At 46.8% G+C, this 1042946-nt stretch overlaps 4 protein-coding genes and 1 long non-coding RNA gene across 18 annotated transcripts in view; 1 reads left to right on the top strand and 4 right to left on the bottom strand.

Moving 5' to 3' along the window:
• Positions 1-83290, bottom strand: part of rheb (Ras homolog, mTORC1 binding) — a 128568-nt gene extending 45278 nt beyond the window's left edge. Inside the window, exons 1-4 of the mRNA XM_038798445.1 lie at positions 82901-83290; positions 24357-24428; positions 18080-18111; positions 178-204 (exon numbers count right to left, since the gene is read on the bottom strand). Of these exons, the coding sequence (XP_038654373.1) occupies positions 178-204; positions 18080-18111; positions 24357-24428; positions 82901-82952 (183 nt within the window). The 5' untranslated portion in view covers positions 82953-83290. The remainder of the gene's footprint in view (positions 1-177; positions 205-18079; positions 18112-24356; positions 24429-82900) is intronic.
• A 25822-nt stretch (positions 83291-109112) lies between these two features.
• Positions 109113-686970, bottom strand: LOC119966551 (5'-AMP-activated protein kinase subunit gamma-2). Of its 6 annotated transcripts, none has more exons than XM_038798441.1 (16): positions 686845-686970; positions 456649-456720; positions 401837-402113; positions 250775-250998; positions 219997-220048; positions 211926-212032; positions 200786-200867; positions 157792-157850; positions 145544-145589; positions 140000-140054; positions 136529-136655; positions 125626-125791; positions 122090-122127; positions 121685-121831; positions 115058-115151; positions 109113-110795 (listed from the first exon to the last, which is right to left on the bottom strand). In XM_038798441.1, the coding sequence occupies exons 1-16, from the start codon at positions 686896-686898 to the stop codon at positions 110764-110766; spliced, it is 1632 nt and encodes a 543-aa protein (XP_038654369.1). In that variant the 5' UTR covers positions 686899-686970; the 3' UTR covers positions 109113-110763. The 6 variants fall into 6 exon arrangements, with proteins under 6 accessions (XP_038654369.1, XP_038654368.1, XP_038654367.1 ...); XM_038798440.1 differs by lacking the exon at positions 686845-686970 and adding an exon at positions 595710-596088 and having other exon boundaries at positions 114992-115151; XM_038798439.1 differs by lacking the exon at positions 686845-686970 and adding an exon at positions 595710-596083.
• Positions 513626-517843, bottom strand: LOC119966554. Its single transcript, XR_005460794.1, has 3 exons — positions 517029-517843; positions 516660-516899; positions 513626-515998 (listed from the first exon to the last, which is right to left on the bottom strand). It is a non-coding gene; the product is annotated as an uncharacterized LOC119966554 (long non-coding RNA).
• Positions 686971-745391: 58421 nt separating the features above from the next.
• On the bottom strand, positions 745392-763676 carry LOC119966550 (THAP domain-containing protein 2-like). 2 transcript variants are annotated; one of them, XM_038798437.1, is made up of 4 exons: positions 763481-763676; positions 756013-756205; positions 753549-754882; positions 745392-745579 (listed from the first exon to the last, which is right to left on the bottom strand). In XM_038798437.1, exons 1-3 carry the CDS (start codon positions 763549-763551, stop codon positions 754472-754474), a joined length of 675 nt encoding a protein of 224 aa, XP_038654365.1. In that variant the 5' UTR covers positions 763552-763676; the 3' UTR covers positions 745392-745579; positions 753549-754471. The 2 variants fall into 2 exon arrangements, with proteins under 2 accessions (XP_038654365.1, XP_038654366.1); XM_038798438.1 differs by lacking the exon at positions 763481-763676 and adding an exon at positions 762445-762578.
• galnt11 (UDP-N-acetyl-alpha-D-galactosamine:polypeptide N-acetylgalactosaminyltransferase 11 (GalNAc-T11)) lies at positions 763088-1009805 on the top strand. 8 transcript variants are annotated; one of them, XM_038798430.1, is made up of 15 exons: positions 763088-763178; positions 800547-800612; positions 851898-852499; positions 905340-905468; positions 911871-912223; positions 921676-921799; positions 927276-927442; positions 930578-930703; positions 962272-962521; positions 965540-965657; positions 981656-981808; positions 983060-983284; positions 994989-995093; positions 1004077-1004214; positions 1007933-1009805. In XM_038798430.1, exons 5-15 carry the CDS (start codon positions 911941-911943, stop codon positions 1008062-1008064), a joined length of 1821 nt encoding a protein of 606 aa, XP_038654358.1. In that variant the 5' UTR covers positions 763088-763178; positions 800547-800612; positions 851898-852499; positions 905340-905468; positions 911871-911940; the 3' UTR covers positions 1008065-1009805. The 8 variants fall into 8 exon arrangements, with proteins under 8 accessions (XP_038654358.1, XP_038654356.1, XP_038654357.1 ...); XM_038798428.1 differs by lacking the exon at positions 851898-852499; XM_038798429.1 differs by lacking the exons at positions 851898-852499; positions 905340-905468.
• Positions 1009806-1042946: the final 33141 nt, after the last annotated feature.

The following is a 1042946-nucleotide window of genomic DNA, read 5'->3' as shown; positions in this document are numbered from 1 at the left end:
CACCACCCGCTCCCCTTGCAACTTGCCGCTCACCATCACACACCTCCCTCCACTGTCAGCCACCACCTTTGACGCCTCAAACGGCACCCTTTTTCCTACCAGAATCGCCACCCCCCGATTTTTTGCATCCAGCCCCGAAAGAAGCACCTGACATACCCAGCCCTTCCTCAGTCTAACCTGGTCCACCACCTTCAGGTGCGTCTCCTGGAGCATAGCCACATCTGCCTTCAGCCCCTTCAGCTGCGTAAACACCCGGGCCCGTTTGACCGGCCCATTCAGCCCCCTCACATTCCAAGTTATCAGCCGGATCAGAGGGCTCCCTGCCCCCCTCCCCTGCCGACTAGCTATAACCCGCCCCAGGCCAGCGCCCCTCGCTCGGCCCATTCCCCACGGCGGCAAACCCCCCTCCCCCGGGCAGACTTCAGCTCCTCCCTGGCCATTTCCGCAGCAACCCGGTAACCCAACCCAACCCCCCCCCCCCCCCCCCCCCCCCCCCATCAGCAGACCCTCCTCCTTCCCCTCCCGCCCTTGCGCGGGAAAAAAGCCCGCGCTTCTCAGCTCGGACCCCGCCCCCATCCACCCTCAGCCCGGGAAACAGAAGAAAGGCCCGCGCTTTCCCTCTGCCCGACCCCGCAAAAAAAAGACAGCACCCCACCCACCCTAGAAACAATACACAACCAGCTTAAAACAGCATGAAACAGCATGGGGCTGTTTAGCTCACTGGGCTAATCGCTGGCTTTGAAGGCAGACCAAGCAGGCCAGCAGCATGGTTAGATTCCCGTAACAGCCTCCCCGAACAGGCGCCGGAATGTGGCGACTAGGGACTTTTCACAGTAACTTCATTTGAAGCCTACTCGTGACAATAAGCGATTTTCATTTCATTTTCAATTCAAACAGCATAAAACAGAGACCCTTTCCACCAAAAGTTAACAGTTATTTACAAACCCCCGACCCTCAGTCAGAGTCCAACTTCTCGGCCTGCACAAAGGCCCACGCCTCCTCCGGGGACTCAAAATAAAAGTGCCGATCGTTGTAGGTGACCCGCAGACGTGCCGGCTGTAACATGCCAAACTTCACACTCTTTCTGTGGAGCACCGCCTTCGTCCGGTTGTACCCGGCCCTCCACTTGGCCACATCCGCACTCCAGTCCTGGAGATCCGCACTACCGTGTTCTCCCACTTGCTGCTCCGCTCCTTCTTGGCCCACTTAAGCACGCACTCTCGGTCAACGAACCGGTGGAACCGCACCAGCACCGCCCGTGGCGGCTCATTCGGTTTGGGCCTCCTGGCCAATATTCTGTGGGCCCCCTCCAGCTCCAGGGGCCCCTGGAAGGACTCAGCTCCCATCAGCGAGTTCAACAAAACGACCACATAGGCCCCCAGATCTGACCCTTCCAGCCCCTCCGTGAGGCCCAGAATCCGCAAATATTTCCGCCTCGACCGGTTCTCCATCTCCTCGAACCGCTCCTGCCACTTCTTGTGGAGCTCCTCATGCATCTCCACCGTGAGGGCCGCGGCCTCATCCTCTCTTTCAGAGGCTTGTTGTCGGAGCTCCCGGATCTCCACCCCCTGGGCTGTCTGCGTCGCGAGCAGCTTGTCCGTGTTCGCCTTCAGCGAGTCCAGCAGCTCCACTTTGAGCTCCTGAGAACAGCGCTGGAGTGTCTCCGGAATGTGGCGACTAGGGGCTTTTCACAGTAACTTCATTGAAGCCTACTTGTGACAATAAGCGATTATTATTATAAATAAACAGTAATTGTGTTCAAACTTACAAACCTGGCGACTGTAATTATTGGGCAGCCAATTTACTTGTGTTGTGACTCTGGGGCTTGTGGGGCTGGAACTGACTGCGCACTTGCCCAGGGTGTTGTAACAGTAGGAAGGAAAGTGGAGTTACAGCCACAATCAGATCAGCCATGGTCTTACTGAATATCAGATCAGGTTCCAGATCCTAGATCCAAATGGAATACCTGTGCTCCTACTTTATATGTTCGTATTGTAGCCACCTGAGGTGGCCACTACCCAACACAAAATGGAAGATTACAAAGAATGCAGGGAAAATGGACATGTTGCAAAAGCAAGCAGCTTGCAAAAGCGCTTGTGTATTCTGACTGCTGCAGAAACCAGACAGCACTGTGAAAAATCAAGTTACCATACTAATGCGGCAATACCCGGTGATTTCCAAGTACAATGGAAACAAGTTAACTCAAATCGCTACATTGAATAGAAGGCCAGACTTCTCGGCGCCAAGAGAAGTCCAAAACAATAAGCCCCAAGAACCGCCCAGTGATTGAGGGACTGCCCCGTTATTGGGGAAATTCAAATCAATCGATTGGGAAGAGACCCAATCGATTGCGAGTGTATAGAGGGTCCGCCCAGGTGGGCGCGAGACCCTGGGAGAGATATAAGACAGAGACCCCGACCCCAGCTCACTCTCTTGACCAGCTCTTAGCCGGCCCTCCCAGCAGAACATCTTAGCAGCTCTCGAAGAACCTTGACAACATAGAACATAGAACAGTACAGCACAGAACAGGCCCTTCGGCCCTCGATGTTGTGCCGAGCAAATGATCACCCTACTCAAACCCACGTATCCACCCTATACCCGTAACCCAACAACCCCCCCCCCCCCCTTACTTTTTTTTTAGGACACTACGGGCAATTTAGCATGGCCAATCCACCTAACCCGCACATCTTTGGACTGTGGGAGGAAACCGGAGCACCCGGAGGAAACCCACGCACACACGGGGAGGACGTGCAGACTCTGCACAGACAGTGACCCAGCCGGGAACCGAACCTGGGACCCTGGAGCTGTGAAGCATTTATGCTAACCACCATGCTACCGTGCTGCCGTGAAGGAGGGGCCTGGTCAGCAGCCGCCATCAAGTAAGTGTCATACAACGCACACTACGAGAGTAGACACTCCTGACCCCTTTAGTCCACACCGACTGGAAGCCTGCGGATCCAGGACAAAGCTAGAGGCCGTTGTTCCCTGATCCGGCAGTTCCCTTATCCAGATAAGTATTTGGCCTGTTAGTGGTAGGATTAGCCTAGTCTTGTAGTTTTATATGCACAATTAGTAGATAACTGTATTATAATAAACGTGCCTTGTTTGAACTTACTAACTGGTGTATGGAGTTATTGGTCTGAACTTGAAATTTGTGGCGGTATCTTAACGATACCTGGCGACTCTAGAGCTAAGGAACGAAACAGAGCCAAATTGAGTGTAAAGCACACTCACCCAGAACGAGCAACAGTATAGCCATCAGAAATTTTTTTGCAAGGTCCTATTATATCTTGCCTGCAGTTTTACACAATGTATGCTTCATTGACTGATGCCTGTGGTCAGTCACAGGCAAGAGTTCCTTTGGGGCATTGCCTGAGCTAATAAGTTCAATTGTTCTCTAGCAAACCCATGGAAGCATCCACAGATTGTGGAGAAAAACAAACAAAAACTGACCATCTGGTCCAAGAGGCCCATTCAAGGGGTACCTCCTCCCACCTTCTTCATCTAACTCCCAACATATCCTTTGATTCCTTTCTCCCTCATGTATTTATCTAGTTCCCATTCTGCCTCAAGCAATCATTCTCTGTGATGATAAGTTACATATTTTAACCACCCTCTGGGTAAAGATGTTTCCCCCAAATTTCCTAATGGATTTTTTTGTGAATATCTTATATTTATTGCCCCTGTCTTATCTGCAAATGGTAATCTCTACTTCAACCCTAACAAACTTTTTCACAATCTTAAAGTCCTCTATCAGGTCATCTCTCAGTCGTTTTTCAAAAGAGATTTTTTGAACACTAGCCTATTCAATCCACCCTGTTAGGTATAACCTCTCTGTTCTGGCAGCATTCTTGTAAATCTTTTTTGTGTTCTCCCAGGTTCAACTGAGCTTGTGCTTTTAAAAAATACTCATTTAAAATCTGCCAAAGTCATGACTGTCTGGTAGCCGCTTCAAGATACAATACAAACATAGCAATGATACAACCAAACATAGCAACGCCCCAAATCTACAAATGATGTAACTTAAGCACACAATTTTTGAAGACTTAATGAATGTTCTGAACCTCTCCAGCCTGGCTTTCCTTTGGAAATTCAGAAGCAAGGTCCTACCAGCAATCTGACATGATAATAAATGACAAGAGACGTCCACTCCAATCAAAGCAGCAGTCTCCTAAGCTGTGTATGTCAACACTGTCCATTTAAGATCCACAAATATCCTGGCATTGGAGCATAACATGATTCTAAAACAACCCTGCATATCATCTCAGATCAAATGCTAACTATTCAAAACCCATCTCTACAAAGTTCTTTAGATATTCAATCTTAATTCAAAACTATAATAGATATACGGGTATTTCTGTATGTTTTCAACATCCAACATTTATTAAGTAACCAGAGCCAGTTAAGCTAATTAAAATACTAACATAAACTAATAAATCCTCCAAACTATTCAAATGTAGCAGGATAACTAATCAATAACTGTGTTAGCTGAAGCAAATCACTACACATCTGCTTCTGAAAGCTTTAATGCCCACTGGTCAGTTCACAAGTTAAAGGCACAAGAAAAAAAACATTTAAGTCATCATTCCAGAAATTTCCGATTGGTGCTTTATTATTCACTGTACTTTTAAATTAGGAGAACTATTTCCATGCATGGCTGCCTATATTTACTTGACAAAGCATCAAACCGATATTTTCATATGCCTATGATGCTGTCAACTGCTACAGTGCCAGGTTATTCATACTGTGGAGTGCTGCTGATAGAATATGCATGTTTGCAGCCAACTGCATTCCTCCAGTATCAAGTTAATGGATTCACCATAACAAGGGAAAAAGTCTCAACAAAGATTACAACACACAAATATGTGTTTTGTGCAACGTGTAACATTGTTCAACATTGTGTGACAAATCGTGCTCACCACACAAATACTTGCATGGACATCTATAGGTAAATGCTGCGTGAGCACTGAAGAATAAGGAAAGCAAATGCTCAATGTGAAAGAGACTTTCTACCTCATTACAATTCTAACAGCATCAGCAACTGACCCACAGACAAGGATAACACAGCATACTATGCAAGAGTTGATTCTGCAACCTGTCAGTGCTAAAAATAGTACCTCCGCTCCAACTGCCGAGTAAGCAATCAACAATTTTTAGCTTCACACTTCTACAACACGTTCACTGTACTTTGGAATGTGCTGCAGAATTAACCTTTTCAATACTGAAATAGGGGGGGGGGGGGGGAAAGAGAGGAGGGAGAGAGAGGAGAGATTAAATTTAACACATTTCGACAGGAATCTGAAATAGCAATTTTGAACAACAGGACTTTTCAGTTCGGGCTGTAAAATCTGACGGGCTAATCGTGATTTTGCAACCTTATTTTTAATGTCCGATTCACAAAATATAATGGAAAGGTCTCTTTGAAATGTTCAACACAGATAATGAAAACTCCTGTGACAGAAAGTACAGTGTCCTTTATGAACATGAAAAAAAAAGACTATAGAAAAGGAAACGCCAATTTATAATGGGCTTCAAATTTGTAGCTCGAAATAAAACATGTGACTCATTGGCCAAGACAATGTACAGTGAGAACATAGAATAATGTCGCCAATATACACAACAGCTCTAATTCACCCATAATCTATTTGAATTTCTGCCATTGTGAATTGGTGACACTATCTATACTCAAGACTACTTGCAGACAATTTGAAATGGCTGAACCACCATCTGCAGAGGAAAATAGTCAGTCTCAAAATTCACATCTGTGACATGAATAACTTCTATTGGCATCAAAGGTGCAATGATGGTTAGTTACTTACAGTATTAAGTATTTTAGTTCAGCTTCGGTTCGAGTTGCTGGGATCCTGATAATTGGGTTGTTTCACTCACATACTGGCAAGTCCACACAAGACTGTTTCCCTGCAAACATTCTTGCAACTTTTGTGGACTGATTCTTCCTCATTGTTTTCCAAGTGGCTGTATTATCAGTATCTTAGTTACTAATTCTGCAACCAATCTGTAATTTTGCCTGAACACAATTTTTCACTTTCTGCAGAGGAAAATAGTCTCAAAATTCACATCTGTGACATGAATAACCAGACTGCCATTTGGAGTAGATGAACGCATCTGTGACACTTATTTTGTACGGGTAATCTCTGCTTTGTTTATGGAAACTCTTTCAGCACAGAAGGAAAGATTCTGCCTGCCGTGCTGGTTCTTTGAAAGAGCTGTCAAATTAGTCCCAGTACTTTGTCTTTTGAGCAAAATGGTCCTTTTCAACCATGATTCCAAGACCCTTTTGAAAAATTTCTGCTACGAAAATAAAAGAATCTGAATCATAATGCTGTTTTCAGAGAGTCTGCTGCATTTTAAAAGCCTTCAAGTTCATCTGATCGGGAAAAAATGGTCTTTACTTTTTTGATTTTTACAACACCATTTGATTTTTGTGCTGTATCTATTACGCCTATTAGGGGCAATCTAGACAAACTGGCAGTAGAGTTAAAACTCGTGTCCCCTTCTCTCCACATATCTTTGCTCACTAACTTTTCTACCTTCTTCCTCCCAAAAAGTTCTTCATCCTGTGGATCTGCCTTCTGTACTTTCTAACCCATTGCTGACCGTCTCACCACAGAACTGTCACATTCCAACAGCTGTTGCAACCTTGATTTACATCTTGACACTAAAAAGGTTCACCTGCTGCTGTATTCATCTCTCCTATCTCCAGTATGCAGCACACAGTTTGTGGTGGAGCCAATTTTACAATCTAGGTGAGAAATATTTTTCTGCTTAGAACATCAATAATTAATTTAGCCTACTACGCATTTATACAAAATGCTTAACCAGATAGGGCGAATTAGTGTTCGTCCTGTCATCTAGCCATACAGATCAATAGTAGCAAAAATTAATTTTACCATTATTAGTTATACATGCCACCAGCATATATTTAAATTTGTTTACAATACACAGAACATTCAAAAAATAGAAGTCTTTTCTTATGGAATGAACTGATCTCAGGTTCACAGAAAAATACAGTGCAGAAAAGGCCCTTTGGCCCATTGAGTCTGCACCGCGCATGAAATCCCATTTGCCAACACTTGGCCCATGGCCTCGAATGTTGATATGCCAAGTGCTCATCCAGATATATTTTAAAGGATGTCTCACCATACATCTTCTCTACTGAGGAGTACTACACTCCATATGTTTCATCCAATGTCTGCGTCTATGTATTTACATTGTGTATTTATTGTACGTCCTATGTTTTTTCATGTATGGAACGACCTGTCTGGACTGTACGCAGAACGATACTTTTCACAGTGCTTCAGTACACGTGACAATAAACCCAAATCCAATCCAAATTTTCCCTTACGACTTATGGCGGTTGGGTGGCACAATGATTAGCACTCTGCCTCACAGAACCAGGGACCAGAATTCAATTCCGTCCTTGGGTGACTGTGTGGAGTTTGCACATTCTCCCCGTGCCTGCATGGGTTCCATCCGGTTTGCTCCCACAGTCCAAAGATGTGGAGGTTAGGCCAATTGGCCATGCTAAATTACCCCTTGGTGTCCAACGGTTAGATGGGGTTATGGGGATAGGAGAGGGTAGTGGGCGTGGGTGGAGGGCTCTTTCGGAGAGTTTGTGTAGACCCGATGGGCCGAATGTCCTCCATCTGCACTGAATGAAAGATAATGAATCCCTTAGACACACAGTTTACTAGCACCTTGCTCAAACAGGAATTAGTCATGTAATTTAACAGAGATAACAGGTTCTTCCATTCAGGAAGGTACGAGATCAGAGCCCTCTCCTACCCACAGCTGTATTCTATTCACTTGCACTTTCCAGCTGGAACCTACCTCTAAGTACAGATAGCAATCAAGGAGCTGTGGCTAATTTAACTTGCCAACCCAGGTAAAATGGAGCCAATGCAGACTTCCATAATACCCCCTTTCGAATGGTACTCTTTATTTTCTTCATTCTTGCTACCAAATCACATCACTTCAGGTCCAAGTATCAATCCCTGTAGAACACCACTGTATACCATCCTCCAGTTCAAAAGAATTGTTCACCGCTATTCCATGTTTCCTCCCCCATTTTGAAGGAGGATCAGACAATTATCTCCACAATATCCTCCATTACTTCAGCATCCTCAGATCCATTCTATTTTGGTGACCTTCCAATTTGAAGTACAGCCAGCTTTGCTATTAGCTCCACTTCATTCATTTCCAACCCATCTCGCATTTCAATGACCGTGCCCAGTGACTACTGCAATATCCACTTCCTTGGTAAAAACACATGCAAATTATTCATTTAATACCTTCTACCTCCATGCAAGGGTCTTCTTTTTGGTTGCACCCTTTCGCCTACTACCCTTTTCCTATTTACACAAAACAGGGCGTTGAATTTTTTTATACAACAAAAACTTACATTTATGTAGCAGCTCCAACATAATAATCATAATAATAATCTTTTATTATCGTCACAAGTAGGCTTACATTAACACTGAAATGAAGTTATTGTGAAAAGCCCCTAGTCTCCACATTCCGGCGCCTGTTCGGGTACACAGGGAGAATTCAGAATGTCCAACTCACCTAATAAGCATGTCTTTCGGGACTTGTGGAAGGAAACTGGAGCATCCGGAGGAAACCCACGCAGACACGGGGAGAACGTGCTGGCTCCACACAGACAGTGACCCAGCCGGGAATCGAACCTGGGACACTGGCACGGTGAAGCAACAGTGCTAACCACTGTGCTACCATAACAAAGCCTCCCAAGGTATTTCACAGGAGATTTATAAAACAAGTATGACACTGAGCCACATTAGATGACCAAAGGTTTTGAGCCTAGGCTACCTATGGAACAATTATAATTGGTATCACACAAGAGACAAGAATCTCTTTCATCTTCAATTCTCGTCCCAAAAGCAGACAATTATTCGCTGAACCACAGCAAGCATCATGACTTATTTTTACTATGGGTTGAGCACAGACACAAAGTCTGTGTCAGCCAGAATGGGAATCAAACCATTGCCAATGGAGATAACTGGCGCCCCTGACCAGAATTAGACCAAATATCTCAAAGAGTTGTGGGATTGGAAGAACTTCAGAAAAAATTTTAAGATATTGCTCAAATGAGAGCCACGCAGGCCAGCGAACATAGGGGGAAGGGGGCAACTGGACTTGCTGCAAGTTTTGGACGGAGTTTTGGATAACCTCATGTTCACAAAGTATAGAATGTGGCAGACCTGTCAGGTGTCTGTTGATATATTCAGGTGTCCAGAGGTAACAAAGACATGAATGAGGGTTTCAGCAGATGAACTGAGACGGGAGATAATAATAATATTTATTATTGTCACAAGCAGGCTTACATTTACACTGCAATGAAGTTACTGTGAAAATCCCCTAGTTGCCACACTGAGTCGGTACACTGAGGGAGAATTCAGATTGTCCAAATTACCTAACAAGCACGTCTTTCAGGACTTGTGGGAGGAAACCCACGCAGACACAGGGAGAACGTGCAGACTCCGCACAGACAGTGACCCAAGTGGTAATCGAACCTGGCACTCTGGCATGTGAAGCAACTGTGCTAACCACTGTGCTACCGTGTCACCCTTTATGAGCGATGTTATGGCAGGGGAAATAGGTGATTTTAAGAAATGGTATGAATTAAGAGGTTGGAAGTGGCTCTCAGGATCAAATGCAACACCAAGGTTGCAAACAGATTGGCTCATCTCTAGCTGTTAGGAACATAGGAATTAGGAGAAGGCGGCAATGCAGCGTTTCGAGCCTGCTCCACCATTCAATCAGATCATAGCTGATCTGTTCCTGGTCTCAAAGCCACTTCCCTACCTGGTCTCCATATCCCTTTAACACGTTTTAAAATCAAAAATATATCCATTTCCCTCTTGAAACCAATTAATGATTCGGACTCCACCGCACTATAGGGCTGAGAATTCCACAAATTCACACCTTCTGCAAGTAGTGCCTCCTCATTTCAGTTTTAAATCTTCTGCCCATCAATCAACATCTGTGACTGTTGTCAGGGAGAGCACAGTCTGTAGTTAGGGGCCAGAGCTTGGTTTGGGGACCAGAAACAATGGCTTCAGCCTTCCCAATATTTTACTGGAAGACATGTTTGCACTTGGTAATCCAGTACTGAGTCAGCAGTATGATAATTTAGTAACAGGAGAGAAGGATGGTGGTAATGAGGTATATCTGGGTGCATACATGTGAAAACGAATGCCGTAATTTCAGATTATATCACCAAGGAGCAGCATGTAGATGAGAAATAAGAGGACATAGAACATAGAACAGTACAGCACAGAACAGGCCCTTCGGCCCTCAATGTTGTGCCGAGCCATGATCACCCTACTCAAACCCACGTATCCACCCTACACCCGTAACCCAACAACCTCCCCCTTAACCCTACTTTTATTAGGACACTACGGGCAATTTAGCATGGCCAATCCACCTAACCCGCACATCTTTGGACTGTGGGAGGAAACCGGAGCACCCGGAGGAAACCCACGCACACAGGGGGAGGACGTGCAGACTCCACACAGACAGTGACCCAGCCGGGAATCGAACCTAGGACCCTGGAGCTGTGAAGCATTTATGCTAACCACCATGCTACCCTGCTGCCCCCAAGGATTCTTCTTCCAAATGGGGACATCAGAAGTACAGTGCTGGTGCAGGAAATGAAGCCACTGCAAGTGCTTCGCTAGTTATGATTAGAACGATAAAAATGGAAACACGCGAGAACAATCTCACTCATCCAAATGACATTGGAAAAGAATTGGAGGGACATGGTGTCGCTAGCAGTATCCAAGAATGCAGACAGATCGAGGAAGAGGGTGAAATTTATCTTTGCAACAGATACTTAGCATGCCATTTGTGACTTTGATCAGTATTGATGGTATTGCAGCATGGGCAGAAACCTAATGGGAGCGATTCAAACAGGGAGGTTTGGAAAAGATGGGAGTGGATTTGGGCGATTACGACACATTCAACAACGTTGAAGAGGAATGGGAGGTTGGAGATGAGATGATAATTTGCAAGCATGGAGCGGTCAAGAGCTTTCTTTTTGAGGTTAGGGTGATGACAGCAAGGGAGAGACATACACACACAAAGCCAGAAAAGATAATCTCAGAGGAGTTTTATGGGAGATAAGGAGAGAAATTAGAGAAAGGTGAGAGTTCAGGGTTAGGCCAAGGAGCAACACCGAAGAAAGTTTGGCCAAGTGAGCTACTGGAAGGGAGGCATGTGGCAGAGGCATCTGATTGCACTGCCTAAATCTTGGTGAGAAAGAAGTCGTTGAGCTCGTTAACCATTGTTGGAGGTGACAGGGGAGAGGGGTTTTATTCCACGTTTTAGCAAATGAGATTAGGACCTAGTTGTGCTTTAAGTGCTCCAGTCAGATCTGGTGATGGATTGCTCAACCTGTTGTGCACCATATCCTTTCAAGTCTGCGTTTTTTTAACTATCTGAACAGAGATAAGGGCCATAGTAGACAAATGGCCAGAATGAGTGTATAATGGCTTTATTGCAGACTAGAACATGAAAAGATGGGCATGAAGGTGTTGTTAAGTAAATCTGCAACTGCAGCAAAGTTGTGGTGAATGTTATGGCATGGCAGACGATAAATGCCAAGCTTCCCAACTGAAACAGCACCGGATGGCTTTGTGATTTTGCATTGTGAAGCTTTCTGAAAATCAGGAAGCAACTTCAGACCAATTCACATAATCACAGAAATATAGTGCAGAAACGGCCCTTCGAGTCTGCACCACCACATGAAAGATACCTGATCCACCAATCCTAATCCCATTTGCCAGCACTTGGCCCATAGCCCCGAATGTCAAAACTTGCCACGGATTAAATTTCATCCAGATACTTTTTAAAGGATGTGAGGCAACTTGCCTCTACCACCTTCCCAGGCAGTGCATTCCAGACTGTCACCACCCTCTGGGTAAAAATACTTTTCCTCAAATCGCCCCTGAACCTCCTACCCTTCAGTGGTGAACTTGAGCTTGTGTCCCCTCATAACCGACCCTTCAACGAAGGGGAACTGCTGTTCCGTATCCACCCTATCCATGCCCTCATCATCTTGTACACCTCGATCTGGTCACCTCTTAGTCTTCTCTGCTCCAGCGAAAACAATCCAAGCCTATTCAACCTCTCTTCATAACTTAAATGTTCCATTCTAGGCAACATTCTGGTGAATCTTCTCTGCACCCCCTCCAGTGCAATTACATCCTTCCGATAATGTGGGAAACAGAACTGCAAAGAATGGCACCACACTGGGAAATCCCAAGGAACAAGAGACCGTGGCATGTTTGCAAACAGATCTCTCAAGGCAGAAGGGCAGGTTAATAGGGTGGTGAAAAAGGCATGTGGTACACTTGCCTTTATCAAGAGTGGCATAGATTACAAAAGCAAGGAAGTCATGTTGATGTTGTATAGAACATTGATGAGGCCACAGCTGAGTACTTTGAATATTTCCTTGTCAAATTGCTCCTTCCAAAGTGCAGCACCTCACACTTTTCAGGATTAAATTCTATCTGTTACTTTTCTGCCCATTTGACTATCCCATTTATATCTTCCTGTAACCCAAGACTCTCAGCCTCACTGTTAACCACCCGGTCTATCCACGTGTCAGCCGCAAATTTAATGATCCTACCCCCTACTTAGTCATCAAAGTCATTTATATAAATGACGAATAATAGGGGACGCAGCACAGATCCCTGTGGTATGCCATTGGTCACTGGCTTCCAGTCATCACCTTCAGTTTCCTACAGCTCAGCCAGCTTTGAATCTATCTACAGTTCTGCATCTTGACATCTCAACTCCTACATCAGGCTCCCTATTTATTGACTACAGCTCTGCCTTCAACACCATAATCCCAGCCAAGCTCATATCAACGCTCCAAAATCTAGAACTTGGCTCCTCACTGCAACGGGATCCTCGACTTTCTAACCCACAGACCACAATCAGTAATAATAAACAACAACACCTCCGCCACAATAGTTCTCAATATCGGGGCCCACAAGGCTGCGTACTTAGCCCCCTACTATATTCCCTGTACACACATGATTGCGTGGCAAAATTTGGTTCCAACTCCATCTACAAGTTTGCTGACAATACAACCATAGTGGGCCAGATCGCAAATAACGACGAGTCAGAATACAGGAGGGAGAGTGAGAACCTAGTGGAGTGGTGCAGCGACAACACTCTATCCCTCAATGCCAGAAAAACTAAAGAGCTCGTCATTGACTTCAGGAAGCAAAGTATTGTACACACCCCTGTCAGCATCAATGGGGCTTATACTTCCTCAGGAAACTAAGGAAGTTCGGCATGCCCACTTTAACTCTTACCAACTTTTACAGATGCACCATAGAAAGCCTCCTATCTGGCTGCATCATAGCCTGGTATGGCAACTGCTCGGCCCAAGACCACAAGAAACTTCAGAAAGTCGTGAACATAGCCCAGTCCGTCATACGAACCTGCCTCCCATCCAGTGACTCCAACTACACCTCTCGCTGCCTGGGGAAAGCGGACAGCATAATCAAAGACCCCTCCCACTCTGCTTACTCATTCTTCCAACTTCTTCCATCAGGCAGGAGATACAGAAGTCTGAGAACACGCACAAACAGACTCAAAAACAGCTTCTCCCCGTTGTTACCAGACTTCTAAACTAACCTCTTATGGACTGACCTCAAACTGCCCTATTATGTATTTTCTTTTCTTTTCATGTACTTAAATGATCTGTTGAGTTGCTCGCAGAAAAATACTTTTCACTGTACCTCGGTACACGTGACAATAAACAAAATCCAATCCAATCCAATTCCCCTGTATCCCATGTACATTAGCCTTCTTTATAAGTCTCCCATATGGGACCTTGTCAAAAGCTTTGCTGAAATCCATGTAAACTGCACCAACTACACTAGCCTCATCTACACACAGTCATGAGAAAAACAGCTGGACGTTTCTCACATGCATATGCATAGTAGAACCTAGAGAACAAAATTACTTATAAAAGTTCCTGGGTGATAAGTCAAGTTGGCACTGGGAGGTACAGGAAGACAACAGTGAAGAGCTTTGCAATTTGTTTCAATTGAACTAACGGGGAATCACCACATGTAGGAAAGGCAGATTTATTAATAGTAATAATCTTAATTGGTGTCGCAAGTAAGCTTACATTAACACTGCAATGAAGTTACTGTGAAAATCCCCTTGTCGCCACACTCCGACACCTGTTCGGGTACACTGAGGGAGAATTTAGAAAGTCCAATTCACCTAACAAGCACGTCTTTCGGGACTTAGGGAAGAAACCGGAGCACCCAGAGGAAATCCACGCAGACACAGGGAGAACGTGCAGACTCCACACAGACAATGACCCAAGCGGGAATCGAACCTAGGACTCTGGCACGGTGGTGCAAGTGCTAACCACTGTGCTACCATACATTCAGACCAGTCACTAGCAAACCCAAAATAACATTTCAATATTGAGGCACAGAGGAAAGAAAAACAGACAAATGGAGACACGGAAGGCAGAAAATTGATATAATGCAAAGACTATTATCTAATTTTTGGAACCATTTGGTACGCACTAATGGAACATTTATATTAAATTTAAACATACTTAACTCTGAACAATAACAAAGCCTGTTATTTCCAAGAAAGCAAATTGATAGATTGCACTGGCTGAAGGCATTAACATCCCATGTTACCGAGTTTTCTTCTAGATGGTTGCTAGGTTATAACAGAATTGACATAATTCTTGTTTTGTTTTTATTTGCAACTTTATTCATCAAGGCCATGAAACGTGTAAATTCTACAATACCGCTTTCTACCATGCCAGACTCAGCCACCCAACCAGCTGGAGGTTTTGCATTTCACGTAATTGTTGTGAAATGTGAAAAGGCACTCAATGCATTTGATCCCTCAACCCTACTTGTAAAACTACTTGGTCAATCAAAAGGAGTTGCAGCCAACTACCTATTGCATAAAAGGGTTTTCTGAGCACTTACTGTAAGCTCTGGCTCCTGCCAGTATTAGAATGAAACAATGCAGTACTTTTTTTGAAAAGTGCATTTGGTTGAAGATTCATGACTGCATTTACATGACCCATTCACTTTGTCTGAAAGCCTGGCATGGCAGACGTGGTATTGCAGAACTTGAATCATATTCTTTGCCTGAAGATACAGAAGATAAATGATTGATTCTTTCCTTACACAAGGTGCATACCTCAAAATTACTTCTAAAATGCAGCTCTTGTATTTGGGCACACAGCCTACTATTCGTGCAAAAGGGCCTCCTCGGCATGCAAGATCATCAACCCTATAGGATGACCAGCAACATTGGGACGAGAGATTGGTGTTACTTTTGGTGGGGAGTGTTGTTATTCTTGTTTTATTTGTCATGCAATGGACAGCAAGATACACTGGATAAAGTTTAATCACAGATACCTTTGTAAATGCAAGCATTCCTGATGCGCAACAGGACAAGAAATAGATAAAGGATTTAACAGAGTAAGTGACCTGCTACTTTTGAACTCAGTCATCACGTCACTGCTGTAAACAGCTCAAAATAGTCAATATGTTTCAAAAGGAGATGAAGGGGTTAGATCCCGAACATCATTCTTGGGTTTAACTGCTTGGTTGAGATTTTTTTCCTTCTGGATAGTTGCTAGGTTACAAATCGACACCAGGCTTAATTTTTGTTCAGTGAATCAAGCTCAGTGGGTGAACTGAAATGGCAATTTATCACAGCTTCCTTTCACTAAAATAAAACAGACCAAATTAGAAAGCCACAACTTACCAAGAATTTGAGAGTAGAACTAGATCGGAAACATAATTCTTCTTGGAGCCATGACAATATGTTGTCAGTAATAAGGATAAAAGATTTCCAGAAACACAGGATTTTGTTTTATCACCGTTATACCACCTTCTGGGTTTACTCGTTCATCTTTCAGTCCAATTAATTCCAGGATATTATACTAGAAACATTACTGCTGTACTGCTCCACTTATGATTTCTCTTTTCCCTTCCCAGCTGACTTAATTAAGAATGCCAGTCTCAAAGTGCCAAACAAGTCTACAAGGTTAATCTTTAGAAATGTCTGCAGACATCAAATACTATCTCACTTTTATTTTACCCAGCATTGTCATCTAGCCTTTGCCTCTGATTCTTTGCTTGGTATAATTACAGCTAGCTGACCAACATACAAATCAGTTAAATGAAAGATTAATGGTCAGCTTGATATTTAATTTTGCCCCATCTTAGAACATAGAACATACAGGGCAGAAGGAGGCCATTCGGCCCATCGAGTCTGCACCGACCCACTTAAACCCTCACTTCCACCCTATCCCTGTAACCCAATAACCCCTCCTAACCTTTTTGGACACTAAAGGCAATTTAGCATTGCCAATCCACTTAACCTGCATGTCTTTGGACTGTGGGAGGAAACCGGAGCACCCGGAGGAAACCCACACAGACAACGTGCAGACTCCGCACAGATCTTCTCCTGAAGACTCTAATTCCTTGTTGAAATACAGTTCCACATGGACTGGACACATTCCAGCCATTTTACAGTGTCAAAAAGCTACCTGACTACAGCAGACTTCGCGATAGAATTGAAACCAATTTTCATTCAGCCATAGGTGGTATGCAGGTGTCGCTGGATAAAGGTTAGGAACAGGAATCTAAATTCTACTCACCAACAGGACTCAAAAGATAGTTGCACAATTCTCTGAAGGTAAACTCAGTGGGTGATGTTTTTTAATGAATTTCGTATGATACAGAATCCCTAAGGGGCAAGAACTCTACTTGTCAAAAACAAGTCATGGGTAACAAAGGAGCTACGGGATAACCTAAAACTAAAATACAACGCATACAAGAATGGCACATGTACAAATGAACAAGTGAGAACCAACAAACAAAAAGGGGTGATAAAACAGGTAGCAAGAGGTACAAAAGGGATTTTGGAAAGAAACTGGCAAGGGAAATCAAACTCAACACCAAAACTTACAATTACATTCAGAAAAAGAGTTTAGTTTGGGCAGGAGCAATGTAGAACCCTGGAATACTAATGATACAAAACAGCCACCATCAGCTGATGTATCAATACTCCTCCATATTGAACACAACTTGGAGGAAGCAGAGGGTGGCAAGGGCGCAGAATATGCTTTGGGTGGGGAACTTCAATGTCCATCACCAAGAATGGCTCGGTAGTGCCACCACAGACCGAGCAAGCCAGGTCCTAAAGGACATAACTGCTAGACTGGGACTGCAGTGAGTGGTGAGGGAACCAACAAAAGGGAAAAACATACCTGACCTCATCCTCACCAACCTGCCTACTGCAGATGCATCTGTCCATGACAGTGTCGGTAGAAGTGACCACCGCAGAGTCCTTGTGGCAACAAAGTCCCGTCTTCACATTGAGGATACCTTCTATTGTGTTGTGTGGCACTACAGGACTACTTGTATGCCAAACAGCATAAGCAACATGTAATAGGTAGAGGTAAACAATTCCACAAAAACACATCAGATCCAAGCTCCGTAGTCCTGCCACATCGAGCTACAAATGGTGGTGGACAATTAAACATCTCAGTGGAGGAGGTGGTTCCACAAATATCCCCATCCTCAATAGTGGAGGAGCCCTGCACATATGTGGAAAAGACAAGGCTGAGGCATTCACAACAATCTTCATCCAGAAGTGCCGACTGGATAATCTATCTCGGTCTCCTCCGGAGGTCCGCAGCATCATAGATGTCAGTCTTCAGCCAATATGATTCACTCCATGTGACATCAAGAAACAGCTGAAGGTACTGGATACTGCAGCAGTTATGAGCCCTGATAATATCCCGGGAATAGTACTGAAGACTTGTGCTCCAAAACTGGCCACACCCCGAGCCAAGCTGTTCCAGTACAGCTGCAACACTGGCATCTACCCGGCAATGTAGAAGAAACAGGAACAGGACAAATCGAATCCAACCAATTACCACCTCATCAGTCTACTCTTCATCATCAGCAAAGTGATGGAAGGGATCAACAACAGTACGATCACGCGGCACTTACTCAGCAATAACCTGCTCATGAACACTCAGTTCTGCCAGGATTGCTCAGCTCCTGACTTCACAGCCTTGGTTCAAACATGGACAAAAGAGCTGAATGTGATGTGAGTGACTGGCCGCGGCATCAAGGTAGCATTTGACCAGGTATGGTATCAAAGAGCCCTAGCTAAACTGGAGTCAATGGGAATCAGGGAGAAAACTCTGCTGGTTCGAGTCATACCTGACACAAAGGATGATGGTTGTGGTGGTTGGAGGTCAATCATATCAGCTCCATAATGGGATACTCACCACTTGCCTGGATGAGTGCAGCTCCAACAACACTCAAGAAGCTCAACAGCATACAGGTCAAAGCAGCTCACTTGATCTGTTTCCCCTTCCACAAATATTCAAACCCGCCACCACCAATGAACAGTAGCAGCCATGTATACTATCTACAAGATGCACTGCAGTAACTCACCAAGGTTCCTCAGGCAGCGCCTTCCAAACCCACGACCACTGCCATTTAGAAGGACAAGAGCAGCAGATACCCGAGAACCCCATCACCTGGAAGTTCGCCTCCAAGTCACTCACCACCCTGAATTGGAAATATATCACCATTCCTTCAATCGTTGGGGCAATATCCTGGAACCCCCTCCCTAACAGCACAATGGGTGTACATACACCTCAAGGACCGCAGTGGTTCAAGAAGGCAACTCACCACTACCTTCTGAAGAGCAACTAGGGATGGGCAATAAATGCTGGCCTAACCAACGATGCTCACATCCCATAAATTAATTTTTTTTTAATTAAAAAATTAAGCAGAGGAAGATGACAGAATGCTCGGAAATTTATACTGAATTAGGGAACACTAGCTCGCCAAAATTAACAAAAGCAAAATAAGTAATGGAGAAAATAATGAGAGTGACACACTACAGGCCCAAATATTTTCATCCCAGAAATTTAAAGGAAGCATTTGAGAACATTGTAGGTGTCCTAACCATTCTCTTCCAAAATTTTCTTTACTCAGAGCGGTTCCTGTAGATTGGAAAATTGCATGTCACTCCACTATTAACAGTATCAGAGGAAAAGACAAGGAATTCTAGACTAGTTGGTATAATATCTGCTGTCGGGAAATTACTAGAGTCCATAACGCATTAAAAATATTTAGCTGATGGCATGTATTTGTAATGGGTTGGTCCATGCATGTCAAAATTTATCAAACATTTTGAAGAGGTGGGTGTCTGAAGCAGTGGGCAGAGGAATGTCTAAAGACGTTACTTATCTAACCTTCCAGAAGGCATTCAATGAGGTTTCTCACAAGATACTGTTACCTTCGTAGTCCTGAGGTCATCCAAAACTCTGCCACCTCCATCTTAAGACACTGCAAGTCCTATTCCCCATCACTCCTCTGCTCACTGACCTGCATGGTCTTCTGGCCAAGGAATGTCTTATTTTAAAATTCTCATCCTCATTTCCAAATCTCTCCATGGCTATGCCCTTTCCTATTTTGATAATCTCCTCCTGCTCCACAACTCTCTGGGATAACTGTGCTCCTTTAATTCTGGCTTTGTGGATCCCCAATTTTAGTTGCTCTACTATTGGTGGCTGTGCCTTCAGTTGTCTCTGGAATATCCTCCCTATAACCCTCCCCCTCTCTTACTCTTGCAAGTCACTCCATAAAACCTACCACTTTCGATTTTGTCCTAATATCATATTTCATGGCTCGGTGTCTTACTTTGCTTTAAAATGCTCTTGTGTAGTGCTTTAGATGCTTCATTACTTTAAAGTTGCTACTTAAATACAAGTTTGTGTTGCTGTTAGCTGAAGTTGAAGCCCAATGACTGAGGGAAAATTATATGTTGAGGAAAATGGCAGTGCCATCCGGAGGTCGGGGATTCTTTTTGGGGCCTCGGAGATTGGGTGGTGTCCCAATCTCTCGCTACAATGGGGCGTTCCTGTGAGCGGAGCTCCCCGTTGTAAGAAACAAAAACAAAGGGCAGCACGGTAGCATAGTGGTTAGCACAATTGCTTAACAGCGCCAGGGTCCCAGGTTCGATTCCCCGCTGGGTCACTGTCTGTGCGGAGTCTGCACGTTCTCCCTGTGTGTGTGGGTTTCCTCCAGGTGCTCCGGTTTCCTCCCACAGTCCAAAGATGTGCAGGTTAGGTGGATTGGCCATGCTAAATTGCCCTGAGTGTTGGTTGGGGTTACTGGGATAGGGTGGGGTGTGGGCTTGGGTAGGGTGCTCTTTCCAAGAGCAGGTGCAGACTCGATGGGCCGAATGGCCTCCTTCAGCACTGTAAATTCTGTGAAATTGGCTGAGCAGTAGATAGTGAGCAGGATGTGACCAATGGCACCTCACAGGTGTTAGTGTTGAGGCCTCAACTATTCACTAACGAATTAGATGATGGAGCAGTCACATATTCAAATTTGCCTATATCACACGACCAGATGGCATTGTAAGCAGTATAGGCGAGAGCATAAAATAACAGAAATATTGATAGATTAAATGAATGAGGGGGGGTGGGGGGTAGAGAAGAGAGGGGGGGGGGGGGGGGGGAAAGAGAGAGAAAGAGAGAGAGAGAGAGAGAGAGAGAGAGAGAGAGAGAGAGAGAGAGAGAGAGAGACTGGGACAAGTGGATTTCAATATCGGCAAATAGCATTAAATTTGGGTGTAAAATATATAGGTCAACGAGTACCCAATTCTTTCGTTTTTTCAGTTGAGTGGCAATGTAGCGTGGCCAATCCACTTACCCTGCACATCTTTGGGCTTTGGGAGTGAGACCCACGTAGGGAGAACGTGCAAACTCCACACGGACAGTGACCCAGGGCCAGGATGGAACCGGGTCCTCAGTGCATGAGGCAGCAGTGCTAACCACTGCACCACCATGCCGCCCTTTCCTTTTCTATTGTTGTAGAACTTTACAAGGAAGGACGGGTTCATGCTAGCCTAAATTTTCCAGTTTACTTAATCTATTCCGTACCCTTACTCCATATCCTTGACTGACATGGTTTTGTAAGATTAAAGCTCATGGGATTGGGGAAAGTGCATTGAGAGATATGATAGAAAACTGGTTGGCAGAGAGGAAACAAAGAGTAGAAATTAATGGGTCCTTTTCAAATTGGCAGGCAGAAACTAGTGGGGTACCACAGGGATCGGTGCTGGGATTTGGGTGAGGGCACAAAATACAACATCACAAAGTTTGCAGATAATGCCAAGTTGGGTGGGAGGGCAAACTGTGACGAGGATGCAGAGATCCTATAGCATGACCTGGACAGGTTGGGCAAGTGGGCAAATCAATGGCAGATGCATTATAATTTGCATAAGTGGCAGGTTATTCACTTTGGAAGCAAAAGCAGGAAGGCAGATTACTACCTGAACTGTTGTAAATTGGAGAGGAAGTGTGCAGCGGAACCTGGATGTCCTTGTGCACCAGTCACTGAAGGTAAGCATGCAGGTGCAGCAGGCAGTAAAGAAGGCTAATGGTACGTTGGCCTTCATTGCGAGAGGTTTCGAGTACAGGAGCAGGGATGTGTTGTTGCAATTATACAGGGCCTTGGTGAAGCCACACCTAGAAGGTTGTGCGTAGTTTTGGTCTCCTTTTCTGAGGAAGGATGTTCTTGCTCTCGAGGGAGTGCAGCAAAGATTTACCAGAGTGATTCCAGGGCTAGCGGGACTGTCATATGAGGAGAGATCGACTAGGTTAAGATTGTTCTCGCTGGAGTTCAGAAAAATGAGGATCTCAGAGAAACATAAAATTCGAACGGGACTAGACACGGAAGATGCAGGGAAGATATTGTCAATGATGGATGGGTCCAGAACCAGGGGTCACGGTCTGAGGATTCAGGGTAACCCATTTCGGACAGAGATGAGGCATTCCTTCACCCGAAGAGTGGTGAGCCTGTGAAATTCATTACCACAGGAAGTAGTTGAAGCTAAAACATTGAACATATTCAAGAAGCAGCTAGATAGAGCTGTAGAGGCAAATGGGATCAAAGGTTATGGGGATAAAGCAGGATTAGGCTATTGGATTGGATTGGATGATTTTGTTTATTGCCACGTGTACCGAGGTACAGCTAGATATATCCATGAAAATACAAGAACTATGTAAAGATGTATCAGGATGCATGCAGGAATAAAAGGAAATAATTTACATGCTGCTTGTAATTATTGGTGTAAAACAATTGCCAGAAGTTTAGTAATTAATGTTAATGTAATGACTGCAGTGCCCATTCTCTACTCGCACTTAAATGGGTCGCGTTGCATTAGTTCAACCAGTTCTTCGCATTGGAGCTTTACTTGTCGATTTTTAGGCCTCACTGGAATATCATGCCAGCATGCCGGTTCTTTCCTACGACAGGCCATCCTCCCAGGGGGGTGGAACATTGAGTGGCGTACCGCAGGACGACACAAGCATAAGCAACAGGTTAAAACAACTTGAATTAAAACAAAATACTGCGGATGCTGGAAATCTAAAATAAAAAAGGGGTGGAGCAAAGTAGGTGGTCCTGGATAGATTGGAGCTCAGGAGAGATTGACAAAGATGTAATGAACACAAGACAAAGGACGTGCTGATGGTAGCATTAAAGATGGTGCTAATAGTGGCATAAAGATAAGATAGCAGAACATGGGTCAGCACTCTGTCAAAACACAAGAACAAAGGGCAGCACGGTGGCGCAGTGGATTAGCCCTGTTGCCTCACGGCGTCAAGGTCCCAGGTTCTGGGTCACTGTTCGTGTGGAGTTTGCACATTCTCCCCGTGTTTGCGTGGGTTTCACCCCCACAACCCAAAGATGTGCACGGTAGGTGGATTGAACTCGCTAAATTGCCCCTTAATTGGAAAAAATGAATTGGGTACTCTAAATTTATTTAAAAAAAACACAAGAACAAGTTACAAATGGTCCTGTGGGTAGGGGTGGGGGTTCTGGGTTTTCATGATCCGAAATTGGTGAACTCCAAGTCCAGAAGACTGTAAAGTGCCTAATCGGAAGGCGAGGTGCTGTTCCTCAGCTCCAATCCTTACGCTGGCAGGACTGACTTCCACAGTAAGAAAGAGATTTTTAAGATATACCTGCAATTTTGCTGGGCACCACTGGCTGCTTCTGTTACTGTGCCACACACCTGTAAAACCGTCAGCTGCTTATACAGTGCACTCAGCCAGGCATCAGGGCAGCTTTCTTTGCTTCCTTTCAACCAATTCTTTGTATATTGTAAGTGAATGGTGAATCCACAATTCTGTCTAAGCATCACACACAGGATCTCTTGAGATATGATGGACATTATGTCCCCTTTGTCTTTACTGGAGATGGTAATCAATCTCTGGATACTTTTAGAAGCACCCTGCCCTGAAACAGGAAGGGATTTCATTGTCACTTGGAGAATCACCCTGCAGCAATTCCCGTCTGTGACTGGCTGAGCATTTTCAACCATCTTTGGGGTTTGTTACCATTTAAAACATTTGGGTCTCATTTAAAGTCTAATATTTCCATGAATAATTCTGTGGTTTTTCTTCCATCATCGTGAAGCAAGCACTGTTCAGGTTAAGCAAAGAAATACTCAACTGGATGCCAGCGTAAACTTGAATGCTAATGCCACCAGAGGCTGGGATGCAAACTCAAATTCAAAACTCATGGCTCAACCTCAGACCAGTAATATGATGTGCCTGTAGGTACAATGCAATAAAAATCTCTTCAAAACCACTTTTATACTACTGCATATTTTGAGCAGAATCTTGAAGACAGTCACCCATGAGCCAACTCCCCCTATTTATGCTACTCAGTATTTCAGCACAGGGAAACTTGGGGTGGGGGGTAGATTTAATAATAGAGCACTTCAAGTTAATTTGCCTTAAAATGTATTGGGGGGGGGGGGGGGGGGGGGGTCTACCAGACTATTTTAAAAAGCTGACACAAAAAGAGCTCTGTTTGGAATTCTCACAACCCTTGGGAAGGGCTGAAAGACTTCAAAACCCTGCATCAAATTCCACAATTCCAGCCCATTGCAATGGAAATTTCCACTCATTGTAATATACATGTAATGTACACATTGTATATTAAAATATTACTTTGGAAGCTGTTATCAACAGCTGAACCATGCAAGATACAATTACTGTTCAGCTGTATTTACCTACACTTGTTCAAACAGAAGTGTTTCACTTATACAAGATACTACTCGGAAGATTGGAACAAGTGCAAGTGGGTAAAAAAACAGGCTGCACATTTTTACGATTTACAAGGAACATTAATCTGAAATCATGTCAAATGAGTTTAGCATACTGTGAAATTTTACAGGCAATATTAAAGCAGATTACTTACTGTTTTCTATTGTGGGGTCATACGAGTCCACAAACTGCCCTTCAACAAACTGAATAGTCAATGAGGATTTCCCTAAAAGAGAAACAGATAAATATGAATTCCAAGTCATCTTTTCCTGAAAGACTGTGACATTATGAAATACTTAATTCTAATTATCGTACTTCTGCTGGGTCACATTAGCTCTCTGCCCCTACTCCATGCACATCATTTCATTTTGATTCTATCCAAAATTTTGAAATTCAATTCATTTCAGCACTTGTAGTATTTTACAGGATTACGTACAAAATTACTTGTGACAGATTGCAAATGGTCATCATGCCATTATTTTATCTCGGATTTGCTACCACTTCTGCCATTTCTCACTGTTGGTATTGAAGAGAGTCAAATGCACGGTAACATTGTGGTAATGCTACTGGACTAGTAATACAGAAATGAATGCTCAGGAAACTAGAGTGCAAATCCCACCACAGCAGCTGAAGGAATTTAAATTCAATTAATTAATAAATCTGGAATAAAAAGCTGATCTCTGCTATGGCGGCCACAAAAATATGGGATAAAAATCATCTGCTTCATTTCAGTTCTGAGGGAAGGGAATCTGCTGTCCTTATCCTGTCTGGTCTACATGCGACTCCAGACCCACAGCAGTATGGTTGACTCTTGACAGCCACCCAGTTGCATCAAACCATATAGAGCTAACAGCATGGTGCATGTACATAGAGCACATAAACTGTAGCTATTCAAGAAGGCAGCCATCATAGTCTTCTCAACGGTAATTAGAGGCGGGCAACTTACTGTTTTTACTGCGAGCAACATAAAATCACATGCTAGATAAAATGGTGGGATCACATTATTGGACAATCTGTTAAAAGAAACTTTGTACATAATCCTGTACAATACTACATTTCAATGATCTGAATAAAAAGGAATAAATGCATTTATAAGGATTTAGTTATTCCCTGTGATACTGAGAAGTGAGAGTGACCAAGTAAGTTCCTGTACTCGATTGTCTCAACCCCCACCTCTTGGGGAAGCATTTTGCCTCTGCTGAGCACCTCCCTAAAAAACCTGCCTAAAATATGGAACTCCCAATGATTGCGTGTTCACAATATTCACATCATAATTTGTCATTTTTGTCTTCCATTTGCACAGCCATAACTTTGTTCCATACAAACTTTAAAGTTGAACATTTGCAACTTAGAACCAAACTGTGAACAAATATTCCCCAAGAAACCAAACTGCACTGGTGCACGTAAACCAATTAAAATAAACTTTATGGTCTTATTGATGACAAAACCCAAGACTGGTGCACGATTTGGGGAAAATATTAATTAATGCCACAATGGCATCACAGTGTGTAGTTGCTCCATCTAATTCTTCTTGAGAAAGTTATGTCCAATCACCAAAAAAAGAATACTACTTTTCAAGCAGCAAGTGCTTCTAAGTCAAATTAAACTAATTAGTAAATAAAAAGGTCCACCTACTCATCCTGAATCTCCAAGAACTTCAGTCAACAACCTTGCATTTTTCCATTTCGCAAACTAGTGAACTTATTTAGCCTCTTGAGCTAGATTAGCAATTATCAAACTAACAGCAACTTTCAGCTGTTGTTGTATTTATTGGAAAACCGGCCGATTAGTTTAGCTTCAAACTCTCTCACATTTTTTGATGTTGGACTGGAAGCCAGAGGAAAATGACCTTTCACCCACTGCACTATTTACCTCATTCTGCTATTTCAAGCTTATATGACACCAACAGAAAAACAGACCAAATGGATGTGGTATGACATTAGCAACTGGGCAGGCCAGACATCCTAAAGCCCACCAATTGTCCAATTATAGACTAACTATTGAATCCACTGCCCACAAGGACTGCAGCAGTTCAATGAGGCAGCTCACCACCAAGGACAATTAAGGATGGGCTATAAATGCTGGCCTATCCAGCGAAGCCACGTCCCTTGAATTAATAAAAGAAAACAGATCACAGGGTCAGTGTTGTTGTACATAAGATCCGACAACAAGAAGATAGAACACTTTTGTATGAGACAGTCAAGTAAATGGGGCAATGGGAACAGCCTTTCAGCAAAAAAAAAAAAGAGGATAGGTACAAATAGGTTCCACAAACTTAAAAGTCATTTGATACGCCACACGGAAATAAGCCGAGTCGTCCATGTTACATCCATAACTAAAATCCTGTCTACTGCAGTCAACTTTACATTGCTTGCGGTACGATCTGATATGGAATAACCTGATGTGCTTCACTCAGGACAAATAAAAGGGTGCAACAGTGGTCAGCACTGCTGCCCTACAGCACTTAGGGACCAGGGTTCAATTCTAACCTTGGGTGACTGTCTGCATGAAGTTTGCACATTCTCCCAGTGTCTGCATGGGTTTCTTCCAGGTGCTCCGGTTTCCTCCCACAGCCCAAAGATGTGCAGGTCAGGTGGAATGGCCATACTAAATTGTCCCTTAGTGTCCAACGGTTAGATGGGGTTATAAGGATAGGGTGGGCGAGTAGGCCTAGGTAGGGTGCTTATTTAAAGGGTCGATGCTGAATGCCCGTCTCCTGCACTGTAGGGACTTTATTCTATGAACGGATGAATCAGCAGGCTCTTGCCTATATGAGATCAACAGTCTGATCTTTGGCAGTGTGAGCTCAGATAGATAACATTAAACTATTCCAGGTTGGATTTTGTGGTTTAAGGTGGCAGGTGATGGCATTATTAACTCTTCTTCCAGGAAGATGTGATATAGGAGTGAGTGTGCAGTTTTGGGTCATAGTTTAAAATACATGGTTAATCATCATGCCAAAACAAAGCGAATCAAGGTAGAGTAAATGATGAACAAAACACAACTATGGAAGTAGTGAAGGTTGTTTTGAGGGAAACCATTGGAGCATCTAATTTGATCATTTGCAAAGGCTTCCTCTAACTAGAGGCAAAGCATGAAGTTGCTTCAGTTTTATGTTCTTCTGCCTCAAAATGCAAATATACAGATACAAGTTTATGAACGTGCTATGCTTAGTCATGTCTGACCAACTCTGCTGCTACTGCAGAAATTGCTGGTTATGGATCCCACTAATACTTAAATGCAACACTGATGTACAGCTAAATCTACAGATAGTGAAACAATATATTCTTAATTTAATATAAAAAATGCAGAAAAAAATTGCTGTGAGCAAAGGAATCATGACCAAGATTGGCTGTAAATGTATATAGCCGAGGTATTGAGGAGGTTTGGGTTTGGCGAGGGATTTATTAGGTGGGTGAGGCTGTTGTATAATGCTCCGGTGGAGAGCGTGGTGACGAATGGGAGGAGGTTGGAGGACTCTCGGTTCTACCGGGGGACGAGGCAGGGGTGTCCCTGATCTCCCCTGCTGTTCGCGTTGCCGATCGAACCCCTGGCCATGGCGCTAAGGGAATCGAGGAACTGGAGGGGGAGCACCGGCTGTCGCTGGACGATTTATTGCTGTACATTGCAGATCCGGCCCCGGGGGGGGGGGGGGGGGGGGGGGGGTTAGGGGGGGGATGGGGGATGCCAGAGGTGATGAGGATCCTGGGGGAGTTTGGAGACTTTTCTGGCTATAAGCTCAATGTGGGGAAGAGCGAGCTGTTTGTGGTGCATATGGGGGACCAGGAGACAGAGATAGGGGAGCTCCCGCTGAAAAGGGCAGAGAGGAGCTTCAGATACCTGGGAGTCCAGATAGCCAGGAGCTGGGGGGTCCTGGATTGGTTAAACTTCACGAGGCTGGTGGAGCAGATGGAGGAGGAGTTCAGGAGGTGGGATGTGTTGCCACTCTCCCTAGCAGGCAGGGTCCAGTCGGTTAAGATGACGGTGCTCCCTAGGTTTCTGTTCCTCTTCCAGTGTTTACCCATTATGATCCCGAAGGCTTTCTTTAGGAGGGTTAACAGGAGTATTACGGGGGCGCAGAAGACCCAGAGGGTGAGGAGGGTATTCTTGGAGCGAGGCAGGGAAGTGGGTGGATTGGCGCTGCCCAACCTGTGTGGGTATTACTGGGCTGCGAACGTGGCAATGATTCGTAGGTGGGTGATGGAGGGGGAGGGAGTCGCATGGAAGAGGATGGAGTGGCGTCCTGTGTGGGCACGAGTTTAGAGGCGCTGGTGACGGCCCCGTTGCCTCTCCCCTCGGCAAGGTACTCTTCGAGTCCAGTGGTGGTGGCTACCCTCAAAATCTGGGGGCAGTGGAGGCGGCATGGGGAGGGAAGCGAAGGCCTCAATTTGGTCCCTGATACGGGGGAACCACCGGTTTGTATCAGGGAGGATAGATGGAGGATTTCTGAGTTGGCACAGGGCAGGTATCAGGCGGATGGGGGACCTCTTCCTCGACGGGAAGTTTGCAACCTTAGAGGAGTTGGAGGGGAAGTGGATCTCCCCCCAGGGAATTCCTTTAGGTATATACAGATTAGGGCGTTTGTTAGGCGGCAGGTGGCGGAGTTTCCGCTATTGCCGCCAAGGGGGGTTCAGGATAGGGTGCTCTCGGGGACGTGGGTCGGTGAGGGTAGGATCTCTGCAATTTATCAGGTGATGCAGGAGGGGGAAGGAGGCCTCGGTGGAAGAGCTGAAAGCGAAGTGGGAGGAGGAGTTGGGGGAGGAGATTGAGGGGGGGGAACGTGGGCGGACGCCCTGGAGAGGGTGAATTCCTCCTCCTCTTGCGCACGGCTTAGTCTAATCCAACTAAAGGTGCTGCATAGGGCGCATATGACTGGGACCAGGCCGAGCCGGTTCTTTGGGGGAGAGGACAGGTGTGGCACGTGTTCGGGGAGCCCAGCGAATCACACCCACATGTTCTGGGCGTGTCCGGCATTGGAGGGTTTCTGGAAGGGGGTGGCGGGGACCTTGTCTAAGGTGGTTGTCTCCAGGGTGGAACTGGGCTGGGGGCTCGCTATTTTAGGGGTAGCATCGGAGCTGGGAGTGCAGGAGGCGAGGGAGGCCGGTATTCTGGCCTTTGCGTCCCTAGTAGCCGGCGCAGGATTCTTTTACAGTGGAGGGACGCGAACCCCCGAGCCCAGAATCCTGGATCAACGACATGGCTGGGTTCATTAAACTGAAGACGGTCAAGTTTGCCCTGAGGGGGTCAGTAAGGGTTCTTCCGGCGGTGGCAGCCTTTTCTTGATTTCCGGGCGGAGCATTAGAGGGTGGTCAATTTCAGCAGCAACCGGAGGGGGGGGGGGGGGGGGGGGGGGGGGAACACGCTATGGGTTTGTTTTCATGGTTTTATGCTTATTTCTTTTTCTTGTTGTTAATTTATTGTTTTTGTATTGGAGGGGAGGGGTTACTGTTTTTTTTGTTGTGATAAAATTTGTTGTTGAAAAATTGGAGTAAAAATTATTTTTTAAAAAAAGTAAATGTTCCAGCACGGTAGCACAGTGGATAGCATTGTGGCTTCACAGCGCCAGGGTCCCTGGTTCGATTCCCCGCTGGGTCACTGTCTGTGCGGAGTCTGCACGTTCTCCCAGTGTCTGCGTGGGTTTCCTCCGGGTGCTCCGGTTTCCTCCCGCAGTCCAAAGACATGCAGGTTAGGTGGTTTGGCCATGCTAAATTGCCTTTAGTATCCAAAACGTTTAGGTGGGGTTATTGGGTTATGGGGATAGGGTGGAAGTGAGGGCTGTCAGTGTAGACTCAATGGGCCGAATGGCCTCCTTCTGCACTGTATGTTCTATGTAATCTATGTTAAAAAATGCTTAATTTTAAGGGCAAACAGATTCTGCAACTGGCGAAAATAAAACCGTTATAGAGGTTGCAATTAGATTGTGTACAAATAAATTAGACTGAATTACCATTAACTACCTCATAGCAATGCCTACACCATTCAAGGCAGTCTGGTCCTTAATATGACATACAACACATCACAGCAAACAGAATGCATATATGCAAGTATTTATGCCTTATTTATCATTCCAATTGCTTTTTTAAAATCTCATGAAGCAATGTTTGCTGTCACAAAAGACATTAAATATCACCCACAGCAGCACACTGCTACTCAATCACGTACATGCAAATTGGGAGTAGACCATTTGGCCACGAGCCTGCTCCATCATTCAATAAGATCATGGCTGATCTGATTGTAACCTCAACCCCACATTCCTGCCTACCGCCGATAACCTTTTACCCCCTTGTTAATCAAGAATCTATCTAGCTCTTCCCTAAAAACATTCAAAGACTGCTTCCACTGCCTTTTGAGGAAGAGAGTACCAGAAACCGTGACCTTCAGAGAGGGAAAAATTCTCCTAATCTGTGTCAATTGAGTGACCCTTTATTTTTAATTGTGACCCCTAGTTCTAGATTCTCTGACACGGGGAAACATTCTCTCCTTCAAGTATCCCATATGATCTTAAACGTTTTGATCCAATCGCCTCTTACTCTTCTAAACTCTCGAGGATACAAACCTAGCCTATTCAACCTCTCCTCATAAGACAACCCACCCCTGTCAAGGTTCTCATTTTTTAAACTCTCCCGATCTTTATACCAAAGGCCTTTTTTCGGAAGGTGGACATGATCATTTCTGACTTTGCATGGGTGGGGAAGGTGCCGAGGGTGGCAAGGACCCTGCTACAGAGGCAGCAGAGGCAAGTTGGCGTTGCCGAACTTGCTTAATTATTATTGGGCAACGAATGTGGACAAGGTGTGGCGGTAGTGGGAAGGGATAGAGTGGGTTAGGATGGAGGAGAAATCTTGTAAGGGGTCTAATTTGAGGGCTATGGTCTCGGCAGCGTTGCCAATGGCTCCAAGTAGGTATTCAAGGAGCCCGGTGGTGCAGTCCACGGTGAAAAGCACGGTAGCATTGTGGATAGCACAATCGCTTCACAGCTCTAGGGTCCCAGGTTCGATTCCGGCTTGGGTCACTGTCTGTGCGGAGTCTGCACATCCTCCCAGTGTGTGCGTGGGTTTCCTCCGGGTGCTCCGGTTTCCTCCCACAGTCCAAAGACGTGCAGGTTAGGTGGATTGGCCGTGATAAATTGCCCTTAGTGTCCAAAATTGCCCTTAGTGTTGGGTGGGGTTGCTGGGTGATGGGGTGGAGGTGTTGACCTTGGGTAGGGTGCTCTTTCCAAGAGCCAGTGCAGACTCGATGGGCCGAATGGCCTCTTTCAGCACTGTAAATTCTATGAATCTATCTATGAAAAGATGGAATCAGCTGAGGAGGCATTTTTGGATGGAAGGGATGTCGGTGCTAATGCCGCTGTGCGAAAATCATGGATTTGAGCGGGGGGTTGGTCAAGGTGAGGGATCTGTATTTAGAGGAAGGGTTCGCCAGTCTGGAGGAGCTCAGGGAGAGGGTAGAAGGGGAGCTGGTTCAGGTATCTGCAGGTTAGGAACTTTGCTCGAAAGGTCTAGTGGGTTCCCTAGGTTGCTGGGATACACCCTGCTGGAGCGACTGCCGCTCCCGAATGTGGAAGGGGAGGGAAGAATTGGGGATATATACACAAGTGGCTGGGGGGAGCAAGGAGGTGAGCGGGTGGTGAAGATCAAGGAGAAATGGGAAGCGGAGTTGGGAGGGGAGATCAATTGGGGAGTATGAAGTGAGGCACTGCATAGGGTAAACGGGGCCTCCTCTTGTGCAAGGATGAGCCTGATACAGTTTAAGGTGGTGCACAGGGTGCATATGACTCAGGCGAGAATGAAGGTGTAGCAGATGAGTGTGAGAGGTGTGGGCGAGGGCCAGCAAATCTCACACACATGTTTTGGGGTTTGCAAAAAATTGAGAAGATTCTGGGCGGGAGTGTTCACCAGGATAGTGGAGGAGGAGGTGCACCCGGACCCTTTGGTGGCAATATTTGGAGTTTCAGAGAAGCCAGAGCTCATGGAGAGGAGGAAGGCAGATGTTTTGGCCTTCGCCTCCAATTGCATGGCGGCAAACTGGCGATCGGCATCGCCACCGGGAGTAGCAGCTTGGTTGGGTGATCTGTACGAATTCCTGCAACTAGAGAAGATAAAGTATGAGTTAAGGGGCCCGAGGAAAGATGGGAGGATGTTTGTGACCGTGTTTGAGGGGCTGTTCGTCGGTTGGGGGGTGTGTGTGTGTGTGTGTGTGTGTGTGTGTGTGTGTGTGTGAAAAAGAGTAAGATTCTGTACAGACTGCATAGTTAATTGTTGGGAAGTAGGTTTCCCGGGACGTTTATTCACTGTAACCTGTTTTGATACATGTTTGTAATAAAATACATTAAAAAAAAAAGAAGACAACCCGCCCATTCCTGGCATTAGCCTAGTAAACCTTCTCTGAACTTCTTCTAACGCAATAAAACTCAATTTCCTGGGCAGACTGTGCAACAGATGTAATAGTCACTCCTCAAGCCACACCAGCTAAGAGCCGGCAATACAGTTTTTAACAAAAAAATCGCTAATACTGCAACTAGTGCTGGTCATTTGCAATTGTTGGTATATGCTTAGCATACTGAAATCAATGTGTTACAGAGAAAATTGCATGTAATATGATTTAAATAGAATCAAAAAAATAGTTCAGCCCTATCATGCCCATGCTGGCAATTCAACTAGTGCTACTTCCCTGCCTTTCCCCCATAGCCATAACATTAATCCTTTTCCGATAATAATCCAATTCTCTCTTGAAAGTTTTGATCGACCCTGTCTCCACCACACACTCAGGCAGTGCATTCCAGATCCTAATCACTCATTGCATGAAAAGGGCGTGGGTGTTTAAGAAATGTACCTTTAAGAAATGGGTATTATCAGTGATGTCAGAGTGTGGCTGGAGCGTCTGTCAGCGTTTTACTTTCATTTTGAGCAGGCTGCAGGGTGTGTTTTAGTTTCGTTTTCAGTGTTGGAGCTGAAGCCAGACCAAGCAGATGTACTGCAGTTCTCACTGCCATCAAATACTATCTCTTGATCATTTGGTGAATTCAGAATTATAAATGTTCTCAGTGGTGAACGTAAACCTAATGTGCTTCTGTTAAAAGGTGTTTGTTTTGTCTTCTGGATGTTGTTGTTTGTTAAGTTATTAAGCATTACTTAGTGTTGTATTCTTTGGGGGTTGTATTTGAATTAATGGTTACTAAGATGTTCACTGTATATTTTAAAAAGGTTAACTTAAGTTCATAGAATAAACATTGTTTTGCTTTAAAAAATACTTTTCCATTTCTGCTGTACCACACCCATAGAATGGGCCGTGTGCTCCCCATACCATAATCTATTAAACGTTGTGGGTCAGGTGAACTCCATGATACACTTTGCGGTTCTCTCAACCCTGGCCTATAACAATCTTAAACCGGTGCCCTCTGGTTCTCAACACTTCCCTCAATGGAAACGTACTCTCCCCATCGACACTGAGCAGACCAATGATTTTGAGTACACCAATTGGAGTGCGTGTTGCCCAGAACTGGATAGAATACTCCAGTTGAGTCTGAACCAGTGTTTTGTACAGGTTCAATGTAATTCCCTTGTTTGAATTTGTCCCTTGGTATAAAGCCCAGGATGTCATACGCTTTATTACCTAATCTCCCCATCTGTTCTACCACTTACAATCATTTATGTACATAACCCAGGTCTCTCTGCTGCTGACCGGAAACTCCTTTAGAATTGTATGCTTTATTTTATATTGTCACTTTGTGCTCCTTCTACCAAAATGTCTTATTTCCACACCTACTGTATTAAATTTTATTTGCCACTTACCCACCCATTCCACCAGTCCATCAGGATATCTTATACCTCCCCCTCATAGTTCATGATGCATCAGGTTTTGCATAACCAACAAATTTTGAAATTGTGCCCCGTGCACAGAGGTCTACATCATTATACAGCGCTTTGTATAGCACTTGGGGCAATTAGGCTATTGAGTTGGATGATCAGTCATGACCATAATGAACAGTGGAGCAGATTCGAAGAGCCAAATGGCCTCCACCTGCTCAGACACTCATGTTTCTATTATAGAATTCCTACAGTGCAGGAGGCCATTCGATCCATCGTGTTTGCACCAACCCACTTAAAGAGCATCCCACATAGGCATAGTCCCCGCCCTCTACCTGCAACCACATAACCCCACCTAACCTGCACACTAAGAGGTAACATAGCATGGCCAATCCACCTAACTTGCAACTGTGGGAAACCGGAGCACCTGGAGGAACCCCACACACACACACACACACACACAAAGGGAGCAAGTGCAAACTCCACACAGTCACCCAGGGCAGGAACTGAACCTGGAAGTGCTAACCACTGTGCCACCGTGCATATTAGTATGCAAGGGTCCCAACACTGATCCCTGGGGAATTCCACTATAAACCTGCCTCCAGTGTAAAAAATCATTAAGCACTACTGTTTCCCATCACTCAGCCACTTTTGCAATGTTTTGAGTAGGTGCACGCTGTTAGAGGTTTTCCACAGTTCAAGCAGACAAAATGCTCACACTCACAAATACCAAAATCCTGGTTACAGCATTTGGTTTTATAAACATATTCAGAAGAAATATACAACAGTAACATTTTTCTTACTTTCTGTGGCACTAAAATGATCAGCCCAGTGATTTAGGCAGCCAGGTCAGCAAGTTGTGGAGGCGGACAGACCATCAGACCTGACCAAGTGTGTGCAGAGTCAGCTTGTGTCAGTTATGGTGGCAATTGACTCACCATAATCCTTTTCAGCAACTGTGCTATTAGGAAAGATAAGGAACCAGGGGGCAGAAATTAAAAAGGCCCAGTACAAAGCCCTTGGTGCTTTGCTGTTGTGGTGTATAAGGATTTTCAAAAGGCATTTGATGCAGTGCTATACAAAAAACTTGCAAGCAAAATTCTAGCTCATGGAATAAAAGAGAAAATAGGCACCTTGACCAGAAATTGGTTGAGTGACAGGAAACATGATTGATTGATTTGTCACATGTATCGAAGTACAGTGAAAAGTATTTTTCTGCGGCCAAGGGAATGTACACAGTAGTGATAAATGTTTTTTTTTCCAATTGGAGGAAGGTTTGTAGAGTTCCCTAGGTATCAATGTTGGGACCCTTGCTCTTCCTGATATGTTAATGACAGACTGTGGTGTTCAGGGCATGATTTCAAAATTTGATGCAAAATATGATGCAAAGATTGGAAAGTGTAATGAGGATATTCAAAAGCACACAGGACATGTTGGTGGATTGGGCAGATAAGTAGCAGATGACGCTTAATGCAGGGACATGAAGTGATTCATTTTTGGCAGTGATGAGGTAAAAAATATATCGGAATTAATTTGAAACTATAATTATCCATTTAGCATTGAAGGGGTTAAATGCTTCTATACCGAGCAGTACCACACCTTTATGCTGAAGTTGTGAGCCGTAAGAAAAACGCTCTAAGGACACATCTTGCAGGTGATGGGGCGCCAGGAAAGGGTAGCCACAGATGGTTAATCTCAAGGATCGGCAATGACAAAAGAGAGATTACTTTTTTAATAATTTAAATTGTCACAAGTAGGCTCACATTAACACTGCAATGAAGTTATTGTGAAAAGCCCCTGGACACCACATTCCGGCACCTGTTCGGGTACACAGGGAGAATTCAGAATGTCCAAATTACCCAACAAGCACGTCTTTCGGGACTTGTGGGAGGAAGCCGGAGTACACGGAGAAAACCCATGCAGACACGGGGAGAACGTGCAGACTCCGCACAAACTGTGACCAAGCCGGGAATTGAACCTGGGACCCTGGTGCTGTGAAGCCAGTGCTAACCACTGCGCTGCCCTTCTACTTTGGCGCCAGGATGTCTGTAGTAGACACAGGAAGAAACCCTTATCATACTTGAACGAGACGCAGTCATAGGAGAGATTACAGAATAAATTCACAAGAATTACTCCAGAGATAAAGAACTGTAACTCAGGATATATTGGAGAAGTTGGGGCTTCCGCTTGTGACCATGGAGTGATTGGTCACATAAAGGGCTGTTCCTGTTCAAAGTCACAGAAAAGGGCTCTTTTTGCCCAGATCTGGGTGGAACTTTGATGAAAACGGCAGGTGAATGTTGGAGGAGTAGTTTACCCCTGGAATTGTATGTCTTCTGATCACCGGACCCGGCAGAAAACAGTGACAGGTTTGGCTGGAAAGTTGAAACAATCTTGTGCTTCACAGACAGTCTCTCCCAGCATGCAGGCTGGGGAGGGGCAAGTTGTAAGGCCCCAGGAACTGATGACTTTTATCAAGGAGGAATTCCATAAACAGAGGAAAGAAATGCATAAGGATCATGCAAAGGCCATTGCAGAAGCTGTGGCACCCCTGAAGAGTACTTTGGAGCGAATGAAGAGGTGTTTGGAGATGCAGGGGTCACAGATTCGGGAGATTGAAAGAGTGATCTCAGACTACAGCGATCATGCTTAAGGGGCTGGTTTAGCTCAATGGGCTAAATCTCTGGCTTTTAAAGCAGACCAAGCAGGCCAGCAGCACGGTTCGATTCCCGTACCTGCCTCCCCAGACAGGCGCCGGAATGTGGCGACTAGGGGGCTTTTCACAGTAACTTCATTGAAGCCTACTCGTGACAATAAGCGATTTTCTATTTTTTTTTCTATTTCTATGTGGTGGCTCTGGAGGCGGAGGAGGGGCTCCCAGGAGACCTTTGTAAAACGCTGAGGACAAAGGTTGAGGAGCAGGAGAATACCGCGAGAAGACAGAACCTGCGAATAGTGGGCCTGCCTGAAGGAGTGGAAGAGTGCCACGAGGGTAAGTCTCGAGGATGCTGGTGGGAGAAGGGGTGCTAGATAAGGCACCTGAAGTGGACCGAGCACATAGGTCTCTGAGGCAAAAGCCTAGAGCTGGGAAGCCGCCGTGGGTGGTGATCATGAGACTACATTAATTTGTGGAGAAAGAAATTTCTACAGTAGGCCAGGGAGAAGCGTAGCTGCGACTGGGAGGGAAATAACGTCTGGATTTATCAGGACATCGGAGCAGAGTTGGCAAAACGACGGACAGGTTTCAACAAGGCCAAGGCGGTGCTGTACCGGCGGCAGATCAGATTTGGGGTGCTCTACCCGGTGAAATTATGGGTGATGTTCGGAGGCCGGGGGTATTATTTTGAGACCCCAGAAGCGGCCGAAGACTTCATTAACATTAAGGAGCATAAACTGGGGGAGAACTGAGTGGACAATGCTTGGGAACCGGAGTGCTGGCACTATGTAATGGTCGGGAGCATGTTTGAAGTGGGTGCAGGGGTTGGGGGATTTTTGCCTTGGGGGGGGGGGGGGGGGGGGGGGGGGATTCTGTTCAATGTTGAGATTGCAAGGAGTTGTAGGGGTGAAAAGTTTATGTGGGGATGGATGTTCCCATCCCCCCTCCTGTTTTATGGGACTGTTTGTGTTTAACATCTGCTTTTGGAGAAGGCTACCTGGAGTTTAGGAGAAGTCCTTGATTGGGTGGGGGAGGGCAAGGCCAGCAGGAGGCCGCCTTCTTTGAGCTGAGGAGTGGTGGTGGTGCGGGGGGGGGGGGGTCATTCGGATGTGCCTTTGGGCAGGGGCAGCTGTGCTAGCGGGTTATGCTGGTGAACGGAAGTGAGGTGGTGGAGGAGACCAAGAGGGGTGGCTGTGGGGAAGGAGAAGGGGAAAAGCGGGGTGGGGGTTTCTGCAACACAGCAGGGGGTGAAAGATAACATGGTCAAGGGCGAAGAGAGGGGCCAGTTGGGATGGGCTAGGTACAGAGTGAATTAAAGGGGTAGGAGTTAAGTGGGAAAGATGACAGACGGTAGAGGGGATTTGAGGCGCAAGCCTCCAGTAAGGTTGGTAACGTGGAATGTCCGGGGACTGAATGGGCTGGTTAAAAGGTCGCGAGTGTTCACACACCGCAGGAGGTTGAAAGCGGGGGTTGTCTTTTTGCAGGAGACACACCTCCATGTGAAGGACCAGGTTAGGTTAAGCAAGGGGTGGGTCGGGCAGGTTTTTCACTCAGGATTTGATTTGAAATCGAGAGGTGTGGCAGTTTAAATGAGCAATAAAATGGGATACGCGAGTGCGAAGGAGGTGAGGGATCCAGGTGGGAGATATGTGATTGTGAGTGGGCTATTGGAAAGGGCACCAGTAGTGTTGGTAAATGTGTATGCCCCAAATTGGGATGATGTGGGTTTTATGAGGGGGTTGCTGGCAACAATCCCGGATTTGGCCACATATCAGTTGATCATGGAAGGGGATTTTAACTGTGTCCTGGAGCCGAGGGTGGATAGATCGAGCCCCAGGTCGATTGGTAGGGTACAAATGGCAAGGGAGCTTGGGGGGGGGTTATGGAGAGGCACATGTTTTGGGGTTGTGAAATATTGGGAAGATTCTGGGTGGGAGTCTTCGTGGTCTTAGCCAGGATAGTGGAGCAGGGAGTGGACCCGGACCCTTTGGCGGCGATATCTGAGGTTTCAGAGAAGCTGGAGCTCATGGAGAGGAGAAAAGGCCAATGTCTTCGCCTTCGCCTCCCTGATTGCATGGCGACAAATTTTGCTGGAGTGGCGGTCAGCATCGCCACCGGGGGTAGCAGCGTGGTTGGGTGACCTGTATGACTTCCTACGGTCAGAGAAGATAAAGTATGAGTTAAGGGGCTCAGCAGGAGAGTCCGAGAATAGGTGGGGGATGTTTGTGACCGTGTTTGAGGAGCTGCTCGTCGCAGGAGTGTGGGTTGGGGGAGGATCTGTACAAATTGTATAGTTGATTGTTGGGAAGAATGTTTCCCGGGGTGTTTATTTGCTGTAATCTACCTTGATACAAGTTTTAATAAAATGAGCTTTTAAAAAAATAATAATAATAAATAAATAAAATATTGGAGAAGTTGGGACTGTTTTACTTGGAAGAAAGAGGGCGGGGAGGGTACTTGTTAGAGGTATTCCTGAGGGGTACGGACAAGGTAGATAGTGAAAAACTATTCCCACTCAAGAGAGCATCAAGAACGGAGGGCATGGGGGCTGGTTTAGCACACTGGGCTAAATAGCTGGCTTTTAAAGCAGACCCAGGCAAGCCAGCAGCACGGTTCAATTCCCGTACCAGCCTCCCCAAACAGGCACCAGAATGTGGCGAGATACATTCATACATTCAAAACAATTGGCAACAGGAGTAAAAGTGATGCAAGGGGAGGAACAAATCACCCAAAGAATGGGTGGAATTGGGAACAAACTTCCCTAAAGGGTGGGAGGCAGGTTTACTGAAGCATTGAAAAAAGGAATTGGATTGCTATTTGGAAAGAATGTGCAAGGTTACAGGATAAGGGAGGGGAGTGAGATGAACCAGAGTTCCCTTTCAGATAGCCAGTGCAGACTTGATGGGCTGAATGGCCTCCTTCTACATTGTAAAGATTCTCTAACCCTCTTACTTGATATGTACAAACATGGGGTTGCAGAATGGATCAGCCTCGGCTGCAATGCCTTCTGGAATAACATGGCCTGTATTCATGCAGATTATCTTTACACAGATGGCCATTAATGCCAGACATTAGATGGTGCCTGCATCCTTGGAAGAAAGGTTGGGAAGTAAAAGCCTAGGTTTTCCACCACTACATCCATTTGGCCATTATTTTGTTTTAATCCGGTGTGTTCATATTGTTGCAAAAGCCAATTTATCTTCTCGTCAAGAGCAGTGGTTGAACAAGTCCCAACAGAACTTGGGTGTTTCTGCACACACATGGGCGAGGAGCAGACTGCGCATGCCCAATTCAGCATTTAAAATTCTTTTGAGGTGATAAAACCTGGGCCATGTGACCATCGTAGACCAGGATCACAGGGATGGGAACAGGGAGAGGTCATGAAGAGGAGTCCCGGACGGGAAGAGGAAGCGGTCCCAGTAAAAAGGAGGCTCCAAACAGAAAAGGGACTGTCGCTGACAGGGCTAGGTAGTGAGGAGTCGGGAGAGGCAATGGCAATCGAAGAACATTCAGCAGACGCCTGGGTGATCAAAGAGGACTCGGGGGAAGCCCTGAAAATTTAAGCCGACAGAAGGTCGATGACCCTAGTATCATAGAATTTACAGTGCAGAGAGGCCATTCAGCCCATCAAGTCTGCACCAGCCCTTGGAAAGAGCTCCCCACTTAAGGCCATCCCATCCCCATAACCCAGCCTAACATTTTTGGACACCAAGGACAATTTATCATGGCCAATCCACCTAACCTGTATATCTTTGGACTGTGGGAGGAAACCGGAGCATCGTGAGGAAACCCATGCAGACATGGGGAGAAGGTGCAGACTCCGCTCAGACAGTGACTCAAGCCGGGAATCGAACCTGGAATCCTGGAGCTGTGAAGCAGCTGTGCTAACCAACTGTGCTAACCCTGCACTCCAGGTCATTGGGGTAAAGTACTCCTTTGGAGTAGTAGTATTCTGTTCCAATGCAGCCAAAAAGCAGATGTTGTGTTTGTAAGTTAGTGCACAAGTGCATACACGGAAATCCAGAGGAACAGAGTCAGGAGAAGAAATGTTAAACCTTGCAAGGCAGAATGTTGTTGACGTGTCAAACTTGGAGCGACTTTTGGAAAGAATTCCAGAGCAGGATCTTCAAAGATGAAGACTGGAATCCCATGTGAGAAGGACAGTTTCAGTGCGATTGTTTAACTCTGTATACATGACATCTGGACAAGTTGTTGGAAAATCCATGGAGTCTGCCTTGGTCACATTTTTTATTTATTCAGCAGTGTGATGTGTTTGACCACAGTTTACCTGATATTCACATATGCCTCACATTAATACTGAATGCCACATTATAAGATATACATTGTAAATTGTTTTATCTTTTCTGATGTTGTATAGTAGTGTATTTTTGTTTGCTCAAACTGTGGAATATTGTAGCTTTATTCTCTTATCAAGAGTCTTGATTCTTGAACTTTGGATGCTTAAACAAAACATTATTGGTCCCTAGCTGAATTAGTCCCTTACCAAGAACTTATGGGCCAAGTTCAGGACCACATTATATTCATACACACAGAGCACTGATTTCAAATTGATTATTTGCTTCACAATATATATTTGTTTCTAGCAAGCATTTAAAGAGTTTTGTTCCAACATATCTCTATACCCATCCTATCTTGGCACTGACTCACAAAGTCAGATCACAGAATAGATCAGGGATCAAATCTGACAAGTTGGTTAGCTGAATTCATTCAGGAACCAGTGGATATGTGCAAAATTAAAACTCAATGCCTCAGGCTGGAAAAAGACAACAGAATGTATTATCAACACTCACTCACTACGCTCATGTACGAGATGCGATCACTTTCGGCAGCTACCAAAGGCCTGTTCATACCTATCGAAGCATGCGCCCCCAAAAAATTCATCTGCACGAGAGGAAGGAAGAAAATAGGAAAGAGGGAGCAGCTAAAAAAGGGGCGAACGGGATAATGAGCATGTAAGAAAAACAAATATTGTCCAGCACTTTTGTAATCTCATCTGTGTTTTCAGGGGTGAGGTGACCCCCACCCCCATTTTTCATTTTGGATGCAATATTCATTTGGGTTATGGGTAAACATTTTCAGGAGCAGACTTGGAACTATTTCTAATATAGCAGATTGCTGCAGTGAAATGAAAAAAAAACTAAATATCACAACTTGATTTATTAAAGCAGGCTGTGAAAATAATTAAAGCTAATGCCTAAAGCAGCAGTTTCTCACGCGCAATTAGCTCTACTTAAGTTTGAACTAATTAACAGCCTTTTCACCTAAATATAGGATAAAATATAAATCCTTTTTCAAAATTATTTAAGCTCTTATATACTGATGGGTAACATCAAGTATCACAGCAGATTTTTTAAGAGGCATAAAAAGCAAATTAGAATAAAGTTGTTTCCTATTCACTGAGTAACCTACTAGCTGCAACGCTGTACTCATTTATCAGGAAATCAGGGGGAATGTTGGTACATTGTGCTGCACAATTCCTTGGATGCTTTCAATTAAATGTACAATTCAGGCATGTCCAGAATCAGTTTCAAAAGCTTCACTTATTGCAAGCTTTAAAGGATGCTGGTAATGTACAAATTCCACACCCATTATTCCGCAATTTGAATTCCGCCATTCCCACCACACCCTATCCCCCCCACACACAATAATTCCCACCCTCTTCTGAGAAAAAGAATACAATGCTTCACCTTGACTACTGCAGGCAGTGAAACTTTAACATGTGCTCCTCGCTGAAACCATGCCTACTGAAGATATCCACCGCAGCAGAAAGATAGCAAATAAAAAAATCAACAACTCTTCCAAAAGGAGATTCTTTATATTGGTGAAACTATAATTATTTCAAAACGTTCCTTCATGTATTTTCCACACAGTACTTCACATCTGCCAGGAAATGTGATATATACTTTCAGAGTGTAATCACTAACCATCACAATGCTGAATTAACCAACTGTGGCAATCATTCCTTGGGTTAACATATGGCTCAAAGGTTGTGATGGGTGAATGAAAATTCTTATTGTTGAATTAGAAGCTTCAATTTTATAAATATGAAGGACGTAATCAGATTTTAAAACCTTTTGTAAATTAATGCTTGGATACAAGCTTTGCTGACAAGGCTGACTCCTTTAGTTATGACAATTGAGCTACTGAGGTTAGTTCAGGCAGCAGTTAAGAATCAAACATGTTGGTTTGTGACTAGGCACAAATAGGCCACGCCAGGTAGGGAAGACAGATTTGCCTCCCTCGAACAACATTAGTGAAGGAGTTGGGATTTTACAACAATCTGGCAGCTTCAGATTATTTTCACTAATACATCATTTAATTAGGTTGATTACTTCCACAGGAGGCACGACGGCACAATGGTTAGCACTACTGCCCCACAGCACCTGGACCCGGGTTCAATTCCAGCCTTGGGTGACTGCGTGGAGTCTGCATGTTCTCCCTGTGTCTGCATGGGTTTCCTCCTGGTGCTCCAGTTTCCTCCCACAGTGCAAAGATGTGCGGGTCAGGTGGACTGCCCACGCTAAAACTGCCCCTTAGCGCGAAAAGTTTAGGTGGGGTTAATAGGACAGGGGTGTGGGCCTGAGTAGGGTGCTCTTTTGACGGGTCAGTGTAGACTTGATGGGCTAAATGGCCTCCTACTGCACTGTAGGGATCCTTTTTTGGGGGGGTTAGTATCTTAGCATGGATAGAGGATTGGTTAACTGATGAGAGAGATTTTGGGCAAGAGGGACATTTTCAGGATGGTAACCTGTAACCAACAGACTGACACAGGGATTAGTGCTGGGACCACAATTATTTACAATATATATTAATGACTTGGACTAAGGAAGTGCATGTACTATTGCCAAGTTTGCGGTTGATACAAAAATAGATGGTACGGTAAGTGGTGAGAATAACAAATTCTACAGAGGGATTTAAGCAGGTTAAGTAATTGGGCAAAGATTTGGCAGATGAATATAGATGTCATAAATGTATAATGTTGGAAAACGTGAAGCTATACACTTTGGAAGAATAAAGGTGCTGAATATGATTTAACTGGAGAAAGACTGCAGAAAGCTGCAGTACAGAGGGATTTGGGAAATCTAGCATGCAAGTTCAGCAGTTCATACGGAAGGTTGTCCGTTATTTCAATGGGAATGGAGTATAAAAATGGAGATGTCTTGCTGAAACTATACAAGGCACGAGTTGGACCACTAAGAATTCTGTGAACAATTTTGGTCCCCTTATCAAAGGCAAGATATACTGGCATTGGAGGCATTCCAGAGAAAGTTCACTAGATTGATCCCAGGTATGGAGGGATTTTCTTATGAGGGGTTGAGGACTTTGCAGTCCACCCAATCTCTGCACCCTTTCCTCTCACCATCCTTCCCATTCCCATCCACTTGGGGAGGAGGCAGGTCAAGGCAGGCAGGAATTGTTTATGGGCGGTCATTTTTGTTTGTGAAGACTTACATTGCCTTATCTCCAAGTGGTTGGATATCAGTAATTTTATTTCCCCCACAGCACAGATACTAATTAAGGTAAAACAGAAACTAAAGTTTATCTAGTGGGCATTACACTACAAGTTGTGACGTGCGCAAAGCAACTGTGGCGATTCCAGGCCAGACTTATGAAAAACACTTCCAATGACTAAACCTATTTCACTGAAGACAGGGAATTTGAGATACATCACAATGACAAAAGATACAGACAAATAAATATATTTATCTGGATAAGTATGGGATTCATGGATGCAAGTACACAACAGACAAGATTAGTCAAAAAATTTACAGAATTATGTGTCACAGAAGGAAATGTTGGTAATTCTAATTAAAGATTGTAGGGGAATGAAGAGCCCAACATTCACCATGAACAGCAAGTAAATGCTTCTAGACACAATGCAATCATTGTTTTTTTTTAATTGAACATCCAGGTAGTGGTGTTCTATGTGTCTGTTTGCCCTTGTTCTTCCAAATGGCAGTGGTTGCGGGTTTGGAAGGTGCGGCCCAAGGAGCCTTGGTGAGTTGCTACGATGCAACTTGGTAGATGGTACTCGCTGCTGCCACTGCTAGTCAGTGGTGGGGGGAGTGAATGTTTGTGAAAGGGGTGCCGAACATGTGGGATGCCTTGTCCTGGATGGTGGCGATCTTGACTGTTGTTGGAGCCGCACTCATCGGGAAAATATAGAGTATATAATCGCTGGTCCAGTTCAGTTTCTGATCAATGGTAACCCCAGGATGTTGACAGTGGGGGATTCAGCAATGGTAATGGCACTGATTGTCAAGGAGCGATGGTTAGATTCTCTCTTGTTGGAGATGGTCATTGTGTCATGAAGCACACTAATGTTATTTGTGACGGTATCCCAAATTGCAACACCAGTTCATGGAGGTGTATAGTTTTGTTTTGGGTGTGAAGCGACAAGTGAAACCCCAGTCAGAATAAGCAGTGAGTTGTCATGCAACAATTATTAAAGACTATTTATTAAAGGAAAGAAAAGACATACACACAAACGGAACTACTCTACGACAATTAGGACATATTAATTACTAAACAGTTATATGTAGAATGTACCCCTTATTCCAAAATATACCTATGATAAGACTACCCGTTCCGCAAACAACATCCAAATTAATTAACCAGCTTAAGAGTTATCACATAATTTAGCTCACTTGGCTAGACAGCTGATTCGTGATGTAGAGCAAGGCCAGCAACGTGGGTTCAATTCCCTTATAGGCTGAGGTTATTCATGAAAGCCCACCTTCTTAACTTCGCCCCTCACCTGAGGTGTGGTGATCCTCAGGTTAAATCACCACCAGTCAGCTCGCCGCCTCAAAGGGGAAAGCAGCCTCTGGTCATCTGGGACTATGGCAACTTGACCACAAAATACAGGATGATGCTCAAGTCTGAGAAACATCTGTTCCTGGTCCAGCAAAGATATTTTAATTGTTTTTCGAAGATTTACTGCACTGCCTTGGCTCTAAGGCTTAGAGGCTTTTTTAAATGAAAACATGATCTCCAGGCGACTAGCTGGGAAAGGAGCTTGTCTACTTTGAGGTTGCTAGGTGTCAACAGCCTCCCTGTCTTCTGATCGACAAGCCAATTATACCTTCGTTCCTTTTTGATTCTGCCTTGTATATTTGGCTGTCTGCCCCGATCAACTTCCCTGACTATATATTAACATACGTACATCGTATTAATCTTCCTGAGCTTCTACCAGCTCTTTCTCCTCATAAGCCATTCACATTTGATTCTTAGCTCAACAGCCTTCTAAACTCATTACTGGTGAGACATGCATATCATTAATGCCTTCTGAATACTGGCTACCTTTGTTTCTAGCAGGTTTCTACCAGTTGCAGGATATCTCGCATCCTATTATGTTTTGTTAAATTTGTTTTACTGCTGTTGCCAGGGAAATTCATGACACCTGGCAATTGTAGGAGACTTTAACTATCCCAATATCAACTAGGATTCAAACAATACAAGGGGAACTAAGGGAGAAAGATTTGTGCAGTGTGTCCAAAAATATGTTTTTAAACAATTAGTGACAAACCCAATAAGAGGAGCTGCAATTCTAGACCTAGACTGGGGAACGAAATTGGGCAAGTGGGTGAACAGTTGGTGACCATACCGGGGATAACGATCACAATTCAGTTAGATTCAGTATTACCATGGATAAAGACAGAGATAAAGTAGGAGTATTCTAAATATACAAAGTGGACATGTCCCCTCCAAAAATAAGGGTGGTGCAGCCAATACCAGAGATAAAGAAGGGAACTTCCATTAACATTTCAATGAAGTTACTGTGAGAGTCCTCTACACGTCACACTCTGGCACCTATTCGGGTACACCGATGGAGAATTCAGAATGTCCAATTCATCTCACAGCATGTCTTTCAGAAGCTGTGGAAACCAGAGCACCAGGAGGAAACCAACGCAGACACAGAGACGTGAGGATTCCGCACAGCGACCCAATCCGGGAATCAAACCAGAGTCCCTGGCGCTGTGAAGCAACAGTGCTTACTACTGTGCTACCGTGCCAAACACAGAAATATGAGCTCATGCATTTAGGCAGGTCAAACGGTTACAGGGAGTACACAATAAATGGGAATATAATAAGAGGGTAGATGAAGTAAGAGATCTTGGTTTACACAGGTCCCCAAAGGCAGCAGTTAAAGTAGACATGGTTATAAAGAAAGCATATGTAATGCTCTCCTTCGAGGTCCTGCGGAGGGTGAAAGTGTCCTCGTTGTGTGCGAGGTTAAGCCTAATCCAGTTTAAGGTGGTGCATAGGGCCCACATGACGGTTATGATGATGAGCTGGTTCGGGCGGGGAGGTGGGACAATGTGTCGAGAGATCTGGGAGTCCAGGTGGGGATAGAGGCCGACGTATTAGCCTTTGCCTTCCTGATAGCCCAGAGACAGATCTTGTGCTGGCGGCATCAGAGCCGCCGAAGGCGAGGTACGAGTGAGTGACCTGGCAGAATTCCTGCATTTAGAAGTTACATTCGTCTTCTGTGGGATGGAGATGGGGTTCGTCCGGAGGTGGAAACCGTTCACTTATTTCTTCAAGGCGAATTGAGGGGGTCAGTGGTTTCTGTTCATGTTGATGTTTGGTCTTCTGATATTTTCATGTACAAACCCTCATGTATAAAATGCCTTTAATAAATATATATTTTTTAAATGTAATGCTCTCCTTCATTGGCAGAGGTATAGAATATAAAAGGATATATGTTGGAATTGTATAAAACACTGGTGAGGCCATAACTGGAATAGTGTGCGCAGCTCTGGTCACCGCATTACAGGAAAGACATAATTGCTCTGGAGAGAGTGCAGAGGAGGTTTACCAGAAAGTCGCCAGGGCTAGAAAGTGTAGGTCCGAGGAGAGATTGGATAAGATGGGGTTATTTTCCTTGGAATAAAGAAGGCTGAGGGGTGACTTAATTGAGGTGTACACAATTATGAGGGGAAGAGATAAGAGTGGACAGAATAAAATTGTTTCCCTTGATGGGGAATTCTAGAACCAGGGGACACAGATTCAAGATAAGTAGCAGACGGTGTAGAGGGACATGAGGAAGGACATTTTTGCGCAGTGGGTAGTGGACATCTGGAATTCACTGCCCGAGTTGGTGATGGAGGCAGAGACCCAAAATTATTTAAGTACCTGGACCTGCACATTAAGTGCTGTAGATGCAGGGCTATGGACCGGGTGTAGGAAGGTGGGGTTCGAAAGGGCACCTGGGTGTCCTTGGGCTGGCATGGACAAGATGGGCCAAAATGGCCTCCTTCTGTAACTTTTCTATGATTCTATAAATGTTACTTGCCACCTGTCAGCCCAAGCCTGGATATTATTCAAGCCTTGCTGCATTTGGGCACAGACTGCTTCAGTATCTGAGTCGTCGCGAATGGCAAACTCTGTGCTATCATTGGCGCACATCCCCACTTCTGACCTCAAGATGGAAGGCCATTAAGGAAGTAGCTGAAGATGGTTGGGCCTAGGACACTATCCTGAGGAACTCCTGCAATGATGCCTTGGAACTGAGATGACTGGCCAACAACCATAACCATCTTCATGTTTATAGTATACATCAGTAAAAATACTGGTTTACATGACATATCTGACAAGCTAATCGCCATCCAAGTGCACTGAACTGACCTGGGTTGATATCAATCATTGGCTAAACTCAAAATTATCAGCTTCTGGACACATTTATTTTCCAGTTGGCAGATCAGCATGTCTCAAGAGTCAAAAGCTGCACTTACTGGGTGGATCACCAGATCTGTCGACCTGACAGGTCTGACAACATCAAAATAAAGTTACCAGATTCTCAAAGTCCTACCACTTGGAAGTCCTGGCTTAAAAATTACAAATCCATGTTATTCCATTAATTTCAATATAAAAGCAACTGCGAGGGCAGCACGTGGTGCAGTGGTTAGCACTAGGACTGCGACGCTGAGGACCCGGGTTCGAATCTCAGACATGGGTCTCTGTCCACGTGGAGTTTGCACATTCTTCCCGTGTCTGCGTGGGTTTCATCACCACAACCCAAAAGATGCGCAGGTTAGGTGGATTGGCCATGTTAAATTGCCCCTTAATTGGAAAAAACAACAACTATTGGGTACTCTAAATTTATTTTTTAAAAAGCAACTGTGGGCCAATAAGATGGATAAAACATCCAAGGGGCAAGAATCCACAGCAATGTTTTTCAACCAGGCCAGTCCTTTAGATTCCTTGTCATCTTCCTGCTGTAATTGTAAAACAGACTAACTTCTATCACTGCTTCAGCAGTGCAGAATGAAGTACCACTTTTGAGCAACCATGAAACAAAACGGAGCCACTTCCAGTGCTAATTTACTTTTACGTGGACTTCCGGTTGCGGCTATGACCAGCTAAGTCGCACATTTGGCAGCTCCTGCGACAAAGGTGTTTAAGGGGTGATTGGAGGGCCCCGACGGTACTGTAAAGACGAATCCCGGTGGGGGAAGGCTCCCTGAGGAGAGTGAGACTAACTTTATGGTCGGTACTCGGAGTGGGGCGACAAAAAAAGCGGCAGCAGCTCCCCGAAAAAAGCGGGGGAAGAGGACCAAAATGGCGGCCGGTGGCGCACTAGAAGATTGGAGAAAATGGGCGGAGGAGCAGCAGGCCGCTCTCCTCCGGTGTTTTACGGAGCTGAAAGTGGAACTCTTAGAGTCTATGAACGCGACGACCACAAGGCTGATGGGGGCCCAGGCGACCCAAGAGGCGTCGATAAGAGAGCTGCAGCAGGAGATGACTGCAAGGGAGGAGGAGGCCACGGCCCTCGTGGGAAAGGTGGAGGTGCACGAGGCACTCCACCTGAAATGGCAGAGCCGCTTTGAGGAGCTGGACACTCGAATGAGGCGGAAGAACTTGAGGATCCTGGGCCTAGCAGAAGGCCTGGAGGGGCCTGATCTCCCGAAATATGTAGCGGAGATGCTGAGCTCCCTGATGGGAGAGGGGGCCGGTCCATCGCCCCTGGAGCTGGAAGAAGCATATCGGGTCATGGCTAGGCGGCCTAGGGCGAACGAGCCCCCGAGGGCGGTGCTGGTGCGATTCCAGCGTTTCTGTGATCGGGAGAAAGTGCTGAGGTGGGCCAAGAGGGAGAAAAGCAGCAAATGGGAGAATTCGACGGTGCGGATATATCAGGACTGGAGTGCGGAGGTGGCAAAGCGGCGGGCCCGGTTTAACCGGACGAAGGCGGTGCTGCACGCAAATAGGATCAAGTTCGGAATGCTGCAGCCAGCGCGCTTGTGGGTCACCTACAAGGACCAGCACCATTACTTTGAGACCCCAGAGGAGGCATGGACTTTTGTTCGGGAGGAAAAGCTGGACCTGAACTAGAACTTGGGAACGCCGGCGGTCGAGGCCGCCCGAGTACCCTTGACTGATCAAGTGGCCCATGTCTTTCTTAGGCCAGGTCGGAACTTGGTTAAAGTTGATGGATCGTTTGGTTTCTTTGAAACTTGTGTTATGGGGGGTTTCTTTGTTCCTTTTTGTGTGTCTCTTCCCGTTGCCAACTTCCCTTAATTATTGTTGTTGTAGGGGGGGCCCTTTTTTTTTTTTACTGTTTTTTGATCTGTTCTTTAAGGGTTATGGTTACTGTTCTGTTCGATGGAGGGTGATGGTTAAATACGTTATTATTGGGTAGTTATTTAGTTATGCAGGCATAGTGATGTATTTATGTATTTATTTGAGATTTGTTATTTATATTGTTATATTGTTAAGTTGGGGAGGCGGGACGGGGGGGGTGCAAGTTGGTTATGCGTGTTTTCTTTTTCTCTTTTTTCTTCCTCTCGTTTTAAGGGGGCTTTTTTATGGGCTTGGATGGGGACGGGGGTGGAATTGAAGATGGCGGGGTAGGGTGTGGCCGGGCGAAAGTGCGGGTTCTCCCCTGTTTCCCGCGCGCGGGACGGAGGAAGGGGGAGGAGAGAAGAGTGGGGTGTGGCCAGCAATGGCGGCTTTTCCCGCGCTGAAGCGGGATCAGAGAGGGATGGCAAGGGGGGGGGGGGGGGGGGGGGGGCCTCCCCCCCCCACATCGGGAGGAGTCGGAGTGTGGCAGGGGCAGCCGGGTCAGCGAAAACCAGCTGACTCTCGGGAGTACGATGGTGGATACACCGCATCTAGGAGGGGTCCTAGCCAGGGGGGGGAGGGGGGGAAGGGGGGTTAGGGGGGGATACCGGGTTGCTGCTGGAAAGGCCGAGGACGGGAAGGGAAGAACGGGAGGAGAGAGGGGGGGGGGCCATCGCCATGGGGAACGGGTCAGAAGGGGAGGGTCGACCCGGGGCGAACAGGGGACAGGACATGGCTAATAGACAGGGGAAAGGGACGGGTCGCTCCGCGACCCGGTTGATTACTTGGAACGTGAGGGGGCTGAATGGGCCGGTCAAGAGATCAAGGGTTTTTTCACACCTAAAGGGACTGCAGGCGGATGTGGCAATGTTGCAGGAGACTCACTTGAGAGTAGTAGACCAGGTACGCCTGAGAAGGGGGTGGGTGGGACAGGTGTTCCACTCAGGCTTGGACGCAAAGAACCGGGGTGGGTGGCGATTTTGGTGGGAAAGAGGGTGTCGTTCGTGGCGGCGCAGGTGGTAGCAGATAAGGAGGGTAGGTACGTGATGGTGAAGGGTAGGCTGCAGGGAGAGAATGTGGTGCTGGTGAATGTGTATGCCCCGAATTGGGATGACGCGGGTTTATGAGGCGCCTGTTGGGCCTCATTCCGGGTCTGGAGGCAGGGGGCCTGATCATGGGAGGGGACTTTAATACGGTGTTAGACCCTGGGCTGGACAGATCGAGTTCCAGGACGAATAGGAGGCCGGCAGCGGCAGAGGTGCTAAGGGGGTTCATGGAGCAGATGGGGGGGGTAGACCCTTGGAGATTTGGCAGGCCAAGGGCGAGGGAGTATTCTTTTTTCTCCCACGTCCACAGGGTGTACTCCAGAATAGACTTTTTTGTACTGAGCAGGGGGCTGATTTCGAGAGTGCAGGACACGGAGTACTCGGCCATTGCGATTTCGGACCATGCACCACACTGGGTAGAGGTAGAACTGGGGGAAGCACGGGACCAGCGCCCGTTGTGGCGCCTGGATGTGGGGCTGCTGGCGGACGATGAGGTGTGCGGAAGGGTCCGGAAGGGCATTGAGAGATATCTGGGCACGAACGACACGGGCGAGGTGAAGGTGGGGGTAGTCTGGGAGGCCCTGAAAGCAGTGATCAGAGGAGAGCTGATCTCCATAAGGGCACACAGAGAAAGGAAGGAGAGGCAGGAGAGGGAGGAGACTGGTGGGGGAACTTATAGAAGTGGACAGGAGATATGCGGAGACACCAGAGGAGGGGCTGTTGAGGGAGCGGCGCAGTCTACAGGCCCAGTTTGACCTACTGACCACTAGGAAGGCGGAGACGCAATGGAGAAGGGCACAGGGCGCGGTCTATGAGTACGGGGAAAAGGCGAGCAGGATGCTAGCACACCAGCTGCGCAAGCGAGATGCAGCCAGAGAGATTGGGGGAGTGAGAGAGAAGGGAGGGAACGTAGTGCAGAAGGGGCAAGAGGTGAACGGGGTCTTCAGGGATTTCTACAGGGAATTGTACCGGTCTGAGCCGCCCAGGAGGAGGGGGGGAATGGAGAACTTCCTCGATAGATTGAGGTTCCCAAAGGTCCAGGAGGAACGGGTGGAGGGGCTGGGGGCGCCGATAGAGCTGCAGGAGCTAGTTAAAGGGATAGGCCAGATGCAGGCGGGGAAGGCGCCGGGGCCGGATGGGTTTCCCGGTGGAATTTTATAAGAAGTATGTGGACTTGGTGGGTCCAGTGCTGGTGCGAGCCTTCAATGAGGCGCGAGAGGGGGGGTTCTGCCCCCGACAATGTCACAGGCCCTGATCTCCTTGATCCTGAAGCGGGACAAAGACCCTGTACAGTGCGGGTCCTACAGGCCTATCTCCCTCTTGAATGTAGATGCCAAACTGTTGGCAAAGGTCCTGGCAACCAGAATAGAGGATTGTGTGCCAGGGGTAATCCATGAGGACCAGACGGGGTTCGTAAAGGGACGACAACTTAACACAAATGTCCGGAGACTGTTGAATGTGATTATGATGCCAGCAGTGGAGGGGGAGGCTGAGATAGTGGTAGCACTGGATGCGGAGAAAGCATTCGATAGGGTGGAGTGGGAATACCTGTGGGAGACGCTGGAACGGTTTGGGTTTGGGGAGGGATTTATCAAGTGGGTGAGGCTGCTGTATTCGGCCCCGATGGCGAGTGTGGTTACAAACCGGAGGAGGTCAGAGTATTTTGGGCTCCATCGAGGTACCAGGCAGGGATGCCCCCTATCCCCCTTACTATTTGCATTAGCGATCGAACCGTTGGCGATGGCACTGAGGGGTTCAGGGGGGTGGAGAGGACTGACAAGGGGAGGGGAGGAACATCGGGTATCACTCTATGCGGATGATTTGTTGTTATATGTGGCGGACCCGGAAGGGGGAATGCCGGAGGTAATGGAAATACTAGCGGAGTTTGGGGACTTTTCGGGATATAAATTAAATGTGGGTAAAAGTGAGGTCTTTGTGATACACCCGGGAGATCAGGGGGAGGGAATTGGGCGGCTCCCCTTTAAGAGAGCAGTAAAGAGCTTCAGGCACTTGGGGGTGCAGGTGGCAAGGAACTGGGGGACCCTCCACAAGCTGAACTTTTCAAGGCTGGTGGAGCAGATGGAGGAGGAGTTCAAGAGGTGGGACATGGTACCGCTGTCGCTAGCAGGGAGGGTGCAGTCAGTCAAAATGACGGTCCTCCCGAGGTTCTGTTTCTGTTCCAGTGCTTGCCCATCTTTCTCCCCAGGGCCTTCTTCAAGAAGGTAACTAGCAGCATTATGGGCTATGTGTGGGCACATGGCACCCCTAGAGTGAGAAGGATTTTCTTGGAACGGAGTAGGGACAGTGGAGGATTAGCGCTACCCAATCTTTCCGGATACTACTGGGCGGCGACCGCATCGATGGTGCGCAAGTGGGTGATGGAGGGGGAGGGGGCAGCTTGGAAACGTATGGAGAGGGCGTCCTGCGGCAATACAAGCCTGGGGGCGCTAGTAACGGCACCATGGCCGCTCCCCCCCACAAGGTATACCACGAGTCCGGTAGTGGCGGCCACCCTTAAAATCTGGGGGCAGTGGAGGCGACACAGGGGGGAAGTGGGGGGTCTGATGGCGGCGCCACTGAGAGGGAACCACAGATTTGTCCCGGGGAACACTGGCGGGGGATTCCAGAGCTGGCACAGGGCGGGCATCAGGCAACTGAGGGACATGTTCCTAGAGGGGAGGTTTGCGAGCCTGGGAGAGCTGGAGGAGAAATTTGAGCCCCCCCCGGGGAACACGTTTAGATACCTGCAGGTGAAGGCATTTGCCAGACGACAGGTGGAAGGATTTCCCTTGCTTCCCGATGGAGGGGTGAGTGATAGGGTGCTGTCAGGGGTCTGGGTCGGAGAAGGGAAGGTCTCGGACATCTACAAAATAATGCAGGAGGTGGAGGAGGTATCGATAGAGGAGCTGAAAGACAAGTGGGAAGCGGAGCTGGGAGAGCAGATAGAAGATGGGACATGGGCGGATGCCTTAGAGAGGGTCAATTCGTCGTCGTCGTGCGCAAGGTTGGGCCTCATCCAATTTAAGGTGCTGCACAGAGCCCATATGACGGGGACTAGGATGAGTCGGTTCTTCGGGGGTGAGGACAGGTGTGTTAGGTGTTCGGGAAGCCCTGCGAACCATGTACATATGTTCTGGATGTGCCCGGCACTGGAAGAGTTCTGGGAGGGGGTGGCGGGGACGGTATCGAGAGGGGGGGGGAACCAGGGTCAAACCAGGGTGGGGGCTAGCGATTTTTGGGGTTGGGGTGGAGCCAGGAGTACAGGAGGCAGGGGAGGCCGGAATATTGGCCTTTGCGTCCTTGGTAGCTCGGAGAAGGATCTTGATTCAGTGGAGGGACACAAGGCCACCAAGTGTTAACACCTGGTTTAAACGACATGGCAAGCTTCATCCAATTGGAAAGAATCAAATTCGCCCTGAGAGGGTCGGTACAGGGGTTCTTCCGGCGGTGGCAGCCCTTCCTTGACTTTCTGGATCAGAGATAGGAACTGGAGGCCGAAACAGCAGCAACCCGGGGAGAAAGGGGGGGGGGGGGGGGGGGGGGAGGGAGGGGGGGGGGGATAGCAACGAAGGGAGCACGGCAGCGGGGGGTCGCGGGCAATGACTGCCCGAGGCCATCGGCAGAAAGGGAAAAACGGTTTGGTTGCTAGACTGGTAGCGCGGGGGTGGGGTGGGGGGGGGGGGGGGGGGGGGGGGGGGGGTGCGTTGCGCGCGGGGGAGGGCGTGGGGAGGATTTTCCAGGGGGATTTGTTGTGTTATAATTTAAAATGTAGTAGGGGTAAATGTTTGTATCGAAAAATTTCAATAAAAATTATTTTAAAAAAAAAAAAATTTACTTTTACGTGAACATAGCAGGAACATGAAACAGTTTACCAAATGTGGATCCATACTAATCAAAATACAAACTTTGAATTGCATGATCATCTGGTCAGAGAAATTCACACTGCAATTGAATTGTATTGTTATACACCACGGTGTAGTTTTTAAAAAAAACACAATAGCAGCTTTGTTTTAACTCTATTTTTGTGGGTCATTGTACAATCTTGATACTTTTGGCTTAAAAACAATTCTATAATAGATTGAACTTATACTTCACCATGTGTGCAGTTATGAATATAGAAAAAAGATACATTTGTGGGAACAATGAACAAAAATAAGATCATTGGCACAAGGACAGAGGCACTGATGTAAACTTGCATACTAACTTCTAACTTTATCAAACAAATATCTAGATGAACTAACAAACTGAACAGATGTAGCTGGCCTATGCTTGCACTGCTATACTTTTCTTTTTCTTTCATGGGATGTGGGTGCTGCTGGCGAAGCCAGCATCTGTTGACCAACCCTAATTGCCCATAAACTGAGGGGTTTGCTGGGCTGCTTCAGAGGGCAGTTAAAAGTCAACCACACTGCAGGGGATTTGGAGTCACATTGTAGACCAAACCACCTAAGGATGGCAGATTTTCTTCCCGAACGGACATTTGTGAACCAAATGGGTTTTTTTTCCCCCCACAACAATTGATTATAGTTGCTTACAATAGCTATATTAAAATGAAAGTTTTGTCCCACAAGCTTCCACTTTTTCTTCTAAATGAGCCCCACGGAAATTTCCTACCAAGTTGCTTCTGTTGGTTATCAGGCTATAAAAAACATTTTTTGTATCAAGACAATACTGAATGAGTACAATTGGCATTGCCTACCTAGTCTGCCATTACTGCAAGTGCATCTAGCTTGTCAGAATGTTTGCATACTAAGTTATAGTGGGCTTGCCAGGATTCTTCCAAACTAGTGACCTTTACCAACTGGAAGGACAAGGGCAACAGATGCATGGGACACCACCGCCACCTGCAGATTCCCCTCCAAGTCGCTCACCATCCAGACTTAGAAACATATCGCCATTCATTCATTGTCACTGGGTCAAGACCTTGAAACGTTCTTCCTAACAGCACTGTCACTGCAGCAGTTCAAGGTGGCAGTCAGGGATAGGCAATAAAAATGCTGATATAGTCAGTCACGCCCACATCCCTTGAATTATTACACTGCCTGGTTTTTCCAAAATCAAAAAAAATGCATGGTCAAATATTTTGTGTATTTAATGGCATTTTAAAAATTATACACTAATGGGACACTTATTTAGCACATTAAACATCTGCAGCCATACCACTGATGCACTCGCATGTCTAGACAAGCAACTGATAGTCATTGAAGGCACATACGCTGTTTGGCATAACAGCAATACTGTAAGTTAGCAACAATGTCTTTTGTCAGTTGCGAAAAAGAGCATATTCTACTAGTTGCAAAGGTTATATATTGCTAATACCTCAATGTTCTCTAGTTAAACCTGCTGCAAGTCAAACCTGCCATGGTTGACAATGCCTGGGACAATGCCTCACTTATGTTTAGCAATTCTGTGCATATCATACTATACTGTTGTAATACAAGCCTCGATAGTAATTGATACATCTTCAAATTATGGCAGTTCAGTCACTAGAATACCAGGATTAAATTGAGGCCATGGGCCGAATAGCTGCCTCCCGTGCTGCACAATTCTACATTGATAAATTTGGTTTGTTTTGACATGTTTAGATGAAAATGAAAAATGAAAATCGCTTTATTGTCACGAGTAGGCTTCAATGAAGTTACTGTGAAAAGCCCCTAGTCCCCCTAGGGGGGGGGGAGGAACACTGCAAAGTGGAGTTAAGGGCGAAGTTAGATCAGCCACAATCTTATTGAATTGTTCAATGAGCTACCTGGCCTACTCCTATTTTGGACGTTATGTTCCGTCTCCTTAATCCTCAGAATATTGAACAGAAAAAGGAAGTGAGAATTTCTGGGAAACCAAAAGCAGCACTGAATTCAATTTTCTACCAGAGAATAATGCGCTAAAGAGCGCAAAATCCAGATAATTTGAGATTAAAAAAGGAAGAGTTAGGTAAGAAATATTCTGAAAACAGCTAATTACAGCCGATAAAAGATTCTGCAATCAGTGAAAATGAAAAATGAAAATCGCTTATTGTCACGAGTAGGCTTCAATGAAGTTACTGTGAAAAGCCCCTAGTCGCCACATTCCGGCGCCTGTCCGGGGAGGCTGGTACGGGGGTGACTTAATTGAGGTGTTTAAAATGATAAAGGAATTCGATAGAGCAGACAAAGCGAAACGTTCCTCAGATTAAAGAATCCAGGACAAAGACGTGCAACCTTAATATAAAGTTAGGCCATTTAGGATTGAAATCAGGAAACACCTTTGCTTACAAAGAATTGTGGAAATCTAGAACTTTGGCTCCAAGAGTAGGTAGAAACTAGGTCAATTTAAACTTTCTAAATCGAGATTGACAAGATACTAGTTGGATAAGAACATCAAGCAGATAAAGAAGAATTTAGGTACATGTCAGTCATGATCTAAATGAATGGGAAAACACAGGTACCTAATGGCTTACTCCTATTTGCATCCTTCAATCAGAGCAAGCCTTAAAACTTCACGGTGGTTGATGAAGTGCATGCAAGAGTCTAACTTTTCACTTTACAGATTCAAACTGACCTACTTCGTATTTCCAACATAGTGCAATTATCAATCTACCAATCTACCCAAACATGATAATATAGTGGTCGAAAGTATAAATTGTTTGGATTGAAAGAGTGGCAAGACAATGGCAACAACTACTGACAAAGCTGACAAGAAAACAGTTCAGGATAAAGCATCAACGGACAATAAACTAAAGACCTGCCTTTAGAAAGAGCTCACATGGCATGACTCTGTCCAGACCCCTCAATTTTGAGCACCCCTTGATGCAGTGGTTAGCACTGCTGCCTCACAGTGCCGAGGACCTGGTTTCGATCCCGGCCCCGGGTCACTGTTCGTGTGGAGTTTGCACATTCTCCCAGTGTCTGCATGGGTCTCACCCCACAAACCCAAACATGCCACGCTAAATTGGCCCTTAATTGGCAAAAAGAAATGGATCCTTAAAATTTTTTTTTGAAGGGGATCACTTAGAGGTTTCCAGGGTCACACAGCGGCGCAGTGGCTAGCACTGCTGCCTCACGGTGTTGAGGACCCAGGTTCAATCCCGGTGCAGGATCACTGTCTGTGTGGTGTTTGTCTGCGTGTGTCTCACCCCCACCCCCATAACCCAAAGATGTGCAGGATAGGTGGATTGGCCACACTAAATTGCCCTTTAATAGGAAAAAATTTTAAAGAAGCAAGTTCCTTCAGGCATTTTATGTCCAGAAATGTTGAAATATTGTACCATACATATGCAACACTGTACATTTCTAGCTGAAATAAATCATTATATATTAATGCAATTAAATTGTTTTTTTAAATTACAGTACTCATCTCAGTACAGTACATTTAGATTGCCAGCACTTTAGTTCTGAACTCACAAAGGAGCCAGGAATGAAGCCAGCAGCAGAGCCAGGAGCCGCTGAGGACTACGGTAAGATCAGGAACCAGGGGCGACAGGGTCGGAGAGGCAAGCGCAACTGAAGGTTAGAGCAAAAGCGCGGCAGGAAAGGTCACAGAAGCAGACAGGGCACAGAAGAGGAAGTCTGTGGCTAATGATGTTGAAGTGAAATATATACATATCCAATTTCCTTGGTTACAATTGAATCCAAATTTTTCAGAAGTGCATTCTAAATCCTCAAGTCATGCTGCATACAAACATTTTTCCTTCCATTGAGAAGTTGATGGTGAGCTGCCTTTTTCAACTCCACGTGGTTTGGGAACATAGAACATACAGTGCAGAAGGCCATTTGGCCCATCGTGTCTGCACCCACCCATTTAAGCCCTCACTTCCACCCTATCCCTGCAACCCAATGACCCCATCTAACCTTTTTTGAACACTAAAGGTAATTTAGCATGGCCAATCCACCTAACCTGCATGTCTTTGGACTGTGGGAGGAAACTGGAGCACCCGGAAGAAACCCACACAGACACGGGGAGAACTTGCAGACTCTGCACAGACAGTGACCCAGCGCGGAATCGAACCTGGGACCCTGGTGCAGTGAAGCCACAGTGCTAGCCATTTGTGCTGCCATGCTGCCCGTAAAAAGGAGCTAAAGCATCTAAAGCTCCGTTAGGGAAGGAGTCCCAATGTTTTGATCCAGTGAAGGAGTGGCGATGTAGTGCCAAATCAGGATTGTATGAGGAATGCAGAGAAACCTGCAAGAGTTATTTCAATATTATTTCATAGGATGTGCCATCCCTGGAAAGGCTGACATTTGCTGTTCATTCATTATTGTCCTTTAACTAAGTGGTTTGCTGGGCCACATCAGAGCCAGCTAAGTCAACCATATTGCTATCGGTCTGCAGTCACAGCTAAGGACGGCCGATTTCTTTTCCAAACGACATTAGTGAACTCGATGGGTTTTTAAACGACAATCCAGATTAGTTTCATGGTCATCATTACTGACATGAGCTTTCAATTTCAGATTTTCTTTTTAAAATATATTAAATTTAAGCTCCACCATGGTGGGATTTTGACTAGTGCCTCCAGACAGCCCAGGGACATTATCACATCTCTACTGTGCCCTCCCCACATGCATCTGCTGTCCTTATTCTTTTTGGTGGTAGAGATCATGTGTTTAGAAGGGGCTGTCAAAGGGGCCATGGCTAGTTGCTGTGGTGTATCTCAGACAAGTGTTTTTCGAACTTTTTTGCCCAGGACCCATGCCGGCTGATCTTCGCGACCCACCGTTTTCTCTTACCTTCAATGCGACTGGTGAGCCTGCACAATCTCACTCCAATCAAGTTCAGAGGAGGGGGCTATGCACATATCTGATGCAGAGTTCAGCCTGATCCTTACTCCTGTCTTCATCTTTCTCTGGATGGACATTCCAACCTCGCACATGCAGGTCGCTGTGATGGACAAATGCAACAGAATGCTCATTTTACTCAGCACCGGATACTCCTCAGAGACACTACTCCAGAATGCTGATAGCCTCATTGACTGATATGCTGTCACAGATGAGGCGCAGAAGTTGTTTCTTCATTTGGAGTCAGCTGCAAGTTAATAATTGACTCTGGGGTCTCAAACACAAAAGGGGTTTTTCACCCAAGTCGTCTCTCAAAATCTGAAACTTCTCTGGAAAGTAACGTCAAAAAACTGTTGATCAGCGCACCCAGATACGACTGAATAACACTTGCCAGTCTATTGACACTTCCCTTACTAACACTGTTTTCTTTGATGTGTCATAGCAGTGTAGGGAACATGTAGTAGTTTTGGCTTTGCACTCGCCAAACATTCAACGACTTTTGGAAAGCATCGATTTCTTCACAGCGGCAACAGCAATCATCATCCTTCCCTTGCAATTTGAGGTTCAGTTCATTTAGAATTGAAAAGATGTCTTGCAAGGTAAGACATAGTTACCATCCAAGTTTCATCAGCAAACGAATCAGCCAGAGGGCAGTTTCTCAAGGAGAAAAGCGTGGAGTTGATACCTCAGTGCCTAAACTCTGACTAGCACCCGGCCTCTTGACAGCCAACGTACTTCTGCATGGAACAATAAATCTGTGCGCTCGGCCCACATATCGGAAATTCTCAAAAAGCCTGGCATTGAGAGCGCTGCGTCCAATGAAATTCATAATTCCTTTCAACGCCACTTCATTTTGGATGGAATTCCTTTTGATGCCAATGCTTCATGTTGAATAAAACAATGATTCCAAACAAATTCCTGACCAGCTGCCTCATTAATCCTCATTATAACACCGCTGTTTTCCTTGGTCATGTTGGCTGCTCCATCGCTTGTGATTCCTCTGCAGTGAACCCAGTCGAGCCCGCACTTTCCAACCATCGAACTATTCATGCTTCATAAATCTCTGTGCCAGTCGTGTTGGTTGGTAATGTCAGACAGCATAGGAAATGCTCAACAAATTCATTGTGCCAAAAATTCCTAATGTAAACTAGCAAGGTTACACAATCTGAAATGTCTGTACATTGATCCAGTTGTATTGAGAACTCCAGTACTGATTTTAAACGAGAAATAAACTGGGCTTCTAAATTCTCAGCAATATCACAAATTCAGCTAGCCACTCTGCTATCACTAACTGGGAGGCATTTCACTTTTTCAGCTAACCTCTCATCTAGGACCATAAGACCATAGACCATAAGACATAGGAGTAGAATTAGGCCACTTGGCCCATCGAGTCTGCTCCGCCATTCAATCATGGCTGATATTTTTCTCATCCCCATTCTCCTGCCTTTTCCCCATAACCCCTGATGCCCTTATTAATCAAGGTACAAACTATGTCTATTGCTGCAGGGAGAATTATTCTCCGCTACAGTGTGGGGCATTATCTCCTTAGCTACACGGTAAGCTACCACGTAAGAGGCTAATAGTACTTTGTCATTCAATGTCACATTCCTGCTGAGGACTTCAGCTGACAATTTAAGTTCTTGCTGCATCCTTTTTTTTAAAAATCAAAAGGTTTATCCTGGAACACGCCATGCTTAGTCTACAAATGCCTCTGAAGTTGAGGGTTTTAAACTTTAAATTTGCCAGTACTTCCCTGCATATAACACACATGGGCTTTACATCCCGATTTGCATTGGCACAATTCATAAAGCCAAACCTTAAAAAAAAAATCACATTTATACTGGATATATACTTGAAAAAGGCTAAGTTTCAGGCAATTGTAGCATAATGGAATGAGTGAACTAGAGCCCTGGAATAATGATGTGGAGGCATGAGTTCAAATCCCACCAATGCAGCTATGAAAATCTAAATTCAAATAATGAATCAACCTGGAATTAAAAGAGGTAGTCTTAGTAACAGTAACCATGAAATTACCAGAGCATTAGAAAATCATATCTGGTTCACTATGTCCTTCAAAGGAGGAAATTTGCCATCCTTAACTGATCTGGCCTACATGCAACAAATCCACAACAATGTAGTTGACCCTCAACCACCTTCTGAAATGGTTAAGTCACTCTCTTATATTAAAAGGCAGCAGCGGACAACCACTTTCTCACGGGCAATTATGGATGGGCAAATGTCAACTGGGTCTACTGCTCCTGAATTTTGTTTTAAAGCAATGGGCAAAGAGCGGGATAGTTCTTTCTGAGAGCAGACTCAAGTGTGATAAGCCCCTAATGTGTTGTAAGATTCAATGAGACAGAAGAAAAGTCACATTTTCTCCTAAAATAGGCTCACATCTATTATGCCTTGGACATACCACGTATAGTGTGAATTTCCGGTTGGATGAAACTGTCACGATGAAAACATTCAAGGAAGGCTTGCATAGATTACAAAACTAAAATACTTCAGTCTGTAGTTTCTGTAAATAACCAACTAATCAAATTACCAATAAATCAAATTTGATTAAGGATTTTCAAAGCTAAGATTTCACAACGCTTGGAGGATGGCAAATCACAATTTAGTGATATTAAAGCAAACACAAAAACAGGTACAAAATTATTAAAATATGGAGCTGGCATTCATTATTTGCATTCAACAGTTACAGACACTTAAAATAATGATTCAACAAACGTCACTGCACAAGTGTAGGAGAGTTTAATGTTCAGGGTGGTTTCTACTTCAAATAAAATTACTGTTAAACTAAATTTAATTACGACCATATACTATACAGTCCATGTTTAATTAGGTCACATTAGAGTGATACAACAATAATTCACACCACTGATTTTTCCATCCAATAGATGATTCTCCATGGCTGGAAAAAAAATTCAAAAGCAAAAGAGTGCAGAGTGGAGAAAGGAGGTGGCTCTCTTGGTATTATCAATTAACTGGGGATGCACAGTGGTTAGCACTGCTGCCTCACGGTGCCAAGGACCCGGGTTCGATCCTGGCCCCGGGTCACTACCTGTGTGGAGTTTGCACATTCTCCCAGTGTCTGCATGGGTCTCACCCCCACAACCCAAAAAGATGTGCAGGGTAGGTGGACTGGCCAGGCTAAATTGCCCCTTAATTGGAAAAAAGCATAATTGGGTACTCTTAAATTTATTTTTAAAAATATGGTATCAATTAACTGATGAATATGTTAAGTGAAATGTGAACAATTCACTTTAAAAGCAAATAGAATTAATAGCTGATAAGATAAAATCGATATACAATTCTGACAACAGTTCACTAAAATATTTTCCATGCTATTGAAATTTGATAGCCACTAAAATAATGAGTCTAGAAATACATCACAGCAATTTTAGTAAAAAGTACAATAGTAACCAGCTTGAAACACTTACAAGGTTATTCTTGCCTTAATGAGCACCTACGCCTACTCAGACAAGGACCAACATCGTTTTGATGCCGACTCTGTATCCCAGTTACTGATCTTAGCTAAAATGGCAGGCTGGACACTATAACTCAGGGTTTTTCAAACTCAGGGTCACAACCCGCAGGCAGGTATCGGGAGGGTCGCGTAGCGATCGGTTCAGGCGTTCCCGATCGCAGGAAGAAGTCTCCAACAGCCGCAATTGGCTTTTCAGAATGCCGGCCGTGGTCAGTGATTGGTTGTGACGTTTGAGGGGATGGTGGGGACTGGGGCTGATGGTTGTCCACGTGGAGGCGCAATACTAACAGTGGTCGCAGTTCGGAGCTCCGCCCTCATGCTCGCCCTTTGTGCACAGCTTGGCTCTTACCTGCCACCGATCAGCAGTATGCGACCTGCGGCTCTGTGGTAAAGCTGTTCACCAGCCAGCACAACATCCGCTTGCACTCCCACCATGTGAAACACTGGTCAGGAAGTGGTCTGTGACTGGGTGGGTGCAGGGAGAGGGAAGCCAGGCCAGGTTTGTTGGCCAGGATTACCAATCAAACAAGGCCAGTCAATAGGGCTGACACATGACACCTACATTGTTGTCACTTTGTGTTACTACTCTCTGGAAACTAGGAAGTGAGTGCTTTTGGTGATAATGGAGCAGGAGGTGACTTGGATGTTTGGATAGTGCAATGCTGTGGAACCAGTAAGAAACATTGTGACATTGTATGTGTTTGACAAGTTCCTTGAACTAGTCTAAAATTGTAAAGTAAAAAGAGTGTACTTTTTCCTATTCTTATTTAAATTTCTAAAGAAATGGGAATATATTTAAAACAAACTTTTCTGTAAATGCGAGGATGCACATATTCAACTGAAATTGCTTTCATTTTCAGCAGAACACACTCCCACTCTCCCTCGCGGGGAGAGTCGAGACGATCAAAATGAACCTACTGCCCAGGTTCTTCTTCCTGTTTAGATCCATTCCGATCGACATCCCCAAGGCCTTTTTCAAAGCTCTGGACAAACTAATCATGGCGTTCGTATGGGGGGGGAGAGAATGCTAGGATCCCAAAGAAGGTCATACAAAAAACAAAATCCAGGGGGGGGCTAGCCCTCCCGAACCTACAATTCTACCACTGGGCGGCAACAGCCGAGCGAGTAAGGGGATGGATCCAGGAGCCAGAAGCCGAGTGGCTGCGTGCGGAGGAGACCTCCTGCATCAGGACCTCCGTCCGGGCCCTCGCCACAGCAGCACTCCCACCCCCACCCAAAAAACACTCCAGCAACCCAGTGGTGACAGCCACCCTCCAATCCTGGAACCAACTGCAGCAGCAATTTGGCCTGACCAAAATGTCGGACAAGGCTCCCATCTGCAACAACCATAGGTTACCACCAGCACTGACTGACGCCACCTTCAAAAGGTGGAGGCAGGACGGGGGGATACTGACAGTCAGGACCTATACACGGACGACAGGATTGCAACACTGGACGAACTGACAGAGAAATTTCGGCTAGCCAGGGGGAACGAGCTACGGTACCTGCAGATCAAAAACTTCTTACGAAAGGAGACAAGGACGTATCCACAACCGCCACGACAGACACTACTGGAAGACCTACTGGACGCAAGTATCCTAGAGAAAGGGAACTGTAGCGACATGTATGACCGACTGGTAGAAAGGGACGACACCGTACTGGACGCAACAAGAAAGAAATGGTAGGATGACCTGGGGATTGAGATAGGGTGGGGACTCTGGAGTGAAGCACTGCATAGGGTCAACTCCACCTCCACGTGCACAAGGCTCAGCCTGACGCAACTAAAAATGGTACATAGAGCCCACTTAACAAGAAACCGTATGAGTAGGTTCTTCCCGGAGGTGGAGGACAGATGTGAACGGTGCCAAAGAGGCCCAGCCAACCACGCCCACATGTTCTGGTCTTGCCCCAGACTTGTGGAGTACTGGACAGCCTTCTTCGAGGCTATGTCCAAAGTGGTGGGGGTGAGGGTGGAGCCATGCCCGATAGTGGCAGTCTTCGGGGTTTCAGACCAGCCAGATCTATTCCTGGGGAGGAGGGCGGACGTCCTTGCCTTTGCCTCCCCGATCGCCCGCCGTAGAATCCTGTTTGGCTGGCGGTCAGCAGCACCGCCCAGAGCTGCAGACTGGCTGTCCGACCTCCCGGAATCTCTCCAAATGGAGAAAATCAAATTCGCCATCCGAGGGTCAGACGACGGCTTCCACAGAACGTGGGAGCCATTCATGCAATTGTTCCGGGACCTGTTTGTGGCCAACGAACAAGAGGAAGAATAGTCGGGTGGGGGGCTACGGGTTCGTTATGGGGGTTTGATGGCAAGCTAAGGCCCAAAACCAAATTGTAAATAAATGCCTATAAACATGTGCCTCGGCCATATTGGGGAATGTAAAATATGTATGCCGGTTAAAGGGGGCGGCCACAGTTGTTATTATGAAGATGCTTACCTGTAAATATACATGTTCATTTTTGCGTGTTTTTTTTCTAATAATTTGTAATTTGTTGGATATAAAATATGAAAACTCAATCAAAAACATTTTTTAAAAAATAAAAAATTTCAGCAGTAAAAAGTCATAAACTTGGAAAAGCAGGTATTGGATTTAAAGTTTCACAGTCAAAAAAAAAGAATGCCGGCCGCAACCAGCCTTATGAACAATGGAGTCTTTCCTCCAGAAGCAGCAGCAGAGAGGTGGTCACACACCCAGCACGTATACGGGTGCCACGTGTCCTGACGTCCATGCTTTGAGCACAAAATCATGGAGGAGATATTCCTCCATTTTGTAGCTGCCAGCAAGCAAGCAACAGGACTATGTGAAGAACTGAAGATGGATTATTTTGTAATAAGGAAAAGAGGGCCAGAGACACAAACAAACCAGGATCTCAGTGAAATCTGCTGGTGTGCTCTTCTCAGGGAAGTTCACGGCAGGACAAAGCAATGCTGGTGTGAGCTGTATCCAGAGCTCCAGGGCCTCTGGTGAACAAACAATTCAGAAGAAACTGAAATCGGGAACAAAGCAGTATGAAGATGATTTCTTGAGGTATGGCTTTAATTGTGCAAATGTAAATCAGGATGCAAAGCCCATGTGTGTTGTGCTGGGAACCGAAAGTTTAAAACCCTCAAATCTTCAAAGGCATTTGAAGACTAAGAATGGTGAGTTTGAGGACAAACCTCTTGATTTTTTTCAAAGCATGCAGCAAGAACTTAAATCATCAGCTGAAGGCCTTAGCAGGAATGCAACATTGAATGACAAAGCAAGAAAGATCTTGAGGACCAAGCAGACTTACCTGCCGCATTAAAGGTAAGCAAACATGGTGTGTCGCAAAGATCGGCCAGCATGGGTCACCAAGGTCAGCCAGCATGGATCGCGAACGTTGGCCGGCTTGGGTCCGAAGGTCGGTAAAAGTGGGCCCCGAGGGAAAAAAGTTTGAAAAACACCTGAACTTGGCCCTCAAATTTGGCATGGAGGATTTTGGTGTTCGCTGATCAAACTCCAGGGGTAACTGCGGTTACTGCTTTTTGTGTCAACAGCTGGTCTGGGTATTGGATATATCGACAATGCCCCTTGCTATCAAATAACCTACTGATGCTCACCATCATGCACGAGCTACTGGGTGGGGTAACCAGCACCATGGAAGTCCTATCAACAAAGTGAGAATAGTTGAGTTGTCTGGGGGGACAGAGGTTAAAAAGAAAATCAAATCTAAAATATGCCCACAAACCTCAAATACTAGATGTATTCAACATATTTTTCACCCACACAAAGAATGTCCGAAAACTGATGCTTTTTATCCGTCCCCAAGTGCATGCCAATCCCACAACAAGAGAATTTTCAGCCAACTTACTCCCAGATTTCTGGCAATACTTCACTTTGGTTAATTCACATATACTGCATGTAAATAATGTTTTAGCCATTTTCTTATTTAAACTTAATATGCATTCAGAGGAAATGCTACATCAAATATGCACGGTCATATTCAGATTTATATGACAGTGCTCATGATGTCAGTTGAGAAAACTGCTCAAGGGCAAAAGGGTTATAAGCACAATGCAGAATGCATTATTCTTGTAGTGAATTTGTATCCCATTAAAAACGCAAATGCAGAGACTGTCCAGCCTCGGTGCGGCAGGTTTTCCTGCGGCTGAAGCGGCGATCTATTTAAATCTCCATCGACTTCAGCAAGACCAAAAGATGCTGCCAGTGAAGGGGCCTGAAAATCCCACCCAAAGTATTAGTAAATAAAGGCGTCTGGCTATTCAGAAATGTATTACTGTTTGATCAGGAAATTTCAGTAATATAAAACCTACACACTTCTTATCATGTCCGTATGTAACACCCAGGTTTGTTTTTTCAACTTTCGGAGTAACTTTCCAGGTACTAAGAGCCTCACAAGGAAAGCTGAACAATTAAAAGTTTGAGTGAACTCATTAAATGTTTACCTTTTCACTCGGCTTGTTAGCATCAGAGCGACATACCTACACTTCAGACGAGATAAATGGTATGATAATCCTATCGTTCTAACTATGTAAAACATAATTAAAGCATATCCAATATTCACTCATATAATGCACAACCTACAAATGGTGTGACACACTGAGTATTAACCTAAATCTGTCACTTCAGACAATAGATGAATGCAAAGAAACTAAGGAACTTATTTTATACAGAAGCCCGAGTCTCTGTAACCTCCTAAATGGCTTTACAAATCAGTTTTTTTTACAATGGATACTGCTGGGATTGTGAGAACACATCTCTGACCTCATCCAGTGATTAGGTATTGCAAGTTATTGTCTTAATGGGACACAGCTTTAGAGTAGCAAAACAATGTTTTAGACCGTGGAAATGTTATGAAAAAAGCACATCTTGATCTGCCATGAACAATGCCATGGAGATGATATAGTATCTGTAATGTACTGCATTAAAAATCTTGCACTCATTCCTTGTCTATAGAATTTTCAGTCTTATCACAATGGCATCAGCTTTTCCCATTGTAAATTCTTCTCTATTCATAACGGAAACTACACAACAAAGTTAACCAAGTGTTTCTGCACTACACCGAGTTCTGAAGAGTTATATTGGACTCAAAACATTAACTCACTTTCTCTCTCCACAGGTGCATCCAGACCCATTGAGTTTTTCCAGCACTTGGTTTTCATTTGACCAGGTCCTTGCTTGTTGTGGCACTCCCCAACCTCAATCTGATCTCGGCCAATTCCCTTAGTCTATTCTGCAGAATATCCTAATATTCCTAAAAAATAACTCTGGGTCTGCTTTCATATTTTTTTTCACGACAAACAGTACAAAATCAATAAATATCAAAAAGGGTGTTGGACTGATGATTTGTTTAAAAAAAAATACATTTAGAGTACCCAATTAATTTCTTTCCAATGAAGTGGCAATTTTAGCGTAGCCAATCTGAGAGTTTGGCTCAAGATAGAATCAGAGCTTGATGGGAAATGGAATGTCAAGGTTTTGTGTAAAACGTGTACATGACTTCTGAGATGAATCGCTTCTATGTTTGCACTTGGCTTGGTGCGGTCGCTATCGCAATCCTGGCTGCGGCTGTCTGCAATAACCTCAGCCTGTAGGGGAATTGAACCTGCGCTGTTGGCCTCGCTCTGCATCACAAACCAACTGTCCAGCCAACTGAGCTAAACTGTCCCTCGCTGTCTGCAATAACAAGATGCAGCTGGGGAATGGGTTACTCCTTCTAAAGATAAAAATGCTGCAGTATATGACTAATGTATTAACTGTGTGATTGGTGAGACAAAGGGGTAAATGTATGGAGGAGGGGTTTGAGGGGTTTTGTACCAGTGTATAATTAACTGTAAATAAAAGAAATTGCTTTTTCACTTGCTGTAACTTTAAGAGTTACTCTGGGTGCAGCCCCGTGGTGAATAAAAGAATCATTGAAGTCATCTGGTGTTCGATTGATATTTGCATCCGGACTGAAGTTTAGGAACTCTCATCAATCCACCTACCCTGCACATCTTTAGAGTTGTGGGGGCAAAACCCACACAAACACGGGGGGAATGTGCAAACTCCACACAGTGACCCAGAGCCGGGATCGAACCTGGGACCTCGGCGCCGTGAGGCAGCAGTGCTAACCACTGCTCCACCCTGCTGCCCAGAGCTGATGATTTGTAAAGCCACTTAGGAGGTTAGAGAGATTCGGGCTTCTGTATAAAATAGGTTTCTTTGCATCTATCTACCATCTGAACTGATAGATTTGGTTAAGACTCTTAGTGTGTCACACCATATGAAGGCCGTGCATTATGCCAGTGAATATTGGATATGTTTCAATTATGTTTCTGAAAGTGGAACAATGGAAATATGAAAGTGTTGGAAGAGGTCACTCAGGTGATAGGTGGGGGACATGTGAAGAGCATTCAGAAGTGCCACTGAGAAAAGAACAAGATCTACATTTGTAGCCAGCTTTCCAGTTACAGCTGCAAGTTCTTGGTAAGCATATTCCTGTGTCACAGTTGACTGACGATTATTTTAGGTTGGGGGGGGGGGGGGGGGGGGGGGGGGTGTGGATTGAGTGAGGGATGCGAGTCACATACTAAGTGGAGCGGAGTCCACAAAAGATCAGCCTGATCTTATTGAATGGTGGAGCAGGCTTGAGGGGCCAGAAGGCCTACTCTTGCTCCTAGTTCTTATGTTCATAAAAGAGTGCAACAAGAGGCAGCAGGAGAAAACGAAATTGAACTGGAGGCCTGGATGATCAAGACAGGAAAAAAAAAATCATGCGCATTTTGGTGTAAAGCAGGAGAATGTAGCCTGCAAGCTTCAATTAATTCCCCTCTTATTCCTGAATTTTTTTATAAAGCTCTTATTTGAAGCTTGAACAAGTGCCACTACCATCATGTAAAATGTGCTGTTAACTATTTAAATAATAAAGGCTATCCCAGTTCAGTCGTAAGCAAAGTCCTTCAGGAAATTCGACCTCCACCCTCAAAAACAATATTTCTAAGAGGCACTGGTGGCCAGTTGTGGGGCAATGAAAAAGCCAACTCAGGAAAGGATGATCTTCAGCACAAGGTCCGAGTAGAATAGATAGCAGTACAGAGTCATCAGATGATAAACCCATGATAGGTGGTACCATGTTTAAAGGACACACTTGGAAATAGCTACAAGATATAGTTTGCCTTAAGCCCAAAAGGAGGCATGATAGAAAAAGCGTTACAAGAAATGAAATCCTTATAGGAGTACATAAATAATACAATGGCCCAAATCTTCCAGTCTGGATAGTCGGAGATGCATGTGAGGAGCCTGCAAAGTCTTGACATGACGACCACATAGGAATTGCCAAGTCGACTTCCGCTGGACAATTCCCTTGCTACCCGGGACCCTCGTAAATGTCTCAAACTTCGAGTTAGAATTATAGAATTCCTGCAGAAGGCAGCCATTCGGCCCAGTGAGTCTGACCCGGCCCTCTGAAAGAGCACCTTGCCTAGGCCCAATCCCCCACCCTATCCCTGGAACTGCACCGAGGGACAATTTATCATGGCCAATCCTCCTAACCTGCACATCTTTGGACTGTGGGAGGAAAGCAGAGCATCCAGAGGAAACCCAAACAGATACAGGGAGAACGTGCAAACTACATAGTGACCCAGTCGAAATCGAACCTGGGACCCTGGGGCTGTGAGGCAGCAATACCGACCACTGTGCCACCCTGGAGACAGAGACTTGGGGCAGCTCTGATATACATACCTGAACAGTTACCCAGGAAATGTTAGATAGGTTAAAACATCAGGCCATAACTTCCTGGCTGCCAGGCGTCACATTTAGGAAACACCCAAAGATGCGTTGGGGAACAAACCCCTCTTTGCAGTTCCACATAAGGGTTTTCTTGGCAGTTGCCCAGATATGCTAACTTCCCCTTGACAATCACGCTGAGCTGGGAACCATCCAGCAAAGCAATTTAAATTTAAATTCAGATGGTTCTACCAGTTTTACCCTCAGTTAATGATTAGAAGGACAAAAGTACTTTTGACTTCAGAGTAACTATTTTAAAAGACCCAGACCCACATGGGAACTACACCCCCCTCCCCATTCACTCATTGTTTACCCCCCATACCAATCACTTAAGTGTTCTCCACCTCAAACATCCCTGAGACCACCTACACCTGACCATATTTCCTATCACACCCTCTTCCCCGATCATCCAACTACTCCCACCAACCAAACCCACCCTCCCATCTAAATCTCCACTGCCACCAGTCTACCCCTGCCCTGAGCAACTATCTACCACCCCCCCAACCAACTACCCTCTCAGACAAACCTGCCACCTCACATCCTACATTACCCAAATTACCCACTTATTTCATCCTACCCTACCCATTCACTAACATTCAAAGTGGACCTTTAAACTTGCCGAAGGCAGCCGGTATAATTCCTCCCGACTCTACTCCCTTGCAACAGAACTCTGAGGAACATTCCACATTTCTGGGAAAGCCGGGCTCAGAAGACACGGCAAGAAATGGGGAGCAGTGTTGAGTTGGGGAAAATTTTGAGTAGGGCACCATAGAATTTACAGTGTAGGAGGGCATTTGGCCCATTGAGTCTGCACCGGCCCTTAGAAAGAGCACCCCACTTAAGCCCACACCTCCACCCTATCCCCACCACCCAGGAACCCCACCTAACCTTTTTTTTGGAAACGAAGGGCACTTTGGCATGGCCATTCCACCTAACCTGTGCATCTTTGGACTGTGGGAGGACCCAAAGGAAACTCACGCAGACACAGGGAGAATGTGTAGACTCCACGCAGATAGTGACCCAAGCCGGGATTGATTGATTGAATAATTGTCACATGTACCGAAGTACAGTGAAAAGCATTTTTCTGCATCCAAGGGAACATACACAGTAGATAAAAAGAATAATCGACCAAGTACATCGACAAACTGTTTGTTACAGTGAGGAACAAGGGCCAAACAAAGCAAATACACGAGCAAGAGCAGCATAGTCGTGAATAGTGTTCTTACAGGGAACAGATCAGTCCAAGGGAGAGTCATTGAGGAGTCTAGTATCTGTGGGGAAGAAGCGGTTCCTATGTCTGGATGTGATTGTCTGCAGACTTCTGTATCTTCTGCCTGATGGGCGGGTCTGGAAGAGGACAAAGCCTGGGTGTGAGGGGTCTCTGATAATGCTGTCCTGCTTTCCTGAGGCAGTGGGAAGTGCAGCCAAAATCAATGGGAGGGTGGCAAGCTTTTGTGATGTGTTGGGCTGAGTTCACCACACTCTGCAGTTTGAGATCTTGGGCCGAGCAGTTGCCATAACAAGCTGTGGTGCAGTCGGATAGGATGCCCTTGATGGCACATCTGTAGGTGTTTGAGAGTTGACGCAGACATGCCGAATTTCTTGAGCTTCCGTAGGAAGTAGAGACATTGTTGGGCTTTCTTGACTGTTGCAACATGAGTGGACCAGGACATACTGTTGATGATCGTGACCGCGAGGAATAGAAAGCTATCGGCCATCTCACACCATTCGTAGTCTACGAAGCTGTAGTCTACGAACAGCAGTCTGACGTATCATAAAATCTACAGTGCAGAAGGAGGCCATTTGGCCCATCGAGTCTGCACCGGCCCTAGGAAAGTGCACCCTACTCAAACCCAGTCTCCACCCTATCCCCGTAACCCAGTAACCCCACTTAAGCTTTTTTTTGAATACCAAGGGAAATTTAGCATGGCCAATCCACCGAACCTGCACAACTTTGGACTGTGGGAGGGAACCGGAGCACCCAGAGGAAACCCACGCAGACACAGGGAGAACGTGCAGACTCCGCACAAACAGTGACCCAAGCCGGGAATCGAACTGGGACCCTGGAGCCGTGATGTAATTGTGCTAACCACTATGCTACCGTGCTGCCCCTTAGTGTCCTTGTTGTCGAGGTGTGCGAATGTTGATTGTAGGACCAGGAAGACAGCATCTGCTGTGGATCGGCTGCGGCGATAGGCGAGCTGCAATGGATCAAGACCGTCTGGGAGGTTGACATTGATCTGCTCATGACTAGCCACTCAAAACATTTCATGATAACAGATATCAGGGCGACCAATTAGTAGTCGTTGAGGGACGCTACCTTGTTCTTCTTTGGTACTGGTATTATGGTGGTCTTCTTGAAGGAGGTGGGAACGTCAGAGCAAAGAAGTGAGGTGTTGAAGATGTCTGCGAATACTCATGCCAGCTAGTCTGTGCAGGATCGGAGTGCTCGCCCAGGGACTCCGTCGAGGCCCGTTGCTTTCCACGGGTTCACTTTCAAGAAGGCAGATCTTACCTGTGATGCTGTAACAGTGCGCATGAGTGTGTCCAGGGCTGTTGGGGCGGGTGGCACTGATGTATTGGCTGTCTGTTCAAAGCAGGCATAGAACTTGTTCAGATCATCGGGTAGAGATGCTCCAGCCCCACAGATTCCGCCTGGCCTTTCTCACTCCATAGGTCTCCCAGTTCTCTATCAAGAATATGCCAGGAAGTCTGGACAAACTTCTAACTCTGGACAAGCTGACAAAGACCATCAGGTCTCTTTCAAGATGAATTAAACTCCCAGAAGCAACAACTCACCAACTGAGTTGTATTCAACTGCGTGGGACTAGATCAGCCCAGACCTACTTGAAGTGTACAAGAGTATACTTCTGGCCGGCAGCAGTTTAAAACTCATGAAGAAAGGCATCATCATCCTGGTCTACAAGCAGAAAGGGAAGGATATCAGAAATCGTCAGCTCATTTCACTGCTTAATATGAACTACAAAATAATTTTCCTGTCTGAGGTCATTGCCAATCAAGTCATATATGCTCTAGAGTTAAAGCTGATCAGACCTGTACTGAACATGGCAGGGAGATCTCTGACAGTTTGAAAGCAAGTCTGGAAAGAGATGCAGTGGCTTTTGTTGAGGTTCCGTCTGAGCAGTTCTGTAACTCAGGACCCAGTGTCCTACAGGCTGTTTTCAGGGATACACACTTTGGTAAGCTTTAATAGCAGACACTTGGAAAACAGTGGCAGGATCAGACAGAGTCAGCATGGATTTACAAAGGGGAAATCATGCTTGATAAATCTACTGGATTGTTTGAGGATGTAACGTGTGGAGTTGATGATAGGGAACCAGTGGGGATGTGCTTTATTTGGACTTTCAGAAGGCTTTCTATAAGGTCCCGCATAAGAGATAAGCGGAAGTAAGGCCATTCGGCCCATCGAGTCCACTCCACCATTCAATCATGGTTGATTTCAACTCCATTTACCCGCTCTCTCCCCATAGCCCTTAATTCCTCGAGAAATCAAGAATTTATCAATTTCTGTCTTAAAGACACTCAATGTCCCGGCCTCCACCGCCCTCTGTGGCAATGAATTCCACTCAGCCTTGCACACACACTTGACATCAAACGCCCTCCAGGTACCTGCTTTTGGCACCAAATCACAGAGCAGTGTTGCTTCCATTTTCCAGCTGCTGGCAAGCAAGGCAAGAGGACTGTGAAGATGAAAGGTTTCCTTGAAAGTAAAAGACAGCCAGAGACTCAAATAGGCAACAAAAACAGAACACACTGGACAATCTCAGCAGGTCTGACATCATCTGTGGAGAGAAAAGGGAGCTAACGTTTCGAGCCTGCGTGAATCTTTGTCAAAGCTAGGATAGGCAGTTTACCAATTGGACAGGACCTCTCTACTTGTTTCATGATCATACTTTTTGTCATTTTATCTCTCCTACCTTGATCCTTCCCTTTTATTCTTTCCTCCCTTCCCCCATTTCCTTTGCTCTGTATTTACTGAAAAGCTGTTAAATCTTTAACATCCTCTAATTCTGATGAACAGGTCACAGAGTTGAAACATTAGGCATTTCTCACTCCATAGGTCTCCCAGTTCTCTATCAAGAATATGCCAGGAAGTCTGGACAAACTTCTAACTCTGGACAAGCTGACAAAGACCATCAGGTCTCTTTCAAGATGAATTAAACTCCCAGAAGCAACAACTCACCAACTGAGTTGTATTCAACTGCGTGGGACTAGATCAGCCCAGACCTACTTGAAGTGTACAAGAGTATACTTCTGGCCGGCAGCAGTTTAAAACTCATGAAGAAAGGCATCATCATCCTGGTCTACAAGCAGAAAGGGAAGGATATCAGAAATCGTCAGCTCATTTCACTGCTTAACATGAACTACAAAATAATTTTCCTGTCTGAGGTCATTGCCAATCAAGTCATATATGCTCTAGAGTTAAAGCTGATCAGACCTGTACTGAACATGGCAGGGAGATCTCTGACAGTTTGAAAGCAAGTCTGGAAAGAGATGCAGTGGCTTTTGTTGAGGTTCCGTCTGAGCAGTTCTGTAACTCAGGACCCAGTGTCCTACAGGCTGTTTTCAGGGATACACACTTTGATAAGCTTTAATAGCAGACACTTGGAAAACAGTGGCAGGATCAGACAGAGTCAGCATGGATTTACAAAAGGGAAATCATGCTTGATAAATCTACTGGATTGTTTGAGGATGTAACGTGTGGAGTTGATGATAGGGAACCAGTGGGGATGTGCTTTATTTGGACTTTCAGAAGGCTTTCTATAAGGTCCCACATAAGAGATTAGCATATAAAATTAAAGCACATGGGATTGGGGTAGTGCATTGAGATGGATGTAAAACTGGTTGGCAGACAAGAAACAAAGTGTATGAATAAACAAGTCTGTTTACAAATGACAGCGTTACTAGTGGGGTGCCGCAGGGATCAATGCTAGGACCCGAGCTACTCACAATATATATTAATGATTTAGCTGAGGGAACTAAATATAATATCTCTAAATTTGCAGATGACATAAAACTGGGTGGGAGGCAGAGCTGCGAGGAGGATGGGCTGTGGAGGGTAGAGTTGCTTCAGTGTGATTTTGAAAAGCTGAGTGAGTGGGAAAATGTATGGCAGATGCAATATAATGTGGATGTGAAGTTATCCGCTTTGGTAGCAATAATGGGAAAGCAGATTATCAGAATAGCCATAAATTAGATTGCGGGGTGGGGGGGGGGGGGGGGATGTGCAATGAGACCTGGGTGGTCTTGCACACCTGTCACTTAAGGTGCATGCAGGTGCAACAGGGCAGCACGGTAGCCTTGTGGATAGCACAATCACTTCACAGCTCCAGAGTCCCAGGTTTGATTCCGGCTTGGGTCACTGTCTGTGCGGAGTCTGCACATCCTCCCCGTGTGTGCGTGGGTTTTCTCCGGGTGCTCCGGTTTCCTCCCACAGTCCAAAGATGTGCGGGTTAGGTGGATTGGCCATGATAAATTGCCCTTAGTGTCCAAAATTGCCCTTAGTGTTGGGTGGGGTTACTGGGTTATGGGGATAGGGTGGAGGTGATGACCTTGGATAGGGGATAGGGTGCTCTTTCCAAGAGCCGGTGCAGACTCGATGGGCCGAATGGCCTCCTTCTGCACTGTAAATTCTATGTAAAAAAACAGGCAGAAGGCAAACAGTATGTTGCCTTCATAGCAAGAGAATTCAACCACAGGTGCAGGGATGTCTTGCTGCAGTTATACAAGGTCTTGATGCGACCACACCTGGAATACTGTGTGCAGTTTGGATCTCCTTATCTGAGGAAGGATGCTCTGGCTATAAAGGGAGTGCAGCAAAGGTTTTCCAGACTGATCCTGGGATGGCAGGAGAGACTTATATGAGGAGAGATTGAGTGAGTTAGTTAGATGGTGGTGGAATCCAGAACCACTGTCTGAGGATACGGGATAGATCATCAAGGACTGGGATGAGAAGTTTCTTCACTTTGGAGTGGCAAGCCTGTGGATTTCCCAATCACACAAAGCAGTTGAGGCCAAAACACTACATTTTCAAGGAGTTCAATATCGTTCGAGGTTAAAGGGATCACAGGATATGGGGGGGGAAAGCAAGAACAGGTTACCGAGTTGGATGATCAGCCATTATCATAATGAATGGCAGCGCAGGCTCTAAGGGCCAAATGGCCTCCTCCTGCTCCTATTTTCTATGTTCTGCCCAAAACCTGGTCTTCCAGTTCAAAGAGCTCTCAATGTGTTGCAGACCAGCACATTCCAAGGACAACATGTTAAACGACGCACTAACCTGAGACAGAAGCTGCAAAGGCAGTGGGAGGAAATACCACTATCCAAGGCCATAGTACATCAAAAGGTGATGACCCATGTAAACCCCCCAGGCTTTATGGTTAATAGAATGTTTGACATGAAATAGAATTTTACACGGTAAATATAATTGGAAAAGCAGAGTGCAGCACCTCATGTACTGTATTGGAAGAAACCTATCTATATTACACTATTTCAAATTTGAACTGTTATATAATGTAATTCTACAATTTTATAAGTAGATTTTTATTGGGGGTGGGGGGGGGTTTTCTCTCTCCAAAGGTGCTGTCTGACCTGCGAAGTATTTCCAGAATGTTTTGAATTAATTTCAGATTTTCAGCCTCTGCAGTTTTTGCTTTCACACATTCATTCTCCTGGCTGATGAGATGATGGAACCAATCTCCAGGTGCCATTAGAACACCCAACTGCCAAAATACATTTACTGTGGGAATAGCTCCCTCATCAACTAGTTTTGCCTCCCTCCCATACAGCTGAGTCTTGCTATAATGGAGAAATTAGACTGCACATGTTAATCGATACTGGGATTCAAATCAGCCTAATTGCAAATCCTATTGCTCAGCTGCTGGGCCTGCCAAGTCACCCCACAAGAGATCTCTTAAATGTCAATCCCACTGTTGATGGGTCTCTAACCTTGCAGAATAATCAGAGAATCATTTCCAAATAATTTTGCAACAGCATAACAGTACCACTTTGTGAATAAAAATGCTTAACCGAACAGTTATAGTTTCCAACAGTGTGAATGCTCTTCACTGACCAAAATAATGCCGCAAGTTGCCCTTAAGATTAATACAAATTTTGCAGGCTGAATTTAATAACATTACTTGCATTTGATTTAACAAATCTAAGTACTAGATTTTACATTTAAGTAACAAGAGCTAAAGAAGTACTTAAATAATTTAGCTTGCTGCACTCCCTGCAAAGATTAGTCAGCTATTAATTACAAATCATACTCTAAATATTGTTTTTAATGGGAAAAGAACTTCCTTGATAACATTAGAAACAGCCAGAGTATAAAAATCAACTGCATTACAAGAATGCCGCAGATAAGCTGAATCCTAATACCCACAATCATCAGAAAAGCACCTCAGTGGATCAGTTTACCATATAACTGGAGGCTCATAATTCCAGTTTTGATTTTGAAAAATGATATTCGGATTATTTTTGACTCTTCAAGCACCGGTCCAAAAAAGAAAGAACATTGAAAATGTTCAAGATCTCAATTTGACGTACATGTTAGGGGTATTCAGTAACAAGTACAAGAGAAAAAAGGCATTACACTACAGGGCTCATGGGTGGGATGGGTGTAATATGTTCGCATGGATAGAGGATTGGCTAAAACAAGAGAGAGATTCAGGGTAAATGGGTCATTTTCAGGTTGGCAAAGTATAACTGGTAGTCAGAGATCAGTGTTAAGACCTCTACTATTTACAATATACACCAATGACGCAAGAAGGAACTGAGTGTATCGTAACCAAATAAGATACAAAGAAGGTAAGAAATGTGGTAAAGGGATCTTGGTTTCCTTAGACATGAAGTTAGCATATGGGGGCACATCATGTAGCTGGGAAGATAATTGCAAGTCAGCCATTATTGCAAGGGAAATGGAATATAAAAGTAAGGAAGTCTTGCTAAATTGTACTAGCAATTAGTGAGATCACACAGAGAATACCACAGACTGTTCTGATCTACTTATTTAATAAACACATTTGCAATGGAGAAGGTTCACAAGGTTGATTTGGGATGAAGCAGAAAGGTTGAACAGGTTGGGCCTAAACTCATTGGAGTTCAGAAGAAAGCGAGTTATTTTTGAAACAAGAGGTGTCAGGGTGAATGCTGCAAGTATGTTTCTCCTCTTGGGGAAATCTAGAATTGGGGGTATACTTTCAAAATAAAGGGGTCCCCATTTAAGACAGAGATGAGGAGGAATTTATTCTCTTGAGGGTTGTTAATCTTTGGAATTCTCTACCCCAAGGACAGGGGAGAATGGGTCATTGAACATCATATTCAAGGCTGAGTTAGACACGTTTTACACTGATGAGGAAATCGAGGGTTACTGGTTACACTGCAAAGTGGAGTTAAGGGCGAAGTTAGATCAGCCACAATCTTATTGAATTGTTCAATGAGCTACCTGGCCTACTCCTATTTTGGACGTTATGTTCCGTCTCCTTAATCCTCAGAATATTGAACAGAAAAAGGAAGTGAGAATTTCTGGGAAACCAAAAGCAGCACTGAATTCAATTTTCTACCAGAGAATAATGCGCTAAAGAGCGCAAAATCCAGATAATTTGAGATTAAAAAAGGAAGAGTTAGGTAAGAAATATTCTGAAAACAGCTAATTACAGCCGATAAAAGATTCTGCAATCAGTGAAAATGAAAAATGAAAATCGCTTATTGTCACGAGTAGGCTTCAATGAAGTTACTGTGAAAAGCCCCTAGTCGCCACATTCCGGCGCCTGTCTGGGGAGGCTGGTACGGGAAGTGAACTGATATTAATTGCATCTTAGGTGAACCAAAGTAATATAGATACTGCAATTTACTGACATTATAAATCCCAGCATCAATACAGTTCAAAACACGAAATCTAATACCACCTCGAAACCAATCATGGGTCAATTGTCAACAGTTCGTCCTCTCTATCTGTCACACACATACAAAAGCAGGTCATTTTCTTTTTAAAAACACAACCAACAGACAAAGACCAACAAGTTGGGAGTACATTTCAAGGGCATAATTCAACTCAGGGTTGAGGTGACATTGTAAGCAGTGAACAGGCAGTTTATCAATGTCACATCAATGGCCTTGACTATACATACATTCACACATTTACCAATGCTCCTTCCTATACACTTCTGTAGCTCAAGTTGTTATGCATTCAACTCAACGAAATATCTTTCAAAAATGCAAAAATCACTTATTACAGTTAGAACATAGAACATACAGTGCAGAAGGAGGCCATTCAGCCCATCGAGTCTGCACCGACCCACTTAAGCCCTGACTTCCACCCTATCCCCGTAACCCAATAACCCCTCCTGACCTTTTTGATCACCAGAGGCAATTTATCATGGCCAATCCACCTGACCTGCACGTTTTTGGACTGTGGGAAGAAACCGGAGCACCCAGAGGAAACCCAGAGAGAACGTGCAGACTCTGCACAGACAGTTGGTAAGTTGTCAGCTCTGAGCTTGGCATGACACAAGAAAAGCTGACGTTGCCCATCTTCCATCGGGAAAATCTGCACTGCTATAGTAGCAGTGGCAAAGGTGACCAAGCCCTCACTGAATAAACCAGTTTCAGAGGCGCAGGAATTCTTTTCTGCAACAGAAAAAATGCCTACAGCTCAAAGTCAGAGATCATAGGGAAATATAACCTTGTTGTTTAGTCAGAAGCGACTCATAATTCCAAACACCACCGCTTCACAAAAACACCAAAAATTACAGCCTTTTAAGAAGTCAATCCTTTTTCCCCCACATCCAGAATTCACCCCAAACTCTGGATGCTCTAAATATATCAAAATGAAACACTACACAAGACAATCGCAGCATCAAAAACATTTGCCTTGTAACACAGAACATACAGTGCAGGAGGCCATTTGGCCCATCGAGTCTGCACCGACCCACTTAAGCCCTCACCTGCGTAACCTGAAAAATTGAAAATGATAGAACTGCCAGTATAACCAGCCTATAATAGCATCAAAACCTTCCTCGCTTTTCAACGCCTCCCCGGACAGGCGCCGGAATGTGGTGACTAGGGGCTTTTCACAGTAACTTCATTGAAGCCTACTCGTGACAATAAGCGATTTTAATTTCATTTCAAGGCAGTTTTTTTTCTGTTGGCCGTTTCATGGTAAATCTCGATCTACCAACAATCCTCAATTTGAAATTGTGCAGAGATATCACATACATTTGGTTTCCCCCGATACTGAATAGCCATTGCTGCCATGATAAAATTACCCTCATTGTTTAATTAAAATAGATTCCAAACAATATAATGAAAAAAATTACAAAATGAAACGGTGGAGTGAGAGATTGCTACATCGAGGCCAGGTGCAGGGTAAAAAGCCCATTTAAAGTAACAGCCATTTCCAGAAAGTAAAATGCACCACTTTTCACCCACACTTCTGAAGTTAAACCAAAACATTGCCTAGAATCATCTGTTTTCAAATCTGAGCCCACATACCAAAATAAATGAAATCGATTGTTGGAAAAACTACTTTAAACCCCCCCCCCCCCCACACACCAAAAAAAAATGCCCATTTATGGAATTAAATATTTTGTTGAAAGACATTCCACAAACATGCACAAATTCCGGGAAACACGAGCTCTTTCTAATAATGCTCGTATCTCTGTACCAGCTGGCAGGGAAACGCTAAAACAAAGCTGGCGACAGGGGGGAGGGGAAGCTAAGGACAGTCATTACGCGAGATTAGGTTTCCCAGTGAATTCCTTTGTGAATTCAAGCTGATGGAACAAACCAGACAAACACTTTTAACGTGCATCATTCACTGACACGCCATGCAAGAGAGATGTCCCCTGTCCCCCCCCTCCTCCCTCCCCTCAAAAAGGAAAGAAGAGTCTGTCGTTGCAGGAGACGAGCTAGTCCAATAAAGCCTCTCCTCTAGAGAGGAGAGAGAGAAAATACCTTTAAAGTTGTCGCCGGCAAACTGGAGGCAACGTTATTTACTACAACCGGTAACACACCACCACCACACGGTGGTTAACCAAAGTAGAGGAGGAAGGGAAGTCAGCCATTACACGAGGTTAGTTATTCCAGAGATTTAATCTCAACACACACATTAAAAATGGTTGCAAGATCCTCCAGGACAAGCAGTAACACTGTGAAACGATGAGTTTAAGGGAAAGACAAGATATGTTTTTTTTTTGTTGAAAAAACAGCTGCAAGAATGTGGGGAATCATTCAGCTCCCTTACACAGATGCACGAAGGTTAGCTTACACCACAAGCGATGAGTTTGTGGAAATAGATGTTTCAAAAAGATGCCAGGTCTTCTGCGTCCAGCAACGATACGGGGAATGCAGACATTGGTGAGGGATAAAAATTACTGGTCAAGTTTTGCCCACAAGCAGTGCTGTTCCCCTTCCTCCAGAGCTGCCTGTCCTCGGCGCCCTGTCGTCTGCACGGGTGCCCAGGCCAACCAGGAGTCGCCAGATCTTGGTGGGAAGAAGCAGGGATCAATGTTTGCCAGCGATAAATGAGCCAGAAAGAAGCCGCACAGGGCTTGGAGGAGGCTGTGCCAAAGGAGCCTTTTACTCACCCACTGATCGGTATCCCAATATCGCAACCTTACGGGACTTCGGCTGCGGCATGTCAACAACGTGGCTCGAGCCCAAAGAGAAAACAAAATAATAAATTGGGTAATTTATTCCTTTAAAAATTCTTCAACACCAATTACAGGCCGGCGACCCCCTGGAGGAAAAAAAATCCCAAAAGGGGAGGGGAAGGAACTTATTACTTCAATAATTAAAAATAAACTACATCGATCTATTTTCTTTTGAAATAGATATATAAAGTTTGGAAGGGTGATTTGGGTCCGGCTGAGGGCTCTATCTGGAAGGTATTCGCTGTTTTGGGCTCGGCAGACGCTGAGTGGCGCAGCTCCCTTTTCCCTCCTCCCCTCTCAGTTCCCTGACCAGATTCATCCGGAACCTTCCATCCGGCTGCACCCGCCCCCTTCGCCACAGCCCATTGGGCCAGCTCGGCCTGCCCGACGTCAGCGCGTACATGCCTGTTGGCCGATTGACCTGTCAGTCATCTCTACTCCTCCCGCGGGCCGGCCGGAGGGGGAGGGGAGGCGGGGGAAACAACTGGTTACCTGGCAACATCCAGACCTGGGCTGGTCTGCTCCCTCCCCCTTATCCGCCCGCATTGGTTGCTGGGAATTGTAGTTTCCCTGAAGGCCTCGCTTTAAAACAAACATTTGCTGCCAACAGCAAACTTAAAACAAAAAAAACTGCCGGTTATCCGCAGAAAGGCAAACTGAAAGCTAAGATAAAACTGGAAATGTTTGGAAATCTTGATTTTCTTTTTCGTAAGAAATTGGAGCTGGAGCAGGCCATTTCGCTCTCAAACCTGTTATGCCTTTTAATAAGAATAAGAATCTTTATCTTTATTATTGTCACAAGTAGGCTTACATTAACCCTGCAATGAAGTTACTGTCAAAAGCCCCTAGTCACCACACTCCGCGCCTGTTCAGGTACACACAGGGAGAATTCAGAATGTCCAATTCACCTAACAGCACCTCTTTCGGGATTTGTGGGAGGAAACCGGAGCACCCGGACGAAACCCACTCAGACACGGGAGAACGTGCAGATTCCACACAGACAGTGACCCAAGCCGGGAATCGCACGTGGAACCCTGGTGCTGTGAAGCAACAGTGCTAACCACTGTGCTACCGTGAGTGATCACATAATGGGTCCGTTTAAGAGACTTGGGGCATTTCAGGGATATAAGTTGAATTTGGGGATAGGCGAGTATTTTGTGGTGTCTTCTCCAGGGGTGGAGGTTGGAGTGGAGTGGTTGCCATTTCAGGTGGCAACAACCCATTTCAGGTATTTGTGGGTGTGGTGATATGTCTGTACACATCAATATATATAGTTGTCTGTCAATGCACATAGTTATCGGTATGACCTCCGACCAACAGGTGAAGTTAGAGATCTATCACGTGACTGGAGATACCCAGCAGTTGGTAGTAAGTTGTACAAGAAGACAGTTGCATTTAGAGTAGCTCCAGGAGAATTCATTGAATTAATTTAGTAGCCATGATGGCATCATGGTAGCAGTGGTTATTACTGTTGCTTCACAGCGCCAGGGCCCCAAGTTCCATTCTCGGCTTGGATCACTGTCTTTCTGGAGTTTCTCCCCATGTCTGCGTGGGTTTCCTCCAGGTGGTCTGATTTCCTCCCACAAGTCCCGAAAAACGTGCTGTTAGGTAATTTGGACATTCCAAATTCTCCCTCTGTACCCGAACAGACGCAGAGTGTGGCGACTCGGGGCTTTTCACAGTAACTTCATTGCGGTGTTAATATAAACCTACTTGTGCCAATAATAAAGATTATTATGATTATTATTATAGTTTGCTAGTTATCTTTCCACATGTTTGTTAGTAAATCATATTTATAGTTCAACAACTATATGTTCAGTGTACATCATTACAACGGTTATATCGCAGTGCACAACAGGGGATGTAGGTAGCCCGTGATTGGTCATGGCTTTGTAGGCTGAACTTCACGAGTCTAATTGGGAGGGTGTAAGCGGATTTATCGAGGTGGGACAGGCTTCCTCAGTCGCTGGCAGGTCGGGTGCAGGCAGTTAAGATGAACATTTTGCCGCAGTTTTTATTCTTATTTCAGTGTCTGCCGGTCTTTTTGCCAAAGTCATTTTTTAAGGGAGTGGGCAGGTTGGTTTCATCATTTTCTTGGGCAGGGAAGGTGGCCAGGATAAGTAAGATGGGGCTTCAGCGGGTACAGCAGTTGGGGGAATTGGACCTTCCCGACTTGTATTATTACTGGGCAGCGAACGCGGAGAAATGCGGACTGGGGTAGAGAGGTGGAGGCTTTATGGGTGAGGATAGAGGCAGGTTTTTCTAAGGGGCTGGTGTTGCAGGCACTGGCAATGGTACCACTTCCATTTGTCCCAGGTTAGTATTCGGGAAGTCCTATGGTTGTTGCCATGTTGACGGATTTGGAGGCAATTTCTGCAGCACTTTGTTTGGGAGCGGGGTCGAGGCTGATGCCGTTCCGGGGGAATCATGGCTTTGAACCGGGGAGGATGTATGTGAGGTTTTGAAGATGGGAAGAGAAAGGGGTGCAAGAGGTGAAGTATTTGTTTCTGGAGGGGCGATTCGCAACTTGGAGGAGTTGAGGGGGAAGTTTGGGTTTCCGCATGAGGATGGTTTTCGGTATATGCAAGTGTGAGACTTTGCTGGAAAGGTTTTTCCGACCTTTCAGATAGTGCCTGCCTCTTCATTGTTGGAGGAGATGCTGTTGGTAATGGGGTTGGAGGATGGCGTCATCTTGGTGATTCATGGGAGGAATTTGGTGGAGGAAGGTGTCTATGGAGGGGTTAAGGCCAAGTGGGAGGAAGAGTTGGGAATGGTGCTGGAGGAGGGATTGTGATGTGAGGCGCTGCGGAGATTGAATGCCTCGCTGGGGTTGATACAGTTGAAGGTGGTGCCCAGGGCACATTTGGCAAAGTTATGGATGAGCCAGCTGTTTGAGCGGGTACAGGATACTTGTGAACGGTGTGGAAGGGGCCCGGCTAATCATGTTCACATGTTCTGGTCCTGTCCGAAGCTGGAGAAAGTTTGTGGTTGTTTTTCAGCGCCATGTCGTCGATCCTGCCTGTGGATTTGGAGCCGGGTGCCCTGGGGGGCCATATTCGGGGTGTTGGACCTGCTGGAGTTGAGGACGGGAGCGGGGTCAGATGTTTTAGCTCTCGCCTCATTGATCGCTCGCAGGTGGGTTTTGTTGGCCGGAGGTCAGCTTTTCCACCCTGTGCCTCATTGAGGCTGGGGGATCTAATGGAATTCTTAGATCTTGAGAAGATTAAATTTACCCTCAGGAGGGTAGATCAGGGGTTCCACAAGAGATGGGATTTGTTTATTTTGCATTTCAGAGAGCTAGTTACCATTAACTTTTAAGAAAGAGTTGGGGAAGGGGGTCGCAAAGACAGTGTCGAGGGTGGTGGGATCCAGGGTCAAGCCAGGCTGGGGACTCGCAATTTTTGGGGTTGCAGTGGAGCCGGGAGTGCAGGAGGCGAAAAAGGCCGGTGTTCTGGCCTAGTAGCCCGGCGGAGGATCTTGCTCCAATGGAAGGATGCGAGGCCCCCAAGCGTGGAGGCCTGGATCAATGATATGGCGGGGTTCATTAAATTGGAGAAGGTGAAATTTGCCCTGAGGGGATCAGTACAAGGGTTCTTTAGGCGGTGGCAGCCTTTCCTGGACTTCCTGGTGGAACGGTAGGGAAATAGGCTGGCAGCAGCAGCAACCCGGGGGGGGGGGGGGGGGGGTTTGGTTCGGTGGGAGGGAGGGGGGGGGGTTTGGTTCGGTGGGAGGGAGAACTGTGTACATGTGTATGTGGGATGTGGCGGGTGTTATCTCTTTCCCTTTTGTTGTTTGGGTGTTCTTTTGGTTTTTTTTGTTTGTAGTTGCTTTTGAAGTTGGGTGGGTGTTGTTCTTGGGTTGTTACCGCGGTTGTTTTGTTAATATTGTTGTGATGTTTATATTTTGTAAAAATTTCAATTAAAATTATTTTTTTTTAAAAGAAAGAGTTGGGGATTGGGGTGGTGCAGAGTGTATTGTATTTGGGAATGTAATGTTTTTGTCTTGTTTTGTTTTGTAAAATGTGAAAAATCTGAATAAAAATACTTTAAAATATTAACACCATGTCCTTTTTCCCTGATTCCCCGCATCCCCTGTCTAAGAGTCCAAAAATCTATCAATCTTAGCCTTGAAAATACTAGATTTAAGACACCTCATTTCCAATTCCCCAGTCGGGGAATAAAAGTTATGGAGATAAGACAGGAAAGTGGGATTAGTGAGTGTTAGATCAGCCATCATCTTATTTTTAAAAATAAATTTAGAGTACCCAATTCATTTTTTCCAATGAAGGGGCAATTTAGTGTGGCCAATCCACCTAGCCTGTACATCTTTGGGTTGTGGGGGTGAAACCCACGCAAACACGGGGAGAATGTGCAAACTCCACACGAACACTGACCCAGAGCCGGGATTGTACCTGGGATCTCGGCATCATGTGGCAGTAGTGCTAACCACTGCGCCGCCGTGTTGCCCGTGCCATGATCTTATTAAATGGCAGATAAGTCGAGGGGCTGAATGGACTCCTCCTGTTCCTATGTCTTATGGCTGAGATCGATAGTTTTTTTAAAACCAGCTATTGTAGGCCCATCAGCTGTTTGTTGCCAATGGCAACACTACTTTATGATCTAGCCGTTAACCCCTTAACATGGGCCCAACCTTTCAAGTGCAATAGTCTTCAAGCTGCCTCAGTTGCATTGATCCCATTTTCTACGGTTAATTTTAATCTTTCCAGAATTAAAAATGACCTCTAAAATATTACCATGATTGACATTTATATCACAGTTTTTTTTTTCATCTCCACTGCGAAGAAATCTCGAATTTCAGGCACTCTCTCGTTATCCTTTCAACATCAGTGGTACTGCCAAAGCTGCGGAACAGCTCCCTCTGCTGCGCCGAGGCACGCCACTGTCCTTAATTAATAATAATAATAATAATCTTTATTGTCTCAAGTAGGCTTACGTTAACACTGTAATGAAATTACTGTGAAAAGCCCCTAGTCACCACATTCCGGCGCCTGTTCGGGTACACAAATTACCTAATAGCATGTCTTTCGGGACTTGTGGGAGGAAACCGGAGCACCCAGCGGAAACCTACGCAGACACGGTGTAGCCACCGAAGTTGGCCATTCCCTCAATACAAAATGGAGGAACGCAAAGCTTGCAGGTTAAAATGGACAAAGTATGCAGCACAAGCAGGCTGCACCAAGCCAATGTGTATTCTGTCTGCTAAGAGAGCAGACAGCACCAAAACGAACATTCCGCATACTAATGAGGCAATCTCCGGGATAGTTAACATAGCAATGGAACGATCCCAGGGACAATGGACACAAATAGAGAAGTGATTGCAACAGTGTATGGGAAACCAGACACCCCGGCACAAGCGGGGTTCGAAAACAAAGCACCTGAAGGCCCGCCCAGCAACCGAGGGACAGCCTCAGTATTGGGGGGATTCAAACAAATTTATTGGGAAGAGACCCAATTGATTCCCAGCAGGTAGAGGGTCCGCCCAAAAGGGCGCGAAGCCCTAGGACCTACAAAAGACAGGTCCCAAACTTAGTTCGTTCTTCTTGACCAGCCCTCCTCTCTGGACCAGCATCTCGACCAGCTTTTGCCAAAGAAGACCTTGACCGACAGAGAGGAGAGGTTTGGGACAGCAGCCGCCAGCAAGTAAGTGTCTCACAACGATCGCTACCAGAGATAGACACTCCTGACCCCTTTTAACCCGTACCAACCTGAAGTCTGCGGACCAGTGCAGAGCAAGAGGCTTTGCCCTCTGATCCGGCAGTTCCCTTTAAGATAAGTATTGGTTTATTTAGTGGTAGGAATAGCTTAATCATCTTAGCGTGTGCATGGGTAGTATTATAATTGTATTATAATAAACTCATTTGTTTGAACTTACTAATTGGTGTATGGTTTTATTGCTTTGAACTTGACCTTGAAACTTGTGGCGGTATCTTAACGATACCTGGCAACTCCAGAGCTAAGTAATGAAACAGAGCCAAATCGAGTGTTAAGCACACTCACCCAGAATGAGCAACAACGGGGAGAACGTGCAGACTCCACACAGACAGTGACCCAAGCCGAGAATCAAACCTGGGACAGCAGGCTGGGAGGCAGCCTCTTAATTGGCTGGCACCGAGAAGATTGATGCTGTAGTCCTGCCACCCATCTGCATGGATTCAGTATCCACATTGTGTCTCGATGATAGTGTCGCTGGCGAGGAAATACAAGTTTTGTAAAAGCGTATCTTCACGCCCACACACTGCTTTTTACCCTTTGGGAAAGTTTTGGAAGGATTCCCGAGCTGATTATCAGCCTGTTGAACCACGTCATGAACACTCCTTTCATGGCCAACAGATCCTGGTGTTGGGCGGTCCAGTGGTACCATGTTACCATTGTGCCACAAGGCCAGCCGGAAATGCAGACAAAGAGCCTGAAGGCTTCAGGGTGGGAATTCCAGAGTTTAGGGTTTTGACGGCTGATACCATCCAAAAATGTCCAAATACGATCACCCCCCATTCTTCTGAACGTTTCGGGTGCGCGGTGGCGCAGTGGTTAGCACTGCTGCCTCACGGTGCCGAGGACCCGGGTTCGATTCCAGCTTGGGTCACTGTCTGTGCGGAGTCTGCACATGTTGGGCAGCACGGTAGCATTGTGGATAGCACAATCGCTTCACAGCCCCAGGGTCCCAGGTTCGATTCCAGCTTGGGTCACTGTCTGTGCGGAGTCTGCACATCCTCCCTGTGTGTGTGTGGGTTTCCTCCGGGTGCTCCGGTTTCCTCCCACAGTCCAAAGATGTGCAGGTTAGGTTGATTGGCCGTGATAAATTGCCTTTAGTGTCCAAAATTGCCCTTAGTGTTGGGTGGGGTTACTGGGTTATGGAGGTGCTCTTTCCAAGAGCCGGTGCAGACTCGATGGGCCGAATGGCCTCCTTCTGCACTGTAAATTCTATGTCTATGTGCAGGGTAGGCGGATTGGTCATGAGGGACTGGTTTAGCACACTGGGCTAAATCACTGGCTTTGCCACCAGATCAAGGCCGGCCAGCAGCCTGTGGGTTCAATTCCTGTATCAGCCTCCCTGAACAGGCACCGGAATGTGTCGACTAGGGGCTTTTCACAGTAACTTCATTTGAAGCCTACTTGTGACAATAAGCGGTTTTCATTTCATTTCATTAAATTGCCCCATAATTTAAAAAAAAATTCTTCTGAACTTTTAAGAATTATAGGCCAGGATATTTGCCAGTCCGTTTGTCAACTTTCGCCTACCCTCTGGTCTGGAGAACCAGCAGTAGCATCATGTTTTCTGACAAAAATTGACTGAATAGCAGAAAGGGGCTGCCACAGTATTGAAGAGCCATACAGTGCACATTCTCTCGTTAAACAGCAGAACAGACTCAGGGGTATAAGTAACCTGCTCCTATTCCTGTGTTCGTATTCAGTATGCAGCCGAAAACAGGTACAGCTGTATTCTAAAAATAATTTCTCAAAACAAATTGTTACAGATGTGATGTGTTATGAATTTTTTTTTAAACTTAGTAAAACTACACACACCATCATGGAAATAAGATGCTGGAGAAATAAGTGAATTAGCGGTGAATTCCCAGAGATTTTGAGATGTTTGAGGAACATTACTTTGCACAGATTGTTTTGTGAAAAAACGTTGAGGGTGGCTGTGGTCGCCATTATTTGTGCACAAATTAGACAGTAACATCCGGACAGCACACTTGTGCAGTTAAACGCTAAAATCCCGAACGTCTGTATCCAAGGTACGCTGCTCCGCCATAATCTGCACAAAAATGGTATCTCGGCCTCTAGCTCCCCATTCAAATGCACTGTACTGACATTGTAGATACATACTCAATGTATCGCACAGTGATCGTCAAGGGGACCAATTCACTGAGTGTCTTTAAGACAGAGATAGATAGGTTCTTGATTAATAAGGGGATCAGGGGTTATGTGGAGAAGGCAGGAGAATGGGGGTGAGAAACATATCAGCCATGATTGAATGGCGGAGCAGCTCGATGGGCCGAAGGGCCTAATTCTGCTCCTATGTCTTACGGTCTTACAGCATTATGTATTCCAACCAATGTATCCTTTAATTGGCCTGGTAAATCTTCTTTTGTTTCCCCAATTAATGGGCAATTTAACGTGGCCAATTCACCTACCCTGCACATCTTTTGGGGTTGTGGGGGGGGACCCATGCAGACACGGGGAGACACCCGTGGTTGGAATCGAACCCAGGACCTCGGCGCCGTGAGGCAGCAGTGCTAACTACTGCACCATTGTGCGGCCTCTGGCATGGTAAATCTTAATTACTGTCAAACAACTCCTCTGTCACCAAAAGCTAACCTTATAACAATAATAATCTTTATTGTCACAAGTAGGCTTACATTAACACTGCAATGAAGTTATTGTGAAAATCCCCTAGTCGCCACACTCCGGCGCCTGTTCGGGTACACAGAGGGAGAATTCAGAATGTCCAAATTACCTAACAAGCAAGTCTTTCGGGACTTGAGGGAGGAAACCGGAGCACCCGGAGGAAGCCCACGCAGACACGGGGAGAACGTGCAGACTCCGCACAGACAGTGACCCAAGCCGGGAATTGAACCTGGGACTCTGGCACTGTGAAGCAACAGTGCTAACCACTATGCTACCGCGCCACCCTATCAAGTGTGGAATCACATTCCTTCAATTATTGTTGGAGAGAGATGGAGCTGAGATCGGGGGGCGGCGGGGGGAGAGATTGTGGGGGAAAGATTGGGGCAAGAGGATGGCATATTAGTAACGTCACTGGACTAGTAACCCAGAGACGCAGGCTAATGCTCAGGGAACACAGGTGCCAATCTCATCACAGCAACTGGTGGAATTTAAATTCAACTAATAAAAAAATCTGGAGTTGAAAGCAAGTCTCAGTAACGGTGACCGTGAAGTTATGATCGATTGTTACAAAAGCTCATCTGGTTCACTAATGACCTGTGGGGAAGGAAATCTGCCATCCTTACCTGGTCTGGCCTACATGTGACTCCAGACCCACAGCAATGTGGTTGACTCTTGATTGCCCTCTGAAATGGCCCAGCCAGCCGCTCAATTCAAGGGTAATTATGGATGAGCAGCCAATGCAGGCCTTGCTGGCAGTGGCGCTATGGTGGCCATTGCACAGTAGTGGCAAGTAGCCAAATTAGAACTTGAAAGGATATTAAGCCCTATCTTTCGATAGTTTTGATTTTGCGAATGATGAATTGGTCCCCCTGTGAAGGCTCCCTCGGAAGAGGAGCTATACAGGGGGAGGGAAGGGCATTGGAACTTCTGAACCTGCCAATTAGTTTATTGACAACAAATGGCAAGGCTGCTGTCTGACCATATTGCAGCTTCACACACAAGCTCTTAAATCAGGGAAAATATCTCAGATAAATAGATGCATGTTACTTTCCGGACATTCCCAGACACTCATAGTGAATGCTGTGTCTCCTTGCTGCTCCATCAAGCTGGCCCTCAGCGGCGCCTCCCACTGGTCTCAGAGAGAGCTGCCACATTCCTTTTGAGTGCCCCATGATGACCTTTGGTTACTTTGGTTAACCAAATAAACTAAATCAACAAATTGGGGGATAAATTAAAATGCAACTCCTAAAAGGGATACTGTAGCAAAGTAAACAGCACCTCAAAGAAAATTTAAAACATCAAAACAAACACGTTTTGAGGGAGGGAGGGGTATTTACGCTCCTGTTTTCGTTGGGCGGGATTGGCGATGAGAGCGTAAAAGGTGTGAAGTGATTGTCCTCCCCCAACCCAGCCAGTGACATACAGGATCCCCATTATAATAATATAGCGTCAGATTATCAGGCCTCTGCACCCGATTAACCCGCATCACATTATCCGTTCACTTGAGCGTGAGGGAATGCCGTGTGAATTAGGACAGGTGTCCCACAGCGTGCACCTGGTGAACAGAACCTAACAGAGGAGCTCAGGTGAGGGCATCACTTGGAGGAAGAGGATCATGTCCAGGCAGTGCTAGGAGTCAGTACTTCGGGGGAGGGAGTGTTCTATTTTAAACTTTTTGTATTGGACCATTAAGAATGGTGCCCCAATTGATAATATTGAAGTCACCCACATGACTATGTGGGACCCACCCATTGCAGTTTTTTTTTCAATAAGCCAAACAATATGATGGAGAAAGCTGGTGGCTTCAACACCGCTTTTCCTGCCCGCTGTGATCCTCTGCATATTCTGGGGAAAATCTGCCCAATGGACTGGATTTCCAAGCCCCTTGCCCCCCGTGCCTTGTTTCCAAGCAGCGGAGGAGGCTCAACGTTGGCCGCCAATCAAATCTGTTGGCTCACTGTTGGCCAAGCTCATACAAAGCTCCAAAACCTAGGACTTGGCTCCTCCCTCTGCAACTGGATCCCCGACTTCCCGACCCATAGACCACAATCAGCAAGGATAAACAACAACACCTCCTCAATGATAGTCCTCAATACCAGGGCCACGCAACACTGTGTACTTAGCCCCCTGTTATACTCCCTGTACACACACACGACTGTGGTAAAACATGGCTCCAACCCCATCTACAAGTTTGCTGATGACATGACTGTAGTGGGTCGGATCTCGAACAACGATGAGTCAGAATACAGGAGGGAGATAGGGGACTTAGTGGAGTGGTGTAACGACAATAATCTCTCCCTCAACCTCAGCCAAACTAAAGAGCTGGTCATTCAGGAAGCGAAGTGTCGTACACACTCCTGTCTGCATCAATGGTGCCGAGGTGGAAATGGTTAACAGCTTCACAATCCTGGGTGTGCACATCACCAACAATCTGTCCTGGAGTACCCACGTCGACACTACCACCAAGAAAGCACAACAGCGCCTATACTTCCTCAGGATACTAAGGAAGGGGCTGGTTTAGCACACTGGGCTAAATCGCTGGCTTTGAAAGCAGATCAAGGCAGGCCAGTAGCACGGTTCAATTCCCGTACCAGCCTCCCTGAACATCTGCCGGAATGTGGTGACTAGGGGCTTTTCACAGTAACTTTGTTTGAAGCCTACTTGTGACAATAAGTGATTTTCATTTCGTTTGATTTCAAATTCAGCATGTCCACATTGACTCTTACCAATTTTTACAGATGCACCATAGAAAGCATCGTATCGAGCTGCACCACAGCCTGGTATGGCAACTGCTCGGCCCAAGACGGTAAGAAACTACAGAGAGTTGTGAACACAGCCCAGTCCGTCAGGTGAACCCGTCTCCCATCCATTAATCAAAAAGAAAATGCTGCGATTTCCCAGCATTTTCTTTTTGCTTTCAGATTCCAGCATCCGCAGTAATTTGCTTTTATCCCATCCAGTGACTCTGTCTACACCTCCCGCTGCCTTGGGAAAGCGGGCAGCATAATCAAAGACCCTTCCCACCTGGGTTTTTCTCTCTTCCATCGGGCAGGAGATACAAAAGCCTGAGAACACGCACTAACAGATTCAAAAACCTCTTCCCTGCTGTAACCACACTCATGACCCTCTTATGGGCTGAACTGATCTCTTCACACATTTTCTCTACTGAGTAGTACTACACTCCGTATGCTTCACCCGATATCTGTGTCTATGTATTTATAATGTGTATTTATCGTATGTCCTATGTTTTTCATGTATGGAACGATCTGCCTGGACTGTGGGGAGGGTATCTGAAATGTACAGAGTCAGGACCCGGAAACAATCCAGGCGCCAGGCTTCCAATGTCCTTGGGAAAACTCAGCATAGATTAGAAATATCACTGGGAAACATTGGCAGAGTTCCAACTGGAAAGGTCATGAGGCCGATAGAATAGGCCAAGGGGTAACTAAGAGGAAATAGCAGAGGCTCTGAGCACAGTGTTTCAAACATTTTTTGATGTGGAAGATTGTCACGTGACACTAAAATTGCCAATTCTCCAGGATTGGCCTGGAATCTCCAGGATTCAAAGACTAATTTCCAGTACACTGTTGTGTGCAATCCTGGAGAAAAACCACTGGGCTATTAAGATAGTTTTTAAAATCATTTTTTTTTGCACATTTCTGTTTATCAGATTATAAAAATATTAAAAATTGTGGGGGGGGGGGAATCTGTTTGGCTGACGGTAGAACATCATCCAATTGGTTAATGAGTCTTTATTTTCCAATTGGTGTAGGAAGGCAGAATGACGCAAGTATGAATGCGTTGGCCAATGGCTGGCTGGAGTGTGGGGACCACCCCCAGGAATATATTCAATCACAGTTGGCGACCCGATGTGACACCTCCGTTTAAAACGGGAGAAAGGACTAAATAAATAAACTATAGTCTAACAATACTGGAACCGTGATAGGAGGGAAAATAAATACTCAGCCAGGTGGAGGTGGGTCAATTAGAGACAGAGGGGGGCAGCACGGTGGCGCAGTGATTAGCACTGCTGCCTCACGGCGCCGAGGACCCAGGTTCGATTCCCGGCTTGGGTCACTATCTGTGCGGAGTCTGCACGTTCTCCCCGTGTGTGCGTGGGTTTCCTCCGGGTGCTCCGGTTTCCTCCCACAGTTCAAAGATGTGTGGGTTAGGTGGATTGGCCATGATAAATTGCCCTTTGTGTCCAAAAAAATGGTAAGTGGGGGTAACCAGATTACGGGAATAGGGTAGATACATGGGCTTCAGCTGGGTGCTCTTTGTAAGGGCCGGTGCAGACTCGATGACCGAATGGCCTCCTTCTGCACTGTAAATTCTATGATTCTATGACGGGTTAGGTGGATTGGCCACACAAAATTACCCCTTAATTGGAAATTTAAATAAAGAATTACAGACAGCCAGCACCATATCTGTTTCAACAATGGTTGGCTGGGTAACCACTGTGGCTCTAAACTCTGAGTCACAACATTCTGGGCTCCAGGGCAGAGTAGTAAAATGCAGGCTGACGCTCCAGCTGCAATGGTGAGGGTGTGCTGCACTGTCGGAGGTGCTGTCCTTCCAATGGGATGCTAAACCAGGCATTGTCAAACTCAGGGGCGCAACCTGCGGGTGGGGTCGCAGTTGGGTGTCGGGAGGGTCGCGGAGCCATCCGTCATGGCGCTCCCGATCGCGCAAATCTGCGCGCAACAGCCGCAGCAGCCGGCTGTTAATAACTATGCCGGCTGCAAACGGCCTTGAAAACGGCCGCAAACATGTAAAAAAAATGGGGCCGCACTGCGCATGCGTGCCAGGTCATCATCAGTGCGCGTGTGCAAAGCTATGCGCATGCGCACTGATGATCGGGACGCATGTGCAGTGCGGCCACTTTTTTTTAAACAGTCATAGCTTTTTGTTTAACAAGTTTGAGGAGGTTTTATTCATTTATTTTCTTCATTTAATTTTTTTTTCATTCATTTTATTTGTATTTGGCTTTTACAAGTTCGGGGGTGGGTGGGGGGGGGGGGGGTTATTTGATAAATTTTACCACAAAAAAATGCAGAACTTTGGACAGATGGAGACTCCATACTTTCCCACACCGGAAGGCTTCACCTTCATCCAACAGGTTCCATTGGAAGAGCGTGTACGAGGGCCAAAGGGACCCAAAACCATTTCCTCCATTTTTGTCAGCAGCACACAAGGTGCAGATTTATTATTTTAATAGTTGTAAATTGAAAGAGGTGGATATTCAACGAGACCTTGGTGTCCTCGTGCATCAGTCGCTGAAAGTAAGCGCGCACGTACAGCAGGCAGTAAAGAAGGCAAAGGTATGTTGGCCTTCATAGCGAGAGGATTTGATTGGAATAGAGATGTTTTACTGCAATTGTATAGGGCATTGGTGAGGCCACACCTGGAGCATTGTGCAGTTTTGATGTCCTTATCTGAGGACGGATGTTCTTACTATGAAGAGAGGGCAGCAAAGGTTTACCAAGCTGATTCCTGGGATGGCAGGACTGTCATATGAGGAGAGACTAAATCAGTTAGGACTAAATGGACGGCACGGTAGCACAGTGGTTAGTACAGTTGCTTCACAGCTCCAGGGTCCCAGGTTCGATTTCCGCCTTGGGTCACTGTCTGTGCAGAGTCTGCACGTTCTCTGCGTAGGTTTCCTCAGGGTGCTCCAGTTTACTCCCACAGTCCGCAAATGTGCAGGTCAGGTGGTTTGGCATGCTAAAGTGCCCTTGGTGTCCAAAAAGGGATACTGGGTTTGGGGCTATGGTGGAGGTGTCAGCTTAGGTAGGGTGCTCTTTCCAGGGGTCGGTGCACACTCGATGGGCCGAATGGCCTCCTTCTGCACTGTAGATTCTATGATATTCATTGGAGTTTAGAAGACTAAGAAAGGATCTCATAGAAACCTATAAAATTCTAACAGGATTAGACAGGGTAGATTCAGAATGAATGTTCCCGATGGTGGGGGAGTCCAGAACTAGGGATCATAGTTTGAGGCTAAGGGGTAAATCTTTTAGGACTGAGGCGAGGAGAACTTTCGTCACCCAGAAAGTGGTGAATCTGTGGAATGTGCTACCACAGAAAGTAGTTGAGGTCAAAATGTGGTGTAATTTCCAAAAAGGTAATAGCTCTAGATGTAACTCTTGGGGACTAAAGGGATCAAGGGATATGGGGTAAGGGGGAGAAGACGAGATCAGGGTATTGAACTTGATGGTCAGCCATGATCATAATGAATGGCGGAGCAGGCTCGAAGGGCCGAATGGCCTCCTCCTGCTTCTATGTTTCAATTCAGTGTAAGATTCAGTTAACAGTCTGCTGGATCACCTGGTCCTTCATACCTCTTTATCTGAGTCATTCAAACTCCTGAACTAAACAAAGCTGCTGGGTCAAAGACAAATTCTCCCTCCCTGGTGTTTACACAACAGAAGATAAGTTTTTCTTGCGGTGAGGGATGTTTAGCTCATAGCATCGTCCCAGTGTTAATTCTTCTTCCATTGTTACACAGGAACTGATCGTGCTTCATAAATGCAGTTAATTGAAGGCATTGTCAGGTTGTTAATGTTTTCCAAATTGATCGTGAATCAGTTTCGGTTAACTCAATATTTCTGTGGATCGAGGTTAACTGCTTCATGTCATTCACTCTTTACTTGCAGGCAGTCTCTGAAATCCCTTCGGAGACTCCGATCTGTGATGCCACTTTGAGGGATGGCCCCACCGCCCCTTTAAATCTTAGACCCAGTTGTTGTGGGTTCTGGATTTCCTGCCTTGGCGTGTGTTGGCTCAGAGACAACATCCCCAAGATTAACCCAGTGCCCTGAAAGTCCAAAGTACAGCGAGTCAAGGACGACACAGATAAATTGTCAGATTTCACTGTGGGGGCGGGGTTACTGAAGTCACACATATGACTTTCACTAATTTGGGAAAGCAGGATTAAACTGCACCAAACGGCATTGAAATGATAAACAGTGGGCCATTAAGCATGTCAATGAGCCTTGCGCTGCCAACAGACCAGGCTCATGTCTTATTACCTTCCCACCATTGATTTACCTGCTTACAGTTTTCCTGTTCTCCCGCAATCCGGCTCCAGCGGACTCCACAAAATCCAGCCCAAAGCGTACACAATATCAGCTGACAGCACGTGATCTATGGGGTTGGAGCAATCCATCCCCCCCGTGAGCCTCGCCAAGTCCGAGCCCTCGTGCTGAGGAGGCGGGGAGCCCAAGGACATTCACTAAAAAAAAAATTTAGAGTGCCCAATTCATTTCTTTCCAATTAAGGAGCAATTTAGCGTGGCCAATCCACCTTACACTGCACATCTTTGGGTTGTGGGGGCGAAACCCACCCAAACACGGGGAGAATGTGCAAACTCCACACGGACAGTCACCGCCCAAGGACATTCATGATTGAGATCAGTATAAAGTCGCTTCTTATGGAACCGGCACAGCAGACCCGGCTGGGATCTGATGTTTATTGTAAACATAATTACTTTGCAATAAATCAAGTTTTCCTTTCCGAACTCGGCCCAGGCTCGTTTGTGGCCTACTAAAGTCACTAACCTAGAAGGAGAGATTCTAGACCCAGGCCTTACAAATGAGTAATCTGTCACAAGTATCCGGTACAAAATGGGTCATGTGTTTCTGCAGTTATCTGAACCTTTCTTGTCTTGCACATGTCAGCATTCTCTCTCTTCATCTCTCTCTCTCTCTCTCTCCCTCTCTGATTTTATTGCAGTTATTGATGTGGTTAAAGTCACAACTGTTGCCTGGGCGTTTGCCTGTGCCACAACTGTTAGTATCATCCCTTGGCCTATACAGCTTGTGCTTTGGTCATGTTTTCAATGTAAGAAGTGTTACAACACCAGGTTAAAGTCCAACAGGTTTGTTTCAAACACTCGCTTTTGGAGCACTGCTCCTTCCTCAGGTGAATGAAGAGGTACGTTCCAGAAACATATATATAGACAAATTCAAAGATGCCAGACAATGCTTAGAATGCGAGCCCTTTTGGGATTTTGTCTGCTTAAACAAACCTGTTGGACTTTAACCTGGTGTTGTAAGACTTCTTACTGTGCTCACCCCAGTCCAACGCCGGCATCTCCACATCATGTTTTCAATGCCAGAGTTAATTCTACTTCTCACCTGGTGCAGGTGTTAATATTTTACCTTTTTTCAAATTAATTTCCAGGATGTGGGTGTCGCTGGTTAGGCCAGCATTTATTGGCCATCCTTAGTTGTCCTTTGGAAGGTGCTGCCTTCTTGAACTGCTGCAGTCCTTCAGGACACCCACTGTGCTGTTAAGGAGGGAGTTCCAGGGTATTGCCCCAGCGCCAGTGAAGGAACGGTGATCTATTTCCAAGTCAGAGTGGTGAGTGACATGGAAGGGAAGCTCCAGGTGGTGGGGTTCCCAGGGATCTGCTGCTCTTGTCCTTCTAGATGGTAGTGGTCATGGAAGGTGCTGTCGGAGGAACCTTGGTGAGTTAGTGCAGTGCATCTTGTAGATAGCACACATGGCTGCCACTGTTCGTCGGTGGTGGAGGGTTTGAATGTTTGTGGAAGGAGGAGCAATCAAGCGGGCTGCTTTGTCCTGGATGGTGTGGAGCTTTCTGAGTGTTGTTAGAGCTGCACTCATCCTGGCAAGGGGAGAGTATTCCATTACACTCCTGACTTGTGCCCTGTAGATGGTGGACAGGCTGTGGGGGGTCAGGAAGTGAGTTCCTTGCCGTAGGATTCCTAGCCTTTGACCTGACCTGATAGCCACTGTATTTATATGACTAGTCCAGCTAGTCCACCTGTGTTGCTGAGTGGTATTTACTGCTGGTAGCTCAGTGTTAATATGGATTGTGAGGGCCACGTGCTGACCAAGCCTGTTAAAAATACACCCACTGAGTGGATTGCAGAGATACGGAATACTCACATGTGCCAGTCACTTCCTCAGTCGAGCAAGGCGGGCAATCTGCAGGGCAGATAGATCTACTGAAGAGTAAATATCCAAATGGAGTGAACAGTGTTGAGCTCTGTCTCGAGAACATCCCACAGCTGTGAGTAAAGTCTCAGAAAAATAAAGGGCGAGATTCTCCCAAAACGGGAGAAATCGTAAAGCTGGCGTAAAACCCGGGCGGGTTTTACGGCAGCGCGCCCCTTCCCGACCGGGGACCGATTCTGGTCCCCGGTCGGGGCTAGCAGCCCGACGCCGTAGGCTCCGGCAAGACGGGCTTAACGAAAATCGTTAAGCCCGCTTGCCGGAGTTAGCGCCGCCAGACGCGTCATATGACGTCAGCCGCGCATGCGCAGTTTGGAAGACTCCAACCCGCGCATGCGCGGGTGACGTCATCGCATATTTGCGCGAAACCCGCGCATGCGCGGGACGGGTTGCCCCTCAGCCGCCCCGCGAATGGATACTGCGGGGCGGCGGAAGGACAAGTAGTGCGCGGGCAGCGGGCCCGATGCCCGCAATCGGTGCCCACCGATCGCGGGCCCATGGCACCCTTGGCACGGCCGTGGTACTGCCGTGCCAATCGGTGCCATGGTTATTAATAGCGAGTTTGTGACGCCGTTTTTATGAACGGCAAGACCAGGTGTGTTTGCCGTTCGTAAAAACGGCGGAAAGGGCTGGGACTTCGGCCCATCTAACAGCTGAGAATCGCTGCTGGCCGTAAAAAAACGGCGGCAGCGATTCGGGTCGGGACTTCGGCGGGGGGGGGGGGGGAGAATAGCAGGAGGGCGGCAAAAATGTCGGGAAGGCCCTCCCGCTATTCTCCCACCCGTCGTGGGGGTCGGAGAATTTTGCCCAAAGAGTAGCAGGTGCACTGTATAAAGAGGACGTGGGAGTGGAGATGGCTCCCCCCCCCCCCCCCCCCCCCGCCCCGCCCCTCTCCCATCACACCCTGAGGACCTCAGAAGAGTGCCTCAGGAGGGAGGAGTGGATGACTCTGAGCTTCCAGGTGATTTGAAAGAGACAAAACAGTCAGCAACGGCTCGGCAGGGAGAATCCCTTTTATACCCTTCCCAGGAATGTGTGAGGCCCAGGGAATGTTGTCACATATTAGCCTGCAGTAAACACCAACAACAATTTTTTTAAATATCAATTTAGAGTATCCAATTCATTTTTTCCAATTAAGGGGCAATTTAGCGTGGCCAATCCACCTAACCTGCGTATCTTTGGGTTGCATGGGTGAAACCCACAGGGAGAATGTGCAAACTCCAGACAGACAGTGATCCGGGACCAGGATTGAATCCGAGTTCTTGGCGCCAAGAGGCAGCAGTGCTAACCACTGCACCATTGTGCCGCCCAACACCAACAACAACAATAGCTTATATCTATATAACATCCTTAAGTCGTGAAAGTCACCTCATGGTGCTTTACAGGACTATTGTTTTACAAAATAACACTGCAGGGAGATATTAGGTCAGATGATCAAAGGCTCAGCCAAAGAGGGAACCTTTAAGGATCGTTTTAAAGGAGCAAGCGAGATGGAGAGGTGGCGAGGCAGAGTGCGAATTCCAGAGCTATCAGCTGAAGGCATGGCCACTCATGATGGGGATAGTCAAAGAGGCCGAAATTAGAGGAATATAGATATCTTAGAGCATTGTGGGGATGGAGGATATTGCCAAGATAGGGAGGCAGCTAGGCCATAGAGGGATTTTAAAACAAAGATGAGGATTTTAAAATCAAGTTGTTTCTTGACCGGAAGCCAATGTAGGCCAGTGAGTAGGGGTATGGTAGCAGAATGCAGCCGCACCCATCTACATTAAACCTATTGTTTATTGAACTTTAGTGTTGGCTCCATCATCCTCAGGCATTTGGGTCACAGAACTATCCCTCATGTGACTGAATCTTTCACAGGAACAGCGATGTATTTCCAAGTTAGGATGGTGAGTGATTCAGATGGGAACCTCCAGGTGGTGGTGTTCCCATGTATCTGCTGTGTTTGTCCTGCTAGGGGGTAATGATTGTGGATTTGGAAGGTGCGGTAGAAGGAGTGAGTTGCTGCAATGCATCTTGTAGATGGTACACATTGCTGCTACTGTGCATTGGTGGTGGATGGAGTGAATGTTTAAAGTGGCGGGTGGGGTGCCAATCAAGCGGGTTGGGACTCATCCAGGCAAATGGAGAGTATTCCATCAGACTCCTGACTGGTGTCTTGTAAATGGCAGACAGGCTGTGGGTGGTCATGAGGTGACTTACTCACTGTGGAATTCCCAGACTCTGTCCTACTCTTGTAGTCACAGTATTAATGTGGCTAGTCCAGTTCAGTTTCTGGTCAATGGCTGTTGATAGTGGGGGATTCAATGATGGTAATGCCATTGAATGTCAAGAGGAGATGGTTAGATCCTCTCTTATAGGAGATGGTCATTGCCTGGCACTTGTGTGGCGCGAAAGTAACTTGCCACGTAACAGCCCAAGCCTGGAGAATGTCCAGATTTTGCTGCATTTGAACGTGGACTGCTTCATTACCTGAGGAGTCGCGAATGGTGCTGAACACAGTGAAGTCATCTGCAAACAACCCCACTTCAGGCCTTTTGTTGGACAATAGATCATTAATGAAGCAGCTGAAGATGGTTGGGTTGAGCACACTACCCTGAGGAACTCTTGCAGTGATGTCCTGGAACTGAGATGATTGACCTCCAACCACCACAACCATCTTCCTTTGTGCCAGGTATTCCAACAGATGGACAGATGTGTCTGTGGCAGGCAGGCTAGTGAGGAGGTGCTCTAGTAAGCAGATAGATTGGAGAGGTTTGGGACTGTTTACCTTTGAGAAGAGAAAGCTGAGAGGAGATCTGATCGAGGTATTCAAAATCACGAGGGGCCTGGGGCATAGGAACTCGGGAACCTGTTGGCGGAAGGTTCGAGATTTAAGGTGATGGCAAAAGAAAAGGAATGTGCTGACCGAGAGTGTGGTGCAGGCAGATTCAATCGAGACAGCCAAGAAGGAATTGGATTGATTATCTGAAAAGGAAGAATGTTCAGGGCTACGGACAGAAGGTGGGGGAAGTGGCACTCGGTGAATTGCTCCCACGGCGCAGACACAATGGTCTGAATGGGCGTCTTCTGTGCTGTGATTCGGAGAGGTTCATCGAGGTAATTCATTGAGTGAGAACCACCGCCACCTGCTGGCGACACAGTAGTATATCAGGGAAAATTTCACTCATAGCAGTCCAACAAACCTTGAGCTCCATTACTTTTCTGAGTTACAAAGCCAGGGCTCAGACTGTGGACAGAGGCGAACCCCTAATCCAGCTCCTTGTTTGCTCCAAAAAACAATTCAAATTCAAATTGAATTCAATTCATGGTTCCCACAAGAGAGACATACCAAATCTGAGCCAAAAGGCAGAGCAGATACTACACATGAAAGGCCGAGATGCTCTATTATTTGGAAAGACAATTAAACTTGGTGATATTCCTTAAAGGAGATTGCATTCCTGGTAGCCTGATGCAGGCCATCAAGGACACACAGTTTCAACAGAAATTGTTCACACAGTTCATATCCTGTCAATCAGGATCAAGCGCAGTGATGCACAAATATGTGAATCTGGAGCAGGACTGGGCAATTCGCCACTTCACCATTTAATAAGATCATGGCTGATCTGATTGTGGCCTCTACTTTCTTTCAACCCCTTGCTGTTTGACTTCTTTGCCAATCAATAATCTACCGAAATCAGCCTTGCAAAGATTCAATGATCCTGCCTCCACCGCTCTGGGCAAGACAATTCCACAGACCCCTGAGAGAAAAACATTTCCATATTAAATGGGAGACCCCCTTATTTTTAAACTGTGACCCCTAGTTCTAATCTACCCGACAATGGGCAAACATTTTCTCAGCATCCGCCCTGTCAAATCCTTTCCAGATCTTATGTCTGGGATTCTCCATTCCAGAGTCTAAAGGCTGGATTCACCCTTTTTGAGCCTAGGTGCGGAAGATCGGTGGCATTTTACGTAAAAAAAAAATCGGCACCACCCCCTCATCGATTCTGGGACAGGTGAGAGACCAGCATTCGTGCCACGTACAACTCTGGGCTGGAGAATGGCCAGGTCCGTGGCTGCACACGTGCACGCTGATGACCTGCAGCGGTCGCGCCGTGAAACATGGTGCCGGCCGTGCGTGGACCCGGCCAGCCAGATAGTGTCCCCCCAGCCCTTGTGGAAGCCTCACCGGCCAGCAGCACGGCTCTCGTCCGACTGTGGCAGTGCTGGACACAGTCCCCAGCTGTCACACCGGGTACTCGACCGCTGAGACCACAGGTTGACCACGCAGTCACGAACACGGCCCATCGGGTTGGAGGGCCTTCAGATGATGCGCTGAGGTCTTCCCAACGGCGTGTGGCACGCAACGAGAAATCGCAATTTCAGAGGGAGCAGTGCATACAATACCTGCGAAAAACAGGCACTAGCTCTGATTCGGCATCAAAAGGGATCCACCGCCCAATCGATTACGAAATCGACACTGGGGAATGGTAAACATCCCCCTAAGTGTTCCCACCAGCTTTTCCAAGACAATTGGTAATGTTCGCTTGCAAAATCGGGTTTTTCGTGTCATTCCAGGGAACACCAGGATCCGCATTGCAACTGAAAATGGCCAAATCTCTGGACAGGTCCCGCACATCGTGAGATTGGGCGTTCCAACCTCCATTAGCTGATGCAGCACCCTCCCACCTTGGATCGCAGGCAGGGCACCACCCTACCCCAATCCCTGGCAAGGCCCCCATCAGAACTCCCCCTTTGGCCCCCTCAGTCCACCTTCACGTCCTAAGAAACGCCTTCAACACCCCTCGTTCCCCTACCTCACGCCTGACCCCCTTCAATCCCCCAACTCACTCCCCAGAGCTTCCCCTCCTGCCCCACCCTCATTCACATCCCCCCGCCCCCTTCAAGACCCAAAGCCCAGAGCTTCCCCTACTGTCCCGCCCTCAATCACTCCCCCCCCCCCCCCCCTTCAAAACCCACCTTGCAGTCTGAGGAATGGCAGGCTGTCAAGTACCCTCCCTACAATTGCCACCAGGTTACTGAGAAGGGTCTTTCCTGGGAGGTGAGGGTAAGGGAGCTTGTGCCGGGCTGGAGGAGCTCAGGCCGAGGAGGATTTTCCTGAGATGGGCTCGCCCCATTTTCAGCCTTTATTAGATGATGTGCAAGAGCCACCATGGAAGAGCATGCTGAGAGTGGAAGCCAGACTCCTAAATGACAGATTCTGCCTAATTATATAATAATACTACATTCAATAATCACTGTTCACCATGAGTAAAAGTTTGTTAATATTTGTTGTCGCACTACAGGAGTCCAGGGAGAGGGATGTTATGTATTGTAACCAATGCCCTCTGTGCAGTGTGTCACATGATTATGTGGTGAGATCATCAAAGGCACTTGGGAGATTTTCCATCTGTGAGCAAACAACACCTGTAAATAAACTCTGACAACTGGTTAGGTGGCAACCCGTTTAAGCTTTGTCTTTACTGAGTAAAAGTAAAACGTCTTGAAACATAACAGTATTCTGGACTAATACGTTGAGGAACCAACAAGAGAACAGTTCATCACAGAGTGGGTATTGTGTAATGAGAACGGAATCATTGGCAATCCAATTGTGCGAGGCCCCTTGGGGATGAGCGACCATAATATGGTAGAATTCATGAACAAGATAGAGATTGACGTAGTTGAGTCTGAGACTAGGGCCCTGAATCCAAATAAAGGATAGTACGATGGTATGAGGCCGATTTCCTTTTACCACATGTAATGACAATTTTTCAGATCAGTCAATTAATTCGACTTACACCAAGATATAACCCTTCATTGGAACCACCTTTTCCACGCATGTTGTCAAGATTATATCAGAGGGTTTCTGGAGCTTCTGTTGATATAAATTTTCAATAACGAGATATTCAGTGACTCCTGTATCCACTTTATTTTGATTTTGTTCCCATTCAGTTTCACGTCTGCCTTGGTTTCAGAGATTTTGAAAATGCTTTTGGAGAGACTTGAAGTGTGGTTTGACCACAAGGTAGTTTTCTCTCCCAGTAGGATAGGTTAAAGAGTAATAATAGTTAAAGAGGCTGAAACAACCTAGTTGAAGCAGCTATTTGAAGATATTCAGCCAGAATCTGAAGGGGTTCGAACAGGAGCCAAACTTTGTTCTGTAAAGCAAGTATTGCACTGTGTCATGCTGATTTTAAGATGGATTGAGAGCTGTATGTTTATTTTCTTGTTGTTTAATGGGAAATGGAGTAGGATTAAGGGGTAATTGTAAGCTGTTCTTTTTGGGTATGAATTGTACTCATAATAAGGTTTTGCTTTAAAATACAAAACCCCTATTTTCCATGCAATCACTCCTGGAGTGAATCTTTCTTTCTGCAGTCTTACAAAATAAACTAAAATATTGGGGTTTCGATCCAGTATCCTAGCTACTGTTGGGGTCTGGTCTGGATCGGAATAGAAATCTAATTGAGGTATACAAGATGATAAAAGGTACTGACAAAGTAGATGTGGAGCGGATTCTTCCTCTTGTGGGGATCAGAACGAGGGGTCAGTTTTAGGATAAGAGGTATCAGATTTAAAACAGAGATAAGAAATGACCTCTCTAAGGGTCCTAAAGCTGTGGAATTCACTACCCCAGAATGCAGTGGATGCCAGGACTTTGAGTAAATTTGAAGAGATGGGCAGATTTGGAATTAGTAATGTTTGAAGGGTTCTGGAGAACGAGCAGGAAAATGGAGTTGAAACCAAGAGGAAATCAGCCATGATCTTATTGAATGACAGAGCAGGCTCGTGGGGCTGATTGTTCCTAGTCCGTCCTTGATACAAGTATGTTCTTATTGAATTTTGTTTTATGATGGTTTCAGAAGGGACATTAAACTGAGATCCCCTCTCCATGCTGTGTGTTAAAGATCCCACGGTTCTCAAAGGTATCCCTCAAGCAACATGACAAAAAAATCATCTGGTCATTATCCACAGAATCCCAAAAGTGCAGGAGGCCATTGGGCCCATCAAGTCTGCACTGACCCTCCAAAAGAACTCTATCCAGGCCCATTTCCTCCTCCCCATCCTCGTGCAGTGACCACGGCCAATCCACCCAACTTGTACACCTTTGGAGTGTGGGAGGAAACCGGAACACACAAGAGGAAGCCCACACAGACACGGAGAAAGTGCAAACTCAACATAGACAGCCACCAGGGGCCGGAATCGAACCCATATCCCTGGCGAGGTGAGGTAGCAGTGCTAACCACTGTGCCATCCCAATTATCACAATGCTGTTAATGGAAGTTTGCCCGGTGCAAATTTGCCACTGCAATTCTTGTTATTACCACTTCAAACATACTTCTATTGGTTGTACAAGGCTTTAGAATAAACGGTGCTATGTTACAAATTATCTGGATAAGGCAGACCTAAAGTACACCTAAGGATTAGGTTTAAAACTGCAACCAAGTATAATCTTGCAGTTAGTTAACAGAATATATTCAACTGACCAGTAGGGAGTGATCTATCCCTTCATATTCTAACAGCTTGGCCTGTCTTTTGAAAGCAGCATTGGTCGTACAGCATGAACTACTTGCTTTTTAACAATGGTTTGAATTACCCAATTCAAATTTTTGGTCAATTATGGGGCTATTTAGCGTGGCCAATCCACCCCCGTGCACATGTTTGGGTTGTGGGGGTGAGACCCACACAGACACGGGAGAATGTGCAAACTCCACACGGACAGTGACCCAGGGCTGGGATCGAACCCTGGTCCTCGGTGCGGTGATGCAGCAGTGCTAACCACTGTGCCACCCATCATGAACTACTTTCAATTAGAGGTGGGGAAATGGAGTGGAGAGGGGTGGGCTATCTTTGGAAGTTCATGGGCATCAGATCCAAGTGACATTCTCCCAGTCTTTTGTTTCTCTCCACTTGGATAGCTAATTTCATTTGTACTGAAAGACAGAATTTTGATAAAACTTTGTTCTAGATCTCCTCATTGTAGCCCTTTTGCTGATGGCACTCCCATACGGAATTCCTGGCTTCTGACCTAGCGACAATTAAGGAGTGGTGTCTTATGTTCAAATTAGGGTGGTACATCACTGGAGGGGAAGTTTCAAGTGATGTGTTGCCACAATATTTTTTAAAATGCATTCTTTCACAGGATGTGGGCATCACTGGCTCAACCAGCATTTATTTTTCATAAAGAGTCCTTGAAGGTGGATGTGAGCCATCGACCTGAACTGCTGCAGTCCACGTGGTGTAGATGCGCACACAACGCTGTCGGGGAAGGGAGCTCCGGGATCTTGATTCAGCGACAGTGAAGGAACAGAGATATTGTTCCAAGTCAGGATGGTGTGTGGCTTGCAGGGGAGCTTTGAGAGTGTTGTTGGAGCTGTACTCATCCAGGCAAGTGGGGAGTATTTCATCTTATCTCTGACACGAGCCTTGTATACAGTAGAATGTTTTTGGTGAATCAGATCGTGAGTTACTTGCAACAGGATTCCTAACCCTTGAACTTCTCTTGTAGCCACAGTATTTATATGGCTGGTCCAGTTTAGTTTGTGGTCAATCCCAACACATCCAGGATGTTGAAAGGATGGGATTGAGCAATGGTAATGCCATTGAATGTCAAGATGGTTAGATTCTCTCTCATTGGAGATGGCTACTTGGTTATTGGTAGTTGAGGTGACATGGGTGGAAAGAGCTTCTGAAGTAATCATGAGTTGCTGTTGTGCATCCAGTACATTTTATACACTGCAGCAATTAGACACCAGTGATAGATATGGAGTTCAGTATCCACGGCCACCTCAAAAAAAATGCTAATGCCATTTAGTTGCACCTGGCAATAAACCTTGTTTATTTAACATTAAAGATGTACAATACTGTATACGTATGATAATGCACAGAAGTAATGCAGGACAACATTCAAAGTATGATACAAGATGTGTTTTAATACGCTACATTTAGACTCCGTTCACATCAATTTCAGATTGAATCATTGTAATGGCACTTAAATTGCAACATTGTGATGTAAACTTCATCAACCCAGATTAAAAGGCTGGGAACTTCAAACTAGCTCTGGTATGAGCCCTCTCTGCTCAAGCATTTGCAGATGTAAGTTGCTTTCGGGAGGACATCTCTATGCTTCCCAGGTTTCGGTGAAGAATTCAGAGATACTTCACATTCTTGTCATACATACACCCGTTCACTTTCTATTACACAATCCTTACCAAAGCAGAAGTACAGAATTCACCGACATTACTGAATCACCACCAATGATTTTTTTCTTCTTTTTTTTGGAGGGGGGGTAGAGGGAAAGAGGACAGAGAACGCGAGGTTCAAAGTCAACCAAGTAATTCAATTCAGTAGCCGCTGCCCATCTAAAGCCCCAGTCTCCCATCATCAAGATCAGATTTTCAGGAGACACCTTGCGCTGGAAATGTTATTTTAAGGTACCAACCTGCATTAGTATTTGAAGTGATGAGTAGATTTTACCCACCTACAGGAGATACTTAAAATCTTCAGGGCTAGGCGGGGCCCAATGCAAATTTCAACTTGCATCATATTTGTGTGAATTCACGACACAATTAATGAATGTCCATGTTTTAAAGTGCATTATTACTTTAACAAGGTTTCTCGACAAAACCAAGTGTTTCTCTTCATGCCCCAACAAATCCTCATAAATCAAGTACCAATGTTTCCCTTTTCCCCTCTCCTCCTTTCAACAAAAGAATCCACAATATATCCATCGTGTCACTTTCATGCCTTTGTGCATTTTACAAGGACAAAATGATCGCGTCCATCCTTGCAGCCATATGAAAACAATATAATTTACAAAAAAATTAAATGTGCAATCGTACAAACATAATTTTACATTTGCTTACACTGAAAAATATACCTTTCTCTGGCATGTTTTCCCTCAATAACTTCCTATTTACAGTACAGTACAGTAAACAGTTTCCTCACTGCATTCTCCTATTGAATTGGAGGATTAAGATGTATATGTCAGCAGATGGCTGCTGTAGCAGTTCCAAACTGATCTTGAAGTTTGAGATTTTTCATGACACTTTGCGCAGTGGCGTTGGTTGGTTTCCACCCCAAGTCATGAAAAAGTTACCAACAAACTGTTTGAAATAAATAGCCACTTGAATCACTCTGGCTTAACGCATAGTTTAAAAATATCTTTTAGGTACAGTTGCTAATAGTTTTTGCAAAATAAATTCTTTCAAAGTCTTAATTGCAACATTACAGCTGTATCTGTATAGCTATTCAGTGAGCAAGACCACCGATTTGGTTTCAGATGTTGTCACTAATACTTATCAGATCCAGCTACAGTGTTTGATTAAACTGTTTCAGTTTCCTGATTTCACAATCTTGTGCCTTCTCTTCTCTGTCGTAGCCAGCATTCATCTGGTCCGGAACAGAATAAGAAGCTTCGAAGAGTTCTTATCAAGCACTTTCAATGCCCATTGTAATCAGTCATTCGGTAATGCTTTCCTTTCTTATAGAACCTGTAAATTATAGAATGCATGTTGTCATATGAAATAAAAAAGGCTGTAGCTCTTCTGTGCATCGTCTAAGAGCTGAAACATAAAGCACATTTACTTAAAACACCATTCGAGCCGTTCAAAGAGTAAGAGCCAGTTAGTGATAGGAACTCTGAAAGCTACATCCGCCTCTTTCCTCCTTTAAGACATTCCCTAAAATCCAATTCTGAACAAGTTTCTGATCACTATCTTTTTCTTTAGCTTTATGCTCTCGTGATGCAAGCACATTGTAACATTTTTATTTACACACTCAATGCACTATATGAATGAAAGTTGTTGCTGTAACCCACAAGTGCTAACTACAATGATATACCTATGATGTTACAAGGAGAGCAAATATGAATCCAACAGCTCTGAATCATCTTCTCTTGACAGCTTCGAATTGCAAATTATCTATTTACTGAACGTCAAAGATTGTCTGTGATGTCTTTATAAAATAAGCAATATTAGAGATAATATGGATGAGACCATGTCATTGATAACACAGTGTGCACACAAGGTTATGGGTGCTATTTTGATTTAAGGAAGAAAATAAACATTAAGAAAGAAAGAATTGCAGAAATTGAAACATTTATTCTGAAATCTTAAAGCATTGGTTATGTTTAAAGACATTTAACAGTCTGAAACTATAAAATGCAGTTATCTCCAAAACAATCTGGAACAAAGAAAGGCCATTTTTCCTCCCAACAAGTTAATTTCATCCATAGTCGATGCCTCGTCTATTCTTCCCACCACAAGCTATTTTTAAAATAAAATAAGTTCTACTTGCATTGAAAAATAAAATCTCTATAGCTTTCAAGCTCCTTTCTGAACAGAAGGTTATCTAAGATTGCAACAGGATCTTGACCTATTGGGCAAGTGAGTCGATGAATGACAGATGGAGTTTAATTTGGATAAATGTGAGGTGATGCATTTTCGTAGATCGAATCGGGGCAGGACCTACTCAGTTAACGGTAGGGAGTTGGAGAGAGTTACAGAACAAAGAGATCAAGGAATACAGGTTCATCGCTCCTTGAAAGTGGAGTCACAGGTGGGCAGGGTGTGAAGAAGGCATTCAGCATGCTAGGTTTTATTGGTCAGAATATTTAATACAGGAGTTGGGACATCTTGTTGAAGTTGTACAAGACATTGGTAAGACCACACATGGAATACTGTGTTCAGTTCTTGTCACCCTATTATAGGAAGGATATTGTTAAACTGGAAAGAGTGCAGAAGAGATTTACGAGGATGCTACCAGAACTTGATGGTGAGTTATAAGGAGATGCTGGATAGGCTGGGACCTTTTCCCTGGAGCGTAGGAGGCTAGAACTAGAGGGCATAGGTTTAAGGTGAGAGATACAAAAGAGACCAGAGGGGAAATTTCTTCACACAGAGGGTGGTGAGCATCTGGAATGGGCTGTCAGAGGCAGTGGTAGAGGTGGGTATGATTTTGACTTTTAAAAAGCAGTTAGACAGTTACATAGGCAGGATGGGCATAGAGGGATATGGGCCAAATGTGGGCAAGTGGGACTAGCTTAATGATAGAAACTGGGCGGCATGGACAAGCTGGGCCTGTTTCCATGCTGTAAACATCGATGACTCTATGATAGTGACCCAGCCCTTTTTACCTTTGTCAACTTACTGAGAATTGTATGTTGCAATATAGTATAGGGGACAAAACTGGTTTTGCTTTATTGCCCAACGTTACATTGGGCTTGTGTTCTTTATACAAGCGCTCCTCAATCAATTCTACCAAAAAGATATTTAATCCACCTTTTTCTTTTAAAAAGTGGCATACCATTCAAATTTTGATATGGATAAGAACATCTTAACCATTCTTAACCATATGGGTCAGAGGCTCCAGTGTTCATTCCCTCTAATTGACAATAAACTGTGTTTTACATGCTACCCCGATACAGACAGCTGTAATAAAACAAGACTGATAACAAGTGGCTGCTTGGTTATACTTGATGAATAAAGATGTATTTATTTATTTTTTTATTATGGGGCAATTTAGCGTAGCCAATCCACCTTCCTGCACATCTTTGGGTTGTGGGGTGAGACCCACGCAGACACGGGGAGAATGTGCAAACTCCTCATGGACAGTGACCTGGGGCTGGGATCGAACCCGGGTCCTCAGAGCAGTGAGGAAGCAGTGCTAACCACTGCGCCACCATGCCGCCCCCTGATGAATAAAGATTAGATTAATTATAAAACTCTTGCAATGATAAAATGGCAGAGGACAGTTCTATATCAGTGCTATCAGGCAAACCCTAAACAGTAAATTTCACAACCTGTTGAGTTCCTCTCACTGACTTTCATCATTAAGGGATTCACTAAAGAGAAGCAAGGCAGAAATCTAAACACAAAATGGCATTCAGTTGCAAACAGCTTTTACTGGTCATGCTTTGCTTCATACTGTATATATAACGTCTGAATCGCTACGCATGCAGTTTATTTGTGCTTTCATATCAAGTCCATGCAAGCAATAGTCTCTCACACCACATTTTGTGCCAGTGAAATATTTTCTCAGACAGTACTTTCCAATTATTATAAAACTTTTTGATCACAACAGGGATCTATTTATCATATTTGTACGATGTGAAGGGGTGCACTCAAATCAGTGACTCCCTATATTTCAGTTTTACTGGGCATCTAGAAAAGTCTGAATTTGCTCTAGATTAATAATGAGAGGTCACCCTGCAGTGCGTATGAACAACAGCAGCTTCTGACCAGAATTCCAACTCTTTTTCTGGACCCCGGAGTTTACTTCATCTCACAACATCCAAGTGGTGACCAAGATGATTTTTTTAAAGTATGCCACAACTTCACTCAACTTTATCCTCAACTTGGGTGGCATGGTGGCGCAGTGGTTAGCACCTCTGACTCACAGTGCTGAGGACCCGGGTTCGATCGTGGCCCCGGATCAATCTCCCTGTGGAATTTGCATATTGTCCCTGTGTCTGCGTGGGTCTCATCCCCACAACCCAAAGATGTGCAGGGTAGGTGGATTGGCCACGCTAAATCACCCCTTGAGTGGGAAAAAAAGAACTGGGTACTCTAAATTTCTAAACAAAAACTTTATCCCAACACCCCCATCATTAAAACCCTAATTCATACTTCTATTATCCTGTGGGTGTGGGTATTAAATGTTCTCAGCTGTCTTCTCACTTCTACCATGCATAGAACATTCAGTGCAGACTGTATGTTCCATTTGGCCCATCGAGTCTGCACCGACCCACTTAAGCCCTCACTTCCACCCTATCCTTGTAACCCAATAACCCCATCTAACCTTTTTGGACACTAAGGGCAATTTACCATGGCCAATCCACCTAACCTGCACGTCTTTGGACTGTGGGAGGAAACCCACGCAGACACAGGGAGAACGTGCAGACTCCGCACAGACAGTGACCCAGCGGGGAATCGAACCTGGTACCCTGGCGCACGAACTACAGGTTATGCAGAATCCTGTGGCCTTGTAGTAACAGCCATGGCAGCAGTCATCAACTCCTGCACTCTTTTAAAAAAAGAACGTCTGAACTTTCAAATTCCCCCATGGCGTCATTTGATCTTGCCTCCTTCTCATATATTCGTACATACTGTGGCCACCAGCAAAGGCCGATTCACTGCTCTTTCACTACCATGTCCCCACCTGCTGGAGTTCCCTCTTTAAACAACTCAGTCCTATCACCTCCTCCCTGCCATCAGAAAGCCTCTGTCCATACTTCTGCTCCTTCTTCATACTCTACCTCAGGCCCATAGTGTCAACTACTCTGTGACTACTTGCCTTATAAAGTATTTGACTGAGTGCTACATAAATGTATATTTTGTTGAATTATCAACATCATCATAATAAATTTGATGGACACATGATGCTAGAGAAGAGCATGGTACCCATTTCAACTTGAGGGTCATAACTTGAGAGTCTTACCCACTTTGAGTCCAAGTACACCAATCACCACTACAGAATACACTTTCCCCGGATATCTGTTTGAAATGATCTCACTACATGGCTGGCAAAGAAAATAAAGAAATTCTACAGCTTCAAAAGCAGCTACATTTTCAGCCAAACTGACCATGCCAAAGGCCGTTCAGTCAATCAGCAGCTAGCAAAGGGGATTCCAGCAGCCAGTGCTGATTCAGCAAGCTGAGTGGGTACAACATGCCATGGTGTACCCTACCTGAGTGCCTAGAGGAAGGGTTCAGAGGTCAGACTCCGGGAGATTAGGAATATTGTGCATCTATACCTGCTGGGGTGAGAACAAGAGCCTGCAGAATGTCGGATAATGAGACGATTCCCACAATGCTTTCTTTCTCATCTACCACTACAAGCCGATGAACCTGAAAAGGAGAAGAAAGATCAGATGGTAAAATACAGACCCAAAAAAACTACCGCTGATATTGCAGAACTCATCAGTCCCCATGACAACAGCCTAAAATGGTTCTTCAGTAGAAGCTCAAGTTTCACTGAATAATCAACTCGAGTCTTCAACATATTTCACATTTTCAATAAATGGTCAACATTTCCTTGGGAGTTCAGAAGAATAAGAGGTGATGGGAGGTCTAACGGTAAATGTTGGGAGAATGTTTCCACTCATGGAAGAGTGTAGGACCAGAGGGCATAGTCCCAGTTCATTTAAGACAGATTTGAGGAAGAATTTCTTTTTGAGTGGTGAACCTTTGGAATTTTTCACCCCAGAAAGCTGTGGAGGCCGTGTCATAGCAGTTTACAACATGGAAACAGGCCCTTCGGCCCAACTTGTCCATGCCGCCCAGTTTGAGGCCGAGATCCATAGATTTTTAATCAGTAGGGGAATAGGAAAGTGGACTTAGTGAGTGTTAGATCAGCCATCATCTTATTAAATGGCAGAGCAGGCTGGAAGGACTGAATGGCCTCCTCCTGTTCCTATTTCCTGTGGTCTTATATTTCGTATTATTTTAAAGACACGACAGGTCAAGCACTGAGAGCTCTGAGAATTTAATGGACTCACTGGTTACAGCAAGACGACCATTTAAAAAATAAACTTAACAATACCCAGCAACTCTCAATTACCCGGGCTATCACTGGCACATGCTAGCAGTCTACAATTAATTTTTTTTCATGCATGTATTCCTCATTTGGTTATGAATTAAAATGCAGATAATTCAACGCATCCTCAAGAATTATACATAAAAGTCACACACACATATGCTTGTCTCAGTTAAATGCCACCCACGATGGGACTGAAGACTGAAGCAGTGAGAGAGGAAACAAAAGTGTATTAATTGCTATGTTAATGAGATTATTTATTTACCACTAAAGTGTAAAGCACATGTGGAAAATAGCTGCTGTGAACAAGTGTTGCATGGCAAAATGGAAGATTTGTAGCTATCCTGTCAATGATTAAAACTGCAATTGTATCAACTTGACCACAGTCTGATGGACTGAAAATAAAATCAAAAACAGAAGTGGCGCTGATAAGATGAAATACGAATGGGTGCTGGCCAGGGGCGAGCAGTAGATGGGCTATGGCTAGTCGAAGGGGGAGGGGGGCGGGGTGCCCCCTGATCCGGCTGATTACGTGAAACGTGAGGGGGTTGAATGGGCCGGTTAAGCGGGCCCGGGTGTTTTCGCATCTGAAGGGGCTGAAGGCAGACGTGGCCATGCTCCAGGAGACCCACCTGAAGGTGGCGGACCAGGTCCATCTGAGGAAGGGGTGGGTGGGGCAGGTTTTCCACTCAGGGCTTGACTCGAAGAACCGGGGGGTGGCGATCCTGGTGGGGAAGAGGGTGGCGTTTGAGGCATCTGAGGTTGTGGCTGATAGTGGCGGCAGATATGTGATGGTGAGCGGTACGCTGCAGGGGGAGCGGGTGGTGTTGGTTAATGTGTACGCCCCAAATTGGGATGATGCTGGTTTCATGAGGCGTATGTTGGGCCGCATTCCTGGCCTGGAGGTGGGGGGCTGTTTGGCTCACGGGGCTAATCGCTGGCTTTGAAAGCAGACCAAGGCAAGCCAGCAGCACGGTTCGATTCCCGTAACAGCCTCCCCGAACAGGCGCCGGAATGTGGCGACTAGGGGCTTTTCACAGTAACTTCATTTGAAGCCTACTCGTGACAATAAGCGATTTTCATTTTCATTTCATGGCGGCGGGGGGGACGGACAGGGGGGGGACGGACGACTTCAATACGGTGCTGGATCCCCTACTGGATCGTTCTAGTTCAAGGACAGGCAGGAGGCCGGCGGCGGCCAATGTGTTGAGGGGGTTTATGGACCAGATGGGAGGAGTGGATCCCTGGAGGTTCGGGAGGCCGAGGGCTCGGAAGTACTCTTTTTTCTCCCATGAGAACAGGGTTTATTCCCGCATTGATTTCTTTGTTTTGAGTAGGGGACTGGTCCCGAGGGTGGAGGAGGCCGAGTATTCGGCTATTGTGATTTCGGACCATGCTCTGCATTGGGTGGATCTGGAGATGGGGGAGGTGCGGGACCAGCGCCCGCTTTGGCGTCTGGACGTGGGGTTGTTGGCTGATGAGGAGGTGTGTAGGAGGGTTCGGGGATGTATCGAGAGGTACCTCGAGGTCAATGATACTGGGGAGGTCCAGGTGGGGATGGTGTGGGAGGCTCTGAAGGCAGTGATTAGGGGGGAGCTGATCTCCATCCGAGCCCATAGGGAGAGGGGGGAGAGGGAGAGACTGGTGGAGGAGCTGTTGAGTGTGGATAGGAAGTATGCGGAGGCCCCGGAGGAGGGATTGCTGGGGGAGCGGCGTAGCCTGCAGGCCAAGTTTGATTTATTGACCACCAGAAAGGCGGAGACACAGTGGAGGAAGGCGCAGGGAGTGGTCTATGAGTATGGAGAGAAGGCGAGCAGGATGCTGGCGCATCAGCTTCGTAAGCAGGACGCGGCTAGAGAGATTGGTGGAGTGAAGGATAGAGATGGGAATATGGTTCGGCAGGGGGCAGAGGTCAATGAGGTCTTTAGGGACTTTTATAGGGAACTGTACCGGACGGAGCCGCCGGCGGCAGGAGGGGGAATGGAGAGTTTTTTGGACAGGCTCCGATTTCCAAGGGTGCAGGAGGAGCAGGTGGAGGGACTGGGGGCGCCGATCAAGTTGGAGGAGCTGGTCAGTGGGATTGGCCACATGCAGTCAGGGAAGGCGCCGGGACCGGATGGGTTCCCGGTTGAATTTTATAAGAAATACGCGGACCTGCTGGGCCCCCTGTTGGTTAGGACCTTCAATGAGGCATGGGAAGGGGGTGCTCTGCCCCCGACGATGTCTCGGGCGCTAATCTCCCTGATCCTGAAGCGTGATAAGGACCCCTTGCAGTGCGGATCATACAGGCCGATTTCACTGCTGAATGTAGACGCCAAGTTGTTGGCGAAAATCTTGGCCACTAGAATAGAGGACTGGGTGCCGGGGGTGGTATTGAAGATCAGACGGGTTTTGTGAACGGGAGGCATCTGAACACTAACGTGCGAAGGCTGCTAAATGTGATAACGATGCCGGCAGCAGAAGGAGAGGCGGAGATTGTGGTGGCATTGGATGCGGAGAAGGCCTTTGACAGGGTTGAGTGGGGGTACTTGTGGGAGGTGTTGGAGAGGTTCGGGTTTGGGGTGGGGTTTATTAAATGGATGAGGTTGCTGTATGAGGCCCCGATGGCGAGTGTAGCGACAAATAGGAGGAGGTCCGAGTACTTTAGGCTCCACCGTGGGACGAGGCAGGGGTGCCCCCTGTCCCCCTTGCTTTTTGCGTTGGCAATTGAGCCTCTTGCCATGGCTCTCAGGAAGTCGAGGAGGTGGAGGGGTTTGGTGTGAGGTGGGGAGGAGCACCAAGTGTCGCTGTATGCGGACGACTTGCTGTTTTATGTAGCAGACCCGGTGGGGGGAATGCCGGAGGTGATGGAGATTCTTGCTGAGTTCGGGAGTTTCTCGGGATATAAATTGAACCTGGGCAAGAGTGAGCTGTTTGTTGTACACCCGGGAGATCAGGAGGAGGGGATTGGTAGGCTCCTGCTAAAGAGGGCAGTGAGGAGTTTTAGGTACCTGGGGGTTCAGGTGGCTAGGAGCTGGGGGACTCTGCACAAGCTCAATTTTACTAGGTTGGTGGAGCAGATGGAGGAGGAATTTAAAAGGTGGGACATGCTGCCGTTGTCGTTGGCGGGTAGAGTACAGTCCGTTAAAATGACGGTGCGCCCGAGGTTTTTGTTTTTGTTTCAGTGCCTCCCCATTTTCGTTCCGAGGGCCTTTTTTAGGAGGGTGAACAGCAACATTCTGGGATTTGTTTGGGCGCACGGGACTCCGAGGGTAAGGAGGGTCTTTTTGGAGCGGGGCAGGGATAGAGGAGGGCTGGCGCTGCCCAACCTCTCTGGGTACTATTGGGCGGCTAACGTCTCGATGGTACGTAAGTGGGTAATGGATGGGGAGGGGGCAGCATGGAAACGGATGGAGATGGCGTCCTGTGGAGGCACGAGCCTGAAGGCACTGGTGAAGGCACTGGTAACGGCGCCGCTGCCGCTCCCTCCAACGAGGTACACTACGAGCCCGGTGGTGGCGGCTACCCTCAAAATTTGGGGGCAGTGGAGGCGACACAGGGGGGAAGTGGGGGGCTCGGTGGAGGCCCCGCTGCGGGGGAACCACCGGTTTGCCCCAGGGAACATGGATGGCGGGTTCCTGGGGTGGCACAGGGCGGGCATTAGGAAGTTGGGAGACCTGTTTATTAACGGGAGGTTCGCGAGCCTTGGTGAACTGGAGAAGTTTGAGCTCCCCCCGGGGAATATGTTCAGGTACCTTCAGGTCAAGGCGTTTGCTAGGCGACAGGTGGAGGGGTTCCCTTTGCTGCCCCCGCGGGGGGTAAGGGATAGGGTGCTTTCGGGGGTGTGGGTCAGGGATGGGAAGGTGTCTGACATCTACCAAGTAATGCAGGAGGTGGGGGAGGCATCGGTAGAGGAGCTGAAGGCTAAGTGGGAGGTGGAGCTGGGGGAGCAGATTGAGGAGGGGACATGGGCGGACGCCCTTGAGAGGGTGAACTCCTCCTCTACATGTGCGAGGCTTAGTCTCATCCAGTTTAAGGTGCTGCACCGGGCCCACATGTCTGGATCTAGGATGAGTAGGTTCTTTGGGGGCGAAGACAGGTGCGTCAGGTGTTCGGTGAGTCCAGCGAACCATGCCCATATGTTCTGGGCATGCCCGGCACTGCAGGAGTTCTGGAAGGGGGTGGCGAGGACGGTGTCGAGGGTGGTGGGATCCAGGGTCAAGCCAGGCTGGGGACTCGCGATATTTGGGGTTGGGATGGAGCCGGGAGTGCAGGAGGCGAAAGGGGCCGATGTTTTGGCCTTTGCGTCCCTAGTAGCCCGACGGAGGATCTTGCTGCAGTGGAAAGATGCGAGACCTCCGAGCGTGGAGACCTGGATTAATGACATGGCGGGATTCATTCAGCTGGAGAGGGTCAAATTCGCCCTGAGGGGGTCGGTACAAGGGTTCTTTAGGAGGTGGCAGCCTTTCCTCGACTTTCTGGCTCAACGATAAGGTACTAGGTCAGCAAAAGCAGCAACCGGGGGGGGGGGGGGGGGGGGTTAGGGGGATAGTGTTTAAGTTAATTTGCTTATTGTTAATTTATTTTGTTGTTTATTGGGTTTGGGGGGGGTGGGGGGGTTTGTTATATGCGTTGTTACGGGTGCCGGGGGGTGTTTATTATTATTATTGTTCTGTTGATATATATTTTTCAAAAATTCCAATAAAAATTATTTAAAAAAAAAGATAAGATGAAATCCACACCATAAGACATAGGAGCAGAATTAGGCCACTCGGCCCATCGAGTCTGCTCCGCCATTAAATCATGGCTGATATTTTCATCATCCCCATAAACCCTGATCCCCTTATCAATCAAGAACCTATCTATCTCTGTCTTAAAGACACTCAGTGATCTGGCCTCCACAGCCTTCTGCGGCAAAGAGTTCCACAGATTCACCACCCTCTGGCTGAACAAATTCCTCCTCGTCTCTGTTTTAAAGGATCGTCCCTTTAGTCTGGGATTGTGTCATCTGGTTCTTGTTTTTCCTACAAGTGGAAACATCCTCTCCACATCCACTCTATTCAGGCCTCGCAGTATTCTGTAAGTTTCAATAAGATCCTCCCATATCTTCTAAACTCCAACGAGTACAGACCCAGAGTCCTCAACCGTTCCTCTTACGACAAGCTCTTCATTCCAGGGATCATTCTTGTGAACCTCCTCTGGACCCTTTCCAAGGCCAGCACATCCTTCCTTGGATACGGGGCCCACAACTGCTCACAATACTCCAAATGGGATCTGACCAGAGCCTTATATAGCCTCAGAAGTACATCCCTGGGTATTCATTTTTGATGCATTGTACCATATGGGAGCTGTGATTCCCTGATCCCCTTCATCTATTCATCCAGAATGGTGAGAATGTGGAGCTTGCTACCACAAAAACAAATTTCTACTGCACCTTTAACATAATAAAAAATCCCAAAGCATTTCACAAGAACACTATGATACTGAGCCACGAGGAAAGATTAGGTTAGGTGACCAAAGGTTGGTCAAGGAGATAGATTTTAAGGATTGACTTAAGGAAGGAAAGAGGGATAGAGATGCAGAGAGGTTTGAGAGACGAAGGACCACTAATGGTGAAACAATTAAAATCATTGATGATCAAGAGATCTGAAGTAAAGGCATGCACATATCTCAGAGCTGGATGAAATTAGAGAGATGGAGAGAGGACGAGTAGAGGCGACTAGCACTGACTTAAGAAGAAGCTAGATATACACGAGGGAGAAAGGAATAGAAGGGTATGTTAATGGAGTAGGAGATGGCTCCTGTGGAGAATAAACATTAGCATGGACCTGTTGGACCGAATAACAAGTATAAAACTTGACCCTACCTCGGCTTTGACTATTCTGTCCACTGTTGTCTCCAGTGCTTCCAGCTTGTGACACTTCACAACCCCTTCAAAATACTGTGAGCGGTGTTGCAGCGCCTGGGTTACAGTGATATCCAGATTATTGTACGTCTTCTCAGCAGCAAGATTCTGAGCAGGAGAAAAGAAACGGGATTTAATGTGAAATGCTCATCATCAACAAACTAGGTTTTGGTCAAAACCGTTTTGCAAAAACAAAATACCGTTGAGACATCTTTTAAAACATCTCAAGTTGTGATCCACAAAATATGTGGTCAAAGGAACATGGGAAACACTAATTAAATTCTGAATTACAGCTTATAGCTGTTGTAGAATGTACGCATTAAGGCATTTAATGTGTCATGCATAATTGAAAAGAGTTGTACTTACTATAACATCAAACTTGGAATAAATATCTACAACCTTCCCTGTAAAAGAAAAATAAATTAATCAAGATGATTGACCTGAAGGGGACATTTTTTTCTGTAAAGCCCAAAGTCACCAACTCAGTCCCACTCTCCCCTGAATGGATCAATTTTAAAGATGTTTCTGTTACTCAAATTATCATCATTATATATCAGAAGCCAATGATCATCTTAAATAATGGATTATTGAATTATTAGCAAATGCCAGTTCACAAATATTTAGCTAGCTTGGAAGGGCAATAGAATGCAAGGGTTAAATGTCTCAATTTTCTTTTTAAGATTTATGTGGGTGGTTACAAACCTTTTTTGTTAAAAAGTGCTGAGTCAGCTTTAGCGATTTCCTCTGTGTAAGGGATCATGAAATGAAATGAAATGAAAATCGCTTATTGTCACAAATAGGCTTCAATGAAGTTACTGTGAAAAGCCCCTAGTCGCAACATTCCAGCACCTGTTCGGGGAGGCTGGTACGGGAATTGAACCGTGCTGCTGGCCTGCCTTGGTGTGCTTTAAAAGCCAGTGATTTAGCCCAGTGTGCTAAACCAGCCCCTTGCAGTTTATCATGCAGCCTTCACAACTCTCACTAGTTTATTTAACTGAGTAAACAACCTAAACATCTTATTTGGCGATATTATCTTTGGTGCTGAGACAGATGGACAGAGGAGAAAGAATTATTGATCTATTTTTAAAAGGATGTAATATGATATATAAAACAAAGCTGATGTCAGGTAAATGAGATATACATATATATATAAATAATATATATATATATAAAACATTAAAGAGCAAATGTCACAAATAATGTTATAGCATAAAAACAACTTACATCTTAAGATTTACAAGATTCAAAGCACTTTTCTATGTTAATCTGATGATCAATTGTTTTTAAATGTTGGAATGAGTACCAGTAATTATTGAAATTTAGCACACCACAAGGTTACATTATCTTTCTGGAGAAAGGCAAGTTTTTCCCTGATATACCTTCATGGAATTCTTTTCTTCAAAACTTCCTTCGACTAGAGCCTGATGATTTCTTCTTGAATATTTACCCTAGCAAGTTTATGAAGAACGTCAGTGGTATCAGTGACACAGATAGTTTCCCTTCTTTAAAGCGAGGATATATTTGAAGTGGCGCAAGAGTGGAACAACAACAGCTGATGTTCAATCCAAATGTTACAGGCCAAAGCCCACCATTATGCCAGATTCAAACATAACGTACTGTTCCGCCTGCTTCTTGATGAAGGTGATGTTGTGAAACGAGAGCTCAATTTGACCTCAACAGTTCAGCAAGTAATTTCACCATTTAGTTCTGGACTGAGCAACTTGCCAAGGCATCTTCAACAGCATTTTCCAAACCTGTGATCTGTATTATCCAGAACAAGGGCAGCAGACATATGGAACATCATCTACAAGTTCCCTTCCAAGTGTGAAGAATGTAAGAAATGGTCATACTTTACAGTTTGTATGTTTAAAACCTAGTTTAAAATGTTTACATACATTTTGGCTGCTAGAGCTGTGATTAAAAGTGAGGTAATCAGTGATTTTTCAGGGGAAGTGTTTTGCTAATAGATATTAAAAGCCATTTTACCTGTTTGCAGTTAGATAGCTAATGTAATTCTGTAACATGAGTCTGGCTAAACATGTCAAGGCTCATCTTGTAACAAGAGACAAAAGAATGCTGTGTGCTTGGAGCTCAGCTGGTGTAGCTAATGGGAGGGACCAGGCCTGCCACCTTATCTGCACCAAGATAAGTAAAACCCAATTGTTAACTTTATACACAAGTGATATTTTAAATATATGGGTTTGCTTAATTGGAATGTGGAGGCAAGTTTCAGGAAACAAGATAAGATGTTTCAACTATTAGCTGTAAAGCTATCTCTTTGCTGCTAATGTGCTTAATTCTGTGTTCAAATTAAAATTTGTTTTAATATAAAAGCTGTCTACTGGTCAGTGTTATCACTCCTGTGGCACTGTAATATTTCCTCACAGTTTTACCAAACGCAAATATTTGGTTCTAATTCAGGATCTTAACCAAAATGGGGATTCTGGTCTGGATCCATATCACAAGCTGCGAGGAGCAGTCTGGGCAGGCTGGGTTTGTTTTCCCTGGAGCAGCAGAGGCTGAGGGGGGATCTGATAGAGCAGGGGTGGGCAAACTTTTCCGTGCAAGGGCCGCATTCAGAAATTCACAATTCACAAAGGGCCGCATAGTATATTAAGTAAAATAATTACTTCACCCGGTTATGATTCTGGGCGCCTCATATAGAACATAGAACAGTACAGCACAGAACAGGCCCTTCGGCCCTCGATGTTGTGCCAAGCAATGATCACCCTACTCAAGTCAACGTATCCACCCTATACCAGTAAGTAACCCAACAGCCCCCCCACCCATTAACCTTTAAAAAAAAATTTAAAAAAAAAAAAAAAAAATTTAAAAAAAAAAATTTTTTTTTTTTTTTTTTTTAAATGACTTGGTGGGCCGCAGAAATACCTTTGGCGGGCCGCATGCGGCCCGCGGGCCGTAGTTTGCCCACCCCTGTGATAGAGGTATACAAATTATGAGAGGTATAGATAGTGCAGATCGCAAGAATCTTTTTCCCATGGCAGAGGTGTCTAAGACCAGAGTTTTAAGGTGAGGAGTAAGTCGTTTAGAGGGGACCTGAGGAAACATTTTTTCACCCAGAGGGTGGTGGAAATATGGAACACGCTGCCTGAAAGGGTGGAGGAGGACAGGCACTCATGCAATATTTAAGAAGCATCTGGAGAGGGGCAGCATGGTGGTGCAGTGGGTTAGCCCTGCTGCCTCATGGCGCTGAGGTCACAGGTTCGATCCCGGCTCTGGGTCACTGTCCGTGTGGAGTTTGCATATTCTCCCCGTGTTTGCGTGGATTTCGCCCCCACAACCCAAAATATGTGCAGGCTAGTTGGATTGGCCACGTTAAATTGCCCCTTAATTGGAAAAAATGAATTGGGTACTCTAAATTTTTAAAAAAGAATAATCTGGAGGAGCACTTAAAAATCGCCAAGGCATAGTTGGCCATGGACCAAGTGCTGGTAAATGTGATTAGTATAGGTTGGTATTTGAGGGTTGGCATATACGTAGTGGGCCGAAGGGCCTGTTTCTATGCAGTATGACTCCACAAGTTAGACATCATCTGACTTGGAAGTCTTAACTGTGCAAAAGGGCACTCTTAAATCACAGCGGATACAAATGACAGATGGGAATGTAGCACCTATCACAGATGAGGTATTGTTCAAAGATATCCAACTAAGACATAACCTGAAAAAAAAACTATAAAATACAAACCAAAATTAAAACAAAATAGCAACAAAATCACTCGGTGTCTGAACAGACAAGGAATGTTAAGTTTTCAGGTGGAAGCAGGACCAGTCGTGCTGTTAGACATAGACATTAACATTAAACTACTTTTGTTCATTGCTTCATTTACCATTGATGACACTACCCACATCTGAATAAGTCATAAGCACAAGAGCTGTACGAACCTGACTCATCCACAACAGGCAAGGCAGAAACCCTTCTTTCCACAAATATACTCAGCGCTTTAATAATAGGAGTGTTTGGATGGATAAAGGCAATATTAAAGTACGTTCCTATCCCAAGTTCCTCCAGTGTTTTCTTCATAAAGGCAGGCTTTGGCATCTCGGAGACCTAAAGGACCACAAAAAGAATCTTAGTTACTACACCCACCAAATTAAAAATTGATTTCTAGGTTAGTTACAGGCACTTCAATGCCCAATGTTTCCACAGCTGAACCAAAGAAGATAGGAGTTCCATACAAATTGCATGAGACCTCACTGTTGACACTCCATACTTTCTATTGAAACATTAATTGAATTATGTGATTTTAAATTAGAGGATCATGAGTCAATAGCCACACTTCTTTGTTGGGCTTCTGCATAGTCTTCGGCTCAATCTTGTAGCGACAGTCCTACTACAGAAAGTTACACTTAGAAGTTTAAATACTGACAGATGACAATGGTCAAGGTGACGACTCAGCAGTACCAATTGTTTGAGGGTAACTAGCTGGGCAATGAATGCTGTCATTGCGAGACAAACAGCCTGAGAATGAATGCAACAATAAAATCACACAATCTGACTACTGGTAGATTTTTGAAATCCCTGCCTATGTAAGTCCGCCAAAAAGAAAAGATTTAGAAGCAATTTGTAGATGGGAAATAAAGAGCTATAAAGGAATCAGAAATCAGCAAATCACAGACTGGATTAAGTTAAACCTCTTTATCTCTCCAGAGATTTGGCAGCAGGTCAGGTCAAGTCACATTTACAACTTTGGAGCACTTGCACATTTTGCGACTGCTAATAATAATAATGCTGCACTATGGCGGCGAGCAGGGGCGGGAAGGGTGGGTGATATGTTCCTGGAAGGGAGCTTCGCGAGTTTGAGGAGCTTGGAGGAGAAATTTGGGTTGGTAAGGGGAAATGATTTTAGATACCTACAGTTGCGGGACTTTGTTCGTAGACAGGTCCCATCTTTCCCGCGCCTCCCGCCAATGGGGATCCTAGACAGAATAGTCTCTGGGAGGGATGAAGGGGAGGGTAGAGTCTCGGGTATTTATAAGGTGCTCATGAGGGAGGAAGGGTCCCAGACAGAGGAGCTGAAACTTAAATGGGAGCAGGAGCTAGGCGGGGAAATGGAGGATGGGCTGTGGGCAGAGGCCCTGAGTAGGGTAAACTCGACCGCGACATGTGCTAGGCTCGGGCTGATCCAATTTAAGGTCGTTCACCGGGCCCATATGACGGTGGCTCGGATGAGCAAATTTTTCGGGATAGAGGACAAATGCGCTAGGTGCGCGGGAGGACCAGCGAACCATGTTCACATGTTTTGGGCATGCCCTGAGCTGAGGGGGTACTGGGAGGGATTTGCGGGGGTCATGTCCCAGGTGCTAAAAACAAGGGTGGTGATGAGCCCAGGGGTGGCAATTTTTGGTGTTTCGGAAGACCCGGGCGTCCAGGGGGAGAAAGAGGCCGATGTGCTGGCCTTTGCTTCCCTGATAGCCCGGCGACGAATATTATTGGCGTGGAGGGACTCAAAGCCCCCGAAGACGGAGTGGTGGCTTGCGGACATGTCGAGTTTCCTGGGGATGGAAAAAAATCAAGTTCGCCTTGAGGGGTTCTGTGCAGGGGTTCACCCGGAGGTGGCAACCATTTATTGACTTCTTTGCGGGAGAGTGAGCGTCAGCAGGGGGGGGGGGGGGGGGGGGGGGTTAAGAGTAGAGTAGGAGGGAAAATATGGCGGGTAGTACCGGTGGGAGGGGAGCGGGCTTGTGCAATATGTTACGGTGGAAGTATTGAAAGAACGTGGATGTTTGCACATTTTTGCCTTTTTTGCTTCCTTTCTGATGATGTCTGTAACTGTTTATAAAGCCAAAAACTACCTCAATAAAATTGTTTATTAAAAAAAAAAAAAATAATAACGCTGCACCAAAGCCGGAGCATCTGACTGGGTGAAATGATATATTAATGCCGGATTTGAGATCGACCGACTGCTCTCAGCATGCCCATCACAAACCATGCAAATAACCACAGGAAATAGCACATCAAATGTCCATTCTGGTGTTGGACCAAGTATGGTGAAAAGCTGAAAATTACTATTTAATTACTATGGAGAGATTTTGATTAAAAAGTTATCAAATTTGTCACAACAGTAAAATACAAAATAATGCATCAGGCTCCAATCTGCCAGAGAAAAAGAATCTAGGCACATTCCAGGAGGCCTTACTGCCTTTTGCTGGAAACCAGACAGAAGAATGCAGTGACATATAGGCCTGAATTTTCTTCTTTGCAGTTATCAGCTTTTGGGCAAACTTAGGCCACTGATAGAAATCAGCTTTTTTACTTAGCTATAGATGAGATAGATAAAAGGTTTAATTGAGAACTCATTTAAGAATAATTAACTGAAAATCAATATTAAGCATTAATTCAGTGCAACTATAGCTGGGAATTAATCAGATAAGACTCTCAATTTTCACATTTTGCAAGTTGTTTGAGACTTGTTAGAGAATCCAAGGCCAGCGACGTCAACGAGCCAAAAGGCTTCATTGTATTATAAAAATACATCTGCTTTCCCAAGCCTGGACAGTCCCGTTTCCATAGTAATACACAGTCTAAGGTCATAGTGCCCTGAAGTTGACGCAGGTGTCGATAAAATCGAAAAACTGGCAAGCGATAGTATGAGAAAATCACACCAATATATTTAAATACATATCTTTCTTAAAATTAATAGCGACACTTCGGTCAAATTGAATGAATTATAAATTAGTTAAAGCCGATCACAGCTGTAATGAAGGCAAAATTTTAAGATAATAATCTCCTTAAAAATCACTTGTCAGGATGGAAAAATCCAGTCCGGAATCAATCTATCTATTGCTGAAACTTATTCTCTTTGCTTGCTTTTGCTAAATCGCCATTTTTCTTTTGTTTAAATCAACCAATCATTTTTATACTGTGTATCATGATTTGAAGAAATTACCACGATCTGTAATTGTATTTTAAACTCAACCACTGTATTCGCTAAAGATAATCAATCTGACCTAAGTTTGTATTGCAACCAAAGTTTACCAGTGGACACTAAAGCTGAAAAATAAAGTTCAACAAAACTCTGCCAAAAAGCACAGCCTGAATCTCTGTTATTTGGGAACTAAGAAGGGATAACACATATCCTGGGTTCCGAATAGACACAGAGATCCATCAGCTACTAAGGAACATCCATAAGTAATACCCAACACCAGCTACCCAGTTGCAAAAAGCTTCCTCCAGCCTCACTTGGCAGACATCTTTATCAATAATGGTAAATGATTTAGGTGGGGAGTGTTCCATTTCCTGTTCCCAAGGGCCACAGGCAGGAAGGAATGCCAGAGGGATATAGCCTTTGTTGGACTGATTGCAGCTTGCTCCATTGTCAAAGATTAGTCAGGATCTGGAGTCATCTCAAAGGTGATTCTTAAATCTCATAGTTTAAAAGATTTTATGACCTTATTTAAATTTTTAAAAAGTTTTAATGGTATTTAAAAAAAAATTAAAATGTATATTTTTAAAGACATAAAATTATTCCTACATCTTTTTAAAATGAGCATGAGCAACTAATGGAGTCTTGCATGTGCTTTTGCTTGGAGGACAAAACTGGAAGATCAGGAGATCCAGTCTGGAGCTGCTGACTAGATAGACATTATAGGTATGCCCTGGGCCCTACCTACCGGTACCAGGTTAGGTACTTACAAATTAGAGTCAGCTACTAAACAGCTGGGGACAACATATCGCTAAAGTGAGTCCCCTTTTTGTGACCTAGCTTACTGTCAAGATTTCCCTTCACAACTTGCAAAGTTGCCAATGGGTGAGCATTCTGCTGTTCCTTCACATTTGCACTATCCTATCATGCTCCAAATCACACTGCACTGATCTGGAGTGACAAAATCATCTTACTGTTTTAAATTCAACCATGGCAGCCCTTGGTATTTCCTCTTGGGTTGTGTAATCTTAACCCCCTGCAGTGATAGGAGTTTGTTAGCAGCAGGTGCCTTTGAATTCTGCAGTCCATAATTTCCGCTCTAAACAAGCAGGGAATGTAAAGGCACTCTGTATGCTGTCAACATTGAATACAACGCGAGCTTCAGAAAGCATTCCTCAATGGGGTTATGGTGGCACTCATTGCCACAGGCACTTGTTATCACAGTCCAAGATGGGGTCCTTCTTTCTGGGTAAAGGCACAGAAGAACATCAGTTAAGCGGTCATTAAAATTATGAACTTAGTTGGGGCCTTGAAGAAACAGATACACAGGAAGTGAGCCTTGGTTTTTCAGGCTAACCACACCTCCCATTGAGGCAAGCTGTTGATAGAGGATCTGATGAGAATAAATAACAACGGTGCACTGCAGGAAACTGGGCTTTAATAAGAGAGTAAGGCAAGGCCACCAAAGATGAAAATCCAGCCTAAAGAATTTTATAACTTAACTTCTGAAAGTTGAAGTGACCTCTTGGTGTGGATGCCAATTATTCCCAGATTAGAGATTCCTAGGTAGAGATTATTCCCACTGTGCCCAATTTTAAATTGAACGCAGTTTTGACAAAAGGTGGAGATACTGAATGACATGAAAAGCACGTTGATGTATACAGGTCCTTCAGAAGGGGTTCGCTCTACTCGAAATGGTAATTTGAGCTTTTGCTGGTAATGGAGAGAGTCAGGAGAGGGCACGATTTCACACAAGAGGGAAGAGGCTATGTCGTGGGGTAACAGCATTTTGCACCTCTGGGATCTGGAGTCATAGCTAACTAACAGTTATATTGATTATTTGTCAGTTAGAGCTGCAATACATTTTAAACACAACTTGGGGCCTTGGAAGAGGGAAGCCCAGATCTGGGAGAGATATCAGAGATGCACCATCAAAACTACAGTAACAAAAATAAAAGATTATTTTTCATGATTTGTGAGCAACAGTGCAAATGTCGCATTTCAGGGATGTCCAAGTCATTTCTCTGCAATCATTTACCCTGCCTTAACCAGCTGGTTACTTTGAACAATGATCAATTCTAGCCGTCGTTCATTTGTTTTCACTGTAGCCTCAGTGTGGCCTTTGGCGTTGTCTTGCTTTTCCAAGTCTCTCTCTGTCCTCGTTGCAGTGTTATCCACCCATTTGATTTTTCTGCCTTCTCTTCTGTTTTTATCCTCAATTGCTCCTTCAGTTATTGCCAGGTCCAGACTGTTGGCTCTTCGTTTCCAATGTCTGTACTTGCCCATCATTCTCTAATTGCACTTGACAATGCTTTTGATTCTACTCTTGATGTGATCCACTCATTTGTCTTTCTGTCCATCAGCTGATTTGAGCATCCTTTGCCATACCCACATCTTCATGTGATCCTCTCTCTTAAAGCAGAAATTACTGACCACAGAATTCAAAGGCACCTGCTGCTAACAAACTCCTGGCACTGCAGGAGGTTAAGATTAAATGGCTCAAGAGGAAATACCAAGGGCCGCCATGGTATAACTTAAAACAGTAAGATGATTTTGTCAATCCTCATATCCACAGACTGCAACACATCGATTGCCTCTGGTAGGCCTACATCTCTGGCCACAGATAATCTAACCTGGAATTAATTTTTGGATGTAACTTTGCTGTTTATTGGCAAGCCTGGAGTTTGTCCACTGCCTCCATTTTGGTGCTTCCAATTTTGACTTTTCCATTGCCATTTAGAGCCATAATGTTGGTCTTTGCCTCATTTATGTTCAATCCAAAAGGCTAATCTTTGACTAATCTTTAAACTCTTCTTTTGTTCGGATTCCTTGTGGTGCTGCTGTATATAGAATATAGAAAAATACAGCACAGAACAGGCCCTTCGGCCCACGATGTTGTGCCGAACCTTTGTCCTAGATTAATCATAGATTATCATAGAATTTACAGTGCAGAAGGAGGCCATTCGGCCCATCAAGTCTGCACCGGCTCTTGGAAAGAGCACCCTACCCAAGATCAACACCTCCACCCTATCCCCATAACCCAGTAACCCTACCCAACACTAAGGGCAATTTTGGACACTAAGGGCAATTTAGCATGGCCAATCCACCTAAACTGCACATCTTTGGACTGTGGGAGGAAACCGGAGCACCCGGAGGAAACCCACACACACGGGAGGATGTGCAGACTCCGCACAGAGTGACCCAAGCCGGAATCGAACCTGGGACCCTGGAGCTGTGAAGCAATTGTGCTATCCACAATGCTACCGTGCTGCCCTCAAGAACAAATTAATCTACACTCCATTATTCTACCGTAATCCATGTACCTATCCAATAGCTGCTTGAAGGTCCCTAATGTTTATGACTCAACTACTTCCACAGGCAGTGCATTCCATGCCCCCACTACTCTCTGGCTAAAGAACCTACCTCTGACATCCCCCCTATATCTTCCTCCATTCACCTTAAATTTATGTCCCCTTGTAATGGTTTTTTCCACCCGGGGAAAAAGTCTCTGACTGTGTACTCTATCTATTCCCCTGATCATCTTATAAACCTCTATCAAGTCGCCCCTCATCCTTCTCCGTTCTAATGAGAAAAGGCCTAGCACCCTCAACCTTTCCTCGTAAGACCTACTCTCCATTCCAGGCAACATCCTGGTAAATTTCCTTTGCACCTTTTCCAAAGCTTCCACATCCTTCCTAAAATGAGGCGACCAGAACTGCACACAGTACTCCAAATGTGGCCGTACCAAGGTTTTGTACAGCTGCATCATCACCTCACGGCTCTTAAATTCAATCCCTCTGCTAATGAACGCTAGCACACCATAGGCCTTCTTCACAGCTCTATCCACTTGAGTGGCAACTTTCAAAGATCTATGAACATAGACCCCAAGATCTCTCTGCTCCTCCACATTGCCAAGAACCCTACCGTTAACCCTGTATTCCGCATTCATATTTGTCCTTCCAAAATGGACAACCTCACACTTGTCAGGGTTAAACTCCATCTGCCACTTCTCAGCCCAGCTCTGCATCCTATCTATGTCTCTTCGCAGCCGACAACAGCCTACCTCACTATCCACAACTCCACCAATCTTCGTATCGTCTGCAAATTTACTGACCCACCCTTCAACTCCCTCATCCAAGTCATTAATGAAAATCACAAACAGCAGAGGACCCAGAACTGATCCCTGCGATACGCCACTGGTAACTGGGCTCCAGGCTGAATATTTGCCATCCACCACCACTCTCTGACTTCTATCGGTTAGCCAGTTCGTTAACCAATTGCCAAATTTCCCACTATTCCATGCCTCTTTACTTTCTGCATAAGCCTACCATGGGGAACCTTATCAAATGCCTTACTAAAATCCATGTACACTACATCCACTGCTTTACCTTCATCCACATGCTTGGTCACCCCATCCGTGCTGACTATCCCTAATCAAGCAGTGTCTTTCCAGATGCTCAGAAATCCTATCCCTCACTACACCCTTTCCATTACTTTGCCTACCACCGAAGTAAGGCTAACTGGCCTGTAATTCCCAGGGTTATCCCTATTCCCTTTTTTGAACAGGGGCACGACATTCGCCACTCTCCAATCCTCTGGTACCACCCCTGTTGACAGTGAGGGCGAAAAGATCATTGCCAACGGCTCTGCAATTTCATCTCTTGCTTCCCATAGAATCCTTGGATATATCCCGTCAGGGCCGGGGGACTTGTCTGTCCTCAAGTTTTTCAAAATGCCCAACACATCTTCCTTCCTAACAAGTATCTCCTTGAGCTTACCAGTCTGTTTTACACTGTCCTCTCCAACAATATGGCCCCTCTCATTTGTAAATACTGAAGAAAAGTACACGTTCAAGACCTCTCCTATCTCTTCAGACTCAATACACAATCTCCCGCTACTGTCCTTGATCGGACCTACCCTCGCTCTAGTCATTCTCATATTTCTCACATATGTGTAAAAGGCCTTGGGGTTTTCCTTGATCCTACCCGCCAAAGATTTTTCATGCCCTCTCTTAGCTCTCCTACCCCTTTCTTCAGCTCCCTCCTGGCTATCTTGTATCCCTCCAGCACCCTGTCTGAACCTTGTTTCCTCAGCCTTACATAAGTCTCCTTCTTTCTCTTAACAAGACATTCAACCTCTCTTGTCAACCATGGTTCACTCACTCGACCATCTCTTCCCTGCCTGACAGGGACATACATATCAAGGACACGGAGTACTTGTTCCTTGAACAAGTTCCACATTTCACTTGTGAAATGACAGCCTATGTTCCCAACTTATGTACCTCAATTCTTGTCTGACAGCATCATATTTACCCTTCCCCCAATTGTAAACCTTGCCCTATTGCACGCACCTATCCCTCTCCATTACTAAAGTGAAAGTCACGGAACTGTGGTCACTACCTCCAAAATGCTCCCCCACTAACAAATCTATCACCTGCCCTGGTTCATTACCAAGTACCAAATCTAATATGGCCTCCCCTCTGGTCGGACAATCTACATACTATGTTAGAAAAGCTTCCTGGACACACTGCACAAACACCACCCCATCCAAACTATTTGATCTAAAGAGTTTCCACTCAATGTTTGGGAAGTTAAGTCACCCACGATTACTACCCTGTGACTTCTGCACCTTTCCAAAATCTGTTTCCCAATCTGTTCCTCCACATCTCTACTGCCATTGGGGGGCCTATAGAAAACTCCCAACAAGGTGACTGCTCCTTTCCTATTTCTGACTTCAACCCATACTACCTCAGTAGGCAGATCCTCCTCGAACTGCCTTTCTGCAGCTGTTATACTATCTCTAATTAACATCCCCCCCCCCCCCCCCCCCAAAACCTCTTTTACCATCCTCCCTAATCTTATTGAAACATCTATAACCAGGGACCTCCAACAACCATTTCTGCCCCTCTCTATCCAGGTTTCCGTGATGGTCACCACATGTAGTCCCAAGTACCGATGCATGCCTTAAGTTCACCCACCTTATTCCTGATGCAATATACCCGTGCTGTATACCCGAGATTCCATATGCTATGATGCAGCCACATCTTTCTAGTAAAGCTTCCTGCACTATCCTCATTATGTTCTCTCCTACTGCATTAAACAATGTGGGTGACAAGATACCCCTGCCTGAATCCCTTCTCAAAACGGAATTGGTTTGCATGGCCTTCATACAAATAGTGATAAACCACTTAAATAACCAGATTTCAGGTGATATTTCATCAGCCTGTACTCTTCATACAGTAGGAATAAGTTAAATGGAAACAATCCCACCTGAAAATCAGGCATCCATAGAAATTTTATATACTCAACTTGGCTAAATTCTTTAAAACATTGTAGGGTAGATACGTGGGCTTTAGTAGAGTGCTCTTTGTTAGGGCCGGTGCAGACTCGACGGGCCGAATGGCCTCCTTCTGCACTGTAAATTCTATGATTCAAAATCATTCGCCATGAAGTAGGTTTATAAGAAACAGTAGTTTGGAACACAGGTAAATCAATGGGCCGAATGGCCTTCTGCAATGTAAATTCTAGTATTCTATGATACGTGGGATATGTTTTTCCACAGAGTTTTTCACAGTGGGTGCCTGGAACGCACTGATAGAGGATATGGTGGAAGCAGGCATATTAGCAACATTTAAGAGGCATCTGGATGGGTACATGAATAGGGAGGGAATAGGGGGATACGGACCGAGTAAGGGCAATAGGTTTATTTTTTAGTTAGAGCATCATGATTGGCACAGGCTTGAAGGGCTGAAGGGCCTGTTTCTGTGCTATACTTGTCTTTGTTCTTTGGCTATTGCTGACGCCAACAGCAAAGGGGACATCAACATCCCAGCCAGCTATCCCTCTATAGATGAAAGAGCTCAGAAGTCATTTTGTTAGTGCAAACACTGGCAAATGGGGCCACAAAACAACAGCTGCACCTACTCTACAAAGCTTGGTCCGAACCCAAATTACTCTAGTATCTCAAACAGATAGTCCCACTCTATTCAGTCGAAAGCTTTCTCTGCATCAAGTGAAATTATGATCTCCAGAACCCAGCCCTCTGCCGGGGCAAGTATCATGTTCAACAGCTGCCTCACATTTCCCTTTATAAACCCCGTTTGGTCTTTCTCCATCACGCAACCTTACCGCCAACACCTTAGCTAGAGGCTTCGCATCCACATTTAACAGAGAGATTGGACGATATAACTTGCAATCTCCGGCATCTTTGTCTTTCTTCAGGAGCAGGGAAATCAACGCCTGCCCCGGTGTCTGTGGCAGAGCACCTCTTTCCAAGGAGTCCCTAAACATCACCAAAGATAAAAGGGGCCAGCTGAACTACATGTTTTTAAAAAATAAAATTTCACCAGGAACCCATCGGCCCTGGTGCCTTCCCCAAATGAAATTAAATGAAAATCGCTTATTGTCACGAGTAGGCTTCAAATGAAGTTACTGTGAAAAGCCCCTAGTCGCCACATTCCGGCGCCTGTCCGGGGAGGCTGGTACGGGAATTGAACCGTGCTGCTGGCCTGCTTTAAAAGCCAGCGATTTAGCCCAGTGAGCTAAACCAGCCATCAATTTCAAAGCATCCTTAATCTCTTCCATCTCCAACAGAGCCTCTAGTTCGTCCCGTAACTCCTCCTCAGCCTGGGAAATTCCCAACTCCCCCAGGAACTGCATGATCCCGTGCTGGTTCGGACCTGTATAACTTTTCATACAAAAACGTAAATACCTCATTCACCTTCTCCTGAGCAGAGACCTGCCCTCCCATCGTGCATCCTAATCTGGACAATCTCCATCAGGGGCATATTAATGACAATGCTATATTTGCTTCACAACAAAGCATACATTATCGTGGGTGAATGTATACATACATCGGAAGCAGAGGTAAAGTTCCCTGACCCATAGCAACAACTGGTCTGACGCTCAGAAGATAATACTTACAAAAAGCTGCAGGAACTTTAGGATCCGCTTGTGAGTGAGGATATAAAGTGCATTTCCACTGTTGGGGTCAATCACTGGCAACCGATGAATCTTATTCTTTATGAGTGAATACACAGCATCAAAGAGGCTGAAAGGACAAAACAAGTTCAAGATGATGGCAGCATAAGATTTTATTGGAGAAGTCTGAGCTGTCTCTCAATGCGTAGCATTCTCACCTCAAGTCAGATATTCCGACAGTCGAGCATAAAATCTAGAATAACATTCTACTGTACTGAAGGAGCACTACATTCTCAGAGGTGCCATTAAACTGAGGTCCAGTATATCCTAAAAGATCCATGGCACTATTTCAAAGAGGGTATGGGAAATTTGTCTCAGTGCCCTGACTGACATTTATCTGTCAGTAAATATCACTAGAACAGACTACCTGATCATTGCTATTTTGTGGGAACTTGCTGCACACAAAAGCCCCCTCCCCCCTTTTTAAAAACAAAACTATTTCAGGAGATGCAGGTATCGTTGGCAAGGCCAGTATTTGTTAACCATCCCCAATGGTCCTCATGAACTTGGTGGTGTGCTGCCTTTTGAGCTGCTATCGTCCCATCAAGTGGAGGTATACCCACAGTGCTGATGGGAAGGGTGTTGCAGGATTCGGATCCTGCTGAAGCAGTGGCTATAAATTGGCCAAAGTGTTTTGGGCCAATTCATGTTTTGAGGTCATGAATAGCATTTCATAAATGCAAGCCTTTTCTTTCTTTGCATGACTTTTTTTTTTAAAGCGTTTACCAGTGACGGTTTGGCTCAGACAACAAAGGGAGTTGCTTTTTTTATTTAAAGATCCAACTCTTCTGAATTCGGACTGGCTTTATGACTCCTGGATGAATCCATGCAAGCATGAATAGGGAAGAATGCGCCGTGAGTCCAGTAAAGGATTACGTTCCTGAAAACAGTTCTGAAATACGTACTGGCCTCTCCGAACAGGCGCCGGAATGTGGCGACTCGGGGCTTTTCACAGTAACTTCATTGAAGCCTACTCGTGACAATAAGCTATTATTATTGTTATAACCAACCCACCCAAAATACCCATACAGGAAATTTATTCTGGAAGTCTGCCTTACTCCAGCTAAATTAGTCCATCCAGAAGATTACATTACCATCCAACTCAAATACAAGCAATATTTTACTTTGGAGAGTACTGCGGACAACTGAAGGTTGCCAGCCCAGAATTTTCATTGAAATAAAAGCAAAATAATGTGGATGCTGAAATCTGAAACAACAAAAAACAGAAAATGCGGGAAAAAGCAGCATCTGTAGGGAGAGAAAAATAATATTCACTCACTGTCTCAAAAGTGCCAACCTCTTGAACTGCTGCAATCCACGGGGTGTAGGTACACCCCAGTGCGGCTGTGAAATTGACTGCAGTGGGTTGATATGACTGAGGGCATTGCTCGGCCATTTCAGAGGCCAGTTAAGAGTCAAAGTCTTTAGTCTGGATCTGGAGTCACATGTTGTCCAGTCCAGATAAGGGCAGAAGATTTCCTTACCTGAAGCACATTAGTCAACCAGACAGGTATTGAGCGAAAACTCTCTAGTTTCATGATTGTCCCTGCAGTAAATACCAGAGCTTAACTACTCTGCTATGAACAGTGAATTTTAGTAATATAAAAGCAGAAATGAACCAATTATTGATATTTCTCAAATGGGGAGCAGGAGGTCAGTGCCATGGAGTGCTGACTTAAGTAGGTGTCAGTAATAGTCTCACCCACTGAGTTTCCAATGTTAGCTACATTACTATAAAACACCCCCTATCTAGCCTCATTTATTGAATCTGTGAAGTACTTCAATTTAGATGCTGGATTAACAACCACGTTTGGGTTGTCTTCACCTTCTGTACACAGCACAATTATTATTCTGAGCAAATAAAAGTCGTACTGACCAGGCAGAAGGTGATGGCACCAATGATCTCCCACTTCTGTATGGTATCTAGCTCCAGATTCCTTTGTAATTGGACCAGTCGGTTTTTCCCCCAAAGCTAAACTGAAATGAAGCAACTATTTAACACTTCAACAATTCCATGCTCCCAAAGGGCAGCATTTCACAGGGTGGCTGATGAGATGCTAGTGCACTGGATTAGCTTCTGGCATCTGGCCTGACCTTGCCATGAATGGCGAGTGCTGAAAATCCCTTTCCACTTGTATCCTCACAACAATTAGGTCAAATACACAGCACTGTACGAATAAAAGTGACAACCTTTGTATCAGAATAAAAGGGCAAATGTTCATTCTGCTTGGGTCTTTTTATCCGTCTTGAAACATTAAATGATATAAGAGGAGGTGGCCATTTAGCCTGTCATGCTTGTGCTAGTTCTTTGAAAGAGGTGTCCAATTAGTTACAGTTGCCTCCTCTTTCCCCATAGCCCTTCCAATCTTCACCCTCAAGTCTCTAGATTTATAGTAGTTAAACCATTACACCATATTATACATGCAGTAGTGATCTGCAACTCTTCTTGGCAAATTTATGACCACATTTACTTTTTATTCAAAACCTTTTTTTATTCAATCTTTTCCTCACTAAGCTTAGCTCATTCTCTTCAGAGGCTCCAGGTAGGCAATAAAAGGTTTAAATCAATCTCAATGATTAAGTACAAGTTAATGCATACACCAGCAAACAGTAAGCAGCGCAAAGTTATTCAAATGGCTGTCCCAAATTCAAAAAACGGTCAGATATCTGAAAATGAAATGAAATGAAAATCGCTTATTGTCACAAGTAGGCTTCAAATGAAGTTACTGTGAAAAGTCCCCAGTGGCCACATTCCGGCGCCTGTTTGGGGAGGCTGGTATGGGAATTGAACCGTGCTGCTGGCCTGCTTTTAAAAGCCAGCTCTTTAGCCCTGTGCTAAACCAGCACCTGAACAAAATCACACAATTTTAAATAAATGATTCTTTTCCTTCTTCACGCAAACTACCTGGAGATCAAAGTAACTAACCATTGAGTCAAGGTGAGGCCTAATCGCAAAATGAGATTGGTTGTAAAATATCAGGTACTGGGAAAGAGTTAAATATACTAATTATCCCATTAAATGTTTGAACATTTTAAAATTTTCTTGCATTCGTCAAGTTTGGATGCCTCCAGTGAAATGCTTTCGATAAAAAGTTTGCAAAATTTAACCCTCTAGATTCCCTTAAATATCTGCTAGCTAAACTGGAAAATTCCACTTAGCTTGTCTTGGGCAAAGTTTTCCAACTATTGCTAAAGTCAAAGTAACATTAGTGTTTAGCTTGTCCCCTTAATCAACCACTCACATTGTATTTATTCTGCCCCTGGACTATTTTCTTGTTCTACTGGGTCTTCAGACACCAGATTCAGCCGCTGCACCAACTTCTCCGTGGATATAAACTTAAAAAGCTTTGTGGATAAAAGAATAAACAAGCCAACCACATTGAATCTAAAAACTACGCAATGTGGCTTACTTACCTTGCATCTGGTGTAATGTTCACTAAAGGCTTAAATGTTTCTTGTAAATAAAGCTCTGAGGAGAGATAACAAAGGACCTGTCAGCTCCACTGCATCAAGAAATGTCAGGCTTCAAATGAGTTAGAGGATGAGATTATTTATAAAGCTCTAGTTGAGAAAGAGGACTCCCAGAGTATGAAGTGATCAAAATACTTAACCCAAGTCTGGATTATATGCACCTGGGAAAACACACATTTGCATCAATTTCATGCAGCACCAAATAGTTACAAAATAAAAACTCACATTGGTTTCATTGCTGTGTTGGCTTTAACAGCCATGCGCACAAATCAAAATATTTAAGTTGCCCAGTTTACTTAGTGAAACTAAAAAAAAAATAGCCACCCACCAGTTAATCACTGGATGCAAATACTTTTCTCTAGCTCAGTACTGATTTGGTCTCCAAAACAGATCAAAGAGAGCAACTTTCTTACACATCATTAATGTTTCCAATTTATGTTGGTACAAAATGCTCCAGAACAAGGAAAAAAAGGTTGAAAACCCTACATTCTTTTTTTAAAAACACAATCAGATTCAACCTCTAAAGACAACAACATTATCTCAGCCATGGCATTTGACGACATCTCTTGAAATATTTGATGGTTTTGCTGTAACAGGACTTTGTATGAATGGCGTTACACTAGAGGAATGAAGACCAAATAAATATTAAAATCATGCAATTCCAACTACCTCTGCTATCTTGAATATTGTTCGTCAACATTAATTTGGACCATGACAGGTTTTTTATTTGGAAGACCAGAGTGTAGTTTTATCTGGAAATCAGGCCAATTGCTTCAATTTGGTAGTGAGACCTGCTCGACTGACCCCTTCCACTTCCTGTTTGCATCAGAGAAATGATAAATGCTAGAAATGTCAGGTGCTTCTCATGTAGTGTTGCTATGCTGTGAGGAGGGGTGTAAAGAACAAAGTAATACAGGTACAGGCACTTCAGCTTTCCAAGCCTGCACTGATCACATGTCCTATCTAGACCAAACACCTGTATCCTTCTATACCCCTTCTGTTCATGTGTCTATCCAAATAAGTCTTAAAGGTCGCAAATGCATCTGCCTCAACCGTGGCAGTGCATTCCAGGCCACCACCACCCACTGGGTAAAAAAACTTCCTCCGCACATCTCCACTGAACCTATCCCCCCTCATCTTGACCTTGTGTCCCCTTGTAATTGTCGCTTCCGCCCTGGGAAAAAGCCTCCAACTGTTCACCCTATCTATACCCAATAATTTTATAAACTTCTATCAGGTCACCCCTCAGCCTCCATCTCTCTAGGGAGAACAATCCCAGTATATTCAATCTCTCCTCATAGCTGATAGCCTCCATAACAGGCAACATCCTGGGAAACCTTTTCTGTACTCTCTATAAACCCTTCACATCCTTCTGGTGGTGTGGTGACCAGAATTGGGCATAATATTCCAAATGTGGCCTAACCAACGCTTTATATAACTGCAACATAATTTGAGAATCTTTATACACGATACCGCGTCCGATGACAGCACTCAGTATCATCCTCAAACTTGCTAATCAGGTAGGAATGAAACAAATTTAAAAGGCTTAAGGGAATGCAATTGTCAACCCATGATCAACTACCCTTCCTCATCCCTCTTTGAGCCGCACATCAGGTTAGGATCTGCAGCAGAAACATCTGAGGGAGGAGAGGAGGATCCCCAGAGGCAGGCAGAAATTCCACCAAGGTCCAATCTTCCCCAAATCCTGGAGACTGGACTAAGTCAGGGGCAGAGGCATGGATCAGACAGCAGTCCTAACCTGTCAAAGGTGGGATGTCAGTTGGCATTTAGATGGCCAGATGACGGCCCATTCAATACAAAACAAACATAGATCAGGAGTAGCAAACTGGCCCTTCGAGCCTGCTTCTCCAGTCAGTAAGATCATGGCTGATCTGATTGCAACCGTAACTCCACATTTCTACCTAAACCCCAAATAATGTTTCCCCTCCTTGCTCATCAAGAATCAAGCTGCCCCTGCCTTATAAATATTCATGAGTCCGATTCCAAAGACTCATCAAGCTCAAAGAAAATATTTCAACTAATATAAATGGCAACCTCTTATTTTTAGAGAGTGATCTCTAGTTCTAGATTTTCCCACAAAATGAAACATCCTCCCCATATCCACCCTGTCAAGAGCTAAGATCTTATATGTTTCAATCAATCATACATTTCTAAACTCCAGCGGTTACAACACCTCGCCTGTCCAACTTGTCCTCATGAGACAACATGCCCATTCCAGGTATTAGTCCGGACACTCTTCTCTGAACTGCTTCCAACATCTTTCTTTACATAAAGAGATCAATACTGTTCACAGTGTTCCAGATGTGGTCTCACCAGTGCCCTGTACAACTGAAGCATTGCCTCACTACTCCTGAATTCAATTCTCCTTGCAATAAATGATAACATTCTGTTAGCTTTTCTAAGCACTTGCTGCACCCGCATACTAGCCTTTTACGATTCATACCAGAGAATACACAAGTCCCACTGCATCTCAGCTCTGCAATTTCTCACTATTTAGATAATACGCTTTTTTATTCTTCCTGCCAAAATGGACAATTTCACATTTTCCCCCACGTTTGCTCCCATTTGCCTGATTGCCCAACCACACACCTAATCTTTCTATATATCAATGCAGCCTAACCCTCTTCACAACTTACAAAGATAGATAGGAAAGAATCAACAAATTTAACCATATCTTTTGGTCCATTCATCCAAATCATTTATATAAATTATAACTGGTTGAGGCCGCAGCACTGATCCCTGTGGCACACCATTCGTTGCAATTTGCCAAATAGGAAATTACCCATTTATGCCTATTGTTTCCTGTTGGCTAGCCAATCTTCTATCCATGTCAATATGTTACTCCCTACACTGGGAGGTTCTATTTTCTACAATGACCTTTGGGGAGGCAGCTTATTAAATGCCTTCTGGAAATCTAAGTAGAGTACATCCACCGGTTCCCCTTTACCCACAGCACCTGTTACTTCTTCAAAGAACGTCAATAATTGTTTAAACATGATTTCCCTCTCACAAAACCATGTTCACCTGCCTGATTACTTGGAATTTATCTAAGTGCCCTGCTATATAATATCCTTATTAATAGCTTCTAACATTTTCCCTATGACAGATGTTAAGATAGCTAGTTTGTAGTTTCCTGTTTTTATCTCCCTTTTTCAATAAAGGAGTTACGTACATTTGATATTTTCCAATCTAACGGAACCTTCTCTGAATCTAGTGAGTTTTGGAAAATTAAAACCAACGCACCAATTATCTCATGAGCCACTTCTTTTAAGATCCTAGGATGAAGTCCATCAGGACCCAATGACTTATCAACCCACATCTCCCAACAATTTGCTCAGTACCGCTTACCTGGTGATAGTCATTTTCTGGAGTTCCCCCTTTCTTTTTTCCTGATTTACAGCTACTTCTGGGTGTTACTTGTATCCATTATAGTGAATACCGATGCAAATCATCCGTTCAATTCATCTGCCATCTCCTTGTTTTCCACTACTAATTCCCCACACTGTCCATTGGATCAACGCTCACTTTGTTAACCCTTTATAAAATCTCTTCGTCTTTATATTTATAGCTTGCTTTCTCTTTAATTATTTTCACTCCTTATTAATCTTTTAGTCATTCTTTGCTTTTTTTTGTAATCTGTCCTATCTTCTGACATGTCATCCATTGTGGAATTATATGCTTTTCCTTCAAGTCTGATACCATCTTTAACCTTTTAGTTAACCATGGAAGGTGAGTCCTCCCCTTGTTTTTTCTCATTGGAATGTACCTGGAATGTAGGAAATATCTCCTTAATATCTGCCACTGCATTTCTACGAACTTATTCCTCAACTTAAATTGCCAGTTCGCTTTAGCTAGCTCGGTTTCCATGCCCTCTAATTGTCCTTATTTAGGTTTAAAATACTAATCTTGGACCCATTTTTCCTCAAACTGAATGCAAGATTCAATCATTTTATGATTGCTGCTATTTAGGGGCACCTTTGAGGTTATTAATTAATCCTATTTTGTTGCACAGCTGAGAGTTTATTTTTTCTATTCATTCATGGAATGTGTACATTACTGGCTTGGCCAACATTCGTTGCCCATCACTAATTGCCAAGCTGAGTGGTTTGATAGATCTTTTCAGAGAGCATTTTAGAGTCAACTGGGGTAACATGTAGGCCAGACCAGATAAGAATGCAAGATATTCTTCCCTGAAGGACATTAGCGGATCAGATGCGTGTTTAATACGATCAACAATTTACTTGGTCATCACTGGACGTTTTAATTCCAACTGAAATTCCACCACCTGCTGTGGTGGGATTTGAACCCAGGTCATTACCCTGGGTTTCTGGATTACTAGTAGTGACAGTACCACTATGCCACTGTCTCCCCAAGTTTTAATCCAATCAAAATTGCTACATTTTCACATCAGACCGCATCCAAGAAATCAGCTAACCTAAATCAGCCGCAACATTTAAAATCTTTGCCTCAAGGACAATCAAAGGACACACAACTGCATATTCAAAGAACAAAGAAAGGTACAGCACAGGAACAGGCCCTTTGGCCCTCCAAGCCTGCGCCGACCATGTTGCCCATCTAAACTAAATTCTTCTACACTTCAGGGGTCTGTATGCCTCTATTTCCATCCTATTCATGTATTTGTCAAGATGCCCCTTAAACGTCACTATCGTCCCTCTACATAAAAAACTTGCCTCGTACATCTCCTCTAAATCTTGCCCCTCGCACCTTAAGCCTATGCCCCCATGTAATTGACCCCTCTACCCTGGGAAAAAGTCTCCGACTATTCCTTTACTTTAAAAAGAAATTGGACGCTAACTCTATTGCTGGTACCTGCGTGTCTGCCCTAAATGACTCTGTGTCAAAGTCAAAGACACAAACCTCGAGTACGAGACTTGGAAATGCAATGGGGAAAAAAATGAATGTCAGTAATACCTTCTCTCAAACATGACAGATGCAATAAAACGATAAAAAGCTTTTTAAAACAATTTCAATTGCACCACAAATGCCAGACTCAGCAGAATATTTGAGAGAAGTGTGCATTAATTAAAAAACTCACAAAATATTGAATATAAGTGAATATTTTAGCAGTCCAGATGGCTTAGAGGAAAATCAAATGCTTATGAGCCATGAAAATTAGGAAGGTCCCAAGCCTGATTCTGCGGAGGTCTGTACTGAATGAATTTATTTCAGCCAAGCCAGCAGCAGCACGACAGCCAAATGCAACAACCCTTAATTTGGGGATGAGGGAGAAAACGAAAGGCAGGATTTCTGCTCACGCGAGAGTACAGTAGCCCATACTCCAAAAGTGCACACACGTGAGCAGGATCCAGGTTAGCTGTCATGTCCTCCACAGTTAGAATGCCCACTAGGATCACTATTAGTGTTCACAAAAGAATAATGGCCTCTTTAGGTGAAGTATCAGACAGGGTGCAAGGGGTCAAAAGTAATTGCTTTTGATATTCCTACCTCTCCATGATTCAATCTGGTGTTCCTCCAGCTCGTAGATTTGTACCTGCAATGGAAAAATCAGAATCCATTATTTAAGCCACCCCAAAGATTTCAGTCAACAGTATTTATTTTCTTCTATTTGATACCAGAGGACAAACATGGGATGTGTAGAAATGAAACGGCAAGCTAGGGTTGTCAGTCTAAAACAACCTGGGTTTAAGTGACTGGTCCAATCAGACCTCGTATTTGATTCAAATAAACAAAGTTAATTTAAACTTGTGACTAGCCAGCACAGAGTTGACAGGCCGAATGGCCTCCTTCGGTGTTGTGCCCATTATATGATTCTTAGCTATTTTATTTCAGCTGTTCAGGTTCTCTGTTTGCTCGAGACAAGTAAGTCTTTATAATCAGAATGTGTGCTCAATATTTTCAAAGTGTAGAGAAACGTTTATTCCTCGCAATCCCCAACCAAATCACAAAGTACTGCAGAGCAAGAGAAAGAAATGAATAATGTTTGGATTTCTCCTGAAAGTGAAACTGTTTCCGATTTGAACAATCAGTGCACTTCAAGTTCTATTTTGACAGTATAATCTCCTTTCACAGATAGAGAAACTCCTGGTCAATGATTAATCCATCACAAAAATCAAAGACAGATCACCTGGCCATCATCTTATTATTGTTTGTGCAACCTTACTTTATGCAAACTTTCTGACTGGCTTCCCTACTTTCCATCGATAGAATGAAAATAGAAACATACGATGAATTACAAAGAGCATTGGGGCAGTACGGTGGTGAGGTGGTTAGCACTGCTGTCTCACGGCGCTGAGGTCCCAGGTTCGATCCCGACTCTGGGTCACTGTCCGTGTGGAGTTTGCACATTCTCCCCGTGTCTGCGTGGGTTTTGCCCCCACAACCCAAAGGTGTGCAGGGTAGGTGGATTGAACACACTAAATTACCCCTAAATGGGAACAAATTAATTGGGTACTCTAAATTTATGGGGGAAAAATAGTTACAAAGAGCACATGAAAGGCAGGGGGAACGAGAGACAGAAAACAGATGGACTGATTAGATATCTTTATCAAAAAGCCCTCTTGGACATAATGCCTCTATCTTTTCTATGATTCTGTGATAAATAAAAGACAGGAGAAAGGAAATGGAAGAAAAAGCATAAGGGAATGAGAGAAAGCGAGCAAGAACTCGAGTACATGGGGAAGCATGTGGCGCAGTGGTTAGCACTGGGACTGCGGTGCTGAGGACTAGGGTTCGAATCCCAGCCCTGGGTCACTGTACATGCGGAGTTTGCAAATGTTCCCCATGTCTGCGTGGGTTTCACTCCCAGAACCCAAAGATGTGCAAGTCAGGTGGATTGGCCACACTAAATTGACCCTTAATTGGAAAAAGATAATTGGGTACTCTAAATTTTAAAAAAAATAAGAACTAGAGTACATGAGAAAGGGATTACGCACAAGAGAAATAAAAGAAAGTGGAAGAAATGCGAAAATTTAAGTTTTGAAACCAAGGAAAGACAAAACTGCAGACATTGAAGTTTGCAACTCTGGGGAGAACATAATTTATTCTATTCCCCGATTAGCTGTTCTTGCTTTTTTGCCTGGATCTTTTGCTCCTGAACTCTGTGCCCCTGATTACGTCACAGAGCCATGCTCTGTTATTCCTGCTCCTTTCCTGGTCTCCTTAATCTAGTCTTCTAATCAATCTCCTGCTCGTGAATATTATCAATGATGCAGCATGGGGAGCTGGAGGAAATCACAACCATAGAATGACAACCATGAGGGGATCTGGTGGCAGCCATGAGCTGAGCGGTCGAAGGCAAAGTGGCTCCTGTATGAGAACACCGAAAGCAACCTCTTAACCCCATCAAACCGGCACCAACATTATCCACAACTCACCCCCAGCCTAACCCCCTAAGACCACGTTGATGAGAAAGCCGAAAAAAGGAGAATGGGAAAGAGCTCGCAACTCACCAGGAAAGCCAGCAAGGATGAGGGGAGAGAAACCTCTGGCAGCCATACGCGATGGCATGGAAACAGGAAGGGCCGATTCCACAGAGTTCTCAGCGTAGACCCAGGCGTTGATGGACAACTTCATGGGCTTTATTACCACTGAGCTCCAGAGACACAGCGGAGCAGAAAAGAGGCCTCCTGGCAGCCGTTGAGACACCGGTGGAGACGGAGACGGCTCCGGGGGGGGGGGGGGGGGGGGGGGGGGGGGGGGGGGAAGAGGCAAAGTTGAGTGGCGGCTGGAGGCTAAAGAATTGAAAACGAGAGACCTGGAGAAGGTCGCCATAGGCCAAGGCATCCAGATCCCAGCCTTTGAGACCGACGTGGTGAGCCTGATCAAGACCCAGAAGGGCCTAAGGGAGAAAATTGATGACTAGGAGAGCAGGCCTCGCCGCTAGAACTTAAGAATTGTGGGGCTGCTGGAAGGGATGGAGGGGAGAAACTCCACAGAATAGGTCTCAGAGATGTTCGGGAAACAGGTCGGCAAAGAGGGCTTCGCCAAGCCCCTGGAGGTGGACTGTGCGCACAGCTCGCTCCAACAGCAGCCCGGAGCCAGGCAATCATCACGGGCAATAAATCGGGAAGTTCAGCAAATATCAGGATAAGGAGCAGATCCGGAGATGGGCAAAAAGTGCGAAAGAATGCAAGTGGGAAGGACATGTAGTACGCTTGTACCAAGACATTGGGGCGGACCTGGCCAAGCGCCACACTGGGCTTAACAGTGCCAAATCTGCCCTCTACAAGAGCAAGGTGCAGTTTGGCATGCTCTATCCAGCCAAGTTCTCGGTCACACACCATGGAAATATTTCAACACCCCTGAGATGGCCAAAAAATTCGACCAAGATAACAGTGTGGGCAGACAGTAAGAGTGCACATTGGCAAGAAGACGGGGATATGAAAGCCAAGAGAAAGAAACATGGGAACGAACGAGGGCAGATTGAGAGAGGAGCAGCTACACTAGCGAGCAAGCTGGTGTAGAAGAGGACAGTGAAGGAGGCGGCCTTCCTACATCAAACACATCTTTTTTAAAAATATAAATTTAGAGTACCCAAATGATTTTTTTCCAATTAAGGGTCAATTTAGCGTGGCCAATCCACCTAGCCTGCACATCTTTGGGTTGTGGGGGCAAAACCCACGCAAACACGGGGAGAATGTGCAAACTCCACACGGACGGTGACCCAGAACCGGGATCGAACTTGGGACCTCGGCGCCGTAAGGCAGCAGGGCTAACCTACTGCGCCACCGTGCTACCCTTTCAGCAAACACATCTAAGAGAGAGGGACCGATAGCGGGTAGGGAAGGGCTGGGTGGGACAAATGTTTCATCCAAGTTTTGACACTAGGAGAAGGAGGTGGGCCATATTAGCAGGACTGGTTGTTCCGACCGATGTCCACTTTTTTTCTTTGTCGTTGTAAAACCCAGCTCTTTTTCTTTCCTAATCTGTAACTGTTACTTGAAACACCAATAAAAATATTTGAAAAAAGAATTAGCAGTGAGGCAGACAGCAATAAAACAACACAAAGACAAAAACACAAACAAACCACAGTTCTGATTTTTAAATCTTCATACATTACAGGGACTTTAAATTTTTATAGTGTGTAATAATGTCCTTGAATTGATTCCAACAGCCTGGCTACTGACAGCTTGTGTTATGTGAAAGCAGGCAGAAAGCAATTGGTACTTTGTCCCCGGGAGTCTCAGGGACTAGGCCAGCTGCTTGGGGCCAGCCTCTCAACGGCAGAACGGTGGCAGCAGTGGGAGAGGATCCTCTCCACAATGGCCTGGCCGGGGTGGTGGTGGCAGCAGTGGGAGAGGATCCTCTCCACAATGGCCTGGCCGGGGTGGTGGTGGCAGCAGTGGGAGAGGATCCTCTCCACAATGGCCTGGCCACCGCGGGCAGTGGGAGGGGATCCTCTCCACAATGGCCTGGCCGGGGTGGTGGTGGCAGCAGTGGGTGAGGATACTCTCCACAATGGCCTGGCCACCGCGGGCAGTGGTGGCAGCAGTGGGTGAGGATACTCTCCACAATGGCCAAGCCACCGCGGGCAGTGGCAGCAGTCGGAGGGGATCCTCTCCACAATGGCCTGGCCGGGGTGGTGGTGGCAGCAGTGGGAGGGGATCCTCTCCACAATGGCCAAGCCACCGCGGGCAGTGGGTGAGGATCCTCTCCACAATGGCCTGGCCACCGCGGGCAGTGGCAGCAGTCGGAGGGGATCTTCTCCACAATGGTTGTTGGGCTGCCAATTTGATTTTTACATTTCTAAATTTACAAATTGAAAAGTGGGAGGGTGCCTCAAAATCGTCAGAACCCTCTTACATCCACTTTCCTGAACTGCTGGATTAATCTGCCTTTGATCCTCCAACTTCGAGAACCTTCCCTCCCGCCATGAGTTGGTGAATTCAGGGAAAGGTATTGCAGGGAATCTGTTCCCCATGTCCCTTTGGATTGTGACCCCTGTTTGGCCCCAATGTCGTCATCCTGGCCCAAACCCTGCCCAAGTTCCATGCAGTATTAGTGATTGCAAGTGGCTTCTTCCAGGCTCCGGGGTGGGATATCCCAGGGATGCGCTGGTAGTTACCAGCTAAGAATGGCACAGAAATTCAAACTTCCTTTAGGGAATTGGCCACCCACACTGAACCATCCGAAAACGCGATTTAACTCACGAACATCTGATGGTTCTGACTGTCACACAGCAACAGTTACCCCTATTGTACCTACCTCTCCCTCTATCGCCAACACAACTGTACCCGCCCAGAAGACTCCTCCAACACAAATGTACCAACCAACAGAACCTCTCCAACACCACTGTACCTGCCCCTCGACCCTGCCAACACCAATGTACCTGCCCACAGGACTCCCCAATACCACACCACTGTACCCACCCACAGAACTTCCCCAACACCACTGCACCCGCCCACAGGACTCCCCAATACCACTGTACCCACACACAGAACTTCCCCAACACCACTGTACCCGCCCACAGACTCCCCAATACCACTGTACCTGCCCCAGGACCCTGCCAACACCACTGTACCTGCCCACAGGACTCTGCCAACACCACTATACCTGCCCACAGGACTCTCCAACACCACTGTACCCGCCCACAGGACTCCCCCACACCACTGTACCTGCCCACAGGACTCCCCAACATCACTGCACCCGCCCACAGGACTCCCCAACACCACTGTACCTGCCCACAGGACTCCCCAACATCATTGCACCCGCCCACAGGACTCCCCAACACCACTGTACCTGCCCACAGGACTCCCCAACACCACTGTATCCACCCCAGAACACCCCCAACACCACTGTACCTGCCCACAGAACTTCCCCAACACCACTGTACCTGCCCCTGGACCCGACCAACACCACTGTACCTGCCCACAGGACTCCCCAACACCACTGTACCTGTCCACAGGACTCCCCAACACCACTGTACCTGCCCACAGGACTCCCCAACACCACTGTACCTGCCCACAGGACTCTCCAACACCACTGTACCCACCCACAGAACTTCCCCACCACCACTGTACCTGCCGTTGGACCCTGCCAAAACCACTGTACTCGCCCACAGTACTCTACCAATACCACTGTATCCAGCCATAGGATTCCCTCCAACACCACGGTAGCCGCCCACTGCACCAGCCCACAGGACTCTGCCAACATCACTACCTGCCCACAGGACACCCCCAACACCACTGTACCCACCCACAGGACTCCCCAACACCACTGTACCCACCCACAGGACTCCCCAACACCACTGTACCTGCCCACAGGACTCCCCAACACCACTGTACCCGCCCACAGGACTCCCCAATACCACTGTACCCACCCACAGGACTCTGCCAACACCACTGTACCTGCCCACAGGACTCCGCAAACACCGCTGTATCTGCCCACAGAACACCCCCAACACCACTGTACCTGCCCACAGGACTCCGCAAACACCACTGTACCCACCCACAGTACTCCCCACCATTGTACCTGCCCACAGAACACCCCCAACACCACTGTACCTATCCACAGGACTCCGCAAACACCACTGTACCCGCCCACAGGACTCCCCAACACCACTGTACCCGCCCACAGGACTCCCCAACACCACTGTACTCGCCACAGGACTCCCCAATACCACTGTATCCACCCACAGGACTCCCCAACACCACTGTACCCACCCACAGGACTCCCCAACACCACTGTACTCGCCACAGGACTCCCCAACACCACTGTACCCGCCCACAGGACTCCCCAATACCACTGTACCCACCCACAGGACTCTGCCAACACCACTGTACCTGCCCACAGGACTCCACAAACACTGCTGTATCTGCCCACAGAACACCCCCAACACCACTGTACCTATCCACAGGACTCCGCAAACACCACTGTACCAATGCAAAGATAGAACAAACATAGAAAATATAGGCCCTTCGGTCCTCTCAACCTGCGCAGAACGTGCTGTCCGTCTAAACTAAAATCTTCTACACTTCAGTGATCCATATCCCTCCATTCCCATAATATTCATGTATTTGTCAAGATGCCCCTTAAACATCACTATTGTACCTGCTTCCGCCACCTCCTCCGGTAGTGAGTGCCAGGCATCCACTACCCTCTGTGTAAACAAACTTCCCTCGCATATCTCCTCTAAACTTTGCCCCTCGTACCTTAAAAGTAGTTGGATTTCAAGATAACAAGCAGAGTCGTAGTGACACAATTGTTGCAAGAGGTACGAGCCAACATTAAAATTGGAAACAGAAACATATTCGTTGCTGTATAAAGGCACATTGTAGGAACCAAGAGTACAACATTTCACCTTATAAACATTCCTAAAAAGGCAACTGAACGATTGAACGCGAGCATTTTATGTCCTTAGTGTCAAATTATCCTTCAAACTGCAGGTTCATAGATTGCAAGATTACCCCAGACAAAATTTTTAAAAACAGCAAATGGGTTTATAAGGACACGCTTCACTGTACAAACTAATTAATAACAGCACAAGATTCAAAAATGGCTGAACAACTTCATTTTGTTCGATTGGAAACACAAAATTGGCAAAACTTGGCAGGCAGCCATACGTTACAGACAATTCTACCAGTAACACTCTGGTCACGTAATGTCCAATCTGCCTTTGTGTCTATTAGCTAGGCAATACAAATGGTCTTCTTCAACCAGAATGGAATTTTAATCTGCGTTTTCCTGTCATTTATGCGGAGCTCTGTGCCACCAAGACCTTTTCTTCCAGTTGGGCTTCTCTCTCACTCTCTCATCGATACCATGTCTTATGATCAGACCGAAATGAAGACAGAATTTTGATTTAATATCTTATTGAAATGGCAATGCCATTGACAATACAGTGCTCTTTCAGTGTGTCAGTAGCGTAGTAGAGGTGGTGTCGCAATGGTATATGGGTGGGAGCTGCCCTGGGGAGTCCTCAGTATTGACCTGACAAAGTCTCATGATATCAGCTCAAGCCTGGGCAAGGAAACCTCCTGCTGATTACCACATACTGTCCAGCTTCAGTTGATGAACACCACTTTGGAGGAAGTACGGAGGATGGCAAACTGAATGTCCTCTGGGTGAGGGACTTCAATGTCTACCACCAAGAGTGGTTCTGTAGCATCACCACAAACCGGGCTGGCCTAAAGGATAGAACAGCTGCTAGACTGCGTCTGTGGCTGTTGGTGAGGGAATCAACAATGAAAAACGTACTTGACCTCATTCTCGCCAACCTGCCTGTCGCAGATGCATCTGTCCATTTCAGTATCGGTAGGAATGACCACCGCACAGCACAGTCCTCGGAAGTGCCAAAAGTCCCATATTCACATTGAGGATACCTTCCATCCTGTTGTGTGGCACTACCACTGTGATAAGTGGGATAGATTCTGAACAGATCGAGCAATTCGAGTGCATCCACCATTAGGTTCCATCTAAACAGCAGAAATGGACTCGAACACAACCTGTGGTCTGATGGCCTGACATATGCCTCACTCTCCCATTACCACAGATCAACCCTGGTTCAATGAAGAGTGCAGGAGGGCATACCTAAAAATAAGGTGCCAACCTGGTGAAGCTACAATACAAGCCTACTTGCGTGCCATACAGCATAGGCAGAAAGTGATAGAGTCCCACAATTCCACAACCAACAGATCAGGTCTAAGGCCCACAAGTCCTGTCACATTCAGCTGTATTTCATACGATCCCTACTGTGCAGGAGGCCATTCGGCCTATTGAGGCTACACAGCCCTTGGAAAGAGCAGCCTACTTAAGCCCTCCCAATAACCCAGTAACCCCACCAAACCTTTGCAGTAAGGAGCAATTTAGCATGGCAATCCAGCTAACTTGCACATCTTTGGACTGTGGACTAGCTCCCGGAGGAAACCCATGCAGACATGGGGAGAAAGTGCAACTTCCACACAGATGAGGCAACTACTGAACCTGGGTCCCTGGATCTGTGAAGCACCAGTGCTAACCACTATGCCACCGAATGGTGGAGGACAATTAAATAACACACAGAAGGAGGCTCCACAAATACCCTCATCCTCAATGATGGCGGAACCCAGCACATTCAGTGGAAAATCAAAAGCTGAAGCATTTGCTACAAGCTTCGCTCAGAACTACCGAGTGGATGATTCACCTCTGCCTCCTCCAGCAGTCCCCAGCATTACAGTTGTCGGTCTTCAATTTACTCCTTGTGATATCAAGAAATGGCTAAAGGCACTGGATACTGACTTGGGAATATATCACCGTTCCTTCATTGTCGCTGGATCAAAATCCCTCCCTAACCCCACTCTAGGTATACCTGCACCACAGGGGACTGCACCAGTTCAAGGCGGGAGTGCACAACCACCTTCGAAAGGGCAATTAGGGATGGGCAATAAATGCAGGCCTAGCCGCAAAGGACACATCCCTTGAATAAGAAAATAAAAGGTCACATCATGAGCTCAAATTCACTACATGCCTACTCAGGTGGCTAAAAATGTTGCTGCTGGCTCAAATTTGATAACACATGTACAAAGGGAAAAGCTGAATTTGGACGACAGGACTGATGAAAAAATTGTTCAAGCAAAACTACTTTGAAATTGCCTAATAACTTATTACCGAGAAGAGTAATGTATGTATCTTATCTGTACATTAGGAACTGGGTCTATTTAAAACTTGCTGTCAAAAACAATGTTGCCGCCAATTTCAAGGGGATTCTCATACACATAACATGCCTTAATGAGGCATAACTATTTAAATAATTTGCTCAGCTGTCAATCGACAAGCCACCTCTTAGGAGCCTGGAGGCAGAAAAGGAATGGGCAACTGCTAGTAATCTACGAGAACTAGGCAGGTAATGCAGGAGTCCCCCGGGGTCCCGCGCACCAATCAATTTTCCGTATAGGATGCTGATGAAGGCGTTGGTTCCCGAGTGCAGTCAGATCCAAGTCTGGGACACTACATGCAGCTCTCCTATACAGAATGGTGGAAGAAAGGAAGAGCAGTAGTGATAGGGAATTAGTTAGTTAGGGGAACAGACGGGCATTTGTGTTAGCATAGATGTGACTCCACGATCGTATGTTGCTTCCCTAGTGTCAGGGTCAAGGATGTCATGGAGCGACTGCAGGACATGCCTCTGGGGGAGGCTATTCAGCTAGAAGTCATGGTCCATGATGGTACATGAAATGGGGATGAGGCCCCAAAAGCATATTTTAAGGAGCTGGCAGGGGGGGAAATTAGTGAGTGACTCTGAAAGACAGAAGCAGCACAAAAATTGTATAGCACAGGACTTTGGCAACGTTGAAGGGTATCCATGCAAATGCAAGGTTTATATCAAATAAAGCTGCTGAGTCGAGGGCGCAGAGCGACACATGGCAGCATATTATCATCATTAGAATGGAAACTTGGCTTAAAGAGGGGCTGAAGTGGCAGTTCAACATCCCTGGAAAGAGTTTGCAGGCAGGATTTTTGGGGGGGGGGGGATAAGAAAGATGGAGGTGCAGCATTATTGGTTAAGGAATCAATTACAGCAGAGGAGGGATGATATACCAACTGAAACATTAAATGAGGCCATATGGGTTGAGCTCAGAAATAAAAAAGGGCAGCCACATTACTAGGAGTAAACGATAGACCCCAAAATAGTGGAAGGGAATTTGAAGAACAAATATGTCGGCAAATTTCTGAGTGCAAACAAAATAGGCACAGAGGGCACAAAATTCTTGACCTGCATTCAGAATATTTCTTTTCGCCAGCACGTAACAAGCCCAGTAGGTGGGGTGATATTTACTTTTGGAAAATGATGATGGGCAACTGGATGGAGTAGCAGTGGGGGAGCATTTTGGAGATAGTGACCACAATACTTAAGATTTAGAATCATTACGGAAAAGACAAAGATAGAACACGAGTAAAGTCCTGCACTGTCGAGACACGTCCCCACTATGAAAAAGGGTGGTACTGCCAAATCTAGAGCCCCCTGTTTATCCAGAAGCATTCAGGGCAAGATAAAGCAGAAAAAAAGCTTATGACAGTTACAAAAAACGTGCTATTGTGGAAAGCCTGCAGGAGTATAGAAAGCATGGGGTGAAGTTAAGAAGAAATTAGGAAAGCAAAGGGAGGATACATAAATATCTGCAGATAAAATCAAAGAAAAGCCAAAGATCTTTTAAAAGTATAAGAGCAAGAGAGTAACTGAGGAAAGGGTAGGGCTCATCAGAGATGTGCATGGTAACTTATGTTGATGGGTCCTCAATGAGTACTTTGTCTTCACCAAGGAGAGGGACGATTAGAACATAGAACAGTACAGCACAGAACAGGCCCTTCGGCCCTCAATGTTGTGCCGAGCCATGATCACCCTACTCAAACCCACGTATCCACCCTGTACCCGTAACCCAACAACCCCCCCCTTAACCTTACTTTTATTAGGACACTCCGGGCAATTTAGCATGGCCAATCCACCTAACCCGCACATCTTTGGACTGTGGGAGGAAACCGGAGCACCCGGAGGAAACCCACGCACACAGGGGGAGGACGTGCAGACTCCACACAGACAGTGACCCAGCCGGGAATCGAACCTGGGACCCTGGAGCTGTGAAGCATTTATGCTAACCACCATGATTAGTTAAAGAGGAGTGTGAATTATTGGATACAATAAGTATATTGGGAGAGGAAGTACTGGTGGGAATAATGGAGCCGAATGGATTGTATCCCAGACTGTTAAAGGAAGCTAGGGAGGGAATAGCAGGTGCTGAGGATCATTTTCCAATCCACACCAGATATAGGTTGGTACCAGAGGATTGGAGGCCTGTGAACATTGTACTGCTATTTAAAAAGATGCAAGGGATAGGTCAGAAAATTATAGTCCAGTTGGTCTAATTTCGATGTTGGGCAATTTATTGGAATCAATTCTGAGACACATTTTAAATTGTCACTTAGAAAGGCATGGATTGATCAGGGATAGTCAGCATGATTTTGTTAGGGGAAGATAGTGTTGTACTAATATAATAACATTTCTTGAGGAAGTAACAAGGAGGATTGATGAGGGTAGTGACAAGGTCCCACATGGCAGGCTGATCAGAAAAATGAGATTGCATGGGATACAGGGGAATGTGGCAAGTTGGATCTAAATTGGCTCGGCAATAGGAAACAACAGTTAATGGTCAATGTATGTCTTTGCAAATGGAAAGTGGTTTCCAGTGATGTTCCACAGGGCTAAGTGTTGGGGCTTGTGGTACTTGTTGTATATATTAATGATTTGGATTCAAACGTGGGAGACATGATTGAGAAATGTGCAGATGACACAAACCGGCTGTGTAGTTGATTGCGAAGATCTTAACAGAGATCTTCGGCTAAGAAGAATAATAAAAGGGGTGAGATTAAAATCCAAAATGTGACCTTATAAACAGTAAGTCGTGTAAAGTCTTTTGATTTTCTTAATGGAAAAGGGTCACAAAAAATTCTCTCTTTGCCCTTCACAATTTTCCGCCAAATTTGAAAACATGGACAAGAACAATGTTATTTGCATATTGCTCTTCAGTATGTTCGAAGCTCTAGATAAATGCATGTTGTGGTTGTTGTTGCGTTGAATGAATCGAATCGCACAGATTTGTGTTTTACCCAGGAATACTGTTATTGAATGATGAATCCTAATTAGATACAGCATAGAAATTTCCTTCAGACAACCCTAATATTATCTGTATGAACGGTTGTTTCTTTTTACACACAATTAATTTACTTTGTATCCCAAGATTTTAACAATTGAAAACACTTACCATGGGTGACTTGTAGTATCTGTGCAGTATGTTTATGAAGTCTGTTATAGTTAACATTCCTAGAAAAGAAAGAAGCATTTTAATGGAAGTCACAAAATGTTGCAGCATATTGTATCACTGAAGTCTGTTATCTGGAGCATCAGAGTGGCAACATTAACACTTGGAAAATATTTTTAAAGCACAGAGAGTGTAATTTGTTAGGTGAGAAAACCTCATGCGCAACCAGCAGCAACACCACCAATAAAAGGACATCAAATTTGCTGGGGTGAAGTCGTGCACTGATGTCAAACAAAATACACAGAGCACAAAGCAAATGGTTACGAGTGATAAAGTAGCACAAAACAATTTATTTTCCAATTGTGACTGGCCAACAATGTCTCTCCTCGTCCTATACATTTCTAAATACATTAAAGGCATACAAGGTTAGAGTTAACACACACTAACATATGAATGAGGGGCAGAAGGAGGCCATTTAGCTGCTCAAGCCTGCTCTATCTACCATTTGAGAAGATCATGGCTAATTGGATTGCGGTCTCAACTCTGCTTTCTTGTCTACCCCCGATAACTTTTAACCCCTTCTTAATGAAGAATCTAACTTAGCCTTAAAAATATTCAACGTTGCTGACTCAATTGCTCTCTTGGGAGGAGAATTTCACCAACTCCTGACCCTCAAAAGGACTTCCTCTATACTCTGTCCAAAATGGAGGATCCTTCATTTTTAAACTTTTATTTCAATCCACAGAATCCATACAGTGGAGGCGGCCATTCGGCCCATCGAGTTTGCACCGATCAACCTAAAGAGCACCCAACCCACAGGCACACATCGACAGGATCCCCTTTATCCACTTTGCTATTTCCTCAAATAACTGTAATAAATTAAACACTATTTCCCTTTTAAAACACAATGTTGGCTTTGCCCGAATACATTAACAGCAAGAATAACTTCCTTAATAACAGATTCTCTAATTTTCCCGAAGGCAGGTGTTAGGCTTGCAAAATCCTACCAACTATCCTGGCTTGAGACAATTCACACCTCTTTAACCTGGGGTTTCCCCTATCTCTGGATCTGTAAAGACTTGATTACCTGCAAATGCTCGCATTCTAGGCATTGTCTGGCATCTTTGAATTTGTCTATATATAGGTTTCTGGAACATACCTCTTCATTCACCTGAGGAAGGAGCAGTGCTCCGAAAGCTAGTGTTTGAAACAAACCTGTTGGACTTTAACCTGGTGTTGTAAGACTTCTTACTGTGCTCACCCCAGTCCAACACTGGCATCTCCACATCTTAGATAGTCATGGAAGATGCAGCCTCTTCTTCGAGAGTTTTTCTTTTCCACTGGAATATATTTTTACTCAGTGTCATGCAATACCTCCTTAAATGTCTGGCACTGCACCTCTACCTTCCTAGCCTTTAACTTTAGCAGTTCATTTTAACCAGCAAGGGTTCATACCCTTGTAATTATAATAGAGGGATCTGGGTATCTGAGTACACGAATCATCAAGAGTGAGCATGCAGGCAGAGGAAGGCAAATGGGATGCTGATATTTATTGCAAGAGAAATGGAATGTAAAAGTTGGGAAGTTTACTACAGCTGTACAGGATTTTGGGGAGACCACATCAGGAGTACGGTCTACAGTTTTGGTCTCATTACTTAAGGATATAAATGCATCAGAAGCAGTTCAGAGGAGGTTCACGTGACTCATACCTGGGATGAAGGGTTTATCCCATGAAGAAAGTTTGAACAGGTAGGTTGAGGTTATACCCATTGAACGAGAGGTGATCTTACTGAAAGACGTAAAGACCCGGAGGTGACTTGTCAGGTTGAATACCGGGAGGATGTTTTCTTCTTGTGGGGTCTCTCTTTTAAGATGGAGATGAAGAAAATTTATTTCTCTGAGCATTATTTGAATGTGGAATTCTCTTCCTCAGGAAGCAGTGGAGACTGGGACACTAAATTCATTCAAGGTCTAGTTTAACAGATTTTTGTTATACATAGGAGTCAAGAGTTACAGGGAGCAGACAGAATGTGAGGCCACAAATTAGATCAACCATGATCTTATCAAATGGCCTCCTCCTACCACAAAGCCTTTTTGCCTTTATTTAAACTTAAGCTAATCTTAAGACTCTCTTCTCACCCTCAAATGTATGTGAAATTCAATCATGTTATCAATACAATACTGACACAGCAGCCACCCTGAACCCAGAGATATTACATACTCACAATTTTGCCCAGTCAGGATCTCCTGCAGTGTTAGATTAATGCCCATTCTAAGCCTGACAGCGTTCAATTTCCTTGCACTGCCTGACTTCACTGAAATGAAGTCTTAAATAGGATCAGAATCACAATTAGCATCAGGGTCACTGAGAGTGTGAGAAGAAAGCCTTTTTTTGGTAAACTATCTACCATGCTATTCAGCTGATAGTTGTGTGATATTTTTGTTTAACTTGTTCATTATATTTTAATTTAAAAAAAAAGTATGTTTATTAAAGTTTAATGTATTAACAAATAACCAATAAATACACATGAATGCAAACAATGCAATCAAAACAAATAAGTAAGTTAAACACTATACCTAAAACCCCTAACAGCTAACAGTGTCTAGATCTTTGAAAAAGGAAATAAACGGTTGCCATCTCGGGTAGAATCTCTCCACTGTACCCCTGATGGTGAATTACATTTTTTCAAAGTGCAAAAAGGACATCATGTCCTCTAACCAGCCAGAGGCACGAGGTGAAGCGGAGACCTCCAATCGAGCAGCATCCGCCTCCGGGCTATCAGTGAGACAGAGGCGCCGTTGTCCCCCTCTACCCCAGAGTGAACTGCCGGTGAGTCCCAAACCCCAAATATGGCCACAAGCGGATATGGGAGTAATTCTAGACGGAGAATCTCAGGTCTGGTACTAAAACGGAAGCCCTGAAGCTGGAGTCTGGGGCAAGACCCAAAACATGTGTGTGATCGGGGTTGGGGGGAGGGGGGCAAGCAAATAGCGGTCACATCTGTTCCCAACATTCGAAAAAAAGAATACTCATCTCGCCTTGGTCGTGCATGCTATGTAGCACTATTAACTGAATTAGGCTCAACCGGGTACGAGGCGGTACAGTTGACCCTGTATTATGGGCGGCACGGTAGCACAATGGTTAGCACTGTGGCTTCACAGCACCAGGGACCCAGGTTCGATTCTGACTTGGGTCACTGTCTGTACACGGAGTCTGCACGCTCTCCCAGTGTCTGCGTGGGTTTCCTCCTGATGCTCCGGTTTCCTCCCACAAGTCCCGAAAGACATGCTGTTAGGTAATTTGGACATTCTGAATTCTCCTTCTATGTACCCGAACAGGCGCCGGACTGTAGCGACTAGGGGATTTTCACAGCAACTTCATGTGTAATAGTAGGTCATTTGCATAAAGAGATACACGATGTTCCACCCCGTCTCGATTAATACCCTCCAATGATTGGAATCCCTCAAGGCGATAGAGAGCGGCTCTATTGCCAGGGCGAACAAAAGTGGAGAGCGTGCAGCCGTACTCGTGCCCCTAATCAGGGGGAAGCAGTCTGATTAGAAAATGAACAATGGCCGTTGGTGTATTGTATAACAAACGGATCAGAAACACAAATTCATATCTTTCGGGAATCTCAAACAAATAGTCCCAAATCTACCCTGTCAAATGCTTACCCTGCGTCAAGAGATACAAACATCTTTGGCTCGGGTGCCGGGGAGGGGAGAATGAGTATAACCTTTAAAAAGGCCATGTACATTGGCTAATTGACCGCCCTTTACAAAGCCGGTTTGGTCTTCAGAAACTATACTTGGAAGGCAAGGTTCCAATCTTAGTGCCAGAACCTTAGCGAGCAGCTTAATTTCCGGGTTTAAAAGTGAGTTGGGTTGGTATGAACCGCACTCAGTCAGGTCCTTGTCTCTTTTTTTTTGGAAATAATTTTTATTGAAAAATTTTGAATTTATACAACAATAACGCACCACAGTAAAATACCAAAAATAACAATAATATTAACAATCATAAACATTCGCCCACCTCCATGAACAACACAGCATTTTAACAACAACGCAAATTAACACAATATAAAGTTACAGAATAGACCCTACAATAAGGAACACCCCCCCCCCCCCCCCCCCCCCCCCACCCCGGCGGGTTGCTGCTGCTATTGACCAAGCTACCTATCTTTGAGCCAGGAAGTCCAGAAAAGGCTGCCATCGTTTATAGAACCCTTGTATTGATCCTCTCAGGGCAAATTTGACCCTTTCCAATTTTATAAATCCCGCCGTGTCACTGATCCTGGTCTCCACACTTGGGGCCTTGCATCCTTCCACTGTAGCAGAATCCTTCGTCGGGCTACTAGGGGCGCAAAGGCCAGGACACCGGCCTCTTTCGCCTCCTGCACTCCCGGCTCTATCGCAACTCCAAAAATCGCTAGTCCCCACCCTGGTTTGACCCTGGATCCAACCACCCTCAACACTGTCCCCGCCACCCCCTTCCAGAATTCTTCCAGTGCTGGGCATGCCCAGAACATATGGGCGTGGTTCGCTGGACTCCCCGAACATCTGGTGCACCTGTCCTCACCCCCAAAGAACCTACTCATCCTAGTCCCGGACATGTGGGCCCGGTGCAGCACCTTAAATTGGATGAGACTAAGCCTCACACATGAGGAGGAAGAGTTGACTCTCTCCAAGGCATCCGCCCAAGTCCCGTCCTCTATCTGCTCCCCAAGTTCCTCCTCCCATTTAGCCTTCAGCTCCTCCACTGACGACTCCTCCACCTCCTGCATTACCTTATAGATGTCAGACACCTTCCCCTCTCCGACCCATACCCCCGAAAGCACTCTGTCCATCGTCCCCCGCGAGGGCAGCAGAGGGAATCCCTCTACCTGTCGCCGAGCAAACGCCTTTACCTGCAAGTATCTGAACATGTTCCCTTGGGGAAGGCCAAATTTATCTTCCAGTTCCCCCAGGCCCGCAAACCTCCCGCCAATAAACAGGTCCCTCAATTTGCTGATGCCCGCCCTTTGCCACCCCCTAAATCCCCCATCCTTGTTCCCCGGGATGAACCGATGGTTGCCACCCAGTGGAGCCTCCATCGAGCCCCGTTTCCCCCCCGATGCCGTCTCCACTGTCAGAAGATTCTTAGGGTCGCCGCCACCACCGGGCTCGTGGTAAACCTCTTAGGTGAGAGCGGCAACGGTGCCGTTACCATGGCACCCAGGCTCGTACCTCTACATGACGCCATCTCCATTCTTTTCCACGCCGCCCCTCCCCCTCCATCACCCATTTACGCACCATTGACACATTGGCTGCCCAATAGTACCCCAGAAGGTTGGGCAGCGCCAGCCCGCCTCTATCCCTCCCTCGCTCCAGGAACACCCTCTTCACTCTCGGAGTCCCATGTGCCCACACAAAGCTCAAAATTCTGCTAGTCACTCTCCTAAAGAAGGCCCTGGGGATAAAGATGGGCAGGCGCTGAAAGAGGAACAAGAACCTCGGAAGCACCGTCATTTTGACGGACTGTGCCCTCCCCGCCAACGATAATGGCAGCATGTCCGACCTCTTGAACTCCTCCTCCATCTGATCTACAAGTCTGGTGAAGTTATGCTTGTGAAGAGTCCCCCCAGTCCCTGGCCACCTGCACCCCCAGGTACCTAAAGCTCTCCCCTGCCCGCCTAAGCGGGAGCCTACCAATTCCTTCCTCCTGGTCTCCAGGGTGCACCACAAACACCTCGCTCTTGCCTAAATTTAATTTATAACCTGAAAAAGGTCCCAAACTCAGCTAGCAACTCCATCACTCCCGGCATCCCTCCCACCGGGTCCGCCACATACAGTAACAGGTCATCGGCATACGACACCCTATGTTCCTCTCCACCTCGCACCAAGCCTCTCCACCTCTCTGAATCCCTCAACGCCATCGCCAGCGGCTCGATTGCCAGTGCAAACAAGGGGGACAGGGGGCAACCCTGCCAGGTCCCTCGGTAAAGCCGGAAGTACTCCGACCTCATCCTATTCGTGGCCACGCACACCACTGGGGCCTCATATAGCAGCCGTACCCATCTAATGAACCCTTCACCAAATCCAAACCTCCCCAACACTTCCCGTAGGTACCCCCACTCCACTCTATCGAAGGCCTTTTCGCATCCAGCGCCACCACTATCTCTGCCTCCCCCTCAATCGCCGGCATCATGGTGACATTCAACAATCTCCGCACATTTGTGTTCAGCTGCCTTCCCTTCACGAAACCTGTCTGGTCCTCGTGCACAACCCCTGGCACACAGTCCTCTATCCTGGTGGCCAGGATTTTTGCCAGGACCTTAGCATCTACGTTGAGGAGAGATATGGGCCTGTATGAACCACACTGCTGGGGGTCCTTGTCCCTCTTTAAAATTAACGAGATCAGCGCCCGCGACATCGTCGGGGGCAAAGTCCCCCCTTCCCACGCTTCACTGAGTGTCCGCACCAGCAAGGGGCCCACTAGGTCCACAAACTTTTTATAAAATTCCACCGGGAACCCATCCGGCCCTGGTGCCTTCCCTGACTGCATCTGCCCGATCCCCTTAACTAGCTCCTCCAGCTCAATCGACGCACCCAACCCCTCCACCTTCTCCTCCTGCACCTTCGGGAAAGAAAGCCCGTCAAGGAACTTCTCCATTCCCCTCCTCTCCCCCGTTGGCTCCGACCGGTACAGTTCCCCGTAAAAGTCCTTGAAGACCTCATTCACCTCTACCCCCTTCTGCACCACATTCCCACTCTTGTCTCTCACTCCAGCAATTTCCTTAGCCGCATCCCGCTTGCGGAGCTGATGAGCCAGCATCCTACTCGCCTTTTCACCATGTTCGTACACTGCCCCTTGTGCCTTCCTCCACTGTGCCTCCGCCTTTCTAGTGGTCAGCAAATCAAATTTAGCCTGCAGGCTGCGCCTCTCCCCTAACAGTCCCTCCTCTGGTGCCTCTACATACCTCCTGTCCACCTCCAGCATCTTTCCCACCAGTCTATCCCTCTCACTCCTCTCCGTGTGCCCGGATGGATATCAGCTCCCCACGAATCACTGCCTTCAGGGCTTCCCAGACCATCCCCACCTGAACCTCCCCCGTATCATTCACCTCGAGGTACCCCTCAATACTTGCCCGGACCCTCCTACACACCTCCTCCTCCGCCAACAACCCCACATCCAACCGCCACAACGGACGTTGGTCCCGCACCTCCCCCATCTCCAACTCTATCCAATGCGGAGCGTGGTCGGAGATTGCAATGGCCGAATACTCGGCCTCCTCCACTCTCGGAATCAGTCCCCTACTCACCACGAAGAAATCTATCCGAGAGTAGACCCTATGTACGTGGGAGAAGAAAGAGTACTCGCGTGCCCTCGGCCTCACAAACCTCCATGGATCCACCCCACCCATCTGATCCATAAACCCTCTCAGTACCTTGGCCGCCGCCGGCCTCCTACCCGTCCTAGAGCTGGACCGATCCAGTGAAGGATCCAACACCGTATTAAAGTCCCCCCCCCCCCCCCCCCATGATCAGACCTCCCGCCTCCAGATCCGGGACCCATCCCAACATACGCCTCATAAAGCCCGCATCGTCCCAATTTGGGGCATACACACTAGCCAGTACCACCTTCTCTCCTTGTAGCCTGCCCCTAACCATAACATACCTACCCCCCTATCTGCCACCACCTCCGATGCTCATACAACACATTTTTCCCCACCAGAATCGCCACTCCCCGGTTCTTCACATCCAACCCAGAGTGGAAAACCTGCCCCACCCATCCCTTCCTCAGGCGGGCCTGGTCCGCAACCTTCAGGTGGGTCTCCTGAAGCATTGCCACATCTGCCTTTAGCCCCTTCAGGTGAGCCAGTACCCTCGACCGCTTCACCGGCCCATTCAACCCTCTCGCATTCCAGGTGACCAACCGGATCAGAGGCGTCCCGCCCCCCTCCCCCGTCGACTGCCCGCCCCAGGCCAGCACCCCCTGCCCGACCCAGTCCCCACAGCGACAACACCTCTCCTCTGTCCCCCCAGCCCTCACCAGCTCCTTCCTGACCCTACCAGCAGCAACCCGGTATTCCCCTTTCCCCCCCTCCCTTCCCCCCCAGGCTAGGAACCCTCCCAGCCGCGAACCGTCCTCCATTGTACTTCAGTGGGTCAGTTAACTTCTGCTGACCCCGGAAACTCCCGCCAATAACCCAACCCCTCCCAAAGTGGGATCATCCCCCAATCTATCCCTCCTCCAGGCACCGCTCCAGCGCGGGGAAGAACCAGTTAAGGCCCCGCCTCCCCCGTCACCATCTCCGCCCCCCAGCGCGGGAAACCAGAGGAAAGCCCGCACTTTCGCACTGCCCCACCACACCCTTCTGACGCAGCTCCCAAATAACAGCCCCACTCCATACCCCCAACCCGACACAGAATACAACAAACCCCCCCGACCCTCCCCGCAAGATACGCAACTCAACCAATGCCCCACAGCAGAAAAAAACATAGCAGAACAACACCCCCATAAATAACCATATCAAAATTGCAAAAGTACAAAAAAAAAGAACATAGCAACAGCAGAATCCAGCGCTAAGATATTACAACCGACCCCGCAACACCAAACCCCTAGTTCAAGTCCAGTTTCTCCGTCCGCACGAAGGCCCACGCCTCCTCCGGGGAATCGAAATAATAATGCCGGTCCGAATAAGTTACCCACAGGCGCGCGGGCTGCAACATTCCAAACTTTATCTCTTGCCTGTAAAGCACCTCCTTCGTCCGAATAAATCCGGACCGCCGCTTAGCCACCTCCACACTCCAATCCTGGTAGATCCGTACACCCCATTCTCCCACTTGCTGCTCTTCACCTTCTTGGCCCAGTGCAGCACACACTCCTGATCACTGAACCGGTGGAACCTCACCAGCACCGCACGCGGGGGTTCATTGTCCTTAGGCCCCCTGGCCAGTACTCTGTGTGCTCCCTCCAGCTCCAAGGGCAGATGGAAAGACCCGGCCCCCACTGGCGAGTTCAGCATTATAGCCACATAGGTTGTCAGGTCCGACCCCTCCAGCCCCTCCGCAAGGCCCAAGATCCGCAGATTTTTCCGCCTCATGCGGTGATCAAGTTCCTCGAAGCATTCCTGCCACTTCTTGTGGAGTGCCTCGTGCCCCTCCACCTTACTCACGAGGACCACGGCCTCCTCCTCTCGTTCAGTGGCCTGCGTCTGCAACTCCTTGATGGCAGCACCCTGGGTGGTCTGAATCTCCGACAGCCTTCTGTTTGCTTCCTGCAGAGAGCTCAGTACCTCAGCCTTGAAGTCTGTGAAGCAGCGCAGGAGAGCAGCTAGTTGCTCCTGGGCCCACTGTTTCCACTCCTCTGGAGCTCTGCCGGCGGCCATCTTGGATCCCTTCCCCCATTTTTTCTGGGGAGCTGCTGCTGCTTTTCCCCCCTTTCCACTCCGAGTTCGAGTCATGGACTGCGGGGAAAGTCGTTCAGCACACCTTCCCCCATCGGGAGACGTCGAAAAATTTCCATTTTGGGCTCTAAAAAGAGCCGAAAAGTCCGTTTAAAATGGCAGCTCCCAAATGTGTGGCTTCCTACTTCATCACAGCCACCGGAAGTCAGGTCCTTGTCTCTCTTAAGAGGCAAGGAAATATAGGCTTTAGGAAGGGTCGGAGGCAATGACCCGCAGGATAAGGAGTTATTAAACAGATCTAGCAACAAAGGGCGAGCTGTTCAGAGAACGTCTTGTGAAATTTGATCAGAAAGCCTCTAGGCCAGAGACCGTACCGGCCTGCATCAGGCCAATGCATTTTAAAATCTTGTTGGGGCGTAACGGGAGTCCAACTCACAACTCGATTGCTTCGACAGCTGGTATATGCAAGTTATCCAGAAAATCAGATATGATCGACTCGTCCACGGGAGGCACAGATCACTCAACAGAATTCAAAGGCCACATTGACCTGAAGAAGGGCAGAAACGAGGTTGCCACCCGGGTTGAATATCTGGGGATCACACGGGAGGCCGCTTCACATTAAGCTGGTGAGCCAGAAGACAATTGACCTTCTTCCCATATTTGTAAATATGGAGCACTGTATCTGACATACAGCCTTATTGGTGGGGAGTAGTTATAACAGGGTCTGCAACTTTTTCCTGCTTGCATATAGCTCTGGAGTGTAGGATCAAGCAAGTACTGGTGATCTACCTCTAAAATTGAATCCACAAGTCTCTGCTGTTCTAAGTTCTTCACCTTTTGCACATGTGCGCTATAATAAATAATTACCCCCCAAGGATGGCCTTAAGTGCCTCCCACAACATGGAAGGACAGATTGAGTCGACCTATTTAATTTGATGTAGACATCAATAGAGATGGATTGGGGTTCGCAAATTTTGTTTTATTTTAAAATCGGCCAGCAAATTAGTATCTAACCTTCAGAGTGGGGCCAGACTCAAGCAACAGATCAACAAAGTGTGGGGCGTGGTCAGAGATACAATCGCTGAATGCTCAGCTGCCACTACCAATGGGAGGGGAGCCCTATCGAAAACGAAAAAGTCAATGTGGGATCGCACATGAGATAAAAAGAGAAGAAATCCCTATCATTTGGGTGCAATAAACACCAGGGATCGTCAATCTGGGTCATGAAAGAAGACAAGGCCCCGGCCACACCCAATAGGATCAAAGATTTGGGTTTAGAGCGATCCAATTTAGGGTTCAGAACACCTCCTAAAATAAGATGGTGAGAATCGAGGTGGGGGGGGGGCCAACAGAGAGTTAATGAACTTCATATCATCCCAGTTAGGGGCGTAGACATTGACCAGAACTACTGGGGTGTTCGACAGGGAGCTGCAAAAGATTATATATCAGCCATTGGGTCAGCAAAAATGTGGGATGAGGAGAATGGGATTCTTATTAATTATCATCGCCCTGTCCCTACTATTGAAACTAGAATGAAAAACTTGCCTAACCCATCCTTTATGTAACCTGGTCTATACCTTAATGCTTCAATGGATTTCCTGCAAAAACGCAATATCAGAGTTCAGGCTCTGAGCGAATGCTAATGTTTTACAGGGCCATTCAAACCCCTAACGTTCCAGGTAATCAGTCGGATTGGAAATCTCCCACCACCCTTCAAACAGGATTCAGCCATTCCCAAGGAGATATATTAAAGGATAAGACAAAGCAAGAAGGTCCAACCTCGATGGCCACCGAGCCAAGTCAGATGATTCGAAAACAAGAGACCAGCAGACAGTCAGCAAACTCAAACCCACCCCACTTCCCCCTCCCCAACCCAAGGGTGCCATCGTTGCCGAGCATAATCACACCCAAAATCAAATGGAATGGTGGCAAACAACTTAACCTAAAACCTACAAATACCAAAACAAAACAAAACCATACACAAGCTCTAAGCTCATTTGAAAAATTGTTGTAAGCTGTAGAAGACCCTTAACTCACACATCTCATCAGCAGGGAGATTCCCAACTGGATAGTAAAAGCTTATTAAAGTTACAATGCCATGCTGGCAACTAAAAGCCACGGCAAATGATAATAACGAAAAGAGAAATGGAAAAATAAATTAACGTAAGGAACAGACAGCAGAAATCTCTCACATATAACAAGGAACATTAAGAGTACACCCAAACAACAGACATGAAAAGAAACAAAATGCAAAGTGCCTGTAAACGGAGCCATATAACAGATTAAACAGAGCACAAATTATGCTTCTGGACAAAAGAGTCAGCCTCTCCTGGTGAGTCAAAAAATAGTATTTTTCTCGGAATGTTACTCAAAGATGAGTTGGATAAATCATCCCAAACTTGACTACGCTCTTGTAGAGGGAGGATTGAACTCTTAAAAACGACTCTTTTCTTAGCTAGGTTTGCACTTACGTCCTGGTACAGCCTAATCATGACCTTTCTACCTACAATTCTGGTGCTATTGTGCCCATTGAATACCAACTCCTTCTTGTTAAAATCGGAGAACTGAACGAATGGAAGCCAAGGCCTCCTCAATTGATCTTTTAAGATCCGCAGACAAGCTTTGCCGGTGTATTTCAAGCTCGACCGTCAAGAGCTTGGTGCTTTAGTCATTAGTAGAGTGGTTGGAAAGGAAGTTGCCTCCGCCACCTTACCTCCAGTTGATCCTGGAGAGGCTTCAGAGTCTGTCGACAGTATTTGGACAAATTCTTTACTGGCTTTGTTGGCCTTGGGCGTTGTGGACATGAGAGAACTCTACCCAGCCAAATTCCAGGGTTTTTCTGAGAAGTTAAAGATCTGTGGCGCCAGAAAAAAGGTTTCTAGCCGGAGCCACCTCGTGCTCGTCTTCCCCCTCACAGCGCGCCACAGGAAGTCAGTTCATGATGTTTTCAACGTCAAAATCTATATTCGGTTGTGATTCTCTCCCTGTCACCCAGTATTCAATCACGAATCTATAGCTGTTGTTATTTTATGACTCTCAGAAGATATCCTCAGGGGGTTTGGGATGGTATTTTGGGCAAAGTTTATTCAAGGTGGGAGAGAAAGGAATTCCAGTTCCTGGAGGCCTATAACATGGTGCTAATAATCAATTTTGGTCCATAGTGTAACCTACAACCAACTTCAGCTATGGCTGGTGCAGGAAGGTCACCTGTGACTGAGAGAAAGAGAGAGAAATATAGCAAAACAAAAGTGCTCGAGGAGACAGTGGACCATCGCGGATAAACTCAGCATTACTTCAAATAAAGCCACAAAAGTAGAACCAGAATGTATGAATTTAAATGAGTGAATGGGAATTGCAAGACAGATATTAGGAAGGAGCCTAAATCAAAGAAGGGTAAACGTTTGGGAATAATTCTCTAGCTATAGTAGAGCCAGGGCTGAAATTCATATTTTATTGTAGCACAAAATGAGCAATAGAATAGCAGCAACCCATTCAACTTCAGTGGAAAAGAAAACGTGGCTGAGTGCAAAATCAGCTGTCAATCGGGTAAATTGCTTTGCGCTATTGTCAAAGATTAATTTCACATCCAAATAAGGCTGCTGAACGTTCAAAGTGTAGCTAATGCTATCCTGGGAGAGCGGAGTCAGAAGAGGGATCTCTTGCATATTTATGTAATCTCTCCTATAAAATTCACAGAACAAGTCATGCCACATCACATTTAAATCAGCTACGTCAATGGGGCGGAACATCAACTTCCAGTGTTGAGTAGGTACAACAGATAATGAGAATGACTAGAAAACAGTTTTTGAAGCGCTGTACTTTTTTGGCAGGTGCACACGCAGGAGTTCTGAATCCACAGCTGTTCTACGTTACAAGCTGAAGACAAGATACAATCCACGTTAGATTGTATTTAATGTTTTGTAAAACATTTAACTAATGTTAATAGGACAGTGTGCGCAGCTTCATGCTGCCGTGACTTTAACAGGGAAAACAGCCACTATTGAAACCCAGCACCTATCCACAACATTAAAAATTAATCTTCTATACATAGTAATCAATGAATGACTTCTCGGAGGAATAACCAGCACGTTACTCAATTACTTACAAATTGAGAAAAAAGGAACCACATGGATTGAGATTTGACAATGTATACAGTGCAAGGACCTCCAGTAATCAAACTATTTCCAAGAGGTTAAACAGTTCAAATTCCTTTTCACACTGTGTTAATTATATCCCGCAGACCAAACTAGAAACGGTGCCAGCTACCTTAACTAGTCTGGGTGACGATGACCAGCAACAGAACTCAAGTGCATTCAAACAGATTCCGGCATCAAACTATTTGATAATTTGGGAATTTACTAATAAGCTGGATGGTTTATAGACTCAACTGAATGCAGACTGAAAAAGGGACGTAAAGAAAGCTGGTAGCCGATGGTATCTATTCCCAGAACTTTCTGTACAAACATACGTGCTTTACACGACAAGCAGTTCTGATTCTCCAAATGATTTCCAGGCGCTCAGCCATCTCGTTAAGACTACTTTCTTTCTGGGCTTATAACAAGTTGAATTGCTAATGTTCAGTGAAAAATAGGAAGGATTGCAGCAGAAACAGTTACAACTTGGTGAACTCAACTGGCATTTCACAATTAAAAGGTCCAGAGGAAAGTTCCATTCAGATTCAGTTACACTCTAGAAACCATTAACTGCTTATGTGAAAAAAATATGAATTTAGGGTCGTAACTAGATGCAAGGGAAAATTATTTTTAAAATCATGACATGCACCAAATCAAAAATATTACCAGCCATTAACAATTACAAAACTTTATGCCTTTTTCAAAAAATACTTATTTTCTTTAAAGCTCAAGTGCAAGTAACTAACAGATCTGGTTTATTAACTGTAGCATATTCTGTCAGCTAAATGATGCATTAAGACACAGGAAAAAGTTGATCATAAACTTTAATTTCCAGCCTAGGAGTGTCCATTTTCTATCAGTCTGCAAGGATATATATATCTATATCTATACTCTCTAAAGGATAAATAGAGATATATGAATGGAAATGTTATCCATTTTAGAGATAACACTGCACAAACTGAGGAATGGGAAAGGGCCACCAACCATTAAACAAGGTTGACTCCAAACAGAGATGAAAAGATGATCAAACTCAAAATAGGAAGTCGAAGTGTTGGTGGTCTGATGGGGAGAGGCGATGAAGTAACCACCTGATGATGAGAAAAAGAATACAAATCACGGGTCTCCAGGAAACAAAGTGGAAGGGGGAACAAAGCAAGAGAAATTGGCAGTGGATAGAACCTTCACCAACATGGGAGATGTGTGTTAGAATAACATTACATGAGGAAATGAAGGTCAAGGTGCCAGCAGTGGATAGAATCAGTGATATAGGAACAGGAGTAGACCACTTCATCCTTCGAGTTTGCTCCACCAATCAATAAGATCCTCACTTTCCGGTCTGCCCACACCCTCCCCAGCCCCGTCACGCATAATCCTCGACTCCCTTGGGACAGCACAGTGGCTAGCATTGCTGCCTCACGGCACTGAGGTCCCAGGTTCAATCACGGCTCTGGGTCACTGTCTGTGTGGAGTTTGCACATTCTCCCCGTGTTTGCGTGGGTTTCTCCCCCACAACCCAAAGATGTGCAGGGTAGGTAGATTGGCCACGCTAAATTGCTCCTTAATTGGAAAAAATAAATTGGGTACACTAATTTTTTTTTTTTTTAAATAATCCCCGACTCCCCTGCCTAACAAAAATCTGTCTAACTGTGCCTTGAATAAACTCAGAGACTCAGCCTCCATAATTTGTTGGAGTAGAGAATTCCCCACACAAATGGCCCTTTGGGAGAAAATGTTTCTCCTCATCTCGGACTTGAAAGGGAGACCTCTTACTTTTAAACTATGTTCACTAGTTTTAGTCTCCCCACGAGAGGAAACATCCTCCAGGCATCCACCCTATCAAGTCCCCTCAGGATCCGAGTGTTTCAAAAAGATTCTTCTAAACTCTAATAGAGCCTAACCCGTTCAAGCCTTTCTCAAAGAAAAACAGCCGCTTCACCCCAGGAAACAGTCCAGTGAATCTTCTTGAAAGCAATTAAAATAAATAATAATAAATAAAATTATATGTACATTTTTTTTTTTTAAAAAGCCCAAAAATACACGCAGTACTCCAGGTGTGGTCTTACATCTGTTAGGCCCTGTAAAGCTGTAAAAACCTCTACTTTTACATTCCATTCCTCGTGCAATATTCCATTTGCCTTTCAAATTACTTACAGCACCTGCACACTTATTCTGAGAGATTCATGCCCCAAGACACTTAGATCCCTCTATCACTGACTTCTGCAATCTTTCTCCATTTAAATAGTTTATGCTTTTCTATTCTTCCTACCAAAGTGAACAAATTCACATTTACCCACGTTATTATCCACCTGTCTATTTCCCTTTTGCAGACTCTCTTCCTCCTCTTGGCAACTTACTTTCCTATCTGTCTTGGTGTCATCAGCAAATATAGCTACCACACATTCGCTGACAGAACCAAAGTAATGCTGGAAATCTGGGGTGAAATGTGGAGTGAAATGGTTATGCACCACACAGCAGACGTGAACCAGAGAAGACAGAAGAATTCTGGGAACAGATGTACAACAGAATTGAAACAATACTAAGCTGCAACAGGATAGTGGTGGTAGGAGACACAAATGGATATGTGGGGAGAGAAAGAGCAGGATGCAATGTTATTTTTGGTTGACACGGTTTGGGAGAAGCAAATTTAGAGAGAGCCAAGATGCTGATGTTTTCCATTTAATTGCAACTGGTGGTACTGAACACCAGGTACCAAAATCACTGAAATCACCTTATAACCTACAACAGTGATGGTAAAGAAATACTACTGGATTACATGATGGTTAGAAAAGAACATGCAAAGGAAGTTAAGAACTACAAAACCAAACCACACATTCTTCAAAGGAAAGGGGACAGTGGTAAGGGATGATCTGTCACGGGCCACATGATCTGCTTGGTACCTACAGCATGGGAGTGTGCGAGCCCTGACATATGGGGAAAAAGCACAGTGCCATGGGAGCAGGGACCAGGCAGTGTGGACCCGAGCAAAACTCTTATGATATACCTTTCTGCCTATATATGGTGAAACTTTATATACAGCAAGAAGTCTTACAACACCAGGTCAAAGTCCAACAGGTGTGTTTCGAATCACTAGACAAAGGCAAAGATGCAAGGCAATTCTTTGAATGCGGGTCTTTGCTGGTAATTAAGACTACAGGTCCAGATGGAGAAACTGGAGAGAGGGATAATCACAGGTTAAAGAGGTGTGAATTGTTTCAAGCCAGATGGTGGGGGATGAATGTAATGCGCCATGAATCCCAGGTCCCGGTTGAGGTCATACTCATGTGTGCGGAACTTGGCTATACGTTTCTGCTCGGCGATTCTGCATTGTCACGCGTCCTAAAGGCCGCCTTGGAGAACGCTTACCCGAAGATCAGAGGCTGAATGCCCTTGACTGCTGAAGTGTTCCCGACTGGAAGGGAACATTCCTGCCTGGTGATTGGCGCGCGATGTCCGTTCATCCATTGTCGCAGCGTCTGCATGGTCTCGCCAATGTACCACGCTTCGTGGCATCCTTTCCTGCAACGTAGACAATGTTGGCCGAGTCGCACGAGTATGTACCACGTACCTGGTGGGTGGTGGTCTCATGTGTAATGGTGGTACCCATGTCGATGATCTGGCACGTCTTGCAGAGATTGCCATGGCAGGGTTCTGTGGTGTCGTGGTCGCTGTTCTGAAGGCTGGGTAGTTTGCTGCAAACAATGGTTTGTTTGAGGTTGCACGGTTGTTTGAAGGCAAGTAGTGGGGGTGTGGGGATGACCGTGGCAAGATGTTAGTCTTCATCAATGACGTGTTGAAGGCTGCGAAGATGTCGTAGTTTCTCCGCTCATGGGAGGTACTGGATGATGAAGGGTACTCTGTCGGTTGTGTCCCGCGTTTGTCTTCTGAGGTCTTCTGTATAAATGTTTCTGGAACCCACCTCTTCATTCACCTGAGGAAGGAGCAGTGCTCCGAAAACTAGTGATTTGAAACAAACCTGTTGGACATTAACCTGGTGTTGTAAGACTTCGCACTGTGCTCACCCCAGTACACCGCCGGCATCTCCATATCATGGCTACCATCGACACTTTATATAAACCTTATATAATGAAGAGGTTTATTGGAAACAACGATGAGAACCGGCCTCAGTGATAACTTACGTTATTGCAGTGGCAACGAGACTAAATCGGACAACGTTTTGAAATTCATGAGGGGGTGGGGGGCTGCATTGGAAAAAAAATGAGTGAGAAACCATGCAAATGACGATGGCATAACGGTTAACATTGCTGCCTCACAGCGCCAGGGACCCGGGTTCGATGATTATTATTATTACTTGCCTTTATTAGCCGAGGCATACAGATTAAGAGAAGGGAGGCTATGCTGGAACTATGTAAAACATTGGTTAGGCCACAGCTAGAGTATTGTGTGCAGATGGGCCTCACGGTAGCATGGTGGTTAGCATCAATGCTTCACAGCTCCAGGGTCCCAGGTTCGATTCCCGGCTGGGTCACTGTCTGTGTGGAGTCTGCACGTCCTCCCTGTGTGTGCGTGGGTTTCCTCCGGGTGCTCCGGTTTCCTCCCACAGTCCAAAGATGTGCGGGTTAGGTGGATTGGCCATGCTAAATTGCCCGTAGTGTAAGGTTAATGGGGGGATTGTTGGGTTACGGGTATACGGGTTACGTGGGTTTAAAGTAGGGTGATCATTGTTCGGCACAACATCGAGGGCCGAAGGGCCTGTTCTGTGCTGTACTGTTCTATGTTCTGGAATCGTAATAATAATCTTTATTCGTGTCATAAGTAGGCTTACATTAACGCTGCAATGAAGTTACAGCAAAAATACCTTAAGTCGCCACATTCCGGCGCCTGTTCGGGTACACAGAGGGAGAATTCAGAATGTCCAATTCACCGAACAGCATGTCTTTCGGGACCTATGGGAGGAAACCGGAGCACCTGAAGGAAACCGACGCAGATACAGGTAGAATGTGCAGAATCCCAAGACGGGAATCGAACCTGGGACCCTCCATACTATAGGAGCAATGTTGCCTAAACTGAAGAATTTTAGTTATTAACAGAGATTGGATACACTGGGGTTGTTTTCCTTAAGAGCAGAGGCAACTGACGGGGTACATAAATGAGATGTATAAAATTATGAGGGGCATAGATAAAGAAGGCAGGAAGAAACTTTTCCCCTTGGTGGAGGAAACATTTTACTCGGAGTCATAGATTTAAGGCAAGGGGCAGGAGGTTTAGAGGGGATGTTTGGAAAAAAGTTTTCACCCAGAGCGTGGTGGGAGTCTGGAACTCGCTGCCTGAAAGAATGGTGGACTCTAATGACATTTAAGAAATATTTAGATGTGCATTTGCGATGCCAAGGCAGACAGGACTATGGACCAATTGCTAGAAAATGGGATTAGAGTAGTCAGGTGGTTGTTTTTGACCAGCGCAGTCACGATGGGCCAAAGGGCCTTTTCTGTGCAGTGGACCTCTTATGACCCTTTAGAAGATATAATGAAAGCAATCAAGATGTCCTGCATGAAAAAAAACGTTGCAGAATTGAAAGTTTCAGGGCATGGTAAATTTTTCTTTATTCATCCATGGGATGTGGGCATCGTTGGTTGGGCTAGCATTTATTGCCCATTTAAGAGTCAACCACAATCCTGTGGGTTTGGAGTCACATGTAGGTCAGACCAGCTAAGGATGACAGATTTCCCGAAAGGACATTAGTGAACCAGATGGGTTTTTACAACAATCGACAATGGTTTCATGGTCATCATTAAACTTTTAATTCCAGATTTTTATTGAATTCAAATTCCACCATCTCCCCTCCCTGGTGTGGTTTGAACCCAAGTTCCCAGAGCATTACCCTAGGTCTCTGGATTACTAGTCTAGCGACATTACCACTGTGCCACTGCCTCTCCCATCATCCCTAATTTGAACATGAGCGCTGCTGCACCACCTTCAAAAGACAACAAACACTGGACTGGAAAGACGCACAAAACAGGTTTTCCAACAGGTTAAACTGGCCCTTGAAATTCCACCTCCTGCTTCTTCAAGAAAGCGCAGACTTGCAGGTACTTAAAGGTATTCCCCGGGGGTAAACTGAATTTCTCCTCCAAACGCATTCAGGCTAGAAAAAGTCCCATCTATAAACAAGTCCCCCATCCTTTTGATACCCGCTCTGTGCCAGCTTAGAAACCCTCCGTCTATTCTACCCAGGACGAACCGGTGGTTGCTTCATATCGGGGTCCAGACTGAGGCCCCTACTTCCCCCCTGTGCCTTCTCCACTGACCCCAGATCCTCAGTGCTGTCATCACCACCGGGCTTGTGGTGTACCGTGCCGGCGAGAGCAGCAGCGGTGCAGTTATCAGTGCCCCTAAGCTAGTATCCCTCCAACCGCTTCCACGCCGCACCCCCCCCCCCCCCCCCCCCCCCCACAACCACTACCCATTTCCGAATCATGGATATGTTCGCTGCCCAATATAGCTGCAGAAGTTCGGCAGTGCCAGACAACCCCCCCCCCCCCCCCCCCCCCCCCTCTCCGACTGCGCTCTAAGAACAGTCTTTTAACTCGCGGGGTCTTGTTTGCCCACACAAATCCCGTGATAATCCTGTTCATCCACTTGAAGGAGGACTTGGGGATGAGGATGGAAAGGCACTGGAAGACGAAAACAAGAACCTGGGGAGGACCGTCATCTTCACGGACTGCATCCTGCCCGCCAAGGAAAGCAAGAGCATGTCTCACCTCTTAAAGTCCCCCTCCATCTGATCCACAAGCTGAGTCAGGTTGAGCTTGTGCAGGGCATCCCAACTCTTAGCCACCCATATGCCCAAATAGCGAAAGCTCCTCTCCACCATCTTGAGCGGGAGTTCTCCCAGTCTCTTTTCCTGGCCCCTCGCATGGATCACAAAAAGCTCGACCGACATTCAACTTATACCCCTGAGAAATCCCCGAAATCTTTTAAGATCTGCATGACATCCCCCATCCTCTCCACCAGATCTGAAATATACTGGACCGAACCAGCCCCCTCCAGTTTCTAGACATCCTCAGCGCCATGGCCAACGGCTCGATTGCCAGGGCAAACAGCAGGGGGGACAGGGGGCACCCCTGCCTCGTTCCTTGATGCAGCCTAAAGTACTCCGCAGTCGGTTCGTGGACACACTCGCTACGGGGGCCTGATACAGTAATTTGACCCACCCTGTGAATTCCTCGCCAAATCCAAATCTGCCTAACACTTCCCACAGGTACCCCCACTCCACACGATCAAAGGTTTTTTCCGCATCCATTGCAGCCACCACTTCTGCGTCCCCTCCTTTCGAGAGCATTATGATCACGTTCAGGAGCTCCCGCACATTCGTGTTCAGCTGCCAGCCCTTGACAAACCCCGTCTGGTCCTCATTAATCACCCCCGGGACACAGTCCTCAATTCTAGTGGCCAGGATCTTGGTCAACAGTTTGGCGTCTACATTAAGGAGCGATATTGGCCTGCAAGAGCCACATTGCAACGCGTCCTTATCTCGTTTAAGGATGAGCGAAATCAAGGCCCGCGACATCGTCGGGGGTAGGGTTCCCCTTTCCTTAGCCTCCTTGGGGTTCTCAACAGCTCTGAGAATTTCCTATAGAATTCTACAGGATATCCGTCCGGTCCCGGGGCCTTGCCCGACTGCATACCCTCCAAACCTTTAACCAACTCCTCCAACTCAATCGGGGCCCCTAATCCCTCTACTAGCTCCTCCTCCACCTTCGGAAACCTCAGTTGGTCCAAGAATTGCTTCATCCCTTCCCTTCCCTCCCCTCCGGGGGTTCTGACTCATACAATTTACCACAGAAATCCTTGAAGACCTCATTGATCCTTTCCGGGCTCAGGACCGTGTTACCCCCCTGTCCCTAATTCCCCCCAATTTCCCTGGCCGACTCTCTCTTCCATAGTTGGTGCGTCAGCATCCTATTTGCCTTCTCCCCATACTTGTACACCGCTCCTTGTAACTTCCTCAACTGAGCCTCAGCTTTCCCTGTGGTAAGCAAGTCAAATTCCGCCTGCAGGCTCTGGCGCTCCTTTAGCAGCCCCTCCTCGGGTGTCTCCACATACCTCCTGTCCACCCTTAGTATCTCCCCCACCAACCTCTCCCTCTCCATCCTATCCCTCGTCTCTCTGTGGGACCTGATAGAAATGAGCTCCCCCCGATAACTGCCTTCAGCACCTCCCAGACCACATTCTCTGAAACCTCCCCTGTATCATTGGTTGCCACATAGTTTTGGATACTCCTCCTAATCCACCCACAGACCTCTTCATCTGCCAATAGTCCTACGTCCAGTCTCCATAGAGGGCGTTGGCCTCTCTCCGCCCCCAGCCTCAACTCCATCCAGTGCGGAGCATGGTCCGAGACCACAATGACCGAGTACTCTACCCCCTCCACTCTCGGGATTAGCGCCCTGCTCACCACGAAAAAAATTGATCCGCGAGTACACTTTGTGAACGTGGGAGAAGAAAGAAAACTCCTTCGCTCTTGGCCGAGCGAATCTCCATGGGTCTACTCCCCCCATCTGGGCCATGAACCCCCTCAGGACCTTGGCCGCTGCCGGCCTCTTGCCTGATCTAGACCTAGACCGGTCCAGTGCCGGGTCCAGGACCGTGTGAAGTCCCCCCCCCCCCCCCCCCCCATTACCAGACTGCATGACTCCAAGTCTGGGATTTTACTCAACATTCGCTTCATAAAATCCGCATCGTCCCAATTCAGGGCATACACGTTCACTAGCACCACCCGGGCCTCCTGCAGCCTGCCACTCACCATAATATATCTACCCCCTTTATCCGCCACAATACCCCCCGCCTCAAATGCCACCCGCTTGCTCACCAAGATTGCAATCCCCCTGGTCTTCGCATCCAGCCCCGAGTGAAAGACCTGCCTCACCCATCCCTTCCTTAGCCTAGTTTGATCAGTGAGCTTCAGATGCGTTTCTTGTTGCATGGCTACGTCTGCCTTTAGCCCCTTTAAGTGCGAGAACACACGGGCCCTCTTGACCGGCCCATTCAGGCCTCTCACGTTCCACGTGATCAGCCTGGTCGGCGGGTTGATTTTCTCCCCCCGCCGACTAACCATCCCTTATTTAGGCCAGCCACGTGTCCGCGCATACTGCACACTCCAGCCCCCCAGCCGGAGGCTCCCCATCCCGACTCCCCCTTTAATTCCGAAAGTTACTTCCCCTATAGCCAGCAAAACAGCATCCCAGCCCGACCCCCCCCCCCCCCAACCCCCTCTCCCAAGTCAAGCATCCGCTTAACCCCAATTCCCACCCCCCACTGCTCTCCTATAAATCAGCTGACTCATGCTGACCCCGGCCGCTCCCGCTTCTACCTCCAATCCCACTGTTGGCTCCCTCTACGGGCCTCCAACCTCCCCCCCACCCCCAACCAAGTGACCCACAGCTTCACCGGTTGTAGCAGCCTGAACTTCACTCCTTTGCTGTGGAGGACCGCCTTGGCCCAGTTGAACCCCGCACGCCTCTTAGCCAGCTCTGCACCCCAGTCCTGGTAGATACGGATCTCACAGTTCTCCCACTTACTGCTTCGCTCCTTCTTTGCCCATCACAGGACACATTCCTTATCGGTGAAGCAGTGGAACCTTACCACCATAGCTCTTGGCGGCTCGTTCGCCTTAGGCTTCCTTGCCAGGACTCTGTGCGCCCCGTCCAGCTCCAGGGGCCCATCAGCGTCCCCAGCATCGTGGTCACAAACGCATTCGCATCTGATCCCTCCGCGCCTTCAGGGAGACCCAGAATTCGCAGGTTCTGTCTCCTCGACCTGTTTTCAAGGTCTTCCAGTTTCTCCTGCCATCTTTTGTGCAGGGCCTTGTGCGCCTCCACTCTAACCGTCAGGCCCAAAATCGTGTCCTCTTTGTCAGAGGCCTTTTTCTGCACCTCCTTAATCACCGTCCCCTGCATCCTCTGGGTCTCCACCAACCTTTCAATAGAAGCTTTCATAGGGGCCAGCATCTCTGCTTTTAACTCAGTGAAGCAGCTTCTAAGAAACTCCTGGTGCTCCCGTGACCACTGGGCCCATGCTGCTTGATCCGCGCCGGTCTCCATCTTGCCTTTTCGCACCTGTTCTCCTCTCTTCTCCAAAGCAGCTTTTTTGATCGTCCCACTCCTGGTCCACTCCATACAGCGCTGGGGGATCTGCACTGTTCCCTTCCCACACCGGGAATCATTGTCCAAGTGCAGCTGGAGCTCCGTACAAGGGCCCAAAAGTCCGTTATCGGCGGGAGCTGCCGACCGTGCGACCTACCCGGGCACAGCCGCAACCGGAAGTCGCCAAGTGTAGAGTTTTAAGAGGCACTGACAGACATCATGAGGAAGCTGATGGATGCTGGGGATATACAGTGAAATTGTGCTCTGGCCTTACTGACTTCACTATTTTTTAAGACAATTCTGCATACTGAAGTACAATTTCATAATCAAGCTGCCCTCCCGTATCTCATCTAAATGATTATTCCTTTTGCTACATTATCATGGGGACCACAGGATTGAACTATCCAGACACTGGAGGGATCTATGGCTTATTTTTTTATCCCCTTCATTTCTCAAGCCTCGGGATACTAAGACCAATTGTAGGGCACCATTTGAAATCACACATCCTTATCAAATCTCGGGGCGAAGCACTCAAAATTACTGCTCTATAAGACTTAGTGCCAGTGCCAGCCAGTCGTCAGGCAGCTCTTGCTAATTAGCAGTCTTACCGATGCAAGATTAATAAAGATTAATACTGTCAATCTGAGTTTCCTTTCTGAGAAATACCATGGTAAAAAAAACCTTCAGCACTCTAATCGCTTGGGAAAAAGAAATGAAACTCGAGAAGACGTCAGATAAAGTCTAAAAATAGCCGGATTCAACAGCAAACACAATAGTGAAATCCTGTAGCCCGCAAACTTGACATGCGGAAAGAATGGAAAGGCATTCAAAATATGCAAAATTTAAAGGCTGAAGCGGTCTAGCAAACGTGGTTAATTATTGGCTTGCAAATATAAATCTAAATGCAAAGTATGTGTTCAACCAAGTCTGACCTGTTCAATTCTCATTGGGTCCAGAGGCTATGCTAACTGAGTTGACAATAATAACATATATTAACAGACACTGATTATTTTTAAAATTAGGTTTTAGATTAAACAGATGGGGTTGAGAATTCATAGAAAGGAGATTAAGTGTTATCCACTGAAGAATGGGTTTGATGGGTCAAACAGCCTGTGCTCATTCCTACCGCCTTGTTAATTTTCCTGTGCAAGATGACAGGGTCAAAAGGTGAACAGATTCATTCACAGACAAGATTCATGTCCCACTTACATTGCAGAATCAGTTTTAATCAGTGTACTCTTGCAATATTCTCCCACTGCTCAGAAAGTTACACCATTTATTGTTCAGATAGATTCCATTGCATTCCACAGCAAAACAAAAGGGCACTTGGCCCATTGTGTTTGTATTGTCTCCGTGAAAGAGCTATTCACTCGGACACATTCCTTCTGCTCTACCACCGACCCCAGGGAAAATAGCAAGTCCGCAGACTTGAGTTTCAGCCAAATCCAATGGCAAGACCTCATCATAATTTTATTCTGCCCAGCTACCAGATGGGAAAAGCAGGAGGCCATAGCTGGGAACACTTAGGGACAGTCCCCGGCAATTGGAATGCACCGCAAGTTGCTGACTAAGGTTTGGTGGAAGTGTAGCAGATTGGGCTGGGGTGGGTGGAGCTCAATGTCAAGAGAATTTCTGTATAGCTTGATGTGTTATCTGTGCTGGTCTAACATCGACTGCAACTCGATGCAGTAAAACGAGAAACAGGTTTCCGACACAGGAGATGGTCCAACACTGTTTTATTGAACCTGTTGATTGTTGTACATAATCTGCTGTGGGTTGACACACTATTAACCTAACTGATAACCTCCTACTGGCTTGACCAGACTAGCTCTCTATCACATGGTGATGATGTTCATTGGCCTGTGCACTGCAACTATCTCCTTAGCCGTGTGAGAGAGGGAGAGCCTTAATGCCCTGTGGGCTTTATAATGGTAGTGTCCTGTCTGGTGATTGGTTGTTCTGTGTTGCGTATGTTCATTGGTTATCCTGTGTGTCAATCACTGCCTGTCTGCATCTCATGATATGCATGAGTGGATATTATGACACAGCTCAGCCAATCAAATCACATTTCCCTGACACATGATAGGCACATGTTCAGACCAACAAAGAAAAGTACAGCACAGGAACAGGTCCTTCACGTCTGTGCCAACCATGCCGCCCGTCTAAACTAAAATCTTCTGCACTTCCAGGGTCCGTATCCCTCTATTCCTATCCTATTCATGTATTTGTCAAGCTACCCCTTAAATGTCACTATCGTCCCTCCTTCCAACACCTCCTCTGGCAGCGAGTTCCAGGCACCCACTACCCTCTATGTAAAAAAAAACTTGCCTCATACATTTCCTCTAAACTTTGCCCATCGCACCTTAAATCTATGCCCCCTAGTAATTGACCCCTCTACTCTGGGAAAAAGCCTCCGACTATCCACTGTCTGTGCCCCATATAATTTGGAGACCTCTATCAGGTCGCCCCTCAACCTCCGTCAGTCCAGTAAGAACAAACAGACTTTATTCAACCTCTCCTCACAGCTAATGCCCTCCATACCAGGCAACATCCTGGTAAATCTCTTCTGCACCCTCACTAAAGCCTCCACATTCTTCTGGTAGTGTGGTGACCAGAATTGAACACTGTACTCCAAGTGTGGCCTAACTAAGGTTCTATACAGCTGCAATATGACTTGCCAATCTTTATACTCAATGCCCCGGCCAAAGAAGGCAAGCATGCCTTATGCCTTCTTGACTGCCTTCTCCACCTGTGTTGCCCCTTTCAGTGACCTGTGGACCTGTACACCTAGATCTCTGACTGTTATCAACTGTGACTGAAAAATTGTGCACTGACTCATAGAACTAGAGGCAGCCATTTACATTTAACAGCAATGCCTGAATCCATCCAGTGTACAGGGAAACAGGTACCTGCGGCACAGGTACCCTTCCATTTGTATTACAGTATTTCCTTCAGAGTCAGGGTTAAAGTGATTGACAGAAGTGCAATAGAAAAATATTCTTCAATTCAAGGTTGTGCAAAGGTCAACTTTGGCAGATTAGGATAAGAATTTAAGAATTTGCTGCTAAATAAAATACAGTAAGAAGTCTTACAACACCAGGTTAAAGTCCAACAGGTTTGTTTCAAATCACTTGCTTTCGGAGCACTGCTCCTTCCTCAGGTGAATGGAAGGAGCAGTGCTCTGAAAGCTAGTGTTTGAAACAAACCTGTTGGACTTTAACCTGGTGTTGTAAGACTTCTTACTGTGTTCACCCCAGACCAACGCCAGCATCTCCACATCAAATAAAATACAAGAGACTGTTAATGGACAATTCCACCTGGGAAGTTGGAATAGCCACTCTGACTCCGGGTTGCAAGCGGTGTTGGAATGCCACTGCATTATTAATAGCTTGAAGTGATTTTACTGACAATGAAGACACTTAAGTTTCTTCCAGTTATCATTGCATCTCTTTTAAAGTGGAAAATATTCCAGATGTCAAACAGCTGAAAGCAGAGGTTCTTCACTCAACAGTCAGCTCAAAAGCTGAACCATCCACGAAGGTTCATAAGCTTGACATTGTAGGGGAGTGGGCCTCACAGAGAATGAAGAACTTTTTTGTGTCAAAAGATATCAAGATAACACATTTAGACTTCATCAAGAGTGGATTAAAACAGACTCCAGTTATCCAAAGATTCTAAATAATCGACAAATCTAAAAGCACAAGAGGATTAATTAAGATTGTAAAATTTGATTGGGTGTTCTAAAGGTTGAGCCTATACATTCTCACTTGGCCCAGGCAAGAATTAAGCACTGCACTGTATGGGAAGCATTTAGTACAGAAAAATGCAGAAATTAAACAACATTTTAGAATTTTGGCTCTCTGGTGGGCATGGTGGCGCAGTAGTTAGCCCTGCTGCCTCATGGCGCCGAGGTCCCAGGTTCGATCCCGGGGGCGGGGGGGGGGAGGAGGAGGAGGAGAGAGAGAGAGAGAGAGAGAGAGAGAGAGAGAGAGAAAAAGAGAGAGCTGACTTGTGGTGGCTTAATCACACCTCAGGCAAGAGGCAAAAGTTCTGTGAAACCCCCGTCTTTACCTACTTAGATGCTGAAGTCAATTCCTTCTATTCTGCACGGATTGCTGCAAGACTTCCAGTGATGTCTTTTGTAGAAATTTGAACTGTGGCCCGCATCACTGGATATGAAATAAGACTTCACAAGGGCAAAATATGAAAGGTTTGCCCAAGCAATATAGACTGGATTCAAACTCTCGTTCCCAAAATTGTGAACGAAACAGCCCCCTCTTTTCTTAAATTTGAAAATAGCAGGTCTGATGTCATAATATTTCCTTCTTGCTACAAGTTGGATAAACAGAATGTGTTTTCAGAAACCGAACAAAATTATAACTATTTTCAATGTGCAATACACATCAGAACACCTTAGTTGCACGTTACAAGTGTACAGATTCGTAACAGTGAACACCGACGTTTATATAATTAACTGTCACTGCAATATATGGATGAGCATCAACTGCAAGAGTTTAAAATCCCAATGTAATTAATTATCTGGCCATACTAATGCAAAGAGCTGCTTATTTCAGCTGGGAGGTTGATCACTGCATGAAGACAGTCAGCCAAAAGCAAGAAAATATATATATTTTAAAAATCACTTCACAGCTGCTAATACTGCAGTGATATTTCAACGCTTGGGATTGCTTGTTGGATTGGAAGATCAAGCGTAGTTCCATTCGAGCAAATTCAGTTTTCTCTTATAATAATAATCTTTTTCCTGTCACAAGTCTGCTTACATTACACTGCAATGAAGTTTCTGTGAAAAGCCCCTAGTCGCTGCATTCCGGCTCCTGTTCGGGTACACAGAGGGAGATTCAGAATTCTCAGCTGGTACGGGAATTGAACCCGCGCTGCTGGCCTTGTTCTGCATCACAAACCAGCTGTCTAGCCCACTGAGCTAAACCAGCCCTTATAGGTGCACTTGAAGTCAGAAGCCACCTGCTACATCCAGCTATGGCATCAGCCACAGAGATGTGTTCAATCATCCTGGACAAACTAGGAATCTACAATAGGTATGTGTGCAGCAGATGGGAGTGTGGAAGTGGATGTTGGATAAGCGTCTTCAGGACAAAAGTACGGTACAACTACAAAGTATGCAGAAAGAGGAATGGACTTGCAGATATACAGTGCTATATAACAGGTTTGTGACAAAGGTCAGGACCTGTGATGTCAGGGGACAAATAATTTAACGGGTAACAAATTGGCCACAAATTAGAAAGCAGAGAGTAGAATAAATAGTAACAATTCGGATTGGAGGAAAGTCTTAAAATTATGAACTGGTTGCACATAATAGATGTGGATTGTTTCCATTTTTGGGAGAACCCAAACTAGAGGCCATAAAAACAGTGAAGAACAAATCCAACAGAGAAATTAGAAATGTCTTTATTTAGAGTGGTTACAGTGGTACCAATTAACATGTTGGTATTACCGTCAATTTATTTTTTAAAAAATATAGTGACTGATGTTATGTCAGGTACAGGGATCCATCCAAGGATTCCTCAAACAAACAAAGAAATGACCAGTCAGCCTGTTTTTTGCTGGTGTTAATTCAGGGATAAATGCTGGCAAGAAGACTGGCAGAGCTGCCCTGTTCTTCATCAAAGAGTGTCAAAGGATCTTTTACGTTGACTCGAACATGTAGACAAGATCTTGGTTTTAACATCTCTTCTGGAATCCTCTGATAATGTTGCACTCCCTCAGTGATAGTCTCAATTTCCTATTCAAATGCTGGGGAGTGAGACTTGAATTTATAATCTGCAGACTCAAGTGGCAAGAGAACTTCTAACTGATGCCTTCCTCTGTATTATACTGCAAGATGTCACCATTTGACTTCAATGACTGTAAAGCACTTTGAGATATACAGTAGTCGTGCAAGGTACTATACAAGTCGTTCTTTCTATATGGACATTTGACCCAATGATATTTTTAAAAACTTCTTAAACATCACACAATATAATTCATCTGTTCATGGGGTTGCCGTGAACAATACATTTTAATTAAATTAGAGGTCAGACAGCATAATCTATTGGAAGGGCATCAAACTAATTTTAGATTCTGAGCCCAATTGTGCATCCTGGCACATGGTAATGGATCACATTCAGCACAAGTTATGTGGACACACTGGGGTTTAAATTGGCATCTTGCGGCAATTCCCCAGCTCATTCTTCCAGCTGTAGCTGCCTGAACAACCGCCCTTACAAGGGCTGCTGGAAGCCACTCAAATGATAGGGAGTGATTTTTCTAAACTTCTGGAGCAGCGGTTTTTCGCCCAGACCCAGATAACTACTACGGACTGTTGCCAGCACTTTCCTCCAAACCTCCTCCCAGAACATTTCATTTTGTAAACATTCGGGCTAAATTGGAACCAGGACAGCGATCAAACTGTCTCTGACAGGTGCTGGCGCCGGCTCTTGATTATTGAAATGAGGCCCGAGGGCCAATTTCAGATAAGCGCAGGGCCTTATGTTTCTGGCATGCACTTGAAGTTTGAGCCATTATTTCACCACGCAGTTCTTCAACATTTCTTCCTCCCTCAGAAATTGGTTTCAATTAGTTATTTCTGGGACAACCACATCTTGACAGCAGCGTTACTAGCAAACACTACAACATCAATTCAGAAAATTTATCTTTCTTGCGTATCACTTCATGGTTTGCTTCATTGTCTTTGAAAGTTGTCTCCTTCACCACTGTTACCCTTTGATTTGTCAGCAAACACTTGGGCCGGGATTCTCCGCCCCGCTAGCCGGCCAATGGGGTTTCCCATTGTGGGCAGCCCCACGCTGTCGGGAAATTCCTGGGCATAGATGCACTGCCGGCACAACGGAGAATCCCGACAGTGGAGAATCCAATCCTTGGGCTTGCCATTCACCTCCCACAAAAGAATACAAAATTAATTTCTTTAAAAAAAATCTCTTTATTGGCATTTTCAAAATTTATAAACAGTTATGTACATTGTTGGCCGTGTTTATTTACTGTATTATGCAGAATGGTTTGTCTGGTCCTTCCATTAGTTTCCCCTATTTACATTCTGCCACCCTCTAGCTCGGCGTGTGGTCCCTCCTGGCAACCCCCCCAAAGCCCCGCCGTGTCCCCCCTGGTTGTATTTTTTAGGCAGAGGGGTTGTTTCCCCCCCTTTCTTTTCTTCCCCCGTCAACTTTGTCTGTTTCCCCTGTGATTGGAGGGGGGGGGGGGGTGTTCCCCTTCCCTCCCATGTTGTCCCTTTTGTATCCCTCCAGCCTTTTCTCCTCTTCTTCCCCAATCCTCCCCAGATTGCACGTTCCTATGGTTCCCCCTCCCCGTCTTTATTTTTCTTTTTCTTCTCCCATTTCTTTCTAACTTACCTGTTTCCCCACCTTATTCATTGTTGCTGGCCTCGAACAGGTTCTGGAACAGGTCGACCAATAGCCCCCATGCGTTTAGAAGCCTTCCTCTGACCCTCGGTTGGAGAAATTCCGAAAGGTCAGCGAGCCAGACTGCAGCTGTGGGTGGTGCTGCCGATCACCAGGCTGGCAGGATTCTCCAGTGTGCGAATAGGGAAGCAAAAGCTAGGGTTTCAGCCCTCTTCCCATGTGTAGCTCTGGCTGCTCTGATACTCCGGAGATTGTCACTATTGGGCATGGCTTCACACTCACCCCTACAACCTTGGACATTGCCTTGGAGAAGGCTGTCCAGAACCCAGCAGGTTTAGGACAAGCCCAGAACATGTGGGTGTGGTTGGCCGGGCCCCTCTGGCACCGCTCACATTTGTCCTCCACCTCCGGGGAAAACCTGCATATTTGGGTTCTGGTTAGGTATGCTCTGTGCACCACTTTGAGCTGTATTAGGCTGAGCCTTGCGCAGGAGGAGGTGGAGTTGGCCCTGCTCAGTGCTTCGCTCCAGAGTCCCCACCCCACGTCTATCCCCAGTTCGTCCGCCCATTTCCGTCTGGTCTCGTCCAGTGGTGCAAAGTAAATTTCTGATCCTGCTTTGGCTCTATCATAAATCTCTCAATCTCATTTTATTAATCGATCTGGTATCTACTGAATTTTGTGGGAGAATGTTACACATTTATATCACCAGCTGTGTGTGAAGCGGGTTTCCAAACTTCTCTCTTAAATCCAGGATCTGATTTTAGGTTATGTCCCCTCGTCCAAGACACCTTTACTAGCGGGAAAAGCGTTGCTTTTTCTATTCCTTAAAATTAATTTCAAAATTCCATAAACTGAACCAAATCATCCCATAGCTATTAATATTTCAGAGAATACAAGTAAAGTTTATATAATCTCTCCTCATAATCTAATCTTGGAACCATAGTTAGTTCTACTGAATATGCACTGCTCACCTTCCAAAGCTAATACAATAACCACCTTCAGTGCCTCCCAAACCACCCCCCGCCGAAACCACACCCGCGCCATTGATCCGTGTACACCTCCAAATGGCCTCCCTCACCCGCTCACACGCCTCCTCCTCCGCTAACAGCCCCACATCCAACCTCCATTGAGGGCACTGAACCTTTCCTTAGCTGACTTGCAAGCCCACCCAGGGCAGGGCATGGTCTGACACCACGACTGCTGAATATTCAGCATCTACCACCTCGGCCAGCAGCATCTTATCCATAACAAAAAAAGTCTATCCAGGAATACACCATATGCTCATGGGAGTAGAACAAAAACTCATAGCTGATGCCTTCCGAGACCTAGAACTCGACTGGTCCAGCCTTGGATCCAGGACCGTATTGAAATCTCCCCTCGTAATCAGGCGATGTGAATCTAGGTCTATGAATCTTCCCCAGTAACCGTCTAACAAACTTATCATCCCAGTTCGGGGCATATATATTTACCAATACCAGGGCCATTGCCTCCAGCTTCCCACTAACCATAATATATCTACGCCCGGAACTCGGAGCCTAAATGTGTATTTGCTAACCGAGAACCAGACAGTATCAAAGCCCCTAGCCGATTTGCATTCTAATGGCCCATTTCCCCAGGACAAAGGACTAGTACTCAGGTATCAGATACAATTTCAGACACATCGGCGCCACATCCTTCACCCAGGAAGCCCAAAGTCAAGGTCATTGACCGCTCAGGACACGCCCAGCCATCAAGGACACCCCTTTATTGGCTCAAATCGAAGGCAGTAATCGAAGCCTGCCGAATTATTGGATCCAAAGCTAAGGACCCCCCCCCCCCCCCCCCCCCCCCCCCAATTGATCTCCAGCTCACCACCCATTTTGCTTCCGTAAACTAGCCCGCCCAGCTAGCCTGGCAGCCCCCGCCCACGGCGCCTAGCATCCTATCCCCCACTGATTCCCTTCTCCACGCTTAGTGCAAACAGTCAAAACAAAGGCAAGAAGTAAAAACAAACAAACAATCCGAACACAAGGTCCGAACACAAGAGACCCACCCCTCATCCCTTAACAAAGCACTGTAAACCGGCCTAACCCCAAACAGAACTGAAAAACAAAAAAACCCAAACAACAAAATCCCAAAGTATTTCACAGCATAGTTCAGTTCTCCTCAATCAAAGTTCAAGGCCCTTCTTCTCCCATCAGCCCATTCTTCTTCATGAAGTCCGCTGCCTCCTCCGCTGAGCCAAAGTACAGCTCCCAGTCACCATAAGTCACCCATAGGTGAGCCAGATACAGTAAACCAAAAACTTAACGCCTTCTTGTACAGGGCTGGCTTGACCTTATTAAACTCACCCTCCTCTTCGCGAGCTCTGCTCCCAGGTCTTGGTGTACCCAAATCGCAACGTCCTCCCAGGTGCATCACCTCGTCTGCCAGGCCCACTTCATGATGCGTTCCTTGGCCAGGAACCAATGCAATCATACCACCATCGCCCTCGACGGCTCGCCACCCCTTGGGTTTGCGCATTTGGGCCCAATCCACCTCCAATGGCTGGTCAAACGCACTTTCCCCAAGCAACTTCATCATCTTCCCAACATACGCACCCGGATCCGATCCTTCCGATTCCCTCCGGCAGACCCACTATCTGGATGTTCTGCCTCTGAGAACGGTTCTCCTGATCCTCTACTTTCTCCAGCAGTCTCTTCTGCTGGTCATGGATCAGCCCAATCTCTGCTGCTATCGAGGTGGGCTGTTCCTCATGCTCCCCGCCTGCTCCTCCAACCTCTGGATCGCCTGTCCCTGGGCTGCCAGTCTCGTCTCCACACCAACCACCGCTTTGATCGAGTCCAACGCCTGGGCCAGGTCCTCCGAACTTTCCTTCCGCTGTTGGGTGAACTTCTCGTTTAGGAAGCTCGCCAACTGGTCCATTAACCATTGAATCGGCAGGGCCAGACCCTGTTCGTCCGCCATCTCCGTGTGCGATGTCCGCTCCTCACTCGCCTCAACCAACTAGTTTGCTTTTCCCCGGGCACTTCTGGATCGCAGCTCCATAAACTAGGGGGTCAATTTCTTCTGCTCTCAATTCTGCACCTTTTTCCTACAGAATTCCTGTGACAAACCGGCATAAAGGTCACACAAAGACCACCATGAGCGGGAGCTGCCAACTATGCGACCACTCACTCCATGGCTGCCACCTGAAGTCACCTACTTACTTTATCATCATCCATAGTGCCATCAGCAAACTCAGATATATGGCTTACCATTGGACTATCAGTCGTTGATAAATAACGATGCAGATGTTGTAGTTTAGAAACTGCACAGATTAACAGGGTTATACAAAAGTGATAAGAACATAAGGACTAGGAGCAGGAGTAGGCCATCTGGCCCCTCGAGCCTGCTCCGCCATTCAATTAGATCATGGCTGATCTTTTGTGGACTCAGCTCCACTTTCCGGCCCGAACACCATAACCCTTAATCCCTTTATTCTTCAAAAAACTATCTATCTTTACCTTAAAAACATGTAATGAAGGAGCTTCACTGGGCAAGGAATTCCATAGATTCACAACCCTTTGGGTGAAGAAGTTCCTCCTAAACTCAGTCCTAAATCTACTTCCCCTTATTTTGAGGCTATGCCCCCTAGTTCTGCTGTCACCCGCCAGTGGAAACAACCTGCCCGCATCTATCCTATCTATTCCCTTCATAATTTTAAATGTTTCGATAAGATCCCCCCTCATCCTTCTAAATTCCAACGAGTACAGTCCCAGTCTACTCAACCTCTCCTCATAATCCAACCCCTTCAACTCTGGGATTAACCTAGTGAATCTCCTCTGCACACCCTCCAGCGCCAGTACGTCCTTTCTCAAGTAAGGAGACCAAAACTGAACACAATACTCCAGGTGTGGCCGCACTAACAGAAAAGGTTATGAATACAGCTTTGAAACTGCCGTAATAAAGATTGTCGTAATAGCTTTATTTCCAGTGAACTAGTAGCATGGGTTTCTGGGGCACAATAAATACTTTATTTTATTTTTAAATTAGATCATTAAATTAAAATTTTACCCATCAGTAAAGTGAAAGTATAATCACTGGATTAAAGCATAAACACATTTACTTCTCCAAGATTGGATTGGTGTCATTAAAATCACAGCCATAGGACCAGCGGCGTGCAGAGGGGGGGGGGGGGCGACGGTGCGCTGGCCCCGGGCAGCCATTGGATGGGGGCAGTGGCGTGCAGAGCATGGATCGTGCCTGCGCACCGTGGTTGGCCGGAGCGCACCTGCGCACCGCGGTCGCCGCTGGTGAAGAAGCGGCTTTGCACTCGGCGGCTGGAGCGGGAACAGAAAGGGCGCAAATTCTCCAGAATCGACGGCAATGCCACCATGGGTGAGTTTTATTTATTCTTTATCTTTATCTTTTGATCTATTTTAAAACTCTTCTCTGCACCCTCTCTATAGCTGTCAACTTACTAAACTGTCGTGCCCAGAATTTGACATTTGGGCCAGGGGCACCCATTTGAGACAGAACCAGTATTTTATAAAGATTCATCATGGCCTCTTAACTTTTGCCCTCTTACCCTTTATACTTAAAGCCCAGGGTCCTATAAATGGGAGATTCTCAGAGACTTGACTGCAAGCTGCTGGAGCTCGGATCTTGAACAGAGCTTTTACATCTGGATTTGGGGACCCTTTATGCACTGGCATAGTGCAAAAACAGGCCCCACATGACCAGGGTTTTGTGAAGAAGAAGGGATCTGGAAATGTGTTGACTGTGAAAATTATATTTGTGGAAATTGGGTGAAGTAATGCCGGTGTTTGATGAGACTTGGTGCTAAAGCTTTAGAGAAATGAAGATGGAATTTGATTTGAAGAAGTTCAACGTTTTGAAGGATATTGTGGCTGAAATGAAAGCGATACGTGCGGAATGAGCTGACTGAAATGTGTGAGATATGTCTTTGTATCTGCTATGTGTAATTTATCGGTCATATTATTGCAATTTTCCTGTTAATTCATGTTTAATTTACGTTGATTTTGGTGTGATTGCTAATATAAAAGTGAAGTCTTGTATATTGGTCTCAGTTGGGTTGTTTGTAGTTTGTTTCCACAAGGGTCATAACAGTATTTCCATGACGTTGCTGCTCTTATCCTTCTCCATGGGGGTTGCAGAGGAGGGAGGCACAACTTTCGAGACATAACATCTCACCCATTGCTGCAAAGCAAAATGACTGAAGAAGAGAACAATATCCCTAGAATCCCAGCGCTAAGGGGAAATTGACTAACTTACAGCGCAATTTAACCTCAGGCAGCCGTCCTATACCTTAGAGATGGCAAAGATAAAGAGGTCAGTGAATAGCTCTAGAACGGGTGCAACTACGTTTTTTATAGGTTTTTTGGTGATATTTAATGAAATATTTACGTGGGATGTAGTAAGAGTGAAGCCTGGATGATCAGAGGACTGCTATGGCATTGAATCTCGGAATAGGAGACATTTATTCCTTAACATGCTAATATTCGAATACAGATACCACTAATTTGCAAGTCTATGATATAAGTTGCACAAAACCTGGAGAAGTAAAAGATGATGTGGGTGCAGAGAAGGATTTTTCTGCTACGGATTCAGCTATGTCAGAATATAATACTCTCTCTCCTCAGTCTCGCTGTCAGGATGATGATCCATGTGAAGAAAATAAAGAAGATTTTAGCATATTTTTGCAAAGAAGCGATTTTGGCTGTTTGAAGAAACCGATTCCAGATCATTTGAAGATGACAATATTACAACATGGCCCTGAAAGATATCAGAATAAAAGTGGTCCATTTGCTGAGAAGGATGGGAGATCATTTTCCAAACAGTGGTTTGATAAAGTTTCCACAAACGGGGAAATTGTGGAGAGAAAATAGTTGTTATACTCTCCATATCGGAAAGCATGCTACTGTTTTGTTTGCTTTTTGTTTTCAAAGGAGCATTTGTCGTCTGTGTCAAACTTTGGAAAGGAAGACGGTTTCTCCACTTGGAGAAAATTAAATCCAAGACTACCTGACCATGAGAAAAGCCCTTCTCATAGAGCTCACATGAGGGAATACTTGAACCTCGTAGTTCGACTCCATCATTCAACTACGATAGATGCTGAACTTCAACAGCAAATGTCTGCTGAAAAGAAAAGATGGAAAGCTATAACTGAACGGATTGTCGAGGTTATATCCTTTCTGGCAAAACAGAATCTGGCCTATCGTGGACATCGAGGAGAAGGAATGTCTGGGTTATCAGAGTCAGAGGAGACAGTCAGTGAAAATACAGGAAACTTTCTAGCAACAATCAGACTTTTGGCCAAATATGATGACATCTTAGCAAAACACTTGCAGAGCGGGAAAGAGAAACCAAAAAGTGTCACCTACTTGTCCAACAGAATTCAAAACGAAATAATCAATCTTCTTGGTGAAACTGTCAAGAAAAATATAATTTCCGAAATTAAGGACGCAAAATATTTTAGCATAATGCTGGATTCAACTCCAGATATTGCCCATGAAGATCAGGTTTCTGAAATTCTGCGTTACGTTCATATTGATGAAAACAGAAAAGTAGAAATAAAGGAGACATTTCTGGGATTTTTTCAAGTCAACAAGAAAGATGCAGTCAGCCTGGTAAATAAAATTCAGGAAAAATTGGAAGAAGACAAAATTTCCATGAATGACTGTCGTGGTCAAGCATATGATAACGCAGCAGTTATGGCTGGAATGAGAGGAGGTGTTCAACAAAAAATTCTTGAAGTTAACCCAAAAGCTGTGTTTGTGAACTGCGAGAACCACAGCCTCAATTTGGCCTGTGTCCATGCAAGTGAGGTGCAACCTGTTGTTGTTACATTTTTTGGCATTCTAGAAAAACTCTTTACTTTTTTTTCTTCATCTACTTCTCGTTGGGAAGTGTTAAAATCATTTGTCACTCGGACTGTGAAAAGACAGTGTGACACAAGATGGAGTTCCAGCCATGATACTGTGCAAGTAATCCACGAAGAGTGTGACAACGTTATTGCAAGCCTTCAACACCTGCTGGAAGGAGAATTTTCAAGGGAAACTAAATCTGACGCAGGATCGCTACTTAACTCTATTCAACAGTTCCCGTTTATAGCTTTATTAAATTTTTGGTACTCAGTTTTATCATCAGTGGAGAAAGTCTCAAAACGTTTGCAGGATCCGAAAATGGGGTTCCATGAAGCTTCTTGTGATCGGAGAGGACTTATTCATATCTTGAATTTGAAGAATGACGAAATTATCCACAATGCAATAGATTTAGCCAATGAATATTGTGAAAATTGGGGAATACCAATTGCACGAACAAGGAGAAGAAGAATGCCTGGAGAGTCAGCAAGAGATAGTGGACTGACGGCACAAGAAGAAATGAATAGAGTAATGGTAGAGATTGTGAACAGATTAAAAACTGAAATTGAAGACCGCAGTGTCCGTCTTCAAAGACTCAGTGACCAGTTTTCTTTTCTTCTGAACTTGAATTCAGTAGTGATTGAAGATAAACAAGAAAGAGAGAAATTAAAAAAGGAATGTTCAGACTTTGCAAATTATTATGACAATGATGTGGTTGCAATTCAGTTATATGACGAAATTATTGATTTTGTGATGCTCCTTCGAGCTGGAGGGAATAGAGTTCCCCCTGATCCTAAAGATGCTCTGGAGCCTTTACTGCAGTATGGGAGGGATGTCTTTCCGACGCTGTGTGTTTCATACAGATTCCTGCTTACAATTGCATTTTCAGTCGCAAGATGTGAAAGGTCATTTTCAAAACTGAAATTAATAAAAACATATCTGAGGTCTTCTATGTCACAGGAGCGACTGACCAACCTGGCTTTAATAAGCATTGAAAAAGAATTTCTCACAGCTGATGTAAAAAGTGAAGTAGTTCAGGTGTTTTGTGACAGGAGGTATCATTTGGGGAAAAGAACTTAATAAATTTGATTGATTAATATTAAAATCGAATAAAGCGTTTATTTCATGTATCATCTGTGTTTATATATTCAAAATGTTTTCCTTTCTCATAATATTTCTCAGTATATTAGGCCTTATACTTGAGTCTTTGGGGCATATAATCAAGATTTGCCCCGGGCATCACCAGACCTCTGCACGCCGTTGCATAGGACATCCCCTTCCTTCATCCAATCTTTCAGCTGTCAACCCCAACACCACGGCCATTATGCCAGAATAATTATGTAGCTACAAGAAAATCATGGATAAATCAACACTTTACATTCAAACAAAAGAATGCAAGTCCAACGTCTGTATATTAATTATGTGTTGAAATTTCTGCTTCCATTTGTCTCTCTTGGATTCTGTGGCTTATTAATCTTCGCCCAGCCTGCTCTGTATAGTAATGCTTTATAAATGTTTCCTTAGTCTTTTGAGCCCCACAATTTGCATGTATGCAAATAAAAGTAGCTGGGACTGCATTGTTTCACAACGGAGACCCTCGAAAATGTCTTGCTTGCATTGTTCCACCAGATTCCAAAAACGTGCAGGTTAGATGGATTGGCCATGCTAAATTGCCCCTCGCGTCCAGGGATGTGCAGGTTAAGTGGGGTTACGGGGGCTGCAGGGACAGGGTGGGAGCCTGGGTAGGGTGCTCTTTCAGGGGGTTGGTGCAGGCATGATGGGCTGAATGGCCTCCTCCTGCACTGTAGAAATTCTATGATTCTAGATGATCTTACTTCAACTGCTTAGTCCCTAAACGCTGGAATTTCCTCCTTAAACCTCTCCCGCCTCTCTCCTTCCTGTAAGATGCTCCTTAAAACCTCTATCTGACCACCTGTCCTAATATCTCCTTACGTGCCTCAGCGTCAGAGAATTTGTTTCATAATGCCCTTGCAAAATGCCTTGGGACACTTGACTACGTTAAAGGCGGTGCATACATGCAAATTGTTGCTTTTGCACTGTGGGATTCAGATTTTTATCACTTTTCCCATAAATTTACATCTGGACCAAATCTATAACAAACCAGGTTGTCAGAGCTAGACAGGATTACTGTTTATGGAAGGTGAACAGTACAATATCGAAACACCACATTACATTTAAGTGATATCCAATCCATCTTGGTATTGTTTCAAGCATTTAAAATAAAAAGAATACACAGAGCAGTGAGATTCTCTTCCAAATAAAAAGAATGCCCACCACAGCTCAAATCTCATCTTTCAGGTTTCTCTCTCGCCACCTATTGAAGCTCAAGCTGAAAACTCAGCAAGGTTCAGAAATCAGATTTGATCTGTAGTAGCTTGTTGACCAAGTGTGCGCCGGAGGGAGTGGGACTCTGGATGTACCATGTTGTTCCTCTCCCAGAGTGAGCAGCGGTGGCGCAGCCTGCAGTGTAAAATCAGTGTTGGGGGCGATTGTGGCTTCCTGCATGTAGCCATTAGTGACAGTCGAGGCTCAATCTCAGATAACTCCAACCACTGCCCAGCTAACACTGGCCCCATACTCTATCCCACCCGAATGCTGGTCCCACAATCGCCCTATCTCTCCCAAGTTTTCCTGTCCTCCCTCAATGTGCAATGACATATCCCAAAGAGACATCAGGACCATGGCACGTGCAGGCTACTCACGTAGGGAAGCTTGCAGACGATTCCTGCATGCTACAAACACTCTACACAACAGATCCCTAATCTAGTGGGGCGGAACGGTAGCACTGTGGTTAGCACAGTTGCTTCAGAGATCCAGGTTCGATTCCCGGCTTGGGTCACTGTCTGTGCGGAGTCGGCACGTTCTCCCCGTGTCTGGGTGTGGGTTTCCTCCCACAGTCCAAAGATGTGCAGGTTTGGTGGATTGGCCATGCTAAATTGACCTTAGTGTCCAAAAAAGGGTTGGGTGGGGTTACTGGCTTACGGGGATAGGAAGGAAGGTTTGGCCTCGGGAGTGTGCTCTTTCCAAGGGCCGGTGCAAACTCGATGGGCTGAATGGCTTCCTTCTGCACTGTAAATTCTATGATTCTAGTGATAAATTATTCTGATGTAACTTTTATAAGTTTCTCTTCAATTCTGATCCGTAATGTCCAAAGTTTAATTCTACAGAAGGTAGAAGCCCAACAAAACCTGTTCATCTCAGAAAACAATACAATTGTCTAACAAATATTGCTCAGTTTTGATGTTTACATGATGTTATCCAGAAATGGTAATTAATCTACAAAATACCAAGACTTGAAATGTGGGTGGTAAAACATACATGGTAATGCTTTATAGAAAACTACACATTCAAATTTAAAGAACAAAAGGCTTTTCCATTAGACACACTGCACTTTATTCAAATCCTACTGTCCTTATGCAAGTTGATCCCTTTTCAAACTAAGAATCTATTAACTAAGACTCTTATTTATTTTTTCAATATTTTAAAACTTCTTCCAATTAAGTGGCAATTTAGCATGGCCAATCCACTTACCCTTCACATCTTTGTGGAGGGAGACCCACAGAGACGGGGAGAATGTGCTCCACACGGACAGTGACCCGGGGCTGGGATTGATCCAGTGAGGCAGCCGTGCTAACCACTGCACCATTGTGCCATCCTTATCTTTCTTTATATTGATGATTTTTAAAAAAAGTGTTTAGGCAGCAAGTACCAATTATCAAGGGAACCATGTTGGAGGAATTGGAAAGTTAAGCTGCGCAAGTCAAACTGAACCAAAAAAGGTAAAAGTCATTAACATGGGCAATGCACAGTGATCATGTGACTTCAGCCAAGCCGATTACATTAGCTCCTTCATCCCACAAGACTCATCAAATCCTCCCAACAGGAAAGTCCATTCAGCCCTCCAGCCTGTTCTGCCATTCAATTCGGTTATGGCTGATCTCAATCACTCATGTGCTTTTATTCTTAAACAGAGGAATCCCGAGGGGCACTGCTGACACAATGTGCACCACAGCAGAATACAATCCTAACAAAGTCAAGTCATGAAACTAGAGTTAGGACCACTCAAGTCAGATAATTAACCAAACGTCGCAAAGATTCAGAAGACAGAAAAACAACAGTGATGCAGTAAACTACAACCATCCAAACAGTAATTTGAATTCTGAAGTGCATGGTGCAATAGTAAATGAACGAAAAGGCCATATCTGGTTGTTAAATAGCAAAAGTTCAAGGCAGGAGAAGAACCCCAATTCTTCAAACATACCTATTCACGATGTCCCCGTGGTGTATTTCTAATAACATATGATTTGCTGCACAAAGGTACAGCAAAATCTATCTAGGTTGCCCTCTACCATCCTGTAGTCACATGATACAGCAATAATGAAGTTATTGCCCAATTTCAGCAACTGAACCCCATCAATTAGTCTACATCAGACCCAGATCACCACTCCCACCCCCGAACTGTAGGTCCAAAATCACCTGCTTCTACCAACCATATTACAAATACCACGTCATGTTTCAAATTTCTGACACTGTGCAACCCTGACCGTTATTTGTTAGCAAGAACCTGTCTAATTGCTTTCTCAAAAAACATTTAGGGTTCCTTGTCCCTCCATCCTGCCAGTAATCCATTGCAGATTTTCCTCCTGCTTTTCCTTTTGCATGTCTGGTTCTCTATAGGGCACAGAAGTTTCCATGGATTCATAGAATTTACAGTGCAGAAGGAGGCCATTCGGCCCATCGAGTCTGCACCGGCTCCTGGAAAGAGCACCCTACCCAAGGTTAACACCTCCACCCTATCCCCATAACCCACTAACCCCACTCAACACTAAGGGCAATTTATCATGGCCAATCCACCTAACCTGCACATCTTTGGACTGTGGTAGGAAACCGGAGCACCCGGAGGAAACCCACGCACACACGGGGAGGATGTGCAGACTCCACACAGACAGTGGCCCAAGCCAGAATCGAACCTGGGACCCTGGAGCTGTGAAGCGATTGTGCTATCCACAATGCTACCGTGCTGCCTTATTCAGTGTTATTCTTCATCGATTTTGATTTTGATTTGAAAATCTTCAACAACTTCTATCCAATTGTGATTCAACATCAACTTACCTACAAAACTCTGTTTTGTGCTCTCCCAAAGTGGGGCTGCTCGAACGCCATTTGCCACCAAAGCAAAGAAGGCCTTTTTTACCTGGAGAATCAAAGAGATTGTTAAAATCTGTAGAGAGATACACCTGGCTTAATTGACACAATTCTCTTCCATGTGGTTGCCCAGAATCAATCCAGGCAGCCAATGTTACACCCAAAGAGAAAAAAATAAAATGCAGCTGAAGGAAACATTAACTTTCGTGCGTAAACTAAACAGAGATGCAAGCGCAGCACAGAAAAATAGAGACAAACTCCCATGGGATAGCATAACAAACACAACAGGTGATCTTATGGAACAGATGGGTGCCTTTTCCCTCAGAATGCTGACTTCAGTCTATGGGCCATGGTGAGCATGGGCAAGACTACAATTACACCAAGGAAAATAATGTTTTAATGTGATACATCTCAAAGATCCAGCATCAAACTGGTAGCATTGTGGATAGCACAATCGCTTCACAGCTCCAGGGTCCCAGGTTCAATTCCAGCTTGGGTCACTGCCTGTGTGGAGTCTGCACATCCTCCCAGTGTGTGTGTGGGTTTCCTCCGGGTGCTCCGGTTTCCTCCCACAGTCCAAAGATGTGCAGGTTAGGTGGATTGGCCATGATAAATTGCCCATAGTGTCCAAAATTGCCCTTAGTGTTGGGTGGGGTTACTGGGTTATGGGGATAGGGTGGAGGTGTTGACCTTGGGTAGGGTGCTCTTTCCAAGAGCCAGTGCAGACTTGATGGGCCGAATGACCTCCTTCTGCACTGTAAATTCTATGATAAAAAGAAAATTCAAAGAAGAACAATCACAGGTTGAAAAATTTTAAGCATGACTGAATTCTGCATCACCTGGGTGAATGGCTCAGCTCAATGGGACACTTGCCCCATTGTGTCATGAGCTCAAGTTCCACTCCAGTGGCTTGAGCACAAAATTGAGGACGACACGCCGGAACAGGACAAGGGTTGGAGATGCCTTGTTTCAGATGAGATGTTAAACCTGGGCCTCGTCTCCCCTCTCCACAGCAATATTTAAGCGTCAGTAGGGGAATTTGCCGGTGTCCAGGGAAATCTTTACCTCTCAACCAATATCACTTCAAAACAGATCATCTATTTATTTAACTCTGTCGATTGTGAGATCTTGTCGACGGCAAATAGGTTGCCATATTTGATACAAGAGAAACTACACCCTAAGGTTAATTAACTGGCTACAAAGCACTTTGGAAAGTCCTGCAATTATTATAGATGCATTTGAACGGCAGAATGCTTTCTTCAACTAACCATTGCTCTGTTTTATTCCAAACTTGTACTAAATTTAGTATCTGTCAATGATATATTCCCATTTTGAGATGTTATAGCTGTCAGGCAATTTATGAGCAGAAAAGCAAGGTTACAGTATATACTGATTTACTTCAGTTCCTTTGTAAAACATTGATAACATTTTAAGATTGTCTTATGGTGGTGTGTAATGTAATGCAAGGCACCCTCATACGGGTCCGAATGACTTGTGCTTGAGGGTTTGCCAAAGGTGCTTAATAGTCAATAACTGGACAGCACAACCTGGGATATTCCCCCTGTGATCGCAAATTAATGTTGCGTGTTTAGTACGTGGCCTAATGTACACAACTCCAGCTTCCTGAGGGTGAGCCCTGTGTGGGTCCATTTTAATAATTCACACATGGTGCGACTCCAGATTGCAAATTGGCGGTGGGGGGTGGGGGGCAGTTAGAGGTTTGACCAGGCAGGAGGAATTGCTGTTTTGGGAAGGGGGAGAAGAGAGTTCAAATGGCAGGGTTACAAACACTAAAATAAAATTACTTGCAGGCTCTAGGTAAAGTTAAAGTCATCAGAGCCCCAGATGACCATAGGTTGCTTTCCCTTTGGAGGGGGGAGAGCTGACTGGTGGTGATTTAACCTGAGGATCACCACACCTCAGGCAAGGGGCAAGGTCGAGAAGGCGTGACCTTCATTAGATTGCAGGATCTAATGATGGCAGCAATCAGGCCTCAGAGCTCCTCTTGTTAGGCCACATCCACAGGCAAAACATAATCATGCAGATTTTTCTTTTTTTTAAGTAAACTTAGAATAGCCAATTAAGTTTTTCCAATTAAGCGGCAATTTAGTGTGGCCAATTCACTGATCCTGCACATTTTTGGGTTGTGGGGGTGAAACCTGGGACCCCGGCGCCGTGAGGCGCAGGGCTAACCCGCAGCGCCACCGTGCTGCCCCCTATCATGCAGATTTAAAGGCACCTCACCGGCAATCCCAGGGCCGCCAGGTCTATGCTCCAGCTGCCATTATTGCCACGAAGCCCGCAATCCCAACTGCTCGTCCTGTGACTCAAGCACCAGTGTGGGAATCCCTGGCCTAACTCTAGCAACTATTTTTCACTGCCTTTCTCCTTCGCTCAATACACCTTCAGCAGGTAATAACATCCCACACACTGATCAGTCTGATATCAATACACTGCAGGCTCAAACATCCCACACACTGATCGTCTGATATCAATACACCTTCAGCAGGTTATAACATCCCACATACTGATCAGTCTGATATCAATACACCTTCAGCAGGTTATAACATCCCACAAGCTGATCAGTCTGATATCAATACACCTTCAGCAGGTTATAACATCCCACACACTGATCAGTCTGATATCAATACACCGCCAGTAGGTTATAACATCCCACACACTGATCAGTCTGATATCAATACACTGCAGGCTCAAACATCCCACACACTGATCAGTCTGATATCAATACACCTTCAGCAGGTTATAACATCCCACACATTGACCAGTCTGATATCAATACACCTTCAGCAGGTTATAACATCCCACAAGCTGATCAGTCTGATATCAATACACAGCAGGCTCAAACATCCCACACACTGATCAGTGTGATATCAATACACCTACAGCAGGTTATAACATCCCACACACTGATCAGTGTGATATCAATACACCTTCAGCAGGTTATAACATCCCACACACTGATCAGTGTGATATCAATACACCTTCAGCAGGTTATAACATCCCACACACTGATCAGTCTGATATCAATACACCTTCAGCAGGTTATAACATCCCACAAGCTGATCAGTCTGATATCAATACACCTTCAGCAGGTTATGACATCCCACACACTGATCAGTCTGATATCAATACACCTTCAGCAGGTTATAACATCCCACAAACTGATCAGTCTGATATCAATACACCTTCAGCAGGTTATAACATCCCACACACTGATCAGTCTGATATCAATACACCTTCAGCAGGTTATTACATCCCACACACTGATCAGTCTGATATCAATACACCTTCAGCAGGTTATAACATCCCACACACTGATCAGTCTGATATCAATACACCTTCAGCAGGTTATAACATCCCACACACTGATCAGTCTGATATCAATACACCTTCAGCAGGTTATAACATCCCACAAGCTGATCAGTCTGATATCAATACACCTTCAGCAGGTTATAACATCCCACACACTGATCAGTCTGATAACAATACACTGCAGGCTCAAACATCCCAGAAGCTGATCAGTCTGATGTCAACAGCGCAGCACGGTCGCACAGTGGGTAGAGCACTGTTGCTTCACAGCCCCAGGGTGGATTCCTGGCTTGGGTCACTGTCTGAGTGGAGTCAGCATGTTCTCCCTGTGTCTGCATGGGTTTCCTCCGGGTGCTCTGATTTCCTCCCACAAGTCCCAAAAGATGTGCTTTTTAGGTGAATTCTGAATTCTCCCTTTGTGTTCCCGAATAGGCGCCGGAATGTGGCGACTAGGGGCTTGTCACAGTAACTTCTTTGCAGTGTTAATGTAGGCCTACTAAAAGTAGGTCTTATGATCTCAATACAAAACGATAGCCTGCATCCTTTTAGGAGTAGATTCAAGTCTCTCTGAACATCAACATTTACAAACTTCACACAGTCTAAAATATCCTGCTTTTCTATTGTTGCTATGAAAGTTTCGACTCCACTTTGGTGCCTACTCTCATAACCTCTCTAGATCTTTTTGCAGCTTCTGTGCCCTCTACACACATTATATTCCCTTTGCATCATTAGCAAACTCAGACATTTACTCGGTCTCATTGTCTCAGTATTAGTATAAATAGCAAATGGCTGAGGCTCTAATCTATAAATGGCTGTGGTCACAGCCTGAACATGCTTTTCTTGTACATTCACTTTTCTACCCGTCTATTAACCGGTCCTCTATCTATGCTAATATATTATCCCCAACTTAGCGACACTGTGAATATGTAATTGGAAGCTCATCTCAAGGTCAAATAGGACACCAATGTTGTAAACAGACTGTTTCAGTCTCATACCAAAGAGAAAATGCTGGAAATTCTCAGCAGGTCTGGCAGCATCTGTAGGAAGAGAAAAGAGCTAACGTTTCGAGTCCAGAACGTTGAGTAACGTTTCTTGCTCAACCTCAAATATCCTGTATGCAATGACACCACTTGTGTCGGAGAATTCCACAGATTAACGACCCTCTAGAAGAAATTTCTCCTCCTCTTCAAATGGGAGACCTCTTATTTTTAAACTCTGCCCAGAGTTCTAGATTCCTCCATGAGAGGAAATATCCTCCGAGCATCTGCATTGCCAAAGCTACCCCCAGAGCTATAGATGTTTGAAAAAGATCACCTCCCATTCTTCTAAACTCCAATGTGTACATGCCCACCTTTCCTCATAAGACAAATGCCTCATCCAAGAATCAGCAGAGTAAACCTTCTCCGAACATCCTGCAATACATCTATGCCCCTCCTTAAGGTGACCAAAACCATACACTAGTCTCCAGGGTGTTAATTCACCAATGCCCTGTATAGCTGTCGCAAGACATCCCTACTTTTATACTCCACCATTGTTTATCCCTCACCACTGTCTCACCCCCCACTAAAACAGGTTCCTTGTTCCAGATTGTCCTTTGACACTTTCCTTCTGCCACTAACAAATTCTAATCTCTTAATGTGTTACTATCAACACTTTCTTAGTCTTGATCACCCCTATTTACAGTCCTTTTGTCTTTCTGTCCACGATATCTTAGTCAACCTCCACCTATCCCTGGCCCTCTATCCAGCCCCATTTCTCCATGCCACACACACCCCCACAAGAGTTGATTGTTGGCTTGATTTATTGTCACATCTACCGAAGTACAGTGAAAAAAAAATTTCTGCGGCCGAGGAAACGTGCACAGTACTTACACAGTAGACAAAAAGAATAATCAACAGAGAACATTGACAAATGGTACATCGACAAACAGTGATTGGTTAGTGTGGAACAAGGGCCAGTGAAGAGCAGCATAGGGCATCATGAATAGCGTTCTTACAGGGAACAGATCAGTCCGAGGGGAGTTATTGAGGAGTCTTGTAGCTGTGGGGAAGAAGCTGTTCCTATGTCTGGATGTGCGGGTCTTCAGTCTCCTGTACCTCCTGCCTGATGGAAGGGTCGGGAAGAAGGCATCGCCCGGGGGAAGGGGGGGGGGGGTCTCTCTGATAATGCCGTCTGCCTTCCTGAGGCAGTGAGAGGTGTGTACAGAATCAATGTGGGGGTGGCAAGCTTGTGTGATGCGATGGGCTGAGTTCACCACACTGCAGTTTCTTGCGATCGAGCAGTTGCCACACCAGGCGGTGATGCAGCCGGATAGGATGCTCTCTATCCCGCACAACAATATAAATCTGACCCCATTTGCAGTTCTCTCTACCTTTGACAAAGAGTCATCCAGATCCAAAACGTTAGCTCCCTTCTCTCGCCACAGATGCTGTCAGAACTGCTGAGATTGTCCAGTATTTGGTTTTTAATTTCATTAACCTTCCTGATGTGGGTTTCGAGCTCAAGCCCCCCCAAATGTGTTTCAGCTTTCTGCAGTTTTTCTCCACTTAAATACTGTTCTTTCACCCTCCCTTCGAAAATGAACTTCACATTTTTCCACATTATACTCCATTTGCCCACTTACATAACCTATCACTATCTCTTTGCAAGCTGTTTGTAACTTGCCTTTCCACCTATTTTTGTGATATTTGCAGATTTGACTGCAGTACAATCACTTCCTTCCTCCAGGTCATTAATATATATTGTAAATTGTTGCTACACAGCACTGCTCCCTGTGCAACCCCACTGATTGCAGGCCACCAACCTGAAAAATAATCCTTATCCCCACTCGCTGTTTCCTGACCATTAGTCAGGATTCTCTATCCATGCCAGCATACTACCTCCAGTATCATGGGCTCTTATGATGAATTCAGCTCAATTATATGTTTTCTTTATTTATACTATTTAATATGCCTCAATGAGATCCTGCTTTAACTATTCCCATTCTGGATTGTAACTTAACCTTTTGAGAGGTACCTTGTTGAATCCTTTCTGGAAGTCCAACTACAGCACATCTCCTGGTTCCCCTCTATCCACTCTGGTTGAGACTTCCTTGAAAACTGATAAACTAGTCAGGCATTATTTCCTTTTCATGAAACCATGCTGACTCATCAGTTTTTGCATGGCAACCTTTTATGTGGCAACTTGGCTTTTCACAGTAACTTCATACTTGTGATAATAAAAGATTATCAAATATCTTTTGGAAATCCAAATACATCAAATCTACTGGTTCTCCTTTATCCACTCTGCTGGTTACATCTTCAAAGAAATCTAATAAATTTATCCACCACAATTTCACTTCATAAAAGCCTACTTGCACAGTAATGAGATATTCTAAATGCTCTCATACTATTTCATCAATAATGGATTCTAGCATGTTCCCATCATTTGTCTGTCATTACTTTTTTTTTAAATAAAAATTTAGAGTACCCAATTATTTTTTCCAATTAAGGGGCAATTTAACGTGACCAATCCACCTAACCTGCACATCTTTGGGTTGTGGGGGCGAAACCCACGCAGACACGGGGAGAATGTGCAAACTCCTCACAGACAATGACCCAGGGCCTGGATTCGAACCCAGGTCCTCAGTGCCGTAGGCATCAATGCTATCCACTGTGCCACCGTGCTGCCCTATTTGTCTGTCATTACTGATCAAGTCTGCATCTCTTGGACTTAAGGGACAGCTGTTCGGGCACCCACCACCATAAACATGGGCAACACAGTAGCAATGGGCAGCACAGTGGCTTCACAGCACAGCAGATTTTATCCTGCATGAGACTGGGGAAGCTAAGTCCAAGATAACAGCCACACCCGAGGAGCGAGTAACGTTTTGATAAGGTCTAATGCAAAGGTGCGACTGAGCAGATTCGTAGTTTCAGAAATGTCATGGTGAATGGATGACCAAAGACTCATTAGGATTTTGAAACTGCAGTTGCAAATAAATTAGGAGAGTGTGTTTTCCAGAGGTAGACACGGAAAGTAGAGTTGGGAGGGGCAAGGGAAATGTGGGTGGAGAGCGAGACCATGAAGTGATCAGAGATAGCCTTATCCATGATTGACACGATGGGAGTAGACAGATCGTGTGATGGCAAATTCAAAGGGTGGGGAGTCTATTCGCTCGATTAAGGAAGGCAGTGAACTGGGGAGGAATAGCATGATGAATTCAGCTTAATTTTATGTTTTCTTTATTTATACTATTTAATATGCCTCAACGAGATCCTGCTTTAACTATTCCCATTCTAGATTGTAAAGCATAACTCCTTCAATTGCTCATCAAAGCTCATCCGTTTTAAAATAGAGATTAGTTTATTTGTTCCCCTATGTAGCCTTTCCGATGTCTAATGGAGAGTGAAATGTAAAGTGTAAACCCTTTGTTGACTACCTGTTCCTCTGGAGTTTCCTATAAGTCTATTATCTACATGCTGCCTTTCAGTGATATCCACTAAGGAAGCTTCTACATGTGCACTGATGATACCCAACTTTAACCAGACCATCACATCTCTCAGCCCCTCCATGCCTATGCTGTTAGCTGCATGGCCACCATGTAGTCTTGATGAAGCCATAGTTTCCTCCAGTTAAATCATGGGAGGCTTAAAGCAGTAGCTTTGACTTCTTAGAATCATAGACTTTACAGTGCAGAAGGAGGCCATTCACCCACTGAGTCTGCACCGGCCCTTGGAAAGAGCACCCTACTTAAGCCCACACCTCCACCCTATCCCCGTAACCCAGTAACCCCACCTAACCTTTTTGGAAGGGGCAATCCGCCTAACTGCACATCTTTGGACTGTGGGAGGAAACCAGAGCACCCGGAGGAAACCCACGCAGACATGGGGAGAACGTGCAGACTCCGCACAGACAGTGACCAAAAGCCAGGAATCAAACCTGGGACCCTGGAGCTGTGAAGCAACAGTGCTAACCACTGTGCTACCGTGCCACCCTAAACATTAACCTGGGCCTCTAGGTTAATAGTTCAGAGATATTACCACCACACCATCATCTCCGCTCTCTTGGAGTAAAGTCACCATAGTCCCAGATGGACAAAGGCTACTTTCCCCTTTGAGGGGGGAGAGCTGTCTGGCGGTGATTTAACCCGAGGATCACCGCAGGCGATAAGCAAGGTCAGGAATAACCTCAGCAGATACGGGATTTGAACCCGCGCTGTTGGCCTCACTCTGCATCACGAACCAGCTGACTGGCCAACTGAGCTAAACTGGCCCCCATAAAAATTCAATTTAAATTCTATCACCTGCTGTGGTGGGATTTGAACCCAGGCCCCCAGAGATTTATCCTGGATTACCAGCGATAATACCACTAAACCACTATCTCCCCACACTTGGGGAACAAATTCTATCTCCCCATTCCCCCTCCCTCGGCTGAACCAGATTTTTCAAAACCTCTGCTTGCAAAGTTCTGTTTTTTTCTGTTTTTGTACCTTTTTTCTGAGGAATGTTCACAGTTATCAGCAATGCCATTTTCTACTCTCCTGCATAATAATCTAAATAATTGTGCAAATCCTTTCCTGTATCCTAGGCCTTTACTAGTTTCTTTATTTTCAATTCATCAATTTTCATTACAAGGTCACTTATGCAAATTGTAATCACTGACCCTTCTGGGATTTCATTCAACAGTTTAGCTGAAATTTTACTTTTTGTGACCACTGTTTCCTATTTTTAAAACCAACTTTTTTTTGGTTCACTTGCTGCCTGGACCAAAAAACTTACTGGCTTTTCAAATCAATTAATGTTGGGAAATAACTATCTACTTCATCCATGTCGACTTCAAGGCTGCATATCAGGCAAGATATTGTAATCTGGTTGATTCCTCCAGCTCAACCGTTTAGTATAGTTTCTATTATTTTAATCGCTAATGTTAGTTATCAGTGACCCCACTTTGTCACCTGTAGAGTTATTGTTTTGTTTCTCCCAGTACTACCGATCAATGTATCATCCTTTGGCAATTACATTATTAAGCCAATTGCATTGTTAAAGATAGGCGATGATCTTAATTCTAACAGGACTAGACAAGGTAGATGCAGGGAAGATGTTCCCAATAGTGTGTGTGCCCAGAGCCAGGGGTCACAGTCTGAGGATTCAGGGTACACATTTCGGACAGAGATGAGGAGACATTTCTTCACCCAAAGGACGGTGAACCTGTGGAATTCATTACCACAGGAAGTAGTTGATGCTAAAACATTTAATCTATTCAAGAGTCAGCTAGATATAGCACTTGGGGAGAATAAGATCAAAGGCTATAGGGAGAAAGCAGGATTAGGCTACTGAGTTGGATGATCAGCCATGATCGTGATGAATGCCGGAGCAGGCTCGAAGGGCCAAAAGGCCTCCTCCTGCTCCTATCGTCTATGCATCTATGTATCACTAGCTCAACTACAACTGGACACAGCTGCAACAGTTGGCTGTGGGGGAACAGGAGGCTGACACTCTGCTAAACTGTACTGAGAATAAACTTAAGGTAACAGACCGGCTTGAGACTTCTTTCACAATATACAATTATTGGAGTTAACTCAGCGCCCTGTGATTCCTTCACAAGGAAAGCCAGTATACCCCGGATTTCTTTGCTCATCTTGTTTACCCATGAATAAATGGCATCTAGTCCCAGAGCATATTTACCTTCATTCACTTATACTAGTTAGCACCTCGGCCACACTGGTTTCAAAATTCTCCTGTGATACTTGATGCTCTTCAATGACTGAGTAGCAGTTAGCAGTATTCCCTACTAGAAACTGTCAAGGCTGGTAATGTATCGCATTCCGAGTCACAGATGAGAACCCAGGACTGCACATCAGGGCCTAAGCAAGATTAAAGGAGTGTTGCACTGTTAAGGGGGAGAGAGGGGGCGTGAGACAGAGAGAGAGAGAGAGAGCGAGCTCTGGTTTGAAGGCTTAAAGTGTTTGTCTCCTGATGTCTGCACTCCGCCACCACCTTCTCAAGGGCAATTAGGGATGGCCAATAAATGCCTAGCCAGCAAAACCCTTGGATGAAAAAAAAAGCATTTCCAGCCTCCTGCACATTCTCGATTTTCATCACTGCACCACTGACGTCAATGCTTTTAGGTTCCAAGCTCTGGAATTGCCTCCCTGAACCATCATGCCTCTCCTTGCTCTTTATGCGGCTCAGTGTCAAATCTTTACTGACAGTGTTCCCGTGAAGCACCTTGAGGCATTCCATATGTTAAAAATGCTGTATAATTATTCTTGCTGTTGGTAAGAACCTGTTCTCTCTTTTATCTGCTTGCCATGCCATGATTGCTGTAGCATACAAGGCTACGGACCAAGTGCTGGAAAATGAGATTAGAATAGATAGGAATTTGATGGCTGGCATAGACATGATGGACAGAAGGGCCTCTTTCTGTGCTGTAACACCTGATGACAGAGACTGGGAAGTTACCATGCAAGAAACAGCAGATGCAATCCACATCTCAAGGCTCTTGTGTACTTTGTTTTGGAACTCTGTTCCCTCCCTAACAGCATTGTGGATGTATCTGCACCACATGGACTGCAATGGTTCAAGGCAGTGGCTCGTCATCACCTTCTTGAGGGCAATTAGTGATGGGCAATAAATGCTGGCTGAGCCAGTGAGGTCCACATCCCGTGAACGAGTAAATAAAGCTCCATCTCACTCACGTGAAAATACTTTATATATAAAAAAACAATACCAACATAATGAGCATGACCACACAGCTGCCCAAACCCTCAAAATGAAATTTAAAAAACACATCTTACTTGCAATGAAGTGTCAAATACAACAAGCTTTGAACTGGTGGGGACGATGTCATAGCACTTGTGGGATTTCATAAACCTCATATAAATATCACTGTCAGACTCTTCAGCTGTTAGAAAAACAGGAGAAAAGAAAGGTTACAGCATGGAAAGGACATTCCTTCATCATCTGCACAGCATGACAGGCTGCATTACCAACAAAAATAACCATTCACCCAATAATATCTATTCTGCCCTCATCGCAAAATGCAATTGGTTTCAACACTGATGCTTGCCCTACTCATTGTAGACACAAGGTACTGCGGCAGTGTATGTCCAAGCAGGCTGAAGTGAAGAGTCTCATGTGAAATAGGTGAGAGCTTATTTCTTTCAGTCTCTGAAGATATTGATTTGTGCTTTGTTATAGTTTTGAGCACTTCATTGCAAAAATACCAGCCTCCAATCAGTGTCAGGAGACCATTTCACGTGGATTGGGGGGTGGGGGTGTTCAGCACATCCTGTGTGCGCTGGCCATCAAGCATTTATCTATTCTAATCCCATTTTCCAGAACTTGGTCTGTAGCCTTCTATGCCATGACGTTTCAAGAGCTCATCTAAACGCTTATTAAATGGTATGAGGGTTGCTGTCTCAACCTTCCTTTCAGGCAGTGAGTTCTAGATTCCCACTGCCTCTGGGTGAAAATGTTTTTCTCAAATCCTCTGTAAATCTCCTGCCCCTCACCTTAAATCTCCTGCCCCTCACCTTAAATCTATGTCCCCTGGTTATTGACCCCCCAACTAAGGGGTAAGGTTTCTTCCCATCTACCCTAACTACATCCCTCAATTTGTTCCACCTCAATCAGGTTCCCCTCAGTCTCCTGTGCTCTAAGAAAACAACCCAGGCATATCCTGCCTCTTCATAGCTGAAACACTCCAGCCCAGACAACATCCTGGTGAATCTCCTCTGCACCCCTTCCAGTGCAATCACTTCCTTTCTATATAGAGTGGCGACCAGAACTGCAATACTCTAGCTATGGCCTAACCAGCGTTTTATGCAACTCCATCATAACCTCCCTGTTTTTACATTATATGCCTCGGCTAATAAAGGTAAGTATCCCATATGCCTTCTTAAACACCGTATCTACGACATGCACGTCAAAGTCCCTCTGGTGCGCAGTACAACCTATTGTCCTATCATTCATTGTGTATTCCAGTGCCTTGTTGTTCTTGCATCACCTCACACTTTTCAGGGTTAAATTAAATTCGCCACTGTTCTGTCTACCTGGCCAGCCCATCGATATCATCCTGTAATTGAAGGCTTTCCTCCTCGTTACTTACCACACCACCAATTTTCATGTCATCTGTGAACTTACTGATCACACCCCTCATATTCACATCTAGTACACTACAAACAGCAAGGGACACAGCACCGATCCCTGAAGTACACTGCTGGACACAGGCTTTCAGTCACAAAAACCATCACCCGCTGTCTCCTGCCACAAAGCCAGTTTTGGATCCAATTTGCCAAATTGCCCTGGATCTCATGGCCTCTTACCTTCTTGATCAGTTTCCCATATGTGGCCCTGTCAAAAGCCGTGGAAACACCACCCACCAGGTACGTGGCACATACTCGTGCGACTCGGCCAATGTAGTCTACCTCTTACGCTGCAGGAAAGGATGTCCTGAAGCGTGGTACATTGGCGAGACCATGCAGACACTGCGACAACGAATGAACGGGCACCGTGCGACAATCACCAGGCAGGAATGTTCCCTTCCAGTCGGGGAACACTTCAGCAGTCAAGGGCATTCAGCCTCGGATCTCCGGGTAAGCGTTCTTCAAGGCAGCCTTCAGGACACGCGACAACGCAGAATTGCCGAGGAAAAACTTATAGCTAAGTTCCGCACGCATGAGTGCGGCCTCAACCGGGATCTTGGATTCATGTCGCATTACATCAACTCCCCACCATCTGGCCTGGACTTGCAAAATTCCACCAACTGTTCTGGCTTGAGACAATTCACACCTCTTTAACCCGTGATTATCCCTCTCTCTGGATCTGTAATGATTTGATTACCTGCAAATTCTCGCATTCCAAGCATTGTCCGGCATCGCTGACTTTGTCTATATAAATGTTTCTGGATCATACCTCTCCAGTCACCTGAAGAAGGAGCTGCGCTCCGAAAGCTCGTGTTTGAAACAAACCTGTTGGACTTTAACCTGGTGTTGTAAGACTTCCTACTGTGCTCACCCCAGTCCAACGCCGGCATCTCCACATCACTGATGTTAAACTCACTGGCTTGTAATTACCTGTTTTTTTTCCTCCTTCCTTTCTAGAATAATGGTACCACATTAGCAGTGCTCTGGCACCTCGGAGGGGATTTGAAAATTAGCATCAGAGCCCCTGCAATCTCCTCACTTGCCTACGTACTCCCTTAGTAGCCGAAGATACATCTCATCTGGGCCGGGGATTTATCCACTTTAACCCCACAAACTCTCGCTCTCAATGCTAACCTGTTCAATTATTAACAGACTCCATCCGCCTTGCTTTCTTTAACTGCATTTTCCTTCTCCATAGTGAATTCAGATGCAAAATATTAATTGAATACCTGCTAAGATATCATCCCTCCTCACTACAGTAATTGACTCCTTGATCAATATTTCAACACCACCTCCTTTGCTGCACCCCCCCTCCCCCCATCATATCTCTATACCCCGGAATATTGAGCTGCCAGTCCAACCCCTCCCTCAACCACGTCTCTGGATAGCAATATCATATCCATCCCCCCCCCCCCCCCCCCCCCCCCCCCCAAAGAGCACTAGCAAACCTCCCCGCAAGGTTGTTAGTCCTGTTTCAGTTCAGGTGCAACCTGTCCTGTACAGGTCCCACCTTCCCCAGAAATGGATGCAGTGATCCAGGAAACTAAAGCCCTCCATCCCACACCAACCCTTCAGCCACACATTTATCTGCTCTATCCTTCTGTTCCTATACTCACCAACATGTGACACTAGTAATCCAGAGATTACAACCTTTGAGGTCCTGCTTTTTAATCTGCTACCTAGCTCCCTAAAGACTTGTTGCAGGCCTATGGCACACCGCCTTCCAGATGAGACGTTAATCTGAGGCCCCACCTGCTCTCTTGGGTATCACAGGAAATCCCAAGGCACTATTTTGAAGAACAAAGGATTTCTCTGAAGTGTCTGAGCCAATATTTATCTCTCAACGAACAAAACTATCACTTAACCACCAAAACAAGTTACCTCATAATTGTCACATTGCTGAGCAGAGATTAGCTTCTGTGTTTCCTACATTTCAACACATTTTAAAAATTAATTTAACAATAATAATGAGCTTTATTATTGTCACAGGTACGCCTACATTAACACTGCAATGAGTTTACTGTGAAAATCCCCTAGTGGGTACACAGAGGGAGAATTCAGAATGTCCAATTCACCTAACAAGCATGTCTTTCGGGACTGGTAAGAGGAAACCACGCAGACATGGGGAGAACATGCAGACTCCACACAGACAGTGATCAGCGCCGGCCCTAGGGTTGCTGGCGCCCCGGGCAAGCTGAACTTCGGCGCCCTTCGGGGGGGGGCGGGGCCGGGGGGGTAGGGGGTGGGCGGGTCCGAGCCTGAGGCCCCGGGGGGGGGGGGGGGGGCGGGCGGAGGGGGATGGGAGGGGGGGCGGCCACCGCGCATGCGCATTTGGCACCGGCCCATCTGCGCATGCGCGGGACCCGAGTCTCTGGCGCCCCCTAGCACATGGCGCCCCGGGCGACTGCCCGAGTTGCCGGTACCTTGGGCCGGCCCTGACAGTGATCCAGGCCAGGAATCGAACTTGGGACCCTGGCCCTGAAGAGCATCACATAAATTTGTTGATAAGATTATGAAATGAATCAACTTCAGTTCAGTTAATGATAACCTTAATACGATTTGAATCTTTGGGGAAATAAAATAAAATTTTGGTGGATAGGAGGAATGTAGTGGGTTATCTTAAACTTTCCGACAGGATGCTGTGCAGAAGACATGTTGGGTGATGCTGAAAGGTTTGAAATGAGAAGAGGTGATAGCAAGTTGAGTTAAAGATGGTTAGAATGGAGGAAACAGGAGGGCAGGAGCTGATAGCAAATTTTCAGAGTAACTAGAAGGAGGCAGGTTCCACAGGGTTCTGTTCTGGGGCCATTTCACTGCTTTGGAAGAGGGACCACAGCTGTATGCAATTCTGGGCTTCAGTAATAGGACAGATGCTGAGGCAATAGAGAGGATACAGCGTAAGCTTACTAGAATGCTTACTGGTATGAGGAACCACACGCAAGAATAAAAACTTGCTTTCATTAGAAAAAGGAAGGGGTCATTTAATAGAGAAACAGGTTTCTAGTGACTGAAAGAGCCAAAACAAGGGAACATGGATAATTAAATGTTAGCAAATTAGGATAGAGAACAGGAGAAATGTTTTTTGCACAAAAGGGTTATAATTGAAGCACGAGCCAATGTCAACATTACAAAGGGGTTTGAAGAAAAGGGGAATAAAATGACACGTAGACGGAGCAAAAGTCTGAAATTAGTGCTGCTGCCCTTCTGCAGAAATAATATCAACACAAACTGGTTTGGACCACGGCTTGTTTCCATTGTAATTCAATGTTATTCTATTTTAGTCATGTCGTAGTCAAAGATGGCTAATTTTGTATATGTACTGATGAGTCAGGTGCGAGTCATTTTAAAAATAAGATCCTCAACGTAATCCCTAGTCTAGGGTGAGCTTGCTGCTCTTGGCAAATAAGTGGCATTATAATGGGTCTCAGCATGGGGGACATGGGAATTTTTTTTTTAAATTGCATAAATTAAACGTCCCTACAGCTGATTGTTGTCCAGTGACTTCTAACAGAAATCACCCACACAGATCTGGTCTGGAGGAGGGATTGGTTTTGGACACCACATAGGAGGGGCTGACGACATAGGTCATTTAAAAATTATGAAGGGGCTGGATAACATAAACCTAGAAAAGATATTTTAAACTTGTGCAGGGAGTCCAAAACTCGAGGACATAAGGCCATTGTGCCTACTGAGGCTGAGTATAATTTCCAGAATGGCAAATTCCTCGTAGGTCAACGAATGACCTTAATGCAGTCAGGAGGAACAGGCGAAATTCGAAGCTGCATCCCAATAAAAAATAGGAGATAGATAAGGCTAGGACATACTATGCAGGCTTTCACACGTAGATTGAGCCACCTGGGGATGAAATATCGGATAGCAGCCAAGTGCCTATGAAACCTTAATCAAATATGAGTCAGCACTTTCAGGAGAATAAAAGCAGAAAAGAGCACTCAACTCCAAAAACCCTCAGAATGGCTCCAAATCAGCTATTTAAAAAAAACTGTCTGTAATATCCAACATTTTAGGTAGCGTAACTGATACCTGCTGTTGAGAAATAAATCATGATTTTGATTGATTCCCACTCCAGAAGACCATTGAAACATTTTTTGCAGAATGGGTCAAGGGAGAACTGGCTGAACAAAAAGTACATTTCCTAAACGGACGCACAGTGGTTAGCACTGTTGCTTCTCAGCGCCCAGGAACCCAGGTTCGATTCCCCGCTGGGTCACTGTCTGTGCAGAGTCTGCACGTTCTCCCAGTGTCTGCGCGGGTTTCCTCCGGGTGCTCCGGTTTCCTCCCACAGTCCCGAAAGATGTGCTTGTTAGGTGAATTGGACATTCTGAATTCTCCCTCAGTGTACCCAAACAGGAGCTGGAGTGTGGCAACTAGGGGCTTTTCACAGTAACTTCATTGCAGTGTTAATGTAAGCCTACTTGTGGCAATAATAAAGATTATTATTATACAACACACTAATCTCTTCTGATAAGTCTTTTAGTCTGCCATCGCTATTTTGTGCTAACTTTCTCCCAAGAACATGTTCTTGTCAACTCCAAGCACAGGATCCTAACAAACCAAAATCATTTCACATTTGCTCCTCATGGGAAGAATTATTGCTCAGACTTAATACACGTTTTAGGAGCAAGTGAAGACAGTAACTGGACTGTCAGGCATTGTCTCTCTCCCTCATACAGCACATTTTAGAAATTAACCACTGCTCTTCAGCTATGGTCAGGCATTTCATTTCTGTTGGATCAATACCGCAGAGTGGATAATTAATCGGATAGTGTAAACATGTTCAAATCAGCCATATGTGCCCACAGAATTCCAGAACAGAATACATTGACATACCAGCTGCATGTTTATCAAATTTGAATTGTTGAAAGGAAGTATTAAGCTACAATAAACAGTACCAAAAAAAAACTGAATTTAAAATATTGAAATGCAATTTTTTTTTTTTTAAAGTTCAACACAGAATGCTTTTATTCTAATAAATTGACTTTTGCAATTACATTTTAACTTCGAATTCAATTCACATGCACAAAAGCAGATTGCCAATGGAAACCTGAACTAAACTCTTGTTCAAAAGCTAACTTTTATTCAAGGTTTCCATCTCTTCATTTTAGGCTTTCCAATTTCTAACCAAAGATGACCAATCTCTGTCTGTGTGGAGTTTGCACATTCTCCCCATGTCTGCGTGGGTTTCACCCCCACAACCTAAAGATGTGCATGTTAGGTGGATTGGCCACGCTAAATTACCCCTTAATTGGAGAAAAAATAATTGGGTACTCTAAATTTCTAACAAAACAATACATGACCAACCTTCGTTGAAAAAAATTGTTTTTTTAAAAAACACAATAAATCTGGCACTAATCCAACCTTTATGCAGCAAAACAGGTGTCATGCTTTTGAATGCCATAGCATTTAATGTCTACCTCTCGGGACCAACTCAAGAGGCAATGATTACCCTGGCAAGCTGCAAAGTCTGTGTCATGCAATTATTTCTGAATCTTAATTTTTCATTTTCTTAAACTTTAGCTCACACCTTATTGCTCAATGATCTGCTTTAATTTCACGGCTTCGGGGGGAAAAGGAGAAAGGCCCCTTCCAAGCAAAGTACACAATTAGCCGATCAATGGTTACACTTTACATAAACACGTTTTTTCCTTCCAATTAAAATTCACAGTTCTTACTCAAACATCCCAGATCACTAGCCACAGGACACAGCAAATACCAACTGAATATTTCAGCATAAAGTCAAACAGTTGAACAACAGCAAATCCCTGAACATAGAACACACAGTGCAGAAGGAGGTCGTTCGGCCCATCGAGTCTGCACCAACCCACTCTAAGGCCTCACTTCCACCCTGTAGCCCCGTAATCCAATAACCCCATCTAACCTTTTTTGGACAATAAGGGCAATTTGGCATGTCCAATCCACCTCAACTGCACATCTTTGGACTGTGGGAGGAAACAAGAGCACCCAGAGGAAACCCACGCAGACACGGGGAGAACATGCAGACTCCGCACAGACAGCGACCCAGCGGGGAATCAAACCAGGAATCCGAGTCTAGTGTGCAGCAAGCACCGGTGCCACACATCCAGATACATTAACCAAAACCTTCAGGAAACAAGTGAAATTGTACATTTCATTAAAAACGTATTGATTAAACACCTTAAGTGACATATATTTAGCAAATGGTGTTTAGATACGTGAATGGGCAGGGGAAATATCAAACATTAATGGGGGGGGGGGGGGTGAAGAATGAAGAAACACAGTTAAGTGAGATTAGGTTAAAAATTGGCAGTAGCTCTCTCCTTCACACACACTGGGTGCCAATACAGCTTTGTACCAAATACAGGTCTCTCAAGTTCACACATGGGCATCAGTCAAATAACACAAACAGCTTGAACCAACAACACATGATAAATACATACCCTACACCACCCATTAATGTGGTGCGGAGATGGTGATTTATAGATTAAACAATAAAAAAAAGTGTGCAGGAGAGCGTGATGGGGTGGGAAGAGGGAAGAGGAGAGAAAATAATGGGATGGGAAAAGGACAGATTTATTAAAAAAAAGAACAAAAGGAGGAGGAGGAGGGGAGGGTGGCTTTAAACAACTTTCATCTGTGGAGCAAACATATTCTTTAAGAGAGTGTGAATGAACCCCACTCCCCAGGCCCAGCCTGCTGCCGGGGGGGGGGGGGTCAGGAATCTCACCTTCATCCTCCAACTCCAGCTTCTCCAGCATACCTTCCGCCGAGCCTTGTACCTAGGGTGGGAGAGAGAGGAAGAGGGCGACAAGGGGGGGAGCGGAAACAAAAGAGACGATTAAAATGTATAATTCGTGTGTCTGTGCGGGTATGCGGCGGCTTCTGTCTGAGCGGCGCGGACGCTACCTCCCCCCTCCCAGGCCTCCCTCCCTCCACTCGCCGATCCACTCCCGACCAACCCGGCGATCGATTCCTCCCGGCTGAGTCCGGCCCTAACAACGGAGCAGCCCACCCACCGGGAACACGGAGAGGGGTGTTGGGGGGGGGGGGGGGGGGGGAAGCGCGCGCTCTCTCTCCAAGCAGGGAAGCTGGTCTGTGTAACTCGGTGCCAGTCAAATACCTTTTGGCCTAATGTGCTTTCTTGCCCTTTCGCATCCGCGAACGTTATGAAAGGAGATTCGAATACACGGTGTGCGTGCAGCCCCCCCCCCCCCAAAACCGATATTGGAACAGCCCGATTTGCTGCAGTCATAACGTGAGGGGGACTTTACCTGGGCCTCAGTACAGATAGGTACACTGTGCACTCAATACAATGAAGACTGCATTAAATACATTACACATTGCATTAATAAGTGCATTAAATACATTGCACACTGCATTAATAACAGTGCATTTAATATATTGCACACTGCATTAATACAGTGCATTAAATACATTGTATACTGCATTAAATACATTGCACACTATCAAATACAGTGCATTAAATACATTGCACACTGCATTAAACAGTGCATTAAATATGTTGCACACTACATTAAATAAAGTGCGTTCAGTACATTGTACATTGAATTAATACAGTGCATTCAATACATTACACTGCATTTAATAGTGCACACTGCATTAATGGCAATGCATTAAATACATTATACACTGCATTAAATAGCGCACTGATAACTGCATTAAATACAGTGCACTAAATACATTGCACACTGCATTAAGCATTTACATTGCACACTGCATTAAGCATATTGTGTATTGTATTAAATATATTTCACACTCCATTAAATATATTGCACAGAACATTAAATACACTACATTAAATGTACGGAAATGCATTCACCCAAAGAGTGGTGAGATTGCAGAACTCGCGTCACAGGGAGTGGACAATGGAAATAGTATAGTTGCAATTAAGGGGAATCTAGTTAAGTATATGAGGAGACGGGAATACTGTAGATGGTGATGAGGAAAGATGGGAGGAGGCTCACGTGCCAGGTCAAAACCGAAATGGGTTGGTTTGGCTGAATAGTCTGTTTCTGAGCCATTTAACCTATGCAATACGTGATATGCATCACTGTAAATACACAAAGGGTTAATGCAGGTACACTGTAACTAGGTAAACACTAGTGGGAGCACCAGAGTTGATATGCAGACATACAGCTAATGAACACTTAGAATAGGACACGACCAATGGGCAGTCAAGAAACCCAGAGGTGGCTCCATCACAAGGGGGCAACCCATATAAAAGAACAGGGCACACATGCTCTTTCTCTTCCCATAGGCGACACTCAGAGAGGGAGGAGCAGACCAGGAAGCATCACACCCACCGCATGGATTAGAGCAGACTGATTAGTGAGATTGAGGTACTATAGCAGGATCAGCAGGAGGGTCGAACTCAAGTAGGAGAATTGTTAACTGTTCAATAAATGTGTTAAACCTATCTCCAAGTCTGAACCTTCCTTTATCAGAGTATACATCAAGGAAGCAGCTTATGCTGCATGAAGAAGCATAACACAACATGCAATATGGCACATTGCATAAAATACATTTTAAACTGCCTTTATATATTGTCCACTCCTTTAAATGCATTGCATACTGCATTAAGTATATGCGTAATGCTGCCTTAAACATGCACAGATATGAACACTGCATTGGTGTTCAGCGCCGGCTCTAGGGTTGCTGGCGCCCCGGGCAAGCTGAACTTCGGCGCCCTCGGGGGGGCCGGGGCCGGGGGGGGGGGGGGGGGTCGGGGGGGGGGGCCGAGGGTGGGGGCCGGGGCCGAGGAGGGGGGGGCGGTGTGGGGGGGGGGGCGGTGTGGGGTGGCCGAGGAGGGGCGGACCCGAGGGGGGGGCGGGGCCGAGGAGGGGCGGACCCGAGGGGGGCAGGGCCGAGGAGGGGCGGACCCGAGGGGGGCGAACACGCGGGGGGGGCGGACGGACGCGGGGGGCGGACGGACGCGGGGGGCGGGCGGACGCGGGGGGCGGGCGGACCCGAGGGCGGGGCGGGGGGGCGGACCCGAGGGGGGCGGACCGAGCGGGTGGGGGCGGACTGAGCCGGGGGGCCGCCCTGGGGGCTGGCGGCCACCGCGCATGCGCTGGTTGGCACCGGACCAACTGCGCATGCGCGGGACCCGAGTCTGGCGCCCCCGAGCACATGGCGCCCCGGGCAACAGCCCGAGTTGCCGGTGCCTTGAGCCGGCCCTGTTGGTGTTTTAGGTTGCCAACCCTACAGGATCCTCCAGGAGTTTCCAGAAGTTAAAGTCAATCTCCAAGACACTACTGCAAGAAACCCAGGTTAAATTCATTGCAGTATTTTAAGAAATGATGAGTTTTCTTAGTTTAATTTGTTACTTATGCTCTTTGGTAATCACCCAATGAAGAGTATGTTTGTTTCCCAATTGGTGTGGGAACATGGTTTTTCTTTTTTAAATAAGTTTACCATACCCAATTCATTTTTTCCAATTAAGGGGCAATTTAGCGTGGCCAATCCACCTACTCTGCACATCTTTCGGTTGTGGGGGTGAAACCCATGTAAACTCCACATGGACAGTTTCCCAGAGCCGGGATTGAACCTGGGACCTCAGCGCGTGAGGCAGTAGTGCTAACCACTGTGTCACCGTGGTGCCCGGAACATGGTTTTTCTGTAGGACAGGATCATGGAGTCAATGCGGTTGGAGACAGGACAGCATGTGGTTAAAACCTGCAGAAATACATCTAACCAGGAAGTGCTTGAAAAAGTGCAGTAGATCTGGTAGCATTTACGGAGTAAGAAACAGAGATAACGTTCTTCAGGAAAAAAAAAAGTCACATTGGACTTGAAACATTAACTCTGTTTCTCTTGCCGCAGATGTGGCCAGATCTGCTGAATTTTCCAGCACTTTCAGTTCTTATTTCAAATTTCCAGCTTCTGCAGTAGTTTGCTTTTATTATACCACTAAGCAGAGTTGGCAAACCCAGATAACAAATGATGCTGGTATTGCCATATATACTCATGTGAAGGTCAAGTTTCTAAGACTAGCAGCACGGTGGTGCAGTGGTTAGCATTGCTGCCTCATGGTGCCAAGGTCCCAGGTTCGATTCTGGGTCACTGTCCGTGTGGAGTTTGTACATTCACCCCGTGTTTGCGTGGGTTTTGCCCCACAACCCAAAGATGTGCAAGGTAGGTGGATTGGCCATGCTAAATTGCCCCTTAATTGGAAAAAATGAATTGGGTACTCTAAATTTATTTTTAAAAAAGTTTCTAAGACTAAATCTTTAGCCAAAAAGTAAGCGTTGGCTTTTACACAAATAGTAGTTTTGAGGGTTTGAAATCCACCTGTGGTAATATGCATCACTGTAAATACACAAGGGGTTAATGTAAATACATGTAGCTAGCTAGACACTAGAGGGAGCACCAGAGACATGACACACAGACACTCAACCAATAGATCAGTTAGATAGGACACGACCAATGGGCATTCACGATACACACAGAGGTGACACGACCACAGGAGGGCATTACACCAACCCATATATAAAGGACACCGCATACATGATCTGCCTCTTTCCAGTGGAGAGTCAGTGAGTAGAAACATAGGGTTGATTCAATATCACTCCCACCACGTGTATTGTAGCAGACTGGTTAGTCAGTCTGAGTAGCTATCGAAGGATTAACAGCAGTGCCGAACCCGAGTAATAGAAGTGTAAATAGTTTAATAAACGTGTTGAAGTTATCTCCAGTCTGAACCTTCCTTTGTCAAATGCACCACAAGGAAGCTGCTTATGCTACACCTAGAGCATAACAAGACACCATCCTCTTCCATCATCTGGCTATTGGAGAGTTGCCAGGTTAGAGGCTGTTCCCACCAACTCTGCCACCAATAGCGGCACAAAAGGAGGCAAAAGGTATTTGTACTATTGAATTTTTATTTGTGTGGGCTGGTTTAGCACAGTGGGCTAAGACAGCTGGCTTGTAATGCAGAACAAGACGCGAGTTCAATTCCCGTACCAGCCTCCCCCAACATGCCCCAGAATCTTGCGACTAGCGGCTTTTTCACAGTAACTTCATTGAAGCCTACTTGTGACAATAAGCGATTATTATTATTCATAAATAAATAGTAACAAAATTCATGGCAGTCTCATCCATGCTCCCAATACATCTCCAACTATTTGTTTGTGCATATTTGATTATAAACCACTGAAATACGAGAAGCCCATCATCAAGTTGGAGACGCTGTGAAAGCTTGTATTTTTGTTTTCGCAGCACCAAAGTGTTTCTCTTCATAAACCTGGTACACCATCCAGGGCTGGCTTTCTGAAATTCCTAATTTTCCTGCTTGTTTCAGGGCAAACATTTGAACAGATCTTTGAGGAACCGAGAGTCCATCCTGCTGATTTTAATTTGCGTACATTGCAACTGCAGCCACATGCGAGGCATCCCTCTGTAGGTTTATTCTGACGCATCAGCTTAAGCTGCAGAGCGACCTACCCCCAATGTCTAACGTTCTTCTCCAATATCTTGAATTCGCCAGCTGCTGCACCATTATCTGTCTGCTCTATGTATATGCCTGGTCTGTACGCAGAACAATACTTTTCACTGTACCTCGGTACACGTGACAACAAACCTAAATCACATCAAATCAATCTCGGCAACTTCAACGGGGCTGTGTATCTGTTCCTTCTTGACATCATGTTGCTGTATTGGTGGGAAAGCAGCATGCACCAGTGAAGTGGTAGCCGACAGCACGTGTTGATGTGTGCAGACACGAGGAGCTGAGCAACTGCCTGGGATGGTTTGCTATCCTACGATTCTATCAATGAGTAAGTCTGCACCAGGGTGTGTTTGACCTCAGCGGCGAGCGAGTGGTAAGTTCAAAGAATTTGGATGTTTTTTTGACCAATAAAGCCAGGGGTCGACTTATACATGAGATATACGAAAAGTAAATGATTTTTTTGGCCAAAAGCTGGGGCTGACCTTTACACCCGGTCAACCATTAAACGAGTTAAACCTTGGTTGCCCTGAGAACATTTTGAGTCAGGAGGTAGGGATGGTAGATTTTTATTTCATCCTAGCTCACAAATTATCCAATGTATTTTACAGGAGCGGCACGGCACGTGGCACAATGGTTAGCACTGCTGCCTCCCAGTGCCAGGGACTCAGGTTCAATTCCAGCTTTGGGTAAAAGCAAATTACTGCAGATGCTGGAATCTGAAGCAAAAAGAGAAAATGCTGGAAAATCTCAGCATCTGAAAAGGAGAGAAAAGAGCTAACGTTCAAGTCCAGATGACCCTTTTGTCAAAGCTTTTTCTGGTCTCAAATCCTCCCTGCCTGTCCTCCATATCCCTTAAACCCTTTTTTAAAATCAGAAATATATCTATCCCTTTCTTGAAACCACCCAATGATTCAGACTCCACCGCACCATGGGGCAGTGGGCGCTACAAATTCACCACCCTCTGCAACAAGCAGTTTCTCCTCAATAGCCCCTTAGTGAGTTTGTGTAGGAGGGTCGGTGCAGACTCAATGGGCCGAACGACTGCCTTCTGCACTGTAGGGATTTTAAAAGTCAATTTTACAACTTGCCAAGATGCAATCTGAAGTCATGATCTCGAGGCTGCAAAACGCTGCAACAGTCTTTCTGCATGTGGCCATTTTATTTAAGTAAGCATACAAATACTGCATTAGGTAAATGCATTAGGTAAAAACTCATTTAGATATACATACTGAATTAGATATGCACATACATATATATATGTAAAATATAAATTTACAGAAGGTATTAAGTATACATACCAATTTGGTATTAGGTATATATGCACATTATGTTAAACATATATCATATTGCATTTGTAAAGAATCGTGCATTGGAAATATACACAATGTACAAGATATTGAACGAAAGCCGTCTGCATCTTAGTCACGTACTATATATTACATTTTATTTTTACATATACTAGATATAATGAGAGGTTCTTGCATTTCAACCACTCTGCACTAGTCTAAAGCATTATATACGCTATCTGAATTGGATAATGACTGACCTGCTACTTATTCAGTTACTGTATAATACATTGTATTTGATATGTATAATCTGCATTGGCTAGTGAAAACTGCCTGCACAATAAGAAAGCTGACTGCACCTCAATCAATGAGCTACGCAATGCATTAGGTAATGGGAGACAGCAGTCTGGACATCATCTACCAAAAGGAAAATCACTGCACTCAAATGGAGTAGAGTTCAAATAATACGTACTCATCCTTGAGCCCATCTCCAATCCCATGTCCTCCAAGCAAGGTACCCCACTTTAAAGCAGTGGAATTACTCTCTCATCATAAGAACAATACATGATAGAAATACAGCCAGGGCAGCATGTGGCTAGCACTGTTGCCTCACAGTGCTGAGGTCCCAGGTTCGATCCCGGCCCCGGGTCACTGTCCGTGTGAAGTTTGCACATCCCCTGTGTTTGCGCGGGTCTCACCCCCACAGCTCAAAAGATGTGCAGGGTAGGTGGATTGGCCACGCTAAATTGCCCCGTATTGGAAAAAATAAATTGGGTATTCTAAATTTATTTTTTTAAAGTATATAAATACAGCCATACTAAGTCTTAAAGTCTGGTGATCTTATGTAGAAACATTGCACATCAAGTTTATAATACATATTTCAAAGCATCAGTAATGCATCCCCAGCAGAAATAAGCAGCTTTTTTTGCGAATCTCACTGACACACGCTACCTTACATCTCAAGTGTCTAACACAATATTTCAAAGCAGTGATTCTGCAGTCTCACAATAAACTGGAATGAACTTCAAGCTACAGGCTAAAGCCAGCACAATCCAGGACAGATGCTTCCAATACTCTGGAGCAATCACAAGCATGGCGGCTCACAGAGCTATCCAAACTCTGTAACATTGGCCTTACTGTAAAAAGCAGGGAAATCCAATGTCCACTTCAACAACCTCTCCCTCCATCCGTTCTCAGGCTCCAAGGGAAGATGGCATATACTCAACCTTAAATTACCTCAGGTTTCGCCACTTAAAATGCCGTACGGTTGTTGTCAACAGTTCAGTATTTCATCATTCTGATAACTGGAGATATATAATTGGAGACCACATATATACTGGGGATAATGTTTATTATAAATAGGAGTGACATCATCAAATGGCAGGTGTGTTATTCAGGACAAATGGAAATGAGGATGAACACAAATAAAACTTGGATTTGACTGAATTTACACCGTGGAAAGGACAAAACCATTTTTTATTTTTAATGGGACAAAACCATTTCTAATTCCTCAACCCTTTATAATGGCAGAATGTTACAGCACACAAAGAAACTACTAGCATTATCAGGCCTGCAACTGTCCAAGGAGGATGGTTGCATGGTGGCTATTTTATTGGACTGGTAATCCAGAGGCTCAGGCTGATGCGCTTGGCCATGGGTTCAAATCCCACCATGGCAGCTGGTGGAATTTGAATTAAATTGATTAATAAATCTGGAATTAAAAGCTAGCCTGAGTAATGCAAGTATGAGATTGCTGTAAAAAGCCATTTGATTCTCTAATGGAGATAAAGGCACTTGTGTCATGGGAGTGTACCTTTAAGAAATGGGTGTTTATCAAACAGCTGCAGTGATGCCATTGTGTGGGTGGAGCTGGGCTGTGTCTCTGGCTTTTACTTTCGTTTTGAGCTGGAAGCTGTTTGTGGGTTTGTGTTTTGCTTTCGTTTTAGGCAGTTGAAAGCTGAATTCAGACAGGGAAGATTCATTTTGTCTCTCTCTCTCTGTATGTTAAAAGGTGTCCAGATCACTTGATAATTTAAAAGTGATAACTGTCTTGTGTAAAGAATTGATGCCTACTGCTTTGTTAAAAAGGGGGTTTGGCTTATGGATGTTGTTAGGAAAGTTATGAAGGATTACATATAGAGTACTGTATCTGTGGGGGGTAGTTGTGTTGGTAGTTGATAAAATGTTTACTGTGTGTTTGTAAAATGTGAACTGAATTCATAGAATAAACATTGTTTTGTTTAAAAATACTTAAGGTCTCTGTTGCATAACATCTGGAAGGTAACAGTTTCTACCAGTATTTGAAAAGAAAAAGGGTAACCAAAGTGAATGTGGTTTCTTAGAGGGTGAGACTGGGAAATGAATAATGGAAAACAAAGAAATGGTGGAAGTGTTGAACAGTTACTTTGTGTACATCTTCATAGTAGAAAACCTGCACATCCAGACATAGGAACAGCTTCTTCCCCAAAGCTAGACTCCTCAGACTTCCCCACAGCGACTAGACTCCTGAATGACTCCCCCTCGGACTGATCTGTTTCCTGTAAGAACACTATTCACAATGCCCTATGCTGCTCTTGCTCATGTATTTGCTTTGTTTGGCCCCTTGTTCCACACTGTAACCAATCACTGTTTGTCGATGTACCATTTGTCAATGTACTCTGTCGATTATTATTTTTTTGTCTACTATGTACGTACTGTGTACGTTCCATTGGCCGCAGAAAAATACTTTTCACTGTACTTCGGTACATGTGACAATAAATCAAATCAAATCAACAGACAAGAACACAAGAAATAGAAGCAGGAGTAGGCCACCAGGCTCTTCAAGCCTGCCCCACCATTCAATACGATCATGGCTGATCTATGCCGGACTAAACATCCTTTTCTTTGCCACTTCCCCATATCCCTCTATTCCTTGATCTATCAAATATTTATCCACCTCCACTTCAAATGCTTCTATTGATACAGTCTCCACCACCCTCCGGGGCAGAGAATTCCGGAGATTCAGTATCCTCTGTGAGAAGTAATTTCTACGCACCTCAGATTTAAATGACCTGGCCCGTTATCTTGTAGCTATGCCCCCTTGTTCAAGACTCTCCCACTCGGGAAAACATCTCACCATCTACCCTATCAAGACCCCTCAGGATGTGTTTGATTATGGTCATCCCTCACTCCTCTAAATTCCAAGGAATACACACCCAGATTACTTAGTCTCTCTTGATAGGACAACCCTCTCATCTCAGGTATTAGCCTGGTGAATCCCCTTTGGACTGCCTCCAATGTTACACTAACCTTTTGGAGGTAAAAGGATCAAAATTGTACGCAGTATTCCAGGTGAGGCCTCACCAACACTCAGTACAATTGAAACACAACCTCCTTATTTTTAAACTCCACCCTTTGCAATAAAGGCCAAAATGCTACTTGCTTTCTTAATTACTTGTTGGACCTCCCTGTTAACATTTTGAGATTCATGCACGAGAACACTTAGATCCCTCTACCTCACTCACCTGCAGTCTCTCTCCATTGGGGAGGTGGTGGCATAGTGGTACTGCCACTGGACTAGTAAACCAGAGACCCAGAGTAATGCTCTGGGGACCCAGATTCAAATCCCGCCACTGCTGATGGTGAAATTTGAATTCAATAAATATCTGGGATTAAAAGTCGAACGATGACCATTAAACCATTGTCAATTGTCATAAAAACCGATCTGGTTCACCAATGTCACTAAAGTTCACAGAAGAAAATCTGCCATCCGTATCTGGTCTGGCCAACATGTGACTCTAGACACACAGCAATGTGGTTTATTCTTAACTGCCCCCTCAAGGGCATTTAGGGTTGGGCAACAAATTCTGCCATAGACCCCGATGCCCACAGGAACAAATAAAAAAAAGTTAATAATCTGCCTGTTGATTCCTCCGACCGAAGTGCATGACCTCACACTTCCCCCCCGACATTTGCCAGGATTTTTTCCAGTCACCCAATCTATCTATATCCTGTTGCAGAATCACAATATCCTCATCACATCATTTCCTTCCACCTATTTTTGTATCATCAGCAAATTTAGAAACCTTAGATTTTTCCTTCCTCCAGGTCATTAGTGCAAAGAATGAACAATTGCAGAACAATTCACGAATTACATCTTTCCACTCTGAAAGTGAACCATTTTTTCAACTCTCTGTTTTTCTATGTGACAGCCAGATTTCAATCCACACTAAAACACTTCCTCCAAATAAATATATTTTTATTTTATGCACCAGCCTCTTATGCAGCACTTTGTCAATTGCCTTTTCGAAATCTATATACACTACATCTACAGGTTCCCCTTTATCTACTCCCTGTTACATCCTCAAATAATTCAAACAAATTAGTCAAACACAATTTAACTTAGTAAAACCATGTTGACTAGGTTTAATTATTTTCAGTTTTCCTAAATGATTTGCTATTTCTTCCTCGATTACTGACTCCAGCGTCTTGTCAATAATAGATGTTAAACTAACTGGCCTGTAGTCCCCTGCCTTCTGCCTTTTTGAAGAAGGGAGTCACATTGGGATTCTACTCTTCCGGTACCCTCCCGGAATTTAGCGAGTTACGAAAAATTCCAAACGCTGGGTCCACTATCTCTACAGCCACTTCCATTAAAACCCTAACGTGCAGCTCATTGGGTCCTGGTGACTTGTCTGCCTTTCGCCTCTTGAGTTTCTCGAATACTCTCTCCCTTGTGATTGGGATTTTTGTAAGTTCTACCATGTTATTTGAAATCAGCCCATCAGATATCTTGGGATATTTGCAATGTCATCCACGGTGAAGACTTGATACAAAAAATATATTTAGCATATCCATCATTTCTTTGTTTGCTGTTATTAATTCACCAGCCTCGTTCAGTAGAGGTTCCGCATTTACCTTTGCCACCCGCTGCCTATTTATATATTCATAGAAACTCATACTGTTTGTCTTTATACTGCATGCAAGTTCTCTCTCAAAATTCATTTTCTCTCTTTTTATGAGCTTTTTAGTCTTTATCTGTTGGATCCTAAAAACTTCCCAATCCTTTGATCTACCACCAAAAAGAAAATCTCAGCAGGTCTGGCAGCATCTGTAGGGAGAGAAAAGAGCTAATGTTTCGAGTCCAGATGACCCGTTGTCAAATGCTAAAAGACAGTGAAAGTGGGAAATATTTACACTGTGGAGTGAGAACGAAAGATGAGTCATAGCCACAGAAACCCAGGAAACAGAGTGGTAATGACAGTCCCCAGAGCGAACAAAAGGTGTGAAAGGCCAAACAGAAACTAACATCAGAGGGTAAGCTGTGACAGATGTAGATGTGGGGGGAGGGGAAGGGAGAAGTAAAGGGGAGAAAAGGTTCCAGTGAAGCTCAACGCAAAACTGGAGGAACAACATCTCATCTTCCGGTTAGGCACGCTACAGCCTTCCGGTCTCAACATCGAATTCAGCAACTTCAGATGATTAGCTTGAGCCCACCTTGACCCCTTTGTTTTCATCCCATTTCATTTTAACTGTCTTTTACCTTTTCTTTATTTCTTGTCTTTCCTTATATATATATTCCACCGCCCCCCCCCCCCCCCCCCATCTTATCCCCCTTTCCTTTTCTCCCATTTGCTTCCCCCTTCCCCTCTCCCCACATCTCCAGGCTACCAAGGAGGCAAAGGCCCAAATGTCAGCCTCTCTGGCCCCCTGGACTCCCGGATCTTCTGACACCCCAAAGATCTCCACCTCTGGACTCGGGGCCACCCTCGTTTTTAGCACCGTGGACATGACATCGGAAAATCTCTGCCAGAATCCCCTAAGCTTCGGGTGTGCCTAAAACATGTGGACATGGTTTACGGGCCCTCCTACACACCGTCCTCGACCCCATAAAACCTGCTCATCCGGGCCACCGTCATATGTGCCTGGTGAACCACCTTGAATTGCGTCAGGCTGAACCTGGCACATGATGAGGATGTGTTGACTCTACTCAGAGCATGCTCCCACAGACCTGCATCTAGCTCCTTATCAGCTCATCTTCCCACTTGCGCTTTACCTCCTCTATCTGGGTTCACTACCACTCCATGAGTTCTTTATAAATTTCCGAGACCCTCCCTTCCCCCACTCCCGATTTTGAAACTACCGTATCCTGTATCCCCTGTGGCGGTAGAAGAGGAAAGGTCGCAACCTGCCTTCATACAAAGTCTCTCAGCTGCAGATAGCAAAACCCATTCCCATCCGGCAGTTCAAACTCCTCCAAATCCTCGAAACAGGGAAAGCTCCCATCGATAAACAGGTCCCCCAGCCTCTCAATCCCTGCTCTGTGCCACCTCCAAAACCCCTCATCCAACCTCCCCGGGACAAACCGGTGATTGCCACAAATTGGAGCCCACACCGACGCTCCCTCCACTAAGTTAACATTATCCTTGACTGCCTTTGTTAACCATGGATCTTGCCTCTTTCTCGTGGAACCCCAATTTTTGATTGGGATAAACTCCTGCTGGGCCAGTTGTTTGAATATCTGCCACTGATCATCGACTGACCTGCATGTTAGTTTGTTTACCCAGTTCACCTTAGACAACTCCTCCCTCATACCATTATAATTGCCCTTTTTTAAGTTTAAGGCACTAGTTATAGACCTATGGCAAAAACATCTGGGCTGTTAGTTTGCGGCAGTCTCTTCCTCCCAGAGCAGTGGAGGCTGGGTCATATATTCAAGGCTAAGTTAGATAGAGTTTTGGTTGACTAGGGACTCGGAGGGTGTGTGTGTGTGTGTGTGTGTGTGTGGTGGGGGGGGGGGGGGGGGGGGGGGCAGTATTGACGAGAAATTGGAATTGAGGCCGCGATTAGATCAAACATGATATTAAACAAATGGTGAAGCAGGGTCAAGGGGCCAAATGGCCAACAACTGCTCCTAATTTTAGTGCTATTCTGTTAACATTGTCAATCAAAACAGAGCTCACAGCCCCGTTGGCAGTTGCATCAACAATCCCCGCTGAGCAGGATCCATTAGTGGTGTTTGAAGCTCAGTTAAGCATTCATAATGATATTCTATCACACAACAATGTGAATAAAACCTTTAAGAGCTGACGAGATTAAAAGAGTTGCAGTAGTTTGATGATGGCCATCTACCCTATTCTTTCAAAGGGTAAATATCTGACCAGGCTTTCAAAGATCAAAGCACAGTATCCAATTGACACATTAACGTCTGAATCTCCATTGTGTTGAATACAGAAGAGAACTTTATCCACTGGAGAAATTATGCTAATGCACGTGAACACTTTCAGAATGATGGTCAATTTAATGGGTCACAAAAGGTCCTGACTCCAGGATAGACGCACCCCTGGTTCAGAACCCCTCTGACTGGGCGTGAGCCATATCACCTTCAGAAACTTTCTGAAGCCAGCCTGACTCCATGAAATAAACACCCCCAAAATGGAGCTGCTGGCATTGGGATTGCTGTATACAGTTTAATGGACCACAACCTTATCATGAGACCTTGAAAATAGCAGAGGAAGAATGGGTCACAAATCCCGGAGTCGGGTTCCCCTGTCACTTTTCACTCTATCTGACATGGGTCTGCCCTGCCTTATGATGGCAAAATGTGGCTCACAGAGTCTAACCATCACTTAACACTAACCCCAGCTAATTCATACCTGTCGAATCCAGGACCTTGCGTTTGGCAAAGGTCAACTACACACCAGATAAAAGTCACTGAACCATTTGAAGAAAAGTAAGTTAATCAGTTTTCCTCTTCACATCATGCTGTAAACTGCCAGCAAGAACTACAACAAACAGAACTGAACCCAAAGTAGGGCACATCTGCGTATATATATATACACACACCTGGACACATGCTTCATTTGGACAGCTTTGGATTCAGCTTGCATACATAAAGTTCACAGAATATTTCCTTTATCTGTCTTAATTAGCTTCATAGTTCTTTTTTTTAAAACGCATTTTATTCAAACTTGTATCAAAGTAGGTTTCAGCAAAAAACACCCTGGGAAACATTCTTCCTAACAATCAACTATACAGTTTGTACAGATTCTTCTCCTTTTTCACCCCCCCACCCCCATTTTTCTCCTTTTTCACCCCCCCGCGACGAACAGCCCCTCAAACACGGCCACAAACATTCCTCACCTTTTCTCAAACTCTCCTGCTGAGCCCCTTAACTCATACTTTATCTTCTCTAACCGCAGGAAGTGATACAGGTCACCCAACCAAACCCCCGGTTGCGAAGCCAACCGCCACTCCAGCAAAATTTGTCGCCATGCAATCAGAGAGGCGAAGGCCAAGACATCGGCCTTCCTCCTCTCCATAGGCTCCGGCTTCTGTGAAACCCCAGATATCACCACCAAACGGTCCGGGTCCACTCCCTCTTCCACTATCCTGGCTAAGACCACTCCCGCCCAGAATCTTCCCAATTTTTCACAACTCCAGTGCATGATTCGCTGGCCCCTGCCCATACCTCTCACACTCATCTACTACCCCCTGAAAGAACCCACTCATTCTTGCCTGAGTCATATGCACCGTGTGCACCACCTTAAACTGTGTCAGGCTCATCCTTGCACAAGAGGAGGTCCCGTTTACCCTTCTCAGTGCCTCACTCCCATACTCCCCAACCAATCTCCATTTCCAACTCCGCTTCCCATTACTCCTTGATCTTAAGGGGCTGGTTAGCACACTGGGCTAAATCGCTGGCTTTGAAAGCAGACCAAGGCAGGCCAGCAGCACAGTTCGAATCCCGTAACAGCCTCCCCGAACAGGCGCCTGAATGTGGCGACTAGGGGCTTTTCACAGTAACTTCATTGAAGCCTACTCGTGACAATAAGCGATTTTCATTTTTCATCTTCACCAACAGCTCGCTTCCCTGCTCCCCCAGCCATTTATATATATCCCCAATTCTTCCCTCCCCTTCCACATCCAGAAGCAGCAGTCGCTCCAGCAGGGTATATTCCGGCAATCTAGGGAACCCCTTCCAGACCTTTCGTGCAAAGTCCCTAACCTGTAGATACCTGAACTCACTACCCCTAGCAGCTCTACCCTCTCCCTTAGCTCCTCCAGACTGGCGAACCCTTCCTCCAAATACAAATCCCTCACCTTGACCAGCCCCACTTCCCTCCACCTCCTGTATACACTATCCACCTCCCCCAGCTCTAACCCATGATTCTCGCACAGCGGCGTTAGCACCGGCATCCCTTCCATCCTAAAATGCCTCCTCAGCTGATTCCATTTCTTCACCGTGGACTGCACCACTGGGCTCCCTGAATACCTACTTGGAGCCATTGGCAATGCTGCCATCACCATAGCCCTCAAACTAGACCCCTTACAAGATTTCTCCTCCATCCTAACCCACTCTACCCCTTCTCCTTTCCACCACCGCCGCACCTTGTCCACATTTGCTGCCCAATAATAATGAAGCAAGTTTGGCAACGCCAAACGCTGCTGCCTCTGCCTCCGTAGCAGGGTCCTCCACACCCTCGGCACCTTCCCCGTCCATACAAAGTCCGAGATGATCGTGTCCATTTTTCAAAAACAGGCCTTTGGTATAAAGATCGGGAGAGCCTGAAAGATAAACAAGAATCCCTGCAGAATATTCATTTTCACCACTTGGACCCTCCCCGCCAACATTAAGTGCAGTGTATCCCACCTCTTAAGATCCTCCACCAGCTTTGTTAAGTTCCACTTATGGAGCCCCGTCCATTCCCGCACTACCTGAATCCCCAAGTACCTAAACCTATCCCTCGCTACCGTAAATGCCATTCCCCCTTAAATTAGCCCACTGTGCCAGCTCATTCACCGGGAATACCTTCCCATACTCTCCAATGGATCTGAAACATACAGCAAGAGGTCATCGGCAGAGAGCAACCCCCGATGCTCCCTCTGTCCCCTCATTATCCCCTGCCACTCTGCCGACCCCCTGAGAGCCATCGCCAATGGCTCTATGGCCAGCGCAAACAGCGGTGGCGACAGCGGGCACCCCTGCCTCATACCCTTGTTTAAGTCAAAGCTTCGTGAGCCCATATGATTCGTCCTGACCCTCACTCTTGGCGCCACATACAGCAACCGCACCCATGCCACAAATCTCGGCCCAAACCCAAAACTTCGAACAAATACCGCCACTCCACCCAATCACATGCTTTCTCCGCGTCCATGGACACCACCACCTCCGGTGGTTTATCTTCTGTTTTATCTTCTGCAACCAACCCCAGGACACAATCCTCCATCTTCCCCGCCAACAACTTAGCCAATACTTTCACATCCGTGTTCAATAGTGATATGGGTCTATATGACCCACATTCCACCGGATTCTTCTCTTTTTTGGGGGATTAGTGTGATTACTGCCTGCTTCATCGTCTCCGGCAACGCCCCCTTTTTCAGTGCTTCATTAAACGCCCCCAACAGTGTGGTGCCAGGTCCGTCACAAATTCCTTATAAAATTCTTCTGGGTACCCATCCAGCCCAGGGGCCTTGCCCGACTTCATACCCCTGATACTATCCAGCATCTCCCTCAGCCCCAGAAGAGGCTCCTCCAATGCCCGCCTCTTTGCTTCCTCCACCTGGGGAAATTCCAGCTCATCCAGAAACCCCCCACATGTCCCCTTCCTCTCCTCCTGGATCTGCCTCATAAAGGGGCCTCACGGTAGCATGGTGGTTAGCATCAATGCTTCACAGCTCCAGGGTCCCAGGTTCGATTCCCGGCTGGGTCACTGTCTGTGTGGAGTCTGCACGTCCTCCCCGTGTGTGCGTGGGTTTCCTCCGGGTGCTCCGGTTTCCTCCCACAGTCCAAAGATGTGCGGGTTAGGTGGATTGGCCATGCTAAATTGCCCGTAGTGTAAGGTTAATGGGGGGATTGTTGGGTTACGGGTATACAGGTTACGTGGGTTTAAGTAGGGTGATCATTGCTCGGCACAACATCGAGGGCTGAAGGGCCTGTTCTGTGCTGTACTGTTCTATGTTCTATGTTCTAAGTCCCTGGTAATATTCTATCTGAATGCCTCATTTATCTTCCCTGGCTCTGACACCACATCCCCAGCCCCAGTCCAGATCTTCAATATTTCCCTGGACGCAGCCTGCCTCTGCAGCTGGTGCGCCACCCATGTGTCTCGCCTTCTCCCCATACTCGTATTGCACCCCTCTTGCCCTACGCAGTTGCCCGACCGCCCTCCCCGCTGTCAGCCTGTCAAATTGCCCCGCAACTTTTTGTCTTCATAATTCTTGCGGATTGAGTGCCTTCCTGGGTTAAATATTACATTCAGCGATTTAAGCATTTCGAAACTTCTGCTTTGAACTAAAAACACACGATGACTAGAATTCTGTCAACGGCACTCTGTCCCTGACATTGTAACCGGAACGATGTGTTCCTTACGCTCTCGCTCTCTTTTTCCCATGCGATTATAATTAAAATCCGAAGTGCTGGTGGTTTCAGAGAAAGCCTGTGCGATTTGCGGGAGGGGAAACTTTGCACTGGTGAAACCTGGTGACAGCTGACAATGCAGTGGGTATGGGTGGGCAAAACAGAGAGGCTCTGAATCATGGCCTTAACTGTTTTGCCCAATCTCACTGCTGTTATCATGCAACGTGAGAGCACAAAGGCGGCGCGATTGTTTCTCACAGTTAAATTTCACTTGTAAATATTTTACATTACATTACATTGGCCTTACTTTATTCAAGTGTGCATCATTGTTATTTGTTACCACTAGCGAGCTAAATGTACTGATATGCCTCATGGTGGCCATGCATTGATGCTTACAAGAGAATTAGAAATTTCCTTTATTGTGGAAGATACAATGGTGTGTTTTTTTCTCTGTTCAAGTGGGGTGAGAGGGCAGCAAGCCACTCCTTCAGCCTACTTGATAACCCTTGGTAAATGTACAACCTTTCAGAGGATAAACGTCCCTGACACGGTTTACTTAACATAGGCAATCATGTCGGACTTTTCAAAACATTGTTCGCTCACATCTAATCTTCCTAGATTGGACAGGCATAAGAAGAATACAGGCTGACAAGAGAGGTCATTAAGCTCTAACCACAAATACGTCAAGCAATTTCAACTAAACGCCAATAAATAAAAAGTTAATATAAGTGCCACATGCCATTGTTCCATTACAGGAGACTGTTGCTTTATGCTGAAGAAGGTGAGATTTTTAAAAAAAACTATCCAATATTGACATTTCCTAACAAATGTACGTTTGTGATGAATCAAATGGAATAATTGCATTCTGATTCGGAACAAGCCAAAATAATTTATTCTCCTTTCATCTGCACTTTTCTTCCTTTGCTGAAGACAAGAGGCCAATATTGCGAAAGGTCCTACAGAAGCTTGTAACAGATAGTTCATGTGAGTTCAAGCAGTATCAGTCAGCTCTTCAAAAGTGGGGATTTTGTCCTCACACACGTACCTGTTCCAGCAAGAGTCATCTGATAGCAGTCAGCTCCAAACCCAGGGTCACTGCAGACCAATCGCAGAAGCATACAGCACAGGAGGCCATTCGGCCCATTGTGGCCATTACTCATGCTGCCCTGCTCTTTCCCCATACCTCTGCTAATATTTCCCTGATCAAGCATTTCTACATCCTTTTTTTTAAAGTTGCGACTGGATCTGCTTCAACCTTTAGATAGAGTGTGTTCCAAATCAAACCACTCACTCTGAAAAAAACTCATTTCCCTCTTTAGCTCTTTAGTGAATTATCCTCAAACCGTGTCCTCTGGTTACTGATCCTCTTGCCAGTGGAAATAGGATGTCTGTTCTCTCAGTTGATAGTAATAATCCTCCGGTAATTAACTCTTCCCTCAACTCAGTATATTTTACGTGCAAAAACCATCAATTGTGAAAGAAAGAAGACTCGCACTTGTCGTCAATTAACCACTTCTGGAAGGGTAAACAGAGCAAGAGATAGATCCATGACATCAGATAGCAAGGGCATGACTGAGCGGTTAATGACTTGTTCTACATGATTCTGGCCGAGGGAGAAATGTGAGACAAGACAGGGTGAAAGTCCCATCTGAGCTGTCTTTTATGTCCACCTGTAACGGAGGCCCTGGTTTAATGTCACGTCCAAAAGACGCGTGAAGTAGTTAGCACATTCAAAAGATTGTTTAAATGTTCCTAAATCTATACGTTGGATTTCATTTCATTTCAAAACATCTGCTTTGAAGGTTTTTCTTTTCTGGATTGGCGGGCCTACCTTATATCTATATGTATCAGTCAGCTGGGATATGGTAGACACATAATGGCAATTTGGCTGCTGGAATATGTATGAATCTCATGTGCGAGGATTTGGAGAGTACATGAAGAATGGTAGGCCCGAATCACTTTCCAATTATATAAATTATCGGGCACAATTCACCCATTGCTTTGCACCCGGCGCGGACCTGAGCGTATCGGTGGTGAATAGTGGGAAATGCCAAAATCGAAATCACCCGCCAGCTCCCGATGGCGAATTCTAGATCGCGCCCCCCAAAATGGCGAGAATATCATTAACCCATATGAGCATTCACTTGAATATCATTAGCAAGATTTAAGTCAAATGCAGCGGCCTCCCTGGAATTACTAAACGACGCTCCAGCGAGAAATCATGTGGGCGTCGTTTAGTACTCCTTTTTAAAAACGTGAAGCTGGTGCAATGGCCTCCGAGGGGGAGTGAGGAGGTGAGTAGCCATGTCCATTTTCTGGCATGCAGCAATCCACTCCCTATGACAGTGACCAGCTTCACAGCTGAAGGCTACTGCTAATGAGGAATTGGCCTTGTTAGTTGTGAGAGCACTTCCCAGCTGCAGGTTGTGTTTGCTGCTTGCTCCTGCTGGGGGCTGCAGATGCCTGGAGGCTGCTGTAGCTGAGAGTTTGTTTGCTGCTTGGTGCTGCCTTTTCTGCTTGCCTACTGCCTCTTCCCCCATGGGCTTACTTACTGCTTTCTGGGTGGAGGAAAGGAAGAAAGAAGGTAGTTGTCTTTCGGTCTCTTTTACCTGGAGTGTGGCGAGTGGAGGAATTTGGCGGGCCTTCTACTGGGCTGAGGATGCAGGAGAGCTTCCTCCAGCAGTTAGTGGATGTTTTTGAAGACCTGTTTTGAGTGTTGACTGTGTATTCTGTTCTGGACTGGTGGGTCGCCATTACTGCCCCCTGTGTTCCTGTGTCCCGGTCCTCGGACAGGGTGATATGGTAGATCAGAAGCTGATACTGCAGGAGAGGCTGGCGGCGGCACGGCTCGACAGTGCAGCCCGGAGGTTGAGCCGGGACACTTTCATGGTCTACCGGTCACTTTATATGTTCAGTAACCATCTGCTGCTCCCATAATGGGAGCCATGTGGGCCACTGGTGTTCCTTGTTTTCCTTTTATCGGGGGGAATTGTATGATGGATACCATGTAACTGCGGATTATCTTTTTGCCAGTTGCAGCTCCTCCTGCCCAATTGGCTTTGGAGTCGCTGGACGACGTTGCCATTGCTGGAGAGGGGGTGGTGGTTTCCATTCTCTCTCCCTCCTCCGCTCTGCTCCAGGTTGGTGTGACCTTCTAGTGGTTTGCTTACCAAGTGGCTTTCCACTGATGCAGATCCACTGTGGGGGCTGCGGCAGCGGGGCAAGGGGAGGGGGGGCGGGGCGAGGGGGAGGTGGTATTGTTTATTTGCCACACATCTCGCTTCTACAGCCTGGATCCCGGCAGATTAGCAGTGCTGGAGAAGGGGTGGGGTGTTCTCTCTCTTTCTTCTGCTGTGCCCCGTGTCGGTGTCCTTTTCCAGTCGTTAGTATTGCTTCTGAGCACCTTTCCACCGAAGCGGGTCTGCTGCTGGGGCTATTGTGGGGGGGGGGATTGTATTTTTTATTTGTTTTTGTCTCGTTTAGTCTTCGGTGCGCCACTGGGCTGGTCTGGGCTTGGCTGGGCAGGTGGGCATTCCAACTTGGGGAGGAGGGGGAGAGGGGGGAATTGTGAGCGTGTTCTGATTCCCAAGTGATTGGTAAACTCATTGCATTGTCTGTAGTATTTTGATACTGTCAACAAACTAGAATATGTGCAGGTTGTGTTTACTGCTTGCTGGGGGGTTGGGCTTGGGAATGTGAAGGGTTGGCAGGTGTAACTGATGCCAGGAGAGAGGTGGTAATTTACCCTTGCACCTTGGTGGAGGTCGTTGATCTTTTTCTGGCGTTGGACGCCGTTTCTCCTGGTCATTCTGCTCGAACAGACAGCCGCTGCCTCCCAGGCGGCATTACGGACCCTGCTGCTGGTTTTCAGACCCCTCTCGGGAGAACAGGATATCCCACCCACTTTTCTGCAGCGTCGAGAAGCCAGGCCAGGTCGGCATCCCCAAAGCGAGGAGCAGGTCTGCGCGCTGCCATGCTTGTGTGTTGACTGGGAGTGAGTGGTGAGGGAGCGTTTAAAATGCCTTGTTAGCGGCGAGAAGCTGCTGTGCGAGCCATGCGTATCAGACAGTGAGACAGCCAGTAATGGCGAGAAGCTCGCGGGGGCTCAGTGCCGTTGAATACGGGCTGCGATCTCGCCAAAGTGGCTGTTGAGAAACACCCTGCCAAAAGCGCCCAAAATGACACTTGGAAATGTTTCCGCTGAATTGCACTCATTGTGTCACTTCACACAAACCACTTCAAGTATCTAAAAATGCCATCATAGAAAGAGAAGGGTTTTCATCCCACCTGGGAAGAATCCCAGTCCCTGGTGCCAAAAAGGACAGTGTTCATTCTAATCTACTGTTTAATCTTTAGAATAATAACTTGTCTGAAAGCTCACAATCGTCTTGATGGAAATGAACCAGCAAAGCCGGTATTCTATAAACTGCTAAGAGCACCAAATTTGCCAAGAGTTCATTATTCACACCAACAGCGATTTAAATTATCCATACACTTAACAGTACATAATACAGAAAGTGTGCATTATCATTTGGATGGATATAGAGGGTTTCAGGCTTCAAGTTAAATGCCTAAACCCTGTACTGATACAGCAGATTCCTGCAGTAAGCTCACAGGATCAGAGCATCAAAAGAAATTCCCGGTACCAAATACCATGACTCATGGTTATGTAATATTTGCAAGTTGATTTCTCTGTAGATATATTTCACAACGAGTGTGCAGTTCAAATCAAATCTTTCTTCTGACATTTGGGATGACTGAAGTCGAACTCTGTGTGGATATAGAAGTATACAGTGTGCAGAGGATCAGCAAAGTCGCCTTTTAATCCAGCATTTATAGGTCAGCTGGTCTATCTGTGACTCGAGCCCACACAATCTGTTCCCCAAATAAAAAATACTCACAAATGCGTCATCGGTTTCCAACCCCCACTCCAGAGCCTTGAGCACATAATCTAGGCTAACGCTTTCAATCCGCTGGTGAAGGGTTGCTGCATTGCTCGAGCTGCCGAGTGACACTTCAAACAGAGGCCCTGCCTTTCCTCTTCAGCTGGCTGCGAAAGATTCCCAGGTGGTACATTGGCGGATCTCCCAGTTTTCCTGGCCAATATTCATCTCTCAACCATCATCGTTAAAACACAATTTATCTGGTCATTATTGCATTGCTCTTTGTGGGAGATTTGTGTGTGCACGTGAGTTGCCATGCTTCCTACAGCGCAACAGTGACTCCATTTCTAACGTATCTCACTGGCTCTAAAGTCCTTTAGCCCGGCCTGAGGTCCTGAATGGCAATGTACAAATACAAGTCATTCTTCCTGCCTCTCCGACTGTCGACACAAGCCAATTTCAAGATTTTTTAAGCCCTGCAGCAGGATCCTTTAGGGATAAACTAAACTGCTTAAATAAAAATACACAATCACATTGCAAGGTTCCATTTACAAAACATTTTGTTGAATCGGAGACTCAAAGAGTGCCAGGGAAAAGAAACGGTTCATCTTTAAATAGAGTGCATCAATCGCATTATTTTTTGATCAAGTGCAATTTAAAATAATGTAATTGAGCAAAGATATTTAATCATGTGCGAAACAACAAGTGACAACAGCGAGGCAAGATGTGCAACAGATTTTTCCCTGAAGATAACAAGAGTTTCAGCTCCAGTGCTCAGAAACAAAGAGGCTTGCTTCACCACCACCACCACCACCACTGCCAGCCCCCATGCCCTTTCCAAAAGATAGTGGTCGGTTTACAAGGTCAAGCTCCAGATCACTTCGCAATTAAGTACAAAATCACAAAGCTCAAGTACCAGACCTGCCCTTTGCATGGACTGTTTTTACCGTAGCCGGCAGAGCTTCCTGGTTTTTTTTGTCTCTGACTGGTTGAGTGAACAAATGGAGCAATCTGCAAAAGGTGACAAAGCAACAAGGGGACAAAAAAGGAATGAAATATTGCACTTCTTAGGACTCTACACAGATGATCAGTGGAAAGGACCCGAAACTCTTTAATAATTGAAACGATGCAGCACTGTCCTTCTACCTGTTCAAGGAGAAGCACAATTTATGCAACTACTGGTGAATCCCTCATGACATTAATGATCGACTCAAGTCAAAGTAAAATTCCCTCATCAGTGATGTTGCCGGTTTGGATTTGGGGATCCGATGTCTCTGGAGCTTAAGTTTCATTTAGAACAGTATTGTCCAATATGTTAGCCATTAGTCATATGGAGAAAACTGTATTTTTTATATTTGTGTAAAGCAATATAATTTGTTCCAATATTACTGTGGGGTACTGTGAAGCTGGCTTGTGGGGGCCGTCTGTGTATCTTTGTGCCTGTGAGAGATGAATATAATTAAACTGAAGGCAGTCAGGCTGAAAGGGTTAAATCATCAAAAGGGTTAGGTGTAAAATAAGGCATTTGAAGTGGAGATGAGCAAAGCTAAAATTGGATACAATACAACATGAATGGGAACTTGCATTAGGAGATAAGTGAGGAGTTGACGTTTTAGTTGTTGAATTTCAAAGAGAAATAAAAGGAAGTTTGGCATTCATCAAAGATCATGGGCGGGATTCTCCTTTCGCTGGACTAAGTCCCCACGCCGGTGGGAAAACTGGAGCGAACCACTCCGGCGTCAACAGCCACTGAAAGTGCAGAATTCTCTGCACTTCCTAGGTGGACGGCGGAGTGGTTGGCGCCGTGCCAGCCTGCGCCGAAGGGACTGCGCAAGTTAGCGCATGCGCCGAAGGGCCGGCGTGATCTCACGCATGCGCAGAACTGCTGGCGTAGTTCCGCGCATGCGCAGACCGGCCAGCGTATTCTGGCACATGCGCAGGGGGTTGTCTTCTCCGCGCCAGCAATGGCGGAGCCCTACAGGGGCCGGCGCCGAAGGAAGGAGTGCCCCCACGGCACAGGCCCGTGCGCAGATCGGTGGGCCCCGATCGCGGGCTATGCCACAGCGCCCCCCCCCCCCCCCCCCCGAGGACCGCACCAGCCGACTTACCTGCCAGGTCCCGCCATGTGGGACCATGTCCAATCCACGCCGGCGGGACTAGCCAGAAACGGACACCCGCCTGGCCCATCGGGGCCCGGAGAATTGCCGGAAGGGGCCGCTGCCAACGGCCCCCGACCGGCGTGGTGTGAACCCCGCCCGAAAACTGGCGCCGGAGAATACGGGATTCGCGCCGCCCCCCAAGGATTCTCTGACCCGGCGGGGGTTCGGAGAATCCCGCTGCATAAATAAATAAAGCAAAGTATTAAGTTCTCATGAAAGTCGTGGCTATGAAGACAACATGAAATATTTTTTATATTCTGGGAAGGTTAATTCCAAAGAGAATTAAGAATAATTAGTTTAAGGTTGAAAGAGAAATATTTAAGAAAAGATTGAAAACTGTGTTTGGTGGAATGCCAGCCATGCAACTTGAAGAGTGTACTGTGCTGGGTCAGACGTGTGAAGTAAGAAGCATCTAGTCACACCACAGAGATGTGTTTGATTGCTCTAGATGGCTCGGGTTTGTTACAAGCCTTGGTTTTCTATTGTTGAGTGAGATGGAGAGGGAAGCCCTGTGAAATACATTTCCTGCAGCAACAGTGTGTGCCTTGAAGTAATATTACTGGAATTTTGAGATTAAGAATCTATAGGGAGTGTTGCTTGGAAAATGGTGTTTATTTGTGAGTCTAAAATTGGAAATATTTAGCAAAATGCTTGTAAGACTAATTTTAGCTGTGTGTATGCAATCTTGTGTGTTTAAGTTTTCTTTTCTCTTACTAATAAGTGCTTTAGCTGAATATTTAAAAATCTCCAAAAGTGGTATTGGAATCTTTAAAATCACTGGCCTCAAACTCGGGTGGGAAAGCCTCCATCGGAAGTCACCGTCTGACTGGCCACCTTCTGACTGGGGGGTGCCCTCCCTTCTTGGACTGGACACCTCCCAACCTCAACCAGGCATCCCAAACATTCAGGCCTTGAGATCGTCTAACCTCAGAAATGCAATGCATTCTCTATCTCCCTTCAAATAAAAAGCCTTTTCCCTTATTAAAGCAGAACTGCAGGTTGAATTGCTGGATCAGAATTATGATAGTGCCAGTTTCTGCATCCTGCTTGTAGAGGAAGACATAAGGCTATAGAAAGACAGCAGGGTAGCGTTATTCATTATTCCTTAGGGTATACAGCCAACTGATGCCCAACCTCAACGGTTTGCCTCTTGGATTCCTCACTCAACAGATGCCGCGATTGGGTGAGATGGTTTCTCGCAGAGAACCTAAAATGTAGCAGGCCTCTAACGCACCTCTTTAATGCCAGCTCTACAGTAGTGCCAACAGATTTCCTGCAAATCTTTCAGATCAAGTAGGAATCATATTTAAGGAAAAGGCAACGTGGCTATCATATTGAATACTGGGTGAGTGGCTATGAAAGTGGTTTGGGTGGCAAGGGACTATGAGGTGGCAAGGGAGGGCACCCCCAGTCAGAAGGTGGCCAGTCAGAAGGTGACTTCCGATGGAGGCTTTCCCACCCGAGTTTGAGGCCAGTGATTTTAAAGTAAGAAGTCTTACAACACCAGGTTAAAGTCCAACAGGTTTGTTTCAAACACGAGCTTTCGGAGCGCAGCTGCGCTCTGAAAGCTCGTGTTTGAAACAAACCTGTTGGACTTTAACCTGGTGTTGTAAGACTTCTGATTGTGCTCACCCCAGTCCAACGCCGGCATCTCCACATAGTGATTTTAAAGATTCCAATACCACTTTTGGAGATTTTAAAATATTCAGCTAAAGCACTTATTAATATGACAAAAAAAACATTCCCAAAACAGGAAAACTGCGGCCTGTGTTACTGAACCCAGATAGGGTTTTTTCTAAAGTCATTCTTAAGATTTGGCATCATCAGAAAGACCACCCTTTATTGGTATGTTTGCCCATAAAAAGGTAGCCTTTTTCTTCAACCTCTGATGTTTTAAGGACTGGGGTAACTGATTTAAGGCACTGGGCAAGAGATGCAAAAGGCATGTGAGGAAGAACAGTTCTACACAGCAAGCGGTAATGACCTGGGAGTCGCTGCCTATGAGACTGGTGGAAGTGGAGACGGAGAATGATTTCAGGAAATTGGATAGTTTCTTGAGAAATAAACATGCAGAGCGTGGGGAATAGAGCGGGATAAAGATTGACTGGATTTCTCCATGGAGAGCTATCATGGACTCAATGTGCTAAATGGCCTCCTTCAGAACCATACCTGACTCTATGGGCTGGATTTTCGCTACTGAGGCGAGTGGCTTGAGTTGCTACATTTCTTGACTTGGCAGACCTGACTTCATATAAAGGGGCTTCATCACCTGCAATTTTCACTCCTGACAGGGAGGGGTGGGATTGAGTGAGGCCTGCGGGCGCCTGAAGCAGGTCCCCAGGAGGTGATTGGTGGGGCAGGCTAGTCAGAAGGTCTGCCTTGGTTCTCTGGGACTTTGTTCAGGCTGTTTTAAGCCTTGTTAGGCCCTCTGGGCATCACCCCTCACACCCTGTCGCCACTCCCTTCCCACCTCATAGCCCCTTGCCATCCAAGCCACTTTAATAGCCACTCACCCAGTATTCAACATGGATGGACTGTTGTACACCACTTTTAAGTATGCATGTCCCACGGAGTGGATCGTTAACACACAAGACACTAACATTCAATAAAGTGCAAACGCAAAAATGCAAGTTTCTTTCACAATATGGCAATGTCCCTATCCACGCTATAATCTTCCATGCATGCCAAACATGAGGTGTGCAGGTACATTCAGCACTCTGACTGAGCTGGTCTCAACAATAATAATGATGCACACATGAATAAAGTGTGGAGAAAACAACCCAGACTTCTAACAATCTAATAAGAGTCCTCACTTGAAACCCATTCTAAAGGCAGAATTTTGACACTGGCAGGCTGATCCCAACAGCTGGATAAGAAATAGATGCCACTCCCATTCATTTGCTTTTCGCTGCTTCCTGCACAATTTTACAATGAAAATGTAAAGTGCCGGTGATGTGCATGGGGGCATGTGCTATCATATGGGGAAGCTTTTCATGGTGAAACACGCTGACAATACTGTAGCTGTGGACGGGCCATAAAAGAGCGTTCTCGACAAACAGGGAGGCACTGCACCACGGCCACAAATTTCCTGCCAAACCCGCTTACCATTAACACAAGACGTACTGAGGGGACAAAGGCGGCAAAATTTAATTTCACTTGCAAAAATTTCACATTACAGTTGTTTTACTTTAATTGTCTGCCTCCGTCAGTGGCTTCCTTTTAACATCGGTGTCCCCCCCCCCCCCCAAAAAAAAGGTCTGGCCCCTGCAGGTGCTCCACTAATACGCTCTCGCCCTGGGACCCTGCCCCCTCCAAATCCCATCTGGTCCTGGACACCTGAGACTGCATGCAGTACCAGTCCCCCCCACTGCAGTTTGTGGCACTGCAGAGACAGGTGAGCTGCCAACCAACCTGATTGGCTGGCAGCCCTCTGAGGCAGGACTGCCTCCGGAGTGAGAGGCAGAATTCCCACCTCCAGCCAACTAACGCTTGATGAGAGTGTAAAATGGCCGCCGGGCAGGCAGAATAGAAAAAAAATAGAAAATCGCTTATTGTCACAATGAAGTTACTGTGAAAAGCCCCTAGTCGCCACATTCCAGAGCCTGTCCGGGGAGGCTGGTACGGGAATCGAACTGTGCTGTTGGCCTGTTGTAAAAGCCAGCGATTTAGCCCAGTGAGCTAAACCAGCCCCTATGTTATTAGTTATGTTATGTTAATTAGCAGGGGATGTGTTCCCTGCCTATTCCTCGGGTGGCAGGAAGGGAAATCCCTGCACCCGAAAAATCCTAGCCGAAGTTGTGTTTTTAAGTTCACTCTTAATTGAATGTTCATGTTAATGTCCTGTGCTGTACTCGCCATTCTGTACACATGTTTGATTAAAGCTGGCACCCAACAGTTGGCTTTGCGCAGTTGTGAATAATGCTGAATGGCAGCTTGCATGGAGGCTCAGACCCAGCAATGGTGAGTCAGTGATGATGCTGTAGAGTGGGGTCAGGGACATGGAGGAATGAAGTGGTAAAGATCTGATGTCCTGGGTGTGATGAAGCAGAGGTGGGAACAGCCATAGAATCATACAATCCCTACTGTGCAGAAGGAGGCCCATCGAGTCTGTACTGACCTTCTGAAAGAACACCCTAACTTGGCGCACTCCCCTGCCCTATCCCTGTAACCCCACCTAACCTGCACATAAGCGGCAATTTAGCGTGGCCAATCTACCTAACCCGCCCATCTTTGGACTGTGGGAGGAAACCGGAGCACCCGGTGGAAATCCACACAGACACAGGGAGAACGTGCAAGATCCACACAGATGGTCACCTGAGGCCGGATTGAACCCTGTTGCTGTGAGGCAGCAATGCCAACCACTGTGCCACCGCCCTCGGTCAAGGTAATAAATTGGGAGGCCCAAAAGGCGATATCAGTACAGTCCATATGTGCCCACATGGCTGAACCTGCATGCCCAGCTGACCCTCCCTTCGATACATTGTAAACAACATTGTCTGAGAACACTCTCAGTGGGCCTAATTTGAATGTTGTAGATTAACTCAAAGCCCTGTAAGGACTCTGCCAGCCAACACCACGAGATGGACCCACCCGTGGACAGTAACGACACCACTTTGTTGCCCCTCACGTTCTTACTTTGACTGACTGTTCCTACCACCCTCCACCAGCAGGAGGAGACAAATATCCCATCAGTCCGGGTTGGATCTGAATCCGGGACTGAAAGGCCAGTGCACAAGTAATTCCCCCACAAACTGCAGCGAGCTGCTGGTGCCTCTGGGTTCACACTGGGTCTACAGTGATTTGAATCTTAACTTTATGAATGTTGTGCTCAGACTTCCTTCATAAACGAACATGACCATTGTTCAGTCATTCTCTGGCACAAACACCTCCTCCTGCAATGTGGATAATCCTTCTGCTATTAATACGATTTAAAGGTATTAACTAACATTTAACCTCTAATCTTCTTTCAAGAAGTAGTAGACTAATTCAGGTAGCAACTGAAGCCAAGTTTATGGCAGAAACAAACAGCAGTTCGCATTTCTATTATTGGCTGATCCTATAGCTGGGCACTGGGTTACATCTCAAATTGCCCACAGGGGAATACTCTGTATAAATGGCATCAAGGGGCTGATAGTGAGGGGCATCTACTACATCTCCCCAATTTCGTCCAAGTTCTGTTGCTTAGTAGGGCTACTCATCGTAGAAGGTTTGCGGGGAGTGCCACACACAATGCAGGAAGATTGTACATCTCATTGGCTGCAAAGGTGTAGAATCAAGGTAGTGCCAGTCAGTGTGCTTCGAAATGTCAACTAAATCTGACCATTAACCTGCCAGGGTGGCATGGTGGCACAGTGGTTAGCACTGCTGCCTCCATGGGTCCCGGGTTAAATTCCAGCCTCGGGTGACTGTCTGTGTCGAGTTTGCACTTTCTCCCCGTGTCTGCGTGGGTTTCCCCCCACAGTCCAAAGATGTGCCAGTTAGATGGATTTGCCATGCTAAATTGCCCCTTAGTATCCAAAAAGGTTAGGTGGGATTACTGGGTTATGGGTAAAGGGTGGAGGTATGGGATTAGGTAGGGTGCTCTTTCAAAGGGCCGGTGCAGACTCAATAGGCCTTCTTACACTGTAGGGATTCTATGATTCTAAGATAATGTAGACAATGGCAAATCCGCAAGGCCCCCATGTTAAACAAAGTCACGTGCAGGCTTCTACCAGTGTCCAGTTGCCAAGTCCTGTGGCGATGGAGAATTGGTGATGAGGACATGGCTGTGAACCTGCGAGTCCCTGGTCAAGATTCTGCACACAGGTGGCAGATGCATGAAGATAGATGGGCACCTGTGCTGGGTCAGAGGTGTCTATGGCAGATCTTGTTAGCATGGAGGAACTCGGGCCTCCCAAAGGCAGGGGTGTAGGTTAGTAACATGGCTGGTTTTCTCAGGCTTGAGAAGATCAAGTTCAACCTGAGGGGATTGATGCTAGGGTTTGCCCGGAGGTGGCAGCCGTTTATTAGACACACTTACACATACCTACCTACTCACTTACCAATACATACTCACATACACACTCACTCATACTTACACTTACGTTCTCACACACACTCACTCACAGATTCACTGCCGCTCACTTACACCAACACACTGACTAACTGACAGCTGACTAACTGTCCGATTAACACACTCACCATCATACTCCTCACTCACTCACCCACCCACTCACTCACATTCACTCCCTGCCACGCACTCAGGGGAACACATTACTACTACTGCTATGGTTAAAATTCTAAATACCCGCCTTCAACACGCGTGCGCTTTGTTGATTTGAGTCTGCTGTAAAGTAGCACAAAAAGCCACAAAGCCAGTTATGACATACTTACAGGTTTTGAGGTAGCATTGGAGCTGGCCAGGGGTACCAGTGGTTTGGCTGCCACAACAGGTGGGGGTGGGGCCACTGGAAGAGTGAATCGCTGCCCTGTGTCTGGCGGTGAAGAGTAGGAACGGGACCGAGCATCCAAGCGCTCAGGTTCCTGTTTGTAGGATTCCAGGGGGAAGGCTGACTTGGTGGATTGTACTGGTGTGGAGGGAGTAGAGAGTCCCGAGGCTATGGAGAGGGAAAGAAAAGAACAGAATTATTACAACAACTGCAGAAGGACATTTTTGTTAAAAAAAAAGGTTATTTCTTCCCCACAAGTAACACAGATTGAGATGCAATTTAGCGATTTAAAAAAAAGAAAGTAAATCACGGTGGGCGAGATTTTCTGGCCGCGCCCGCCCGGCGACCAGAGAATCCCTCCCAAGATCAATGGACTTTTCCATTGCGTCTGGCCCGTGGCGATCTTGTTGGAAGAATCCAGCCAATTACTGCACTTCTTCACACCCTGGAATGGTAATAACCCATCACTTCATGGAGTTACAATGCAGAAACAGGCCATTCGGCCCAACTGGTCTGTGCTGGTGTTTACTCTAACCACTCTCTGGGCAAATACATTTCTCCTGATACCCCTATTGAGTGACCGCCTTGTCTTTATGACCCCTACCTTCTGATCCCTCCCACAACTGTAAATATACTCTCTGTTCTATCCTATTGAATCCCTTCATTGTTTTAAAAAACGCATGTCTTCCTAGCGAAAAGAGCCCCAGCCCAGGACTTTGTTGGTGTCACTCCTTCCCGGGTCATAAGGTTTCCAAAACTGTTTTATTCTATGATGACAGTTACACCTTTAAAGCCTGCTGCACAATCACTCTCAGTGACAGTCATTATTTTAATGATAAATAGCAACCTATATCGGAAATTACCCTGAACAGCAACTCAACACAGGAGAGGATAATGATCACCTTTCAAGGAAGCACTTTACAAGGTTTATCATTTTTAATACCCTACTGGGGACACAATTCAATCTACCTTTACCATTTACAAAGCTATAATGCACATTCAAATGCATTACTACATGAGCTACAGGGAATACATGCAGAGAGCCATATTCAAGAGCGAATAAGCAAAGTCGCAGATACAAAGGAAAAGTACTTTGGGGCAGCGAATCGGTTCTGCGGAATGAACGGAAACTACAAAACAGATGACACAAAAGCTGTGAAAAGAACATCTCAAAGTTGAACAAAACTAAAAGCAAATCCGCAGCAAGTTGTACGTAATCTTTTTTTGTTCCTCAGCATAGTGGGAAGAGCTAGTTTTCTAGCAGATGAAACATCAAGAGAAGCAATCCTACTTCATCCTAAAACAGCTCCCACTCCTAACACACTCCCCAACAACTGAATCTTTTTCGTTGTTGTAATTTTTCCAATGAAGGGGCAATTTAATGTGGCCAATCTACGCTGCAGACCTTTGGGTTGTAGGGAAGAGGCTCACGCAGATGCGGGGAGCATGTGCAAACTCCACACGGACAGAGACCCAGGGCCGGGATCGAACCCGGGTCCTCGGCGACGTGAGGCAACAAATTAATCTTTATAAATAATAGACACAGGGCTTTTCTTTTGCATCAAACTCATTGCACCCCTTTCCTCAGAATGATCCAGCAGCTAGAATTAATTTGAATAGATTAACACAGGAGGGTTATTTTTTCTTGATTTCCATTTGAAGAAGCAGAGAATTCATATTCAGCTGCCATGTGCCCTCCCAATATCAACTTTCAATTGGAGATAATGGAATCTCCAATCCCGCGGCCAAGTTTTGACGGTGTCAAAAGCAACACGAGCCACTCCGGCATCAACGGGCCTCCAGGCCCAGGTATTCACCCCTTCCTAGGAGGCTAGTATGGTGCCGGAGTGGTGTCAACTGCTCCATCGCTCGAAAGCCGGCGCGCCATGGCTGCCGTGCATGCGCACCATGGCCGGCGCAAGTCTGTGCATGCACGTCACATCCGGCGCGAGTCCACGCATTCGTGTGGGTTCTCGTCTCTGCGCCGGCCCCCGGGCAATATGGCGGAGCTCTACAGGGGTCCGGTGCGGAGGAACATAGGCCCCCCACGGAATTAGCCCGCCTCCGATTGGTAGGCCCCGATCGCGGGCCAGGCCATCGTGGAGGATAAAACAAGGGTAAGACAGAAAAACTGCACCCTCAACTCCTCCAACGGTGTACTGCTTGCATCAAAACTCAACTGATTCTCTACTCCAAACTCTCAATGACTGTATTTTATGACCAAGGTGCCATTGACGCTGCCGTATCTTTCATAATTAAATATTTACTGCAGTTGAGTGCTCCAGTGGTAAATTATTGACCAAAGTGGTCAAACATGCATTTGAAATCTAAAACCGAATTAGTTTACAGGCTGAGGAACTGGAATTAAGCAAAAACAACTCACATTTATCTCGCTCTTTTCCAAAGGAAAGTCTTGCATTTTATAGCGCCTTTCACAAATGCAGGATTTTACAACGAATGAAGTGCTTTTGAAGTGTGGTCACCGCTGTACTGTGGCAGCCAAATTGAGAACAGCAACCTTTCACAGAGCAGTGTGATAATGACCAGATAGTCCATTTTTAGTGGTGCTGATGATCAGGACACCGGGAATAGCTCCCCTGCTATTCTTCTAATACTGCCATGGGATCTTTTACACTCACCTGAAAGTGCCCACAGGGCCTTGGTTTAACATCTCATCTGAAAGATTCCTCCTTCAATAGTCAGCAGACCCTCAGTATGATGCCGGAGTTTTGTGATCAAATTGCTGGACTACGACTTGAAACATAGAAGCAGGAGGAGGCCATTCGGCCCTTCAAGCCTGCTCCACCATTCATTATGATCATGGCTGATCATCAAGATCAATACCCAGATCCTGCCTTTCCCCCGTATCCCTTGGTGTCTTTAGCCCCAAGAGCAGTAATTAATTCCTTCTTGAAATTACACAATATTTTGGCATCAACTACTTTCTGTGGTAGCGAATTCCACACATTCACCATTCTCTGGATGAAGAAATTTCTTCTCACCTCAGTCCTAAAACGTTTACCCCTTATCATCAAACTATGACCCCTTTTTTGAGGGCCACGAAGAATCCAGCACGAGTTTTCAGGACACAAAGAAATAACATTTATTTACAAATAAACATATATTTACACATATATACACAACAGCAGCAACAACTTCTCTTGCTGCCAAACTCCTCTATCCCTGGTTCCAAACTGGCCAGCTCTATTTATGCAGGGAGTCTGCTAATGATTTCTCCGCCCCCCTCATTGGGGAAGCTCATACTCCCACAGGATTGTGGGATTGTCATTAGTCCCCAGCCAATGGTAAGCAGGCAGGTTATAACATCCCTCCCCCCAAAGTCCAAGGAATCCACCGAAGACCCTGGCGAAAGAGGGTGTCGGACTCGTTTTGCCGCAGGCCGGATACCATTTGCACGAGGCGCTGGATCGGGCGGCATGTAACGAGACGGAGACGGCGCTTCCGTGATGAACGACCTAACGGTTGTACATCCACGGCCCGTCGGCCTGAGGATTCCCCCTCTGAGGTGTCTTGTGTGTCCATCTCGGAATCAGAGTCTGCTGCCTCCGTCATCTCGGTGTCTTTATCTCCACGCTGTTTTGTCACGACCTGCGCAGGCTTTGAGTGAGGCACCAGAGGAAGATTGTGAGGAATACTTTCCATTGTGTCTGGTCTCTGCAGCTGTAGGAATGAGCTCCTGGGGCGGGCAATCTTTGGCAGGGATAGTCTTCTGGACCGAACATGGTCTACATGTTTGCGCTGGAGACAACCCTGGGTTTGCACCTGGTAAGAGATAGGGCCCGTTTGGCGAAAGATTACACCAGGGACCCACTGGGCACCACCAGCAAAATTCCGAACGAACACTGGGTCACCGGGGGTAAACTGCCGAATCGGCCGATGCAGAGAAAAACCATGTCCCTGCCGTTCTTGTGTGCAGCGTACTTTTGCGCCAATGTCCGGGAAAACCATGCTAAGGCGGGTGCGAAGTCTCCGGCCCATTAGGAGTTCTGCGGGAGCTACCCCAGTCACCGCATGGGGGGTGGTCCTATATGCAAACAAAAACTGAGCCAGTCTCGTGTCCATCGACCCGGAAGACTGCTTCTTTAGGCCTCGTTTGAATGTCTGCACTGCGCGCTCCGCCAACCCATTTGAAGCCGGGTGGTGAGGGGCAGTGCGGATATGGCGTATGCCGTTCATCTTCATGGACCTTGCAAACTCCTCACTTGTGAACAGAGTGCCATTGTCCGTGACCAGCACCTCGGGGAGGCCATGGGTACTGAAAGACAAATGCATCTTCTCGATTGTTGCGCAGGACGTTGTGCCTACCATCTTATGCACCTCTAAACATTTAGACTGGGCATCGATTAATAGAAGGAACATGGATCCTTGAAAAGGGCCGGCGAAATCCGCATGCAAGCGTGCCCAAGGCTGCCCTGGCCATTCCCAGTGATGTAGGGGCACGGCCAGCGGAAGCTTCTGATGCTCCTGGCAAATGGAGCAGTTTTGGGCCACCTTCTCAATGTCGGTGTCGAGGCCTGGCCACCAGACATAACTCCGGGCCAACATTTTCATTTTGGTCACACCTGGATGCCCATTGTGCACGTCTCTCAGTATCAGCTCCTGTCCTTTTTCCGGGACAATCACACGCGTCCCCCACAAAAGGATGCCGTCTTCCACGCTGAATTCGGACAGCTTGGAGGAAAATGCCCTCAACTCGCCTGGGAGCTGTCTATGCTGCCCACCATACAGGACGATGTGCCGAACCTTTGACAGGACTGGCTCCGTCTGGGTCCACTCACGGATCTGTGATGCCGTGACAGGCAAGGAGTCCATAAAATCCAACCACCTCACCAGCCGTGGGGGTCGACATGGGGCCGGTCAATAAAGGCAATCGGCTCAGTGCATCGGCATTCCCTATCTGGGTTCCTGGTTTGTGCTCCAGAGAATACTCGTAGGCAGCGAGCAACAAAGCCCAGCGCTGGATCCGTGCAGAAGCAATGGGCGGTATTGGCTTATCCTCTCTGAAAAGTCCCAGCAGAGGCTTATGATCAGTCACGATAGTGAAGTGGCGGCCATACACGTACTGGTGGAAACGTTTCACCGCAAAGACCACTGCCAGGCCCTCCTTCTCGATCTGCGCGTACTTTTTTTCCGCTGCAGTCAATGTGCGGGAGGCGAAAGCTATCGGCCGCTTGGCCCCATTCTCCAATTTGTGGGACAGGACGGCCCCAATACCATACGGGGATGCATCACATGTGACGAGCAAAGGCTTTCCAGGATCATAGTGGGTTAGTAACCCAGACAACGACAATTGTTGTTTTACCCGCCGGAAAGCGGTTTCTTGCTGCTGACCCCAAACCCAGGTGTGATTCTTCTTTAGCAGAAGGTGCAATGGGGCCAGCGTAGTTGCCAGTTTGGGGAAGAACTTTCCGTAATAGTTTACGAGGCCGAGAAACGAACGAAGATGCAAAGTGTTAGTCAGGGAGGGGGCCTGTTGAATTGCGCGCACCTTCTCTGCGACGGGGTACAAACCTTCACGGTCCACCCGATAACCCAGGTAGACTACTTCCTTTGCCCGAAAAACACACTTTGTGCGACGTAAACAGACTCCAGCCTCCGAAAAGCATCTAAGGACAGCCTCCAGATTTTCTAAATGTTCCTGCTCCAACGTCCCTGTGATCAAAACGTCATCTAAGTAAACAGCAACACGCAGTAAACCTCTCAAAATGCCCTCCATAACACGTTGAAAAATAGCGCAGGCAGAGGATACTCCAAAGGGCAAACGTGTATATTCATACAGGCCCCGGTGTGTATTAATCGTTACATATGGCCAGGAGGCAGGGTCCAGCTCCAACTGTAGGTAGGTGTGACTCATATCTAATTTTGCGAACGAGAGTCCGCCTGCAAGCTTCGCGTAGAGATTCTCTATGCGGGGCATTGGGTATCGGTCGAGTCGGGAAGCCGTATTCACTGCAAGTCGCCGCACAAGCGAACTGTGGCATCTGGCTTCATTACAGGTACAATTGGTGCTGCCCAGTCAGCGAAACGGACGGGCCTGATGATACCCAAAGTCTCCAAACGAGTGAGCTCCCCTCTACCTTCTCGAGCGAGGCGTAGGTCACCGGGCGCGCCCGGAAGTAGTGCGGCGTGGCTCCTGGTTCGACTTGGATATGGGCTACAGCCCTTTTATTTTCCCCAAACCGGGCTGGAATACATCTGGGTATCGTCCTAGCACCTCAGTCAACCCTCCAGAACCTGTTTGGAGGATGTGCTGCTACTGCAACCGCAAATGGCACAACCAGTCCCGACTAAACAGGCTGGGCCCATGGCCGCGCACCACGAAAAGTGGGAAACGCCCCTCCTGGCATCCATAAACAACAGGGGTCATCGTAGTTCCTGTAATGTCCAATGGTTCCCCCGTGTAGGTGGCCAACCTGGCCTGCGTATCGGTTAATGTAAGGGTCTGTATCCCCCGCTTGATGCGGTCGAATGTCCTCTGGGTGATCACAGAGACCGCTGCGCCAGTGTCCAACTCCATTGACCCGTACTGTCACTTTAATGGGGGCCACACGGGGAGCTGCCACACAATGCAGCTGCAGGCAGTCATCCTCCGTCTCCACGTCCTCGGGAGTAGTCGCCGCAAGTTCATCCAAATGAAAGGTACGGCCCCTGTGCTGGCCACCTGCAAGTCTGATACAGACATGGCTCCTCATCCATTGGTTCTGGAGAAGGCTCCCTTCGGGGAGGAATGTCTGACAGCCACTGGCGTCGATCCGGACGTCGCCTTGCCCATGGTACCGCAGGGGTGCGGGGGGATGCTTTCGGACGGAAGGAGTTACGCCCCACGGCATGCACCTCCATTCCCTGTAGCTCCTGCACTCCTCGTTCTGCGCTCTCTCGGGACAATACTATTTGAATGGCCTGTTGAAAGTCAATGTTAGCTCGGCTAACAACTTTCTCTGGGTGGCCGCATTGTTAATACCGCAAACCAAACGGTCGCGTAACATTTCTGACAAGGTCTCACCATAGTCACAGTACTCCGCAATCCTGCGTAGCCTGGATAGAAAGTCGGCAAGGGATTCTCCTGGGGTCCTTTCAGCGGTATTAAACCGGTAACATTGGACTATCATGGATGGGGTTCGGGTTAAAATGCTGCCCCACTAAGTTCACAAGTTCATCAAACGTTTTGGTGTCTGGAGCAGCTGGGTACGTAAGGCTCCTAATCACCCCAAACGTATGCGGGCCGCAGGCGGTGAGCAATATGACCACCTGGCGCTCATTTTCGGTCATGTTGTTTGCCCAGAAATAGCAACGCATCCGTTGTGCGTACTGGTTCCAGCTTTCCAGCGCAGCATCAAAAACATCCAAACGTCCATACAGAGGCATGGTGTAACAGAAAAACAACTTCCAACCTGTGTCCAACAAAAATCCAGGGAGGTGGCTTCAGCAGTGTGAACAGCTATTCACTTTAACCCTCGTCGCCAGTTTTGTGAGGGCCACGAAGAATCCAGCACGAGTTTTCAGGATACAAAGAAATAACATTTATTTACAAATTAACATATATACACAACAGCAGCAGCAACTTCTCTTGCTGCCAAACTCCTCTCTCTCTGGTTCCAAACTGGCCAGCTCTATTTATGCAGGGAGTCTGCAAATGATTTCTCCGCCCCCCTCATTGGGGAAGCTCATTCTCCCATAGGATTGTGGGATTGTCATTAGTCCCCAGCCAGTGGTAAGCAGGCAGGTTATAACAACCCCCTAGTTCTGAACTCCAAAATCAGGAACATTCTTTCTGAATCTCCCTGTGAAATGAAAATCGCTCATTGTCACAAGTAGGCTTCAATGAAGTTACTGTGAAAAGCCCCTAGTCGCCACATTCCGGCGCCTGTTCGGGGAGGCTGGTACGGGAATTGAACTGTGCTGCTGGCCTGCCTGGGTCTGCTTTGAAAGCCAGCGATTTAGCCCAGTGTGCTAAACCAGCCCCTGTTAGCATCCTGTTAGAATTTTGTACATTTCTATGAGATCCCCTCTCACTCTTCTAAACTCCAATAAACATATTCCTAACTAACTTAGTTTCTCCTCATATGACAGTCCCGCCATCCCAGGAATCAGCCTGGCAAACCTTCGCTGCACTCCCTCCATAGCGAGAAAATCCTTCCTCAGATAAGGACACCAAAACTGCACACAATACTCCAGGTGTGTCCTCACCAATGCCCGATACAATTGCAGTAAACCATCTCTATTCCGATACTCAAATCCTCTTGCTATGAAGGCCAACATACCATTTGCCTTCTTTATTGCCTGCTGTACCTGCGTGCTTACTTTCAGCAACTGAGGCACAAGGACACCAAATCTCGCTGAGTATCCACTTTTCTTAATTTACACCCACTCAGGTAATAATAAGAGGGTTAGATAGGGTGGACAGCGAGAGCCTTCTCCTGCGGATGGAGGTGGCTAGCACGAGGGGACATAGCCTTAAATTGAGGGGTAATAGATATAGGACAGAGGTCAGAGGTGGGTTTTTTACGCAAAGAGTGGTGAGGCCGTGAAATGCCCTACCTGCAACAGTAGTGAACTCGCCAACATTAAGGGCATTTAAAAGTTTATTGGATAAGCATATGGATGATAATGGCATAGTGTAGGTTAGATGGCCTTTAGTTTTTTTCCATGTCAGTGCAACATCGAGGGCCGAAGGGCCTGTACTGCGCTGTATCGTTCTATGTTCTATGTTCTATAATCTGCCTTCCTATTTGTGCTCCCGAAGCAGATACTCTCACATTTATCCACGTTATACTGCATCTGCCATGCATGTGCCCACTCACTCAGCCTGTCCAAATCCCACTGAAGCATCTCTGCATCCTCCTCACAGCTCACCCTCCCACCCAACTTTGTATCATCTGCAAATTTGAAGATGATCTATTTAGTTCCCTCGTCCAAGTCATTATCATAGATTATCATAGAATTTACAGTGCAGAAGGAGGCAATTTGGCCCATCGAGTCTGCACAGGCTTTTGGAAAGAGCACCCTACCCAAGGTCAACACCTCCACCCTATCCACAGAACCCAGTAACCCCACCCAACACTAAGAGAATTTTTGGACACTCAGGGCAATTTAGCATGGCCAATCCACCTAACCTGCACATCTTTGGACTGTGGGAGGAAACCGGAGCATCCGGAGGAAATCCATGCACAGACGGGGAAGATGTGCAGACTGCGCACAGACAGTGACCCAAGCCGGAATCGAACCTGGGACACTGTGAAGCAATTGTGCTAACCACTATGCTACTGTGCTGCCCACTTAAGATATAATGTGAACCCATAATCTTCTTGACACAGGGATAAGAATGCAACAACTGAACAATAACTGCCATTGTAATGAGAAATCCCAAAGTACTTATCAGGAAAGAAAATCAGATAAGGGTATTATTACAATAGGTGATCGGGGCTGCATGGTGGCGCAGTGGTTCGCATTGTTGTCTATGGTGCTGAGGACCCAGGTTCGACCCCTGCCCCGGCTCACTGTCTGTGTGGAGTTTGCACATTCTCCCTGTGTTTGCATGGGTCTCACCCCCACAACCCAAAGATGTGCAGGTTAGGTGGATTGGGCACTCTAAATTGACCCTTAATTGGGCACTCTAAATTTATCTAAAAAAAACAACAGGAAGGTTTAAAAGAGCGTCTTAAAGAGGGAAGGGAGAGGTAGAAGGGGATAGAGGCTTGGGGATAGAGGCTTAGGGAGAGATTTCAGAAATAAACAGGGATTATGTCCACCAATCGTTCACTGATGAAAATCGAGGAGGGTCATGAGTGCAGGATTGGAGGAGGGCAGTGATCTTAGACGGTAGTAAGGTTGGGGCAAGTTATCAAGATACAGAATGGGTGAGGCCATGAAGGGATTTGAAACCAAGAATAATGTTAAAATCAAGGCATAGGTTTGAAGCATTTTTACACGATAGCCCCTGATACACCCCCCATCCCTCCAAGCCTGGTGCTGGAGATACCAGCACCTTAAGCACAGGTGCTCATGCAGCCAGTTGTAACATTAAAGAGAGCCTGCCAGCTTCAGTAAATCCTGGTCAATTGAATGAGCCAGTAGCTGTAGCTTAGATCAGTACGAAGACAACTTAAATTACCATCAGATACCTGGAGCAAACCTTGAGTTTCTTGCGCAGTATAAATCCGTTCGATGCCCACAGATGTCTCCGATGTAACTATCCTGCTAACAATGATCAGGGCAGAACCAGTAAAATCTTTTACTTACACACAGCTCTTTGGGCAGACATCTCCAGGACCCCTGCCCTGAGGGTGCAATAAAACATACAAAAGCTCAACAGATCCCCGGGGCCTTACTGTACGTTAGTGCTGCATTGGCTCTGTGAGCAGCTTTGTGTGATCACGTGAGCATGATTGCTCAAGTGGCTGTAAACTGAATGTTGTATTCTCAATCTGATGGTAAATCTGTCTGACTCTGACAAAAGCACAGATTTTGCTGGTGCTTAAAAAATAAATAAATGTCAAGCTTTGCCAGTTTAAATATGTGCAAATTGAACAAACAACAAAACTTGTATTTTATAGAATATAGAACATACTGTGCAGAAGGAGGCCATTCGGCCCATCGAGTCTGTACCGACCCATTTAAGCCCTCACTTCCACCCTATCCCCGTAACCCAATAACCCCGCCTAACGTTTTTGGTCACTAAGGGCAGTTTATCATGGCCAATCCACCTAACCTGCATGTCTTTGGACTGTGGGAGGAAACAGGAGCACCCGGAGGAAACCCACGCAGACACGGGGAGAACGTGCAGACTCCACACAGACAGTGACCCAGCGGGGAATCGAACCTGGGACCCTAGCGCTGCGAAGCCACAGTTCCCTGCCTTCTCTGTCAGCTAGTTCCCCACCGCTACTAACCACAGGGCTAACCCACACTTTTCATCACTGGGGAGCTGAACCCGCTGGCCAAACCAGCTACTCGGGGATCACTGGGGAGCTGAACCCGCTGGCCAAACCAGCTACTCGGGGATCACTGGGGAGCTGAACCCGCTGGCCAAACCAGCTACTCGGGGATCACTGGGGAGCTGAACCCGCTGGCCAAACCAGCTACTCGGGGATCGGGCTGCCAATGTGAAAGGGTGCCCAGATCTCCAAGTGTGCTTAGGGTGTGCCCCCCCCCCCCCCCCCCCATGGCAATGACACCCCCTCCGCACATGGGCAGTATCCCAAGTGAGGACACCCTGCTATGGGGTCCCTGAGCGTCCCCCCTTTTCATGTCTTCCAAAGCCCTGTTTTGGACTCCCCTCCCCCCCCCCTCCCCCTTTCAGGACCTACATCCTTCACCACCTGACCTTTCGGAGGCCCTTTCATACCTACCCTGCATAACCCCCCCCCACCCTTCATTCCCCCTTCCACCCTCCTTTCATGGGCATGGCCCCCCTCAGACCCTGACCCTTGACAGTGCCACCTCGGCACCTGGGAAGCTTGGCATTGTCACCCTGGGAGTGCTCCTGCTGCCTTTATGGTGCAACCCGGTAACCTTGGCAATGCCAGGTTGGCACTGCCAAGGTGTCCACATTCCATGGGGCCAGGGGGGTCGCCCTGCACTGTCCCTGGCCACCCAAGGGTCTACAATGGCTGGGGAGACCCCCCGAGTGCCATACCACCTGGTCTATGTTTGTGTGGACCAACACTGAATGGTGCCCGGCTGGGGACCTCTGGGAGGTGGTTAAATAGTGGGTGGCAGTTAGATAGGGGTTCCTTCCTGTTAATGATATGGAGATTATTGGTGATTATTGGTTTCTCGCCATGCCTGGACGGATCCGAATTACACCAACTGGAGTGAGTTGGAGCTGGTTAGATCCGAAACCGATCGATGCCTGGTGTGGTTCCCGATTTGGGCCCCTCCCACAATCTAACCGGCTTGCCCCGATCCACGCCAAGTATAATGCAGCTGTTATATCACGCCCACTATTAGATCTGCATTTCCACCACCTTTTCAGCCAGTTCATTCCAAGTCGTACAACTTGCCGAGGAAGAAAAATTCTTTTTTTTAAAAAATGTTTCACATTTTCTTCAAAATTGACAGTAAACAGTAACAAATACAATGTCAATCCCCTTCTTAACAACAACGATCCCATCCTCCCACCAACTCCCAAACAACAGCCCTCATGACAACATAAATATCAGATTTTTAAAAAAGGAATCAGGAATTGCCCATAGTCACAATTAATTATAGTCCATGTGGTGAATTGTAATCCTAATAATTCATACTGTGTTGTATTATATGTGTTGTGTCTTTGTGAGCTCTGTATACGAGCAGTTGCGCGGCTCTGCCCATAGGGGGAGCTGAGGAGTTTGTACTGGGTTCCACCCTTGAATCCGCCCATGACTCCTCCCAATAACCGGAAGTATAAAGATCTGCAGTTGTGAGCCTGCTGCCAGTTCATCTCGTCGCAGGCAGGCTCAGTTGTAAGACTATTAAAACCACTGTTCACTTCCAATCACGTGTCTTGTGAATTGATGGTCTCATCAATTTAATAGTCTTAGGAAACTTGAAGAAAACGACTATAGAATCAGCCCTCAAACCTGATCGATTAGAACTCGACCCGCAGGCTGCAGAGGCGAAATAAATCTTTCTACACTGGCTCAGATGTTTCAAGGCCTACCTGGCTGAATCAAGCACATCAGAAACTACAGAGGAGCAGAAACTCAGTCTACTGCACGCAAGGGTGAGCCACCGTATCTCTACTCAACTTAACAGTATTACCTCGTATACGGGGGCACTAGCCATGCTAGATCGAATGTACGTGAGGCCCATCAACGAGGTCTACACGCGCCACATTTTTACGACCCGCCGCCAGCGCCCCGCGGAGTCGTTGGATGAATTCCTGTGCGATTTAAAAGCCTTAGCTCGGGACTGCAACTATCAAGCTGTATCAGCCGACCAGCATATGGAGCTCGCTGTCCGAGATATGTACGTGGCAGGACTCAGGTCAAACTATGTGCGCCAGCGGTTACTTGAAAAAGGGGCCCAGAACTTGGAGGACACTGTAGAGTTAGCTACAACTATGGAGGTCTCGTTGTGCAGCCTCACCTCGTTCCCCGCGGACCAAGCGACCCCATCCTGGGCCCATCTCAATTCTGCCACAGTCCTTCTGCCTTCACAAACACCTCCGCCGCTTCCACCGTCTCAAAATAAAAGTCTTTGGATTTGTAGGTCACCCTCAACTTAGCTGGGTACACAATGCCGCATTGCACCCTGATGTTATACAGTGCTGTCTTCACTCGGCCGAAGGCCTCCCACCTCCTCGCCAACTCCACAGTAAAGTCTCCAGCTCCAGCCCACTCCACCTTCCGCTTCTGCTTTGCCCAGCACAGAACCTTCTCCTTCACGCGGTACCTACAGAAACAAACAGTCACCACTCTTGGCGGCTCATTCGCCTTTGGCACAGGCTTCCACTGTCATGATGTGCCGACATACAGATAATGATATGCAGACAGGCACAGACAGGCAGCTAATGAACACAGAGAACAGGACATGATCAATGAGCAGGCAGGACACTCAGGGGTGGTATCTCACTATAAAAGGCACGAGACACTCACACTCCGCCTCTTTCCACTGATGAACATCTACAGAGTGAGTCAGGGTGTATGTACAGTGTCATACCTCCAGCACGTGGCTAAGAGCTAGTCTGGTTCAGTCAGACAGAGTAACCACACTTAGGTTAGCAAAGAGTCGAACTCATAGAACTCATAGAGAACTGTGCTAACTGTGCTACTGGTTCAATAAATCAGATTGAACTAACTTCAAGGTCTGGAGTATCTTTTGGTTAAAGCTGCATCCAGTTGCAGCCTGTGTTATCCCAGAGTACATAACACGACATCCACGACCTATGAGCCCGATCCAGTTCGTACCGAGAGGGATCTTCCTCCTCCTCCAACAGCTCCGCCAACATCTTGGCAAAATACTCCCTCGGCCTCGGGCCCTCCGCCCCTTCAGGCAGACCCACGATCCTCAGACTCTGCCGCCTGAATCTGATTTCCAGGTCCTCCATTTTGGCTCGCAGACTCTTGCTGGCCTCCAGCACCCTCTGCAGCTCCTTACCCATTGAGGTGAGTTGATCACTGTGTTGCGCTAGTGCCTCTTCCACTTCCTTCAGTGTCTCATCCTGCTCCCACACCTCGGCCGATACTCTCGATACCGCCGCCCTCACCACGGCAATCGCCTCTTCCACCAGCACCTTCAATTCCGCCACCATCTCCTTCCTCATCACCTCCATGTGCTTTGTGAATTTCTTTTCCAGTTGCAAGGCCATCACCTCGGTCATCTTTCCTGCCGTGCGCAGTGCAGCATCACCCGGCGACCCAGCCTCCGCCTTCCTTCCAGTTCCTGAGCCGACCCTTCCACTCGATGGCGAACCTTCATTAGCCCCCTTCTGCACTTATTTAATTAGAAATTGCCCCTGGGACCAGGCATCAAAGTCCAAAAAATCAAGTCTCGAGCAACGTGCGACTTCCTCCTACATGCCGCCACCGGACGTCTCCAAGGAAGAAAAATTCTTCTCACCTTGACTCTGCTTTTTGTGGCCAATTGTCAGAGGGTAATCCTCTGATTACCCTTCTCAAACTGGAAATAATTTTTCCTATCTATTTTATCAAAACCCCTCGTAATTTTGAACACCTCTATTAAATCTCTCTTTAACCGTCTGTCAAAAGAGGAAGAACACCAGCTTCTCTCGGGCACAATTCAACCGGAAGAAAACCGAATCCGGTTTGGGTGCATTGAAGGAGTTGTTTGTCGGCACTAAAGACCCTGCTATTCAACAGAACATTGCCCTTTTTTCCTGGCCTCGGTGAGGAACGCTGACTTAAGGCTGAGCTTGCCTGTACAGGGAGATGACTCGCAGATCTGGGCACCATTTATAAAATATATATTTTCATTAAGTTTTCATATATATAAACAGAATCAGAAAAAGCCAACTAACTCAATAAACAACCAACAACCACCCCCCTGCTCCCCTGACGCCAACCCGTTCTCACATCCGGCCTTCCCCATTTTAACCCCCCCCCCCCACACCTCTTGCTGACATCTCAAACCTCCTTCAAGAAATCAATAAACATGTTCCCCAACATGATGCCACGTCCATCCGTTGCTGACCCCTCCCCTACGGCCCACTTGCTAACCACGGTGCTATTCGCCGGCCAGTAGTAATTCACCATATTCGGCAGAGCCAGCGCCCCCCCCTCGCTCCTGCTACAAGAAAGCCCTCCTAATCCACGGGGTGCTCCCCGCCCACACAAATCCAGAGATCAGCTCAATGACCTTCTTAAAAAATAACTTGGCGGCCAAGATTGAGAGGTTCTGAAACACAAAGAGAAACCTTGGCAACAGCGTTATTTTTACTGTCTGCACCCACCCTGCCAGTGACAACGGCAGCGCATCCCACCTCTTACAACCCGCTTTTATCTGCTCCACCAACTGAGCCAAGTTCAGCTTGTGCAACTAGACCCAGCTCCACCCCACCTGGATATCCAAATATCTAAAACCCCTCCCCACCACCCTGAACGGCAACTCCCCTAACCTCCTTTCCTGCCCTCTAGCCTCAATCGGGACCACCTCGCTTTTCCCCATATTCAACTTGTATCCCGAGAACCGGCCAAATTCCTCCAGGATCCCCTTGATGTCTCCGATACTGCTCAACAGGTCCGAAATATATAGCAGTAGGTTGTCCGCGTAGAATGAGACCTTGTGCTCAATGCCCCCCTGCTCAATTTCTCTCATCCCTTGATGCTCTAAGCATCATTGCCAGCGGCTCTATCACCGAGGCGAAGAGCAGCGGGGAAAGCAGGCACGCTTGCCTCGTCCCACGATGCAGCCCGAAGTACCCTGAACTCACTCGGTCTGTCCGCATGCTCACGATCGTCGCCTAATGCAGCAGCCGAACCCAGTCCACAAAACCCTGCCTGAACCTGAACGACCCACTGCACCCGATCAAACGCCTTCTCTGCACCCATGGCCACCACGACCTTCACCTCCTGCCCCTCTGAAGGCATCATGATTACACTGAGCAGCCTCCTCACGTTTGCCAACAACTGCCTCCAATTCAAAAAAAAACATTTGATCTCGCCTATCACCCTGGGACGGAGTCCGAAATTCTCGAGGCCAACACCTTTGCCAACAGCTTGGTGTCTGCGCTCAGTAGTGATATCGGGAGGTACAACCCACACTGCTCCAGATCCTTATCCTTCTTTAATATCAGGGAGATACAAACCTGTGACAATGTAGGGGAGATTTTTCCCCCTCTCTCCGTTGCTTCATTACACGCTCTCACCAGCAGCGGCCCCAGGTCCGCCCGAAACTTTTTATAGACCTCTACTGGAGCCAGTCCTGCCCCGGTGCCTACCCTGCCTGCATCACCCCCATACTCTCCATCACCTCCCTCAACCCAATTGAGGCCCCCAGTCCCTGAACCAGCCCCTCCTCTACTTTGGGAAACTCCAGCCCCCCCCCCCCCCCCCCCCCCCCGCCACATTCCTTCATCCTCCCCGTCCAATTCTCATCTCAAACGTTGGCTCAGTTTCTGCCTCAGTCATCAACTCTGGAAATGTGTTCCACAGCTTCACAACCCTCGCTCGCTGATATAAATCTAATTCAATTTGTAGGAGAAAGAGCAAGGGAGAGGGGCTAGCTCGAAGAGTCAACACATATATAATGGGCTGAATAACCTTCTTCTGCATTGTGTGATTCCATGAATCTAGTCTTGTTCCAGACTCAACTCCTGTTGAAAGTTTATTCCTATCTACCCCTTTCCATTTCTTCATTATTCTAAACACTAGTTCACTCTGTGTAACAAAGATGTGGAGATGCATTCAGCCTCTGATCTCCGGGTAAGCGTTCTCCAAGGCGGACTTCAGGACACGCGACAACGCAGAATTGCCGAGCAAAAACTTATAGCTAAGTTCCGCACGCATGAGTGCGGCCTCAACAGGGATCTTGGATTCATGTCTCATTACATTCACCCCCCACCATCTGGCCTGGACTTGCAAAATCCTACCAACTGTCCTGGCTTGAGACAACTCACACCTCTTTAACCTGGGATCACCCCCTATCTCTGGATCTGTAATGATTTGATTACCCGCAAATGCTCGCATTCCAAGCATTGTCTGGCATCTCTGACTTAGTCTATATAAATGTTTCTGGAACATACCTCTCCATTCACCTGAGGAAGGAGCAGTGCTCCGAAAGCTCGTGTTTGAAACAAACCTGCTGGACTTTAACCTGGTGTTGTAAGACTTCTTACTGTGTAACAAAGACACAGCCTCAATCTATTTGTGGGAAGACTTTGTGTCACAACAAAGCTTTTTCCTTACTAACTCCTGTCATGAAGATAAACTATAACATTAGGAGCCGAGGCCGGGTTAGGGTTACTTTTATTGCTTATGGAAGGTTGCTACTGGAGGTAGGTTGAAGCAGACGGTCCCTAGTAGTTGCTAGAATGTGGGACCAAAAACACAAATTACGAATCGTAGAACGCGTAACATAGATGGGGACTATTCAGCCTCTTAATGCCTGTGCTGATTCTTTGAACGAGCTTGCCCACGAGTCCAGCTCATTTGCTCTTTGCCCACATCCCTGCAAATTAAATGCAAGAAATGCAGAAAGGTGAGCAGGAGAAACTGCAGAGTTGTTAAACTGTACAATTTTCTTGCAGATTTGATGGCCGATGCAGAGACTGTGAGTACTCAAGAAGGGAATTGGTGAAGTGGATGATGTGGACATGGAAGTGAATGGGTAAAGGTAGGTAGTTGTGCAGGTGGGTATGTTTCCCCCCCATGTACGGTGGCACGGTAACACAGTGGTTAGCACTGTTGCTTCACAGCACCAGGGTCCCAGGTTCGATTCCCGGCTTGGGTTACTGTCTATGTGGAGTGTGCACGTTCTCCCCGTGTCTGTGTGGGTTTCCTCCGGGTGCTCCGGTTTCCTCCCTCAAATCCCGAAAGAAGTGCTTGTTAGGTGAATTAGACATTCTGAATTCTCCCTCTGTGTACCCAAATAGGCGCCGGAATGTGGCGACTAGGGGCTTTTCACAGTAACTTCATTGCAGTGTTAATGTCAGCCTACTTGTGACACTAATAAAGAGTATTATTATCAGTCTTGCAGAGCAAGTTTTGTGCCCAAAAGGTCTTTTGCCCAAAATTCAATTTTGGCTTTCAAATTTGCTAGCAAGTCTATTGTGCAAACATCTGGTATAACTCAAGTGCAACATCCTGATCATCAATTGTCTGTTACTTCATCAAAGCACTCAATCAGATAAGTCAAATACAATTTTCCTTTCAATAAACTTGTGTTGGCTTCCATTTATAGCAGGGGTGGGCAAACTTTTCCGTTCAAGGGCCACATTCAGAAATTCACAATTCACAAAGGGCCGCATAGTATCTTAAGTAAAATAATTACTTCACCCGGTTATGATTCTGGGCGCCTCATATAGAACATAGAACAGTACAGCACAGAACAGGCCCTTCGGCCCTCGACGTTGTGCCGAGCAATGATCACCCTACTCAAGTCAACGTATCCACCCTATACCAGTAAGTAACCCGGGCCGTAGTTTGCCCACCCCTGATTTATAGGCACACATTTTTTTCAAATGACATTTAGGTCCACTCCCCGCCTATCTCTATGACCCTACCTAACCTGCACATTGTTGGACACTACAGGGCAATTGATCATGACCAATCCACCTAAGTTGCCCATCTATGGACTGTTTGAGGAAACCAGAGCACCCGGAGGAAACCCACGCAGACACGGGGAGAATGTGTAAACTCCACACAGAAAGTCGCCCAAGGTCGGAATCGAACCCGGGGTCCCTGGCGTTGTGAGGCAGCAGTGCTAACCACCGCACCACCATGCACAATTCCAGATTTTTTTTAAAATTCAAATTTCACAATCTATCATGGTGCGATTCGAACCCAGGTCGCCAGAGCATTGCCCTGGGTAATACTTAGGCTTAGGAGTCCAGTGACAATACCACTAGGCCAGCACTTTTACTACTTCCTTCCTTACTGTTGAACTACAAAGATTTACTTAGCATTCGCAGCATAGCAACAGGCCATTCAACCCAACTGGCCTGTGCCTGTGTGTATGTTCCACAGGAACCTCCAATCACTCTGCCTCATCTAAGCCCACAGTTAAATTTGGCTCGCAGGAAATAGCTTGTGAAGGATGGAGCTGAAGAATATTCAGGAACCTTTCAGAGTCGAATTCCACTGACACATCTCTGATGTATCCGATCGAAAGAAGCAGTTTTACCGGAATACATTTGGCACAAAGGTTCCAGGACAGTTCCTCTGAGTGGTGCGATCGTACAATTGGAGCTCCATCAGACTCAGCAGGAGTTTGATTTATTTGTCAGAAGTTGAGCTTCATTTCCATTCCTCTCACTGCAGAGAGAGTAATAAATGTGCCAGCCGGTTCAGGCTGCCTGCACTGATTGTCAAAGCTGAGTGGTTCCTGGTGAGTGAAAAAGGAAACACGGTTTTCCCAAGGGAAGTTGAAGCTTTTAGACGGTGGCTGTTAAGTAACCTTTGATGTGTTGTTGCTGTGCTCTTTGCTTAAGTCTTGAGTTCCCCTTTAATGGAATAACTGTGATAGGCAGCGAGTCATCACATTTACAGCGGACATTGTACATTTCGTCTCAGAAAAAAATCAAAACATGGAAAGTCTTTTGATCAATTTTCTAGTTTAAAATAATAGTCTGATTTGCTCCTTTTTTTGTAGTTTGGCATTGTGTTTAATATCAATTTTTTTGTATGGAATGCAATGATCTGCACTATTTGTGATCATTCTGCACATCTAAATCCTCATCACAGAATAATACAGTGCAGAAGAGGCCCTTTGGCCCATCGCGTCTGCACCGACACATGAAAAACTCCTGACCTGCCCACCTAATCCCATTTGCCAGCACTTGGCCCATAACCTTGAATGTTATGATGTGCCTAGTGCTCATCGAGGATGAGGCAACCCGCCTTTACCACCCTCCCAGGTAGTGCATTCCAGACCGTCACCGCCCTCGCTGGCTGCTCTCCCCCACGTCCCTCTGAAGGACAAGAGACTTCTTTGCAGTATGGAGGGATGAGATGCCACATTATGTTTAGACAAGATTCACGCAAGAATGAGTTTGGCAATTGTCATAATATACACACCAGTATATCTCTGTCCTCCAAAGCTTCCGTGTCAAGCCAACCATCCTGCCATCAGCCTGCCAGCTGTTAGATTATAATGACAATGCTATTGCTGCCAGTGGCTCATGCCAATTTGAAGTGGCGCACAGGTTACTTAGAGCTATCCTTCCCTTTGAAATAGTGGGATCCTCTAAAGCCTCCCTGCTTGGTGCGAAGGCATGCAAGCTGTTGAACCTGGTCCAGAGGGTTCAGTCCCTCTCTCCTGCTGACGCGTCTGCCGCTCAGGACACTGGGGATTTTAGGGCGCAGCTCGACGCCATCATTAACCAATACCACAATGTTTTCGAGGGCATGGGCACGCTCCCGTACACCTACAAGATCTTATTGAAACCGAATGCCACGCCTGTGGTGCACTCACCTCGCAGAGTCCCAGCATCCCTCAAGGACCGCCTCAAGTAGCAGCTGCAGGACCTCCAGGACCAAGGAGTAATTTCCAGAGTCACGGAACCGACCGACCGGGTCAGCTCCATGGTATGCGTGAAAAAACCTTCCGGCGAACTGAGAATATGCATTGATCCCAAGGACCTTAACCGCAATATTATGAGAGAGCACTATCCCATTCCCAAGCGCGAAGAGCTCATGTGAGATGGCTCGCGTCAAGTTCTTTACCAAGTTAGACGTCTCAAAGGGATTCTGGCAGATCCAGCTCGACAAGTCCAGCAGGAAACTCTGCACGTTTAATACCCCCTTTGGAAGATATTGCTACAACAGGATGCCGTTTGGGATCACCTCTGCATCAGAAGTGTTCCATAGGATTATGGAACAGATGATGGAAGGTATTGAAGGCATTCGCGTCTATGTCGATGACATAATCATCTGACCACCCCACAGGTGCACGTTAATCGCCTCCAGCGCGTCTTCAGACGGATACATGAGCATGGCCTCCGCCTCAACAGGGCCAAATGCTCCTTTGGTCAACCAGAATTCGTCGCCCACCTCAGAGACTAAATTTATGAACTTTTCGAATTTATGGACTCTCTGACTTGTTTCGTTGCTTTGTTTGATCGATTCACTGGTTTGTATATAATGTTGCTCTAGTTACTATTTTGTTGCATACTGTATATCTACATTAGACACCTTCCCATGTAAATAACTTAGTTTTTATGTACATAGTCTTGTAAATATGCCTTCACACTCCACACGTAGTTAGGAACATTCTCACCACACATTATTTATTACCACAAACACAATTTTTTATAAAAGGGGGATGTCATAATATACACATCAGTATATCATGGTGCAGACACACACTGATTGACACACAGCAAAACCAATCAACACACACAACACCGCAGCCAATCACCAGTTAGAGCACGCTCACTATAAAGACAGAGGGAACTAGTTTTCCCGCTCATTCGGGATGCAGCCTCTAAGAAGGACGGAGCTCACAGCTTGTAGCACAGATCTTTACCATGTGCTGAGAGTATAGACTGGTTAGGATAGGCATAGGCCTTCAGTTTAATCTCACATGGTGTCGACCCACAGTGAAAGTATGTTCAACAGTTTCTAGCTTAATAAAATAGCGTTGTATTATTTCAAGTGTTGGTAGCCTGTATGTGTTACTGCTGAGGTAAACGCCGTCTCCACAGATCCAGAGTACCCAACACATCAGCAATGTCCATTGTTTCTTATCCTCCTCGCCTATCAGCATGGACTGGTTAATTCTCGCAGCCAATCTACAGGCCAAGACAAAAACTGGCAAAGCATAATGCTGTTGGATGTTGAGCAGTCAACCAGTTCAGGCCACATGGCCTGTTTAAAGTTAATGATTGAAAGGCAGAGTGTAAATAAATGTCACAGCAATGAATCGCAATACTTGGGACAATGTTTTCCAATATTTTACCAACCAGTGCTCACTGACTTGTATAAAGTTAAGAAGTTTTAAGAAGCAGTGAAATACAAACCATTGCCAGATGGGTCTGCTTCAACTCAACATTGGAATTACTAGAGGCTATCATCTCCCTTCTTAACATTATCTACACCTGTAAGAACAATAGGATAATCTGGGGCCACAGACAAGCATCAACATTGCCGGATCAGCTCAAAGAACTGCAAGGCACACATTGGTGCAGAAAGTGAGCCAGCATTTCCCTCACCCAGACTAACCATCACACCCGACCCCAAGGAATGCAACAACATCCTCACACTGCAGATCAAGCACAGTATATTCTTTAACAACAACAACTTGCATTCAGATAAACATCCTCAATGTCGTCAGGCATCCCCTTGGATCGCGCTCTTAATGTCTTGTCTAGAAAATTACACTTCCAACAGTACAGCACTCCATCGAGACTGCACCGGCTCTTGGAAAGAGCACCCTACCCAAGGGCAACACCTCCACCTTATCCCCATAACCTAGTAACCCCACCCAACACTAAGGACAATTTTGGACACTAAGGGCAATTTATCATGGCCAATCCACCTAACCTGCACATCTTTGGACTGTGGGAGGAAACCGGAGCACCCGGAGGAAACCCATGCACACACGGGGAGGATGTGCAGACTCCACACGGACAGTGACCCAAGCCGGAATCGAACCTGGGACCCTGGAGCTGTGAAGCAATTGTGCTATCCACATTTATTCCAAGTAAATGTTAATAATCCTCATGCTAGCATTTGCAAGAAGTAATGACTTCACTGAACCCGCACAAATTCAGACCTTGTCTGAAGGAACCAGTGTCTTTGAGGATCTTGACTGAACTTGACCCACAAGGTCAAAGATGTTTCTTGAGCCACCGTAGTCACAGAAATGGCAGTTGTGCTGCTCTTTCTTGTCAGCCTTTTGAGCATGTGACAATTATAGGGTTGGAGCTTGCAAATTAAAGTACCAGCGATAATCAAAGATATTGAGTGCTCTACATTATCAAAACATCCACAAATGGCGCCCTTTGGCCCAGTTTCATCAGTCTGGCTGATTTCCATTGGTGCCAAGTTGGAAATTTATTATTACCCTGCAATTGCCAGCTGGCAAGCTGTAATTAAAAGCTGTGTGAATATCGCAGTGTTCGCTTGCCAACACCATTGCAAAAGAGAGAAGAAAAGCATTTGTTAAACAGTGTAACTTCTGTTTTTGAGGGGTGAAACTGGCTGTTCAATGGACAAGGATTATTCAGTTAATTGCTCAGCACCAGATCCCAAATGAGACCATCTCACTGTAATGCTAATCAGGGGTTGCCCGAGTACAGGTTTGTTTCATATTTCTGCATTCAAGCAAATGAATCACTATCACAGCCTAATAAAAGCCCAAAGAGTTTTTTTTTTGCCAGTTCTTGATGAATATGTGCACTCGGAAGCACTGAGCAGATCACAGTTACATGATCCCATTTTCCCAGCTATCCAGGCTGCAAAAAAGATTGCAGGATACCGAAGTTACCCCAGCTCTGGCAGGGAGGGTCAACGGAGACAGGAACTGATCAAAAGATGCCAACCAAAAGAACGAGTTTCAATTGGAACCTAACTCCAAATAATATTTGCTTTTTGGACACATAACCTGGTGACCACAACTGAGCCAGCTGAGGGCTTTGGATTACGGTTAAGGCCTACTCCAGTGACAGCGCTTCAGCATTCGCTGAATGAGTGAGAGGGGAGTGAAATAGAATAAAGTAAAGAATCTGCAAGTCTGTTGAACCATAGAGTTGATGGAACCATCAATTCACTAGACACGTGCTTTAAGATATGAACAGTGGTTTTAATCTACTTACTACAGAGCCAGCCTGTTACCCGTTGAACTCTTGATGAACTGCAGGCTGGCTCTGGACAAGGGTATTCATACAGCAGTCCAGGGGGAGGAGTCCTGGGGGGAACCAAGGGTGGAGCCCTGTACAAACTCCTGAGCATTCCCAGAGCTACTCCCCCTAGTGGTCGGATAACGCTACTGCGCTTACAATGGTATTGGTAAATACAGTGTGAATTACTAAGTTACATTCACCACAAGAGTGAAGAAGGGGGCCAATCAGAACATCATGCCTATTCCAGCTCTTTGGCAAAAACAATTCTATTCTTTCCATTCCCCTTATCCTCACAACTCAACATTTCTTTTTTGATTTTGAAGTATTTATTCAATTTTCCTTTTGAGTTTTTTTTAACAAAAGGTGTTCCTGGTATGAGCATTGCTGGCAAGGCCAGCACTTACTGCCCATCCCCAAAAGTACTTGAGAAGATGGGGATGAGCCGCTCTCTTGAACCGCTGCAGTCCATGTAGTTGGTGTAGGTACACCTACCCACAGTGCTGTTACAGAGGAGTTCTTGACTCAGCAACAGTGAAGGAACAGCGAAATACTTCCAAGTCAGAGAGGTGGATGACTTGGAAGGGAATGTGAAGGTGGTGGTGTTCCCATACGCCTACTGCTCTTGTCCCTCTAGATGGTAGTTGTCAGGGCAGCACGGTGGAGCAGCGGTTAGCACTACTGCCTCACGGCACCAAGAACCCGGGTTCAATCACGGCCTCGGGTCACTGTCCGTGTGGAGTTTGCACATTCTCCCGTGTCGGCATGGGTTTTACCCCCACAACCCAAAGATGTGCAGGGTAGGTGGATTGGCCACGCTAAATTGTCCCTTAATTGGAAAAGAAAAATAGATGGTAACTGTCATGGGTTTGGAAGGTGCTGTCTCCATAGAATCCCTACAGTGCAGAAGGAGGTCATTCGGCCCATCAGGTCTGCACTAACCCTCTGAAAGAGCACCCTACCTAGTCCTACTCCCCCGTCTTATCCCCGTAACCCCACATCTTTGGACATTGAAGGGTAATTTAGCATGGCCAATCCACCTAACCTGCACATCTTTGGACTGTGGAAGGAAACTGGAGCACCCGGCTCAAGAAGGCCGCTCACTACCACCTTCTTGAAGGCAATTAGGGATGGGCAACAAACGCTGGCCTAACCAGTGAAGCCAACATCCCATAAAAGTGAATTTTAAAAAGAGCTTTTCGAGTATTGTTGGAGGCAGGGAGAGAGTAATCTATTGTACTGACTTGTGCCTTGTGAACAGGCTTTGGGGAGTCAGGAGGCGAGTTACTTTCCGCAGAATTCCCAGCCTCTGACCTGTTCTCATAACCACAGAATTTACTTGGCTCGTCCATTTCAGTTTCTGTGAATGATAATCGATGGCAGCGTGAACCTGATCACCTGGGCCGGGATTGTCCGAAATCCTGGCCAAGTGTTGACGTCGGTGTAAACACCAGAGTGGTGCACACCGGCGTCAATGGGTCTCCTGGCCCAGCGATTGAGCGCCCCTCAGGGGGCCAGCAGGGCACCGGAGTGCTGCACGCAGCACCGGCGCCAATACGCAGCCCTGCACTGCCGGCGCGGGTCCGCGCATGCGCGCGACGGCCATCTCCGTGCCAGCGCATGCACGTGGTGGCCGTCTCCACGCCGGCACGGCGCAATATGGCGAAGCCCTACAGCGGGCCCGCACGGAAGGAGGTAGGCCCCCTCCAGCTGATCGGTAGCCCCCGATCGCGGGCCTGGACGCCGTGAAGGTCCCCCCCCGAGTCTGATCACTCCCCCCACCCACCAGGACAGCCACCACGGCTGTGGGTCCGAGCTCCCACCGGGTGGTACCAGGTTGGAACCACGCTGGCGGAACTCGCCAGGAAATCGATTGGTCGACTGCAGAGAATCGCCGCAGGGGGCACTTTAAGCCCTTGACCAGCACCGCGTCAACTGCGCGGGTGCAAATGGCGGCGATTCTCTGGTCGCCGGGGGGGGGGGGGGGGGGGGGGGGGGGGGGGGAGATTTTCCGTGCCACCGGCGATTCTCCGACCCGGAGCTGGCTCGGAGAATCCCAGCCCTTATATTTTAACATATTTAAAATCGGCTTAGCGGGTATCTTCTGGGAAGATCAGATGTTCCACCGGCAGGACTCACCATGCCGAGGGCTAGGTCTCCAGAGTAGTCCCCGGGCGGTCAAGGACATGACAGGGCAGTGCAATCCTGGCACTGCCCCCATGAACCCTAACAATTTCCAACTTGCCGTGCCAGAGGACACCATCAAGGGAGTGGGGCCTGGAAGGAACAGAGCCTATAGGGAGACCCACTGGGAGGGCCCCGATGCCAGTGATCCTTGGGGAGTTTGATGTCAGCAATCCTTTGAAGGGTGTTGATGCTGGTAAACATCGATTGGGGGGTCCTGGTATCCATGGCACGAGGGTGGTGGGTGGGGGAGGTCTTTAACTTCATTATGAGATTAGGGTGCCCTTTAACAATGGCTGCCAGATATCTGTGGAGCCGGGCTTGCTAGCATCTTTAGGCCCTGTCCCTCACAATGACATCGCAAAACACGCTCCTCTTCTAAGAAAATGGCAAAGTGTGGGAAGATCCCAACGGAAAACCTCCCTGTTTCTCTGGGGAAAACACATTGGTTTTCAGTCAGAACTTGACACTGCCATTTTTTGGGAAACTTTCGCCCCAAGGTGAGGCAACTTGAGCACAACCACGAGTGCAGTACTGAGGGAGCTCATTTCCAGGTAGTGTCTATTGAGTGAATATTCTTGTTGTAATAGTGTTGGTGACAGAACATGTCTATTAAAGAAGCCTTCATAGTCTTCTGTAACTTAACAGCGAGTCTTTATTAACTAATTGTAACTCTTAAAAAGTACAGTCAAGGAGCTATCTCCTGTCTCGATCTTTAATAGCCTTTATTGCCACCAGTAGACTTACATTAACACTGCAATGAAGTTACTGTGAAAAGCCCCTAGTCACCACATTCCGGCGTCTGCTCGGGTACACAGAGGCAGAATTCAGAATGTCCAAATTACCTAACCTCTTTCAGGACTTGTGGGAGGAAACCGGAGGAAACCAGACACGGGGAGAACGTGCAGACTCCACACAGACAGTGACCCAAGCCAGGAATCGAACCTGGGACCCTGGTGCTGTGAAGCTACAATGCTAACCACTGTGCTACCCTGCTGCCCTTAACATGTCTCTTTCAACATCACACTGACCCCAGGTCTAGATCATGTTTTTCTTATATTACTGTGTGGACAGCACTATGCTCCGTTCCAAATTAACTCTTAAGTGCCAGACCCTCATATTACATTTCACAGGTAATGTAAAAAATCCTTCATTTGCAATGTTCGTAAGTGTATTGTGAGGGAAAGGATTTGATGTCAGGTATTCTTATACATTAAAATGATGAACCGCTATTTACAGCTTGCTTTTGAGATTGGAGCAAACAATGAAATATTGCACTGTCTTGGGAAGAGAATTTAAAAACAAACGATTAATTCTCAGGTTGTAGAAGTCGCTGGCAAGGTTGGCATTTATTGCTACCGCTCAGATGGTGGTGCTGAACTGCTTTCATGAACCACTGTGTAGGGGATTGATATAGCTAAGGAGCTTGCTCAGCCACCTCAGAAGGCAGTTCAGAGCCAACCACACCATGGGAGGCAGTGGTATAGTGGTATTGTCGCTGGGCTAGTAATCCCGAGACCCAGGGTAATGCTCGTGGACATGGGTTTAAATCCCACCAGGGCAGATGGTGAAATTCGAATTCAATAAAAGAAAAATCTGGAATTAAAAGTCTTTTTAAAAATAAATTTGGAGTACCCAATTCTTTTTTCCAATTAAGGGGCAATTTTCATGCGGCCAATCCACCTACCCTGCACATCTTTGGATTTGTGGGGGTGAAATCCACGCAGACATAGGGAGAATGTGCAAACTCCACACGGTCAGTGACCCAGGGCCACGATCGAACCCGGGTCCTCAGCGCCATGAGGCAGCAGTGCAAACCACTGCGCCACTGTGCCGCCCCCACGAATTAAAAGTCTAATGATGACCATTGTTGATTCACTAATGTCGTTTAGGGAAGGAAAATCTGCCGTGCTTACCTGGTCTGGCCTACATGTGACTCCAGATCCGCAGCAATGTGATTGACTCTTAAATGGCATTCGGGCGGGCTAATAAATGCTGGCCCAACCAGCGATGCCCACATCCCAGCGGCTGGTTTAGCAGGGGGCTGGTTTAGCACCGTGGGCTAAACAGCTGGCTTGTAATGCAGAACAATGCCAGGAGCGCGGGTTCATTTCCCGTACCAGCCTCCCCGAACAGGCGCGACTAGGGGCTTTTCACAGTAACTTCACTGAAGCCTACTTGTGACAATAAGCGATTATTATTATGAACGGGAAAAAAAATGTCACAGGCGGGTGCGCTGGACATATCATTTTCCTTAACAGTGTATTGGAGAACCAGCTGCCTTTTATGACTATCTGTCAGTTGCATGGTTCACTTTTAGTGAATGATGAATAGCCCTGTACTTTCACTGTGATGAAGCCATTTGCAGCCAACTAATGGGTAATGGAACAAACTAAGGAGGCTGTTGATGGACAAACAACCATGTCCTGATTTAAAAGGATCGAAGCCGCACTTTTGGTCCTCTTTTCCCTCTCTCACCATGAACGAAAACAGGAAAGGAATAAAAGACCTTGTAACCCCTTCTTCCTACATTATTACTGACTGACCAATTTCCTTTCGGCTAGAATGAAATGAATGAAATGAAAATGAACCTTGACTATGCACTATTAAATCATGATTGTTTCCTCGCGAGAGGAAATTCACTTTTGCATAGTGGAGAGGAACTTGCCATTCCTCTTCTGTAGTATGTGCTTTATAAACAACCTCAGCTAATCTGAAACGCTGCTGCTTGTACCCTCACCCAAACCAAGTCTCTTTTAACCCAGGTCCACTGTGGCCAACACTGGCTCTTGGTTCTGTCAAACACCTCAAATCTAAAATTCTTGCCCTCGTCTTTCAACCTCTCCATGGTTTTTAACCTTTTCCACCCTTGTTACATCGCTTTGACCATTCTATCAACTTCCCACTTTGCCCCACCACTGACAGTCACCTAGATCTCACTCTCGGAAACTTCCATCCTCTTTAATGTCCTCTGGAAAACCCACCTTAGGGGTGTTGATGGGCGATTTGGGAGAGTGGGTAGGTGGGATGGTGCCGGAGGAGAAGGAATCATTTACAATGTGAGCTAAGATAGAAAATTGGGGGTGGTCAGCAGTTTAATGGGAATGTGGTCAAGGGAGCAGGTGAATAGGTCTCAAGGTAAGATGAACTGGGAGAAGGAATCAAGAAGAGAGAATATCTTGAGGAGAAAGAGATTGGGATGGTTGACTATGTTAATCTTCAGGGCTGCCTATTTACTTTAAAAAAAAATCTAGAATACCCAATTCATTTTTTTCCAATTAAGGGGCAATTTAGCGAGGCCAATCCACCTACCCTGCACATCTTTTGGGTTGTGGGGGAAAACCACCACAAACACGGGGAGAATGTGCAAACTCCACACGGATAGTGACCCAGAGCCGGGATCGAACCTGGGACCTCGGTGCCGTGAGGGGGCAGTGCTAACCACTGCGCCACCGTGCTGCCCTGAGACTGCCTATTTTCTGATGAGATCCTTCAATATTTATCCAGTGTGGATATTTTTAATTTCATACTTTCTTCCAAGATTCAGTGAACATGTACTACTCCCAGTTTTGTAAGGTTTTAATTTCAGAATCTAAAATGCTATTTCATGGCAGTTTAAAATCGGCTGCGCTTCCAGTGGAATTTGTTCCAATGAAGAATCTCATCAGATATTTCACTCGCGCATATGAATTCCAACAAGGGGAATTTCAGACTTGTTTTTTTCGCAACACTTTTTGACCTTCCTTAAAAACCATCCTAAAACAGGTGCAACAGGTGATTAAGGCGGCAAATGGAATTTTGTCCTTCGTTGCTAGAGGGTTGGAGTTTAAGACTAGGGAGGTTATGCTGCAATTGTATAAGGTGTTAGTGAGGCCACACCTGGAGTATTGTGTTCAGTTTTGGTCTCCTTACCTGAGAAAGGACGTACTGGAGCTGGAGGGTGTGCAGAGGAGATTCACTAGGTTAATCCCAGAGCTGAGGGGGTTGGATACGAGGAGAGGTTGAGTAGACTGGGACTGTACTCGTTGGAATTTAGAAGGATGCGGGGGGATCTTGTAGAAACATATAAAATTATGAAGGGAATAGATAGGATAGATGCGGGGTGGTTGTTTCCACTGGCGGGTGAAAGCAAACTAGGGGGCATAGCCTCAAAATAAGGGGAAGTAGATTTAGGACTGAGCTCAGGAGGAACTTCTTCACCCAAAAGGTTGTGAATCTATGGAATTCCTTGCCCAGTGATGCAGTTGATGTTCCTTCATTAAATGTTTTTAAGATAAAGTTAGATAGGTTTTTGAAGAATAAAGGAATAAAGGGTTATGGTGTTCGGGTGGGAAAGGGAAGCTGAGTCCTCAAGAGATCAGCCATGTGCTCATTGAATGGTGGAGCACGCTTGTGGGGCCATTTGGCCTACTCCTGCTCCTAGTTCTTATGTTCTTAAAACTGTGATCTCAGGGCAGCACGGTGGCCTAGTGGTTAGCACAACAGCCTCACGGCGCTGAGGTCCCAGGTTCGATCCCGGCTCTGGGTCACTGTCCGTGTGGAGTTTGCACATTCTCCCCGTGTCTGCGTGGGTTTCGCCCCCACAACCCAAAAATGTGCAGAGTAGGTGGATTGGCCACGCTAAATTGCCCCTTAATTGGAAAAAATTATTGCGTAATCTAAATTTATAAAAAAAAACTGTGATCTCAAAGTACCCATTATAGACAACATAACCTGCCCAGCGCAAACCCTTACTGTTGCCAGTTGGGTTTCTTCCTAATACTTCTTAACTGCATTCAATACAGTAATTGGCTTTTTAACAATTCTGTATTTCCACAATAAAACTGGATTAAATTTTCTTTTAAAAATAATGGTAATTATAAACCTTTGTACTGAGTCCAATTGGGAACACAAAAAAAGACAAATCTACACTGACCAGAATTGCAAATGTTTGAAACTTCTATTTGAGATATGCAAGAATGCACAGAAAATATAGATTGTCCGTCCACCAAATCCTATGCAGTCAGTGAGAGCCAGGAACACATGCTGGTAACAATACTGTTCAAGCTCAAAATAAGAAACCAAGTGTAATGTGAAAAATAAATGGAACAGAACCAAGCATAAATCAACAAATAACCAACTTAACTGCACCCGCTCTCTCAAAACAATAACAGTTCTTAAGTGTTCATTGTCTTTGTAAAAATTTGTGGGAAGTCTTATGTGATTCCCATGGAGCCTCTGTCTTCAGCTCCTGATTGACATGGCGACACAGTGTAATGGAAGTTTGGAGTGTGTCGACACTGCTTGTTATATGACTCCCTGTTTGTTCATGTCCAAAATCAAATTCCACTTTGAAGTGCTTCACAAACCAGAGATAAAAGGAACTGCAGAGGTGAACCACTTCAAAAAAAAAAATCAGACCTGAGCCAAACAGGATTCAGACCATGAAATGTGGCTGAGGCTGGAACAATTACACACTACACTCCGTCCACCATTGGTGCATCATAGCAGCCGTGTGTACCGTCTACAAGATGCACTGCAGCAACACGACAAGGTTTCTTTGAAAGCATCTCCAGCTATTCTTCACCACCCAGAAGAGCAAGGGCATCGGGTACATGGGGACACCACCATCTACAGGTTCCCGTCCAAGGCACACACAGAAAGATAGGAAATAGGAGGAGTAGGCCATTTGGCCTGTCAAACCTGCTCTGTTATTCAAACAGACCATGGCAGATCATCTACCTCTTACGCCAATTTTCCCATATCCCTCCATGTCATTAGTATCCATAAATCTAGGGTGTGATCTAACCGACTTTGAACAGAGCCCCGTGATGAGTGTGTTTAGCCGGGTGTTTCCCAGTGCTCGCAGTACCGAGAAACACCATGTTACCTATCAAGACTCTGGTTTCAATTCGTGGCCTCAGCAGGGACGCCCCACCGAGGCCGAACTTAGTCCTGTTCCCTGCACTGAGGAGCTCTGCTCGGCGGAAGTCTTCAATGCAGGAAGAGAACAGGTGAATTTTCCCTCTGTGTACCTGAACAGGTGCAGGAATGTGGCAACTAGGGGGTTTTCACAGTAATTTCATTGCAGCGTTAATGTGAGCCTACTTGTGACAATAAAGATTATTGAAAAAAACGAATGGTGTCCCGATCTCTGAACCCCACAACGTGACCCCCGAACCGCCCCCCCCCAAAGCCCCAACCCTCGTATAAGGGGGTTCGCCCCCCCCCCCCCACCCCCCCCCCCCCCCCCCCCCCCCCCGAACTCCCCACCTCAAGTTGGCAATTTTCCAGCGGCAGGGATTTGGCCTGGGGGTGCAGGAGGGGTCCGAGCCTTCGTTAACGGTGAGATGGGGCTTTGGGGGCGTGAAGAAGTCGTATGGGGGGTCAAGAGATCAGGACCCGGATATGGGACTAAGTGCGGCCTTGGTGGGGCGTTCCCGCTGAGGGCCTGAATTGAAAAAGAGTCCCGATAGATGTGGGTGGTCACCGGGAAACACATGACTAAATGGACTCGCCACGGGACTCTGTTCCAATTTGGTTCGATCGTGGCCAAATTGATTGTTTCGTTTCTCCACCATTTCGTTGCTCTCCATTCTACATTCTCCTGTAATGGATCCACATTTCTCCTTGCTAATCTTTTTCTTGTCACCTCCCCAAAGAAGCTTTTACAGTCCACCATTATGTTCCTTGCTAGCTTGTATTCCTATTCTCTGTTCCCTTTTTTTTTCAGTTTCTTGCTCATCCATTGCTGGATTTTGGATTGCTCCCTATCCTCAAACTTGACACTGTTTGGCAATCTTATAAACCACTTCCTCTGACTTAATGCAATCTTTAACTTCTTTTGTTAGCCACAGTTGATTCACCTTTCCTGTTGGTTTTGTGTGTCTTAGAGGAATTTATATTTTTTGTAGACCATATAATACTTGTTTAAATACTATCCATTGCCTGTCTTTTAATGGATTTTCCCAATTTAGCACAGCTAACTTGCCCCTCATACATTTATAATGTAACACCCATGTTACATGCAGCTCTACTAGCTGCATGTAACATGGGTAAATAATGTATAAATAATAGCAGGGAATAGCTGTGAGGAAGTGGTATTATCAATGGACTAGTAATCGAGTAATGCTCTGTGGACCTGGGTTCAAATCCCACAGCAGATGGTGACATTTGTGGACAGCACGGTAGCATTGTGGATAGCACAATCGCTTCACAGCTCCAGGGTCCCAGGTTCGATTCCGGCTTGGGTCACTGTCTGTGCGGAGTCTGCACATCCTCCCCGCGTGTGCGTGGGTTTCCTCCGGGTGCTCCGGTTTCCTCCCACAGTCCAAAGATGTGCACGTTAGGTGGATTGGCCATGATAAATTGCCCTTAGTGTTGGGTGGGGTTACTGGGTTATGGGGATAGGGTGGAGGTGTTAACCTTGGGTAGGGTGCTCTTTCCGGGAACCGGTGCAGACTCGATGGGCCGAATGGCCTCCTTCTGCACTGTAAATTCTATGTCTATATGTCTAATTTCCTGATTTATACCATGCCCAACTTTACCAATACAGTTTAGTGGTCTGTAAACAATGCCCACTGATGTTTGCTGCCCCTTGCTGTTTATTAGTTCCACCAAACTGATTCCCCATCTTGATCCTTTGATCTCTCACTAATGTATTGATCTCGTCCCTTTGCCCTTAACATTAAGTTTTTAACATTATTCTACAATCTGATCCTATTTGATGTTTGCCTTTGTTTCACCTACTTTCTAATTTCGCTTGCTGTTTTTCTACTTCCAGTTACCAGTTTCGCTTCCCTCCAATTTAAGCTCCCACTTACGTTCCCACCCCTCTGCCAATTGAGTTTAAACTCTCCCAAACACCAGTAGCAAATCTCCCGATGAGACCTGGTCTTGCTAAGGTGAAACCAGTCCATCCTGTCCAGGCCCCGCCTGCCCCAGAACCAGTCCAAGGCCTGAGAAATCTGATACCCTTTCTCTTACACGCAATCTCCAGCCATGGATTCAATTGCTCAAACCTCCTATTCCTATGCTCATTAGCACATGGCACTGGGTGTAATGCTGAGGTTACAGCTTTTGGGGTCCTGCTTTTTAATATTATTATAACCCGCACAAGAACTACGGGGTTGGAGCAATCTGTCTCTCCATGAGTCTCATCGAATACGAGCTCCCCGGCTAAGGGGGCAGAGAGCCCGAGGTCATTCATGATTGAGATCTGTATAACGTTGGCCAGGTTTGGAACCAACACAGCAGACCAGGCTGGCATCTGATGTATGCTGTAGGTAGGATTGCTTTGCAATAAACCAAGTTTTCTTTTTACCAACTTGGTTTGGACTCGTTTGTGGTCAACTAAAATATTTTTCCTAACTTCCTAAAGTCTGTTTTCAGAACCTTATCCCTCTTCATAGCAATGTCACTGGTACCAATGTGGACCATGACCTCTGGCTGTTCACCCTCCGCCAGAGGAATGTCCTACAGGTACTCTATGACATTCCTCATTGGAACCAGGGAGGCAACACACCATCCTGGAACCACATCTACAGCCACAGAAGAACCTGTCTGTTCCCCTAGCTAATGAATGCCTCATCACTATTGCGCTACACTCTTATTTCTTCTCTCCTGTGCAGCTGAGCCACCCATGGAACCATGGACTTGGCTCTGACTGTACTCCTTTGAGGAACCATCGCCTTAACCAATATGCAAAATGTAAAACTGGCTAGCAAGCCAGATTGACTCGGGGACTCCAGCACTACCTGCCTGGTTATTTTGAGACTGCCTGGTGATCATCCATTCCTGCTCTGCCTGCATGCTCCTAACCTGCAGTCCGAACACCTCCTTAAATCTGCCATCTACATAGCTCTCTGCCTCCCGGATGCACCACAGTGAATCCAGCCACTGTTTGAGTTCTGAAACCTGGAACCTAAGCTGTTGCAGCCGGTGACACTTCCTGCAGTTGTGTGTGTCTAGGATACATAGTGCAGCCTTGTCTTCCCACATACCACAGGAGGCACAATCCACTCGGCTGAACTGCCCTGCCCTTCCTTAACTTTACAAACTATTTATTAAAGGTAGAATAACTTACCAACCAGCTTATTCTGCTACACCAAATAGAAAAATAAAAAACTGGAGGGCGAAAAAGCTAGAAATAAAAATATGTATTTCTTTCCCCCGACCCAGAACTCCCTTACTCACCAAACTCCTAGTTTAACTCACTCAAGCTGCACTCTGTTTCCAAGCAGCATTCATACATCTCTATAAAAACTATCTGAAACTTAGAACAGCAAGCTCTGCTGAAGTTACAGAAACCTGATTAGTCTAATTAGCTAGCTAACTAATTACAGCTGCCTTCCAACAGAGTTTGTTTATAAGCCCGGAAGAAACAAACTTTACCGAAATAATAAATTTCAGTTAAATACGAAATGCAAGACTAGATTTTTAGAAAGGAACTGAAACTTAACACACCCTCACTCACTAAACTCTTAGTTTCACATGTAATTCAAGCCGCACTCAAGACTTGACTTGATCGTTGCTACATCGTTGCTGGGTCATAATCCTGGCACTCCCTCCCTAAGAGCACTGTGGGTGCACCTACACCACATGGGTTGCAATGGTTCAAAAAGGTGGCTCATCATCACCGTCTCAAGGGCAATTAGGATTTGGCAATGATGTCCCCAACCCATAATTAAAAAGAAAACTAGTTAAAAGCATAATTAGAGTAAGGCCATTGAGAGGTGAAGTCAGAAGCACTTATTCACAGAAAGGACACTGGAGATCTAGCGCTATCTCTCAAAAGACTGTTGATGTTAGTCAACATCTGAGTTAAACATCAAAACTGATATATTTTTGTTAGGCAAAGGTATTAATGGTTATGGAACCAAGGCAGGTAGGCAAAATTAAGATGTAGATAATCAAGACCTAACTGAATGACAGAACTTGCTTCAGTCACTGTGGGGCACGATCTAACGGAATGTTTTCTGGGCGCGATCTACCCGAATGGGAACAGGGACCCGTAGCACAATTGGCTGGGTTTTTCTCAGTGCTCGGAGGGCCAAGAAACAAATCCTCGCTATCTAACGCGCATCTGGGTAGCTCGGGGGCCTCAGCGCGGAATGCACGGCCAAGACCGCACATAGCCCCATTCCCTATACTGAGGAGCTCCTCGACACGACCCCTAAACCCCCCCCCTCCAAGTCCCAACTCATGTACAAGGAAGTCCTAGCCCCTTCCCCCCCCGCATACACATAGGGCACTCTTCAGCTTGATCCCCGCCACGTGAAAAATGCGGAGCACTGTGTGATGAAGATCGGGCTAGGGGGCGCCATGCACGGGTGCAGGGAGGTGTTGGAGGGAGGGGTGCAAGGTCCTCCTTATCAGTTAGTTGGGGGCATGCTGGGGGATCAGAGGTTGTGTTGGGGGGGGGACACGAGAGATCAGGAGCGCCCCAATCTCTCCTTGCACTGAGCTCCGGCGACTAAGTGCGGCCTTGGCCGTGTGTCCCTTGCTGCGGCTCCCAACCTATCCGAATGGACGTTCGATTGCATGGTGTTTCTCGGTGCTCGAAGCACCAGGAATCACCCGGCTAAGCACAAGCGCTATAGGACTCTGTTCCAATTCTGGTAGATCACGCCCATAATGTAGGTCTTTCTTTTCATTTGTCCTTTCCATCTACAGGCACTGTAGTTTACCACTGTGCACATCTGATCCCTCTTCCTTCAACAAGAGGTGGCTCAAGGTGGAATATCTTTCCTTACACTGTAGCATTCATGTAATGTCTCACACATGTGCAGGCCACAATAGCCAACGTCTGCACATTATTCAGTTTTGTGGGGATCATCAATATAAAGTCTAATCATGCTCAACCCAACTGAGCGCAACAGACTGTAATCATGAACAAGACCTCCCCTGAGTCTAGTGAAGATTGGAAAGTAATCCTCAGGGCATCGACTATTTTGTTCCTGACCTCCTTTAACATCCTGGGAAACAATCCATCCGGCCCCGGCGATTTATCCACTTTCAAGGATTCCAACTCCTCTAACAATTCCTCTCTCATTAAGGTTATTTCATCCAATATTCCACAGTGCTCCTTTTAGATCATATATCCATATCATCTGTTTCCTTAGTGAATACGGAGACAAAACATTTGTATAAAACTCTTCCCATATCCTCTGCATCTTCATACAGGTGCCCTTCTTCATCTCTGATAAGTCCCATTTTTTCCTGAACTATCCTTTTGCTCCTTATAATCTGGTAAAACACCTTTGGGCTTTCCTTAATCTTTTTTGCGAATATGTTTTCATGTTTCCCTTTGACGTCCTTATTTTTTTTTAAATTTAGAGTGCCCAATTTTTTTTTTCAATTGAGGGGCAATTTAGCGTGGCCAATCCACCTAACTTGCACATCTTTGGGTTGTGGAGGTGAAAACCCACACTGACATGGGGAGAATGTGCAAACTCCACACGGACAGTGATCCAGGGCCGGGATTCGAAACTGAGTCCTCAGCGCCGTAGTCCCAGTGCTAACCACTGCGCCACATGCCACCCCCTTATTTTTTTTTACTTGATCCCTGTATTTTCCGTACTCCTCCAGGCTATCTGCAGTGTTGAGTATTTTGTCACTATCAAGCTTTCTTTCCTTCTTTTATTTTCCCCAGTATTTTTCTAGACAACCATGGGGGTCTAGATTTGGCAGTGCCCGTCTTATTTTTGGAGGGGACATGTCTGATGGGGGTGATGTGGGATGAGGACATTGAAGAATCTGAAAACAAGAATGTTAACAGTAAAATTCGAGGTGTTGCCAGACCGGGGGGATAACGTCGAACAGTGAGCACGGGCGTGATGGTGAATAAGGTTTGGTGTAATTATGAGACAAGCAACAGAGTTTTGGATGATCTCAAGTTCATGGCAGGTGAAAGGTGAGAGTCTGACCGGGAGAGTACGCAAAGATTAGAAAGATGTTGGAAATGGATGAAAACTTTTATGTAAACATTTGTGCCACACTGTCAAGTTCAAGTCCAGATTCCGTCATTCAGGATGGTAGGGGGCAAGGGGTGATTTCAAATTGAATCAATAACCAATTGTGGTTCTGAACTGGATGACTTCCCTTAGCCTTTATCTCTTTCCTGTCCCCCGTCCTCTCTGAAACAAAACAGCGATTCAACACTGCTGCCAAATGGGAGATTAAAATGCTGCTAAATTGCATTGGAACAATAATCTTGGCAAGCACATTATTCAGCAATGCTGTTATCGCAGTAATACATTTCCCTTAGCACCTCTCAACTGGACTTTCAAAATCAGACCGCTCTATGTCTCTTGAGAAAAAGCAGTTGCCCAACTGAAGAATTTCTTTATCACTGTCTTCTTGTGCATTCAATGCCAACAATTTCCGAATATGAAAAATATTCTTCATTAGTTTCTCGAGGTATGATATTTGGTCGCAAACATTTCTATATTATTCTGCGAGTAGCAGCAGGTCCACTCCCTGATGTTCCTTTTTGAGGTTATCCTGGTGTTTTGAGACAAGCAAAGCTGAACAGAATCCACAGGAAGCCACTGAGAAATCCACATCAGATAGATTTCCAGTGTGGTTAAAGGAGTGTCACGGTGGCACAGTGGTTAGCACCGCTGCCTCACAGAGTCAGGGACCCAGGTTCAATTCCGGCCTTGGGTGACTGTCTGTGCGGATCCCCATGTCTGAGTGGGTTTCCTCCGGGTGCTCAAAATCCTGGGGAGGGTTTTGATTTGGGCCGAGGCCCAAACTCATCTCCAAACTCTGTGGCCTGGGCCTCAGCTCCTCCCTCTGCTACGACTGGATCCTGAACTTTCCAACCCACAGACCACAATCAGTAAGGTAGGCAACAACATCTCCTCCACGATCATCCTCAACACTGGTGTCCCACAAGGCTGTGTCCGCAGCCCCCTACTATACTCCTTATACACCTATGACTGTGTGGCGAAATTGCCCTCCAACTCGATTTTCAAATTTGCTGATGACACCACCGTAGTGGGTCAGATTTCAAACAATGACGAGACAGAGTACAGGAATGTGATAGAGAATCTGGTGAACTGGTGCGACGTCAATAATCTCTTCCTCAATGTCAACAAAACAAAGGAGATTCTCATCGACTTCAGGAAGTCTAGAGGAGAACATGCCCCTGTCTACATCAATGGGAACGAAGTAGAAAGGGCCAAGAGCTTCAAGTTTTTAGTTGTACAGATTACCAACAATCTGTCCAGGTCCCCCCATGCCGGCACGATAGTTGAGAAAGCCCATCAATGACTCTACTTTCTCAGAGGACTAAGGAAATTTAGCATGCCAACTATGACTCCCACCAGCTTTTACAGATGCACCATAGAAAGCATTCTTTCTGGTTGTATCACAGCTTGGTATGATTCCTGCTCTGCCCAAGACTGCAGGAAACTACAAAAGGTCGTGAATGTAGCCCAGTCCATCACGCAAACCAGCCTCCCATCCATTGACTCTGTCTATAATTCCCGCTGCCTCGGAAAGGCAACCAGCATAATTAAGGACCCCACGCACCCAGGACGGACCCTCTTCCACCTTCTTCTGTCAGGAAAAAGATACAAAAGTTTGAGGTCACATACCAACCAACTCAAGAACAGTTTCTTCCCTGCGGCCATCAGACTTTTGAATGGACTTACCTCGTATTAAGTTGGTCTTTTCTCTACACCCTAGCTATGACTGTAACATTATATTCTGCAGTCTCCCCTTCCTTCACTATGTACGATATGCGTTGTCTGCATAGCATGCAAGAAACAATACTTTTCACTGTATACTAATACATGTGACAATAATAAATCAAATCAAGGTATGCGGCATGGGCTTGGCTGCTGTATGCGTCCCCCATGGCAAGTGTGCGAACGAATGAGACAAACTCAGGATATTTTGGGCTGCACAGGGGAACAAAGGAGGGGTGTCTGCTGTCCCCATTGCTGTTCGCGCTGGCGATTGAGCCCTTGACGATGGCACTTGGGCCTGAGGCTGAGTGGCGGGGGATTGGGGGGGGGGGGGGGGGGGGGGGATTGGGGAGCACTGCATGTCATTGTATTCCGATGATCTGTTGTTGTTCGTGATGGACCCTTGGGCTATAAATTGAATGTTGGGAAAAGCAAGGTTTTCCTGGTGAACGCTTCAGGTGGGGGGGAGGAGAAGAGAGAAGGTGGGGGGGGGGGAGAGACCTGGGGGTTCTGCACTTTGAGGTGGCGAGAGAGAGGTTCCTGTATCTGGGGATCCAGGTAATGCATGTGTGGGTCACGATGCAAAGGTGGAACTTGATGGGGTTGGTGGAGGAGGTTAAGGGGGACATTCAATAGTGGGACACTCCGCACCTGACATTGGCGGGGAGGGTACAGGTGATAAAGATGAACGTACTGCTAAGATTCCTGCTACTGTTTCAGTCCCTTCTGATTTACCTCCCCAAGGCCTTTTATCGGAGGCTAGATGCGTTAATCTCGTAATTTGTGGGCAGAGAGGGTACTGAGGGTTAGTAGGACTCTATTCAACGGCATAGTCGGGAAGGGGGGTCGGCGCTCCTGAATTTGTTGCATTATCATTGGGCAGCGGATGTGGAAAAGGTGAGATGATGCTGGGGAAGGGAGCAGATTGGGTCAGGTTAGAGGAGGAGTCTTGCGAGGGGGTGAGCCTGAGGGCTCTGGTGATGGCCCCGCTGCCATTCACCCTGAGGAAGTACACGAGGAGTCCGATGATGGAGCTGTGCATAAGAATTTGGAACCAGTTGAGGAGGCACTTTAAACTGGGCCACTTGTCAGTGATGACTCCATTGTGTGGGAATCAGAGGTTTCTGCCGGAGGGGACGGATGGGATGTACAGGAGATGGAGGGAGGAAAGGCTAGTGTGCGTCAGGGACATGTTTATGATGGGCAAGTTTGTTGGGCAGGAGGAGCTCAAGTTACCGAGGGGGAGTGAGTTCAGATACTGGCAGGTGCAGGACGTGGCACGCAAGGAGCTGCCCTCGTTCCCTCAGGTATCGGAATATACGCTTTTGGAGAAAATGTTGTTCCCGGATGAAGTGGGTTTGGTAGGTTTGGCAACATGTATGGGTGGTTGGGAGAGCTGGGCACGACCTTCGCAAAAAGGATCAAGCGGGATCCTTGTAAGTGGGAGGAGGAGTTGCGGAGGGAGATAGGATGGGGACTTTGGTGCAAAGTAATGCACCGAGTGAACTCAATTTCCTCCTGCACAAGGATGAGTCTTATACAATTTAAGGGGGTGCATAGGGTCCACATGACTCAGGCCCAGATGAGTGGGTTTTTCCCAGAGGTAGTGTTGAGAAGACGGGAGCGAGAGGTGTGGGAAGGGGCCGGCACACCATGCCCATATGTTCTGGGAGTGTGAGGAGCTGGAGAACCTTTGGGAGGCGGTCTGTAGGAAACTATTGAGGATTGTAGGGTTTGGGATGAAGCCGAACCCTTTGGTGCCGGAGCTGCTGGAGGGGATGGGGCCAATGTCTCTCTGACTGTCCAGCGACAGATACTTTTGAATTGGAGATCGGCTATGCCACCGGGGCCTGCAGCATGTTTGGAAGACGAGTTTCTCATGTTGGAGAAAATCAAATTTTCCCTGAAGGGGTCGGAGGAGGGCTTCGAGGTACGGTGGAGGCCATTCAAGACACTGGCTGGGATTCTCCCCTACCCGGGCTAGGCCCGCACCGGAGTGGTTCCCGCTCCGCCGGCTGGAGTGAACGGCCTTTGGCGCCATGCCAGCTGGGGCTGAAAGGACTTCGCCGTCCGGCGTAAGTCCGCGCATGCGCCGGAGCGTCAGCGGCTGCTGACGTCATCCTGCCGCATGCGCAGGGGAGGGGGTCTCTTCCGCCTCCGCCATGGTGAAGACCATGGCGAAGGCGGAAGATAAAGAGTGCCCCCACGGCACAGGCCCGCCCTCCGATCAGTGGGCCCCGATCACGGGCCAGGCCACCGTGGGCGCACCCCCCGGGGTCAGATCGCCTCGTGCCCCCCAAGGACCCCGGCACCCGCCTGCGCTGCCAATCCCGCCGGTCAGGTAGGTGTTTTGATTCCCGCCAGCGAGAGGCTCGACAGCGGCAGGACTACGGCCCATGTGGGCCGGAGAATCGCCGCGGGGGGCCCGCCGACCGGCGCGATTCCCACCCCCGCCGAATCTCTGGTGGAGGAGAATTCGGGACACGGCGGGGGTGGGAATCGCGCCGGGTGATTCTCCGACCCGGCGTGGGGCGGAGAATCCCGTCCCGTATTTGAGGAGCTGTTTGTGGAGTGGGGGAGGAGTGGTGTAAATGGGGAAGTGTCCAAGCGCTAAACTCTGCTGGATGTCAAGGTTCTGTTATTATGTTGACGTTTGGAATTAAATACCTTTAATGAATGGTAAGAAGTTCCTTTCTCTTGTCAGTTATGTCTAATTGCAAATATGCATTTGGCAATTCTATCTCACCGAACACCTTCCCCTGGCTAAGTTAGAAAACAAATCTTCACTCGCAGGCAGTGGGTAAGTATCAATCTCGCTCACCCTTATTTACAATTGATTATTATCCCCACAAATCTGAGTAGACACATCTGCTTTTATCACTAACACAATGGGTGTGGCCCATTCGCTGCTCTTCACCTTAATTGCCCTGCATTTTCTAATCTATTCAGCTCTTTAATTCACACTTCTTTAATTAGACTTGAAAAATGTTGGCTGTATATTGTCCTTTATCTTGACTTTGGCCTTGTGATGCCTAATTTTATCATTTGGTCCTCCTCACTCAAAGACCTTTTGTGTTCTCTTAATAAGTCCAAGATGCCCATGGGCTGCTTTCCCCTTTGAGGGGCAGAGCTGACTGGTGGTGATTTAATCTGAGGATCACCACACCCCAGGTGAGGGGCAAAGTTGAGAAGGTGGGGCCTCCATGAATAATCTCAGGGGGTACGGGAATTGAACCGGTTTTGCTCTGCATCACAAACTAGCTGTCCAGACAACTGAGCTAAACTGGCTGCCTCTCTTACACTTACTAATCTCTACTGTAAATAGCTGAGCCCAGTTTAGCCGTATATACTTGAGATAATTCTTTCCCAGCCGGGAGACGTTGGCTGGCATTTTCTATCCCCGACACTGGTGGGCACCCTCGCTGCAAGTCAACAGCTCTCCAGATTTTCCAGTCCCGCCCATGACGATGCCGGTGGTGAAGGGCTAGAACATCCCAAGCTTTGTTTCCTTCTGTTACCGTCAATGACAAGTAGTACTTCCCACATGCATCATCCTATTGGAATAACTAGAAATATATCTTCAGCCCTATTCCTCTCATTTTCCATGTGCTGTTTTTCTTGCTCTCTGACTGAGTACAGCTCTCTATCTTCCTGCTCGATAGCGTCAACTCCTGTTTCCATATCTATAATATGCGCATTCAAGGATTCCTAGACTCCTGAACTAGCTTTACACCTATCATGACCTCAACGCGGTGCCCTGGAGCTTTATTGCGACTGCTCTCCTCTACTCCGCCTTCCCACAAGCATAGCACTTTGACTGGAAATGAGGGCATTTAAATGATTGATGGCTGCCATGGCAAAGGTGGAATCTAAGTGTCAAACTCTTTAATTCGAGAATGTAATCTGCAAAAGTCTCACTTGGCAACTTGGCATTCTTAATCATGGCATGGTCTCATTAACTTCAGACTAGCATGTAGTACTGGCGTCTCACAGATACCATCTCAAAAGCATCTGGCCCCACCATGGTGAAGGGATATATTTATCCTATCTCCACTTTTTATTTTATAAATTTAGAGTATCCAATTCATTTTTTTCCAATTAAGGGCAATTTAGCGTGGCCAATCCACCTGCACATCTTTTTGGGTTGTGGGGACGAAACCCACGGAAACACGGGGAGAATGTGCACACTCCGCAGGGACAGTGACCTCGAGCCGGGATCGAACCTGGGACCTCGGCGCCGTGAGGCAGCAGGGCTAACTTACTGTGCCACCGTGCAGCCCTCTATCTCCACTTTTAGCCAAATGCGTCACTATTTTCTTTGTTACACCTGTCCTCTTTGCTATGGTAGAGTTGCTCCATTGTCCCCAAATATGCCTCCAGTGCCATTTTTTCAATGGCATACTGTAAATGTCACTACAGGCCCAGAGACCTCTCTCCCTTTTGAGAGAGCTGACTGGTGGTGATTTAACCCGAGGGTCACCACACCTCAGGCGAGGGGCAAGATTAAGATGGTGGGGCCTAGGGCAGCACGGTGGCCTAGTGGTTAGCACAACCGCCTCACGGCGCTGAGGTCCCAGGTTCGATCCCGGCTCTGGTTCACTGTCCGTGTGGAGTTTGCACATTCTCCCCGTGTCTGCGTGGGTTTCGCCCCCACAACCCAAAAATGTGCAGAGTAGGTGGATTGGCCACGCTAAATTGCCCCTTAATTGGAAAAAATAATTGGGTAATCTAAATTAAAAAAAAAAAAAGAAGGTGGGGCCTTCATGGATAACCTCAGTCGGTACGGGAATTGAACCCGCGCTGTTGGCATCGTTAAGCGTCACCAACCAGCCGTCCAGTGCACTGAGCTATCCGATGACAATGTCACACTGTGCCCATTCAATGAGTACCTGAATGTGATGCGCACACACAGAGCAAGCTTTCAAATTGCTCAAGTGTACTCAAAATCAACTATTGAAGAGTTGCAAAAATGTGGTACAATGTTCTGCTGCCCCTCAATTCTTAAATGAAATGTGAAAGAGAATTCCATTCCAGCCACCCTGCCATCTTCCTGTCATGGGTGGCAGTGAGACTAACACGTGTTCAGCTGCAGGCAGCCAGCAGTGAACTGACTTTATTTATACCTCCCCAACAGAGAAAGCAGCAGGGATGGCAATAGCGCAAAATGCACAGATCTTGCAATCTGCTACACTTGGAAGAACGGATCAAGCTGCACGTGAATTAGAACACTTGGAGCTTGTAAGCTGCCATCAACCACGCTCACTATTTCTAGTGTAGAGTGCACACTGACATTAGTCCCATTTATGGCACCTTAAAAGTTTGGAATTAGTATTCTCTGCTCAGTCTACAGCAAATCTGGTCATATTTTGCATTGCATTTGGGATGGCACGTTTCTTTACACTGGAGCACCGACAGTAGGTGTGACAGAAAAGAAAAATACTGCAGATGCTGGGGCTCTGAAATAAAAACAGAAAGCATTAGAAAAACGCAGCAGGTGTGGCAGCATCTGTAGAGAGAGAAACAGAGTTAACGTTTCGAGTCCCATATGACTCTTCCGTTAACTCTGTTTCTCTCTCCGCAGATGCTGCCAGATCTGCTGAATTATTCCAGCACTTTCTGCTTTTATAATAGATATGGCAGTTCTATTCTCTCTGTGACTAAGCTTTTTTAAAATAAATTTAGAGTACCCAATTATTTTTTTTTCAATTAAGGGGCAATTTAGTGTGGCCAATCCACCTAACCTGTACATCTTTGGGTTGTGGGAGTGAAACTGAAGCAGATGTGGGGAGAATGTGCAAACTCCACAGGGACTGTGACCCAGGGCCAGGATTCGAACCCGGGTCCTCAGTGCCGCAGTCCCAGTGCTATCCACTGCGCCACATGCCGGCCTTCTCTGTGACTGAGCTGGTGTACTTTAGCTACTCTGGTTACATGAGTCCTTCGCTCATGTAATCCATCAATCTTCAGAAAGAAAGGACTTACATTTATGTAGCACCTTTAACCACCACGGGACAACCCAAAGCACTTCACAGCCACTGAAGTGTTTATGAAATATTGTTTTATGGTAGGAAAGACAGTAGCCATTTTGTACACAGCCTGGTCTCGCAAACAGCAATGTGATGATGACCAGGTATTCTGGATAGGATTTTCCAGTCCTGGCGGGGCACGTTCCCCCAAAAGGGCGGATGCGGCAAGCCAGCCAGCCCATTGATTTTGGTGGCACTGGTAAACCCCGCTGGTGTATTTTTGTGATTTTGATTGAAGGACACTGGAAAGAGGCACCCCCAGTTCTTCTTCGAAATATTACCACTGGATCTTCTACATCCACCACACAGAGGCAGGAGCCCTTAGTCTAATATCTCATCCAAGAGATGTCACCGGTGACGGTGCAGCATCCCCTCAACGCTGAACTGGGAGCGTCAGCTTGGATTTTGTGCTCAAGCCTACTTGAACTCACGACCGTTTGACTCAGAGGCCTTGTCCCCGAATGACAGAGAATTCAGTCCACTGCGTTACAGAGCATCGGTCCTCCCTGTGCACCGGTTAAAACTGGCATTGCCAAGAAAATAAAATGCCATGAGTGCCTAGGTCTCTGGGTGCAGTTGTGGTGGTGGTGGTGGGGTCGATAGGATGGGGGAGTAATTCAAGCAAATTGCAAGGCTGGCTTCATGGCTCATTGAACTATTTCAGTACATAGCCAAGCGATAGAAAAGGAAATGAGATCTTCCTGTCCTAATGCCCTGACTCACACAATGTTCCATTCAACCAATCATCATCCTTGTGCTCATTCACCTGCACTGGCCCCTCACCTGGAAACACCTCAATTTTATAGCCAGCCAACATCAACTGGTGCATTCGCCACAGCAACGCCTCTACCAATCAGAGTCCACTTGCCACCAATCAGCACTCGTTTCTCAAACAGTATAAATTGTTGTTTCCCCCTTACAATTGAATTTCTTGAAGTGTCTCAGTGAGTGCAAGAGAAAATGCTCTGACCGGTCTCTATTTTCAGCAATACTCAAATTTAACAATTCCCATCCATGCTTTTCAAATCTCTCCATGGCCTTTCCCTTCCCAATCTCCATAATCTCCTCTGGCCCTGCCCACCAGTTCTATGCTCCTTTAATTCTGGCCTCTTTCACTTCCCTTGTTTTCTTCACCTCTCGATTGGAGTCAGCTGCCTCGGCTCCAAGTTCAGAAATTCCCTCCCGAAGTCTCGCTGCCTGGCTACAGCCCTCTCCTCCACTGAGTTGCCCCATGAAACCGACCTTTTCGATCATCCGCCTGTCCAGGTATGTGACTCGTTTTCAAACTTCATTCGATAACGTTTCTGTGAAGGGCCTCTATCTTATCGCCACTGCAGCACGGCAGCACAGTGGTTAGCACTGTTGCTTCACAGCGCCAAGGTCCCAGGTTCGATTCCTGGCTTGGGTCACTATCTGTGCGGAGTCTGCACGTTTTCCCTGTCTCTACGTGGGTTTCCTCCGGGTGCTCTGGTTTCCCCCCACAAGTCTCGGAAGACGTGCTTGTTAGGTGAATTGGACATTCTGAATTCTCCCTCTGTGAACCCAAACAGGCGGCAGAATGTGGCAACTAGGGGCTTTTCACAGTAACGTCATTGCAGTGTTAATGTAAGCCTACTTGTGACAATAAAGATTTTTATTATTATATATAAATTAACTCTAAATAATGCGTTTTCTCCACCCTGGGTAAAAGCCTTAATTCTAGAGTGAAACTGCTGAAGATAAAGTGAACTTGGATATCAGCATATACTAATCACTTGACAGGTGCCATGGTAACCACATGTTGCAACAACATTGGATAAAAACAACTGTTAAAACAGATACATCATCAAATGTGTTGCCGACATCATCTTAGCTGGTCAAGAGCAGCTTTGGCTATCTATAATGGGAATGCAGAACACATGATAAAGCTCGAACCATCTAATCACATGTAGCAATGTGACCATTGACACAGAGCAGACGTGTGACGGAGGACGAAGAGATAAGCCAATTTTAAAAAGATCCTGCATGCCTGAATGAAGAGGCATGACTCCTTTATTTTTCCTCTCCGAGTGTCCCGTGTGACAGAGAAAGTGGTTGGTTTGGAATAAAGTCTTTAAGGTAGAGGCTGCAGTATAACTGATATGATATAGACTCCTTCAGCAGCACTGCACACAACCTTTTGAGTGGCTAAACTAAGCGTTGGATACAGAGCAGTAGTAACAGATAGAACTGCTTCGCTCAATGCACTGGATTTAATAGAGGCGATGGAGATCTTGCCCACTGGCTGGAGACACAGCAGGAGCCCTGCGTCACACCTTTTAGGGAAGGGGTGCTGAATTAGCTTTCACTCTTGTACCTAACTGGACAATGGCAGGCCTTCCCCGGGATCAAAGGCTCCCCAAGGCAGAGGTCCCACTGGCTGAGAGCTGCTGCCAATGAAGCGCCACCAGCGCTTCATTGTCACTGGGGTCCGCAAGGCGATGTACGAACATTCTGTGGCCTTAAAACCAAACTCAAGACAGGACGTCCCAGCAGGTGAATATCCACCTATGAGAGTGAATTGATAAACCTTACCTTCCTATGTTGTTCTACAATGGATTGTAATTAGAAGTCTTTCATGTGGAACTCTCTTAAAAACACTCTGCGATCTCATGTAACCAAGGAATTCCAATGTTTGCTTCATGTGTGACAAAGAATTCTTGAACGTTTTTCAAACAGAATCTTCATTTTTCTAAATCTATTGAATTAGTACAGTAGTGATACGTCTTCATCCTTCTAATCGATCCATTAGATTGCTTCCAATATTTTACTTAGACTTTATCTATATCTATCTCCCTGAGGGGAGATAGATAAAGGACAAATGCCAGAGGTAGGTTCTTTACTCAGAGAGTAGTAAGGGCGTGGAATGCCCTGCCTGCGACAGTGTGGACTCGCTGACATTAAGGGCATTTAAATGGTCATTGGATAAACATATGGATGATGAGGGAATAGTGTAGATGGGCTTTAGATTGGTTTCACAGGTCGGCGCAACATCGAGGGCCGAAGGGCCTGTACTGCGCTGTAATGTTCTATGTTTTAGGCTGATTGGCCTAGATGTTTTCCCTTTCTATAAAAACATTTGCTTGTTTCTAATCCTGCACAAGCATCACTGGTTCTTAATTTTGACTCCACAATGATAACCAATGACCACCCCGTTCCCCACTAGTCCAGTATCCCAAAAGAAACTTTCCACCAGCATCCCAAAAGGAATGGTGTAGGTCTCAGTAAGCAGGGGAGAAAGGGGGGGGGGGGCAGAAGTAGGGTCAGCAACCAGAGGACTAATGGATTTAAGGTTTGAGGCTGTAGATTTAAGGCTGAAGAACAGAAGGAGAGTTGGAGAGATATTTTTAATATAAATATAGCGGGCGGGCTTCTCTGGCCCCCCCCCCCCAGTTTGTCGGCAGTGGCGGGGGGAGCGTGCTGCTCTCTGGTGGCAGGTTTCTCTATTCCCTCCGCAGTCAATGAAAATTCCCATTGAAGCCATTCCACCCTGCCTGGAAACCCACCGGCACTTTTTATTCTCTATTTTCACATTTTCCTTCAAAATTTACACCCCACCCACAGACAGTAAACGGTAGCAAATACAAAATCAATCCCCTTAACATCAACAACGATCCCATCCTCTCACCACCCCAGCAACAGCCCACCTGTCAATATATAGAACATAGAACAGTACAGCACAGAACAGGCCCTTCGGCCCTCGATGTTGTGCTGAGCAATGATCACCCCACTCAAACCCACGTATCCACCCTACACCCGTAACCCAACAACCCCCCCCTTAACCTTACTTTTTAGGACACTACGGGCAATTTAGCATGGCCAATCCACCTAACCCGCACATCTTTGGACTGTGGGAGGAAACCGGAGCACCCGGAGGAAACCCACGCACACACGGGGAGGACGTGCAGACTCCGCACAGACAGTGACCCAGCCGGGAATCGAACCTGGGACCCTGGAGCTGTGAAGCATTTATGCTAACCACCATGCTACCATGCTGCCCCTTATGCATCCAATAAAACAAACCCTCCCACGGTGGAAACAAAAAACAAAGGAGAAAAAGAAAAAGGAGTCCGGGACCGCCCATGGTCACCATAGTGTGTGTCCCCCCCCCCCCCCCCCCCACACACACACACACTCAGCGCCGTCCAACCTCTGAAAGAGTACCGCACATGATACCCAAGAGTTGGAAACACCGCCCCCCCCCCCCCCCCCCCCCCCACTCCTCCCGTCCTCCCCCCCCCAGGCTAAACCACTCGGGCCCTGTTCTGCCAGGCTCCGATGGCCATAGCCCCTCCCCCCACCTCATTCCCGTTCACTGACCGGCTTAAACCGGCCAGCGCGGAGGCCCCCGCCCGGGTCCATTTCCTCCTTGCACGGCCCTAGGAAAGCCGAGAAATCCCCTTTTAGCACACACACCCCGCATATCCACCTACACCCCAAAGAGTCCTCACTTCGAGTGAAAGTCCCATCACTTCCCTTGTCCAAATATATACACCATTGGCTCCTTTAGCCCATACAGCCGCATGCAGTGAAACAAAAAAAGAAGAAAATACAGTCATGAGGTTATATCGGCACATGGCCATTTCTCAAATTCTCAGTTCTGCCACAGTCCTTCTGCCTTCGCAAACTCCTCCGCTGCTTCCGCCGTTCCAAAATAAAAGTCCTTGAGCTTGTAAGTCATCCTCAGCTTTGCTGGATATACAATGCCGCACTGCACCTTGCAAATGTACAGTGCCCTCTTCACCCAGTTGAAAGCAACCCACCTCCTCGCCAGCTCCACCGCAAAGTCCTGGTATAGACGTATACCAGCTCCAGCCCACTGCACCACCCGCTTCTGCTTGGCCCAGCACAGGACCTTCTCCTTCACACTGTACCTACGGAAGCACAGAGTCACTACTATTGGCGGCTCACTCGCCTTTGGTACAGGCCTCCACGACCGATGAGCCCGATCCAGTTCATATCGGGAGGGATCCTCCCCCTCCCCCAATAGTTTAGCTAGCATTGCAACAAAATACTCAGTCGGCCTCGACCCTTCAACTCCTTAGGGCAGCCCCACAATCCTCAAATTCTGTCACCTGGATCTGTTTTCCAGGTCTTCCATTCTTCCTCGCAGATCCTTGTTAATCTCCATCACCTTCCGCATCTCCTTCCCCATAGAGGTAAGTTGATCACTGTGTTGCAACAATGTCTCCTCCACTTCCTTCAGCGCCTCCCCTTGCTTCCGCACCTCCGCCACTGCGCTCGCCAGCACCGTCGTCACCGGGGAAATCGCCTCCTCCACCAGCACACTCAAAACCTCCCTTATCTTCCTCATTGTCTCCATGTATTTTGTAAACTGCCTTTCGAATTCCACAGCGATCACCTTAGTTATTTCTTCAGCCGTAAGCAATGCGGCCTCCCCTGGTGCTCCAGCCTCCATTTTCCTTGGTGACCCCGCGGTGACCTTTCCACTCCCCGACGGTCCTTCAGCTGTTTTTTTTACGGCCGTTTTTTTGCTCACCCTCGACATTTTTCTTTACTGTGCCTTCACTGTGCCTCCTCCGTGCCTTCTCCCTGCTTTTGCCGCCTCCGTGGACCCTGGGGCCGGCTTAAAGCCCCGAAAATGCCGTTCCCGAACGGGAGCCCTCCGTTGCGCGGCTGCCTCCCTCCAGCCGTCACCGGAAGTCAACCCACCGGCATTTTAAACTTTGAATTAAACACAGCTTATGATACTGGAAAAAGTTTATGATACTGGAAAAACATTCCTAAGGTGAAGTTTAATCCATTTAGTTGCGCTCAACTGGTTCTCACTGGTTCCAATACTTCTCTCCCTCAGCACACCACATCCAGTCGAACTGTGAAATTTCACACACTCCCATGAAAACCAGTGCAGCAAAGTACAAAGTCTGTGCTCCAAGTTTCTTGGTTGGCATGAAAGCAAAATGTGAAGTCTCACAAAGTGATGGGTTCATTCAGCTGGCAGTATCCTGGCAAAGACAAAATGTAAGTAGCCATTTCAGCTGCATAACAGAGTACTGGTTTAAGGTCATTGGTAAAAGAACAGGGGGGAGATGTGGAGTTTTTTTTTAAGCACAAGTTGTTACAATCTGGAATGCACGTAGTCACGAGAAGCAAAGTAGATTTCACACTGTTCCATTCAGACCAGTGATCTAAAACATCCCTGAGAAAGGGTCAGTGGGACTTCTATTATCCACGAATGCCTTGATAAATAATAATAAGTGTAAACAGAAGCAGTATTGGGGGGGGGGGGGGGGGGGCTGCCTACTGCGCTGAGGACCCGGGTTCGATCCCGGCCCCGGGTCACTGTTTGGAGTTGGCACATTCTCCCCGTGTCTGCGTGGGTTTCACCCCCACAACACTAAGATGTGCAGGATAGGTGGATCGGCCACACTAAATTGCCCCTTAATTGGGTATGGGATGGGGGCAGTTTTGAACCAAAAACGGGGTTAACCATGTGGGGTTACCCCACTATCACTCCTTCCAAAGCAGACATGTAAACGTCATGCTGCCTGCTAAATTAATAAGATTGCAGTGTGCAGCATGTTGTTGAGTAGCTACATCTTGAGCATGGGATGCAAAATTATGGGAGGCCAGATCAAGTCCTCGTAAAGGGGAGATGCATTGTGGCTGGATCAAGAGCGGGCTTCAAGGTTTTTCGACACGACACTGGAGGCCATGGTCCATGAGAAGGAGAGGATGAGCGATGTGAAAGTCAGTAACAAAAGTGTAGTGGATGGGGAGCTAGATTTGTGTTTTCGAGTATCGCAGTTAGATGTGTTGTTCACACTGAAGTGTTGGATAGTGTAGACTTGCGAGGTGAACATATACCACCAACACCGAGGAAGATTCAACTCTATTTTATTACCTAACTATTAACTAATCGACATATGAGAACTGTGGGTTTAAATGATGCTAATTTAAACTAGAGACCTAAGCCTGTCTGAACCAGTTGATTCTCTCAGCACCTGGTGAGAGTCTGTGCTGGGCTGGATGAGTTCTTGTTACACTGAGAGGCAGCACCCAGAATGAGCGGGAACCGTGGTGCCCTCTGCCTTTATAGTGTGTGTATTATAACTGGTGATTGGCTGCGATGTTTGTACATGTTGATTGGTCCCTCTGCGTGTCCATCAGTATGTGTCTGCACCATGATATACTGGTGTATGTTATGACACACACCATCCTGGTTAATAAAGGGCTGTGTAGGACGTGATCTCTTTTCCTCTGCCCCCTTTTGCTCAGCTGGTCACAAAATATCTGAAGGTAAGAAAGTTTTTGATGGTGAGGTGGTGCAATATGTTTTATTCAATCTTGAGATGTGCACATCGCAGGCTGGGCCAGCATTTGTTGCCCATCCCAAGACCTTGGGTTACCTTGGGTCTCTGGATTACTCCACTAATACCACTACACCACTGCCTCCTCTAATATGAGGCAGACCCCCACATTGGGTCACTGTCTGTGTGGAGTCTGCACGTCCTCCCCGTGTGTGCGTGGGTTTCCTCCGGGTGCTCCGGTTTCCTCCCACAGTCCAAAGATGTGCAGGTTAGGTGGATTAGCCATGATAAAAATTGCCCTTAGGGTCCAAATTGCCCTTAGTGTTAAGTGGGGTTACTGGGTTATGGGGATAGGGCGGAGGTATGGGCTTGGGTAGGGTGCTCTTTCCAAGAGCCGGTGCAGACTCGATGGGCTGAATGGCCTCCTTCTGCACTGTAAATTCTATGAAATTCTATGAAATCCTGACTCAGTTAGATCCTGCAGAATTCCCTACTGTGGCCCGGGTAACGGAAGCATTATTCTAGACGCCATTTTGGCATCCCACTTTATGTGGCAGCGTGTCTTTCGTACAAAAAAACAAACATAGAATGAAGAGGTCACCCGAGCCCTCGAGGCTCCTCCTCCATTCAATAAGCTCACGACTGATCTGACTGTAACCTCAACATTCCCACCTACCACCGATAATCTCTCTCGCTACCCCCCGGCCCCAGTTACTGATCACAAATTTCATTGTAGCTGACTTCCGGTGGCGGCCATGGAAGAGTAGGTTGCACATTTGACAGCTCCCACCTGTGACGGACTTTTGGACCTTTTTCTCCCGTTTTTCCCCCGAATTTTATTGGATGAATCGGTGGAGTGTGTGACGGTGAGGAGAAATCCCCCTCCAGTGGATGGAGAATTGGACCAGAAGTGGCCGTGTGAGAAGACAAAGTTCTACAAGAAAGACGCAAGCAGAGCTGGCAACGCGGGAAAGCATGGCGGAGAAGCAGGGCCGCGGGGAGAAGGCACAGTGGTCGCTGGAGCAGCTGGCAAAGTTTTTTGAACGTTGCCTCGCCAAGCTTAAGAAGGACATGCTGGACCCGATCAAGGCTTTGATTGATCAGGTGGTGCAGAATCAGGAAACCCACGGACGTGCAATCCAGGAGGTGGAAAAAAAGGTGCCTGAACACGAGGAATACCTAACCGTGCTGGAGACCAAGCTGGAGATGATGAATGACCACCAGAAAAGAATGCAGGAGAAGCTGAAGGACCTGGAGAACAGGTCCAGGAGGCAGAACCTGAGAATCATCTACCTCCCTGAAGTCAGTGAGGGATCTGATGCGAGGGCATATGTGACAAACATGTTGGAGAAGGTGATGGGGGCTGAGGCGTTCCCTCGGCCCCTGGAAGTGGATAGAGCACACAGAGCCCTCGCAAAGAAGCCCCGAGTGAACGAGCCGCCGAGGGCGATGGTGATACGTTTCGTATCACCATTTGGTTGTTTCGATGACTAAAGTTAATTTTGTCTTACTGGGAGCTGGGTGAGCAGGTGATAAGCTTGAGCTTGATATGGGGGGGGGTTGGGTTTCTGGTGTTGTTACCAGGGGGGAAAGAGGGGGGTGGGGAGCTGCTTTGCTGACAGGGGAGGAACTGTTACTAGGGGACAAATGGGAGGTTGGGGACGGAAGATGCCCGATTACACCGATTTCTGGACAAGGAACACGTTCTGCGGTGGGCCAAGAAAGAACGGAGCAGCAGGTGGGAGAATTGTGAACTGCGCAATTATCAAGACCTGGGTGCGGATTTGGCCAAGAGGCGAGCTGGGTTTAAGCGGGCAAAATCGGCCCTCTTTAAGACGGGGGTGAAGTTCGGGATGTTGTACCCAGCCCGTCTGTGGGTCACATATGAGGACCGGGAATTTTACTTCGAAACACCGGAGGATGCATTGACTTTCATCAGGGAAAAAAGACTGGATGGGAACTAAAGACACTGAATCCTTGGGGAGAGTATTGTAGTGGTGATTTGTTGACATTCACTTTTGTGCTGGTTTGAATAAGTAGTGTTATGGGCAATAAGTGGTTGTTTCGATGACTAAAGTTAATTTTGTCTTACTGGGAGCTGGGTGAGCAGGTGATAAGCTTGAGCTTGATATGGGGGGGGGGGGGGGGGGGGGGTTGGGTTTCTGGTGTTGTTACCAGGGGGGAAAGAGGGGGGTGGGGAGCTGCTTTGCTGACAGGGGAGGAACTGTTACTAGGGGACAAATGGGAGGTTGGGGACGGAAGATGCCTAAGGGGGAACGTGAGCTGGAAGCTGGCCTAAAGGGTGATGGCTAGTTGGCGGCGGCGGGGGGTGGAGGGGGAGGCTGATTATATGGAACGTTAGAGGGCTGAACATCCCGGTCAAGAGGGCTCGCGTGTTCGTGCATTTGAAGGGGCTGAAGGCAGACGTGGCAATGTTACAAGAGACATACCTAAAGGTTAGACCATACTAGATTAAGAAAGGGGTGGGTTGGCCAAGTATTCCACTCAGGGCTGGACTCAAAGACCAGTGGGGTAGCGATTTTGATCAATAAACAGGTGGCATTCGAGGCAGGGAGAATCGTGTCAGACACGGGGGGCAGGTACATAATAGTGAGTGGGAAGTTGGAGGGGGTGTGGGTGGTACTCGTGAACGTACATGCTCCGAATTGGGACGATGTGGAATTTATGAGGCAGGTGTTAGGTAAGATCCCAGATTTAGAGTCACATAACCTGATTATGGGAGAAGGTTTTAACACAGTCATTGATCCGGAATTAAACCGGTCAAAATCCAAAATCGCCGCGGCAAAGGATTGAAGGGGTTTTTGGAACAGATGGGGGGGAGCAGACCCATGGAGGTTTGCACGGCCAAGGGCAAAGGAGTTTTCTTTTTTCTCCCATGTCCACAAGGTATACTCTCGCATCGACTTTTTTGTTCTGAGCAGGGCGCTAATACCGGGGGTGGTGGATACTGAGTACTCGGCAATCACAGTGTCGGATCATGCCCCACATTGTGTAGATCTATGGGTTAGTGTGGAGGGAGGACAACGCCCGCTGTGGAGACTGGATGTGGGGATCTTAGCGGATGAAGCGATCTGTGGGCGGGTCAACAAGTCCATCCAGAACTACCTGGAAACAAATGATACGGGTGGAGGTCTCTGCAGCAACGGTATGGGAAGCTTTGAAGGCAGTGATCAGAGGGGAATTCATTTCGATACGGGCCCATAGAGAAAAGACGGAACGGGCTGAGAGGGATAGGTTAGTTGAGGAGATACTCCAGGTGGACAGGAGATACTCGGAGACCCCGGACACAGGGTTACTGAGGGAGCGGCGGAGGTTACAGGCGGAGTTTGGGCTGTTGACTACAGGGAAGGCGGTGGAACAGTTGAGGAAGGCAAGGGGGGCGATTTATGAGTACGGGAAAAAGGCAAGCAGAATGTTAGGGCATCAGCTCAGAAAAAGGGAGGTGGCCAGGGAGATAGGGAAAGAGTAGAGGTGGGATCACGGTCCTGGACTAAGTGGGTGAATGAGGTGTTTAAGGAGTTTTACAGCAAATTATATGAGTCGGGACCCCCGGCTGGGGTGGAGGTGATGAGGCAGTTTTTGGATCAGTTGAGGTTCCCGAGGGTGGATGAGGATCTGGTGGAAGGGCTGGGAGCCCCAATTGAAATTGAGGAAATAATGGAGGGGCTGGAGGGCCTGCAGTCGGGCAAGGCCCCGGGGCCGGATGGCTACCCGGTGAAATTCGACAAGAAGTTTTCAGAGATATTGAGACCACTGCTGGTGAGGACATTTAATGAAGCAAGAGAGAAGGGAGTCCTCGCCCCAACAATGTCGCAGGCCTCGATTTCATTGGTCCTGAAATGGGAGAAGGATCCGGAGCAATGCGGGTCATACAGGCCAATTTCTCTACTGAATGTGGATAGCAAACTGCTGGCTAAGGTATTGGCCACAAGGATAGAGGATTGTGTCCCGGGGCTGATAGGGAAAGACCAGACGGGATTTGTAAAGGGCAGGCAACTCATGGCCAATGTTCGAAGGCTTTTAAATGTTATTATGATGCCCTCAGAAGGAGAGGACATGGAAATGGTGGTCGCGATGGACGCGGAGAAGGCTTTTGATCGGGCGGAGTTGGATTACCTGTGGGAGGTGCTGGGAAGGTTTGGGTTTGGTGAGGGCTTTATTGACTGGGTGCAATTGCTCTCTCAGGCACCACTGGCAAGTGTGCGTACGAACCGGTTGAGGTCGGGGTATTTTAAACTGCACCGAGGGACGAGACAACGATGTTCCCTCTCCCTGCTACTGTTTGCTCTGGCCATAGAGCCATTGGCCATGGCGTTAAGAGTCTCTAGGAACTGGAAAGGGCTGGTTCGGGGGGTGGGGGGGGGGATGTAGCACCGTGTCTCGCTTTACGCAGATGACCTGCTCTTGTACATTTCGGATCTGTTGGAGGGGATAGGGGAAGTTATGCGGATCCTGGGTGAATTTGGCAATTTTTCGGGGTATAAATTGAACATGGGGAAAAGCGAGATGTTTGCGATCCAGGAAAGAGGGCAGGAGAAGAGACTGAGAGAGCTGCCGCTTAGAATGGTAGGGAAAAGCTTTCGATATCTGGGAATCCAAGTGGCTCGGGAATGGGAGGCACTGCACAAGTTCAACCTATCCCGGCTGGTAGAACAAATGGAAGGGGACTTTAAGATATGGGACATGCTCCCGCTATCACTGGCGGGAAGGGTACAGACGGTGTCAATGACGGTTCTCCCCAGATTTCTGTTTGTCTTTCAGTGCCTCCCTATCTTCATCCTGGGCTGGTTTAGCACACTGGGCTAAATCGCTGGTTTAGCACACTGGGCTAAATCGGTGGCCAGCAGCACGGTTCAATTCCCGTACCAGCCTCCCCGAACAGGCGCCGGAATGTGGTGACTAGGGGCTTTTCACAGTAACTTCATTGAAGCCTACTTGTGACAGTAAGCGATTTTCATTCATTTCATTTCATCCCTGAGGCATTTTTCAAGCGGGTGAATAAGATTATTTCGGGCTTTGTGTGGGCGAGTAAAGAAAGTGTTGCTGGAGCGCAGTCGGGGGGGGGGGGGGGGTTGGAGCTGCCGAACTTCTGCAATTACTACTGGGCGGCTAATATAGCCATGATTAGGAAGTGGGTACTGGGGGAGGGGTCGGTGTGGAGTGGATGGAGGCGGCGTCATGTAAAGACACAAGTTTGGGAGCACTGGTAACGGCACCTCTTCCGTTCTCGCCGGCCCGATACTCCACAAGTCCGGTGGTGGTGGCGGCTCTGAGAATCTGGGGGCAGTGGAGGAGATATAAGAGAGTGGAGGGGGGAGCATCGATTTGGACCCTGATTTATAATAACCACAGGTTTGTACTGGGGAGGCATGATGGCAGGTTCCGGAGATGGCAAAGGGCAGGAATTAGGAGGATGGGGGATCTATTTATAGACGGAAGCTTCCCCAGCTTGAAAGCCTTGGAGGATAAATTTAAATTGCCAGCAGGGAATTGGTTTAGGTACCTGCAGGTACAGGACTTCTTGAGAAGGCTTCTCTCTCCACAGGTGCTGCCGGGCGTACTGGGTTTCTCACAGCATTTTCTGCCTGTGTATGGCTATGGCCACACAACAGCTGGCCCCAGAGGGAGTGGGATGCCCTTTGGTATCATTACAGTAACAACAGCTTGTGCTCATGGAGGGTCTTTAACATAATAAATTGATACAAAGCACTCACGGGGTCTGTTATAAAGACAAACCTGATGCAAAGCCATATGTGGCAATATTTGGTAGATGGTCAAATGCTAGATCAAAGAGGTAGAGTTTAAAGAGGTGCATCTTAGATTTGACAGGCAGCACCCACAAAGCGACATGCATGTCTGTCAATGGAGGCTTCCACCATGAAGAAGCCTGCAATTCTTTCTTGACCATGTGCTCAGAGAGAATTAAATGTATTCTTGCAGTACAGGGCCACAGTGACTTCCCTCATGTCACAGTGGACAACCTACTGTGTGATGATGTATTGCCCCAGACTTCAGCCTGTAAGGGGGGAAACCCAAGGCATAAGGCTCCATGGCTATGGACACCTTTATAGCCGCTGGCTAAGTGGCCCCGAACTCCCTGAGCACCCTGGGTATGGCCCCCTGCTGGCAACCGTTACCACACAAGGCAGCCCTCACCCACTTCTTAACACCTCCGTCCTCTCCTCCTCCCTCTCCAGGCAGCTTCCCGCACTGTGTCCCTTTTGTTTATTGCGTCATTATTCTGTCATGGGGAATGTCTACTAGTGCACCTGGGTCAGGACAAAGTCCTTCAGCATGTGGCACAGTGCCTGAAGCGACGAGAGCTGGAGCTCCGAGCTCCAAAATGGCTGTGCTGGTACACACTGATTGACATAATCACCTACATACTTCCAACGGATGCTCACTGTGCACATGCTGGCATCTTGCATCAGAAATTAAAATGTCATTTTGGACCCCCAGGGCCAATGTTGGTAGCCAAAAAAAAAACATGGAGCTATGTATCTGGACTTTAAGGCTGGGGACAAAGCGGAGTTTCCCTTAATAAATACCAGTTGTTATTGTCATTGTACCACAACTTGACCAATATCAGTATTGGGGCAAACTGCGTTAATAGCACTGCAAAGCAGAGTGAGCAGTCTGAATCGCCTGTGTTCAATAACTCAGGCATCTTCTGGAGAAATCTCGCACCATCCTCACAACGCATTTCAAAATGCCAGCTGGATCTCCTGGTTTCCACTCCAACACAAGTTTGACATTTTCTTTACATTATTTAGTTTGCCAACCCCATGCTCAACCAGCCCTGTGAATCAGTGACATGAAGTAGACCTTAGTTCTCATTAAACACAGAAGAGATATTTAATGTGTAACCTTTGGGCTGCCAAAGGTCCACTTCAGCATCATTGTATAACCAAACCACACACTGGGAAATTGAACTTTCCGAATTGATTCACAATCCAACTCACTTTATTGAAGTTCACTGTTATACTTCTCTGCAACTATCAATGCTTGCTATCTTGGCTCACAGCGGCAGCAAGTATTTCCATAAATAGTTATTTAATTTCTGTCTGAGAGAGCATCAGTGATACTTCCACGGGTTGGTGTCAGCCCTGGCGTGGTGGTGGGCAGCCTTCTCGCCTCTGAGAGAATGCGACTTGCTGAGTTACTGCTGACATCATGCCTTTGAAGAGTCAAGTTCAAGTCCAGGGGATTTGGGCATTTATTGTCCGTCCCTAATTGCCCTTGAGTGGGCAGTTAAGAGTCAACCACATTGCTGTGGGCCTGGAGTCACATGTAGGCCAGACCAGGTAAGGATGGCAGATTTCCTTCCCCATTAGTGAACCAGAGGGGTTTTAAAGGCAATCGACAATGGTTTCATGGTCATCATTAGACTTTTAAGCGTCAGGATCCCAGGTTCGACTCCCGGTTTGGGTCACTGTCTGTGCGGAATCTGCACGTTCTCCCTGTGTCTGCGTGGGTTTCCTCCGGGTGCTCCGGTTTCCTCCCACAAGTCCCAAAAGACGTGCTGTTAGGTAATTTGGACATTCTGAATTCTCCCTCTGTGTACCCGAACAGGTGCCAAAGTGTGGCTTTTCACAGTAACTTAATTGCAGTGTTAATGTAAGCCTACTCGTGACAATAAAGATTACTATTATTATTGGTTCCAGATTATTATTAAATTCAAATTTCACCATCTGCAGTGGTGGGATTTGAACCTGGGTGCCCAGAGCATTATTCTGGGTCTCTGGTTTACTAGTCCAGTGACAATACCACTACACCACCGCCTCCTCATCTCTGATGAAGGGAGCACTATACCATCACAGTTGCCATCAATTGGACGAGGTGTGTAATCAGGCCCTGTTTGCCTTCCCAGGTTGGCATAAAATGTGACAAACTCAAAGAATAACAGGTGAGCTCCACAATGATATCCTGGTTAATACTTATCCCTCAACCAACATCAGTCAAGCAGGTGGGTTGACTGTGGGAGCTTGTTGTGTTAAATTTCCTTCACTGCGATGATAACACTTCGAGAAGTACTGGACCGGTTATGAAACATTTTGGAACGCAATGAAAGGCAGATAAATGCAAGTCTGACCATAAAATCACTGCAGTGTAAAGAGGTCATTTGGCCGTTCAAGTCTGCACTGACCATCCGAAAGAATACCCTACCGAGACCCACTCCCCACCCTCCCTATCGCCATGACCCCCTCTCACCTGCACATCTTTGGACACTAAGGGGTAATTTAGCCAGGCCAATCCACCGAACCTGCACATCTTGGGACAGTGGGGGAAACCAGAGCACCGGAGGAAACCCACGCAGACACAAGGAGAACGTGCAAGCTCCACACAGACAAGCATCTGAGGCCGGAATGGAACCCGGGCCCATGGCGCTATGAGGCAGCAGTGCTAACCATCGTGCTACCGCATCTGTCTTTATTTCTATAGAATTGGCAACAGTGGTAATGAAAGGAACATGGAAAACATCTCAGCTGTGACAGATATATGGCATTCTACTTTCAAAATCACTTGACAAACATTGAACAGAAAACAAACCATAAAATTGCGGATCAATATGAACACTTCTTGAGCACTGCAGATAAGCTCTGCTAAAGACAGATCGGTAGCTGACCTCAGCCAGGCTTGAAACAAAACAGACTCCACTGGGTTACTTTCCACGAGTTGGAACCGGAGCTCCCAGGCTGTAACCACACTGTTCGCAATGCCAGTACACAGCAGACTATAAGAGTTTTACTCAGGCCAGTCGGCACCTGCACTGTTCACTACACTACCTACAGAGCTTCAAAAACATTTTAAAAAACGTTGGAAATCTGAAACCAAATGAAAAAGGGACAAGTCAAAAGTTTCCGAGGTATACATTTCTTTAGATCGGAAGAAGGACATGTACTAGAAAGGTTATCTCATTCTGTTTTTTTAAGAGATGCTGGCTGACCTTCTGTATATTTCTGGCCTTTTCGATTTTTGCCTGCACAGCATTTTCATCATCAAGTTAGCTATAAAATAAAAGGTTCTTGCTACTTCACAGGACTAAATTCGCTTTGTTTAAAAGAAAATAATCAAGTAGCCTTTTGTACTGGATCCAAAACCTTGTAGGCCAGATTTACGGATTTTCAAATTTGTAAATTATGAACAATTTATGAGTGAATATCCAATTAGCACAATATAATAATAATTAATAATAATCTTTATTGTCACAAGTGGCATTCATTAACACTGCCATGACATTACCGTGAAAAGCCCCTAGACGCCACATTCCGGCGCCTGTTCGGGTACACAGAGGGAGAATTCAGAATGTCCAATTCATCTAACAAGCACGTCTTTCGGGACTTGTGGGAGGAAAACTGGAGCACCCGGAGGAAATCCACGCAGACACGGGGAGAACGTGCAGACTCCGCACAGACAGTGACCCAAGCCGGGAGTCGAACCTGGGACCCTGGTGCTGTGAAGCAACTGTGCTAACCACCGTGCTACCGTGCTGCCCAAAGGGCAGAGCTTTAGTTGAACAATTAATCCAAAAGACGACACCTCCGATTGAAATTAATTGTGTGACGTGCATTGGTAATACAATAAAACATGAAATGAATGGAGGTACCGCTCACATATTTTCAGTGCAAGGATTTCTCAGCCGCGGCCAAGTTGACTGTGGGTTTGAATCCCACTCCAGAGACTTGCTGATAAAACCTAGGCTAACACTCCAGTGGAGTTATGAGTTAGTGCTGCATGATCCAAGGTGGCGAATATTGGATGAACTGTTAAACTGAAGCTTTGCTCTCTCAGGGGGTCGCAAAAGACTCAATAGCATCAAGTTGAAGGAGAGCAGGGAAGTGACCTCCTGAATCCTGATCACAACTTTACCCCTCGACTATTAAAGCCAGGTATCTAGTCATTTATCTCATTTGCTATGAAGAACATTGATCACCACACATCCTACTTTACAACAGAGACTATAGAAATACTCCATTGACTGCAATAGGGTTTTGGGATGTCTGAAGGTTGGGAAAGACACTATATAAATGCAACATTGTTCTTTTCAGTCTTACGGCGTCAGCTGTTCATTCACGTGCTGGTGATCATAAGAATGGGAGGATTGAAGATGTTTGATGGGGAATTGGTGTAGAAAGGAGGACCCCAGATTTCTGAGGCATTGGGACTGCTTCTGGGGCAGGTGGGCTGGTACAAGATGGATGCGTTAGACCTTAACAGAACCAAAACAAATATCCGGGCAGGGGAGATTTGCTAGTGCTGTTGGGGAAGGTTTAAACTAGCTTGTCAGGGAGACCTGAAAGTTAGCCCAAATTGGAAGGAAATAAAGCTGATAATAGGAAGTAGAAAAGTAACAAGCAAAATTATAAAGCTCCGATACTTCCCTCCCCTTCCTTGATATTTAACATTAATTATGGGTGACTTCAATCTGCATCTAGATTGGGTAAATCTAACGAGCACAATGCTGTCGAGGACGTGTTTGCTGCAGGTAGGATGTTTCCTCCTGTTGGCGAGTCTAGAACCAGGGATACAATTTCAAAAGGAGAAAGCCACTTCGGACCGAGATGAGGAGAAATCTTTTTACACAGAGGGTTGTGAATCTTTGGAATTCTCCACCCCAGAGAGCTGTGGAAGCTCAGTCATTGAGTGTGTTTAGAGATTGACAAATTTCTAAATACCAATGGCATGAAACGATCTGGGGATAGTGCGGGGAAAAGACATTAAAGTGGATGATCAGCCATGATTGCATTAAATGGCAAGCAGGCGCGATGGGCTGAATGGCCTCCTCCCGTTCCTCTGTCCTTATATCCAACTGTGGAAAATTTGTAAAGCCCATTTGTTCCATGTTATATTCACCTTGTAAGGAGTAATGGTAACAACTTGGAAAACTGCAGGTTGCAGCCACATTTCAATCCTCAAAGAGCAAATTTACTGACAAATTGATGAAAAAAAAAGAGGGAAGGGTGAATCTGCAAAAGTAATTTTTTGCTGAATGTCCAACCGATCCAAAGGAACAAGTACCTCGTTGATGGGAAGGGTCAATTTTCAACCTGGTCTTACTGTAGCAATGTCAGATTTCTCACTAACAGGAGAGTAAAGCTCCCCACAAGCCCCCTTGCTGTCCCAACATTCTTGTGGATAATGACCCATTAGTTCCCCTTTTTGTGAACTGCTCTCTTCTCACTTATTTCCTTAAGCCGTTTGTTTCCATGGCTCTAGATTTGTTCAAAGGCCGCACAGCTTTGAACATCATCCAGTCCTGATTAAAGGTCATTGACCAGAAAGCTGAATTCCATTTCTCTCCCTCCGCAGACGCTGCCTGAACACCTGGATACTTTACATCACATTTTGTTTTTATCTCAGAACTACAGCGTCCACCGTATTTTGTTTTTATCTCGTGTTATTTTCTCATTACCTCAACAAACCACCCTCAACACCATTAATTAGCGGCATGTTATGAGCAATTTTAGATTGTTTAGTAATGCCAACTAGCAAGTGGGTTCAAACTGCATATATAAATTAAATTAGAGCTCTTTCGGAGTGAAACCATGCTGTGCAATGTTAGCGTGTACATATCTAATGTGTTTCCGCACGCTATTTTAAATGGCTGTTTAATTTAAATAGAGTCACACAGTGCAGAAGAGGCCCTTCAGCCCATCAAGCACTGACAAAACTACACTAAATCTGTACTGATCCCACTTTCACACACTTGGCTCATAGCCTTGAATGTTATGATATTTCAAGTGCTCACCCAAGTACTTTTTAAAGGTTGTGAGGTTCTCCGCCCCTACTACCCTCCCAGGCAGTGCATTCCAGACTCCCACCACTCCCAGGTGAAAAAACATTTCCTCAAACCCCCTCTAAACCTCCTGTCCCTCACCTTAAAGTCATGCCAGCCTTTAAAAGGGAGAGAGCCATTTCCTATCCACCCTGACCATGCCCCTCATAATCTTACACACTTATACAGGTCAACATCTACAAGGGGTTCAAGAGAATTCTGTTGTGTAAAAGTGTTTGCATGCCTACATCGTACAATACGATTCAACTCTACTACTCAGCAGAGGAGACTTAAGTCCCATGGCCCTGGATAGGAATAAAATCCTAAGCCAAAGAAAACCAGTGGGTATTTTTTTGTACAGCAAGTCACGCTATCTGGAATGCGCCGTCTAAAAAGGTGGCGGAGACAGATTCAATCAAGGTTTTGTAAAGGCAATTAGATTAGCACTTAGAGAACCAGAACCATAGACTCACCAAATTCAGGGGGTGGGCAGAATGTGGACCCACAATCAGATCAGCCATGATCTTATTGAATGGCGAAGCAGGCTTGAGGGGGCAGAATGATCCACTCCTGCTCCTAATATGTTCAGATGTATGTTTGCATGAATGGTTACAGCACTGAAGGAGGCTATTTGGCCTGCCGTGTCTGTGCCAGCTCTCTGCAAGAGCAACTCACCCGGACCCACTCTCCAGCTTTTCCTCAAAGTCCAGCAATTCTTAACTCTTCACACAACTGTCCAGTTCACTTGTGAATGCATCCATTGACCCTGCCTCCACCACACTTTCAGGCAGTGCATTCTGGATCCCAACCACGGAAAGAATTTTTCTCATGTTGCAGTTGCTTCTTTTGCCAATTACCTAGCCATGTCCTCTCGTACTTAATTCTTCTCCCAATGGGAACAGTTTCTCCAGGGCCCACATGATTTTGAACAGTTCTGTCAAGTCTCCTCTCAACCTCTCCTTCTCCAAGAAGAACAGCCCCAGCTTCTCCAATCCACCTGTGGAACTGAAGTGCCTCCAGACTGGAACCATTCTTGTGAATCTTTTTTGCACTCAGTCTAATGCCTCTGCATCCTTTCTAAAGCGCACTGCCCAGAACTGGCCACAATACTCCAGTTGGTGCCATTACCCTTATCAACCCTCTCAGTTACCTCTTCAAGAAACTCAAGCAAGTTAGTTAAACACAAAAACAAAAGCACAGTACTGAAGGTACGGGATGTGGGCGTCGCTGGTTAGGCCAGCATTTATTGCCTACCCCTAGTTACCCCAGAAAATCATGGAATTCACAGTGCAGAAGGAGACCACCCAGCCCATCAAGTTCGCACCGACCCCTGGAAAAAGCACCCTACTCAAGACCACACTTCCACCCCCATCCCCGCAACCCCATCTCACCTTTTTGTTTGGGCACTAAGGGCAATTTAGCATGGCCTTGTGCACCTTGTAGCAGATCGACAACTATAATTTTACATTTGGGTGGTTAAGACAGATAACTGCATCAGTAGTGGGGATAAGTAGGATAGTACCTTGTGAAGAAGGCACAAGGATAGGTTAAGTGAGTGGGAAAAGGCCTGGTAAGGGCAGCATGGTGGTTAGCACAATTGCTTCACAGCTCCAGGGTCCCAGGTTCAATTCCCGGCTTGGGTCACTGTCTGTGTGGAGTCTGCACGTTCTCCCCGTGTGTGCGTGGGTTTCCTCCGGGTGCTCTGGTTTCTTCCCACAATCCAAAGATGTGCAGGTTAGGTGGATTGGTCATAATAAATTGCCCTTAGTGTCCACAATTGCCCTTAGTGTTAGGTCAGGTTACTGGGTGATGGGGTTACGGTGGAGGCGTGGGCTTGGGTAGGGTGTTCTTTCAAAGAGCAGGTGCAGATTCGATGGGCCTAATGGCCTCCTTCTGCACTGTAAATTCTATGACTCTATGGTTCTATGACTCCATGGTAAATGGAGTATCATGTGGGAAATTGCCCATTTTTGCAGATAAAAGAAAAAAGAAAAGGATCATCTAAACGGTGAGAGGTGGCAGAACTCTTGAAATGCAGTGGGATTTGGGTGTCCTGTGAATTGCAAAAGGTTAGTATGCAGGTACGGCAAGCAATTAGGATAGCTGATAGAATGTTACCATTTCATAGAATCCCTACAGTGCAGAAGGAGGTCATTAGGCCCATCGATTCTCTAAAATGCCCTAGCTAGACCCACTGCTCTGTAACCCACCTATCCTGTACATCCCTGGACACTAAGGGACAATTCTAGCATATCCAATCCACCTAACCTGCACTTTGGACTCTGGGAGGAAACTGGAGCACCCGGAGGAAACCCACGCAGACACGGGCAGAATATGCAAACTCCACAGAGTCATCCAAGGCCAGAATTGAACCCGGGTCTTTGCTGCTGTGAAGCAGCAATGCTAACCACTGTGCCACCCGTGAGAGGGACGTTATGCTTCACTTATACAGGGCATTGGTGAGACCACATCTGGAGTACTGTGTACAGTATTGGTCTCCTTATTTAAGGAAGGATATAAATGCATCAGAAGCAGTTCAGAGAAGGTTTATAAACTAATATCTGGAATGGGCGGGTTTTCTTATGAGGAAATGTTGGACAGGCTAGGCTTGTATCTGCTGGAGTTGAGTAAAAAGGTGACTTGATTGAAACATGTAAGGGGCGGAATTCTCGGAAAATGGGGCTATGTCCCCACACCCGTGAGAAAACTGGCGCAAATCAATCTGGACTTTCTCCAAAGTTTCTTCTGACTCCATGCACAAGTTCCCACTACTGTCCTTGACCGGCCCTAACCTCACCAAAAAAAAAATCAAAGAGGTAGATATTAAGAAGTGGTACAGAGAGTCGTGAACACAGCCCAGTTCATCATGCCCAGTGCATCAAGAGGGTGTTTAGCAGAGGGCTAAATTGCTGCCTTTGAAAGCAAACCAAGGCAGGCCAGCAGCACGGTTCAATTCCTGTAACAGCCTCCCCGAACAGGCGCCGCAATGTGGCGACTAGGGGCTTTTCACAGTAACTTCATTTGAAGCCTACTTGTGACAATAAGCGATTTTCATTTCATTTTTCATTTCATCACGCAAGCCTGCCTCCCATCCATTGATTCTGTCGACACCTCCAGCTGCCCTGGGAAAGCGGGCAGCATAATCAAAGGCCCCTCCCACCCGGGTTATTCACTCTTCCAACCTCTTCCATCAGGCAGGTGATACAAAAGTGTGAGAACACGCACGAACAGACTCAAAAACAACTTCATCCACGCTGTTACCAGACTCCTGAATGACCCTCTTATGGACTGATCTTATCTCTCCACGCATCTTTGCTACTGAGTAGTACTATACTCCTGTATGCTTCACCCGATGCCTGTGTCTATGAATTTACATTGTATATTTATGTATGTCCTTTATTTTTTTTTCATGTATGGATTAATCTAACTGGACTATACTCAACACAATACGTTTCACTCTACCTCGGTACACGTGACAATAAAACACATCCAAATCCAAATTCAAGGAGGAGCATGTGGCAGAGAGACAGAGAGGTTTACAAACAGGAGCTGGAGTTAGCCATTTAGCACTTTGGGCCTGTTACACCTAGATCATTGCTGATCTTCTACCTCTACTTCACCTTCCCGCACTTTTCCCATATTCCTTAGTATTTAAAAGTCTTGAAAATGTTTTAAATTATTTGTTCACAGGATGTGCTGGCCCCAAATGCCCCCGAGAAGGTGGTGGAGAGCTGTCTTCTTGAACCACTGTAGTCCCTGTGATATTAGGTACACCCACTGTGCTGTTTGCGTTCTCAATGACCGAACATCTCTGGGGTAGAAACATCTAAAATTTCACAGCCCTCGAAGTGAAGAAACATCTGTTCTTCACATCCTATGTGGCGGACCTTTATTCGAAGTCTGTGTTCTAGCTTCCTCAGTTCGGAGAATCATTTAGAACATAAGAACTAGGAGCAGGAGAAAGCAAGTGACCCCCTCGAGCCCCTCCGCCATTCAATACAATATTGGCTGTTCTCCTCCTGGCCTCAACGCCACTGTCCTGCCCGTTCTCCGTAACCCTTCAACCCATTACTAATTAAAATTCTGTCTTATCGCCTCCCTAAATTTACTCAGGGTCCTGACATCCACCGCAATCTGGGGTAGTGAACTGCGCAGATTCATGAGTCTTTGAGTGAGGTTTTCTCGCAGCATCTTTCCTGTCACATCCCTTTTGAATTTTATATGTTTTTTTTTTATTAGATCATCTCTCATTCATCTCAATGCCAGAGACACCTCTCCTCAGCCCTGTGAACCAGTCAAGTGAACCTTCGTTGCTCTCCCTCGAGGGAAAATATACCCTTCCTTAAGTAAGGGGATCAAAACTGTACACAATTCTCCAGATGTGGCCTTGACAATGCCCTGTATAATTGTAATAATTACTTATTTAGTCTTGCACTTCAATCCTTTTGTAACTAAAGCTAACACACCATTTGCCTTCCCAATTGTTTGCTGAACCTGCGTGACTGACTTTGGAGAGGAAATTCCTGAGCTTACGGCCTCGGCAGCTGAAGACATGGCTGTCAATGGCGCAGAGATCAAAATCAAGAGATGTCCAAGAGGTCAGGATTGGAAGGGCTAAATATAAGACTTGCAGAATGCGCTGACATTGAATGTTTCTGAATTCACTCAGCATTTTGAGTTGAGGACTGACACTGAAGTGTCACTAAAAGCACTTTCCTTGTTCCAGCAACGTGAAAATGTGACATTACCGATTCTCAAGACACTGGTGTTGGCTTCAGTATGGTGAGCAGAAGGAGCTGGTTTCATTGTAATAAACATACAAGGCAGTTTTAGTGCAGTTATCGTAGGGAGCTGGTTTTAGTAAGTCAAACTGAGGGAGCGATTTGTGGTGTGGTGTAGAGTGCTACTGAATTGGAGTTGGTCAAATGAAATCAGAACTACAGGAAGCGCCAAATATTTAGACTCATTAAAATCATAGAATTTTACAATGCAGAAGGAGCTACCCAGCTAGTCCCATTCCCCACCGATCACCGTAGCCATACAGATTAATCACTTTCAAATATATATCCAGCTCTCTTTTGAAATCTCTCTCCCAGGCAACGCATTCCAAATCCCAACAACAATAATAATCTTTATTGTCACAAGTAGGTTTCCATTAACACTGCAATGAAGATACTGTGAAAAGCCCCTAGTTGCCACATTCCGCCGCCTGTTCGGGTGCACAGAGGGAGAATTCCGAATGTCCAATTCACCTAATGGCACATGTTTCAGGAATTCTGGGAGGAAACCGGAGCAGACACAGGGAGAACGTGCGGACTCTGCACATACAGTGACCCAAGCTGGGAATCGAACCTGGGACCCTGGCACAGTGAAGCAACAGTGCTAACCACTGTGCTACTGTGCCGCCACCACCTTCTGAGTAAAGAAGTTTCTCCTCATATCACACCGAGCTGTCTTGTTGACCATCTTACAATTGTGACCCCTAGTCACTGTTTCCAGTGGAAACAGAATATTCTTCTTTACCCTGACAAAGTTGTTCAGAATTTTGAGCATCTCAATAAGGTCACCTCTTAATCTTCTCAGCTCCAAGGATGACAAGCCCCATTTCTCCAATCTTTCCTTGTATCTAAAATTCCTCATTCCTGGTGGAGCAGTGAGCAGCACAGTGGTAAGCACAGTTGGTTCACAGCTCCAGGGTCCCAGGTTCGATTCCCCACTAGGTCACTGTCTGTATGGAGTTTGCACGTTCACCCCGTGTGTGCGTGGGTTTCCTCCGGCTGCTCCGGTTTCCTCCCACAGTCCAATGATGTGCAGGTTAGGTGGATTGGCCATGATAAATTGCCCTTAGTGTCCAAAAACATTGGCTGGGATTACTGGGTTACGGGATAGGGTGGAGGTCTTAAGTGGGGTTCTCTTTCCAAGGGCTGGTGCAGACTTGATGGGCCGAATGGCCTCCTTCTGCACTGTGTGATTCAGGGGTAACATCCTTGCCTCTAATTCAAAAGGTTGTCCATTCAAGTCTCACTCCAGAGAATAGGCTGTTGGGTTTTTTTACATCCAAGTGACGATAACTCAAACTTGATTGGCTGTGAATTGCTTTGAGGTCATGAAAGGTGCTGTATAAATGTGAGTCTAGTTTCTTCTTAACCCCTCAATCCCATTAGGTTCACCAGCTGGTCGGCTCCTACTGCAGTTTAACTGGCTCCTGAAGATCCAGAGCACAATGAGCATCTCTTTAACAGGAAAGTCAGATTTGCAATTGCTGTCAGGATATTCAAGGGGTATGCATTTTGACCTCATCCCCACTCACTGCAATTTTGTACAGTAGAGCCAGCAGATAGGTGACTTACTGCCTGTTCACTGCCCACTGTATCCCACCTCCAAAATGGCCCATGAACTGACCACTGGGGACCACTCAAGGCCAACAAAGGTCTGCACCCGCTGATTTTACTTGCCATTTTCGTCTTGTTTGGGCCGAGATAACCAATTCATTAACTTCAGGAGAGGGAGCTCTACAGCAAAGGACCCATGTTTCATTATTCAGCCTCAATGCTTTCAACAAAAATATTCACGTTAAAAAAAGAATTTAAAATCCACATCCGACACCCAATTTCTTTCAGTCACATAATGCCTTTCATGACCTCGGGGCCCCAAGGTACAGAATCACAGAATTTACAGTGCAGAAGGAGGCCATTCGGCCCTTCGAGTATGCACCGGCCCTTGGAAAGAGCACCCTACCGAAGCCCGCATCTCCACCCAATCCCCACACTTCCACCCTATCCCCGTAACCCCACCTTACCATACCTTTATTTTTTGGACACCAAGGGCAATTTAGAATAGCCAATCCCCCTACCCCTGCACATCTTTGGACTGTGGGAGGAAACCGGAGCACCCGGAGGAAACCCACACAGACACGGGGAGAACGTGCAGACTCCGCACAGACAGTGACCCAAGCCGCGAATCGAACCTGGGACTCTGGCGCTGTGAAGCCATTGCAATGTATGTTGCAATTAATGAGATACTTCTTGGCTCAATTACTGTTGCAACAGCCAAATTATACACAGCAAGATCCCATAAACAGTGGCGAAACAAATGACCAGGTCATCTTGAAAATAAATTACGCTAACACTCTAATTATATCAAAAGGCTGGTGGGGGGGGGGGGGGAATGGGGAGTGGAGGAGGGTGGTGGGCAGGGGAGGACACTTCATCAACCAGTAAATTGGTGTGCTTGTAATAACACACTCGCCTGCGGGCGATCTGTCGCCATCACTTCCTTACCTAAAAGGCCATGAGGTTCCGACTGGCGTCTCTCTGATTTTCCCTCCTGGTCCTTTCGTTTCTTACTCCCTCTAAGGCTGCCAAAACGCTTCATGAGCAGCAGTGGGCACAGCAGCAGTGGCAGTCAATCATGCCAAGTGGTGGGTGAATAGGAAATTACGCTGGGCGAGGAGCGTCCAGTGCTGGGTCGAGAGGCAAACCTTTGCAGTTGGTCCTCAGGATATACATGCACACACACACACACAGATATTCACATACACCAAAGCAAAAAACAACAAAGCTTTCTTTCCTTCTCCAGCTGATAAAAGTTAAGCACACAACGTCCAAGACAACGAGACGGATATTCTACCCGATAGCTCCAGGTTCCCCTTGCCTCACTCGCGTACAGTAAATGAAGAAATGCAGCTACTGGACTTCGGCAGTGAATTGTCAAGTGCAGCTGTGCATGGTGTGGCTTTAAAATAGCTTGGATGAGATAGACTGTAAAAGGAAACCACCCTGGGTCGATAATCCCTGACAATGATTGGCCGGGGCTGGCCTTCTCCTAATGGAATGACATCACATCTATTTTGATTAAAGCTCTGAGCTGGAAGAAGCGAATGCCTTTTGCAGGTCGGGTAGCAAGTGGATCATTGAAGTCTCGTCGTGTGAATGCCTATTGCCTGCACAGCCAAGTAAGGCCCAGGCGATACTGGCCACTGTTTATTCTGTATTAAACGACGCAGTTAAGTGATTGTACCAAATAATTCATCAGCGAGGCAAGCGATCTTTCTGCAGTAACAGTATTGTGAAATATGCTTCCATAGAACACTGCTTAAAAATTAAAATCCAGGGGTCCCACGTAATAAAAATGGAATTGATGTATTCAACCAGTGCCGAGCAGCGGCCTGCTAGACAAAATCAATTACTACTTTAGGTGTTCCTAGGGTGATTATACAATAAATATGATTGCTTTCTCTTTTTATTGGGAGTTAAGCTTCATTTTAAAGGAAATCCCCACTACATCATATAAAACTTGCATTCGGGCAGCACAGTGACGTAGTGCTTAGTACTGCTGCCTCACGGCACCCAGGTCCCAGGTTCGATCCCGGCTCTGGGTCACTGCCTGTGTGGAGTTAGCCCATTCCCCCTGTGTTTACGTGAGTTTCACCCCCACAACCCAAAGATATGCAGAGTAGGTGGATTGGTCACGCTAAATTTCCCTTTAATTGGAAAAAATGAATTGTGTACTCGAAACCTATGTAAGAAAAATAAATAAAATTTGCATTCGTTTTGTGATTTAAAAAAAAAAAATTTAGATTACCCAATTATTTTTTCCAATTAAGGGGCAATTTAGAGTGGCCAATCCACCTACTCTGCACATCTTTGGGTTGTGGGGGCGAAACCCACGCAGACACGGGGAGAATGTGCAAACTCCACACAGACAGTGACCCAGAGCCGGGATCGAACCTGGGACCTCAGCGCCGTGAGGCGGTTGTGCTAAGCACTAGGCCACCGTGCTGCCCTTCGTTTTGTGATTTTAATGTAAAATGCTTTGGGCACTCTACCGTGCCAGGTGGAATGAATTTCAAACAGGCCTGGTAGCTAAAAACTGGGCATCCATGAGGCGCTGAGAGCCATCAGCAGTAAAATTGTATCCTCCAGAATCTGTAACCTCATGACCCGGCATATCCCCCACTCCACCATTATCGTCAATCAACCCTGGTTCAATGAAGAGTGCAGGATGCATGCCAGGAGCAGCAGCAGACATACATAAACATGAGGTGCCAACCTGGTGAAGCCACAACACAGGGCTACTTGCGTGCCAAACCGCAGAAGCAGCAAGTGATAGACAGAGACAGAGTTGAGCGATCCCACAATCAATGTATCAGACCTAAGTCCTGCAGTTCTTGCCACATCCAATAACGAATGGTGGTGGAGAATTTAATAACACACAGGAGGAGGAGTCTCCACAGATATCCCGACTTCAATGATGGAGGAGCCCAGCACATCTGTGCAAAGGATAAGGCTGAAGCATTTCCAACAATCTTCATCCAGAAATGCAAGGTGGATGATCCAATCCAGCCTCAGACAGAGGTATCCAGCATCACAGATGCCAGTCTTCAGTGAATTTGCTTCACTCCACTTTGTTACGATCCAGACCCAGACCCCCAAGACTGCAAACACGTTTTATAAATTTGTAAATGTTCCAAGAGTGATTCGACTGGCCAATAGGTATCTTTTATATTAAAACAAACTATTCTTAACACAGGATTAAACACATTAACATCACAGAAAATAGATTACAATTAACAGTTAAACAATTCTGAACAATAAATGGAGACACTTTAACTTCTAAATGATATCTTCCCTATCTCCAATCAAGCAAAGCCCATCACAGGTCAAAAGACAGTTGTAAATAAAGTTACCAACACAGGGATATTTGGTGTACACTTACATAGAGATTTCTTGGAAAGATTGCTTGGAGAGAGATAGTGATTGTCAGGAAACAGCCTGCAGATCCTTGTCTGTGTCAGACTGCTGCTTAATCTGACATCATTTTGCAAAACCTGCTGCTCAAAGCTCCCAGGAGAACCAAAAGATAAACTGCCTCAAACGGCTTCATCGCACCCGACTCGGTGACATGACGAGACTGTAAAGTCTCATGCGAGGCTTCTCACGAAATTTGTGACATTCGGAGTGCCTCGCGATCTGGATCTTGCCTTCACTGGGTGGGACCCAGATTTACATACTTATGTGAGCAGTTACGCTCACTTAAATATGTTTGCACCCGATACTCAAGAGGAGCCAAAACAAATACCCGCATCTGGGAGACCTCGCCATGGCACAGTTTAGCACTGGCCCACACAAATGTGGACCAGATGTAACGGCATCATCGGGGGTAGGGGGTAGTATCCCAGGCCATTGGAGGCCCCTGGGTGGTCAGGCAGTGGACAAAGTGGTACCCTGGTACTTCCACTGCCAGTATGACACCGTCCATTGGGCAGGTAGGTTGCGGGATTTGGGGAGTCTGGAAACCGCTGTGGGGAGTACAAGGAGAGGGGATTGAGAGATCGGGGAGACATTTAAAAATGACACCCGATCTCTTCCTGCATGAACGAGCTGAGTTCTGTTTGTAGAGGGGTCGTTGTCGGTGCGGCAGACACTAAGTAAACACCCCGCTATACCCGCCCAAAACTGGATCCTGTTTTTGGGCATTAAATCGCGCCCAATGTCTCAAATCATCTACTCTCCAGGGAACCTCCAACAATCATAACAAAATTCCATTAAGCCTCTCTTTGTAAACTCATACATGGTTGGAATGAATGATTATCTCACTTTTACAACATCTTAATAGCATCTTCTGCAGCCACAGGAAACCTTAACCTAGATTCATTAACAATATTACTGCACCAGATATATACCTGAACTCAGGCTTTTAAAAACATTACTACAACAGATATGAAATGCAATATATGTACCAATTTCCCACAGTTATCACAATATTAAATCAAGAAATGACCAAAAGTACTCGATACTGCAAAGGCTGACAACATTCTGGTAATATTACTGAAGATTTGTACTCCAGAACTAGTTGCTCTCCTAGCTAACCTGTTCCAGTACAGTGATAACACTGGCATCAACCCGGCAATGTGGAACGTTTTCCAGGTGCATCTTGTCCATAAAAAGCAGGACAAATCCAACCTGGTCAATTAATGCTCCATTGTTCTACTCTCGTTCACCAGCAAAGAGATGAAAGGGGTCGTTGAGAGTGCTATCAACCCCGGCACTTACTCATCAATAACCTCAGTTTGGGTTCTGCCAGGACCACTCAGCTTCTGACCTCCATGCAGCCTTGTTTGAAATATGGACAAAAGAGGGGAACTCAAGAGGTGAGGGGAGGGTCAATGTCTTTGACATCAAGGTCGCATCGAACTGAATGTGGCATCAGTGAGACCTAGCAATATTGGGCGTGATCTATCAGCTGCGCTGCTCCTGAAAACTAGCGTGCCGCGGTGCAACATGATTGGTAAATGACTGGAGACCCTGCTCCCAGGATCTACCCGGCTTGCCACACTTCGCAAGATCGAACACAATCTCGCGAGACATCACAATGTGAAGACTGCCTATTGTGGGTGGGATCACTTTTGGGCAAATCTGCATATTAGAGTGAGACAGCTAGGCTTACTCTAATATGCAGTTCCTTTAGGTACCAAGGTGTTGGGATCTATCCCCTTCATGTTGGGCAAACGCTGTTCAGTAGTGTCTCCACAAACGGGGACCAAGCGGAACAAAACTTGCGGGCGTCTCCCAGGGGATTGGAGACTCCCAAGTGCATGCCCTCTAGGCAGGGTGGTTCCCTGGCAGTGCTGGTGCCACCTGGACACCCGGGGGGTTCCCTGGCAGTGCTGGTGCCACCTGGACACCCTGGCAACATCATCTGCATTGCAGCCTGGCACTGCCAAGGTGCCCAGGTGGCACTGTCAGCTGGTGGGGTCACTGCCAGGCTGGCACTGCCCAGCTGACATACTTTGCACGGTGGTGATCAGGCCTTGCACAGGTGTGGGTGGGTTGAGGGGAGCTGGGGGCACCCTTACAGTGGGTCAGGGGTCGCGTTGGGGGCTTGAGAGATTTTAAAGTGTCATCCCGATCTCTCCCTACACTGAGCCGTTTTGGCGAGCAGGACTCCTCAGTGCAGGAAATGGGACTAAATGCAGCCTCAGCCACCCTTTCCCTGCTGACACCCCTGGAATCACATTAGATTCGTTGTATTTCTCGGTGCTGCGAGCGCTGGGAAACACACGGCGAAACGTGCTCACTATGGGACATAATTCCCATTTGGTTAAATCACACCCAATGAAGCCAATGAGAATCGGGGCAAACTCTCCAATGGTTAGAATCATATCATACGAGTGACGTACCACAAGGATCTGTTCTGGGGCCGTTGCTGTTTGTCATTTTTATAAATGACCTAGAGGAGGGCACAGAAGGTTGGGTGAGTAAATTTGCAGACGACACTAAAGTCGGTGGAGTTGTAGACAGTGTGGAAGGATGTTGCAGGTTACAGAGGGACATAGATAAACTGCAGAGCTGGGCTGAGAGATGGCAAATGGAGTTTAATGTAGAGAAGTGTGAGGTGATTCACTTTGGAAAGAATAACAGGAATGCGGAATATTTGGCTAATGGTAAAATTCTTAGCAGTGTGGATGAGCAGAGGGATCTCGGTGTCCATGTATATAGATCCCCGAAAGTTGCCACCCAAGTTGATAGGGTTGTGAAGCAGGCCTATGGTGTGTTGGCCTTTATTGGTAGAGGGATTGAGTTCCGGAGCCATGAGGTCATGTTGCAGCTGTACAAAACTCTGGTATGGCCGCATTTGGAGTATTGCGTACAGTTCTGGTCGCCTCATTATAGGAAGGACGTGGAAGCTTTGGAGCGGGTGCAGAGGAGATTTACCAGGATGTTGCCTGGTATGGAGGGAAAATCTTATGAGGAAAGGCTGATGGACTTGATGTTGTTTTCGTTAGAGAGAAGAAGGTTAAGAGGTGACTTAATAGAGGCATACAAAATGATCAGAGGTTTAGATAGGGTGGACAGTGAGAGCCTTCTCCCGCGGATGGAGGTGGCTAGCACGAGGGGACATAGCCTTAAATTGAGGGGTAATAGATATAGGACAGACGTCAGAGGTAGGTTTTTTACGCAAAGAGTGGTGAGGCCATGGAATGCCCTACCTGCAACGGTAGTGAACTCGCCAACATTGAGGGCATTTAAAAGTTTATTGGATAAGCATATGGATGATATGGCATAGTGTAGGTTAGATGGCCTTTAGTTTTTGACTTCCCATGTCGGTGCAACATCGTGGGCCGAAGGGCCTGTACTGCGCTGTATCGTTCTATGTTCTATATTAAACACAAATGAAGATGGTTGTGGTTGTTGGAGGTCAATCACCTGAGTACCTGAGGCATTTGCAACAATTATCAGCCAGAAGTGCCAAGTGGATGATCCATCTCAGTCTCCTTCGGAGGTCCCCAGCATCACAGATGCCAATCCTCAGACAATTTGACAAGATATCCTGCAATGGCTGAAGGCACAGGTGTTGTGATATGGCAAGTGGTGATTGCCAAAGGGAAACTTGGACAATCTATCACAACAATTTGCAATTTGTATTTTGTCATGATAAGTCAGGAACAAAGATTTCAATACATTTTTGAAGAGTTTAAATATGACATTGTTACATTTATTTTGTAAAAATGTGAACACAACATTACATTTTACAGTCGTTCTCCAATGATTTCTGCCTTGTTAAACTTAGTTAATAAAACCCTTTTAGGCAACTTTCTCTATAAAAATTCCAGTAAGATTACCACAAACATCAACTGTTTCTACAGGGAAGTATATTTCTCAGACTATTTTCTCTCTCATTTGATGCTGGAAAAAAAAACTTGTATCAAAACCTAGCAGACACAACACTTGTCTTCTCTGAGGCAGGCTGCAAGCTGCTTTCTTCACAGGTCTGTTCCAGCACACATGCTCCATCGGCGGCAGCACACTCATGCCCGAGGGTTTCCCAAGGGCATGGGATGGCCATAATGGGAAACCACATTGGCCAGCTGCCGGATGGGAGGATCCCGCTGCCGGCGAGGGTGCACTTCGCCGGAAAACGGGGCTGGTGGGACGGAGAATCCCGTCCATGTTCTTTGCGGTCTCATGGTAACATCCACCTTCACAGCCTTCAATCTCTCTTTAAATATCCTTTCCCTCCCTTGTCTTTAAATCCATTATTTTTACATCCCTTTGGAAGTTCCCTTTCCCAGAATGTACAGATTTTAAATGTTTATTGTGGCTACGACTTCCGATCTCGCTACTGAACGTAGACGCCAAAATATTGGCCAAGATCCTAGCCAAAAGGCTAGAGGACTGCGTACTAGAGGTGGTCGCAGAGGATCAAATGAAGTTCGTCAAAGGTAGACAGCTAACAACGAACATCAGGCGCCTGCTGAACGTGATCATGACCCCATCCGGAGAAGAGTACCTGAGGTGATCGTCTGCCTGGACGCAGAAAAGGCCTTTGACAGAGTCGAGTGGAAGTACCTTGTAGAGGTGCTGGAGCGGTTCGGGCTCCTGCACAATGCTCCCATGGTGAGCGTATGGACAAACAACACCAGCTCCCAGTACTTCCAGCTGCACAGGGGCACCAGGCAGGGATGCCGGCTGTCAGCCCTGCTGTTCGCCCTAGCGATCAAACCATTAGCGATCACTCTCAGAACAGCAAAGAACTGGAGGGGGATCCCAAGAGGAGGCAGAGAGCATAGAGTCTCGCTCTATGCGGATGACCTACTTCTCTACATCTCGGACCCACAAAGCAGCTCGGTAGGAATCATCACGCTCCTGAAAGAGTTTGGTGCCTTCTCGGGCTACAAACTCAACATGAGCAAAAGTAAGATCTTCCCAGTACACCCACAAGTAGGGGGGGCAGCACTAACGGGACTGCCGTTTAAACAAGCCCGACACAAATTCCACTACCTGGGGATCCAAATAGCCCATGACTGGAAAGGGACCCACAAATGGAACCTGACCAGTCTGACAGAGGAAGTCAAAAAGGACCTGCAGAGATGGAACACACTCCCACTCTCCTTCGCGGGAGAGTCCAGATGATCAAAATGAACGTACTGCCCAGGTACCTTAGGATCACAAAGAAGGTCTTACAAAAAACAAAATCCCGGGGAGGGCTAGCCCTCCCAAACCTACAATTCTACCACTGGGCAGCGACGGCGGAAAGAGATGGATAAAGGAGCCAGAGGCCGAGTGGGTGCATGCGGTGGAGGCCTCCTGCAAAGAGACCTCCCTCCGGGCCCTCCCCATGGCAGCACTCCCATCCCCGCCCAACTACGGCAGCAATTCAAACTGATCGAAATGTCTGACAAAGCAATAACCACAGATTCGCACCAGCACTCACCGACGCCTCCTTCAAAAGGTGGAGACAAGACGGGGGGGGGGGGGGGGGGGGGGGGGGGGGGGGGGGGGGGCACTGACAGTCAGGAATCTATACACTGACGTTGGAGTCACAACACTGGAAGAACTGACGCAGAGATTCCAACTACCTAAAGGCAACAAAGTCAGATACCTGCAGCTTAAAAACTTCCTAAGGCAGGAGACAAGGACATACCCGCGACCACCATGACAGACACTATTAGAAGAGCTACTGGACGCAGACATCCTGGACAGAGGGAACTATAGTGACATGTATGAACGACTGCTAGAGAGGGCCGACACCGAACTGGATACAACAAGGAGGAAATGGGAGGGAGACTTGGGGTTCGAAATAGGGTGGGGAGCGAAGCACTACACAGAGTCAACTCTACTTCCACATACGCGAGGCTCAACCTAACGCAGCTAAAAGTGGTACATAGAGCCGACTTGACCAGAACCCAAATGAGCAAGTTCTTCCCAGAGGTGGAGGATAGATGTGAACGGTGCCAAGGAGGCCCGGCCAACCACACCCATATGTTCTGGTCTTGCCCCTGACTTGCTGGGTACTGGACAGCCTTCTTCGAGGCTATGTCCAAAGTGGTGGAGATGAGGCAGCAGCCATGTCCGAAAGTGGCGGTCTTCGGGGTATCGGACCTGTCAGATCTCTTCATCGGGAGGAGGGCAGATGCCTTTGCCTTCCTTTTCTTTTTATGAATTTAGAATACCCAATTATTTTTATTTTCCAATTAAGGGGCAATTTAGCATGGCCAATACACCTAACCAGCACATCTTTAGGTTGTGGGGGTGAAACCCACGCAGACATGGGGAGAATGTGCAAACTCCACACGGACCGTGACCCAGGGCCGGGATCCCAACGCGGGTGCCTTTGCCTTTCTGATTGGTCACCCTAGAATCCTGTTTGGTTGGCGGTCAGCAGCACCACCTACAGCTGCAGACTGGCTGTCTGACCGATCAGAATTTCTCCAAATGGAGAAAATCAAATTCACCATCCGTGGGTCGGAAGAGGGCTTCCACAAAACATTGGAGCCATTCACCCGACTGTTCCAAGTCCTGTTTGTGGCCAACACATAAATAAATAAATAGGCAGTAGCCAGGGGAAAATAGCTAGGGCAAGATAGAAAGAGGAAAGCGAGGGAGGACCGGGGAGTGGGGGAAGCAAGGTGAGGTAACAAACAAAACCCAGCAAGAAAAAATGGGGAACAGCAGTGAAAAAGGTTGGCATGGTGGTGCCGCATACAGTTCCCCCCCCCCCCCCCCCCCCCCCCCCCCCCCCCAGCAGAGGTCCCCCCACCCCCCGATGAGCACTGGGGTGGCAAACCCAGCCGCACCCAGCGCCAACCTAGCCCCCAAGGAAGGGGAGCATTCCCCATTATCGGGGACCTTTGACGTCGGAGTAGTTGGTGCCGCTTTTCACGCCGGCGTGGCGACATAGCCCCATTATTGGAGAATCCTGCCCAATGTCTCCTTTACAAAAGGCCTCACATTTTAAGGGAATTGACCTCATCATGAATTTGACAGAAGAGAGCAGTTACTATGCATTTTTACAAATTGCGTCAGTATGATTAACCAAACCTACCAGATAGCTAACTGAACATTGCGAATCTTGTGCAGTAAATATCACCGGCCCTTCACTGTCACTGGGACAAAATCCTGAAATTCCCTCCCTCACAGCACGGTGGGTGCACCTACAACGCATGGTTCGAGAAGGCAGATCACCACCACCTTCTCAAAAGCACTTCGTGATGAGCAACAAATGGCGGCCTAGGCAGAGACGGCCACCTCCCACCAACGAATAAAACAATAAAGTTACCTTTCTGCTCATATGTGAGGAAAAACTAAGTTTTTTAATGCCTTTCATATCCCAAATTGTTTCATGGGCAATAAATGACTGTTGGATTGTAATCTCTGTTTTGTAGGTAAACCCGGCAGTCAGGTTGCACTGTTCGGTTCTGGGCCGGGTTCTCCGTTCCTGTCACTAAGTGCTGACGTCGAGGCCGGATTTGTGGAGTTTTAAGTCAGCAAAACTGTTGCAACAACTGGACCAATTCGCCCACCATTAAGGGGTTAGCACCAGGTGCGCCACATGGAACATGGTCGATTCCAATGGAAAACTGTGTCAGATTGGCTGGGGTCGGTATTGCCACTCCAGAGGCTGACTAGCTGCAGCCGCAGCTGGTGCGCACCCATCCTATTGATGGGTCGGCTGGGGCCATAGGGTACCTATGGGGTGTGGCCTGGGGGAATCAGGGGTTATATGGATAAGGCAGGAGAATGGCGATGAGAAAAATGTCGTGGAGAGGATGTTTCCACTTGTAGGAAAAACTAGAACCATCTCAGACTAAAGGGACGATCCTTTAAAACAGAGATGAGGAGGAATTTCTTCAGCCAGAGGGTGGTGAATCTGTGGAACTCTTTGCCGCAGAAGGCTGTGGAGACCAATTCACTGAGTGTCTTTAAGACAGTGATACAGGTTCTTGATTAATAAGGGGATCAGGGGTTATGGGGAGAAGGCAGGAGAATGGTGATGATAAAAATATCAGCCATGATTGAATGGCGGAGCAAACTTGATGGGCTGAGTGGCCTAATTCTGCTTCTATGTCTTATGGTCAAACCATGATTAAATGGCAGAGCAGACACAATGGGCTGAGTGGCCCAATCGGTCCTATGTCGTATGGTCTTATGGACACCCATACGACTTGTGACACAAAGTTCACAGTGGGCAGTTAGTATCATGAGCAGTCGCATGGCTGCCTTGCTGGTTGCGGCAATGGTGTAACCTGCCCGTCTACCCTGACCTCACGGCCCACTCCCCGCTGTTCCTCCGAGCCCTAGCAGAAGCCCGCCGGCCAGCGGCAGGACTGTCAACGCACTATGGCGATGTTGGACATTTTTCATACCCCCTCTCTCTCCTTCAGCAACCACGGTGCCAGTTTCCCGAGTTTTCAAAGCACAAGGGAACCTCGCCGTCGGGAATTGTCCCGGCGGAGGATCACGGAGGCCCCGGAGAATACCAGGTCAGGCCCGCTAATGACATGCAAACGGCATTTAGTGTACATATGGAGTGGGACATGTTGGCGCCACTGTCGAGACCCCGGGGGATTGCGATTTGGAGTGAACCCGGCGGCTGCTGCGAGTTCAGAGTCAGGATCGATTCTCCACCCTATCGCCTTTCCTGTTTTCAGCACCGGCCGACGGTGAATCCCACCCACTATGTTTTGGTTATGTCAGGAGAGGGACGGATATTGGTCACAACATCGGAAGGACCCAGCGTTTTACCTCGGCTAGGTCCAGTTGGACTTTCATATCTACCTGCTGGACTCGGCACCTCGCTGCATCTCTGATCACAGATACAATGAAACATTCACTCAGTCAAAGTATGCAACCCGGTTGCCTGGAATGACCTTCTTGGACTTTTAGGCTATAAATATTCAGCGTCTGAGCTCAATTGGATGGGGTGGTGGGCAGAGGCCGTTGGCCAGGGAGTCGCACCTCAGTACAAATTGACACAGAATAGCCTTTTGCATGGAGCTGCAAAGCAACCTCAAGACCAATGTGGCAGGCCGCCCCCAGCGACTTCAGCTGTCGCCTGCCCTTACAACTAACCAGCTGAAGCTCCAGGCACCAAGCAGCTGAGGAAAGTGACCTTTAAGGATCACGGCAGTGCCAGACTCAAGCAGCACGGCCGTTTATCAGCTGACCCAGCCATTCCGCACCTTGTGACACTCTGCCACACCCACCCCTCCAGCCAATACCATTCCAACCTTTTCAAACTTGCGCAATGCCCGTCTCCTTGGCAGACGGCAGGAATTCTTGGCATGTGCAATGTGTAACATGTGAGCAGAGCCAAACACAGGGCTGATTATAGTCAACACTGTGTTTGGGGGAGGTTGTTATTGCTGTAACTTAATGGAAGAAAACCAAACGTTGTGAACTTCATAGATTACAAGGCCTGAATGGATCAGATGACATTTGCTCAATTTAAATTACATCTTGTGCTTAAATACAATTCCTCTTGGGTTTCAGGAAACCTCAAACCTATAATTTCTTCACCGCCATTACGAAATATGTATACAGTCCAACATTGTTCTAACAACCACACCAAAAATTATAATTTACAAACTAAAAACTCTTGGCATTGCCAAAGTTGAGACCAATTGAAATTGTAGCTATAATATTGAAAGGTGCTTTCATGTCCGTCACACCTATGCCAGTGTTAGTTCTTCAGCAGGAACTTTTTTTTTCAAGCACCATTTATTTGCTTATTTGTCTATTTTCCTTCTTTAACCAGAACAAGAATTAATGTATTACTCAGGCAACGAGGGCGGCAGTGGTGAGCACTGCTGCCTCGCGGCACCGAGGACCCAGGTTTGGTCCCGAATCCGGATCACTGTCCGTGTGGAGTTTGCACATTCTCCTACTGTCTCACCCCCACAACCCAAAAGATGTGCAGGGTAGGTGGATTGGCCGCGCTAAATTGCCCCTTAATTGGAAATAAGTAAATAAATAAATAACTTGGGCAAGGCAAGAATTTGGAATGATTCATTCTTTTACTTCTTCTCCAGGTGGCCTGCTTGAATATTCAAGGGTCGGGATTCCCACTCCCCCCCTCTCAAGCCGGTTTTCTGGCGGCAAAGGCAGCTCATCATTCGCAGCCGGTGGGATATTCCTCTCCTGTCGAGGTATCATGGAATTTACAGTGCACAAGGAGGCCATTCGGCCCATTGAGTCTGCACCAGCTCTTGGGAAGAGCATCGTACCCAGGCACACACCTCCCCACTATCCCCATAACCCAGTAACCCCACCCAACACTAGGGGCAATTTTGGACACTAAGGGCAATTTAGCATGGCCAATCCACCTAACCTGCACATCTTTGGACTGTGGGAGGAAACCGGAGCACCCGGAGGAAACCCACGCAGACACGGGGAGGATGTGCAGACTCCGCACAGAGTGACCCAAGCTGGGTCTATGGCGTTTCGTATGTCACTCCCGCCCTGTCGCCGGGGAAACCAGCGGGGAAGGATGCAGCTTTTGCAGGACTGAAAGATCCAGTTGATGGGAAGGGCTGATAAATCCCACCCCATGAGTTTACTATGGGACAGGGCAAGGAAGCAGGCCCCAAGTCAACCACAGCCAGAATGGGGAAATGAAGCCAATGCTGATGCTTCTATTCTACACTACAGACTGTGCCTCCAGCCAACTGAGCTAACTGGCCATCCTACACACTGGCCCTCTAGCCAACTGGCCATCCTACACACTGGCCCTCGAGCCAACTCAGCTAACTGGCCATCCTACATACTGACCCTCTAGCCAACTGAGCTAACTGGCCATCCTACATACTGACCCTCTAGCCAACTGGCCATCCTACACACTGGCCCTCTAGCCAACTGGCCATCCTACACACTGACCCTCTAGCCAACTGAGCTAACTGGCCATCCTACATACTGACCCTCTAGCCAACTGGCCATCCTACACACTGGCCCTCTAGCCAACTGAGCTAACTGGCCATCCTACACACTGGCCTCCTAGCCAACTGGCCATCCTACACACTGGCCCTCTAGCCAACTGGCCATCCTACACACTGGCCCTCTAGCCAACTGGCCATCCTACACACTGGCCCTCTAGCCAACTGAGCTAACTGGCCAACCTACACACTGACCCTCCAGCCAACTGAGCTATCTGGCCATCCTACACACTGGCCCTCCAGCCAACTGAGCTAACTGGCCGTCCTACACACTGGCTCTCTAGCCAACTGGCCATCCTACACACTGGCTCTCTAGCCAACTGGCCGTCCTACACACTGGCTCTCTAGCCAACTGGCCATCCTACACACTGGCCCTCTAGCCAACTGGCCATCCGACACACTGACCCTCTAGCCAACTGAGCTAACTGGCCATCCTACACACTGACCCTCCAGCCAACTGAGCTAACTGGTCATCCTACACACTGGCCCTCCAGCCAACTGGCCATCCTACACACTGGCCCTCCAGCCAACTGAGCTAACTGGCCATCCTACACACTGACCCTCTAGCCAACTGGCCATCCTACACACTGGCCCTCTAGCCAACTGGCCATTCTACACACTGGCCCTCTAGCCAACTGACCATCTGACACACTGACCCTCTAGCCAACTGAGCTAACTGGCCATCCTACACACTGGCCCTCTAGCCAACTGACCATCCGACACACTGACCCTCTAGCCAACTGAGCTAACTGGCCGTCCTACACACTGACCCTCCAGCCAACTGAGCTAACTGGCCATCCTGCACACTGGCCCTCCAGCCAACTGAGCCAACTGGCCAACCTACACACTGGCTCTCTAGCCAACTGGTCATCCTACACACTGGCCCTCCAGCCAACTGGCCATCCTACAAACTGACCCTCTAGCCAACTGGCCATCCTACACACTGGCCCTCTAGCCAACTGGCCATCCTACACACTGGCCCTCTAGCCAACTGGCCATCCTACACACTGACCCTCTAGCCAACTGAGCTAACTGGCCATCCTACACACTGACCCTCTAGCCAATTGGCAATCCTACACACTGGCCCTCTAGCCAACTGGCCTTCCTACACACTGGCCCTCTAGCCAATTGGCAATCCTACACACTGGCCGTCTAGCCAACTGAGCTAACTGGACATCCTACACACTGGCCCTCCAGCCACTTGAGCTAACTGGTCATTCTACACACTGGCCCTCCAGCCAACTGAGCCAACTGGTCATCCAACACACTGGCCCTCTAGCCAACTGAGCTAACTGGTCATCCTACACACTGGCCCTCCAGCCAACTGGCCATCCTACACACTGGCCCTCTAGCCAACTGGCCATCCTACACACTGGCCCTCCAGCCAACTGAGTAAACTGGCCAATCTACACACTGGCCCTCCACCCAACTGGTCATCCTACACACTGGCCCTCTAGCCAACTGGCCATCCTACACACTGGCCCTCCAGCCAACTGGCCATCCTACACACTGGCCATCCTACACACTGGCCCTCTAGCCAACTGGCCATCCTACACACTGGCCCTCCAGCCAACTGAGTAAACTGGCCAATCTACACACTGGCCCTCCACCCAACTGGCCATCCAGCCAACTGAGCTAACTGGACATCCTACACACTGGCCCTCCAGCCACTTGAGCTAACTGGCCATCCTACACACTGGCCCTCCAACCACTTGAGCTAACTGGCCATCCTACACACTGGCCGTCTAGCCAACTGAGCTAACTGGACATCCTACACACTGGCCCTCCAGCCACTTGAGCTAACTGGCCATCCTACACACTGGTCCTCCAGTCACTTGAGCTAACTGGCCATCCTCAGCCAACGTTACTGAAATGGATCACCTGGTCAGTATCACATTCCCCGTCAACGTTTTAAAGAATCCAAGAAAATCCTTTAAAAGGAGCTGACTAGTTTGGCAGAATAAAGGACTGAGGACTTATCAGTTGTAAGGATAAGTATAGATATCGGTCACACATTTAACACAATGGCCTCAGTTCCATTGGGGCCAGGGGAATGCCATAAATAACAGCAGAACAACGTGGAATCAATTGTTACCAACACCTACAATTCATATGCAAGTTGCTGCTTTGTGCAGGTTTTCTTTAATGTTCAAAGATTCACACGGGTACTTGGATGCATTTAAACTTGCTCGTGGAACAGCCAGCAAATCAAGTGTTGGCAGCAGTTGCTTTGATAGATTGGAGATCCTTGCCCTGCCTTGTGGAATAAAAACATTGTTCGAAGAAGACCAGTCACTTATAAATCAGGAGGAAATTCTTTACGCAGGGCTAGGTTAGAGTATGGAACTCATTCCCAGGTGGAGTAGCTGAGTTGCATAGCATAGATACAAATACGTCAGCTCGGTAAGAACAGGGGAGAGAAGGTTATGCTGATAGGGTCTGACGGAGGAAGGTGGTAGAGGCTCTTGCACTTCAAACAGTGAAAGGACCAGCTGGGCCGAATAGCTGTTTTTGTGCTGCATAATAATCAAGCATTACTCTTGAAAGCAAAGCCAAAGAGATTTACAGCATCGAAGGAAGTCTTTTAACCCATCACACCTGCACCAATTCTCTGCCACAGCCACGCAAAACTATCCTATTCTCTTCTGTTTCAAACATTTATCCACTTATAAGATACAATATTCATTATAATTAGTCCCTGTGACAGAACTGTGCATGCTCTTACTAAAGGCGACGTAGTCCCAGATAACCATCGGCTGCTTGCACTTTGGAGGGGGAGTGCTGACTGGTGGTGATTTAACCTGAGGATCACCACGCCTCAGGCGAGGGGAGGGGTGGGGGGTTTTGAGGGGGGGGGGCAAGGTTGAGAAGGCGGAGCCTTCGTGAACATCCTCAGTCAGCACATGAATTGAACCCACGCTGCTGGCCTTGCTCTGCATCACGGACCAGCTGTCCAGCCGACTGAGCTAAACGAGGCCCCCATGCTCTCGCTATTCTCCACATGAACAGATGGAATGTCTCACTGAAGTACAATCTGGACCGAGGCCTGACAACGCAGCATTCCGTCCACCCTGCACTGATGTGTTTGATATAAGGCTGAACGCATGCTGCTGTGTCAGACTTGTTGGGCGGGATTCTCCGAACCCCCGCTGGGTTGGAGAATTCCTGGGGGGGGGGGGGGGGGGGGGGAGATGCACACAGTAAACAATACTTTAAAACAGTTCCATGAGATCTTAACTTTTCTTTCAGAGCTGACCATCCGCTTTTCTGATCAGCAACTCCTTATAGATTTTAAATCTATAAAATTCCAGTGTTTTATAAGCACACAGTGCCTTTGTTTCCTCTTGGGGGTGTTCTCCGAGGATGACAGCAGCTGGTTCTTCAGGTCTAGCTTTGTTCACGCTGATTTCTGAGAGTTCTGACCAGCTATTCCTGTTGTCTTCTGGGAGATCTAAACAGCTACCCCCTGACATGTTTCAGTATCTCCTTAAATATGTTATTTCCCGTTGATCTCTACATTGTCCCACCCAGTCTCTTTAGAAATGCTCTTTCCCAGAATTGATTCAATTAATTTCTTTACTTTAGCTTCTAGGATTTAAGAGAAAAGTTGAGGTTGTGACGAGACACATTGACGAAGGTCGGGCAGTGGATGAAATGAAATGAAATGAAAATCGCTTATTGTCACGAGTAGGCTTCAATGAAGTTACTGTGAAAAGCCCCTAGTCGCCACATTCCGGCGCCTGTCCGGGGAGGCTGGTACGGGAATCGAACCGTGCTGCTGGCCTGCTTGGCCTGCTTGAAAAGCCAGCGATTTAGCCTAGTGAGCTAAACCAGCCCCTCCAGTGAGCTAAACCAGCCCACATGTGGTGTATATGGATTTCAGTAAGGCATTTGAGAAGGTTCCCCACAGTAGGCTCATTCAGAAAGTTAGGGGGCATGGGATGCAGGGAAATTTGGCTGTCTGAATACAGAATTGGCTGGCCGAAAGAAGACAGCGAGTGGTAGTGGATGGAAAGTATTCCGCCTGGAGGTCGGTGACCAGTGGTGTCCCGCAGGGATCTGTTCTGAGACCTCAGCTCTTTGTAGTTTTTATAAATGATTTGGATGAGGAAGTGGAAGGGTGGGTTAGTAAATTTGCTGATGCCACAAAGGTTGGTGGAGTTGAAGATAGTGTTGCAGGACATTGACAGGATGCAGAGCTCGGCTGAGAAGTGGCAGATGGAGTTCAACCTAGATAAATGTGAAGTGATTCATTTTGGAAGGTTGAATTTGAACAGAGGGGTCCACGAACACAGGACCCTGAAAGTTGTCCTTTGTTCAGGTTGATAGGGTTGTTAAGAAGGCATATGGTGTGTTGGCTTTCATTAACAGGGGGATTGAGTTTAAGAGCCGCAAGATTTTGCTGCAGCTTTATAAAACCCTGGTTAGACCACACTTGGAATATTGTGTCCAGTTCTACTTGTCTCATTATAGGAAGGATGTGGATGCTTTGGAGAGGATGCAGAGGAGATTTACCAGGATGCTGCCTGGACTGGAGGGCATGTCTTATGAAGAAAGATTGAGAGAGCTAGGGCTTTTCTCACTGGAGAGCAGAAGGAAGAGAGGTGACTTAATAGAGGTGTACAAGGTGATGAGAGTGGATAGCCAGAGACTTTTCCCCAGGGCGGAAATGGCTGACACGAGGGGAGATAATTTTAAGGTGATTGGAGGAATGTATAGGGGAGATGTCAGAGGTAGGTTCTTTACACAGAGAGTGGTGGGTGTGTGGAATGCGCTGCCAGCAGAGGTGGTGGAGTCAGTCATTAGGGACATTTAAGCGACTCTTGGGCAGGCACATGGACAGCAGTAAATTGAAGGGGGTGTAGGTTAGGTTGATCTTAGATTAGGATAAATGGTCAGCACAACATCGTGGGCTGAAGGGCCTGTACTGTGTTGCACTGTTCTATGCTCTACTTTCTAAAGTCACCTTTCTTTCTTTCTTTCCTTACGTTCTTACACCATTTTTAACAACCTGCGAGTATTTTCCTGCTGTTCTCGACAGGCGGATCTTTCAGGCACATCGATGGTAATCCCGCCATCGGGGAGGATTCAATGGGAAATGACACTGACAGCGGCGGGACCAAAAGATTCGGCCACCGGCCAACGACGGGCTGCTTCTTGCCACCAAAAAAAATGCCACGGGGGGCACAGAAAATCCTCCCACCCCCCCCCCCCCCCCAGTATATATACTCCCTTGAACCAAATTCATTCCCATTAACGCCTTTTGCTAACATCTGTTTCAAGTCCCACTAGGTTCATTGCTTTAATTTTTACTCATTTACAGGATGTGGAGCACCACTCGCTAGGCCAGCATTTATTGCCCATCCCTAGTTGCCCTTCAGAAGGTGGTGGTGAGCTGCCTTCTTGAACTGCTGAGGTGTAGGTACATCCACTGTGCTGTTAGGGAGGGAGTTCCAGGATGTTGCCCAGCGACAGTGAAGGAACGACAATATATTTCCAAGTCAGGGTGGTGAGTGACTTGGAGGGGAACTTCCAGGTGGTGGGGTTTCCAGGTATTTGCTGCCCTTATCCTTCTAGATGGTAGTGGCCGTGGGTTTGGATGGTGCTGTCTAAGGAACCTTGGTGAATTACTGCAGTGCACCTTGTAAATAGTACACACGGCTGCCACTGTTCCCACAAATGGCACAAATGTTCCACAAATGACAATGGTAAAGAGAAGACAACCTGTTTTAGTGATGTTGACAGAGGGATGAATATTGGCCAGGGCACCGAGGGTAACTCCCTGCTGTTCGCTGAAATAGTGCTACGGGATCTTTTACATCCACTTGATAAAGACAGGGGAGGATGATTTTAAGAAGAGGAGTTGCCTCCAACAGGCCCTTAAGCTGCAAAGAAGGGTTCTCCCCATCTTGCCCGGCAGCTAAAGCTGCTGGGCTTTCCCCATGGCCTGGGTCTTTCTCTGCTGTGTGTAAAATAGCAATGTCAGCTTGATGAGGCCCTTAAGTGGCCATGAACTAGCCATTCAGGGCTTTCATTGGCCCAAGGCCATTCCGTGGGTTATCACCACAGGTGCGGATCCAATGGTTTGATTCTTTCTCAATCTCTCGCTCTCTAGCCTGCCACCTCTCCCACCTCATAAAATCTCTCCTCCCCACCTTTCAAAACTGCTTACAGGAGAGCATAATATCCAGCCACATGTCACGATGGATCTTTACAATCGATTAGTATAGGCTGGATTTAATCAAGAGTCAGCATCTAACTTAACGGTGTCATGTAAGAGTACTTTTAAGAAATGGGTGTTTATAAATGGGTGTGTATAAGTATCTGTCATGAGAGTACCTTTAAGAAACGTTTGGCTGCTCATATTACTGCAGTGATGTCAGAGAGTGGGTGGAGCTGGGCTGTCTGTCAGCTTTTTACTTTCGTTTTAGATGTGTTTGCTGCAGGGTGTGTTTTAGTTTCGTTTTCAGAGCTGGATAGCTGCAGTCACAGCCAGAAGGTCTATTAGAGTCTCTCTCTGTAATCTAAAGACTGTAAATCGATCCTGGTGATTTAAAACTAATAACAGTAGTGACTTTAACCTGATGTGTTTCTGGTAAAAGGTGTTTTAAGTCTTATGGATGTTAAAAGGAAAGCTTAAAGGATTACTTAGTGTTGTATCCTTTGGGGGTTGTATTTGATTTAATGGTTGCTAAGATGTTCACTGTATGTTTTAAAAAAGTTAACTTGAGTTCATAGAATAAACATTGTTTTGTTTTAAAAAATACTTTTCCCTTTCTGCTGTACCACACCTGTAGAGTGGGCGGTGTGCTCTCCATACCACAATCTAGTAACAGTTGTGGGTCAGGTGAACTCCATGATACACTTCGGGGTTCTATAAACCCTGGCCCATAACAACGGCATGACCCAGTCCCCGTCCTCATTTCTGAATCACAGTTGTTATACTTGGGTCAACAAGTGGAGTCTTCCAAGTCAGTTCTACCTACTGTGCAGGCCCCCTCACTGAATTACAGGTGTTAGCACACCAGGACAAAAACCAGAAGATCAACATTTGGAGAAAGTTAGAGTTTTGGCATGTTGTTGTACAGTATGATGAACCATGCTTGGTATCATTTTGAGATATTCCCTACTAGTATTCCTAGGACGAGATCTACCCGCCGTGTTACGCCTGAAAAGCAGCGCAGCACGGCATAACGCGATTGGTAGGTGCTGGGATTTTACCGGTTCGTTTTTCCTCGCGAGATCTAACACAATCTTGCAAGACATCGCAATGTGAACCCTGCCCATTGTGAGCTTGTTTCACTCTAATACGCACTCCCACAATCTTCACCAAGGGCTATTTGGTGAAATCAGAGTGTCCATACCTTTATGTTGCAGGGGTTAAATTATGTATTACATTACTCCAGTGAGGACCAAATAGTGAACCGAAAGAATTGCCGACATACCAGCACCCTCCCTACCAAATGTACCTTCTAGCCTCCAATGCAACAGAAATGTCCTGATACATGATCAACAATACAGAACATATGCTCAGCAACTCACCAAGACTCCTTAGACAGCACCTTTGAAAGCCGTGATTTCTACCACCGAGAAGGACAAGGTCAACAGGTGCATAGGAACATCATGATCTGCAAGTTCCCCTCCACGTCACTCACCATGTTGACCTGGATCTCTATCTCCCTTCCACCATGCTTGCTAACAGCACTGTAGGTGTACCTACATCACATGGACTGCAGCAGTTCAAGAAGACAGCTCACCACCACCTTTTCAAGGGCAATTAGGGGTGGGCAATAAGAATGCTGGCCTAGCCAGCAAGGCCCACGTACCGAGAAATAATTTTAAAAAATTTGTAAGTACCGGTCAAACTGCAAAATATAACCAATAACCCGCCTGTAAACAACAATATACCCGAGCTAACGCACAACCACCATTCTTGAAGGCTTTGTAAAGCCCAAATGCATTAAGGCTGGTAAACTTCAGTGCACTTGTGATTCGGGGGGAGGGGGGGTCTGCTAAAAGGAGGGAGATGGGGTAGGGCAATATCCAGTGCCCAGGATAGGAAGACCATAATAACAAGGGAAGAAGACAGAGAAACCAAAGAATCACTTGGGAGCCAGACTTGAACCAGAGTTGCCCGCCGAATGGTCGGAGAACAATGGGGGGGGGGGGGGGGGGGGGGGGGGATAGTAGAACCACGGTGGGAGATCTGGGGTGAAAAGGCACCGGAGACAGAGACAATGGACATTCCATTTGGCCAGTGAGGGTAAGGAGGACCAGCTGGGTAGCAGGGGTGGATAAGAGCAGCGCCTAAGGGGCTAGGAAGTGAAGAAGTGGGCATAGAAAGATTTGATAAGAAGCCTTAAGTGCCGACTGGGTGAAAAATGAGTCTAAGGGAGGGCAGGAAGAGGCTTAAATGTGCCAAGGCTGATTAAAGAGAAGGAATAAAGTGCAAGAAAAGTAAACATTTTTAAAAACCTCAGCAAAAGTGGCACCATCTAAATGCAAGCATTCCCTTTTATAAACCACATTGAGTAAGCATTTGTATTGAGTTTCCTTTAGAACATCCAGTCAACATATAATTGGCAGCTTTTCATTTCTAGCTGCATTAAAAAATTAAACACAAGATCAATTTAATCTTTCGGAGTAGGTGTCCGTTGGGACAGAGTTCCCCTTTAACTGCAATGGCCCAGAACTGGGCATCGGAAGAGAGCTCCGCGCATTTGCTACAAAACGCCTTTGAGTCTTCCTTTCGGCAATCAATTTGGTGTCATCAGAAAGGTGTGAAGCTTTGTACAACTGTTTTCACTCTATTATCTTACTTTTATTGGAAAACCTGACGGTCCACATTGAGCTTTGACAAATTGACCCACATACCTTTCCCTGGGAGAGTTAGGGCTGTCCGCAGATAGACAAGCAATTTCAAATTCTGTTCCGCAAATGTCAAGGGAATTGGAGATCATTACACTCATCTTGCTCGTGTTTCGCGTTAACTCACTGCCCATAACTGAACCTCACCCCGGAGAGTTTTCCAGCTGACAAAGTGTGGAGATTTAATATCACATACAAGCTTTGATTAGAACGTCAAGAGGCGATAGTTATATTTTACGATGCAGTACAGTGTTTTTCACTTCATCTGCTGAATGAATGATCCGTTAACACCAGTGGCAGGAATGGTTCAGTTCATAGCAGTCTCACCTCTGACTCAGAAGATTAATTCTCCACTCCAGAGACTCGAGTGAAGAATCTAGGTTAACGTTCCCAGAGATGGTATTGAGGGAGAGGGGAATCTTTCGGATGAGATGAAGGAGTGTTACCCCCGTACTCCTTGTCCCACACTCATGATGACTCGCCGCATCTCCCCTATCCCAGGCCACCACCAAGTAATTTCTTGGAAGGTGCAAGCAAAAAGAAAACAATGCCAGGCCAATAAGGGGAAGGAGATATTCAGGTAACTGCCTCTCTGCCACCTTTAGGCAAATAAAACCGGTCAAGGAAATCAGATGGACCAAGTCTTAACTTTAACCACACTTGCCCTCTGTATAACGTGGTCTCTAGCCAGGCAGAAATCAGGCCAGCCTGAGGTCAGAGAGTCAGCAGCCACCAGCCAACAGTGTGTTCCAGAGGCTCAGCACTCTCCTGGGAAAAGCTATTTGAGTGGCTCTAGGTCTGTACTCGTTGGGGTTTAGAAGGATGAGAGGGGATCTTATTGAAACTTACAAGATACTGCGAGGCCTGGATAGAGTGGACGTGGAGAGGATGTTTCCACTTGTAGGAAAAACTAGAACCAGAGGACACGATCTCAGACTAAAGGAACGATCCTTTCAAACAGAGATGAGGAGAAATTTCTTCAGCCAGAGGGTGGTGAATCTGTGGAACTTTTTGCCGCAGAAGACTGTGGAGGCCAATTCGCTAAGTGTCCTTAAGACAGAGATAGACAGGTTCTTGATTAATAAGGGGATCGGGGGTTATGGGGAGAAGACAGGAGAATGGGGATGAGAAAATATCAACCATGATTAAATGGCAGAGCAGACTCGATGGGCCGAGTGGCCTAATTCTACTCCTATGTCTTATGGCTCATCACAATGTGGTTCACCTGCTCCCTTGCAACCACCCTACCAACCCCAACCCCCAACCAGAAATCACAATGAACATTGAGAAACTAGAGAGGAAATGGATTGCTTTTATTTCACCATCCAATAAATTTGGATTAGATCTTGTGAGTCACGATTGTGGTTTTCGAAGCCAAGCCAGGAGTGTGCATTGTCACCAGCGAGTTAGGTTTTATTTTATAGTTGCATTGGTCTGAATCGGAGCCCCTGGATCCTGTTGCGCCATTCAATCACATCATGATACAGAAAGGCCCTTCGGCCCATCGCGTCTGCGTCGGACAAAAAAACCCACCTACGTAATCTAATCCTATTTCCAGCACAGCCAACAGAGGCTCATCATTCACAGGATGAGGGCATCGCTGGTTTCGGCCAGCATTTATTGCCCATCCCTGGTTGCCCTTCAGAAGGTGGTGGTGAGCTGCCTCTTAAACTGCTGCAGTCCCCGAGGTGTACGTACACCCAAAGTGCTGTTAGGGATGGCATCACAGTATGTTGTCCCAGCGACAGTGAAGGAATGGCGGGCGATATATCGCAAATCAGGGTGGTGAGGGGCTTGGAGGGGAACCTCCAGGTGGTGGGGTTCCCAGGTATCTGCTGCTCTTGTCCTTCTAGATAGTAGTGGTCGTGGGTTTGCAAGCTGCTGCCGGAGGAGCCTTGGTGAGTTCCTGCAGTGCATCTCATAAATAATACACACAGCTGCCACTGTTCGTCGGCGGTGGAGTGAATTGTTTGTGGAAGGGAAGCCAAAGAAGCTGGGCTGCTTTGTCCTGGATGGCGTTGAGCTTCTTGAGTGTTGCTGGAGCTGCACTCATCCAGGCAAGTAGAGAGTATTCCATTACACTCCTGAATTGTGCCTTGTAGATGGTGGACAGGCTTTGGGAGTCAGGAGATGAGTTACCCGCTACAGGATTCTGGGCCTCTGACCTGCCCTGGTAGCCACAGTATTAATATAGAATCCCTACAGTGCAGAGAGAGGCCATTCGGCCCATCAAGTCAGCACCGACACTCTGAAAGAGCATCCCACCTAGGGTCAGGTGCCCACCCTATCCCCTTAATCCAGTAATCCCACCTAACCTTTTAGACACTAAGGGCAATTTAGCATGGCCAATCCACCTAACCTGGACTGTGGGAGGAAACCGGAGCACCCTGAAGAAATCCACGGAGACACGGAGAGAAAGTACAAACTTCACACAGTGACCCAAGGCCGGAATTGAACCCGGGTACCTGCTGCTGTGAGGCAGTGGTGCTAACCACCCTGCCACCCATATATCTCGTCCAGTTCGGTTTCTGGTCAATGGTAGTCCCCAGGATGTTGATTGTGGGGGATTCAGCGATGATAATGCCATTGAATGTCAAAGGGCGACGGTTAGATCTTCTCTTGTACATAGAACATACAGTGCAGAAGGAGGCCATTCAGCCCATCGAGTCTGTACCGACCCACTTAAGCCCTCACTTCCACCCTATTCCCGTAACCCAATAACCCTTCCTCACTTTTTTTGGATACCAAGGGCAATTTAGCATGGCCAGTCCACCTAACCTGCACGTCTTTGGACTATGGGAGGAAACCAGAGCACCCGGAGGAAACACACGCAGACACAGGGAGAACATGCAGACTCCGCAGAGACAGTGACGCAGCGGGGAATAGAACCTGGGACGCTGGCGCTGTGAAGCCACAGTGCTAACCACTTGTGCTACCGTGCTGCCTGGTAGGAGATGGTCATTGCCTGGCACTTGTGTGGCGTGAATCACATGCTGTTCAGATCGCTACTGTAAGTTTAAAAACCTTGCCGCACAATCACAAATAGAAAATAGTCATAACCTTACTCTAACTCAAAGCAAGAACTCCCTCTAGTGTATTGCGGCTTTGTTACAGGTTTTGTAAAGGGAAAATGCTGCAATGAGTTCATAATTACCTCAAATATTGTGTCACTCTGCTGATGCACCGTTACAAAAATCCAGTTTCTCGAGATACAGCTTTGAGAATTTCCTTCCGATCACAAGGACTGACCATTCACTGTTGACTTTTTGATCATCCAAACATATTCAGACATGCCAATCCCACTCTCTCATAACCCAGCAGACAAACTCTTCAATATCAAGAGGTTTGGTATAATAACTCAGGGTTTTTCTCCCTCAAACACAATCCAATATAGATTGAGAATTGTTTTATAAACTCATTCAAGGCTTATTTATCTTTTACCAGGTCAGAGATCTTCACAAAAACTACATTATTGCATCTGAGAATCCTTTTATTAAAACAAACCTTGTTTTCTAAATGTCGCCCGTGACCAGTACAGTGAATCCAGGGCTTGGACCTGCTCCCAGCGCTGGCAGAGTTGTAAGAGCTGCAAGATAACCCCGAGTGCGACTGCCAATGCCTGAGCCACTTAACCAAGGGCAAGGACCTGCTGGCCCGCTACCCGCAACCCGGGCACCCCCTGAGGAGCAGCAGCTGTCAGGTGAAGGCACAGCAAGTCGAGGAACAAGAGGCTGGCTGCAGCTCCCTGCTGGTGGACAAGGAAGGCAAGGATCCAAGAAAGGGACGGCATACATTCAGGGTGCAGAGGAGACTGGGGAAATCCAGCTCCTCGCCAAGACACATGATACATGCACCATTTTCAAGTCAATCGGAGAGATCTCTGGGCCCTCAATGCACAGAACAACACTGGTAAGATCAAAAGACGGCAAGACCTTCCTCAAAGACACAGACAGTATCGACATCCATTGAAAAGAGCACTTTGTAGAACTATTCAATCAGTACACTGTGATGGAAATGCAACCACTGAACAACCTCCCACATCAGCTGTGAGTGGGTCAATGATTCAATGCTTGGCAAAAGTAATAACTGCTTTCACCTCGATGAAAAACAACAAAGCTCTGGTCCTGTCAATATCCATAGAAGATAGAACATACAGTGCAGAAGGAGGCCATTCGGCCCATCAAGTCTGCACCGACCCACTTAAGCCCTCACTTCCACCCTATCCCCGTAACTCCTAACCTTTTTGATCACTAAGGGCAATTTATCATGGCCAATCCACCTAACCTGCACGTCTTTGGACTGTGGGAGGAAACCGGAGCACCCGGAGGAAACCCACGCAGACACGGGGAGAACGTGCTGACTCCACACAGCCAGTGACCCAGCGGGGAATCGAACCTGGGATCCTGGCGCTGTGAAGCCACAGTGCTAGCCATGTGTGCTACCGTGCTGCACTAAATCTCTGTGGAAGTGCTGAAAAGGGAGGAGCCGAATTGACCTCTCCGATATATATCCTATTTGTAAAGCTCTGGCAGAATGAAGAAATTCCCAGTGACCTTTGAGACACTATCATGATCCCAATTTTCACAAAGCAGACAAGTCAAGCTGTATCAACTCCAAAGAAATAGCAATTCTATCAACAGCTGACAAGGCCCTGGCTAGGGTACTTCTTACCACTCACAAATTATAATCTTTCTTATTGTCACAGGTAGGCTTATATTTACACTGCATTGAAATTGCTGTGAAAAGCTTCTACTCGCCACATTTCGGCGCCCTGTTCGGGTACACAGAGGGAGAATTCAGAATTCTCAGCTGGTATGGGAATTGTACCCCGCGCTACTGGCCTTGTTCTGCATCACAAACCAGCTGTCTAGCCCACTGAGCTAAACCAACTTATACCAAATTGCAGAAGAGGTCCTTCCAAAGTCCCAGTAAGGCCTCCAACCTGCCAGGGGAACAACCAACATGATTTTCACAGCACACCAACTTCAGGAAAGATGCAGAGAGCAGAACATTATACTTTACATGACTTTCTTCGATCACATAAAAGTATTTGACTTGATGCTTTCTGGAAGATGCTGGAGCGATATGTACGCCCAGGTAGGTTCACAAACATCAGCTGTCTCCAATATGACAATATTCAAATAATGGGTCTGTGCGATGGTTCCACCACATCAGACCCACCATCAGATCCTCCCACCAGGAACCCCCATCAGAGAACCCCCTTACCAGAGACACCCCCCATATCAGAGAACGCCTCCTCTAGGAGTTAAGTGTGTTCACTTCCTCTTTTTCTCAGCAGAATGTACTTAACTGCTTTTGATGTGGTCAGGAACTGTCAATCATAGCTAGGTGTTTATAAACATTGAGGTTAGGTTCAAAGCAGGGTAGCAGATGCATTCAAGCGTGAAGGGAAATGAAAATAAACAATCATGCCACCTGGCTGTCTGGAAACTATTACCCTGTCAATTGCAGATGTCTAAATTTTTTTTCTCTTTGAAAGTGAGTAGAGGCCTTGCAGATAAAAATATCTCAGACAGTTTAAAGCCTTGTAATGAGGTTTTGGCTTTCTATGACGTTACAGCTGTTGATGGGGGGGTCTGATGGGGGTCTCGGATGGGGAATCGTGGGGGTCAGGTTGCTGCCATATGTACCTGTGTGCTGGGGGGGATGGGGGTGACTGAGCAATTCCCATGATGGGGGGATGGGAGAATGCCCCTACTTGCCACCACTGGGGGAGAAGGATATGTATTGTATGAGGTGGGGAGGAATCTAGACTCCAGACTTTGCTATCGGGCCGCGTGCTAAAAATAGCAGCCCGACAGCGCGATTCAGAACAGAATCCTTGCGCTCCCTGCCATGCATAAGTTTGCATGGCAAGGGCAAGTGAATCACTTCTGGGTGCCGCTCCCTGTGCTTGGGCAAACCAGAACAATATAGATCCAGCGGGAATATGTAATCTCCCAAAGGGAGAATCCAGCCACGGAAGTTAATCTTTACTCAGTTTTACATTTACTCACAAAGTGAGACATACAAATGTCCAGCTCCTGTACAGTTTTGATGTCATTGATTATAGGTCTTATGGACTCCATAACCCATCACCAGTGTCAATAAATGTCTCTTCATTTGTGCATAAGTATCCAATGACTAATCCGCACCTGCGAACACTTTACCTTAATTTATACAATTATAACAATAATCTTTAGTGTCACAAGTAGGCTCACATTAACACTGCAATGAGGTTATTGTGAAAAGCCCCTAGTCGCCACATTCCAGCGCCTGTTCGGGTACACTGAGGGAGAATTCAGAATGTCCAAATTACCGAACAGCACGTCTTTCGGGACTTGTGGGAGGAAAACGGAGCACCCGGAGGAAACCTACGCAGACACGGCGAGAACGTGCAGACTTCACACAGACAGTGACCCAAGCCAGGAATTGAACCTGGGGCCCTGGTGCTGTGAAGCAACAGTGCTACCCATTGTGCTACTATGCTGACATCATATCATTTGTCCGTCCAAACAGGCGTTCAACAGCTGTAGGTCAATGCTGCAACACTATTCCCAATCTTCCTTGCAACAGTGCTACAACGTATTTCCCTTAGACTCCCCACAGGTGTGATATTCGCACTGATGGTTGACCCTTCAACCTCAACAAGCTGAAGGTCAAAAACCAAGACAACATCTACTTCTGTAATAGAGTACAGTATGTTGACAACACAATATGTCAGTTCTCATTCTGAAGAAGAACTACAACAGACAGTTGATGTATTCACTAAAGCCTAAAAAAACATGGGACTTGTCCTGATTGCCATAGTGACCAAAGTCCTCCACTAGCCTACACCACTTGTTTCAAACTCACTGCATTAATTTGAGATTCATGGTGAGGTAGTGGAAATGCCCTTCATTCCTCATAACGTAGAAGCTATCCAACCCCCCCAAAAAAACTGACATTGATGAAGAGGTACAGCAGTAGCCAACTGAGCCTCTGGTAAATCACATGCTCGGGTTTGAGAATTGCGATATGTCACAGGAGTGTCCCTTTAAGAAAGCCATGTCTTATCACATGACTTCAGTGATGTCATTGTGTGGGTGGAGCTGGGCTGTGGCTCTATGAGCTGTTTTTTTACTTTCGCTTTCAGTTTTGACTGCTGTGGACCCAGACAGAGAAAGAAGTGTTTTGGCATGTCTCTCTCGAGTTTCATTTTTAATATCTGTTCCAGTAAAAATCACCTTAGTGGCAGCATTTAAGATATAGTTTGCTTTCTGGAAGGGTTTAAACCTGGTGAGAAGGGGTCAGAATCTCAGGAAAAGCCAGTCTTATTCAAGTGAGAATGCAGAGTGCTGGGCCATGGCCTTGAAAAGGGTTTTATTTTGGTTTAAGGGATTTTGTTTTTGAATTGGAACAGTTAAGGGGGAATTTATTAAGTGTTATACACAGGTTACTGTAGCTGAGGGGTGTATTTATGTTTGTAATTGATATAAATTCTTGATGTGCGCTTATATAAATGTTAACTAAGTTCTTAGAACAAAGTTTATTTTGACTAAGGTGTCTAGGAAGACTGTGGAATGACACCTGAAGGGAAGGCTCTTGTGCTCATCCTAGCTAAATTCAACAAAAAGTTGTAGTTCATATATCAGACTGGACACACTAAAGTCAATGGCTATCGGGCAGTGGATCTCCCACAATTCCATACAGTTCTAAAGCTTGGGCAACTCAAGTGCTGAAATGAAATGAAAAAATGAAAATCGCTTATTGTCACGAGTAGGCTTCAAATGAAGTTACTGTGAAAAGCCCCTAGTCGCCACATTCCGGCGCCTGTTCGGGGAGGCTGTTACGGGAATCGAACCGTGCTGCTGGCCTGCTTGGTCTGCTTTCAAAGCCAGCGATTTAGCCCTGTGCTAAACAGCCCCTATAAGCTGCATCAAGGCCCTACCATCAATATTATTTTACAAGGTTTTTTTTGCAAATTAAGTGCGAAAATAAAAGAACAAACATGGGCATCCTCCAAGATGCAGACATGCCAAGCATAGGGACCATGATAATCTCACATCAGCTGAGATGGACAGGACAAGTCTTTGGAATGCCCAAACAGACCTCGTTACCCCACATGAAATTCAATGGGCTGTTTTTATCGACCCTGCCTCCCTGATACTCACACTAATAAGTACCTCACTATATTGCTGCTATCACGAGGTCTGCAGAATACTCTCAGCAAAGTCTCATGCTTCTTAACTCTACTGTTTCTACTGCTCGGATACCCTTGCTGATGTTGCTCCATGTGTCTTTTAATAATTTCCCAGTCCTTCCCATTACAGCCTGTGGTATTTATCTCCCAACAATTCTCGGGTCTCTAAAACCGCCACCACGTGACCTTTAGGGTGAATCTGTGCATCTAACTCACTAGATTTTTTTTGTGTTATGCTACATCCATTCATGTAGAAGACTCTTATCTGGATAACTGTCCCCTCCATGGGTGTTGCAGTCTTCTCACACTTGCTGACTTGGTGTGAATTTTCTCCTGCCCGCAAGTCAGAAACTACTGCAACAATCAGAGCAGGCAAGGTGACATAACGGAACACTTGCTCAGACTTCAACAGCAAAGCCAACCTTTCAGAACAACTTTAATCTTTCTGCAGTTCCATGATCAACACCACAAGGGGGCATAATTGTCCACGCTAATGGGATAGTTGGGAAAAGGGAGACTAAAACCCAGCAGATTTCGCGAATGTTTTTCTCCCCATAATATTTATTTTCAGGTTTTAATTAGTGGCAAGCCATCATAAATCAAAATGACTGAGCAATTGCATGTACATTTTCACAACATATTCAGCTTAGATGTCACATTAAATTCAGGGGTGGAAGGATTACATTCTGCCTCCCGTTTATGATTTGATACAAACTGGTCCATGTCGCTATCAATCAGAATGTGTGGATCTTGCTGTGCAGCAAATTGCCACCTTCTTGGCCTACACACTCAGCAGCTTCCTGGTTTCTATGTCATTCACTGTAAGCCAAAGAAACTTGGGCTGCTTTCTCAGAGAGACAAGTTACTGCCCTTCTTTCTTTGGTGTCATATTTAGAAGAAAGGGATTTAATTTAGATAGCATGATTTCAGGGCGCCCCAAACAGGCGATGAAGGGCTTTTAATGCGTAAATATTGTTGTAACGTAGGAACTGTTGTATTGTAGGATCTCACAAACAGATAGACAGAACATTACAGCCCAGGAACAGGCCCTCCGGCCCACCAAGCCAGCGCTGATCCAGATTCCTTATTTACACCTACTACTTATTGTCCAAAGGATCTGTATCACTCCATTCCCCACCTGTTCATGTGTCTGTCAAGATACATCTTAAACGTTGCTATCCTGCCCACCATACCACCTCCACTGGCAACGTGTCCTGGCACCCACCGCATGAAAATCTTTCCCCCACATCTCCCCTAAACTTTCCCCCTCTCATCTTGAACCTGTGCCCCCTTGTAATCAAGTCTTTCACCCTGGGAAAAAGCTTCTGACTATTCATCCTGTCTATACCTCACATAATTTTGTACATCTCAATTAGATCTCCCCTCAGCCTCCGTTTTTCAAACGAAAACATTCCGAATTTGTTCAACCTCTCCATGTAGCTAACACCCTCCAGACCAGGCAACATCCTGGTAAACCTTCTTTGCATTCTCTGCAAGGCATTCACGTCCTTCTGGTAGTGTGGTGACCAGAAATGCATGCAATATTCCAAATGTGGCCTAACTAAAGTTTTATACAACTGTAACATGACCTGCCAACTCTTGTACTCAATGCCCCGGCCGATGAAGGCAAGCATGGCGTGTGCCTTCTTGACTACCTGATCCACCTGCATTGCCACTTTCATGGAACTATGGACCTGAACACCCAGATCCCTCTGCATGTCAATCTCCTACAAGTTCTGCCAATTACTGTATAATTCACACCCGAATTTGAACTTCCAAAATGCATCACTTTGCATTTGTCCAGATTGAACTCCACCTGTTTAGGCAGAAGTGGGCTTAGGTAGGATGCCCTTTCCAAAAGCCGGTGCAGACTCGATGGGCCGAATAGCATCCTTCTGCACTGTAAATTCTATGATTGTATGCCATTTCTCTGTCCAACTCTCCAATCTGCCTATATTCTGCTGTATTCTATAAGTGATGGTGTTTGAGAAATATATATCAACCAGACTGAAAGTGAATATCAACCAGGACACCAGGGAGGACTCACCTGCTCTGCTTTCAAATAGTTGGGGAATAACACACACACGCACACAATGATAGGAAATGTTTGCAAAGCCCCCTCCCACAAAAGACTTCAACGCAAATTCCAAATGAACGGGAATCGTTGGACATAACAAATAGGTACCTGATCTCAAAACCAACCCAACAGCTGCCTGGGTTTCAACCTTCCAAGGGAAGAATGATTCACTCTTATCAAGTTCAGGAAAGGCAACGGCCCCTGCTTGGCCAACCTCCTTAGATGGGGCATTAGTGCCAGACCCCTATGTGCCTGTGGAAGAGAACACACTATGCCCCACATCACAGAAGAATGTGCAATCCACCCACTCAGCAGAGGCCTATCTGCACTCAACACAACAGGACTGGAAGAAACTGCTTGGCCTAGGATCTTTACATTCACTAAACAAAAAAAATTATAGGGGAATAATAGATGATTTCAAATTCCCCAATATTAATTGGGATAGACACTGTGTGGAAGGATTAGAGGGAGCAAAATTCTTAAATTGCATCCAGAAGTGCTTTTTGAGCCACCACATAGAAACTCCTACAAATCTTCTCTTGTGAGTGTGAATTCCCATTGACAGCAGCTGCTCCGCCTCCTGCCACCGAGAAACACGTGTTGAGGGCCGGAGAATCCCACCCTCTATTAAAATCGGCCTTCCCCAAATTCAGAACCTTTATTTCTGGCCCATCTTTGTTCTGTTACACAGCTAAATCAAATCTTGCTGAGTTATGGTCACTATCACAAAATGCTCCCCCACTGACACATCTGCCATCTACCCGGCTTCATTCCCTAAAACTAGGTCAAGTACTGGACTGGAAGGAACTGCTTGGCCTCAGGACTTTGCATTCGCTAAATAAAAATAAATAATAGGGTAATAATAGTAGGTGATTCCAACTTCCCCAATATTAATTGGGATAGACACTGTGTGGAATCCCGCTGCCAGCAAACGGCCGGAGAGTTCCGGCTGGGATGGCCAAAGTGGACGGGTAGCAGCTATTGCAGGAAAATCCATATCAGAGAGGTGGGAATCATTCAAAAAGGAAATAAAGAGAGTACAAAGCCAACATGTTCCAGTAACGGTAAAGGATGGGACCATAAGGTCCAGAGGTCCTTGGATGTCAGGGGAGATACAGGATCGGATCAGAAAAAAAAGAGAGGCTTATTGCCAGGTACAGAGGGTTGAAAACAGAGGATGCGTTAGAGGATGCGGGAGGGTGGGGGGGGTACCGAAAACAAAATCGGGAGAGTAAAGAGAAAACATGATAAAACACTGGTGGGGAAAATAAAGCAGATTCCACAACGCTTTATAAGTATTTAAAGACAAGAGGGTAGCCAAGGAAAGAGTAGGGCCTATTAGGGACCAAAGTGGCAACCTGTGTGTGGAGAGGAAAGATGTAGGTGAGGTATTAAATGAGCATTTTGTACCTGTGTTCACTATGGAGAAGGGTAATGTAGGTATTGAAAGCAGGAAAGGGGACTGTCATATAATTGAAATGAAATGAAATGAAATGAAATGAAAATCGCTTATTGTCACAAGTAGGCTTCAAATGAAGTTCCTGTGAAAAGCCCCTAGTCGCCACATTCCGGCGCCTGTTCGGGGAGGCTGGTACGGGAATTGAACCGTGCTGCTGGACAGACTGGCAATGAGAGGGAGGATGTGTTTAGCAGTTTTAATGAGCTTAAAAGCGGATAAACCCCCCCCCCCCCCCCCCCCCCCCCCCCCCCCCCCCCCCCCCCCCCCCCCCCCCGGCTCAGGCGAGGTGCATCATAGACCGCTGTGTGAGGCAAGGGAGGAGGTTGCAGGAGCTCGGACAATAATTTTCATAACCTCTCTGGCCACATCAGGAGAGGTGCCAGAGGACTGGAGGACAGCTTATGTGGTATCAATTTTCAAGAAGGGAAGAACCAGAATTACAGGTCAGTGCGTCTAACATTAGTGGTAACCTATTATTGGAAATAATTCTGAGACAGAATTAATCTCCACTTGGAGAGGCGAGGATGAATCAAGGATAGTCACCATGGCTTTGTCAGGGGAAGATCGTGTCTCACAAATTTGATTTCATTTTTTTGCAGGTGACTAGGTGTGTAGTTGAAGACAGTGCGGTCAATGTAGTCTACATGGACTTCAGTAAGGCTTTTGACAAGGTCCCTCATGGGAGATTGGTCAAGAAGGTAAGAGCCCATGGGATGCAGTGTAATTTGGCAAATTGGGTCAACAATTGGCTGAGTGCAAGGAGGCAAAGGGTGATGGTCGAAGGTTGTTTTTGTAACTGGAAGCCTGTGTCCAGTGGTATACCGCAGGGATCGGTGCTGGGTCACCTGCTGTTTGTAGTGTATTTCAGTGATCTGGACAGGAATGTGGGAGGTATGATCAGTAAGTTCCAGAATACACAAAAGTTGATGGTGTGATAAATAACGAGGAAGAAAGCCTTAGATTACAGGGCCATATAGATGGCAGGTCAGGTGGGCAGAACAGTGGAAAATGAAATTTACCCTGAAAAGTGTGAGGTGATGCATTTTGGGAGGGAACATGCAAGTAGCTCATTTAAACTAATTTTAATGTAATTATCGGGTGGAATATCCGATTTACCTGCCTCCTGGGATGCTCCAGCCGGACGTCCTGCTGGCGTGTATTGGTCCTGAGAAATGGGGATCTGGCAGCTTGCACTCCGAGGCTGTGAAAAGGGGTGAATACATTCTCTACACCCGCCCCTCCAGGGTGCAGAGGGGGTGCTTCAGGGGAGGTGGAGGTGGAGGGGCTTGGGCTGTGCTAGAGGGGCTCAGGTCAACGCATTTCCCAGGATAGGAGTAATTTGGCTGATCTTCCCATCTGCAGCCTTAAAATCTTTAAATTGTCTCTCAGCATGGTAAAATAAAAGATCTGTGAGATGGAGTAAAAGTCTTTCCTTTGAAGTGGTTTTTTCAGTCAATTTCATCGGCCTTTATCTTTTTCAAGTCTGTGTGCATGCCTCAAAGCCTAAAAGCGTGGAACTGCATTGTTTGCATTCAATTTCATGAACCATTGCCTTTTAAATGCCTCTTGATTGACGGGTCCAGGCAGCTAGGATTATTGGTGTTTATTTATATAGCTCTACAGTACAAAGAATAAAGAACAATACTGCACAGGAACAGACCCTTCAGCCCTTCAAGCCTGCGCCGATCATGGTGCCTGCCTAAACCGTTTGCACTTACGGAGTCTGTATCCTTCCATTCCCACCCTATTCATATATTTGTCTAGGTGGCCCTTAAATGCCGCTATCGTACCTGCTCCCACCACCTCCCCAGGCAGCACGTTCCATATATTTACCACCCTCTGTGTAAAAAAACTTGCCTCGCGCATCTGTTTTAAAGAGTAGTCCATTAACTCTGAAGTACTTCCTCTTTCCAGCAGCTGTTCTTTCTAACCACCATTTTAAAAAGCCTGTCTCTTTGTTCTGAAGAGTTTCTTAGAAAGACCTGGTGCAGAAACTGTCCGCAAGAGACACCGCCCCACTCGCCCCATCTCGGAAGCACTGGTAATGGTGGGGTCCTGCTGGTTAAAGCAATGACTCCTGCCTTCAAATACTTCCCAGGTACTTAAGTAAGGATAGAGTTTAGGGATAGTTGACCGTCAACAAGAGTTGAATATTTCCACTCTGCCTAACAGCAACAATTTCATTGCACTTTGCGTTTATTATTTTCCCAAAAAATACCTTTCCCCCACAACAGTCAAGCAGATGACATCCAGATTTTCAACCCTTTTAGAATTACTCACTCTGTCACTTAGAGCTTCCTCTCCAGTACTGTGCCAACTCCAAGAGCTGTGCCAACTCTTGCAAAACAAACTCAAGAGCCAGCATAAAACACAGACATAAAACCCGCCAACAGCCTTTTTTTTTGCATTACGGAGGAAGTCAAGTTGTTTTGCTGCAGTGGAGATTTTCCCTCCCCGTGAACCAGTGGCTCTAACACGGAGTTGATATCAAGCGGCCTGTTTGTGTGTGAGGGATGGAGCTGGTTCCTAACTCTAAAACATGCACTTAGCATGGAAAATAACTGGCATCCAGAGGGCTGGCCTTTGTCAACAGATGGTGTTGGTGATTCACCCAGCTCAAGCACCACTCCCCTGGAGAACTTGGGCACAATTTACCAGCCTCGTCACGCCAGGTTTGGTGACGTGGCGCGGCAGCTGAATCTCGTGATTCAACTGAACCTCTCACTGTTGCAATCTGGATCTCGCTCTTGCTGGGCCAGATCCAGATATGCATATTCAAATGATCCATTAGGCTCATTTAAATATGTCCGCGCGGGATTCTCTCTGTACTCGGGACCCAATGGCTGTCCCTGGGAGACCTCACCAGGGTGCCATTTAGCACTGCTTTCCATAAATGTGGATCAGGCGAAATGTTAGCTGGGTGGGGTCTCCATGCCATTAGAGACCCCCAGGTGGTTGGGCATTGGGTAGAGTGGTGCCCCGGCACTCCCATGGGCACCTGGGCGATGCCAGACTGGCACCTTGGCACTCCCACTTGGGAACCCTGTTTTATTGTCAATTTGCCACAGTGGCAGGGTCTCTGCCAAGCTGGCAGTGCCAAGGTGCCCCGGTGCCCACGCCAGGGGTCGGGATTGGGCTGCCTTGCCCATTAGCGGTGGGGTGAGAGGAGTGGGCAGGGACCCCAGGATCTCGGAAACAACCATTGGGTGGTGAGACCGCGGTGGGGTCACTGAAGGTGGTCGAAAGATCGGGGTTGCCTTTAAAAATGGTGCTCCGATCTGACATTCATCTTCCTGCACTGGGAGCTGAGCTTGTCAGTGCAGGAAATGGTATAAGTGCGGCCACGACAGAGCGCTCCTCTCCGAGGCTGAAAAAACATCATTTTTGACGCCGAGAAACAGCCCGCTCAACGTGCTCGAAATCGTACTCTGATTTCTTCCGGTCGAACCGCACCCCTTGTCTTGACTGGCCTGTTAAACTGGACAGTAGCTTGAGTAACGGTGAACACATGGTGAATTCTGCACCTTTGACAATAGATACCGTCAGCCCAATTGTCACTGCTGAGCTGATGGACAGGAAGGTATTACGGTTCCCATAGTTTATAGCACCCGCGTGCTAAGCGAGCACAATATTCCAGCTTTATGTGATAGCCAATCTGGTGTCAGAGCGCGGTTACAGTCATCGACAAAGATATTGCATATTGCCAGTGAACCAAAAAGCGATGGAACTCACTTTATTTAAGCGGCAGGGTGTGCTTGGTACAAACTGCAATCCCACATCGTTGGTACGGGGGATCGGAAGGGTTCAAGTAAAGGTGTTAAAAAAATTAGTGAGGTGTTACATTGCCTTTCTTCTTGCATTCTTAACGAGATGTGAAGGAGTGAGCACACTGGGACTAACTGTTGTGAAAGTCGACGAGCAATTGGGAAATGCTGACCACAGATTGGGGTCGAGGTAAAAACAGAAAAAAGATAAAGCGAGTGAGAGGGCAGGGAGGGGCTGGGCAAGAAAGGAACAAAGTTCATCGTCAATAAGAAGGGTTCAGGCCCAAAGTAACGAAAAGTCAGCAAACAAGCCAGGGCTAGAAAGGTTTAGCTACCAGGAGAGATTGGATAGGTTGGGGTTATTTTCCTTGGAACAAAGAAGGCTGAGGGGTGACTTAATTGAGGTGTACACAATTATGAGGGGAACAGATAGAGTGGAGAGGATAAAATTGTTTCCCTTGGTGGGGAATTCTAGAACCAGGGGACATAGATTCAAGAGGTGTAGAGGGACACGAGGAAGAACTTATTTTACGCAGAGGGTAGTGGGAGTCTGCCCAAACATCACTGCATCACAGCTGTGGACAGTGCAATGTAAATCAGTCACACTGCCCAAACATCACTGTATCACAGGCTGTGGACAGTGCAATGTAAATCAGTCACACTGCCCAAACATCACTGTATCACAGGCTGTGGTCAGTGCAATGTAAATCAGTAATGCACTGCCCAAACATCACTGTATCACAGGCTGTGGACAGTGCAATGTAAATCAGTCACACTGCCCAAACATCACTGCATTACAGGCTGTGGACAGTGCAATGTAAATCAGTCACACTACCCAAACATCACTGTATCACAGGCTGTGGTCAGTGCAATGTAAATCAGTCACACTGCCCAAACATCACTGTATCACAGGCTGTGGACAATGCAGTGTAAATCAGTCACACTGCCCAAACATCACTGTATCACAGGCTGTGGACAGTGTAATGTAAATCAGACACACTGCCCAAACATCACTGTATCACAAGCTGTGGACAGTGCAATGTAAATCAGTCAGACTGCCCAAACATCACTGCATCACAGGCTGTGGACAGTGTAATGTAAATCAGACACACTGCCCAAACATCACTGTATCACAGGCTGTGTACAGTGCAATGTAAATCAGTCACACTGCCCAAACATCACTGTATCACAGGCTGTGGACAGTGCAATGTAAATCAGTAATACACTGCCCAAATATTACTGTATCACAGGCTATGGACAGTGCAATGTAAATCAGTAATACACTGCCCAAACATCACTGTATCACAGGCTGTGGACACTTCAATGTAAATCAGTAACACACTGCCCAAACATCACTGTAGCACAGGCTGTAGACAATGCAATGTAAATCAGTAATGCACTGCCCAAACATCACTGTATCACAGGCTGTGGACAGTGCAATGTAAATCAGTAATACACTGCCCATACATCACTGTATCACAGGCTGTGGACAGTGCAATGTAAATCAGTCACACTGCACAAACATCACTGTATCACAGGCTATGGTCAGTGCAATGTAAATCAGTCACACTGCCCAAACATCACTGTATCACAGGCTGTGGTCAGTGCAATGTAAATCAGTAATACACTGCCCAAACATCACTGTATCACAGGCTGTGGACAGTGCAATGTAAATCAGTAATACACTGCCCAAACATCACTGTATCTCAGGCTGTGGACAGTGTAATGTAAATCAGTCACACTGCCCAAACATCACTGTATCACAGGCTGTGGACAGTGCAATGTAAATCAGTAATACACTGCCCAAACATCACTGTATCTCAGGCTGTGGTCAGTGAAATGTAAATCAGTCACACTGCCCAAACATCACTGTATCACAGGCTGTGGTCAGTGCAATGTAAATCAGTAATGCACTACCCAAACATCACTGTATCACAGGCTGTGGACAGTGCAATGTAAATCAGTAATGCACTGCCCAAACATCACTGTATCACAGGCTGTGGACAGTGCAATGTAAATCAGTCACACTGCCCAAACATCACTGTATCACAGGCTGTGGACAGTGCAGTGTAAATCAGTCACACTGCCCAAACATCACTGTATCACAGGCTGTGGACAGTGCAATGTAAATCAGTCACACTGCCCAAACATCACTGTATCACAGACTGTGGACAGTGTAATGTAAATCAGACACACTGCCCAAACATCACTGTATCACAAGCTGTGGACAGTGCAATGTAAATCAGTCAGACTGCCCAAACATCACTGTATCACAGGCTGTGGACAGTGTAATGTAAATCAGACACACTGCCCAAACATCACTGTATCACAAGCTGTGGACAGTGCAATGTAAATCAGTCACACTGCCCAAACATCACTGTATCACAGGCTGTAGACAATGCAATGTAAATCAGTCACACTGCCCAAACATCACTGTATCACAGGCTGTGGACAGTGCAATGTAAATCAGTAATACACTGCCCAAACATCACTGTATCACAGGCTGTGTACAGTGCAATGTAAATCAGTCACACTGCCCAAATATCACTGTATCACAGGCTGTGGACAGTGCAATGTAAATCAGTAATACACTGCCCAAATATTACTGTATCACAGGCTGTGGTCAGTGTAATGTAAATCAGTCACACTGCCCAAACATCACTGTATCACAGGCTGTGGACAGTGCAATGTAAATCAGTAATGCACTGCCCAAACATCACTGTAGCACAGGCTGTAGACAATGCAATGTAAATCAGTAATACACTACCCAAACATCACTGCATCACAGGCTGTGGACAGTGCCATGTAAATCAGTCACACTGCCCATACATCACTATATCACAGGCTGTGGACAGTGTAATGTAAATCAGTCACACTGCCCAAACATCACTGTATCACAGGCTGTGGACAGTGTAATGTAAATCAGTCACACTGCCCAAACATCACTGTCTCACAGGCTGTGGACAGTGCAATGTAAATCAGTAATACACTACCCAAACATCACTGCATCACAGGCTGTGGACAGTGCCATGTAAATCAGTCACACTGCCCATACATCACTGTATCACAGGCTGTGGACAGTGCAATGTAAATCAGTCACACTGCCCAAACATCACTATCACAGGCTGTGGACAGTGCAATGTAAATCAGTCACACTGCCCAAACATTACTGTATCACAGGCTGTGGACAGTGCAATGTAAATCAGTCACACTGCCCAAACATCACTGTATCACAGGCTGTGGTCAGTGCAATGTAAATCAGTCACACTGCCCAAACATCACTGTATCACAGGCTGTGGACAGTGCAATGTAAATCAGTCACACTGCCCAAACATCACTGTATCTCAGGCTGTGGACAATGCAATGTAAATCAGTCACACTGCCCAAACATCACTGTATCTCAGGCTGTGGTCAGTGCAATGTAAATCAGTAATGCACTGCCCAAACATCACTGTATCACAGGCTGTGGTCAGTGCAATGTAAATCAGTCACACTGCACAAACATCACTGTATCACAGGCTGTGTACAGTGCAATGTAAATCAGTCACACTGCCCAAACATCACTGCATCACAGGCTGTGGTCAGTGCAATGTAAATCAGTCACACTGCACAAACATCACTGTATCACAGGCTGTGTACAGTGCAATGTAAATCAGTCACACTGCCCAAACATTACTGTATCACAGGCTGTGGACAGTGCAATGTAAATCAGTCACACTGCCCAAACATCACTGTATCACAGGCTGTGGACAGTGTAATGTAAATCAGTCACACTGCCCAAACATCACTGTATCACAGGCTGTGGTCAGTGAAATGTAAATCAGTAATACACTACCCAAACATCACTGTATCACAGGCTGTGGACAGTGCAATGTAAATCAGTCACACTGCCCAAACATCACTGTATCACAGGCTGTGGTCAGTGCAATGTAAATCAGTAATGCACTGCCCAAACATCACTGCATCACAGGCTGTGGACAGTGCAATGTAAATCAGTAATACACTGCCCAAACATCACTGTATCACAGGCTGTGGACAATGCAATGTAAATCAGTCACACTGCCCAAACATCACTGTATCACAAGCTGTGGTCAGTGCAATGTAAATCAGTAATGCACTGCCCAAACATCACTGTATCACAGGCTGTGGTCAGTGCAATGTAAATCAGTAATGCACTGCCCAAACATCACTGTATCACAGGCTGTGGACAGTGCAATGTAAATCAGTCACACTGCCCATACATCACTGTATCACAGGCTGTGGACAGTGTAATGTAAATCAGTCACACTGCCCAAACATCACTGTATCACAGGCTGTGGACAGTGTAATGTAAATCAGTCACACTGCCCAAACATCACTGAATCTCAGGCTGTGGACAGTGCAATGTAAATCAGTCACACTGCCCAAACATCACTGTATCACAGACTGTGGACAGTGCAATGTAAATCAGTAATACACTGCCCAAACATCACTGTATCACAGGCTGTGGACAGTGCAATGTAAATCAGTCACACTGCCCAAACATCACTGTATCACAGGCTGTGGACAGTGTAATGTAAATCAGTCACACTGCCCAAACATCACTGTATCACAGACTGTGGACAGTGCAATGTAAATCAGTAATACACTGCCCAAACATCACTGTATCACAGGCTGTGGACAGTGCAATGTAAATCAGTCACACTGCCCAAACATCACTGTATCACAGGCTGTGGTCAGTGAAATGTAAATCAGTCACACTGCCCAAACATCACTGTATCACAGGCTGTGGACAGTGTAATGTAAATCAGTCACACTGCCCAAACATCACTGTATCACAGGCTGTGGACAGTGCAATGTAAATCAGTAATACACTACCCAAACATCACTGTATCACAGGCTGTGGACAGTGCAATGTAAATCAGTCACACTGCCCAAACATCACTGTATCTCAGGCTGTGGACAATGCAGTGTAAATCAGTAAGACACTGCCCAATATCACTGTATCACAGGCTGTGGTCAGTGCAATGTAAATCAGTCACACTGCCCAAACATCACTGTATCACAGGCTGTGGACAGTGCAATGTAAATCAGTCACACTGCCCAAACATCACTGTATCTCAGGCTGTGGACAGTGCAATGTAAATCAGTCACACTGCCCAAACATCACTGTATCTCAGGCTGTGGACAGTGCAATGTAAATCAGTAATGCACTGCCCAAACATCACTGTATCACAAGCTGTGGTCAGTGCAATGTAAATCAGTCACACTGCCCAAACATCACTGTATCTCAGGCTGTGGACAGTGCAATGTAAATCAGTAATGCACTGCCCAAACATCACTGTATCACAGGCTGTGGACAGTGCAATGTAAATCAGTAATACACTGCCCAAACATCACTGTATCACAGGCTGTGGACAGTGCAATGTAAATCAGTAATGCACTGCCCAAACATCACTGCATCACAAGCTGTGGACAATGCAATGTAAATCAGTCACACTGCCCAAACATCACTGTATCACAGGCTGTGGACAGTGTAATGTAAATCAGTCACACTGCCCAAACATCACTGTATCACAGGCTGTGGACAGTGCAATGTAAAACAGTCACACTGCCCAAACATTACTGTATCACAGGCTGTGGACAGTGCAATGTAAATCAGTAATGCACTGCCCAAACATCACTGTATCTCAGGCTGTGGACAGTGCAATGTAAATCAGTCACACTGCACAAACATCACTGTATCACAGGCTGTGTACAGTGCAATGTAAATCAGTAATGCACTGCCCAAACATCACTGTATCACAGGCTGTGGACAGTGCAATGTAAATCAGTAATACACTGCCCAAACATCACTGTATCACAGGCTGTGGTCAGTGAAATGTAAATCAGTAATACACTACCCAAACATCACTGTATCTCAGGCTGTGGACAGTGCAATGTAAATCAGTCACACTACCCATACATCACTGCATCACAGGCTGTGGACAGTGCAATGTAAATCAGTAATACACTACCCAAACATCACTGTATCACAGGCTGAGGACAGTGCAATGTAAATCAGTCACACTGCCCAAACATCACTGTATCACAGGCTGTGGACAGTGCAATGTAAATCAGTCACACTGCCCAAACATCACTGTATCTCAGGCTGTGGACAGTGCAATGTAAATCAGTAATGCACTGCCCAAACATCACTGTATCACAGGCTGTGGACAGTGCAATGGAAATCAGTCACACTGCCCAAACATCACTGTATCACAGGCTGTGGACAGTGCAATGTAAATCAGTCACACTGCCCAAACATCACTGTATCACAGGCTGTGGACAGTGCAATGTAAATCAGTATTAATACACTGCCCAAACATCACTGTATCACAGGCTGTGGACAGTGCAATGTAAATCAGTAATGCACTGCCCAAACATCACTGCATCACAAGCTGTGGACAGTGCAATGTAAATCAGTCACACTGCCCAAACATCACTGTATCACAGGCTGTGGACAGTGTAATGTAAATCAGTCACACTGCCCATACATCACTGCATCACAGGCTGTGGACAGTGCAATGTAAATCAGTCACACTGCCCAAACATCACAGTATCTCAGGCTGTGGACAGTGCAATGTAAATCAGTCACACTGCCCAAACATTACTGTATCACAGGCTGTGGACAGTGCAATGTAAATCAGTAATGCACTGCCCAAACATCACTGTATCACAGGCTGTGGACAGTGCAATGTAAATCAGTAATGCACTGCCCAAACATCACTGTATCTCAGGCTGTGGACAGTGCAATGTAAATCAGTCACACTGCCCAAACATCACTGTATCACAGGCTGTGGACAGTGCAATGTAAATCAGTCACACTGCCCAAACATTACTGTATCACAGGCTGTGGACAGTGCAATGTAAATCAGTAATGCACTGCCCAAATATTACTGTATCACAGGCTGTAGACAGTGCAATGTAAATCAGTCACACTGCACAAACATCACTGTATCACAGGCTGTGTACAGTGCAATGTAAATCAGTAATACACTGCCCAAACATCACTGTATCTCAGGCTGTGGACAATGCCGTGTAAATCAGTAAGACACTGCCCAATATCACTGTATCACAGGCTGTGGTCAGTGCAATGTAAATCAGTCACACTGCCCAAACATCACTGTATCACAGGCTGTGGACAGTGCAATGTAAATCAGTAATACACTACCCAAACATCACTGTATCACAGGCTGTGGACAGTGCAATGTAAATCAGTCACACTGCCCAAACATCACTGTATCACAGGCTGTGGTCAGTGCAATGTAAATCAGTCACACTGCCCAAACATCTCTGTATCACAAGCTGTGGTCAGTGCAATGTAAATCAGTCACACTGCCCAAACATCACTGTATCTCAGGCTGTGGACAGTGCAATGTAAATCAGTAATGCACTGCCCAAACATCACTGTATCACAGGTTGTGGACAGTGCAATGTAAATCAGTCACACTGCCCAAACATCACTGTATCACAGGCTGTGGACAGTGCAATGTAAATCAGTCACACTGCCCAAACATCACTGTATCACAGGCTGTGGACAGTGCAATGTAAATCAGTAATACACTGTGCAAACATCACTGTATCACAGGCTGTGGACAGTGCAATGTAAATCAGTAATGCACTGCCCAAACATCACTGCATCACAAGCTGTGGACAATGCAATGTAAATCAGTCACACTGCCCAAACATCACTGCATCACAGGCTGTGGACAGTGCAATGTAAATCAGTCACACTGCCCAAACATCACTGCATCACAAGCTGTGGACAATGCAATGTAAATCAGTCACACTGCCCAAACATCACTGTATCACAGGCTGTGGACAGTGTAATGTAAATCAGTCACACTGCCCATACATCACTGTATCACAGGCTGTGGATAGTGCAATGTAAATCAGTCACACTGCCCAAACATTACTGTATCACAGGCTGTGGACAGTGCAATGTAAATCAGTAATGCACTGCCCAAACATCACTGTATCTCAGGCTGTGGACAGTGCAATGTAAATCAGTCACACTGCACAAACATCACTGTATCACAGGCTGTGTACAGTGCAATGTAAATCAGTAATGCACTGCCCAAACATCACTGTATCACAGGTTGTGGACAGTGCAATGTAAATCAGTCACACTGCACAAACATCACTGTATCACAGGCTGTGGACAGTGTAATGTAAATCAGTCACACTGCCCAAACATCACTGTATCACAGGCTGTGGTCAGTGAAATGTAAATCAGTCACACTGCCCAAACATCACTGTATCACAGGCTGTGGACAGTGTAATGTAAATCAGTCACACTGCCCAAACATCACTGTATCACAGGCTGTGGTCAGTGCAATGTAAATCAGTAATGCACTGCCCAAACATCACTGTATCTCAGGCTGTGGTCAGTGCAATGTAAATCAGTCACACTGCCCAAACATTACTGTATCACAGGCTGTGGACAGTGCAATGTAAATCAGTAATACACTACCCAAACATCACTGTATCACAGGCTGTGGACAGTGCAATGTAAATCAGTCACACTGCCCAAACATCACTGTATCACAGGCTGTGGACAGTGCAATGTAAATCAGTAATACACTGCCCAAACATCACTGTATCTCAGGCTGTGGACAATGCAGTGTAAATCAGTAAGACACTGCCCAATATCACTGTATCACAGGCTGTGGTCAGTGCAATGTAAATCAGTCACACTGCCCAAACATCACTGTATCACAGGCTGTGGACAGTGCAATGTAAATCAGTCACACTGCACAAACATCACTGTATCACAGGCTGTGTACAGTGCAATGTAAATCAGTCACACTGCACAAACATCACTGTATCACAGGCTGTGGACAGTGCAATGTAAATCAGTAATACACTGCCCAAACATTACTGTATCACAGGCTGTGGACAGTGCAATGTAAATCAGTAATACACTGCCCAAACATCACTGTATCACAGGCTGTGGTCAGTGCAATGTAAATCAGTCACACTACCCATACATCACTGTATCTCAGGCTGTGGACAGTGCAATGTAAATCAGTCACACTGCACAAACATCACTGTATCACAGGCTGTGTACAGTGCAATGTAAATCAGTAATGCACTGCCCAAACATCACTGTATCACAGGCTGTGGACAGTGCAATGTAAATCAGTCACACTGCCCAAACATCACTGTATCACAGGCTGTGGACAGTGCAATGTAAATCAGTAATACACTGCCCAAACATCACTGTATCACAGGCTGTGGTCAGTGCAATGTAAATCAGTCACACTGCCCAAACATCACTGTATCACAGGCTGTGGACAGTGCAATGTAAATCAGTCACACTGCCCAAACATCACTGTATCACAGGCTGTGGACAGTGCAATGTAAATCAGTAATACACTGCCCAAACATCTCTGCATCACAGGCTGTGGACAGTGCAATGTAAATCAGTCACACTGCCCAAACATCACTGTATCACAGGCTGTGGTCAGTGAAATGTAAATCAGTCACACTGCCCAAACATCACTGTATCACAGGCTGTGGACAGTGCAATGTAAATCAGTCACACTGCCCAAACATCACTGTATCTCAGGCTGTGGACAGTGCAATGTAAATCAGTCACACTGCCCAAACATCACTGTATCACAGGCTGTGGTCAGTGCAATGTAAATCAGTAATGCACTGTCCAAACATCACTGTATCTCAGGCTGTGGTCAGTGCAATGTAAATCAGTCACACTGCCCAAACATTACTGTATCACAGGCTGTGGACAGTGCAATGTAAATCAGTAATACACTACCCAAACATCACTGTATCACAGGCTGTGGACAGTGCAATGTAAATCAGTCACACTGCCCAAACATCACTGTATCACAGGCTGTGGACAGTGCAATGTAAATCAGTCACACTGCCCAAACATCACTGTATCACAGGCTGTGGACAGTGCAATGTAAATCAGTCACACTGCCCAAACATCACTGTATCACAGGCTGTGGTCAGTGCAATGTAAATCAGTAATACACTGCCCAAACATCACTGTATCTCAGGCTGTGGACAATGCAGTGTAAATCAGTAAGACACTGCCCAATATCACTGTATCACAGGCTGTGGACAGTGCAATGTAAATCAGTCACACTGCCCATACATCACTGTATCACAGGCTGTGGATAGTGCAATGTAAATCAGTCACACTGCCCAAACATTACTGTATCACAGGCTGTGGACAGTGCAATGTAAATCAGTAATGCACTGCCCAAACATCACTGTATCTCAGGCTGTGGACAGTGCAATGTAAATCAGTCACACTGCACAAACATCACTGTATCACAGGCTGTGTACAGTGCAATGTAAATCAGTAATGCACTGCCCAAACATCACTGTATCACAGGTTGTGGACAGTGCAATGTAAATCAGTCACACTGCCCAAACATCACTGTATCACAGGCTGTGGTCAGTGAAATGTAAATCAGTCACACTGCCCAAACATCACTGTATCACAGGCTGTGGACAGTGTAATGTAAATCAGTCACACTGCCCAAACATCACTGTATCACAGGCTGTGGTCAGTGCAATGTCAATCAGTAATGCACTGCCCAAACATCACTGTATCTCAGGCTGTGGTCAGTGCAATGTAAATCAGTCACACTGCCCAAACATTACTGTATCACAGGCTGTGGACAGTGCAATGTAAATCAGTAATACACTACCCAAACATCACTGTATCACAGGCTGTGGACAGTGCAATGTAAATCAGTAATACACTACCCAAACATCACTGTATCACAGGCTGTGGACAGTGCAATGTAAATCAGTAATACACTACCCAAACATCACTGTATCACAGGCTGTGGACAGTGCAATGTAAATCAGTAATACACTACCCAAACATCACTGTATCACAGGCTGTGGACAGTGCAATGTAAATCAGTCACACTGCCCAAACATCACTGTATCACAGGCTGTGGACAGTGCAATGTAAATCAGTAATACACTACCCAAACATCACTGTATCACAGGCTGTGGACAGTGCAATGTAAATCAGTCACACTGCCCAAACATCACTGTATCACAGGCTGTGGACAGTGCAATGTAAATCAGTAATGCACTGCCCAAACATCACTGTATCACAGGCTGTGGACAGTGCAATGTAAATCAGTAATACACTGCCCAAACATCACTGTATCTCAGGCTGTGGACAATGCAGTGTAAATCAGTAAGACACTGCCCAATATCACTGTATCACAGGCTGTGGTCAGTGCAATGTAAATCAGTCACACTGCCCAAACATCACTGTATCACAGGCTGTGGTCAGTGCAATGTAAATCAGTCACACTGCCCAAACATCACTGTATCTCAGGCTGTGGACAGTGCAATGTAAATCAGTCACACTGCACAAACATCACTGTATCACAGGCTGTGTACAGTGCAATGTAAATCAGTAATGCACTGCCCAAACATCACTGTATCACAGGCTGTGGACAGTGCAATGTAAATCAGTCACACTGCCCAAACATCACTGTATCACAGGCTGTGGTCAGTGCAATGTAAATCAGTAATGCACTGCCCAAACATCACTGTATCACAGGCTGTGGTCAGTGAAATGTAAATCAGTCACACTGCCCAAACATCACTGTATCACAGGCTGTGGACAGTGCAATGTAAATCAGTCACACTGCCCAAACATCACTGTATCACAGGCTGTGGACAGTGCAATGTAAATCAGTAATACACTGCCCAAACATCTCTGCATCACAGGCTGTGGACAGTGCAATGTAAATCAGTCACACTGCCCAAACATCACTGTATCACAGGCTGTGGTCAGTGAAATGTAAATCAGTCACACTGCCCAAACATCACTGTATCACAGGCTGTGGACAGTGTAATTTAAATCAGTCACACTGCCCAAACATCACTGTATCACAGGCTGTGGTCAGTGCAATGTAAATCAGTAATGCACTGCCCAAACATCACTGTATCTCAGGCTGTGGTCAGTGCAATGTAAATCAGTCACACTGCCCAAACATTACTGTATCACAGGCTGTGGACAGTGCAATGTAAATCAGTAATACACTACCCAAACATCACTGTATCACAGGCTGTGGACAGTGCAATGTAAATCAGTCACACTGCCCAAACATCACTGTATCACAGGCTGTGGACAGTGCAATGTAAATCAGTCACACTGCCCAAACATCACTGTATCACAGGCTGTGGACAGTGCAATGTAAATCAGTCACACTGCCCAAACATCACTGTATCACAGGCTGTGGTCAGTGCAATGTAAATCAGTCACACTGCCCAAACATCACTGTATCACAGGCTGTGGACAGTGCAATGTAAATCAGTAATGCACTGCCCAAACATCACTGTATCACAGGCTGTGGACAGTGCAATGTAAATCAGTAATACACTGCCCAAACATCACTGTATCTCAGGCTGTGGACAATGCAGTGTAAATCAGTAAGACACTGCCCAATATCACTGTATCACAGGCTGTGGTCAGTGCAATGTAAATCAGTCACACTGCCCAAACATCACTGTATCACAGGCTGTGGACAGTGCAATGTAAATCAGTAAGACACTGCCCAATATCACTGTATCACAGGCTGTGGACAGTGCAATGTAAATCAGTCACACTGCCCAAACATCACTGTATCACAAGCTGTGGTCAGTGCAATGTAAATCAGTCACACTGCCCAAACATCACTGTATCACAGGCTGTGGACAATGCAATGTAAATCAGTAATACACTGCCCAAACATCACTGCATCACAGGCTGTGGACAGTGTAATGTAAATCAGTCACACTGCCCAAACATCACTGTATCACAAGCTGTGGTCAGTGCAATGTAAATCAGTAATGCACTGCCCAAACATCACTGTATCTCAGGCTGTGGTCAGTGCAATGTAAATCAGTCACACTGCCCAAACATCACTGTATCACAGGCTGTGTACAGTGCAATGTAAATCAGTCACACTGCCCAAACATTACTGTATCACAGGCTGTGGACAGTGCAATGTAAATCAGTCACACTGCCCAAACATCACTGTATCACAGGCTGTGGACAGTGCAATGTAAATCAGTCACACTGCCCAAACATCACTGTATCACAGGCTGTGGACAGTGCAATGTAAATCAGTAATACACTGCCCAAACATCACTGTATCTCAGGCTGTGGACAATGCAGTGTAAATCAGTAAGACACTGCCCAATATCACTGTATCACAGGCTGTGGTCAGTGCAATGTAAATCAGTCACACTGCCCAAACATCACTGTATCACAGGCTGTGGTCAGTGCAATGTAAATCAGTCACACTGCCCAAACATCACTGTATCTCAGGCTGTGGACAGTGCAATGTAAATCAGTCACACTGCACAAACATCACTGTATCACAGGCTGTGTACAGTGCAATGTAAATCAGTAATGCACTGCCCAAACATCACTGTATCACAGGCTGTGGACAGTGCAATGTAAATCAGTCACACTGCCCAAACATCACTGTATCACAGGCTGTGGTCAGTGAAATGTAAATCAGTCACACTGCCCAAACATCACTGTATCACAGGCTGTGGACAGTGTAATGTAAATCAGTCACACTGCCCAAACATCACTGTATCACAGGCTGTGGACAGTGCAATGTAAATCAGTAATACACTGCCCAAACATCTCTGCATCACAGGCTGTGGACAGTGCAATGTAAATCAGTCACACTGCCCAAACATCACTGTATCACAGGCTGTGGTCAGTGAAATGTAAATCAGTCACACTGCCCAAACATCACTGTATCACAGGCTGTGGACAGTGTAATTTAAATCAGTCACACTGCCCAAACATCACTGTATCACAGTCTGTGGTCAGTGCAATGTAAATCAGTAATGCACTGCCCAAACATCACTGTATCTCAGGCTGTGGTCAGTGCAATGTAAATCAGTCACACTGCCCAAACATTACTGTATCACAGGCTGTGGAAAGTGCAATGTAAATCAGTAATACACTACCCAAACATCACTGTATCACAGGCTGTGGACAGTGCAATGTAAATCAGTCACACTGCCCAAACATCACTGTATCACAGGCTGTGGACAGTGCAATGTAAATCAGTCACACTGCCCAAACATCACTGTATCACAGGCTGTGGACAGTGCAATGTAAATCAGTAATACACTACCCAAACATCACTGTATCACAGGCTGTGGACAGTGCAATGTAAATCAGTAATACACTGCCCAAACATCACTGTATCACAGGCTGTGGTCAGTGCAATGTAAATCAGTAATACACTGCCCAAACATCACTGTATCTCAGGCTGTGGACAATGCAGTGTAAATCAGTAAGACACTGCCCAATATCACTGTATCACAGGCTGTGGTCAGTGCAATGTAAATCAGTCACACTGCCCAAACATCACTGTATCACAGGCTGTGGACAGTGCAATGTAAATCAGTAAGACACTGCCCAATATCACTGTATCACAGGCTGTGGACAGTGCAATGTAAATCAGTCACACTGCCCAAACATCACTGTATCACAAGCTGTGGTCAGTGCAATGTAAATCAGTCACACTGCCCAAACATCACTGTATCACAGGCTGTGGACAATGCAATGTAAATCAGTAATACACTGCCCAAACATCACTGCATCACAGGCTGTGGACAGTGCAATGTAAATCAGTCACACTGCCCAAACATCACTGTATCACAGGCTGTGGACAATGCAATGTAAATCAGTAATACACTGCCCAAACATCACTGTATCACAGGCTGTGGACAGTGCAATGTAAATCAGTAATGCACTGCCCAAACATCACTGCATCACAAGCTGTGGACAATGCAGTGTAAATCAGTCACACTGCCCATACATCACTGTATCACAGGCTGTGGACAGTGCAATGTAAATCAGTCACACTGCCCAAACATTACTGTATCACAGGCTGTGGACAGTGCAATGTAAATCAGTAATACACTGCCCAAACATCACTGTATCACAGGCTGTGGACAGTGCAATGTAAATCAGTAATGCACTGCCCAAACATCACTGTATCACAGGCTGTGGTCAGTGCAATGTAAATCAGTAATGCACTGCCCAAACATCACTGTATCTCAGGCTGTGGACAGTGCAATGTAAATCAGTCACACTGCACAAACATCACTGTATCACAGACTGTGTACAGTGCAATGTAAATCAGTAATGCACTGCCCAAACATCACTGTATCACAGGCTGTGGACAGTGCAATGTAAATCAGTCACACTGCCCAAACATCACTGTATCACAGGCTGTGGTCAGTGAAATGTAAATCAGTCACACTGCCCAAACATCACTGTATCACAGGCTGTGGTCAGTGCAATGTAAATCAGTAATGCACTGCCCAAACATCACTGTATCACAGGCTGTGGACAATGCAGTGTAAATCAGTCACACTGCCCAAACATCACTGTATCACAGGCTGTGGACAGTGCAATGTAAATCAGTCACACTGCCCAAACATCACTGTATCACAGGCTGTGGACAGTGCAATGTAAATCAGTCACACTGCCCAAACATCACTGTATCACAGGCTGTGGACAGTGCAATGTAAATCAGTCACACTGCCCAAACATCACTGTATCTCAGGCTGTGGTCAGTGCAATGTAAATCAGTCACACTGCCCAAACATCACTGTATCACAGGCTGTGGACAGTGCAATGTAAATCAGTCACACTGCCCAAACATCACTGTATCTCAGGCTGTGGTCAGTGCAATGTAAATCAGTCACACTGCCCAAACATCACTGTATCACAGGCTGTGGACAGTGCAATGTAAATCAGTAATACACTGCCCAAACATCACTGTATCACAGGCTGTGGACAGTGCAATGTAAATCAGTCACACTGCCCAAACATCACTGTATCACAGGCTGTGGACAGTGCAATGTAAATCAGTCACACTGCCCAAACATCACTGTATCACAGGCTGTGGACAGTGCAATGTAAATCAGTAATGCACTGCCCAAACATCACTGTATCTCAGGCTGTGGACAATGCAGTGTAAATCAGTAAGACACTGCCCAATATCACTGTATCACAGGCTGTGGACAGTGCAATGTAAATCAGTCACACTGCCCAAACATCACTGTATCACAGGCTGTGGACAGTGCAATGTAAATCAGTCACACTGCCCAAACATCACTGTATCACAGGCTGTGGACAGTGCAATATAAATCAGTCACACTGCCCAAACATTACTGTATCACAGGCTGTGGACAGTGCAATGTAAATCAGTCACACTGCCCAAACATCACTGTATCACAGGCTGTGGACAGTGCAATATAAATCAGTCACACTGCCCAAACATCACTGTATCACAGGCTGTGGTCAGTGTAATGTAAATCAGTCACACTGCCCAAACATCACTGTATCACAGGCTGTGCTCAGTGCAATGTAAATCAGTAATACACTGCCCAAACATCTCTGCATCACAGGCTGTGGACAGTGCAATGTAAATCAGTCACACTGTCCAAACATCACTGTATCACAGGCTGTGGACAGTGCAATGTAAATCAGTAATACACTACCCAAACATCACTGTATAACAGGCTGTGGACAGTGCAATGTAAATCAGTCACACTGCCCAAACATCGCTGTATCACAGGCTGTGGACAGTGCAATGTAAATCAGTCACACTGCCCAAACATCACTGTATCACAGGCTGTGGACAGTGCAATGTAAATCAGTAATACACTACCCAAACATCACTGTATCACAGGCTGTGGACAGTGCAATGTAAATCAGTCACACTGCCCAAACATCACTGCATCACAGGCTGTGGACAGTGTAATGTAAATCAGTCACACTGCCCAAACATCACTGTATCACAGGCTGTGGACAGTGCAATGTAAATCAGTCACACTGCCCAAACATCACTGTATCACAGGCTGTGGACAGTGTAGTGTAAATCAGTCACACTGCCCAAACATCACTGTATCTCAGGCTGTGGACACTGCAATGTAAATCAGTAATACACTACCCAAACATCACTGTATCACAGGCTGTGGACAGTGCAATGTAAATCAGTCACACTGCCCAAACATCACTGTATCACAGGCTGTGGTCAGTGCAATGTAAATCAGTCACACTGCCCAAACATCACTGTATCTCAGGCTGTGGTCAGTTTAAGGTAAATCAGTAATATACTGCCCAAACTTCGCTGTGTTACAGGTTATGGGACAGTGCAATGTATCTGATGATTATTGAATTAAATCAAAATGTGAACTTTAGAATCAGATTTAAAGTAGCCTAAAATGGACAGACTTATACCAACTCTACACTTCTAAAAATGTAGATACTATGGAGTTCAGATCTACAGCTTTGTGCAAAAGTGAGCACTGTGGGAATTGAAACCAGAGCAAACAGCACACACATTAGGGAGCTTATATTATATTTCTTTTCCCTATATTCCCTTTGAGTACACCCCATTGGACTCATCAATGATATGAAATGAAACTCAGAAATGTGGTTAACAGTCAAGAGGATAGTAACAGATTTCAGGAGGGCATTCAACAGACTGGTGAAAAGGGCAAGCACATGACAGATGAATTTTAATGTGGAGATGTGTCAAGTAATGCATACTGGTAGGAAGAATGAGCGAGGTGATGTAAACTAACTGGGGCAATTTTATAGGGTAGGGTTCAGGGACGGAGAGGCCTGGGTTTCTATGTACACATAGTCGATACGGCTACATACAGAAAAAGTACATTGGCTTTACTACAGGGATCAAAAATTATACAAAAGCAAGGAAGCCATGCTAAATCTTTAACAATGATTGGTTATGCCGCAGCTCGAGTATTGTGGCTAATTCTTTGCACCCCACATTGGGAAGGCTGTCTCGGCCTTGGAGAGGCTCCTGGAATGGTCCCAGAGACACGGCATTTCAGTTACATGGAGAGAGTGGAGAAGTTGGGATTGTTCTCCTTAGAAGGTTTAACGGAGTTGTCATGATTTAAGAGGCATTTTGATAGGGTAATCCACTTTTATTGTCCATCCCTAGTTGTCCTGAAGCCATTAAGATTCAACCACCTGACTCCTTCCGGTCAGCAAGCGGAGCGGTCGCAAGGTGAGGGGCTCCCGTAGCGGTGGAGAACAGGGAAGGGAAAGGACGCGCACCCCCCCCCCCCCCCCCCCCCCCCCAAAAAAAACAAACCGGTCACCGAGGGATCCTCGGCGGCGGCAGCGGCCCAAGCGGCGGCGGCAGCAGCGGCGGGAGGGGCCCAGGCGGCGGCGGCAGCAGCAGGAGCAGCGGCAGGAGAGGCCCGGGCGGCGGCAGAGCGGAGCGGCGTCTACATCCCCCCCCCCCCCAAGGAGCGGAGCGGAGTCCATACCCCCCCCCCCCCCCCAAGGAGCGGAGTCCATACCCCCCCCCCCCCCCAAGGAGCGGAGCGGCGTCCATAACCCCCCCCCCAAGGGCCGGAGCGGAGCGGCGTCCATACCCCCCCCCCCCCAAGGGCCGGAGCGGAGTCCATACCTCCCCCCCCCCCCCCAGGGCCGGAGCGGCGTCTCCCCCCCCCCCCAGCAGGCCCGGAGCGGAGTCTCCGCATACCCCCCCCCCCCCCCCAAAAAAAAAACCGGCAGCAGCCACCACGTGGCAAGAACAAAGGACTGGACAGACTCCTCTCACTCTCTCTCTCCTGCGTGAGAGAGGTAGGGGAAAAGTGAGGGGGGGAGAAAAAAAAAGGACTTTTATTTTTAAAAAAAACACTGTTAAAGGGAAAGGGGGAGGGATATATATATTATTTTCTCTTTCTCTACACCCACTCCCATCAAAGCAAGCCCACCTGAGGGGAGTTGCATAAAAGGAGGTGGGAGAAAATAATTAATAAACAAATAAATAAAATAAAAATCGGGCATCGAAAAAGGGGGAACAGAAAAACAAGGGGAGAAGAAAAGATGAAAGGGAAGGGGGAGAAAAAAACGCCAGAAGGGAGCCAAGGGAAAGGGGGCACCAAAAGCAGGCGGGACAAAAGGCAAGCCAGCTCACGCGAGCGGATTAGCACACGAAGCAGCGGGACGGATGTACCGCCGCATCAAAAAGAGCCGGACAGACAGGTGCCCTCTCCCCTGGGGTTAGAGGGGGGCGTGAATTGGAAGGATGCCTTTACTGAGGTGGTGAGGGAGCAGCTGCAGGCAATCAAGGCAGAGTTGAAAGCAGACGCAGAGGCCGCAGCACAGGCAGCAGTGGCCAGGGCCATGTCAGGGGTGCAGCAGGCTCTGACCAGATTGGAGGAGAAAGTGGAAGCTCAAGGGAAGAAACTGGAAGCTCAAGGGGGGAAACTGGAAGCCCATGAGGCAACCATTAAGGAGCTAGAGAAAGCAGCGACAGACATGATCGACCGGGTCACTGCCCTAGAAAGGGAAGTGGCGAGTCTGGGCGCAACGCAGGGGAGCCTGAAGGGCAGGGTAGACGACCAAGAAAACAGCTCGAGAAGGCAAAATGTTAGGATAGTGGGCCTGCCAGAGGGGACCGAGGGTAGAAACCCCACAAAATACGTGGCTGCAATGCTGGGCAACTTAGTGGGCAGGAAAGCTTTCCCCACCCCACCTGATCTGGACAGAGCACATCGGTCGCTGTGCCCGAAGCCCAAGGAAGGGGATCAACCGAGAGCAGTCATAGCCAAACTGTACCGGTACCGGGATAGGGAGGCAATCCTGCGCTGGGCCAAGGAAAATAGAGCCAGCAAATGGGACGGGCACACCATCCGAATATATGAAGACCTTGGAGTGGATATATCTAAGAAACGGGCTGAGTTTAACAGAGCGAAAGCGGCTCTCTACAGGAACAAAGTGCGTTTTGGTATGCTGTACCCAGCGAAGCTCTGGGTCACATACCAAAACAAGGAATATTTCTTTACAGCCCCTGCTGAGGCGAATAGATTCGTCGAGGAGCACGGGCTGGAAGAACAGCAGGGGGGGTAGGGACGAGAGGCCCCTGGCAAGGAGCAACGACACGCCAATGGGTAGGATGGGGGAAGAGCAGGCAGAAAACCGTAGAGGCCAGGTTGAGGAGAAGCGAGACAACAACCTCCGAGAGGGGAGCCACCGTGCTAGCAGGAAAGCTAGCGCCGGGGGCACGCAACAAAGCAGGGCCGCTGCGCACCCCCAACAGGGAGGAAGGCGCCAGGCAGGGGAGGGGGGAGATCACCCACCAAAGTCGGGAGAGCAAACGGGGACAGGAATAGGGTATAGAGGAACAAAGGAGGGGTATACAGGGGAGGAGGGTAGAGGGAGAGACCAGGGGGGGGCACACAGGGAGGGGAAAGGTAGGGTCAAAGGGACAAACAAGGCCAGAAAAGGAACAGGGCTACAAAGTACCACAACCAAGGGCTCGGAACAAGGAACCGCTGCAAGCACCCACCCAGTACGGTCTATGAGCAAAGGGGCCCCCCAGAGTGCAGGGGACTACCCGCGTGGCGGACACACAGTGGACGGCCATGGCGGGTGCCCCCAAGACAAGGGGAAACCCCGGAGCGCAGAGACCCGAACGCATGGGGAGAGCAGTGGTAGCGGCCATCCTGGACGGCCCCCTAACAAAGGGAAACCCCGGAGGGCAGGGGCTCGTCCACCAGACAAACATGGTTAATCCCACAGGAACGAGGGGGCAGAAGCCCCCCACCAGGATAATCACCTGGAACGTAAGGGGACTTAACGGCCCAGTGAAGAGATCCAGAGTCCTCACCCACCTCAGAAATATGAGGGCCGACATAGTCTTCCTCCAAGAGACGCATCTGAGGGAGCAGGACCAACTGCGGGTAAGAAAGGGCTGGGTGGGACAAACCTACCATTCCTGCTATGGGACAAGGGCCAGGGGGGTGGCGATACTGATCGGCAAGAGGACAATGTTTAGGGCGACAAAGACGGTTACAGACCCAGGGGGGTGATATGTCATGGTCAGCGGGGCCCTGGATGGGGCGCTGGTAGTCCTAGTCAACGTGTACGCGCCCAACTGGGACGACACGAGCTTCATCTAAAAGACCATGGCAGAAATCCCGGACATAGCAACTCATCGACTAATCATGGGGGGGGGACTTCAACTGTGTACAGGACCCAAAGACGGACAGATCAAACCCCAAAACGGGGAAAACCTCAAACATGGCAAGGGAACTCGGTCACTTTATGAAGCAGATGGGAGCTGTGGACCCCTGGAGGTTCGCCCACCCGGGGGAGAAAGAATTCTCCTTCTTCTCCCCAGTACACAACGTGTTCTCCAGAATTGACTTCTTTGTGGTGGGGAAAACGGTGCTTCCAGGGATAGACAAGGTGGAATACTCCGCAATTGTGATATCAGACCACGCCCCACACTACATGGACGTGCGGCTGGAGACGGGAAGGGCCCAGCGCCCCACATGGAGGTTGGACGGTGCCTTACTAGCTGACAAGGCCTTCAGCGAAAGGATAGCGCGGGCCATAGCGGAGTACACAGAGAACAACCAAAACGGGGAGGTATCATCCTCCACGTTCTGGGAAGCGCTTAAGGCCGTAATAAGAGGGGAAATCATTGCCTTCAAAGCGCAAAGAGATAGGGAGGAAAGGGTGGCTGGGCAGAAGCTGGTCGACTCCATACTGGAGGTAGACCGTAAATACTCTGAGGCCCCGACCGTAGAGCTCCTGGCGGAGAGAAAAGAACTACAAAGGAACTTTGACCTGCTCTCCACCAGGAAAGCAGTGCACCAACTCCGCCAGGTGCGCGGGACCCTGTACGAACACGGAGACAAAGCCAGCCGCCTGTTGGCACACCAGCTGAGAAAGCAGGCAGCCACCAGAGAAATTGGGCAAATCAGGGGTACCAGAGGCATGTTGGAAACAGAACCAGAGAGGATTAACAAAACCTTCAAGGCCTTCTACCAAGAGCTGTACACCTCAGAGCCCCCAACGGGGAAGGCTGGGATGAACCGGTTCCTTGATGGACTGGTCATACCAGTCGTGGGAGAGGGAAGGAAACGGGACCTGGAAGCACCACTAGCACTGGGAGAGATCATGGACAGTATCAGCTCCATGCAGACGGGGAAGGCGCCAGGACCGGACGGATACCCGGCGGACTTCTACAAAAAATTTGCGACAGCGCTGGCCCCGCACCTGCGGGAGATGTTCATAGACTCGCTAGCTAGGGGCACACTGCCACCCACGTTAGCACAGGCCTCAATCTCGCTGATACCTAAGAAAGACAAAGACCCAACGGAATGTGGATCATACAGACCCATATCCCTGCTGAACGCAGACGCCAAAATACTGGCCAAAATCCTAGCCAAAAGGCTAGAAGACTGTGTGCCTGAGGTGGTCACAGAGGACCAGACGGGCTTCGTCAAAGGTAGACAGCTCACCTCGAACATCAGGCGCCTGCTGAACGTGATAATGACCCCCTCCGGGGAGAGAACACAAGAGGTGATCGTCTCCCTGGACGCAGAAAAGGCCTTCGACAGAGTCGAATGGAAATACCTCATAGAGGTACTGGAGCGGTTCGGGCTTGGAACAGGGTTCACCGCGTGGGTAAAACTCCTATACAACGCCCCCATGGCGAGTGTACGGACCAACAATACCAACTCCCAATACTTCCAGCTGCACAGGGGCACCAGACAAGGATGCCCACTGTCCCCACTGCTGTTCGCACTAGCAATCGAACCGCTAGCAATTGCGCTCAGGGCAGCAAAAAATTGGAGGGGGATCCGAAGGGGAGGCAGAGAGCACAGAGTCTCACTCTATGCAGACGATCTGCTCCTCTACATCTCGGACCCACAAAGCAGCATGGACGGAATCATCGCGCTCCTGAAAGAGTTTGGAGCCTTCTCGGGCTACAAACTCAACATGAGCAAAAGCGAGATCTTCCCAGTACACCAGCAGGGGGGGGGGGGGGGGGGGGGGGGCACTAAAGGGGCTGCCGTTCAAACAAGCCCGACATAAATTCCGCTACCTGGGGATCCAAATAGCCCATGACTGGAAAGGGATCCACAAATGGAACCTCACCAGCCTGGCGGAGGAAGTAAAAAAGGACCTGCAAAGATGGAACACACTCCCACTCTCCCTCGCAGGAAGAGTCCAGACGATCAAAATGAACGTATTGCCCAGGTTCCTCTTCCTGTTTAGATCCATTCCGATCTACATCCCCAAGGCCTTCTTCATAGCGCTGGACAAACTTATCATGGCGTTCGTATGGGGGGGGTAAAAATGCTAGGATCCCAAAGAAGGTCCTACAGAAAACAAAATCCAGGGGGGGGCTAGCCCTCCCGAATCTACAATTCTACCACTGGGCGGCAACAGCCGAGCGAGTAAGGGGATGGATCCAGGAGCCAGAAGCCGAGTGGGTGCGTGCGGAGGAGGCCTCCTGCATGGGGACCTCCCTCCGGGCCCTCGCCACGGCAGCACTCCCATCCCCACCCAAAAAACACTCCAGCAGCCCAGTGGTGACAGCCACCCTCCAATCCTGGAACCAACTGCGGCAGCAATTTGGCCTGAACAAAATGTCGGACAAGGCTCCCATCTGCAACAACCATAGGTTCAAACCAGCACTGACTGACGCCACCTTCAAAAGGTGGAGACAGGACGGGGGGACACTGACAGTCAGGGACCTATACACGGACGACAGGATCGCAACACTGGACGAACTGACAGAGAAATTTCAGCTAGCTGGGGGGAACGAGCTACGGTACCTGCAGCTCAAAAACAACCGCCACGACAGACACTACTGGAAGACCTACTGGACGCAAGTATCCTAGAGAAAGGGAACTGTAGCGACATGTATGACCGACTGGTAGATAGGGACGACACCGTACTGGACGCAACAAGGAGGAAATGGGAGGCCGTAGAATCCTGTTTGGCTGGCGGTCAACAGCACCGCCCAGAGCTGCAGACTGGCTGTCCGACCTCTCGGATTCTCTCCAAATGGAGAAAATCAAATTCGCCATCCGAGGGTCGGACGACGGCTTCCACAGAACGTGGGAGCCATTCATGCAATTGTTCCGGGACCTATTTGTGGCCAACGTACAAGAGGAAGAATAGTCGGGGGAAGGTAGCCGGCGGGGAGGGGGGGGGGGCTACGGGCTCGTTACGGGGGTTTGATGGCTAGCTAAGGCCCAAAGCCAAACTAAATAAATGCCAATAAACATGTTGGGGAATGTAAAATATGTATGCCGGCAAAGAGGGGGAGGCCACAGTTGTTACTACGAAGATGCTCACCTGTAAATATATATGTTAATTTTTGCGTGTTTTTTTTTCTCTCTCTAACAATTTGTAATTTGTTCAATATAAAACATGAAAACTGAATAAAAAACATTTATAAAAAAAAAAAGATTCAACCACCTAATGTTGGACTGGAGTCACACAAAGGCCAAATTGGATCAGGGTGACCGTGTCCTGACATGAAGAATATTAGTAGGTCTGTTAAGTTCTTACAGCAATCTGAAAGTTTTCATGCTCATTTTGCCCGGTGCTATCCCACATACCACTAGATTTTGAAATAAGGGAAATTTATGATACTGAACGAGGTCATGTGGCCGACTGCATTTGTACTATTCAATTGCCTAATCCCACTATCCAGCTCTTGGTCTGTCGTCCTTCAGGTTATGGAATTTCAAGTGGGCTGGTTTAGCTCACCAGGCTAAATCGCTGGCTTTTAAAGCAGACCAAGTAGGCTAGCAGCACGGTTCGATTCCCGTACCAGCCTCCCCGGACAGGCGCCGGAATGTGGCGACTCGGAGCTTTTCACAGTAACTTCATTGAAGCCTACTCGTGACAATAAGCGATTTTCATTTCAAGTGCATAACCAAGTGTTTGTGTAAATGTGACGAGGGTTTCTGTCTCTACCACCCTTTCAGACAGTGAGTTCCAGGAGCCCCTTGACCCTCTGATGAAAACATTTCTCCTCAACTCCCTCTAATCCAACAACCAATGACTTTAAATCTATTTCTTCTGGTTATTGACCTCTCTGCTGAGAGGTCCTTTCTGTGAGTCACAATCCTGGAACTACCTCTCTAACAGCACAGTGAGTGTTCCTACACATCAGGCACTGCGGCGGTTCAAGAAAGCAGCTCACCACCACCTTCTGAAGGGCAATAAATGCTGGCCCACCAGTGGCGCCCACATTCCGTAATTTTTTTTTTAAAGTTCCGATGTCTCATCTGTCCCAAAGCAAATAACCCCTTTCCTCACTGATAAAATGCTCCATTCCTGACAACATCTTGCAAATCTCCTGTGTACCCTCTCCAGTGTAATCACACCCTTCCCGTAAGGTATGCAGTACTCTAGTTGTGGCCTAACTAGTGTTTTATACAGTTATAGCATAACCACCCTTCTCTTATAGTCTCTGCTGCGACTGATAAAGGAAAGCACGCTGTACGTATTCTTAGCCACCTCATCTGCCGGCCCTGCTACCTTCTGCAATCTGTGGATATCCACTCCAATTGGGTGGCACGGTAGCACAGTGGTTAGCACTGTTGCTTCACAGCGCCAGGGTCCCAGGTTCGATTCCCGGCTTGGGTCACTGTCTGTGCGGAGTCTGCACGGTTCTCCCTGTGTCTGTGTGGGTTTCCTCCGGGTGCTCCGGTTTCCTCCCACAAGTCCCGAAAGACGTGCTGTTAGATGAATTGGCCATTCTGAATTCTCCCTCAGTGTACCCGAACAGGCACCGGAATGTGGCGGCTAGGGGTTTTTCACAGTAACATCATTGCAGTGTTAATGTAAGCCTTTCTGTGAGACAATAAAGATTAAGATTATGCAGATTTTACAGTCCGAGTCTGGGACAGTGTTTAAAAGACTCGATAACAAGTCCCAGCTGAATGGGCCTCAGCCTGTTACCATGGGAACTCGTACTCAACGGGTCCCCCTCATGATCCTCGTGAGGGTTATCAGAGGGGTGAGCCGCGTCCTTGAACCGCTGCAGTCAATGAGGTGCCACAGTGGTGTCCGAGAGGGTATTCCCGGCGACAGTGAAGGAATCGCGATATATTTCCAAGTCAGGATGTCGTGTGGCTTGGAGGAGAGCTTGCAGATGTTGGTGTCCCTATGCATGCACCGCCCTCGTCCTTCTGAGGGGTAGAGGTTGTGGGTTTGGAAAGTGCCGTCAAAACCTCTCAATATTTTAACCTTATGGCGTGTATTCCCTTGCCTTGTTTGACCTCCCCAAATTATTTCAAATTGATCGTGGGGTACAGTACAACTTGGAATTATGAATCACAGAATGGGTACTTCAGGCAGCCTCGGGGAGGAACTATTTTCTCCATTGCTGAGATAGTCGTACACTGACTGGCGCCAATTGTCTTCGAAATAGTTGCAGCAACAGGCAAGGCAGCAATTAGCATTGCAGTACTACTGAAAAAGGTGCAGCCTCTCGCTAAACAGCAGTATACAGCTGCAGACCATTTATGTGTAAAAAAAAACACTGCTGGTAAGAATGCCACTCTGCTTGGTACTTGTTTTAATTAAACATTCTTAATTGGCAGATTGTCTTAGAGTCGCAACATTAAACAATCCCAGTACCAAATAAGGGAAACTGCTCCATCAGGACATTCATTTTAAAAGTCTTGACCTTAAGCTTAGATCTCTGAAAGTTAAAAAAAATCACAGTTTTCTTTAACCAGACAAAAACATGTTTTGCTGCAGCTCCCGACACACCCATCACAACCATGCAGTCCAAGGCAAGGCAGAATAACGCGTCAAAATACGCTGCCAATTTTGGCTGACTGGAATTTAAAAAAACCCAGCAAACCTCTCTGAATTCCTTCCCAACCAGCGAAAGCTCTGCTTTGTTCCAGAAATCAGAAACGTGTGGTTATTTACAGAGTTCAGGGTTAGGTTGCCAGGTCTAGCTGTTACTAGGGCCTCCTCCGCTTTCAGTGCTTACTGAGACATCTAGACATGGGTTTTCAGATCAGGGCGAAACAGAGCCATCGGTACCCTGGCCCTCTGCCTGCATTTCCAGGCCAGCTCCCCAGCATGAATGAGAGGTTTGATTGTGAACGGGCTATATATGACATGTGAAGGCTTGCTGTCGTTCAAGAGGCAGGCCATTTTCCTTGGCATTCCAGAAAGAGGAAGAAGAGGACAATGTTGCCACGTGGGATGGACTGATGCACTATCAATTACGGCGAGACGAGAGCAGAGAGTAATCGAGACTTTATTAAGCGGAGATGTGTGGCCTCCTGCAGCTGCTACCAGAATGGGAGCAGCTCGGTGCGCACACATATTCATACTCCGCCTACTGGGCGGAGCCAGCAGGCAGGGATTTACCCCCGTACCTGTAGTACAGGGGCCTTACCATATTACCTCTAATAACAACTATTATACAATCAGTGATGACTACCACACTGACCAAGTGGCCAAATGTCCAGAGGAACTGCTTAAGGTGATTGAGAGGATGTAAATACACCATTCAATGGCACCGGCTACGAAAGTTTAATGACCTCATCAGGCCCAGGCATTAACAATGAAGTCACTATTCGAATAATCAACAAGGTTCAATATAATTCTAGCTTTTATATCCAGGAGAGCAAGCAATATAAAACCTTTGTTGGACTATACATGGCAGACTGAGTTCAACTCTGCGCATCACACCTCAGGAAGGATATGGAACGAGCACATCACGGATTTACCAGAATGATCCCTGGACTCCACAGGTTAAATTAAGAGAATAAATTATGTTAAAGAGGGATGTGTTAAGAGGTAATCCGATTGCAATTTCTACCGATAGTTTCTCTCCACCTACCTTACTTCTGTTGGGTTGGGAATTTCAGACTAGGGGGACATAGCTTTGTACGAGTGAAGTTAGGAAAGACTTTTACACGCAAAGTTTGGAACTCCCTTCCACCATTGTCAGTTGACACTGGGTCAGTTACTAACTTTAAATCTGATAGACTTTGGTCAACAAAATGTATTAAGAGATACGGGGAAAAGGCTGGTGCACAGGAATTAGGTCGCAGGTCAGGCATGATCGCATTGAATGGCAGGCAGGTTTCCCTCACACTGTCTTATAATGCTTCGAACACTCATCACAAATGCCTATTGGGCAGTGACAACATTTCCCCTGGAAACATTCCGTCCTTCCCATTACTTAAATAAACTTTCTCCAAACTACTCCTTCTGTGATACACAGGTGCATGTAATCCCATGGACTATGGACTGCACAGTGGCTCAAAGAGCAACTCTGCATGTGCCACTGACATTTTGGATGTTTTTCTTTGACAGTTTGCACGTAACAAGTGGGGCAGAATCCGCGCAAGGGGAGGCTGACCACGCCTGCGTCCTCTTCATTCACAGACGAGGAGTCCCTGGAGAGAAGTTGTGGGGTGGATTTGGGAATTAGGAGCTGTAGGCCTCAACTCTTGAATAACCATTTATTTTCTGCTTCACATCCCATTCAATCACTCTCTGGCACCAAAGCATATTCTGACGTCACCCTACAAAGCTTTGAAGCCACTAGAGCCATCCATAGACCAAGGTCAAATGGGAAAAATCCCCTTTGCTCACAGGATGTGTGCACTCTTCTCTTCAGTACGACAGCACTGGAAACAATGTTATGTACGACTCGTCAACTTTGAATCCACTGTGGCAGCTAATATTCTTCAGGCTATCCCCCAGTACCCTGTGGTAGAATCCATGGGTAAACAACCATCGATAGAAAAGCTGCAACAAGCAATCAAACAACTGAGCTCCCAATGCTGAGATCTTCAAGGCTGGCAGACATCTGCTACATCAAAACTCCGTGCACTCATCCGACTAATGTGGGAGGAAAAAGAACTCCCAGACTTCAGGAATGCAACAGTTGTAACTGCTTTCAAGAAGGGAGATAAATCATGATGTGCAAACTATCAAGGTATCTTCATCCTCTTGTCCACAGCAGGGAACATCCTGATGCACTTCTTCACAATCACCTACTTGTTGTGGCTTCACAAAATCCTCCGAATGTGGCATTAGACCTTTCAGAGGAACGTTCAACGAAGCTTGTGCTGCCAGGCAAATCAAAGGCAAAGTCTCGAAACACCACCAGGAACTCGTTGTTGCATTCTTCATCCTGACAAAAGTATTTGACGCAGTAAGTGGTGTGCATTGTGTTCCAAGGATTTGGAAGTCGCAGAAACGCAGCACAATCCCACAGCTGCGTCATGATAGGACTACAACTTTCTTGAGTGGGCAAGTTGAAACTGATGCCTTCAAATTCCAGGCTGGTGTAAAGCTCGGGTAGCCCCTATGCTCTTTCCAATCTACCTGACAGTGGCTATTAACCTTATCAAAGATCACCTGCCCTTTGGGGTCAGTATTAAACACTTTCCAGATAGAAAGTTCTTTAACCTCAGTCGCCTCTGAGCCGAAGCAAAACTGATCATCATAGGCATACATGACCTGCAGTTTGCAGGTGACTGCAATGCCATTGTCCTCTCTGCATCAGATTCAAAAGCCACTCTTGATCTTTTAACCATGATGTGGAGATGCCGGCGTTGGACTGGGGTGAGCACAGTAAGAAGTCTTACAACACCAGGTTAAAGTCCAACAGGTTTGTTTCAAACACGAGCTTTCGGAGCACGGCTCCTTCTTCAGGTGAATCACCTGAAGAAGGAGCCGTGCTCCGAAAGCTCGTGTTTGAAACAAACCTGTTGGACTTTAACCTGGTGTTGTAAGACTTCTTACTGTTGATCTTTTAAATCACTATAGAAGAGACTCGGCCTGTCCTTGAACGCTGCCAAAACAAAACTTGTATCAACCCACATCTGGAAAACCAAATATTTTACCTCCCATATTTGTTGAAGGTAAGACTTTGGAATATGTGGAGCATTTCCCATACCCTGACTGCCACCTCGTTCAAAAGGCCACCATTGACAAGGAGATCCAACACTGGACCAGCTGTGCTAGCTCAGTCTTCTCCAACAACGGCACCGAGTGTTTGACAACAAAGACTCTGCAAGTCAATAAGAATTTTAGGGCGTGATCTACCGGCTGTGCTCCGCCCGAATAGGGGCACGACGCGTCCGAAAGGTGCTGGGACAGGCCTCTGCCGGGCTTCCCGACTGCCAGTACGCCTGACGAGATCTAACGAGATCCCACGAGATGTCGTGATCAGGATCCTGCCCGCAACGGGCCGGATCGAACCAGATTCCGGCATCTACTGGCCTCCCCAGAGACCTCAGCCGGGCTCCGTTTGGTACTGGTCCACACAAACATAGACCAGGCGGAACGGCACGTTGGGAGGTGGGGGGGGGGGGGGGGGGGGGTGTCTCCCAGACCAATGGAGGCCCCTGTCCCAGACCAATGAAGGCCCCTGGGTGGTTAGGGGCAAGGCAAGGTGGAACCTTGGCACTGCCACCCTGGCACCAAGGTGGCATTTCCAGGGTGCCCAGATAGCACTGCCAAGGGTCAGGGCCTGAAGGGGGCCATGCCCAAGACAGATGGGTTGAGGGCAGAATGAAGGGTGCAGAGGGTGAAGAACAGGTATGAAGCGGCATCTGGAAGGTTGGGGGGGTGAAGGATGAGGGTCCTGGAATGTGGCGTGGGACCTCCTGAAAAGGGGGGCCCTCAGTGACCCCATAGTGGGGTGTCCTCACTTGGGAGGGTGTGGGGTAGTGCCCACGTGTGTGGGGGTGACGTTGCCCGTGGGTGAGGGGGACCCTCAGTCTCACTTAGAGATCGGGGCACCCTTTCAAAATGGCAGAACGATCTCTGAAGAGCCGGTCAGGCCTGTGAGTTGATCTCCCCAGAAAAATATTCAAAGTGTGGGCTAGCCGGGAGAGAAACTCCCCAGGGCCCAAAAAAGTGACAGTGGTTAGATAGCGGAGGGGAACTTGCCAACAGAGCCAGGGAGGAACACCCAGCTAAACCCACCTGAAATCAGAGGGCAGGATCACTCTTCAGCAAATCTGCATATTAGATCGAGGCAGCGAGTCTCACTTCAGTATGCAAATTCCCGAGGTTCCCGAGGTTCCCGAGGTACCCAAGGCGTGGGATCTATTGCCTTCGCCTCGGAGACCTTGGGCGAGCACCGTTCAGTACTGCTCTCCGCAAACGGGGATCAGACGTAACGTCACTCGTGGGGGCCTCTCAGGCACTGCCAAGATGGCATTTTCTGCATGTCGACCCTCCCATAGTGGGTTGGGGTTTGGAGGGGGTCGGGGGTCACGTCAGGGGCTTCAGAAATTGGGGCGGCGCCATATAAAAATGGCATCCCGATCTCTCCCTACACTGAGAAGCTCCGGCGAGCGGAACTCTTCGGAGCACAAACGGAGCTAAGTGCGGCCTCGGCCACGCGTTCCCCGCTAAGGCCCCCGATCTAACGCGAGTGGTGTTTTATAGTGTGTTTCTTGGTACTGTGGGTGCCGGGAAACACGTGGCTAAACGCACTCGCTATGTGACTTTGTTCCAATTTAGTAAAATCGCGCTCGGAAACCTTTCCATTAGATCCCACCCTTAGTGTTGTTCTCACCACAACAACACTGTACTGAGACCCAGACTGTGTATCAGTGATACATAAGCACGCAAGAGAAATTCCATCGGCAATGCCTCTGACGGATCCCCCGGATTCAATGGAAAGACCATCGAACAAATGCGACAGTTGTTCTTGCAGCAGCCAGCTCCATTAGCATTCAGGCAAACTCCCGCAAAATCAACCTGGATGGACTGAACACTGTGTCCCGATGGCCATAAATCATCTCCCCCACCAGGTCCTGTTGTCTCAACTCTCAAATAGCCATCGTTCCATAGGTTGGAGCAAGAAAATGGTTCAAAGACACTTGAAATAACTTTGAGGCACGTCAGCATTAACATTAATGATTGGGCGGAGCTTGCTGCCAACTCAATGGCACCAACTTGACCGTCAAGTTACATAATGCTTTCAGACACAGTGTCTTAATGATGAAGAGGAGCGGGGGCAGAAAAGGAAGCAAATCCTGCACTCTCAATACCCACTACCTCATGGAACATCCTGTCCCTTGTTTCCAAACATCCCTGGGTCGGGAATCTGCCTGTTTTACAGGGAGACTCATGGCAGAAACTTACATCCCTGAGTAGACGTCATTCTTGAATCGAGGGACATGCAGCAATCTGAAACATGCTCTTTCCTCTTTTTCTTACGCGTGGCACAGGAAGAACAATTGTGATCCAGGGAGGCTGATCAAGCAAACAGCTCACAGTATATTCCATATCACTCATCCCAGAAACACCCTGCCGACCTAGATACATCCATCCCAGGAGATTTCCATGCTGAGGGACACATCAATGGGCACTGGGATATAAAGAGAGCAGGTTCAAGTGGTGAGATGGCAGAGGAGAGCCTCCTCATGTCAATCCTTGGCTGACAAGTTCACGGAGTCAAACTTTAGGATGCTTTCCCAGTATCCAAGATTGCTGGGGCCATTTGAGGTTATGCCAAGTGACTGCGACAGGATGTGTAACTGTGTCCCCCCTCCCCCAAAGCTGTATTGGTGCGGAGTCGAAAGATGGGAATTGATTTTGCGGGAGTTTGCCTGACTGCTTGTGGAGCTGGCTTTGAAGACAGCAGCGTTTGTCCAGTGGTCTTCCCGTTGAATCCGGAGGATCCGGCACAGGCTTCACTGAAGGAGCTTCTCTAGTGTACTTATGAGTCACTGATGCACAGTCCACTCGAAATATGGGAGTCACAACGCCGCAGTTCACAACAGAGTACATGACAACCCCAGCGATATATCACTGGAGGGAACCTCGAAGGTCTCGAAGCCTATTTGTAGGACAAGAACTGACAAGAACTTGAGTTTGGAACCGATTTAGGGGTTTCTTGCAAAGTCCGAATGTTAAGAGCTCATCACAGTGACTTTAGTGCCATCAGATGTGGCATTACTCAGCAACTGTAAGGTTGCAGGAGCATCAATGACAGTACTGTAGCATTGTGGTTAGCACAATCGCTTCACAGCTCCAGGGTCCCAGGTTCGATTCCGGCTTGGGTCACTGTCTGTGCAGAGTCTGCACATCCTCCCCGTGTGTGCGTGGGTTTCCTCCGGGTGCTCCGGTTTCCTCCCACAGTCCCAAGATGTGCAGGTTAGGTTGATTGGCCATGATAAATTGCCCTTATTGTCCAAAATTGCCCTTAGTGTTGGGTGGGGTTACTGGGTTATGGGGTTATGGGGATAGGGTGGAGTTGTTGACCTTGGGTAGGGTGCTCTTTCCAAGAGCCGGTGCAGACTCGATGGGCTGAATGGCCTCCTTCTGCACTGTAAATTCTATGATTCTATGATACTGCCTCTAAGGACAAAAACATCTGGAGCCACCTCCCCCACCTCATACTGCTGATTACACAGGTCAGAAAATGCCGTGGCCTCGAGTGGATGAGCTGGGGGCCACGTTTAGAGTGGAGGAGGTATTGGGGGGCCTAAAGGCCATGCAGTCGGGGAAAGCCCCGGGGCCGGATGGATACCCAGTAGAGTTCTATAGGAAGTTTTCTGAGCTTGTGGGCCCGGCCTTGGCGAGGGTTTTCAATGAGGCAAGGGACAGAGGGACCCTGCCGCCGACAATGTCGCAAGCCACTATATCACTGATATTGAAGCGGGGTAAAGACCCGGAGGCGTGTGGGTCCTACAGGCCAATCTCCCTGATTAATGTTGACGCCAAGCTCCTGGCAAAGGTACTGGCGGTTAGAATGGAGGACTGCGTACCGGAGGTGATTGGGGAGGACCAAACTGGGTTCGTGAAAGGTAGGCAGCTGGCGGCCAACCTGAGAAGATTACTTAATGTGATAATGATGCCCCCGGCGGGCAGGGAGGTGGAGGTAGTGGCGGCGATGGACGCCGAGAAGGCCTTTGACCGGGTGGAGTGGGACTATCTATGGGAGGTGCTCGGACGGTTTGGGATCGGGGAGGGACTGGTGGATTGGATCAAATTATTATATCAGGCCCCGAAGGCCAGCGCCAGGACTAACAGAGAGGTGTCGGAGTACTTTAGGCTGTACCGAGGGACCAGACAGGGCTGCCCGCTCTCCCCGCTGCTGTTTGCGCTGGCCATAGAGCCGCTGGCGATTGCGCTGAGAGCCGCAGAGGGATGGAAGGGGATGGTGAGGGGCGAGGTAGAACATAGGGTCTCTCTTTACGCAGACGACCTGCTCCTGTACGTGTCGGACCCAGTGGCCGGGATGGGAAGTATACTGGGAATGTTGAGGAAGTTCAGCCAGTTTTCAGAATACAAATTAAATACGGCCAAGAGTGAAATGTTTGTGGTACAGGCAAGGGGCCAGGAGAACAGATTGAGAGGGCTACCATTTAGGCTGGTTTAGGAAAATTTCCGGTATTTGGGAATCCAGGTGGCACGAGACTGGGGCAGGCTGCACAAGTTAAATTTGGCCAGGGTGGTGGAGCAAATGAAGGGAGAGTTTCGGAGATGGGATGCACTCCCGCTGTCAGGGAGGGTGCAGACTGTAAAGATGACAATCCTCCCTAGATTTCTGTTTGTTTTTCAGTGCCTCCCGATCTTTGTCCCACAGTCCTTCTTCAAAAGAGTTAACAGGATGATCATGAGCTTTGTCTGGGCGGGAAAATCCCCGCGGGTGAAGAAGGCGATGTTGGAGAGGAACCGCAGCGAGGGACGGCTGGCTTGGCTGAGTCTGATTAATTATTACTGGGCAGCCAACATCGCTATGATAAGGAAGTGGATGGTGGGTATGGGGTCTATCTGGGAGCGGGTGGAGGTGGCTTCGTGCAGGGGCTCCAGCTTGGTAGCCCTGGTCACGGCTCCTCTACTGCTGCCGCCGGCCAGGTACTCCACCAGCCCGGTAGTGGTGGCGACCCTGTGGATATGGGGGCAGTGGAGAAGGCATGTAGGGGAGACGGGGGCATCGGTTTGGGCGCTAATCTGCGACAACCATCGGTTTGCCCCCCGGGAGTATGGATGGGGGGTTCCGAGTATGGCGGCGGGCGGGGGTGGGAAGGGTGGGCGATATGTTCCTGGAAGGGAGCTTTGCGAGTTTGAGGAGCTCGGAGGAGAAATTTGGTCTAACAAGGGGAAATGATTTTAGGTACCTACAGTTGCGGGACTTTGTTCGTAGACAGGTCCCATCCTTCCCACGCCTCCCGCCAATGGGGATCCAAGACAGAATAGTCTCTAGGGGGGAAGAAGGGGAGGGTAGAGTCTCTGATATTTATAAGGTGCTCATGAGGGAGGAAGGGTCCCAGACGGAGGAACTGAAACTTAAATGGGAGGAGGAGCTAGGTGGGGAAATGGAGGATAGGCTGTGGGCAGAGGCCCTGAGTAGGGCAAATTCGACTGCGGCATGTGCCAGGCTCGGGCTGATTCAATTTAAGGTCGTTCACCGGGCCCACATGACGGTGGCTCGGATGAGCAAATTCTTTGGGATAGAGGACAAATGCGCTAGGTGTGCGGGAGGACCAGCGAACCACGTTCACATGTTTTGGGCATGCCCTAAGCTTAGAGGGTACTGGGAGGGATTTGCGGGCGTCATGGCCCGGGTGCTAAAAACAAGGGTGGCAAGGGTCCAGGGGTGGCAATTTTTGGGGTTTCGGAAGACCCGGGAGTCCAGGGGGAGAAAGAGGCCGATGTTTTGGCCTTTGCTTCCCTGATAGCCCGGCGACGAATACTATTGGCATGGAGGGTCTCAAAGCCCCTGAAGACTGAGTTGTGGCTTGCGGACATGTCGAGTTTCCTGGGTATGGAAAAAATTAAGTTCGCCTTGAGGGGTTCTGTACAGGGGTTCGCCCGGAGGTGGCAACCATTTATTGACTTCTTTGCGGGAGAGTGAGCGTCAGCAAGGGGTGGGTGGGAGGATTGGGGGGGGGGGGGGTAGAGTAGGGTAGAGTAGGAGGGATAAAATGGCGGGTAGTACCGGTGGGAGGGGAGCGGGCTTGTGCAGTATGTTACGATTGAAGTATTGAATGTACGTGGATGTTTGCACATTTTTGCCTTTTTTGCTTTCTTTCTGTTGATGTCTGTAACTGTTTACAAAGCCAAAAACTACCTCAATAAAATTGTTTATTAAAAAAAAAAGAAAATGCCGTGGCCTGGCCATCTCGGAACCCAACTCATGTGGGTGGGGTCATTTTTGGGAACATGAGTGAGCCATTCACTCCCTTGTCCCGTCCCACCATGCAGTTAGATCAGAGTTGACTGACGCGGTAACTCCTTAACCTGTCTCCATTCCACCGGCCATCTCAGGTCCTTTACAAACCATCTCTTTCCGTATAAATCAGAACTGGGGGGTAGTTGTGAACTGGTGAATGCACCAATATTATACCTCATAACAGAAAGCAAGTCTGCAACAGACAGGAAGCAAGGATTTAACCAGCTCCTCTTGAACCACTAAAGCAATTGTTATATCAAAAACCCAGCTTGCACTCTCACCTTGTGGTTTGTTTGGTCTGTCCATCAATTCTTACATCTATGTCGATCTATAAAAAAACCAGGGCTCGGGTATCTGTTATTTGGTTTGCTCTGTTGCAAGCAGCCCTGTAATTTTTCAGACAGGAAACAAGAGATAGGGACTACACCCAGTACGTTCTTGTGCAAAATGCCTCAATTCCATTCAGCTTAAAAAAATGTTAATTGTTCACTTCCCAACAAAAAGCACATTCCATTGCTCTTTTTCTTAAACAAAACTTTCTTTAACAAAATCCCAAGTGCAATTACTTCCCCTTTAATTTCCACGGCATTTTATGTATTTTACCCACACTCCCTGTTCAGCATGGGTTCAGACAAAACACCACATTCGAATCACAACACCCAAAGGCTGGATTCCCAAAGTCTAGCTGTATTCAAGGGCGAGTGATGATCAAGTTTAGCTACAAAACAGGATTGGGGCGATAGGGACTGTCCACGCAATATTATCAAAACGTTCTCTCTCTGAGGGATAGACACAACCACTGGTGTTGTGGGTTGAGGGAGGAAATAGAAAGACGTGTGTGTGCGTTTATGTATGTGTGTGGATGCGCGTGTGTGGGCGTACGCAGAAACAGAAAATAGGAGCAGTAGTAAGCTAATAATAATATAATAATAATCGCTTATTGTCACAAGTAGGCTTCAATGAAGTTACTGTGAAAAGCCCCTAGTTTCCACAATCCGGCGCCTGTTCGGGGAGGCTGGTGCGGGAATTGAACCTGCGCTGCTGGCATATTTCTGCATTGTTCTGCATTACAAGCCAGCTGTTTAGCCCAATGTGCTGAACCAGCTAATCATCCCCTTGAGTTTACTCCACCATTCAATCCTTTATCTCAATGCCATACCCCACCACCCCCCCCTCCCCAAACCCCTTGACGCCTTTAGTGTTCAGAAATCTAACTATTTCTTCCAGTGATTTGGCCTCCATGGGCTTCTATGGTAGAGAATTCCACACGTCCACCACAAAGAGGTGTCAAAGCTTTGACAAAGAGTCATCCAGACTCGAAACCTTAGCTCCCTTCTCTCGCCACAATGCTGTCAGACCCGCTGAAATTGTCATGTTTTTGTTCAAGATTCCAGCATCCGCAGTAATTTGCTATTATTTCGGTTCACCACATGTATTTAACCTGGGAAATGTCTCTGAATCTCCCTCCTAACTTTCTAAAAGTGGTTTTCCCGGTGTTCTAAAGATTATCCTGCGCTTCCACTCGACCCCAGCAGGAACAAACAGGAAAAAAAAAATCACAATTCACCTGCACGTTAGCATTCCATGACACTCTGCAGCAATGTGGTTCGCCCAAAAAAGAGACAACTGGTGTTGATTTATGGATTAGAAACTGGACTGAATAACGACATTCGAGCTACTGTACATAATTTTAAGATGTTCTTTGCAATTGTTAATTTGCACTATTGGTCGGTTGAAGTTTTTAATCACCATTCTCACTGATGACGCGGTTCAAAACAACAGCTGTCCCATATGTTTCGTTTACGCACACGGGGGATCCAGCAGGGTGCGTGAAATCAACTTCCAAAGGGCCAACTTCAAAGCATCAGGATTACGAAGGCAGCAAGAAGATTGCTTTAAAAAGGAACCGCACACTGCCTTATTCTCCATTCTGTGGGGGATGATCAATTGCCGCATCAGCCAAATATGGACAGAATGGCAAAGCTGGGACTATTGTTTAAAGAGCAGTGAGGCTCAATGGAGGATTTCGAGAAGCATTCAACTCGTGTGGGATTTTGATAGCATAAATAAATAAAATTCCTTTGCACTGATGGAGGGGGGTGGGGTGGAACACACCCTTTTAAGATAATTGGCAAAAGAACCAGAAGAATTGAGGGAAAAGCAATTATTCAGAGAGTTGCTTTGGCCTGGAATGCTCAGCCTGCTAGAGTCGCAGAAGCAGATTCAGCAGAGCAGTTTTTAAAAAGTTCTTTCATGGGACGTGAGCTAGGCCAGCTGGCTAGATCAGCATACGATGCCCATCTATAATTGCCCTCTAGAAGATGGCAGTGTGCCACCTTCTTGACCCACTGTAGGATAAAGCTCTCCGTGCTCCCGGAGTCGAATAGGCAGGGAGTGTCGTGCCGTTGATTCGCACCCGCATCATTGAGTTTTGCAGGTGTTTCGGCCGCGATTGATCGAGTGTGATCGCTCCTAGCTGCGGGCCGTCAGAGTCGAACTCACAAAATGGCCGCCCGGAGTCACAAGATGGCCGCCGCTGCCGGTCGAACGTGTCGGGTTTCGAAGATGGCCGCCGCCAAGATGGCCACTCCCATGACTCGCACGAGGTCGATGACGCGTCGGAAGTGGGCGTGCCCGGCTGCAGCGCGGCCGCGTTGCAGGGTCTGTGAGACCGGGAGTTTGATTTCTGGGCCTGATAAGGGTTTTGTTTGTGGCCTTTGGGCCTAGCCAGGCAGACTTTCGCGAAGTGCCCTTTCTTCCTGCAGTCGTTGCAGATCGCGGATCGGGCCGGGCAACGCTGACGTGGGTGCTGGCCTTGCCCACAGAAATAGCATGGGGAACCCCCGGAGTGAGTGGATCGTCGCGTGGCACAGGCCTGTAGCGTGGCCGAGTCTGGAGGGGATCGAGAGGGGTTCGTAAGGTCCGCGGAGAACGTACGGAGGTTACGGTGGGCCGTTTTGAGGGAAGAGGCGAGCGTTACCGTGCCCTGGAGATCCTTTGCCCCATCTTCTAGGAGCCGCTGCCGGATGTACAAGGACCTGATACCAGACACAAGGGCGTCGCGGATATGTAAGTTCCTGTGATCTTCTGCCGTCACTGCTTTGTGGTCGCAGTTCCTCGCGAGCGCGGTGAGTCTTTCCACGAACTCGTCCAGCGTTTCCCCGGAGCGCTGGCTGCAGGTTGAGAGCAAATGTCTGGCGTGTACCTCGTCAGTAGGTTTTACGAAGCGTTTCTTCAATATTTCGACCGCCGCCTCATAGGTCGTAGCGGTTTCGATCATGGCGGAGAGTCGGTGGCTCACCCGGCCATGTAGTAAGCGCAGCTTGCGAGTGCTGTCGACATCAGTCGTTGAGGAGTCCAGATAGTCCTCGAAACACCGGAGCCAATGTTTAAAAATTTCCGGAGCTTCCGGCGACTCATCACACCGCCTCTGTGCATCGGAGGGATTGAATGTTTAAGGTGGTGGATGGGGTGCCAATCATGCGGGGCTGCTTTGTCCTTGATGGTGCCGAGCTTCCTGAGTGTAGATGCACTCATACAGACAAATGGAGAGTTATTTTAAATAATTATTTTAAAAGGGAATTGGATAAGTACATCGAAAGGAAAACATTTGCAGGACTCAGGGGAAAGAACAGAGGAGTGGGCCGAATTGGTTCGCTCTATTCATTAGACGACACAGCACAATGGGACAAATAGTCTTCTTCTGTGCTGTTTAAGGATATTGAAAGTAGAGCTGATTGGATCTTATGATCCTGTCCCACAATCATGGTTAATCTTCTGCCTCAACTCTATTTTCCTGCCCTGCTCCTCCTATCCCTCAATTCCCCCAGAGATCAAATGCCTGTTTTATATAGAATTTACAGTGCAGAAGGAAGCCATTCGGCCCATCGAGTCTGCACTGGCTCTTGGAAAGAGCATCCCACCCAAGGTCAACACCTCCATCCTATCCCCATAACCCAGTAACCCCACCCAACACTTAGGGCAATTTTTGACACTAAGGGCAATTTATCATGGGCAATCCACCTAACCTGCACATCTTTGGACTGTTGGAGGAAACCGGAGAACCCGGAGGAAACTCACGCACACACGGGGAGGATGTGCAGACTCCGCACAGACAGTGACCCAAGCCGGAATCGAACCTGGGACCCTCAGCCTTGAATGCACTCAACAATGGAGGATGCACAACTTCCATCATAGCAAATTCCAAAGATTCACAATCTTTGAGTGAAGAGAATTCTCCCTGTCTCAGCACTAAATAATCGACCCCTTATTCTTAGACTGTGTCCCTGGGTTCTAGATTCCCCAACCAGGAGAACCAACCTCTCAGTGTCTACCCGTTCAAGCCCTTATAGACCGTTACTGCTTCAATAAGATCAACTTTTATTCTTCTGAACTCCCCAGAGAATATACATCCAATTTACTCAGCCTTTCATCGTAGGACATTTCCTCTCATTTCAGGGACAATATGGAGACTCGGAGCGGAACCGCTCCCAAAGCAAGTATGATTCTATGATAAAGGTTAGAGCCAAGAAAACTGACTGTGGACATGTGCCAATAGTAAGGTTGAGCATGTGCGTGAGAGTGTCTGTATGTGAGAGAGAGAAAGGATATGTGTTAGAGTGGGTGTCTGAGAGAGAGAGAGTGTGAGAGAGAAATAGACCGCGTGCGTGAGAGCATGTGTGAGAGTGTGTGTGTGTGTGAGAGAGAGATAGAGAGAGCATCTGTGTCCGAGAGTGTGTGTGCATGAGAGAGAGATAGAGAAAAAGAGCATGTGCCAGTGTAAGAGAGAGTGTAGGTATGTGAGGGAGTGTGTGAGTGTGTGTGAGAGAGAGAGAGTATGAGTGTGTGCGTGTGAAAGAGAGGAGAGAGGGAGATGAGGAGAGAGAAAGAGAGAGAGAATTAGAGAGAGAGAGAGAGAGAGAGAGAGAGAGACTGAGACTCTTAATACCCATCCTGCTGTGCTAACAATTCTCTTACCTTTCCTGGATCTGGTGAAAAACTTCATTGAGACAGGCGAAGTAGAGGTGGAGCTGCCAGAGGAATCCTTTGAGGTTGAGCGGAAGATACCGCTGAAACTCATTCGTCGGGGAGACCTTGGCGAAGAATCTTGTGGAAAGGGGAAGACCGTTTTTGGAGATCCAGGGCTTTGCTTTACCCTCACCGGAGCGGAGACGGGGCTGGACGGTCGGTTGTAAAAATTCCGGGAGAAGAATCCTTTGGAAGGGCTGCCGCTGGAATGGGAGCTGTCTTCTCCCTGTAGGTAGGAGCACAAATTAGGTCTCGGAGCATAAACGATAGCATTAAAATCCATCGAAGAGGAAGCATTCTGATACATGCTGACTTTAAACATGCACTTTCGAAGGACAATTAATTTACAGAAAGCAACAAGATGCAACAACAAAACCTCAGCCCAGCCCTTAATCAGATTACAGCTGACCAAGTCTCCAGCGATTTTGCACAAATCGCAAGAACTGCCAAACAAAAAGAAAAATCATCCAAACAGATAACATGACTGCAACAATTATGGTGCGGCAGAATAAAATGTGGAGCCTCTAATGGACTGATACTCTCACAGAGGGCAAGGGCTTGCTGCAGCTCCTACAAAATGATATGGCATAGAGGGAGGACATTCGGTGCCTTTACCAGCTCTTTGAAGAGCTATCCAATTAGCCCCCTTCTCAAAGCCCTGAAGTTTTATTTGCTTCAAGTCTTTGAAGTCACTGAAACAGCTTGGGTGGGATTCTCCGTCGAGCGACGGCAGAATCGCGCGTGAGCCAAAGACTGAGGCCGGCGCCCGATGGAATGCCATGCTACCGTACCTCGACACGGCATCAATCCATTCTACGCCATACGTACAGTAAACGTCGTCAGCGTATCATGAACGGGCCCGTCCCAGTATTCTCCGGGGTTCCTGTAATGCTCCGCCTCCGCCAGGAGGAATTACTTATACACTTGTGGTTTAAAAATCAGAAACAGGCGCAGTGGTTGCTGAGTGAGAGGGAGGACATAGGCCCAGCTCCCAGAGGTACGACCATGGGCTGCCAGTCCAGCCACTGGCATGGCTGGCTGAGGGGAGATGTCTGCCAGGGCCGGGGGAGTAGTGGGGGGGGTGACCAGGGGATAAGCCATGGTGTCGGTGTGATCCCCAGGAACGGGATGTCCAGGCACGGACCGCCATTGCCACGGCCTGCAAGATAACCATTTTGCTGCGCACCCCTCTGACCACCCACCATGGCCCGTGGTTCCCACCCCTTTATCCCCAACCCCTCCCTCCACCTCCCAACCCCCCCTTACCCCTAACCCCTCCCTCCACCCCAACGCCCCCTTACCCCTCCCTCCACCCCCTTACCCCAGCTCCTCCCTCCACCCCCCACTTACCCCTAACCCCTCCCTCCATCCCCATACCCCTCACTCCACCCCCCATACACCCCACCCCTCCCTCCACCACCCCAATCCCCCTTTATCCCTAACCCCTCCCTCCAACCCCCTTACCCCAACCCCTCCCTCCACCCCTCCTTACCCCAACCCCTCCCTCCACCCCCAAACCCCCTTACCCCTAACACCTCCCTCCACCCCCTAACCCCCTTACCCCTCCCTCCACCGCACAAAACCCCCTTACCCATCACCCCTCCCTCCACCCCCCCAAATCCCTAACCCCCTCCCCCCAAACCCCCTTACCCCTAACCCCTCCCTCCACCCCCCAACCCCCCCTTACCACTCCCTCCATCGCACCAAACCCCCCCTTACCCCTAACCCCTCCCTCCACCCCACCAAATCCCCACCCCACCTCCAACCATCCAGGTGCATTTCGGGGCCATTGCGCAGCCGGTTAGACCTGGTTGGACAAGGCATCATGCTAACATGTCTGTCTTTCGCTCCTGCAGACAATGGATTTCGGACCAGGAATGGTGGCCGTTACCCTCATAGCTACAGCCCCGAGTCTGTACGAGCAGGAGCTGCTCGGGAAGGACCCTGCAGCAGGACACCTGCTCCCACTGACCATCAAGGTGACGGTCGCCCTGAACTAATTTGGCACGGGACACTTCCAGGCGCCGTGTGAGGACCTGTCTAGGATCTCGGACACCTCAGTGCAGAGGTATATCCGCACCTCATGGCGGCTCTACAGGCCACATCATCGGGATGGCCCAGGTCCAGAGGGTTATCAACGCGACGCATGCCCCCCTGTGAGCTCCGACCCATAGAGGGCGGTCTTCACAAACCGAAAAGGGACTCCACTCCAAGAACATGCAGCTGATGTGCGACCACGAGATGCACCACGAGACCACATCTGTGCCCCATACCCAGGCAGTGTGCACGGCACGTTCTTCCTGGCGTACTCGACAGTTCATGGCACCTTTGAGGTGCTCCCCCGGGCGAGGGGTTATCGCTGCAGTCACTTGATTTTGATTTGATTTGTCACACAGTACAATGAAAAGTATCTTTCTGCGGCCGAAGGAACGTACACAGTACGTACATATTCACCCTGAGGAGGTTGTGCAGCCCGAGGCCCACGGCACTCACGGGCCTTTGCCACCTGCCGCCGGGACCGCTGTATGGCGGCGGGTGGCAACCTCCTTCCCAGCCCGGGACGAGGGTGCCCCGCCCCTCCTCCACGGCGTCCAGCAGGGTCTCCAGCTCTGCCTCTGCAAACCAGGGTGCCGCCCTTCGGGTTACCACCTTATTGGCTGGAACGAGTGTCTGTGGGGAGCGGAGAGCTGGTATGTGACTGCAGCTCGTCAGCCTCTCGAGTGCCAATCCTGACCCCGGTGAATTGGAATTTTTCATTGGAATTGCTCGAGTTCCAGGTGGCGGTGGCCCATTAACGGATCCTGAATTGCTCCAGGAATAAAATCCCCCACCGATAAAATTCCGGCGTCTGTACTTAGTCTCTTGAACAGGGAATCCAGCCCCTTGTGTATTCAATGGATCCATTTCGGGCAATAACGGCTCGACTCGGTATGTGGCGTTGCTGGTAAATCTCACGAGAGGCTCGCTACACCTCGCAGAATCTAACAGGATATCACGAGACACTACAATCTGGATCCCAGCCTGAATGTGCATGTTTAAGTGTACAGTTCGGCAAACATATATATTAGCTCCACCAGAGCTAACCAGCCCCTGGGATCTAATGGCCTCACCGAGGAGGCACCAGCCGAGCACTGTTCAGCTCTGGTCTCCACAAACGGGGACCAGGCGATCGGAGCTCCCCCCCCCCCCCCCCCCCCCCCCCCCCCCCTCCCCCCGAGTGGTCAGCCTCTGGGCAGGGTGGCACACCCTGGCACTGCTGATGTCACCCAGGCACCTTGGCACTGGCAGGGCCACTCTGGCATTGCCAGGATGTCCAGTTGGCACTGTCAAACTGACAGGGGCACTGCCAGCCATGATGGCATTTTGCCCGTACTGGGGATTTGGCACGGGGGTGCCCTGCACTTATATCATGGCCCTGTTCTTTTGTGTTCTTTTGTGTAAAAGGGAGTCGATAATCAAAAGTCCAGATAGCGATGCTGAGTTCAGGTCTGGACGCAACCATCTTTGAAGTTCTGGGCAGAGCTTAGCGAGCTAAAGGAATCTTGTTCGAACAGGTAGGGGGAGAAGGATTTGGAAAGCGATCAGGAGAGGTTATGTAAAGCTGCCACAGAGACAGGCTTTCGGACCGAGTGCGAAAGAGATTTACTAACAGCAGGAATATGCTCTGTATAATTTCTGCCCGACTGTGTAAGTGGAGTTGGGAGCTGTATAATCATTTCATGCTCTTTAATGTGAAATCGTGTGTTTGGGTTAAGACATACATGTAAGCTGTTCTTGTTACGTTGAACTTTATAAGTTTAAATATTGACTTTCTTTTATCATAATTAAATTTTGTTTGTAAAAATACCCAAACCCTGGGCGCGATTCTCCGCCCCCCACGACGGGTCGGAGAATAGCGGGAGGGCCTTCCCGACATTTTTCCCACCCTCCCGCTATTCTCTCCCCCCCCCCCTCCGCCCAACTCCCGACACGAATCGCTGCCGCCGTTTTTTTACGGCCGGCAGCGATTCACAGCTGCTGGATGGGCCGAAGTCCCAGCCCTTTACGCTGTTTTTACGAACGGCAAACAGACCTGGTCTGGCCATTCGTAAAAACGGCGGGAACAACTCGCTTATTATAACCATGGCACCGATTGGCACGGCAGTACCATGGCCGTGCCAAGGGTGCCATGGGCCCGCGATCGGTGCCCACCGATCGCGGGCAGCGGGCCCGATGCCCGCGCACTATTTCTCCTTCCGCCGCCCCGCAGTATCCATTCGCGGGGCGGCTGAGGGGCATCCCGGCCCGCGCATGCGCGGGTTTTGTGCAAATACGCGATGACGTCATCCGCGCATGCGCGGGTTGGAGTCTTCCAATCCGCGCATGCGCGGCTGACGTCATATGATGCGTCAGCCGGCGCTAACTCCGGCAAGCGGGCTTAACGAAATTCGTTAAGCCCGTGATGCCGGAGCTTGCGGCGTCGGGCTGCTAGCCCCGACCGGGGACCAGAATCGGTTCCCGGTCGGGAAGGGGCGCGCTGGCGTCAAACCCGCCCGGGTTTGACGCCAGCCTTACGATTTCTCCCGTTTTGGGAGAATCGCGCCCCCTATTTCTCATGCAATCACTCCTGGAGTGAATCGGTCCCTCCATACAGTCTGAAAATATGAAAAAAGTTGTAGTTCTGGTCCAGTGTCTTAGCCACTGTTGGGATCTGGTCTGGCATCCAAATAAAATCATTACCCTAGGAGAGGTCAGAATGTGGAACTCTCTTCCCTGAGGAGTAGTTGGGATAAATGGCATTGATGCGTTTAAGGTGAAGCATGAGGGAAAAAGAAACAGAAGATGATATTGACGGGGTTGGGATGGGATGTGATTCGTGAGGAACATGATACCAGAATGGAGCTCCTCGACTGAATGGCCCCTTTCTGTGCTGTGAACAATTTGCCCTTTTTTAAAATAATCTTTATTTGTGTAGGCTTACATTTACTCTGCCATGAAGTTACTGTGAGAAGCCCCTAGTCGCCACACTCCAGCACCTGTTCGAGGACACCGAAGGAGAATTCAGAATGTCCAAATTACCTAACAAGCACATCTTTCGGGACTTGTGTGAGGAAACCGGAGCACTCGGAGGAAAGCCAATCAGACACGGGGAGAACGTGCAAACTCCGCACAGAGTGACCGAAGCCGGAAATCAAACCCAGGTTCCCTGGCGCTGTGAATCAACAGTGCTAACCACTGTGCATAATGCCACCCATGTCTGTGGTGAAATTTCAGGTAGTGGTCATCTTAGGTAATCAATCTGGTGGGTTAAACATCAGACGCATCCTAAAGCAGATTCCAAGTCTGGTGTGGGGTCCACGCTACATTATTTTTATTTTTTACTTTAATACATTTAGAGTACCCAATTCATTTTTTTCCAAATAAAGGGCAATTTAGTGTGGCCAATCCACTTACCCTGCACATCTTTGGGTTGCAGGGGTGAAACCCATGCAGACACGGGGAGAATGTGCAAACTCCACACGGACAGTGATCCAGAGCCGGGATCGAACCTGGGACCTCGGCGCAGTGAGGCAGCATTGCTAACCATTGCACCACAGTGGTGCCCTCGCGCTACATTATTGATCGGAGGTAGGGTGGCAGTCACACTTTACCCCAGCTATCAACGGCGCTGGTGGAGGCAGGAATAAATTCAGCCTTAATTTCTGTGCCCGATTGCCATCTCACTAGAGGCTACAGATGCTCAGATGTCCGTGACTTGGCTTAAATCACCATTAAGCGAGGAGAAGGAGTATCAAACTAAGTCAGGTTTGAATCTCAAGTCAAGTGAATTTCAGATGATACACATACAGACCAACTTCAAAGACGCAGTTGGAAGTTAAATACACAGAGATTGCAAACAGAAAGTCTCAGCTGGAAATCAAGCTGGTGGAAATATATTTTGTCAAAATACAGCGTGAAGATTCACCTTCACCATCGTTTCACACAAAAGGAATTGAAGCGCTTTTTGTCTGGCTCAGCTGTGGGCTCAGTGGGGTGGCTCTCTCACTTCTGAGGCAGACGGCTGTGGGTTTAACACCCAATCCGGGAATGTCAACACATCATCCAGGCTCCACGACTTTGGTGCCGGCAAGACTTAAACCGAGGTCCGACCTGACCTCTCAGGTGAACGTGAAATATCCCAACGGTAACCATTTCAAAGAAGGGTGGGGAAGCTCTCCTGGTGTCACGGCCAAGGTTATTCCTCAACCAATTAAAAAACAAGCGTTCTCTGGTCATTAGCTTTTCGCTCAGTTGCAGTTCCGTACAGCGCAGGAAGTGTTGCAAGTGTTAAAAGGTACTACATAAATTCAGGTTATTTCTTCAAGACTGGAGTGGCTGACATATTTGCAAGATGCATGCAGTGCTGAGGACAAGTGAGAGCCAGGCCCCCAGATGGTGTGGGACTGGAGCCACTGAGAGGCCAGACTGCATTTTAATAACATGGAATTCGGATTCGGAAACTTGAGGTGGTGAATATTTTCTAAGTTCTTAACCGATCCGAGGAAGAGGCCCAACCTTTGCCTTTGATTAACCAGCTCGTTTCTTTTTGTTGTGTGAGCCGTTTTGAGTCACTCCCTCGGGCAAACCAGCTTTTGTTTCCCTTCCAAGCTGGGTTCTGTTTTCACCTGCCCGATTGCTATGTATTTAGCCGAGTGCCAGGGCCTGGAGCAAAGTCCATCTCTACCTGCCCTTAACTTGTGTCTCAGTAGTTGTCCTGCCACCTTCAACTCGGGGCGTGTAGAATAAACACACCTCACTGGATGATCTGTTCTAACATTTCTGGTTGGTGGGTTAAACAGTAAACACCTACTGTGAAACAGGAAAAGAAAACATAAGAGTCGCTTAACCATCCTGAGATGTGACAGGAAAATAATAGTTGTTTCTGCTGCTTTGAGCATCAGTAGGAACCAGGCCAAATACAACATTCCTGAATATTAACCTTTTATGTGGAAGTTTATTACCTCCTGTGACCCTCCTTTTTTTGCCCACTCAGCTGAGTTTTTCTATGCCTCCCCCGCCCCCCCAAACCGACAAGTTTCTTTGGCTTTTCTCCTATCTCCCCTCAGGCCCTCTCCGAGACTCACCTCCCGCTCTCTCAAACCTATTCTCAGTCTGCTGCTGAACACCCAACTTCCTGTCCTGGCCCTCACCCTAGCTGATGAGGGGCTTCCTCTCCTGAACCACTCTGCTCCTCCTTTTCGGACCTGCTGTCCAAACCCTCCACCTCCCAACAAGCCCACCCTTGAACACTCTTGTCCTTGCAACCTGCCACTCGTCCTCAATCTCCATTCCTTCTACATGGCCCTTCAACGTGTTCCTGCCTCCCAAATCCGTCCCCCATCTTTCTTCCAGCTCCGTGTATTTATCTCTCCAATTGGGTTTCCATCTCTTCCGCAGCGCCGATCAAAGTCACAAATGCCACCCTCTGTGACTGTGATGCAACATCATTCTTCATCCCGTGTACAGCATTTGACACAGCTGAGCATGCCATCGTCCCGTCCGAATCCTGTACTCTTGTGGTCCAGCTCAGTTAGATTCTTCCTCCACTCTTAGTATCCACTCTTACCTAACCACTTGTCGCGGGAGAACCTCCTCCAATGGTTCTCTTCTCACCCCAGACAATTGATCTTGCTATAGTTTGTTTCCCCAAGTATTTATCCAATGTTTTCTGATTGAATCTGTATCCACCACAATATCAGGGAGGGGAGTGCATTCCAAATCCACACAACACTTTGTAAAAGCTTTTCTTCACGTACATGGCCTCTGGTTCTATTGAAAATCAAGAACTTAAATCTGACCCATCTTGTATCAATCCTTCAGCCATTTGAAAGCAGCTTCTATTTCATTCTCACTATATCCTTCAAATTTTTACACAGCTCCATCAAATCCCCTCAGGCTTCTTGGCTCTTTGGCGATCACCCCCCCGCCCCGGGCTTCTCTGGAATCCCTCATCCCTGAAGCCGTTTTATTAAATCTCTGCTGGATGCACTGCAAAATCTCCACATCCTTCTGGTATCCAGAATTGTCAGCTGTGGTCACAATTGGGTTTTGCAGGGGTTCAGCATTGCTTCTTCGAAAGCTCGGGGGCGTGATCTACTGGCTGTATTCCGCCGGAATCGGGATGTGACGTGGCTGGTAAATCCCGGGAGAGGCACCTTCCGGGATTTACTCGGCTCGCCACGTCTAGTGAGATCTCGCAAGACGTCGCGATCTGGACTAGTGCGGCCTTAGCGGGACGTTCCCTGCCGTGGCCCCGAAATATAACAGAATCTCGTTAGATAGTGGGGTCTTTCTTGGTGCTGCGAACCTTGGAAAACAGTTGGTTAAGCAGGCTCGATGCTGGACTCTGTTTCATTTCCGTTAGATCAACCCCAGTTTCAGTATGATACACTTTAAAACCATGGTTCTGTCAGACAATTATATACAGCTTAAGTCGTTCATGTGGTGCAACCAGTTTTGCTTTTTTCAACCTGATTCTCTACAATATCCAGAACATGATCCTATACAATATCCAGAACATGATCCTATACAATATCCAGACCCTGATCCTATACAATATCCAGAACATGATCCTATACAATATTCAGACCCTGATCCTATACAATATCCAGAACATGATCCTATACAATATCCAGACCCTGGTCCTATACAATATTCAGACCCTGATCCTATACAATATCCAGAACATGCTCCTATACAATATCCAGACCCTGATCCTATACAATATCCAGAACATGATCCTATACAATATTCAGACCCTGATCCTATACAATATCCAGAACATGATCCTATACAATATTCAGACCCTGATCCTATATAATATCCAGAACATGATCCTATACAATATTCAGACCCTGATCCTATACAATATCCAGAACATGATCCTATACAATATTCAGAACATGATCCTATACAATATTCAGACCCTGATCCTATACAATATCCAGAACATGATCCTATACAATATTCAGACCCTGATCCTATACAATATCCAGAACATGGTCCTATACAATATCCAGACCCTGATCCTATACAATATCCAGAACATGATCCTATACAATATTCAGACCCTGATCCTATACAATATCCAGAACATGATCCTATACAATATCCAGACCCTGATCCTATACAATATCCAGAACATGATCCTATACAATATCCAGACCCTGATCCTATACAATATCCAGAACATGATCCTATACAATATCCAGACCCTGATCCTATACAATATCCAGAACAAGATCCTATACAATATCCAGACCCTGATCCTATACAATATCCAGAACATGATCCTATACAATATCCAGACCCTGATCTTATACAATATCCAGAACATGATCCTATACAATATCCAGACCCTGATCCTATACAATATCCAGAACATGATCCTATACAATATCCAGACCCTGATCCTATACAATATCCAGAACATGATCCTATACAATATCCAGACCCTGATCCTATACAATATCCAGAACATGATCCTATACAATATCCAGACCCTGATCCTATACAATATCCAGAACATGATCCTATACAATATCCAGACCCTGATCCTATACAATATCCAGACCCTGATCCTATACAATATCCAGAACATGATCCCATACAATATCCAGACCCTGATCCTATACAATATCCAGAACATGATCCTATACAATATCCAGACCCTGATCCTATACAATATCCAACAGACTTGAACATCAGGCACCACAGACAATGGACGGGATTCTCCGCGAACCGGCGGGACAGGCCACTCTGGCGCCGAGGACTGGCGTGAACCACTCCGGCGTTGGGCCGCCCCGAAGGTGTGGAATCCTCCGCACCTTCAGGGACTAGGCCGGCGCCGGAGTGTTTGGCACTGCGCGAACTGGCGTCAAAGGGCCTTTGCCGACCGGCGCGAGTTGGCGCATGCACGGGAGCACCAGCGCGTGTTGGCGTCATCCCAGCGTATGCGCAGGGGAGTTCTTCTCCACACCGGCCATGGTGGAGGTTGACAGTGGCCATTGCAGAGGAAAAGAGTGCCCCCACAGCACAGGCCCGCCCGCGGATCAGTGGGCCCCGATCGCGGGCCAGGCGACCATAGGGGCACCCCCACAGGGCTAAATCCCCCTGTGGTGCCGCCCCCCCCCCCCCCCCCCAGGACTCTGCAGGCCGCACGCTGTGCCAGGTCCCGCCAGTAAGGATCTGTTGTGATTTACGCCGGCGAGACCAGCCAAAAACGGGTGGCCATTCGGCCCAGCCACCGGCGGGGGTTCGGAGAATCCCGCCCAATATCTTGAACTCTCAGTAATATATTCGATTGGTTTATGATTCCTGATTTCAGTTACATACGAACTAGGAGCAGGCGTAGAGCACTCAGCCATTCAACAGTGCTCCACCATTCAATAAGGTCATGGCTGATCTGATTGTAACCTCAACTCCACATTCACACCTTCCCCCAGTAACCTTTCACCACTTTCATCATCAAGAATCTGCCTGTTGCTATGTTAAAAATATTTAAAACTCTACTTTAACTGCCGAATGAGTTAGAGAGGCACTCAACGCTCAGAGAAAAACATTTCTCCTGATCTCTGTGCTAATTATTTTTAAATAGTGGCCCCTAGTCTTGGACCCATTCTTCTCTGCCTCAAACTGAATGTGTAATTCAATCACATTATGATCGCTTCTATGTATGAGGTAACTGATTGATCCTATCTTGTTGCGCAATACCAAGTCTAGTATAGCCTGCTGGCCGATTGATGCATGAAGTGGCTGTTCTAAAAGGCTATCCGGAAAACATTCTGTGAATTCCTCATCTAGATTACCTTTGGTCATCTGATTTTTTCAGTGTATATGCAACTGAAAATCTCCCATGCTTATCAATGTACCTTCCTGACAAGCTCCCAGTATTTATTTCTTTATACTCTGTCCTTCTGGGGCAGCAGGGTAGCATGGTGGTTAGCATAAATGCTTCACAGCTCCAGGGTCCCAGGTTCGATTCCCGGCTGGGTCACTGTCTGTGTGGAGTCTGCACGTCCTCCCCCTGTGTGCGTGGGTTTCCTCCGGGTGCTCCGGTTTCCTCCCACAGTCCAAAGATGTGCGGGTTAGGTGGATTGGACATGCTAAATTGCCCGTAGTGTCCTAATAAAAGTAAGGTTAGGGGGGGTTGTTGGGTTACGGGTATAGGATGGATACGTGGGTTTGAGTAGGGTGATCATGGCTCGGCACAACATTGAGGGCCGAAGGGTCTGTTCTGTGCTGTACTGTTCTATGTTCTGTATGGTTATTGTTAGGGGACTTGTACACAATCCCACAAGTGAATTCTTACCTTTTATCTTTTCTCTTCCCTAATACTAATAACCTTTATTAGTATCATAAGTAGGCTTCCATTAACACTGCAATGAAGTTATTGCAAAAATCCCCTAGTCACCACACTCCACAGCGCCTGTTCGGGTACACTGAGGGAGAATTCAGAACGTCCAATTCATCCAACAGCACGTCCTTTGAGACTTGTGGGAGGAAACCGGAGCACCCGGAGGAAACCCACGCAGACACAGGGAGAATGTGCAGACTCCACACAGACAGTGACCCAAGCCGGGAATCAAACCTGGGGCCCTGGCGCTGTGAAGCAAAAGTGCTAAGCTTGTGCTACCGTGCCACCCATTTGCCATATCTTCTCAGCTTTGATCCTTTGGCCTGCTATTCAGGTTAAACTCTCTCTGCTCCTTTAGTTATGTGGCTCGCTAGAACATTGGACCAAGCATGGTTCAGGTGTCGACCGTCCCAACAGTACAGCCCCCACTTTACCCAGTACTGGTGCCAGTGCCCTACAAACTGGAACCCGCACCAGTCTCTGAGCCATGTGTTCATCTCGCTAATTTTATGTGCTCCATCCCAATTTGCCATGACTCTGGTAATAATCGTTCTGTTCTTCACCCGAGTGCTTAGCCCATCATACTCTCTGTGCAGAACCTCCTTCCTCCTTCTACCTATGTCATTGGTACCTATATTGACCATGACAACTGGAGCCTCCCTCTCTCACTGCAAGTTCCTCTCCAGTCCTCAGCAGATGTCCCAAACTGTGTCACTGGGCAGGTACACAGCTGTCTGGACTCTCACTATTTTTTGCAGTGAGCAATGTCAATCCCCCTCACTCTAATAACACCTACCACCATTATGTTCCTTTTGCTCCACCACTTGAATGGCTTCCTGTACCACGTTGCCATGGTCAGTTTGCTCAGCTGAACATTGGACCAAGCATGGTTCAGGTGTCGATCATCCCTACAGTACAGCCCCACTTTACCCAGTACTGGTGCCAGTGCCCGACAAACTGGAACCCGCGCCAGTCTCTGAGCGGGTTAATCTGGGCTTATTTTCTCTGGAGTTTGGAAGAATTACGGGTGATTTCCTTGAAACCTGCAAGATTCTGAAAGGGTTTGACAGGGTTGACACAGAGACTGTATCGGCTGGTGGGGGGATCTAAAACAAAGGGCACAGTCTCAGGAGAAAGGTCCCATCATTTAGCACTGATATGAGGAGAGATTTCTCCACTGGGAGGACTGTGAACCTTTGGAATCCTCTAGCCCAAACGGCTGTGGATGCTCCAACACGGAACATATTTAAGGCTGGGATAGACATATTTTGAGTCTCTCGGGAAATCAAGAGGTATGAGGATGGAAAAGTGGAGTTGAAGCCAAAGTTCGCCCATGATTGTATTGAATGGGGGAGGAGGCTGGATGGGTAGGGTGGTCTGTTCCTGCTGCTGCCTCTTGTGCTCAAAGTGTGAAAGCTGCAGATTTACATCAAAGCAATCAAGAAGTCTCTTCTGAATTGAAATTAGATCTCCGATCTGTCACAGATAGTAAAGTCACAGAAGGATATTGATGATACCCAGTTAGAATTTATTTCTCTGCATTTACTCATAAAAGTGCATTTAAAAAGAACGACGCAACAATTAAAGTGACTGATGGGTACTGTGTGAACACACCAGCAGCTATTTTAAATAAAGGAAGGCTAAGCAATACATTTTGACAGTTCTGGTCTCCACATAATAGAAAAAGAACGACAGAATCACTGGAGAAGGTGCCAAAAAGATTTACAAGGGTAAAACCAGAAATGAGAGATCATAGCAATCGCGAGGGGTTTAACAGACTGCGAGTGTTCCTCTTCAAAAGGAGAAGACCCAGAGGTGACCCCATGAAAAATTGTAACTGGACTGGACTGTGTCGTGTATAGAGAATGTTTCCATCTGGGGGAGAATCCGAAACCAGGGTCCATGAATACAAAATAGTGGCCAATAAATCCAATTGTGAAAACAGGCAAAATGTCTTTTACTCAGAGAGTGGAACCTGTGGCCACAGGAAATGGTTCAGGCAAATACATTCGATGCCTTCAAAAAATAATTGCAAACCGCATCAGCGAAATGAGACTGGAAAGACACGCTGAAAAGGCTGAGATGGGGTAGCCAGAAATGGGAACGGATTTCTCTGGAGTATTAAAGGCTAGTAGAGACGAGTTGGGCCACACATGGTCTGTTTCGGTGCTGCCCTACGTAAATCAGTCTAATCTATCGTCCAAAAGTAAGATGTTTCTCCGACATTGTCCCTTCAACTGGACTCTGGTTTTAAATCAACATCAAAGAGAAACAGTGCGAGCAATTCAAGGATAATCCACTTCCTTGAAAAAAGTTGTTTTGAAACTACGTGAAATGCATCTCATAGCCTTCTGCTTTACAAAAACCTGCAGTGCGTAGGACAACCTCAATGTTTTTGCAGCACAGAGGTAAATTTACACCACTCTGTCTGCAGGTAAGTTATTGTATTTATTTTCCTGACGCCTTGCAGGACTTAGTGCTGAGCATTAATTTTGCTTGTATCTTCCATGGGACATGGGCGTCGTTGGCTGGGCCAGCATTTGTTGCCCATCCCTAATTGCCCTTGAACTAAATGCCCTGTCATATCGTTTCAGAGGACAGCTAAGAGTCAACCACTTTCCTGTGGATCTGGAGACGCATGTAGGCCTGAGCGGGCAAAGGATGGTAGATTTCCCTTTTTTTTTCTAAGGGCAATTTATCATGGCAAATCCACCTAACCTGCACGTCTTTGGACTGTGGGAGGAAACCGGAGCACCCGGATGAAACCCATGCAGACACGGGGAAAATGTGCAGACTCCGCACAGACAGTGACACAGTGAGGAATCGAACCTGGGACCCTGCCGCTGTAAAGCCACAGTGCTATCGTGCTGCCCCAGATTTCCTTCCCTAAAGGATGCGGGAGAACCAGTTGTTTGCAACAACCAATGATAGTTCCATAGCCGCCTATGGGGAAAGTGGGACTAACTCACTGATATTTTCACAAGCATGAAGGCTGAATGGGCTACCTCTGTGCTCCAAGATTCTGTGACGTGTTAAACAAGTTGAGAGTGTTATGAAATTGGGGCTACTGACTGAATCGAAAGTTCGCTGCGACATCATGTTAGTGTCTGGCCTCTGCTGTGGTAAATGTGGCTGGTGGAACTCACAAAGGCTCAGAATCTCATCCTGTGTGCCGGATTAGCTACCGTCCCTCCCCCACACAACCCGTGTACCTACAATCAAAAAATATAAAAGCTTCTGTGTTAATGTCTAGTGGTAAAAAACTAGCGACTTCAAAAGGAACCCAAGAACCTGATCATTTTTATCCAAATCAGTTGATATAAGTGGGTGCAGGAGAAGCTACTTTTAAGAACTGGGGACAATTAAGATTTAAAAATTGGCATAAAATAAAATAAGAAAGGGAGTTGATAAGGGCAGCTGTCTGAAGAGATTTTGAGATGCAAATTTGCATATCAATGGGAAAAGCAAGTGTTTACCAATGTGACTAGGGGAACAGACTGGGGTACAGAAAAGGTAACTTCAAAGTTGAGAGGTAAGGAAATTGTCACATATATGCTAAAAGCCGGATCCACAGGGTGGGTAACATCAATGGGAAAGAATAATATGTCCATCGAATAATAACTGGAGAAAGAGACACAGTAGCAGCTACCACCTGCAGAAACAGTTTCCCAAAAACAATTCATTGCTAAACAGTTAAGATCCAACACTCGAACCGCGAAGATTCCGCCTTCGCTAAAACCAAAGACGGTTTTCCCAAATCTGCCCAAATAACCTGTGTGTGCTAATTATCTGGCGGATTTATCTCAGTGTTATACAATATTGGATGTTGTTTGGGAACAAAGGGGCATCTCAAGAGATCAGGAAACATAGGTAGTTGGGGATCAAAGGGTAACTTCATGTAATTCTGTGCGTATAGCCATCAGTGTAATTAAGTGTTGTAGTGTATTATAGTTTTTGGCATGTTTTTTTCTTCTTTTGAGTTAATAAATATCCTTTATTAATTGATCACACAACTACAGGCTTATTCCTCCCTGGTTTGTATACAGACCATAAGACACAGGAGCAGAATCAGGCCACACGGCCCATCGAATCTGCTCCACCATTCAATCATGGCTGATTGGTTTCTCATCCCCATTTTCCTGCCTTCTCCCGTTAACCCCTAATCTCCTTATTCATCAAAAACCTATCTATCTCTGTCTTAAAGACACTCTGTGATTTATCTTTTGTCACAGTACACCAAATTGAAAGTCAACACCACTCAGAAGCGATATTCGAGGTCACACTTCCGGGTTTTGGATTACCCTCACAGTTAACATCAGTGGATTTGTTGATACTACTGTAAGTCCAGTGACAATTCCTGATAACAGAGAAGTCTCTATGAGCTGTTATATCTGAGATAGTTAGAACATAGAACATAGAACAGTATAGCACAGAACTGGCCCTTCGGCCCTCAATGTTGTGCCGAGCCATGATCACCCTACTCAAACCCACGTATCCACCCTATACCCGTAACCCAACAACCCCCCCCCCTTAACCTTACTTTTATTAGGACACTACGGGCAATTTAGCATGGCCAATCCACCTAACCTGCACATCTTTGGACTGTGGGAGGAAACCGGAGCACCCGGAGGAAACCCACGCACACAGGGGGAGGACGTGCAGACTCCACACAGACAGTGACCCAGCCGGGAATCGAACCTGGGACCCTGGAGCTGTGAAGCATTTATGCTAACCACAATGCTACCCTGCTGCCCTGCTAGAGTTTTGGTTGTCTCGGGCACTGGGGGAATTAGAATCAAGACGCACAGATAGAGTTTGGATGTGCATCAACTGTGGCCCTGCTGAATGGTTGAAAGGCGCGAGGAGATAATTGGCCTATTCTTGTTCTGGTGGCTTTGAGATTGCGTAGTGCCCATTTTGGAGCATATTAGCTGTTGAGTGCGAGCAGTCTGTACTCAAATGGGGATGCCCAAGGTACCCGAGTTGTTGGGCCTCTGGCCCTACTGTTATTTAGCAGGCCATGCTATCAATGGGGTGGGGTGGGGGTGGGAAGGGGGAGGAGGTGGGGGTTGGAGTTTGGTGGGGCTAAGAGTTGGGGCTGGGTGAGTTCCAGGGTTTTCCTAGAGTTTGGATATTTTGGAACCTGGGGGAGGCTGTGATTATGAGAAGTACTTAACCTTTTTTTGAAGCCCCTGCTGTTTTGTATTGCTATTTACCAAACATTTTTTTGAAGCCCCTGCTGTTTTGTATTGATTTTTACCAAACATTTTTTTTGAAGCCCCTGCTGTTTTGTATTGCTATTTACCAAACATTTTTTTGAAGCCCCTGCTGTTTTGTATTGCTTTTTACCAAAGTGCAAGAGAGAGCAGAAGCAGACATTGGGCTCCTCATTTGCATGTGTTAATGCCCCAACGCCTGACATGATTAAAGGATGTCTTGTTTGGCCTTTAACAAAATGGCGTCCAGCACAGCCCACACTAGAACAGTTCGCACAACTTTGGAGATGGGTGTACTGCTAAAAATCAGGAACTGTGGGCGCGATTCTCCGCTCCCCACGCCGCGTGGGAGAATCGTGGGAGGGCCCCCCGACTAATTTCACACCCCCCTGGCACCCCCCGTGATTCTCCCATCCCCCGCTCGGAGAATCGCGGGCCGCCGTTTTTCACGGCGACCGGCGATTCTCTGACCCGGATGGGCCAATCGGCCTCCCATTCGCGACACCTGGTCGCTGCCGTCGTGAAATCGCCGTGAGATGCCCGTTTTGGGGCTTATAGGGGGCCTGGTGGGGAACGAGCACCATGACTGTGCTCGGGAGGGGACAGGCCCGCGATCGGTGCCCACCGATCGTCGGGCCAGCGTCTCAATCGGGCGCACTATTTCTCCTCTGCTGCCCCGCAAGATCAAGCCACCACGTCTTGCGGGGTGGCTGAGGGGAAAGACAGCCACCGCTCATGCGCGGGTTGGAGCTGTCAGCCGTCGTGACGTCAGCCGCATACGCGCGGGTTGGAGCCGGCCTACCTGCGCATGCGTGGCTGACTTCACATAGGCGCCGCCGCGGCGTCACTCTCGGCACGCCGCCCGGCGGCCGAGAGTTACGGGGCGCCACTCCTAGCCCCGCCGGAAGGGGAGAATAGGGGGCGAGGAGCGGCCTCTGAGGCCATCGTGAAACTCGGCCAGGTTCACAATGGCCCTCCCGATTTTTCCCGGGAGCAGAGAATCGCGCCCTGTATTTCTGGTTTTATATTCCTGAACTCTAATCCAATCCAGACCACTAGATGGTGCATTCTACTTTTTAAGTAAATTAACTTTACTTTTCCTCTCCACAAAGGGTAGAAATTCCTCCTATTGGATGTTCTTTAGTAGATAAAATGAATAGGTTCATCTGTCCAGATCCTAATTACAGAAGTTTTTGAGGGGCAATATAGCGTGGCCAAACCACCTACCCTGCACATCTTTGGGTTTTGGGGGTGAGACCCACGCAAACACGGGGAGAATGCACAAACTCCACATGAACAGTGACCCGGGGCCGGGAACGAACCCGGGTCCTCAGCGCCGTTAGGCAGCAGTGCTAACTGCACCACCGTGCTCCCCCCCAAGACATTGGTTTTAAGCAGCACCCTGAGACAGATATTAGGGAATACTTCAGGTTGAAGTTGTACCAAGGTTATATTAGTCACAACACATTGATGCACTGAAAAGATGGCTGATCTCCCACATTCTACCCTCCATAAACTGACAGGCATATAAAACTGTGCTGTCTGTGTCTTAACCTGCACCAAGATCTGTTCACCCATCACTGCTGTGTTCACCGACCCAAGGTAACTTCCAGTCAAGAAACATTTTGTTTTTATAAATCTACTCGCTGTTTCCAAATCTCACCATGGCCTCACTCCCTCCCTTCTCCTCCAATCACACAACCCTCCGAGATATTTGTGCTCATCTAATTTCCAAATAGAATGCTCCAGCAATAGTGGCCATGCCTTCCGTTGCCTTGGTCCAAAGCTTTGGAATTCTCTCCCCAGACTTTTCAGAAGAAACTTCTTTGTCCAAAGAAAAGTGAAACTGTGGAACTTGTTACCACTAAGAGTGGTCGAAGAGAATAGATACATTTAAAGGGAAGCTAGTCAAGATTATGAGGAAGAAAGAAATAGGGGGGGTTACAATGAAAGACGTAGATTATGAAAAATAGGAGGAGGTTCTCATCGATCATAAGCATAGGTTGTCGCAGTGCATCTTGTAGATGCTACACACTGCTCCCAATGTGGAGGGAGTGAATGTTGAAGGTGGTGGATGGAGTGCCAACCAAGTGGGCTGCTTTGTCCTGGATGGTGTTGAGCTTCTTGATGTTGATGTTGGTGTTGGAGCTGCGCTCATCCAGGCAAGTGGAGAGCATTCCATTACACTCCTGCCTTGTGCCTCCTGGATCAAATTCCTCTAAAGACCTCAACCAGGTCACTCCCTCAATCTCTAAAATTCAAATGCAAGGTGTTATTTTCAAATTTTGCTCCCCATCTGGCCTCCAATCCCACCTCCGTGGGGCTGATGATGCAGTCTGATTTCATCTGTGTCAGCGTGCAGGGCTGCAAGAGGTCTCAAAGTCTGCAAGTCTCAACAGAAGCTATTCCAGGACTAAAGGTTCTAGTAAAATGATAGGCAAGTGGATTGATCGGATACTGTCCTGTTATTTGCTCTAAAAATGTGCATAAAGCCCTTACTCCCAATAATCTATCAAGGTTGTTGCTTCAGATTTTGTCTTTGAATGCAACAAAGTCAGAGAGAATCTCAAGGCCTATCAATATCCCACTATCAAGTAGCTGGCATTTGAAGTGGTAAATCTAGCATCTAGGGGAGGTGGTGGCATAGTGGTATTGCCACTGGACTAGTTAACCAGAGATCCAGAGCAATGCTCTGGGGATCCAGGTTCAAATCCTGCCACGGCAGATGGTGAAACTGGCATTCAATTAATTAAAAATCTGGAATTTGAAGTCTAATGATGACCACAAAGCCATTGTCGTGAATGTCCGTTATCCTTACCTGGTCTGGCCTACACATGACTCCAGAGCTAGCTGACAGATACCAGTGTGGTCGGAAAATGCATTTGGCCCCCGACAGCGGAAAAATCTCAAAGCTGGTAAGATCCCGCACCTGCAATGTTTTGTGAGAGCGACACTCGAGCAGCACTGTGCTGCTGAATCATAGAATTTACAGTGCCTTTCGGCCCATCGAGTCTGCACCGGGGCTTGTAAAGAGCACCCTACCTCAGCCCACACCTCCACCCTATCCCCATAGCCCCATTTTCTTTGGACATTAAGGGCAATTTAACATGGCCGACCCATCTAACCTGCACATCTTTGGACTGTGGGAGGAAAACGGGGCTCCTGGAAGAAACTCATGCAGGCATGGGGAGAACGTGCAGACTCCGCACATACAGCGACGCAAGCCGGGAATCGAACCTGGGACCCTGTAGCCGTGAAGCAACTGTGCTAACGTGCTGAAGAAAATAAATTGAGGTTAAACAGCTTCAGCTCATTGCTCCAACCTTGAACTAAGTGACTTACTAGGCCATGTCAGAGGGCATTTAAGAGGAGTCACATGTAGGCCAGGCCAGGTGAGGATAGCAGATTCCCTTCCCTGAAGGACATTAGTGAACCAGATGGGTTTTTACAACAATTGACAATTGTCGTCTTTGTGGTCATCACTATACATTTAATCCCAGATTTTTATTAAATTCAAATCTCACCGTCTGTTGTGGTGGGATTCGATTCCTGGTCCCCCGGAAATTATCCTGGGTCTCTGGATTGTGAGTCCAGTGACAATACCACTACGCCACTGCTCCCACTGGAACTCACCCAGCCCCAATTCACAGCGCTATAAAAATGAAGACAGGAAGAGGAGGTCAGAACAGGAGCTTTCAACTAACCTCATCACCACCTGGAGTTTTGTTAGAGACCCAACTTCCTGATATGGAGTATGAAGCTAGATGGTAAAGTTTACTCACGGTGGTCAACAGCAAACACATGTTTTAAACGTCAATTACTTCCAGCCATGCCAACCAAACCAATGTACGAGTGTATACTTCTATTGCAGTGGCTTAACGTACAGAAAGGCCAGCGTTTATATCATGCTTTTCATGACCACCAGATGTCTCAAAGTGCTTTACAGCCAGTGGAGTGCCCTCGATGAGTGCAGTCACTGGTGTAATGTAGGAAATGCAGTTTCCCGCAGCAATGTGAAAATGACCAGATCATCTCTTCTTGTGGTGCTGACCGAGGTGTCAATATTGATCAGCACAATGGGGGTAAGTTCTCCTGCCCTCCTTCAAAACAGCGGCACCCCCCCCCACCCCCCCCCAGGACTTAAAAGCCGCACCATCTATGCTACCCCGCTGTAGTCACTCTTGCAATACAGAGAATGAGTTTAAATTCCACCAGACTTCAGTGTGAAAATCTGTACTTAGATTGTTATCTTTATTAATAAAAGTTCGAAAAGTAAAAAAGCACTGGCAAAAATAGTTATTAAGGCGTTATTAAGGCGTGGGATTGAATAAAAATCCAACTGGTTCACCAAACACCAGAGGGGGGATTCTCCGCCCCCCCCCCCCAACACCCCCGGTCGGAGAATCCTGCCCCGCTGCCCCAAAACCGGCTGCCGTATTCTCTGGGCGGGGGCGGGATTCACGCCACGCCGGTCGGGGGCCGTTGGCAGCAGCCCCCCCCAGCAATTTTCCGGGTCCTGATGGGCCGAACGGTCGTCCGCTTTTGGCCAGTCCCGCCGGCGTGGGTTACGTATGGTCCCACATGGCGGGACCTGGCAGGTAAGATGGCGGGGGCGGATCCGCCATCAGGGCCCACCGATCTGCGGGCGGCCTCTCCCATGGGGGCACTTCTTCCTACCGCGCCGGCCATGACAAAGCCCTACAGGGGCCGGCGCGGAGAAGAGAACCCGCCACGCATGTGGCACAATACGCCGGCCGGTCTGCGCATGCGCGGAACCACGCCTGCGGTTCCGCCCATGCGCGAGATCACGCTGGCCCTTCGCCGATGGCTGGAGCGGCGCCAACCTAGCCCGCAAGACAGATGAGAATCCCTCACCTTGGGGCCACGTTGACGCTGGAGTCGTTGGTGCCGGTTTCCCGCCGGCGTGGGGACTTAGTCCCCGGAAGGGAGAATCCAGGCCCAGTTGTTCTGACCCAGTTAGGCCACCGTATGCCGCTCAGGAAGCCGAGCAAACCAGCCAGTCAGCTGAACTGGTCTATGGCAGATATTGTGTTGCAAAATGCATCTCTCTTATCTAACCCGAGCCACATAATCTTTTGTTTACTTCTCGAAAGGACAGGCACATGGGCAAAGGGGGCGGGGCTGCATTGTTAGTAAGGAATTAAGAAGTTAAATCGATAGCAAGGCGCAATATAGGATCAGAAGGCATAGAATCTCTGTGGGTAAAGTTGAGGAATCGCAAAGGTAAAAATACCCTGATGGGGTTATGTAGCAGTAGTCAGGAGGTGGGGCAGAAAATAAATCAGGAGACAGAAAAGGCATGTCAAAAAGGCAGTATTATAATAATCATGGGGACTTCAATATGCAGGTGGACTGGGAAAATCAGGTTGGTAGTGGATCCCAAGAAAAGGAATTTCGGAATGTCTAAGATATGTTTTTTTTAGAGCAGCTTGTGACAGAGCGTACGAGGGAGCAGGCAATTCTGGATTTGGTGATGTGTAATGAGGCAGACGTGATTCGGGAATTTAAGGTGAAGGAACCCTTAGGAAGCAGTGACCATAATTTACCCTGCAGTTTGCGAGGGAGAAGCTGCAATCAGATGTAACGGTATTACAATTAAATAAGAGTAACTACAAAGGCATGAGGGAGGAGCTGGCCAGAGTTGATTGGAAAAGGAGCCTAGCAGGGAAGACAATGGAACAGCAATGGCAGGAGTTTTTGGGGGTTATTCGGGAGGCACAACAGAAATTCATCCCAAGGAAGAAGAAACATGCTCAAGGGAAGACAAGGCATCCATGGCTGACGAGGGAAGTCAAGGACAGCATAAAAGCTAAAGAAAAAGCATTACAAAGTGGCAAGGATTAGTGGGAGCCAGAGGATTGGCAAGCCTTTAAAAGCGAGCAGAGGACAACTAAAAAAGCAATAAGGGGGGAGAAGATGAAGTATGAGTGCAAGCTAGCTAGTAATATAAAGGAAGATAGGAAGAGATTTTTTTCATAATACAAAAGGTAAGAGAGAAGCAAAAATAGACATTGGACCACTGGAAAATGTGGCTGGAGAAGTAATAATAGGAAACAAAGAAATGGTAGATGAACTGAATAGTTACTTTGCATCAGTCTTCATGGTGGAAGACACTAGTGGGATGCCAGAGCTCCAGGAGAATCAGGAAGTAGAGGTGAGTGCAGTGACCATCACTAAGGAGAAGGTTCTGGGAAACTGAAAGGTCTGAAGGTGGATAAGTCACCTGGACCGGATGGACTACTCTCCAGTGTTCTAAAAGAGATAGCTGAGGAGATTGTGGAGGCATTGGTGGTGATCTTTCAGGAATCACTGGAGGCAGGAAGGGTCCCAGAGGACTGGAAAGTGGCTAATGTAACACCACTATTAGAAGGGAGGGAGGCAGAAGATGGGAAATTATAGGCCAGTTAGCCTGACTTCGGTCATTGGTAAGATTTTAGAGTCCATTATTAAAAATGAGATCGCGGAGTACTTGGAAGTGCATGGTAAAATAGGACTGAGTCAGCACCGCTTCGTCAAGGGGAGGTCATGTCTGACAAATCTGATAGAGCTCTTTGAGTGATTAACAAGGAAGTTAGACAAAGGAGAACCAGTGGATGTGATTTATTTCGATTTCCAGAAGGACTTTGACAAGGTGCTGCACAGGAGACTGTCAAATAAGTTAAGAGCCCATGGTGTTACGGGTAAGATCCTGGCATGGATAGAGGATTGGTTGACTGGCAGAAGGCAGAGAGTGGGGATAAAGGGGTCTTTTTCAGGATGGAACCCGGTGACTAGTGATGTGCCTCAGGGGTTAGTGCTGGGACCACAACTTTTCACAATATATATTAATGATCTGGAGAATGGAACTGAAGGCACTGTTGCTAAGTTTGCAGACGATACAAAGGTCTGTAGAGGGACAGGTAGTATTGAGGAAGCAGGAGGGCTTCAGAAGGATTTGGACAGGCTAGGAGAGTGGAAAAGTGTGAGGTTATGCACTTTGGAAGGAGAAATGGAGGCATTCACTATTTTCTAAATGGGATTATTTTAGGAAATCAGAAGCACAAAGGGACTTGAGAGTCCTTATTCATGATTCTCTTAAGGTTAACTTGCAGGTTCAGTCGGCAGTTAGGAAGGCTAATTAAATGTTAGCATTCATGTCAAGAGGGCTAGAATACATGACCAGGGATGTACTTCTGAGGCAATATAAGGTTCTGGTCAGACCCCATTTGGAGTATTGTGAGCAGTTGTGGGACCCGTATCTAAGGAAGGATGTGCTGGCCTTGGAAAGGGTCCAGAGGAGGTTCACAAGAATGATCCCTGGAATGAAGAGGTCAGGATCACTGTGAAGCAGACCGGGAGCAGTGTGAAGTAGGTCAGGATCACTGTGAAGCAGGTCAGAATCACTGTGAAGCAGACCGGGAGGTGTGTGAAGTAGGTCAGGATAACTGTGAAGCAGACCGGGAGCAGTGTGAAGTAGGTCAGGATCACTGTGAAGCAGACCGGGGCAGTGTGAAACAGATCAGGATCACTGTGAAGCAGACCGGTTCTGATTGTTACAAGGATGTTACCAGAACTGGAGAAATGCAGCTACCAGGACAGATTGAATAGGCTGAGGCTGACCTCCTTGACACAAAGGAGGTTGAGGGGAGGTTTGATTGTGATGCTGCAAATTTATGACGGGCTTGGACAGAATGGATGGGAAGTGCTTATTTACTTTAGCAGAGTGGTCAGTGAATAAGGGGCAAAACTTTAGTGATTGGTCGAAAGATTATAGAAACATAAAAGCAGGAGGCCATTCAGCCCTTCGAGCTTGCTCTGCCATTTATTATAATCATGACTGATCATCAAGTTCAGTACCCTGATCCCACCTTCTCCCCCATATCACTTGATCCCTTTAGCCCCAAGAGCTATAAGTGAGATGAGAAAAGATTATTTTCATCCAGAGGGTTGTAGGGGTCTGGAACTCACTGCCTGAAAGGGTAGTAGAGGCAGAAACTCATTTAAAAGGTATCTGGATTTGCACCTCAAGTGCCGTAACCAGCAGGGATTCGGGCCAAATACAGGAAAGAGGCATTAAGCTGGGTGGCCCGACGCAGACACAATGGGCTAAGTGACCTCTTCCTGTGCCATAAACATTCCACGATTCTATTCTATCATAGGATCCCTGCAGTGCAAAAGGAGGCCATTCGGCCCATCGAGTCTGCACCGACCTTCTGCCCAGGCCCCCCCCCCTCCCCCCAACCACCACCCCCCCACCCCGCCCCATCTCCGCAACCCCACCTAACCTGCACATCTTTGGACTGTAGGAGGAAACCGGAGCACCCGGAGGAAACCCACGCAGACACGGGGAGAAAGTGCAGACTCCGCACAGTCACCCGAGGCTGGAATTGAACCCGGGTCCCTGACGCTATGAGGCAGCAGCGTAAAATTTTGTGCCAACCTGCCACCCTATGACCCAGATAAATTGGAATCAAAGATTAGCAGGCGACCGGGAGCTATTTCTGTGCTGTAACCGTTCTATGATTCTATGATCTGCTCTATGTTTACTCTTTCAAAGACTTTCATAACGTTCAAGGCCTCTAACCAGTCAATTCTCAGTCTTATCTTTTCGAGAATAAAGAGCCCCAGTCTACCCAATCGTCCCTGATAGGTTTAAACTTATTAGTGCTCATATAATCCTTGTAAATCTTACCTCAATGGGTTGTCATCTTGGATACATAAACATACAAAGTAAAACACAAAGTCACACCTAATACGATCTTTTTTCTGATCCAATGGATTCCATTGACGACAAACATTCACAAATCTGGAACAATTATATTTTCTGAAAAGGCACCGCGGTTTTACGTCTTGGTCGCTGATCAACAGCTTTGTTGCTGCAGTTCGGGGTGCATTACCAAAAGCTTGAGCATAACAACTGCATATCCGGATTAATGCTACCCCTCCTCCCCTATTCACATAAGCTTCTGCGTGAAATCAGGTAACAATGAACCGGGATCAGCATAAACAAAACTGAAGCAAATTGAAGTGGAATGTGAACCACTCCGCAAAGGAATACCGGGGCAGGATTTGAAAGGCAGAACACCATTGAGCGAGCGGGTCACGGAAAATAACTGAGCCAGCAAAGGCGACTTATGGGAAACGATTCCAATCCCGTCAATTAAGCAAGTTTGGATGATGCAGGCAGTGATGGTGCGAGTGGGCGGTTTATCCTGTAAAACAAAAACCTCCAAACAAGTCATGTGGCAGAGTCGGCAGATCGCACATTAGACTCGTCAGCCACCTCAGAGCCCATCGAAACAAGATGGAGGCAAGTCTATTTCGATGCCCAGGTACTGCCTCAGTAGAAGGAATCACATCCCACAGGCTTTCTGTGCAACATTAGCAGAAGCTAATATGATGCACGAAAAAACACATGCTTCCTGGTTCAAAGGAATGGTGCAAAATAGCATCATAAGTGTACAAAACTGAACTCGGGAATTCCTGTGGAGGCACTCTGGCAACACTTATGGAACAAAATGGCGTCCAACGTGTGTGCATATTTCTGTGAGGGCCCCAGAGTTTCTGGGGGTTGGGGGACGGAGTGGGGGGGGGGGGGGTGAGTGGCGATGGCGAATTTAGCATGCCCTTCTGCTTCAAAATCTTATTAATAAATCAACTCGGGGCGTCACATCGGTCATTAGAGGAATGGCCGGAATTTAACGATTTTATCGTTTTGTTTCCGGCGGGAAAAGCGGAGAGCAGCCCATCAGATGCCTTTCTTGGTTTTCCCAGGATAAAAAATGGAAGGGATGGGTCCCATAGCGTCATACTGGCAGGGTGGGCTCTGAATGTGCTCGCTCCGCTAGCAACCTTGGCTGCGGAGAGTTCGGGGTGCCCTGTATCAAAGTTTTTATAAAAAGCAGCGCCCCCCCCCTAGGACACACCCCCCCCCCCCCCCCCCCCCCGCTAATGATATTTAAATGTATGGTAATGGGATTCCACAGCTCTCACGGCAGGAACCCCATTATGCCCCTGGTTTGGCGCAGGGGGGACACAATCTGAATGGTAACTCCCACCGTATAAAGGGCATTTGAGGACTCCCGTTGGATTCTCCGCTCCCACACGTTTTTCCACCAGCCGAAAGCGGGAGGAAAATTCCCTCAGTCCCAGCGACCCTGGAATTAGATTTTAGGCAGCCACAGGGATGGGTGTGTTGGGATGGTTAGTTCCCTGGGACTTTGTTACATTGGTTTTAAAAGCAGTTAGGCCCTCTCGCCCTCACCAAGTCCCCAAAGCCCGTCATACCTCCCTTGGCTACTCCATTCCAACTCATTCCCCCCACCCACCTCTGTGCCCCTCATACTCTCTCAGCTCCTCCTTGCCAACTCAAGCCCCACCCATCCTCAGGCCACCTTATTCCACCCATGGCCACTCATACCTCCTTCTCATGTCCAAAGTCAATCGCCCATTTGTTCATGGAATGGGAGAATTGCTGGCAAGGCCAACCCTGGCATTGCGGGGGTATGGGGGAGGACACCCGCTCCCGGTGTCCGACAAAGTGACAGTCGCCCTGAACTTTTACGTGACAGGGTCCTTCCAGACGCCGAGTGAGGAGCTGTCTGGTATCTCACAGACCTCAGTGCACAGATGCAACCGTGCCGTCATGGAGGCCCTATATGCCCAACAGCTCAATACATCCACTGCATCACTGTTGCTTCATAGTGCCAGGGTTCCAGGTTCAATTCCCAGCTTGGGTCACTGCCTGTGCGGAGTCTGCACGTTCTCCCAGTGTCTGCGTGGGTTTCCTCCGGGTGCTCCAGTTTCTTCCCACAGGTCCCGAAAGACGTGCTGTTTGGTAACTTGGACATTCTGAATTTCCCCTCCATGTACGCAACAGGGGCCGGAGTGTGGCGACCAGGGGCTTTTCACATTAAATTCACTGCAGTGCTAACATACGCCTTCCTGTGACAATAAAGGTTTTTTTTTCAGTATGGTCGGAGCCCACCAGGATATCTGGGCAGCAGGGTCCGCCACGATCACTGGGATGCCCTGAGTCCAGGGGGTGATCGGGGGGATGCACGCCCCCTACGAGCACCTGCTAGTGACAGGCCGCTCTACACCAACCGAAAGAGGTTCCACTCGATGAACGTGCAGCTGATCTTTGACCATCAACTGCACATCATACACTTCTGTGTCCGATACCCGGGCAGTGTCCACAACGCCTTCATCCTGGCACACTCGATGATTCCTGACATGTTCAGGACCCCCTCTCAGCTGAGGGGCTGGCTCCTGGGTGACAGGGGCTATGCACTGCAGTCGTGGCTGATGCTGGCTATCCGGGGGCCGCAAACTGATGCGGTGAATAGGGGGGGCGGGGGGCACTGGCCAGGGGCCAGGTGTTTCCCCAAACGGTACAGCAGGAGTGGAGGCGACTTGCTGTGATTCCTGCCCTGTGGCCTGGGTCCCCGTTGGGCGGCGTCTTCTGGGGCGGCCGGGCTGGGTGGGCCCAGTTGCTGCTCGGGTGTCCCTGGTGGCGTGGTGCCACCCTGTTCTGCCCATTTTGGATATTGCAAGGCATGGCAAGCTGGGTAGATCCCAGGAGTGGGGTCTCCCGTCATTTACCAGCCACGCTGCGCTGATTTTCAGGCGCAACATGGTCGGTAAATCGCGCCCTTTCAATCAGGGTGGCCAGCAATATCGTGGGGGCTACCTGCAGCGTTACACTGGGAGATACTGTCACAAAGATTGATCAGCCAATGCGGACAAATATAATAATAGTTTTGGCTATGCAACAACTCCACATGGTAGGTTAACAGATTTCCATGCCACACTCCTTGACTAATCCTCTTCAGCCACCGAGAAGATGCAAGCTTTCATAGCTGTCGTGTGGGTGGGGTACTATTTAGGGGAGGCTCTCACGCACACACACAGACACACACACGCACGCACAGACACACACGCAAACACACACACAGACACGCACAAGCGACTGACAATCAGATCTGAACATAAGAAATAGGAGTAGGATTAGGTCATATGGCCACTTGAGTAAACTAACTGCTCAATGAATAGGTAAATCAGTAACGTCACATCGCTGTTATTGTCATGGGCTCAGTTGTTAAAGGAAGTTTTGAGAACATCGGATGGTAGTTTGTCTCTTCACTCCCTTCCATCAAGGAGACCTGCATGCGTCATTCATAAATTGTTTGAATAGAACGACAAATAATAAGTTTGTTCATTGAGCATTATTTTTGACAGTATAATTTCTCCTTCAAGCTTAGTCTTTGTAGGCTGTGGACAGGTTAATAATAGTTGTCATTGGGTTTTTGGACCTGAATATTTGAGTGCTTAATTAGAATGGTTGGACTCACTGCCGCTTCAGAAAGGCGATGCAATTTTAATGAGATCTTTAAAATGCTCACTCTTTTTGAAGCTAATCGGTGACTCACTGTTTTCTGTCCAGTGCTTGGATTCACTGTTTTCTGTCCAGTGCTCGGATTCACTGTTTTCTGTCCAGTGCTCGGACTCACTGTTTTCTGTCCAGTGCTCGGATTCACTGTTTTCTGTCCAGTGCTCGGATTCACTGTTTTATGTCTAGTGCTCGGACTCACTGTTCTCTGTCCAGTGCTCGGACTCACTGTTCTCTGTCCAGTGCTCGGATTCACTGTTTTCTGTCCAGTGCTCAGATTCACTGTTTTCTGTCCAGTGCTCGGATTCACTGTTCTCTGTCCAGTGCTCGGACTCACTGTTCTCTGTCCAGTGCTTGGATTCACTGTTTTCTGTCCAGTGCTCGGACTCACTGTTTTCTGTCCAGTGCTCGGATTCACTGTTTTCTGTCCAGTGCTCGGACTCACTGTTCTCTGTCCAGTGCTCGGACTCACTGTTCTCTGTCCAGTGCTCGGACTCACTGTTCTCTGTCCAGTGCTTGGATTCACTGTTTTCTGTCCAGTGCTCAGATTCACTGTTTTCTGTCCAGTGCTCGGATTCACTGTTTTCTGACCAGTGCTCGGATTCACTGTTTTCTGTCCAGTGCTCAAACTCACTGTTTTCTGTTAGGTCCAAAATAATCCTGCCCCACATAGATGAAGAATGAGTATAGCAGCAGTCCGCTAGAACAAGGAAATTCAACACCTTTTACACTTACACCCCTAGTCCAAACCATCCTTCCACATTAGGTGTATAAACACTTGATTGCATTCCACCTTGAGATTTCCAGTGTTTGATCTGGGTGTCAGTTACCAGAACCACCAAGGCTCCTTTGTCCTCACCTGGCATCAATACAATGTGCCAGCCTTGCCTGCATCAACATCTCAAATATTAGTAAACTGTTGACGTTTTTAATGTGTAGCTTTGAGCAAGGGAACCAGCTGGTTGCCTCACCCAAAAACCCAATGGCCTGAAACTTGCAGAGCCGGGCTACGTCCAGTTGACTAATAATTTTTCCTGCAGTTTCAGCTCCACGTTTTATTGCCCTGGAGGTTGATGAGTGGTAACTTGCTAATGACAGGCTGAGGGCAACAGTGCATCTGGCACACTGGGAAATGACGGGACCTTCAAATTATCTTCTTAACCAATTGAATTTAAGAACAAGAAAAGGCTGGGAAGGAGGGTGAATTAGAGGGAAATCAGATATGGATAGAGATAGAAAGGACTGAAATTCCAGAGTGTTGGGTGCTGACTCCAGCAGGCCCGATGCCATTTGACGCTCTAATGAGCGTTCATGGGCAGAAGGCGGAACTTCTCTTCGGTAGAGAAGCCGACTGGCCACAACTCTCTGGTCATTCCAGGAACACACTGCAGTGGCCAGAAGAGGCATTGCAGCTAGCGGCCTGGAATTGAGAGTGGTCACTTAAGGGCCTTAATTAGGGTAAGGGCAGGCGTCCCGTCAAAGGCCCTGTTCTCCCCGACAGAAAATCAGGACCAGGTCGGGCTGGTGGGATCCTGGAAGGAATCCTGTCCATGTACTTTCACATTCACCACCCCGCCGCCTCAGAACCTACCGCCGGGTGGCTGGGGACCTTAAAATTCTGTTTAAAGAGTGGGAAAGAAAGATTGGATAAAGAGAAAGAGAGAAAAGAAAATGAAAATAATAAAATTACAAATTTGACATCTTGTAAATCTCCAACAACAATTCACTCCCTGGAGGAACTAGACTCCCACTTTTAATTATTCACTTCCTGGGCCAAAGAGATTGATTGATATTCATTAACAATCATCACATCATTAAAAGGGTAGTTGCATTATTGATTACCGGACTTATATCCTGTGCTAAGTTTAAATGACAATTAGTGTACAAATAGAGCAACTTCATGAAACGTACGAGGAAGTTAAGAGCGAACTGCAGTTTTCACCGATATGAAGGGCAAAATGGTCAGCAACCTATGGCAATTTGTAATTCATCCAGTATCTCTTCTTCATTAGAAGTTTCTGGCTGGATCACCCATTAATAGCAGTGTTTATGATTCACCAGACATTAACTTTTTCTTTCATCAAATAGATATCTGTCGACAGGTCTAAGTATTGTCTTACTCAATACAAACACTGGCATACACACATGTACATACCCATGCACACAGACCCAGAAGTATTATTCTCAGAATGTAAACAGCAGTCTATTTTAACCTTGCTAAAATTTTACATAAAAAAGGGAAGGTGGGCATTGACAATTGCCAGGCAGGAATGTTCCCTTCCAGTTGGGGAACACTTCAGCAGTCGAGGGCATTCAGCCTCTGATCTCCGGGTAAGCGTTCTCCAAGGCATCTTGGAGCATTCACCCCCCCCCCCCACCATCTGGCCCGGGCTTGCGAAATCCTACCAATTGTGTTGGCTTGAGTCAATTCACACCGCTTTAACCTGGGGTTACCCCTCTCTGTAGCTCTATAAAGACTTAATTACCTGCAAATGCTCGCATTGAAAGTATCGCCTTGCATCTTTGACATGGTCTATATCACCGTTTCTGGAACCTACCTTTCCATTCACCTGAGGAAGGAGCAGTGCTCCAAAAGCTAGTGATTTGAAACAAACCTGTTGGACTTTAACCTGGTGTTGTAAGACTTCTTACTGTGCTCACCCCAGTCCAACGTCAGCATCTCCATGTCTTATTTGTGCAGGTATTAAGTTCACTTTCAGAATGTAATCACTACAAAGTAGCATTAAATCTCCAGCAAAAGACATTATTGTATTAAAAATATATTAATAAGAAGTCATACAACACCAGGTTAAAGTCCAACAGGTTTGTTTCAAACACTAGCTTTCGGAGCACTGCTCCTTCCTCAGGTGAATGAAGAGGTATGTCCAGAAACATATATATAGACAAATTCAAAGATTCAAGATATATATTGAATTTGTCTATATATATGTTTCTGGAACATACCTCTTCATTCAGCTGAGGAAGGAGCAGTGCTCCGAAAGCTCGTGTTTGAAACATACCTGTTGGACTTTAACCTGGTGTTGGAAGACTTCTTACTGTGCTCACCCCAGTCCAATGCCGGCATCTCCACATCTTAAAAATATATGACAACCATTGCACATCACAAACTTTTCATGTATTCTTGAGTTTAGGAATACCCTTCAATCTCATGAAGTTTAAAGTAGAATGAAGCTCAAAGCAAACACACCCAAATTCACATTACATAGTGAAACCTATATATAAACCACACACCACCCGCTCCTTCACTGTCGCTGTGCCAACATCCTGGTACCTAAACCACAAGGACTGCAGCAGTTCAAGTAGTTCGCCTCCACCTCATCGAGGGCAATTAACGATGGGCATATGTAGGAGAAGCCAAATAAGGACACCAGATTTTATGCCCGTCATCATTAGACTTCTAATTCCAGATTGTTATTGAATTCATATTTCACTATCTGTTGTGGTGGAATTCGAATCCAGGTCCCCAGAGCATTACTCTGCATCGCAGGATTACTAATCTCGTGACAGTACCACTTTGCCCAACTGGCTCCCCCTTGCTACCAACGTACCACGAACGAACAATATATTAAAATAAAACATGCGCCATTTAAAATAGAGCTCTTTAAAAGAGAGAACAAAAACCTTTGATGGTTGTATCTAAACCTCCAGGCAATCACACATATATATATATATATGTAGAAAATATAGGGCGTGATTTAAAGGAAATGAAACAGAGTTCCATGTTGAGCGTGTTTAGCCAGGTGTTTCCTAAACTCCTAAACTTCCAGACTCCTAAATGACCCTCTTATGGACTGACCTCATTAACACGACACCCTGTATGCTTCATCCGATGCCAGTGCTTATGTAGTTACATTGTATACCTTGTGTTGCCCTATTATGTATCATCTTTTACTCCCTTTTCTTCCCATGTACTTAATGATCTGTTGAGCTGCTCGCAGAAAAATACTTTTCACTGTACCTCAGTACACATGACAATAAACAAATCCAATCCAATCCAATCCAATCCTGGCACTTTCTAACGGGACTCTGGTTTACTTCAGGGCTTCAACAGGGAACGCCCCACTGAGGCCGCACTTGGTCTCATTTCCTGCTCACTCCTCAGTGCAGGGAGATTGGGACTCCACAACATGACCGCCCAACCCCCTCCAATGCCCCTATAAGGGGGTCAAACCCCACATCTCACCCAATAAAGGGCAGGGCAGCCTCCCCCCAGGTCCGATCCGCGGTGTAGACAAAATGCCACTTGGGCAGCCTGGCACGCTGGTTGTGCCCCTGCCAGCCTGGCAGTACCTTGGCAATGCCAGGGTGCCCAGGTGGCACTGCCAGGTGGCATCATGAGTGCCAGGGTACTTCCCTGCCCCGAGCCCATCCACCCAGGGGCCCATGCTCCCCTTAGAGACCCTCCAGGTTCCATTCCGCCTAGTCCCCGTTTATGGGGACCAGTGCTCGCCTGGGATCTCCGAGAAGTAATCCAATCCCAACACCTTGGTTCGATCAGGTGAGAGCATATTAAAGTGAAACTAGCTGCTCACTTTAATAAGGAGATTTGCCAAATACAGATCCTGCCTATTGTGGGCAAGATCCAGATCGTGACGTCTTGCGTCCCGGTTCTGGTGGGGTGCGGCCGGTAAATCGGCCTTTAATGCTACTGACTACACTGAATCGGACATAGATGTAGGGCGGGATTCTCCCAGCCCCACGCCGGAGAATCCCCGCGGAGTGGAGAATAGGCGCCATTGGCACCGGCGCGTTTGGCGCGGCTCTGGGCTGCTCTACGCGGCCGGGCCGTCAATTCTCCGGCCCAGATGGGCCGAGCGGCCACTCTAAAAAGGCAGAGTCCCGCCGGCGCTGTCCACACCTGGTCACAGCCGGCGGGAACTCTGCGTGCAGGGTTGGGGGGCTGCCTGTGGGGGGAGGAAGGGGGGCTCCGACCCCGGGGGGGCCTCCAATGGGGCCTGGCCCGCGATCGGGGCCCATCGATCGGCGGGCCGGCCTCTCACTCCCCGGGCCTATTTTCTTACACGCCGGCCCCTGAACTCCAGCGCCATGTTGTGTCGGGGCCGGCGCATTGAGGGAGGCCACCGCGCATGCAGGGTTGGTGCCGGCGTCACTGCGCATGTCCTCGTTGATGCCAGTACCACCGTGCATGTGCGGATCCCGTGGCACACAGTTCGTGCCAGGATGTGAGGCTGGAGCGGCGTGAACCGCTCCTGCGCTGTGCTGGCCCCCTGTCGGGGCCAGAATCCGCGGCGTTTCCAATTGCATGGACACTCTGCCGCCAAATGGGAGAATCACGCCCGTAATGTTTCTACTCCTGGTGTTACTTTGCTAATCTGAAAAATTCAGACAAGGGAAGGCTGAAAATCCATGCCGTCAAAAGCACGTGAGAATTGCTGCTGCATTAGCTTGTAGCTGTAAACTAATCAATAGCTGGATCGATTTGCAGCTCGGTGAGCCACCAGCCTCCCCTTACAAGATCAATGGGTGGGAACATGTTGCCTGAGGATTCTGCACCTCTAGCCTGGCCGAGGAATGAAGCCTGTCTGAGGCATTAGGATGGCCAATTCTGGATGGATCCATTGCTGGAGATTTCATCACACTCCCTGCTGCTGCGACCACCACCCTGCATCCACGCTGCTGACATTGCCATCCTCTCAGTGACCCCCCCCCCCCAATCCAGCAGCATTGTGCAGTCAAATAGCTTTTTAATCGCTTCGCCAATAAATTTATAATTAATAAACCTTCAATTAAATTGAAAGAAAATCTACTTTTTAATTAAACGTTCCTGAGGTATGTCTTCAATTCCTAAAATCTCCGGGTCAAGAAGGATCGCTAACCCCTATGGGGCTTCAGGTCTGAAATGAAGTCCAGACCCCTGAAGATTCAGCTAAGATGGGTTCTTTGCCTCGCATAGAGAGATCCGACTGCATCTTATGCGGTCAAGATAGGCTTGTTCAGGAACAAGTTAGAACATAGAACAGTACAGCACAGAACAGGCCCTTCGGCCCTCGATGTTGTGCCGAACAATGATCACCCTACTTAAACCCACGTAACCCGTATACCCGTAACCCAACAATCCCCCCATTAACCTTACACTACGGGCAATTTTAGCATGGCCAATCCACCTAACCCGCACATCTTTGGACTGTGGGAGGAAACCCACGCACACACGGGGAGGACGTGCAGACTCCACACAGACAGTGACCCAGCCGGGAATCGAACCTGGGACCCTGGAGCTGTGAAGCATTGATGCTAACCACCATGCTACCGTGAGACCCTACGATGGGTAGTGGGGGGTGTGGGTTGGCACGGTGTACTTTTATGAAGTGCACCTGTTGGGTTTTATTAATCCAGTCAATTTTATTTTATTTTATGCCAGACCATTTATTCAATTCACTTGCCATGGTGGGATTTGAACTCGTGAGCTCCGGATTTGTAGTTCAGGCAACCATTCCCTTCGAACTAGTAACTTCATTAGTGATAGAGCACATGCATTCAGATTGGCTGCATTTTAGAATTAGAATTATGGAACAGTATAGCACTGAAGGAGGCCATTCAGTCCATTTAGAGTTTGCACCAGCCCTTTCAAAGAGCATCTAGCCTTACTCACTGTTTCTTTCATCATATCCCTGAATGTTTATCCCATTCAAATTTCCATCCAAGTGCCTTTTGAAAGTTTCTATTTAATCTGGCCCAACACCCTATTAGCCACTTCATTCAAAATCCCACACACTGGTTGCAAAAAAAGGTTTTTCCTCTGGCTCGTTGCCAAACATATTCACACATCTGCCTCCACTGCTTATCAACCCTTCAGCCATCTTTGAACACAGCTTCTTATTATCTACCCCAGGAGTCTTCAAAATGCGGGTCGCGACCCCCGGGGTTAGGAGGGTTGTGCCGTTCCCACGGTGGTCCTGATCTCGGGGGAAGCTGTCCTTTCTCCGTCCTTCCCTCTCGCTCCTCTCTCCGTCCTTCCCTCTCGCTCCTCTCTCCGTCCTTCGCGATTCTCCGCGGCCAATGGGCCGAGCGGCCGGGCCTTAACACCCGTTTTTTCACGGCAGCAAACACACCTGCTCGCTGCCGTCGTAAAAACGGGTTCTGGATGCCCGTTTGGTGCGGGAGCACCACCGTTGTGCTCGGGAGGAGACAAGCACCGATCGCCGGGCCTGCGTCCAAAAGGGACGCACTATTTCCCCTCCGCCGCCCGACAAGATCAAGCCGCCACATCTCGTCGGGCGACGGTGGAGAAATGCGGAACCGCGCATGCTCGGGTTCCGTCAATGGCGTGATGACGCCACCCGCGCATGCGCGGTTTGGAGCCGGCTTGGCGCGCGGCCTTAACGACAGTCGTTAAGGCCGCGACGCCGTGATTCCCGGGGTCTCGCTCCTAGCCCCCCGATTGGGGGGGGGGGGAGAGAATCGGGTCCCGGGAACGGCCGTGAAGGCTGCCGTGAAACACGGCCGGTTTCACGGCAGCCTTTACGACTCTCCGCATTTGCGGAGAATCTCGCCCATTATTTCTGCACTCTGGCATAAAGAAATAGAAACTGCTTGGAGATTGTTTAAAGATATGGAAGGCTTCAACTTAAAACCAAATGAGGATACTCTACGATAAGTTTTTGATTGTGGCAAGTCACTTTGTGATGATCAATATGAAAATAAGATGATGTGTATCTTTTCTTACCTGAGAGACAATCAGATTTATCCTGGGGAACATTTAATGCACAGCGCTCATTCGTGGTTTAAGAGGTAAATATTTAGTTACAATGCCCTTTTGCAAAGTTGGTTTGAAGTTTGCTGCTGATTTCAATATGTATTTGAATGTTGGATCAGGTGCAATAAAAACAAAGAGCAGCACGGAGGGACAGTGGCCAGCACTGCTGCCTCACTTCACCAGGGACCCTGGTTCAATACTGAGCTTGGGTGACTGTGCGGAGTTAGCACGATCTCCCCGTGTCTGAGTGAGTTTCCTCCCGGTGCTCCGGTTTCCTCCCGCTGTTGAAAGATCTGCAGGTTAACTGGATTGGTCACGCTTAAATTACCCCGTGGTGTCCAAAATGTTAAATGGGGTTCCGGGGATAAGGTGTAGGAGTGAGCCTAGGTAGGATGCTCTTTCAGTGGCTCAATGCAGATTTCATGGGCTGAATGGCCTCCTTCTGCACTGTAGGCATTCTATGATTCAATGAACAGACACTATAAGTTCTTAAATCGAGAATGGCAGCCACTGCCACCTTTTAAAGTGGAAATAAATGAGCCTATGTGGAGTCTTCCAGCCAGAAGTGGCACAGAGAGCAATTCACATGCCCTGCACATACACTTGTCAAGCACACTCCAGGTACATGCTTTTGGCAACACATTACAGAGCAGTATTGCTTCCATTTTCCAGCAAGGCAAGTGAACTGTGAAGATGAATGGCTTTCTTAAAAGTAAGAGATGGCCAGCGACTAAAATAGGCAGTTTACCTATTGGACAAGACCTGTTCTTGAAAATACGGAAAAATGTGCCATTTGAAACATGGAAGTCTGGCAATATCTGGTCTGAGAGAAACATGAGAGGATACAGGGAAAGATCCCATGAAGGGTTAATAGCAGCTGCAAAGAGCAGGATTATAAAATGCAAATTCTTTCTCTCAAGCAGGCTTAGCAAACACATAGGATTCTTGTATTAAGCTAAAAACAACGGTTCACACCTTCACTGAAAGTAAATATCTTAGGAAGCATCTGGAAAAGCATGGATGAAGGTTTCAATTGAATTAAGTGATGAATGTTTAAAACAGGCAGGCCTTTCAAGTCATAACCAAGTGAAATTTTAGCACACAGTTAAAAGCAAAGGTTTCACACCTTCATTGAAATTAACTCTCTTAGTAAACAGCTGGAAAGAATGGATGATGTTCAGTCGAATTTAATTTGGTGCCAATTCTAAGTGTGAAATTCTACTAACATCAAGAAAATTACAGAAAATTGGAGACACCCTGTCTATGAGAAACATAATTTAAAGTCAAAATCAAAGGCAAAGTTATGAGCTGGGGACAATTGGAAAATTAAACTATTCAAATGACAGAAATTAAAAGTAACACCTCTTGAAACCAAAGCATTTTCTGAATATCACAAAGGACAATGTAATCAGATCTGAGAGGTGAGGCCAAGCCCAAAATGAATAATTAGTTGTATTAGAATGTTTAGATCAAAGATACTTTTTAACAATCAAAGTGAAATAGGTTAATTGACAATAAGGTAATAAAAACTTAATAATTGTTAGAAAGAGAATATAAACCCAGGGAACAGAACCATAAAAAAAAGGCAAGGGAAGCAGAACTCAGAGAGAGGAGAGAAGCATATTCAGCTCTCACAGCTCGGTCATGGGAAAGACAAGACAAGCAGCCGAGTTTAAACAGCTAAGGAAGATGAGAATTTAAACAGGAGTCAGAGTCAGCTGAGAGACAGCTAGCAGAGCCAGCTCTTACAGCTCAATGCATGGGATCGACAAGACAGAGCAACAGAGCTAACCAGCGAACACATCTCAAGAAGACCAGACTTTAAAGAAGATTGATTGTCAAGTTGGGCCTGAAGGTCCCTTCAACCAACCAGCAGGATCCAGGAGCAAGATCGTTTTACCTTTCTGTAAAGAAAGTGTTTGCAGCTTTTAAAAGAAAAAATATAATAATAAAATAACTTAACTTAACCTGAAAAGGTGTTTTTATCTTCCTAAAGTCTACTTTACTTACTTAGCAATGCAGCACCCAGGACATCAATGCTACTAAGTGGTAAGTAGATAAAATCTTCGGTGAAGGTATGGGTTATACCGGGGGAAAACTTGAAAATATAGTTTGACCTGAATAGCACCCACTGAAGCCTGCATCGGAGTCAGGGAGTGAGAATCCCTGTTCACCATTTAGAATATCGACCCTTTTTGGTATAGGGGGAATTCTAAGAATAGTGGTGAGTTTTTAAAATCAACCTCACAACAGAATCTGCTGGTGGGAGCTGCTCAGCAGAGTCCTAGGCAGACAGAGCAGTGCCAGTGTTAGCTCTGTACAGAGCTCCAGCACCTCAGGTTCACATCCTGCAAAGAAGAAACTTAACTGGGGGGGAAACAGTATAAAGATGATTTCTGGAGTTGTGGTTTTGTCTTTTATGCCAATGCAAATAAGAATGCAAAGTCCAATTGTGTTATGTGGAGGTAAGTACAAGAAAATGAGAGGGGAAGTTTCAGATTCTGAAAGAGAAGCGGTAGGTGAAAAATTCCTTTTGAGGTTGAGACCCCAGAGTCAGTTATTAACTTGCAGCTGACTTCAAAGTAAAATAATACACTGCCGTAGCGGACCTGTAATACCACATTAAACACACGCCAAAAGCCCACGAGGCTTTCAGCATTCTGGTGTAGCATCTCCCAGGAGTACCCAGTGCTGAGTAAAACAAGCATTTTGTTGCTATCGTCCTTCCTGAGGAAATACATGTGCAAGGTTGGATTTTCTGTTTTCCTAAAAATGAAGACGGCACAAAGTAACTGACTGAAGTCAGCACCTGAAATGTGCATTTCCCATTGCCCTCTCACAAAGATTGGTCAACATGGGTCATGAAGGTCAGCCACCAGGGTCCCGAAGGTCGGCCTGTTGACAAAAGTGGGTTCCGGGAAAAAAGTTTGAAAAACACTGATCCACCCTATGTAAACACTTCATGATTTTAAACCCCCCCCCCCCCGCAAAGCAGGTGTCCTCTTCGCCTTTCCTGCTCCAAGGAGAGTGTCCCAAGCTTTCTCAAGCCTGTCCAGATAACTTTTAAATTCTCAAACTCTGTCTGCAATGAGAATCTTGCAAAGTTATTAGGGGAAAAACAGATCGTCCAAATTGCACGTAGACACTTACCAGTGTGGTGATGTGGGCAATATCACAGATGGATGGTGTGCGAACTCCAACCAACAGGTGGAGGTGCAGACATACCATGCGGTATCAAGACCATGGTCATGTGACCAGCGACTCCCATACAAGTGGAGACACATCCAGCTATCATCAGTTGCTTGCAGATGGTAGTAAGACATACAAGCGAATGGTCGGTGCTAGGTGTAGTTCCAGAGGAATAATAAGGATTTTATTTTATTTCCTTTTCTTTTCATGTACTTAATGATCTGTTGAGCTGCTTGCAGAAAAAAACTTTTCACTGTACCTTGGTACACGGGACAATAAACAAATCTAAATTCAGGAGACTCCATGATAATGTGCTCTGTAACAGATTGCCATCTTCACACGAGACTCAATAAAGATCCTGGTTTGGACAAATCAAGATGTTTGGTGGATTCCTTTACACGGTACAGAAGACCAAATACAACAGCCAGTTGGGTCAGGAAATGACAAGGGATGCAGGCCACCCACCTACCCTCTTGGCCAATGAAAGTTCCATGTTACCAGCAACTGAGTGGTTTTAACTATGAAAAAAGATTGAACAGGCCGGTGTGCTCTTTTCTCTAGAGAAGAGAAGGCTGAGGGATTAATTGATTAAGGTTCGTATGACTATCAAAGGGGTTGATAAAGACTATGGGTGGGATTTTCTGGCCCATCTTCTGGTCCCGCCGAAGGTAAAACCCCCCCCACCCCCCCCCCCCCCCCCCCCCACCCCCCAAGGGATGGGCATGCCACGCAAAATGCTTTAGACAATGGCGCGACTGGTAGATCCTGTTGGTGGCCAATGGTCAGCCACCTCCGCTGGTGGGGGCGGGGGAATCCCGTCTTATGTTTCAGTTTGTCCAGGAGTCCAAGTCTAGGGGGGTCATACAACAGTCACGAATTAATCCAGTGGGGAATTCCAAACAAACTATAGAATAGTAGAACATGCTACCACACACAGACACACAGTTATGATTGTTTTATAGAAATCTGGTTATCAGTCTACGTTTGCCAGGAAATGTAGACAAACAACAACCTCAAGTTTACCTCCTTACTTCCTTCGTGCCACACAGCCGTCCAATATTTGACCAGCTTTCTACAGTTTGCCCTTCACTCAGTACCTTGGCTAAAACCATAAGCCTTAGTTGCTGCCAATATGCTGAAGGAAATGATTGGTTGTAGGTTTGTCACGTGTTATATGTTGCAAAGGTAATGCTAAGCAAAATTCAACCATGCCATATTTGCTTAGTTTTCCAATCAAATGCCTCAATACCGAGTTAACCTCTGAGATTAACCCATAAAGTAAATTTCTAGAGATTAAACCAACACTTAAAGCTTCTCCACCCATGGAGACATAGAACATACAGTGCAGAAGGAGACCATTCGGCCCATCGAGTCTGCACCGACCAATTTAAGCCCTCACTTCCACCCTATCCCCATAACCCAATACCCCTCCTAACCGTTTTCGTCACGAAGGGCAATTTATCATGGCCAATCCACCGAACCTGCACGTCTTTGGACTGTGAGAAGAAACCGGAGCACTCGGAGGAAACCCACGCAGACACCGGGAGCACGTGCAGGCTCCGCACAGTGACCCAGCGGGGAATCGAACCTGGGACTCTGGCGCTGTGAAGCCACAGTGCTAGCCACTTGTGCTACTGTGCTGTCCATTATTATATTGTATAGTTTCAAACATAATGAGTTTCCATGGACTCTGGAAGGTAGAGAATTGAAACTTGTGGAGGATTGGCAGCTAAACATTCCAGGATTTAGATGGTTCAGGTGGGATAGAGGGGAAGGTAAAAGGGGTGGAGGAGTTGTGCTATTGGTTAGGGAGAATATCACAGCTGTACTGCGGGAAGACCTCAGAGGGCAGCGAGGCTATATGGGTAGAGATCAGGAATAAGAAGGGTGCAGTCACAATGTTGGGGGTTTACTACAGGCCTCCCAATAGCCAGCGGGAGATAAAGGAACAGATAGGTTGACAGATTTTGGAAAGGAGTAAAAGCAAAAGGGTAATTGTGATGGGAGACTTAACTTCCCCAATATTGACTGGGACTCACTTAGTGCCAGGGGCTTGGACGGGGCAGAGTTTGTAAGGAGCATCCAGGAGGGCTTCTTAAAACAATATGTAGATAGTCCAACTTGGGAAGGGGCTGTACTGGACCTGGTATTGAGGAATGAGCCCGGCCAGGTGGTAGAAGTTTCAATAGGGGAGCATTTCGTGAACAGTGACCACAATTCAGTAAGTTTTAAAGTGCTGGTGGAAAAGGATAGGAGTGGTCCTAGGGTGAATCTGCTAAATTGGGGAAGGCTAATTATAACAATATTAGGCGGGAACTGAAGAACATAGATTGGGGGCGGATGTTTGAGGGTAAATCAACATCTGACATGTGAGAGGCTTTCAAATGTCAATTGAAAGGAATTCAGGACCGGCATGTTCCTGTGAGGAAGAAGCATAAATACGTCAAATTTCACGACCCTTCGATAACGAGAGATATTGTAGACCTCGTCAAAAAGTAAAAGGAGGCATTCGTCAGGGCTAGAAGGCTGGGAACAGACGAAGCCTGTGTGGGATATAAGGAAAGTAGGAAGGAACTTAGCAAAGAGTCAGGAGGACTAAAAAGGGTCACAAAGAGTAATTGGCAAATAGGGTTAAGGAAAATCCCCTTGCTTTTTTACACGTACATAAAAAGCAAGAGGGTAGCCAGGGAAAGGGTTGGCCCACTGAAGGACAGGCAAGGGAATCTATGTGTGGAGCCAGTATGTTGCATCAGTATTCATCAAAGAGAAGGAATTAGTGGATGTTGATAGATAGATAGATAGAGAAATACAGCACAGAACAGGCCCTTCGGCCCACGATGTTGTGCCGAACTTTTGTCCTAGGTTAATCATAGAATTTTGGACACTAAGGGCAATTTATCATGGCCAATCCACCCAACCTGCACATCTTTGAGTCTGGAGAAGGGTATGTAGATAGCCTGGGTCACTTTGAGATCCAAAAAGACGAGGTGTTGGGCGTCTTGAAAAATATTAAGGTAGATAAGCCCCCAGGGCCTGATGGGATCTACCCCAGAATACTGAAGGAGGCTAGAGAAGAAATTGCTGAGACCTTGACAGAAATCGTTGGATCCTCACAGTCTTCAGGTGATGTCCCAGAGGACTGGAGAATAGCCAATGTCATTCCTTTGTTTAAGAAGGGTAGCAAGGATAATCCAGGGAACTGCAGGCCGGTGAACCTTACGTCAGTGGTAGGGCAATTACAGGATCTACTCCCATTTGGAAGCAAGGGGTTGTATTCGCGAGAGGCAGCGTGGTTTTGTGAAGGGGTGGTCGTGTCTCACTAACTTGATATAGTTTTTCGAGGAGGTCACAAAGATGATTGATGCAGGTAGGGCAGTGGATGTCGTCTATATGGACTTCAGTAAGGCCTTTGACAAGGTCTCTCATGGTAGACTGGTACAAAAGGTGAAGTCACACGGGATCAGGGGTGAGCTGGCAAGATGGATACAGAACTGGCTAGGTCATAGAAGGCAGAGAGTAGCAATGGAAGGGTGCTTTTCTAATTGGAGGGCTGTGACTAGTGGTGTTCCGCAGGGATCAGTGCTGGGACCTTTGCTGTTCGTAGTATATATAAATGATTTGGAGGAAAATGTAGCTGGTTTGATTAGTAAGTTTGCGGACGACACAAAGGTTGGTGGAATTGCAGATAGCGATGAGGACTGTCAGAGAATACAGCAGGATTTAGATTGTTTGGAGACTTGGGCGGCGAGATGACAGATGGAGTTTAATCTGGACAAATGTGAAGTAATGCATTTTGGAAGGTCTAATACAGGTAGGGAATATACAGTGAATGGTACAACCCTCAAGAGTATTGACAGTCAGACAGATCTTGGTGTACAGGTTCACAGGTCACTGAAAGGGGCAACACAGGTGGAGAAGGTAGTGAAGAAGGCATACGGCATGCTTGCCTTCATTGGCCGGGGCACTGAGTATAAAAATTGGCAAGTCATGTTGCAGCTGTATAGAACCTTAGTTAGGCCACACTTGGAGTATAGTGTTCAATTCTGGTCGCCACATTACCAGAAGGATGTGGAGGCTTTAGAGAGGGGGCAGATGAGATTTACCAGGATGTTGCCTGGTATGGAGGGCATTAGCTATGAGGAGAGATTGAATAAACCCGGTTTGTTCTCACTGGAACAAAGGAGGTTCAGGCATAACCTAATAGAGGTCTACAAAATTATGAGGGGCATAGACAGAGTGCATAGTCAGAGACTTTTTCCCAGGGTAGATGGGTCAATTACTAGGGGGCATAGGTTTAAGGTGCGAGGGGCAAAGTTTAGAGCAGATGTACGAGGCAAGTTTTCTTTACACAGAGGGTAGTGGGTGCCTGGAACTCGCTGCCGGACGAAGTGGTGGAAGCAGAGGGGATAGTGGCGTTTAAGGGGCATCTTGACAAATACATGAATAGGATGGGAATAGAGTGCTATGGACCCCAGAAGTGTAGAAGATTTTAGTTTAGACGGGCAGCATGGTCGGCGCAGGCTTGGAGGGCCGAAGGGCCTGTTCCTGTGCTGTACTTTTCTTTGTTCTTTGTTGGGTAGCCACTCCAGACAAAAGCAGCCAGCAATTTGCAAATGAGATAAAACACCGGTTCACCTGCTTTAATGATGTTGGCCGGGATAGCGGGAGAACACCCTCTTCTTCTTGGAAAAAATGCAATGAGACCGTTAACATTCCCTTGAGTAGAAAAATGCGGCTTCAGTTTGACATCTCGCTCAAAGAAAGATCTTTGGTTGCACTCCTCCAGCACTGCTGCTAAATGCCCGTCCAGATTATGTACGGGGCACTGGTGACACATTCCACCAGCTCCTGACTCAGTGTCAGGAAGGCCATCACTGAGCCAGACTGGCAATTTTTCGTATTCTGGTATTTAAATCGAGTGACTCCTGACAAACTGAACCATTTAGCGAGCAATTCTTGTCGACCATATACACATCTTGCACTCAAAATTACACAACGTTTCACTCTGCCCCATACTGATGAGGAGAGGGAAGCGATTTCTCCTATTTACTGCGTGGAACCAGATCATTAACCTGTTCTCTATTCATGGATTTTACAGTTTTGTCACACTAAAGAAAGCTTCCTTTCAAGATTTTTACATTTTAATCTTTTTCTTCAACCAGTTCATCTTTTATGGCACTGATAAAGGATAAAAATAGCAAGAATATTGACTCACTCTTTCTGTAAGTTTGTTTCTCTCCCATAAGGTCATAAGACATAGGAGCAGAATTAGGCCACTCGGCCCATCGAGTCTGCTCCGCCATTCAATCAAGGCTGTTATTTTTCTCGTCCCCATTCTCCTGCCTTCTCCCCATATCCCCTGATCTCCCACCAATATTTTATCTCCCTCTTTATTTTTCTCTCACTTTCACATTCCCAATCTTTCTGATTCGAACACTCTTTTTCACTTTCTCTCTTTTATCATAGAATCCCAACAGTGCCATTCAGCCCATCAGGTCTGCTCCAGCCCTCCAAAAGAGCACTGTACTTAGGCCCACTCCCCCGCCCTATCCCCGTAACTCCACTGAACCTAAATATCTTTTGACACTAAGGAACACTTTTTGTTAGCTTGGCCAATCTATCTATCCTGCACATATTTGGACTGTGGGAGGAAACCCACACCGACTCAGGGAGAACGTGCAAACTCCACACAAGAGTCGCCCAAGGCGAGAGTTGAACACGGGTTCCCGGTACTGTGAGGCAGCAGTGCTAACCACCATGCCGCCCATGCACGGCCAGCAATTTTCCTTCTATCTTTTCTCCCTTGCGTATGTCTCCCATTTCCTCTTTACATCTTTGCCTATTCACATAGTGAAAGATCGGGACACGCAATAAGATGGAGTCGGGATGCATCCCCACCCAGAGCAGTTATTCTTCTGCTCGCTGTCATAATGAAGTGCCACAGGTTATTGTTCACCAGCCCAGTATCATTTAGATGACAAGGAGGAGGTTGCGATTTATGCAATGGGGGTGGATTCAAGAAAAGCTAATTATCACTCTTAGATGGGCTCTCAAATGGCTGGCCCAGTGACATTGCTGCCACTCCACTGCATTCATATAGAGTACATTAAAAAAAAAATCCAATACATGCATAATTGCCAAATTGAGAAACATCCATCTGTAGTAAAGATCTTGCATTTGTACCAATGTGATTGTGCACCATGCAATGTAGGTTTGTAAAATCACAATCCCTTTGGCGAGTTGCCAAAAGCAGCAAGCTAAACTTAAATCTTCAACTAATCATTCTCCAGAGCTTCAACCCGCTGAAGCTAAGAGGTTTCCAGTGAGGTGAACAGGTTCAGCATTCTGCTCATTCGTGGACGCCAATGTAAGCACTCAAACAAAAACCAAAGGGTCAGGCCCACGTGGAACATTGTACAATACTAAAACACAGCACTGTGGTGGTATGGATATGAGCACTGCCATTGGTGCAGATCACTGGCTTCCCATTGGCTCTGGATGGTCATGTGCCTCTCATCCGATTGGTTGGGACTAGTCATGTGACTGCTCTCCAATTGGTCGAGAGGCAAGTAGGCCCCGCCTCCGAGGCGGGGTATAAGTACCCAGAGTTCCCGGCAGTCGGTCATTCTCTGTAGTCGATCACCGGGCTAACAACTAGCTGATTAAAGCCACAGTTCGGATACTAAATGTGTCTTGAGTCGAATTGATGATACATCAAGCACCATTTGAGGGCAGCACCATGGCGCAGGGGTTAGCTCTGCTGCCTCACGGCGCCGAGATCCCAGGTTCGATCCCGGCTCTGGGTCACTGTCCGTGTGGAGTTTGCACATTCTCCCCGTGTTTGCATGGGTTTCGCCCCCCACAACCCAAAGATGTGCAGGCTAGGTAGATTGGCCACACTAAATTGCCCCTTAATTGGAAAAAATGAATTGGGTACTCTAAATTTATATTTAAAAAAAACACAGCACCATTCAGTGTTAGAGTCAACAAGAACTTACTGGCACCTTTATCACGGTAAAATGTCGCAAGGTGCTTCACAGGAATGTTATTAAACAAAACTCGACACACAGCAGCTTAAGCAGCTATTAAGGATAAATGAGATGAGACTTGGTCAGAGGGGAATATTCTAAAGGAGGATCTGAAAGTTGCAGAGAGGTACAGCGTGGAGAAATTTAACGAGGGAATTCCAGAGCTTCGTCCCTGCAGGCAGCTGAAAGTGCAGATGCCCCTGGATGTGAAAGATGCTGGGCGCTGCAGGCTACAAACTAGTCCGAACAGTGTTGGTAAAAAGAAAACCAGGTTTATTGCAAAGCAATTATATTTACAATACACAGCAGATCCCAGCTGGGTCTGTACCGTCGGTTCCGTACCTGGCTGACTTTACACACATCTCAATCATGAATGCCCTCGGGGGTTGGGGGGGGGGAAGTCTCATGCGAGTTACAACACTGGACCTAAAGAAGTGCAGACGATGGTAAAGTCAAATGGAGGCAACTGAGTGATAGCCGGGGAAGGGGTGGGGGTGTGGAGTTCAAAACGAGGATGGCAGTTTTAAAATTGAGGAGTTACAAGGCTGGGAACCGATTGGCTGCACGAGCTGTCAAGCTGATTTAGCTCAGTGGGCTAGACAGCTGGGTTTGTGATGCAGAACAAGGCCAGCAGCGTGGGTTCAATTCTCGTACCAGCTTACCTGAGCAGGCGCTGGAATGTGTCGACTAGGGGCTTTTCACAGTAACTTCATACTTGTGACAATAAAAGGTTATTATATTATTATTACAAGCAGCCTGATAAATCAGGGACAGTACAAGGATAGCAAGAGGTGGAATGAGACAGAAATAGGTGCTTTCAGTGTACATGTGCTTTCATAGAACGGTAACAGCACAGACAGAGACCACTCAGTCTGTTGTGTCTGTGCTAGTTCTCTGCAAGAGAAACCCCCACCCCAGCACCTTTTCCCTTTATATATTTTCAGATACTCTGAACATTTCGAGATTCAGGTGGTGAGGAAAGCTAATGACACGCTGGCCTTCATAGCGAGAGGATTTGAGTATAGGAGTTGGGATGTGTTGCTGCAGTTATACAGGGCCTTGGACTGGTCACACCTTCAGTATTGTGTGCAGTTTTGGTCACCTAGTTTGAGGAAGGACATTCTTGTTATTGAGGGTGTCCAGCGAAGGTTCACCAGGCTAATTCCCGGGATGGCAGGACTGACATATGAAGAAAGACTGGATCAAGTGGGCTTGTGCTCACTGGAGTTTAGAAGAATGAGAGAGGATCTCATAGAAACATTTAAAATCCTGATGGGACTGGACAGGCTGGATGCGGGAAGAATGTTCCCGATGTTGGGGACGTCCAGAACTAGGGATCACAGCCTAAGACTAAGGGACAAGCCATTCAGGACTGAGATGAGGGAGAACATTTTCTCCTAGAGAGTTATGAACTTGTGGAATTCTCTATCACAGAAAGGTGTTGGGACCAGTTTGTTGGATATATTCAAGGGGGAGCTGGAAGTGGCCCTTGCGGCTAAGGGGATCAAGGAGTATGGAGAGAAAGCGGGGAGTGGGATACTGAATTTGCAAGATCAGCCATGATCATATTGAATGGTGGTGCAGGCTCAAAGGGCCAAACGGCTTACTCCTGTACCTATTTACTATGTTTCCATCATCCTAGCAAACCTCCTCTGTGCTGCCTCCAGTGATAATACATCTTTCCTCAAATAAGGAGACCATCATGAAAGTGCCAGTAAAGAATTGAAGATAGCTAACTATGTTATTGTTAGCTGTCACCTGAGGATGTACTCTCCTCAAGACTACCACTGATTAAATTTGTGACACAGTACTGCTCTCCGTGCCTGGGGCGGCTGTAACACGAACTTGCCTGCCTCGGTTGACTACATTTATTCAATAGGCAAACTATTGAACACTCTGGAAATCTGGCAGAATCCAACCTGTTCCACTTAAAAACCCAACCTCTTGGCACCTGAACACAGAGGAGCATTCACGGTGATGGAGAAGAATTTGGTCACCCAGATCATTCTACCCAAGGTGTTCACTATGGCCAATGAGCATTATGCATGAAGCAACAGCAGCTCGCTATAAACAACTGCGGATTCGCAAATTTGCTTGCAGACATTTAACACACCAGGTTTTACACCAGGGGTAAGGCACCGCTCACTAGTCAGTACTGCATTTGTGAGGCTGAAGAATTGAAGCTTTGTCTTCATAACAATTTGAAAGCATGAGTTTCTTCTTTTAATTGCAAAGACAAATCCAAAAAGGAAATTCCTAACACTCAAAACCGATAAAAATAGATTGGAACTAATGATTCTGGCGTTAATGATTCACGCAGCGGAGTGAGCTTATTAAAAAGCCGCCCAGTCAAGCATTGTAATCAAGTGTCAGCTTGGCTCTGTTGGCAGCGCTCTCACCTCTCAGCCAGAAGGTCACTTCAGTGCCGCATTGTTAAAACATATTTTTTTTGTTTAATGACATGTTAATCTGGAGGCCTCATTTGCTGGTTCCTGTGGACATCAAAAGCCCCACAGCACATTCTCAGAGAACAGCGGGCGCTCTCCATCCACCACCACTATCCTCCCTCCTACCCAACCCCCCCCCCCCCCCCCCCCCCCCCCCACCTCCCCCAAGCTAAACCACCAACAAGAATTTAAAAATCAACACTGATTTTGTTTCAAAAAATTGTTTATTGTTCATGCAAAACTCTTTGGGATGTCCTGGGAATACGAAAAGGCTCTGTAAATGCACACGTTCTTTCTTCACAACTCCCGGCTTCACTTATGGAGAGTTGGAGGATGTGTTGTTTCGTAGTGAGGGAGCTCTCTAACTCCCCCACAAGCCAGTGCCCCTTCCACTTGCATCAGAACCAGAAGTTAGTTTTCCCCCACAACTGGGGTTCTGTCCCTCTTATGCCCTTTCTCACTGCTCAACACGGTGTTGTCTTGTTCTCACCTCTCTGCGTCCATAGGGTCGCTATGCTTCACATCCCCATCAACAATGCCTTGCCTTTTCAGTGGGAGAATGTACTCCACTACCACAACCACAGGGTAAATTCCAGTTCCCCTCATCCTCAGCCCTCAACTGCCCCCATCCTTCCATTCACCACTCACTGCCACGCACTCTCCGGGCGCGAATTACCGGCCTCGCCGCGACCGACTTGGTGACGCGACCAGGCAATTGAATCTTGCGAGAGGCCTCTTGCGGAATCTCGTGAGATGTCGTAATCAGGATTTCGCCCTTGCTGGCTGTGATCCAGATTAGAACAGTAAGTGAGCCATTAGAATCATTCAAACATGTCTGCGCCGTGTTCTCCTGGCACCCAGGATTTAATGGCCGCACCTGGGAGACCTCACCGAGGCGCCGTTTAACACTGGTCCACACAAATGTGGACCAGACGTAACGGCACCTGGGGAGGTTTCCCAAGCCAGTAGAGACCCCTGGGTAGTCGGGCAGGGTGGTATACTGGCACTCCCGGTGGCACCTGGGCAACTTGGCACTGCCAGACTGGCACTGCTACTCAGCCACCTGGGTGGCACCTCCAGGCTGGCAGGGGTGCTGCCAGGGTACCAGGCTGGCAGTGCCAAGGTGTCTGTGTGCCAGGTTGCACGTACCAGTGGTCGAGCCTGGGGTGTCTTGCCGTAAGAGTTGGGGTATGGGGTGGGGGGGGGGGGGGGGGCTCGGGCACACTGGAGGAGGTGCGTTGGGTGCAGTGGGTGTGGATGCTGACGGGATCGAAAGATCAGGGCAGCCTTCAAAAAATGCCGCCCCAATCGTGAGTACTCTTCCCGCACTGGCGAGCTGAGTTCGTCAGTGCAGGAAATGATGTACCCTGAAGTGCCACCCTGAAGGGGCGTTCCCCACTGAGGCCCAATAAAACAAGCAAAGTGCCATTGAATAGCAGGGTCTTTCACGGAATTGGTGCTGAGAAACACTCCGCTAAATGCGCCTGAAACCGAATTCTATTCTTGTCCCGTTGAATCGCGCCCTCCATCTCTTTCTCCCCAGCGCCACCATAAGATATAGGAGCAGAATTAGGCCACTCTGCCCATCGAGTCTGCTCCGCCATTCAATCATGGCTGATATTTTTCTTATCCTCATTCTCCTGCCTTCACTCCATAACCCCTGATCCCCTTATTAATCAAGAACCTATGTATCTCTGTCTTAAAGACACTCAGTGATTTGGTCTCCACAACCTTCTGCGGCAAAGAGTTCCACAGATTCACCACCCTCTGAAATTTCTCCTCATTGCTGTTTTAAAGGATTGTCCCTTTAGTCTGAGATGGTGTCCTCTGGTTCTAGTTTTTCCTACAAGTGGAAACATCCTCTCCACGTCCACTGTATCCAGGCCTCGCTGTATCCTGTAAGTTTCAATAAGATCCCCTTTCATCCTTCTAAACTCCAACGAGTACAGATCCGGAGTCCTCAACCGTTCCTCATACGACAAGTTCTTCATTCCAGGGATCATTCTTGTGAACCTCCTCTGGTCCCTTTCCAAGGCCAGCACATCGTTCCTTAGATACGGGGCCCAAAACTGCTCATAATACTCCAAAAGGGGTCTGACCAGAGCCTCAGAAGTACATCCTGGTCTTGTATTCTAGCCCTCTCGACATGAATGCTTAAATTTGCACTTGCCTTCTTAACTGCCGACTAAACCTGCACATTAACCTTAAGATAATCGTGAACAAGGGCTCCCAAGTCCCTTTGTGCTTCTGATTTCCTAAGCATTTCCCCATTTAGGAAATAGTCTATGCCTAAATTTCTTCTTCCAGAGTACATAACCTCACACGTTTCCACATTGCGTCACCTTGCCACCTTTCGTCCTTTCATGATTTCCCTCAGTATACCTTCATCGTGCAAAAAAGGAGCCTTTGGGGAAGAGATAGAATTCATATTGAGCCCGAGAGCAATTTAATGAGATTAAAGACTTCAAGCAAACCTCATGGCAGAAGTTGGCAAAGGTCAATCGACAAACTAGAATGAAAGAAACGATAGATAGACGATAGCAAAATGTTAATATGCTAATTCCTAAGTCAATTAAATTATGTATTCTCTTTAGAATAAAATTAGAAAAGCGTTCTAAACATGGCCAACATGAGAAGTTAGAGAAAGTATTAAAGGAAGACGCTTTTATCATTACCAAAAGAGTAACAATGCTAAGCATTTGGGAGACTTTTAAAATTCAGCAAAGGATGGTCCAAACAAAATACCCTTGTACTCTTACTGTCCAGAGCTCCAGACCCAGAATATAGTCTTTTACTGCCTCCTTCTTACCTTCAAAATCTTCCAAAAAGTCCTTTCCAATGACCGTGCCTACAACCTGCTGACCCCTACATGTGTGCTCTTCCTACACAATATTCACCATTTTTCATCTCATTAAATGCTCTGTGGCAGTGTTACAATCTCAGCTGATGTCAATGCTGAATAATTCAGATCCCACAGTGAAACCTGGTGTGGCAGATCCGAACTTCGTTTCTGTTTTAGTAAACCGTGGAAGTCAGTGACTGAACGCATTCCCAAGAAATCTGCCAGTGTACTTTCAACGCAAGAATAACATGTTTATTAAAGAAGAAAAATGAAATTTGTTGGACTAAACAAAACGTTGGCAAGATTTCAGGTCAAATACCAGAAAATGATTCAACCTCACACTGTTTTTTTTATCCCAGCAATATCCTTACAGACACAAAAACCCCAGTGAAGATTTACCATTATCTTAGGCTGACTCAGTTTCAAAGTTTTTTTCAGGCGGACTAAATGCTCTTGGTATCGCTGATGCGACCATCAATTCACACGGGACGATTAGTAGAGGTGAACAGTGGTTCTAATAAGCTAGATCTGTGCCTGCCTGCGACTGCTCTGTACTGAGTGCCGCCTACAGGCTGCAGGTCTATATACCACACCCGAGGGGGCGGAGCCCACAGGGGCATCAATATGGGCAGCACGATAGCATGGTGGTTAGCACAATTTCTTCACAGCTCCAGGGTCCCAGGTTCGATTCCCGGCTTGGTTCACTGTCTGTGCGGAGTCTGCACGTTCTCCCCGTGTGTGCGTAGGTTTCCTCCGGGTGCTCCAGTTTCCTCCCGCAGCCCAAAGATGTGCAGGTTAGGTGGATTGGCTATGCTAAATTGCCCTTAGTGTTCAAAATTGCCCTTATTGTTGGGTGGGGTTACTGGGTTATGGGGATAGGGTGGAGATGTGGGCTTGGGTAGGGTGCTCTTTCAAAGAGCCGGTGCAGATGCGATGGGCCGAATGGCCTCTTTCTGCACTGTAAATTATATGATAATACAATACAATACAGTGGTGAATTGCAGTAGCAATACCTTCACCACAATCGCTCTCCGAGACATCCATAAACTGAACTATAGACTGATTACGACTTTAACTTTAAAACAAACATGAGTTCACTAAACTCAGTTCCCCAGCAGTCTGTGGGCTTCCTCCCTAGAGCGCTTCAGGCTTTCTGCTTGCACTCTCTGGTACCCACTAACTGACTGAACAGCCCTTCTCTCTTTTTTTCTGTCTCTGAACCTCTGTTGCGAGGCAACAGCACAATTTTTGTATCAACTTTACTGGAGTACTAACTCCTTAGTAACCCATCTCTCCATTTCAGGAGGTGTAAAAGGTCATTACAAACGCATGTATACAAACAAATCCCCAGACTTGCCAGCATCCAATCCACAACAAACACTCTTAAATAAAAGTAGACCCAGATTTCACAGCTCAGAGGAATATGGGGAACAGGCAGGGGGGTGGATGTGAGACCAGGAAGAGATCAGCCATGATCTGATTGAATGGGGGTCATGCTCGAAGGGCCGAATTGCCTACTGCTCCTAATTCCTATATTCTTAACACGTAGGTACAAAATATAAATTAAATGTAATGCTATCCATTGTTCTGAACAATACTTTATTGCAAGAGATGTGCCTTGAGAAGTTTAAGTTGCGGCAGTAGGAGATTTTCTCAGACTCTCGGGCAGCACGGTAGCATGGTGGTTGTTGGGATACGGGTATAGGGTGGATACGTGGGGTTGAGTAGGGCATTGTTCGGCACAACATCGAGGGCCGAAGGGCCTGTTCTGTGCTGTACTGTTCTATGTCTATGTCTCCCTTAACCATGCTGTAGACTTGCATAGGAGATAAAACTTCACAGGCCGGATACTCCGCTATCGGGATTCTCCGTTGTGCCGGCAGCGCGCCCACGCCAGGGGATTTCCCAACGGCGTGGGGCTTCCCACAATGGGAAATCCCATTGTCCGGCTGGCGGGATGGGGAATCCCGCTGCCAGCGAGGGCACGCCGCGCCAGAAGACTGGTGCAACGGGACGGAGAATCCCGTCCCACGATTAAGGAAGAGAAAATGCCGAAGTGAGATCACAAATATAACTCTCATGTCACAACAGGCCGACTGTGAAAGAGATCCTGAACCTATCATGTCAAGGCAGTTTAAAAATAAGGGATTTCCCACTTAAGGTGGATGTGAGAAGAGTTATCGTCCCTCAGGGGGCTGCAACCCTCTCGGACGCTTTTCCCCAGAGAGTGCCGGAGGCAGGTTCATCGAACATTTGTAAGACTGAGGTCGATAGATTCTTGACTAACAAGGGAGTCAAAGATTATCGTGGGTGGGGGGGGGGTAGGCAGAATGTGACTTTGAGGCCACAATCAAATCAGGCATGATCTTATTGAATGGCGGAGCTGGCTCGAGGGGCTGAATGGCCTACCCATGCTCTTAATTTGTATGTTGATAAAATCTCTGTGTTGAGTGGCACCTTGCCGATGATTAGGCAGGGGCACTGTGAGATGTTAGTACTACTGTTACCCTTGCGAAACGAATAAATTAACAATACATACCTTGTGAGGAACATCTTTTTCGGCGGTTTCAACCTCGCTGTCCAGGAAAGGCATGGCAAATGAACTGAGGTCCTAAGTGCAAAAGAACAAACATAATCATTCATTCTATCTCAACACAACATTCACAAGTGATGCATCAGCTGAACTTTTACATTTCGTAATTATATTTCACAGTAAATTCTGAAAACAGAGATAAACGCGTGGAAGCATCTTTCCGGCCACCAAATATTATGCGGACATACTTAATCCCAGATTAATCCAAGTGCCCCTTGCTACTTTGCAAATGCATAACCAATTAAGAAAGCAGTTCTAAACTTCCTGAACATTTGCAAGTGGCTTTTTTACAAACTCCTTTCTCAGGCAGGAGAAGGTTGGAGAGATTTTTTTGTTTCGGGTTTGTTTACGCTATCAGTTGTTGGCTCGGTCGATAGGACTCACATCTCGGAGTGGCCAAGTTCCTGGTTCGCCTCCCACTCCAGGATCCGAGCCCAAAAATGAAAGCTGAACACCAGCGCACAACCCAAGGCGTGCTGCAATGTCGGAGTTGCCAGCTTTCAGATGAGAAGCTAAACTGAGAAGTCCCCATCTGCCCTCTCAGCTGGGTGCAAAGTACCCCACAGTGCTATTTTGAAGAGAAACAGGGGTGTTATCCCCGAACCAATATTTACCCCTCAAGTTCACGAAACAGATTATCTTGTCATTATCATGTTGCTATTTGTGGGAGCTTGCTGTGCTCAAATTGGCAGTCAGGGCTACAACATTGCAACAGTGACTGCACTTCAAAAGTATTTCATTTGCTGCAACGGGTTTTGAGCCGTCCATTGGCTACAGAAATGCAAGTCTTCCGCCTGTATGGGATCTGGAATATCGTGAAGTACACATTGTGGGTAAAGTTATTGGGGAAGTTATCCAGAAAATGGCAGGTCAAATCCCATTGTGACAATTTGAGTTCTGTTTAATAAAAATAAAATCTGTAAATGAAAAGAAGGTTGCATACAATGGCAGCACAATTCCTCGTTGGAATGGAGCTGATTCTGGAATCAGTCATCAACCATCAATCATACCTGGACACCCCACATAATTTAAATTATGGATTTATTGTTCCCTCACTGTATTGTATTGGGAGGATTTGATCAAATCCACTGCAAAGGAGAGAAATGGTTCCAGAAGATGGTTCGTCACCTTCTTCTCAAGCATATTCGGGCATCAAGTAACATACTTGCCAATGATGTTCACATCCCTATGATGAATTTGAAAGGAAATAATGCTGGCAATGAAGTGGGCTTCACATCGCGATATCTCATGAGATCGGGTTAGATCTCGTGAGGTGTAGCGAGCCAGGAAGTGCCCGGGAGCAGGGTCTGCTGTCATTTACCAGTAACTTTGCGGGGTCAGAGGAGGGCAGTACGTCCAGCATGTAGGCACAGATTGTCGGGGAAGAGTTGAGTTCGGTGGAGGGGGTGAAAGCTAATGGGTGGAGGAGTTGGGGCCTATACAGGGACAGGAGGTGTGGAGTGTAATGGTATAGGACATTGGTGAGGCCCACACCTGGAGTAATGTGTGCAGTTTTGGTGTCCTGTTCTGAGGAAGGATGTTCTTGCTATTGAAGGAATGTAGCAAAGGTTTACCAGGCTGATTCCTGAGATGGCGGGACTGTCATATGAGGAGAGACTAAGTCGGCTAGGATTATATTGATTGGAGTTTAGAAGAGTGAGAAGGGATCTCATAGAAACTCACAAAATTCTAACAGGATGCGACAGGGTGGATTCAGAAAGAATGTTCCCGATGAAGGGTGAGTCCAGATCTAGGGGCTTAGTTTGAGGATAAGGGGTAAACCTTTTAGGGCTGAGGTGAGGAGAAATTTCTTCATCAAGAGAGTGGTGAATCAGTAAAATTCGCTACCACAGAACGTAGGAGAGGCCAAAGCGTTGTGTGATTTCAAGAAGGAATTAGATGTAGCTCTCGGGGCTGAAGGAATCGAGGGATTGGGGGGGGGGGGGGGGGGGGGGGGAAGGCGGGATCAGGGTATTGAACTTGATGATCAGCCATGATCATAATGAATGGCGGAGCAGGCTCGAAGGGCCGAATGGCCTCCTCCTGCTTCTATTTTCTATGTGAGGGGCTGCGGAGGGTGAATGCTCTGCCGTTGTGTGCGAGACAGCCATATCCAGATAAAGGTGGTGCTTCAAGTGCATCTCACTAAGGCGAGGATGAATCGCCTTTTGAGGGGATGGAGGATAGGTGCCGCCGTTACTCGGGGGTGGGGGCGCACACCACACACTCACATCTTTTGGTCCCGTTGTAAGCTGGTGGGCTCCTTTTTCGGCATTGTATCAGCTATCCTAAATATTGGTTTTCGCCTCATTGGCGGCACGGTGGTGGATCCTGTTGGGCTGGCAAAAACGCCTAGTGCTTAGGCGTAGCTAGGGGATTCAATGGAGTTTTTGCGCCTCGAGAAAGTCAAGTTCACCATGAGGGGTCCGATGTTTATATTGGCAGCGGCCGTTTATATTGTATTTCAGAGAATTGGTCGCTGTTAGCTGTTGGGGGGGGGGGGGGGGGGGGGGGGGGTGGTGAGTATCTTGGGGGTTTCTTCTTTTTTTATTTCACGGGTTGGAAGGCTGTGGGGGGGGCGGATTTGTACGGGATGGATGTTGGTTCAAGGTACTTGTTTGCATAATTTTAATTTTGTATAAAATGTTAAAAATTTAATTAAAATATTTTTTAAAACTTTCAGTGCACCAGTTTAGTTGAGTACAGATATTTTCCCCTTTTGGATTCTCTAATCTGACAAGCCTGCGTGACTCAACATGCAAGACCCTCTCCAATGCTGCTGCACAAACTGTTGCCTGTTTAGTTTTATCTTCATTGCCAAGTCTACTGATTACGGTGTCACTACTGATTAAAGTGTTATTCTTAAATTGACAATGTGACTCCTGTATTATCAAGCTGTTTCTAAAAAAATATTAACGAACTGGCTCCTCACCCCGGTGAGGACAAGTCAACATGTCTGAGACCTTGAATGAGGAATTTAGCCTTGTTAAACCATTTTAATATCAATCTTGTGAAGCTGGGTCCAGCGGTAGTAATAGTATCAGTTAACTGTGGCATTTCTTTAATAGGCACATTTATAGCAGATATCTGTAGGCTGGAAAATTACATAGGCTGGTAAAATATTTGCACACCTCAAAGAACTCCACTACCTGCATTTTTACCTCCACTTGAACATGAATAAAACATCCCAATGCGCTTCACAGGATCAACCATGAAACAATATTTACACACTGGAATATCGAAAATTGGAGTAGGTCATTTGACCCTTCGAGTCTGCTCTGCTGCTTCTTTATCTCAACACCGTACTTCCATACTTTCCCCTTAACACCTTTAGAGTCTAGAACATAGAACATACAGTGCAAAAGGAGGCCATTCAGCCCATCGAGTCAGCACTGACCCACTTAAGCCCCCACTTCCACCCTATCCCCATAACTCAATAACCCCTCCTAACCTTTTTGGACACTAAGGGCAATTTATCATGGCCAATCCACCTAACCTGCACGTTTTTGGACTGTGGGAGGAAACTGGAGCACCCGGAGGAAACCCATGCAGACACGGGGATAACGTGCAGACTCCGCACAGATAGTGTCCCAGCGGGGAATCGAACCTGGTACCCTGGCGCTGTGAAGCTTGTGCTACCGTGCTGCCCGAAATTTATCTAATTCTTTCTTAAATATATTCAGTGCCTCAGGAATCCAAATCCCTCCCTCTTACCCCATCTCTCCAGCCAAGCAATCATCTGGTCTATTCTCCTGTTCCTGTCTCACTAGCATGTGGCACCGGGAGTAATCCCGAGATCACTATCTTTGAGGTCCTGCCTTTTCATCCTAGCTCCGTACATTTGGCACTCAGCCAAGTTAAGAAAGGGGCAGCAGAAATTGGATGAGCTGATGGGGGCAAGGCAGAAGGCCAGCCAGGGGAACACTGTGGGGGGGGGGGGGGGGGGGGGGGGGGGGGGGGGGGAGACGGAGAATCCCGGCGGCGTGCTGAACCAGAAATCTGGCGTGGCGGGACGGAGAAACCCGTCCAGGGAATTTTCCAAACGTAGGCATTCCTGGTGATGCAGAGGATTTGGTGTCAGAAGCTGAACTCAGGGTCAAAGAGAATGCCACAGTTATAAACACTTTCAGCCTCAGACAGTGATTGGGGGATGGATAGTGCCATTGTCAGGAACCAAACGCAATGGAACATCAATGGTCTGTGTGTCAGCAGGACAACATTCAGCACTGGATATCCATTTAATGTGACCATAGATGGAACAGATTGTGACTGAAAGGTCACTATTCTTGTTGGGGAAAGAGGCAGTGTAATAGGAAGACATCAGGCTTTGGGTTCTGGTAAAATGATATTAAACCTGTGACTTTGTGAAATGGAATGACGGAACATTTCAATCCAAAACAATTTTGCAATTGTCAGATCACACTTCAACATTGCACAACGTCGAACATAATGTACTATTATGCGGCTGACGTTTAAGTACAAATCCTCTTAAGGCTACGTGCAATTGTCCTACACGTTTGAACTTAATGCTCAAGTTAACAAGTCGGACTGTAAAAAATAGAAACCTTGACTTTCTTTAAGGGAAATCATTTCAAAAGCCGTAGGGATTACAGCCCCAATAATTATTGCGGGGTTGGGGGAAGGGGAGTGGGGTGGTCTGTCAAGACATTGGGAGAAGCACCTGACCATGGGACCCTGACCACGATGGTCCCAATCTGTGGTTGCTATGGTGGGTTTTAGAGGGATGTTGCTGGACTGGGAGAAACACTCTTGTTTCTCCTGACTCACAAACAATGCTGTTCTCGCCCCACCTCCCGACCGCTGCTGTGTTATATTTAAGACAGCTAAAATGTGAGGCAGGAAACCTCACATTTATGATACTTAGTCAGAGATAAACAGGAGAGCCGCCCATCCCCTGACCCACCTCCAGAAACACTGGAAGTGGGTTTGTTGGAGCTGGGCTTCCGAGTTTTATATTGACTGCTATTGTCGAAGTATTACAAGGCAGACACGGGAGCACTCTTTGATCAATCTTTATTGACATGTGCACTCGGAGAGCAAACCAGTGGGGTATACTGCTTTACTCTACTGAGTCCAGTGAAGCAGAAACATTTATAGCTTGATTAACCAATAGAATTGCAGTTGTAGTCTAATCCCTCATTTGCATGTCACTCACATCACTAATATCACAGTTAAACTTTCATTTCAGACCAACAAAAGAACAGTAATTCTAGCCAATAGAAAACAGGGCAAATGGACCAATAGAAAAACTAGCACTTTTAATCCTTCTTTCGCATACGTATCTCCCCTCCTGCAGTTTGGAGGTTATGGTAGTTTACAGAAAGTGCATCCCTGTTACGGCTACTTCCATCATTCTGTCTCCACAGACTCACGTCATTCACTAAGAACCAGTTTATTATGGATTCCATTCTAACTTATGTCCTTCGCTAAGGAACAGGATATTATGGATTTCATACTAACTCATGTCCCTTGCTAAGAAACAGTATATCATGGATTCCACAGTATCTCTCCTGCATTTCAACAGTGACTACCTTTCAAAACAATTTGTTGGTTGTACAGCATTTGGGGATGTCAGGAGGTTGTGAAGAATGGTCAAATAAATCAAAGTTTTTTTTTATTGCCCCAAATACGCGGATACTGGAAGCCTGAAATAAAAAAACAATTCAAGAAATCCTCAGAAAGTCAGGCGGCATCCATGGAGAGGAACTAGAAACAATGTTTCAGGTTGATGGCCTTTCACCAGGAGGCTGTAGAGCAGGGGTGGGCAAACTACGGCCCAAGGTCTTTATGCGGCCCACCCCACCAAGATCAAGTCATTAAAAAAAAATAAAAATTTTTTTTTTAATTTTTAAAATCTTTTTATAAGGTTAATTGGGGGGGGGGGGGGCTGTTGGGTTACTGGTATAGGGTGGATACGTTGACTTGAGTAGGGTGATCATTGCTCGGCACAACATCGAGGGCCGAAGGGCCTGTTCTGTGCTGTTATGTTCTATGTTCTATATGAGGCGCACAGAATCATAACCGGGTGAAGCGCCATTTTTGAAAAGTAGAGAAAAAGAGGGCTAAAGGCAGGATGCCGCCGGGGGAAGCGCTGAGGTATATGCCGCACGCTAATTGGTTACAACCGGGACTATTAATTAATATACTATGCGGCCCTTTAAAATTGTGAATTTCTGAATGTGGCCCTTGCACGGAAAAGTTTGCCCACCCCTGCTGTAGAGTGCCAAGTCGAAAGATAGGGTGATGTCCTTACAGGAAGCTTCATTGGAACACTATAGGTGGCCAAGGACAGAAAGGTAGAATGGGCGAAAGGTGAAGAATTATATCAACAGGTGAGAGGAAGCTCAGGGTCAGGCTTGCCAAAGTAATGGCGTGTTTCACTTCAGTCTACATTCGGACAGCCCACTGTAGAGGACGTAATTATTATTATCAATCATTATAAAAGCACATCTGGTTCACTACTGTCCTTTCGGGAAGGAAATCTGCCATCCTGACTTGGTCTGGCCAAATGTGACTCCAGACCCACACCAATGCCCTCTCGAATGGCCAAGCAAACCACTCAGTTCAAGAGCAATTGGGGATGGGATATCTGAGGCGCTGGTATGGAAAGACTGCACCATCTCAACGGACATAATGGTTCCAAAGAAACTGGGAGAATAGAGCCCTTACAGGGGCCAGGATGTGAGCAAGTGTAGTCAAAGTAGTTTATTCTTATTATGTATGCTTCTTAACTAAGCCTAATGAAATTTCAGCTGCTGTATAAGCCACATGTTTGCTCTTGGAAATAAAACAAAACGTATTTTGGATTATTTAAAATGTTTTGCAATCCAAATATGCTTCTGTTGCGGATCCACAATCACTGCACACAGAACAATGTGCAAATGAAAGTATGCTTCAAGCCTGTCAGATGGAAATACACAAATATACATCTTAAGATTTGCATCTGCAGTGTAGCATTGTTACACAAGTAAGATCAAGTCAATTTGACATCATGGACGTGATTCCCCGATCACCCGCCGGGCTGGAGAATCGGCGAGGGGAGGCGGCGTGAATCCAGCCCCGACGGCCGCCGAATTCTCCAGCACTGGAGATTCAGCGGGGGTGGGAATCACCCCGCGCCGGTCGGCGGCTCGACCCCCCCCGACCCCCCCCCCCCCCCCCCCCCCCCCCCCCCCCCCCCCCCCCCGGGCGATTCTCCGGCCCGCAATGAGCCGAAGGCTGGTTCTTTGCCAGTCCGGCCGGCGTAGATTAGACTAGGTCCCTTAACGGTGGGACCTGGTGGCACGGGCGGGCTCCGGGGTCTTAGGGGGGGTGCAGGGCAATCTGGCCCCAGGGGGTGCCCCCACGGTGGCCTGGCCTGCGATCGGGGCCCACCAATCTGCCGGCGGGCCTGTGCTGTGGGGGCACGCTATTCCTACGCGTCGGCCGTGTCAGCCTCTGCGATGACCGACGTGTAGGTGAACCCCCCCGCGCATGCGCGGGGATGACGTCAGCAGCCGCTGACCCTCCCGCGCATGCGCGGACCCGCGCTGGCCGGCGGAGTCCCTTCGGCCCCGGCTGGTGTACCTGAACAGGTGCCAGAATGTGGCGACTAAGGGATTTTCACAGTAACTTCATAGCAGTGTTAATTTAAGCCTACTTCTGACACTAATAAAGATTATTATTAAATGCAGCCCTTAATCTTTTATTATTGAGGTTATTTCTTTCAAAAATAGGCCTCACAAGTACATTCTAAGAGTTGTTTACCCTCTGTGTTAACAGCCGCCTGATATCAATCTGAAAGTGACCTTTTGATAGGTTGAACTCTCATCCTGCTCCCATTGTTGAATTTCAAGTGGTATTAAGTAATCACCTTTCCTACACCACTTTGACATTTTTACAAGATCAGCTCTCAGATAGCTTTTCCAGGAAGAAAAGCCGCTACCCCTTCACCTTCTCCCCATGATGTGGACCCCGGGCATCCAAAAGCAGTCTTGCCTCTCAATCAGTTTAATATTTCCACTATTTCTCAGCAACCAGAACCAGTCACAATGCTCACTTTTTTTAATGTGATTTGATTTGATTTTGATTTGATTTATTATTGTCACATGTATTAATATACAGTAAAGTGTTGTTTCTTGCATGCCATACAGACAATGCATACCGTACATAGGGAAGGAAGGAGAGACTGCAGAATATAATGTTACAGTCATAACTGAGAAGTAGAGAAAAGATCGACTTAATACGAGGTAGGTCCATTCAAAAGTCTGATGGCAGCAGGGAAGAAGCTGTTTCTGAGTCGGTTGGTATGTGACCTCAAACTTTGGTATCTTTTTCCTGACGGAAGGTGGAAGAGAGTATGTCTGGGGTGCGTGGGGCCCTTAATTATGCCGGTTGCCTTTCCGAGGCAGCGGCAATTATAGATAGAGTCAATGGATAGGAGACTGGTTTGGGTGATGGACTGGGCTACATTCACAAACTTTTGTAGTTTCCTGAGGTCTTGGGCAGAGCAGGATCCATGCCCAGCTGTGATACAACCAGAAAGAATGCTTTCTATGGTGCATCTGTAAAAGTTGGTGAGAGTCGTAGCTGACATGCCAGATTTCCTTCGTCTTCTGAGAAAGTAGAGTTGTTGGGGGGCTTTCTTAACTATCGTGTCGGCATGGGGAGACCAGGACAGGTTGTTGGTAATCTGGACAGTTAAAAACCTGAAGCTCTTGACACTTTATACTTTGTTCGCATTGATGTAGACAGGGGCATGTTCTCCTCTACGCTTCCTGAAGTCAACTGTGACCCGCAATGCTTTGTTTTAACAATGTGACTCAACATAACTTTGTCGATTGCTGCTCCCTATCAGTTGGATATGATAAGTATTGAATGCACAAGGACGCTTGAGCTCCTCATTTCAAAAACATTCACGCATCTCACACTCATTCTTCCTGTAGCCATCTGGGATGGCCACTTCCAGAATACAAAATGGATGATCGCAATGACTATTGGGAAATATGGACAATGTTAGGAAAGCAAGCAGACTCAGAGCCGGTATGCGTATTGAGAAGGCAACTCCCAGACAAGACTGAAACTGTAGGTCAATCAGCATATTGATGGCCCATCTCCGGGAACAAAGGAATGACGCTCAAGTAACCGATACTATTGCAGACACCCCGGCGCCAGAAAGACACAAAGCAAGGCCAACGGCCACCAAAGACACGCCCAGTCATCAGGGCACCCACCCCTTTATTGGTCAGGATCAATACGAGTGATCAAGATACGGCCCAATTGATTGGGGCCAAGTTCAAGGACCGCCCAAAAGAGTGCGAAGCCCCTTCAGGTATAAGAAGAAGCCCCCAAGAGAGAATCGCTCTCTTGGACTCGGCTCTCGAAGCGGAGAGACCCGTCCACCAGCTGCACCAGAAGCAAGCAAGTCCAAGGTCAACGCTCGCCAACAGACGGACAACCTTAGCTGTTCTCCTGTTACACCTTCGCACCCAACAGCCTCAGATCCGAACAACGGCCATTGTTCCTCTGACTGAGTGGGCACCCGAAGTTAAGTATAGGCGTAGCGTTAGAGATAGTTTAGTTTATGGTATTTGTGCATGAGTAGATATTACTGTGTGTATAAATAAATAGTATTGACTTTGAACTAACTAACTGGTGCATTGGCTCTTTGATCAGTATTCGGGTTTGAACCTTGTGGCGGTATCGAGAGATACCTGGCGACTCTGGAGCAAACATAATTAGGATTAAGGAAGGCGACCATATTGACCTCTGTATTTATAACCAGATAAATATAGCTACATTCCCAAGTCCAGGGATCACTGCGAAAGTGAAGCACCAGCAGAAAGATTATCAGCTGGAGCCAGTGCTGGGAGATGCAGTAAGAATGATGCAATCAGCGCAAACATGTTCATTTGCACAATAATTGCTTGGACGCTCAGTCACTGAGATAACCTGGGATCCATAAGAACTAGGAGCAGGAGTAGGCCATCTGGCCCCTCGAACCTGCTCCGCCATTCAATGAGATCATGGCTGATCTTTTGTGGACTCAGTTCCACTTTCCCGCCCGAACACCATAACCCTTAATCCCTTTATTCTTCAAAAAACTATCTATCTTTATATTGAAAAAATTTAATGAAGGAACCTCAACTGCTTCACTGGGCAAGGAATTCCATAGATTCACAACCCTTTGGCTGAAGAAGCTCCTCCTAAACTCAGTCCTAAATCTACTTCCCCTTATTTTGAGGTTATGCCCCCTAGTTCTGCTTTCACCCGCCAGTGAAAACAACTTCCACACATCTATCCTATTTATTCTCTTCATAATTTTATATATTTCTGCAAGATCCCCCCAGCATCCTTCGCAATTCCAATGAGTACAGTCCCAGTCTACTCAACCTCTCCTCGTAATCCCCTCAACTCTGGGATTAACCTAGTGAATCGCGTCTGTGCACCCTCCAGCGCCAGTACGTCCTTTCTCAGGTAAGGAGACCAAAATTGAACACAATACTCCAGGGTTGGCCTCAATAACACCTTTAAACAGTTGCAGCATAACCTCCCTAGTCTTAAACTCCATCCCTCTAGCAATGAAGGACAAAATTCCATTCGCCTTCTTAATCACCTGTTGCACCTGTAAACCACCTTTTTGCGGCTCATGCACTAGCATACCCAGGTCCCTCTGCACAGCAAAGTATTTTAATATTTTATAATTTAAATAATAATCCCTTTTGCTGTTATTCCTAGCCCATTCACTTAAACTATCCAAATCCCTCTGCTGACCTCCAGTATCCTATGCACTTTTTGCTTTACCACTCATCTTAGTGTCGTCTGCAAACTTGGACACATTGCACTTGGTCCCCAACTCCAAATCATCTATGTAAATTGTGAACAATTGTGGGCCCAACACGGATCCCTGAGGGACACCACTAGCTACTGATTGCCAACCAGAGAAACATCCATTAATCCCCACTCTTTGCTTTCTATTAATTAACCAATCCTCTATCCATGCTACTACTTTACCCTTAATGCCATGCATCTTTATCTTATGCAGCAACCTTTTGTGTGGCACCTTGTCAAAAGCTTTCTGGAAAGCCAGATATACCACATCCATTGGCTCCCCGTTGTCTACCGCACTGGTAATGTCCTCAAAAAATTCCACAAAATTAAGGAGGCATGACCTGCCCTTTATGAACCCATGCTGTGTCTGTCCAATGTGACAATTTCCATCCAGCTGCCTCGCTACTTCTTCCTTGATGATAGATTCCAGCATCTTCCCTACTACCGAAGTTAAGCTAACTGGCCTATAATTACCCACTTTATGCCTACCTCCTTTTCAAAACAGTGGTGTCATGTTTGCTCATTTCCAGTCAGCCGGGACCACACAGAGTTTAGTGAATTTTGGTAAATTTTCATAAGTGCATTTGCAATTTCCCTAGCCATCTCTTTTAGTCTCCTGGGATGCATTCCATTAGGACCACGAGACTTGTCTACTTTTAGCCCCATTAGCTTGCCCATCACCACTTCCTTAGTGATAACAATTGTCTCAAGGTCCTCATCTTGGCTGGTTTAAAGGTTGGTTTAGCTCAGTGGGCTAGACAGCTGGTTTGTGATCCAGAACAAGGCCAGCATCGCAGGTTCAATTTACGTACCAGCTGAGAATTCTGAATTCTCCCTCTGTGTACCCGAACAGGGGCCGGAATGTGCCGACTAGGGGCTTTTCACAGTAACTTCATTGTAGTGTTAATGTAAGCCTACCTGTGACAATAAAGGTTATTTATTTATTTATCTGTCATAGCCTCATTTCCATCAGTCACTGTCATGTTATTTGTGTCTTTCACTGTGAAGACTGACCCAAAAACCTGTTCAGTTCCTCAGCCATTTCCTCATCTCCCACTATAAATCTCCCTCCTCATCCTCTAAAGGACCAATATTTACCTGAGCCACTTTAAAAAAATATATATTTGTCGAAACTTTTACTATCTGTTTTTATATTCTGAGCAAGTTTACTCTCATATTCTATCTTACTCTTCTTTATCGCTTTTTAGTAGCTTTCTGTTGCCCCCTAAAGCTTTCCCAGTCCTCTAGTCTCCCACTAATGTTTGCACTTTGTATGCTTTTTCCTTCAATTTGATACTCTCCCTTATTTCCTTAGATATCCAAGGTCGATTTTTCCTCTTTCTACCGTCTTTCCTTTTTGTTAGTATAAGCTTTTGCTGAGCCCTGTGAAAAATCGCTTGGCAGGTTCTCCACTGTTCCTCAACTGTTTCACCATAAAGTCTTTTCTCCAAGTCTACCTTAGCCAGCTCTTCTCCCATCCCGTTGTAACCTCCTTTGTTTAAGCACAAAACACTAGTGTTTGATTTTACCTTCTCATCCTCCATCTGTATTTTAAATTCCACCATATTGTGATCACTCTTTCCGAGAGGATCCCCAATTATGAGATCATTAATCAAACCTGTCTCATTACACAGGACCAGATCTAGGATCGCTTGTTCCCTTGTAGGTTCCATTACATACTGTTCTCGGAAAGTATCGCGGATACATTCTATAAATTCCTCCTCAAGGCTGCCTTCACCGACCTGTAGATTAAAATCCCCCCTGATAACTGCTGTACACTTTCTACATGCATCAATTATTTCTTTGTTTGTTGCCCACCCCATCATAATGTTACTATTTGGTAGCCTCTTGACTATTCGTTTCACTAACTTTTTCGCCTTACTATTCCTGATTTCCACCCAAATAGTTTCAACCTTATCCTCCATAGCACCAATGTCATCCCTCACTACTGACCAGATGTCATCCTTAAAAAACAGCTACACCACCTCCCTTACCATCCACTCTGTACTTCCAAATAGTTTGATACCCTTGGATATTTAACTCCTAGTTGTGACCATCCTTTAACCATATTTCAGTAATGGCCACTAAATCATAGTCTTTCACAATGACTTGCTCCATCAATGCATTTACCTTATTCTGAATACCAGGAGCATTCAGGTACAATACCCTTATGTTGGCTTCTATACCTCCGTTTTGAATCTTAACACCTCTACCAGTAACCTCTCCCAAGTTATTTTTCCTTTAACTTTTCTCCTAATTTTCCTTATCGTTGAACCCATATCTTCGTGTAATAACCTGCTGCTTCGCTTTCCATTTGTTTTTACTTCCGTTTTATTCCTTTTTGAAAAAATGGGCCTATTCACAGAGCTCTCCTCAGTCACTGTACCCTGTACTGTGGCCCTTTTTGATTTTTGACTATATGTCTTCTGTGCCTTATACTTTGACCCCCCGCCCCCCCCACTGCCTTTTGTTTCTGTCCCCATTTTACTTCCCTCCGACTTCCTGCATCGGTTCCCATCCCCCTGCCACATTAGTTTAAACCCTCCCCAATAGCACTAGCAACTTTGGTTCCAGTCCTGCCCAGGTGCAGACCGTTCAGTTTGTACTGGTCCCACCTCCCCCAGAACCGGTTCGAATGCCCCAGGAATTTGAATTCCTCGCTCTTGCACCATCTCTTGAGCATACATCCTATCTATCCTGACATTCCTACTCTCACTAGCTCGTGGCACTGGTAGCAATTCTGAGATTACTACCTTTGAGATCCGACACATTAAAAACCTCTATGATGTCCACTATTGACAACGCACAGGTCAGAAGCCCGATGGGATACTCTGCACTTCCCTGGATAACTACAGCGAAATGAAGCCTGGCACAATCCAGGAGGTCTCGCGAGAACTGGTTAGATCCTTATGCGAGGCGTAAGGACCGTCAGGAATCTCGGGACAGGGCTCTCCCAGGAAGTATTAGCCACCCCCCTTCCTGATTCCAGCATTACATGGCCAATAAATTCTGTGATCAAATCGCCATTTCAGCAAAAGCTTTGATTATTGGTATATCCAAACAAATATCACCTGCTCACAAGAAACAGAAAACATCACCTTAAGTTGCATGATACTTGGTTACTGATAATCTAAATGCCCGCTGGCACATGATGCATGCAGACATATATTTCGCATATATATGTTATACATAGTATTGTCTTTATATAGAACAAGAGAAATACCAACATCATTGATAAGGATCGACCTTCAATAATTCCAAATTTCCAATGAATTGCTCAAATTGTCATGCAGCACAAAATTCTGGCAATGCCGTAGTGCGGACTAATGCCCTTTAGGGAAGGAAATCTGCCATCCTTACCTGGTCTGGGCTACATGTGACTCCAGACCCACAGCAATGTGGTTGGCTCTCAAATGCCCCCTGAAATGACCCAGCAAGCCACTCAGTTGTATTCAACCACTATGAAAACATAAAAAAGGAATGAAACAGGACGGACCACCCAGCATCGAACCAGGCACCGGAAACGACGACGGCAAAACCAACCCTGTCGACTCTACAAAGTCCTCCTTACTAACATCTGGGAGCTTGTGCCAAAGTTGGGAGAGCTGTCTTACAGGCTAGTTAAGCAACAGACTGACATAGTCATACTCACAGAATCATACCTTACAGACAATGTCCCAGACAGCACTATCACCATTCTTGGGTATGTCCTGCCCCAGTGGCAGGACAGACCCAGCAGAGGTGGCGGCACAGTGGTATACTGTCGGGAGGGAGTTGCCCTAGGAGTCCTCAACATTGACTCTGGACCCTATGAAGTCTCATGGCTTCAGGTTAAACATGGGCAAGGAAACCTCCTGATGATTACCACGTACCGGCCACCATCAGCTGATGAATCAGTACTCTTCTATATTAACCACCACTTGGAGGAAGCAAGGATGCAGAATATGCCTTGGGTGGGGGACTTCAACGTACATCACCAAGAGTAGCTCGGTAGTACCATCACAGAACGAGCTGGCAGGGTCCCAAAGGACATAGCTGCTGGACTGGGACTGCAGCAGTGAGGGAACCAACAAGAGGGGAAAACATAGTTGACCTCATTCTCACCAATCTGCCTGCTGCAGATGCATCTCCCCATGGCCATATCGGTGGAAGTGACCACCGCATAGTCCTTGTGGAGACAAAGACCCGTCTTCACTTTAGGATCCCCTCCATCGTGTTGTGTGGCACTATCACAGTGCTAAATGGGATAGACTTCGAGCAGATCTAGCAATTCAAGACTGGGCATCCATGAGGCGCTGTGGGCCATCAGCAGCAGCAGAATTTTACCCAACCACAATCTGCAACCTCATGGCCTGGCACATTCCCCACTCTATCATGACCACAAAGCCAGGGGATCAACCGTGGTTCAATGAAGAGTGCAGGAGAGCATGCCAGGAGCAACATCAGGCATACCAAAAAATGAGGTGTCAACCAGGTGAAGCTACAAGACATGACTACTTGTGTGCCAAACAGCATAAGCAGCAAGTAATAGACAGAGGTAAGTGATTCCACAACAAACACATCAGATCTAAGCTCTGCAGTCCTGCCACATCAAGTCGTGAATGGTGGGGGACAATTAAACAACTCACTGGAGGAGGAGGCTCCACAAATATCCCCATCCTCAATGATGGAGGAGCCCAGCACATATGTGCAGAAGTCAAGGCTGAGGCATTCGCAACAATCTTCATCTAGCAGTGCCGAGTGGATGATCCATCTCTGTCTCCTCCGGAGGTCCCCAGTATCACAGATGTCAGTCTTCAGCCAATACGATTCACTCAACGCGATATCAAGAAATGGCTGAAGGCACTGGATACTGCAAAGGCTATGGGCCCTGACAACATTCTGGAAATAGTACTGAAGACTTGTGCTCCAGAACTTGCCGCACCCCTAGCCAAGCTGTTTCAGTACAGCTACAACACTGGCATCTACCTGGCAATGTGGAAAATTGCCCAGGTGTGTCCTGTTCACAAGAAACAGGACAAATCCAACCCAGCTAATTACCGCCCTATCAGTCTCCTCTCCATCATCAGCAAACTGATGGAAGGAGTCATCAAAAGTGCTATCAAGCGGCACTTAATTGGCAATAACCTGCTCATGGACGCTCAGTTTGGGTTCCATCAGGGTCACTCAGCTACTGACCTCATTACAGCCTTGGTTCAAACATGGACAAAAGAGCAGAATGCGAGAAGTGAGGTAAAAGTGACTGCCCTCGACATCAATGGGCCGAATGGCCTCTTTCTGCATTGTAAATTCAATGATTCATGGACAGTTACGGGTCAGTTGCATTGCTATAAGACTGGAGTCACACAGAGGCCAGATTGGGAAAGGACGGCATATTTCCTCCCCTGAAGGATACAAGTGAGTAAAAGAGATGGGATTTATTTGACGATCTGGAAATTTCAGGGTTATTACTATGGAGATCAGCATTTCATTCCACATAATTCATTGAATTTAAATTCCCCCAAATGCCATTGTGGGATTTTGTTTATTGTCACGTGTACCGAGGTACAGTGAAAAGTATTTTTCTGCGAGCAGCTCAACAGATCATTAAGTACATGAAAGGAAAAGGAAATAAAAGAAAATACATAATATGGCAACACAAGATGCACAATGTAACTACATAAGCACCGGCATCGGGTGAAGCGTACAGGGTGTAGTGTAATGAGGCCAGTCCATAAGAGGTTTGTTTAGGAGTCTGGTAACAGTGGAGAAGAAGCTGTTTTTGAGTCTGTTCATGCGTGTTATCAGACTTCTGTATCTCCTGCCCGATGGAAGAAGTTTGAAAAGTGAGTAAGCCGGGTGGGAGGGGTCTTTGACTATGCTGCCCGCTTTCCCCAGGCAGCGGGAGGTGTAGATGTAGGTGTAGAAGGGGCTGGTTTAGCTGGCTTGTAATGGTGAACAAGGCAGCAGCATGGGTTCAATTCCCGTACTGGCCTCTCCGAACAGGCGCCGGAATGTGGCGACTCGGGGCTTTTCACAATAACTTCACTGAAGCCTACTCGTGACAATAAGCTATTATTATTAGATGGAGCCAATGAATGGGAGGCAGGTTCATGTGATGGACTGGGCTGTGTTCATGACTCTGAAGTTTCTTGCGGTCTTGGGCTGAGCAGTTGCCATATCAGGTTGTGATGCAGCCAGCTTTCTATGGTGCATCTGTAAAAATTGGTACAGGTCAATGCGGACATGACGAATTTCCTTGGTTTCCTTTCCTTGTGCTTCCTTGGTGGTAGCGTCGACCTAGGTGGACCGGGACAGATTTTTGGTGATGTCCACATCTGTCAACCAGCTCCACCTCGGCCCCGTTGGTGCAGACAGGGCTACGTACAGTACTTTGTTTCCTGAAGTCAATGACCAGCAACTACCCCAATGGCCGCTAAATCTCGTGAGAGGTAGAAAACGAGATTTGCGCTGGCAAGAATTCTGAATCTGATCTTCCCGCGTTCCAAAACCCTGGGCTGGTGCACGGTCAATTCCAGCCCCACTTGACCCAGAGTCGCAACACAATTAAATTAACCAATAATTCTTTGAAACATACCCAAAGTCTTTGGCTGCCAATAATTACAGTCACCAGGTTTGTAAATTTAAACACAATTACTTTTTATTAATAACAAGAACTTAATGAAATTATGCAGCAAATACAACTGGATCACTATTATCTAATTCCTAATCCCCTACTTTAGCTTGCCCCTCACCCTCTATGAGACACACACAAGACAGACAAATACAAAGGGGAGGAGAGGGGTGAAAATCACAAGGAAAAAGAAAAAGAGTCTTTGTTTCAGATGGTTGTCTTCAAGCAGACCTTCCTTCAAAGTAAGCTTTCAGATCCAGATTCAAGCTGAGTTCCTTGTGTCTCAGAAATCCATTCCACTCGGGAGTGGACCCAATCATCACCGGTTACCGGGCAGAATACGGCCTTTGGAGGAGGGGGTGGGGTCTCCCCAATGCTGGTTGCAGAGTCCTCTGTGGATGGAGGGGGGGTTGTTAATTTTTGCGCAGATCGGGAGGCCCTTTAAAGATGGGCCCTGATCTCTGTGGACTCTGCCTTGCTGGCTCTATCAGGCAAGTGATACCTAGTGATGGTGAAAACCATGCCCCCAGACAGAATACCAGAGAACCTGGAGTGAAAACTCAATTGTGCATTGGAGAGCTACACACTGGTTTTCTCACTGAAACTTAGTCTGCCAAATTTTGGGATGTTTCCACCCCAGGTCTCTGAAACATTAACCTAACAATCCTCTAGATTACTAGTCCAATAATATTACCACAAATCTACTGTCCCCACGACAATCAGGAAGGACCTGATGGAAGGTATTTCATTAAAACTAAAAGCTTATGAAAATCTACTCTGTGACTAAATTGCTGCGTGGAATCCACTAAGATGCCTGGATTTGAGTTGACACAAACCTTAATTGTTATCTTCACTGACAAACTAATGGACCCTTTATAAGGATTACAAAAAAAACTGCCTTTGTACTGCAGCTATAATCCAACATCAGATTTAAATTTTCTCAATTTGTTTGAAAAAACCATCAGGGAAAATGGACAGGATGTCTTGCAAGCTTCTTTTGGATTTTGTTTTGAAGTGTGTAAAAAGGCAGCCATCCACTAAATTGAATGGCTTTGTGGGAGTGGAGTAATTATCCACCGAAAGGGAAGGATTGACTTGGAGAATTGACAGGATCGGAAAACATCCTCGTCAGTCAGAAATCTCTCTTCCGTTTCTCCTTTAAATCCTTCGCCTGCTGCTCTGGACAGTCTGCTTCACACTTTCCCCATTTGTGATGTAAATAGAATTGCTCTGTATCCCACCTCTCCTAAATCTGAACCCTGGTTCCGTTGTTTGCAGCAATCTCGAACATAAATTATCTGGATCGATTTGTCTGTTGCCTTGAACTCCTTGAATAATTTCCCTTCTCCAAAGTAAACAAGCTCAGGGTCTTCAAACTCTCCTCAAAATTCATTCTTTGCTATTGCTTTCTGGCGGAAAGAAGCCACAGGACCCCAAGCCAAGCTGGTACTGCTCTTCAACCAGTAATGTAGCGGCGAAACTTTACAACTGCAAGATTTACAATATACACTGTTCATTCTGACCTGGGTAGTCTCTTCTGGCATTTCTATACGTATAGGGCGCGATCTAACAGCCGCGGTGCTGATGGTGCGAATCCGAGCAAGCCGGTTAGATCGCGGGAGAGGCCAGAATTGGGAACCGCATCCGGCGCCGATCAGTTTCCCATCTAACCGGTCAGCTCCCGTTGCCGAGATCTGGTTCCCAGCGCAAGTGGTGGGAAACCAATAATCACCAATTCAGGCCAATCTCCGTCCAAGTAACGGGAAGGACCCCTATCTAATGGTCACCCGTGATCTAATTGGTTCCTCAGCCAGCAGTCACCCGGATGCCCTTTAGCACATCTTTTATAAACGTGAAGCTGGCTGCTGTAGGGAATGGGAGGAGGTGAGTAGCCATCTTGGAAACTGGGTTGCCGGGGGGACGGATGGACAGCCACCTGAGCCCGGTCCAAGTAGTGTCCCTGGTGGGGTCCTGGGTCTGGTGCCTAGGGGTCTCTGGAGAGCCGGTTCCCCCAGCACAACTGGTTTGTTGGATGGCACCCTGAGAGATGGCAGGGAATGCAAGGATGGGGGGAGGCTTGACGGATTTAAGAGTAACGGGGTGGAAGCCACAACTGGTTGTCAGTTTCTCTCCAATACCTTACGGATAACACGGCAGAGATGATACGATAGACCCCGGAGAAGGAGATGGCAGCAGCGTTGACAGAGACGTGACGTGGCAGCCCACATGCAGGGGCTCGCCCCACACCCTGAGGACCCGGCTGCCCATCAGGCCAGGGAGGGACCCATGTGGAGGAGGAGGCTGCCCGCTCCTGGTCGGCATCAAGGTCACCCGAGGATCATTCCAGGGATCGAGTGGGTACTTCTGCGACATTTCCCAACCAACAGCCCACAAGTGAACCCATGAAGTCACGGATGCCGTGTTTTCCGGGGCAGCTGAATGTATAAACTTTGACCTGGACCATCAAGATGCCCGGGCAGCAGAATTCACCGTCATCGCTGGGATGCTCCACGTCCAGGGGGTAATAGATGGCACGCATGTCACCGTGTGTGCATCGGGCGGTGCGGGAGAGCCCTTCAGTAACAGGAAGGGGGTCCACTCCCTGAACATTCAACTTGTGTGCGACCACCAGTTCAAGATCGTGCACATGTGCGCCCGCGTCCCAGGGAGAGTGCGCGATAGCTACATTCTGGCGCAGTCGAAAATCCCCGGCATCTACAAGGAACTCCTCAGGATGACCAATTGGCTCTTGGGGGATAATGTGTACCCATTTAGGTCCTGGCTAACGGCGATAGTACGGAGGCTGGTGACCGATGCGGAGACCTGATACAACGAGGCCCATGTGGTCACCCGGGATGTCATTGAGCAGTGCATTGGATGGCTGAAAATGAGGTTCCAATGCCTGGACCGCTCTGGTGCTGCACCGCAGTGCGCCCCCTGGAAGGTCGTTGAAGGAGGGCCCGTGGGAGCAGCCGGAGGATGGAGGGCAAGCGGTGGCAGTGAAGGTCCAGCATGCCCAGATGGCCAGGAGGCCCTCACCTGCTCCCGCTTCTCATAGGACATGGCTTTGTTCGTCTTCTCCCTCCCTCCTACCCATTGCCCCCCCCCCCCACCCCATCTGTCTCTCCTTCTCCCTCCCTCCCCCAATCATTTCCTCCCTCCTCCAATCACCCTGTTCCCCCTTCCCAGGGTCTGTGTTACATCATTCCAGGGTGACGGACCTGTTTCAGCACCTTCAGCGGGTCACCATACAAGGCAGGAGGGTGATGATCACCCGCTGTGAGCGGAGCTCTGCTGCACCTCAATCAATGCCGTTGCCTGACTCCTGTCTGTCTGCTAACAACCGCATGTGGTGTGCTTTGGAGTGGGGGAGGGGGGGGGGGGGGAGATCTCGGACCACCGTTGGGGGGGGGGGCAGGGGAAGGGGAGTGCAGGCCGGCCTGCAGTGTGGAATATGTGACAGAGGCTTCGCATGTCTCGGGTGTAACGTGTTTCAATTATGCACAATCATGACCCTAACTGTCCCTAGCTACCGATGGCGCCATCCCCCCAGTGCCCTCTCAGTGATCCTCAATTTTCCTAGCCCTCCGTGCTTTGCCCCTATGTCTAGCTGTGATCCCAGGATGCACATCAGAGGTGGAAGCAGCCTGTGGCTTACTGCGCCCAATGGCCATTGATGCCCCTGACGGTCATCCTCTGGAGGGCCTGGGGCCAGAGTGCCTCGGCCGACACCAGTGGCTCATGACTCACTGTGCCACCCTGTTCCACCCGCTGACCCACCAAGACGTGCCATTGTCGGGAGGATACTCGGGAGAGCTGGTGACTGCCGTCATCTCCCTGTAGGGAGGCTCCGGATTGGCCTCCAGCTTTCCCTCCTCCCACTTCGGTGCTCACAGGGCTCTGGGATCACCTCAGGATGGAGGGGCAGCTGGATTGAGCTCCAATATATGGTTCTGCCAGCACTGGCGGCTTGCCATTGCCTGCACCATGGTGCCGATGCCATGAGCGACGCTCTGTGACCGGGCCAGTGTACCCGAACAGGTGCCAGAGTGTGGCAACTAAGAGATTTTCAAAGTAACATAGAACATAGAACAGTACAGCACAGAACAGGCCCTTCGGCCCTCGATGTTGTGCCGAGCAATGATCACCCTACTCAAACCCACGTATCCACCCTATACCCATAACCCAACAACCCTTCCCCCCCTTAACCTTACTTTTTAGAACACTACGGGCAATTTAGCATTGCCAATGGTGGTTAGCATAAATGCTTCACAGCTCCAGGGTCCCAGGTTCGATTCCCGGCTGGGTCACTGTCTGTGTGGAGTCTGCACGTCCTCCCCCTGTGTGCGTGGGTTTCCTCCGGGTGCTCCGGTTTCCTCCCACAGTCCAAAGATGTGCGGGTTAGGTGGATTGGCCATGCTAAATTGCCCGTAGTGTCCTAATAAAAGTAAGGTTAAGGGGGGGGGGGTTGTTGAGTTACGGGTATAGGGTAGATACGTGGGTTTGAGTAGGGTGATCATGGCTCGGCACAACATTGAGGGCCGAAGGGCCTGTTCTGTGCTGTACTGTTCTGTTCTGTTCTGTTCTTTGGACTGTGGGAGGAAACCGGAGCACCCAGAGGAAACCCACGCACACACAGGGAGGACGTGCAGACTCCGCACAGACAGTGACCCAGCCGGGAATCGAACCTGGGACCCTGGAGCTGTGAAGCATTTATGCTAACCACCATGCTACCCTGCTGCCCATGTAACTTCATTGCAGTGTTCATAGAATCATAGAATTTACAGTGCAGAAGGAGGCCATTCGGCCCATCGAGTCTGCGCCAGCCCTTGAAAAGAGCACCCTACTTAAGCCCACACCTCCACCCTAGCCCCATAACCCAGTAACCCCACCTAACCTTTCTCGACACTCAAGGGCAATTTAGCGTGGCCAATCCACCCAGCCTGGACATCCCTGGACTGTGAGAGGAAATGGAGTAGTTAATGCAAGCCTACTTGTGACATGAATAAAGATTATGATTACATTAAGATTCTTGTGCAATTCTTCGCAGACAGCAATGGAATTTAGTCTGACTTGTCAAATGCTTTTCCAGCGAAACATACCATAATACAATGCAACCAGTGGAATAGAGCAACAAAGCAAAACCCCTCTTGCTTACGCCAATTCACACCACATCCCCATCTATAAGTAGATTTAAGTACGAAATGAGATAAAATGCAGACAACTCACACCCAGTTTTCCTGGCCCCTATGTGCTGACGGTGCAACTTTGTGATTGTATTTAAGGCTATTTACTGTTGTGATATGCTTCACTTACATTGAGTCATGCTGGCTCTCCCAGCCAGCAGCCAATCTCTCACCTTGCACTCTCTAGAAACCTCAACTCACCCATACGCTGGCTCCCAACAGTGTGCTGTTCCCCCATGCCCTCTGCCCTCACTGACCCACATTGACCTAACCAGGCTGAGTTTAAGAATTCTCAGCTCTTGCACTAAAATATATCTACGGCCTTGCCACTCCAAATCTTCACAACCTCCACCTGCTCTCAATCTGCTAAGATTTCTGTGCACTTCCAATTCTGGCCTTTTGCGCGCTGCCAATTTTCTTTGCTTCGCCACTGGTCACGCCTTCAGCTACCTAGGCCCTAGACCCTGGAATATCCAGCCTAAACATTTCTCCTATTTACCTTTGAGATACTCCTTAAAACCTTTGGCCAATCCTAATATTTTCGTATATGGCTCGGTGTCTAATTTTGTTTGAGAACATTCCTGTGAAGGCCCTTGGGGCATTAAGATCAGCGCGGTGATGCAGTGGTTAGCACTGCTGCCTCACATCATCAGGGACCCGGGTTCGATTCCGACCTCAGGTGACTGTGTGCAGGTTAGGTGGCGACGATGGGGTGGGGTAGGTGCGTGGACCTGGGTGGGATACTCTTTCAGAGGGTCGGTGCAGTTCCGATGGGCCGTATGTCCCTCTTCTGCATCGTAGGGATTGTATGATTTTACACCATTTTTGTTGCTGATTTGAAGAGATTCAAACATGGAGTAGTGAAAATAGCCGTATGGAATCCTGAAAAGCGGCTCAGTACCGAGTGGGGGTAACATCCACCTCCTGTGAAACTTCAAAATAAGTGTTTGTCACCTCGAGGCTCAATCTCTCCACTGTTCCGCTCACTGGCCTGTTGAGTTCTCCGCAATGCAAACTCCAACAATCCAAGACTCCACCAGTTATTCTCTATCCTCTAACAATTAATACGACTTCGAGAGTCATAGATGTGCAGAGCACAGAAAAGGCCCTTCGGCCCATCGCGTCTGTGCCAGTCAAAAACACCTAAGTATTCTAATCCCATTTTCCAGCCCTTGGCCCATAGCCTTGACATTGCAAGTGCATATCTAAATGCTTTTTAAATGTTATGAGGGTCTCTGCCGCCACCACCCTTTCAAGCAACGAGTTCCAGATTCCCACCGCCCTCTGGGTAAAGGTTTTTCTCACATCCCCTCTGAACTTCCTGCCTCTCACTTTAAATCTAAGCCCCCGGTCATTGGTCCCTCCACCAAGGGGAAAAGTTTCTTCCTGTCTGCTGTATCTATACGCCTCATAATTTTATACATCTGAATCATGCACCGCCCCCCCCCCCCCGCCCCCCCCGGCCTTCTCTCTTCGAAGGAAAAGAACCTCAGTCTATCCAATCTCGCTTCATAGTGGAAACTCTCCACACTGACCTCCACTGGATGCCTAACCAACTAGTTTCAAAACCCTTGTCATTAATCACAGGTTCTTACACCAACCTGTCCACCCTGCCTCAGCTCTATACCCTCCAAGCTAGTAACTTGACAGTCATCCCAACGTGAAACGTTAGCTCCCTTTTGTCTCCACGGATGCTGTCAGACCTGCTGAGATTGTCCAGCATTTTCTGCTGTTGTTGTAGTAATTAAGGTATGCTGACGACTCCCTCCTCTCTGTCCCTCACAGCCTTCGGCCTGTTTGCTACTTTTCTCAAATTCTCTCCCTGGACTCATTTATCCCTTGCTACATCGCTTTCCACCTTGAAAAGTCTTCTCAGAACACTTCACTTTGGGCTCGCCATTGTCGCCTTCCCAAGTCTTCCATTTTAATTTTCCTCTTTATAAAAGTTCCTGGCGCTGTGCTAATGGTGCGATAAGTGAAACTAGAGGTTGGTGAAAAATCCCATCTGTAAATTACAGTAGTTGCAGTTTAACTTGAATCAAGTCCAAAATTTACTTCAAAAATATTTCTGAGTGGGGGGTCCACGTGATGGGAACACGAGAGCGGCTGCGTTTTCGCCAGCTCCCGACCTACTTGTCTTTTGATCTTTGATTTATCCAACGCATTCGTTGGATAATTAGTTATTTTTGAGCTACATGTCTTGCACTACGCCCCTGGAAGATCCAGGCTTGGCGATGAAGATCCAAGTCAAATTTTAAAAATCGTGGTTTGATTTTTGTTGTCGGAGGCGGCTGGAAGTTGGGGCACAGCTTCCAGTGGTGGTTTTGCAGGTGAGCGGATCTACACCTCCGCGGTGATGTCGGCATTAAGGTGGTGGCTGCCATTGCAAATGCTGTTCTGGACAATGACCCCAGCTCCGTGGTGCAGTTTTCTGGGGTTCACGTTGATGAACCGCGAAATATCCTTGACAGAATAGTGGAAGCGGGGAAGAGAATACTGTTACCTGGTGGAGCAATGTCCCTGGTGAGGGCTGACCTTCCGGTCCTTGGGAATACTGTTGCACGATATGTCATTTATCCTGACCGATTCGGGGAGTAGGGTCCCGACAGGGAACGCTCGTGCACCCGGTCTCATGCAAGGAATGGAGAATGAATTCCCGGCCCATTTCGAGAGTCTTCTCCTCGGTGGTGGGGTCTCCTCGGTTGAGGGTGATGAGATTTTTCTAGTGTCGGTGGTGCAGGTGTGGTTAGCGAGGTTAGTTTGGGTGGTGAGTCTGGACGTGTGTTGGGTTATTCCGGGGTCCTGACTCTAATGTGCCAGACTGAGCCAGGTCTGGTGGTTGATATCCTGTGGCTCCTTTATGCTGAAGATGTTCATTTTCAAAGACACTTAGTAGAAACGTCCTGAGAGGCTGAGTCTTGATATGTTCTGAGTATCCTCGATTTAATGACTTCTAAGTCCACAAGTGTGCAGGGCTGGGCCAAGACCTATACTGTCGTTGTTATCCTGTTGCACCCTCCTGTTTGGGACGTTCCCTCTTAGCCGGGATGTTTTGAGAGGCTGAATGAGGTTTGAACAAGCAGTTTTTTAATCTTCTTTGTCTTATGGTGAGGATCATGGGCTTATGGCTGTGTCCTGCTCCTTTTTATCCCGAGACCCTCTATTCCTGGTAATTTTCCTTGTCTGTCCTGCCTTGGTTATTCTTTGGGAGGCGCTGACCGCACTGACTATAATCCAACCTATTGTGTGAGTATTTCCTGGTCCTCTCTCTATAAATATGTGGAATGATGATCATTCTGTACTGTACCTGAGTTTGGGGTTTTGCTACAGCTTATGGTACATGGAAAATATCCTTTTGGAAATGGTACTCTCGCGGATTCTTTATCCCCGTAATTTCTCATTTGTTATTGTGGGGTTAAAGAATCAGTGATTGGCTCCTGCAAGTGTACAGACAGGTCTGATATCCAAAAGGAGGCTTTCACAGCACGTTATTGGCGTCTCTGGTGTTGCTGGAGTTGAGGGAGATATGTTCTGCTGCGCGCCCGAACATGTCGCGAAGATCTTATCCTGAATTCTTGTAGCTGCTGCGAGCAACCGCTGCGTGGGAAGATGTGCATTTTACCATCTCTTCATGGCCTAATCCTCCTCTCCCTTGTTCTCTGGTAATGCGTAGGGAGGCGCCAAGTTGAGTTTAGTGATTGTGCCAGGTCAACCGTATTGTTGTTCTTCTGACCTCCTCTGTATCTATCTATGTTGAGATATTTACGCTAAGCTGTACAATTCCCGTGGTTTTGTTGCATCATTTTTTTAAAATAAATTTAGAGTACCGGGCAGCACGGTAGCATAGTGGTTAGCACAATTGCTTCACAGCTCCAGGGTCCCAGGTTCAATTCCCGGCTTGGGTCACTGTCTGTGCGGAGTTTGCACGTTCTCCCAGTGTGTGCGTGGGTTTCCTCCGGGTGCTCCAGTTTCCTCCCACAGTCCAAAGATGTGCGGGTTAGGTGGATTGGCCATGCTAAATTGCCCTTAGTGTCCAAAATTGCCCTTAGTGTTGGGTGGGGCTACTGGGTTATGGGGATAGGGTGGGGGTGTGGGGTTGGGTAGGGTGCTCTTTCCAAGAGCCGGTGCAGACTCGATGGGCCGAATGGCCTCCTTCTGCACTGTAAATTCTATGATTCTATGAGTACCCAATTCAATTTATCCAATTAAGGGGAAATTTAGCGTGGCCAATCCACCTAGCCTGCACATCTTTGCGTTGTGGGGGCGAAACCTACGCATGCACGGGGAGAATGTGCAAACTCCACATGGGCAGTGACCCAGAGCCTGGATTGAACATAGGACCTCGGCGCAGTGAGGCAGCAGTGCTAACCACTGCGCCACTGTGCTGCCCGAGACTTTGTTGCATCATTTGATAAAATGCAAAAACTTCTATAAAAATACTTTGAAAATATACATATTTCTGGCTACTTTAGAGTGAATTACTGAGAGGCTTTGTAAACTTCATTTTCAAACTAGTTAATAACATCTTTGGAATTGAGTAACAAAGAAAGTTTACTTTCTTAATTGAACACAACTGCAAATTAACGAGACTATCTCTCAATTGCTTTGTTAGTCAATTTTAATTTCTCCCTCGAGCCATTAACCTGGTGCTTGAAATGGGGAGAGGAGGTGGGTGGGGGAGAAAACTGACATTCAGATCAGTTGTTTCTCAGCTTCCTGTTTGGTCCTCTTCAACACTTACCTGTGCTGAGCTGGCAATGGCCTCGTGCATATACACATTCTCTCTGGACCCAGGGCCTTGCAGAGACAAAAAAAGGATAATCGCCTCTGTCCGGCAGACCACATTCGACCATGGACATAAGGCATCGGCACACGTGCCTCCTCCAGTTCCAACAAAGAACAAACAAAGAACAAAGAAAAGTACAGCACTGGAACAGGCCCTTCGGCCCTCCAAGCCCGTGCCGACCATGCTGCCCGACTAAACTAAAATCTTCTACACTTCCTGGGTCCGTATCCCTCTATTCCCATCCTATTCATGTATTTATCAAGATGCCCCTTAAATGTCATTATCGTCCCTACTTCCACCACCTCCTCCGGCAGCGAGTTCCAGGCACCCACTACCCTCTGTGTAAAAAAAATGCCTCGTACATCTACTCTAAACCTTGCACCTCACACCTTAAGCCTATGCCCCCTAGTAATTGGCCCCTCTACCCTGGGGAGAAGCCTCTGACTATCCACTGTGTCTATGCCCCTCATAATTTTGTAGACCTCTATCAGGTCGCCCCTCAACCTCCGTTGTTCCAGTGAGAACAAACCGAGTTTATTGGATTGGATTGGATTGGATTTGTTTATTGTCACGTGTACCGAGGTACAGTGAAAAGTATTTTTCTGCAAGCAGCTCAACAGATCATTCAGTACATTGAAGAAAAGGGAATTAAACAATTCAAGAAAATACATGAGAATACATAATAGGGCAACACAAGATATACAATGTAACTACATAAGCATTGGCATTGGTTGAAGCATACAGGATGTAGTGTTGATGAGGTCAGTCAATAAGAGGGTCATTTAGGAGTCTGGTGACAGTGGGGAAGAAGCTGTTTTTGAGTCTGTTCGTGCGTGTTCTCAGACTTCTGAATCTCCTGCCCGATGGAAGAAGTTGGAAAAGTGAGTAAGCTGGGTGGGAGGGATCCTTGATTATGCTGCCCGCTTTCCCCCGGCAGCGGGAGGTGTAGATGGAATCAATGGATAGGAGGCAGGTTTGTGTGATGGACTGGGCGGTATTCACGACTCTCTGAAGTTCCTTGCGGTCCTGGGCCGAGCAGTTGCCATACCAGGCTGTGATGCAGCCCGATAGGATGCTTTCTATAGTGCATCTGTAAAAGTTGGTAAGGGTTAATTATTCAACTGCTCCTCATAGCTAATGCCCTCCATACCAGGCAACATCCTGGTAAATCTCTTCTGCACCCTCTCTAAAGTCTCCACATCCTTCTGGTAGTGTGGCTCCAAGTGTGGCCTAACTAATGTTCTATACAGCTGCAGCATGACCTGACCACAGCAGGAATTCTGAAGGGATTAGCCCAGACAATTGTTTCCTTTCTTCCTGTAGCAGGACAGCGTGACCTCCATGGCTACGCAATCCCACACACAAAAATGGACGCATTCCCATGACCCTAACAGAAACATCACCAACTTCAAATTAACAAGAGGTAACCAAGGTTAAGGCAACCTTTGAGAAAACCACCTCCCGCACCTTGACCTAAAGTGAACAAAATTCCTGGATTCGCTAATTTCAGAGACAAAAACACCTACAAGAGGAACGTGATTCAATCACAATTTTAAACTCGCTTCTTAATTTATCAGAAGTGTGGAAGCCCTACTCTTGAAAAGATGGGCCACTTCTTCAGACAAAGCAACTCACCCAATTTAATGCTTCAATAAGCCCCGAAAATTGTAAACATTGTCTGTCTGCCAATGATTCAAGCAAACTTCTCCAAGAAAAACCGTGCGAGAACTGAAATCTCGAAACGTTTCTCGCGAGCCATTCAAATGATTAGTTTTCTATAAAATAATGCTTTTACCAACGTGGTGTCAAACACTCCAGCGTTAAGTCGAGGATATGCAGAATAAATGTTTGCTGCGTTCTGTCATGATGCTCACCGGCCACAGCCTGAGTACATCACATTCCCTACTTGAAGAGAGCGCACAATTTTATCCCAGCAATCCCGTGTGATATTGCCAATCTAGTTTATGTTGTGGACTGATGCACATTAAGAACTGGGTCGAAATTGCAGAGAATCATTTTGCGTAGGACACAGAAGACCGAGATAACTTTCAGGCCTCATCCTATCAGTTTGCTTGGATTCAAACCCCACTCCTACAGTGGTGCATAGCATGTAGCGCACAGTAAATGGCCTGTGTTCCAACTGGTCGATGCGGTGTTTATCCTCCAAATAAGCTTTCTCCCACCCTTCTCCATCCTACCCTTCCTACCGGCATAACTAGGTGAGGGAAAAAGGAAAGGTTAATTACTTTACACTGAATGCACCTATTTTATTCACCTCAAATCCTCCTTGCAGTAGATAGCAAGTGTGGTGTTCAATTGTTCTTTATTTGATTGAATGATACCGTGTTTGATTGGTTAAGTCGGAGTAGGAAGGCAGAAGAACTGTCCAAGTTGCTGAAAGCCACAGCAGCAAGCATGGAGCAGGCATTTTCAAGCATTGTGAATAAACCCCCTTACACTCATAGCAACTAGTCTAGCACAGCTCCAAGGCTTGTTACAAACACGACAGCGGATTCCACATTTGAACCGTTTCCCAGGAAAAGAAGTTGCTCCTGACTTTCCTGTTGGATTTATTAACCTACTGAACTCATTGTGCCAGCTCTTGTGAAGTTACACTTGGAATGTTTGAATTTGTTTCAGAAGTGATTTTGGTGCCCTATTCAGTAAGAGATTTCCATAAATGGCATTGTTACTCAGAATTCTAACCGCAGCTGTGGTGAAGCAGCAAGGAGCACTGAGCACCAGCCTAGAATTAATAATGTAGAAACTTCCTGAAACCATTAAATCCACAACCTCAATGACGGATGTCAGCTTGACACAGTCAGAAAGTTCACACCTTTCCCAGACATCTCCAGCGCAGCGATGAGACGTCTGCCTTGGTGGAGGTGCCTTCCTCTGGCTGCAGCAGGGTCTGTTGAGGACCTCCATTACACAATTGAGAAAAAGGGCAAGTTCGTGACCCTCGGCCACCGATATCAAGAAGCTCAATAAGCGTTCACTCATTGATTCCTGTTTGTGGGCTCTTGCTCTGCATAAAGTCACAAAGATGGTGGTCAAACTCAGTTGTGACATACGCAGTGATCTTATTCGTGATCCACATTCGAACAAAATTAAAAGTAAATGAAATGGACACAAATGTGAATGTCGCCACAGTCCCAGAGGACCAACGGTACCTTTGTGGGCTGGCTGGTGCCGATTTAACCTGAGGGTCACCACACCGCAGACAAGGGTCAAGGTTGAGAAGGTGGGGCCTTTGTAAATAATCTCAGCCGGTTCGGAATTGTACCCGAGCTGCTGGCCTCACTCCGCATCACGAACCAGCCGTCCAGGCAACTGAGCTAAGCCGATGCCCAGCAGCCATAAGGACACCTCTCAAGCTTGTGAGCTGGTAGCCAGAAAATCCCTTTCAGGCTCCGTGCAAGTACACACCAAACACTGAACCATAGAATTTACAGTGCAGAAGGAGGCCATTCGGCCCATCGAGGCTGCACCTGCACCTGTCCTTGGAACGAGTACCCGACTTAAGCACTCGCCTCCAGCCTACCCCCGTAACCTCACCTAACGTTTTCGGACACCAAGGACAATTTAGAATCGCCAATCCGCCTAACCCGCACATCTCTGGACTGTGGGAGGAAACCGGAGCACCCGGAGAAAACCCACGCACACACGGGGAGGATGTGCAGACTCCGCACAGACAGTGACCCAAGCCGGGAATCGAACCTGGGACGCTGGAGCTGTGAAACCACAGTGCTAACCACTGTGTTACCGTGCTGTCCATTATTTTTGTTTTAAGAATCCTCAAAGAAAACACAGTATGAAGTTCTGACGTCAGGTTACCGACCTGAAAGGTTAACTCTGTTTCTCTCTCCGCAGATGTTGCCCGACCTACTGAGTAATTCCAGCACTTACTGTTTTGATGGCGTCATTGTGGATGCTTAAAGTGACCTGTGCTTTCATTTTGTATATTCTTTTCTGTCACTACACTTGTTCAAACTGCATGATAAATGGCACCAAAGTACCAACACCGTCATACATCGGGCAGCACGGTAGCACTGTGGATAGCACAATCGCTTCACAGCTCCAGGGTCCCAGGTTCGATTTCGGCTTGGGTCACTGTCTGTGCGGAGTGTGCACATCCTCCCAGTGTGTGCGTGGGTTTTCTCTGGGTGCTCCGGTTTCCTCCCACAGTCCAAAGATGTGTGGGTTAGGTGGATTGGCCACGATAAATTGCCCTTAGTGTCCAAAATTGCCCTTAGTATTGGGTGGGGTTAGTGAGTTATGGGGATAGGGTGGAGGTGTTGACCTTGGGTAGGGGGTAGGGTGCTCTTTCCAAGAGCCGGTGCAGACTCGATGGGCTGAATGGCCTCCTTCTGCACTGTAAATTCTAAAAAAAAAATTAAACACCTTTTTGCCTTTGCTGTGTAACTCTCTTGTATCACTGCACAAGTAAATATCCAGAACCATTACAGGTGAGTGCTGCAACTACACAATATGCTTCATGTTGAAACTCTTTGGATAGCAGATCGATGAAACTTCAGCTTTCTACCAGTCAGCAGACACAGTTGGGATGTCCAACCACAAAAGCGGATTCTGACCTGACATCACCCCACTCTCCACATTCCGTTTTGTTACAAGTCACGGCACCATTGGATAGCACATGGCTAACCCAAACCCGCACCTCTACCACCTAAAAGGATAGGGGCACCGAGAGGGAAGACAAGGCCTTGGATTTAGCTGAAAGATAGCACCTCTGACAGCAGAACACTCTCTCAGTACTGCTCTGGGGTTATCAGCCTAGATTCTGTGGTGTAGGACTTGAGCCCACAGCTCAGAGGCATGAGTTCTAACAGTAAGCCACAGCTGATACTGATATGTTATATAATTTCTCCATGCACGTGAATATTTGCATACACAGACACACACACACCACATATCACACACACACAACGCTCACACAACACACACACTGCTCACACAACACACACACACTGCTCACACAACACACACACACTGCTCACACAACACACACATGTGCTGGCCTTGGAAAGGGCCCAGAGGAGGTTCCCAAGAATGATCCCTGGAATGAAAAGCTTGTTGTATGAGGAATGATTGAGGACTTTGGGTCTGTACTCATTGGAGTTTAGAAGGATGAGGGGGGGATCTTATTGAAACTTACAGGATACTGTGGGCCTGGATAGAGTGGACGTGGAGAGGATGTTTCCACTTGTAGGAGAAGCTAGAACCAGAGGACACCATCTGAGACTAAAGGGACGATCCTTTAAAACAGAGATGAGGAATTTCTTCAGCCAGAGGGTGGTGAATCTGTGGAACTCTTTGCCACAAAAGGCTGTGGAGGCCAAATCACTGAGTGTCTTTAAGACAGAGATAGTTAGATTCTTGATTAATAAGGGGATCAGGGGTTATGGGGAGAAGGCAGTAGAATGCGGATGAGAAAAATATCAGCCATGATTGAATGGCGGAGCAGAATCGATGGGCTGAGTGACCTAATTCTGCTCCTGTGTCTTATGGTCTTAGCACACACACACAATCGCACACACCTGATTTCATGACAAAACTAAAGGTTCCAAATTGCATTTTTCAGTTAATATTCCAGGCAGCAACAGCTTCTGTCCTCTAAAGGAAATGCAAATTCACTGCTGTCACCTAATTAGTGATATATATTCTCAATATGGATTGATTCACAAGATAATTTGTAACCTAGTTAGCCAATATTCTTTGCTATGTGTGAAACACTAATAAGTTAACACCTTCACTTTACTGGCAACTGCAAGTGTGAAAATACATCACCATAAAGATCGCACAATTTTCAAACACTGACTATCAGCTCCAACCCCTTTCCTGAATTATCCGAAGTATGGAAACAAGATTTATCTGAAATTTAGAAACAAAACACATAATTAAATATTTCTTTGGACCTTGGTGAGAACCTCATGCATCGATAATTTACAAATCCTTCTGAAGGTAAACTGCACAACTCCCATGGTCAGACCTAAACACAGGAACAGTTTTGAAGATTTCTACATCATTTTTTTTGTTTAAACCTTTTTATTCACCTCATTTTCAACATTTTCATCAATAAACAACCAAAGAAAAAACAAACAAAAACAAATACAGTAACAATCCCCCACACAAAAACCGTCCCCTGCTCAATATACAGACGAAAACATCCACCTGTACTTTCCGGATAAAAAACACAACTTAAAAATCAATCCGTAAACAGTGTAACCAAAGACGGCAATACCGCCAACCCTCCTTCCCGACCCACTACTGTTCAATGACAACCAATTTTCAGAAGTGCATAAAAATAAACAGCCCCCCATCAATTGTGAACCCTTCCTTCATCCCCTTCAGCTGGGACTTCACCTTCCCGAGAGTCAAGTAGGTCCCCCCATGTCACAGGATGGAGAAGCTGACCTCCACCCCAACAGGACCCGCCTCCGGGCAATCAGCGAGGCGAAGGCTAACATCTGCCCTCGCCTGTTGCCTGAGCTGGTCGCACCCCCCAAAAAAGGCTTCCAGGGGGCCCTGGTTCCAAGTTCACGAGCACTACCCCCGAGATGACACCAAAAACCTCCCTCGAACAAATCCCTCACGTTACACGTAACTATACTGACGGGGGGGGGGCTCTCACCCTCGCTCCTCTCCTATCAATCATCATCATAACTTCAGGCCCTGCCCAATGGGCTTGGCCCGCCCCGTCTTATTGTTACCATCGAGCCCCTCCCCCCCTCCCAGACTCCTCCCATCTACTTCCTCTCAAACACCTCACCCAGTATCAGTCCCCTCACCCAACTGTTCACACCTACTAGGCCCATTGAAATCTGTTCTACCAGGCTCCAATGGCCGCAGCCCTTCCCCCCACCATACTCCCGTTCACTGGCCAGCTCAGTCCCATTTCACATTTCTGCCCCAGTCCTTCTGCCTTCACAAACACCTCTGCCGCTTCCACGAATATTTCTACATCATGTCTGATATGATAGTTGAAAGGGCAGGACGAAGATATCACATGGGTTTCTCTGGTGTCTGTGGGATAACCAAAGCTTGGAGCGAGTTCTAAGGAGCAGAAGTCAGAAAATACTAAAGCGGAGGCCGTTCCCAAGTACGCGGCATCACCCAGAGTTGCACAACTAAAAGCAGGTTATGTCGCTAAATATCAGCCAGAGGCAGCAGTAGAATCACCGGGTTTATTATCCCTTCAAGTTGTCAGCTGTGGCCCAGAGGTAGCACGCTCACTTGGGAGTCAGAAGGCTGTGGGTTCAAGTCCCACACAGGAGACCCGGCAAGTGTCAGAAATGGTGGGCGGAATCTTGTCGGAATTTTGGCGAAGTGTCAGGCTCAGCCAGGGAAACTGGTTTGGAGCTCCCCAGCCACACAGATCAGTCTCTTCGCCAAACATTTTTGAGCCTCGTAGACAAAACAAAAGTGGGTGTGGTTTACGCCATCACTCTGGCAGGGCGGGGTGTTAAGATCCCGGACCAGACGGCAACACTTGTTCATGAACCGGACAAGAACCCCAAACACTTTTTTTGAATTTGTAAAACTGTGAAGAATGGGTGCTTCGTTCCAGGAACAGGAAAAGGCCCTTCGTCCCTCCAAGCCCGTGCCAACCATGCTGCCCGTCTAAACCACAATCTTCTACACTTCCTGGGTCCGTATCCCTCTATTCCCATCCTATTCATGTCTTTGTCAAGATGCCCCTGAAATGTCACTATCGTTCCTGCTTCCACCACCTCCTCCGGCAGCGAGTTCCAGGCACCCACTACCCTCTGTGTACCCTTCCTGACAGGATCTCTCTCTTCAAGAGATGATGTAATTAATGGGAGAAGCCAGGCCTATAGCAGACAGTTTAGTTTTCACAGGCCACTGCTTAACCTGACAACCTTTTGCAAAAGCTGCTGCTCAACTTAAAGCTCCCAGCAAAACTCAAAACGAAACTGTCTGCCATAGGCCTGGCTTCTCCCATTAATTACATCATCTCTATCCCACTAATTGGGTTATGACCATCTTACTGAGGCTACCCACACCCCTCAATTGTCTAAACCCCAGAGAACCTTCTTTCTATGAACAAAATTCCATTAGTCCTTTCGGGGCTGGTTTAGCCCACTGGGATAAATCGCTGGCTTTTAAAGCAGACCAAGCAGGCCAGCAGCACGGTTCGATTCCCGTACCAGCCTCCCCGGACAGGCGCCGGAATGTGGCGACTAGGGGCTTTTCACAGTAACTTCATTGAAGCCTACTCGTGACAATAAGTGATTTTCATTTCATTTCATTTCATTTCAGGTAAACAAGAGACATGGTTGGAATGAAAGCTAACCTCACTTGTATGACATCTTAATTGCACCTCCTGCAGCCACAGTGTCTGGATACCTTAACCTAGATTCTTTAACAATATTACTGCAACAAATATATATACCCGAACACAGGCTTTTAAAAACATTACTACGACAGATATAAACTACAATATATATACCGATTTATTGCATTCATCATAGGGCATTATACTGCCAGCCACCAGCTCAATATTGATCAGGGGGGTATAGGCGTAGTGGCACCAATCACTCCGGCGTCGGGCCTCCCCAAAGGGGCGGAATTCTCCGCACCTTTAGGGGCTAGGCCCACGCCAGAGAGGCTCCCGCTCCGTCGATGGGTGCCAAAACTGGCAGCAACGGCCTTTGGCGCCTGCCGGCCGGCGTCGGGGCTGGCCAAAAGGCCTTCGCCGGTCGGCGCGTGTCCGCGCATGCGCCGGAGCATTAGCGGCTGCTGACGTTACCACCGGCGGTGGAAGGGTTCTCTTCCATCTCCGCCATGGTGGAGGCCGTGGCGGCGGCGGAAGAAAAAGAGTGCCCCCACGGCACAGGCCTGCCGGCCGATCGGTGCGGTGGGCCTCGATCGCAGGCCAGGCCACTGTGGGGGCACCCCCCCCCCCCCGGGTCCGATCGCCCCGCGCCCCCCCCCCCAGGGGCCCGCTCGGCCCGCCAATCCTGTCGGCACAGAGGTGGTTTAAACCACGTCGGTGGGAGAGGCCTGACAGCGGCGGGACTGCGGCCCATCGCGGGCCGGAGGATTGCCGTGGAAGGCACACCGATCGGTGGGGCATGATTCCGGCCGATTCCCGGGTGGCGGAAAATTACGGCCACGGCGGGGGCGGGGTTTACGCCGGCCCTGGGCGATTCCCCGAACCTGCGGGTGTCGGAGAATTCCGCCCTGAATCTGGATTCTTTAAACTATTTAGACTCGGGTATCATGGAAGCCAAATTCAAGGCTGAAAAATAAAATAAACTTCATGGGCCAGACATATGTATAGGGATGGGTAAAAAAAAATTGCAGCTTCCACAATGCCAGACTTTTTCCAAACCCCACACAGACAGGGAGCAATGTTGGGTTTTGCAAGTTGCGGTGCAGGAGAGGTGTGGAGAAGAGGTGGGCTGGTTAGAATTCCCACCTCAGTTCTCAGGGACAGTAGTCCAGCTACCAACAGCATTATTATGTATCCCCACGTCCCTCCATATTCTCTATGGTCTTCCATGCCATCCACAACGTAGCCATTCACCCATATCCACTCTGGCAGACCTCAGGCTATCTTTGAAACGGACACTTAAAAAAAAAGAAGCTTTCCACAATCTAACAGAGCTGTCATCCAAACATAATAATAATAATAGCTTATTGTCACAGTTACTGTGAAAAGCCCCTAGTCGCCACATTCCAGCACCTGTTCAGGGAGGCCGGTGCGGGAATTGAACCTGCGCTGCTGGCTGTGTTCTGCATTACAAGCCAGCGATTTAGCCCACTGTGCTAAACCAGCCCCAGAAACATACTTAATTCTTTGAAAACTCTCATTCAAGAGGATTAAATCTCAAGTGGTCAATTTGTTGTGAAAATGATTGCTTATTCACTTTCCAAATCTAAGTCAGGGATTCTTTTAATAATCTCTTAAAACTATCAATTAAATTGTCACAAGTAGGCTTACATTAACACTGCAATGAAGTCACTGTGAAAATGCCCTAGTCGGCACATTCCGGCACCTGTTCGGGTACACGGAGGGAGAATTCAGAATGTCTAAATTATCTAACTACCTAACAGCACTTCTTTTGGGACTTGTGGGAGGAAACCGGAGCACAAAGAGGAAACCCACGCAGACACAGGGAGATCGTGCAGACACAGACAGTGACCCAAGCCAGGAATCGAACCTGGAGCTGTGAATCAACAGCGCTAACCACTGTGCTATCAACATTTATAGAATTTACAGCACAGGAGGCGGCCATTTGGCCCATCGAGTCTGCACCGGCCCTTGGAAAAAGCACCCTACTTAAGCCTGCAACTCCACCCTATCCCCATAACCCAGTAACCCCACCCAACCTTTTTATTTGGACACTAAGGGCAATTGAGCATGGCCAATCCACTAACCTGCACATCTTTGGACTGTGGGAGGAAACCAGAGCACCTGCAGGAAACACATGCAGGCACAGAGAGAACGTGCAGACTCCGCCCAGACAGTGACTCAAGCCGGGAATCAAACCTGAGACCCTGGACCAGTGAAGCCACATTGCTACCACTGTGCTACCATGCCACCCTAAAGGGACCTTAAATGTGAACACAGTGCCATGTTGAGAAATGTGGTTCTGTAGCTTTTGAAATTCAGCCAAGCTTTAATAATAGGCTGGGTAGCAATAAACCCTGAGAAATATAAGCAATGGAATCTATTGAAACTGAATATTCAGATAATCTTTTTTCCTAAAGTACACCGGATGTCCTGTCAGTCAAAGCAGTCCAAGAGAGGCAATGGCATAGTGGTATTGTCGCTGGGCTAGTAATCCAGAGACCCAAAGTCATGCTCTGGGGACCAGGGTTCAAATACCGCCATGGCAGATGGTAAAATTTAAATTCAACAAAAATCTGGAATAAAAAATCTAATGATGTCCTTTAGGGAAGGAAATATGTCGTCCTTACCTAGTCCAGTCTATATGTGGTCCCAGATCCATAGCAATGTGGTTGACTCTTAAATGCCCTCTTAAATGGACAATAAATGTTGACCCAGCCAGCGACGCCCACACGAATGAATTGAAAGTTTTGTTTTCAATTTAAAAGGGCTCTTGCCATTTAAATAGGATTTACTCTTGGGATCCTACACAATTCTTTATTCAGTGTTGAATGCATACGGGCAATTTCCATTGGGAAAAGTACTCCAATGCACCTCAATACTTAAAGAATATTGGTCAATGTAGTGGTCACTTTGCCTTTTGAGGACAGAGTCCTGTGATGATTCACTGCAGTTAAAACGCATCTACATTGCAATGCAACATCTAACAGTGGCATTTCAAATAGTCAAAATATATAATTCACCAGTGAGACTATTCCTGATTCCTTAGTAGCCTTCCCCAAGTGGGCATGAATTCTGCAGCTAATGTCTTCTTTTTAAGTTCCAAAACCACACCAGCGCACACAAAACCTGGGGAGTGGAATGAAGGGGGATACGGAGGGGGAAAAAAATTCAAATTTCTGATCGGGTTCGTCACGGTGACCTTGAATTTAGAAAAGGGGTGCATGGTTGTCACCCAAGACCTTCCTGACCAGTGTTAATTGCACTGGAAAATAATGTGGATAAGGAAATGAGGAGACATTTATTTTGTACAGTCCAAAACCTCGAGATTTTAGGCTTTCTGACCACATTCCCACCTCCATCAGGAGACAGATATTCGGCGCCATAGCTTACCAAAGCAAAAAACGTGAGCAATGCAATCAAACACAGTTGCACGTGACTCAGGGTGGAGTAGGGATGGGATAGATGGGCTGTCAATCCTCATGAATTCCAAATGGGCAGTGGGGGGCGTTCCGTTGGCAGGGAAAATTAGGGAGGGAATCCTGCTCAAAGTCGAGTTCGCGCTCTGAAAGGTTTGCTGTCTCCCCAAATCTGTCCTCGCCCAGGGGGAGCTTGCCAGGTAGAGGTGGGTGGGGGGGGGGGGGGGGGGGGGGGGGGGGGGAGGAGGGAGAGCCCTCCCCAAGGGGGGGGGGGGGTTCAAAATAACTACAGCCTGCCAGCAGGAAGTGCCTCTAAATGCGGCCTTGGCAGAGAGAATCACCCTGGGCCAAAACATTTTCTCGCCTCTAAACTCACTGTTCAGTGGACTTTAACTTGAGTCCGCTGAATCGCGCACTTGGGAGTACAGTTCCTGACACATTTCCACTCTTCCTCCCACCTGCACCCAATGCCACCCGCTCACCACCAGCATCCAGTCCCACCCGCTCACCACCAGCACCCAATCCCACCCGCTCACCACAGCACCCAATCCCACCCGCTCACCACCAGCACCCAGTCCCACCCGCTCACCACCAGCACCCAATCCCACCCGCTCATCACCAGCACCCAATCCCACCCGCTCATCACCAGCACCCAATCCCACCCACTCATCAATGTTAACATTTCCACATGACAGTCAAAATATCAACTGTAACAAATAATTGGACTTAGTACTGCAATGAATTTCTCTTCAGGTTCTGACACCTGGTCTTGCCCTGCAGCATTAAGGTGCCATTCGTGGTCAGGTGTGACTGGGCTACACCTACTTCTGGTATGACCTGTTTTTATTTCAAATCTCCAGTGTCATGCTCTCTACCACCCCACCCCACCACAACCGGTTTCTTTACCTTGTTAAATGTCAAACAACATGGCCTAAAATATGCAAACAATCTTGACCCCAATGCCTCCAAATTAAAACAAGGGAAAATGGTCAGGAGCAAGAATATGGCTTTGCGCTCTCGCGCTTTTCTTTTTACGTCAATTCCAATGGAACCTCGACAAAGGAGCAACAGCAATTTTTAAATCCCACACAGCCTTCTAGTGTGCGTGGTCGAATTGGCACCTTAAGCTACCTCAGCTCCACGCATCCAGGAAACAGCTGACCCTCTACTGTTAGGTAGAATTCCCAGGCAATCCATCCAGACTGTCCGAAAGCATGAACAATCCGAAATCTTCCTCTTGAAAGTAAACACAGAACAAAAATTCAATCTGGGCCTGTGGCCTGTGAGTATGCCTGGCATTCGCTGGCCATCCCCAGGCTTGAGAAAGCTGTGGCAGAGGTTAACAAACCGGTTTGGAGTCCGCTCCATCATTAAATCAGATAGCGGCCGATATGATTTTGGCCCCAATGACACCTTCATCTCCCGGAACAGGGGTGGAAAGGGGCTCTCATGGAGCATAGATCCCTTGGGCCGAAAGATCCGTTTCTGTGCTGTCAACTCTGCCCGTGTGTACAGTGAGACAGAACAATCCTAGTGACATATTCTGATCCCATACTGTTTTAAAAGCCGCAGTGCTGGCAGTTCCCAATGCACAGGCCCCAAATGTAACAACAAAATAATCTACTGGATTCACTGATGTCAGCAAGCTGGAAAAATGCAACATGTTTTTTTTTAAATTCCCCTGGGCACATGGAAATTTATTTTGATTCGTGTGTGTCATCAATGTAGCACTATCAGTCTGAACTGAAAGTACAAGGTTAAGCCAGGTGTGTCCAAACTGCAGACTGTGGGCGACATGCAGCCCTGACCCTTGGCAGTCCTGACCCCGAAACGCAGCCAACTCTCACCTACTTGTCCTACTTTCTCATTTGTTGATTTCTTCTGTTTAAGTTTAGTGCTGATAGCCCACTGGTGCACAAGATATTTTAATATAGAACAAGATACTACAGTGGCTACTGCAGAGAAGGCCATCTGGCCCATTGCGTCTGTGCCAACTCCGTGCAACTATAACTCAGCTGGTGCCCCCACCCAGCTCCCCCCCCCCCCCCCCCCCCCCCCCCCAATGTTCTCTCATCAGGCAATGAACTAATTCTCTTTTGCAACTTAAGATATTATCACAGAATTGTTACAGTGCACAAAGAGGCCATTCAGCACGTCGTGTGGGCTCATTCTTCCTTTTCAAATAACAATTGAACTCCCAGTTGAAAGCTTCCATTGAACCTGTCTCCACCATTCTGTCGGGCAGTGCATTCCTGACTTACATGTCATGGAACCAGAGGGGAGCGGAGGGGGTGGGTTTTTTAAAAAACTTGGATTTGGTGGGCACTGCCTGAAAGAGGTGCGGAGGTAGTGGTTGCAAATACAGTAGCGATTTTCAAAAGAGAGCTGGACAGATACTGGAAATGGTAAGACTTGCAGGGGTGTGGGGAAAAGTGATGGAGGAACTGGAGCTAAGCGGTTGGCTCTTTTAAAGAGGCAGCACAGACTGGATAGGCTGAATGGTCTCCTTCTGTCATGTATGTTTCAGCGATACATTATTTTGACTTTTCTCCATGCTCCCCAAAGGTAAGTATTTATCTGGTCCACAAAAATAATAAGGATTCAAAACACCCGCGTTGACCTTTTACGCAAGGTTTGCTGTTAAAACGGTCCCCAGCGTCATTTACAATGTACCAACTTAAAATGTAACAATAACTGTTCGTCGGAACCCTACCCAGTTGTTGCAATCTGGCCTGTCCACAATTTAGGCCTTGGGAGATAGTAGCCAAATTGTGACCTTCAACAATGAAATAATTAGGCCTTTAGTTAGTTATTTAATCAATAATGCATGAGAAGCACCAGCTTTACTTCTGAAACTTTTCTTTATTGATCTTCAGGGATTTTTCAGACACAGCAGTTAATGTATTCATGTCAAATTCCCGTACACAGTATTTTAATGCATTATTAAATGAACAGACCAACACAGAATATCTTTTCAATTTATTATTTCACGCAATATGGATGTCACTGACTTGGTCAGCATTGGGTGCCCATCGCTAATTGCCCTTGAATCAGTGTCTTGCTGGCCTATTTCAGAGGACAGTTAAGACTCAACCAGATTACTGTGGGTCTGGAGTCACATGTAAGCCAGACCAGGTAAGGTTGGCAGATTTCATTGCCCATAAAGCAGCGGGAGTTCAGAGACAGAGAGCCCAGAAAGCAGCGGGAGTTCAGAGACAGAGGGAGAGCCCATAAAGCAGCGGGAGTTCAGAGACAGAGAGCCCATAAAGCAGCGGGGGTTCAGAGACAGAGAGCCCATAAAGCAGCGGGAGTTCAGAGACAGAGAGCCCATAAAGCAGCGGGAGTTCAGAGACAGAGAGCCCATAAAGCAGCGGGAGTTCAGAGACAGAGAGCCCATAAAGCAGCGGGAGTTCAGAGACAGAGGGAGAGCCCATAAAGCAGCGGGAGTTCAGAGACAGAGAGCCCATAAAGCAGCGGGAGTTCAGAGAGAGAGCCCAGAAATCGGCGGGAGTTCAGAGAGAGAGAGAGAGCCCAGAAAGCGGCGGAAGTTCAGAGACAGAGAGAGCCCATAAAGCAGCGGGAGATCAGAGACAGAGAGCCCAGAAAGCGGCGGGAGTTCAGAGAGAGAGAGAGCCCATAAAGCAGCGGGAGATCAGAGACAGAGAGCCCAGAAAGCGGCGGGAGTTCAGAGACAGAGAGAGCCCAGAAAACGGCGGGAGTTCAGAGAGAGAGAGAGCCCATAAAGCAGCGGGAGTTCAGAGACAAAGAGCCCATAAAGCAGCGGGAGTTCAGAGACAGAGAGCCCATAAACCAGCGGGAGTTCAGAGACAGAGGGAGAGCCCATAAAGCAGCGGGAGTTCAGAGAGAGAGAGCCCATAAAGCAGCGGGAGTTCAGAGACAGAGAGCCCATAAACCAGCGGGAGTTCAGAGAGAGAGCCCAGAAAGCAGCTGGAGTTCAGAGACAGAGGGAGAGCCCATAAAGCAGCGGGAGTTCAGAGACAGAGAGCCCATAAAGCAGCGGGAGTTCAGAGACAGAGAGCCCAGAAAGCAGCGGGAGTTCAGAGACAGAGGGAGAGCCCATAAAGCAGCGGGAGTTCAGAGACAGAGAGCCCATAAAGCAGCGGGAGTTCAGAGACAGAGAGCCCATAAAGCAGCGGGAGTTCAGATACAGAGGGAGAGCCCATAAAGCAGCGGGAGTTCAGAGACAGAGAGCCCATAAAGCAGCGGGAGTTAAGTGACAGAGGGAGAGCCCATAAAGCAGCGGGAGTTCAGAGACAGAGAGCCCATAAAGCAGCGGGAGTTCAGAGAGAGAGCCCAGAAATCGGCGGGAGTTCAGAGAGAGAGAGAGAGCCCAGAAAGCGGCGGAAGTTCAGAGACAGAGGGAGAGCCCATAAAGCAGCGGGAGTTCAGAGACAGAGAGCCCATAAAGCAGCGGGAGTTCAGAGACAGAGGGAGAGCCCATAAAGCAGCGGGAGTTCAGAGACAGAGAGCCCATAAAGCAGCGGGAGTTCAGAGAGAGAGCCCAGAAATCGGCGGGAGTTCAGAGAGAGAGAGAGAGCCCAGAAAGCGGCGGAAGTTCAGAGACAGAGAGCCCATAAAGCAGCGGGAGATCAGAGACAGAGAGCCCATAAAGCAGCGGGAGTTCAGAGACAGAGAGCCCATAAACCAGCGGGAGTTCAGAGAGAGAGAGAGCCCATAAAGCAGCGGGAGATCAGAGACAGAGAGCCCATAAAGCAGCGGGAGTTCAGAGAGAGAGAGAGCCCATAAAGCAGCGGGAGTTCAGAGACAGAGGGAGAGCCCATAAAGCAGCGGGAGTTCAGAGACAGAGAGCCCATAAAGCAGCGGGAGTTCAGAGACAGAGGGAGAGCCCATAAAGCAGCGGGAGTTCAGAGACAGAGAGCCCATAAAGCAGCGGGAGTTCAGAGACAGAGAGAGAGCCCAGAAAGCGGCGGGAGTTCAGAGACAGAGAGCCCAGAAAGCGGCGGGAGTTCAGAGACAGTGAGAGAGCCCATAAAGCAGCGGGAGTTCAGAGACAGAGGGAGAGCCCATAAAGCAGCAGGCGTTCAGAGAGAGAGCCCAGAAAGCGGCGGGAGTTCAGAGACAGAGAGCCCATAAAGCAGCGGGAGTTCAGAGAGAGAGAGCCCAGAAAGCAGCAGGCGTTCAGAGACAGAGGGAGAGCCCATAAAGCAGCGGGAGTTCAGAGACAGACTGTCGGTGCAACATCGAGGGCCGAAGGGCCTGTACTGCGCTGTATCGTTCTATGTTCTATGTTCTATGTTCTAAAGCAGCGGGAGTTCAGAGAGAGAGCCCAGAAAGCGGCGGGAGTTCAGAGAGAGAGAGAGAGCCCAGAAAACGGCAGGAGTTCAGAGACAGAGAGCCCATAAAGCAGCGGGAGTTCAGAGACAGAGAGAGAGCCCAGAAAGCAGCGGGAGTTCAGAGACAGAGGGAGAGCCCATAAAGCAGCGGGAGTTCAGAGACAGAGGGAGAGCCCATAAAGCAGCGGGAGTTCAGAGGGACACAGGATAAAAGAGCGCGAGGAGAGCGGCAGTGAGTCAGTGAAAGAACGCAAGGGGACACATTGAGAGCGGCGGGGTGCCAGTGGGAGCAAAGATAATATAAGGCGGGAACCGGAAGTACGACCTGCGGACTTCTGGGAAGGATTTTCTCCTAGCCAATAAATTCTGGTGGAGAGGATACCCGAGACACTACACGTATAGTGTCTCCCACCCGCCCTCCTCCTCTAACCTAATAATAAGACCCATTGGTGGGAGCAGGTAAGTGCTATATTATATTATTATTTTTTATTTGTTTTATATTTGTTTACCAGAACTTGGTTGAAATTAAGTGGGATGGCAGGGAAGGTAGTGCAACATTCCTCCTGCAGGATGTTTGAGGTGAGGGATGCCGTTAGTGTCCCTGCTAATTTTACCTGCAGGAAGTGCAGCCAGCTCCAGCTCCTACAAGACCGAGTTATGGTACTGGAGCTGGAGTTGGATGAACTTCGGATCATTCGGGAGGCAGAGGTGGTCATAGATAGGAGCTTCAGGGAAGTAGTTACACCAAAGACTGGAGATAGATGGGTAACTGTAAGAGGGACTGGGAAGAAGCAGTCAGTGCAGGGACCCCCTGCGGTCGTTCCCCTGAGTAACAAGTATACCGTTTTGGATACTTGTGGGGGGGGGGGGACTTACCAGGGGTAAGCCATGGGGTACGGGACTCTAGCACAGAGTCTGTCCCTGTTGCTCAGAAGGGAAGGGGGGAGAGGAGCAGAGCATTAGTAATTGGGGACTCAATAGTCAGGGGCACAGATAGGAGATTTTGTGGGAGCGAGAGAGACTCACGTTTGGTACGTTGCCTCCCAGGTGCAAGGGTAAGTGATGTCTCGGATCGTGTTTTTCGGGTCCTTAAGGAGGAAGGGGAGCAGCCCCAAGTCGTAGTCCATATTGGCACTAACAACATAGGTAGGAATGGGGACAAGGATGTCAGGCAGGCCTTTAGGGAGCTAGGATGGAAGCTCAGAGTGAGAACAAACAGAGTTGTTATCTCTGGGTTGTTGCCCGTGCCACGTGATAGTGAGATGAGGAATAGGGAGAGAGAGCAATTAAACACGTGGCTACAGGGATGGTGCAGGCAGGAGGTATTCAGATTTCTGGATAACTGGGGCTCTTTCTGGGGAAGGTGGGACCTCTATAGACAGGATGGTCTACATCTGAACCTAAGGGGCACCAATATCCTGGGGGGGGGGAGATTTGTTAGTACTCTTTGGGGGGGTTTAAACGAATTCAGCAGGGGCATGGGAACCTGGATTGTAGTTTTGGGGTACAGGAGATTGAGAGTAGAGAGGTCAGGAGCACAGATTTGACTTCGCAGGAGGGCGCCAGTGTTCAGGTCGGTGGTTTGAAGTGTGTCTATTTCAATGCCAGGAGTATACGAAATAAGGTAGGGGAACTGGCAGCATGGGTTGGTACCTGGGACTTCAATGTTGTGGCCATTTCAGAGACATGGATAGAGCAGGGACAGGAATGGTTGTTGCAGGTTCCGGGGTTTAGGTGTTTTAGTAAGGTCAGAGAAGGGGGCAAAAGAGGGGGAGGTGTGGCGCTGCTAGTCAAGGACAGTATTACGGGGCAGAAAGGATGCAAGATGGGGACTCTTCTTCCGAGGTAGTATGGGCTGAGGTTAGAAACAGGAAAGGAGAGGTCACACTGCTGGGAGTTTTCTATAGGCCACCTAATAGTTCTAGAGATGTAGAGGAAAGGATGGTGAAGATGATTCTGGAAAAGAACGAAAGTAACAGGGTAGTTGTTATGGGAGACTTTAACTTTCCTAATATTGACTGGAAAAGATATAGTTCGAGTACATTGGATGGGTCGTTCTCTGTACAATGTGTGCAGGAGGGTTTTCTGACACAATATGTTGACAGGCCAACAAGAGGTGAGGCCACTTTGGATTTGGTTTTGGGTAATGAACCAGGCCAGGTGTTAGATCTGGAGGTAGGTGAACACTTTGGAGACAGTGACCACAATTCGGTGACCTTTACATTAGTGATAGAAAGGGATAAGTATACCCCGCAGGGCAAGAGTTATAGCTGGGGGAAGGGCAATTATGATGCCATTAGACATGACTTAGGATGTGTAGGTTGGAGAAGTAGGCTGCAAGGGTTGGGCACACTGGATATGTGGAGCTTGTTCAAGGAACAGCTATTGCGTGTTCTTGATCAGTACGTACCAGTCAGGCAGGGAGGAAAGGGTAGAGCGAGGGAACCGTGGTTTACCAAAGAAGTGGAATCTCTTGTTAAGAGGAAAAAGGAGGCCTATGTGAAGATGAGGCGTGAAGTTTCAGTTGGAGCGCTTGATAGTTACAGGGAAGCGAGGAAGGATCTAAAGAGAGAGCTAAGACGAGCAAGGAGGGGACATGAGTAGTCTTTGGCAGGTAAGATCAAGGAAAACCCAAAAGCTTTCTATAGGTATGTCAGGAATAAAAGAATGACTAGGGTAAGAGTAGGGCCAGTCAAGGACAGTGGTGGGAAGTTGTGTGTGGAGGCTGAGGAGATAAGCAAGATACTAAATGAATACTTTTCGTCAGTATTCACTCAGGAAAAAGATAATATTGTGGAGGAGAATGCTGAGACCCAGGCTATTAGAATAGATGGCACTGAGGTGCGTAGGGAAGAAGTGTTGGCAATTCTGGACAAGGTGAAAATAGATAAGTCCCCGGGGCCTGATGGGATTTATCCTAGGATTCTCTGGGAAGCCAGGGAAGAGATTGCTGAGCCTTTGGCTTTGATTTTTAGGTCATCATTGGCTACAGGAATAGTGCCAGAGGACTGGAGGATAGCAAATGTGGTCCCTTTGTTCAAGAAGGGGAGTAGAGATAACCCCAGTAACTATAGGCCGGTGAGCCTAACGTCTGTGGTGGGTAAAGTCTTGGAGAGGATTATAAAAGATACGATTTATAATCATCTAGATAGGAATAATATGATTAGGGATAGTCAGCATGGTTTTGTGAAGCATAGGTCATGCCTCACAAACCTTATCGAGTTCTTTGAGAAGGTGACTGAACAGGTGGACGAGGGTAGAGCAGTTGATGTGGTGTACATGGAGTTCAGTAAAGCGTTTGATAAGGTTCCCCACGGTCGGCTATTGCAGAAAATACGGAGGCTGGGGATTGAGGGTGATATAGAGATGTGGATCAGAAATTGGCTAGTTGAAAGAAGACAGAGAGTGGTAGTTGATGGGAAATGTTCAGAATGGAGTTCAGTTACGAGTGGCGTACCACAAGGATCTGTTCTGGGGCCGTTGCTGTTTGTCATTTTTATAAATGACCTAGAGGAGGGCGCAGAAGGATGGGTGAGTAAATTTGCAGACGACACTAAAGTCGGTGGAGTTGTAGACAGTGCGGAAGGATGTTGCAGGTTACAGAGGGACATAGATAAGCTGCAGAGCTGGGCTGAGAGGTGGCAAATGGAGTTTAATGTGGAGAAGTGTGAGGTGATTCACTTTGGAAAGAATAACAGGAATGCGGAATATTTGGCTAATGGTAAGATTCTTGGTAGTGTGGATGAGCAGAGGGATCTCGGTGTCCATGTACATAGATCCCTGAAAGTTGCCACCCAGCTTGATAGGGTTGTGAAGAAGGCCTTTATTGGTAGAGGGATTGAGTTCCGGAGCCATGAGGTCATGTTGCAGTTGTACAAAACTCTAGTACGGCCACATTTGGAGTATTGCGTACAGTTCTGGTCGCCTCATTATAGGAAGGACGTGGAAGCTTTGGAACGGGTGCAGAGGAGATTTACCAGTATGTTGCCTGGTATGGAGGGAAAATCTTATGAGGAAAGGCTGATGGACTTGAGGTTGTTTTCGTTAGAGAGAAGAAGGTTAAGAGGTGACCTAATAGAGGCATACAAAATGATCAGAGGGTTAGATAGGGTGGACAGCGAGAGCCTTCTCCCGCGGATGGAGGTGGCTAGCACGAGGGGACATAGCCTTAAATTGAGGGGTATTAGATATAGGACAGAGGTCAGAGGTGGGTTTTTTTACGCAAAGAGTGGTGAGGCCGTGGAATGCCCTACCTGCAACAGTAGTGAACTCGCCAACATTGAGGGCATTTAAAAGTTTACTGGATAAGCATATGGATGATAAGGGCATAGTGTAGGCTAGATGGCCTTTAGTTTTTTTCCATGTCGGTGCAACATCGAGGGCCGAAGGGCCTGTACTGCGCTGTATCGTTCTATTTCCCTCCCTAAAGGTAGAGCAGAACTACTACTCTACAAGAGGCTTTTAGCTTGGTAGGCAGACCTACTCCTCTTCATTGTCACACTGATGTTAGAAGACAAACAAAGGCTACGCCATGCTGTTGTATGTATCTCGTCATCGATGCAGACAGCTCGAAGGAGCGAGTACTGCCGGGATTAGTGAACCTGCTGACAGGAGGTCCTGGCCCTGGATTGAAACGTTGTGCTCGAGACAGGGCTTTCCTGGGGCAGGACGGTACATTCCTTCAGCTTTCTCCCTGATCGGAAAGCCAAAGTTGATGCATGTTGATCCATTGCCATTCTCTGAAACCCAGCCACTGCCGTAATGTCGGAAGGGCGCTGCCAATTTTGCACTTAGCAAGGTTCCACAAACAGTAATGGGGTAATGGTCAGATCAGCCATTTATTTAATAGGAGCTGGATTCTCCGGTCCCCCAGCCGCATGTTTGCCGGCTGCGCGCCCTTCGTTGGGATTCTATCTTCCCCCTGCTTGTCAATAGAATTCCCATTGAAACCGCCCCACACTGCCGCGAAACCTGCTGGCTGGGGTGTGCTGCCGGCCGGGAAAATGGAATCCCGACAACAGGAGAATTCCGGCCAATGTATCATTTGAGTTATAAACATTGAACAGGACACTGGGAGGGGGGGGGGGGGGGCGGCTTTGCTGCTCTTCTTTGCATCCACCTTAAAAGGGCTAGCAGGCCTTGGTTTAATGTCTCACCCGAACGTGCGCACGGAACTGCCTCAGTACAGCACTGAACCGCCAGCCTCGACGATGTGCCCGGTGTCTCTGGAGTTTGGCTTCAATCTTCAGCTGCCTGACTCAGAGGCAAGAGTGCTGCCCAAGGCTGACACTAAGTCTCTGCAATATAATTATCTTTCAAGGCTCAATTTGCAGGCTGCAGACAAGTTAATAACAGGCCTCAGAGTTGCCTTGAGCTTTTGGATGCTTAATTAGAGTGAGTGGGTGGATTCACAGCTTTTTGAGGTTTTAACAGGAGTTTCAATAGGTGCTTTGCTGCTTTGACATCCATGGCTTATGCACAGTACTTGGCTTTCAATTTAATTGCCAAGACGCGCCGAACTCCGATTCCTTCCTTATTTGGCTCAGAAAGTCGAACCTGCAAGATTCGTCCATCGTTGCAACAAGCCAAGTACAACGCGAACAATAATACAAGGCTTTTGCTGTGAAGCCAGAGTTTCCTCACCTGTATCCTGATCATTGACAGGTTGGTACAGCAGAAGAGTAGCTCGATGGGGAGACTCTTTTAAGGAGGGATGGCAAATGAGCCAGGAGACACGGTGAGATTTATTTTTTAAATGCATTAAGTTGAGGTGAACTGGAGCGAAGCAGGTTCAACCGTAATTTTCAAAAGGGAAATGGACTGTACTTGAAAGGGGGAATAACATTAGAAAGAGCGGGAGAGTAGGAGCAATTGGGATTGGTCTTTCAAAGAACCGACAATGCCTTGAAGACTCAAATGGCTTCTTCTGCGCTGGATGGTTTTGTGTCCCCCATTGACCTTTCTTGGAGACAAAGCGAGCCGAGGTTATTTGGCCAAAAGGGAAAGAAGCTGGATGATTTACCCGAGGCAAGACAATGAAGCGGCTCCATCTTTGAACCGGAAGTTGGAGGAACAAGTGAGATAACAAAAGAATTGATGGTGGAAAAATCAGAGTGAAGCAAAAGTTGGAAGAGAAAAATTGATAAAAGAGCAAGTGTGTTGGGGGTGGGGCAATGGTCGAAAAATCAATATTGTGCCCTTTTTTTTTACATCGAACTAAAAGAACACTTTGATGCTGAAAATCCCGAGGAAGCGGCTAATTGCGGGCAGGTAGGCTGTGATTGTACCTTCCAGGGATTTCGTCCACTGACCCTGCCACGGTCCATAGGTTAGGGAAAAGGGCCTTGTTCATTAACTGGGAGACACCAGCTGTAGTTGCATGGAAATCCTGGATCCCCCCTCTCACCTGGGAAATGTAGATCCCATGGGCGTCCCCTCAAACCTAACAAAGGAGGTAACTTCAGACCACTTCAAGAAATCTCCAGCCCCTGATCTTCAGGGGTACAAGCCCCAGCATGGACCCAAGCCTCTGATTAGGCCCCGTTGCCTACTCTATCAACGAGCAAGCACAAGAGCCCAACACATACCTACGTAATCAACCTTGCAGGGACTGGGAAGAGGCTCTGCCCCCTACTGGGCCATCCCAGAAACATTTATACAAATTTCTAGCTGACTTTGCAGTGCCTTCATCCAGTCACTGCCAAAATTACACCTGGATTCTGCCAGGAAAACCATCGATTTTCATGCGAAAAATAATTTCGAAACAGTAGTTGCATTTACATAGTGCCTGGCATAGCCTCAGGACATCCCAAAGAACTTTACAGCCAATTATGTACTTTTGAAGTCTAGTCAATGCTATCACTGAGCACAGCACGTTGTTCCAAAAATAGCTTATGACCAGATCATCAGTTTAATGATGTTAGTTGAGTTCACCAGGACATTAGAGTTTTACACGTATGTAGTCGACCTGGCCCATTCATTGAGTAAAGGAGGAATCCGGAGACAGCTTTTCATTAACATAGGTTTATTTTTTAAAAACTTTGGCTCCCTTTTCCCTTCCCCCAACACACAGGTGAAAACCAGTCCTAACGTATACTCAGGAGATCTTGTGGCGCAGTGGGTTGTGTCCCTGCCTCCAAGACAGAAGCTCTGGGTTTGAGTCCCACCCCAGGACTCAATGGCCAAGGAAGGTGCGTTCACAGCGGGGTACAACAACCTGCAAATCGTTCAAACACTCTGATGGCTGGTTGGCAGTAAGAGTGGGAGAGTCTAAACCAGTGGAAATACCACTACGCCACTGCCTGGATTCTTTAGTAAAAACAGATTTCATGTATTTTTAAATAAAAATGTGCATTATTTCTTTTGTCATTTTAGTTTCTTTTCCTATAGTTTAGATCAAATGCTTTTCTAATCCTGCCATTTTCACACCCTGCCAAAGGCTGTCCCTTCTTCACCTCAAAATTCAGCATCAGTAGCTCAGGAAATTAGCAAATCATCAGTAACAAAGATGCTAATGAATGAAATGAATGAAAATCGCTTATTGTCACGAGTAGGCTTCAATAAAGTTACTGTGAAAACCCCCTAGTCGCCACATTCCGGCGCCTGTCCGGGGAGGCTGGTACGGGAATCGAACCATGCTGCTGGCCTGCTTGGTCTGCTTTAAAAGCCAGCGATTTAGCTCAGTGAGCTAAACTAGCCCCTGGTTTAAATGGCACCAAAGAGTGACAAATCCCCAACCCCAGATGATCTCTGCGCAATGGCTTCACAGCGGCAGGGTCCCGGGTTCGATTCCCGGCTTGGGTCACTGTCTGTGCCGAGTCTGCGCGTTCTTCCCGTGTCTGCGCGAGTTTCCTCCGGGTGCTCCGGTTTCCTCCCACAAGTCCTGAAAGACGTGCCGTTAGGTGAAGAATTGGACACTCTGAATTCTCCCTCTGTGAACCCGAACAGGGGCCGGAATGTGGCGACTAGGGGCTTTTCACAGTAACTTAATTGCAGTGCTAACGTAAGCCTACTTGTGACACTAAATATTATTCTTATTTCCATGTCAAGGTTTTGAAGAGGTAGGTGAGAACTGCAGACACCCTCACAAAAAATCTTCCAAAGTTCGCTTGATTGAGGAACGATTCCTTGGATTGAAAATTGCAGATCGTTCCGTTAGTGAAAGTGGGAAAGCAAGGGATCGTAGACCAGTCAGCTGAACCTTTGTTGTTGTGAGATTAGTTGAATCTGTAGTTAAGGAGAGAGCGACTGAACATGTTGAAAGTTTTCAGCTGACCAGAGACAGCCATCATGGATCTGTAAAGGGTGAGAGTCCTGGGACGGAATCTTATTGAGGTTTCACCCTTGCCTGCCAGCAGGAGAGCTGGCGAGAGACACGTGGTGCCTCTTTCTAGGGAGGTTAGCCAAACCACACGTCAATCAGGTAGCGCCAAGACCATCCTTCCCTTGGAATCAAGGCCTGGGGATGGAAATCTTGACTAGCGAGAGCCGCCAACCAATCAGAGACCGAGAACTCCTGCGCTCAGCAGCGCCACTGAGGAGGCCGTGGCTGCTGCCAGAAGGACACCCCGGAGTCACAGGATCACAGAGGACCCAGGGTACAGAGAGGTAATGTGGGGTTCTGGGGTTTCGCCAGGTAGGAGGGGAGGTCACAGGGAGAGGGGGACAAGGAGTCCAGAAGTAAGGGGAGGGGATGGCTTTCAGCAGCACCACCTCTCCTCCAGGATGTGAGAAACTGGCCATACGATTTCAAGTGCTGTGCATCCTGGGTGGCAACAAGCCCATTAGTAGCTGGTTTCATACCAGTGACAGCGGACCTTTAAGTGGTCATTAATTAGCCACTTATAGGACCTCAATTGGCGGTGGTGCAGGAAGGCTGACAATGGGCCTTCCTGCCTTTCCCTGTGACCTCCCCTCCTACCTTGCGAAACCTCACATTACCTAACTCTCGCCTGGGTCTTCAGTGATCCTGCAACTCCGGAGTGTGTCATTCTGGTGGGGTTCAGGTACGCCCACATCCTGCCTAATTACTTTCTATTCCCACCTCCAGTGAGTGCACAAAATTCCGTCCTTTAGATCTATAAGCCTATAAATGTTGTCTACCATACTTCCAGAAGTATGACAAATATGATAAAATCCCACATAGCGAGAGGATTTAAGTATCAGAATAGGGATGTTTTACTAAAATTGTATAGGGCGTGGTGAGGCTATACCTGGAGTTGGTGCAGTTTTGGTGTCCTTATCTGAGGAAGGATGTTCTTGCTATGGAGGGAATACAGCGAAGGTTTACCGGGCTGATGCCTGGGATTGCAGCACTGTCATATGAGGAGAGACTAAATCGATTAGGATTATATTCATTGGCATTTGGAAGAGTGAAGGGGGATTACAAAATTCTAACAGGATTAGACAGGGTCAATTCAGAAAGAACGTTCCCGATGAAGGGGGAGTCCAGAACTAGGGGCTTAGTTTGAGGATAAGGGGTAAACCATTGAGGATTAAGGTGAAGAGAAATTTCTTCACCAAGAGAGTGGTGAATCTGTGGCGTTCGCTACTACAGAAAGCAGCTGAGGCGAAAGCATTGTGTAATTTCAAGAAGGAATACGATATAGCTCTTGGGGCTAAAGGAATCGAGGGATATGCAGGGGGGGGGCAGGATCAGGGTAGTGAATTTACTAATCAGCCATGATCATAATGAATGGCAGAGCGGGCTCGAGGGTCGAATGGCCTCCTCCTGCTTCTATTTTCTATGTTTGCTCCTATGTAGAACAGACTGTAAATCAACGTCCAAATGGAAGTGCAGCACGGTGGCGCAATGGTTAGCACTGCTGTCTCACGGCGCCGAGGTCCCAAGTTCGATCCCGGCTCTGAGTTACTGTCCGTGTGGAGTTTGCACATTCTCCCCGTGTTTTCATGGGTTTCACCCCCACAACCCAAGGATGTGCAGCATAGGTGGATTGGCCACGCTAAATTGCCCCTTAATTTGAAAAACTGAATTGGTTACTCTGAATTTTTCTTTAAATTATTGACGTCCCTGGAAAGTTTCGGACGTTGGCTGAGTGGTAGAGACAGAGAGTAGGGATAACGGGTTGGCATTCTAATTGGCAGGATGTGACTGGTAGCCTCTCGCAAAATCTGTGTTAGGACCTCATTCAATGCATTTATTAATGACTTAGATAATGGAATTAAAGTTGCGTATTCAAATTTGCCGATACAACAAAAGGTGATCAGCATGGTAAGCAACGTAGATAGAAATGAAATTACGGCGTTATTAATAGCTTAACGATAAAAACTATGACCCAAACGCTGATCCTGCGGTTACCCCACAGGTTATATAACCCGCCAACTGAAAAATTATTCATTCATTTTTACTCTCTATCCATTAACCAATCGCCAATTCATGCTAATATATTATCCCCAATCCCTCAAGCCCTAATATTGTGAAACAACCACTGCTGTATTAAATGTTCTTTTGAAAATCCAAATACACTACTTGCCCTGGTTTTCTCCTGATCCAACTAACAGATTTACCAATCACATTTTCCATTTTATAAACCAGTGTTGAGTCTACCTAATGATAGCACCCAAATGCCTGTTATCATGACCCTAATATCAGAGTCCAGCGTCTTGCTGACTACTGGTGTCAGGCTAACTGGCCTATTGTTCTCTATTTTCTTTATTTTCTAAGTTGTGTAATTATGTTTGCTAAGTTCTATTCCACAGGGACCATTCTAAAATCTGAGGGGACCCAAGTATATAAAGCATTAAAACGACATGAACAGCTCCAGGAAAAAAACTTCAAATAGGCCAAATGCAATGCTGACTTTTATATCTTGCCCCCTCAGATTACCCATGATACCTCATTGCACCTTTTATGCCCACGTGCCCTCCATAGCCACTAACCCAGTATGCACTATGTTCATTCCTCAGGGGCCACGCAATAGCAATAGGAATTATTTTGAAGTTAATGGAAAAACATTAAAGTTCTAAACTCTAAACCAATCGAACAATACAAACACCCCCAAAAAATGGACAAAGAAAAATTGCAATCCTTTAAGTGCCTATTAAGGTTTGTTTTTTTTTTAAACAAAACAAGAAACCACGTCAAAACCGCATTCCATTAATAAAGGCTCATAAAAAATTCAACAATTCTAAGACCCCTTAGAAGCTGAAGTTTTTGAAAACCTGCCAAGCATTCATAATGGAGCAGCTGCCATAACAACCACTTTTAGTTCCATTAACAGAACAGATTTCCATTTCAAAGCAGAATGTCAATTAAGCAGTTGATGGAGAGCAGTTTCAGAATCTATTTTCATCTTCAGAAGCAGTTTTATCTTTTTTTAAACCGCCAAATTTGGCAGTTCAATTAAACCAGGGCACATATAAATGGAAGCAGAGAACATATTTTTACATTGTTCTCTGTATGATGTGCTTTCTCCATTGGAAAAGTACTGCAACACATTTGAACAATTACACAATTCAGGTCAACATCAGGGTCAAATTAACTGGAAATGGTGAGGTCCCTATGATCAATCACGACATACAATATAGCATCTAATAGTGGCATCTGAATGTGTGAAAACATTTTACACTTACCATTCAAAATGGTGTGTAGGAGAAAATCAGATTTTCTTCCAGAATTTAAAATGGGGAGTTCGACCTCAGCGGGATGGGTATGCGTTTACACATGAGGTATACCTGACCCACACAGGAGGCTGGGGGGAAATGCATGAGGTCGGGAATGTCTGTGCAGCAAAAAACACCTCCACGTGAAAATACAGCCCTGATAACCAAAGATATCAATGGCTAGGGGGACATCGATTTGAAATGTTAATTCTGTTCTTGCCACACCTGCTGCCTCCTGACCGGCTGAGTATTTCCAGCAACTTTTATTTTCATTTCAAATTTCCAGCAGCTGCAGTATTTTGCATTTGTGCATGAAGGTATATGGAGTTAGCTCAAGGGTCAGCTGTGATATCACTGAATGGTGGAACAGGCTCAAGGGGCTAAATCCTGCTCATAGGATGAAAACGCTTCATAAGTTTGTCATCAATATCAGATCATTTAGGATGACAACGGGTAATATCTCCAACTTTTTATTTTACTCCAAGTGGGTAGATAAATGTAGGCTCGGAGAAAATACACCCCTTTTTGCACGCTTGTGTGGCCAGCTAGATACAACTAGACTCCCATAATTCTGATTCGATCATTCTTATCAGAGTAATAAAGGTTATAATCTGCTGATATCAACAGTTTTGGCAAAACACTGGCCCTTCTGATTGCATTGTGGCATCTTACATTTATTGTTAAATAAAAATCACCAAGGTTATCAATAGCAGATTATACACTTTCATGCTCATTACAACTGTAGTCTGGCAGACTCCCAGCTAGCTTTTCACAACGCAGGCTTTGAATAATAAATTCATAATGCATAACGCAATCAATCGTAACAGTTTTATTACATCGCTGACGAAGTGTACATGAACTGACCAGAACAGTCAAACTCTTAATCTCCAAAATCTAAAGGTAAATCGACTCACTCTTTCCCTTCATCAAGTGTTGAAACGGTTCCAACCTTCATCCAATATTTTCTAGTTTGCCATTACACCCCTTAAATTAACCATTAAGGACAGAATCATTGAATGGAGCTGAAGTTTTGTTTCTTTCCTTCATCTGTGCAGTTAAAATTCATGCATGCAAAATTCATGCATGCAAAACGTAACAGTTATGCATGAGAAACTACTGGTGAACATTTGCCGTTAACATGGCAACGAGGGCAGCACAGTGGCACAGTGGGATAGCCCTGCTGCCTCATGGCACCGAGGTCCCAGGTTCGATCCCGGCTCTGGGTCACTGTCCGTGTGGAGTTTGCACATTCTCCCCGTGTCTGCGTGAGTTTCACCCCCACAACCCAAAAGATGTGCAGGCTAGGTGGATTGGCCGCGCTGAATTGTCCCTTAATTGGAAAAATTGAATTGGGTACTCTTAAATTTCTTTAAAATAGTCGCTTGTTCCATGTCTAAGAGGCAGCAGGAGCGATTGAGGGAGGGAGAAGCAACCAATAAGCTGATAAAACCCAGTTGCATTTTGATAGGTATGACGGTGCGCTTCTGGAAGTCAAATGACTGGATAATTTCGATGGGAACATTTACTCAATTATTAATGCTGTTCATCAGTAAATTATCCAAGGCGCCCTAGTCCCCGCTGCCCTCGGCTAAAAAGCCAGCAGGGAGCCCACCAAGGGAAAATCCAGCTGTCCATCAGACGGTTAATGGTCGTTGGCTGTTAACAGGCTGGAGGTGGGACTTTGCCCTGTTGGAACAGGAGGTCTTGTAACAGAGAGCTGCCAGCTAATCCAAGACTGACAGTTCTCAAGCATTTTGGGACACAGGAGCCCGCAGCTGCCAGACAGGGCACTTGGCATGGACTCTACAGCCACAGGCTAAATCCTAGCAGTGGCAGGATCAGGCCCTTAGGCAAACATCACTTGCCCACCTAAGGGCCTCAACTTGGTTGGAAGCTGGAGTTCTAGTTCGCCACAAGCGGAGCCCAGTTGTGATAGCCACTCGAGCAGTCTAAAAGCTATTAGTGCCCCCTGGGTGGTTGGCGGCAGGACATGGTTGTACCCTGGCACTCCCCCCGACACCCAGGCACCTTGACGGTGCCAACCTGGTAATATTTTTTAAATCCTGGTTTAACATACAGGCAGGAAATGTGACTGCTAAGGCTGTGATTAAGGTGCCATAAAAGTGAGATAATCATTCATTCCAAACATGTTTTGTTTATAAAGAGACGCCTAATTCAAAGTTGTTATGATTGCTGGAGATTCCATGGAGAGTAGATAATTTGAGACAGTGTTTAGACTTAGGTAAGCAGGTCATAGGGCCTGAGTGGGATAAAGATGATATAACTAATGGGAGGAGCCAGGTATGTCTGTAGTTTTGCAGTGTGATTTGAGTTTGACTGTCTGCTAGGAGGTTTTAAGTTGAGCAGTAGTTTTGCCACATGCTGTCAGGTTAAGCGGGGGTCTGACAGAGACTGAAGGATTGGCAGGTTGTGCCTGAAAGGGTCTTGCTCTACTTTTCTGAAAGGAAGTCTCGATATATAGAACAGCAGGTTCCCATGTGTTTGCTCACTTTATTTACCAGCGGCTTTTAATCTGTAATGGCTTTGCTTAATTGGAGATAGAGACGGTATAAATCAGTAATTAAAGATTTCTATTTACTTTAGGAATTGTTTAACTGTTAATTGAAAAGTTGTGTTAACCTGGTTACTCCTGTGTTAGTAATATAGTTTGTTTTGATATAAAAGATGCCTATTTGTCAGTGGAATCACTCCTGGAACGACACACCCTTTCCTCGTAGTTTACAAATTGAAAAGTAGTTGGAGTTTCTCGCCTGGATTTCTAACAGAAATTGGGATCTGGTCGGGTACCATAACGCAGGTGGAATATCCTTAGTATAGCTTTTTAAAAATACATATCCATATGATAATACTCATTCTGTGATGGCCCTACAAAATGCAAAACGAACACTGTTGTCTGGCATAGCCAGATTGTGACCAAATAGCCCAAGACGCCAAAGTTGAAATTTAAAGTTTTCCATCTTTGTGAAATTACACTTTGCACATCAAGGGCTGGATTCCCCAGTCGCGAATTCCACGGCGGCACGCAATTTGCTGGCATCAGGATTCTCTCCTCCTGCCGCTTGTCAATGGTATTTCCCATCGAAGCCACCCCACGCTGAAGGGAAACCCGTGGGCGGGGTGTGCTGCCGACAGGAAACAGGGCATCCCAACGGCCGGAGCATTCCACCTAAAATGCACAAGCTTCAATCAAAAGGGATGGTGGCAGCTCGACAGCACTAAACAAGCTGACACGTCAACAGCATACACAGAATCTGATGACAGGCAGGATGCATATTTGTCCTCATAAGGAAACCTATAAAAGATACAATAGAGCTTGTGGAAAATATCAATCTAATCTTGCTGAGGGTAATACAATTAGTGAAGAACGGCATATTGGTGACCTCCTGATGAGCAGTTTTTTTATTTGATTTAAAATTTTTAAAATAAATTTAAAGTACCCAATTCTTTTTTTTCTCAAATTAAGGGGCAATTTAGGGTGGCCAATCCACCTACACTGCACATCTTTGGGTTGTGGGGGTGAGACCCACGCAGGCACGGGAAGAATGTGCAACTCCACACGGACAGTGACCCGGGGCCGGGATCGAACCCGGGTCCTCATCGCCGTGAGGCAGCAGTGCTAACCACTGCATCACCATGCCACCCATTACTGAATTATAATTAATACCAATCTTATGTTTCAGTCATACTTAGTCCTCAAATTTACATTTAGAGGTAAACAATAATATCCAATAATATTTCCACTGAAGTACAATAATAATATCCTCTATAAACTTTCCGCCTTGATCAAATATTAGATTACCAAAGTTGTCTACAGATTAATTTAATACCTCTGATATAGTGACCACCACAGCTGAAGCTGCATCATATGTTAGATTGGAAGTTAAACCTCAGCTCAAGGTCAGCGTTGGCAGCTTAAGCATTGATGAAATACAAGAGGTCCTTCAATCACACCACACAAGAATGCTGATCCCAGTGATAACATCTAACACGTCTCCACACTCATGACTTACAGCCCTGCAATTTATGGGATTACATTTGGAGAGGTTCACACATCGAGTTTAGTCACCCTGTGAAAAAAGAAAATGAGAAAAATAAGTTACGAGTGAAGCTGAGATTTCAGGCAATGTGTGGGCAGTCCTCCATCTCTTAAGGTGATGGTTTGCATCGAGGTTGTCAACTCTTGTGTTAAGCATCACCTGATGTGGTTCAGGAATCCCACCCTGGCATGGCAGCCTCTGCCCAGTGGGTTGAGAAGGTGCACAATTTACTGGCCTCGGTTTTCTCTGGGCCCTCTTCCTTTTAATTTACTGTTTGCCTCTTCCACTGCCCCTCAAAAACAGTCAGCCTCCCGAGGTCATGACGTTCCAGTTGTCAGTGTGTATAACAGCCATCTTTCTATCTCACTTGCATGTGTCCTAGTAGCAGAGGTACTGACGCTGATAAGGTTGTGGCCGAGTAGCCAATTCACCACACAGATTATCTTTAGGTTGTCATCCAGCTGATGAATGTGGCCAAGCTAGCGCATCCGCGTTGGCTTAGCAACGAGTGTATTCTGATGGGTTTGGCACACTCCAGGTCTTATGTGTCACGGACTTTTTCCTGCAAAGGGATGCCAGGGGTACTTCCGAGACAGCAACGGTTGGAACTGCTCAGTCTTTTCTCCTGCCTGGCATTTGTTGTCCAGCAAATGGGTCTGTGCAGAGATGGGTTTTGGAGGATAGGCTTCATACAATGTTCAATGGTGTCCAAGCTGTTGATCTGAAGCTCAATCCTGTGAAAATGGTCCCAGTAGGTGTCTGGAGGTGCTCACCAACGGAGCTTCGGCATGGAGCAGAATATAGGTAGATCAATGAATTTTGGATCAGCCTCTCAGGTTTCAAAAGGCAGACAAATTCCGCCCAGCTGAGCATACTTAGCTGGATACTGCCAACCACTTTATTTCAGGCAAGGCCAGGCGAAAGCAATTTGGGCAGCTTTTTACTTTTTCAGCTCAGCTCCAAGTGAATTCAAAAATACGAGTCCACGTGTTTTCTATGTGCCTTTAAACCCGATTCCCCCCCCCCCCCCCCCCCATCAATTAAAATAATTGCAGTGCCAGGCGGGCAGGAAAACGAAACGTTTCAAACAAAGGGCTACTTGACTACAGGATGCTTCGCCATATTTGCTTCTTTTATTGGCCGTATCCAAATTGAGGCACATCTTTTAATATTTTGGCAAATCCGATGGCCCAACCTCTTCAAAATCCCTCTGGTCTCCCACATTATTCTCTGGAGGAAAACGAATAGTCACTTTTAATCTTTTACTCAAAAATGGTACCAACTCACGTTTACTAACATTGAATTCAAACCCTAAATAATTTGCCCATTCCACCAAAATATCAGTGTCTCTTTGCAGCTAGCTCTGGTTTCTTCTCCGCGATGAGAAATGCAATGGCGCAGTTAATTCTGCCATAAAATTCAAACACATCCAGCAATTCAAAATTGGGCATTCGTGAGGCACTGTGTTTTTAATTCTTTCACGGGATGTGGGCGTCGTTGGCTAAGCCAACGTTTTGTTGCCCATCCCTAGTTGCCCTTGAATTTAGTGGCTTGCTCGGCCACATCAGAGGGCATTGAAGAGTAAACCACATTGCTGTGTGTCTGGAGATCCATTAAGGCCAGGCCAGATAAGAATGTTACATCGGTGATCCAGGTGGGTTTTTAATGACAATCGACAATAGCTTCACCATAAGGCACCATCACTGAGACTAGCATTATATTCCAGAATTATTCAAAACGTAGAATTGCTATAGTGCAACCCTCACCCTGACCTATCAAGTCTGCACTCACCCTCTGAAAGAACACCCCACCTCGGTCCACTCCCCCCACCCTATCACCTAGCCTGCGCAACTTTGGACACTAAGAGCCAATTTTAGGGTGGCCAATACACCTCACCTGCATATCTTTAGGAGGAAACTGGAGCATCCGGAGGAAACCCACGCAGGCGCTGGGGGTGAGGATGTGAAAACTCCACACGGACAGTGGCCCAAGGTTGGAATCAAACCCAGGTCCCCGGCGTGGAGTCAACGGTGCTAAGTGATGCAGCGGTGCTAACCATTGTACCACCGTGCTGCCAAATTTAATTCAATTTAAATTCAACAACTGCCGAAGTGGGATTTGAACACGTGTCCCAGAATATTAGCCTGGGCATCTGAATAACTAGTTTAATGACATTACCCCTACGACCATATGACTACATGATATGGCTGAGCGGTTTAAGAAAGTGAATCAGTGCCGCCTTCTCAAGGGATGGAGAATAAATGCTGGCCTCGCCAGCGACGTCAACATCTATCGTTAAATACGTTTTTTTTAAAATCAGAAGCATGAGAAAATATAGTTAACATCTTCCGCTTGCAAAGAGATTGATAGAGCAGATCTAGTTAGGATCACTCTCTCATGGCTGAATACTGAAGAAAATCTATTTTTTTAAATTCTGAAAACACTTCACCATTTAACAGGAAGAAAACGATATTTCAGAAAACGTAACAGAAGACCCGCTGAGAAAGAATGAAATTATTGGGGCTGACGTGACGTAGAGCACAGAGCAGAATGAAGCTTTACGCACATGCACACGGAGATCAGATTCAAGGATGGAATTTATATAAAAACCTTTTGTTATGAAAGAGACAATGACACAGAAGATTCCCTTGTCCGGAAGAAGGGCCTGACTCCTTAATATAAATTAACTTGCTAACTTACCAATTTACGTAAAATTTACAGCACAGGTTGTGACCATTCAGCTTAATTGTGCTGTGCAGTGTTTATGGTTCACCCCAGAGGCCTTCCACCTCGCATCATCTCACTCCATCTTCCTATCTCCCTCGCGTTTACTTAGCTTTGCCTTCAACGCATTTTTTGCTATTCGCCCCAACTAGTCCTGCAGTTCTACATTCCAACCATTCACTGGGTAAAGAGATTTCTCCTGAATTCCCGATTGAATTAACAATATAACGTAGACAGCCCTTAGGTTTGGACCCACCACCACCCTCGCCCCGTCACCTCAGCGCCCCCCCCCCCCCCCCCCCCCCCCCAATCCTTCATCAAAGACTTTTATTAGGCCACCTACCTTGGGGGAGAAATGAAACAACAGGAAAAAAATCTAGGAGTTGTTGGAGTGCAATGTGCAACGTTCAACAGCTGCCGCTCTCCACACAGACATAATCAGCTCATGCCAATCTTTCCAATTTTTGTACCAGCCTCTGCATAAAATCAATACCGACAGAATTAAACAGAAAACAAATCTGAGCAGGACATGATACCTGGCACCCAGACAAGCCTGTTTCACAAGTCAGTACAGACAGACACACACACACACACACACACATATGGCAAAAAAACGTACGCGTGGTTTGACTGACGAACATTGAGTAAACAAATGCTGTAACCCTTTTCATAGATCGATATGATAGTCTCTTGACTTCAGTTCCACTTTCCCACTCAGATTTCATAGTGTACGACATTGACGTCTCAGTAAACCCACTCATCAGATGAACAATTTACATTTCAGCTTTGACTATGGGAGCCCACTGGAGGAAACAACTATTCCAACCAAGGCCACCTGCGGGATTTAGTTGCAGCCCCAACCACAGTATCGCTCATTCAGAATGTGCGCACAGACACACACTAAGATCCTGCTGACAGTCTGAGTGAACACTGCATCAACGCTTGCTGCAGCGGTTGAAGAAGGCAGCTTACCGCCACCTTCTCACGGGCAATTAGGGAAGGGAAACACACGTCTGGCTAGCGAATACGACATCCCATAAAAATGAATTTTTAAAAAAATTTACATAGCGTCCGAGATGCTGGCAGTCCCACACAAGTGGTCAAATTAAAAAACGAAAAAATCAAGATAATAGAGTCACTAAATTAACCCTACTTAAAAAGCAAAAGGGTAAAATGTTGCTACGCTGTTGCCCCCTTCCCAACTTGGCTTGAATTCAGAAGCAGTTTACCATATTGTGGAAGCAGCAAGCTCCAAACTTGCTTCATTCAGGATGAGGCACCCAACAACCCACCCACATGGAAGGCTATTTCGCTGACGTGCAACGCATAAAACGCAACCCGTAAAGGCAGGGGCAAAAAAACGTCACCATCTAATAAAAACAGCTCGCCGCTCATGATCAGTGCACCCGGCCCACCTCCTCAAGTCGCTCGTCAACGTTGTGCAATAATTATCTAGATAGTTTTTTTTAAAATACAATTATTCTCTCCTTCCCAGTACAGAAATTCAGGGAGCTTTCAGAAATGCTGTCAAAAGGCACGGCAAAACTCTTCTTGGAAACAGCTGCTCACTGGGATTCTTCACATTCCCAGGAGCCAAAAACAGCCTAGCATTTTTGGAATGCTCAAACTGTGGGTTATATGTCTGCGCGAGCATAGATTTAAACTGAAGTGAAGTTTAGAAGTGAGGTTCATATCCTTCATCAAATTTGAAATTGTTGGGGTTTTAATGAGTGCTCATTATATAAATTCTAAAGAATTTAAGTTGCTTGTTTGGTGTATTGATAATTTACCCTAAAATCTGAGAATTTAATTAATTTTTAATTCATTCTGTTGAAATGTTCAACACCAGAGACGGGATGAAACTCGGTTTCATCCACTCTCTATGGGCTGGATTTTACTTGGCGCCCATGATCCCAACAGCTACCCCATGCAGCAATTTAACTCTGGGAGCAACGTTAATTGCTTTAAGGCAAGACATTCTTGGGAGGAACTTCTGCCTTAGAGAGCTGCTGGTCAATTGAATGGCAAGTAACTCTGTAGTCTCAGCAGCACCAGCTGGGCGCAGTGGCCAGTGCTGGAAAACACACAGTCCCACAACGCCAAAGGAGGGAGTCATGTTAAAAGAGAAGTCAAGTTAAAAGAGAAATTGTTTTGTGACAGAACAAGTTCTGCCAGACAGAAGAGAATAGTGATGAATGGGAATTGTTCAGGCCTCTGCTTAAGGAGGAAGCAAAGAGCCCTAAGGCCCTCCTTGTGGGGAATGGAGGTGTAGATGGATTGGACTTCCATACGGAAGAGGTTAGGGACAGAAAACTGGAAATTATTGATATGGCCTAAGGCATCAGAGGAATTGTGAATGTAAGTGGACAAGGGGAGTGAGAATGGAGTCAAGATAGGAAGAAATGATTTCCATGGGGAGGAACATGCTGAAACAATCGGCGCGATGTAACCAATATGTTTCTAAGTGTGGTAGTGAGCGGGAACTGCTGCAAGCTTCCCAACGCTTAAGCCGGCGAGGCCATCACGGCTATAAAATGTTGATTGGTCCACTTAACAAGGCCCCGCGGGCTTGTCACTACAAGCGATGGTCCCGCCAACTGATTCACAGGGACCGCGCTCGCCAGCTAACAAGGGAGAGCAGCACTTAAACCGACCCTGCATAGCCAACTCGACGCCACTCACAACCATGCCCCCGAGATGACCAGCCCTATGATTCGGCGATGACTACCTGGGCAGACTATTGGAAGCGGTAGAGGCCAGTTATGTTAATGCCATACAGACTGACCCAGCCCTCCCACTGACCACATGTCCACCCTCCCACACGACCTGCAACCGACGCCGCAGGCCCATCTGGGGTGGTCCCCCCCCCGAGAGAACACCTTGGAGGAGATCTCCAAGAGTGCCACCATAATAGTCGCAACACAGCTGTCATCCCTACCCTCCCCAGAACAGAGACACACACCTCGGAATCTCACGGCCGCATCCTATCTTCTGCATCAGATCAAAGTAAACCTGTTCAAGGGCGGTGATTAGATCCTCTCATGTTGGAGATGGTCACTGCCTGGCACTTCTGTGGTGTGAATGTAACTTGCCACTTATCAGCCCAAGCCTGGATATTGTCCAGGTTGTTGATGAAGCAGCTGAAGGTGATTGGGCCGAGTACACTACCCTGAGGAACTCCTGCAGTAATGTCCTGAGTTCAGGTGATTGACCTCCAACCACCACAACCATCTTCCTTTATGCCAGATGTGCGCGTGCGTGCAACATGCAAAATGTTTGGTGTATTACTGCAATGATCTGACTTATGTCCCCTGTAACTTATACGGATCCATTCCCAGGGTTTACGGGGAATTTACAGATTGACTTTTCCTTGACTTGGCCCAAAGTTTGAATTTGTTTACTGAGCCTCTCTCAGGAGAATGTGTGACTGTTCATGTGTATTGGAGATCATCGTGCCCCATGCTCAATGGACCAATCCTTCTTTCCCTGTCCATTAATTTGATGTCTGTTATGTCCCTCCCGTTGTCTGTCTTCTATCCTCTTTCTTGATCCTCAATTCTTTTGCTTCCATATTTTTCTTCATTCTTTTCAGCTGGGAAGTGGGGGGTGGTGCAGTGTGATATGATGGAGAAAGCCGTCACTTACTGTAGGATACATGTAGATTAGGGGCCCTGGAAAATTGGAACCCTTTCCTATTGTTCATACTCCCCTCATTCTACAAGCTATGCATGTTTATCTCTTTCCTGTTCAATTACCCACTCCTATGGAATCGCTCCTTCCCAGTCCTCTGCCCATCCTTAACCCACCATACATTCCTTTGCACTCCCAAAACCACCGTCAACTGGTGACAAAAGGTCAAGAGCCCTCATACTCTTCATTCTCCTCCACCTCATCTCCATTCTTTTAGAATTCCCTGAAAGAGGCTATCCAAGTGCTCCCTCTGATCTGTTTTCCCTGAGCAACTTTACTTGTTTTTTCCCACATTCTTTTCTATAACAAAATGGAAGAGTTGGCACGAAAAGTTTGACAAATGCACAATAAGTGGAAGTGAAGTTCAGGCAGGGAGTTCATGCAGATGTGAGATTTTTAATGGAGATATAAATGTAACAAAAAAAAGTGTGCAAATTACATAATCCACCTGACCAGTTATCAACAGATCCCAATCTTTAATTCTTGTAGTATGTACATTCTTCAGGTAATTTCTGTAAAAGGTGTGCTTGCCTGAGTGTTAATTTAGAAGCATTTCTAAACTGAAGTAAAGATTGTCACACCACCTACTAAATCAAATCGTTAAAGAGCTTTTATATCTAAACTGGGGTGAAATTGCTTATTGCCAGAAAAGATAAATTCTTTTATTCCAGCTGCCAGAGGCGCTCCAAGATTTAACTGAACATTTCCAATGTTGCAATTTCAGCAATTGTATACAATAATAGTATTCTCTATTGTCACAAGTAGGCTTACATTAACACTGCAATGAAGTTACTGTGAAAAGCCCCTCGTCGCCACATTCCAGCGCCTGTTCGGGTACACAGAGGGAGAATTCAGAATGTCCAAATTACCTAACAGCACGTCTTTCAGGACTTGTGGGAGGAAACCCACACAGACTCGGGGAGAACGAGCAGACTCTGCACAGAAAGTGACCCAAGCCGGGAATCGAACCTGGGACCCCGGTGTTGTGAAGCAACAGTGCTAAACACTGTGTGACCGTGCTGCCCATCGTCACCCCAGGGAAAGGGGGAGGTCACATCAGAACCGCTCTCGTTAACTTATCCAAACCAAAACGACCTGATCGAAGCATCGAATAGTATTTCCCCTTTCAGCTGTGGCTCAGTTAAGTTAGCACTCTCTCACTTCTGATCACAAATTTGAGTTCAAGTCACATCCCAGGAGCTGAATTTTACTCACCCGGAGGTGCGTGGATTGCCGACTTCCGGCCCCGTCTGAGAGAGGCGCCAAATAATAGGTGTAGTGGCTGCAGGTGGAGAGACAGCCAATTACAGCAGCAGCGAACGGTGGGCAGTGCGCTCAATCAGACACAAAAGGCAGGACATCTGGGAGGAGAAGGAGTTGGAGAAAGTAGGTCAAGGCCACTGAAGTAAAAGCACCCCTGGCACGGGACAGTGACACTGCATCCGAAAGCATTCTTTGCACACAGAAGGATTTTGTGTGGAAGAATTTCCATTTCAGTGAACTGATTGCAATGGGTAAGTGAGTAATGCTTACAAATGGTTATAAATGTCGATGAACATCTTCCACTCAGGATCTTTTCCTGGAAGTAAAAACAACATTGGAATGCAGCTGACACATTCCTCCAATGAACAGGGAGAAATTCAAAATCAGCCCTTACCTTCCCTCGTCTCCTGACAGATGGCCAAGAGAATAGAGCCAGGGACTGGGGAGGACCCCAGGCCAAATGCGACCCTAATGTTTGCTGATGACTCCCCATCTGCTCTCCTCCAAGCTGTGAGCGATAGCTGGCTCCATGTGTCCATTGATAAGAAGAGGAGATCTTCCAACCAGACAATAGTAGCTGTGCGGAGGTTGTGGCAGAAGTCAGCAGCCTCGGGGTCATCCAGCGAACCTGGCTACAGTGCTGCAAAAGGCTCAATGGCCTTTTGAGATCTGCAAGTTTGACCATTCTGGAGTTGGACATAGATAGGTCTGTTGTGGGTGTGATGGGATTGCTTTGTGCGTTGCCCAAGTGTGTAAAGCAGCATGAGGCACAGGCGGCACTCTGCACGGCAATGGCGGTTATGGGTAGGGCATTGAAAAATGTTGGTCACACATCTGAAGAAGGAGCCGGGCTCCGAAAGCTCGTGTTTGAAACAAACCTGTTGGACTTTAACCTGGTGTTGTAAGACTTCTTACTGTGCTCATCCCAGTCCAACGCCGGCATCGCCACATCACACATTTGAAGGCATGGTTAACACATCAATGCAAATTTCCTCTTCATTTGCAGGAGGGTGTGCACAATGCTAAAGAGAGAGACATGACCACAGACGGTATACCAATCTTGGCCATCCTGATAGCCATTGAGGAAGAGGTCCAGGAGTTGGCTGCCATCAACTCAAGTTACACAACAGGTCATGGCAAGATTGGTGGAAGGCCCTGGATGATAAGATTCCAATGGCTCATAACTATAATTTCTGCAAATGCTGCAGAAGGGGCTAAGGAGAGTAGTATGCTTCGAACTCACAAAACTGGCAGAAATGTAGTGTTGATGGTTTGTGACTTTGGCAGCTTGCAGAATTGGGGAAGGAAGGTGTGCTTCTATCTTTTAGGGTCTAGATTACTAAGTTGCTGGTTAAACACTGGTTAACACCATCCATGCTTCCAGTGTTGGCAATGAGCAAACATGCCTCAGCAAACTCACCTTAAAGGATGAAAATGCTCCCAACTCTCCTCCTTTGTTACCCCCAAACAGGTAAATATCAGCAGCTGCAAGGGAAATCCCAGAGGAACCGGCCATGCCCATGGAGGAGGAAGACGAGCGTCATATCCTTGCTCCGCACCTATCAACACTCCCTCACTGAAGGAGTTACCGACATCATGTGTTCACGCCTCTGAAGATTGACGATTAACAACATTCACAAGGCTGATTTAGCACAGGGCTAAATTTCTGACTTTGAAAGCAGACCAAGGCAGGCCAGCAGCACGGTTCAATTCCCGTACCAGCCTCCCCGAACAGGCGCCGGAATGTGGCGGCTAGGGGCTTTTCACAGTAACTTCATTTGAAGCCTACGCGTGACAATAAGCGATTTTCATTTTCAAGGCGAGCACCGTAGCCACGGCTGAGGAGGATAACATATCGGCACCATTAACATCCCTCAGGAACTTACGGTCAGATATAAATTTGGTAGCCGGCGGGTGGTGCAGTGGTTAGCACTCCGACTGCGGCGCTGAGGACCCGGATTCGAATCCCGGCCTTGGGTCACTGTCTGTGTGGAGTTTGCACATTCTCCGTGTCTGCGTGGGTTTCACCCCCACAACCCAAAGATGTGCAGGGTAGTAGGTGGATTGGTCACGCTAAATTGCCCCTGAATTGGAAAAAAATAATTGGGTATTGTAAATTTATATTGAAAAAAAGGATTTAAATTTAGTTTTATTCAGTCATTCTGTCCTAAGCTGAGAGAGAAAGATGAAATAGGAACAAATAAACTGGCTCCGAACAGTCAAACACTTAGCCCAAAAATAAAAAAATAAGATTTTCTTCCTCTCACATTTGCAGGAATGATTTGCCCAAGTGCAGAAATGTGTTTTATATTATATACAAATATACCATGTACAGGGGCACATAGCAAAAAGATGTTTAAAAAAGACGATTAGGTACCTTTCTTATCAACTACAAAAAAACAGCAAGTGGCTTCGGCACCACACTGTGCTGCTTTATTCATTGGTTACCATGGCAACATAAAATGCCATTTTACCATGGCCTTCTCAACCTGTCACCACAATTAAAAAGCTGATCAGCTGAGTCGTTTCTTTCTCCGCTCACTAAATGGTGGCAGACTCTCTTTGAATGGCCTGAACAAGGACTAAGTAAACAACATCTATTTTGAACTCTTCAAATTCCTTCGCCCGAGAATAAAATTCAGACTGACCTTGATTAAATATCTGAAGAAATAAATAAATGCCACGCCAGAAATTCCAAATCACTCAACATTCCAATGCTTTATTTGCATAGACTGACGCCTATGTACAATATACTTCACTGTTCTGGTCACTATTGCTCTTGTACTTAGAATGGCAGACGGGGGGCAGCACGGTGGCGCAGTGGGTTAGCCCTGCTGCCTCACGGCGCCGAGGTCCCAGGTGCGATCCCGGCTCTGGGTCACTGTCCGTGTGGAGTTTGCACATTCTCCCCATGTTTGCGTGGGTTTCGCCCCCACAACCCAAAGATGTGCAGGCTAGGGGGATTGGCCACGCTAAATTGTTTCTTAATTGGAAAAAATGAATTGAGTACTCTAAATTTATAAAACAAAAGAAAGGCGGATGGAACGAAGAGCTTAGGATCATAGACTCCTGACAATGCAGAACGACACCGTTCAGCCCATCAAATCTGCAACAATCCTCTCCGAAGGAGCATCCTACCTGGGCCCACTTCCAGGCCCGTCTCCATAACACTGAACATTGGACACCGAGGGACAATTTTAGCATGGCCAATCCACCTCATCTGCACATCTTTGGGCTGTGGGAGGAAACAGAAGCACCCGGAGGAAACCCACGAAGGCACGGGGAGAAAGCGCAAACTCCACACCAACAGTCACTCAAAGTCGGAATCGAACCCGGGTCCCTGGCGCTGTGAAGCAGCAGTGCTAACCATCGTGCCACCAAAAAAACATAAACTGCTATGCGTTATTAATTAATTCAGGGAGTTTGCACCCCACCGAATTGTCACGACTGTTCTCGCGGGCATATAAAAACGCAGGAGAAAGAAAGATGCTTTGACTGGTGGGCAACACCAAAACTAGCGGCTGTGAATGGAAAGCAGTCACGAATAAATCCAACAAAGAACTCAGCAGAAACCTCTTTAGAACTTTTTTAGCCAAACAACGTGGAACACACTACCAAACAGAGTAGTTGAGGCATTTGGCATTGTGGTTTAAGGGGAAGCAAGAACAACACATGTTGGAGAAATCCAGGTACAGTGCACCAAATTCGCCTTTCTGGAACCGTGACCTTGCTGGATTATAACATAATAATCTTTTATTGTCACAAGTAGGCTTAACACTGCAATTAGGTTACTGTGAACATCCCCGAGTGGCCACATTCTGTGTTCGGGTACACAGGGGGAGAATTCAGAATGTCCAATTCACCTAATAGACCATCTTTCCGGACTTGCGGGAGGAAACCGGAGCACCCGGAAGAAACCCACGCAGACACGGGGAGAACGTGCAGACTCCGCACAGACTGTGACCCAAGCCAAGAATCGAACCTGAGACCCTGGTGCTGTGAAGCAACAGTGCTAACCACAAGGCTACTGTGCCGCCCATTTTGGATTTCCCGGATTTTAGATGTCCATCCTGTACAGTGCCTGAAACCAGTAAAGATCCTGAACATAATAAAAGGGTCAGAAGCAAATCGGAAAGCGATCGGGATTCTTGTGAACCTGAAAGTAGATTCTTTCGTCCAACGTTCCCTTGAGCCCAGGACCCTCCTTCAGCAGAAATGTCCAACTGCAAATGAAGGGGCAGTGCAAATAGACCCACCACCCTCCCCGGGCAGTCTCACAGACCCTGACGCTGGTGGAGCCGCAGCATGTTGTCCAATGGTTGTGAGTTTCTCTCGCCGCAATGCCATTTACTCACCCGCATTTGATCAGCGGCTGCTGGATCAGAACCAAGGGTCGAGCAAAAGACTCTCCCCGAAGACTGGGAAAGCGATTCTGCTCCATGGCGTGAACAAAAAGTTCTGAGAGAGACAATTTGGACACAGCATGGGGGGGGACGGGACCCAGTAGAAGGATGATCAATAGTCCAGGTGAACCTAAAACTAACCCGAGAACTAGTCCAGCACGCCATTTCAGAAAGTTCAATTGTCGGGCGTCACTGTTTTTTTAGATAGCTGGATTTGATATTCAGTACCTCTAGGTGACTACACTGATATGGTTAGATGAAGCAGGCTGAAAGGAAGTTGATGTATTGGCCATGTTTCCTGGCTGGAGGGGTGGCTCAATAATGACCAGCGGCAGGATCGTCCGGTCCCACCTACGGCATTTTGCGTGACTCACTCATCACACCACCGGGGAACCCGCCCCGGTAAGTGGGAGGGGGATAACCTTTTGTGAGACCAGCAGATGCCGCCACCGGGAAGGGCTGAAAACACATGCCCAATATATTAAGGTCAATGGCGGCCTCCTTCTTTTTCATCTCTGTTATAACCTGCCTGCTTACCACTGGCTGGGGACTAATGGCAATCCCACAATCCTTTGTGAGTATGAGCTTCCCCAATTGGGGGGGGGGGGGGGGGGGGGGGGGTGCAGAGGGGAGAAATCAGGAGCAGATTCCTTGCATAAATAAAGCTGGCCAGTTTGGAACCGGCTAGAAGAGAGTGAGTAGCAAAGGGGTTGCTGTTGCATCTATATGTTATTGTAAATAAATGTTATTTCATCCTATCCTTCAACTCGTGCTGGACTCTTCGTGGCCCTCACGAAAATCTCCAAAACTCCATTTCAAACATGACCTCGCTAAAAGGCCAGGCAGGTAAGTGTACTCTCACACCTGTTCATAATGTTCTCTAATGTAAATTGCTTCAAAGTTCAGTAGGGCAACTCGAGTAACCTTCGATATCCTACAATCAAGGAGCATCAATTGGCATTTGAAGAATGAAGAGTAACACTGGACTCAAAGCATCAACTCTGATTCTCTCTCCACAGTCCCCATCAGATCTGCTGAGCTTTTTCAGGGTTTGTTTCAGGTTCCAGCATCCCCATATTTTGCATTTATTCATACTAATAGATTTGTTGGCTTACATCTCAGGCACACTCTGTAACAAGCACACGCCCAGTCTCATCAGATTCTATTTTCCAATTCCAGTAAAGCTGATCTGTGGCAGGAGTATATTTGGCAGTACAAAGGCTTGTAAAATGGCAATCTCAATTCCAATGCACAACTCAGTATCAACTTCACTGGACTGTAAGTTGGCAAAGTCCCTTGGAGAGGCCACAAATCGCTTTCCATGGAAAATGCCACATGTAATCTCGGAGCTGAAGCACATACCAGAGGAACAAACAAAGAACAAAGAAAAGTACAGCACAGGAACAGGCCCTTCAAGACTGCGACGACCATGCTGCCCGTCTAAACTAAAATGTTCTACTCTTCCGGGGTCCGTATCCCTCTATTCCCATCCTATTCATGTATTTGTCAAGACTTCTCTTAAATGTCACTATCATCCCTGCTTCCACCACCCCTACCGGAAGCGGGTTCCAGGCACCCACTACCCTCGGTGTAAAAAAAACTTGCCTCGTACATCCCCTCTAAACCTTGCCCCTCGCACCTTAAACCTATGGCCCCTAGTAATTGACTTCTCTATCCTGGGAAAAAGCCTCTGACTATCCACTCTATCTATGCCCCTCATAATTTTGTAGACCTCTATCAGGTCGCCCCTTAACCTCCTTTGTTCCAGTGAGAACAAACAATGTATCCTTTCTTAAATGTGGAGAACAATACTGCACACGGTACTCCAGATCTGGCACCAAAATCCTGTATAATTTCAGCAACATTTCTTTATTCTTGTTCTCCAATCTCATTGCAATGAAGGGAGACACTCCATTTGCCATCCTAATCGCTTGCTGCATCTGCATACCAACTCTGTGTTCCTTGTACAAGCATATCCTAGTCTCTTTGGACATGGACACTTGCAAGCTTCACACCTTTTAAAACAGATTCTGCTTTTCTATTCTTGCAATCAAAGTTAGACTTCCCTACATTATACTCTATCTGCCATCTTCTTGACCACTCACACAATATCTCTTTGCAACCTCTTTTATGACCTTTCCACAGCTTACCTTCCTGGCTAGGTTGGTATAATTAGTAAACTTTGATGCATTACTCTTGGTCTCTTCATCCAAGTCATTAATTTGGATTGTAAAAAGCTGAGGCCCCAGAACTGATCCTTGCAGCACTCCACTATTCACTGCCTGCCAACTTGAAAAAGACCCATTTATGCTTATTCTCTGCCATTAACAAATCCTCTACCCATGCTAAAATATTACCCCCAATTCCATGAACCCTTATCTTGCCTATTAACCTTTTGTGCAGCACCATATCAAATGCCTTTTTGAAAACCAGGTATACTACATCCACCAGTTGTCCTTTATCTATCCTACTGGTTACAGCCTCAAACAGGATTTCCCTTTTGTAAAACCATGTTGACTTGTTCTAATACTTGTCTAAGTACATTGTTAAGATTTCCTTAATCAACAGGCTGTCTACCTGCCGGGCAGCGGAGTTTGGGTGGAGTGGGGAGTCGGAGAGACTGGTACCAGTTTTGCTTGTTGGGTCTGGAGAACGTATTCAGCTTCTCCCTGCCGTCAAGTGTTCACTTCAGGCTGCTGTTGAGTAAAGAGTCCAGAGTTCTGTTCCTTTCTCAAACACCTTTATTTTCCTTGAACCCACTCCAGACAAAACTCTATCACCAAACCACACCAAACAAGTGCCACGTGCAATCCCTTTACATATTAGTGCCAATGATTGGATACTTAACATCAATTTGACATGTAATTGAAATGTCTCTTAACCCATTCCTAATATCAAGCAGTACTATAAATGCACTAAACTCGGGGTCCTAATTAGTCTTCCCTCATTTTGCCTGCTTCCCTCTTTGTCCCTAAGCCATGAGAGGTTGAAAATACAGATATTGTTAAGGTGGAGGCAGGCAGCCTCCTTAAAAGATGACAGTGATCATCCATCCCCGGAGAGTGGATTAGTCTCCACAACAGGGCAGCACGGTAGCTCAGTGGTAAGCACTGTTGCTTCACAGCGCCAGGGTCCCAGGTTCGATTCCCAGCTTGGGTCACTGTCTGTGTGAAGTCTGCAAGTTCTCCCCGTGTCTGCGTGGGTTTCCTCCGGGAGCTCCGGTTTCCTCCCACAAGTCCCGAAGGACGTGCTGTTAGGTGAATTGGACATTCTGAATTCTCCCTCTGTGTACCCGGACAGGGGCCGAACTGTGGCGACTAGGGGCTTTTCAGAGTAACTTCTTTTCAGTGTTAATGCAAGCCTACTTGTGACAATAAAGATTATATTAAAAAAAACTCATCTCACATCCTTTGTTGAAAAGGAAAGTGGGTGGGGTGGGTTGGATTCGGGTTTGAGATTTAGTTTTCTTAAAAAAAAATCTCTCATAAATAGAAGTTGCTCACAGACCCTGTGACATGGGCTGTGAGGGATAATTTCTACACAACTTGCAGTTTGAGAGATGCCTACTGAACTGTCACAGGTTGTGTGAAGGGAAGTTTAATGTAAACAAATAACCCAGCACCCATCTGCTCGGCGGGCTGTGATTTTTCACCCACAGTTCCCTCCAGCACAAAATCGACTGAGGAAAAGACCAAAAAAAAAGGAGAAAACGGAAAATAAAAAAAATAGCTGGTCACCATGGCCCACATTACTCAACTCAAGCAGCTACAGAACCAGAAGAGCAAGCCTGACCATTTCATTAGCGAGCAGTGGGCTGCATGAGGAAAATGTTTTTTTTATTCATGACGCGTGGGCCAGCATTTGTCAGCCATCCCCAATTGGCCTTGAACTGAGTGGTTGGCTCGGCCATTTCAGAGGGCATTTAAGAGTCAACCACATTGCTGGGGATCCAGAGCAGGTAAGGATGGCAGACTTCCACCCCTAAAAGAACCAGATGGATTTTTACAACAATCGACAATGGTTTTGTGGTTACCATGAGACGTTTAATTCCAGGTTTAATGGAATTCAAACTTCAGTGTCTGCCATGGTGGGATTCGAACCCGGGTCCCCAGAGTATGACTATGGATCTCAGAATTGCTAGTCCAGTGACTGTACCACTACGCCATCAGCTGCACTCATTGTCAAGGAACTCTCGGGATTTAAGTCTGAGTTAATCTGACACTCAATGGCCTCCGATGATTGCCTCATCCAACAGAAACTGGAGCAAAACATGCAATGGGTCTGAGGGCGGCACGTTGGCGCAGTGGTTAGCACTGCTGCCTCAAAGCACCGAGGACCCGGGTTGGATCCTGGCCCTGGGTCACTCTCCATGTGGAGTTTGCACATTCTTCCCATGTCTGCTTGGGTCTCACCCCCACAACCCAAAGATGTGCAGGGTAGGCGGATTGGCCATGCTAAATTGACCCTTAATTGGGTAAAAAAAAAAGAAGAATTGGGTACTCTAAATTTATATTAAAAAGAACAACTTGCAATGGTTTGGACTGTCAGTTTGCAGGAAAGAAATCCCACCCTGAAAATCTCCACCCCTCTCTTCTCCACAAAGTCACTCCTCAAAATCAACTCCTTTGAACTACTTTTTGTCATCTATTCTAATATCTCCTGGTGAAGTTCACTGTCCAATTTTGTCTGACGAACACCTCGAGAGCCTTTACTACGTTAAAAGTACAATGTAAAATGTAATTTGCACCTCCCTCTGCCTGGGGACAGCGGGCAGCATAATCAAAGACCCATCCCACCCAGCTTACTCACTCTTCCAACTTCTTCCATCGGGCAGTAGATACAGAAGTCTGAGAACACGCACGAACAGACTCAAAAAACAGCTTCTTCCCCGCTGTTACCAGACTCCTAAATGACCCTCTTAAGGACTGACCTGATTAATACTACACCCTGTATGCTTCATCCGATGCCGGTGTGTATATATTTATATTGTGGACCTTGTGTTGTCCTATTACGTATTTTGTTTTTATTTTATTTTCTTTCATGTACTAAATGATCTGTTTGAACTGTTCGCAGAAAATAACTTTTCACTGTACCTCGGTACATGTGACAATGAACAAATCAATCAAAGTTGGAGCTGTTGTTGAGGAACAGGAAAACAGTGCAAGGTTATTCTACAAAGCATGGCAAAAACAAGTCATAAAAACATGCACTTCAGTCACTGATTGAGTAATTGTTGTTGGATTATAAATGATAACCATGTCACTATCTCTCAGTATTTTTCACTGCGGTCTGTTTAAGTCAATGCTAATTAAGCTTGCCAGATTGGTGAAATGTTCATTCATGGTATCAATGGGAAAACAGATCAATAAAAGGGTTCAAAACCCTGGAACAAAAAGTCACTTTTGTTTGCAAAATGACCCACAACAGCATTATTCAAGTACGCCTCATTCCATGATGGCAAGTTCAGTTAAAAGAACAAAGTTTAGGGCAGCAGGGTGGCGCAGTGATAGCACTGCTGTCTCACGGCGCCGAGGTCCCAGGTTCCATCCCGGCTCTGGGTCACTATCCATGTGGAGTTTGCACATTCTCCCCGTGTTTGCGTGGGTTTCGCCCCCACAACCCAAAGGTGTGCAGAGTAGGTGGATTGGCCACGCTAAATTGCCCTTTAATTGGAAAAAATGAATTGGGTACTCTAAATTTATTTTTTTAAAAGAACAAAGTTTCAAGTAGGATTTCCAGATTTGGACATGTTGGGAGTGAAATTCAACTTGGGTAAGGATGTACCAAGGTGGTTATACATTTTCTGGTGGTATTATGCTCCACCCAATAATCATTGACAGAGTACCTTGGGGGGGGGGGGGGGGGGGGGGGAGGATAAAGAGGAAGGGAAGTTTAGCAATTTCCAGAGCTTAAGGCTGAGAAAACAAAGATTTTACCACCTGTGGTTGGACAAAGGATGCTGGAGACGCACAGTACACAAATAGGCCTTCAGGTCTCCTATAACCGTCAAGGAGGTCACGGTATCAGGACAATTAGATTCTAAGTGACCTCCTCTGAATATGAGCTTGCCCTATAACAGGGGGGGGGGAAGAGACGCTTTGGGGAGTGCAGAGTGTAATATCGTAAATAAAGATAATTGTCATAACTGAGGTGAAGCAGGCCATAGGACACTAATGAAATAGGTCCTTCGGGCCTACTCTGCCATACAGTAAGATCATGGTTGATCCCCGAATGCAGCTCCACATTCCTCAATTTCTTTAGTATCTGAAAATCCATCAATCTTGGTCATGAAATACTCAATAACTGAGCAATCAGACATCAGGCCAAACATAGGCAAGAGAACCTCCTGATGATTAGCACATCCCCCCCTTGCTGATGAACACCCAGATTGGATCGAGAGAACCAGTGCACTGATCAAGCTGGCTGCGTCGCTGCTAGATGGAGTCCGTGACAGGTGATGTGGGAACTAACAAGAGGGAAAAACCTACTTGCTCGCGAGCCAATCTTGGCGGTGGGTATTGGAATTCCCCACCCAGAGTACACTCTGTGCCCGAGCCACCCTCAGTGCATCTGCCAAGTGATGTTCATCAGCAAGGGGTGGGGTGGGGGAGAATCGGGGGGGGGGGGGGGGGGGGGGGGGGGAATCAGGTTCTCTTGCCAATGTTTGACCTGATGCCACGAGACCAGTCTTTGGGACAGTTTTCCCGATTTTGGCACAAAGCCCCAGGTGTTCAGACGGACGACTTTACAGGGTCGACAGGGCTGGGTGTGCCATTGTTGTTTCCAGTGCCTGGTTCGATGCCGGGTGGTTATCTGGTTTTATTCCTTTAGAACATAGAACATAGAACAGTACAGCACAGAACAGGCCCTTCAGCCCTCGATGTTGTGCAGAGCAATGATCACCCTACTCAAACCCACGTATCCACCCTATACCCGTAACCCAAACCCCCCCCACCTTACTTTTTAGGACACTACGGGCAATTTATCATGGCCAATCCACCTAACCCGCACATCTTTGGACTGTGGGAGGAAACCGGAGCACCCGGAGGAAACCCACGCACACACGGGGAGGACGTGCAGACTCCGCACAGACAGTGACCCAGCCGGGAACCGAACCTGGGACCCTGGAGCTGTGAAGCATTTATGCTAACCACCATGCTACCGTGCTGCCCCTGCTTTCTGTAGTGATTTGGTACAACTGGGAGTCTTGCTGGGCCACTTCAGAAAGCACTTAAGGGTCAATCACATTGTATGGGTCTGAAGTCACATGTAGGCCAAGCCAGGTAAGGAGAACAGATCTTGTCCTCGAGAGGACATTAGTGAAGCAGAGTAGCACTCAGGACAATTTGTATATTATCCGCACAAACATACAGACAGGTTGGAGAACATAGTTGATTTTCACCCTTACGCCATGGGCTTGGAGCATGGAATCAATGGAAAGAAACTGCAACAGGTAATCTCTACACCTTGTTCAGAGGGCATAACTCTGGCAGCATCTGAGTGGACGACACAGGTATTTTCCTGGCTTTTGTTCAGTCTGGGCCATTTCCAATTCAGACCCCTACAAATGGGCGCACGGGTCGTTAGATCCGGAGGTACATACGGATGTAAATCTTATGGGACAACAGGATTCTGTAGCTCTTAGATCATTACTGGCATTTTGGTGTTGGCCACAATTCAATAGGGGGCAGTTTCACCAGAAGGTTGTGAGATTAGTCGTCCAACATCAGTAGTCCACACCAGAGATTTGAACACAAAACTGACACTGCAGTACCGCAGTGGGGGAGTGCAGAACTGCCAGACACGCCGACTTCCAACTGGCGTTAAATACGAAGCCCTGCCTGGGGTCTCGGGCTGACATAAAAGATTACATGGTACTATTCTGAAGAGCAGGCAGATTGTTGCCCTGGTGTCCAGGCCAATGTTTGACCTTCAACCAACATTTACACAAACTGACTGCCTGGTCGTTATCGCGTGGCATTGCTGTGTGCAAACTGATCTGCTGAGTCTCCACGTTACCACAGCGACTGCACTCAGCGGGCTGGTCAGCTGGTTGGTGAAGCAGAGCAAGGCCAGCAGCGCGGGTTCAATTCCCGTACCGGCTGAGGTTATTCGTGAAGGCCCCACCTTCTCAACCTTGCCCCTCGCCTACGGTGTGGCGACCCTCAGGTGAAATCACCACCCTCCCTCAGTGCTCCCCCCTCAGGGAGGGGAAAGCAGCCCATAGTCATCTGGGACTGTGGTGACTTTACTTTGCCTTAATTTCAAAGATACTCCATTGGTCATGAATGACTTTAGAACGTCATGTCAATGAAGGGTTCCATATAAATGCACTTCATTTCTCTAGTTATTTCTAACAGCTTTCAGAACTTTGGTTGTCTCATTCTGACACTTGCCTTAAATCGTCCCAAGTCTTTTAAATTTCACTCACAAACAATTTTCTATTGTCACGCCTAATGTGCTTCCCACACAAACCTAAATCTGTGCCGGGATTTGTCAATAATTATGCAATCATTCCAAATCAGGACATTGAAGGGCGTTTAGCACATCACCATTCTATGAGACGATGCAGCAGTTTATAATTTTTTTTAGAGTGGTAGATGAAAATTTCAGAAGAATGAGGGGAGAATGTCATAAAAACCTACAAAATTCTAACAGGACGAGACAGGGTAGATGCAGGATGGATGCTTCCGATGGTGTCCAGAACCAGGGGTCCTAGTTTAAGAATACCGGGTAAACCTTTTAGGGCAGAGATGAAGAGAACATTAGTGAAGCAGAGTGGTAAGAGTGGCAAGCCAGTGGAATTCGCTGCCACAGGCAGCAGTTGAGGCCAAAGCATTATGGGCGGGATTCTCCATCCCGCCAGCCCCATTTTCCGGCGCGACTTGCCCCCGCCAGCAGCGGGATTCTCCGTACCAGCAGCCGGCCAATTGGGTTTCCCATTGTGGGCCACCCCACACTGGTGGGAAACGTGCGGGTGTGGGTGCACCGCCGGCAGATCCCGTCGACGGAGAATCCCGCAGGATATGTTTTCAAGAGGAGTTGGATATGGCACGGCGGCACAGTGGTTAGCACCGTGGTCTCACAACCTGGGTTCAATTCCGTCCTTGATAGACTGTGACACGTGTCTCCCTGTGTCGGTGCTGATTTCCTCCGGGTGCTCCGGTTTCCTCCCACAGTCCAACGATGTGCAGGTTAGGTGGGGTGCGGCGAAGGGGCAGGGGAGTGGGCCAAAGTCGGATGCTCTTTCAGAGGGTCAGTGCAGATTCGAGGGCGAATGTCCTCAGAGTAGTTCTATGATAGCTCTTGGGACTAAATGAATCAAAGGATATGGGAACAGGTTACGGAGTTGGATGACTAGCCATGCTCATATTGAATGGTGGAGCAGGTTCGAAGGGCCAAACTCCCTACTCTTATTTTCTATGTTGAGTTTTTCCAGTGTCCTGTGTTCATGAAATTAATTTGTAATTTATAGATTTCCCACCTCAACACCAAGTTCAAAAACTTCAGATCAGAATCACTTCACTGATTTTCTCAAGCAGCTAATGCCAATGGTTTTATTGCCATTTAAAGCTCCTCTACAACCAACTTTTATTTCTTTACTATCACCTTTTGCCTTGCACCATCACCCTTTCTGTCATTTAATCTCTCTTCCGTTCCTGGTTCCGTCAAAGCTGAAAACTGATAAATCCCATAATTTCTCTCAGTTCTGATTAAAAGGTCATCAATCTAAAATGTTTTCACCTTCCTGGAGATATTGCCCGACCTGCCGTGTATTTCAGCATTTTCTGTTTTTGCATTACTTTTTTTTAAAACAAACAATTCAATTTTATTGAGGTAGTTTTTCAGCATTGTAAACAGTTACAGACATCAACGAAAAGAAAGCAAAAAAGGCAAAAATGTGCAAACATCCATGTACATTCAATACTTCAATCGTACCATACTGCACAAGTCCGCTCCTCTCCCACCGGCACTACCCGCCAATTTATCCTCCTACTCTAACCACCCCCTGCTGATGCTCACTCTCCCGCAAAGAAGTCAATGAATGGTTGCCACCTTCGGGCGAACCCCTGTACAGATCCCCTCAAGGCAAACTTAATTTTTTTTCCATACCCAGAAAACTCGACATGTCCAAAAGCCACAGCTCAGTCTTCAGGGGCTTTGAGTCCCTCCACGCCAATAATATTAGTCGCCGGGCTATCAGGGAAGCAAAGGCCAAAACATCGGCCTCTTTCTCACCGTGGACTTCCGGGTCCTCCGAAACCCCAAAAACTGCCACCCCTGGACCCATCGCCACCCTTGTTTTGAGCACCCGGGACATGATCCCCGCAAATCCCTCCCAGTACCCCCTAAGCATCGGACATGCCCAAAACATGTGTACGTGGTTCGCTGGTCCTCCTGCGCACCTAGCGCATTTGACCTCTACCCCAAAGAATTTGCTCATCCGAGCCACTGTCATGTGGGCCCGGTGAACGACCTTAAACTGAATCAGGCCGAGCCTGGCACATGTTGCAGTCGAATTTACCCTACTCAGGGCCTCTGCCCATGGCCCGTCCTCCATTTCCCCACCTAGCTCCTCCTCCCATTTGAGTTTTAGTTCCTCCGTCTGGGACCCTTCCCCTTTCATGAGCACCTTATAAATATCAGAGACTCTACCCTCCCCTCCTTCCCCCCTAGAGACTATTCTGTCTTGGATCCCCATTGGCGGGAGGCGTGGGAAGGATGGGACCTGTCTACGGACAAAGTCCCGCATCTATAGGTACCTGAAATCGTTTCCCCTTACCAGACCAAATTTCTCCTCCAAGCTCCTCAAACTCGCAAAGCTCCCCTCCAGGAACATATCGCCCACCCTCCCCACCCCTGCCATGCTCAAAACCCCCATCCATACTCCCAGGGGCAAACCGATGGTTGTCGCAGATTGGCGCCCAAACAGACGCCCCCACCTCCCCTACCTGCCTCCTCCACTGGTCCCATATCCGCAGGGTCGCCACCACTACCGGGCTGGTGGAGTACCTGGCCGGCGGCAGCGGTAGAGGAACCATGACCAGGGCTGCCAAGCTGGTGCCCCTGCACGAAGCCGCCTCCACCCGCTCCCAGATAGACCCCATACCCACCATCCACTTCCTTATCATAGCGATGTTAGTCGCCCAGTAATAGTTAATCAGACTCGGCAATGCCAGCGCTCCCTCGCTGCGGCTCCTCTCAAGCATCGCCTTCTTCACCCGCGGGGCTTTTCCCGCCCAGCAAAGCTCATGATCATCTTGTTAACCCTTTTGAAGAAGGACTGCTGGATAAAGATCGGGAAGCACTGAAAAATGAACAGGAATCTAGGGAGGATTGTCATCTTTACAGTCTGCACCCTCCCTGCCAGCGACAGCGGGAGTACATCCCATCTCCGAAACTCTCCCTTCATTTGCTCCACCACCCTGGTCAAATTTAACTTGTGCAGCCTGCCCCAGTCTCGTGCCACCTGATCCCCAAGTACCGGAAATTTTCCTCAACCAGCCTAAATGGTAGCCCTCTCAATCTGTTCTCCTGGCCCCTTGCCTGCACCACAAACATTTCACTCTTGGCCATATTCAATTTGTACCCTGAGAACTGGCCGAACTTCCTCAATGTTTCCAGTATACTTTCCATCCCGGCCAATGGGTCCGACACGTACAGGAGCAGTTCGTCCGCATAGAGAGAGACCCTATGTGTGTTTTTGCATTACTGAACAATTTCCTTACGACTGACATGCAAGTTCAATGCCCAACTCAGACTGTTACTTTGTCATGAATCTCATCGAAAGCAAAATCCCGTAGATGCTGACAATCTGCAATAAAGATGGAAAATATATTTGACCCTTCAAGAGAATTGGAAGAAATCTGAGATGAACATCTTTGAAGCAAATGCAGAGCCAAAGGAAAAAAAGACTGTAGCACAGTGGTTAGCATTGTTGCTTCATACCACCAGGGTCCCAGGTTCAATTCCCACTTGGGTCACTGTCTGTGCAGAGTCTGCACATTCTCCCCGTGTCTACGTGGGTTTCCTCTCACGAGTCCCGAAAGATGTGCTGTTCGGTCAATTGGACATTCTGAATTTTTCCTCAGTGTACCCGAACTGGCGCCGGAATGTGGCGACCAGGGGCTTTTCACAGTAACTTAGTTGCTGTGTTAATGTAAGCATACTTGTGATAATGCTCCGGTTTCCTCCCACAGTCCAAAGATGGTTAGCATAAATGCTTCACAGCTCCAGGGTCCCAGGTTCGATTCCCGGCTGGGTCACTGTCTGTGCGGAGTCTGCACGTCCTCCCCGTGTGTGCGTGGGTTTCCTCCGGGTGCTCCGGTTTCCTCCCACAGTCCAAAGATGTGCGGGTTAGGTGGATTGGCCATGCTAAATTGCCCGTAGTGTCCTAAAAAGTAAGGTTAAGGGGGGGTTGTTGGGTTACGGGTACAGGGTGGATAAGTGGGTTTGAGTGGGGTGATCATTGCTCGGCACAACATCGAGGGCCGAAGGGCCTGTTCTGTGCTGTACTGTTCTATAACAGTCCAAAGATGAGCAGGTTAGGTGGATTGGTCATGCTAAATTGCCCTTAGTGTCCAAAAAGGTTCGGCGGGGTTACTGGTTATGGGGATAGGGTGGAGGCAGTGGCTTAAGTGGGGTGCTCTTTCCAAGGGCCGGTACAGACTCGATGGGCCGAATGGCCTCCTTCTGCACTGTAAACTCTTTGATCCTATGATAATACAGTTTATTAATATTATGGACTCATATCTGATAAACCGAGACAGCCAAAACTATTTCCTGTATACTCTGTAGCCAGGAACCTTGCATTTTGCCAATCTTCGATTTGAAGTTAGGTTCCACAATAAGAAATAAAATATTCTTGCCCATTGCACAAATTTCTCTCTTTCTTCCTCTTCTCAACCTAGGATCGTCATCTCCAGTTGGACATTTTCCTAGAGGTTTCAGCACCACCCTGCCCAGAAGCTGCAAGACTGGGCAGCACGATAGCATAGTGGTTAGCACTGTGGCTTCACAGCGCCAGGTCCCAGGTCTGCACATTCTCCCCGTATCTGCATGGGTTCCTCTGGGCGCTCCGGTTTCCTCCCACAGTCCAAAGACGTGCAGGTTAGGTAGATCGGCCATGCTGAATTGCCCTTAGGGTCCATAAAGGTTAGGAGGGGTTATTGGGCTAGGGGGAGAGGGCGGAAGCGAGGGCCGGTGGGTTGGTACAGACTTGATGGGCCGAATGGCCTTCTTCTGCACTGAACCTTCTATGTTCTAAGCTGAGTTGCTCTTGTGGAGAATTGGCACCACCTGGAGGGGCCGAATGGCCCCCAATCTGTGCCGTAACTATTAGGTGTTCCTCCCACCGACCCTCCAGGATTGGCAACCCAATCCCCCTTTTATCAAATGGAGAGGATGAACAGTTATTCACTGTTTGCGCTGCATCCAGCTGAACAAAGTTCAGAACATGCTTTAGCTTTAGGCAATACCGATAAGGCTCGTATTTGCAAAATTCCAAAGGCAAAGAACACATGGGCCTTATCGTACAAAAGATAAAACAAATCTTTGTTCCAGCAGTAATGTTACTGTTAACCACTAGAATGTGTTACAAAGGTACACAGCCAAACAGCCTTCCCACTATTGGCATGGCAACAACTCGCCTAAAGAAAATGGCAAATTTGTCTTCAGGCTCCGTTTGCTTTCCCCCTCCTCCCAATTAAAAACAAACTGGAAATCTTAAAGTTGCTGAGAGAAGTGGACCAAGCTTGAGCGAAGGTTCGGTTTTGAAGAGTAGCGATTTGCGAATTATCTGCTACTTTTGCTACTATTTCCTAGGCGAGACAACATGAACTTGACCAAAAAAGGCAGAGATTTGATATGACATTTTTTTTCTTAAAATTATGCTTATTGAGATTTTATGGACACGATTTAAAGGCCTGGCCGCACCCGACGTGGCGTTGTGACGAGGCTGCTGAATCTGGGGACGAGGCCTCTCGCGAGATTCCCGACGCTCGAGATGTTCAATCAAACTTCGCAATACGTCGCGATCTGGACCTCGCCCTCAATGGAAGACATCCAGATCAGCATATTTCAATGATTCATTTGACCCAAGATGTCAGGGTGGCACTGCCAGGCTGACGGTGGCAATTGCTGGGGCATGAGGGGGACAATGCCCATGAAAGGGGGGTGGGTGAGGGCAGGGGGCCCAAAAGGTGGGCGTGGAGATGCCTGAATGGGGGGAGGGGGCCTCAGAGACCCCATAGCATGGTGTCCTCACTTGGGGGGGGGGTTTGTTTATGTCCATGTGTAAAAGAATGACATTGCCTGTGGGTAGGGGATGTGGGGGACCTCAAGCTCACTTGAAAATGGTGACCTGATCTCGGAGGAGCAATAGAGTCATAGTCATAGAGGTTTACAGCATGCAGACAGGCCCTTCAGCCCAACCTGTCCATGCCGGCCAGTTTCTACCACTAAGCTAATCCCAATTGCCCGTATTTGGCCCATATCCCTCTATACCCATCTTACGAATATAACTGTCGAAAGACAAACTTTTAAAAGACAAACTTATACCCGCCTCTGGCAGCTTGTTCCAGACACTCACCGCCCTTTGTGAAAAAATTGCCCCTCTGGACCCTTTTGTATCTCTCCCCTCTCACCTTAAACCTATGACATCAAGTTTTCGACTCCCGACCTTTGGGAAAGAATGTTGACTATCTACCTTATCTATGCCCCACATTATTTTATAGACCGTCTAGAACAGGGGTGGGCAAACTACGGCCCGTAGTTTAAAAAATTTGTTTTAAAAAATTTTTTTTTAAGGTTAATGGGGGGGGGGGGGCTGTTGGGTTACTTACTGGTATAGGGTGGATACGTTGACTTGAGTAGGGTGATCATTGCTCGGCACAACGTCAAGGGCCGAAGGGCCTGTTCTGTGCTGTACTGTTCTATGTTCTATATGAGGCGCCCAGAATCATAACCGGGTGAAGTAATTATTTTACTTATGCGGCCCTTTGTGAATTGTGAATTTCTGAATGTGGCCCTTGCACGGAAAAGTTTGCCCACCCCTGGTCTAGAAGATCATCCCGAAGCCTCCTACGCTCCAGGGACAAATGTCCCAGTCTATCCAGCCTCTCCTTATAACTAAAACCATCAAGTCCCGGTAGCATCCTAGTAAATCTTTTCTGCACTCTTTCTAGTTTAATAATATCCTTTCTATAATAGGGTGGCCAGGACTGTATACAGTATTCCAAGTGTGGCCTTACTAAGACATCCCAACTCCTGTATTCAATACTCTGACCAATGAAACCAAGCATGCCGAATGCTTTCTTCACCACCCTGTCCACCTGTGACTCCACTATCAAGGACTGGATTGGATTGGCTTATTGTCACGTGTACCGAGGTACTGTGAGAAGTATTTTTCTGCAAACAGCTCATCAGATCATTAAGTACATTTCAGGATAGTATGTTGCCTCCCTGGTTCAAGGGTCAAGGATGTCTGGGGGGGGGGGGGGGGGGGGGGGGGGGGGGGTGTGAACAGCCAGCTGTCGTGGTGCACATAGGCACCAACAATACAGGTAAACAACGGGACGAGGTCCTACAAGCTGAATTCAGGAAGTTAGGAGTTAAACTAAAAAGCAAGTCCGCAAAAGGTAGTAATCTCAGGTTGCTACCAGTGCCACGAGCTAGTCAGAGTAGGAATGTCAGCATAGATGGGATGAATGCATGGCTCGAGAGATGGTACAAGAGGGAGGGATTCAAATTCTTGGTGCATTGGAACCAGTTCTGGGGGAGGTGGGACCAGTACAAACCGGACGGTCTGCATCTGGGCAGGACTGGAACTGATGTCCTAGGGGGGGTGTTGCTAGAGCTGTTGGGGAGGGTTTAAACTAATGTGGCGGGGGATGGGAACCGATGCAGGAAGTCGGAAGGTAGTAAAACAGGGACAGAATCAAAAGGCATAAAGGGGGAAAGTGTAAGGCAGAGAAGCCATGGTCAAAAATCAAAAAGGGCGACAGTACAAGGTACAGTGAATGAGGGGAGCTCAGTGAATAGGCGCAGTAATACTAAAAGGACTAAAACGGGAAGTAAAAACATAAATGGTAAGCGACGCGGCAGGTTGTTACATGAAGATATGGGTTCAACGACAAGGAAAATTAGGAGAAAAATTAAGAGGAAATATAACTTAGGAGAGGTTACTAATCGACATGTTAAGATTCAAAACAGAGGTATGAAAGCCAACATAAATGTACTTTACCTGAATGCTCGTAGTATTCAGAATAAGGTAAATGAGTTGATGGCGCTAATCATCGTGAATGACTATGATTTAGTGGCCATTACTGAAACATGGTTAAAGGATGGTCACAACTGGGAGTTAAATATCCTAGGGCATCAAACTATTCGGAAGGACAGAGTGGATGGTAAGGGAGGTGGTGTAGCTCTGTTATTTAAGGATGACACCGGGCAATAGTAAGGGATGACATTGGTGCTATGGAGGATAAGTTGAATCCATTTGGGTGGACCAAATAGTAACATTATGGTGGGGCAGGCAATAAACAAAGAAATAACTGATGCATGTAGAAATGGTACAGCAGTTATCATGGGGGATTTTAATCTATACGTTGATTGGTTTAACCAGGTCGGTCAAGGCAGCCTTGAGGAGTTTATAGAATGTATCCGCGATAGTTTCCTAGAGCAGTATGTAATGGAACCTACAAGGGAACAAGCGGTCCTAGATCTGGTCCTGTGTAATGAGACAGGATTGATTAATGATCACATAGTTAGGGATCCTCTTGGAAGGAGCGATCACAATATGGTGGAATTTAAAATACAGATGGAGGGTGAGAAGGTAAAATCAAATACTAGTGTTTTGTGCTTAAACAAAGGCGATTACAATGGGATGAGAGAAGACCTAGCTAAGGTCAAAGACTTTGAGAGCAAAGACTTTATGGTGAAACAGTTGAGGAACAGTGGAGAACTTTCCAAGCAATTTTTCACAGTTCAGCAAAGGTTTATACCAACAAAAAGGAAGGATGGTAGAAAGAAGGAAAATCGACCTTGGATATCTAAGGAAATAAGGGAGAGTATCAAATTGATGGAAAAAGCATACAAAGTGGCAAAGATTAGTGGGAGATCAGAGGACTGTGAAATCTTTAGGGGGCAACAGAAAGCTACTAAAAAAAGCTATAAAGAGTAAGATAGATCATGAGAGTAAACTTGCTCAGAATATAAAAACAGATAGTAAAAGTTTCTACAAATATATAAAACAAAACAAAGTGGCTACGGTAAATATTGGTCCTTTAGAGGATGAGAAGGGAGATTTAATAATGGGAGATGATGAAGTGGCTGAGGAACTGAGCAGGTTTTTTAGGTCGGTCTTCACAGTGGAAGACACAAATAACATGCCAGTGACGGATAGAAATGAGGCGATGACAGGTGAGGACCTTGAGATGATTATTATCACTAAGGAGGTAGTGATGGACAAGCTAATTGGGCTAAAGGTAGATAAGTCTCCTGGCCCTGATGGAATGCATCCCAGAGTGCTAAAAGAGATGGCTAGGGAAACTGCAAATGCACTAGTGATAATTTACCAAAATTCACTAGACTCTGGGGTAGTCCCGGCGGATTGGAAATTAGCAAACGTGACACCACTGTTTTAAAAAAGGTCGGCAGAAAGCGGGTAATTATAGGCCAGTGATCCTAAATTCGGTAGTAGGGAAGATGCTGGAATCTATCATCAAAGAAGAAATAGTGAAGCATCTGGATGGAAATTGTCTCATTGGGCAGACGCAGCATGGGTTCATAAAGAGCAGGTCGTGCCTAACTAATTTAGTGGAATTTTTTGAGGACATTACCAGTGCGGTAGATAACAGGGAGCCAATGAATGTGGTATATCTGGATTTCCAGAAAGCCTTTGACAAGGTGCCACACAAAAGGTTGCTGCATAAGATAAAGATGCATGGCATTAAGGGTAAAGTAGTAGCATGGATAGAGGATTGGTTAATTAATAGAAAGCAGAGTGTGGGGATTAATGGGTGTTTCTCTGGTTGGCAATCAGTAGCTAGTAGTGTCCCTCAGGGATCAGTGTTGGGCCCACAATTATTCACAATTTACTTAGATGATTTGAAGTTGGGGACCAAGGGCAATGTGTCCAAGTTTGCAGACGATACTAAGGTGAGTGGTAAAGCAAAAAGTGCAGAGGATACCGGAAGACTGCAGAGGGATTTGGATAGGTTAAGTGAATGTGCTAGGGTCTAGCAGATGGAGTACAATGTTGACAAATGTGAGGTTATCCATTTTGGGAGGTATAACAGCAGAAGGGATCATTATTTAAATAAAATATTAAAACATGCTGCTGTGCAGAGAGACCTGGGTGTGCTAGTGCATGAGTCACAGAAAGTTGGTTTACAGGTGCAACAGGTGATTAAGAAGGCAAATGGAATTTTGTTCTTCATTGCTAGAGGGATCGAGTTTAAGACGAGGGAGGTTATGTTGCAATTGTATACGGTGTTAGTGAGGCCACACCTGGAGTATTGTGTTCAGTTTTGGTCTCCTTACCTGAGAAAGGACGTACTGGCACTGGATGGTGTGCAGAGGAGATTCACTAGGTTAATCCCAGAGCTGAAGGGGTTGGCTTATGAGGAGAGGTTGAGTAGACTGGGACTGTACTCGTTGGAATTTAGAAGGATGAGGGGAGATCTTATAGAAATATATAAAATTATGAAGGGAATAGATAGGATAGATGCGGGCAGGTTGTTTCCACTGGCGGGTGACAGCAGAACTAGGGGGCATAGCCGCAAAATAAGGGGAAGTAGGTTTAGGACTGAGTTTAGGAGGAACTTCTTCACCCAAAGGGTTGTGAATCTATGGAATTCCTTGTCCAATGAAGCAGTTGAGGCTCCTTCATTAAATGTTTTTAAGATAAAGATAGATAGTTTTTTGAAGAATAAAGGAATAAAGGGTTATGGTGTTCGGGCCGGAAAGTGGGGCTGAGTCCACAAAAGATCAGCCATGATCTCATTGAATGGCGGAGAAGGCTCGAGGGGCCAGATGGCCTACTCCTGCTCCTAGTTCTTATGTTCTAAAAGACAATAAAAAGAAAATACATAATGGGGCAACACAAGGTGCACAACCAGCTAGATAACACCGGCATCGGGTGAAGCATACAGAGGTGTAGTGTTAATCAGGTCAGTCCATAAGAGGGTCATTTAGGAGTCTGGCAACAGTGGGGAAGAAGCTGTTTTTGAGTCTGTTTGTGCGTGTTCTCAGACTTTTGTATCTCCTGCCTCTGGAAGAACTTGGAAGAGTGAGTAAGCTGGGTAGGAGGGGTCTTTGATTATGCTGCCCACTTTCCCTAGGCAGCGGGAGTTGTAGACAGAGTCAATGGATGGGAGGAGGCAGTTTCATGTGATGGACTGGGCTGTGTTCACGACTCTGAAGTTTCTTGCTCTGAAGGAGCTATGAACCTGTACTCCTAGATCTCTTTGTTCTATAACTCTCCCCAACTCCTTACCATTAATTGAATAGGTCCTGCCCAGATTCGATCTACCAAAATGCATCACCTCACATATACCTAAATTAAACTCCATCTGCCATTCATCGACCCACTGGCCCAATTGATCAAGATCCCATTGCAATCCTAGATAACCATCACTGTCCACTATGCCACGAATCGGTGTCATCCGCAAACACATCAACCATGCCTCCTAAATTCTCATCCAAATCATTAATATAAATAACAGTGGACCCAGCACTAATTCCTGAGGCACACCGCTGGTCACAGGCTCCAGTTTGAAAAACAACCCTCCACAACCACCCTTTGGCTTCTGTCGTCAAGCCAATTTTGTATCCAATTGGCTAGCTCACCCTGGATCCCGTGAGATTTAACCTTATGCAACAAGCTACCATGCGGCACGTTGTCAAAGGCCTTGCTAAAGCCCATGTAAGCAATGTCGACTGCACTGCCCTCATCTTGCTTCTTGGTTACCCCTTCAAAAAACCCAATCAAATTCGTGAGACATGATTTTCCACTCACAAAGCTATGCTGACCGTTCCTAATTAGTTCTTGCCTCTCTAAATGCCTGTAGATCCTGTCTTTCAGAATATCTTCCACCAACTCACCCACCACAGACATTAGGCTCACCGGTCTACAGTTTCCCAGTCTTTTCCTGCGGCTCTTCTTAGACAAAGGCACATTTGCTCCCCATAATCTTCAGGCACCTCACCTGTGGCATTGACAAATCAAATATCCTTGCTAGGGAAGGGCAGCATGGTGGCGCAGTGGTTAGCACTGCTGCCTCAGGGTGCCAAGGTCACAGGTTCAATCCCAGATCTGGGTCACTGTCTGTGAGAAGTTTGCACATTCTCCCAGTGTTTGCGTGGGTTTTGCCCCTACAACCCAAAGGTGTGCAGGGTAAGTGGATGGCCACACTAAATTGCACCTGAATTGGAAAAGTTAATTGGATACTATAAATTTATTTAATATTAAAAACATTTTCTGCTATGGGACCCACAATTTCCTCCAAGCCTCCCACAACATCCTGGGATACATTCCATCAGGTCCCAGGGATTTATCTAGCTTGTCTACCGATCTCGCCGACGAGTTCAGCTCCCCAGTGGATGAAGTGTGGGCTTGATCGGAGAGAAACTCCCCAAAGCCCAAGTGGGGTGAATACCGATGTGGATTGTAAACCCAAAAAGCTGACGGGAAACACCCCGCTAAACTTGTCCAAATGACACTTTGTTTTCCTTTTGGGATGATCGCGCACTAGGTCCTCAAGTGAGTGCGTTTAACTGCGTGATTCCTGCCACTTGAAGTGCCGAGAAACACATGGGTATTCAACTCGAGTCGCTCTGAAAAAGGGGCCTGAACGGAAAAGGCACAGCCAAGGCCGCACATAGGCCCTTTTTTTTAAACAATGGAGCGCGCCACTCGTGGAACTCCCCGTTGTACTGAGTCATCAGGCACCATTTTTAAATGCTGTCCCGATCTCTGAGGCCCCCAAAAGAATCCCCAACCTCCTCACCCCCGGCCCTGCCAGCTGGCAATGCCACTTGGACACCCTGGCAGTGCCAGGTTGGCACCCAAAAGGCACTGACAGAGCACCCAGGTGGCACCAGCAGTGCCAGGGCACCACCCGGCCCGAAGGGCATGCAACCGAGGGCCTCCAAACTCCTTGGAGACCCCCAGGAGTGCCGTTCCGTCTGGTCGTCATTTGCGGGGACCAATACCAAATGGCGCTCGCCGAAGGTCCCCAAGACAAAGGGATTGAACCTCAAAGCCTCCGGTAGCTTGGGAATGTGGACATTAAATTAAGGCTTACTGCCTCACTCTAATATGCGGATTTGCTAAGAAGTGATCCCACCCATTCTGGGAGGAATTCACTTGCAACGTCTCGTGTGATTGCATTGAATCTTGCGAGGCATTGCGAGCCGGGTAGATCCCGGGAGAGGGGTCTCCCGGCTTTCAACGGCCGCACTGCGCCGCGGCGAGCTGCTTTTCCAGCGCAACGTGGCCGGAGGATCTCGCCCTTCGAAATAACACAACAAAGTTACAAAATAATACAGCGCCCAAAGCACAGAAAGGAAAAAACAGAAAGGGTCAACCCACATGAGTTCAGTATGGAACAGGAGAACGACACTACAATTGGTTTAGTTCCATCATCAATGATCCAGCACAGCCTTCTCTTTCCGGATTCCAGACCACCTGCACCCATGTAAGAGTGAGGAACGGATTTGCCATACCCACCCTTGCAAGAACAAAAGAAAATGCATGGAATCCCCAGATCTACAGGGAGTTAAAGACAAACTGCATAAAGCAAAAAAACCACAAATCCAGGCCCAAGGCAGAACCACAATTATAACGAAAGGAAGGGGAGCGAGGACGAGAAACAGTAAGTTCAGACTATGGTCAGGCCCACCGGGCCTCCCAAGGCAGAAAAGAAAGGGAAGAAAAGAGGAAAAAAAGAGACCCATCCGGCTATCCTACCAGATGACAACACCCATCCGTGAAGAGGAAAACAGGCCATTCAATGAACCCACCTCCCCAGGGGGGAACCACAGGATATCCACCAAGGCACAGAACGCCACCCATCCCCTGACCCCTGTGTGCCAGAGAGGCAAGAAAACGAATCTCAGCCCTCCAGGAAGCCCCTCCCCACATGCTTGGAGACGGACACCCCTAGCCCCCCCAACGCCTCCAGCACACTAGTCTTATCCATACCTTTCCAACCCCATCCAGAGCGATGCCCTGTGAAAGGGTAATTATTCCAGCCCCGGCCAAGAGGGAGGGGCTCCTGCCCAAGAAGAAGGGGAATCATCAAGACACCCAATAATTAGGTGCCCTGGGAAGGGAGGTCTGGCTCCCTCCTCCCTGGCACAAACACAAAGACCCCCCTCCAATCACCGGGCCAGATCAGGATAAGAAGTCCAACACCATGTTCAAATGATGAGAAGACCAGGGTAGGGGGAAACTCCCCGAGAGGGAACACCCAAAACGGCCACCATCACAGATATCCAGAATAACATCCCACCTCAACTACCCGACCACCGCAGAAACTCAGGGCAGGAACGCGAAGGGAAATCCAAACAAGAAGAAGGAAAAATCCAGCTTCATGAAGGAGATTGAAGGAACCCAGTCCTCTCCAGGATATAAACCCTGCCCCGACCAATGAAGGATGAAGTCGTGGATTCTGAATTCAAAGTATGTAGAAATCCAAAAGAAAAACCCAAAACCGATTAGCATCTAACTTGGGGGGGCTATCCTCAATCTCAAACTAACCTTAGCAATCATGCACATCTACTCTTCACCCCGCCCCAGCTCCACTCACCTTCTTCATAAACAAGGCAAGGGGTGGGTGACAATGGTCACTCCCCTGCTCCAAACACTAAGACACAATTCCCAGAAGAAGGAGTAAAACAATTCACTTCCCATAATTGACTCAATAATCTGACTAACGCAGGATGATGGGATGAAGATAAATCAACAGCACAGGCCACCACGCTCACTTTCACAATACCTTACAGGAAAAAGACTAGAAACTAGAACTAGAAAACTAGAAAAAAAAGCAACAGACAGCCACAATCAGGATTATTGAAGAACGTTAAGCACTGCTGCCTCACAGTGCCAGGACCCGGGTTAATTCAGACTTCGAGTCACTGTCAGTCTGGAGTTTACACTTTCTCCCCGTGTGTGCGTGGGTTTCCTCCGGGTGCTCCGGTTTCCTCCCACAGTCCAAAGATGTGCAAGTTAGGTGGATTGGCCATGCTAATGGATTGGCCATGCTAAATTGCCCCTTAGTGTCCAAACGGTTAGGAGGTATTACTGGGTTATTGGAAGAGGGTGGTGGAGTGGGCCTAGGTAGGATGCTCTTTCCAAGGGTTGGTGCAGACTATGGGTCAAATGGCCCATGGGGATTCTCTGATTCTATGGGATCACTGATGGATTGCAGGATAACCACATCTTCCATGTCGTATGAGAAAGCAAAGGATAAGGCAGGATCACCGAGCACTCTCCAGGATTCCATCGATCAAAGCACGAGACACAATCACTTCCACCACGTCATCTCTCCGGCGTCCAAGCAGATAACAGCCTAGGCTCCGGCCATGGTAATGACTCCACCCACTTGGCCTCCTCCAGCCCCTCACGACGAGCATGAGGAACAGAATGATGTAGGACCATTGGTCAGTGAGGCCTCCCGACCTATGGCCTTGCAGATAGGATATTCATTGTGCTCCGTCGAATCTGATGCACCCAGCCTCCAAAAATCGACATTACCAAAGCATGGCAGCCAATTCTCAAACTCAATCGGGAATTCACCTCCCATCTCTCACCAGGGACCAAGTTCAGGGGCATCCTACCCGACCCCCATCCACCGATACCCATGCAGTAGGACTTTGATGACACAATGATGGCCACTAACCAGGGACAATGCTCTTTCGAGTCCAAGAACCCTCCCATGCGGCACCACCGCTCCTCTAAAAGGTACCCCGCAGTCCCTCGAAGTGAGTTCTGACGACCTGTACCGCAGAGCCAAAATTCTCCATCATGGCATAATTATCGACCTTCATCTCTTGCACATAGCACCGCCAACCAAGCGTCTGCTCATCATCAACTGTGCCGCTCCCAGCTCACTCCAACCACCACCAAAAAGAAGTGAGGATTGAAGCATTTTTTCCCTCCCCCTCTGCTCTCTCTCGCAAAAAGACCAATCAGGAACTTCCCGGGACATGGATCCCAAGAAAAGAAAACTAGTAAGGAATGTATTTTCAGGATGAAACGACGGATTAAAACATGAGCAGAGCTGGAGCTTGCGGAAAAGCAACCGCTCCCACGCTCAGATGACGTGACCCCTACCCCCCCCCCAAAAAACATTTTTAAAAATCTCTAGCTCAGTTTCTTATCTGCAACTAAAGTTTGTACTTTCATAACTAAATCTGTACTAAGATATGCAACGCTTCCTCCAAAAGCCACAGATGATTACTTCCTGGTAAAGAGCTGTGTATTTTGTTGATTCAGCACCCCAAATTATTGCACATTCTCACGATTGTCAAGCATTGCCAAAAGAGATTTATTTCATGTATTTCCTACTCCGCAACCCCCCCCCCCCAACCCCCAACCCAACTCAAATGGAGGGCTGGTCAGCCGTACTATTGCCATCAATTGTATTCTTGACCCACCTTTAATGAGGGCCAAACATTACACAAGAGAACTCAAATATCAAGCAATTTTCTCTGTTACTTATTTGGCTCCCTGGAGAAAACCCAAGCCATTTGTCTTAGTTTGGAACTACTTGTCCAGAGAATTACTTTGGTGCCTTGAGAAGGGGGAGGTCACCCCTTCACCTCCGGGGCTTGGGTCTGAACCTAGCCAAGGCAAATGGTCCGAAAGTCTCTTCTGCAAGACCCCTAAATCAATGCGAAACAAATCGGGCCGATTCCCAACCCATAATTTTGTCGTCCGTCCGTCTCTCCCCCCCCCCCCCCCCCCCCCCCCCCCACCCCCCCCGCCCCCAAACCAAGCTCTAAAATGACTTCCAAGAACATCTGGTGCATTGCGAAGGAACATCCACGTTGGTGCAGGGTAACGGTCGACCAGTTGCCATACTGGATTTGATTCCAAATCCAAATACTACCATGGCGAGTCATCACTGGATCATTATAAAACCCAACTCAATGTCCTTTGGTGAAAGGAATCGGTCAGTTCTAACTGCCGTATGGCCGACATGTGGCTTCAAATCGACATGTCCTCAGGTCAATTAGGTATTGACAATACACACTAACTGGCCAGTTACTCGCATCCCCAGAGCAACAAAGAAAATGTATTTTTCTGAGGTTGCAATTAGATCATATTTTTAGGAGCACTGATGATGTTTTGTTCTGCGTCTTTCCTCCCCTCTGTTCTTTTGTGGGCTGTGGGTGTTGCTGGAAAGGCAAAGTATTGTTGTCCACCCCTAATTGCCTTTGAACTCAGTGGTTTGCTAGGCCATTTCAGAGGGCAGTTCAGAGTCAACCACATTGCTGTGAGTCGAGAGTCACATTTAGGCCAGACCAGGCAAGGATGGTAGATTTCCTTCCCTAAACCTGCTGGGTTTTTATGACAATTGATGATAGTTGGCATGGTCACCATGATGGAGACCAACTTTTAACTCCAGATGTTTTTATTGAAGGAATTTAAATTCCACCAGCTGCCATGGGTGGGATTTGAACCCATGTTCCCAGAACTTTAACCCTGGGCTTCTTGATTACTAGGCCAATTACATTACCGCTCCACCACCGCCTCCCCACATCTGGTAAATCTAACCCAGGAATGAAAAATAAAAACCATAGCGTCTATGTTCAGGGAAACCATTTTTTCCCCGTCTCTCCAGTCGGTTGCAAGGTATTTATTGGACAGGATCATTATTAGAATTGGGGAATTATGGAGAAACGGCAGCCTTCAATCATGCCTCAGATTCCTGGGCCACGTTTCTTATCAAATGCCTCATGCTGAGTGTGTCAAAATCCACACTCCCAGCATGTGTTCAATTTCTCGAGGACACAGGCAGGCTGGCTGAGTGGGCAGACAAGTGACGGGTAGAATTTAAAACAGGGAAATGGGAGGTGATGCATTTTAACAGCAGGGGTAAGAGTGGGCAATATAGGCATAATGGACAGAGGGACCTGGGGGTGGTGGGGTGGGGGCATTTGCATCAATATTTGAAGGTGGCAGGGCACATTGAGAGAGTGAGTCATTAGTAAAGCAGCTAAGAACTAGGACTTTATAAATAGAGATATGGAGTACAAAAGGGAAGTCAACGCTGAATCTTTATAAAGCTGTGGTCAGACCATGGCTAGCATATTGCTTTCCATTTGACTTGAGGAAGAATGTGGGTGTCTTTGAAACATTGCAGAAATTTAGCAGAATGGTTCGAAGGATGAGGGATTTTAGCTACAAGGAGAAGCAGGGGTTATTCTCCTTAAAGCAATGGACTTTGAGGGGATATTTGAAAGAGATGTACAAGATTATAAGCGGTTTTGATAGGACAAAGAAAAGTGGTTCCCATTAGTTGATGGTACAAGGGCTATGACACAGATTTAAAGGCTATTGGCAAGAGATGCTAGGAAGAATTTGGTTTTGGTTTACACAGCAAGAGGTAATGAACTGGAGCTCGCTGCCTCCAAGAGCGGTGGAAACAGGGACAATGAATGTCTTCGAAAGGAAATGGAACGGACACTTGAGGCAATTAAACTCGCAGGGCTATAGAGATAGCTCAGGGGGAAAGGGGATGACAGAATTCCTCGACAGAGAACCAGCTTGGACTTAATGGGCCCAAAAGCTCATTTTGTGCCCTAGTGGCTCTACAGCCCGGATCCCTGCAGATGTGGGGTACAATAAGGAATAAGTGTTTCAAGGGATTTAAATGGATTGTATGGGCTTTTATCAATGAAAGTTAGTTTTTATTTGATGAAGTTGTAACAGATATGTAAACTTTAGATCATTCCATCTCAGAATGGCTCCCGAGGGAGATGGAAGGGCAGAGTGGTAGGTTGGGGACATGAGTTGGCACAGGAGCTATAAGAGGGCACGGGGTAGACAGGGGAGCATAGGTTGGCTTGGGGCCTACAACTGGACTAAGTCCCACCACAGGCCTTTTGAACAGCTCACCTTGGTACCTAACTGTTTCCACATGCAGCAGGCCCAACTCCAGCATGGGCCCGCCTCCTGCCCCGCCAAACAAAACTCTGTCTGCTTGGGACTTACTCACGGAATGGGAAATTTACCGACTCTGTGCACCCGCCTTGGGAGCAAAAATCCGGGCCTATGACTCCAATAGATTCCCTGTGCACATGCACTTTGTCAGTCACAGAAAAATTATGGTCATCTCCACCCAAGAAGCTGACTGGGATTCTCACAAGACAAACATGAATTGTTCACACTCAGTGGGAATTTTGTTTATTCTTTATTCTATCATGGGATATGGGTGTCGCTGGGAAAACTGGCGCCCATCCCTAATTACCATTTTAGAGGGCAGGTAAGAGTCAGCCACTTTGCTTTGTGTCTGGAGTCACAGGTAGGCCAGACCAGGTAAGGACAGTGGATTTCCTTCCCCAAAAGGACATCAGTGAACCAGATGGGTTTTTTATGGCAATTGATGGTAGCTTCATGGTCACCATTAATGAAACTAGCTTTACCTTTGAGATCTTGTTAATTGAATTTAAGTTCCACCAGCTGCGGTGATGGGATATGGACCCATTTCCCCATAGGATTAGACAGGGGATGGGATTCTCCGGCTGCCTGCCCGGAGACTGGAAATTCCCACCCCAGGTCAATGGGCCTTTACATGGTCTTGTGATCTTGCGACAGGCGGGGCAGAATGGAACAATCCGGCCTTGGGGCCCTGAATTACTACACCACCATCTCCCCAGTTGCAGCAAAAAAATGCAAGGTGCCGCGACGAGGAGGGCATTTAAACCTGATTATTAATGTTCAGTAATGTCCTTTCGGGAAGAAAATCTGTCGTCCTTACCTGGTCTGGCCCACATGTGACTCCAGACCCATAGCAATGTGGTTGACTCTTCACTGCCCCCTCAAGGGCAATTAGGGATGGGCAATAAATGCTGGCACACCCTGCAACGCCCGTGTCCCATGAACGAATTTTAAAAAAATTAAAAGACGAACTTTTAATTAATGAAATCCGAATCATTGTAATTAGAGTTACCTCGGTGATGATTTCACAAGATTGTTTTTGTTAATGTTAGGATGTTTATGATTGAGATTACCAAGACAATACTCGAGGGTGATTTTATGTTGCAATTTTACAGCTTATCTCTATGGTTTGCACATCTCTCAAGATACACTGTGCAAAAGGTGAATCTTGCCTTTTAATTACAAACAGCAATCTCTTTTCTCATATCCCAGTAACTGCTGGCACATGACCCGTTTTTGATCTTGTTCCCAAATTAAAATCAGTTTAAACGCTATGCTGTTTGATGGTTTCCCATACGGGATCTAAAGCCACTTTGTAAACAGTGATTTATCTTTGAGTAGGCAATCTATAATGTCCAGGCAGAAACAGATGTGCAAATCCCATAGGAGTGTGGTTTCAGAGGTTTCCTACTCCAGGGAACTTGTGTCAGGAAAGTCAACCTGATATGTCCTTGATAATTCAAACTGTGTCACATTCAGCAGACTCAAGCAAGGAAAAACTTGAATGTCAAGTTGAAAAAAATTTTTTTTTTTTTAAAAACACAAAAAGGAATAATCCTGTGAAGTCTAGGACAGGGACGTAAACAACCTCGACGCCCTCACACCCTTTCAATCAGCTTAAACCCAGGCTGCTAAAATTCCCAAAATTAGCCTTTAAGCCTCCTTCTCGACTCTGGCCTTTGGGGCCCTAGATTTAAAATACCCCACTGGTTGCAAAGGGCATTGTGGGGTTGTGGAAGGTGCCATATAGATAGCAAGTCTTTTTTGCGTTAGAAAATCTAAAAGCAAATTTGAATGAAACAGTATGGCATTAATCAAATTTAAAACAGAGTTGAGGAGAAACTACTGCTCCCAAAGGGTTGCGAATCTGTGGAATTTGCTACCCCAGAGTGCAGTGGATGCTGGGACTGTGAGTAAATTTAAGGAGGCGTTAGACAGATTTTTAATTGGTAATGGTTTGAAGGGTTATGGAAAAAGGGCAGGACAGTGGTGTTGAGGCCAGGGTGAGATCAGCCATGATCGAATGGCAGAGCAGACTCGATGGGCCAAATGGCCTCATTCTGCTCCTGTATCTTATGAACTTATCAATGCAAGCAAAGCAGCCCTCCAGTTATGTACTGGCCAAAATAACCTTGAACAGCCTGGGTCTCGAAAGATTAATTCCTGTCGTCAGCAGAAGCAACGGACAGTCACTCGTTCCGCATTGAATGATAGTGCCAATGCAGAAAAATTATTCATATTCCCAAATATAACAACAGTAATTGATAATCTATATTATTGTCACAAGTAGGCTTACATTAACACTGCAATGAAGTTACTGTGAAAAGACCCTCGTCGCCACATTCCGGCACCTGTTCGGGTTCACAGAGGGAGAATTCAGAATGTCCAATTCACCTAACAAGCACGTCTTTCGGGACTTGTGGGAGGAAACCGGAGCACCCGGAGGAAACCCACGCAGACACAGGGAGAACTTGCAGACTCTGCACAGTGACCCAAGCCGGGAATCAAACCTGGGACCCTGGCGCTGTGAAGCCATAGTGCTAACCACTGTGCTAGCCTGCCTCCCATAATATTCTGGACTGAATGAAGACAATTATTTTGATGGTGCATGTCCTGGGTTCTTTCTCTACATTTAACAAACATATGCATAGAAACAGTCAGAATGGACTGGAGCTGGGACTTTTCACCAGAATGAATGATCTCCATCTTTTTCTACCACATTAGCATGTCAGCACAAACAGATCTATTGACACCAGGTTCCCGTTGTAGCATACCATTCCGAGAGAATATGGTCCTTCTTGCTTGAATGGACAACATATCAGTGACGTGTCAAGGGCAGTCTTTCTGAGTAACCAAAAAAGTCCAAAACTATCCATTACAGATATCATATTTGGAATTCTAAAAGCAATTTTCTGCTATGGTGCTGTAATCTGATGCAGATCGAGTGGTTGTTTGAGAAGCCAAGAATCGACTTCACAAACAAGCTTATCAAGGTTGTTTTAGTCAATGCATAACTTGAGTGCCGTTTTGTTGCAATGATGAATAAAACGCTGTTGCATGTGCATTTTCGGTTTCACGGAGGCAAAAGGACTTGCATTTGTGCAGCACCTTTCACAACCTCACAATGTCCCAAAGCACTTCTCAGCCGAATGAGAAGTCACTATTTAAATATAGGAAACACAGCAAGAACCCAAAAAACATCAATGAGTTAGTGACCAGGCAATCTTTTTTTTTAAAATGATGTTAGTGGAGTGATGAATATTGGTTGGGGCATATATAATTTCAGGCTACACTATTCGGCATCTTTGATTCTTAAAGGTTTCTCCTGCTAATTCTGTTAACCAACAATTTCATGGGGAATGGTCGCCTATGTTCCACTTATTTATTAAACTTGGTGAGAGTATGCTTTCTGGTGCAGATGCTATGACAATGCACACATGCTATTACATTAGGAATGGAACTCTTATCGTTATCAGGAGCTTGTGAAAATGTTGCATTCAAGTGTCAATGCTGACAATGCCATTCTCTATTTGGGCTGATTTACATTCAGCAGATCACTGACAGATGCAGCGCAGGTAACTCAGGTGGTTGTCCTTCGATTTCTGGAGTAAAACAAAACTTTTAGAACAAACTGCAATTGCTGGATATCTGAGACTAAAAACATAAATCGCTGGAGATATACAGCAGGACACAGCACCTGTAAAGGGCATAAATGGGTTAACGCTGCAGGTATAGAACTTCCCTATTCCCTCCCTTTGTAAATGCTCATCTGTACTTTCGGGTCTAATGGTTCATCTGCTAGTTCTGACTAAAGGTTCTGGGCAGGATTCTCTCAGCCCTGGGCCGGGCCGGAGAATTCCCACAAATGCGCCAGCAGAGCGGAGAATTGGCGCTGGCGTGGCACCGGTCGCAGGCCGCTCAACGCGGCCGGCCGATTCTCGGCCCGGGATGGGCCGAGCGGCCGTACTTAAAACGCTGAGTCCCGCCGGCGCCGTCCACTCCTGTTCGCAGCCGGCGGGAACTCTGTGTGCAAGCATCAGGTGGCGGCCTGTGTGTGTGTGTGTGGTGGGGGGGGGGGGCAACCGATGCGGCCTGGCCCGCGATCGGGGCCCACGAACTGGTGGACTGGCCGCTCTGTCTCCGGCCTCCTTTCCTACACGCCGGCCCCTGTAGCCCTGCGCTATGTTGCGTCGGGGCCGGCGCCATTGCGCATGTGCGGATCCCACGGCGCCCAGTTCGCGCCGGGATCAGCAGCTGGAGCGGTGCCAACCACTCCAGCGCCGTGTAGGGGCCACAATTACTCCTGCCAGCGTCCCGTTCACGCAGTCATAAAATGCGACGGCATTTACAACGACGTGGACACTGTGCTGCGGGATGGGGGAATCCCACCCTCTACACCTGAAACTTTAACAGGAGGGCGATTTCCAGCCACGTTGCCCCCGGCGCAAATCCTGCCATGTGGGGAAAATAGCGACGGCACGGTAGTACAGTGGTTAGCACTGTTGCTTCACAGAGCCAGGGCCTTGGGTTCGATTCCCAGCTTGGATCACTGTCTGTGTGGAATCTGCACATTCTCCCGGTGTCTGCAGGAGGAGGAGGGGGGGGGGGGGGGGGGGGGGGGCAACCGATGCGGCCTGGCCCGCAATCGGGGCCCACGAACTGGTGGACTGGCCTCTCTGTCTCCGGCCTCCTTTCCTACACGCCGGCCCCTGTAGCCCTGCGTTATGTTGCGTCGGGGCCGGCGCCATTGCGCATGTGCGGATCCCACGGCGCCCAGTTCACGCCGGGATCAGCAGCTGGAGCGGTGCCAACCACTCCAGCGCCGTGTAGGGGCTAAAATTACTCCTGCCAGCGTCCCGTTCACGCAGTCATAAAATGCGACGGCATTTACAACGACGTGGACACTGTGCTGCGGGATGGGGGAATCCCACCCTCTACACCTGAAACTTTAACAGGAGGGCGATTTCCAGCCACGTTGCCCCCGGCGCAAATCCTGCCATGTGGGGAAAATAGCGGCGGCACGGTAGTACAGTGGTTAGCACTGTTGCTTCACAGAGCCAGGGCCTTGGGTTCGATTCCCAGCTTGGATCACTGTCTGTGTGGAATCTGCACATTCTCCCGGTGTCTGCAGGAGGAGGAGGGGGGGGGGGGGGGGGGGGGGGGGGGGGGGTGTAAGGTGACCATAGTAGCCCCGTAGCAGGGCAGTGCCAACCTGTCACCCTAGCAGCGCCCAACAGGGCAGTGCCTGATTGATGCCGCCAGGTTGGCACTGCCATGGGGCATGGAATGGAAAGGGGGCCTGAAGGGGGCAGGGCCTTTGGTGACCTTAAAGGGCAGCACGGTAGCATTGCTTCACAGCTCCAGGGTCCCAGGTTCGATTCCCGGCTTGGGTTATTGCCTGTTCGGAGTCTGCACATCCTCCCCGTGCGTGCGTGTGTTTCCTCCGGTTTCCTCCCACAGTCCAAAGGTGTGCAAGTTAGGTGGATTGGCCATGATAAATTGCCCTTAGTTACCAAAATTTCCCTTAGTGTTGGGTTGGGCTACTGGGTTATGGGGATAGGGTGGAGGTGTTGACCTTGCGTAGGGTGCTCTTTCCAAGAGCCGGTGCAGACTCAATGGGCCGAATGGCCTCCTTCTGCACTGTAAATTCTATGATAGTAACTCTATGACCTCATAGCGGAATGTTGCTCATTATGTGGGAGGGAGGAGGGCATGGAGTCTGATGCCAGCGATTGGAAGGGGGGGGGCGCGAATTGATTCTGGAAAAGATTGGGAGGGTTGTTTGGGTCACCCTGATGCCTGCATAGTGGTGGTGGTGGAGGGGGCGGGGGGGGGGGGGAGAGGAGGAGGCAAACATATAGTGGTGGGGTGTAGGTTGCCCCTCTGTAGTCAGGGGTTGGGTGTGTTCCCCTTATCGGAGGGTGGGAAGGGTCCTCCTCTCCAAAAAATGAGTACGTATGGGCGGATTGTGAGTGGGATCCCACCTGATCCACCTGGCGGGGATCTCACAGCGTTTCCCGCCGGAGATGACACTTGGACGCGATCTACGGGCCACATTGCGCCCAAAAAGCAGTGCGGCGCGGCTGGTAAATCCCCCTTCTGGGATCTACCTGGCTCGCCACGCCTCCCGAGATTTAACGCAATGTCAAGAAGTTGCGTTATTGTGGGCGGGATCACTTATGCAAATCTGCATATTAGAGCGAGACAGCTAGTCTCACTTTGCAATGCATTCCCGAGATGTAATCAAGGAGTGAGATCTGACCCCCTTGCCTTGAGACCTCGGCGAGTGCTGCTTAGTGCTGATCGCCACAAATGGAACGACACTCATGGGGGACTCCCACCGGGATCGGAGGCCCCCAGGTACTTGCCTCTGGCCAGGGTGGCACCCTGGCACTGCTGGTGCCACATGGCAATGCCAGCCTGGCACCATGTGCCCAGATGGCACTGCCACGGTGCCATGGACCCACTTATTAGTGAATTGAAGCTTGGTGGTTCCGGGGGTCATGTTGGTGGGTTGAGCAATCGGGACGGCACCAATTTCTCCCTGAACTGGGGAGTTCTGGTGAGCGAAGCCCCTCAGTGCAGAAAACGGGACTCAGTGCAGTCTCGGCCGTGCGTTCCCCGCTGAGGCTCCCAATCTACCTGGATAGCTGCTCAATACCTGGGCGTTTCCGAGTGCCGAAAACATACTGTTCCCATTCAGGTAGATTGCGCCCTTGGTAATATTTCGGGAGAATTGAGCCAATTATCTGTTTTGTCGATCGCCGATTTCTGTTAATTCTTGCACTTCCAACGTCTAATGCCGACATTTGGAATCATAAAAATCAATGACCTTTTATTTTTCTGCTTGCGGCTGCGGAGTAATTTTGTCCCGTTGAGTGTCACACTTCGGGATGTGCACCTTAGTTCTGTCACCCAAATCAGCAACTCAAGTAATGTCCCATTTCCGAGTACGCTTTGTTGCTCATCTTTCCTCTACGCCACTTGCTGCCTTGAGATGTTTCGCAATATGGACCACAATGTGCTCCTAGAAAATCAATTCACTTTCAATGCGCCCACATAGCATTCCCTACATCAGACAGTGATTACACTTAAAAAGAGTAAAAGACTGCTCCATTGATGCATGCTGGACCACTTTGGGACATTCTGAAGCCAAGGGAAAGGTAGCTGTATAAAAGGAAAAGGGCGGGATTCTCCATTCTCCATTATAGGGGCTGTTTAGCACACTGGGCTAAATCGCTGGCTTTCACAGTAGACCAAGGCAGGCCAGCAGCACGGTTTGATTCCCATAACAGCCTCCCCGAACAGGCGCCGGAATGTGGCGACTAGGGGCTTTTCACAGTAACTTCATTGAAGCCTACTCGTGACAATAAGCGATTTTCATTTTTTTTTTCACTTCATTGGCCAATGTCGGAATCGGGACGTGCGATTGGTAGAATAGCTCCCGGCACCGAAATGGCAGCAGGCGCTGAATCGCAGTGCTCCTCAAAAACAGCATCATTGTGAAGCACGCCACGTGGAGTTGCAACCCTGTTCACATCTCATTAGCGGGTCCACCCGCAATGCTCCACCTCCAATGGGCTGAGTTTCCAACGGCGCGGTCCACGTGTGCTCTCAATGGTCATGAACCTGGAGAGAGCGCGAGAGGGAGCGTGAGGGGGAGAGAGGGAGCGCGAGAGGGAGAGAGGGAGCGCGAGAGGGAGAGCGAGAGGGAGCGCGAGAGGGAGCGCGAGAGGGAGCGCGAGAGGGAGCGCGAGAGGGAGCGCGAGAGGGAGCGCGAGAGGGAGAGCGAGAGGGAGAGCGAGAGGGAGAGGGAGCATGAGGGGGAGAGAGGGAGCGCGAGAGGGAGAGCGAGAGGGAGCGCGAGAGGGTGCGCGAGAGGGAGCGCGAGAGGGAGAGAGAGAGGGAGAGAGAGAGCGCGAGAAGGAGAGAGGGAGCGCGAGAGGGAGAATGGGAGCGCAAGAGGGAGAGAGGGAGCGCGAGAGGGAGAGAGGGAGCGCGAGAGGGCGAGAGAGAGCGCGAGAGCGCGAGAGGGAGCGCGAGAGGGAGAGGGCGAGCGCAAGAGAGAGTGAGAGAGGGAGAGCGCGAGAGAGAGAGCAAGAGAATGTGAGAGAGTGGACAGGTACGCAACACTATTACTGCAGCCTGCAAGGCAGCCATGCAGCTGCGTTTGCAGCCGACAGCCCGCTATAAGCCTGCTGCCTTGGGCGTACAGGTGACAACCCCCCCAGGACACCTCCTTAGGTGCCGTCTGGCCACAGCCGACCTGTCAATTGTATGGGAACTCCAGCACAACCAGTGCCATCTTTCTGGCCGCGATCAGTGTGTGTGTGGGTGATGTATAGTCTAAGCGCGGCTGCAGCTTGTCAGCCCTGCGAGTGTCTATCACGGACCCTGCCATTCCCACACCGTTTTTCGCGTGTTCTGCTGGCGTCCACGCAGCGCCAGTGCTTGCCCCTCACTGGTAGCCAATGTTTCCGATGTGCAACCCCACAGATCCTCCATTGGCATCAGCACCTAGACTCAGGAAGAAGAATCCAGCCCAAGTTCTTTCTTTCACACACTTCGTTCTGCTGGCTCTATCTCGGACACATCGGAGTATCACATCCTGTCCTGGCTGCTTTCCAATGCACCCCATGCTTTGGCCAGCGCTGTCTATACGCTCAAGCAAATAAACCACACAGCTGTGCGTTAAGAGGCTGGAGATTGCAAACAGAAGACTGAGCTCGCAACATGACCCAAAATGCACAGTGAAGGGACAGAGGCTGTTGCGAAATCCAATGGATCCAACTCATTTTGAAACACTTTGGCCTCATCAAGCTAATCACTTCTCTGCACAAGTCATCCGTAACGTTCTTCAGACAGATTTCCCATACCCATCCACATGGATTATACATATCACTCAGTGAACTCATTAACTCCTGAAATTACGGCAAGTGCCAACCTACAATCCATTTCCTCCAAATCTATCTTTTACACACAAGTGGCAAACTTTGTGCAGGGTCCAGCTGAAGGCTATACATCGTGTTATGGGCCAGGGTTTAGAGACCCCAAAGTGTATCATGGAGTTCACCTGACCCACAACTTTTAATAGATTATGGTATGGGGAGCACACGGCCCACTCTACAGGTGTGGTACAGCAAAAATGGAAAAAAAGTATTTTTTAAAAGCAAAACAATGGTTATTCTGTGAACTCAAGTTAACCTTTTTAAAACATACAGTGAACATTTTAGCAACCATTAATTCAAATACATCCCCCAAAGAATACAACACTAAGTAATGCTTAAGCTGTCCTTTTAACATCCAAAAAGGTTTAAAAAAGAACTTTTAACAGAAGCACATCAGGTTAAAGTCACTACTGAGAGCAGTCATTAGTTTTAAATCACCAAAGGATCGATTTACAGTTTTTAAGATTACAGAGAGACTCGTACACCTTCTGGCTGTGACTGCAGCTATCCAGCTCTGAAAACGAAACTAAAGCACACCCTGAAGCAAACAGCCCAAAACAAAAGTAAAAGGTTGACAGACAGCCCAGCTCCATCTACACTCTGACATCACTGATAAACCCCCATTTCTTAAAAGGTACATTTCTTAAAAGGTACTCTCACATGAAACAGAATTTGAAGCAAATTCTCCGGATACAAAAGACCAAACATTTGAAACCTGTAGTTATGATGGGTGGAAATCGGAAACCTGCATAAGCTTTAATCACATCTTTCTGAAAAAAGGTTAACAAGGGATAGAGGGAGTGATGCCATATAATGTACAAGGGATTACGTTCCCACTTCAAATGGCCATACTGGCATTGGGATATTGGAATCAAATACATCCTCTTTAGGAGAGCTAGTAATCAGGTCCAGGCATGTTTGTAGTGCCCCGGTGTGACTGTGAATAAGGTCGGCATTTTCTCAAGGGGTGGACCCGTCACCACGTCACCAGTGAACAATGTAGATTGCGATTTCAAACTCAACGTGATGCAAGTTAGTTAATTAATGGAGCAGGCAATTGATGGCATTGGTGTTAAACAGTAGCCTCCAAACCAGCCCCTTCACAATCCCAACATGTGCCATTCCTTCATCATCAATGTGGTTGTCACCACTGTTGTATTGTATATATGGGTTTTACGGTGAGGCCCCTGTACTACAGGTATGGGGGTAGATCCCTGCATACTGGCTCCGCCCACTAGACGGAGTATAAATGTGTGCGCTCTCCGTACAGCAGCTATTTAGTCAGCTGCTGTAAGAGGACACACATCTCTGTATAATAAAGCCTCGATTACATTCTACTCTCGTCTCGTCATAATTGATAGTGCATCAATTTATTACAGAGATTTTTCAGAGATGGACCTCCGCATCAAGCCGGATCACCTGCAGCTGCATCCTCAAGCAGACAACGGCAAAAAAGACTTCGGACATTGGCGAGCCTGTTTTGAAGCGTACATCGGGTCTGTGCCAGACCCAATCCCAGAAGCACAGAAGCTCCAGATTCTGTACACGCAGCTGAGCTCCAACGTTTTTCCCCTCGTCCAGGACGCGCCGACCTACGCAGAGGGCATGGCGCTACTGAAAGGAGAATTACGCACAGCGGACCAACAAGATCTACGCCAGGCACCTCCTGTCCACGCGGCACCAACTTCTCGGTGAGTCTGTGGAAGATTTCTGGCGTGCCCTGTTCGGCCTGGTGAGAGACTGTGACTGCCAGGCCGTTTCAGCCACTGAACATTCAAACCTGCTGATGAGAGACGCGTTCGTTATGGGCGTAGGGTCTGGCTGCATCTGCCATGACCTCGCAGCGACCAAGAAACTAGCGCTCTCGCTTACAGTCGCCTCATGCAACGTACAGGCTTATGCCCCCCGGCCGCAAGGCCCACACCCCCTGTGCATCGTGGACCCCACCGGCAACCACCCCATCGTGGACCCCATCAGCGACCGCCCCCAGCCAACCACACGCCTGCACCCCGCGGCAGCCAACCAACCTCGGAGGACCCAAATGCTACTTCTGCGGCAGACAAAACACCCCGGGCAGCGCTGCCCACTGCGGAGCGCGCTCTGCAAGGCCTGTGGCAAGAAGGGACATTTCGCTGCAGTGTGCCAGGCTCGCTCAATCGCCGCTACTGTCCCGGCACCCTCCACGTGCAGCCCGTGGCCGCCGCCATCTTACCCGCCTCAGGACCCCTGCCCATCGGGCACCTCATCAGGCCACTCATCGCCTGCAACCGCCGCCGACCAGCCGTGTCTCGCCTCGGTCACGATTGACCAGTCTCGACTGCACAGCCTCGCGACCACTTCGACAAAGGTGAAGGTCGACGGGCACAAGATCTCCTGCCTTCTGGACTCAGGGAGCAGAGAGCTTCATCCACCCCGATACGGTAAGGTGCTGCTCCCTCATGGTACATCCCGCTAACCAAAGAATCGCCCCGGCCTCCGGATCCCACTCCATGGCGATCCAGGGGTACTGCATCGCCACCCTCACCGTCCAGGGCGTAGAGTTCAGCGGCTTCCGGCTCTACGTCCTCCCCAACCTCTGCATTGCCTTGCTACTCGGCCTGGACATCCAGTGCAACCTCCAGAGCCTAACCCTGAAATTTGGCGAGCCCCTACCACCCCTTACTGTCTGCGACCTCGCGACCCTTAAGGTCGACCCGCCATATCTTTTTGCAAACCTAACCCCGGATTGCAAGCTCATCGCCACCAGGAGCAGACGGTACAGCGCCCAGGACAGGACCTTCATCAGGTCGGAGGTCCAGCGGCTGCTGCAGGAAGGCATCATCGAGGCCAGCAACAGCCCCTGGAGAACCCAAGTTGTAGTGGTGAAAACCAGGGAGAAAAACAGGACAGACTACAGCCAGACTATCAATCGGTACACGCAGTTCGACACGTACCCCCTCCCACGCATATCTGATATGGTCAATCAGATTGCACAGTACCAGGTCGTTTCGACAGTGGACCTGAAATCTGCCTACCACCATCTCCCCATCCATAAGGCGGACCGCCCATACACTGCCTTCAAAGCGGACGGCCGCTATTACCACTTTCTTAGGTTTCCCTTCGGCGTCACTAATGGGGTCTCAGTCTTCCAACAGGAGATGGACCGAATGGTTGACCGGTACGGACTGCGGGCCACCTTCCCTCACCTGGACAATGCCACCATCTGCGGCCACGACCAGCAAGACCACGACGCTAACCTTTCCAAATTTCTCCACACCGCCACTCTCCTCAGCCTAAATTACAACAAGTAGAAGTGTGTGTTCAGCACAAACCGATTAGCCATCCTCGGCTATGTGGTTCAGAACGGAGTTCTAGGGCTCAACCGCAATCGCATGCGCCCCCTCATGGAACTCCCCCTCCCCCACTGCCCCAAGGCCCTCAAAACGATGCCTGGGGTTCTTTTCGTATTACACCTAGTGGGTCCCAAACTATACGGACAAGGCCCGCCCACTCATTCAATCCACCGCGTTCCCACTGATGGCCGAGGCTCATCAGGCCTTCAACCGTATCAAGGCCGACATCGCCAAGGCCACGATGCACACGGTCGACGAGACGCCCCCCTTCCAAGTCGAGAGCGATGCATTAGACATCACTCTGGCCACCACCCCTCAACCAGGCAGGCAGGCCCGTGGCATTCTTTTCCCGCATCCTCCGTGCCTCCAAAATTCGGCACTCCTCCATCGAAAAGGAAGCCCAAGCGATCGCTGAAGCTGTGCAGCATTGGAGGCATTACCTGGCCGGCAGGAGATTCACTCTCCTCACTGAATAACGGTCGGTTTGCCTTCATGTTTAACAACACACAGCAGGGTACAATCAAAAATGATAAAATCTTGAGGTGGACGATTGAGCTCTCCACCTAAATTATGAGATTTTGAATCGCCCCGGTAAGCTCAACGAACCTGTGGAGTCTGCACGTCCTCCCCCTGTGTGCGTGGGTTTCCTCCGGGTGCTCCGGTTTCCTCCCACAGTCCAAAGATGTGCGGGTTAGGTGGATTGGCCATGCTAAATTGCCCGTAGTGTCCTAATAAAAGTAAGGTTTAGGGGGGGGGTTGTTGGGTTACGGGTATAGGGTGGATATGTGGGTTGAGTAGGGTGATCATGGCTCGGCACAACATTGAGGGCCGAAGGGCCTGTTCTGTGCTGTACTGTTCTATGAACCCCCCCGATGCGCTATCCGGAGGTACATGTGCCAGCGCACAAGTGAACCGACTCCGGACCCTGCACGACAATCTCTGTCACCCAGGGGTCACACGTTTTTACCATTTCATCAAGGCTCGCAATCTGCTCTACTCCATCGAGGAAGTCAGGGCTATCACCAGAGACTGCCAGGTCTGCGCGGAGTGTAAACCGCACTTCTACTGGCCAGACCGTGCGCGCCTGGTGAAGGCCTCCCGCCCCTTTGAACGCCTCAGCGTGGACTTCAAAGAGCCCCTCCCAGGCTTCAAATGAAGTTACTGTGAAAAGCACCTAGTCGCCACATTCCGGCGCCTATTCGGGGAGGCTGGTACAGGAATTGAACCGTGCTGCTGGCCTGCCTTTGTCTGCTTTCGAAGCCAGCGATTTAGCCTTGTGCTGAGCGAAGAACTGCGCCAGTACCTGCTCAACAGGGGCATTGCCTTGAGCAGGACGACCAGCTACAACCCCCGGGGAAACGGGCAGGTGGAGCGGGACGGTCTAGAGGGCCATCCAACTGGCCCTACGGTCCAGAATACTCCCGGCCTACCCCTGGCAGGAGGTCCTCCCCGACGCACTTCACTCCATTTGGTCGCTCCTGTGCACCGTGATTAACGAAACCCCCCATGAACGTCTCCTTGCCTTCCCCAGGAAGTCCACCTCCGGGGTTTCGCTCCCAACGTGGCTGGCAGCTCCAGGATCTGTTCTCCTCCGTAAGTTGGTTGAGAGGGTACAGCTACTCCACGCAAACCCGCAGTACGCTTACGTAGCGTACCCCGACGGCCGCCAAGACACAGTCTCCCTCAGGGACCTGGCACCAGCACACCCCCCCCCCTCTGTCCCAGCGCCACCCTCCCTTCCCCCGGCGCACCCCACCGTAGCCTCCGTTCCGGGACAATCCGTCCTCCCCTTGCTCCCACCCGGGGATGAAGAGGATTTCGACACACTCCCGGAGTCACTGAAGACCAAGTCAACGCCTGAGTCGCCACCAGCACTGCGGCGCTCTCGACGGCAGATCAAGGCGCCGGATCGTCTAAATTTGTAACTGTCTCTGTAATTTTAAAGCCAATCTGAATGTAAATAGTTTTTCCACCTCCCCCGCTGGACTAATTTTTAACAGGGGGTGAATGTGGTAGTCACCGCTGTTGTATTATATTGTATATACTGGTATTACGGTAAGGCCCCTGTACTACAGGTACGGGGGTAGATCCCTGCCTGCTGGCTCCGCCCAATAGGCGGAGTATAAATGTGCGCTCTCCGTACAGCAGCCATTTAATCAGCTGCTTTAGGAGGCCGCACATCTCGGTGTAATAAAGCCTCGATTACATTCTACTCTCATCTCATCGTAATTGATAGTGCAGCCTCCAAACCAGCCCCTTCACTATCCCAACATGTGCCATTCCTTCATCATCAAAATCCTACAATTTCCTCGCTAACAGCACTTTGGGAATGCCTTCACGCCAGGTACCGTAGAGGTTCACGAAGAAGACCCACCACGTCCACTCTCTCAAGGGCAACCGGACCTCAGTAATGAATATTAACTTTGCCATAGAGAATGAATAAGCAACACAACACAGGAAAAGTATCCAAGAAGCTATGTTCTGGGTGATTTGAATGTTGCCATCTTATGCATTGGGAGTACGGCTTCGGGCTACATTACAGCGCTGATGTTTGGTGAGTGAGGGTGTTTTAAGGAATAATTTCATTCTAAAGCCTAGTCTTTTCTTTAATTTAGGAATTAACTAAAAGTTGCTCTTTGGGATGGGAGAAGTTGAGTTTTGAATCAGGGGTGTACTGGCTCTGCTTGGAGCTGCAGCTTGTTAATTAGAAAACTGGTCTTCAGAAGCTTGAATAGGGGAACATAAAAACAGGCCACCTTCATGCTGGTTTGCACTCCAGTGCTGCTTTGGCATCTAAAAGGAGCTTGCCACGTGCTCTGCCCAGACAAGAACAGTGCTCTCTCTACTGTGACTAGCAAGTAAAGTATGAAATACCCTGCAACAATTAATTGAGAGCTGGGGGAGTTTTTGCAACAACCCTTGCAGAACGGAACAGGCTGCGCACAGGGTTATCTTGTTTGATAGGAACAAAGAAAGAAGAGAGATAGTGCTAAAAACTTTGCGCTGCATTGTGCTTACGCAAACCTTCCCACAGTAAAAATGGTGGGAGGTTATCGCACCCTGGGACCGTACGATGAAGGCATCGAGCGTTGGAGCTCATACTCTGAAAGATTCAAATGACTGTTTCCAGGCAAACAAAGTGGCGGCAGACATAGTAGTCCCAACCTTCTTCAGCACGATGGAGGGTAAACATTCAACCTGCTGTGAAGTCTGGTGCAATCAGAAAAACCTGGCTCGAAAACTTACGGTGAAATAGTTGAGATATTGCAGGGCCACATCTCACCTGAACCCTTGTTCATCGCTAAGACGTTCAGGTTCCACAAAACGTAACCAGCAAGAAGGTGAATCAATCACACAGTTTGTAGTTACTTTAAAGAAATGGCTGAATTCTGTGAATTTGGAGATGACTTGAAGGCTAGCAGGAAAGGAAACGCTACAATTAAACTCGAGCACTAAAGTCCATAAGGTATCGGCTGAAACCCAAACACTGACACAGGTTCACAATTGTCATCGATATGCAAAAACTGGGCACGCAGCAACTGATTGCTTGAATAAAGATGCAAAATGCAGGAATTGTGGTTAAAAAAAGGGGCACATTGAACAGTTGTGTTGGAGAAAGAACCAGCAAGGTTTAAATAAGAATTATAAAAAGCAAGAACCAAATACAAAAAGTGAAAAATCGAATGGAGGGAAGAGTATCCATGGCGATATGAAAAGGGACCAGACTCACAGTCAGATCACAAGCTGTTGTTAAACATACTGCCCATTGGGGGATGCAACAAACCGTTACCGAGTCACTCCTTTACTGGACAGACAACAGCTGAAAATAAAGGTGGATACTGACACAACCGTTTCATTGGTGTGAAAAACTGTTTACTAAGAGAAGCTTTCATAGAATTTACAGTGCAGAATGAGGCCATTCGGCCCATCGAGTCTGCACCAGCTCTTGGAAAGAGCACCCTACCCAAAGTCAACACCTCCACCCTATCCCATAACCCAGTAACCCCACCCAACACCAAGGGCAATTTTGGACGCTAAGGGCAATTTAGCAAGGCCAATCCACCTAACCTGTACATCTTTGGACTGTGGGAGGAAACCGGAGCACCCGGAGGAAACCCACGCACACACGGGGAGGATGTGCAGACTCCACACAGACAGTGACCCAAGCCGGAATCGAACCTGGGACCCTGGAGCTGTGAAGCAATTGTGCTATTCGCAATGCTACCGTGCTGCCCTACAATGCTACCGTGCTACGACATATCACCTTAAAACCTCAAAAGATAATACTTAAAACCTACACCGGGGAAGTAGTGCCATTGATGGGGCTGTCTCGAGGTCAATGTACAGCGAAATGGACAAACTGCAGACTTGTCTGTTATGGGGAGAACCTGGCTGAAGAGAATAAAGCTAAGCTGAGCCACGGTGAATCTCATGTCGGAGTCCGAAGCTGGCCCAACCAAAAGCCTAAGAAACAAATTCAGGTATCTGCAGGTGCGGGACTTCCTACGTAAACAGGTGTCAACCTTCCCGCTCCTATCGCTAAGGGGGGTTTCAGGACAGGGTAGTTTCCAGAGGGTGGGGAGGAGAAGGGAGAGTCTCGGTACATTTACAAGGTACTTATGGGGTCAGAGGAGCTGAAGCGCAAGTGGGAGGAGGAGCTGGGAGGAGAGATAGAGGACGGTCTATGGGTGGACGCGTTGAGTAGAGTCAACACGTCCGCAACATGTGCCAGGCTCAGCCTGATACAATTCAAGGTCGTTCATCGGGCTCAAGTGACAGTGGCCTGGATGAGCAGATTCTTCGGGGTGGAAGACAGGTGTGCAGAATGTGCGGGAGGACCAACGAACCATGTCCACATGTTCTGGGCATGTCTGAATCTTAGGGGATTTTGGCAGGGGCTTGCAGACGTCATGTCCACGGTGTTAAAAACAAGGGTGGCGCTGAGTCCAGAGGTGGCGATTTTCAGGGTGTCGGATGACCCGGGAATCCAGGAGAAAGAGGCAGACGTTCTGGCCTTTGCTTCCGTGGTAGCCCGGAGAAGGATACTATTAGCTTGGAGGGACTCAAAGCCTCCCGATGTCGGAGACCTGGCTATCGGTAGCTAGCTTTCTCTGTCTGGAGAAAATCAAGTTCGCCTTGAAAAATGAAAATCGCTTATTGTCACGAGTAGGCTTCAATGAAGTTACTGTGAAAAGCCCCTAGTCGCCACATTCCGGCGCCTGTCCGGGGAGGCTGGTACGGGAATTGAACCGTGCTGCTGGCCTGCTTTAAAAGCCAGCGATTTAGCCTGGTGAGCTAAACCAGGTCACTGTTAAAGTTCGCCTGGAGGTGGCAACCGTTTGTTGACTTCTTCGCGGAAAATTAATCGTCAGCAGATGGGGGGGGGGGGGGGGGGGGGGGGGGGCGCTTAGTTTAGCTTAGAGTCGGGGGTTAATAAAGGTGGGACCTGTAAGGGAGGGAGACGGCTTTTGCACTATGTTTACAGTTTCATGTACATTGTTTATTGTGTTGTTGTTATAATACCAAAAAATACCTCAATAAAATGTTTATTTTAAAAAAAATTATACTGCACTTCATTACAGGAACCTCTGATGTAAAAAGTGTTGAGTATTCATGTGTCTGCCCAGTTGGAACAAGGTTACTTTAAGAATCCGATCACATGATATATTGTGATCTTGTTTGTACCTTGTTGGTCCGCAAGCTTGTTCTTTAAAAATACCACAGGCAGGAATCCCCTGAGGCTATTCTGCACTGTAAGGATTGTGATTCAGTGCTATGAACTGGAGAACTTGGCAAATTATCAAGGTAAGTGCTCATGCAGGAATCCCCCCCCCCCCCCCCCCCCCCCCCAGGGTTCTCCAATCCACCGAGTCAGCACAGAACACATCCCTGGCTATCACAGCAACCCAAAGCCATTTAACGCTCTTCATTGGCTGGAGACGGAGCTGCCAGCCAATCGGCTTAGCCAGCAGCACTCGTCACAGCAGCGTCCAGGACCTGGATGACAAGCTATCTCCAGGGACAAGAACCAGGTATGTGCTGGGGCTCTCAGGGCGAGATGGTAGAGGGGGTTGGGGGGGGGGGGGGGGGGCATACAGGGGAAGGTGGCAGACCTTGGAGAGGGGGGGGGGGTCGTGGATGGGGGTGTTGCCCAATGTGGAAATTGATTCTTTCCCCTTACGTTACCTCACAAGAGCAGAAATTAGGCATAAAAGGAGACATCAGGAGATATGGTCGAAGAGGTAGGAGGGGGTGAGAGATGGAAACATGCAAAGGATTTCATAGAATTTACAATGCAGAAGGAGGCCATTCAGCCCATCAAGTCTGCACCAGCCCTCGGAAAGAGCACCTGACCTAAGCCCATGCCTCCACCCTGTCCCCGTAACCCAGTAACCCCACCTAACCTTTTTGGACGCGAGGGTCAATTTTATCATGGCCAATCCACCTAACTGCACACCTTTGGACTGTGGGAGAAAACCGGAGCATGAGGAGGAAACCCACGCGGACACGGGGAGAACGTGCAGACTCCGTACAGAAAGTGATCCAAGCCGGGAATCGAAGCTGGGAGCCTGGAGCTGTGGAGCAACAGCGCTAACCACGGTGCCACCGTGGTGCCCGAAGAAGTGAATTTCTGAACTTGGGACGTGGATGACCAGCAGTGGTTTGATGAAGCAAGTGGAGGGCACACAAGAAGCCAGGGTTGGGCAAACCTAGCGTCTCGGAGGGTTGTGCTGAAGGGGGTTAGAAACAGTCAGGGGCTACACCATTGAGAAATTGGAAAAGGGTGATGGAGAACTTCAAAGCAAGATATTGGTAGGCCTGGAACTCGTGTAGTTCATCAGATTAAATGAATAATTAACTCTGGGGCAAATAGCTAACCTGTCCTACAATAAGCATCACTGCTTTTTAGGATAGATCTACGCAGAAGGATGCAGAGTCTCGCTGTTCCTCTACTTCCCATGCACTTTTCTCCTGAGGCTGAACTTTCCATTCTCTCTTCGTGCTGCATGTTCCACAAAGTATTGTTTAGTTTTAACTCCCAAAGGACAAATTAACACAAACAGCTTGTTCTGCTGCTGGCAATTCCATCAAAAAAAAATAAACAGATGCAGAGGAAAGCTCGAACCATTGAGTCAGAATGACCTGTCAGAATTTCTATAAGGCATTAAATTATGTACCCACCTAAATCCTGCGAATAATCCTTTATGAACCAAAAGGCCCTACCCACATTCAGATTTCCTCTGCCATTAACTACTTTTCACAAAAGGTGTGTACTTGATCGGTGTCCTTTCAACTGTTTGAGTGGATGAAGGTTTTAGTATTTCAATTACCGTAATAACTTTGCCAGGTGCTGGGTGAAAGAACGAGATTGCCGACAGCGATCAGATGGCAATCTGTGACACGACAAACATCACATGTAGTTTTCCGCCTCTGCCTCAATATATTACATTAGGCCATTACTCCCAATTAAAGTATGGGGAAATGGAATCTGGCTAATGCCTTTTCCCGTCCACTTTCCGATGTTTCACCTCTTTCTGAGGTTCCACAGATGCTAGTCACTCCCTCCAGTAACATGGGTTATTTTTCCGCCTCCTCCCGGACAAAATTCCCATTTTTCACGACCTTTAAGGAAGTTCTTGGCCAAGGTTATTAAAACTGAAGCAGATTAATTTCACATGTCAGTTCTGACTGTGGTCGACAGGTCACGGTTACATTGCAACGATAAAATTATCCCCAGCCACCCTGGGAGGCACTTTCCTTATCAAGATTACAAACAGTCAAGGATGAAACAATGATTCTGATACATCAACTTGTCTTTAGCAATTCCATTGCCCAAGGTCTCCTAAAATTAACCACTGCACTATCAAGTCTTATCAAGTCTTAACCAGGGGCTGGACTAGCACAGGGCTAAATAGCTGGCTTTTAAAGCAGACCATGGCAGGCCAGCAGCGTGGGTTCAATTCCCGTACCAGCCTCCCTGAACAGGCGCCAGAATGTAACGACTAAGGGCTTTTAACAGTAACTTCACTTGAAGCTTACTTGTGACAAAAAATGATTTTCATTTCATTTCATTTCAATATCGCCAGCGCTGTTGGGTCAGGCCACTCTTCAAGCTGAACACATCACTGGGAAAATTAATGAACCTGTAAGCCCTACAATGGCTGTAGTTAAATGCACTTTGTTACTCACTGGGAATCCAGTTATTGGTGGGGCAGGGGATAAATGAAAGATTATATGAGGAACAGTGCCTGAAAGTTTAACAGTAACATCATTGAAAAGTTTTAAGAAAAGTAAAAAAGGTATAAGAGATAAGCACAGCACAGATAAATGACTAGTCGATAGGAGAAATGAGGCGAGGGACATTGAGATATTTCAGGGATGGGGGAGGGGAGGGTGCGAGATAGTCCTTGTATAGACTTGCAGGAAAGTTGGCAAATGCCACAGCACTTTTTATGATTTACACTTCAAACCAATAGCATATTTATGAGTTACACTTCAAAAATTTACGACTATATTTAATTATGGTGGGGAGGCAAAGTTTAAGATTGAACCATGGCCACCTAAATCAGTGTGCAAAGCAGTTTGCCCTTGACCTTCCTGTACATCACTGAACTACTCTCTATCTGCACTTTAAATCTACCTTTGAATTCAGAACCCTATTACAGTACAAACTTCAAATGTCCACACCAGCACAAAGCATTAAGCATGCAGAGCTGTCAACTTTAAAGATGCGATATCCGCCGTTGAGGACCACGACAGTCTGAAATTCCATTTAAAATGCGTGGATCTGGATTTATTTTTGAAGTGACAGACACAAAAATCAGCCCCTTCCAGGCATATCAGGTGAATTTCTTGGAATGACATTTCAAGGAGGCAGCTAGTTTGGCTGTTATGTTACTTAACCAGTAAGCCTACACCCTGGGCTATTAATCTAAAAGAACAGCAGTTCAAATCTCACCACTTCAGGTTGAGGACTTGAGAAATTGTTATATTTTTAAAATGGAAATTAAAAAGATGTTTTTTTTTAAATTAACACCGGCAAGGAGAGAATACGAGAACAGAATATCGGTCAACACAGTGGGGAACCCAAAAATTTTCTACTGGCTATGAAAGCAGATAGCTGTGGCGCAGTGGTAATATCACTGGACTAGTAATCCAGCGGCCCAGGCTAACGCTTTGGGGTTCAATTCCCACCAGCCAGCATAATAGGAGATGGGATGGGCCCAATAGAGACAAAGACGGTAACATATGTTCAGAGGTGCGGGATAAGGTTAGAAGCCTCAATGGGTACTTTATATTGGTGCTTACTAAGCATAATTTTGGTAGAAGTGGAAGAAGTGCCATTAATCAATCGGGTGATAACACGAGATGCGGGAGGGTGCAGGAAAGTCTGGCTGTACTTAGGGTAGATAAGTCAGCTAGTCCGGATTGTCACGACACTCTGGGCTAGTGTGCGGTCAGTTTCAGCCCCACTTGACCCAGAGTCGCAACACATGTGGAATTAGATTTTATTGAAAATACGCAAGGTCCTTCTGCAACTTTACAATACAAGTAACCTTTCCCAGCCTCCCCAAACAGGCACTAGAATGTGGCGACTAGGGGCTTTTCACAGTAACTTCTTTGAAGCCTACTTGTGACAATAAGCGATTTTAATTTCATTTATTATGCACTGTATTATAATTAAACAAACAGAGAATGTAACTGACTATTTACTAACCCTTTCCCAACACACACCCCCTTCCTAATTCATCCCACTCTCTGCACACACAGAAAAACAAAAAGAGGGGAAAGGGTGGTGGAAAGGGAAAGAAAATATTAAAAGAAGTAAAAGGGTCAGGATCTAATTTTTTAATATTATTTTTTCCAATTAAGGGGCAATTTAGCATGGCAAATCCACCTACCCTGCACATCTTTGGGTTGTGGGGATGAGGCCCACGCAGACACGGGGAGAATCTGCAAACTCCACACGGATAGTGACCCCGGACTGTCCAACTAAAATCTGACACCTTGCCGAATGCGGAGTTACTGGGACAGGAAGACCCAAAGGGCGGTCAAAGAGGTAAGTGTTTGCAGAAGCCGCTCAAAGGAGGAAGGCAAGGTGGGGTGGTGGCAAATTTTAGCACGGTAATTTCAGAGCTTCAGGCCAAGACTAGGCCAACCCAAATTGCAGGCCAGGAACCCGCGGTTAGGAGGTTGCGAGCTCCACGGCAACAATTGACAAAGTGGAACTCGGACTGATATTTATCAGCTGTGGAGGCCCCCTTAAATCCTCGCTTTATTTTCTAGTAGTGGACGTAGCCCAGTGGGCAGCTTTCTGAGGCCCAATTGCTGCTACAAAGAAAAGCCTTTGAAAGGGTAGGTGTTTGTTCACCTCTGTAATTTCCTAATGCTCAATTCCTGTTTCCCACCTCACCCAACAATTAAAATTTCCCCTTGTCCCCTCACTCAAGAACTTGCACCCTCCACTCCAAGCTCAATAGGTCTCAGACATCTTCTCCCCCCCCCCCCCCCCCCCCTTTCACTCTGGGAGGCATTACAATGAGCTCAGTCAGGGAGACAAATACATTTAGAAAGCTATTGACAGGAAGAGGGATCAAGGTGGTTGATAGGGTCCTCTGCAAGGGAAGAGGAAAAACTGACAAAGAGGCAGGAACAGAACTCTTTTTTTCCAAATTTAGAGTACCTAATTTTCTTTCCAATTAAGGGGCAGTTTAGTGTGGCCAATCCACCTACTCTGCATCTTTGGATTGTGGGTGTGAGACCCATGCAGACACGGGGAGAATGTGCAAACTCCACACGGACAGTGACCTGGGGCCGCGATCGACCCCGGGTCCTCAGCGCCGTAAGGCAGCAGTGCTAGCCACTGCACCACAGTGCCGCCTACAGATTCAGACCTCTGTAGGTTAGGTGGAATGCAAGACTGAAGGAGGGATGGGGCACAGTTGAGGAAGAGTTCAAACTCAGCAGGGCGGAGCTAAGCAGCCGGTGTGGATCACTGACTGGAGTGAGAACAAACCGGGTTTGATAGCTCCACTTTGATAGTTGAGGTTTATGGAGATCGAGCAACTCAAGTAATATTCCCAAGCTCAGGTGAGCAGCCTGATGATGGAGGCGGTCAATGCGGTGTGACCGGGAATTAAAGAACAATACAGCACCTGAACAGGCCCTTCGGCCCTCCAAGCCTGTACTGGTCATTAAAACAACTTTTGCCAAAACCTTCAGCACTTCCTTGTGCCGTATCCCTCGATACCCATCCTGTCCGTGTGTTTGTCAAGATGCCTTTTGAACACCGTTAATGTATCTGCTTCCACAACCTCCCCTGGCAACGCGTTCCAGGCACTCACTACCCGATGTGTTAAAAACCTGCCTCGCCAATCTCCTCTAAACTTTGCCCCACGCACCTTAAACCCTTGCCCCCTGGTGACTGACCCTTCCACCCTGGGAAAGAGTGCCTGCCCATCCACTCTATCCATGCCCCTCATAATCTTGTAGACCTCTTATCAGGTCACCCCCTCAACTTCCATCTTTCTAATGAAAACAGTCAGAGTCTATTCAGCCTCTCCGCATAGATCCTCCAGACCAGACAGCATCCTGGTAGACCTCCTTGGCACCCTCTCCAAAGCCTCCACATCCTTCTGGTAGTGTGGCGACCAGAATTGTGGGCAATATTCCAAGTGCAGCATCACCCAGGATTCTATACAACTGTCGCACGAGGGTTTTATAGGTTTTATTCTTGTGCGCAATAAATTCAGAAAGTGCTCAGTGGTGATGAAATAAATGCCGGAAACACTCAGCGGATCGGGCAGCATCCGTGGAGAGAGGAAAGCAAGGTCCTGTCATCTGGTTCTGGTGCAAGCAGAGTGTGACGTGCTGCCTCCCATCATTAAATTAACTCACTAACCCGAGTAATTAAACACTAATTGCCTGTGGTGCAAGGCATTTATAATCTGAAACCCTTTCCACTGCAACACTAGATGCTGGGATGCAATGGCTCTCTCAGTGCCTGGTGCTGCTAGAAATGTGAAAGCATAACAGGTCGGATGACTCATTTCCTTCAGTAACATGCTGCAGGCTTGAAAATGTTCACCCAAAGAATATTTGCCGCCTGCTCTGCCTTGCGGAGAGAGAATTCCAATTGAGGCAGCAGCCCGCAGAACATTTCCCCAGGCTTCACTGAACCAGTTTGCTTGCCCCTGCAGTTAAACCAACCAAATGTTCAACTGAACCCGCAGACCCACTTGCTCCGTCACTCCCCTCCATCCTGAAAAACAGAAAATGTTTTAACTGCAGAGCCTGGGAAATGAAAGAGTGAGATTATAGTGTAAGGGGCATGCATCATAATGAGTAAAGGCTTTAGCCGATGGGTAGTCTCAAAAATGCCAAAGTTGCATGAAATAAGGAGAAGGAGGTCTCCCTCTGTGGAATGCAAATTAATAATAATAATAATCTTTATTGTCACAAGTAGGTTTACATTAACAGTGCAATGAAGTTACTGTGAGAAACCCCTAGTCACCACATTCCGGCACCTGTTTGGGTACACCGAGGGCAAATTCAGAATGTCCAAATTACCTAACAAGCACGTCTTTCGCGACTTATGGGAGGAGCACCCGGAGGAAACCCACGCAGACACGGGGAGAACGTACAGACAGTGACCCAAGCCGAGAATCGAACCTGGGAACCTGTGCTACGCGAAGGGCTGTGGGGAAAGATCGTGCGAGCATGACGAGCCACTCTTGCAGAGAACCAGGGCAGACAAGATGGCCCAAATGGCCAACTTCTGTACTGTAACCATTCTGTGATTCTATATCACTTTGGATGTGCTTTCAATAGGAAACCGATTCAGAAGTCATAGAAAAGGCGGCAAATGGGTTAACCTGTTCCCTGAACTTCTCCCCTGTAAAATGCATCAAATTATCCAGCTGGCCATTTTCACCTCAACTTGGGTGTTTGCACCTTAGGAAGCTAATAATGATTGCCCACAATTACTCTCTGCAACTAAGGGCTTTGCAAGAGTTATGATTTTTTTTCTTCACAGTGAATGAAATTACATGACAATTTCTTGGCCCAAATAAAAGTTAATCTGGGAACTAAAAGGTTGCTTTTGAGTAAACTAATGAAGGTGCAGAAATTCTCATGGAATAGTCATAGCTTTTAATCACAGACCTTCAACCAAATGTCAGCAGACATAAGTTGCCATACACTTAACCCCTTCTCCATGAGGTGACACACTCCTAACTCTGCTCAGTGACATGATATCTGAGAATTGCCCCAAGGGAGAGGCACCAAGTACATAGCTTTTCTCTTTACCCTCATCATTTTATTTTCTACATTACACAAGAGAATAACAATAAACTTGCATTTGTAAAGCGCCTTTTTGGATGTTGTGAAGCATTCCAGAGTGCTTCATGGGATTTTTATCAAGCTAGCTATAATAAAATGATTTTTGAACGGGGGCCTAAAGGTTTGATCAGAGGGGTAGATTTTAAGGAGCATCTTGAGGTCGCGAAGCAGGGAGGAGGTACAGGGAGGAAAGCACGGAGCCGAGACCACAAGCAGCTGAAACGTGGCTGCCAACGGCGGAGGGATTTAAATTGGGGATACACAAGAGGCTAGGGTATATATTTATTTTTAAATCACACAGAAATCTCTCTGTTGGGAGACAGAGGTTAGCACAGCTTCCACCTTTCATCAGAAATACAGGATCTAATGGTTTTCTGGGAAGCAATTTAGTCTGCCGTAGGATGCCTAAAATTATCCCAAACATAATCCTTGGAAGCATTAGCAATAAACAGATTAGTAGCCTTCATGGCCCGATGTAGCTAACTGGATGGACTCAAATAGCCAATGTCCTGTAATCTGAGGAAGCACTGCATTGTCCACATAGCTGTTGAGTTTCTGGGCCTATTTATTCCACGCATGGGGACACAAGGGAAAATAAAGAACTTGAAGATAGTTATGGACTAGCTGCTGATTGCGAGCAGTGTGAAGCAACTATAATGATTTTTTTTAAATTCACTAGACGTGGGCATTGCTGGCCAGGGCAGAATTTGTTTGCCAATCACTAATTGCCCTTGAACTGAGTGGCTTGCTCGGCCATTTCAGGGGGCATTTAAGAGTCAACCACATTGCCATGCATTTGGAGTCACAGATGGACCAGACCAGGTAAGGATGGCAGATTTCCTTCCCTGAAGGACATTAGTCAACCAGATGGGCCTTCACAACAATCGCCGACTGTTTCATGGTCATCATTTGACTTTTATTTCCAGATTTATTTATTTTTTTTAAAAACTGAATTCAAATTTCACCATCTGCCGTGGTGGGATTCACACCTGGGCCCCCAGTGACAATACCACTAGGCCACCACCTTCCCCTGCATGAGTCTAGGAAATGCAGGGCTGAATTAATCAAACAATCAACTTTCGTTACACAAGTTTTTGTTATGTCCTTTTTTTCATCTCACACAGAACAGATTTTGGGGTGTTTGGAGAGAATACAGGAGGGTGCGCCGAGGGCCAATGACTAAACTGAGTTACGAGGATCAGCTTGAAGAAGACGACAGCTCACCACTGCCTACCTGATTTCAAAAAAATTTAAGGGATGGGACTGAGGTTTTCACACAAGGTTGGACAGCGTATAGATATTGAAACTGGGTAGTGATCCACAAACTATACAGTATGCCTGAAGGATTTCTAAATGAGTGTCAGGTTAGATTTGTTAGGAATCAATTTTCTCTAGAAGACAGAACACATTGGTAGGTTCCTTGCTGTTTGTGCTACAGGTATATTAATTATATTATTTAACTATGTTACCCGTGTCTGATCGCAGCAAGTCCTGTTCACCCACCACTTCTGTGCTCACCAACCTACAATGTTTAACTGGGAACCAATGCCCCAATTTTTAAATTCTAGTCTTTGCTTTCTAAATTCCTATTTCTATACTCTCCTCCAGCCCCTGAAAGCCTAGAGTTAACCACGCCCAATATGTCCTGTTTTTATAAACCAACATCATATTCGCCAGCTTCTAATCTTGGGCAACTCTCTAGGGTCCAATGAATTGGTCACTATTGTAGCCAGAGCTCAGCAGATTCTCTCTATCTCCTTCAGCACCCTATGAAATTTGGCACCTGGCCCAGGAGTATTGTTAGTCTTCAGTCCTCCTAACGTGTGAAAATTGCTGATGAGAGTTCCTTCCCATCTCCTGGATGTCACAAAGCACTTTGGTTTTTTTATTGGTCAATCTTACTTAACCAAATGTGGCAGTCAATCTATACACAAGGAGTAAATTAAACAGGTTATCTGTGGGTTGAGAGGAAACCGTTAGCATATTTCTTTTCCCTACCTCCCCCAACCCTCGTACTGCGATATGGGAGGTAGTTTCGCACTTAAATATTCTTCCCCCATTTTCTTGTATTTCCTCCAAAGTTCTCTCCCACTCTTCTTTTTCCTGTAGGAAATTGTCTTCATTAAATCTATAGTTCCCTACTATCGATCAGCGAACATTTGATTTACACCTGTTTCTTCACTCTGCATACTATTTTTCTTTTAAGTACTTACAAGCCACATAAAGAAATGATAAAGGCATTTACATAGCAACCTAAGATGATCTCTGCCAGTTAAAGTTGAAATGCTATCCCATCAACACTCCAGTTAAGCCTGAACCAGTGTTTTATAAAGGCTGTTAGGAAAACAAAGATAGTTTTACGGGATTTATATTTTTATTGGTGAACATTAGAAATAAGGTACAGTTTTAAGTGGGTTCAAATTGATGTTTCTGTGTGTGGAAGGGAAAAATCTATAGTTAGATTCATGGCTAAATTCCAATTGTGCTTCTATTGTGATTAGAGAGGGCTATGGCATGAAGAATAAATAAAAGGCATAAGCATATGGGTGTTGCTTAGCAACCAGACGTTGTAAGATAGAGAGGCTTTTAAGTTTTAGTTTAGCTAATTTGATTTCAGTTGGAGATGGGTAGTGAGAGAGAAGGCAGCTCTCAGCTCTGCTAGAAGCAGCTGGTTTAAAAGGCTAGAGAGGGAACATCTCTCTCAGCTCTGTTAGAATAAAAGCCATACCATGGAGTAATGGTTAAGAACGCAAATGTAGAGATCTGAAGAGCAGCCAGTTCTGTAAACTAGAGGTTTTCAAGATGTCTGAGGTTAAAGGTACTAGAAAGGAGCCCTGTTCAGTAAAGATAGACAGAGCTAAGAAGAAGGCTGAGATGCCGGAAAGATATTTGAAGTAATTTTCAAGTGTGTAGGATTTTACTACAGCCTGTCGAATGTGAATTGAAATAACTATGGAAATCAGTGGCTGGATCTTGGAATTGGTGTAAAAGCAGTTAAGACCAAGGAAAGCAAAAGGGGGTAGTGTAAAATCCTAGACTGGATTCGCTGTTAAAAGTGGAGCGGAAGCTTGAGTTAAAGACTAATTTGTAAAACCTGGACTGAATTTTGTCTGGAAAACTGCAAATTATGAGAGAAGATTTTAAAGCGTGCTTTTGGGAGTGGAGTTTGGAAACTCTCAGGTGATCATCAGGGGGCAGCGGCAATTCTAGGGAGAAATCCACAGACACTAACCTGGGTTCAAAGTAGAGTGTGTGTATTTGACCACAGTCATCTTGTCATAGAATTTACAGTGCAGAAGGAGGCCATTCGGCCCATCGAGTCTGCACCAGCTCTCCGAAAGAGCACCCGACACAAGCCCACATCTCCACCCTATCCCCATAACCTAGTAACCCCACCCAACACTAAGAGCAATTGTGAACACTAAGGTCAATTTAGCATGGCCAATCCACCTAACCTGCACATCTTTAGACTGTGGGAGGAAACCGGAGCACCCGGAGGAAACCCACGCACACACAGGGAGAATGTGCAGACTCCGTACAGACAGTGACCCAAGCCGGAATCGAACCTGGGACCCTGGAGCTGTGAAGCAATTGTGCTATCCACAATGCTACCGTGCTGCGACATATCACCTTAAAACCTCAAAAGATAATACTTAAAACCTACACCGGGGAAGTAGTGCCATTGATGGGGCTGTCTCAAGGTCAATGTACAGCGAAATGGACAAACTGCAGACTTGTCTGTTATGGGGAGAACCTGGCTGAAGAGAATAAAGCTAAGCTGAGCCACGGTGAATCTCATGTCGGAGTCCGAAACAAATTCAGGTATCTGCAGGTGCGGGACTTCCTACGTAAACATGTGTCAACCTTCCCGCTCCTATCGCTAAGGGGGGTTTCAGGACAGGGTAGTTTCCAGAGGGTGGGGAGGAGAAGGGAGAGTCTCGGTACATTTACAAGGTACTTATGGGGTCAGAGGAGCTGAAGCGCAAGTGGGAGGAGGAGCTGGGAGGAGAGATAGAGGACGGTCTATGGGTGGACGCGTTGAGTAGAGTCAACACGTCCGCAACATGTGCCAGGCTCAGCCTGATACAATTCAAGGTCGTTCATCGGGCTCAAGTGACAGTGGCCTGGATGAGCAGATTCTTCGGGGTGGAAGATAGGTGTGCAGAATGTGCAGGAGGACCAGCGAATCATGTCCACATGTTCTGGGCATGTCCCAAGCCAGGAATCGAACCTGGGACCCTGGAGCTGTGAAGCAATTGTGCTAACCACCGTGCTACCGTGCTGCCCTATTTTTTATACCAATGTATAATTGTTAAACTAAAGGAATATTAGCTCAGTTGGCTGGACGGCTGGTTTATCATGCGGAGCAACCATAACAGTGTGGGTTCAATCGCCATACTGGCTGAGGTTATTCAGGAAAACTCCATCTTCTCAACCTTGTCCCTCACCTCAGGTGTAGTGACCTTCAGGTTAAATCACCATCAGTCAGCTCTCTCTCTCTCTCTCTCAAATGGGAAAGCAGCCTATGGTCCTCTGGGACTATGGTGACTTCCAATTTGTTTCATGTGTAATAGATATTTTATTCTGGTTGTTAAAAAGAATTAAGAGCCCTGTGACTCTGTTCCTCCCCATTTTATTGGAAAGTTAAAGTTATGGAGCAGAATTCTCTGGTACGACAGCCGGGTTTTCCTGCACGGTGCACCCACTCCGGCAGCGAGATCCAACGTTCCGGCAACCGGCCAACAGGATTTCCCATTGTGGCCACCACACGCTGTTGGTGTGTGTATACTGCCGCCGGTGTGGAGGATCCCACCGATGGAGAATTCCGCAGATGGTCCTTTGAGCCAGAGTTCCATTCTGGGATCTTCCCATCCAGTTATAACATCAACTAGGAAAATAACAGGACTCAAGTTAACTTCCTTGTTTTTGAACTCTAAGCCTCAATTTATGAAGAGCAGGGTCCCGAATGCTTCATTGACCGCTTTCTCAATCAGCCCTGTCACCTTCAATGATTTGTACACCAATGCTGCCAAGTGCCTCTGTTCCTGCATTCCTTTTTAGGGTTGTACACTTTTGTTTTATATCTCCTCCTACCATAAAGTATCACTTTACACATCTCTGTATTAAATGTTATCTACCACATATCTTCCCATTCCACCAACACGAATGGTCCTCTTGAAATCTATCATTAGGGCAATGCCCTGATGTGGTGTATATCATTTTTCAAAAAGCATTTGATAGTGCCACATAACACAATTAAAATTCTAGCCTGTTACACATGTACCAGGGCTCTACGGTGGAGCTGGCGAGGAGGCGGGCTGCCTTCAGCCGGGTGAAGAAGGCACTGTACATCTGCAAGGTGCAGTACGGCATAGTATATCCAGCTAAGTTGAGGGTGACCTACAAATCCAAGGACTTTTATTTTGGGACGGCGGAAGTGGCGGAGGAATTTGCGAAGGCAGAAGGACTGTGGCAGAATTGAGAAATGGGACTGAGAGCAGGTCGTTTCTGATGTAGCCTCATGTATCTTTTTTTTTCACTGCGTGTTGGTGTATTAAATGAGTTGACGCTGTATATTTGGACAAGGGAAGAGTTTGGACTTTCATTTGCAAATGATGCTTCTTTGGGGCTTGGGCGTGTATGCTGGGATTGCGCGCTAAAGGAGATTTCTTGGTTTTCCTGGGACCGGGCAAGGGGGAAGGAGGCCCGGGCGGGGGCCTCCATGCTGGCCGGTTTAAGCCGGCCGGTGAACGGGAGTGAGGTGGGGGGGAGGGGCTGGTTTCGGTGAGTCTAGCCGGGGTGAAAAGTTGGGGAAAGGAAGCAAGTTTGGGGGGAGGTGTTTACAAGAGGTAGTGGGGGGGGGGGGGGGGGGGGGTGTCTACAATTCATGGGTGCTATTCACGGTACTCTTTCGGGGAGTGGATGGCATTAAATATTAGGGGAGGGTGGACTGTATGTGTCAACGGCAAATCGGGGCGATTCCTGATTCCTTTCTCTTTTTTCCTCCTTGGGAGGTTTAGTTTTAATTGATGCTTATATTGTCATGCAGGCCGTTATTTGGGGGGCGGGAGGGGGGGGATGGGATCGTTGTTGTTGGTAGGGGGATTGACATTGTACTCTTTACCGTTTGTTGGTGGGGTGTAAATTCTGAAGAAAATGTGAAAATGGAGAATAAAAATATTTTTCAAAAAATAAAAAAATAAAAAATTCTAGCTTGTGGAAGAGGGGGAAAGTAGGCTCCTTAAGCAGCACGTACTGAAACCACAACCCTTGCCATCTAGACAAGGGCACATAGAAACGCTACCACCTGGACGTTGTCCTCTAAGACACTCAACATCCTGACCTTGCCATTCCTTTACTGTCGCTGGGTCAAGTACTGGAACTCCCTCCCTAACAGAACTGCGGGTGCATCTACACCGCAGCGTCTGCAGCGGTTCATCACCACCTTCTCAAGGGCAATTAGGAATGGGCAATAAATGCTAGCCTAGGCAGCAACACCCAAATTCTGTAAATGAAAAAAAAAGTGGCTGTTGGATAAGCAATCGTCTGAGTGACAGAAAACAGAGTAGTGATAAATGATTGCTTTCAGTTTGAAGGTAGGTGTATAGTGGAGTTCCCCAGGGGTCAGTGTTAGGACCCTTGCTCTTCCTGATATATATTAATGATCTACACCAGAGGTTCCCAACCTTTCCCTGTTTGCAGAACATAGATTGTCATCAATAACCTTTGCAGATCACAATGTACACAAGCCATTTTAAACATTATTTTTTTTACATAGCCTAAGGCTGATGGGAGTCAAACTTATGTATCAACGGATATTAAAAACTCCGCTATTTCTAATAGTTTATGATGCACACTCACAAATACGTTGCCGATTATATTACATAAGGAAGTTTGTGAAGCAAATTGCATTGCAAATAATAATGTAACATCAATCATGGTACATACGAGGTACACGTAATTGTATTATGTTCATCTATTCACAGACCGCCAGCAGTACTATCACGGATCACCAATGGTCCACAGGTTGGAAACCATTGATCTAGACTGTGGTGTTCAGTGCACGATTTCAACATTTTCAGATGATATGCAGATTGCGATAAGGAACTTCAAAAGAGCATGGACGTGTTGGTGGATTGGGCAGATAAATGACAGATGAAGTTCAATGCAGAAAAGTGTGATTCATTTGGCTGGGAAATTATGGAAAGAGTATAAAATAAAGGGAGAAACTCTAAACTAGGCGCAGGATCAGAGAGACCTTGGTGTATATTAAGGTAGCAGGGCAGGTTCTCGGAGTAGTGAATAAAGCTTATGGTACCCTCCATTTTATTAAGGGGACATTGAGTACAAGAGTAAGGAAGTCATGTGTAATTTATATAAGACACTACTAAGGCCTCATTTGGAGTGCTGCATCTTGTCAACGGTGCTATACGTGAGAAACGACGTGAAAGCATTGGAGAGAGCACAAAGGAGATTCACAAGATTCCAGGGATAAATAACTGTAGCTATGAAGATAGATTGGAGAGGTTGGATCTGTTTTCCTCGGAGAAAAGCAGGTTCAGAGGAGACGTGAGAGCAGTGGCGGACTGGCCAGGGTGTCAGCTTGCCCGATGGTAAGTGGGCCCCTAATGAAGTGGGCCCCCTATATCAAATAAAAATGCAATAAAGAAACAAACACAGACAACTGTTTTAGTAATAAAAAGGAAGAAGAAAAAAAAAAGAGAACAGGACACAAATAAGCAGTGCATGAAAAGGAGCGAAGCTGGGGAGGTAGTGGAAGGATGTGGAATAGGGGGGCCCGGGTCGGGCATGATTAAGAAAATTCCATGTTTTCAGCAAGGGTGTGTGAATTTAAAGATAAAGTAACAATTCGTGATTGGAGATGGTCGGCAACTTCAAAGGATATCAAGCAGTAGTCTTGGTTCAGCCGGTACATCGGTCCGGGGCCCGGAGAGCCAAGAAGGGGCCCGTGAATCTCTGAAGGGCCCTTAAAAATTATAATTAATTAGATAAATAAATCTCCAACTTCTTTCCTGAGATTTGTATTCTAACTTAATAAAATATAATTGTTTTTAAAAAGAGCAATACCAAATAAAAATGCAATAAAGAAACAAACAAATAATCACTCAGTGTATGAAGGAACGAAGCAGTGTTCAACGGATCTGAAAAGGAGTTTGGAGGGGGCGGGGGGGGGGCTGGTTCACCCGGGTCGGACATAGTTGGAAATCCACGTTTTCAGCAAGAGTGTGTGAATTTAAAGATAAAGTTACAGTTCGTGATTTGAGATGGTCGGCAACTTGAAAGGATATCAAGCAGTACATAGGGTCGTGAGGTCACCGAAAAGGAGAAGCGGTACCTTTGACCGTGAATCATGAGGTCAAAGATATTGAAGTGATAAGCCATGATCGGTAAACTCAAAGGGTTGCGACTTGTAACACTACACTGGTATCAAACTGGACATGTTAACTTTGGTCGTGGGACCATTCTTAATGTCTTACTATAGTCGGACCAAACTTCTAAGTTTCAACAGTTGTCTCAGTTGCTTGCTGGTGTGAACACTGGACAGTGGATTGTCTCCTCTTCTGAAGCTGCATAGGCCACAGAAGTATTGACTAATGAACATAGCCTATTGAAGTGTAAGTAAGTTATTTTATATTTTTTATCAAGTAGGGGTTTATCTGGCGTTCCTTCAAGTTATTCTTACAATCATCAATATTCATTTTTCCCCAAAGTAAAACTGCTGATGTGGCTGATCAACATGTTCATATATGGTGCTATGCCCATGTCTTGAATTTGGTGATAACCGAGACAACAAAATGTTTTGTGCCTGCAGTTTCTTTTTTCAATTTGCTCCAGAATATAGCAACTTTTGTGAAAGCATCATACAAGAGACTGGCTGTATGGATAGAAGTTGTTGGAAAACATCTAGGGCAAGAAAAAATGAAACGATTAAAGCTAATTGGTGAAACCAGATGGTCAGGAAAATCCAATGCCACAACAACTATATTTGGACGTTTTGATGATGCCGCTGCCAGTACTTTCGTAAATCTATTGACATGCTTATCAATGATACAAGATTCAGAAAAGTTTGATGCAAAAACAAAACATGAAGCAAATGTTTTACTTCAAAGTCTTCTAAAGTTTGAAACCATATTGACAGCATTTACTTACTTGTATATATTTGAAACTACAACCTCGTTATCAAGTTATCTACAGACAAGTGGTTTAGATACGTTTACTGCATGGAGTTTGGTAGATTCAGCTACAACAAAGTTGAAGGAACAGACAAGAACATTTGATAACGTTCACAGCAAGGCTTTGGAATTTGTAAATAAATGTAATGACAGGATTTCACAGATGAATATGGATGAAAATCAAACATTGGAAATTGATGCGTTGGAAACAGCATTGCCAGTTAAGAGGTAGAGGAAGAAGAAAAGAATGGCAGATGAGCTTATTGATGATGAAAGAAATTCCTCAGATTCTCTAGCTGATTTTCGAGTAAATGTGTTTAACCTAATAATGGAACGCATTGTCCAGTCACTAGAATCAGGCTTTGTACAACACAGTTGTATAAAGATTTGTCCTGCTTGGACCCAGCAAAATTTAAAACTATTGCAGAGAAGGGCCTTGAAGATGAAGCATTGGAAGGTATTATTAAGCTGTTTCCACAAATCAGCAAAGATCAAGTAATATTGGAATTGTTTTCTTTTGCTTCAAACTTTGATGTATTAAAGCTATTGCTTAATGATGGTGAGAATATGGATTCCAGTTGCAACAATTGTAAAATTTGCAGCACTTGCCCATCGTGCGTACTAAAAATTCTGGCATCCAACAGACTTCATGACAAGGCATATGATAACCTTTATGAACTTTATAAAGTCATCTGCACACTATCAGTTACTCAAGTCCAATGTGAGAGGACATTTTCAAAGCTAAAGATCATAAAGACAAGGTTAAGAAATTCGCTGTCTGAGGAGAATTTGGAATCATACATGTTGCTATCCATTGAAAAGGAATTGTTAGATTAATTGGATGCAGAAGCAATTATTGGCAGATTCGCACAATCATCTAGCGAACACAAACGATTGCTCTTAATACAGTGGACTGCATGCAGTGCTCTATTGTGCTTTTGAACTATCTGTTAATGTGTAAATTGTGCAGTAAACTATTTAAAAATATCAACCAATTACTTAAAATTTAAAAAAATAAACAAAAAATTCAATTGTAACATTCTGTATTTACATTTGGTATCTACTGCCAGTAATATGTACAGTACATGTACGCTGTAATTACTAAGAAATACACATTTTTTACACAAAAATTTTAATTGTACCCTTTTTTCCCATATTTATTTTTTGAACATTTTATTTATTAGTTATGAAAATTAAATGATAGCATTGTAGTTGTGGGTGGGCCCCCTTTGTCTCCTGGCAACCAATATTTTTAGACCCAGTCCGCCACTGCGTGAGAGAGGTATTCAAGATCCCGAGGACAGGATCGTTCATGAGAAACTGTTCCCACTTAAGCGAGTATTGAGAACTAAAGGACACAGATTCAAATTAATTGGCAAAAGGAGTAAAAGTGATGCGAGGATTTTGTTTTCACCCAAAGGGTGGTTGGAATCTGGAACAAACTTTCTGAGCGGGAGGTGAAAGCAGGTTCGATCAAGGCATTCAAAGGGGAATTGGATTGCTATCTGTAAAGAAAGAATGTGCAAGGGTACGGGGAAAAGGCAGGGGTGTGGGATTAAGTCGAATGCTCTTTCAGAGAGCCAGCACACACTCAATGGGCCAAATAACCTCCTTCTGGACTGTAACGGTTCTGTGTTCACCACCCCCCTCAGTTCACAATACTTTCCAAGTTTTGTGTCAGCTGCAAATCTTGAAATTGTGCCCTGCACACAGAAGTCTAAAGTCACTCATATAAGAATGCTGTCATTGTTCCCATCCTTTGATCTGGCAGAGAGACTTGGGTCAACTACCAATGGCACGGGAGAATTTGCCTCAATGATGCCTCCAGAGGAGTGGGAACACAGCCACTCAAACTCCAACATCTGTACCAAAGTCAATTCCTCCAACAACGATCATGTTAGGGGAAGTGGAGCACAGCGGTGTTGCCACTGTACTGGTAATCCAAAGATCTGGGGACTAAGGGTCGACACAACGCGGGCCAAAACCTTTTGGTTTCACCATTCATTTGGATATCTGCCCTCACCTGGAGTTACTCTAGCATTTGTGCAATAAATAGCAGTGAGAATCATTAACATCAATGATATTTTGGCAGGAAATTATAGGCCAATCTGCTTTTCAGCGATGTTGATTAAGAGATAAATACAGATGAATATTGGCCAAGGCATCAGGGCAAAAGAATGCCATAAGAGGAACCTTTGGATCCACTTGAGAGGGCAGACACGGCCTCAGTTTTATAGCTCTTCTGAAAGGCAACACCGTGAGAATAATCTTAATTATTATTGTCACAAATAGGCTTACATTAACGCTGCAATGAAGTTACTGTGAAAAGCCCCGAGTCCCCATATTCCAGCACCCGTTCAGGTACACGGAGGGAGAATTCAGAATGACTAATTACCATTGACCGTATCATAGAATCATAGAATTTACAGTGCAGAAGAAGGCCATTTGGCCCATTGAGTCTGCACTGGCCCTTGCAACGAGCACCCTAATTAAACTCACCCCTCTACCATATTCCCCTTAAACCCAGTAATCTCACCTAACCTTTTGGACACTAAGGGGTAATTTACCATGGCCAATCCACCCAACATGCAAAACGGAGCACCAGGAGGAAACCCACGCAGACACTGGGTAAGAGTGCAAAATCCACAGTCACCCGAGGCCGGTATTGAAACCAGGGACAACACGGGACAACACCTTGCCAGGAAAAGATCAAGTTCCGCCCAATAGCAGACAACCTTGGTGGCATTGAGGAATCATCACAGCTTTCCCTAAGGGTTGGTCCAGAAGTGCTCCTGGGCCTCACCTCCCTTGTAAACTGGGTTTCCAATCAAACCCCGCACATATTCATCCTCGCTGTTAAATGTGGGGAAGGTGGTGGGCCACAGGCTGTTTGTTGCCTGACCTCCCTGTCAGATTCAACTGAACATTGGTTGGGCGAGGAAAGATGCCTGGTGAATCGTTGCCAGGGCAAGTCCAGCTAAAGTGATCACGTAAAACAAAGTTAGCCCTTTAAACTTGGTTTGTTACTGGGATTCCTATGCAATGCCCTTGAACTGTATTTACTGCATGACTGGGTTGGCAGAACTCACACGGATGTCGAATCCCCATGGATATTCAATCTGTTGTGTCCACAGACTGATACAATATGAAAACTCTAGGTGGTGCTGAAGAGAGAATAGTTTTCATTTTCAGTTCCACTCTTTGATCAGTGGTGGTTTCGCAACCCTTTTGGTTTGTGTAGAAACCGAATAAGGGGATCTCCCCCCAGCCCCTTTGTCTTTCCTATTCCACTCTCTCCGGGCAAATAGAGGTAGCAGGTCAGGATTCATTCCCTGTGCTCCCATCTGGGGGTATTGAAATTTACCTTTCAGCGTGGATCCATGTGGTGTCAGCTATTTACCTGGCACCTTCTCTCTCACCTTCCTTCCCTCAATCTTTATCAAGCAATGTGGCAGGAGGGAAAATAAATTGAAGCAAGGCTTTGGAAAAAAAAAGAAATACTGTAAAACTCCCTGTTGCCTCTGGACGCGCGAGAGATTGTTTTAAGCGGTGTTTTGGATTATTTAGTGCAGAGTCGAGACTGGAGTCGATCAGCTCCCCACCCACATGCTTTCTGGTGTTTGTACATGACTCAGCAGGTTGTGTTACTACTCGAACCGGAGTGGCTGTCTTCTGCAAGCACGTCCGCCCACCAAATATGTGTCTTCTTTTTTTGCAAGGAGTTAATATTGCATTCGACCGGATTTTGGCAAGAACCCCCTAAATGTCTCCGATTCAATGACCAGCAGGCTGCGGGTGACTCTCCGCGAGCACGGCCAGCTGATTCTGGCATTTCTGCCACTTCATCCTGCAGTTTAATTTGCAATCTCCCTCCCCACCTATCCGCCCACCGCCGCACTGTGACAGTAAAAGGTTCAGAGACCCACACACACAAAGTTCAGAGACCCCCCCCCCCCAATACACACGCACAAAGTTCAGAGACCCCCCCCCCCCCATACACAACACGTTCAGAGACCGCCCCATACACAAAGTTCAGAAAACACCCCCCCCCTCCGCCCCCGCACACGTATTCGCCACCCCAACACACAAAGTTCAGAGACCCCCCCACACAAAGTTCAGAAACCACTCTCCCACACACACCTACACAAAATTGAGACCCCCCCCCCCACACACAAACAGTTCAGAGACCCCCCCACAAAGTTCAGAGACCCCCCCCCACACACAAACACACAGTTCAGAGACCCCCACCACAAGGTTCAGAGACCCCCACCACAAGGTTCAGAGACCCCCCCCCCCCCCCAATATTAACCAACCCCAGACTCCGCACTTTTAGCGCAGTTTCCACGCAATGATTTCCTCTTTTTCTTTCCAAATCGAGGCAGTAAACATTATTCTGCATTTCACTGAGTCAGTGAGCTGGGCGAGAACAAGCCCCCCTTGGCCAAGCTTTTGGGGGGGGGGGGGGGGGGCTGTGGTGAAGGTGCAGCCCTAGGCTGGGTAGTTCGCCCCCGCACCCTCCCACCCCTCTTTCTCGTGTGCAAGGCAGAGGGGCAGGAGCGTTTCCTGCTCTCCGCCAACTTCCCCATATTCAGCAAAGGAGGCGAGCGCTGCAGCCTCGCTGCAATGTTGACATCCGCGGCCGCTCTTCCAGATGAGTCAGAGCTCAGAGCACATCGCCCCTCAGTAAACAAGCTAACCCCCGCCCCGGGCTGGGCTGGGTCAGCACTATCAGAGACAGGCAGGCAGGGAGGGAGGACACCTCGGCACACCTACCGGGATATTCAGGCGCAACAGTCGCCTCTTGGTTCGCTTCATCCCGCTTTTCTTCTTGGTGGAATCCACGGCGGTGCTCCCCATCGGGTCTCCGGGACTGATAGACAGACAGGGGCAGAGGACGGGCTGCTTCAGGCGATTCCAGCACTTGAAGCTGCTTCCTTCCTGGCAGCTGAAGCCACAGCCGCCTCACACACACAGTATCTGCGGCTGTCTCCCCCTCTGTGTGAACCCTTGTCAAGATCAGCAGCCACCATCCGTCGCGGGAGACTGTTTTTCCACATCTACCTCTGGGCCATGTGGAGCCGCTTTCACCCCGGGCTTTGCTCGGCTCGATGTTTATTATTGTTCCCCGCGCCCAGCAGCAGCACACGTGAGGACAAGGGTTCCCAATCAGGAGGCTCTCCCAATCAAAACAAATACACACTCAGGCACGGAGTCCACTCACTCACACACACATCACTCATTTATACACTCGCACACAAGCGTCACTCATTTACACACACACGCATTACTCATTTACACACACACACGCATACAATCATTTACACACTCACAATGGTGCTCATTTACACACAGACACATCACTCATTTACACAAACATCACCAATTTACACACTCACACACACATCACTCATTTACACATGCACTCACACAGATCACTCATCTACACACTCAACACACATCATTCCTTTACACATTCACTCACACATCACTCATTTACACACACACCACTCATTTACACACGCATCACTCATTTACACACTCACACAATTGCTCATTTACACACACACGTCACTCACACGTCCATTTACACACACACACATCGCTCATTCACTCACACACATCACTCATTTACACTCACAAACATCACCAATTTACACACTCACTCACACCACTCATTTACACATGCACTCACACAGATCACTCATTTACACACTCAACACACATCATTCCTTTACACACTCACACACACCACTCATTTACACACACACATCACTTTTACACACATCACCCATTTACACACACACCACTTTTACACACATCACCCATTTACACACACACATCACTCATTTACACACACAGATCACGCACTTACACATTCACTCACACGCATCACTCATTTACACACACAGGTCACTCATTTGCACACTCACTCACAGATCACTCATTTACACACTCACTTTCACACACATCACTCATTTAGACACTCACGCACACAATCATTTACACTCACTTACGAGCATCACTCATTTACATACTCACACACACATCACTTATTTACACACACACATCACTCATTTACACTCACTCACACTCAGATCACTCATTTACACACTCAGTCACACACACAGATCATGCATTTACACACTCACTCACACACAGATCACTCCTTTACACAATAATTTACACACACATACAATCATTTACACACTCACTCACAGGCGTCACTCATTTACACACTTACGGACACACACATCATTCATTTACACACACGCACATCACTCATTTACACACACTCACAAACATCGCCCATTTACACTCACACGCATTACTAATTTACACACGCACTCACACAGATCACTCATTTACACAAACATTCACACACATCACTCATTTACACACACACATACAATAATTTACACACTCGCTCACAAGCGTCACTCATTTACACACTCACTGACACATACATCACTCATTTACACACTCACACGCACATCACTCATTTACACTCACTCACAAACATCACCCATTTACACGCTCACACGCACAGATCACTCATTTACACACGCACTTGCACAGATCACTCATTTACACACACACAGAACACTGATTTACGCACTCACATATAGATCACTCATTTACACACTCACTCCCACACATCGTTCATTTACACAAGCACATGTACAATCATTGACACTCACATGCATCACTCATTTACACACTCACTCACGCGCACATCACTCATTTACACTCACTCACAAACATTGTCCATTTACACACTCAGTCATACACACAGATAACACATTTACACACTCACACACAGATCACACATTTACACACATTCACACACATCACTCATTTACACACTCACACAATCAGTTACCCACTCGCTCACAAGCATCACTCATTTACACTCACTCACACACACATCACTCATTTACACTCACTCACATACATCACCCATTTACACACACAGATCACTCATTTACACATTCACTCACACATACAATCATGTACACACTCACTCATAAGTGCCGCTCATTTACACATTCACTCACTCATACAATCATTTACACACTCACTCACAAGTGCCACTCATTTACACACTCACTGACACACCTCACTCATTTATACACTCACTCACACACAGATCACTCATTTACACGCACTCACATAGAGCACTCATTTACACAAACATTCACACACATCACTCATTTACACACTCACATATACAATCATGTACACACTCGCTCACACGCGTCACTCATTTACACACTCACTGACACACACATCACTCATTTACACACTCTCACGTGCACATCACTCATTTACACTCACTCACAAACATCACCCATTTACACACACACACACAGATCACTCATTTACACACACACTCGCACAGATCATTCATTTACACACACAGAACACTGATTTACACACTCACATATAGATCACTCATTTACACACTCACTCCCACACATCGTTCATTTACACACTCACACGTACAATCATTGGCACACTCACTCACATGCATCACTCATTTACACACTCACTGACATACACATCGTTCATTTACACACTCACTCACACACACATCACTCATTTACACTCACTCATAAACACCGTCCATTTACCCACTCAGTCATACACACAGATCACACATTTACGCACTCACTCACACACAGATCACACATTTACACACATTCACACACATCACTCATTTACACACACAATCAGTTACCCACTCGCTCACAAGCATCACTCATTTACACTCACTCACACACACATCATTCATTTACACTCACTCACATACATCACCCATTTACACACACACACAGATCACTCGTTTACACATTCACTCACACATACAATCATTTTTTATTTATTTTTTTATAAATTTAGATTACCCAATTATTTTTTCCAATTAAGGGGCAATTTACCTACTCTGCACATTTTTGGGTTGTGGGGGCGAAACCCATGCAGACACGGGGAGAATGTGCAAACTCCACACGGACAGTGACCCAGAGCTGGGATCGAACTTGGGACCTCAGCGCCGTGAGGCGGTTGTGCTAACCACTAGGCCACCGTGCTGCCCTACACATACAATCATGTACACACTCACTCACAAGTGCCACTCATTTACATACTCACTCACACATAATCATTTACACACTCACTCACAAGTGCCACTCATTTACACACTCACTGACACACACCTCACTCATTTATACACTCACTCACACACAGATCACTCATTTACACGCACTCACACAGATCACTCATTTACACACACACATAGAGCACTCATTTACGCACTCACACACAGATCACTCATTTACACACTCACTCGGACACTGATCACTCGTTTACACACTCACTCACACAGATCACTCATTTACACACTCGTTCACACAGATCACTCATTAACTTACCCACACACAGGACACACATTTACACACAGATGACTCATTTACACACTCGCACACATATCACCCATTTACACACACACAGATCACTCATGTACACACTCAATCGCACACATGTCACTCATTTACGCACTCACACACAGATCACTCATTTACACACACACAGCTCAGTCTGATTTACACACAGCTCACTCTGATTTACACACATGGATCACTCTGATCTACACACACAGGCCACTCATTTACACACTCACTTACACACAGATCACTCATTTACACACTCACTCACAGATCATTCATTTACACACTCACACCGATCACTGGTTTACACACTCGCTCACACAGCTCAGTCTGATTTACACACACACAGCTCACTTACACACACACACAGCTCACTCTGATTTACACACACGCATGCACAGATCACTCATTTACAGGCTCACTCACACATATCACTCATTTGCACACCCATGCAGATCACTGATTTACACACACAGGTCACTCATTTACACTCATACACAGATCACTATGCTTTACACACTCACTCACACAACTCACTCTGATTTACACACACAGACCACTCTCATTTGTACACTCGCTTACACAGCTTGGTCTTATTTACACACCCATTCACTCAGATCACTCTGATTTACACACTCACTCAAACACAGGTCACTCTGATTTACACATTAACTCATGCAGATCACTGATTCACACACTCATTCACACAGTGATCACTGATTTACACTCACGCACACCTTGATTACTCTGGTTTACATGCTCACTCACACAGACCGCTCATTTACACGCTCATGCACACAGATCACTCTGATTTACACACTCCGTGATCAGTCTGATTTACACACTCACTCACACAAATCGCTGCTTTACACGCTCACTCACACAGCTCAGTCTGATTTATACTCGCTCACACAGCTCAGCCTGATTTACACACGCACTCACAGCTCTGCCTGATTTACACACTCATTCACCTCCGTCTGATTTACACACTCATACAGCCCAGCTTGATTTACACACTCACTCACACAGACCAGTCGGGTTCACACCCTTACACGCACATCTCAGTCTGATTTGCATATTCACACTGCTCAGCCTGATTTACACACTCAGAGATCAGTCTGATTTACACACTCACTCATCCTCAGATCAGTCTGATTTACGCACTCACACACAGCTCTGTCTGAATTATACTCACAGCTTAGCATGATTTACACACACACACAGATATCAATCTGATTTACACACTCACAGAGATCAGTCTGATTTACACATCCGCTCACACAGATGACTAATTTACACACACGCACACCACTCAGTCTGATTTAAACACACACGGTGATACGCCTGATTTTTCACTCACGCACACAGATCAGTCTGCTTTACATACTCACTCACAGATCACTCTGATTTACACACTCACTCAAACAGCTCTGCCTGATTTACACACTCCTAGTGATCAGTCTGATTAACACACCCACTCACATCTCTGTCTGATTTACACACAGAGATCACCCTGATTTATGAACTCACTCACACGCGGATCAGTCTGATTTACACACACACTCAGTGATTAGTCTGATTTACACACTCACTCACATGCAGATTGGTCTGGTTTACGCACTCGCTCACACAGATCAGTCTGATTTACATTCACTCACAGACAGACCAGTCTGATTTACACATCCACGGAGATCACTCTGATTTACACACTTACACACAGACCAGTCTGATTTACACACCCAGACATCACTCTGATTTACACTCACACACAGCTCAGCCTGATTTACACACTCACACATAGATCAGTCTGATTTACACACTGACAGAGATAAGTCTGATTTACACGCACACCGAGATCAGCCTGATTTATACCCTCACTCACAGATCAGCCTGATTTACACACTCGCACAAAGATCAGTCTGATTTACACACCGACTCACACAGATCAGTCTGATTTACACACTCACTCACAGGAATCAACCTGATTTGCATACACACACAGCTCAGCCTGGGTTGTACACTAACTCAGAGATCAGTCTGATTTACACTCAGAGATCAGTCTGATTTACACACAGATCAGTTTGATTTACACAATAACTCACAGAGATGAGCCCGATTTACACACTCACTCGCACAGATCAGTCTGATTTACACACTCACTCACACAGCTCAGCCTGTTTAACACACTCACTCACACAGACCAGCCTGATTTACTCTCGCACAGATCAGTCTGACTTACACATACGCTTACACAGAGCATCTTGATTTACACACACACAGATCACTCTGATTTACACACTCACACACTGCTCAGCCTGATTTACACACTCACTCACACAGAGTTCAGTCTGGTTTACACATCCACAAAGAGATCAGTCTGATTTAGACACACACACTGCTCGGGCTGACTTACACTCACTCACACAGAGATCAGTCTCATTTACACACTCACTCACACATATCAGCCCGATTTACATACTCACGCAGATCAGCCTGATTTATACACTCACTTGCACAGATCAGTCATATTTACACTCCTCACATATCAGCCTGATTTACACACTGCACTCAGAGGTCAGTCTGATTTACACGCTCACTCACACAGATGTGCCTGATTTACATACTAACTCACACAGATCAGCCTGATGTACGCACTCACCACAGCTACCTGAGTTACACACTCACTCACACAAATCAGTCTGAATTACACACTCACACAGATTGGCTTACACACTCACAGTTCCATCTGATTTACACCCTCACATATCAACCTGATTTACACACACACAAATAAATCTGATTTACACATTCACTCACACCTGCCTGATTTTCACACACACAATCAGCCTGATTTACACTCACCCACACAGATCGGCCTGATTTACACACTCACTCCGCAGTCCTATTTACACTCACTCACACCTCAGTCTGATTTACACACCTACAGAGATCAGTCTGATTTACACAATGATGCACACACAGCTCTGCCTGATTTACACACTCACACAAATCTCAGTCTGATTATCACACTCACTCACATGCCTCAGTCTGATTTACACACTCACTTGCACCTCAGTCTGATTTTCACACATACTCACACCTCTGTCTGATTTACACACACACTGCTCCGTCTGATTTACACGCTCACACACCTCATCCCAATTTATACACTCACACCTCAGTCCAATTTACACAGCCACCTCAGTCTGATTTTCACTCACTCACATAGATCAGTGATTTACACAGTCACTTACACCTCAGTCTGATTTACACACACACCTCAGTCTGATTGACATACTTACTCATACTCCTCAGTCTGATTGACACACACTCACTCATGCTCAGCCTGAGTCGCACATGCAGAGCTCAGTCTGATTTTCACGAACAGCTCAGTCTGATTTTCACACACAGTTCAGTCTGATTTTCACACACACACACAGCTCAGTCTGATTTTCACACATACACACAACTCAGTCTGATTTACACACACTCACCTCAGTCTGATTTACACACGCACACAGCTCAGTCTGATTAAACACACACAGTTCAGTCTATTTAAACACACATACACAGCTCAGTCTGATTTTCAAACACACACACCTCAGTCTGATTTTCACACACATGGCTCAGTCTGATGTTCACACACACACACAGTTCAGTCTGATTTACACACACTCACCTCAGTCTGATTTACACACACACATAGCTCAGTCTGATTAAACACACACACGCAGCTCAGTCTGATTTACACACACACACAGCTCAGTCTGATTAAACACACACACGCAGCTCAGTCTGATTTACACACACACACAGCTCAGTCTGATTAAACACACACACGTAGCTCAGTCTGATTTACACACTCACACACAGCTCAGTCTGATTTTCACACACAGGGCTCAGTCTGATTTTCACACACACCTCAGTCTGATTGACATACTCACTCATACTCCTCAGTCTGATTGACATACTCACTCATACTCCTCAGTCTGATTGACACACACTCACTGCTCAGCCTGAGTCACACATGCACAGCTCAGTCTGATTTTCACACTCACAGGTCAGTCTGATTTTCACACTCACACCTCAGTCTGATTTTCACACTCACACCTCACTCTGATTTTGACACAGCTCGGTCTGATTTTCACACACACATACAGCTGTCTGATTTTCACACACGCAGCTCAGTCTGATTTTCACACACACAGCTCAGTCTGATTTTCACACACACAGCTCAGTCTGATTTTCACACACCTCAGTCTGATTTTCACGCACACAGCTCAGTCTGATTTTCACACACACAGCTCGGTCTGATTTTCACACACACAGCTCGGTCTGATTTGCACACACACAGCTCAGTCTGATTTTCACACACACACAGCTCAGTCTAATTTTCACACACACACAGCTCAGTCTGATTTCCACACACACTCACAGCTCAGTCTGATTTCCACACACACTCACAGCTCAGTCTGATTTTCACACGCACACAGCTCAGTCTGATTAAACACACACACACCTCAGTCTGATTTTCAGACACACACAGCTCAGTCTGATTTACACACTCACAGCTCGGTCTGATTTTCACACGCACAGCTCAGTCTGATTAAACACACACACACAGCTCAGTCTGATTTACACACACTCACACCTCAGACTGATTTTCACACACTCACACCTCAGTCTGATTTTCACACACACAGCCCAGTTGATTTTCACACACTCACACAGCTCAGTCTGATTGTCACACACACACACCTCAGTCTGATTTTCACACACACACAGCTCAGTCTGATTTTCACACACTCACACAGCTCAGTCTGATTGTCACACACACACAGCTCAGTCTGATTTTCACACACACACAGCTCAGTCTGATTTTCACACACACACAGCTCAGTCTGATTGTCACACACAGCTCAGTCTGATTTTCACACACACACACACGGCTCAGTCTGATTTTCGCACACTCATGGCTCGGTCTGATTTTCACACACAGCTGTCTGATTTTCACACACACTCAAACCTCAGTCTGATTTTCACACATACAGCTGTCTGATTTTCACACACACAGCTGTCTGATTTTCACACTCACACCTCAGTCTGATTTTCACACACTCACACCTCAGTCTGATTTTCACACACACAGCTCAGTCTGATTTTGACACACACACACATCTCAGTCTGATTTTCACACACAGGGCTCAGTCTGATTTTCACACACACAATCTCAGTCTGATTTACACACACACCTCAGTCTGATAGACATACTCACTCATACTCCTCAGTCTGATTGACACACACACACACAGCTCAGCCTGAGTCACAAGCACAGCTCAGTCTGATTTTCACACAGTTCAGTCTGATTTTCACACTCACAGCTCAGTATGATTTTCACACACGCAGCTCGGTCTGATTTTCACACTCACACCTCAGTCTGATTTTGACATACACAGCTCGGTCTGATTTTCACACATACATACAGCTGTCTGGTTTTCACACACACAGCTCAGTCTGATTTTCACACTCACACCTCAGTCTGATTTTCACACACACAGCTCAGTCTGATTTACACACACACAGCTCTGTCTGATTTACATACACTCACAGCTCAATCTGATTTTCACACGCACACAGCTCAGTCTGATTAAACACACACACATGCAGCTCAGTCTGATTTTCACACTCACACCTGTCTGATTTACACACACTCACAGCTCAATCTGATTTTCACACGCACACAGCTCAGTCTGATTAAACACACACTCACAGCTCAATCTGATTTTCACACGCACACAGCTCAGTCTGATTAAACACACACACATGCAGCTCAGTCTGATTTTCACACACTCACACCTCAGTCTGATTTTCACACTCACACCTCAGTCTGATTTTCACACACTCACACCTCAGTCTGATTTCCACACTCACAGCTGAGTCTGATTTTCACACATTCACAGCTGTCTGATTTTCACATACACAGTTCAGTCTGATTTTCACACACTCACACAGCTCAGTCTGATTTTCACACACATACAGCTCAGTCTGATTTTCACACACATACAGCTCAGTTGATTTTCACACACTCACGGCTCAGTCTGATTTTCACACACACAGCTCAGTTGATTTTCACACACTCACACAGCTCAGTCTGATTTTCACACACATACAGCTCAGTCTGATTTTCACACACATACAGCTCAGTCTGATTTTCACACACTCACAGCTCAGTCTGATTTTCACACACTCACAGCTCAGTCTGGTTTCCACACACACACACTGCTCCATCTGATTTTCACACACACAGCTGTCTGATTTTCACACACAGCTCAGTCTGATTTTCACACACACTCACACCTCAGTCTGAGTTTCACACAAACAGCTCAGTCTGATTTTCATACACACAGCTCAGTCTGATTTTCACACAGCTCGGTCTGATTTTCACACACTCACAGCTCAGTCTGATTTTCACACACACCGCTCGGTCTGATTTTCACACTCACAGCTCGGTCTGATTTTCACACACACAGCTCAGTCTTGATTTTCACACACACAGCTCAGTCTGAGTTTCACACACAAACAGCTCAGTCTGAGTTTCACACACACACAGCTCGGTCTGATTTTCACACACACACAGCTCAGTCTGATTTTCATACACACACAGCTCAGTCTGATTTTCATACACACACACAGCTCAGTCTTGATTTTCACACACACAGCTCAGTCTGATTTTCATACACACACACAGCTCAGTCTTGATTTTCACACACAGAGCTCAGTCTTGATTTTCACACACACAGCTCTGTCTGATTTTCACACGCAGCTCAGTCTGATTTTCACACAGTGCTCAGCAAAGAGTGGGGATAAATGGGTGTTTTTCTAGATGGCGATCAGTGGCTAGTGGTTTAGGGGCTGGTTTAGCACAGGGCTAAATCGCTGGCTTTGAAAGCAGACAAGGCAGGCCAACAGCGCGGTTCAATTCCCGTACCAGCCTCCCCAAACAGGGGCCGGAATTGGCGACTAGGTGCTTTTCACAGTAACTTCATTTGAAGCCTACTTGTGACAATAAGCGATTTTCATTTCATTTCATTTCATCAGTGTCTGCAATTATTTATAATTTACATAGATGATCTGGAGTTAGGGATCAATTGTAATGTGTCAAAGTTCGCACTAAGATGAGTGGTGGAGCAAAGTGTGCAGAGGGCACTGACAGTCTGCAGGGGGTATCAATAGTTTAAGTGAGTGGGCAAGGGTCTGGCAGATTAGATTCAATGTTGGTAAATGTGAGGCCATTCATTTTGGTAGAAATAACAGCAAAATGGACTATTATTTAAATGGTAAAAATTTTCAGCATGCTGCTGTGCCGAGGGACCTGGGTGTCCTTGTGCATGAATCGCAAAAAGCTGGAAGCCAAATGGAATTTTGTCCTTCATTGCTAGAGGGATGGAGTTTAAAAGCAGGGAGGTTTTGTTGCAGCTGTATAGAATCATAGAATGTACAGTGCAGAAGGGGGCCATTCGGCCCAAGTCTGCACTGGCCCTTCAAAAGACCACCCCATTCAAACCCAAACTTCCAACCTATTCCCGTAATCCCACCTAACCTTTTTGAACACTGATGCACGATCAATGAACACAGAAACGAAGGGGTAGTCCGAATCGAAGGCTTTAATCTACAAGAAATGTGCCCAGCAGCATGACTACAGAAAGAACGATGGCTGCTGGGAAACACGGGTTCTTATACTCCGGCTCATAGGCGGAGCTACCTTCCTCTCGACCAATGAGAAGACAACACTTGGGACACTTGGAAAAGCCTTTGAACTATAGACCAGTGAGACTAATGTCTGTGGTGGGTAAGTTGTTAGGAAGCATTTTGGGAGACAGGATCTACAGGCATTTAGAGAGGCAAGGACTGATACGGGACAGTCAGCATGGATTTGTGAATGGAAAATCATGTCTCACCAACACAAACTCACACACCCACACAAACACACACCCACATAAACTCACACACCCACACAAACACACACCCACATAAACTCACACACCCACACAAACACACACCCACATAAATTCACACCCACACAAACACACACCCACATAAACTCACACAAGCTCCACGTGACACCGCGGCCAATAAAAACCGCGCAGAAACTGTAAAAGTCTGAACATAAGTTGCTGCGTAGCAGGCGGTAAACACAACACAACACAGGACTTTAACCTGAACTTGTGTCGTGTTCGCAACCCCCCCCCCCCCCCCCTCCCCCCCACAAACTTTACTAAGTGCGGGACACTCTCCCCATCCAAGTTGCACAGCTACACTATCGCAATCTGACAAAGTGATCTCAGTGTATCAGGCAATGGGCGGCGATATTTACTCACCCATTCAACGCTACGAAAAACACATGTTGATAAAGTCACAAATAACACCCCCCCCCCCCCTCCTCCCACAGATATATATTTGACCAGATGTTATATTTTATATCCGAGCTAGTCCTTGAAGGATATCTTTAACCAGTTGTCCCAATTTGCCCCGTGGCCCGCTGAGGCTATTTGTTGTGCGGTAAGTTTGGAGGAAGCCTGTCTGGGTGGGTGTCTACAGAGCGGCTGAGGTTGAGGGAGGAGTGTGGGTGACAGAGGGGGAAACCGCGCCGCCCCAGGCACCAGGCTGCAAAGCGGACTCCCCCCACCCCACCCCTCAGAAATAAACCCAGATCGCCTCCTGCCACCGGCCATCTACTTTGTTTTTTTTTGCACATGGTCAAACCTCTCTGATCTGAAAAGCTGCAGCACACAGAACTCCCAATCTCTGCCGAGTTGGGAAAGCAGTGAGCGCCTGTACCCCGGAGGGGAAGTCCCGTCTCTTCTGTGCTGCACACACTATGTGTGTGTGAGAGAGAGAGAGAAAGGTGCGCTGAAGTGTTAAATAAACCTGGCGATATTTTTTGGAAGACGCCGTAGCTATTGCCTGGGGGGGGGGGGGGGCTGTGTACAGGCAAGCTGGGAGCATTAGTGATTGAGGTAAAATCCCCCTATTCCCAGATGGCCATGTGCTGCTTTCCCCGTTGAGGTGAGTGGGGGGGGGGGGGGGGTGTTTAACCTGAGGGTCACCACACCGAGGGGCGAGGGCGAGAAGGTTCATGGATAACCTCGGCCGGTAGGGGAATTGAACCGGCGCTGCTGGCCTCGCTCTGCACCATGAACCCAGCTGCCCAGCCCGCTGAGCTCAACCTGCCTGATTAACAAGGTCAGCAAAAGTCCACAGCCATGAGCAAATAATATAGAATCGTAGAATCATAGAATTTACAGTACAGGAGGGGGCCAGTCGGCCCATCGAGTCTGCATCGGCCCTTGGAAAGAGCACCAGACTTCAGCCCACACCTCCACCCTATCCCAGTAACCCCACCTAACCTTTTTGGACACTACGGGCAATTTAGCATGGCCAACCCACCTAACCTGCACATCTTTGGACTATGTCCCCACCCCCATCACCTCATAATCCAACTCGAGTACCACCACACAAAGTGGAAGCAGTGGGGCCAATCGGCCCTTCGAGCCTCCTCTGCCATTAAGAGGCAAGGTTAACTGGTCACTCGGATCCAGCAACAACTTGTGTTTCCTCCTCCCCTCTCCCCCCAACCCACCCAGGTACCATGACATAAGAGGGCAGCGGTGACTGTGGACTGCCGTAGCGTTGGTATTATGTGTGCTGAAGTACTGCAGTGGATTGATATTGCCTCCCGCAGTAGGCTGAGCAGGAAACTCTCATGTTCCCTCTGCCTGCCACCACGTGTATTGGGAAGTTTTAACAGACTCACAATCAACCTATTGGGCCAAGTTACAAACACACCTTCCGTGGCCATCCAGTCATGTACCTGCAGCCTCTGGCCCAGAGGTAGGAAATGCCACGCTGAGTAGGGCAGTTCGGAGACGGAGTGGCATCTGAGCAGAGGGGCTCAAGTGGAGAGTTAGTCAGTGTAAGTTCAAAGAGGGGGAAGCGCCTTCTTTATAAAATCAACATGTGTAAATGACCGAGAGATATAGATGGCAATAGTTAAGTTACAGTCACAGGAGCTGAGCTGTGAGAGAGCAGTGGGCAGGGCAGAGCACTCCCGATACTCAGGGAACGAGCTGAGAGGGAGCAGCGGGGAGGAGCAGAGCACACCCGATGCTCGGGGGCACCGGACAAGTTGACATCAATTTCTGAAAAGCACAATCAGCACAAGGGCGAGAGCTGACTGCTGGCTAGTGGGTAAATTATGTTCTCCAGTTTAAAACTACATTAAGGTAAAGTAAGAGTGCTCGCTTTTAAAAAACAAAACAAATATATTTCTACTGATCATGAATTTATGAGTTTTCTAACTAAAGTTATAGCGGGGAGCTCGGTCCTGTATGTTGCACCGCCTGCAACATGTGGGATTCATAGTCACTCCTTACAGTCTGGATGACCACGTGTGCAGGAAATGCCATTGGTTTGGCCAACTTGAGTTCCGGGATTCAGAGCTTGAGGCACAGCGGTGCATCCGTGAGGCTGAGAGTTACGTGGAGCGCACATTTTTAGACTGAGTCACCCCGCAGCGCAAGGGAGTGCAGTCAGTGAGGAGTATTGTCAGTGGTTTTGGGTCCCGTATCTAAGGATGTTCTGGCCTTGGAAAGGGTTCAGAGGAGGTTCACAAGAATGATCCTTGGAATGAAGAGCTTATCATATGAGGAGCGGTTGAGGCACCTGGGTCTGTACTCGTTTAGAAGGATGAGGGGGTATCTTATTGAAACTTACAGCATCCTGAGAGGCCTGGATAGAGTGGAGGTCGAGAGGATGTTTCCACTTGTAGGAAAAACTAGAACCCGGGGGCACAGCCTCAGATTGAAGGGACAATCCTTTAAAACTGAGATGAGGGGGGGGGTTTCTTCAGACAGAGGGTGGTCAATATAGAACAGTACAGCACAGAACAGGCCCTTCGGCCCTCGATGTTGTGCCGAGCAATGATCACCCTACTTAAACCCACGTAACCTGTATACCCGTAACCCAACAATCCCCCCATTAACCATACACTACGGGCAATTTAGAATGGCCAATCCACCTAACCCGCACATCTTTGGACTGTGGGAGGAAACCGGAGCACCCGGAGGAAACCCACGCACACACGGGGAGGACGTGCAGACTCCACACAGACAGTGACCCAGCCGGGAATCGAACCTGGGACCCTGGAGCTGTGAAGCATTGATGCTAACCACCATGCTACCGTGAGGCCCCTAGAGGAACTCCCCTAGGGGTACCGTGAGGCCCCTAGAGGAATATGAGGAACTCTGCCACAGAAGGCTGTGGAGGCCAAGTCACTGAGTATCTTTAAGACAGAGATAGATAGGTTATTTTTTTAATAAATAATTTTATTCTCCTTTTTCACATTTTCATCAATCCCCTGGCCAACAATTCCTCCCTCCCACCAACCCCCAAACAACCCTCAACATTTTAAACACAAACATCAAGATAAGGATTCGGGAATCCACTATCCACCCATAGATAGTCACCAACAACATACACAGTTCAACAGCCCCCCCCCCCCCCCCCCCCCACCCGTTGCCCCCCCCCCCCCCACCCCGATGTTCGATGTCATCCAATTCTTGAAAGTGCATAATAAACAAAGCCCATGATTTGCAGAACCCTTCCATCCTTCCCCTTAACCCAAACTTCACCTTCTCGAGTGTTAAAAACTCTAACAGATCCCCCCGCCAAGCCTGGGCACAGGGTGGAGAGACTGATCTCCACCCCAACAGGATCCGCCTTCGGACAATCAGCGAGGCAAAGGCTAAAACATCTGCCTCCGCACCCACTTCCAACCCCAGCCGATCCGATACCCTGAATATGGCCTCCAGAGGACCCGGCTCAAGCCTCACATGTATCACCTTCGAAATTACCCTGACACCTCCCTCCAATACCCCTCAAGCTTTGGACAGTACCAAAACATATGAGCATGGTTTGCGCCCCCCCCCCCTCCCCCAGCAACATTCACAAACATCCTCTACCCCCTCAAAGAGTCGTCTCATCCTCGCCTTTGTGACGTGCGCCCTATACACCACATTCAGCTGTATCAGCCCCAACCTCGCGCACGAAGTTGAGCCATTTACTCTCAGGAGCACCTCGCGCCACAACCCCTCCTCCATGCTCTCTCCCAACTCTTCCTCCCACTTTGCCTTAATCCCCTCCAGCGATACCTTCTCTTCTCCCAGAATCGCCCATAAATCACCGACACCACCCCGTAGATAGGTTCTTGATTAATAAGGGGATCAGGGAGATGGCAGGAAAATGGGGATGAGAAAAATATCAGACATGACTGAATGGCGGAGCAGACTCGATGGGCCGAATGGCCTTATTCTGCTCCTATGTCTTATGGTCTTATGGAATGGGTGACCACCAGTCAGATGAAGGAAGGCAGGCAGGTAATTCGAAAAGGCCCAGAGTGCATCTCACTCAAGGACCATTATACTATGTTGGAAAACAGTGGGAGTAACAGTTCCTCTGGGGAGTGCAGCCAGAGCCAGGTTCTCGGCTGTGAGTGGCTCGGCTGCACAGCGGGGGAGGAAGAAGAGAGGAAGAACAATAACGGTAGGAGATTCCATCGTGAAGGGGTACAGGCAGGCGTTTCTGCGGCCGCAGGTTTGACTCCAGGATGGTGTGTTGCCTCCCTGCCAGGGTCAGGAATATCACTGAACGGCTGCAGGGCATTCTGAAGGCGGAGGGTGAACAAACAGAGGTCATGGTTCACATTGGTACCAGCGACATGGGTAGAAAGAGGTCCTACAACAGGAATTTGGGCAGCTAGATAGCAGATTGAAAATAAAGACCTCAATGATTACAATTTCTGGATGACTCCCAATGCCATCGCCAGTGAGGATAGGATAGAGAAGATCAATGTGCGGCTGAAGGGGCGGTGTAGGAGGGAGGGCTTTAGTCCATTTCTGGGGCAGGTGGGACCTGTACAAGTTATACAGATTGCACCTGAACTGGACTGGAACTAACATCCTTGTGGGAAGTTTTGCTTGTGCTGTTTTGGGGGGGGTGGGGGGCGTTGAACTAATTTGGCGGGGGGAAGGGATATGGAGTGGAGGTAGAAGGGGTGAAGCACAGTTTTTTATGCAATACGTAGAAAGTCCTGCAAGAGAGGATGGTGCTGGACCTAGTTTTAGGGAATGAAGCCGGGCAACTGGTAGAAGTTTCAATGGGGGGAGCATTTTGGTGACAGTGACCATAATTCAATCGGATTTAAGGTAGTTATAAAAAGGGACAAAGATGGACTGAAAATAAAGGTTCTGAACTGGGGGAAGGCCAATTGTAATAGGATAAAGCAGGCAGGTAGTTAGAAAAGGCCCAGAGTGCATCTCAAAGGAATAAGAGAGAAAGAGCAATAAATTCGACTGGGAGCAGCTACCTGTAGGAGAACCTACATCAGAGCAGTGGGCTTCATTCAAAAAGGAAACAGAGGGGCAGCACGGTGTCACAGTGGTTAGCATTGTTGCCTACGGCGCTGAGGACCCGGGTTCAAATCCCGGCCCTGGGTCACTGTCCGTGTGAAGTTTGCACATTCTCTCCGTGTCGGCGTGGGTTCGCCCCCACAACCCAAAAGATGTGCAGGATAGGTGGATTGGCCATGCTAAAATTGCCCCCTAAATTGGAAAAAAATAATTGGGTACTCTAAATTTATAAAAAGAAAAAAAAGGAAACAGAGGGAGTACAAGACCGACATGTTCCCATAAAGGTGAAGGGTGGGAGCAACAAGTCCAGAAAACACTGGCTGTCAATGGATATCCATGATTGATTAAGGAAAAAAAGTGAGGCTTATGGCAGATATCGAGGGCTCAAAAGAACAGAAGCCCCAGAGGAATATAGAAATGCAGGCGGTTAACTAAAAAATAAATTAGGAGAGCAAATTTAAAATGTAGGTAGATAAATATTTGGTACGAGGAATAGAGGGCTATGGGGAATTGGCACAGAAAAGGAGCTGAGGTCGGGACAGATCATATTGAACTTTTCACAGTAACTTCATTGAAGCCTACTTGTGACAATAAGCGATTATAATTGATTGGCAAGGCAGGCTTGAAGGACCTGGTGGCCTACTCCTGATTTGAGTTCTTGTGTGTTGTGTTCTTCTGAAGAACGAGCATGAAAAAAGACTGGCAGGCAAAATAAAGGAAAATCCCATGATGTTTTATAAGTATATTAAGGGCAAGAGGATGACCAGGTAAAGAATAGGACCCATTAGGGACTAATTTGGCAATGTGCGAATGGAGCCAGGAGAGGTTGTAAATGAGTATTTTGTATATGCGTTCACTCTGGAGAAGGACCACGTAGGTATAGATATCAGGGAGGGGGACTGTGATGTACTTAAACAAATTGGCATTGAGAGGGAGGAAGTGTTAACAGTTCTAGTGGATTGAAAAGTGAATGAACCCCCAGAGGGTGGGCTTAAGTAGGGTGCTCTTTCCAAGGGCCGGTGCAGACTCGATGGGCTGAATGGCCTCCTTCTGCACTGTAAATTCTATGATTCTATAAGTAGATCTGGGATTGGTGGATAGGCTTTTTTTATTCATTCATGGGCTGTGGGCTTTGCTGGCTAGGCCAGCATTCGGTGCACATCCTTCATTGTCCTTGAGAAGGTGGTGGTGAGCTGCCTTCTTGAACAGTTGTTATCCATGTGGTGTAGGTGCACCCAAGGTGTTTTTAGGGAGTGAGTTCCAGGATTTATGAGCAGATTCCAAAGCTTGGGCCCAGGGCAGCTGAAGGCAGGGCATGGGGACGGGGTGGCACCGTGGTGTTGTCACTGGACTAATAAGCCAGAGACCCAGGGTAGTGCTCTGGGGACCAGGGTTCAGACCCCACCACAGCAGATAAATGATTCAATAAAAATCTCAATTAAAAGTCCAATGATGACCATGAAACCATTGGTTCACTAATGTCCTTAAGGGAAGGGAATCTGCTGTCCTTACCCGGTCTGGCCTCAATGTGACTCCAGATTCACAGCAAGCCACTCAGTTTAAGGGCAATTAGGGATGAGCAATAAAAGCTGGCCTTGTTAGCCATGTCAAGATCCCATGAACAAATAAAAAGGAATAGTAAAACTGATGGTGCAATGCTTCAGGGACATGTAACCCTCCTTCAGCCCTCCAACCATCCTTGATCTCCGCATTCTCCAATTCTGGCCTCATACCCGTCCTCCACCTTCCTTCGCTCCACCATTGGCAGCTTTGCCTTCAACCGACTTGGCCCTAAACTCTGGAATTTCCTGTCCAAATCTCTTCGTCCCATTACCCCCTGGCTTGAATCTAGACTCTACTTAAAATCTATCTCTCTGACCAAGCATTTGGTCACCAACTTTAATATCTCTTTCTTTGGCTTGCTGAAAACTTCCATTTGATTGCACTCCTGTGAAGCACGTTGGGAAGTTTTACTATGTTAATAATGCTATACAAATGAAAGTTGTTATTGGTATCCAGTCTACTGTTCGGAAAACAAAGGTAGTTTTATGGGATTTATATTTGTGGTGGTAAATATTGGAAGTAAGGTATAGTTTGAAGTGGGTTTCATTTAGTCCAAAGATGTGAAGGTCAGGTAGATTGGCCATGCTAAATTGCCCCTGAGAGTTCAAAGATGTGCAAGTTAGGTGGGGTTACAGGGATAGGGTGAGACAGTGAGCCTAGGAAGAATGTTCTTTCAGAGGATCGGTGCAGACTCAATGGGCTGAATGGCCTCCTTCTGCACTGTAAGAATTCTATGGTTCCAATGTTTCTGTGCCTGGAAAGGTTTAAACCTATAGCTATAATTCATGCTGGATTCACGCTGGACAAAGGTGATTGTATGTGTGGGGGTTGGTTTCAATTCCAACTGGGAGTCTATTGTGATTAGAGAGGGCCACATTGTGAAAAATAAATAAAAGCCAAGAGAAGAATAAGTGGTTGCTGAGCAATAGGGGCCTTGTAAGGATTAAAATAAAAACTTTCCTTAGTTCTAAAGTTCTTTCTTTTGCCTTAATAAATTGAGAGTAGCAAATTATCTTATTCCAATTAAGGGGCAATTTGACCAATTTGCCAATCTGCCAAGCCTGCACAACTTTGGGTTGTGGGGTGAGACCAAAGCAGACACGGGGAGAATGTGCAAACTCCACGCGGACAGTGACCCAGAGCCGGGAGTGAACCTGGGACCTCAGTACCATGAAGCACTAAGCCACCGTTCTTCTAAGTTTCTTTTAACTGAACGCCAGAGTACTTGCAGATAGAGAGCAGGAGAGGAAACATCTCTCAGTTGTGCTCGAGGCAAGAAAAGCTGCACAATGGAGTAACGTGCAAGTAAGCAAGCTCCAGAGAATCTAAAGGAAGGTTGGTTCTAGAAACCTGGAAATAGAACATTCTACTCTTCGTGGACACAGGCAAAGGTGAGAAGAAATTGGCGATGAGAAGCGAGGTTTCTGAACTAACCCTAAAGTTTGCAAAAGAATCCTAAAGTTTGGAATGTATTTCTCCAGTTTGTGAAACAAATTTTAAAGTAATTGGTAAAACAGTATTGGCTGGATATCAGAGTGTGTCCAACATTGGAAGTCAAGTCGAGTCAAAGGAATCCTGAAAAGGGTTGATGTAAAATCCAGGATGGGATTTGCTGATAAAAGTGGAGTGGAAGCTCTTCACAGATCTTTCGGAAAATGTGGACTGGATTTCAGCATACAAACCGCTAATGGAAAGCATGATCATGAGAGAAGCGTGTTTTGGGCATTAACGTTAGGAAACTCTTGCATGATAATCATCTGGGGAGGATTCTGAGGAGGCATCCACAGACATTCACCTGGGGTTTCAGGGGGGGAGTGCAGATTTAATCACAGGCATTTTGTGTGTGTCAAAGGGACTTTGTGTGTCAATGAAGCCATTGTAGCTTCAAACGTAATTTGTCATCCATGCGTTACGAAACTCTTGGCTAGTGCACGATCAATTCCAGCCCCAATTGACCCAGAGTCGTAGCACAATTGAATGAACTAATAATTCTTAGAAAAATACACAAAGGCTTTGGTCCTTGGCGGCCCAATAATTACAGTCACCAGGTTTGTGAATTTTAACACAATTTTTTTTATTAATAACAAGAAAAAGCAAATACAACTGGTTAACTATTTTTTTTAAATAATTTTTATTCAAATTTTCAACAACAAATTTTATCACAACAAAGAAAAACATGACCCCTCCCCTCCCTGGTTAACTATTAACTAATTCCTAATCTTCCACTTTAAGATGCCTCACACTCTTCACACATACAAGACAAACACAGAGGGGAGGGGTGAAAATAATAAGTAAATGGGAAAAGAGTCTTTGTTTCAGATGGCTGGCTTTAAGCAAATCTTCAAACGAGGTTTCCAGGTTGAAATTTCTGCTTTCCAGTCTGTGATGGTTTTCACTGTAGATTCAATCAGGTCTCTGCAATTTACAAAATACAGCAATTCACCACCTTTCTGGAGAGTGAGGGATAAAGAGCGCAGGTCCCTTTGGGTCTAGGTCTCAACTCAGCTTTCCTTAGGTGTCTGGAAATCACCCCACACAGGCAAGGTCCAATCACCATCTGTTACTGGGCAGAATACAGCCTTTTAGCCAATTCATTGGCCAACCAATTGAACCGAGTCCCACCTCATCTCTCAGGGGCCGAGAAGTGAGTTCTGTTGTCCAAACCACAGTGTACTATGTTGTAACATTTGAATTCCTCATTCTCTTTGCTGCTTGACTTAAAGACACATGTCCATTAAGCATCCATGGATTAAAATGATAAAGTCAAAAATATAGAAAGGGGAAATAAGGGAATCATCTGGCAGGATCCTCACACCGGTTAATCTTAAAACCTGTGTGTAATTGTTAAGCTAAGATGGGAATAAAGGAATAGAGTATTCCTTTCCATGTTTAATAAATGTTTTTCTTGTTGTTAAAACTAATTTGTGGTCCCATGACTCTGTTCCTCCACATTTTATATAGAAAAAAGTAAAAGTTACCATCTTTTGAGCGAGAGTTCCATTCTGGCACCTTCCCGTCCAGTTATAACATCAACTGGGATTGTAACACTACCAATATGGAGAGTTACGAGTTCCAGTAGGATCCTTGATCAGCGAAGTAGAATATCATCCTCTGGTCGTTCCAATCAACCTGCTAATTCACAAATTCCTGTAGGTTAAGAAGTAAGGGTCACTTGGCTGCTTCGGGGGAAATTGGGGACGGAATGTGAAATGGAGCCTGGTTTGATGAGTGGAATCTAATCGGGCATTTACCGTATTTTTCGGTTTATAAGACGACTCTTCCTTCTGCTGAACATCAGGTCTTCCCTTATACGTCGCTTCAGCCTATATACCGTTTAAGTGGATTTTAGATGCCAACGCCTTTGAAATAAATCCTACACCTCATACTAAAATGCCTGCAGTCAGGTCACGTCAATTCTGTGTGGCAGCATTCAAGCTGGAAGTGTGAAATGCAGAAGAAAATGGTGAGAGCGTGGCTGTGCACTGCAAATATGGAATTAGCGAGAAGAATGCTCGAGACCGGCAAACGGTGAATGATGTGTTTTTTTTGTAAATTTAGATTACCCAATTATTTTTTCTAATTAAGGGGCACTTTAGCGTGGCCAATCCATCTACTCTGCACATTTTTGGGTTGTGGGGGCGAAATCCATACAGACACGGGGAGAATGTGCAAACTCCACACGGACAGTGACCCAGAGCCGGGATCGAACCTGGGACCTCAGCGCCGTGAGGCGGTTGTGCTAACCACTAGGCCACCGTGCTGCCCTGGTGAATGATGTGTTAGCGCGCAACCAAGAAGACCAAAAAAGGCAAACCGCAGATCCAAAGGGTAAAGAGAAATGTTAAAGTGAAAGTAAGTCGCTCTCCATGGGAAAGTGGGAGAGCGTGGCCAGCATCGCACCCATTGACACAACGGGAAAATCTCACAACGATAGCAACTGGCAGTCAGTTCTATCAATGACACGAACAACCCTTTGCTTCAAGGTATCTTTTATCTATTCTCACATGACTTGGATTTCCTCAGCCGAAACAGACAACTTAAATGAACTCAGAACTACAAGTTCCCGATATTTCAGGAATGTTTCCAGTCACTGGCTAATTCCTCTTTCCTCCCTTCAGCCGCTCCCCCAGCACCTTGGCAAAGGTAACATAAGGAATTTGAGATGATAATCTACCCGCCTGGAATTAATTCAGACACCCATCAATGGTGGAACATTGCTGTGCATAAAGTAAGTTATGAAAAACTTAACTTGGTTGGTTGGCCTAACCTTCTGTTTGCAAGAGAAGATTGGCTGAAGCTCAATCTTTGTTCTGCACCAGTGCGCAAATCAGAAATTGGCGGTCACTTAATTCCCTGCTGCAGTCCAGCACAGGTTAACTGAGTGCGCTTTACCCATTATTATCACCAGCCAGAACACGGAGGTTGAATGGGTTTGCTGGAACTACCTCTGAGGACCTTGATGCCTTCAGCTACGGTTCCTGCTCTCGGGAACTGAAAGTTAGTCAACCTTTCCTGAATGGTTCAGTCCGAAACCAGATTTATTTTTGAAGAATAGGGCTTCAAGGGCCTGTGTACGTTAAGGAATCGAATAACACTTGGACATGGGCGGCATTGTATTTTTCTGTGAGGTGCAGGCTTCACATTTTTGAAAGCTTTGCAGTTGTTCACCACCGTGGGCAGCACGGTAGCACAGTGGTTAGCACTCCTGCCACACAGCTCCAGGGTCCCAGGTTCGATTCCGATCTCAGGAATCTGTCTGTGTGGAGTTTGCACTTCCTCCCGTGTCTACGTGGGTTTCCTCCGGGTGCTCCGGTTTCCACCCACAGTCCAAAGAGGTGCAGGTTATATGGATTGGCCATGCTAAATTGATCCTTAATGTCCCAAAGGTTAGGTGGAGGGTATGGGAATGATGTGGAGGCATAGTGCTCTTTAGTAGGGTGCTCTTTCCAAGGTCTGGTGCAGATTCAATGGGCTGAATGGCCTCCTTCTGCACTGTAAATTCTTCTGCACTGTAAATTCTATGATTCTAAGTAAACAAGTGGCATTCGTTGGAATTTTAATGCTTAATGCAAAATGGCAAAGATTTATTCAAGGGGAATCTAGATGAACGGTTGAAGGAGAAAGGAATAGAATGCTAGATGAAAAAGAGTTGGAGGAAGCTCACGGGGAGCATGAGACCAGATGGGCTGAATCATCTGTTTCTGTTTTGTATCCAGCTTGAAGTATTGAAACCCTTGCAACACAAGGATACTACTTCTGAAAAGGTCATTATGCAACTTGCACACTCTTTTCCCCATCTCCGACAGATGGCTACAAATCCTAATTGCTGGAAAGATGAAAAAAATAACAAAACATTTGGTACTACGACCCCCACGGGAGCAGCCCGGTGCCACAGTGGTTAGCACTGCTGCTTCACAGCTCTCGGGACCCACGGTCAATTCCAGCCTCGGGTGACTGTCTGTGTGGCGTCTGCACGTTCTCCCCGTGTATGCGTGGGTTTCCTCCAGGTGCTCCGGTTTCCTTCAACAGCCCAAAGATGTGAAGGTTAGGTGGATGTGCAGGGATAGGGTGGAGGTGTCGGTAGGGTGCGTTCCATGGGCCAGTGCATACTCGATGAGCCAAATAGCATCCTTCTACACTGTAAATTCTATGATTCCATGACTCTATTATCGATAAAATAGGCACTCGTTAACACTTGTTGTATTTAATCCTTGCAATTATCTTCAAGGTGTTCAATTCAGCCATTTACTAGCTCCAATTATCTCGGTCTTCATCCAGGTGTGTGAAGTGTGCAGTGAGGATCATTTATTTCTACGGCTAATTTAAAAATGTTCCTGCTCAAATTTGAGCAGTATTTCACTGCTCTTTGAAGGAGACACAAGATTTGCCCATTTCAACCAGCTTAATTGTTCACACAGATAGAGAAGTGAGAGCTTAAATTCTGATTTTATGTACTTCCAATACACCATTTAATAGTCAGTACTGCACTTTGGAGGTTCCACCTTTCGGGTGGGAGGATCAACCTTTTAGCGCGAACGTAAAATCTCCTGTGGTTCTATTTCAAAACACCTACCCCGGGGGGCGGAAGAGGCAATAAATATCAGTATTGTGCTCCCCCCAAAGAGCTCTGCACAACTTGGCCCATGGAGGAGGAGAAGGACCACGGGCCATGGCCAGGGTCCACTTAGTCCATCGCACGAGGGATGCCCTCATAGCCACTCGGCTTGGGGACGAACAGGACTACGGCTGAGGAGATCTCCAACCGTGGGGACTGTGATCTCATCATTAGTGCAGTGCCAGTGGAAGGTGTCCAAAATTGTGTCCGATTCCATGGGCAGGACGCTCAAGCCTTGAGACAAAGTCTGCAGGAGAATGATGGTGATTCACATTGAGGACAGACCGAAGCTCCTCTCTCCCTCAGCGATATGTCTGACTCCTGCTTGACAGAGAGCTGAACGCATCCTGCCAAGGAACGGGGTGTGCCACTCCCCCTTTTTTTATTTTGAATAGCATCCTCATCACTGGATAAGAGTAGCTGCAATGAAAGGTGTGAGCGTTGATGGCAGAGTGGGGGGGGGGGGGGGGGGGGGGGGGGGAAGCAGCGTGTCTTTACTGAATCATCAGGGTGGGAGGTGGCAGAGGCGTAACACCGCCACTCTCACCGTGCAGGGATGAAGCGCTGAGTGTGCGCAGGGGTATGTACAGCATGGTGCCATGACATGACGGGGAGGAGGATCTGCTGATGGATGGGGTGATATTTATTCACACATGCCTTCTTATAGTGAAAACCTGTCATAACTAGTGCCTCTGTTCACCCTGTTCACTAGGTTTCTTACTCTTCCTCAACCTCCCGAGATGTTTCCCCTGGATCCACAGGTGAGGTCGAGGTCTCTGTTGCCTTCCACGTCCTGTTTCCTGAGATGACTTTAGCGGGTGTCCCTGGGGGGCCGGGATCTTCAGGGCCCAAGTGTACTTTTGGGCAGCATGGGTGTTGCAGTATTTCCCTCCTCGGTGTTCTGGGCAGGAGGTGTGTCGTTCACAGGGACGGGGTGTCATATGGGCTGGACACCCCAGGGTCCACTGGGTGGGGGGCCCCAGGATGCACTCCTGCCAATCTGCTTCTCTTTTGCTGCCCGTGAGCCCAGGGATCCTCCATGGGATAGAGGGGCAACTGCATTGAGATTTGGAAGCCGTCCCCGGCACAGAAGCTTGTGAATTCCCACCAGCGTCTGCACCATACAGTCGATTCCCTGCACCATGGAGGTCATGCCCTCAGCCATAGAGGTCATGAACTGAGCCATGGACTGGTCATCCCCGGCCACGAAGTGCACCTCCTGCACCAATGTCTCCACTGCAAATGCCACCCTCGCAGTGTTGGCTTCGTTGCGTTGCATTGACAGCACCACCTCCTTGGTCAGAAGGCAAGTGGACCTCTCCAACCGGCCTTGTATTCCGAGGAGGGATGCTATCGTCTCTTCCCGATTCTCACCACTCTGCCTTTGCAGTTCCATCAGCTCAGCTCTGGGACAGCCGGACCCAGGGGCAAGTCATCGGCCAGGGGCTCAGCATTATCCCGGGCTCTGATAGCCCTCAAGAGTGTCGGATCGCTAGGATGTTCCTACCTCTGCCTGCTGTGGATCGTCAGCTGTGAGGTGCTCACCAGTGAATGGCCCAGAAGCCTGCCTACTACTTAATTTCATCGAGGTGTGAGTATCTGTGCCAGGGTGGGTGCGGGTGACAGATGTGATGCCTCTTCGATGGTGATGTCCCCCTCTGAGCTGCTCAGGTCTGTGGTTTCCCGGGGATGCAAGGATGGTCCGGTCTGCCCGTCTGATTTCCTGCAAGGGAAGGGGGATAAGTGACGCTAGATGATTAGCCACGTGAAGTCTAAGGAATGACTGTTTGTCCTTTGGGTTCTCACCTTTGCTCGCTACCCCTACTTCGGCATCAGTACAGTCGTGGTCTTGCTCCTCCCCGGCCAGTTCAAGGCTCTTTCCTCATACGCAGTGAGAATGCAGAGCTCCCGTGTGACTCCGGGTGTCGGTGCTCTCTCGTGCGGTTGTGCTCGATTTCGTCTTGTGGGGATAAAGATGGGGAAATGTAGGCAGGAGTCTTGCCAGGTCAGATGGTTGAGGAGTGGCTTGCATGGGACTGGAGTGGGAGCAGGGATGTGAGGAGCAGAGTTGGACAGGGGGGACACCAAGATAGTTGGGGTGGTTGGGGTGTGGTAAGAGGGTCTCATGACAGGCGAGCAACCTGCAAGGTGACTGGGTGTGATGAATTTAGAAATTCCAGGTATGTTGTATTATACGTATTCGGTGAAGTAAAGGTTAAAAGCCTGGGTTAGAGTGTGTTTGACTGCTGCAGTCATGTTTTAAATTAATCTTTTATTTGAAAGATACAAAGCTTTTAGGAGCTTGAGTTAGCAATTAACCATCGTAAAACCTTAAGCTAATGAGGGTCCTTGCAGGGGTTCTTGTAGGGGTTCTCCAGGCGGTGGCAACCGTTCGGCGGGGGGGGGGGGGGGGGGGGGGGGGTTGGGCGGTGGATGGATTTAATTTGTAAAGGGCAAATACCCCCACCTTATTTTGTTAAATGGTTAAACTGTTAAATGGTTAAGTTGTTTTCTGTTCTACTGTTATGTTTTCTTTTTGTTGTTTTTCTTTTTGTAGTGGCTTGTAAAAATTATTGAAACATTTTGAATAAAATAAATGTTTTAAAAACCTTAAGCTAATGCAATTTTGTTTTGATTAAGAGGATTCCCTGGGGAGTTAATTAGATTTCAGCTTCATGTGTGTGGTGATGTGCATCACTGTAAATACACAAGGGGTTAATGTAAATACATGTAGACTAGATAGACACTAGAGGGAGCACCAGAGACATGACACATAGACATTCAACCAATAGGCCAGTAAGATAGGACACGACCAATGGGCATTCACGACACACACAGAGGTGACAATACCACAGGGGGGCATTACACCAACCCATATAAAAGGGCACAGCACGCATGATCTTCCTCTTTCCAGTGGAGACACTTAGTGAGTGCACAGGGTTGATTGAAACACATCACACCCACCACCTGGATTGTAGCAGACTGGTTCGTCAGTCTGAGTAGCTATAGCAGGATTAACAGGAGAGTCGAATACAAGTAGGAGAATCGTTAACAGTTCAATAAATGTGTTAAAGCTATCTCCAAGTCTGAACCTTCCTTTGTCAGAATGCACATCAAGGAAGCAGCTTATGCTACGTCAAGAGCATAACAAAACAGTGAGATGCTGTCATTGCTAGGTGGAGCTAAGGAATCAGGCATTTTAAGAAAGCATTTTCAGTTGAATGTGATCTGGCTGATGCTGAGACCAAGTAAGGCAGTTTGTTCTCATTGTAGATTAGTTAAAAGAGATTAACTGTATTTAAAGCAGTGTAGACTTGTCTGAGGACGAGGAGGAGCTGAAACAAACCAGCTGAAACAGCTTTTGAAGACATCCAGCCAGAGTTTCTGCAGGGGTTCGTACCAGAGTCAAATTTGTTCTGTACAGAGTGTCAAGAGACCTCTTTCTCAAACAATATGTTGTAAAATAAGTATTCTTCTGTGCCACTGGTATTCAAGGTGGATTGAGTGCCGAGATGGTCTATTTTCTTGTTGTTTAAATAGAAAAAAAGATAGGAGTTAAGGGTATTATATTCACTGTGTTGAGTAGTATTGTTTATCGCATAATTGTAAGCTATTTTTAGGCATGATGTTAAAGACCTTAAAGCTGTGTTAGTAATAATGTTTTGTTTTAAAATGACATATCCCTATTTCTTTGTGCAGCCATTTCTGGAGCAAAGTATCCTTTTCTCACAGATTTACAAAATTAAAATAAAATATTGGAGTTTTGATCCAGTTGTTACATACCTTGGGCAAGAGCGCAGTCAATTCCAGCCCCACTGACAACACTAGTGAATTAGCCAATAATTCTTATTAAAAATTCCCAAAGTCTTTGGCCCTTGGATATGCAATAATTACAGTCACCAGGTTTGTAAGTTGAAACACAATTACTGTACTTTTTTTTAAGTACCCTCGGCACTGTTAGGGTCTGGCATCGTAATACTGGGCGAGAGATCACCTTGGAAGTGGAGGGGGTCAATGAGGGGTGCAGTGAGAGACTGCAGGTCATTCCTTTCTTTCGGCACTGCTGGCCCACCTCTTCTGCAGGGAGCTGCCAATTCCGAAGGCTGCAATGCCCTCCCAAGTGGGTGTGGTCACCTTGCTGGTGGCCGCTTTCTGGAATGCGGGGTACAGGATGTCCTGCATCTGCTGTACTCCATCTCGGAGTCTGATCAGGGTTCCCGCTGAATAACGCGGTGCTGGCTTCATGGCAGCCACCCCTCTGGAACAAGTGCTGGGGAAGGGTTTACATGGAGCTCCCCAGTGATTGCGCTGATTACGTTTCCCTGATGAGAGCGAATCAGAGAGATGCCACCAAGTGCGCGGTACGATTCATGTGGGGGGGGGGGGGCGGGGGAGTAAAAACGTCTTTAAGAGGCTCAAAATGCCGTGAGAAATCCCACCGACAATTGTTTTTCTCACCAGAACTGACACTTTGCCAATATGTGATATGATTTCGCCCTCTGTTTTGTCTCACCTCTGAGCCAGTTTCACAGAAGCAGGATGGGGTTCATAGAATCATAGGAATTACAGTGCAGAAGGAGGCCATTCGGCCCTTCGGTTCTACACCAGCCTCTGAAAGAGCATCCTACCCAAGCCCACAGCTTCACCCTATCCAGTAACTCCACCCAACCTTTTTGGACACTAAGGGCAATTTATCATGGCTAAACCACCTAACCTGCACATCTTTGGACTGTGGGAGGAAACCGGAGCACCCGGAGGAAACATACACAGACACGGGGAGAACGTGCAGACTCCGCACAGACAGTGACCCAAGCCGGGAATCGAACCTGGGTCCCTGGAGCTGTGAAGCAATTGTGCTAACCACTGTGCTATCGTGCTGCCCACAGTTCAAGGTCCTGGACAATATTTATGCCTTAATCAAACAAAAACAGAAAATACTGGACAATCTCAGCAGGTCTGACAGTAACTGTGGAAAGAAACGGTAACAAAGAAAGAACAAAGAAAAGTACAGCACAAGAACAGGCCCTTCGGCCCTCCAATCCAGTGCCGATCATGATGCCCTAACTTAATAAAAAACCTGCCCTTACTCGGTCCGTATCCCTCTATTTCCTCCCTATTCATGTACCCATCCAGATGCCTTTTAAATGTTGCTCATGTGCCTGCTTCCATCACATCTTCTGGCAATGCACTCCAGGCACCCATCACTCTCTGTGTGAAAAATATACCTCACACATCTCCCTTAAACTTTCCCCCTCTCACCTTGAACCTGTGACCCCTTGTAATTGACACTTCCACCCTTGGAAAAAGCCTATGCCTATCCACGCTGTCTATGTCTCTCATAACTTTGTAGACCTCTATCAGCCCTCCCCTCAGCCTCCGTCTTTCCAGTGAAAACAATTCCAGTTTTTTCAACCTCTCCTCATAGCCAACACCCTCGAGACCAGGCAACGTCCTGATGAACCTTCTTTGCACTCTCTCCAAAGCATCTACATCCTTCTGATAATGTGGTGACCAGAACTGCACGCTACACTCCAAATGCGGCCTAACCAAGGTTTTATATAGCTGCAACATGGCTTCCCAAGCCCTGTACTCAATGCCCCGGCTGATGAAGGCAAGCATTCCATATGCCTTCTTAATCACTTTGGCCACCTGTGTTGCCACTTTTAGGGAACTATGGGCCTGCACGCCCAGATCCCTCTGTATGTCAATGTTCCCAAGGGTTCTGCCATTTACAGTATAATTCATACCTAGATTTGATACTCCAAAATGCATCACCTCACATTTGTCCGGATTAAACTCCAGCTGCCATTCCTGTGTCCAAGTCTCCAATCTATCTATATCCTGTTGTATCCTCTGACAATCCTCGGCACTATCGGCAAATCCGCCAATCTTCATGTCATCCGCAAACTTACTAATTAGACCAACCACGTTTTCCTCCGGATCATTCATATATACTACAAACAACAGAGGTCCCAGCACTGATACCGGCGGAACACAACTATCTCACTATCTACAGATCTCCATTCTGAAAAACACCCTTCCACCATGACTCTCTGCCATCTATACCCAAGCCAGTTCTGTATACATCTAGCCAGCCCCCCTCGGATCTCATGTGGTTTTAATTTTTCTACCTGTTTTCCATTTGGGACCTTGTCAAACGCCTTACTGAACTCCAAATAAACTACATCCACAGCCCCCCCCCCTTCATTCATTTTCTTTGTCAGCTCTTCAAAAAACCCAATCAAGTTGGTGAGACGTGACCTTCCCTGTACAAAACCATGCTGCCTGTCACTAACTAGTCCATTTTTCTCCAAATGTACATATATCCTGTCCCTCAGTATCTTTCCCAAAAGATTCCCCACCATTGATGTCAGACTCACCGGCCTATAATTTGTTCATTATGCCTGCTTCTTTTCTTAAACAAGGGAATAACATTGGCTATTCCCCAGTCTTATGGAACCTCCTCGGCGGTCAAATAGGATGTGAAGATGTGAACGTTTCGAGTCTGGATGACTCCTCTTCAAAGATAGAAAGAACTGGAAATGGGATCAGATTTCCAGCCCCACTGCCCCACGCTGCCCCCCACCTCCCCCAACACACCAACACACACACGCACACACACACACACACACACACACACAACAGTATAAATCTGACCCCATTTCCAGTTCTCTCCATCTTTCACAAAGAGTCACCCAGATTCAAAACGTTTGCTTCCTTCTCGCTCCACAGAGGCTGTCAGACCTGCTGAGATTGTCCAGCATTTTCTGTTTTTATTTCAGATTCCAGCATCCGCAGTAATTTGCATTTATCCCTGAATGCCCCTTTTAAAAAACAAATCATCTCTTCATTGTCACATTGCTGTTTGTGGGAGCATATTAACTACCACGCCTCCAACATTCAAATGTTCTTCCTTAGTTTCCTTACATTTTCCATCCACCTTCACAAAGAAGCTACCCTGGACGTGGTAACTGATGAGGAGACTCTGTCCCGAGAAGATTTCAAAATTGTTCAGGAGGAAGTGTTCTCTAGACTGTCGGTACTGAACGTTTACAAGGCACCGGGACCAGATGCGATGTACCCAAGAATATTGAAGGAAGCGAGAGTGGAAATTGCAGGGTCGCTGGTCATAATCTTCCAGTCTTCTCTAGACTCGGAGGAGGTTCTGGAGGACTGGAGAATGTTATTGAAATGTTACGCCCCTGTTCAAATAACATTGTAAAGATAGCCCCAGCAATTACAGAATAAGCTTCTAGAATCAATTATTTGGGATTGAGTTAATAGTCATATGGCAAAAAATATGGGTTAATTAGGAAGAACCAGCATGGATTTCGAAAGGGGAAATCATCTAACTAGCTTGCCAGAGTTTTTTGAGGAGGCAACACAAAGGGCTGATGAGGGAAATGCTGCTGATGTGGTGTCCATGGACTTTCAGAAGGCATTCGATACAATGTCACACAACAGACTTGTGAGTAAAATTATAGCTTATGGAATAAAAGGCAGTTGCAATGTGGACACAAAGATGTCTGGATAATAGGAAGCAGAGAGTTATGGTTAATGGCTATTTTTCAGGCTAGAGGAAAGTTTGTAGTGGTGTTCCCCAGGGGTCGGTACTGGGACCCTTGCTTTTCCTGATAGGTATTAATTTATGTATTGATGATCTAGATGTGGTTGTATAGGGGACAGTTTCATAGTTTGCAGAACACACAATAGTTGGAAGTATTGTAAACTGGGATGAGGACAGTGCAGAACTTTAAATGGACATAGACAAGTTGGTGGAGTGGGCAGATAGGTGGCAGATGAAGTTCAATGCGGGAAATGCCCGGTTGCATCCTAGGATCCTAAAAGAAGTAGGTACAGAGATAATGGATGGACTGGTTGTAATTTTCCCCCCAAAAAACATGGATTCTGGAAAAGTCATCTTCTTGGGCAGTCCCTTCGTGTCGCGGATGACTTGCTTCCACTCCGGGGAGGTGGGTTCTGCAGTGGCTGAATAGTCCAATCCCGGATCCGCAGACAATGCCACAGGTTTGATAGATGGTGTTTGAATAGGAAGGTGGCTGGGACGTTCTGGATTCTGCGCTCTCCTTCTGCTGTTTAAGCTTGGCCTCCACGTGTTCCACCCTACAACACTCGGGATGATTGGCATCTTCGTGGATACTTTTTCTCCAGTTTGTGCATTCCAAGTCAAGCGATTCCCATGTGTCAATGCTAGTGTTGCATTTACCGCTTGCCATTGCAGAGCTCGGAGTAGAGCACTTGTTTTGGGAGTCTTGTGTCGGGCATGTTGGCAATGTGGCCCGATCATCGCAGCTGCTCAAGCATGACCAGTGCCTCGATACTGGGAATATTAGCCTGGGAGAGGAGGCTCACGTTGCTATGCCTATCCTGCTAGTGGAATTGCAGGATTTTGCGGCGGCGTTGGTGATATCTCTCCAAGGATTTGATGTGTCTGCTGTACATTGTCTACGTTTCTGATGCATACAGGAGGACGGGACCATGGCTGCTCTGTGGACCATGAGCTTGGTGCTTGAGCTTGAAGTCTTGGTCTTTGAACACTCAGTTCCTCAGGCGTAAGAAGACTGCACTGGCATATTGGAATCAATTTTTCATTTCGTCATCAATGTCTGCTCGCACCGAGAGGAGGCTCCCAAGGTATGGGAAAGCATCCACATTGCCTAGGGGCGCACCGTGGATCTTGATGGTCGGGGGGGCAGTTTCGTGTGGCAGGAGCAGGCTGGAAGAGAACCTTAATTTTCCAGATGTTTCGTCTGCGGCCCATTCTTTCATATGCCTCGGTGAATGCGTATATAGTTTGTAGCTCGGCCTCTGAATGTGCGCTCGCAGAGGTGTCATCTGCGTACTGCAGCTTGATGATAGAGGTGGGGTGGTCTTGGTTCTGGCCTGGAATCATCAGAAGTTGTCTGGTAGGTTAGCTCCACTCCAGTGGGGAGCTTCATGGGATGGAGTGTTGCTGCGAGGAAGATGGAGAAGAGCGTTGGGGCGATGACGCAGCCCTGTTTGTCCCCAGTTTGCACATATATTGGGTCTGTGGTGGGTGTGTTGGTGAGAAAAGTACCAGTGGATTGAAAACCTGCCAATGTGACACCCCTATTCAAAAAGGGAGAGAAGCAAAATGTGGGTAACAAGAAGCCAATTAGTCGAACCGCTATTGTTTGAAAAATAGTGGGATCAATTATTAAGGAAGTAATAGCTGCACATTTTTAAAATGATAATCTAATCAAGCAAGGTCAGCATGGCTTCATTAAAGGGAAATCTCATCTGATTCATTTATTAGAGTTTTTCGAGTGGATAGAGGGGAACAAGTAGATGTGTTGTATTTAGACTTTCAGAAGGCGTTCGACAAAGTACCTCACAAAAGGTTAAGTCATAAGATAAGAGCCTATGGTGTTGGAGATAGTATACTGGCTTGGATAGAGAATTGGCTAATGGGCAGGAAACAGTGAGTGGGGAGAAGGGTTATTTTTCAGGTTGGCCACCTGTAACCAGTGAGGTTCCACAGGGATCAGGGCTGGGACAGCAACGGTTTACAATATATTTTAATGACTTGGAGGAAGGAAACAAATGTACTGGTGCTAAATTTGCAGATGACACAAAAATAGATGGAAAGGCGAGTTGTGAGAGGGGTACAAACTGTTTGCAAAGAGATACTGTTAGGTTAAGTAAGGGGGCAAAAAGTTTGCAAATGGGGTATAATGTGAGGGAAAATAGATTATATGGAATTGACAGTGCAGAAGGAGGCCATTCGGCCCATCGAGTCTGCACCGGCTCCTGGAAAGAGCACCCTATCCAAGGTTAACACTTCCACCCTATCCCCATAACCCAGTAACCCCACCCAACACTAAGGGCAATTTTGGACACTAAGGGCAATTTATCATGGCCAATCCACCCAACCTGCACATCTTTGGACTGTGGGAGGAAACCGGAGCACCCGGAGGAAACCCACGCACACACGGGGAGGATGTGCAGACTCCGCACAGACAGTGACCCAAGCCGGAATCGAACCTGGGACCCTGGAGCTGTGAAGCGATTGTGCTATCCACAATGCTACCGTGCTGCCAATAAATGTGAAAATGTGAAGTTGTTAATCTTGGAAGGGAGAATTAAAGAGCAAAACATGATTTAAATGGAGAAAAACTGCAGAAAGCTGCAACACAGGCATTTGAAGGTGAAATGAAATTAAAGTTGCCATAGTCCCAAAAGACCATCGACTGCTCTCCCCTATGAGTGAAAGCTGACTGGCGGTGATTTAACCTAAGGATCATCCCACCTCAGGTAAGGGGCAAGGTTGAGAAGACGGGACCTTCATAAGAAACCTCAGCCAGTGAGTACCTGTGCATAAAACACAGAAAGCAAGCACACACAGGAATGTAGAAAGTCAGGGAGTTTTGGGTGTGCCGGCCAACAGATCTTTGAAAGTGGCAGCACAAGTGGACACGGTAGTCAAGAAAGCATACGGAATGCTTGCCTTCATTGGACGAGGCATCGAGTATAAACATTGGCAAGTCATGCTACAGTTGTATAGAACCTTGGTAAGGCCGCGCTTGGAATATTGCGCACAATTCTGGTCGCCACACTACCAGAAGGATGTGGAGGCTTTGGAGAGGGTGCAGAGGAGGTTTTTCCAAGATGCTGCCTGGTCTGGAGGGTGTTAGCTATGCAGAGAGGCTAAATAGACTCGGACTGTTTTCATTAGAACGATGGAGGTTGAGGGGTGACCTGATAAAGGTCTACAAGATTATGGGAGACATGGATAGAGAGGATGGGCAGGCACTCTTTCCCAGGGTGGAGGGATCAGTCACCAGGAGGCATAGGTTTAAGGTCTGTGGGGGAATGTTTAGAGAAGATGTGCGAGGCAGGTTTTTTTACAGAGGGTGGTGAGTGCATGGAGCGCGTTGCCAGGGGAAGTTGTGGAAACAGATATATTAACGGCATTCAAAAGGCATCTCGACAAATACATGGATAGGATTGGTATAGAGGGATATGGCACTAGGAGGTGTTGAGGGTTTGGGCCAAAGGTGGTATCATGACCGGTACAGGCTTGGAGGGCCGAAGGGCCCGTTCCTGTGCTATATTGTTCTTTGTTCTTAGGTGCAGCAGGTAATCGGGACGGTTACTGGAATGTTGGCCCTTATTTCAAGGGGGCTGGAGTATAAGAGTCGGGAAACTATTGCTGCAATTGTACAAGGTACTGGTGAGACCACATCTGGAGCACTATGAGCAGTTCTGGTCCCCATATTTAAGGAAATAAATTATTTAAGGAAATAAATTATTTAATTGTGGACAGTTCAGAGAGGGTTCGCTCGGAGGATCCCCGGTGTGGGGGGACTGGAATTTTGAAGAACGAGAGCTGATCTCAGTGAAACATGTCAGAATTTTAAGGGGCTTGACAGGGTAAGTGCTGAGAGGATACCTCCCCTCATGGGAGAGTCCAGGATCAGAGGGAAGCATCTCAGAATAAAGGGGTGCCAATGTTAGTCTGAGATGAGGAAGAATTTCTTCTCTCACAGGATTGAGAGTCTTTGGAATTCCTCGCCACAGAGAGCTATGGGAGCAGAGTCTTTGCGTCTATTTAAGGCTGAGATAGATTCTTGATCAGCAAGGGAATCAAGGGCTATGGGGAAAGTGAACGTGAGGAATGTCGGATCAGCCACAATTCTATTGAATGGCAGGGCAGGCTTGAGGGGCCGAATGGCCTACTCCTGTTCCTATTTCTTATGGTATTATAGGTGATGCATTTTTGTAGGAAGAACATGGAGATATAATAGAAAATAATGGGTAAAATTCTTAAACGGGTGCAGGAACAGAGGGACCTGGGTGTATATGCGCACAGATTACTAAAGGGGGAAGGACAGATGGAGAGAGCAGTTAATAAAGCATACAGTATTCTGGGCTTTATTAATAGGGGCATAGAGTACAAGGGTAAGGAGGTTATGCTGAACTTATACAAGACACTAGTTATACCTCAGCTGGAGTATTGTGCACAGTTCTGGGCGCCCCATTGTAGGAACAATGTGAACACATTGGAGAGAGTGCAGAAGAGGTTTACAAGAATGGTTCCAGGGATGAGAAACCTCAGTTATGAGGATGGAATGGAGAGGTTGGGACTATTCTCCTGGGGGAGCAGAAGGCTGAGAGGAGATTTGATAGAGATGTTCAAAATCATGAGGAGGCTGGACAGAATAGAGGGAGAAATGTTTGCCCCTCGTAAAAGGACCAAGAACGAGAGGGCACAGATTTAAAGTGATTTGCAAAAGAAGGAAATGTGATGTGTGACAAAAAAATCATTTTACACTGTGAGTGGCTGGGATCCGGAATGCACGGCCTGGAAGTGTGGTGGAGGCAGGTTCGACCAAGGCATTCAAGAGGGCGTCAGGTGATTATCTGAGTGGAAACAATGTGCAGGAGGAAAAGGCAGGGGAATGGCACTAAGTCATGATGCAGGCACGATGGGCCAAATGGCCTCCTTCTCTGCCATAACAATTCTGCTATCCTGTAAAGAACTTTGAGAGCCTTCCAGAGGTTGAAAAGGTGCTATTTTTTTGTTTCTCCAGGAGGATTAATTGAATTAAATGAGGAATCAGGGAAATGAGAAGGCCAACTTGAACAACGTGTCAAAGTCCTTGGGATTTATATTCAACTGATCATATCGAGCTGTTTCGTTGGCCAAAAATATAGCGAGAGCCATGATCATCTGAAATGCAAGAAGACTTTGAACAATAATGGAAAAGTCTGATCAGGTTTTCAGCTCACACGGGACCTGTGGTGCCAAGACCTTTCTGTGAAGGAGAATAGATGTTCCCAAATGTCTGGATCTGCTGTTCTTAATCCACCAAGAGCAACACAAAAGGAATCACTCAGAACTTCCATTTCATTTGGCACTCAATTCAATCCCACTCCTTTATATTGTACCAGAGGTCAGAAACCTGAGGCTCAAAATGTAGGCACTGATTAAAATCACCCTCGTGCTTTAAATCTTAAACGGCAAGAATTACACAGAATGTACAGCACAGAAACAGATCATTCAACCCAAGAGGTAAAAGTTACTGTTGATGTTCCCCACAAGTGTCATCCCATTCTCTTCATCAAACTCCATTAGTATGCCTTCCTGTTCCTTCCTCCCTCATGGGCTTATCTAGATTCCTTTTAAATGCGTCTATGCTATTCACCATTACTACCCTTGTGCTAGTACATTCCACATTCTAATCACTCTATACGTAAAGACGTTTCTCCTGAATTCAATATTATTAAGGCTGGTATTTTTTTTTTAATGAAAAAATACCTTTTAGTGGCATTTTCCAATATTAACAGTTTTTACAATTTGACATATAAAGCACATAATATTTACAAAGTATGATGTTTCTTATGTACAATTTTACATGTGCCCATTTTAATCGGCCCTCGCCCTTTCCTTGCTCCCCCGCCCCCCCGCTTCCTCCCCTGTTGATAGTTGAGCTCCATCCTGGCCCCATCTTTCGTCCTGGGTGTCGTATTGTTACACTTCTTTCCTTCATTTTGTGATTCTTGGTCTTATCGCTGTGGCTTCCTGCACTATTGGAACCTGCGCCAGAAGAGCAGGGGCCAGCTAGTGAAGCTCAAGTGTTGTCCGCTCAACAGGCTGAAGAGGAGATGAGAAGGAGACGCCGCATCAGGGCACGTGTATACCATCGGCGCCTCTTCTAAGAGGATCCGCCGGACTGCCTGTGCCGATGCCGGCTCACCAGGGAGACTGTGCACCACCCGTGCCAGATGGTGGCACACCTGGCATCACAGGAGTTTGGAGGAGGACACCAGGTGACCGTCAAGGTGATGGTCGTCCTGAACTTTATGCCTCTGGCTCGTTCCAGGGCTCAAACAGGGACCTGTGTGGGATCTGTCAAACATCCGCACACAGGAGCATCCATGCTGTGACTGATGCCCTATGCGACTACATCACCTTCAATCTGGACCAGGGCCTGCAGGATGCCAGGCCTAAGGAGACCATTCACCATCTTCCGGCATTGTGTGCTGATCCTCCTGGTGAATCTGGCAGCATTGACTGCCTCTGCCGCCTTCTCCCAGGCGCTTTTCAGGAGGGTGAGCTTGTGTCTGCAACCCATCCTCGGGAGGACATTGTCCATCCTCTCCTCAATGGCATCAGGCAGTCGGTCTACTTCAGACTCCCAAAATCAGAGGTTGGGGCAGGTCTTCTTGAGCCCAGATTGGCTCTCAATCTTGGCTGGATTGAGAGTGCCTGGTGAGTGGAGTGCTTGCCAGTAGCTGCAGCTTGTCAGGCTCTTTCACGCTAAGTACGGCCCCAGTGAATCCAACGGCAGCAGGCCTGGTAATTGCTTTCAACTTGCATCCTCTGAATTTTGTTCAAACAGCAGGAATGTGGCTTGCACACGATTCAGTTCCAGCGGGAAGACTTAAGTGGGAATTCACCAGTCGCCGGGATTCACTTTTCCTGCGGGCAACACGCCCCACCCACGGGTTGCCCAGAGGCGTGGGGTGATTTCAGTGGGGAATCCCATTGACAAAAGGCGGGAAGAGAGAATCCTGCCGGCAGCAAACGGCACGCGCCCGAGAAACAAGCGGCTGGAGAACAGCTCTTACTCTCCCAAACGGAGAATCCAGCCATTGTCCCAACAGTTAAATATAGTGGGCGAAATTCTCCGCCCCCCACGACGGGTGGGAGAATAGCGGGAGGGCCTTCCCGACATTTTTGCCGCCCTCCCGCTATTCTCCACCCCCCCCCCCGCCGAAGTCCCGACCCGAATCGCTGCCGCCGTTTTTTTACGGCCGGCAGCGATTCTCAGCTGTTCGATGGGCCGAAGTCCCAGCCCTTTCCGCCGTTTTTACGAACGGCAAACACACCTGGTCTTGCCGTTCGTAAAACCGGCGTCACAAACTCGCTATTAATAACCATGGCACCGATTGGCACGGCCGTACCACGGCCGTGCCAAGGGTGCCATGGGCCCGCGATCGGTGGGCACCGATCGCGGACAGCGGGCCCGCTGCCCGCGCACTACTTGTCCTTCCGCCGCCCCGCAGTATCCATTCGCGGGGCGGCTGAGGGGCAACCCGGCCCGCGCATGCGCGGGTTTCGCGCAAAAACGCGATGACGTCACCCGCGCATGCGCGGGTTTGAGTCTTCCAAACTGCGCATGCGCGGCTGACGTCATATGACGCGTCAGCCGGCGCTAACTCCGGCAAGCGGGCTTAACGATTTTCGTTAAGCCCGTCTTGCCGGAGCCTACGGCGTCGGGCTGCTAGCCCCGACCGGGGACCAGAATCGGTCCCCGGTCGGGAAGGGGCGCGCTGCCGTAAAACCCGCCCGGGTTTTACGGCAGCTTTACAATTTCTCCTGTTTTGGGAGAATCTCGCCCAATATTTGCAATGCATCTGGTCTCTCTGGTCCTGATGGAAATACTTCATACTGAAGAGTTAGGAGTTCCAGGAAATTCCACAGCAGACAGGTTGTGACAGTACAGTACATGTGCCCTGATGTGAAAAAAAAGCATGTTGACCAGCTGACTCCCATCCACCCCTAAACCTCCCCTTAATTTTCTCTGTCCTAAAGTGAGCGCGTGAAAATAAGAAACATGAGCTGGTGGAGGTTATTCAATAACCTGATCATAGCTGATCTTCTCCCTCCACTCTGCCTAGCTGCCTTTTCCCCATATCCCTTGAATATATTCAATGACTGGGCAGCCACCGCCTTCTTCGCAAAGATCCACAATCCTTCGAGTGAAGAAAATTCTCCTCATCTCAAACGGAAATGCCTTTGTCTGAAATTGTGACTCCCTAGTTCTAGACGCCTCAGCAATGGGAAACATCCACCCACCATCTACCCGGTCAAGACCCATCAGAATGTTTTATTTGAATAAGATCACCTCTCATTCTTTGAAACATTTGGGAATATAGACCTAATCTACTCAATCTCTGATTGAGGGCAGCATGGTAGTACAGTGATTAGCACAGCTCCAGGTTCCCAGGTTCGGGTCACTGTCTGTGCAGAGTCTCGTGTTCTCCCCGTGTCTGCGTGGGTTTCCTCCGGGTGCTCTGGTTTCCTCCCACAAGTCCCGAAAGACGTGCTTGTTAGGTGAATTGGACATTCTGAATTCTCCCTCAGTTTACCTGAACAGGTGCCGGAATGTGGCAACTAGGGGATTTTCACAGTAACTTCATTGCAGTGTTAATGTAAGCCTACTTGTGACAATAATAAAGATTATTATTTTAAAAGATTATTGTTATCGTAAATATTCCTTCACCCCAGGAATCAGTCAAATGAACCTTTGTTACACCCACTCAAAGGCAAACATAGCAGGTCTTATGGCGCAGTGGTAGCCCCTGAGCCAGAAGCTTTGGGTTCGAGTCCCACCTCAGATCTTGGTGGCCAAGGAAGATGTGTTCATAACGCAGTCAAACAGGTTCAGTGTGTCAACCCTCAAATCTTTCCAAACATGCCAATGGCTGGCAGGAAGAGTGGGAGAGACTGCTGGTCAGCCACACTTTATGTGGAGTGGCGTCCCTCAAGCTATAAGGCCCTGGTGACAGACATTGCGACCTGTTCCGGAAATTACTAGCTATAGAAACAGAGAGAGGTTTGCCTTAGTGCACCACTGGGGAAGAGAATTGGAAAGGCAAATATACCATTCCATAGATAAGACAACAAAATTGTACCCAGTACTTCAGGTGTTGTCTCACCAAGACCCTTTACAATTACAGCAAGACTTCTTCACTCTTATATCCCAATTCCTTTGTAATAAATACGTGTTAACAAACCATTTGGTTTCATAATGTCAACGTTCTGTGACGTATCCCAGGTTCTCTAATTTCTCCATATATTTAAAGTCTCTCAACCCTCATCAAGTATCAACTGCGACAAAGTACTGGACAACAGTGGTGTGTCCATACCACTGAAACAGCTTCTACGCAGAATTGGGTAGGTGATGAACAGCAGTATGCCTTCAACTCAGCATAGATGGGAAAGAAAGGGGACAATTGTTCCAGTCAAGGTCTTAACAAAGCATTTAATGTAGTCTTCATTTGGGTTACATTTGCACCTAATTCTAGGTTTACAAGGTCTACTAAACCAGTAATGCAAAGGTATTCTGGTGTATTGTTGAGCTGTACTATTCAAGTTCTGGTTCTCACTGGAAAGAGAACAAGTGCTTGTTTTACAAAAGATTTGAACGGAGCAAGGTCCTCAAGCCTATTCTCATCCTTGTTTTCAAACCCCTCCACAGCCTCACTCCTCCTGATCTCTGTAAACTCCTCCCGTCCGATAAACCTGCTGGATCTCTGTGCTACTCCAATTCTGAGATCTTGCACATTCTCGGATTGAATTGCTCCACCACTGGTGGCTGTGCATCCAATTTTATTTTTAAACTTAAGAGCACCCAATTCTTTTTTTTTTCCCAATGAAGGGGCAATTTAGCGTGGCCAATCCGCCTAACCTGCACACCTTTTATGGGTGTGGGGTGAGACCCACGCAGACACACGGAGAGAATGTGCAAACTCCACACAGACAGTGACTTGGGGCCGGGATCGAACCCGGGTCCTCAGTGGCTGTGCATTTAAGCTGCCGGTTTCCAAGTTCTGGAGCCCCCTTCCCAAAGCTCTCTGTCGTCGCCTTCTTTTAGACGATCTTTGAAACCTACCTTTCCCCCATTGGGTCACCCAGTCAAATATCTTTTTCTGTGGCTCGGTGTCAAGTTTTGTACAACAATGCTCCTGTAAAGCACCTTAACTGCTGAGTATTTTCCAGCATTTTCTATTTTTCTTTTTCTTACTATACATATATATATATTGGTTATATGTCCCAACTCAGTTGCATCACCCCCACCACGGCACAATCTGAATCATCAGAAGGATGTGGGTTCAAGTCCAACTCCGGAACATAAACCATAGGTGATGGAAACTGAAGGAGGGTGGACAATCCAAAAATGAGAATTAAATTGTACAATTGTTTCAAAACATTAGTTTCCAGCTCTGTGACTCTATGGAAAGTAAATGACACAGCAATAGTTGATTATATAACTTGCTAGCAATCTAAGATTGGCGTTACAGGAGCTCAATATCCTATGTGACTCAATAAAAGACTATCCCGTGTGGATTAGCATTAGCGTTGTGACATTTAAATCTGCTATATAATTGTATTATAGCAAGAGAGGCAAGCGTCTCTTTTCTTATTACATATAAATATTTTCATTTAAGATGGGTTTGAGCAAGGATTTGTTTCTTTCAAAGAGTGGTGAATCTTTGGAATTCTTTATCCCAGCACGCTGTGGAGGCTGAGACCTTGAACATCTTCAAGGTTACGATCGATAGGTTTTTAATCAGGAGATGGATTAAGGGTTGCAGAGATGAGGCAGGAAAGTGGACTCAGTGAGTGTTAGATCAGCCGTATTTTTACCAAATGGTGGAGCTGACTGGAAGGGCTGAATGGCCTCCTCCTATTCCTATGTCTTATGGACAGTCGTTCCACAAAGGAATGTATCATGCTTCTCAACAGACTTTATAAAAAGATTGAAGAAATTCTATTGGAAATTCCTTGTTCGGTGCTTGGATTTAAATAACTGGGTTCTGTGAAACTGTCCAATATGGGCAGGCTTCTGTTCCCTGCTGGAGTTTGATTCTGAGAAAGAGACAACCCTTTCGGAGCAGATGTCTGCTGCCTTGAAAAAAACTCCCTCAATAAGCAGTCATTCCCAGCAGGCCAGAGGGCACCAATAGGACATTCTTCAATGCCAAAAAGGAGTGAGGGTGCAATGACTGTAGCATTTCAAGAGTGTCCAGGTACTGTTATCCTGTGGACGCAGGCGTCCGCACAAAGTTGGCATTACGGGCAGAAGGCATGCGGGTGAAAGCACTTGTAACTTGCTGACGACACTAAAGATAGGTAGGAAAGGAAATTGTGGAGAGCCCACGAGGAGGCAACAAATGGGCATAGATTGATCAGATAGGTGGGCAAAGATCTGGTAACTTGCAAAAATGTGAAATGCTCCATCTTGGCAGGGAAGAATAAAAACATAAACTTATTTAAACGGTGAGAGATTGCAGAGCTCTTGACATTTGAAGACGCCTGAGTGTCCGACTGCATGAATCACAAACGGTGCAGCAAGTAATTGGGAAAGCTAATAGAATGTCATCATTTATTCGGAGGGGAATTGATTACAAAAGTAGGGAGTTGATGCTTCAATTGTCCAGGATATTGATGAGACTACATCTGAAGTATGCTATATAGTACAGGAAAGCTATCAGTACATTAGGAGTAGCTCAGAGAAGGTTTAATAGACTAATAAGTGGAATGGGTGGGTCGTGTTATAAAACCATAAGACATAGGAGCAGAATTAGGCCACTCGGCCCATCGAGTCTGCTCCGCCATTCAATCATGGCTGATATTTTTCTCATCCCCATTCTCCTGCCTTCTCCCCATAACCCCTGATCCCCTAATTGATCAAAAACCTATCACTATCTTAAAGACACTCAGTGACTTGGCCTCCACAGCCTTTTGCGGCAAAGTGTTCCACAGATTCACCACCCTCTGGCTGAAGAAATTCCTCCTCGTCTCAGTTTTAAAGGATCGTCCCTTTAGTCTGAGATTGTGTCCTCTGTTTCTAGTTTTTATGACAAATGGAAACATCCTCTCCACGTCCACTCTATCCAGACCACGCAGTATCCTGTAACTTTCAATAAGATCCCCCTTCATCCTTCTAAACTCCAACGAGTATAGACCCAGAGTCCTCAACCGTTCCTCATACGACAAGCTCTTTATTCCAGGGATCATTCTTGTCAACCTCCTCTGGACCCTTTCCAAGGCCAGCACATCTGTCCTTAGATATGGGGCCCAAAACTGCTCACAATACTCCAAATGGGGTCTGACCAGAGCCTTATACAGCCTCAGAAGTACATCCCTGGTCTTGTATTCTAGTCCTCTTGACATGAATGCTAACATTGCATTTGCCTTCTTAACTGCCGACTGAACCTGCACGTTAACCTTAAGAGAATCACGAACAAGGACTCCCAAGTCCCTTTGTGCTTCTGATTTCCTAAGCATCTCCCCATTTAGAAAATAGTCTATGCCTCCATTTCTCCTTCTAAAGTGTATAACCTCACACTTTTCCGCATTGTATTTCATTTGCCACTTCTTTGCCCACTCTCCCAGCCTGTCCAAGTCCCTCTGAAGCCCGCCTGCTTCCTCAATACTGCCTGCCCCTCTACAGATCTTTGTATCATCTGCAAACTTAGCAACAGTGCCTTCAGTTCCTTCTTCAAGTTCATTAATGTATATTGTAAAAAGATGTGGTCCCAGCACAGACCCCTGAGGTACACCACTAGTCACCGGCTGCCATCCTGAAAAAGACCCCTTTATCCTCACTCTCTGCTTTCTGCCAGTCAGCCAATCCTCTATCCATGCCAGGATCTTACCCTCAACACCATGGGCTCTTAACTTATTTAACAGCCTCTTATGTGGCACCTTGTCAAAGGCCTTCTGGAAATCTAAATAAATCACATCCACTGGTTCTCCTTTGTCTAACTTCCTTGTTACTTCCTCAAAGAACTCTAACAGATTCATCAGACATGAAGTTGGAGAGGTAAGATGTGTATCCATTGGAGTTCAGAAGAGTAAGAGGTGACTTGTTTAAAACCTTTTAAGATCCTGAGGGGTATTGAAAGGGTGGCTGTGGATAGGATGTTTCCTCTTGTCGGAGAATATAGAACTAGGGACCACTGTTTAAAAGTAAGCAATCGCTCATTTGAGACCAAAGTGAGGAGAATCTTTTTCTCTGAGGGCCCTGAGTCTTTGAAACTTTCTTCCACAAAAGGCGGCAGAAGCAGAGTAACGCAGAGCTAGATAGGTTCTTAATTGAGGGGGTGAAAGGTTATTGGGGTACGGCAGGAATGTGGGGTTACGGTTACAATCAGATCAGCCATGATGATATTACTGAATGGAGGAGCAGGCTCGAGGGGGCGAGTGGCCTTTTCCTCCTCCTAATTTGCATGTTTCGCAGACCTGCATACAGCAGCAGATGACAGAATTGAGCAGCATTGGCAGATTAATTTTTTTTAAAAATATTTTTATTATGGTATTTGCAAGCTTTCATAATAATCACAATGACATAAGCATGGTATAATAAACATTTCCAGCCCCATCCCAATCTTCACACACCCTAACCATAATACAACAATCCGCATCCCCCCCCCCCCCCCCCCCACCCCAACCCCAAGGCCAAGACGTCGGCCTCTTTCACCCCCTGAACTCCCGGCTCTTCCGACACTCAAAAGATTGCCACCTCTGGACTCAGCACCACCCGTGTTTTTAGCACCGTGGACATTGCCTCAGCGAATCCCTGCCAAAACCCTCTCAGCTTCGGTCATGCCCAAAACATGTGGACATGATTTGCTGGGCTTCCCGTGCACCTCGCACACCTGTCCTCTACCCCGAAAAACTTTCTCATCCTAGCCGCTGTCATCTGTGCCCAGTGGACTACCTTACATTGTATCAGGCTAAGCCTGGCACACGATGAGGAGGTATTAACCATGCTTAGGGCATCTTCCCATAGACCCGCCTCTATCTCTCCTGCCAGCTCGTCCTCACACTTACCTTTAAGCTCCTCCACCGGAGTTTCCTCCACCTCCGAAAGCTCCTGATCTGAAACCTTCCCCTCTCCCACCCAGGTACTGGAAACTACTCTATCCTGTATCCCCCGTGGCGGCAGCAGCGGAAAGGCCGGCACCTGTTTTCTCAGGAAGTCTCGCACCTGCAAATACCTAAACCCATTCCCTGCTGGCAATTTAAATTTATCCTCCAAGGCTTTCAAGCTGGGAAAGCTCCCATCTATAAATACATCCCCCATCCTTCTAATTCCTGCCCTTTGCCATCTCCGGAACCTACCGGTGCAAACCGATGATTATTATAAATCAGGGTCCAAACCGATGCTCCCTCCTCCACTCTCTTATACCTCCTCCATTGCCCCCAGATTCTCAGAGCCGCCACCACCACGGGACATGTGGAGTATCGGGCCGGTGAGAACGGAAGAGGTGCCGTTATCAGTGCTCCCAAACTTGTGTCTTTGCATGACGCCGCCTCCATCCGCTCCCACACCGACCCCTCCCCCATTACCCACTTCCTAATCATGGCTATATTAGTCGCCCAGTAGTAATTGCAGAAGTTCGGCAGCAGCAACCCACCCTCCCCCCCGACTGCGCTCCAGCGACACTTTCTTCACTCGCGGGGTTTTACCCACCCACACAAAGCCCAAAATAATCTTATTCACCTGCTTGAAAAAGGCCCTCGGGATGAAGATAGGGAGGCACTGAAAGACAAACAGAAATCTGGGGAGGACCGTCATTTTCACGGTCTGTACCCTTCCCGCCAGTGATAGCGGGAGCATGTCCCATCTCTTAAAGTCCCCTTCCATTTGTTCTACCAACCGGGATAGGTTTAACTTGTGCAGTGCCTCCCATTCCCGGGCCACCTGGATTCCCAGATATCGAAAGCTCTTCCCTACCATTCTAAGCGGCAGCTCTCCCAGTCTCTTCTCCTGTCCTGTTGCCTGGATAGCGAACATCTCGCTTTTCCCCATGTTCAATTTATACCACGAAAAATTGCCAAATTCCCCCAGGATTCGCATTACTTCCCCCATCCCCTCCAACGGGTCTGAAATATACAAGAGCAGGTTGTGGTAGTCTGGTTAGAGGTATTACGGTACCAAGTAATGCTGGAGCACCATTGGTGGATAATGCATGTTGTCTATTGGTCAAGACTGTATGGTAGCTCCGCCCTGCAAGGCGGGGAAAAGAGCCCGTGCCGCCCCAGCAGCTTCCTTTCTGTACCTGAGCTGCTGGGGGAAACATCTAGCATATTAAAGCCTTCAGTTGTACTACAACCTCGCTTAGTAGTCATTGATTGCGCATCACAGGTCATGCGTAAAGCGACACCCGGTGTTCCACCCCACCGAATCAGCCCTTTCCAGTTCCTAGAGGCTCTTAACACCATGGCCAATTGCTCTATGGCCAGAGCAAACAGTGGCGGGGAGAGGGGGCACCCTTGCCTCGTCCCTCGGTGCAGTTTAAAATGCCCCGACGTCAGCCGGTTCGGCCGTACCCAGTCAATGAAGCCCTCACCAAACCCAAACCTTCCCAGCGCCTCCCACAGGTAATTCCACTCCACCCGATCAAAAGCCTTTTCCGCATCCATCGCTACCATCACCTCTACCTCCTCTCCTTCTGAGGATCATCATAATAACATTCAAAAGCCTATGAACATTAGCCTTGAGTTGCCTGCCCTTTACAAATCCCGTCTGGTCTTCCCCTATCACCCCCGGGACACAGTCCTCTATCCTTGCGGCCAGTATCTTCGTCAGCAGTTTGGCGTCCACATTCAATAGAGAAATTGGCCTGTATGACCCGCATTGCTCTAGAATCTAGAGTCTAGATCCTTCTCCCGTTTCAGGATCAATGAAATCGGGGCCTGCGGCATTGTTGGGGGGGAGGACTCCCTTCTCTCTTGCTTCGTTAAATATCCTCACCAGCAGTGGGCTCAACATCTCTGAAAACGTCTTACAGAATTCCACGGGTAGCCGTCAGGACCCGGGGCCTTGCCCGACTGCATGTCCTTCAGCCCCTTGATTATTTCCTCAATCTCAATTGGGGCTCCCAGCCCTTCCATCAGATCTTCATCTACCCTCGGAAACCTCAACTGATTCAAAAACTGCTTCATCCCCTCCACCCCAGCCAGGGGTTCCGACTCATATAATTTACTATAAAAGTCCTTAAACACCTCATTCACCCCCACTGGGTCCAGGACAGTATTCCCGCCTCTACTCTTTACTTTACCTATCTCCCTGGCCGTCTCCATTGGCAGATGAATGAGCACTCGGAATGCCTCGGGAACAGGAAAGAACAACCATGATGCAAAATCTCAATGAGATGAACTACCCAGCAGGGTGGAGCAGCAGGGTTTTTGAGGTTGCGCATGACACAGATAATTCAGAGATTGAAAATTATGATCTGCCTGAAGGAATGCACCAGTCAGAAGAAGATTCAGCCCAGTGATGAGTGTATTTGCCATGGATTCATTTGACTGTGCAGTGTTACTTAATGGCTACACCTCTACACCTCTACAGTGTGTAGAACAGATTGGTTAAAGTGTCAACCAGATTCCCTCAGTAATGAGGATTGATGTCGTCAGGGATTACAAAATTTCTACATCTTTTAGCGTCAGGGATGACAGTGCACAGTGGTTAGCACTGCTGCCTCACAGCACCAGGGACCCAGGTTCAATTCCGGCCTCGGGTGACTGTCTGTGTGGAGTTTGAACGTTCTCCCCGTGTCTGTGTGGGTTTCCTTCGGGTGCTCCGGTTTCCTCCCACAGTCCAAAGATGTGCAGGTTAGGTGGGTTGGCCATGATCAATTGACCCTTAGTGTCCAGGTTAGGTGGGGTTCTGGCGACTGGGCCTAGGTACGGTGCTTTTTCAGAGGGTCGGTACAGACTCAATGGGCCAAATGGCCTCCTTCTGCACTGTAGGAATTCTATGATTCTATGATACATTAAGGTCGCTAAAAGGAGTGATGATTTCGCACAAAAGAGCTGGAATAAGCAGAATTCACTTCAGATGGTTGGAGGGCATAGTCCCTATCAATTGGTCTCTGGGAGGAATACCAAGTTACCTTCTGTGCTGGGCGATAGCCCCCATCTCCTGGAGTGATTCCATTTTTTCCTTACATTTGAGTGTCTTGCCTACAGGGAGAAGGGCCTGCTTCAAAGCTGAGATCAGGAGATAATTCAGGAGTTCTAAGATGTCGTACAGGATCCTCCACGATAGACTTTAATTGTGGGTATATGGTGTATTTCAAAAGAGAAAGGAATGGAAAGATCTCGGTAACGTAACAGGGTGTGATGGTAGGTTGCTGGGTATCCACCATAATAATCAAACTATTATATTTAATTATTCACGGTTAATGCAGATTGATTACAAACTCCCTGTGATGGCTCGAGACAAATACTGGAGACTTCCAGTAGTAATCAAAGGGATTTATTGATGAAAGGCAAAGGCAGTGAGATGATAGGCACAGAACACCAAACAACAAGTCTTTATTTTTCATCTCCCTGGTCCACACTGCCTGGGGTCCGACTCCCAGGGCCCCGTGCAAATTCCTCAATGGCTGGGGTTCACACACTCCTGTGCGATTGGCCTTGAGCCGGTCAAGTAGTCAGTAGAGCTCGTCCTGTTAAAGGGGCCACACGACCAGATCCCTCGCCACTTAATACACTTCCCCATAACTATGTACTAAAGTCGCAATTGTTAACAGGGACAACCGAGGAACAAGAGTCCTTCAAAAAGTCAATTGGTCCGGAGCCCTCCGGGTCCTCCTCGACCTCTGAAACCCAGCCTCAGGCTCAACAATCCTTTGGCCGATTGGGTCGTCAACAGTCGACACCACCTCAACAGGACCACTTCCAATGGGCAAACTGGCCTCACCGCCCTCGACAGACGCAGCTGGTTGAACAGAACCTGGCTGGACCAAGTATAGGAATATTCTTGGTGCTCACGGGATTCACCGACTTCTTGCGGGGGGTCATCACCGCTCGACTCCTCAAGTGGTCGACATGCTTCTTGACGGTCTTCTCATTAGTACTGACCACATAAGACATCAGCCTCGACTGGGCCACAGCTCGTCCTTCTAACCAAGACGCACCTGCCACTAAATTACGGACAAAAACTGGGTCTCCTGCCCGGAATGTCCTGTCGTCTCTCTGCTGTGACCACTGACTCTTCTGGGAGAGCTGGCATGCCTCCACCCTCCCTGCCAAATTTGGAAATACAAGGTCCAATCGGGTTCTCAACCCATAAGAAACTCAGTTGGTCTGACCCCATGGTCGAATGAGGGGTTAGCTGAGTTGTACAGCAGCAAAACCTTAGCGAAACTCTGGTAAAGTGGTTTATCTGACTGCTTTCTCATGGCGTTCTTGAAAGTTTGAATGGCCCGCTCAGCCAGAATGTTTGACGTTGGGTGATAGGGGGGTATTCCTCTCTGCCATACGCCATTTGCTCACACAAAGAGCAGGAAATCATCGCCAGTGAAGAGGGTGCCATTGTCTGAAACGATTGCCTCAGGAAGCCCATGAATGGTAAAGCCGTTACACTGGTTGCTGAGGTAGTGGTACCCATCTCCTGGACCGATGGACACTTTGTGTGGGCATCCACTGGCACCAAAACAACTTGCCCAAAACGGGCCTGCATAATCCACATGGACCCCGGTCCAGGGGGAACCTACCATTCCCAAGTGTGACATGAGATGACAAGGATTGGTGCATTGACCGGGGTTCGCGTGCTCCCGTGCAATAGACCCGGAGTCTGTCACATGGTCGGTGGAGCTCATCTTCTTACAGTGGCCACGCTACCACACTCCGAGTATCTGAACAGCTGATAGAAGCGAGGCGGCACCCTATACCTCACATACCCGTGTTTTGTGATAACAGTGCTGAGGAACAGGATACAATAGATTTGGGGCGGATGTTGGTTAGCTGGGTCATGTGCAGGACAGGGCTATGGCATCAAAAGGTCAACCGGGTAATTGGATGGCATATGTTCCAAAGTATCCAGTGAATGGAGGAGGGCTGGAATTATCCAGCCTCCCGCGCCACGTTTTCCCGCTATGGGAGCGGCTCACCACTGGCTACCAGTGGAATTTCCCAGGCCCGCCAAAGTAAATTTGCGTGGTTCGTCCATCGAAGATGTCCAACTTCGGAGTGCCCGAAAAATCCCGCTGGTAAGGAGGGTTGGAAAATCCCGCTCGAGTGATGCGACTCGTGTGGGGCATGCAGGAAAACATAGAAACGTAGGAAATAGGAGCAGGAGGAGGCCATTCGGCCCTTCAATCCTGTTCTGCCATTCAGTATTATCGGGGCTGATCAATAGCCTGATCCCGCCTTCCCTCCATGTCCTTTGATGCCCTTCACTAAGTACTATATCCAACTGCTATGTGAAAACTTGCCATGTTTTGGCCTCAACTACTTCCTCTGGTAACGAATTTCACTGTCTCACCACTCTCTGGGTGAAGAAATGTCTCCTCATCTCTGCCCTAAATGGTCTATTCCATATCCTCAGACTGTGACCCCTGGTTCTGGACACACCAACCATTGGGAACATACTTCTTGCATCAACCCTGTCTAGTCCTGTTAAAAGTTTATAGGTTTCTATGAGGTTCCCCCCAACGCTCATTCTTCTGAACTCCAGTGAATATAATCCAAACAGATTCAATCTGTGGGGCAGCACGGTAGCACAGTGGTTAGAATAGTTGCTTCACAGCTCCAGGGTCCCAGTTTCAATTCCTGACTTGGGTCACTGTCTGTGCAGAGTCTGCACGTTCTCCCTGTGTCTGCGTGGGTTTCCTCCGGGTGCTCCGGTTTCCTCCCACAGTCCAAAGATGTGCAGGTTAGGTGGATTGGCCATGCTAAATTGCCCTTAGTGGCCAACGGTTAGGTGGGGTTACTGGGTTGCGGGGATAGGGTGGAGGTGTGGGCTGAGGTAGGGTGCTTGTTCCAAGAGCCGGTGCAGACTTGATGGGCCCAATGGCCTCCTTCTGCACTGTAAATTCTAAATTCAATGATCTATGAAATTCTAATCTCTCCTCCTATGTCAGTCCTGCCATCCCAGGAAAACTACCAACAAGTTCAAATATTGGTTAGATACTCAAGATGACGGCCAAGTGATGTCCATAGACTGGCAGAATAGGATAAAAGAATGCAAAGTAAGAAAGCGAGTCCTAATAGTGGATCTAAGAGTGACTTGTTTGGTAGAAAATGGTCATGTATCAGAGAAAGAGCTTCCAGCTGAGAAAGGGAGACATCTTACATGAAGCTGTCTATGTCTAAATACAGCAAGAGCTGACTGGTGGAAAGTAATATTCACACCACACAAGTGCTAGACGATGACAATCTCTGACAAGAGAGGATCTAACCGTCGCCCCTTGTCATTCAATGGCACTATTATTGCTGAATTCCCCTCCTCTCAGCCATGATCGTATTGAATGGCTGTGCAGGCTTGAAGGGCCTGGTGGCCTACTCCTTATTCTATTTCCTGTGTTCTTGTGTTCTCAACATCCTGGGGTTACCAGTGACGGTAGCATTGTGGATAGCGCAATTGCTTCACAGCTCCAGGGTCCCAGGTTCGATTCTGGCTTGGGTCACTGTCTGTGCGGAGTCTGCACATCCTCCCCGTGTGTACGTGGGTTTCCTCCGGGTGCTCCGGTTTCCTCCCACAGTCCAAAGATGTGCTGGTTAGGTGGATTGGCCATGCTAAATTGCCCTTAATGCCCAAAATTGCCCTTAGTGTTTGGTGGGGTTACTTGGTTATGGGGATAGGGTGGAGGTGTTGACCTTGGGTAGGGTGCTCTTTCCAAGAGCCGGTGCAGACTCGATGGGCCGATGGCCTCCTTCTGCACTGTAAATTCTATGAAAATAAACTGAACTGGGCTAGCCGCATAAATACTGTGGCTACCAGAGCAGGGCAACAGCTAGGAATCCTGCAGCGAGTAACTCACCTCCTGAGCCCCCCCCCCCCCCCCCCCCCCCCCCCCCCAAAGGCCTATCCACCATCTATGAGGTACAAGTCAGGAGTGTAATGGAATACTCTCCACTTGCCTGGATGAGTGCGGCTCCAACAACACTCAAGAAACTGGACGCAAACATTCAATCCCTCCACCAACGACGAACAGTGGCGGCCGTGTGTACCACCTACAAGAGGCACTGCAGGAACTCACCAACGCTCCTCAGGCAGCTCCTTCCAAACACACGACCACGACCACCTAGAAAGACAAGAGCAGCAGATACCTGGGAACCCCACCACCTGAAGGTTCCCCTCCAAGTTGCTCACCACCCTGACTTGGAAAAATATCACCATTCCTGCACTGACACGGGAGTAAAATCCCGCAACTCCCTCCCAAACAGCACTGCAGGTTTACCGACACTTCAGGGACTGCAGCGGCTCAGAAATGTAGCATAATGAAAGGGAAGCTACAGAACAGTTGAGCTAGGACTGGATGCAGAAACCTTCACAACCTTGAAGCTCTGATGGCTGCCAATAAGCTAGAGGGTAAACTAATAAGAGAAGTTAAACAAAATAAATTTATTCTGAAGGACCAGACAGGGGACAAACCAGCCTTGTTGCATTGATGGGATTTGTGAGGAAAATATCTTTGCAGGTGGGACTTGTAAATCTAAATTGAGGCTGGTTGTTAGCAATTTTGAAGAGTGACTGGGCATTATAAATGTTAGAGTGGACTTCCGGTGGCGGCAATGCACAGTTGGAGCCGCACGTTCGGCGGCTCCCGCGATTAACGGACTTCGGGGCTTTTTTAAAGGCCCCCAACGGAGCTGAGGAGGCAAATCCCGACCGGGGATGAGGCCAGGAGTCGCCCCAGTGGTCCCATGGTCCGGACCAGGAGCGGGGCAGAGAGGAAATCGACGACGAAAACACCTAGAAAAAATCGGGAGCCGAAAAACAAAATGGCGGCCGGTGAAAGCTTTGAGGAGCTGAGGAAGTGGGTCCAGGAGCAGCAGACGACTCTGCTGCGCTGCTTCCAGGAGCTGAAGGTGGAGCTGCTGGAGTCCCTGAAGGTAACCAACAGGGAACTGATGGAGACCCAGACAGCCCAGGGGGCTGCGATCCGGGAGCTGCAGCAGCAGGCCTCCGAAAGGGAGGACGAGGTCGTGGCCGTGGTGGGGAAGGTGGAGATGCACGAGGCGCTCCATAAAAGATGGCAGGAGCGGTTCGAGGAGCTGGACAACCGGCGGTCGAGGAGGAAGAATTTATGAATCCTGGGCCTCACGGAGGGGCTGGAGGGGTCGGACCTAGCGGCCTATGTGGTGATGATGCTAAACTCGCTGATGGGGGCTGGATCCTTCCAGGGGTTCCTGGAGTTGGAGGGGGCCCACAGAATTCTAGCTAGGAGGCCCAAGCTGAACGAGCTGCCGCGGGCGGTGTTGGTGAGGTTCCACCGGTTCGTGGATCGTGAGTGTGTGCTCCGGTGGGCCAAGAGGAGCGAGCAGCAAATGGGAGAACACGGAGGTGCGGATCTTCCAGGACTGGAGTGCGGAAGTGGCGAGGCGGAGGGCCGGGTTTAACCGGACGAAGGCGGCGCTCCACAGACGGAAGGTGAAGTTTGGAATGTTGCAGCCGGCGCGTCTGTGGGTCACCTACCAGGATCGGCACCACTATTTTGAGTCCCCAGAGGAGGAGTGGGCCTTCGTGCAAGCCGAGAAACTGGACTCAAACTGAGGGTCCCCCTGATGGGGGATGCTGTATAATACTGTATTTATTTATACTGTATTTGTATTTGCTGGGTTTTGGGTAAGATGTGGGGTGGCTTTAGGGTGGGTGGGGTGATGTCGTACGGGTGTTCTCTTTATGGGTTTTCAAGCAGGGGTTGGGTAGACGGGTTCGGACTGAGGGGTAAACGGGGTGTTCGGGGAGCTGGTGGGGGGGACTGACAATGGGAGTGGCCCTGGAGGAGGCGAGGCCCGGCAGGGCGAAAGCGCGGGCTTTCTGCGGGGTTCCCGCGCTGGGAGAGGGAGGGGGCGTGTTTTCTTTTCCCGCGCAGGAGCGGGGGGAGGGTGGACTCGTTGACGGGCACAATGGCGGAGGGGCAGTCCCACGTTGGGAGGAGCCGAAAGTAGGGCGGGAGCCGCCGGGGTCAGCAGAAGATAGCTGGCTCACGGGAGTGCTGTAGAAGGGGGGGCGCAGCTAGAAGGGGTCCTAGCCTGGGGGGGGGGGGGGGGGGGGGGGGGGGGGGGGGTACCGGGTTGCTGCTGAAACGGTCAGGAAGGAGCTGGAGGACGCTGGAGGGGGGGGAGTTGCCGCCGTGGGAAACTGGCAGAGCGTGGACGCTGGCCGTGGTGGGCAAGGGATGGGGTATGGCTAATCGGCAGGGGAAGGGGCAGGGAGCCCTCGATCCGGCTGATAACCTGGAATGTGAGGGGGCTGAATGGGCCGGTCAAAAGGGCCCGAGTAGTTGCGCACCTGAAGGGACTGAAGGCGGATGTGGCCATGCTCCAGGAGACACACCTGAGAGTGGTGGACCAGGTCCGGCTGAGGAAGGGGCGGGTGGGCCAAGTATTCCACTCAGGGCTGAATGAGAAGAGTAGGGGGGTGGCGATCCTGGTGGGGAAGAAGGTGTCGTTTGAGGCGTTGAAGGTGGTGGCTGACAGTGGCGGGAGGTACGTGATGGTGAGTGGCAAGCTGCAGGGGGAGCGGGTAGTGTTGGTGAATGTTTATGCCCCAAATTGGGACGATGCGGGGTTTATGCGGCGTCTGCTGGGCCGCATTCCGGACCTGGAGGCGGGGGGCCTGATCATGGGGGGGGGGGGGACTTTAATACAGTACTGGATCCCCCATTGGATCGATCCAAGTCCCGGACGGGTAGGAGGTCGGCGGCGGCTAAGGTGTTGAGGGGATTTATGGACCAGATGGGGGGGTGGACCCTTGGAGGTTTGCGAGGCCAAGGGCCAGGTAATACTCGTTTTTCTCCCATGTACATAAGGCCTACTCGAGGATTGATTTTTTTGTCCTGAGCAGGGGGCTGGTGTCGAGGGTGGAGGAAGTGGAATACTCTGCCATAGCCATTTCGGATCATGCCCCGCACTGGAAGAACCCCAGGCTGGGGGAAGAGAGGGACCAACGTCCGCTCTGGCGCATGGAGGTGGGGCTGCTGGCAGATGAGGAGGTGGCCGGGAGGGTCTGGGGGTGTATTGAGAGATACCTCGAGGCCAATGATAACGGGGAGGTTCGGGTGGGGACGGTCTGGGAGGCATTGAAGGCGGTGATGAGGGGAGAATTGATCTCCATCCGAACCCATAGGGAGAGGGGGGAGCAGAGGGAAAGGGAAAGACTGATAGGGGAGATGGTGCAGGTGGATAGGAGATATGCGGAGGCCCCAGAGGAGGGATTGCTGGGGAGAGGCGTAGCCTTCAGGCCAGATTTGACCTACTGACGACCAGAAAGGCGGAAGCCCAGTGGAGTAAAGCACAGGGGCGGTGTACGAATACGGGGAGAAGGCGAGCAGGATGCTGGCGCACCAGCTCCGGAAGCGAACGCGGCCAGGGAGATTGGGGGAGTGACGGATAACGCTGGGAAGGTTGTGCGGAGGGGGTAGATGTCAATGGGGTCTTCGGGAATTCTATGGGGAACTGGTACCGGTCGGAGCCCCCGGTGGAGGGGGTGGAATGGGGCGCTCCTGGACAAGTTGCGATTCCCGAGGGTGAAGAGGAGCAGGTGGAGGGACTAGGGGTGCCGATCGGCTGGAGGAGGTGTCAAAGGGATAGGGAGCATGCAGTCGGGGGAAGGCGCCGGGGCCGGACGGGTTTCCGGCTGAATTCTATAAAAGTATTTGGACCTGTTGGCCCCCTGTTGGCCCGGACCTTTAACGAGGCAAGGGAGGGGGGGGGGCTCTGCCCCCAACTATGTCACGGGCGCTGATTTCCCTTGATCCTGAAGCAGGACAAGGACCCTCTGCAGTGGCGGGTCATATAGGCCGATTTCGCTGCTGAATGCCGATGCTAAGCTGCTGGCAAAGAATCCTGGCCACGAGAATAGAGGATTGGTGTGCCTGGGGTCATACATGAGGACCAGACGGGGGTTTGTGAAGGGAAGGCAGCTGAACACAAACGTGCGAAGGCTCCTCAATGTCATTATGATGCCGGCGGTGGAAGGGGAGGCGGAGATAGTGGTGGCGTTGGACGCGGAGAAGGCCTTCGATAGGGTTGAGTGGGAGTACTTGTGGGAGGTGTTGGAGAGGTTTGGGTTTGGGGAGGGGTTTATCTGTGGGTGAGGCTTCTCTACGAGGCCCCGATGGCAGTGTAGCCAAAATAGGAGGGGGTCAGGAGTACTTTCAGCTGCATCGGGGGACGAGACAGGGGTGCCCCCTGTCCCCTTGCTCTTCGCGTTGGCGACTGAGCCCCTGGCCATGGCACTGAGGGAGTCAGGAACTGGAGGGGCCTGGTGCGGGGTGGGGAGGAGCATCGAGTGTCGCTTGTACGCGGACGACCTGTTGCTGTAATGTGGCGGACCAGGTGGGGGGGATGCCGGAGGTGATGAGGATTCCTTAGGAATTCGGGGGTTTCTCGGGGTATAAGCTGAACCTGGCAAGAGTGAGGTTGTTTGTGGTGCATCCGGGGGATCAAGAGGAGGGGATTGGTAGGCTCCCCTTGAAGCAGGCAGGGAAGAGCTTCAGGTACCTAGGGGTCCAGGTGGCAGGGAGCTGGGGGGCCCTGCACAAGCTCAACCTCACAATATTGGTGGAGCAGATGGAGGAGGAGTTTAAGAGATGGGATATGTTACAGCTGCCACTGGCGTGGGAGGGTGCAGTCCGTCAAGATGACGGTGCTCCCGAGGTTTTTGTTCCTGTTCCAGTGCCTCCCCATCCTATCCCGAAGAGGCCTTTTTAGGAGGGTCAATAGCAGTATCACGGGATTTGTGTGGGCGCATAGGACTCCGAGGGTTTCGAAGAGTGTTCCTGGAACGAGGCAGGGACGGGGGGGCTGGCGTTGCCCAACCTCTGTGGGTACTACTGGGCGGCCAACGCAGCGATGGTGCATAAGTGGGTAATGGACGAGGAGGGGGCAGTGTGGAAGAGGATGGAGGCAGCGTCTTGTGTGGGCACGAGCCTGGAGGCGCTAGTAACGGCGCCGTTGCCGCTCCCTCCAACGAGTTATACCACGAGCCCGGTGGTGGCGGCTACCCTCAAAATTTGGGGGCAATGGAGACGGCACAGGGGAGAAATGGGGGGCTCGATGGAGGCCCCGATACGGGGGAACCATCGGTTCGTTCCAGGCAGCATTGATGGCGGTTTCCTGGGCTGGCACAGGGCAGGGGTCAGGAGGTTGAGGGACCTGTTTGTGGAGGGGAGGTTCGCGAGCTTGGGGGAGTTAGAGGGGAAGTTTGGGCTCCCCCGGGGAACATGTTTAGGTACATCCAGGTGAGGGCGTTTGCCAGGCAGCAGGTGGAGGGGTTCCCTTGCTGCCCCCACGAGGGGTGCGGGATAGGGTGCTCGCGGGGGTGTGGGTCGGAGGATGGGAGGATTTCGGACATATACCGGGTAATGCAGGAGGTAGAACGAGGCCTCGGTGTAGGAACTGAAGGGGAAATGGGAAGAGGAGCTGGGGGGAGGAGATTGAGGAGGGGACGTGGGCGGATGCCCTGGAGAGAGTGAATTCTCCTCTTACTGTGCGAGGCTTAGCCTCATACAGTTCAAGTGCTGCATAGGGCCCACATGACTGGGTCGAGGATGAGCAGGTTTTTCGGGGGAGAGGACAGGTGTGCTAGGTGCTCGGGAGCCCAGCGAACCACGCCCATATGTTTTGGGCGTGCCCAGCGCTGGGGGAGTTTTGGAAGGGGGTAGCAAAGACGGTGTCTAGGGTGGTGGGATCCAGGGTCGAGCCAGGCTGGGGACTCGCAATTTTTGGGGTTGCAGTGGAGCCGGGAGTGCAGGAGGGCGATAGAGGCCAGTGTTCTGGCCTTTGCGTCCCTAGTAGCCCGGGCGGAGGATCTTGCTCCAATGGAAGGATCCAGGCCTCCATGCTTGGGGGCCTGGATCTCTGATATGGCGGGGTTCATTAAATTGGAGAGGGTGAAATTTGCCCTGAGGGGATCAGTACAAGGGTTTTTCAGGCGGTGGCAGCCGTTTCTGGACTTCCTGGCGGAACGGTAGGGAAATAGGCCGACACCAGCAGCAACTCGGGGGGGGAGGTGGGGGGTGGGGGGGGTAAGGATTGGGGGGAGGGAGAACTGTGCCCATGGGTGTGTGGAGGGTGCTATCTCTCTCTTTTTTTTGTTTTTTTTTATTTTTCTCTTTTTACTTTTTCTTTTTCTTTGTTTTGTTCTTTCCTTTGTTTGAAGTTGCTTCTTGAAGCTGGGGGGGGCGGTATTGGTTCATGGGTGTTACCGCGGTTGTATGTTAATAAAGTTAAGATGTTTATATTTTGTATTTTGTAAAAATTTCAATAAAAATTATTTTTAAAAAAAATAAATGTTAGAGTGGGCTTTCCGCAGCGCGAAAATTAATCGTGAAAATCTTTTTAGGTCTTTTAGCCACATATCTGTGGAAGTGGAGATCAATTGACATGAAAGCCATTTTTCTACCGGGTGTAAAATTCCAGAAATGTTTCTGAAAATGCCTAAGGAGACAAACGATGAAGGGAAACAGACAATTGAATTTGGGTGACACCTCAAGGTTGTGGTATTTTTAAGTGAGATCTGTTTTTGCCAAAAGTAAGAAGTCTTACAACACCAGGTTAAAGTCCAACAGGTTGTTTCAAACACGAGCCTTCGGAGCACGGCTCCTTCCCCAGGCGCCTGGGGAAGGAGCCGTGCTCCGAAGGCTCGTGTTTGAAACAAACCTGTTGGACTTTAACCTGGTGTTGTAAGACTTCTTACTGTGCTCACCCCAGTCCAACGCCGGCATCTCCACATCTTGCCAAAAGTGGGCTCTGTTCAAATAAAACCAGATCCCGCAATGTTTTATTGTATCAGAAAGGGAAACTTTCAGGCATCTTCATGATGAATGTGAATGATTTCTTATGGGGTGGTACTGTGGAAATTGAGAAATGTTAATTAATAAGATTACGGTGAAATTTAAGATTGGTAAGCACTGATGCCTCACAGGACCAGGGTCCCAGGTTTGATTCCGGACTTGGGTGACTGTCTGTGTGCCGTTTTCACGTTCTCCCCGTGTCTGCGTAAGTTTCCTTCAGGTGATCCAGGATCCCCCTTCAGTCCAAAGATGCGCAGGATAGGTGGATTGGCCCTGCTGAAATTGCCCCTTAGTGTCTGAAGATGTACAGGTTAGGTGGAGTTACGGGGTTATGGAGAGAGGGCAAGGGAGTGGGCCTAGGTACGGTGCTCTTTCAGAGTGTTGGTGCAGAGACGATGGGCCAAATGGCCTATTTCTGCACTGCAGGGATTCTATTAAGTTTCAGGGGCTTTCAAACATATTGATTAGAGATTAAACAGATTAGGTCTGATCAATTTTGAATCAGCAACCCTATTTAGCAAGTGTTACTCCAATTTCAGTTAATCGTGCTACGTCATCACATAATGTGCTGTGTCACATGTACAAAAGAACTGATCAGTTGCGAAGCTTAATAAGACTGGATGCTACTTTTGATGAATAGGAACCAACTTGATGAGCAGCACGGTAGCATGGTGGTTAGCACAATTGCTTCACAGCTCCAGGGTCCCAGGTTCGATTCTCGGCTTGGGTCACTGTCTGTGCAGAGTTTGCACGTTCTCCCCGTGTGTGCATGGGTTTCCTCCAGGTGCTCTGGTTTCTTCCCACAGCCCAAAGATGTGCAGGTTAGGTGGATTGGCCATGCTAAATTGCCCTTAAGTGTCCAAATTGCCCTTAGTGTTGTGTGGGGTTACTGGTTTACTGGGTTATGGGGATCGGGCGGGGGTGTGGGCTTGGGCAGGGTGCTCTTTCCAAGAGCCGGTGCAGACTCGATGGGCCGAATGGCCTCCTTCTGCACAAAAGAAAAAAAACTAATATGATGGAGGACTCTAAAATCAAGGGTGTTTTAAGTGCACATAAAACATTAAAAAAAAATTAAATATGGAGAAGTGCAAACTTAAATTTCCAGCCTTGATCGAAATTGGTTATTTTGAGTGACGTTTCTCAGGCCAATCTTCCTAAGAGGTCTTCCAGGCTTTTGTAATATTTTTGGTGGGTGAAAATGGACAATGTTGCCCTTTATCCAGGGAAACTAAGAAAATTAAACAGCTGTGAAAAGTAATTTAGCTGCAGAAACGCTGGCTCTTTTGGAAGTATTGAATATGGGATTCTATTTGTCAAATGTTTTTGGTGACATATGCAAGGAGTGTACTGAAAACAGTTTGCCCATTGAACATTACATAGATAATTGTTCCTTGTGGGGTAATGTTCCCATTCACTCAACAGAAAGATCAAGGAGTCGGCAGCATCACCCAGGACCTCGGATCGGCTCTCTGACCTGGCCGAGTTCCTGAAAAAAAATAAATGTGGAAAATCTGGATGCAGCTCCTGCCGCTAAGCGTTAGGAACCCTCCAAGATACTGTCTAAACACTATTGTAACTAATGTAAAATAGCACTGGGACCTCAGTCACGGGTGACACACGCGGGGCTCATGTTTTGTTGTTTTATTGTGTTAACTATTATTACCATTGTTCCTGTATTGGTTCTTTGTCCTGCAAAGCTCTGTTTTTGGTATAAAATTCAAATGCCAATAAGATTATTTTTTTAAAATAAAGATCAAGGGTTGACCTTGTTGCTGTCAAACAAATGTTAAAAAGAAAGGATCTCTTAAGATCCAAATGGGTCAATGCAATCATCTGATTGCTTCATAAAAAGGTGGGTCTGTACAAAAGGATTATTGTGGGGGGGGGGGGGGGGGGGGGGGGGGGGTGTGGGTGGGGGGGGGCCTGTGAGGAGGTCCTAGCAGAGGGGCATCTTGTAATGAAACGCTTTATCGAGAATATGGAGAATCATTTTCTCTTTGATTTGTTTTGAAATAGTGTTTTGCGAATATTATTGGTCGGCGCCGTAAAGAAAAAGGAATTTTCTAATTGGTATAAATTGAGGTTAAGTGGGAGAGACTCGTGGGATGGATAATGCAAAAGCCCACTAAATGACTGTGGGGCCATGACAGCTATAAGTGCAATGAACAGTGAGGTCTTGTTCATTCTCCTCTGGCTGCAAAATGCCAGGCCACTCGATTTTTAATAGGACAAATGCTGAACGTACACGTACGGAATAGTGAGACAGCTCTGACACAAGATTTAGACCTAAATATTGTCTAGATTTTTCCTTGACACACAATAGATCGATTGCTTACTTAAAGCATTTTATTTGCAACAGTGAATACAACATCAAGTCCTTTTTATTGGAGTTGGGAGGGGGTGGTGAACTTCTGATTTTGTTCAGGATTACATTTTTCTAGTCGAGGGTCAGAGTATTAATTTAGTAGTGATCAATTCTGCGGTGGGGGCATATCTGGTTAATCTCCTCCACAGGGTTCCAAAGAACAAAAACGCTGTTCCCAAAGCATCCCAAAGCATGCAGCATGACTACCTAATGTCAAATAAGCTAAGTGAGCACAGCATGATACTTAAACCGTATAAAATATTGGGAAATTGGGATTTATTATAATCAATGTTAAACTAGACTGGGGGGTACATGGTTAGGATTAATGCCTGGCATGTCTCAAACTGGTCATGGGTCAGGGAGAACTTGCATTGGGAAACTGTCTTTGATTAAGTATTTTTTTAACAAGTATAGACATGTTATGTAGCAGTTCAAGCTCTCTCCCAGATTAATTATTGCAATTATCTCCAGACTCAAACTGCAAAAAGAGAATGATTGATCCATTACCAAAATAGGATACCCCATCTAGTGGCCCAGCTAATCGTTACACAGGAAGGCACACACCAGGAAAAAAAAAACGCGCACTTGCCAGTTGTAAACAGTAAAACTTTGGTGGCCGAGTCGAAAACTGAATTTGGTGAACAGCAAAACCCCAATTACAACAATCCACAAGTTGTCATAGAGAGAACCACATTAACAGACAGGTCAAATGAATGAACATCAATTGAATGCGCGTTCAGTTTTGCTACCTTTTGCAATGATAATTAATCATTGGTACACAGATTAACCGTGGGCAAGGACTTCCAGGATGTCTAAGAAAAGTTTTCGTAGCTTCCTTTTGCTGGTTTTATTTTGCATTCAGAATATTACGGTTCAGTCGAAGTTGCCACAGTGTGTCAGTTTGGTTGGAGCACATTAACAAGAATAATGTTCTGAAAAACCAAGGCAGTGTTGTGTTGCACTGGTGTTAAGTACAGGTGAGCCGTCAAAAGTATCGACAGCTCCCAAAAACGTTATTAGCAGCACAGCATGATACCCCAGGCTTGTCCAACCTGCAGCTTTTTGGGTAATATATCACCCTGACCTATTGCAAACTTGCACCTTAGAAGCCCTTGTAACTCAATCCTAATATCAATTATATTTCTTATTTGCCGATTTGTCCGGTTTGTAACTTGCGGCTTTGAATGTTTGGCATTAATGCCGGGTTTTTTTAAATCCTGTACTGGGATCGATTCTAAATGAGAATACCTGGATTCTTTTTGCATTCGTTCATGGAATGTGGGTGTTGCTGGCTGGGTCAGTATTCACTGCCCATCCCTGAGGGCATTTAAGTGTCAACAACATTGCTGTGGATCTGGAGTCACGGGTAAGCCAGACCAGGTAAGGACGACAGATTTCCTTCCCTAAAGGACATTAGTGAACCAGTTGGGTTTTTACGACATTCGACATCATAGAATCATAGCATTTACAGTGCAGAAGGAGGCCATTCAGCCCATCGAGTCTGCACCGGCTCTTTGAAAGAGCACCCTACCCAAGCCCACACCTCTACCCTATCCCCAGAACCCAGTAACCCGACCCAACACTAAGGGCAATTTTGGACACTAAGGGCAATTTAGCATGACCAATCCACCTAACCTGCACATCTTTGGACTGTGGGAGGAAACCGGAGCACCCGGAGGAAATCTACGCAGATACGGGGAGAACGTGCAGACTTCGCACAGACAGTGAACCAAGCCGGGAATCGAACCTGGGACCCTGGAGCTGTGAAGCAATTGTGCTAACCACCATGCTACCGTGCTGCCCTTTGGTTGTCATTAGGGGCTGGTTTAGCACAGTGGGCTAAACAGCTGGCTCGCAATGTGGAACAAGGCCAGCAGCGCGGATTCAATTCTCATACTGGCCTCCCCGAACAGGCGCCGGAATGTGGCGACTAGGGGCTTTTCACAGGAACTTAATTGAAGCCTGTTTGTCACAATAAACTATTATTATTATTCATAGACTTTTAATTCCAGATTTTCATTGAATTCAAATTTAACCATTTGCCATGGTGGGATTCTGACCCAGGCCTGGAGCTCTGGGTTTTGGTGTTTGGCTGACTAGTCCATTACGCCTCTGCCTCCCCTGTATGCATCACGAATAGCAACCTGGGGGAGTTGGTCGCATCGAGGGAATGTCACTGAGCTAGTAATCAAGGCTAATGCCCTGAAGACACGGGTTCAAATCCCACCACAGCAGCTGGTGGAATTGAAATTCAATGAATGCATCTGGAATATGAAGCTGGCTCTAATAATGTTGGCCTTGAAAATATTGTCAATTGTTGTAAAAATCCATCTGGATGACTGGCGTCCTGAGGGAAGGAAATCTGCCACCATGAGCTGGTCTGGCCTACGTGTGATTCCAGGCCGACAGTAAGTACCCTCTGCAGTGGCCCAGCAACTCACTCGGTCTAAGGGCAATAAAGGCATGGGCAACAAATTCTGGCCTCGTCAGTGACACCCACATCCCAGAAAGAATTTTTTAAAACTTGAGGTGTACATCGGCAATGAGAACGTGGATTTAAAATTTACAAACCGGAGCCATTCAGGACAATATTGCACATTCCATGAAAATAAAAGCTTCCCACTCCTTGTCCTCGCCAACATTGTCCGAGATTTACCAGTGATTCATCCAATTGTACTTGGGGAATGTTGCACAAAAATGTAATATCAAATAGCAGTCACCCCACTACCGAGGTGTGGTGTGTCTGTCTCTGAACATTGTCAAAAGAAATAGAGTTTTATTTATACAGTGCATTTCACAACCTCAAGGACACCCATCAGGAACAGTCGCATTGTGGCAATTGTTACTGCAGACTCGAGGCCAGGACTAATACTCTGGAGAAACCAGTTCGAGTAATTCAAATTCAATTAAGAAAAAGCTAGTGTCAATGATGATGATCGCATAAAAATAATATCCTTCAGGGAAGGAAGTCTGCCAGGCTTACCTGGTCTGACCGACATGATCCCAGACTCACCGCAATGCAGTTTACTCTGCAATGCCCCCTGAAATGGCCGCACAAGCCAATACGTTGTATCAAACTGCTACAAAAAAATCAATTAGCAATAAGCCCAGATGGATGAACGCCACTGGCCCGGACACTGGAACCTTCACTGTCGCTGCGTCAAAATCCTAGACCTCCCTCCCTAACAGCACTGTGATGCACCTACTCCAAATGGACTACAGCGGTTCAAGAAGGCAGCTCATAACTACCTTCTCAAGAGCAATTAGGGATGAGCAATGAATGCTGGCCTAGCCAGCAATGCTCACATCCCAAAACAAGTGCTCACAGCCAATGAAGATATTTTGAATTGTGGTCATTATTTTAATATAGGGAAATGCAGCAGACAATTTGTGCATACATGGTCACCAGCAGTTGTTCTGTTCCTCGTGCGAATCCGACCTCACCGCAACTGATTAATTGATTGATTTGAAGTATTGTTCCGTGTACAGTCCAAACAGATCGTTCCATACATGAAAAATCATAGGACATACATGAATACACAATGTATGTAAATACATAAACATAGACATCGGGCGAAGCATACGGAGTCTAGTACTATTCAGTAGACAAAATATGTGAAGAGATCAGTTCAGTCCATAAGAGGGTCATTCAGGAGCCTGGTAACAGCGGGGAAGAAGCTGTTTTTGAACCTGTTAGTGCATGTTCTCAGACTTTTGTATCTCCTGCCTGATGGTAGAAGTTGGAAGGGAGAATAACCCGGGTGGTTTTGATTATGCTGCCCGCTTTCCCGAGGCAGCGGGAGGGGTAAACAGAGTCAATGGATGGGAAGCGGTTTTGTGTGATGGACTGGGCTGTGTTCATGACTCTCTGTAGTTTGTTATGGTCTTGGGCCGAGCAGTTGCCATACCAGGCTGTGATAATATGGTGTTGAAGGCAGTGCTGTAGTCAATAAATAGGAGTCTGACGTAGGAGTCTTTGTTGTCGAGATGCTCCAGGGATGAGTGTAGAGCCAGGGAGATGCCGTCTGCTGAGGGCCAGTTGTGGCAGTATGCAAATTGAGTGGATCAAGGCATTCTGGGAGTATGGAGTCGATGTGTCTCATGACCAACCACTTGAAGCACTTCATAATGATAGGTATCAAGGCCACTGGAGGGTAATCGTTGAGGCACGTGCCTGGTTCTCCTTGACAACGGTATGATGGTGGTCTTCTTAAATCAGGTCGGAACCTCAGAACAGAGTAGGAAGAGGCTGAAGATGTCCACGAACGCACCGCCAAACTGTCTGCTCAGGATCTGAGTGCACAACCAGGGACTTCGTCAGGACTCGTTGCTTTCCGAGAGTTCACTTTCAAGAAGGCCGGTCTGACTTTGCAAGCTGTGACGGTATATATGGGTGTGTCCGAGGTTGCTGGGGCAGTTGACAACGTTTGATGGTTTCTGATGTGTTGGGCACGCTGGGTCGATGCGGACTGTACTTGATGCAGTGTAGCGAGAGACAGACCTCCAACACTCAATAAGGTGCAACACGATTTTATTTAACGTCTTAACTACTATACATGTTCAACTGTGGGTTGACACTATGCTGACTTGACTGGAGACCTAGTGCTAGCCTGACCAGACTTACTAGCTACCGTATGGTGTTTGCACTGTCTAGCTCACGAACTCTGACTGTCTTAGTGGCTGGGTCCAGAGAGAGCGGGAAACTCTGGCTTTATAGTGGTAGTGTCCTGTCTGCTGATTTGTGAGGGACATTTAACAAATAATTCTTCATTTTATTAATAAATGATGTATGCACAGGGAAAACGACAGACCTTCCTTTTTTTATAAATATATTTTATTACAAACGAATATAAAAAAGGTTACAACACATAAATAATTCAGGAAGCAAACTTCCCAACAAACAACTATATGGTTTGTACAAATTTTTCCCCCTTTTTCACCTCCCCCCCCCATGACAAACCTCCTCAAACACAGTCACAAACATCCCCACCTTCCCTCAAATCCCTCTGCTGAACCCCTTAGCTCATACCGGAAGTAGCAGTCGCTCCAGCAGTGTGTCCCTCGGCAACATAGGGAGCACTTTTCAAACCATCCGCGCAAGTACCTGCAGGTACCTGAACTCACTCCCTCTCAGAAGTTCTACCCTCTCCCTCAAATCCTCCAGACTGGCAAACCCTTCCTCCAGATATAAATCCCTCACCTTGACCAGCCCCACTTCTCTCCACCTCCTTTACATGCCACCCATCCTCCCCCCCCCCCCCCCCCCCCCGGGCCTCCCCGGCATCCCCTCCATCCTAAATGCCTCATCAATTAGTTTCAATTCTTCACCGTGGATTGCACCACCGGGCTCCCTGAATACCTACTCAAAGTCATTGGCAACTCTGCCATCACCATAGCCCTTAAGCTGGACCCCTTACAAGATTCTTCCTCCATCCTAACCCATTCTACCCCCTCTCCTTTCCACCATCGCCGCATTCGCTGTCCAATAATAATGAAGCAGGTTCGGCAAAGCCATTCTCCCCTGTGGCCTCTGCCTCTGTAGCAGGGTCCTCCTGACCCTTGGCACCTTCCCCGCCCAGACAAAGTCTGAAATAATCGTGTCCAGTCTCCGAAATAAGGCCTTCGGTATAAAGATCGGGAATGTCTGGAAAACGAACAGGACACTCGGCAGAATATTATCTTTACCACTTGGACCAGCCTCGCCAAAGTGTACCCCACCCTCGAGATCTTCCCTGGCATCCTCCACCAGGTTCGTTAAGTTCCACTTGTGGGGCATCGTCCATTCCCGAGCCACCTGAATCCCCAGGTACCTGAACCTGTCCCTAGCCACCTTCAATGGCATCCCCCTAAATTGGCTCCTCATCCCAACTCATTCACTGGGAAAACTTTGCTTTTCCCTACACTCACCTTATACCCAGAGAACGCAGACCCATAATTCTCTCCATGCCCCTCAACGGGTTTGAAACATATAACAGTAGGTCGTTAACATAGAGCGGCACCAGGTGCTTCTCCGCCCCCTCATAATTGGGAATTGAACCCGCGCGGCTGGCATTGTTCTGCATTACAAGCCAGCTATTTAGCCCACTGTGCTAAACCAGCCCCTAAACCAGTGTGAAACAATCCCCCCAGAAACTCCCTCAGCTTAGCACTGACACTTTGCTTGAGTAAGGAGTGAACTGGAGTCGGTGCACAAAGTTGGCCCTTCTTGGGCCCACAGCTGAGAGTCAAACTGGATCGCAGTAACTCTCGGAGCAAGGTTTTGGCTGGTGTGTAGCAAGTGAAAACGTCGCACCACACAGGGATCACAGCCCAAAACTGATTCAGAAGTGGAATAGTTAGCAGCTGCAGGAATGATAGACGGGCCTTTACTATTGAACCTCACCCCCACCCATATTTGAAAGAATTTAACGCTATAGCACAGAAATTCAGATTGGCTACTACAATCAACATAGTAGATTGAATCAAACAGGACTTTTTCACCTGTATGGCCCAGCCAACATCACTTGATCCATTTACACAATAGCCATCAGGTGTACTCAAAGTGCTTTCAATATATAAATGCATGTACAATATATATACTTTCACTGAGAAGGAGATTTTTAACAATGACATGAGGTTATCTCACTGAAAGCAATTTACATAACTGCTACTACTTTATGTAACTGCTGCCATGGCAACTCACCACCACTTACAGAAATGATTTAATCTTGTGCCTTCATTTCAAATGTTCTGAATGCTTTGTGATTATGCTGGAAGAATAAAAATAACCTAATTGCCAGGATTGCATTGGTTCCATTGGCAGAAGAATTTCGAAATGACAAATGACAAATCTCCCAGCCAGAGCAATGTTTGCAACCTTTATTGTAACCACGCTGTACGACAAAGGAGAAGAAAAAACATTCTTCGGCATTGAGTTCCACGGATAATCCCTGACCAGATCCTAACACTTACAGCAGCACAGCAGGTTTAATGAGAGGAAAAAAGCAGGAAAGATTCTGGTTTGTAAATTATCTGCTTCTCTACCCTTTGAAGTCCAGGTCGTGATGGCAAGATGGAAAGGTATCTTTCATAATTAACCCTTCTGTCAATCAAAACTGGCTTTCAAAGGCATCCCCCTGCAAACCAGACTATTAATTCAGCATCTCTTGCTCGTGCCAGTCTGACTTTATAGATCTTCTGGTTGGAGCCAAACTGTGACAGTCGTGTTTGCAAAGTCCCCTGATGGGACAATTACAAAGGCCACGCACACAGAGGACTCTAAAGGGATTAATAGCCCTGAGATGGGCACCGACTCTACAAAGCCAGCATCGAGGTGCTAATCACTCAAAACCAGCTCCGATGTTCCAAGAAATGGAGCGAGATTTACCAGTCCCGTTGCGCCGGAAAAGCATTGCGGCAAGGCCAGTAGATGCCGGGAGATCCCTCTTCAGGGATCTACCCAGCTCGCCATACCTCGTGAGATCTGACGCGATCTCGCGAGACATCGCAATGTGAATCCCATCCATTGTGTCCGGGATCACTTCCCTGACCAATCTACATTTAGGGTGAGACAGCTACCTGGGTACCATCCTGTAAGTACCAAAGTACTCAGGTGGCACTGCCAGCCAGCAGAGGGTCTGCCAGGGATGCCTGCTGGCATTTTTTCCATGCTGCGGTCCAGGCGCAGGGTTATCCTGCAGGGTTGTGGGTGCGTCTGAGGACCCCCTTCTCGGTGAGTTGGCTTGGGGTGGGCTTGGGGGCCATGTCAGGGGGTCGAGAGATCGGGAGGCCATTTAATATGGCGTCCTGATCTCTCACTGCACTGAGGATTTCCAGCGAGCGGAGGTGCAGAAAACGGGACTAAGGCCGCATTCTCCCCTCTCAGGCCCCCAATCTACCCGACAGCCACTCGATAGTGCCCTATGGGAGTCTGTTCCCATTCGGTAGATCGGATACTAGGCAGTGTGCAGACCATAATCAACCAGCCCATGCTTTCAAATACCAAAACAAAACTCCTACTGTTCGATATGATTCTGTGGTTTAAAAAAAAATCTTTATTGTCACAAGTAGGCTTACATTAACATTGCAATGAAGTTACTGTGAAAAGCCCCTAGTCACCACATTCCGGCTCCTGTTCAGATACACTGAGGGAGAATTCAGAATGTCCAAATTACCTAACAGCACGTCTTTCGGGACTTGTGGGAGGAAACCGGAGAACCCGGTGTTCTAGAAAGATAGGAAGGGGGTAGGGGTAGGGGTGGCGGTATTAGTTAAGGGGAACATTGAAGTGCTGGAGAAAGAGAATAACCCAGAAGGGTCAAGGACAGAACTTATTTGGCTAAAGCTAAGGAACAAAAGGGTGTGATTACATTATTCGGTGTCATCTATCAGCCACTAGCTAGCGAGTGGGATTTGGAGGAACAAATTTTCAAGGAAATTACAGAGAGGCGCAAGAATTTCGAGCAGTTATAATGGGGAACTTTAATTATCTGAATATAGATTGGGATAGTATTGGTGAAGGGCAGAGAAGGGCAAGTGGTCTAACAGTGCGTTCAGGAAAACATTCTACAGCAGTATGTTTCCAGTCCAACCTGACTCCTGGAAAACCTGATTCCTAGGAATGTGGCAGTAGGAGAACATTTAGGGGACAGCGATCATTGTATCATAAGGTTTAGGCTGAGGAAAAGGACAAAGAATAACCCCGAGTGGGAGTAATAAACCGAGGGAAAGCCAATTTCAATGCGGTAAGAACGGAACTGGGCCGAATAAAGTGAAATCAAAGGTTGGCCGGTAACACAGTAGCTCAACAATGCGCTCCTTTCAAAGAAGAGATAGTTTGGGCACAGTCGAGGTGTATTCCATTGAAAGGAGAAGGTAGGGCAAACAAATCCAGAGCTCTCGGGATGGGAAAAGAGATAGAAATTAAGATAATGAAGAAAAAGCGTGCCTATAAAAGATGTCAGATAGAAAATATAATTGAAATCAATGCTGAATATAGAAGGTTCAGAGGAGAGGTGAAAAAGCTCAAGGGAAGCAAAGAGGGAGTATGAAAAGAGACTGGCAGAGAACATAAGAGGGAATCCCAAAGTCTTCTATTGGCACTTATAAAGCAAAAAGGTGGTAAGAGGAGGAGTAATACTTTGCATCTGTCTTTACCAAACAAGAGGATGCTACCTAGGGCTGAGATGAAAGAGGAGATCATTCAGACATTCAAAGGGTTTAAATTTGATCTGAAGGAGGTATTGAATAGGTTGTCTATACCTAAAGTTGATAAAGCATCACAACACTCGTCATCATTTTCCAGTCTTCCTGAGACTCCAGTGTTGCCAGAAGACTGGAGAATTGTAAATGTTCCACCCTTGCTCCAAAAAGACTAGTATTTTAAACATAAATAAGGGTAACTATGTGGCCTTCAAAGCTGAGCTAGCTGAAGTGAACTGGGATACTAGGCTCGACCATAAGTTAGAGGAAGGATCCAGCTGGAAAATCTCAGCAGGTCTGACAGCATCTTTAGGGAGAGAAAAGAGCTAATGTTTCAAGTCCAGGTGACCCTTGGTCAAAGTTTTGTACCTACGCCACATGGACTGTAGCAGTTCAAGAAGGCGGCTCACCACCATCATCTCGGGGGCAATTAGGGATGGGCAATAAGTGTTGACCTAGCTAGTGACACACACATCCCATAAATGAATTAAAAGCAAAATTCATAATTATATACATACACACTATAGAGGATACATGTGTGAAACTAGCTCCATCTTAGGTCTTTACAAATCGTTGTCCATCCCGAGACGACCCCTGCCTCTGGGTCATGTGTCTTCTTATATCACTGTGTGGGGAGTACTGTACTCAATCCAACATTAACTATGTATGTACCAGACCCAGCTCTCACAATGGGTTGTGCCGGTTAATCGGAAATTGCCAGTTAATGGGAAATTACCACGGTATGCTTTGACTTTTGTTTGGAAAGTTATGGATAATAATAATAATGAACACTTATTGTCACAAGTAGGCTTCAATGAAGTTACTGTGAAAAGACCCTAGTTGCCACATTCCGCCACCTGTTCGGGGAGGCCGGTACGGGAATTAAACCCACCCTGCTGGCCTTGTTCTGCATTACAAGCCAGCTGTTTAGCCCCCCTGTGCTAAACCAGCCCCATGCATGTCTATCTATGTCCCTCTGCGCAACCCTCGCTTCCCCACTCCTCCTGTGTGAGTAAGATGAGGTAGTCCGGTGCGCCTTGTTTAGGGCACGTTTTGTTGTACAAATAACAATACAGCACAGGAACAAGCCCTTCGGCCATCCAAGCCTGTGCCAGTAAATGGGCACCACTAGTTTTGGGTTTCAGCATTCTGTCCAAATCCACCTCTAGCTCTGCAACACTGGGGGAACGTTATCAGACCTTTCAAAGAACTCCAAAAGCCAGAGAATGTGGGACTTACAGGTACCTTGATCTTGCTTTGAATTGGCTTTTGTTGGTATTGGCCCAATATGAATGAAATGAAATGAAAATCGATTATTGTCACAAATATGCTTCAAATGACGTTACTGTGAAAAGCCCCTAGTCGCCACATTCCAGCGCCTGTTCGGGGAGGCTGGTACGGGAATTGAACCGTGCTGCTGGCCTGCCTTGGTCTGCTTTAAAAGCCAGCGATTTAGCCCAGTGTGCTAAACCAGCCCCATAGAGACTGCTGCAGAAGCTGCTAAAGAGAGACGGTTTGTGCAGGCTCGTGGCACAAATTCCAGTTGATACAATGCAAGAGAACAGAAATTCTGTGGTTAATGTTAGCAGACCCAGTTGGGCCATTGGCCAGAACACCGCTGGTTTTGGTCAATGTGTATGCACCGAACTGGGATGACACAGTATTCATTAATAAGGTGCTGTCGTCTCTCCCAAATCATGATTCACGTCAGCTAATTATGGGGGGGGGGGGCCGGTATTTCAATTGCGATTTGGATCCTAGGCTGGACAGGTCGAGTCCCAAGTCTCTGAGTCCATCAGGGGTGACAAAGAAGTTATTGGTGATTGTAGAAGAGATTGGGGGGGGGGGGGGGGGCAGACCCGTGGAGATTTAGGTTTCCAAGCAATATGGATTTTTCATTTTTTTTCTCCACGTCCATCGGGTTTACTTCCTGAATTACTTCTTTGTGGTGTTGTGGTGCCCCACCCCCGGTGGAGGCTGGACCCGGTATTGCTCGTGGATAAGTATTTTTGTGAGCATGTGTCCTCTGTCATTGGGGAATACATTGAGTTCGTCAGGAATGAGGTGATCTCGGGTCTGTGTCCAGTGGGGAGATAATCTCTTATAAGGCGCATATGGATAAATCTGGGAAGGTGCAGAAAGGGAGGCGGTGGACTCGATTCTCGAGGTGGACCGCCAGTACTCGATCGCCCCGACACCAGAGTTATTGGTGGAAAGAAAGAAATTGCAATATGGGGAGTAGGCCAGTCGTCTGTTGGCTCACCAGCTGTGAGGGCAGGATGGCTCCTGGGAGATGGTGCAGGTTAGGGACTCGGGTGGCGGGTTGGATTCTGACCCAGAGAAGGTTAATGAGGAGATTGAGGCCTTCTACCACAGGTTGTATGAGTCTGCCCCCGGAGGAAGGTTCATCAATGAAGCAATTTTTGGATGTGTTGTCCTTTCCTGAGGGTGGAGCAGGAGGGAAGACAGGGGTTGGAGGCGCTGATAGGGCCTGAGGAGATCATGGCCTGTATTCAGTTAATGCAGACGGGCAAAAACATCTGCTCTGGGTGGGTTCCCCATTGAATGTTACGAACAGCTGGTTGGTCAGCTGGTCCCACTTCTGCTGGATGTTTAATGATTCCGTGCCCCCGGGGGGGGGCCTATTTCATTGTTAAATGCTGCCACTGAGTTGGTGGCTAAGGTTTTGAAAATGTGTTTGGAGCCCTGAGTCAGGGGTGATTATTTTGATAGGGTTGAGTGGGGGGTACCTCTTTAAATTCCGGGGGCAGTTTGGCTTCAGGCCAAAATTCATTTCATAGATTATGCTTTTGTACAGGGCCCCCACGAGAATCTACATACTAATGCCCTGAGCCCGGGGTATTTCCAATTGAACAGGTGTACAGGGCAGGGGTGTCCGCTGTCTCCCCTTTTGTTTGCCTTAACAATCGAGCCACTAGCATGGTAGACATGATGCCGAGATTAGAAGGATAGAAATAGCCAAAGTAATTTTCTGAAGTTGAAGGAGCCGAGATTAGAAGGATAGAAATAGCCAAAAGTAATTTTCTGAAGATGAAGGATGATTTTTTTTAAATTTAGAGTACCCAATTCTTTTTTTTCCCAATTAAGGGGTAATTTAGCGTGGTTAATCCACCTACCCTGCACATCTATGGATTGCGGGGTTGAGACCTGCGCAGACACGGGGAGAATGTACAAACTCCGCACAGACAGTGACCCGGGGCCAGGATCGAACCCGGGTCCTCGGCGCTGTGACGCAGCAGTGCTAACCACTGTGGCACCATGCCGTCCAAGATGAAGGATGAGTTAACAACACGAAAACTTAAACTTGGAACAAGGAAAAACTCAATAGTTTTAACATTCTCGCCCCTTTCCTGTATGCCTCAGAAACCCGGACAATAAATAAAGATCTATGCTAGACAGTGGAGACTGTTGAAATGTGAATGCTCAGCTGTCTATTTAAAATTCCACAAACCAGATTTTTTTTTTTTAATTTAGAGTGCCCAATAAATTTGTTCCAATTAAGGGTCAATTTAGCGTGGCCAAACCACCTACCCTGCACATCTTTGGGTTGTGGGGGCGAACCCACGCAAACACAGGGAGAATATGCAAACTCCACACGGACAGTGACCCAGAGCCAGGATTGAACCTGGGACCTTGGCACCGTGAGGCAGCAGTGCTAACCACTGCGCCACCGTGCTGCCCCCACAAACCAGATTATAAAACCAACAAAGAGGTGCTTGAAATTGCAAGAACAAAAAGAACTCTTAAAAAAAAGTGTGCCGCAGAAAATAAAATGTCAGCATTTTGGCCGTTTGGTCAGAGCTGAAAGGATACAGAGATCTCTTCCAGAAGGCAGGGGGGAATGCAGCAGAAAGAAATATCAAACTAGGCGTCGTTAGATGTTAGAGGTCAGAGTGGTTGCAGATGAATGGGTGTGTGAGGATGGCGCATAGCATGACATAGCATGACAGCAGATACTATGACAGGGTGGTGGGGTGATGGTTAGCACTGCTGCTTCACCGCGCCAGGGACCCAGGTTCAATTCCAGCCTTGGGTCACTGTCCGTCTGTGTGGAGTTTGCATGCTCTCTCCGTGTCTGCGTGGGTTTCCGCCAGGTGCTCCGGTTTCCTGCCACAGTCTAAAGATGTGCAAGTTGGTTGGACTGGCCATGCTTTCCCAGGTCGGGTTAGGTGGGGTTACGGGATTGCAGGCATTGGGCGGGAGAGTGGGCCTAGGTGGGGTGCACTTCCGGAGGGTCGGGTGTAGACCCGATGGGCCGAATGGCCCCACCTGCACTGTAGTGATTCTATAACCTAGGGCAGGAGCAGCTACAAGCAGCAGCAATATATTGCAGCAGTAATAGGAACGTGTCTCTGTGCACTCCATTTGAAATTACTAATTACTACTCATCAAATGTGAAGACACTGGGTTTATGTTTTCACAGAAAAAAACAAACTGAATTGCAGAGTACGATTGCAAAACACACAATACTGAAATCCAACGTAATTTAACCTATTCTAAAACCTGCAAGCAAAGGTCTTTTTCTTAGGCCTGTATCCAGGGCCTTGATCTTAGGCCTGTGTCCAGGGCTGTTTCTCAGCCCTGGATATTTGTGTATCATCAGCTATTTCGGGACAGTGAATTTTTATTTTGAAGCTGTCCATAGTTTCCCATGGTTTATAGTTTGACCTTATGCACATGACCTTCTTCAGACTTTCAGCCCAGCTGTAAATTACACATTTTTGATTCCATTAATTCCAATCCATGGAAACTCTTCAGTTTTTGAAACAGTCATAATTCCAGAATGTTCCATTTCTCCTGATAACCTTACGATTAAGAAAAAAAGCCTGCAATTTTCAAATCTTGCTTCATAACCATCAATCCTTATTTCTGGCTTCATTTAAACGAATCTTTCCACACTTCTAATAACCCCGTTGTACAACATACTGTTGCCAATGCCAAAATCATAGTTCATGGGCCAGATTCTCCGCTGTCGGGATTCTCCGCTGCGCCGGCAGCGCACCCACAGCCAGGGATTTCCGGATGCTAGGGGCCATCCACAATGGGAGAATCCCGCTGCCGGCGGGGGCCAACCGCAGGACGGAGAATCCCGTCTCATATGTTTTAGAGGTATAATGGGTGGGATTCTGTGATCCTGAGGCTAAGTGTTGACGCCGTCGGAAACGCTGTCGTGTTTCTCGACGGCATCAACACGGCCTCAGGATCAGCAATTCTGGCCCCTACAGGGAGCCAACATGGCACTGGAGCGGACCACGCCGCGCCAACTGGTGATCCTGGCGTGAACTGAGCGCGCACGGGGTCCGCGCATGCGCAGAGACACCGGTGCCAACGCGCACATACGCAGTGGCTCCCTTCAACACACCGGCCCTGACGCAACATGGGCAGAGCTACAAGGGCCGGCGCGGAAGAAAGGAGGCCCTCCAGCCGGAGAGGCCAGCCTGCCGATCGATGGGCCCCGATCACGGGCCAGGCCACATCGGAGGCCTCCCCCGGGGTCAGACCCCCCCCCCCCCCCCCCCACAGTCCGCCCACGGACCCCTCAACGCCGAGGTCCCGCCAGCTGAGAGCAGGTGTGAACGGCGCCGGCGGGTCTCGAGTTTTTTTACCACGGCCGCTCGGCCCATCCCGGGCCGAGAATTGGCGCGGCGGCCATATAGAGCAGCCCCCGACCGGCGCCGCGCCAACCACGCTGGCGCCAATGGTGGCGATTGTCCGCTGTGCGGAGAATCACGTCCCGGCGTCGGGGAGGAGTGGCGCAATTTGCGCCGGTCGCAGGTATTCTATGGCCCGGTCCGGGGCTGAGAGAATCCCGCCCATTATTTTAATTTTAGAGATTGAATTGTACATGTAAGTCCAGTGAGGGAAAAACGCTGGAAAGCATCTAAAGGCTGGCTCGCCACACGGACTTACAATTAAAACATAACTTATGTTTACTGAATAAGGTCAGAGTAAAAGGATCAGAATCATAAAATGGCAGGTATGCATATTTAGCTAAAGAACTGGAGACATGTGCCTGCTCTTAATCCAGTAGAATGTGTAATAATTGATTGGCAGCAGGGAGCCTGAGTATTGTTCAAAGAAAGACAGATGCTATCCAAGTCTTGCACTCATCAGTACAGTTCTCAAGAAATACCAACAGTAAGGGGAACAGCATGTTATAAGTATGGGAAGAGATTGCTGATTGATTGCCGAGTGGACTCTGATTGGTAGAAGCTTTGTCAAGGAGAATGCAGCAGGGAACAGTTAACTGCCGAGCTTTTGTTCAAACTCAAAACCAGGCAATCTGACTCTGATTGGTTACGGCATTGCCATGGGAATGAACCAGTGAGTGGCTGTTCCCCAAGCTTTTTCTTCCCGTTGAAAAAGGTACAATGCAAGGACATGCTCCTTCTGCATGCAAGGTTAAGAGCCCTGTTGGGGAACACATGTGGCGTCTAAGTAGAAACCAACAGCACCCTATCCATTGCAGACAAAAGCTTGGAGAACAACCATTCCCTGGTTCATTCCCTCGGGCAATGCTTTGACCAATTAGAGTCCACCTACCTGGTTTGAATTTGAAAAAAAGCAGTTACCTGCTCCCCACTGCATTCTCCATGGCAATGCGTCTGCCAATCAGAGTTCACTTGCCAAGCAATACGCACTCTCTTCTCATGCAATATAAATTGTTGTTCCCGTTACAGTTCGCACTTCTAGCAAACTGCCCTGAGTGCAAGACGAAAAGCTTCAACAGCATGTCTCTTTTTTCTGCATGTAGAAATCTACAGTGAACCTCTCAATAAAAGGCAGTCAACCTTCCAGAAGTTGGAGTTCTGGAAGTAGTCAGCTTGTTTGCAACTTGAATCTGAAGCAGCAACTCTTGGAAACCAAAGATGTATTCCGATGTGTTAAGCCACTGCGGAGCATCCAAAGAGAGATCCTAATGCTGGAGCTACGGAATCCAGAGAGGTGAAGTTGGTAAAGAAATTGGAGAGTTGACCCCCCCTGGGACCCTAGAGCTGTGAAGCAACTGTGCTACTGTGCTGCCCCACTGACTGACTGCTGACTGCAAAGTGCTCCCCCCACTGACTCTTCAAACACTTGCCCTGCTTCAGTGCCTACAATTAAATCCAGGACCTCCCCTGTCTTGTAGGACCCTCTGCAATCTGCCTTAAACAGTTCTCCTGGATGCATTTTAAGAATTCTATTTGTAATCTTGTTATGCGAAGCAATCTCAGAAAAGTGTTTAATATTCCCCTTAATATTACATTGGCTTTTTTCAATAAATGTAATTATCCACCTGCTGCTTAGAAACCTATTCTGATTGTCTACATTAGCTCATGTGCTGGATTCTCCCATTCTCAGGCTATGTCCTGACGCCAGCATGGGAATGATGGCCTTTTATGACTGAAAATGTGGCGCAAAAACAGCCACCGAGCCTCCGTTTGGCTGGGGGCTAGCAGGAAAACAGCATAGAGCACCCGGCACCCATTTTACAGACTCTACAGCATTACCCACAACAATTTGAACACTATCCGGCCAAAATCAATTTTAGAAAGCATTGTCCCTTCACTACAGATAGATTCAGATGTATTGTCACTTTTACCGAGGTACAATGTAAAATATTGTTGTGCTTCTATTTGTTGTCAGTATACTCAGTAGAGAGAAGCGTGGAGAGATCAGTTCAGCCCATAAGAGGGTCATTCAGGAGTCTGGTAACAGCGGGGAAGAAGCTGTTTCTGAATCTGTTAGTGCATGTTCTCAGACATTTGTACCTCCTGCCCGATAGAAGAAGTTGGAAGAGAGAATAACCTGGGTGGATCTTTGATTATGCTGCCCACTTTCCCAAGGCAGCAGGAGGTGTACACAGAGTCAATGGATGGGGGACGGGTTTGTGTGATGGACTGGACAGTGTTCACGACTCGCTGTAGTTTCTTAAGGTTTCGGGCCGAGCAATTGCCATACCAGGCTGTGATGCAGCCAGATAGGATGCTTTCTATGGTGCATCTGTAAAAGTTGTCAATGTGGACACTGATTTAATTGATTTGATTTATTGTCACATGTACCAAAGTACAGTGAAAAAAAAATTTCTGCAGCCAATGGAACGTACACAGTGCACAAATAGTATACAAAAAAGAATAATCGACAGCGTACATTGACAAATGGTACATCGACAAACAGTGATTGGTTACAGTGCGGAACAAGGGGCCAAACAAAGCTGCATGAGCAACAGCAGCACAGGGTGGCATGAATAGTGTTCTTACAGGGAACAGATCAGTCCAAGGGGGAGTTGTTGAGGAGTCTACGTGCTGTGGAGAAGAAGCTGTTCCTATGTCTGGATGTGCAGGTCTTCAGACTTCTGTACCTTCTGTCTGATGGAAGGATCTGGAAGAAGGCAACGCCTGGGTGGGAGGGGTCTCTGATAAAGTTGCCTGTCTTCCTGAGGCAGCGAGAGGTGTGTACAGAATCAATGTGCGGGTGGCAAATTTCTGTAATTTCCTGAGGAAGTATGGGTGCTGTTGTGCTTTCTTGGTCGTAGCGTCGATGTGGGTGGACCAGGACAGATTGTTAGTTATGTTTACACTCCCCCCCCCCCCCCCCCCCCCCCGCTGACGCTCACTCTCCCGCAAAAAAGTCAATGAACGGTTGCCACCTTCGGGCGAACCCCTGTACAGATCCCCTCAAGACGAACTTAATTTTTTCCATACCCAGAAAACTCGACATGTCCGAAAGCCACAACTCAGTCTTCGGGGACTTTGAGTCTCTCCATGCCAATAGTATTCATCGCCTGGCTATCAGGGAAGCAAAGGCCAGAACATCGGCCTCTTTCTCACCCTGGACTCCCGGGTCCTCCGAAACCCCAAGAATTGCCACCCCTGGACCCATCACTACCCTTGTTTTTAGCACCCGGGACATGATCCCCGCAAATCCCTCTCAGTACCCCCTCAGCTTAGGACATGCCCAAAACATGTGTACGTGGTTCGCTGGTCCTCCTGCGCACCTAGCGCATTTGACCTCTATCCCAAAAAATTTGCTCATCCGAGCCACCGTCATATGGCCCCGGTGAACGACCTTAAACTGAATCAGGCCGATCCTGGCACATGTTGCGGTCGAGTTTACCCTACTCAGGGCTTCAGCCCAGAGCCCGTCCTCCATTTCCCCGCCTAGTTCCTCCTCCCATTTGAGTTTTAGTTCCTCCGTCTGGGGCCCTTCCCCCTTCATGAGCACCTTATAAATATCAGAGACTCTACCCTCCCGTACTTCCCCCCTAGAGACTATTCTGTCTTGGATCCCCACTGGCGGGATGCGTGGGAAGGATGGGACCTGTCTACGGACAAAGTCCCGCAACTGTCAGTACCTGAAATTGTTTCACCTTACCAGACCAAACTTCTCCTCCAAGCCCCTCAGACTCGCAAAACTCCCCTCCAGGAACGTATCGCCCACCCTCCCCACCCCCGCCCGCCGCCATGCTCGAAACCCCCCATCCATGCTCCCGGGGGCAAACCGATGGTTGTCGCAGATTGGCGCCCAAACAGACCCCACCTCCCCTACATGCCTCCTCCACTGGCCCCATATCCGCAGGGTCGCCCCCACTACCGGGCTGGTGGAGTAGCTGGCCGGCGGCAGCGGTAGGGGAGCCGTGACCAGGGCTGTCAAGCTGGTGCCCCTGCATGAAGCCACCTCCACCCGCTCCCAGATAGACCCCGTACCCACCATCTACTTCCTTATCATGGCGATGTTAGCCGCCCAGTAATAGTTAATCAGACTCGGCAATGCCAGCGCTCCCTCGCTGCGGCTCCTCTCAAGCATCGCCTTCTTCACCCGTGGGGATTTTCCTGCCCAGACAAAGCTCATGATCATCTTGCTAACCCTTTTGAAGAAGGACTGTGGGATAAAGATCGGGAGGCACTGAAAAATGAACAGGAATCTAGGGAGGATTGTCATCTTTACAGTCTGCACCCTCCCTGCCAACGACAGTGGGAGTGCATCCCATCTCCAAAACTTTCTCTTAATTTGTTCCACCACCCTGGCCAAATTTAACTTTTGCAGCCTGCCCCAGTCTCGCACCACCTGAATCCCCAAGTACCGGAAACTTTCCTCAACCAGCCTAAATGGTACCGAGTACAAAATATTGATGACAATTTACCATCTTAAACAGATTCTATGTTAAGTAATGGGTTAAGAGACATTCCAATTAGTTGTCTCATTTATGTTAAGTATCCAATAATTGACACTGAGATGTAAAGAGGCTTCAGGAGGCCTTTGTGTCAGGTGATGCGGAGATATAGTTTTGTGCAGAGTCTGTTGTGTGAAATAAATTGTGTTTGTAAAAGGAGCAGTATCTTTGACTCTTTATACAACAGCAGCTAAATGTCTAACAAATGGTAGCAGAGGATGGTTGCTGTGCAAATGTGAGAGGTTGAAAGGTACAACTTTTCCAGACCAAACCAAAGAGTGAGTGAGAAGAAAAGAAAAAAGAAGATAAATGGCAGAACCTAGGATAAAGATGGCCGGATATGACTACCCCCCCTTATTTTCTGAAACGGGATGGTACGACCAATGGAGAAGTGCAGTAGTTATGTGGACTAAGGTAACTGCCTTGGGAAAGATAGATATATGTGTGAAAACATGAAGACTATATAATGGAATTTGGCAGGCTATATTAAAGGCTGCAGAAACACAACCTGGAATTTCCACAGTCTGTGTTGGCCTTTAAATTACTTGGCTGTGCTAGAGTGAGCAACATGGGTAGACTCCTGGTTTTGACAGGAGTTCAGTTTGTGGATAAGGATACCTTATTCGATCAGATGCCAGAAGCTTTAAAAACGTTTCTGGGGAAACATTCGATTCCAATGGCTCTGATGACCCAAATACGTCAGCCTGCAATAAAGCAGAATATGGAAGATACACTACTAACAGGATGGCAAAATCGCATGGCTACGAACAGGTTTCAAGACTATAGAAGGAGATCGGGACCTAGAAATTATGAAGACAGAAACCCAGTTAGAACCTACAATAGGAAGATGAACCCCAGAAATGCCCGGGGTATGATAAATCGATGTTTTCGTTGTGACTCGCAATACAATCATGCTTTCAATTGTCCAACACGTTATAATAGTGTTTGAAGCGACACGTGACACGGAAGAGTCAGAAGAGGAAAAAGATAGTGACCAGAAAGAAGGCATTGTCCTATTAACAAGCAGTTTTACGCCGGTAATGTGGGTGTTGGTTGCAGAATCCTTCAATTGTGCTGTATTGGACAGGCTGCACATCTACTGTGTGTGGAATTGACTGGTTAAAATGTTACCTGGACTCCTTGAATGCTGAAAATCGTAACAAGGTTAAGGAATTTGAAAGTTCCACAAGTTTCAGGTTTGGGGGTGATAATACGCTGAAGTTGCTGAAAAGAGTGGTGATCCCTTGCAATATTGCCGGAGTGAATCATTTCATTAGCACGGATGTTGGATCAAGTGAGATACCTTTGCTTCTGAGCAGACCATCAATGAAGAAAGCACACATGAAACTGGATATGGAACAGGATAAGGCAATAGTTTTTGGTAAGACGGTGGACTTACAATTTACACAGTCGGGACACTATTGTATTCCATTACTGACAAATAATATTTCAAGTACAGTGGTTAAGGATGTGTTAATGGCAGTTGAAAATGGGACTTTAGTTGATAAAAAGCTTGTTGTATTAAAACTGCATAGGCAATTTGTGCATCCGTCTCCTCGGAGGTTGAAACTTTATGAAAGGATGCAAGGGTATGTCATAATATCCACTCATGTATATAATGAGATGCAGACAGGCAGTGATTGACACATAGGATGACCAGTAAGCATACAACACAGTACAGCCAATCACCAGACAGGACACTACCACTATAAAGCCAGAGGGCCCAAGGTTTCCTGCTCTCTCGGGACCCAGCTACTGAGACAGTCAGAGTCCACAAGCTTGCAAGTGCAAACACCATGCGCTAGCTAGTAAGTCTGGTCAGGCTACTACAAGCTCACCGTCAGATCAGTATAGTGTCGACCCACAGCTGAATATGTATAGCAGTTCTATAGTTGAATAAAACAGTGTTGGATCTTCTCCAGTGTTAGACGTCTGTTTCTAACTTCCCTGCATCGAGTGCAGTCCCCATCGAACCAACCTGCCTGACACATCAGGGTACGGGATGAAGATTATACAAAACTGAGAGACCAGGTTAGTGATCGCTGTGAAGTTTGTAGGAAGTACAGAAGGACACTAGCCCGACCGATAGTAACCCTATTTTTGGCCAGAGATTTTAACGACATTGTGGCCATGGGCCTGAAGATCTGGGATAAAGCCAATAATATATTTATTTTGCATTTTGTAGATTTAGCAACCAGATTTAGTCAATCAATGGTTGTACAAAGTAAAGAAAAGAGAGTAATTCTGGATCAAATCGTGGAAAGATGGACAGGAATGGGCCCACCGGCAAAATTTCTTACAGACAATGGGGAGAATTTGCTAATGATGAGTTTAGAGATATATGTGAAAACATGAATATCACAGTTATGAATATGGCTGTGGAAAGCCCATTTAGTAATGGTGTGTGTGAAAGAAACCATGCGGTAACAGATGTCATGCTCCGGAAAATGTTGGCAGATAGACCAACTGCAAGCTAAATTCAGCTTTAGAATGGGCGGTACATGCAAATAATTCATTGCAGATGGTTGGGGGCTATAGTCCCTATCAATTAGTGTTTGGTAGAAATCTTAAAATTCCGTCCATTTTAGATGACCAGCCTCCAGCTTGGGAAGGGACTACAATTAGCTCTGCCTTTGCTGAGCATTTAAATGCTTTACATAGCAGTAGAAAAGCTTTTTTGGAAGCAGAAGTCTCTGAAGGAATTCACAGAGCTTTAAGACATAACAGCCATCAAATAATGTTTTTCAGCGATGAGACATAGTATACTATGAGAGATAATTTTAATGAATGGAAAGGCCCAGGGACGGTCATAGGCATAGATGGCAAAACAATTATTTTGGAACATAGCAATCAAACTGTTAGGGTACATTCATCAAGGATAATGAAGGGCAGCACGGTGGCCTAGTGGTTAGCACAACCACCTCACGGCGCTGAGGTCCCAGGTTCGATCCTGGCTCTGGGTCACTGTCCGTGTGGAGTTTGCACATTCTCCCCGTGTCTGCGTGGGTTTCGCCCCCACAACCCAAAAATGTGCAGAGTAGGTGGATTGGCCACTCTAAATTGCCCCTTAATAGAAAAAATAATTGGGTAATCTAAATTTAAAAAAAAAAAAATCAAGGATAATGGGTACAGATTACAAATTTTCAAATCTATACAGAGCAGACAAACATGACGAGGAACCAGAGTCATCTGGTATGCACGTGTTACGGAACTATGAGGACTAGTTAACTGATAGAGACAGGGTTTCTGTAGAGGAACACAACACTTCTGATGAATTAGAACAGGCCATTTTTCCAAAAGGACAACTGCGAAAAGTTGGTACAAAAGTGACATACTTGCCTGAAGGGTCTATTCAATGGAAGGATGCAACTGTTATTAGTAGAGCATGGAAGGCCACTGGAAAGTATAAATATTGGTTGAATGTACAGCATTCAGGGGAAGGAGTCAAGACAATGGATTAGGAAGACAAAGTTCAAAAATGGAGGCACAGGAACGCAGTGCCAGTTCAGATAGTACATCAGATAGTGAACACGTCCGCAGGAAAAGGTCGAGAACTATTGAAAGGACATCCCACAGCAGAAGGGAAAGACCAAGCAGTCGCAGTACAGAACGAGATACCAGGCGAGAGAGGGGACGTAGTTTATCAAGATCTTGGAACATGAGTAAGACTACAAATTCTAATAGGAGTAGAAGCCCACATGCACGTGAGATCTTGGTGGCTTCCAATAAATTAGATGAAAAAGTTATCAAAGATGCCAAACAGCAAGAACTGCATAGTTGGAGTGAATTTGGGGTATACACGGAAGTACCAGATAGGGGACAAAGAGCTCTATCCCACAGATGGATTTGCGCGGAAAAGGTTCTTCCTGATGGAAATTATAAGGCAAAGGCCAGGCTTGTGGCAAGGGGATATGAAGAAAACTTAGAAGATCAGATTTAAGGGTAGATTCACCTGCCCAGGAAAGGTTATTTTAAAGATCTTCTTAGCTCTATTAGCCACAAAGTCATGGGAATGCAAATCTATAGATATAAAAGCTGCCTTTTTGCAGGGGCATCAGCTCCAGAGAGAAATTTTTCTCCGTCCTCCTAACGCAGAAGGGGTACTCTGGAAGTTGAATAAATGTGTACATGATTGAACGATGCATCTAGAGTCTGGTATTTTTCGGTAAGGTCAGGTTTTGTTAAAGTTGGGCTGTTGCCAGTTGAAAGCAGATCCGGCAATGTTTTACTGGCACTATAAAGGAAATCTTTCTGGCATCTTTATGATGCATGTCGATGATTTTTGTGGGGTGGGACTAGTGATTTTGAAGCTATTGTAATCTCTGGTTTGAGGAAAGAATTCAGGGTTGGAAGTCAGGCTTCCGGTGCATTTAAATATATTGAACTGGAAATCAGACAGACTAAGTTAGGGGCAACTTTACATCAGCCCAATAGCAATTAGTAATGGCCGGGTTTCACAAAAAGATGCAATGGTTTCAAAGACGGAAAAAGAACAACTGCGAAGTGTAATTGGGCAACTGAATTGGTTAGGTAGACAGACTAGGCCGGACGTGAGTTTTGATGTCTTCGAGTTGAGTACAAAAATGAATGATCCCAAAGTGGAAGACATAATAAGAGCAAATAAAGCGTTGGTCAAACTAAAAATGCAGGAGGTTCCCGGTTTTAGGTGACCTTAGGCACTTGAAACTCATAGTTTATAGTGATGCATCCTATGCAAATTTATGTGATTGGGTTTCAAGCGCAGGAGGTTTTATAATTTTCCTTTTGGGGAACAATGGTAAATGTTGCCCTCTTGTGTGGGAAACAAAGAAAATTTCTCTCTGGAGCTGATGCCCCTGCAAGAAGCAGAGTGGTCAAAAGCACTTTGGCTGCTGAGACATTAAGCCTTATAGAGGCGGTGGATATGGCCTTTTATATATCTCAGATATTGACAGAAATTTGGGGATAATTTGGGTAATATACCTATTGAATGTCACATTGACAATAAATCCATGTGGGAAAATATGCATTCTACAAAAAGTGTCAATGAATAAAGGTTAAGGATAGACATCGCAAGTTTGAAGCAGATGTTGGACAGAGGGAAATAGCAAACATTAAATGGGTCGACAGTAGCTATCAATTTTCAGACTGTTTTACAAAAAGAGGGGCGAGTTCACAGAAACTTTTGTATATTGTAAATGAAGGGCACCTGTTTCTGTGCCTTTTTTCTTCCAAAAAAAATTTTTTTAAAGGGGGGAAATTGCGTGTGTGGTTTTGAGTTTCTTGTAATTTTGTTTTCACCTAATTATTTTTTTTGTCCAAGGGAGACTGTTAAGTAATGGGTTATGAGCCATTCCAATTAGTTGTCTCATTTATGTTAAGTATCCAATAATTGACACTGAGATGTAAAGAGGCTTCAGGTGGCCTTTGTGTCAGGTGATGCGAAGATATAGTTTTGTGCAGAGTCTGTTAAAGTGAAATAAATGGTGTTTGTAAAAGGAGCAGTACCTTTGACTCTTTATACAACAGCAGCTAAACATCTAACATTCCATAGTGTATATGCAAAGAAACTATTTATTCTGGCTGTGGGGGGGAGGGGTGAAGATTAAGGTGGCACAGTGGTTAGTACTGCTGCCTCACAGCACCAGGGACCCAGGTTCAATTCCACCCTTGGATGACTGTCTGCATAGAGTTTGCACTTTCTCCTCGTGTCTGCGTGGATTTTCTCTGGATTTCCTCCCACAGTCCAAAGATATGGATGTTGAGTGGATTGGCCATGTGAAATTGCCCCTTAGTGTCCTCCAAAGATTTGCAGTTTAGCTGGGGTTATGCGGTTACAGGGAAAGTGCTCTTTCTTTTTAATAATAATAATCTTTATTATTGTCACAAGCAGGCTTACATTAACACTGCAAGGGGCTGGTTTAGCTCACCGGGCTAAATCGCTGGCTTTGAAAGCAGGCCAGCAGCACGGTTCGATTCCCGTACCAGCCTCCCCGGACAGGCGCCGGAATGTGGCGACTAGGGGCTTTTCACAGTAACTTCATTGAAGCCTACTCGTGACAATAAGCGATTTTCATTTCAGAAAGTGTGAAAAAAAAACCTGGGCGTCAGTGCAGACTCAATGGGCCGAATGGCCTCTTTCTGCACAGTAGGAATTCTCTATGTCTATATAAGAATGAGCAAACACATCATCTCCAAATCAGAACTGGGCAATTTATATAGGAACATAGGAATGAGGAGCACAAGTAGGCAATTCAGCCCTTCGAGCCTGCTCCGTCATTCAATCAGATCATGGATGATTTCTTCCTGGTCTCAAAGCCACCTCCCTGCCTGTTCCCCATATCACTTTCCCTATTATTTTAAAATCTCCCTCTTGAAACCATTTAATGATTTGGACTCCACTACGCTATAGGGCAGCGAGTTCCACAAATTCACCACCCTCTGCGAGAAGTAGTGCCTCCTCATCTCTGTTCTAAATCTACTTCTCAACTTATATCTGTGACCTTTTGTTCTAGATTGCCCCACAAGGTGGACAGTTGGTCTACATTTACTTTATCAATCCCTTTTAATATTTATATACCTCAAGCAGATCCCCTCCCATCCCTGGAATCAATCTGGTGAACTTCCTCTGAACTGCTTCCAGTGCCACCACATCCTTCCTCAAATAAGGAGACCAAAACTGGACACAATACTCCAGATGTGGTCTCACCAACACCCTATACAAATCCAACAATGCTTCTCTACTTTTATACTCCAGTCCTTTTGCAATAAATGCTAAAATTCCATTTGCCTTATTACATTTTGTACTTGCATATTGACTTTCTGCGATTCATGAACAAAGCCAGCCAGATCCCTCTGCCCAGGTGCATTTTGAATCTGCTTTCTATTTAGATAATAATTTGTCTGCCTATTTTTTCAGCCAAAATGGATAACCCCACACTTATCCACATTAAACTTCATCTGCCAAATAGTGGCCCAATCTCCTAGCCTATCTATATCTGTCTGTAAAATCTGCATCTCCTCTTCAATGCCTGATTTCCCACCTATTTTAGTATCATCCATAAATATTGTTATGTTACACTCTGTCCCTGCTTGCAGATAATTTATATAGATTGTAAACAGTTGAGGTCCGAGGACTGAACCCTGTGGCACCCCACTAGTTGCAGTAGCCAGAGAAGGATCCATTTAACCCGGCCCTCTGCTTTCTGACAGTCAAAAAATCCTCAAACCAATCTAGTATTCTACCGCCAACCCCCTGCGATCTCACATTCTGGATCAATCTTTTATGCAGCACCTTGTCAAACGCCTGCTGGAAGTCGAGACATACCGCATCCACAGGTTCTCCATTATCCACATTGTTGGTTACGTCCTCAAAGAACTCAAGCAAGTTTGTCAAGCATGACTTACCCTTCATAAAACCATGCTGACAATGATGGATTGAGCTCTGTCTTTGCAAATGTTCAGTCATCTCCTCCTTAATGAGTGATTCCAGCAACTTCCCTATCACAGAGGTCAAGTTAAACGATCTGTAGTTTCCTACTTTTTGCCTCTCTCCCTTTTTGAATTGGGAAGTTGCATTAGCATGTTTCCAATCCACCGGGACCTTTCCAGATCCAGGGAATTTTGAAATATCATATACAATACATCCACTATCTCTGCTACCCCCTCCTTTGGTACAGGCCATCAGGTCCTGAAGACTTATCTGCCTTCAGTTCCATTAGTTTATTCAATACCTTCTCCCTAGTGAAGGTTATTGCACCAAGTTCCTCTGTATTAACTGCAGTTCTTGGAAAAAAAATTATCCTCCACGGTGAAGACAGAGGCAAAATATTAGTTCAGTGCCTTCGCTATTTCTGTGTTCCCCAATATTACCTCACCAGTATCGTCCACTAAAGGGCCATCATTTACTTTAGCTATTCTCTTCCTCTTTATATACTGAGAGAAGCTTTTGGTACCAGTGTTTATGTTTTCTGCTAGTTTTCTTTCGTAGTTCATCTTAGCTTTTTTGATTCTATTATTAGTAGCCTTTTGCTGACCCCTAAAGTTCTCCCAATCCTCCAGCTTACCACTAGCTTTTGCAGTATGGTATGCCCTAGTTTTTGCCTTCATGTCCTCCTCGACTTCCTTGTCTCGCCATGGGACGTTTTTCTCCCTTTTGCAATTCTTCTTCATCTCAGGAATATACTTTAATTGAGAGGTGTTTAATATCTCCCTGAACATCCACAATTGTCCCTCAACTATCCTACCCTCAATTATTTGTGCCTAGTCTACTTGGGCCAACTCTTTCCTCAGGCCTGTATAATTACCTCTGCCCAACGCTGAGATTGTAGCATGGGGTACTCTGTCTTCTCTCGCTCAATCTGAATTTGAAATTTTGAGTTTTGGAGGAGGATGTTGATGTGTGCTTTGGCAGGAATCAGGAATCCTCGCCACAGAAGGTTGTGACCACAGAGATAACTGGGGCTTTTCAAGAGATTGACAGAAGTACGGAAGTCAAGTGATATGAAGCAAAGGCAGATAAAAATCAGCTGCAGGGTCAGACAGAGTGGATGTGACTGGCAGAGCAGGCATGGTGGGGAAGATAGCTCAAATCTTTGTTGCACTTTATACCATTTCTTTGTTCCAATCTATACAATTTCTTTGTTGCACTTTGGAAGTCGCAACATTTTGTCTTTTTGAGATTATATTATCTCCTTTCCCCAGACATGTTGTGATGTGGTGACTTGCCAGTGTTACCATATCTTTTAAACAGCCGCCTCCTCCTTCCAGCCTCCGGGAGCTTCTTCCCCGATCAGCCCCAAAGGCTGACTGATGTTGAGGTGAGCAATAAACCAGGAATAAAACTCTGGTCTTCCCTCCCACCACATCTTACATCGAAACCCTCGAGTCTTAAAAGACAAGTTGAACGTAAAATGCCGATTGACAATAACACAGGCTCAACACAAACTCAAACGCGAGCTCATTTTCAAGCAGTGATTAACATTTCCAGCCACCTCTTCGAGTAACAATTGCTTTTGGATTTACTTTCTGGCTGTAATTTTGTTTTAAATGCGTTTCAGCTTCAACCGTTTTCGAACTGACCTGGCTGCAGTCGTCTTCCAGAAAAGCACCTTTCAAGCCGCGTTTCCAGTCCATGCTGAAATGTTTGGGATTTAGGAAGTAGGGCTCCAACTCTTTGTTGCGAAGTTTTGTTACATGTTTCCTGACAGCTCGAGCGGAGTCCGCCAGAGCGCAGGCGCAGGATTGACCCTCGCCGAGGGCGGGAAAGGGAGAACCACAAGGTGTGACTGACAGGGAGGAAGAGGAGAGCTGGGGGGGGAATGGGACGGGAAGCTGGGGGATGGGAAGGAAACCTACTGGCATTTTCTCAATAAGGCTATCATAAATCCCCTTCTTGACAAAGGGTCATCTGGACTCGAAACGTTAGCTCTTTTCTCTCCCTACAGATGCTGCCAGACCTGCTGAGATTTTCCAGCATTTTCTCTTTGGTTTCAGATTCCAGCATAAAATGAAATGAAAATCGCTTATTGTCACAAGTAGGCTTCAAATGGAGTTACTGTGAAAAGCCCCTAGTCACCACATTTCGGGGCCTTTTCGGGGAAGCTGGTAAGGGAATTAATCTGCAGTAAATCGCTTTTATCATAAAACCCCTCATGTTTAAAATGCGACCGTACCAATATGGTGGCCGCACTAAGGGACATGGGGATCACTAGATCTCTCCGTGAACTTTGTGGAGTATGAATTCCCCTATTAAGCGGGCGAGGGCTTAAAAGCCACCGTTTCAACCCGGGCCAGCATTCTGTAGGTCCCCAGGATTGGACATATGTGCTGTAAACTGTTTCTTTAATAAAACGGTATGGTGTTGGAAGATTGGCCTACGCGAGGTTATTGCTTAATAAGTGTGGTTGGCGTAAATATAACACTGAAGCATGTCATTTTCTAGGCCATGTGTGGTGATTTGTGATGATTGACCCTTTAAGGGCAACACAGTAGAGTAAGAGTCATCTGGCTTGGGGGACCAGTTGGAACGCAGAGTGGATAACCAGCCGAGGGGGTGAAGCTCTCTTAGGCAGCAGGCATTCAATGAGCTAGGTGCAGCCATGCGGCTGCTGTTTTCAATTCATACATTCTTTTTGTGTTCACAAATGAAGTCTGTCAAAGTGCATCATTACATTTGGCGACGACGGCGGGATTATCATGACACTGCCTCTGGCCCGATACCTGTGAGTATCCTGCTTTAATTGAAGTCTGAAAAAAAGTACCCTCCAGAATGCCTGTCTTTGGGCAAATTGACCCATTTGAGATATTGCCAGACCCTGAGTAATCAGAAAAGATCGACAGTTCCAAGATGCAAGGGCAACAAGAGAACTCAGCAAGATCGCCAGGTCAGAATCTACAAGAAGGGCAAGTCGGGGCTGGTTTAGCACAGTGGGCTAAACAGCTGGCTTGTAATGCAGAACAAGACAGCAGCGCGGGTTCAATTCCTGTTCCGGCCTCCCCAAACAAATGGCAGAATGTGGCGACAAGGGGCTTTTCACAGTAACTTCATTGAAGCCTACTTCTGACAAGAGGCGATTATTATTATTCTTATTAAAATGCAGAAAGGTATCTCCACTTGCATTGTAGACTAAGAGGCAGCCCGGGAGGCTCAATGCTTTGGAGAGGCTGAGGGACAGAAGCAGAAAAAACCTGACTTGGCCAGTGCAGTCAAAAATTTAGAAACATTCAAGGGAAAAAAAGCAAAAATAACCATGTGAAGCAAGAGCTGTGGCTTTATCATAGATTATCATAGAATTTACAGTGCAGAAGGAGGCCATTCGGCCCATCGAGACTGCACTGGCTCTTGGAATGAGCACTCTACCCGAGGTCAACACCTCCTCCCTATCCCCATAACCCAGTAACCCCACCCAACACTAAGGGCAATTTTGGACACTAAGGGCAATTTAGCATGGCCAATCCACCTAACCTGCACATCTTTGGACTGTGGGAGGAAACCGGAGCACCCGGAGGAAACCCACGCACACACGGGGAGGATGTGCAGACCCCACACAGACAGTGGCCCAAGCCGGAATCGAACCTGGGACCCTGGGACCCTGGAGCTGTGAAGCATTTGTGCTATCCACAATGCTACCGTGCTGCCCTAGGTTTTTATGTTTTAAAAAATATAAATTCAGTTAAAACAAACCAAAGAGTTGTTGCAAAGTTTATTGCAGAAGTACTTGCAGTACTTTAGTTTTTTTAAGAAGCCCCAAGTTAGCTGCAGTGAGGTTTTCCGAAGCGTGAAAAAAAATCAAGGAGCCGAAACTGACAAGGTCCCAGTGTGCAGGATTGGAGCAGATCCTGTGGGGGTTCTGTGGCAGTAATCGCTGCACTGATGGTTCTGAAGTTTTTTTAAAAAGAAGTCAATAAATTTTTAAAACATCATGCCCTTGGACCATGAGAGGTCTCCAAGTGTGAGTGAAAATGACAAAAAAATTGGCATCTTCAGAGAAAAGGAATAATAGGAAAAACGGAGTCGCCAACCGACCAAAAGAAGAAAACGCACGGAAAGGGCCTTCCCTTCGAAAAAGGAGAAGTTTTAAATGTCCAAAAAAGAGCAGCCATGTTTGCATCAAAATTCCAAAAGCACAGTAAAAGAGAGAGAGAGAAAGCTGACAGCTGAGTGAAATAAAAGATGAGTCTTTTATAGGGAGGAGGCAATGAAAGACCCCAGGAGGGCAATGAAAGACCCCAGGAGGGCAATGAAAGACCCCAGGAGGGCAATGAAAGACCCCAGGAGGTCAATGAAAGACCCCAGGAGGGCAATGAAAGATCCCAGAATGAGGGCAATGAAAGACCCCAGAATGAGGGCAATGAAAGACCCCAGAATGAGGGCAATGAAAGACCCCAGAATGAGGGCAATGAAAGACCCCAGGAGGGCAATGAAAGACCCCAGGAGGGCAATGAAAGATCCCAGAAGGAGGGCAATGAAAGATCCCAGAAGGAGGGCAATGAAAGATCCCAGAAGGAGGGCAATGAAAGATCCCAGAAGAAGGGCAATGAAAGACCCCAGGAGGGCAATGAAAGATCCCAGAAGGAGGGCAATGAAAGACCCCAGAATGAGGGCAATGAAAGACCCCAGAAGGAGGGCAATGAAAGACCCCAGAAGGGCAATGAAAGACCCCAGAAGGAGGGCAATGAAAGATCCCAGAAGGAGGGCAATGAAAGATCCCAGAATAAGGGCAATGAAAGACCCCAGAAGGAGGGCAATGAAAGACCCCAGAAGGGCAATGAAAGACCCCAGAAGGAGGGCAATGAAAGATCCCAGAAGGAGGGCAATGAAAGACCCCAGAAGGAGGGCAATGAAAGATCCCAGAAGGAGGGCAATGAAAGACCCCAGAATGAGGGAAATGAAAGATCCCAGAAGGAGGGCAATGAAAGACCCCAGAATGAGGGCAATGAAAGACCCCAGAAGGAGGGCAATGAAAGACCCCAGAAGGGCAATGAAAGACCCCAGAAGGAGGGCAATGAAAGATCCCAGAAGGAGGGCAATGAAAGATCCCAGAAGGAGGGCAATGAAAGATCCCAGAATGAGGGCAATGAAAGATCCCAGAAGGAGGGCAATGAAAGACCCCAGAAGGAGGGCAATGAAAGACCCCAGGAGGGCAATGACAGACCCCAGAATGAGGGCAATGAAAGATCCCAGAAGGAGGGCAATGAAAGATCCCAGAAGGAGGGCAATGAAAGATCCCAGAAGGTGGGCAATGAAAGATCCCAGAAGGAATGCAATTAAATACCCCAGAATGAGGGCAATGAAAGATCCCAGAATGAGGGCAATGAAAGACCCCAGAATGAGGGCAATGATAGATCCCAGAAGGAGGGCAATGAAAGACCCCAGAATGAGGGCAATGAAAGACCCCAGAAGGAGGGAAATGAAAGATCCCAGAAGGGCAATGAAAGACCCCAGAAGGAGGGCAATGAAAGATCCCAGAAGGAATGCAATGAAATACCCCAGAATGAGGGCAATGAAAGACCCCAGAATGAGGGCAATGATAGATCCCAGAATGAGGGCAATGATAGATCCCAGAAGGAGGGCAATGAAAGACCCCAGAAGGAGGGCAACAAAAGACAGTAAATGATCAAATGAAGGACAATGAGAGAATTGCAGAATGGAAACATGTCAACACAAGAGTCCGACCAATCATGTATGTGTTCTGGTCCTGCCCAAAGTCAGAGAAATTTTGGAGGTTGTTGATCGGCACCCTGTTAGCAATCCTGTAGACTTGGAGCCCAGTCCCTTGGCACATTCGGGGTGTTGGACTTGCTGAAGCTGCAGCCGGGAGTGGGGGCCTCCACCTCGCTGATTGCTTGCAGACGGGTCCTGTTGGGTGGAGGTAAGCTTATCTGCCCTGTGCCACAGTGTGGCTGGGGCACTTTATGGAATTCCTGTACTTGGAGATGGTTAAGTTCATTTTGGGGGTGGGGGTGGGGGAAGGGCTCCACAAGAGATAGGGTCTGTTTATACTACACTTTAAAGAGCTGGTTACCGTCGGCTGCTATGGGGGGGGGGGGGGGGGGGGGGTTTGAGTTATTGGGGTGTTGGAGGATGGAAGTGGGGGGTTGGGGTTCTTTGTTGTTGTACTTTGTTGTGTTGTATATTTAAAAACTTTAAAAAGCAAATAAAAATGTTGATTTTTTTTAAAAACTCAACACTTCATCGGAAACAGACCTGACCAACAGTGATCCAAAACGGTTTGGCTGAAGTCGAAATGACGTTTCCATTTGTGAAACGTAGATGTTCAGTGAAAACATGATGGATTCCCCTCGGAAAAAAAGCAAAAATGAAAGACTTCAAAAGAAACGAGGAACTATTGAACCTAAAGAGGTATCAGCAAAACTTGAAAAAAGAAGTTGCAAGAAATTACAAAATGAAGTTAAAGAGAAGGAGGAATTAATGAGACAATATAGAATAAGCTGAACTCCATGAAAAAGCAACCAGAAAATAGGAACAAGTAAAATAATTTTTATTATTGTCACAAGTAGGCTTACATTTACACTGCAATTAAGTTACTGTGAAAAGCCCGTAGTCGCCACACTCCAGCGCCTGTTCGGGTACATTGAAGGAGAATTCAGAATGTCCAATTCAGCTAACAAGCACGTCTTTCGGGACTTGTGGGAGGAAACCGGAGCGTCCGGAGGAAACCCACACAGACACTGGGAGAACGTGCGGACTCCACTCAGAAGTAGACCAAGCTGGGTCCTGGTGCTGCGAAGTAACAGTGCTACCCACTGGGCTACCCTGCCGCCCATAAAGTGAAGTAAAGTCACCATAGTCCCAGATGACCATCGGCTGCTCTCCCCTTTGAGAGAGGAGGGCCAACCGGTGGAGGCTTAACCTGAGGATCACCACACCTCAGGCGAGCGACAAGGTTGAGAAGATGGGGCTTCATGAAGAACCTCAGCCAGTACAGGAATTGAACCTTCACTGTTGGCTTTGCTCTGCCTCACAAACCAGCTCTCCAGACAACTGAGTTAAAGAGGAACTGAATCAGGAGAATAAGAGCTTGATGAAGGAAAGCATGACAATGAGAATTTAGCTAAAGAGGTAAAAACATTGAAATTGTCAGCAGAATCAGCAATTCAGAAAGAGAAAGACGCTGAGATTAAAGTGCCAGGACAAGATTGCTGAAATGGTCACAGTACGAGAAAAGAACCAATCTGACAAAACAGTCAATGAAAAAGTTGTTGACTTGAAATGCTGAAAAGAGAAGAAATTTTATCACACGACCTAGATACCAGAAACAGAATACCATGGCCATTCCTTAATGCTAGATAGATCAAGATTGTGAAAGAACTGTCCAGACCTAAGATTGTGTTGTATTGTGATGGTAGGTGCCTGCATGCATCATAATGTGAAGTGCTCGGCAGAGCAAGGATCAACGTGAAATTGGAGAGCGGCGCCGCCCACAGAGTGATGTATGTAGTCACATGGTCAGAGAACAGAACTCGGTAAGCAGAAAGCCTGCATGGAACAAGGCCACGCAAGACCATATTTTGAACTGTACCTTGTTAAAGCCTACCAATAAAGGTGTTTATGATTAAACACACTGATGCACGATCAATTGCACAAAATACTCAGATTGGTACAACTGTGGCTTTATTACACTCAGATGCGTGGCCTCCTGCTGCAGCTGGCGAAATGGCTGATCAGGAGGAGGTCACGCATATTTATACGGCTCCTTGTGGGCGGAGCTAGCCGGCAGGAGCTACCGGCGAACCTGTAGTGCAGGTCCTACCGTACATCCCCTAATACAGGTGCACAGTGGTTCACCACACACACAAGTCTCGAGATTGCATTAATGAGCCATCACCACTGAAACATAAAATTGCGTAAGATGAAACTTCAGTAGTGGATCAAGTTGGGTCCCTGAGACCGGAATCCTCTTTTTAAAAAATATATTCTATTCCAAACACCAAAAACTGATCTGTCAAGGTGGGATGGTCGGGTACAGGCAGTTAAAATGAACGTGTTTCCGCGATTTCTGTTTATTTTTCAATGCCTGCCGATTTTCCTGCCAAAGGCATTTCATAGAATTTTTCAGAGAGATTGAGGGAAGGATTACTTCGTTGATATGGAGAGGGAAGGTGGCCAGAGTTAGAAAGGTGCTGCTACAGAGGTGGAAGGCAGGCAGGGGGTTTGGGTCTTCCGAACCTGATGTACTACTACTGGGTGGCGAATGTGGAGAAGGTGCGGAGCTGGGTCAGAGGGGTTGATTCCCAGTGGGTCAGAATGGAGGAGAATCTGTGCAGGGGGTCGGGATTGAAAGCACTAGCAACAGTGCCGCTCCCGATAGCCTCGGGGAAATACTCAGGGAGTCCGGTAATAATAGCTTCATTGAGAATTTGGAGGCACTTTCGGCAACACTTCGGGTTGGGGGCAGGGTCAAGGGAAATGCTGATTCAGGGGAACCATAGATTTGAGCCAGGGAGGTGGGATAGCAATTTTCGGAAATGGGAGGAGAAGGGGATTAAGACACTAAAAGATTTGTTTCTTAGGGGTCGGTTTGCAGGATTAAAGGAGCTGGAAGCGAAGTATGGGCTGGAGCAGAGGGAAATGTTTAGATACATGCAGGTTCAGAATTTTGCCAGAAAGGAGATACAGAGCTTCCCGGTTGAGCCAGCCTCCACATTGCTGGAGGAGGTGCTGACGACAGGGGGACTGGAGAAGGGGGTAGTGTCAGCGGTTTACGGAGCTATTTTGGAAGAGGAGAACGCACCACTGGAAGGGATCAAAGCAAAGTGGGAGGAAGTGGGTGGAATTCCTTGCCCAGTGATGCAGTTGAGGCTCCTTCATTAAATGTTTTTAAGATAAAGATAGATAGTTTTTTGAAGAATAAAGGGATTAAGAGTTACGGTGTTCGGGCCAGAAAGTGGAGCTGAGTCCACAAAAGATCAGCCATGATCTCATTGAATGGCGGAGCAGGCTCGAGGGGCCAGATGGCCTACTCCTGCTCCTAGTCCTTATGTTCTTATGTAAGAGTTGGGAGAGGATATGGAGGAGGGGTCCTGGTGTGAGGTGCTCCGGAGAGTGAATGCCTCCAACTCATGCGCGAGGTTGCGGCTGATACAGCTGAACGTAGTATACAGAGCACACCTCACGAGGGTGAGGATGAGCTGATTCTTTGAAGGAGTAGAAGATGTGTGTGAACGTTGCGGGGGGGCCCCCACTAATCACGTTCATATGTTTTGGTCCTGTCCAAAGCTAGAGGATTACTGGAAGGAGGTTTTTAGGGTAATTTCTAAAGTGGTGCACGTGAAACTGGACCTGGGCCCCCGGGAGGCCATATTCGGGGTGTCGGACCAGCCAGAGTTGGAAATGGGTGCGGAGGCAGATGTTGTAGCCTTCGCCTCGTTGATCGCCCGAAGGCGGATCTGATGGGTTGGAGAGCAACCTCTCCACCCTATGCCCTGGCGTGGCGGGGGGACCTGTTGGAATTCTTGACTCTTGAGAAGATTAAGTTTGAACTGAGGGGAAGGACGGAGGGGTTCTACAAGTCATGGGCATTATTCATTATACACTTTCAAGAACTGGATAACATCAAACATTAGTTGGGGCGTGTGAGTGGGAGGGCTGTGTGTGTTAATGGCGACTATGGATGATTTCTAATTCCTTTGTGTCATTTGTTTGTGTGAACATGCGGGTTAATGATTGGGGTTTGGTGGGCGGATGGGATCGTTGTTATTGACATGGGGATTGACATATTTGTTACTGATTATTATTTATTGTTGGTGGGTGTAAATTTGGGAGAAAATGTGAAAAAAAAGAGGAGAATAAAATTTTTAAAAATAAATAAATAAACACATTTCTAGCAGTTTGTCCATTTTTATCCCCTAAACTACCCCAATACCTATTTCTCCCCAACGGCTGCCGACAAATACAAATACATTCTTAAATAAAGTCAGAAAGAGCTCCAACTTACATGGAACCCCTCTTTCGACGCTCTAAGAGCGAACTTGATCTTCTCCAGTCTTAAAATTGCATGCAAATCCTCAAGCCACGCCAAGACCCCAGGTGGCACAGCCAACCTCCAACTCAGTAAGATTTTCCGCCGGGTAATCTGAGAGCCAAAGGGCACAACATCAGGGCGGCCTCGCCTCCAGCAGCAGTGGCAGGTCTGAAACACCAAAAAGCGCCACCAAAGGGCACGCTGACATCTTCACCCCCACTAATTTCTTACAGAGTCTCGAAAACCACTGCCCCCCCCCCCCAAAAACACAACTTTGTTTACGCCCAAAGCATGAGAGCGTGATTCACCGGCCCTCTCCCACATCTCTCGCATACATCCTTCACGTCTGGGAAAAACCCACTCATACAGGCCGCGTTATATGGGCCCAATGCATCACCTTAAACTGTATAAGGCCCATCCTAGCACAGACTGAGGTTGAATTTACCCGGTGCATAATTTCACTGCAGGGCCAGCCTCCCAAGCACCCCCCCCCCCAACCCCCCCCCCCCCCCCCCCACCCCCCCCCCCCACCCCCCCCCCCCCCACCCCCCCCCCACCCCCCCCCCCCCCCATCCCCAACCCCCAAATGAGACCGGAATCCTGTCGTACCAAGTAGACATGGAGGCACAGATCGTTTGTAAATATGCGGATCACTTGAGGAGTTGAGAGGCCCTCCAGCAGTCGGTGTTGCCATCAAGAAATGTTTCTGAACCTATAAGCACTAAGGTAGTTAATCAACCTCTTTTAGATTTAACTGATGTCTCCGTGGAAACAAACATAATGAACTGACTGTACCAGAAGCGCCCCAGAGGTCGCCACCAGCATTTGAAATGGTAAGGGCTGCGGGCAGTCTTCCGGCCATAAGAGTGAGCAGGTCCTGGGCCCTGCATGTACACTTGATCCCAAGTGCCGTACATTTCTGTCCATGTTGATCCTGTGGAAGCATCTCAGATTACAGAATTACACCACTCTACAAGAAATAGAAATCCACTCAAAGGCCTGGGGCTGGATTCTGTTTTTGGAACTATGTCCCCACACTGTCGTAAAAACTGTGGACTTTCACGCCAGAAACATTGGTGTGAAAGGGCCACATATTCCCAGCCCAGCAGGGTGCTAGCAGTGAACCAGCGTAAAACTAGCAGATTTTGCTGCAGATACGGGCCCGCGCACTTCCCGTTCGGAGACCGCGCATGCGCACGGCGATGGCCTCCAGCGGCCGCGCCATGCTTCATAGCAGACTCAGATCGCGGAGCTGGACTTCCTAAATAGTGTCTCCGATTGGCTGCATGCCCGACCATGACTGCTTGTCCAAAAATTGCCCGACCTCGTATAAGGCCTCCCCTGCTCTCCGATCGGACCTCCAGCAGCTCCGATCATGTTAGATTCCTGCTGTCAGGACTTCGGCCAGTCAGGGTCAGAGAATGGCGGTGCGGGCCTCCAGCAATGGACGCAGGTTGGTGATATGTGGCGCAGCATACTCTCGAAGTACGCTGCTTTTCGGGGCCCGGAGAATCGGGGAACTGGCACCGGTCCCGTTTCCATGCGGGGAAATGGATTCTCCACCCCGGCGACGGCCGCAATTTCAGCGTCGGGGTGCGGAGAATCCATCCCCCTGTTTATAGTTGTCCAATTCATGTGTATAATGCTTAGTTAGAATTTAGACTAGAGTATCTTAGTTATTGAAGATTGTATAAATGGATTAAGGGGGGGGGGGATGTGGTGATTTGTGGCGATTGTCCCTTTGAGGCCAACACAGCAGAGTAAGGGTCAATTGGCTTGACGGACTAATTGGGACTCAGAGAAGGTAATTGCCCTGGGGCTGGGGAGGGGGGGGGGGGGTGGAGCTCTCTGAGGCAACAGACATATAGGGAGTAAGTGCACCCATGACGCTGCTGCTTTCCTATTCCTTGTATTCACAAATTAACTCTGTGAAAGTGCATTGTTACACCATGCCAGTTATTTATGGTTCACATGTGCCCCTCAAACCCCTCTTCTTCTAAACCAATCAGCATAATGTCCAAATCCTTTCCCCCCCCCCCCCCCCCCCCAACCGTATGCTTACCTAGCTTCCCCTTCAAGGCAGCACAGTGGTTAGTTCTGCTGCCTCATCGCGCCAGATACTGGGTTCAATTCCAGCCTTGTGTCACTGTCTGTGTGGAGTTTGCACATTCTCCCCATGTCTGCATGGGTTTCCACTGGGTGCTCTGGCTTCCTCCCACAGTCCAAAGATGTGCAGGTTAGGTGAAATGGCCATGCTAAATTGCCTCTTAGTGTCCAAAGGTTTCCTAAATTGCCCAAAGGTTAGGTAGGGTTATGGGCTAACAGGGATAGGGCGGGGGAGTGGCCCTATATAGGGTCATCTTTCAGAAGGCCAGTATGACTCGATGGGCCGAATAGCCTCCTTCTGCACTGCATGATTCTAAATCAGGGTTTTTCTAAGTATGGGTTGAAAACCGTTGGGAGGGTTGCGGAAAGATCGGTCGAGGCACCGCGGGGGTCCTGATTGCAGGTAAAGCACCCCATGGCCGCTACCGGCATTTCATAGATTCATAGAATTTACAGTGCAGAAGGAGGCCATTTGGCCCATCGAGTCTGCACCGGAACTTGGAAAGAGCACCCCACTTCAGCCCACACTTCGAACCTATCCCCATTACCCAGTAACCCCACCCAACCTTTTTGGACACCAAGGGCAATTTAGCATGGCCAATCCACCTAACCTGCAGATCTTTGAACTGTGGCAGGAAACCGGAGCACCCGGAGGAAACCCACGCAGACAAAGGGGAGAACGTGCAGACTCCACACAGACAGTGACCCAAACCGGGAATCGAACCTGGAACCCTGGAACTGCTAACCACTATGCTACCGTGCTACCCATTTGAAATGAGAATGGCTGTGTGCGGTGTTCCGGCCAGATATGGCAGCAGTGAGCAGGTCACACACCCGGCAAGTACAGTTGATGCTAAGTGCCCTGTACGTACATGTTCTCGGCACCAAATCAGAGGAGAGCTTCTTCCATTTTCTTGCTGCTAGCAAGCAAGGCAAGAAGACTGTGAAGGTGGGTGGTTTGTTATAAGAAAGAGAAACCGGAGACACAAATAAACAATATACCTACTGGCCAGGATTTAATACCGGAATCTGTTGGGGGAGAGCTGCACAGGAGAGTCCATGTGTAATAAGTCCATGGAGGCAGAAGTCCCGTCACCAGAATTCCTTTTATTTACAAACCCAACAGCTGAACAACCATGGCCATTCAGTCTGCTGTCTACACTGGGAGTGCAGAGGATCTGACACTCCCTGTTATATACACAGAAAGGGGTTCCCTGATTAGGCCACTAATCAGGGAACACGTATTCTAATTGAACAATCTCAAAGGCCTGGCCTAAATCATTACACCCCTCCCCCCCAAAGTCCAAGGAGCCCCCATGGTCCTCGTGACTTATAGGTCTCCTACTTCGTTTTTGCGCCGGGTCCGGCTCCTCCACTTCGGCCTCCGACGTAGTATGACGGCTAGGCGCCCGTCTTTTCCGATGTGTGAGCCTGAGGGGCAGTTCGCCCCTTTCCTCTGTACAGCTGCGGCATCATCCACGATGTCCATATCCGAGTCCGATGTCCTCAACAGTGGTGTCGGAGGGGCGTGAAAGATTTGTCAGGGAAGACTCTCCACAATCATTGGTATGCTGGTCTGAGTCAGCTCCGGAGGAGGAAACGGATTGGAGGCCCACACATGGTCCAGCTGTTTCTTTATGACATGTTTTCCCACACGTATCTCATATGACACAGGTCCTGTCCTGGCCTTGATTGTTCCTGCTACCCATGTGGGGCCATTTGCATAATTTCTAACCCATACATTTTCATCCATGTTGAACTACCTTTCTCGGCGAGTGTTGTCGTGGCCCCTACATTGGGCCTCTTGGCGTTGCTCTATTTTGCCACCTAAATTTGGGAATAGTAGATTCAGCCGGGTTCGGAGTCATCTGCCCATGAGTAGCTCCGCCAGTGATATTCCCGTTGTGGCGTGTGGGTTGTTCTGTAGTCAAATAGCCAGTACGACAGTTTGGTGTCCAATGATGCTGCTGACTGTTTCTTCAACCTGACTTTTAAGGTCTGGACGGCTTTCTCCACCAAACTATTCGATGCCGGGTGGCATGGTGCCATCCTTATGTGCTGAATGCCATTCGACTTCATAGAGTTTGTGAAGTCCTGGCTGGTGAAAACTGATCCATTATCCGAAACTAACACCTCCGGGATACCATGAGTTGCGAACGAGGTGCGGAGTTTTTCAATGGTAGTTGTTAAATTTGCAGAGTTTATTTTGTAAATGTCCAGCCATTTGGAATGGGCATCCACTATTCTAAAAAACATTCAACCCATAAACGGGCCTGCAAAAATTGACATGTTGTCGCGACCATGGTCTCCCTGGCCATTCCCATGGGTGCAGCGGGGCTGATGGTGGCACCTTCTGCCCTTGTTGGCATTCTTGGCACAGACCTACCAATGCCACTATGCCTGTGTCCAGGCCCAGCCACCAGACATAGCTCCTGGCCAGCATCTTCAGTTTTGAGACTCCAGGGTGCCCATGATGTAGTTCAGCCAGTATGGCTCAACGGCCTTGACTTGGAACTACTAATCGAGTCCCCCTCAGCAGGATCCCGTCTTCCACGGTGATCTGCTCTCTTCTGTTCCAGTAAGGGTGGAATTCCGCCTGGACCGGTCTTTCCATCTCCCCAGTTAGCACCGTGTGTTTTATTTTTGATAAATCCGGTTCTCTTTGGGTCCATAAACAAATGTTTTGTGCGGCCACTGGAAGGGTGTCCAGGAAATGTAACGTCATTACCGTTCCCTCTCTTTTGGGTACTATGGCGGGGTGTCCAGTAATGGCAGCCTGCTTAGTGCATCTGTGTTTGCCACCCGGGTTCCTGACCGATGCTTCAGTTGATACTGGTATACCGCCAGTAGTAGGGCCCAGGGTTGGATCCGGGCGAAAGCTTTGTCTTCTTTCAACAAACCCAGCAATGGCTTGTGGTCTGTAATTATAGTGAATTTCCGCCCGTACAAGTACTGGTGAAATTTCTTCATCGCACAGATCACAGCCAGTCCTTCCTTTTCAATTTGGGCGTACTTTCGTTCTGCTGCTGCCAGCGTCCTGGAAGCAAAAGCTATCGGTCGTTCCTGTCCGTATTGCCCTCTTGCGCGCCAAAACTGCACCAACGTCATATGGAGACGCGTCGCACGTGAGCACCAACTCTTTCCTGGGGTCGTAGTGTGCCAAGACATTCTCTGAGGAAAGTTGTTCTTTTATCTTCTTGAAAGCCCTGTCTTGGCAACAGACCACTCCCAGGCTTGCCCCTTTTTTAGTAATTAGTGTAGGGGGTCCAAGAGGGAAACTCTGTTCTGTATGAACTTTCCATACTATGTCACCAGTCTTAAAAAAGACCTTAACTCCTGGATTGTGGTAGGGGTCAGGACATCTTTAATCACTCTTACCCGATCCTCCAAAGGGTGTAGCCCTGATTTGTCAACCTTGTACCCCAGATAGGTTACTTGAGGTGTTAGGAAAACACAATTCTCCCTCTTTAGGCGCACGCCTACTGCTAAAAAGCTCCTAAGGACTTCCTCCAGGTTTTGCAGGTGTTCTGCCTTTGTTTTTCTTGTAATGAGGACGTCGTCCAGGTAAATGGCAACTTGTGGTAGCCCTTGCAATATATTCTCCATTGTCCTCTGGAATATCGCACAAGCTGACGATACCCCGAAGGGTAATCTTGTATTCTGAAAAAGGCCCTTCAAGGTTATTATCGTTGAGAATTTTTGGGACTCTTCGTCCAGCTTCAGCTGTAGATATGCATGGCTCATATCCAGCTTTGAGAATAGGAGTCCTCCAGCCAGCTTGCCATACAAATCCTCAATCCGGGGAATTGAGTATTTGTCCAGTTGTATCGATTAATCGTTTGTTTGAAATCTCCACAAAGGCGGACCGAGCCGTCCAGCTTAAGGATAGGCACCACGGGTGCTGCCCACTCTGCAAACTGGACCAGTTTTATTATTCCCTCACGCTCCAATGGTTTTATTTCCATATCGAATTTCTGCCTTAAAGCAAAGGGTACTGGTCGGGCCTTGTAGAATTTTGGGACTGCCTCTGGATCTACATGCAATGTCACCTTTGCTCCCTTTATTGAGCCCTTCTCGGAAATCCTCTGAATGTTTGCACAGGAGTTCGCTCAGGCGGCCATTTACCAGCTGGAAAATGTTTACCCAATACAGCTGGATCTCTTTCAGCCAGTTTTGTCCCAATAAGCTTGGCCCCACACCTTTCACTACCATTAAAGGCAGCCTAATCAGTTGCTCTCCATAAGCCACAGTTACATGCGTTGTGCCCAACACTCTCAGTGGTTCCCCTGTGTCTGTCCTCAGTTTTGCCGAGGTCCTGGTTAGGAATAAGGGTTGGAGTCCAGTGCGAATTTTATTGAATACTGTTTCCCCTATCACGGATATGGCTGCTCCAGTGTCGACTGTGTGGGATGTCCATTCAACCTTATGGATAATTTAATGGGTTATGATTTCACCATCGTTACACAATTTAGTTGTTCCTCGTCGGAGGTAGGTGGGGCTTCTAGGATATGCATTCTCCTGTACCCCGGCCTACGTGACCTTTGCCAAGATGATGGTTTTGGGGCTTCTATTTCTCCTTTCTGGCTCCGATCAACAACTACAATATTTTGCCAGGCGAAAGGCTGCAGGGGCTGCCGTCAGTCTGGACCTAATTTTCCCTTGCTTGGGAGGGCTTCTGCGAGTGGGCCTGGTTAATTTAGTATCTGCGCCGTTCCTGAGGGTGGCTATGCAGTTGCCTATTCCCCAGTGGTAGCCCCTTAACTTAATTTCACCAGTATGGGCGTCTACCTCCTTCGGAGTACCCTGTAACTCATGCGCTCCACTTGCTGCTTTTTCTAAGGACAAGGCCAGCTGCAATGCTTGTTCGCAATCCAGCTCGGCCTCTGCTAACAGACTTTTCTGTATTGCTAAATTATTTGTTCCACATACCAAACAGTTTCGGAGCAGCTCATTTAGCGTCAGGCCAAATTCGCAAGCTTCTGCTAATCGCCTTAGTCTTGTTAAAAAGTTTGTAACTGCCACTAGAAGGGATCAAGGCAAAGTGGGAGGTAGAGTTGGGAGAGGGTATGGAGGAGGGGTTCTGGTGTGAGGTGTTCCGGAGGGTGAACGCCTCCACCTCGTGTGCAGGGTTGGGACTGATACAGCTGAAGGTGGTGTATAGAGCTCACCTTACAAGGGCGAGGATGAGCCGACTCTTTGAGGGGGTAGAAGGTATGTGTGAACATTGTGGGGGAGGCCCCGCAAACCATGTTCATATGTTTTGGTCCTGTCCAAAGGTGGAGGATTACTGGAAGGAGGTGTTTAGGGTAATCTCTAAAGTGGTGCTCGTGAAACTGGACCCGGGCACCATCGTGGCCATATTTGGGGTGTCGGACCAGCCGGGGTTGGAAATGGGCGCGGAGGCAGATGTCGTAGCCTTCGCCTCATTGATCACCTGAAGGCGGATCCTGTTAGGGTGGAGATCAACCTCTCCACCCTGTGCCCTGGAGTGGTGGGGGGACCTGCTGGAGTTCTTAACGCTTGAAAAGGTCAAATTTGAACTGAGGGGATGGATGGAGGGGTTCTACAATTCATGGGCGTTATTCATTATACACTTTCGAGAATTGGATCACATCGAACATTAGGGAGGTTGAGGGCTGGGAGGGTTGGGGGGAGGGGACTGTATGTGTTAATGGTGACTATGGGTGATTCCTGATTCCTCTTTGTCATTTGTTTATGTTAACATGCAGGCCAATGTCTGGGGTTAGGTGGGAGGATGGGATTGTTGTGATTGATATGGTGATTGACATTACATTCGTTACTGATTATTGTTTATTTAAAAAATTTGTTTTTTAGAATTTCCAGTGCAGAAGGAGGCCATTCGGCCCATCGAGTCTGCACCGGCTCTTGGAAAGAGCACCCTACTCAAGGTCAACACCTCCACCCTATCCCAATAACCCAGTAACCCCACCCAACACTAAGGACAATTTTGGAAACTAAGGGCAATTTATCGTGGCCAATCCACCTAACCTGTACATCTTTGGACTGTGGGAGGAAACCGGAGCACCCGGAGGAAACCCACGCACACACGGGGAGGATGTGCAGACTCCGCACAGACAGTGACCCAAGCTGGAATCGAACCTGGGACCCTGGAGCTGTGAAGCCATTGTGCTATCCACAATGCTACTGTGCTGCCTGTTGGGTGTAAATTTGGGAGAAAATGTGAAAAAGGAGGAGAATAAAAAAAATTTAAGAAAAAAAAAGTTTGTAACTGACTCCCCAGTGTCTCGGAGTGCTGAGTAAAACCTTTGCAGGATCAGAGGTGGTTTAGGATCATAGTACTCTTTTACTAAGTCGTCAATTCCTGTAAAGGTTTCATGTCCGGTGCATCTGGAAAAGTGAGACTGCGCATAATGGCAAAGGCTGCTGGACCACATGCGGTCAGCAGAATGACCCATTACTTTTCATCCAGAATTATATTGTTTGCTCTTAAGAAGTACTTCATCCGCTCTACATATTGGGCCCAGTCTTCCACTACAGTCAAAAGAGTCCAACTTTCCGAATAAAGGTATTTTGCCTGTCGGTGGCTGACCCTCAATATGCGGCAGCTGCTATTGAGCAGGTTTCTTTGGGTTGTTGCGTTTTCCTCATCGCCACGGTAATAAGTCCACGGAGGCAGAAGTCCCGTCACCAAAACTCCTTTTATTTACAAACCCAACAGCTGAACAACCATGACCAATCAGTCTGCTGTCTACACTGGGAGGGCAGAGGATCTGACACTCCCTGTTATATACACAGAAAGGAGTTTCCTGATTGGGCCACGAATCGTGGAACCTATATTCTAATTGGCCAATCTCAAAGGCCTGACCTAAGTCATTACACCACGGAAGGACATAGAGTGCTAGTGTTAACTCTGTACAGAGCTCCAAGACCTCTGGTGAACAGCCTACAATGAAGAATATTCATTCGGGAACAAAGCAGTATAAAGCTGATTTCTTGATGGTTTTGTGAATGGTGCCAAATCAGGGTGCAAAGCCCATGTGTGTTACATGCAGGGAAGTACTGGCGAATGAGTGAAGTTTAAGATTTGAAAGACACCGGTGGGTGAAAACTTCCTTTTGAGGTTGAGGCCTGTGAGTCAGTTATTAACTTACAGCTGACTCCAACTGAATGACGAAGGAGCAGTGCTCCGAAAGCTAGTGTTTGAAACAAACATGTTGGACTTTAACCTGGTGTTGTAAGACTTCTTACTATCCAACTGAAAAGACTGAGCTGCTGTACCTGACTTGTGGCAGCACATTGGAAACACGCCAAAAGTCCATGGGCTATCGGCATTCTGGAGTAGCATGTCCCAGGAGCATCCAATGCTGAGTAAAACAAGCATTTTGTTGCTCTTGTCCTTCACGACGATCTACAGGTGCAAATGTTGGATTTTCCATTCCCACAAAGGTGAAGACCACACAAAGGAGCCGGCTGAAGTCTGCATCCAATATTCGGATTGCCCTCTCCTCTTGTGAACCTGATTGGAGCAAAACTGTGCAGACCAATCAGGCTCCTCTTTCGCATTAAAACTAAGTGAGCAAGTGTTGGCCCCTTGGCAAAAGTGAGTCCCAAGGAAAAGGTTTGCTTTAAATGCATCTTTGCCATTCACCTCACCTATTACTTGAGGGCTTATCCTCTCAACCTTGTCCCTCGCCTGAGATGTGGTGATCCTCAAGTTAAATCACCACCAGTCAGCTCTCCCCCTCAAAGATGGTCATCTTGTACTATGGCAACTTTACTTACTTTACTTTATTCCTCCTGAGAGCGCGTTTAACATTCTAGTCACTCTCTGGGTAAGCAAATGCCACCCAAATTCCCCATTGGCATTATTAGAGGCTGCCTTGGATTTATGACCCTGATTTCTCCCTCCCACAAGTGGAAACATCTTCCTAACATCCATCCTTTAAATCCATTGCATATTTCCTCGAATCACCCTTCAAACTGCTCCTTTTTATTTTCAACACAGAGTTCCAGTGTTGTCAGATTTTGAACCTGTTCTAATTTGAAACAAATTGAATTTAGTCTATTTTGTCATCAATGCTTCAGCCAAATGCTGGCACATTCAACTCAATTGCATTGAATGTGAACTAATGTATCTCGGGGAGATATTTAAAAATGCATTGTTGCAAAAATAAACCTTCTTCAGGGGAAAAACATCATGGTATTTTTTTGATAGCCAGCAAGACAGGCAATTCAACATTGTTGCATTTTGTGGCTGCTATTGTTCAGTTGGTAGCCTTTGAATCGGAATGCTCTGGGCTCAAGCCACATTGCAAAATCAAAGGATAAAAATCAAGGCTGACACTTGCAGTGCACATAGGAACATAGGAATGAGGAGCAGAAGTAGGCAATTCAGCCCTTCGAACTTGCTCCCTCTGCCATTCAATCAGATCTTGGCTGATCTCTTCCTTGTCTCAAATCTACATATCCAGTTGTCGCCCGCATCCCTTTCACCTGTTTTTAAAATCAGAAATGTAGCTATCTCTATCTTGAAACCATCTAATGATTCAGTTACTATCACACTGTGGGGCAGCAAGTTCCACAAATTTATCACCTTCTGCGAGAAGTAGTTCCTCCTCAACTCAGTTTTAAATCCATCGCCTCTCAAACTATATCTGTACTGAGGGACTGCTGCACTGTTGGAGGTGATTCCTTTTGGATGAGACATTAAATCGCGGTCCTATCTGTCCTCTCAGATAAATGTAAGTAATCCCGTGGCACTATTTGGGCAGCACAGTGGCTCGCACTGCTGCCTCACAGCTCTAGGGACCCAGGTTCAATTCCGGCCTTGGGTGACATTTTGTGTGGAGTTTGCACTTTTCCCCCCATGTCTACGTGGGTTTCCTCCGGGTGCTCTGGTTTCCTCCCATAGTCTAAATATGTGCAGGTTAGGTGGATTGGCCATAATCAATTGCCCTTTAGGGTCCAAAGGTTTAGGTTAGGTGGGGTCACTGGGTTAAGGGGATAGGATGGGGGCCTGACCCAGGGTAGGGTACCCTTTCAGAGGGTCGGTGCAGAGTCGATTCTATGATTCTATTTCAAAGAAGGGCAGTGATGTTATCCTTGATGTGTTGGTCATTTTATCCCTCAATCAACATCACAAAAACAGATTGTTGGTCATGATCACATTGCTGTTTGTGAGATCCGGCTGTGCACAAATTGCCAACCACATTTCCTACAATACGACAGTGTCAATGCTTCAAAAATACCTCAATGGCTGTGGAACGCTTTGACATGACCTTGGTCACGAAAGGCTCGATATAAATGCAAGTCTTTTTTGAATGAGAATATTTATTAAGGGAATTAAATTGATCCTTAACTCTGTCACCTTTTTTTCAATCAGGAAACCATATTGAGGTTGTCACCTGGTCCATGTTTAGGAATTAAAGAGGCTTAAATTTGGTTTGTCAAATGTAAATTGGGAAGCACGGTGGCACAGTGGTTAGCACTGCTGCCTCAAAGCACCAGGGACCCGGGATCAATTCTGGCCTGGGTGATTCTGTGGAGTCTGCACGTTCTCCCTGTGCCTGCGTGGGTTTCCTCTGGGTGCTCTGGTTTCCTCCCAAAGTCCAAAGGTGTGCAGGTTGGGTGGATTGGCTGTGCAAAAATTGCATCTTAATGTGCAGGGATGTACAGATTAGGTGGGGTTATGAGGATAGGATGGGGGAGTGGGATCTAGATAGGGTGCTCTTTTAGAGGGCCGAATGGCCTCCTTCTGCACTGTAGGAATTCTATGGTTCCAAATGTTTTGCATCAATCAGTTCAAAATTACTGTTTGATAGCGTAATGAATTGACCCTTCCTTGCCAAATATGAATGAAGTGTTATGGGCCAGAGTTTAGAGAACCCCAAAGTGTATCATGGGGTTCACCTGACCCACAACTTTTAATAGATTGTGGTATGGGGAGCACATAGCCCACTGTACCGGTGTGATGCAGCAGACATCTAACAGTATTTTTAAAAGCAAAACAATGTTTATTCTATGAACTCAAGTTACCCTTTTTACAACATACAGTGAACATCTTCGCAACCATCAATTCAAATACAACCCCCAAAGAATACAACACTTATAATCCTTATAATCCTTTTAACATCCATAAGACATTAAAAAAACCATTTAACAGAAGCGCATCAGGTTTAAATTCACTACTGAGAACAGTTATCACTCTGAATTCACCAAATGATCAAGAGATAGTCTTTATATGGCAGAGAGAACAATGTTACATCTTCTGTGGCTGACTGCAGCTCCAACCCTGAAACGAAACCAAAAAAACACAGACACACTCAAGCTTTTTCTCAAAGTGAAACTAAAAGCTGACAGACATCCCAGCTCCACCCATGAAAATCGCTTATTGTCACGAGTAGGCTTCAAATGAAGTTACTGTGAAAAGCCCCTAGTCGCCACATTCCGGCCCCTGGCTTTGAAAGCAGACCAAGGCAGGCCAGCAGCACGGTTCAATTCCCTTAACAGCCTCCCCAAGCAGGTGCCGGAAGGTGGCGACTAGGGGCTTTTCACAGTAACTTCATTTGAAGCCTACTTGTGACAATAAGCAATTTTCATTTCATTTCACAAAGTTACTTGTGTCAGTGTCCTTTGTGGCAGCTGCTGTTTCATTGAGCATGCCGTCTCTGATTCCTCGGCGCTCCACATCTGAAGTCATGTCCGGTTCACTTGAATTATCTTCGGCTTTTTGATGCTCCCCATCTGGCGTCCTTTCTGTTTCACCTGAATCAGCTTTGGCTTCTTGACACTTCCCATCCAAAGTCATTTCAGGTTCACTTGAATCATCTGAGGCGTTTTGATGCTCCCCTTCCGGAGTCAAAACGTTCAGGAATGCATTTTCTTGTGGAGAGGCTCGAGTGGATGACGTTTGAATTAACGTGGTGTCACTGGAGTCACTAGTAACCTCACCTTGATTGTTGAGTGCCTATGTACATACTAGCTGAGATCAGTCAGTCTCGCTGAGATGTCGCACATCTTGTCTAGGAATTGTGAAGCCTTTGTCACTTGTCGCACATACAGTGGTTAGACCTTCAGTGTCTTCTTGTCGGTTAGATGAACTGGGTAGACTGTCAGAGTCTTCTTCTGGTGGCTCAAATAATCTGGGTCGACTGTCATAGTCTTTGTTGTTCACTGGAGTGTGGTAGACTGTCATAGTCGTCTTGCTGTGCACTTGAGCATGGCAGACTTGCATCGTCTGCTGCTGGTTGCTCAGATAAGGTTGCTAGACCCTCATGGTCTTGTTCATGTAAGGACTGCGCTCTGGAGTCTTGCGTTGCTTCCATCGTGGAGTCTGTCAACGAGCTTGCTGTGGAGTTGATCTGTGCGCTCTCAACGGAGCCGTGCAGTGGTCTCACTGTGGAGTCTGTCATCACTCTCTATGCGGAATCGGGACCTCTTCGTGGTGCGTAATAGACATAGACATAGAACATAGTACAGTACAGCACAGAACAGGCCCTTCGGCCCTCAATGTTGTGCCGAGCCATGATCACCTTACTCAAACCCACGTATCCACCCTATACCTGTAACCCAACAACCCCCCCCCCCGTTAACCTTACTTTTATTAGGACACTACGGGCAATTTAGCATGGCCAATCCACCTAACCCGCACATCTTTGGACTGTGGGAGGAAACCGGAGCACCCGGAGGAAACCCACGCTGTTGCTCTGTTTACTTGCGATAAATATGGTGGTTAACAAGGTTGCCTTTCTTAATCCTAATTATGAGTATACTTTCAGAGTCGCCAGGTATCTCTCGATTCTCTCGGGAGGTGGTGTTGCTCTGTTATTTAAGGATGACATCCGGGCAATAGTAAGGGATGACATCGGTGCTATGGAGGATAAGGTTGAATCCATTTGGGTGGAAATCAGGAATAGTAAGGCGAAAAAGTCACTGATAGGAGTAGTCTATCGGCCACCAAATCGTAACGAGATGGTGGGGCAGGCAATAAACAAAGAAATAACTGATGCATGTAGAAATGGTACAGCAGTTATCATGGGGGATTTTAATCTACATGTCGATTGGTTTAACCAGGTCGGTCAAGGCAACCGTGAGAAGGAGTTTATAGAATGTATCCGCGATAGTTTCCTAGAACAGTATGTAATGGAACCTACGAGGGAACAAGCGGTCCTAGATCTTGTCCTGTGTAATGAGACAGAATTGATTCATGATCTCATAGTTAGGGATCCTCTCGGAAGGAGCGATCACAATATGGTGGAATTTAAAATACAGATGGAGGGTGAGAAAGTAAAATCAAATACTAGTGTTTTGTGTTTAAACAAAGTAGATTACAAGGGGATGAGAGAAGAACTAGCTAAGGTAGACTGGGAGCTAAGACTTTATGGTGGAACAGTTGAGGAACAGTGGAGAACCTTCCAAGCGATTTTTCACAGTGCTCAGCAAAGGTTTATACCAACAAAAAGGAAGGACGGAAGAAAGAGGGAAAATCGACCGTGGATATCTAAGGAAATAAGGGAGAGTATCAAATTGAAGGAAAAAGCATATAAAGTGGCAAAGATTGCTGGGAGATTAGAGGACTGGGAAATCTTTAGGGGGCAACAGAAAGCTACTAAAAAAGCTATAAAGAAGCGTAAGATAGAGTATGAGAGTAAATTTGCTCAGAATATAAAAACAGACAGTAAAAGTTTTTACAAATATATAGACAAAAAAGAGTGGCTAAGGTAAATATTGGTTCTTTAGAGGATGAGAAGGGAGCTTTAATAATGGGAAATGAGGAAATGGCTGAGGAATTGAACAGGTTTTTTGGGTCGGTCTTCACAGTGGAAGACACAAATAACATGCCAGCGACTGATAGAAATGAGGCTATGACAGGTGAGGACCTTGAGAGGATTGTTATCACTAAGGAGGGAGTGATGGGCAAGCTAATGGGGCTAAAGGTAGACAAGTCTCCTGGCCCTGATGGAATGCATCCCAGAGTGCTAAAAGAGATGGCTAGGGAAATTGCAGATGCACTAGTGATAATTTACCGAAATTCACTAGACTCTGGGGTGGTATCGGTGGATTGGAAATTAGCAAACGTGACGCCACTGTTTAAAAAAGGAGGTAGGCAGAAAGCAGGAAATTATAGGCCAGTGAGTTTAACTTCGGTAATAGGGAAGATGCTGGAATCTATCATCAAGGAAGAAATTGCGAGGCATCTGGATAGAAATTGTCCCATTGGGCAGACGCAGCATGGGTTCGTTAAAGGCAGGTCATGCCTAACTAATTTAGTGGAATTTTTTGAGGACATTACCAGTGCAGTAGATAACGGGGAGCCGATGGATGTGGTATATCTGGATTTCCAGAAAGCCTTTGACAAGGTGCCACACAAAAGGTTGCTGCATAAGATAAAGATGCATGGCATTAAGGGTAAAGTAGTAGCATGGATAGAGGATTGGTTAATTAATAGAAAGCAAAGAGTGGGGATTAATGGGTGTTTCTCTGGTTGGCAATCAGTAGCTAGTAGTGTCCCTCAGGGATCCGTGTTGGGCCCACAATTGTTCACAATTTACATTGATGATTTGGAGTTGGGCACCAAGGGCAATGTGTCCAAGTTTGCAGATGACACTAAGATGAGTTGTAAAGCGAAAAGTGCAGAGGATACTGGAAGTCTGCAGAGGGATTTGGATAGGTTAAGTGAATGGGTTCGGGTCTGGCAGATGGAATACAATGTTGACAAATGTGAGGTTATCCATTTTGGTAGGAATAACAGCAAACGGGATTATTATTTAAACGATAAAATATTAAAGCATGCCGCTGTTCAGAGAGACTTGGGTGTGCTAGTGCATGAGTCACAGAAGGTTGGTTTACAAGTGCAGCAGGTGATTAAGAAGGCAAATGGAATTTTGTCCTTCATTACTAGAGGGATGGAGTTTAAGACTAGGGAGGTTATGTTGCAATTGTATAAGGTGTTAGTGCGGCCACACCTGGAGTATTGTGTTCAGTTTTGGTCTCCTTACTTGAGAAAGGACGTACTGGCGCTGGAGGGTGTGCAGAGGAGATTCACTAGGTTAATCCCAGAGCTGAAGGGGTTGGATTATGAGGAGAGGTTGAGTAGACTGGGACTGTACTCGTTGGAATTTAGAAGGATGAGGGGGGATCTTATAGAAACATTTAAAATTATGAAGGGAATAGATAGGATAGATGCGGGTAGGTTGTTTCCACTGGCGGGTGACAGCAGAACTAGGGGGCATAGCCTCAAAATAAGGGGAAGTAGATTTAGGACTGAGTTTAGGAGGAACTTCTTCACCCAAAGGGTTGTGAATCTATGGAATTCCTTGCCCAGTGAAGCAGTTGAGGCTCCTTCATTACATGTTTTTAAGGTAAAGATAGATAGTTTTTTGAAGAATAAAGGGATTAAGGGTTATGGTGTTCGGGCCGGAAAGTGGAGCTGAGTCCACAAAAGATCAGCTAATTGAATGGCGGAGCAGGCTCGAGGGGCCAGATGGCCTACTCCTGCTCCTAGTTCTTATGTTCTTATGTTCTTATGATTCCGCCACAAGGTTCAACCCGAATACCAATCAAAGAGCCAATACACCAGTTAGTTAGTTCAAAGTCAATTTCTACTTTATTTACACACAGTAAGATCTACTCATGCACAATAACACTACAGGCTAAACTATATCTATCACTAACACCTATACTTAGCTTCGGGTGCCCATTTAGGTCAGAGGAACAATGGCCGTTGTTCGGATCTGAGGCTGTTGGGTTCGAAGAGGTAACAGGAGAACAGCTAAGGTCGTCCGTCTGGTAGCGAGCGTTGACTTTGAACTTACTGCTTCTGGTGGTGCTGGTGGATGGGTCTCTCCGTTTGAGGCTGAACCTTTGGTGGGGGTTCCTTCTTATTCTTGGAGGGGCTTCGCGCGCTTTTAGGCGGGCCTTAAACTTGGTCCCAATTAATTGGGCAGCTTCTTGATCATTGTCATCGATCTAAACCAATAAAGGGGTGGGTGCCTTGATGACTAGGTGTGTCCTAGGTGGCCGTTGGCCTTGTTTTGTTTGTGTCTTCTGGTTGGGGTAGTGGAGCCGGAATGTCTGGGACAGTATCGGCTACCTGAGCACTTCCCTGAGATGGGCCATCAATATGTAAATCGACCCAGAGTTTCGATTCCGTCTGCTGACTGCCTTCCAAATATACAATCAGGCTCTGTGCCTGCTTGTTGCTTTGCATTGTCCATATTTCCCTATGGGCTCTGCGAGTGTCCATTTTATACACTGAAAGTGGCCATCCCAGTTGGCTACACTCTCTCCTTGTGATCCTCAATGCGAACAAACAAAACAATTAGCACTTTATTTACTTAGAGGGAGTGGGGGGTTTGCTGAAGTCCGAATATAGGGGGTCTGAGTGTATATACTGGAGTGCAGGAGGCTTTCCTTCGCCATTTCCGAAGTTTCAGTGTCTCGATGACACTGCAGAGTATCGCTATGAGTAACAGGGCTTCCACAATGTATGACAGGGAATACCATTTGATAAATTTGTCATACCAGGTTGGTGTATCAGTGGCTGTCTCTGGGTGTGGTGTATGGCAGGGATGGGATGGCCTGTGGGGTAGGGGTTATGGTGGTCGCGTCCACGCGCAACTGTAGTGATCCCACGAAGATCCAAATGCAGATCACGATGTCTGTCTTCCTGTTCTCTTTTTCCTTCTTGGTCTTCCTCTGTCTTCTGTTGTTCTGGATTTCCTGTGGACACAAACATAATATCTGTTATTACCTTGTTTAAGATCTCGTATGTCTGTCTGTCTGTCCTTTTATTATCAATTGCCCATTAGAATTGTCACCCTAGGTGACTCCCTCATTTAAAAAAAAAACAAATATTTTGGGGACCAGACATGCGAAAAGAAAATACTGTCACAGTGCGAGCTGTCTCGCAGCCTGTGTGAGCGATGCGGTGAGTGGGCGGACAATCTCTCCGTCCAGCAGTAAAGTGTTTCATCCAAGTGTTTGAGGATGTAAACAGCAAATGGGAGAGCGGCGTAAGGGTCGTCAGAAAATAAACAAAACGTGTGGCAAAGAACATTCTTTAAACCACAGACTAAAAGAACAGTAAAAGAGTTTAGAACCAAAAGTTCTGAATGGGGTGCGTATGGGCCACGGTGGGGCAAGAATGGGTGGAATCCCCGGGTAGGACGGTGACCAGTGCCGTAAGTGCACTACCCGAGCGTAGCTGACCAGATGGGGGTCCTCAGGCAGGGCGGGGATCAGTGCCGTTACTCCACTACCTGAGCGACCGGACAAGAATGGAAAGAATTTGTGTTCATTGTGGATACTGCCTCTTATGATGATCTTCGAATCAGAATAATAGCTATGAATAGCTGTCTGTCGACAAACTAGTTCCTTTAACTGCCAGTCGGCATTAAAAGAGTGGTTATGCATCAAAATTTGATGTGGGGCCATGAATAAACGTTACCACAATACAAACATTCAACATTTAAAATGAACAAACTAAAATAACAAAATCGGGCAGGCTCCATCAGAAAGAAGGACACCGTAAATCTCCATCGGTTCCTTTCTACCATCATCTGGACACCTCATTGCTCTATAGAAAAAGGAGTCGCAAAGGGGTTCGTCTGGTGGGAGTCAGACTCTGAGTCATCATCTTCTCCCGTTTGCCACACTCGTGACTGGAGTAGCCATGCCAAGGTTGCTTGGGGCGATGTGGGGTCCATCTCATTGTTATGGATGAGTCTGTAGGAATTGTCGCAGTGCCAATGTTTTGTGTCAAGGTTGGAGGTGGTAGGGAGCAATCCATAGTCGTCGGGCGGTGGGTCCGGATCAGGGGCTTTGATCTACGTGGTCTCAAAAGGGTCGAACAAATCTTGTTCGAGTCACTGTGAGTGGGGCCTGGTGCAGAATTGAAATCATGTGGCGGTTCCATGGGGTCTAATGTATCATTGCTATCGCTGTCGCTGTCGGTACTGGTCGAATGAAGGGAGAGGCGGAGTCGTGCCTCTGGGGGTGGAGTGGAAGTGGTGTCCGAGGATGGGCTGGACTGGTTGGGGGAGGGTAGGAATAGGTCGTCCATGGGCGGGGCTGCTGCAAGTGAGATGTGGTGTGAGTGGTTGCTCCGTGTGCCACATGCCTTAAACTAGTTTATGTGAAACCATCCTGACTTGCCATTGGGATAAGTGATCTTATACACGGAGGGGCTGACTTTATCTGAAATGGAGTAGGGTCCTGCAAATTTGGGGGAAATAAATTAACTGGGGTTGTATATGGAGAGCATGACTGCTGTCCTACTGAAAATTCTGTGGCGTGTACCATTTTGTCAAAACAAACTTTACTTTATTTCTTTTGTGTCCAAAGCTTAACAGCTGCGGTGAGCTGGGTGGCTTTAACATTATCGATAATCTGCTGTACTGCTTTCTCATGGATGAGGCCAGTGACTGTGGGGCTGGCCAAATCAAGTCCTAACAAGTATTCTGTTCCCTTCATGGGTCGTCCGGTCATGAAGGTGTGGGGGGTATATCCAGTCGAAGTGGATACCGTGTTCCTTATGAACATGAGTGCAAAGGGGAGAACTGAGTCCCATGTGGTATTGTGCTGTTGCAGCATTTTTATGAGGGTTGCCTTGAGGGTTCTATTCATTCTCTCTACGATTTTGTTTGATTGGGGGTGATAGACAATGTGAAATTTTTGGCGGATGCTGAAAATTGTGAGGACATTTTTCATGACCCGTCCTGTGAAATGTGGTCTGACTCTATACTACGGGGAAGTCCCCATCTTGTAAAGATATGCTGCGTTAGGATCTTGGCTCTCGTTTTTGCCGTGTTAGTTCTGGGTGGGAAAACTTCCACCCATTTCGTGAAGGTGTCGATTACTACCAACACATACTTAAAACCATTCTTGCAGCGGGGTAGGGGTCCTATGTAATCAATATGCAAATTCATCCAGGGGCCATTAACGGGGCGGGTGTGACTGAGCTTACCGTCCCTTGCATATCTGCCTGGATTGTTCTGGGCGCAAATTAGACAATTTTCAATGTAATGCGTTACATTGGATTTCAAATTGGGCCACCAGCAGAGAGGTCTGAGGTGGGCAAGGGTTGCATCTATCCCTTGATATCCATGATTGTCGTGGAATTGGCAGATAATTTCGTTTCTGTCTTGGGTGGGGACCACATAAATACCATCCTTTAAAAGTATGCCGTCGTGTGTCGGTAAAGTGTTTCTGTACTTATCGTAGGGGGGCTGCGAAGTTACCTTTTAAAATTTCCCTGAGCTTTTCGTCTTCCTTTTGGGCCTGAGCTAAATCTTGAGTATTGGTCTGTGAGACCCGGACCGCAGGACACTCCCGGGGGGATTCCAAAAGTGACCGTGCCTGGAACCTGCCTTTGCTAGGGTGTCTGCCTTAACGTTACCAGGGGGGGAAGAACGATGGTGGCTATGAACTTTAATGATACTGTATTTATGGTCTTTAGCTGGCCTGAGAATATGCTGCAGTAATGGGGCTGAGGGTAGGGGTTTTCCATCTGCGGAAACAAAACCTCTCGATTCCCAAAGGAGTATGAATTCTGTTAAACTATTGCAGACATATAGGCTGTCGGAGTATATTTCGGTTGGGGTCGGGAACGAGTCGGGGTGCTCTACAATATATGCTACAACTGCTAATTCTGCTGCCTGCGAACCTAGATGTCCAGGCAATTTCAATGATATTTCCTCTAACGCATGTCCCTGTGCATCCTCTACATAAATGCCACAACCAGTAATTTGATTACCGTTCAAAACTGTGGAGGAGCCATCCACATAAATCTTAAGGGTGCGTCTATGTCTGTGGGCTGAGGTCTCTGGGGTGTAGTGCCTGGTTTCGGGGGAGCTGATTTGGGTACAAAGGGTCCTGTATTGTGTCTTGTGGTGACGATTTCACACTCATGTGGGGTGCCTGCGTATTGTAAATTATCTGCGAGAAACGTGTGTGCTTTAGTCCTTTTTACTGTAATGTCCCATCCTTGTAAAAGTAGGCCCATCATGCGGCATGTATTTGGCCAACCGTGCCGTCCTTTAGTCTGCCGTCTAACAGAAGTTGGGTTGGCGTGTGCTCTGTTAAAATGGGGACAGGGTTGAGTCCTGTTATGTAGGCGAAGTACTGAACAGCCCAGAAAACTGCGAGCAGGTGCCTTTTGCAGGCTGAAAATCCTTGCTCAACTGGGTCGAGAACTCGTGAAGCGTATGCTATGGGGCCTAAACCATTGTGTCTTTCCTAGAGGAGCACGGCTGAAAGGGTTTGGTCGGTGGTTGCAACCTCAATTGCGTATAGGGAGAGTGAATCTGGGACCTGTAATGCGGGTGCTGTGCTGAGGGCTCGTTTTAATGCATCCATGGCATCCGTGTTCTGTGGAAGCCATTCCCATGCGGCTTGCTTTATTAGGAGTTCGGAGACAGGGGCTGCCTTTGTGGCAAAACCGTCTATGTGATTCCTGCAGTAGCCAACCAGTCCTAGAAATAACCAGAGGGCTGTGACATTATGGGGCAAGGGTAATTTGACAATGGAGTCAATGCGTTTCTGCTCGATCTCGCGTTTGCCAGGGGTGATCACTGTGCCTAAATAAATGACTTTTTCTTGTAGAATCTGGGCCTTTTTGGGGTTTACATCCGATTTCGTGAAGGGGCCCTAATGATTTGTTGAGAAGCTAAATGTGCTCTTCCTTAGTGTCTGTTTGTCGAAGTAAGTCGTCTACATACTGGACAAGGCAATCGGGGTGGGAAAATTTAGCTAATCCAATCGCCAGCTGTTGGTGGAAAATGGAGGGGGAGTTGTGGAAACCTTGTGGTAGGCACGTCCCCGTGTATTGCTCTCCCTGGAAGGTGAAAGCAAATTTATATTGGCACGCTTTATCCAATGGAATGGACCAAAGGCCGTTGCTGAGGTCCAAAACTGAAAAATATTTTGACTGGAGTCCCTGTTTTAGCATTGTCTCGGGACTCATGGGTACGGCAGGGGCTGCTACTGGGGTTACTTTGTTTAGTTCCCTATAATCAATGGTCAGTCGCCATGAGCGATCGGGTTTCCTGACGGGCCAAATTGGGGCATTGTTAGTTGAGGCTATTGAACGAACTACACCTTGGTCAAGCAAGCTTTGAATGACCTTTGCGATTTCTCCCTCTGCTTCTTGGGGAAAACCGTACTGTTTTTGGGATTTGGGGTCGGGTCCTGTGATGTTTACTAAACCTGCTATCTTGCCGCAGTCGTGCTTGTGCTGGGCAAAAGAAGCTTTGTGTCGCTGCAAAACGTCTCCAACGTCTTTTTCCTGACTAATGGCTCGAGGATCGAACCAGAAGTCTCCTACTGTGATTATCCTGTGTGCGTAGTATCCAACTGTGAGCGTCGCGGGGGCTTGTGCTGCCTTTGCCATTCTCCACACACATTTATTTACAGGGTCGAATGAAAGATTGTGGGAGCTCCTAAAGTCTCCCCCCAAAATGTGTTCGGCTGTCTGGGGTAGATCTACGAGAACTACGGGATGTTTGGTTTTAATGTTCCCTATCAGAATCGCTACGGGGGCTATAATGTGTCCCTGCTGCAAGTGTCCTGTGAAACCGCTGAGGGTAATGGTGTCTGTGGTGGGCCATGTATCTCGTTGGAACATTGTGGAGGAATTGAGCGTGGTACGGGACCCTCCTGTGTCACAAAGAAATTCTACGGGGTGTCCCCGGACTGTTCCTGCTCCTACCGGTCTTCCGGACTTGTCCCAAAGGGTGTCGCAGACCCAAGTTGGGGAGTCCGAACACCGTCAATCGGTGCCGTTCATGTCTGCGTTCACGGAATGGGCGCTAACACTATGAATGGGTTTGGTTCTATTCTTATTCAGGGTATTTGCCTGCTGGTCTCACTGCTGTTTCTGGGGGGCATTGCTCTCTCATGCGTAATGTCCTAACTGTCCGCAGTTTTAACACTCGTGGGATTTAGGCTGCTGTGGGCTATTTCTTCACCTCGTTTACCCATACGGGGTTCTGATACATCCTGACTGGATGCATGTTCGCATCTGCCTGCTCTTCCTCTGCTTTGCCGTAATCTGATTTTCCCTGAATGGACTGTTCCCAAGCTCAGGATAATCTCTTTAGTCCCCATTTCTCATTGTGGGTCTCGTCTGAGGGATCATAATTGGCGCACGGTCTCTGTCCTGCTTCGGTCGCGTGATAGACTAGGATTCGAGTCCATTTGGTCATATTCTCTGGTGTAAAATGGGCGCGGAATCACTCTCCAAATACTGCTGTGAAATGAATCCAAAGGCGTCTAGCAAACGCTGTTGGGTGCTCGGTCTTTTTCCTCCTGCATTTATTGAGGCCTTCTACGGGATCTCCCTTATTGTAGCCGATCGCATCCAGGATCGCTGCATGCATTTCTTGGAGGGTGCCTCCTCCTACATTTTGTGGGTCGGTAAGGGCTGCCATGACTGAGGGGTCGTGGCTCAAAACTGTGAGCTTCACTTGCTCTCTTTCGTCCAGACCGTACATGGTCGCCTGTTGTTTGACCCTTGCAAAGTAATGGTGTGGGTCCGATGTGGGTTGGAACGGTGTTATCTGATCACACACGTCCCTTAATTGAGTGATGGTTAATGGGGTGGTGTACAGAAAATCGGGGTCTCCATCTGTTGTGGCCCTGCGCTTTCTGGTGACAGGGTTCATGGGATTGTGCTCTGCCTGTGCAGTCGGGGGTGGGGGCACTTTTCTTTTCTGAGGTTTATCCTGAATACATGTTTCATGTACATATCGATGGGCAGTTTCATTTAACTCCTGCCAATCGGGGCCATTTTCCTGATCTAACTGGAGTCCAAATGTATTCTGGAAACCATTATGTACAGAAAGCAGGGATTGCAGGGATTTAGGGGCAGCACGGTAGCATGGTGGTTAGCATAAATGCTTCACAGCCCCAGGGTCCCAGGTTCGGTTCCCGGCTGGGTCACTGTCTGTGCGGAGTCTGCACGTCCTCCCCGTGTGTGCGTGGGTTTCCTCCGGGTGCTCCGGTTTCCTCCCACAGTCCAAAGATGTGCAGGTTAGGTGGATTGGCCATACTAAATTGCCCGTAGTGTCCTAAAAAGTAAGGTTAAGGGGGAGTTGTTGGGTTACGGGTATAGGGTGGATACGTGGGTTTGAGTAGGGTGATCATTGCTCGGCACAACATCGAGGGCCGAAGGGCCTGTTCTGTGCTGTACTGTTCTATTAAAAAAAAATTTGCTTTCGGCATTTAGTGTGGTCTACCGAGCTCTGCCTTTGTTCCGTCGTAGAACTGTGGAATGCTCATAGGGCTGCTTTTAAATCGTTACATTGTTTCTTTAATTGCTCAACTTGGTATTCTGTCTCTTCTCGTACCAACACCGCGCATTGCGCGTCTTGGTAGGACTTATCGTATTGTGACTGAAAGCAGCTAACGTGAGCGAGACAAGATTGGTGTGCCCGTTTGACATCAGCCACCTCATTGGCCTTCGCCGCTAACTGCTCTCTAAGTTGCCTGTTAACTTTTTCATACTCCCTAACATCTCCCTCACTATTCTTCTCTTTCTCTTCAAGCTGTCTGCGTTGCGTCTTCACGACCTCCTCTGTGCCTTGCAATTGTGCCAAGCAGGACACGATTGCCATCGGCTTACGAACTTTACCTAAGCTTTTCTTATGAATCTCGGTCAGGTTCTCCCACCAAGTATGTCCTATACTTCCGGGACCTGTTTCGTCGTTTGTACAAAATTTGCTCCAAAGGGGCCATCCTTTTCCTTTTAGATATTTCCGAATTTCCTCTTCCCATACGGGCATACTCTATACTCCCATACTGCCCTGCTTTATTGGTCACTGTGACCTCGAATTCCTGGGGGTTCATAAGGCGTTCCATTGCCTTCATTACCATTTCTACTGTTATCTATGGGTTTCTACCAAATTTAGACCAGGGGCAAATAAAGTGGTGATACAAACAAGGGTACGGCTTAAGCTATTTTCCGGTCTACAAAACTCCCGACAGTTTTACGCAACAAAATCTATCAAGGTTACCTTGTATCCCTTGTTAGTACACATGCAAATAGCACACTTCACTTCCGAATCTTAGTGGTTTGATCGATATTGGTCTTACACTTGTGGTTTTTACTTTTTCCAATTGGGTTTCTAATTCAAATTTGTGTTCTCCCGGAGTGACAACGTCACTTCTAGGTCCAGTCCCGTCAGATGTCGCCAGTAATATTGCTCTGTTTACTTGCTATAAATATGGTGGTTAATAAGGTCGCCTTTTTTAATCCTAATTACGAATATACTTTTAGAGTCGCCAGGTATCTCTCGATACTGCCACAAGGTTCAACCCGAATACCGATCAAAGAGCCAATACACCAGTTAGTTAGTGCAAAATCAATACTATTTATTTACACACAGTAAGATCTACTCATGCACAATAACACTACAGGCTACACTATATCTATCACTAACACCGATACTTAACTTCGGGTGCCCACTTAGGTCAGAGGAACAATGGCCGTTGTTCGGATCTGAGGCTGTTGGGTTTGAAAAGATAACAGGAGAACAGCTAAGGTCGTCTGTCTGGTAGCAAGCGTTGACCTTGAACTTACTGCTTCTGGTGGTGCTGGTGGAAGGGTCTCGCCACTTGAGAGCTGAATCCAAGAGGCTGAACCTTTGACGGGGGTTCCTTCTTATACTTGGGGGGGCTTTGCACGCTTTTAGGCGGGTCTTAAACTTGGTCCCAATTAATTAGGGCAGCTTCTTGATCATTGTCATCGATCTAAACCAATAAAGGTTTATTGATGGCACCTTGCAGGCGTGTCCTAGATGGCCGTTGGCCTTGCTTTGTTTGTGTCTTCTGGTTGGGGTAGTGGCGCCGGACTGTCTGGGATAGTATCGGCTACCTGAGCACTTGTCTTTGTTCCCCGGAGATGGGTCATCAATATGTAAATCGACCATGAGTTTTGATTCCGTCTGCTGACTGCCTTCCAAATATACAATCAGGCTCTGTGCCTGCTTGTTGCTTTGCATTGTCCATATTTCCCTGTAGGCTCTGCGAGTGTCCATTTTATACACTGAAAGTGGCCATCCCAGATGACTACAGTGGACTACTCTCTGTGTGGAGTCGGGGACTCTTTGTGGTGCGTGGAGCACTGTTCGTGGTGCGTGGACCACTGGTTTGGCGTCAGGCCGCCCTCTGTGGGCTTGGACCTCTCTCTCTGTCTATTGGCGTCAGGCCGCCCTCTGTGGGATTGGACCTCTCTCTGTCTATTGGCGTCAGGCCGCCCTCTGTGGGCTTGTACCTCTCTCTGTCTATTGGCGTCAGGCCGCCCTCTGTGGGATTGGACCTCTCTCTCTGTCTCTGGGTGTCAGGCCGCTCTCTGTGGGCTTGGACCGCTCTCTGTCTCTTGGTGTCAGGCCGCTCTCTGTGGGCTTGGACCTCTCTCTCTGTCTCTTGGTGTCAGGCCGCTCTCTGTGGGCTTGGACCTCTCTCTCTGTCTCTTGGTGTCAGGCCGCTCTCTGTGGGCTTGTACCTCTCTCTGTCTCTTGGTGTCAGTCTGCTCTCTGTGGGCTTGTACCTCTCTCTGTCTCTTGGCATCAGGCCGCTCTCTGTGGGCTTGTACCTCTCTCTGTCTATTGGTGTCAGGCCGCTCTCTGTGGGCTTGTACCTCTCTCTCTGTCTCTTGGTGTCAGGCCGCTCTCTGTGGGCTTGTACCTCTCTCTCTGTCTCTTGGTGTCAGGCCGCTCTCTGTGGGCTTGGACCTCTCTCTCTGTCTCTTGGTGTCAGGCTGTTCTCTGTGGGCTTGGACCTCTCTCTCTGTCTATTGGTGCCAGGCTGCTCTCTGTGGGTTTGTACCTCTCTCTGTCTCTTGGCATCAGACCGCAGCATAATCCTGTACTTCTGGGTTAGGATGTCGTCTGTGCTGGGCTGAGGATCCTCAAATCCGAAGAACTCATCCATGTCTGTGTCGGATTCTTCACTCTACAACACATCTCTTTGCAGTTTGGATTTGGTACGCCACGTCCAATGAAGAAATCATCATCTGAGTCGTATCTTCAAGGACCATATCATCACTTTCTGTGTCGGAGCTGTCATTGGGCTTGCGATGTCCAAAGAAGAAATCAACGTCTGAGTCGTAGTCTTCAAGGACCAAATCATTTATTTGGACGGTGCTAACTGCTTGTTGCAGGGTTCTTCGGAGGTTACTTTCAGCTACTGGTCGTAGCTCAGGCATTGTGCTGTCGTTCCAGGTGAAAGAATTGTGTTTTCCGGCTTTAACATTTTAAAAAACTATTTTGGACATTTCATCTTTAAGTGGGCGTAATCCGGGGCCTCTGACGTCATGACGTTAGTGACGTAGACCGTAGGAATGGAGGAATCTCTTGGCTTCTCGAGCATGCACAAAACACTGTTTTGCCGGTTCTCGTCTTCTGGGGAACTGCACATGTGCAGCTCCTTTCTCAAGATGGCGGCCAATCAAAACTGCCATTTTCTGCATTTGCAGGCCTACCTTCATAGAACATAGAACATAGAACACTACAGCGCAGTACGGGCCCTTCGGCCCTCGATGTTGCGCCGACCTGTGAAACCATCTGAAGCCTATCTGACCTACACTATTCCATTTTCATCCATATGTCTATCCAGTGACCACTTAAATGCCCTTAAAGTTGACGAGTCTACTACTGTTGCAGGCAGGGCGTTCCACACCCCTACTACTCTCTGAGTAAAGAAACTGCCTCTGACATCTGTCCTATAGCTATCACCCCTCAATTTAAAGCTATGTCCCCTCGAGTTGGTCATCACCATCCGAGGAAAAAGACTCTCACTGTCCACCCTATCTAACCCTCTGACTATCTTATATGTCTCTATTAAGTCACCTCTCAGCCTTCTCCTCTCTAACGAAAACAACCTCAAGTCCCTGAGCCTTTCCTCGTAAGACCTTCCCTCCATACCAGGCAACATCCTAGTAAATCTCCTCTGAACCCTTTCCAAAGCTTCCACATCCTTCCTATAATGTGGTGACCAGAACTGCACGCAGTACTCCAGGTGTGGCCGCACCAGAGTTATGTACAGCTGCAGCGTGACCTTGTGGCTCCGAAACTCAATCCCCCTGCTGATAAAGGCTAGCACACCATATGCCTTCTTAACAGCCCTATTAACCTGGGTGGCAACTTTCAGGGATTTATGTACCTGGATGCCGAGATCTCTCTGTTCATCTACACTATCAAGAATCTTGCCATTAGCCCAGTACTCTGCATTCCTGTTACTCCTTCCAGTTCCTAGCCAGTTACTGATCCAAACCGCTAAATCACCTTCAATCCCATACTTCCTTATTTTCTGCAATAGCCTACCGTGGGGAACCTTATCAAACGCCTTACTGAAATCCATATACACCACATCAACCGCTTTACCCTGATCCACCTGTTTGGTCACCTTCTCAAAAAACTCAATAAGGTGTGTGAGGCATGACCTACCCTTCACAAAACCGTGTTGACTATCGCTAATCAACTTGTTCTTTTCAAGATGATTATAAACCCTATCTCTTATAACCTTTTCCAACATTTTACCCACAACCGAAGTAAGGCTCACAGGTCTATAATTACCAGGGTTGTCTCTACTCCCCTTCTTGAACAAGGGGACAACATTTGCTATCCTCTAGTCTTCCGGCGCTATTCCTGTCGACAAAGACGACATAAAGATCAAGGACAAAGGCTCTGCAATCTCCTCCCTGGCTTCCCAGAGAATCCTAGGATAAATCCCATCTGGCCCAGGGGACTTATCTATTTTGACATTTTCCAAAATTGCTAACACCTCCTCCTTTTGAACCTCAATTCCATCTAGCCTGGTCGACTGAACCTGAGTGTTCTCCTCGACAACATTGTCTTTCTCCAGTGTAAACACTGACAAAAAATATCCATTTAACGCTTCCCCTATCTCCTCTGATTCCACACACAACTTTCCACTACTATCCTTGATTGGCCCTAATCTTACTCTAGTCATTCTTTTGTTCCTGATATACCTATAGAAAACCTTAGGGTTTTCCTTGATCCTATCTGCCAACGACTTTTCGTGTCCTCTCCTCGCTCTTCTTAACTCTCCCTTTAGGTCCTTCCTGGCTAACTTGTAACTCTCAAGTGCCCTAACTGAGCCTTCATGTCTCATCCTAACATAAGCCTTCTTCTTCCTCTTGACAAGTGCTTCAACTTCCTTAGTAAACCACGGTTCCCTTGCTCGACAACTTCCTCCCTGCCTGACAGGTACATACTTATCAAGGACACGCAGTAGCTGTTCCTTGAAAAAGCTCCACATTTCGATTGTACCCATCCCCTGCAGTTTCCTTCCCCATCCTATACATCCTAAATCTTGCCGAATAGCATCATAATTGCCTTTCCCCCAGCTATAATTCTTGCCTTGCGGTATATACCTATCCCTGCCCATTGCTAAAGTAAACATAACCGAGTTGTGATCACTATCACCAAAGTGCTCACCTACATCTAAATCTAACACCTGGCCGGGTTCATTACCCAGTACCAAATCCAATGTGGCCTCGCCCCTTGTTGGCCTGACTATATACTGTGTCAGAAAACCCTCCTGCACACACTGTACAAAAACTGACCCATCTATAGTACTCAAACTATAGTATTTCCAGTCAATATTTGGAAAGTTAAAGTCCCCCATAACAACTACCCTGTTACTCTCGCTCCTGTCGAGAATCATCTTTGCAATCCTTTCCTCTACATCTCTGGAACTATTCGGAGGTCTATAGACAACTCTCAACAGGGTGACCTCGCCTCTCCTGTTCCTAACCTCGACCCATACTACCTCAGTAGACGAGTCCTCAAATGTCCTTTCTACCGCCGTAATACTTTCCTTGATTAACAATGCCACACCCCCCCCCTCTTTTACCATCTTCTCTGTTCTTACAGAAACATCTAAATCCTGGAACCTGCAACAACCATTCCTGTCCCTGCTCTACCCGTGTCTCCGAAATCGCCACAACATCGAGATCCCAGGTACCAACCCATGCTGCAAGCTCACCCACCTTATTCCGGGTGCTCCTGGCGTTGAAGTAGACACACATCAAACCAGCGTCTTACTTGCCGGTGCCCTCTTTCGAACTTTTAACCCTATCCGTGACCTCACTACTCTCAACATCCTGTACACTGAGACTACAATTTAGGTTCCCATCCCCCTGCTGAATTAGTTTAAACCCCCCTGAAGAGCACTTCGCCTTGTGGTGAGTATTGGCGCCTCTTTTACCGTTCTCTCTTGTGTTTTCCTCGCAGTACTTTTCAAATTTGTCCAGGACTGTCTGGAAGTCTCTCTTGTCTTGCCCTTTGGAGTACTTGAAGGTCTTGAAGATTTCTGCTGCACTTGCACCCGCAATGGTGAGCAGAAGCTTTATTTTCTGTGCATCCGCCACGGCACCTTGGTCGGATGCTACCAGGTAGATCTCAAACCTCTGTTTGAATGCAAGCCAGTTAGCACTGAGATTGCCATGATATCTGATCTGCCGAGGCACCGGAATCTCGAACATCTTGCCTGGGTGCTGTTGCTGGTAGTCATTGATCTAGAGTTGAACTATATAGATTCAACAGGGCACTACTGGTACCATGTTGTGTTATGCTTCTTCATGTAGCATAAGCTGCTTCCTTGATACATACTCTGACAAAGGAAGGTTCAGACTTGGAGATAGGTTTAACACATTTATTGAACAGTTAACAATTCTCCTACTTGAGTTTGACTCTCCTGCTAATCTTACTATAGTAATCAATCTAACTAACCAGTCTGCTCTAAGCCATGTGGAGGGTGTGATGCTTCTGATCTGCCCCTGTGTTGCCTGTGGAAAAAGAAAAAGGAAGGTAAAACAGGACCAGAGAAGGGCAAGCACTGGGAGGGGGGCCACCGTGCCAGTGAGGAGGGCCAACACGGGAGGGAAGGAAAAAAGAAGGGCCGCGACGCGCCTCTCAGGGGAGAGGGAGCGCCTGTCACAAACAGGGGTGGGGAACAGGGCAGAAGGGGGCGGAGAACACGGGGGGGGGGACAGAGGGACAGGGACTATGGGGGGGGGGGAGAGGAGTCGGGGGAGGGCACAGAACAGAAGAGAAGCAAAGAGATGGGTGAGATAGATAAGCAGCACGAACACAGGCATGGGGCAAGGCGAGGAACTAAGATAGCGCCACAAACAGCCACTTGGGAGGGCTGCAGGGTGGAGGGAGACCCTGGAGTGCAGGGGCGCAGCCACGTGGCATACACACAGCTGGCGGCCATGTTGGGTGCCCCCTGGACAAAAGGAAACCCCCGGAGCCCTGGGGCCCGACCTCATGGCAAGAGCGGCGACCATGGCCATTTGGGACGGCCCCCTAACGAAGGGAAACCCTGGAGTGCAGGGGCGCGTCCACAAGTTAAGTATGGGTGATCCCGTAGGACCGGGGGATCGAAAACCTCTCACCAGAATTGTTACCTGGAACATAAGGGGATTCAACGGCCCGGTGAAAAGATCCAGAGTCTTCACCCACCTAAGAAGCCTAAAAGTAGACATATTCTACCTAGAAGAGAGGGAGAAGGACCGACTGCTGGTTAGAAAGGGCTGGGTGGGACAGACGTACCACTCATGCTACGGGACAAGGGCTGGGGGGGCAGCAATATTAATTAGCATGAGGACGAGGTTAACGGGAACCAAGACAGTTACGGACCCAGGGGGATGGTACGTCATGGTAGCGGTGTCCTGGAAGAGGCCCCGACCGTAGAGCTGCTGGCAGAGAGAAATAAGCTGCAAATGGACTTTAACCTGCTATCCACTAGGAAAGCAGTGTACCAACTCCACCAGACACAGGGGACCTTCTATGAACATGGGGACAAGGCTGGCCGCCTATTGGCTCACCAGCTGAGAAAGCAGGCAATCACAAGGGAAATAGCGCAGGTTAAGGATATCACAGGCAGACTGGTAACAGAACCAAAGGAGGTCAATCGGGGCTTTTGGTTGACTGTACGCCTCCGAACTCCCCAACGGGGGCACGGGGATGAAACAGTTCCTAGACGGACTGGAACTACCAGTTGTGGGGGAAGACAGACGGGGGGAGCTAGAAGCACCAATAGACCTGGTTCCCGGCGGACTTCTACAAGGAATTCGCACCAGTCCTGGCCCCACACCTAGGGGACATGTTTGCGGACTCACTGGCAGGTGGCACCCTGCCACCCCCCCCCCCCCCACCCCCCACCCCCCCACCACACTAGCACAGGCCACAATTTCACTGATACCCAAAAAAGATAAAGACCTGACGGAATGTGGATCATAGAGACCCATTTAACTGCTGAACATGGATGTGGTCCTGGCCAAAAGGCTGGAGGGCTGTGTACCAGAGGTGGTCGCAGAGGACCAAACGGGCTTTGTCAAGGGTAGGTAGCTCATAGCGAACATCAGGTGGCTGCTGAATGTAATAATGACCCCCTCCGGGGAGAGAACACCAGAGGTGATCATTTCCCTGGACGCAGAAAAGGCCTTCGACAGAGTCGAATGGAAATACCTCCTCAAGGTACTGGAACGGTTTAGGCTAGGAACGGGGTTCACCCCCTGGGTGAGGCTCCTGCACAACGATCCCAAAGCGAGCATCCAAACTAACACCACCAGCTCTGAATACTTCCAGGTACAGAGAGCCCCCTGTCCCTACTCTTGTTCGCGCTAGCGATTGAACCCCTGGCGATAGCCCTGCGGGACGTGAAAAGCTGGAAGGGAATCCGGAGAGGAGACGGAGAGCGCAGAGTCTCACTCTATGCAGATGACCTGCTCCTCTATGTCTCGAAGCCACAGGAGGCACTGAAGGCAATACTGCAAAATACTGAAAGTGTTTGGAACCTTCTCGGGCTACAAACCTAACCTGGACAAAAGTGAGGCATTCCCAGCGAACCCAAATGGGGGAGGGAGAGAGCTGGAGGGGCTCCCGTTCAAAACAGTACAGAACAGATTCCGCTACCTGGGGATCCAGATAGCCAGAGACTGGACACAGATCCACAAGTGGAACCTGACCAGCCTGGTGGAGGAAGTAAGAAAAGACCTTCCAACGGTGGGGCTCACTCCCACTCTACCTGGCGGGGAGAGTGCAGACAATCAAGATGAACGTACTGCCAAGGTTTCTCTTCCTGTTTAGATCCATCCCGATCTTCATCCCCTAGGCCTTTTTCCAAAACGTAGACAGTCTAATCATTGTGTTTGTGTTGGGAGGGGTAAGAACCCGAGAATTCCAAACAGACACTGCACTTTGTAAGATTGGTCTGGAGTCACAGATTACACAAAAAGGGTCTTCTGGTGTTAACCAAAGTGTTGTGCAACTTGCCTCTGGTCTTCTTCCGCCTGGAGAAAATGTCGCCCTCGAGCACCTACTTTATACCTTATTTCTGGAAGCTGCTGAGTGCTCCATCAATCATTTATTCAATCAAATTTGTACAATCAATGGGTGACAGGAACTCAAGGTGAACCCCTTCTCTGCCCATCATTTTGCTCCCAAAGCCATGTTATGGTTTATTGCTTGCAAGGTTAGCAGAGGGGGCAGTGGTGTAGTGGTATTGTCACTACACTAACAATCCAGAGACCCATTGTAATGCTCTGACCCGGGTTCAAATCCTGTCACTGCAAATGGTGAAGTTTGAAATCAATAATAACCTGGAATTAAAAGTCAAACGGTGACCATGAAACCATTGGTTCAGTAATATCCTTTAGGGAGGAAATCTGTTGTCCTTACCTGCTCTGGCCTCAATGTGACTCCAGATCCACAGCAATCTGTGGTTGACTCTTAAATACCCTCAGGGATGAGCAAGAAATGCTGGCCACCCAGCCACAAATGAAAAATAATATATATTTTTTTCTTATTCGTTCATGGATGTGGGTGTAGCTGGCAAGGGTTGTCCACCCTAATTGCCTATGAACTGAGTGGCTTGCTCGGCCGTTTCAGAGGGCAATTAAGAGTTGGATTCAAATGTGGGCCAGACTGGGTAAGGATGGTAGGTTTCCCTCCCACAAAGGGGAAGGGTGATGGGTTTTGACGACAACTAGTGATAGTTTCATAGTCACCATTACTGAGACTGGCTTTACATTCTAGGTTGATTGCTTAAATTCAAATTCCACCAACTGCTGTGGTGGGATTTGAAGCCATGCCCCAGGAACATTAGCCTGGATTCCTTGATTACTATTTCAGTGACGTTACCGTTTTGATACCGTCTTCCATCTAAATATTGGTCATGAGATACCTGGTTTAGTAATACTATATTTCAGAGCCTGTTGTTGAATCATGCCCTTGACAGAAATAACAGGTTCTGTGTTTTTCAACCCAGCAGGTTGCTGGGGAATATATTTGAATAAGGGAGAAAGAGTTTCTATAATATTCAATATGTTTCTTAAGATTTTATAATGTTGTTGTACAACTATTTCTTCCACTCTTGAAGTGATGATGCTGGTGAAAGGCATGGAGGAAGTGAGCCACGATTCAGAGGGTATCGTACCTCTTCCCCTGCCTCACTCCCAACGCCAGGTTGTGAGACTGGCTGGCAGAACATTGATGGTGGAGACAATTCGGCTGTGGTGGTGGTGCGATGGAACATTGGGGAGACTGTGCTTGTGACTCCTCTTCTTGAAATGAACTCTTCCTGACTTGATGTGGTGTGAATGTTGCCTGTCACTGGTTTGCCCAGACCTGGATGTTGTGCAGGCATTGTTGAAGACTGCCATGGACTGCTTCATTATTGGACTTGTGAATGGAATGAATGTTCTGGTATCATCAGCGATTATCCCCATTCTTGACCTTAAAATGGGCGGAAGGCCATCGATGCAGCAATTAAAGATGGTTGGTCAAAGCCTGAAGAACTCTGGCAACAATATTATGGAATTGCGATGATTAGCCTGTGTCAACCACAAGACCCCTAAGCTTTAAGTCTGACTTCAGCTGTTACGATCACAGTTGATGTTGTAACTGGACGGGAAGATCCCAGAATGGAACTCTGACTCAAAAGACCGTAACTTTTACTATTTAAAAAAAATAAAACTTGGAGGAACAGAGTCACAGGACTCCCAATTAGTTTTAACAACAAGACAAAAACTTTTTATTAAACATAGAAAGTTGGATTATTATACAATACTCCTTTACTCCCCCTTTAGCTTAATAATTACACACAGGTTTTAGGATTAATACCGATTACAAAGTACATCTTAATCCACAGTATTTTTATTAATACAAAGTTCTTTTTAAGCATACTAGATTCTTGTGGGCAAATACACTCTCCACTCTGAACCCAAGTGAATGTTTGTGGATGTCTCCTCAGAATCCCCCCAGATGATTAACACACTTTAAGATCTTCTCTCGTAATTATGCTTTCCTGTTTAAAACTGTTAAACAAAGCTTCCGCTCCATTTTTAATAGCCTATCCAGTCAAGGATTTTACACCAACTCCTGACTGCTGTGCAAACTGCTAACAATTGCTTTAACTCTCAATTCCCAGTCTGTATTAAAATGACATCCAAAGCTCAATCTACCTCTGAAGTCTGCTGTCCCACTTTAAATCTAGTTACTGTGATTGTCTCTTTAACTCAGAACAAGTTGTTTACTCTTTCTTGAATTCTTCTGAACAATACCCTGATCTCTGTTTTCTTAACTCCAGTCATCTTAAACACATTTTCTGGACTGCTTGAGTCCAGATAACTTGGGCGGAATTCTCCGCTGGTGGCCAAAATCGTGGAGGCCATCGTGAACTCGGCCGAGGTTCACGACGGCCTCGGGGCCCGCTCCCCGCACCTAATTCACCCCCACCCGGGGGGGCTAGGAGCGGGCCTCCGTCTTTCCCGGCCGCGACCTCGTCGCACCGGGAATGACACGCAAACGGCGCATTTGTGAAGTCATCCGCGCATGCGCGGGTTGCCGGTTCCAACCCGCGCATGCGCAGATGACTTCATCGCGCAGACGGCACGAACCACGCTTGCGCGGCGGCCGTCTTTCTCCTCAGCCGCCCAGCAAGATGTGGCGGCTTGATCTTGCCAGGTGGCGGAGGGGAAAGAGTGCGTCCGTTTTGGACGCTGGCCCGACGATCGGTGGGCACCGATCGCGGGCCTGTCCCCTCCCGAGCACAGTCGTGCTGCTCCCGTCCCAATCGGGCCCCTAGATGCCCCAAACGGGCATCTGGCGCCCGTTTCACGAATGCAGCAACCAGGTGTGGTTGCTGCCGTGTTGAAACAGGCATTAAGGGCCGGCCGCTCGGCCCATCAGGCTCGGAGAATCGCCGTTCGCCGTGAAAAACGGCGAGCGGCGATTTTTTTAAGTGGGGGCGGGGAGAATCGCGGGGGATGCCGGGGGGGGGGGGGGGCGCAAAAAATGTCGGGAGGCCCTCCCGCGATTCTCCCACGCCGCGAGGGGAGCGGAGAATTCCGCCCCTTGTCCTTTGGGAAACCTGTCGCTTTGCAGCTCCCATCCTGTCCAGTCTATCTTCTGGCAGAGTTGAGAGATGTTTACTCTCCAAGATCCTGTCTCCAAGTGCCCACAAAGTCAGCTGAAACTAAAACTCAAAAGCTTTTCTTATCTTTAGAATGGCCTCCAGTTGCGAAGCAACCCCTACATGCTTTTTATTTATTCTTCACACCATAACCCACTCTAAGCAAAATAGAAACACAGTTGGAACTTAAACAACCCTCACACACATACCAATGCCTTTGTCCAGCATGAATCTTATAGGTCTACCCTCCCAGGCACAAAGACATTCAATATAACCCACTTAAAACTATGCTTTATTCCTAATGTTTGCCAATACAAATATAAATCCCTTAAAATCACCTTTGTTTTTGTAATTACAGCCGATGGAAGATTTTTCCTTTTAATTCGTATGGACGTAAATTTTGCAAGGCCCTTGGTGTTATATTCGGTCAAATACTCCCTTGATGTCAAGGGAAGTTACTCTCTTGTACTTATCTTTTTTACTTTTGCCTGCACCAACGCTGTGCTACAACGTAAAGCCAAGCAGTTCTGACAAAATTTGACCTGAATGCCAGTGAGTGAATTATTGGTGAATATGCACCTCTAATATCACTGCTCATTACCTCTTCCATCATTCTATTGATCAATTGGGAGGAAACTGATAGGCCCGTAATTCACCAGGTAACATTACCCTTTCATTTATTGATCGCACATATCTAGAAACTTGACGCATCACGAGGTAGATGCTGGCCTCATAACTGCAATCCAGGGCAGCACGGCGGGGCAGTGGATAGCACTGCTGCCTCACAGCACCGAGGTCCCAGGTTCGATCCCGACTCTGGGTCACTGTCCGTGTGGAGTTTGCACATTCTCCCTGTATTTGCGTGGGTTTTGCCCCCACAACCCAAAGATGTGCAGGCTAGGTTCATTGGCCTCGCTAAATTGCCCCTTAATTGGAAAAGATTAATTGGGTATTCTAAATTTATGTAAAAAAAAATAACTGTACTCCAATATATTAGTTGGGAGAGTGGGAGTGGCTTGTTTTGGTACACAGGTCTTTTGGACACCTTTCACACCCTGTCACCCAGGATAGTTTGGTTGTGGCAAGATATAGGAAGGAAAGGTGGTCCTTGCCATCACCTGATCAGGGCAGCAGTATGAAGGTTTCAATTTACATCAGTGACCCAGACTAGTGAGAAAGAAATCAACCAGACTATCAATGCTTTATTATTATTCCGTAGACTTCTCCATGGGTGCAGAGAAAATAGATGAAACTAAAAATGTTTCCTCCTGTAGCATAATACAAATTCTCACAGGCTGCATGACAGGAATATATTTTTCCAATTACTCCCTTCAGAAGGCCCAAATAAGTAATGCCAGTGCAATTCTGTGAGACTGCTCCTGTTTCAGGTACAGAACCAATACAAGGAAATAACTCACTTCATCCCATCCTCACCAACCTACTTGGCCAAGATAAATCCGTACACAAGAGCATTGTAGGAATAATCACTACATAGTCCTCTTGAATGCAAAGTCTCATGTTTAAAGTGAGGTTAGCTGCCATGGTGCTACTGCTGTGCTAATCTAGAATCCAAAACGGAGCATCCATGAGACGCATTGGGCCATCACCAGCAGTACAATTGTATAGTCCCACAACTCATGGCCTGGCAGATCCGTCACTTCATCACCACCTAGCCAGGATAAAGGGTTGTGCAGAAGGGCGCGCTCGGAGCAACGCCAGAGCCAGAACTTTATGTTGACCGAGCAGGTGTGTCGCATCAGAAGACATCAGGTCATCATGCCCATTTAAATTAATTAAGCAGCAATTGACTGGGACTTGACACTACCTGTCTGCCTTCATGGTTGACAGGTAGGCCGATGGGACTTTACGTTTAAGCTGCAACTTCAGTGCAGGGCGAGGTAAATGTCAGGGCTCAAATAAAATTGACATGTGCCTGGGGACAGAGGTCTATGAATGATTGTGCTGCCAACACACTCGTGGCATCGTTTTTCCACAGATATTTATTCTTTACAAATCAGCCACCCCCTGAGGCAGCTCCCCAGCAGCTGTCCCCCTCCCCCCTGGGTAACACCATGGAAGTGCCAGCCTGCACCCTCCCTTTTCATGCCCCCTTCTCTGGCAGCGCTCAACCTTTAATGGAGCGCATGTCACATGAGATGGCTGTTACTTGGCCAGCCCGGGTAATATCAAATCAACAATGCGATCTCGGGCAGGAGCTGATGTGAAAGCCTCTCCCACTCCTACTCGCGTCGGCTTCTGGTGCGCCACAAATGCAACATTCAGGCCTTGGCTAATCTTTAATACAGTAAAAACATAGAAAGCTACAATACAGAGCAGTTTTCATAGAATTTGCAGTGCAGCAGGAGGCCATTCAGCCCTTTGAGTCTGCACCGGCCCCTGGAAAGAGCACTCTACTTAAGCCTCACACCTCCACCCTATCCTCTTTATCTCTGTAACTCCACCTAACCTTTTTTTGGACACTAAGGGCAATTTAGCATGGCCAATCCACCTAACCTGCACATCTTTGGATTCTGGGAGGAAACTGGAGCACCCGGAGGAAACCCACGCAGACACGGGGAGAACGTGCAGACTCCGCGCAGACAGTGACCCAAGCCAGGAATCGAATCTGGAGCTGTGAAACAACTGTGCTAACCACTCTGCTACCGTCTTCATGCTGAAGACCAAAACAAGAGGGTCATATTTGGAGGCAAGTAGTCCTAGAAACACTGGGATAATCGCATTTAGTTGTGATTGGTTGCTGGCCATCAGACAAACAGGGCAGGAAACTCAATGAAAGTTCCTATTCTCACGGGAACAGCTGCGCAAGCGGAATTTGGGTCGGCTGGTAGAACAGATGGGGGAGGACTTTCCGAGGTGGGATGCGCTCCCACTGTCACTGTGGGGGGTGGGTACAACCAGTGAAAATGACGGTCCTCCCAAGGTTTCTGTTTGTCTTTCAGAGCCTTCCAATTTTTGCTTCACAATTTCTTCACAGCTCCAGGGTCCCAGGTTCGATTCCGGCTTGGGTCACTGTCTGTGCGGAGTCTGCACGTTCTCCCCGTGTGTGCGTGGGTTTCCTCCGGGTGCTCCGGTTTTCTCCCACAGTCCAAAGATGTGCAGGTTAGGCACATTGGCTGTGCTAAATTGCCCTTAGTGTCCAAAATTGCCCTTAGTGTTGGGTGGGGTTACTGGGTTATGGGGATAGGGTGGAGGTGTGGGCTTGGGTAGGGTGCTCTTTCCAAGAGCCGATGCAGACTCGATGGGCCGAATGGCCTCCTTCTGCACTGTAAATTCTATAATTCTATGATGCTGCTGTTTCTTCAACCCGACTTTTAAGGTCTGGACGGCTCTCTCCACCAAACTATTCGATGCCGGGTGGTATGGTGCCATCCTTATGTGCCGAATGCCATTCGACTTCATAAATTTTGTGAAGTCCTGGCTGGTGAAAACCGATCCATTATCCAAAACTAACACCTCCGGGATACCATGAAATGAAATGAAAATCGCTTATTGTCACGAGTAGGCTTCAATGAAGTTACTGTGAAAAGCCCCTAGTCGCCACGTTCCGGCGCCTGTCCGGGGAGGCTGGTACGGGAATCGAATAAAATTGACATGTGCCTGTGGACAGAGGTCTATGAATGATTGTGCTGCCAACACACTCGTGGCATTGTTTTTCCACAGATATTTATTCTTTACAAATCAGCCACCCCCTGAGGCAGCTCCCATGCAGCTGTCCCCCTCCCCCCTGGGTAACACCATGCCGCCAGTAGCAGGGCCCAGGGTTGGATCCGGGCAAAAGCTATTGGTGGTGTTGCTTTGTCTTCTTTCAACAAACCCAGCAATGGCTTGTGGTCTGTAATTGTAGTGAATTTCCGCCCGTACAAGTACTGGTGAAATTTCTTCACCACGAAGATCACAGCCAGTCCTTCCTTTTTGATTTGGGCATACTTTCATTCTGCTGCTGACAGCATCCTGGAAGCAAACGCTGTCAGTCGTTCCTGTCTGTTTTGCCCCAACACCATATGGAGACGCGTTGCACGTGAGCACCAACTCTTTCGTGGGGTCGTAGTGCGCCAAGACATTCTCTGAGGAAAGTTGTTCTTTTATCTTCTTGAAAGCCCAGTCTTGGCAACAGACTACTCTCAGGCTTGCCCCTTTTTTAGTAATTGGTGTAGAATTTTTGGGACTCTTCATCCAGCTTCAGCTGTAGATATGCATGGCTCATATCCAACTTTGAGAATAGGAGTCCTCCAGCCAGCTTTGTATACAAATCCTCAATCCGGGGAATTGGGTATTTGGAGTCTCGCCTGTGGTCAAAGATGATGCAAAGATATCTGTTAAGGCTCCAGCTATTTCCTCTCTTGACTTCCACAGTAACCTGAGATAAGCTCCATCCGGTCCAGGGGGCTTGTCTACTTTAAGGCATTTTAAGATATCCAACATTTGCTCACACATGTCCCAGAGTATTCACAAACCCATCCCTTACTTCAACATCTGTCATGTCCCTCCCCTTGGTGAATACCGATGCAAAGTAACCCATTAAGGATCTCATCTACTTCCTCTGATGCTAGGTATAACTTCCCTCCTTTCCCTTGAGTGGGTCTACACTCATACTCATTCCCTAGCTCCCCTCTTGCCCCTTATTTATGTATAAAAGCCCTGGGGAATTTTCCTTGACCCTGCTTGCCAATAACATTTAATGGTCCCTTTTAGTCCTCCTAACTCCCCATTTGAGTCTGTTCCTACATTCCCGATATTCTTCAAAAGCTTTGTCTGTTTTTAGTTGCCTAGACCTTATGTATGCTTCCTTTTTCTTTTGATTAGTCTCACAATTTCCCGTCATCCATGGTTCCCTCATCCTGCCATTTCTGTCCCCCATTTTCACAGGGACATGCCTGTCCTGCACTCTAATCAACTAGTTCTTAAAAGACTCCCACATATCAAATGTGGATTTACCCTCAGGCAGCCGCTCCCAATCCACATTCTCCAGCTCTTGCTGAATTCTGTTATAATTGGCTTTCCCCCAATTTAGTACCCTCAATCAAGGACAAATCAATAAAGGGCAGCACGGTAGCACAAGTGATTAGCACTGTGGCTTCACAGTGCCAGGGTCCCAGGTTCAATTTCCTGCTGGGTCACTGTCTGTGCGGAGTTTGCACGTTCTCCCCGTGTCTGCATGGGTTTCCTCTGGGTGCTCCGGTTTCCTCCCACAGCCCAAAGATGTGCAGGTTAGGTAGATTGGCCATGATAAATTGCCCTTAGTGACAAAAAAGGTTAGGAGGGGTTAGTGGGTTACCAGGATAGGGTGGGTGAGGGCTTAAGTGGGTCGGTGCAGACTCAATGGGCCGAATGGCCTCCTTCTGCACTGTATGTTCTATGACCACTCTTGTCCTTATCCATGACTATTTGAAAACTTACGGAATTATGATTATTATTCCCAAAATGTTCCCCTCTAAAAATGTGGTCACCTGTCTGGGCTCATACCCCAATATCAGGTCCAGTAAGGCCCCCTTCCTGGTTGGACTATCAACATATGTTTCAAAAAATCCTCCTGGACATACCTAACAAATTGTTCTCCATCCAAACCCTTGGCACTAAGGGAGTTCCATTCAATGTGGGGGAAATTAAATTCACCCTGCTATTTTCACATCTTTCCAGAATCTGACTACATATCTGTTCCTCTATATCCCACTGGCTGTTGGGAGGCCTATAGTACAACCCCAGCATTGTGATTGCACCCTTCCTATTTGTGAGCTCGACACATAATGCCTTGTAATACATATAGATGTCCTGGAAGAAAATGTAGCGGGTCTGATTAGCAAGTTTGCGGATGATACTAAGGTTGCAGGAGTTACGGATAGTGATGAAGATTGTCAGAGAATACACCAGGATATAGATAGGCTGCAAAATTGGGCGGAGAAATTGCAGATGGAATTTAACCCTGCCGAATGTGAAGTGATGCATTTTGGTCGATCCAATTCAGGTGGGAACTATAAAATAAATGGCAGAACCATCAGGAGCATAGACACACAGAGATCTGGGCGTGCAGGTCCACACATCCTTAAAGGTGGCAGCACAGGTGGAAATGGTGGGGTTTTTCGCAACTTCATTGGCGCCTACTTTTGGCGATCAGCGATTATTATTATATGGCATGCTTGCCTTCATAGGATGGGATATAGAGTATAAAAGCTCGAAAAGTATATTACAGTTATATAGAACGTTGGTTAGGCTACATTTGGAATACTGTGTCCAATTCTGGTCACCACACTACCAGAAGGGCATGGAGGCTTTGGAGAGAGTACAGAAAATGTTTACCAGGATGTTGCCTGGTATGGAGGGTATTAGCTATGAGCAGAGATTGAATAAACTGGGATTGTTCTCCCTAGAGACAGAAGCTGAGGGGTGACCGATAGAAGTTTATAAAATTATTAGGGGTATAGATAGGGTGAACAGTTGGAGGCTTTTTCCCAGGACGGAAATGACAATTACAAGGGGGCACCAGTTCAAGGTAAGGGGGGATATGTTCGGAGAAGATGTGGGGGGGGGGGTCCTTTTATACAGAGGGTGGTGGTGGCCTGGAATGCACTGTCAAATGAGATGGTTGAGGCAGATATATAAACAACCTTTAAGTCTTATCTGGATTTGCACGTGAACAGATGGGGTATAGAAGGATGCACGTGGTTGGTCTAGATAGGACACATGATCGGCGCGGGATTGGAGGGCCGAAGGGCCTGTTGCTGTGCTGTATTGTTCTTGGTTCTCCCTGCATGATTTTTCCAAGACATCCTCCCTCATCACAGCTGTGATATGTTCCCTAACTGGTAATGCAACATTCTATGGGAAGCAAGAAATGAAATTGCAGAGCCATTGGCAATGATCTTTTCGTCCTCACTGACAACAAGGGGTGGTACCAGGGGATTGGAGGGTGGCGAATGTCGTGCCCCTGTTCAAAAAAGGGAATAGGGATAACCCTGGGAATTACAGACCAGTTAGTCTTACTTCGGCGGTAAGCAAAGTAATGGAAAGGGTGTAGTGAGGGATAGGATTTCTGAGCATCTGGAAAGACACTGCTTGATTAGGGATAGTCAGCACGGATTTGTGAGGGTTAGGTCTTGCCTTACAAGTCTTATTGACTTCTTTGAGGAGGTGACCAAGCATGTGGATGAAGGTAAAGCAGTGGATGTTGTGTACATGGATTTTAGTAAGGCATTTGATAAGGTTCCCCATGGTAGGCTTATGCAGAAAGTAAGGAGGCATGGGATAGTGGGAAATTTGGCCAGTTGGATATCGAACTGGCTAACCGATAGAAGTCAGAGTGTGGTGGTAGATGGCAAATATTCAGCCTGGAGCCCAGTTACCAGTGGCGTACCGCAGGGATCAGTTCTGGGTCCTCTGCTGTTTGTGATTTTCGTTAATGACTTGGATGAGGGAGTTGAAGGGTGGGTCAGTAAATTTGCAGATGATACGAAGATTGGTGGATTTGTGGATAGTGAGGAGGGCTGTTGTCGGCTGCAAAGAGACATGGATAGGATGCAGAGCTGGGCTGAGAAGTGGCAGATGGAGTTTAACCCTGACAAGTGTGAGGTTGTCCATTTTGGAAGGACAAATATGAATGCGGAATACAGGGTTAACGGTAGGGTTCTTGACAATGTAGAGGAGCAGAGAGATCTTGGTGTCTATGTTCATAGATCTTTGAAAGTTACCACTCGAGTGGATAGAGCTGTGAAAAAGGCATATGGTGTGTTAGCGTTCATTAGCAGAGGGATTGAATTTAAGAGCCGTGAGGTGATGATGCAGCTGTACAAAACCTTGTCCAAAATGGACAACCTCACACTTGTCAGGGTTAAAATCCATCTGCCACTCCTTACCAAACCTTGGTAAGGCCACATTTGGAATACTGTGTGCAGTTCTGGTCACCTCATTTTAGGAAGGATGTGGAAGCTTTGGAAAAGGTGCAAAGGAGATTTACCAGGATGCTGCCTGGAATGGAGAGTAGGTCTTACGAGGAAAGGTTGAGGGTGTTAGGCCTTTTCTCATTAGAACGGGGAAGGATGAGGGGCGACTTGATAGAGCTTTAAATCAGGGGAATAGATAGAGTAGACAGTCAGAGACTTTTTCCCTGGGTGGAACAAACCATTACAAGGGGACATAAATTTAAGGTAAATGGTGGAAGATATAGGGGGGATGTCAGAGGTAGGTTCTTTCCCCAGAGAGTAGTGGGGGCATGGAAAGCACTGCCTGTGGAAGTAGTTGAGTAGGAAACGTTAGGGACCTTCAAGCGGCTATTGGATAGGTACATGGATTAAGGTAGAATAATGGAGTGTAGATTAATTTATTCTTAAGGGCAGCACGGTAGCATTGTGGATAGCACAATTGCTTCACAGCTCCAGGGTCCCAGGTTCGATTTCGGCTTGGGTCACTGTCTGTGTGGAGTCTGCACATCCTCCCCGTGTGTGCGTGGGTTTCCTCCGGGTGCTCCAGTTTCCTCCCACAGTCCAAAGATGTGCAGGTTGGGTGGATTGGCCATGATAAATTACCCTTAGTGTCCAAAATTCTATGATCTATGATTAACCTAGGACAAAAGTTCAGCACATCGTGGGCCGAAGGGCCTGTTCTGTGCTGTATTTCTCTATATATTCCACCTTTTCTGCTACCCCCTCTGTCTCGTCTAAAATATCGATATCCTGGAAAGTTAAGCTGCCAGTCCTGTCTCTCTTTTAACCATGTCTCCGTAATAGCAACAATATCATAATTTCCTCACATGAATCCAGGCTTTAAGTTCATCTGTCTTGTTATACTTCTTGTGTTGAAGCAAACGCTCTCCAGATCTGTTGAGTTCAGCGACTTCCCCCTGCCTGCACTCCCTCTTTTCTATATTTGTCTTAATCTCAAGCTCTTTCCCCAGTCTCTACGCTTGCTGTAGGAACTGCAGTTTGAACCCATTTCCTAGGAGCCCATTTCCCCGGAAAGCAACAAGTGCCAGAATAAACTAATGCGGCTTGGTGGCACAATGGTTAGCACTGCTGCCTCACACCGCCAGGATGTTTGAGTCCAGCCTTGGGTGACTATCTGCGGGGAGTTTGCACTTTTTCCCAGTGCCTGCATTGAGTTTCCTCCGGGTGTTCCGGTTCCTCCCACAGTCCAAACATGTGCGGGTTAGGTGGATTGGCCATGCTAAATTATCACTTAGTGTCCAAAGGTTAGGTGGGGTTACGGGATTACAGGGAGAGGGAGGGCCTAGGTAGGGTGCTGTTTCAGAGGGTCAGTGCAGACTCAATGGGCTGAATGGCCTCCTTCCGCATTGTAGGGGTTCTATGAACTGAGTGGCTTGCTAGGCAACCAATGTGGATCTGGAGGCCAGACCAGGTAAGGGGGGGTGCAGGTTTCCTTCCTTTCATGGTATTAGTAAACCAGAAGGTTTTTTATAATAATAATTTCATGGTTCAGCTGCCGTGGTGAGATTTGAACCCATGTCCCCAGAGTCTGGGCTCCTGCATTACTAATGCAGTGATATTACCACTGCACCACTCGCCTGTGTTGTATGTGAGCCAAGCCTGACCGTGTCTTAGCCAGTGTGGATATTTTTGCATCAAGGGTCAACAGAAGCAATCAGAAAAAGGATAGCAGAATAATCTCCCCACACCACCACTCTCCCATGCAGCGCTGAAGGACGTACACGTAAATCATAGCACATCTGATCCCACCTCACTGAGATCATCTAATAGCACAGACTGGGGGTTGAACCATCCTAGTCTAGATGTTGCTTTGCTGGAGTTACTAGAATATGAGGTGGGAAGCTTTACCAGACAGTACAGTAATGATGGGCCGAATGGAATATGCTGAGTCACTCCTGGGTTGAGACTTGTGAACTGTCCCAGTAAGGAATCTGAAACAGAATCTTTAATTCACCGGGAGGTGTCACTGTGAGGTGGGGGGGAAGTCATCGCGATTGTGATTTTCGGTCTTCACAGTGCCAGGACAGAGATTATTTCAGGGAGTAAGATGCCTGAAATCTATCCCAATAAAACAGCACAAATGTCACTTTGTTTGTTTGAAGAATGATCCCTTCCTGTGTGAGCCAGAACAACTGGCAGCCAGCGGGAGAGCTCCATGGATTGTAGTTTCTGCTAGATCCTCATCAAACATCTGCAGGCTGGATGGATGTCAGTTGGGCGTGTGCTATTGATACTGCGCCAAGTCAAAACTGAATTTACTTGCAACATTGCCCTTGGTAAAAATAACAAATACTTTGAGATTGGGCGGGACCAGGCGTGGGAAGAGATTTTTGGCTGGATTACTCTGTGCCTTTTTATCGTACTCATGCAGTTGTCGTGTTTGGGACACAATTAACTTTCTTGGCTCAGGAGTGACAGCAACCACAAAATAAGCCAAAGTATATACACAAGTACTGGCACACAGACCTAACAATCCGAAGGAACATATTCTATTGCTGTGTTGTTGAAAAAAGTACTTTTTTTTATTGGATTTGTCACAATGGTACACAGTGCTCTGAACATCAATGATGAAGAAACAAAATATAATTTATATTAAATCCAATGCTAGTATCTACAATGCATGTAGAGCTGCAAATTGTCATACCCAAGAGTACACACATGCTATTTGTCACCCACCTTTGTTCTCCATTTTAGGTCCACGCGGTTTCCTTGAACAGTTAGCTGCTTGCATAAAGTAATAGGGCCTTCACAATCATCACAATCGATAGCAGGCAGTTCACAGGCTTGTGGCACAGGTAACCAGAATTGTCAAACTGAGGGCTGCCCTGTTGAAGCGTTTACACCTATTAGGTGTAGTATTCGATTTATTAGGGGCTTTTATTTCTCTCGAGAAAAGCCTTTTCTTTCGACGTGCAGTGCAGCAGCACATGGTAGGATAACGCTCTGTCACAGAGTGGTGTCGATACCATCTAACCACCTTCTGCGACCTCACCCCTGCCACCAACCCACACTCCCCTCAGCTTTGGGAGATGAGACAGTGAGCCAGAGCTTTGAAAGGGGTGACCAAAAGCTTGGCAAAGGATGGATTCTGAAAAGGTTTCTTTCTTAAGGCGATTGGGACGGGGAACGTGAGGTTAGGGAGGGTTTTCCAGAGTGGCTGAGGCTTGTCTACCAATAGTGAAGCGAGGGGTTGGGGGGGTGCGGGGGGTGGGGGGTGGGGGGGGGGGGGGGGGGTGTTGTTGTGAAGCAGGACGGGGAATGCAGAATAAGTAGGATTGAGAACAGCAAAATACAGATTTTGGCAGAACTGATTTGAAAATATATCTATGCATTTGTACTGTCTGTGCGAATGGCAGTCACAATTTAAATTGATACACATTAAATGCAATGATTTTGTTATGTACACTTACACCATCATTTCATAGGTCCTATAGAGTAAGTTGTGTTGGACAGGTTGACTGGCGTGAGCTTCACATCATCTACAGGAATATAGTTGCAGGTAGCAATGAAGTCTCAATTATAGTCTCAGTGTATCAATATAAAGGCAAATCATAAAACAGGTAATGCACAAGGTAGCAAATGATCCCCTAAACTGAAAACATCATGAAATTTTAATAATTAGTTGACATTTGTTGAAGTTTTTTAACATCATGTGAAACCACCAATTGAATTAGTGGTCATTATTACTCCATATTTGTCACTTTTCTCCTGATTATTCCAGTACAAAATCGGTTTATGTCACATATTCTGCAGTATAAGCCTGATTCTACCAACTTCATTAAAAAAAGTTTCAATTAATATTGCCTTACATTTCAACATCAACTTTCTTTTTTTCCCCATTATCTTTCATTTCTGCTATCTTCTTCTGCTTTCGGGTTCCTTCAGTTCCTGCCATTGTCATTCTCTGTTTAATTCCTCAATGTTGTGATTATAAAAAGTTACATTAAGAACATACACATGTTTATCACATTGTGAAATTTACTCTGATCTGGAAAATCCTTTGGATTGAAACGATCAGCATGAAAAACCTTTAATCGTTTTCAGTGGTTTTTTTTGTTCTTTCTACATGTCCTCTCGCTGCCATACAACCGCTTTTGGTGACCAACTGAGCCAGACAGATCAAAGACGACTCTGGGCATGATCTAAACTGAGTTAAATGGTCATTTTTTTAAACTTAAAAGCGAAGGGGCTAGTTTAGCACAGGGCTAAAGTGCTGGCTTTGAAAGCAAACTAAAGCAGGCCAACAGCACGGTTCAATTCCCATAACAGCCCCCCCCAAACAGGTGCCGGAATGTGGCAACTAGGGGCTTTTCACAGTAACTTCATTTGAAGCCTACTTGTGACAATAAGTGATTTTAATTTCATTTTCATTTTTTTCATTTCATTTGGAATAGGTGCTGAAATTGGAGCAAGTGCATCAAACTGGCTCGTGGTGAGCCTGCATTATCGCTGCATAAATAGTGGAAATTGGAAATTCTCTTCCCTAAAAAAGTGTTGAGGTGGTTGGGTGGGTGTGGTCAAATTAAAATTTCAAATCTGAGAATGATAGTACTTTGTTAGGTATGGAATTAAGGCGGATAGATGGAGATAAGATAACGTCAGAACAGGCTCGAGGGACTACGTCTGGTTCTTTGTTCCTGGACCCATTAATCTCAGCGTTGCCATAGCATTGAATAAACGTTATCCTCTTTCTATCTCTCCCTTCGCTAGATTCCCGGGGCTCCCTGTACAGTCTTCCATTTGATTTACAAGGCAGTTCACCTGTTCCCAGGCTTCTCTTAAAACTACCTACAGGATGAACTGGGAAGGATTCTACCTTCTTGGCACAGTGGTTAGCACTGCTGCCTCGCAGCGCCAGGGACCCGGGTTCGAATCCAGCCTCGGGAGACTGTGTGTGGAGTTTGCATGTTCTCCCCGTGTCTGCGTGGGTTTCCTCCGGGTGCTCCGGTTTCCTCCCACAGTCCAAAGATGTGCAGGTTAGGTGGATTAGCCACGCTAAATTGCCGCTTAGTGTCCAGGGACATGCAGGTTAGGTGGGGTTACGGGGATGGGGGCGGGGAAGCGAGCCTTTGTAGGGTGCTTTTTCAGCACCCTCCTTTTGCACTGTGGGAATCCTGTGGTTCTAAATGTAGGAAAACCGCCTGGTGGCGACTGTTATTCGACTGAATTTGCAACAGGTGAGAGGGTGTCAAAGGTGAACGCTGCCCTCGCCAAATGTTCGCTCATGTGCCCAGCCTGTGGTGGTGGCTTGAGCAAAAGCAGCAACCCTGGTCAATTTGCCTGTAACTCAAGGGTATCGAGGGCAACTTTTAAGTATTCCTGTCTCCTTTGAGACTTAGATAACTCAGCACTGACAGGGGATTGAACCCAGGACTTCTGTGGTCTGAATAGCTCCTCTACTTACTAGATTGTTTATTCAGCCATCCGAACAACTTAAAAATAGTTTGTACAACCAATATTCCAATGATGCTGCAATATACATAGCAGGCGAGCAACAAAACACGAATAGGCTTTAAAATTGTTCATAGACAATACCTTCATCCCTCCCTTCCCTCCGCCCTCCCACACCCCATGCGCACTTGTGGCTTTTGCTGACCCATCCTCACTGTTTAGAATTCGGAGGATGTTATGCATGGCCTGTACCAAACATATTTGCTTCTTTTTCTTCTGCAACACACCTCGTATTTGCAGCAGGTACAATAAACGGCAGGGCAGCCAGTTAGACGTAAGAGGAAGACGCCATTGCGTTTCTGGAAATGGCGATAAGTTGTAGTAGTCACAACCCTTCCGTTCGCCGGGCTCTCTTGTAAGTCTGGGGAGCTTTATGGATTTCTGAGCAACACCCTGAAATTGGTAGAATAAGTGAAAATCAAATACAATTTTTCAATCTAAATACATGAATAAACTTCACGTCCTTGGAAAAAGAACAGGTACAAATGTAGATGTGGTCACACAGCCGACCATTCCTGTGCTGCTACTACCTCTATATGGGAATCCTTTGTTCTAATGCCATTTTCAAGCTCTTTCTCTCCAAATGTTTATCTAATTCCCTCTTAAATGTCACAAGGGATCTGATTTCAACAGCCACTGTGGTAAAAAATTCCAGATTTGAATAACCAGGCGTGTGAGAGATCTTTCTGATCTCTGTCGTGCTTCTAGTACTGATATAAAGTTTATAACCCCTTGTTAAGTGCCTGATCAAATAAATAATGGCTCCGAGATGTAAGGGGAGAGAACAGGGGAGGGCAGTAATGTGTCCAAAATGGCAGGTTCTCATTTAAGATTTCCTTCTTGTGTTTCCAGCTCTGCAGCTGGCCAAATTGATTGGTTGGCGGGCAGAAACGCCAGCCAGCGGAACCGGGAGCCGAGGACAGCAGACACTGAATTATGATGGTGGGATGGGCTCACGGAGCTTGGCAATGTCAGAATGAAAAGATTGGGGCTTGCCATCAGAGCTAGGTGGGGGTGGGCTGTCAATTAAGGAGAGCTTCCTGGAGTGGTCTTGGAAGAATGAGGACCCGCTGTTCCTCTTGGCCCTCAAGGAGTGCTCTAAAAAACTGAAGGAGCTGGCACCTTATTTTGCCTCTCTTTTGTTCAGGTTCCCCGTGCCCTGGGAAACATGTCCATTAGTTCTTAAATTTTGATTAATTAAGTTTAAACTTAGGATCCTATCTGCGGGGAGCCTGAACGAAACATGCTAATAGCAAGATGGAACACTCATAGCTCAAAAGCTACAACCTAAAAAAAAAAGTATACGCATATATGGTGTGTTGGGAAGGTATTTCAGGATTTAACATTTTTGATACCAGTTGCTAAGCTTCTCTTGCCTGTTGTGGTAGTGGTGTGGTGGGGAGTAAGGAAGAGGGGGCCTAATCTTGGGACCACTATTTCACTTATCCCTTTCAGATTTTAAGGAGAATTTTCACTCCTTAATTCATGCACTGACACTCCTGTTTCCGTGTGTTTTTTTTCCCCTTGTTGGCAAGAATGGGGGAGGGGCAGTTATAAATGATTTTAGAGGGAAGGAGGAAACATAAGGAAGGTCAGAGACTTGGTTAAGGATTATTTTACTTTAGCAACTTCCACATTTTAAGATGACCAAAGGGTATTTCACAAAATAGAGTGGGCTTGAGTGGTTGGGAATGGCAGGATGAGGTGAAGTGATACAAAAGAGAAAATGCTGTAAAATCTCAGCAAGTCTGGCAGCATCTGTAGGGAGAGAAAAGAGCTAACGTTTCGAGTCCGATGACTCTTTGTCAAAGCTGAGAGAGAAAGTGGGAAATATTTATACAGTGGAGTGAGAATGAAAGATGAGTCACAGCCACCGGTTTCCCTGGGTTTCTGTGGCTATGACTCATCTTTAATTCTCACTCCACTGTATAAATATTTCCCACTTTCTCTCTCAGCTTTGACAAAGAGTCATCGAACTCTAAACGTTAGCTCTTTTCTCTCCCTACAGATGCTGCCAGACTTGCTGAGATTTTACAGCATTTTCTCTTTCGTTTCAGATTCCAGCATCCACAGTAATTTGCTTTTCTCTGAGGTGAAGTGATACCAAGTAAGAGAAAATGTGGAGGAAGATATGGATGAAGGGAATTATTTGAGCTGCCTTCTGATATTGTGAGAAGAGATATCAGGGTGACTTTGAAAATCAATACTTTAGGAGAGGACAAATCAATGAAGACTGGTAAAAACAGGTAGTCGATGAACAGGTCTTGCTGGTTGCAGTTGGTGAAGTTTTCGATGATTTGGGAGTTTGTGCAGCGTGGGACTCAGGCCTTTCATTGGGAATGTTCGGCATCAGGTTGGGGGAGGGAGCTTTGGCTGGGTGAAGGAGAGATAGAGACAGGGAACATTAATTAGAGAGATGGAAATGGCAACGGTTTGGGTGGTGGGGGTTTGGTGAAGGCTAGGAAATGGGGTTTGAACTTCAGCTCTGGGTGGACAATGGCCCAGGTTTAACCTCAGCAAGCAGCTCGAAAAAGGGATATCGTAGCTGCGATGTAGAGTTTTGTTTTAGATGAGAAATGTACAGGGATAGTTTTGGAGTGAAAACTGGGCGTAGTCAGCACGTATATAGAATGTAACTCCAAAACATCACCAAGGGATTGATGAACAGGGAAGTGGGCTGGACCAATGGTAGAGGTGACGGTGTAAGCAGAGTGGCTGGTACTATGCTGAAAGATGCTAGAGGGCAGACATTTAAGTGCACTTCAGAGAAGTGGTGGGGAAAGACAGGCTGCTCAAGTCAACTGCAAACATCTGCAATGTGACTGAAAACTTTAAAAAAAAGTTATTATTTTGTGGGATGTGGCGAGGTTGCCCGTTCCTAATTGCTACAACATTTCTGAGAATGCTTAAGAGTCAACCACATTGCTGTGTGTCTGGATTAAGGTGTAGGCTTGACCAGAATGGGCAGATTTCCCTCCCTAAAGGACATTAGTGAACCAGATGGGTTATGACATCGATTATGCCATGATTACCCATACAGAGACAGGTTTTAATTGAGTTTAAATTCCATCAGCTGCCATGATGGGATTTTAACCGTGTCTCCAGAGCATTAACCTAGGCCTCTGAATACTAGACATTACCACCACTCCACCGTTTTCCTTGGCCTGTGAGCTGCTCTGAAGCCCACAGGAAGTGGTACAACCAGAAATCTGCCTATAACGTGGTTTGCCAGAATTGGCCGGGTATAATAAGTTATGGTTTCTACTGTTCAAGACACAGTCACTTCAGAATATACCTCGTAATTGATGTCAGCAGCAAGAAAAGGAAAGTGAGATCAACAATAATAATATTGCTTCATTAAAGACGTTGAAGAAATTTGTTGTAAAAGGATGGTGTGGGAAGGGGGAATAGAAAGGTTTAACATTGTGGGCGGGATCCAGTTTGCGATGTCTCATGAGATCTCGCAAGGCCTGAAAGACCTCACATTGGATCTACCGGCCGGGTCCCCTCCCGCTTCCGACAAAACGCAGCCGGTAAATCGCACCCGCAAGTGTCGGGAAGCTGACATTGGGACCATTTTATGGTCCTGTCCTGCTTGACGTTCTAGCATTCCTGCCAGATGTATTTTGCTGGATAAGGCCAATTAATGAGCCACCTCCATGCTCGCTGTTCAATTAAGGATGGCAGGACAGGGGGGGAGCAATGATGGAAGCTTAGGACAGCATGGCCCACATCCAATTTAGAATTTAGAACAGTACAGCACAGAACAGGCCCTTCGGCCCTTGATGTTGTGCCGAGCAATGATCACCCTACTCAAACTCACGTATCCACCCTATACCCGTAACCCAACAACTTAACGTCCCCCTTAACCTTACTTTTTAGGACACTACGGGCAATTTAGCATGGCCAATCCACCTAACCCGCACATCTTTGGACTGTGGGAGGAAACCGGAGCACCCGGAGGAAACCCACGCACACACGGGGAGGACGTGCAGACTCCGCACAGACAGTGACCCAGCCGGGAACCGAACCTGGGACCCTGGAGCTGTGAAGCATTGATGCTAACCACTATGCTACCGTGCTGCCGGATGGTTAATAACTCTGTGTGAGACTAATGGAGTGCTGCGGATGCCCAAGCAATAGGAGTGGCAACTGGAGTTATCGCCATCAGAAATAGATACATAGATATGTAGAAGATAAGCCCTTTGGCTCTTCGAGCCTGCTCCGACATTCATCACGATCATGGCTGATCATTCAACTCAATAGCCTAATCCTGCTTTCTCCCCATAGCCTTTGATCCCATTCGCCCCAAATGCTATATAAAGCCGACTCTTGAATATATTAAATGATTTAGCATCAACTACTTCCTGTGGTAATAAATTCCACAGGCTCACCACTCTTTGGGTGAAGAAATGTCTCCTTATCTCTGTCTAAAATGGTTTACCCTGAATCCTCAGACTGTGGCCCCTGGTTCTGGACACACCCATCATTGGGAACAACTTCCCTGCATCTACTCTGGCTAGTCCTAGTAGAATTTTATAAGTCTCTATGAGATCCCCCCTCATTCTTCTGAACTCCAGCGAGAACAATCCTAACCTAGTCAATCTCTCCTCATATGACAGTCCCGCCATCTCTGGTTTCGTCAGGTAAATCTTCGCTGCACTCCCTCATCATTCCTCAGAGGAGACCAAAACTGCACACAATATTCTAGGTGTGGCCTCACCAAAGTCCTGTATAATTGCAGGAACACATCCCTGCTTCTGTACTCGAAACCTCTCACAATGAAGGCCAACATACCGTCAGCCTTCTTACCTTCAGTGACTGGTGCATAAGGCAACCCGGGTCCTGCTGCACACTCCCCTCTCCCAATTTACAACCATTCAGGTAGTAATCTGCCTTCCTGTTTTTGCTTCCAAAGTGAATAACTGCACACGTATCCAAATTGTACTGCATCTGCATTGATTTGCCCACTCGCCCAACCTATCCAGATCATGCTGTAGGATCCCTGCATCCTCGTCACAGTTCACCCTCCCACCTAATTTGGTATCATCTGCAAACTTTGAGATGTTACATTTTGTTCCCTCATCCAAATCATTTATTTACATTGTGAATAGCTGGGGTCCCAGCACCGATCCCTGTGGTACCCCACTAGATACTGCCTGCCAATTTGTTTCCTCTCTGCCAACCAGTTTTCTATCCACTTCAATACACTTGCCCCAAACCCATGCGCTTTAATTTTGCACAATACTCTCTTATGCGGGACTTTGTCAAACGCATTCTGAAAGTCCAAGTATATCACATCAACTGGCTCCCCCTTGTCAAATGTACTGGTTACATCTTCAAAGAATTCCAACAGATTTGTCAAGCATGATTTCCCCTTCATAAAGCCATGCTGACTCTGACTGATCCTGCCACTGCTTTCTAAATGTCCTGCTATAAAGTCCTTGAGAATGGATTCAAGAATTTTCCTGACTATCAATGCTAAGCTTGCTGATCTATAATTCCCTGTTTTCTCTCTACCTCCTTTTTTGAATATTGGAGTGATGTGAGCTACCCTCCAATCTGCAGGGACTGTTTCAGAGTCTATAGCATCCCAGAAGATGACTACCAATGATTCCACTATTTCCAGAGCCAGCTTCTTAAGCACTCTGGGATGCAGATTATCAGGCACTGGGGATTTTCTGCCTTCAATCCCATCAATTTTCCCGGCAACATTTCTCTACTACCATTCATCTGCCTCAGTTCTTCCCTCTCATTAACCCTTTCATTCTCCACCATTTCTAGTATCTGATTTGTGTCCTCTTTTGTGAAGACAGAACCAAAGTATGTGTTCAATTGCTCAGCCTTTTCTTTGTCCTTTATTATGCATTCCCCTGTTTCTGTCTGTAGGGGGCATACATTTGTCTTTCCCAATCTCTTTCTCTTCACATACCTATAGAAACTCTTAGTGTCAGTCTTTATGTTCCCTGCAAGCTTACTTTCGTACTTTATTTTCCCCTTCTTAATCAATCCCGTGTCTTCTTTGCTGAATTCTAAACTGCTCCCAATCCTCAGACCTATTATTTGTCTTGGCCAATCTGTATGCTTCTTCCTTGGATCAAATACGATTTCTAATTTCCTTTGTAAGCCATGGATTGGCTCTTACCCATTTTGCTTTTGTGCTAGACAGGAATGACCAGTTGCTGCAGTTCCCCCATGCGTTCCTTGAATGTTTGCCATTGCCATTGTCCCTTTAAGTAACTTTCCCCAATCTATCAAGGCCTCATATTTTCATAGTTTCCTTTACTTTTTAAAGAAATTTAGAGTACCCAATTCATTTTTCCAATTAAGGGGCAGTTTAGCATGGCCAATCCACCTGGCCTGCACATCTTTGGGTCGTGGGGGCAAAACCTTCACAAACATGGAGAGAATTTGCAAACTCCACACGGACACCGAGCCAGAGCCGGGATCGAACCTGGGACCTCGGCACCGTCAGGCAGCAGGGCTAACCCACTGCGCCACCATGCTGCCCATAGTTTCCTTTACTAAGATTCAGCACCCTAGTCTCTGAATCAACTATTTCACTCACTACCTTGATCAAACATTCTATCACTTTATGGTCGTTCATCCTCAAGGGGTCTCAGACAGCCAGATTGGCAATGATTCCTTTCTTATTACACAGTACCCAGTCTAAGATGGTCTGCCCTCTAGTTGGTTCCTCCACATATTGGTCATATTGCTCACATCCCTGGTCACCCTGCAGCCATGTCTCTGTAACCCAATTTAAAAAAACAAACAAATTTTGAGTACCCATTTCATTTTTTCCAATTAAGGGGCAATTTGGCGTGGCTAATCCACCTACCCTGCACATCTTTGGGTTGTGGGGTGAAACCCACGCAAACAAGGGAAAACCTGCAAACTTCACACGTGCAGTGACCCAGAGCCGGGATCAAACCTGGGACCTTGGCGCCGTGAGTCAGCAGGGCTAACCCACTGTGCCACCGTGCTGCTCCATATCATATGAAATGAAAATCACTTATTGTCACGAGTAGGCTTCAATGAAGTTACTGTGAGAAGCCCCTAGTCGCCACATTCCGGCGCCTGTTCGGAGAGGCTGGTACGGGAATTGAACCGTGCTGCTGGCCTGCCTGGGTCTGCTTTAAAATCGAGCAATTTAGCCCAGTGTGCTAAACCAGCCCCATCATATCCATTTATATCTATCTGCACGATTAGTTCATCCAATTTATTGCAAATGCTGCTTGCATTAAGTTTGTCTTTTTCACAATGTCTTGTTCCCAATATTTTTCTCTTTTGCCCTGTTTGAATTTTTGCCGTTGGTTTCTCCATCTATCACTTTTCCTATTCCCTTTTCTACCTTTTGTTTATGTCCTTGCTCCCTCTTTTTCTGACTCCTTGCATAGGTTCCGATCCCCAGGCATATTAGTTTAGCTGAGACCACCCCCACCCCACGCTGCCAAGGTGCAAGAATTGCTTAGTTCATTCTTCCCTGAATGTTTACATTTGAAAATATAATTCACGATGGTTTGGATACATACATACGTAAGAATTTAGCTGAAAGCTAGTTGAGCAGGTGGGAAAGAAAAATGAGAGAAGTTGGTTTGTAAAGAAAGGGTGACATAATATCTTACTTTAATACATGGCTCGTTTTAACTTAATCTAAAAAAAAAATCCCCTTGGCCACTTAAGGTTTTTATATATATTTTTATTTCCCTTTCTTTTTTCTGCCAACTATCTTTTCTTGAATCATTGCTGGGGTACAAGCCCATGGAATGCAATTTCCTCCTTCAGATTTCATTCAAGTGGACATTCTGCAGAATTGACCACGGACTGTAATTGTTAGCAGGCAATTGAACTGCATTGCTCGGAAACCATAAATTGGTCAGCATTCCGCATCCTGCGCTTTCAGAACTGGTACCTGGATAGAGATTGGCACCATGGTTGGATTCCCCACATCTGTCCTGGAAATAGTGTTGGGGGGGTTGCTGCTAGTCATTTGCTTTGCCAGCTGGGCAATTACAAGAACTGGTCTGACTTACAACTGAAGAGTTCTTAATCAAATACATAAAGCATCAATAGATATTAGAAGACATTCGACTTGCCAATAACCCCTATTGCTCAATGAAAGGCAATACTTCATCTGGGCGGGAGCTCCTTCAGTCCCACAGGAGGGCTAACAAAAATGAAGTTGAGGTCTGTGCATTTATCTTGTGCTGTCAGGAGCTGTTTTTCTAGTCTGCTGATTGCACATCGCCTGGCTGGCTGGCCCTGTTGGTTGCACTTAATGTATTCTGAATAATTTCCTGAAATTCAAAATACTTTGTCACTTTAAAAAAAAAACATTTATCAGTTGATAATGACCTACCACCACAGTCGGTTCTGAAGACTGCATCTGTTTGGGTTCCTCATGTTGCAGGTGTAGATGCTTGTGACATCTGCAAAGACACAGGAGGCTGATTTTCTGGTCAGCACCTATTAGTGATGATATTCTATTCAATTAGTCAGATAAACGTTTCTCCTCCTATCACTTACTGCTGGCTGTAAAAAGCCTGTATCAGATGGATCAGGTGCAGTCTCAATCCAGCTTGTGTTGTGTGCAAGTACATAGCATAAAACAGTCCAATCTTGAGCACGAATTGGAAATCGCAGAAAGGGCAATGGGTAGGGGAAGCAAAAACGTTATGGTGGCTTTCTCCTGTGGCCTAGTGGCATTGGTCACCGAACTGATAAATCACAAACCTCAAGCAAGGCTCCGGGGTTCCCGGTTCAAATCTCACCATGGTGGATGGTTCATTAAATTCAAATTCTAAAAACCCTTCCCGTGTTTCAGAGGAGCTGTCCTTCTGAATCTGGAGTCAAGGCACATAGTTGGCTAGCAATTTGTTAGGAGCCACTGAATAACACATAGTCACGGCATTGCTCGAGTGAACTGGCTGTCATTTTCTAGCAAGCCATGATAGAGAAAGTACCTGTCCTGGCCATGTTTCGCAAGCAGAATGTCTATTGTTACTAAATCATACATCGGTGTCCCCTACAACAACAGCGGCACCACCTGGTTACATTTCAAGGCTACAAATGCAATGTGCATCACTCATGAATGTTTTTATATTGACTGCTGAAGCAAACAACAACCAATAAACCAATAGTATCCAGAGTTTGGTAAAGTAAAAAGGGCTGTTCAAAAATCTTCGCTCCTGTGCCTTCGGGTCAAAATAAGTGGACAGTGAAGCGAAGCCAAACTGCCTTGTCTGGTCACTGCCCCATCGCACTAGTGAGAGTCTGGTGAGCTCATCTGCCTTTAAATGATTCATCAGTCAAGACGGACTGAACAAGCTCCGCTCCTTTGCCACGAGGCAAAAGGTTTTTCTCTTTCAGCTCTTCGAGCAGGTTGCTGATCCCCCTCCATTTCTTCACCACTCGACGTTCCCTCTGCCTGCTGATCCTTATTTGTTGCCTGAGGTAGTCCACTTCATCTTGCAGCTGGAATACCTTCCTCTTGGCCACGACGGGATTAGCCAAACAGTAGCTATGCTCTTGGAAAACCTCCGTGCTGCTGGTGGCGCAAGTGCGAGTACTGGTGCTAGTGCTAGTCGTGCTAGTGGTAGTACTGGTACTAGTACTAGTGCTAGGCTTGTACGGGGCCTGCTGGTTACTGCTGATACCCACCGAGGTCAGGGGGGTTTTCCGGGACACTAATTTCTGTAAATACAAGCACACACATACACACAAATTTAGTGTTATGTTACGTAGTGTTGGAAGGCTATTTATGGTGTGAGATTAGCTGCAGTCAAGTCCAATCCCATGCTTATTCTACATGCACTTATGGGCACTTTATATGGACAGTGTATAGCGAGCAGGAACCCCAGCTGATTGTCCTTTCTCTACCAAGGTGTGCGGAGGACAATTCCCATCCCCTGACTGGCAATCCAAGGCCATGGCTCAGACCTTGGCAATTAAACACAAATGCCCAATGAAGGGTACCTCCAATTTTGAAGGGTGTCTCTGTTTGAGATTAATTCCCCATAAACATTATCTTTTTCCTCTTTCTTACCCCAATGATATCCAGTTACTAGCTCATGGGAAGAATGTGCTATTTAGTCATGTTAGGGGTGACCGGGAGACGGAGAGACCGGGGGAGGGGGGGGGGGGGGGTCAGAGGCCACAGTGAGGCAGAAGGGTGTACAACAGGGAAGCGGAAAGCCACGGAGTTGATGCAGGCAGAGGGAAGGTGGGATGGGAAGATGGAGACAAGGGGAGAAACAGTGAGAAAGAGAGGGGAGCAACAGGGTGGCCGAGAGAAAGGGGAGTGGCAGGGAGCCACAGGGATCGGGGCACAAAAGGAAGCAGCGGGAATCGAACCCGTTACGGGAATCGAACCGCGCTGCTGGCCTGCTTTCAAAGCCAGCGATTTAGCCCAGTGTGCTAAACAGCCCCTATTGATACTTTAATATATTAAACTTTGATACTTTAAATATTGATACTTTAAAAGTATGGTTGATTGACACTTTTATAGGTTAACACAGGACAGTCTCAGGATGGTAATTTTGGACTGACACAAGGAGAAGATTCTTCACCCAAAGGAGTGTGAATCTTGGGAATTGTATACCCCGAAGGGTTGTGGATGCTTCTTCATTGAATATATTGAAGACTGAGGTATTCCCCAGGGAATAAATGGGATATGGGGAGCAGGCAGGAAAATGGAATTGAAGCTGAAGGTCATACTGAATGGTGCAGGCCGCACTGTCATCTCCTGCTCCTATTTCTTACGTTATGTTAATGACCGCCCCGTGATCTTTACAGTTTAATGTTTGCAAGATCCTTGGCCTTACGTTCTGCATATGTTGTTGAAAGTCGAATATTGTAGGGACAGCGTCTTCTCTCAGGCGCCTGGTTTGTCCTGTCCGGTCAAAGCACGTTTGTTCAAAATGTTTTGAACAAAGGAAGGTGTGTTTGCTCGGTTTGAAGTTTTCACGTCGCACAAGCTGTATCCACTCCGTCCGTCTCCGAGGGTTAGAGGGAAACCTTGAAAATCAGAAGAAAAGACGAATGGAAAACAGGTGATCTTTCTTCGATCTGCAGATCTGTAAACTTGTAAACATTCTAAAAGTATAATTCCTTCCAAATTATGAAGGGTTTGGAGAAGAATAAAGATGGATAAAGTGACCGAAATCCTCCGGCCGCTGCAATTCACTGTTCCCACTGGCAGCGCGCCCCCGCGTTTCCCGGCGACGTGGGGCGGTTACGATGGGAAATCCCATTGACAAGCGGCGGGAAGATAGCATCCTGCCGCCAGCGAACGGCGCGCCGGTGAGACACACACGGCTGGGAGACCAGAAAATCCCACCCACTGTTTCTGCTGGTGGGATGCTCGGTTCGCAGAGAGCACAGATTTAAAATAATTAGCAAAGAAAAAAGGAGTGGAAATGGGCAAATCCATTTATTTTTGAGAAACCCAGCAAATTGCTGCCTGGAATGCACTTTCGCAGACACAGGTTCGGTAGTAACTTTCAACAGGTGAATTGAAGAGGAAATGCTTTCAGGGTTTTGGGGAGAAAGAGCTAGGAGTGGAATTAATTGGATAGCTCTTTCAAAAAAATATGCTTGGTAGTACAGGACTTGATCATTGCCGAAAAGAGAGACCTGCTGCCAAAGCTTTTAGTCTTTCACTCATCTAATATGGAACTGATGCCTTCTCTAGCACTGTCTAGTATCCTAACTTTTTGTATCTTATTCCTCTTTTCTACTTCTATGTGCCCACCTCCCCCCTGAAAATTAGTTTCAACCCTGCCCAACCACACGAGTGAACCTTTCCGCAAGGAATTTGGCCCCAATCCTGTTAAGGTGCAAAACCATTTATTTTCGTTAGCTGCTTTCTGCCCCAGAACTGGTGCCAATGCTGCAAGAGGCTCTCCCTCCTTCACATGCTTCAGCCACGCACTGACCCCCCCCCCCCCCCCCGTTGTCTTCCTATTTCTACTCTGGCTGGAAAGATCACTCGCGTTGAAGTGCTACTTATTAACCTCCACCTTAGATCCTGAAATTCTGACCTCGCCGATGACTGTCCTTTCCATGTCATTGGTGCCAATGTGTGTGACAACTTCTGACTCACTCCTGCCCCTTCTGCGGAATATTCTGCACCCTCTCCGTGATGTTCTTTACACTGTCACAGGCAGACATGCGGGACTCACGATCGTTTTATGACAAAGTTTAGGCTGGTTATGGAAAAGGACAAGGAGCAATCCAGAGTAGAAAAAATTAACTGGGGGAAAGCCAATGGATCTGGCCCAGAAAATGTGGAATCAAAGGTTGGTAGACAAACCTGGAACTGAACAACGGGCTGCCTTTAGGGAAGACAGAGTCCCAGTACAGTCAAATGTATATTCCTACGAAGGGCAAAGGTGGGGCAAACAGATCAGAGTCTCTGGGTTAACTTAAGAGATAGAGGTGAAGGTGAAGCTGAAATTATGTGCTAATAACAGACTCGGGTGACTAATACAATTGAGAACCAGACTGAATGTAGAAGGTTCAGAGGAGAATTGAAAAAGCTAATAAGAGAAGCCAAGAGATAGTATGAGAAGAGACTGGTTGTCAACATATAAGGGAATCCAAAAGTCTTCTATTGGCATGTAAATAGTGAAAGGGTGGTAAGAGGAGTAGTGAGGGCAACGAGCGACCAAAAGGGGTATTTACGCACAGACTCGGAGGTCTGACTAGGTTACTAAATTAATATTGTGATCTGTCTTTACCAAGTAAGAGGATGCTGCCCACGTCACAGTGAAAGATGAGATAATTCAAACACTCAGAAGGGTTTAAAATTGATAAAGGAGGAAGTATTGGATAGCTGTCTGCACTTAAAGCTGATGCGATGAGATGCATGGTAATGAGGAAAGTGACAGTGGAAGTTGCAGAGGCACTGACCATTATTTTCCAATATTCCTCAGACTCAGGGCGGTGCCAGAGGACTGGAGAATTGCAAATGTCACAATCCTGTTCACAGCCAACGTAACAATAAGCCCAGAAACTACAGGCCGGCAGGTTAATCTTGGTGGTGGGAAAGCTTTTAGAAATTATAATTAGGGACAAAATGAATAGTTAATTGGGTACAGGCAAGTTAATTAAGGAAAACCAGCATGAGTTTTAGTGGCAATTTGTGTTTAACTAACTTGCTTGAGTTTTTATTGATGAGGTAACATGGAGGGTTGGTGAGGGTAATGCTGTTGATGTGGTGCACATCGGCTTCCAAAAGATATTTGATAAGGTGCCACACAACAGACTTGTGAGCAAAGATAGAGCTCATGGAACAAAAGGGACAGGAGCAACATTGATATCAAATTGGTTGAGCGACAGGAAAACAGAGAATATTGGGGAATAGTTGTTTTTGAGACTGGAGGAAGATTTATAGTTCCCCGGGGTCAGTGTTTGGACCCCTTCTAATCTTTATTAGCGTCACAAGTCGGCTTTATGAAATTACTGTGAAAATCCCTTAGTTTCCACACTAAGGTGCCTGTTCAGGTACATTAAGGGAGAATTCACATAACAAGCACGTCTTTTGGGACTTGTGGGAGGAAACCGGAGCTCCCGGAGGAAATCCCCGCTGACACGGAGAGAATGTGCAGACTTCGCACAGACATTGACCCAAGCCGGGAATCGAACCCGAGTCCCTGGCGCTGTGAAGCAACACTGTGCTGCCGTGCCGCCCATATTTCTATTTCATTTATTCTATTTCACATATTTCATACTCCTATTTCAAATATATATTAATAATATATTAGATCTTTGGTGTACAGGGCACAATTTCAAAATTTGCAGATGATATGAAACTTGGAAGTATTACGACATGAGGATGACATTGTAAAACTTCAAAAAAACATAGTTGGGTTGTTGGAACGGAGCTACAAGAGGCAGATCATATTTAGTGCAGAGAAGGGATTCATTTTGGTTGGAAGAATGCAGAGAAACCACAGAAAATAAAGGGTACAATTCTATAGTGGGTGCAGGAGCAGAGGGACCTGGTTTATATGTGCAGAGGTCCTTGAAGGTTGAGAACACGGTTAATAAAGCATACTGCATCCAGCGTTTTATCAACAGGCATGGCTAACAAAAGCAAAACAGCTAGGTGCAACCTGTACAAAACAAGGATTTAGTGGCAATCGGAATATTGTGTCCACAATTCTGGGTACCACAATTTAGGAAGCTTACGAAGGCACCAGAGAGGGTGCAGATAAGATTCCGGAGAATGGCTCCAGGGATAGGGAGCTTTAATTAATTAGAAAGATTGGAGAAAGTGGGAAGCTCTCCTTGGAGATAAAGGTTGTGGGGAGAATTGGTAGATATATTCAAAATCATGAATGGACAGAGCAGATAGGGAGAAATGTATCCATTGTTGGAAGGATCGAGAACCAGAGGGCACAATTTTAAGGTAATTGGCAAAAGAAGCAATGGCGACGTGAAGGAAAACTTTCATGTGGCGAGTGGTTAGGATCTGGAATACACTGCCCGAGAGTGTGATGGAAGCAGAATCAGTAGAGGCTTTCAAAGGATGCTTATCTGAAAAAGACGCATTTAGAGGACTATGTGGAAAAGGGAGGGGAAGAGTTCTGGATGAATTGCGCCTTCACAGACACAACTTAGAGTTATAGAACATAGCGCAGAAGGAGGCCATTCGGCCCATCGAGTCTGCACCAACCCTCTTAAGCCTTCACTTCCCCCCTATCCCCATAACCCAATAACCCCTCCTAACATTTTTGGTCACTAAGGGCAATTTATCATGGCCAATCCACCTAACCTGCACATCTTTGGACTTGTGGGAGGAAACCGGAGCACCCGGGGGAAACCCACGCAGACACGGGGAGAACATGCAGACTCAGCACAGACAGTGACCCAAGCCAGGAATCGAACCTGGGACCCTGGCGCTGAGACACCACAGTGCTACCGTGCTGCAACCTTTCTGATTCTAGGTTTGAGAGTCGTAACTTCCAGAATTAATTTGGCAATATTGCTTTGCAAATACAACCGCACCCATTCACCCCATTACAACCTAGCTGGCAGCAATAAATTTGTTGCATTCAAAATAGTGGAAATTTTCTCATTCCAAAAGGTGCGTGGTGGAATTTGATAGAACAGTAAAATACTAATCTCATTTAACTGTAAACTGAATTTCTGATACATTATCCACTTCATTATAAAAGTTTAACCTTGTTTATCCACTTCAGTGTCGCCCATTTCTGTTGTACTTCAAACTATCTCCTGCTGCAACCCTAACCCATTCTTTTGTCACCTCCAGGCTCACATATTCCAAGGCCCTCCTGGTCACCATTCCATCCTCCATAGACTTTAGCACTTCTGGAACTTTACGAATGCTATCCTGCACTCAGTTCTGCTGACCCATCACCAGTGTTAACTTGAAAATTTAGTTGTTTTGAGCACCTGTTTTTTTTTTCCAGTTATTTCGAACAGAACATGGCCTGCGTAATATATTTCACGCTGCTGTGTGGTCACGCTTAGCCTCTATCTCCCTCCTCTTTACAACCTCTCTCTTTGACCAAGCTTTTAGTCACCCCTGCTATTAATGTTCTTTTTCCGGCTGGGAGATTGAAATGCAAGTTTTAGCTGTGTCAATATGAATACAAGTTGCTGAAAAAGTTGGAGAAATGCAAGTCCATGCTCCATAATTGCAAATCTTTGCTGTTGATAAATAAATGCAAGTCTCTGCTATAGCTATATAAATGTATATGATTATTATATTATTTTTATTCATTTGCTGGATGTGGGCTTTGCTACCTCATAGAATTTACAGTGCAGAAGGAGGCTATTCGGCCCATCGAGTCTGCACCAGCCCTTGGAAAGAGCACCCTACTTAAGACCACACCTCCACCCTCTCCCCGTAATCCCACCTAACCTAGACAAGCATTTATTGCCCAGCCCTAGTTGCACTTGAGCCGGTGTTGGTGAGTTGCCTTCTTGAACCGCTGCAGTGCCAGAGGTGTAGGTCCACCCACTGTGCTGTTAGGGAAGGAGTTCTAGGATGTCACCCCAGCGACAGTGAAGGAATAGCGATATATTTCCAAGTCAGGGTGGTGTGTGACTGTGCAAGAAGGCATACGGCATGCTCACCTTCATTGGCCGGGGCATTGAGTATAAAAATTGACAAGTCATGTTGCAGCTGTATAGAACCTTAGTTAGGCCACACTTGGAGTATAGTGTTCAATTCTGGTCGCCACACTACCAGAAGGATGTGGAGGCTTTAGAGAAGGTGCAGAAGAGATTTACCAGAATGCTGCCTGGTATGGAGGGCATTAGCTATGAGGAGCAGTTGAATAAACTCAGTTTGTTCTCACTGGAACAACGGAGGTTGAGGGGCGACCTGATAGAGGTCTCCAAAATTATGAGGGGCATAGACAGAGTGGCGAGTCAGAGGCTTTTTCTCAGGATAGAGGGGCCAATTACTAGGGGCCATAGGGGCAAGGTTTAGAGGAGATGTGCGAGGCAAGTTTTTTTACAGAGGGTAGTGGGTGCCTGGAACTCGCTGCCGGAGGAGGTGGCGGAAGCAGGGACGATAGTGACATTTAAGGGGCATCTTGACAAATACATAGAACATAGAACAGTACAGCACAGAATAGGCCCTTCGGCCCTCGATGTTGTGCCGAGCAATGATCACCCCACTTAAACCCACGTAACCCGCATACCCGTAACCCAACAATCCCCCCATTAGCCTTACACTACGGGCAATTTAGCATGGCCAATCCACCTAACCCGCACATCTTTGGACTGTGGGAGGAAACCGGAGCACCCGGAGGAAACCCACGCACACACGGGGAGGACGTGCAGACTCCACACAGACAGTGACCCAGCCGGGAATCGAACCTGGGACCCTGGAGCTGTGAAGCATTGATGCTAACCACCATGCTACCGTGAGGTAGATGGGAATAGAGGGATACGGACGCAGGAAGCATAGAAGATTGTAGTTTAGACGGGCAGCATGGTCGGCACGGGCTTGGAGGGCCGAAGGGCCTGTTCCTGTGCTGTACTTTTCTTTGTTCTTTGAGGGGAACCTTCAGGTGGAGGTTCCCAGGCATCTGCTGCGGTCTTTCTGGATGGTATCAGCGGCACTGCCCAAGGAGCCTTGGAGAGTTCCTATGGAAGTGAAAATGGTTGCTGTCGCTATACAATGCACTTGGTAGCTCTGTAACTGCTAGTCTTTGCTCTGGGTTTGCAACAGGTGAATGTCGTTGCTATAGCTACATGTACACAAGACGCTATACCACTTCGTTGCCATCAAAGTGAATGTCGTTGCTGCAGTTTTCTTGGAACTGATGAGAAGTCAAGCATCCAGCCGCACTTCAAGCCGGTGTGACAGCCCTCAGGGACCGGGATCAGGGGAATGGCCGGACCGGGGCCTCCAGCGGGGGGGCGGGACCAGGACTGGGGAGGGGGGGCGGGACCAGGACTGGGGAGGGGGGGGGGGGACCAGGACTGGGGAGGGGAGGGGGGGGGGACCAGGACTGGGGAGGGGAGGGGGGGCGGGACCAGGACTGGGGAGGGGAGGGCGGGACCAGGACTGGGGAGGGGGGGCGGGACCAGGACTGGGGAGGGGGGGCGGGACCAGGACTGGGGAGGGGGGGCGGGACCAGGACTGGGGAGGGGGGGCGGGACCAGGACTGGGGAGGGGGGGGGCGGGACCAGGACTGGGGAGGGGGGGGGCGGGACCAGGACTGGGGAGGGGGGGCGGGACCAGGACTGGGGAGGGGGGGGCGGGACCAGGACTGGGGGGGGGCGGAGCCGGAAGTGGGGTAGAGAGGGGCTGAAGGGGGCGGGGCCCGCATCACGTCGCGGCCTACAGGAAGTGATCCCGCTGTGGAGTGAGCGGGCGGGCCCGCGCTAGGGTCCGCACTTCCGGCTGATGCCCTCCCCCACCCCATATTGGGAGGCAAGGAAAAAAAAATTAATATGCCGCATTCGGCAGGCCAGCGGCAGACTTCAATCCCCCTGACCGCAGGTAGGCGCCGCACGACAGGGTAAAGGAGATTGGGCGGCAGCTCGCACGATGTTAAAACTCGTTACGAATAAAAAGAAGGGGAGGAGGGTGGAAAGAAAAGAAAAAAAATAAATAAACCCCCTCCCCGTTGGGCCGCGGCGGGTGCCATGGGAACAGGCCGCAGGCCCGGCTTAACCTTCCGGGGGGGGGGGGGGAAGAGAGGAGGACAGGCCCACCCTCTCCTCATTAACCCAGGCTCATCCCCTCACTAACCCAGGCTGATTAAACCGAGACGCCACGTTTCTTGGTCACTCACCCCTCACCTGTGGAAGCTGGTGTTGGTGTTTTTCCTGTACACCGCCGTGCATCCTAAGGCCGCGCAGCTGGTTGGCATTTTATTGATATTTGCTCTCCGGCACCATCCGCTTTCTTTCCTCCTTCCTCAACCACCCCCTTTTTTAAAAAAATGGTAAACTATTAACAATTCCTTGAGCTCTTTTCCCTAACCCCCCCCCCTTCCAAAAAAAACCTGCCCCCCTCCTTTACTAAGATGGCAGATGTGGTGAGTAGTTTGCTCCTGAGGGGCAGGCAGAAGGGAGGGGGAGAGAGGGGAAGGTATCAGCCTATCAGCGCTCGGCGTCGAAAGAGACGTCTCTTCTCTCCCGCCCCTCGAGTGGGAGGAATTTTAAATATTCATTTATTGTAATACCAATTTTATCTCCATCTCCACTCCGAATAAATGGGATTGTTGGGGGGGGGGGGGGGGAAGAGAATTGTAGTCGGCGCTAAATTTAAAACCACTCCCGGACTTAAGTTTGTGGAGCATAAATAGTCCGCCCGATGTTCACTATCCAACTCGTCCCTTGCATCCCTGCCGACGTGTCTTCGGAATCCCGGCTAGATGTTGATGTCAGCAAGCCAGCTCCTTGCTTTCACCGCTAATTTTAAAAAATCGCCACTCCTGTCTTTGTGAAACGAATCCAAGCAATGTGATGTTAGAAACTTGCTGAAGATCGGTATTAGTCTTTGCAACATGAGAGGAAGCCATTCAACTTCCTGTCTGTGCTGGCTACGTTGGACCAATCGTGAATTTAAACCCAACGCTTCGTGCTTCAGAAGCTTGCTACCTTGCTGTTAAAAGCGGAAAATAATTTCCTACAATCTCACTCATTAAATTTCCTTAGTGACTCCAATTAAGGATGCATGTTTACTTAATTCCCAAACAGACAAAATAATCTTTACATATTTTATTAGGGCCCTGTCATACTTTTAAAAAAAATCTCCACTTGGTTTTGTTCCTGCCGAAATAGTTCTAGTATTTTGAGTTTATCGTCCTGTTATCATTGTGGTGAACCTATGCTGTACTCTCCCTGCCCAATGTACCCAAAGATTGCATCATGTTTTCTAATTGGCCTAACCATTGCTCTGTCCGAGTTGATCATCTCCGAAAGACTGTGCCCTTTCGCCCTGTTCATTACCCAAAAGATGATGGGGAAGTGATGTGTTTACCACCCTAGAAACCTCTGATATTCCATACCCTTCAGCATAGGATATTTACCTCTTAAATAATTTTGTAAAATAGCCAAACTAATTGTATAGAGACTGAGCAAAATCTTCTATGATTTGACTAAGTGATACTGCTGCAAAATTGTGTTGAGACTGTAGGACCTACCTGAGTCACCACTCTGATAACGTGACAGTTCAAGTAAGTTTGTGTTTTTGGGAGAAGTTGATGCTATTTAGGTACAATATTAAAAACAACAAAAAAGCAATGGATATACATAATTCCATTATTGTGACTGTTTACTTTGTTTAAAACTTCACCTTTGGTCAATCAAAGTTTGATTTATCGAGGAACAAACTGCAGGTTGAAAATTTATTTCGAAAGATATTTTCAGCAAATCTATTAATTCATCACGGTAGCATTGTGGATAGCACAATCGCTTCACAGCTCCAGGGTCCCAGGTTCGATTCCCGCTTGGGTCACTGCCTGTGCGGAGTCTGCACATCCTCCCCGTGTGTGCGCGGGTTTCCTCCGGGTGCTCCGGTTTCCTCCCACAGTCCAAAGATGTGCAACTTAGGTGGATTGGACATGATAAATTGCCATTAGTGTCCAAAATTGCCCTTAGTGTTGGGTGGGGTTACTGGGTTATGGGGATAGGGTGAAGGTGTTAACCTTGGGTAGGGTGCTCTTTCCAGGAGCCAGTGCATAATCGATGGGCCGAATGGCCTCCTTCTGCACTGTAAATTCTATGAAAATCAACAAATGGTAACAGTAAATTTTACTTTTAGATCATTCTTTCTCTCTCCAAGCTAGTACAAATTCTCTATTTCCTCTTCGTTATTTATTTTTGTTCCTTTCCTTCTGCGTATCCTGTTCACTAACTACCATGCCTTGGTTCCACTGAATGCTATTGCTCATTAAAGTTGATCAATCTTAGTCTTGAAATTTTCAGTTGGCCCAGCCTCAATTGTTTTTTGGGGGCAGAGTTCCAGGTTTCCACTATTTGTGGTACGGCTTTCTGATGTCATCCCTGAATCACCTCATGCTAATTTTAAGATGATGCCTCCTTATTCTGGACTCCACCTCCACTGGAAATTATTTCTATCAGCTACTCTGATAAAGGTTTAACACCTCAGTCTGATCGCCCTTTTATCCTTGAGATCCAAAGGAGTACAAGCCTAGTCTATGGAGCCTGTCTTCGTGATTTAAAATGTTCAACTACCATTATCATCATGATGAATCTGCACTGCTTCTTTTAAGGCCAAGATATCCTTCCTGAGATGTATTGCCTAAATCATAATGTGGTACCCCAGATGGAGGCAAACAGGACGTTGCACATGACTTTGCACATCTATAATGCACCTTCCACCTATCAGGATCACAATGCAGCTTTGTACTATCGCACCCAACTTGAGCGCTGTCAGAAAATTGTGCTCCTTCATTCAAGTCATCTGAGTCCAATACAGAATCCTAAATGTTTAAACTAATTTGGCAGGAGGATGCAATATGGAGTGGAGGTAGAGTAGGGGGTGATGAACAGCCAAATATAGAAGAAAAACCAAGTCAGTCTGAAAGGCAGAGTGAAGATAGACACATTAAGGCACAAGGTAATATGCCAAGGCTGGATGGCATTGATTTTAATGCAAGGAGACAATCTTCACACAAGACTGGGTGGATGTGTTGGTGTGTGCCTATGCCTAAACATAATATTCCAATAATAGGGAATTATACAGAGGGTTGAAAACAGGGGGACGCTAGAGGATAGAAAGTGAAGGGGGGGTAAATGAAAAAAATGGAAAGTGATGAGGGGTTTTGAAAGAACACGAGGGCAAAATGTACAGAAATCCCAAGGTGTTTTATAAGTATGTTAAGGGAAAGAGGGTTATCAGGGAAAGAGTAGGGTCCATTAGAGACTAAAATGGCATGTGTATGTGGAGCTTGAAGACGCAAGTGAGGTTTTCAGCATCTGTTCACTATGGAGAAGGATGTTGTAGGTATAAAAATCAGGGAGAGGCACTGTGATAGAATTGAACAATTTAGCATTGGGAGGGAGGAGTTTTTAAGCAGGCTTAAAAGTGGATAACTCTCCAGGTCCAGATGAGATATATCCCAGGCTACTGTGGGAGGAGATTGCAGGAATTTTAATGAAAGTTTTCAAATCCTCTCTGGCCACAGGAGAGGTGCCAGAGGACTGTAGAACAGCTAATATTCAAGAAATTATTCAAGAAGGGGAGGTAGGGGTACACAATTAATCAAGGATGGCTTTGTCAGGGGGAGATCGTATCCAACAAATTTAATTGAACTTTTCGAGGAGGTGACTAGGTATGTAGATGAGGGCAGTACAGTTGATGTAGTATGCGTAGACTTCAGTAAGGCTTTTTGACAAAGTCCAGCATGGGAGACTGGTCAAGAAGGTAAGAGCCCATGGAATCCAGGGCAATTTGGAAAATTAGATCCAAAATTGGCTTAGTGGCAGGAGGTGGAGGTGATGGTCGAAGGTTGTTTTTGTGACTGGAAACCAGTGTCCAGCCTGTGTCCAGTGATGTACCACAGGGATAGGTGCTGGGTCACTTCTTTGTGGCTGTAAGTGAGTGTAAAGTCAGCATATGCCCAGATGACCATAGGCTGCTTTCCCCTTTGAGGGCGAGAGCTGACTCGTGGTGATTTAACCTAAGGGTCACCACACCTTGGGTGAGGTGCAAGGTTGAGAAGGCTCGGTCTTCATGAATAACCTCGGGAATTGAACCCCGTGCTGCTGGCCTCGTTCTGCAACCTGAACCAGCTGTCTAGCTAACTGAGCTAAACTGGCCATTACTGATCTGGATTAATGACCCAAAAGTAGGAGATATGATCAGTAAATTTGCAGATGTCACAAAAATTAGTGGTGTGGTAAATAACTAGGTGGAAAGCCTTAGATTACAGGACGATATAGACGGGCAAAACAGTGGAAAATGGAATTTAACCTTGAAAAGTGAGAGACGATGCATTTTGGAAGGACTAACCAGGCAAAGGCACAATGAACGGTCGGATGCCAGGAAATATAAAGCGACCTTGGAGTGCATGTCCACAGATTCTTGAATACAGCAGGAGAGGTAGTTAAGAAGGCAAATGGGATACTTGCCTTTATTAACCGAGGCAATGAATATGATATTATGACGTTATGATGGAGCTGTATAAAATGCTGATTAAGCCACAGCTAGAGTACTGTGTGCAGTTCTGGTTGCCACGCCACAGGAAGGATGCGATTGCACTAGAGGGTGCAGAGGAGATTCACCAGGATGTTGCCTGGGCTGGAGCATTTCAGCCATGAAGAGAGGCTGGTTAGGTTGGGTTGTTTTCCTTAGAACAGAGAAGGCCGAGAGGGAAGTTGATTGAATTGTACAAAATTATGAGAGACATAGATAAGATCGATAGGAAGGAACTTTACCCCTTAGGGGTAAATATCCAAGGGGAATAGATTTAAGGTAAGGGACATAGAACATTAAGCGCAGTACAGGCCCTTCGGCCCTCGCTGTTACACCGACCTGTGAAACCACTCTAAAGCCCATCTACACTATTCCCTTATTCATATGTTTATCCAATGACCATTTAAATGCCCTTAATGTCGGCAAGTCCACTACTGTTGCAGGCAGGGCAATCTACGCCCTTACTACTCTCTGAGTAAAGAACCTACCTCTGACATCTGTCCTATATCTATCTCCCCTCAATTTAAAGCTATGTCCCCTCGTGCTAGCCATCACCATCCGAGGAAAAAGGCTCTCACTGTCCACCCTATCTAATCCTCTGATCATTTTGTATGCCTCAATTAAGTCACTTCGACCTTCTCTCTAACAAAAACAGCCTCAAGTCCCTCAACCTTTCCTCATAAGATCTTCCCTCCATACCAGGCAACATCCTGGTAAATCTCTTCTGCACCCTTTCCAATGCTTCCACATCCTGAAAAAATGAAAATGAAAATCGCTTATTGTCACGAGTAGGCTTCCAATGAAGTTACTGTGAAAAGCCCCTAGTCGCCACATTCCGGCGCCTGTTTTGGGGGACTGTTACGGGAATTGAACCGTGCTGCTGGCCTGCGTTGGTCTGCTTTCAAAGCCAGCGATTTAGCCCTGTGCTAAACAACCTCCTTCCTATAATGCGGCGACCAGAACCGCACGCAATACTCCAAATGCAGCCACACCAGAGTTTTGTACATTTGCAACATGACCTCATGGCTCCGAAACTCAATCCCTCTACCAATAAAAGCTAACACACCGTACGCCTTCTTAACAACCCTATCAACCTGGGTGGCAACTTTCAGGGATCTATGTTCATGGACACCGAGATCTCTCTGCTCATGCACACTACCAAGAATCTTACCATTAGCCCAGTACTCTGTCTTCCTGTTACTCCTTCCAAAATGAATCACCTCACACTTTTCTGCATTAAACTCCATTTGCCACCTCTCAGCCCAGCTCTCCAACTTATCTATGTCCCTCTGTAACCTGCAACACCCTTCCGCACTGTCCACAACTCCACTGACTTTAGTGTCATCTGCAAATTTACTCACCCATCCTTCTACCCATCCATTTATAAAAAATGACAAACAGCAGTGGCCCCAAAACAGATCCTTGTGGTACACCACTAGCAACTGAACTCCAGGCTGAATATTTCCCATCAACCACCACCTACAGCGAGCCAATTTCTGATCCAAACTGCTAAATCACCCTGAATCCCATGCCTCCGTATTTTCTGCAATAGCCTACCGTGGGGAACCTTATCAAACGCTTTACTGAAATCCATATACACCACATCAACTGCTTTACCCTCATCCACCTGTTTGGTCACCTTCTCGAAGAACTCAATAAGGTTTGTGAGGCAGGACCTACCCTTCACAAAACTGTATTGACTATCCCTAATCAAATTATTCCTTTCTAGATGATTATAAATCCTATCCCTTATAAACCTTTCCAAGACTTTGTCCACAACAGAAGTAAGGCTCACTGGTCTATAGTTACCGGGGTTGTCTCTACTCCCCTTCTTGAACAAGGGGACAACATTTGCTATCCTGCAGTCTTCTGGCACTATTCCTGTAGACAATGACGACATGAAGATCAAAGCCAAAGGCTCAACAATCTCCTCCCTAGCTTCCCAGAGAATCCTAGGATAAATCCCATCCGGCCCAGGGGACTTATCTATTTTCACACTTTCCAGAATTGCTAACACAATTTCCTTATGAACCTCAAGCCCTTCTAGTCTAGTAGCCTGTAACTCAGTATTCTCCTCGACTACATTGTCTTTTTCCTGTGTGAATACTGATGAAAAATATTGATTTCGCACCTCTCCTATCTCCTCAGACTCCACGCACAACTTCCCACTCCTGTCCTTGACTGGCCCTACTCTTACCCTAGTCATACTTTTATTCCTGACATACCTGTAGAAAGCTTTAGGGTTATCCTTGATCCTACCTGCCAAAGACCTCATGTCCCCTCCTGGCCCTTCTTAGCTCTCTCTTTAGGGCCTTCCTAGCTAACTTGTAACTCTCAAGCGCCCTAACTGAACCTTCACGTCTCATCTTTACATAAACCTCCTTCTTCCTCTTGACAAGTGATTCAGCTGCTTTAGTAAACCACGGTTCCCTCGCTCGACCACTTCCTACCTGCCTGACAGGTGCATACTTAGCAAGGACATAGAACATAGAACAGAACAGCACAGAACAGGCCCTTCGGCCCTCGATGTTGTGCCGAGCAATGATCACCCTACTCAAACCCACGTATCCACCCTATACCCGTAACCCAACAACACCCCCCTTAACCTTACTTTTTAGTACACTACGGGCAATTTAGCATGGCCAATCCACCTAACCCGCACATCTTTGGACTGTGGGAGGAAACCGGAGCACCCGGAGGAAACCCACGCACACACGGGGAGGACGTGCAGACTCCGCACAGAACGAGCTCCACATTTCAATTGTGCCCATCCCCTGCAGTTTCCTTCCCCAACCTATGCATCCTAAGTCTTGCCTCATCGCATCATAATTGCCTTTCCCCCAGTTATAACTCTTGCCCTGCGGTATATACTTATCCCTTTCCATCGCTAAAGTAAACGTAATTGAATTGTGGTCACTATCACCAAAGTGCTCACCTACCTCCAAATCTAGCACCTGTCCTGGTTCATTACCCAGTACCAAATCCAATGTGGCCTCGCCTCTTGTTAGCCTATCAACATACTGTGTCAGGAAACCCTCCTGCACACATTGGACAAAAACGGACCCATCTAAAGTACTCGATCTGTAGCGTTTCCAATCAATATTTTGAAAGTTAAAGTCCCCCATAACAACTACCCTGTTACTTTCGCTCCTATCCAGAATCATCTTTGCATCCTTTCCTCTACATCTCTGGAACTTTTCGGAGGCCTATAGAAAACTCCAAACAGGGTGACCTCTGCTTTCCTGTTTCTAACCTCAGCCCATACTACCTCAGTAGACGAGTCCTCATCAAACGTCCTTTCTGCCACCATAATACTGTCCTTGACTAACAATGCCACCCTCCCGCCCCCTCTTTTACCACCTTCCCTGAGCTTACTGAAATATCTAAACCCCGGAACCTGCAACAACCATTCCTGTCCCTGCTCTAGCCATGTCTCCGAAATGGCCACAACATCGAAGTCCTAGGTACCAACCCATGCTGCAAGTTCACCCACCTTATTCCGGATGCTCCTGGTGTTGAAGTAGACACACTTTAAACCACCTTCCTGCCTGCCGGTACACTCCTGCAACCTTGAAACCTTACTCATGACCTCACTACTCTCAACCTCCTGTATACTGGAGCTACAATTCAGGTTCCCAACCCCCTGCTGAATTAGTTTAAACTCTCCCGAAGACCATTCGCAAATTTCCCCCCCCCCAGGATATTGGTACCCCTCTGGTATAGACCATCCCGTTTGTAGAGGTCCCACTTACCCCAGAATGAGCCCCAATTATCCAGGTATCTGAAACCCTCCCTCCTGCACCATCCCTGTAGCCATGTGTTCAACTGCTCTCTCCCTATTCCTCATCTCGCTAGCACGTGACATGGGTAACAACCCAGAGATAATAACTCTGTTCTGGCTGTAAGTTTCCACCCTAGCTCCCTGAATTCCTGCCTTACATCCCTATCCCTTTTCCTACCTATGTCGTTGGTGCCTATGTGGACCACGACTTGGGGCTGCTCCCCCTCCCCCATAAGGATCCCGAAAACACGATCCGAGACATCATGGACCCTGGCACCCTAGGAGGCAACACACCAACCGCGAGTCTCTCTCGTTCCCACAGAATCTCCTATCTATCCCCCTAACTATGGAGTCTCTAATGACTAATGCTCTACTCCTCTCCCCCCTTCCCTTCTGAGCAACAGGGACAGACTCTGTGCCAGAGACCTGTACCCCATGGCTTTCCCCTGGTAAGTCATCCCCCCCCCACCAGTATCCAAAGCGGTATACTTGTTACTAAGGGGAATGACCACAGGGGATCCCTGTACTGACTAGTTCCTCCAAGCTCCTCTCACCGTCGCCCATCAGGACAGGAGATTTAGAGAGGATTTGAGGAAAAATGTTTTCACCCAGAGGGTGGTGGGAATCTGATACTCACTGCCTGAAAGGGTGGTAGAGGTGGGAACCCTCACAACATTTAAGAAGCATTTAGATGAGCACTTGAAATGCCATAGCATACATGGCTGCGGAACTAGTTATTAGGAAAATGGGATTAGATAGGTCTTTCATGGCCGGCACAGGCACGCTTGGCTAAAGATCTTTTGGTGCTGTAAAACTCACTAGGTGGGAGATATGAAAGCCTTGAATTCTGTGCTGTTGCACATGCTGCATGTTATTTAGTGGGAGTGGATATTGTTAATGTTTGTTGAGTTAAGAGCTGAGGTTGAATTGCGAGTTAGAAGTTGGGAAAATGCTGCTGAGTCTGGGAGCTGGACCACAATAGTTAATGTTCAGTGCTGTGGCAGGAGGGCAAAGTTGGAATTTTACCTGGGATGCTTTCAAGGACCTAAAATGTTGTGAGGAAAACTCTGTGGCCGGTGACCTGATGAAAGGAGGAGGAGGAGTCCGGCAGATTAGTGCCTGATTGAGCTGATCAGAGAAGGGATGTGAGTGTTTGGGCCAGCGTGTGTGTATCTGATAGCGGTGAGAGGACAGGTAGTCTTTTGTGTGAGGTAAGCCAGCAGTCACAATGGTGGCTAGTGTAATGAGAGGATGGGATATGGTTCATCTTTCCAGGTTGATTTTTCTTCCTCCAACCCTAGCCTTGTCACACTGAGGACGTTTGTCTCATCTCAGCCTCTGTCTTGACTGATTTCGGCTGGAGCAATCTTACAGCTACGTGATCAATATTTTTCCTGTTATTTGGGGAAATTCTCAGTTATTATTTTAACTAAACAAAGCGAGGGAGGATGTACTGACTGGAGCTTAGGCATTTTCCCACAGGGGGTCAAAATTGGAAAAACAAATTAGGAGCAGGAGTAGGTCATTTGGTCTCATGAGCATGTCCCACCATTTGATAAGATCAGGGCTGATCTTATAGTGACCTCAACTCTACTTTCCTCTCTCTCTCTCTCTCTCTTTCCCCCCCCCCCCCTCATACCCTTTGACTCCCTTGTCAATCAAGAATCTTATCTAAATTAGCATTAAAAAATATTCATTGATTCTGCCTAAATGACCTCCTGTGGAAGAAAATTCCACAGACTGATGACCCTCAGAGAGAAAATAATTTCTTCTTGTTTCCACCTTAAATGGAAGCCCCTTATTTTTAAACCGTATCCCCAGGTTTTAGCCTCTCCCATAAGGGGGAACATGTCCACCCTGTCAAGTCCCCAGGATCTTGTATGTTTCAATAAGATAACCTCTCATTCATCTCAACACCAATGGATATAGGTCCAACCTTTCCTCGTAAAATAACTCCTTCGTCCCAGGAATCAGGCGAGTGAACTTTCTCGTACTGCTTCCAATGAAATTATATCTTTGAACAAAGGGCCCAAAACTGTACACAGCACTCTAGCTGTGGTCCCACCAAAGTCCTATACAACAATAGCTAAACGTCCCTACTTTTACATTCCGTTCCCATTGAAATAAACAACAAGATTTCATTTGACTTCTTAATCACTTGCTATACCTACATACTGAAGTTTTGTGATTACTGTCCCAGGACACTCGGATCCCTCTGTATCTAGAGTTCTGTAATCTTTCTCAATTTAAATAATATTGCTTTTCTATTATTCCTGCCAAAGTGGACAAGATTACAGATTCCTTATGTCCTCTTCACAACTTACTTTCCTACTTTCCTTTGTGTCATCAGCAAATTTAGCAACCTTACATTCTGTCCCTTCACCAAAGTCATTGATATAAATTGTAAATAGTTGAGGTCCCATCACTAATCCCTATGGCATTCCTCTAGTTACACCATGCCAATTTGAAAATGACCTATTTATGCCTACTCTCTGCTTCCTGTTAGCTAACCAACCCTCTATTCACGCTAATATGTTGCATCCTACACCACAAGCTCTTATTTTGTGCAGTAACCTTTGATGTGACCCTTGTTAAAATGTCTTTTGGAAATCTAAAGTGCCTGACTGTAACCTCCTTAAAAATAGATTCTAGCATTTTCACTATGACAGATGTTCGACTAACTGGTCTGAACTTTCCTGCTTCCTGCTCCCTAAGTTAGTTAGGAAGAATAGTTAAACAGTTTCCTCTTTATGGATGGACTATGAGAAGAATGGGTAGAACTCAAAGGAGAACATGCCAGAGGAGTAGGAAGAGACAATAACAACTTGGATTTGATAGTGAGATGGTTTCAAAGTGGTATTGTCACTCGACTAGTAATCCAGAAGCTCAGGCTAATGCTCTGGAGACATAGGTCTAAATCCCATCATAACAGGTTGTGCAATTCAAATTCAGTTAATAAATCTGTAATATAAAGCTAATATCAGTAATGGTGACCATGATAACTATTGTTGACAGTTGTAAAAACTCATCGAATTCATTTCTGAGAAGGAAAAATGCTACTTACCCAGTCTAGCCTGCTTGTGACTCCAGACACACAGCAATTTGGTTGACTCTTAACTGACCTCTGAAATGGTTCAGCAAGCCACTCAATTCAAGGACAATTGGGGATGGTAAAAATGCTGGTCTTCCCAGTGATGCTCCCATCAGATGGAAGAATGAAGGGGAAATATGGTTCCTTTAAAGAAAAGGTTCCCAAGCTTTTCACAGGAAATATATGTAAAAAAGAAATGGACATCTTTGGGAGTATCGAATCAAACTCAGTTTGATAGTTGCAGGCTTTTTGTGGTTGTTCAATGAGTTATATCTAAGTTCAACAATCTTCCTGTTTCCATGGGAAAGTTTATCATGAGAGCTAAATCTGGCCATAGACACCCGGATGGATGGTCAGCTCTCTGCCCATAGTTACACGGATAGTCAGCTATCTGGCCAGTTTACCCAGATGGCCACTATCTGGCCATGGTTACCTGGGTGGTCAACTTTATGGCTATGGTTACCTGGGTGGTCAGCTTTTTGGCTGTGGTTAGCCAGATGGCCAGCTATCTGGCCCTGGTTACTTGGCTGGTCAGCTAACTGGCTATCATTACCTGGATGGTCAGCTGTCTGGCTATGGTTCCCTGGATGGTCAGCTTTCTGGCTATGGTTACATGGATGGTCAGCTATTTGGCTATGGTTACCCAGTTGGTCAGCTCTCTGGCCCTAGTTACCGGATGGTCTGCTATCTGGCTATGATTACGTGGACAGTCAGCTATCAGACCATGGTTACCCAGAAGGTCAGCTTTCTGGCTATGGTTACCCAGATGGTCAGCTTTCTGGCTATGGTTACCCAGATGGTCAGCTTTCTGGCCATTGTTACGCAGATTGTCAGCTTTGTGGCCATGGTTATGCAGATGGTCAGCTTTCTGGCTACCGTTATCCAGATGGTCAGCTTTCTGGCTATGGTTACCCAGATGGTCAGCGTTCTGGCTATGGTTACCCAGCTGGTCAGCATTCTGGCTATGGTTACCCAGCTGGTCATCCTTCTGGCTATGGTTACCCAGATGGTCAGCTTTCTGGCCATGGTTACCCAGATGATCAGCTTTCTGGCTATGGTTACCCAGATGGTCAGCTTTCTGGCTATCGTGACCCAGATGGTCAGCTTTCTGGTGATGGTTACCCAGATATAGCGGGGCTGGTTTAGCACAGGGCTAAATCGATGGCTTTGAAAGCAGACCAACGCATGCCAGCAGCACAGTTCAATTCCCGTACCAGCCTCCCCGAACAGGAGCCGGAATGTGGCGACTAGGGGCTTTTCACAGTGACTTCATTTGAAGCCTACTTGTGACAATAAGCAATTTTCATTTCAGCTGGTCACTTTCTGGTTATGGTTACCCAGATGGTCAGCTGTCTGGCCGTGGATATGCAGATGGTCAGCTTTCTGGCCATGGTTACGCAGATGGTCAGCTTTGTGGCCACGGTTTCCCAGATGGTCAGCTTTCTGGTCATGGTTACGCAGATTGTCAGCTTTGTGGCCATAGTTACGCAGATTATCAGCTTTCTGGCTATCGTTACCCAGATGGTCAGCTTTCTGGCTACCGTTACCCAGATGGTCAACTTTCTGGCTACCGTTACCCAGATGGTCAGCTTTCTGGCTATCGTTACCCAGATGGTCAGCTTTCTGGCCATGGTTACCCAGATGGTCAGCTTTATGGCTATCATTACCCAGATGGTCAACTTTCTGGCTATGGTTACCCAGATGGTCAGCTTTCTGGTCATGGTTACCCAGATGGTCAGCGTTCTGGCTATGGTTACCCAGATGGTCAGCGTTCTGGCTATGGTTACCTAGATGGTCAGCTTTCTGGCTATGGTTACGCAGATGGCCAGCTTTGTGGCCATGGTTACGCAGATGGTCAGCTTTGTGGCCATGGTTACGCAGATGGTCAGCTTTGTGGCCATGGTTACCCAGATGGTCAGCTTTCTGGCCATGGTTACCCAGATTGTCAGCTTTCTGGTCATGGTTACCTGGATGGTCAGCTGTCTAGGCATTCTTGCCCAGATGATCAACCTTCTGGCTATGGTTGCCAGAATGGTCAGATGTCTGGCCATGGTTATCTGGATGGTCAGCTTTCTGGCCATGGTTACTTAGATGGCCAGCTATCTAGTTATGGCTACCTGGACTATCATCTGTTTAGTTCTGCTATGGTTACCTGGAATGCCAGCTGTTGCTCGTTTTACTGGAGTGTGATTAACACGCCTCCGTTTAAAGGCCGTGTGCTTAACACTACTATGGCTCTGTATGTGTAATTATGCTCAGAGCCGCCAGGTGTCGTATTGAGACACCGTCACAAGTATATCAAGGTCAGGTTCAAAGTAATAAATCCATACACCGATTAGTAAGTCCAAACGATTGGTGTTTATTATTTATTATTACTTAATTCTTGCCAGTCTGGGGCATTCTCCTCATCTAGCTGTGTTCCAAAGGTGCTTTGGAACCCATTCTATACGGAAAGCAGAGATTGCAGCTCCGCAATCTGCTTCCTACACTTGGCATGACCCACTGTGCTTTGTCTTTGCTCAGTAGTGGCAGCATGGAGTGCTCTTAAAGCTGCCTTTAGGTCAGAGCATTGCCTCTGCAATGCCTCTACCTGCTTTTCCGATTCCTCTCTTATCAGGATGGCACGTTGCACGTCTTGTTAGGCTTTTTCATACTGGGTCTGGGAACTGCTCAGATGGGCTAGACATGACTGATGTGCCCTCTTGGCATCATCCACCTCTCTACCCTTCTCTGCCAGCTTCCCTCTTAGTTCCATGTTTCCCTTTTCTATGTCCCTGACATCAACTTTGTTCATCCTATTTCTCTCTTCTAACTCTGCTCGGAGCATCTGAACGACCTCCTCAGTGCCTCGCAACTGTGCCAAACAGGACACGATTGCCATCGGCTTGCGTGATTTACTAAGATTTTTTTTATGAATTTGAGAGAGGTTCTCCCACCAAGTATGTCCTATACTTCCGGGACCTGTCTCCTCATTCATACTAAACTTGTTCCAAAGGGGCCATCCCTTTTCTTTCAGATACTTGCGGAGTTCCAGCTCCCACACGGGACACTGACCTACTCGGCTACTGCTGGTCGCTGCGACCACAAACCGTTCTGGGTTCATGAGACGTTCCATTGCCTGCATGGCCATTTTCTCTTTCTCTCTTAATTTAGGACAGGGTGTGTTGAGGTAATGTTTTACAAGACGGGTAAGGCTTTCGCTATGTTCCGCTTAAAAACTCCTGACAGTTCATCGCAACAAAAAGCTCTCAGGTTAACCTTACAACCCTGTTAGTACGCATGCACAAAACACACTTCCGAATTATCTTTATTGGTTTGAACACCTTGATTACTTGTGATTTTTGTTTCTTTTTTCTCAATTGGATTTCTAAATCAAATTTCTGGGTCCTCGACGGAGTGGGGGTGTCACTTGTAACCGCGTCCCGTCAGGATGTCGCCACTAAATGTTGCTCGTTTTACTGGAGTGTGATTAACACGCCTCCGTTTAAAGGCCGTGTGCTTAACACTACTATGGCTCTGTATGTGTAATTATGCTCGGAGTCGCCAGGTGCCGTATTGAGACACCGTCACAAGTATATCAAGGTCAGGTTCAAAGTAATAAATCTGTACACCGATTAGTAAGTCCAAACGATTGGTGTTTATTATAACAAATATAATAAATACACATGCATACGCGAAAGAGACTAACTTACTTCTAATACTAAACAACTAAATACTTATCTAGACAGGAACAGGCAAGGTCAGGGAGCAAGGCCTTCGTCCCGTTCTTGGTCTGTAACTTTCTGATTGGCAAAGTTGTCAAGGGCTAGCAAGGTCTGGATCACGTAGCGATCGTTGTGTTGGCACTTACAGTTCGATGGCTGATGCTCAACGGCCGGTGATGAAACTGGAGTCAGGATGCGATGCAACAGGTCTGGGCCGGAGTCTGGAAACAACAGACCGAGTCATGTGCTTGACCTTCGCTTTATAGGTCCTAGAAGTCCGTGCCCCTTGGGGCGGGCTCTTTCACCTGCTAGGTATCGATTGGGTCTTTCCCAATTGATATCTTTCAAACTCCCCAATCCTAGGGTCGTTTCTCGATGTTTGGGGCGGTCCCTACGGCTCTTTGTTTTGGTTGCTTTGGCGCCATTCTGTCTGGGCGTCTATGGAAAAGTATCCATTGATACTTAAATGTTTCTATTGTACCTGGGCCGGGATCACCTCATTAATATGCAGATCTGTTTCCCATTTGCACCTTTGGCTGAAACTCTGCAACTCTTTGGAAACTGGTTTCTGTACGTGCAAAATGCAAAACAGTATTTTGCAAGCTGTGTGTCCTCACTATGACTGTTTTTCCCTGCAGTCTTAGCAGTTCTCCATTTTGTAGCCCAGTGTCCATCTTAGATGGCTACACAGCTGTCTAGGTATTTCTACCTCGATGGCCAGCTATCTAGCTACGGTTACCTGAAATGTCAGCCATCCAGCTATGGCTATCGAAATGTCAGATATCTAATAATAATAGCTTATTGTCACCAGTAGGCTTCAATGAAGTTACTGTGAAAAGCCCCTAGTCGTCACATTCCGGCGTCTGTTCGTGGAGGCTGGTACGGGAATTGAACCCACGCTGCTGGCCTTGTTCTGCATTACATGCCAGCTGCTTAGCCTATTGTGCTAAACCAGCCCCTCTAGCTGTGGTTACCTGGAATGTCAGCTATCTAGGTATTGCTACCTGGAATGCCAGCTATCTAGGTATTGCTACCTTGATGGTCAGCTATCTAACTCTGGTTAACTGGGTGGCCAGCTGGGAAACTACAGGAACTTGACAAAATTATAACTTTTTAGTACTGCAGTTCCCTGACTGGCCTGTTGTATTGCTGTTAGCAGGTTTAGTTTGGAGCAAGGCTGGAGACATTATGCATCAGCTCTTAAAATGAGCCATCCTTGTAATTGTGGCCAAGATAGCACAGGACATCAGGCTCTAAATGCAGGTCTTACAATTCATCCTGCAAAACATTTTGAAAAGTTTTGCTGGTGGAGAAGATGCCATGAAAATGCAAGTATTTCTTTTGTGTACTTGTTAACTGGAGATGTGTAACTTTTTAAAAGAACTATAAAGCATTGGTCCTCTGATCATCATGGGCCAGCTATCAGTGAAGCGCAATAGTGGGCATAATGCAGCAGCAGTTGCTGTACTTGACAGGTCTTAGCTGCACAGAGCGTTCTTGATTCTTCCTGACACGTGTTTATTGTAATGCTGCTGATGTTAAAATACAAAATGTAGTGTAACCATGATTAGCTGGTTCTCATCTAATATTGAACGTGTTGGATGTGCAGAACTGTTGCAACTTATCTCCTTGTGGTTGGCTGAAATCCAGCAAAGGTTTCCAAAGTGGTCGTAGTGACTGACAATTACACTGATAGAAACACCAATTGAAGCCCCTGCTGTTCACGCCTCCTTTATCCAGTGAGACCGAACAAGCAGGCGGCGCAGCACACATTTCAATTTATCTTGGAAACAAGCAATGATCCATAAGAACTATTTTCTTTACACTGGTTTTTACTGTCAATAAAAATCCAGCTTGTTTAGTCATTATACTTGGGATCACAAACTGTGAAGAACTTGAGGGAGAGGGGAAATTGGAGCCCAAATATTCCAGGACAAATTCAGTGAAAATCAGAAAACGAATATGATTTTGTTTTGAACATCAGTACTAATAATTAATTAGATGGAATTCAGCTAAATGACAGTCCACAAGTATTGACGTTTTGCAGACATTTTTATCTGTTCATCAGCAATACCCACTATAAATGTAAACTTTTATGATCACCAGATCAGCTATTTTAACAATAAGGTACATTTATAGTTTTCACAAATAGACTATGCAATACAAAATACTAACTGCTAAAGCAGTTAATGTATCTCGTCACTGTCTTAGTATTGTGAAGCACAAATCTTTTTTAAGGTCTGAAGTATGAATTGGTTGACGCAAAATTGCAATATTGACATATACGAGGTTTTGCACCTGGTAGTACCAAAACTGGTTAACTCTCGGAAGCTTGTGCTTCTCCAGCCCCTCCTCAAAACTAGCGAACTTCCCATCTACAAACAAGTCACCAAATCGCTCTAACCCCACCCTCCACCCTCCAAGCTCGAAAGGGCAAACCCAAAACCACCGGCACAAAACAATAGTTTTCACAAATTAGGGCCAACATCGACATTACATCCAGTTTAAAATGCCGCCCAAACCATCTCCATATTCTCAAGGTAGCCACCACCACTGGATTGGCAGTCCATTTTAGCAAGGAAAATGGAAGGGGAGCTGTGACCAATGCTATCAACTTGGTGCCCTTACAGTCATTTCTCTCCATCCGCCCCCACATGGACTCCATCCTTCTACACCACCCCCGCACGTTTTCATTATTCCCCACCCAATTGTGGTATAACAGGTTGGGCAACGCTAGGCCCCCTGACAGCCTATTCCTTTGAAAAAAAACCTCTAAGGACCAGAGAGGTCCTGCCCTTCCAAATAAAAGAGGAGAACATCTTATTGACTCTCGCAACCAAAGATGTCGGAAGGAAAACTGGAAAGCAATGAAACAAAAATAGAAATCTTAGAAGGATATTAATTTTGACTAACTGAACCCGCCCCACCAAAGTCAGCAGGACGTTATCTCACTTCTTTAGGTCAGCCTTCACTGCCTTAACTAGGTCCCCGAAATTTAACTTCTGTTGCGAGCCCAATCAAGGGCCACCTGGACTCCCAGATAACGAAAGCTGGACCTTGCCAAAGAAAAAGCAATTTTCCCAGATTGAATCCCCTCCCTGGGAGATTCACCAGAAAGCATTCCTTTTTACCCAAGTTCAATTTATACCCTGAAAAGAAACCTCTCAAGCAGCTTCATTATCTCCTCTGCACTGGAGAGAGGATTTGTCACAAACAGCAACACATTGTCCACATACAATGCCACCCTATGCTCCTTCCCCCCTCTCTTTATCCCCCTCCATGTCGTGGATGACCTGAATGCCATGGCCAGAGGCTCAATTGCCAAGGCAAACAATAGTGGGGAGAGTGGACACCACTGTCTCATATCCTCCTCAGTTGGAAGTATTTCAACTATTTATTTATTTATTTATTCGTCCATCCAACCGTCGCACGCTGTGGGGGCCCTATATAGGGATTAAATTCACGATATAAATCTAGGCCCAAAGCAAAACCTCCCCAAAATCTGAAACAAATAGCCCCATTCCATCCTTTCAAATGTCTTTCCCGCATCCAATAGGATAAGCACCTCTGACTCAGGGGCTGGAGAGGGGAAGAAAATTGCATTAAGTGACCGTAGAACAGTCTTCCGGTGTGCACCATGGAGTAAGTGGTCACACAGAGGCAGCTCCTGCCCAAGGTTACAGAAAAGAGCTCTTTTTTTAAGCAACACGGGTTGGAATTTAGATGAAAAGGCGTAGGTGAATGTTGGAGGAGTACTTTCCCCCAGGAATGGTATGTTTCTTGGCTATCAGACCCTCAGAAACAGTGCAAGATTTGGCTGAAGCAGCAGCAGCCAAAAGCCTCTGCAAGCATGCAGGCGGGGTAAGGGCCAACTTAGAAGCCTCAAGCTGACTTGAGGGCCTTTATGAAAGCTGAATTCTAGCAGCAGAGGGAAGAACTGTGAAAAGATCTCACCAAGGCCATTGAAGAAGCTGGGACGGACTTCCGGTTGCGGTGATGCGGAGCTAAGCCGCACGTCCGGTGGCTCCCGCTATTTTCGGACTTTGGGGCTCTTTTAAGGGGCCGTAGTGGTGCGGACTTTTCCCCGTGTGGGAACACTCCTTCTCAGATTCTCCACCAGTGGATGGCCTGGACTAGGAGTGGAGCGGTCAGAAAATCGGCTTTGGAGCAGAAAAAGGTGCGAGGCAGGAAAGGCAAGATGGCGGTGGGCGGGGTGGCAGCAGTGGGCGCGGGAGTAGCAGGAGCTGCTTCAGCGCTCCTTTAAGGAGCTGAAGGCAGAGATTCTGGAGCCGTTTAAGGCCTCCCTGGACAAGCTCATGGCGACCCAGACGGCTCAGGGTGCAGAGATCCGAGAGCTTCGACAAGTGACCGTAGAACATTGGCCGACAACTGTTCGCCCTTAACAAACCCCATCTGCTCCACCAATATGACTCCTGAAAGGCAGGGTTCCATCGCCTAGCCAAGACCTTCGCCAATAACTTTGCACCTGCTTTCAATAATGAAATAGGGTGGTACGACCCATACTCCCATCGGATCCTCATCCTTCTTTAAGATCGAGGAGATCGACGTCTACGCCAATGTGGCCGGTAACGTTCCCCGAGCCATAGAATCCTCAAACATTTCAAGCAGCATTGGGGCCAGCAACCTGGCAAACAATGCAACTGGGAACCTGTCTGGCGCCTTCCCCAACTGTATCAAACCCATCCCCTCAACCTCTTCCAAAGTTAGAGGGGCCTCCAGTCCCTCCCTTTCCTCCTGTCCCACCACCGGTATAGCCAAACAATCCAAAAACTCCAACATTAAGAATCCATCCTCCCGGGGGTCCAGCTCATAAAGGTCCCGATAAAATGCATCATTACTCCTGGCCTTGGTGGCGACCACTCCAACGCTCGCGTCCCTCACCTGAACAATTTACCGAGATGCCGCATGTTGCCTCAACTAGTGTGCCAATAAGCAACTAGCCTTTTCCCCATGATCATAAAAAGCCCCACTCAAACATTGCAGCTGGCTCACTGCCCTATCCGTTGACAGCAGCCCAAACTCCAACTGCAACTTCTTCTTACCAGCCAGAAATTCCAGTGTCTGATTGACTGAATATTGACGGTCCACCTCCAAGATGGCATCCACCAAACTCTGCTCTCTCCCCTCTTGCTCTTTGCCTTGTGTGCCTTAAAAGAGATGATCTCCCCTCTGACAATCACCTTCAAACCCTCCCACAACGTGGAAGGTGAAATCTCCTCTCTCCTCCGATACTCCTCAATGGGGGAGGAAACTCTCGCAGAAGCCCTTATCCGCCAGCAGCGAAGTTTCAAATCTCCACAGGGGGCGCTGAGCGGGGCTGACCCAACAACCACATCCATGTAATGTGGAGTGTGATCGGAAATCACTATCACTGAGTACCCCACCCCCACCACACCAGGCAGCAGGGACCTACCTACCACAAAGAAGTCAATTTCAGTGAACCTGAAAAAAAAGAAAAATCCGTCTCCCCCTGGGAGTAGAAATTGTCAAAGGTCAGCTCCCTCCATCTGCTCCATAAAGGCCAATGGTGCCTTTTCCTTCCCAGAAGGCTTCAGTGCCTGAAGCCTCGACTTATGCAGACGGGGATCCAATACACAGTTAAAGTCCCCTCTCATGATTACCTAGTGTGAATCCAAATCCAGGATCAAAGACAATAATTTATTAATAAAAGCTTGTATCCCAATTTGGGGCGCATACATTGACCTGCACCACCAGTGCACCTGCTAACAACTCACTAACCTGCACGTACCTCCCATTAGGATCCGTCAAAATCTTCACCACCGAAACGGCTACCTTCCTATTAATCAGGATTGCTGCCCTTGAGCCCTACTATCAAACCCTGAGTGAAATACTTGCCCCACCCAATCCTTCTGCAACCTTATCTTATTTCTAACTTGCAAATGGTCCCCTGCAACAGGACCATATCAGCTTTCAAAGTCTTCAGGTGCGCAAACACCCTTGATCTCTTTACCAAGCCACTCAACCCCCTCACATTCCACCGGATGGTGGGTGGTCTACCCTCCCCCTTACCAAAGTCAGCCATTCCCACCTCGTGAGGCCGTTCATTAACCCTCCAAGTAGGGCCGGCACAAGGCCCACCTAAGATGGCCTCCAGATCCGCTAACACAACACGACAAAGGGAAGTCCGCAGCCACCATCGTAAGGCTTAACACACCCTGCCCCCTTCCCACCACCCCCCAACTCCACATCCAAACAACCAAGCAAACTCCAACCAAGTCCCCGTATACTGCCCCCCCCCCCCCCCCACTACCACCACCAAACCCCAACCACCCAATAACCACAACCCCCAAGCTCATATCTAACAAAGTGCCCACATTACGAGACGCAGATCACCCCATCCCTTCACTTCGGTTGACTCATTCTAGCTAGTGCAGAGAACCATTCATAACCTCAAAATTCCGGAACACCAAATCAACCCCCAATCCGATTTTATTAATTCAAAAGGAAAGTAACATGAACAATAAGCAACACCCATCCCACCAACCACTAAAATATAATTTAACATGTAAAGTTACAAAACAGCCCCATCAACACCCCTTCAACCTTTGATAATAAGAAAAATGACAGACAGAAAACCCAAACAATCCCTACCCACCTTCGAGCAAACACCCCTCAACCCGTACAAAATACATTACAATCATTTCAATGCCAGTCCATTTCTCTGGATGAATGCCTCGGCTGACCATGGAGTCTCAAAATGGTGATCCTTGTTTACATAGGTCATCTGGAGGCATGCAGGATAAACCACGTCAAACTGAACTTTGCTACAATACAGTGCTGCCGTGGCCATATTGAAAGCTGCATGTCTCCTGGCTAGCTCCGCTCCAACATCCTCACAGATTTTCACCTCGTGGCCTTCCTATCTGCTATTCAGATATTCCTTCACCCACCGCAAAACTCTTTTGCTATCCTGGTAGTTGTGGAAGTGCACTATAATCGCATGAGGGGGCTCTCCAGCATAGGGCTTCTGCCTCAATGACCTGTGGGCTCGATCCAGCTTGGGAGTGTCTGCCACTTCTCCCTCCCCCATCTTCCAGAACAACTGCGCCGTAAACTTCGTAGGGTTCAGGCCCTCCAGCTCCTCTGGCAACCTAACAACTCTCAAATTCTGCCTTCTCGACCGATTTTCCAGGTGTTCCACCTTAGTCCTCAAACGCTTGTTGTTGGCCACCTCGATTGCCACCTCCATCTCCAGAGACACAATCTGGTCGCTCTGTCTCGACAGAGCAACCCCACCTCTTGCAGCTCCGCACCCTGCTCCTTCACCACCTCGTCCACCTTAACTAGGACCCCTTGAATCAGGGAAATTGCCGCCTTGGTCGCCTTCTCATGGTCTCCCAAGACTTCTTGACACAGTTTCTGTAGTTCCACAGCTAAAATTCCAACAGTTAGCGGGGTGCCCCTGGCACTGCAATCATCTCCGTCATTTCTTCTCCACCAAGACAATTGAAGGTTCCACTTTTGAAGCTGTTTTGTTCTTCTTCTGTTGTCTAATTCGGTACAGATTGCACGCCCCCTTACTATGGGACACTCAATCCATCGATTTTAAAAGGTTTTGGGTCCTATTTCCATCAACGGTTAGGCGAAAAGAGCTTAAACTGCGATCTCCGGGGATCCCCACATGTGCGACTACTTTGTTCTATGCCGCATCGGAAGTCCGGAACTGTCAGAATCCCAATACCTGTATTGACCAGTAAAGGTAGGCTTGCGGTAGATCGTGGTAGAGCCACCTGGCAGATTTCTCTGGGAATAAGAGTTTGTTTGACTGTCCCATTTTGATGGTAAATTTGAATGTTGCATGGAATCCATTATGATGTGCTGAAGTAGGGTGCATCAAGGACATCCTGTGGGACAATGGCTACCCTGATCAGATCATTTTGTGCTGTATATCATGCAAAGTTATAAACGGGCCTAAGGCTGTCACTTTCATTCCTGGAAAGTGACCATTCTATCTCGGATTACCTTGGAAGGGCAAGGTATTCCAAATATTTGAGCAATAGGTGAAGCCAGTTGTTTCACACTGCTACTATGCCTTTACCTGTACTATGCAGTAGCAACATGAGTGATATTCACCACTAACAGGATTCTACCCTCAAGCCAAAAAGATGTTCTACCTATCACACAAATTAATAATGTGGTATATGAATTTCAGTGCCAGTGTGATGCTAGGTATGTAGGCTGTACGTCCGAAAGACTGATGGAGCAAATCAAACAGTATGTCCCATCTGCTGTTCGCACTGGACACAGTACAAGCTATAACCAACCAGCCTGTGCTTGCAAAACACAGTTTCCAACATTTGCGATTGGACAACATGTGCTAAATAATCCACAGTGTGCTTAAAGTTATGCTGATGACCAATTTAAGATTGTCAGTCGGGCTCGCAGTGTGACACATGTCCGTGTACTGAAAGCTACATATATTGATACACAGGGCACTGTTCTTTGAGGACAAAAAGAACATGTACACACACTGTGCCTGCTTCAGCTAAACAAAATAATTGATGGCGATTTCCTGATTCATGCCACAGGTCAATGCTTTGACCAATTGGAGTCAAGCTGCCTGGTTTAAATTTCAAACAGTCTTGGCAATTAACTGTCAGTCGTTATCAACTGGTGCATTTTCCATGGTAAAACCTCTACCAATCAGAGCCCACTTCCCAACAAATCAGCACTCCATTCTCACACAGTATAAATTTGTTTCCCTGACATTGGTATTCTTGCGATTGCCCTGATGCGTGCAAGATTAAAAATATGCCTTTTTCAGCAAATTGAATAAGTTCTGTACTACCAACTGACTATTAATATTGATATATTTGCATATATTGATGATACGAATAACTTTTGGAATCAATGTACGCAATTTACCATTATTGTTGATTACAAAATTATCATCTTCTGCATGTTCATCACACAACTTGACATTATGGATGCGATGTGTCACATCTATAATAATCTTTATCAGTATCACAAGTAGGCCTACATTAACACTGCAGTGAAGTTACTGTGAAAAGCCCCTAGTCGCCACACTCCGACGCCTGTTCAGGTACTCTGAGGGAGAGTTCAGAATGTTCAATTCACCTAACAAGCTTGTCGTTCGGGACTTGTGGGAGGAAACCGGAGAGAACGTATAGAATCTGCAGACAATGACCTCAGCCGAGAATCGAACCTGAGTCCCTGGCACTGTGAAGAAGCAGTGCTAACTACTGTGCTACCGTGCGGCCCTTACAGTCTTCAGACTTTACAGTAAGAAAAAAGTGACATTTGTTTTCTGCCTCATATTAGGCAGAACAATTGTTTTTACCATTAATCACTTGAGGATTTAAATCTGTTTTTAGAAGTCCCTCATGATCAAGAAATGAATTAATGGTTCCTTTGAATGAGCTGAGCACAATTGACCTCCTCGCTATTTATCTGTGCAAGAGATAGATTAGCCCTGACCAAAGAAGCAAATTGAATACACTGTGATTATGGCGATTATTTCTCATCCTGTCTGCAGTTATTGACAAAGTCAACCTTGCCATCCTTGACCAACTTTTCTTTCCTGCTGTCCCAGTATCGAAGCACAGGTCACACTCGACCAGCTGTGATGGGCCGGCCACATTGTCCACATGCCTGACACTAGACTCCCTGGACAAGTGCTCTCTCTGAGCTCCGCAATGGCAAGCGATCATTGGGAGGGCAGAGGAAACGCTATAAGGACACTCTGAAAGCTTCCCTAAATAAATACAACATCCCCATCGACACGTGGGAATCGCCTGCCTTTGAACGCATAAACTAGAGAAGACGTATCCGCGAATGCTCCAATCATTTCGAGCGTCACAGAGTAGAGCACGTGGAGGTCAAGCGTGAACAGCAGAAAGAGAGGACAGAATCCAGAGCGTCCCAGCCACTTACCTCGGAAATCACCAGCAGCCAAACGTGTGACAGAGTCTGCGAATTCAGGATTGGACTATTCAGCCACTGCAGAACCCGCTGCCTGTGGTGGAAGCAAGACATCCTCGACCCTGAAGGACTGCCCAAGAAGAAGAAGCATGACATTGCCCTTATTCTGTTTCACTCCTACAATAATAATAATCATGGAATTTACAGTGCAGAAGGAGGCCATTCGCCCACCGAGTCTGCACCGGCCCTTGGCAAGGGCACCCCACATAAGCCCACACCTTCACCCTCCCTGTAACTTCACCCAACCTTTTTGAACACGAAGGGCAATTTATCATGGCCAATCCACCTAATCTTCACATCTTTGGACTGTGGGAGGAAACCGGAGCACCCGGAGGAAACCCCCACAGACACTGGGAGAATGTGCAGACACCGCACAGCCGGTGACCCAAGCCTGGAATCGAACCTGGGACCCTGGAGCTGTGCAACAACTGTGCTAACCACAATGCTACCGTGCTGCCTTAATAATCTTTATTAGTGTCACAAGTAGGCTTCCATTAACACTGCAATGAAGTTACTGTGAAAATTCCCTAGTCGCCACACTCCGACACCTGTTCGGGTACACTGAGGGAGAATTCAGACAGTCCAATTCACCTAACAAGCATATCTTTCGGGACTTGTGGGAGGAAACGAGAGCACCTGGAGGAAACCCACTCAGATGCAAGGAGAACGTGCAGACAGTGACCCAAACCGGGAGGCAAACCCAGGTTCCGAGCACTGAAGCAACAGTGCTAAGTTGGTCATAGTCCAGAGAGTCTTCAGAAATATTTGTCTTCTCAAACACTCTAGTTACCACTAATATTAATAGGATAGTCAAAGTGTGAAAGCTTAAAGTAGGGGGAATGCTTAAAGTGCATCGAGGAGAGCTTTTTGAGCCAGCATGTAGAAAATCGTACAAGGCAAGCGGCGGTACTGGACCTAATTTTAGGGAATGAAGCTGGGCAGACAGCAGAAGTGTCAGTGGCACAGATTTAGATGATGACCGTAACTCTGTAAGATAAAGGGAGTTATGGAACAGGACAAAGATGGACCGGAAATAAAAGTTCTGAATTGGGGGGAAGGCTGACTTTAGTGGACTCTAAGCAGCTACTTACAGTGGGTGTCATTCAAAAAGGAAATAGAGTACAGGACCAACAAGTTGCCATAAAGGTAAAGGTGGGGATCAACAAGACCAGAGAACCCTGGATTCAGGGGAGTATTGAAAAAACACTGGCAGACAAAATAAAAGAAAATCCCTAGGTGTTTCATAAATATATATATATATATTTTTTTAAATTTAGATTACCCAATTATTTTTTCCAATTAAGGGGCAATTTAGCGTGGCCAATCCACCTACTCTGCACATTTTTGGGTTGTGGGGGCGAAACCCACGCAGACACGGGGAGAATGTGCAAATTCCACACGGACAGTGACCCAGAGCCGGGATCGAACCTGGGACCTCAGCGCCGTGAGGCGGTTGTGCTAACCACTAGGCCACCATGCTGCCCTTTTTCATAAATATATTAAGGACAAGAGGGTAACCAGGCAAAGAGTAGGGCCCATTAATGACCAAAGTGGCAAATTGTGTGTGGAGCCAGAAGATGTATATGAGGTTTTCAATTAGTTTTTTTTGCATCTGCGTTCAGTATGCAGAAGGATGATGCAGGTATAGAAATTAGGGAGGAGGACTGTGATATAATTGAATAAATTAGCATTGTGAGGTATTAGGAGGACAAGAGGTAGTTTTAAGGGATTTATATTTGTATCGGTAAACATTAAAAATAAGGTATAGTTTGAGGTGGGTTGAATTTACATTAGTGCTGGAGAAAGGTGTTTGTATGTGTGGGTTTGGTTAAATTCCAACTGTGATTCTAGTGTGCTGAGAGAAGTCTTTCGTGTGAAAAATAAACAACAGGCATAATAAGCATGTGCCCGTTGTTTAGCAACTGGAGATCCTTCTGAGGTAAAAAGCTTTTATGTTTTAGTAATTGAGAGCAGTTTGAGACAGGATCTCGGGGAGATCCTGGAAAAATCTCCAGATCCAAATGAGGTAGAATCTAGGCTGTTGTGGGAGGCAAGGGAGGAGATTGCAGGGGCTCTGATGCAAGTTTTAAAATCCTCTCTGGCCACAGGAGAGGTAGCAGAGGACTGGAGGACAGCTAATGTGGCACCATTATTCAAGAGGGAAGAAGGGAAAACCAGGTATTTACAGGCCAGAGAGTCTAACATCATTGGTAGGGCAGCACGGTAGCATAGTGGTTAGCACAATTGCTTCACAGCTCCAGGGTCCCACGTTCGATTCCCGGCTTGGGTCACGTCTGTCCGGAGTCTGCATGTTCTCCCCGTGTGTGCGTGGGTTTCCTCCGGATGCTCCGGTTTCCTCCCACAGTCCTAAGATGTGCAGGTTAGGTGGATTGGCCTTGCTAAATTGCCCTTAGTGTCCAAAATTGCCTTTAGTGTTGGGTGGGGTTACTGGGTTATGGGGGTAGGGTGGAGGTGTTGGATAGGGTGCTCTTTCCAAGAGCCGGTGCAGACTTAATGGGCCGAATGGCCTCCGTCTGCACTGTAAATTCTATGAAATCTCTATGGTAGGGAAATTACTGGAAACCGATCTGAGGGACAGAATTAATCTCCACTTGGGGAGGCAACGAGTAATCAAGGATAGTCACCATGGCTTTGTCAGGGGAAGATCATGTCTCACAAATTTGATTTCATTTTTTGAGGAGGTGACTAGGTGTGTAGATGAGGCAAGGGCAGCCGCTGTAGGCCACATGGACTTCAGTTAGGCTTTTGAAAAGGTCCCGCATGGGATACTGGTCAAGAAGGTAAAAACCCATGGGATCCAGGACAATTTGGCAAATTCGATCCAAAACTGACAGTGGTAGAAGGTTATTTTTGTGACTGGATGCCTGTGCTCAGTGGAGTACTGCAAGGTTGGTGCTGGGTCCCTTGCTGTCTGTTTTGCACATTAATTTTTTAAAAATTAAACATCCTCAACAAAACATCACATAGCATCATCAAAACATAGTACTGATGTGGAGATGCCGGCGTTGGACTGGGGTGAGCACAGTAAGAAGTCTTACAACACCAGGTTAAAGTCCAACAGGTTTGATTCAAAGACGAGCTTTCGGAGCACTGCTCCTTCCTCAGGTGAATGGCGAGGTATGTTCCAGAAACATTTATATAGACAAAGTCAGAGATGCTGGACAATGCTTGGAATGCAGGCATTTGCAGGTAATCAAATCATTGCAGATCCAGGGAGAGGGATAATCACAGGTTAAAGAGGTGTAAATTGTCTCAAGCCCGAACAGTTGGTAGGGTTTTGCAAGTCCAGGCCTGATGGTGGGGGGTGAATCTTGGATTCATGAATCTTGGATTCATGTCGCATTACATCAACCCCCCACCATCAGGCCTGGACTTGCAAAACCCTACCAACTGTTTAGGCTTGAGACAATTTACACCTCTTTAACCTGTGATTATCCCTCTCCCTGGATCTGCAATGATTTGATTACCTGCAAATGCCTGCACTCCAAGCATTGTCCAGCATCTCTGACTTTGACTTTGTCTATATAAATGTTTCTGGAACATACCTCGCCATTCACCTGAGGAAGGAGCTGCGCTCCGAAAGCTCGTGTTTGAATCAAACCTGTTGGACTTTAACCTGGTGTTGTAAGACTTCTTACTGAAAACATAGTACATACAGTTTTCTCAATTTTCACTCTTTTTTTTATTCCGCCCTCCCGTGACAAACAAATCCTCAAACATGCAAAGAAACAGTCTCCACCATACTGCAAACCCCTCTCCCGACCCCCTGAGGGTAAACTTAATTTTCTCCAACCTGAGGAACTCGTATTAGTCCCCCACCCACGCCGTGACCCCTGGTGGTGCTACTGACCTACAATTTAAAATAATCCGTCGTCGGGCAGTCAGTGGGGGGAATGCGACGACATCGGCCCCCTTCTCATCCTGCACACCTAGCACCTCCGACACCCCACAAATCGCCACCACAGGATCTGCCATCAATTTCACCCCCACAATCCCCGACAGACTCTCAAATACTGCCTCCCAGAAGCAGTCCAATTTTTTACACCCCCCCAAAACATGTGGGAATGGGTCACTGGCCCCCCCTCACACATATCCTGAGAAGAATCTGCTTATCCACAGCACGGTTGCACAGTGGTTAGCACGGTTGCTTCACAACATGGTCCCAGGTTCGATTCCCGGCTTGGGTCACTGTCTGTGCGGAGTCTGCACGTTCTCCCCGTGTCTGCATGGGTTTCCTCCGGGTGCTCCGGTTTCCTCCCACAATCCAAAGATGTGCAGGTTATGTGGATTAGCCATGCTGAATTGCCCTTAGTGTCCTAAAAAGGTTAGACTGGGTTACGGGGATAGGGTGGAGGTGTGGAGCGCTCTTTCCAAGGGCCGATGCAGACTCAATGGGCTGAATGGCCTCCTTCTGCGCTGTAAATTCTATGATCCGGGCCCAAGAAGTATCGACCTTATGAACCACCTTGAACTGTAAGGCTCATCCTTCCCAGGAGGAGGTTGATTAACCCGGTGCATTACTGCACTCCAAATTCCCCATCCTATCTCCATCCCCAACCTCTCTTCCCATCTCTGCTTAATCCCTTCTCCCCCAACCACCCACATATACCCCCAATCCTTCTGTCCCCCACACATCCAGGAACAACAACTTCTCCAGCAGCTTGCACTCCGGCACCTGGGGAAATGAGGGCAGTTCCTTACGGGCAAAATCCTGCACCTGACAATACCTGAACTCAGTCCCCCTACCTGCATTAGACCTTCCAAAATGGAATTACTACACATTTGTCCGGATTAAACTCCATCTGCCATCTCTCCGCCCAAGTCTCCAGACGATCTCAATCCTGCTGTATCCTCTGACAGTCCTCATCGCTATCCGCAATTCCACGAACCTATATGTCGTCCGCAAACTTACTAATCAGACCAGTTACATTTTCCTCCAAATCATTTATATATACTACGAACAGCAAAGGTCCCAGCACTGAACCCTGCGGAACACCACTAGTCACAGCCCTCCAATCAGAAAAGCACCCTTCCGTTGCTACTCTCTGCCTTCTATGACCTAGCCAGTTCTGTATCCCACCTCCCACAATTGACGGGAGGATGCTAGGAAGAACAGAGGGATCATGGAGTCCACTTCCAGCCTTACAAGCACTCCTGAATTTACTATTCCTTTGACTCTGGCGTATTGTGCACACCACTATAAATTATTAATTTCCTTTTTAAACCTCTCAACCGCTTCATCTTCCTGTCTTGCTTTCTTCTACTTCTTCGGCGATCACTCACTAACGGGTATGATTGTCCACTTAAGCAACTCTGTGTCACTAAACTTAGGTTCTGTGGGTCCTTGCGTGGCTAATGAATCCGATCCTAGAGCTGCATCTCTGACTGCACACTTGGCAGGTGTTTCTAGGAGGTGGGATAGGTCCTCAGACTCAAAATCACTGGTATTCCTTTGGCAGGCTTCATTTCCGGATGCCCTCCTGTTGGGTGCTCTTGAAGAATTATGTCTTGTTAGTCAGGAGGTTCCTTCCTCTTCTGAGCAAGGGTCTCTCGGAGTATTTTTTGAGGTAAGCCTTCAGGTTGTCTTTGAAGTGCATTTTTCCTTTTTTGTTCGGGATCCTTCCTTGAGTTGGATGAAGAAAATTTGCTTTGGCAATCAGGAGGGACTCTGGCATCCTCAGCACATGGCTGGCCCAGGGGAGTTGCTGGTGCTCTTGGCTCCGTCAAGGATGCTGATGTTGGTATGACTTTCCTTCCAGCTGATGTGGAGAATCCATCTCAGACAGCGTTGATTGGACCTCTCCAGGGCCTTGAGATAACGTCTGAACGTAGTCCCAAGTTTCTGGGCCGTACAGAAGAGTTGGGAGGACCACTGCCTTGTACACTTGGATCTTGATATCAGCATGGATGTTGCAGTCATTGAAGATTCTCATCCTAATGTGTCTATAGGTGACACTCACGGATTATATACGATGTTGGATCTCCGCATCAATGTCAGCTTTAGATGAGAGGTGGCTTCCCAGATTAGGGTAATGTTCCACATTTGGGAAGGTTTCACTGTTCATCTTGATGGAGGGAGAAACCTGATCTTACCCTGGGACGGGTTGGTAAAGGACTCTAGACTGATTCTTTGCTGTGCTTCTGCAAATGATTCAAGAATGGCTTGGAGATTCTCTTCTGAGAGAGTGGAGATGGCGTTGTCACCCGCATACTGAAGGTCCATGAGCGATGTCCGTGCTGTTTCCTCTTGGATTTCAACTGGTTGAGGTTGAACCATTTTCCATCCATCTTGTGGACAATGTCCATTCCACTGGGAATCTTGTTCTTGACAAGATAGAAGGATGGTGACGATGCAGATAGAGAAAAGAGTGAAGGTGATGACACATCCCAGCTCGACTCCAGTCTTGAACTCAAAAGTTTCTGCCTTATGTCCGCTGGTGAGGACTGTCACCGACATCTTGTTGATGAATCTTTCTGGACAGCCGACCGTTGACAGATCTTCCAAAGCACTTCCCGATTGACTGAGTCAGAAGTTTTGGTCAGATCGATGAAGGCAATGTAGAGTGGTTGATGTTGCTCGTGGCATTTCTCTTGAAGTTGTCGATTAGGGCTGGTTTAGCTCAGTGGGCCAGACAGCTGGTTTGTTATGCAGAACCAGGCAGCAGCGCGGGTTCAATTCCCGTGCCAGCTTGCCCGAACAGGCACCGGAATGTGGCTTTTCACAGTAACTTCATACTTGTGACAATAAAAGGTTATTATTATCATTATATTTTTCCAGCTGCTTGTCTTGGTGTCTGATGGCCCCATTGTCCTTGGAACGATGCTCAAGAACAAAAGCACCTTCCTGTCGATCAAAATCTGAGCAAGAAGAGCCTGCCCCAAAGGGTGAGGGAAAGAAGAGCAAGCAGGCATTTGCAGTGTAAATGTAACTGTTTCATCGAATTACATACAATATACAGCCAAGAAACAGGGACAATCTCGCCGGCATTAATACTCCACTTGAGTCTCTTTCCATCCTCCCTCTTATCACCATACATCTCTCTTCCCTTTTCCCTCTTATCTGGTCTCTTCTTAAATGTAGCTCTATTATTTTCTCTAACCACTCCCTGTGAGTCACATTCCCACCATTCATTGGGTAAATAAATCTTTTGAATTCCTCAGTGGATTTCTTGGTAACTATCTTCTCTTTAAGGTTGCCAGTTTTGCTCTTCCCCACAAGTAGAAAACTGTAGTAATTCAAGGATGGGTGGCAAACAAGTTTAGTAACGAATCAAACTATTTATCATACGGAATATGTAGAGAGTATAATGTACCCAGGCATGTGTATTATATATGGCCAGTACACACTCAAAGAAATAATGATAAGTGCTTTTCCCAAAGGTAGGGGAGTCTAAAATTAGAGGGCATAGGTTTCAGGTGAAAGGGGAGAGATACAAAAGGGTCCAGAGGAGCACTTTTTTCCCACTCAGGGTGGTGAGTGTCTGGGACGAGCTGCCAGAGGCAGTAGTAGAGGTGGGTACACTTTTTTATCTTTTAAAAAACATTTAGACAGTTATATGGGTAACATGGGTATAGAGAAGTATGGGCCAAATGCGGGCAATTGGGACAAGCTTAGTGGCATGGGCAAGTTGGGCTGAAGGGCCTGTTTCCATGCTCTAAACATGTGACTCTATGACTCTATTGAAAATCATGTCTGTTGTTCCACGGTTTGTATGGGAGCACTTGGGTGTGGTCTTCCAGCCAGGTTGGAGATGGAACAGGCTATTTTCAGGTCATCTTTTCTAGCTCTTTTTCCACATGGGGTGAGTAGAGCAGACCCTGAAGAGGGCTGTTCTCTTGTGAAGAAATCTCTCCTGTTGAAATGAAATGAAATGAAAATCGCTTATTGTCACGAGTAGGCTTCAATGAAGTTACTATGAAAAGCCCCTAGTCGCCACATTCCGGCGCCTGTCCGGGGAGGCTGGTACGGGAATCGAACCGTGCTGCTGGCCTGCTTGGTCTGCTTTAAAAGCCAGCGATTTAGCCCAGTGTGCTAAACCAGCCCCTGAAAATTGCTTTGAAACTATTGTCACGGTTCAGTCATCCATTTCAAAGAGCTTGGAATGGAAAGGAAATTGAATCAAGGGAGGGAGTGTTGTGAGCTGAAATTGCCATCCTGAATCCCCCACCATCAACATCCTGCGGGTTACCCTTGAAAAATCGCTTATTGTCACGAGTGGGCTTCAATGAAGTTACTGTGAAAAGCCCCTAGTCGCCACATTCCGGCGCCTGTCCGGGGAGGCTGGTATGGGAATCGAACCGTGCTGCTGGCCTGCTTGGTCTGCTTTAAAAGCCAGCGATTTAGCTGAGTGAGCTAAACCAGCCCCTTCTGAGCTAAACCAATTGTTGTTATTCCAAGAGCTAAATAACTGAATCAAACTCCATCGCCTACATGCTGGACCGAAGCTAGGGATTTCTGGAGCTCATGGTCCTGTCCCTGCCACCTGTCGCTGATCGCTGCAGGGCTTGTTTATGTGGGGTGTGCAGGTAATCTCCGGTTTCCCTTGTGTGGGACAGCTTTTCACGTGGGAATGTCATTGCAATCCAGCAGATGCATGCGCTTGACAGAAGGTAGATCCAGTTCCAGTGACGAGGGAACCGCGACAGCTGAGGATCTTCCCCTGAGGCCTTCATCTGCTATTGTAGCCATTGATTGGATTGGATTTGTTTATTGTCACGTGTACCGAGTTACAATTAAAAGTATTGTTCGGTGTACAGCCAGACAGATCATTCCATACATGAAAAAAAAACATAGGGCATACATAAGCACACAATGTAAATACATAGACACAGGCATCGGGTGAAGCATACAGAAGTGCAGTACTACACAGTAGAGAAGATGTGTGAAGAGATCAGATCAGTCCAAAGAGGGTCATTCAGGAGTCTGGTAACAGCGGGGAAGAAGCTGTTTTTGAATCTTAGTGCGTGTCCTCAGACTTTTGTATCTCCTGCCCGATGGAAGAAGTTGGAAGAGCGGATAAACCAGGTGGGAGGGGCCTTTGATTATGTTGCCCGCTTTCCCAAGGCAGCGGGAGGTGTAGACAGAGTCAATGGATGGGAGGTGGGTTTGCGTGATGGACCAGGCTGTGTTCATGATTCTCTGTAGTTTCTTATGGTCTTGGGCGGAGCACTTGTGGGCTGGTTGTGATGCATCCTATCTGGCTGCTTTCTATGGTGCATCTGTAAAAGTTGGTATGAGTCAATGTGGACATGCCAAATTTCCTTACTTTCCTTTTTAAAAAATAAATTCAGTGTACCCAATTCATTTTTTCCAATTAAGGGGCAATTTAGCGCGGCCAATCCACCTACCCTACACATCTTCGGGTTGTGGGGGCAAAACCCACGCAAACACGGGGAGAATGTGCAAACTCCACACGGACAGTGACACGGGGCTGGAATCGAACCTGGGACCTCGGCGCCGTGAGGCAGCAATGCTAACCACTGCACCACCATGGTGCCCATTTCCTTACTTTCCTGAGAAAGTATATATGCTGTTGTGCTTTCTTGGTTGTAGTGTTGACGTGGGTGGACTAGGACAGATTGGTGACTTGCACACCTAGGAATTTGAAATTGTCAACCACCTCTACCTCTGCACCATTGATGCAGACAGAGGTGCGTACGATACTTTGCTTCTTGAAGTCAATGACCAGCTCTTTAGTTTTGCTGGCACTGAGGGAGAGATTGTTGTCGTTACACCACTCCGCTAGTTTCTCTATCTCCCTCCTGTACCCTGACTGATCGTTGTTCGAGATGTCATATCATACAAGTATTTTCCACCTGATGTGCCGTTGACGACTTGCTTTGGTTTGCACTTTGTCTGGTTCCTCCCCTCCGACTTTACTGTCATGGGTGACCCTGCCAAGGGTTTAAGCCTCCTGATGGCATCGCTTTCGTGATCAACGGAATTCTCAAGCCTCTCCACCACTGCAAGTTGGAATCTATGGAAAATTACTTGCTTTAAGACCTCTTGATATCCACCTTCTTGATCAAGCTTTGGTCATACCTCTTTGTAGCATCCTTGTTTTTAGTTTTATCCCCTTGCATCTCTGTGATGTTCCTTGGAATATTAATGATTAAAATAACAAGCTACATAAGTCTTGTCACCTTGATTTATTATAACATCAAAAACATTGATACATTTAAAAAATTGAGTAAAGTTTTAACAGGTAAAGGTGCCTGGTTGATAGGTGCTATGCCAAACAATTAACTCCTTTGCTTTTTTTTAAACAAAACAATTTTATTGAGGTATTTTAGGCATATAGAAAAAGTGACATTGTACAGTACAAAAAAAAAGAAGTCAAGACACAAATTACAAATTAAACATAGTGCAAACCACGGCTCTGTTCACACACGGACCTGCCTCAATAATCCCCTACTCTACTCTACTCTTGCCCCCCCCCCCCCCCCCCCCCAAGCTGCTGACGCTTACTCCTCTGCGAAGAAGTCAATAAATGGCTGCCAGCTTCTGGCGAACCCTAGTAGCGAACCTCTCAAGACGAACTTGACTTTCCCTCGGCCAAGAAAGCTCGCCATACCTCAGCCCTCGGGGGCTTTGAGTTCCTCCATGCTCACAATATTCGTCGCTGGGCTACCAGGGAAGCAAAGGTCAGAATGTCGGAATCCCGCGTCCTCCGAAACCCCAAAGATTGTCACCTCCGGGCTCATTACCACCCCAGTTTTCAATACCCGGGACATGACACTTGCGAATCCCTGCCAATACGCCCTCAGTTTAGGGCCTGACCAGAACATGTGTACATGGTTAACCGGCCCTCCGGTGCATCTCGCGCATTTGTCCTCCAGCCCAAAGAATCTACTCATCCGGGTCACCGTCATGTGGGCCCGGTGCACGACCTTAAACTGGATCAGGCTGAGCCTGGTGCATGTTGCGGTCGTGTTTACTCTGCTCAGGGCTTCTGCCCAAATACCGTCCTCCAGTTCCCCCCCCCCCCCGAGCTCCTCCTCCCACTTAAGCTTCAGGTCCTCGGTCTGCGTATCCTCAGCTCCCATTAGTTCCTTGTAGACGTCTGAAACTCTACCCTCTCCCACCTCTCCCCTAGAAACTACCCTGTCCTGCCTCCCCTTCGGCGGGAGACGTGTGAAGGACGGCACCAATCTGCGTGCAAAATCCCTCACCTTCAAGTATCTAAAGTCGTTCCCTCTCGCCAGCCCAAACTTCTCCTCCAGCGCCCTCCTGCTCGGAAAGCTCCCAGGAACAGATCCACCATCCACACAATCCCCGCCCTCCGCCACAGTCGATACCCCCCATCCATGTTCCCCGGGGGAAATCGGTGGTTGCCGCAGATTGAGGTCCACACTGTGCTCTTACATAAGAACATAAGAACTAGGAGCAGGAGTAGGCCATCTGGCCCCTCGAGCCTGCTCCGCCATTCAATGAGATCATGGCTGATCTTTTGTGGACTCAGCTCCACTTTCCGGCCCGAACACCATTACCCTTAATCCCTTTATTCTTCAAAAAACTATTTATCTTTACCTTAAAAACATTTAATGAAGGAGCCTCAACTGCTTCACTGGGCAAGGAATTCCATAGATTCACAACCCTTTGGGTGAAGAAGTTCCTCCTAAACTCGGTCCTAAATCTACTTCCCCTTATTTTGAGGCCAAGTCCCCTAGTTTTGCTTTCACCCGCCAGTGGAAACAACCTGCCCGCATCCACCCTATCTTACCTTTCCTACATGCCTCCTCCACTGGCCCCAGATCCGAAGAGCCGCCACCACTATCGGGCTGGTGGAGTACTGTGCTGGCGGAAGCAGCAGAGGCGGCGTGACCAGGGCCGCTAAGCTAGTGCCTCTGCACGAAGCAGCCTCCATCCGCTCCCAAACTGACCCCACACCCACCATCCATTTCCTTATCATCGCTATGTTGGCCGCCCAGTAATAGTTAACTCCTTTGCTTTGAACAGACTAATTGCGCTCAGCACATTAAAACGCTGTCCTCCTCAATATATGAACACAAAATGTTGAATTGTGCAGCAAGCAGGTGTATGCGCCTCATCGCATCTTGAAAGATTCCTGACCATTCTTGGATCATATGATCTCATTATCACTTGTTTCTTTCTTCAGATGAAAAAGGCAGCCAGTTTGCTTGGTGTTTTTCGAGAGAATGAAACAATGCAGCATGAAGCTGAGGTAAATGTGATGATTTGAACTGATTCCTATTTTTTATAATTTTCTATAACATGTATTAGTTTTTTCTGTTTTGTTATTTGTCTTAAAATACATCCACTTTTGCTGCGCTAAGGAGATTATTCATTGTACTAGACAAATTTACTGCTAGTTATTCTTGTCAGGAAGATCTAAGTCAGTTTAGACAGTGTGACATTGCAGTGTGATAACTATCGGGTATATTGTTCCATCTTCCAGCAAAGGCAAAACAAATGTTATATACATACGTGTGTGATGTATACATATTGCACTTTTGTTCAAGTATATCTTGGATCGTAGCTATTTATTTTCCTATATGTAATAGCATTTGGAAGTGAGTCATAAGGGTGCATAACTCGTGGAAGTGAGTCATAGGCTGGTATTCCCCGGTCGTCTGGATTCACTTCTCCCGCTTCTCCCTGAGGGGGGGAAGGGGGAGGGGGGGGCGGGGAGGGGGGAAGGGGGAGGGGAGGGGGAAGGGGGGGAAGGGGGAGGGGGGTGGCGGGGAGGGGGGGAGGGGGGAGGGGGGCGGGGAGGGGGAAGGGGGGCGGGGGAGGGGGGAAGGGGGGGCGGGGAGGGGGAAGGGGGGCGGGGAGGGGGGAGGGGGGAAGGGGGGGCGGGGAGGAGGGGGGAGGGGGCGGGGAGGGGGGGGAGGGGGGGGGGGGGGGGGGAGAGAATGTGGGATCCCGTCCCCACCCAAAAAAACACTTCAGCATCCCGGTGGTGATAGCCACCCTCCAGTCCTGGAAACAACTACGGCAGCAATTTGGCCTGACCAAAATGCCGGACAAAGCTCACATCTGCAACAACCATAGGTTCACACCAGAGCTGACTGATGCAACCTTCAAAAAGTGGGGACAGGACTGAAGGACACTGACAGTCAGAGACCTAGACACGGACGGCAGGATTGCAACACTGGACGAACAGACAGAGAAATTCCAGCTAGCCAGGGGGAATGAGCTACGGTACCTGCAAGTGAAAAACTTCCTACGGAAGGAGACAAGGACGTATCCACAACCGCCACAACAGACATTACTGGAAGAGTTACTGGACGCAAGTATCCAAGATAAAGGGAACTATAGCGACATTTATGACCAACTGGTAGAAAGGGCCGACACCGTACTGGATGCAACAAGAAAGAAATGGGAGGAGGACCTGGGGATTGAAATAGGGTGCGGACTCTGGAGCGAAGCACTGCATAGGGTCAACTCCACCTCCACGTGCGTAAGGCTCAGCTTGACGCAACTAAAAGTGGTACATAGAGCCCGCTTAACAAGAACCCATATGAGTAGGTTCTTCCCAGAGGTGGAGGATAGATGTGAACGGTGCCAAGGAGGCCCGGCCCACCACGCCCACATGTTCTGGTCTTGCCCCAGACTTGCAGGGTACTGGACAGCCTTCTTCGAGGAAATGTCCAAAGTGGTGGGATGAGGGTGGTGCCATGCCCGAAGTGGCATCTTCGGGGTATCAAACCAGCCAGATCTATTCCTGGGGAGGAGGGCGGATGGCCTTGCCTTTGCCTCCCTGATCGCCTGCCATAGAATCCTGTTCGACTGGCGGTCAGCAGCACCACCCAAAGCTGCAGACTGGCTGTCACTTCTCAGAATCTCACCAAATGGAGAAAATCAAATTTGCCACCTGAGGGTCAGACGATGGCTTCCACAGAACGTGGGAGCCATTCACCCAATAGTTCCGGGACCTGTTTGTGGCCAACGAACAAGCAGAAGAATAGCCAGGTAGCCAAGAATCAGGTGAAGGTAGCCAAGGCATGAGAGGGAGAGATGGACCGGGAGAGGGGGGAAACGACAGCAAAACCTAAGAGGAAAGAACGGCGAACCACAGGAGGAGGAGGGGGGGGGGGGGGGGGGGGGGGGTGAGGAAGAGTGAAGAGACAGGGAACAATAGAGGAGAACCAGGGAAGTGGGGGGGGAGGCAGGGGAATTATAGCTGGAAGGAGGGCACAGGATACAATAACAAACTTGGCATCTAGAGGAACAGAGAGCAAGGAGAATCCAGGAGAAAGACGGGACGAACAGCTGAAACAGAGGTGTGCGCGAGACGACAACGGCAGCGAAGTACGTCTGGGAGAAGCAAGTGACAACACCAACACCAGACCCATTCGAGTATTGGCCACTGTAATTATTTCTCCGGCAGCTCCTCCCCCCCCCCCCCCCCCCCCCCCCCCAAACAGATGCCTACTTATGCGTTGTAAATGATATTGCCATTTGTACAAAATTGCTGCTGTTGAGCTGGTGCATATTACCATACCAGTTATTTTATTTTTTATTATAACCTTTGTTTATCGTATGTTTGTGTGCGCCCTTTTCTTCTATATATATATAAAATATAATATATATATGCATATATATAATGTATGTCTATGTATATATTATATATACCTTCTGTGTACATAACGGTAAATATACTTTGTTCAAAAACCCAACAAAAAAACATTTATAAAAAAAAAGAAAATATTTTCTAATGTTTTAACCACAAAATAGTGGAAGGCAGTGGCATAGCGGCAACAACTCTGGACTAATCATCCTGAGGCTCGGGTTAATGCACTTGGGCCAGGGGTTCAAATCCCACAACAGCTTGTGGAATTTAAATTTAATTAATAAATCAGGAATCTGAAGTTATTCTCTGTAACAGTGATCCCTGTTGATTGTCGTAAAAACCCATCTGGTTCATAAATGTCTTTTGGTGACATTTCGTTAAATTGGTCATTTTGGAAAAGTATTGATCAGCCTGCCTTACTCAAATCAAATAATCTGCATACTTTGAAGTAAGTCTCGTGAAGGAAATGAGAGTCTTAATATTTATTTTTTGCAATGCCACAGTCATATTGCCATATACTAGGAAACAGGCTTGTATGGGTGTGACTGGTTTAATTGAATTGGAGACAATAAACTGCAAAGGGTAAAATATCAATAAAGAACATGTGAACGCAAGTCACATGAAGTGGATATGAATAGAGCTAAGATGGAGTATGAATGAAAATTTGTATTTGGAAGATAAAGGAAGTGACTTGAAGCTGACTTGTATTTCAAAAGGAATACATGCAATTGGGAGATCGTATGTGGCAAGATAGTTAAGTTTATATAAATATAGTGATCGTAAAAGTAATAAAAATGGTTGGTCAATTCTCGGAAGAGGAGATTCTGAAGGATTGTAGAAACAAATATGTGGAAAATAGCCCAGACCAGACCCCAACAGTGGCTTAGATACTGCACCGAAACCCAAATATTTGAATTTATTTGTTAGACTGTTGGCACAGTGGATAGCACTGCTGCCTCAAGGCGCCGACATCCCAGGTTCGAACCAGGCCCTGGGTCACTGTTCGTGTGGAGTTTGCACATTCACCCTGTGTTTGCGTGGGTTTCGCCTCCAGAACCCAAAGATGTGCAGGGTAGGTGGATTGTTCACGCTAAATTGCCCTTAATTGAAAAAATTAATTGGGTACTCTAAATCTATTTTAAATAAAATATTTGTAAGACTGTGTGGAAAGAATGATTCGCTCCAGGAGTGATCGTATGAAAAATTAGGGCTTTGGTTTTTCTAAAACAAAACAGGGCAGCACGGTAGCATGGTGGTTAGCATAAATGCTTCACAGCTCCAGGGTCCCAGGTTCGATTCCCGGCTGGGTCACTGTCTGTGCGGAGTCTGCACGTCCTCCCCGTGTGAGCGTGGGTTTCCTCCGGGTGCTCCGGTTTCCTCCCACAGTCCAAAGATGTGCGGGTTAGGTGGATTGGCCATGCTAAATTGCCCGTAGTGTCCTAAAAAGTAAGGTTAAGGGGGAGCGTTGTTGGGTTACGGGTATAGGGTGGATACGTGGGTTTGAGTAGGGTGATCATGGCTCGGCACAACATCGAGGGCCGAAGGGCCTGTTCTGTGCTGTACTGTTCTATGTTCTAAAACTTTATTATGAATACAATATTAAACTTTTTAATTTCACACCCGAAAAGAAAATGACCACTTAACACTACTACACAATTTCCCATTAAACAACCAGAAAATAAACACACAGCTCTCAATCTATAAAAATTAGCATGGCATAAATTAATGCTTTATAAAACAGATTTGGCTCCGTTGAGAACCCTTTTGAACTCTGGCTGAATGTCTTCAAAAAGTTGGTTCACCTGACATGTTTTAGCTTCTTCCTGGTCCCCAGACAAGACTGCTCTGCTTTACAGCTTATTACTGTTATATAATTATCCTACTCTGAGAGAATTGTGGATCAGGCAGATCAGAATTCAGCTCCTCTCCCAAAGCTTCTCCAAAAATTAATTGCCTCTCTGCCTTTCAGGGCTCCACCCAGCAATGACCTCATCTCCCCAACCTGAAAATCAAATTATCTCTACAGGCTGCAAAAGCACATTAACTCCTCAGGGACTTCCCCTGGTCAATTTCACTTGCTATTTCTGAGAAGCAAAGCCAAATTCTTTCTAAAAACATGAGCACTGCAGTCAACCACACTTTAATCTCAGGCTTTTAACCCTTAAAATGTCCCAATATTTAGAACCCATCTTCCTAAAATCCTCCATTCATCACAAAAATCAAAGGGGAAAAACATATTTAAAGTGAGACTGAAGGCTGTTGTGGGTGGTTGTGAGATCTCAAACAAGACGGTGTGTGTTAAAGTCAGACCTGTGAACACCAATTTGTTGCCACCTTTAGAGAGGGGAGTTTGCACAAGATTTCTCCTCGGAGCAACAGGGCATTGTGTGCTAATGATATTGGAATTTGCTATGGATTAAAAATCTATGAGGACTGTTGCCATCCAGTGGGAGTTGAACTCTGAATTTATTTAAGCCAAGAAATGTGGAGAACTGCTGTTAACCCATGGTGTTCTTGTGTTTCAAGTGTTATTTTCCTTTTTCTTATTTAAAATTAAAAAAAAATAAACATTGTATTGAGGTATTTTTGGTATAGAAACAACAAAATAGACAAGATACATGAAAGCAGAAACATAGTGCAAAAAACGTTCACCTTTCGTACAGGTCCCACCCACCCTTATCACCCCCCTACCTTAACCTAAACTACTCCACCCCCCCCCCCCCCCCCCCCCCCGGTCTGCTGAAGATTAACTTTCCGCAAGGAAATCGACGAACCGTTGCTACCTCCGGGTGAACCCTAACAGTGAACCTCCCAAGGCGAACTTAATTTTCTCCATACAGAGAAAGCTAGCCATGTCCGATAGCCAGGTCTTCGACTTCGGGGGCTTGGGTCCCTCCATGCCAATAGTATCCATCACCGGGCTACCAGGGAAGCAAAGGCAGAACATCTGCCTCTTTCTCCTCCTGGATTCCCAGATCTTCCGACACCCCGAAAATTGCCACCTCTGGACCCAGTTTTTAAAACCTTGGACATGATGTCCGCAAACCGCTTCTAAAATCCCCGAAGGTTTGGACATATCCAGAACACATGGACATGGTTCGCTGGTCCTCCCACTGTCATGTAAGCTGGTGCACAACCTTAAATTGTATCAGGCTGAGCCTGGCACATGTTGCAGACGCGTTGACTCTACTCAATGGGTCTGCCTATAAACCATCCTCTATCTCACCTCCCAGCTCCTCCTCCCACTTACGCTTCAGCTCCTCAGACTGCGTCTGCTCCGACCTCATAAGCTCCTTATAGATGTCCGAAACGCTCCCCTCCCCTACCCACCCTCTGAAAGTTACCTTGTCCTGAATCCCGCTCAGCGGTAGGAGCAGGAAGATTGCCACCTGTTTACGAACGAAGTCCCGCATCTGCAAGTATCTGAATTTGTTTCCCCTCGCCAGCCCAAACTTTTCCTCCAGCACCCTCATACTCGGAAAGCTCCCGTCTATGAACACATCCCCCATCCTCTCAATCCCCGCTCTCCGCCATACCCGGAACCTCCCATTTATACCACCAAGGGCAAACTGGTGGTTATCACAAATTGGGGCCCAGACCGATGCTCCCACATGCCGCCTCCACTGGCCCCACACGTTCTCCCCATCTCTGCATGGGCTTCCTTCGGGTGCTCCGGTTTCCTCCCACAAATCCCGAAAGATGTGCTTGTTAGGTGAATTGGTAATTCTGAATTCTCCTTCAATGTACCTGAACAGGCGCTGGAGTGTGGCGGATTTTTACAGTAACTTTATTGCAATGTTATTGCAAGCCTACTTGCGACAATGATAGATTATTATTATACTTTTACACCGTGCCAAAATCTGCCTACATATCTGTTCCTCTATTTCCTGCTGGCTTTTGGGAGGCCTATAGTAAACCCCCAACATTGTGACTACACCCTTCCTATTCCTGAGTTCTACCCATATTGTCTCGCTGTATGCGCCCTCCGAGGTGTCCTCCCGCAGGTACAGCTGTGATATTGTCCTTAACCAGTAGTGCAACTCCCCTCCCCATTTTACATCCCCCTCTATCCCACCTGAAACATCTGTATCCTGGAACGTTAAGCTGTCAAGCCTGTCCTTCCCTTAACCAAGCCTCTGTAATGGCAACAACATCATAATTCCAACTAATTCAAGCTCCAAGTTCATCTGCCTTACCTGTTACACTTCTCGCATTGAAACAAATGCACTTCAGTCCACCAGACCCTCTTTGATCAGCAACCATGCCCTGCCTGCTCTTCCTCTGAGTCTTACTGGCCCTACTCTCTAGTTCCTCTTCAGTTAATTCACCTTTGCTTTGGTTCCCACCTCTCTGCCAAACTAGTTTAAATCCTCGTGTGTGAGAGTAGCAAACCTCCCAACGAGAGTATTTATGTCCCTCCAGTTTAGATGCAACCAGTCCTCCTCGTACAAGTCCCACCTGCCCCGGAAGAGATCCCAATGGTCCAGATATCTGAAACCCTCTCTCCTACACCAGTTGTTTAACCATGTGTTTAGCTGTACTATCTTCCTATTTCTATCCTCACTGGCATGTGGCGCAGTGAGTAATCCTGAGATTACAACCCCGGAGGTCCTGCTTTTTAGCTTTCTACCTAACTCCCTGAACTGCTGCTGCAGGACCTCGTCACTCTTCCTACCTATGTCGTTAGTACCAATATGTACCACGACCTCTGGCTGTTCATCCTCTCCCTTCAGAATGCATTTTGCCCGTTCAGAGACATCCTCGACCTTGGGCGAGGGAAGTAACTTACTATCCTGGAGTCTCTTTCACATCCACAGAAGTGCCTATCTGTACCCCTAACTATAGAGTCCCCTAAAACTAATGTTCTTGTGCTCTTTGTCCCTCCCTGCTTAATAACAGAGCCAGCCGTGGTACCACTGCTCTGGCTGCTGCTGCTGTTATCCCGATAGGCATTCTCCCCCCAGCAGTATCCAACATGGTATGCTTGTTAGAGAGGGGGATGACAACGAGGGATTCCTGCACTGACTGGCAGAGAAGGTTGGCTCAAGCATATGGAAATTTCCACCTCTTAGCGGAATTCTGACTTTATTAAATTATTCCAGTGCTTTTGAGCCCACTACTCTCCTTGACCGCATGCCCATATAAGACCATAAGACATAAGAGCAGTGAAGTAGGCCATTCGGCCATCAAGTCTGCTCCACCATTCACTGAGATCATGACTGATCTGATGTTGTAATCCTCAACTCTACTTTGCTGCCTTATCCCCATAATCCTTGATTCCCTTACTGATTAAAAATCTGTCTCAGCCTTGAACATGTTAATGACCCAGCCTCTACAGCTCTCTGTGGTAAAGAATTCCACAGATTCACTACCCTCTGAGAGAATAAATTCCCCTCACCTCTGTTTTAAATGGGCAACCTTACTCTGAGATTATGGTCCGAGACTGTCTAATACAAACATAGAAAATAGGAGCAGGAAGAGGCCATTCCACCCTTTGAGCCTGCTCCGCCATTCATGATGATCATGGCTGATCATCCAATTTAATAGCCTAATCCCACTTTCCCCCCATACTCTTGGATCCCTTTCGCCCAAGTGCTATATCTAACTGTCTCACAAGGGGAAACATCCTGTTAAGTCCCCTGAGAATCCTATGTAGCTCAATAAGGTCACCTCTCATTCTTCTAAACTCCGATGAGTACGGGCCCAACCTACTCAGCGTCTCCTCATACGGAAATCCCTCCATATTCGGGATCAACCTTGTGAACCTTCCCTGGATTGCCTCAAATGCCAGTATATCCTCAGATAAGGGGACCAAAATTGTTCACAATATTCCAGGTATGGTATCTTGTATAGTTTTAGCAAGACCTCCCTCTTTTTTTACTCCATTCCCTTTGAAATAAAGGTCAACAGTCCATTTGTCTTCCTTATTACGTGCTGAACTTGCATGCTAGTTTTTGTGATTTATGCATGAGAATCCCTAAATCTCTATGCTACAGCCTTCTGCAGTCTTTTGCCATTTAAGTAATATTCAGCTCCTTTATTCTTCCCACCAAAGTGCATAGCTTCACACTATCCTACATTCTATTCCATCTGCTAGGTTTTTTGCCCTCTCCCTTAACCACTATACTGTATATTTCTCTATGTGAACTCTTTGTGTCATCCTCACCAGTTGCCTTCCCACCTATTTTTGTGTCATCTGCAAACTTGGCAACAGTACATTCACTTCCTTTGACAAGTAATTAATATATATTGTAAACAATTTTGGCCCAGCCCTGATTTCCGTGGCACTTCACTAGTTACAGATTACCTTTCTGAAAATGCCTCTCTTATCTCCTATTAATTAGCCAATCCTCTATCCATGCTAATATACTACCCCCAACACCATGGTCTCTTATCATACTAAACAGCTTTTTGTGAAATACCTTATCAAAAACGTTTTGAAAATCTAAGTATATTACATCGAGTGGTTCCCCTTTATTTATCCCTTAGCTATGGAATTCCCTGCCTCGTGAAGCAGTTGAGGCTCCTTCATTGAATGCTTTCAAGATAAAGATAGGTAGTTTTAAAAAATAAGTTTACAGTACCCAATTCATTTTTTCCAATTAAGGGGCAATTTAGCGTGGCCAATCCACCCAGCCTGCACATCTTTGGGTTGTGGGGGCGAAACTCACGCAAACACGGGGAGAATGTGCAAACTCCACACAGACAGTGACCCAGAGAGCAAAGAACAAAGAAAAGTACAGCGCAGGAAACGGGCCCTTCGGCCCTCCAAGCCAGTGCCGACCATGCCGCCCGTCTGAACTAAAATCTTCTACACTTCCTGGGTCCGTATCCCTCTATTCCCATCCTATTCATATATTTGTCAAGATGCCCCTTAAACGTCACTATCGTCCCTGCTTCCATCACCTCCTCCGGCAGCAAGTTCCAGGCACCCACTACCCTCTGTGTAAAAAAAAAACTTGCCTCGTACATCTCCTCTAAACCTTGCCCCCTCGCACCTTAAACCTATGCCCCCTATTAATTGACCCCTCTACCCTGGGAAAAAGCCTCTGACTATCTACTCTGTCTATGCCCCTCATAATTTTGTAGACCTCGATCAGATCGCCCCTCAACCTCCGTTGTTCCAGTGAGAACAAACCAAGTTTATTCAACCACTCATCATAGCTAATGCCCTCCATACCAGGCAACATCCTGGTAAATCTCTTCTGCACCCTCTTTAAAGTTTCCACATCCTTCTGGTAGTGTGGCGACCAGAATTGAACACCATTTTTCAAGTGTGGCCTAACTAAGGTTCTATACAGCTGTAACATGACTTGCCAATTCTTATACTCAATGTCCCAGCCAATGAAGGCTAGCATGCCGTATGCCTTCTTGACTACCTTCTCCACCTGTGTTGCCCCTTTCAGTGACCTGTGGACCTGTACATCTAGATCTCTCTGACTGTCAATACTCTTGAGGGTTCTACCATTCACTGTATATTCCCTACCTGCATTACACCTTCCAAAATGCATTACTTCACATCTGTCCGGATTAAACTCCATCTGCCATCTCTCCCCCCAAGTCTCCAAACAATCTAAATCCTGCTGTATCCTCTGACAGTCCTCATCGCTATACGCAATTCCACCAACTTTTGTTTCGTCTGCAAATTTACTAATCAGACCAGTTACATTTTCCTCCAAATCATTTATATATACTACGAACAGCAAAGGTCCCAGCACTGATCCCTGTGGAACACCACAAGTCACAGCCCTCCAATCAGAAAAGCACCCTTCCATTGCTACTCTCTGCCTTCTATGACCTAGCCAGTTCCGTATCCATCTTGCCAGCTCACGTGTGACTTCACCTTTTGTACCAGTCTGCCATGAGGGACCTTGTCAAAGGCCTTACTGAAGTCCATATAGACAACATCCACTGCCCTACCTTCATCAATCATCTTTGTGACCTCCCCTTCACAAAACCATGCTGCCGGAATCGAACCTGGGGTCTCGGCGCCATGAGGCAGCAGGGCTAACCCACTGCGCCACTGTGCTGTCCCAAGATAGGTCGTTTTTGAAGAATAAAGGGTTATGGTGTTCTGGGGGGAAAGTGGAACTGTGTCCACCAAAAAATCAGCCATGATCTCATTGAATGGTGGAGCAGGCTCGAAGGACCAGATGGTCTACTCTGGCTCCTAGTTCTTATGTTCTTATCCCGCTCGTTACCACCTCAAAGAATTTTTATAAATTTGTCAGGCATGAATTCCCCCTCATGAAGACATGCCGACTCTGCATGTATATAATAATATGTATTTCTAAATGCTCTGCTAATACATCCTTTATAATAGAATCTAACATTTCAATCCGAACAAATGCAGAGTTTGGCCTGGTGAATTGTGGGGATCCAGTATTCTTTGGAGTCTTATTGCTGAATCTTAACTTCAAAGAAAGGTTTAGAGACATGTCAGAGGTAAAAATGTAAGAAACTGGTACAGGACCTAAACCTACCTTGAGACCACTCATTTTGGGTTTTAATGGCGGCAGACTGAGGGGCGTTACATTGTCATTTGGATATAATGAGGCTACATGCCATAATTTTAACGGTCATTCTATTTTTAAACACAGGTTTCCCAGACTTCGGGGAAACTCAGCAGCTTAAGGAAGGCGAGAATGGCTGCATCCATTAAGTAAATGCCTATGCAAAACTGCCTGTGAACCAGGAGGACCGTGAATGCTTCCTCCAGGCCGAATAAGCATACCTATAAACCACCATCCTGCACCATGATCCCTGCTCCCATCCCTGAGATTGTCCCTGCTCTGCCCACCTTCCTCCCCGTTCATTAAGAGTCTCTCTTGCTTTCTGAAATACCTACCTAGACACATCGGTTTTGGCCCTGTGGGGCATGCTTCTTTCATGAAAAGCCAGGCCTTATTCTGTACTGAAATAAAATCAGAAAGTGCTGGAAATGCTGAGAAGGTTTGGAAGCATTGGTGGAATGTGAAACAGAGTAATGTTTCAACTTGACACTTCTTTAGAACTAAAGGAGGGTAGAAACATGATGGATTTGATCTCTTCCAGGAATGCTTACCTTGAAGAAGATTTGCTCTTCTCTCTGGGATTTTGATTTGTCCCTTGTATCATACTCACCTTCATTGCATTCCCTCCTGGTGTTTTTTTTAAAGTATTTTTTTTGGAGTCTTCAATTTTTACAGAAATCGCATCAAACAAAACAAAACACAAAATATGGCTATAGATAACAATGCACAACAGTTACAGAGCACGACAATAGTCAAGGCAAGAATGGGAACAAATAAGACCGGATGAGTCAGGGACGATACCCCCAACAGACTCCCTTTACGAAAACAAGATCCATCTGCACTAGAACAGGATACAGGCAACATCACAGACCTACATCATACCCGTAGCTACAAAACAAAATGACAAAGAAAGTGTTGTAACCTGCAAGTAGCCTACGGGGTGGGAACAATTAATTTCTCTGTGGTCCTTGAAGAATACAAGCTCCTATATTAAGGAGGCAGTTGGAGACCTCTAAACAATGTGTAGTTGTACCATGTATAAAGCCGGCCAGTTAGGCACCAGCTAGAGAGGAGACCCAGTAGGGAATTACTGGAACTGTATATAATAGTACAGATTATAGTACAGACTACAGATTAGATTTAGATTTATTGTCACCTGTACTGAGGCACAGTGAAAAGTATTGTTCTGTGTACAGTCCAGACAGAACTCTCTATACATGAAAACATAGATCATACGATAAATACATGAAGATACATAATAAAATACATGAACATAGACAGTGGGTGAAGTATATGGTATATAATGTTACAACTGTAGAGAAGATGTGTAGAAAGATCAGTTCAGTCCATAAGAGGGCCATTCAGGGGTCTGGTAACAGTGGGGAAGAAGCTGTTTTTGAATCTATTGCTGCGTGTTTTCAAATCTTTGTATCTTCTGCCAAATGGAAGAGGTTGGAAGAGAGAATAACCCGGGTGGGAGGGGTCTTTGATTATACTGCCTGCTTTCCTGAGGTGTAGACAGAGTCAGTGGATGGCAGGAGGGCTCGCGCGATGGACTGGATTGTGTTCAAAACTCTGTCGTTTCTTATGGTCTTAGGCCGAGCAGTGATGCAGGCACATAGGATTCTTTCTATGGTACATCTATAGAAATTGGTAAGAGTCAATGTGTACATGCCAAATTTCCTTAGTTTCCTGAGGAAGTATAGGTACTGTTGTGCTTTCTTGGTCGTAGCGTCGATGTGGGTGGATCAGGACAGATGGTTGATGAAATATTGACAACAACAGCAGACAACAAAATTATCAGGGAGCAAAGCCCAGGATGACAACTGAGATGCAAGGCCGTTATCAGAATAAAGACTACTTCACCTGCTCACAAAAGAAGTTGAATCAAGGATAAAGCATGATCAAAAATGGTGAATAATCTTCAGGATCTTCCATGGATTCCAACAATTGAAGCACAAAACCTCATTGATATACCATCAATTACGACACGAGAGTGAGGTCAAGTGAATGAAGGCTTTAATACGCAAATAATTTAGCTAGCCAGAGACTTCAGTACAAACTGAGCGCCAACCACTGGACGCAACATACAGCCCCGGGGAGGCGGAGCCAGAGGCGGAGCCCACTGGGGTTCCAACCCAAGCCTTAAAGGCATAGCACACCAAACCTTAAAGGCACATCACCTATCTGGTGAATACATTCACCACACTCCACCTGCTCACAAAAGAAGTTGAATCAAGGATAAAGCATGATCAAAAATGGTGAATAATCTTCAGGATCTTCCATGGATTCCAACAATTGAAGCACAAAGCCTCATTGCTTCCAACGTTCTGTCACTCTCGAACCCCAGTAACCAACGACCTAGGCTCCTGGTGGGGGTGCAAAAGTCTGAGGACAAGGCCCTACCACAATCCCTTCCTGCCGCCCGGGATCAACGAAGATTTAAGCATATTGCCATGAATCAATAGTGCCAAAGCACTGATCAACAATTCTCTGAACAAAGTAAAAACTATGTAAACCAAGAAAAGACAGAAAAGAAATGTGCACATGGATATAAGAATAGATTAAAAGATGAGCAGAGCCGGAGCTTTCATGCTCATATCATGTGGCCCCCTCCCCTCCTTGTGTTTGATACTTTGTTCTTTAATCTCCCCCGCCCTCAACTTTGTCCCAAACCCTCCCTTTTTTCCTTCCCTTCTTCCTTTTAAAGACATAAAACCTATTACATTTCTACCCTCCTTCAATTCTGAAGAAGTGTCATCTTTGACTTGAAACGTTAACTCTGTTTCTCCCTCCACAATGCTGCCACACCTGATGAATGTTTCTAGCACTTTAAATGCTGTAAATCTGAAATATTAACATTATTTTGCTTTTATCATATACTCTACTGCTCTCGTTATATATTATTTAACTTTCTATTGATTTTTGTAATTTCTCTGTTCCATTGTCAGGATATTGGGACAATTTGTACTGGACTTATGAAAACATTCGATTGGATAGTTGTGTTAAGTGATATGGGAACAAGGTATCAGAAATATTTCCTTGCATGGAGGGTAAACATGGACGCAGACTAGTTGAGCTGAATGGTATGATCCTTTGTTGTACATTCTGTGTATTTCCTGTTGTGCTTCATGATGCTATAAGACCCCTAGTGGTATGTCCTGCAGCTATCTTTATTCTTGAGTCAAGGCATTAGGTGCTGGCAGTCAGAGACTTGAACATAAAATTTACACTTGACACTTAAGTGCAGCACTGAATGACTGCTGCATTGCTGGATGTACAAATCAGCTGCCATATTTCCTACAAAGTAACAGTGACTACATTTCAAAAGTACTACATTGGCTGTAAAGCTCTGAGGGATGTCTTGAGGTTATGAGGTGCTAAATAAATGCAGTTTTCTTTCAGTCAATTCACGGTTGTGCCCATTTAAAAATCAATTGGTGTGTTTGCACACTGTATTCAAAGGATCTATATTTGAGCTTATGCTTAAATATTGCACATGCTAACCAATTGTACATCAAAAGTTCTAACTAAAATACCAACCTAAAATCTGTTCATGTCAGCAGTTTTAGAAGTGACTTATAAAGTAGGTACTTTATCGTCCTAGCAATATTGGAAGATTCAATGTTGTTGCAGTTGGACCTAACATCTAATTTATTAGTTCAATGGTGTTCGTGCTTTGATAGACACTGTCTAATACTCAGTAAACAATTATTTTAAAAATGAGCTGCCATTAGCCATGCCTGATACTTTTTGGTGTAAATTTGATTTGTGCTGTCGAAGCTTATTTTGTACAGGAGTCTTGTGACCAGAAGAGAAAGGAACCTTTCATCTGATCCCTCTTAAGTTGCTTCTGAACACAGAGGGCAGAGGTGGTATACGATAATGTCTTAACCTGGTGAGATTGGATTTGAGGCTCCAGTGAAAGTTGCCAATGAGGATGAGCTTCACTTTGAACCAAATGGAGTAAGGATACTGACCCTGGGTGAGAAAGTGGGTTTCATCACCCACCCCAGCTATCTCAACTTTATTCTAAACTTTTTATCAATTGATAGAAAGTGTTACAAAGTGGGAATAACGCCTTAGAAAAAACGATTTACTAGTCTACCATCCATGTACAATGATTATGTACAGGTATAGTTGATTTGGCCATCAGGTTTTCTGTGTGCAATAAGTATTATCTTTTTTTATTTCATTGCTTTGTCTCATTTCAGAATGTTGACGAATTTTATTGATTTAATTTGATGGTAGACCTTGAACTTGAATCAAGCTGCGCAATACTTACAAATTATTTACTCATAGTGTCCTTGGGTCCAGTGTCTTATTGTTTGGTCTCTGTTTTTATTGTGTCTTACACTATTAAGCCTCTGCTTTCATTAATCTTCTAAAATATTATATTGAAATGGTTCAAAACTTTCACTATATTAAGAAAATAGTAAAATTAAGATAATTGCCTCACAAAATTTTGAAACTTTTAGATGGGAGACATAAAAATATAAGAAACAGGAGCATGAGTAGACTATGTGGCCCCCCGAGCCTTCTGTCATTCAATACAATTATTGCTGATCTTCTGACTCATCTCCACTTTCCCACCCAATACCCATATCCCTTAATTGCCAAGGAGATTTTTAAAAATCTGACCGCCTCAGCTTTGAATATGCTAAACAATGAGCAGCTATCGGGACTTCCGGTGGCGGCCATGGAGTGAATGGTTGCTCATTTGGTAGCTCTGCTCGTGATGGACCTTTGAGACCTTTTTCCCCGACTTATGGGGGATTTGATCGGCAAAATAGAAGATTGATGAGGTAGGGGAGAAGAATTCTCCACCAGAGTATGGATTTGTGGACCAGAAGTGGTCTGAAAAAGAGAGATTGTTGGTCAAAGAAGGGAGTGGAGTCTGCAGCACAGAAAAATATGGCGGAGGCTCAGGGACTGGGATTGCCGGCCCAGTGGTCAACGGAGCAGCTGGTGAGCTTCCTCCAGGAAAGCTTTGCTAAGCAAAGACAAGAGTACCTGGACCCGATTAAGACGGGAATTGATCGGGTGGAGCAAAGATTGGAAGTAGAGGGCCAGGCGATCCAGAAGGTGGAAGAGGCGATGGCTGAGCACGAGGACCAGCTAACCGCAATGGAACTGCTCAAGGACCACCAGAAAAGGCTGCAAGAGAAAATGGAGGATCTGGAGAACAGGTCGGGCAGGCAGAACCTGAGGAACGGTTTCCTCCTGGAGGGCAGCAAGAGATCGGACGCAGGGACATATGTGGCGTGTATGTTTGAGAAGCTGCTGGGGGAAGGTGCGTTTACCCGGCCCTTGGAGGTGGACAGGGTGCACAGAGCACTTATGAGGAAGCCGTGGATGAATGAGCCGCCGAGGGCGATGATGGTGCGAATGAACTGGTTCCTAGACAAGGAATAGATCTTGAGGTGGGCCAGGCAGGTGAGGAGCTGCAAATAGGAAGATAACGAGCTGCGCATTTACCAGGACTTGGGTGCGGAACTGGCCAAAAGAAGGGCAAGCTTCAGTAAAGTTAAATCAGCCCTCTTCAAGAAGGGGGTGAAGTTCGACATGCTGTATCCAGCTCGTTTGTGGGCCACTTACGAAGGCCAAGAACTTTATTTCAGATCACTGGATGAGGCGATGAACTTTGTTAAGGACAGGGGACTAGCAGGTGATGGAGGACATTGAACTTGGAGGCAAGTAATTGTGTACTTATTATGCTGCTAAATTTATTTTCTCTTTGGGCCCTGTGTGTATTTTTGTACCAATTTTGGGCCGTTACTCAGTTTGTCTGCGGGTAAACTTTGTTCTTAATGGGGGATGGTGGGTGGAATTTTCTTCTTTGTGTTTGTTGGGGATTGTTATGTTTGGCATATGTATGTTCGAGCGGGGGGGGTGGGAAAGGGAGATCAGTGGGGGGTAGGTTGCTTGACACCATGGGCGAGGGCTACCAGACTAACTGGGCGGGCTATCTCACGGAAGCGCAGCGGGGGGCGAGCAGGTGATAAGTTTGTTGTGGGGGTTGGGATTGCTATTTTGATATGGGGGTAGGGAGGGGGGGAGAATTGTTCTGCTCACAGGGGAGGGACTGGCGCTTGGAGACAAATTGGAGGTCGATGACAGTGGATACCGAGGCAGGCCACAGGACGCGGGCTGGAGGCGGGCCTAAGATGGGGGGATGGCTGACTGGCAGCCGGGGGGGGGGGGGGGGGGGGGGGGGGGGGGGGGGGGGGGCACGACCACGACCAGGCCGATCACATGGACTGTGAGAGGGCTAAATGGGCCGGTCAAGAGGGCTCGCTTGTTCGCGCATTTGAAGAGTTTGAAGGCGGACGTGGCAATGCTACAGGAGACACACCTTAAGGATAGTGCATCAGACTAGGCTGAGGAAGGGCTATGTTGGGCAGGTGTTTCATTCGGGGCCACGCTAGAGGGGTTGTGATCTTGATCAATAAGCGGGTGTAATTTGAGGTTGGGATTTTGGTGGCAGACTCTGGCGCGCGGGGGGGGGGGGGGGGGGGCGGGGGTGGTATGTTATGGTGAGTGGGAAGCTGGAGGAGATGCTGGTGGTATTAGTAAATATTTACACACGGAGTTTATGAGGCGGGTGTTAGGCAAGATTCCGGACCCGGACTCTCATAGGTTGATCATGGGGGTGGGGGGGGGTGCTTTAATACGGTCATTGATCCGAAGTTGGGTCGGTCGAGTTGAAGGACAGGGAGAGTGCTAGCCTCTGATAAGAAGGAGCAGATAGGAGGGGTAGATCCGTGGAGGTTCGGACGGCCAAGAACGAAGGAGTTTTTGTTTTTCTTCCTTGTTCACAGAGTGTACTCCCGGATTGATTTTTTCATTTTGAACAGGGCTTTCTTGGCGAGGGTGGTAGACGCCGAGTACTTGGCGATTGTTGTGTCGGACAATGCCCCACTCTGGGTGAAGTTATGGGTGAGCAAGGAATGGGGGGTCAGTGCCCGCAATGGAGATTGGATGTAGGACTGTTAGCTGATGAGGAAGTGTGCGGGCGGGTGAGGGAGGCCATCCAGAATTATTTGGGAGATAAATAACACAGGGAGGTTTCGGCAGCGATGGTGTGGGTAATGCTGAAGGCAGTAGTTAGGGGGGAGCTGATTTTGATATGGGCTCATAGGGAGAAGGTAGAGCGGGCGGAGATGGATAGGCTGGTTAGGGAGATACTCTAGGTGGACAGAAGGTACTCGGAAGCCCCGGAGGTGAGGCTGTTGAAGGAGCGGCAGAAGCTGCAGATGGAGTTTGGTCTGATATCTACAGGGAAGGCGGTGGGGCAGTTGAGGAAGGTGAGAGGGGCGGTGTATGAGTATGGTGAGAAGCCCAGTAGGATGCCAGCACACCAGCTTAAGAAAAGGGAGGAGGCCAGGGAGATAGTAAGAGTGAAGGACAGAGAGAGAGAGAGGGGGGGGGGGGCGCGCGCGTGTGCGGGGGGAGGGGGGCGCGCGCGTGCGGGGGGGAGGCGCGCGTGTGCGGAAGGGGGGGGTGGACAAGGTCTTGGACCCAGCGGGGTGAACGGAGTGTTTAACGAGTTTTTAAAAAAGTATTTTTATTAAGGTTTTGCAGAATTTTACATAATAAACCAGTAGTAACCACAATAAAACAAACTAGAGTGAACATAGTGCAAAAAGAGAATATACAATAACAATTAAATAGACATTTCCCACGCGACCCAGTCTTCCCACACCATCCCAATGAAGCACCCCCCCCCCCCCCCCCCCCCCCCCCCCCCCCCCCGGATTGCTGGTGCTGCTGACATTTTAATTTTCCCAGAGAAAGTTGATGAACGGCTGCCACCTCCGAGAGAACCCTAGCGTGGACCCTCTTAAGGCAAACTTTATTTTCTCGAGGCTGAGAAACCCAGCCATGTCAGTAACCCAAGTCTCTACGCTCGGGGCGCTTCGAGTCCCTCCACATTAATAAAATCCGTCTCCAGGCTACTAGGGAGGCAAAGGCCAAGACGTCGACCTCTTTCGCCCCCTGAACTCCCGGGTCTTCTGACACTCCAAAGATCGCTATCTCTGGATTCGGCACCACCCGTGTGTTAAGCACCTTGGACATTGCCCTCGCGAACCCTTGCCAGAACATTCTAAGCTCCGAGCATGCCCAAAACATGTGGACATGGTTTGCATGGCTGCCCTTGCACCTCATACAACTGTCTTCTACCCCAACAAACTTGCTCATTCTCGCTGCCATCATGTGTGCCCGGTGGACCACCTTAAATTGAATTAGACTGAGACTGGCACATGATGAGGAGGAATTAACCCTGCCCAGGATCTCTGCCCACAGACCCGCTTCCAACTCCTCACCTAGCTCCTCTTCCTACTTGCCCTTGAGCTCCTCCACCGGGGTTTCCTCCGCCTCCTGTAGTTCCTGATAGATATCCGACACCCTCCCCTCCCCCACCCAGGTGCCGGAGACCACCCTGTCCTGTATCCTCAGTGGCGGCAGCGTTGCAAAGGCCACTACCTGTTTTTTCAGGAAGGCTCGCACTTGCAGGCATTTAAAGGCGTTTCCTGGCGGCAGATTAAATTTGTCCTCTAGCGCCTTCAAAAAGCTTCCATCTATGAAGAGGTCTCCCATCCTTCTGATGCCTGCCCCCTGTCAGCTCTGGAACCCACCATCCATCCTATCCGTTATCAAACCTGTGGTTGTTACAGATCGGGGTCCAGACCGATGCTCCCTCCACCCTCCTTGTACCTCCTCCACTGTCCCCGGATCCTCAGTGTCGCCACCACCACCAGACTTGTGCAGTAACAGGTTGGCGAGAACAGCAAAGGAGCCGTTATCAAAGCTCCCAGACTAGTACCTTTACATGACGCCGCCTCCAGCTGCTCCCATGCCGCCGCCCCCTCTCCCCCATTGCCCACTTCCTAATCATAGCAATATTGGCCGCCCAGTAGTAGTTGCGAGTTGCGAAAGTTCGGCAGCGCTCCAACAGCGATCTCCTTACACGTGAGGTCTTATTCGCGCACACAAAGCCCGTAATGATCCTACTCACCTGCTTAAAAAAGGCCTTGGGGATGAAGATGGGGACGCACTGAAAGACAAACAAAAATCTGGGGAGGACAGTAATTTTCACGGTCTGCACCCTCCCTGCCAGTGACAGCGGGAGCATGTCCCACCTTTTAAAGTCCCCTTCCATTTGCTCCACCAACTGGGTCAGGTTGAGCCTGTGCAGGGCATCCCATTTCCTTGCCACCTGTATAGTGAGGTAACAAAAACTTTTCTCTACCATCCTGAGCGGCAGCTCTTTCAGTCTCTCCTCCTGCCCCTTGGCCCCTGGATCACAAACAACTCGCTCTTTCCCATGTTCAGTTTGTACCCTGAAAAACTACCAAAATCCCTCAGGATCCGCAGAACCTCCCCCATCCCCTCCACAGGGTCCGAAATGTACGGAGCAAATTATCCGCGTATAGCGAGACCCGAGTTTAAGGAGTTTTACAGTCGGCTGCATGAGTCGGAGGCCCCAGCTGTGGTGGAGGGGATGATGCAGTTTTTGGAGGGTTTGGAGTTTCCAAAAGTGGTGGAAAGGTTGTTGGAGGGGTTGGGAGCCGTGATTGTAGAAGTAATAGAGGGATTGGAGGCCATGCAGTCGGGTGAGGCCCCGGGATCGGACAGCTACCTAGTGGAATTTTACAGGAAGTTTTCTGGAATGCTGGTTCCTCTGCTGATGAGGGCATTTAATGAGGTTAGGGAGTGCGGTGTTCTTCCCCTAACAATGTCACCGGCCTTGTTCTCATTGATCCTGAAATGGGAGAAGGACCCAGAACAATGCGGGTCATACAGACCAATCTTCCCTACTAAATTCCCTACTCTCTTCATTTTTTCAAATGTAGATGCCAAATTGCTGGCCAAAATTCCGGTCTCAAGGATAGAGGACTGTGTTTCGGGGTGATAGGGGAAGACCAGGCGGGGTTTGTCAAACGGAGGCAGTTAACGGCCAACGTTAGAAGGCTCTTGAATGTAATCATGATGCCCTCCGATGGGAGGGAGGTGGAGGCAGTGGTCGTTATGGATGTGGAGAAGGCCTTTGACCGGGTGGAGTGGTATTATCTGTGGGAGGTCCTGGGATAGTTTGGGTTGTGGGAAGGGCTTTGCTGACTGGGTTCGGTTGCTATACCAGGCACTGGTGGCGAGTGTGCGGATGAACCCGGTGAGTTCGGACTACTTTAGACTGCACTGGGGGTACAAGGCAGGGATGCTCCCTCTCCCCACTGTTGTTTGCCTTGGCCAGAGAGCCATTGGCGATGGCGCTGAGAGCACCAAAGGACTGGAAGGGGCTAGTCTGGGTGGGCGGGGTGTGTGGAACACAGGGTCTCGCTATATGCAGACAACCTACTCCTGTAAGCTTCTGACCCGTTAGGGGGGATGGGAGTGACTATGTGGATCTTGGGGGAATTTGGCCGGTTCTCGGGGTACAAATTAAACATGGGTAAGAGCGAGGTTTTTTGTGATCCCAGGCGAGGGGGCAGGAGAGGAGACTGGGGGAGATGCCGTTTAAAGTGGTGGGAGGGAGTTTTCGTTACTTCAGTATACAGATGGCACGGGTATGGGAGCAGCTACATAAATTTAATTTGACCCGGTTGGTTGAGCAAATGAAGGAGGACTTTTGGAGGTGGGACATGCTCCCGTTGTCACTGGCGGGGAGGTTATAGACTGTAAAGATGACGGTCATCCCGAGATTTTTTGTTTGTTTTCTGGTGCCTCCCTATATTTATAACAAAGCCCTTTTTTAAGCGGGTGAATGCGGTAATCTCTGGGTTTGTGTGGGTGGGTAAGGAAAGTGCTGCTGGAGTGCAGCCGAGGGGGAGGCGAGGGTTGGCACTGCCGAACTTTAGGAACTATTACTGGGTGGCAAATATAGTCATGATCAGGAAGTGGGTAGTGGGGAGGGGCCGGTGTGGGAGCGGGTAGAGGCAGCCTCATGTAAGGGCACATGTTTGGGGGCATTGGTAACAGCCCCTCTGCCGTTCTTGCTCAAAGGTGGTAGTGGCGGCCCTGAGAGTTTGGGGACAGTGGCGGAAGCCTATGGGAATGGAGGGAGCGTCGGTTTGGGCGCCAATTTGTGGTAATCACTGGTTTGTCCCCGGGAGGTTGGATGTGGGGTTTTGGAGGTGGCAGAGAGCGGAGATTGAGAGGCTGGGAGATCTATTTATTGATGGGCGATTTTCCTGTTTGGAGGATCTGGAAGAGGAGTTTGAATTGTCGGGAGGGAATGATTTTGTTATCTGCAGATAAGGGATTTTGTGCGAAGGCAGGTTTCCACCTTTCCGCTTCTACCGCCACAGGGGATACAGGACAAGGTAGTCTCTAGAATGGGATTGGGGGAGAGAACGGTATCGGAAATCTATAAAGAACTTATGCAGTGGGAGGAAACCCAGATTGGTGAGATAAAGGTAAATGGGAAGATGAGTTGGGAAAGAAGTTAGAGGCGGGTCTGTGGGAGGATGCTCTGAGCAGAGTCAATGCGTCCTCATCATGTGCCAGGCTCAGCCTGATATAATACAAGGTGGTTCACTGGGCACACATGACGGTGGCCCGGATGAGCAGATTTTTTGGGGTGGAGGACAGGTGTGTGAGGTGTGCAGGAGGGCCCGCAAATCATGTCCACATGTTTTGGGCATGCCCAAAGTTTAGGGGATTCCGGCAGGGATTTGCGGATGTTGTGCCCGTGGTGCTAAAAATGAGGGTGGCACCGACTCCAGAGGTGGCGATTTTTGGAGTGTTGGAAGATCTGGGAGTCGAGAGGACAAGAGAGGCCGACGTTTTGGCCTTTCCCTCCTCAGTAGCCCGGAGACGGATCTTATTTGCGTGCAGGGACTCGGAGACCCCGAAATCAAGGGTGTGGCTTAGCGACATGGCTGGGTTTCTCAGGCTTGAGAAAATTAAGTTCGCCCTGAGAATCAGTGTTAGGGTTTGTTTGGAGGTGGCAGCCGTTTATCGACGACTTTGGAGGAAACTAAACTGTTAACAGATTCAATAAGGGGCCAGGTTAGAGAGTAAGGGGGGCAGGCAGAGTGAGGTTAGTTTGGCTTAGCTTAGGCGGGAGCAGTGAGAGATGGAGGGAAATGTTAACGCACTGAATTATGTTTACATTTGTATTTGTATCTTTTGTTATGAAATCATAAATGCCTTAATAAAATGTTTGTTAAAAAAAACAATGAGTATCTATCAACCTCAGGGTTTCACAACCCTGAGTGAAGAAATTTCACCTCATCTCTGTCCTAAATGATCAACAACTTCTCCCTAGATACTGCCCTTGTGTCTGACTTGAGAGCTTGGACCAGAAATTCGGTTTTGTAAAGGTATTTCGGGAGGGAGTTCCATGGAATGGGATCAAGGAGATTGAAGGCTGTGCAGCCAATGGAGGGGGGTTGGACAAGAGGATGGACTGGGAGAAACTATAGGAAGTTGTGATACCTTATGACTTGATATTGAAGGAAATCATATAGATATCAAAGAGCCATGGACAGATCCTTGGAATAATTGATGGAATGACATTGGCAGGAGAAACCCTTTCTACAAATGTGTTCGCTGCATTTTAATAGTAATGGAACTAAACAAGTGAAATTTAATGGAGCTGTCGGATAGAAATGCAGTGAAGGAGGATAGTATGGTCAGCCATACCAATCAATGTGAGAAGGTGCATAATGCAGAAAGGATGATGTGACCATGGCTGGACTGTTGCTACAATCCCTGTGGGGATCCATGAACCAAAAGAACCAAATGAAGAAATTGAAGGACAAGTTTCTCTTTGTAACTTTAATGCGAGTCAGAATCAATGTAAATTAACTTAACAGGCAATTCATAATCGTACAGCAAGGATCGTTCACAGTTTCTAGGCAATCCACTTTGTATGTACATCACCAATTTCAGACACCTAGTTCTTCCAATCTCTTCCCCAAACAGAAATCCCACCCCGTTCCTTCATGGACTTACCCATTCTCCCGCAGGCAGCAGCTTCCACATAAACAAGGGTCCATCTGTGCAATATTCATTCCAGAACTGCCTCGACTCTCAGCTCCCATCTGTCATTGTAGCGTGAATCTACTATGATCGCCTTTCCCATCTCATGGTTTGGCCGATTCTGGGCATTCGATCTCTTTGAAATGAAACAGCTAAATGTCTTTCTAATCGCTCAGGAATCCAACTCTCCTCTTTCATCGTTGGTTGTCTTAAAAAGCCTTTAAAAAAAAAATTTTCACGGCATGGTGGCAGTGGTTAGCACTGCTGCCTCACAACACCAGGGACCCGGATTCAATTCCAGCATTGGGTTACTGTTTGTGTGGAGTTTGCACTTTCTCCCTGTGTCTGTGTGGGTTTCCTCCGACCGCTCTGATTTCCTCCCACAGTCCAAAGGTGTGCAGGTTAGGTGGATTGGCTATGATAAAAATTATCCCTTTGTGTCCAGGGATGCACGCGTTAGTTGGGGTTATGGGGCTGGGGTGAGGGAATGGATCCAGATAGGGTGCTCTTTCAGAGGGTCTGTGTAGACTCGATGGGCCGAATTGTCTCCTGCAGTGTAGCAATTCTATGATTCTATGAATGACAGATGCCCCAAACATTTTAAAGTAAGTACAAATTTTCCTCACAGAGGAAGTGCTGAGGGTTTTGGCAAAGATTGGCATCATGGCTGGTATAGGCTTGGAGGGCCAAAGGGCCTGTTCATGTTGCTGTATTATTCTTTGTTCTTTCAAACATATGTCTTCTGGACCAATGGCCCAGACACTATTTTAATGTTCCCAGGAGATCACAACTGGAAGAATTTAAATAGAGTATGTGATAGATTGGATTGGATTGGATTGGATTGGATTTGTTTATTGTCACGTGTACCGAGGTACAGTGAAAAGTATTTTTCTGCAAGCAGCTCAACAGATCATTCAGTACATGGGAAGAAAAGGGAATTGAACAGAATTCAAGAAAATACATGAGAATACATAATAGGGCAACACAATATATACAATGGAACTACATAAGCATTGGCATCGGATGAAGCAGACAGGGTGTAGTGTTAATGAGGACAGTCCATAAAAGGGTCATTTAGGAGTCTGGTGACAGTGGGGAAGAAGCTGTTTTTGAGTCTGTTCGTCCGTGTTCTCAGACTTCTGAATCTCCTGCCCGATGGAAGAAGTTGGAAAAGTGAGTAAGCCGGGTGGGAGGGATCCTTGATTATGCTGCCTGCTTTCCCCCGGCAGCGGGAGGTGTAGATGGAATCAATGGATGGGAGGCAGGTTCGTGTGATGGACTGGGCGGTATTAATGAGGACAGCATTTAACGTCGGCGATTTACGAGAGTATTTTGGAGGAGGATGGGACCTCGAACTGACTGGGGAAAGCAGGCAGCATAATCAAAGAAGCCTCCCACCCGGCTTACTCACTCTTCCAACTTCTTCCATCGGGCAGGAGATGCAAAAATCTGAGAAAATGCACAAACAGATTCAAAAACCGCTTCCTCCCCGCTGTGATCAGACTCCTAAATGACCCTCTTATGGACTGACCTGATTAATACCACACTCCTGTATGCTTCACACGATGCCGGTATTATGAATTTACATTGTGCACCTTGTGTTGCCCTATTATGTATTTTCTTTTTCTTTTCTTTTCATGTACTAAATGACCTGTTGGAGCTGCTCGTCGAAAAATACTTTTCACTGTACCTTCGTACATGTGACAAACAAACAAATCCAATCTAATTCATGGAGGGGGTTCAGGCAAAGTGGGAGGAAGAGCTGGGGGCGGCGCTGCAGGAGGAATTGTGTTGTGAGGTGCTGCGGAGAGTAAACGCCTCAGCGGGATTCTCCAATAATGGGGCTATGTCCCCACGCCAGTGTCAAAATGCGGAAAGTCCAGAGTAATTCTACAATTTGCAGGGGGTGCTTCTCGCAGCTCTTGCTGCGGATACGGGGCCCTGCACTTCCGGTTGGGAGTCCGCGCATGCGCACAGCAACGACCTGTGGCGGCCGCCCCGTGTGACATGGCGGACTCAGCCTGTGGAGCGGCTCCAGGAATGTAGATCCGCCCCCGAGATCAGGCACGCCTGCGGATCGGTACCCGGCCGTCTGTGAGAACCCCCCCCCCGGGTAATGGACCCCTGGCCCCCCCACCAGGCCGTTCCCGACAGGCAAAACGTAGTTAGAACCACGCCGTCGGGAACTCCGGCAGTTGTCCTCGGAGAATCGCCGCAGGGGCCTCTGTCAATGGTCACCTACCCACGCAGTCTAGACTGTGCGTGTGCGATTCGTGGCCGGAGAATTGCGGGAGCGGCATTGCGCCGGATTTTGGCGTCAACGCCCATTCTGCGTCCGTGCACCAATCGTGATTTCAGCGCGGAGACTCTGAGAATCCCGCCCCTCGACTTTGTGAGAGAGGCTGGGGCTGATACAGCTGAAGATAGTGTATAGGGTGCACCGTACAAAATCTAGGATGAGCCGTCTGTTCGAGGGAGTGGAGAATGTATGTGAGTGATGTGGCAGCGTCCCTGCGAACCTGTGAACCATTTACGTATGGTTTGGGTCTGCCCAAAGATGGAAAGGTTTTGGAAGACGGTTTTCGGCACATTTTCGGGGGTTCTGCATGTGGATTTGTTTCCCAGTCCCCTAGAAACCATATATGGAGTGTCGGACTGGCCGGAGCTGCAGTCGCGTATGGGAGCAGGCAGATATCTTAACGTTCGCATCTCTTGATTGCTCGCTGGTGAGTCTTGTTGTGGTGGAGGTCAGACTCTCCAACCTGTGCCTCGGCGTGGTGGGGCGGCTGACCTGTTGGTGTTTTTGTCCCTGGAGAAAGTGAAATTTGCTGTAAGGGGGCTGAGTGATGGGTTGTTCAATTGTTGGGGTTGTTCATTTTGCATTTTGGAGAGTTGGTTACCGTTGACTGCTGAGAGAGGGGTGGGGGTCTAGTGTGTTGGGGGGGGGGGGGGGGGTTGTGTTTGTTGTAAGTTGTAAAATTGTTCAAATTTGGAATAAAAATACTTTTTGAAAAGAAAAGGTTTGTTCAAGTACAATTGTTTGTTTTTTGGCATATTCACCAGTGTGGAGATCTTTTGAAGGACAATGGACAACCTGTTAGAAGGCATTCCTGAGTTTGCAGTCTACTTGGATGACATCTTAATTACCGGGAAGACTGAAGAGGAGCACCTCCGCAATTTGGATCATGTTTTAAAGAGGTTTTCAGAGGCGGGACCATGTCTGAAGAGGAGCAAGTGCATTTTCCAGGCACAAAGTGTAGAATATCTAGGCCACAGAATATCTTTGCGCAAGTGTTATCTCCTGTGGAGGGGAAAATTAGAGCCTTAAATCAGCTGCGGGGCTCAAGTCATTTTTGGGCTCAGTATAATATCATGGAAAACATTTGACAGACCTGTCTACAGTTTTGGCTCCACTCTACTTCTGCATAAAGAAACCAAATGGAAGTGGGTGTCAGTACAGAAGAAGGCTTTCAGGGATGTGAAAGCTCTTCTGTATTTGGCTAATCTGCTGGTCCATTTTAATCAGACAGGGAACTTATCCTGTCGTGTGATGCCTCAGTTACAGTGTGGAGGTAGTTTCATATAATGGAGGACAGGTCCATTTGCATCTAGCATGCTGACAAATGCTAAAAAGGTACTTTCCCAGTGGACAAAGAGGATCTGGTTATCATTTTTGCAGTGAAAATATTCCATCAGTACCTGGATTGTTAGTTCACCACATGTACCGACCACAAACTGTTTATGAGTTCTTTTAGTGAGTCAGCAAGAATACAGCGCTAGTCGTTTACATCGTGTACAGAGCAGGGGAAGATAGTGCAAATACAGACTCGTTGAGTCATCTCCTTCTACCGGATTTGCCATCCAAGGTATTGTGTTCACCCGACACAATTTTCTTACTCGAGGGACTTTCACAATCTTCAGTAAGTGTTTCAGAAGCCTGGTCAGCTTTAAACAATGGCTAAGAGTCTGGACCAGAACCATAGTTTTAAAATTTTAATGCGGTGCGGAAAGGTCAATTCGTTAAAAGGTGATGTCATAAGAAATAGGGCTTGGTTATTTTAGAGACAAACGTTATTAAAACAAAAGAAAAACAATATTTAAACTTTTAAAATTCAACCCTAACAATAAAAGATTACATGTAGTTTCTTCACCTTAACACCCAGTTCCCATTAAACATCACTTCAAATGAACATAGAGCTCGCATTCCACTTACATAGGCAGGCAAATATTTCACTTGTATTTACAAAGATATTTTAAAGCTGTCAGCCAAGTTCCTTCAGAACCTTTTCGAAAGCCTATTTTGTTCATGATCTCTCTTGTTGGCTTTTCAAATCCTTCGCCACCACCTGTTCAAAGCTGGATTCTTTCACTCTCTCGCTGAGCTCCACCCAGCCCCTCAATCAAAGGTTCTCTCCTGGGGCATCCAGACTTGACCAGGAGTGCCCCGAAAGACAACGGATCTTGAGTGAATCACCCTTGCTGAACAGGAGCATCCAGTGCATTCCCACTAACGAGTTTAAATCTGAATGAGACAATGTAAATCAAGCCAGGTGTGGGCGTATCTCTCTGACTCCATGCTAGCAGCTTTTTCCTCCGTTTGCTTAACCCCTAAGTTGCCTGCTACATCTTCAATCCAATTTCTGGACCCAATTTCCACATATCTCCCTTGCGTAACTTAAGTGCAAAGCAGATTAAGCAATGCAGAGATCCTATTCTGTCACAAGTTAAAAGGTTTCTGATGTAAGGGTGGCCAACTATCATAAAGAATGATGAGTTGAAACCATATGTGACATATAGGGATGAGCTAGGTGTGCAGGATGGATGCATACTGTGGAGGTCAAGAGTGATAATTTTTCCCCCTTGTCGTTCGCGAGTCATGGCTGAAATTCGTGAGGCTCATCCAGCTACTTCGAGAATGAAAAGTCTAGCCAGGCCTTATGTTTGGTGGTCTAATATCAATCTGAACTTGGAGAACAAGCTGAAATCCTGTTCAGCATTACCGATGAATCAGAAGATGGCGCCACCAGCATCATTTCATCCTTAGGAGTGGCCTGATAGGTCGTGGTCCAAACTGCATGTGGATTTTGCGGGACCTTTCATGAACCATAGGATTTTTTCACAGTAACTTCATTGTAGTGTTAATGTAAGCCTACTTGTGACAATAATAATAGATTATTATTATTATTTGGTTGTCGTAGATGCACACTCAATGGTTGGAAGCATTTCCTGAGTAATGGTTGGAAGCATTTCCTGTGACAGTTGAGAAACCACGTCAAATTTTTTGCAACTCATGGTCTACCAGATTGGCTTGTTTTGGATAATGCTACTATGTTTACAAGTGAACTGTTTCAAGAATTCATGCAAAAGAATGGTATACGCCATGTGCATACTACGCCGTTTCATCCGGCTTTGAATGGTTTGGCGGAGTGAGCTGTTCAAACTCTGAAGGAGGAATTGTATGTCAGGTGATTATTTTGAGGACAAAGCTCTCAAGATTTTTATTTTTATTCCAGTATCGTATCATGTCACAATCCACAATCAAGCTCTCTCGAGCGGAATTATTGTTCGCTATAAGGCTGAAGTCTCACCTTAGAATCCCTACAGTGCAGAAGGAGGCAATTCGGCCCATCGAGGCTGCACCAATCTATGTCCCACCCTATCCCTGAAAACCCATAACCTAGCCTTCACATCCCTAAGGGGCAATTTAGCATGGCCAATCCATCCAACCTTTACATCTGTGGGAGGAAACTGGAGCACCAGGAAGAAACCCACGCAGACTTGGGGAGAAAGTACAAACTGCACACGGACTGTGACCAAGGCTGGATTTGAACCCGGGTTCCTGTTGCTGTGAGGCAGCAGTGCTAACCACCGTGTCATCCCATCCAGATTTCAACGCAAAAGTGAGCAGGAGACAAGAGAAGCAGAAGGAGGGACACGACTACCGTGCCAAAAAGAGGCAGTTCAAATCGGGTGATCAGGTTTACATTAAGAACGTTGGTAGTAACCAGAGGTGGTAACCGGGAATAATTTTAAACCAAAATGGTCCAGTATCTTGGGTCGTGAGACTGCAACATGGAAAGTTTGTTCACAGACACCAAGACCATATTAATTTGCTTTATAACTCAGAGTCTGGAAAAGTTTCAGAGTCTTCAACCATTACAGATAACCTGACAAAAGGTAATGCTGCTGTGGGCGTTCACCAGGAAGTGGTTCCTGTGTTTCCAGATTTGCCTGATGGCTCTGATAGAGGAGGGTAAGGTGAATGTTCATGTTCAGATTCTCAATCTACTTCTTCACCCACGATTCCAGTTCAACCCAATCGCCAAACTCTTGACAGACGTTTGTTGTATTTATGTCCTGATGGGAGATTGAAATTTAAGGGGGGAGAAGTTTTACGGAGTGTAATTTTGAGGAATGCTCTTATAAGCCTTTCTCCTATGTAATTGTTTTATTGGCATCTGTTGAGGGTTCTGAGCATGTGTGGGCTTCTCCGTCTGCAAGAGGGTGACCTGCAGGCAAGACCTGTTTTACAAGTGCTCCTGTTTACATAATTATTACTGTTACTACTGTTCCGCTGAGTTACTGTTATTGTTAAACTTTGTTATTTACTTGTATAAAGAAATCCCTCCTTTTAAACAACACATTTGACTACCTCCTTTGTGGTCTTAATTTACCACAGATCTGAAGAAAGAAATTGATTTTACAACACTTCGGAGCTTATTGAATGTTTTAACAGTAATTTACCTTGAACTCCTAAAAGAAAAACATTTCTCTGGACTTCCCTTAGCTCAAGGATAGACATCATGTCTCCACCAAAAGGTGCACAGATATATCATCCATGGTTCAAGTTTCTGCACCCACTGTTTTATGACTCTTTCCCATCTACTCTGACCTTTTAAGTCAACATGTCCCAGCCTTGCGATAAACATGACCCATTCTTTGAATTGTGATTAACTCGGGCTTGTTTGAGTTGAATTCACATTAGATGTTTGCTAGCTTTAAATTAGGTTATCCCTTAGTTCTCTGCAGTTAAACTTAACCCACAAGTTATATTCTAAAACTTGTAAATTATGAACTATCTATTCCTCACATTATGAAATAAGTTCTAGTTCTCACTGTGCTTTATGGGGTATGAGGAATGATGACAGCTATATGCCGTTGAAAGTTTGGTAGAACATGGTTGGCCATTTTTGTGACTGAAACAATCAAGGATGTTACAGCAGAAGTGGCTCTCGTACCTGATTGGTGCCTGGTTACATGACTGTTGAGAGGCTGACTGATTGAAAGGGTGTACTGGACAATAGCTGACTGAGTGAAAGGGTGTATTGAACAAAAGCTATGTTTGGCTAACAGGACAATGTACTAAAGAGCTCCAATTCAAACTCTTAAGAGACAATTAAATCTGTGGGAGGGTGGCACTTGAAGGGTGGGTAGCTGAGGTGTTTGGAGGTTAGTGCACTCTCTCCAACACCTCGACTTCAGTTCTGCGCATTCCTGAAGATGTCTCTCAATATGTGCGGTGCCTTTCTGAATGAGACCACAAACAGTTTCCCGTCTGTTCTATGGATTATCTCCACACCTGTGGGTAATTTGCTGGAGATGAGGTGCCGTATTTCAGCAAGGAAAGAGGAGAAAGATGGTTGGTGCGATGACACAGTTTTGTTTGATCCCAGTGAGTGGTGGTTCTATTGGTGAGGACCACAACATGCATGTCTTGTGGAGCAGGCAGAGCATGGTGACATATTTGAGGAGGATGCTCCATAAACCTACACGGTAAGGCTTTCATGAAAACAGCCACATGCAGCATGCAACTGTTGGTGCTGTTCCTTGCCTTTTTCTTGGATTTGAAGCACAGTGAAGACCATGTCTGTAGTCCCTCTCGGTGGGTGAAAACCACACTGCGACACTGAAAGGAGCTCTTTGATCTTTGGGAATTGAGCAGGATCCTTGCAATGATCTTCTCTGTGGATGACAGCAGGGAGACTCTTCTGCAGTTACAGCAATTGATGGACTTCTCTCCTCTCTTGAATATAGTCACAATCAGAACATCCCGTAGATGTTTAGGGGCTGGTTTAGCACACTGGGCTAAATTGCTGGCTTTGAAAGCAGGCCAGCAGCACGGTTCAATTCCTGTACCAGACTCCCCGAGCAGGCGCTGGAATGTGGCGACTAGGGGCTTTTCACAGTAACTTCATTTGAACCTACTTGTGACAATAAGCGATTTCATTTCATAGATCCCCTAGAATGTACTCCTCTTCCCAGAACATTGGTTGGATTGGGCTGCGGTGAGCACAAAAGACACCAGTTTTCTACCACTATTGCAACTGAAACTTATCCCCTTGAATTTTAAATACAGTATTTAAATAACTTTGGGTATTAAATTATCATATTTTCTTAAATTCCACTTATTATTCCTATTGTCGTCATGGGTGGATGTGAACGATCCCATGACAATATACTTGAAGAATAGCTGGGGAGTGATCCGAAATGTACTGGTTAATATTTATCACTCAATCAACAGCACCAAAACAGATTATTTAGTTGTTATCATTTTGCTGTTCGCTGGATGCAAATGGTTGCCACATTTCCTACATTATAATAATAATAACACTTCAAAAAGACATCATCCTTTGAGATGTCCTGTGATTGTGCAGGGTGCTATCGAAGTACAATCTTTTCATTTTATCCCTTAGATGAATTGCATTGAGCCTTCCTGTCCTCTTGCCGTTGCTCCTGCAACTTGTCTTTGGTACATCAGCCAATATGTGACTCTTTTAAATCGCTACCTACATGCCACTTGGTGCCAGTTTTGGAGTTGGTGCTTGCAAAAGTGAGAGTGAGCAACAATTGGAGTGTTGTCCTGTACTGACAAAAGTACAGGAAGCCAAAATATGACAAGGAAAGTGCTTAGTAGCAGGCAGTGGTAAGCTGTTGCAAATGAGTGGTTGCTAATGATGCAGATTGATTGAAGGGTGGAGTTCAGTGATAAGAGAATAGCTAGATGGCTAAGAAAATTATTTCTTCCTGCCTCGCTGTCCATTACTGCTCTGGCTAACCCTCTATCCTGTGTATCCGGAGCTTCTTTTTTACTGATGTGCTGACTTGAAAGGATGATGTTTCCCCACCAGTGTGGATTATCTCCCGAACTTTGTGAGTTGACACTGTAAGTAGAACATAGAACAGTACAGGCCCTTCGGCCCACAATGTTGTGCCGACCATTTATCCTAATCTAAAATCAACCTAACCTACACCCCTTCAATGCACTGCTTGTCCATGTGCCTGTCCCTAATGGTTTAGTGTAGAGTGGTTTAAATGTCCCTAATGACTCTGACTCCACCACCTCTGCTGGCAGTGCATTGCACACACCCACCACTCTCTGTGTAAAGAACCGACATCTAACATCTCCCCTATACCTTCCTCCAATCACCTTAAAATTATGTCCGCTCTGGGGAAAAGTCTCTGGCTATCCACTCTATCCATGCTTCTCATCACCTTGTACCTCTATCATGTCACCTCTCTTCCTTCTTCGCTCCAGTGAGAAAAGCACTAGCTCCCTCAACCTTTCTTTATAAGACATGCCGTCCAGTCCAGGCAGCATCCTGGTAAATCTCCTCTGCACCGTTTCCAAAGCATCCACATCCTTCCTATAATGAGGCGACATGAACTGGACACAATATTCAAGTGTGGTCTAACCCCAGGGTTTTGTAAAGCTGCAGCAACACCTTGCGGCTCTTAAACCCGATCCCCCTGTTAATCAAAGCCTCACACCATACTCCTTCTTAACACCCCATCAACCTGGGTGGCAACTTTGAGGGATCTAGGTATGTGGACCCCAAGATCACTCTGTTCCTCCACACTTCCAAGAATCCTGCCTTTTACCCTGTATTCAGCATTCAAATTCGACCTTCCAAAATTAATCTCTTCACATTTATCTAGGTTGAACTCCATCTGCCACTTCTTAGCCCAGCCCTGCATCCTGCAATGTCCTGTTATGACCTGCAACAGCCCTCGACACTATAGACATAGACATAGGACAGTACAGCACAGAACAGGCCCTTCGGCCCTCGATGTTGTGCCGAGCAATGATCACCCTACTTAAACCCACGTAACCCGTATACCCGTAACCCAACAATCCCCCCATTAACCTTACACTACGGGCAATTTAGCATGGCCAATCCACCTAACCCGCACATCTTTGGACTGTGGGAGGAAACCGGAGCACCCGGAGGAAACCCACGCACACACGGGGAGGACGTGCAGACTCCACACAGACAGTGACCCAGCCGGGAATCGAACCTGGGACCCTGGAGCTGTGAAGCATTGATGCTAACCACCATGCTACCGTGAGGCCCCTAAATCTGCAACTCCACCAACCTTCGTGTCATTGGCAAACTTACTCTCCCACCCTGACACTTCCTCATCCAAGTCATTTATAAAAATCACAAAGAGCAGAGGTCTTCTTTCGGCCAGCCAATTCAGACAGCCAGATTTCCCTGTATCCCATGCCCCATTACTTTCTTAATGAGCCTACCATGGGGAACCGTATCAAATGCCTTCCTGAAATCCATATACATCACATCCACTGCCCGACCTTCATCAATGTGTCTTGTCACATCCTCAAAGAATTCAATGAGGCTTGTGAGGCATGACTAGAAAGAGACACACTCCTGTGGGCCCTACACTTGCTCCGGGCCACCACCCCTGTGAGCCTACCAGCAACAAGTGCAGAGAGGAACCAACCTGTGCTTGTATGAGAAACTTTACAGCATTTTTCTATTTAAGTCAATAGTCAGTTGTACATCCAAAATGTTTGGCGGGCTGAGTCCAGAAGGGTTGGGTCTAGAATCCGGCTCGTGGGCACCACTTGGACAAGCCTGTCCTGGATAGTAGAGGTTGCAGGTTTGGCAGGCGATGAAGAATGGGAGTGCTGGTGTTAATGTGAACAGAAAGCAAAGTAAATTACATATTTCAAGAAATACAAAATCTCATTACCAATCTCATCCAATTGAGAAGCAGAACAGCGCCTATACTTCCTCACGAAATTAAGGAAATTTGGCATGTCGACGTTGACTCTTACCAACTTTTACAGATGTACCATAAATGCATCCTATCTAGCTGCATCACAGCCTGATATGGCAACTGCTCGGACCAAGACCGTAAGAAACTACAGAGAGTTATGAACACAGCCAGTCCATCACGCTACGATCATGAAAGCACAACAGTACCTATACTTCCTCAGGAAACTAAGAAAATTCAGCATGTCCACATTGACTCTTTCCAATTTCTATAGATGTACCATAGAAATAATCCTATCTGGCTGCATCACTGCCTGGTATGGGAACTGCTCGGTCCAAGACCATAAGAAACTGCAGAGTCATGAACACAACCAGCCCGCCTTCCATCCATTGACTCTGTCTGCACCTCCCGCTGCCTTGGAATAGCGGACAGCATAATCAAAGACCCCTCCCACCTGGATTATTCTGTCTTTCAACCGCTTCCATCGAGCAGGAGCTACAAAGGTCTGAGAACACGCACTAACAGATTCAAAAACAGCTTCTTCCCCTGTTGCCAGTCTCTTGAATGACCCTCTTATGGACTGAACTGATCTCTCCATGCATCTTCTCTACTGAGTAGTACTACACTCTGTATGCTTCACCCAATGTCTATGTATTTACATTGTATATCTATCGTATGCCCTATGCTTTTCATGTATGGAACTATCTGGACTGTACGCAGAACAATACTTTTCACTGCACCTCGGTACACGTGACAATAAACCCAAATCCAAAATAATCACAAAACTAACACTGTTGTAACATTAACCGACTGAAACTACTTGTAGACATAACTTTGCCTGAAATCAGCATAACATTTTAAATCAGTTACTCATTTGACTGCTCGCAATCATCAACACATTTAATACAATGTAAGTGGCTCCAAGCGCAATTGATGTCTACAGTAGTGACACATGTTAATGCCATTTCCCTGATATGGGTGGTAGTCCTTGGTAAATATGAATGATGTCCATGGTGGTGACTGTATTCATTGCAGTTGTGGGTATGTTGCTGACAGCCAACAATGGTGGATATGTTTACAGTGCTAAAATTATATCCACAGGAAACAATTAGCAATAACTGTCGGGTTTTATTCAGCTGCACTAGTGAATTTATAAAAGATGTTCGAGTAGACTTTCAGCACAGATACATTTGTCTTCGAGTTAGATGATTTCTGGCCCTCAGAATTATTGCACTGTTGGACAAAAAGCATTAAAACATAAAGTAGATTCTTAAACATACTTTTAATGTTATATTTTTGGACATTTTCTGTTGTTGATCTTAGATGTTGGGCTTCACAAATACTCTGTCGGCTGCAAATTTCCTTCAAGGCCGTGCAGCTCTGAGTCAGAATGATAAGGCATATAGCTTTCTGTAGATGTAAGATTGCACACAATTTCCAGATACCATTGAGGTAGGAACTTCAGCTCTCTGGGGCCTTCCATCAACTAGTAAGGTTTGGAAGTAACCATATTGGAATGAGAAATTGTCTACTGCTTTTTCACTGATGCATCTCCGCTGACCAATGTACTTCCGTTTAAAAACTGGTATGTTGTTTTATTTTTGCACCTTTAACGCCATGTTTATATGTCAGCTATTGGTCAGCTGACATTTCCACAGATGCTATCGAATTGGCAGGAGGGGCAGCAGCAAGATCCAGCAAGGATTTTTGCCTGCTGCTTTGCTCTTTAGTCAGGCGATGAGAATGACCAGGGCATTCATTCAGGAAACTTCCCTTTACTAGAAAAAGCTTTCTTCTGTCGCAGTAACTGTGCGCTGAAGAACATATTTTCCAGGTTGTTCACTGTGCCCCAGTCAGGAATCAAATTCTAGATATCCGAAAATAATCTATATACCAGCTTGCTTTTTAAGAAGTGCATGTTATAGTTTAAAACTAACTTTGGGCAGGTGGCGCACTATTAATGATGACTGATATTAGCATTAAGTGTTTTTTTTAGAAGGTTTTGCTGGAGAAGAGACCTCTTAATGTGTTGTTTTAGGTGGACTTGTGCAACATTAGATTTTAATGCTTTTTCCCCACAAGTTGCTGGAGGTACAACCTAATAATGATGATTTGCAATGGAGCATCAGGCATCTTGGTGTACCATCAGACTTCAGGATTGAGAAATGAACAGAGAGGTCTGAGAAAGGGAGTGAATGAGATGTCAACTCAGACACGGAAAGGGAAATAAAGACTGGATGAAGAAAGAGAAGAAAAAAGGAGAAAGGAATTGTAAGAAAAAAATGAAAAGGTTTAATATTTTTATTTAAGAATCCCAAACCAATTCTCAATGCAAACTATAATAATCAGATCCTGCTTATTTATTGTTCAGCCTGGTCAGGAATTTTTGATTCACAGTCATTGATAATTATCATCTTGTTGAAAGGGTATTTGTCCTATTAGTTATCTGACTTGCGTTTCTGTGAGTTTAATGTGTAATTAATGAGCAAATAACAATAATCTTTATTGTCACAAGTAGACTTACATTAACACTGCAATTAAGTTACTGTGAAAATCCCCTAGTCGCCACATTCCGGCACCTGTTCGGGTACACAAGAGGGAGAATTCCAAATGTCCAATTCACCTAACAGCACGTCTTTCGGGACTTGTGGGAGGAAACCGGAGCACCCAGAGGGAACCAATGCAGACACAGGGAGAAAGTGCAGACTCTGCACAGACAGTGACCCAAGCTGAAATCGAACCTGGGACCCTGAAGCTGTGAAGCAACAGTGCTAACCACTGTGCTACTGTGCCAGCCATAATTCAGTGACTTCAGGAGAAGTCACAAGAAGGTTAAGACTGAGACACTGTATTTGTGAAGTTAAGGGCAGAGAGGCACAAATCAGCCAGCAATGGTGGTGATTTGCAATTCTTTGGGGTATCCAAGATGCTGCCCAATTTGTGCATTAATAACAATGTGCACCATTTATGTGCCATTCTGCTTATCTGAGCAATAGAAATTACAGCATGGAAACGGGCAGTCGGGTTTAATCAGTTAGTCCTAGTGTTACTCATCCACAATTTACATATGAGTATAAAATTAAGTGTAAACCCATCTGTAGACTCTGTAAAATTGATGGATCACATGATAGTGCAGTGTGGTGCATTTTCAGTTGTCAACTGTCTAATGGATCTGCAGCATTAATTTAATTTCCTGAAGCACATTTAAAAAGTGCTGCGACTTATATGCTGTATTTTATGATAATTAGGGTTATATAGGTCCCCTTTCACAAAGATGGATTGAATAAGATCTTTTTCATTCTTTTGAGTTATAACCCAGGTTTTCAAGGAAAATGGAATTCTGTCTCTTTATATCTTGAGTTTTACAGTGCATGACAAGTGTAATTTAAAAAATACAAACATAATTTACCTAACAGTCCTTGCTTGAAAGCTGTCGGCACAAGTTTTTGGTCAGTTTAATTAATCCAGTGATGGCTGGTGTGCTGTGTAATTTTCTCCACTGTCACTTTCCTCTTGATTTAAAGGGGTTATTTTCACTGGTGTCGCTGTCTGTTGATTTAGTGATGGCAAAAGCTAATTTTGACTGGTATTTCAGATAACTGCACTGATTATACATGCTGAGAGATGAGATTATTTAAATTGCACAGGAACAGAGCACTTCTGCTGCTTTGTGGTCTTGCTGCTGTTTAATTATTTTTGGGGGTATTAAAAAGGCAACGTCTTTTATTTGAGCCAAGGCCAAGTACATTTGAGATGCTCCTTGTATCATAGGAACACAGGAACAGGAACACCGTGTGGGAGCAGGAGTAGGCCATTTGGCCCCTCGAGCCTGCTCCCCCATTTAACTAGATTCCGGCTGATCTTCTACCTCAATGCCATTTTCCTGCGCTTGATATCTTTAATATTTAGAAATCTATCAGTCTCTGTTTTGCATATATTCAGTGACTGATCCTCCACAGCTCTACGGGGTAAAGAAATACGCGAATTTCAAGCTCCCTCTGCTGAAAAACAGTGGGTTCAGTTACAGGCGGTGATTGAGATTGCTTTTCATTTCATCCCTGCCCTGTTTTTAGCTAATGGGACCAAAACAAGGTGGGGAGGAGAGTGTAGACATTCCACCAAACTGCTGGACTTGAACCTGTACTGATTTTGGATAGTCCTTGATTTAGGCACCAGCTTTCTTGCCAGATCAGGCAGAAGCCACATTAATGTGCAGGGACAGAGGTCAAACGATGTTGTCAGGATCCCCTGTGCCGTTGTCATATTAGCCAACAATTGGCCTACTTTACACCTGTTTGTGCACAGGTTGAGGATGCATAGTTTAAGAAGATGATATGAAAATGAAATGAAATGAAAATTGCTTATTGTCATGAGTAGGCTTCAATGAAGTTACTGTGAAAAGCCCCTAGTCGCCACATTCCGGAGCCTGTTTGGGGAGGCTGGTACAGGAATTGAACCGTGCTGCTGGCCTGCCTTGGTCTGCTTTAAAAGCCAGCGATTTAGCCCGGTGTGCTGTACCAGCCCCTGGATATTTCCAGCTGCCTTTTTTTCTGCAGCCTCCCGTGTATTTTGAAATATAAAAGGCGTCCAATATTTTCTTACCCTGCTGCTATCTGCCTGCTGTAGAAAACTAGCTTAGTTTCATTTTCCAATCACTCTGCCCCTCCTCTTTTGGGTGCAGCCTCAGATCCATGTTGATCAACTAGCCTGCACAGTTTTCCACCCTCCCAAATGGCGAGCCCTGCCTGTGAGAAATATAATTGATATTCATAGCAACCTTTCGAAGAATGTAGGTGCTGCGGAGGTAAGATTGAATCAAGTGAATTCAGTCGGCACAACTTGTCTTCACATGATAATGAACACACCTTTTGCTTTCCCACGCTAGTGGTTCCCCTTGGTGGACTCAACTTAATGTCACCTAACATATTACTTCCATTCTTCTTCTGACTCCACCACATTGCTGTGGATCATGTAGGCCGCACCAGGCAAGTATGACAGATAGATTTCCTTCCTGAAAGGTCGCTGAACCTTTGTTGAAAAACCTGGCTGACAACCCCTTTCTTTGTCTCCATTTTTATTTCAGTGTTTGCAGCCAGGAATGTCAGCTGGCCAACCCCACTAAAGTAAAGGGTTGCTATCAGAAGCACTTGATGCCGAAATGCAACATCACATGATCAAGTCACCAATATCTGAAGGGACGCAGAAATACAGCCTTATGTATAGCACTGAAATGTATGCAGATCTGTAAATAATAGTTTTTATGATAACAGTTTATGGTAGCATTCTTAAGGAAGCAGACACATCCTAAAGAAATCCCATCTAGACCCTGAACTCGACAAAACAACCCCTCTTGGCTGCCTGAAAACAGACACTTGCCAATATAATGGGAGTTAGTTGGTTATTGTTGAGTTAAGTTCTAAAACATAGGCTGGGACTTAACGTGGATGATGGGGTGTCTCACCCACAGGTTGCAGAGCTGGTAGGAGCCCTTCGTCGCTTTCCTCTGAAGGTTCAATGCTATTTAATTCCAATCAGGCAGTTAATTGACCAGCATGGAATTTAGGACCCTGAGACAGAAATCCCCCCCCCCCATGAGCTTGCGGCCCAGGAGAGGCCAGCACCTCTCTAGTACTGGTAGTGCTACTGTGAGGTGAGTATGGACGAGTTGGGTGTCGCAGGAAGATAGTGAGGGGGTAAGGGGCTTCGAAAGCAAGGATGGAGGGGGGCGGGGGGGGTGATCATTCTCTGGATTGGACACAGAGTGCCTATACGTTGATTGGTTTAGCTCAGGACTAAATCGCTGGCTTTAAAAGCAGACCAAGGCGCGCTAGCAGCATGGTTCAATTCCCGTACCAGCCTCCTCAAACAGGTGCCGGAATGTGGCGACTAGGGGCTTTTCACAGTAACTTCATTTGAAGCCTACTTGTGACAATAAGCGATTTTCATTTCATTTCGTTTTCATTGTGACTTACTGGGTGGTGAGTCTACTGATTGCCGTTCGTTGAATTTGTTTTATTTGTTCATGGGACGTGGGTGTCATTGGCTGAGCCAGCATTTATTGCCCATCCTAATTGTCATTGAAGGGGCTGTTAAGAGTCAATAACATTGCTGTGGATCATGTCAACCAGACCAGACCGGGGTGTGATCCACCGGCTGCATTGCACTCTCGCTCGATCGCGGTGCGGCCGGTAGATCCCGGGAGGGGCCTCCCGCAGGTTTCCCGTTAGCTTTCACGCCTCGTGGGATCTACCCAAGTCCCGTGAGTGTTGGAGTCAGAATCATGCTTAAAAGGGGTGTGGCCAAACGGCGCCTGCCGAAGTCTGTTTTTAAACCGACTTTAGCGAATTTACCCAGGATTTACCGCCCTTCTGGGTGGGCGCAACCAGATATTCCTGCCCTAAGTGTGGGCTAACTGGTGAGAAACTCCCCAGGGCCCACAAAAGTGACAAAAGTGTAATTGAATAGCGGTGGGGAACTTGCTGGCAGAGCTGGTGGGAAACTCACTGAAAAAACCGCCACAAATGAATGTCGAAAGTTTCCATTGAATTCCGCCCCAGGTAAGGATGGCAGGTTTCCTTCCCTAAAGGATGTTGTACCTTTAAAACTTCTGATAAGTTCGACCAATTTACTTACTCAAAAGTCTTACCCAGTTGTCTTTATCTACGAGATGAACAAAGGACAAAACAGGTTCTCAGTTTAATGCAATTTTATTCACAATTCTATTACTCAAGAAAATATGACTCAGAGTCACAGCTGAGCTTTGGTTTTTACCCGCACTTAGTAAAAGAGGCTGGCAGGCTACGATCACTTGATGTGGATGCCTTTGTTGGGCTTCGAAACCCAGGGTCCTTTCTTCTTGTGATGCTTGTGCCTGGGGAACTCCCAGGTTATCGCTCCAGATCTGTTTGATGTTCTTTTCTTTATACTGGGAAGCTAGGGTTGTGTTATAGGTATGCACCCACCACTGGCCATTGTCCTAGCCAGACCCCAACTGGTTAATGGGAATGACGAGATACTCCTGTTTATCCATGGTGATTCAATCAAGACCCATTATCCTCTGAAACTCCCCTTATCTGACCAGCCACCAGCTTATTATAAAAAGAAAATTACAGCACAGGAACAGGCCCTTCGGCCCTCCCAGCCTGCGCCGATCCAGATCCTTTATCTAAACCTGTCGCCTATTTTTCAAGGATCTACTTCACTCTGTTGCCTGCCGTTCATATATCTGTCTAGATGCATCTTAAATGATGCTATCGTGCCCGCCTCTACCACCTCCGCTGGCAAATCGTTCAACGCACCCACCACCCTCTGCGTAAAAAACTTTCCGCACACATCTCCCTTCCCCCTCTCACCTTGAAATCGTGACCCCTTGTAATTGACACCCCCACTCTTTAAAAAGCTTGTTGCTATCCACCCTGTCCATACCCCTCATAATTTTGTAGACCTCAATCAGGTCCCCCCTCAACTCCGTCTTTTCAACGAAAACAATCCTAATCTACTTGACCTTTCTTCATAGCTAGCACCCTCCATACCAGGCAACATCCTGGTGAACCTCCTCTGCACCTTCTCCAAAGCATCCACATCCTTCTGGTAATGTGGCGACCAGAGCTGCACGCAGTATTCCAAATGTGGCCTAACCAAAGTCCTATGCAACTGTAACATGACCTGCCAACTCTTGTACTCAATACCCCGTCCGATGAAGGCAAGCATGCTGTATGCCTTCTTGACCACTCTATCGACCTGCATTGCCACCTTCAGGGTACAATGGATCTGAACTCCCAGATCACTCTGTACATCAATTTTACCTAGGACTCTTCCATTGACCGTATAGTCCGCTCTTGAATTAGATCTTCCAAAATGCATCACCTCGCATTTGCCTGGATTGAACTCCATCTGCCATTTCTCTGCCCAACTCTCCAATCTATCTATATTTTGCTGTATTCTCTGACAGTCCTCCTCGCTATCTGCAACTCCACCAATCTTAGCATCATCTGCAAACTTGCTAATCAGACCACCTATACCGTCGTCCAGATCATTTATGTATATCACAAACAACAGTGGTCCGAGCACGGATCCCTGTGGAACACCACTAGTCACCGTTCTCCATTTTGAGACACTCCCTTCCACCACTACTCTCTGTCTCCTGTTGCCCAGCCAGTTCTTTATCCATCTAGCTATTACACCCTGAACCCCATATGACTTCACTTTTTCCATCAACCTGCCATGGGAAACTTTATCAAATGCCTTACTGAAGTCCATATATATGACATCTACAGCCCTTCCCTCATCAATTAACTTTGTCACTTCCTCAAAGAATTCTATTAGGTTTGTAAGACATGACCTTTCCTGCACAAAACCATGCTGCCTTTCACTGATAAGTCTATTTTCTTCCAAATGTGAATAGATCCTATCCCTCAGTATTTTCTCCAACAGTTTGCCTACCACTGACGTCAAGCTCACAGGTCTATAATTCCCTGGATTATCCCTGCTACCCTTCTTAAACAAAGGGACAACATTAGCAATTCTCCAGTCCTCCGGGACCTCACCCATGCTCAGGGATGCTGCAAAGATATCTGTTAAGGCCCCAGCTATTTCGTCCCTCGCTTCCCTCGCTTCCCTCAGTAACCTGGGATAGTTCCCATCCGGACCTGGGGACTTGTCCACCTTAATGCTTTTTAGAATACCCAAAACTTCCCCCTTCTTTATGCCGACTTGACCTAGAGTATTTAAACATCCATCCCCAGCCTCAACATCCGTCATGTCCCTCTCCTTGGTGAACACCGATGCAAAGTACTCATTAAGAATCTCACCCATTTCCTCTGACTCCACGCATAAATTCACTCTTTTGTCTTTGAGTGGGCCAATCCTTTCTCTAGTTACCCTCTTGATCCTTATATACGAATAAAAGGCTTTGGGATTTTCCTTAACCCTGTTAACCAAAGATATTTCATGACCCCTTTTAGCCCTCTTTATTGCACGTTTGAGATTCGTCCTACTTTCCCGATATTCCTCCAAAGCTTCATCAGTTTTAAGTCGCCTAGATCTTATGTATGCTTCCTTTTTCATCTTGGCTAGTCTCACAATTCCACCCGTCATCCATGGTTCCCTAATCTTGCCATTTCTATCCCTCATTTTCACAGGGACATGTCTGTCCTGCACTCTAATCAACCTTTCCTTAAAAGACTCCCACATTTCAAATGTGGATTTATCCTTAAACAGCTGCTCCCAATCCACATTCCCTAGCTCCTGCTGAATTTTGTTATACTTGGCCTTTCCCCAATTTAGCACTCTTCCTTTAGGACCACTCTCGTCTTTGTCCATGAGTATTCTAAAACTTACGGAATTGTGATCGCTATTCCCAAAGTAATCACCGACTGAAACTTCAACCACCTGGCCGGGATGATTCCCCAATACCAGGCCCAGTATGGCCCCTTCCCGAGTTGGACTATTTACATACTGCTCTAAAAAACTCTCCTGGATGCTCCTTACAAATTCTGCTCCATCTACGCCTCCAACACTACATGAGTCCCATTCAATGTTGGGGAAGTTAAAATCTCCCATCACAATCACCCTATTGCTCCTACATTTTTCTATAATCTGTCTACATATTTGTACCTCTACTTCACACTCGCTTTTGGGAGGCCTGTAGTAAAGTCCCAACAATTTTACTGCACCCTTCCTATTTCTTAGCTCTACCCATATTGCCTCAGTGCTTGAATCCTCCATTGTGCCCTCCTTAATCACAGCTGTGATATCATCTCTGACCAGTAATGCAACTCCTCCACCCCTTTTACCTCCCTCTCTATCTCTCCTGAAGCATCTCTACCCTGGGATATTTAGTTGCCAGTCTTGCCCTTCCCTCAACAAAGTCTCAGTAATACCAATAACATCATATTCCCAGGTACTAATCCAAGCCCTAAGTTCATCTGCCTTACCTGCTACACTTCTTGCATTAAGACAAATGCACCTCAGATCACCTGTCCCTTTGCGTTCATCATCTCTTCCCTGTCTACTCTTCCCCTTAGTCACATTGAGTTTATTATCTAGTACCTTACTGGCTTTAGTTGCTGCCTCTTTACTGACCTCTAACTTCTTAATCTGGTTCCCATCACCCTGCCACATTAGTTTAAAACCTCCTCAACAGTGTTAGCAAAAGCACCCCCTAGGACATTGGTTCCAGTCCTGCCCAAGGACTCCTGGAGTCTGAAGGCTTCTTTTGTCTGTTCTTCGTCCTGCTGCAAAGTTGATCACCTGTGCCTGGAAGTTTGTTACATATTCATAGTCTTTGAAGTGGGTAATCACAAAGTCCATATCACAATAACAGGTTTATGCTTTGACTTGGGTGCTTTTGCAGATGGCTGTATCGATTCCAGCCAGGGTCTCATGAGACAGTTTCTGTTCCTGACCTATGTGTATCTTCTCAGCCTGTTTTTAGTACCACAAGTACCATATCAATGAACTGGGTGGGTTTTTACCACAATCAAAAATGGTTTCATGGTCATCATTGGACTTTTTATTGCAGAGTTTTATTGAATTCAAATTTCCCCATCTGCAGTAGCGGGATTTGAACCTGGATCCCCAGAGCATTGCTTTGGGTCTCTGGATTATTAATCCTATGATAATATCACTATGCCACTGCCTCCCCAAACACCAGCACTATCAGGAAGGTGCCCTCAATTAACCTCTAGATGACGAGGCAGCCCGCAACCCTTTGCACTTCAGACTTGATTGAAGGACTGTGGTAGGGTGGCCAGATTGCCACCCTGTGCCCTCGCCGCTTACAAACGTGCCGAATAGTGGGGGTGACTGCATTAAATTCTATCTATAAAGTGGGGTGGTCTGGGGGGGGGGGGGGGGGGGGGGGGGGGGAAGAAGGGTGCATGTATGAAAACTAAAAAAGATTAACTGATCCAATCTGACAATGAATAATAACCCTTCCCCGACAGAATGGGGTTGGGGTCAGGCTCGGGGACTGAAGGGAAAATGTGACCCTCATCTAACTGTGACCATGGGTACTGAGAAAGGAGGCAGATCTGCAAATATGTTTAAATGCCTCCACTTCCGTGCTTACTGGCTTCGCTCATCTGCTGGCTTCTACTGGAGAAGGAGGAGTGGGAACTCAGTATGTGGTGGAAAGGTCTCTGTCGTCTGACCAATATTATCTTTGCAAGGAGGCACATGACAGTTCTGCCCCTTACAAGGCAACTACAAAACTGCAGATACTGGGGGGCTGAGCCTATGCAACATTTTCATCTCACCATTTTGAAATCTAGTATCTACCAAATTATGTGCCAGGAATTTTGTTCGTAAGTTTATGTTGACCAGAAATGTGTTTATCTCTAAAAAGAAGAAACAGTGAAAGAGACAGATTTCAGATTGTAAGTCAAATGGTTACTTTATAGAAACCAGTCAGGGATCTGGGTAAGAATCATGAAAGGAAATAGAGACAACAATGTACAGGGCATGAATTCCGTTCTGAATAAACCTCGGCCTGCTTTCAGGAATTCATCTTCTCCTCCAATGTTAGACTCTCTCAGCCGAGTCTGCCTCTGAAGCTTGAGCCTGGAAGCTGACAGTCCAGATTGAAAAAAGACTTGCATTTCGCCTCAGTGATGGGAAGATTTTAAAAACGATAATTTGGGATGAAATTAATAGTCACTTGGGAAACGAATTAAGGGAAATCAGCACAGATTCGTTAAGCACAAATTATGTTTTACTAACTTGCATGAGTTTTTGATGTGAAAACGAGACTTGATATGGGTGATGCTAGTGATATGGTTTACATGGACTTCCAAAAGATTTTTAATAAAGTGCCGCACAACGGACTTGTGAACAAAGTTAGAGCTAATGGAATGATAGGACAGTAGCAACATAGATGTGAAATTGGCATGTGAACAGTTTTCTCGGATAGCGGAATTCCCCAAGGATTGGTGTTGGGCACCCCTGCTGTCCCTAACAAATATTATTGACCTAGACCTTAGTGTGCCGGGTATAGTTTCAAAATTTGTTGATAATACAAAGTATTGTGAATCATACGGAAGGAAGTGAAGAGCTTCAGATGGGGAATGACAGGTTGTTGGAATTTGGGGGGGGGGGGGGAGGAGGAGAGGAGACAAATGGCAATTAATTTTGTTCGGAACAATGCAGACAGACAGTACAAAATAAATGGTACAATTCTAAAGGGTGTGCAGGAGCAGAAGGACCTAGGTATTGATGCGCAGAGTGGTTAATAAACCATGCTGCATCCTAGGTGTTGTCAACCATGGGCACAGCGTACAAAAGCAAGGGATCGAGGTGTATAAAAATACTGTAAGAAGTCTTACAACACCAGGTTAAAGTCCACCAGGCAATTCTGCGTTGTCGCGTGTCCTGAAGACCGCCTTGGAGAACGCTTACCTGGAGATCAGAGGCTGAATGCCCTTGACTGCTGAAGTGTTCCCCGATTGGAAGGGAACATTCCTGCCTGGTGATTGTCGCACGATGCCCGTTCATTCGTTGTCGCAGTGTCTGCATTGTCTCGCCAATGTACCACGCTTCAGGACATCCTTTCCTGCAGCGTAAGAGGTAGACTACATTGGTCGAGTCGCACGAATATGTGCCGCGTATCTGGTGGGTGGTGTTACCACGTGTAATGGTGGTATCTAAGTCGATGATCTGGCATGTCTTGCAGAGATTGCCCTGGCAGGGTTGTGTGGTGTCGTGGTCGCTGTTCCAGTCGGGGAACACTTCAGCAGTCAAGGGCATTCAGCCTCTGATCTCCGGGTAAGCGTTCTCCAAGGCGGTCTTCAGGACAGGCGACAACGCAGAATTGCCGAGCAAAAACTTATAGCTAAGTTCCGCACACATGAGTGCGGCCTCGACAGGGATCTTAGATTCATGCCGCATTACATCCACTCCCCACCATCTGGCCTGGACTTGCAAAATCCCACCAACTGTTCTGGCTTGAGACAATTCACACCTCTTTAACCTGGGATTATCCCTCTCCCTGGATCTGTAATGATTTGATTACCTGCAAATGCTCGCATTCCAAGCATTGTCCAGCATCTCTGACTTTGTCTATATAAATGTTTCTGGAACATACCTCGCCATTCACCTGAGGAAGGAGCTGCGCTCCGAATGCTCGTGTTTGAAACAAACCTGTTGGACTTTAACCTGGTGTTGTAAGACTTCTTACTGTGCTCACCCCAGTCCAACGCCGGCATCTCCACATTATAAAAATACTGATTCTGCTGCAGTTGGAATATTGTGTCCAGTTCTGGGCACCATACTTTAGGAAGGAGGTGAAGGCATTAGAGAGGATGCAGAAAAGATTCACGAGAATGGCCCCAGAGATGAAGATCTTCAGTTATTTGGAAAGACTGGAGATGTTGGGACTGCTCTCCTTGGAAAAGAGAGGTTTGGGAGGACATTTGATAGATGTATTCAAAATCATGAGGGGTCTGTGCAGAGTAGATAGGGAGAAACTGTTCCCTTTGGTGGAAGGATTGAGAACCAGATGGCACTGATTGAAGGTAATCAGTGGTGACATGAGGAAAATATTTTTCACACAATGTGTAATTAGGATCTGGAATGCACTGCCTGAGAGTCTGGTGGAGGCAGGGCCAATTGAAGCATTCAAAATTGAATTGGCAAGGAAAGATTTGCAGATCCACGAGAAAAAGGGAGAGCCACAAGCGTAGTTGCTCCTTCAGAGGACCAGCACAGACACAGCTGAATGGCCTTCTGCTGTGCTGTAACTATTTTATGATTCTGTATGGAAGATTTCTTTTTTCTATAACTTCAGAGTACCAAATTATTTTTTTTCAATTAAGGGGCAATGTAGTGTGGCTAATCCATCTAACCTGCACATCTTTGGGTTGTGGGGGTGAAACCCACGCTGACACGAGGAGAAAGTGCAAACTCCACACAGACAGTGGCCCGGGTCTGGGACCGAACCTGGGTCCTCAGCGTCGCAGGCAGCAATGCTAACCACCGTGCCGCCCGCCATATGGAAGACTTCTGAACGTCCTAAACGTCCTTTACAATTAAGCATCGATAATTTGTTTTTTTTTCTTATGTAGATTTGAGGAATAAATATTAGTCAGGATGCTAGGTATCTTCAAAATAGTGTTGTGGGATATTTTACATCCATCTGGGAGAGCAGCCAGGACCTCAGTTAATGCTCCATCTGAGTAATGACATCTCCATTGGCGAGAGTACTTCATTGCAGTGTCAGCCTAGAATATTCTGCTGAACTCTCTGGCGTGGAACTTTAACCCACAGATTTCTGACTGACAAGCAAGAGTGCTCGCAACTGAGCTGACAGCAGTAAGATGGTATGGTGGTGTGAGTTTTACACATGCGATCATGAAGCGGTGAGAAGTTTGGAAGGGCACTATACGTTCTCTCAACAATTATTTGCTAGTTATTTTACCATATAACTGTCATAATGGTGATAAAAAATTGAATTTGAAATAACAATTAATAATAATCTTAATAATCTTTATTGTCACAAGTAGGCTTACATTAACATTGCAATGAAGTTACTGTGAAAAGCCCCTAGTCGTCACATTCCGGCGCCTGTTCAGGTACACAGAGGGAAAATTTAGAATGTCCAAATTACCTAACAGCACATCTAGAGGGGCTGGTTTAGCACACTAGGCTAACTAGCTGGCTTGTAATGCAGAACAAGGCAGCAGGACGGGTTCAATTCCCGTACCAGCCTCCCCGAACAAGCGCCGAAATGTGGTGACTAGGGGCTTTTCACGGTAACTTAATTGAAGCCTACTTTGTGACAATAAGCGGTTATTATTATTATTATTATCTCTCTGGACTAGTGGGAGGAAACTGGAGCACCCGGACGAGACCCACGCAGACATAGGGAGAACGTGGAGACTCAGCACATATAGTGGGAATCGAACCTGGGACCCTGGAGCTGTGAAGAAACTGTGATAACCACTGTGCTACTCCTCCAGCGCGGGAAGGAAGCCCACTCATCTATCCCAAACCCCGCCCCCCGACCCAGCACGCAGGAAAAAGACAGGCACATGACCCAGCGGGACCGCGAATAGCTCCCCAACCCTCCACCAGTGAAAAAACAAAAAAGCACCCAAATAAATAAATAACAGCCCCAAAAAGCGAAAAAGAGGAACAGCAAAAAGGCAACATCAAACACAGCCAATAAAAACGAAAGGATACCAGGGAGGACAGAGCCTCCGGACTATGTACATCACTCCCCAGCCCCCCAGTCCTCAGTTCGAGTCCAACTTCTCTACCTGGACAAAGGCCCAGGCCTCCTCCGGAGAATCAAAGTAGAGTTGGCGGTCCTTGTAAGTGACCCAGAGGCGAGCCGGCTGTAGCAGGCCAAACTTCACCCCCTTCCTGTGAAGTACTCCCTTCGCCCGATTGAAACCAGCCCTTCTCTTCGCCACCTCCACGCTCCAGTACTGATAGATCCTGATCTCGGCGTTCTCCCACCTGCTGCTCCTTTCCTTCTTCGCCCATCTCAGCACGCACTCACGGTCAACGAAGCGGTGAAAGCGGACCAGCACCGCCCTAGGCGGCTCGTTTGGCCTGGGCTTCCTCAACAGCACTCGATGCGCCCCCTCCAGCTCCAAGGGTCCTTGGAACGACCCCGCGCCCATTAACGAGTTCAGCATCACAACCACGTAGGCCCCCAAATCCGAACCTTCCAGCCCCTCCGGGAGGCCCAAAATCCGCAGGTTCTTCCGACGGGAGCGGTTCTCCATCTCCTCCATCCTAGCCAGCCATTTCTTGTGAAGCGCCTCGTGCGACTCCACCTTCACTGCCACGCCCAGGAGTTCGTCCTCGCTCTCCGAGGCCTTTTGCTGTAGCTCTTGGATCTCCGCACCCTGAGCCGTCTGAGTCGCCATGAGCTTGTCCAGCGAGGCCTTAACCGGTTCCAGAATCTCAGCCTTCAGCTCTGTGAAGCAGCGATGGAGCAGCTCCTGCTGCTCCTGCGCCCACTGCTGCCACGCTGCCGGTTCCCCGCCCGCCGCCATCTTGTTTTTCCTGCCTCGCACCTTTCTCTGCTCCAAAGCCGATTTTGTGACTGCTCCGCTCCTGGTCCAGACTATCCACCGGCAGATAAGCACAGTGGATGTGTTCCCACCCGGGGAAAAGTCCAACCAGCACCACTGCGGGCCCTTAAAAGAGCCCAAAAGACCAAAAATAGCGGGAGCTACCGAATGTGCGGCTTAGCTCCGCATCACCGCAACCGGAAGTCATAGTTATACTTGAATATCAGCCAGCTAATCAACTATTCACCCCCCCCCCCCATTGTCCCACCCTCTACCCAAACACACACAAGACATAGACACACATGGGAAGGGTAAAAGTAAAAGAGGATTAATGTGAGGTGGAAGATGAATGCCCTTGCTTTGGATGTTGAAGTATTTTTCCATTGCCTGTCTTCCAGGGTGCGGAGTAATTGAGAACCACCGGTTGGATGGCTAACAAGGATCTTCAGGCTGGATCATTCAATCGGAATTTCTAGACTGTGGGGATCACTTTAAACTCTTATTAACCTGGCCCTTCATTCAGAACAGCCTCAGGCTTGTTTATTTAATTATTAGTTTCCATCTCCACCAGAACGACCAACAGCTTGACTGAGATAAACGGGAGTATCAGAGAAGAGCTTCCAAGAGATCTTCGAGGGGTCTGGTTAACCTTATAGGGAGAGAAGTCCACAGTTCCCTCCGGCTGTCTTCAGGCATTAAGCACTCACAGGCTGGATAGAGTGGAAAAGCTGGCTGCTCATGGGGCTGAGGTGTTTGAGAGAGTTCTACCCTTTTTAGGGAGAGAGAAAACTTCAAAGAGCTTCCTTCAACTCTGAGTTCAAACTGAAACTAAAAGCAAAAACACAGTCTCACAGACTAAGGAACATTACAGAGAAAATCCTGACCAATCAGCATGGCCCATTGATAAGGCCTGGCAATCATAAACAGTCCATTGGCTGGCAGCCAAATCCATCAAGATGTGGCATCATTGATGTTAGAGTAACAGCACAGCCTGCTGGAGGTAAATTTTTATTTAATTAATGGTGAAGTCCTTCTTAAAGGCATAGGCAAATTTTTGTCCAGGTAAAAATATTATAGGGAATAAATTAGGGACAAACGGATTAACAGGAAGATCCTTGCAATATAGTGGGATATACGGCATTGGATCAGGAGAAAACTGAAGGCTTATGGCAGATATTGAGGGCTCAAAACGGCAGAAATCCTAGAGGCGTATGGAATGTGCAAGAGGGAACTTGAAAAGGAAATTAGGAGAACTAAAAGTGGACATGAAAGGATACTGGCAAGTAAAATAAAGGGAAATCCTAAATTGTTCTGCAAGTACGTTAAGTGTAAAAGGATAACTAGGAAAAGCGTAGGGCCCATTGAGGACCACAGTGGTAACTTTTGTGTGAAGCAGGAGGATGTAGGTAGGGTTCTGAATGAATACTTTGTGTCAGTGTTGACTCGCGAGAGGTACAGTGTGGGTATAGAAATCAGGAAGAAGGACCGTAATAAAATGAAAGAGATTAACATAGACAGAGAGGAGGTTCTGAGTGGTCCGGCAGGCTTAAAAATAGATAAATCTCCAGGGTCAGATGAAATATAACCCAGTCTGTTGAGTGAGGCAAGGGTGGAAATAGCAGGGGGGCTGGCAATAATTTTCAATTTCTCTCTGGTCACAGGAGAGATGCCGGAGGACTTGTGGTGCCATTATTCAAGGACGGAGGAAGGGATAAACCAGGAAACTACAGGAACAGTCAGCCTAACCTCAGTGATGGGGAAACTATTGGAAGCAATTCTGAGGGGCAGAATTAATCTACATGTGGAGAGGCAGGGATTAATCAAGAATAGTCAGCATGATTTTGTTAAGGGGGGGACCTGTCTAACCAACTTGATTGAATGTTTCGAAGAGGAGACCAGGTGTGTAGATGAGGGAAATACATTTGACATAGTCTACTTGGACTTCAGCAAGGCTTTTGACAAGGTCCCACATGGGAGACTGATAGCGAAGGTAAGAGCCCATAGGATCCAAGGAAATTTGGTAAATTGGATCCAAAATTAGCTGAGTGGGAGGAAGCAGAGGGTGATGGTCGAGGGGTGGTTTTCTGACTGGAAGCCTGTGTCCAGTGGGGTTCTGCAAGGATCAGTGTGGGCCGTTGCTGTTTGTGGTTTATATAAATGATGGTGAATGAAGAAGCACGTTCCAGAAACATATATATAGACAAAGTCAAAGATGCAAGATGGTATCTTCGTTCACCTGAGGAAGGAGCAGTGCTCCGAAAGCTAGTGATTCAAAACAAATCTGTTGGACTTTAACCTGGTGTTGTAAGACTTCTTACTCATCTTAGTACCATTCTGGTAAATCTCCTCTGCACTCCTGCCAAGCACTTGACACCCTTCCTAAAGTGCTGGTGGCCAGAATTGTAGACACGACTCCCACTGCGACCTAACCAGTGATTCATAAAAGTTTAGAAATGGCATTCTGAGGGTTATTGTATGAGTGCTATGGGAAATCATGGTTTGTTTTTGCCTTTTGCTTTTGTATGAGAACTCTTCTGGTCCTTTGGTTGCATTCCAAAAGTGGTTACCGTAGGAAGATCTGTGTTTAGTGCAGTGTTTTTCAAAGTGGGGTCACAACCCGCGGGTGGGTCGTGGGATGATGTAAAATGGGTCGCCAAAAGGTTTCCAAAAATGATCCTCGAGGATTGCCTGACCTTTTTTCCCATTTTCTCCCAAGGCAAAATCTGGCCACTCCCATTTCTGCTGCAGCTGATCAGCCAGGTTAATCAGCACCTGGACCTACAGCTGGAGAGTTTAAAAGTAAAAGATCAATTATCTTTAAATTTATTTCCTGCAGATATTTCTTCTGCACAAAGTTAGTTTCCAGCAATGTTTCGTGCTCTTTTTTTTTTCCAGGCCTGCATCTCCCATCCAAAAACCAAATGACTGGAATGTTTCCACAAAGACCCCAGTCAGTAACTCATAGCCGGAGTACTCTCTTATACAGGATCTAGCTCTAGCAGATAATTCCTGTGTATACTGTGGGAATCTCCCCACTTTTCAATTGGTGCATTGTCACAAAGCTGATTTATGTTTGCCCCATTCTGAACTAGGTTCTGGGGTGACTGGCGTGGGTTTGGGAACTCCATCCATCCCAGTCAGGGGGGAAATGCATCTGTTCAAGTACAGCTCATAGGAAGCACAGAGTCAATGACCACATAATGAGACCGACTTCAGGGTTAACGTTCTGAATCCGATGCATGTTTAATGTCTGCCACTGTTACCATTGTCGATGAATCTTGAACTTCTGTTACTATTAATGTTGTCAGTGTTGGTTCAATTTCTGCGACAGTCAATCTTATTGATGTCTGTTGAGTTTCAGTTACTCTTAACCTCGTCAATCAGATCTATGTTTAAAGTTGTGCTGTGTGTGCATAAGGCATTTGATGTACATTTAAAATGGGGAACCACTCTGCTCACTTTCTGAGATCAGTTGCTCTCTCAGTGAGACTGACTTTGCAATCCGTGATGAGTCTACTTCCTTCCCCATCAGCCTTAAATCCAGGCGTGTTTCCAAGAATGTCCTCATTCCCCTTTAAACACCTCAGGAGTCTGCAATCAAAAGTCTTGCATACTGATCTGTGCAGAAATTCTTATTACAAGTTATTTAGATCTCTAAATAGCAACAAAAAATAGAAAATAGATTTTCATTTACAATTTTTTATGTTTAATAATACAGGAGTGCCAACCATGAACGTGATATTTAAAAAGTAGCTATGGAGAATCTATTGTGGGTCGCGAGAGGTGGCCATTTTGAAAAACACTGGTTTAGTGGGTATTCTGAACCATTGGTCATAGTAAGTCCTGGTCACTTTATATTTAACTTGTAGCTGGCTGAGCATGACCCCAGCTTTGGTGCCTGGTAACAGCAGCCTTGTACAATGTAAAAAGCACCTTAAATGTTACGTTATTATACTGTTTAGTAGCTTGGGGTAGTCAGCCCTCGCTGTTACAAATCAGGGTGAGCCATGTTTGCGTAAACTATAATGAGACCCAAGGATTGTAACAAAAAATCATTGCTCTGCACACCAGCAACTAAAATGTTTTATGTACAAATGATGGACTGGATAAACACTTTTACTAAATTGTGATGCCAGCTTTGAACTAATAAGCTACTTTCCCATAAACTATCTGAATGGGTAGTACACCGTTTAATGTCATAATATCTCTATATATTTCCCTTCACTTAATATATAAAACTAAAAAGGGGTAATTTGCTCTCATTTGAGGGATGACATGGTGACACAGTGGTTGGCACTGTTGCCTCACAGCGCCAGGGACCGGGTTCAATTTGGCCTTGGGTGACTGTGTTGAGTTTGCATATCAAATCATATCATAGAATTTACAGTGCACATACAGGGCAGCAGGGTAGCATGGTGGTTAGCATAAATGCTTCACAGCTCCAGGGTCCCAGGTTCGATTCCCGGCTGGGTCACTGTCTGTGTGGAGTCTGCACGTCCTCCCCCTGTGTGCGTGGGTTTCCTCCGGGTGTTCCGGTTTCCTCCCACAGTCCAAAGATGTGCGGGTTAGGTGGATTGGCCATGCTAAATTGCCCGTAGTGTCCTAATAAAAGTAAGGTTAAGGGGGGGGTTGTTGGGTTACGGGTATAGGGTGGATACGTGGATTTGAGTAGGGTGACCATGGCTCGGCACAACATTGAGGGCCGAAGGGCCTGTTCTGTGCTGTACTGTTCTACATTCAGCCCATCCATCGAGTCTGCACTGGCCAAGAGCACCCAATTTAAACCCACATTTCCAACCTATCCCTATCACCCAGTAACCCCACCTAACCTTTTTTTGGATACAAAGGGCAATTTAGAATGGCCAACCCACCTAACCTGCACATTTTTGGACTGTGGGAGGAAACCGGAGCACCCGGAGAAAACCCACGCAGACACGGGGAGAACATGCCGACTCCGCACAGATAGTGACCCAAGCCGGGAATTAAACCTGGGACCCTGGAGCTGTGAAGCAACTGCTAGCCACTGTGCTATTGTGCTGCCCTGGTACTGTGTGGGTTTTTTTCCGGGTGCTCCGGTTTCTTCCTGCAAGTCCCAAAAGATATGCTTGTTACGTGAATTGGACATTTTGTATCACCCTCAGTGTACCTGAACAGGCGCCGGAGTGTGGTGACTTGGGGATTTTCACAGTAATTTTATTGCAGTGTTAATGTAAGCCTACTTGTGACAATAATAAAGAATATATATTATTAAAAGGGAGACCTCTTATTTCTTTTTTATAAATTTAGAGTAGCCAATTATTTTTCTTTTCCAATTAAGGGGCAATTTAGCGTTGCTAATCCACCTAACCAGCACATCTTTGGGTTGTGGGGTTGAAACCCACGCAGACATGGGGAGAATGGGGAAACTCCACACGGACAGTGACCCAGGGCTGGGATTTGAACCCGGGTCCTCAGCGCCGCAGTCCCAGTGCTAACCACCACGCCGCATTCCGTCTTTGACCTTATTTTTAAGCTATGCCCTCTAGTTTTAGTCTCCCCCACAAGAAGAAACATCCTCGGCGTTCCCACTCTATCCAATCCCTCCAGGACCTTATGTTTCACCTCTCAGTCTTCAAAACTCTAATGGGTATATGCCCAATCTGTCCAACCTTTCCTCAGGGGACAACCTTTTCATCCCAGGAATGAGTCCAGTGAACCTTCTCTGTACTGTTTCTAATGCGATTATATCTTTTTAAATGAGGGAATAAAACTGTACTCCAGATGTGGTCTCACTAAGGTCCTCAGTCTAGAGCTGTGGTAAAACTTCCTTATTTCATATTCCATTCCTCTTGCAATAAATAAATGCCGACAAACCATTTGACTTCCGAATCACTTGCTTACCTGCATACATATCATTAAGCAGAGGCGTGGACACTCTGGAAACCTTTGACAATAACGTGAGACCCAGGTTCTGAAGTCCCATCTCATTTTCACTGTTAGGGGAAAGGGGGGGTGGCGCGGGACGTGAATCGCACGTGAGAGAAATCCAAACTTAGCAGGACAATTTTAACTTGCTGTTGAGGTCAAGCACCCATTTTCACTGAAGCAACGGCCATAACATGCAGTGTTGGAGTTATGAATTTTTAAAATTGACATAAATATCTGTGAAGGGTGGATACGATCTGTTGAACCATTAATCTATGAAGTTATTTAAAACCCCAGCCCTTTAAAAATAAAAAAGCTGCTTGTGTCACTGAGAGTAGAAACAATCATGTTTTAGAAGTTAGAATAGTTGTTTGTTGTCATTTTCCCAAGGGTTATCATAGAATCATAGAATTTAAAGTGCCCATCGAGTCTGCACCGGCTCTTGGGAAGAGAATCCTACCCAAGCCCACACCTCCACCCTATCCCCATAACTCAGTAATCTAACCTAACACTAAGGGCAGTTTTGGACACTAAGGGCAATTTAGCATGGCCAATCCACCTAACCTGCACATCTTTGGACTGTGGGAGGAAACCGGAGCACCTGGAGGCGGGGAGAACTGTGCACAGACAGTGATCCAAGCTGGGAATCAAAGCTAGAACCCTGGAGCTGTGAAGCAATTGTGCTAACCACTATGCTATCGTGCTGCCCCACCTTTATGTCATTATAAATGCTTGACTGCTTTCTACAATCTACAATTATCTCAGTTTAGGGTCCTACATTCATAGTTTGATTGACAGCTTAAATAGGTTATTAAAGGATTAGCTGTCTTTGTGGATTTATGAATACATAGAACATAGAACAGTACAGCACAGAACAGGCCCTTCGGCCCTCGATGTTGTGCCGAGCAATGATCACCCTACTTAACCCACGTAACCCGTATACCCGTAACCCAACAATCCCCCCATTAACCTTACACTACGGGCAATTTAGCATTGCCAATCCACCTAACCCGCACATCTTTGGACTGTGGGAGGAAACCGGAGCACCCGGAGGAAACCCACGCACACACGGGGAGGACGTGCAGACTCCACACAGACAGTGACCCAGCCGGGAATCGAACCTGGGACCCTGGAGCTGTGAAGCATTGATGCTAACCACCATGCTACCGTGAGACCAATACAAGTCTGTTTGCTTTTATAAGAGGTTTAAACACTTGAGTGGATTTAAGTTTTTAATGGGTTTTCATGACTAGGAATGTGTTTTAATTTAATGAAGGCTACAATAGATATTTCAACATTTATTTATTTCATTTAAACATAGCTCACGAAGTCTGCCCATTTTTAGTACTGAGTAAGTTGGCATGGAGTGTGTAAGAATAAAAGGTGGGGGGAAAGTGATGGGGAGTGAAGGGGTGAGGGCTAGATAGCCTAATGTTTGAGGAAATAATTGCGACAAAGGTTCATAGAACTGAGGTGGTCCTTTTAAACAGCCCACCTCGGCATTCAGCAGCCCCTGTGGCTGCCTCTGATGTATTGTTGGCTATTCCTCCATTTTTAGTATCATTGGCAAATTTTGAAATTTTACTCTGTATTTCAATATCAAAAAAGGCACTGATCCTAGCACTGATCCTTGGGGAAAGGGACGGAATGGTGACGTAGTGGTTGGCACTGCTGCCTACGGTGCTGAGGACCCGGGTTCTATCCCAGCCCCGGATCACTGTCTGTGTGGAATTTGCACATTCTCCCCGTGTCTGCATGGGTATCACACCCCACAAAGCAAAGATGTGCAGGGTAGGTGGATTGACCATGCTAAATTGCCCCTTAATTGGAAAAATAATAATTGGGTCCTCTAAATTTATAAAAAAATTTTAAAAACTGATCCTTGGGGAAGAACACTGTCTACCATTCTTCAGTCTGAGAAATAGCTATTTATCACAATTTGCTGTTTTTAATCTTACATTTGAGATGATCAATAATTCTTTTGTATTGCCTGATTCCCAACATGTTACACACTTATGCACTATGCAAGAGTGATCTTCGTCATGGTGCAGTGTCTTTCATGTCCTCTGGGCTTCACACCCAGTGTATTTTCTTGAACTGTAATCACTGTTATTATGTAGGCTGACCTAGCAGCCAGTTTGCGCACCATATGGTTCCACAACCAGCAATGAGATGTGACCAGTTAATCTGTTGGTGGTGATATTAGTTGAGAGATAGATGTTTGTCAGAAGAACTCAGATTTCCTGCATCTACTTGAACACAAAAAGGGCCAGTTTAAAATTTAACCTCAAGGGTGAACAACAACATGTTTACATTGTACAGTTAACATAGCAGAACGTCCAAAGATGCTTCACAGCTTGGAACTTGGACAACTGAAGCCATGTCAGTGTTGTGGGCAATGTCGTGTTATGTAATTTGGAATAACACAAGCTGCCACTTGATGCAGTTTTGAGTAAAAGATGCTCCAGACTTTGAAGTGAGTTCAGTGCGTTTTATTGAACTATTAGCACAGTTCTCAATTAGTTCGACTCTCTGCTAATCTAATGTAGTAACTCAGTCTAACTGAACCAGCCTTCCTCTAAGCCACGTGCTGGGGTGTGATGCTGAGGATACACCCTGTCTCACTCTGTGGATGTTGGTCTGTGGAAAGAGGTGGGGTGTGAGTACCTCATTCCTTTTATAGTGAGATACCACCCCTGAGTGTCCTGACATCTCATTGGTCGTGTCCTATTCTATGTGTTCATTAGTTGCATGTTTGCATATCATGACAGGCAAGGAAGTTGGGTTTGTAGAAGTGGTGAGAATTGGAGGAAGGCAAAATTCCTGGCGGGAAAACACAGCTCTTCAAGTATCTTATGTTGAAATACAGTTCGTATAGGCAAGGGTGGCCTCTTCCAGGTCTTGTGTTTGTGATTTCGGATTTCATGCTTTCCTTCCTTCTGGATGGCTTGTCATGAAAGCAGAGATATTATTTTGACATTTTAGTTAAATGAACACTGTTCAGTAAACAAGGAGCACCGAGCACTGAAGCTTATCCCCTAATTATTGTTTCATATTTATGCAAGTCTCTTGGGGAATGGTGATGAAGCAATTTCTGAATTTGCAGGCCTGACAGTCTGACAGGGCAACATAAATGTTCCTTCAATCGCTCTAACATTTATATCAGCAGATAGGTTTTCCACGGACCCCCACAACCTCTACAATGAGAGAGAGAGAATGGAGGTGCTATCTATATGCCCCAATATGACTATCCCTGAATGACGAGACCAAATTCTGAACTGGAACTCCAGTCTTGCTTGCTGGCACTGTCTGACTCTGAGATGGAAGTGCTCTCACAAAGCCAAAGGCTCGCACTGCAACGAGGCATAATGTAGATAAGTTACATTATTGTGTTTTCATGTTTGAATGCCTTTGATGATATTAGTTCATCAGAGCTTTTCAACTTTACAGCAGTAATGTGTATCATCTGCATGTCAGCAATGAAGGAGTCGTGAATCCTGTGAAGGCTGGACATGGACCAAAAGTAAATGTGCAATAGTTTACTCAGCAATACTGAGTTGCATATGACATTTGATGGTGAGCCTGGTAAGTCATTCTATTGTGCTGTCTTGGCAGCTTCCTTAAGATGTATCATTTCCTTCCACATCAGCTCTCATGTCTTGGAGGTAGTCCAGGCAGTATTGAGCCCTGGGGACAACCTATAGCCAAGTACACTAATCTCTTGGGAGATTGCCCTATCGTGGCAAACTATGTTAAATGTCCTTGCATCTGTATCATGCAGCAGCATCTGCAGTTTGCCAGCTGTAAAGCATCATAGAGTGTGTTCTCCCCCCCCCCCCCCCCCCCACAGTTAATGGACCATTCCAAAGGATTGACATTTTTGAACCATACCATGGGTTGCTTGGGAAACAAAGTGTCAATATTTGAAGCCTTCTTAAAGGTAGACATAATCGTTCATTTACCAATATATGGCTCTTATTTTAGGTTGACCCTTTTTTAATGTTTCTGGCATCATTTTGACAGTGGCTTTTTAAAGGCCCCTCAGCATCAGTGCCAATAGGGAAAGAGGAGCGGGCTAAAGATTACAGTTATGTGAGCTGGAAATTCCTGTGGAGTAGACACTGTCCTATTTGGAAAGTCAGGAACCCCAAATTCCTCACTTCCCGCTGGAGCAAGGTTTAGGCATTGGTGTTGTAATTCCTTTCGAAACTATCAGCAATAAGATAGCAAAGAACTATCCCAGCAATTTTTAAACTTCCGATATGTTCAGAAATGTCAAACATCAATTCACATCACCTCTATCACATCAATTTCCTAATTCCGTTAAGGAACAAAATACTGGAAATTGCTTAAGTACCATTGCATGCCCAATAATGGTGAAATGTTAACTGGCCAGTTGCAGCAGATTTATCAAGAAAAGTACTTAAAATTGAAAGTTTTTTTATTCACAGAGCAAACAAATCCCGTAGTTTCAACTGGAAAAAGTAACTGGTGTTGCACAAAAATCTTGTTTTAGATTGAGTGATATGAGGCCTGAACAGTTTTAGTAAACTCTGGATAAATTAATTTTCAATTTGCAATGTCACTAACATGTCTCTATTGCTTTTCTAGTTACATTTTGACATTTTTAATTTAAAACAAAGACTTGAAATGAAAATCGCTTATTGTCACAAGTTTACTTCAGATGAAGTTACTGTGAAAAGCCCCTATTCGACACATTCCGGCGCCTGTTCGGGGAGGCTGGTACAGGAATTGAACCGTGTTGCTGGCCTGCCTTGATCTGCTTTCAAAGCTAGGGATTTAGCCCTGTGCTAAAAGCCAGCCTCTTGTTTGTCAAATTGCCTCTGATATCACTGCTGTGGAGAATGACTGATTTCTACATTTTGAGAATGCTGTCAATGGATAATTGTTGAATGATACAGCACAATATGAAACCATTTGACCCCTTGTTCCCTGATAGCTCTTCCAAAGAGCTATCCAGTTAGTCCCACTCCCCTCCCCTTTCTCATAGCCATTGATATTTTCCTCTTTAACTATTCATTTAATTCCTGTTTGAAAACTACTTCCACCTTTCTTTCAGGCAGTGCATTCCAGAATGTAACAACTCTACTTAAAAAAAAAAATCCTCACCTTGCCTGTGATTCTTTTGCTTTAAATGTATTCTTTACTGATACCAATCTTGATTGATTACTTTTTTAGTGAAAAATATTTTATTGGAGGTATTTTCAAATATATACAGAAAAGTAATGAGCTAACATCAAAAGCAAAATCGATCTTGATTGATTACTTGATTGAAACATATGGGGCATGATTTACTGGCCGCATCCCGCTGGAATTACTGGAAGATCTCTCCCGGGATTCCCGACAGTTGTTATGCCTCGCGAGACATTGCGATCTGGACCCCACCCCCCGCCAAGACTTGCAGAGTTAAGTGAGCTTACAGCGCCAGGGATCTACCGGCCTTGCCAAGGAAACTTCAGCCAGGTGCCGTTCAGCACTGGTTCCCGACTCCCGGGCCATCGGCGGCCCCTCGGTAGCTGGTATCTTGGTGGGATGGGGTCCTGGCACTGCAGATGCCACCTGGGCACCTTGGCACTGCCAGCCTGGCATTCTGGCACTGCCACCCGAGTGTCAGCCTGGCACTGCCAGGGTGCTCAGGAGGCACTGCCAGGTGCAACAGGGGTGCCTGGATGGCATTTTACCCATGCTGGAGATTGGGCACAGGGGTGTCCTGTCTGGGGAGGTGGAGTGCGGGGTTCGAGGACCCCCCCTCCCCACAGGTGAGTTGGGGGTTGGGGGTCCGGGGTCCGTGTCAGGGGGTTGCGAGATCAGGGTGAAAGCGGAGCTTCTCAATGTAGGAAATGCAGCTAATTGTAGCCTCGGCGGGGCGTCCCCGTCGTGGCCTGAAAAACAAACAGAATGCCATTAGATAGCGGGGTCGTTCCTGCTGCTACAAGCTAATCCCACTCAGAACGGACTCTTTTGTTTCGGTTAGATCGCGCCATGAGATCCTGAAGGTCTTGACCGGGTAGAGGTGGAGAGGTTATTTCCTCCTGTGGGATAACCTAGAATTGGGGTCTCTGTTTCAAAATATGGGTCGCCCATTTAAAATGGAGATGAGACATTTTTTTTTTCTGTGAATCTTTGGAACTCTTTCTAAAAAGGTGGCGAAAGCAGAGTCTTTGATTATTTTTTAAGGCAGAGGAGGATAGATTCTTGCTAAGCAAGAAGGCAAAAGGTTATCTGAGGTAGGTGAGATGCAGATTTGAGTTTACTATCAGCTCAGCCACGATCTTGGCACAGCAGACCCGAGGGGGTGAATGGCTTTCTCCTGCTCCTTGTTCATATGTTTCTCCTTCAGTCTGTGTTTTGGTTACCAACTCTGCTACCACTGGAAACAGTTTTTACGTAGCATTGAAACCCATACAAAATAAATACAGAAAATGCTGGAATTACAATAGGTAAGTCAGCATCTTTGTAAAGAAACAACAAAAACCCTCAACTTATATTTGACTTCCATCATTTGAAGTAAGATAATGTTCCATTAACTGGTTCCTAATCATCTCTGCAAATGTTGCCCAGAAAGTGACAAAATGATTGCCACTCAAGCTCATAAGTGAAATCAGTTTTTGATCAGTCTCCGTTAAATGCTAAAATTGCAGAAAACCTTAAAAACCTCAAGGATCCTGCCGAATATATACTTTGAGATGATCCATTGGCAATATTTTTGCTGTCTTGCTGGTAACTATGTTTTTTCTCTTTCTGTAACAAAAACTACTTTCAGGTATATTGAACTTGCAGTGCAATGAAATGTTGAGAGCTCCAGCTGGTAATATATTTTTAAATTACACGCTGCGTTAATAATCTTGACTTGTTCTTTGCTTTTGTATTTCAATTTCACAGATCATTGGCTTATTAAAAAGTATAATAACTCAGCTTAATGACTGCATTTTTTTTGGCTTAATCATTTTTGAAACCATTGAAATACTTTCATGTGACAGTTTAATGACAAAGGTAAGCAAAGAAGGGACAGGCACTAAATTAGTTTCAAAGTTTCACTGCTTTAAATTGTTATATGCTGCAGGTCTTTTCCAAATTGATTTACCCCTACGCTGGAAAAGAACTTTTTTTTTAACCACATATAGCACTATGGATGACTGGATGGCTTACAATAATTCACAATATCACAACACACTTGACATTGATTCACATGATTCTCTGTAGACAATAGATTATTTTGTTTTAAACCAGACTTTACCACATACAGTCTAAAAACAAAGTACAGTGTTGAAGGAGTGCTGCTGAACTGTCCTCGAAACAGCATTAAATCGAGACCCTGTGTGACTAATAAGATAAGCACAAAAGATCCCATCGCAATATTTGAAAACGAGCAGGGGAGTTCTCCCGATGTCTTAGCCAACACTTATTCTTTAAACAACACCACAAAGGCAGATTAACTCCTCAGCAGCAATTGTATTTGGGCCTCACTGTAAAACTGTTGCGGGACGTGCAATGTACAATATAAATGGAAGTTTTTTTTGTTGTTACCTACACGAGACCCACGGGGCAAGACTGATTTAGGCTACCCATGTCTCATGGAACTCCCTCATCAGCGGGAGGGCAAACTGGAACATAACCTGTCCGAGTGTGGGCTGGAAATGGGTAGTCCCTTTGAGACCGGTGTATATAATGTCCTCGTCCTTCCTGTAAATAAATCTTTTGTTCTTTACACTTCATGTGTGGCTGCTTCTGTGAATTCAACACTTTTTCAATGAAATGACTGGAAAATAATGTCATCTGCCTAGGTTGTGATACTGGTCTAGCAACCTAAGGATTTTTTTATTAGTTCATGGGACGTGGGCCCCATTAGGAGGGCAGCATTTATTGCCCATCCCTGAGGACATTTAAGAGTCACATGTAGGCCAAACCAGGCAAGGATATCCAATTTCCTTCCCTAAAGGACGTTAGTGAACAAGATGGATTTTTAAGATAATTGACAATGGTTTTATGGTTACCTTTCGACTTTTAATTCCAGATTTTTTTCCATTGAATTCAAATTTCACCATCTGCCATGGCGAAATTCGGACCTAGGTTCCCACAGCATGATCCTTGCTCTCTAGGTTACTAGTCTAGTGACAGTACCACTCTGCCATTGCCTCCCCTCTGAGGAGGTGCTGAGGAGGCGATGGCGCAGTGATATTGTTGCTGGTCTAATAATCTAGGGACCCAGGTATTATGACCCCTTACAGGGACGAAACTTGTATAGCATCCAGTTCTCCCATCTGCACCTCAGAGTATGAGTACTCAGGTGACTAGGTGGCAGAGCTTCCTCCCAATTGGAGGAGGTCCCGACAGGATATAAACCCCGACCTAGAAGCAGTTCGGGGAAGTGTGGAGTGGAGAGGAGTGAGTATTTTGACTAGCGTGGAATAAAGTGAATTGTACCCTGTTAGCCTGGCCTCTCTTGGAGTCTCTGTCTACAACACCAGGGTAATGCTCTGGGGGCCCGGCTTCGAATCCCACCATGACGATCTAGAATTCAAAGTCCATTGTCGATTATTGTAAAAATCCATCTGGTTCTCTAATGTACTTAAGAGAAGGAAATCTACTGTCCTTACCTGGTCTACCTGGGCTGGTTTAGCTCACAGGGCTAATCGCTGGCTTTTAAAGTAGACCAAGCAGGCCAGCAGCACGGTTCGATTCCCGTACCAGCCTCCCCGGACAGGCGCCGGAATGTGGCGACTAGGGGCTTTTCACAGTAACTCCATTGAAGCCTACTCGTGACAATAAGCGATTTTCATTTTTCATTCTTGCCTACACGTGACTCGAGACCCACAGCAATGTGGTTGGCTCTTGACTGCCCTCGGAAATGGCCTAGCAAACCATTCAGTTGTATTCAACCACTACAAAGAAAACAAAAAGAAATGAAAGCTGACAGACTACCTGGCACTAGGCACCGGACACAGCAATGACACACCCACACCCTGCACAGTCCTCCTTACTAACATCTGGGGGCTCGTGCCAGAATTAGGAGATCTGTTTCACAGACTAGCCAAGCAACAGCCTGACATAGTCATAATACAGGAGGGAGTTAAAGAACCCAGTGGAGTGATGTAACGACAACAATCTCTCGCTCAATGTCAGCAAAAGTAAAGAGCTGGTCATCGACTCCAGGAAGTGAAGTGTCAACGGGGCCGAGATGGAGAAGTTTGACAGCTTCAAATGCCTAGGCATGCACATCATCAATAATCTGTCCTGGTCCACCCACGTCGACGCTACCACCAAGAAAGCACAACAGTGCCTATACTTCCTCAGGAAACTAAGGAAATTCGGCATGTCCACATTGACTCTTACCAATTTTTACAGGTACACCATAGAAAGCATCCTATCTGGCTGCATCACCTGGTATGGCAACTACTCGGCCCAAGACTGTAAGAAACTACTGAAAGTCGTGAACATTCCCAGTCCATCACACAAACCCACCTCCCATCCATTGACTCTGTCTACACCTCCTGCTGCCTTGGGAAAGCAGGAAGCATAATAAAGACCCCTCCCAACCGGCTTATTCACTCTTCCAACTTCTTCCATCAGGCAGGAGATGCAAAAGCCTGAGAACACACAGGAACAGACTCAAAAACAGCTTCTTCCCCACTGTTACCGGACTCCTAAATGTACCTCCTTTGGACTGATCTGATCTCTTCACACATCTTCTCTACCGAGTAGTACAACAATACTGTATGCTTCACTCGATGCCTGTGTCTATGTATTTATGTTGTGTATTTAATGTTTGCACAATAATGTACTTTCTTTTCATGTACGGAAAAATCTGTCTTAGCTGCACGCAGAATAATACTTTTCACTGTACTTCGGTACATGTGACAATAAACAAATCCAATATAGTCATACTCACGGAATAATACCTTATAGTCCCAGATATCACTGTCACCATTCCTAGTATGTCCTGACCAACTAATAGGACAGACCTAGCAGAGTGAGCAGCACAGTGGTATACAGTCGAAACACAGTTACCCTGAGAGTCCTGAACATTGACTCTGGACCCTATGAAGTGGCATGGCACCAGGCCAAACATGGGCAAGGAAACCCTCTTCTGATTATCATGCACCATACCCCCTCAGCCGATGAATCATAAATCCTCCATGCTGAACACTACTTGAAGGAAGCACTGAGGATGGCAAGGGAGCAGAATGTAGTTTGGGTGGGGGTTTGCAATGTTCATTGCCAAGAGTGGCTCGGTAATACCACTGCAGACTGAGCTGACCAGGTCCTAACGGACATTTCTGCTAGACTGATACTGCATATAAGGTGGTGAGGGAATGAACAAAAGGGAAAACACACTAGACCTCATCCTCACCAACCAGCCTGCCGGAGATGCATCTATCCATAACATGATTTGTAGGTGTGACCACTGCACAGACCTTAGGGAGACAAAGTCCCATCTCCACATTGAGGATACCCTCCATCATGTTGTGTGGCATCACCAATGTCCTAAATGGGATAGACTTCGAACAGATCTTGTAGCTCAAGACTGGGCATCCATTAGGTGTTGTGAGCCATCATCAGCAGCAGCAGAATTGTACTCCACCGCAATCTGTAACCTCATGGTCTGGCATATTCCCCACTCTACCATTAGTAACAAGCCAGACGATCAACTCTTGTTCAATGAGAAGTGTAGGAGGGCATCCCAGGAGCAACACCAGGCAAACGTAAAGATGAGGTATCAACCTGTTGAAGCTACAACACAGGACTATTTGTTTGCCAAGCAGCCTAAGCAGCAAGTAATAGACAGAGCTGAGCAATTCCGCAGCCAAGTTGTTCCAGTACAGCTATAACACTGACATCTACCCGGCAATGTAGAAAATTGCCCATCTCTGTCCTGTACTCAAGAAACAGGACATATCCAACCTGGTCAATTACCACCCCATCAGTCTGTTTGCGATCATCAGTAAAGTGATGGAAAAGTCATCAGCAGCGCAATCAAGCGGCACTTATTCAGCAATGACCTGCTCACTGACACTCAGTTTGGGTTCTGCCAGGGTCACTCAACTCCTGACCTCATTAAAGCCTTGGTTCAAACATGGACAAAAAGAACTGAATGTCAACGGTGAGGTGAGAGTGATTGCCATTGACATCAAGGCAGCAGAGTACGGCATCAAAGAGCCCAGCAAAACTGGAGTCAGTGAGAATCCTGGGTAAAACCCTCACCTGATTTGGCGGTATGGTGGCACAATGGTTAGCACTACGGCCTCACAACACCAGGGACCCGGGTTTGATTCCGACCTTGGGCGACAGTCTGTGGAATTTACACATTCTTCCCGTGTCTGGGTTCGGGTGCTGTGATTTCCTTCCACAATCCAAAGATGCGCAGGTTAGGTGGATTGGATATGCTAAATTGTCCCTAAGTGTGGGGTGTATGTGTGGGGATAAGATGGGGGATTCGGCCTGGGTTAGTGTGCTCTTTTGGAGGGTCAGTGCAGACCCCGATGGGCCGAATGGCCTCCTTCTGCACTGTGACAATTCTATGATTCTATTCTGGCTGTAGTCAAACCTGACACAAAGGAACATGTTTAAGGTGGTTGGCGGTGAATCATCTCAGCCCTGGGACATCACTGCAGTGTTCCTCAGGGTAGTGTCCTCCACCCAGCTGCTTCATCAATGTCCTTCCTTCCATCATAGGGTCAGAGGTGGAGATGGTTAGCAGTTTCAAATTCCTAGGGGTGCACATCTCCAAAAATCTGTCCTGGTCCCCCCACATTGACGCTACCACCAAGAAAGCACAACAGCGCCAACCTATACTTACTCAGGAAACTAAGGAAATTCGGCACGTCCACATTAACCCTTACCAACATTTACAGATGCATCATAGAAAGCATCCTATCTGGCTGCATCACAGCCTGGTATGGCAACTGCTCAGCCCAGGACCGCAAGAAACTTCAGAGAGTCGTGAACACCTCCCAGTCCATCTCCTGATGATGTTCACTGTCCGATTTTGTCTGATGAACACCTCGAGAGCCTTTACTACGTTAAAAGTGCGATGTAAAATGTAATTTACACCTCCATCTGCCTGGGGAAAGCGGGCAGCATAATCAAAGACCCCTCCCACCCAGCTTATTCACTCTTCCAACTTCTTCCATCGGGCAGGAGATACAGAAGTCTGAGAACATGCACGAACAGACTCAAAAACAGCTTCTTCCCCGCTGTTACCAGACTCCTAAATGACCCTCTTATGGGCTGACCTCATTAACACTACACCCTGTATGCTTCATCCGATGCCGGTGCTTATGTAGTTACATTGTATACCTTGTGTTGCCCTATTATGTATTTTCTTTTATTCCCTATTCTTCCCATGTACTTAATGATCTATTCAGGTGCTCGCAGAAAAATACTTTCCTCCGTACCTTGGTACACATGACAATAAACAAATCCAATCCAATCCAAGTTGTTGTGTGATGGCACAATATTCTCTATTCTGCTACTCGTCAGATAGTGAAGCAGGCTATGTCTAAAGGCAGCAAGACCTCAACAATATTGAGGCTTGGGCTGCAAGTGGAAAGTAACATTTATGCCAGACAATGACCATCTCCAATGAGAAAGGATCCAACATCACTCCTTAACATTCAGTGACATTATCGCAGAATCCCCCACTATCAACAACATCCTAGGGGTTACCACTGACCAGGAATTGAACTGGATATGTCATACAAATACTTTGGCTGTAAGAAGCAGATCAAAGGATGACACAAAGACTAGCTATGCTGCCTCACAGTGCCAGGGATCCGGGTTCGATTCTGGCCTTGGGTGACTGTGTGGAGTTTGCATGTTCTCCCTGTGTCTAGGTGGAACTCCTCAGGGTGCTCTGGTGTCCTCCCACTGTCCAAAGTTCTGCAGGTTATGTGGGGTTACGGGGACACGGTGGGGGAGTGCACCCAGATGGGATCCTCTCTCAAAGGGGTAGTGCAGACCTACTAGGCCAAACGGCCTTGTTCTGCACTGGAGGGATTCTATGTTTTATGTTCTCAAAGGCAACTAAGGATGGGCAATAAATCCTTGGTCATTGGATAAACTCCCAGTTAGTGAACAGTTTTTTTTTCCACCTAGCTATCTTTTCTTGAGTTCCTTGTACTTGTCAGTCAGTGTGGTGATATGTATCATTGTAAATACACAAGGGGTTAATGTAAATACATTAAGACTAAGTAAACACTAGAGAGAGCACCAGAGACATCATGACATGCAGACATACAGCTAATGAACACACAGAATAGGACACGACCAATGTGCAGTCAAGACACCCAGAGGTGATACTGCCACAAGGGGGCAACCCATATAAAAGGACAGGGCACACATGCTCTTTCTCTTTCCACAGGCGACACTCAGAGAGAAGTACTGGGGCAGATCAGAGGCATCACACCCACCGCATGGCTTAGAGCAGACTGGTTAGTTAGATTGAGTTACTATAGCAAGATTAGCAGGAGAGTCAAACTCAAGTAGGAGAATTGTTAACTGTTCAATAAATGTGTGAAACCTATCTCCAAGTCTGAACCTTCCTTTATCAGAGCATACATCAAGGAAGCAGCTTATGCTGCATGAAGAAGCATAACACAAGTCAGCACTTTCTCTAGGCCAGGAAAATGTGCTAAAGATTGCCAAACATTAGATAGCACCATGTTATTGACCAATTAAATAGGAACATTTCCAAAAGTGTTCGTGGAGGGAGGCAGGCAAAGAAAATGAAAGATTTTATGCTTTATAGCTATGCGGAAACTGATGGTGAAAGCTGCTGAGTTGTGACCTCAAGAGAGCAGTGAGGGGTGCGTGCAGACTGCAACCAGGTCAGCTATGATTTTATTGTGTGGCGGAGCAGGCTCGGGTGGTTGGATGGGCCATTCCTGCTCCTAAGTCCGATGTTCCAAACCACCCAGTAGGTTCACTAATGTGCCTTTGGGGAAGGAAATGTGCCTTGCCTTGGTCTGACTTACAATGGATTCCAACCACATTATGTGCTTTACTTTTAATTCTCTTGGCTGAACTGGAGGCAGGAAATAAACATATCCTTGCCAGTGTCACCCACATACTAATAACATTTTTTTAAACCACTGGAAATGTTTCTCCTTTCCCACTAAAAATATCTAGTGAATTAGGTTCATAAGTACATGATTTTTATTTCCATTTGAACGGCAAATTGGGAGATGACGTTAGGGGCCATGAATGTATGATAGACACTAATAAATCCAATAAGAAATGTGGACAGTATTTCTTTACTCTAAGAATGATTAGAATATGTTATCACAAGGGGTAATTGAGGTGAACAATATGGATGTATTCAAGGGGAAGCTATGGGAGGGAGACAGGAAGAGAAGGATATGCTGACCAGTGTCATGTAGTAGCAGAGTAAATTATCCCAAGGTGCTTTATAAATGCAAGTTTGCCTTCTTATTCATTCATCAAGAGTTCTCGCTCCATCTTTATCCTATGCATCTTTGTGGCATTTTATAGCTTATTACATGAAATATATAGCTCTAACCATCTCTACATCACACGTTTATACGCACTAGGTAAAATGTATTAATTGTGCTAAAGCACCATCTGTCACGTGGCTGTTTCCATGTGCACATAGGATCCTGAAGTGGCTCATTGAGTGCTGGAACAGTTCTGGTACAGAAGGCACAACTCATATCCACCAGCCTATACCTATTTATGCATTTATTGACAGGAATAAACTAAGTTCTTGTCCTCATTGCTGGTGTGCTGCAGGAAGCATGCAGACATGTAAACAACTCTTCAGAAAACATAGACATCACACTAGAAGAACATACTGTACATTGTCTAACCAACAAAACTACAAAAGTAAGGACAGGGTAACTCAGTATAACAAACCAAGGGCAAATTATTGTCGTAGAATTCTTAGTAATTGGAACAAAATCTTCCAGTTGGTGAACAGTGGGTCAGTTTTTTTATCCTAGCCTTGTACTTGTCAGTCAGCAGATGTTTCCTCTGGTCTATGCCAAATATTGCCGAACATTAGATATTGCCTTATCACTAACCAATCAAATATGTCAACTATTGCCAAACATTAGATATTGCCATATCACTGACCAATCAAATAGGAACATTTCCAAAACAGTAAGTGGGGGGAGGCAGATAATGAAAATTAAAGATTGAATGTTTTAGGTCAGAGAAGAGCTCTGCTGGATTGGAATTTAATGATGCCAGCCAGAGTGCCTATCATGGAGGGCAGACTGGGGGAATCTGGCGAGAGTACCCATGTCCAAATCCTGACACCAGGAAAACTGTCCCTCACTTAGAATGGACTGCAAGGGCCCGATGTGGGAATCCAGCCTGCTGGCGGCTGCCAGCCTCTGATTGAACCATTTAAAACCAATTATCCCTGAGTTCATCAGGATTTACTGGTGGCTCAAGGATTTAATGGGACTTGCATGTGTCCCCTGTGGCTCTTTTCTGGTTTGCCAGTGGCCTTCTGGGATGAGGAGGGTGGGGGTTTCCCTCATTGGCAAACAGTCGGTGCCAGGTTAGGAACCTGGCATCAGGATGGGGGTGGAGGCACTGAAGGTCTGAGCCTATTCTACCCCATCTCCTGCCCCTCCCTTCGTGAATGGACACCCCACTGGTGAACCACATTTTACCCCACTTGAGTGTCTCCAGGGACTGAGTGATGATCCCTGGTGAAGTCCTCGGAGCATTGCATTACTGGTAGCAGCCACTGCACCCGATAGCGCTGCGGGCAATGGAGAGCTGTCAGCCTCTGATTGACCAAAAATTATTGGGGTGAGACTTCCATCCTACTGAAGCCTTGATTGCATGGGAGACCAACTCTGGCCAGTTAAGTGCCTGATTGTACTTAAATAGCTTTGGGCCTCCTGCAGAGAAGCAACATAAGGCTTCCAACCTGTGGGTGGGACTCCCAAACCAATGTCATGATATGCAGACACACACACATAATGATATACAGACAATCAGCTAATGGACACAGAGAACAAGACATGACTAATAAGCAGGCAGGACACCTCGGGATCTGACTATAAAACACACGAGGCACTCACACTCTGCCTCTTTCCACTGATGAACATCTAGAGAGCCAGTCAAGGGTGTTGTTACAATCTCACGCCTCCACCATGTGACTACGAGCTAGTCTGGTTCAGTCAGACATAGTAACCACACTTAAGTTAGCAGAGATTCGAACTCACAGAGAACTGTGCTATTAGTTCAATAAACCTGATTGAACTAACTTCAAGGTCTGGAGTATCTTTCTGATCTAAACTGCATCCAGTTGCAGCCAGTGTTAGACCAGTGTACCAAACACGGCAACCAGGATCTAAGTTCTGCCCATTGCTACAGCACAAAAAGAAGCCAGGAGTTTCCAATGCTTGTTCTTTGAAAAAGTTGCCCAGTTGGTCCCACATGCCTGCATTTTTTTCTCGTCCTGTAAATTTTTCACTTTCAAGTCTTTATCCAATTCCTTTTTCCAAGATATTATCGAATTTGTTTCCACCACACTTCAGGCTAGCATCACAGATCAGAACAACGTATTGCCAGTGGAAACAGTTTCTCCCAATCTGCTCCATCAAAACCCTTCATGATTTTGAACACCCAATGTTCCCCTTAGTCTTTTCTGTTCTATGGAGAAAAGCAAAGCCTCTGGTGGCTCCACGTAATTAAGTCTTTCATGCCAGGTACGATTCATAAATCTCCACTATATTCCTTGGTAGATCGTGACATCCTGTGTAGAATAATTAGAAAAACAACGAGCCTGATAACAATTGGGAAGTAAAGTGGCAGCTGGCTGAACAGAAGTAAAATGTCTACTTGTTTTCCTATTTTGTTTAAAGCTAAAATTTCCTTTTTTTAAAACGGTAGTTCAAGGTAATACTTGCTGGTATTGGAATAGCTTTATCAGGTTTATTAAAATATCAGGTTTTTCTCGTGTGCCATTGGATCACCACAGTCCAAAAGATGTGAGGTTTCCTGAGATTGCAGTCAGTCCCGGGTTTAAACGTGCATTCCTGTGCATTATAAAGTGCGCACAAAAATGCAAGAGCATTTGTAATAGCTAGATAAAAATCCCCATCCTCTGAGAAAACCTCAAGGTGATTTTACATCCAGATTTATATGTGTAGACCAATAAGTTCGGACTCCAATTACAAACATTGAAAAAATCACTATGGGTTATTATGTCTGTCGGGGGAAAAAGTATCTGTTTTAAAAACACTCCTAAGTGAGGACCAGTATTGCATGTTTCAATTCAGAGCCAAGGACAAATCTCTTGTATAGGAGAGAGATTTTGCCATGAAATACTTTACAAAGATCCTACTGCTATATCTGTCATTCCTTTGAAATTACGTTTTGCAAAAGTGATTGTCAGGACGTGATTATTACTGTAATTATTGTAAAGAAAAGTAATTTGATATTGCAGTTAATTCAGTAACTCCATAATTGCTCAGTGTCGTATTGTAGAAATAGCAGAACATATTCAGAAGGAAAACCCTATGTGATCTCTGTTGAAAGCAAACGATAATTCGGGAAGCAATCGTTCCCACGCAGCCCCAACAATAGACCCTATACGAGCTTGCATGGAGAGGTAAAAGGGAAGTTTTCAAACAGGAATCTACAGATCAGTTATTTTAAGAAAACCCCTGTACGTACTGTGGCATTAAATTTATCATCCACATCTTGCAAAACACTGTATCCACTGCATGGTTGACTAATTTGAATATCAATTTAATTTCTAATTTGCACGTTTGTAATGCTGAACAGAAAATGTTTGAACTAGTTAACGGAAAAGTCTTGTGTTGCTACACGGAGGTTGTGTCAAACATTGTACTGTACCTATTCAGGACACACTGAAAGCAAATTGAAGGCCATTACTTTTTTTTAAAAGCATGTTGAGTGACCTTTGCGAATATCAAGCATTTTCAGTTTATTTGTGCTTTTCTTTAAATTTATTTTCACGTAAGCCATCCAATTAGCATTGTTCCCGGGTTGTTTGTACTATTACGTGTCAAGGTTAATGTCCCTGCAATGGCTTGTGCTCAAATGTTCCAGTTACATGTGGAATGAGGTCTCACTGTTCTCAGCAGGGGGTGCTACTGTAGGAGATGGGTTTTCATTCACTGTTGTTGAACCCATTGTACAAAAAAATTCCTCCAGACTACTTGCTAGAGCCAACAGTACCATCATTTTTTGTGAACCCTAAAATTTTAACTGTTTGAGGTCTGTGTCTTTTAATGCAGACAATGTATTTGTATTTTGAAGTTCTCCTGGTTGATATTTATCCCTTAGCCAACATCAGCAAAATCAGACTGAATGCTCACTTATTTCACTTCCATCTGTGGGACCTTGCTGTGTGCATACTTTGGTAGCTGGACTTGCAAATTGCCTACCCTTCTCCCTTTTCCCATGCTCAGCACTTACTTCTAAACTGTTAATCTCGAACACCATCCAGTTCCAATATCATGTTGCATCATTTTAGATTTTGAAAGTTACATTACTTAAGAAAAAGAATATTATTACAAGAGAAATGATAGGAAATGTAGCAACAGGAAGAATCACTACCTCAATATTTTCTGGCTTCCTATTTATGTGGGCCTGGTAGAAAATGCTTCACATAATTTACCTTTCTGTCCAAATAGTTTATGTTGCAATTGTGTATTCGCTTCTTCTCTATATTTCTTTGATAAATGTTTTGAAGCAAATGTAACTGTCACTCAATGTCGTAAATGTTTGTGGTTACAAACATTTCAAAAAAATTAGGAGAGGTTACGGGGATAGGGTCGAAGTGTGAGCTTAAGTGGTGTGGTCTTTCCAAGGGTCGGTGCAGACTCAATGGGCCAAATGGCCTCCTTCTGCACTGTAAATTCTATGTTCTGTGTAAAAATTAAGGAGGACTTCAATGCTGTGTGGTTTTTGACTAATGCTGGTTCCAATATCATTCAGATAGAAAGCCAGCTCGATCTGATTGTGCCTATTGAAATAAAAGCAATAGATTATTTTTATTAGTTCACAGGCTATGGGTGTTTCTGACAAGGCCAGCATTTATTTCCCATCCCCTGAAATTATGGTTTTGAGCTGGCTTCTTGAACCAAAATAATCTATGTGTTGAATGTACTTCCACAATGTTGTTAGGTTGGGAGTTCCAGGATTTTGACCCAAAGACAGTGATGGAATGATGGAATGGTGGTATTTTCCAATTCCATGGATAATTCTGCCACATCCATACCCTCTTGACATTAATCACAAGACATTGTCATTTAGGAGGACGAATGGGAGAATGACCATGATCATGAGATACTTGGTTAGCATGCTAAGACCTCTGAAGATGAGTCAGTCCTTGATGAGTGGTAGCATTCTCACCTGAGTCAGAAGTTGGCGCTTTCAGTCCCACTCGAGACTTAACCCCATCATCAAAGCTGATATTTCGATGCTGCACTGGTTAAGGCACCATCTTTCAACTGAAGTCAGATCCTTGGCTGTTTGATTCTTTATCTTGAGCTGTTTCGTTGGCAGTATTTGTCAGTGATTGTCATTGTCTCCCACCCTCAGGGGCAGGACTAGGAGACAGGCCTCAAGGCCACCTCAGCGAGAACAAGAATCAAACCTGCACTATGAGAGTTATTCTAAAACACAAGCCAGCCATCTAGCCAACTTGGCTACTTAAGCCAGCCAAGAAACTGACTTTGGGCACAACACACATGACATGATTTTCAGTTAAAATGAGGCCGCTTGCCCTCAGATGGATGTGAAAGATCCCATGGCACCACTGGAAGATGAAAGGGGGAGTTCCCCTAGGTGTAATGACCAATATTTGTCCCTCAATATTCCGTTGCACTCTTACAACAGTTGATCAGGTCATTTATTTCATTCCTATTTGTGGAACCTTACTATGGCCAATTGACTACCATGTCCCTCATTAGAGCAGTGATTACACTTCGAAAGTACTTTATTTTCTGTCCTGTCCTGAAGTTGTGAAAGCCACTATTGAATGAAAGTTATTTCTTCTTTCCTTCTCTCTGATGCAATTCATTGGATGTGCCACAAACTGTAAGAACCTGTTGTCAGTTTCTTCATCTGACATGCATGCCTATTGCTCAAATCAGACTGTAAAGTTCATTCAGAATGACTGTAAATGGCAACACCCACAGTGCGCCACAAATCTCTTCATCGACACTACTAAACATCCATTGTGGATATAGGAGAAGGAACTAGCTCCATACTTAAGCTGGATTAAAAAATGCCTTTGAAATTCCATAATGTGGTTTCACCCTTTGTGCAGTGATGTGATTACATGGTATTGTGTTATGCCGTTTGGGTGGGTACAATTTAGTAGAGAAGGTTGGCTCACAGTTAATAGATTCACCACACTAGCAAAGAAAAATCCAAGCTCTTCTCACAGCTCTTTGGAGTGGCTTCAAGACCTCTGAAGGGAAGTCTAAAGAGATTGCTGGGCCAACATCCAGTTCCATTGTGGCTGAAATGCCAATGCATCTAGAGTGTGACCCAAGTGGAGGATCCTTTGAGGGGCATTTGTTTGTAAGTTACGTAAATAGTCTTAGAATTTTTTTCCCACTTCTTCGAAACAAAACGGCTTTTTTGTTTAATTTTTGTGTATATAGAAATGAGCACAACCATTGCTTTATTTCACTAGCTTTAAAAATATTTTATTTACTTTTTACAGAACTTAATGAAACATTGTGATTAACCAGGGTAAAATTGTTTCCCCATGAATTTTACACGGTTATTTAACAAAATGATTTAATATTGTCTTCTATGTCCATGACCTTGTTTTCTTTTTGGTCGCGGTGGTTGATTACCATTTCCTGCTTGGATCTAAAATAAATCTGTTTCTGTCTTTCTGTGTACCACTTTTCAGCATTTTCCCAAACAGTCTGTCACTTGGAAGGGAGGTTTTCAGAAGGGAGACCTGTAATTAGTGGTCTTCCACAGGGATCAGTGCTGGGGCCACTGTTGTTTGTAATATTTATAAATGATCTGGAGGAAAATGTAGATGGCCTGATTAGCAAGTTTGCAGATGTCACTAAGATAGGCAGCGTTGCAGATAGTGAAGGGGAATGTCAGAGAATACAGCAGACTATAGATAGATTGCAGAAGAAATGGCAGGTGGAGTTCAATCGAGACAAATGCGAGGTGATGCATTTTGGAAGATCAAATTCAGGTGTGAATTATACAGTAAATGGCAGAACCCATTGAAAGATGGATCTGAGCATTCAGATCCATAGTTCCATGAAAGTGGCAATTCAGGTAGATAAGGTAGTCAAGAAGGTATACTTTCCTTCATCGGCTGGGACATTTGAGTACAATGTTATGTTATGTTACAATGCTGGTTATGTTACAATTGTATAAAACCATAGTTGGGCCACATTTGGAATATTGCATGTTGTTCTGGTCGCCACACTGCGAAAAGGACATGGATGCTTTGGAGAGAGTGCAAAGAAGGTTTACCAGCATATTGCCTGGTCTGGAGGGGGTCTGGGGGGTGTTAGCAATGAGGAGAGGTTGAATAAGCTCTGATTGTTTTCGTTGGAAAGGAGGAGGCTGAAGGAAGACCTGATTAAGGTCTAAAAATTACGAGAGGTGTAGACAGGGTGAATAGTCAGAAGCTTTTTCCGAGGATGGAAGACCCAGTTACAATGGGGCACAGGTGAGAGTTTAGGGGAGATGTGCAGGGAAAGTTTTTCACGCAGAGGGTGGTGGGTGCCTGTAACACGTTGCCAGTGTATGTGGAGGAGGCGGGCACGATAGCCTCGTTTAAGATGTATCTTGATAGACATATGAATGGGCGGAAAATGGAGGGATACAGATCGTTTGGGCAATGAGCAGTAGGTGTAAATAAGGGATCTGGATAGGTGCAGGTTTGGTGGGCCAGAGGGCCTCTTCCTGTTCTGTATTATTCTTTGTTCTTTGTGATGCTCTCCAATCCTCTGGAGAAGGTGGCTTGGTTTGTTGTATTTATAACAATACTTTCTATCACCTTCTACACCAAGGTGCTGCAATCACAAGCATTTCCCAAGTGCCCCATTACAATTTCTTTTCTCAATAACTCTTAATTAAAAGTCAAAAAGACCAAACTTCATTCAAACGTCATTATTTCTTCCATTGCTATGAAGGATCTTATAACCCATGTTACACTTCTGGGCAGCATACAAGGGAAAAATCTGGTCGATAAAGACACTCTTATGTTGAACTGTTTCTGTCTTTTTATTCTTGAGTGCTTTCTTTTTTTTTTACATAACCTCCTTTTTCCTTCTTTCTTCAAGATCACAGGAAATAGGAGCAGAACATAGAACATAGAACAGTACAGCACAGAACAGGCCCTTCGGACCTCGATGTTGTACCGAGCAATGATCACCCTACTCAACCCCACGTATCCACCCTATACCCGTAACCCAACAACCCTCCCCCCCCTTAACCTTACTTTTAAGGACACTACGGGCAATTTAGCATGGCCAATCCACCTAACCCGCACATCTTTGGACTGTGGGAGGAAACTGGAGCACCTGGAGGAAACCCACGCACACACGGGGAGGATGTGCAGACTCCGCACAGACAGTGACCCAGCCGGGAACCGAACCTGGGACCCTGGAGCTGTGAAGCATTTATGCTAACCACCATGCTACCGTGCTGCCCACTAATATAAGAAGTTGACCATATAGCCCGTTCAACCTTCTTGGCCATTCAATATGATCATGGCTAATCTTGGGTTTCAACTCCATTTTCCAGCCCGCGCCCCATATCCTTTAATTTCTTAAGACACCCAAAAATCTGTCTATCCGAGCCATGGGTATATTCAACAATGGAGCATACACAGCCCTCTGGGGTAGAGAATTCCAAAGAATAATAATTTCTCCTTGTGCCAATCCTAAATAATTGAATCATTACCCTGACACTGCGCCCTCTTGTTTAAAACTCACCAGCCAATGGAAACAATCTCTCAGTATCTACCCAATCAAGAACATTGGTGGTCTTAATGAGATTGTTTCTTATTCTTCTAAACTCTGTAGAATATAAGCCCAAATTGCTCAGCCTCTCATCTCAGTAAACAATCTAGTAAACCTTTCCTGTACCACCTCCAATGCAAATATATCCTTTCTTACTGCACAATGTTCCAGATATGGTCTCACAAAAGCCCTGTACAATTGTAGCAAGACTTCTTTATTCTTATATGCCAGTCCCCTTGCAATAAAGGCCAATATTCCATTTGCCTTTCTAATTATTTGCTACACTTGCATGATAACTTTTTGCATTCCTTGTACAAGCACACTCACATCTTTTTAGAACATCAACACTCAAGTTTCACACCTTTAAAAAATATGTTCTTTTCTATTCTTACAACCAAAGTTAATAATTCCACTTTACATTAGAATGCATCTGCCATCATGTTGTCCACTCACTAAAATGTCTATATCTCTTTGCAGCCACTCTGTGACCTCCCCACAGGTTCCCTTCCCATCAGCTAACTTTGATACATACTCTCTGTTTCTTCACCCAAGTCATTACTACAGATAGTAAATAGCTGAGGTCCCGGCAGTGATTCCTGTGGCACTCCACTATTCACTGCCTGCCAACTTGAGAAATCCCTGTTTGTGCCCACTCTCTGCTTTCTATCCGTTAACCAGTCCACTACTCATTACCATCAACTCCATGAGCCCTTATCTTGCCTAGCAAATGCTTTTTGGAAATCCAGATGTACTGCATCTGCCGGTTTCCCTTTATCTACCCTACTAGTTACATCCTCAGAAAACTCTAATAAATTTGGCAAACAGGACTTCTCCTTAGTAAAACCATGTTGACTTGCTCTAATCATACTATGCTTTTCTAAATGCAGTGTTAAGACTTTTTGAATAATAATAATCTTTATTGTCACAAGTAGGCTTACATTAACAGTGCAATGAAGTTATTGTGAAAAACCCCTAGTCGCCACAATCTGTTCAGGTTCACTGAGGGCGAATTAGAATGTGCAATTCACCTCACAGCACGTCTTTCAGGAGGAAACTGGAGGGCCTGGAGGAAACCCACGCAGACACAGGGAGAACGTGCAACCTCTGCACAGACAGTGACCCACGCCGGGAATCAAACCTGGGACCCTGGTGCTGTAAAGTAATAGTGCTAACCACTGTGCTACTGTGCCGCCCATAGATTCCAGCATTTCACCAACAGCTGATGTTAGGCTAACTGGCCTGTGGTTCACTGTTTTCTCTCTCCCTCCTTTGTTGAAACGTGGTGCAGTATTTCTTGCTCTTTCTCAACCCCGCTTTCCTATACCAACCTTGTCACATTTTTTAATTAACACTTCTATGATCTATGGGCCTCTGAGCATTTCTCTCTTGTTCTTCCTGCGCTCCGAGTGCACCATCCTCATTTCTCTTCCTCTTTCATCACAGTTTTAAAGTCAGGACTCACAGCTCAGCCTCCTAATTAATTCTGCAACTCTTTCAAGCTTATTTCTCTCAATTTTTCCTTCCTCTTACAATGTCGTGCTTTTCAAATCAAGTTTGGTGTCACCTAATCACTTCCTGATTTACGTTATATTCTCCCGTACAAATTTTAGCTATGGTGATGAGCTGCAGCATTGATTTTGGCGTTCATCCTTTCTTCTGATTTAGAAAGGACGTTATAAGCCATATGGCACCTTTCACATCGAAATATCTCAAAGTGCTTTACCTAATGAATTACATTTGAAGTGTGATGAATGTTATTATGCAGGCAAACTGGTTCAATTATTGCACGTTCTGGTCCACGCAGCAATGTCAGAAAACATTACCTACATATTTGCAATTATAATATATCATTCAAGTTTAAATACCCATTTTATTTTGCAAATTCTCTCAATGTTTAAGATTAAATGTATTATTTTGAAACCTGCAAGTGGTAATAAAACCGGATGGGATTGGGACCTGGCTGACTGCAGCATAAGGAATTAAAATAACTAAACGTAGCAAACTATCGTACCTGCCAACCAGAAAGAATGGTTGAATTGTTATTTTCACACCAGAAATGTGTTAAACACTTAAAACCAAATCAAAAATTGCAACACTAACAAACCTTTAGAACTGTAGATATTAACAGCCCAAAATGAGGCACTTGACTCATTGGATCTGTCTGCAGAGCGGTCCAATATTAAGAACCCTGCTGATGTTATCTGCGAGTGTCTCAAACCCCAAAGGATAATCTGAAACACTGGTTTGTAGTGATGTATACTCATTGAGACGCCCCTTTCCCCAAGCAATATCCAATGTTAGTAACTCTATAGGTCAAATCCAGTTAATAGTCATGACATTTAGGTGACCAAGTCTGGAAACACATCTGTTTATGATTCAACAATGGCTCAACTCTGCGCTTTCTAGAGTCAGTGGCAACAATATGCCGTGGCTCTAAATGTTAGATGGAACAGGCCTCCGTGTCTCGGATCGTAGGTGGAACTAGCCTGTCTGACTGTTGGATGTAGAAGTAGCCTCCCTCCACAATGAGGGTGCTCACAGTTATACCATTTAGTCTCTTTGATATTCCCCTCTGTGATTTCTGCTGTCCCCCTCTCTCAAATTCCTTGCTTTTATCATTTGTATAGCCCCACTGATCTCTGGTAAATAATGTTTCTGATATGGCCATTCACATGTCAATGTCTCTAGACTCCTGCTAATCTTGTTACTGGGCAAATCGCATCTCATTCTTCCTCTAGATGCCTACTAGTCTTGTTACTTGTCTGTTATTTTATTTTCATCTTAAATTACTGTTAATTTTGTTAACTTTCCTAACACCAGAATTGATTGTACTACTATGGTATCTCTCTGTATGCTTGTATTTTTCTCTGATTTAAGTATTCAATTCTCTTTGCCATATAGCATTGGTCTCTGTCTCAACTGTTCCCAATGACAAAACATTTCATGCTTCAACACGGAGAATTACACATTTCATTTTTAAAAAATTTATACAAAATTGACAAGTGGGGGAAAAAAACAGGAAGTACATCAAGCTTGTCCCACACCATGATTATTCATGCATCACGGCAACAATTATTCCTTTTTCCCTCATCCCACCAAACCCATGGAATCTCTTGAACAAGGAAACAACAGAAAAAAACCCATAGAAAAAGTAACCTGGAAAATTTTTATCAGGTGATTGAAACTAGTCCTGGAGATCACATGGATCGAGAATTATCTATGCAAATATTCGCCATCTGTATATTGAGACCTCTGCCATGGTCAAAATCGATTCAACTCATTGAAGATGAGCAGAGAATTGGCACCCATTACACCAACTGGCAATGTATTCCAAAGGCTCACTGTTCTCTGGAAAAGGAAGGATCTCCTAATATTCATACTATTCCTACTTTTGTATTGTTCAAGCTCTTGTTCCCTGGTCTGCCCCAATCTGTTACACTGGAATTGAAACCGTGGAACTGGATTGCGCCAATTATCCCTTAATGCCTGCTCAGTCATTCAGCGAGATCATGGGTTATAACGATCCAACTCCATATACCCATTATTTCCCCATGTCCCCATGTCGCATGATACATTTGGATAACTGAATTCTATTAATCTTAGATTTCATGTTCACAGTTGATCTAGCATCATTTGGCACTTGCAGAAGAGTATTTCAAACTTCTTCCCCTCTTGCATATGGAAGCGTTTCCTAATTTATCTCCTGAAAGGGCTGGCTCTAATTCTCAGACTATCACTTCAGATTTATCACAGCCTGTGATATTAGACACCTAAGAGAATGCATTCACTGTCTCAGGACAAATACATGCAGCGCAGTGTATTTTTAAAATTCTTTTGCAGAATGTGGGTGCCATTGGTTAACCCAACATTTGAAATGAAATGAAAATGAAATGAAAATCGCTTATTGTCACAAGTAGGATACAATGAAGTTACTGTGAAAAGCCCCTAGTCGCCACATTCCGGCGCCTGTCCGGGGAGGCTGGTACGGGAATCGAACCGTGCTGCTGGCCTGCGTGGTCTGCTTTAAAAGCCAGCGATTTAGCCCAGTGAGCTAAACCAGCCCCTTAATTGCTCTTGAGATGATGGTGATGAACCACCTTCTTAAACCAGTGCAGCCCATGTGATCTAGGGACTCTCAGAGTGCTGTTAGGAATGGAGTTCCAGGAACAATTATATTGTTTCAAGTTGGGATGGTGTGTGGCTTGGGGGTAAACTTGCAGTTGCTGGTGTTCCAGGTAGTAGAGGCCACAGGTTCTGGCAAAGGCATGATGGGCTGAATGGCCTCTTTCTGCACTGTAACTTTTCTGTGGAAGGTGCTGTCAAAGGAACCTTGGTAGTTGCTGCAGTGCATCTTATTGATTGTACACATTGCTGCCACTGTGCTCAGTGGTGGAAGGACTGAATGTTTGTGGAAGGGTGCCAATCAAGCAGACTACTTTGTCCTGGATGGTATTGAGATTCTTGAGTACTGTTGAAGCTGGACTCATCCAAGCAAGTGGACATTTTTTAAAAATCCTGACATATGCCATTTAGATGGTGGGCAGGAGGTGAATTATTCTCCGCAGAATCCTGAGCCTCTTACCTGCTCTAGTAGCCACAGTATTTATATGGTAGGTCCAGTTCGGCTTCTGGTCAATTTTAACCCCTGGTTATTGATAGTGGAGAATTTAGCAATGCTAATGTAATTAAATGTCATGGGGAGATGGTCGGATTCACTTGTTGGAGATTGCCATTGCACCATCTTCCTTTGTGCCAGGTTTGACTCCAGTCAATGGAGTCAACCTGATTCCCATTGACTCCAGTTTTGCTAGGGCGCTTGATGCCGCATGCAGTAAGATGCTGCCTTCATTTCAAGGACTGCGACTGTCACCTCTTGAGTTCAGTTCATTCGTCCATGTTTGGATCAAGGCAGAAATGAGTTCAGGAGTTGTGTGTCCCTGGCAGTTGAGCATTAATGAGGTTATTCCTGAGTAAGTGCTGCTTGATAGTACTGCATTCAACTCCTGTGGCTGTCCAGGAGGTAACCCCACATGCTAAGCACAACTCTGCCTACTGTTCTTAAAATGACCACTGCCCTGCATTTTTCTGGGTGGCACAGTGATTAGCACTTATTTGAAGATAGGGGACGGGATTCTCCGATAATGGGGCTAAGTGTTGATGCCATCGTAAATGCTGGAGCGTTTTACGATAGCGTCATCTGGCCCCCAGGAGCAGCGATCCTGTGCTGCACAGGGGGCCAGCATGGCACTGCAGAGCTTCACGCAGTGCCAATCACTGTGCTACCATGCTGCCCTATTACTGTTAAATCCTGTGGTGTTTTAACATTTTAGGTATACTCCATAGAAGTAGCAGCTTAAAGGATGATTCCTATCTTCTTTGACCTTGCTGATGTTAATAGTTCCTGTGATATCCACTAGAACTGAGACCTGGGTCCCTTGAGTTGCAATGAACTTGGTGTCGTTAGCACGGTGGACATTGAGCAGCATTTTGCACTGCTCTGGCTTTTTTAAGTAGAGGTAGCCCATTGGTTAGCACAGTTGCTCCGCAGCTCCAGGGTCCCAGGTTCGATTCCCGGCTTGGGTACTGCCTGTGTGGAGTCTGTACGTTCTCCCCGTGTCTGCGTGGGTTTCCTTCGGGTGCTCCGGTTTCCTCCCACAGTCCCAAGATGTGCAGGTATGTAGGCAACCGGGCATCCATGTCCCAAAGTTCCAAGCTCTGGAGACCGGTTTAAATCATGGCGAATGTCCAGCAGCTGATCAAAGAACAAAGAAAATGACAGCACAGTCACAGGCCCTTCGGCCATCCAAGCCTGCACGACCGTGCTGCCTGTCTGAACTAAAAGCCCCCACCCTTCCGGGGACCATATTCCTCTATTCCCATCCTATTAATGTATTTGTCAAGACATTCCTTCATCACCAAGATTGCCCCACCTGTGTCGAGACCCATGTCAACGGGGCTTCTGTTCGCCTTCAATGCAATCTGGATGGGCGCAACCCTGGGGGCTGCAGCGCAATGTAACCGTCAGTATGTGTCCTCTTGGTCCTTGTCATAATATGCCTAGCCCCTTGGGGGGGGGGGGGGGGGGGAAGGAAGGTCAGGTCGGTAATGCTTCTGGGTTTGGCAGGGAATGGTGTCTTCACGGGCCTGCCTGGTGTCCCGGCCCTGGCCACGGTGCCCAGCCTGTGGCCGCCGTCTTGGAGCTCCAGTTCAGGTGAGTTTTCTCTGTTGCACCCGGATACGCCATAGCGAAGATCTTGGGTCCAGTGGTCAGTCCTGTTTCACGGAAGCTCTTGTCTTTCAAGCTTGCTGTGGCCAGTCGGTGGTCACTTTGGCGACCGAGATTCAGGACCACCTCGCCCTCCAACTCTTGGACTCCATATTCTCCTGGGAAATGGTGATGTTTATTACCCTTTGGAGGGTTAAGTGGGCCTCTGAAAGGAGTTTCCTCTGGGTGTCGGCGTCCCTCGACAAAACGGTCCCTCATCTGGCCTGGATAGGACAGATGGGAACGGAATATTTACTTTAGCAGAGATGTCAGTGGCTAGGGGGCATAGATTTAAAGTGATTGGTAGAAAGATTAGAGGGGAGATGAAGAAAATATTTTTCACCCAGAAGGCTGGGGCAGCACGATAGCATAGTGGTTAGCACAGTTGCTTTACAGCTCCAGGGTCACGGGTTCGATTCCCAGCTTCTCAGAAGACGAAGGAAATTTGGCATGTCATCTACGACTCTCACCAACTTCTACAGATGCACCATAGAAAGCATTCTTTCTGGTTGTATCACAGCTTTGGTATGGAGCCTGCTCTGCCCAAGACCGCAGGAAACTACAAAAGGTCATGAATGCAGCCCAATCCATCACGCAAACCAGCCTCCCATCCATTGACTCTATCTATAATTCCCGCTGCCTCGGAAAGGCAGCCAGCATAATTAAGGGCCCCACGCACCCTGGAAATACTCTCTTCCACCTTCTCCGGCAGGAAAAAGATACCAAAGTTTGAGGTCACGTACCAACCGGCTCAAGAACCGCTTCTTCCCCGCTGCCATCAGACTTTTGAACGGACTTACCTCATATTAAGTTGATGTTGAGGGGGTCTGAAACTCACTGGCAGATGAGGTAGTACAGGCAGAAACCTTCAATCCTTTTAAAAGGTCTGAATATACACCTCAAGTGCTGTAACCTGCAGGGCCATTGGCCAAATGCTGGAAAGTGGGAAGAGGCTGGGGGGCTCATTTATTGGCCGGCACAGACATGATTGGCCAAGTGGCCTCTTTCTTTTCTGTAAACGTTCTATGATTTTATGATCCAAGTTTGATTATAGAGATGGCTGCATGGTGACCAAGGTAGAGAGCTGAACATTCAAGAGTATTCATCAGTTCACAAAGTGGAAAAGGAGCTGGAGTAATGCTGTTGATAAAGGATGAGATCAGGACATCAGCGAACGAGGATTGTAGATTGGAAGATCAAAATGTAGAATCAGTTTGGGTGGAGTTAATTAACAGCAAGAGGCAGCAAACATTGGTGGGAATTGTTTATAGGCCACCAAACAGCAATGGTCATGTAGGTCATAATATAAATTAGGAAATTATACAGGAAGAGGGTGAAATCTTTAATGAGTACTTTCTATAGGCATTCACCACGGAGAAGGACATGATGGATGTTGAGGCCACGGATAGGTGTGTGAACTCTCTTGAGAAATTCAAAAATCAAAGGAGAAAGTGTTGAGTGTAGCACTAAGGTAGACAAGTCCCCGGGGCCGGGCGGGATCTATCCCAGGTTACTACGGGAGATAAGGGGAGAAATAGCTGGGGACGTAACAGGTGTCTTCACATCATCTTTGACCACAGGCGAGGTTCCAGAGGACTGGAGAAGCCAATGGCATTCCCTTGTTTAAGAAAGGAAGCAGGGACAATCCAGCAAATTATAGGTCGGGGAGCCTGACATCAGTGGTGGGGAGTTTTTTGAAGAGGTGACAAAGGAAATTGATGAGGGAAGGACTGTGGATGTAGTTTTGGACTTTGGTAAGGCGATTGACAAGGTGCCACATGGCAGGCTGGTACAAAAACTAAAAACACATGGAATGGTTTAGTGCAGTGGGCTAAACAGCTGGCTTGTAATGTAGAACAATGCCAGCAGCACGGTTCGATTCCCGTACCAGCCTCCCCGAACAGGGGCCGGAATATGGCGACAAGGGGCTTTTCACAGTAACTTCATCGAAGCCTACTTGTGACAATAAACTATTATTATTATTATTATTTAATATAATTTGGGGTGGGCTGGCTAGATGGATACAAAACTGGCTTGGTTATAGAAGACAGAGAGTAGCGGTGGAAGGGTGATCTGTAGCTCGTGGTGTTCCGTAGGGATCAGTACTTAGACCTCTGTTTGTAGTATATATAAATGATCTGGATGAAAATCTGGGTGGTCTGATTAGAGTGGTGGAATTGGACTTCCGGTTGCGGCTATGACCAGCTAAGTCGCACATTTGGCAGCTCCTGCGACAAAGGTGTTTAAGGGCCGATTGGAGGGCCCCGACGGTACTGTAAAGACGAATCCCGGTGGGGGAAGGCTCCCTGAGGAGAGTGAGACCAACTTTATGGTCGGTACTCGGAGTGGGGCGACAAAAAAAGCGGCAGCAGCTCCCCGAAAAAAGCGGGGGAAGAGGACCAAAATGGCGGCCGGTGGCGCACTAGAAGATTGGAGAAAATGGGCGGAGGAGCAGCAGGCCGCTCTCCTCCGGTGTTTTACGGAGCTGAAAGTGGAACTCTTAGAGTCCATGAACGCGACGACCACAAGGCTGATGGGGGCCCAGGCGACCCAAGAGGCGTCGATAAGAGAGCTGCAGCAGGAGATGACTGCAAGGGAGGAGGAGGCCACGGTCCTCGTGGGAAAGGTGGAGGTGCACGAGGCACTCCACCTGAAATGGCAGAGCCGCTTTGAGGAGCTGGACACTCGAATGAGGCGGAAGAACTTGAGGATCCTGGGCCTAGCAGAAGGCCTGGAGGGGCCTGATCTCCCGAAATATGTAGCGGAGATGCTGAGCTCCCTGATGGGAGAGGGGGCCGGTCCATCGCCCCTGGAGCTGGAAGAAGCATATCAGGTCATGGCTAGGCGGCCTAGGGCGAACGAGCCCCCGAGGGCGGTGCTGGTGCGATTCCAGCGTTTCTGTGATCGGGAGAAAGTGCTGAGGTGGGCCAAGAGGGAGAAAAGCGGCAAATGGGAGAATTCGACGGTGCGGATATATCAGGACTGGAGTGCGGAGGTGGCAAAGCGGCGGGCCCGGTTTAACCGGACGAAGGCGGTGCTGCACGCAAAGAGGATCAAGTTCGGAATGCTGCAGCCAGCGCGTTTGTGGGTCACCTACAAGGACCAGCACCATTACTTTGAGACCCCAGAGGAGGCATGGACTTTTGTTCGGGAGGAAAAGCTGGACCTGAACTAGAACTTGGGAACGCCGGCGGTCGAGGCCGCCCGAGTACCCTTGACTGATCAAGTGGCCCATGTCTTTCTTAGGCCAGGTCGGAACTTGGTTAAAGTTGATGGATCGTTTGGTTTCTTTGAAACTTGTGTTATGGGGGGTTTCTTTGTTCCTTTTTGTGTGTCTCTTCCCGTTGCCAACTTCCCTTAATTATTGTTGTTGTAGGGGGGGCTTTTTTACTGTTTTTTGATCTGTTCTTTAAGGGTTATGGTTACTGTTCTGTCCGATGGAGGGTGATGGTTAAATACGTTATTATTGGGTAGTTATTTAGTTATGCAGGCATAGTTATGTATTTATGTATTTATTTGAGATTTGTTATTTATATTGTTATATTGTTAAGTTGGGGAGGCGGGACGGGGGGGGTGCACGTTGGTTATGCGTGTTTTCTTTTTCTCTTTTTTCTTCCTCTCGTTTTAAGGGGGCTTTTTTATGGGCTTGGATGGGGACGGGGGTGGAATTGAAGATGGCGGGGTAGGGTGTGGCCGGGCGAAAGCGCGGGCTTTCCCCTGTTTCCCCCGCGCGGGACGGAGGAAGGGGGAGGAGAGAAGAGTGGGGTGTGGCCAGCAATGGCGGCTTTTCCCGCGCTGAAGCGGGGTCAGAGAGGGATGGCAGGGGGGGGGGGAGGCCCCTCCCCCCCCACATCGGGAGGAGTCGGAGTGTGGCAGGGGCAGTCGGGTCAGCGAAAACCAGCTGACTCTCGGGAGTACGATGGTGGATACACCGCGGCTAGGAGGGGTCCTAGCCGGGGGGGGGGGGGGGGAAGGGGGTTAGGGGGGGATACCGGGTTGCTGCTGGAAAGGCCGAGGACGGGAAGGGAAGAACGGGAGGAGAGAGGGGGAGGGGCCATCGCCATGGGGAACGGGTCAGAAGGGGAGGGTCGACCCGGGGCGAACAGGGGACAGGACATGGCTAATAGACAGGGGAAAGGGACGGGTCGCTCCGCGACCCGGTTGATTACTTGGAACGTGAGGGGGCTGAATGGGCCGGTCAAGAGATCAAGGGTTTTTTCACACCTAAAGGGACTGAAGGCTGATGTAGCAATGTTGCAGGAGACTCACTTGAGAGTAGTAGACCAGGTACGCCTGAGAAGGGGGTGGGTGGGACAGGTGTTCCACTCAGGCTTGGACGCAAAGAACCGGGGGGTGGCGATTTTGGTGGGAAAGAGGGTGTCGTTCGTGGCGGTGCAGGTGGTAGCAGATAAGGAGGGTAGGTACGTGATGGTGAAGGGTAGGCTGCAGGGAGAGAATGTGGTGCTGGTGAATGTGTATGCCCCGAATTGGGATGACGCGGGTTTTATGAGGCGCCTGTTGGGCCTCATTCCGGGTCTGGAGGCAGGGGGCCTGATCATGGGGGGGGACTTCAATACAGTGCTCGAGTGGTGGAATTGGTGATGGTGCTGAGGATTGTCAGAGGATACAACAGGATATAGATAGATTGGAGACTTGGGCACAGAAGTAGCAGATGGATTTTAATCCGGACAAATGCGAGGTGATGCATTTTGGAGGATGAAATCCAGGTATGAATTATACTGTAAATGGCAGAATCTTTTGGAACAATAACATACAGAGGGATCTGGACGTACAGGTCCATAGTTCCCTAAAAGTGGCATCTCAGGTGGCCAAGGTGATGAAGAAGGGATATGGCATGCTTGCATTCATCAGCCGGGCCATTGAGTACAGGGCTTGGGAAGCCATGTTGCAGGTATATAAAACCTTGGTTAGGCCATATTTGGAGTATTGCGTGCAGTTCTGGTCACCGCATTATCAGAAGGACGTGGAAGCTTTGGAGAGAGTGCAAAGACGATTTACCAGGATGTTGCCTGGTCTCGAGGGTGTTGGCTATGAGGAGAGGTTGAATAAACTAGAATTGTTTTCACTAGAACGATGGAGGCTGAGGGGAGACCTGATAGAGGTCACAAAATTATGAGAGGCTTAGACAGGGTGGAAGTGTCAATTACAAGGGGGCACAGATTCAAGGTGAGAGGGGGAAAGTTTAAGGGAGATGCTGCGGGGTAAGGTTTTCACGCAGAGAGTGATGGGTGCCTGGAACACGTTACCAGATGATAATCTTTATTGTCACAAGTAGGCTTACATTAACAATGCGATGAAGTTACTGTGAAAAGCCCCGAGTCACCACATTCCGGCGCCTGTTCAGGTACACAGAGGGAGAATTCAGAATGTCCAAATTTCCTAACAGCACTTCTTTCAGATTTGTGGGAGGAAACCGGAGCACCCGGAGGAAAGCCACGCAGACACAGGAACGACGTGCAGACTCCACACAGACAGTGACCCAAGCTGGGAGCCTGGGACCCTGGAGCTGTGAAGCAACAGTGCTAACCACTGTGTTACCGGATGTGATGGAAGCAGGCAATTAGCAAAATTTAAGGCATCTGGATGGATACATGAACAGGGAGGAAATAGAGGGAAAGGGTTCAAGTAAGGGCAGGTGTTCCTTAGTTAGGGCATCGTGATCGGCAGAGGCTTAGAGGGCCGAAGAACCTGTTCCTGTGCTGTGCTTTGCTTTACTCTTTGTTCTAATTAAAAGTGCTTGTAAGAGGGGTAATACAGTAATCGGGGTTTTTTTTGGGGGGAGGCTTCCATCTACGTAATGTGGAGGGTGAATTCCTGGAATCTATACAAGATGGCTTTCTAGAACGGCATAAGCTTGAAAGTGATGTTACATAAACTAAGGAAACGATGAAGATACGAGGGTAAAACTGCCTGTGGTAGATTGGGAAACTACATTAGAAGATGTGACAGTTAATGAGCAACGGCAAGCATTTAAAGAATCAATCTTTGGTTTCCAACAAATTTGCATTCCTTTGGAGAACAAAGCTTTGCTGCTCACAATGTGGTCTGATCTATGTTGGGGAGACTAAACACAGGCTGATTGCGGAACATAGAATCATAAAATTCCTACAGTACAGAAGGAGGCCATTCTGCCCATCAAGCCCCCACCAACCCTCCAAAATTGCACACCACCTCAGCCCAATCCCCAGCCCTATCCCCTTAACGCCACCTAACCGTTGGACACTTAGGGGAAATTTTTGCATTGCCAATCCACCTAACCTCCACATTTTCTACTGTGGGAGGAAACCAGAGCACCCGAAGGAAACCCAAGCAGACACAAGGAGAAAGTGCAAGCTCCATGCAGCCACCCAAAGTTGGAATTGAATCCAGTTCCCTTGTGCTGTGAGGCAGCAGGGCTACCCACTGTGCCACCGTGCTGCCCATACACCTTCTATCAGTCCGCAAGCAGGACCCCTACCTTCCTCTCGCTTGCCATTTTAATTCATCATTTTACTCTGATTTCTATCCTTGGTTGCTGCAAAATTCCTGGCAGACTGGAGGAACATCTTCACCTTTTGATTCGGCACTTTCCACCTTCTGGACTTAACATTGAGTTCAACAACTTCAGAACATGAACGTTCTCCAGTTTGATCTTTTTTACAATTTTTCTTTCCTTGGCCCATTCCCCCACAGGGATATCGGTAACTTGTTCTTATGTTTTGCTTTCACAGTAACAGAGAAAATAGGAACAGGAGGAGGCCTTTCAACCCTTGGAGCCTGCTTCTTTATTCATAATGATCATGGCTGATCGTCAAACTAAATAGCCTAATCCTGCCTTCCCCTCCATATCTGTGTGGTGGCACGGTAGCACAGTGGGTAGCTTCACAGCTCCAGGGTCCCAGGTTCAATTCCTGGCTTGGGTCACTGTCTGTGTGGAGTCTGCACGTTCTCCCTGTGTTTGAGTGGGTTTCCTCCCACAAGTCCCGAAAGACGTGCTGTTAGGTAATTTGGACATTCTGAATTCTCCCTCTATGTACCTGAACAGGCACCAGAATGTGGAAACTAGGGGCTTTTCACAGTAACTTCATTGTAAGCATACTTGTGACAATAAAGATTATTATTATCCTTTGATCCCCTTTGCTCCAAGAGTCATATCTAATTGCATGGTGAAACAATATGATATTTTGGCTACAGCTGCTTTCTGTGGTAATGAATTCCACAGGCTAACCACTGTCCAGGTGAATAAACTTCTCATCTCAGTCTTAATGGTTTCCCGCGTACCCTCAGACTGTGACCCCTGGTTCTGGACACTCCCATGATAGAGAACATCCTTCTTGCATCAACCCTGTCTGTTCAAATTTTCTAGGTTTCTATGAGATTCCCCCCCCTCATCCTTCTGAACTCAAGGGAATATAATGCTAACGACTCAATCTCTCCTCATACATCAGTCCCGCCATCCCTGAAATCAGTCTGGTAAACCTTCTATGGATTCCCTCTGTAGCAAGAAATCCTTCCTCGGGTAAGGAGACCAAAACTGCACACAATATTCCAAGGCCCTGTATAATTGCAGCAGGTCATTCCTGCTCCTGTCCTCAAATCCTCTCACTATGAAAGCCAACATACCATTTGTCTTCTTTACCGCCTACTGCACTTGCTTGCTCACCTTCAACGATTGGTGTATGAGGACACCCAGGTCTCTTTGCACATTCCCCTCTCCTAATTTATGGCCATTCAGATAATCTGCCTTCCCCCTTACAAAAAGTGGATAACCTCACATTTATCCAAATTATACTGCATCTGCCAATAATTTTCCCGTTCAACGTGCAGAGGCGTTTCACCAGGATGTTGCCTGGAATGGAACATTTAAGTTATCATAGATCATAGAATTTACAATGCAGAAGGAGGCCATTCAGCCCATCGGGTCTGCACTGGCCCTTGGAAAGAGCACCCTACTTAAGCCCCACACCTCCACCCTAACCCCTTTATCTCCGTAACCCAGTAACCGCACCTAACCTTTTTGGACACTTAAGGGCAATTTAGAATAGTCAATCCACCTAACCTGCACATCTTTGGACTGTGGGAGGAAACCAGAGCACACGGAGGAAACCCAAGCACACACGGGGAGAACGTACAGACTCCACACAGACAGTGACCCAAGCCGGGAATCGAACCTGGGACACTGGAGCTGTGAAGCAACTATGCTAACCACTATGCTACCGTGCTGAGGTTGGATAGGTTTGGGTTGTTTTCACTGGAACAGAGAAGACTGAGGGGCGGGCTGACCGAGATGTGCACGATTATGAGGGACATGGACAGGGTGGATATGGATCAGCTGTCCCCCTTGGTTAAAGGGTCGGTTACGAGGGGACATGAGTTCAAAGTGAGGGACGGGAGGTTCGGGGGGATTTGAGGAAAAAGTTTATTTACCCAGAGGGTGGTGACGGCCTGGAATGCACTGCCTGGGAGGCGGGTTGGCTCACATCCTTTAAAAAGTACCTGGATGAGCACTTGCACTTCTTAACATTCAAGGCCATGGGACAAGTGCTGGCAGATGGGATTAGGCGTGGCAGATCAGGTGCTTTTCATGCGGCGGTGCAGTCTCGATGGGCCAAAAAGCCTTTTCTGCATTTTATTTTTCAGTGATTCTGTGAAATCACACTGAAGCATCTCTGCATCCTACTCACAACTCAGCCTCCCACCCAGCTTTGTGTTATCTGCAAATCTGGAGGTATTGCATTTTGTTCCCTCCTCTAAATCATTAATGTATATTGTGAATAACTGGAGTCCCAGCATCGATCCCTGCGTTACTCCACTTGTCACTGCCTGCCATTTTGGAAAAGATCAATGTATCCCTACTCTTTGTTTCCTGTCTGCCAACTAGTTTTCTACCCATCTAATAATCTTTACTGGTGTCACAAGTAGGCTTACATTAACACTGCAACACATTGCAATTTCAATACTCTATCCCTCATCTCATTGGCTTTTACTTTACACATTAATTTTTTTATGTGGGGACTTTGTGTAAGTCTTATGTGAAAGCCTTCTGAAAGTCCAAATAAACCATATCCACTGGCTCCCCTTCATCAACTCTACTCCTCAAAGAATTCCAGTAGATATGTCAAGCATGATTTCCCCTTCACAAATCCATGCTGACTCTGACAGGTCCTGCCACTGTTTTCCAAGTGCTCTGCTATAAAATCTTTGATAATGGATTCTAGAATTTCCCCCACTTCTGACGTCAGGCTGACTGGTTTATAGTTCCCTGTTTTCTCTCTACCTCCCTTTGTAAATTGTGGGGCAACATTAGTTATCCTTCAATTTGCACGAACTGTTCCAGAGTCTATAAAATCTTGGAAAATGACCACCAATGCAGCCACTATTTCTAGGGCCACTTCCTTAAGTACTTTGGGATGTAGATTATCAGTCCCTGGGGATTTATTGGGGTTCAAACCCATTTATTTCCCCAATAGAATTTCTCTACTAATATTAATCTTCTTTAGTTACTCCCTCTCACTAAACCTTGTGTTCGCCAACATTTCTGGTGTGTTATATGTGTCCTCATTTGTGAAGACAGAACCAAAGTATATGTATAGTTGGTCAGCCACTTCTTTGTTCCCCATTATTTCTGACTGTAAGACGTTTGTCTTCACGAATTCTCTTCACATACCGATAAAAACTTTTAAAGTCAGTTTTTATGTTCCCTGCAAGTTTATCCCTTCTGAATCAATTCCTTGGTCGTCCTTTGCTTAATTTTAAACTTCTTTCAATTCTCAGTTCTGTTTATCTTGGTCAATTGTATGCTTCTTCTTTGGATCTAATGCTATTTCTAATTCACCTTGTAAGCCATGGATTGACCACGTTTTCCGTTTTACTTTTGCGCCAGACAGGAATAAACAATGGTTGCAGTTCGCCTATGCCCTCCTTGAATGTTTGATGTTGCCTATCCACCATCATCCCTTTAAGTAATGTTTCCCAATCCGTCATGGCCAACTCGTGCATCATATCATTCTAGTTTCCTTTATTTAGATTCAGGACCTTCGTCTCAGAGAAGCAACTACATCACTCTCCATCTAGATGAAAACCCCCACTAATGTTTTTTGCTCCTTGGTGTTTCTCGGCTCTACCCATACAGATCCAACATCGTCGGAGCTATTACCTTTCCTCCCTCTTGGGTTAATTTCCACTTTAACCAGCAATGCAAAACCACTGTCTTTTCCTTTTTTGTCTGTCCTTCCTAATTACTGAATACCCCATAATCTTCAGTTCCCATCCCTGATCAACCTGCAGCCATGTTTCCATAAGAATCCTGAGATCACAACCTTTGAGGTCCTCCTTCTCTACTTTGTTCCTAACTCTCTATATTCTGCTTTTAAGACCTAATCCCTTTTATATCTATGTTGTTTGTACCAATGTATATCATGACCACTGGCTGATCACCCTCCCCTTCCAGAATGTCCTGTAACTGCTCTGAGACATCATTGACTCTGCACCAGGGAGGCAACATACCATCCTGGAGTCTCGTTTCCGGCCACAGAAACACCTATCTATTCCCGTACAATTGAATCCCATCTAACTATTGCATTCCCACACTTTTTAACTCCACCCTTCTGCAGCAGAACCAACTGTGGTACAACAAATTTGGCTGTTGCAGCTTTCCTCTGCGAGGTCATTCGCCTCAACTGTATCCAAAGCGATATATCTGTTTTGCAGGGGAATGTCCAAAGGAGAATCCTGCACTATCTGCTTCGCCCTCTTGCTTTGCCTGGAAGTCATCCATTCCCTTCCTCCTATGGAATCTGAGCCTGTGGTGTGACCACTTCTCTATACGTGCTATCCACGTTACTCTCCGCCACACGAATACTCTACAGTGTCCACAGTCGCCGCTTCACCTCTGAAACCCAGGCTTCCAGGAGCTGCAGCTGGAAACACTTACTGCACACATGTGCCCCGGGCACTGGAAATGTTCCCGGCTCCCCACATGGAGCATGAGGAGCAAATCATGGCTTTCAGCTCTCCTGCCATGACTTACCCCTTTAAATTAAACCTTTGGAAGATGCATGATATCGGATTATATCCAATTCTCCAGGGCCCTTCTGTCCTGATCCTCATTACTACCGAATATAGCCCGTACAAACTGTGAACCACAAAAAAAACTTTCAAACTATATGTGATAGAAGTCCTTGCCTACTACTCACCAATCAGCTCTCTCCCTTGTAGCCTCTGCTGCTGCAGCAGGGCAAGATCCCTCTCTGAAGATTTAAAAAGTTGCAAAGCAGATTGTTGACCCTAGTTCTGCTATTAACAAATTCCATAATCTTTATATCATTATCAGCACCTCCTTTAGTCTTTAACACTGTCCATCATCGCATATTTGTCAAATCTCTCCTGAGCTCTCAGCTGTCCCTGACCTTCTATTTTGCTCCATCTGTTCCATCCCTTCTTCAACATGGTAAAATCCATTGCATTTCTACTCTCTTCATCCCTGAAGAAGAACCATACGGACGCGATACATTAACTCTGTTTCTCTCTCCGCAGATGCTGTCAGACCTGCTGTGTGTTTCCAGCATTTTTATATTTATTTATTTTAGTAAGCCTAAGGATTGGAAGCATTTTAGAATTTAGCAAAGGAACACCATGAAACTGATAAAGATAGAGAAAATAGAATATGTAAGTGAGCTAGTAAGAAACATGAAAACAGACTAAATGCTTTGATGGTATGTAATCATGAAAAGATTATCAAATACAAATATGGGTCCATTACAAGCAAGGACAGGAGAATTTATCATGGGGCATAAGGAAATGGCAAAGAAACAAAACAAGTACTCTGTGTCTGTCTTCGCATGATCTGCATCCCAGAGTGTTGAAAGAGGTGGCTGTGGAGATAGTGGATGCATTAGTGATCATCTTCTAAAATTGCAAATATTCTGGAACAGATTGGAAGGCAGCAATGTAACCCGACTATTTAAGAAAGGAGGGAGCATAGAGCTCACATGACGGGGACAAGGATGAGCCGGTTCTTTGGGGGTGAGGACAGGTGTGTCAGATGTCTGGGAAGCCCAGCGAACCATGTGCATATGTTCTGGGCATGTCCGGTGCTGGAAGGGTTCTGGAAGGGGGTGGCAAGGACGGTGTCGAAGGTGGTGGGGTCCAGGGTCAAACCAGGATGGGGGCTTGCGATCTTTGGGGTCGGGGTAGAACCGGGGGTACAGGAGGCTAGGGAGGCCGGAATACTGGCCTTTGCGTCCCTAGTGGCTCGACGAAGGATATTAATTCAATGGAAGGACGCGAGGCCTCCAAGCGTTGAAACTTGGATTAACGATATGGCTAGCTATATTCAGCTAGAAAGGATCAAATTTGCCCTGAGAGGGTCGGTACAGGGATTCGCCAGGCGGTGGCAACCTTTCCTTGACTTTTTAGATCAGAGATAGACGTTCGGGGTCGTGGCAGCAGCAACCCGGGGGGGGGGGGGGGGGGGGGGGGGGGAGGGGGGGAGGGAGGGGGGGAGGGAGGGAGGAGGGGGGGGGGGGAGGGAGGGAGGAGGGGGGGGGGGAGGGGGGGAGGGGGGGAGGAGGGGGGAGGGAGGGAGGGAGGAGGGGGGGGGGGAGGGGGGGGAGGGAGGGAGGAGGGGGGGAGGGGGGGAGGGAGGAGGGGGGGAGGGAGGGAGGAGGGGGGGAGGGGGGGAGGGAGGAGGGGGGGAGGGAGGGAGGAGGGGGGGAGGGGGGGAGGGAGGAGGGGGGGAGGGGGGGAGGGAGGGAGGGGGGAGGGAGGGAGGGGGGGAGGGAGGGAGGGGGGGGGGAGGGAGGGAGGGGGGGGAGGGAGGGAGGGAGGGGGGGGAGGGGAGGGAGGGAGGGGGGGGGGGGGGGGGGGGAGGGAGGGAGGGAGGGGGGGGGGAGGGGGGGGGAGGGAGGGAGGGGGGGGGAGGGGGGGGGAGGGAGGGAGGGAGGGAGGGGGGGGGAGGGGGGGGGGAGGGAGGGGGGGGGAGGGAGGGAGGGAGGGGGGGGGAGGGGGGGGGGGAGGGAGGGAGGGGGGGGGAGGGAGGGAGGGAGGGAGGGGGGGGGAGGGAGGGAGGGAGGGAGGGGGCAGCAAGGGTCGTGGGGGGACATGCACGACTGTAACGCGGGCAAGTCTGCTCGCTGCTCATGTCTGAAACTGTAGGCTGCCTTGTTTGTTAAGGTTGCCTGGGGGGGGAGGACTGGTGCGCGCGAGAGGGCGGGCGAGGGAGGGACATTTGCCTAGAGGGATTGTGTTGTAAATAATTTAAAAATTAGTAGGGGTAAATGTCTGTATGGAAAAACTCTTTCAATAAAAATTATTTAAAAAAAAAGGAAAGGAGGGAGAGAGAAAACTGGGAATTGCAGACCTATTATCCTGACGTTGATAGTAGGGAAAGTGCTGGAATCTATTCTGAAGGATCTGACAACTTGAGACTTAGAAAATAATGATATGATTGGGCCGATTCAACATATGAAAGGGAAATCATGTTTGATAAACCTGTTTTTTGAGGATGTTACTTGTAGCATAGATATAGGGGAACCAACGGATGTGGTGTATTTGAATTTTCACAAGGTTTTTGATAAGGTCTCACACAAGAGCAGAATTAAAACACATGGGATTGTGAGTAACATACTGGCCTGGTTTGAGAATTGGTTAGTGGACAGAAATCAGAGAGTAGGAATAAATGGATCATTTGTGGACTGGCTGTGACTAGTGGGATGTCACGAGTATCAGTGCTTGAGCTACAATTGTTCATAATCTATCTAAATGATTAAGATTTTGGGGACCAAATATAGTATTTCCAAGTTTGCTGATGACACAGAACTAGGTGAGAATGTGAGCAGTGAGGAGGATACAAACAGGCTTCCTGGAGATTTAGACAGGAAAAGTGAGTGGGCAAGAACAGGGCAGGTGAAATATAATGTGGCGAAGTATGAAGTTATCCACTTGGATAGGTTAATTAGAAATGCAGAGTATTTCTTAAATTGTGAGAGATTGGCAAGTTTTGATGTCCAAATGGACCCAGATGTCCTTGTTCACAAGTCACTGAAACCCAGCATGCAGACGCTACAAGCAATTAGGAAGATAAATGCCATGTTGACCTTTATTGCAAGTGGATGTGAGTGCAGGAGTAAAAGATCTTGCTGCAATTATAGAGAACCTTGGTGTATTGTGTTCAGATTTGGTTTTCTTACCAAAAGGCGGATAGAGGGAGTGCAGCCAAGGTTCACCAGACTGATCCCTGGGATGGGGGAATTATCCTGATAGGAGAGATTGTAGAGACTCCTGTATTTTTTAGCATTTAGAAGAATGAGAGGTGATCTCATTGAAACATATAAATTATTTAATGGCTCAGTAGGGTAGATGCAGGAAGCAGATTTCCCTTGGTTGCATGGCAGGGGTGGGTCTAGAACCAGGCGACACAGTCTCAGAATAAGGGCTAGGCCATTTAGCACTGAGATGAGGAGGAATTTCATCAATCAGAGGATAGCGAATCTTTGGAATTCTCTACCCAGAGGGCTGTGGAGACTCGGTCATTGAGTATGTCAGACGTGAAATGACTTCAAGTTATTAAAGATATCAAGGGATGTGGGGCTAGTACAGGAAAATGTTGTTGAGGTAGAAGATCAGCCATGCTCTTGTTGAATGCAAGAACAAACTCAAGGGGCCAAATGGCCTATTCCCATTCTTTTTTATGCTACGAAAGGGAAAATGCTGGAAAATCTCAGCAAGTCTGGCAGCATCTGTAGGGAGAGAAAAGAGCTAACGTTTCGAGTCCGATGACTCTTTGTCAAAGCTAATAGACAGGGACAGTGGGAAATATTTATACTGTGGAGTGAGAATGAAAGATGAGTCATAGCCACGGAAACCCAGGGAAACTGGGTGCTAATGACCCTTGGTATCTGGGCCATTAGCACCCAGTTTCCCTGGGTTTCTGTGGCTATGACTCATCATTCATCCTCACTCCACAATATAAATATTTCCCACTCTCCCTGTCTGTTAGCTTTGACAAAGAGTCATCTGACTCGAAACGTTAGCTCTTTTCTCTCCCTACAGATGCTGCCAGACTTGCTGAGATTTTCCAGCATTTTCCCTTTTGTTTCAGAATCCAGCATCCACAGTAATTTGCTTTTATCCCTTTTTTATGCTACCTGCCTCAAGCTCCCTTTCTGCCCCAACCACCCCCACACCCCATCATTCTCCCTTGCAGAGTACTTTATATTTGGTGAGGTTGTTCTGAAAAACTTCTTCTGCCCTTGTGGGATGACAGTTTGATCATTAGATATTTTAAATCTTAATTGTGACATTTGGGTACTGAGTGTATCCAGCCATCCCCACCCCACCATCAGGTAAATCGAGCAACAAACTGACCAATCTCAACAGTCCAGCCAGACTGTACATCATTCTTATACTGTAAATTGTTACACAGGATTGTAATAACCTATTGGAACTTGTAGTTAACTGCTCGACAAATGCATAACTGCACTTGATCAGCTTTGTTCACTGCATCTTTTCATTGATTGGGTACAATCAGTATGTGATTAGTAATAGTGTTACCTTTCTTCTTTACTCCAATGGGGATTCCACTGCCTGAAAGAGGAGACATTGCTTCCAATAGTCCTTGGCAGTTATATGTACCACCAGTGCTTGTAATACCCTTGAGTTAGTCAATTATTATTTAACATTGCGTCTTTCCCTTTATCCTGCAGCGGGGGGGGGGGGGGGGGGGGGGGGGGGGGCAATCCCACTGTATGCAAGTATTCAAATGTGCTCTCCTCTGCCAAGTGCAACCAAGACGGCTGAGCCTCTTCTGGTCATGATGCAAACGCTGGCCACCTTGAAAGGAGAGTCAGTCAGTAATGTGCTGATCTTGAAGAAAGGGGAACTGAGGCACCCATATTGGCACCTTCACAGGATCTGGAGATAGATCCTTATTTCATAGAATTTACAGTGCAGAAGGAGGCCATTCGGCCCATCGAGTCTGCACCGGCTCCTGGAAAGAGCACCCTACCCAAGGTTAACACCTCCACCCTATCCCCATAACCCAGTAACCCCACCCAACACTAAGGGCAATTTTGGACACTAAGGGCAATTTATCATGTCCAATCCACCTAACTTGCACATCTTTGGACTGTGGGAGGAAACCGGAGCACCCGGAGGAAATCCACGCACACACTGGGAGAGTGTGCAGACTCCGCACAGACAGTGACCCAAGCCGGAATCGAACCTGGGACCCTGGAGCTGTGAAGCGATTGTGCTATCCACAATGCTACCGTGCTGCCGTGGATGGATCACTGCATAAAAAGCATTTTTAAAAATTCTTTCATGGGATGTGGGCGTCATTGGCAAGGGCCAGCACTTGTTGCCAATCCCTAATTGACCTTGAACATTCCAGTTGAATCTGGAGGACATTTGGATTGCTAGACATCAGCATTGTGCCGCCATCTATCTCCCCATTGCAATAAAATGCAGTTACAATCTACATTACGACCCAATAGTTAATCGTGACATTTAAACACTTTACGCTTACCTTTCAGAATGTGCCCGACCCCTAAGCAGACTTTCCATTTTCATCACAAACTCTCAAACTTGGTGCACTTTTAGCGGATTTTCACAACCCCATGCCGCCAGACGAAGGTGATGTGTGGGAAGAAATCAGATTTGTGTCTCCCATTTAAAATGGGGAACAGGTCCTCAACATGGGCAGATTCTGGATTCTAGGCATTCCTGACCCGCAGGAAAAACCAGAGGAAAATGCCACAGGATCAGGACTGTGGAGGAAAATTGGATTGCTTCCCCCCCCAAAAAAAATCAAAGTGCGGATATTCGCACACGGAAATATGCCTCTGCACCCAGATGTAAATTTGGACTCTGATGTCTTTCACGTGGCATTAACCTGAATAAGCAGAGATTTGATTAAAGAAACCATCACTAATCCCAAACAGTTGTCGGGCAATTTGTTTCCAGGCAGAGCACAGTTGGCATCCATATTACCTAAATTAACCTCAATCATCATGCATTATTTTTAATGATTCTACATTTAACTGGTAATGATGAGAAGCAGGAACCGTCAGTGTAATAAATATGAAATTAAATGTTAACAAGAATTTGCATTTATCTTTGGCTTGCAGAATCTTTCGGCAGCTGGACTGAGAAGAATAGTACACAAGGGACTTAAGTGAGAGGAAAGATTGTTCTCCTTAAGAACAGAGGAGTTCAAGGGGAGATTTAATAGAAATGTTCAGAATTATGACGAGTTATGGCATAATGAATAAGGAGGAACTTTTCCCACTGGAAGGAGGGTCACGAACCACACGACACAGGTTTAAGGTAGTTGGCAAAGGAACCTGAGGCGAGTTGAAGAGAATTTCTTTAATGCAGCAAGATCAGGAATGCATTGTCTGGAGGGTGATGGAAGGAGATTCAGTAGTAATGGAATTGGACAGTTCGCTATCAAACAAAGAATTTGGAAGGCAATGGGGAAAGGGCGGGTGAGGATTGGGACCAATCTCTGAGCTCTTTAAAAGAGTTGCCACAGGCACAGTAGACAACATGGCCTCCTTCCAGCTGTATGATTATAAGTATTTCCAAGTATTTTGTTTGGTTCTACTGAGAATCATGGATGAATTTCCTCATGGCTCTACCCACTATGCTGCTGTATAGTTCGCAGAAATATTGGTTTCACAGACTGGGTCTCCCAACGTTTCTGCATCAGAACAGGAAAAGCTTCAAGGAAATTCACCCCTGTGAAGTCCGCCCCCCGGCATTTGAAAACTCTAGAAAATGCATGTGGTTTTCTTTGACTGCCGGCTATGATAAACCTTTTGATGGAATTTTTCAAAGAGTTTCTTAATCTTTGAAAAGATTGCTGGTTGAAATCTTTTGCTTATAATCTGAAAATCTCTACTATCCACCTTTTGCCCCAGAGGGCTTGAGTAACCAGCAACTGTGGACCTGAAACAACTTCTTCAGTTCTCTGACCATGGGTTAGGCAAGGAGGTACGCCCCGAATCCACTCCAGCCCGCTCAAGCCTCGTGTTGATGGCACCACCTGATCAATGCAGGCTATCCAGCAAACTGGTTCCCCACCCCCAACGTGTCCGAGTTGTGGCCACATACACTTTCACATGTGTGTTGTAGGCCTAGGCTATGGATAGTGATGGAAGAGACTCCAATTTATTTCCATCACGTGGTTGACCAGGAATCCCTCCTGCTCTTCCAGCCTGCCATTAGCGTTACGAAGGATTTACATGTGGATACTCAAAATTTTGGCCGTTCCTTGGCCTTCATGTCCTGGAGCCTGGAGTGGGACTTGAACCCAGAGTTTCCAGGGGTGCTACCACTGCACCATAAGACTGGCATCTAGACCTAGAAACTCAACATCAGCATTTAGCTGCAATTGACAGCATAACAGTTATTTAATATTCAGAATAAAAAACTGTTGATATTGTGAGTGTATTAACTGATTAGCTTTTAATCCAATTTGTCTAAAGCACAGAAGTATATAAAGTTTTAATGCCGCTTCTTGGGTAGTCATAGATAAAACCATTTAAGAGGTGATCTTAAAAGAGGTGTATAAAAGTGCGATCAGGATTAAAATCTGGCAAATCACAAATAATAAGGCCAGATGGTACAGATTCAAAATAATAAAAGGCGCATTTAAGACTGACAGCATGGTGTTCTTCACTCAGGAAATGATGAACACATGGTCTGGACTCCGTGACTTGAGTAGTGAATAACCTGGAATAATTTAAGAGACATTGGATGCTACCATAGGGGGAACTGGAGGGCCCAAGATTACCCAATGGCCAACATTATCGGTAAGTATCTTGTGATTATGATTAGCTTTGCATTGGCCACAGTGACCAAGGGCAGTGCTGATAAACTATGTACTAACTTTACTCTTTGTGGTTGTCGTCCTCATGAAGGGAGCTGTGAATACCTCGGGAGGTTTTTGTTCTGTCAATTTTCTTGGGTGTTTTTATTATTTACGATATTTAACAAATACTCAGCACAAATCCTGCTGCAGGATTTCCAAACATGGATTCATCAGTTGATGAGGGGATCAACAGCAAAATTGAGTTCCCTTTGTGCTTCTTACAGGCAGAAACATGTTTTAGTGGAAGTTTATGGGATGTGGGCATTGATGGCTAGGTCAGATTTATTGCCCATCCCTAATTGTCCTTGAGAAGCTGGTGATGAGGTGCATTCTTAAACTGCTGCAGTCCGTGCATTGTGAGAACATAGAAACATAGAGAGTAGGAACAAGTGCAGGGCCCGATATTTGTTACGAAACCTCGCTGATATTATGTGTGAGAGCGCTCCAACCTGAAACACTGGTTTTGTGTGGTGTATTTACTTTTGGATATTGGTGAGAAACGTCTGCTGGAACAGTGAAAACTCAAACCTCTCTATCATTAAACAACAATTAAGGTATTTTTAAAGTCAAAGAAAGATAATGAAATACTACAAACAACAATCCTATACTTGGGCACATTAACAGTGAGCACTTAGTCCGTCAAAGACTGGAAACCCAAAAACTTCTATTTCCCCCGTAAACCTAAACTCTACTGAGGCCCTTCTGTTTCTCAAACAACAACCATTAATCTATTGGTTAAGCCTAGCCAGCGACTACCACACCTTACGACCTACATGACCAGGACTTGGGAATGGTCTTCAGTTCAGTGAAGAAAAATATCTTTTGCACAAACTGGCTTTTGCCTTCAGCACTTCATCTCTAGCTGAGCTGTTTCCTGAGGTTGGCTGCCTCTCTCTCTCACTGTTCAACATCTTATCTGCGTCTAGCCTGCTTCCTGGCTCACAACACTCTGAATACTAAATGTATCAATTGCAAAGAACTCCCTGTTCCCTACTCTTTCCTGTTCCTTTGTATGGTAAAGTATGTAAAAGTTGGTAAGAGATACTGTGGACAAGCTAAATTTCTTTAGTTTCCTGAGGAAGTATAGGCGCTGTTGCACTTCTTGGTGATAGTGTCGACGTGGGTAGACCAGGACAGATTTTTGGAGATGTGTACCCCAAGGAATTTGACGCTGCTAAGCATCTCCACCTCGGTCCCGTTGATGCTGACAAGGGTGTGTACAATACTTTGCTTCCTGAAGTCAATGACCAGCTCTTTAGTTTTGCTGGGATTGAGGGATAGATTGTTGTCGCTGCACCACTCCACTAGGTTCTCTATCTCCCTCCTGTATTCTGACTCGTCGTTATTTGAGATCCGGCCCACAATGGTCGTATCGTCAGCAAACTTGTAGATGGAGTTCGAACCAAATTATGCCATGCAGTCGTGTGTGTACAGGGAGTATAGTCGGGGGTTAAGTACGCAGCCTTGCGGGGCCCCGGTATTGAGGACTATTATGGAGGCGGTGTTGTGGTTTATTCTTACTGATTGTGGTCTGTGGGTCAGAAAGTTGAGGATCCAGTTGCAGAGTGAGGAGCCAAGTCCTAGGTTTTGGAGCTTTGATATGAGCTTGGCTGGGATTATGGTGTTGAAGGTAGAGTTGTAGTCAATAAATAGGAGTCTGATGTAGGAGTCATTGTTGTCGAGATGCTCTTGGGATGAGTGTAGGGCCAGGGAGATTGCGTCTGCTGTGGACCAGTTGTGGCGGTATGCGAATTGCAGTGGGTCAAGGTGTTCTGGGAGTATGGAGGTGATGTGCTTCATGACCAACTTCTCAAAGCACTTTATTGGGACTGAAGCCCAGGCCACCGGATGGTAGTCATTGAGGCACGTTGCCTGGTTTTTCTTTGGCATCGGTATGATGGTGGTCTTCTTGAAGGAGGTGGAGACCTCGGAGCGGGGTAGGGACGGGTTAAAGATGTCCGCGAACACATCTGCCAGCTGGTCCGCGCAGGACACGTCGCCTTCCGAGGTTCACTTTCAAGAAGGCCGATCTGACTTCGGAAGCTATGATGGTGGGTATGGGTGTGTTTTTTAAAAATAAATTTAGAGTACCCAATTTTTTTTTCCGATTAAGGGGCAATTTAGCGTGGCCAACCCACCTAACCTGCACATCTTTGGGTTGTGGGGGTGAAACCCACGCAGACATGGGGAGAATGTGCAAACTCCACACGGACAGTGACCCAGGGCTGGGATTCAATCCGGGGTCCTCAGCGCCGCAGTCCCAGTGCTATCCACTGCGCCACATGCTGCCCCGGGTATGGGTGTGTTATGGGCTGTTGGGGCACCCGACAGCGGATTGTTGGTTTCCTGTTAGAACCAAGCATAGAATGCATTGAGTTCATCGGGAGGGGTGCGATGCTGCTGGAGATACTGCTCGGCTTCGGTTTGTACCCAAATCGGTTTGTTTAGGCCTTGCCACAACTGCCGAGAGTCTGTAATGCTGGTCTGTGACTCTAGCTTGGTCTGATATTCACTCTTGGCATCTCGGTTGACTTTGCAGAGTTGTACCTGGATGTCGATATTTGGGGAGCCTCCCTCTGCAGTTAGTTGTTTAACTGCCAACACCATTCATGATTGGATGTGGCACTACTGCAGTGCTTTGATTTAATCCATTCATTTTATAGGAGGAACAGGAGTAGGCCATTCAGCCCATCGAACCTATGCCACCATTCAATTTGATCATGGTTGATCATGTACCGCAGTGGCACTTATCCTGCACTATCTCTTGACGTCATTGGTCTCCAGAAATCCATCGATTTCTGTCTTGAACATTTTCAATGGCTGAGCTTCTAAAGTCCCTTGGGATAGAGCAGTGTTTTTCAAACTCAGGGTTTGTGACCCATAGGCTGGTGTCAGGAGAGTCGCGGAGCGATTGGTTACATCGTTCCCGATTGCAGGAAGAAGTCCCCAATGGCTATGGGCAGGCACGATTGGTTGCGCCGTTTGAGGGGGCTGTGTGCTGGCCACTTCCCAAGTGCAGGATTGGGGACAGAGGTTGACGTGTACGTGGGTGCACGACGCTAACAGTGGTGGCGTCAGCTTGGAGCTCAGCTCTGGTGTTCGTACTCTGGGTGCTGCTTGGCTCGAGCCCCGCCACCGATTGTCACTATGCGACCTGCGACTCCGTGATCAAGCTGTTCAAAGGTTGGCACAACGTCCGCTTGCACTCCCATGACGTGAAGTACTGATCGAGAAGTGGTCTGTGACTGGGGTGGATGCGAATACTGGGCACTGAGAGGGAAGCCAGGCCAGGTTTGTCGTCGAGGAATACCGAGCAAACGAGGCCAGTCAATATGGCTAACACATGTGAACATTGCAAGAAACCTACTTTATGTCGCCAATCTCTGGAAAGTGCTTTTGGTGAGAATGGAGAAGGAGATGACTTGAATGTTTGGATGATGCAATGCAGTAGAACCAGGAAGAAATATTTGACATTGTATGTGTTTGACAAGTTACTTCATCTCGTCTAAAGTCATAGTTTCTAAAGTAAAAACAAGATTGTACTTTTTTCTATACTTGTTTAAATTTCTAAATGGGACTACATTTGAAACAAAGTATGTGTCTAATTGCAAGAAGGCACATGTTCAATTGAAATTGTTCTCATTTTCAGTAGTAAAAAGTCATAAACTTGGAAAAATATGAACGATGGGTCTTTCTGCCAGAGGCAGTGGCAGAGAGAAGGCCATGCGCCTGACACGTACCACTGATGCCAAGTGCTCTGACGTTGGTGCTTTGGGCACAAAATCATGGAGGAGAGATTCCTCCATTTTGTAGCTGCCAGCAAACAAGCAACAGGACTGTGTGAAGAACTGAAGATTGAATATTTCGTAATAAGGAAGAGAGGGCCAGAGACACAAACAGACCAGGATCTCACAATTAAATATGCTGGAGAGAGCTTTTCAGGAGTCCATGACAGGACAAAGCAGTGCTGGTGTGAGCTCCAGGGCCTCTAGTGAACAAACAATTAAGAAGAAACTGAAATCAGGAACAAAGCAATAGAAAGATGATTTCTTGAGGTATGGCTTTAATTGAGCCAATGCAAATCAGGATGCAAAGCCCATGCATGCTGTATGCAGGGAAGTACTGGCAAATGAAAGTTTAAAACCCTCAAATCGTCAAAGACATTTGAGGACTAAGCATGGCGAGTTCGAGGACAAACCTCTTGATTTTTTTCAAGGGATTCAGCAAGAACTTAAATTGTCAACTGAAGTCCTTAGCATAATGGTAACATTGAATGACAAAGCAAGTGAGATTGTGAGGACTAAGCAGGCTCATCTGCGGCATTAATGGTAAGCAATAATAATGTGTCGTGAAGATCGGCCGGCATGGTGCACTAAGGTCGGGTGGCATGGATCACATATGTCAGCCAGCATGCATCCCGAAGGTCCGCCGATTGGTAAAAGTGGGTCCCGGGGAAAAAAAGTTTGAAAAACACTGGGGTAGAGAATTCCAAAGATTCTCCACTCTCTGAGTGAAGACATTCCTCCTCGTCTCTGCCTTAAATGGCCTATTAATTATCCAGAGATTGTGTTCCCTGGTTTTAGACTCACAACCAGGGGAAACATCTGCACCCAAACGGTCATGCTCAGTAAAAACTTTAAGTTTCAATGAAGTCACCTCTCATTCTTGGAAACTTTAGGGAATACAAACCCGGTCTCTCCTAAATCACTTAGCTCTATTGAATGCTGCTTTCGCTGTTTCACATGCAACATGTAAATAAAAGAATGTGAGTTTGGTAAGAGCAGGTGGAGGAAGATTACTCAGTTCAGTCAAGCCGCAGCATCTTCCTGAGGCTGATGGAGTCAAAACCAGATATATATAGGGTTACAAATAAGGCAACATGGAATTTCCTCTGTTTGCTCGCTTTCAGTTCTATCTTGCATGATATAGCAAGGGGATTGTGTAAAACATTTTGCCTAATTTCAATACTAAAGGTGTGCTATGACTATTGCCTCTTTGAACTAGTGAACAGATCAATGAATAGGCTAGGATTAGTGTGTAACATCTGCTCACTGTGACTTGGTGCAATTTCTTGGGCTCCTTACCAATGCAGGACCTGGCACAAGACACGATGCAATGCAGCACTCCTGTCCTGGAAGTTACCCCAAAGTCAGTGTAATCAATGGTGGGCAGGTTACCAAACCCTGCCTCCCTGTCATCATTTGCACAGGCTGGGGGGCTGAGGTAATGAGGCTGTGGGATTATGAGGCGAGGGTGCTGGCTGGTAACCTTTGTCTCAGGGGAAATGGATAAAAATGGAGTTTGCGGCAGGAATGAAAATCGCTTATTGTCACAAGTAGGCTTCAAATGAAGTTACTGTGAAAAGCCCCTAGTCGCCGAATTCTGGCGCCTGTTCGGGGAGGCTGGTACGAGAATTGAATCCACGCTGCTGACCTTGGCCTGCTTTACAAGCCAGCTATTTAGCCCACTGTGCTAAACCAGTGCTAAATGGGGATGGTGAGTTTCATTGCCTGATTTTCCCGTTGTTTCCACAGAGCTTGGGGGTGGTGAGTGGAGAGAAATCTGTGCTATACCTGAGTCCATGTGTTATAGATGCCTGAAGTTGAATAAATGCCATTTTCATCAGAAAATGCTGTTAATAATTGATCCTTTCTACGTTAATCCTCTTTCCAATGAACTTTGTTCAGTAACCATTTCGGTACTCGAATGGGGTGTTCTGCGTGGATTGAGCTCTCCACACTCAGACATAAAGGTTAGATTGTTGCGGCAAGATAAGATCATTAACAAGGCTTTTGATATTCACAATTTTGTTCTCAGTATAAATGTATTCAAATTGCTTTTGCTACACCCACATATCATTCTACAGTGTTAAATTAAGAAATTTCACTCTGTTAATGATGCTGTATAAATCCAAGTTGTTATTGATAATGTATTTTTATATTATTTACAATAATGTATTGTCAGGGGGCCTGTTTAGTTCAGTTGGCTGGACAGATAGCTCATGGTGCAGAGTGAGGCCAACAACGTGGGTTCCATTCCCGTGCTGGCTGAGGTTATTCACGAAGGCCACGCCTTCTTAACCATGCCCCTCGCCTGAGGTGTGGTGACACTCAGGTTAAACAACTGCCAGTCAGCTCTCCCCCTCAAAGGGGAAAGCATCTGGGACTATGGCGACTTTACTTTTACTTACTATTTTAAGCAGGTACTATTCTTATTATAATATTGACGGTGCATCATCTTTTGTATTGGAGTTTATTGTTTTTGTAATGTCTGATTAGTCCAAAATAATTTTCCTGTAGTGGTTGATGTATGAGGAGCTACTAACTGTTCTCTTCTCCATCAGGCTAATCGGCTTGGCTTTGTGTGTTGGTTCAGAGGAATGAAAATGGGTCTCTAACAATGCTAGGGATACCATGGGCAGTGTCACACTACGCTACTTCTGCTATGGGTGCCTCTTCACATCCGCGATCTGGTCACTACTCCTGTTCATCTATTTCAACTTGAACAACGAAGGCTACACTTTCAGCAATGCACCCTACCCGGGGAGCCAGCAGGTACAGTGGAGATTCAAACCCCGACTTACTAAAGACCCCAAACGACTGCTTGAATCCCAGCACCTTGGCAGCGCAAGCGACCAATTTATGAAACACATGCCTAAAAGGTTTGAGAACAAATTGGCACTGTCTTCAGAACTCGGTGAGTTGCCTGTTACCACTAGGTTGGAATTGTAGTGTTTGGTTTATTACTTTTCTGAAGTCACCGTAGTCCCAGATAACCAAAGGCTGCTTTCCCCTGTGAGGGGGAGAGCTGACTGGTGGTAATTTAACCTGAGGATCACCACACCTCAGGCAAGGGGCAAGGTTGAGAAGGCGGGACCTTCAAGAATAATCTCACTTGGCTGGACAACTGGTTCGTGATTCAAAGCAAGGCTAGCAACGCGGGTTCAACTCCCGTACCCATGAGGTCAAATCACCATACGTCAGCTCTCCCCCTCAAAGGGGAAAGTAGTAATTTAGGACCATGGCGACTTTACCATCAACTTTCTAAATTAAAGTATTTGGAAAGTGCTTCCAAGTACAAATCAACAAGGAGTATGTTTTTCAGGGAAATCCTCTCTCTGGAGCCAGGAGGATCAGGACTGCTTCCCCAATCCTCTGACTTCACAATCTTGGTGGTTTCCCCCCTCCCCCCATGTCTGATCCATCTCCCAACCCCATCCTGAGACTTGAGGGTAGTTGTTAGCATCCCGAAAGTGATTTTTCTTATGTGTCGAGCTGCCCTGCCCACCTCCAACTCACCCGACAGTGCAGTTGGGGACCAAATGCCCTATGGCGTTTTGCTTCCAATTCGGCCGCACACTACTTCTGGCGGGCAAGTAGATGGACCCCGCGGCGGGCTTTTATTCATTCCTATCCCATTGTCTTTTGCCTTTGAAAATCACATTTCGACTGATTACCAAACATTCCACCGAAAATGATAACCCTGCAAACTTAACAGAAATAATGTGACGCCTTCGCAACCCTTTATGTATGTATTTAATGGAAAGGTTAAAATAAACTTGTTAACTCTCCCAGAATTTCATACACACTTTCAAAGATCTTGATTTTCCACCATGAAATAAAATGTCATGGTGCAAGTCACATCTTGGACCACTTTGAACGATTAAGAGCCACGAGGCGGAGGGAAAAAAAGTTCCTCCTCTGGAAACTAAAGTTTGAGATGACATTTTGCATTTGGAGAATTACTGAGGAAGATGAAGCTTGTTGATATTACTGTAAACACTTGAACAGTCCAGTTACTGCAGGGTTAAACTTCTGTAGTTTTCCAGGGATGACTTCTTTTAAGGCTTTCAGCTGTGGTGTAATAAGTAATCCTTTTAAAATTGTATATTCATTCATCCGCAAATGTACTTTCAAAAACTGCTTTCTGTCAAGATTAGTTAGGTAGGTTTGTAATTACAACAATAAAATCTACAGATTAGAGGGAAAACATGTACTAGATAAAAAATGTTGATAAAATAATATTTTGATATGGTCGAGAGCCTACTTTTCTATAGAGCCTTATGCTATTTCATCTGCAATAGATTTTCTGCTAATTCCATGACCACTGCGGCTCTTTTGGGAACATTCCTGCCTCTGAGTCACAAGGTTCAAGTCCCATCCCAGGGCCTGAGCAGAGAAATCAAGGCTGACACTCCAGTGCAGTTCAGAGGGAGTGCTGCATGGAAGTGATGTCTTTAAAATGAGAAATTAATCCAAAGCCCTGTTTGCACTCACAAGTGGACATAAAAGATCCCAGGGCACTATTTGTAGAAGAGCAGGAGCATTATCTCCAGAGTCCTGGCCAAAAATTTCTGCCTCAAACCTCGCACAATCATTCCCTGGCTGCTGTGGTGATATGCATAATTGTAAATACACAAGGGGTTAATGTAAATACACGTAGACTAGATAGACACTAGAGGGAGCACCAGAGACATGACACACAGACATTCAACCAATAGACCAGTAAGATAAGACACGACCAATGGGCATTCGAGACACACACACAGGTGACATTACCACAGGAGGGCATTACACCAACCCAGATATAAAGACACAGCACACATGATCTTGCTCTTTCCAGTGGAGACACTTAGTGAGTACACAGGGTTGATTGAAACACATCACACCCACCACTTGGATTGTAGCAGACTGGTTAGGTAGTCTGAGTAGCTATAGCAGGATTAACAGGAGAGTCGAATCCAAGCAGGTGAATTGATAACAGTTTAATAAATGTGTCAAAGATATCTCCAAGTCTGAACTTTCCTTTGTCAGAGTACACATCAAGGAAGCAGCATATGCTATGTCAAGAGCATAACAAAACATGGTACCAATGAGTGACTGTTTAAATCCATATAGTTACAACTCAGCAAACAGTGACAACCAGCAACAGCAGCCAGGCAAGATGAGTTTGAGATTCCGGTTCCACAGCAGTTCAGGTACCAAGGCAATCTCAGTGCGAACTGGCGTGCATTCAGGCAGAGATTTGAAATCTACCTGGTAGCGTCCCACTTAGATGGCGTGGCGGATTCAGAGAAAATAAAGCTTCTACTTACCATCGCGGGTCCAAGAGCAGCTGAAATCTTCCAGACCTTCAAATACTCAAAGGGGCAAAAAAAGAGCGACTTCCAGGCAGTCCTGGACAAATTCCAAGAACTCTGCGAGGAACATACAAGAAAAAACAGTAAAAGAGGCGCCAAAACTCACCACGAGGTAGGCTTGCAGCAACAAACGGCAGTTTTGATTTGCAGCCTTACTGAAATCCATATACACCACATCAATCGCTTTACCCTCATCCACCTGTTTGGTCACCTTCTCAAAAAATTCAATAAGGTTTGTGAGGCATGACCTACCCTTCACAAAACCGTGTTGACTATCGCTAATCAACTTGTCCTTTTCAAGATGATTATAAACCCTATCTCTTATAACCTTTTCCAACATTTTACCCACAACCGAAGTAAGGCTCACAGGTCTATAATTACCAGGGTTGTCTCTACTCCCCTTCTTGAACAAGGGGACAACATTTGCTATCCTCCAGTCTTCCGGCACTATTCCTGGACCCTCATGGTCTTGTTCATGCAAGGACTGCGCTCTGGAGTATTGCGTTCCTTCCATCGTCGAGTCTGTCCAAGAGCTCGCTGTGGAGGCTTGTGTCACTCCCTCTGTGGAGTCTTGCAGCGTTCCCTGTGTGGAATCGTGCATTGGTCTCGCTGTGGAGACTGTCATCACTTCTTGTTCAATAAGTGATGACAGTCTCCACATCGAGACCAATGCACGACCATGAGGGTCCATCAACCTCCTCTGAGCAACCAACAGCAGACGATGCAAGTCTGCCACGCTCAAGTGAACAACAGAAAGACTATGACAGTGTGTTATGCTCAAGTGCACAGCAAGAAGACTATAACACTCTACCACGCTCCAGTGAACAACAAGACGACTATGACAGTCTACCACGCTCAAGTGAACGACAAGAAGACACTGAGGCTCTGCCCACCGTATGTGCGACAAGTGACAACAGCATCCCACTTCCCATACAAGATGTGCAACGTGACAGATCTCAGCTAGTGTGTACAGAGGCACTCGACAATCACAGTGAGAGTACTGGTGACTCTGGTGACACCACGTTACTTCAAACCTCATTCGCTCGAGCCTCTCCAGAAGCAAATGTATTCCTGAACGTTTTGACTCTGGACGTGGAGCATCAAGAAACCTCAGAAGATGCAAGTGAACCTGAAATGACTCCAGATAGGGAGCGGCAAGAAACCTAAGCTGATTCAGGTGAACCAGAAAGGGCTCCAGACAGGGAGCATCGACAAGCCAAAGCTGAATCAAGTAAGCTGGACATGATTCCAGACAGGGAGCATCAACAAGCCAAAGCTGATTCAAGTAAGCCGGACATGACTGCAAGACGGGGAGCGCCGCAAACTCAGTGACGGCACGCTCAAGGAAACGGCAGATGCCACCAAGGATGCTAACACGAGTAACTGTGTGAAGGACTCGTATTATCCACAGAGTGTGGTTCTTGAGCGCAGCAAACACTGCCACAAAACCAACCAAGACAACAACAACAGCAAAGACAATAACGAGAAGCGTACCAAAGGCAACAACATTGACAACAAGCACGACAAAAACGACACCAATGGAACCACGACTGGTACGACATGGTACAACTCGGCAACTGCGGGACACTGTTACTGCTCAGCTCAGTACACTGACATACCATGGCAGGACGACACAGATTGCATACATCGCTACCACAAGCATCGAAAGAAAGAAAGAGTCCACATTAGACAATGAAGTGATTTGACCACTTCTTGATTTCTTACGCACAAGGACACTGACGGCGTTCACAAGGGAATGACAACGTCACCATTGACACTTCCATACCAGACCATATAAATTCATGAACTATTGGACTCATGACTTTTATTTTATATTGTCTTATCCTCAAAGTCATTGCAACTATTATTTGGTCTTGTATACTATTGTATAGTCATCACAGTCATCATAACTTGTACATAGCATCACTTATCTGAGTCCGCAGCCGCCACGCGACTATCCCAGCTGGATCAGGTTAGTTCTATGCCGTTGAACTTCGGCCGGTCGGGTGCGGAGGATGTTGGAGCGGGACTCTGGTAATGGCCCCAGATGGGGCGCCGTACTTCCCGGTGACGCCGCTTTTCGGTGCCTGGAGAATCGGTGAACAGGCGCCGGACCGATTTCTGCGTCAAACTGGATTCTCCGCCCCGGTGCCGTTCCCGATTTCGACGTCGGGGAGCGGAGAACCTAGACCCATATAGTTTTCAATAATATATATTTTTATTTGATTTTTAACATGTTAAACATACAACCCAACAAAGCAAAACAACAAAAAAAATCCCCAACTGGACCCGCCTGCGAGCAATCGACAAGGCAAAGGGGCTGGTTTAGCTCACTCAGCTAAATCGCTGGCTTTTAAAGCAGACCAAGCAGGCCAGCAGCACGGTTCGATTCCCGTACCAGCCTCCCTGGACAGGCACCGGAATGTGGCGACTAGGGGCTTTTCACAGTAACTTAATTGAAGCCTACTCGTGACAATAAGTGATTTTCATTTCATTTCATTTTCAAAGGCTAAACATCTGCCCCCGCTCCTGTCTGCAGCTCCGACATTCCAACACCCCAAAGATAGCCCCCTCGGGACACGGCTCCAAATCCAAGTGCAAGATCAGCGACGTGGTGCTGAAAATAGACCGCCAAATTTTCTTCAACTTTGGGCAGAACCAGAAGATATGTACATGATTGGCCAGACCCCTCCCACACCGTTCACAAATGTCCTCCAACCCTCAAACCGGGAGGGGCGCACGATGTTGAGGTGTTCACCTCCTGCTACAACCCTTCCTCTAGCTCTATCCCCAGCTCCTCCTCCCACTCTGCCTTGACCCCCTCCAACTCCAACCTTTCCTCACCGACCATCCTCCCATAAACTGCCGAGCTGACCACCCCACCCCCCCTCCGGAATCCCAAACTTCTCCCATCAACTACTCCCAACTCCTCCGAACTGCCCTTCCAGAAATAAGAAATAGGGGCGGCACGGTAGCTCAGTGCACGGCATGGTAGCTCAGTGGGCAGCACGGTAGCTCAGTGCACGGCATGATAGCTCAGTGGGCGGCACGGTAGCTCAGTGGGCGGCACGGTAGCTCAGTGGGCAGCACCGTAGCTCAGTGGGCGGCACGGTAGCTCAGTGTGCGGCACGGTAGCTCAGTGGGCGGCATGGTAGCTCAGTGGGCGGCATGGTAGCTCAGTGGGCGGCACGGTAGCTCAGTGGGCAGCGCGGTAGTTCAGTGGGCGGCATGGTAGCTGTGGGCGGCACAGTAGCTCAATGGGTGGCACGGTAGCTCAGTGGGCGGCACGGTAGCTCATGGGCGGCACGGTAGCTCAGTGGGTGGCACGGTAGCTCAGTGGGTGGCACGGTAGCTCAGTGGGTGGCGCAGGAGCTCAGTGGGCGGCGCGGTAGCTCAGTGGGCGGCACGGTAGCTCAGTGGGTGGCACGGTAGCTCAGTGGGCGGCACGGTAGCTCAGTGGGCGGCACGGTAGCTCAGTGGGCGGCACGGTTGCTCAGTGGGCGGCACGGTAGTTCAGTGGGCAGCACGGTAGCTCAGTGGGCGGCACGGTAGCTCAGTGGGCGGCACGGCAGTTCAATGGGCGGCACGGTAGCTCAGTGCACGGCACGGTAGCTCAGTGGGCGGCACGGTAGCTCAGTGGGCAGCACGATAACTCAGTGGGCAGCACGGTAGTTCAGTGCACGGCACGGTAGCTCAGTGGGCAGCACGGTAGCTCAGTGCACGGCACGATAACTCAGTGGGCAGCACGGTAGCTCAGTGGGCGGCACCGTAGCTCAGTGGGCGGCACGGTAGCTCAGTGGTTAGTACTGTTGCTTCTCGGCTCCAGGGTCTCAGGTTCAATTCCCGGCTTGGGTCACTGTCTGTGCGGAGTCTGCACGTTCTCCCCGTGTCTGCGAGGGTTTCCTCCGGGTGCTCCGGTTTCCTCCCACGAGTTCCGAAAGACGTGTTAGGTAATTTGGATATTCTGAATTCTCCCTCAGTGTAACTGAACAGGCGCTGGATTGTGGCGACTAGGGTCTTTTCACAGTAACTTCATTGCAGTGTAAATATAAGCCTACTTAGGACTGCAATGATTAAAAATAAAATCTCCATCACCTCCCCACTCCTCCCATCCCCGAAACCTAGCATCCAAACTCACCAGCTCAAACCGTGTTTCTCTTGGATCCGTATCAACATCAACCCGGCCCTAAGCTAAAATGCTGCCTTAGTTGCCCCCATATCTTCACCGTGGCCACCAGCACTGGACTCCCCCTACTATTTCCCTGGGGCGAGCTGGATGGGCGCCGTTGCGATCGGCCACAACCCTGAAGCCCTAAAAGTGCTTGCCTCCATCATTACCCACGCAGCCTCCGGCTCCTTACCCCAAACCCGCACCCTCTCGGTGGTCACCGCCCAATAATAGTACCACAGGTTTGGAAGAGAAGACCTCCTGACTGCCACCCTCTCTAAAGCACTGTCTTCCTAATCCTTGCCCCCCTACCTGCCCAAACAAACGACAAAATCAACCATTCTACCCACATAAAAAAACATTTTCAGCCAAAAAACAAGGCACTGAAATAAGAACAAAAACCGCGGCAAAATATTCATCTTTACTGTCTTTATCTGGCCTGCCAACGATAGGGGAAGGCTTCCCACATCAGTAAATCCGCCTTCATCCTACCCACCAGGCTCGTGAAATTCAATTTACGAAGCCGGGCCCTCTCGCAAGCCACCTGCACCCCCAATCTACATAGAGTGGGTAGTCGTCTCCCGAAATGACAACCGGCTCCTGCCCCGGAGAAGACACCAGAAAACATTCACTCCTTTCCAGATTCAACTTATAACTTGAGAGAGCCCCGAATCTTCTGAGCAGCCCCATTATATCCCCCACTGTAGAACCCGTCTTGGAGATGTACAGCAACAAATCACCGGCATACAAAGACACCTGATGCTCCACCCATCGTCAGCACAAACAGGAGGGGAGTCATGAGGCACCCTTGCTACATTCTCCTATGTAACTGAAAATACCCCAAATTCACCTTGTTCGTGCGCACATTCGCCTTCGGTTTCCTATATAACAATTTGACCCACGCCGCAAACTTAGGCCGATCCCAAACCTCGCCAACACCGCAAACAAATAACTCCATTCTACAGGGTCAAATGCCTTCTCCGCGTCCAGCGCCACCACCACCTCCGGCTCCCTCCCCTCTGATGGGGAGAGCACCCCATTTAACAAACTCCGCACGTTTGAAGACAACTGCCTACTCTTTGCGAACCCGTCTGATCTTCCCCAATCACCTGTGGGATGCACTCTTCCAACCTAAGAGGCAACACCTTAGCCAGGTTCTTGGCATCCACATTTAGCAGAGATATTGGATTAACGTTACAGTATATTGGCGGCACGGCAGCACAGTGGTTATCACTGTTGTTTCACAGTGCCAGGGACCCGGGTTCGATTTGCGGCTTGAGTCACTGTCTGTGTGGAGTCTGCACGTTCTCCCCATGTCTGCATGTGTTTCCTCCGGGTGCTCCGGTTTCTTCCCACAGTCCTTTAAGACGTGCTTGTTAGTGGATTGGATATTCTGAATTTTCCATCAGTGTACCCGAACAGGCGCGTGATGTGGTGTGTGGTGACTGGGGGATTTTCACAGTAACTTTATTGCTGTGTTAATGTAAGCCTACGTGTAGACTAATAAAGATTATTATTATTATTACGACCCACACTGTACCGGTCCTTATACTTTTTTAACAACAACGAGATGGATGCCTGTCCCATCATATCTAGGAGTACCCCCCTTAGCCACAGCATATTGAACGTTCCCACCAACAGCAGCGCCAGTCCCTAACCCCCCGTATTAACTGGTGCGTATCCAAATTTGGTCTGGTATCTTCTTCATGAACACACATTTTCCCAATTCGGGGCATACATGCTAACCAACACCACCATCCTTCCCTCCAAAGCACCCGTCATCATAACGAGACTGCCACCAGCGTCACCATATGAAACCTCACTCTCTTACTCATCGCTGCCCCCGGGCCCTGCTATCAAAGCCCAAGTGAAATACCTGACTCACGCAACCCTAACCCTAACGTGGTGCTGCTGCAGGAGTCCCATCTGAGGATGGGTCTCCTGTGGCAGCACCATATCAGCTCTCAAGCTTTTCAAATGCAAGACTCTCGCTCGCTTCACTGGCCTGTCCAACCCTCGCACACCCCATGTTACCATACAGACTGGGGGTCCACATCCCCCGGCATGGTGTCAGGCCTGATACTGCTCCTGGCCCTGACCAGCGAGCGGACCCAATCCTACCCCCGATCGCTGTCAGCCAACTGCTGCTCTCCCCTCCGTCACACCTTCCCAGAAGCACCACTTCCTCTCAAAACCACTTCACCTTGCATCCCCCCCACCATTCACACCTCCCAGGCCCATCAAAACCTGTCCACACAGGTTCCCGTGGCCCCTCCCCCACTTGCTCCCATTCACTTGCTCCCATTCACTTGCCAACCTGCATTAGCTTGCGAGGTGGCACCTGCCAGAGCCCCCTCCCCCCACAGGTCCAATACCAAAAAACATCAACGTAAAGATCCCCCCACACTCAGTCCCTCCAAACATCCCAGCAAAACAGATCCCTAAACAAAGGGAAACAAATCCCAACATTTAATCCCCATATCCCAAACCCTCCCCTCCCAATCACGCCATAAAGAGCCTCCTCCGCTGTCTAGAAATAAAATAATCCCTGGAATTGTGAGTAATTCTCAGTTTCAGCCAATGTCTTCTACTTCTGAAATCAATTATCAAAGCAGCAGTTGGTAGAAAGAAGCCACACTGAAGACTCAGGAGCTGGTCAGCAGGAATTCTCATCTTGGGAGAGAAAAATTAAGACAAATTTTAATAAAGGCACATGATCAAAAATAAATGCACTGTTTAGTAGATCTTCTGACTTTGAAACTTGTTTCCTGTAAAAACATGCTAATGTTAATGTAAATGTCCTAATATACTTGTCTTAGTGAAAGTATTTTTTTTTTTCAGGTATGATTTTCAATGAAGTAGATCAACAAATTCGGAATGCCGGATACCAGAAACATGCTTTCAATGTGCTTATCAGTAACCGTTTGGGTTCCAGCAGAGATGTTCCTGATACCAGGGATCCAAAGCAAGTTCCTAAATTTCATTTGTCATCTGATTTAAAGATGCACTGCACATTTCCACTTGCACTGATCAGTGTGTATTAGGACTGCATTCCAAATATGTTACCACATCTTCATTGTTGTCAGATTTGATTTTAATAAAGTGCTCCTTGCAGGCCTCTTGATCTCCATCCTGCATTAACTCACATCTAAGTCTTGCGCTCGCATGGTATGCCATACACATTCCTCCTCGCTTTACCACTCGAATCTTTGCCGACCTGCGCTGGCATCAGCTTCAAAACCATCAGAGTTTTCCATCTTTGTAACCTCCTTGAGGTTGCAAGCCTGCATCTCAAACTCTTCCTGCTATTTATTAAACATCTCTTTTCCCTCTGCTCGGATTTTCAGCCATCCCTTCCCTTGGAAGACAACCAATGTTGTACCGTTATTTAAAAAGGGTTGCAAGGATAACCCGGGTAATTATAGGCCAGTGAGCTTGACGTCAGTGACAGTGAAATTGTTGGAAAAGATTCTCAGAGATAGGATCTATGCACTTTTGGAATTGAATGGTCTTATTAGCAACATACAGCATGGTTTTCTATGAGGGAGGTCATGTCTCACTAATTTATTTGACATTTTTGAGGAGGTGACAAAAATAATTGACGCGGGAAAGGCTGTGGATGTTGTCTACATGGACTTTAGTAAAACATTGATATGATTCCCAATGCAGGCTGGTGCATAAGATTAAATCACATGGGATCAGGGGTGAGATAGCTGGATGAATTCAGAACTGGCTTGGCCATAGAAGACAGAGGGTAGAAGTGGAAGGTGTTTTTCCGAATGGAGGTCTGTAACTAGTGGTGTTCTGCAGGTATCAATACTGGGACCTCTGCTGTTTGTAATATATATAACTGACTTGGAAGAAATGTAGCGGGTCTGACCAAGTTTGGGGATGATACTAAGGTTGCAGGAGTTGAGGATTGTGATGAAGATTGTCAGAGAATACAGCAGGGTACAGTTAGGCTGACAAATTGGGCAGAGAAATGGCAGCTGGAATTTAACGCGGACAAATGCGAGGTAATGCATTTTGGTTGATTCAATTCAGGTGCGAGCTATAAAATAAATGGCAGAACCATCAGGAGCATAGACACACAGAGATCTGGGCGTGCAGGTCCACAGATTCTTAAAAGTGGCAGCACAGGTAGAAATGGTGGTAAAGAACGCATATGGTATGCTTGCCTTCAGAAGACAGGGTGTCGAGTATAAAAGCTCGCAAATTATGTTAGTTATATAGAACATTGGTTAGGCCACATTTGGAATACTGTGTCCATTTCTGGTCACCACACTACCAGAAGGGCATGGAGGCTTTGGAGAGAGTACAGAAAATGTTTACCAGGATATTAGGGTATTAGCTATGAGGAGAGATTGAATAAACTGGAATTATTCTCCCTAGATAGACGGAGGCTGAGGTGTGATCTGATAGAAGTTTATAAAATTATTAGGGGTATAGATAGGGTGAACTATTGGAGGGTTTTTCCCCAGGGTGCAAATGACAATTACAAGGGGGTTAAGGTTCAAGGTGAGGGGGGACAGGTTCAGAGGAGATGTGTGGGGGAAGTTTTTTTACACAGAGGGTGGTGGTGACAATAAGTGATTATTATTATTAATTCTCACTCCCTCATCTTCAAAATCCTCCTTAAATGACAGTACCTTCAGCCACCTTCTGTAGACCTCTTGCTCAAGTCTGACCCCCAACTGTGAATGCCCATTGGAGCATTTGGCTTGGTGCAATATAAATACAAATACCATTATTGTGCAGAAACAAGTGTTTAAAATCTGTAAAATTTTTATCAAATTAAATTATCTCTCTCTCCACAGATACTGCCAGACATGCTGAGTTTTTCCCGAACTTTCTGCTTTTATTTTACATTAGCTTGGTCTTTGTTCACAGTTATAGGAATTGAAAAAGATTCCAGGGCTGCTATTTCTAGGATTGATACCACACAATGTGAGATACACCTTACTGTACATAATACAACCTTTCCTTGGATGGGCACTTTGCCATCGTGGAGAGGCTTGAACACTCAATTGATCCCAAGAACAATGCTGCCCTGAGTCTTAAATTCCTGGCAGGGTTACCCATACTAGCACTTAGGTGATGGAGTTTGATTCAGACGTCTCGCTCTTGGAATAGGAACAGGAGAACATTTCGGCAGCATTCTTCATGACTAAGCAACCCTCTTCAGGATCCACTCTGCTCACCCTGGATGCAGAAAGGGCTAGAAAAGGTGCCTTAAAAATAGCCTTTTCTATCTCCAACCTGGCTGGGAAACTGGCCTTTCAACCGTCACCAAAACATTTGTCTCAGCCTCAACCTCATCCTCAAGAAAACTCAAATCCTTTATACCTCCCAGGGCAAGATCTGGTCTCTCCCTCCCATCAAGATCAACGGAGAAACCCCACCAAAAGTGGAACTTTTCCACATCATGGGGAGTCACCTCGCATTAAGGTTTACACTGGTGTGGAGATCCAATCCAGCATTGCAAACAATCCCCAAGTGCCTCCTTTGGGCGCGGAAATCGAGAGCTTTGATGGTTGCGACATTTGTCCTGACACCAAGATTCTCGTGCATAAGCCGGTCATCCTCCCACTCTTCTATACAGATCAGAAACTTGGACTATGTACAGGCACCATCTCCAGCCCTGGAGAGGTACCATCAATGCTATCTGAGAGGGAGTCTCCACATCAGCTGGAGGACAGGTGTAACAACACCAATATCCTTGAAGGAGCCAAGAGCACCAATATCAAGGCCATGATCATCTGAAAACAATTCCACTGGGCCGGCCATGTGCTTAGGATGTCAGAGACCCGACTGCTAAAGCAAACCTTCTCGCTCAGTTCAAGGATGGCTCATACTGTTGAGGAGCTAGCACCGGGTGCACCACGTGGACCACAATCGATTCCAATGTGAAAACAATGCCGGATTCGCCAGTTTTGTGATTGACACTACGTGCAGTAGCAGTAGGTGATGCTGACCATGCTGGAACCCAGGCCAACACTGCACGGGTGGCATCCGCGGTGGAGGCATATGGGGCGATGGTTTTGGCTATGGGTCAGCATGTCCAAGGCCCGGGGCATTCTGTGCAGGCGCCGGCCGTGGCCATTACAGGGTTGTTGGCCATGTGCCAGAGCCACCTGAAAATTGGAGCGGCGCTCCTGAGCATGGCTCAATCACAACAGACCATGGCTGGAAACGTTGGCGGTATTATCCAGGCACTGGCTGCCGTGGCACAGATGTGGAGGGAGGTGGCCCTTTTCCAGAGGGAGATGGCGCAGTCACTGGCTGATATGACGCAAACTCAGAAGGTGCTGGCACAGTCAATGGGTGATGTGGTCCACTCCATGTGCACCATGGCCACGAGCATGCAGACCCTGGTCGAGACCAGAGCAGGCCCCCAGGACTAGCAGCAGCAGGTGGCGGGGGAGCCTCAGGGATCTCTCCCTGCATTGAGGAGTCTCGGCGAGCGCAACTCCTTAGTGCAGAAAATGGGACTAAGTGCGAACTCGGCCGTCTGTTCCCCTCTGATGCCCTGATCTACCCTAATGGCCGCTCATTAGCCTGGTGTTTCTTGGGGCTCCAAGTGCCGGGAAACACCCAGCTAATCGCATGCGCTATGGGACTCCGTTCCTATTCGGGTAGATTGTCCCTGTTGTTTATCTTGTTGTTAAAACTAATTTTAGTCCTGTGGCTCTGTTCCTCCATGTTTTATTTAAAAAAATAAAGGTTACAGTCTGTGTACCACGGCTCCGTACTGGGATCTTCCTGTCCAGTTATAACATCAGCCGGGATCGTAACACTGGGCTACGAGCTCTGGAACCCCACCCTGCACCTTTCCTCTGCCTCGCTATCTCACTGTCCTCCTTGAAAACCTGCCTCTTTGACAAAACATCTGGTCATCCTTCCTGATATTACCTTATGTCATATCTTACCTCATATTACCGTATGTCATTACTTGTTATTCTCCCTCAGTGTACCTGAACAGGCGCCGGAGTGTGGCGACTAGGGGATTTTCACAGTAACCTCAATGCAGCGTTAATGTAAGCCTACCTGTGACAATAATAATGATTATTATAGTGTGATTCGGTGTCATGCATTGCTTTATAATGTGAATTGCTTTGGGATGTTTTGTGATATTCAAAGTGCTATGTAAATATAAGCACTTGTTGTTGATTGTATCTTTCCCTTTCTCCAATGTTCTGCTTCCTGCTCTCCTAGGCCATGGCCTTCCCTGCCCACTTCATCCGCTTTCTAGTCAGTTTCCCGCCAGCATACTGAGTTCATCCCTTTCCTATGCTGTCATTTTCCACTCATTTTCCCACTTCACGGATTTGGGAAGCCAACCCAGGCAACTGTCACTCTCTGTCGACTTCCCCATCCTCCATGGTGTCCCACCACACACTGGTTTCTAAAGCACTTTAATTGCTTATTCCAGCATTCATAGCACTTTGAAAGCACAGCGTGGGTTTCTGAAACTGATTGCTTAGTTGTCATAGTAGCAGAAGGGAGTGCTCCAGACTGATTTTGCAAACCCGTAAAGATTAGTCATCAGAGTGAATGTGGGTGATTATCTATCCGAGAAAGAGATGGGAAAGGGATGTGACTTTAAAGAGAATGGGGAGGAGTAAGAATGGAGTTGAGGCTGTAGGGTCAGTGAGAGAAGAAGTTAAAGAAAGGTGACATATTTAGCTGGGACAGGTCAATATGATAACTTTGGACAAAATTAAGCATTTCATGAGGCAGGGGACATGAATTTTAAGACTCAAGCGAAAGAGAAAAAAGGAAAGGGTAGTAAGGAAAAACAAGAAAGACTGTGGAAGACAAAATGGGAAGGAGACACAGTCAGTGAAACCAGAAGAATGGCTTCACGAAGGTTGATCAGAATGGTGGGAAACGCATTGGGAAAGCGGAACCTTTGGAACTGAGTGAAACTAGGGTGGGGATGTGTGGTAATGGGCGGTGGATGAGAAAGGGGAAGTGGATGATACAAGAAAACATGCGAAATGCAGCCTTCACAATGTCCATCCCTATCATGCCACTTGACACTAGACACTCGAAAGAAACGATATAAAGAAAAGAAAGATGAAAGGATAGAAGACAGACGGATAAAACATGAAAATAACAGAAGCAAGAGAGAGACCATTAATTTACCATCAGGAGCACCACAAGAGATCTACTAATCTAATTAAATTTTATAAAGCAAACATTGTCCCTGTCACTAGGAGGAACAACAACTGCATATTGCTTTAAATGTCGCTTGGAAAAGGATAGTACTACAACACAATAATTTATTTGATGCAAATTACAGCCTCCTAATGCAGCATTTCTGAAACAAAACAAAAAATAATTTCAAAATATTATTCATCAAAGACAATTTTGCTTCCGAAGTTCCTGCATTCTTTCTTTTGTGTTCAATCCTAATTGACTCTTTTTTTTGTTGTCAGGTGCAAAGAAAAGAGCTACCCAATCAATTTACCCTCTGCCAGCATTATTATCTGTTTTTATAATGAAGCTTTATCGGCCCTGCTGCGGACAGTACAGAGTGTGCTAAGTCGTTCGCCAGTAAACGTGCTGCATGAAATTATCCTTGTGGATGACAATAGTGATTTCAGTGAGTCAATCTTCCTGAAAATTTTCACCTCTTTTCATCCTTTCCTGCATCTTGGTGGCTGTTTAATTCCGTATAATCCTTCTTAAATCAGGGCGTAAGTGAATAAATATAATTGGGTAGGTTTTGAGGCCTCCGGGCTGGCAAAAATGGGCCCAGCAACTCAAAAGTGATCCATTTCCAAGTCCTATCACCTGTGCAGTCATTCCACCACCCCCGCTTCAAACACCAACCCTGGAGTCTGATGTTAGGCCTCCCTTAAAATACAAATCATAGTCATATGATGCACATGGATCTCTGATTACATAGAATCATAGAAAACAGAAGCTGGAGGGCATTCAGCCCTTTAGCCTGCTCCGGCATTCATTTAAAAAAAAATCTTTTTATTCACGTTTCCAATATCATGTACGTTGACGTTAGTATTTATTTATTGTAAAGTGTAACGCAAACAGGCTTTTATTTTACTTTACTTTATTTATAGATTGCTGCCGTCTAGTTTGGCGTGTCCTCTTCCCCCCCCGCCTTCCCCCCCCTGCACCCAATCCCCCGCTTTCCCTAACCCCACCCCATCTCCCCCCTCTCACCCCCCCTTGTTATCCTGCTTGGTCGATATGGAGGGGTTTCCCCCTTTTTTTGGTGGATGAATGGGGGGGGGGGGGGGGTTTGTCTCTCCCCCCCATGTTGTCCCTCTTTGCCGGTCTCCGATTCTCTGCCCCCTCCCCTCTCCCCTGGCTTGTGCGTCCCTGGCGTTGCTCCTTGTCTTTTTTCTTCCCCTCTCTGCTCCTTCCAGTTCTCCCTCTATTGGTTGTTGCTGGCCTCAAACAGGTTTTGGAGCAGACCGACAAATTGCCCCCACGCAGTAAGGAAGTCTTCCTCTGACCCTCGGATGGCGTATTTTATCTTTTCCAGTTGGAGAAATTCCGACGGTCAGTGAGCCAGTCTGCAGCTGTGGGTGGTGCTGCTGATCACCAGCCGAGCAGGATTCTCCGGCATGTGATTAGGGAAGCGAAAGCTAGGCTTTCAGCCCTCTTCCCCATGTGTAGCTCTGGCTGCTCTGATACTCCGGAGATTGTCACTATTGGGCATGGCTTCACACTCACCCCCACAACCTTGGACATTGCCTCGGAGAAGGCTGTCCAGAACCCAGCAGGTTTGAGACATGCCCAGAACATGTGGGCGTGGTTGGCCGGGCCCCTCTGGCACCATTCACATTTGTCCTCCACCTCCGGGAAGAATCTGCTCATTCGGTTCTGGTCAGGTATGCTCTGTGCACCACTTTGAGCTGCATTAGGCTTAGCCTTGCGTAGGAGGAGGTGGAGTTGGCCCTGTTCAGTGCTTCGTCCCAGAGTCCCCACCCCACTTCTGTGCCCAGTTTGTCCTCCCATTTCTGTCTGCTCTCATCCAGTGTAGTCCAGGCTCTGTCCAGTAGCTGTCCGTATATTTTCCCACCGAGTCCCCCCTCCTTACTGTCCGTGGTCATCAGGTCCTCTAATAGTGTAATCTCCGGGGCCCTGGGGTATTCTATGGCCTCTTTGCGGAGGAAATATTTTATTTGTAAGTATCTCATTTCCTGTCCTGTTGGCAATTCCAATTCCTGGTTTAGCTCACTGGGCTAAACCGCTGGCTTTTAAAGCAGACCAAGCAGGCCAGCAGCACGGTTCGATTCCTGTACCAGCCTCCCCGGACAGGCGCCGGAATGTGGCGACTAGGGGCTTTTCACAGTAACTTCATTGAAGTCTACTCGTGACAATAAGCGATTTTCATTTCATTTCAGTTAGGGACTGGTTTAGCACAATGGGCTAAACAGCTGGCTTGTAATGCAGAACAAGTCCAGCAGCACGGGTTCAATTCCCGTACCGGCCTCCCCAAACACACGCCGGAATGTGGCGACTGGGGGCTTCTCGCAGTAACTTCATTTGAAGCCTACTTGTGACAATAAGCAATTATTATTATAGTTCGCTCAGCGTCGCTGGTCTGTGCCCTACATAGAAGTCCCTAACTGTCAATGTTCCCCTGTCCTGGCTCTATTTTTTAAATGTTGCGTATAGCATTGCTGGCGGAAATCTGTGGTTGCCACAGATGGGGGCCATGGGGGACATCCTGGTTAGCCCGAAATGTTGTCTAAGCTGGCCCCACTTTTTCAGTGTGGCCCTTACCACTGGGCTCGATGTGTATTTCGCCAAGGGGGATGGGAGTGCTGCCATGTCCAGGACCCAGAGGGTCGTTCTGCTCCGCCATTCATTATGATCATGGATGATTACCAAGTTCAATACCCTGATCCCATCTTTCCCCCCATATCCTTTGACCCCTTTAGCCCCAAGAGCTATTTGGGCGGCACGGTAGCATAGTGGTTAGCACAGTTGCTTCACAGCTCCAGGGTCCTAGGTTCGATTCACAGCTTGGGTCACTGTCTGTGCGGACTTTGCACGTTCTCTCTGTGTGTGCGTGGGTTTTCTCCGGGTGCTCCGGTTTCCTCCCACAGCCCAAAGATGTGCGGATTAGGTGGATTGGACTTACTAAATTACCCTTAGTGTCAAAAAAGGTTGGGTGGGGTTATTGGGTTATGGGGATAGGGTGGATGTGTGGGCTTGGATAGGGTTCCCTTTCAAAGGGCCAATGCAGACTCGATGGGCCAAATGGCCTCCTGCACCGTAAATTCTATGAATCTATGTGTAATTCCTTATTGGCCTCAACTACTTTCTGTGGTAGTGAATTCCACGGATTCACCATTCTCTGGGTGAAGAGATTTGTCCTCGCCTCAGCCCAAAAAGGTTTACTCCTTATCCTCAAACTATGACCCCTAGTTCTGGCCTCCCTCACCATCGGGAACATTCTTTCTGATTCTACCCTGTCTAATACTGTTAGAATTTTGTAAGTTTCTAGGAGATCTCCTCTCACTCTTCGAAAATTGTCATTTTAAGATTATAATCGGGTACCACAAACCCAATCCAACCTCAAAATGGAGTGGGCCATCTGGCCTGAATGGTTGAGTGGCCTGTTGCCTGATGGTTAACATCTACGCCAATGGGGCAAAATGCGGGACTTGTATAGCATATTGATGAGCATCTATCATTTCAGCACTGTTCCTTCATCATGTTTCTTTGCAAATGGCCTCTGCTTTCTCATTTGTTTTGTCAGCTGATCTAAAAGGTGAGCTGGAGGACTATATTCAGAACAGCCTCCCTAGAAAAGTGAGACTTGTGAGAAACTCTGTGCGGGAGGGATTGATACGAGGTAGGATGATTGGAGCGTCCCATGCAACAGGTAACAAATTCAACTTCTTAAACGTTAAAAACATAATTGTAAAGTTTCATTAATTTATAGCATTTGTAATTAGAAATATTAAGGTGCTCTCCAAGGTGTAGGAGAAAATTAGACTTGAGAATCAAATCCGTTGTGTCTTATAATCACTCAAATTCTTCTATAAGACCAGAAGACATAGGAGCAGAATTAGGCCACTCGGCCCATCGAGTCTGCTCCGCCATTCAATCAAGGCTGATATTTCTCATCCCCATTCTCCTGCCTTTTCCCCATAACACCTGATCTCCTATCGATCTCTGTCTTAAAGACACTCAGTGATGTGGTGTCCACAGACTTTTGCGGCAAAGAGTTCCACAGATTCACCACCCTCTGGTTGAAAAAATTCCTCCTCATCTCTGTTTTAAAGGAACGTCCCTTTAGTCTGAGATGGTGTCCACTGGTTCTAGTTTTTCCGACAAGTGTAAACATCCTCTCCATGTCCACTCTATCCAGGCCTCGCAGTATCCTGTAAGTTTCAATAAGATCCCCCCTCATCCTTCTAAACCCAGCCCTAGAGTCCTCAACCAAAGAACAAAGAAAAGTGATGTGGCGACTAGGGGCTTTTCATAGTAACTTGATTGAAGTCTACTTATGACAATAAGCGATTTTCATTTCATTTCATTCACTGTATATTCCCTACCTGCATTAGACCTTCCAAAACGCATTACTTCACATTTGTCCGGATTAAACTCCATCTGCCATCTCTCCGCCCAAGTCTCCAGACAATCTAAATCCTGCTGTATCCTCTGATAGTCCTCATCGCTATCCGCAATTCCACCAACCTTTGTGTCGTCTGCAAACTTACTAATCAGACCCAGTTACATTTTCCTCCAACTCGTTTATATATACTACGAACAGCAAAGGTCCCAGCACTGATCCCTGTGGAACACCACTAGTCACAGCCCTCCAATCAGAAAAGCACCCTTCCATTGCTACTCTCTGCCTTCTATGACGTAGGAAGTTCTGTATCCATCTTGCCAGCTCACCCCTGATCCCATGTGACTTCACTTTTTGTACCAGTCTGCCATGAGGGACCTTGTCAAAGGCCTTACTGAAGTCCATATAGACAACATCCACTGCCCTACCTTCATCAATCATCTTCGTCATTCCTTGAAAAACACGATAAAGTTAGTGGGACATGACCTCCCATTCACAAAACCATGCTGCCTCTCGCTATTATGTCCACTTGCTTCCAAATGGGAGTAAATCCTGTCTCCAAGAATCCTTTGCAATAATTTCCCTACCACTGACATAAAGCTCACTCATCGGCCTGTAATAAGGAATAACATTAGCTATCTGCATCAATCATCTTTGTAACCGTTCCTTGTATGACAAGTTCTTCATTCCAGGGATCATTCTTATGAATGTCCTCTGGACCCTTTCCAAGGCCAGCACATCCTTCCTTAGATATGGGGCCCAAAACTGCTCACAGTACTCCAACTGGGGCCTGACCAGAGCCTTATACAGCCTCAGAAGTACATCCCTGGTCTTGTATCCCATGTCTTTTATAGTTGATCTTCTGTTCAGCATGATACGAATGTCAAATTGACTTAAATAAACACAAAACACAAAATCCTGTGTATAGGGCCTGAGTGGCGAAGGCCTTAGTGACGAAGAAGGTTTAGAGTCTGTTATGGAAGAGGTGTTTTCAGAACCCCAAAGTGTATCATGGAGTTCAACCAAGCCCCACCGTTAATGGATTGTTGCTTTTGAAGCAGATGGCTTGTTCCCCAGGATTACAATTATGGACATGCGGTTTTTAAAACAAAACCATGTTTATTCCATGAACTCAAATTAACCTTTTAAATAAACATTGGATCTCTTAACACCCCTTACTTCAAAGAATACCCCGAAAATAATACAACACTACCCAATCCTGCAAACTGTTCCTTTACACATCCAAAAGTCTTAACAAATCCTTCAAACAGAAGCACATTAGATTTATATTCAATACTGAGACTTTTTTACAATTCCGATTTCACCAAAGGATTAAGAGATAGTCCTTCATAGCAGTGATCACCAGCAATGCAGCTCACAGCCACACCCAAGCTTTCTTCAAACTGAAACTAAAACTCCCAAAAAGCAGAAGTGAGTCAGCTCCCCACCTATGACGTCACTTCAGTAATATGATCAGCTTCATTTATTAAAGGTACATTTCTTAAACATCCAATTCTTAAAAGCATTCTCACATGACAAGTCAGAAGCTTAGCTTCAAATAGAATAGCAGAGTTGCGAGAATTCTGATTTAGCATCAGACAGTTGTCAGGTGGAATTATGGAACAGAGACTGTGGCGAAGACTGAAGCCAATTGCCTTCCGTCTCCCTGGTAGGCAATTGGAGGAAATTTCTTCTCCATCAAAACTGGATGTCAGACATGCTGTGACAAATCAGAGTTACTGGAGGGATCGAAAGAGGTGGTAGTGAGGTAGAACTTGGTGTCATAATTGTATATGTGAAATCTGATGTGTTTTCAGGCGATGCTGCTGAGGGACACAAGCGGATGGGTAATAGGAGGAATCCAAGAATAATTGCTTGGGAAATGCCAGAGTAAACAATGCAGGAGCCTTCTGGTGAACAGCCAGTGGTCGTGGCACACATCGGTACAAACGACATAGGTTATAAAAGGGATGAGGACCTAAAGACAGAATACAGGAAGCTAGGAAGGAAGTTAAGAAATCGGACCTCAAAGGTAGTGATCTCAGGATTACTACCGGTGCCACGTGCTAGTCAGAGTAGAAATGACAGGATATATAGGATGAATACATGGCTGAAGAGATGGTGTCAGGGGGAGGGTTTCAGATTCCTGGGGCATTGGGACCAGTTCTGGGGGAGGTGGGATCTGTACAAACTGGACGGGTTACACTTGGGCACAACTGGTACTGATGTCCTAGAGCGGTTGGGGAGGGTTGAAACTAAAATGCCAGGGGGGTGGGAACCTACGCAAGGAGTCAGAGAAAGAGGGAGCAAGGACAAAAGCAAAAGGTAGAAAAGTGAATAAGAAAAGTGATAGGTGGAGAAACCAAGGACAAAATTCAAACACGGCAGTAGAGAAAAATATTGGGAACAAGATAAGCATTGTGAAAAAGACAATCTTAAAGGCTCTCTGCCTTAATGCCCGGAGCATTTGCAATAAAGTGGATGAACCAATCGCGCAGATAGATATAAATGGGTATGCTATAATTGGGGTTACGAAGACATGGCTGTAGGGTGAATAGGGCTGGGAACTGAATGTCCCAGGGTTCTCAGTATTTAGGAAGGACAGGCATAAAAGAAAAGGTGGTGGCGTGGCACTGCTGGTTAAAGAGGAAATTAACGTTTCCGGTTGCGGCTATGCGGAGCTAAGCCGCACATTCGGCAGCTCCCGCCAGGAACGGACTTTTGGGCTCTTTTAAGGGCCCCCAGCGGTACTTGCTCGACGGTTCCCGACGTGGGAAGGTGTCTGCAGCGGATCCCCAGTGGTCTATGGTCTTGACCAGGAGTGAGGCCAGCAAAATAGCGGTGGCAGCGCCTAAGAAAAAGCGGGGGAAGAGAATCAAGATGGCGGCCGGCGGAGGCCTCGAGGAATGGAGGCAGTGGGCGCAGGTGCAGCAGGAGACTCTCCAGCGATGTTTTCAGGAACTAAAACTGGAGCTGCTAGACTCGCTGATGGCGAATGCGGACAAGCTGCTGGCGACGCAGGCAGCCCAGGGGGTAGAGATCCGGGAGCTCCGACAACAAGCCTCCGAAAGAGAGGATGAGGCCGTGGCCCTCGCGGTAAAGGTGGAGATGCATGAGGCGCTCCATAAGAAGTGGAGTGGCAGGAACGGGTCGAGGAGATGGAGAACCGGTCGAGGCGGAAAAATTTGTGGATCCTGGGCCTCACAGAGGGGCTGGAGGGGTCAGACCTGGGGGCCTATGTGGTCGTTTTGTTGAACTCGCTGATGGGAGCTGGGTCCTTCCAGGGGCCCCTGGAGCTGGAGGGGGCCCACAGAATACTGGCCAGGAAGCCCAAGCCGAATGAGCCGCCACGGGCGGTGCTGGTGGGGTTCCACCGGTTCGCTGACTGAGAATGCGTGCTTAGGTGGGCCAAGAAAGAGCGGAGCAGCAAGTGGGAGAACACGGTAGTGCGGATCTACCAGGACTGGAGTGCGGAGGTGGCTAAGCGGAGGGCCGGGTACAACCGGATGAAAGCGGTGCTCCACAGAAAGTGTGAAGTTTGGCATGTTACAGCCGGCGCGTCTGTGGGTCACTTTCAAGGACCGGCACTTTTATTTTGAGTCCCCGGAGGAGGCATGGGCCTTTGTGCAGGCCGAGAAATTGGACTCTGACTGAGGGTCGGGGGTTTGTAAATAACTGTGTTAACTGTAGGTGGGAAGGGTCTCTGTTTTATGCTGTTTTAAGCTGGTTGTGTGTTGGTTCTTGGGTGGGTGGGGTGCTGTCTTTTTTGCGTGGGCGTGGTCGGGCAAAAGGAAAGCGTGGGCTTTTCTTCTGTTTCCCGCGCTGAGGGTGGATGGGGTATGCAGGGGGGGCCGGGGTGGGGGTTTGCCGCCGTGGGGAATGGGCTGAGCGGGGGGCGCTGGCCTGGGGCGGGCAGGGGACGGGTTATGGCTAGTCGGCAGGAGAGGGGGGCAGGGAGCCCTCTGATCCGGCTGATAACTTGGAATGTGAGGGGGCTGAATGGGCCGGTCAAACGGGCCCGGGTGTTTACACACCTGAAGGGGCTGAAGGCGGATGTGGCTATGCTCCAGGAGACGCACCTGAAGGTGGCGGACCAGGTTAGATTGAGGGAGGGCTGGGTAGGCCAGGTGTTTCATTCGGGGCTAGATGCAAAAAATGGGGAGGTGGCGATTCTGGTGGGAAAAAGGGTTTCGTTTGAGGCGTCAAAGGTGGTGGCTGACAGTGGAGGGAGCTATGTGATGGTGAGCGGCAAGTTGCAAGGGGAGCGGGTGGTGCTGCTGAATGTCTATGCCCCAAATTGGGATGATGCGGGTTTTATGCGGCGCATGCTGGGCCGCATTCCGGATCTAGAGTCGGGGGGCCTGATACTGGGGGGGGACTTTAACACAGTGCTGGATCCCCCATTGGATCGATCCATGTCCAGGATGGGCAGGAGGCCCACGGCGGCTAAGGTGTTGAGGGGGTTTATGGACCAGATGGGAGGGGTGGATCCTTGGAGGTTCGCGAGGCCGAGGGCCAGGGAGTATTCATTTCTTTCCCACGTGCATAAAGCCTATTCCCGGATCGATTGTTTAGTCCTGAGCAGGGGGCTGATTTTGAGGGTGAAGGATGCCGAGTATTCGGCCATAGTCATTTCGGACCATGCCCCGCACTGGGTGGACCTTGAGCTGGGGGAGGAGAGGGACCAGCACCCGCTCTGGCGCCTGGAGGTGGGACTGCTGGCGGATGAGAAGGTGGGCGGGTGGGTTCGGGGGTGTATCAAGAGGTACTTAGAGGCCAATGATAATGGGGAGGTCCGGGTGGGGACGGTTTGGCAGGTGAAGGTGGTGATTAGAGGGGAGTTAATTTCCATTCGAGCCCAGAGGGAGAGGGGAGAGCAAAGAGAGAGGGAGAGGTTGGTGGGGGAGATGGTGAGGGTGGACAGGAGATACACGGAGGTTCCGGAGGAGGGACTGTTGAGGGAGCGACGTATCCTTCAGGCCAAGTTCGACTTGCTGACCACCGGAAAGGCGGCAGCTCAGTGGAGGAAGGCACAGGGAGCGGTGTACAAATATGGGGAGAAGGCGCGTAGGATGCTGGCGCATCAGCTACGTAAGCGAGACGCAGCCAGGGTGATTGGTGGAGTGACGGATAGGGGAGGCAATGTGGTGCGAAGGGGGGTGGACATTAATGGGGTCTTCAGGGACTTTTATGGGGAATTGTACCGGTCCGAGCCCCTGGTGGAGGGGGAGGGAATGGGGCGCTTTTTGGATAGGCTGAGATTTCCGAAGGTGGAGGAGGGACAGGTGGAGGGGCTGGGGGCGCTGATTGAGCTGGAGGAGCTGGTCAAAGGGATAGGCAGCATGCAGTCGGGGAAGGCGCCGGGGCTGGATGGGTTTCTGGTTGAATTTTACAAAATGTATGCAGACCTGTTGGGCCCCCTGTTGGTTAGGATCTTTAACGAATCAAGGGAGGGGGGGGCTTTGCCCCCACTATGTCACGGGCGCTGATTTCATAGAACATAGAACACTACAGCGCAGTACGGGCCCTTCGGCCCTCGATGTTGCACCGACCTGTGAAACCATCTGAAGCCTATCTGACCTACACTATTCCATTTTCATCCATATGTCTATCCAGTGACCACTTAAATGCCCTTAAAGTTGGCGAGTCTACTACTGTTGCAGGCAGGGCGTTCCACACCCCGACTACTCTCTGAGTAAAGAAACTGCCTCTTATATCTGTCCTATATCTATCACCCCTCAATTTAAAGCTATGTCACCTCGTCATCACCATCCGAGGAAAAAGACTCTCACTGTCCACCCTATCTAACCCTCTGACTATCTTATATGTCTCTATTAAGTCACCTCTCAGCCTTCTCCTCTCTAACGAAAACAACCTCAATTCCCTGAGCCTTTCCTCGTAAGACCTTCCCTCCATACCAGGCAACATCCTAGTAAATCTCCTCTGAACCCTTTCCAAAGCTTCCACATCCTTCCTATAATGTGGTGACCAGAACTGCACGCAATACTCCAGGTGTGGCCGCACCAGGGTTATGTACAGCTGCAGCATGACCTTGCGGTGCCGAAACTCAATCCCCCTACTGATAAAGGCTAGCACACCTAATGCCTTCTTAACCGTGTCGCGTCTTTTCGTCCGACGTCACTTCGTCCAACGACACTTCGTCCACGTCTTTTGGTCCAACGTCTTTTTGTCCTCCCGTCTTTTGGTCCAACGTCACTTCGTCCAATTATCAATTACAAATTAACTCCGTATAAAACCATTTAATTGATAGAATGCAAGTACAATACAGCAAGTGAATTTAATTGCTAAAATGCATGTAATTGATAAAATGCAAGTAAAATGCAAGCTGAAAAATGCAGTTAAAAAGTTAAAAAATCTAAAAATGCAGTTAAAAAGATCTAAAAGTTTACTAAGGATGAATTCTTAGTTACAAGTTACAAGTTACAAAAAGTCTTTCACAAAAAAAATCATACGACAAAAAAACGTAACAAGTCACAAAAAGTCTTTGACCAAAAAAATCATCGGACAAAAAGACGTTGGACCAAAAGACGGGCGGACAAAAAGACGTTGGACCAAAAGACGTGGACAAAGTGTCGTTGGACGAAATGACGTCGGACGAAGAGACATAGCACCCTTCTTAACAGCCCTATTAACCTGGGTGGCAACTTTCAGGGATTTATGTACCTGGATGCCGAGATCTCTCTGTTCATCTACACTACCAAGAATCTTGCCATTAGCCCAGTACTCTGCATTCCTGTTACTCCTTCCAAAGTGAACCACCTTTCCTTGATCCTTAAACAGGACAAGGACCCCCTACAGTATGGATCATATAGGCCGATCTCGTTGTTAAATGTGGATGCCAAGCTGTTGGCGAAGATCTTGGCCACAAGGATAGAGGACTGCGTGGCGGGGGTCATTGATGAGGACCAGACAGGGTTTGTGAAGGGAAGGCAGCTGAACACCAATATACGTAGGCTTCTGAATGTTATAATGATGCTGGCGGTAGAAGGGGAGGCGGATATAGTGGTAGCATTAGACGCGGAGAAGGCCTTTGATAGGGTTGAGTGGGGGTACTTGTGGGAGGTGCTGGAAAGGTTTGGGTTCGGGGAGGGGTTTGTCAGTTGGGTGAGGCTGTTAATTGAGGCCCCGATGGCGAGCGTAGCCACGAATAGGAGGCGATCGGAGTACTTTTGGTTGTACCGGGGGACGAGGCAGGGGTGTCCCCTGTCCCCTTTGCTCTTTGCGTTGGCAATTGAGCCCCTGGCCATGGCGTTGAAGGAGTCGAGGAATTGGAGGGGTCTGGTGCTGGGTGGGGAGGAGCACCGAGTGTTATTATACGCAGATGACTTGTTGCTTTATGTGGCGGACCCAGTGGGGGGAATGCCGGAGGTAATGCAGATCCTTAGGGAATTTGGGGGCTTTTCTGCGTACAAGCTCAACCTGGGTAAGAGTGAGCTGTTCGACGTGCACCCGGGGGATCAAGAGGAGGGGATTGGTAGGCTTCCGCTGAAAAGGGCGGGGAGGAGCTTTCGATACCTGGGAGTCCAGGTGGCTAGGAGCTGGGGGGCCCTTCACAAGCTTAACCTCACTAGGCTGGCGGAGCAAATGTAGGAGGAGTTCAAAAGATGGGACATGTTGCCGCTGTCGCTGGCGGGCAGGGTGCAGTCCGTCAAGATAACGGTGCTCCCAAGGTTTTTGTTCCTGTTCCAGTGCCTCCCCATCCTTATCCCGAAGGTCTTTTTAGGAGGGTCAACAGGGGTATTATGGGATTTATATGGGCGCATGGGACTCCGAGGGTGAGAAGGGTGTTTTTGGAGCGGGGCAGGGATAGGGGGGGTTGTCGTTGCCCAACCTCTGTGGGTACTATTGGGCTGCCAATGCAGCGATGGTGCGTAAGTGGGTAATGGACGGGGCAGGGGCAGCATGGAAGAGGATGGAGATGGCGTCCTGCGTGGACACGAGCCTGGAGGCGCTGGTAACGGCGCCGTTGCCGCTCCCTCCAACAAGCTATACCACGAGCCCGGTGGTGGCGGCTACCCTCAAAATTTGGGGGCAATGGAGACGGCATAGGGGGAGGTGGGGGGCTCGATGGAGTACCCGATACGGGGGAACCACCGGTTTGTTCCAGGGAGCATCGATGGCGGGTTTCTGGGCTGGCACAGGGTAGGTATTAGGAGGTTGAGGGACCTGTTTGTGGATGGGAGTTTGCGAGCCTGGGTGAGTTAGAGGGGAAGTTTGGGCTCCCCCGGGGAACATGTTTAGGTACATGCAGGTTAGGGCGTTTGCCAGGCGGCAGGTGGAGGGGCTCCCTCTGCTGCCCCCACGTGGGGTACAGGACAGGGTGCTCTCGGGGGTGTGGGTTGGAGGGGGGAGGATTTTGGACGCGTACCATGTCATGCAGGAGGTGGATGAAGCCTCGGCGGAGGAGCTGAAGGGTAAATGGGAGGAGGATCTGGGTGAGGAGATTGAGGAGGGGACGTGGGCGGGTGACCTGGAAAGAGTGAATTCCTCCTCTTCCTGTGCGAGGCTTAGCCTCATACAGTTCAAGGTGCTGCACAGGGCCCACATGACTGGGACGAGGATGAGTAGGTTTTTCGGGGGCGAAGACAGGTGTGCTAGGTGCTCGGGGAGCCCAGCGAACCACGCCCATATGTTCTGGGCATGCCCAGCGCTGGGGGAGCTTTGGAAGGGGGTAGCAAGGACGGTGTTGAGGTTGGTAGGATCCAGGGTCAAGCCAGGCTGGGGACTCGCAATTTTTGGGGCTGCAGTGGAGCTGGGAGTGCTCTATTTCTTCTTTTTGTAGTTACTGGGGGGCGGGGGGGGGGGGGGGGGGGGGGGGGTTGGTTTTGGGGTTTAGTGTGTTTTTCTTTTTGTTGTTGTTAATACTGTTTCCTTGTTATTTTCTGTTTTTGGTATGTTTTTGAAAGTCTCAATAAAAATTATTTAAAAAAAAAAGAAGAGGAAATTAACACAATAGTGAGATAGAATATTAGCTCTGACAATGTGGAATCTGTATGGGTAGAGTTGAGAAATAAGAAGGGACAAAAAACATTAGTGGGTGTCATAGATAGACCCCCGAACTGCACTGGTGAGGTTGGGAATGGCATTAAACAAGAAATTAGTGATGCATGTAATAAGGGAATATCAGTGATCATGGGTGATTTTAATCTGCACATAGATTGGGCAAATCAAATTAGCCACAATGCTGTAGAGGAGGAATTTCTGGAATGTATACGGGATGGTTTTTATCATAGAATTTACAGTGCAGAAGGAGGCCATTCAGCCCATCGAGTCTGCACCGGCTCTTGGAAAGAGCACCCTACCCAAGGGCAACACCTCCACCCTATCCCCATAACCCAGTAACCCCACCCAACACTAAGGCAATTTTGGACACTAAGGGAATTTTGGACACTAAGGGCAATTTATCATGACCAATCTACCTAACCTGCACATCTTTGGACTGTGGGAGGAAACCAGAGCACCTGGAGGAAACCCACGCACACACGGGGAGGATGTGCAGACACCGCACAGACAGTGACCCAAGCCGGAATCGAACCTGGGACCCTGAAGCTGTGAAGCAATTGTGCTATCCACAATGCTACCGTGCTGCCCTGCCTTTTCTTGACCAATATGTGGAGGGAACAACTAGAGAGCAGGCCATCTTAGACTGGTACTGTGTAATGAGAAGGGAATCATTGCCAATCTGTCTGCACGAGACCCCTTGGGGATGAGCGACCATAACATGATGGAATTTTTTCTCAAGATGGAGAGTGAAGTAGTTGATTCGGAGACGAGAGTGCTGAATCTTAACAAAGGGAACTATGAGGATATGAGGCGTGGGTTGGCCTTGATAGATTGGGGAGAGTTGCCTAAAGGGATGACAGTGGATAGACAATGGCAAACATTCAAGGAATGCATGGAGGAACTACAGCAATTGTTCATTCCTGTCTGGCACAAAAGCAAAGGGGGTAAGAGGGCCAATCCATGGCTTACAAAGAAAATTAGAAATAATATCTGATCCAAGGAAGAAGCATACAGATTGGCCAGGAGAAATAATAGGTCTGAGGATTGGGAGCAGTTTAGAATTCAGCAAAGAAGGACGAAGGGATTGATTAAGGAGGGGAAAGTACAGTACGAAAGGAAGCTTGCAGGGAACATAAAGACTGGCACTAAGAGTTTCTACAGATATGTGAAGAGAAAGAGATTGGTAAAGAGAAATGTAGGCCCCCTACAGACAGAAACAGGGCAATGCATAATAAGGGACAAAGAAATGGCTGAGCAATTAAATACATACTTTGGTTCTGTCTTCACAAATGAGGACACAAATCAGATCCCAGAAATGTTGGAGAATGAAAGGTTTAGTGAGAGGGAAGAACTGAGGGAAATCAACATTAGTAGAGAAATGGTGCTGGGAAAACTGATGGGATTGAAGGCGGATAAATCCCCAGGGCCTGAGAATCTGCATCCCAGAGTGCTTAAGGAGGTGGCTCTAGAAATAGTGGATGCATTGGTGGTTATCTTCCGGGATTCCACAGACTCTGGAACTGTCCCTGCAAATTGGAGGGTAGCTCACGTCACTCCGATATTCAAAAAGGAAGGTAGAGAGAAAGCAGGGAATTATAGACCAGTAAGCCTAACATCGTTAGTGGGGAAATGCTTGAATCTATTATCAAGGACTTTATAGCGGAACATTTAGAAAGCAGTGGCAGGATCAGTCAGAGTCAGCATGGATTTATGAAGGGAAAGTCATGCTTGACAAATCTGTTGGAATTCTTTGAAGAATTCAAAGTACAGTCGACATGGGGGAGCCAGTCGATGTGGTATATTTGGACTTTCAGAAGGCGTTTGACAAAGTCCCGCATAAGAGATTATTATACAAAATTAAAGCACATGGGATTGGGGGAAATGTATTGAGGTGGATAGAAAACTGGTTGGCAGAGAGGAAACAAAGAGTCGGGATTAATGGGTCCTTTTCAAATTGGCAGGCTGCAACCAGTGGGGTACCACAGGGATCGGTGCTGGGACCCCAACAATTCGCAGTATATATTAATGATTTGAATGAGGGAACAAAATGTAACATGTCAAAGTTTGCAGATGATACTAAATTAGGTGGGAGGGTGAATTATGACGAGGATGCAGGGATCCTACAGCATGGGCGGGATTCTCTGACTCCCCGCCGGGTTGGAGAATCGCCCGGGGCCGGCGTCAATCCCGCCCCCGCCGTGTCCGGTATTCTCCGCCACCCGAGATTCAGTGGGGCGGGAATCGCGCCGTGTTGGTTGGCGGGCCCCCTGCGGCGATTCTCTGGCCCACGATGGGCCGAAGTCCCGCCGCCGATAAGCCTCTCCCGCCGGCGGGAATCAAAACACCTATCTGACTGGCAGGATTGGCGGCACTGTTGGGCGCCGGGGTCCTTGCGGGGGGGGGGGGGGGGGGGGGGGGGGGGGGTGAGAGCATGGGCCGATCTGACCCCGGGGGGTGCCCCCACAGTGGCCTGGCCCACGATCGGGACCCACCGATCGACGGGCGGGCCTGTGCTGTGGGGGCACTCTTTTTCTTCTGCCTTCGCTATGGTCTTCACCATGGCGGAGGCGGAAGAGACCCCCTCCCCTGCGCATGTGCCGGGATGACATCAGCAGCCGCTGACGCTCCGGTGCATGCGCGGACTTACGCCGGCCGGCGAAGTCCTTTCGGCCCCGGCTGGCGTGGCGCCAAAGGCCGTTCACGCCAGCCGGCGGAGCGGGAACCACTCCAGCACGGGCCTAGCCCCTCAATGTGAGGGCTTGGCCCCTAAAGGTGCGGAGACTGGAGCGGCCCAACGCCGGAGTGGTTCACGCCACTCCAACACGCTGGGACCCCCTGCCCCGCCGGGTAGGGGAGAATCCTGGCCCATGATCTGGACAGGTTGGGCCAGTGGGCAAACCAATGGCAGATGCAGTACAGTTTCGATAAGTGTGAGGTTATTCATTTTGGAAGCAAAAACAGGAAGGCAGATTACTAACTGAATGGTTGTAAATTGGGAGAGGGGAGAGTGAAGAGGGACCTGGGTGTCCTTGTGCACCATTCGGTGCCCGTGCCACGTGATAGTGAGATGAGGAATAGGGAGAGAGAGCAATTAAACACGTGGCTACAGGGATGGTGCAGGCGGGAGGGATTCAGATTTCTGGATAACTGGGGCTCTTTCAGGGGAAGGTGGGACCTCTATAGACAGGATGGTCTACATCTGAACCTGAGGGGCACCAATATCCGGGGGGGGAGATTTGTTAGTGCTCTTTGGGGGGTTTAAACTAATTCAGCAGGGGCATGGGAACCTGGATTGTAGTTTTTGGGTACGGGAGATTGAGAGTATAGAGGTCAGGAGCACAGATTTGACTTCGCAGGAGGGTGCCAGTGTTCAGGTAGGTGGTTTGAAGTGTGTCTACTTCAATGCCAGGAGTATACGAAATAAGGTAGGGGAACTGGCAGCATGGGTTGGTACCTGGGACTTCGATGTTGTGGCCATTTCAGAGACATGGATAGAGCAGGGACAGGAATGGTTGTTGCAGGTTCCGGGGTTTAGGTGTTTTAGTAAGCTCAGAGAAGGGGGCAAAAGAGGGGGAAGTGTGGCGCTGCTAGTCAAGGACAGTATTACGGTGGCGGAAAGGATGCTAGATGGGGACTCTTCTTCCGAGGTAGTATGGGCTGAGGTTAGAAACAGGAAAGGAGAGGTCACCCTGTTGGGAGTTTTCTACAGGCCACCTAATAGTTCTAGGGATGTAGAGGAAAGGATGGCGAAGATGATTCTGGAAAAGAGTGAAAGTAACAGGGTAGTTGTTATGGGAGACTTTAACTTTCCAAATATTGACTGGAAAAGATATAGTTCGAGTACATTAGATGGGTCGTTCTTTGTACAATGTGTGCAGGAGGGTTTCCTGACACAATATGTTGACAGGCCAACAAGAGGCGAGGCCACATTGGATTTGGTTTTGGGTAATGAACCAGGCCAGGTGTTAGATCTGGAGGTAGGTGAGCACTTTGGAAACAGTGACCACAATTCGGTGACCTTTACGTTAGTGATGGAAAGGGATAAGTATACCCCGCAGGGCAAGAGTTATAGCTGGGGGAAGGGCAATTATGATGCCATTAGACATTACTTAGGACGTGTAGGTTGGAGAAGTAGGCTGCAAGGGTTGGGCACACTGGATATGTGGAGCTTGTTCAAGGAACAGCTATTGCATGTTCTTGATAAGTACGTACCAGTCAGGCAGGGAGGAAGGGGTCGAGCGAGGGAACCGTGGTTTACCAAAGAAGTGGAATCTCTTGTTAAGAGGAAGAAGGAGGCCTATGTGAAGATGAGGCGTGAAGTTTCAGTTGGGGCGCTTGATAGTTACAAGGAAGCGAGGAAGGATCTAAAGAGAGAGCTAAGACGAGCAAGGAGGGGACATGAGAAGTCTTTGGCAGGTAGGATCAAGGAAAACCCAAAAGCTTTCTATAGGTATGACAGGAATAAAAGAATGACTAGGGTAAGAGTAGGGCCAGTCAAGGACAGTGGTGGGAAGTTGTGTGTGGAGGCTGAGGAGATAAGCGAGATACTAATGGAGATTCTCTCCATTCAAACGAATGAAGAGTGAGTGGCATGGCTTTCCTTGTGTCTACCCCCTTAAATCTTTAAATATCTGAAGGAGGGAAAGTTGATTTGTGTCGAATGTTTAGCTGGAGAGAGGGAAAGCGAAGCTAAGATTTTAGGAATTTCAGGCATGTTATCCAGGGAAACCTGTTTGCATACCTGCTAAATGATTTGACCAGATTGCTCCCCAGAAAGCTATTGGGTATTAGCACAATTGCTTCACAACTCCAGAATCCCAGGTTCGATTCCTGGAGTTAGGTGGATTGGCCATGCTAAATTGCCCTTTGTGTCAAAAAAAAGGTTAGGTGGGGTTACGGGTGGAGGGTGCGGTGCTCTTTCCTAAGAGCTGGTGCAGACTCGATGGGCCAAATGGCCTCCTTCTGCAATGTAAATTCTATGAACTAAATGAATACTTTTCGTCAGTATTCACTCAGGAAAAAGATAATGTTGTGGAGGAGAATGCTGAGACCCAGGCTATTAGAATAGATGGCATTGAGGTGCGTAGGGAAGAAGTGTTGGCAATTCTGGACAAGGTGAAAATAGATAAGTCCCCGGGGCCTGATGGGATTTATCCTAGGATTCTCTGGGAAGCCAGGGAAGAGATTGCTGAGCCTTTGGCTTTGATTTTTATGTCATCATTGGCTACAGGAATAGTGCCAGAGGACTGGAGGATAGCAAATGTGGTCCCTTTGTTCAAGAAAGGGAGTAGAGATAACCCCGGTAACTATAGGCCGGTGAGCCTCACGTCTGTTGTGGGTAAAGTCTTGGAGAGGATTATAAGAGATACGATTTATAATCATCTAGATAGGAATAATATGATTAGGGATAGTCAGCATGGTTTTGTGAAGGGTAGGTCATGCCTCACAAACCTTATCGAGTTCTTTGAGAAGGTGACTGAACAGGTAGACGAGGGTAGAGCAGTTGATGTGGTGTATATGGATTTCAGTAAAGCGTTTGATAAGGTTCCCCACGGTCGGCTATTGCAGAAAATACGGAGGCTGGGGATTGAGGGTGATTTAGAGATGTGGATCAGAAATTGGCTAGTTGAAAGAAGACAGAGGGTGGTGGTTGATGGCAAATGTTCAGAATGGAGTTCAGTTACGAGTGGCGTACCACAAGGATCTGTTCTGGGGCCGTTGCTGTTTGTCATTTTTATAAATGACCTAGAGGAGGGCACAGAAGGTTGGGTGAGTAAATTTGCAGACAACACTAAAGTCGGTGGAGTTGTAGACAGTGTGGAAGGATGTTGCAGGTTACAGAGGGACATAGATAAGCTGCAGAGCTGGGCTGAGAGGTGGTAAATGGAGTTTAATGTAGAGAAGTGTGAGGTGATTCACTTTGGAAAGAATAACAGGAATGCGGAATATTTGGCTAATGGTAAAATTCTTAGCAGTGTGGATGAGCAGAGGGATCTCGGTGTCCATGTACATAGATCCCTGAAAGTTGCCACCCAGGTTGATAGGGTTGTGAAGAAGGCCTATGGTGTGTTGGCCTTTATTGGTAGAGGGATTGAGTTCCGGAGCCATGAGGTCATGTTGCAGCTGTACAAAACTCTGGTACGGCCGCATTTGGAGTATTGCGTACAGTTCTGGTCGCCTCATTATAGGAAGGACGTGGAAGCTTTGGAACGGGTGCAGAGGAGATTTACCAGGATGTTGCCTGGTATGGAGGGAAAATCTTATGAGGAAAGGCTGATGGACTTGAGGTTGTTTTCGTTAGAGAGAAGAAGGTTAAGAGGTGACTTAATAGAGGCATACAAAATGATCAGAGGGTTAGATAGGGTGGACAGTGAGAGCCTTCTCCCGCAGATGGAGGTTGCTAGCACGAGGGGACTGTAGCCATCTAAGATGGACACTGGGCTACAAAATGGAGAACTGCTAAGGCTGCAGGGAAAAACAGTCTTAGTGAGGACAAGCAGTTTGCAGAAGACTAATTTGCATTCTGCACGTACAGAAACCAGTTTTTGGCCAGGTGCAGAGTTTCAGCCAAAGGTGCAAATGGGAAACAGATCTGCATAGTAATGAGGTGATCCAGATCCAGACCCCGCACAATAGAAACATTTAAGTATCAATGGATACTTTTGCGTAGACGCCCAGACAGAATGGCGCCACAGTAACCAACACAAAGAACCGTAGGGACCGCCCCACCCATCGAGGAGCGACCCTCAGATTGGGGGGTTTGGAAGATATCGATTGGGAAAGGCCCAATCGATACCTGGCAGGTAAAAGAACCGCCCCAAGGGGGCACGGACTTCTAGGACCTATAAGAATAGACCCCGCACATGGTTCGGTCTATTTTGTTGCTCCGGCTCTGCTCTGCTTTGCTTGCTACATCGCATCCTGACTCCAGTTTCATCACCAGCCGTTGAGCCATCAGCCATCAAACTGTAAGTGCCAATACAATGATCGCTACGTGATCCAGACCTTGCTCGATCTTGACAACCGTACGATTCAGAGAGTTGCAGACCAAGAACGGGACGAAGGCCTTGTTCCCTGACCTTGCCTGTTCCTGTCTAGATAAGTATTTAGTTGTTTAGTATTAGAAGTAAGTTAGTCTCTTTAGCGTATGCATGTGTATTTATTATATTTGTTATAATAAACACCAATCGTTTGGACTTACTAATCGGTGTACAGATTTATTACTTTGAACCTGACCTTGATATACTTGTGACGGTGTCTAAATACGGCACCTGGCGACTCCGAGCATAATTACATATACAGAGCCATAGCAGTGTTAAGCACACGGCCTTTAAACGGAGGCGTGTTAATCACACTCCAGTAAAACGAGCAACAGGACATAGCCTTAAATTGAGGGGTAATAGATATAGGACAGACGTCAGAGGTAGGTTTTTTACGCAAAGAGTGGTGAGGCCGTGGAATGCCCTACCTGCAACAGTAGTGAACTCGCCAACATTGAGGGCATTTAAAAGTTTATTGGATAAACATATGGATGATAATGGCATAGTGTAGGTTAGATGGCCTTTAGTTTTTGACTTCCCATGTCGGTGCAACATCGTGGGCCGAAGGGCCTGTACTGCGCTGTATCATTCTATGTTCTCTGTTCTATGTAAGCATGCAGATGCAGCAGATGGTAAAGAAGGCTAATGGTATGTTGGCCTTCATTGCAAGAGGTTGCGAGTACAGAAGCAGGGATGTGTTGCTGCAATTGTCCAGAGCCTTGGTGAGGCCACACCTGGAGTATTGTGTGCAGTTTTGGTCTCTTTCTCTGAGGAAGGATGTTCTTGCTCTCAAAGGATTGCAGCGAAGACTGATTCCAGGGATGGCGGGCTGTCATATGAGGAGAGATTGACTAGGTTGGGATTGTTCTCACTGGAGTTCAGAAGAATGAGGGTGGATCTCATAGACATTTATAACATTCTAACAGGACAAAACAGGGTAGATGCAGGGAAGATATTACCAATGATAGGCGTGTCCAGAACCAGTGGTCACAGCCTGAGGATTCAGGATAAACCATTTCGGACAGAGATGAGGAGACATTTCTTCACACAAAGAGTGGTGAGCCTGTGGAATTCATTACCACAGGAAGTAGTTGATGCTAAAACTCTGAATATATTCGAGAGGCAGCTGGATATAGCACTTGGGGAGAATGGGATCAAAGGCTTTGGGAAGAAAGCAGCATTAGGCTATTGCATTGGATGGTCAGCCATGATCGTGATGAATGGCGAAGTAGGCTCGAAGGGCCGAAAGGCTTCCTCCTGCTCTTATCTTCTATGTATCTATGTCGGAGCAGTAATAGAAGGAGATTCTTTATTTACGACTGGATAAATAAGAATGGTACCAAATTAGGGCAGTTTTAGTCAGCTGAAAATGGAGAGGGATAGCGTGCTAACCCATGCCAAATACTGCAAATAACTTCCGACGGATGAGGGGTTTACCACAGTCAGGTAGATGTTATTTGTGACTTTGATAAGAGCCACCACAGTGCTGTGACAGAGCAGAAATCTGATTGTAGAGGTTTAAACATTGAATTGCGGAAGGACGGCCTTGGATTTAGGAGACAGCAGTACGTCAAAAACTTTGGGGAGGAAAGAGGGTTTCGAGATGGCAGTAGTTTACCGGGATAGCAGGTTCAAGGGTGAATTTTTAAGGAGGAGCATTACGATCGCAGATTTGAAAGTGAGGTGGAAAAATAAGCAAAGAATGAACTGTTAATATCAAAGAACAATGCAACATGGGAACAGGTCCTTCGGCCCTCCAAACCTGCGCTGATCACGTGTCCTATCTAGACCAACCGCCTGTATCCTTGTATACCCCGTCTGTTCATGTGCCTATCCAGATAAGTCTTAAAGGTCGCTAACGTATCTGCCTCAACCGCCTCACTTGGCAGTGCATTCCAGGCCACCGCCACCCTCTGTGTAAAAAAACGTCCTCCACACATCTCCACAGACCTTTCCCCCTCACCTTGAACTTGTGTCCCCTTGCAATTGTCATTTCTGCCCTGGGAAAAAGCCTCCAATTGTTCACCCTAACTATGCCCCTAATAAGTTTATAAACTTCTACCTGGTCGCCCCTCAGCCTCCGTCTCTCGGGAGAACAATCCCAGTTTATTCAATCTCTCCTCATACCTAATACCCTGTGCTTTCTTTACCACAATTTCTGCACGCCCAGATCTCGCTGTGTGTCTATGCTCCTGATGGATCTTCCATTTATTTTATAGTTCCCACCTGAATTGGATCTACCAAAATGCATCACCTCGCGTTTGCCCACATTAAATTCCATCTGCCATTTCTCTGCCCAATTTTGCAGCCTATCTATATCCTGTTGTATTCCCTGATAATCTTCATCACTACCACAGCACCGCCACCCTCTGTCTAAAACGCTGAGTTAGGGTGGTTAGCATTGCTGCTTCACAGCTCCAGGGTCCCAGGTTCGGTTCCCGGCTGGGTCACTGTCTGTGCGGAGTCTGCACGTTCTCCCCGTGTGTGCGTGGGTTTCCTCCGGGTGCTCCGGTTTCCTCCCACAGTCCAAAGATGTGCGGGTTAGGTGGATTGGCCGATGCTAAATTGCCCGTAGTGTCCTAAAAAGTAAGGTTAAAGGGGGGGTTGTTAGGTTACGGGTATAGGGTGGATACGTGGGTTTGAGTAGGGTGATCATTGCTCGGCACAACATCGAGGGCCAAAGGGCCTGTTCTGTGCTGTACTGTTCTATGTTCTACCTACAACTCCTGCAATCTTAGTATCATCTGCAAACTTGCTAATTAGACCCGCTATGTTTTCTTCCAAGTCATTTATATATGTATTGCAAAGCGCAGAGGTCCCAGTACTGAACCCTGTGGAACACCACTAGTTAGAGACCTCCATTCGGAAAAACACCCTTCCACTGCTACCCTCTGTCTTCTATGGTCAAGCCAGTTCTGAATCCATCCAGCTAGTTCACCCCTGACCCCATGTGATTTAATCTTTTGCACCAGCCTGCCATGAGGACCTTATCAAATGCTTTACTAAAGTCCATATAGACAACATCCACAGCCCTTCCCTCGTCAATTATTTTTGTCACCTCCTCCAAAAATTCAAATAAATTAGTGAGACATGATCTCCCTCGTACAAAACCTTGCTGTCTATCGCTAATATGACCATTCACTTCCAAATGTGCATAGATTCTATCTCTGAGAATCTTTTCCAACAATTTCACTATCACTGACATCAAGCTCACTGGCCTATAATTACCCGGATTGTCCTTCCAACCCTTCTTAAATAACTGTACAAATTGGCTGTCCTCCAATCCTCTGGGATCTCACCTGTGGCCAACGAGGACGCAAAGACTTCTGTTAGAGGCTCAGTGATTTCATCTCCTGTCTCCCTCAGTAATTTGGTATAGATACCATCTGGCTCTGGGGATTTGTCTACCTTAATGCTTTCTAACACACCTAGCACTTCCTCCCTAATAATAACGACCTGTTCTAAAGTGTTTACACACCCGTCTGAAACGCCACCAATCAATGTGTCCCTCTCTTTTTTGAATACCGATGCAAATTTGAATACCAATGTGCTGTTTAGCACTCTGGGCTAAATCGCTGGCTTTGAAAGCAGACCAAGGCAGGCTAGCAGCACGGTTCGATTCCCGTAACAGCCTCCCCGAACAGGCACCGGAATGTGGCGACTAGGGGCTTTTCGCAGTAACTTCATTGAAGCCTACTCGTGACAATAAGCGATTTTCAATTTCAATTTTCAAATGACTCAATAAGGACCTTGCCTACTTCCTCTGGTTCTATATATAATTTCCCTCCTTTGTCCTTGAGTGGGCCAACTCTTTCTCTAGCTACCCTCTTGTTCCTAATATACGTATAAAATGCCTTGGGAATCTCCTTTTTGTTCATAAATTTAGAGTACCCAATTCATTTTTTCCAATTAAGGGGTAATTTAGCGTGGCCAATCCCCCTACCCTGCACATCTCTGGATTGTAGGGGCGAAACCCATGCAAACGCGGGGAGAATGTGCAAACTCCACACGGAGAGTGACCCAGAGTCAGGATAGAACCTGGGACCTTGGTTCCATGAGGCAGCAGTGCTAACCACTGTGCTACCGTACCGCTCCCAGAATTCTCCTTAATCCTGTTTGCTAAGGATATTTTGTGACTGCTTTTTGCCCTCTTGCTTGAGCTCTTTTCTACTTTCTTTGTATTCCTCAAGTGCTTGATCTGTTTTTAATTGTCTGTACCTCACGTATGCATCTTTTTTCTTTTTGACAAAATTCTCAATCAGCTAGCATGGAGATTAGGAAGGGAAGTCGGGTGGTCAGCAGTTTAGTAGGACTAAAGCAAAGAGAGCACAGGTGATTTAGATCTGACTCTAATAAATCTGGTTTTTAATTTGCCATCAGTAATGTTGGAGGACAGAGTGGTAGGGTAGCGTAGTGGTTGGCACTGCTGCCTCACGGCACCAAGGACCCAGGTTTGATTCCGGCCCCAGGTCACTGTCCGTGTGGAGTTTGCATATTCTCCCCATGTCCCCCACAACCCAAATATGTGTAGGGTATGCGCCATGCTAAATTGCCCCTTAATTAAAAATCAAATAAAAATAATGTGGGAGCACTATGTGAAAGCTTCATCATATCGACCTAGGGGCTGGTTTAGCACGCTGGGCTAAATCGCTGGCTTTTAAAGCAGACCAAGGCAGACCAGCAGCACGATTCAATTCCCGTACCAGCCTCCCCGAACAGGCGCCGGAATGTGGCGACTAGGGGCTTTTCACAGTAACTTCATTTGAAGCTTACTTGTGACAATAAGCGATTTTCATTTTCATACCTGCTAATTAAATCTTAACATCTGTTTTTCCCAAGATAGTGACTATTCTAAAAAATAGTTATCCTTGGATTTTATGCCCCACAATTTCTTCGTAGCACATTTGTTGTGGACTTCGAAATATATTGTAGCCATATAAATTATTAAGGAGGTACTACCAGGACATTTAGAAAATCATAGTACAATCAGGTAGAATCAACGTAGTTTTGTGAAAGGAAAATAGTGGTTGACAAATTTATTTGAGTTCTTTAAGGATTTGAGGATATTTGTTGGACTCGACTTCACCCTCATGTCCAAAATCCTGGACATAACCCTCACAAAGCCCTGCCAGAATTCTTTAAGCGCCGGGCATGCCCAGAACATATGGACATGGTTCGTTGGACTCCGTGCACATCTCGCGCACCTGTCCTCTACCCCAAAAAACTTGCTCATCCTTGCCGTCGCCATGTGAGCCCGGTGCACCACCTTAAATTGAATCAAACTGAGCCACCCTCAGATACCACCCTGTCCTGTATCCTTCGCGGGGGTAACAGCGGAAATGTCCCCACCTGTTTCTTGAGCAAGTCCCGAACCTGGAGATAGCTGAAAGCATTTCCCGGGGGAGGCCGAACTCCTCCTCCAGCACCTGCACGTTGGGGAAGGTCCAGGGCCGGCTCAAGGTACCGGCAACTCGGGCAGTCGCCCGGGGCGCCATGTGCTAGGGGCGCCGCGTAAAAGACTCGGGTACCGCGCATGCGCAGTTGGGCCGGTGCCAACCAGCGCATACGCGGTGGCCGCCCTCCCTCAGGCCGCCCCGCACAAACATGGCGGATGGATCCAGGCTCGCCGGTGGTCAGGTGGTCACTCCGCCCCCCCCCCCCCCCCCCCCCCCCCAAGGGCGCCGAAGTTCAGCTTGCCCGGGGCGCCAGCAACCCTAGGGCCGGCGCTGGGAAGGTCCCATCTATAAGCAGGACCCCCATCCTTCTAATGCCTGCCCTTTACCAGCCTTGGAACCCCCCATCCTGCCCGGAGCAAATCTGTGTTCCATATCGGGGTCCAAACTGAGGCCCCCTCCTCCTTCCTGTTCCTCCTCCACTGACCCCAGACCCTCAGTGCCGCCGACACCACCGGGCTTGTGGTGTACCATGTCGGCGAGAATGGTAGTGGTGCCGTTACTAGTGCCGCTAGGCTGGTGCCTTTGCTTGACGCCGCCTCTAGCCGCCCCCACGCCGACCCCGCCTCCATTACCCACTTCCTAATCATGGCCACATTCGCCGCCCAATAGTAGCTGCAGAGGTTCGGCAGTGCCAAACCCCCCCCCCCCCCCCCCCCCGATACACTCCAAGAATACCCTCTTGACTCGCGGGGTTTTATTTGCCCAGACGAATTCCGTGATAATCCTGTTTATCCGCTTGAAAAAGGATTTGGGGATGAAAATGGGGAGGCACTGAAAAACAAACAGGAATCTGGGAAGAACCGTCATCTTCACAGTCTGCACTCTTCCCGCCAGGGAAAGCGGGAGCATGTCCCACCTTTTAAAGTCTCCCTCCATCTGCTCTACAAGCCGAGGTAAATTGAGCCTGTGTAGGGCATCCCAGCTCCTAGCCACCTGTATACCTAAATATCGGAAGCTCCTCTCTACTATCTTGAGCGGGAGCTCCCCCAGTCTCTCCTCCTGGCCCCTGCCGTAGATTATAAACAGCTCACTTGTCCCTCGGTGTACCCTGAAATACTCCGACCTCAGCCGGTTCGTGGACACGCTCGCTATGGGGGCTTGATACAGTAGCTTGACCCACCCTATGAATCCCTCCCCGAATCCAAACCTACCTCCCACAGGTACTCCTACTCCACACTGTCAAAGGCCTTCTCCACATCCATTGCAGCCACTACTTCTACGTCCCCCCCCCTTCCCCCACCTCCGAGGGCATCATAATAATATTCAGGAGCCTCCTCACATTTGTGTTCAGTTGCCTGCCCTTAACGAAACCTGTCTGGTCCTCCTCAATCACTGCCGGGACACAGTCCTCTATTCTGGTGGCCAGAATTTTTGCCAGTAATTTGGCATCTACATTCAGGAGCGATAGCGGCCTGCAGGACCCACATTGGAGCGGATCCTTCTCCTTCTTCAAAATAAGCGAGATCAGTGCCAGCGACATCGTCGGGGGGAGGGCTCCTCTCTCTTTCGCCTCGTTAAAGGTTCTGAGCAGGAGTGGGCTCAGTAGGTCTCAGAACTTCTTATAAAATTCTACAGGGAAGCCGTCTGGACCCGGGGCCTTGCCCGACTGCAAACTTGCCAGCCCCTTAACTACCTCCTCCAACTCAATCGGGGCCCCCAGTCCCTCCAGCCACTCCTCATCCACCCTTGGAAACTTCAGCCGATTCATAAATTGCTTCATCCCTTCCCCTCCCCTCGGGGGTTCTAACTCATATAGCTTCCCGTAGAACTCCTTGAAGACTTCATTGATCCTCTCTGGACTCAACACCGTGTTACCTTCCTCATCCCGCACTTCCCCGATCCCCCTGGCCGCCTCCCTCCTTCGCAGTTGATGCGCCAGCATCCTACTTGCCTTCTCCCCATACTCGTAGACTGCCCCTTTCACTTTCCTCAACTGTGACTACGCCTTCCCCGTGGTCAGCAAATCAAACTCCGCCTGTAATTTCCGGCGATCCTTTAGCAGCCCCCCCTCGGGGGCCTCCTCATAGCTCCTGTCCACCCTAAGTATCTCTCCCACCAACCTCTCCCTCACCGCCCTCTCGCATGGTTTTGTGCAGGGAAGGTCATGTCTTACAAACCTAATAGAATTCTTTGAGGAAGTGACAAAGTTAATTGATGAGGGAAGGGCTGTAGCTGTCATATACATGGACTTTAGTAAGGCGTTTTATAAAGTTTCCCATGGCAGGTTGATGGAAAAAGTGAAGTCGTATGGGGTTCAGGATGTACTAGCTAGATGGATAAAGAACTGGCTGGGCAACAGGAGACAGAGAGTAGTGGTGGAAGGGAGTGTCTCAAAATGGAGAAGGGCGACTAGTGGTGGTCCACAGGGATCTGTGCTCGGACCACTGTTGTTTGTGATATCCATAAATAATCTGGAGGAAGGTATAGGTGGTCTGATTAGCAAGTTTGCAGATGATACTAAGATTGGTGGAGTTGCAGATAGCGAGGAGGACTGTCAGAGAATACAGCAAAATATAGATAGATTGGAGAGTTGGGCAGAGAAATGGCAGATGGCGTTCAATCCAGGCAAATGCGAGGTGATGCATTTTGGAAGATCAAATTCAAGAGCGGACGATATGGTCAATGGAAGAGTCCTGGGGAAAATTGATGTACAGAGAGATCTGGGAGTTCAGGTCCATTGTACCCTGAAGGTGGCAATGCAGGTCGAAAGAGTGGTCAAGAAGGCATACAGCATGCTTGCCTTCATCGGACGGGGTATTGAGTACAAGAGTTGGCAGGTCATGTTACAGTTGTATAGGACTTTGGTTCGGCCACATTTGGAATACTGCATGCAGTTCTGGTCGCCACATTACCAGAAGGATGTGGATGCTTTAGAGAGGATATTGCCTGGTATGGAGGGTGCTAGCTATGAAGAAAGGTTGAGTAGATTAGGATTGTTTTCATTGGAAAGGCGGAGGTTGAGGGGGGACCTGCTTGAGTCTACAAAATTATGAGAGGTATGGACAGGGTGGATAGCAACAAGCTTTTTCCAAGATTGGGGGTGTCAATTACAAGAGGTCACGATTTCAAGGTGAGAGGGGGAAAGTTTAAGGGAGATGTGCGTGTAAAGTTTTTTACGCAGAGGGTGGTGGGTGCCTGGAATGCTTTGCCAGCGGAGGTGGTAGAGGCGGGCACGATAGCATCACTTAAGATGCATCTATACAGATATATGAACGGGCGGGGAACAGAGGGAAGTAGACCTTGGAAAATAGGAGATAGGTTTAGATAAAGGATCTGGATCGGCGCAGGCTGGGAGAGCCGAAGGGCCTGTTCCTGTGCTGTAATTTTCTTTGTTCTTCTTTGTTCTTATCCGCCCACACACCTCTTCATCCGCCAGCAACCCCACATCCAGTCTCCAATGAGGGCACTGCCCCCGCTCCGCCCCCAGTCGCAGGTCCACCCAGTGCGGGGCATGGTCTGAGACCGCAATGGCCGAATACTCAGCCCCCTCCACCCTCGGGATTAACGCCCTTGTAAACAGAAAGAAGTCAATCCGTGAGTAGACTTTATGGACATGGGAGATAAAGGAGAACTCCTTCTCCCTCACATTCCATGTGATCAGCCTGGACGAGGGCTTGACCCCCCCCCCCCCCCCCCCCCCCCCCCGTCGACTAGCCACCTCCCTTTTTCGGCCAGCCACGTACCCGCGTCCCCCGCTCACTCCAGCCCCCCCGCCGGAAGCCCCCCAGCCCGACTCTCCATCCATCCCCAACAACTGGCTCCCCTTCAGTCAGCAAAGCAGCACTGATTTCACCCCCCCCCCCATTGCGTTTCCGTAAGTCTGCTGACCCCAGCCGCTCCCGCCTCTATCTCCAAACTTACTATTGTCTCCTCTTCCAGGGGTTCCCTGCAGGGTAAGAGGGTAAGTGCCATCCGGATCCTTCTCGAGCGCCGGACTACACAGCCCGGGCGTCACCCGCCCCCTGAAACAAAAAACAATAACGGAGATGCAAACAAACTTAAATTCTACAAAGTCTTACACCAGGCCAATCCTCGATTACACATCCCCACCAACGCGTTTCACCCACGTGCAGCTGCCCCTTAGTTCTAGTCCAGCTTTTCATGTCTAATGAATGTCCACACCTCATCTGGCGTATCAAAATAGTGGTGCCTGTCCTAGTACGTTACCCAAAGTCTCGCCGGGTGCAGGAGCCCAAACTTCACCCCTTTACTGTGGAGTACCGCCGTGGCCCGGTTGAAACCCGCACGCCTCCTCGCCAGCTCAGCTCCCAAGTCCTGGTAAATGCGAATCTTGCCGTTCTCCCACTTGCTGCTCCGTTCCTTTGCCCAGCGCAGGACCCGTTCCCTGTCTGTAAAGCGGTGGAACCTTAACACCGTCGCCCTCGGTGGCTTGTTCGCCCTCGGCTTCCTGGTGAGGACTCTATGCGCCCCATCCAGCTCTAAGGGCCGCGGGAAGGCCCCCGTGTCCATCAGCGTCCCCAGCATCGTGGTCACATACATGCTCGCGTCCGCCCATCCACACCTTCGGGGAGGTCCAGGATCTGTAGATTGTGACTCCGATACCTGTTTTCAAGGTCATCCAGCCTCTCCTGCTATCTCTTGTGTAAGGCCTCGTGCGCCTCCATGCTGACTGCTAGGCCCAGGATCTCGTCCTCGTTCTCAGATACCTTCCTCTCCACCTTGATCGCCTTCTCCTGTGCCTTCTGGACCTCCACCATCTTTTCCATGGAAGCCTTCATAGGGGCTTCATAGCATCTCCGATTTTAGCTCTGCAAAACAGCTCCTCAAGAAGTCCTGCTGCTCTCTGGCCCACTAGGCCCATGCTTCCCGATCTGCGCCGGCCGCCATTTTGTCTTCCCAGGCCCACTCTGTCTTCCTCCCCGCAATTGCACGTTTTACGGCCCCGCTCCTGGTTACCTCCATTCAGCACCAAGGGGAACCTCTCCAGCGTCCGTTCCCACGCCAGTACCCACCCTGCAAGTGCCGCCGCCGCTCCGTTAAACGGCCCGAAATCCCGGTCCCGGCGGGAGCTGCCGTGTGTGCGACCTAGCTGGTCATGGCCTCTACCGGAAGTCACGGATTTGAGGATATAACCAGCAGGGTGGTTAAGGGGAACCACTCACCTGTAGATGTATTTGGATTTTCCAGAAGCATTTGATTAAGTGCAACATGAAAGGTGCTGTAGAAGATAAGAACTAATGGTTTTGGTGTAATGTATTAGCCTGGAAAGAGGATTGGCTACTGAACAAGAAACCAAAAGTTGTGTTAAATGGGTCACGTTCAATTTGGCAAATGTAACTGGTGGAGTGCCACAGGGATTAGTGCTTGGGCCTCTTTTGCAATCCAGATGAATGACTTGGATGAAGGGACAGAACATATTGGAGCCAAATTTTCTGTGCAGAGAAGTAGGAAAGCAAGTTGCGAGGAGAATATGAGGAGTCTGCAACGGACCATTGATAAATTGATTGAGTGGGCAAACAATTGCCAGATAAGTATAATTGGAAAATGTGAGGTTGGTCACTAAAAATAGAACAGCATAATATTATTTAAATGGAAAGAGACTTTCTCCCCGTGTCTGCGTGGGTCTCGCCCCCACAACCCAAAGATGTTCAGGGTAGATGGATGGGCCATGCTAAATTGCTCCTTAATTAAAAATCAAAAACAGAATGTTGCAGTTTAGAGGGATCTTGGTGTTCTTGTACATGAATCACAGAAAGTTAGCATGTAGATACAGCAAATGATTAGGAAAACAAATGCAATGTTGGCCTTTATTGCAAGGAGGATAGAGTATAGAAGTGGGGAAGTCTTCCAGCAGCTGTGCAGCCCATTGGTGAGACCACACCTTTTATAATAATCTTTATTTTAGTGCACTGCCCAGATCTCCTTCCTGAAGGAGGAATATACTTGCTTTGGAATTTTCAGAGCAGGTTCACTAGTTTGATTTCTAGCAAGAAGGGTGTGTCTTTTGAAAAAAGGTTGAGTAGGTTGAGATTATCCTCATTCTGTATACACCTCCCGCTGTCTCAGGAAGGCAGACTGCAGAGACCCCTCCCACCCAGGCATTGCCTTCCTCCAGACACTTCCATCAGGCAGGAGGTACAGAAGTCTGAAGACCCACCCGCACATTTAAACATAGGAACAGCTTCTTCCCCACCGCTACTAGACTCCTCAACGACCCCCCCCCCCCCCCCCCCCCCCCCCCCGGTACGTACTGTGTATATACACTCGGCCGCGGAAAAATACTTTTCACTGTACTTTGGGGTACATGTGACAATAAATCAAATCAAAATCATTAGAGTTTGGAAGAATGAAAGATGATCTTTTTGAAACATACAATTCTGAGGGGGCTTGACAGGGTAGATGCTGACAAGAAGGATTCCTCTTATGGAGGAATCTTGAATTACGGGGCATAGTTTAAAAATAAGAGATATGCCATTTAAGGTGGAGATGAGACCCTCAGGTTGGGAGTCCTTTGACTTATTGTCCACAGAGAGCAGTGGAGGGTGGGCGATTGGACTGAGTTGGACAGATTTTTGATTGGCATGGGATTTTTGATTGACAAGGGAATCGAAGGTTATTGGAAACCGGCAGGAAAGTGGAGTTATGACCACAATCAGATCAGCCAGGATCTTATCGAATGATGGAGCAGAATCGATGGGCTGAATGGCCTACCCCTGCTCCTATTTCTTATGATCCTCCAAAATGATCTATTTTAGGGTGTCATCGGTGTCAGACTTGGCTCAGTAGTAGCATACTCACCTTGGAGTCAGAAGGACATTCCCGAGACTTGCACATTCAATCCAGGCTGCACTTCAGTGTAGCACTGAGGGAGTATTCTACCAAAAAAACGTTTTGTTCTTTTGGAGATGCCGCCTTTCGGAAGAAGCATGTAAACTGTCCTCCAGGGTAGTGTGAAACTATTTGAAGAGGAGCTGGGTAATTCTCCTACCAACATCACTGAAACAACCTATGATCTTGTCATTTATCATTATTATTTGTGGGAGCTGATGTGTGCACGTTGGCTGTTGTGTTTCTCCCAAATTAAAACATTGACTATAGTTTATCATTGGTTAAGAAGCATTTTGAGGCACCCTTATGTGGTTACTAATGCTGGACAAATGCACGTTCTTTCTTTTGTTTGTTCCTTATATTAAATTGTGACTTAAAGTTTCTTGGTGAGAAGAGATTTGGGGCATGGCTAAATATACAACTTTCTTGTTTTTTATTGCTGCACTGGAATCTTAGACACATTCCTCATGCTTTTAGTTTATTCAGACTATTGTAGAATATGGAGCACCATTTATATTGTATATCACATCCATATAATTACAATGCATTAAAATTCTTGCATATAAAATACATTTGCTGCTTCATATTATCTAAATCCCAATTTTGGATCACTGGCATTGGAGGCCACAGCCATCAGTTGCACATCCTGCTGTTCTGGGTTTGGCAGATCTTGGATATTGCTCTTAGACGCACAACCTACTACCCTCGCCATTTCTACTCATGGGACAATGTCCAATGGCCAACTGTGCCTTTGCGCTCAGACTCTACTATCCTGCTTTCAGTGGGTTGGCCTTGCTTAATTTGCCTGCTAACTCTCATTCACCATTCCTTAAAGCCCTTAGAATTCTCAAAATGTTTTAGTACTCGAAGCACTTTAAAGCAAGATCCTTAAGAAAGAATTCATCTTTCATGACCTTGGGATATGCCAGAGTGCTTTACAACCAATTAAGTCTCTTTGAAGTGGACCTACTGTTGAAATCTAGGAAAGGTTGAGCAGGTTAGCAGCCAGTTTGTGCATAGCAAGGTCACAAAAGCAACAGGTTAATAATGACTAGATAATCTAACATACCAGGCTGGAAATGTTTGGCGGTATGGTGGTCCTGCGCTCATCCAAGAAATGTTATACATCGGGTTAGTCACAGTGAACCATTGGTGTGTCAAACGGAACAAGGAGATCAGTCACAGAGGGAGGAAAGAGGATTGTCAATTTGAGAGATGGGATAGTGTGACAGTTAGAAAAATGGTGGGGTGACTGGGGAGTGGGAGGAAGTGATGGACCAAAGAGGTTAGAGATGCAGGAGTGATATAACGTGGGATGATAGGTGGAGATGGTCTGGTGAGCCCTACTATGAGTGGGGAAGATCAAGAGTCCGAGTGATGCACAAAAAAGAAACATTCTGAACAACGTAAAAGCAAGTAGAGAAATAATTCAGTCAGAAACAACATCAAGGCCAGGTGAGAAACTGTTTACTTGGATTTGGATTTGTTTATTGTCACGTGTACCGAGGTACAGTGAAAAGTATTTTTCTGCGAGCAGCTCAACAGATCATTAAGTACATGGGAAGAAAAGGGAATAAAAGAAAATATATAATAGGGCAACACAAGATATACAATGAAACTACATAAGCACTGGCATCGGATGAAGCATACAGGGTGTAGTGTTAATGAGGTCAGTCCATAAGAGGGTCATTTAGGAGTCTGGTAACAATGGGGAAGAAGCTGTTTTTGAGTCTGTTCGTGCGTGTTCTCAGACTTCTGTATCTCCTGCCCGATGGAAGAAGTTGGAAGAGTGAGTAAGCCGGATGGGAGAGATCTTTGATTATGCTGCCCGCTTTCCCCGGGCAGCGGGAGGTGTAGATGGAGTCAATGGATGGGAGGCAGGTCCGTGTGATAGACTGGGCGGTAATCATGACTCTCTGAAGTTTCTTGCGGTCCTGGGCCGAGCAGTTGCCATATCAGGCTGTGATGCAGCCCGAAAGGATGCTTTCTATTTCAACAGTGATCACATTGGGAGATCCTCCAGCAGTATTCTGATGAAACAGTTTCCTGGTGTGCAAATGTATGAAGATTTTACAGACTCTTCATTCCTTGTATCTGTGCAAACCTCAGCTTCACAACTGTATATGTAACTAGGATACTAGGGTCCTTTTCAACTTTGGTGCCTCAGTGGTAACTGGGCAAATGGGGATCACCCTGTTGCATAACCCACCCAGTTTGCTTCCCATTATTGCAAAGAATGTTAACTGAGTTCGACAACCCTCTCCGACAGATTATTGCCCAGGCAGCAAAGTTGAAAATTACCCTCAATGTTCTCTTTTTCTCTCCTGCCTGCCTACGGTGCCACAGGAATCTGCATGACCCCCATTTACCTCTGTGAACTAACTCCATCAACACTTCCAAAGATTAATTTGTGACCTAACTGGTGTTTTTTTAATGAAGTTCCAATAACTTAAAAAGTTTTGGTTATTAAATTAGCAAGTGAGGCATATCTTTGGTGTGAAAACCAGAGGATCTTAATAGCAGAGATCAGTTCTCTAACCTAATTTTTAGCATTTCTCTTCCACAGGCGATGCACTGGTGTTTCTTGATAGTCACTGTGAGGTGAATGAGATGTGGCTTCAACCGCTTTTGGCTTCAATTAAGCAGGATCGCAAGACAGTGGTGTGCCCAGTGATTGACATCATTAATGCTGACACACTAATCTACAGTTCTTCCCCAATTGTGAGGGGTGGATTTAACTGGGGTCTGCATTTCAAGTGGGATCCAGTACCTGCGTCAATGCTGAATGGACCAGAAGGACCGACTGCAGCAATCAAGTAGTAACCCAATACTTTCTTAAAACTTCAATATGCAAGAGCTATAATTTTACTTTACTCAAGCAGCAATTAGCTGACCTGCTAAGGTAGATACGTCCCCAGGGCCTGATGGGATCCACCCCAGAATACTGAGGGAGGCAAGGGAGGAAATTGCATGGGGCCTCGACAGGAATCTATGTATCCTCACTGGCTACAGGGTAGGTCCCAGAGGACTGGAGAATAGCTAATGTTATTCCTTATTACAGGCCGGTGAGTGAGCTTTATGTCAGTGGTAATGAAATTATTGCAAAGGATTCTTGGAGACAGGATTTCCTCCCATTTGGAAGCAAGTGGACATAATTGTGAGAGGCAGCATGGTTTGGTGAAGGCGCGGTCATGTCTCACTAACTTTATCGTGTTTTTCGAGGAATGACGAAGATGATAGATGAAGGTAGGGCAGTGGATGTTATCTATATGGACTTCAGTAAGGCCTTTGACAAGGACCCTCATGGCAGACTGGTAGAGAAGGTGAAGTCACACGGGATGAGAGGTGAGCTGGCAAGTTGGATACAGAACTGGCTCAGTCATAGAAGACAGAGGGTAGCAGTGGAAGGGTGCTTTTCTGAATGGAGGACTGATTAGTGGTGTTCCGTAGGGATCAGTGCTGGGACCTTTGCTGTTTGTATTACATAGAAATGATTTGAAGGAAAATGTAACTGGTCTGGTTAATAAGTTTGCGGACTACACAAAGATTGGTCAAATTACGGATAGTGATGAGGATACAGCAGGATATGGATCAGTTCGAAGACTTGGGCGGAGAGATGGCAGATGGAGATTAATATGGACAAATGTGAGGTAATGCATTTTGGAAGGTCTAATGCAGGTGGGAAATATACAGTAAATGGCAGAACCCTTAAGAGTATTGGCAGGCAGAGGGATCTGGGTGTACAGGTCCACAGGTCACTGAAAGTGGCAATGCAGGTGGAGAAAGTGTCAAGAAGGCAGATGGCATGCTTGCCTTCATCAGCCAGAGCATTGAGTTTAAAAATTGACAAGTCATGTTGCAGCTGTATGTTGAAACTTAGTTAGGCCACACTTGGTATGTGTTCAATTGTGGTCGCCACACTGCCAGGAGGATGTGGAGGCTTTGGAGTGGGTACGAAGAGGTTTACCAGGATGTTGCCTGATATGGAGGGCATTAGCTATGAGGAGAGGTTGGATAAACTCGGTTTGTTCTCACTGGAACGAGCAGAGGTTGAGGGAAACCTGTTAGAATCTACAAAATTATGAGGGGCGTGGACAGTCCGAAGCTTTTTCCCAGGGTGGAAGAGGTAATTACTAGGGGACACAGGTTTAAGATGCGAGGGGCAAAGTTTAGAGGAGATGTGTGAGAGAAGTTTTTTTACACCGAGGGTAGTGGGTGCCTGGAACTCGCTGCCGGGGGAGGTGGTGGAAGCATGTATAATAGTGATGTTTAAGGGGCATCTTGACAAATACATTAAGAGGATGGGAAGAAGGATACGGACCCTGGAAGTGTAGAAGGTTTTAGGTTAGACAGGAAGCATGGTCGGTGTAGGCTTGGAGAGCTGAAGGGCCTGTTCCTGTGCTGTACTTTTCTTTCTTCTTTGTTCTCATCATTTGAGTCTATGACAATGTGATTTTAACATAAGGAGACAGTTGGCCAATCATGCCTGTGCCAGCTCTTTGGAAGAGCTGTCCAATTAATCCCACTCGTTCCTGCTCTTTTTCCCCCATAGGCCTACAAAGCTTTCTTTTTTAAGTATACCCAATTCCATTTGAAAATTAATATTGATTCTGCTTCTACCGTTCTGTAAGGAAATACATTCCAGATCACAGTAACACATTGTGTAAAAATATTTCTCGTACAACCCCCGGTCTTTTTCCAGCTATCTTAAGATATTGCTCCTCTCATCCCCAAAGTCTATGCACTCATACCCCTGAATTTACGTGTTCCTTTACTATGTTAAAAACATTTACAATTTAGACTAGAGTTTCTACAGTTTTCTCAAATTGTTTCACTTTAATTTCTTCCTTGGCATAACCTGCACGGGACATACGAAGTGGCAATGATTAAACTCCCCGTGAACCTCGCTGAATACAAGCTTCCCCGTTAAATGGGTAGGGAACCCTAAGCCGTGTAAAGCTAAACTTTTGTATAAAGGTGGCCAATTTGGGTACGGAGGAGAGACCTGACTGGGATCTTTTGTGCCGTGTCAATTATAGTTATTGTAATAAAACTTTATTTCTTTCTAGAACTTGGTATGAAAGCCCTTCATGGTATACTAAATTGCTGAACTGCAACTGCTGCTTCTCTGTCAATCTGTCCACTTGTAAAGTCTTACAACTCTTTGCCTCAGTCCACCATGCCCCATAATTTGCTTTCACCTGTAAACCATTGGTATAATTCCTCTTATGCCTATGCTACAATTGTATGATTAAATGTCTAGTACTCTCTTTTGTTCATACTCCCCGGAATATGTTGGTCCTCTCCTTCTTTCCCATCAGTTTATCCTGCTGCAGCTCTCTACCCCTGTCAATGCACACGTTTTCTCTCCCTAGAATATAACTGAAAATACATTGGACCAAAATAATTTTATTAACCCAGCAGTTACAAAAACAACCCCGCGCGGGGTTGCCTGCAGGCTCCAGTGAGGGGCGGGCATCCCTCAGTTAAAGGCACTCGATGCCTGATCAAGGGGCCCGGCATTGAGAAGGCAGGTCCTTGATTGATAACACAACACAACTGGATTTAACAGCCTTAGGTTAACACAAAGTAAAAACACCTCATTTTTTGTCACATTTATGGTTTTGGTTCTCTTTATTTTAAAATTGTGAATTCCATAACTCCTCAGACCCTTGAGAATGGGAGGGAATCATGTTTCAAATCATATCATTAATTTTGCCTTATGAGGAGACGCAACGTATGAAACACCTAAATGATTTTGCTTAGATCTGCAGCAGTGGTTTATTGTTGCATTAACAAGTGTTTCTTCTTTTATTCTTCTGTCCTCTCATCAGGTCACCTACAATGGCAGGGGGACTATTTGCAATGAACAGAAATTACTTTAACGACCTTGGGCAGTACGACAGTGGTATGGATATTTGGGGAGGAGAAAATCTGGAACTTTCGTTTAGGGTAATGCTGTTTGAGTTGTATGAATTTCCCCTTTCAATTGAAAACGAACCTACACAGAATTAAATAGAAATTACAATATGGAAGCAGGCTGTCGGTCCTTGTTCACAGGACACAGGAAATGTTTCCATTTATCGCCTTCTGATTCATCTTTCATTCAGCTACCTAGTTAACCTGGTGCGGTATTAAATGGGGGTGACTGGACACTGCCCCCCCAATCCTGTTGGGGCTGTTTAGCACACTGGGCTAAATCGCTGGCTTTGAAAGCAGACCAAGGCAGGCTAGCAGCACGGTTCAATTCCCGTACCAGACTCCCCGAACAGGTGCCGGAATGTGGCGACTAGAGGCTTTTCATAATAACTTCATTGAAGCCTACTCGTGACAATAAGCGATTTTCATTTCATTTTCATTTCATTTCATCCTGCAACCCCCTCCCTCTAACAACTGGAAAGTGGCAAGAGCCCCACATTGCCTCTTTTAGGGTAGGCCTGCTGAATTAAGTGCCATGTTAAATTACCCCTCAGTGTCCAAAAGGTTAGGTGGGGTTACGGGGAGAGGGTTGGGGCGTGGCCCTCGGCAGGGTACTCTTTCCAAAGGCCGATGGGCCGAATGGCTTCCTTCTGTACTGTATTGTCGAAATTCGATTCTCTGATTCTATTCTATAATCATTTAAAGGGCAGCAATAAGGGGGGGGTGGGGGGGGGGGGGGGGGACCTTTAAAAGTAATGATGAGGTGGAAATGTGGAGGAATTTAAAGAGCAAAACCTAAAGGGGCAAAATTCTCGACATATAGGGCGCGATTTAATGCAAAACGTTCTAAGTGTCACACGGGCGAGACTCCTTGGGTGCTTCCTGACAGCAGTGCTGGCAAGACCACGGCCCCTATTTAATGGCACTTAATGCCGGAAATTGTACCCTACGTGCTTCACAGCATCGGCAGCACGGTAGCATTGTGGATAGCACAATCGCTTCACAGCTCCAGGGTCCCAGGTTCGATTCCGGCTTGGGTCACTGTCTGTGCGGAGTCTGCACATCCTCCCCGTGTGTGCGTGGGTTTCCTCCGGGTGCTCCGGTTTCCTCCCACAGTCCAAAGATGTGCAGGTTAGGTGGATTGGCCATGATAAATTCCCCTTAGTGTCCAAAATTGGGTGGGGTTACTGTGTTATGGGGATAGGGTGGAGGTGTTGACCTTGGGTAGGGTGCTCTTTCCAAGAGCCGGTGCAGGCTCGATGGGCCGAATGGCCTCCTTATGCACTGTAAATTCTGATACATAATTGGCTATCCCTCCAGTTGACTCGTTGGAAACACAGACGAACAAAGGGGAGCTTCTCATTAATGCGCCCTCCAAATCTCCCAGGCAGCACATGACCATGGCACCACATAGACCTGCTCCACGCTTCAGGGATGCCGACCTGGCCATGCATTCTGGACACCATGGAAGTGAGAGGGGATCCCCTGTTCCACGATTGGGACTGTAGGGCCGTCAATGTCGCCTGGGCGGTACTGGCAGCGGCTTTCAGTTCGGGCAGCATGACCGAGGACCGCTGTACAATGTCGGAAGAAGATCAATGACCTCCACGGGGCCCTAAGGGCAAGTTAACACCGATCCCGTGGCATCAGAACCGCCTGCCAGCCCCTTACTTCAACCACCTCCCTCACAAGTTGGCGACTGGCATCTTCCCCCCCTCCCTTCCCACATATCATCGCATTTGTGCCCCAGCACTCACCAGCATAACCCCTCCATGCCCAGAAGCGATGATCACGCATGTCACCTGCCATAGACCCCCTGAATCATCAACCATGCGTCATAATGCCCCATCTCTGGAGGCGAAGTTGGCCCAAAACAGGCGGTAAAGGGCCCAGATGGGCGGTGGAGTTACAGATATCAGAGCCCTTACCTCTGAGAAATAGGCCCTGGAGATCGCGGGGATAGTCGAAGAGAGAGCAGTACTAACAACGAGGTTGGCTTGCGCCGCAGAGGTGATGATCCACTGACCCTTCACCAAGATGACAGGTTTCAACTGATTTGTTTGTGCCAGGCAGAATGATCCTTCCCTCTCACTGATCACATGTCCATTCTGTCATAGGAAAGTCTCTTTAAGAAATGTTTTTGTCTTATCACATGGCTTCAGTGGATGTCATTGTGTGGATGGAGCTGTGTTGTGGCTCTGAGTTTTTACTTTCGCTTTGAGTATGGACTGGTTTGAACTGCACAGGTTGAAAGAAGTGGTTCTCTACCTTCATTTTAAAAGCTGTTTCCAGACTGCTTGACAACTTAAAAGAGATAACTGCTTTCCGGAAGGAATTCAAGCCTGCTGTTTGAGAAGGGGAACAGAGTATCACTAACACGTCTTATTCCAGTAAGAGTGCCCTGTGCTGGGACACTTTGAAAAGGGGTTTCTAGTTTTACTTGCATTTTGTTATTGAATTGGAACAGTTAAGGGGGAATTCATTAAGGGTTATACATAAATTACTGTAGCTGTGTGGGGTCTTTATGTTTGTAATTGCTAAAAGTTCTTGCTGTGTCTGTTTATACAAATGTTAACTAAATTCTTAGAATAAAGCCTGTTTTTTAAAATTAAAAGCGCCTAAGAACTCTGTTGAATAACACCTGAAAGGCAGATCTTGTGCTCATCGTAACCAAAATCAATAAACAGTTATAGGCCAGGTGAACTCCATAATATACTTTGGTGTTTTCTAAAGCCTGGCCCATAACAATACTCTCACAGGAGCTCTGCCTGATGGAGCTGGACTATCAAGGGTCGCCCTGCCCCAGCCACCCAAGAGAACATCTTGGATGGGAGCTCTCAGGAGACCACCATCGAGCCGTCACCCTTCACCAGCGCAGAGACACACACCTCAGTGGTGACATTAGTGGACAGGCGTCTGGGCACAATCTGAGAGCACCACAAAGTTGTTGATGCATCCAAGGGAGTCAGCAGTCGGGGACCTAAGCCCCAGTCAGATGCTGAGCCTCTGAGCAAGGTTATCCCGGAGCTGATGCAGACTCTAGGGCATAGCTGTGAGATTCAGTGGGAGGATGTCAGTGATACTCCGCCGAGTGCATAGCCGTTTGGAGAAGTCCCAAAGGCTACGGGTGCAGGACATAACGCCAGCAATGCTTGGCACCGAGGTCAACACTGCTAGAGTGGCAACCATAGTGGAAAACCTGCAGCATGAGGTCAGTGTCATGAGTGGTGGTGGTCAAGGCGTGGCTCAGTCAGAGTTGACCATGCTGAGAGCCTCAAGATCATGTCCCAGTCGCTAAGGGATGTGTCCCAGAGGCAGATGGACATTGCCGAGGATCTTCAGAGCATGCCCCAGTCACAGAGGAGGATCGCCGAGTTCTTCATTACCATGGTGCAGACAATGGGGAGGCATCAGGACCGGCAGAGCCAGATGGTGCAGAGGCTCTGGAGCTCACTCAGCTGCCTCTCCATCCCATGGAGACTCTCATGGACCTATGGGCACCATGTGGGAGGAGGAAATACTGGAGGCCAACCCAGTGCCCGCCACCAGGGAGACAGAGACAGTCTCCAACTCACCCAAATCCCCTCCTCTAAAGCACATCTAAAGGTCAACAGGCAGAACAGGGTGGCACAGTGATGCCAGTAAGTTGGTCGGGACACGCTGGTTCCAGGCCCCCCAGAGAATGCCTGCCAAGGGCATCAAAGACCACAGGGCCGAGAAGCAGCAGGTTACCTCCACCTCTGATGTGCCTCCTGGGGCAATACACCTAGATGTAGCGGTAGAGCAGGAGACATCCCTAGATTCAGCATCTACCAAGTCCTTCTCTTTGGTGAATACTGATGCAGAGTACTCATTTAGTACCTCGCCCATTTCCTCTGGCTCTACGCATAGATTCCCTCCTCTGTACTTGAGTGGGCCAGCCCTTTCTCTGGCTACCCTCTTTCTCTTTATGTACAAAATGCCTTGGGATTCTCCTTAATCCTGGTTGCCAAGGACTTTTCATCACCCCTTTTGCCTTCCTGACTCCTTGCTTAAGTTCCTTCCTACTTTATTTATATTCTTCAAGGGCTTTGTCTATTCTCTTTGCCTTCTAGAACTCACAAATGCTTCCTTTTTCTTTTTGACTAGACTCACAATATCCCTCGTTATCCAAGTTTCCCCAAAACTTGCCATGCTTATTCTTCATTTTCACAGGATCATGCCGGTCCTGAAATTTAATCAACTGACATTTGAAAGACTCCCACATGTCAGATGTTGACTTACCCTCAAACAGCCACCCGTAATTTAAATTCTTCAGTTCCTGCCTAATATTGCTGTAATTAGTCTTCCCTCAATTTGGACCTTCACCCGAGGACTACTCTTATCCTTATCCACAAGTACCTTAAAACTTAAGGAATTATGGTCACTATTCCTGAAATGCTCCCATACTGAAACTTCAACCACCTGTCCGGGCTCATTCCCAAATACCAGATATAAGATACAGGAGCAGAATGTGGCCATTTGGCCCACCGAGTCTGCTCGCCATTCGATCATGGCTAATACATTCCTCATCTGTTACCTACAGTGTTCCAGACCAAGAGCTGGATTGCGAAATCAGCCAGAGCATCTCCTCCCTAGAACACATGAACTAGGAACGGGAGTCGGCAATTTAGCCTCCCGAGCCCAGCACCCTCAATGTGATCATGGCTGATCCCATCACGGCCTTAAATCCACTGTCCTGATCATTCTCCATAACCCTTCAACTCATTAGCAATTAAAAATCTGTCTAACACCTCCTTAAATTTACTCACTGTCCCTGCATCCACTGCACTCTGAGGTAGCAAATTCCACAGATTCACAACCCTATGGGAGAAGTAGTTTCTCCTCAAATCTGTTTTAAATTTGCTGCCTCTTATTCTAAGATTATGACCTCTCATTTTAGAATGCCCCACAAGAGGAAGCAAGTGCTCCATGTCTACTTTATCCATACCTTTTAGCATCTTGTATACCTCAGTTGATCTCCCCTCATTCTTCTAAACCCTAGGGAGTATATGCTTAAACTGTTCAATATCTCCTCATCTCTGGAATCTTATCTAGTGAACCTCCTTTGAACTGTCTGCAATGCCACTTCATCTTTTTGAAATAAGGGGACCAATGCTCCAGGTGCGGTCTCACCGATGCCTTGTATAGTTGCAACAACACTTCCTTACCTTTATACTCAATCCTTTTGCTATAAACACCAATATTCCATTTGCTTTCCTTATTACATGCTGCACCTCCATGCTAGTTTTCTGTGACTCATACCCGAGGACATCTAGATCCCTCTCCATCGGGGCACCCTGAACGTTCTCTCCATTTAGATAATAAGTTGCCTTCCATTTTTTCGAACAAAGTGCATGATCTCACACTTCGACTCCATTTGCCACATTTTGGCCCACTCTCCTAACCTCTCTATAACCATTTGTAAGGTTCTTATTTCCTCATTGCAACTTGCTGAATTATTTTTGTGTCATCTGCAAATTTGGCTATAGAACCTACTATCCCTGAATCCAAGTCGTTAATATAGATTGTAAATAGCTGAGGCCCAAGGATCGAATCCTGTGGCATTTGTTGCTCGTTCTGGTGAGTGCGCTTTGCACTCAATTGGCTCTGTTTTATTACTTAGCTCTAGAGTCGCCAGGTATCCTTATGATACCACCACGAGGTTCAAGTTCAGATCAATGACTCAATACACCAATTAGTAAGGTTCAAAACAAGACACGTTTATTAATACAGTTATTTGCTACTCATGCATATAATACTAAAAGACTAAACTATTCCTACCACTAATAGGCCAATACTTATCTGGATAAGGGAACCCGCCGGATCAGGGAACAATGGCCTCTTGCTCTGTACTGGATCTGCAGGCTTCCAGCTGGTATGGACTAAGGGGTCAGGAGTGTCTATCTCGTAGCGTGCGTTGTATGACACTTACTTGGTGGTGCAGCAATCGGCCAGGCCTCTCTTTACGGTCAAGTTCTTCGAGAGCTGCTAAGGTGTTCTGCTGGGAGGGCCGGCTAAGAGAGCGAACTGAACTTGGGACCTGTCTTTTATAGGTCACAGGGGCTTCGTGTCCTTTTGGGCGGACCCCGAGCTTACTTCCAATCGATTGGATCCCATACCAATCGATTGGTTTGAATTCCCCAATACTGGGGCCGTTTCTCGATCACTGGGCGGTTCTTCCTGGCTTGTTTGTCTCCTTTGTTTTGGACTTCCGTTGGCACCGAGGAGTCTGACTTGCTATTGAGTGTCTTAAATGTAGCTAATCGTTGTAGCTATTGTTCCCGGGGATTGCTCATCAATATGCATAACTGCTGGTTTCAGTGCTGTCTGCTTTCTTTGCAGGCAGAATACACAGGAAAAGTCTGCAAACTGCTTGTTTCTCTAGGATTGTCCAATTTCCCTGCTGTCTTTGCATTTCTCCATTTTGTGTGGGGAAGTGGCCAACTCAGGTGGCTACACACCCCACTAGTTACATCTTACCATCCAGAAAAAGACCATTTCCCCCAACTCTCTGTCTCCATGTCCAGTTAGGCCCCTTCCCTGATTGGACGACTTACATATTGTTTCAAGATCTGTTCTATCTTTCCTTGTAAGTCAACTCCTTCATCCCAGGAATAAGCCTAGTAAGCTTTCTCTGAATTGCTTCCAGGTAAGGAGACCAATATTGTACACTGTGCGCCTGGTCAGTCTCACATGTATAGTTGTAGCAAGACTTTCCTACTTTTATGCTCCATCCCCCTTGCAATAAAAGCCAACATTCTGTTTGTCTTCTTAATTACTTGCTGTACCTGCATGCTAACCTCTGAGAACCAAATCCCACCCCAGCATCCTGCATCTCTCTTCCATTTAAGTAATATTCTGCTTTTCTATTCCTCCGACTAAAGTAAATTACCTCACATTTTCTCACATTATACTCATCTGCCAATCTCCTCACCCGCGGGGACTTTACCGCCCACACAAATCCCATAATCATTTTATTGACCTGTATCCCTAAGTAGCTAAAACTGTCCCCTACTAACCTAAATGGCTGCCCCCTCAGCCGACCCTGCTAGCCCCTCGCCTGGACTACAAACAACTCACTTTTTGCCATGTTCAGTTTATACCCCGAGAACTGGCCGAATTCCCTCAGGATTCCCATGATTTCATCCATCCTAGCCACTGGATCCGTGATTTATAAGAGCAGATCGTAGGCGTAGAGGGGGCACCCCTGCCTTGTCCCTCGGTACAGTCTAAAATAGTCAGACGTCGTCCTATTCGTCCTTACACTGGTACAACAGCCTGACCCAGTTGATAAAGCCCTCCCCGAACACAAATCATCCCAGCACCTCCCATAAATAGTCCCACTCAACCTGGTCGAAAGTCTTCTCGGCATCTACTGCCACAACTACCTCTACCCCCCTACTCTCCGGGGGCATCATGATCACATTCAGCAGCCTTCTTAGGTTGGCCACCAACTGCCTGCCCTTGACGAACCCGGTTTGATCTTCCATAATAACGTCTGGCACACAGTCCTCAATCCTAGCAGCCAAGATCTTGACCAGTATTTTTGCATCTACATTGAGCCGAGAGATCGGCCTATAGGACCCACATGCCTCCGGGTCTTGGTCCCGTTTCAATATCTGGGAGACGGTGGCCTCTGTCACTTGCCTCATTAAAAACCCTAACCAGTACCGGCCCCACTATCTCAGAGAACTTTTTATAAAACTCCACCGGATACCCATCCGGCCCTGGGGCTTTACCCGATTGCATGTCCCTCAAGCCCCAATATTTCTTTGATCCTAATCGGGACCCCCAGCCCGCCTACCAACCCCTACCCACTTTTGGGAAGGTCAGTCCATCCAGAAAGCGCCTCATCCCCTTGGCCCCGCAGGGGGTTCCGAGGTGTAAAGCTGACTATAGAAGTCCCTGAACACCTTGTTCAGCCCTGCCGGACCCCCTACCAAGTTCCCCCCCCCCCCCCCCCCCCCCCCGTCGACTACCTTCATTATGCCCCTGGCTGCTTCCCTCTTCCTCAGCTGCTATGCCAGCATTCTACTGGCTTTCTCCCCATGCTCATAGAATGCACCCCTCGCCTTCCTAAGCTGCTCCACAGCCTTACCTGTGGACAACACCACAAATTCAGACTGTAGCCTTCGTCGTTCCCTTAAAAGCTCTACACTCGGGGTCTCCGCATATCTCCTGTCTATCTGTAAAATCTCCTTCACCAGTCGGTCCGTTTCTGCCCTGTCCGTACTGTCCCTATGAGCTCGAATTGAGATCAGCTCCTCTCTCACCACTGCCTTCAGAGTCTCCCAGAGCACCGCAGCTGAGACTTCCCCTGTATCATTGACTTGCAGGTAGTTTTGCATACATTTCCTCACCCTCTCACACACCGCCTAGTCTGCCAACAGACCGACCTCTAGCATCCATTGAGGGCGCTGAAAACTTTCCTTACAAACCTGCAGATCAATCCAGTGTGGAGCATGGTCCGAAATAGCGTTCGCCGAATATTCTACGTCTGTCACCCCCGCCAGCAAATCCCTGCTCATGATGAAAAAATCAATTCGGGAATACACCTTATAAACATGTGAATAGAACGAAAACTCCTTCCCCGTCGGCCGACTAGCCCTCCATGGATCAGCACCCCCCCCCCCCCCCCCCCCCCCCCCCCCCCGCCCCCCATGAACCCCCTCCGTTCTTTTGCCACTGCCTGCACCTTAGCCATTGTTGAACATGACCGGTCTAGGCCGGGGTCAAGGACTGTGTTAAAATCACCTCCCATAATCAGCCTGTGCTAGTCCAGCTCAGGTATCTTCCCCAGCAGTCTCTTAATAAAACCCACATCGTCCCAATTTGGGGCATATACATTGACCAAAACTACCCTCATCCCTTCGAGCTTGCCACTCACCATAACAAATCTACCTCCCCCATCCGAGATTGTGCTACCCACCTCAAATTGCACCCAATTGTTAACCAAAATCGCGACCCCCCCCCTGGTTTTATTGTCCAGCCCCGAGTGGAAGACCTGGCTAATCCAGCCCTTCCTTAATCTGACCTGGTCAGCTACTTTCAGATGAGTCTCCTGAAGCATTATTACGTCCTTCAGTGGTCTCAGATCCGCGAACACACGTGCCCTCTTTACTGGCCCATTTAATCCTCTAACGTGATCAGTCTGGCTGAGGGGCACCTTGTGCCCCCCCCTCGCCGATCAGCCATCTCCTTTCTTGGGGCCGTCCCTAGCCCCTGTGTTGCGCTTGCCCTGGCCCGCCTTCTGGCAGCCCCCACCTCTGACCTCCTCCATGTTACCAAACCCAAGTCCTTCCCTCGTCAGCAGATCAACTACCCCCTCCCCCTCCCTCCCCCTAACACCCCCCCCCCCCCCCAAAGCAACAGCACCCTGAAACCTAACCCCTGCCATAAACTAGCTATATACATTCCCCCCCCCCCCCCCCCCCCCCAACCTGGCTTCCGTAGACCAGCTCACCCAGCTTGCCTGGTGACTCTCGACTCTGGCGCCAACAAGCCTCCCACCTGTTATTCCCTATGACCCATCAACACCACTTCCCCAAACCAGCCATCCTCGAGCAATTACTCTGGGGGAAAAAAAAAACAATGCTAGTGCAAATCAAATAATACAAAATAAGTAATAGGCACTTCCAACCACCCTGGTCAGAACACAAAAAGCCCCCTGCACCGAATACCTTAATCATAGAATCATAGAATTTACAGTGCAGAAGGAGGCCATTCAGCCCATCGAGTCTGCACCGGCTCTTGAAAAGAGCACCCTACCCAAGGTCAACACCTCCACCCTATCCCCATAACCCAGTAACCCCACCCAACACTAAGGGCAATTTTGGACTCTAAGGGCAATTTATCATGGCCAATCCACTTAACCTGCACATCTTTGGACTGTGGGAGGAAACCGGAGCACCCGGAGGAAACCCAGGCACACACGGAGAGGATGTGCAGACTCCGACAGACAGTGACCCAAGCCAGAATCGAACCTGGGACCCTGGAGCTGTGAAGCGATTGTGCTATCCACAATGCTACCGTGAACATAGAACAGTACAGCACAGAACAGGCCCTTCGGCCCTCGATGTTGTGCCGAGCCATGATCACCCTACTCAAACCCACGTATCCACCCTATACCCGTAACCCAAACAACCCCCCCCTTAACCTTACTTTTTAGGACACTACGGGCAATTTAGCATGGCCAATCCACCTAACCCGCACATCTTTGGACTGTGAGAGGAAACCGGAGCACCCGGAGGAAACCCACGCACACACGGGGAGGACGTGCAGACTCCGCACAGACAGTGACCCAGCCGGGAACCGAACCTGGGACCCTGGAGCTGTGAAGCATTTATGCTAACCACCATGCTACCGTACTGCCCTACCGTGCTTCCCTCTTTTCCAACGAAAACTCGAATACAGAAGAAAAAAAGAACACGACACAAGAAAAACGTGTAAACATCGCTTAGTAACTTTTTAACTTAAGTCCAAAAGTCCTCAGTTCGGCACCAGCCCCTCTCGCTTGGCGAAGTCCATCGCGTCCTCGGGCTCCTCCAAGTAATGGTGCCGATCCTCGTGCACGACCCAATGGCTCGCCGGTATAGCAGCCCAAACTTCACCTGCTTCTTAAACAGTATCTCTTTGACTTGCCTGTAGCCTGCCCTCCTTCTGGCCACCTCCACGCTCAGGTCCTGGTAGATGCGCAAGACACTATTGTTCCAATTGCAGCTCCACGTGCGCTTGGCCCACTGTAGCACCTGCTCCTTGTCCAGGAACCTGTGGAACCTGACCACCATCGCTCGGGGGCGGGGCTCACGGCTGCCTCGCCAGCGCTCTGTGCATCCTGTCCACCTCCAACGGGTGAAGGAAGACATCATTCCCCAACAGCTTCTGGAACATGCATGCCACATACGCGGCAGCATCCTCTCCCTCAGCCCCCTCCGGAAGACCAACGATTCTCAAATTCTGCCGACGGGACCTATTTTCCAGGTCCTCCACCTTTTCCAAAAGCCTTTTTTGTTGGTCTTTTAGTGTCCCCATCTCTACCTCCACCACTGTTTGCTGCTCCTCTTGCTCCTCCAGCGCCTTCTTCAGCTCCTGGATCGTCCTATCCTGGGCATCCAGCCTGAGCTCCAGGCGCTCGATTGATTTCTTGATTGGGTCTAAACTGTCCCTTTTCAGCGCGGTGAAGCCCTCTTGGATGACCTTCAGCAGATGCTCCGTTGTTTGCTGGGCTGTCTGCACCGGGGTCCAGACATCAGCCATATTGTCCTCAGCAGCAGCTTCTACACTGCCCTTGTTTGCCCACTTCTTCAACTGTTTACTATTCTTTCTGCTTCTTAATTCCATACACCTATATCTGGAGTCAGCGCCTGAGTGCAAAAAAGTCAGGGAAAAAGGTCCAAAAGTCCAACCGGGTCGAGAGCCACCAAATGTGCGACTTACTCCCTCATAGCCACCATTGGAAGTCCAGCCATGGTCTGATTGAATGGCGAAGCAGGCTCGAAGGGCTGAATTGCCAACTTCTGCTCTTAATTCCTATCTTCCTTTTTATCCACGCAGCACTCCATTTGTTGCAGCTTGCCAAGATGAAGATGACTAATTAATCCCAACTCTTTATTTCCTGTAAATTAGTCAACCCCCTATTTAATATATCACTTCCAACGCTCCTACATTGTGTAATAACCTTTTACATGGCATCTTCTCAAATACCTTTAGTAAATCCAAATACACTACTACATCTAATGGTTCCCCTTTAGCCATCCTGCTTATTACACCCTCAAATAACTCCAATAAATGTTTCAAACGCGGCTTTCCTTTCACAAAGCCATGCTGACACTGCCTGATTGTATTATGATTTTCTAAATATCCTGTTGCTACCTCCTTAATAATGGATTCAAGCATTTCCCCAATGACAGACTAACTGGCCTATAGTTTCCTGCTTTCTGTCTTTCTCTTTTGAACAGAGCTATTACATTTGCAGTTTTTCAAGCTGTTTGGATCTTTCCAGAATCTAGGGAATCTTGGAAGATCACGGCCAATGCATTAACTATCTGTGCAGATTTTACCTTTAAAACCCATCAGGTCCAGGGGACGTGTCAGTCTTTAGCTCCATTAGTTTTCCCAGTATTTTTTCTCCAGCGAATGCGATTACTTTATGATGCTCCTCTCTTGATTTTCTACTATTCTTGGGATGCTTTCCTGTATTCCAAAATAGATCCCTTCATTGGGAACTTTACAAGCTGGACATAAACTTTCAAACACCCATATCTATTTCTTAGCATTCTACTTTTAACCCATTCAGAAATGGTAATTTGTTCCTTTCCCAGACAGCAGTAAACAATGAGTTAATTTTTAAGAATACGCTTCTTACCGTGGGCGGTACGGTAGCACAGTGATTAACACTGTTGCTTCACAGCTTCAGGGTCCCAGGTTCGATTCCGGCTTGGGTCACTGTCTGTGTGGAGTCTGCACGTTCTCCCTGTGTCTGCCTGGGTTTCTTCTGGGTGCTCCGGTTTCCTCCCACAAGTCCCGAAAGACATGCTGTTAGGTAACGAAAGAGAAAATGCTGGAAAATCTCAGCAGGTCTGACAGCATCTGTGGGGAGAGAAAAGGGCTAATGTTTCAAGTCCGATGATTCTTTTTCAAAGCTTTCAGATGCTCAGATTCCAGCATCTGTAGTACTTTGCTTTTATCCTGCTGTTAGGTAATTTTGACATTCTGAATTCTCCCTCAGTGTACCCGAACAGGTGTTGCAATGTGGTGACTAGGGACATTTCACAGTAACTTCATTGCAGTGTTAATGTAAGCCTACTTGTGACAATAAAGATCATTATTAATAAAGAACATGTGAAATGGGAACACAAGTGGTCCATGTGGCCCCTCGAGCCTGCACCACAATTGTATAAGATAATTGATCTTCTACATCAATGCCACATTGGATTGGATTGGATTTGTTTATTGTCACGTGTACCGAGGTACAGTGAAAAGTATTTTTCTGCAAGCAGCTCAACAGATCATTCCCACCCTATTCCAAATCCCTGGGTTTTCTTAGAGTCCTAAAGTTTAACAATCTCAATTGTGAAAGTATTCAAGGACTAAGCATTCACCACTTTCTCGAGCAGATTTCCAAAGGTACAGAACCAGCTGAGTGAATAAATCTCTGCTTATCTTGATCCTCATCTCAGTTTGAAGTTGCACCTGAATACATCAGGATGCCTGCCAGTGTCCAACACAACCAGTGAAAAAATCAGCAAATGGCCGACCCCTTATCCTGAGACTATGATCCCTAATTCTGAGCTCTCCATCCAGTAGAAGCAGACTCTCAGCATCTACCCTATCAAGCCCTCTAAGATTTCTATACATTATCCAAATTGCCTAGGAAGTGGTCAGATATGCCAGTGGATGGGTTTCCTGAATTTAGAGACTGTTAATCCCTCGCTAATCCTCCTGAGCTCTCTACATCTCCCTCCTCCTTTAAAGCGCTCCTTAAAATGTACCTCTTTAATTAAGCTTTTGGCCACTTGTCCTGATAACTCTTTCGATGGCTCGGTGTTAAATTCTGTCTGAAATGTTTCTGTGAAGTGCTTGGGACATTTTACTATGTTAAAGGTGCTACAAAACTGAACTGAGTTATAGTTAGTAAATTAATTTCAAATCAATAAAACAAAGAGAAGATTTAAGTCCAGAACGTATATGTATAAATGGTAGTGTTCCCTCTTAGCGTGCCTGAACTGCAGTCGAGAATATACTGTACAGTGCAACAAACAGGTTGCCCATAACCATTGTTTCCATTAAGACATGGATGTGCGCAGCTGCACAGCAACCTTAAAGGGATGGCGCAATGCAACAAGCAGGCTGCGCAAAAATAAAGAGAACACTGTAGATTTGCAGCTCAACAGAATTGTATAAACCTAACTGCAAGTGCAAAACAATTTCCAATCAATTATTCAATCAACTGTGACAAACAATCATTTTGGATCATAGAATCCTACAGTGCAGAAGGAGGCCATTTGGCCCATTGAGTTTGTACCGACCCTCTGAAAGAGCTCCCTACCTGGCCCCAAACCTCTACCCTATCCCCCTACCTCCACCTAAGGGCAATTTATCATGGCCAATCCACCAAACCTGCACATCTTTGGACTGTGTGAGGAAACTGGAGCACCTGAATGAAACCCACGCAGACACTGGGAGAATGTGCAAAGCCACACGGACAGTTATCCGAGGTCAGAATCAAACCCGGATCTCTGGCGCTGTGAGGCAGCAGTGCTAACCACTGTGTCACCGTGTCGCCTGACTTTAATCTTTCAGTTGGGCTGTCTCATCTGAACTTTTAAATTGAATGTGGAACAATTCACATATTTGCAACATAGAATAAAGTACAACAACAGGGAAGTTGACAGAAGGACTAAGATGTATACAGCTTGATAAGATGACTGTTACTCTGGGTACCAAAGTCACTAGCAATAAACAGTTGTATATATAAAATCTGCAATGATAAGAGCAAACATTTCATTTTTCTTTCTCTTTTTAATTAAAAATTGTAGTACCAAGGTAATTGAGGTACTAAAAATGTCAAGCGTGAGTTGCATTATGTAATACCCAGTTCTTACTTTGCACTGTTTTTGATTATATTAAGTGTCTCATTGCTGGATTTGTAAGTGCTGCTCAGATTGCACTTCACTCTCATTTTATTACTCAGCTGACAATAAGATAAACTAGGTCTATATTTTTACTCATGAGAGATTTTCAAGAGCATAGTTGCATAATTAAAACAACAGTAGTTGTATGTTAAAATATATTAGAACACCATTTTTACAAAGTCAAATTTTTAAGGGGTAACTAATTATTTTGGAACAGTCTATGTGAAATTTTAATTAAGTGCGCCCTGTTTGCTGTAGCCAGTCAGAACACTTAAAAATGACATCAAGTCAACGTAAGTTGCCTCAGTTATTTTTATTCTTTGCTGACTTCCTCCCCATTCTTGCTGATTTCCTCATTGGATGCTGGCAGCCCCCTTGATGTATTCAGACTTTAAACTGAGGCCCTGCCTGCCTCCTCAGTTGGACGTAAATGATCCCATGGCACTGTTTCGAAGAAGAGCAGATGAATCCTCCCCGTACCTGACCAAAATATGCCCCTCAATCAGCAACAATAAGACAAGATTATTTGGCTATTGATGGCTTTGCTGATAGTGGGAGCTTGCTGCGTGCATATTGACTGCTGTGTTTCCTGTTCTCACAACAGTGACTACATTTCAAAAGTAGTTCATTGGGTATAGAAACTTTGGAATGTCATGAGGTCATGAAGGGCGCTATAGAAATGCAAGTCTTTTTCTTTCGTAAAAGACTGCCATTTCTATCTTGAATTGTGTGGATATATTGTGGAACGAACTGAATCATAAGAGGTGTCAGGTGTCCTATCTGGAAGGACATATTAATGTTCAGTTTAATGGAGGACTTAATGAGGTAGGGGCAGCAGGATACAGAACTAAACTGGGAAAATACACTCAAAGATTGACTGCCATGATGTGGAATCCATGTTAGACAACTTGAATAAAAACATCCAGGTCTCTTTCAGTGTCACGCCTTAACTGGGTTGTCCGAGAGGCTTTTGAGATTGCCTGACACTGCTGCAGTCAGAATTTCCTATCCGTCTCTGCAAGGAAGCATTTAACCTCCGCCTTGCAGCTGAACCTTGCAGCTTAACCTCCACCTTGCAGCTGCTCTCGATGGATTTCCTGAGATCAGGATTCTCAATGTGAGAAATTGCAATTCATTATTGGCCAGAATTGGGCCACTGCAGCCTGTCACTTAGAGAACTGAATTACATACATTTAGGCAATGCCACTTCAAGCTCCTCTGGAGTCCAGGGACTGTTGTAAAAAGATTATTTTATCTTTGGTAACATTTTTTAATGTTTCTAGGTTCTGGAACTTTGGTTTTGAAAGTTACCTTTGTTTTTTTGTTGCTGTGGCTCCAGTTCAGGTAACGTTCTGCTTTTGTGCATTTTTGATTCAGATTTGGATGTGCGGTGGCCGGCTGCAAATAATTCCATGTTCCCGGGTTGGGCATATTTTTCGTAAACGCCGACCGTATGGCTCACCCGGCGGACGGGATACCATGGCACACAATTCCCTTCGCCTGACACACGTCTGGATGGATGAGTATAAAGTATATTTGTCACTTACTCAAATTACAGCCAATCCAACAAATGAGAATAATTCATTCATTGGGATATATTTTTAATTGACAAGATGTCATGCTTTGGTTTATCTGGAAGTAGCAAAGGAGTTTGCAATACAATTACAGTTGCCGAATATTTATCTGGCTATGATGTAGTTTTGTATTCAAGGGAGCTTAGAATTAGATTTTTTTTTTGTCCTTTGACTTCTCCCTCCACCTGGCCATGTCCTCCTAGGTCAATCCTAAAATTGGTTAGTCTCCCACCACTCATTATATGCATTTAAAGCAGTGAGTTATGTGCCAGTTCACATCTTCTGTGACTGAAACTTGTGAAGCTTGTATGCTAAGTGAATGTGTTGGTTGTCCACTATACCGATAATTAGCTTTTTTGGCAAGTTGCACGATGGAGACATTTATGGGATTCTCACCATTTGTTTCTTATGGCTTCACTGATGTAAAAAACACCACCTCAATGGACAATATAGCCCAGCCTAAAGCTGCAAACCTGATTTATTATGGTATGTTCTGGACTAGGTTTTTAAAAAATAAATTTAGAGTACCCAATTAATTTTTTCCAATTAAGGGGCAATTTAGCATGGCCAATCCACCTAGTCAGCACATCTTTGGGATGTGGGGGCGAAACCCACGCAAACACGGGGAGAATGTGCAAACTCCACACGGACGGTGACCCAGAGCCGGGATTGAACCTGGAACCTCGGTGCCGTGAGGCAGCAGTGCTAACCGCTGCACCACTGTGCTGCCCTTTGGACTAGGTTTGATGCTAAATCTTAGAGATGCAAGACCACATTTTTCCATCAATTCCACTACCAGCTTCATTGATGGTTGCGAATGGGCACAATATGAGTGAAAAAGGGGTTTCCCTTTAACCAAAATCTCTTAAATTGGCACCAAATAGCATTGCTTGATTGTTTTGATGAGTTTTACATTGTTGTTGTAAGCAAGTCAAAACCTGGATAGAACAGGAAGAAGGTTGTATATCCATGCTTTCATTGTAAACAATCATTACAGCCTTAATTGCTACTCTGCAATCTAAAGTTTACGTCTTTTTCTCACAGAACGGTTGCTATTTAAAGTCAGTCCCATAAAAAATTGTTATTGCTTTCTCCGGAGATGTTTAGTACTTCTCATCCATCAATGCCAGGGTTTTTCAATTTCTGAGGCTTAAAACAAAATCTCATTATCTCCAATGTTAACTGTGGGAAGCTTTTTAAATTCCAGGAACAATACTTTGCCCTGAGGCCAGAGCTCAGAGTCCAGAGTTATGGTGATATCAGTGAACGAGTTCAGTTGCGAAAAAGACTCGATTGTAAATCATTCAAATGGTATCTGGACAATGTGTACCCAGAGATGCAGGTTATTGGACCAAATGAAAGAGGCAGAGTCCAACAGCCGTTGTTGGTTAACAAAGCTGTGAAACGACCCAAGGTTCTCGAACGTGGACGGGTAAGGTTCAGTGATGAGGTGCTAAACTACCTGAGATTTTCTAGGAATCTGCAGTTAAAAGTTTTACAAAGTAATTCTTGTAAATGTTTGTAATGTATATCTCTGTCAATTTCTTTTTTTTTAATGCATTTTATTACAAACATGTATTAAAACAGGTTACAGCGAATAAACACCCCAGGAAACATTAGGGAAACATTCCCAACAATCAACTATACAGTCTGTACAGATATTTTCCCTTTGTTTCCCGCCCCCCTGGATGAACAGCCCCTCAAACACGGTCACAAATATCCCCCACCTTTTCTCAAACCCCCTGCTGAGCCCCTTAACTCATACTTTATCTTGTCTAACCGCAGGAAGTCATACAGGTCACCCAACCACGCTGCTACCCCCGATGGCGATGCTTGCCGCCACTCCAGCAAAATCCCTGCCGTGCAATCAGAGAGGCGAAGGGCAAAATATTGGCCTTCCTCCTCTCCATGAGCTCCGGCCTCTCTGAAACCCCAAATATTGCCACCAAAGGGTCCGGGCCCATCTCCTCCTCCACTATCTTGGCTAAGACCGCGAACACTCCCGCCCAGAATCTTCCCAATTTTTCACAACCCAAAACATGTGCGCATGATTCGCTGGCCACCGCCCACACCTCTCACACTCATCTGCTACCTCATGAAAGAACCCACTCATTCTCGCCCGAGTCATATGCACCCTGTGCACCACCTTAAACTGTATCAGGCTCATCCTTGCACAACAGGCGGTCATGTTTACCCTTCGCAGTGCCTCAGTCCATACTCCCCAATTGATCTCCATTCCCAACTCCGCTTCCCATTTCTCCTTGATCTTCACCACCCGCTCGCCTCCCTGCTCCCCAAGCCACTTATATATATCCCCAATTCTTACCTCCCCTTCCACATCCGGAAGCAGCTGTCGCTCCAGCAGGGTGTATCCCAGCAATCAAGAGAACCCCTTCCAGACCTTTTGTGCAAAGTTCCAAGCCTGCAGATACCTGAACTCACTACCCCTCGGCACCTCTACTCTGTCCCTTAGCTCCTCCAGACTGGCGAACCTTTCCTCCAAATGCAAATCCCTCGTCTTGACCAGCCCCACTTCCCTCCACCTCCTGTATACACTATCCAGTTAAGGGGCATTTTTTCCCAGTTAAGGGGCATTTTGCGTGGCCAATTCACCTACCCTGCACATCTTTGTGTTGTGGGGATGAGACCCTAGCAGACACGGGGTAATGTGAAAACTCCACACGGACAGTGACCCAGGGCCAGCGTTGAACCAGGTCCTCGTTGCCGTGAGGCTGCAGTGCTAACCACCACCCCACCGTGCCGTCCTGACAAAGAATCCTGAATCAAAATTTTCTACAGTCTGTTATCCTGCAGATTGGGAGAAGCTTCTTTTCAGGACATTAAGCAATAGGAATGCTGCCATCTCTCTGGACAACAGCACATAAGGATACTTGTGACCTCCTCAATCATTGTCCACTTGATGCTAGAAAGGCAGATATGCCAGGTTGCTCTCCCAAATACTGGGTTGATGCAATATGAATCCCAGCCCTCACTTTGAACTTGTTTCCCCTTGTAACGGACCCTTCAACCAACAGGATAAGCCACTCCCCATCCACCCTGTCCATGCCCCTCAACCCTGTACACCTCAATCAGGTCACCCCTCAGTCCCCTCTGCTCCAGAGAAAACAACCCAAGCCCATTTAACCGCTGTTTATAGCTTAAATATTCCATCCCAGGCAAAATTCTAGTGCATCTGCCCTGCACCCCCTCTAGTGCAATTCTATCCTTCCTATAAGGTGGTGGCCAGAATTGCACACAGTAATGGGGGGGGAAGAGTAGGAACATAGAGTAGATAAGAAAACATTAGAGACTCTCACCAAGGTGGTAATTAATGTTAGGCATTTGTATTCAGCAGTAAAACAATGATCTATTCTGAAATGTGTGCAGAGAGCATCCCAGCAGCAGCTAGTGGCCCTGCAATGTTAGGTGACGTGAATATCAATATTGGTCTTGGGCTGGATGTTATTTATTTGAGGGTGAATGGCCTGGGAGAGGTGTTGGACATGACTGTTAATTTAGCAGTGTACGGATTGTTACGGTGATGAGCTCTTCAGTGAACTGCGGCCGCAATGCTCTGGCTGCAGGCAAATGTTGCAACCTTCAGTAAATCAAGAGACACCGGTTCAAGTGAGAAAGTAGAGTTGAGGTAGGAGATCAGCCACAATCTTGAATGGAATTGGTTCGAAGGGTTGTCAGGTTATTCCTGTTTCTTACGTTCTTGTGCTTTTGCTGCTTCCTCATCATTGTCTAAGTTATCAGTGTCCTTCCTTTCGTCCATGTATGGTCGCCGTTGCAGAGAAAACGTGTGCAGAATACAGCAAATCATTACAATATGGGGTCACGCAGTTTGGGCGGTATTGGAGGAAGAAACCAAACTAGTAATCCCGACAGTCAGTTCCATCAGGGCTCAGATGGACTTGAATGATGCTCAATTCAGCCACTGAGTATAGGTTCCTGGGAGGAATCATGACAGAATTGTCCCCTAGCTACCAGGGTTTCAGATTGCTGTATATTTTTTAGTTCTTTCACAGGATGTGGTTGTTAATGACTAGGTCAGCATTTATTGCCCATCTCTAATTGGCCTTAATAAGGTGGTATTGAGCCGCCTTCTTGAACCGTTGCATTCCATGTGGTGTAGTTACATCCACAATGCTGTTCGAATGGGAGTTCCAGGATTTTGACCCAGCAACATGGAACGGACGACAATATAGCTCCACATCAGGATCGCGTTTGGCTTGATGTGGAACTTGCAGGTGGCGGTAATTACTTATTCTTCTAACTGGTAGAAGTCGTAGGTTTGGAAAGTGTTGTTGAAGTAACCTTGGTGAGTTGCTATATAGCATCTTTCAGATGGTAACACTGCTGCCACTGTGCCTCAATGGTGGAGGGAGTGAATGTCTAAGGTGGTGGATGTGGTGCCAATCAAGCGGGGCTGCTTTGTCCTTGAGTGTTTTTGGAGCTGTCTTCATCAAGGCAAGTGGAGACTATTCCATCACAATTCTGACTTGTGGACAGGTTTTGGGGAGCCAGGAGGTGAGTTATTCACTGCAGTATTCTGCACCTCTGACCTATCCTTACAGCCACAGTATTTATATGGCCGATGTAGTTCACGTTCTGGTCAATGTTAATCCCCAGGATATTGATAGTGAGGGTTTCACTGGTGGTAATGCCATCGAATGTCATGGGGAGATGGTTAGATTCTCCTTAAATATGGTCAGTGCCTGGCAAATGTGTGGTATAAATGTTACTTGCTACTTATCAGACCAAACCTGAATGTTGTCCAGGTCTTGTTACATTTGGACATGGACTGCTTCACTATTTGATGAGTCACGAATGGTCCTAATCATTGTACAATCATCAGTGAACATCCCCACTTCTGCCTTATGATGGAGAGACGATTAGAAGCACTGAAGATGGCCTGACCTGAGGAATCCTGAAGTCCCAGGGCTGAGCTGATTGACCTCCAAAAACCACAACCATCTTCCTTTGTGCCAGGTACGACTCTCTGGGAGTGGGGAGTTTTCGACTGATTCCCATTGACTTCAGTTTTGCTCGAACCCCTTGATGCCACATTCAGTCAAATGCAGTCTTGATGTAAAGGGAAGCCACTCTCACCTCCCCTTTGGAATTCAGCTGTTATTTTCATGTTTGGGACCAAGGATGTAATGAGATTAGGAGCTGAATGGAAAAAACCAAGTGAAGGATTCCTATAGCTACCAGGAAGGTAAGCATAAACCTACCTGAATGAAATGAAAATGAAAATCGCTTATTGTCACGAGTAGGCTTCAATGAAGTTACTGTGAAAAGCCCCCTAGTCGCCACATTCTGGCGCCTGTTTGGGGAGGCTGGTACGGGAATTGAACCGCGCTGCTGGCCTGCTTTGGTCTGCTTTAAAAGCCAGCTATTTAGCCCAGTGTCCTAAACCACTGGCTGATGAATCATATACCACTTGCATGTTAATGGGATGGAAGAAGACCTTGTGACGAATGAAAAGATCAGCTCATTGGAAGTGGCCAATGGGGTGCAGTCAATACCACCCTGCACTCATGGCGAGGAGGCATGTAATCTTCCAGAGTCCTAACTTGTTGGTTTCATGAGGAAAATATAAAAACGTTTACTTTGGCAAACATGGTATCAGTCACCCACTTAATATAAAATTGAACTCCACGCTGACGTAATTATTAATATTCCTTCCATCCATCGTCCTTGGCCTTGCAGATATGCACTGGCTCCTAATTAAGCAGTGCCTTTATTTTAAAATTCTCATCTATATTTTCAAATCCCCATCCTCCTTTTGAATCCCTCCATGGTCTTGCCTCTCCCATCTCTGTAATCTATTCCAGATCCCCAACCCTCCAAGATATCCTCTAATTCTGGCCTCTTCAGAATTCTGGACTTTGGTTCCTCACCATTGGTAGCCTTGCCATAAGCCTCCGAGCCCCTAAGTTTTTGAATTCCCTCCAACATCTCCACATCCCTACTGCTCATTTCTCCTTTAAGGCATTCTTCTAAATCTGACCTCTTTGTGCCTTGATGGGCATCAGCATCCTTCTGTGTGGTAATGGCGGCACGGTAGCTCAGTGGTTTGCACGGTTGCTTTACAGCGCCAGGGACCCAGGTTCGATTCCAGGCTTGGGTCACTGTCTGTGCAGAGTCTGTACGTTCTCCCCGTATCTGCGTGGGTTTCCTCCGTGTGCTCCGTTTTCCTCCCACAATTTCCGAAAGATGTGCTGTTAGGTAATTTGAACGTTCTGAATTCTCCGTCAGTGTACCTGAACAGGCGCTGGAGTGTGGCGACTAGGGGCTTTTCACAGTAACTTCAATGCAGTGTTAATGTAAACCTACCTGTGACAATAATAAAGAATAAAATGCTCCCTGATTGTCTGCCCTAATGTTTCCTTATGAGGCTCAGTGTCAAATTTCCTGTTATAAAGCTGTAAGCCACCATAGAATGTTGCACTGTGTATAAATAAAATTTGTTGCATCACCTGTAGCAGTCTGGATACCAAAGTATAAAGCACAAGGCTACAGTAGCATTGACCGAAACAACCAATTCTGTGCTAGCCTTGGCAGTTAGTTGTATGTCTTGTTGCAGGAGTGTGATGGAATACAATCAACTTGCCAGGTCTAGTGCAGCTCCAACAGCGCTAAAGAAGCTGAACACCATCCACAATAAAGCTACCCACTTGATTACAGAATCACAGAATAATACAGTGCAGAGGAGGACCTTCGGCCCATCGAGTCTGCACCGACTCATGAAAACCTGCCCACCTTGGCCCATAGCCTTGAATGTTGTGACGTGTCAAGTACTCATTCGGGTAACTTTTTAAAGGATACGAGGCAACTTGCCTGTGCCACCCTCCCAGGCAGTGCATTCCAGACTGTCACCACCCTCTGGGTAAAAATGTTTTTCCTTAAATAACTTCCTGCCCCTCACCTTGAACTTGTGTCGTCTCGTGACTGATCCTTCAACTAAGAGGATAGACTCTAGCATTTTCCCTACTACTGATTAAAAGCAAATTACTGTGGATGCTGGAATCTGAAACGAAAGGGAAAATGCTGGAAATCTCAGCAAGTCTGGCAGCATCTGTAGGGAGAGAAAAGAGCTAACGTTTCGAGTCCGATGACTCTTTGTCAAAGCTAGCAGACAGAGAGAGTGGGAAATATTTATACTGTGGAGTAGGAATGAAAGATGAGTCATAGCCACAGAAACCCAGGGAAACTTGGTGCTAATGGCCACAGAAACCAAGGCGAAAGAGTGTTAATGGCAGTCCCCAGAGAGGACAAAAGATGTGAAAGGTCAAACAGCAGAGAAACTAACATCAGAGGATGAACTGTAGGTGTGGGGGGAGGGGAAGGGGGAAGCAAAGAGGAGAAAGGTGCAGGAAAGAAAGAAATGGTAAAAGACAGTTAAAATGAAATGAAAACAAATGGGTTGCGGTGGGGCTGATCATCTGAAGTTGTTGAATTCGATGTTCAGGACGGAAGGCTGTAGTGTGTCTAACCGGAAGATGAGATGTTGTTCCTCCAGTTTGCGTTACGCTTCACTGGAACATTGCAGCAGGCCAAGAACAGACATGTGGGCATGGGAGCAGGGTCTTTTGTTAAAATGGCAAGCATCAGGATGGCTGCGGACTGGGTCCAAGCTCCCACCGGGTGAAACGATGAGTGAAACACGCCGGCAGGAACTCGGCCAGTTGTCAGTGGAGAATCGCCACGGGGGCCTCTTTCAATGACCCCCGACCGGCGCCTGGTTCGTGCTTTACTGGCGCCAATTCTCCCGTCCATGCACCATTATCCACCACTGTGCCAAGCGCGATTTTGGCACGGGGGCTCGGAGAATCCCGCCCGTTGTTTAAAAATCTGACGGATTTTAAATGAACTTCCAGATCTCCCGTGCCAATGCTCACAAATCCAAGTTGTTGTTATGATGCTTACCTGCCAACCAAGAACGTTTGAGGCTGATTGCTCTCTCTGGTAAAGTAATTAAAATCCTCCAACCCAATTAATTATAGCTGCTTAAAACTCCAGGGGTCAATCAGATGCTTATCAATTTCTGGCTGCGGGTCAGAAAAATTTCTTTTATTCTGTCTTTATTAAGATTATTATTTCATTGGCAACAATTTGTGACATTTTTGTATTAAATGTGAGATGCATCAAGAAAATTAATATCTACAGTTCTCTTTGGGTCTCCTGGAATCTAACCAAAACTCTTAACGGCCAACCTTGTTTGGAAATGATACAGACTGTTGTTTGACACCATCTTGTCAGCCAATGAGTGCACTATGTTGACCAATAGTTATGGAGGTGGGGGCGGGACTTTGGCAGCACTCACAGAAAAGAGTCCAGTTTATGTCATCCCAAAGTCTATTTACTCAGATAACAGAACCTATTTAACCATCACACGACAGGAAACAACTTAGAGTCAGGAACTCGCGATTGAAACAACAGCAACTTCTCCCAATAAAAAGTGATTCCTTCAGCAAGTGGAAGATAGTTGCAAAATACAAATGGACTATTTCTCCAAAATATACTGTGAGTGGAGGATAGCTACGTAGATTGATTATTGCTTCTACAAAATGCAGTGAGTGGAGGATAGTTGGAGAACACATTAATTATTTCTCCAGCCAAATGTGCTGTTATTGAAAGAGCTTTGGGTAATACAAATTAAATGCTTAAAATCAATCCTTGCCACTTAGAGAAATGCAGTCATGATCGACAGGGGAACACATAATTATCTTCATTCTGCCTGGGACTGGTGGTGTCACTGTTTTTGCCACAATAAGCTGTAGTGTAAAACAATAGTGGTTGTTGAGGAAAAGCACCGTGGGCATTCAAAAGTGTAAATGTTTCCTTAAAGTGTGGTTTCTGACAAGTTCTGAATGTCACCTGAGACATGGAAGGAAAATTGAGATACCCAACCCAAGTTTAAAACGATCAGCATATCTGAAAACCAACTCAGCTGGTGGCTAATGGTGTACAATGAACTTTCTGAGGTCAAGTTATTCTGGATGAGCTCCCAGGACAGTCTGAACCAACATCTCATGACAGTGATAGAATATCTGTGCCAGCATACCCTTGATCAATTCCTGTTTCCTGCGTCACCAGATGAGAAGATGAGACGCACAATATGACCTCTGTGAGGTTTCAAAATAATAATAATCTTTATTAGTGTCACAAGTAGGCTTACATTAATAAACACTGCAATGAAGTTACTGTGAAAATCCCCTAGTCGCCACACTCCGGCGCCTGTTCAGGTACACAGGGAGAATTCAGAATGTCCAATTCACCTAACGTCTTTTGGAACTTGTGGGAGGAAACCGGAGCATCCAGAGGAAACCCACGGAGACCCGGGGCGATTGTGTAGAATCCGCACATACGGTGACCCAAGCTGGGAATCAAATCCGGGTTCCTGGCGTGGTGAAGCAACAGTGCTAACTACTGTGCTACCGTGTGCTTTAAATAAATGTGCTTTATCCAAATTGACATATACCTTACAAAGGAGAAGGACATAAATCCTGAATTAGTTAAAGGTAAGATGACAGATATGATAAATAAAAGTAAAAGTATAGGAAGTTGTTTGAACTGAAGGAGGAAAAGTCTTAGAACACATTTGGAGGAATGAAGGGAGAAATAGCAAATCATTTCTGAGTTATACTGAGAGTGGGTATGTGTTGGAAGATTGAAAAGGCTTCAAACTTTGCCAATGATATCAAACTTGAAGGAGTGGCAAACAGTGAGGATGATACTAATTGACTGCAACAGGACATAGATAATCTAGCAGGATAAACAGAACAGCAGATGGAGTTTAGTACAGAGAAGGGTGAGGTGATACATTTAGGAAGGAGGGATAAGGAGAGGCAATACATACTAATTTATACAGCTCCTAAGAGTTCGTTGAAGTGTGCTAGATATGGTGGGTGGAGTGGATGTGATGCAAGTAGACTATTCGAAAGCCTTTGACAAGGTACCGCACAGGAGACTATTGCAGAAACTTAAAAGATATGAAATTAGAGGGAGGATGATAAATTGAATTTAAAACTGACTAGAATAAAGGAAAAGTAGACGATAAAGGCAATTTCTTATGCTGGTTGGATGTGAGTAAGGATGCCCTCTAGATTTTGCTCAGGGTCTGCTTCTGTTCATTCATCAGTGAATTAATGTTAAAAAAAAGCTGAAAGATTTTGATAGGGTAAACAAGAGGTGTCCAAAAGTAGTGAACACAATTATAAAAGATAGTGATTAATGAGGAATCCAAAAGTTAGCATGTGGAATTTGCCACCATATGTATAAGTTACGATAAATAATATTCTCAAATTTGGCTGCGCTCAGAAATTTGTTGTCATCCTCTGCCTATTCCTTGATAACATACAGCCGTGATCCTCACTAACTGAAACTAGCACTATCATGGTGAGAACATATAAACCAGGTGCAGGAGTAGGTCACTTGGCCACTGGATCCTGTTCCGCCGGTCAATAAGGTCATGGCAAATCTGATTGTGACCTCAACTCTAGATTCCTGCCTAACCCTGATAACCTTTCACCCCCAAGAATCTATCTACTTCTGCCTTAAAAAATATTCAAAGACTTTGCTTCCACTGCCTTTTACGGAAGAGAATTCCAAAAACTCATGGCCCTCTGAGAGAAAAAAAACATCTTCCTCATCTCTGCCTTCAGTGGGCGACCCTTATTTTTTAAAATGACACTAGTTCTAGAATCTCCCACAAGAGGAAACATCCTCTCCACATTTACTCTGTCAAGTCCCTTGGAGATTATATGTTTCAATCAGGTCATCTCTTGCTCTTCTAAACTCCAGTCTAGTCTAGCCTGTCCAAACTTTTCTCAAAAGACAAACTGCCCATTCAAAATATTAGTCTAGTACATCTTCTTTGAACAGCTTCCAATGCATTTGCATCTTTCTTTGAATAAGGAGACCAATACTGTACATAGTACTCCAGATGTGTGTCTCACATTTTCAAATGTACAACTGAAGATCTCACATTTGGCATAATCGTGACCATCTTCAAGAATGGTGACAAGTCTAACTGCAGTATACAGAGGAAGTTCCCTGTTGTCGGTCAGTCACAGGAAAGGCCATTGCAAGTGTCCTCCTGAATCATTTTCTCACCGAGGTTGAAGAGCTCCTCCCAGAGTCCCATGTGGATTCCACCCACAAGGGGCACAATGGACATGATCTTCACTGCATGGCAACTACAAGAGAAATGCTGGGACCAGTACCAACTCATGAGGCCTTCTTTGGCCTCACAAAGGCCTTTGACACTGTCAACCGTGGCGGATTATGGAGCATCCACCTCTTTCCTACCACTCCAAAAAATTTTCACCATCCTCGGCCTGCTCCACAGTGACTTGCAAGCCATGATTCTGACCAACGGATCCACCACTGACCCAATTCATCTTCGGACTGGGGTCAAGCAAGGCTGTGTCATCACATCAACGCTCTTCTCGATCACTCAGAAACTCTTCAGGTCACAAGTTCCAAGTCCAAGTTCCCCTCCAAGTCACTCGCCATCCTGACTTGGAAATATATCGCTACTCCTTCCCTGTCACTGGGGCAACATCCTTGAACTCTCTCCCTAACAGCATAGTGGGTATACCTACACCTCAAGGATTGCAGCAGTTCAAGAAGGCAACTTACCACCACCTTCTGAAGGGCAACTAGGGATGGGCAATAGTTGCTGGCCTAACCAGCGACGCCCACATCCTGTAAATGAATCAAAAATAAAGAGCTCCAGGTCATTGTTGACTTCTTCTCTGAAGCTTCTGACAAAATGGACCCATCACTAAAGACCCGGAAAACTAATGTCCTCTTTCAACCAGCTCCCACAGCAAAACGTCTTCCCCAGTCAATTAAGTTCATTAGCGGGATCCCGGAAAACGTGCACCATTTTCCGTATTTTGGAAGCCTATGAACATACGCAGGAAGAGTGGGCCCTTTGGCAACTTGAGCATGCTCCGCCATTCAATAAGATCATGGCTGATCAAATTGTAGCCTCAACTTCGTACTTCGCGTAGCCCCCAGGAAGGCAGACATGGACAATGGAACTCATTTCCACCTCCAATATGCCAGCCAAGCCTTTGTTAAACTGAGGGAAAGAGTATTAGAGGACCAGGATCCCAAACACAGGACTAAGATCATGGTTTATCAAGCAGCAGTGATCCGGTGCTCTTTTATGCTTCGGGGACTTGGCTGACCTGCAGCAGGCACCTGAAACCATGGGACAGGTACCTCCAAATCCGGTCGCAAGAGAGGAGCTCCAACAGCAGCATCCTCTCTCAGTATAACTTGTCCAGTAGCACGGCACAAAAACAGCTTTGCTGGCAGGACATAAAGTTTGTATGGCTGGCACAAGACTCCGTAAACAACTGCTCTGCTTGGAACTCAGTCATGGCTGGAGAGTCGTAGGAGGACAGTGGAAATGCATGACGGATGTCCTTAAAACATCCCTGCAGAGGGCAAACATTCTCAACGACTCATGGGAGACCCTGGTTATGGCCAACTAAAATGGAGAGGGCACTTTCGGGGAGGAACTTCATTAAGAACGTTCTGAGTCGAAGTGTGCAAGCCTCTTCACACCCATCTACCCTACCTCTCAAGTAACACCTGCCCTGCATGTGGCAGAGTCTGTGCATCACGCATTGGACCTACCAGGAATTTCAGAACCCATCAAACAGGAATGGAAGCAACTCATCCTCGATCCCATGGGACTGCCGAAGAAGATCATAAATGCATTTAAGAGGCATCTAGATAACTACACGAGAGGGAGGGAACAGAAGGATATACTGATAAGGTTATAATGCAATAAGACAGGAGGAGGCCCATGTGGTACTCTCAAGTTAGGCAAACATAGGCGATGAAATCCATCATTGCCTCCAATGTGCCAACTCCGCCTTCAAGTGACCAAGGAAAAGAGTATTTGAGGACCAGGATCTCAAAGCTGAGACTAAGGTCGCGGTTTACTGAGCAGCAGTGATTCTACGTTGCTATATGTTTCAGGACCTTGGAAGTTCTGCATAATTCTATGACTAAGAGAGGCATTGAACAGAATCTGAGTAATAAAACAATCATATTAAAAAATCACTTTATGATTTAACCAACCTGATTCTATTTCTCTGCAGATACGGCATCTACAGACAGCCAAATGCATCAGTGCCCAGAACCATCCCAGCCAGAAAGCAGGAATAGTGGTGGTCAAGGAATGTGACTTATCAGATCCAGATCAGGTGAGCAGCTTTTGAAAGCTTTCGAATTCCATCCAAATTCCCGATTGTCCTTTCCTGAGTCGGGGGTAAATTCCCTCCGTTGAAATCCTCCATGGATCAGCATAATTCGCGACTTTTTTTTCAGCAAATGAAACCTTCATTTGTGGAATATCGGAAATGACCATGCTTGTCGGGAAGAGAAGGAAATCTGTATTTCCGATTAACAAATAATTCAACAAGGCTGAGCAACTGAGGCAGGCTCTGGAGCCCCCAAAAAGTTCAGTCCCTTAACTATGGATAACTGACAGGAGCAGAGATGGAAACCATTGTCAGTAGCTAATGTGTGAGTGAATGAGCGCAGAAGCACTGCTGCAACCAGTTAAAGGCCTACCTTCTTACCTCTACACCAAAAGGAAATAATAGAAGCTGCACACTCAGATTTACATACCCTGCCCTTGAAGTGAAATGGAAGAAGTGAGACAAAGGAGAGATGTCCTCTGAAGTAAACCCTCCAACACAGATTCAATGGGCTGATTGGCCTCCTTGTGTGCTGTATCATTCTATGATTCCATAAGAGCAGCCAATGAAGTAATTTTTGAAGCATAGTCACTATTGTAATGCAGGGAGGGGATTTCAAAGAACAAAGAAAATTACAGCACAGGAACAGGCCCTTCGGCCCTCCCAGCCTGCGCTGATCCAGATCCTTTATCTAAACCTGTTGCCTATTTTCCAAGGATCTACGTCTCTCTGTTCCCTGCCCGTTCATATAACTGTCCAGATGCATCTTAAATGATGCTACCGTGCCAGCCTCTACCACCTCTGCTGGCAAAGCGCTCCAGGCACCCACCACCCTCTGCGTAAAAAACTTTCCACGCACATCTCCCTTAAACTCTCCCCCTCTCACCTTGAAATCGTGACCTCTTGTAATTGACAACGCCATTCTTGGAAAAAGCTTGTTGCTATCCACGCTGTCCATACCTCTCATAATTTTGTAGACCTCAATCAGGTCCCCCCTCAACCTCCGTCTTTCCAACGAAAACAATCCTAATCTACTCAACCTTTCTTCATAGCTAGCACCCTCCATACCAGGCAACATCCTGGTGAACCTCCTCTGCACCCTCTCCAAAGCATCCACATCCTTCTGGTAATGTGGCGACCAGAACTGCACGCAGTATTCCAAATGTGGCCTAACCAAAGTCCTATACAACTGTAACATGACCTGCCGACTCTTGTACTCAATACCCCGTCCGATGAAGGCAAGGATGCTGTATGCCTTCTTGACCACTCTTTCGACCTGCATTGCCACCTTCAGGGTACAATGGACCTGAACTCCCAGATCTCTCTGTACATCCCCAGGACTCTTCCATTGACCATATAGTCCGCTCTTGAATTAGATCTTCCAAAATGCATCACCTCGCATTTGCCTGGATTGAACTCCATCTGCCATTTCTCTGCCCAACTCTCTAATCTATCTATATTTTGCTGTATTCTCTGACAGTCCTCCTCACTATCTGCAACTCCACCAATCTTAGTATCATCTGCAAACTTGCTCATCAGACCACCTATACCTTCGTCCAGATCATTTATGTATATTACAAACAACAGTGGTCCGAGCACGGATCCCTGTGGAACACCACTAGTCACCTTTCTCCATTTTGAGACTCTCCTGTTGCCCAGCCGGTTCTTTATCCATCTAGCTAGTACATCCTGAACCCCATACCCCGTCCGATGAAGGCAAGCATGCTGTATGCCTTCTTGACCACTATCAACCTGCGTTGCCACCTTCAGGATACAATGGACCTGAACTCCCAGATCTCTCTGTATATCAATTTTCCCCAGGACTCTTCCATTGACCATATAGTCCGCTCTTGAATTAGATCTTCCAAAATGCATCACCTCGCATTTGCCTGGATTGAACTCCATCTGCCATTTCTCTGCCCAACTCTCCAATCTATCTATATTTTGCTGGAACACCACTAGTCACCCTTCTCCATTTTGAGACACTCCCTTCCACCACTACTCTGTCTCCTGTTGCCCAGCCAGTTCTTTATCCATCTAGCTAGTACACCCCGAACCCCATACGACTTCACTTTTTCCATCAACCTGCCATGGGAAACTTTATCAAACGCCTTACTGAAGTCCATGTATATGACATCTACAGCCCTTCCCTCATCAATTAACTTTGTCACTTCCTCAAAGAATTCTATTAGGTTTGTAAGACACGACCTTCCCTGCACAAAACCATGCTGCCTATCACTGATAAGTCTATTTTCTTCCAAATGTGAATAGATCCTATCCCTCAGTATCTTTTCCTACCACTGACGTCAAGCTCACAGGTCTATAATTCCCTGGATTATCCCTGCTACCCTTCTTAAACAAAGGGACAACATTAACAATTCTCCAGTCCTCCGGGACCTCACCCGTGCTCAAGGATGCTGCAAAGATATCTGTTAAGGCCCCAGCTATATCGTTCCTCGTTTCCCTCAGTAACCTGGGATAAATCCCATTGGGTCCTGGGGACTTGTCCACCTTAATGCCTTTTAGAATACCTAAAACTTCTTCCTTCCTTATGCCGACATGACCTAGAGTATTTAAACATCCATCCCCAGCCTCAATATCCCTCATGTCCCTCTCCTTGGTGAATACCGATGCAAAATACTCATTAAGAATCTCGCTCATTTCCTCTGACTCCACGCATAAATTCACTCTTTTGTCTTTGAGTGGGCCAATCCTTTCTCTAGTTACCCTCTTGATCCTTATATACGAATAAAAGGCTTTGGGATTTTCCTTAACCCTGTTAGCCAAAGTTATTTCATGACCCCTTTTAGCCCTCTTTATTGCGCGTTTGAGATTTGTCCTACTTTTACGATATTCCTCCAAAGCTTCATCAGTTTTGAGTCGCCTCGATCTTATGTATGCTTCCTTTTTCATCTTAGCTAGTCTCACAATTCCACCCGTCATCCATGGTCCCCTAATCTTGCAATTTCTATTTCTCATTTTCACAGGGACATGTCTGTCCTGCACTCTAATCAACCTTTCCTTAAAAGACTCTCACATTTCAAATGTGGATTTACCCTTAAACAGCTGCTCCCAATCCACATTACCTAGCTCCTGCCGAATTTTGTTATACTTGGCCTTTCCCCAATTTAGCACTCTTCCTTTCGGACCACTCTCGTCTTTGTCCATGAGTATTCTAAAACTTACGGAATTGTGATCGCTATTCCCAAAGTAATCCCCGACTGAAACTTCAACCACCTAGCCAGGATCATTCCCCAATACCAGGTCCAGTATGGCCCCTTCCCGAGTTGGACTATTTACATACTGCTCTAAAAAACTCTCCTTGATGCTCCTTACAAATTCTGCTCCATCTACACCTCCAACACTACATGAGTCCCATTCAATGTTGGGGAAGTTATAATCTCCCATCACAACCCCCCTATTGCTCCTACATTTTTCTGTAATCTGTCTGCATATTTGTACCTCTACTTCACACTTGCTTTTGGGAGGCCTGTAGTAAAGTCCCAACAATGTTACTGCACCCTTCCTATTTCTTAGCTCTATCCATATTGCCTCAGTGCTCGAATCCTCCATCGTGCCCTCCTTAATCACAGCTGTGATATCATCCCTGACTAGTAATGCAACTCCTCCACCCATTTTACCTTTCTCTCTATCCCTCCTGAAGCATCTATACCCTGGAATATTTAGTTGCCAGTCTTGGCCTTCCCTCAACCAAGTCTCAGTAATACCAATAACATCATATTCCCAGCTACTAATCCAAGCCCTAAGTTCATCTGCCTTACCTCCTACACTTCTCGCATTAAAACAATTGCACCTCAGACCACCTGTCCCTTTGCGATCATCATCTCTTCCCTGTCTACTCTTCCCCTTAGTCACATTGAGTTTATTATCTAGTACCTTACTGGCTTTAGTTGCTGCCTCTTTACTGACCTCTAACTTCCTAATCTGGTTCCCATCCCCCTGCCACATTAGTTTAAAACCTCCCCAACAGTGTTAGCAAAAGCACCCCCTAGGACATTGGTTCCAGTCCTGCCCAGGTGTGGACCATCCGGTTTGTAATGCTCCCACCACCCCCAGAACCGGTCCCAATGTCCCAAAAATCTGAACCCCTCCTTCCTGCACCATCTCTCAAGCCACGTATTCATTCTGACTATTCTTGAATTTCTACTCTGATTGTCTCGTGGCACTGGTAGCAATCCTGAGATTACTACCTTTGAGGTCCTACTTTTTAATTTATCTCCTAACTCCCTAAATTCTGATTGTAGGACCTCATCCCGTTTTTTACCTATATCGTTGGTGCCTATATGCACCACGACAACTGGCTGTTCAGCCTCCCCCTTCAGTATGTCCTGCAGCCGATCTGAGACATCCCTGACCCGTGCACCCGGGAGGCAACATACCATTCGGGAGTCTCGTTTCCGACCACAGAGACGCCTGTCTACTCCCCTTACGATTGAATCCCCTATGACTCTCGCCCTGCCAGTCTTTTTCCCGCCCTTCCGTGCAGCAGAGCCAGCCACGGTGCCATGAGCATGGCTACTACTGCCTTCCCTGGTGAGTCATCTCCCCCAACAGTATCCAAAGCGGTATACCTGTTTTGGAGGGAGATGACCGCAGGGGACACCAGCACTGCCTTCCTGCTCTTTCTCTGCCTTTTGGTCACCCATTCCCTGTCTCCTTCACCAATCCTAATCTGCGGTGTGACCAACTCACTGAACGTACTATCCACGACCTCCTCAGCATCGCGGATGCTCCAAAGTGAGGCCATCCGCAGCTCCAGAGCTGTCATGCGGTCTAACAGGAGCTGCAGCTGGACACACTTCCCGCTCATGAAGGAGTCAGGGGCATCGGCCGCATCCCTGAACTCCCACATTGAGCACAAGGAGCATAAACGGGTCTGGGATCTCCTGCTATTTTTACACTTTACCTTAACTGATTACAAATATAATATCAAATAATGAATAAGTGAAAGGAATAAGGATTCTACTTACCAATCACAATACTTACCAACACACAAAGAGTTAAATTTCTCCCAGCTACTGCTAATTGGAGCACTTTCCTTACCAGCCAATCAGGTCACTCAACTCGGTTACCTCAGCTTGGCAGCTGGTTTGTGATACAGATCAACACCAACAGCACGGGTTCAATTCACGGACCGGCTGAGGTTAGAATGAAGGCCCCACCTTCTCAACCTTGTCCCTCACCTGAGGTGAGGTGACCCTCAGGCTAAATCACCACCAGTCAGCTCTTCCCAGGCAAAGGGGAGAGCCATCTTTTGCCGACTTTCAGTTCAGTCGAACCTGTGCTGGAGAGCTTTCTTCAGAGGACATCCCTCCTTTGTCTCACTTACAAAGAACTATACAGCACAGGTGCAGGCTCTTCGGCCCTCCAAGCCTGTACTGGTCATGGTACCACCCTTGGACAAATCCCTCAGCACTTCATTGTGCCATATCCCTCTGTACCCATCCTATCCATGTATTTGTTGAGATGCCTTTTGAATGAAGTTAATATATCTGCTTCCACAACCTCCCCTGGCAGCGCGTTCCAGGCACTCGCCACCCTCTGCGTAAAAAACCTGCCTGGCTCATCTCTAAATTTTGCCCCATGGACCTTAAACCTATGCCCCCTAGTAATTGACCCCTCCACCCAGGGAAAAAAGTGCCTGCCCATCCACACTATCCATGCCTCTCATAATCTTGTAGACCTCTATAAGGCCACCCCTCAACCTCCTCTATTCTAATGAAAACAGTCTGAGTCTATTCAGCCTCTCCAAATGGGTATAAATCCTATCCCTGAGAATTCTCTCCAATAATCTACCTACCACCGATGTGAGGCTCACCGGCCTATAGATTCCTGGATTATCCCTGCTACCTTTCTTAAACAGCGGTACCACATTAGCTATTCTCCAGTCCTCTAGTACCTCACCTGTAGTACCTCACCTGTTGCCAATGAGGATACAAAGATGTCAGTCAAGGCCCCAGCAATTCCCTCCCTTGCTTCCCTCAGTATTCTGGGGTAAATCCCATCAGGCCCAGGAGACTCATCTACATTAATGTCTTTTAAAACACCCAATATCACCTCCTTTTTGATGCCAACATGACCAGACTATCCGCACACCCTACCCAAGAATCATCTTCCACAAAGTCCTTTTCTTTGGTGAACATTGATGCAAAGTACTCATTTAGTCCCTCACCTATTTCCTCTGGCTCAACACATAGATTCCTCCCAGTGTCCCTGGCCATCCTCGTGCTTTTTACATATGAATAAAATGCTTTGGGATTCACTTTAATCCTACTTGCCAAGGACTTTTCATGACCCCCTCCTAGCGCTCTTAATTTCTCGCTTAAGTACCTTCCTACTTTCTTTATACTCAAGGGTTTTGACTGTCCCCACCCTTCTAGATCATACAAAAGCCTTCATTTTGACGAGGTCCACAATATCCCTGTTATCCAAGGCTCCCGAAACTTCCCATACTTATCCTTCGTTCTCTCAGGAATGTGACTTTCCTGAAACCTAATCAACTGTCACTTGAAATACTCCCACATGTCCAATGTTGATTTATCCTCCGACAGCCGCGCCCAATCTAAATTCTTCAATTCTGGTTGAATGTTATCGCAATTTGCCTTTCCCCAGTTTCGCACGTTTCCTCATTCCTAGCCAAAAGTACCATAAAATGTACGACTTTGTGGTAACTACTCCCACAATGTTCTCCATACTGGAATCTCAACCACCTGTCCAGGCTCATTCCCCAATACCAGATCCAGTACTGCCCCTTCCGTAGTTGGACTATCTACATATTGCATCAAGAAGCCTTCCTGGATGCACCATACAAACTCTGCTCCATCTGCTCCATACAGCACACAAGGAGGCCAATCAGCCCATTGAATCTGTGTTGGAGGGTTTACTGCAGAGGACATCTCTCCTTTGTCTCACTTCTTCCACTTCACTTCAAGGGCAGGGTATGTAAATCTGAGTGTGCAGCTTCTATTATTTCCTTTTGGTGTAGAGGTAAGAAGGTAGGCCTTTAACTGGTTGCAGCAGTGCTTCTGCGCTCATTCACTCACACATTAGCTACTGACAATGGTTTCCATCCCTGCTCCTGTCAGTTATCCAAAATTAAGGGACTGAACCTTTAGAAAGTTCTGGATTCTGCCTCAGTTGCTGAAATCAAGCCTGATGAATTATTTATTAATCGGAAATGCAGATTTTCATCTATCCTCGACAAGCATGGTCATTTCCGAAACAGGACAGCTAATCGGGTCCTGACGAACTCTCACAAACAGCAGTGTGATAATGGCCCAGATAATCTGATTTTTGTCATGTTGATGGAGGGATGAATATCGGACAGGGCACCAGGAAGAACTCCTCTGCTCTTCTTCACAGTAGTGCTATGGGATCTTTTAAATCAGGCAGGTGAGGCCTCGGTTTAACGGATAACCCAAAAGACAGCACCTGCGACGGTGCAGCTCTCCCTCAGTACTGCACTGGAGTGTCAGTCTTGATTTTTGCACTCAAGCCCTGGAGTGGTTCTTGAGCCCAAAACATTGTGACTCAGGCGAGAGTGCGACCAACTGAGCCACAACTGCCATCAAAATGATAAATAAATAATGTTACTGCTTGTGGAAGGCGAAGTTATAATAACTCTGCTTGAATGTCTTCAGCTTTGGATTGAGCAGAAAAGCGGCTCCGATTCTGCAGGAGCTTGATTGAGAGGTCGTTTCCCTGACTGGGGTATCTAGAACATGGGAAGCACAATCTCAAAATAAGGGGACAATCATTGAGGATTGAGATGGGGAGAAATTCCATCAATCAAAAGGTTGGGATTCTCCACGTCCAGAAGGTCCATCCAGAAGGTGTCCAATGTTAAATCTGTTTAAGGCTGACATCGACAAATATTTGGCCTCTCAGGGAATCGAAGGGATATGGGAAGTTACAGGGAAAGTGGAGTTGAGGTATAAGATCAGCCAAGATTGTATTGATTGACCGAGCAGTCACCAGGGGCCGTATGGTCCGCTCCTGCTCACATTCCTCATGTTCTTAAGGGATGTACCAAGGTCAGTTTCTCAGTGCTGGAGCTAAACGACTGACATTGCTGGAGATAAAGTGAGCATTGCGGTTGAACCTGCTCAGCTTGAGCAAGAAGATCCCCTGTGTACATGAATATGAGTGTTAATACATAGAACATTTAGTACAGAAGGACGCCGTTTGGCCCATCGAGTCTGCACCGACCCATTTAAGCCCTCACTTCCACCCTATCCCCATAACCCAATAACCCCTCCTAACCTTTTTGGTCACTAAGGGCAATTTAGCATGGCCAATCCACCTAACCTGCACGTCTTTGGACTGTGGCAGGAAACCGGAGTACCCGGAGGAAACCCACGCAGACACGGGGGGAATGTGCAGACCCCGCACAGACAGTGACCCAGCGGGGAATCGAACCTGGGACCCTGGCGCTGTGAAGCCACAGTGCTATCCACTTGTGCTACCGTACTACCCAAATGGTAACCAGGTAAGAGGTTACTGTGAAATGAAAATGAAAATGAAAATCGCTTATTGTCACGAGTAGGCTTCAATGAAGTTACTGTGAAAAGCCCCTAGTCGCCACATTCCGGCGCCTGTCCGGGGAGGCTGATACGGGAATCGAACCGTGCTGCTGGCCTGCTTGGTCTGCTTTAAAAGCCAGCGATTTAGCCCAGTGAGCTAAATCAGCCCCACCCTGTCTGCCCTCAGAGGTGAGAGACTACACAAGGAAACAACTGATTTAGTGGGAACAAAATGAGAAAAACAAATTCTAAAGAAACATGTGCTGCATTTGGTGCTTTTCTCCAGCATAATGTAAATTTGTGTATAAATAATGTGTTCTAACGCAGAAGTACTTTTAAAGATTTTAGTTACAAATCATACATTTCATTTAGTTTCCTCTTGACAAGGAGATACTGTGTCTTCACTTTGCATTTTCTGCTGTCACTTTGGGTGATATTTCCAGATTTGGGTTTATGATGAAGAACATGAACTGATTCTGGCCAACCTGCTCTGCTTGGACATGGCAGAGACTCGCTTGTCAGATTCTCCACGCCTCATGAAATGCCATGGGTCAGGGGGATCGCAACAGTGGACTTTGGGGGTAAGACTATGTTGCTTTGAAGTTGTTCACAATATGCCAATTATGACTCCTGCTAGAATACCATTCCAGAGAAATCTGAATGCATTAACAAGCTGGCCATCCGACTGACCATCTAGATGTCCCTTAATTCCCACTATTGTACCTGCTCCCACCACCTCCCCGGGCAGCATGTTCCATGTACTTACCACCCTATGTGTAAAAAACGTGTCTCGCACATCAGTTCTAAACTTTTCCCCACGCACTTTAAACCTATGTCCTCTAGTACTTGACTCTCCTACCCTAGGAAATAGCATCTGACTATCCACTCTGTCCATGCCACTCATAATCTTGTAGACCTCTATCAGGTCACCTCTCAACCTCTGTTGTTCCAGTGAGAACAGACCGAGTTTATCTAACCTCTTCTCATAGCTAATGCCCTCCATACCAGGCAATATCCTACTAGCCCACTTCTGTACCTTCTCCAAAGCATCTACATCCTTCTGGTAGTGTGGCCCCCAGAATTGTACACAATATTCCAAATGAGGCCTAACTAAGGTCCAGTACAACTGCAACATGACTTGCCAATTTTTATATTCAGTGACCCGACTGATGAAGGTCATAATGCCATATGCCTTCTTGACAACCTTATCCACATGCATTGCCACTTTCAGTGATCGATGGACATGCACGCGCAGATCTCTCTGCCTGTCAGTACTCACAAAAGTTCTACCATTTATTGTGTAATTCCTACATGCATTGGACCTTCCAAAGTGCATTACCTCACACTTGTCTGGATTAAACTCCATCTGCCATTTCTCCGCCCCAGACTCCAATCAGTTTATATCCAGCTGTATCCTCTGACAATCCTCTTCACTATCCGCAACTCCATCAATTTTTGTGTCGTCTGTGAACTTAGTAATTAGACCAGCTACATTGTCTTCCAAATCATTTATATACACCACGAACAACAAAGGCCCCAGAACTGATCCCTGTGGAATGCCACTAGTCACAGCCTTCCATTTAGAAAAGCACCCTTCAACTGCAACCCTCTATCTCTGTGCCCAAGCCAATTCTGTATCCAACTTGCCAGCTCTCCTCTGATCCCATGTGACTTCACCTTTTGTACCAGTCTACCATGAGGTACCTTGTCAAAGCTTTACTGAAGTCCATGTATACAACATCTACTGCCTTTCCCTCATCTATCATCTTTGCCACTTCCTCGAAAAACTCGATTAAAAAGTGAGGCACGACTTCCCCTTCACAAAACCATGCTGTCCATCACTAATAAATCCATTTGTTTCCAAATGTGAGTCAATCTAATCTCTAAGAATCTTTTCCAATAATTTTCCTACCACTGACGTAAGGCTCACTGGCCTATAATTTCCTGGATTATCCCTGCTGCCCTTCTTAAACAATGGAACAACATTGGCTACTCTCCAGTCCTCTAGAACTTCACCTGTAGCCAATGAGGATACAAAGATTACTGTCAAGGCCCCAGCAATTTCCTCCCTCAGTATTCTGGGGTACTTGTCTATTTTAATAAGACCATAAGACATAGGAACAGAATTAGGCCACTCGGCCCATCGAGTCTGCTCCGCCATTCAATCATGGCTGATATTTTTTCATCCGCATTCTCCTGCCTTCTCCCCATAACCCCTGATCCCCTTATTAATCAACAGCCTATCTATCTCTGTCTTAAAGACACTCAGTGATTTGGCCTCCACAGCCTTCTGCGGCAAAGAGTTCCACAGATTCACCAGCCTCTGGCTGAAGAAATTCCTCCACATCTCTGTTTTAAAGGATTGTCCCTTTAGTCTGAGATGGTGTCCTTTGGTTCTAGATTTTCCTCCAAGTGGAAACATCCTCTACACATCCACTCCATCCAGGCCTCGCAGTATTCTGTAAGTTTCAGTAAGATACCCCCATCCTTCTAAACTCCTAGAGTACAGACCCAGAGTCCTCAACCATTCCTCATCCGACAAGTTCTTCATTCCAGGGATCATTCTTGTCAACCTCCTCTAGACCCTTTCCAAGACCAGCACATCCTTCCTTAGATACGGGGCCCAAAACTGCTCACAATATAGAACAGTACAGCACAGAACAGGCCCTTCGGCCCTCGATGTTGTGCCGAACAATGATCACCCCACGTAACCTGTATACCCGTAACCCAACAATCCCCCCATTAACCTTACACTACGGGCAATTTAGCATGGCCAATCCACCTAACCCGCACATCTTTGGACTGTGGGAGGAAACCGGAGCACCCGGAGGAAACCCACGCACACACGGGGAGGACGTGCAGACTCCACACAGACAGTGACCCAGCTGGGAATCGAACCTGGGACCCTGGAGCTGTGAAGCATTGATGCTAACCACCATGCTACCGTGAGGCCCACGCAATACTCCAAATGGCGTCTGACCAGAGCCTTATACAGCCTCAGAAGTACATCACTGGTCTTGTATTCTAGCCCTCTTGACATGAATGCTAACATTGCATTTGCCTTCCTAACTGCCAACCGAACCTGCATGTTAACCTTAAGAACATCGTGAACAAGGACTCCCAAGTCTCTTTGTACTTCTGATTTCCTAAGCATTTCCCCATTTAGAAAATAGTCTATGCCTAAATTCCTCCTTCCAAAGTGCATAACCTCACACTTTTCCACATTGTATTTCATTTGCCACTTCATTGCCCACTCTCCTAGCTTGTCCAAATCCTTCTGCAGCCCCCTTGCTTCCTCAATACTACCTGTCCCTCTACAGATCTTTGTATCATCTGCAAACTTTAAAAAAAAATTTAGAGTACCCAATTCATATTTTCCAATTAAGGGGCAATTTAGCGTGGCCAATTCACCTAACCTGCACATCTTTTGGGTTGTGGGGGAGAATATGCAAACTCCTCACAGATAGATCATCTGCAAACTTAGCAACAGTGCCTTCAGTTCCTTCTTCCAGATAATTAATGTATCTTGTGAAAAGTTGTGTTCCCAGCACAGCCCTCTGAGGCACACCGGCTGCCATCCTGAGTAGACCTCTTTATCCCCACTACCTGCATTTTGCCAGTCAGCCAATCCTCTATCCATGCCAGGATCTTACCCTTAACACCATGGGCTCTTAACTTATTTAACAGTCTCCTATGCGGCACCTTGTCAAAGGCCTTCTGGAAATCTAAATGAATCACGTCCACTTGTTCTCCTTTGTCTAACTTCCTTGTTACCTACTCAATGCTTTTTAAGATGCCCAACACCACCTATTTATTAATATCAACATGACTCAAAATATTTATACACGCTACCCTATATTCCTCATCAACCGAGTCCTTCTCTTTGGTGAATCCTGAGGCAAACTATTCATTTAGTAGCTCGCCCATTTTCTCTGGTTCCATATATAGGTTCCAAATGTTCACAACTCTGAGCAAATAAATTTATTTTCAACTCGGTGTGAAATCTTAACCTGAGACTGTGACCCCTAGTTCAGACTATGACCAAAGCCAGGGGGAACGTCCTCTCAGTAGCAACCTCGTCAAGCTGTCTAAGAATTTTGTGACTTTCATTAGATCTTTTGATGGTTCCCTTATGCTACCTGGTTGCTAAAGATTCCACCCACAATGCAGCAAGGACTGTTTCTATGTAGTGCGGTAACAAAACAGCCCTATTATTTTCTTGGTTAACTGACGCAGTTTGGTAGTGAAATGCATTTGAGAAAATGACTTTTAATTGTTAGTTGTTTTTGATTTCCACAGAAAAATAACCGCATCTATCAAGTGTCAGCTGGGCAGTGCCTTCAAGTGGTAGATCCTGCTGACATCAAAGGATATATTGCCATAGCAATTTGTGATGGCTCTGCGGCACAGCAGTGGCAAATAGAGAGCTGATCCAAGGAGAAAGCCTTCAAATGGGTTTTATGAAGATTCAAACCTTCCTTTTCTCAGGAGCAGGAAAACTTACAATTACACTTTTTAATTAAAAACACAGGAATCTGGTATCAGGGTCCTTACCTCAACCATAATAATGATTTTAAATCGTAATTTTACCACAAAATATTTTTCTATTTTAGCCTCAGATTTTATTCCAGCGGTTTTAAATTGTAAAAACAAAAGTATTTTAATTATTATTTATGATTTATCTTGATCCATCCAATGATTGTTTTTCGACACTTGGCAAAGTTGCATTAGTTTCTGTGCATTGCTAGTTTTTAAAATAATCAAAAAGGGTTTTACAGTAGATTATGTGAATCACGTTTGAGTAGAGCCACTTAATGGTGAAGGTTTTATCATGTACTGTTACATTGTTGATGCTATCTATTACGCAATACATTTAAAAAAAAAGATTATTTGAAATTGTTCATCTACAGATGCTTGTTGGAAGCTTTCTAGGCTGGTACCAATGAAAAGTTTAAACTATTTCAGTGTGTCATCTAAGTTAAAATCATTAAGTTATCATAAGCAATTACTGTCCAATTTCTAAGGTAGTTATTTAAGTTCTTCAGATCTATTTAAAATGGTAATTCTTAAAAGAGCCTTGTTGTACTTGAAACTGATGGTGAGATCTTATTAATTTCATTGTTATTGAACATGCCGATACACGTGTACAACATGATGAATTATTTTAACAAAAGGCAGCTACGGAGCTGTTTTTGAACAACTACTTAATCGGTTTCTTTTGAATTAGAAAGTTATTTTGTCCCGCTCACCGGTCCCACTGCTAGCACATTGGATTCTCCTGCAGGTCAACAATCACTGTACCTCCATGTATTTCCCTTCAGAATGTCTGTTCGCTTGCGAACAAGACCCTTGTCATCCATGATCGTGATGGAAATTATTGCATACCCTTTGATGGTAGCTTGACTCGCAGGATGACTCCGAGAAACTTATCAAAGCCTCCCTGGTGCCGTGGCATGGTCTTTACTGTAGTCTGCTCCCTTACCTTTGCCTTATGTCAGCAATGTGTCCTGTTCTACCCATCCCACCTCTCCTTAAAAACCATTGCTCTCTCCTACCGATTCAAGCCACATGCCAAGCTCGTCACTGCTTTCCCCCCAGCCTCTGCATCCTCAGTGATTTCAGTCTCCATTTCACCCCTTCGTGACCTCTTTCCTTTGATTTCACTGCCCACCTCTTCTCCCTTAACCACACTGTCTCTCAAACAAACTGTCCCAAACACATTCATGCCACTCCGTATCACTTCACATGGTCTATCTACCCCTGTTGTCACAATTCAGATTGGGCTATCTCTGTCACTTATCCTTGTTCTAAACTCTAGTCCTCTGTATTCAGCGCCAGAATCAGCTCAACCTAAAGCTACTTACAACACTTTGAAGCTCCCCCAAGACCATTTTCCACAATAATTTGATAATGATCAATCTGCCCAATTGCACCCTCTCCGCTGCTTTTGATGGCTTTGACCTCAGTAAATCACTTACTCACATGTCTACCGTCATCAGTGAGCATGTCTCTTGATAGATTATCAAAATGACCTATTCTTATTCCAATAATGTATTTGCACATTGATCGGAAAGATGATGAGCCATCTAGATCACAGAATTGTTACAGTGTATTTGGTCCATTGTGTCTGTACCGGCTCTCTGAATGAAAGTTCACTTGTGCCCTTTTCCCACTCCCGCCTTCTCCTTTCAGTTAGTGGTCATTTCCCTTCTGAATGTTTCATTTGAACCTGCCTCCACCACACTCTCAGGCAGAGCATTCCAGAACTTAACCACTCGCTGCTTGAAATGGGTTTTTCTTTATTGCTTTTGCTTCTTTCGACAATTATTTATAATTTGTGAAAGCATCGAGAATGAGAGGGCACGAGTGGAAACAGTTCCTCCTTATCCACTCTGTCCAATCCCCTCATCATCTTCAATCCCTCTATCAAATCTCCAGTTCTCCAGTCTATCTTCAAAACTGAAGTTTCCCATCCCTGGAACCATTCTCATGAACCATTTCTGTACTATCTCCAATGCTGTCATAGCTTTCTTAAAGAATGGCATCCAGAACTGAAGCAATACTCCAGCTGAGGCTGAATTGTTTTGCCATGTTTTTCGAACCACACTGAATTACTTCACATTTCTCCGCATTGAACTTCATCTGCCACCTGTCTGCCCACTCCCAACAACTTGTCTATTTCCTTTTCAAGTTGTACACTATCCTCGCAGTTCACATGCTTCAAAGTTTTGTATCATCTGCAAACTTTAAAATTATGCCCTGTGCACCAAGATCTAGGTTTTTTTTTGTAAAATATTTTATTAAGGCATTTGTGATTTTATAACAGTAACAGTAAACCATATACAAACAACTATAAACATAGTGCAAAGACCCTCTATCTCCCTCACAGGTCCCACCTTCCTTGAACAGTAATCGAGGCCAAGACGTCGGCCTCTCTTGCCCCCTGGACTCACGGGTCCTCCGACACTCCGAAAATCGCCACCTCTGGACTCGTTGCCACCCTTGTTTTTAACACCGTAGACATGACATCTGCAAACCCCTGCCAGAATCCCCTAAGCTTTGAACATGCCCAAAACACGTGGACATGGTTGGCAGGCCCTCCCGCACACCTTGCACACCTGTCTTCTATCCCTAAAAACTTGCTCATCCAGACCACTGTCATGTGTGCCCGGTGAACGACCTTAAATTGTATCAGGCTGAGCCTGGCGCATGATGTGGACGTGTTGACCCCGCTTAACCCATCCACCCAGAGACCTGCCTCTATCACTCCCCCTAACGCATTCTCCCATTTGTGCTTTAGCTCCTCTGTCTGCGTTTCCTCTGACTCTATGATTTCTTTATAGATATCCGAGACCTTCCCCTCTCCCACCCATATTCTAGAAATTACCCTAACTTGTATCCCCCGTGGCGGTAGAAGCAGGAATGTTGGAACCTGCCTTTGCAAGAAGTCCCAAATCTGCAGATACCTAAACCCATTCCCTCCCGTCAACTCAAACTTCTCCTCTAACTCCCTCAAACCGGGGAAGCTTCCATCTATAAATAAATCTCCCATCCTCCTGATCCCTGCTCTCTGCCATCTACGAAACCTTACATCTAGTCTCACTGGGGCAAACCGATGTTTCCTCCACTGCTCCTAGACTCTCAGGGTCCCCACTACCACCGGGCTTGTGGAGTACCGGGCCGGCGAGAACGGCAGAGGTGCCGTGTTCACTGCCCCTAAACACGTGTCCTGACAAGATGCTGCCTCTACCTGCTCCCACACCGACCCTTCCCCACTACTACCCACTTCTGAATCATGGCTATATTTTCCGCCCAGCAGCACCTTCTTCACTCATGGGGGTTTTACCCGTCCAACCAAAACCGGGGATCACCTTATTTACCCGCTTGAAAAAGGACTTTGGGATAAAGGTGGGGAGGCACTGAAAAACAAACAGGAATTTCGGGAGGAACATCATTTTCACTGTCTGTACCCTCCCCGCCAGTGATAACAGGAGCATATCCCACCGTCGGAAGTCTTCTTTCATTTGTTCCACTAACCGGGTCAAGTTTAGTTTATGTAACAGCCCCCAGTCTCGTGCCACCTGGATGCCTGAATAACAGAAGCTACCTCCCACCACTCTGAACGGCAGCTCTCCCAGTCTCCCCTCCTGCCCCCATGCCTGGATCGCAAAGATCTCGTTTTTACCCATGTTCAATTTGTATACTGAAAAACGGCCAAATTCCCCCAAAATCCTCATGATCTCTCCCATCCCCTCAAACGGGTTGGAAACATACAGGAGCAGGTCATCGGCATATAACGAGACCTCGTGTTCCACCCCACCCCGGACCAGACCCTGGAAGCTCTTAACGCCATAGCCAGTGGCTCAATGGCTAGAGTGAACAGCAATGGAGAGAGGGGGCAACCCTGTCTAGTCCCCCGGTGCAATCTAAAATAGCCCGACGACAGACAGCTCGTTGGAACATTCACCTCTGGTGTCTGGTACAGCAGCCTGACCCAGTCGATGAAAGCCCGACCAAACCCGAATCGCCTCAGCACCTCCCAACGATAGTTCCATTCCACCCGGTCAAAGGCCTTCTCTGCGTCCATTGCGAAAACTACCTCCACCTCCTTACTCTCCGGGGGCATCATAATTACATTCAAGAGCCTTCTAACGTTGGCCGTTAGCTGCTTACCCTTAACAAACCCTGTCTGGTCTTCCCCTCTCACCTCCGGGACACAGTCTTCTATCCTTGAGGACAAGATTTTAGCTAGCAGTTTGGCATCAACATTTAACAGGGAGATCGGCCTGTGAGACCAGCATAGCTCGGGGTCCTTCTGCTGCTTCAGGCCTGCTTCGAGGCCTGTGACATAGTTGGGGGAAGAACACTGCGCTCTCTTGCCTCGTTAAACGTCCTCACCAACTGTGGGCCCAGCATCTCAAAGAACTTTTTATAAAATTCCACTGGGTAACCACCTGATCCTGGGGCCTTGCCCGACTGCATGGCCTCCAGCCCCTCTGCTATTTCTTCAATCCCGATCGGGGCTCCCAGCCCTTCTACCAACCCTTCGTCCACCTTCGGGAACTCCAGCCCTCCCAGAAATTGCCTCATTCCTCCCACTGCAGCTGGGGGTTCCGACTCGTATAGCCGGCTGTAAAACTCCTTAAACTCCTTGCTGGGTCCAAGATTGTGTTCCCTCCTCTGTCCTTCACTCTCCCTCTCTCCCTACCTGCCTCCCTTTTCCTGAGCTGGTGCACAAGCATTCTACTGGCCTTCTCTCCATGCTCATATATCGCCCTCCACGCCTTACTCAACTACTCTACCGCCTTCCCCATAGATAATGAGCCAAATTCCACCTGTAACCTCCGTTGTTCCTTCAGTAATCCTACCTCCGGAGCCTCCGCATACCTCCTGTCTACCTGAAGTATTTCCCCGACCAACCTATCCGTCTCTGCCCTCCCTTCCTTCTCCCTATGGGCCTGATCACTGCCTCCCACACCATTGCTGCGGAGACCTGTCCCGTATCGTTAATCTCCAGGTAGCTCTGGGTGGATTCCCTCACCCGCCCGCACACCCCCTTGTCCACTAACAGTCCGACATCTAATCTCCATTGCGGGCGCTGTCCACCCTCCTTGCCCACCTGCAGGTCCATCCAATGTGGGCCATGGCCCGAGACCGCAATCGCCGAATACCCGATGTCAACCACCCCCGCCAGTAAAGCCCTGTTCAAAATAGAAAAGTCGATCCGGGAGTATACTTTATGTACGTGTGAGAAGGAGAACTCCTTCACTTTTGGCCGTCCAAACCTCCGTGGCTCTGCCCCACCCATCTGCTCTATGAACCCTTTTAGTTCCATTGCCGACACACGGTCTGTCCTTGAATTCGACCGGTCCAGCCTTGGGTCAATGACCGTATTAAAGTCTCCCCCAATGATCAGCTTGTGTGAATCCAGATCCGGGATCTTCCCTAACATCCGCCTTACAAACTCCACATCATTCCCAGTTTGGTGCATAGACATTCACAAGCACCACCGGCAGCCCTTCCAGCTTCCTGTAACCATGATATATCTACCCCCCACATCCACAACTATTCTCTCCGCCTCAAATACCACTCGCTCATTAATCAGGATCGCGACCCCTCTCGTCTTAGATTCCCGCCCCGAGTGAAATACCTGCCCAGCTCATCCCTTCCTCAGTCTGGTCTAATCAATTACCCACAGGTGTGTTTCCTACAGCATTATCATGTCCGCCTACAATCCCCTCAAGTGTGCGAACACGCAAGGCCTCTTAACCTGCCCATTCAGCCCTCTGATGTTCCACATGATCAGCCTGGTTGGGAGGCTTGTCAGCCCAGCCCCCCCCCCCCCACCCTGCCGATCAACCAATTCCCCTTCTTAGGCCAGCCTCCAGCTCGCGCCCCACGCTCCCTCCTGCCCGCCCCCAGGTAGCCTCCGTCCCCGACCTCCCATTTGTCTCCAAGCAACAGACCCTCCCCTGTCAGCAGAGCAATTCTCCCCCCCCCCCCTCCTTCAACAAACAAAACATCTGCTCACCCCCCCCACTGCGCTTCCGTGAGCCAACCTGCCCAGCTGGCTTGGTGACTCTTCCCCCCATGGCGCCCGACATCTTACCTCCTATTGTTCCCTCCCCCTCCCCCCGCTCAGACATACCTCGGACATGGCCCTGCACTCAACACTGGAACACCTAGATAACAAAGACACCCATGTCAGACTCCTATTTATCGACAACAGCTCAGCCTTCAACAGGATGCTTTCTGTGGTGTATCTGTAAAAATTGGTAAGAGTCAATGTGGACATGCCAAATTTCCTCAGTTTCCTGAGGAAGTATAGACGCTGTTGTGCTTTCTTGGTTGTAGTGTCGACGTGGGTGGACCAGGACAGATTTATGGTGATTTTCACACCTAGGAATTTGAAGCTTTCAACCGTCTCCACCTCGACATCACTAATGCAGACAAGGGTGTGTACGATACTTCACTTCTTGAAGTCAATGACCAGATCCGTAGTTTTGCTGACATTGAGGGAGAGATTGGTGTTGTTACACCACTCCACTAGGTTCTCTATCTCCTTCCTGTATTCTGACTCATCATTGTTCGAGATCTGACTCACTACAGTCATGTCGACAGCAAACTTGTAGATGGAGTTGGAGCAAAGGTATGCCACACAGTTGTGTGTGCACCTGACTGTGGTGCCTTATCCACTTTAAGTACAAACATCCTATCCGATTTTCTCCTCCAGGTCAATTTTTAACCCTTTTAGTGTATCGTCTTTCAGCATGGCCTTGGTAAAGACGGATGCAAAGTATTAATTTAATATGTCACTCTGCCCTCTGAGTCAATATGTTTTTGGTCGCTAATAAACCCCACTCCTTTTACCACCCATTTACTGTTTAAGTGCCTACAGAAGACTTTGGGAATCCCTTTTATGTTAGCTGCCAGTCTCATCTCATACTCACTCTTTGCTTCTCTTATTTGCTTTTTCACCTCCCCTCTGAACCTTCTATATTCAGCATTGTTCTCAATTATAGTTTCTACTTGACATCCTCCTTAAGCACACTTTTTCTTTACCTTACTTTCTATTTCTTGTGTTATCCACAGGCTCTGACTTTGATTGCCCAACCTTTTCCCTTTAAGGAAATAAATTTACCTTGACTGTGCTTGAGTCAGCTCTTCTTTGAAGGCAACACATTGTTCAATTACCAGTGTTTTTGCCAATCTTTGACTCTAACATTTTTGGCTGAGGGATCCTTACTCCATTGGTTTGCATTCCCCCAGTTAATTATTCTTACTCTGGTTTGTTCTTTTCCCTTTTCCTTATCGACCTAAACCTTATCATGCAATGATCACGGGCCCCCTAAATGTTCTCCTGTTGACACTTGATTGACTTGGCTCATCTCATTCCCAAGAACCAGTGCCTTCTTTCTCATTGATCTGGAAGAATATTGCTGATGAAAGTTCTCCTGAGCACACTGTAGGAACTCCTATCCCTCTCTGCTCTTTACACTACTCCTATCCCAGTCTCAATTAACGTAATTGCAGTCCTGTATTATAACTAGAATATTATTTTTGCTCATCTCTGTAATGCAGATTTGTTCCTCTGCATCCTTCTCACTAGTTGATGGTCTATAGAATACACCAAGAAATTTAATTGCACCTTTATTGTTCCTTGGCTCCAGCCAAATAGATTCTGTCCTTGAACTCTTTCTCAAGCACTGCAATATTCTCTTTAATCGATGCCGCTGCCTATCCCCCTTACCTTCCTTTCCCATCTTCCCTGAACATCTCGTTTCCAGGGCTGTTTAACACCCAGTTCTGCCCTTCTTTGAGCCCTCCCCATTAGCAAGTTGCCAGAGAGATCACAGTCCTGGCTCTATTTAGGTGCAACCGATCCAGCCTGTACTGGTCCTCATCTCCCCAATGCCCCAAGAATTTAAAACCCACACTCCTGCACCATCTTTCTAGCCACACATTCATCAGTCTCACGTGCGTGTGCTACTGGGAGTAATACGGAAATGACCAGTTTTGAGGTCTGGCTTGCTTATTTCCTACTTAGATCCCTAAATTCTGACTGTAAGACCACGTTCCTTTTAACTATGTCATTGGTACCAATGTGGACCATGACCGCAGGCTCTTCACCCTCGACCCACAAGATTATCTGCAGCAGCATAATGACATCTTTGCCCCTGCTACTGGGGAGGCAACATGCTTTCCTGTCCATTTTCCTAATGATCAGATCACCTATCATCATTGTTCTTCCTTCCTTGTGGTACCCCCTCTGAACCTCTCGCTGTTAATGGTGACAGATACCCCCTCTGAACCTCTCACTGTTAATGGTGACAGATACCCCCTCTGAACCTCTCACTGTTAATGGTGACAGATACCCCCTCTGAACCTCTCACTGTTAATGGTGACAGATACCCCCTCTGAACCTCTCACTGTTAATGGTGACAGATACCCCCTCTGATCCACTCACTGTTAATGGTGACAGATACCCCCTCTGAACCTCTCATTGTTAATGGTGACAGATACCCCCTCTGATCCACTCACTGTTAATGGTGACAGATACCCCCTCTGAACCTCTCACTGTTAATGGTGACAGATACCCCCTCTGAACCTCTCACTGTTAATGGTGACAGATACCCCCTCTGATCCACTCACTGTTAATGGTGACAGATACCCCCTCTGAACCTCTCATTGTTAATGGTGACAGATACCCCCTCTGATCCACTCACTGTTAATGGTGACATACCCCTCTGAACCTCTCATTGTTAATGGTGACAGATACCCCCTCTGAACCTCTCATTGTTAATGGTGACAGATATCCCCTCTGATCCTCTCATTGTTAATGGTGACAGATACCCCTCTGAACCTCTCACTGTTAATGGTGGCAGATACCCCCTCTGAACCTCTCGCTGTTAATGGTGACAGATACCCCTCTGATCCACTCACTGTTAATGGTGACAGATACCCCCTCTGAACCTCTCTGGTTTTTTTTTCAGTGTACCCAATTCGTTTTTCTCCAATTAAGGGGCAATTTAGTGTGTTCAATCCACCTACCTTGCACATCTTTGGGTTGTGGGGGCGAAACCCAGGCAAACACGGGGAGAATGTGCAAACTCCACATGGACAATGACCCAGAGCCGGGATCGAACCTGGGACCTCGGCGCTGTGATGCAGCAGGGCTAACCCACTGTGCCACCTTGCTGCCCTGAACCTCTCACTGTTAATGGTGACAGATACCCCTCTGACCTGTCCAGAATCAGGGGTCACAGTTTGCCTCGCACTCTCTCATCAGGGGCTGGTTGAGCAGAGTGGGCTAAAGAGCTGGCTTGTAATGCAGAACAATGCCAGCAGCGCGGGTTCAATTCCCGTACCGGCCTTCCCAAATAGGCGCCGGAATGTGGCGACTAGGAGCTTTTCACAGTAACTTCATTTGAAGCCTACTTGTGACAATAAGTGATTTTCATTATTATTATTAATACAGCCACTCTGAATTTAACGCTGCCATGGTGGGATTTGAACCAGTTCCCCTGTGCTCGAGCCTGGGCCTTTGGATTCTCAAGCCAGTGACATTACCACTAAACCACCCACCTCCCTAATTTCAATGTTGTGAACTCTGATGTTTTTTTGCACTCACTCAATTTTTACATCATTTACAGAGGCTTTGGGTCGTCACTCTCCACTGAGGTAAATTTCAAAGTATACAACTGCTTCCAAATTGGAATTGTATATGTTGCTGCTGTCTCCTTCCTAGATTTCCCAGGGGCTGCCATATTTCTAATGTGTAATTAAAAGCAGCGTGAACATTAGCATTGGCTGCATTCTTTATGCATGACAAAAATTATTGTGAAATGTTATTGAATCTCCAAAGGCAACTTGTACAGAAGTGAAATATAGCACATTGAAAAGTATAACACACTATATACAAATAATACACTGCGTCTGAAAGGATGGCAAATAGCTTAGCGCTTCTCTAAGTGTTAGCTTTCTAAGGATAAACAACAGTGGCGGAATTTTCCGTTGGCCAAAGGTAAAATCGCGAAACGCAATTGGACGGGGATTAGGTTCCATTGCCAAAATCGCGGCAGGTGCCGATTTGATGCCAAATTGCGATTCTCCGTCACCTCGACAGCGGCGTCAATGTGTACCATAATGCACGTAGACACAGTTTGCATATCATTAGCGGGCCCGACCCGATATTTCCGGGGCCGAGTTCCTGACGGCATGGTTCACTTGTGCTTTTAAAAATCGTGAAACCGGCATGGTGGCTGCTAAGGAAGGAGAGAGAGATGGTAGGACATGGAGAGGAGTGACATTGGCAAGGGGCAGGGACGCCGTGTCCCAGCCCCAAACACCCCCCCCTCCCCCTCCGACCACACTCTGCCTGCAACTCCCTCCATGATACATACCTGCCGCACTACTGGGTGTGGGTCCTGGGCTGGCAGTAGCACCTAGTTAGACCCATGGGATTGAGGATGATGACAACTTGGTGTGGTATGAGCTCTGGTGCTCCGCATCTTACGACAACATCCGACTCCTGCACTTCCCACCGTCCACCTGGGTGATCCCTGCATGCAAGCTGGTCATTCCATCACATGGTCCCATCGAATCCCTGGGGTGGTCTGGCCGGAGGGCTGGTGTCCGGGCTGCTCGACTCATGTTGGGGTGGAGGCTCTGACTGTGGCACTGATTGGGGGTGGGTGACGCCAAACGGACTTGCCTCATCACCAGCAGGTCCTGCAAGACATGATTAGACCATGGGCTGGGGGGTAGGGTGTTGGGGGGTTCGACACGTGTCATGGGGAACCGCAACTAAGCCGATGGCCGAACTCCATCTCGGCGACCTCCCTTTCCTCCGGTCCGCTGACCACGTCTAAGGCCCTCTGCTCAGCCATAATGAGGGGCTGCAGGTCCTGCAGTTCCTCTCCTGACTTCTCCCGCTCCCGACGGTTGTGTGTGGCCTTCTCCTGGGGGGCAGACAGAAAACAACAACGTTAGACAATCCGGTGCATGCAGCCCAGGGATTGGGTGGTTGGTGGCCTCAATAGCCAGGGCACCCGGCTGCTCTCCTCACTGCCACCTTGTTGGCTGGGATGGTGTGTGTGGGGAGTGGAGTGTGTATATGCGGCTGCAGCTTGTCAGCCTCCCGAGTGTCAATCGGCGAATCCGGCGCCAGTTTTGCTGTTGTGAAAGTCTATGAATTGTGCATTGGTGTCAATACTTAGTCTCAGAAACTGAGAAACCCGTCCCATGTTTTTCAGAGGACATAAAGAATTCTGTCATGTTATTCGTGGCTCCATTGGTACCTCTGAGACAGAAAATAATGAATATGAGTCCTGTACAGGACATTTAAGCATGTAATCTCGGCAAAGACGTCATTGCAGTAAAAATATTGCAACGCCATTCGAGGTGCTGAATTTTAAATGGAACAGCAGCTATGGGCCTGGAGTCAGATGTAGGCATGACCAGATAAGGACGGCGGAATTCCTTCCCGAAAAGACATTGATGAACCAGATGGATTTTTACGCAATCGATGATAATTTCCTGGTCCCCAGGACCGAGAGTGGCTTTACATATTACAGATTTATTCTACCTGTGGTGGGATTGAACTTGTGCCCCCACCTCTGGGTTATCAGTGACATATCGCCATACCACTGTCTACTCGGTTACCAGTCACATATCACCATACCACTGTCTACTCGGTTACCAGTGACATGTCACCATGCCACTGTCTACTCTGGGTTATCAGTGACATATCGCCATACCACTGTCTACTCTGGGTTATCAGTGACATATCACCATGCCACTGTCTACTCTGGGTTATCAGTAACATATCACCATACCACTGTCTACTCTGGGTTATCAGTGACATATCGCCATACCACTGTCTACTCTGGGTTATCAGTAACATATCACCATGCCACTGTCTACTCTGGATTATCAGTAACATATCACCATTCCACTGTCTACTCTGGGTTATCAGTGACATATCACCATACCACTGTCTACTCTGGGTTATCAGTGACATATCACCATACCACTGTCTACTCGGTTACCAGTGACATATCGCCATTCTGTAGCCACCTTGGTTGGCCACTTCCCGACTTTAAAATGGAGGTCTGCTAAGAATGCAGGGAAATTCAGCCAAGGACAGGAAAACAAGCAGGTACAAGGTTTCCTGTGTATTAAGACTTGCAGAATCCAGACAGAACCGAAACCAAAAGCCATCTACATATTCATGAGCAATCTCCAGGAACAATTAGATACATTGAAATAATCAAGACCAAACCAGACTCCTCGGTGCCAGCAGGAGCCAAGACAGGAAGGTCAACGGACATTTAGGAACCGCCCAGCGATCAGGGAACAGCTCCAGTATTGGAGAAATCAATTCAAATGATCAGAACTTAGTCCAATCAACTGGAACCAGGTACAGGGTCCGCCCATATGGGCACGAAACCCCAGGGGACTATAAAATAGAGTCCCCAAGTTCAGTTCATCCTTCTTGGCAGCTCTCAAAGGACTCTTGACTGTGACTCTCAACTTGGAGAGACTTGCCTAGCAGCTGCACCAACCAAGTAAGTGTCCAGTCAACGCACGCTACGAGATAGGTGCTCCTAACCCTTAGTCCATACCAGCTGGAAGCCTGCAGACTCAGGATCGAATGAGAGGCCAATTGTTCCCCTGACCTAATGGGTCCCTTTTCCAAAGCTAAGTATTGGCCTGTTAGTGTTAGAAATAGCCTAGTGAATAGTATTTTATGCATGAGTAGCGATTGACTGTGCATATAATAAATGTGTTTTGATTTGAACCTTACTGTAATGAACTCCAATTGGCTTTATTGGTTGGCCAATTGGAGCATGAGCTCCCTCAATGATAGCTCATTGAGGGGGCCCATATAATCACCTGTGTCGGCTTTGTGACCCAGTCTTAAGTTGACTGGACTGCTAGCAGCACTGTTTTGTAGCTGCTCCTGTAATATCGTTACTGGTAAATAAATATTGGTGTGGTGACGGAACTCCTGCCTCCCGTGGATTACTACAGTGGCGACGAGGTAAACTACGAATTTTGCGGAGACCAGCTGCCGCACTCGGAGCGTAAGCCTTGCCATTTTAAAAATGCCGTTTTTTGGGAGGTTAGAGGCATTCGACCCGGCTATTGAGGACTGGTCCCAGTATGTGGAGAGAATGTGTTACTTCTTCCGAGCAAATTATATACTGACGTTCGAAAGGAGACGGCTTATCCTGCTGTTGGCGTGCGGACCCTCTGCTTTCGCCATTATACGTAGTCTGACTTATCCTGATGCGCCGGACACGAAAACTTTCTAAGAAGTAACGGAATTGGTGAAAGAGCACTACGTCCCAAAACCACCCCTCATTTTGCGTAGGTACAGATTCTACACAGCGAAGCGGGAAGACAGGGAGTCAGTCACGAATTTCTTGACCCGCCTGAGAAGGCTGGCGGAAAAATGTGAGTTCGGCCCGACGCTAAATGAAATGCTTCGGGACCGGTTAGTGTGTGGTATAAACGACCTCACAATACAGAAACGCCTGTTGGCGGAAACGGAGCTAGACTGCAGGCAGGCGTTACAGCTCGCACTGTCCCTAGAAAAGGCAGCAAGTGGGGCGCAGGAACTACAGGGCACACCAATGGAGGTAGATACCTGTGAGAGGGACTACCACAACGGGTCCTGCTACCAGATAGCCGTTCTCAGGAAAAACCTGAGGAATAGAGGGAAAAAGGAAAACCCCAGAACTGCCCCCAAGTCTGCCAGGACTAACTGGAGACAGAGGGAAGTACCGGCTGAGGCTCCCCTAACAGAGAAGGACCGTTTCTGGCACCAGACAGAGTGGGGTAACAGCAACAGAAACCCTAGAAGGAGGTGGCAAAAGAGGAATAGCAGGTGGGGACGCAGGGAAGTACACAACCTAGACGCCCCATCCTCCTCCGAAGGGGAACAATTATATAACATTACAACGAAGAAAGCAGAACCCATTAGGATTACCCCACGGGTGAACGGGCGGCCGACAATAATGGAAATAGACACGGGTGCGGCCGTATCAGTAATGGGAGTGGCAGCAATAAGAAAAATCAAAGATGGACTCCAGCCACTAACCCTAACAAAAACATCGACAAAACTTAAAACCTACACGGGGAACCCCTGGAAGTTCTAGGCACGACTCATGTACCTGTGGACTATGAGAAACAATTGCTCAGATTACCATTGACGATAGTAGAGGGCTCCGGACCGAGCTTAATTGGACTTAACTGGCTGAAAGACCTAAAATTAGATTGGATGAAAATTTTCCAGAGTGGAAGCGGGCAGTTGAGTGGAGTACTCCAAAAATACCCGGAGGTCTTCCAGGAAGGTTTGGGGGAAATCATAGGCGCCAAAGCAACTTTGCACGTGGACCCAGAAGCCCTTCTGAAATTTTGTAAGGCCAGGCCGGTACCTTTTGCATTAAGGAAGAAAGTAGATGACGAAATAGAAAGGTTACGGCGCGACGGCATTATCAGACCAGTACAGTCCTCGGAATGGGCAGCGCCGGTGGTACCAATTTTGAAGCCAGGCGGCTCGATACGTCTCTGTGGAGATTTCAAACCGACAGTAAACAAATACGCACTGCTGGACAAATACCCAATCCCGAAAATAGACGACCTATATGCCAAATTGGCAGGTGGGCTTTTGTTCACAAAACTAGACATGAGCCACGCCTACCTGCAGTTAAAACTGGACAAGGGCTCCCAGAAGTTCGCTACGATCAACACCCTGAAGGGCCTTTTTCGTTATACTAGGCTACCTTTTGGAGTTCATCAGCCTGCGCTATATTCCAGCGTACGATGGAAAATATTCTGCAGGGACTACCGCAGGTGGCGATTTATTTGGACGATGTCTTAATCACGGGTAGGACAAACAGGGAACACTTAAGGAACCTGGAGGAAGTGCTCAGGCATTTTGCAAAGGCAGGCGTACGGCTAAAAAGGGAAAAATGTGTTTTTCTGGCCCCACAAGTGACGTACCTGGGATATAAAGTAGACGAGTCAGGCTTACATCCATTAGAAGACAGAGTAAGGGCAATAAAAGAAGCCCCAGCTCCCACCACGGTCCAGGAGTTACGATCATTTCTAGGGGTTGGTAACCTATTATGGAAAATTTATTGAAAATAGGGCGTCCATCCTAGAACCCCTCCACCAGCTACTAAAAAAGGGTCAAGAATGGAAACCGAGCATTTAGGGACATTAAGGAACAGCTGTCATCCGAAAATGTCCTAGAGCATTATGACCCAAGGAAGGAGTTGGTGGTCACTTGTGATGCATCCCCCTACGGGGTAGGAGCCATCTTAGCCCATAGAGGAAGGAATGGGGAAGAACGGCCAATAGCCTATGCTTCGAGGACCTTGGCGATGGCTGAGAGGAAGTACGCCCAAATCGAGAAGGAAGGACTGGCGGTGATATTCGCAGTAAAAAAATTTCACCAGTATCTGTACGGGCGGAAATTCACCATAGTGACGGACCATAAGCCGTTATTAGGGTTATTAAAAGAAGACAAGTCAATACCCCCGATTGCATCAGCTAGAATCCAATGCTGGGCGTTGCTACTGGCGGCATATAGATATGTTCTGGAGCACAGACCGGGAACGCGAGTAGCACATGCAGATGCTTTGAGCAGACTTCCCCTCCGCGAGTAGCACATGCAGATGCTTTGAGCACTCCGTAGCAAATACCAAAAGTAGAGGAGACAGTAATGACTCTAAATTTTTTGGACACCCTACCAGTAGACGCACAACATATTCGGTTGTGGACGCAAAAAGACCTAGTTTTAGCCAAGATGAAGCATTTACTGCTAACAGGGGAACTGGAAAGACCAGTGGAGCCCCAGATGCACCCATACTGGAGCAGAAGGGACCAAATAACCGTAGAAGACGGTATCCTATTATGGGGAGCCCGGGTAATCGTCCCAGCTCAGGGCCTTCAGGCAATCTTAACTGAGTTACATCACGGACACCCAGGGGTGTCTAAAATGAAGATGCTAGCTCGAAGCTACGTTTGGTGGCCAGGTTTGGACACAGACATAGCAGCCTTGGTACGTCGGTGCCAGGAGTGCCAACAGGGGCAAAGAGTGCCACCAGCGGCGCCATTGCACCCGTGGGAATGGCCAGGCAGACCGTGGACCCGCCTGCATATTGACCACGCCGGCCCTTTCATGGGCTCAATGTTTTTGGTGATAGTGGACGCCCACTCCAAATGGTTGGACGTCCACCAGGTAAACACGGCAAGCACAGCATCGACAATTGAAAAGCTCAAGGCCTCGTTTGCAACACATGGACTTCCGGAGGTATTGGTGTCGGACAACGGAACGGCATTCACAAGTGGGGAATTTGGAAAATTCCTGAAGGAAAACGGAGTCCGTCACATCAAAACGGCCCCTTACCATCCAGCGACCAACGGCCTGGCAGAGAGAGCGGTCCAGACGCTTAAAGCGGGACTCAAGAAGCAGCCGGCAGTGTCAACAGACACAAAGCTCTCCCGCTGGCTGTTTGATTACAGGACCACACCGCATTCCACAACGGGCATACCGCCAGCTGAACTCTTAATGGGAAGGCGGCTGCGAATGAGGCCGAGTCTCCTTTTCCCAAATTTAACGGTGAAAGTGGAGAAACAACAGGAGGCCCAACGCAGGGGGCATGATAATAGTCGGTAGCAGAGACATTTCCAGGTGGGGGCACCGGTTTGGGTCAAGAATTATGGGAATGGACCAACGTGGGTCAAAGGCACGGTAGAGTCCCAAACAGGGCCCATATCCTATGAGGCTTCAATAGGAGGTAAGGTGCTGAAGAAATACCTAGACCAAATAAGGGCAGCGGAACCACACCTGGAGACAGGCGAAGCAGGACCGCCTCAAGCTGGGATAGCCCAGACGGAAAGGATACCCATACCCCAGCGCCGAGCAATTTCTCCAGACCCTGTCATCCAGTCATCAGAGTCGGAGATGGACACACTCAACGAGGCCGCCGCGACACCTCTCCCCGAGGAGGAGGAACAACAACTTCCAAGGAGGTAGTCAAGGAAAAGACGGGCACCTATAAGGCACACCCCGCCCACTTCGGAGAACGACCCGGCGGACGACACAGAGGTGACAGACCCAGACATGAGGAGCAGGAAGAAGCTCAGAGGAATGCCAGCTGGCAGGAATTCCTTGGACCTTGGGGGGGAGGGGTGTAATGAACTCCAATTGGCTTTATTGGTTGGCCATTTGGAGTATGAGCTCCCTCAATGATAGCTCATTGAGGGGGCCCATATAATCACCTGTATAGGCTTTGTGAGCAGTCTTAAGTTGACTGGACTGCTAGCAGCACTGTTTGTAGCTGCTCCTGTAATATCGTTATTGTAAATAAATATTGGTGTGGTGACGGAACTCCTGCCTCCCGTGGATTACTACACTTACTAACTGGTGTATTGAGTTATTGATCAGCACTTGAACTTGAACCTCGTGGTGGTATCATAAAGATACCTGGCGACTCTAGAGAAAAGGTTATAAAACAGAGCAATTAAGTGTAAAGCACACTTAGCAACAATACCACTGTATACTCTGCCTTGTCGTGTTTTAGTGATGCTGCTAATCCAGTAATTCTAAGTCTTCACTGCAGGAGTTCCTCAGGGTCCTAGGCTCAACCATCCTCAGCTGCTTTATCAATTACCTCCCTTCCATCATAAGGTCAGAAGTGGGGATGTTTGCTGATGTTTCTGCACAATGTTCAACACCATTCACTACCTCCTCAAATACTGAAGCAGTCCATATCCAAATGCAACAAGACCTGAACAATATCCAGGCTTGGGCTGACAGGTGGCAAGTAACATTTGTACCATACAAGTACCAGGTAATGGTCATCTCCAACAAAAGAGAATTTACCCCTCACCCGTTGACATTCAATGGCTTTACTGTCACTGAATCCTCCATAATCAACATCGAGGTTACCACGAGTGTGGCTAACAATGACCCCTTTGTGTCCCCTCAGTAAAAGCTCTCCCAAAATCGTTGGGAGAGGGCCCAGACTGGTGGGTGAAGTGGGGGGGGGGGGGGGGGGGGGGGGCGGACTGAAGAATCTTCACCTCCTTTGAGGAGCGGGCCCTGGGGGGTGACCGAGGACAGATTGGTCATCCACGCGGAGGCTGGCGGATGCCACAGAGGTGAGGAACCACTGGGCTCCACCCGGAGGACCTGTCAAACATGAGTTGTTATTGCCTTACTGACTGACCCATCTCTCCCACTGACCACATGTCCATTCTCCTGCATTGCAGCCAACAGAGCCGGCCCATCCCGCGTGGCTCCCTCTCCTGACTCTGAGGAGAACACCTCGCAGGAGAGCTCAGAGGATGCAACTGTTATAGTCACTGCACAGCTATCATCTTAACCCTCCATCAGAACAGATACATGCACCTCGGTGGGACATGTTAGTAGACAGGGTTCGGCGACACAATTTCCTGAGCACCACACTGCCGCTGATGCGCATCAGGTGGAGGCAGGAACCCCCAGACGAGACAGCAGTCGGAGGGCTGCTGGATCCCAGGACCCAGCTGGGCCCTAGCCCTGCGCCTCTGGTACAGAGGTACTCGGAGCTGATCGAGATAATGGGGTGTAGCCGGGCCATTCGGGGGAGATGTCAGTGTCACTCCAGCAGATCCATAGCTGTTTGGAGGAGTCCCAGAGGCTACAGGCTAAGGAGATGGTGCCGGCAATGTGTGGCACCGAGGCCGACACTGCTAGGGTGGGGACCAGTGGAGAGCCTGGTGCACAACGTCAGTGAAGGTGTCCAAGGCATTGCGCAGTTGATGACGACCTTGGTTGTGGGTCTCAACAGAATGTCTGACTCGCTGGAGGATGTCACCCAGGACCAGGCCAACCTTGATGAGGTTCTGCGGGACATGTCCCGCTCTCAGATGGGCATGGCTAAGACACTGTGGAGCTTGTCCCACTCACTGAGGAGCATCGCAGAGGGAGTCAACACAATAGGTGTGGGGGGGGGGGACATCGGGAGTGGGGTTTGTACAACACATTAAACACCTTTTTTGCATTACCATTATGATGCCTTGAATACTTCCTTCTGCAATGCAGGCTGACCTCCGGCCCCTTTGCCCATCTCTCCAGGCATCCCATCCCCACCTCCCAATGACACTCATCCACCCTCCGGCCGTGGGCATATCCCCGGAGCTGTGTCCCATTCCCTTAGTGTTTGGATATTGCGTGCATGGTGTTGTTTTCCACAGTGATCAAGCCCAGGCATCAAGGTGCAATTGGGATGCCAGTCACTGACATCCACATGCTACATGACCCGCCCACCCACAGGAATCCACTTGGCACCTATAAAGTGCTCACTTAACCACGACTGCCAATTCCCTATCAGCAATAGCCTTCAGCCACGGAGCCAGAGGCCTCAGCAGTCGGTGGGGGTTATGGGTTGTTGTTGGGGCAGACGGGCAGGGTCAAGTGTTGCTCCAGGAATGGGTAAACACGATCCAGGTGTTGGCATGGTGGTGCCGTGAGCGATTGCCCCCCCCCCCCCGCTCCCCCTCCCATGGCAGGCCACTCCTCTGAGGGTCCCCCACCAAGCACGGGTGGCAAGCCCTGCGCCCCCAGGCTTTTAGCCTGTGAGCAAAGATGGTTACTCACCTCCTCGACCCCCCCCCCCCCCACAGAACCCCTTCCACCAGGTTCACGTTTTACAAAGGGAATACTAATCAACGCCAGCGTAAGCACTTGCTGGGGATCCACTGAATGTCAGGAGGCTGTTGGATCAGGGATGGCACCTGGAAATTGGGCTTAAGTGGTGACAATTGGTTTCTCGGCAGCAACATTCCGAATTCGCCCACGGGAACAGGCTGGTTGCATCGCAAACTGCCGCCTGACGCGGTTCTCCATTTCGGCCACTCCCGCCTTTCACCGGCCTCGTTTCACTTGAGCGTGAGCGCAATGAGGTCAGAGAATGGCACCCTTTAAATATTATCGAGGGTAGGCAGGAATATGGATTTGAGATTACTATCAGATCAGCCATTATCTTACTGAATGGAGGAGCAGGCTCGAAGGCCGGATCAATAGCCCAATGGAAGCTGTGAATCAAAATTCTCACTGCCTCCTCTCCCACCCAAGATCCTCCAAGGACTTGAATTATATTTCAGTGATTGATCAAACAGGAAGAACCATTCCTAAATCGTGGTTTTTGCAGATCATAAATTGTTCATGTTTTTTTTTAAATTCGAGATTACTTTGATAAAATAACACAAATTTACAGAAATTACTGATCCGTCTTTTTTTAACAATCTAACATAGCGGTGATTAAGTCGCACCATTATTTTGACATCATTTGATTCGCAAATACAGCTTTAACCCCCCGTTTTCCTGCTGTGAGGTGAGATATTACCAGGTCTTTGTTCAACCCTCGCTCTTAACAAGTGCAGAGTACAGTAGGTGTCAATATGGCTTGCCTTGCTGATCTTGTTGGCCTTCCTTTCCTGTGGGCAAATATCAGACTTGATACCTCGCCTTTTAAATGATCCCTTGAAAGATTGGCAGACTTTAATCTATTCCCCACCTTTAGCTTGCTCAGAGTTACCCAAAGAACAGACATCCAAAAGTACATTCTAAATGCTGTTACTGTTGTAATGTAGATACAGACAAAGCAACTGACTTACAAACATGTACAGATATCAAGATAAATGACCAGGCAATCTTCTTTCGATACCAACCTGTTTACAGCACCTCAAACATCATAAAGTGTCCCAAGGCTTTTAACAGGGGACTTATAAAGAAATACTTGACGCTAAACCACATAATAAAACTAAGAGAAGGGCTTTTCATAGAATCAGAGAATCCCTACAGTGCAGGAGGCTATTCGGCCCATCAAGTCTGCACCAACCCTGCGAATAAGCACTCTACCCTTGCTCACTCTCCCCGCAATCCCCAGACACTAAGGGGCAATTTATCATGGCCAATCCACCTAACCTGCACATCTTTGGACTGTGGGAGGAAACAGGAGCACTTGGGGGAAACCCATGCAGACACGGGGAGAACGTGCAAACTCCACACAATCACCCAAGGCCAGATTTGAACCCGGGTCCCTGGCACTGTGAGGCAGCAGCGTAGACCACTGTGCCATCTTAAAGGAGCGAGAGGCAGGAATGTTTGGGGGTATTTCAGAGCTTAACATCTTAACTGCTGAAGCATGGCCACCGATGCAGCACAGTTAAAGTTGCGGATGGCTGTGGGGCCAGACTTAGATAAGACAGGATATCTCAGAGGATTTGGAGGATGGAGGAGACTGGGAAGGGCAGACAGAAGGATAAGAATTTTAACACCAAGGTATCGCTGAACCGGGAGCCGATGTAAGTCAGTGAGCACGGGTGATGGAGGAACATCGTTTGGCGAAACATTTTGGATGGCCTCAGATTTCCGGAAGACGCAACGTGGGAGGTCAGCCAGGACTGCATTGGAATAGTCAAGTGTGGAGATAACAAAAAACATGACTAAGAGTTTCAGCAGCAGATGAGCCGAAGCAGGGGCAAAGTTGGGCAATATTACAGAAGTGGAAACAGGTGATCTTCGTGGTGGCGTGTATGTGTGATCGGAAGTTCAACTGAGGTTCAAATGTGAAACGAGGATTGTGAAAGTCTCGTTCAACCTCAGGCACTTGCCAGGGAACAGGATGGAATCGGTGGCGAAGGGAATGCACTTTCTCATGTGCACCAACCCCAATGGCCGTCTCAATACTCTATTGGTCGTCAGACAAGTAGTTTGATGATTTCAATAGGGGGTCTGGAGGTAGTGGTTGAGGTTGTGCTGAGCGTGATCAGTATCCATGTGAAACTGATGCTGCTTTTTTGATCATGGCACTGAGTTAACGGAAAATATGAGGGAGCCAATGATAGCCCCTTGGAGGATACCGGACTGAAGAGAGCTGGAGCAGGAACAGTAACCGTTATATATGATTCTTTGACTACTGTTATTTAATGGAGACACAAATCTCAATAAGGGTGAAAAGAGAATGACCTTTTTCTTCCTCAAAAAGCACCAGTGCTTCTCTTTCTGTCCATGTGAACAGTGCATTGGTTTAACATCGGAATTCAAAAGACGGGATGGGCTTCTCCGATTTTGAGGCAATGTCCGGAGGATGTATCTGGTTTTACGACAAAAAAGTTGGTGCTGCCCCCGCACCGATTCTCCGACCCGTGAGGGGCTAGTAAAACTCCTGGCCTCCACAAAATAAACAGCTGGAGAATTGCTGGGTCCATGGCTGCGCATGTGTACACCGATGATCTGCAGCGGTCGCACCGTACAACATGGCTTCGGCTGTGCACAGATCCGGCCTGCCAGTGTCCCCCCAGCCCTCGCTGAAGCCCCCCCCCCCCGGCCAGAAGTACGCCCCCCCCACCCCCCACCTGTGACACCGCTGGCACAGTCCAGTCGCCACGCCAGGTTCCCGAAAACAGAGCACACGTTCCTCATGCCGTCGGGAACTCGGCCCATTGGGGGCGGAGCATCGGGGGATGGCGTTCAGGTAACATTCTGAGGCTGTCCCAACCGTGTGCGCCGTTTTGGTGGGGGCGGAACATCCAAAAACAGCCGCTGCCCCTATTCGGGCGTAAATAAATTCTCCACCCGATTGCCGATTATGATATCGGCATTGGGCAATGGAGAATCCCGCCCAGGGGCTCCAATGGCACAGCAACCTTGCCACATTTGCGGGCAACTGTCTAATCTCTGGAACGTGGCTTGAACCGAAAATCCTCTGACTCAACCACTGAGCCAGGGCAACACTACCATCATTCTGCTCCGAAATTATCCTCGGGTCCAGAATAGAGGGTTTGCAAACATGAGCATCTATGAAAACGAAAATGACATTTAACCTCAAAAGGGTGAAGTGATTAAAATTAAGGAACAACTAACTCCCACTGCAGTTGAAACTGGGTGGTAAAATGAAACATGAACTTTGGAATGAGGAGGGACTTTCCAATGTGCTGACGGTAAGACACTGGACATATTAATTGGTCATGAGCTGTTTAAATACCTTCACAGAAGTGTCCTGCACTCATGAAAATCTTAGTTAAGGCTGGACTTTGGACTCGGAATCCACTACTTTCCATTAGTTAGGCCATCAAGTGAAGACATTCTGAGTGTGAACACAAGAATGGACACTTTACTTGGGAATGAAGAATTGCCCGAGCTGCAAGTGAAATTAACAGCCATTGCTCAATGTCAGGTGGTTTTGAAATCACCACATGTGGAGCTTCCACAAGATTATCAATATGTTGTTTGTTCGCTCCACGGACATCATTGGGAACTGATGAAATGTAAACAGTCACTTCAGTTAAAGAAAGAGAACAGGTTGTCCAGCTCCCAATGTCATTGATTTTTATTGAAGGTATAGAAGCTAATTATTGGGCACTGAGGTGGATAAACATCAATGGGAGATATCTTCATTTACTTCCAGCTTGATTTTCCATTTGAGACTGTATCATATGAAAATGAAAAATGAAATGAAAATCGCTTATTGTCACAAGTAGGCTTCAAATTAAGTTACTGTGAAAAGCCCCTAGTCGCCACATTCCGGCGCCTGTTCGGGGAGGCTGGTACGGGAATTGAACTGTGCTGCTGGCCTGCCTTGGTCTGCTTTGAAAGCCAGCAATTTAGCCCTGTGCTAAACCAGCCCAGGAACCATATAGAAAGCTAGCTATCTTTCATGCATCTAGCATGCAGATGTACTGACTGAACATTCCCCGAATCAAGGTTTACATATATTTGAATGGCCCATACTGCTTGTTGGTTTAACATACTACTGTACTTACTGATTCTGAACCAGTTTGAAGTTAGGACTGTCTCGAAGAATTTACAGTGCAGAAGGAGGCAATTCAGCCCATCTAGTCTGCATTGGCCCTTGGAAAGAGCACCCTACTTAAGCCCACGCCTCTACCCTACCCCGTAACCCCACCTAACCTGGGGCTGGTTTAGCACAGTGGGCTAAATGGCTGGCTTGTAATGCAGAACACGGCCAGCATCGCGGGTTTAATTCCCATACCGGCCTCCCGGAACAGGCGCTGGAACGTGGTGACTCGGGGCTTTTCACAGTCACCTCATTTGAACCCTACTTGTCACAATAAGTTATTATTATTAATCTTTTGAACACCCGGAGGAAACCCACACAGACACGGGGAGAAAGTGCAAACTCCACACAGTCACCCGAGCCTGGAATTGAATCCGGGAAGCTGGAGCTGTGAAGCAGCAATGCTAACCACTGTGCCTCTTAGTTAAACATCAAAGCCTTGCACCTGTTTATGCACCAGTAGGATTCAAAGTTAGCATCGAAATTCAACATTGCAGAAGGTTATTTATAACTAGAGAAGCATCATCATCATGAACGGTGACTGTAGTTCAAATAGGACTCATTAGTAATGGTGTTGCTAACTCCATCAGGTACAACCCCTTAACAAAGAAAGTCCAATTTATCTTCACAAGTTGGAACAATGGAGGTTAATTGTAAAACAAAAGCAGAAAGTGCTGGAAATACCCAGCAGGTCTGGCGGGCTCTGTGGTGAGAGAAACGGTTAACATTTCACCTCTTTGATATTTCACGTGAATTAGTGTTTTTACGATGACCAGCTTGTAAACCTTGCTTACCAATCGTGAAACAGCGACTCAGGAGATTCAGTAGTATGTGTACAGGGGAAGATGGTGGCATTGTGGCCATGTCACTAAGTACTCAAGAGGCCCAGGCTGATGCTCTGGGAACAAAGATTCAAATCCCACCACGGCAGCCGGCGAGGTTAAATTCAATTCAGTGCCTGGCTTTGAAAAGATGGTCTTAGTAATGGTGACCGCAAAACAAAAACCCCTATCGGGTTCACTAATATCCTTGCCGGGTCCGGTCTACATGCGACTCCAGACCCACAGCATGTGGTTAACTCTTAACTCATGTGGTTAACTCTGGCTACATCAGCAACAACCACATCCCATGAAAGAGTAAAAAGCAAAGATCTCAAAGAACGAGGATTCAAATGTTGGGTGTGGTGATGAGACTGTAATTCCACTCCTGTCGATGATATCTCTGATAGGAATGAAAATTACCAAACCACCCAAGATTTTGAAGTTCATGAGGAAATCAGACCTCTGTCTGAAGAAGCCTCGATTTCCAGACACTGCAGCAACTCTGGGGATTAAAACAGAAAAAGGACAATAGACTCGATTTTCAGAGAATCACAGAATAACACAGTGCAGAAGAGGCCCTTCGACTCATCGAGTCTGCCCCGACACATGAAAAACACCTGACCTGCCCACCGACTCCCATTTGCCAGCACTTGGCCCATAGCCTTGAATGATATCACGTGGCAAGTACTCATCCAGGTACTTTTTAAAGGATGTGAGGCAACCTGCCTCTACCACCCTCCCAGGCCATGCATTCCAGGCCGTCACCACCCTTCGGGTAAAAAAAGTTTCTTCCGATTTCTGGTGGCGGCCATGAGCTGAGCAGTCACGCAAAAGTGGCTCCCTTGGGAACTTCAACCAACCTGAGCAGCACGGAGGCACTGTGGTTAGCACTGTTGCCTCACAATACCAGTGTTATGGGCCAGGGTTTAGAGAACCCCAAAGTGTATCATGGAGTTCACCTGACTCACAACTTTGAATAGATTGTGGTATGGGGAGCACACGGCCCACTCTACAGGTGTGGTACAGCAGAAATGGAAAAGTATTTTTTAAAGCAAAACAATGTTTTGCTTTAAACCAGCCCAAAGGGGCTGGTTTAGCACAGGGCTATAGAGCTGGCTTTTCAAGCAGGCCAGCAGCACGGTTCAATTCCCATACCAGCCTCCCAGAACAGGCGCCGGAATGTGGCGACTAGGGGTTTTTCACAGTAACTTCATTTGAAGCCTACTTGTGACAATACTCGGCTAAATCGCTGGCTTTTAAAGCAGACCAAGCAAGCCAGCAGCACAGTTCGGTTCCCGTACCAGCCTCCCTGGACAGGTGCCGGAATGTGGCAACTAGGGGCTTTTCACAGTAACTTCATTGAAGCCTACTCGTGACAATAAGCGATTTTCATTTCATTTCATTTCAATAAGCTATTTTCATTTCATTTTTATTTAAATGTTTATTCTATGAACTCAAGTTAACCTTTTTGAGACATACAGTGAACATCTTAGCAACCATTAATTCAAATACAACCCCAAACGAATACAACATTAAGTAGTCCTTAATAGCTTCCCAAACAACATCCAGAAGACAAAACAAAAAAACACCTTTTAACAAGCACATCAGGTTTACATTCACTACTGAAAGCATTTATAATTTTGAATTCACCAAATGATCAAGAGATAGCCTTTTCATGGCAGAGAGATCAACAGTACAGCTGCTTTACCTGACTTCAGCTCCAACACTGAAAACAAAACTAAATCACACCCTGCGGCAAACAGCCTAAAATGAAAGTAAAAAGCTGACAGGCAGCCCAGCTCCACCCACACCCTGACATCACTGATAAACACCCATTTCTTAAAGGTACTCTCACATGATACCAGGGACCTGGGTTCATTTCAGTCTTGGGTGACTGTGTGCGAGTTTGCATGTGTTCTCCATGTCTACGTGGGTTTCCTCTGGGTTCTCTGGTTTCCTCCCACAGTCCAAAGATGTGTAGGTTGGGTGGATTGGCCACGCTAAATTGCCCCATAGTGTCCAAAGGTTAGGTGAGATTCTGGGGATAGGACGCGCGAGTGGGCCTGGGTTAGGATGCTCTTTCGGAGGATCGGTGCAGATTCAATAGGCCGAATGGCCTCCTTCTGCACCATAGGGATTCTATGAAAACCCATCAATCAGATACAAAAACAACCCCCCCCAAAATAACAATCAACCTAAGAAATGCCGTTGAACCAGCCAGAGACGGAAAACTAAAAGTCGGGAGAGGAAGTCAGCAACCTCAGAGCTGACTGAGCAAAGGGACACACGGAGCGGAACTTGATGGACCGAGCAGGGTTGCCAATGCCGGCTCATCCATCAATGGAGCAGTTGACGGAACTCCTTTCAATAGAGCTCCAGAAACACAAGGACTCTATAAAGGAGGACCTCATGTTGGCCATGGGATCAGCAAGGAAACTGCTCCGGTCCCCATTAAAGAGGCATTGGATGGAACGGAGAGGAGGCTGGAGACCCAGGAAGCAACAATGTGGGACCTGGAGAAAGCGGCCACCGTACCAGAGCAATTGTATCGCCTCGCTTGAGACTGAGGTGGCAAGGGTGGTGGCAACCAGAGATCGTTCAAAGAGAAGGTTGATGATCAGGAGAACATGTTCCGCTGCCAGAACCTAAGGATTGGTGGGATACCAGAGGGCACAGAAGGCGGAAAACCGACAGAGTAGGTCACAAGGATGCGCAGGAAGCTGGCAGGAAGGGAAGGGTTCGCCAAACCCCTAGAGGTGGACCGGGCCCAAAGGTTGCTCCGGCAAAGGCCCAAATCAGGAGAACCATTGCAGAAGATAATTGTGAAACTACATATGCTTCAGGACAAAGAGCGGTGCGAAACTGGGCAAGCCTTTTCTTTTTATACTCTTTTACTCTGTCCTTTCTGTGGCTCTGTTCCAATTATGGCAATCAGTGAATTTGCTCTTCTTTCTATGTTATCTATGTTCTAATGCTTAGAGTCCCCAGGTATCAAATTATACCACAAGTTTTGTTCAAAGAGCCAAACACCAGTTAGTTAGTTCAAGGACAAGGGTACTTTATTTACACACAATTAGTCATGCAACATAAACACTACTAGTTAACTACACTAATCGACTCAGCCAACTTGTACTTAACATCAGGCACCTGGCTTAGGTCAGAGAAACAGTGGCCGCTGTTCGATTCTGGATCTATCGAGTCTGAAGGAGTAACTGCTGCTCATTTAGGCTCATCCGTCTGGTAGCGAGCGTTGAACTTGTACTTGCTTCTGGTGTTGCTGCTATTGGAGATGGCTGTGACCGGGGTACCAGGACCAAGAGAGGTAGAACATGTGGTGAACTCTTCTTCTTATAAAAGAACAAAGAACAAAGAAAAGTAAAGCATAGGAACAGGCCCTTCGGCCCTCCAAGCCCGTGCCGACCATGCTGCCCGTCTAAACTAAAATCTTCTACACTTCCTGGGTCCGTATCCCTCTATTCCCATCCTATTCATGTATTTGTCAAGATGCCCCTTAAACGTCACTATCGTCCCTGCTTCCACCACCTCCTCCGGCAGCGAGTTCCAGGCACCCACTACCCTGTGTAAAAAAACTTGCCTCGTACATCTCTAAACCTTGCCCCTCGCACCTTCAACCTATGCCCCCTAGTAATTGACCCCTCTATCCTGGGGAAAAGCCTCTGACTATCCACTCTGTCTATGCCCCTCATAATTTTGTAGACCTCTATTAGGTCGCCCCTCAACCTCCGTCGTTCCAGTGAGAACAAACCGAGTTTATTCAACCGTTCCTCATAGCTAATGCCCTCCATACCAGGCAACATCTTGGTAAATCTCTTCTGCACCATCTCTAAAGCCTCCACATCTTTCTGGTAGCATGGCGACCAGAATTGAACACTATACTCCAAGTGTGGCCTAACTAAAGTTCTATACAGCTGCAACATGACTTGCCAGTTCTTACATTCAATGCCCTGGCCAATGAAGGCAAGCATGCCGTATGCCTTCGTGACTACCTCCTCCACCTGTGTTGCCCCTTTCAGTAACCTGTGGACCTGTACACCTAGATCTCTCTGACTTTCAATACTCTTGAGGGTTCTACCATTCCCAGTCAATATTGGGGAAGTTGAGGTCTCCTATCACAACAACCCTGCTTTTTTTTACTCATTTCCAAAATCTGTCTACCTATCTGCTCCTCTATCTCCCGCTGGCTGTTGGGAGGCCTGTAGTAAACCCCCAACATTGTGACTGCACCCTTCTTATTCCTGATCTCTACCCATAAGCCTCACTGCCCTCTGAGGTGTCCTCCCATAGTACAACTGTGATATTCTCCCTAACCAGTAGCGCAACTCCGCCACCTCTTTTACATCCCCCTCTGTCCCTCCATCTAAATCCTGGAACGTTTAGCTGCCAATCCTGTCCTTCCCTCAACCAGGTCTCTGTAATGGCAACAACTTCATAGTTCCAAGAACTAATCCAAGCTTCATCTGCCTTACCCGTAATACTTCTTGCATTAAAACATATGCACTTCCGGCCACCAGACCCGCTGTTTTCAGCAACATATCCGTCTGCTCTTCCTCAGAACCATACTGGCCCTATTCCCTAGTTCCCCCTCAATGCTTTCACCTTCTGATCTATTGCTCCGGCACCCACCCCCCTGCCATACCAGTTTAAACCCTCCCGTGTGACTCTAGCAAACTGTGCAGCCAGGATATTTATGCCTCTCCAGTTTAGATGCAACCCGTCCTTCTTATACAGGTCACACCTGCCCCGGAAGAGCTCCCAGTGGTCCTGATAACAAAACCCTCCCGCCTCCTACACCAGCTGTTTAACTGCTCTATCTTCCTATTTCTAGCCTCACTCGCATGTGGCACAGGGAGTAATCCCGAGATTACAACCCTAGAGGTCCTGTCTTTTAACTTTCTGCCTAGCTCCCTGAACTCCTGCTGCAGGACCTCATGCCCCTTCCTGCCTATGTCGTTAGTACCAATATGTACAATGACCCCTGCCTGTTTGCCCTCCCCCTTCAGGATGCCCGCTACCCGTTTGGAGACATCCTGGATCCTAGCACCAGGGAGGCAACATACCGTCCTGGAGTCTCTTTCATGTCCACAGAAGCGCCTAACTGTGCCCCTGAGTCCCCTATGACTATTGATCTGCGCTTTGACCCTCCCTGCTGAACATCAGAGCCAGCCGTGGTGCCACTGCTCTGGCTGCTGCTATTTTCCCCTGATAGGCTACCCCCCCGCCGACAGTATCCAAAGGGTACTGTTCGAGAGGGGGACAACCACAGGGGATTCCTGCACTGACTGCATACCCCTTCTGGTGGTCACCCATTTATCTGCCTACACCTTGGGTGTGACCACATTTATATAACTGCTATCTATGATGCTTTCCGCCACCTGCATGCTCCTAAGTGCTTCCAACCGCTGCTCCAACCGAACCATGCGGTCTGTGAGGAGCTCCAGTTGGGTGCACTTTCTGCAGATGAAGCCACCCGGGACGCTGGAAGCCTCCCAGACCTGCCACATCTCACAGTCAGAGCACTGCTCCCCTCTAATTGACATTGCGTCAATTAATTAGTAAATTAAATTTTAAAAAAGTTACTGTTAACTGTTTTCTAGCACTAGTTATACTTCGGGGTTTTCGGGCTCTTCTGGGCGGTCCTTCAGTTTGGACCCCACTAATTGGGTGATCCCTGATCACTCTGTTCGATTCCTTAACCAATAAGTGGGCGGGGATCCGGATGGCTGGGCGTGTCCCAAGCGGTCACTGACCCCGTTGTTTACACTTCCCCTGAACAGGGAGTGGCACCGAAATGTCTGGGACTGTAGTTGCTCGAGTATCAGTCCTTTGTTTTGGTGAAGATGGGCCATCAAATCCTAATTGGCCCATCAAAATGATAATTGGTCGGAGTTTCGATACCGTCTGGACTTGTTGCTTGCAAATATACATTTCAGGCTCTGAACCTCCCTGAGTCTTGCTTCGTCCATTTTACCTAGAACAAAGAACAAAGAAAATTACAGCACAGGAGCGGGCCCTTCAGCCCTCCCAGCCTGCGCCGATCCAGATCCTTTATCTGAACCTGTCCCCTATTTTCCAAGGTCTACTTACCTCTGTTCCCCGCCCGTTCATATAGCTGTCTAGATGCATCTTAAATTATGCTATCATGCCCGCCTCTACCACCTCCACTGGCAAAGCGTTCCAGGCACCCACCACCCTCTGTGTAAAAAAACTTTCCACGCACATCTCCCTTAAACTTTCCCCCTCTCACCTTGAAATCGTGACCCCTTGTAATTGACACCCCCAATCTTGGAAAAAGCTTGTTGCTATCCACCCTGTCCATACCTCTCATAATTTTGTAGACCTGAATCAGGTCCCCCCTCAACCTCCGTCTTTCCAACAAAAACAATCATAATCTACTCAACCTTTCTTCATAGCTAGCACCCTCCATACCAGGCAACATCCTGGTGAACCTCCTCTGCACCCTCTCTAAAGCATCCACATCCTTCTGATAATGTGACGACCAGAACTGCACGCAGTATTCCAAATGTGGCCTAACCAAAGTCCTATACAACTGTAACATGACCTGCCGACTCTTGTACTCAATACCCCGTCCGATGAAGGCAAGCATGCTGTATGCCTTCTTGACCACTATCAACCTGCGTTGCCACCTTCAGGATACAATGGACCTGAACTCCCAGATCTCTCTGTATATCAATTTTCCCCAGGACTCTTCCATTGACCATATAGTCCGCTCTTGAATTAGATCTTCCAAAATGCATCACCTCGCATTTGCCTGGATTGAACTCCATCTGCCATTTCTCTGCCCAACTCTCCAATCTATCTATATTTTTCTGTGTTCTCAGACAGTCCTCCTCGCTATCTGCAACTCCACCAATCTTAGTATCATCTGCAAACTTGCTAATCAGACCACCAATACCTTCCTCCAGAACATTTATGTATATCACAAACAACAGTGGTCCGAGCACGGATCCCTGTGGAACACCACTAGTCACCCGTCTCCATTTTGAGACACTCCCTTCCACCACTACTGTCTCCTGTTGCCCAGCCAGTTCTTTCTCCATCTAGCTAGTACACACCGAACCCCATACGACTTCACTTTTTCCATCAACCTGCCATGGGAAACTTTATCAAATGCCTTACTGAAGTCCATGTATATGACATCTACAGCCCTTCCCTCATCAATTAACTTTGTCACTTCCTCAAAGAATTCTATTAGGTTTGTAAGACATGACCTTCCCTGCACAAAACCATGCTGCCTATCACTGATAAGTCTATTTTCTTCCAAATTTGAATAGATCCTATTCCTCAATATCTTCTCCAACTGTTTGCCTACCACTGACGTCAAGCTCACAGGTCTATAGTTCTCTGGATTATCCCTGCTACCCTTCTTGAACAAAGGGACATTAGCAATTCTCCAGTCCTCCGGGATCTCCCCCGTGCTCAAGGATGCTGCAAAGGTATCTGTTAAGGCCCCAGCTATTTCGACCCTCGCTTCCCTCAGTAACCTGGGATAGATCCCATCCGGTCCTGGGGACTTGTCCACTAATGTCTTTTAGAATACCCAAAACTTCCCCCTTCCGTATGACGACTTGACCTAGAGTATTTAAACATCCATCCCGAGCTTCAACATCCCTCATGTCCCTCTCCTTGGTGAATACCGATGCAAAGTACTCATTTAGAATCTCATCCATTTCCTCGGACTCCACGCATAAATTCCTTCTTTTGTCTTTGAGTGGGCCATTCCTTTCTCTAGTTACCCTCTTGCTCCTTATATATGAATAAAAGGCTTTGGGGTTTTCCTTAACCCTGTTTGCCAAAGATATTTCATGACCCCTTTTAGCCCTCTTTATTGCGCTTTTGAGATTCGTCCTACTTTCCCGATATTCCTCCAAAGCTTCATCAGTTTTGAGTTGCCTCGATCTTATGTATGCTTCCTTTTTCATCTTAGCTAGTCTCACAATTCCACCCGTCATCCATGGTTCCCTAATCTTGCCATTTCTATTTCTCATTTTCACAGGGACATGTCTGTCCTGCACTCTAATCAACCTTTCCTTAAAAGACTCCCTTATTTCAAATGTGGATTTACCCTTAAACAGCTGCTCCCAGTCCACATTCCCTAGCTCCTGCCGAATTTTGTTATACTCGGCCTTTCCCCAATTTAGCACTCCTTTAGGACCACTCTCGTCTTTGTCCATGAGTACTCTAAAACTTACGGAATTGTGATCGCTATTCCCAAAGTAATCACCGACTGAAACTTCAACCACCTGGCCAGGATCATTTCCCAATACCAGGTCCAGTATGGCCCCTTCCCGAGTTGGACTATTTACATACTACTCTAAAAAACTCTCCTGGATGCTCCTTACAAACTCTGCTGCATCTACGCCTCCAACACTACACGAGTCCCATTCAATGTTGGGGAAGTTAAAATTTCCCATCACAACTACCCTATTGCTCCTACATTTTTCTATAATCTGTCTGCATATTTGTACCTCTACTTCATGCTCGCTTTTGGGAGGCCTGTAGTAAAGTCCCAACAATGTTACTGCACCCTTCCTATTTCTTAGCTCTACCCATATTGTCTCAGTGCTCAAATCCTCCATCGTGCCCTCCTTAATCACAGCTGTGATATCATCCCTGACTAGTAATGCAACTCCTCCACCCCTTCTACCTTCCTCTCTATCCCTCCTGAAGCATCTGTACCATGGGATATTCAGTTGCCAGTCCTGCCCTTCCCTCAACCAAGTCTCAGTAATACCAATAACATCATATTCCCAGGTACTATGCAAGCCCTAAATTCATCTGCCTTACCTGCTACACTTCTCGCATTAAAACAAATGCACCTCAGATCACCTGTCCCCGCTCTTCCCTGTCTACTCTTCCCCTTAGTCACATTGAGTTTATTATCTAGTACCTTACTGGCTTTAGTTGCTGCCTCTTTACTGACCTCTAACTTCCTAATCTGGTTCCCATCCCCCTGCCACATTAGTTTAGGCTAGGCTTTGCGAGGGACATACAGTCTGCATCTACCAGGCCATTGGAGCTGACCAGGCCAAGTGCCGGGCAGAGTTTAATGAGGCCAAAGCGGCTTTATTTAAAAACAAGGTGCGGTTTGGCATGTTGTAGCCGGCGAGACTCTGGGTAACCTACGGCAACAAAGATTATTATTTTAGTAGGCAACACGGTGGGTGCAGTGGTTAGCACTGCTGCCTCACGGGGCCAAGGTCCCGGGTTCGATCGCGGCTGTGGGCTATTTCCATGTGGAGTTTGCACATTCTCCCCAAGTTTGCGTGGGTTTTTCCCCCACAACTCACAAATATGCAAGGTTGGTGGATTGGCCACGCTAAACTGTCCCTTAACTGGAAAAAATTTATTGGGTACTCTAAATTTATATTTAAAAAAACCCCATTATTTTAACACGTTGGAATGAAGTGAGTGAGTTTATCCAGAAAACAGGCTGCAAAGATAGCAGTAATGGACAATCAAGAATTCTTATAAACGAGACTTTATTTCAGCTCTGAATACCTACATGATCTGGGGGGGTGGGAATACCTACACGATCTGGGAGGGAAAGAGAGAATGTGACCCGCGCAGGTTCAACCATCTGAGGGAGTTGTTGTTCACACAGTATATTCCCGAATCAACTTCTTTGTACTGGATAAAATGGTGCTAGGAGCAGAATATTCCGCAATAGTAATCTCCGACCATGCACCACACTACGCGGATGTGAGGTTGGAGACGGGCCGGGCCCAGCGCCCCCCATGGAGGCTGGACACAGCCCTCCTCGCCGACAAGGTAGTTTGTGAAACAATGTCACAAGCCATCGACAGTTATGAAAGCTGCAAGCAAAATGGGGAGCTCACCGTTCACATTCTGGGAGGCACCAGAGGCAGTGATCGGCGGCGGCGGCGGGGGGGGGGGGGGGGGGGGGGGGGGGGGGAGAATAATAGCATACAGGGCACTTGGACAGGAAGGAGGGCAGCTAGCCAACAGCTAATCGACTCCATCTTGGATGTGGATCGGCGATACTCCACAGCCCTGACCGCGGAACTACTGGCAGTGAGGAAAAAGCTACAAATAGAATTGGACCTGCTCTCCACCGGGAAAGCAGTG

Source organism: Scyliorhinus canicula, chromosome 5, assembly GCF_902713615.1.
Source record: "Scyliorhinus canicula chromosome 5, sScyCan1.1, whole genome shotgun sequence".
NCBI classification, from domain to species: Eukaryota; Metazoa; Chordata; class Chondrichthyes; order Carcharhiniformes; family Scyliorhinidae; genus Scyliorhinus; species Scyliorhinus canicula.
This window is presented reverse-complemented; position numbering and strand designations above follow the sequence as displayed.

What these genes read in the sequence shown, in the direction of transcription:
- LOC119966550 (XM_038798437.1), bottom strand. Translation starts at nt 763,551, where the DNA reads ATGCCAACCAGCTGCGCGGCCTTAGGATGCACGGCGGTGTACAGGAAA. An exon ending in ACCAACACCAGCTTCCACAG is followed by an intron (nt 756,206 to 763,480) that starts GTGAGGGGTGAG and finishes CTGATTTTCAAG; the next exon opens with GTTTCCCTCTAACCCTCGGA. An exon ending in TTCAACAACATATGCAGAAC is followed by an intron (nt 754,883 to 756,012) that starts GTAAGGCCAAGG and finishes TTGTATTTACAG; the next exon opens with AAATTAGTGTCCCGGAAAAC.
- LOC119966551 (XM_038798439.1), bottom strand. Translation starts at nt 595,793, where the DNA reads ATGGGGAGCACCGCCGTGGATTCCACCAAGAAGAAAAGCGGGATGAAG. An exon ending in CCAATGCTACCTCAAAACCT is followed by an intron (nt 220,049 to 250,774) that starts GTAAGTATGTCA and finishes CTCCCACCCTAG; the next exon opens with GTACAAGGCTCGGCGGAAGG. An exon ending in GATACTACAAGTCACCCATG is followed by an intron (nt 145,590 to 157,791) that starts GTAAGTGTTTTC and finishes TTTCCATTGCAG; the next exon opens with GTACAAATCTACGAGCTGGA.
- galnt11 (XM_038798429.1), top strand. Translation starts at nt 911,941, where the DNA reads ATGGGCAGTGTCACACTACGCTACTTCTGCTATGGGTGCCTCTTCACA. An exon ending in GGCACTGTCTTCAGAACTCG is followed by an intron (nt 912,224 to 921,675) that starts GTGAGTTGCCTG and finishes TTTTTTTTTCAG; the next exon opens with GTATGATTTTCAATGAAGTA. An exon ending in CGCAACAGTGGACTTTGGGG is followed by an intron (nt 1,004,215 to 1,007,932) that starts GTAAGACTATGT and finishes TGATTTCCACAG; the next exon opens with AAAAATAACCGCATCTATCA.